The 1078913-nt window shown below is 44.1% G+C and overlaps 27 protein-coding genes, 3 long non-coding RNA genes, 42 other non-coding genes and 1 pseudogene across 137 annotated transcripts; 19 read left to right on the top strand and 54 right to left on the bottom strand.

Moving 5' to 3' along the window:
• Positions 1-7908: 7908 nt before the first annotated feature.
• LOC116961485 lies at positions 7909-19865 on the bottom strand. The gene is made up of 3 exons (XR_004407006.2): positions 19789-19865; positions 16211-16318; positions 7909-7988 (listed from the first exon to the last, which is right to left on the bottom strand). It is a non-coding gene; the product is annotated as an uncharacterized LOC116961485 (long non-coding RNA).
• Positions 19866-29546: 9681 nt separating this feature from the next.
• KY (kyphoscoliosis peptidase) lies at positions 29547-50147 on the top strand. The gene is made up of 12 exons (XM_032992622.2): positions 29547-29679; positions 30742-30804; positions 33120-33182; positions 35314-35388; positions 35572-35613; positions 36287-36337; positions 38369-38455; positions 38828-38932; positions 41738-41855; positions 47078-47266; positions 47814-48004; positions 49068-50147. Exons 1-12 carry the CDS (start codon positions 29547-29549, stop codon positions 49967-49969), a joined length of 2019 nt encoding a protein of 672 aa, XP_032848513.2. The 3' UTR covers positions 49970-50147.
• A 5282-nt stretch (positions 50148-55429) lies between these two features.
• On the bottom strand, positions 55430-98474 carry CEP63 (centrosomal protein 63). Of its 7 annotated transcripts, XM_042800867.1 has the most exons (18): positions 98308-98474; positions 84642-84730; positions 83113-83268; positions 79202-79308; positions 76174-76328; positions 74289-74469; positions 72253-72348; positions 69861-69986; positions 68868-68981; positions 66200-66436; positions 65795-65940; positions 64852-64986; positions 64107-64221; positions 62021-62218; positions 61483-61569; positions 59273-59478; positions 58427-58733; positions 55430-55918 (listed from the first exon to the last, which is right to left on the bottom strand). In XM_042800867.1, the coding sequence occupies exons 5-18, from the start codon at positions 76215-76217 to the stop codon at positions 55760-55762; spliced, it is 2151 nt and encodes a 716-aa protein (XP_042656801.1). In that variant the 5' UTR covers positions 76218-76328; positions 79202-79308; positions 83113-83268; positions 84642-84730; positions 98308-98474; the 3' UTR covers positions 55430-55759. The 7 variants fall into 7 exon arrangements, with proteins under 7 accessions (XP_042656801.1, XP_042656820.1, XP_042656792.1 ...); XM_042800886.1 differs by lacking the exons at positions 79202-79308; positions 83113-83268; positions 84642-84730; positions 98308-98474 and adding an exon at positions 78829-78858; XM_042800858.1 differs by lacking the exons at positions 79202-79308; positions 83113-83268; positions 84642-84730; positions 98308-98474 and adding an exon at positions 78677-78789.
• Positions 78864-82706, top strand: ANAPC13 (anaphase promoting complex subunit 13). 2 transcript variants are annotated; one of them, XM_042800953.1, is made up of 4 exons: positions 78864-78938; positions 79409-79551; positions 79838-79963; positions 82139-82706. In XM_042800953.1, the coding sequence occupies exons 3-4, from the start codon at positions 79865-79867 to the stop codon at positions 82262-82264; spliced, it is 225 nt and encodes a 74-aa protein (XP_042656887.1). In that variant the 5' UTR covers positions 78864-78938; positions 79409-79551; positions 79838-79864; the 3' UTR covers positions 82265-82706. The 2 variants fall into 2 exon arrangements, with proteins under 2 accessions (XP_042656887.1, XP_009961095.1); XM_009962793.3 differs by lacking the exon at positions 78864-78938 and adding an exon at positions 79212-79323.
• Positions 84751-98314, top strand: LIPH (lipase H). Of its 2 annotated transcripts, none has more exons than XM_032992579.2 (10): positions 84751-84893; positions 88938-89305; positions 90024-90132; positions 90243-90344; positions 91367-91456; positions 92564-92731; positions 93655-93750; positions 94707-94818; positions 96468-96540; positions 98151-98314. In XM_032992579.2, the coding sequence occupies exons 1-10, from the start codon at positions 84842-84844 to the stop codon at positions 98274-98276; spliced, it is 1296 nt and encodes a 431-aa protein (XP_032848470.1). In that variant the 5' UTR covers positions 84751-84841; the 3' UTR covers positions 98277-98314. The 2 variants fall into 2 exon arrangements, with proteins under 2 accessions (XP_032848470.1, XP_009961106.1); XM_009962804.3 differs by having other exon boundaries at positions 96367-96540.
• A 105-nt stretch (positions 98475-98579) lies between the features above and the next one.
• Positions 98580-100793, top strand: TMEM41A (transmembrane protein 41A). 2 transcript variants are annotated; one of them, XM_042800934.1, is made up of 5 exons: positions 98580-98771; positions 98871-99024; positions 99209-99370; positions 99879-100017; positions 100351-100793. In XM_042800934.1, the coding sequence occupies exons 1-5, from the start codon at positions 98674-98676 to the stop codon at positions 100569-100571; spliced, it is 774 nt and encodes a 257-aa protein (XP_042656868.1). In that variant the 5' UTR covers positions 98580-98673; the 3' UTR covers positions 100572-100793. The 2 variants fall into 2 exon arrangements, with proteins under 2 accessions (XP_042656868.1, XP_042656876.1); XM_042800942.1 differs by lacking the exon at positions 99879-100017.
• A 3279-nt stretch (positions 100794-104072) lies between these two features.
• Positions 104073-183973, bottom strand: MAP3K13 (mitogen-activated protein kinase kinase kinase 13). Of its 8 annotated transcripts, none has more exons than XM_042800810.1 (17): positions 183932-183973; positions 182441-182651; positions 175169-175285; positions 154946-155091; positions 130734-131308; positions 123327-123510; positions 122687-122878; positions 121714-121872; positions 118633-118791; positions 116836-116944; positions 115755-115864; positions 114472-114588; positions 113804-113941; positions 112012-112756; positions 110458-110528; positions 106669-106966; positions 104073-105990 (listed from the first exon to the last, which is right to left on the bottom strand). In XM_042800810.1, the coding sequence occupies exons 5-17, from the start codon at positions 131233-131235 to the stop codon at positions 105889-105891; spliced, it is 2886 nt and encodes a 961-aa protein (XP_042656744.1). In that variant the 5' UTR covers positions 131236-131308; positions 154946-155091; positions 175169-175285; positions 182441-182651; positions 183932-183973; the 3' UTR covers positions 104073-105888. The 8 variants fall into 8 exon arrangements, with proteins under 8 accessions (XP_042656744.1, XP_042656764.1, XP_042656735.1 ...); XM_042800830.1 differs by lacking the exon at positions 183932-183973 and adding an exon at positions 183334-183913 and having other exon boundaries at positions 154814-155091; XM_042800801.1 differs by lacking the exon at positions 183932-183973 and adding an exon at positions 183334-183913.
• A 31-nt stretch (positions 183974-184004) lies between these two features.
• On the top strand, positions 184005-217809 carry EHHADH (enoyl-CoA hydratase and 3-hydroxyacyl CoA dehydrogenase). Of its 3 annotated transcripts, none has more exons than XM_032992513.2 (8): positions 184005-184114; positions 186368-186415; positions 197726-197829; positions 198579-198751; positions 200188-200299; positions 200619-200723; positions 207253-207594; positions 215330-217809. In XM_032992513.2, the coding sequence occupies exons 3-8, from the start codon at positions 197796-197798 to the stop codon at positions 216598-216600; spliced, it is 2037 nt and encodes a 678-aa protein (XP_032848404.1). In that variant the 5' UTR covers positions 184005-184114; positions 186368-186415; positions 197726-197795; the 3' UTR covers positions 216601-217809. The 3 variants fall into 3 exon arrangements, with proteins under 3 accessions (XP_032848404.1, XP_032848405.1, XP_042656970.1); XM_032992514.2 differs by lacking the exon at positions 184005-184114 and adding an exon at positions 184173-184579; XM_042801036.1 differs by lacking the exons at positions 184005-184114; positions 186368-186415 and adding an exon at positions 189589-189671.
• A 4549-nt stretch (positions 217810-222358) lies between these two features.
• CUNH3orf70 (chromosome unknown C3orf70 homolog) lies at positions 222359-243858 on the top strand. The gene is made up of 2 exons (XM_042794115.1): positions 222359-222684; positions 240854-243858. Exons 1-2 carry the CDS (start codon positions 222513-222515, stop codon positions 241408-241410), a joined length of 729 nt encoding a protein of 242 aa, XP_042650049.1. The 5' UTR covers positions 222359-222512; the 3' UTR covers positions 241411-243858.
• A 481-nt stretch (positions 243859-244339) lies between these two features.
• Positions 244340-327854, bottom strand: VPS8 (VPS8 subunit of CORVET complex). 2 transcript variants are annotated; one of them, XM_042794100.1, is made up of 46 exons: positions 327633-327854; positions 326621-326689; positions 325024-325154; positions 323239-323332; positions 322190-322222; positions 320678-320732; positions 316394-316399; positions 311539-311663; positions 309905-309991; positions 308438-308505; positions 307651-307804; positions 307486-307545; positions 306530-306637; positions 302868-302948; positions 301582-301752; positions 298928-299002; positions 298223-298258; positions 295878-295968; positions 294723-294769; positions 293742-293831; positions 293310-293356; positions 292561-292783; positions 291532-291621; positions 290064-290115; positions 289733-289775; positions 288865-288937; positions 287034-287153; positions 286381-286452; positions 284040-284159; positions 282804-282860; positions 282310-282392; positions 280785-280869; positions 279668-279766; positions 275982-276071; positions 275476-275522; positions 270432-270573; positions 269620-269709; positions 269002-269044; positions 268136-268239; positions 267480-267558; positions 265937-266019; positions 258512-258592; positions 256957-257126; positions 256142-256310; positions 245787-245867; positions 244340-245071 (listed from the first exon to the last, which is right to left on the bottom strand). In XM_042794100.1, the coding sequence occupies exons 1-46, from the start codon at positions 327735-327737 to the stop codon at positions 244922-244924; spliced, it is 4179 nt and encodes a 1392-aa protein (XP_042650034.1). In that variant the 5' UTR covers positions 327738-327854; the 3' UTR covers positions 244340-244921. The 2 variants fall into 2 exon arrangements, with proteins under 2 accessions (XP_042650034.1, XP_032848388.2); XM_032992497.2 differs by lacking the exon at positions 316394-316399.
• A 903-nt stretch (positions 327855-328757) lies between these two features.
• NME9 (NME/NM23 family member 9) lies at positions 328758-336791 on the bottom strand. Its single transcript, XM_042797429.1, has 6 exons — positions 336648-336791; positions 333396-333453; positions 332464-332567; positions 331262-331333; positions 330289-330405; positions 328758-328856 (listed from the first exon to the last, which is right to left on the bottom strand). The coding sequence occupies exons 1-6, from the start codon at positions 336678-336680 to the stop codon at positions 328758-328760; spliced, it is 483 nt and encodes a 160-aa protein (XP_042653363.1). The 5' UTR covers positions 336681-336791.
• A 2357-nt stretch (positions 336792-339148) lies between these two features.
• Positions 339149-416061, bottom strand: ARMC8 (armadillo repeat containing 8). 6 transcript variants are annotated; one of them, XM_032992598.2, is made up of 23 exons: positions 415791-416061; positions 413499-413575; positions 399603-399674; positions 382701-382843; positions 382511-382608; positions 375637-375729; positions 371966-372025; positions 370697-370777; positions 367303-367378; positions 367122-367212; positions 364368-364428; positions 359740-359940; positions 357116-357211; positions 355599-355681; positions 355220-355301; positions 352703-352789; positions 350559-350651; positions 349939-350088; positions 348097-348192; positions 346482-346577; positions 345939-346011; positions 342993-343086; positions 339149-341099 (listed from the first exon to the last, which is right to left on the bottom strand). In XM_032992598.2, the coding sequence occupies exons 1-23, from the start codon at positions 415833-415835 to the stop codon at positions 341066-341068; spliced, it is 2082 nt and encodes a 693-aa protein (XP_032848489.2). In that variant the 5' UTR covers positions 415836-416061; the 3' UTR covers positions 339149-341065. The 6 variants fall into 6 exon arrangements, with proteins under 6 accessions (XP_032848489.2, XP_032848492.2, XP_032848491.2 ...); XM_032992601.2 differs by lacking the exon at positions 359740-359940; XM_032992600.2 differs by lacking the exon at positions 399603-399674.
• Positions 416062-417877: 1816 nt separating this feature from the next.
• On the bottom strand, positions 417878-427734 carry DBR1 (debranching RNA lariats 1). Of its 2 annotated transcripts, none has more exons than XM_042798722.1 (8): positions 427506-427734; positions 427333-427428; positions 427138-427218; positions 425378-425463; positions 423862-424086; positions 422927-423007; positions 421167-421312; positions 417878-420625 (listed from the first exon to the last, which is right to left on the bottom strand). In XM_042798722.1, the coding sequence occupies exons 1-8, from the start codon at positions 427672-427674 to the stop codon at positions 419947-419949; spliced, it is 1563 nt and encodes a 520-aa protein (XP_042654656.1). In that variant the 5' UTR covers positions 427675-427734; the 3' UTR covers positions 417878-419946. The 2 variants fall into 2 exon arrangements, with proteins under 2 accessions (XP_042654656.1, XP_032848432.2); XM_032992541.2 differs by having other exon boundaries at positions 427304-427428; positions 427506-427728.
• Positions 427735-430875: 3141 nt separating this feature from the next.
• PPP2R3A (protein phosphatase 2 regulatory subunit B''alpha) lies at positions 430876-489514 on the top strand. The gene is made up of 14 exons (XM_042798930.1): positions 430876-431027; positions 443922-446392; positions 461273-461533; positions 463790-463893; positions 466541-466643; positions 468454-468528; positions 475732-475818; positions 478183-478339; positions 480345-480393; positions 480984-481073; positions 482059-482234; positions 482769-482887; positions 484555-484661; positions 489109-489514. The coding sequence occupies exons 2-14, from the start codon at positions 444332-444334 to the stop codon at positions 489203-489205; spliced, it is 3486 nt and encodes a 1161-aa protein (XP_042654864.1). The 5' UTR covers positions 430876-431027; positions 443922-444331; the 3' UTR covers positions 489206-489514.
• Positions 489515-497285: 7771 nt separating this feature from the next.
• MSL2 (MSL complex subunit 2) lies at positions 497286-516748 on the bottom strand. The gene is made up of 2 exons (XM_032992613.2): positions 515976-516748; positions 497286-500854 (listed from the first exon to the last, which is right to left on the bottom strand). Exons 1-2 carry the CDS (start codon positions 516115-516117, stop codon positions 499257-499259), a joined length of 1740 nt encoding a protein of 579 aa, XP_032848504.2. The 5' UTR covers positions 516118-516748; the 3' UTR covers positions 497286-499256.
• Positions 516749-528315: 11567 nt separating this feature from the next.
• On the top strand, positions 528316-555221 carry PCCB (propionyl-CoA carboxylase subunit beta). Of its 2 annotated transcripts, none has more exons than XM_042798559.1 (15): positions 528316-528498; positions 530239-530358; positions 532645-532713; positions 534546-534602; positions 537980-538093; positions 539709-539819; positions 540182-540290; positions 541234-541354; positions 545239-545320; positions 547360-547483; positions 548900-549007; positions 552185-552285; positions 553462-553560; positions 553782-553875; positions 554946-555221. In XM_042798559.1, the coding sequence occupies exons 1-15, from the start codon at positions 528331-528333 to the stop codon at positions 555065-555067; spliced, it is 1599 nt and encodes a 532-aa protein (XP_042654493.1). In that variant the 5' UTR covers positions 528316-528330; the 3' UTR covers positions 555068-555221. The 2 variants fall into 2 exon arrangements, with proteins under 2 accessions (XP_042654493.1, XP_042654496.1); XM_042798562.1 differs by lacking the exon at positions 528316-528498 and adding an exon at positions 528934-528979.
• A 3894-nt stretch (positions 555222-559115) lies between these two features.
• Positions 559116-757766, bottom strand: STAG1 (stromal antigen 1). Of its 4 annotated transcripts, none has more exons than XM_042798545.1 (35): positions 757556-757766; positions 717927-718062; positions 714564-714698; positions 707708-707810; positions 695923-696102; positions 681905-682001; positions 652008-652084; positions 646311-646515; positions 643320-643471; positions 639032-639105; positions 630417-630540; positions 621921-622019; positions 616899-616978; positions 614303-614410; positions 611928-612042; positions 609564-609681; positions 608321-608424; positions 605390-605482; positions 605175-605264; positions 604782-604985; positions 600209-600279; positions 595040-595127; positions 594470-594550; positions 585350-585442; positions 581542-581716; positions 579049-579188; positions 577163-577264; positions 575446-575594; positions 574224-574352; positions 569640-569845; positions 565745-565916; positions 562877-562987; positions 561859-561973; positions 560123-560203; positions 559116-560027 (listed from the first exon to the last, which is right to left on the bottom strand). In XM_042798545.1, the coding sequence occupies exons 3-35, from the start codon at positions 714590-714592 to the stop codon at positions 560004-560006; spliced, it is 3789 nt and encodes a 1262-aa protein (XP_042654479.1). In that variant the 5' UTR covers positions 714593-714698; positions 717927-718062; positions 757556-757766; the 3' UTR covers positions 559116-560003. The 4 variants fall into 4 exon arrangements, with proteins under 4 accessions (XP_042654479.1, XP_032848472.1, XP_032848474.1 ...); XM_032992581.2 differs by lacking the exon at positions 757556-757766 and adding an exon at positions 730214-730392; XM_032992583.2 differs by lacking the exon at positions 757556-757766 and adding an exon at positions 730214-730392 and having other exon boundaries at positions 695923-696087.
• Positions 624206-625296, top strand: LOC122153970. The gene is made up of 2 exons (XR_006165857.1): positions 624206-624665; positions 625239-625296. It is a non-coding gene; the product is annotated as an uncharacterized LOC122153970 (long non-coding RNA).
• A 401-nt stretch (positions 757767-758167) lies between the features above and the next one.
• SLC35G2 (solute carrier family 35 member G2) lies at positions 758168-765727 on the top strand. Of its 2 annotated transcripts, none has more exons than XM_042795306.1 (3): positions 758168-758225; positions 762835-762908; positions 763939-765727. In XM_042795306.1, exon 3 carries the CDS (start codon positions 763961-763963, stop codon positions 765194-765196), a length of 1236 nt encoding a protein of 411 aa, XP_042651240.1. In that variant the 5' UTR covers positions 758168-758225; positions 762835-762908; positions 763939-763960; the 3' UTR covers positions 765197-765727. The 2 variants fall into 2 exon arrangements, with proteins under 2 accessions (XP_042651240.1, XP_042651235.1); XM_042795301.1 differs by lacking the exon at positions 758168-758225 and adding an exon at positions 758580-759798 and having other exon boundaries at positions 764058-765727.
• A 601-nt stretch (positions 765728-766328) lies between these two features.
• On the bottom strand, positions 766329-771598 carry SCLY (selenocysteine lyase). Of its 3 annotated transcripts, none has more exons than XM_042795326.1 (13): positions 771548-771598; positions 770971-771021; positions 770775-770887; positions 770577-770677; positions 770333-770489; positions 769923-770050; positions 769632-769796; positions 769193-769299; positions 768876-768912; positions 768422-768505; positions 768178-768280; positions 767920-767995; positions 766329-767495 (listed from the first exon to the last, which is right to left on the bottom strand). In XM_042795326.1, the coding sequence occupies exons 2-13, from the start codon at positions 771009-771011 to the stop codon at positions 767336-767338; spliced, it is 1272 nt and encodes a 423-aa protein (XP_042651260.1). In that variant the 5' UTR covers positions 771012-771021; positions 771548-771598; the 3' UTR covers positions 766329-767335. The 3 variants fall into 3 exon arrangements, with proteins under 3 accessions (XP_042651260.1, XP_042651255.1, XP_042651249.1); XM_042795321.1 differs by lacking the exon at positions 771548-771598 and having other exon boundaries at positions 766329-766888; positions 767304-767495; positions 770971-771118; XM_042795315.1 differs by lacking the exon at positions 771548-771598 and having other exon boundaries at positions 766329-766563; positions 767304-767495; positions 770971-771118.
• A 52-nt stretch (positions 771599-771650) lies between these two features.
• LOC104365249 lies at positions 771651-776172 on the top strand. The gene is made up of 2 exons (XM_042795330.1): positions 771651-771793; positions 772507-776172. Exon 2 carries the CDS (start codon positions 772540-772542, stop codon positions 773386-773388), a length of 849 nt encoding a protein of 282 aa, XP_042651264.1. The 5' UTR covers positions 771651-771793; positions 772507-772539; the 3' UTR covers positions 773389-776172.
• Positions 776173-782493: 6321 nt separating this feature from the next.
• LOC122154227 lies at positions 782494-782612 on the bottom strand. The gene has a single exon (XR_006166138.1). It is a non-coding gene; the product is annotated as a 5S ribosomal RNA (ribosomal RNA).
• Positions 782613-783097: 485 nt separating this feature from the next.
• On the bottom strand, positions 783098-783216 carry LOC122154250. Its single transcript, XR_006166166.1, has one exon. It is a non-coding gene; the product is annotated as a 5S ribosomal RNA (ribosomal RNA).
• Positions 783217-783706: 490 nt separating this feature from the next.
• On the bottom strand, positions 783707-783825 carry LOC122154225. Its single transcript, XR_006166136.1, has one exon. It is a non-coding gene; the product is annotated as a 5S ribosomal RNA (ribosomal RNA).
• A 485-nt stretch (positions 783826-784310) lies between these two features.
• Positions 784311-784429, bottom strand: LOC122154243. Its single transcript, XR_006166164.1, has one exon. It is a non-coding gene; the product is annotated as a 5S ribosomal RNA (ribosomal RNA).
• A 490-nt stretch (positions 784430-784919) lies between these two features.
• On the bottom strand, positions 784920-785038 carry LOC122154223. Its single transcript, XR_006166134.1, has one exon. It is a non-coding gene; the product is annotated as a 5S ribosomal RNA (ribosomal RNA).
• A 485-nt stretch (positions 785039-785523) lies between these two features.
• Positions 785524-785642, bottom strand: LOC122154241. Its single transcript, XR_006166162.1, has one exon. It is a non-coding gene; the product is annotated as a 5S ribosomal RNA (ribosomal RNA).
• A 490-nt stretch (positions 785643-786132) lies between these two features.
• On the bottom strand, positions 786133-786251 carry LOC122154221. The gene has a single exon (XR_006166132.1). It is a non-coding gene; the product is annotated as a 5S ribosomal RNA (ribosomal RNA).
• Positions 786252-786736: 485 nt separating this feature from the next.
• Positions 786737-786855, bottom strand: LOC122154240. The gene has a single exon (XR_006166161.1). It is a non-coding gene; the product is annotated as a 5S ribosomal RNA (ribosomal RNA).
• Positions 786856-787345: 490 nt separating this feature from the next.
• Positions 787346-787464, bottom strand: LOC122154219. The gene has a single exon (XR_006166129.1). It is a non-coding gene; the product is annotated as a 5S ribosomal RNA (ribosomal RNA).
• Positions 787465-787949: 485 nt separating this feature from the next.
• Positions 787950-788068, bottom strand: LOC122154239. Its single transcript, XR_006166160.1, has one exon. It is a non-coding gene; the product is annotated as a 5S ribosomal RNA (ribosomal RNA).
• A 492-nt stretch (positions 788069-788560) lies between these two features.
• LOC122154228 lies at positions 788561-788679 on the bottom strand. Its single transcript, XR_006166139.1, has one exon. It is a non-coding gene; the product is annotated as a 5S ribosomal RNA (ribosomal RNA).
• Positions 788680-789164: 485 nt separating this feature from the next.
• LOC122154238 lies at positions 789165-789283 on the bottom strand. Its single transcript, XR_006166159.1, has one exon. It is a non-coding gene; the product is annotated as a 5S ribosomal RNA (ribosomal RNA).
• Positions 789284-789773: 490 nt separating this feature from the next.
• Positions 789774-789892, bottom strand: LOC122154218. The gene has a single exon (XR_006166125.1). It is a non-coding gene; the product is annotated as a 5S ribosomal RNA (ribosomal RNA).
• Positions 789893-790377: 485 nt separating this feature from the next.
• LOC122154269 lies at positions 790378-790497 on the bottom strand. Its single transcript, XR_006166169.1, has one exon. It is a non-coding gene; the product is annotated as a 5S ribosomal RNA (ribosomal RNA).
• Positions 790498-790987: 490 nt separating this feature from the next.
• Positions 790988-791105, bottom strand: LOC116960998. The gene has a single exon (XR_006166168.1). It is a non-coding gene; the product is annotated as a 5S ribosomal RNA (ribosomal RNA).
• A 480-nt stretch (positions 791106-791585) lies between these two features.
• LOC122154279 lies at positions 791586-791700 on the bottom strand (annotated as a pseudogene).
• Positions 791701-792187: 487 nt separating this feature from the next.
• Positions 792188-792306, bottom strand: LOC122154217. Its single transcript, XR_006166124.1, has one exon. It is a non-coding gene; the product is annotated as a 5S ribosomal RNA (ribosomal RNA).
• A 482-nt stretch (positions 792307-792788) lies between these two features.
• On the bottom strand, positions 792789-792906 carry LOC122154275. The gene has a single exon (XR_006166170.1). It is a non-coding gene; the product is annotated as a 5S ribosomal RNA (ribosomal RNA).
• A 487-nt stretch (positions 792907-793393) lies between these two features.
• On the bottom strand, positions 793394-793512 carry LOC122154216. Its single transcript, XR_006166122.1, has one exon. It is a non-coding gene; the product is annotated as a 5S ribosomal RNA (ribosomal RNA).
• A 481-nt stretch (positions 793513-793993) lies between these two features.
• Positions 793994-794112, bottom strand: LOC122154237. Its single transcript, XR_006166158.1, has one exon. It is a non-coding gene; the product is annotated as a 5S ribosomal RNA (ribosomal RNA).
• Positions 794113-794600: 488 nt separating this feature from the next.
• On the bottom strand, positions 794601-794719 carry LOC122154215. The gene has a single exon (XR_006166121.1). It is a non-coding gene; the product is annotated as a 5S ribosomal RNA (ribosomal RNA).
• A 480-nt stretch (positions 794720-795199) lies between these two features.
• Positions 795200-795318, bottom strand: LOC116960994. The gene has a single exon (XR_004406712.2). It is a non-coding gene; the product is annotated as a 5S ribosomal RNA (ribosomal RNA).
• Positions 795319-795806: 488 nt separating this feature from the next.
• On the bottom strand, positions 795807-795925 carry LOC122154214. Its single transcript, XR_006166120.1, has one exon. It is a non-coding gene; the product is annotated as a 5S ribosomal RNA (ribosomal RNA).
• Positions 795926-796407: 482 nt separating this feature from the next.
• Positions 796408-796526, bottom strand: LOC122154236. Its single transcript, XR_006166157.1, has one exon. It is a non-coding gene; the product is annotated as a 5S ribosomal RNA (ribosomal RNA).
• A 485-nt stretch (positions 796527-797011) lies between these two features.
• LOC122154213 lies at positions 797012-797130 on the bottom strand. The gene has a single exon (XR_006166119.1). It is a non-coding gene; the product is annotated as a 5S ribosomal RNA (ribosomal RNA).
• Positions 797131-797612: 482 nt separating this feature from the next.
• On the bottom strand, positions 797613-797731 carry LOC122154235. The gene has a single exon (XR_006166154.1). It is a non-coding gene; the product is annotated as a 5S ribosomal RNA (ribosomal RNA).
• Positions 797732-798221: 490 nt separating this feature from the next.
• Positions 798222-798340, bottom strand: LOC122154212. The gene has a single exon (XR_006166118.1). It is a non-coding gene; the product is annotated as a 5S ribosomal RNA (ribosomal RNA).
• A 485-nt stretch (positions 798341-798825) lies between these two features.
• LOC122154234 lies at positions 798826-798944 on the bottom strand. Its single transcript, XR_006166153.1, has one exon. It is a non-coding gene; the product is annotated as a 5S ribosomal RNA (ribosomal RNA).
• A 490-nt stretch (positions 798945-799434) lies between these two features.
• Positions 799435-799553, bottom strand: LOC122154211. Its single transcript, XR_006166117.1, has one exon. It is a non-coding gene; the product is annotated as a 5S ribosomal RNA (ribosomal RNA).
• A 485-nt stretch (positions 799554-800038) lies between these two features.
• LOC122154232 lies at positions 800039-800157 on the bottom strand. The gene has a single exon (XR_006166149.1). It is a non-coding gene; the product is annotated as a 5S ribosomal RNA (ribosomal RNA).
• A 492-nt stretch (positions 800158-800649) lies between these two features.
• LOC122154298 lies at positions 800650-800768 on the bottom strand. The gene has a single exon (XR_006166184.1). It is a non-coding gene; the product is annotated as a 5S ribosomal RNA (ribosomal RNA).
• Positions 800769-801253: 485 nt separating this feature from the next.
• Positions 801254-801372, bottom strand: LOC122154231. Its single transcript, XR_006166148.1, has one exon. It is a non-coding gene; the product is annotated as a 5S ribosomal RNA (ribosomal RNA).
• Positions 801373-801863: 491 nt separating this feature from the next.
• LOC122154244 lies at positions 801864-801982 on the bottom strand. Its single transcript, XR_006166165.1, has one exon. It is a non-coding gene; the product is annotated as a 5S ribosomal RNA (ribosomal RNA).
• Positions 801983-802467: 485 nt separating this feature from the next.
• Positions 802468-802586, bottom strand: LOC122154230. Its single transcript, XR_006166145.1, has one exon. It is a non-coding gene; the product is annotated as a 5S ribosomal RNA (ribosomal RNA).
• Positions 802587-803077: 491 nt separating this feature from the next.
• LOC122154233 lies at positions 803078-803196 on the bottom strand. Its single transcript, XR_006166150.1, has one exon. It is a non-coding gene; the product is annotated as a 5S ribosomal RNA (ribosomal RNA).
• A 485-nt stretch (positions 803197-803681) lies between these two features.
• Positions 803682-803800, bottom strand: LOC122154229. The gene has a single exon (XR_006166144.1). It is a non-coding gene; the product is annotated as a 5S ribosomal RNA (ribosomal RNA).
• Positions 803801-804291: 491 nt separating this feature from the next.
• LOC122154222 lies at positions 804292-804410 on the bottom strand. The gene has a single exon (XR_006166133.1). It is a non-coding gene; the product is annotated as a 5S ribosomal RNA (ribosomal RNA).
• Positions 804411-804895: 485 nt separating this feature from the next.
• Positions 804896-805014, bottom strand: LOC116960997. Its single transcript, XR_004406715.2, has one exon. It is a non-coding gene; the product is annotated as a 5S ribosomal RNA (ribosomal RNA).
• Positions 805015-805504: 490 nt separating this feature from the next.
• On the bottom strand, positions 805505-805623 carry LOC116960995. The gene has a single exon (XR_004406714.2). It is a non-coding gene; the product is annotated as a 5S ribosomal RNA (ribosomal RNA).
• Positions 805624-806108: 485 nt separating this feature from the next.
• On the bottom strand, positions 806109-806227 carry LOC116961212. The gene has a single exon (XR_006166141.1). It is a non-coding gene; the product is annotated as a 5S ribosomal RNA (ribosomal RNA).
• Positions 806228-806717: 490 nt separating this feature from the next.
• LOC122154258 lies at positions 806718-806836 on the bottom strand. Its single transcript, XR_006166167.1, has one exon. It is a non-coding gene; the product is annotated as a 5S ribosomal RNA (ribosomal RNA).
• Positions 806837-808945: 2109 nt separating this feature from the next.
• EFHD1 (EF-hand domain family member D1) lies at positions 808946-825073 on the top strand. Of its 2 annotated transcripts, none has more exons than XM_032990602.2 (4): positions 808946-809327; positions 816925-817072; positions 822147-822281; positions 823416-825073. In XM_032990602.2, exons 1-4 carry the CDS (start codon positions 809020-809022, stop codon positions 823548-823550), a joined length of 726 nt encoding a protein of 241 aa, XP_032846493.2. In that variant the 5' UTR covers positions 808946-809019; the 3' UTR covers positions 823551-825073. The 2 variants fall into 2 exon arrangements, with proteins under 2 accessions (XP_032846493.2, XP_042654952.1); XM_042799018.1 differs by lacking the exon at positions 808946-809327 and adding an exon at positions 813468-813647.
• A 3645-nt stretch (positions 825074-828718) lies between these two features.
• On the top strand, positions 828719-907930 carry GIGYF2 (GRB10 interacting GYF protein 2). 10 transcript variants are annotated; one of them, XM_032990603.2, is made up of 30 exons: positions 828719-828733; positions 830272-830298; positions 841690-841769; positions 844368-844497; positions 846740-846835; positions 851238-851346; positions 858422-858533; positions 859089-859129; positions 878535-878714; positions 885107-885306; positions 885395-885557; positions 885626-885844; positions 886360-886550; positions 887249-887408; positions 889385-889551; positions 889952-890040; positions 891059-891166; positions 891726-891823; positions 892322-892422; positions 893232-893393; positions 895251-895352; positions 898297-898455; positions 899617-899853; positions 900266-900388; positions 900997-901200; positions 901328-901533; positions 901839-901993; positions 903290-903459; positions 903832-903979; positions 906148-907930. In XM_032990603.2, the coding sequence occupies exons 3-30, from the start codon at positions 841729-841731 to the stop codon at positions 906213-906215; spliced, it is 3939 nt and encodes a 1312-aa protein (XP_032846494.1). In that variant the 5' UTR covers positions 828719-828733; positions 830272-830298; positions 841690-841728; the 3' UTR covers positions 906216-907930. The 10 variants fall into 10 exon arrangements, with proteins under 10 accessions (XP_032846494.1, XP_042655886.1, XP_042655902.1 ...); XM_042799968.1 differs by lacking the exon at positions 828719-828733 and adding an exon at positions 829194-829279 and having other exon boundaries at positions 885647-885844; XM_042799963.1 differs by lacking the exon at positions 828719-828733 and adding an exon at positions 829194-829279 and having other exon boundaries at positions 885644-885844.
• KCNJ13 (potassium inwardly rectifying channel subfamily J member 13) lies at positions 863907-871237 on the bottom strand. Of its 2 annotated transcripts, XM_032990612.2 has the most exons (3): positions 866755-871237; positions 866404-866646; positions 863907-865532 (listed from the first exon to the last, which is right to left on the bottom strand). In XM_032990612.2, the coding sequence occupies exons 1-3, from the start codon at positions 866879-866881 to the stop codon at positions 864910-864912; spliced, it is 993 nt and encodes a 330-aa protein (XP_032846503.1). In that variant the 5' UTR covers positions 866882-871237; the 3' UTR covers positions 863907-864909. The 2 variants fall into 2 exon arrangements, with proteins under 2 accessions (XP_032846503.1, XP_009961193.2); XM_009962891.3 differs by having other exon boundaries at positions 866404-871237.
• A 113-nt stretch (positions 907931-908043) lies between the features above and the next one.
• SNORC (secondary ossification center associated regulator of chondrocyte maturation) lies at positions 908044-919247 on the top strand. Of its 3 annotated transcripts, none has more exons than XM_032990613.2 (4): positions 908044-909870; positions 910427-910540; positions 918523-918717; positions 919109-919247. In XM_032990613.2, exons 2-4 carry the CDS (start codon positions 910468-910470, stop codon positions 919216-919218), a joined length of 378 nt encoding a protein of 125 aa, XP_032846504.2. In that variant the 5' UTR covers positions 908044-909870; positions 910427-910467; the 3' UTR covers positions 919219-919247. The 3 variants fall into 3 exon arrangements, with proteins under 3 accessions (XP_032846504.2, XP_032846505.2, XP_032846506.2); XM_032990614.2 differs by having other exon boundaries at positions 910396-910540; XM_032990615.2 differs by lacking the exon at positions 908044-909870 and having other exon boundaries at positions 909892-910540; positions 918526-918717.
• A 391-nt stretch (positions 919248-919638) lies between these two features.
• On the bottom strand, positions 919639-960873 carry NGEF (neuronal guanine nucleotide exchange factor). Of its 4 annotated transcripts, none has more exons than XM_042794995.1 (15): positions 960606-960873; positions 957075-957189; positions 946880-947062; positions 946685-946788; positions 941747-942021; positions 934387-934547; positions 934013-934165; positions 931870-931999; positions 931014-931088; positions 928995-929084; positions 927110-927273; positions 925941-926096; positions 923303-923382; positions 922789-922893; positions 919639-922178 (listed from the first exon to the last, which is right to left on the bottom strand). In XM_042794995.1, exons 1-15 carry the CDS (start codon positions 960871-960873, stop codon positions 922006-922008), a joined length of 2232 nt encoding a protein of 743 aa, XP_042650929.1. In that variant the 3' UTR covers positions 919639-922005. The 4 variants fall into 4 exon arrangements, with proteins under 4 accessions (XP_042650929.1, XP_042650913.1, XP_042650918.1 ...); XM_042794979.1 differs by lacking the exon at positions 960606-960873 and adding an exon at positions 958466-959169; XM_042794984.1 differs by lacking the exons at positions 957075-957189; positions 960606-960873 and adding an exon at positions 948051-948130.
• NEU2 (neuraminidase 2) lies at positions 945588-985479 on the top strand. Of its 12 annotated transcripts, none has more exons than XM_032990563.2 (6): positions 948374-948413; positions 950849-951000; positions 951796-951927; positions 952781-952938; positions 982411-982615; positions 984366-985479. In XM_032990563.2, exons 4-6 carry the CDS (start codon positions 952856-952858, stop codon positions 985302-985304), a joined length of 1227 nt encoding a protein of 408 aa, XP_032846454.2. In that variant the 5' UTR covers positions 948374-948413; positions 950849-951000; positions 951796-951927; positions 952781-952855; the 3' UTR covers positions 985305-985479. The 12 variants fall into 12 exon arrangements, with proteins under 12 accessions (XP_032846455.2, XP_032846452.2, XP_032846454.2 ...); XM_032990562.2 differs by having other exon boundaries at positions 951793-951927; XM_032990566.2 differs by lacking the exons at positions 948374-948413; positions 950849-951000; positions 951796-951927 and adding exons at positions 976491-976656; positions 977313-977355; positions 978873-978941 and having other exon boundaries at positions 952834-952938.
• On the top strand, positions 982536-1046324 carry INPP5D (inositol polyphosphate-5-phosphatase D). 2 transcript variants are annotated; one of them, XM_032990555.2, is made up of 33 exons: positions 982536-982615; positions 986979-987071; positions 987610-987686; positions 988008-988061; positions 988615-988829; positions 990423-990654; positions 995710-995773; positions 1018148-1018298; positions 1020418-1020589; positions 1021857-1021997; positions 1026721-1026808; positions 1027554-1027634; positions 1027813-1027884; positions 1028161-1028284; positions 1029403-1029509; positions 1030049-1030151; positions 1030964-1031160; positions 1031969-1032086; positions 1032595-1032691; positions 1033944-1034082; positions 1034755-1034863; positions 1035020-1035108; positions 1035348-1035429; positions 1036606-1036695; positions 1036859-1036972; positions 1038083-1038165; positions 1039207-1039294; positions 1040050-1040199; positions 1040962-1041055; positions 1041291-1041398; positions 1042039-1042311; positions 1043869-1044445; positions 1045195-1046324. In XM_032990555.2, exons 6-33 carry the CDS (start codon positions 990521-990523, stop codon positions 1045195-1045197), a joined length of 3648 nt encoding a protein of 1215 aa, XP_032846446.1. In that variant the 5' UTR covers positions 982536-982615; positions 986979-987071; positions 987610-987686; positions 988008-988061; positions 988615-988829; positions 990423-990520; the 3' UTR covers positions 1045198-1046324. The 2 variants fall into 2 exon arrangements, with proteins under 2 accessions (XP_032846446.1, XP_032846445.1); XM_032990554.2 differs by lacking the exon at positions 1045195-1046324 and having other exon boundaries at positions 988615-988796; positions 1042042-1042311; positions 1043869-1044826.
• Positions 1039848-1043291, bottom strand: LOC116961076. The gene is made up of 3 exons (XR_004406755.2): positions 1043102-1043291; positions 1042310-1042428; positions 1039848-1040066 (listed from the first exon to the last, which is right to left on the bottom strand). It is a non-coding gene; the product is annotated as an uncharacterized LOC116961076 (long non-coding RNA).
• Positions 1046325-1054852: 8528 nt separating the features above from the next.
• Positions 1054853-1077413, top strand: ATG16L1 (autophagy related 16 like 1). Of its 6 annotated transcripts, none has more exons than XM_032990594.2 (19): positions 1054853-1055412; positions 1056250-1056343; positions 1058665-1058770; positions 1060288-1060361; positions 1060566-1060817; positions 1061691-1061756; positions 1064553-1064639; positions 1065398-1065454; positions 1065653-1065700; positions 1066421-1066523; positions 1069045-1069150; positions 1069269-1069339; positions 1070878-1070949; positions 1072920-1073040; positions 1073880-1073985; positions 1074507-1074656; positions 1075033-1075080; positions 1075431-1075532; positions 1075916-1077413. In XM_032990594.2, exons 1-19 carry the CDS (start codon positions 1055298-1055300, stop codon positions 1076007-1076009), a joined length of 1872 nt encoding a protein of 623 aa, XP_032846485.1. In that variant the 5' UTR covers positions 1054853-1055297; the 3' UTR covers positions 1076010-1077413. The 6 variants fall into 6 exon arrangements, with proteins under 6 accessions (XP_032846485.1, XP_032846484.1, XP_032846487.1 ...); XM_032990593.2 differs by having other exon boundaries at positions 1054854-1055412; positions 1064550-1064639; XM_032990596.2 differs by lacking the exon at positions 1065653-1065700 and having other exon boundaries at positions 1054854-1055412.
• LOC116961080 lies at positions 1066722-1066990 on the top strand. The gene has a single exon (XR_004406757.1).
• Positions 1069764-1070026, top strand: LOC116961081. The gene has a single exon (XR_004406758.1).
• Positions 1077414-1078913: the final 1500 nt, after the last annotated feature.

Genomic DNA, 1078913 nt, shown 5'->3' with positions numbered 1-1078913 from the left:
GCCAGAGACGCGGCAACCGGGAGGGGATGAAATTCCTTCACAGAATCCAAAACAGGCAGTCAAACGTCATGATATTCTTCCTCCCTTTAAATAAGTGACTCTTCGATGCTGAGTGAGCCTGTGGAAATTTTTTTCGTCTAAGTGGAAGGGGGAGGAGAGCAGAGGGAGAGATATAGGTGGGGGAAGGGGAAACACAGACAACAGCTTTTTTTGACTAAAATCACAACTTTTTGATCAAAACCTGCAAAGACTTTTGGTCAAAGTCCGCAAAGAAAGCTTTTAACTGTTACCTATACTTCCATTTTTAAAAAGCCAACAAGGAAACCAAATTGTTTCCATTTACAAATACCAGGGCTTGGTTACAGAAAGCCAATATGAAAATCTGGGCTTGGATAAAAAGAAAACTAAGCCTGCTCTGATCTTTCAACCCAAACTTGAAGCTTATTCAGGAGCAATTCTGAAAATTAACATGCACGTGCTATAACAGCTTGTTTAAGACCTTCGCTTGCAACCAGATTACTTCGCTGTGGGGAAAATTATAATCTCCACCTGCGTAGCATCCCCTGCCTCTCTGCCAGCTTTGCTCTTGAGATGACCGCAGCCCAGCCTGGGGAGGTGACAGCCTTCACCAGGAAGGGGTGGCAGAGCAAGGAGGCAGTTTTTTCACTTACAGAGGAGATTTTCCTGATGAGGTCTGAACACATACGTTGCCCCTCGTCAGGCCTTTCTCCCATATCTATCGCCAGGTACATCCCAGCCCCCTTTCCAGGTTGCACGACCCCGGCTCAAGGAGCTCAGCAGCGCCGTCCCCAGAGAGAGCGGCGTTTGCGGTGGTTCTCGAGACAAGCCCTGAGCCTGAACGCAGGTTCCTGGGAAGGTTCTGTCCCCACTCCTACAGCCCCAAGCCTGAGCAGCAGCTGCCAGATCCAGCCATGGGTGGGCCTGTGCAGAGAACCCTCAGACTAGAGAAGGGGCTCCTCGCTGGCACAAATTAGGCAAGACCCCTTGGGGAGCACCCAAGCAAGGAGAGCTGCTCGGGGCTTCATCCAGGCCTGCTGTCTCCTCGCCCCAGGCATCCATCAACAAGCAGCAGTGTTAGGCTGAGTCCAGACACCCCGTTTTGCTGCTACCCCAAGTCCCCTCTGGCCATGCAGGTGACCGAGGTTTTCTCCCACCAACCTCTGGAGGTCAGCAACCGGCAGCGCTGGGGCTCTGCATTAGCAGGGGAGGAAACAAAACAAAAAAAAACACAACCAAAACCACAGACAACCCAGGAAAGCAATGCAATACAAGGAAGGACCAGTGGGTCTGGGCACAAGATGCTCTCTCCATACCACAGGTGACCCCAAATATTTGCAGGGGCCAGGCACACGGCCCCCCTGCGCTGCTCTCCTTGGGCACACAGGAGTGCGGGCCCTTCCTTATTAATAGGAAATGATTAATTTCTAAAGGCTGCTTTGCCCGTTTAAAAGCTGTGGGTCTCGTGCCAATTTGTCCACAAGTAAGCCCCATTTCTGGGAACAGGAATGAATCCGCATTTCACTTTGCCAACCTCCAATGTCATTTTCTGGTTTCGTATCTGAAGGACACTACAGCAAACCCTTTACAACTAAATCATTACTGAATTTACAGAGGTTAGGAGTAGCTGGTAATGTAAAAAAAACTCTTGGTAAATTTATTGCCTAGAATCTGACATCGTCCTGCATAAATCTCAGTGTTCCTGGTAAATACAAAGATTTCCTGTAAATGAAAGACACCAACTAGAGCGTAGGCAAGCAAACTGGAGGGTTACCTGGCACGGAGGGGAAGCAGGGCAGAAACCGCACCCAGACCCATTAGAAACCCCCGGCAAAACCCACTGTGCAGAGCAGGAAAGGGAAACATCTCCCTCGTCTACTACAGAAGGGTAAATACTGAAGGAGGAAAGTGGGAGATATCACAGAATGGTTTGGGTTGGAAGGGACCTTAAAAATCATGTAGTCCCAACCCCCCTGCCCAGGGCAAGGCCCCCTTCCCCCAGCCCAGGGTGCTCCCAGCCCCGTCCAACCTGGCCTGGAACCCTTCCAGGGAGGGGGCAGCCACAGCTGCTCTGGGCACCCTGGGCCAGCGCCTCACCCCCCACACAGGGAAGAATTTTTGCCTTAGATCTCACCTAAATTTACCCTCTGTCAGTTTAAAGCCATTACCCCTCATCCTATCCCCACCCCCCTGCTAAAGAGTCCCTCCCCCCCTTCCCTGTCCCCCCTTTAAGCCCTGGGAGGCCACTCGAAGGTCTCCCCGGAGCCTTCTCTTCTCCAGGCTGAACCCCCCCAACTCTCTCAGCCCGGCCTCCCAGGGGAGCTGCTCCAGCCCCCCCAGCATCTCCGTGGCCTCCTCTGGCCCCGCTCGAGCAGCTCCGGGTCCTTCTGCTGTTGGGGGCCCCCGAGCTGGCCCCAGCACTGCAGGGGGGTCTCACTCTCTCATCCTGCTTTCCCCACTCACAGAGGGAAGGGCAGAAGCCCTGCCAGGACAAGGCTGACATCTCCTCCCAGGGACACATTTCCTTGGGCATCAGCAGGAAAACCACCAGCCATCATCACTCAGAGCCACAGCTCTGCTGTGTGCCAGAAGCTAAATATTAACCAAAAAGGAGGACTCCCCCACCAAGACAGGGCTGTGGCAGGGCAGGAGGGCTGCTGGCTGGGCTACAATCCACTCCCTGCTAGCTGGAAACAAGTTTTCCTGCCCACTCTGAAAGAGTTTTCATTGCTGGTTTTCATCCAGCTCTCTAGGAAAGCAAAAGTCTTACTTTTGGGTAAGGATCATTAATCTCATTATTTTTAGATGACATTTCTAGGTGTGTTCTCAAAGCTCCAGGCTCATGGCAGAAGCACAAACAAGAGGACGGGTCCATCATGCACCGATAAGAGATCACTCCCAAAACCAAGTGGAAGCAGATGAAAGGTAAAAATTCTGGGATTGGGGAGATCAAAGAGGAGAAACGAAGGACACGTGGCAGAGGACAGCCAACTGCTCCCTCCTCTCCCCGCCAAGGGAGGGCTATGACACCCCAAAAGCTCGCTGACAGTCAGTTCAGGCTATGGGATATTGGGTCCAGCACACCACTGACACACCGGTTCCTCTTTGCAAGCAAGGGGCTGCACTTACCTTCCATCGCCAAAACGGTCCCACACCACAGCTCCCATACAGCTCAGTCCTGTAACTCAGTCTCAGGGTGACAAGGCAGGGGTGCTTAGGTCAAGCCACCACTCTGATGGAAGGAACAAACGGCCCTTACTTTGCCAGAGGGAAAAATAAGCATTTCACCCATCCACAGCCTCTGCCAGGGTGCCAGGAGTTAGCGCCGGCCAGCAGCAAGCCTGCCTGTCCCCTTCAGGCATTTTCCGTGCAGTGAAAGAGCCGAGCCTCCTGCCATGCACCTGGGTCCCTACTTACCCCGTGACCACATCCCATCTGGGACTCATTTCTTCCTAGCAGGGCTCCTCTGCAGCTGGACTGGAGAGCCCAGCTGGGTTGCAGCCCACAGGCAGTGAGCAAAACCTTCTCCGCATCACCCCCCCCTTCAGCTCTCCCTCACCAGGGGACAGCTCTCCGAGACTGCCCAGCTGCGGAGGAGCTCCTGGGCTGTCCCAGCTGAGGAAGATGCTCGGAAAGCAGCAGGAAGGGAGACTGGGCTGGGTTGATAGGTCATGACATGCTCCCGACACAAACTGCTCCACACTGTCAACGGAGCCAGGCGGCCACGGGGCTACCACCAGCTCCTTCGCTGCTCCCATCCATCCGTACCTCCTCAAAACCCAGAAACTTCCACTCACCCATAGTATTGCTCCCACTTTCTCTTTGGGAGCTTCATCTCCTGGCGACATCACGCTACGCCTCCCTTCCTCTCCCTGCCTTTTCATTTCTCTCATCAAAGTTTCTTTCCGTCTCCTGCCTCCTTGCTTCGGGGGGGTTATTGTTCACATTTCAGCCTCTCACAAAGCCACCGCCGCTGCGCTGGGGAGCACCCTGTGCCCAGCATGGAGGTGGGGAGGGGACTCTGGTGCCCTCCCAGGGGGGAGCAAAAGCCAGCACTGGAGCTGCTCAAAGCCCGCCCTGAGCCTCACCAGCTCCCCGCAAAACCCCCCGAGTTACAGCACGGGGACGTGGGGTGAGGTGCGTGTCCGCTTCTGTCAGAGAAGCACGTACATAGAAAAAGGAAGACGTAGAGTGAAGAATGTGTCATCACAGGCGTTTAATCTGTAGGAGTCTATATGCCCAAAAACATGCTCGGGTCGTGCCAGCACGGTGAGAGCAGTAATCCTAAATGCTAAAGGAAGAAGCGGGGACAAAGATCCCCCGGGCTGGACGGGCAGACACAGCCGGAGGCGCAAAGGTTATCTCCAGATTACAGGTGCGATGCTCCTCGTGCCAGGGTGCGGAGACAGTACGACACGAGAGCGAGACCCGGGAGAGGGAGAAGAGATAACAGCTTGAGCAAAGCAGTGCTTTTCAGCCTCTTTGGCGAGAGCGAAATCATCCCTTCATTTCAGATTAGCCGATTTCTGTGTCTGTTTGGCTTTTTGCAAAGGTCAGAACATCTGTGCAGGTTTGTGCGTGTGTGTGTGTGTCCCTGTGTGTATGAAGCAAAATACTGACCCCTTTTGAGGCTATTCCGTGTTCCCTTTAGTTCATTCCCTTCATCTCTAAATAATTCGGAAAAATCTTTAAAATCACTCACACTCAAACTGTTTGCTGGAATTCCTTCTTTTTCTTTTTTTTTTAACCATTCCATCGTTCCTTTTGTGCAAGGGCCACAACTGGGAGAAAAGAAGATGAAGAATGCGAGATGTGCTGGCTTGGAAGCTCAAGAGGGGAGACGCTGTGCAGAGACATTTCTCATCTATAAGTAAGCGTGCCCTGCACTCTGCTCGTAGTGTGCCTACTTGCAGAGCGTGCCCAGGCCCCAGCAGCGGTGTAAAACACAGGCTCTGCCCCACTTCTTCTGCTCCAGCCCACGTGGCTGGCAGCCGGAGGCTGCAGCACGCAGACTAGACTGAACTGGGAGTGCTGGGACGAAAATACATGGGTTTTTTTCCCCCCGTTTGCACTAAATGTTGACATTTTGCCGGAATCCAAGCCCCCACAGTTGGTTGTAAATCATCCATCAATCACTGGTTTTATAAAAAAACCCTTTTGCTGCCTCTCGCCACCAGCGAGCCAGGCCAACGCATGCCAGAACACGGGGGCAGGCACGATGCTGCCGCACCTCGGGGCTGACACACACCAGCCCTAGCCGTACCTACAATTTTACAAACTTCATAAATGTACGTACAAAATAATCTACTTGCTTCTTAAGAAAAAAAAAAAAAAAAATCACCACGTTGAGAACCACAGTACAACAGACAACCTTAGCTGTGAGCCGTTGATTTTTCTATGATATATTATATGCGAATATGCCGATGCAATGAGTGGAACGTACCAATTTGGGTAATTGGTGAGGGCCTGAGAGCATGCATGCACTGCTGATCTGGTTGCCTTAAAATGTATGTATATTTACAGTGCCAGCTTGTTTGCATTTCTGATGATCTGAAACACTGAGAAGGTAATCAGCTCCTCTAGTGCACGCAATCAGCTCTGCAGCGCTCGCCTCTCTGTTGTGGGTGAAGCCGCTAAGACTGTAATTTTAAAGCTGACAAACGCCATTAAACTGTTAAACGGAGCAGGGGGAGGCTGCTGCCGAGACCAGGCGCTGCGGCGGGGACCGGGAGGACACCCGTGTGCCGCGGGGAGATGCAGGAGGTGAGAAGCAACGCCGGGACCCAGGGCTGACCAACAGTCGTGATGGGACCGCGCTAATACTTTGAGGTTGGTAGGGATTCCAGCCTTGGCTCAACTCTTCTCGCTGGATGTTAGCATTCCCAGTCCCCCACCCCAAATCCACTTGAGTAATCAACTGTAAAGCTAATGACTCGGGCCCCAAATCAGCAAAGTACTCGAGCACATGCTGAAGTCCCATCGAAAGAAATTAGACCTAAGCAGACGCTTTACTCTGAGGGGATGGGGCTTTACGTAAAAAGTAGCAAGAAGACGGTTCAAAATAAATGCAATATTCTGTGGAAGGAAATCATAGCTGCTCGGGTGGCCTCCGAGCACCCTGCTCAGTGCTTGCAGGGACTCGTCTGAAGCACGGGAAACATAAAGCCTTAGACCTGGCTTTATTTTGTTGGCAGCCAAACCTGAAGAGGCTTCAGAGGATAGTCCTGGGACTCCCAGGCTGCTCCCAGGTCCTGCACACGCCACGAGAGCGTCGCCTGGGGTGCCCTGAGCCGGGAGCTGGGGAGGGGATGGAGGGCGCAGCATCCGCGGTCACCCCAGGCAGGACCAGCATAACCAGTATCTCTGCGCGGTGCCACACTGAGGCGCTGGGATCCCCCAGCGAGCCGCAGACAGGCTCTGACCAGCTCCCTGCAATAAGAGAACACCCCGCCTGAGCAACAGGCAGGCAGGGTTACAACCCCGGGGACCCCGAAACGAGCCTCCTCCTCGCCAGCAGCATCCCCCCGGCTCTTCTGAGGACGAGTTCCCCGGGCAGGACTGAGTCTGCGCATTCCCCACGGCCACACTCCCGCCCCGATGATCCCCCTCGTGCCGCCTCTACCAGCGGGTTCACAGAAACCCAGTGCCTCGGCCCCCCCACCCCGTGCCCCAGCCACCTCCCAGTCACACTCCGGAGTGACGGGAAGAGCAAAGATCAAGTTTCCCTGTCCGCCGGGGAACAGGAATAGCGTTCACTCCTGCCCGGGACAGCACCTTGCTCTGGCAGGTTGTGCAGGTAACCACCCAGTGCAGCTGAAATCTAGCTATAACTTGCCTTATGTATGGGATTTCACAGCCCCACAGGGTGTTAATGCATATATATCGATATGTATATATATTGATAACCAACCTGATCAAAGGAGACAGTTTCCCTGGAAGTTTTCCAGCATCTGGATATCTTTATTACGGTGAATTACTTAGGTCAGAGCCCTAACTTGTGCAAACTGGCACAGCTCTGCTGAAATCAATACCCCTACGCCAGCTTCTGCTATTTGATGAGGTGGCCCAGGATCTCTGTATTGGTTTTACTGTTTTCTGCCGTCATCTGCCCGGTTCCCAGTTCAGGGCCTCTTGCTGAAGTTCGTCTTCATAAAGAAATTCAAACGGGAGGCACGTATTCAGGCTAAATCAAAGCGTAAATAGGGCTCAGAGAGAGGAGGAAAGAGAGGAGATGTGTTGAAGCAGGCGGTGCTTTGCCGGAGCCGCGTGGCGCTGAGCCTCACGCCCAGCCCTTTGCTAGCCACTGAGTGAAAGCCTGAGCATCCCCCAGCTCCTGGGAGCCAGTTCAGCTCAGAGACACAGGAGAACAGGGCGGCTTTCTGAAGCGTTAAGGAGGACCGAGCTACTTGTGTAGGCTGAGCAGGGTTGATCCTGGTTGTACCAGGATGGGGCTGAGCGCGCGTGCGCGAGGGCCGCCCCTGCGACAGCGAGAGGGCTCCTGCCCGGCACCGTCCCAGCGGCTGCCCGGGCTCTGCCCTTCCCTCCACTGATTAAAAAGCAAAATGCAACCCCATCCCTTCAGCTAATCCCTCCATAATTGCTCTGAGCGAACCGAGAGGCTGAACACTTAGATAACCATTTTTAAAAGACACTCTATTTGATTTTTTTTCAGCTTATTTTCATTTTGTTTGCAGAGTCCTGGGGAGAGGGTGAATGCTGCAAGCAAAAGAGCGCACCAGAGCAGCTTTGCTTGTAACTGAGAAGTTCAGTCGCCTTTGCCGTCTCGGGGACGATCTCCCAGTGCTTTGGAGACTGCTCCTTGGTTTCCTGGAGATCCCCGGGTCTGATACTTCCCCTTAATCCCTCCTAAAGAGGTGTCCAGCCCGGGGACCGAGCTTGGGGCCAGCCTGAGACATGAAGGACCAAGAGGCGTTCACGCTCTCCCATGCGCACACAGGGTGAAAACACACCTGCAAAAAACAGGGAAAAAAACCTTAATTACAATGGCCTCTTGCAGAAAGTCAAAAGCAAAGTCATAACAGACATCTTTTACAGAGGCAACTGCAGCCAGCAGGGTAAAAGAGAAGGCCACGCTCGGCCTCCGCAGTGGGACCGAACCAGTTTACGTGCTAATCCCAGTGTGAGCAACCAGAGCTGGCACCAGCCGGGGCCAGTTGTCTGACTTCAGCATTTGGCAGGGAGGGACGGATGAACAAAAATATGTAGCGCAGGCACTGGCTGCCCAAAGCCATGGGTTGTTCGCTGTCAGCAAAGGGAGCCAGAAGGAAAAATAAATACAGAGAACATCTTGAATTTGGAGAGCGATTCCTGTGCCACTGCAGGCTTCAGCAATACCCTTGCCTTAGCTTTTTAGTGCCTGCAGTACGTTTTATGTTGTGGCCAAGGGCAGGTAAAAAGCTCCCATCCCTCTCCCAGCTCACACGTGTTTGTGCAATGCCTCCAAGCCCGAGGATATTTCAGCATCTGTTATTTCTGGAAAAAAAAAAAAAACAAAAAAAAACAAAAAAAACCCAAAACCCAAATCCACAACATAATCCTGAGGCCAAAGCAGAGGAGGAGTGAGGGCAAAGAAGGGATTTTGGCAGGAGAGCACTGGAGGGTGATGCTGTGAAGGGGTTATATTCTAGGGGATGGTAGCCCGATGCTCCCATGGGACGGCCGGTGCCGTCCTCGCTGGCAGCCCAGGACCCGAGCACCCGTCCCCAGGGATGCTTTTGGAAACGCCACCTGTACATGTGCAACATCACGGCGCTACGTGCCGCTGTGACAGGGCTGGCACCGGCCGCCGGCGCAGAGGGCACCGAGGCAGCGCGGGGAGGGAGGAAGGGATGCGAGGCAGCGTGCAGATCCAAATAAGGCCACAGAGGTAAGGGCAGGATCACTTTAAACAGTTAAAGTTCCATTTTAATGGATGCCACGAGGGGGAAAACATTTCAGATGGCAAAGGGCGAAGCAGGTACTTTATTCTTCCGGATGGCAGCTTTTGCAGCTGGCCTCCCTGAGGAAAGGAAGCCCATCTGCATCCATGCCCCCCTCCCTACCGCACAGTTTCAGAGCCTGTTGGTTAATTTTAGCCAGGCCGGAGCGGGGGATGTCTCAGGGGACTTCTGCTCCTACGCCTTCTAGGAAGTGGAGACAGCCAAGGCGTGGACAGTCCTGCTAACGAACCCCACGGGTGAGATGCTGTTACCCCGGGACACAAAGTCCATTCGTGCCCCCTGGCTTGCAGCTGCCCAGCCCTTGTCCTTTATACTCCTATCTCTTTCAAGTTCAAGGGAAAACCGAGTAGAAATGGCTAAATACTAATCCAGTCCCTCTTCCCAGCGATGCACCCAGCAAAGCCTCTCCCCCTTTCCTCCCCAGGAAGAGCCAGACAGCGGCACAGCACCGAGCCCAGGCACCCCGCTCCCTCTTCGTGGGCACAGCACACTCTTCTCCTCGGTCAATATTTCAGTCCGCAAAACAAACGCCTCAATCTCCAGGCAGCTTCCCTATAGCACACGGTTAGCTAGGTGGTATTTTTTTGCCCAGCTCAGCTTTCCCATTTTTTTGAGAAACATGGCACTACGACTTGCTCAAATGCATATAAGAGCCTTTCAGGAGATAAAAAAAAAAAAAAAAAAAAAATTAAAAATGTTTCTGCTGGTGCAGCTAAACAGACAAACCCCAGCCAAGCTCATTGAGCACACTTCTGATTTGTCTTTGATTTGTATTTCAAACTCTACCATTAAGCTCGTCCAGCTTGAACAGCCCAGATCTCCAAGAACCTAGCTTGGTGTACCCCACCTTCCCCCCAAAAAATCATTATCATTAGCATTTCTGAAACCAGATCAGACAGCTATCTGCTGGAAATAATCAAGACAGAAGCTGGTGGTGCCTTGGTGCACCGGACGCCTCATCCAGGCCTAGCTTTATGAGTCTGTGCTTTGCATCGGGGTAAACTCACTGTCACTTAAGCAGATTGGCTCAAGGACAGCTAATTAAATAAGGCCAAGCAAATCAGTCATTGGAAATAACAGCTCTAGTGAGCCTCCCATCTTTCTGTCCTTGTGAAGCGGTTGTGATCCGGTCCGTTTTCTCACACGTTCACTCGGGAGAACGCAACGTATCATTTACCGCACCACGACCTGAGCCCAAGCCTTCCCAAGCGTTTGCTGGCAAACCATGGCGCTGGGTACCTCTGCTCCAAAACCAGCGGGGAGAACTTTCCTCTTTCTAAAAGGACCTATTTCAGAGGACAGAAAGGTTTTCTAACTGCTCCTGTGGCTGGCAGGAGGCTGATACCACCCGTGGAGACCAGCATCCCGCGTTACAAGAGCAAGGGAGGTGCGTGAACCCGAGGGGAGAGATTCCGGGTGAATCCCCTGCGTATCACTAAGCAGAGTTACAGCAGCGATCGCTTCAGGGTTCAGTTTTTCCCAGTCTGTTCTGAATCCCATTTGGATTTGGGGCTGGAGGGGCCGCAGCTCGGTCCAGTCCCTGTTGCAGTCCCACTGGCTCTCCCATGCCTTAGAGGGGATTAATAATTAAACGTGGGCCCAGTGAGGAGTGGTGGGGCTAGAAGGCAGCTGTAATATTTCCCTTTTAAAAGACGGGCAGGGCAGGAGCTGGAAGCTAAGTGGCAATTGATCTTACTTCTTCAGAACAGAATTCTGAAGTAAATTACCAGGGATGAGCCGGTCATTGCCATTTACGTTTCCTATAACTGACGGCAGACACCAACTGCCCCCGGGACAAGAGAAATGGCACAGTCTGCCTAGCAAAACGCCGAGAGCACCAACCACCCCACCAGCGGTATATTTGTGTGTGAAGAGACACTTCCCGCGCCGCTCTCCTGGCACGGTCCCGCTCCAAAGTCTTCAGCTAAAACCAGCTCTGAGCCTCTTAACTGCTCCCTCCACTGTGACTTCGCTCCAGCCCGAGTCAGGCAGCCCCGGGGTGGCTACCAGCACGTGCTGCAACATGCCTGCGAGTGCCGGCCTGGCCTCGGGTGCCCTCCAAGCCACAGAGCCCTCACTAATATTAATAAACGGGGTGGCTGAGCCCATCACCCTGGCTTCAGACACCATCCCAGGGTGAGGAGCGCTGCTACCGAAGCCGATGGGTCCCCAGCCATTTACTCCAGTGTACAGGATGCTCCCACCTCTCCGTATTTGGACACCAAGAGGAAACTTAGCTAGAAATCACCGTGTTTTAAACCTGATGGATCCGAGCCCAAGCATTGTCCTTCGTGCTTTTAACAGCCCGGCACCTCTCTGGGTGTCTGTGCACAAAGACAGGCAATGTCATTTTCCCCCGGCTCTCTTAACTGCTTATCGATCCCAAAGAGCCTTTGAATGGATTTCTCTGGCTAGCTATCATCCTCCATAGCCTGGGAGATCCCCTCTATATTATAAAGTAGACATCTCAGTTATAGCTTTATTTACTGCGAATGAGCAATTAAGCCGTCCCAGTTCAATTTATGGTCAGCACAGATAACTCCTCTTAACACAAGTCAAGGCCAGTTTAACTTTTGGACGCTTTCTTCTTGCCAGGCAAAAATAAAAACAGTTTCACTTGTGCATTTTTTTAAGTCTCTAGCCCATATTGAAAACTCATCTGTGATCAGTCTGCTAGAAGCTAAGAAATTATTCCCCAGAAGTGCGCTTAATAGATTGCCAGTGCGTTCACTGCAGTCACGAAGTCAGAGCTCAACTCATGTAGCTTTATTTTCTGAAAGCCGCGTCCTGAAGCTGGTACTGGGGGTGTTGGTGCTTTCGGTACCCACAGGGATTTAAACGTACAGCTCCATGTCCAGGACAGCACGGCAAAGCTGCCGAGGCTGTAAGGCACAGCAGGAGAAAGGCACAGCCAGCCAAGCCCACGACGCTGCTCCGCTTCACGGGTGAGAAAGTCACTGCCACGAGAGTGGGGCCACCCGGCGCTGGCGGGGACCCGGCCGAACATCCAGCCAGCCTTGGCGGAGGGGCTGGAAGCCCAAACATCCCCCCCAGCCCCTTTCCAACACACTCCAGGGGTGCACCGCAACAGTCAGCATCCCAGCGCACAAAGCCTCTCGCGGGTCTGAGCCTCAGCTGCTATTCCAACAGTTTTTGACGGATAACGTTCGTACTTTACGGCTTTACGGAAAATCACCTAGATTGATACAGATCTGCACTTGATTAATTTTTCCAGCTACCAGCAGCGAATTAATCCGGTTGGAGACTGATCTAACTTTGCAATAATGCCCAGATTTTCCACATTATCAAATTCATTTCTCATTAGGGCAGGCGGAGTTTCGGTGGCTGGTGGATCACCCCGATGGCACCGCATAATGCTCCTTCCAGGCATCCAAGCCACCGAGAGCCCTGTGAGAACACGCCCTGTCAACGGCTGTCCTCTCCGGATGGCAGTCTGTGGTATTTAAAGAAAATCTCTTTTTAACTAACTTTATTTCTGGGCAGGACAGAGCATTAAGACTGGGGAGAGCCGGGGGAAGCGCTACCGCTTCTGATTTAAGGAGCTGCTGCACGCCACCGGCTTTTAAAACACATCGTAGGAGTTGCTGCCTTTGCTCTCAGAGCTGGTTTGTAGGCTCAGAAACGGGCTTAGTTTTGCATTTCTTCAGCTGAGCTCTTCTGCATTTGGGCCAGCAGCACGTGCTGACGTGCCCAACATAGCGGGGTGCAGCCTGCCTTCACCTGCAGCGCTGCCCACGCCGCCCGGGAGCCACGGACGTGGCAGCCTCCGCTAAAGAGCTGTTGTACCAGCCAGCTCTCTCCTCCTGCCGATCCGCTGGATGCCCAGTTTCTGTTCTAGGCCGCCTTTGTCCCCTGGTGAGAGCTGATTCCCCCGCTGACTGCCCGGGGACCATTTCTGATGGCCCTACAAGAACGGTGCCAGCACCCACTCAGCCACTCGCACGCCGACCACCACCCGGCACCCATCAGAGCCACGCTGCAACCCAGAGGGAGCAGTGGGCATCTCAAGACTCTGCTTTTTCTTAATTATACTCTGAGAAAGGTTCCAAATAATACATAAATAAATAAAAATATCGACAATGATACCTGGCTGGTTTTGAGCTAATCCTTGCAAACAGAGGTGGGCTACATTCTGCATGCCAGCCCTTCTAAACCGGTGCTGCCTCCCATCTCTGTTGCCTGATTGAAGCGAGATTAATTTCTTTTTTAATCCTATCAGTATTCCTGGAGCAGCAGTCCCAGGGTGTTTGCGTGGAGCACCCTGCTGTTCACCCAAGGGTGCTTTCAAGGCCACCACAGCCTACATGGGTAAACACCTCCTCCCTGCACAACTGCAGGTGCCACCACCCAGCAAACCTGCTTTCCCTTTTGTTTTCCATTTCTGCGCCCGCCCGGGCCTGCCGGGAAGGAGCAGGTTACCTGCCCCACCTCGTTTCCCTGACGCCTCTCTGTGCTCTGTGGCACCTGCACACACTGATACTCCCTGATGCGTTCACACGTGTGCTTTCAGTCGAAAAAAAAAAGTCTCAGCTTGTGCCTGGGTGCCACTGCTGGCTGGGTAAAGGGACCTTCTCCTTTGCAAGCTCGCGTAAATGGTACTGCCACTGTGACTCCAGCTCACGGGTACAAAGATCAGCCCCGGCAGGAGTACGTACTTCATCTCGTATCCTCCTTTTGCTATAACTCATCCTACCTACTCCGAGGAAAGGGAAGCTGTGACTCGTCTCACGGAGTCCCAGCAGCCCAGAGGTCTCGCTCGCATGGGAAACGTCAGAAGCTTCTGCATCACCTGGGCAAGGAGGTAAACAACAAACCCCGCAGGCTCCTTGTGTGAGGGACAGAGCAGCCACTGGTTTTTAGAAAATATTGCGGTATACATCGTGCTGCGAGCAACATTGGCTCCCCGGAGAGGCGAGACGGGAGCACGGGGATGTGAGGTGTGCTGGTGCAAACTGGGAGCACTGGGACAGTCACCGCAACCCCTCGGTGGTAGAGCAGACTTAGATGCTTATTGGGCTGCTTGCTCTCAGACATAATGAAAACAAGAGGAGGGGGGAAATAAAGACCTGTGCCCCTTATATTTTTTCCCCTTCTACCACTTCGGACGTTGTCTGAATGTTAATTTAGCAACTTCCAGGCAGGACAGTAGCCTTATTTTATTGTCCGGTGACAAATTAATTTAGGAGAAAAGAAAACCATTCAGCATCTGAAATATAGTATTATTTCCTGCAGCATTAATTGGTGGCATCAGTACCGTGTAATTTGTTGCTGGTGGCATATTTCTGTATGGCTTCATTTCCTTAAAAGCATGGGAATTAATTAGGTGTTTGTGGTGGTAAAGGACTGGCAGGCACCAAGCATAATGTGGGCAATCACCGGAGAGGCTTCCTGGCTGCACGTATGCATTAAAGGTTAGTAAACCACTGGTGTAAATATCACAGCTCCCCTGACTGATGGCGATTAATTTACTCTGAGGCAGATGTGTTTATACCAGCTGAGCACTTGCCCTTCTATATTTAAGCGCAGAACAAGAATTCACCTCATCTAAGTAATATAAGGCAACACTTAATCATCGGTATTCGTTTCTAAGTAACTGAGTTACTGAGGATGCCTTTTTCCCAACGAACTGGCATCCTCAGTAATTTCTGCTGAAAAGGGAGTCAATCAGGGAGCATCCAGCCCCGTGATGTCATTGACCCCGTGAATCACAGCCCTTCTGCTGACACTGTAATTGTGTTTCACCTCCTTTTCTTTTATACGCTGAGTATAACTCCGGGTGGGAAAACACCCAAGAGCAAGCAGCCCCGGTGAGTAGCTGCCGAGGGGAAAACGTGCTGCCGGGGGGGGCCGTGCCCCCGGCTCCCTGTGAGCATCCCGTCCAGGTGCCGGGGAGAAGCATCACCACCCAGGGCCAACTGGTGCGTGCTGGAGCCCTTCCCAGGAAAGGGAGAGACGCGAGAGGGCTCGTGGAAGGGCCGGAGCGTCGTGGCAGGGGATACCCACGCCCGTCCCGGTGCCTGCTGCAGCCCCACGGCGCTGCGTGGTGGGCAGTCACGGCACCGCCGGCAGCCTCCCCGCGCGGGACGTGGCTTTTGGGGGCCTGGGTTGAGCTGTGGCTGTGCTATGAGGCGGATGAAGCCAGGGAGGGAGGAGTAGGGGCTCCACATGAAGCTTCATGCTTCCCAACTCAGAGAGCGTTGCCGGGCCGTAAACAAAATGAGAACTGCGAAAAAAATTTCAATAATGCAACGATGGAGCGTGCTAGCCCCTACCCGTACACCCACACACGCGTGTCTGTATGAAATGACTTAAAGGCAGAAGGTGCTTTTAGCTTTCTTTAACCAGAGGTGCTGCTCCGTTGGCAGGCTGCCTGCCCCGGCTCCTCGGCACAAGGCTGGAGGCCACGCTGATGGGCACGGCCAGCCCGGCCGTGGCTCTGACCGCAGCACCCCATGCCTGGCGCCTCGCCGCCCAGCTGCTTTTTGGGCTCCTCCACACTGTGCCAGCACTGCGGTAGAAATAACGAGGCCGGTTTGTTAGTCTAATTTGGAAATACGCTTGGACCTCTTACTGGAAAAACAAAAATTGCGTTTCTGTGAGCCAAGATCCTGCAGAATTACAGTATCTTGCGCCTTTATTGTAAAGCACGGTCAATACTACTTGATGGGGTCAGAGTTAAAACAGACAACAGCTCTGATATTACCAGCCCAGTGAGTTACAACGTTTCTTGATGACCCTGTAACGATCTTTTATCATTTTAAGCAGCACAATCTGGGGGAGAACCAGGGCAGGAGTTTTGCTGGAAGCTCGTGAGCCTCTGCAACGTGCGAGCATTGCTGGGGTCTGATAGCCCAAGGCACAGCTTGAGCACCAACAATTTCAACTCATTTTTGACTTCTTGCTAGCAACACATTGCCAGAAAAATCTTATAAAGCATTCAAATGACTTACACTAAGAAAACCTTCTCATATTTTACAGTGGTTCAGCATTTATTCTAAACTGATCTATTTTATTAATATGCATTATATATTTAGATAAACTTGACCTTTTAAGAGCTGCCCTGCGTACCTGTTGAGCGTTATGTATAAGCCAAATATTAAATATTTCAACCAACAGCTTGAAGATGATGTGTGGGTAACATTCAGGGCTGGGGAAAGGAGAAAAGAGGCAGGCTCAGAAAATCAAGTACAAAAGAGAAACGTGCCTCTAACCTCAGCTCCGCAGCAGGCTGACGAGTTGCTTCACCCCCAGACCTCGGTCCTCACTCTCCAAGACGCAGGCAGGAGCTCAGATGACCTCTTTAAGGTGTGCTGAGATCCCTGAGAAGAAAAGAGGTGCAATGGTGACTTTAGCTGCCAAGATCCTAAAAAGCTAAACACTTTTGGGGGCTGGTCAGCAAATAGCAGAAATGTTATAGGAATGAGGAACAGACTCTCCAGTTCCACACTTCCTCATGGGCCTTGTATAAAAGACCTTTCCTACAGGGAACTTGATAACTCTGTCATCAAACCTCCACTAAAGCAGACCAGAAACAACTTGAGTCTTCAAGTCATAGCCGCTAACTAGCAGCAGTGAATTTCCTAGCGCAGGGCTTGCGGTATTAACATTTAAAAAATCACGAGACCCACAAATATCCTGACGCTAAGTCTCATGACCTTTAAGTCAACTAGATTCAGGTTTCTTTTTCTTTGACTCTTGCTGTGCTTTTGGGATGTGAATAAAAGACCTTGTTAGGTTTAGGGAATATTGCAGGGAGCCACCATCACCCCTTCCTTCCCACATTTACATTTCTGGTCCCCTAAATTCAGTTATTGTAAATGCCGATTTATTTTTAAATAGTCCTTTTCAGCGTTGATGCATTTTGATAATCCTTGTTTTTCAGCCAATTCATGAAGGATTTTAAATCTCAGTTGAAATTAGTCTCTCTCTGAAGCTCAGTCTGACCAGAACCAGCACTAAGCAGGTCCTGAAGTTTGTCTAAGCTGGCTTGCAAAGAAAATCTCTTTCTGCCGAGCTAGGAGTGGCCTTGTTCATTTTACAAGTTACAAGGAAAGGAGAGGACGAAGATTCAAAGACAGAATATTAGAAAATTCCCTAATACTGAGGTTCCAAAGCACAACCCCATGTTGCACCATGTCCCTGGGTGCACAATGCCCAAGCAGTCCTTATTCAATCCTTTTGCCATGTTTCTGCCTTCGATAACACATTCCCCTGAACAATCAAAACCAAGTTCAGAGAAAGCCTCGCATTCATTTTGTTGGCTGAAATCAAAATGTAGAGTCAGGTGTTTGACGGCTGCTCTTTAGCACTGAGCAAAAGCCCTTTCCTGCTTTTCTCCTGCAGCGCCACGGTGTATATTTTAGATAAAAGTCCCATTTCTGACCGAGGTGCTCACTGCTGCTCCCCTAAGTGAGAGGCCAGGGTCTGCTCCTACTCTCCCCGATCTTCCTCATCATCACAACATGCCTCAGGGCTCCCGGTCCTTGGCTTTACTCGCTGCCATGAGCAGGCAAGGACCCCCAATATCCCCCCCTTCTCCGGCTTGCAAGCAAGGCACAGGAAACCATCAAGTCCTGCTGCCCACTTTCGGCAACCCCAACCTTCGGCCTCGCTGGCCGCAGCCTCTCCACGGCTGGATGGAGCCGAAGGCGCTGGGACGCTGGAAGCCGGCTCAGCGTGGCCCAGCACAGCTTAGCAACACCCAACCACCTCAGCCGGCTCGCTCTATTTGTACGTACAGATAAATATACATAAGGCAGAGCTGAAAAGACAGAGTCAGCTCCTCTCTGAAGCCCTTCAGCTCCTGTTACTGCCAGATCCCCAGCGCCCTGCGGCACGCACGCTCTTTATAGCAGCCGTCAGCCTGGCACAGCACAGAGCAGATGGTCATAACGACTTGGCCCAGGGCCGCTGTCAGCCCCCGGCTCCTTGCCTCACATGATGCCCACCGTGCCACCTGGGCCCCCCGCGCACCCGCGGGGCTGGGCAGGACACCGCGCGACCGGGGGCGAAGCCGGAGCAGTTGCTGGCGTGGCAGGGGTTAACACTGGCCGCTCCTCAAAACCGCCAGCTCCCCGGGCCGCTCCATCTGCCACGGGTGCTGCTGCTGCTCCTGCTCGAGCACGAGCAGCCGGGGCACTTGTGGTCGGAAATCAGCAGGGAGAGAGGTGTCCCAAGAAATGCTGAGCTGCAGAGGGATCACGGGACCTCAGGCAAAGCCTCAAAAGTCTTGTTATCACCCCGTAATTACCTACTCTTGCTGGTTCGTCCTGCGGCCACGGCTGCCCAGAGGTCCCAGGAAGCATCCGCTGCCACTGTTTGCCCCTAAAACAAGGGCACAAGGGACAGAAAACGGCAGAGCACGGCATGTGGCCAGGGCTGCAGGAGGAGCAGGGAGGGACGTAGCGATAGCAGGGCCAGAAAACACATCCTGTGCCCGGTCGGCCTCCCCCGAAGGGGTAAGGAGCTGGCGGGGATCCTGGGCACAACCACGACCCATCATCTCCACGGAGCTGGGGACACTGGCCGGGGAGCCAGGTCCTGCAGCCTGGCTGCAGGGAGCCTGAGGCAGGAGAGAAGCCACGCGCAGAGATGAGCTGTGCGCATCGCTCGCGTGTTTCCCCCCGCCCACAAACTCGAGGTTTTGCACCGTCACCACTAAACTGGGTATTTTTTTTTTTGCAATATCCTCTCCGGGCAATTGCACGAAGGCCCCCGTGGTACCGGCGCGGCAGGGGCTCGGTGACACGTTGGTTAAGGAGCTATCGCAGCGTTAGCGCGGCCGTGAGCACGTGAGAGCCTGAGCAGCTCTCCTCCAAACTTTGCTGGCAGGAGCCCCGCTCAGCGAGCGGCCGGGCTGCGCACGTCCATAAAGAGGAGAGGCAGCAGCGCTCCAACTTCCTGGCACTCGGGGAATCTTCCTGGATCACGTTACGTTCATGTGTCCTTGGCTCATCCCTGTACAGTTGAAAAACACTGTAAGGGGAGCCAGTTAATTGAGACAGCCGGCCTCGCGGAGCAAAACCCAGGGAGAGTTCCCTCCCGTTATGCTTAATTGGAGACTTGTTGCTTTAACCAAACCAGCCTGTTTGCGCAGCTCTGCTTTCTGGAGATGCTCTCCGGCTTGTCAGGGTCGGCGGGGCCGTGCTGCCCACCGACGCTTCGCATTGCTCCCAGGCTGCTCTACAACGTGGCCCCGAGGAGCAGTCACTTCCCCCCCGTTTTGGCTCATCAGCTTAACCAGAATCGAGGCAGGTATTAGTGGTGATGGCTGGATGGTACCTCCAAGCTGACGTGGAAGCAAGGGGATGAGGACGGTGTTATTGCAATGACACTTGATATTTACGCCGCTGGGGATGCATGTCACAACCTGTGCTGCGTTAGCACGGAGCATGAAAGGCTCCTGGTCCATGGCAGGGGATGTTCCTAGGCACTGCCACGATACAAATAAATAACGATAATAATACTCGGAGGCTGGGGTTGGGGGGGGGTGTCTGTCATCTGACCCAGCGCCGATGGAAAGAGCAAAGAGCTGGCTGCCCGAGTTCGCCGCCAGCGATTTGAATCCGCTGACATTTGGCCGCCGAGCGGGAAAGGCTGACAGGGTTTGCGCAGGGGAGCGGCCGCGGTGACGGGGTGTGCCGCCGCGGCGAACCGGAGCCGCGCTGGCACCAGCGCCCGCCCAGCCCCGGGCCGTACCGGCGCAAACCCTTCGTGGGCAGAAGAGCTTCAAACACCGGTTGCACCACGCACAGCCCTCAGGTGCAACACCCAGGAGCCTCTACCTTACCTTTTTCGTGGAGGTGTATTTAAGCAATGCTTTTAGAGCGATGAAGATGCTTTGCCTCTTCAGTAAAGCGGTTTCCCTTGTTGAACGGGGACGGGTCCTCATCTCCTTGGCTCGGCGGAGGGGGCCACGGGGGTCGGGTCTTCTTCTGCTTGAATAACCCTAAAGCAGACAGGGACACAGATTAGGAGAGCAAGACGCACCCTCAGCCTAAAGACCCGGGCTCCTAACGCAGCCCTGAGCGCAGGGAGAAGGCAGAAGATGCTGCCACGTCCACGTCACCAGAGTCTGCCCCTTGAGATAAGCTGTGTGAAAGAAGCAAACCCCAGATCTGCCAGGGAATCACCCACTTCCAGGTGGGCAGCTCGGTCGTTTGACAACTGTGAACTGATGGTCGTGTCATCCTTGCAGGCTCTGCCGGAGCTGTGGAAGCGAAGATGAAGGCAAAGCCGAGGACCTCAGTAAGTCAGTTGTGGGACCAGCACTAGCAGAAGATTAGGTGGCACTGGTGTTTAAAAACGCAACCTGCAGGATAGCACGCTGGGGTTCATGGAGGACACTGCCTTACCTCTCCTGCTTTTCCACTTTCTGGGGGTCTTGGGAAAAAATAAAATAGTTTGGTCCAATCTTACCAAACAGGAGGAATAAACTCCAAGTGATGCTGTATCAGGATGTGACACACAAATTACCAGTGTCCTCACCCCAGTTCCCTAATTTCCAGGGGACTAATAAATAGCATGAATGATTAAAAGAAGTATTTTATTTGGAAACAATGCTGTGGTACCACAAAGCTTTGCTACTTGTGTTCCAGTAGAGTGTTGCAGCTCACTTTTGAATTTGCTTTTCTTTTACCTCTCTGGAAGGATGTCGGTATTTTACATGATGTAACAAAATATTTCTGGAAAAAAAAAAAAAAAAAAGACTACTCTTGCTAGCAATGCAGTTTGGCTGCAATGAACCTAAGCACATCTACTCTTGCCTTTAATCGTGGTACGTGTGCTTGGCTGGATTAACAGGGAAGGGGGGGCGGTTGGTAGTCGCCAGCCCATCTTCAAAGGAACCAAATTACGGGCTTTGCTGAGCACAGTGGCTGTTTCAGCACTGTGGTAAACCTGGGACTTCTCTGGGCAATCTGAAGGAGCCGGCGGGAGAGAGAAGGCAAAGCAGAGCATCGTTCCTGGGGTAACGGTGCGTGCACACTTCTCCTCCCCTGAAGCTCAGGCTTAGCAGGGGCCCGCAGGAGTTGAGCCCGTCAGGTTTCCAAGAGGAAAGCCGAGCGAACAGCACTGTCCTTGCAACAGTCTCAATGACACGAATAATGTGCCGCAGAGCTAAGGGGGACAAATAGTAAATCTCCAGCTAAGAACAATGATAATGAAAGTGCAGAAGTGAAAATTCATTACTTGAGTCTGCTCGGGAGCTATCCTGAGGGATCCTCTTGGGCTTTCTGCGTTGCTTTAACCCTTTGGGGCTCCAATACTCAGGCTGATGTGCTGTGCATCTGACTGTGGTTTCCTCCCTTTTTTTCCATTTCTTTATCAAAACGACTTTCTCCTTCTCTGAACGAAGTGCTGTGCATCTCACTAGACCCGCAGCGTCGTGCCATTCGGCACTCAGCTTCCTGAAACTAGGCAAGCAGAACGAAAAGCATAATGTGGTTTTTGGTCAGCTGCTCGAGGAAAGAGTCTAATAACATCTCCTATTTCCAACAGCTCATGTGGAGGTGGGAGCAGCAACTGGACAAGACAGACAGCCCAGCTCCACAGGTGAGCTCATTCCCTCCCGAGTGAGAAGTCTTTCCTGACTACTTTTTGGTCTCCTGGAGCAGAAGGGATCTATTTCAGCACTGCCAATGTTGCTTAGGATGCCCCGGCATCCTGCCAGGTCTCTGAAAAGTTAGAGATGCCCATCTCCATGGCAACCCCAGGATGCTCATTCCAGCCGGACACAGTGTCTGTGTTGGAGTGACAGGCTGTCAGGTTCATCTTCTACTGCCTTTTGGAAGGGCAACGGGGACCAAGAGGGCGTCTGGTTCCTCTCGATGCATTACCAGGCTGCTGGGGAAGCAGCATGCTAGCACGCCTGGGGGCTTCGACCCGGGGAACCGGCCAACCAGCTCTTCCAAGCTAGTAGCAAAATACCTGGCAAAGCGTGAAGGTTTGGCCGGCGCAAAAAACGATTTGGTGTTTTGGAGTTGTCCCACGGGCTGGGCGGGTGGCAGCGAGCACAGGCAGCCTGTACTTGGCTGGTGTGGCGTGCCTCAGCCAGCGCCCCAGCTGCCCCCCGCAGCAGGGCGGGCAGGGGACAAGGACACGGCCCTGGTTTTGGCATTGTGGATGGGAATGGCAGCAATGCAGCCAGCCTGAGAGAAGCTGTGGCCCTCGAGGAAGGCGGGAAGATGTGGTAAGGGAGAATGCCGTCAGTGCCAGCTCGATAGAGCAAACCCCTGCATTTGCTTGCCAGCCCATGAACAGCATCGCTGCCCACAGTGTAAGGCAAGGAAGGGGCAGCTCCAGGCAGCGCTTACCTTCTGCTCCTCAGCCAAATAAAATGAGTTTACATGTGGAAGAAATCGTCCTGCCTCTCTATGGACGCATCCTACCTGCCAGCTAGCTTCCCGCATTGGGAGGGACATAGCTGCCCTCCTAGTCCTGAGAACACATGGAGTCAGCAGCATTCCCGGTTCAAGGACCCCTGTGTAGCAAAACCAGGCCTGACTCACCCTGAATTAACTTTATCCATCTCCTATTGGCATCGTGGCACCTCATTCCGTCCTGACAAGCACCAGATTCTTCATTCGAGGACACCTGAGATCATGTTTTGGCAGATGTAGTTCAGAGAGGTAGCCACTGAAACACCAGGCTTAATCCTCCAAACAGAGGTCTCACAGCAAACTCAAACTGTTCAGCCCTCACTACTGACACTGTGGTATGTCCCAGCAGCAGCAAATATGCACAGACCAACTCAAAGACAAGAAATAGTTTCCTCAAGAGCTTCTCTCAGTCATCGGTGCACTTGCTTCTGTGGCCACCGTTGTGTCGTCAGCTCATCCGACAGCTCAGGTGTCCATGCTCATCATGTAGAGCATCCAGCTCCTTCCACGGCATCCTGGTACCTTGGGTTAAGCAAAATTAACCCCAGTGAGAACTGTATCATGACCTTGCCTCCAAATGACGGTTCAGGTCCTTTAGCTCCAGGTAAACGTAACCAGAGAGCATGCCCACCTGCAGACAAAGTTCCCAAGGAACAACCATCCCACTCTTACGGTGTCTCAGGAAGGAAGGTTTGGGGGTTTAGTCCACCCAGGGTCATTATCCCTCCAGAAGAGTTGATGACTACCATGTCTGCGTTCCCTCAAACGCCACTACTCATACTGAGCTGCACATATTTTTTTCCAGACTTGCTTTCCGTTTACATTTGCTATTCAATTAGAAAATACCAGGTTGACTGGGCAGAGGAGATAACTCAATTGTCTACTGGGTCAAAAAGAAGGGCTTTGCTCATCACTGCAGCAGAGTGTTGTTGATAAAATGCAAAAGACGATGCCTGGTCTAGCAAAGTACCTTCTGCGTCTCCCAGGAAGTGACATGCTGCTTATTTAATTAGAAGGGGCAAGGCTCCCTTCTGAATAAACCAGAAATAGCCTTCCAGAGAAAAAATAAACCTGACTGGGTATTCTGGAGGACTCTTGGAAAGAGCAGCTATACAGTCTCCATCAGACTTGCACAGTACGAGAGACAGAATTTCAGAGAAGGGGATGTCAAGAAAGCCAGTCTGCTCAGGGGGAAGAGACCCCCCCTCATAAGTTGATACAGCATGTTTTCTGCCCACCCCCCCTCATTTCTTCACCTATGGCTCTTAAAGCATTTGCGACCGTACTACCCATCTCAGATGCATTTTGCAACGTACATTAACTGAGCTTGTCTGAGGGCAATTTTATGGTAAGTGGTTAACAATAAAGCACGTCGCCCAAGGGCACGGCTAATGCATAATTCAGGTTACCGGGACACCTTAACAAACGATCCCTAAACCCTCTGCAGGGTATCCAAAGGCTAACACAGACTGTCGCTGGAAAAGCTGAACGAGACATTTTGAGAGCTGGTCTTGTGGTGATTGGGAGAGGACAAAACCTTTCCCAGCGACCAGTGGAAGCCAGGAGACCTCGCTGGCCTCCCAGTGAGGTCAGGGGGAGGGTGTCCATCGCACCTGCCCTCACTGCCTTCAAAGGATGAGTTCTTTGAAGATTATAAAAGGATTAATGCTTAAACGACCATGCGCAGCCCAGCCAGAACCGCTCTCCAGCAACAAAACACAAGCTGAGCAGCGTGCTGAAGGTCAACAGATCCGTGCTTGGACAGACAAGGCAGCACAGCTCTCCAGCCCTGGCAACCTTTGGTGGCGAATGTCCTGCCAACAGCCCCGCTTCCTCCCGCAGCCCTGCGTGCTGGGGACAGGGACGGCCCTGCCGTGGCTGCTGGGGTGCAGGCACCCGGCTGCCCCCGTGCCAGGGAAGGAGCAGCACCCTGCCGAAGCGGCCGAGGACATCAGGCCACTCCTGCAGGTCTCTGCCACAGGGCATCAACGTTGGTATTTTTCATTTTTAGGCAACCTAAGCAAAACATCTGCTGATGAGTTGCCCAAAGCTTGATCTTCAAGTCACGGCAATGTTGCTTTTCACTGAAAAAAAAAAAAAAAAAAAAAAAAAAGAAGGGGGGTTGAGGGTGGGGGGAAGTAGCAGAAACCTGCAGAAATGGTTGCAGTGCTCCCTCTGAGCACAGAGATGTGACAGTCCTATTCCCTGAGCCACAGCTCCGCACTCCCCGCATGGCTGCTTCCAGCATCTCTGTGCGGGCGACCGGGACAAGGGTGCCCACAGGCTCCCCGGCGGAACGAGCGCTGTGCCGCACCACGAGCCGACCAGGCTTGGCTCCCACCGGCCAGCAATCCCATCCAAGAGGCATCACCTCCTGCCAGAGGCTCTCCCGCCTGGGGACAGCTATTTCCCCAAGGCAAATAGACTCCAGCTACAAAGCATCGCCCCCCGCCGTGCGTCTTCCCAGGGGGACATGGTATTCGATTCGGTTCTGCACCAACCCTCATTGTCTCCCTGCAACCTAAATACGTCCTGACCTCTCCTCACAGGACCATCCCAGCCTTCAATTAGCTTCCCGGTTGTGTGGATACCAGGAAACTGAATACACGGGGTTTATAGTTCAGTGGAAAGTTCTGCTGCCGTCTTAAATCATAAAGCACAGCTGCTGACACAGCAGAAGCTGCAAAATGAACAGAGCATCTGAGCAATCTGTGGTTTGGAAGCCACTGGGAGGAGAATAAGCACAGCGTCTTGCAGCTCTGTTGGAGGGAGGAAGAAAGGACAGGCAGGCCAAAAGAGTAGATTAAAACTCATCAGAGTGCAATTGTAATGCGTTATACAACACAAACGCGTCCTGGCGCTCCAAAGTTAGCTTGTAATTGTGAGAGCAAATGGCAGCTGATATTCAATGTCTACAAATGCAAAGTAATGCCTGGGGGAAAAAAAAAAAAAAAAAAACAACACCCAAAAAACAAACGAAACACAAACCTCCGAATATATCTGCACACTCATACAATAACGGGCTCTAAATGAGCTATTCTGAGTGAGGAGACAGATCTTGGGACTCTTTGTGGATAGTTTTGTGAAAATACTCACTTGGTGGGGGGTAAACAAAGCATAGCTGATGCTGGGGGAGGACTTTAAAAGGAAAACAGGAATGGCATGAAGAACAAGACAGAAATCGTTGGTATGCCTGCACGTGGAGCAGCATGGCAGCCCTGGTCCCCCATCTCCAAAGGGGCACAGTAGAGCTTACAAGGTCACGGAGGAGGAGGAGCAGCAATGGGGAGCAACCGCACAAAGGCTCTACAGCTTGGAGGTTGCTACTGCTGATGCCTTCATGGGTGGCACAGGTGGGAGAAACAGGGACATTATTCGTTGTAACACAAGAACCAGCAAGCATCAAATGAAAGGCAAAAGTTTTCAAGCAATGAGCATTAGCCAATTACCGAAGGTGTCATCAAGGGCATGTTAGTTGCAAACTAAATTAAAGGGGCTGGGATTCGTCTTTAGATGACATTGGCATTGCCTCCACTGGAGTTACATGCCCAGGCTTCCTCTCCAGACACCAGAGAAGACCCCACACCACCAGCGTGTAAGCCATCCCCCCGGGGGTGGGCAGCTCGAGCAGGTCAGAAGAGCGAGCCCCGCGTCTCTGCATCGAGGAGAAGGGCAGCCCGAGCACCTTTTCCAGGCGCAGGCATCTACAACGGTCTTGGAAAAGCATTTGGGCACCCTCAGCCACGGCCCTGGCAGGACCCAGGTCTCCAGCAGTGGGGACAGGGCATCCTCCCACCGCACCTTCTGCCGGAGCCGTGACGGGCCGCGGGGAAGGCAAAACACCTGCAGAAGAGTTAAAACCCTTTCTTGAGGAACGCAGCCTGCAATTTTCCTTTCTACCCAATGGGATTCAACTAACCTAGTTCTTGTTCTACATTTGTACCGTCTCTCTCTCTCTTCCCCAGATCACCCCTGGAGAAATGACAGCCATGTGGTAAATACATGTAATCATGCCACTCTGATAGCTTCTCTTGTTCTCTGGCCATTAATTCATCTCCCTGTGACTGAGGTGAACATTTTAAATCCTGCAGCAAATTCCAAGAGCTGCCTTTATTTTAAAATCAACACAGCAATAAAAGACTTTCTCCTTTCCCTCCTCAAAATGTAAATTTTTTTGAGCTTCAAAAATATCCTGGCACGCAGACAGATGTTGCTGGTCGTGACCTTATCTCAGGCCAATGACAGGCTTCCTATGCATGAGAAATCACATGGCCATATAAACCTCTCAAACAAGGAGGGCTTGCTGCTGCAGGGGGAGGGAGCAGCACCCACCTCAAGCAAAGCCTTTGCCTTCGTGCTCATGGCACTGTCATAAAAAAACGACCAGAAACCTTCCCTTTCCCCTCTCAAGGTGTGCTATCGTTGGGAAAAAGCAGAAGAAAAGAAAATGCAAAAGAGCCCTCCAGAAACAACTAACTTCTCCCTGATGATTGCTGTTCCTAGGAGAGCAGAAACTTCCTGCAGATGCTTTCATGGTTCTGGAAACACATTCTGGCTGAAGGCAGCCGAGGCCATCAGAGGAAAGACAGCGGAGCAGTGCTCAGCCCGCAGTACTGCTGCCTGCGGGCAGCTGGGCCAGGAGCAGCCAGCTCACCATTAAGCGAAATAAAATAAGAGTCTACTAATTTTTACAGCCTGCCAGGAAGGAAAGCGCCAGCAGCGACCGAAGCAGCGACCGCCACGTGCTCGGCTGCGGAGGCTCCAGCTCAGAGCTGCCAGGGAAGAAATGCAGCGGCTTAACCTCAGCTGGTGCCACCACAACATTCGCTTTGGGTGTCTGCACCGAGTTCAGCTCCTGTTCTTAGTGTGACTTGGGTTGCACCACTGAAACCTTCTTTTACCAATGTCCCTAGCCAGGTTTTTTTCCTTCTTATTGTCACCGAGCCATCACCCTCCTGGAGCTGGAGAGGAACAAGGTTAAGAGCAGATCTGGAGGAGGAGAGATCTGCTTTGCTGGAGGAGCGAGGCCAAGACATGCAGGGAAATCACTGTCAAAGGGAGGCAGCAGCAGAGGGAAGCAGGTTGGCAGGAAGATGCATTGGCCAGAGCAGAGCTTGGTGCAGGACCTGGGCAACACCAGAATTAGGATTTAGCCATGCCAATGAATAGTTCAGGAGATCACTGTCCCACCCAGGAAAATGAGGGAGAAGGGACCCAGAGGAACAAGGGCTGCACCTCAGGGCAACAGGGAGGAAAGGGTGCTCCTCGGCAGGCAGGAGCGGGCAGGGCTGGGTGACAGGTGACAGCGGGGTGCTAAAGGCCAACAGGCAGATGGCAAAACTGTGATTAGAAAGTCACTCCGGCCATAAATCTCAGGGACCTGAACCGGAGACGGGCAAGCCCCAGATGGCTTGGAAAGTCTGGCTGGCAGAGCCCAGCGCGTCTCAGTGTGCATCTGTCCCTCCCTCCCTCCTCCTCCTCGGGTTTAACCACCTCTAGCTACCTCCTTGCAGCCAGAGCTGAACCAGGGACCCCTGAACCTAAAACCGTTCTTGGATACACAAACTGAAGAGGAAAACCACTACCTGGACTCTGACAACAATACTACCCATCCCTGGGCCAGGACTCTTGCTGTGTTGCTGGGGGTTAGAGGCAACGTCCCATCCCTGCTGCTCCCCCCTTGGCAGGGATGCTGCGGGCAGCATCCAGGGGGTCACGGAGGGTGCAGGACCGTGCAAAGGTGCACCAGCAAAGCTGGATGGGGGAATGTTCCCCGCAGCCACGTACACTATTTCTGGATATGCTGAGGAGCTGCTTAGGGCTGGATTTCCAGGCAAGCACGGGAGCATATCAGCTGTCCGTGCTTTGGAAGGGGCTCAGGAACAGAAAAGGGGCAGGAGATTGGGAGGGAACAGGATTTATATAGAGATCCACGGGGAAAACCCACGTCTCCAAACATGAGTAACCTAACACCGGGCAGTAGTACCAGCTCCTGCCTGCGGATCCAGGACAACAACTTCCCCAGCCTGCAGCCAGAGGAACCCCAGTCCTCCTTCCCAAAAAGCGTTCGCAAGACCCACAAAAAGGCACCTTGCCCATGCCAAGCTCCCGAAACCCCCCTCTGCCAGCCGGAGCCTCCCGTGCCCCCGCAGCCCTTCCGAACGCTGCCGGAGAGTCCTTCAGCCCACAGGTGCTGTCGCTCCCCGGGGACCACCGGCCAAGCCGGCCGGGGCTGGCAGCGCGGACGGGATGGGGGCCAGGGGTAAAATTAGAAAGTGCCTCCCTGCCAGCCCCTTCCCTGAGCTGCAGGGACCAGCTGAGCCCAGTTGCTAACCCGCACTGTAACCCTTCTTGTCCCCCACCTTGTAGGCTGGGAGGGAGTTTCTAGAAAGCTGGGGATTTGCATGGCTTTCGTTTTTGATCAGCGGTCTCCAGCTATGCCAGAGAGCCAGGCTGGCAGGCTGATGGGGGCAGGGGCAGGCTGATTTTTTCGGGGGCTCTTTTGGGACAGCCTGGCTTGCAGCCTGCAATTCCCTTTGCTACTGTCACTTTGCACGCGGAGCAGCGCTGCAAAGATTGATCCTCCCCCCCCCGCAAATGGCTGCTCGTGCCCTGTTTCTAGCCCCTTTCTTCCCACCGCAGCTGCTGCCCTCCTCTCCCCTCCTCCTGCAGCAGCTATTGTTATTATTTATACTCCCAAGCATCCTTTAAGTTTCTGCTGGGGCAGAGGATCAAAAGAGAAAGCCTTTTAAGGATTTCTGCCAACACCAGGAAGCGAATCCCCCCCAGCGAACAGTGCTGCTGGGGGATTTGAGTGTAGACAAGTGCTTAAAGCTGAAAAGGGCAGAGAGAGGCGGGGAGGGGGAAGCCGGGGGCACGCTCTGAAACCAGAACCACCACCACCACCCCCCTCCCCAACCGAAACGCAGCTCCTTCCTCTGCTTTAGGAAACGGATCCCTCCTGCGATTTCCTTTCAAAGGTGACTTGTAACCTCTTCATTAGGGTCAGCCTTGGCAGAGCCCTCATGGTGCAGTTGGCAGGGCCAGCCCGGCGGTGCTGCGGCTTTTGGGGGAGCGCGCTTGCCTTTCCAAGGCTGGAAAATAAACACGGCGGCTCGCAGCAGCAGCAGCAGCTCCGCGGGAGGACCGGTGCCCTGGCCATGCTCTGATGGGTACCATGGACTTTAAGACAGATCCCAGCGCGGTAACGATCAATCTGCTTCTCATTGTCCACCCCGAGGAGACAGCGAGCAAGCAGAAAGGGCAGAGAGAGGGGCAGACGGAAGGCAGACGAAGCGCAGGTAACGTCCCGCCTGCGGTTGGTGCGAGGGAGGGGAGGGCTGCAGGTGCAGCGCCGGCTGCCCCGCACACGGGGAAGCAAAGCAGCAGCTTTGGAGAAGGGTTTGGTCTTTCCCCCCACTCCCCCCGCCCCGCCTCACTCCCCTTTCTCCTCTTTTCCTTTGCAGGCATGCTGCAAACCCCCAAACTTCCAACTTTTTGGGTAGAATCCCATCGTGCCTTCGCGAAGCCCGCCCGGTGCGGGAGAGCCCTCGCTCGTGCGATGTTGCGTGCTGCATGTTGCTCGGGGTCTGGCTCTGGTGCATGCAACCCGGGGGGCAGGAGGAGGTGACACACACACGGATACTGATCTGAGGACCATGTTTACACCTTGCTCTGTCCTGCGGTGGCCCTAAGATGCCTCCACAGACTCTCTCAGCTGTGCGAGGGGAGCAGGGAGAGACCTCAGCGGTTTCACCCCAGACCAGCACCTTCTACAACAAAGTAAAGGGGCAAAACTGTTTTGTTTGAAGTGTGGCTAGGCTTTGTCTCCAAGGATGACTACCCTGAGCCATTTATAGTTACAGTTTGGGACAGTCTCCCTGGCCCAGCTCCTATCCTTCAGGGGATCTTCCAAAAAGCTAAGTCTGTACTCTGCAACTGTAAGGGAACCCTCCCTGCAGAAGTAAAAGGAGAGAGAAGAGTATTCCTGCTCTAAAACCTTGGGGAAAAGCTAGATTTTCAGACAACCAGTTCCAGGCTAACAAGGATAGGCAAAGCTAACACAGAATTCATGTTCATCCTTCATCTAACACAGCATCCAGCACCTACCCAAATACGAGCAAGCCCTACAGAAGCAACTTAGACCTGGACTCTAGCACTTTCTCCCTCCTGGTATTTCATACTCTAGCAACAGGGGCTGCAACAAATGCTGCAGATGCGACAGGGAAGGTGGATCCCACTGACACCTGGGCTCAGCTGGAGTGATGGGCTACATGAAAGGTTTTGGGGTGCTTGGCCTTCAGGCAGTGCCAGAACCCCACCCCGGGAAGACAGCCTGCCAATCTCAGGGTTATATTTTATAGGTTTGCAGGACGATGGAAATGGAAACAACAGATCACAGCCACCTCAGGAGAGAGACCTCAAAGGTATGTCATCTTCTCACTCTGCTGATAAACTAACCACAGTACATAAAACCCCATCTGCAGGCTTTTAGCACGCCGCTGTGCCTCTCGAGCATAAACGTGCTTAAAACCACCCATCCCTTTCCAGCTCTTTGGGGGGTTTCAGTGGAGCCACGCAGAGATCCCGGGGCCCTGTGCCCTGGGAAGGGTCCCCTCCGTGCTCCCCTCTGCCCCGTGGCCAGGATGGACACGGGTGGCACGGCAGAGCCCGCGCACGGCCGTCTGCAGGGGATTCTCCTGCAAGCTGCCATGGAGCTCGCTCATATTTCAGGTGCACGGAGCTCTTGTGTTTCACAGCCAGCTGATGGCAGGGGGAATTCAGTGCCCCGAATTGCTCAGGTTGCAGATAGAGCTTCCAGAGACTTCCCCAGCACTCACACAGCTTAAGCAGGGTCTGAGGTTTGCAAGAAACCTTTGGGGTTTCAACACATCTATCCACCAGTCCTTTCTTCATCTCCCCCGCTCAGAGATTGCTGAGTGGAAGGCAGGTGTGATTGCTATCCCGGAATGATGTGGCTGCTGGTCTTGAATGTTCCCCCACCCATTCCTCACCCCCCTGCCCTGAAACAGTCCAGAAGGAACATCTGAAGAGGTCACCCCTGGCTGCAGGCAGCCAGGCTGCAAGACTGCCATGCAGCAGGGCAGAGCAGATCCCGGGGAAAGGAATCAGACCATCCCACTTGCTTTCCTGAATCTAAGCCTAATGTGGCGTCTAGCAGAGAAAGGCAGGGGCCAAAGATAAAGCAGGACAACAGGTAGTTCTCTTGGTACCAACCAGTGGATTCTAGTTATACCAAACAGGAGCTCTGCTTCCACAAGCCAAGCAATAGCAGCATACCAAAGCCACGGCTGTGCCCAGTACGATGCTTGATAGGAGCCCTGATCCAAGTCCCTCTGAAATAAGAGATGGCTGGATGGCACTCACAGACTGTGAGCAAGCAATATTTCATGGCAAGGTACAATTTCGAGGGTTTGAGTTGTTTTGTTGTTTTTTTTTTTTAACAAATCTGATGGTCTCAGACACCAGATATCAAAAGCCTCCTCTCCGGGAAGCAGATAAATATTCAACACTCCGTCGCTCCTCCATCATACGCAAGAGGGTCTGCGACCGGAGCTGCAGAGCACAAGTCAGAGCCTCCATTACGAGTGAGAGGATGGTATCGATCATTTACCACCTTGAACTAATGGCAGGAGTATTTAGTATGCATATGGGAAACCTTCCCTTGCAGCTCTGCCTTAGGCACAATTTAAATCCTTGCAAGGATAACAGAGGAATTCAGATGCTAGCGGAGCAGGGAGAGCTTTCGCTCCTCTAGCACCACAGGGGTTAATAAATTCCCCTTTAATCAGCCGTGTTAGCATCTTGATGAAGCCTCTGACACCACGGAGCAGCTGGCGCTGCCGCAATATTTACAAACTGTATTACATAAGCCTCACCCCAACCCCACCGAGGCGAACAGGCTGCCGCCCCATGCCGCGCCGCGAAAAAACCCATCACTCACGGGCCTGATCCTTGTCACTGCCACGAGGCGCGAATGGTATCCGGCCTTCGGGACGAGCCGTGAAAACCAGGTTCCTTGCGCTGGTCTGTGGTGGCTGGCAGGACGGCGATCCCCTGACGCTTCGAAAAAGAGTGAGGGTTTCACCCTGGCCAACGTCCACCCTGCCTCGGCAAGGCTCGAGCAGCCAGGGCGGCGCAGGGGCGAGGGCTCAGTGCCGCCTGGCATCTGCTGACCGTCCTGGCTAACCGTCCGCGCAGCCCCGGGGGGGAGCGGATCTCTGCCACCTCCAATTCCCCAGGAACGCCCGGTGCTCCCCACACCTCCCTCCGCCCCAAGGGCTCCGGGGGCCAGCCGGCATCCCCGGGACAGTCAGGGGCTGCCAGAGCACGCCGGGGAGACGTGGAGATGAGGACGAGGTGCTGACCCCCCACCCCAGTGCTCCCACTCGGGGACCGCACCGCCTCCGAGCCCCGCAGCGCTGCCCTTCCCTCCCACCCACCTCTCCGAACACATGCCTGCTGATCCAAGCACCCTAACCCCCCCACCCTGAGCAGCAGCACCCACTCCAGCCCCTCCCCGGGCTGGAGCAGCCCTCCGGAGCGAGGCCAGGCGCCCCTGGGCCACGAGCCAATTGGGCTTCGAAGCCGGAGAGCGGGGCCGGGTTTCTTGTGTCATTACTTATTTCGCTGCTGAGCAAAGGCACAGATTTAACCCACCTCCACGCCGGGCACCTCCGCTCTCTTCAAGGCTCTGAGATGTTTTTCTTTGTGCAACCAGGCCAGCAAGCCTCCAGAGAGCCCTGCAAGCAGACACAAGCCATTACTTCATACTCTAATGAAGGTAAGTAGCGATCCAGGGGATACTGGTTTTTCAGAGCAGGGCTTCAGTGAGCACCCACTCAAGCTTTTTCTGTAATAAAATAACCTCGGAACACCCCAAAAGAACAAAAAAGCCCCACTGGCAATTTTGTGATCTTGAGCATGAAGAACTAGAAATCCCAAGGGAGCTTGGAAAATCCTTGGGTCTTTCAGTGCGGATGCACGGAGGTGGGTCCTGGAGCATCGGGGTTCCCACCACCCCCATGACCACCAGGACGTAGCACAGACATAATCGGAAAGAACAGCAAGAACATGCTCCTGCCAATGTCAGATATTCCAGCTCTGATGGAAGGGTCCAAGAAACAATATTGGCAGAAATTTAGCTTCAGACAGCTGGTTGCACAAGTCCTTTCCTAGGGTAGACCCTTGCAAGGAGCCATCCCGGCACCAGAGCAGGGGCAGTGCTGGGCCAGCTGCACCCCAAAGCTCTCACTGGCCATGGACTTGTCTGGCCACAGAAAACGAGGGGAAGAGCAAAGTGTTTCTTTACGAAGGATATCTTGATTCAGAAAGGTAAAAAAAAAAATTTAAAAAGTCATAAAAACATCAGTAACCATTTCATACCATTAGTTTTTAAAGCAATGGATGTAGCGCTTTGGAAAAATTTCCATGGAATTGTGGTTTTTTCATTTGGTAAACACCTTTTAAACTTGCTGAAATGGTAGCATTGCTCCCTGTTAAATTTGCATCTCAAAACCAAAGAATTGAAATTTACAGGGGAAAACTGAGAAAGTGGAAGTTGGCAAGAAAACCCACAAAACCCCGAAGCTAAATATAACCTTGAGAAATAAAAAAAAGGACCCCTGAAAATATAAAAATCTTAAGGAAATCATACTGTTTGCACAAAGTCATCCCTTTGAGAAACAACTTCATTTTACCTTCGAATTAACTGACAAAATGCATCAGCCAGCTCTGATCTTGACACCCTGATATCTCAATCATCCCAGAACTGCAGTCAAGCTCTAGGATTTAAAAGGCATTTTTTTACAGTATTTGCAGTTTTTCTTGCCTTCTGCTTTTGGGGTTTAAAGGACATCAAACCTTTCTGCATAATCACAGGAGATATTTAACCTTTTTTTAAAGTTAAATGCTGTGGAAAAACTTATTATGTGATGAAAATGCAGATTCATACCTAATTAGCTGATTCCAAGAGCTGGCTTTCAAGGAAAACCCCAAATGTCACAAGACTCTTGATAAAATTGCAGGAGGTAGCACGTGCGATTGGATGGCAGCCCCCAGGTGCATTAACATCTTGACCTTCGGTCTCCAAAGTAACCTCTGTCTGATCCAAAACAGGGAGCCCACGAGCACACTGAGCTCCTCCAGGGAACCTTGGTGGTTGCAAAACCTTCTGAAATACATGCCAAAAAAAAAAAAAAAAAAAGCAGTATCTTCTAAAAAGTTCAGGTAATTCTTATAACACACTCCCTAACTTTTTTCCTTATACTTCTCCTTATGAAATTTTCAACCCAAGAGCCCCAGGTTTCCCCGTGAGGTTGTTCTGGAGCATCATGGCATGCAGAGCTCAAGTCCCACGGCACGCCTGGACCGCAGCCGGCTCTGCCAGGACGCTGCCTCTTACAGGCAATGGCCTTTGCCAAAAATGTTAATATCGCAAGTCAAACCACTTTCATAGCTCTGAGCCTTTTTCTGTTTGATTCCAAGAAAAATCAATGGAAGAAATTGATTTGCTGCTTACAGCATCTCCATCAAGAGCTATTTAATATGGTGATAAACCTTTTTTTTAAGCTACCACATAATCCTCGCCAACGACCTCTGCTTTATTTATGATCTGCTTTATCACCTATTAGGTTATAATGAGCTGTCTTTTATTTTTTGAGAATTACAAATCACGCCAGAGGTGACCACAGGCTTTTTGGCCATACAGTTTATCTTAAGGGTGCTTTGTTTTGCCCGGAAACCCAAGAGCTTTGGGACCTTTGCAATCGCCAGAGCTGCTGCTGCTTTTTCTAAAGTTAAGAGTTGGTTTCAGCGATGCCTTTGTAGGCAATCCCCCCCTTCTCCTCTGTCTCCTGTTTTCCCCTTTCTTAGTTTTTCCCCTTTCTTAAGCAGTGTGTCGTCGATTCTTGCAGGAACCCAAGTGACGGTGGAGATTCACCCCAAGGATACCACCCCACAACTCTTCAAGAAACTCTCCTTTGGAAAAGGTAGAGCCCGGGCTTTAAACCCTGGCAGAGCGGGTCAAGGGCGGGAGGGAGAAGGGACCACATCCTTCCTTTTTGCAGAGGTAGGGAGGGCCAGGAGCCTGGGGGAGCTCGAGGAGATGCTGCACCCCTCGAGCCGGGGCAGGGGTTGCGATGAATGCACTAACCATGCCGAGGTTGTTGCAGGTCCCCGGAGGCTGCCCAGCCTGAGAGGTCAGGACAACAAAGGTGAGGCTCTGCTCTACCACGGCGCGTGTCTCCAGGCTAACGCTCGCCCAGGAGGCTGGGGACAGGCCCCCACAGGGGCACGAGGCTCCTGAGAGGGTGCCGACCCCCCTGCTCACTCTTCCTGCCGGGCAGATGCTGCTGGAGCCTGCTCGTGCCCGGGGCTTCGGGAGAAAAGGGGAGGGTGTCCTCCTCCTCCAGCCCTGGGTTAAGGTGGCTGGTGACAGCCTGGGGGCCGCAGCGTCCCTCAGAAATCCTCCAGCTGCCGCAGAGCTCTCTGCAGGGTTATCATCTAACGGCTCCCAAGCTCAGCGCTCCGTTCTTCCACGCCTGGGGAGGTTTGGCCAGCATGGTGGGCCGGGGGTTTGATGTCCCCAGCCCTCTGGGTAGAACAGGAGATGCCTGACTGCTGGGGAATGTGGCCCCCGCGGAGCCGCGGGACGGCGGGGAGGGGACGCAGAGCACACTGCGGTCCAGCCCGCTTGCTTCCTCCCTCGGCACCCACCCTCTGCGGGGTGCTGACATCCATGTCCGAATGCAAGGGAATGGGCAAGGAAAAGCCTCAATTTCCGCTTTTTTCCACCCATCCCCGCTCCCCAGAATCACTTATTTCTGTTTGTCTTTTTTATTCCTGCCAACAACTGCCCGCCTCGCGTTCCCTTCTCCGTTTTGTTAGGTTTCCAGAGGACCGAAGCCCCACGCCCGCCAGGAGGAAAAGACCTGCATGGTAACTATCCCTCACCCCACGCATGGCGGGGTACAGCACAGGGCAGCCCCAGCGAGGAAGCCCATCGGTCCTAGAATCAGGGCTTGCCCTGCTGCGAGCCTAGACTGAAATGCACAGACAAGGGATCTAATTTCTATTAGCACGAGTAGTGTTCAGCTTCCCAAGCCAACCGTTCATCGGGGTGGCAGATGGGAATGGTTTTGGGAATGTCACACATGCCCGAGACCTTCCCGAGGCTCCACACCCGAGGAAGGCTACTCTGCAAACAGGCACGATGCGCGCTTCCGAACCTCACAGGGCTACGTGAGTAACTGCGGATCCTGCATCTGCGGGGAGCCTTTGCAGCTATAACCTGACAAAGACAAAAACTGATAACCAATTTTTTCAAAAAAAAAAAAAAAAAAAAAATCCCGTTCCCAGAAGGCAAAAAGTAATTTTCAGAGCTGTAGAGAGTGGGAGCCTTTAAACGCATAAATCTGCTTTATCTCTCTTTAGGTCAGCGTAATAGCCCTTCTCAGGGAAAATTGAGATAAACAAACAAGCCTGTTAAAGAAACAGATGCCGCGTGCCTACACCGTGATTTTGGCAGACCAGCCTGGCAGGCCGCACCGCTGCTGGGACGTGGGATGCGAGATGCCCCAAAACCCCTTCCCAGGGCAGGGGCTTCCACGAAGAGCAGAGCTCCCGTTAGCAAACCACCTTTGCGAGGCAGGAACAGACCTGCTGGCCACCTCCTGCTGCGGGCCGGAGCTGGCAGCAAAGGGGCCAGAGCCCTGTTTTGGGGAGATGGAGAGGGAAGGGGTGATGAATACAGATTTTAGAAGCGCTGCCGGCACCTCGGCTAGGATGAGATGCTCTCGCAGCCTCTCGTGCATCCCGCTCCCACCGGCACCCGCTGAACAGGCAGCAGAGGGGCGTCCTGCGTGCTTAGAGAGGGTCACGAATAAAGCAGTGTACAACCAAGCAAAGCCTCTGTGCCCCCACACCCCCCCCCCCCCCCCGAGGCAATCCCCTTCTCCTGGTCACCCCTCTCCAGGCAAACAGCAGCGCTACGGCACCATTCATTCGCCTCTCCCAGCATTCAGGAGTCACACAACAGCATTTTCACTTCGTGATCTCTTTTAAATCCTTTTTTCCAGAGAAATAACGAGCCTACAGAGATAGCTAGAAGAATCTCTTTAGTCCTGAATGGCTCTGACAGGACATGACAGGGGGAGAGATTGCTGTAGAGCTCAATTCTCCTCTCACCAGCTCAGAAGAAAAGGGAGGGCTGAGCCGACGGCGGTCCAGGGGAGACATCCATCCGATATGTCTGTACATTGAGCTGTAGCTGCATCACTCAGGTGGCTCGCTGATGAGGGAAGAGGGTCAGCTCATTCAGAGACTGTTAAAAAAAAATAAGTTATCTGATTAATTAGAGCAAGTTATTAACCCTTCGTTCCCACTGAGTAGGACCAGGAGCCTAGAGCCTGCAAAGGTACAGACAGAGGGGTAGGCACACCAGTTTCGGTCCGACTGCTCCCCATCTTACATTTTTCATGTGCTTGAATTCATGCAGAATCGTGGCTTTTTACCATGCAAAACAGCCATCGCTTTCGGCAAAGCTACTGGAGAAATACACCTCTGTTTTTTTAAAAAAAAAAAAAAACAAAAAAACAAAAACAAAACCTCTTGGTTTTGCCAGGGCTTCCACAGTACAGATTTTCCTTGATACTTCTGCATTACATCTCCTGCACCTCCACATAATATCCTGGGATTTTCTATGCTGTTATGCAGTGCCAAAGACGCAGGGGCACCTCCTGCTTCAGCATTATACCCAAATTATACCAGACTAGACAGGATGGCTCCTGCTTTCTGTGCAGCTGGCAGGGACCCTCTGCGAGTGCCCTCGTGCCCTCTGCTCCCCAAGCACCCACTGATGGATGCCCCTGCGGGTCGGGCAGGAGCCCTCCAGTGTCCCCTTGTTCAAGCGTACAGCCAGGAAAAACACCTCCTCCCTTCCCGAGACAATGACAACTCGTTTCTTCCCAGCATATCCATGGGACAAAACCTCTTTGAAATCCATGCCAGTAGATCTGCAGCAATTTGAGAAGCTGGATGCCTACGCATTAAAAGTAAGTCTTGCTTTTGCCTCTGTCCTCCTCCCAGCTCCCCTACAGGGATGTTCCTTGAAACCCAGATACCAGCACTAACACCAGCTTAGTCTGAGCTATTGGGGCAAGTGCCTCAAAATCTCCCAAACAAGTGCAAAACCATCTCCCTGCAAACATCAGCAACAGAGATCCCACCCGAGAAGGGAAACTATGACCAAAATTACTTGCTCGACACATGGAACTACAGCTTTGTAATTCTATTTTTAAGCAAAGCTTGAGTTAGAGCAGGTAGGGCCTCACTAGCTTTAGAAGAACAAGGCAAGGTGGAGGAAGGGACATCTACCATCGCAATTTCTTCACCACGATCTTGCAATGCTTCCTCCTCACAAACAGGTAGACGTCAAGAACAGCGTAGAGGAACTCGTTAAAGCCCTGCTTAAACAAGCCCGGACTGATCTGGAGAAAGTCCGAGCCATATGGATGTGGATATGCCATCACATAGGTAGGTTGAGGTCTTCAGTTGGGAAGATAAGGCCGTTGCTGTCACGCCCATTACGCTGCCACTGCAGTTTACTACCCGTCTCGTGGGTTAGTTTCACACGGTGGGTCAGGGGAAGGCTTTCTGGATATATTTATCCAGAAATATATTCGGAGGTTGTCTCACTAGGTCTGCCTCCATAGTCCCTCTCCCAGCACTGCCAGGCACTACAGAGTTTGTGTGTAAATTATTTCTTTCCACACGATGAACCTGGAACTCCTACTCAACTTACTCAGAGGTGTAAGACCACACAAGCCCCTATCCCCTAAGCAGCCGGCGCGCGAAGCCAGGCCGCCAAGCACCAGGGGCTCGGCTGTCACCTTCAGAACCATCCGCTGCCACCAGAAGTTTCACCTCCAGCGCTGCCCCGAGTCCCCGCACCCCCCGTGCAGCCCTTCCCAGCGCGCTCGGCGTGCCGCTGCCTTTGCTCTGGGAGGGTCTCGGCGCGGCGCAGGTACCACCAGGGACCATCGAGCTGCCTCGCCCGGCTCGGTGCCGTCACAGCAGCTTCTGCAGCTCCTCTGTCGCTCCCTCTTCGGGCAGCAGACCTCCCCTCGCCAGAGGCAGCCTGTGCTGAGCACAGCCCGCGCCGGGTGACCCGTCCTCTTGCCTCTGATGGGCTCTTGGCTGTTTAGCTGCCAGCTTTGTCCCTGTGTTTTGTGGCTACATCCCAGGCTCCAGTTTCTAGCCGGTACCTACCTGCGTCCATCCTGTCGCCACGTCCACCAGCCGCGTCAGCAGGGCACATCAGAGAGGCCAGCTTTCACAAAACACGCTGCGTGATTGCCGTTCCTGCCTGTACGTGCACCCTTTCAACCTCCATGAGAGCTGCCATCACTCGGTTTCCCCTGCCCCTTCCTACCCAACCTGAGCAACACTGGAGTTTCAGAAATTATCAAGAGATGGGAAGAGGAGGCTGCATTTGTAGCCTCTCCAGTCGGGCACATCAGAGGGGGCAAAAGGCTTCTTGCCACCTCTAGCTCCTCGGTGGGGGGAAACTGGATGTTCGATGTGATTGCATTTTGCACAGCATATGCAAAAACATTTCTTTCCCATTAACTCTTGGGGGTCGAGGGGAAGAACTGCGATTCTTTCCCTCACCTCTTACGCATCCCGACGGGCTCTGGTGCGGCGCAGTTCGCTGGCTGAACAGGCCAGCTGACGGAGAGCAGAAGAGCAATTTGGGAAGCACTGGCCTAATCTCACACCCACCGAGATCAGCAGAGCTTTGCCAGCAACTGCACATTAGCATAGCCAGGTCAATCCTAAACAGCTTTAATCTTGCCCTTAAATATGCAGACTGCTGATTTCACCGCATTTCCCAAAACCGAGCATTTGACTCATCCTAGCACCGAGCTCCTGTCAGCCGCTGATCATTCAGTCTTTACGCTATTAACTCATTTCTGCCTGCCACTGCCAGGACCAGATCCTGCTTGGGACAGCAAGTCTGGTTTGAGTCAGACCATTTACCTTACACTCATTCACAGGATGTCTCTGATCCCCGACAGGTACACTGCAATCTCCTCACAAGATTTTTTTTATACCATCTTGGCCCCCGTTTCTCCTTCCTTCCCGCAGAGGCTGACCCCTATTTACATGCACGGGAAATAAAGGCAGTGCTAGGAATTTAAATCAGTGCACAAAAATGCAGTATATCTATCCTGGAAGAGCACCGATGATACAAACTCCTTCCTCGTTTGGATTTTAAGTGAGAGCGCTGCTCCCTTCTTCCCACCCAATTCCGCTCCTGCCTGCAACGGACTGCTACCTCCATGCAGCAGTAGCACTAAAATAAATTATTTTAGCTATCATTTCTAGCATAAATCCAGAGCCACGTGCAGCCAGCTAGCTCTCCATACCCTTCAAAGTGCGCTGCAGCTTTGCCGGTTGCCCAGTGAACAGCCCAAGTCGCCAAAGCCAGCCTTCCCCTGCAGCCCCACGAGCCAACCCCGAGGCAGCCGTCAGCACAGCCCCTTGGATGAAAGACAAGCAGTGGCAGCATTTCATCAAAGCAGAAATACAGCGTGTTGCCAGCTTTTATTTTTCCCCTCTTCCACAGCACTAAAGGGAGGATGCATCAGCTGATGCAGCATTCCTTAGAGCTTTGTCAGAAAAACATGTTTCGTATTTTAAGAAAGAGGTTATGGACGTGTCCAAGGTTGGTTGGTATTGAATTAACCTTCCCAGACCAGCTCCTCAAGCTCTGTCTGAAGGAACCTTGCTGTGCCGCTTTTCTGCATTCATTCAAACAAACTAAGATTTCCTACACTTCCAGGTATTAATATGATTCACTTGCAACAAATCATTTCACATATTTCCCGACAAGCTACTTCCCGGGTATTTTTAATACAAATTGCTTGGAAAGAGCACAGAAAGCTCAATGGTTTCCTTTGACAACAACACGAGTCCGACTCCTTCAAACACAGAGCGCTCTGTTTTTTACCGGGAGCTCGTGAGACTGGAGATGCCCCTGCACCAGGGCAGCCCCTGGGGAGGCTCACTTTCTCTAAAAAAAGCAGAGTTTTCCTCCCATTTGGACTCAGCTGCTGAATCCCAGCCCAGGCTTAGAACAAATGGCGATGAGAGATGGACCTTGTCCCTCTGCCCCCACCAGCCCTCCACAGCATCCTCGTGCAGCACGCGCCACGGCTTGTTTCTATTTCCTTCTGCTCACAGAGATGAAAAGCAATCCAAGCGCTGCTCCTGCTGCCTGTCGATCCCATTGCCTCAGGCTTTTGGATGAACTTTTGTCTGTGTTCCTTCCCGCAGAATACGACGTAGTGGGCTACCATAACAAAAGCCAGCTGTCGAGCAAGCCCATAGATGTGCTTCAGACGGGGAAGAGCATTTGTGAGGGATACGCTGGGCTCTTTGAACAAATGTGCAGGTAAATTAAGTTCAGAAACATTCAATGCCAGGGAGAGTTAACATTCATTGTCATCTCTGTGCCTATTCTGTCTGCCTTTGCGCTGACTGATGTGACTTTAAGCAGGACGTGGAACTTCAGCTTTCAAACCATGCTGTGGAAAACCAGCAAGTCCTAGAAAGGTCAATTTTGCTTCCTCCTCCACTCCCTCCACCCCCTCCTCCCCAGCATAATTTACTTTGTGCCATCTGCTGAGCTTCGCACTGCATTAACATAATGGCAGATGAAAACACAGAGCTAATTTGGTTAGAAGAAGCTAGGTTTTCCCTTTGAGTATCTGTATGTGAAGGTTAAAAGCATGGCAAGATTTAAACAAGAAGGTGTGTTGTCTCCAGCATGCTCCCATGCAAGAGGCAGGCGCAGTCCCAGAAATTGCTTTCCCCAAACCTTCTGGAGATGCCCTCTCCCCTCCACTACAGAAGCACCCCAGGGGCACTGCCTCACACTTACCACACCGTTTTCTGCAGTCAATCTCAAGGTGCAGCACCGTTGAGGCCAATACTGCAGTTCTCATCTTATAGCCACATCAGCATTTCATTCCTAAAATCCACCCTTCTCCTGCCTACAAAACCCTGTTGACTACCCTGGGGATTAGCTGCATAAACGAGTGGGATTTCCCCCCACCAGAGCAGGACTTTACAATCACAATGCCGTTTCACAGAAGAGGCAGCCGCTTCCTTGGCAGAATGCAGCACAAATCCCTTCTTCCTCACGTTGCTCCAACCCAGCAAAGAAAGGAGACGGCCTTTGTGCAAGGCAACCCTCGAGCACCAGAGCAAGGAGCAGCATCTCCCCTCTCACAGCCGTATGCAACGGTTTGGCTTAGAATTAAGCCAAAAAATTAGTGAAGGCAGCAAACGTGCCTGGCGAGTTTGGGACCAGCCTTATGTAGAAGGGTCATCCAAGAGGAGAAAACTCTTGGACCTGATGATTCAGGGACACAAGATTGGAAGGGGCTTCCTAGCACCAGAAAGCAATGCTGGATTTTCCTAAGAGCATGGGCTTGTAAGACGGCTCTCCCAGGGGGCACCTGCTCCGCAGAGCAGCTTCCATTTATAAGACAGCTTTGGAAAAAATTAAAGTCCGGTTATTAATTGGCATGTGTAAGTAACAATTTTCTTTCCACGCCACCCAAAAAGAGTTGGGAAGGTTTTCACCATGAAACAAACAAAATCTACAGGGAAAGGGACAGATTTTAGAAAGAAAAAAAAAAAAAAATTAAGAGTACTGTGCCTGTTGCTAAAGTGGTGAATGCTTCCAACCAATAACATATCCCGCAATATCGGATCTTGCTTTCTAAAGAGTAAATTAAAGAAATAGGATGATGAAGTATGAATTTATAACTGCATCTTATAGAACAGTTATTAGCAGTTAGAAATGGGGAAAATTTGCATCTGTTCATTAAAAAGCATATGTTTAGTTCATTAAAAACATTAATCTTTACAAGGATATCTTTTACTTTTAAAGGCTCTGTTGATTCACTCTTAATTCCTCAGTTTCAGGTTGATTATTCATTTTGTGATTCAGGAAACCTCCCAGTCATCCAGCCTATTACTTTTGCCAAATATTAGCTAAATGTTTAGCTCCTTTCCTGAGAAACTATAACCAAAGATAACACCCCTTTCTTGCAAGTGGATCTCTTCATCCTTCCTTCTTGTGCACTGTTCAACTCTTATGTTGAGTCTAAGCATAAAGGCAAGAGGCAAAGAACAGTCTTCTTATAGAAAGGCTTTTCAGAGGTAATTTTTGGAGGAAAAAAAGGTCTTTTAATATGCCTTTTTGTCCTAGCTCCTGTTGAGGCAACTTTAACAAACAACCCAATTTGCCAGTCACCAGGAGTGGCCCCCAAAGGTCCTGCTGAAGTCAATGTCTCGTGCCAGTGCCAGCAGACAGAAGAGTTCCTGTCGCAGGCACAACACCGTCGCCTCTGACCACAGCTCCAGACTCCCTCCCATTAGCTGAGATTCCTGTCACAGAGGAAAGGTGGCCATGGCCGGTGGGAAGCTGGCCACAAAACAGCAGTCTCCAAACGTCAGGCGTGATAGCAGTGAACATAAACACAGGTTTCTGACCAATATGTTAGCAGCCTTTACCAAGAATTGGCTTCTCAGCTGACAACCAGACTCGAGGGTGTAGCTTGGCTGAGCGAATCAGGGAGTGTAGATTCATTAATTCAATGTAGGTCAAAACTTAGCAGTCTGGATTTAGGGAGAAACTCACCAGAATTAACAATGAAGGCAAAACGATTATTTGCGCTTGAGAGGTTTCAGCACCACTTTTGGGGGTGAAGTTGGCCTCACTCCCTGCAGTGGATCTGACCACTTAGCTGCTCCTTATTCATAATTAGTCTGCAAATAACCTGGGTTTCACATCCTCTTGCTTTTCCTGTTTCCTACAGTCAATGATGTTCCTTCTTTTCAGGCACAGGAGCATACACCTACCTACCACAAGTATAAACCATTCTGTCTCTCTCTGGAGAAGCCAATTTTGCTCCTTTTTTTAGAATAAATCAAAGTCAGCCTGAAATCAAATGGAAGAAGTTGCCACTGAATTCCGGTGATACCTGTAGCAAGATTCAGATTATTTTCTTCTCTTCTTGAGGCAGAAAAACAACTCGGTTTTTAACTTTCTTGCTGCACCAAGCAGATGTTGCCAACTGTCTCTTAATTCAGTTCTTCCGCTCCACCTTGTATTTAGGTCATATCCTACCATCACATTGCCACTTCAATCACCTCTGGAGATCTTCTCAATCTTCTCTCTGCCTAGTTAATTTATCTGTATAAAGTCATTTACGGAAGGGCAGAGGCATGATCACTCTTTTCACCAATACGGGACATTTTAGCCTGCTTTTGTTTTGTTTTGTTTTGTTTTGTTTTGTTTTGTTTTGTTTTGTTTTGTTTTGTTTTGTTTTGTTTTGTTTTGTTTTGTTTTGTTTTGTTTTGTTTTGTTTTGTTTTGTTTTGTTTTGTTTTGTTTGTCTATCTGTCTGTTATTAGAGAGACCACTGTTTAAATGCTCTGACCTCTCTTTTGGACATTTTGAACACATGCAAGCACATACTCTTCTTGCTGCTTTGCTAACGTTCACTGTAAGTGAGAGCAGAGAGAATGAAGGGCAGAACTTGTCCCTTAATGTTCTCTATGAATATCCCAGCTAACAAGAATATCCAGAGAAGCCTAGAAGGATTAGGCATCAATCCCCATGAAATTAGTGGGAATTTGGTACTTAGCTGCCATTAGTCCCCCTTGAAACTCCCAGGATCAAATCTTCCTTAAAGTTCCCGGGCCAGCTCCCAGTCTCAGTTACATCATGTAAATCCAGGCTCTCGCCAGTCTTGTCAGTGGAGTTGCTCCAGATTTACTGCCCGGCCCCACGTTAGAATTTGGCTCAGAGGTGACCGCGGGCTGGCAAAGACTTTCCAGACCACCTGCGACACCAGGTTTCTCAATGGCATTCCTTCCAGGCCTGCTGCGCTCGCTCCGGATGCCTCGTGTGACGGGCAGTGCTCCGCTACCGCTGCGCTCAGCCCACGCCGGACGGGAGCTGGCTCAGTCGCTCCCTCCTCCCCTTTGCTGGCCGTCTCTAGCCGGGATGGGGTACGGACACGTTTCTCCTCCCTGTATAACTTTGCCTTCTCTCCGCAGGCTACCCAATGTGAGCTCCCAGCTAGCTCTCAATCAGCCCGCTGCAGTTGTGATTCTATTTTTGATACTCGTTCTTAAAGAATTTAAGACAGTATGTAAGAATTTCGTTTCATACTCTTACAGAAAGAGTATCAAATAACTAAGTCATGCAAAGAGATCCAGGTTTGAATTGAGTAAGTCTGTTTGGCAAGCTGAAGTGACCAACTAACCAGCATCATCTCTGTTAAAAAAAGCAGTCCTCTCTATAAGCACTACTGCACTGCCAATTACCAGCCAGTATCCGTTATCAGACCTTGACTTCTTAACAACCATGCTGATTATCTTCCCCATAAATATCACTTTTCTTCTGAGTTAAACCCACATTATGCAGACAATCTTGCTCTTGAAGCATGCACAGTTTATTACTTAAGGTAGTTGTTCCATTTAACGTACTTTTCAATGAAGAAGAAAAATGTCAATGCCATCCCACACAAAAGACAATCCTCTAATGAAGCAATTTTAGAGTAATGCTGAAATAAGATGCCAATGTTAGAATCCACTGCTATCAACAGCAGAGAGCTTATTAACACAGTGCTTATTTAAATCTTATTTACACATCCACACAGGTACTCATTATTTTTGAAAAAACAGACTATTTAATCATTTGTACCCTGGGCAAGCACAAGCTCACTCTTCAAGGAAAATAAATCAGCATCCACAATCCCGTGAGGTCTATGATATCTTCTGTGGTGTCAAACACCAGGCCTACCATCACAGAGAGAACACAAGCATGAGCAGAGGCACTTTTAATTTATAATTACATGGGCTAATTGTGGACAGCATCAAAGGGATTCCACTGAGTAACAAGACAGAGAGCAATTAAGCACACTTCACCTTTATCACCCTTCTCTAACAGCGCAGAATTGGTGGTGCCTCAGACAAAAAGAGAGGGAATACGTAAAAGCTGGGAGAGAAAAGCCCCTTCCTCCAGTGGGATGCTCTCTCCAAGTCCCTATGCAAAGCCGACAAGAAAAAACAGCCCCTACCCAACACCCTGGGTTACTCTCGGTGCCCGCCCCATACGAAGCCATCCACTAGCACGGCCCAGAAAAATACAGTCTCTACGTAATGTCAGTGGTCAAAGGGGAGAACTTGCCTGTCTCTTGACATGCTGGCAGGCTGGTACGGGAAGGCAGTTACAGGAAAGCTGTAGAAAGTGCAGAGATCTCCCTGTCAAGAAAAATACAGCGCCCCAGCAAAGAGTAAGCTTTCCAAAGAATTCAAAAGTGGGGTAACCTAGGCACTTAGCACAACAGTCTGTCACCAGGGTCAGAAATTGAGGGTTTCAAAGAGAAGTACGCTTGCACATGTAGACATTTAAAACCCTTAACTCCCCTGGGAGCTCATCTGCAAGGAGGCACCTGAGGAGCTGATGGAGCTGGTCCACTCGACTGCAGGATTGAAGTCCTGCAGACTTTGCTCTTCCTTTTGTCCTTCTGCAAAAGCACGCTGACAGGTTGAAACCAGACGTCTCCTGCTGCATCTTATTGTTTCCTTTTAGCATTGCAGGAATCCAGTGCATGAAGCTATCGGGCTACTCTAAGGGGTACGGGTACAAGCTGGGGCAGACCTTTACAGGGGACTCCGACCATGCCTGGAACGCTGTCTACCTCGATGGAAGGTGGCATTTACTCGACAGCACCTGGGGAAGTGGTGCTGTTGATGACTCTTTCACCAAGTTCACCTTCAGGTAAAGAACCATCCTCTATGTTAATACATAATCCTACCACAAAGGCAGAAGGAAAGCTGATGGGTTCGGCACACCAAAGAGTGACAACTTTTAGGTCCCAAGACCCAAGGCAGCGGGGCTGCCCAGTACAAGGGATGGAGCACATACCTGTAGAAAGGCAGCAGCCCTGAGCAGCAAGCCACATAGCTGCTAGAAGTGATCTTGTTTTGCTTATCACATCTTCAGTTTATGCGGTACTACGTGGCACTTGATGCATAGCTCTCAGCTGCCCGAGAGAGGGTGCCTCCCTCTTTCTTCAGGAGCCCGTGGTTGCAGTCGCAGTGCAAATACCCTGGGTTTATCCAAAAGCTCAGCATGTGCCCTGGAAATGGAAGACCAAAGCTCAGGTTCCTTCTCTACCTGGAGAATTTCAAACTCACCAACCTCAGTTTCTCAGCAGCCCAAAACACTCTGACTTCCTCCTGCTGAAGCCACCATCACTGTGCAGAGGAAAAATTAACTATTTATAATTACTCATTTTCCTTTAATCTTTTCCTTCTTCCTCCAGGTATAATGAGTTTTATTTTCTGACTCACCCGGCTCTGTTCATTAACAATCACTTCCCAGATAACAGTAACTGGCAGCTTCTTAAACCAACCCTGACGCTGAAAGATTTTGAGAACAACATGCTGCACAACAGTAATTTTTACATGTTGGGCCTGCTGGCTGCACACCCGGAGACAGCTGTCATCCAAACAGGTAACACCCTGCGGAGCATATTTCCTTATGCAGCCCGGCATCTACCACACACCGTCACGCGTGTAGTGAATTACATTTCCAGCTTGGCTCTGGCAAGCAGAATGCACTCAAAGCTCTTGGGGCAGAGGAGGGTCTTTTTTTTTTTTTTTTTTTCCGTTTTTGTTTTTTTTCTTTTGTTCAAGCTGTGAAGAATTGTAGTAGCCCCTGTGCCTAAAATAAAGCCTCAGTCAGCAGCTGAAGATGAGTTACTCTATCAGCCAGCATCAGTGGTGCAGAATTAGAAGTATTGCTATTATATGCTAGCAACTCTGGCTTGAAAATGAGATTAGAACCTCTTACAATGTTCCAAAAGTTTGAATTACTGAACAATGCATAAACTGGCACTTCTTTATGCAACACTGAGCACCCTGAGTAAGTCCAGCAGCTCTTTTACCATCAAACTACTCAGGTAACACCACTGAACTACAGAGCCCACATTTAAGATCACCTTCCTCAGATTTTAAAAGAGTTGCAGGAATTTAACTAGAGAGCTAATTTATGAATGCTAAGAACACAGAGTTAAACTTAAAGGCAACAGTATTTTAGGACTTAATGTCGTCTTCAAGCTGTTTGGGAACAGGCTCATAAGGAGGTAGATTATCTCGCTTGTACGTACTGGAGGGTTCCTGCACTTTTCTCTGAAGCTTCTCCGAACAGCTACTGGACTAGCAATCAGGTCTAATCACATCTAATTAAGCCCTTCTTGAGCACATGGGCTGACTGTACTTTCAGTTTTATTTCACACAGGCTTTCCAATTCTATAGGACCACAGCTCCATTTCAGTGTATACCAAAACCGGATAAATGCACATCTCCAAAACAAAGGCCACTCTTCCTTCATTCTTTTTGAGGGACACTGGTTGCAGCAGACAGCTGACAAGCTATGATCTGTCACTTGCAGCTCTTTATTTTACTATTACAGAAGCAGCGATTTATTGCGACAGATTATTTTTCCCAGAACAGGGTGGATATGCAAAAAATGTACTGAAACTCCTGTGCAGTTTCTTTTCTTTTGTATTTCATAGTAAACGGAAAAGCCTCTGTATCAGTGGATTGCCGTTCTGCCACGTTATTTACATTTAAGCTGAAGGGAACAGATGAACACGGTTTAATGACTTTGAAAAAGCACGGAATGAAGCTGGATATCTACCCGCCGAAGACAGGGAGTCACAAGCTGCAGATCTTTGCCAAGCCCTCCAAAGCCTCAGAAGATGTCTACAACTGCGTGTTAGAATATGTCGTAGAGTGCAAGTCTGTGGACAAGGCCATGCGTTTCCCAAAGGACCTGCACCAGCCTGTTGGACCAAGCTGGTTCACGGAGCGGCAAGGGTTCCTGAGGCCGTCACAGCCCGACCCCATCATTCACACCAACGACGGGCGATGTTCTGTCACCTTCACCCTAGGCAAAGACATAAGTGTCTTGGCCTCGCTGCACTCCGACAACAGCAGCCTGACGGAGGACATGAGAAGGCGGCACATCATGCAAATCCATCGCGGGAACCAGATTGAGTTGAAGATCCATCTCCCCCACGCAGGGAACTTTGTTCTGAAAATTTATGCCAAGAAGAAGTCAGATCCTGGCAATTACGACTACATCTTCAACTACCTCATCACTTGCCTGAACAATGAAGTGAAGTGGCCAGCTTTCCCTCAGAGTTACAGCAAGTGGGCGGAAGACTACGAAATACTGGAGCCGCTCTCCGGTTTGCTGCCAGCGAATCGCAACGTTCAGTTTAAACTCAAAATGCAAGGGATAGCAAAGGTGCTAGTTCAAGCTGAGAACACTTACCCTCTCACTCAGAGCAGAGGCTACTGGGAGGGAACCTGCAACACTTCGGGATGCAGAGAGGTGTTTGTGATGGTGCATGAGAACGCCAACCACAGCTTTTACTCGCATGTCCTGAAATACGAAGTTGAGACCCAGTAACACCCTCTCCTTGTTCTTTCACTCACCTGCATGAACCAACCTTTACCCACGTGCCCAAAACCAATACAACTTTAGAAGATCGCTCATTCTCTCCATCAAATCTGTTCTTTAAACAAATGCAGGACAACACTTGCAGGCTTTTGCAAGACCACGGGCTCAAAGAAGTTCAAAGAAGCAGAAAATCCTGTTAAGGGAGCAGCAGTGGGAGAAATTAAATAGAAACCTCACCTATGTTTCAGTAATACCGTCCAGACAAACATTCTGAAGAAAACAATTGACTGTCTGGCCACAGCTCATTCTGTGTGAGCAGTGATTGCTGGTTTCCAGGTTATGGACCATAAGAAAAGTCTTACAATGGCTACTCCAAGAAGAATCCACCTAGTTACAAAGAAAGTACACCCTGGTTTTGAGCAGCAAATATTGGACACGAGGAACTTCAGGATATTTAAACTGAGTTTCTGTATATCTTTAGTGAAGTCACAAAATACATCCCAGGAGAGAGAAGTGTTAGGGAGAAGATAGAACGTGAAGTTTTCTTGTGCACTTCATTGTCTTACAAATTTAAGTGATACTGCGAAATTACTTTTTACACTGACTCTTCAATACAATAAACAAAATAATTTTTACCTTTTTATATTAGAGTATTTGAATCGTAAACACTTTTTCTGCAATATTAACACTGTAATCGTATCTTGAGCATATAGGTGTTTCCGTATCTAAAACTACAGTAATATAAATAAAGTACTCAAAAATCACTCCTTACTCCAACTTGTCTATGCAATATTGCAACTAAAATATTGACGAGTTTATGTGGAATAGCAGGCTGAGTGACATTATTATCATGTAAAAAACTGTTTGGTGCTCTACTCTTGGAAAACCCCTACATGCACAAGGCAAAGGTAGTCTTCTAGTGAATCTCACCACAAGCAGCATTTTCATAAACAGTTCAGGTGTCCGTAAGTGTTAGCATGACTAAGAGGTATTATGTTTGCGCTTGAATTTAAAATAAACCTGTTACGTTTTTGCATTCTATTTCATTGACCAAACAATACGAATTCCTCTTCAAAAAGCTACTGTTGTTTCCCACACAAAGTACGTGGGTTATTCCCACGCTCTCCTCCTCCTCAGCGGCCGGGTGGCAGAAGTTCCACGGGATAGCGACGGGCTCCCCGCCCGCAGCAGGCTCGCTGCCTCCGATCCCTCCTACACTACTCCCTCTTCCCCAGCAGCCAGGTTTGAGTCCCCATTTTAAGCGAGTCGAGTGAGTGTGCAGGGTACCTGGAGCTGTATTCAAGCAGCAGAACTCAGTGAGGATGCAAGCTACTGCAGACACAAGTTGCAAGTACAAATGCAACGTGTAAGCTAAGAAAGCTTACTCCATGATGCCAGGAGTACAGCAATGCTTTGGCGTCTTTTTGCACTTGGAGACAAACAGGCTCCACTCCATACATGACATAGAAGTAGGTTTTCAGTCCTCCCCCAAACAACTAAGTGTCTTTGCCCTTAGAAACTGGCAGCAGCAGCTCCTCCGTGCAGGAGCAGTAACAAGCCTTGTAGCCCAGCAGGCACCTGCTCGCTGGACAGCAACTCATACTGAACAGCACAGGTGCAAGAAAGACTCAGGGATTTTTTGATTGCCTAGGATCTTGAAAGCTAAAGCAAGCCTTGTCTGTAAGCACAGACAAGCCTGGTTTATTTTGGTGCCTAGCAGAAGAATTCTTTTTTTCTTAGATGTCATTTTTCAGATCAAGGAGGACACATTTCAGTAACTTTCATTTTGCAGGTCAAGCTGATCCAGTCAAATATATCACTTCTTCCAATGGGAGTATGAGGAGGCACCCCAGAGAGTTTAGGAACTAAAGAAAACTACTTTTTGCACATAACAGGGACAAGGATACCAAACTACTTACACCCTTCATGCAACCAGACTCCTGATGTTCACTTACACAGAGACAGGCAGGCAAACCAGTGGGCAGCCACGGTAAAGCCTCTGCACGGGGCGACGCCAGCATGAATGTGGTCCCTGCTCCTCCTCGCAAAGACTCCCTTTCACAAGCTCTCTCTCTAACCCCACAGGCTCTATTTCTGTCTCCAGATAGCAAGGGAGGGGAAAAAAATTATTCCAAGGGGCTAGAGAGGCCAGTTTATACACTATTGCCCCCTACCTAGCAAGACCTCAGGGAATATTCCCTCCTTGCCCTACACAACACTGTGCAAAACACAAGCACCTGCAATTATGCACATGTATACGGGCACAGACAGACTCATGTAACCCCTCAAAGTGCAGAGTGACCCAAAGCACTGTCTAACCCACAGAAGAACATCTGTAGCACACTAAAGACAGACAGAGCCTGCAACAGCTTCACACTTTCAGGATGCTAGGCTGGTTCAAACCAAAGTACAGCAAAGAAATTTCCACATTTTTGTTTCAAACAGAAAACAGTATCTGGCTCGGCCCTGCAAATGTGTAAGAAATTCTTTAGTGCTGTCGAAGGCATGAGTTCAAAGGCACAAAAAACCCCTCTCCAGCTTCATTAATTATAAAGCTTCCAGGGCCAGGTGATTATTGCAAGGGATGTTTGACACTGCAAAGGCAAAGAATGCCTGAGAAACCCTGCAGCCCCAGATAAAAGCACCTCAGAAGTCTGTACTTGCTGTGACATCTCCCTCCAGGATAAACAAGTCTTTTTCCTCCGCCCCCTCATAAAAAATGCACATTCTTCAGTGCAGTCAAGACTCTTTAACACCAGGAGAACAACTCCGGAACAGGCTTCCCTGTTATCTCGGGACTACCAGCTCTCCCATTTCAGGCAGAATTCTCCCTTGGCAGGCCACAGGACTGAACAGTTTTCGTAATCCCTACACCACCAAGAGGTGTAATTACTTAGCATTATGAATTCAGATCACTCAGTTTTGCAAACACGTTGTTTCTCAGTGAAGGTAAATTAGGTATGTGTAGAACAAGTTTTTATCTCTGACAAGTGTATCTCTGCGCTTCCATCTACCCAGGAGCTAGCTTCCTCACCCATGAACAAGTACGGTTAGTATACAATCAGGTGCTCTGCTATTTCCATCTGGCCGTGAGAAAGGCACATGCTTAAAAATGAGCAATGCAGTGAGAGCAGGAAACTGTTCAACTCCTCATACTGCTTTGCTCAACCTCTGTCCCCCTCTCCTGTTGTCCGTGCACAGCAACTCCAGAAACAGGAGGCACACGAGCCTGCTGCGGAGAGAGGTGGGAAAGAGAGAGCGCACACACCGCCACCGAGAAGCAATTCAGCAGTTCCTCTGTTGCAAATTTTACTCTTTAGATCAAATTTTTACAACCTACTCCCTGAATGAAGCTGCTTATTACATGTATTAGAAATTAATAAATACTGTAGGGTTATAGCTGCTAATTAAACAAATGGATCATCTTCAGTTTCGTTCTTCACTTCCACCAACATGAACCGCCAAGTATCTCCAAAGGCAAGAGATGTGGAAGCAAACATCATTAATGAGCCAAAATGCCTTCTAAACTTTTGAAAACACCTAGTGCATGATGCAATGCTCAGTAACTTACTTAAATATTCATGAAATATAACATGGTCTGCAAGATACCATTTAAAAAATGGTATTACAGTCATCACTGAAGGGCATGAGGAATCCCCAAGAGTTCTGGCATGCCTCACACTCAGTGGATCTGTAAATTCATCCGGGAAATGGAAAGTTTGTTCTAATTTGCTTTTCAGTTTTTGTCGAGATGCCCCATAACCAGCAAGTCTTTACTTGAGATCAGGATAGTTAAGGTGGATGTTCCAAAAATGCTTGCCCATGGACAGCTCTGAACAGGAACAAAGGCCAGTGCTGACTATGTGCAAAATGCACAACCCTAGTTTATCCCAGCTGTGGGCAGTTCAACACCTCATTACAAAAACTGCACAATGAGAATCCAGAATGGATTTAAAGGTTTTATCCTTGTTCAAAGACCTACAGAAGAAAACCAAAATAAAAGGAGTTGTTGATTCAAATGATTTTGAACTCTGGAATGCAGAATGGCTTGACCAAGCACAGTCCCATTTTATAGTGTGATGAAAGAGGCTGCAGTCTGCAGAGAGGCATCACCTTTGCTGAACTCATCTGCCTAATCCAATGACTGGGGTTTGCATGCACATCTTGCTTTTGAATTCCTGTTTCTTGACAGTATTTAGCTGCTCTAAGACAAGGTGAAGCTGATGGAAAGGACCGGGAAACTCACAGACATGGACAAGGGATGACCACGTCCCTAGGTCTGCCTGTGCAAAGCAGTGACGGCTCAGCCACCAAAGAACTGCAGAGTGCCCCTGGAAGAAAGACAAGCCCGTGGGAAACGGGTTCTGTTCACCCATTAACAGCTTATTTTCCTTGAGGAAGGACCAAATATATTCCTCGGAGTGCGTCTGAGGAATATATATTCACCGATGCATTTTAACACAGCAGTTCAATGGGACTGGACAGTGCCAGAGACTGCCTAAATTCAGAACAGGCTGATACCAGCTTACACAGCAGCTGCAATTACATCTGTGTCGTAAAGATGACTCTCACACGTTTGGGGGTTCTCCTCCCATCAATTTCATTTCCAGCTCCAACTGCTCTCTTTTAAAAAGGGCTGTGACCACAATTAGAATTCAGCCATTCATTTCCCAGCTATTTTGCAGTACTTCAAGCAATGTGCAAGGTGAGATAAAGACAACAGATACTATATGAACAGTGAAGGGCAGAAGTTGCAAGGACCAGGAAACATTATGAAATTCCACTAAGGGGCAATTAAGTGGAGAAAATAATGGTAGCCTAAAGGAAAGAGGAAGTATATTCCTTGTTCCTTGAAGAACATAGCTACTCTGGGAAGGTGTCCTGGTTGGGGCTGGACTAGAGTTCCTGTTGGTTTCAGTAGCGGGAGGAGCTGCAGCCCCCTGAGACCCCGGGGGCTCCCCAGGTCCCAGTGCCCTCACCTGTGTGCGGGGGCGGGGGGAGCACAGCTGGAGGGCTGGGCCCCGATTGGCCGATATCCCATGTCATGTGACACTGTGCTCACTATATAAAGGCAGGAGAGGGCGGGGAGGGGCTGCCACTTCTGGGAGTGGGGCTGTGGGGGCTTGGTGTTTGGGATCACTGGCTGGGAGCAGGTGGGTGTGGGTTGGCGGGTGGTGAGCAGCTGTATGGTACATTACCTGCTGATACTGTTGTCAGTGTGTTATTCTGTTACTGTTATTAAACTGTTTTTATCTCAACCCGTGAGTCTCCCTTTGCCCCTCCGATTCCCTCCCCATTCCCAAGTGGGGGGAGGGTGGATGAGCAGCTGTGTGGCATTTAGCTGCTGAGTAGGCTCAAACCACAACAGAGGGAAAGGATGGAAAAGGTGTTGGGCAAAGTTACCTGATGAGAAGGCAAGATAAGCCACAGGATATTTACTCTGTATATTTGTACAAACAAGAAAAGAGGTAGTTTCCCATTCTGTTTTATTTCAATGCTTTTACATGTATAAAATATACTTAAAATACATTAAAATTAGCAAATGGTTTTCTCCTAAAAAACACCATAATCTCTTTCTGAGTGAATGCACACATACCTCTGATGTAGCTTTCTGACCTACAGCAAGCTGACTAAACTGTCTGTGGTGTAATAACCTCCATCAGATCAAACATGTTAGAGGAGTTTCCTTTCTTCAATATCCATCCTGTTGATTCAGCTCAAAGTGGAAGATACGGCCTCTCACACGAGCTCAGTTTGGAACCACGTTAGTAAACCAGAATGAAAATTCAGCGAGAAACATTACTCCTGGTGTCCGAATTGTCTTACTATCTTTTCACTCTCTTTTTTCAGTTCCTCAATGTGAGCATTTAGGCACTCCAGGATGTGCTGGGATCTCAGTTCTTCCTCTTCCAGGTATCTTGCAGCTATCGATCCAACTGAAGCAGTAGGCAGGGGGCACTAAAGGGAAACAAAGGGTTATCAGGTATTTTTTTATTCTGAGTTTTGGCCAGTAACACTACAGATCCACAAACCACGCAACTGGATATGCTTCTAAAAGGCTCTTTTATCATTTCTAACTTACCGGGCAGACTAAGCTCTCGGGTCTTACGCTTTTATCATGGGTAGATGTCCCTCTCAACAGTCTCCAACCAACAGTGAAAGCCTCCCAAGGCTTTGTCAAAACTGCAGGGAGTAAAACCAGTACCTCAGCTCACATAACTTTTCCATTCCAGTAGTTCCCCTCTCTAAGGTGCAGGGGGGCTCGAGCTGAAGAGAAGTAAGCTCTCCATGTGCCTGTGTAACTATTGCACTTCACAGGTGGAACCCTGACCCCAGACATATTGATAGGAATTGACTGTTTACTTAGGGGAACTGGAGTTTCACTTCAATTACCAGCCCCTCCACTTCAAATAACAAGAGGGAATGACATGGCATGTGCAATCATAGCATAACTCCAGAGAAGGTCACTAAAAAATACCAAGGGTTTTGACCTGGGTGTGTTAGTGCAGCCTCATACTTAAGGTCTACATCTTGCTCCCTGTCTTCATAAAAATCTCAGTGAGCAGTATTATCTCAGAATATGGGATCCAGGGAAGGAAAAGAACTGGCATGCTGGACCAGTACTGGGGTTATCTCTGCTTTCTTTTATATACCTCCTCTTCTTCCCTGAAATAATGGGCTCCTGCTACAATCCCACAGAGGAAGTGCAGACCGAGCTCCCATCACAGCTCACTGAACACCAGTTCAGCTAGCAATGGTCAATAAACTACCCCAGATACTTTCTTTTACAGTCAAGAACTATTCTGGCTACTCACATCAGTTACCCACAAGTTCTTACCTTACAAAAATACCATTGTAGACCTAATTTATGAGTCAATGAAGAGAAACTTCCTGCACAGGGGCTGGCAGGTGAATTGTGAAGTTACTAAGGGGCTGCTTTCCATTACAGAAAACTTGCCTTGGTGTCTTGGCAAGAGAACATAAGTGGTTATTTCCAAATCCTGGAGTCTCATGGTTTTCTGTTTTTATCAACAGCCAGGAACAGTGGAAAGCAGAGGAAAAGGCTGCAGATAACAAGCAAATCTCTCCCACCCCACTACTGCCTACTGATGAGAATTCTCTCAAAGGAACTGATTTAAAGACACTGGAGCCTGACCACAAGGAAGGAGTCCTAATCAACACCAGGAAAAATATCTGCATTTCCTTAGAAACCAAGTAAGATATTCTTTAGACATAACTACCTCTCAGAACAAAAAGCAGCACATTCTGTTCTACTAGACGTCAAGCCCTAGAGCTTCTCAGACCCTGAAGTGGAACTTCTTGCACTTTAGTTCTAATCCTGCAACCTGAAGAGTTTCCATTTAGAATATTACAGTTCCCTAAGCTCCCAACACTTGTTTCCTGGACTTGCCCCAAAGCTACTTCAGTCTTGAAACAATCAAGACCTATCCTTGGTAGTAAACCTTGTTAAGGCCCACGAACCTGACAAGCCTCTGCTTATCTGCGCGTCTGCCTTAGAGACTCTTCTCTGGGCCCTCCACAAAATAAAAATAGCTGTTGTCACTGCTAACAACACACAACCAGAGGAGAAAATACTCCAAAGACTGCTAAGAGCAGCATGTCTTCAGCAAGGACCAGTACTCAGGATTCTCCCCTCCCTGAACTACTACAGCCCTGTCTGACCCAGGGTGCGACAACTGCTCTTAGTGTCCCTCCTCCATTCCCCTCCCTGCTCAAGTCAGTCTACAGACTGCTCTTTACAGTGGGTGCTGGGATATATGGTCTTAAACATCAAAGGAAGAAGTGACTGAGTCCAAGTTTTCTGCATCCTGGGCAAGTGCTCCAGCACCTGAGCTGAGAGAAGGTGCCAACACTGTTCTCTACTAAAAAAGTATGATCAGCGACTGGTAAAAATAATAGCATGCCCTTGTGCAGTGAAGCACCGACTTCAGGTTTTCCTTTCAGTTCAGTGTGCTGACTACTGCAGATCCATTCAGCAGGGCCAAACTCACCCTGTGCATTACAGTGAACATAGGTGTGCAGCACCAGCTTTCAGACTCACCCAGAAACTGTATGCTGAAAGACTCAGCATTCCACATCCACTCTGAGCCTCTACTACAGACCCAAACCAGACGCTGAAGCAGAATTCTGAAGTGACATAAGCAGGTCATGTACAGCACCAGTATGGAAAGAACCATGAGCTTCTGGTATTAGTTTAGCAATTATAGCAAACACAAAGCCCTTCCCCAGAGAGTTCTGAAGAATACCCACATGGCTCCCATTGTTCAAGTATTAACAATCCAGCAGTGTTTCTTCCTCCCTGTTTAACGTTTGATGTGTACTTACAGAATCATACACACCATGCAGCCAGATCATACATTCAAAAATCTGGCTCCTTCTGCCAGATGAGAATGCAGCTATATCCTCGGCTGTTGAATAGCAACCAGCTTCTATACAACCGCTTACCAAAGGCACAGATTCCCTCTGATGATTTGAGATGGACTGCTTAGATGATTCATCTGCCAAATCTTTGTTTCCATCCAGCACATGGAGCAAAGAATCTGTTCCCAGCAAGGCGCCCAAAGCAAGCGATTCCGTGCTGTTCTTCCTGCTGGTCTGGGTGGGTAGCTCACCCGTCTCAGGGGTCACAGTTGCTATTTCAGCAGCCCCCCATCTCTGGGGCTCCCCTTGATGATGCTGAACAGTGCAGTCAGCCTTGTGATGTATTCTTTCTGCTTGTTCATCGTGTTTCTGCTGTGCTTCCTGAGTTGTCCTGGAAGGCAGGTTTGGACACATAACTGTTTGACAGTTTGCCTCTCAGCAGCTGAACTTTAGCAAAAACTTGAGCAGAGATGACAATTAACAAACTAATAACCCTGGCAATTCAAACTGGCTTTTGTTTCCATAGGACTTCCAGATTCACATCTAGCCTCTAGGGAATTCTCTCTCACTCTTCTGCTATTGTGGCTACCAAATACTAACTACAGTCTGCAAAAGGAAGGAGCACAGCCACCTGGGCCGAATCTAATCCCTTCACGGAAAAGAGCACACACTGCTTCTCAATCAAAGAAAAAGGCAAAGGCAGTCAAAAGACAGTCAAATACTAGCTGGCTTTGCAGAACGCAAGCCAGCTGGGACTAAAAGCTATTGCACTACTTAAAGTATAAACAGTCCTTGTGTTCTCCCATACATACGATGTGCTGGAGACAGATAGTACACATAAAGCATGTCATTAAAAACCCACACATCCCCACACCTTCTGTTCTACTTCATAATAAGGAAGCAGCATCCTTGGGGTCACGCAACACTCACCTGTACTGCACATCCCTGACCTCAGGCTCTTCATGTTGCATCTGCCGAGCACTGCCCGGGGGTTCACCCTGGCAGAGCTGCCGAGTGAGCTCCAGTTTTGCTCTGGCCTCTGCTAGATCCTTCCGCAATTGCTGGTTCTCAGATTTTAATTTATCCAGTTCAACAGCATAGTCTTCACTGAGTGTTTTTGCGGTGACATCTTTTCCCTAACAGACAGAGAAGGGCTCAAGTCAAAACTTCTTTCTGTCTTGCAAGATGCCATAGTCAAATCCAGAGCAAAGGCCAGCAAGTGATTCCTTAAGGTGTATCCCTCTAATCTCAATTTTGACTGGCAAATTTTTCAAGGCTTTCATAAGAGCAAATCAATTATATATGCTTTATTGTGTCTGCATCCAGACAAGCTGTGCTGATCTGCCTAGGAAAGGAAGCCTCTCTCAACACCGGATGCTTTTGAAAACAAGAAAAGAGAGACCAAGAATAATTCAGATACATCTGCCTCTGGCCTTGGCATGACGAGAAGGACTACATGACCTCGAGTTCTCCTCCAGCTGTATATTCTAGGATTCCCTCACTTAGCAAAGATGCAAGCCTCTCAGCCAAAGCTGGGAACACTCAGGTGCCACCCCCCATAAACTGTCTCACTCTGAGCAACTCTCCAAGTATCAGAGTAGCAGGCTCTGCCAGATACTTCCTGGGGGTGTGAAGGAACACATACCCCAGTGGCTTAGCTGTTGACCAGAAGTAACCACTCTCAGTGAGAATCTACCTTCCCTGTGATCTACCAGCAAAGCTGTTTGCAAGAACACTTCTAGATCCCCTCACTCAAATTAGCAAAGGCCTATGGTAATAATTACAAAAGGCTGTGTACTGACCTACCTTCCCACCTGGGATGACCCATAGCCCTTTGGAAACTTTCACCAGTAAAAGTGAATTATATTTTTTCTTTTTGAAACTCTGAACAACTTTCTTCTCCCCATCTTCTCCTTACTAGGCTATGTGGATATAATTTCCACTGTTTCTACTCCTGTGACATTCCCACTTTCTTTTTGCCAATTCTATTAAATTTAGATGCTTAATTCATTCTGCCGTATCTAAGAACTTGCCAAATGTGCATTCAAAACACTTGGCCAAAATTGGTAGATCCTGTGCCATGGGGCTGTGGGGCTTTGTTTTTTTTTAAAAAAAAAATCAAAACAAAAATGACAAAAGTGTCTCTTGCTTTTACTTTGCTCTCAAGTTTTTGATAAGTCAAACAGGCAAAAGCCCACCAGGCACTTCAAGCAGAAAGTAATGGGCCTTAGGTCATTTCAGTCTCAAACTACCCCTCCAGAAAGCTTTGTTTTTTCTCCATCTCACCAGCCACAAGCTTCTGTTCAACACTTTCCCAAGAACTTGGCACATTTGACAATCTCCCCAAACTTATATTAAGAGCTGAGTATTTCCTTGCCACAGATCTGACAGGATAAAAGCTCTGATGATATATTCCCATTAGGTTTTCAGCTGTCTGAATCCAGTCCTTGCCCCCTGTGAGGCATCCATTCTGCTTTATGTGCGACAGAACTTGAAAACTAGCCATTTCTTCCTTCATGCAGGCACTAAAATGAACCACCTTCAAGTTATTATTCCTGCCAAGACTGCATCTCTTCCACGCAAGCCCCTCCTCCTCCCCTCTGGACCTAGCCTCAGGAGTGCCACATCAGCAGGAGCCCACCATGGTGTCCCTTCCCAGCACATTGCCCCACGGCATCCAGCCCATATTCCCAGGCTGCAACCTGCCTGTGGAGTGCAAGGGACAGCCCTGCTGAATGGCCCCTCACCAGGAGGGCAACATGCTCTCACCCCAGAAACTGCAAAGACCAGAGCAGTTACAGTTCTGAGATAAGTCAAAGGGACATCACAGACTTAGAATCAGAGGTTTGAGGTAAACTGGCATAAAATGGAAATATAAGAAAGTGTACTAAAAAACACGGGCCAAACCCCATGGAGAAGAAAACGAGATGACAGCTGTTTCTGCAGTTCTCATTACTCTCTGTCCAAACAAAATGCTCAGTATTTCTGAGCCTTATTTCCTTGCAAATTGCCCCTTTTGCTTGGGTTTTAAGTTCACTGAACTTTTCCATGCATTTTGGGAGGCTGGGCGAAGACTGGTACTGTTCCCAGGTAGGGAACACGCAGTGCTAGCCCTCCCACCTCTGGTCTCTAATGCATACCTCTATCGTACCGCATTCCATTTTTTCTAGCATCTCTGAGAGATGACGGTTTTCCATCCTCAAGGTTTCCAGCTGGACCAGAATTACCTGAGGAGACAGAGGAAAACAACAAGTTCAGAAATAAAGAACACAACGCAACACATGCCCACAACACCCTGCAGGCATTTTCCACCCTCAATTCAAGCACAAGTACAAAGCAAGTTTTGGGCCGTTAGTTCTGCAGGAACCCTATAGTGAAAACCACACAAATAATCACGCAGTTATTTACTTTAGTTTTCAAAGATGTCATCATCCAGGCCTAGTTAGCATGAGTGATCTCAAAGAATTCTGTGGGACTGTCAGTTACTGGTTTGAAAAGAAGCAGCAAGACAGATTCAGTGAACACCATAAATTAGAAGATTTCATCAGAAGGGCCTCCATGTCTCCGTTCAAAAGCTGGAAAGAGAAGGAAACTATTAACATAGCTAAAAACTAGGATGGTATTCCAAGCCTTCAGATCCCTTAAAGAGACAGCATAAAAATGTTTTGCCTTTTTTACCCTGTGCTCCACCGCTTTCCTCTCTGCTCTTTCGATCTCTGTTCTCAGCCGTTGTTCTAGGTCTGATGTGGAGCCACTTGCAGATGCAATTGTGATGTCCCGCTGGTGTAACTCCTGTGTCAACCTGGAGATTTCCTTTTTCATCCCCTCTAGCTCACTGCTGTGAGTTTGTTCAGCTTGAGAGAGCTGCTCTTTCAGCTGGAAGAAGATATGCACACACCACCCACGAGCTTTTAAAAGATGTTTCAGCAAAAAAGCAAAACTATTGTACATGGTAATGTGAAATCTAAGTACTGGGAAACAAAAAGCTCTATGTAACAAGCCCTCTGTGCATGCTTGTTCTTACTGATTGAAAACCAGCTCATCCCAATGCTTTTCCACACCATAAACTGCCAAGTGGACCAAGACATAAGTTGCATGCTGTGGAGTACTTGAGAAAGCCCAAAATTGATCAAACCACAGTCTCTTTAGCTCACCATTCTAGCTCCGTGGCCAACAAGAGATACCCAAACGTTTACCATCACTGGGCAAGCACAATAACAACTTTCATAATAAAATCTTAAAAGTTGCCACTCCACCTTCCTGAGGCAGAGATGGTATCTTTAAATAGCTTTAGCCAGGCTTTTCTTCCATTAATTTGTGTTAAGTCTTTTGAATCGATATTAGCTTGGAGCAACCCAAGCTACCCATGGCAAACTTCCACAAGCTAGCTATGCACAGGGTAAAAATATACCTCTTTGTTTTCACAACTCCATTTGATGACCACTAGTCCCTGCATTATGAGAGAATAATCATTCCCTATTTACTTTCCACATGACAGGCATGGTTTTATTTTTAGTACGTTCAATCTCATTTATCTCTTTTCCAGTTTGGTGAGTCCTATTCCATTCAGCTGTTCCTTGTATAAAAAAAAAAAAAAGACTCCATCCTTTTGGTCATCTTTTCCCACATCTTATCTTGTTTTATTCAATCCTCTTTGAGATGGCAGACCCGCACTGCCTACAATATTCTGGTAGGCACACCGTATATTTATTCAGTGACATAACAGAACAACAACATAGCATAATTTCTTCCCTAGTATTTCATTCCATTAGCCAGAAATATTAACCACCCAAACCTCCAGGATTTTTCTGAGAATTACAAGCATTTTAGAAAATTGAACCAGATGATCTCTGCCTAGCCATGTAAATGCTATACATATGGTGATTTATCTCCATGTCACCTCAACGCCTCCCAAGTATATAAAATAGAAACAACCATAATAAATCTCTCTTTCCTCCCCAGCAGCCTGTAGGAGATTCATTTATTGTGTGGCTGTTTAAATGCGTAACCAAGCACACATCTCTGGCAAGATCTGCACCTCTGTACATTCAAAATAAAGGATGAAAGATTTACACAGGAGTGAGGCTCCTCACTTGAGCCCAATAAGGTTTCTACTTTAACCAGACTCCGGTGAAAGCTCTCACACTAACTGATCTAGAGCATTATTAAAAGTCAAGCCTTTGGGGGGCTTGCCTCCCTTGATGCACAGAGCGCTAGGGTGAGGTCCTCATGGCAGAGGAACTGATCCATTTCTTGCAGCCCCTGAGTTCACATCTAGGTATCGAGCCTGAAACAAACTCCCTTATTCACATACAGGCTAGAACACATTTGAAGCCCTGTCTCAAGTGCAACAGGACATATTATAGCAAAGCCTATTCCCCTCCCTGTTCTTCATCCTGCTGAGAGCCTGTATTAGGCTTAAACTCAGATTTCTAGGCCTTAATTTCTTTGTATATTTGCCCTTCCAGCACTAATGCAAGTATTTGCACACTGTAGAGAAGTACTGTGTGATGTAGGGGTAGGCCTAACAGATGCTCACAAAGTGAGCCAAATAGCCATGCAGAGAAACCTGCTAACCCATCCTCTCAACTCCTCTCTTGTCAGATCTGCTCCTCACCCTTCAGCAGGTCACTGCCTCCACGCCACTCCTGGCCTTTGGTCCCACATTTTGCTTTGCTAACTGCACGCTGCTGAGGCACAACATGCATGGGAACACTGACTCCACAAGTGCCTTTCCCACTCTCCAGGAACAAAGCAACATTACCTTTTTAATCTCTGCCTTTGACTCGGTATGGTGCTCTTCCATTGACTGCAGCTCTTTGATATTCTCATCCAGCTCTTCGCTCAGCTGTACACACCTTGCATTTGAAGACACCAGGCTGGGTGCCAAATGTAAAACTACAGATTAGAATACCCCAAAGAACAGGACATGGTCAGAGAAACTTTGATCTTCCAAGCAGTCTCCTGTGTCTGTGGCAACAGAAACTGGACTCTTAACCTACAAGCTCCTTACCAATCCTTTGCCTTTGTTTACCAAAATCATTTCAAAAGAGATCAGGAAGCTGATCTAACAGATAATAGCTGTTTCTTATTTATTCCTTTACCATACTAAGATTACAAACTTCCCATGCAAACATTAGTCTGAAAACCACAAACTCGGAGAGGAAGACCTGTTTATAATTCTTATTTCACAGGAAGGTCTAGATCTGGTTCTTACCAGCTGACTAACAAAGACTCCTTAACCTATTACAAATGAAGGTGCTAAGCCTAAGCAAGCTAAAACACTGAAAACACCCACAGTGTGCAGTGAAAAGCAGCCAGCCAACAAGCAGAACAGTCTCACTATTAAACTGAAAAATGAATAGCATTTGATTTCTTTAGCCCTTTGATATTTAAAGTAAGCCTACAAAAATCAGTAGGACTGGTTAACTTGATGAATACAATATATTAGGTATTATATTATTATCCAAGTTTCATTGCATATCCAGGGGAAGCAAGCAGTCAGCTACCTGTTCTCAAGATGAGTCACCTCTGACTGTAAGTGCTGTTCCTTCTTCTGGGCAACGTCCAGCTGCAGCAGTATATGCTCTAGCTCCAGCCCTGGAGAAGACAACTGTTTCTCTTGCAAGCGCTCCTCCAAGGCCCTAAGCAGAAACATGAACATCTCAGCACAGAAAAGTCATGTCTGAGCTCACTAATACAGGGAACATAACTGCCATTTTCTTAGAATTCTCTGAAAAAATACACAAAACCCAACAGTAGGTGACACCTGTGTGCACTGTGAATAAGCAAACACACCAGCTGGATGACAGCCCCCTGTCTGAGTTCAGGCTGATTAAAAAAGACTATGTTCTATTTTGATGTTGGCCTCCCTGATCCAGACATTAGCTGTTAGCAGACATCCAGCTTGCAAGAAACAGTGTGGCTGTTAGGTCACCACATGCCAAAACCGTTTGACACGGCCAGCAGAACCCTATAGCTTTTGCATGTTGCCAGTGCAGAACAGGAAGGCCAAGATGATTTTGTCACATATGCAGTCACCTTATCAAGACCCTATTCTGACATCATTAAACCAGTGAGAACTTTCACATACATTAACAAGCACATTATCAAATGCTGAAAGGCCTCCAGCACTTGACTGAACATGCCTGAGGGGTGGGGGGGAAAAAAACAAACTCACTCAAAAGCCCTGTGCTTCCTCCAGAAACCCAGCTGAGTAGAAAGCTGATTCCCTCCACACTCTTCACTGAGTATCAGTTGATTTCAAAAGCAATGCAATTTGGCAAATGATGCGAGAAAGCACAGCACTCGTAAGGAACTACGGTGTATGATTCTAAATATCAACCAATACAGATCCAGCCACATGAAAATGCTTCTACCATCCTCAGTGGAAGAACCTGGAATACAGATCTGGATTCAAGAGCATAAGCACCAGCGAGGCACAGATGCTACCTGATGAAGAGCTCTTTTGTACGAAGAGTTTCAGTCAACCTGGCCAGCTCTTTCTGTAACTGTTCCTGGTGCAGCTTGGAGCTGTCAATGAAATCTTCCTGAGACTGTAAGGTGGCTCGAAGTTCCACCTTCTCATCCTGCAGTACCTGCACAAGAGGGAGTAGGACTGACTGTTGCAAGATAGACCAAATCAGTTTGCTGTCATGTGATAAGAGGTTGACCAGATTTTTAAGGAACCCTTGGAAATACTGCAGAGCACCACACGGGTACAAAGCCAGCTTGGAGGCCAGTCAGGAACTTTACAAAGACTCTAGAAAGAGATGGGAGCTCTGGGACAAAGAGCCTTCCTGCTACTTCTCACGGGCACTGCTTTATATTCAGTTTCCTAACAGTGCCTCCACTGACCTCTAACATTTTCTTGGATTGCCTTAATTCTTCTTGAACTCTTTGCTGATCTTCCAGAATCATCCGATTGTTTTCAGTCAGGTCGTCCACCCTCATGTTAAGCCTCTCCACCTCCAACTCATTGGCACAGATAGCATCATTGGCCCTCTCCAGCTTGCTGGTTAGGTGCTGGATTTCCGAACGGCTGGCCAGCTCCACTGACTCCAGAATCTGCTTCCGACTGGCAAGCTGAGTCTGCTAAGAGCAATTGGTTTGCATTAGAGCTAAATTATAGAAAACAGAGTGTATCAAAGCTGCATTCAATATAACTACTGACTTCTTTGTGTAACAAGCCACGTTCTTAAAGGAAGCAACACTACCTTTCAGGGAATTAGGAAAACAGTTGTTCCAGGGTTACATGATGGGCAAAACTTCTGAAGGCAAACAGAATAAAATAAAATGGGCGGGGGGGGGGGGCTCTGATTCCAAAAGGGGTTCAAAAGAGAATCTAGGAAACACAGATCTCAAATCACTCAAGTTGTCTGAGTATGAACTGTTTAAGAACAAAGCTGCCTACTAGTTTTTGCTCATTAACCTAAGGCTAGGCCAGGAGAAACAGCAGCACATATGAAGGTTTGTAAATACCATACACAAGCCAGAGATTACCCAGTCATTAATTCCACACCGGGATAGAAAGCAGCTCTTGGTGCACAATGAAAAAAACCCACAGCCACAAAACCGATCAAAAACCGAACTGGGCGTAACAGCCAATTATGTTTTGCTTTATGCAGTAAATATCTGGTTCTAACAGCCTGTGAGAATGCTCACTTTGAATGTTTCATTGTTTTAATGACAGACAAAAAAAGTTATAAGGAACATATGACTAGCGAACAATAAATGCTCTATTATTTATAGGCACAATACTTTATTTCACAGCGTTTCTTTCAGTGTAGCTAGCTGGTGAAGTTTAACAGCCAGCTCTCGTATAAGCTTCTAAGAATATTTACTTCATATATTCCCTTTTTGTATAGTACCTTACAATTTTTAAAGGCTGAAACAAAATATTTGAGTAGTCTTTTACTCCCAGTTTCTAAGAGTATCAATTCCTGCCAGCTTCAGAATCACCACATGCCTTGATTTATTGCCTGACACATAATGCCTAATAACTGAGAAAACTATAGGAACTGTGCATTTGGAAGACTATGGTATAATTTTGATTACAGCCTTTTAGTTATTTGAATAGTCATGACAGAAAACGTAATCAGGAGGGGCATGAGTTTAAAGTACAGCCTTTCTCTACACAAGAAACTGGAGTACCAGACTAGCTGAATATTTATTTCTGCATTAAGAAAACATTTAAACTATCTCTTATTTCCAGCCACCAAACATGCAGGACAGCAAAGAATTCCAGGTTTCACCTGTTGACTTTAAAGGCTGCAGGTGTTATAGGAAGGTGCTCATCACTGGGCTAAGAATGCCAACCTTCCCTAAGCTGCACTGAAAGATATGAGGGGAAGCCAGCTGGAAGAAGAGAAAAGGGAAGTACTCCATGGTCACAGATCTCAGCTTGACCTCGTGCCAGAAAAACAACCAAGCATACAAAATGCATAGAAACATCCAAAGTAAAAATTTAGCACTTTCATGCTGGGCTTTTCAATGAAATTGAGGATTCAGGCAGTCTGTTCACATTACCTATACACCTAAGTCATCCACGCTGCTTATGAAAAATCTCCCCAAATTCCTGGTTTTCTGATGCACAGTAAGAAGAGTTCCTCTGTGCTCCAGTATATCAGCCTGCACTCCAAGGACACATCTGTTCTCAGACAATTGAGCTATCAATGATACAAAGACAGCAGAGCAGCAAGACCTTCTGCTCAACGACTCTCTCTGCATTTGTAGATCTACTAGTGTCAGCCTCTCACAAAGACCCTGTCAGAGCCAGCTTCAATCCTGTCATCACAAAATTCCTCCTTGCAGGAGCTTCCACTCAAGAGCAACTCAGGAGCCCATTAAGTGTAAAGCCCCCAGCAAGAGCTTCTTATCAGTGTCTGCTGTGATTGTGTCAGTGTGACTTCACAGCTGTGCTCTAGGTCAATTCATCTTGCTCTGCTGCAGCACCACTAACTCACTGAACGATTAGCTTTTCAGGAACAGCAGCCCCACTACTTCTTGCCTTTAAGAGAGTTAAAAAAAAAAAAAAAAGGGGAGAGGGGCAGGGGCCGAAAACTGCTGCTACTTCAACACTTTGCAGAAGTATCTACTGTAGGGGAAGACTATTTTCCAACATCCTCCTCCGAGTTGAATCCACAAGGTACATATTTAGCTACTGGCAGGTACACAGCTTTGAACTAGACGACATGATATAACGGCTATTTTAGAGTGTCATATGCTGTGGTCTCTGACTCCTAGGGAAAGCTTCATCCTGCTATCTTCTCTCGTAACTGGAGGGATGGCAGGGAGAGCTGCACAAGGTTTATCTAACCTCTGTTGACAGACTCCAGATCTTTTTTCCATATAGCACTCATACAAGTAAACCTTATTCCATCAGGACATTAAAAGTCATTTCAATGGCAACCTAAACTGGATTCAAGCCTGAAAGACTTCATTAGTCTCTCCCTCTTCCCCCCTCCCTCCCCTCCCACCTGCTGCCACAAACAAAACAAAAACTTTCAGCACATATTAATTGTACCTGAACGAGCTCAGACTGCTCAGCCAAAGCCTTCCTCTGTGCTTCCAGCGATGCCACCTGCTGCTGGTAAAGCAAGCGCTGCTTCTCCCAGTCAAGTGATTTTTGACGAAACTCCTGCAAGGACAGCAGGGGTGGCTTGGAGCAGTATGTCCATGCAGTTGACAATAAGGCCCCCTTCTAGTTCATATCCACATTTGCTTTCTCTCTCCACCATATCCTCATGCACCTTTCCCCACAGCAGGGAAACCATTAGCCAGTCATTTGATGCACCAACTCAGCAGTATAAAACCTCTCCCATACTGTGCTTGCTGTATTTCTTTCCCTCCTGAGTTAAAACGTCAGTGTCAATTATTGCTGTTTACAAATGTTAAGTGCTAACAGATTCATGGCTAGTTTCATGGATTTGCTGTCAGAGGTTTAACAATTCAGACTGGCTTTAGCTTCCAAAACATGCTGCTATTGAAATCACTAAGATGACAAGTATGAACTACAGAATTTTAATGCTAATCTCTGCTCCAGAAATTGGACACTATATCAGTCAGATGTGTTTGTTAGCCACATCTTCAGGGTACGGTAGAAGAAAATTGAGTGCGGTTGAGCTCAGCATAGCAGAAAGATTAAAAGATGAGACAGGGTTGAGAAAGTCTGACATGTAGCTCCCTCCTCCTCAAAGAAGTGAGATGACAACCTCCCCACACTGGAATTCATTCCATTCACATAATTAATTACTATTCCAGCACCTTCTTCCTTTTATTTAGTCTAAGAATAAGAACAGCAGCATAGCTTATCCGGTGTACTCAGAGGACCCAGTGCAGGAAACTGCCTTTATTATACAAGCTGTTGAGAAGAGCTACACCTGGACACTAGATGGAGAATACATTTTAAGCAGGATTCATAGTCCCCTTCCTAGTTGACTATGCAGTCACCAGTGAAGCCCAGAAATTCAGTTAATACATACAAACTCTGGTTAGCACTTGCTTTTTCACCGCATACCTCCAGCTTCCTGGTCAGTTGTCTCATTTCAAACTGGTCGTCCCCTTGTTTCTTGTTAGCTTCTCCTCTAGCTTCTCTTAGTTGTTTCTTCTGCAGCTTCTCATAGCTCCTCCTCAGCCTGGACAACTGCAAAGAAAACAGTAAAAGAGACAACTTTGTTCAAGACCCCAAGGCAAGAATTTAACAGCACTTTGAAAGGAGGCACACAAAATGGCTTCACACGAACAATTCCCCTAATCAAGGCCACACAGCTTGCAAGCGAAGACTTCCATTTGTATAATGAGCCTATTATACCAACAGGATTGCAAAATGTGCCGAGTTGTATAAGAGTAGCAAGATGCCACTGAAGTCGTGACATCACAGCTCTAATTAGGCTCTATCTTACCACTATTAAAACATGACTAAAATATTGATAAGATGGAGGTTTACATGTAGCTGTTAATGCAGCAAGAGCATGGTACCTCTCTCTCTACAGGTGGCTCCCAGCCACAGCAGTGGCAGGCAGTATCCGTGGTTGATCTCCCCAGAGGGACACATCCCACCATACACGGCGTGGGGGATAGTTCTACACAGAGGCAGAATTTCTTATGTGATTAAAATACACTTGTGAAGCTCAGGTGGGAACTGGAACTCTTCCGTTTAGTGGGAGAAGGAAGATTTGAGAATTGCCATTATACATAATATCAACAGTACTTCATCTGTCATTTTTTGCTTAGATACACTATGTATTTCACAATGAGTGGAGAATGCCAACAGAAAATATCACTCCTACGCCTACTGCTAGAATGCTAAAGTCGTATCAGAAGAGGAATGAGGAAAAAACTCTTGACATTTAAATGACCCTCTGTGCAAATAATCACTTGCAACTTGCACGGAATTTTCCATCTGATGAGCTCCCCCCAACTCAACTATTAAATAAAAAGTTTCCAAGCAGCCACATGAACTTGAGAAGTCATCATTCCTGTTTTACTGATGGAGAAAGCTAAGCCCATGGATGAAGAGAAGGACTCTGAGAAGAAAGAGCATCTGAATCAAGACTTCAGGCACTGGCCACAGAAGGTTCTCCAGAGCCCTGCATCAGCAAAGTACTTAGGCATGCTCAATGGGAATGGACAGGCACACAGGCTTAGAGTTAATACAAGAGCATCTTTTGACAAAGACATCAGAAGATTACAAGTCCAGGTTTATCCTTTCAACCACCTCAGTGAGTTAGACACTGTACCTGTAATTTTACTGGTAATGGTGGTAAACCAAGACAGAAAGCATTTCCCCAAACAGTACTAAGAACAGAAAACTGAGAAGTATTGGAGCTTACCACAGTCTACATTAATACTGTGTGGGTAAAAAAAATACCAACACATTGCAATTTTGGCCACAACACACACACACTGTATTTTAGCCTGAGCAATTTAGGCAGATCTGCCAATGCACTTCAGCTTTGCTTTGCAGCTTATCCACAATTCCAGTGGGAACATCGAGCGAATGAAGACTGTTAGTCATACTGAATAGTAAGGTGTTTTAAATGAGGACAGATGCCTTCTGCGTCAAAGCAGAAACTACTAAATTAATTTAACTTATGACTTACAGTGAGCATGAACTAGGCCCAACTCTCCAGAGAAAACAGGTCAGTGCTCTACTAGCTGCTCATGCCACTTAACTCACTGCTACTGACAAGCAAGTGGAGACAGACAAAGCGTTAAGGGATAAACACAGAATGCTGTTATACCACCTGCAGGACATTCCACAAGCATCACCTTGCAGTGAATAAGAAGCTTTCTGAGATGAAAGCTCTGAAATTATTTTCAAAAAATACTTTCCAAGTACATGTATTTTTTACTAAGTGTATTAAGACTAATATGCCTTAAGAGAACAAAATCCTTACCAACAAAATCAGAGTCAGTGAAGGCAAAAAGAAGATGAGACTATGTCCCATACTCACTTGATCTCATATGATCCAGGCCAGCTACACCGGCACCCTTTTTTAATTTCATGACATACTGAAAGAGCAAACTGTTGCTGCCTGTACCCATGGCAACTTCAGAATAAGCACTATGGTGACTAGGATGGGCGAGCACAGGACATTTTTGCAGTAAACTTTTGCAGATGTCCAACACATGAAAAATCGCAACAATACATCTACTACACACTTCTACTCCAACAGTTCTCCATGCGTCACCAAGCTCCTCCAAAGTGCAAAAACCAGGCCTAATGAAGCATAAAAATATTGCTTTGTCTATGCTCAATGCTATTTTTTGTAAAAAATAACACATTAAAAGAATGGAAAGTTTTAAAACCATGGCATTTAAACAAAAGTAATGATGCAAAGTATTTCACCTATCACATCATATATCAACTGAGAACCAAAAACCAGTCTTCCCTTTTTGCAACTCACCTCCTCTTGAAATTTCTTCAGCTGTTGTTCATATTCTCTAACCATGTCCTGTTTGCCTTTTTCCATGTCTTCCACCTGGTGACGCAACATGCCAACCTGAATGAAGAGTTAAAAAGCAAATAAATAAAACAACAGAAGTGTACTCTATTGTCAGTAAATTGTCAGTAAGTACTAGGACTAGTTTTCATTTCATAAATATACATTCTAGTAGGAGTGTTAGATGACTATTAAAAGATCCTAATTCTGTTAACAACTGCACATTATTTCAATGGGGTCACTCACTATGAATCAGATTAATTCTATACCTAAATCTTTGGCAGGTTGGGGTCAGAACTGTTTCTGTTCTGGCCTCTTGATTTGAGCCACTTTCTGGCTTTCATCTTTGGGGATGAAGCTGACAGTTTGTGCTTGTGTCAAAAGGCTATTTCCACCTGGTATCTTCATAAACACACATTAAGATTTCAATCTAGCTACCAAGTGAAAAGATGGCCCCGTCATTATCTTACTATGTTCAGGTGAAGCGAAGATTCCAAATAACACATGAACATGAGAGGGACAAAGAAAGGAATGGGGCTTTGAAACTCATGGGGAAGACTTCCCTTACATTGATTCAACTGCTCCTATGACTCATTTTTGGGTTTGTGGGGTTTTTTTTCCCCCCATCTTTTTCCCACCCACAACCCACAGAGGCCACCTTTCTAACTGCAGGTCCAAAGGACAGCAAGCCAAAGAATTAAAAGAAATCATTGCTGAAAATTTGTAAATCAAAAGCATGAATATACTCCAGTAGTGACTTTAACCACAGTTTACAGTTCAGTTTTGAAATCAATGTTCACCACTTTTGGTGATAAATATTTCAAAAGTGTCTTGAGAAAACACAATTGATAATAACAATAACCTATATGATAAAAATCACTGTTCCTGCAAACTAAAATCCTGTGGCATGACTCCAGATTTAATAACTCTGTAACAAAAACATTAATTCAAAAACTTGCCAAGCAGACCAGTAGAAGGATCTGACCATATTAGCAAGAACCTGCAGAGTTCTTAACCCACTATTGCTACAACCTGTCACATTTCTATTTATTTTACTAGATGCCACATCAAATTACTAAATGCTACAACAGTACTTCGATAATTTTGAGGATGTAGCATAGTTGCACAGGCACCCAAAAAATCCAACTGTTTGTGCAGTTATCAGCTGGCTTTCGACCCAAGAAGTCAAAACAACTTCATCAGAGAGCTGCCAAAACACAATTTGTAGCGATGAGTCTGCCAAAAGATAGGACACAGCAGCTATAAATATAAGGACAAATTTTAAACACTTTCAGAAAATGTCAATGTGGCTAGATCTTAAGATACAGCCACCCAGACTCCTGCTGGTTTCCTCTGATCCAAGAAAAGATACAACAAGTTCATTTGCACAAGAGAAAGTTTATGGTCCGCAGCCTATGCAAAAACTCCATTTACTGATACTTCTCACTGCTACAGAAATTTTTTGCACTTCCCCCAGGCCTTTAATTAAAGGCTGTAAAACCTGAGCTGCACAAAGTAGCCCTTGGAGAATCTCCCAGCAACATCTTGGTGCAGTTTACGCTATAAATGTTTTTTCTACCAACGAATGCAGGTTGCTGGACTGTTGATTACTGTTGTATCCAGATTCAGTCTCTCTGGGTTCTCTCTAGAAACTCTGACAATTCAATCTGTGGACTTCCACCAACTTTTAGGGAGTTGATCACTTCGCTTTGATTGAATTACAAATTGGACACCTTGTTCCAACAGGCTCCTTTGTAAATACTATTCCTGATGTCCAACCAGGAGACAGGCTCCTGTTTCGCTTAGCACAGTTATTTGCTAAAGTTAACCCCATGTTTTGGCTTAGCATTTAAATAAAAAATCAAAACAGATGAAGATACCCAAAACACATGTCCATGCAAAGTCAAAATCAGAAATTCAGGTTCAGTCTTTATATTGTATTGTAACATGTAAAACTCACGGGTTGACACCAATCAGAAAATAGTATGAACCTGAGGTACCTCCTTATACTTTTCCTGCAGAGCAGCCCTGGCAGAGGAAAGTTCCTGCTCTCGAACACTCAGGCAAGCTTCCAAAGCCTGTGTCTGTCCTTCCCATTCAGACTTCTTGTGAGCAACCATAATGTCAATCTGCTTCATCAGCTCCTGCAGCTCAGCCTCACAGGAAGTCAGGAACCCACTGCTGGAGGGGAAAGAGCTTGAAGTTACAAAGCAGACACCACTCAACACAGGTCCAGGGTCCCGTACCAATAAAATCAGCAGAACAAGCTGACTTGCACCAAGGGACCAGTTCTGCATATGCAGCGCTTTGAACTCTAGGCAGATTAGCTTGCAGAGAAATATACATAATACTTACATATTCATCCCATTCTCTAATGCAGTATCTCACAAGTGGTGTGTTCCTATCACTGGCCAGAGATCTAAATTTGGCAATGACTAATGAAGAATACTTGCAAAATCCCAGTGAGAACAAATGACCTACACACTTTAAATGTAGGGGGTTTGTCTGTATACAGAGAACCATTACAAGCACCTATACACACTTATCCCTTTGTCTCACTGCATTATCTAAGTAAACTGGAGCATGTTCTATCCATATTTTGTATTTGTCTTAATTGCTCTCCAGGAAGAGGGATTTTATACCAAGTTTCAGTCACCAGAGAAATCTTACAGCCAAGCTATCAGCTCCTGAAAACAGAAGTTTATCACAAATGCAGACAAATCCCTAAGTAGAGGGGGTTGGATGACAACATGATAATGAAGAATAAAACATTTGCAATCCATTGGGGAGAGCATGCTCCCTAGCGACGCTGCAGTTTCTAATTTGGTGCAGTAATTACGGAAGCCAATTCAACTAACTCCTCTAAAACCTCACAAGCTGCTAGACCAGGGACAATATCAAGGCTTGCACAATACAGCCCTAGAGGATGGTGAACTCCATGATGATCTTTACCCCTTTAATTTACCTGTCAAACAGGAAGCACTGAAAATAAATGGAAATCAATAGGTTAAGGAATTGAAATTTCTCTGTTCCCCCTGCACATATGCACACTTCACAACTTGGCAGTTTTTCTATAGGGAAAGAAGTACTTCCTAAAGGAGCCAAAATCAGTTATATTTGAAGTTCACCCTGTCCTGCAAGTTAACCAAAAATTAGCAGCCATAATGCAGAGCAAGAACATTTCCTTCACAGCATGTGCTAATATAAAGCTGAGTCTAAACTTGCCTTTCTGCAACCAGTATCAGTAAACCTGAGTCACATTCTCAAAGATGATTATGAAAATGGCATCAGTGACATTTGCTTCACACTTGTTTAACAAATAAAACATTTTTTTTCCATTATTGGCACTACAATCTCTCTCAGGGATCCAGAAGTCTAGATACTTTCACCAGACAGAGCATTAAGGATTCTTCAGAGGTGAATGGGAGTCTGCAGTTTCAACACAGGCAAGAAATAATCAGATGTTTTCAATAAAAACAGATAACAAAGTCACGTCTCATTAACCTTGCAAGGCTGTTACAAACAAAATATTTATTCACACCTTTAATTACTACTGCTCTGATGTTAGATGGTAATAAGGGTTTACAACAACAACATCAAAATAAAAAAAAAGGTAAGATTTTCAGGAAGATGTAAAACTAAATGTTTGTATGATATCTGACAAGGGATTATTGCAAAGCCGGCTCACCCAGTGACTCTGCTCCTGCACCAGCTGAAGGCCACTGCACACTGTATTTCTTGACCAGCATGTGCTAGTGGGCAAACTCCAAAGCCCTTATTTAAGCAACGGAAGCTTTGTCTGATACCAGAGGATTTGATTCTGAGCAAGAGGAAAGATTAATACTTAAATGACTTTGAACAGCTAGTGTATACTAGTATACATACCTCCCCTGCCCACTTCTTTGCATTCCTTCCAGCAAAGCCTCCATCACCAAACCCTGGTGGTTTTAGCAGCTAGGAAAGTACACAAAAGCAGCAATCACCCATGGCAATGTACGAACCAGGCTACTTCGCCGTCCAACTGCAGATGAAACAGAAGTCTGCAGAGGAAAGAAGTTTAAAAAATTACAGTTAGCAGACAGTTACAGGTGAAGAAAACAATGGTCACCTTCATGAACTTACAAGCCAAGTATCTGTCAAATAAAGGAAAACAGTTTTTTCTACCAAAAAAAAACCTGATCAAATGCAACCATTCAGCACTATCAAATTGCAGTGATACAATAATTTGATCTAATAAATGGAATAACTCAAACAGCAGCAGTGAAAGAGAAGATGCACTTCAGCAAATGGGCAAACTCAACACACTGGGACTGTCAGATTTCCCTCTCCTGGGTGCAACAAACTGCAGAGGAACAGTGACACGTGGGGACTTCTGAACGGGCCAGCACAAGATGCACCTCACAGGCCTATCTGTCACATCACAGAAAAGCTATGAGTATCTCGTAGCACCTAGCAGTAAGAATCTGTTCATAAATTAGATCTCTCCTAGGTCTCTATTACAGACTCGGTTAAAGAGCCCACACAGTTTACAACTGCATTCAGGACACATTGCTAGCTCATATGGTTGTGAGAATTTTCTTTTAAGACAGCACTAATTCTTTAAAAATTCCTCTGGTGCCTTAAGCTATGAAAAGAAGCTGCACGGGTTTACAGTAGCAGTACATTGTCATCATTAGAAATGACATCCTTTAAGTCATAAACACATGTATGTATGCATACACATAGAAGTTTCATGTATTTGTGAAGCAAGAAAGGTTTACACTAAAGGCAAAAATGGGGAATGAAAAAAAAAAAAAAAAAAAAAAAAAAAAAGAAAGTTACCATGGAACCACATCCGGAAAGCTAGAATTTATTTCAGTGACTCCTCCATGAAACTGTGGCTCTCTAACAGAAAAATGGTTAAACTCATCCTGAGGATACAAAACTATACTTCAGTTTCACTCTGTGGAGGTATTCACACAATCTTCTGTTTCCAAAACATCTATGCACTCTCATCAAGAGATGGATCCTCACAACACCTTTCCTCAAAGACTAATATGGCATTATTAAGCAATCAATAAAAAGGGGAGCAGGTCGTAACGTGAGACTTTCAGACACGCAAACTCCGCTTCACTCTTTCACTTCCATCCGAGCTTCTATCCTGCTCTTACAGAATTTTAAAACGCTATCCAGAAATTAAAGCCTGTCCCTGGAGTTCAGATGTATTCTAAACCACACAAATACAGAAAATACGTATTTCACTGAGGATAAAAAAAAAAATTCCAAGCCCTATTCTGATACGGTGTTTTGTCCCTCTTTGGTCCTGTCTGTGCTTAACAACATTCAATCAGTATGTAGAAAATCTCTGTTGTACTGCTGATGGCAGAGCTGCTGAGGAGAGGTGACGAGCAGATCCCCAGAGCTGCTGACAGCAATCCAAGAGAGTTCTCCAAGTGGCAACAGTGGACATTATTCTGTAGCAGCTCTGCTGTTTCATCCTAATCACACCTACACAGAATCAATTTTCAGTGAGTAGCGGAGAGATTTCATTGTCCACCACAGAGACCATCTGCTAGAATCCAAAAATCCAAAGAGCAATCCAGGTCCTTTATCAGCAGCTCCTTCCATGCGAGGTTGGGATCAGTTCAACACTGAAAGCGCTAGAGGCACGAGGGGCTGGATAGCATCTACTCTTGCCTCTACTGGGCTTTAAGCAGGGCCCCCAAGGTAAGATGGTTGAATCTGCCAGCTCTGCATACTTGCCAGCTTACCCAGGTTTGGGGAAAGAGCCATTAAATCAGACACCTCTAGCCAGTTTTATAGTGCATCGTGTTTGTTGACTAAGTATTATGTTTTGACCCTTCAAGCTTGCAAGTCGCAATGTGCAAGTTACAGGTAACTGAGTAAAGACCCACACAGATAACAGAAAACAATCTCTGCTATTAACTGCAGCTGAAGCAACAGGAGCTGGCCTGAAATTGAAGAAAAAGGAAGTGTTTGGAAAAAAAAAAAAATGAGAGATAAAACATTTCAAAATCAACAAGGTTTAGCATCCAAACTCAAGAAAGAATCGTAGCAGTAGAGCCAAGTAGAGAAAATTTGACAATGTGAAGAAGGAATTAAGAATTCTGCCCAGGAGAAAATATTAGGATTATTTGGCATTTAAAAAAAAAAACAGTAGGATGCAATGTCGCTGGAAGCACGCTTACAACGACCAGAAAAGCGCGACCCACGTCGCAGCAAACGCCACCACAGCCGTGCCCGGCTCGCCAGCCGCCGGGAAGCCCATCTCCGGCTGGAAGGCCGGGCAGGAGCCCGGCGGGAGCCGCCGCTCCCACACCCGGCCCGGCAGCCCCTCAGCACCGCCGCCCGCCCGCCCGCCCGCCCGCTGCGGAAGACGCTCCCTCACCCGACTGGGGCTTAACTCCTCCCCGACGCTCAAGAAACGCTTACGATGTTTCCACACAGCACCCCTCGCCAGCACCCCTCGCCAGCCCCGCTCCCCGCCCCGGTCGCTCCGCTCCCCACAAACGCCCCCCCGGTTCTCCCGCCGCGCCCGACCTAACGGCGGTGCAAAAGCCGCGGCCTGGGCGGCGGGCGGGCACCGCGCCTGCGCGGGCATCGCGCCTGCGCACTGCCGGCGCCGAGGCGGCCTCCCGGGGCCGGGCAGGGTAGGGCAGGGCGCGGGCGGCGGGTCGGATCGGGGAGAGCGGGGTTTGGGGGGGCCCGGAGGGGTACGCGGGGGCCGCATCGCCCCGATTACCGGCGCTTGGATGTGCTCAGGCCTGTCCCCACCCACCGCGGGGCCGCCGGAGCGCTCCACGGCTCCGGGGGTAAAGGAAAGGCCTTGTAGCTTTGGAGCCAGGCGGCTCCTACGCCCTGCCAGAGGCCCCAGCCTGGTTTGGTTTTAAATAAATAGCGGTGGTGTCCGAACCTGGCCACGGTGGAGCTGGCTGCTGGTCCTGCAGAAGTCACACAGGGGCGAGATCTGAGGTGGCGTTTCAGGGAGGGCACGGTACCAACCAAGCGACCACAAGAAACCTGGAGCAATGACAGGTGGAAGACAGGTCTTATTCTTCCTGCTTTTCAGGATTCGGGAACATTTTGTGTGCCATTAAATCATTTGCTCTTACTTTCCTAGACTTGTGAAGGTGTGGGTGAGCTACAGCACTGATCAGGGACCGAAAGCCAGCAGGTAGCAACCAGCAAGCAGAGTTCTGTGCAGAGTTAGAGGGGACTGGGGAGCTCTAGGTCCCCAAGCTCTCTCAAGAGAGACTTCTAAAGGTCAGTAGCCATAAACACATGTAAATCTCTAATAATAACAGGCTGGTTTTATATATTCATTTCTGGTACATATCAATCTGCAATCCGGTTTGATAGTGTTCTTTTCACATTAAATAGTTCTCTTGTGCTTGTAACCCTTTCTGAGTGGATTAGGAAAACCAAGGTTTTCCATAAAATTTTAAGCTTAATAGAAATGGGATCAAAACTGGAGCAAGCCCACAGTCCAAACTCTAGCTACTTGGTTGGGGATATGGATATGAGAAATAGTATTTTTTCTGTGTCACAGATTTAGCTGTACTTGCCTGCTATAACGATGGACAGTGAAGTGCAAAGGGATGGCAGAATCCTGGATTTGATTGATGATGCGTGGAGGGAAGATAAATTGCCGTACGAGGATGTGGCTATCCCTCTGGTAGGTGAATTACTACTTATCAATCTGAGCTCAGCCCCTTCCAAGAAATGGCAGAGAGAGTGTTGCTTGTGGTGCACCTAATTAGTACAAAAGGTTCCCGGGATGGATCTGACTCATTCTTTTCTTGTCCTATACGCCAGTCATTCCTGTGTGCATATGAGGATGTGGATGTTTCTGTCCCCTTCCCCTGACCAGTTGCCAGATCTCCTCAGAACTGGAGCACCCCTCCCATCGTACAATTCTGCGTTTGGCATCAAGGAGAAGTAGAATTGCCCCTTCTTTGTGCTTTCCCTTCATGTTACTAGTGTTTGAAGTACTTTCCCAGTTGGTTTGTAGAACAGAAAAGATCAGTCTCATGCTGACAGCTGCAGTTGTGGTTACACTTTATTTCCACCTTCTAAAATTCCATTAAAAGAAGCTGAAAATGTTTCAAACGTCTTCCTAATCAGTCTTTTCCAGATCCAGTGTTGCTGTTGCCAATTCAAGGATAGAAGTGAATGAACTGGCATCTGCAGCAGGAATGCTGCTTGTAGCGCTGCATCGAACGCATGGCAGCTACCTTTTCGTCCAGTGTACACTTTGTTGTACAGCTATGAGGCCAGAGAGGTGGAGCTGGGGAAGAAGCTACCTCTGATCCCACAAAGCCCAGAGTTGAAGCTTCAGATCTTCCACACTGACGCCTCTCCTTAGCCATTTTGAAACTGCCAGGGAAGTGAGAGGTATCTGAGGATTTACCCCTATGCTCTCTGGTACACAAGCTTTACCCTGGCTAGCACTGACAAAGCAGTCATGCTAAGATCCTGGGGAGCAATAGGCTGCTAGTTTGTTTTAGCACAGAGACATTTCCAATTGCTAGTGGCATGGCTCAAGCTTTAGCCCTTACACTGCTGTCTTTTCAGAGAGGACAAGGAGCAGCTACACACCTCCAAAATCCATATATACAGCACACAAGTTTTTTTGCCAAGATCTGGGCTTGTAGGAATGATCTTGCAGAGCTGTGATTCTCAGATACGAGAGCCCAAACCCCTCTTTGCTTGGGATAACCTTTATTAGGCAGGCTGAATATTATAAGCTAGTTCCTTGCTGACATTTGCCTTTATCCTGTGTCCAAACATTACTGACTCTTTCCTTACAGCCATCTCTTGAGCTACTTACAGTCACATACAGATGGCAGCCTCAGAGCAGGAAGCCTCATCAATTAACAATAGGAAGAAAGGCCTGGCTGTGGATATAAAGTTCCCCGGGGATGGGCTTGGCTCTGATCACATAGAAAAACCAGCACAAATTCACAAGAGACTTACTCAGCGGCATTGTAAACGAGCAAACAGAATGGCTGTAAAGTGCTGTTTGAGCCTGTCCTAAGCATCTGATCCAGTGCTCACTCAAGAGATTCCTCTGAACTCAAATGGGCTTGAATCATACACCGTTTTCAAAATGGAAAAAATGTATTTAGCTCATGCTGGGATTTCCAGAGATCTAGAACTCAAAATTCTTGGCCAAATGGTATTTGGCAGAATAACACACGCTCTCTGTGACTGCACCAGTACAGCAACAGAGAGAACAAATAATGTAAGGAAGGAAAATTAAATCTCTGTTAAACTATACTTCCTCTTTACTGTGTCGTGAGCAGCTCTGTGTTGCACCTGGTACGGGTTTCTGACTTCTACTGTTGATACAGCATAGCCACACCTGAGTTCAGCATGTAGAAAGAGGAAGGATTTCTCACCTGCCATAGGAAAGTAACATTACTGAATGAGTTGTCTTAATAACCTCTGTAATAAATGCAGTATCTGTATTCTTGGCAATAGCAGAAGAAACACATGGCAAACAAGCAATAGAATAATTGCATCGTACTATTACTTACTTATTTTGCATTTGCTATATACTCTCCTTCCTCACTACGTGTGCAATCTGAGCGTATAGCAAGGCCCCAGGGTCCTGCAAAACCAATTTACCTTTCAGATTAGGCACCATATTCATGTGAAAATAACATTGTTCATAACTGGGCTTTGTAATATTTTTAAGTGGACCAGTATGTATGGTACGTATTGTTCAGATGCACCCTCTGGTCTCATTTGTGGATTTCTGTATTTACCCATACAAAATCTTAGTAGCCTGCTCCTTTCATGAAGTGTATTTCATGGGGAATACATTGTACCTCTGTTTTGTTCTCAGAATGAGCTTCCTGAACCAGAGCAAGACAATGGTGGCACAACCGAGTCTGTGAAAGAGCAAGAAATGAAGTGGACAGATTTGGCTCTCCAGTATCTCCATGAAAATGTTCCACCCACGGGAAACTAGCGAATCAGTGAGATTTCATGCAGTCGATGCATGAATACGATATAAAAAATACTTTTCAGCTGACCATCGTTGTCATAAACTTCTCTAAGAAGGAAACGTTTCTGAAGAAGGCTTGGATTCCAACAATGGTTCTACTCACACTGACCAGAGTTTAAAATGCTTCTATAATAAGTGTGAAATTACAGTGGCTATCTGACACCTCAGAGCTAATATGAGAATGTTTATGTAAAATTATTTCATATCTTGTTAAATTGTTCTTAAGTTGGTTCCAATTCTGATCTTAAATGTTTTCTACATGTGATAAAAGAATTTTTACTGTCTCGTGTTATTGATTTCAAAGCTCACAATGGGGCCATTTCTGACTCTGAAGGCTTATGTCCCAAGAAGTATTCCTGTGTATTCTGTGGTTAGAGTTCAGTATACAAAAAACAAACAGCCATAATTCAGTTGTTACCATCTTTAAGTAGTGTGTGGCTGATGAAGGTTGTGTAGGGCAGGCGTGAGAGATTCATCAACAGGATTCAAGAGCTGGAAGTCATCTGTAAACACAGGTGGTTATTTGAACTCGTCATCTCAGGATGTCATAGTGGCAGGCAGCGTTTCCAGTGCTGACACCCTGGGTGTGTTAGCCAATACACGTACTGTAAACAGTCTAATTTATGCTAAAACAGTGGTTGCTCAAAGTCATTGTCACTTGAGGGATGATTGAGAGTTACAAGGAAGAGCCTGCCAGTCCCTGCTGGACTGATAGCTTATCCAAGTGGCTATCTCAGATGGGCAATGGAAATCTGAGGAAATGATGGGGAAAAGAAACAAATGGGGCTTAGCTTCAGGCAATAAATTGTTACCTCTTTTTGTGCTGAGAAGTAAGGCAAGGCCCTCTTGATTTCTTTATCTCATTTTATCTCCGATTCTCAAATGTCTTTTGCAATAGGTAGAAGCCTTCTGTTCATCTTGCATGTTTCAGTGTTGGACTGATTCCTTCACGCCATTGGCAGAACTTGCTAAGGAGAAAATATTTTGACAGAGTTTAGGATTACTGGTAGAGGTGAGAAAGGAACTGGAAGGAAAACAGTGTTTCAAAGGATTCTCTTTTGCCAGAGCATCAAAGCACTTTCCTGGAGCTTGCAGCTTCCAGACTCCACAGAAGTTTTTTGGTGTCTTTGCTCAGTGTTTATCCTCCTCCAAATAATAAGAACCAACTTTTGCCTGTGTAATTACCAAATGGAATCACAGAATGGCACATGTCCTGTGAGACTGTCATTGCTAAGCTGCATGAGGATGGACAGCTCAAGGTGCTTGTGAAAAAGTCGTGTGTTGCTGAGTGTGTGCCTCTGTCTGAGGTGTAATTCGTGCCTGCACCAGACAAGCAGCACATGCTTGCCTGAACATGAAGGAGCTGCAGACAGCCAGCAGGCAGAGTGAAGGATTAACACCAGAATTAGCAAAGTCAGAAACCTTAATATGTACAGCATGGACCAAAGAAGCAGCCGTGTGGCTGGGAACTGTAATAGTTCAGGTCTTCATTGGAACATCACCAGGGGGAAAAAAACAGAGCCTGTGCTTAATGAGGTGTTTCTGATCCTCCCCATGTTCCCGTTCCCTAGCCTAGGCTAGAAGAATTTGCTAAGAAAACATTAGACAAAGCTACCACACAGCTTCTATCCAGCAGCCCTCCCTGCTCTCTCTTTCCCTTGCCTCTCATCCCTTTACAAACTCCCCACCCCACTCATCTTCCCAATTCTGCCACCTGATCTTCCAGCTCCAGTTTCAGATTTCCTTTCCCTTGCCCCTGACAGTTGTCTTGGCATCTGCCATCTTCTTCCTCCTGTCCACCATGGGAAAAAAAAAAGTCTTTCTTACTTGAATTAGAGCTGGATTCATGAGGTTCCAGCAGGTCTGCAAGAAAACATGGTGGGGATGCCAGAGGTACGAGTGTCATCCAAGACAGCAGTTGCTTGGCAGCCCAGTGGAGACCCAGACTGACCAGAACTGGTACCTTCCCTCTGTCACCATGTAATGCTGTGACAGGGTGTCCTAAGTTAGAAGGGACGCTGGGCCATGGCGCTCAGGAGCACCGGAGGGCCGTGGGAGAGCAGGGATCCTCATGAATACTACCGATGTAGAGCCCTGAGAAACCAAGTGCTGGCCCTGCCCAGATGCTTATCGGGCTTGCGGTGACATCTACAACCTCCACTGCCTTTTGACATTCTTTCCGAAAGACAAACAGACATGCAATAATTTCCTTTGTTTCAACACGTGTAGCCACATTGCTGCTTATGGTGTGATACCAAACCATTTGTGTCTTTGATTAGTCATTCCCCAGGGCAAACTATATTTAAAATGAGGAAACCTGGTAGAATAGAAGATGCCCCACCTTTTTAAGAAGAAGTTTTAGTTGCATAACTAAAGACTGGTCTTCATTTCTTGGCTGGTAACTTCCTCCTTTCGCCACACCTACTGTTACTGGCAGAAAAAAAAGAGAGCAAACTGTTGTCAGAGACAGAAGACACATGCCAAAGAAATTGTGGGATCCTTAAAAATTTTCACCTGTAGAAGTTCCATGTGGAAGTCCATATGCTGAGGCTGTGTGTTGTGTTCATCCACCTTTTGTACAGGGTGAAAACAGGTAAGAAAGTGACCATTTGTTTTGAATGTTTTTGTCAAATATAACATGCTTTCTGTGCTTTGCAGAAACATGAATATATCTACCCTCTGCATTATAGATACTGCACAGCGTTTTCCACTAGCATTATTTATTTTGGCAAAGCAAATTATACTGGTTACATGAATGTAGGCAGCTCTAAGAGTTCCAAATGTAAAACCAGAAGTCATTTTTATTATCTTTTCCTCACTTTGCAAACATTTCTCTTATATAAGTACTATCCATTGACACTGAAAATGTTGTGCAAAATCTTCAGAGAAGAGTGATTTCTTTTCAGCAGTGCCTTATATGACAAACGCAAAGGATGAATTACCATTTATGAACAATAAGCTTCATTTGATATCCTCACAGCCCTATCAAGAATCAACCTGTGTAACAACAAACAAATGTACTGCCTTGTGTTAGCATACACATGGGAGCAAGTCAAGTTATAGCTCTCTGCTTTGTAGGGAAAACAAACAGGATTAAAACAAAACAAACCAAAACAGCATTCTTATAAATACTAACTTGTATTTCATGAGGTTCTCTGGAGTAATCTTGGGGCTGTATTTTGCTTAGTTTGTTAAATATGCCGTAGGAAATATAGTCATAAAAAGTGGGAAAAGAGAATGGTGTGAAAAGGCACCAAGGAAAACCAGTGAGTTACTGAAGACCAGTTGAAGACGTAGAGGGCACGCTCTCTCTGTGGAAAAGTGATGGAAATCTTCACTAGTGCTGCAGAGATTTGCTGTGTGGTAACGAAGTGCGCTTAAAGCTGCAGCCTAATTATTGATGCAGAAGATGGGTCTGTTGAAACACAGTGTAAAAAAGCCCAGGCAAGGTGACTGTTTTGAGTGTCAGTGAAACCGCAGACAGACGCAGAAGCAGCAACACGCTTACCTGAGGTCAGCACAGGGTGCTGAGTGGGTGAGCAGCCCCTTTCGCGGGCTCTGTGTGGCAATACAGTCTCCCCAGGACCACAGCTAGGACCACCACAAGACGGACCAAGCGGTCACTGACCCACTGAAGGGAATATCTGTCGGAACTTCGCTTCGCAAGAGGACAGACTGGTGGAGTTAAAAAAATCAGCTGCTATTCTATTCATGCAGACAGCCTCAAGATCACAGCCCCAAAACGCCGCTACTGCAAAACCTTACTGTCCATAGGATGAACATCCAGGGCAAAAGGAAGAAAAAGCCTCCAAACACCGTGTCTAAGAAAGGAATGAGAGAGATCAGGAAAAGGCAGGCCACTGGCTGTAGTAAATACCATAGAGTCTGTGTGGGACCATTCTCACGACTGCAACACTCCCACCTGGGAGTATATAACTCCAGAATAGATATATATACATATGTATGTAACTTCAGAACCAAGTTATTCTGGAGATGCCCCTTCCGCTGCAATAGCACCTCTGAGGCTGATCTCAAGCTCAAGACAAAAGATGTCCAGATTGGTATGGCCCCTGCTACAGGTGCTGAGATGTCAGAGCACCTTGCCCAGGAAACTGGTGTTTGCCATCCTATTTTACATATCAGAAAACCGAGCAGAGAGAGAAAAATTAATTGCCTGAGGCTGTTCAGCAAGCTAATGGCCAAGACAGGGCTGGAAAGGAGTTAATGGGACACTCAGTTAATTGCCACATTTATTCACCTTTCCTGGAGGGAAGTGGTCTGTTGGAGATGGGTTAAGTACAGTGCCAGCATATAAGTTTCCTCCTCGCATATCTGCTTGCAGAGTTAATCTCAGTAAGCCTCTTGCCCCATCTGAGAAATCATGCTGGAGTTTCAAAGACACTTCCAGCCATTTGGGTAGGATTCAATGTGCTTATCAGAATGAAGAGCGAAGCCAGGATAACTGGCTGTCCTCATGTGTCAGCTTTTGTAACACATGGTGGATGAGTCTGGGATATGCACCAGCCTGCCAGAAGAGAAGCTGGCAGGTTTTCCCCCACTATTAGCACTGATCTGATTTTGTTAATCAAAATAGAACAAATCTAACAGACTTGGTGCAGATATAACAAGGCTTTTTAAACAGTCCCTGTGTTAGGTATTAGCAGATGCTAATCAGGTCTTTAAAAGCTCTTCCTTACCAGAAGGTTTTTGCCCTTCTGGTGACAAACATAGTGCTCCTCTGGGCAAGTCTCAGCACAGTGCAGGAGATATGGAAACAAATTAAACAATCAGTGCAATCTTGCACCATATTTCTTGCCTGGCATTTCTACCTGTATTACTACAGCTGCAGTGGCGGTAAAGACGATTAACAATACTACACAATAGTACTATACAATAACTAAAACAATTTCTAGTTATTAGCAAAAAAATAAATATAATTGTATTTTTTTATGTTGCAGTAGCACCTAGAGGACAGTCATTGAGTATCACTGTGAATGCTGATGTATATCAGCAAAAAATGGTAACTTTTCTCTGCTAGTTACTTTGAGATGTCCCCATGAGCAGCGTCATAGGAGAACCCTTGCCGCTGTGTCTCTGGAGCATCTCAGCACTGTAAGGACGAGGTGAGAGCAAGCTGGTCAGGAGTCACCCAGGTCATCTTTACTCTTGCAAGAAGGGCTCAGAGCCACAGTGCCCCTGGGAGCCCCAGCTGAGGCATTACAGAGGCAGAACACCCGCAATTCAAAGGCCACTGATTTCAACCAGTGCTCGCTGGGCCTGGCTGCGGGCTCGTTTTCCACAGCTCCTGTTCCGTTCACCATAGGCTTTATACTGGAAGGACTCCCTGGATTTCAAATGTTAAAATTTATTTCTGAATTTATGGTAGCAATTTAAAATATCCAGTTGGACTTAACTGCAACATCCTTTTAGCCTATTAACTTTTATTTCTGGAGCTCTTGGGGCTTCTACAGAGTAATTAGCAGAACTATGGGAACTGAGCAGATTATTTTATGTGCTGGGCACATAGCATTTATATCACTCTTATGCTGCTGATTTCCATTGGAGCAGGAAAGGGAAAGTTGCTCGTAAAAACTGAGAGTTTCATCATTTAGAAATTAAAATGAACAGAGTTTTAGAGATTTGCTAGAGCACAATTAGCTTACAGCTGCAGGTTTTCTAAACCCTTCTACCTACTGCACAGGCCTTTAAGCAACAAAGATCAGGAAGATTTCTCTAGCAACTGGAGCCTGAACAATTATTGCAGCCCAGGGCATGTGTGTGAAAGAGACACTCTCTCCCACAAGGTTCTTCAATAAGATTAAGGGGATTTGGGGAAAAGGATTGTGAGCCAGGAAGAGGCTACAAAACCTGGGAGGGCCTTCATAAGCAGTGTCTGTCAGGAGACAGTTATTCCATCCCCTGCCAGTGCCCTGTTGGAGATTGCATTGGACTCTGAAGGCTCAGCTGGTGTTCTGCTGGAAAAGCAAGGAACAAAGACAGGCTTTCAAATGGCAGAGACTGTCCCATAAAGCAGCACTTACATAAAATTCAGCTACTCTTCAGCTGTGTATAAAGCAATATCAGTAACATATCTCATGCAGTCAAAGGGTGTCCTGTTTCGCAGTCTGAAATAGCAGGCTGCATCTGCAACTACCAACATAGCCTTGAGCTGCCCCTCACAACAGCAAGATCCTCTGCAGCTTGTCAGCCCCAGACTGGAGTTACAAATAATCCACGAGGATATCTCTTTACCCTAGAGCCTATCCAAAGCATCTGTGTGTGCCCTCAAACCAATACAGCAGCCATCCTAGCTGTCAGTCTCTAATACCTTACTCACACTAGTGGGATTTTTGGAGACACTCCATGGCATCTCCCAGCTGCTAGTGGAAGCAGGACTGTGCTGTTTCAGGGAATGCTGCTCCAAGAAGGTACACTTGCTGTCTTTATTCCAACACGGCAAGAAAATCTAAGTTTCAGGGTATCTCCAGTCATGAACATGAGGGAGAGGAAAGGAGCAGCCCTGGCTCAGACAGCTCACAACTTAAGTTCCTGTGCCTGTACAGGGCTGGCAGGTAGAAAAGGTCAAAGCAAACGCATCAGTGCTAACCTCAGGATTGCCACGCTGTGCTCTTTTCAGATCCTGGGGAGACATGCCCTGCATTCACAGCTCTCAGCATCGGCAACGCTTTCATAGGGACACACCTGAAAGTGAAGCTGCTGCTCTACACCAGACAGAACCCAAGCTGTGCTGAAGAGCTCAATTCAACAGCCTCCAAGTATCTAGATGTGACCAAGAAAACTACATTCATCATCCATGGATACCGACTCACAGGCTCTACCCCGGTCTGGATCCCTGAGTTGGTACATCTTCTGCTTTCTGTAGATGACATGAATGTCATCCTTGTGGACTGGAACCGGGGGGCGACAACGTTCATCTACAGTAACGCTTCCAGAAACTGCAAAAAAGTTGCTGAGATTCTGAAGAAACTTATTGATGAAATGTTGGTAAGTGTAATGTTCACTATATGCTACAGCCATTAACCCACAGTATGCAAAGGGCACAAAGTGTTTAGAAACAGCAGGATGTCTGGGAAAAGAAACTCCTAGAAAGGAATACATTAATTTTTGGAAAAGCGGCTATACCGCAGTGCCAAATTCTACCCTCGGACTTGGTACAATGGTATTTTGTTGCAATATTCAGTCTACACTCTAGAGTCTCTGTGTTTCTGGATGCACAACTCTACAGATGTTTTTCCATACCCGGAAACTCTATTTCCACTTCCTGGATGCCCAAAAGTCAGCTTATGGGGACCAGCTACAGTTTGCAGCTCTTCTAAGCTGTTGCACAGGCACAGTCAGTGATGCCACTGGATCATTAGGACTGTTGTGGCTGCTAACTCCTTGCAGGTACCGCACGTGGCCAACTGGAGTTGTACTCATGGGGTCCATGAATACTCGTTCCTGCCCACACCTGTAGTCACTGCCCCAGGAAAACACAACCATTGCCTGAACTGCTCTCATCACAGCTCTCTCAGATATGGGCCTCAAACATGGGTGCTGGCTGTACCGTGGGACTATCAAAGGAAGAATATTTACCCAGAGTGGAACACACGGAGGAAAAATGTGGGAAAAGTTGGGAGATGAACCTACATTCCTCCTCCTGATATTTTTTATGCCTTTCAATTGCCTAAAATCTGTGACCATGAGTACTTTTAAACCTCAGGTTGATGGAGCATCACTTGACTCCTTACACATGATCGGAGTGAGCCTGGGAGCACACATCTCTGGCTTTGTGGGACAGATGTTTGACGGCACGCTTGGAAGAATCACAGGTAAGCCCTTCCTCCTGTCAGCCCTTTTGCTTGGAGGATAGCTGCCCCCCGTGAGCGGAGTGAGCTGCATGCTTCTGAAGCAATGCCACGCGCCTGGTTTTGTGTCGCAGGCCTCGACCCAGCAGGTCCCTTGTACAGAGGAAAGCCGCCGAGTGAGAGGCTAGATCCTACGGACGCACAGTTTGTTGATGTCATTCATTCGGACACTGATGGTATGTGACATTTCTCCTCTTTACCATTATGAGGAAACCTAGAGCCTGATGGGGAGCACAGGAAAGCAGGGTCTCTGGTAGGCAGCAGTGCTGGGGGGACCCTTGCTGCTTTGGCCCAGGAGGACAGCAGTCTCCTTCACTGGTGCTGTGAAGGGCTCCGTGGTCCTGCGTGGCCCACACTGTCCTCAGCACTCCCTCGGGAACCGCTGGTTTATTCGCATTTCAAAACATGCTGCTGTTTTATAGCAATTACAGCCTCGAGGCCCATGAAGTACAGGGGCTCAGGCAGTGGTGCAGGGGTGCCCTGTTGCTACCGCAGCGCCCAGTCCTGCCGGAGCAGTCCCACCCCGACGCCGCGCCAGGGGGGCCAGGCTGCCGCCGGGCACACGGCTCCTCAAAAGCCAGTCACACAGCTCAGTGCCTTGCACAGCAGATCAGTTGGCCCCGTCCCCGTGGCTCCCTGCGTGACGCTTCCAGTCTTCCTCTCACCTCCTGTGGGTTAAACCTTCCTCTGGGGCAAAGCTGGCGTCTCCCTCAGCCCTCTCCTTTCCCAGCTGGTGCGCAGCACGTCTTCACACCGGCCAGCCAGGCCAGCAGCGCGACGCAAACCCTCCGCTCTGCTCCCACCACCATCCTGCCCCTCGCACTTGGCTTTCCCACCTCACTGCCGCCTCCTGTCTCCTTCCAGCCCTTCCAAGAACTTGGACTTCAGCAGCACAGCAACGCCCAGCATTTTGCATCCCTTTTCCTCTCCCACACGCAGCAACAAAAAGCCAAATTTTGTACTGTCACATGCACAGACTTATTTTAAGTATTTGCTACCATTGCTATAATGACACAGCTGGGTCACAATCGTTTGGCCTGCTGCCTAAATAGATGAATGACACTAATATTCCTGCACAGGCAGGCATCCTGGAGTTAAATAACTATTATTTTTTCCATTTAGTTTCTTCTGTTTCCTTCTTCTGCATTTTACAATTTAATATTCCCTCCCCACGCCCCTGATTATTTTCTTTTGTCAGGACTAGGTTACACAGAAGCACTAGGCCACATAGACTTCTACCCCAACGGTGGGACCGACCAGCCTGGCTGTCCACTGACAATATTTTCTGGTAATTAATTTTGCCTTGAATTGCACAAACACTGACAAAATGTTTCCGATCACAAAAGAGGAGGAGACCAGGGAAACATCATCACTGCTTAGAAAATACATGAAAACCATATTCTGGGAAAGCCATGACAGGTATCCCTCCCCAGCATTGACGTGGCACACTGACATAACCCGAGTTTACCTGATGTGCACCAGGCAGACATACGAGTCAGGGGTGATCCTTCTGCTCTCTCACAAATGCAAATGGGATTAATCTTCTGTGCAAAAAGTCATCAGGTAGATTTGTGAGTGCATTTAGAACACCTGGGGGATTTTTAATTTTTTTTTTTTTTTTTTTTTTAGCACTTAGGACACACGCAAAACGCCAAGGTTTAGAAATGGCATGAACCTGTTCAGAAAACAGGTTCAAGGTGAATGTGGAGTAGGCAGTTACACTGAATCCAACGTACCCTCCTTGGCAGTGACAGACAGTGCAGACCAGCAGGTAGAGCCCTAGTCTGAAATGCAAGAAAGCTTTTTCTCTTTCCAGCCCAGCAGTAGAACTGGTTTTCTGAAAGCTGGGTGAAGAAGATACCTCACAGAAGAAAAGGCAGGATCGTGAACTCAACCCCTATCAGACACAAGCGAATCCACATACGAAACCAGCCTGAAACAAAACCCCATAGGATATAAGGCCTCATGCATCTTGCTGCTCATCCAACAACTTGGTTTATTAGTAATGTCTTTTTTAAAAGATTTTAACACCAAAATGGAAGGCCATGTAAAAAAAAAAAAAGCAATACCCAGCTGTCAGGCCCGAGCTCAAAGAGGAGAACACTTGAGACAGAGCAGGATCCATAGCAGTAACAAGATGAACTAATCTGTCTTTAAAGCCAAAAAAGATAAGAAGAAAAGTAAAGCAGACATAGGCAGAGCTGAGTGCACTCAAAGGGAGAAGCTACTGCCCACTTACTGTTCTGCCACAGCCCAGTGCCCCCCAGTGCAGCCTGTTGTGTTCAGACTGGTCAGTGACTGTCCACTGGTGTGTCCTTTTTTGCTAGTGCATTAATACTGTTTTCCTGAAGCATGACGATTGCTAACAAAATGTTTTTTCCTATGTATGATTAAGGATTGCAGTATTTCAAATGTGACCACCAGAGGTCTGTTTTCCTGTTCATGTCATCCCTGAAAGAGAGCTGCAATATTACTGCATACCCGTGTGACTCCTACAGAAATTACAGGAATGGCAAATGTACCAGTTGTGAAACTTTTTGGCCTATGCCCTGCCCCATCCTAGGTAAGGATCCAGGGAATATAAATACATCCTAAATACACGTGTTTGACAGAGCTGCCCATCACTACTGTAACTGTGTGTGTGGCAACTGTTTTGCTAACAGACTAACACAACATGGCACTCTGCAAAATCATGTAAGTTATTTCCACTGAGGTTTTTGAGATGGTCTCTCCTTGACTTCTGCAGAGGTACAAGCCTCTGCTGCACGCAAAAGAGGCCTGAGAAATTCCCCTGCTTTTTGTACAGTCACATCACATTATGATCTAGAACAGAAATCCACAGGTAAAGGATCCAGAACTAGAAAAGCCAAAACAAGACTCGGGATCTTTATGCTAAAGTCACAGAAACAATAAAGTCCATTAGCTGCAGAGTTTGAGGCACAGGGGCATGTTCTTGCTAAAACAGAATCTTTTCTAAGAAGTTTTCAGCACCACAAACCCCTTTTAACTCTTAAAAGAATGGCAGAGGGGTGAACAAAGGATATTCTGGGTTTTGATACCGACCCACAGAGGTGTCCCAGCCTGGACACGACAGCCCAGCTTCAGGCTACCATTTCTGAAATGCTGATGCTAAAAAACCTGACACTTCCAGAAACAAACTTGCAAAGCTAAGGGGATGATTTTCATTCCACACTGCAAAATTAAATCCTTCTTGACTACGGATATCATCAGATGTGGAAAAAGATCAATCTTAAAATAAGTGCTGAACAGTAACCAGGCATATTTAGACACTCAGCTTTACTTACACAAGTAAAATTAAGTCCTGGTGTAAGTCTACAGAGTAGGGGAGCATGTGGCACAGTACTACCTTGCAGCTGGTAAGCAATATACGATTTCTTAAATACTTGCCTTGTTATTTTCAGCAATTTAGTTGCTTACATACCTGTGCAGTAACTCTCTGTTTCATTTTCAAACTGTCATCTATAGGTTATTATGCCCATAAGTGGAAAAGCTATTTAACACAACAGAGCCATCCAGTGACAAGTATGTTTTTTGACACAGCAGACAAAGAGCCATTTTGCAGTAAGTGACTAAGACTTCTGAGACGATTTTTCTTTGTGTATCACCTCTTCCAGCAACAACCAAGTCGAGATGGTTAGTTGCTATTAGCATCATAGCCAGCATTTTAGAAACAAAGTCAGTGGCTGCTGGATAGAACTGTGTCCGTCTGCACTCTTGCCATTACATCCTTTACCCGCAAACGTGCCTGTTGCTGTGAAAGCCGACTACTTGCTAGAGATGTGCAAGAACAGGCTCATCTTGCTTACAGTGCCAGGAAATTTGTTGAGAACATGTAAATGAAGCATAAAAGGGTAGTGCTTAAACTGTGCTTCAAAACAAGACACTGGTCTTTTGTGCAAGAGGTGTGTGGGAACAATAAGAGTCAAAGACATGCTCTGGGGTGAACAGGTAAAAAAGCTACCCTGGACAAAAGTGAAAGGCACGGGGAAAGGGCCCAGGCAAGGGAGAATCAGTGGAAAAAGGTTTCACCCTCATGATCACCAACACACCGAGCCATGGGCAGGGATTACGGCCCCAGCTCCAGTGCTGGTCAGCAAGTAAATTCTGTGAGTTACAGATCAGAGTGAAGAGCAGACACTTCTGCTCCGTGACAGGGAAGACAAATGAAAGATGCTGAGAACAGAAATGAAGGGAATCACAGGTAGACAGGAGAAAGAAAAGGCAGTCTGGAAATGACTGGTGAAAGGCAGCGTGCTGAAAGAGGTTCAGAGAGACCATCTTGCACGCCGCTTGTGTAACCCTTGTTCTAGTGCTTTCCCAGACACGTCAATATTTCTATCAGAAATCTCTCCAAAGGAAGATGGCAAGCAGGAAGGAGAAAGAAATGTTAGAGTTAAATTGAATGGGTTGTGTCAGATGAGCAAATGGGAAAAAGATGTACTCCACCTGCAGCTCAGATCCCAGACAGGCACACAGCGTGTGGAGTCTAACCATGCTTGCTTTCTCTCTCACCTCAGTTTATCACTATTTTGTGGATATTATTACATGGAACAGAGACACCAGAAGAGGCACCTTCAGCATTGTATTAGCTGATGAAACTGGGAAGACAGCAGAATCTAAATTTAATCCGTAAGTCTTACCGATCTGATGATCTGTAAATGTTAGCAAATCACTTGGTATAACTGGATCTGGGAGGAGGCAAGATATCCTCCTCTAATTTCTCTGCAGATAATTGATAGCTTACGTGCCTTAGGACTTTCCTGGCCCTATGTGATTTCACAGGCTCCCCCAGTGCACACCATTTGACAACCCACCCCTTTGGTTTGGACCCTTCCCAATCATCTTAAGGACTAAAGTGGACAATCTCAGCCAGTGGCACAGCTGTCCTAGGCTTTCATTAAAGCAGGAGGAAAAATGTGTCTCCCCCTCTTTCCTTCACTTTCCTGGGAGTGTTCTGTTCCAGCTCCAGATGCCCCAGACAGCTGGGATTAACCTGGACCTGAATATGTAACATCCAGGTCCATTCATTCCCTTGGAGATGCAAATTAATGACTGGTGTTTACCTGGACATGCAAATTCCTGACTGATCTAAACAGACTTCAGCCAAACAAGTCCTGCTCAACTAGTTTTCCCAAGTGTCTCTAACTGCATATTCTCTCAGTCGTATCTGGAGCAATCTGCACAGCTCTGGGTAGCTGCACAACAGGACCACCCGCTCTTGCCCACCGTGTGGCAGCCCTCCGGGCAGCACGCTTACACACACACACACACCTCAGAAACACCCCTGGCAGGTCAAAACTCATCCTATTTGTCAGGCCTCCTAAAACTTCTAAACGAGGCCTGTCATTTTGAGTGTTGCAACCAGGATACAGTTCCAGTCACACCTGCACGCTTCACCTTCATAAGGGAAACCTTAAACTATGGCCATACAACCAGCTACACAAAGAACGTGTGGTGTGGCCACGGCGTTCTTGCGAGCAGCTCTGCTGCTTCTGCACCGAGACTGGTGCAGTTTTCATGCGTATCTCAAAGTGGAACTAGCCATTCTGCCAAAAAGGACCAAGGTCAAACCCCAGCCCAGAGAGGCTTCCCAGCTTTAAGCCTGTGCTATTTTCCTATTCTGAGAAGCTGGATTACTCTCCGTCAATTCTGGTCAATGCTGCATTGCTTCACAGACACTTCTGTTGCATTTGCCAGATGAGAACCACCAGAAATTTAGTTAAGGGCACTAATATCCCTAAGGTGCACAGCCTTCCATTTGTAGAGTTACCTCAGCCATACAGCATTATTACAAGCAGATTTTTGTATACAGCAACATATTCTGCAAACTCCACGATGACTCAGCGTTCGGCTCTGCACAGACAGCCAGGTACAAACATCATTGGGGTCTAGTCTACTTGGGTGCAAAGCAGCATCACAGTGAGAATTCTGCTTTGGGACCAGAGCAAATGGCATCACACCTCTGTGTCCCCACTCCTACCCCAAATAACTGAGTGCAAAAGTGCCTGAGCAGGCTCATACCTGAAGACCTGAATCCATTCTCATTTCCTGTAAATCAGAAACTAATCATAAGTTCAGTCCTCCTCCCTCGGCGCTGTTTCTAATATTATACTGAATATATTAAAAACGGTGCTATTCCCTTGGTGACTCTCTGCACGTTGTCTGCTTTATCTTTAGAGAAGCTGCAGCCTTTCAGCAGTACAACCAAATCACTTTGCTAATTGGATTTGACCAGGATTTTGAAAAGGTAGAAAGAATTTCCTTGACATTTTCCACAGGATCTGTCACTGGCCCAAAATTCAAACTCAGGATTCTCCAGATGAGGTTCCGGTCACTTACAAATCCAGAAAGGTAAGCAGAGGTTTACAAACTATTTCTATTGTTGCAGACTTAACAGAAACAAATTAATCTCCCAGATTCCTGTCCTGGCTGAGTTTGTCCAGAAGAATTAGATTTATTTCACATTTAATACTTCTTTTACACGTATCTTGGGAATAAATTCCGCCCTTAGTGCATGCACACAAATCCCACAGCTGAATACCTACTTGAACACAGAGGTTGCCTTGTTGTACTGAAAACATGTAATTAGTGGTCTGACTCTGATGTGGTCTGACATTTTAACCGTTGCTCAGGAAAATGACCTTTGAGAAGCTGCCCGGGCCTGAACTCTGGGCTGAAGGTAAATGCAACTCTCAGGGAAAGACAGATTGTCCAGCCCCAAATACGTATTTTATATCCCAGTCTATTTCCAGTCAAGCAGGGAAATTAATTTACTCCTGGAATTCCAGTAACTGGAGAGCTGCTGGCTGCTATGCCCCAAAGCACTGACTACTGCCCACAACATCATGAGGTACCTACCCAGTCATTTGCTGATGAGACTTCTACAGCTGCTTCAGTCACCTTGTTAGCCTCTCTGTGCTCTTCAGTCCTACCCTCAAGCTTCCCTGATTTCTAGGGCACCTTCAAAGGACAAGATCTCTGCCTGAGCTCAGCAAGTACAGCATCTCTCAGGTTGACCTTGTATGCAAGGACCGTATGTGGACATCAAGCCATACCATGCTTTACACTGGGTTTAAAACAAGGATTGCACATCACAAACTGAGAAGGGTGAAGCAAAAAAAGGACAGAGCTGCAGACCATGTTTCTTTGCAGTTTGTTATCATTATCTTAGCCTTGGAATAAGTAAAAGATTGTGTAAGTCTAATAAGCAAAGTCCTTCTGCAGCTCCCCCTTGCTGACACTTCCTTTCTCATATCCTGCATCTTCACAGTCGCTTCCAGCCCCAGATCCGCATTCAATCATTTAAAAAGTAGATGCAAATACCCAAACAATCAGAGGCTGTCCACTCTCCCCTAAGAGGGGCTGCTACAGGCTATGCATACAGTTTTATGACTAACACTGTTAAGCAATCAGTCACTGCCACGGGGAGGGATGTCCTGCCCTCTCTCCTTCCCTTTTCCAGGGCTAGTGCTCATGTGGCCCCAGGTGAAATCACAAGTATTTCCCCTGTTTTTTGGCTGGGCTAACTCTAAGCCAGATCAGTGCCTGGTCCCAGCTCAGAGCAGCGGCACAACCCCTGATGCTGACCCCAGGGAACCGTGAGGAACACGAGGGGAAGCTGGAAGGGCCACCCCATTCGGTGAACACATTAGTGTAGGCTGGCCTAAAGGGAACCCTGAACTCTGTACCCAACACCTCAGTTTGCTTTCTGGCTTTTGGTTTGTTTTTTTTTTTGTTTTTTTTTTTTTTTTCATACAGAAAAGCAAAAGACAATGTAGAGCAGAATGAAAATATGCTCATAGTATCCCTCACCTCGGTAAGGTTTGAAGTGAACCTACAGTAAGGTTGACTTTAAGCCAGTTGTCTTGAGAATGTGACTTACTTTACGCAAGCCTGGCTGTGGGATGATACAAGAAAGGCCGGGTTTTCACTTTGGGCTCGTGTTGACTGTTTTTATGCAGACCACAGCTGTGCAGATACGACCTCATCCTGATGGAGAACACCAAAAAAACCTTCAAGCCCATCCCGTGCTAGAGCAGGCGCTGAGACCCCAAGGCGTTGCTTCAGAAGGCTGTGTCTCAACGTGAGGAACACTTCCACGGCCACAGGGAGACTCACCTGAACGCCCCTCAGCGCTTTCTGTGGAGACCAAAGCGACACGGCAGCGGGGCCCTCTTGTCAACGCAGAGATTTATAAACGGGGATGTAGAAGTGACAAAAAAAAAAAAAAAAAAAAAAAATGGGGTGGTGTGTATTTTGACGTATACTGCCGCGGCGCGGCGATGTGTATTTTGACGTATACTTCCGCGGCGGAACCGCATTACCGCCCAGGGCAGAAGAGGATCCGGCCGGGCCCTCAGGGGCCGAACCCTCCGCGGCAGCACCGCCCCGCGCCTGCGCGTCCCGCCGCGGGGCCGGGGCCGGGGCCGGGAGGGGGACCGGGACCGGGGCGGGGACCGGGACCGGGGCCGGTCCCATCGCGGGATGTGGCGGCGGCTGGCTGGCTTGCTGCTCGCCTTCGCGGCCTCCACGGCCGCCCTGTGGCTGCTGTCGGCCCGGCTGAGCGCGGGGCAGGCGCGCAGGTGGGTGCGTGGGGCGAGGGCGAGGACGAGCCGCGCCGGTGCTACCGGCTCTCTTCGTCTCCTTCTCCCTTCACCGCCCCCCTCCTCCTTCTCCCTTAGGCCGCTGCGGTTCCCGTCGGACCTGGAGGAGCTGCGGGAGCTGGCCGAGGCGCTGCGGGACTACGAGCGGCAGCACCGGGGCGCGGCGCTGGCCCTTTTCTGCGCTGCCTACCTCTACAAGCAGAGCTTCGCCATCCCCGGCTCCAGCCTCCTGGTACGGCGGGGCTGGGGCGGGGGGGCTGGGACGGAGCCCTCGGGGGGGCCCGGTGCCTTGCAGGGTGATTCCCTGCGAGGAGAAGGAGGAGGAGGAGGTGGGTCTCCCCGGTGCCTGAAGGCTGAGGGGACACACACGTGTCTGTCCCCTCTCCGGGCTCTCACTCGGTGTCGTGCCCTGGCAGAACGTCCTGGCTGGAGCGCTCTTCGGGCCGTGGACTGGGCTGGTGCTGTGCTCGGCCCTGACGTCTGTGGGAGCGACCCTCTGCTACCTGCTGTCCGGGGTGTTCGGGAAGCAGTTCGTCATCTGCTACTTTCCTGATAAAGTGGCTCTGCTGCAAAGAAAGGTGAGCAGCCGTGGTTCTGCAGACACACAGAATGCCCCCCAGGGTGAGGCCGCCTTTTGGGTTGACTTAGTGAAAAAATGAACGTGTGCAGGGGATGCATCAGGTCAGTAAAGGGCCCCCTCTGAGGCAATCTAGCAGCAAGCCTGTTTGCAAGGGGCCTGCGTAGGAAATCCCAAGGTAATCAGAATGTAAGATAATGATCGGGAAGCCCCCCGTCTTCCAGAACTGCCCCCACCCCTCCGGTGCTGCATTGTACAGCTGGAGGTGGTTCTGCTGTTGACTTCCTGATCTCTCATTCACGTTAGATCCCACTTTCACCACTTCTGTGGAAGGAGCCAGCTCACCTTTAGGCTCCCATACATACATAAAGTTGCCACTTTTCATCAGTTCTGGACTGATGATGCTGTGGCATGTTAGAAGAAAGCTCATATCCACTGTAGTGTCGTGGCTGTTCAGATGTTGCTGCTGTCTGAGGAGCAGAAATAATTTGGAATGTTTCTCTTGGCAGGTAGAAGAGAACAGGAGCTGCTTGTTTTTCTTCCTGTTGTTCCTGAGGCTGTTCCCCATGACACCAAACTGGTTTCTGAATCTCTCCGCTCCCATTTTAAACATCCCTGTGTCCCAGTTTTTCTTCTCCGTTCTCATCGGTACGGCCGGGGACACTGAGGGGCAGTGTGACACTGCCTCTCCTCATCACCGAGCCTCGGGTAGTGTGCTGACCTGGGGAAGGCAGAGGGCAGGGGTGGAGCTGTGACTCTGTCCCATTTAATTCTTTGCCTTTGTGCTGCCCTTATACTCAGAGGTCTCAGAGCATTTTGCAAATATGTGTGTGTCACCAATGCAGCCGAGTTTTGAATGGCACCCCGTTCTTTCTGTTATGAACATGGACCCCTGTGTCTGGCCTTGGGCAAGAGAATATTTGAGCTCGTTTTACAGGGTGGGGGGTGCTAACAGGCTTTTTTCTGCTCTGATTCTTTCAGGTCTTACACCATATAATTTCATCTGTGTGCAGACAGGAGCCATTCTGTCGCAAATTAACTCTTTGGATGCCATTTTCTCCTGGGACACACTGCTCAAACTGCTTGCAATGGCTGTGGCAGCATTGATACCAGGGACACTCATCAAGAAGTACAGCAAGAAGCACTTGAAGCTGGATGAAGAGAAGCATGCTCCGTTCCTCAATGGCAAAAAGAGCTTGTGATGGCCCGGGTGCCCCGGCTGGTGGGGCACTGCCTCACAAAAGCTGCAGGTCTCTCTTCCTGTGGGTTATATTCTGCATGCACTGTGCCATCAGGGACCAAGGACAATTGCAGTTTTTAATTGTTCTTCTCGTCTAAGAGGAGGTGTAAGGTTCATATTTTTAATGAATGTTTAACTGTGCATGGATCTGCACGCAGAGCGCTATACAGGGGCTTTGTGACCACTTCAGTGAATTTGCCTCTTTCCTTTAAATCAGCCCGAGTTGCCAGTGTGCCTGAGGGGGTTGCCAGCCCACTGCAACTCTATTAGCAATGGGGGTGGGGGGGAAATCAGGAGTATTAGCATCCCCTGGGGAAGGTAAATCCGAACCCCTTAGCTCGGGAATGCAGCGGGGCCAAGGGCCGTGCTCCCTTCCAGCCCGGGTGGTGTGGCTGGGGCAGCATACGGAGCCGTGTGGAGCTCTGGCAGCAAAAGCCTTGGCTCTTTTTTTACCACCACAGCATTTCCCAACTCTAGGAAGGAAAATACTCCCTCCTCCCTCTGCCTTCTCCAAACCCATACTTACTTAGCATTTTTTGGCCTAAAATGACAAACCCTGAACTTCTGTGCTGCAGTAGTACAAGTACCAAGTTGGAAAAAAAAAAAAAAGTGATGATGTTTCAGGGTCCCTGCTCCTTCTGTAGCAGAGCTTCCCCAGATGCAGAAGACCCTTTCATTCAGATGTTAATTAAGCGCACGCTGCAGCAAAATTGGTCAGGGTCGGGGGCCAGCTATGAGCTGTCTGGAGGGAGCACGTGTCAGAACACACAAGGGAGGTCTGTCAGTGGCTGTTCCTCCTCACAAAGGCTAAAGTGGGGATGGGAAAAAGCCTGGCTGTGCCCGACTGGCAGGGATTGGCCCTTGAGAAACACCTCTAGACCTACACATTTGCTCCTGTATAACTAGGTTTCCAAATAAGCAGGTGGGCTCTGTCCCAGTCGCTGGAGAACAGCAGCCCCCAGGGATGATGGGGTTTGGTATTTGCACCCCCCTTGCTGTACTCTCCTCCACTCAGAGGATAAAGTAAACTTTATAGCGTGGCAGGAGGCAGATAGGAGACCGTGCAGCACTCGGGAACCTGACAGTATCCATTTTAGCACTTTCCCCACCCAGCAGGGCTGAAAGTGACTGGGACAGCAAGGTTCCCGGGATGGGAATGTTGCAGATTCAATCCCCAGCTCCCACTGCAAAAACCACTCCTTTGACAAGAGGAAAAGCCAACTCTTGGGAACATCTGGGTGCTTGGTAGGCTACATGTGTGCGACCAAGCCTCTGCCCTGCTACTTGGAGCTCCCAGTAGTTCCAGTTCAGCTGGGGTCAGGGACAGGTAACAACAAGCTGCTCGCTAAAATTGTGTCAGTTATTAAAAGGCTTCGTGACATTATCCCAAAGTATGTGAGAAACCATTCCCAGATCACCAAACCAGCCTGAGAAGCGTTGAAGTACACTGGCTTTTTATTCCATGCATTGTTTGCTTTGATAGTCATTCTTGTTTCCATCACTGTACACTGTTCAATACAAAAAAAAAAAATCAAGTTTGTATCAGGAATCCGCAGAGCAAGGAGGAGAGAGATGAACACTACTGGACAGGGCCAAGATGAAATGGTTACTTAACACGACAGTGGGAAAGGCAACGTTCAGCTCTGGGGGGGGAAATCTAGGCTAGTGCTCAGGAGCTGTCAGCAGCCATGAGAACGGCAGCAGGGGAGGCGGGATGCTGAGAAGGGAACCCAGGGTTGACTCGTGTCACTGCGAGGAGGAAGCGGGGCCCGTGGACACCCCCTGCCCCATCCCCTGCTGGGAGAGGCAGTGCCAGGAACCCATACAGCGAGGGGGAGCTGGTGCCTGTGTGCGATTCTGGGGAGGTTCCACTAAGGAAAATGCCCATCTGACTCCCGGCAGAACTGACAGCGCCCACCCCAGGAGCGTGGAGGGGCTGCTGAGCCCCCACCCTGCCCACACAGAGCCGTGGGCACGGGGGGTGTGGGCAGGGGGAGGGGGATTACAGCTCCACGGATGCAGGGTTGTGTGTTTAGGCAAGAAAGGGGCAGTCCTGGAGGGACACTGCTGGACCCTAACAGTGCGCTGACCTGGGCGTGGAAAGAAATTAAGAGCTACGTGTGGCTAGAGCTAAGGGTGGAGGGTTCAGCTCCGCTTTTCCCAGCTGCAGAACGGGCTGGGGTGTCCCCGGGGAGGAATCGGCACCCACCTGGGCCAGCTGGCCCAGAAGGGGCCCAAAAGCCCACACAGCCCTGCGAGCCCAGAAGAGCTTCCGCGCATGGTGGAGGAGCTCCGAGCAGAGAGCACCAAAACCCCTCGGGGAGCTTTTTGTTAGGGACCGACTCGTGGCAGATGGAAATCTCCGCACGGAGACTCAGGGAGGCTCAAGCCAGGTCTGCTTTGGGCCTGCTGCTGTAGGGCTGCCCTGGGAGGCCAGTGCTGCCCACAGAGACCCGTGGGCAGCGCAGGGCCGGGGGCTGGGCTGGCATTGTGCTGCCCGCAGGTGGTGAACTCGGGAAGCCGGCCCCATCCGAGCAGCAGAGTGTCTCCAGGGGCGTAAGGCCCGGCCTCCGCTGCTGCGGGGGACGGTTGGGGGTAGTTCTCAACCTCTCTTTATGCAACAGTTTGGTCTTCCTCTTCGCGTGCGTATGCAACACGTGCATGGTTCTCCACTGCTAAATTCCTGCCTCCCAGCCTCCTGAGTAACCACCTGCACCACCAAACCCCCTCTCACACCACGACAGCAAAGCCACCTCTGGCCCTGCCACCTCCTCCTCCTGCTGCTGGCCGAGAGACAGAGAACAATCTGGGAGGAAAAATGAGGGATGGGGAGAGAGAGGAAACAAGACACAAGCCAGGAAAGAGCTTCACTCCCCAGGGCATTCTGCTCTACCCAGAGCCGAGTATCACTGCGGCAGGCAGGGGTGAGCTGGTCGCTCCCTCTCCTCTCCAGCAGCCTCCTGGCTCTTGCACGGGTTGATCCAACACGTGGATCCACTGCTGGCCATCCCCGATCTCGTACCCACTGCCCGGAGCAATCGCCCTCCCTCTGCGCTCGTCCTTTTGGATGCTCTTGCCAGGGGATCTTGTGACAGTTACGCCCTTTGTGATCGATTCAAAAGCCACTCGCTCCCTGATCACCGTTCCGCACCAGCTCAGGGGCTGCCAACTCTACGGGCGACACAAGCAAATTGCAGCATCGACCCCGAGGGCCATCTCAGGGCCCAAGGGGCTGCCTGCATCCTTCCCTCTCGGACCGGCCTTGACAGGTTCTCTAGCATCCTTGGAAATCACGAGAGGCAGCAACTACTGACAGCTGCTGAGAACAGCTCTGCTCCCACCCCCCCAGCGACCAGGGAGAAGGTAACATCACACGAACAGATTACAGTTGTGCTAGTGGTGAAGCCAACCTTCTGATCTACAGAAATTATAATAAATAATAAAATAACATCATAACTTAAGATCTGTGTGTAGTCCAGCTACAAAAATTTAAAAATATGGGATAATTTAACTCATACAATACTGCTCTCTGTATAAGTAAGACATTTTCCTTCATTTTGCCATGAGGCTATAAATTACCACAGTTAAATTCAAACCGATATTTTAACATAAAATGTAAACAAACAACGCAACAGAAGTACCTGTCCATGGTCCATTCCTGCCGTTCACCCCAGGCTGGTGTGCCAGTCTGCAGAGCAGCACCCAGCAGCGCCACGCGCACGTGGCACAGCCGCGCCAACCAGCACGCCAGCAAGGGCAGAGTGAAAGCTCTTGCAGGGGGACATCAACTAAGGTGGTGGTGGGGAGGTGTGTGTGTGTGGGGGGAAACGTGCTCTATCATTTTGTTCTCTTTAAACATTGATTTAGAAGAGTAGTGTTTGAAGGGAAGGCACTATGAGTTCTATCAGAAAACAAATTTTTCTCATCTGCCAATGCCTTGGCCTGTCACATACCAGTACTGTCCTCACTTTCACCTGCAGAGTTTCAGCTTGAAGGAGAAACAGGGGCCTCGGGGTACACCCGAGACACAGCTGTGCCACAGCCACCATCCAGATTCCCCGGGCAACCTGTTTTGCACAAAGCCTGACATGAAGGGCAGGCAGCTGTTAATGCTTTCAAGAATGTACAGTGAATACAGAGACAGAGCAGGGCTGAAGCTCTTCTCTAGGCCAGTGATTCCCAGTCTTCCCCCTCAGCACACAGCTCTCTGCTGGTTATCAATGCTGTTGTAGGTGAGAGACTGCTTCTCCGAGTCCAGTACAGGCATCTCCAGTTTCCTCCCCAGAAGAGTGCTCAGGCTCTGCAGAATGTGCTTTCCACCGTTTGCGAGTTCTTGCTTTTCCAACACTGATTTGATTGATTTCTTTGACTGACTGAAACGGACAGGAGGTAAGAGGAGGAAGTAAACTGGGAAATGGCACACTGCATCTGAAAGAGGTTTCCCTGCTCAACTGGAGATTGACACTGCCAGAGTGAAGCAAGGATGATGTTAAGAAGTGCTCTTATACCAATTCTCGAGAGGACGAGGTTAGAATACATTTGCAGGATCTCACAACAATATGCTGATTAAAAAAAAAAAAAAAAAAAGAAACTAAAAATCCTTAAAATAAAACCCACTAGTACATTCCTGGGGACGTATCGACTCAGAAGACCCTGGATGTTAGCACCTTGGTACCAATTTTCTCCAGGAACATGTCCACCTTCTGATTAAAAGTGACCCAGCTGGTTATACTGAATACGCTTTGTTCACAGGTTACCCTATAGTAAGGTCTTTTTATGCTTGCTCATTTGATAAGACTGAGTGGTTTAGTTTTCTTGATCTGTTCTCCAATCTTCAGGGCCACAAGGCCTGGTCCCCTGTGAAAGCAGCAAGAGAATCCCCCCGCATTCGTACACAAAGCTGTCCAGGCAGGACTCCCAGGATGTTTCTCTGTAATGTGCTTGCTTTCTGAATTATTTTTTTTTTTGCAACAAGTCTGTGTGTCTATAAATACAATCCACTCTTTACAGTAAAAAGTGTTAAAATGTCAAAAAAATAAATATCCATGTTACAGTAACTAGATTATTCAATAAAATACATCCCTGCCATTCTTGATTGAAATGCTCAAAGAGAATTAATTTCATTTGGACATTTTCCAGAGATTCGGGTTATTGCAAATCACTCCTGGGGTGGGAAGGAGAAACATCTTCTCTTCCTGTAAAGTGTGATGAAGGGGAATGAAGTGGAATCTCAGGGAAATCAAAATGCCAGTATCAGGAAGCTTTGGGGGAGATCTGTATTACCAAGTAGCAGAGCTGCAGGGCTTATTGGTCCTGACTGTGGCATCAGAACACTCCCCTTCAGAAGAGTCACAGTCTGATTCTCCAAACTGTGCTGGGTTCTGCAAAGCAAAAGGAAAAGGGAAGACCTGAGCAACATTCCTGCACTGCAGGATCAACCACACCATCCCAAAGTGTAACAGCAGACAGGCAAAGGTCACTGCCAGCAGAGGAGAGCCTGGCAGCACACAGAAGGTACACAACGGCACACAATCGCCCTGCCAAAGGTCACTTGTCTCCCCTCAAGAAGGGGAGAGCAGAAAAATATCTGGTCAGGGCACTACCAAACACAGACAGAGTTATAAGATGGTGCAGCAGGCTCTGCCCTACCCCTCCCAAACACCTGAAAGACAGTAAAAGGAAGAAAATAATTCTAGCTTAGCCAGCAAGGCTGCTGATGGGTAAGTTTGAGGCAATTTATATCCATCCCATTTCATTATCTATTTTATCTGCTATTTTTTATTCCACTTAATGCAACTGCAAATCTGATGGCATCCCAATATCACACTCATCTTAACTGGCAAATTACGTTCAGCTTTGTGCTGCTTTCCCCTGTCTAGTCATCCGGCCAAGTATGAGAAATACTGGGTATTTAAGCAGTTACTTTGCTGTAGTACATCTACCACAGCATCTCCTAGGGAGTTATACAACTTTCTGGCCCTTGGATTCGTTTCCATAACATTTCTTTCTTTATTTTTACGCAACAGAAGGAAGAGGGGATAACTAAACTAACAGCTCACCTCACAGCTGTGTTCATCTGCACAAAGTTTGCCCAGAGACATCTGAGTCTTGACTCTCCGCACAGCGCACTCTTTGTCTGAAAGCCCATCAGACTGGGTGGAGATTTCAATGGGGATCTCTGGAGTCTGGGACAACATGTCCTCCAGCTTCTCAGCCAGTTCATCTTCCAGCTTCGTGGCCAGCTCATCCGGGCTGTTCGAATGGTCGCTTGTATTCCCCTCCTCTCCATCTGACACGGAGAAGTTTTCCGAGCTGAAGGTTGAGTAGGACTGGCAGCTACTAATGCAGCGGTGAGGTCTGCAAACCAGAAGAGTAATTCAGTTTGTATCACAGTTCCTCTCATTGCAGTGGAAAAGCAGTTTCCTGGGTGCTGTGTTCGGCTACTCATTGTGTTGGGTTTGTGTACGTGGCTGGGTTTTGGTAGCAGGGGAGGGGCCTACAGAGGGGTGGCCGCTGCGAGAAGCTTCTCAAAAGCTCCCCCAGCTCCAAGTCAGACCCATCTCTGGCCATGGCAGAGCCAATTAGTGATGGTGGCTGCGCCTCTGTGAGAACATAATTAAGAAGGAAAACGTTAGAGGGGGTTGGGACTTGTGAGGAAGAGTTATGAGAAGGACACCTATGCTAAGACCAATGTCAGTGGAAGGAAGGGGCAAGGGGGGGAGGGATGGAAGGGAGATGCACCAGAGCAGAGCCCCCTGTACGCTGTGGGGAGATGGCAGGGCCACCCCCTGCCACCCATGGAGGTCACCAGTGGGTAGAGGCTGACCTGAAGCCTGTGGAGGAGCCCACACCAGGGACAGGCGGCTGCGCTTAAAGGAGGCCGGGACTCTGAGGGGAGAAGCAGCCCCCGCTGTTGTGGATCGGCACTGGGAGGACTGGAACACGCAGGGGGGACCCACGCTGGAGCAGCTCGGGAACAGCTGCGGCCCGTGGGGAGGACTCACTGCAGAGAAGGTTCGTGGAGAACTGTCTGCAGTGAGAGGGGAGCCCCGTGGAGCAGGGGAGGGATGTGCAGCGTTCCCCCCATCTCCTGAGCAGGGAGGAGCAGCGAGCTGGCTGTGACCCCCATCCCCTGCCCCTGCACTGCTGGGGGAGGAGGGGGAGAGATCGGGAGCACAGCTGAGCCCGGGAAGAAAGGAGGGATGGAGGGAGGTGGTTTTTGGATGTGGTGGCGCTTCTCACTGTCCCACATTATCTGTTAAGTGTTGTTATTGTTAGTCTCTGCATAAAAGTGATGTTCTTTTTTTTTCTTTGCCCCATGACCTGTAATGGGTGAGTCACCCCTCCCTGTCCTTATCTTGATTCCGGAGCCTTCTACTTTATTTTCTCCTTCCCATTCCTGAGGGGTAAGGGGTGAGTGAACAGCTGCGTGATGCTCAGTTGCACTCTGGGCTCAAACCACACCACTCTGCTCTACCTGGCCTTGACAGATCCCACTTCTAGTGCCCACTCAGCCCCAGGTAAGCCTGTCCCCAGGAGCCCACTGCCAGCTAGAAAAGTTACAGCTTCTAAGTGGACAGGCTTCTGCGTGCACTCTCACTGCACAATGTAAGAATAAGCTGGCAAGCCAGCACAGCGTTAGTTTGAACACAGGGAGCTCTGTTTCTGACACGTAGCATGTCCTTTGAGACACATATCACAATCAAAACCCTCACGTTAGTAGTGTGCAGTGAATGTGGAGTGGCTGCTACATCCTTACACAGGTTTCCCCGGCTTCCTTTCTGAAGCATGCAATGCAGAAAACAGATTTTTGCTTTTAAGTGTCATCTTCAGCACAAGAATAGGGCTTGCTCGCTGTAACAGGCAGCCCAGGGTGCTCAATCCTGTTCTTCCTAGCAGATATTGCTCAGGCACAGTGCACACAATACTGCCCAGCTGCTTCTCCACACTGGGCTAAGGGCTTAATCCTTCCAAAAATGTCTTTGAGCAAAATAGGTCCTATCCCTAGAAAAAGCTTTACATCAACTCTCCAAGAGCCTCTTCCCACCCTAGGAACACATCTCCAGCTGAGTCATAACTGATCTGCAAGGCTGGCAGCAAGAGCTCTTCAAAGTGTTGGGCTGCCTTTCACATCTCGGAGCTATGGAAATCTACCACCTTTTGAATGATTTAGTTCAAGATCTGCATCTTTAAATTAATCTGTTCTTATTTGGTCTTGCCTGCTACACGTTCACATTAGCTGACCTACCCTGGAGCGTATTTTTCTTCAACAGTCTTTTTTTGTAAAGAAAGGCTGTACCGTAGGGTTCAAGCTAATTCAGCTGGGAATATCAGCATCACCTGGCAGTGATCCCAACAGCCAGGCTAGAATTTAGATATGTGCGCTCAGAAAACTAAGCTCAGTTACCTGAATGTGGAAACTGCCTCATGCCAGGATTCAACAGTAATCGGACAACGTATCTGTTGACTGAACACGCCAGGAGACCCACAACAGGTCATCACATTGAATCCAGGAAAGGCGAGAGTTGTCTTCCGAGTTAGTAAATCACAGAAAAAGCAACAATCACACAAGAACCATGAGTCAGAAAACTCATCTAGCCCTGCATTCTGTCTCCAACCCCAGGCAGGAAGAAATAATCTGGGAAAAGTATGAGAACAGGGTGTGCAGACAGAGCCTGCTTTCTCCTGGCATATCTTTCTGGTTTGTACCATTCGGTAAATCAGACTTCTGAGCTGAAGATCAACCCTGGATGACAGTGCTTAGCAGCCATGGATGGATCTATACTCCATAAATTTAACACTTATGACTTGTTTATGTTTTGATTTCCACCGCATACCTTGGTAACGAGCACCACATCCGAAAATGGTTTGTGTGGAAAAAGCACCTCCTTTTGTTCATTTTAAATCTCCTGTTTGCTTCTCTAGGTGTCCCTAACCTGAATGTGAGGAATCATTCCTTGTCTGTTTTCTCCACATAAATTACAATTTCATGCATCTCCAGTATCGCCTCTCCTCCTGCTAGACAAACATTTCTCAGGGATTTAATCTCTTCTTCTGTGGAAACCATCTCTAACCATACCTGTCACACTTCTCAGTACCTTTTCAAATTTTACCATGGTCTTTGAGGTGGGGCAATGAAGGTGGCATTTAGGATTCAAGCTGCAGGTGTGCCATGGATGTATACAACAGCAGACAAGCTTTTATTTTCCTCTCTGATCCTTTCCTAACAACCTTTAACCTATTTGCCCACTGGATCACTTCTGCACTTCGAGCAGCTGCTTTCATAAAGCTACAGCACCAGTTCCGTGATCTCTTTCCCGAGCACAGGACTATAAAGCCTGCTAAGCCTAAGCCTTAGGTAGGAATGCCCCCTCAAGTCTTATTTTACAGGCAACACCACCAAATTTGATCTGCCTTGTTGTCCCCTAGCTCTTCAATCCTATTTGAATTCAACTGCAAACATGCTGCACTCTGCTCTGCTGCAGCAACAGTTAATAAACAACATCTGAAAGAGTCCACAAAGGGTCCCAACGTCCAGCAAGTCTGTTTCTGGTGAAACAGATGCAGCAGCTTATTTTTATAGGCTGAATAACATTATCAAGTGTGGTCAAGTTGTGCTACAAACAGACTGCTGCAGAAAAGCTGTGCCAGAGATAACATCTCAGAACAGGCTGAAAACAGTGAGTGAACATGAGGGATCAGCTGACGGTGGATGACACGCGCTGAATGCGATTCTGTTCTTTTGTCAGCACCCTCCACAGTTTCAATGCTGGTGTGCAGCTGCTACGACAGTTCTCCTCCTGAATTTTGTCTTATGGAAGAGAGATTAGAGCGAATTCACCTTTTACCTTTGCCTACGAGGAAACTCCACTTCACTGTCTACTTCGCCCTCTTCCTCTTCTGAAGAGTCATCACCGCTCTGGCGGAAAACAAGGAGAATGGCATCACATTTATGAAAGAGCAAACATGCAACTACGTGGTTGCCCCTTGGTCCTCCAGGACAAAGTCACCATGTCAATGGGCTGCAACAATCTAGACAAGAAAATAAGCTGCGTATCAGTGAAAACGGACTCAGACATCTTCTTACCAGAAGATTATTTCAGACAGTCTTAACTCTGCCATTTCTGAATTTGGAGCAATTGACTTTGAAATACACTGGAGTACTTTAGCAGGCACTGAGTACATAACGTTCTGTATTTTTACAGAAGCAAATCAAGTAATTAGTATGATACTGAAATCCACATAAATTATTGAGCTGATCTGGCACTCTTGGCTTTATGACTCCGGCCCTCTTCTATATGAGCCCATCACAGAGCAGGATGGGGGATGACACAGCCTTTGCTGGTGGGTTTCACCAACTAGGAAACTTTGCAGTTTTGTTCCCTACTTCAGTGACCACAGAGCCTTTTATTCTCCTTTTCCCATCCAAATCCACCCCCTGTACTCTTTGTTTTTACAGCCCTCCTTCTATCCTATCCAACCTGCCAACTCCTTGTTCAGACTCAGCCTCTGTCTCATCCCATCCCTTTGCAATACGAGATCCTCCTCCCTTCATTCAGGGCCCAAACCACACATTTGGTCTGGTGCTCATCCTCTTTTCCTTCACTTTTCCACCCAGGCCCAGATTTCCCACTCTTTGAACTCCATTCAGACTGGTTCCTATTTCTCTCCCCACCTGGACAGAAGCAGGAAGAATGAAGAACTCTTTCTGTACAACTGTGCCATGACATCTTTTTGACTCTTGCAAAACCTTCACAAAATACATGAGAACTGTTACTTTCAGTCAAGGTGGACAGTTTCTGGCAGGTGCAGCAAAAGGCATGTCCCCAAGCCTATGGCAAATGTTGAATTGCTGTTCTGAGGCACAGCAGCAGGTGTTCTCAAAGAAACTGTTACATGATACTTAACATCACCAAAAGAATGCATTTACCCATTTTGTTCTTTTGATAAAGGCTTGAAAACACTTTGGGACGGTTTCAAAAACAGAAATTCAGTAGACCAAGTTTCAGCTCAAACAAAAACTGGCTAAACTGGAAGTAATTGAACCACATTTGTATCAAAACCACATTTGACAACCCTCATTAGCAGTCTGCTCCAACATGCCTACAGCACTTCTCAATAAAATTGACTTTTAAAGTAGGTCCCAGATCACAAAGCAAAGTTCAGATAGGCATGATTTCTTTAAGATAAAGTTGGACATGTGTCTCTACTGGTACGCACGTGGGAAACGCGGCTTTGCTGCTATCCTATATCCAGACACTAGCCTATGCTACACACCTGTTGGTGGAGGGGGAGAAGAGAAGGGAGCTTTGGTTTGTTTGGTTGGTTTGGTTTTTTGTTTGGGGTTTTTTTTTTGTTTGTTTGTTTGGGTTTTTTTTCAAATCACTGTGCTTCATCCTTACCTTTTGAAGGGGTCTTGCTTTGCAAGGTAGCACTGAGGAAGCCACGTGCTGGGGAGTGCCTAGGGTGGACGCTGACTTACAGTTGCTGAAGCCCTCTTCCTCCACCTTCTCGATGAATTGTGCATTTTCGTATAGGGAAACAGACGTTGGTGATTGAGAATGGATCATCCCTGTTTCAGCAGATGACATCTGGACCTGACCACTGTCCTCCTCCCTGCACTGAAGACAGGAATTGTACGGATCTGTTTTGCAACACTCCCAATGATCAGCTTTGCTTTCTTTGCTCTCCAGATTCCTCCGGCAATCTGCTTCCATGGCAGCAGAGATGAGGTCGGGGCTGGAACCAGACATCCGCCTCTGCGCGTGGTTACTGAGCGGGCTCCGCAGCGCTGCTGCAGGGCCAAAGTACCTCAAGTTGTTTGCGCAGTTGGCAATATCTTGTCCGTGGGCGTGAAGCCGTGAGTGATGGCCATGGGGATGGCTGTGGCCAGGTTGGTGCGGTAGGCCGGGGTGATGAGGATTATTAGGAGGTGGAGGTGGGGGTGCATCATCTTGCACTGGCTGGTTTTTCAAGATCCCTGCAAAATCATTGTAGCTGCCTTTGCTGTTCCCTCGGCGGTGACGTGGCTTACTGCGGTAGCGGCTTTTGCCGCTCAGGGTCGACATTTTGGGACTTCCTGAGACTGGTGAGCCATTGGATGCTGCTTCTGCGCTGGGTATGCCCTCTGACTTCAGTAGATCTGGCCTGAGAGACAGTCAGCAGAAGTCACACATTAAACCACAAACTAAGAAATTACACTGGCTCGGAACCAGGATGAAGAGGCAGCTGTAGCCATGAGTACACTCTACTTTCTAAAATCTACAGGCGTCCCTCCCCCCTTCAGCTGTTTGACTTCTGCATTTAGTTTCCTTTGATCTTCTCCACTCAGCGTCCTTTCTGTTTAGCCCATCATGCTCTACACTCCTTTCTTGCTGCTTTTTCCAGTATCTGCCACATACTCTCCTTTTTCCGCTCTTATTTTGATGTTCTGCTCCTAAAATAGCTCCCTCCTAAGACCTTGGTGTAGGGCACGTCTCTTACTATGTGCATATACAACACTCAGCACAATAGGGTCCCAATCTGCTGATGGTTATCAGCCTGCTTATTCCAGAAGCACATGTGGATCTTAATTCAGAAGTGATTATTCACTGTTAATCAGGACTCTAACTTCTAGAAATCCCAGTAAATAGAAGAATAAAATAAACAGCTCCTTTGGAAAAAAAACAAAAACAAAAAACAAAACAAAACCAAAACCAAACAACCTCCCACTTTCTGAAAGTCACGCAGAACAGAAATAGCTGCAAGGACAACACGATTTCCCAAATCTCAAATCCCAATTTATTTCCTCAACAATTAATCCATCCTCCCCAAGGACTGGCTGATTTCCACAATCCCTCACCCTGCTTATTACCATTCAAACCAAGGATGATCTAACTGCTCTCTTCTTGGACAGTTAGGAATTTGCGACACACATTGCATACCTCCTGTCAAAGTACCATCACCTGTGAAAAAAATTATATGGACCGAAGTTCCAAAGAGCTGCCCATGTAGAAGGGATGGCAGAATTCATCCCTTTTAACCTTAAGGTACTTAATCAATTGTGGTTCTGAGGTTCAGACCAGGCCCAAGAGTGAACACCCCTTTGGCTTGTCCTGTGTTGTCATCAGACTCAAAGGGGAGGTAAGCTGTCTGCTCAGCTCAGCGGGAATTTACTGCTGGCTCCTGGCACAGAACTAGGTTGTCACTTCTTACCGTTTAGTCTGGCTGCCTGGTTTATGGGAGACCCCTTTCCTCTTCATCAGCTTCTCCACTGTATTGGGGTGGATTATTGGTCTGACTGGGTGGCGTTTGTAAGTCCCAGGGTATTTCTTTTCCACTGCTTGTTCCCTCCTGAAACATTGGGGAAGAAAAAAAAAAAAACCAAACAGATCAGTTCTCTCTTTATCCAAGTGCAGCTCCTGTTGGACAGAAACACAGCTCCGCTGTGAGCACGCTGTGTGCCTGTTTCTCAGCTATGGCTGGGCGCAACACAACATGCTGTTCTGGGAAAGGACATAGTCATTTTCTAAATTCTCTCTGCAGAGATCAGGCAGTTGGAACAGGGCCCTGGTACACAGTCCAGAAACAGCATTGCTTTTCTCTTTACAAAGGGGCCAAAGGATGCCAACACCAAATGGGAAAGGTGCCTTTCTCCCAGCAAGTAAACACTAGGTAAAAATATATGCACTAAGTGGTCTGCAGTAATCTATGCTTCACAGGCCTCTCTCTGCTTTCCAACTCTTCCTTTATCCTGGAAGTTTGTCAGGGGACACTAAATCTACAAGTACCACTATGCAGTTTAGAAATGAAGCACTGGGGTTTTTCCTCCTCTATGCATATTGCCACATGTGTGGCATGCCATCGTGCCCGGAGATACATACTTTATGAGCTCCTTCTCACGGACCTCCAGCTGCAGCATAATAGCACTGAGCTCCATGTATAAGTTATTGGCTCGCTCCAGCTTCCTCTCATAGTGTTCACGGATATCCAATGCATGTCTGAAAAACAGAAAAGTCGTTATTCCACAGCCTGATATCCATGGACCAAGTGAGGAAAATAAGGATAAGTACAGGTGCTTTGGGAAAAGGCCTTCTAAAAGTAAAATTTGCCAGCTGTATTGCACTGAACCCCAGATAGAAGTAACAGTGAAGGATGATTAAGAGCTTGATACAGCAATGAATCATGATATGATTTAGAAAGCATTTAACAATCTTTCAAGAGTGTCAACACTTCTCACTAGAGAAGCTGCAAATGCCTCACATGCATACACAAGCCCTTTGGCCAAGCCCTGATCATCCTGTTTGCACAGAGAAGGGGCTAAGTCAGCTTCTAAAGAAACAGAGAAAGAAGTCATCTGCTTGTATTTCATAAAAAGCAATATGCCCCCACAGATACAGTAGAGTTGCAGAAGATATTTTGAACCACAGGTGACAGACGTGACCATCAAAAGCTCCCTAGAGCTAGGGAACACTGATCAGCAGTTATATCAAACAGCCTGAACAAGTTTCTCGGGTTTGACATAGAACTGCTACTTGCTGGTTTATGTTTCTCTATCATAACTGTATTTGCAAATTTGTATCGAAGAAGATACACTTTCTTAAATAAACATTCTGCTCTCATTTTTAAGTTGGTCTTATGTTCAAAATTAATTTCAGTGGGTTGATAGTGTATTCACTTCTCTGGAAAAAACTAATCCAAAGAAAGTATCAGGGCAGAGAAAGCTCACAGCAAACTGCAAGATGCATTCTGCCACTGAGAGGGAAGTACCTGCTTCAGTGCCATTATCACAAACATCAAAACTCAAGCAGAAATATTCCCCGGTAAACACACAAGCCTTTGCCCCTCTTGCCTGGAACAAACTGTTCAGATTGCCCAAGAGCAGGGACAGCTTCCACTGTTTCTCTCTCTATAGTTTTCTCTCAGCCAAGCAGTGCTCAAGGCCTAGGGCATGCCTGTGGGAACTTCAGTTTCTGGACTCACAAGGAATTTAGGCTGCCCAAATTTATGCCAACAAGAATCGTCAATACAAGAGGAGCATGAAAACAGTCACAGGCTGGAGCACAGGCCCTGTGAAGAGAAGCTGAGGGAGCTGGGCTCAGGTAGCTGGAAAAGGGAAGGCTGGATGGGAAAAGTGAGCAGTAAACATAAAAGACTGTTAACAGACCTCAACTCTTCTCTTCGACGACGAATCAATTCTTCATCTAGCCGGTGGATACAAGTTCCTTCACTTTTAATTTTCTCAAAATGTTTCTTCACTTCTTCTCTCCATTCAGCCTAGGGAAGCAATTCACTTTCAGGTATTTACAAAGGATTGGGATCCCTGGTTGTACCAAAGAAAAACATTCTTGGCAACATTCTTTGTGTCTACAGAAATTTACAGGTTTGGGTTGAAAACATGTTTCTGTTAGCTGAATTATTTTGGGTAACAACATCACAGCATGTTTAGTTTCAGCATTTCCAAATGGTATTTCTAATTTTGTGCTCCAATTACATAATTTAAAACGTATCTTTATTTTCTAAAAAATATTTTTAAAAATTCCTAGAGTTCTTTTAATCCTAAAACAACATCTTCTTCCCTTTTGGCATTTAAAGTAAACAAAAATGCCTATGATTTGGAAGCCTGTATTCGTGACAACAATGACTGTCACTAGAGTGATACCAACTGTGTTTGTCCCTGGAAGCCCCGGTTCTTGCAGCTTTAATAAATGCACCCATTCCTCACATACACCCCACCACTGTATAGATCCTCTATACTGGGACAAGGTTTCATTCTCATTCCCTCATTGGGAGCAGACAATAGCTCGCTGGGTAGGACTCAGAGAAACCTCTAAGAACATACTTTTAGGTCTTCCCTGAAAGTCCCAGTCCCTTCACTGCCCTATAGCAGCTCTTTGTCCCACTGGCTGCCCTGCTCACCTTCACTGTAAATGAATGGTCCTGCTCCCAGCAGTCTCATGGTCTCCAGTACAACAGCACTGGGAGAAGAGCTGGGAGCAGAACAGCTGAAGTCAGCAGTCTCAGGGAGAAGTGAATGAGACAACGTTGAGTTTCTGACTGAAGTCAGCAGATGTCTCAGTCTGTGAAAGCTTGGGTAAAAGACTTTTAAATATCCATCAGTTTGCTTCTCCCCAGGAATAAAACTTAAATCATGGATCCAGACTTCTGCTGTACTTGATGCAGTCTCCAAAATCAGATCCTTGGAGCTAAACTCTAGTACTCATGGGCTACAGCCTTTCTCCAGTTACCTGGGATTTGAAATAGGTTTCCTGAGGAGTAGCCAGCACGTCAGCAGATGCGATATCCAGGTGCATCAGTGTCTGCCGGAAGGAGGGACGATTCCGGGGCTTGCTCTGCCTGGAGCAAAACAGACAAACACCCAAGCATGAGATGAGGTTAACATTGCTAGCTTCTCCTACCCTTCTGAAAAGGTTTCTCATGAGAATGTATTCTTTGAATCATGTAGCTGACAGATTAGAGCAAAGGAGCTTTTCTGGTTTTCTCTTTTGCTGAATATGCATTTATTGTGCTAGAGTTGTTTTGTATTCAGTTTTTGGTTTGTGATGATCCATTCTCAAGAAACAAAAAGAAGAAAACCATTTAAAATAGGAAAATGTGATTAAAAAGTATAAGATGGGATACAAACTGAAACTGTTCCCAACTTGTTTGTCAAGAAGAAAGATATCTCAGTTGATTATCCCATTAATTTCCAAATTTTATAATGGGAATACTCAATCTAGTAGAAATTATAATTTACAGTCAATAAAACAGGGTGTCTATAAACACCAAACATCTAAGTTGCCACATAGCACACGCCCAAGCCTACACAGTATGGTAATGCACTGAACGTCTCTAAGATCACATTCAAGTACATGAATTTGTACCACTGAGAAAAGAGACCAGTACTCAAGCTTCAGGAGTGAACCCACCAGAGTTGCTGCTCAGGACAAAAAACAGCTTCTTCAGCCACCTCTTCCCCTACAAACCACCTACTCCCACTAGGTGGGGATACAAGTGTGTGTACTGGCTGTGCAGAGCTGCACAAACTTCTCCCTGCCTCCTGCAGCCGTGCGGAGCCGCATGGCCAGGCAGAGCACGTCTCAGCACAGATACAGCAATGGCATGATCTGCTGCAGAGCTCAGGGACAGCAGGGTCAACAGCCACTTGAAAAGATCCAGAGATTCTCTGGGCCTGGTTTTCCCTTTGTGCTGTTGAGAGGATGGCTGGGAAAACTCCTCGAGTGGGAAAATGTTGGAAGACCACTTATACTCTGTGTCAGGATGCAACTACAAAGACAAAGCATTAATGCATAACCCAGGACAAAGAATTTCAACTCTAATCTGTCATGTGGAGGAAACTGGAAACGTTTTCTGTACCTATACCTATAAATTCCTGGTTTCACACAGAAAGCTCAAGTTTCTCTTTGTCCAGCTCAGAAGCCAGTCACATGCAAGGGATTTCAGAGTGAAGAACCACCTCCCTTCACTCTGGAGGCAGCCTCAAGAAATTTTACACCTACTTTCCTTCCAGCTCCTATTCTCTTCCCACAGAGCTACCTTCTATCATCTACTTTGCTACAACAAAGCAACCACCTCTGTGAAAGCTGCTGAAGATGGTCTTCATGCTGCCTGCTCCTGATTCACACTGGATAGGCAACTCATGGGTAACTGCCACCCTTCTGGGGCTCCCATCAAGCTCTACTCCCCCACTTCTCTCCTGCTTAACTCCTTCCCCCTCACTAGTCCATCTCACAGTGTCTGCCCACTCCCTTCCCTGCCCCATCCACCCAGCAAACCAGACAGGTTGTCTCCTACTTCCTCTAAGTTCCAAATGTTCCTATGGGGCCCAGGCCTGCTGCCACAAGGAAGCACAATCTAAAATGTAAAAACTTATTGTTCTTGTGACAAGTACGAGAGTGTTTAAGAGCCCTCTGCTCCGGGCTCAACACTCCCACCCTGACTCTAGTTTCATTGGTTTTACTGGGAGTCTGGCAAGAGCTGGGAGCCAGCCCTAGGTCTGTGCAGTGTGAGGTTCAGGCTCTTACCAGGTCTGCTTCATGAGAATTTTGAAGCCATCTGGGCAGGTGGAAGGGACAGGAAGGTGCAGGCTGTTACTGCCCACTCCCCAAATGATGGCTGAAGAGTCCACGTCCTTGTAGGGAATCTCTCCAGTAAGCAGTTCCCACAAAACTACCCCAAACGACCTGATGAAGAAATAAACCAGGATAAAAGCTTCTGTGTTAATTCAATTTAACAGACACATCTGGAGCTTGTAAAAAACAGTTTGGCAAAACAGGAGAATAGGTATGTCCAATCTGAAATTTCAAGTAGGTGCAATAGTGTTTGCATACTAGTTTTAAACCAAGAATAGCTATTTCATCCACCAGGTAACTCTTCCTCTTCTAGCCCAGTACTGGGCTGAACACCAAACCACACTAGTTTTCACTCACCCTTTCCTATTTCTTCGTGAGATTTTAAAAATCCTGAAATCACATTTTCTGTATAGATTAAAGCTTACTCTTGTTAAATGTAAAGGAACATTGCCTTTTCCAAGACAAACTTTTGACTGTTCTTATCAGTAAGAATAGATCATGTACTACTAAACAGACAGAACTGCTAAGTGTCTTACAGAGACAACACAACAAAGATTTTGTGGTTTTTTTTACATTTCATTTAACTGTTTTTTTCCCCTAGCCAGAAGCTCCCTCTACTGTTATGTGTACTCCCAGGTAAGAGTTTCATAGCTTTGAGACCCAGAGCTACAACTACTGCAACATAGAAATTAAGAAGCAGATACAATATCTAGTATCAAAAGCACATGCAGTCTCATCTGATACTTCTTTTGTGATGAAGAAAGGAAGGCTAAAGAAAAAATTATTTAAGAGAACTCTGCCTGGAGAAGAACCTCCTATTACAAGAACTGAAAGATATAGGTAAGAAAACTCACTTTGCTTCTCTTCCTTAGTGAAATGATCAGTAAGGGCCAAAATCTTAATTTATAACAGCAAACATTTATTTACAATCTTCATCCAATAAAACACCAAAGAAATAACAAACCAGTCAATACAGAGGTAAACAAAATGCTGCCGAGAACCAACACTAGTCTTACTACACACTAACAACCAGGCTGCAATATGACGTAAGGTACAACCATCTCAATTCCAACCCCAGACATGGCATGCCTTATCTGCATGCCCCATCCACCTGTGGAACACTGACCCTGCCAAGCTTGCTGGCAAGTCAAACTAAGTGAAAAGTAAAAAACGTGTTTCTGGCTTGTACAAATATCAAGTTGTTTTTATTAAGTACAGAAGAACATCTAAGGGACAAACTGCCTGGGTCTGAACAACCATCAGTCAGAAAACAGAACTTCATGTGGAAAATGCTGCGCTTTCAAAGCCCATTGGCTTCAAACCAAAAGAAGCAGAATTTGAATATTTTTTCCCTCAAAACTTTTTTTCCGTGGGCTGCAGGAAAGCAGGGATCCAGGTGGTTGGACAAACTACCAGGAAACCCCATCTGGTTTCAGCTTTGTTATGATTAAGAACTGACAAAGGATTTTCAAGACTCCTGATAAGATTATAGATTTTTTTTTTTTTTTTAGCATGCTGATAAAGATGAGAGAGAGCAGACCTATAAGCAGCTTAGGAACTGTTCTCATTTATTGTCCGCATTCACAAACAAGACTTTTACTCAACTTGGGAGAGGAATGGATGTCAACGAGGAGTTCGAGTAATCATCACTGCAGCAGACTCAAGAGGAACTTGCACCAAAAGAGCAACATTTCTAAGTCACTGAGGAAAGAAGTAAAGGAGTGCCCACAGTCCCCAGCAGAGCTAGAAGCTGCTTTATATTGGATGTGATGCTCCAACACAATATTCCTGAACCTAAGCCACTCTGAAGGACAGAAAGCTGAGGGTGGAAATCCAGTACCATGCCTCCCCATGAACCTGTGATTCAAAGGGAGAAGATCAGAAGACAAATGGCGAGTGTATTTTCTTTCCAAAACAACCCAAAAGTTTCTCCTAGAAGAGCTGGCTATGCTATGGCCTGCTATATCCACACAAAATGACCATACAAAACACTGTGGGCACAAGAAGAGCTGTACACTGCAGATTACAAGACCTTTCCTTTTCCTACAGGAAATCTTGACTTCAAGTCATGACCCAGCTCCGAGCTAAAACACCACGAGCAGCAGGCTGCTGTCTTGACTCCACTCGTACTCTGAACCACCCGTGGCTTCGACCCCCAGCTTCATGCTGCCTAAAGGAGGCGACAGCATTTGAAGCTGAAAAGACCACATGAAGGAAAATTCATCCTGGCTGTAAAGCAGGGAGAAGGGCATTTGTCCTAGCTACTGACATTTCATATGCAGAAATAACAAGGCAGAAACAGAGATGCAGCTCCCTTCAGGGTCCTGAAATCTGTGGAGAGGCATCTTAAAGGAGCTTCAAGGCTGAGTTCTCTCTCAAGCATTTTTAATAGCACAGAGATCTGAACTTCTCCTTGTGCTCCTTTGGACACAGAGTACATTTCACATGGGGTGAAAACAGGTGCTCAAAACTCTTACGGTATATCCTGATTTCCTTCCTCTTGGATCCAGGGTTAGATTCTCTGGACTATAATCCTGTGGCTGTCCATGTAACAGCCAAGACCAGTATGCAGAAAGCAAAAGGTGGTCAGACCCTTCAAGCTAGCTGCGGCCTCCTTCCAGCTCAGGCATGGCCCTGAGGAGGGTAGAAAGCGAGAAAAAATACCCTGGCTGCAGAAGTTGCTGAGGGAGCCCTGAACACCAGGAGTGGAAGAAAACTCTGGCCTGAATAATGACCCAGGGAAGAACTGTTGCATTTAATTACTGCAAGACATAAATAGTCTGTACTAAGTCTCATTAGGTATCTTCATATCTCAGCACACAGCTTTTACACATGTATGTCATTTCTCTTTCCATTATAGCCCATGGTTCAGTACCAAAGTTCAGGGGACTGGCAGATGGAGAAAGGAATAGTCCACCACAGAGCAAACTATCCCCATGCCTAGAATGGGACAAAAGTGCTGAATATGCAAAGTGCTGGGAAACCAAGTGGGCAAACAGAAGGTGAAGATACTTAAACATTAAAACTACTCACCAGATATCCACCTTTTCAGAGACAGGCTCATTGCGTATCACCTCTGGGGCCATCCAAGCCACAGTTCCCGCAAAAGACATTTTGGTACTTTTATCACTGAGTTCTTTAGATGTACCAAAATCTGAAATTTTTACTGCATCTGTGTGTGTAACTAAAACGCTGGAAAGAGAAAAAGAGGGGGAAAAAAAAATTTTAAAAAATCAGTATTCTTCAATTTTTCTTGTACCACAACAGCCACTGGGAATAAACCCCTTCTTAATCAACACAAACAGTTGTTGAGGCCACGCTGTTCACAACTTGTAGCACAAGTGAAAATGATTATGTATATTCACCAATGAAAGCACTCGCTTTCTTTGGGGCGGTTGCGTTTTGTGTCTCCAATGCATTTCTAAATGCTACAAGTCAAAAAATCAATCCTGATAAAATTGCAAACTAACAAGTCACTGAAGATTCATTGTATCTGGGAATGTTTCAAAATTTTAGTAAAGCTGTACTTTAAACTGTGCTGTAAATCGCCTAAAAGTATTATCTTAACTCACTGTCACGGTCATGTCACAGGCTAAAGAAGTGATAAACACCTAGACAATAAGAATATAAGCAGCCAGACAGTTTTAATCAGAAAGCAACAGAGAAATGAGAAAGATGCATTCCAGAAAATCAGGGAAATAATGAAAGAACAAATAAGAAGGAAAAAAGCAGAAAGCAACAAAATATCCCACTTTCAAAAAGGACCAGACACCATCAAATATTTCCTGACCGCTATTTATCCAGTAAAATACTGGTACAATTTGCAGTCTTGTTAAACTGCAGCACAGGAGGGGAGCACCAACAAGTTTCATTAGTTTAACTCTCATTAGTTTTGAGTCAGCGTGGAAAAAAAAATAATGGGACTTTTGACCTAACTTTAAACTATTCCTCAAGAGGAAAAAAAGACAACCACGACTGGGAGATGTTTAAGTAGCTAGAGACTCACTTTGGTGACTTGAGGTCTCGATGGATGATTTTGTGAAGGTGCAGATAATTCATCCCACTTGCAATCCCCGTGGACCAATCCACAAGCAGCCGAGGGGTGACTTTCCGTCCTGCTCGCAGGACTTCGTAGAGCTGTCCATGTGCACAGTACTCCATGATAATACAGTAGCACGGGGCTTGAGTGCAAACTCCCCTGTCAAAGAAAACACAGCTAGGATCAGTAGAGGAAGAGTGCCAGACCAACTCTCAAAGGTGGCAGTCAAGGGGCAGGAGTGTAACCTATTTTCTCTGGCTGGGCAAGGCTCTGCTAACAGCTCTCCTTCCTGAACGGGAAAGGGAATGTTTCCTGCATGCTCTGGGCAGGAGGAACTTCATTTGTGACACGGGTGGATTTCCTTCAACTGCCACACCTGCAGATCTGTAGGTGTTCTATGAGCCCACATGCAAAGTGCAGCAGTGGGTGAGAATGGTGTCCACAGCTTTGTTTTCACAAGGGTGTATGGCAATTTGAGAGGAAGGATGACCGCCCATTTTGTCCTACAAGCAGCTCAGTTCCTGGATTTTAAAAACTTGGTCAGGGTACATAAGCAAATGGCTCTTCCCTGGATAAAGGTACGTTTCTAACAAGTTTCACAACCTACTTGAACGCAATGATGTTAGGATGCTTGAGTTTCCTCAAGTGCTTGATATCCGTTTCATTCTGATCTCTCACTTTCTTGATGGCCACCTCCTCTGCCCGGAATTTGCCCAGGAAGACAGCTCCCTGCGCACCGCTGCCCAGCCACTGCAGCTCCGAGATCTCCTCAAACGGGACCTCCCAGGTATCTAGGCACAGGCAAGCAAAGGGGATAACGTAAAAGATCAAGACCACAAAAATGTTACCCTGTAAGATCACAACAGGACAGCACCTCCCACCTGCCTTGCTAAAAATCTCCAGGTGGACTTTTCTGGAGGTAGGAGATGGCATCTTCTCCCGGTACCGGCACAGCTGAGGGCACACACCGCACATGCTCAGCCCCAGCATCCCCCACACCCAGCCCCGCTCCCCCATCAGCCACCTCCAGCCTGTTCCTTCCTATCCTCCCAGATGTTTTTTCAGCAGAGCTCACCACCGCAGCTAACCACTCGGGCAAGCCGCTTCCACTTCACAGCTGCTTTGCAGGCAGCAGTTTAACACACCAGGGACACTGGACTGGCAGTTTAGGGAGGAGGTCCTCTACTCTAAAATTGACTGGTGATGGTATCTCTCATAAACTACATGATTGCATTGAAAAGCATAGAGGAGAAGAAACATTCAACATTGATAACTGCCAAAAAAAAGAAAAAAAAAGGTTCCCCCCCCACCGAAACAGGATAAAAATAAGAAATAAAAGGGGAAGTCAGAGGTGGCAGGTTGTAAAATGCAAACCAGTAACCTCCCAATACAAAGCGCTTCACCACCACCATTAGGCACAGAAGCAGGTCTTTCCCACACCAACATTGTGTATATCAGTGTCAAACAGGCAAAAAACTCTTAAGGGATTCCTCCTCATCCGCGTGCATCTTGTAGGGATACTGCCGGAGCAGTCCAGTAGCACTATATAAACTGTTTCAAGACAGTGGTACCCATCAGAACAGAAAGCTTTGTTGTCTGTGAGTCACCTTGAAATTACCTTAACATTCTACAAACGGCAAGATAAAAGGCAGGCAATAATTTATTTACTGTAACTCAATAAAAATCTAAGTTTAGAGAGCAAATTATTTAGCAGCAAAACCAACAAGTAACCCACTGATTTCTGAAGTAAAAGAAAGCCACATCTGTACAGATCCCTATTTTGGATTACTACAAAGACATGGTTTCTTTCATCCAGCCTCCAAACCACAGGGGTGTTCCCAGGGCAGCAACTGGGATTATGCAAAAGAGTTCATTTTAGATATTGTCACCACTGATGGGAAAGTTAAATACCCAAACTGTCTCTGGACTGATCCTGATTCAAATCTTTCCCTCAAATCACCGCCGCAGCAGTCAGACACTAGCTGGATGTCTCCTGCCGAATGGCTGCTCTCCAGGCACGGCCACGGAAAACCAGCTCCCACCCGGAACCAGACCCCAGCGCTCGTTCTGCTCACTGAACTAGAAAAAAAAGCACTGTTAATCTACAGCAAAAATGTCCTTCGACTCGGCAGGGCAAAGTTCAGTCCTCAGCACATGTTTCTTCACAGACACAAGTCTGTTTTTCATACTGATATATCCTCTTGCAACTTTATGTTGTACAAAAATATTAAGGCAGCACATGCAGCTCTCAACTGAAATAAATGCACTATAACTGAGCAACCCCACTAACCTTGGATTTGCTGCAGATGATCCCTATCCTCAATTTTCACGAATGCAATGATGCTGTGAAGGTGATACTGCCTGCCAGCAAATGTGTCCTTTGGTACTGAATGCCCGTCCATGTAAGAACCTAACAGTCACTGATGCATGAAATGTGCTGTGACCACTATCTTGACCACAGGACATTCAAGTATTTTAAAATAATAAGCATTCTTCTTCACCAAACTACTTGAGCAATTTCTTGTCAAAATATTTATAACCGGTATTTAATTCGTCAGATATTTAGATGTTAAAAGACAGTTTTTAAATAAGGAAAATAAGGAAATTTATAAATAAATTGAGAAGATCTGTGTTTCTATTTATTTCACAAAAGCACTGCTTCTGAAATGAATTGGCAATTACAATTGATTATTGTGTTTGTCGATGAACAGTATTTTTACGTAGGCAATGCTGAAACTGTTCTGTTGTACTGAAGTAGCTGTTTCTTGACATGTGAGAAGACTGCCTTTCCTGTACAAGGCATGCAACATTGTCATTTGTTTCCCTGAAGCACCCAAAGTTTGTGAGCAGTCATGGGTATCTATATTGCTATCACTGCTATCACCTAGGAGCCCGAATTTTCTCTTAATATTATCTATTAACTTCCGCAATGGCAAAGGCAGAGAGAGATTGTAAACAAAGTACGGAAAAGTTGATGCGCTTCCTCCTGCAAAGTCATCTCATGTTTAATTGGTCAGACAACATATCCTTTCCCATATCCCGCTTGCACCCTGACCATCAAGGGCATGAGCCAGGGAAGAGGTTTCAGTGTAGCAACAATCAGTCAAATATCCTACATCTTTGGGAATTTCAAGAAGAAATTGAAAAAGAGACAAACTGTATGTAACATATACTGCAACAATAAGACAATAATAATAATAACAATAACAACAACAACTTTCACTGTACAGGAGCATGGTACTACGTTTCAAGACAGCCAGAATCAGCAATTAATTTGGCTCCTATAACGTATGAAGCGCTGAAAATCTTCCCAAAGAAAATGATGCTGGTGGAGAAGAGCACCGGGCTACGTTCAATTGAAAACAAGGATTTGTTAGCATTAGTGGTGCAAGCCTGTACTTTCTACTACAATCCAAACCCACCAATTAAAAAATACACCTAAATTACGCTGTGCATGTGCTCCCTACAGCTCCCTGGGCCCACCCTTGAGGACAACAGGCTGACAAGGGTCAGTATTACAAAGTTAGTCGTCTCAGTTCTGCAGAGAGGTGACAGGCAAAGCTGCAAAGGAGAGGACCAAACACCCTGCCAGCTGAATCAGCTGGAAGTTGAGGCTACACAGATCCCCCGGACAGCAGGTTATAAAGCTCTCCCCACTGCCTGTACAGCCCCCCCCCCCCGAACAGCCCACAAAACCCTGGCGCAAAGAACGGTGAATTACGGCTGTCCCAGCTACAGCACATCTACACAGCAGGTACAATGAGAAACACGGCATGCAAACGGTGATGACAAGATCTCTGTCATCTCAACCAACCGCCTGAAACAGAAGACGACTTGTATAAACCAGCTGCAAGAACTTGGGTGCGTGGCTATGATGACTAGCCATAGTTAAGTCAAAGTGCCTGTCCAGAAGAAAAACACCTCAGGCGATCAACAGGGTGGCTAGGAAACACATCTGGACATACTAAGCAAGACTCGACTGGACTGCCAGCCTTGTTCAAAAAGTCCATTAACATTGCTTGGCTAAACATCCTTTGAGATTGCCCAGGCTTCAGGGCTTGCTACAGCTCTCCTAGCGCTCCCCCTCCTCCTCCAGCAGAAGAGAGACAAAGATATCTCCTACCAGGATGGAGCAGTTTTTATTCCAGACTCTTCTGGGCCTAAAGAAGCCTGTAGGATGCTTCCCCTAAATAAATTAAAGTGTAATAGCAGCAGGAATTACGCAAGAGCTTGCGTTTCTAAGGTGATTAAGAACCATTTGAGTAGAATGATGGGAATCTGTTTCCCATGGGGAAGAAATGCAGGAGCAGCCTGAGCCATTGAGTCAATGTATTTGAAGCAAATTTTTGCCATTTGCCAGCACTGGCTGCTCGCCAGCACTGGCATTATGACAAGAAGCATCTCTGGTTTACAAAAAAATACCCACAAACACAAGCACACTTCGTAAAGCACCTTGCTCTCCAGGTTTACACAAAAATGCACACAATGACAGTAAACACGTAACTTGTGAAAGGGAAGGTGAAAGCACCTCCTGAAAACAGATTCTTAATCCAAAGGAAATGGCTCAGAAGTCTAATGAGTCTGTAGAAAACACAAATGAGTCTTAATATGAAGTGTTAGATTCCCAATAATCCAAATTAAACAACTGGTAAACACAAATTAAAGAACTAAGTATATCTCCCTGAAAGCATTCACCAACAGCCTTTAGAAATCAGGGTAAACGACTAGAAAAACAGAGTCAGGAGTGATTTTATGGGTCAAAAATACTTAAGCCTCAAATAATCAACTGGCAGCCACTGAGCAACACGACAGCAAACGGTCCCTGCAGGAGTGACAATCAGCAGACCACCCTGCAGCAACTCCCAGCTGATCAAAGCTCTGCCCAGCACGGGGTCCTCAAGGGAAGCACAGAAACACACTCCTCTTGATGACCATCTCAGATGTTGGGAAGGAAACTCAAGGAGTAATTTCAATGAGAAGATAATGTGGAATCATGTAAAAGTTGTTCTTACCTTTTCCCCCACTCACCATGTCATGAGCCAAGGCTTCGCAAGCAATATGGACTCAAGTATCAGACATTTGCAAAGGGCATGAAATCTGTTTATATTTCACTACTTGCAACTACACCACAACACCACCACATCCTAGAGTTTGGGCCTGCAGGAGATCCAAAGCAGGCGAGCAGGGGTGCTGGTGAGCAGCAAAAAGTACTAGGAAGCATCTGCAGGTAATGAAGTCCCCCATGGCTGCAGGACCAAACTGGACTCCTACTCCAGTTGTTGATGCAGCCCAACACAAAGGATTGCTCCCGGATAAGGCTTAAAGTAGTTGTTTCACGAAGAGGGGAAAAAATCATCTGCATGGATCTGTGGCACCAGCCCAAAGCTGTAAATAAGTGCCCAGGGGAATGAAAGGCCACTACAAGCCTCTCTCTACTGCTGAAAGAGCCAGAGACATTGCTAAAACAGCCAGAGACATTTCCTCAGCCTGTCTTTGCCAAGCACACAGCACTTGCACAAGCACAAACCTTGCATCCTCTGTGTTCCTGCTAAAAGACAGCAAAAATAAAAGCAATCACATACATCAGTTATGAAACTGCTGGCTTATATGTAGCTGATGAAATGCACACAGAGAAGATTTCCTGGTAGCAAGAAGCAAGAATGAGATCATCTGGAAAACAGAACATGAATATTCTGACAAAATCCTCAAGTTTTAGCACAGAAACAGTTTAAAAAGGTTTACCCTTGGATAATAGAAGCGTACTATTGCCATCAGAGAACTGTCCAACGGATCAGCTCCAGAGAAAAAAAAAAAAAAAAAAAAAAACAAAAAAAAAAACCCACCAACACAAAAAACCCAAACAAACAAAAACCCCAAAAGTTTCTTTTCACTGTCGTTTATGATGGTGAAGACATTGAAGATGCAGCTAAGCCACACAGGCCACATATATCAGATAGCAATTAATCTTCAGCCCTACCACATCTGTAGCCATTACTAAACTGCCCTTTTAGGAAGGGCCAAATGCCAATGGCAAACTGCAAAGCACCCGTGAATCTATGGCTCTGAACATGCTCATGACACCGAGAACAGCAAGATACTTCTGTGCATACGAAGAAGAGCTCTATGTGCACCCCCCAAACACAACGCTCTCAGCTGCTCATTTTCATTAGTTAGCGCTTCAATCTTTTTTATTAGTGACTTTCACACAAAAGAAAATGTCCCCTGTGGGCCATGAAAGCACGTATTAAACTGTAGTCTCCAATGCATCTGCTGCCCCAATTATATGTGAAATACGATCTGCTTGCCGCACAGGTATCTTTCCTGAAGCGACCCATCTGAGCTTACAGGCACACGACAGCTCGGCAGCTCTCGGTGATGAGAAAAGTCTGACCTGGTGAGATAGCGCTCGTATGGGATAGTCACAGAATTGCTGGAAGCAGGCAATGTAACTCCCCATCTGTGTCCTTTCCTTGGAAAGTTTCAGCTTCGCTTAAAAACAGCGAGCATCCAAACCAAAGAAGCGTAACACGGACACACTGACACCATGCCTCCTTCGAATGTTATCCGACTGCTCGAAAGCCGCTTTTCCTTCACAAAGGAGGCTCCCCAGCCAGGCTCAGTCTCTTCCAAAACTTGCCGCGTCCATCTCCACATATTGTGCAATCACCCCTACAGAGTTAATTCCCCAAAGAACTTTCAGTCACCTCTTCTATTTATACTCAACCATGTGTGGCCTACTGAGTTTACAACATGCAGACAGAACCAAGTCTGCCAAAGGATTTCAAAGACAAGTAAATTCTTGCTGAGCACACAGGTCTGATAGACAAGAGGCTGCTGCTTAGGTGGCACCTGGCATTCTGCAGTGCAGTGGTGGATTTACCTGCCCGGAGTTATGAACTGGAAACAACTGCCTCTAGGCAGTCTAGGAAGAAGGAGTAAGCTTATTTCAAGGCAGACTGACCCAACGTGTTAACAGCTCTGTTCCCTCATATGAGGAACTGTTCCCCAACCCAACTCTGGGGCTTAGATACGAACCGCTCAGATGGGTTTTCTGACCACTTACATTTGTCTATGCCAGAAAACCGTTCGATTGCTACTGAGTCATGATCACAGCAATACAGGAGACTTCTACCCCATGGTACAGTACAGTGGCCAGGCTGTTCCCATTTTCGATAAGCCTCAACCATTTCAGCTCCTTAATTCTAATGACAGATTGTTCTTTTCCCATCTGCCACCTCCCTCCCCCTGTGCTAGGGGAGAAATTAGACACCAAAGGCAGAGCATACTCTGCTCTTCAGCTTTCTGTAACCTCTAAAGATAGATGTACACAACTGACTGAGACATTACTTATTCCCAAACTACATATTTTTTCATACATACATATCTCTGTATGTATATACACACTCTTATACATTTATACTTCTAAATGAAAGAGATATAAACATTAAAGGACGTATTTATAGAGAGATAAGTACTGAATGATATTGTAAAGAAAAAAATTATCACTGAACAAAAAGACGTAAAAGTTCATGTAATATGCCCACAGAGAAGCATTACTTCTGCTATTTGGTGGTCAACCGAAGACAGCCTTCACAAACACATACAGGAGTAGAAATGCCTCTGTCAATGTTTTTCACGTGGCATGATGAAAAAAATACCCATGCTTATGTTTTCTGCCATGAAAAAACTGCAGAAATTAACAGTTGGTACAATCTCTGTGCTCAACACAATTCTTTCCGATCCTCACTTACATATATACTTGGTTCAGATTCAGACCCTGTCGCAACAGTCCAAGGCATGGATCAGAACAGGCAATTGTTTGACTCCATCACGAGCTGCCTTTGCTACAAATGACAGCTGTTGGCTGTACAGTGCAGGATTTCTCTTTGCAAACCCACAATAGGGCTGCACGAGACAAAAATGGTCACATGGAAATCTTGGAAAAAGCCCTGGTCTGCTTTCCTCATCTTCACACATTCCCAATAAAGCAATAAAGGTTTGATTCCCTACTTACCTTGCTGTTGCAGTTTGTAGTCTGTGGAGTATGCCTTGCCTATGATGTTCCACACAGGCCTCAGACAACCGAAAAGTCCCTCAAGAAACCCACCGCTCCCACTGCCCGATCTGTTGAACTGGACTTTAACATCATCCGCCCCACTGTTGCTCTCTCCATCCATAGTGTTCCTGTTGCCCTGAGGAATGGCCGTTTCAGACTCATCCTGCTCTCGCAGCTGCAGCACGCTGTTCTCAAATTGGTCCCTAGAGTCCTCGCTGATGCTGGTCAGCACTGCTGCAGTGACCGGGCTGCTCATGTTTTCGACGAGGTCTGCCTGCAGCAAGCCCTTCTCACGCACATCCTCTATGAGCTCAGGGGACGGGTGGTTTCCAGTAGGTGCATGTTCATCATGTAACCTACTAAAGTCTTTATCTTCACAGAAAGCTTTGCCAATTGAGTTTGGAGAGGAAGACAAGCTCAGGCGCTCCTGAGTACTGGCCATGATGCCGTGAGTGTGCATCAAGGAGATGGTCTGAGTAGGTACTTAAAGAATTAGTACAACACAATTCAGATGTGACACATGGACCCAGTACCTGAAATGAGAAGAAAAGAACAACTTTCAAATTTTTATTTATGTATTTTCACTACATGCACTTTCAGAGAGGTGAGCTGATAATTAACTAGACATTCCAGACAACCGCTGATACTTAGTAAACAATTACTGCCCTAAAAGCAGCAAATAAATTATTCCAACAGAAACTCCACTCACGCAGTACTCTCAGTAACCTACTGCAGGAATTGCCCAGTAAACAAACACGACAAGTTTTAAACAAAAGCCTAAAGGTCAAAATCATGAAAGACTTTTTGCAGCAAAGAGCTGTTTCTTCATGGTTACTATAGCATTTATCAGATTGAAGCTGACCCCCAGGTGTTTCCCAGAACAGGTATGGTTTGAGCCCAGTCACTGTTTCTGGGTCTGGCACAGCCCACAAGCTCAGGATTTCTCTGCAAACCCTTGAAACAAGGCATTAGAGAGAGAAAGCACAGTGATACAGGTGGCCTGAATGCACACAGGGATGGTTTGTAGCTGCTCCCTCAGAGCCCCACCGAGTTATGACCATCCTGGTCCTTTAGTTGAATCCTTTCAAGTTCAATGTAGCAAGATACATTGCATTTTCTAACCACATACATGTCACCCTCATAAACAACTAATACTTGAAGAGCTTCACAGGAGCAGTATATCCTCCTCACTGATCTCCCTCCTTCCACAAGCCCGAAAAGCATCTCCCCCCACTGCTCTGCTTTCTCCCTGCTGAAGTTCCTGTAGGTTACATATAAATCCAGAGCCGGTGCCCCTTTTTAAAAGTCCCCCATCTCTTGCTACATGCTCCACTGAAAAACCCTTTTTTCCACAGTCCGGTGTAGCGCCACCCTTCTACAGAGCTGGGCCGACAGCCGGGGGTTGCTCTGTGAGAGCTGCCTGCTGCCAAAGCATTTTTCTGGGGCAGAGCCACTTCCAAAACATAAGTCTCTAACTTTCCACCAGAAGTAATTAAGGGCATTCAGCCTGTAACACAGAACAAAGTCCCATTTTAAATTCCACATAAAGTTGGCGGGGGTGGGGGGAATGGCATTAACAGAAACTGTTTTGTGAAAAAGTAAGATCAGTTACGCTGAGTGCAAAGTCCCGGCCTCTGCAAACAGCCACTGGAAGGAAGAAAGAGGTGGCCAGGTAGCACACAGCCAATCGAAAGGGAACAGCTCAGTCCCAGAACTTCTCAAGATGAGGTCATTACAGAAACGAGATAAGACCTTCAGCCTGGTGTATGAAAAGCTCATGCCACTCTCCAACAGCAGAGGCAGCAAATGGGAACAGCCAGAAGCCTGTTTTACATCCCTGTATTTCTACCTGATCACACGGGCTATGCATAAAAGGTTGATTAGAAGAACATTATTTAAGTTGTAAACTTCATTCTTTAAAAGAAAGCAAAATAGCAAGTGAGTCAAAACCTGCAGCACAGCCCATACTAGTAAAGGAGCTGAATTAGACAAGCTCAAGAGTTGGTTATTCCTGACCTACCTGTGACCACCTTTCCAATGACCGATTCCCCAGCACGAGAAGCTGTACGGTGACTGTGGCAGTACTACTAATACTAGCTGTTATATGATCACAGATTTTTGTTGTCGATATAGAGAAGAAAAGGGAATAGTATCAGACTTGAACAGAATTTCAGAAAAATACCAAAACAACTCCAATTTAGCATTCCTGGGCACTGCCTCTGCTCATTTCCAAAAGCCTGAGAGAGACAAGTGATTCTTTAAGCAAAAGCAAAGGGTGACCAGTGTTCCTACAGAGAAATCTGCTTTTCCTAACATAGCATAGTAAGCAATGTAAATAAAACATCAGTCAGTTTTACCTGCAAGAAACCCTAGAGTAAGAGCCAAAGCACAAATTTGAGGTAACAGTGTCCCAAAATATCTCAAATTTAAACAATGGGAAGTGCATTAAGGATTAAATCGGCCTTGGAGGATAAAATTGTGTTGCTATTATGTGACTCTCAGAGTACACTACTATAGTCTAGGATTTTGCTTTTACCTTCCTATGCAGTTTTCTGACTTTGAGATGCTTGATTGTACAGAAGTAACAGAGAAAGAACAGCTTTTCCTGTATATATTTCATATTTTTCTGGTTTCTAAATGGATTATCAGCATCATCCTTGACTCTTCCTCTCCCCGTGCATTTCTCAGTATTGCCTGGAAAGTTAAGACTCTCTCATCCTGCTGCTGAAGCATCACAACATGTATAGATTATGTTGCTAATAGCTACTAGACCACCCTGACTCTCAGTTCAATTCTACTCTGGTATTATTTGCGTTAGAGACACCTGCAGCCTCCCACCACTATCGAGGCTCAATACAGCAGACAGTGCAAGTGTACACAGAGAATCCCTTTTTTTGATCTCAATAAAAAGATGAAGTTCAGGCCTATTGGCTGCAAAGAACCTCTGGAAGTTATCAGGTCCAGCCTCCCTCCCACTTGCAGTAGGGCTATCACAACACAGCTCAGCTGTGACTACAGTAACCCAGCCAAAAACAACCCCCCAGATTCGAGGACATCAGGTCTGTCTTACCAGATCAAATTGCCTTCTCTGAGATTTAGAAGTTTCATATTCATCTTCAGTGCCCTGCCATCTTATATGCTTCACAGGGAGAGGAGGCATGCAAAAGTTACAAAATTATTTTCAAACTGGCATGATACAGCCTTATTTAGGTACTTACATAAGCAGCCTGATTTTTCAGAGGTGTAGTGAACTCATTGTTTTGAGAGCATGAGATGGCAGCATTTATTTTAAAACAACTTCTTACCAAGTCAGTTTGTAAAATGGTCCCGATACATTGGCAGGTGGTAGAAGGCATTTTCTGCCACCATGCATCAATCCTGACTTGTTGGGAAAATTAATTTTTTTAATTATCTTATATTGCAGTAAAATTTGTAATGTGAAGCCTCTTCCCTTGGCAAAATTTGATTTAACACAGACAAATTAGGTTTTCTTTGACCTTGCCATCTCTTCTAACAAGGGATTCAGAGCATTTTTCAAGCTTTATTGTCATGCCTCTCCTATTCTTTTGGTCAGAGTACCAAAGATATGGCTGAGATTATTCATGTTCAACTCTTCCCAATAAAAGAAAACTTAGTTTTATTCAATGCAGAGAAAAACATTTTCTTGAAAGTTTGAAGTTTCATTATATATAGACTGTTTGCCATTTGGGATGTTTATGATCTGCATGTGCCTCCTTAACTTTTACAGTGAAGAGCATAGCCAAGTAGCGTTCTGTTTCTATCTTAGTGATGCTCCTGCTGTAGCAGTCTTCAAGTCAAAAGCTGAAAGCTCTGTGTGTGTAGGAGGACTGTGTGCATATTTAAGATACCCATATTTCATGAAGTGCTGCTGCAAAAGCAGATTTCAAGGCAGACCCTCTGATTTGAACTATTTTGATGAGTTCACGCACTCTGCAGCTAACATTTATTTTACATCTTATAAGGAAATTTGAGGCTCAGTATAATTTTGCATGATCACTTCTTGCAAATGACTCCATTTCCAGGCAAAATCCCACCGTGCTCAGACAAAAGGAGCACAAAGTGCACCTCTTCTGGGAAGAGTGATACTGCACCTCAATACATCCGACAGCCCAAACTGCAGTTTAAAACTATCAGAAAACAGTTTACCTGAATCAGCACCAGCCAGAGTGAGTGAATCAGTTACCACAAGGCATGCTCTCACGTTGCCTGATACTGTGTCCACTCCTGGAAACATCCATCTAGTTAAGTGTCCTCACATACACAGAGCAACCAAATCACACCACTGCCTACACAAGCCCAGTATTTATGAGTGTGTCAAAGCAATGGTCAGGTTTGAAGACATGGTAGAGTTAAACAAATGCCTTGCATGGACCATAATGGAAGTTTCTCCTTTAAAGAGCTGTGCTAAAAATAGAGTAGCAAATCACAATTCCAGATACAGCACACAGACAAAATGTTAATATGCTGTAAAGGTTGTGTAAGTACAAAGCAGTAACTGCTCAGTTTCCTAACAGCACAAATGACTGGTAATATTAAGTTAGCTTCCTTGAAGCACTATTTCCTATATTACCCAGTCAAGCATATTCGACACTTGCACTTCCAATATACAAAGGAAATAAAAGCAACAGTCTGATCCGTGTTTAAGGGCTGAAAAAGAGCAGCTGGCAGAAACTGGCTGGCTGATACGTGGCAAGTATCAGGGACAGAAGAGATTCCTGTCCAGACCACTACTTGTATCCAAGCCCTGGAGTTCCCTTGCTTTTTCCCGGTACTCAGGGTGGTTTCTGCCTGGCTATGTTAGGTACAGCAAGGTAACTACACCTTTCTGCACTGGTAACACGACTGCAATTTACATGTGTATCATCTCAAAACTATTGCAACACTCCTGGCTTGGGACAGTATTTCAAAATGTTCTATAATCTAATAAAAATACAAAAAGCAGACTTATAAAGTATAATTATCTTGGTACACATATCTTGCATCTGAGTTGTCCTGCCCCTTGTGATTCTCTCTCAATCTCTACACAGAAATTTTATAACAGGTTGATACACAGTCCTCTCCCATCCCTTGACCTTCCACGCTGTACAACTTCAGCACAGGAAAGCTCTGTGAGTTGCTGAGTTGGCAAGTACCAGAGCTTTGACTGTCACTTCTGACCTTTGGGTTTTGAAAATCATGTGATTTTATTACACAGAATTCCAATAAACTTTTCACCTTCCTGGTCTCCTGGTGAGGAAAATGCTGTATGAGTGGATGAAATACTCCTCTTATGATATTCTTTTATGGTTTTACATTACTTGGAGTATATGCTTGTGTTTTGCATGGTTGTTTTTAATAGAAACTGCAATAGCAGATTTATTAATAGAGAACGAGTTACATATCAACAAAATGCAACTTCTTTGTTTTCAAGGCTTTTGTTTTGGGCTGTTTTTTTTTTTTTTCAGTGTCATTATTCAGAGGGAGGAACTGCAAATAAACATATCCTGAAGCTTCACTCAGAATGGCTCTGCCTTTCTTTCCCTTCTCCAGGGAAAATAAAAAAAAAAAAAAAAAAAAAAAAGCAGCTCTATTTTGTTAGGTTTCCAAAGAAGAAACTACACTATTAAGGCAGCCCATATTAAGTTGGTGCAGTCTAGCCCAAATTATGGACAAATTTTTAAGCTAACTATGGAGTAGCCTAAGGCAAAAGCTTGGCTTGTTTTAAGCAATCCATCTCTTTCCTGAGACACACCACTCTTTCAAGGAAGCATGTTTCTTCCACATCACAACATACACATGACTACTCATACCCACATGAATGCTCAGCCACAATCCAGCCTTGTTTTTAAATATTAAAATTATGACATTGCCAAAACATAATTAATCTCTGATAAAACAATTGAAAATTCTTCATCTGACCCACTTGAGATTTTCTGTCACTGCAACAGCTCTGAACACATTTACGCACGTACCCTGTCCTGGTTTCGGCTGGCATAGAGTTAATTTTCTTCCTAGTAGCTGGTATAGTGCTGCGCTTCAGCCTCGGTGTGAGAATGATGTTGATAACACACTGATGTTTTAGGTGTTGCTAAGTAGCACTTAGGATAAGTTAAGGATTTTTCAGCTTCCTATTCTCTGCCAGTGAGGAGATGCACAAGAAACTGGGATGGAGCATGGCCAGCGCAGCTGACCCCAACTAGCCAAAAGGCTATTCCATACCACAGGACATCTTGCCCAGTATATAAACTGGGGAGAGTTGGCTGGGAGGGGCCGATCGCTGCTGAGGCATCGGTCAGCAGGTGGTGAGCAATTGCATTGTGCATCACTTGTCTTTTCTTGGGTTTTATTTTTCTCCCTTTTTTTGCTATATTTATTTTCATTACTACTACTATTATTATTATTGTGTTTTATTTCAGCCATTAAACCATTCTTATCTCAACCCATGAGTTTTACTTTTTTCTTTCAATTCTCCTCCCCATCTCACTGTGCGGGGAAGGACTTTGCAAGGGACTGTGTGGTGCTTAGTTGACGGCTGGGGTTAAACCACGACAACCCTAACTCACTCTACAAGGAAACAGAAGATTCATCTGGAAAAACCGAAGTGTTGCAACACTGGCTTTTTTGTGCTTTAACCTGTTCTTTCTGGTTGTCAGATAAATAGTACCCTACTGCTGTACCTCCTGTAGAATACTGACTGGAATATATACTCTTAGTTCCCTTCCCCAATAAATATTTGGATGCCACCTCAAGAGAAGACAGCTAACTTTTGCAGACACCATAATCATCACCTGAGCTATGTGGTAGCAATTGGTTAGGGCTCATAACTATCATGAAAATTCTAAAATGTTAAGAGAATATTCTGACATAGCCATGAGCATTAGGCACACAAGACCACAGATATGTAACTATGCTGTATGTAGCTATGTCCATACTATCACAGCTGAAACTTGAACTCCCGTGGCTGCTGATTTATGTTAACCTTTATTCAATATATTCAGTCTATCCTAAAACAGCAACATACCATTTTTGACAAAAGTGATTTTACAGTTGTAATACGCTTTTGTCTGTCGTTGTATCAGTGAGAAAGAGAACTCTGTCTAGCTTTCTGGTCTGAACCCTTTCTGACCATGACAAAAATAGTATAGTGTGCCAGCCAAGAAATATTCAGAATGGCTGAATTCAAGCTCTGTGCATAAAGCCAGCTGGAGGTTTGCTATGCACCTTATACATTCCAACCAAGCCTGTCAGAGTAGAAATAAGTGGCACCTAGACTACAGCATAAGAAACCATAGCACACCAAAATGACAGGTTCACTTACCCCCATTTCCTGCCTCCAAAACCCAAGAAAAGTATTTTCAGGTAGCGAAACCTCGCCAGTGCAGTGCCACCCAGCTCCCCATGGTCTGCAGCTCACTGTGATTTTATAAACTATCTCATCCTCCATTCTGCTCTACCTTCTCATTCACCATATGAAAGCTGCTCTGTACCTTTGATCACCTCTCTGTATCACCTTAGAGTTGGAGACCACAGACAGAATCCCCAGTGTGGGCACACCACAGAAATGTACAATGGCGTAATGATCATTTTTGTTCTTTGTTGCTTTCCTAAATATTCCTCTAATGCTATCCAGTGTCTAAGCATGCTTCAGGACACTGAGCTAACTTCCATGGGTCTCTTACAACCTTAAGATCTCCATTCTTGAGCACTAAAAGCCAGGTCAGAGCCTAATTTCTATGTACAGGATATTAAGATTAAATCGTATTCAATCAACACTAAATTTGACTGACATTTTATCATCCAAGTTCACAATAGCCTTCCAGTACTCTCTGAAATTGCCTTACTTGTTTATTATCCTGAACACCTTCTGTACTCTCACAGCCTAAGTGCTCCAGCTTTAGATTATTCCTAAATGATCTAGATAAGGGAAGAAAAGGTAGAAAAAGTATGAGAAGTGCAATCTCCAAAGCAGAGCCATATGACAACTCCTTTTAGAGAAAAATGTTTCAACATTACTGTCTATTTATTCCTACTCTTATTTCATATAATTTAAACAATCATTTCTCTGAGAGACAGGCGTCCCTGTTATTTTACAGGTGTTTAGTTTCTTTAAGAGTCTCTGGCAAGTAGTCTTGTTAAAATCCCAACAGATTGTATCAACCAGACCCCCTTTTCTGACATGCTCTTGACTCCTACAAAGAAATTTAATAGATTTCCAAGGCATTACTTCACCTTAAAAGAACTGTGTTGACTCTTATCCCCACATGAAATTTGTGCATCCGCACTAGCTCTCAGCATAGGAATGAATTTTTACCTCCACAAACACTAGGCAAATATTTAACTAGGAACTCCTTCAACATAAGGTCACAAATTTGTGGGGGATGAAGAAGTGGTGCTTGATTTGGAAAAAGAAATCAAACATTCACTTCTTTTTTTGGCACAAGGAACAAACAAAGCAAAAAAAAAAAAAAAAAATCATCCTTGTGAACAAGGCAGACAAAGAGCCAATCCACCCTCCCTTGTATTCAGGGAGACCTCTTCAGCTGATTTCAGTGGAAGCGAGATTGATTCCTGGTTCACCTGCTAACCAGATTTGCAAAGCACAGTTTGTGAAATAAGCAGCTTACATAACTGCATATTTTCAGCACTACATACATAGATGCTTCCTCTATCCTGTATAAGGTATTTTTGGATCCACTAAAATGCTACTGTGTTCTTCCAGGGCTTTGCATTCTTCTGCTCAGAAATTGCATAATCTGATGCCATAGGAAATAAGTAATGTTGCATAATGATTCTTATATTCAATGCAGGATTTTAGTACTACACGTTTCTGTTGCAAAGCAGCCTTTCTCTGTGCTTCTGAATTGAGGTCCTCCGTTTCTGAAGAAAGGATAATCTGTCAGCTCCCTGACTTTGGGGGGGTAACAAACCAAGCATCACCTTGTACCATATTGTTACAAGAATTTCACTTCAGAAAAATCGGTTTAACTTTGTATGCCCATTTGCTACTTCTGTTTTCCTTCACGCGGGTTGTTCGCATGTCTTGAGCTACATGCATACACCAAACACCAGAAGTTTCATATACAATGTTCCGACCTCTAATTGACCAGTGATATCCACAGGCTCATCAATACTATTGTAAAACATTTAGCTGATATGAAAGACAGACTGAATGCTGATTTGCTTTTCATACTACTGAATTACTATTGGAACATGTCTTAGATCAAAATTTAGAAGTGACCTTAAGTTACACTCTTCTCTTTCATCATTCCAGCTGTCTTCATAATATGAAACAACTTTTAAAACCCAGTCACAGATTTCAGGCTCTGCTCTACTCCTTTTCTCTTAATCCTTCAGAATTCTGCACTTGTTTCTTACCTCATTAAAGATCCATATTCTATTACTAAATAACAATAACAGATTAAAGGATTTAAATTCAAATATTTTACAACTACAAAAAACAGGAAAATCTCAAAGTTAAGCTCATAGATGCCTTACAGCCTCTTTGATTTTGCCACAAGAAGCCATTAAAATATTCCAGTACTACCAACAAACCTTATCTTGTAATTTTCCCCACTTACAGAACTGAAACATTGTATCTTCCTCCAAGGAGTAACATTAAGATTAATTAATGTTCGAAAGATCTTTGAGAATGAAGATCAATATCAAAGTGCTATTTTCAGCAATCCAGTGAATGAATCACACACTCACTTTAATTCATGTGAGGCATCAAACTCAGGTAAATTCACTCACACACTTGTTCTTATTTTTGTAGTAGATATGAATAATGCAATATTTGCAAAACGCAGTTGACATGTAAACACTATACACACAAACTTCTCAGCACTAACAGCTTACATGCTTCATATCCAGTATTAAAGCAACTAAAACAACTATTCGTGAAAGTACAAAAATTACTGGGGTATGTGCAATGCTCTGGCCTTAATCAACAGCACAGCAGGTACCAGCATGTGTGGACCTGATGGGCAGGGGACGCTTAAAATCCAGCCGACAGATCTCTCAGATGAGAAATGACAGTAGTAGTAAGTTGTATTTAGCAAGAACCATACACGAGCAAAGAGGATTACTCCTCGATAGAGGAGCAAGCACAATGACTTGCTCATGAGCCTCTATTAAGCCTGTATTACTGACACAGCATAAGGGGCTAGAGCAACATCCGAGAGGTGTGATCCTATTCTTAGGCCACCAGAGCTTTACATGATGGTAACGCGATCAACACAACGCGCAGTCACAGACTAAAGAACTGCAGAGGAGCCTCCGGAGGCCTGACATGACACGGGCCATATAGCACCTTGCGGAGACCCTCCAAAGCAGCACTCAGCCCCTTGCTTCGTCCCCGCTAGATCACTTTTTGGCTACAGCTGCTAGACCAACATTTGAGAATCTCCTGAGGCACATAAGGATGGTGAGGTCAGATTTTTCTGTGTTTTCAGCAGAAGAGTCACAGCTGTACAGCTGCATGACTGATCGTGGTATCCTCCAGCAGGTAACAGAAGGCTGGGGACAAGAAAGGACAAACATCCTAGGAATGAAGAAAACGTCCACACAGAGAGACCTCCATTCCTCAAACCCACTATGCTGGAAAAAGGCCAGCCTGCCACCCACACCCTGCCAGGACTTTCTCCTTCCTTCCCTTACAGCACCTCTCATACTGAGCTAGTGACTGCTCCAGAAGAAAGAGCACGAGCAACTACAGGTTCACCAGAGGATTATAAAACCTGCACACTTTACACAGAAAAATCTATTCTTCACCCTGGCCTACACCCAAGTGTTGCTAATGCCTTTGAACCCACTCCAACGACCGACTTTTCAGTTGAAGCTGTAAACAGGGAAAGAGGACAGAGGTCAAAATGCATGTTGAGTATTTATAGGGGTGGGAGTAAGTACACACAGTGTTTCTGCTCCCAGCCCACCTCAGTATTTCTGCCACAGCTGCCAACTTGCTATTCAATCCAAAATGGTATGTGTTTTAGGTGAAATATTTACTCCCCCCTCCCCAAGACATGAGAATGATTTGCTGTAATGTCACAAAACCAGCAGCCTACAAAAGCCTAAGTCTCTGCACAGGACATATTTACCAAAGAGGGATTAAAAATAAATTAAAAAAGAAAAGTCCCATAAACTGGCCAAGGGTTTGCTGAAGTACCAGACTCCTCTGAGGATGCAGAGGTAACATCTGCCTCTACTGACTCATTTTGATTCAGTTATGGCTGAGAAACTTACTCAAAGTTGTAAAAGCAGTAAGTCTGCTCCTGCCTTTCTCCAAACTCATCTCAGGTGAGAGCTTGGCAAAAATGCTCTATTCATGGCAAGGTTTGGGTGCCTTCCCCTGCTTCTCCTGCCCCCAAGGACCAGAGCTGAAGAGGAACCTGCAGGGATTTCAAATCTGTTCACACAATCATTGTCAGGCTTCTTCTATTTTTATATATAAAAGCTTTATTTAAGCACTCTGCCATTTTGAGGAGTCCTACTATTTGAAATCCACTTCACACATCTCAACTGCAGAAAGCCTGGAATGGGTACCAGATATGAAGAACTCCAGTCTAATCAGTCACCGTGTCACATTTGCTCTAAAAAAGTCATAAGAAAACAGGAAATACTGTAAAACCTTTCTTACCCTGCCACTGCTTAAAGCAGGGCCTTATTTTAATATCTCTTACCTATGAAGATTTTTCAAATAAATCGTTACTCAATTTTACGATCCACTGGAGATAAGCCACTTACCAAATCTTTACAATAGGAGACAAAAGAGGAAGGCTAAAAGTTGCAACCAGAAAAAAAACAACCCAAACATTTTTAAACACAAGTTCACAGATAGCTGAGAAGCGGTAAGAGTCCCTACCATTTTTCTGTGCTAAAAGTTATTCACTGATTCCAAGCACAGGGTCAAAATGAATGCCAGCTATAAATTTAACTATCGGGCAGCAAGGGACAAAGAGAAATCTGAATGATAGGAGCATTCTAGATCAAAGAATGAGACTGGAGGCCCAAAATACAGGAAACAAAACTGGTGTTAAAGCAAAACAAACAAAAAACCCCACTACCTCAAAATCATGATTTATTTGTTTTTCACAGCCAAAGTCTATTACAGAAACAGAGGTTCAAAGGGTTGTCTCTCTCTCGAGACAAAAACCTGCATACATTTGGGGGCACAACAAAAAGGATAGTACCAAACTCTTAAACCAATGACAACTTTAACCTCTGCATTCTAGGATATCCCAAGATGTCTGTGGCTACACACACGGCAGTTGCTGTGAAAAGTGCCCACATTCGCGAGTCAAACCAGCTGAACCTCTCTCTCATTTTACTCATCCATTTGGTTTTTATTTCAAATGTTTGCATCTTTTCTCCCTTAAAATTACCGATCAAAATATGTTCCTTCAGTTTCTTCTGTTGAACAGACTGCCTATTGATAAAATCAGTGTATCCAAACACATGGGCCTGATGTCATCTTTCTCCAGATCAACTTAAAATACCCAAATTTTCATTTACTTAAGCAAGACACGTGGCTTGATATGATTAAGCTATTGCAGAAACTAAACCACCCCCCCAAAACAAAAATAAAGAGCAGCTCCACTCATTTCATTGGGAGAAAACATGACATCATGCCCCATTCAGGTAAGCAAGAATATGACAAATCTTGCCCCAGTGAACAGTATCATTAACTGCATTGGTACTCCCAGCTTCCTCATTTATTAGGAAAATGAGGGGTAAAAATCATGTGTTCAGCACAACAGAGACAGCTCAAACTGCTATTTTCAATAATAAAGGAATTAATTCCTACCCAGCTGATAGAAAGAAAAACACATCTCTTCTCCATCGCAAAAATAAAATTAAATTATTTATGACTGTAACACAACAGAAGAATTGTTTGATTAGTCCACAAGGAAAAAAAAAAATTACAATTGCCTAGAAAGCAAAAAATACAATTCTGCTTCTTCATACTATCTCTAGTAATTCTTATGTCATTCTCTGTATATTCCATATATATCCATTCTCCATTGCCATTCCCTTCCCCTTTAAAAGGGGGGCACAAGAAGATAACGTGCAAAATTACAATTGAAAAATGTCTAGCACACCGACAAGCAAAAGGACAGGCCAGCTATCAGATTTATATGCGGTGATGGATAAATTAAGGTTTCACATTTCCTCTTCCCTTCTCTCAGCATCATTTTTTTCAGCCCTTTCACATCACAAATGCAACATCCATCTGTCCTTCTGAAATAAATGGCGAAAGGATAACACTGACCATTAAACACACACACACAAACATGCTTCAAAAAAAGACATTTTCATTTCAATACTTACAAGGATTCAGATTTCCTATGTGATGCTCCATTTTCTTGTTTTAAAAAGATGGAAGGCAAAAAAAAAAAAAAAAAAAAAAAGGAAGTGTTGCAAAATAAAAGGAAATTCCACCCACACAATCCTGCAGCCTGCTGCAAAGAAGCACAGAAGCGTGCTGACGTCACGGATTCATGAATGGATGTAAATCGGGCTGTTTCGAGATTCGGCGGTGCTGGCTGGGGCTGCGCACCGCGAGAGGGGAGCAGGGGGGCAGCCAATCCGCGCCCGCACCGCCGGCCGCCTGCTGCCAGCAAAAATCTGGGCACCGAACAGCCCGAGCCCACCGCCGAGCCACCCCGAGAGCCTGGGAGAGCTGCGCGCCTCTCTACTACGTATGCCCGGGGCGGGGGGGAGAGGACAGTGAAAACAATTTGTTTGTAACTGAAGTGAAGCTGTTGGGTAAAATGGCATCAGTGCTGCCATGCCACGGAGAGGAGCGGGCGAGGACATCCTCTAATGCCTTCAAGTCATTGCTGCGGCGAGTTTCTGCCCCTCTGTACAGCTTGGATAACAACAGCGTATCAAATAACTGCCATCTGTTATAGGAATCAAATGTATTTAGTAATCAGAAAAGGAGTTTATAATCTCTCTGGCTTCTTTCAGGACTACAAACCCTGAGTATTATTATTAAAATAACTAAATATAAGCATGTACTGGAAGGAAGCTGCAGGGAGAACAATAGGAGGCTTGTATTTGATTAGTGATGCAAAAGCACCAACAAAATAAAAATAGGAGCGCTAACAAAATCACGCATTCAGCTCTCATCAAACATTCCCAACAGCAGGCAGAGAAGCTCACAACGTCAGAAACATTCAGAAACAAAAATTGGAGCATGCACAGTTTCACGCTTGAGGCTACGTAACAAGCGATGGGCACAACATCCATGTATCACAGCCTACCAGCCATTTTCATTTTCAGTTCCATGCTAATGAATATACTTAAATCTGCATACTAAATGCAAGGGTGCAGGACGTCACTTTGGATGCCCAAACAGATGGCAATGTCCTTGTGAATGCACACAAGAGCAGCTATGATTAGCTTAGATCAGGACAGAAGAGCACAAGTTTTGCCTCATTTTTGTATCTTTGAAATATGAGGGAAGGAGTGGAGGGGTGAGCATAACCAGGAATTAAGGTCAAGGTTTGCAGGAAAACCTTGGCTGCAAGTGATGCAATCACACCATCTCAGGGTTTACCAGAATTCATCAGTTTGGTCTCTAAAACTCCTTATAAATAATTTGTAGCCTCCAAGTTAAGAGACAGAATTTCCATATTTTCACCACCCCTCTTACTAGAAGTAAGAAGCAATTATGCCAATATAGGATATCCCAAAACTTATTCTGGTGGAACACATCTTAAAAAAGAATGTCTGAGGGAATCCCACCTTTCCTTATGGAAACTGGGTAACATCCCAAAATAAACCAGGACTGGATGTAGCAACAAGGTGGATCTGGGTTTAGAAACCAAGGATTTCGTGCTACTTGGTAGCATGTGCGCCAGCACCACTGATACTAGCTTGTGTGGAGGGAAGAGAAGGGCAAGATGCAAAAGCCTTCCTTGAAGTCAATACAGTCACACCTATAGAGACAATGCTTCCTAAAAATGTACTTATATGAGGGGATAGGTAGGTTTTTGCATGTATTAAGACAGTAGTTTATTTTTTTATGCATCTCTGACATGGAGCAAGGCATGGACATCCAGGGCAATATATCCAGCTCTCCTCCAGTTCTGTAATGCCAAAGACACTGTTTGGGAGTCACTGGACTTCTATGTCTGCTTCTCAGCACATCTTCACCTCCTAGTTGTACCAGAGCATATTATTAGATACTCTGACTCCACCAAAGAGTTGTAATAATAGGAATGTATTAGTATGCTCTGAATTCAACAGCAGCCACAATACATTGAACTTCAATTTTGGACTTTGGTTTTTGAACTGAGCTTTATAAAGCTGGCCAGAGAAAATTAAAATGAATGCAAATTTCTCATTACCTACTTTCAAGATCAAAGAAAGCACAAGTTAACTTTTTCTGAAGAAATATATATGCTTTAAGAGCCAAAAGTCACAAAAAAGCAAGCGATTTCTACCCAGATAATGCCACTGCTGGCAGATTGAGCATACACAAGGAGAAGCAGGAGTGGAGGTATCGTGACAGACATCTCTTCTACGGAATCATTTCGTGTCACGATTTCAAACCCCAGTTGCATCAGGTTACTTAGGTTACCCGCTCCAACTCCCTGCCTGCCTTCAGAGCTCAACACTCTGCTTTACAGTCGACACCACCACAGTCCAAAACCAACAGTTTCCAGACTTCCCTGGCATTTTCAAAACAGAAACAAAAATGGTAATTTACTCTCTTACCCTAAAGCAAAAAGGGATAGATTCAGGAACTAGAATGGGGAGCACAGTAGCACGTGCAATAAGTGGAAGAAAAGGAAAAATACTGCTATAGAAGGAGACAAGTCAGAATAAAAATAGAATGGAAAATTATTTTCAGAGGTTTCCAAGGGTTAATTGCAGTGACATTTAAAAAAAAAAAAAAAAAAAACAACAAACACCCAGCGGGGAAAATAAGTGGGAACAAAACCCCAGTAAGACTCCAGTAGAAGAAAAGAGTTTGCACATACAAATTAAGATTTTTCTTCTCCATGGTGACTTGATTTGGCATACCAACACTCGATTTCATCTATGTCTCAAGAGTTCAGGTGAAAATTTTCAAACACAAAGGTCCTGAATTTAATGCAAGATAACTACCTTAACTCATCATGAAAAAGAAAAAACAATCATTGGCCTAAAATTGATGGCTGTTGCAAGATTATGTTGGTAGCCAAACAGCAGCATTAAAAAATAGGGTGGCTGCAACCAGTTACATATTTTAATAGTACACATTACATAGCTCTTTTGATGCATCAGTGATGAGTAACTGGGTTGATCAGTATTAGAAGGAGAAATTATTTTCCTCCTCCTCATTCACTGGTAAAATCAGGGAAAGCTGTGAAGCATCAGATGCCCAAACACGATTCTATGGATAAGTTTAGTTCAGTATTAATGTGAAAACAGAAGACAAAACTGTACAAAATTCAACAAGGGTATAAGATACTAAAAAAGCAAAGCTCATAAGGGACATACAAGTGCTAGTGAAAAGTTCACAGCTAGCAGGATTTCTGAAAGGATATATGAGTAACTAACTGGACTGCTAGGAGACATAGCAGGCAAAACTGATGGTAATGGGTGCAAAAAGGAAACCAGGAAGTATTTTAAAAATATCTGTTCACCATATTTAAAAAAGACAAGATAATTAAGTACTTTCAAGCCAATTAGTAACCAATAGGAATGGTGTACAGCATCTGCTAGGCATAACATTTCAAGTTGGCACATCTTATAAATTTGAGCCCAGTCTTAAAATAATCATTTAACAAGTTCTCCAATCCTATGACCTTCAATTCTAATAAGCTAGAAAACTACTAAAATTGCAGAAGACTGAGAATAACACCGTTATGGCAATATTCAAAAACAGCATACATTTGCTATTTATAGGCCTTGGTAACTTGATGCTGATCTTGGGCAAAAATCCTAATACAACCTTTGATTGGAAAGGATGGTTCTGCTGCACTGGACCAAAGGCTCATTCATCCCAGTGTCCTGTCTCTGACAGTGGCCAATAACAGACACATGGGGAAGCAGAAAATCTAAGCAATGTGTAATACTTCTCGTGGTATATTCCACTTAAAAAGGCAGAAAATCAGAAAAGAGGTGAAAGTGACTCAAAGGATATTTCATATTTATACATCAATAAGGTTGCTTATGTCTACTTAGCACACACTTGGAGGTACAAGAGGGACTCCACTGTGAAAACTTCCTACCTAGATGAATAAATAGGTGAAGTGAAACAGCAAATGATTCTCTAACAGGAGAAAGCCTAGGTAAATATTTGCATAGATAAGATGGTTAGAGGGACATTCGATTGCCAAGTTATAAAATCTGTAAAATTTTTGACCTGCTTCTCTAACCCTCTAGGCATACATTCCTCTTCTGAATGCCCTAATCTTCACCCATGGAGTAGGTGACAGGAAGGAAGTAAAAAAAAAAAAAAAAAACCCTGTACTTAAACCATCAGATCTTCAGGTTTTTAACCAGAATCTCCCCAGATCTGAGACTTTGAGAACTTCTCTCTGCAAAGGCAGGTCAACAGGACTGCAATTTGACAGGACCAGCACCAAGAGCTAGGAGCTGAGAAGCATGACCAAAGGAAAAAAAAAAAAAAGTAACTCAGAGAAAAAGCCCAGAAGTGGGACATGTGCAATGCCACGAGAACAGGTGAGCTGCAATTTGAGTCGGGGCCCTCATTACAAGCCCTGTTTTGAAAGGGAGTCTGTCTACGATGGGACAGCCACAGTGATTTCAGACCCGGTTCCTGCCTCACTGCTCTTGTGGCAGCTGCTGAGCCAACACTGCCCAGAGCCTGTAGCTGGAAGATGAGCCCCACATCAATGAAGGGGTTGCCTTAATTGGGTACTATTGCCTTAATTACAGTATGATAAAGCTAGAATGTACATTTTGGTGACCAAGTTGCCGCTACACAGGCAATAGGGCTAACCCTGGAACAAGGCTTGGACCCTCTCAGATCAGAAACATCAGATCTGCCTCTGCTCACAAAACGGCATCGTTAGGGAGCCCCGGTGAGACGTTTAGGTCTGCTTAAAAATGAAAGCAGAGAGCTGCAGATGGCTACAAACTCAAGGTATGCAATACTCTGAAAGCTACCATATCTTGAAGTGTCTACCCAAAAACTATTCAAACAAACTCATGGTCACTTTATCACCACCGTATAGTATTCAAATTAAAGTGTTACCAACTTCTGTAACCAAAGTGAGGCTTCTAACAGCAAAACCATCTGCCATACAATCCCCAGTTTTGTTTTTTTGACTGAGCATGCTCTGCAAGATAGGCTGGGTAGGAGGACATAAGACTATATGATGACACCCTTTAACCTTGTATTGCCTTTAGCAACACTCCAGGAACTAAAATGAAAGACACTAAAGTCACTAAAAGCCAATGACAAGACACAATGCATTATGTTTTCCCTTGTTTAAGCCTGAGGCTGGTATGGGATTCTTTTTTAAGGAGTTTCTGGGTGGTTTTCTCAGCAAGCTTACTCTTTCCAGAGGAGACCTGCCTTTCAGGCTCCTCACCACAATAAAAGTCTGTGTAGTTTTAGAGGCCACTACAACGTTAAGAACATGCACCGAGGAGGCTGGGGAAGTTCAAAAGACTACCTTTGCAGATTTTTATCTTCCTGAAAGATGATGGCCCAGCTCCTCAGACATAAGGAAAAGCTCTGGAACTCCATCAGGAAAGAAAACACTTCTATAGAAGAGACATTAGACCTCATTTCCTTGCTGCTAAAAAGGCAGTTAGAGCAGCAAGTGGACAACGGTCTTCCCAGATTTACAGTTGTCATGGCCAGCTGGCAGGAAGCACAGAGGAGACATGAGAAGCCGAAGGTGCACATAGACATCACCCTTGTGTCTGGGGAAGCTGCTAGCTAAGGTCTTCCACCTTGGGGAACTCTCAGCCACCAGAAACTACACAGATTCAGGCCACATCCTTTCCCCTGGTCAGGGGTATGTGAGGACACTTAGGTTTATCTCTTTCCAAGCTGCCCATTTGTTTGTAGGAATTTCGTTATCTTAAAACCTCCACCTCTAACATGTGGTTGAAATCGGACAGTGGGTTGTAAAATTGTCAAGGGGAGAATGAACAAACAGGAAGTCAGCCTAAATACAGATAGTCAGGATTAGAGTAATACAACTAAAGAGATGAAAACGTGTTTATTTGCTGGTTTTTTCCTCTAGAAATCATTTGCAGAAAGCCTTAGCAGAGGCCATGTGAGAAAACCAGATCTATTTGTTCAGGGAAGCAATCAGAAAATAATATTCCTCCCAGAGAACATGCCAAAATTAAGTCTTCCATAACAATAATTAACTTTAATAGAATTGCCAGCAGCGAGAAATACTGGGGGGAAAAAAAAAAAGGTAAAAATAAGTATGTGTAATTAGCAGTTATAAGTGACACTTTTAAAGCCAACTGAGCTATAGTCATCTCTCCTCTTCCAGGTTAGGAGCCTGCAAAAGAAATGAGACCTCACAACAAAGCCTCAGTATTAGTGCCATGTGGAAAGAAGTGTCCTGTAATTTACGTTACTCCTACAAAAAGGCATATTCCCACAAAAAGGCATGCATAAATGGGAAGCTATTGCAGGGAGGGATTAATGACACTGGAGAAGTGATTAAAAAATGCAGTATAATTTCTCAAGGTCAAGTTCTGTTCAGAGGATAAAAATCACCTGCATAAATATAGAAACAACTGCTGAGCAGCTGTTCTGTAGATAGGGATTCAGGATAGCCAGGATCACAGACTGAGCACAAATTATAAATATCAAGTTGTCACAAACAAAGCAACTTCTGTTCATTGACAGGAGGACAAATTCCCAATCTACTCAGTTTTGATAAAGCCTTTGGTAGAGCCCATTTTTGGGTCAGGCTTGTCAAGAAAGAGAAAGCATTCCAGAACCAAAAGAAAAGACAGTTAATAAAATGAGCTACAAGGGATGAGTGAGCTAACTCATTGAGGTTGCTCAATCTGAACAGAGTAAAAAGAAGAGATAAGATTGAAATATGATATATTTCTCTTAAATATAGAAACAGTTTCTGCAAAGAAACAGGAAAGCTATTCCCCACATCTATGGTGAGTACAAAAAGTAATGGACTCAAATTGCAACAAGAAAAATTTACTTTGGCCATTAGAAGAACTTTTACAAATGGTAAACACAGTGAAGCACCAGCCTAAAAAAGTCATGTTGCCTCCTATATTAGGCAGTAAAGGAAAGAAAAAAAAAAAAAAAAAAAAAAAAATCACCTCACAAGAATTGTCCAGCAATAGTGATGATGTTTTGATGCACAGGGTCAAAATGATCTTCTGGAACCTTTCAGGCCTCTTCTATGAAGCTAACGAAATACTGAAAGCTTTTGCAGCAAGACCAGAAGCTAAAAAATTAATCTGATCTTTTGCAGTACGAGGTCTTGCCAAATTAAATCTTTCTATACTTGCTAATGTTATAAAACCTCTCTGAGGAATATTATTCAGATTTCTACCAAAAAAAAAAAAAAACCTACAAAAACTGCCGAAAGCCCATTAAGAGAGCAGAATTCAAGCATTTATAAGTCAGAGACTGCCAGAATAAGGCACTATATTTAGTACTAACAGTTTTCTCTGTAGTGCTGTGATAAAGTTCCTTCAAGAACAGTGGATCAGCCCTATGTAAATATTCTCAAGACAAATAAAACCTGCTCAGCATCTTCCTCCCAAACTAGCATCAGTCATGATGCTATCAGTAGCTTTTGCTTCAGAGCTTACTGCTTTTTCCTTTCTGCTCTCCCAAGAGACTTCTGTTCCCCCACTGCTAAATGCAGACCCTAGAAAAGTCCTCTTGATCTGTCTGAGATATCACGACACAGAATTACTCACTTCATGAAGAGTTATGACAACACTTTAAATAGATACAGTCATGATTAACAGATTTTTGGTCCAGAATATTCAGATTGAGAACATTTAACTTGTCAGCAGTCATTGTCCTTGTGTTCAAGCACAATGTTGGACAATGCAGTATGAGGTAGAAGGCACTCAAAATGAGGACACTCTCAGGAGCTGCACACCAAATACATGCTTTCTGAATTAAGTCATAGAGCTGACCTTAAGAGACAACCAAAAATTAAACAGCCTTCACCAAAAGGGCACATAAAAGTTAGTCAATGTCCTGATACTCCAACTCAATCAAACCATCAGCTTTGTCTTGCACATGATTTACCCATCCAGGGAAAATAAGCACCTGGTTACTAAATTCAAGTCATGGCTAAGAAAGAATGAGAGCCAAAACCTTGTCATCTGAAGCATTAACCCTGGGACCTTCCCGGACAACTCTTTCACAAGAGTGTTTTATTACCTATAGTCCTCCATATGCATAGTAAAAAAGGTGACCGCACTTCCCTTCCAGCAAAGAGATGTGAGCCTTCTCAAACTCCAATTTCCCCGTTATTAATAAGGAAAGGTTTATAGAAAGTGCTTGTATACTTTTCACAAAAGATATAATACACTGGAGGAAATAAACATGACAGATTACATGATTAGAAGCTTGCCTGGTTCACTTGCTCTCCCATTACACGCCACCTACAAATGTCACAGTCCCTCTTACGAGCCATACTTTCTATACTTAAGGCACCTCTGTTACACTACTACTACACATACAGCACTCTAATACAGAGTGCCTTGTCTACTAACTGGAAAAAAAAAAGATAAATAAGAAGCAGCAATGTTGACAGAGCAACTGGTAAATTGTCATTGATGAAGCAAGGACAGGGTAGTTCATGTAACTGTTTTTATTGAGATGAAATCAGGTTCAAATCAAGGGAGAATTTAATTCTTCAGTAAAATACTTCACCTTAATTATAACTCATAACGAGAGACAGCTAGAGTCTAAATATATGGATGCTCTGCCTCTACAGCACCCACTATTCCTCATAGAATGGGTAAAAATTGACAGCTTTTATATTAAGAAATTAATCTCAAAATGTAGCTCTATCTCACATCTTCCTGCAATGCGACTCAGATGTCTCAGGCACCTCCTGAAACTTACGTATCTCTAACTTTCTCTGCATGAATTATCTCCTCATGACAAAGAACATGCAAACTTAAAGAAAATGTATAGAACAAACCCATCTTCAGTCTCCTTGAGTGAAGCAACTAAATGTTTTCTTGCATTATGCATATATCCATTCACCAACTGAAGAAAACTTTAATTCTACAGTTAGAGAGACAAGTGATTTTTCATCTAGCATCTATAAAAAAAACAATAAACTTTTAGAAAATATCCCTCTAAACTTACTTCCCAAAAGATTACAGAAGTTTTATACAATTAGCTCCTTTTCAATTATTCACATATATATATGCACATTTGATAACATACAAGTTTTATCATTTCATTTTTAATACATAAAACAGGTGCAGTTAAACTAAAAAACTGCATATATGACACAGAATGAAAAGATTATATATTCTTAGGAATTGCAACATCTAAAACACACTAAGCATCATCCTAACATCGAAGGCAATATGCATTACATAAAAATATCAGAAGCTCACATGGATGCATTAGAAGATCAGAGAATATGAGACAAAGAAGGAAACCTCCTGCCATTTACATCACATTTTAGAAGTAACAACAGACCATAAAGACTCACTCTGAGGACAAAGGGGAAGAATAGTACACTTGAACACCAAAAACCGTATTAAACCTTGTGTCCTAAGTGGTCTCTCTATTGTGTCCAAAGATTTCCTTACATGGCTGGCCACTCCTCAGAAAATTAAATTGTAATTAGTCAACAGGATCAACCTGTCTGAGCCTGGACTCCTTTTGAGTCAGAGTTCTTTGCCAAACACAGAGACCTTTGCCTTGCAGGGCTGAAGCTCCCAGAAGAAAAAAGCCAAGTCCTCTTAGAATATGAACTAGAATGCTTTCAGTAAGGGAAATTTAGAGAGACCAGGTCAGTCAGACTAGAAATAGGGTTTCCATTTAACCTTCCCTGCCTGCTGTGCTTTGTTTCCAGGTTTCCATTTAGCCCTCAATGTCCAAATTGCAGCAGACTCTGCCCAGTGCTGTCTGGTTCCTTGGGCAGTTTCTCATCACCACTGAGGACTGTCTGCTGCTCAGTGCTACCTTAGTCTCCCTGCACGAGCTGCAGGCTCCTGACTGCCTACTGCATCTCTCACTCCTTCCTCCTCCTCCTGCCCTGCTCAGCCTCCCAAAGCTTCCCTCCCCGAGCTGAACTCGGCGGTTCCCTGACAGCAGTCACCTCCTCCATGATGCAGGCTCTGTCTTCTCAAAGACAGGCAGCACAACTGTGAACAGAAGTACAAAACAAACAAATGCTGTCTACTGAAGAAGTGCCAAGTTACTTTTTAATGAAACCCCTCTGACTATAACAAAACGGACTGTGAGCTTGCTAAAGCAAGTCCCTGATCACGGCTGATACTTCCCAAAGGGAAATATCAGAGGCAGGACACCAGAGATGCACAAGCTCTGCACTACCTATGGCAACAGACATTAGACACAGAATCAGCAACAAGTGAGCCAGCTAATTCAAGCACCTATGCAGAGCCATTACTTCCAATACTAAAGTTTGACACTATAGACATTTGACATTATTTTAGAAATTATGAACAGCTGCTTGAAAACAAAGAGTTAAAAACATACAGTTCTTACATTATCAAAACTATAACATGCTCAATTTCAAAATGAACCACAACTCTCTGCATCTTCTGGAACTATGCTGGTATCTACTCTGGTGACAACAGCCTGGATTCCTGTGAGGACATCTGCATTCTCCAGCCAATCATCAGAGTAAGTATAATGAAAAAGTACTTGTGACAATGGAAAGATAATATATCAAAGTTATCCCCTCACAAAATCAACAAACCTGAATTAATAGATTTAAATACTTTCAGAGTTTAAGTTATATTTGAAAAATCTAAATACTATAAGATTAACTTCAACTCAGTCTGTGCAAACACTCCTTTGGCACTTGTCCCTTCCCGTATAAAAAACGAGAAGGTAACCTTACCTCATTCCTACCCTTCAAATTAAAGCATCCCTAAAATTTAAGGACAACTGCAGGAGTGAGTGCATCATTGTTTCATGTCTTCTCAAGTTTCTGACCAGTTACTACAGTTTAGAAATCAACAACTGCTGATACCTGATCATTTTTCCAGATGCGCTGAAAGCCCATGTCCTCTTGGCTTATTGCACATGTGCCTCTTCTTCAAGTCAGATAAATCAAGCTGTTCTCTGAAGTTGCACCATGAGTAACATTTAGGACAGTCCACCACTGAATTCTTCTCTCTAGAAAGAAGAACAAGAAAACTCAAAATCCTATTGAACAAAAATGTGTATAAAAATAAACACTCCTGAGATCAAGCCGAAACATCCCATTAGCACGTCCTGATGTTACGTGGCACACTTAAATGCAGCATAAAACATCCAAAATTATGTGTGCACTTTCAGAAAGAAGTTGGGAGTAGAAAAAGACCCCAACACATTTAGTACATCCTTTCTTAGCACAGGCATACACTCTGCAATCCTTTTATGATACAATTTTAATCTAAATTAAGCAAGCAGCTCCAGTAAAAGAGCTCACAGCTTTCCATATTACAAAATTACATCACTCAGGACTGCATTAGACTTTAAAATAACATACTTCAAGATAATCTATTAATGATTTTTCTGTGCTTAACTTTATACCTAAACTCCGAGTTTTCTTAATTTTAAGCAAATTTTAGGAAAAGCATACATTATTACAGTCCTCCTATGTATATACAACTCAATACCATTGTTCCTCTTGCTATCAGAAACATGAAAGCGAAGAGACAACAAATACTAAAACTTCTAATCCTGAGCCTACTGCATCTTCTTCCCACCCCCCAAAAATCAAAAAGGCTGAAAGACTTAGCCCAGTTCTTCATAAAATCGAAGATAATCAACACCTTGAAAATACAGAACTGGCTAATACTAGCCTTTAATGCAAACACTAAATTAACTGGTCTTAAAAGATATTATCTCTACCTGCAAACATTGTTTTCCTTATATCCTTAGCCATTACAGTCACAACAAGGCTACTACAACACTGAAGAAGGGATTCAGTAATACCAGCACAAGTGTCTTGCCAGAATTAAGAGACTTCAGACAAGAAAAGCTATGTGGCCTTGCAAAAACATAAGTACCATCTCCCTCATGTTATGCACCACATGCAACTCAGCTGGTCTCCAGACCATTCCCAAAGTTTGGAAAGTTCAGCATATTCCAAATTTTTTGCAGAAGTAAGAGTAGGCATCACGTATTCCCCTCCCATGTCAAAACTGCATACTTCAATTTAACCCAAGATTAACTTTCAGGATTATTTTAAAAATTATGTAGGAAACACAATGAGATCTATAACAACAATCCTTAGGAAGAAAGAAGGTGCCACCAGCACTCTTGTATAGGAGACAGAATGACTATCAGCAGGAGCTGTTTCTTTTCTAGGTGTCCCCCCAACAGAACAGTTCACCCCACACTCTTCACAACTTTTTCTGCTCTTCTTATTCTCCCACATTTAATTACTGGCAGTCACATATTTTGAAACAGTCACTTTTGATGGTAACATCAGAAAAACAATCTCAAAAGGACAGCTGTGAATTGGCCATTACATTTATACATAAAACTAAAGAGAGTAACAGTTACACTGTGTTACAGGAAACAAACATGAAAATCTTGCATTTGAGAAAAACAGTTCACAATCATAGAAGCTGAATAATTTCTATTGAATATTCCTTTAAAACTACTAACCAAGGAACAGCAAAAACAAGTCCTGCAAAGCCACTTCACAACAGTGGTAGCTCAACCGGGCACACATTTGCTGGTGGTTCACCAACAGTACTAAGTCTTATCATCTCTGTCATTTCATGTTAGCACTGTGTTAGTTCTCTTCTTATCCTCTTGAATTTGCCACAAAACCAGGAAAGGTAATTTCACATTCCCGGTAAAAGAAAGCTTGTGAAGTCAAGGTTAGGCTACATTCAGAGGCTATATTTGGGCAACAGAAAGGAGAATGATATAGCAATATTGTTGCACGAGTAATTACCAGTTTGCAACCATTGCTGCCCTGTACCGGCCCTGCATTAACCCTTTATTTATAGACTAATTTCCAGGTCAGTCACCTTCCTGGAGGCAATACATCAATATTGGCAATGACAGACACACAACTGCAGTAAATCTGTTCATCCATTTAGACCCTTCCACCATCAGCAGCGGAAGGTAATTCTACCAGTGCATCAAAGCCTCTTGCTGTGCTTTCCCATTGCATTATTTAAGCAAGTGGCAATGCTCCTCAAGGAAAACTTCTCCCGTTTTACTGAACAGTTTGCAGAAAAAAATAAAATCCGCAAATCAGATCAGTCAGCAGAGCTCTGTTGTACACTACCTCAAGTTGAAACAACAGGGCAGCAATACCAGCATTATTCTAGTAGGGGCTGGTGCCCAAATAGTTTTACATAAACAGCCAGTCAGCAACTCACTGGCACCAGTATAATGGCCACACGACATGTCCTGGGAGCATGATGGAGACACAACACAAGCAAGAATGAGACATGGCATCCAAATTCCTTAGAAGTGCAGACATGACCACTCCAAAACAGATGAACACGTACACACCTTGTTACAGATCACATCAAACACCTAGCAAAAAACCTCATAGAAATAGGGGACATAACACATAGCTATATAGTTTAATTCCTAACTAGCACACTGCTGAGAGTAATGTTTATTAAGCAGTTAATAACTCCTTCAACAGAGGTAAGGAGGAATACCTTAACATAAAAACCAGACTAAATATACATACCAGGTTTATTAGACAAACTTTAGAGTTTATACTTTTAATATATTAAAAATGTAAATAGTTGCCTTCATTTACAAGAAAATTAAATGGTTCTATTAAATCATTTTTTTTAAAAAGCCAGTAATTACAATTTTTACAACTGTTTTAAGATAGGAATGGTGCATGTAAACACACCAAGGTTTATTTTCTTGCTTACAAAAACCAAACGTTGTAAGTAGATACAACAGATGAAACAATAATACAAACTTGAGAGAATCAAAAACACACAAAAAAGGAAACACTATATTTGATTACATTATCATTTTAAATATATTTCACATATAAAGAAAACAGCACCTAAAATTGGAGGGATTCATAAAAAACATGAGATACTAGATGCCCAAAGTTGGCAGAATGCCATTGGAATAAATTACTGAATTTATTACTGAAAAAGCACAGCCTTCTAAGGACATATTTTAAAATATCATTTGATAACTGCTAACGAATGTAGGAATTGTCAGTACCCTAGACGAGAAGGGACTTCTGGGGCCAAAGGACTTTTACCACCAGCCGAGTTGAGCCCTTCCCGCACTTCCATTTACCGCCACCTTTTATAGCATTCTATTGGTTTTTAACACCTTCTCTCCAGATTCAACCTGAAAGATTTTATGCATCTATAAGCCAATACGGAAGATAGCATGGTGTATCACAGACTTAAGCTCTTAAGACTCCATAAATGCACTTACCCACTTGGTAAAAACTGTTAAAGCAAATAGAACAAATACAACAAACAAATGTACATAAGACAGAAAGCATCCAAACTGGAAACAGGTTTACAAAACTTACCTGCTGATCAGTATTTTTTCCTCTAACATAATCATCATGGAGCCAAGGAATTTTTTTCCATCTAGTATTTCTCATCCTAACAAAACACCAGCAGAATTCTATTTGGATTCAAATGCTAACCCCTGCAGATGGATTCTGTTTAAAGAACTGAACAAACAAAACATTATTTGCTTCTAAATTCTTCTACTTGTGGTGAAAGCCAAGCTGTACTGAAATCAATAAGACTGTTAGCATTGTTTTCATCAGAGCTAGAATTTCATTTCCTGTGCCCAACTTAAGATCTGTTAAAGATGCTGCTAACCACTATAACACGCTTTTGCACTCTCACGATCACATCTATAGCTCAAAATAAAACGCGCAAAATAAATGCTTACAGGGAAGGCTGTATAAACAGCATGAAAGTAGCAGCTGTGGCCGATTTCTTCAGAGAGCAAACTTTGTCCCCAGTTTGGTTGCTCTGCCTGGATTAATGCTGATCCTGTACAATACCCAGGCCTTGAAGCCTTGGGAAGTTCCTACCCCAACTCAGCAAGGTGGAAGGATTTGTTAATTTAACTGTTGGCTGATAAGAGCTAATCTGCAAGCTTTCAAAGGTTAAAACTCAACACATTTGCATAGCAAAAGTGCAAAGACAGCACAAGGAAAATGTTGCATTAGTGTTCCCTGTCCTGCCGCGGAGGGTCCCTCCCACAAGGGCCAGAACTATTTCATACACCGCAAACTGCAGCGCAGTCCAGCAAAGCAAGTTCAATCAAAACTCCTGTTCAAAGAAACCCTAACTGAAAACGTCTTTGGAAGCCAGTGAGAAAACAACAAAAGTGCTTTCTTTCAAAGGAGGAGCTTGCTTTGCCTGCTACATTTACACTGTCTGCCACACAGGATGGCAAAGCTAATCCAGAAATCTTTGCGTTTGGTCCTTAAATACAAGGCAATTTTATTACTGTTTCCAAATTTATCACTGACACCACAGCTCCATGACAACTGACTGGAAAACAAAACAAAATCTTCAATTTAGGGCCTGCTATGATTTTTTAATTTCTATTGCATCCATGCTACTGAACCGTAAAGGGCTGATGCAACTTTAAACCAGTAAAAAAAAAAAAAACAGAGTTACAGACTCATTACTAATTCATCCTGGCTGAAGCTGCATACCAGCAGCTGCTGTCTCTCTCAATTAACAGCAAATATTGAACAGTATTGTCATTTAACCGTGTTTACTGCCTGCTGCCCTGTCCACTGTCACATTTTCAAAGCATTCTGGCACAATTTAAAGTATCAACATTAATAAACAGAGCTTAGTTTAACCCCTTATGTGTCAGCAGAGTTCACAGCAGAAGTGCTTTACTCACTTCATACATTCATTAAGGGATTGGCAATAGCTGAAGCCCAAAGATGCAAGGTGCCACCAAAATGGTACTTGTAATTCAGAGGCCCACAGAGTGCTTGGCTTCCATAGAGGTCTGAGCACAAGCGACTAAAATGATGGGAGTATCTCCAGTGGAGCAGCTCTCTTAATGAATGCCAGAAAACAAAAGAAGATGAAACAAAAGAAGAGAAAAAGAAGACTGTCCAGTCAGCCTTTGTTGCTGAAGATTAAAAGAATAAAATAAAATTAAAAAATTAATCAAGATACAGCCATTCTGTGGGGAGCTCAGACCAACGCTGTGATTCCTGATGACCCCCTCTCTGCGCAGGGAAGTCAAAAGAGCCCAAATCTGCACGGCCTTTCTACCCTCTAGTGTGCCCACAGCCATGCTGCCTTTTGGACAGACTGGTTTTAGAGCAAATGATTATACAAACAATGCAATCAGAGCAAGCAACTGGAAACGATGCACTTCTCCCACGATGCCTCCACAGGTACTTCAGTGACCTACTTGCTCTGTGCTGTCAAGTTTGCTGGAAGCCACTTAAGTACAAACGACTGTACATATTTTATATTTCATTTACACAATGCGCTCCCAGCAAATCAGCAGGCAGTAGCATCTCAGAGGCTCTCCTCTGTGAGCTTACTGCCAACTGGGCCAGGGCCAACGTGTAGATACCAGCGAGCTAGAGAAGAGAGGAGATGCTGAGCTAGCCGAATTAGACTGCAAGGTGCACACTGGCAATTTAGATACTACGTGAAAAGATCAAGCAGCGCCTGTACTGCATTTATTATAGTAAAAGCTAGAATAACGTCATTCAAGCTGATAGTGAAATTGGAAGAATTCAGTTGTTGCTGAGGTATTAGGCCTTTGTGCTAGCCCTTCTGCAGAGGAAACTGTGTTATAAGTATGGGAGCTCCAAGGCGTGATGCTCTAAGGGACTTGTCAAACATACAAGGGAATGGCTTTGCAAACTGGCCAGGTGAAAGGAGGCTCAGGATCTGGCCAGGACTTTCTGAGCCTCTTGCAAGCATACTCTTCTTGGGTTAGCTCATTTGGCTGCAAGTCCCCTCATTTTCTCAGGTTCCCTCTATCTGTATCCTGTCCAACTCTAATATCCAGCCTGGTTTGTTAGGAGGACTCATTCCCTCTAGGTTTTTCCAGCACCTTTGTGCCCATAGTGTCTGAGGTCTTCAGATGTATTAGGTGATATGACTAATACCTGTCAGCTGTTCATTGTTACCTTCTCTCCTCTCCTGAAGAGGAGTCATCAGTGAAGTGCTTGTTCTACTTGATCTATTTTAGGAGCGTGGGCTTTTAGCACCCATGCAGCACTGTTTTAAGCTAAAGAAGTTGAACCAAAGAAGTAGACTATGCTCTTGCAGGGAAGATTGAGCATTTGCAACATCCCTTAGCTTCTGTAAATGTCTCTGACTAGGCTCAGAATCAAAGCTCTTCTCCATAAAATTTATCTTTACTCCCAGTGTGCCCAAGAAACAGAACTACTGCCCAGTTTTCACTCCAGGCTTCAGGTCACAGAGGACCCTGCAGATAAGATCCAGGCCTTGGACAGTATCTAACTGCTCTCCACAAAACCCAAGTCAGGTAGCATGGCTTACAGCATCAGTAGGTAATACACTGCAACACTGTGTACCGGGTTGTAGGAATAAGGAGCTCCTACCCAATTACACCACCTTGTTATAGATTGCTGAAAACAGAAAAAAGTACAAATAACTGAGGCCAGATCTCTGGCCATCAGACTGGAGTGAAATCTTCCAACTCACAGGGAATATTACATATTATTTATACCAACACCTGCTTCCCATAAGGTATGGTTAAGGAAAAAACAAACTGGACACACAAAGGAAAAGATGGGCTGAAAGGGAGAGAAGCCAATGAAGGATAATTTCACTGTATTTCTTGCAGAAGCTGTATTAAAGTGCAAAGAAAAAAATCATCACGCTGTAGGAGGCTGAAAGACTTGAGATGAAGCAGTGAGGAGTCTCTGGCCCCATAAATGTTTAATTTGAGCAAAGCAGCACTTTCGTAGTAAGCATAGTTCTTCTGCTGAACTGCACACTTCTGCTTTGATTTCTAAACGACACAAAGTGAAAACATAAGTATAAAAATAAAATAGGAGAAAAAGAACAGGGAGATTTTTACACCTGGCACTACAGATGCAGCATGCACAAGCCAGCAACCTGCTCAGCTCTCTCCCTTCCCTACTGCACAATGCAGCAGCACAAGGGCTGCTTCAGAGCTCTGAAGCAGGCACCTCAATTTCACAGCTTTGACGGTTTGATACAGTTCTGGGGATAACATCACCTGAGAACAAGAGCTATTGCACTGCACCTTAGGAAACAACAAGTGCTGCAAATCTCTGATTAAAGGCTGTACGTTGTCTGCTAAGAAAACTGTGAAACTGTAGAACCAGAGAATGAAAATGCATGTGGAAATACTGAAGAAAATTAATTCAGAGACTGTGACCTTCCACAGACTGTCACCTGATAACCATTATCTGCTTCTTTCCCTTCTACCTTCAGAGGAGCCTATTTCTTTTCCCTATTTCTATCTTTCTCATCTCAAACTTAATTCTTTTTCCTGCTTCTATGTCCACTTGCTGAAATTCATACAACTACCTCTCTCTCCTCTGCCATCTCCACCAGCATATCTAATCTTCTTCCCGGTCTCAAATTCTAAAAAGAAATGTGGTTTCACTAAAATCAAAGGTTCAGTTAAACCCAGATTTCACCTCAGCAGCATAACTGCATTTTATTAGAATCACGTCGCTTATTCCAAGCCATCTATCCCCAAGCACGGAATGGACAAGCATGTAATAAGAGCAGGAAAGCTCTTTGCTTAGCTTTCCTCGCTCCTGATACGAGGGCCTCGTACAGCTGAACACACTGGCACGCTAGGAAGTGGCAAACAACACAATGCTACAGAGCCTACTGAAATCTGTCCAGCCTCTGGAAATCCTCCACACAACAAATGTAGGTCATCAGTGAGCATAGGTTTTCCCTTTTAAAAGTATGAATAGATTTAAAAACACATACGCTAATATTCTCACATTTTGCACTCACCCCAAGGTTTGGAGTATATTTTAGACAGCGACCATGAGTTTCAGAAACAGTGCCAACAAGTAGCCTTCTTCTCTCCTGAGGTAGTGAAAAAAAAATTGAAGAAGAAACAGAACCACATCACAGCCTCAATTAACCTACAAGTACACAATTAAATGTTGCAAGTACACCCACATCACTACAATTAGCTGCTGGCAACCAACTTGCAAAGCCAAGAGGGCACCTTCGGGTCTTCTATATACACCTTACATAGGAAGGTATCACCACTGATAAAGCAGGACCTCAGTTTTCACTGCTGGCTGCTTTGAATTCTCAGCTTCCCAAAGACTGATGTCACATGTACATGTCATTTCTCCTTGCAAAATGATGACCTTTGCAGGCCTCTGGAGAAAGAAGTCAAATCCAGTACTAAAAAGATACAGATGACAACCAAAGTGCTGGGATGCCATGCTACTCATATGACAAAACACTAAATATTTACACTGACACATTATGATATGATTCTACTGCAACTGCAATCTCCTGTGACACAATCATGCTATTTCTTCTCATAAGAAACTCTCTCTTGCTCTGAATGGTACTGAGTAAGTGAAACAGTTGTCCCATTTCTTATCAAACACTGGTTGATGACCTTGCCCTCATACAGAGGCTGCAGAAGGGAGAACACTCCAAGGAAGCAGTCCATGCACAGACTCACAAAACACCTCCAGGAGTCTCAGCCTTAGTCATACTTTGTGACATTCAACTATCGGGAGGATCCTTCCTTACCAGGTTCAAGGTGACCATGGTTACTTCCCAGATCAGGACCCTCTGTCTCAGAAAGCACAGACACATGAAGTAGTTTGAGCCATAGCTATGCAAAACCTTCTACAGTGTTCCTTGGGCAACCAGTGAAGCTAACAGCCACCACCTGAGCTATATTTTATACTTTATTTCTCACTGAAGGGCCAAAAGGAAGCCTCCCTACATCTCCAGCTGACAATAGCAGCAGTAGCTCCATTCTTCCAAGACAGAAGCGGCTGTAAATATTGGCTGAAAACATTTATTCCTGCTGGGAACTAATAACTATCTTTAATTGTTGGGAGCAGTTGGGGGCCAGGGGAATCTCTCTTGCGCCAAACAGCAAACAAAGAAAACAAACACAAAAATTATTGCACTTTGCATATACCACAATACCTACCATGGCCTTGAAGGGGCCACTGTGCTTGTGTTGAGGCTGGAGAAAATAAGCTGAAAGGGAAAAAATATTTTAGAACAGCTATACTCAACTATTAAAGTTACTTAAAGGACAGATCACCTTTTCAGTCATTTTGCTTTTATGTCGCAGGTTCAAGGGTGAGGAAATACCACATAAGGGTACGTGACCAAAACACGAGAGGTGAATTGCAGACCTGCACATGGACAGTGATCCTAGTCAAGATTTTTCTAACAGTTTAACAACACTGATAAAGTTCACTCCAAAAATGCAGTCCCAGCTTGCTAGAAATGTATTTCTGAGTGTAGTTAACAAAATACACACCATGAACAGAAAATACAGTTTAAACAATGCTCTGTGTGTGTGTGAAGTTCTGACACATTAATATAGACTGTCAGACATTTTTCCCAATCTTCTTCAACCAGAAAGCATTTGGGAGTTCATTTAGGTTTGTCATAAGAAATTCTTCACACAAGCTGAAGCTTTTATTTATCAATTTAATTTACCAATATAAAAAATAATTTATCTACATAAAGCAATTTTGGAAAAAAAAAATAAAACAAAACAAATCCAAACTATTAAAGTTCTATTGTGGGACATTTTTTCTACTCCTACCAGGTATCTGTGTAAGCTGGGCTGCAACTGGAAGGTCAAAGCTACATGCTGACATGGATTTGCTGACTGTCCCCAGGAAGGCCAATAAAGAAGCAACCAGAAAGAAGGCCAAAAGATGTCTCGGTACGTCTTGTGAAGACTACACCGAGGTTTCCACAGGAGGAGATTTCTGGCTGGGATATAAACACAAAATAATCCCTGAGAAATTGTGATGTTCATCTGCTGGAGAACTGCTAGCCATTATATAGGAAGATGACAAGCTGAATTTCTAACCTGGTAAACTTTAAAGCTAGAGATGGAGAGCAATATCAGGTGGCCTTTGATATCAAGGTCTTTGCTATTGCAGCTTCAGTACATATTCTCTTGCTCTAGGCAAACACTTGATGTCACAAGATTCCCAGAAAGACCAAATTCTAGGCGAGAGATTGAACGAAGCTCAGGAAACATTTTCTCTCAGAAAACATCTTGAAAACATGAAGCAATCAAAATGATACAGCTTTGTTCTGCCAAGCGCCCAAGGTAACAGAGGTAATCAAGATAAAGGCACAAAATAAGACTTTGACTGTAGATGGTTAGTGGCTAGTTGGCCTTTGTGAATATAATCATCTGAGATGACATGAAGGACAATTTTCTTCAGCACATTAGAAAAGCTTGCTGAGAAGGAAAGAACACTTGATGCTTACTTTTGCCTCCCCTTTGGGTTTGCCTTCTATCTTCTTCTGTGTTAAGAAACAGGTTGATCAAACTTCTTCCTTTCCACATGCTTCATTGGGAAGCATTACAGAAACAGCCCCACTGCTCTGAGTAGTTCAAGAGCAATGTGTTGGTACAGATAATGAATCTCAGCTACACAGGAGGACACATATTTTAATCCGAGAATCACAGAAACTAACCTTAATGCTGAAAAATGTAGAACCAGGGAGAGCGAGAGAGGGGACTGTATTTTTACCCAAGTGTGAGAAGAGTTTCTCTTGCTCCAGACAGATCACCAGTTCAGAATGAAGAAACACAGGCAGTGCAAGTCTGTTCCCTAGGCCCTGTAATAGCTACTGCAAGCCTAAATACATGGGTGCATCTTCTTGTTCTGGTAAGAGCATGACACAGAACATCCCTACAGCGGGCTAAGGGTAGGACAGAACAAGCAAACGAGTTGCTCGGGACTATTACATTCAAAACCCATTTGTCAGAGGGAATCACTGAATGATGGGATGAGGCACGGTGGTTTCTGAAGACGGCAGCTGGGATCCTCATCCCTCTTTGCACAGATTCTGACACATCAACAGTCTGCGCTGGTGAGAGACAAGAGTTAGCCATGAAGGTATTGCTACTGTTTACCCATGAAGTTATACCAGGATTCAGTCGTTTTTTCAAATTCATAACTTCAAATACCAGACACGCCACTGATGGGAGAATAAAGATAGACCACTATCAGAAATCATTCCTGAAGATGAATGCTCAAGGACAGTGCTGAGTTCCTTGTAAAGAAGAGTTGAGCAGACTATCTTTTCCTTTAGTGAAGAGCCCCATCATTTCTTCTAACATTTTGTCTATTGATTGTTGGCTTGGACAAGAATGCTGACAGCCAAAAACATAAAGGTCACTAGTTGTGGCTACTGAGCAAACAGCCTTCACATGTGCAGCTGCATGGGGGGCTGTTGTCTGATACCTGGCCTTCTACATTACACCCTTCCATTCCTTCCAGTTGTCTTGTTATACTTGCATTTCAAAAAGAGACTAGAAATTCTCCTTACTAACTCCCAGGACGTCACTACCCGTTGTTGCAAAGAGAAAGTTAAAGATACCTCTCACAAAAGCTCACCTTTCAAGCTCCTGGTCCTTGAATATGCTGCTCAGAAATTCTACTTCTATTGCAGTATCGTAATCAAGTACCTCAAGACATGGCAGGAAAAAAATATACTACTTAGGAAAAGGAAGCGAGACAGGTACATTGAGAAGTACTTGATGTCACTCCTCCAAATATTTAAGTGTCAGCAAGACAGTGAAAGGTGTTTACTAGAGTTTCTTAGTTGCTGTGCCTTCCCTGCTCCCAGCATCAAGGGATACAAAGCCATAGGACCAAGGCAGGTCTCCTCTGCAGCCAGTGTAGTGTGATTTGGTGGTACTAGGTTGGAGAAAAATCACTCGTAATGGCTCAAGCATCAGGCCTGATAACAGAAAAGAAGCCTTTCTTGACAAACATTCAGGTCAAAGAAAATCACTAATTCCTTTGACCTGTACATCTTACTGCAAACATTCAGACAGTTTGTAGGGGTTTTTTTGTTTTGTTTTGTTTTGTGGTTTTGTTTTGGTTTTGTTTTTTTTTTTTTTGTTTTGTTTTTTTTTAAAGCATTGATAAGAGTGAAAATCATTCCTAATCCATTGTCATGCTTTGGCAACATTAGCCTATTTTCTGGTTTCACTGGTACTCACCTTTCTTCCATTCTAACTTCTGCTACATATGTGTACTCTCCCCTCTCACCAGCAAGAGTGAAAGCTGATACTTCCCTCACCCTTTTTTCCCCTCTCTTGTTGAAACCTTATTTCCACTGCTCTAATAGTTCTTGACTTAACTGGGACAAGGAAAATTATTCTGGGCTTTTCTGTCCTAGCAGTTAGGCTATTCTGTATTAGCCATACAGAGTAAAGAAAAATCATACTTAAGCCCCAGGCAACCATTCTAACACTCCCTTAAACTCATGGTTTAATAAAATTGTCCATTTTTACTGGACATGTCTATAGCCATATATATATATGTACTTTCTTTTTGCATAAAAATCCTTCAGTGTTAATAAAATTCAGTAAAGTCTCTTCACTGCTATACATAGCAAAGTTCATTTAACAGCATTCATTCCAAAAGGTCCCAATAAGCCAAATTTCTATCCAACATTAAAACACAGCTATTTTTTAGGCAAGATTTTTTTTCCCATCTTTTCAGGCAATATGCACAAGCATTTATAATACTTAAGAACAGAAGTCCTAGTAAATATTACACACTAACAAAATGTAGAATCGGATCTACTAGTTCAGGCGTGCAACTGAAAGACCTGACATTCAAAAGCTGGCTACACTGCTGCTCCCTCAACTTGTTTTAGTCTAGGTTACCACAGCTCCCCAAAAATGGAGGGGAGGAATTTTTGAGTAGGCAGGGTATACTCTTCTCAAACTCTGACTTAACTTTGTATCATCCAATGCTCAATATCACTGAATGGACATTAACCTTTTTTTTTTTTGAGGTATGAAAAGTGTTTCTCTACAACCCTATTTTTCACAGCCATGTAATTAAGAATTTGGTTCGACTCATCTATACCAGTAGCAGTTTTCAAACTGCAACATGTGTACCTCTGAAGATATGAGCTCTTTTCAGAGTAAACCAAAATGAAAAACTGCAGTGGCATACATCCTAACTTCATTATAGAGCCTTGCCATTTCCTGGTGCAGAAACAACAAAGTGAAGCATTCTTTTATATACTGTGAGAAAGCAAACCCCTTGCATTTTTCAGATGGCACTTCCCATAAACTGCCAATTGTTTTAACTGCAAGAGACCACATGCTAGATAAATGTATTACTACTTTCTACCAGAAGAAAAGTGCATCCAGAATAGCCTGTCCTTTGAGTCACAGTACCTAAATTTTGAAACTCTTTTCTCAGGCAAAAGCAGCACTGGTTTCAATTTCCTGGAATCTATACCCGAAACAACCAAGCACAATTTGAGTTCACCACGAAGTTACGCTGTTCAGGTTCTCAGTGCAAAATACTGCCCCAACCACAAGCAAGGAATTAAGCACCAGCTTATTCTGCTGCCTCCTCTGTAACCATACTAATGCTGGAAACGGATCACTGGCTGGAGGCTGGTATCAGTGCAGGGCTGAACAAATAAAGATACCAATATGATCACTTTGTAGATAAGTCAGCCAGTGCAAGCACAGCTGTCTAGAAAATATACAGTGGAGAAGTATGAATGTACCAAAGCGTAAATAGGAATTCTATTAGACTTGAAATTACACAGACTGGGAATATACAATCCTCTGCTACTGCTGCAACTTTTTGTCCAGCAAACATTAAGTTTTCCCCTTCTTAACTGCCATCTCAGGAGAAAACACAACCAATTTCAAAGCACAGAGCTCAGTTCTTCAAATACAACAGAAAAATGCAAAGCAGCAGCACACACACACACTATCAGTTTTCTGGTGGTTAACTATGCACACTCAGTTTTCGCTTCATAAATTACAGCTACAACCGACAATGCAAATGCACAATGCATGTGATGCCATCTGCACGTCCCTCAACTCCCCCACCATCTGCACAAAACCAGAACACTTTTAGGTACCTGCCAGCAGCAGGCTTCGGTCTGCATGCAGACCCCTGTCATGAAGTAATGAAATAGTCCCCAGCAACATGAGCTGTCATGCTCACCATCTCCTCTACAAGACCCCTCTGAGAGAACTAATTCGCAGCCCCTACAGCAATAAAGACCAGGTCAGCACAACTTAAACACAGAGAAGGACTGTCAGCTGAAGCTCTCCCCAACTTCCCTTGCCATTAGTAAATATACAGTAAAACACACTGGTACATCCATTGTTGGATGAGCAAGTGGGTGCAGGTTTGGGCTTTTTTTTTTTTTTTTAATCTCAGCAGTACTGTGTCTAATAGTGTTTACAGGAGAAATCACAAAGAATTATGATCCATTCACAACAAAGGTATCTACACAGTGTTAAAGTTTAAAACCCTCCAGTTCACTGAAAGCCTTTTTTTGATCCATGTATCACTGGCAGGGGTGTGCCCAAGACCTCAGTGCTCCTGATTTCAGCCAGCCCTGTTGAGATTTGGCACAGCTGATTTTCTGGCAGCGCAAGCATATTCCAGGTGAAGTGCTGTACAAAGCTCACCATAAGGTGTATGGCACCCACTCAGAGCCACTACCTCAGAACATCTCTGGCAGCGCGCTTCAAAGGTAGGACCAAAAACTTGAAACCAAGTAACATGTTGGTAGATGAATTAGCAGCTGAAATTGCCTGCACTTGCCTTCACAGGCTGTGACTTTAATTGGAGCACACTGGAGTGCTTTAATAATTTTAGAAAGACCAATATCGACTTCATTTATTTTTACAAAGCCTTTCTCTGCCCTCATCTTCACTGACTACACATGTCAGAGAAAGGTCAAAATAGCTTAATTTTCTTCTGTACTGGACAAAAAGGCACGAAAAACAGCCAGTAAATTTAGTTTGTTTCATTTTCACTGTGGCTTAAGGAAAAACAGAAGTAGTTTATTATCATCAAATTGACTCCAGCATAACCTGGCTGCTTTTATCAAGGTTGTGTAAATTAAAGATATAAAACCAGAGCTCCACTTTCATTCAGATTAAAAAGATACATCAAATCAAAGACAGCATTTAGATTTCAGGGAAAAATAAATTGTGGTAACAGACATCAGAACATAAGAGTTGAGCACCTTTCTAAACACAGCTATTTCAAAATAACAGATAATGCAACACTCATGCACCACAGAATGGAGACCAAGTGCTAAATGAACTAAGTAAAAGTTCACCATGAACCTTATCAGTAATATTAAAGTTCTCCTTTACCTGGGAGCACTGAGCAAACATTATTTTAATAGAAACATAATTCAGTTTCAAGATCGCATGTGCAAAGTGCTTGAGAAACAATGTCTTCTTATTTGATAAGGCAACATACAGAGAAGTAATGCTGCCTGGCAAATTTACAATGAACCGAAAGCTACACCTCTTTCATACTAATCAGTATCTAACCATTACACATGATCACAATGTAATCAAACATTTTTTTAAATACATCCACACAATTTTTAAATGTAGGAAAAATATATCCTACAAATAGAATTGTTTTACTCTGGAAGCCAGAAAAAAAATCACAGGAATCTGAAGCAATACCTCCTTTTCTCCTCCAATGTGATTAAAGGTTTTTAGTTTATTCCCTTAACTAAATGACAGCTTAAAGTGCTCTGCTTAGCAAAAATTATTTTCTTAATAGCAGATCTTAATAGAAGAAAAGTGCGCAGTGGCTTTCAGTCTAGACACTTATTCTCTAACAAAAGTGAGCTGCAGACTCCTCCTGGCACAGTGAGGCCCCAGATCAGGAATTCCTGAAGTTTTGTTCATGGAAAGTTAATTCCAGTGCAGTTGCTGTATAGAACAGCTCTAAGAACAGGAAGCCTCAGGCTGATGTTGATAGTACAGCCTCCTTTGCCAATAAGTGAAACCTATCAGTCCCCAGTGGTAACATTTCACATCCAGTTGAAGCAAAACAAATGGTTCCCAGCACAGCAAATGAAACATCCAAAAAAGCCGACGTACATCTAGCAACCAAGCTGTCAAATCCACCACTGTAACACTGACAACAGCTATAAATTCCATGTGGGGATGAATCTGATGGATCTTCCTCTAGGAAACTTGGCATGTCTCAGGCGGCTTACACTACTTGTACCACAACTGAGTTGCATCTATTGTGCTTTCAGCTTAAAACATTAAATCCTCAAGATCTCCAGAAAAAAAGAGATAACACTATGATTAATTGGACTTCTTTAAGCATATCTAGAGACGGCTGGAAGAGTTCCCCTTGGCAGAAGGGGATAAGCAATGCCCTGAAGACCATATCAGTAAAAGCAAAGGAGTATCTAAAAGTTTATGCATTTCTCCACAGCTCTCATCTCCAGTGGCCCAGACAGCTCACCCAAAATGGTCTCAGCCATCTAGCACTGGTAACATTCTGTCTCCTTTTAGAGAAAGTAAGGATGGAAACTGGTTCTGTTTGGGCAGCATCATCTAGTTTGTGAGTCTTCATCCAAGGTTCAAACTGTCCATATTTAGTCAACATTGAGGTTAAATTGGTGGCAAATTTTTCTCCCAATGAGATAAGAATTTAATCCAGAAACACCGAGGCATTTTCAAATCCCACAAGGCCACAAGTGATGACATATCAGGGACAGACAGACAAGGGAGAGAAGCTAGCAGGGACCCCTATGCCTATCCAAGGTCTTACACTTAGGACAGAAGGCTGCTACAGTTTAATCCACATGAAAGAGACACAAATCCAGAGCCTCAGCAAAACCCAGCAGTTCTCCAATACCTGAATGCATGCACACTGGAAGCCAGTGTTAATGGTACATGGGTGGGCTGGTGGATAACATGCCCTGTTCTCTCCCTGGTAGAGTTAGGGAGCACAAACACTTGACATGCCCTGTCCCTCCACGTAAGCTGCAAATCTTCTCTTCAAGGAGATGGCAATCTATCATCATTACTCAGCCACCCTTTGGCTGCAGCAGCTGCCAGAGTAGCACAGCTCACAGACCTCCCGTCCCAAAGCCCTGTCTGCAGCATCCAGCTGTCCTCAAAGGCAGTCAAGCAGGAATGAACTGCTGAAACCTCCTGCTCTAGCAGTGGCTCTGAACACAGTGTGCTCTGGGGCTCCCACGGGAGGCCAGAGATGCTCTTCCTCCAGTGCCCTGTCCTACAGGAGGGATGCGATCAGCACAGGCACCAGATCCAGCTTGCAGGCCATCTGGCAAACCACGATGCTGCCTCTGATCAAGAGGAGGCTTTGAGCCAAGAATCAGTACCAACTGTTTTACTGGAAACATCTCCAAATATTTTCCAGCTACCGTTGAAAATATCTCCTCTAACAAGGCAGGAACAGCTACTAGCTCCAGTGGAGGTGTCTCTCTACAACTGCACACCGTGAGAAGACCCTGGGCTAACAAAATCTGCTGGCGTTGCGATAGCAACTAAGAAATTAGCAAGTCAACAACAAGCAAGAAATAGAAGTAGTCAGAGCAGACAGTATCAGGAATACCAGCACTGCCTGATATTTACTTAATGATTCATACAGAGGAGGAGCCATCCATTTAGGCTTACTGACCAGTATGTCAACAGGTAATAGAAGAGCTTATGAAATCACTGGGAGCTCAGCTTTTCCTGACCTCAGAGAACAAAGAAACCTTATAGCAGCAAAATATCCTCTTTTCATTCTCCGTCTTTCTTTACCCTGTTGCACAATCTCTCTCCACAGATTAAAGTTGCACTTTTCACAAAATGTGAAAGCAGAAGAAACACGAGAGAGCAAAGGGAAGAAGAGGTGTATCTGTTCATCCACATCAACAGAACAGTACAGACTACACCAGAACAAATATTTCCCAGTGAGATTCTAGTCTTCCAGATTTTTTTAACAAAAAGGTTCACAGATACCATCTTTACCTCCAAAACATCCCTCATCCACATATGAACAGCATGTAGTTTAATGACGGACTTCTGCAATCACTCAAACATCACAAGAAGTTTTTAATATTGAAGACTAATATACAGATAGTTATTTGTGCAGAATTCATAGATCACAGTTAAAACATTCTTCCCAAAAAAAGCAACTGAAGATCATTATACAAATACATAATCATTCACAGCCTCTTGATTCAGAAGGAACATGTAATGTAGAAAAAACTATGGCACTCCAATATCTACAAGCATGTTTTGAATACTCAGACTATAAACACAGTACAGAAAAAATGTTAATTTTTTCTGTAAATGTTATTTTTTCCACATACATGGAAAACACTCAACTTACTTATGGCTCTTGGAACACATCCTACTTTTCTCTAGCACTAGAATAGCTTCCACGTTATTAGGTAGAATATGGGAAACATCAATAGCAAGTTCCTATTTAAAGTCTTCCAGGAGTTCTCAGTGTCTCCACGTATAACAACAGAAACTCAAAATCCAGGTGTCCCAGCTCACAAAAAAAGATATTCAGTTGACCTCAGTTTGTACTTTTCATCACTTCAATATTACTTTTCCCCACACATAGCTATAAGGAACACCCAGGACAGCACACAGTTAATGAAAAATGAATCAGAAACAAAGCTGGTGATCCAGGAACATGGACCCAGTACTTTCCTCCCAGTCTAATTTTCCATACAGTCTCATGGCTATAATGTATATAAATTTACTCGTACATGTTCCCAAAACATTTCACAGCTCACCCTATTGATTCTGAAGAGCAAAACACAGGCAACTAGTCAGTACAAGAGAACCTTTTAGAACTTGGTAACACCTTTTGGTTTGGGGGTTTCAGGTTTCCATCCTTTTATGCAGAATTGTGCAGGTTATACCAGAGACCAAATAGCACAAATGAATATGAACAGTATTTCTCTCTCTAGCTACAAGTCTTTTCTTTCTCGAGTAGTAAGGCCCCCTGACACTGCATCCCCTCCTACCTCTGTTAAGTACTATACTCAGGAGAGGCTTATCAACACTATCAAATACACAAATATTTAAGAAACTCGGATGGATAATGAGACAGCTTCAAATCTGCAAAAAACATTGGAAAAAGGAGTTCAGTGTAGGCTGGATTTCTACCAGGTCTTTTTCCCCATACCAAAAAGCATTTATGCACAAGAGGCCTGTGACTCCAATGCTGAACATTTTAGAACAATTTCTGTGCAGGAAGAATGAAAATTGACAACTACCTAGACCTATTTTTCACCACTTACACTCCACTATTAGCTTTGATTTCACAGGTGCTAGGTTGCTCACACCAAAAAAAAAATAGAAAAATTAATTATCAATAAAGTAATCAACAGAAAAGCAAATGTATTAGCCTAATTAAAAATCAGAATTAATGCTGCTAAACAGGCAAACTTAGGCTTATATAAGCTTATGGCTTCCTTTTTATGTTATTTCTTAAAGTGACATTAAAGTCTAAACCAAGGTATTTTAAACCTTAACTGTTTGTCTCAGAAATCCTGTGTTTATTTCAAACATGAGTGCAGGTCTTATGTGACATTTCCCATTTTGATTTCTGTTATTAAAGGATTTTAAAACAATACTCTACGTTCACTGCCTACAGCCCTAAAGGGCCAAGTACAAAAATAATATAAAAGATATCACAAACTCTACAAAATATAATTTTGATTTAATTTCATTCAAGCATTACGTTCTTTACTTTGGGGAAATTAATTTACCATCTTTGATAGCAAGCACTCTTCTTCAGCTACTCTGAACACTGATAATACCATTTGAGGTACGACTGGAACAGCACTTAAAAATGCCTCACCTAACTTAATACATTCACCAAACTGAAGAAAAGTTTGTCTTACAAACTTAACTTTCTTATCCTGAAAATAAAACACCTGCATTTTCTCCACTCACTAAAAAATATCCACATTACAAAATGGTTCACCTCTTTCACTAAGCACTCTAGCTTTTTCAAGAGCTTCCAAATTAATGATGATTAGTTGGTATGGTGGAAAATATTACCTACTTCCTACATATTTCTCCCAGTGATGAAATACATATTTTCAAAAGCATGCTTCTATGGGCTGTGCCAGCCCAGAAAGACAGCTGCACACTAAACTGAAACAAGGACAGATCTATCTTTGGGAAGACCAATGGTCAAGACCCAAGAGGTTGGGCAGCTCATCTGTCACAAACAAAACCTACTCACCTTCAAGACATGTTAGCTTCCCACAGAAAAGTGTGAACAGGCTCATTTTGAAAGATGTAATGGTCCATCGGTTTTTGTCCTTAACTCTCTTTGTTCCTCCTCTCAGTAACTGGTATTCTGGAGATATAAAAAGAACTTCAATTTAAAAGACAGCTCTCTCAGATAAAGATACTATGTTACATAAACATTACATTTTTCCTGCTTTTTACCAGGCACAGCGAAAGGTCACCCGAAACCAATCTGATGGGTCCAGTTGTCTTATCTCAAAGAAGGCAGTAAGGGCTTCTTTCTTTACCCCTGCAACCCTCACAGCTTACACTTTTACAATCTACATTACAGTAGCATATTGAGAATTTGTCCTAAAGATTGGGAATGGGGAAGTAACTTATTTGAAGTCATACCAGTGCCAGAAGTGAGAATTACACTGCGTTATCAAAAGTCCCTTCTCACCTGATCTGCTACATTTTACATACTGACATATATTTACTACACTTAGGTTTATCTCAAAAGCATGAACACTGACTGAACTTTTCTGCTGAATTTTGCCAAGCTCCCCTCGATAACAGATTAGCTTCCTTAACCTCATTAGAGACACTTGGTTCCAATTGCGCAGCACAACCAGGACACTTCTTAGCCTGCTTGGCATTCTGAGGGGTTTGATACATGCTTGGAAAATAAGACTGAAAAGGCAAGGCAAAAGCACTGGGGTTGTAAATAAGCAAATGCCACATTAGAAAGAAATTCCCTAGGAGGCTTATTTTGCAGCCAAAATAATTAGATCACTAGCAAGAATCATCCCAAGTAGCTAAATGGTGTGTTACAAGATTAACCAAGGTCATGTTCTCTTATATCCGGCTTTTTAAAAAGATTCCTCCCCTGAAAACTTAACCCTAGGGCTTCATCCAAATTAAGAATTCCTTGTTGATATACATCAGTAGAAACTGAATCAAAGCATGCTATAGGCTGTCAAGTGCTGACTGCCCAAGGAAAGGCCATATGACTTCTAAGTAAGAGAAATCCACATGTGAGAGGCACCTAGACTCTGCTGCTGCTGCTGGATGTTCAGAGATAATTGCCAACTCATTAAAATCCAACATTAAAAGTTTATTAAATATGCAAACATTAATGGAATTGGACTAGCAACTACTTAGGCAGATAAAATTTCACCACCACATGTCCTGCAGTTCCTGTTATCAATATTCTGTCCTTTTGGAAGTATCCATGAGTCACAACACTACCTGAGGCAGTGAAACCCTCCATCTCTTTCAGATTACTCAGGTCACACTCTCAAGGTTCCCACTAGCCAGGAAGTCTAAGAAAAGACATCTACTTATCAGTAGTTACAGCTCAGTATATACTATCCATTTTCACCTTCACACTTGACTGCTTGAGATGCACAATGTCCCCAAGATTTTTTTTCCCCTTTGGCCATATCTGCAGGGCAAGTCCCACATCTCTTTGGAGGCTCACAGGTATAGAGGTTTTGTATATATCCCAAACTCACAGTTCTTGTCAACTTGCTGCTGGACTTTGGAAGAACTACGAAGAGATGAGTAGAGTGTCATGCAGACAATATAGATTAAAGAAAACCAGCCACTTAAAAGCAACTCTCCTGTAACTTCAGGTAACTTTGCACACACATGGTGTGTGTGCAGAGCTCTGCTTGGAGCTACTCTTTTGCAGCGATCTGAAAACAAGCATCAGTGTCCTCCATGCAAACAGCAATCTCAGTACATTTTACTCCACTAAATGCAGTTTCATTCCTGGATGACTCTGCAAAGTCCCAGTGCTTGTATCTCAACAAACGTCCAGGTTTTTGCTGTAGAGTGACATCAGACTTGGAAGTGCTTTTCACTAATACTATCAGCATAATCGGAACTAGCCCGGGTAGGAAAGGATAAGGAATATTGCTCATCACACCAAGTATAAACAAGCTCCTAAGAGTCTTTAAGGAACCTCCAAGTGACTCTGACAATAGCCTTGCTCTCTCAGTAGTAGCTTCAAAGGATATCTGGAAGATTTAATCCTCTAATTATGGGGGGGTGGGGGAGGGAAGTCTTCTCTCAGCACACAAGTGTGGTATAGCATCTCTGCCATGAAGATGTGAGGTTTCAGAAAAAAAGATTGAAATAAAATCTTAGGGATCAACCTGGAAAAATCATGATTTACCATGACAGAAAAAGCACAACTTACCAGGAAAGCACAGAAATTAAGGAGTATGAAGCACTGTGACCTCCAAAGAAAACACTGAACTCACTGAGCACAGAGAGGGGAAACTGGCCATTTGGCTGAGCAGGTTCTTTGCTACCATTCTTCATGGTATTGATGACAGTCTTGTACTGGAGAAGAGTGAACTGTTTTAAGTGTCAAGAACTACCCAGCGCCCAGCCCATGAAGTGCAGCACAGATCTGAAGTCAGGGTTTTCTTTCTGTTCTGCAACCATATGGGCCTCCCACAAAAAAAAAGTCAGAAGGTCTAATGATGCCTTGGCCAGGAGGGAATCAACAAAATCACCCATCCATCATCTGATGCAACACAAGGCATCACATGTTGCAGAACCTTGAGTAGCAGCCAATTTGGGGTCAGACATACAATAGCCTCCCACTCCACGAATCAGGAGTCTTGGGCTTAGATTCAGATTTTCTGAAAGAGAACCGACAGTTCCTGTTGGAAATGAAGCAAAGAGATCGAATTCAAGGTAATTTGGTTTCTGAAGAGGGCACTGACCAAATCTCAGACTCAGAGCCTGGGGAATGATCTTTGCTGCTTCAGTGTGTTCAGAATCACAGGAAAGCAGCCAGCTCAACAGCAAGCTCGAGGCACTGGTCCCAAGGTCGACTGTTCCCTGACAAAACAGAAGAAAGCCCATATAAATCCTTTCATCTCTTAGGGACTTCACGATGACTCTTTCTGTTCCAACTTGTACATTCTGGGCCTAAACATGGGAAAAAAATGACTCTGCAAAGCTTCCCTGTAGCTTTGACGACTAGCAGGCTTCTGTACAGACACCTCCTCAGTTGACTGCCTGTCTGGTCAGCCTACTGAGCTCCTGAACTTGACTGCACTAAACAGCATCCATCAAGAGTTCGGATTATCTCTCCCCAGAGAGCTCTTGCCCCCAGGAAAGGGGAATGGAAGATTGAATACAAAAATAGTACTTGTAGCTTACAGCTAGCACACCTTTGTTCAATCTTCTGCCCACCAGGCTGCAGGAGGACTCTCTAATCACGAGAACACATCAAATCAGTTAACCAGCACCGGTATTTCCTCCCATTACAGACAGGCAAGTACATCGAAACTACAGGACATTGTACCTTGAGGAATGTAAATAACCCATTAAAAGAGTTCTCTATTTGTAAGTGAACCAGGAAGGTCAAAGTACTCTGTGTCAGCTGTATGATATGCTAACCTCCACTTCGGAAGATACAAAGAGAGAGAAGTCCTCCCAGCAACCCTATGACTAAAGCAACTTTAAAACATTCCCAAAGGGGTATCCTAATGCCACCAAGCAACATCATAAACTTTAGTATTCAGGTTCTTAGAAGGAAAACAGGTAGAAAACAAATGATGTTAAGGAAAACTCAGAAATTAATCAGCTACCTGCTGAGGTCCATGGCACCACCAGCATGAGAGCCAAGCACTATGTTTTCTCCACCAACATTCAGGTCCTTAGCTGATCTGAAGCCAGCAGCAGCGCTAGATACACACCACCAGTGGGAAATGGCTCTTTGAGGGATACCCAAGTAGTGCAGAAATAGGGAGGGATAACCTGACAAGACAGGCTGGCACAGGGAACCAGAACTGCGGATGTCGGGGGCACTGACCTTTATGAGTTATAGTGCAAAGCTGTTAATCTAAGATAGGAGCAGCCATAACCCACAAGTCTCTGAAATGTAGACGAGGTGTTTCCTAGCACCAATAACAAACCAACGAGGTAAAATGAATGTTTTCTCACCAACTTGCTGCTGGATGAGCCTGCTAACACCCCTTTGCAGAAGACAGGATCCTCTCTGACAGAACCACCATCAACAGCTGATCCAGCACAGTGACATGAAAGCTGACATTGCTACACTCTCTGCCCTCTGCTTGGTTCTGAGGTTAGACAGGCTGAACACCTTCTCCCCAAGGAACTCCAGAAATAGCATTCACTAACTCAATGGAGTCTATGCCTGAATAAACCCTGGGCAGAGGTCTTTGCTCACAGCTCACACCACAGCAGTATACTCACTCAGTAGGTGGATGCAAGGAGAAATGCAGGCCATATGTGCAAAGAAAAAAGAGATAGCCGGACTTCAAAGGTATCACAGATCTGACTTTCAGAGTGAATACCCATTAAACTAGCCTGTGAGTGCTGGGGTACAGCTCAATATGAGCCAGATGGGCTAAGGCAAAAACACGTTTCATCAGAATGTTAAAAAGTTGGGGGGGTTTTCCCCAATAAACTGTCCAGTGAATCATTAAAGAAAAATCTTTGTGATGTAACTATTCAGTCTTATACAGAGAACACTCGTAATTAGCTCTCAAAGTAATCCTCTGACCACCATCTGGAGTTCAGCCTAAATCTTGACCTCAGTCACACCAAAATTCCACGCATCTTTGAAACACACTTGAAAGTGAATCACATCACAGCATTAAATTCATGAAGTAGAAAAGTTGACAGGAATGCTAAAAACCTGAACCACCTTCTTCTCCAATGGCTCTTCACAGACAGCTCTATAAATGCACGTTCTAGAACATCCAGCGAGTGAGCAAGGGGAAATTCATGCCCATCGCAGTTAGGGAAATGGTTTCAAGATGAGTAAGTAAAAAGACAGGATTTATCAACCCAATCCTACACCTAAACCAAAATGTTTCCTCCATCAAAACCTCAGTTTACAACAAACTAAGTTGACACGACATACCCAACCTTCTTCCAATAACACAGGAGAAAAATCTTCCTAGAACTAGATTCTGACAGTAAACCAGACTTATCAAAGATATAAAATAACTTATTCCCCCACCTAAGTGTAAACAGTTCAAAATATCTTACTATTGCAGAAATTCCTTCACCTAAAGTACCTTAGATGACTGGCTTTTTTTTTTTTTTGCTAATAACCTCCTGATAACCTCCTTGAAACTCCTATTCCCCACTGTCACATAAGAAAGTCTAAGATGCTTCCCACCTACAAAGCCTCTTAGCTTGAGAAAAAATAGTTTTCTTTAATATACAGCTCTGTGTTGCATGCTGAGCTCCCCACAGCAAAGCATTCAAGAATGACACACATCACACCATTGAGGAACAAAATTTATCTCATCAGTTCCAGAGGAATTCTATTTTCAATTAAGTTTAGAAACCAGATTTTAGACCTTTGTAAGAAAGCCCACAACAGCAAGGAAAGAGGCATGGAGCAAGCTGAAAGTAATGAACCAGTTACTGCTAGTTCAGATTTGAAAGTGAATCTTTGCAAGAATGAGAAATGTTTATTTTTTCAAGGGATCATGTGCATGTAAAACACAAAGAGCCTTCTGTACTGGAAGGCATAGTCCCAGAGACAAGACTTCCTGACAGCTGGCCTACAGGCATACAGAATTTCTTCCAGCTAAAGGTATGTTTAAGTATAAATAAGAGCGAGATTAGAAAGGACCACCAGATTTGGTGACAATGATGCGACCCCAAATTCTAGTCATTTCACTATCTAAAAAGAGACAGAAAAAGATTGTCACCAGCCCCAGGTACAAACTTAACTACCTGCTCCCATCAGGCTGCAAAGATTGGGCATGAGCATACTACAGGAACGTTTATGCTTGCTTATGTAGTTAAAGACTACACTGCAAAAAAACACTAACATTTTTTACATCCTCATTTCACACTTTTCTTTAAATGGTATTTTAATTCATTTTTATCATTCACAGAGACAAGAAAGACAGAGGAATTAACTATACATTCAATCAGCTACAAGCACCACCAAGCTGAGCCTCCTCTGGGATCATTAGCTGCTTCTGTTCACAGCTAGACTGCCTTCCATTTAGTAGGGGGTAATTTTAAGTTGTCATTATCTTTGCCACGATACCTTTCTCCTGGCTGCAGCTTCGGCACGGGTTACACAGGACCAAAGTCCTATACAGTAAGTCAATATTTAACTTAAGCACTGCACTGTTGAGACCCGCCTAGAGTATTTGATATAGTGACTTATTAAATCTTACACTATCTTTTCTAACAAACAATAATAAAGGGCAATTTATCTTCTTTATGAGAAGTTGTAACAATAAATTCTACAAGGACAGCAGTTAGATTCAGCTTTAACAATTTTAATACGGGACCTAAATGTTTCCAGGAAAGGAGTTCTAAATAGTATGATGTGTACAACACAGAACAGGTTCAAGACAGGTACAGGAGCCACAGTGCAAAAACCATTTAAAACCAAACCACACCAAGATCTGGAAATTCAGCACTTCTTCAAGAAGTAGTATTTTAACACTACAATTAAGCCACTAAACTATATCACAAAGGCTTATACAAAGCTCTTGGACATTACAAGGACAAGTATTTATTCTGCAGTAAGTCTCTGAATAAAATCTATTAGCTGCTGTACTAACATAGATTTTAAACTAATACAATAAACAAAAGACTGATTTTTTTTTTCAGGCTAATTGTTCTTAATCTTAGTGAAGCTAACCAAACTGTTTCGATCACAAAAAATTTATTTGCATGCCTCTGATGTAAATAAAAATGTTGCTAATAGCTTCATCTTTTATCGTATTTTTGGACAGAGATCTTTCTGATGTCAGAAACAGCTATTAAAATACAGTTCAGACCAAAACTGTGCAACTGAGAGTAGTATTTTGTTTACTACATCCATTTCAATTCTTTATCCACCTGTTTCCTGTGTTTAAATGTGATTTCTTTATTTACTGCTAGTACTCCCACCTTTATATTTAGCAAAAACTGCTTTTGTTCTCTAAAACTGAACACCTGTTTTAGCAATGATACCCGTGGAGTTACTGGTGATAATCACCACAGGTAAATTCCTAAACATTCTCCAGTTCTAAATTTGCAACTCTCCACATGTACCAGTTTGGTGATTATGCAAAAGTAAACTTTTTCAGGAAACAAAATAAAAGTATTTCTACTGTGAAAGAGTGGAGGGGAGGAGGCTGAGAATATTAGCTACATCATGAAATAAGGAGACAGTATTTCACAGCTTTCATCTAAAAAAATATCAAAACAAAACCAAACCAAGCCAACAAAAAAACCCACCAAAAAACAAGTCACAAGCACTAGGCCAGCTCACCTCTCCAAAGTGCAGCCTCGGGGAACACTTTCACAAGCTGCTGAATTGATTTTGCTCCATGACACTGCCTGAGGGGCAGACCTGCCTCTCCCCGTTGCACACACCAGCATTAGTACAGACACACAGTCGGCTCCAAGAGTTCATTTTCTGCACAGTGCTAATCCTGGTCGGTTTGGCAGAGGAATCCAGCCGACCACACAACCATTCATACCTGCACACGAGAGGCAACGAAAATGGACAATCGGAGGGCTAGAAAAGAGATGCAGCGGGCCACCCTTTTCAGCAGTAACACAATCTTAAACCTGCTCTCTTGAAATGACACGCTTACTGATACATATAGTTACCACAAAAACAGAAGCTTTCACATGTCAAATGGCTCCTTGGAGCAATCAGATTGGGACTCAAGTTCATCTCAGAGTAAATGCAGAAAGTATTTATTTTTTCACTCTGCTTTGAAAATGAAAACAGTATGTTAAGACCTCTGAACTAGTAAAACTAGAAGATAAACAAAGAACAACTTCAAATGAAGTCACAAGGTCTTCGTAGTTCCCAGCAGCACAACTCCCACAAAGCCTAAATGAGAAAGGAGGCAGACAGGTTCCTATCCATTTTCTCTGAAGGTTTTATTTTCATTGCACTGGGCTTGCAAGTGTTATTTATATCCATCTCCATCCATTTAGCAAAAATAAACTAGAGGTACTGGATTCTGCCCTGGGAACAGATAGGATGCTGTCTTCATTCACAGCTCCAAGTGCTGCACTTCTCACCAGTTACCTGTTTCACTCTATCGGACTAAACCAAAGCTAGTCCAAGCAAAGCATCAGCTAAAGCCATCCCTTGAACTCTTCCAAACTTAAGCCAGGCGAGAGAAGCATCGAAATTACTATACTTACTTTTTTGTTGTTGTTGTTGTTGTTTACTGAACAGGGCACAAAATCATAGAAGCTTGCGCTGTTTTCGTTTTCTTTTTTGTCAACAGCCTCTGGTACGTTTTACTCAAGCAGGATTATGACAGATACCACAGTCTTAACTGAGTAATGATCTGCTTCAGATTCTGTCTGGAGATTTACTTAAATGCTTCCTCCTCCCCGGGAAGAGGAGATTATACCCTGTGATTGCTCATCTGCTTCAAAATAGGCATTACCAACACCTCGCTTCGCTACAGGGCTGAGAAACGGCTAGTGCCACGGATGCAACCCTAGATTCTTTTTTTTTAAACACGAAAAACTCTTCTTTAAAAATACGCAAGCGTGGAAGCTACGGCGCCTCAGAACAAGAGCGGACAAACCCCGGCTCGGCCCGCGCGGGGAGCACCGGAGCCGGGCGGCAGCGCTCACCCGGGACGCGCCGTTGCCCTCCCCGAGGCTGAGGGGCCTCCGGAGCCGCCCGCCTCAGCGGTGACCCCCGGCGTCAGGGCCGTGGCCGCGCGCCGCCCGCCCGCCCCCGCCGGCCGCCGGGAAGGCCCCGGCCCGGCCCCGGCTCCCCCGTTACCTGGGCACCGCGTCCGCCGCCGGCCTCGCCCCCGCCTCCCGCACTTCCGGGGAGCGGCGGCGCGCAGGCGCGGCGGGGCGCGAGGGCCGGGCTGAGGGGCTTCGGGCCCAGCGGGGTGTTGTTGGGGGGCATCCCCGCTTCTCCCCCCTCCCCAGGCAGGCTGCTGGGAATCGGGGCTCCCGGGTAAGGCACAGACCCCCGCCTCGGTCTCCGGAGCAGCCCCTCGGGTTACGTCCGCGGGCTGTCGCGGATAGCAGGGCAGCAGGCTGGTGGCTGAGGGCAGGCACGCCGCGAAATGGTGGCCTTGTAATCGGAGGTTCCCCCTCTTTTCGAAGACTTGATGATAGCAGCCCCCCATAGTCAGATAATTTTCCAGCCAGTTCTCTCAGAATATCAGGATGCAGCCTGTATGGTCAAACTGGATATTAAGGTGCCAGGCTTTGACAGATGCTTTTAACATCGTACTTTACTACTGGGCAGAAGAGAGTTCAATTAGTGGTGCATCAGCAAATCAACCAGCAATCTGGAATGGAGAGCAGAAACATTTATTGATTACATATATCTTTCTTATCATTGTTATTGACAACTTTACTGTCTCCAAGAAATGGCCCTCTACAATGACTTGTGTTGCTTTTATTCATTATACAGGTATTTAAATCATATTTCAGTCTTCCGTATAAACTGCCTGGTGTTCTTCATGTCTGATTCCTCAAGTTACTCCCATGTGTTGGATTTTTCTCATGGTGATGCTAAAACTTAGAGTACCTTAAACCATGTGTAGTTACTGTGAATAAGGGGACTGTAACCTTGTTCTTTAGGGGCTTTCTACGATGCTTCCATGTCCTCTGTAGTATTTTTGTTTGTTCATAAGGACAGCCATACTGCTTTAGCACTAAGGGAATGTGATACTTTGAACATTAATGAAGCTTTGTGAAACTGTTGTGAATTTCCATTCACACTTATGTTTTCTGCCAGTCAGATTTATACTGGGATAGAGAAGGGAGTAAAGTAAGAAAGAAAAGATGAACACTGATGTCCACATAACCATTTATGGGGATGATAGCAAGCATCCTTTGTTCACTGGCTTCACAGACATTTTGGATAATGTCCTGCATTGCTTTTGGTAATATTATCCACTGTAAACCAGCACATGTAGTATAAATTAAAAAAAAAAAAAAAAGGCAGCAATACCTGTATAACAGCACTAAGCACTTACGTTTGCTCTTTTAAAAAATTCTGAAGCATGCTCCCCACTTTTATTTCTCCCCCAGTAGAAATCATAACAGCCACGTTGCTCACACTGCAATTTGCACGCTAAGCAACGAGGGACTACTGCTGCAGATCATTCTGCTGTCTAGTCGTGTATCAATCCAAGAGGAAGGTTGATCTGCTCACACAAGCAATACCACGGCTTGCCAGGAGGTGTTGCTTTGAAACCATGCAAATATCGGAGCTTAAAAATCATGAAATAGGCTCGGACTATTAAAAAAACTGACAGATACTTTGTGCTGTCAGGGAGACCTCAAGATCCTACATCTGAGATGGTAGTATTTGTTTAAGACATTTTAAGCCTGAAATACGCAGAATAGCAGAGCGAAATAAATGCTGAACAGGGGACCCATTCCATGAGAAATACTGTGGGTTTGTACATTGCTAACAAACATGTTACAGTAGCTTTATGTGTGCAAAACTCTTAATGGCTTTGTCTCTGCAGGTCTGGATTCTAAACTATATATACACATAACAGACCGGATGCAGCAGGGAGTTATGTAGAGGGAACTCTTGGTTTCAGGAAGCCAAGGAGCAGAGTAAAGCTTCAGTCAGGCAAACAGTTGTTCTGCTCAGAGAGCTGTGTCACTGTGCTCTCCACACCTGCACACATACATTTTAAAAGAAAATGAGCTGTTTCTTTCTAAGGGGGAGCACAGTGATGGATATACAGCTGTTCTCCAACAGCCCTGTTTTTAAGTACATATGAACAGTAACAAATTTAATTATGCATTTAATTATAAGCAGCCTTGGTATAGAAGACAGAACAGGAGGTGAAGTTTCCAACACATTTGAAGTGTTTTTTGCTGAAGGAAAAAATGCCTCAAAAGATACACTGCAAGGAGGAAAAGTTTTTAAATATGTCTTTATCACATCGAACTAAACCAAGCTGAGGCTCTTCAGCAGAAATTGAAACTCTAGAATAGGATGATATTTCACAGTTTTGTTGTGTAGATGTAATTAACACACTGCACCTTTCAAAGAGTTAGAGATGCCAGCTCTGAGGCAATGAACTCCAGCTCACTGAGGCTCTGGAAGGCTGGTTTTAGAGACAGTTTAGAAAAGGATCTCACAGTTAGCAGAGGAGGTCACCTATGGGTGTGTATAACCAAAAAAGCCTTCGAAAATTATCATCGGATGTTTACCGATACTGGTTTTTTATTACAGGTATTAGCCAGGATCAGAGAACAGTGTACCGGACGAAAGATTATAAAGGTGAGGAGATCAACAGCTCTTTTTACACCAAATAATTTTTTTAAAGCCAACAACATTCTGAAAAAGTTGTAGCTGTAAAAGGGAAAGCAAAAGACAGTTGGTGAATTTAGCTGGCCCTCTGAGCTGTTGTTTCAACAGCAGGGTGTAATTCAAGCCTGATGTTTAGACCAGCTGCTGTCAAGAACAAGTAAACTTTAAGAGCTCCTATCCCTCTCAGCACTGTGACCACAGGTTTTACCACAAAACCTCAGCTCAGATTGTACAATACAGCTAGTTAGACCTTCCATATTCCCGAGAGATAGTTTAAGCTGAAATACCCTAGTCCTACAGCTGGAACATCATTGCAGACCCTCCTTTTCAAATACCTCTGGGGTCAGAAAGAGACATGTTTTGTGTGACTAGTCAAATCATCATTTTCTAGGAATTTCTGTTCTGTGTGATTAAGTTTATAGCAAATCAAGCTGCATCTTCTGAAGTACCTTGCAGTGATGATGCACTGGAATAAAAATTAACCTGAGCCTCCTATAAATAAAGCACTTGTTTGTATCATTCAGCACTTCCTAAATGAGGCTGATGATCCCAGGAGGTTGCAGGAGACTTGACAGACTCATGTTGCTCTGGCTTGGGAAGCAGCAGGTTTCTTTTTTTTTTTTTTTTACCACAGCACATTCTGAGGGGTTTGGAAGACAAAGCACAACATTCACATTCATTGAAATCTGTCCTTTGGTGAATATACCTCATTTCCACTTACAGTAAAGGAGTTTCTAAGGATTTTATATTCTCATTTTGAGAAGCCTTTACTTTCTCCAGAGCTGGAATGAGAACCGGGTGTATTTCCTGACATTATCCTCTATTATGGAGTCAGAAGACCAGTAATCAAAGGGGCAACAAAACTTAACCACCCAAGAGGAATATCCACAACCTACCTCGCTGCCTGCCTTGTCCTGCTGAAAGCAAGCCTTTCATTACTACTCAGACTTTCTTACACCAAGTTAAGCCTCTACCATAATCATAATTTACTTCTGAAATGGCATCGGCTGCTGCAGACGAATAAGAGTAGAACTGTTCCCTAGCAGGGGATGAAGACATGAGCAATTTTAGATAGGCAATTTTAGCTGTATTTCTCTTCATACAGCAAGATACCTTTCCTTTTGGCAGGCCTAGGGCTAAAGAAAGCTGCCACCATGTCTTGTGGTTTCACAGTCAACAGCTGTTTTCCATCAAAGTAAAAACTGCCAGGCAGTCTGCAGGGAAAGCCATGCGGAACAGCTTTAGAAATAGAAGCACTGGAGACCTGTACAAGGTTTTGATGAATTACTCAAAAGCTTCCAGAAAGAAACTTCACCATCTTGATTACATTTTGTCAAGGTTAAGTGCACCAACAGGCTCTGCAGCCTCACCCAACTATGCTCAAGATCAGCTCTCATCCAGCAGAGCTGCATTGCCTTGTGTGACTGCTGTGAGAGGGAAAAACAGCAAGAAGCCTGATCTAGGGCCCATGCACTCCTCTTACTCCACTGGTCTGGGAGTTGCATTTAAGCTCAGGCCCTTGCAGTTGGTCCTTGTACAAACTCAGTGCAGAACAATGTTCTGAAGACTTTCATTTCCTCTGCTGCATACACTTAACTGCATTTCTTTTTCTCACCACCAAATTCTATTTCTCTTTAAGGAAAAAAAAAAAAAAAAAGACAAACATAAGGCTTACAACAATAAACCCTAAACATTTACTGGAGCCTTTCCACGACTCTATAGAGCTTACTCTTTGTTTTTTTTTCCTGGTAGCTTTCTTTTCCTGAGAACTGTTTTCTTCCATGTTTATTCATGCTCAGAAGAGTCCTGTTTTGTCACAGTTATAGCAGTTGTATTATAAAGCACAAGTAAAATAGATCTGTAAATTATAAACAGAAAGTACAACTCAGAATGATCTTTGGTTTCTTTCGGGTTAATAACAATACAATAGATTAGTTAGCCCTCCAAGGCATAGTTTACTTTTATAAATTCCCAAAACACAGTTTTGCAAGCAAATTTCAGAGTATTATCCCTATTTTGGAGAGTTTTTTACATTACTTAAGTGGCAGAAAAGCTGAAGTGATCCACAACAACAGCAATAACAATAAAGGCAGCAGTTGCAATGAGTGAAGGCTATATATTCATACAGACCTTTCCATATACCTAAATCAAGTCCTAAAAGTATTTATAGCTGCTCCAGACCAGGGGAAGGAGCTGCAGCCATTCTGCCCAGTGTCTGACTTTTAAAGGCCAAGAGATGTTAAAGAGAGATTGTAGAGTTATGAAGACATTTCAAGCAAACTTAACATTCCACAGCAAGCTAATTAGGAGGAACTGCACCCCACAGATTAAACCACAGGGAAAGGTAGGCCTCCTTAACACCCATACCTAGGAGAAGCATGGGTGCTTCCTGGGTTTTTTTTCAGGAGTTACTGGGAGATTCACCCTGGTCTGAGGGTCAGTTCTGACATGTCTTATGCCCAGCACTGCAAGCAGATGCTCCTAAAGCATCCTTCTCACATTTTCTACATTGCTTCTTCAATAGCTGCACAGGTCCCAGGGCAGGACAATCAGTCACCAGCAGATCCATATCAAAATTCATCAGTTCTTCAATATAGAGGATTTTTCCCTCTGAAGAGCACTTTCTTTCCCTTGAATTACATTTTTGTGCAAATTATACCTTTTGTAATATTAGAAACTACTTGCTTTTCCTATCTTTTAGCTTTATTTACAAACTGATATTTTTCTAAGTAGGATCTTAGGGCCCGGCAGATCTTACCACATCCTCACTTCGTTAGCTTCCCTGTGTTAATTAAAATAATCACGGGGGCCTTAGCCTCTATACGGAGTTTTAAGCAGGACCAGCCCTTATGACAGCTGTTTTCCATTTAGTTTCATCAAGCCACCGCAACGTGCACCGTCTTTTCCGAACAGGGGTTTAGCCTCGGTATCCCTACACGGAACTGAGGGGCTGGCTGTAAAATAACGCCCGAGGAGGGCGCGGGTACATCACCGCGGGGAAAGCGTCTGTCCGACCCCCGGCAGACCCGCCGCCTCCCCGCAGGCCGGGGACAAGGACAGGGGCCGTGCGCGGCGCTGTGGGCGTCCCGGCACGGGCGGGGCGGAGGCCGGGCCGGCCCCGCGCCGCCCCGGGAGAGCGGCGGGCGCTCGCCATGGCGCAGTACGCGAGGGGCGCCGCCGCCGTGGCCGTTATCCGGCTTCGCAACCCGCCCGTCAACGCGCTGAGGTAACGGCGGGCGCGGCCGGGCTGCCCCGGGCGGCCGCCCGCCCGCCATTTCCTGGGGCGGCTGGCCGGCCCTACCGCTCCTGAGGGGGGGAGCGCCGAGCAGGGGCTACGGGGGCTGTAGCGGCGGCAGGCTCGGGCCCTCGGAGAGAGGGGTGGGGGATTCTCAGCTTTTCTTCTTTTTCACCTCGTTTCCACCCACTCTCCTTGCCCGTGGGAGGCCCTTCCTGGTCCCGGGGCAGGCAGCCCTGTGAGAGCCTCAGCTGAGGGACTTATCCACACACCACTCGGGTACCTGATTCAGCCCGGACGGCGCCTTCAGAGAGAGCTTAGATCTCCCTTTGCAAAAAACATGCTGAAATTTTCTGTGACTTCTGCTCTGTATTATAATTTCTAGTGGTTTTTTTTTCCTGGGCGGCTCCTTCAGAGAGAGCTAAGATCTCCCTTTGCAAAGCAACATGCTGAAATTTTCTGTGACTTCTGCTCTGTGTTATAATTTCTAGTGCTTTTTTTTTTTTTTTTTTTTTTCACAGGAGAGGTGTCAGGCTCATCAGTCTGTACTTGCTGTCATCTCTCCTGGAAGCTGTTTAAAAACTTGGAGTATTTCTTGTCACCTTCCAGTCTTTAAGCATCAGGGTGACACTTCGAGCAAGAAATTGCACAGCAGCGTTAGCAGTTCAGCCATTTCACCCTGGAGTTCCTTCAGAGCTTGTGGGTGAAAACCAGCTTTTCCTCTCAGATTTGCTACAGTTTTAGTTGCCCTGCCCCATGCACTCCACAGTGCTCTCTTGGCAAATCCCTGCGCTGTCCAAGTGAGCGCAAGGATTAGGGCAAAGGGCTTTGTAGATAGCAGACATGCTTCAACAAGTGGAGCTGGCAGCAGGAGTAAACCACAGCCGGGGCTGTCAGAAGTGAAAACAGTTCATTTGCCTTTTAAAACTGATTAAGGGATTAACCTCTAAATACTGATCTTGATCAAGAAAGGCCCCAAGTGAATCCAAGCAGGAGCCAGTGAAAAACAAAGTCGAAGACCAATCTGTAGGAACTTCTGAAATTTTAGTTTTTCATGTGTTTTGAAAAGCACATACGTGCTTTTTGGCTTTACATAATGTTACAAGGTGTGTATTTTAGTTCCTTTTGCTCATAGACTCCTTTTTAGGCAGCTGTAGTTGGTGAGCTTTTCTGTAACAGTGACCATAGTGTCTATTGAGTGTATATTCAAAGCCAGAAAAATCCACTGCAGTTATGCTTGATTTATAAACCAGAAAGTTTGTTAAAAAGAAGCTGAAAGAGAGGAGTAAGAGCATGAATAGGAGATGCAACCTGCTCCTCTTCTGAAGCAAGCTACATAGCTCTGCAGTAATTGGCAGTGCTCACTCTCTTGTTGTAACACGTTAAAAAGTGGAGTAAAATAATTTTCACATGCCTAGATAATGATAAGAAAACAAACTTGGAGTGACCTGATGAGATTAGATGAACTAGACATACAGGACTCCCAGAACTGCATGTTGCAAAACATCCCTTGGACCTCTTGTGCCCAAGACCAGCCTAAGAAAACTTCCCGGCTGTGCCCACAGTAAACATTCCATCCTTACTGTGAAAAGTACAAAATAGAAAGCGAAAGGTACGTGTTCTCTTTTGAGAACTCCTTGAAAAAACACAAAATTGCCTTCTGCTTTCAAACAGCAACTGCATGTACCTGCACAACAGCCTCTCCAGGACAGACCCCAGCCTCTGCTACCTTTTACTTTTCACCCCTCAGTGCCCTTACAGCAGTGCACTGTTCTGACAAACCAAGGGTAACAGATGGTGTGGTCGTGGTCCTGTCCCCCATCCCCAGGAGGGAGAAGGAAGATCCTGCAGACTTCATATCCGTTAAAAAAAAGCAGTTTCCATTGAATATTGTATCTTCACTCCCCCACACCGGCATTACGCTGCCCATACTCTTTTATCCTCTGACAGCCCTGCAGCACAAAGGCCCCTGAGAGACCCAAGTACTTATTTCACCCACATAGGCTCATTCCCTCGTGACAAGCTCCGTAGCACCATAGCACAACCTAAGATGGGACTGCTGGGATCCTGGCTGTGGTTCCTCACAGCGTCTGCTCTGCTAGCATTGGTGCTCCTGCGACTGTCAGCAAGCCAGCTCCGGGTGTGAATGTGATGAAACACCAGCCGGTTGGTTTGGGTTGTTTTTTCAGCCAACTTAGCTCTCTGCATGGCACGAGGGACAGAGTAGGAGTGCGTGGGGAAGGGTGGCAACCTGCACAGCATGGATTTAAATCAGTTAAGCTACTGTAAAGCTATAACTTGAGACATGCCTGTGGTCTTTGATCGCATGTCAGGGTAATACCTGTTTTAGAAGGGATCCATAATTATCTCCTACTTGCCATCAGGTAGTTTTTAACTGAGATCTGACTGTAGGAAAGGTAGAGCACACTCTGGTCCTTGTCTGTTCCTTCTGCATATTTTATGTACTGGACCATAGATGTACTGGACTGTACAAACCAGGAGAAGGTTTGTGATTGCTGTTGGAAATGTTTGACTGTGTAGGTGATAGCAGGCAGTGAAAGACAGGAGCCATGTCCTGCAGTCCTGAAAATTTAATTTCACAGCAGGCACAGATGCTTTTTAAAAGACTGGTGAGTTTTTGCTGCTCTGCTCCAGCCTCATCCCTCTCTCCCCATTATATGTGGCAGTCGGTGCTGTTTTCCCAGCTCCCAGGCCATCGCCCTGGCCATTAGCACTTCAGAAGCCACTGGTGGGTAGGAATTTGCTTTCGCCTGTCTGACACCATCCACTGCTGTTCGAGTACCTCCTGGGCAGTGCTTTCCTGAGGAATGTATTTTGACATGTGAGTCTGGCAGCAAATTTGGCTCCCACACAGACTCCCCTTCAAGCTAATCTTTCTCTCCACCAGCAGAGGCAGTATGTGCCCAATTTGATTTGTTTGTTTTTTTCCCCTGGTTCTACAGAAGTTTAGTGTTCAGACATCTACATTAATGAGACCTTGGCATAGAGACAAGGGATTTAGATATGTAAAAAACGAGGCAGTTTTGGGGAACAGACAGACAAGACTTGCACGAGAAAAGACCAGCTACACCTTACTAGCAGAGGCAGGCTGCAGGCACTGAAAATTAAGAAGGATGTGGAAGAGCATTTCAACATTTGATTTGACAAGTGCAGAAAAGGTGCAGGGATGATAGGGCAGAACGTGAGGTAGGAGAGTTGTAGGTGTGGGCTTATATAAAATATGACAGTGTAAGAGTGATGATTGGAAAAGGCTCTCCCTGGCTGCTAGGATTGTCCCTCTGACCCCCAATCAGCATAATGATCAGAAAATGTAAAGCAGATAAGAGAAGCTGCAACTTCAGATAGGTAGCAATGATGGGAGAGTGTGATTACCTGTGTTGGACTGGATCAGCACCTCATCAGGATAAGATGCAGAGAGAAAATTCTGGAATGCAATAAGTGTCTGCTTTCTAAAACAACTGTTCTGAAACCCCACAGAAAGGATTTGGGGTTTGGCTTTAATTTATGTGCATGACTCTGTTCAAGCTGCATTAGCTGCAGTGTGACAGCAACTACTACACAGCTGGATCTGACACTGAGGCAAGAGAGAGCAGACCAGGTAAATCCAGCATGAGTCCCTAATTTCAAGAAGGGAATTATATAAATACCGGGCAGTTAGTTCAAACAAAAATGCTGCAGGAAGCTATCCAAAAGACAGTAAGCCTGCAACAAGAGTGGAGGCTGGAGTGTTGTTGTTTGGTTTGGGGATTTTTTTTTTTTTTTTTTTAAATGTTTATTAGAAGACCAAGTAAACTGTTCAGCCAGGAAGGGATCTGGTAAAAGCCCTGCATGACTTGATGAGAAAGCTAAGAAGACTAAGGGAAAAGTTTGATTTTTTTAAAGTGGAAAGCTTACTTAAATGAGAACAAGCCCATAAAACATGACAGAAGAGATGTAAACTGGAAATTAAGACTAAAAAAATAAAAAGAGTAAATCAAGGCATGCTAAAAAACAATAGCAAAATGTTCTTTAAATAAAAAAAATATAACCCAGGACAAGCTTACAGGCTGCTGATCTCAAAACTGGCAGTTACAGCTCAGGAAAGGGATCCTTACCTTTGCTATTTCTGTGAAACCATCAGCTCTATGTGCTGGGGTGGCCCCAAAAGCCCACAAAATATTGGGTACCATCAGGATGTATGTTGTGAACAGAGCAGACAGCATCCATTTTCTGCAATATAAAACATCTTAATTGGTGTGTGTAGTTCTGGATTTTGCATTTGCAGAAGGATATAGGGGTGGTCCAGAAAGGGACAGCCAAAATAATCCAAGGGATGGTGCACTGTGTTAAGAAAGCAGGCTGAAAAAGCTGAGTGTCATCAGTTTGGAGAATAAGGCTGTGGGAGAATAAGGTCAAGGTTTACAAAATCATAAAGTAAATAAAGGCATAACCCTTTCTCAAATCCTGTAACAGTTGAACTAGGGTCATTTAATTAAACTAGTAGGAGATTGTTTTAAAACAGATAATAGAGCTTGCTGCCACAGGAGCCTGTGGAGGCAGATGGATCAGCAGAATCGGAAAGGAATTAGGCAAATTCATAGACAGCAGGTGTATAAAGGATGCTAAAAAGAATGTATGTGGACATACATGGCAGTGTCCCCAGTGCAGTGGTTATGGATGTTGGGAGAAGTTTAAGGGGAGAGGACCAGACCTGCATATTTTCCATAAACAGCATTTTATTGTTGGAATCGAGTCTCACTTCTGTAAAAGTAACAAAGTAAATTCTCAGGATTCCCTTAAATTGCCTTTTTTTTTAAGAAAAAAAAAAAAAATGAAGAAAGTTCACATTCACAAACCCTAGCTAAAATCTGGAATTATTAAGGGAAATGATAAAACCTTATTACAAATCCAGCACATCATCACTGCAATGAATTTTATGCAAAATAAAAATAACCTGGTGTGGTCATCTACAAGAACATTCTCTTACCCTGGTGTGCACGTGTTCATTCGCAGCACCTGCAGTATGTTTCTGAAACACTGAATCATCTTGGCAGAATCACTTTTCTTGCACTCAAATTAGTATATATATGTGGTGGAGCTGACTACATAGCATGGGATGAAGTGTCAATTGGAATGCATGGAATGAAATTTTGCATAGTTGCTGTTAAATGAATGACACTGTCACAGTAATGAAATACTTATGCAAATTATGTTGACTTTTTGTTTCTTTAATGCTCTAGCTGTTTAAAGTTACGGTACTCTTGAGTATTTTTATATTTTTACTGTCACAAATTTTACTATGATGCTTTAATTGAAAATTACATCTTTTAGTACCAGTTATAACATGTGAGTTACAAAGCAATGCAGCCTGTGTGTTGGATTGTAACATATCCTGAGGCAAACATACTGTTCCATCTTAGGAGAACAAAAAACTGCAGAAAGTCTGATAATTCTTCCTTTTTAGTCCCACAAAGAAGTTCCCACTGGGAAAAAAATTGTATGGAGGGCATGCAAATATTTATGCAAGTACAGGGTCAAGTTATTTGGCAAAAATAGTTCTGTCGTCTTAATATAGGCCATGCAGATATTGAACTGTTATTTTGTGGCAGCCCTGACGACTAGTTTTTCTTCTGGTAGTTTTTCTTCTGATATGTTGTTTTAATTGCTAAGGGCTTGTAACTAATTTCCTACATAAAATCCTGAACCTGTCCATCTAATGCAGACAAACCTTTTACATGGGCTTTTTGCATTTGCTGATCGCGTGTCTACAACAGACACAGAGATGCTTTGATTGCTTCTTATCTGTTCCTGAGAGAATTGTTCCATTTTTCTATACAGTGTTTTCAAATCAGTAATTTAACGTGTTTGGAGTCCTGGTACATATTTTTCCCCTCTTTGCACCTTGGTTTGTAAAGTGTAATGACATTTCTTAATGGTTTTCCCTTTAATCTTCCAGCCGCTAGGTGAATTTGGTATTTCTGTGGCCTGGCTCTCCACTGGTGCAAAAACAAACCTCTAAGAGCAGCGAGCATTGGGTGCAGCCTGTGGGTCCTTCTCAAATAGCAGCAGCCAGAGCACTTAATATTCCAAAGGAAGTGAGATAAACCCCAAATTTTTAGTATGTATTTTTTCCCAGAGAATACAAAACCATTTATTAAAATTAGAAAGGTTTTTATATTCTACTGCATGGAACTATATGTGCTGGAAGGACCTTTACCAGGTCATCTAATAGTTTTTCTTTGTCATGGCCAAATTATTCTCATTTTAAGTTTCAGCTTTCAGAACCATTGCTAATGTCAGACTTCAGAGCTGTCTTTGATGTCTGGATGAAACAATTGGTACATAACTGGCTGTTCTCTCCAAAAATAACACTTTTCTCAGTCTCAGCTGGCCAAGTCTCAGGGCTCCCACTGATCCTTCTGTGTATCATGGCCTTATTCAGGCAGCAGCTGATCCTGGAGACCCCCCTAGACAGCCCCCCTCATCCAACAGCCTTGATTAATAAACTTTGCTAATAGCCTTTCTTCATTTTTGATTTTGAAGGAGGAATATGCAGATGTTGGCTGGCAGGACTTCTCACAGCTGACTTACAGGAAACTTCTTGGGCTCCCCAGGTTTTCCTTTTCAGTCTGTGGATTTCCACTTCAATGCTCCAAGTTGTTGTGTTATATAAATATGTGATCACCCACCCTGGACACACCTAGAACCAGTGCAGATGAGGACAGTGATATATATTTCGTCTACTTTATGACAAGCTTCCTTTTTAGATGAAATGTCATCAAATATATTGAAAAATATGCACAAACTGGTTATGTATCAGGCCTTTCTATCAGTTCTTTTGAATTCACACTCCTCCTCTCCAGTGGGCATCAGCAGAGCTCTGCTCCCTTTTCATCAGCCACCTCGCCTACATGTGAAGCTGGGTTTACAGTTTGGAGAAGGTCTAGGAACAGAAGCTGTGTATTTATAAAGGACTGGGCGAGCATGTATGATACTTCTTTGAGTATTCCTCCAGCCTCCAACTGCTTGTGGCTCAGATTTTCTCAATCAGAGGCATATCTACATATGTAGTATGTATACACACATGCACACAGAAAAGTGTCTCTCACAAACTACGTATACACTTACATACTTACAAATGTGTGTATATGAATATATTTTAGTATCTAAATTATATATACACAGAATTTGTGTTAATATTGCTATTGATAAAGTGTTAGGTGTTAATGCTTCTATTTTTACCTACCATCTTCATCGGCACTGCCTTCTCAAACAGACCATGCTCTCCATGTCCATCCGTACACACAGCTTCTAAGCTTCAAATGCAAAGTGGACGTACAGTCAGATCATATTTTTTTAAATATCTGATTTGTAGAAATACTATTTATACTCTCACTGTTCCATTTTGAAGTTCTTGGGTAGTTCTTTGCTGGCCACATTTACTGCCTGTGTCTGTGGAAATATGTTCAGATGAGACAAAATAAGACATTTTGTGTAGTGTTTTAGGCCCAAATTCACTTTGACGGGATCCCACACAAGTTTAAGTTTGGACCTGTGTACAGATCTTCACAAGGTGAAGGCGTTATAATGATCAGCACAGCACCAACTCTGTGTCAGGTGTTTGAAAGATACCTTTTTATCCCTGAAGCTTCTTTTCCTTTTAAAGAGTTCTTAGACTGTCAGTGGTTTAGCATTAATTACTTTTAAATTATGCTAAACTGTTTTCCTGAAAATCTGAATGTTTAATTCATAAAGACATTTTCAAAAGAACGTTTCCCTGTGCTGCTTGCTTTGGAAACAGCAATGTCATAGCCAGAAGACGACTCCCCGGGACATGAATGACAGGTCAGCAGTCATAAGCTTGCTGGATTTTGATGTTTACCCAAAGGATTCACCCAGAGAGGCTGTGGCAGAAGACAGGCTAGGGGAGAGACCTGCTTGGACATACTGCTCATTTTCACCGGGACACTTGGTGTTTATAACACAGACCTCCTGGAAGGGTAATGCAGTTGCTTCTTACTAACTGAATCTCTAATTTATTTCAGTTTGACAGTTCTCCAGGCATTAGAGGATGGGCTGAAGAGAGCAGATGCAGATCCTTCAGTGAAAGCTGTTATGATTTGTGGCGAAAATGGGAAATTCAGTGCAGGTAAGACATTTTTCATCAAACACAGCCTGAGAAAAAGAGGAAACTCCCTCCACCCACCATGTCTCAGGATTCTCTGCCTTGTAACACTGCTGATGAAAGCCCTGATTTGGCTGGAAATGGCCAGAAGACAGTGGGCTTTCTCTATTCTGCTGTGCTACAATTGACATGAGGCACATGACAAGCTGGACCTTCCAGACTAGAAATAAGCTGGTATGTTTATGCTGAAATGAGGGACAGCTGCTCATCTCCATAATGCACTGGTGTCTCCTTGCTCTCCATAGTTTGCTTTGTATAAAGTCTCTGGGCCACCAACTGGTCCAGTGTGTGGAACATACCTGGGGTGGGGCAGTGGTGCATAACAGCTCTCCGGTTGTAGAAACCAGGGAAGCTGGGGAATTTCTGTGGAGCTCCACGTTGCTTGTGCTTAACTAATCCAGTCTCATTTTTTTTTTTTTTTTTTTTTAATTACACGAAGGATGTCTGCAAATTTCTGTAGTAACTGCATGAACATTACAGTTACTATGCATTTCTATACTTAGCCTTCCCCTGAACTCTCTGAATAGGCTTAAGGAGCTAGAGTTTCTTGAAAGTTATTCCACAAAATTCCTGTTAACCACTCTCCTGCCAGCAGCATGCTCTGCAGAGACTTAATCATCTGTGAGCAGATATGTTCAATGGCACAGAGGGAAGGATCGTTCCAACCACTGCCTTGCCCACTAATTCCTTTTAATCTCTCTCTGCTAACTCAGGAGCTGACATTCGAGGATTTTCTTCTCCGAAGAGACGTGGTATTGCCTTGGGCCCCATCGTCTCTCTCATAGAGAGGAGCGAGAAGCCTGTAGTGGCTGCCATTGAAGGCATTGCCTTTGGAGGAGGCCTGGAGGTGGCACTTGGCTGTCACTATCGGATTGCACATGTGAAGGTAACACACACTGTGAATTAGAGAGGCTGGTGAAGGCATCAGGAGCCACGTACAGGGAGCCATGGACAGGGTGGGAGGCTGCCTCTGAGGAGCAGTGGAACAGCATGCCCTTCCTGGGATCATCTGGCCAGAGGAGGGGGGATTTATAGCTGTGGGATACAAGTCTGTGTGCACAGTCTTTACCTATAACACCACCTTTGACATGCTTTCATAAGTCTTACTGAATAACTAATTTCAAGTAATTTCTAAATATAAAATTGATTTGTAACTAGTAGAATAAGATAGTTGCATAGAAATATCAGTAACTGAGTGTTAATTTGCCCTAGGTCTCAGTAGTCATTATCTAAATTCTGACGTAGATGACTGTATCTTACTGGCTCATGCAGAATGTGACTTTCTGTTTGTTTTGTTTTTTTTTTTTTTGTTTTTTTCACAAACCCTGTGAAATTTGCATTTATTCCTGCTAGTCGTCTAGTTTCAATAGGTAGTTGAAACTCAGCTAGCATGGAGCTTTTATGGTTTGATTCCCCATCAAGGAGTGCTCTCACCAAAAGATAGCTTTAAGAATCTTTTAAGGAGTGATCTGGTTTTGGTTTTGTTTTGTTTTGTTTTTTCTTGAATCCCCTCCTTCAAGATTCAGGAGTGCTGAGCTACCTTTTAGGAGTACCTGGTCTCCTTATAGAAACTCTTCACTGATAGGGCCATCCCCTCACTTTTGCAGTGTGAATCACTTTTTCCATGACAGTGTGGGTTGCTGTAAGAGCATAAAGAGGTATTCTACATCATCCTGTATTCCACCTAAGGTGGGTGCCATAAGTAGCAGTCTTAAAGTAACTCCAAATCTCTTAAGAGTTCAATGGGAAATGTGCAAACTCATTTTTTTAAAATGAGGCAAGAAAATCTAGATAGATTTTTAAGAGGAGACCTCCTCTTCCTGGTGCCCCTGGCTTCTCTGCTGTAATCCTACTAAATGTCAAGTGCACCAAGAGCCACTTGAAGGAAGATTAGGGGAGAGTTCAGTGTCAATTTTTCTTTACTAAACTTCCAAGAATTAGAGCAGGGAGGTAACGGTTAAGTCAGTGTGCCCACCAGCATTTAGTAACAACTGCTTGGAAGCATTAGTTTACACGTGTCAATCTAGGGGATGCTGTTGGCCTCACAGCTCTCCCCCAGTGCTGTGCTAGCACACATACATCCACTGAAAGGTGATGTTTTTCCTGAGCATTTGTACACAAGCTCTTGAAATGGTTGAGTGGGCTTTTGTCTTAAATTTCTTACATGACAAAAATCAAGGAGGAAGTTTCTATGTAGCAATTTTGAGGCTTCCTAGAGCAGCAGTGTGTGAATCCAGTCTGCTTATCTTTCCTCTATTCTAGTAAGTTTGTAATTCACACTGTTTCTAATCAGATTTGTTGTTGAATTTGACTTCATTTTAGGCACGGGTTGGTTTACCAGAGGTCACCATTGGGTTACTTCCAGGTGCTGAAGGCACTCAGCGACTACCCAGACTGGTTGGGGTGCCAGCTGCTCTGGATATAATCACTACAGGTAAAGCATTGTGCCTTGGCCTCACTCTGTATATAAGAATATGACATTGAGTCATACCACCAGCTTGGTTTAAGAAACATGAATTTCTTTTACCTGTGTAGCTGCTTGGGTTGAAATTCAGCTTGGTTCCACTAATGATGGGCTAGAAAGGGACATATGTGCTCCTAAGGCCTGTGGTTAGTAATGCATTTTAGATACCTGATAAGGAGCACGTCTCATCTTTGAAGCCAGCTACGCACAAGTCATTAGATCAGATGGAGAAGAATGAAACTGCCTATCATGCCCCACTGTAGTCACCTTATTTCTCTTTTTATCACAGGAAGACACATTCCAGCAACTGAAGCACTGAAGCTGGGCTTGGTTGATGAAGTTGTTGAAGAAAACACAGTTGAGGCAGCAATTCGCTTGGCAAACAAAGTGATTGGTGAGGAAAGAATTGTAGCAATGCCAAGAAATAATTGGTGATGTTTCAGGGCTGGAGAGAGCCAGAACAAAGCCCGCCAGTTTGTTCAAATATATATGCTCCATTCATTGAGTCTTGGCATCCATATAAGATAGAATTAATTGCAGAATTTGTTTTCTGTTGTCTGCTGTGAAAAATTCAGATGCTGGAGAGCTGCAGAAATTCAAGTGAGGATTCAGAGAACAGATACGTATCGAGTCCTTCTGCTGCTTAATTGTATATCCAAACTCATATGCTCCTCTGGGCTGCGGCACTCTGGTGATTTTGCGGAGTATGTGCTCTTTCCATATATAGTTTTGGATCACAGCTGGTATTGCATGTATTCTGATTGCACTATCAATAACGGCTGATCAGAAATAACTTTCTCCCTCTAGTGGAGGGGCTGGCAAACCCTCAGCCCAACTTAATGATCCATGAGCCTGTGACTGTCCCTAAGCCTTCAGCTGCTACGTAAGAGAGTGTCCTGTGGAGATGGGAGGGATGTAGAGATACTTTTTTTCCCTACATTAGAAACAACAAAATCAAATTCACTGGAGTTAAGACCTGGAGAGAAAACAGGATATTTTTCCACTACTAACCTCCTTGTGCCTTTGGAAACAGACCATTGATTTCCATCAGGATTTCATCTGCATCACAATGAGATGCATGCAAAAAACTCTTTCTGCTTTCATCACCTGGCCTTCACAGGCAGTGCTTTTCCAACCTGGGGTGCTGCTTTCGCTCCTGCAGTTCTCTTCACTATAAACAAGGCCCTTTCTTCTCTGTGGGAGCATTTCTCCTGCACTAGAAGTTGAAGCAGCCTAAGATTTGTCCTAGATGACAGTGCACTGTATTTTTAAGACAATTCCATGAATGGGCTATTCTTAAAGATAAGTGTCTTGTATACTTCCATACAACTTGAGATGTACCAGATAGGTGCAAAAGGGTATTCTTTGGCTAGGTTTTCTGTAAAAGATGCCCTTTCTTCTCACTGTATTCATCCTATGGTATTTCGGGGCTTCATTTTTAGTGCAGAATTGATGACATAAGCAGTCTTCTTTTCTGTTTTCCTATATGTAATCAGACTATTTAAATATAATTCTTTAGAAAGAGGTGGGTGACGTACTTCACGATTGCTTCTAAGAAAAACAAAGATACTTTCGTTCACTGGTTTTGTCTGTTTTGAATGAGAACTCTGTTTCTCCATCTGTTGGGAGAGCAGTGAAATATTACTACTCTTCTAGGCAGATTAACCCAACAAGCAGTATTGCCTTTGATGCACCCTCTGGGTTTCTGAATGATGCCCTGCATAAGATCTGTACCAGTATTGATGGCAGCAGCAGTGTATCATAAAATGAATAATAGATACGTTGCTAGAACTGGCAAACCAGCAAGTATTTTGGATTTCAACAAATGCTGTGTAAAATTGGGTGAAATTTATATATTTGTATGCTTATTTCTTCTGTGACACATTGTGCAGTAGCTGGCAGTCGTGAAAGCGAGCTTGACCTTAGAGGAGAACCTCAACACTGAATCATTGAGCACACTACTCCTCGGTATAACTTGCTTTCTGGAACTTACGTCCACTACCACTACTGGCAAATTCCTCTTCTGTAGCTTCATCTTCACTGGAAATTGTCACTACCATAAACATTTTTTTTTGAGAATTGTATAAGCATACAAGGATCCTAGCTGGGTGTTCAGCAGGTAACCTGCCCCAGCTTTACTCATTATTATTGATAGATTTTCTATCTGTTATTGCTGGTTTGAGTTACCCCAGTAAAAATGACTAATGTCATTGAAGGTGTTTCACATCACACTATGTGCCACCTTCAACAGAAATTTAAAAATGCTTTCAGACTCCTTCCAACAGCTTTACTAGCATTTACAGTATATGCTTTAACAGTGAAAATACTGGCAAGTCAGCTAATCTTTATTTCGTTCCTGCTTGGAATTTTTTTCATTAGACCTTGCAGAAGACCATGAAAAGTTTTGATGTACCATTTAGCCTCAGGTTACCTGATAATTTGGAAAAATGGTGTACCCAGAGTCCATATGTTCCTTTTGAGCCATTCCTGGCTTTGGCCTTTGCCAAAAGTTAATCTAATATTGTCATACAGAGGCAAACAGCACTTTTATTTCTCTGCATCAAGCACTAACTCAGAGCTGCAGAAGAGATGACAGTCTGGCATAGCTGGTCTGTTTTTTGTTCACACTGAGTTCTGTTTTCAGTGAACATTCTTCAGATAATCTTAATAAAACCAGAGACAGAGTTGCACAAAAAAATGCCATCACAGAAGTCCACTATCTTTGTATGGCATGCAGCAATTTGTTTCTGATTAGATTTTTTTTTTTTTTTTAAAAAACATGAGGCTAACAGCTCCTGGCTTCTTAGAGAGCAGTTTGGCTAAATAACTAGTTTTGTCACTGATGGAATTTCTATTCCCGGGAAGGCTGCACTGCAAGATAAGTCTCAAAGAATCAATTCAGAAATTATTTTCTTCTAAAGCTTTCTCAGCGCCAGAGCTGCAGTATTTCATGGCAAGAGATCGGTCTCAAATGACTGGCTTTACTGAAGCAAGGGTCCTTGATTACTGTTTCCATATGCAGTTGCCAGAGCTACCTTTATGGTAGATATGTTGAGAAAGCATCTTCTTCCATACGTTTTTATGGATTATTCCTAATGAGGAACACTGTCAAAAGGAGTTCTGAAATAGTCCCGAATAAGTGGTTGTAGGAATACATGGAGACAATTATTGATTTTAAGTTAAATTTTTAATTGAAAACCAATAATTATATATTGCAGATAGGAAGTGACTGTATGTTCCTTGCCTTCTTCAAGCAAACTGGCCTCTTTAAGCAAAAGAAAATATCTTTACTTTTGAAGACATTTTTTAGAAGCAGGAGCTAAATCCTTGGAAACAAGGAGACTGTTCTTTCATTAAATGTGCTTGATAATCACTGCACTAATTCAAAGCTGCGTTATATAATTTGTCCACCTGATGGCATCACAAAATTGAAAAATTGCTGTAATCGCTTGTGGCAGGCAGCAGCTTGCAGTTTATACTGCCCACTTCTTGCTGGCCTGCTGTGGTCTTCCTCAGCTGGAGGAGAAAATGGCTGCTGATCCTCCACGCAGCAGATGTCTTTGAAGCTCTCCTTTCATCTATAATCACGCCTTGCTTTTTGACCACATCTGCTGATTGACCTTTATCATCTTCTCAGAGCATGAACGTATCAGTGGCTTGTACCAAGGAGCCAAGGAAAATCATTTCAATTTAGACTAGCTCAGGCCCCACAGGTATTAAACTCTGCGTGGAAAGATGATTCTGAGTTTTTGACTGTAAGCCACTAAGATTAACTGTCAAGGAAGCATGTGTATCTTCTGAGTCTCATAAAACCCAAAGGAGTAATAGGTACTGCTGTTAGGTAATTTCATGCTTCATGTGGAGACAGTTGGAGAAAGGCTTTCAGTTACACTTGCAAGGGCATCATCTCTGGGAAGATGTACAATATAGAGACATTTTAATCTCTCTCCAGGGCTCAAGATTCTGGCTGCCACCTTCTTTAGGCAGAAGGCCTAGCAAAGTGTGCCTTTGACACAACCAGTGTTTGTGAAAGGTCTGACATAAACTGGACTTGTCTCTGGCAGGCCTGAGACCACTTCAAGCCTGAGGAGCAGGGGTCCAGTTTCAGCTTGTTCCTCAGAAATTCACAGGTAGATCACTGCACCAGGAAAACCATTAGGCTAGTCCTGCCTCTTGCATTTGATACTACATGCTTACATGTTATATGTGCTATACAAAAAAAAGCTGTGGACAGGCTGGAGAGGGTCCAGAGGAGGGCCACAACGATGCTCAAAGGACAGGGCAGCCTGCCATATGAGGAAAGGCTGAGAGAATTGGGTTTGTTCAGCCCTGAGAAGGCGTAAGGGAGACCTTGTCACCATGTTCCAGTATTTAAAGGGTGGCTACAAATAAGGCAAAAGACTCCCTTTATGCAAGGAGTCACATGTAAAAGACAGGGGGTACCAGGTACAAGTTACTCCTGGGAAGATTCTGATTGGACACGAGGAAAATTTTTCACAGAACAATCAGCCACTGGAATAATCTCCCCAGGGAAGTGGTAGATTCCCCAACATGGGGCACTTTTAAGATTCAGCTGGGCAGGATGCTGGGCCATCTTGTCCAGACCGTGCTTTTGTCAGAAAAGTTGGACCAGATGATCATTGAGGTCCCTTCCAACCTGGTATTCTGTGATTCTATGTTGCTTTTGCTGATAGAAATCTTAGAGACTTGATCTGTCCTTTGTGCCACCTGGACTACAAACCCTAGTAAAACAATGCAAGTATCTGTGCTAGCTCCTGTACATGGATGACACTTTTCCCTGCTGCACTGATGTCTGATACTGTTCATCACGTCCCTGCTGCTTTGATTTCAGAAATCAAGCTGCAGGTGTCCCACACTGATCTCTTCCCAGGTTTGGATTCAGATAATTTTTTCCTGCTCATAAATACGCCCTTGATTCTTATTAGCATTGCAGAAGCAAAGACACTGCATGGAGATGCTGTAGAAATACTTTGCAAAACCTGTTTAGCTTACAGCTAAATAAAAGTTTTATTGGAGGGCCCTGAGGAGAGTTACTTTTCTTTTTTACTCTGAGGAGCTGTCTCACGTCCCCCATCAGTATTTGTGCTATCTGAAGACCAAGCGTAAAGGCTCACAGTAGTATTCCTTTTTTACCAGTCCTTTCCACATAAGAGATGTCATATGAAGTTCCTTGATCTGCCTAGTCTTAAGTGGCCTTCCAGCCATCAGATCTGCTTTCTGGGACAAACCTGAGGTTTCCTCTTGTGATGAAATGAAACCCACTATTTAAGTCCTAAATAAAGGACTGTGGATAACGAGCATTTCTGGGTTAAAAACATACATTTAGGGGAGAAACAAAGGATTCCAAAATAAAGGAACATTATCCTGACTAAGTCTTGCAACACTGGCAGATACAAATTATATTCACTGTCAATTTGAAAACGTTATTTTTATGAACTCTGATTACAAGGGAAGCTACTTACACAGTGAGTATTCATCTTTTTGTGTTCTCTAAAAGGCTTAATTAAAAAGCCTGAGCTCTGAAGTCCATTATTTCAGGAAATCGGTATCTTAACTCATCCTGGAAACTCATATTTCTGTTTCTCCTAAACATTGCTCATTCTTGGAGGAAGAGCTAGAGTCAGGACACGTTCTTTGGGCAACCATGATTGCAGCACTGCCGTTATTCCTGCTCTTCAGCATCCTGTGTATGATTTCCTGCTGCTGAGTCTTCCACTGATGCACTGGCACTTTCCTAACTCAGACAACAGGAAGAAAAAGGGGAGCTGGATGCAATATGCCACCTTTGAAGGAAGTGTGCTCCTGTGGCAGAGCTCATATAATAGAAGCTAGGGCAATGAGGCTGTATACCAGAGAGCTTCTCAGCATAAGGTTCTCATTAGAGGGGGCCCACCCACCATCCTGCTTTGGTGGCAGTCCAGGGTGCTTCTGGGAACAGCACTGCAGCAGTCAGTGCAGTAACATTGCTACACAGTTAGTTAACGATCTGGATGTGGCTATGGTGACAAAAAGATCTTTGTGAAAATGTTGGAAATTTAAGGGAATGCATCCTGAATTTCTGATCTTTTTCTTCCACGGGCTTTACTGCCATTAAGAGCATAGAAACAGCCTGAGTATGAACAGATCAGAGATCTCCTAGCAGGCACCAAGGTTTGTACTTCTGAAGAGGATGGAGAGGATTTTGGCATCTGAAACGTAACTTAACTTCTCTCAATTAAAATCCTTTCTAGGTATCACCATAGCAACCTCTGTCTGTAATGAGCCTCATATATTTGTGTGGCCGCTTGATTCACCCCTTGCTGACACAGAAGCATGAACTCTCCCTTGTTATTCATTTGCTCCCCAACTCATGCTGCGTGAGCTGTCCTCTTGGTTAGTCCCAAAGTGAATAGAGGGACTCCTGCTGCCAGGGAAGAATTGAAGTCAGGGTATATTTCTCACTCTCTCTTATAAAAGCCTGGATCAGGACCCTGGCTAGCAAAGTCGATTGGACACTGAGTACTAAACAATACTGGAGGAAAACTTTAGTACTAAAGCTTATAGAACGAGTCATATGAATGTGGCAGCTGGGAATGTGGTGTATGAGAAATGGAGAAATCAAGGCACTCTGTGCAGCTGAGAAAAGGAAGGAGAGAATTACTGCTTTGAAATTGAAATCATGGTTTTTTGAAGTCTGAGAGGGGACTTGAAAAATTGCAATTGTCAGAGCAAAAAGAAAGCTAAAGAGAAATGTCAGATACTTTAGTTTTAGACCCAGATTGCTGTGCCACGGAAGCCCTAATGCAGTGAGCTTACAAGGAAAAGAGGTAGACCGAATTTCCAGTCTGTGTAGAAAGGGCTGAAAATCTGTAGTCTTCCAGATGTGGATGCTTTGTTCTGTAACTCTATTTTTCTACCTCCAGGCCAGCCATTAGGACCCCGCAGGCTCAGCCTGAAGCCAGTTCCAAAACTGCCCAACATGGAAGCATTTCTCAGTGAGGCTCTTGTAAAGGTGAAGAAACAGGCCCACGGGTGCCTGGCTCCAGAGCTGTGCTTCCAGGCAGTCAAAGCCTCCACAGAGCAACCCTTTGCAGATGGAGTCCGGAAGGAGCGAGAGCTGTTTAATGTCCTGCTGACTTCAGGCCAGGCCCAAGCACTGCAGTATGCTTTCTTCGCAGAGAGAGCAGTGCAGAAGTGGACAACACCCAGAGGAGCTTCTTGGGAAAGTGCTTCCCCTCAGCCCATCCGCAAAGCCGCTGTGATAGGTAAGGGAATGAAAAAAGCTGTTGTGGTTGCTGACAGTGCAGCTAACAGCAGAGCTGAAGGGGAGTGGGGTGGGTGTAATCGGGCTTTGTTCATGGCAGAAGGCTGAAGTGGGATTCCCTAGCAGTCACTCACCAGGGTCACTGGTACCCATCACAGGCAAAGATCTTCCACACTCATAGGTGACATGCAAGGAGAGAAGTTGTCACTGCATTGGTAAACTCAGAAATTCAGATGGCAGGTGTGCTGGTTTTGCCTGAGATTGGCTGGTTTTGGCACTAGATTGTTACCTGATGCCACCTCTTTCTTTGAAAGAATAACCTCCTCTCACTTCAGAGACAGCTTCATCTGTGCACCGTAAGGAGTCTGTTCCCTTTTAAATACTGGGGTGTTGAGTCCTAGCTTTGTTTCATGTTATAAGCAGGTTTGCATTAAATTCTCCTCCTCCTGGTCTAGTTCTGTACTGCAAGTGCATGTGCACAGAGTCACTCAGGGATGTATTAATACAAAAATGTTTTGACAGCTGTATTTTAAGAAGATTTCATCTCACTGGGATCCACTCCTGCCATTTTGTAGCCCAGCAAGATAATGCCTTCATTAATTTTTTATAAGAGCAATTTAAATAAAACATTTGATGCACTGCTGAGATTTAAAAAAAAGTATCTTTCAGCTCTGCCTGTTGATAGTAGCACTCAAAAAGCGGTTAGACAAGTAATGGTGCACTTAGAAAACATCCATTCTGTTTCAGAGAAAGCTCACCAAATCAACACTGGTTTACTTCCTGGGTACTTCTCAGGCCTCTTGTGCTCTGCAATATGAGCTCTCTGAAAGCTCATTTCAGGCCGTAGAAACAATTTTTTTTAATTTATTTTTTTTTTTGGAAGTTCCCTCCTCTTCATTAGCTACCATGCCATTTTTTTTTTTTTTTGTAAACATTGGTCCACAAACCTTGTGAGAAGGATCCATGGCTGTTATAGCATCCAGGTAAGGAGGCATGAATTATTGCCACGTTTATCATGCAACTTGAAGAGCACAGTACTTTGGACATATGCAACCCCAGATAGGTCAGTCCTGCAACATGGGCTTGGGCAGGAAGAGATTGTGTTGAAGTTTTGTGGGAATGATCAGGTGAATAGAATGAGCATTCTTTGCTACTTACTGATAAATCATCCCAGAATACTACATTTGCAAAGTCCCAATCGCAATGACAGTTTAGCCAGAAGGGCTGTTTAGATCTGATCTGCTTATTTTGGCTCTGTAACAGAGCTAGAGGGAATTCTAAGGACAAAGGCAATCCCTATTTGAAAGTTTCTAGTTGAAGCATAATCTGTATCTTGTTTCCAAACTGAACTGGCTGGGCTATATCTCCCACCCATTGCATTAAGTAATTGCATCTCATCTCCAGACAGGTTTCTGAATTCTGGTCTGAAATTGCCCCAACCTCTACCCCCAAGTTTCCATGGTTTTGTAGCTGGTTACAAGTTAACCCATACTTTTTGCAGCATAAATAAACTAAGTGCTTTGATACTTTTACTGCAGAGCAGGATCTGTCACACTGGCCATTTCTATGACTCTGAACCTCCCCTAATTTTTCTACACTTCATAAAGCACGCATAGCCAAAGTGGGAACAGTATTCCAGGAGCAATTACACTAAGAACAGTTACCAAGATGTTTCTTCCTTACTCCTACTTAGTATGCTAATGGTAACAGCCAACTTTCATATTAGCTGTGTTCAACTCATCCTGCTAATTATCTACTGTCGGGAAGCAGCTGTGCCCCAGGGATGGGGAGCCAATGGCAATAATACCTCCCAGGGGGACAGAACCACAAAATCTTTGAAGCTGGAAGGAACCTCTGAATGTCATCTTGTCCAACCCCCCTGATCAAAGAGGGCCACCTAGAAGGACCCCATCCAGACAGCTTTTGAATATCTCCAAGGATGAAGACTCTACAGCCTGTGTGGGCAACCTGTGCCAATGCTTAGTCACCCCCATTAGTAAAAAAAAAAAAAAGTGTTTTCTTACGTTCAGATGAAACCTCCCACGTTTCAGTTTGTGCCCACTGCCTCTGGTCCTGTCATCAGGGGCCATGGGAAAGAGTCTGGCTCCGTCTTCTTTATACGTTCCCCTCAGGTATTTATATACATTGGTGAGATCCCCCCAAACCTTCTCTAGGCTGGAGTCACAGCTCTCTCAGCCTTTCCTCATGAGACACACTCCAGTCCCTTAAGCATCTTAGAGGCCCTTCACTGAACTCACTCCAGTAGCTTCATATCACTCTTGTACTGGGGAGCCCAGAACTGGACACAGTACTCCAGGTACGCTCTCACCAGTGCTTAGTAGAGGGGAAGGTTTGCCTCCCTCAACCTGCCAGCAAGACTTCTCCTAATGCAGCCCAGTATACCATTAGCCTTCTTTGCCTCAAGGCCATATTGCTGCTCATAGTCAATCTGATGTCCACCAGAACCCCCAGATCCTTTTCTGCAGAGCTGCTTCCCAGCCAGTCAGCCCCCAGCGTATAGTGGTGCGTAAGACTGTTCCACCCCAGATGCAGGCCTTTGCACTTCTCTTTTCCAAACTTCATGAAGGTCCTATCAACCCATTTCTCCCTCTGGATGGCAGCACAACTCACTGCTGTATCAATTATTTACAGTACCTGAGCAAGGCAAGCAGGGCAAACTCAGTGATCATGGCCAGGATCTACTAGAATTACATATGATCAAGCAAAGCTCACATGATGCTGCAGGTCCAAGGTAAAGTTGGGAAGCCTGTCTACAGCCTGAGGTCTGGATCAATAGCGTCCATAGCCTGGCATAGCCATAGTAAGACACCAGAACTCCTCAAAAATAGCTTAGGAAGGGCTGCAGGCCCAGGTCTGAGCTTAAATGGGGTTCTGAGGCCCATGGGCAGTGGGTATGGGTGGAGGCTACAGATGTAACTCATCAGTACCCTCAGGGCCTTGGCATTTACCAAGACTTCTAACGCCTTTTCTGAATCACTGCTTCTATCAATACAGCCCCCATAGCCCACAGTTATAGGTCGCTTTGTTTATGCTAGTTGTTCGTGTTATACTTCATTTGGTAAGTGACATCTCTTGTTTTGGAGGTTACTGATCACCTCCTTTTGACTCTGAATCCCATTAAGTGTCACTGCTTTCCATCACTTCTTTCTGCCACCCCACTGTGCTTTTTCTCCTTCCTCTGGAAGGTTTTCTTCCTGTTTTGCCTCTTGCTATCAGTGAAATTGCAAGCCTGTTAGAGACAGGCGTAGAACATGCCAACACAGTTGTATTTTTTCTTTCAGGCTGCTGTTACAAAAAGTCATTCTCTAGCCAGTACCATGCTGTACAGTATTTTATAATTTCACATCCTTGATCTCCAGTACATTCTTGCAGCACCAGAAATCAAAATCTAAGGGATGATTGTTGAGGAAGTGACACCTTTTAAAATAGTGCTGCTCATCCATGTAAATATTGGGTCTACCTAGGTGATCCAAGGCTTCTCTATTTTTACTGCAGAGAGGAGGGCAGACAGAGCAAGATACTGCATCCATTTGGATGGTCAGAAATCACGCAGACCCCATTTTCCAATAGGTAGTGCTGTGCTGTTTCACACACTAAAACCGTGTTGCGTTATGCTGCTGCTTCCGTCTTTTCTTGCTGCACGATGTGAAGCAACTGGGAAGATCACGTTGATTTCCTCCTCGTTCAGTACCTTTTCCATAGGCACAAAGGACTTTTAGGGTATGGAAGCAGTGCCATGAATGCTAGGGGAGCCTTGCTTTGTGGCTCCCCTGCCTGTCCAATATTAGCAGGAACCTGTAGGAGGGAGCTGGCACATCTCTTGCTGATCATGTCTTAACGTAGATTCGACATCAAGGATGGTCTCTCATTTTTGCAGGCATGCTTGATAGATAGCATTGCTGATGAACTGGCAGCCATTCCTGTGCACTGCTGGCTTCCCATCAGCTCCCTTTGTCTGCAGTTTGCTCACTGAAAGACTGATAAACGGACAACAGCCAGCTATGTGGGATCCCTCCTGCTCTTGGCCTAGCTGTCCTTGACTGCCTTCAGCAGCATGCAATGTCACCTACTTAATTTGCTTCTGCTTGTTCTGAACTATTGACTCATCTCTTTCCACTGTTTCTGGTTCCTCATCACCCAGAAAGAGAGTTCTTTGTCCCTTCAGCAGTCTTCCCATAGGTCCCTGCTTGCCTTGAGTATCACATTATTTCTGCTTGAAGTTAATACCCTGAAACAGAGAAAGAAGCAGCTTGAGTCTGCAGAAGTCTGCCACCACCAATTGCTCATTGTTGTTTTAACAGGAAGAATGGAACAGTCTTCGCATATTTTTACCAATCTATAAAGTATTATTTCCATTGTCCTGCATTTTAAAGTCCAAATATTCATTCATTATAGTTCAGAATATTTTCCACAGATCTGTATTTCTCTAGTGTGTGTGACTGCACATGAGTTGCTTTGTGCATATTTTGAGTTCATTTGTTTTGAAATTTGTTTCTAAAGTCCTTCAATTAATTTTGCATGATTTTTCATATTCTAAGTACGTTATGTGACAGATTAATAATTAACAGTCATTATTCACTCAGCTTACCCAGCAAATGGATTTGTCATATCCATATTTGGCCTGAAATTACATGGGTTCAAGTGTAGTTTTATTGATATGTCAAAGCTACATTTCATGACAAAATGCCAGAAGTAAGATGGCTAGACACTGGGTTTTTGCCTGCAGCAGATTTCAGTCTTCTTTTGAAAGATGTGCCTTGGGCATGAAAGATGATAACACAGCTCTGAAAACTGTCCCCTGCGTGGAATATAAGAATATAGGGTTTTTTCATGGTTTGGGGGAAGTGAGAGTGCTATTGAGGAAGAGAATGGAACACAAAGTAGAAATTCTGGAGTAGTTCCGAACCGTGTTTTGGTCTGTGTGATCTGAGCTGAGCATGTGACATTTCCCTTTCTCTTTCTTTCATCTGTAACATTCTACACATGTAAGGCCCAATGATTCCCTACCATTTTTTTCTGCTCTAATATATTCTTCCCCAACATCACTCAGCTTTATAAAATTGCAAAGCAGAGTCCTCAGAAATGCTTCTTTCCCTGCTAGATAGCCAAATCTCTCCTTAGTTTTATAGCCCAGTTTTAGAAAATATTTCCAGGGGAGTCATGCTGTGCAAGCTCTAATGTAACAAAACCCTTGGGGCTTTCATTACTCTCTCTGCCAGCTTCATTAAACATCATTTCATACAGGCCACTGAAGAGTTATGCAGTAAGTTGAGAGACAGCTTTTCTAGGTCAGAAACAAGCTTGGCAAGCTCATATCTTATCTATAAGACTATTCCCATGGCCGAGAAAGTAAAGTACTACAAGCATGTATGCCTGTCTATTATGGGATAGTTAAAACCTCAATGGGAGCATGCATACTACATGTGGACAAAAGCAAACAGGGGAATTGGCTAACACCACTGCAGAACTTCCCTTAAACAGAAGGCTGGAGAACCTCTGCTCATGGAAGAGGTTTTGATTTAGGAAGAAGCAGCGTGTTCATATCGTGAGAGAACTGCTAAGATTTCAGTCACGAGACTGAAGCTGGGAGGAACAGGAGTTAATAAGGCCCAGGATGTGTGCATTATTTCTTTAGTAGAGCTTGGAAATTCTAGGGAGAAACCCCAGGTCTCCACCCTGGAAAGGAAGAGATTTCAAGGGAGAGCCCTGTTGAACTGCAAACACTTCAGCTTGATGTCTAAAGAGAGCCTTAAAGATGGGGCTAGGCTTGGTGGGTATGCATGAAGTGGTGAGTTACCCTCCTCTGCTGTCCAAAAGAAAACAGTTCATGCAGCTCACCAAAGACAGGGAAAAAAAATGTCTGTAACGGTACCTGCTACCACATCCAAGGCTCTGAATACTGGGCACAGTGGAAGGAGCTATTCATGTTTGTGTTTTTTCAGTCAGCAAACCATGGGCACTGAAATACCAAGAACTGATTCATGTTATTCTAGTTTTATTTTCAAATTAGTTTTTAGTAGTACTTGATTATGAAATAGCAAATCTAATTTCCTAGAAAGGAACTTCAGCATTTGCTTGGGAGCGTAATGGTTTAAAAGTAGTCTGTCAGATAGTGATGTCTGTAAAAACTATCTTCTTGTGGCTGAACAGGGAGTGTTTTAAATGTCTTGTGTGTTCACGAGCTGAGGGTGGACAGGACTAAACCAAGGGTGTGTAGCTTGCAGGAAAAACATAGTACCTTGTTTGACCTTGGTTGTTGGAACTTGTTTAAATGATGACATAATTTCCGCTCTTCTTTACAAAGCTGCTTTAGACAAATTTTTTAATCCCCTTGTTTCTGTTTATTTGTTTAGCTGACTTTCATTTGTAAACCTGGGATTAAAAAAAAACATTTTTACAGAATGATAACAAACCTGTACTTTGTCTGGTTGTTGCTTTATTTGAGATATTAATAATCCTCCCAGTCAGATGCTTCGCACTTTTAAAGCAGGTAGAATTGTGCTGGCCTTCTCTTACTGGTTTGTATTAACTTACTCCAAAAAGCCTCTGTCATGGGAGAGCAGGATAAGTAGTGTGGGTTCTGTATCACAGGAAAGTGTAAGCACGTGGCTTCATTTAATGTAATAGAGGGCAGAGCTGGTGGAAGGGCTCAGGAGGGAAGGGATCAAGCCAGGTATTTCTACACTGGTATTCCTGGAGGTATGAGCTGGTAGCAGCGCATTTATGGACCATGGAGAAAAAAATGACAGCTTGAATGGATGTTCAATTACAGGAGTTCTGGGCGAAGCGCTGTAACCCTGTGGTTGGACAAGAAAGACTGTGTCTTCAAGGGTCTTCAGAAGTTAAGAATGGCTTGTGTTGGAGAGTTCTCAGTGGGCAGAGGTGCCTGATATAAAGTGCAAACAGCAAGCAAAAGGCTGCTGATGTTCCAGAGTGATTAAAAAGGAGAGAGAAGATGCTGCAATCTGGATTAAGAGCACAGTGTTAGTTCCATCCCGTTTGACCTGGCAATAAAAGACATACAAGATGTTAGAGACAAAGTTTAGAGCAGATCAGGGTCCAGAAGTCTTTACAGAAATAGCAGCTGATTTTATTTTGCTTCAAAGATGATGCAGTGAAGTGCAGAGGGAGAAGAGGAGAGAGAGAAAGACAAAGCATGGAAGAAGGAGGAAGGAACCAATTGTCTGAACTTTGCTGGTGGGGTGTATTTGCTTACACTAATCTTCTGTGAGTGCCCATAAAGGACAATCTCGCAGGAACAGAGGGGCACTGATATCCTCAGGGTGAAGCTTGCTTGTGAAACTGCCTGATAGAAGTTGGTAACAGGATTGAAGCTGAAACTCAGATCTCCTGTCTTGGGTCCCCAGGTTCTAACTCTTAAGTGATGCTGATTTCCATAGGTATAAAACTTTGCAGGGAGAAGACGAATCACATGGTCTATGCACTCTGGAGTGCATCCCACAGGTATTTTGTAAGCTTGAGAGGACATAAACTTACCTTTATTCTACGGCTTTTCAAAATTTTAGGATCACTGAAAGAGAATTCACTTTCCTTTTTCCAAATCTTCAAATTCTTTTTTTTCTCTCTGTGCACCACTCATTTTGCGTAGCCTTCCACTTTTTATCCTGGAGATACAAAGGAAATGCTACTGTCAAGTGATTAATTGTAACATTTTCTATTCATAGTCTCTGATTCTGACTCACTTTTATCCCTAGGGCTGGGAACAATGGGCCGAGGCATTGTGACTTCTCTGGTTAAGGCCAACATACCTGTGATAGCCCTGGAGCAAGATCTGGAGTATCTGAACACGGGAAGAAAAGCTGTGACACTCCTTTTGGAACGTGAGGCAATGAAAATGGAGCAGGGTGCCCAGACCCTGGATTTCCATAACCCGGCACGTCTCCAGTTCACTGTGGACTTTGATATGTTGCATGATGTAGATCTAGTCATTGAGGCTGTGTTTGAGAACATGGCACTAAAGAAGGAAATATTCCACAAGCTATCAAGAATCTGCAAGCCAGGGGCCTTTCTGTGTACAAACACATCAGCCCTGAACATCGATGAAATTGCTTCTGCCACAAGCCACCCACAGCAGGTCATTGGCACGCACTTCTTCTCTCCTGCTCATGTGATGAGGCTACTAGAAATAATCTATGGCTATCACACATCCCCCACCACCATTGCAACTGCTATGCAGCTAGCCAAAGCGCTGAAGAAAGTTGGAGTGGTGGTAGGGAATTGTTTTGGCTTTGTTGGGAATCGAATGATGTTTCCATACGCAGAACAGGCAGTTTTCCTTTTAGAGGAAGGAAGCAGACCAGAAGCAGTAGATCAGGTTATTGAAGATTTTGGGTTTAAGATAGGGCCCTTCCGAATGTCCGATCTTGCTGGGCTGGATGTGGGCTGGAGGTCTCGAAAGGGCCAGGGCCTCACTGGGGCCTCACTACCTCCAGGAACACCTGCCCGCCAGCGGCATGGCCATCGCTACAGCCCACTGCCTGATCTTCTGTGTGAGAATGGCAGGTTCGGCCAGAAAACTGGAAAAGGCTGGTATCAGTACGAGAAGGCTGGGGGCAGGACAGCCAAGCCAGATCCATGGCTTCACAACTTTCTGTCCCAGTACAGAGACACCCATCGCATCAAGACCCGCTTTATAGACCAGGAGGAAATCCTGGAGCGGTGTTTGTTTTCCCTCATCAATGAAGGGTTTGACATCCTGGCTGAGGGAATAGCAGCAGGCCCAGAACACCTGGATGTAATTTATATCAATGGCTATGGGTGGCCAAAGCACAGGGGTGGCCCCATGTTCTACGCTTCCACCGTTGGGCTCCCCCGCATTCTGGCTAAACTACAGAAATACTCCGAGGCCCACCCTGATGTTCCCAGGCTGCAGCCCAGTGCCTTTCTGAAAAAGCTGGTAGCTATGGGGAGCCCTCCCCTCAAAGAGTGGATGTCCTACCTCAGCCGGCAGAACAACAAGCTGTGATTTCATTGATGCCTGCCATATACATTCAATGAAGGCTGATCTCATGAAGCAGGTGCTGTAATTGCACTGTCTTCTCCAATGAAAACCAAAGTGCTACAGGCTCGTAAACAATGTCACTGACCTTCCTGGGCCTTTGCAGAGAATAACTTTGGCCGATGATTGATCTGACTCCCCCCTCTTGCTTCAGGTAACCACTGCCATCACCCACCCTTCCTTCTCAGCACCAGCCTCACCCACCTGCTTTGCACATTGCTGTGTAAAGGCCCGTCTCATTTTGCTCTACCTTAAGGTATTCACAGCTGTACCTCCCTTCCAGCCTGTCTTTGTGGAAGGGAGAGAGCAGCCTCCACAGCCCACAAAGCGAATCATGGTGGGAGGCAAGAGATGATCACAGTTCACCCCAGACTGGCTGGATCTACCACATCCTGCCTTAAATCTATCCCCCAGTTTGCTCAGGTCTTTCCCGTGCAGCCCACCTCCACTGGATTCCCCGGCTCTCCCAAAGACAGCCAGCTGGAGCCTGCTCCCTTCTGCTGCTGGGGGAAAGATGGCACAGGGGGTGCAGCCCCTTTCAGAGGTAAAGTCAAATGAATTGGAGAGAGCAGGTTTGGGCAGAGAGCAAGGGACAGGGCTGGTACCGTCCCTCCTCCCTGCTGCAGAGGAGATTCTCATAAATGACAGAAGAGCCACAAATACCTCGACCTGACTAACCTGTCCTGTGGTGGTGGCTTATGACTGGCCTTCTGCATCCAGACTCTGTCCTCTGTTATCATTATCCCCACCCGGCTTTGCCCAAGCAGAAATGCATCTTCTGGCATCTCTTAAGTGTAGATATGTGTTGCCATCACTCCCTCTATCTTGCCTGCCTACAGCTATCGGGTCTTGGGGCTCAACATGCTCTAATTGACCAGATTGAAACATGCCCTGGCACTTACTGGGTTTTCACATGGGCAGAGGGTACACTGACAAGGAACGTTGCTGCAGGCGGGCAGGGAGGCGGCAGATTTCTAGCAGAGAGCAGAGTAGGGGGAGAGTGAGCTGAACTTGCTCCAGGCTTGATGCTCTGGGACAAAGTCTCCCATTTCTTGTGTCTAGTGAATGTATCTTCCAGACTGGTGTGGGGAATAGGTTGGTCTGGGTTCCCTTCTCAGGGACATTGGATGTCTAACTTTTGCCTTTTATTTTAATAAAACTGCCTTGATTATCTAATGACAGATTATATGGTATCATATGGGAGAGTAGGAAAAAGAAAATGTTCTTGTTCTTTGCTTTTCTCCATCGCTTCTCTACATGGTAGAATTAGATAATTTTCCTGTTTGTGGAGGAGTTTGTGTCTGAAAAGGCTGCATGCTTCTTTTTTTCCAAAATATGTCTTCTTTTGCCCTTTATCTACCCCTGCCCTTCAGTGGGTGAGGGTGTAAAACTGAGGGCAGGAAACCTTTCATAAGTCATAACCCAGCCTGGTTCCAAGGAACATTTTTTTTCCAGGACCACTAGGACCAGCAAACTGCTGCCATTTCCCCCGAATCACTCGTGTGCCACAGCTGGGAGCAACCCAGCATTTGCTCAAAAGTGAAGCACTGCTTCCACGCGAGCAGGCTCCGCATGACACATTATACAACAGCACAGGCTGGTGCTGGCGGCTGTCATGTCATCCGGCAGGACAGCTCTGGACACGGTGCACTGCCAGGGCTGACATCCCTTCTCCTGTGCCCTCGTGCCGTGGTGGGCCCCCGCGCTGGAGATGGGCTGGGAAAGGGCAGTTCCCCTTGCAGCGGGAGCAGGCTGCGGGGGAGAGAGCAGGTGTAGGGGAGATGCTGGTCTCAGGATATCGAGACCCACCAGCTTCTGCCCTTTGGCCAGAATGCCTCTCCTCGCCTGCAGCACTTTTGTGCTGGTACATCTACTGTGCCCATTCCCCATCTCATCTCCCCTCACAGAAATTACTGAGGCTGTTCTCACTAGTAATGTCTCTCTTGACAGAAGTTAATTTGGAAATGCGTATCGACCAAAGCAGCACAGCACTGATCTCCCTGCTTTACCTCCCAGCCCGCCATCAGTGACATTGCTGCCGCGGAGAGGTTGCATTTGCAGCTCCGAGAGGGCAGGCGTGAGGCTCCCTGCTGCTGGCAGGACTGCGTGGGAGTCCCTGCCTCTCGACTGCTCTGCTCCCGGCAGGGCGAGAGCCCGCCAAAGGGCAGCAGCAGCTCCCCGCGGGGCAGCGGCCCGTGCGCGGCAGCCTGCTTCGAAGCCCTTGGTGTCTGCTGACGTGCGATCTAATCAGAAAGCACCAGCCTGTCCTGTGAGCCTCTTTGGTAAGTTGTTAAAATAACAGCCTTGCAAAGTCCCCAGTCAGCTCAGAGATGCAGTGATACCAGAAATATGCCCATGAGTGAAATGTTTCTTCATTTAACAGGGAAAGAACACGGCCCCACGCAGAGGAGAACTTGATAACCACTTGGTACAGGATTAGTTTTCCCACTTGCCTTTTAAAACCAGTTAACTATTTTCGCTCACTGAGAAAATATCTGTTAAAAATGTTTTTCCAGGTAGAACCACTCCTACTGGCGAGGAGTGTCCCCAGCTCTGCTCACTTGCTGCTAGTCTGACTGTTCTAAGATATGAGAGTGTGAGATGAGGTTGTACAGTTCTCCAGCACAGTTGGGCCTTGGCGACACACATAGCAAGCTGGCTCTAGTCCATCCTTAATCTTTGGGCCCTGCTTCTACTTTCATGTGAGTGTCTGGCTGCAGATCTACGCTTTCTGCACAGTGGGGATGCTTGCTTTCAGCGCTGAGGATATCTGGTTTCAGCCCTGCGAGTACCCGTGGTCTCTCGCATGCAGCTGCAGAATTGTTAGATGTCTTTAATTAAGTCCGTGAACTCTGCCAGTGCAGCAGATGCCTCCATTAACTGCTCAGCCACAGGCATTTTGCAAAACAGTAAAGAATGGGAGTGCACCAAAGGAGAGAATTACTTCAGCTTTGATCAGCATCCCCTGCAGCACTGGGCCTTCAAAGGGAGGCAAAAGCGCCCTGCCTCATGGCGTGCTGAGAAGCTCTGTCCTGCACTGCGTGTCCGAGTTGGACGGGGCACTTGAGTCTTGTCAGAAGCACCTACGCCTGTTTCTGTAACCCACAGTTCACCTTTTTGCTTTATTTCTTTTTAACAGAAAGTGATCTTCCAGCCCAGGCTGGGTCTGAGAGCAGCTCTGGAGGTGAAGCAGTGGCTGAGAGGGCGGGCTTCGTGCCAGCAGATAGAAGAGGCAGATCTCGTTGGGCCAGGGGTCTCGTGGGAGCTGAGCTGCATCCCCTGTTTACTGCTGGTGGGCTCCAGGGAACGGAAGGACAACAGGACAGTGTCAAAGAAATACCTGATTTTGCAGTCAGTTTCTCCTCTGCTTGCAAACAGCTGAGCAAGGTCCTGAATGTCTGCAGATTCCAGTGGGATTTTGGCAAAACAAAGGCAGGTAAGCCTTGAGGAGTGATTCAGAAAACTCACTTTCCAGGGCAATTAACCCTGGAGGCATTTAAAATCTACAAGCCTGATGACCAGTGCTGAGGAAGGCTCAAAGCACCCTTCTAGGTGCAGCCGGGCACCCATCTCCTGCCCCGTTAGGCTGAGTTTAACTGGTCCCATCCCTGAGGCACAGCGTAAAACCTCCCTGCCACCCTTAGCCAGCTCTGACTGCTTTTGTCCCAGCAATCAAAACCAGTCCCAGAAACGCCCCTTCAGCCTGGTGAAAAGCTCTTCCTTGAGCTGTGGGTGACCGGCCTGCTGAGAGGGAGAGGTTGTAGCCCTGGCTTGCACATCCCGGGAGGCAAGGGGCGTAAGTTGGGACGCAGCTGTGTGTGCCTAGGGCTCGCCTGGCACAGGAGGGACTGAAAGACTCCCCGGGACGGTGTAAGAGCAGGAAGGGTGGCAGCAGAGCAGGTAAGTGCTGACCACCCGTGTGCGTTACTGGAGGGAGCCGGCTGTACCGCGGGTGAGTGTTCCAGCCCTCCCACTCCGGCGTCCGGCCCATCTGCCAGGCAAAGCGCTCGTCCCTGCGCCCAGCAGCCAGGGAGGGTTCCGTTTGGAAGGGACCAGCAGGGACCATTTTGTGCGGGCTCCTTCATAACACAGGCCAGAGGCTTCCCCCAGCAAACCCCACACCTTCCAGCTGCTTAAACTCCACCCTCCAGTGCCTTTGCTGGAGGGGTGAAGAGTGCGGGTGGGGAGCATTGCGTAAATGCATATGGCAAACGGGGCTGACAGCCGGAGCGGGGGACAGGGCAGCGCACGGGGTTGGAGCTGCTCACCTCTACGTGCTGTTTCGGTGGGTCTCAGCCTTGTGCCTGGCTCAGCACCGCTGCGAGCGGCGAAACTCGCGGGGGCTGGCGGCGCCGGTTTGTGCCGCAAGTCAGGGGTGAGGGTCAGAGGTTCTTCAGAGTCTCAGCGCAACTCTCTGCTCTGCAGCAATGACCCATGTCCCTCGGTTTTACCCAGAAAGCGCGTAGCTGAGCACAGCGATACACCTGCAGCTGGGTTGTTCTTAAGCTCTTTTTGTTGGCAAGAAGGAAATGATTCTGTCAGTGCATCTTCGGGAGGGTGCACAGCATGGGGACACCTCTGGGACCCATCCCAAGGACAGGCCCCCAAAGGAACTGTCTGGGAATATTCTGGAGAACACAGTAAAATCGGTATGTTTTGACTACTTCTGACAACCAGCTATTGGGTGTTGTACAAAGATAAGTGACTACGAAAATGACTGGTTTGATTTCTGTTTTAACAGAAAGCTGACTTCAACTCTCTTAGTACTGAGCAGAGCGGCAATAAAAACACAGTTTACTTTCAAACATGGCAAGGAGACAAGCCCACCACTTGGAAAACCAAATAACGTAGCCACTGCTCAAGATAAATCCAAACTTTAATTTTGGCCTAAATATATGATTGTTGGAAAATAACAAGACACTTCCATATCATTATTAACCCAAATTATATCTACCGATTGTTTTACAAAATGGAAGACAAAGTTTATCAGTCTTTTAAAAATCAATGCATGCTTAGAAAGAAATGGTTTTCCGTATTAGATGACCTGAGAACAAGTAGCATGAGGAATAAAACACAAGACCTGCCTGAGCCACAGGCCATGTGTGCAAGCAGCTCAGTCCCCTGCTCCGTTGCCCCTGGCACTGCAGGGGCGATCTGTGCCCACCTGTCTCACGAAACAGCCAAAAGCCGCGCACTTTGGAGCGAGCGCCCCAAATCGAGCCTGCTCGCCTCCTCCTCACGCTCCCGGGAGGCTGCTGTCTGGATGCAAAGGGTGCCTGGATCCCGTCTTAACGAGCCCGGCGGGCTCCGGAGAGGAGCCCCGCACGCCCTGTGGTGGCTGGGGTGCGAGGGGGGGTGCTGGGGGGAGCTGGCTGGCGCGGGGGTGCCCGGCACCGCTGGCACCGCTCCCCCCTGCGGGGAGCCCGGCTGGCTGAGCCGGGACCGCCGGCTGCTCGCTCACGTGTGCTCCCGCCGCTACAAAGCCGCCTTCGAAAACGAGTCAGAAATTTGCAGCAGGTGCCCTGGAACGCCCAGCCCGGCGGGGTGGGCGACGCGACCCCTGCCCAGCCCACCCCGGCCTCGGGCCGCCATCGCTCCCGCAGCTCCTCCGCCCTCGGCTCCCCGGCGCTGCGCACCCCCCGCCCGGGCTGCGGGCGGGCGGCCGCCGGGGCCCGGGGCGGGGCGGGGCGGGGCGGGCGGCCGGGCCCTGCCCGCGGCGCTGCCCCCCGCGGCGCTGGGCGGGCGGGCGGTCCCCGCTGCGGCTCGGCGCCTTCTCTTCCTCCTCCTCCTTCTCCTCCTCCTCCTCCTCCTTCGCCACCACCTCCTCCTCCTCCGCCTGGCCGCTGCGGCGCGGGGGCTGCGGGCGGAGCGGCGGCGCCATGAGCGGGGCGGCGGCGAAGAGCGAGAAGCTGGACGAGGCTCAGGCGCTGGCCCGCAGCTGCGCGGGCAGACCCGACTTCCAGCCCTGCGACGGGCTCTCGCTCTGCGCCACCCACAGCCACGGCCGCTGCTTCCGCCTCCACTGGTGCTGCCACCTGGGATGGTGCCACTGTGAGTGAGCGAGCGAGCGAGCGCGCGGGCCCCCAACGGTCCCCCCCGGGGCCGGGCCCGCTGAGGTGGGACCCCGAACTTCGGGGAGGGGGTGGCCGGGCCGGGCAGCGGCGGCGCTCGGGGGGGGGTGTGGGGTGTGGGGTGTGGGGTGTGGGGGGGAGTTGCCTCAGGGCCCGGCGCCCACAGAGCCCTCAGAGCCCGGCGGCGCGGGAGCCTTCGCACGCCGCGTTCGCCTGCCCTTCCCGCCGGTTCTCGTTCGCCGTTCTCCGTTCTGACCATTTCCTCGCCGCTTAACGGTTTGTTTTTTTTTTTTTTCGAGTAGCGAAGTGACTGCTTCAGGATACACAGAGCACATAGTCACTCTTTCAAAACCCGGTGTTGAGGGAACTCTGTTGAAAAGGCACCCGGCGACTTTAATATCACTACTCGAGGGACCGATGTGTATAATCATGGAGGCTGGGATTGAACTGTGGATGTCCAAACATAGTTTGATGAGTAATTAATCACGTAGAGCCTCCAAGAGCAGGCTTTTCAGACAGCGTGTCGGTGTGAGGTCAGGAAACGGTGGTGGAGCTGTGTACTTGTGTCGTGTTGAGTTTTGGAGATCTTAAAGCATGGATGGTCAGGGTTAAGGTTGGATCCTTAGGTGAGGGTTGCGTGGTGCTGCTGAAGATGCCCCTTGACTCCTGACGTCCCGTTCTCCTTTTGAGCCTGTCACCATCTCTCCTTGTAATTTAATCTCCTACATGGATTCCCCCTCGCGCTTTTTGCACATTTTGCTTAATGTGGAAAAGAGCCTGCCTAAAAAGCCACCTTTTATTTGGATGAGAGCTTCTATTTGAATTAAATACGCATGCTAGGAATCTCACCTTGATTTGGGGTTCATTTGAAATCAGTTCAGAACAATGGGGGGGGTTCTGTCTGTGCCCTGAAATGAGTACTGTGTGGTGGCACAACTGGCTACGTGAGAAGGTTGCCGTCGTTGCCTGCTGCACAGGGATAGGGATATCTCATTGGTATTTCATCGAAAGGCCCTCAAGTTATGACCCAGTTACAATCTTTTACAGAATTTCTCTGGTCTCAGTTATTTGGGGTTGCCATTGAGACTGATGAGCTTATAAGCACTCTGAAGTACAGGATCGGAGCTCAAAAAGGTGTTTATAAACCAGAGATGTTACCTGAAATCGGTTGGGGATTGTCCTGGGAAGAGGACGTCAAATGTGGAGCTGGGAACACTTGGAGAAGTGACATTGTGGAGAAGGATCTGGGGATTAAGATGGATCACAAACTGCGTGTGTGTCAGCAGCAGGAGGCCTTTGTGGTACAAAATCCAAAACCAGAACCCGAGCCTTCACTTGGGGACGCATTAACAAGAGCATTGCAAGCATGCAATTTAATTAGTCTCTTCAGCTCAGTAATGATGAAACCATGCTGATGGGCTTAGTTTTGAACATTCCACTTTAAAAAGCTGTAGGAGGGTTGAGGAGGTTCCATAGGAGATCACAATGATCAGCTTAGAAAATATGATTTACAAGGGGTTGCAAAAGCAAAGGGGTTGCTTGGGCTGTAGAAGGTCGGTGGAGGAAGGGGAGATGCGCTTTGCAAAGTGTAAAGGTAGCCTTGCAAAGAAAGCTGTTTTCTTAGTCCTTCCCTGTGCAGACTTGAAAGATAACCAGTTATCACCTGTGGCAAGGAAAGTTTAAGGCTGGATATTAGAAAACATTTTAACTAGGAAGAGAAATAAAGCAAGAGAACAGAGTACTTAGGGAGGTGAGGAATCATGGTCCTTGAAGGCCTTTAAGGAAGGCTTAGACTGGTGTCTCCTAGGAGTTACAAGGAGCTGATTCCCTCTTGGAAGGACCACTTGAGATCCCATCCAACCCTTAGCTTCCCAGTGGCAATCGTAAGATTTAAAAATAATTATATCTTTTGCAAGAAGTACAGACTTCCTTCTTAATTCCTCCTTTACGGCTAAGGAAAATTTGAGATACATTTGCCCCATGAAGCTGTAATTTTAAATGAACGAAGTCACATAGCTCATTTTCTTGTTTAATCTTCTGAAATCCATGAGGAAGTGCGCTCCCTTCTTGCCCCCTTATTTCCTCATGCAAATTTCAGAGCTAAGGATTTCTTTGTATCCTGCTCCTGCGGAATGAGTTGAGTTGGACTTAAAAGGCAGTAAGAATGAGGCCTATAATGGAAAACCGTATAGAGGTCAGAGATGTAATTAAACAGTGTTGGGAGTTATCTTCCATAAACGCAGCGCTGTAATACTGACTTGGAAATCCTCCGAGGGTTCTTGAAAGTGGTTTTCTGTGATTTGTAAGAGCTGTATTGGGGTACAGGAAGCTCTACATCAATTAAAATGGCCTTTGAAGTATTATTTTCCATCAGTGTCCAAGGTCCTGGAGAATGTCAACTCAGTTAAAGTGCACTTACACTGAAAAATTACAAAAACTCACCACTGCTACCATGAGTAGGCTGTCTCCTCACATGTATTTGGGATCACATCTGCTTACTTCAGTGGCAGAAGCAATTTAGCATTGCAGAGCCACTTGGCTATGGAAGAAATAATTGAGAAAGAACCTAGTCTGAATTCCCTAAAGCCATTTTTGTTGGCACGCTCTGAAGTGAGCAGTACTTTAAATGCTCTCTTTACCTCCAATGTTTCTCTGTCCATAAAATGGCAATAATCTCGCTGGCAGGCGAGATCACAGGGACTGTTTAGTGTATCCAAACAGCGCCGAGAACCTCAAGTGCTGCGGATATTTGTATGACTTCTGTGTCTAAGCATGGGAGTTTATTTTGGGTCGTCTTCAGTCTGTTTCGGGCTTGGTTGAGGATCAGATTTCCCTGTGAGATGGGAGGTGGTTCTCTGATGTGCCCCTGTGCCTGGGGAGCTCTGAACCCAACTGTTATCTCTGTAAGCAGGCACGTGCAAAGTATGCGGCACTGGTGGGCTTGGGGAGGCTGCAGATGGGAGAGCTGGCAGGGTGCGTGGGGCGGCACTGGAGACGCCTGGCTCTGGGCATCGGGGGTCCAAGGCGGCAGGCAGCAGCTCATATCCTGCTGCAGGAGATGTCTACAAGACCCTTTCCCCGCTGTGTGCTGCTGGACATCGGCGTGCCTACCGACTCCTGTCTCCGCGTGGAACTGGGGTGAGGGCTCAGGCCTTCGGAGGCCTCTTCCCTGCAGGGAAGAAGATGTTGGCCTGAGAGGTGTTTTGACTTCGGCCCTTATGTTTGTCCCGTTACGCATTTCTCTTGCGTTCACTGTGCCCTTTCAGTCTATACCTGCGTGCGTTCCCCTTGCCAGGGTGACAGTCCCCTGTTCACCTTCCTCCCTTCCCTTCCGACAGACTTGTGGGGTTTTGCTTATTAGATGCACGTTGAGAGCTTTGAATTACTCAGATCTACTTTTTCCCAAGTCAGAGAAGACATGCACCAGAGGCGGGTAGGTCTGCAGCAAGGTGCCTGCCTTTTTTCCTCACCTCTGGATTTCTGCTGCGGCTCTCATTTGCACTGATGCTGTCTGCGAGGCTGCTGGCTGTGTGGTGGCACCAGCTTCTGTCAGGAGGGATCAGTTCCTTGGAGTTACATCTGTCCTGACAGCAGGACTTTGACTGTGTTTTGCTAATTTTACTTCTGAAGAAGTAGCTTGCCAGAGAAAAAGCATCACACTTGATACAACTATAAGATTGGCTTCATCCCTGGCCAATGCAAAAATAGGGTATTCTGTTGCAACTGTGTTAATTTTAAAATCTGAATATCTTGCATTACGTTAAACACCTTGCAAAACCCTCAGTATGTTATGTTGCAGTTACCAGCAATACATTAAGAATAATGATTCCACAATACTTGTTTCACAGCAGTTGTATCAATAGATAGCAATTGTGCTACCTTGTATTAGCCTTTCTGTGATTTTCTTCCCCCCCCGCCCCCCCCCCCCGGTTCAGCATCAAAAAAGCAGGCTTTTAGTTATTTAAAGCCTCTTGCATATCTTATATTGAAAAATAAATGCAGCAAATAAATTTCAGTTCCGCCACTTCTGCAAGATTCAGCTGTTTGGACTGTTTACAAGAAAACAAACCAAGCACGGGTGAAACCTGTGAGGTCTCCTTTGGGTAGTCGGAAAGGGAAAACAGTTGCTAAGCTCAGACATGTAAAGGGATTGTGGTGGCAGTATAGGTTTTAAAAAATACAAATGGTCCCCCGCCCTTGTGTTTTGCTAAGTGGTGTATAACACTTGCAGGTGTGCCTTGAAATAGCTTCCTGCTCCCTGGTGTGCATCGTGTAATTGTGGGGCTGTTACACCCTGAGTTTAGATCTAGACCTGGCAGTTTCTGCATGAGGACAGGCAGGCTTGGCAAGAAACCCAAGAATCTGTCATTCCTTGGCCAAGAGGAGAAAATGGGTTTACACAATGGGTGGCACAACACGAAGGGCATGTGTTTTCTGAATGGTTTTGGGGACAAGGACTTCTCTGATTTTTGGCCGTGCCAGTATGTGTTCTGAGGATGCAGAATCAGAGTATATTTACATTTCTTGTTCATCTGCCTGCTGAACAGCGAGACCAGGGTTTCCCTTCGCTCTCAGAGCAAGCTCCATCGTTTCCTCGTGCCTGTTTTACGGGCGTCTGCCGGTCCCTCAGAGCTGGGCCAGCCAGTTGTCGTTTCGGGTCTGCGGTCGGCCGCTGCTGTGTGCTTGGGTGGTGAGAGGCCGTTATCCACCTCCCGCAGCTGCTGCCAGGGAATGAAGCAAATCAGTACAGTCACTGCACCCGTGGGTACTCTGAGCAGATACCTGTTTCTTACGTTCTTCTCTACTTGAAATACCAGTGGTTTTATTTTATTACGTTTTTAAATAAAAACATTCATTTTCTGTCCCACAAAACTGGTGAAAGCTCTCTGTCGAGGCCAGCCTTGGTTATGCCTCTTCCAGAGGTGTCACACCGTATCTCCTACCCATCCGCCGGCAGTGTGCATACCCTGGCCCCACATGCCGGGTGCTGCTATTTTCCCCTGCTACACAGTGATGTATGCATCATATAAGTAGCCCTGTGCACACAGGTAGCGTTTCCGTGGTGTCTCTCCCACCTCTGGAGTGACAGTAGCCATCAGCGGGGGCTCTGACGATCTTTGAAGCCTGTGTAATTGCTCAGACCCCAGTCTGCCTGTGGGAACTGTAAAGCGAGGAATCGGCAAGGCAGCCTTTCCTTCCTGTAACAGACCACTGGTAAGTGAGCTAAAATGGTCATTGAAGGTATTCAAGCGCGCTGTGACAGAGCTTGGGGGTCTGCAGGGGAGTTGTGTCTGCCTGCCAGCCAGCTTCTGTTGATCCCTCCATGTTAGAGAAACAGCTACAGCCCTGGAGGGGATCCTAAAATAAGCCCCAGGGTGCTCTGCAGCATCGCATACATTGTTGATCTCCAAAAGCCTTGATTTTGTTCTGGTGGGTTTTCTTTGTGTTGTTTTTGGTGGCTATGGAACTCTGCTACATCCAGGAGAAAGCAAAAGGACAGCAGTGTACCAGTGTACCCCTGTCTGCGAAAGGTGATGTAGACTGGAGCTTACTGGAAGTAGCCAGCCTGGCACTAGTGATGGCAACTTGAATTTCCAGCAGTGCTGTTCCACAGGGCAAAGCTACATCCTGATGATTGAGTCGTCGGATAAAGATGAAAAGGGAGTTGTAACGTGCTTACGTTGTAAATTCTGAGACTGAATATTTGGAGTAGCTCATATGTTTTTCTTTGTGGAAAGCTGTCTAAACAGGAAAGGAGCAGTGAGGCTAGGAACTCTGGGGCTGAGCGATCTCTGACAACACGGCTTGTCTTGGTGGGAGGATGATTGCAAATCCTAGGAGAAATAGGCATTTTTCATTGGCTTTTGCTGCGAAAAGGATCTGACCATCCATTCAGTTTAAGTCCATGTATCTGGACAAAATGTTTGTGCACAAGCAAGGCATTATGCCGAGCAGCAGGCAAGAGCTGCAGAGAGGCAGATTTTTCATCTTGTAATGGGAAAAGACTTTTAATGAGGATTTGCTGCCTGTGGCTGTGCAAGATCTTCTCTTCACCTGTATTTTGAAGAGCTATGATATTCTAGCTTCATTTCACTAAGCTGTAGACGATGAAGGAAAGAATGTCAGCTTAATATATTCTGAAGTGTTACTCTAAGGGAAAACACTTATCCACTAGTTTTGATGGGTGCACCAGTCTGGACCTGGATTGCATTTTGTTGCTCTGGTTTTAGTTATAATCTGCAAATCACAGTATGAATTGCTATTGAAGCAGTCTCTCAGAAAGAGAACCCACGTGTGTAGATTCATCGTGCCCTGTGGGACAGGAGTGCCTTTGAAAGAACCTGCTGGCATTTACTTTGAAATCCTTACTATAATGCAGTTATGTTTAGAGACACGCATGTTCTATTATTGTTATTAACAAAACCCCTGATACCACTTAACAGGAATAGACCACGGGAAAATCTCTGAATTCAAGTTACTTGATGTAAGTACATCCTGTAGGACTAACTCTTCTACGCCTCATCCAGGATTGAATAGAAATCACTGTGCTTTTTCTTCCAAAAGCCCTGAGAAAAAGGCCCCTTGCATACCAAAATGCTTTCTGCCAGCGAGAAACTCGTTTGTCATGTGTGACTATGAGGCTGTGTTTCCTAATCTGTCTGTCCATCCGAGGAGCATGATTCACAAAGAATGGTGTCTGCTTGCCCAAAACTCAGTGCTCTGCCGGTAAGAGCCTCTCACGGTTGCAGATAAATTGACACCTCTCCTCTGTAGCTGCTCAAAGGGTTAATGCGCTGTTTTCATGAAGCCTGCTCAGGGCTAGCCTGAAATGAAGGCTGTAGATGTTTCCTACTGGAAGCAAGTACTTCCAAAGGAAAAGTTAATTAATGTTGCATCCTGTCAGCTGGTGTGCTTGTCTGTGAATTCAGGACATTCTAAACAGCTTCATGGTGAAGGCTGAGCCTCTGCGTCTGCTCAGAGGTCTTCATTCCAGCAAAAGGCTCCAGGCACTCTCCTCGCTGCAGAGTAACAGCTCAAAGATGAAATTTGTACTGCGGTACAGTGCCTGTGGCAAGTGTGTGGCTTCCTTCCTGGGCTCTGCAGGTGAGGAAATCTGTTTGCCGGCTTGAATCTGCAAGCGTGCTTACTCCAAGCGCCTAACTGCAAACGTGTACGACAGCAGTGCCTTCGGACGCGTTATCCTTATTCTTGTGGCTGTTGATGGACGTTTCGTGCGTCTTAAACTGCAGCCCATGGTCGTACCCCTGCACTGCCCTATGAGACAAACCGAGTCACGCAATTGTCATCTTCATGGCTTCCATCCTGCAGGCCTGCAGAGCTGACTGTGCGTGTGCTCAGGTTTTCTGGAAGCACTGAAGGGGGCTCTCAGGTACTTGGCACAGGACCTCAGATTTCCTGGCAGCACCTGTGTGCTCATCAAGAATTTGTTTTGTGGCTGCTCATGTGGATGCAAGCGCAGAGAATGGTATCTTAGGGTGTTTTTATGTAATGGCTCTCAAATTTAATCAACGCTGCCCTACGCTTCATGACTCACTTCCAGCCTTGGTAACTTAGTTCTGCATGTTGGTAAGGCTATACCAGAAATTTTTGTTTCTGTAGGGGACAAAAAGCAAAATTCTTTACTCACAAACATTGTAAGATGTTCCAGAACGATAGCTGTGACAGTGTGGGCTTAGCTGTTGATGGATGGCACAAGCTTATACTAATGTAAAAAGCTGGTTGGCAGTAGATTGGATTCCAGGTAGTGTGTATACATATGCATCTATAGATCTCTCTCTCTCTGTGCATATAAAGTGACCCTGTCTTAGTGCGGTTTGGTTTTGATTCCAGTACCTTCGTGAATTTATCTGTCCACAAGATGCAGGGTATGTTTTCATAATGGCTTTCATTCTTCCACTAATCAATTTTTATGTAGTGACTGATCACAGAATTCACGAAGTGCAGTTGATGCAATTTAGAGATGTTTTTGCCAATAGTTCAGTATATTCACATAGATGGAAGTCAGAAACCTAGTGGGAAAGTAAAATCTGATTGCTTGGCAGCTGGGCCTTGTTTTTAATATATACCCATACTTTAATTTAGCCAACGTAACAGTTGGAATTTATATATAACGTATGTTGTAAAACAGTCTCAACAAGAGTCATGCATTTGTATTCTTGTTCTCACTGGTGGCTGTGGAGCTTGACAGCCCACACGTGTGCTCTCAAAACTGCTTGTTTTCCTTGTGTGCTTGCACCCCGCCCTGAGACATTTTCCCTGCCCATGCTCTGCCATCGTCCCCCTCGCCGCTTGACGCGGGGTGCCGGAGCACGCCTGCAGCCCTTTCAGGCAGGGTGCTGCGCGGCTGCCTGAGTTGTTTGGATTTCAGTGCTTTGCTCAGCCTGAGCCACATTCCAGGTGTTTGCACTCACTCACAAGTGCCCCTTGTCCCAGGTGAAAGGCTCCGACACCATCAGCTGTGTCAGATCTCCTGCAGACCGCCAGGGCCAGCCTGTCCATGGGCAGGGCAGGCAAAAGGAGACACTCACCTTTTTCTTTGTTTATCCTACCCTCTGCTACTGGATCTCAGCCTTTCCCAGCTGGTGCTGAGGGATCTTGGCCCTCTTGGCATGAAACTGAGGGCGATGCTTTCACCGCTCTGCCAGCGTTCGCTTACCCTGCCACAGCAGCAAGTGGGGAGTTTGCTCCCACCTGCGGTGTCCAGCTGCTCTGAGCTCTTTGCCCGCAGTGGCACTGTGTGACGTGATGGCCTGCCTCCTCCGCCTCCGAGGGGGAACTTGGTCTTTTATTTTTTTCATGCAGAGCATTGCTGGATCCCACACCCCTCCGAGGGAAGGGCTGGCACCCATACTTGCACACATCAGCTCCGCCTGGTGACGTATTCTGGGCGTAAGCAGGGAGAGTACTCCTTTAATTTCTCCAGGAATGGGTTCGATAGAGGCTTGTAATAGAAATACAAAGATCAGTTGGAATGAAGTATAAATGGAAACGTGTGTAGATAGGCACCAGAAGAAGCAATAGAACAGGGGTTAAAAGAATGCCTTGTATTGATAGTAAGGACACTGTTCCCAGCAATGAAGTTGAAGAATGTGGTGTTTGTCAAGCCCAGAAGGCTGGTGCTTTGGCAAGGCCACTGCACAGATGACTTGTCAGCAGGAGACCCTGTACCCTGACAAGAGGAAGGGAGCAGCACAGGTACAGCACATCACATATGCCATTGTTTCTCCTGTCAGCCCACCAGGAAAACAGGCTGTAGCCATAAAAGTGTATCTGTTCCAAGCTACAAAAACCAACCTCCTGCCTCAGCTGTCCGTCCGGGCTGCTTCCTGTGGGTGCAGAGTGCCGGTCTTTCTTGCATGGTACCATCCTTCGGAGAGGACTTTCCCTTCAAGAAGCTGTTCTGCTTATTTGAGAATTCCCAGGAAAGCATTCCCACTGTGTATAAAGGCTCATGGGTGCCCTCCTGCAGCAGGTACTATGCACCTGGAGAAAGACCGTAACTTGTCTCTCTAGTGACTGTGATTTCTCTATACCAGGAAATGCCTTCGTTTTCTAGGTAGCTTCTGACACTGATCTGTGCTTAGTCTTCTTTGTTACCATATCAGCACGCTGACTGTCTGCATGAAAATGATGGGATGCTGCAGCTTGAGCAGATGGTGCACAGGGCTGGTTTTGTAGAATAAATATTTAGCACTGAGCCATTTTTTGCTATTTTTCTCTACTGAATTTAAAAAAATATCTAGCATAACTTGGGGGATAAAGTTTTTCAGGGAAATGTGCAGCGAGTGACTGTTCTCCCCTTCGGGGGTGGCTTTGTTAGAGGGATGTTGGAAGGCAAATATCCCTGGGTTCAGAGCTTGGGCTGTGATGGGCAGCGCTCAGCTGCTGTGCCAATGGTAACCTGCGCTCGTGGGGGTAACTGAGCCTGTCTGCCGCGCTTTCCACCCCTGCGCGGCCGCGTGCGCGTGTTCTTGTAACCCAGCGTGGGGCTGTGCCGGGGCTGGGGTTAGTAGCACCTCTACTTAGTTAGTAGTTAGGGGTTAGTGGTAAGTGTGGCACTTGTCACGGGGGCTGAAAGGAAAGAGCTGCTTTCGGAGCGCACGTGTGGTGCGCATTGTTCATGGCTTTTTTTGGGTGTTGATACTCTGTTCCCTTACAGTGCCTAGTAAGCAAATACGGCCCCTTTAAGAGGGTTTATGGCTGCATGAAACATTTCTCAAGCCTTCAGGGTTGTTTCTTCTTTAAGCCTGGTAAATCCATATAAGCAACGAGAGGAAAGAGCAGGGATGATAGAAGGAAGTTCTGGGGTCTTTTTCCATTTAAGAGTTACCTGCTCTAATGCGGACATGCACTGAAAACCCTGAAAGGTTTAGACAGCTGACAGCATGTACCATCATGATCCTTTTTGTATGTAAAACAAATCAAGACAAAAGGACAAATTCAATGAAGAAAAACTTTCTGACTCTTCCCCCCCCCCCCCCATCCTTTCTTGGTTTCCTGTAAAAAGCTTATGGCTCATCAAGTCAAGGGCTGTCACAGCTGTCTCTCACTACATAGCAAAGAGAGGGAACACCTCTCCTTCACATGAAAAGAGAATTGGCAACTGTACAAAGTCGCTGCTGGGGGAGCCACTGTAGTAACATTGCTAGACTGGTTCTCCCCCGTGCTTGGATGAGGTCGGGAGCAGGATGGATTTGTTAGTGCTCTGAAGTAGGTGCTCCTGTGAGAAGGTGCTGTTAGTAACGATACACTTGTGTTAGGTCAGAGCCTGCTCATCTTTCCAGACCACTAAGGTCCTGTTGCATGACTTCTTTTTCTTTTCTGGTGGCACTGGGGTGACTGATGGCCCTTTTCAGGGTTGCCCTGTGTCCTTGGGGTCTCTTGCAGTCCCTTACTGTGCCTTCTAGCTATGCCAGAAGTACTGGAAGTGCGCTGCGTGCTCTGTTTGCATTCCCAGCACTAGAAATCTGTTTGAACGATCTCAGTGCTTTTTCAGTTGTTTGGAAGATGCGCAGGGCGAAAGTATCCCTTGCATTAAGGTGTTGCATACCTTTATCTGTGAGGCTCCTTGAATGTTGACAAGCATTTTAGTTATGCTTCATTATAACCACCAATGGCACCGTTCAACTCTACTTGAGCCTGTACTGTAAATCTGACAGTGCCTCAGTGTCCTGAAATATTTTCCTTTTCCTCTGGTGGCTTACTCCATGTCTTACATTCCTGACACAGCCCATGGTGTTCTGCTAGATACCACATGATGGCTGTTTCATATGATACAAAGAAATGGAAACTGGGTTAGCGGTGGTTTTTTTCACATGTGCCATCTGCAAATGTACTCCGGGCTTCTCCTTCCATTTGTTCTCGGCCCTCTGCAAAAGCGATTACTGTGCTCTCAGCAAAGTGTAATTTGAAGCTGTTCCAGTCCTTGGTGAATATTTATGGTTTGGCCAATCTTTGTTTGCAAAGGTTTGTCGTCCCAGGCTGTGCATATTACTAGAGACGGGAGGAGAAGGCCGGAGGCAGTCGCTCTGCAGTTGCAGCCCGTGGGGCTGGAAGGCAGCATCCCCGTGTCGGTGCTCAGAGCAGTATCACCCTTTCAGGTGACCCTCCGACTGTGCTGAGCGCTTCAGGAAAAAAGCTGTGGCGGGTACCTCAAGCAGGCTTAGGGTGCTGGGTGCCCTTCAATGTACCTCTCCGGATTGTGGGCAGCAAGCTTTGCTTTAGCCTGTAAAGCAGGAACGCCCTCCGTCTGCCCCGACTTTCTGCTTTGTGAGTGGTGAAACGATACCCAGCTCCCTCCCGACCGCGGGCCAGTCTGTTATGGCAGAGCTGTCTGTCACCTGTGCCACCCACCGCCCCAGGATCTTGGAAAACCAGCTGGGTGTTTGGCAGTTTATACACTGTCCTTGGGCTACTGTGCCAATCCAGGCAGCAACACTCTACTCCAGCTTGTAGCTGTCATCACCTGCAAGACAACTTCATTTAGACGTCAGAGGGGTGTGCATCCAGTCAGCTCTTCCTGAAGAGACAGACTTGTCTCTCCTGCCGCACTGGGGAGATATGAAACAAGTCCCACTGGAAGAAGGCTTGGTCGTTCTCCATCTCTTGCTATGAAGACAGCCAGTGCTTGAGAAGCAGATCTCCAAGGTTTCCCCACGCAGAGAGATGTGGAAGAGCAGCCATGCAGTGAACACTCCTTGGAATTATGCAGAATCCCTCCAAGCTAATATGTGTCTCCTGTTACACATGCATTATGAATACTTGCTTTGCCTTAACTCGTTCAAAGTCGTGTGGTATTTAATTAGAAGTTTTCTTTTTACGTTCTTCATAGTGGGACCAATTTCCCTCCCATGTAACCTGATTTGGCAGCGTTGTGTGGTGACAGGAGAGCCTTGCACTGCTGGAGTGAGAATCCCAGCTGACTTTGCAACAGAAGCCCGCTGGTGCTGTTACAAAGGTGCAGGTTCAAGCAGGAACAAGTCGCCAGCATTGAAGGAGCAGCTCTCTGCTGTTAAACCATGGGAAGGGGCCGCAGGTGCCCTTTGCTCACCCTTCTTTGGTGGGAACAAGGAGCTGCCTGAAGGTCAGCCCAGGGTGCTTTGCCCTACAGTCGGGGTCACCGCTTCAGCCTCTCCAAAGCGTACCCCACAGCCAGAGGCACTGAACTCTCCCTCGAGATCAGAGCTGGTTCTCCACCCGCACACCTCGGGGAGGTGCTTCCCCCCAGGCTCAGCCAGCTCCGGCGCGTCGGAGCGGTTCCTAAGCTCCACTGGTTAAACTGGGCCAGGGTGCGTTACATTGCATGTGGTTAGCAGGTCTGTGTTAACCTTGCTGATTTTTAGAGAGTAGATGAGCTGGCAGATTGGAGGGTGTAGAAATATTTGTCCGAGCAGCTGCAGGGGGAAGAATACATATGAAAAAAGCTTTAATGTTTCAGTTAAAAGATGTCTAAATGTCTTGCATGCAAACAGATATACGTGGTGCATATCGCTGACGGAGATCCACAGCTATCTTTTACCATTTTCTGAAGTCCAACTGCAATTTATGTTGCTATTTACTAGGAAAAAAAAAAAATCCTTCAAGGTAGGATTTTGAGAGGATAAAACTTGAGAACTTGTTATGAGAAACCTCAATGCTGAAAGATGGATTTCTTCTTTTTTTTTTTTTTTAATACGCCAAGCACGTTAATGAGTGTCAGAGGTAAACTAGAATGCTGGGACAAAGGGAAGTGGAGAATAAAATGTTTAAGCAGCACCTCTGCTTATTTCATGGTTAAGTTATTTTATATTAGCCATGGAAATTGCTGCTGTGTCTGTTTGGTGAGGATGCATGCAGACTGCTCAATTAGCAAAAAATCAGAAAGAAATGACCTCGTGGCTTGCTTCTAAAGGCTTGTATTTGGTTTTTTTGTAAGCAGGAAACACTACAATACAGGTTCCAATGAATCAACCACATAGTTATGGTAATCAATGTCACAAACAGACTTTATATATATATATTTATTTATATATTTATGTATATATATATATATGTATCAAATGTGGAAGTATCTATCTGCTTTTGGGGATAAAAAATTTTCCAAGTTGCGTGAGTTTGCTCGAGATGTGCAGGCCATGACAGAGCTCACTGCTCTGCTGGATCCTGCCTTAACCTGCTGGGAGGTGGCGCTGGCGATGTGGAGCCAAGGCTTTGGTGAACAGCATCCAACCGATCTGGCAATAAAAATGATATTTCTGTGAGCAGAGGAGCAGGGAGATGAGCACTGCCCTGTACTTAGCTCCTCGGACACGTTTGGAATAGTTGGTTTGCAGTTGGGTGTTGGCTTTAGGGCTCGTTCTCTGCAGGTTTTGTTTTTTAAGTGTTTCACAAAGGTCAGTTGAGTAACGGAGACATGGAAAACCAGTCAGGCCTTTTTGGTTGTGCGTAACCTGGTGTCAGTCTGCGACTGGGATCACACGAAGCGGCGCAGCGTTTGCGAGGGTAACGCTTGCGAGCGTGTGGCCGCGGGAAGAGTAAGTACTGGTGCAGGCTTTTGGCTGTGTCTGGTTAAGCATAGCCTACAAACTTCTGGAGTCTCTCATTGTCTCACATTTCGTCGTATCATCTGTTAGTATATGGCTGTCATGAATAACTGAGAGTTGTCACGAAAATAATTTTGGCAGAGCCTAGTTTCACACATTTCCTATTAAACACCCAGGAGAGGAACAGGCTCTTCCTTCCTCTGAGTCCTTTTGCCACAGTGGTGGAACTGCAGAGCCAGAACGGTGACGCTTCTCCATAGCAGCTATTACACTGCTTGAGAGCTTCCCAAACTTCTGCAAATGCAGCAAATTGCTTTTCACAGAATTTGGAGTTTGATTTTTTTTTGGACATGGGTTCGGCACGGGCGGTATTTTTCCTTCACCGAATTACCGTCTTCTGCATAGGCAGTGGTGGCAGGTGACCCTGGCAACAACTTGTGATGCAGCGTCTAGTCTGGCATCTGTATTTGTGCAAAACACTGTAATTTACAGGAGCGTTCATCAGCAGAGTTCTTCTTACTGACTCGGTTGGAATAAATAGGCAATAAATTACGTGCTAGCGTATTAAAAGGAATGTATCAGAATAGGTGCTCAAAATACTGGTTTATGCTAGACTTTTGCCAGCTGTTTAAAGTCAGCAGAAATATTGCTGTTTATTTCAGTGGGAGTTTGATCAGACCAAGACGTAGTAGAAGAGAACTTGAGGGCTTGTGCTTCTGGGATAATTCTCTGTGGAAAAGACATCCCTGCCTATCCGGCAAGCTGCAGGGGTGGGGGGCGATGTTATTTTTTAATTTATTTTAAAAGTATTTTATTTTAAAATTTAATTTTCATAGGATGCATCACGGCTGATGCATTTACATGCATTATGTAGGGGAAGGAGCTGTAACCCAGCTTTGTCTGGGATCCAGTCTGACAGTGCCAGCTGTGGCACCAGCATCCCTTAAAGAGGGACCTGATCATGTTTTAAATCAGAAGTTTAATCTGTCTAAAACACACGTAGCCCTAAAACTAGCTGAAACTTAACAAACTTGTACCCCAATTCTAAAGAAATGTGGCAAATTCCCTTTTTTCTGTTGGACGATTCCTGCTTTACCCTGGCAGAGCTTGTCCTTGGAACGTGAGGAAACAGTTTCAGCCACCGTAAGGTCACACAAACGGGGATCTGAAATCCTCTGTCAACAGAATAGCCGCTGTTTTCTTCTATCCTGAAATTAGTGCCAGCAGGGCAGTTTTGAAGCACGCAGAGAATTACCACATGCTGCTGCAATGGTAAAACAACCAGCTGAGCTCCCGGGTAACACCTCATCTCCCCCTGCTGCCACTTTTTGAAGGGGGAGGTGAGGGGGGGGAAGTCAGACTGATAAAGAATAATCACTCAATGTCCATGCTGTAAGCTTCCTTGGCTTCAATCCCTTGCTTGCTTCTCCCAGCGTCCCCCAGCCTTCTGCCAGCACATGGTGGCTATTTTAAGTGGAAAAACATAGTCCTGTTGTGCAGATACTTTTTTTTTTTTTTTTTTTTTTTTTTTTTTTCTCTTGATCCTGTTAAAATCGTCACCAAGGCCTTCCTTGGACACTTCAGATAGAGCTGGCAGAAAACTGAGCTGAGAAATTTTTTTTCACTAGTATCTGTTTTTATCATTGGTTGTCAATGGAATGGAATAGGAGCCCACACAGAAGCGTTCCAAATATATGAATAAATACAGGATCATGGTTTCAGGCAAGGGGAGGCTGCGTTTCAGTTTCTGTGAGCTGAATTTTATCAGACACTATTCCCACCGGCGGCAGGCTAATCGGTCGTCGGTGGTGCTTTGCAAGACATCGTACTCTCTAATTTCAAATAATTTTGGATTTTTTGGTTTTCTGGAGAACAGCGGATGGCAGGAAGCCACGGGCTGCTGCTGGGACGGTGGGTTGTGGAGGCGAGGGCTGCCTACCTGCCCCGGAGAGCTTCCCGGGGAGGAGGTGCCAGCAAGATTAGGAAAATGCCCGAGAGACCCCATCCCTTGGGGAGTGCCAGAACCAAAGTTCCTGTGCTCTGCTCCAGAGGGCACCGGAGGAGTGAGAACTCTGCTCTGCCTGTGGCTGAAGTGTCCAGTTGCTTGATGCTGCCACTTAATTCCTCTGAGTCACAGCTAGTTTAGAAACTAGACCACGGGATGTTAAAAAGATGGCAAGGGGAGAGGATGGTTTTGTATTTTCTGCCATCCAGCCGTAATCAAACAGAAGGGGAAAAAGCTTGTTTTATTTTCACTGAGCTTTTCCAGTGGCTCTGATAACCATTACCGTTCCGCAGATTGTAGGAAAAAAAAGTGCTTGATGAGGTATTGGAGGGGACCTGGTCAAATCTATTCACAAAATGTTCTTTCCCCTGCCCACCCGCTGCCGCCGTCTCGCTGCTCTCAGCCTGGCTCACCTGGCTGTCCCCCCCCACGGCACGAACACCAGTGGGCTTTTCTCCTCAGCGTCTGGTGCTCCTTCCTCCGAGCCTCTCCGTGCCTCCCCCACGCTCCCCAGAGATCTTCCTTCAGCCCCACGCTCCCCCCGTCCATCGGGGACGGGGGTCGAAGTCCCAGCAGAGGAGCGGGGCCGGCTTTCACGCGAGCCGTTCCCCTCCCGGTACCACCCGTGCAGGGAAGAGCCTTCCCCGGCGCCCGGGGGGTCCCCTGGGCTGCCAGAGCCGGGGAAGGGGAACACCCCGGCGGCTGCTGCTGCGGCCGCGCGTCGGGATCTCCATCTCCCAGCCCGTCCCATCACCCAGGCGGCTGGCTGGGGCACCCGCTGCCACGCCGGCTGGCAACGGGTTGTGGGCAGAGCAATTCCCACGCCCAGGAAGAATCCCGGGGCTGAGAATGGTTTTTTGTTTTGTTTTTTTACTGCAGAGAGGCAGGGCAGGGGGAGCGAGCCCTTCCTTGGGGAGAGGAAAGCCCTTCTCTCCTGCTGCCGTCCCCGGCCACGCTCAGCCTCCCTGAGCAGAAACACAATTGCCGCTCTGATTTCCCAAAGGAACGGGGAATTTGGGGGAGAGGGGCTGCACCTGCCTCTGAGCTGCAAACACAAAAACGTGTGGCAGGTCTCATGGCAGCGCAGCCGGGTTCGTTACCGCAGGGAGGGTTCGGTGGCTTTCTGCTCCTCACCTTGGGAGCTTCAGGCATCAAAACAGTCCTTCCTTCGGTGCTTTGATACTTTCTCTGCCTTTGCAAAGCAGGATTTGCAACTTGTGCATCAAAACTCTTCGGAGAGCCCCGCTGCTTGCAAGTCTTCTGGAAATTCGTGCTTTCATGGTGTAGGAACCCCTGGGGAGGCCTAAATCTTTCAGAGGCTTCGTGCAAATAAAATGCAGCATTTTACAGTCTTAGGCACAGCCCCCAGGTTGCTCAGTTTTTCCTAACAAAGTACTGATTTTCTGCTCCTCTATTTATTTCTTTTAGTAAAGATTTTCAGTTCACACTTGGTCCAGCTCTATATAACCAACATAATCCTATTTTCTTACAACTTAACCAGATAATCAAGATGCCAAAAGCATTTCTATGGCTTGGGAATTCCCTTATTTTCCGTCTTGAAATTCTAATTGTAGTTCTGTATGAACCTCTATAATACAGAAAAACACGATTTAGTCCCTAGAAACAAAGACCATGGAAATGCATGCAGAGAGGCGCACTGTAATTTGGAATTATAATAATAATATAAAAATTTAGATCACTGTAGCAAAGATGTAAGCTAGAACTGCTCTCCTCAGTGAAAAATTAAAAAAAAAAAAAGTCTCTGAGCATTGTTTATTTCCTTTCCCTTAGAAAGGGGTGGAGGCAGGCTTGCCGTCTGTCCCACTTGTTGGCTATGGAGGTGATTTTTCTGGAGGTAGTGACGGCCCGCGGGTGCCTGAGGAGCGGCACTGGGGCACGGGCGGGTGTGCTGACCTGCAGGGCGTCGGAGAGGCCGTGCCCGGCGAGGACGAAACACCTCGAGGCTACTGAACACAGAGCGGCTGCCGACCGCGGGGAACCGTCGGTTATTATTAACGGGCAAGGGCGAGCCTCGCGGCCTCGGCCTGCTTCTGCCTTAAACAGAAGGATCTTTAAATACCGCTTTTCTCTTTTCCCCACAGGTAAATATGTCTATCAGCCCATGACGCCCGTAGAGCAGCTTCCCAGCACCGAAATCCCAGTTCGCCCTCGGGAGTCCGCAAACACCATCCAGATCTCCGTTTCCCTCACCGAACACTTTTTGAAGTTCGCTCCGGTCTTCCAGCCCCCTCTGCCCCCCGACTCCCCGCAGTTCTGCACAATCGCAGACCTCTTCATTGACAATTACCGCGTGAAATGCATCAACGGGAAGATGTGCTACGTCCAGAGGCAGCCTCCCCCCGTGCCCCACAAGATAAAGCCCGAGGAAGTCCCCGTTCGCAATGCCTTAATCACAAAAGAGAGCAATACACCCAAACCAGATCACTGCTCGTCCCCTTCCAGCTCCGAGGACTCCGGGATCAACGCGGTGGGGGTTCACTACATGGAGTCGTGTGACGAGGACACGGAGGGGGTGGCCGAGCTAAGTTCAGAAGAAGATTACAGCCCGGATAGCAGCTGGGAACCGGACGAATGCCCGCTCTTGTCACCCTCGCAGTGCGAAATGGAAGTGATTGAGACTATAGAAACCACCGTGTGATCCGGCAAGTTGCTATCAGATCAGGCCAGTTCCCACTCAGTAATGTTGCTTTTGTAGTATTTATATTTTCTGTTTTTTCTGACAATCCCTTTTTTCCAGCGCACTCGATATTTCGGATTCCTCATGGGAGCGCGGTCACGAGACTCAGATACTGGTGAACTAGCAGCAGCCTGAGCAATTTTCACACGTTCTCGCCCCGATCAGCTCTCCCACGTCTGCACGTAAGGTAGTGATAAATCTGAAGACTTTTATAGCTGAAAGGGGCCCTTTTCTTGGTCTGGGTTACATCAGACACTGCTTCTCCTAACACGGACGGGCCACTCTAGGTGTTTCCGTCTGTCGGGATGTTTGCCACAGGCCTTCAAAGCACAGAGGGTGAGCTGGTGCAGCGCGCCTGCCAGCAGCGAAACCACGTTGCCCTTTTTCTTCCTTGCACAGCTCCGCGAGGTGCGGCGACGAGGGGCTCCTCCCGTCTCTGTCTGGCCTTGCGCGTTGTCCATCCTTTTCTCCAGTGCCGGCGCGTCTCTTCGAAGGGTGTCGGCACGGCTCTTCCAGCGGGTTGGTGCGGCAGGCTAGAGAATGCACAAAGTGCCTCCGACTTTTCTCCAGGCTATGCACCGAGCATCTGCTGAGCTAGGCCAGGCTCGGAAAGCTCCTGAGGGGGATCGGCTGCCTGGATCCAGCTGCTCCCTTTTTTTTTCTCCGTGGATCTGGGGAAGGGGGAGCTGGCTTATTGCGGCTCGGCAGGAGGGGGAGCGGGCAGAGCTGAAGCGCGGCCGTCTGACCACGACCACGCCAGACCGGGGTGTAAGATGCCGGGCGAAGGAAGCCACTACCTCCAAACACACAAAATCCGCCCTCGGCTTTGCCTGCTGCTTCCTCCTGGGCCGTCTGGTGCCGGACCCGTGCACTCAGGACCAAACGGCCTCAGGGCCCGCCTTTGCCTGAAGAATAACAAATTTTAACAAAAAGTTTCTCAGCCACACCACTGTGTCAGCAGAGCTCGGGGAGAGCACGGAGGTGGCCCAGGGGCTCGGTGGTGCGTGTGCTTGGTAAAATACAGCCGAAGGTCACTGGAGCAGAGAGAGGAAGCTTTGGCTCCTTTGCACCCAGGTCAAGAGCAGAATCTGAACAGGGGGTTCCTCACACGGCCGGTAAGGGCGAGCTGTCTCGCTGGCGGTTTGGTTTCAGCCCTGCTCGACAAAACAAAACGTCGTTCTCAGAGTTCAGTCAGCTTGAAGCAGTTGGAGTCAGTAATAACTGTGTTTTCAACAGCATTACTGAATTTCTTTGTGTATTTGCTGTTTACGTTCCAAAAGTCTTCGGTGAATATAAGGCTGTATAAATGTGTACAGTTTAGTGATTGATACTAGCTTATAGCCGTGTTATAGGATGACTCATCTCTCTCACTGTATCCTGACAATGTATTACTAATTTTATACACTTTGTAATCAGTATCTTTAGAAAACGTTTAGGCAACAGTGTGTGTATGTGCACATGCGCGTGTGCTAGGAGTTTACCATAAATGGTTATAAAGTAATACTGTACTTTTTAGACTAACACTTTCAGACAAAAATAATAGGTTTTATAGTTTTGATGACTTACATTAAAAAGTGCAATGCTTGTTAAACGAGGAACTTGGGCCATTGCATGAACAGATACATTCTCACAGGGCACCTAAAAATAATCTGTTTTTCTGAGGGCATTTAAAAGAAGGCTGTAGTAAAACTAAATAGGATTCATTTTTTTTTTTTTTTTTAAGGGTGGGGTTGTCTGTCTTTGTTAACTAAGGTTTCTAAAACCATTTTAGTGTCTTTTGACCATTTGGACACATTCCATAGGTAGAAGGAAGCGTTATGTATAAACCTACAGCATTTATTCATATTTAATCTTTCAATTGTAATCTAAGGGGAGAGCTGGAAAAGCTCGCTCCGGGGCCTGGCCTGCCTGCGTGTCCTCCCCCGAGGCGGCTTCTCCCTCCCGGCGGCTGCGGGCGCAGGGACGGGCGTGGGGGGCTTAGCACCCAAGATCCTGTGGTCTCGCAGGTTCCTGTCACTGGCGTCAGGATACATTTCTTTCTTAACTGTAAGTAATTAGCAATATTCACAAGCTGTGAGTGTCTCCTACCCGGGATTTGGTCAGATGTCTTAAGCACAATTAAGTTGCCTCTTCCTTCTGTTGTACCCGCAAAACGTCGGTGGAGCAGCCTGGCGTGGGACAGGGCGAGTTCTGGAACGCGTTGCGGCAGCCAGCACGGGGGCAGGTTTCTCACTGTGCTCCAGCGCGCGCCCCAGGTCAGAAACACGCTCCTCACAGAAACGTGATTTCTTTTCTTTGCACAAACACCGCGTGGACGTGCTGTAAGAGACGTGCCCCGGGCTCCTTACTCCACTCTGCCAGGGAGAGGTCTGTATATTTTCCTCTTTAATAAAATACTGAACAACTGAAGTTCTGCTTGTCCTAACTGTATTTCCTGTACTGGAGTGAAGCATTCCGGTATTCCCAGCAAAGGCAGGGTCACTCACAGCTTCAGCGGGCAGCACCCGAAGCACGCAGGCAGAGAAAGGGAACAAGCAGGGTGAGGGGGCCAGGCCCAGCCCAGGTGGGGTTCGGGCACCTCAGCCCAGTTCTCCCTGGGCTGGGGAAGGCCGAGGCGGGGGGGAGGACAGCAGGGAAGGAGCTGCAAGCCCAGGCTGCTGCCTGGCAGAATTGAGGCGGCTGGAGCCCCTCGAGTTACCCCTGGCCACTTTTCCCCCCTGCCCCCAGCCCCTTTTCACCCACATCCGCTCCCCCCTGCACCGCGACAAGGCGAGAGGGGAGGTTTGTGCTTTGCCTGCCGGGACAAGATGCATCTTTCTTGTACAAAGAAAAGGGGAGCCAGCAGCAGTGGGGCCCTCTCGCCCACTCCCCGGCTGCAGGGCTCGTGCCAGAAGGTTCAACCAAGGGCCTTTTTAATGGAAGGTTGTAGGAACACACCGTACACAGGTTAGTTTGCTCACACGTAGATCTTTTTCTGCATTCTTCAGCTTTTTCCAGGTTTGCCTCGCCTGTGCCCTCAGACCCCACGGCTTCTGCCATGAGACAGCGGGCCAGGCCTTGGCAAAACAGCTGCTTTTACTAGAACTACAGTTAGAACTCAGGCATGGTACCCACCCACCACACAGCACCGTGAAGCGCGGGCTCTGGGCACAGGACGGGCCACGCTCCTCCAGCGGAGCCGACTCAGTGATTTGGCCAAGTTACAGCCGGGTGAGGTGCAGGTGGCCCAGCGCTGCGCGGTGCTTCGGCACGCTCGGCTGTGCCCCCGGAGTTGGCAGCTTCCAGCCCCGCTGCCCCCCGGCCGCCTCGGGTTAGCGAGCAGCGGCAGCGCCCGCGGCTACAAACCCACCAGCGCCCAGCAAGACCCAGCACAGCACGGGGGGCTCGGGGGAAGGCCAATGCTGTGATGGGAAGGCTGCCCGGCACCCAGACCCGAAACCAGCGGTGGCCTTAGGGCAGGCAGGCGCGCCGACTAGTCCTCAGCCAGCGGAGGGGGGGCCAGATGGAGCTGGAAGTTCTCGTTCTGGAAGACACTGCTGGTGGCCGGGTCCCCGTGGGAAACGCTGAGCAGCCCGTGCTTTTCACCACCGTGGCCGCGAGACAGTTCTGTCAGGAGAGCCAGCTGCGAGACAAAACCCAGAGAGCTCCGTGTCCAGGGGCCTGGGCAGGCTGCCCAGAAGCGCTGGGGGGGGGCAAGGTGCAGAAAGGCAAAGTGCTCAGGGAGGGGTGGGGGGGTGTCACCTTTTTCCTGCAGCAATTAGAAAAACCTTAAACACTCGTAAAGACAAGGGTATATAGGGTGTGTAGTGACAACAGTCCTGAACTAAATGACTTTCCAGCTGTCTTTAGGTTGTTTTAAAGTTACATAATTGAAAAACAATCCCAGAAAGAGCTGACAGTGCCAACAACTGCAGCCAAAACAGGCAGAAGGAAAATGCAAGGGATGGAGAGAACTGCGCTCTCCGTGGGACAACGGGGGTGAGGAGGAGGGAGCCTCCCATGCGACTGCGGGAGCCACGCGGTGTCTGGAGGGGAGGCTATTGGCAAATCTGAAAAGAATCTGAGAAACCTCACACTGGGGACGTTCTTCAGGCCCAGCCCCCAAAGCCAGAGGCATTTCCATGGTTTCACTGCCAGCGAATTCCCCAGCTCTGTCAGAGGCAGCGTGGATGCCTCGTGAGGTGCAACAGCCAGCTCCACGCACAGTAAAGTGCCAGCGCTAAATGAAACCCCAGGGAAAAGCCAAGGCCCACGCGGCAAGTGTTAATACCTGGCTTGACAACATGCAAAATGCCCTTCACCAATTTAAAACCGAAAGGAAAACAGATGGTACGTACTCTGGAGGTTCCTCGGTTGAGTCGGCAGAGCTGGTCAAAGGCTTGGATTTGCTGAGGATCCAACAGAGATTCTGAACTTGTCTGATAAAGAGAGTGAGAAGGTTACAGAAACAACACACAACAAGATGTCAAGTTCATATACACAGAAATTCATCCCTGCTCCTGTCCTTGGGCCTGGAGCAGCCTGTTCCGGTGGCTTTTTTAGCCATCTCTCCTCTGGCGTGAAGCCACTGTGTGCACCTGAGTTTTGGGGGGGGGGGGGGGGGGGGGAAATCCCATTGTTGCACAAAGGACAGAGATACCCTTACACCCACAGTGACTTATCGTTGGGGTCTGTAGCTCATGGCAGACAGACTAACAGTACTAAGTTACCTTGGGGGGGGTGGAAAAAAAAATAGTAAAGGAGAGGCAGAAAAAAAGAGAAAGAAAAGGGGTGGGAGAACTCCCCCGCAGGCAGCTGGGAAGAGAAGTGACTGGGTCTCTGGACAAGCAGCCTTGCCTGGGCTCTTCCCCCGGCACCAGCAGCTCCCCCCAGGCCTTGCTCGTTTTCTCCTGATAGTCCCCTCAAAACTCCCCGTCTGCGGGTGCGAGCAGTTGGGTCCAAGGGTGGCCCGAGCAGCGCCGGGGCAGGTACGGAGCGGCAGGTGAGAGCAAACAGAATTGCAAATAGAGGGACCACAGCCTGCAACAAGAGCATTAACGCGGGGAGGGCGGCACACGCACCCAAACTGCTTTAAAAGGCACCATTTACATATCCCAGGGAGAGATGACAGACCATCACAGATTCTTGTAGGTTTGTTCCATTTTATCACATGACAGTGTTTCTATTTTGAATGTTTCGGCTCATATTCCAAAGCAAAAGCATCATCAAGAAACTACAACAGGAGCCAGGGAGAACAGCCTCCCTCATGAGCAGCAATCTGGCATCTGTTGTCTCCGGGGTTCTATTTTTAAGGGAACATTCCATGTTCATTCTTAAATATTTTCCCCAAAATACATTTCCCATGGGCCATCTATTAACCCGGAACGCCACAGTCCTACCGGTGGGTACTGACTGAAGGTGCATTTACTTTAAACTCTGACAACGGATCAAGCCCGACACGAAGAACCAGCACGGCTGCCCTCGGGGCGCGCGGCCGACGGGCGTGAAGGCCGAACTGGCCGCACGAAGGCCGGAGTCAGGCCGGGTCACGGGGCCTCGGGGCCGGTCCCGCTCAGGCACACGCGTGCTCCTCCCCACACTTGCAGGCTCCGACCGCGGCGCAGGCACTCTCCAGCTTGCTTTGTACTCCTCGTGCTTTCCGGCGCGTTTGAAGAGCGTGTTCAAAGGCCCTGTGAAGATGACTCCCAGTCCCATCTGGGGAGATAAGGGCACGCGACAGGGACGCGGTGCTGTGCGGGGCACAGCACGCTGGCTCCCAAGCTTCTCTGGAAGAGCTCGCCGACAGCTCTTCCCAAGAGACTCGGCAAACGCCCCGGAAAGCACGCGCCGATAATTATCCGAAGCCTGGGGCACGCTGCCATTGGCGGGGCTGCAGCCTGCACTGCAGCTCTGTGTCACGGCCCCAGAGAAGCGCCCGCGTCCTGAGCAGAGCTAAAGGCCTCCAGTGCCTCTCCTCTGGCAGCTCCCCTGCCACAGGCTGCCCTTCCCACTCCGCCTTCAGCAAAGCGCGGCCGGGGCAGAAGGATCTGGCCACCCACCCGTCATCACGCGAATGTCCCAGCGAAGGCTCAGAGCTGGCGAGCCCACGAGGGCGCTCTGGGGGACGACGCACTGAGCACACCGCAGGTTTCGCTCCGTTACTCTCCTGAAGCCACGTGCATCTTGCCTTTGAGACATTCATCAGACAGGCCGAGAAGAGGGGAATGTCCTGAGTAGAGATCGCCTGTGCCAGAAGCACGTGCTGAAACTCACTTCTTACCCCTCCAAGATACTCTTTATATTGTAAATAATTATTTGCTAATCACCAATCAAGGAGCCAAATGCCCACATTCCCTGCACCCACAGCGTAGGTTTTGAAGCAGAGAGCCTGTGACAGTGAGGGTCACGTACCCGCAGCTGGCAGGCTGTACAGGCGCTTCCGAGGGACATGCAGGCCACTCTCACTTGGGGGGGAAGAAAAGAACCAACCAACCAAACAACAAACAAGTAGCAAGGAAAAACTGCCCTCCACAGTTGCTGTGGCCACAGGCATTCAAGGACAAGGAAAATGCAATATAATTGGCCTCCCCTCTTCTGCTGTCTCTCTACCACACGCATGTAACTATCAATCAGACTGTTCTCCCGGCTGATGAGCTGAAATATTGCAGGCAATTCTTTCTGTTGTCATGGAAACAACTGCTGTCAGGCCTTTTCCCTTTTTAACCGTGTCACTAAAGGCATGTTTCCATTCAAGAGCTCCGGGGAAGCTCTGAGAGTCCAGCAGCAGCAGTCAGGTGTCGGTGGGATCCGCCCGCAGCACAGCTCCTGCCCCCCGAGCCTCTGCAGGGACACAGCCCCGCGCGCTATTGTCTCGCTCGGTACGAAGCGGTTTGGCACCTCCAAGCCATTCCCAGCCCCTTTGGAGAGGCCTCAGACTAGATGCAGAACCCAGGAGACACGATTTATCCCCTTGAGGAGCCGGGCCAGCAGGAGAAGGAGAAGAAAGGTTCCTTTTTGGTTTACAGTTCTCAGATCCCAGCACTATACTGCTAATCTCTGCTGCACGTTTTGCTTGCATGTATTCTACCCCCTCTGGTAGTCAGCACACAGCCCTCCTAAGCCTGCAATTATCTTTAATTCAACAGCTACAAAAATCCATCATCAGCTAGTGCCTAAGCAAAGCAGATCATACAGCAGTTGTAAGCAGAGGCACTGTGAAGAGTCACGCCAAGAGATCCATCTAAGTGCTGTCTCTCAGAGCCACAAAAAAGATACTCTCCCACAAAAGATGTTGCTACATCAATGAGAGCATCAGAACATTACCCCAGGGCAGATGCAGCTGGAAGTCCTGGGGAAGGCTTTGGGACTCCTAGGAACAAAGGCACCATCTACCTCCCTCATTTACAGAGCCAAATCCACAGGCAGTGGACACCAAGTCCTCCCCTGCACTTGGACACTTATTTCACCCACCGTAGCTCAAGTAGCCTTACAAAAAAGCTACCCAAATTCATTTTTTTTTAATGAGAGTTGAGCCAATTCATGTGAAACTAAATAAATCCACTTCTGTTCTGCAGGATAAGGACCTGCTGTTTCCATGGTACTCCCAGGAACCCGGAACATTCAACCAAAAAGAGCAAGGTGGCAGCTGCTCTGACCCAAAGTCACTAGAATGACGCTAAGAGTGCAATACTGTTAATGAACTTCGGGAGAACCTCAGGACTTCCCTCGTAGAGCAAAAGCATGCTGCTGCAGACCTCTGCAGAGCTACCGCACCGCTGCTGGGGGACAGACACGGACCGGCCGACGGCTGCCGAGGTGGAAGCGGAGCCTTGCGAGTCGCTAAGCAGGCAAACCCTTGCTGGGAGGAAGCCTCGGAGCCACCGTAGCTGCGCTACAGCAGCAGAACGTGCTGCCTCGAGACCAGCCCCCACAGCGTTCCCCCGCTGACCCCTGCGAAAGCGCCGGGCAGGCCCTGCCAGCCCCCGGGGGGCACAGGGGGTGGCAGCCCCAGGCAAACCGGGACCTGCTGTCGGCAAGCAGACGGAAGCACTGACTCACCAAAGCCCGTCGCAGAGCCGCCTTCCCTCAGCACAGCCACAGCAGAAGCAATCTGTCACGCAGGTCTGCGCTACAGCTTTGTCCTCTGATGCTCTCCAGGAGCAGAGTGGGAAGGGCAGATGTCTCCTATTTCCAGTTGAACTTAGCTGAACTTCAGGGGCAAACCCCCCGCTGGAGGCAAGGGAGAGGACAGGCTTATTTGTGCTCTGATAGACTCGCTGCCGCTGCAGCGCGAGATACTGCAGTGACCGAGGAGAGAGGAGGAAGGAGAAGGGTCTGGATTAAATATCTAGAAGCACATTGGCACGCCTCCATTCTCCCTCTGCTAGCTGGTCTGTTTAGCAGCTCGTGCCTACACCCGGCACTGTTGGAATATTCCCTTGGACTTCTGCTGATGCCTTCAGCCAAAGGAGCTGTAATGTTTTTCAGGATTAATTAGATAAACACAAAAACCACATATCCTCACTGGACACCATGGGCCAGCAATTGAGATATTTATTTAGAATGTAGCAGGCTTCAAGGGAAGCATGGCAGCACATGGATTAAACATTACATAAAGATGATGAGTAACAGGCCTGTGCTCCGGCTGATCTCAGTTCAGTGCCTGAACCCAAGAGGACAGAAGTGTCATGCATGAAGGGAAATAATCCATTTTCTAAACATGAGCTAAGAGGCTGTTCCACAGCATCCCACAAGAGCCAGCCATGGAAGACTCAAGAGGTGCAGTGTTCTCTCAACGGCAGGAGTTTGGGGAGAGAAAGGGAAGGTAAAGACATGCAGAAGCAGGAAGAAGTCCTACTTGATGTAAGGAGGATTAGTGACCCTTCCTGCCAAAGGCTTATTGGTAACACGACTCCAGACCTTCCAGAAAACCCAAGCTGACATCTCTGCTATCTGTCCCTCTTATAGCACCACTGCAGCAATCTGCTACTGCTGTTCAAGAGGGAAGTTTAGCACATGCTTAAGAACAACTCTGGTCCCAGGAGCTCAGCTGCAGCTGCCCAAGCCTGTCTACGCTCAATTCACATATAAACCGACAAAACGTACTGTTCCCCCTGTGCAACGTGAGGGTAAAAGCAATGGGGAGGGAGGCGGGACATGGAAACTGCAGCTTTCCATTGAAGGGATTTACAAGCGACAGATGCTCATCTGCCACCTGCATCTCTGACAGCCGCCCTCCAGAACAGCCAGTGACACCCTCGGCTGCAGCAAACACCACCGCACCAGCCACAGCTCCCTCTCACACCCCCCCACTGGGGGACTACAGACTGAACCAAAACCTCAGCCTCTTTTTATTTCTCTCCCCTCCCTCAGAGGAACATCAGAAGGAAGGAGTCATCTGCACCCTTCTTAACCCCTTTGGCCTTTCGGTAATTTCTCAGCTCAGGATGAGCACAAACCACGGTGGGGAGCAGCAACGGCCCCCCAGCAGCAGCGAGCACAGCACCCCGGGCAGAGGGTCTGGAGAAGCAGCCTCACCCTGACAGACTTCCTTCCCGCCTGTGCTCCGAGGTGGATCTGCAAAGACAGACTGAAAGCTTGCAATTTCACAGCGAAGACGTATGGAGCGAGCTGTGCCGGTTCCTTGGAGGACAGATATGTGGCTGTCAAGCACTGTGCTAAACTACACAACTCCTGGCAACAGGGACTGATGCAGCTAGTGGGAATATCAACAGGTTGTAACAGCCCAGCATCTGTCACCGTATTAAAATGAGTCTGTTCTACAGATCCTCCTAGATATGAAATGTTTTATTAAAAGGGAGGAAATTTTCATCAGACCATAAGAACAGTTTCCTTGAAACTGAGATGTAAAATAAAGCAAAGACTACCCACAGAAATTTTGCCATCTTTTCCTCTTAACCAGGACACACCACTCCCCCAGGTGACCCTAGGAGCACAGGGCAGCCAGCCCCACTGGTCTTTGCTTTAGGCAGTTTGAAACTCAGCTGCCTCTCACAGGTCCCAGAGTGCAAGACCTCGGGCTGTAGGGAGGAAAAGGAAACTTCTGCCAGGCTACAGATTATTATATATGAAAGCCAGGGGAAGTAGTTACAATTTACTCTAATTTTCTCAAAAAAAAAAACAAAAACAAAAACAAGACAACAAATTAGCCCAACCCCCCAGCTCAGTATGAAAAGTCCAAGAAAACAGCCAGTTTTGATTTAAAAGCTGCTAAAGGATAATTACAGTTTTGAAATTAGTCTTTTTAAATTGGTGTTTTATTTTCAGCTTTAGCTTTGGTGCCAGTCCTCCTCTACCTGCTAGTTAGAGACTCCCGCACTCAGTTTTCTCCTTACTAAATCATTTTTGTTTCCAATACATTACAAGAAATCTTAAAACACAGATGTTCTGCTGATAAGAAGCCAATGGTACAAAGTGTCTCTAGTTCCTTCCTCACATGGATTTCCCACGCAATGTTGAAGAAGTTAAGGAATCTACCACCAGAGCCAACGCCAAAGCTAAAGGACCGGGCACTTTCTCAGTTAGTACGGATGTGGGAATATTCTCTATAGAGGAGAATGCACAATCTTGTAACTGTATAAAATGCTGTTATCTGTTTGGCGGGGGGGGGGCGGCAATCACAGTGGGATATTTTCAAAGTTATGATGGGAGTCGGTCAAGAAGCTCTGGGTTGGATGGAAGGCTGTGTGGCACGCGGGCGGCAGGCTGCAGAGCAGAGCTCAAAGGTAGAGTCTGACAAACTGGATTAACTACGGACCAATTCATTGTCCATCCTGGTGTGACTCGACAGGATTAAACTCCGGAATAAAACATATTTGCCATCTGGACAGCTTTAACAACAGTGCCCTTAGAACTCAGGCACATTCTCAAACACGGAATAACCACAGCACCTCAGCTTAGGGGTTCGTGGCGTCTTCTGCAGAGTTTATGGCCCAAGAGCCAAGACTGTGTCCCTCTCCCCAGTCCCCAGCATGAGTCCGTATGCTGGCAGGACAAGTGGAAAACACAAAGTAGCTCACTGAAACGAGGCAAATTAGTTTTGGAGATCAGTGACTGAGGTATCAGGAGTATTTCACTTCCAGATTTAGGCAGAAGCCCAGCTACCGTGCTTTCACCTAATATGCCTCAGTTAATTTCAAACACCACAGTGCAAAAAAGCACTGCAAGTTTCAAATCCGATTAAAAAACCCACCACCAACACAAGCTTTCATTTCTTTTAACACTCATTTATGGTACGATATAAGGTAAGGAGGACAGGAAAGATGAACAGAAGATGACCCTCAGGAAGACAGCAAGGGTTAACACAGAAACCACAAACTTTTGGTAGCAAAAACAGAGGAAAAAGCCCCTCTGCCCTTCCCTGACTATTCCCCTTCACTGGGGCGGAATGTCTCAAGCCCTCATCACAGCAAGGCTCCACTTAAATAAATGCTATCACCAGATTCAATAACGGTTCAGTGCTGGCTTGTGGCATCTCTCCACCTCCCCCAATTTCAAGGCAATTGCTACAGAAGTCATGCATGCAAAGCAGGGACGGAGAAAACACTGTCTGTTGGGCTGTCGTTTCACATATAAATCTCAACAACATTGCAAAATTCAAACTGACAGTCTTTGTTTCAGCAGAGCAGAATCAGTACTATGAAATGCACTCCAGATGCTCAGTGGCATTTCTCAGTATGAATCTATTCCTAATTCAAGGCCTGCTAAGAAAATAAATACCTAAGGAGAAGACTTCACTGTGGGGAAAAAAAAAAAAAAAAAACCACACACATTAGATTTTTGATAAGAGACAGACTAACCTTTCAGGGTCTTCAAAGTGGTAGCAAAGAAATACCCTCCCCATAGATCTATATGCAAAATGTTCCAGAAGCTTCGGAGCTAGCTCTCTGGGGTCAAGGGAAGGCAGGGCTGGAAGCACAGCCGCGTTAGCGTAACCTCCCTCTGGGATTTCCTGCTCCCTGTTTGCAGAAACACCAGCTGTGGAAGCAAGAGCAGCCTGACCAACACAGACCTCTGGGTCTGCCCAGGGTCAGCGGAGTTGAGAAGGAACGCAGAGAAGCCCTTCACCAGAGAACTGCAGCACCAAAAGGCTGAACAAACCTTGTGACAAACAGAAATAAATCCCTTCTGTGCCCGGGGTGGCACCAGAGACAAGTGACTGCTGCTGTCTTGGACCCGGGCTGAGGAGGACCCTTGGGAACACACGGATGTGGCTCAGGGGGGGGGGAGCCCTACAAGTCTTCCCTTTCCTTCCCCACACCTCCCTCCAGCATCGTGCATTATCCACCAGGCTACCGCAGAAAATTCACCTATCAAACAGACCTCAATTCAGCACAGACCAGTGTTGTGTCAAAACAAGCATGGGGAGCTTAGCTGTTTTCATGCTTAATTCTCTGATTAAATTTACTTGAGGCTGCACAAGACCAAGCCCTGCCATATGGACATGCACCATCCTGCCTCCGGCGAGCGCTTCCACGCTCCAGGCAGCCCCCCTCGCCCTTCTGCTTTTGGCTCCAGCAGAGCCAGGCAACACGCGCATCCATCGCCTCCCCTGCGCGTTCCCAGCACTTCCCCCAGAAGAAAAAGTCTGTTCTGTAACTCAGACTAGTGCCTGGCCAGATGAATCATTACCTCACAGGGTTAATTAACACTACCGAGCAGCAATTGTTAAACAAACAAACTTCCTGGAGAAGCTGGAGATTTTACAGTCTTTTGCCAAGTCTAAATATATTCAGCTTTTTTAAGATCTGACTGCGCAACAGTTGAATCACATGCGAGTACAACAGTTAAATATTATAATTTAAATATGTGAGGAACATCGCAAACTTGGAGAGGATCTGGGACATCAGGAGGAGGAGGTGGGGGGGCTTGAAGCAGTGCTGGGGCTCTGACGAGCCAGAGCCAAGCTCTGCTGGGCCGGCTGTGCGCAGAGCAGGAGATGGGGGGCTCTGCCAACAGCACATGACAGGCACCAGGGAAGCATCCAGCATCCTCAGACGGGCTGGCATGGACTTTTGCTAGCTAGTGCTAGATGATCCAGGCTGTAACTCCTTTCCTTCCCCATCCAGTCTCTCCACGTCTCCCTTTAAGCCCAGAGTCCCAGCCAGCCCCTCACTATTACAGACAGATCAGTTAAATAAAGGGAAGCATCTTCTCCTACCTGCCCTGATCATTCCCATGTCATCTGGAGCATTTTCCGCCTCGTTCTGCTGCGGGCTATGTCCAGACTGGTATTCAAACACACAGGGGCTCTCCGACTAGCCCGTGAGAAATACAGTGATAATCAAGCTATAAAGGCACTGCTATAAAATGTCAGGCACTTTAACGGTGAATGTAGTCTTAGTACTTAATTTTGCCTTTAGCTTCTAAAGCTAAACCTGGTCAGTCACACCCACTTGCACACATTCCTTTGGAGCAGAAGTGTAGAGGGTAAAATAGGGGTCTGCTCAATCTGCCTAACTTTAGAGCCAGTATCCATATTTCACTGTAACAGGACGGTGCACAAAACGATGAGCATCTGTAAGCAAACTGCTTGGACCACAGTGGATTTACAATCTCCTGGGAAAGTTTTTCTTTCTGTCATCATATAAGAAACTAACACAATTTGACTGCAAAGATTGCATTGTGCTCCATACATTCCTCAGAGATTACTTTTCCCCCAAGTCTCCCTTCAAGCAGGAAGCTTCTTTTTTCTGTTAATACAGAAGCTGATGAAAGTCGATTAATGCTGTTAGCTATCTTTTGATCGGAATTGATTTGGCAGAAATTGAAATAAACTGCTAGAAGAAAACTAAAGTACTACTATGAAAACATACTCCAAGATTGAATTACTTAGGTCTCAGAAGCAGAAAAACATTGCTTTGCAGGCATCTGTGCAGTGTCAAATGCACAAAGTACCTCGAGGCAATTAGGAACAAACCCTCATCAGTGACCACCTTCACTGGAGCACAGGGCAGCAGAGTTCAGCTCCCCACAGTGCAATATCCCTAGAAGACATCCCAACAAGCTACCTGCCAATTTTGCTCACAATCCACAGTACCATGCCAAGGAAAAGACAGAAGCATGCATATTGAGACTAGACTTCTGTTTGAATTGGAGATGGTGAAACTTCTTACACACAAATACTGACAATAAATACAAACTAATTATCTGTTCTGTCACCCAAATCCACCTGCACCCGTCTTGTTTACACACAAGCTTCTTAAAACATTGTGCCAGCACTTAGAGAGTCAAAACAATTCCAGATCTTTTACCCAGAGTCAGGTTATCTGTTAGGAAGGTGGAATGAAGGCTCCACAACCCAGCTACAAGGAACATGCCAGTTTTAAATACAAGTTTTATATAAAAGGCACCTAAAAATATTTTGAAAGGAAGTGTACCCAGGCTCTCACAAGCAAACAAAGCAGTGGATGCATCCAGCAGGCAATCAGCTGCAAGCATCCAGCTTCCCCTCACACCGGCTAGCAGTTCCCAGGCCTTCTGGATGAACACATTTCCATTACTTCCACAGCTCTGTATACCCACGCCAAAACAAAATGACATTCACAAGCATGACTAGTTAGCTGCTGGTACTGTTTGACAGTTACTGATCACGGGCTTGTCTGGAAGCAAAGACAGGCATGAGAGCAAAGTGATGAAGTCTATAAGCACTCCTCAAAGTTTACTTGAAGAGAAACCACCTCACAAACCTTACCTGGGCCAAGGATGCTCCACTTCCCTTTTTGAGCTCTGAGAAGTTCTCGATCAGTCTTCCTCCCTTGTTACTTGAGTTGCATTTATAGCACATCCACCTCATCAGGCCCTTAGTTACCGTCCCACACTCTTTACTCAGCAGACACAGTGAATGGTACAAGTGGCCACAGCTGTAAAGAGAAGAATTCTGCTAGGTGCTTCAAAGCAGGGTAACGCAGCCTGACAGCTCTATACTTTGGAGGGGAAATCAATGGAAAACAAGGCTGCTTATCTGTAAATGCAGATCAACAGTGTATACATTCCCTTCGTACCTTCACACTTTCCTGTAGCATTTCTAGACATGTAAAAATAACAGTAGATGCCCATTTGCCAGTACAACCACAGATCACAATACAAAGGTAATAATGATCTCATCTTATTTTACAGCCATCTGGTCACAGACAGGAACACAGGAGATGTCAAGAGTACACAGTCAGGGTTGCAAGTAGATCCAAGACGTACAAATACAAGCAAATGAACCCATGGTGCTGCAATTGCACAAACTGCATTGCTGGGAGAGATGACAGATAAACAAGCCAGCTTACTGAACAGCTCGCTCAGAATTGTGTGGCAATTCCTTCCAGCTGAGGCAGAGCTGGCTGCACCTGAAGAAGGCTGCCTCTAATGGCTTTGATTAACCAGCCCTGCTACAAGGGAGCAGGGATACATGCTCACAGGAATACATATGATTACTTGTGCAAGTCAGAGATCAGGAGCTTTTTTTTTTTTTTTTTAAAAACTACAAACATGATCACAGCTGGGACCCTACCCCTTTACCTGAAAACAATGATTTCATCAGCAGTTTCTTGCCGCCTTTTGTACTGTTGTAGACAAATGCAGCAGTAATCTTGCTTTGGGGTAAGCCCTCTAGTGACAGAAGCTCTGAGGTTACACAGGGACCAGTGGAGATCATGGTTCAAAAGATTCGTAGTTGTCTCTAAAAGGGTCTGTGTGGAAGACAGTATACAGATTAATTACGTCATTTTGTCATCTCCAGACTGCAGAAGCTCCATACTGATCAATTCTTCATAACAAGCAGCTTAGCAGATTACTAAGAGCAAAACCAGCCCAACAAAATTGCTTTTCTTTATATGTTTTCTAGGCATTGCCCTCAAAATACTTATCCTTTCATCACATGTTAATGGAGGCAGTATCTTTTCACTCCTAAATAGATAAGTCCTTTATTGATTTTTTTGTCAAAGAGCATTAAGAGAGACATGGCAGGCTCATTTTGTCATCTTCCCTACCAGACCATCCTTTTTTTTCCCTCTACTTGGTAAGCTACTGCTTACATTCCCTATTTTAGGGGAAATGTGATGATAAAAAAAAAAAAAATATCCCAAATGCACTATTACAATTAAAATACAAAAAAACCCACTGAACTTCTCACCTGCTAGTTCTTCCCAACTGAGATTTCCATTTCTGTAGGGCCAAAAGCAAAACACCCTTAGCTTTTAGCAGTCAGCAACAACAGGTATCAGGCATAGGTGCTCTGGTCCATGATCTATCGATGCTCCGTAGCAGCAACCCACAAAAGGCTGCAGAGATTGCACCAGTGGTTCACATCTGGCCTAATCCAGATGTGATATGCAGCCTGTACCAGACAACTGCCAGGCAATGACAGAGGACCTGTGCTGCTCAGAGCAGACCATTACCAAGAACGTAAACAGAGGTAATGGCTCTTTATGTTCAGCCCTCTACAGTAATGCTATTTCCCATTTTATTTTTAAATTGGCTGCTGCTGGAGGGAGGCCTGAGCAGTAGCGAGGATGGGCAGTGCCACATGGCAGGCAGGATAAGGGAGGGTGAGTTTGGAAGAAGACTATGCATTCTGTTTTAGAGAAAAGGAGTTTTAGAAAACTGTTGAAGTTTGGAGACTCCCTGGGACTTGAGACTGGACAGAGGAAAACAGGAGTGAGATAAAAATGGAATCTCATCAGGTGACAAAGAAGTGCAGCATTACCATTGGGAAGTGGTAGAATAGCCTAACTAAAAAAGCTCTTTATTTAAAACCCCATAAAAAGACAATTTTTTGTGCTTTTGAATCCCTAACTGCAGGATGAGCTGGAGAAAAAGCAGATGTTTATCCTTCTAGTACATTTAACTGAACTACAGAAGTGTTCACCATGTACCTGTCAGATCCTTCACTTGCAATCTGTCTTGTAGGAATACAAACTCATTCCCTTTCTCCCCATCACACAAATATAAATCACTTGCACGTCCATTTACTTTGCCTTGCAGAGAGAGATGGCAAAGAGAGAGTAGTAGGCTAGATACCTAAAAGCAATCCCTGTATACAGCAGTGGACAGAACAGAAATGCATGCAACTTACTTGTTCATAGTTAAAAGTGTCCAGCATTCCCAGGACAAGTCCTTGAATTTCTCCAAGTTTCCCTTTTCCATAAACTGGATCCTGTATGAATAAATGAAAAGCTGCAGCTGAATCACAGGATATGACCATTCTGAGGTTTTTTTTTTTTAACTCTTTTTTTTTTTTTTTTTTTTTCTCTCCAGATTGGCATCGTAAGTGGAAGTTATGACTCCAGATTTAAAGATGCTGTACATGCACAAGGACAGCAGAATTATCCTATGTATTGATGGGAAAATTGGTAATTAGCAGAACTGAGTAGATGGCAACATCAATACTAATTACTGTGCTTAGGTCAAAAGCCTTCACATGTGACCTTGGAAACTTCATTCGGGATGTGCAAGAGCTGACTGGAGAATGCATTTGAGAAATATCCAAGAACACAGCCTAAACCACCCTGCAGTGACCCAGGAGGCATCAACTCCACTTGACACCGACTGCTGCGGGTGTCTGCCGGTCGGCGAGCCGCTGGGCCACCCGCAGGGCTCTGGGTCCCCCGCTGCCACTGCGCCCCGGCCCGGGTCGGACAGTAATTCAGCCTGGAGTCACCCCTAAGCTCGTTCAACACCCCCCTCAGCTGCAGCTGAAAGAGCACAGACACAGCGGGCTGTGCAGCTGCGTGGCAGCACGCAGGAAGCCTGGGCAGTCCTGGTCTCACGTCCCAGGTAACAGAACACCATCTAGGGAGCAGGGGCCTGGGACTCTTCTGTGGCTGCAGGGATGACTTCCACGTGCCCCGAGCAGCTTTATTTCCACATCCCAGCAGCCCAAGTGAAGGGTTGTGGTATAAGCCATTGTCCTGGTGCATCTCAACCACTGTCCTTAGGCCTTCTCCAAACCAAACATCCCCTTCTCCTCCACAGCCAGCCTGGCACACTCTGAAGCATCGCTCAGTGCAGGACAGGAACCCTGCTCCAGGATGCCTCTCCCTGTTCTGGGGTGAGCTTTGCAAGGATCCCTTTGGGAGCTGCTCTCCTCTCAAACAGGCAGAGATGGGCAAAGCACTGGAAGAGGAGAGAGACTTCTGCAGTGCCCTTCCCTCCTGCCAGGCCCTGTTGCACAACAAGAGAGCAAGCTCCTGGTCACGCGTGCACTGGACCATGCTAGAAAATACGCTCTGCTCAACCACCAGCACACAGTGGGAGTTTGCTGACAGCTCCTAGGGGCCACGGGGGCTAGCAGCCACCAGCACTAGTGTCTCCTGGGCAAAACTGACCCTGAAAGACTTCTCCATGCAGTTACAGAGGTGCCCTGTCCCCTACCAACACGCAACACGGCACCACTTCCAACACGCACAGGCCAGGAACATAACTTCCTCCTACTTGTCTTTGCAGCAGCAGCATGATCAGACTGGAACACAACACAGTGATGTTGTGCTAAAGAAGATGCCCTGCAAGATGCTGGCTAACGAGCTGGGGTCCAGCCAGTCTTTAACATAAATGGGAAGCAAAGATGAGGAGTCAGGTTAGTAGCAGGATCTACTGCTGGCTACTGCACCGGTGTGAACCACGCCGTGCCCAGCTTCGGTTCTGTCTCTGCGGCCCAGACAGTCTGACCTGCAAAAGAGCAAAGGGCTGTGCCCTCCCCACCCCAGCATGGCACCAGCGAGGCACACACAGGCCTATAAACTGAACAAGCCTGTTCAGAAGCGCCTCAAAAGAGGATCAGGGGAAATCATCTTTGTGTAGCACACAAATCCCAGAGACTGACAGGCAGTCATTGAATTAGACCTGGAAAAAGGCATTTTATGCTGCTGGGAGGCAGTGGAAGGCTATGGGGGGATGCCTGCTGGAAACTGAGGAAGCTGACTGGTGGAATGGTCAAGACATTAGCAAAAGAACCCAGAGACATACTGGCAAGATGTGAAAAGGAAACCAACCTAGAGAGTGGAAGAATGACAGAGACACAGTGGAAACTGGAACAGAAGGAGCTGATGAACAAGCTCTGGATGAGAGGATTGAGAAAAGGGGGTAGGAGCAAGGCTAATTCCATGCTGGGACTGAGAGCAAGACAGAAAGGATAATCAAGAGTGAAAAAGCAGGTTGACAGAGACGATTGAAGTAGCATGGAAGTTACATTGCAGGATACCCAGAAAGACCACCAGATCAGCTACAGAAGCTAAATCAGGGAATTTTTGAACAAGTCTTCAAAGGAAATGACAGGCAGCCTAAATAAAAACTGCACTGATATCACTCGAGTCAAAACCAGATGTAGATTTGGAATACACAGAAGAGCTTGACATGCTGCTGAGGCTACTGTTTAACTAGATGAACAGTACAGCCTCAAACAACACTAAGTTTTCTTTCTGCATGCATAATTTAAAAGCAGCAGCATAGAAAGTACCCTACACTGAGTTATCATATGAATTATGGACGGCAACAGGGAGCTCAGGGCTTCCAACTCAGCATGTACATGATCCATAACATAGAGCATGTTATTTTTGCATCCACCAGATACTTTTCTAAAGCACTCAAGTATATGGCCAAGGAAACTCAAACAGGTAACTCACAAACTACAGATGCAATCATTTACACATTGTAACTCAAACTTCCCAAGCTGCATGTAGAGACTTTCAAAGCAACTTGTTTCTTGTCTGGATAGAGGGAGTGGAGGAAGAGGAGATATGAAGAGAGAGGAATAAAAGAGCCACCTACAGCTTTGAAAAGGAGGAACGCGAGTCTGAGGGCCAACTTTCAGTTGCTCACTTTTTCTCAAGTCACGCTTGATGAGCTCTAAAAAAAATGTCTGGTAGGAAAAGAATGGACTTTTCTCCAAAGAGAAGCTGTGTGGTCTAGCGAAGCCCTACACCGAGCCTGGCAGTCAGGTCCAAGTGGTGAAGTTGATGCGCATTTCCTGCCAGCAGCCGTTGAAACAGCGCTTCACAGGCCTGGCTTGCAGCTGCCTACCTGCCTTCAGCACGAAATCCAGAGCTGTAATTTCACATTTCCAGCAAGTTCTAATGCTTTCTTCCAGTTTGCTGGTTTCAGCCCCCACAAAATTTACAGTCACAGGAGCCTTGTGGGATCACTTTTATGGAGGAATATGTTTCATTAATTCCACTTTATAAAATTTGTCTCCGTTTGGAATTTATGCATGCTCCAAATACACTGTATGGGATAGCACATTAACAACAGTAAATTGCACCAAGCCAGGAACAGATCCCAGCTACTCTTTCCAGATAAGTATCTCCCTGGGGAAGTGGCAACACTCAGCATGGTAAGGCAAAGCCAAAGTCACTGCCCAGCACCACTACCAACAAACAAATCAGAAAAGCTGGCAGGTATCCAGCTGCAAGCCAGAAGTGCTCACGCAGCTTTTCAGCCAGGTCCATTTCCTCCACTTCCAATTTCTTCCCAGGTCCAGGAAAGAGCACTTTCTTCGCTAACTGCACTCACAGAACTGTTCTAATAAATGCACTATGAACTCAGAAATTGCATTCACTTGCAGCTTGTCCATCTGCCAGGGGACAGAGCAACTACTGTACATAAAACCAATCCCAGTGTTGACCTTCAGGACTGGAAGCAAAAAAACCAGGCAGGACCCTAAGCAGGGACAGAAAAAAAAAAAATCAAGCAAAGGCCTTTTGGATCTTTCTGCTTCCACTTGGAGATTTTAGAAGTTCGCTCCTTCCTTCCCCACTTTCAGCTTCCTACAGGTAGATTTTAAATTTCTGGCTTCTCCAGTTCTCCATTTTGTAGTAGGCATCAGCTGCATCTGCTTACAAAACATTCATGAAAGATTACAGCTTTGTAAGGGAATTAACAGTCAACCTTTCAGCCCTCTACAGACAGCATTCACATCCTTAATGACACAATTTTTCTTAATGCTCAAGAGGATTCCTCTAGTATCTCTCCTAATACAGTTATTTCAGACTTCCTATTTAATAAATAACTTTACAACATTGTTAAGGATGAGCAAGAACATAAAATCATTACTTCATAGGTCTTCAGTTATATAAAGTTGAGTCAATATGCTGGAATAAGCAGATACCAGGAGCCTACATATTTTCTGTGAAAGCTGTGGAGTCTGGTCATAGCCCTTTGCAAGGTGCCCTTTAGCAAAGCATTTTGGTTGCAAAGTTAGCATTTGCATAAAGTAAAATCTATAAGCAGTTAAGTCCAGAAGAGGAAGAAAAACAGTCCACTACAACTGGAATACTCTAATTCCTTTTCAGAAAAGGCAAGATAATCTACTTCAGTTTACTGATTTCATCCACCTTACAAAAAATGCTCCAGTTAATTCCTGGGCAGCTCTTCTACCTTCCAGACCTGCAGCTCCAGTGCATCTATGCTCTATCACCAAGATCTGACCTCTGTTGGAAGAGCTTTTGAGGGAATTTTCAGACAAGCACTGCTTATAATTACAGGTTTCACAGAAATATTTCAAGGGCTTGGGAAAGGCTGTATGTTTTCCAGGGCCCAGAAGAGATGGTTGAAGAATTTACTTACGGTCGCAGTTAAAGTGGCACATGACTAACATTTTGAACAAGGCCCTACATACTGCTTAGAGCCAAGACAGAACGGTTTGGCACCAGGGTTTAGAATTTTACATGGATGTGAAGAGCAGCAACACAGCTTTGCAAAATGAATACCCACCCAGGGCTAACAGAGATCTTTCTAGCTGAGAAAGCTGTTGAGACAGTGTTCTGGGGAAACACCGTGTATGCTTGCCATGTTGTTATTCTTCCCACAGGGCACTTAAATGGCATTCTCAGATAATCCAAGGAAGCAGATGACAGGTCACACCACACATGGAGGCAGAAAATCCAGTGCTCCCTGCTGTCTGACACAGGGGGAGTTTCTTTCCTAATCCCAAACATGGCAATGGTTCAGAACCACTGAACATTTGAGCTGGGCACCCAGAGACACGGCCACATGGTGAGGCTCATCACCACTCCCGACATCATCCTTCCAGCTGAATTCAAAGCAACATTCTTCCAAGACCCATGCTGTGCACCAAAATAAAACCCAAAGAAAAACTCCCACAGGCATCCACCAGTGCAAGCCCTGAAGCAATAATTTCACACAGCTACAAACACACAAGCAAAAGTGACCTAGAGCAATGCAATCCCAGAAATCCAGAAATCAAGCTTGGTGTGAACACAGTGTGAATGGAAATGTGTGTTTTTAAGCACAAGAACAAAAGGTTAAATAAATGGTCTGTCTTGGTAACAATGGACACTGTTCCCAGCTGCAAAGCTGAGGAGGGTGTCAGGCACTGAAGGCAGCAGACTGATAAGAGCCCAGGACAGACAAGTTACAGTGAAAGACCCCCTGTCCTAACATGAGGAGGATGACAAGTTCGTAGAATATCACACACTATTTTTCTGTTAGCCCACCAGGACAGCAGACTACAGACGTCTATTTCAAACCTAGGTTCCAAACAAGGGAAAACAAAATGTGCAGCTATCTGGTCGATGATTTACAGAACCTTAAGTAAGATTCAGAGGCAAAAATCCACCCTATAACAGCCAGCAACTTCTAAAGGACATAACTAAGCTGTCATCATCAATCGGAGGAACCCCAGAGATGCAGCGAGGGGCTAACGCCCTCTCTACTGCCCACAAACGATCCAGGTCAGATCAACCATTCCCATACATTTTCGGTGTGTGCAAATATGTGAGCGCAGGTGAGTGAATCTATAAAAGAATGAGTGTTAAGAGGCAAAGTCAGCTTATTTAGAGATCCTGTAAATAAGTACCATCTCTCCTTCCAGAAGATCTTCTAATGAGTTCTGTGACACTATTTTCTCTCCACCTGTTTCTGAGCTACAAGGTACCAATTACTAATCCTATTTTATGAAGATCTGATACTAATGTTTTTTACCTGGAATTCAGTCGTCCTCTCTGAATGCATTTTAAAAAGTCATCACCTGTCCCCATTTTTTGCTCTAGTTGTACAAAAACATTTGTCTTTTAAAATCTCTTGTTTTGTCAGACTGAATTTGTAAGACTGACCAGGAGCAATTTCCCCCTGCCACCAAAACCGGTGACCAGAGTTGCACATGCTGCTTTAAATGATACCTTACACATTTCTCTCCTTAAATAAAAGTATTTCACCTGATGCGCCACAAGCATCCCATTATCCTTTGCAGTAGTGCCACCACACCAGCCATTTCACTGTACAACTGACAAATACGTTTCACTCATCTGTTGCCCCCAGGATATGAATGCCAGCCACTATAGAAAAAGGTTTTTCTATTTCTGCTAAGAACAGAAATGGGATGAAATATTTAAAGACTGCAAACAAGAATTTCTATTCATCCCAAGGGACAACAGGATCTTCCTCCACACCGCAAAACTTCCCAGCTATGTTATCCTCACAGTGGTTGCTGGTTTGCTTCTCACTCCATTCTAGTAATTCTCAACATAACCCAGGAAAGCCTCCCTGCCAGCCTCCCCACTTATTCATATACAGCTTCTGTATCACTTCCTGTCCACATTAAACATCAAAGTCCAGCAGGAAACTGTATCTGATGCCCCAGTTAAAAGTAGGCAAAGTAAGTTATTGAAGAGCCATTATGTGTGCTTGACACTTCCTACCTATGATAAAACCACATTTCATTTGATCACACTTTCATCCACCCTTTTACAACATCTTTCACTGTCTTTAATTATGATATTTTCCAAAATCTGAGACTGTGCATAATATTAAGATCAAACTAATAGGTTGCTAGAGGTGTGCGTTCACCCCGTGAAGCCTGTAAACCCTTTTCTACATTTTCTTCTCTCATCTGGAGTGGAAACCCTGAAGAATAATTCAACACATTCTCAACCCTTCAATCATTCCACTCCACAACACAGACAATTTCTCTAATTAATTTTCTGTATTTCTCAAGGTTTGCTATTAAATCCCAACTTCATCTTTCATCTGTTTTTCAAATTAACAAATCATATCTGCTTGTGATCACTCCACCCAAGATCCCACTTTGAAATCACCTCTTCTACAGGATGCTTGATGCTCACTAACAAACATCTCTAAAATAATACATTGTACCATCAATCAAAATTGCCCGGTCCTGAACTCTTTCTCCAAAGCCTACAAACTTTGCTTTAGCGTTTTCACAACTGTCCATCCCAGAGCGTTAGCTAAATGGCTTTCAACAAATTTAGTTCCAAGTTTTGAGAAATTCATAGTGGCTTTTCCCCTAAAACTGTGGAGTTTCAGTTCAAACTAATTGCAGCCTTTGAGATAATATTTTATTTGGTTTGCAGAAATGACCTCAATTATCTTCCAACTGAACTTTTACTGAAAAACTCTGAACCACACCAATAGCTAATCTGATCTTTGTAACGACCTGGAAATCGCTATCACATCAGGAATGTGTTCAGCTCTTCCCAATAACTGAGTGGCACAGCTTGGTAAAAGCTTCTTCTCTTCAGAAACTCACCTGTAGAATTCTCTGCAGGATTGAAGGAAGAGCGATAAATGCAGCCATGTTGTTCAGCACTTGCATTGTCAAACTCTTCAAAGCTGAAATATCAAAGTCACCAGCAGTTCATTAGGATTCAAGGAGTAAACAGAGATCAATCTTTCAGATTAAGAGTTCCATTTCAGTTCATGTTTTCTAGTTTGAAAAGGGGTTTTGTATTTTTTTTTTCTTCTGCATGTTTTGCAATTAAGCACACACAGCTTTTTGTATCAGAAAGTATATTTAACATTTTTTGATATCACCATGCCTTTCCCCCTCCCACACCCTACCTACAGTAACTGTTCACATTTTGAGACTTACTTTGTAGCACTGTCGTGCACTTTTCCAACTGCTACCAAATACCAATTCGGATGCCATATCCATGTTATAGTCCCACTCTAAAACTTCCTATTGTTAACCTTTGCATGAAACTTGTTCCTCGATCCCCAGTTCCCCAAAGTAAGAGCCAATATTGAGATATGCATAGACCCAGCAGTTCACTTCTTTGTGGGGATAATTAGCTAGTTAGAGCAGTTTGGGAAGTATGCACACTAAAAATGAAAACAAGATAGTTAACCAGGATCCAAGTGCATTAACCTCTCATCATTTCTGGTATCAGTTCAGATCATTACTTTTCCACAGGCAGCAGCTCCAAAAAATGGATAATCTAGGGGACATTCTGAAGTCAGAAGGAAAAAATGAGTTGAGGGAAGAGAGGTGATTTATATTTTTACTGATCTCTGCAAGACTATCCCCAGGAGTCCAGATATAGCTAACAGTCACTGGGAGGAAATAAACAGAGAGAGGACAGACAGCATGATGACCACCACACTTACTTGTAATATGCTGTGATCCTTAATCACTCACAACTACAATCACTGTGGAGCACAGGGCTGGTATGGACCAAAAGATATTACTCTGTCCCAAGACTACAGTATCTAAGCCCTTTTTTAACTAGTCTTAAGTGTCCCATAAAGGGAGGCTTTTCAAGTTATGCTGCTGACACCCACAACAGATTCAGGGCACTAGAACTGGAGTAGAGAATTCAGCTGGTGTATTCAAAGTTCTTCTGATTTTATATACAATAGACAGGTGCAGGGACAAACATACAGAAAAGCTAGGCATGGAAGACAACAGTGTATTATGTCAGAAGTTCCCAAAGTGCAGACTGCAACCTACTTACAACCTAGAAAGCCTTTGTACACACTGTGCACCTTGGCTTTTTCAAAGAGACAATCCTCAATGGAACCGACATATTGGCAGAGACTATGGTAGGGTCCCTCTTCCAATAATGACCAAAAAAAAAAAAGTTGGTATCTATCTGACTGACAGCTGCAGCCTACCAAAGGCCCAACCTGAGCTCAGTCCTATGTACAGCCACTGCAGTTCAGATCTACTGCAGGAGCAACGAATTTAGGAACCGAGTAACAAAACTGCCTTTCTTCTATTCATCCAGTAGATGAGGAGAGACAGCACACAGATTTTGATTAATATTTGGTGTTGTGAAAGCCAAAATGCTTACATTCGGAGTATCGACACTGTGAAGAACCAGATAATTTCTGTGGGGACATCATAGCCTCCAGCAGGGGAAACCAGAGGGCCTGAAATAATCAAATGGAAGATAAAAACCAGTAAGAACACAGCAGTAATGAAAATGAGCTGTGACCAATGCCAAGAGTCCATTTCCAAAGACTCACCACTTCTCACAAAGGGCTCAAGCAAGCTGTATTGTCTCCACCCCTCAGAGACTAGGCTGACATTAAATTCAGGATTTGTGAACACATTCAGAACAGCAATATTCTGCAGCCACTGTGACAACAGCATCAGCTTCGTGCCACCATAAAGCTGGCTCAAATCTTACTATACCCTCTTTAGTGCCTGACTGACATTCAAGCCAAAATTTCAACTGGAGCTAAAAACGGGGGAAAGGATGTTGTCTCATCTGCTTCTCCACTGCTGATATCCGCTTTATTTTGTGCTTCACTCTTACAACTGAGGATTTCTCTGCTGTGGGTCTAAAGCCTGAACCACTGCAAGAAACTCGATTAAGAAAAACACGACTGCTTGAGACATATCAGTATCCAGTAGATGGGGAAAGGAAGTAGCATGTGAAGAGAAAGTTTCAGGAGATGCAGAGGCCTTTGTTGATTTTAGAGATACATTTTTTTGTTACCTTACCTCTCGCTGTTGCTGGTCTAAATTGTGTGAATTTCGCTGGCAAAGGGCAATTGTTTTCATTAAGGTATCTTCAATGTCTTCTAACAAGGGGAGTTCAGCTGAGCCTAGGTTTTGGCAGAAAAAACAAATTGTATGGTAAAAACTATTAGGTATGTTAACTCCCAATCATTCTGCAAAATGAAATCATGCTGTTCATCTAAAGTTTGTTCACTACAGTGAGCAACTAAATTATAAAGACCGATGCTGATTTTTGGCACTTTTCCTGAATAGCACAATAAACTGGGCATATAAAACTTTTCATGCAATCAAGTAAGGAATATCTTAGCTGTGGTTTAGGATACAATTAAGTAACAAATATGGGCACTGCATTTAATTAGATGCCCACGAGTCCTTGGGCTAGTGAACAGTGCACCTGTGCACATAATCATTTTCTGCAGGCAGAATATTCTTACTTCTCTGAGAATTTTGCTTCAAAAAAAGCTACTTCCAGGTGTCTCTCATCACTGTTCATATATAATGCCTGCTAAAGCTCAGTAATGAGTCTGAATGGATTCTACCACAGGAAATGTATCTGGTAAGCCAGTAAGAGTACCAGTCACAATCAAAAAAGCTAACAGGGCAGCTGACCACACACACAAAGAAAGCATCCATCACAGCTTGTTCTAGATCTCTAGCAAGATCAGAGTAACAAAGTAAGGATGTATCAGCAGAATAACTACCGCAGCCATGTGAATATAAATTTAAAGAATGTCACCACAAGACCTAGAAACAGGATCTCATTATGCCAGGTGTCAGGCATATGTACTTTACATTTTTGTGTTTTTCTCTTTTTAACAGAAAACAGAATTTAACTTGATAATTCTTACTTTCATCATCCTGCGTAAGCATCAGCAACTTGCTCTGCAATCGCTGAAACAAAAGACAGAACTCGGAACAGGAAACTTGCAGAATCTTGATAGCAGTGTTTTTACGGTTACAAAGGCTCACCCTCATTTTCTTCCCTAGTATGACTAACATACTATAAATGTCTTTCCCAATATGGAAAGGAAAACAGAGCTGAAAGATGATTTTTAATTAAGAAAAACAAATTTCAGCATCTATTAACTACTAGATGTTTGAAGACATGCCAGAAAAAATATAGTGATCTACTGAATCTGCAGACAACTCAACATATTGTTATTTGATAGAAGGTAAGTGCGTCCATGGATTCCACTGGGAAATAAATGGAGAAGTGACAACATAAAACCTTATAAATATCAAGTAAATAATAATAATAATAACAACAACAATAATAATAATGTCATCAAGTAATAAATGACAGTATCAAGCCTTAACAAAGGCCATCAATAACAACAACAATAATAATAATGTCATCAAGTAATAAATGACAATATCAAGCCTTAACAAAGGCCATCATGCTGAAAGCATGTCATGCCATGCTGGCACGGCAAAAATGCCACATTTGGGATTTCAGTGTACTGTACCTCAAGCATAACCAAAAAGGCACCATGTATATCTCCCTTCTTCTCCAATAAATATGAAGAAGATTCATGGAGCTGATGTTTCTGGGTTATCTGAGTTAAAGGGAAAAAAAAAAAAAAAAAACCAACCAAGGTAAATGTCTATCTTAAGAAATCTGCCAGTGTTTGTTTTCTCACAAGACAATGATGACCAGATGGTCAGAAAGGATTGGGTCTCCATGTGCTCACAGGCATGTTACCCTGTCTGAGCAGCACTCCTACTTTCCCACCCCACCCCCAGCTATGCTGCTTTTATTTCTCATCTTGCACTATTGCCATCACCAGCCTTAAAATCTTTAAAAAAAATTTATATATATATATATATATATATAAATAAAATCTATAAATCAAGATCAAAGACAGATTATTGTTAACATTTTCATAAAGGGAAGAAACAGTCACTCTCCCAGTGCTAGTCAAATTTTGGCAGCATTGCTTTCCAAAAAACTCCAGGCTCATGATTTCATATACCTTCAACATATTAATCAACATTAACACAGCCAGTCTCTATTCTGCAGTTACTCAGTAACTTCAGAGCGCTAACAGCCTTTTTCTTATTAGCCCTGAGACTAAACTCAGAACTAGTATATTAAATATAGCTACACATGCTGCAGGAGAGCAGTTTAGCCATTTGAGGGGACAAACAGCATTAGAAATGGATTGGAAGAGTTTCCAGGACCTAATCCACAACCTAGGCTAAAGTACTTTTACAGTAGTTTAAAGAGGTAGGAGCCAATTCGAATGCTTCCCCTTGTCCTTATACATGCCCTTCTTACCTGGATGGTTTCTTCCAGTCTGCAATATTCCAGAACTTTAAGCGTTTCCAAAACCTGGTCTGGGCTGTACTGACAAAGCAACTCAATGAACTGCTCAGTGATGCAGGGTGGTAAGTGTATCAGGTCCTGGTTAATGCCTTCTCTGAAATAAAAAAGACACAGGAGACTCAAGTCAAATTCTAGCCCCGAAGTTTGGCTGGAAAGAAGAGTTTCTTATTCATTTGTGTGTTGTCTTTTATCCTTAATAGAGAAGTAAAAAATCTGATTTTAAGAGAAAAATTGTGCTGTTTCTACTAGTTACTGATGCTGTAGGTCTATCAGGCATTTAATTTGTTCCACAACATATTCTACTGATGCCTCAGTATACATTAGACTATCAAAGACCTCCTGTGAAGAAAGATGCTAGCACAGACACATCTTCAGCAATTCTATGGCAAAGAGGTGCAAAGAACTCACCTAATTTCTTCAGTGAAACCATAGGGCCCCTGAGTGCTCTTTTTAGACGTTGATTGTCTATTCATCCTATAGATCACCTCTGCACGCATTTGAAGAAATATTTTGTTGCTTTTTGCTTACTTTTCCCGAAACTGTTCTTTGGCTTCCTTTATCACATTTTAATGTTTCCTCTACTAGAATATGATCCCTTTTATCTACCTCTGAGGCATGAACTCATGCTTCTTTTAGGGATATATCTCCATTTTTATTTAGCTCCTCTTCTCAGACAAAAGAAAACTAGTGAATTGGGTTTTGCTCTTGCAGAGACAAAAACTCAGTGCGCTTTATGGTCATTGGTGGAGCTGATAGCCAACTGTAAGGTTTCAAACCAGTCCCTGCATATTGCTCAGCCAAAGCCAGCATCTTCTCTCAAGGGTTTTGCAGCCAGCTGCACTAGATGGAACCAAAGACATCTGCCCCATCTCCCGGCATGGGATCTGCTCAATCAGCACAGGTAGGTGAAGTCTCCAACCTCTGCTGCTGTGCTTCCCGTCCCTCTTATCTCCCTGACCTCCTCTGACCTGCCACAAGCAACACTGCCATGATGGTCAGGCACTCACCAGTACAGACCTGACACTATTCTCTTCTGGGTAGGGCTGTGGATAAAGCTGCCTGGCCTGAGTTGTTCAGGAGGCCAAAACGCAGCTTCCCTTCTGATTCTAGCCAAGGTAATTTCTGCAGGTGAAGCCCAGAGTACAACTAAACTCATTAAATAAAAATGTCCCTCTAAAAAAGATTTTTCCAATTCCTTTCCAGCAGCAGCTGCTGGCACTGCAGTAGTTTCATGCAGTGGCCATTTTCTAATTCCTTGGCTTATTAAGTAAACTACTAACGGGGGGAAAAAAACAGAGCAGAATTGCATGCAGTGCCTGTGACTGTCCCTGTGTCCTGACTGTTTTCTAGTGATCTGTTTTTTAAAAAGAGCAACATGAAGCAAGAGATTTCAAAGAGTTAGGATAGAAGGGATGATACTTTCCTAGAGATAGATATAGCATCTGCAACCCTTCACAATGAACAGTGGTTCACCACCACTGTGGGTTAAACTTCATGTGGCACTTCTGGGATTGATGGATCATGCAGAACAACAGAAGTTTATCCTGTCTAGGAAACAAGGCTCTTAAACCTGTTCTGAAGCTCCTGCTAGGAAATAAAACTGATCAAGGTATGTATTTAGTTTTGTTACCTTTCTGAACAGAAATTCCTAATCAGGAGGAAACACGTTGATGCACAAACCCTACAGCCGTGGGATGGAAAAGGTCTGGTATACAACATGATCCTATAGTTCCTGGGAGCTAACGGAATTATTGTCATCCAAGAAAGGCCCAGAGAACACTGTGCCCGTAGCAAGCCAAAAGAAGCTTACTGTGATTACAATGTCAATCACTTGATCATACATTATATTTGCCCAGAAATGAAAGCCTCACGCAGGTACTGTTCAGTGTCCAAAGTATGGACACAGCTGTATAAAGACTGGTATCCAAACTATTGTGTTTTGACATCAAATAAAGAATGGGCTTTTGAAGGACCAAATAAGAATCCTAAATTCTGGCCTCCTACATTCACCATCTACACCTCCCACAACCCTATAAACTCCCCCAATGCCTGTGAGGGAGTGAGTGCTCTACTCTTTTTGTGACTGGACTAAAATAAAGAAGCATTTTCTGTCTAAAATGATCTCTGTCTACCAAAATGGGAAAAATGGCAAGTCATACATTTTTAGTATGAGAACAAACTTCTAGTCTGGAAGTAACTCTCGCACTTAGTATTCATGACTTCATAAGCTAGATGACCTTCTCCTTAACTATTTCACTCAAGAAATGCAGAGAACAGAGAATGGGAAAAAAAGCTGGATTTTGATAATGTTAAAAACTAAGCAACAGCCTTGAGACTTGCAGGTCCTGCTCAGCTCAGCGTGATTACATTCATCCTCAATATAACCATGCAGATTCCTAAAAGGAAGAGATAATCACTGATTTCTCACAAAAGCTGGCACAAGTGATCCTTGCAAGTGTCACAGACCAGCAAGAAGAGCCATTATAACAGAAACTAAAAGTTTAGGTATCTGTTAATATATTTACAAACCCAGAACACTGCGTTGCTAAAGAAGTTGATATTGTTGGTGTAATACACAAACACATGCTGCAAACAGACATGCTTCACTGAAATGTTTTTTTCAGAGGAAAAAAAAAACTTAAGAGTTTAAAATGGAAATGCAGCAAAGGCTGTGATTAATGAGCTGAGCAGCACACACTACATTCTCTGTTTTCTGTGGCTGCTTATAAGATACAAACATACAGACATTTGGTTTTAATTTCCCCAGGCGATTTGTGTTACCCTGTTTCCTCCCTTCCCCTTTCCACCTCCTTTAAAATAAATCTCTAGCTAAATTAAATGGGCCAAATTAATCCCTAATGCAATTCTGCCAACTAGGATAGTTATACTAGCATGATGAGTCTTGTCCCCATATGATCAAGCAACCATTTGTATTTGGGACATTAAAAGCTCATTTACTGCTCTAAAAGTCTTTATTTGAATAAGAATTTTGCTCAGAAAAGCATATAAGCATTTAGATTGACTGAAGAGAGACAGATGTTTTCAGAAGAACCTAATCACTCTTTGATGCATAGATACACTACAAAGTATAGGTGTATCTGCAGATCAGAACACAGGATTTCTCCCTCCTTCCCTACCTCTCTCAGGATACAGTTCATCTCATTTCAATAGGTCTCAGAAGCAGACAACCTCATAGCACTGAAAACAGACCACAGAACCTTCAGTGTTATTAAAAAAAAAAAAGCCCCTCCAGCAATCTAGGATCTCAACAGAACACTTCTTCCTGACAACATAGTTTAAGAATGATAGGTTAAACTTTGGGCTTCCAAACCTTCTGCTTTACGATCAGTCACTGCCACATGTGAATCCAAAGCATTTTTCACTTTTCTGTATAACCGTCCCACTTATCTTTTGCTTATTGAATATTCTGGCAACTACATCCAGGCAGTATGTGGTTTATCTTCACTCCTTGGGGTGCTGAACATCATACTGCGGTGCAGAGAATCAGTGGACTTTGGAAGACAGAGGGAAAAGGAGCTGTTCATGAACTTCCCTAAGACACACACGGCACAAGAAGACAAGCCACATGGCCTAATGCGCCTCGCTGAACACCCGCCTTGGAGGGAAAAGCAGAGATATTCTGAAAGATCAGATATGGAAAGGTGCTTCCTATTGCTGGTTTGAACACATCATGTGTTGCTTTTGATTAGAAGATAACTAGAGGAGAAACAGTGGTATTTAGCTCTAATTATGGTAGAGTTAAATTAGATATGTTTATTACTCGAAGATTATGGAAGCCACTCTATGCATAATATTAAAATCCAGGTTAATTGCTACCTTCATTGGGTCTCACTGGCTAGAAGTGATATCACAGCATTAACAAAGTCGTACTTAAATAGAAATAATGCCCAGCTGGATGTTAACTACTCAAATATTTTTTTAAATTATTCATTTATTAACTAAACCATCTAATTTCTCTCCTATAAAACCCAACCAGGATATTTTCTTGGCAAAATTCTGATTCTGACTTCTAAGAAAACAATAGGTGTGAAAGTTAACATCTTCCATACAAACATGGCTGTAAAACTCAAGAAATAACAAAATGTGTCTTTTTTTTTTTTTTTTTTTTAAATTACATCCTAACAAAATCCAAAACATAATTAATTCCAGGTTCTAGCTTCCAAAGCATGCTTTTTGTTCCACTTCAACAAGAACCAAAGCATTAACACCTGAATTTAGATATTACCTGTTCCTACTCCTCCTCCTCCTCATAAAGTAAAATTAATTTGCAATTAATTGACAAAACAAGATCTCTCCTTCAATTGCATTAACAATTGATTGAAGGCAATTGGAGCTGTGCATATATAAATGTCTTGCTAAATAAATAAAATCAAGGTCTTGTAGCATCTGAAATGGATTCAACAGAAAGAGAACACTCAGTGCTGAAATACTGAGAGAACATGAGCAGATGGAGCAAGCAAGTAGTTAATGAGAAGTCTGAAGTGAAATATGGCAGCAATTCTGAACTAAGACAGGAATAAAAAATGCCAATAGACCAAAATGCTTTTCTATTTATGTTAAACTTTGGCACCTTGGTCAAGTAGTCAGATTGGCGGGTTGAGAACAGAAACTGCCATTTCTGAGAAGAGAAATGGCAGTTTCAGTCTCAGGGTAACCATTTCACAGCCTTCTCAAAGAAGCTGTTACAGCAATGCCCAAACTCCCACCAGCATGGGGGAGGCGTCACAGTGCACGTACTGGAACCCACAGCACTTCCCAGTTAGGAAGCCAGCAAGGGCTCTGCTAAAGGATATTCCCCAGAACACTGTTATTTCTGGGCTATTCTTCTCAACCTTGGGTGGTTTGAAGAGCAAGTCACCTTTTCTGAACCTTAATCTTGGCTGTAGGTTGTCTCTTGATACACTGTTTCAGAGGAATTTATTTTAACCCATGTTTTCAAACTGTAGTTTATAAATGGTCCAATTTTCTTACATACCTTGGATCAAGGAGACTCCTCAGAAACTGGAAGAGTAAGAATTGATCCTGTGCAACAGGAGGAGATGGAGTATTACTATAGGAAATAATGTGCTATAAAGCAGTAATCCCTGCTATATGCACTGAAGAAAATACTGTTCACAGCTGGTAACCTGCTGAAGAAGTTGGTTTAGGCATTTGTCTGGCATAAAAACTCAGAGAATATGTTTGTTGACAACAGCTTTTTCTGATCTGTGAGTGCAAGCCATACTGAACTCCAAACTAAAAAACTGCATTTAGCAAGTGAAACTACCAGCAACTCAGAGATTGTACATGTTTACGGACAGAACTCTACAAACAGGCCAAATAATTTAAATGTAGCAATTTCTGCTGGCAAGTAGCTATCAAGCTATTTTATTTCTGTTTATGACACAGTGACATACTGACTTACTCTTAGTGATCAATTCTTACAAGAATGGCAACCCCACTGTAAAGAAGCACCAGCATCAATGAAGTTTGACACTTTACCTGAAGGTTTGTAATGATGCCCTCAATCTGCTCACTGAAGTGAATGGCTACCAAGTCGGCTGCTTTACATGGGCTCAGCAACAGCAACTCCTTTGGAAAGGGAAACACAACAAGAATAATTACTTTTAATTTCATAGTCAATATAATTATGCAGTATCCCAGACTCCATTCATATTCTAACTGCATCTTTGCCTAGAAGAAATCTGTAAAATATCAAATATCATCACACAAAAAGTGATTTTGAAAAAAATTAGAAGGATGGTTTGTAAAAAGGCATTTTTGCAAGTCAGTGATTTTACTACACAACAGGCCTTGTAAGAACGCAAAACTCTTCACACCAATGATGCATCTCAGTCCTAAGGTGAGGAAATTATTCATCAGGTTTTCTGACAACTGCCTTTTACCCCCTGCTAACAAGGCATTCCTAGTGCCAACCAGAAGCCAGCAGTAGAGAGAAAACAAAGCCCTCAACTGACCCTAGGGAATCTCTCAGTTAAACGAAAGCAGTTAGGCTTGAACTGAACCGAGGTTTCAGAGGTTTAAAAGCAGATTTCCTGAAACTGTTAACTACAACTGATACCTGTCTGGATGTGAAAAAATCCTAAGCATTTTCCTTATTGTAATAAAAGGGGGAAAAAAAAAAAAAAATCTTTTAGATCCCTGTGGGTTTCCCTCCTCTCAAGCTTGATCTAAGAGGCTTCATATCATACAGGTTTACAAAACCCAGAACATGAGTCTTTTGTTTTAATGCTTCCAAATGTATCCATGCTTCCAAATGAATGAGAAGCAATTGCTTCAAACCAAAATTGGGTCCCTGGTAACCCTTCCCAAAAGCCCCTGCTAAGCCTACAAAGGAGAAAACATCACTTTACTAAACAAAAGCAACTGTTATAGTGGTAAAGAAAGAAAAATTTTATAAATGTAAATCTGGGGGAAAAAAAAAAAAAAATCTGAAAATGTTACTTAGCACTAGCTTGGTCTCCAGACAGACATAGCAGCTACCAAATTCAGCCAATGCCAGCAACAGACCAGGCAGAAGGCAGCAAAGGAAATAACAAGGAAGGGTGTGACTACTCCACAAGCTCTTTAAAGAAGAGCTATCATAGAAGATGTGTTTTGTGAGGTTTCCAAAGCAAAATTTGCCTACCACATTTTATGTAAAGCAACTCTGCAGTGATTGGCCCCACAGCTTTACTGCATGAGCCACAGCATTTAGTTGCCTCCTCAGTGCTCAGGAGCATGACCCCTCCATCTCACAAGCCCAGGCGATCCAAAGAACCCAGAAGATCTTAACCACAGCAGTGCAGAGGAGTGCAGAAGTGCAACTGCCTTAATTTGTTTCTCTCTCTGGACAAACCCTCCCCAGGAGTCTTCAGGACTGCTGCAGACAGGACTGACTGCCTCGAGGGAAATGGCCCAGCCTCCCTGTAACTGACTGCAGCTCTTGAATCAGTGTGACCCTCACAGCCTACTCACAAACAAAAGGTTTGGGGCTTGGGTTTTTATCCTCTCCCAGATTTGGACAATTTAGAAATGTGGTACTTCTTAGTCAGACAGCCCTTGAGGAAACAGTACTGACACAAGACATGGGGGTCTGAGGACAGAATGTGACCACCACAACCAGCACTGTGATTGAAGAGAAGCCTTAGGCTTTATTTTCAAGATAAACATCAAGGAACAATAGCTCTGTAGGATGATGGAGAAAATAAGAAGTGGCACTGATCACAAACATCACTTTCTGTCATAAGATCACCAGGAAAGCCTCTACCAGACACTGCTAGTTTCAGCTGAAGAGGCTGGTTTGCTACTCTCAGACCTCAGCAGATGAAAGGACAGCTGTTCAAAGACCTGAAATCAAAGCATCACCCTAGTAAAACATTATTTACTATTTTAAGTCTTCTGAATGTCCAAGAGCAGGATTAATACAATCGAAAACAACAAAAGCCCGCAGTATCCAATAAACTGCTAAGCCACATGGAATTGTATATACTGCTCACCAATCCTGGGAAATAGAAGATGCCAAAAGGAAAGAGGGAATTGATTTCAGGGACAGCACCCAAGAAAGGTGACCTACAGAACCAATCATCTGCCCAGCAGCTTTCTGAGGAAGCTACAAAAATCATGGGTAAAAGCAGCTGGCTGTTATCCATAAGGTGATGGAACGGTGCAAGAAACCCTGTTTTTAAGGGTGACCGTGGACTAGTTCAGAGGAGTATTTTCTGTTGTTTGCCAACTTCAGAAAAGTGTGCAGCTCTGACAAGTTGGGCACTGGGCACTTCTGACACTGTGAAATAATCAAGAAGTGGCTTCAGACTGAGAAAACAAGAACAACTCAGTAAGAAAAGCTGGCAGTCTCGACTTACGACAAGCTTATCAAAACCAATACAACACAATATGAAACATCAAGAAGGGCAACGTAGGACATTCCTGATTCTTCCTGAGACACCCATGCATGGAACAGCAACTGTAAAGGCCTCAGGCTGAAGAGACCCAGCAAGGAGACCTACCTGTGATTTGATAAAGACAAAAACAAGGCTTACAGAGGGAGGCTGACTCACTCAATGCCAAACAATTTGTGCTGTATGTACCAATACAAGCAGAGACGAGGGATGCAGCAGAAGAACAAAGCAGACACAAGGAAGCAACACAGTGGACAGCAATTGGCTCAACCTGGAGAGCCCAGCGTGGAACCACAGCTGCTCTGATAAGGTAGCAACAAGCCAGGCCCACGCAGCCACAGCACAACCATCACCACCAGCACAGGATCTGAAAGCACATCTGGAGAGTGGGTGTGAGCTCAGCAAGCTGCATGTCATACAGCTGGATTCACAGGATTTCTTTGTTTACTGTCTTTTGAAACATTTTCCCTCTTGGTCCATTTTCTCGTTAGTCATGCACTACTTGCAGATTCTGGTAGAGACTAAAAGAATTCTCTGTCTTTTAAACGTACCTAATACTTTTTTGTCCACCTCACAGGATACAGAATTCTGTGGCCATTTTCTGCTAAGTAGTCTGGGCAAGTGCATGACTGCTTGTTTTATAGACAGAGTTCTTTTCCTGGCTTATCTCCAGTTCACCCTGCAGGGGACTAGCACTACCTTATAGGAACTAGAAATATTATGCATTCCCCATGGCTACTGACTGGACAATTATTTCAGACACATCTCCATCCCCTGAAGCAAGAAGAGATTGAAGAGATGGGAAAAATGATTAGCTAGAGAAATCTAGCAACAGTCTGCATCTTACAGTAGAAGTCATGACCCCATCTTCCTACAGGTTAGAAGTGCCAGGGTACCAAGATTGAATGCTATTATCATTGTAAGATCAGGAATTTGATACCACAGACTGTGAAGTCAGTGATGTCAATGTCCTGACCTTCCTGCTGTTGCATGCTCTGGAGATGAAAGACCTACTAATGGATCCCCTCCCTGCTACACAGCACTCACTAGCCATCATCCCTGATAAAGCCCCATTATTCAAAGAGCAATACTTGAAACCAGGAAACCAAGGAAGCCAGCCTGAATCTAAGAGATGCACTTATATTAATGTATGAGACTACTAAGCCTTCAAGTCAGAGCTTTCTAAACAGTTGTGATTCAACACTGCGACATTTCTGCTTATAGACCAGCACTAGGCAGATCCAACAGGAGTTGGCTGAGGTACCGTAGGTTTAGGATATACTGTACCTCTATATGTTCCAAAGCTTTCTGCCACACTGACTGCTTTTCTTCAGCACTGTAGCCAGGCATGGACAGGATGTTGTGAATATAGTTGAAAACTTCTTCCTGTAAGGGATAAAACCATAAATGGTATAGTATATTCTGCAGCTACCATCATTAGATTTTGGTAAGGAAAAGCACTTCAAACAGTTTTATGATGACCTCAGGGCTAGTCTTCTCTTAGCAAGTCAGGATAAGTTATCTGCAGGTGAGATTATATATCCTTAAATAGTCCCTGAAGAACTTCAAGGAAAAAAAAGCCAAGAGGAACAGAATTGATGCTAAACGTGTTAAGCACTAAGGTCAAAGAGAATTGTTCTTCCACTATTAGAAATGTGCCTCTCTTGCTCACAGGAAAAAAAGGACAGGACGTGACTCTTTAGCTAGGAGCGCAGGCAGAGAAAAGAATGATCTACCAGAGGGTAGGTCAGTTTTCCCAACATATTCCCGAATTCCTCTTCAACATTAGCCTCTCCCCCAGGTTCTCTGGCACTGTCCTCAGCTCAGATGCTCTCCCGTACCATATTTTTTGACCATCTCACTATCACAACCTATCTCTTCTGACTCCTTCTTTCACACAACTTTCAGCATAGTGGTTTCATAAAGAGCTGGTGAGATCCCATTTGCCAGGCTTTCCTTCCAACTTTTGGTGGTGGTAGGGAAGAGAATACCTCAAAAACTGTGGCTGATATGCAACTTACAGACATGCAGGAGCTAACTGCAAAGAGATAGTAACGGCAGACTCTGTCCAGGGGGAGAAAAGAGGGTACTGATGGCAGAAACAAGCAATATCTGCAATAAATCCCACCTTGCACCCACATTTTAATGTATTAGCATTGTTTAAATTTAAAAATAAACCAATAATCTGAAACTTTAAAAAAAAAAAAAAATCTCCTCTCCAACACACACACAAACACAAAAAGCCCTGACTATAACTAAGAATATTCAGCTGTAAAAGAGGACACTTTTTAAGATAGAGAAGTACGACAGAAAAGCAGGGCTGTTGTGCCCATTGACACTACTGCCAGCAGGACAGACTGCACTGCTATGAAGGAGAAAAGCCAGAAGCACCAGATTTACTCACCTTTCTCACTGGATCACGCAGGTAACAGCCAATTATTTTGTCATAGCGAAGCTCTCGTTCATACATGAACTCACAAATCTGATAGCTAAAACGAAAAATACTTTCCACATTAGGGAAAACATTCACTCAGCTGAGTCAGCAGAACAGAGGTAGGTAGCTCAGATCCAGCACAGTTTGGCAGCGCTCAAAAAAAAATACATCATGTTTTACAAAAAGCATTTGGAAGTATCGTACGTTAAGGCTTTCAGTGCACACGTTGGGTGGCTGCAGTTTACACAAGCCACCTGGTACCAGCCACAGGCCCATCAGACTATCAACCTCCCTCTTTTGGGGAACTTATCACGCGTAACAGAGGAAAACAGAGTTACTAAGGTGAGCGGCAAGGGATAGAGAAGAAAAGTCCTTAAAGAAATTGGGTTTCACAGGTTTGCAAGGGATGGAGGACAAAAATCCGTAAAGAAATCGATTTTCACAGGTTCCACTGTTCATAGATCATCTTCCCTATTTCCATAACACACTCAGCTCTAAGCTAGGCCAAGCCACAATACCAATTCGAAGTAATATGCTTAACATGACTTTATAGTGTATTATAACACAGCTTCCTACCTTCAAATTTTAATAAACATCTTAAATGTTTTGAGACTTTAGATAAAAACAGATTCAGCTGAGGCAAACCAAATGAAAAGTGTGCTAAATAACATTACACTATAGATATTTTAGCTCTGATGGAAGCGGCTGAGCTGGTGATTCTGGCAGTCAAACTCTCTGAAGCAAGGAGAAAAAGAATGCATTTCTTGAGTCTGAAAAAATTGGTTGAGTGACTGCTTCTAGGACACACAGGAAAAAAGGCATAGCACACCCCACCAGTGCACTTTTATCCCTCTGATCATTTGTAGTGTGATGGATTAATTCACATAACATCCAAATTCAAGACTTGGATGAAGACACCCTCCCTGGCTGGCTCTGTTCAGGCATGAGACTCCTCTTGGAAGTATAAAGCATCTAAAGGAGATGGTAGAAATTTTTAGCCTTTCCAGACACTGTGTTTGTTTCTCCTACTCAATTCTAAAATGAGTACCATGGGGGTGGCTTCAGACCCCTTCGTGCTTGTGTATCCACCTGTGGGTCTCACCCCAACGAGTCATCTCCATCTGTCAGTGGTAGAGCATTCAAATATACAACTACACCTTTGAACAAAGCCTGGGCTCTAGGATAGCAAGTGCCAAAACTCATCAAGCCCCACAGGGTTTCATGCTGAAGGGCTTCCACAGCTCTACCCCCTCCTATCTTAACAATGCTTTCTGTAAGAACACCCAGTAGAGATAAGACAGAAAGACTGGGACTAAATACGAACATATTGAATGAAGCATACGTGAATGCATAGGGGAAATAATCCCAAACACAGCTGCAAAGTAGGAACAAGAAATGTGAAGGAAAAAAGCTTTGGAGGAGATTTAAAGGCAGTATTTAAACATCACACATAAGATTTAAAGGCAGTATTTATATATTGCACACAGCAACTTACAATTCAGCTTTTTCTGCCATTTGGATAAGACGGCTCTCTTCGAACTGTACTATCCCTCCTGCCTGGAGCAATTCTAAAAGGACCTGCAGATATTGAAGACCAGTTATTTACATTTCCGTAGCAGCTGGACAGCCAGTGCCATTAAAAGTATGCTGCTCCTGCTCTATTAAACTTTGTATTAACACAGGGCTTATTTTACATATTATTTCTTTTAATTGATTGTCCATTATCTGTGAAGGTCATGCACTTATCCAAGACTTTCCTGCCTCTGTTTTTACTGTTGTCAAACCTCTCCTGCAGGCAATGCTAGGGTAGGATCCTCCTTCACTGTGTACAGCATTGCCTAATTCTTCCATGCTGGCCACCATTCCTATGCTATGTGTCCGCTCTGGCATATGACCTTCAGCCAACATTAATTCCCAAAGAGGCTAAACTCTGCTCTACAGTCTGGTCATACCTGGTGCTTAAAGAAATGTTCCCTTGAAAGCTATTACCTGTTGCCTCTCCGAATGGCGAGAGTCGTCATCCGGACTGCACAGAAATTCAAGGACCTGTGAAAGGGTGCGGAAATTAGCATGAGTTAGGCGTAGTTAGCACAGACATCAGTGTAAACCTAACAACCAATAATGGCAACAGCAAATCAGATCACAACGGTGCCATTTGAAGGTACAATTCATCTGTGAGGTACTCTCTACTTGGTCCTGTAACCAAGGACATTTAAGAATACTGGAATAATCAACAACTGCTGAAAGACTCCAGGGAGGGAAACCCATGACTTCACACCAGGATCTAGAACCAGGCTTTTAGGAACCCAGGGAATATAGAATAACGCAGGTGTCCCTGTGACCCTGCCTTGGACTACACACCAAACGGCTGGAACCACTACGCCGACTCTCTCGACTTCTCTCCTGGACTGTGCCACCTCCTCCAGAAAAATAGGAAATCATGTAATTCACAGCATTTAATATATCTTTAATTAAAGTATTTAATACAAATCCATTTAGCCTCCACAGAGTTCTTTGGTCTGAAATCATTACAAAGGACATATATTTTCTAACTCATTTTTTATTAGTGTTCATATAGTGAAGTGGAACTGCTGTAGCCATTGTAGCTGCCTCCTCAGAGCCAGGAATTTCTGGGACTTAAACTGGGATATAAACCTAACTCATGCAAGCTTCAAGCACACATTGGTGCACATCAGCCTATTTCAAACAGCAGAGAAGTACAGTGGCTACATGAACTAGAAATTACCAGCTACGTACACATGCTCTATAAACTCGCTAATGTAATTTTAGTTGGCATCCCTTATCTCCTTACCTTGGCATCTTCACATGCATAACAAGTAACAATAAAGCCACCAAAATGCTCACTTAGGCTTAAAGATAAAGAGCCTGGTTCCTGCCCCTATGGGCCTTGGCTTTCCCTCTCCTGACACACTAGTGACCACAGACATCTGCCATTCTGTGGAGAAGAGACTATCCGATCTCCTAGGACCTGACCCTATTTTTCACACAATTCCAGCAGGCAAGATGAAATACGGAGCTTATTGTGCTTCTGTGGTCTCTCCTACTCTGCTTCTTCAAAACCACAGCGAAGTCCCAGCAAGATGCTACCTGTTTTATAATGCACCAGTACTTCCAGAATTGCTTCAATTTACAGCACTAGCCACGCTTTCTGCAGTACTGCACCTTGTTTGGAATTTTTTCCACCCCTCATAAAAGAATACTTGCCTGGTCAAAAAGCGTCCTGTTCACAAACAACGTGTTGTTGGGCTTGGCGAGCTGACGAGCAAGGAAGGTAAAGAGACAGCCAACCTGTGATGGGGTGAAGTCCGAATTCTCTACCATGACCTGAGAAGCAGTAGAGAGAAAAGGGAAAAATAAAAAAATACACGTGATTGATTCTGCAAGTGCCTTTGGGAAAGCAATCAGGACACTGTAACAAGAAATCCCTGTACATCCATCATGTCGTCTCCTACTCTAGACATCCACACAATCTCTTGGTGTTAAACCAGCCCGAGGGTCAAAAGATAAGCTGCCTTCCACGGCATTTAACTGTGTCACCTGAAGACACAGACAGTGGATGCGTCCTTGCTAAATCACCTCTGTCTGGAAGCTGAAGAGGCTCAACCTCTCTGCCGTATACTCAAGGGAAGTGTTCTTGCATGTCCCTGATTTCTGGGTGTGAAGGGGGGCTCCAAACAAAAATCTTACACAGTAACGAAAAATGAATTGTCCCTGTATGGAGAACCCCCCTCTAGGAGCAGTGGGTTTAGCTGGGAGGAAATCCATCACCTGAACAACTCTGTCAGGTAACACCTAAGAATTGCTCTAGCAAAGCCTAGACAGGGAACATCTCACAGTTTATAACCTCATTCAGTCTAAGTTTGGGAGAGGCAATTGATTTCCTAGTGACCTGGAGTTCCAGATCATCATGAGATGCTAACGGTTATCTTACACAAGTGGAGGCAGGCAGGTAAGACATATTAAGGAATCCAAGTGCTGCCTGAAACATCTCCTAACACTGTAATTCTTTTTTAGTCTTTATTTTCTGTTTAAAAAAGCTATTTCATACAAGAGCCTAGCCAGAACGGAGTTAACTAACAGCATTAAAAATAAGGCTCACTAAAGCAATAGAAGTATTTTATTCATTTTGGCTTTGTTTTTCACAAACCGGGTCCTCATCAGTCCATGTGAGGGTGAAAATACCGTACCTCTGACCCAGAGCAACTTTACAGAGGCTGCAGGCCAGCCGTGTGGACTTTCTAAAAGACGATGTATTTGGCAAAGTTTACATCAGCATTAGCAGAACATCTATGTTAACCACGCTATTTTAAAAGCACAGCTATTTCCTAAGTGGGATTTTTTGGTCAATGATAAATTTAAATAAAAAATTCCAGGACTTTTAAAATTTTTATCCAAAAGGAGAGCGGATTCCAGACCAAGGGACTGATGGTTCTCATAACACCAAATTGTTTGCCTGAAGATGCATTTAACCCTGCAGCACTTCTCACAATTGCCCTCCTTTTCCCCTCCAAGAGCACGGTTGAATGCTGTTGTGGTTGGACATTTGCTCCGTGCCCAGCAGCACAGAGTAGGGCTGTATACAGCTCCATCCAGCCCACACTGTGCCACAGGAACACATACCAGAGTAGCTCCAGAACACAGCCACAGTGTGCCACCTCCTGCTGACAGCAGCTAAAGACACATAAACCCATGCTCTAAGCCAGCACAGGCCTAACATCCTTACAGCAACACCCTACTCAGGCAGGCTCACAGAAGTTCCCCCACAGTGGCATTATCTCAGTCCCTCCAACAGAGCCTACTGCAGCAGCACTGTCACTGAATTCACTCACTGGTGCCCTTGCTCTCATCTATCAATGATGACAGTGACAGGGAAATGCTACTTATGATCTGTTTATACATAAACAGCTTCCAAGTGGAGTTACTCATTATTAATGCTGACAGCTTCGAAGGAGAAAGCAAACAGCATTTGTCAGCGATAGCTTTTAATGAGAACATTCATTGTTAAAGAACACGGTCTGCAGATGACAAGTGGTTTCTAGAGCACCAGGCTGATAACTCTGACATTCCTCTTCTCTCCCATTTACTAAAGATAGGCTTGTCATTCTGGGTAGGTTACATCCCAAACGCAGCATTTACAGATACAGGGAGCAGGGTTTTATCAGAAGAGCACTGGCATCCTGCCAGCAGGATTCCTGGGACCTTTCTTCCTGCTCAGGAGGAGTCAGGGAATGGAATCAATGAGAAACTTATAAAATAAACTTAACAGTGCAGAGAGGAGAAATTTGACAACAAAGTACATCCCAGGTGAAATCACAGACAGGAAAGGAGACCTCTTTCACCATATTTAATGTGTATGAAGCATCACTTCCAAATATCCAACCAACAGCCTTGGCCGAGGTGATCCAAGCTCCAGCCCACCACCTTCTTGGAGATGTCATCCAGGGCAGGACTGGAAACACCTCATCCAAATGACAGGCTTTACTGCACAGTGTTGTATATAATCAGTCAGATGTAAACACAGAAGTTAATTTTTAGGCACACTCACTTTCAGAAGTATGTCCACAATTCTCTGCTGATATTCCACAGCTTGCTTGTCATTCTTAAAGTCTTCAAAAGTCTGCATGAGGCAAAACACTGTCACCTTGAGAAAATGCTCTCCACCGCCAACCCCAGAAATACAAGCAAACGCAAAGAAGCAGCCCTATCACAAAGCTGACCGTGCCTTTTCTGTGCATAAAGCAGCAGGTTCCAAGATACAATTTGCTCTTTTGTAACTATCAAAACGGCTCTTACATGTTCAGGTAAAAGTAACAGATCCAGATAGACAGAGGAAATTCAATCAATTTGGAAAGGAAGGAAGATGAATCTTTATGCAAGAGAAAGATGTAGGTACTAAGACTTTACAAATATATTAATCTTGTTTTAGCTGTGCTTTCAAGACGGCCTCTATTACCAGAGTCTTCACTGCATAATGTCATGTTCACCAACATATATTTAAGGGCATAAAGGACTATTATGATCTCCTCTGATATCTCACAGAACATACATCAAAATTGCTCCTGCATCAAGCCAGTAACTACTGCTTCAGCTAATGCATGAGCTTTTTAATGGGAGTCTCACAGATCATGCAGCCATGACTTAGATGATGGAAGAACTGGCATTGCATTTTCCTCTTGGGGGAGATCAGTGATGTCTTACCAGAGCAAGAACATTAAGGAATTCCCGAGTGTCAAAGTGCAGCAAGGTACGAACATAAGGGTAGACCTCTTCATCCACAGATCCCTCAGTTGAATGCAGTCGGATGAGAAATTCAAAGACCTGCAATAAAAATTCGAACACAACAGATTTCCTATGGATTTCAGAAAACTGACAGCACAAGCACATGGGAAAGCAGCATCATTACCCACTTTGCACTTAAGCTTTAAAGCACCCTAGGAGTCCATCAGTGTTCTTACTATAATGATGTTTTCTGCAGCTTGTTAGTAGGAAAAAAATTGTGCTTCCTTAGACTTGCCAATCAATTTAAAATCAATCAAAATTTAAGATCAAGCAAAAATTAAGGCTTATACTTGCAGGCTGAAGAGTGCGAAATTAGGTAACTCCCTCCCCCTCTTCCTGGCAGCTCTCCTGAGAAGCTGAGCAACTCCTTACCCAGGGCACAGCTCCTCTCCTTGTCAGCAGTTCCCTTGGGAAGAACCCGTCAATCTGTCCCCTCACACTGAGGCACAAAGCTTTTGGTGCTGCAAAGACTCACTTAGGTGCTATTCAACTGTATTCCCATTTTGGGAAAGCCTCTTCCCTTATTGAAATGCTGTAGGCATGAATCACAGACCTCACAGCCATCACATATTCACCTCATCTCCAAACCTCACATACATCAGGGACACAGACATCAGGGACAAAAGAATTGTAAGTTGTAGGCCAACCCAAAAATCCACATACAAAAAGCTAGAATCACATCAACTAGAATCAAATGTTAGGGTATAGGAGTTTAAGTGCAGAACTGACTGCATCCTCCTTTCTCTCCAAGTACCAAAAGACATCTAATGTTAAACCCTTTCCCAGTTTTGTGACCTCCAGGGTCCTCCTCCCTGCCAAAGGAAGCTCTCGAAAGGTCTTCCCGAGCTAAGACTAAAAGGAGAGACGTGTTGTAGCACCCTGAACCTATTAAGTAGCTCTGGCAAACGATTGTGCACATATGACTGTGTGAAGTGGCAAAGGACTACTCAGCAGACATGGCACATCCCAGCTCATCCACCCATTTACTAAATATCTGTGGACATGTGATCTGGATTTAAGCGGTAGGGCAGACATAATTCACCCTGTACATGGGAATTACACCTAGACGACAGATGCACGTGTGTCCTGAATACCTGAGACTGGATAAGCCTCAAAGGTGAAGATATGGTGACAGGATACTAGGACAAAGACTGATAGAAATGGATCTAGTGTGACCTTCAACATGCAAGATAACTGTGTTGAACTTTACACCTTGCTGCAAAAAGAGGCCAGAGGTGTAATATCTGAGGCAGGAAAATTCCAACACAAACTGATGTTTTAGCAACAGCCAGAGGAAGGAATATTTAGTTAACATTCCTTGATGTTATCTCACTTTCTAATCCTGTCAATCCCATGTTACATGTATTTGAAAAGAGGGAAGATCCCCCCATATTTGACACATCATAGTCAAGTTTAGAATGAAGAGACAGCTATAAATTTCTGGTAACTTTGTGGTAAAGATTAAGAAAAAAAAAAAATCAAAATCAGTGCCGCTAAGAACTTGATGTTCCCACACCCCAATTTACAGTTGAAAGAAAAATATTAGGTTTAAATGTTCAGATTATGTTCAAACAACTGTTTGATTTCATTCTTTAAAAATGTACTCAGTATTTACAGTGGTATATACTCATATCACAAGGATACAGCAACCAGATTGATAATAGTTTTCTATCAGAAACCCATTAAATAAGACAAACAGCTGCTTCTAAAAACCTCATATGGGAAATTTTCCTTCTGAAAGGTTGCTTACCTGATTTTTAACCAAAGGTACCAGATCTTCAGGAATATCACCCAATGGATAAGCACGGCCTGCCAAGCAGCAGCTACAGAAAAGGAGGGGAAAGGCATTTTTAATTCGCCCTGACATTAAGCAGATTGATGAAAACAGTTTCTTTTTTGAGTTAGTTTTCAGGATGCTCTTAAAACAAGCCAAAAATATTTATTTTATAAATCATGAAAGCAAGCATTGAAGAAAGCACTGCTGTTAATACACAATAAGCCAATGCACTGCGTGAATTTGCATCCAAGGTATGCCATTCCACAGCAGAAAAGTATTGGGGAAGCTCAGTATTTCTCACAAAAAATCTTTACTCTTGCATTTTAGGAAGCAGGAGTAATGCAGAATTTTATGTTCACAGTCTTGAATAGATTCCAGAAAGAGGAATTCCCTAGTTAATCACTACTGTGCAATCTCAGAATGACCTCCTGCAAATGACAGGCAACACAGTAAGCAGCAACTGAGCACAGCTATCCCAAGAAGTATGGCAAAAAGGGCTAAAATAACAGCTTTTCAGGCTACAGAGTCCTTGTTCAAGGAGCACTGTGTCACACACAGGACAAAGAACTCACTCTAACCAATTTCTAAAGATAAAGACATGGTCTTGGTATATATCAACAGTAACTTGAGCTCTAAGACTCTAACTTTATCCTGCCTATCCACTTACACCATGCGTAACAAGAAGATGCTGTAACTTTAAGTTAGCTGTACAAAGTAGCCATTGCTATTTTATGCAATCTGTCAGACCTTGAAACACACTCTAAGATTATGCACCTACAGTGAGTTAAAAATCTGGTGCCACCATCAGGCAACACCTCACACACTTTCTAAAGGACCTTACCTTATATATACAAGCAGCTTGTTGCCCATTACCACCTGCTCATCTACAAAACAAAAATTGTCACCTTTTCTTCACAAGACAACATACAGAGATATAATTCTTTTTCCCAGCTGTTAGCAAAACATCTCATCTGACACACATGCAGAGTTTTACACACAGTAAGTTGAGCAGCTTTACACAATGTAAATAGTACTGTAACACTTTTCTGTTCTCCAAGACCCTTATATTTGGTACATATTTCTTTTTTCCATCCCTCTGTTGGAATTGACTAGAGATATTCAAAACGTCACATATCAAAACTAGAAATCCTTCAAGGGAAAGAACACTGTACCTGTGAGAGACTTCCCAGCATTCAGTGGAGGAGCAATGACTTTGAACAGCTTCTGTAACAAGAAAGAAGGCAGTGCTCAAGCAGCTGGAAAAGCTCAAAGCAAAGAATCTGCATGGTTTTAAAGCAGAGATCAATGGGGCATCTTCCCCACAGAAACTGCTTTCTCACCATGACGTACAATCACAAGGTGCAGAGGACACCAAGACGTGGCAAAGGATGCTTTTCCCAGCTGATGTTATGACATAGGAAAAAACAGCCTGCATTCAATCAGATCTAACCCTAAGCACAGGTCGCACTAAAAAAAGCAATGTTCAGTAGTCCCAAAAGTAACAGTCAGAGCCTAACTGACCAGCCTCGCTTCCTGCTCCTGAAGCTTCTGCCACCAGAGATTATGCAAACCTTCAGCCCACCTAGCAGGGTCAGCAGAGCGCCTTTAGTTTGGGCGTGTAGAATGAGGACTCGTCTTAAATATTTCGCTCTAGAAAGCAGAAAAAGTTATTTGTACTTCTACAGCTAATGCTAGGTTTCCAGAAGTTCTTTTTAAAATCATGAATACCTAAAGAGTCTCCTTTCTGAAAAAAGTGAAATGGGATTATAACTGCTAAAAATGGAGCATTTTAAGATTTTCACACTCAAATAGACCCAGCTCTCTCCTATGACACTACAGAGAAAATACCAGCAGTGCTTCAATAATAAAATACTTTGATGCTGTAGCTACAGGCCTCACGAGCAGTCCGTGTCTCAGGCCCACCTTCAAGATTCCCAGCAGCAGCACCAACAGGGCCTTCAGGTAGAGCTTTACACCGAGTCCTGTGCTTACTGCTGGTAGATAACACCCAGGCACTAACAGCAAAGCCTACCTCAATGCAAGGACTGTTCCTAGCCTTTTTTTTGAATTCTGTACCCAGGTTAGTTCACCCTTTGTTTCCATTACTCTTTAATACATATTAATATACTATTGTGTTAGCAGAGGAAGAACAGTATGAAGGAAAAAAAAAAGCATGAAGTGTTCATAGAACCTCTCATGCCTACACCCCCATTAAACACATCGTGCAGGAAGTTGATGCCTTCTCAGCACGTTATGCCACATAGGCCAGGCTCACTACAAGCAACAAAGCTGTTAACAGTTTTGCAATGTAATCTCCTTAAGTCATCATGTTATTCTCTTCTGCTGCTTTTGTTTTATATTTATTTTATTAACACGACCAAATTTCCTGCAGAGCTTTGTTACCTCAGCAGGGAAATTTGTGTTCTAAAGCACAGTAATTACAAATTACTTATCTCCTCTACTGCATCTAGACAAATAAACTGCATATATAATACATTATTTCTCCCTTGAACTCCCTTGAAATGGAAAAGAATATATACACACTGAACGAGAAGATAATGTATTGGGATTGAAATGCTGTTTCTCAAAGACTCTGTGCTGAACACACAAATAACTCACTGCGCTGAGCCTCTTCCCTACCTCCATGGGGCTAATGAAGTCATTCATCCCACTGTTGTAGACGTAGATCATGGCATCATAGAGATGGTTTTCCCAGCACAGAAGAACTACCTGCAAGGCAAACAAAGCACAATGTAGATATACATCTGGACTTAGCTCACAGTTTTCTCATTCCCCAGTGTCTTTCACATATAACCTCTGTCCTTGAATTTGCATCATGTGTCAGTACGATTTAAAGCAGAATGAGAATTTCCAATTGCAGAACTAGTCTCTGCAAGGACCCCAAATCCCCAAAGGGAGTATCCAGTTTATTGCTCACACAGAAAACATGGAATCTAACTGGATTCTAACATACATAATCTGCATGAGGTTAAGGAATAAAAAAAATCAGATCTTCAAAACTTTTGACTGCACTATTTCACCCTTCAGCTGGGTTAGTGATTTATTTTCTCAAGTTCCCAAGCAGTTCCCTCCTTGGAATGAAAAGCCATGTCGTGGGAATAAAAACTGGCCAAGAAAAACAGGACTACCCACAGCAGGAACACCTCCTTGCTCCACTAACTTTGTCAAGCAAGAGAAAGCACCTGAGCAGAGCACCAAACTGACAAACGCAACTCCAGTTTTTTGTGCCTCTGAAGCCTTTGATCTTAGGGAAGTTACTCAAAACAGGAAAGACTAATTGGGAATATCAGACTAATCCTAACGGACTAGTAGTTTCCAACACATTCAGCTGCTGATGTATTAACCTATGCCAGGAGACAAACCGGGGGAGCAAAACATGTTTATAGGAGCATGCATGTAACAGGATGGACACAGCCACGCTAAATAATTCACACATTCATTGAATTTGATGCCAGGGACACAGGGCTAAGTTCTGCTACAAATTAGTGATCGAAAGGCATGAAAGGTTTGAACTACGTAAGTCTTATCTGTTGAAAGGTGACACCTTGTTTCCCACGTGCTATGCCATGCACAAGAAGTTTGCACCAGCAACCAGGGGATGTCATTTATTCAGAGAAACCCAATACAGTATGCAGTACAACGGCTCACCTGCTGTATATCTAAACTGGTGATATCCATATGCACAATGCAGGCTTCCAAATTTTCCAACCTGTTTTTGTCTTGGAAGTGAAGCAGCAAGTCTTTCATCACTTGAGCTGTGATTCCCATCAGCTTATCACTTAAGATATATGGCTCCAAGCACTCCAGAAAGATGCCTTTAGCTACAGAATTCTCACTCATCTTATCATATATCTGGTTAAATAATAAATCCCTAGGAGGAAAGAAGCGTTTAGTTATCAGATAATTTTATTTAAATCTCCTTACTTATCTACTTTCCAAGGGCTCCAAATTAAACTCCGTTTTCTCTCTATTTCTCAAGTTCAGGAGCTGAATGCCCTGTTCAGCTCCTATACTGATAAAAGTTGAAACCAGCTACACAGAATCAATCGGCTATGGATGTTGCAGCAAAAAAACTGCTGTTAGAAGGGAAATGATGGCAGGAAAATCTATCAAGGCAGCTTCTTTCTTAAGGGGATGGTGCGAGGGAAACAGTTTGAGTCAAACTTTTCTTCCTCAACACCTCAGTGAAAATTTAAGACACATCTTTCTCTCAGTACTGAGTACCCTGACTTTAGTATCAGTTTTTAAGCATTCCTCTAAACTGTCACGTGATATATATGACATGACAATAATGTGATACCATTCCTCTAAAGCATGTGATACTATAGGAGACAGCACTCAGAACTACACGGGTTGGTGGCCTGCCTTGGGAGACGGGCTTGCAAACTCAGACTTACGTGCGCTGGAGTAAGAGACAGTAATCAACTATGACAGGCACCACGTCCTGCAGAAGAAACATAAAAAAAGCTGTAGGGACTGGCAAAAATCCTGCCAAATAGCACATCCTGAAGAGCACAAAATAAAGCCTGGCCAATACAGAGCAGAATCAATGAGTTATTTGAATCAGCTGGTAGCTGGCACAGTTAGAGGTTTTCACGTATGCTGGTTCGTGTGGAGAAAAACTCTAGTCACACTTCTGCAGAGGACAGAGGGAGTACAGGTTTTGCTCTGCTGCCTATCTGTAAGTCCTGATTTCATTAGTGCACACAGAGGTAAGAGTTCAGGTGAACCCACAGCAATATTTCTCAAAAATAGACAAGTAATTTTTGCAGCAAAGTCTGATTAAAAAATGCAGAAGATCTATACAAGAGCCCTCTGGAGCGCCATACCTGAAAATGTTGCTCCATAACCTGGATTTTTCCTTGGTCAGGACATTTCTTCAAAGTCCGATCAGCATAATGGAGAAGGATTTCAACCATCTGAATTACAATAAACAAGAAAGTTCATTCAAATTCTATCCTACAGTCTCTACTTGGTAGCACATTTAATAGCCTGACTTAGGGGCTGGCAGCTCTGTAAACTGTTTTCCCACTTTGGGTGTGAACTACTATGGGCAGGAAGGAGAAGAGGGAAGAGGCTACCAAGAGACAATGGCATGACATGGCATAGGAGTGGCCCAGCGAGATACTAAAGGTATTCCCTACGCTAACTTTAACTGACCAAAAAAACAGGCAGCCAGTCTGCCAGCAAATTTTCAGGCAGATAAACACATGCTGAAGCACAAGGCCCATCTGGGCCATGTTTTTACCCAAAGACTAAGTTATAGTATCTTGAACAGCAAAACTTATTTACCTGCAAAGAAAATACACATGAAGAGCAAAGCACAACTGGGTAATTATTGCAAAAATTGTTCATTTTAAGCATACCCTTCCCAGAAAAAGGTTCCTGTAACAACTGAACAGGATCAGTCGAAGAGTTTATTCCATGTCCATGCATATATGAAGCAAAGTTTCCATTCCGAGACTTAGCAAATTACATACTAATGGACATCTGCCAACCGAAGGTCAGGAAACTCTGAAGTTTCCTACAAAAAAGGTTTCTCTCCACTGTGAGGGGACCAGAGATCTCAAGGCCTGGATGATAATGCCACATTTTGATTTGCTAATGCTGCAAATTTCATCCCCACCTTTACCCAAAAGATACTTCGAAGTCTCTTCTAAAGCCCTGCTCACAACCTTAGCAAGTGAAGCACATGTATACAATCTAGAGTTAGTTGGATTAACTTCGGGAGAACGGAAGCCATTCCTTCCAGGAACACAGTATTATATCAGCATACATAAAATCCAGTTAGGAAGAGATCAGTGACTCACTCTGTCTGCAATGACTGCTTTCCGCTTACTTGTGTCCCCAGACAAACCTAGAAAAAATGAAGGGGTGAAAAAAAAAAAAAAAAGCAGCTTTTCTCATCTAAGCTACCAGTGGAAATATAAACATCCCAGTTAAGATGCTAAAACCACTGCCCTTGAGATACAAAAGTCAGGATATCTAAATACACAATTTTGTGGTTTACTTTTAGCCCATTCTTCTTCTGAAGAGCTTATTCTCCCAGTTTAAAGACTGTTCCAGCACAGGAATGGCAAGAACAGATGCAAATGCTGTTAACAGAGAGAACAATTAACGGAGGGCTGTCAAAGACTGTACATGAGGCTAATTGCTGGAGGATATCTTGATGCAAAGACGCTGAATTAAGTGCACTATAAGGGAAAAAGATTCTTAAATGTCCACTTTAAAAATACAGTAATTCTTTGAATACTGAAAAACTATTTCCTTAATTGTATTATATCCAGGCATTACAATAAGACACATATTCATATACTAGCAATTTCACAGGAAGATGATCTTATCCTGAGAACTTGAGTCTCATCTGTCAAAACCATCAGAAGTTATATGCTGAAAAGTCAGTAGGTCCAGTCCAAATCAGACCATTCAAGCAATGGTTTCTGGCATAATTAACATGTTTATTATAACAAGCAAAGTGCTCACAAAGCATCCTCCTTCATAGGAAACATGATGCCAAAACCCAGCAGTTCTTTCAGTCAGTTGTATAGTCAGAGGAGACAGGACTGAAAGTATCTGTTTGTCAGAGCTGACAGAACATCACATTGAATAGCACCTATAGTAATATTCAGTAATATTTTAGCAGGCTAGTTATTCAACACTTGGATCCACCTACTTCATGGCAAAGTGACAACAGATAGAGGTTACAACACAGACCAACTCTGATTTTCACTTGAAAACAGGAGGCTGCAAAAGAGACTATGACTCTAAAAAAAAATAAATAAATCAAACCAAACCATCTAAAGGCGTTGTTTCTGCCAAACCCAAAGCAGCACATCCTACTTGCTCTTCAATTCAATTATCTTCCTTTTTAATTTTTTCCCCCCCAAAGTGATTTCTGTACATGCACAGGTTTAAAACCTTCCCTAGTAGTTTCAATAAAAAACCCCACCCAAACCCAAACTTACCTACTACAGCCTTTGCTTTACCTTCATAAAAAGACCAGGCTAGACCCAGGGCATCAGTGAGACGCTCTTGTTTCAGAAGGTGGTCAACTCTCTAAAATAACAAGTAATATTTGACCTTAGTATTACAGGAAAGACAACCCCTTTGCATTTAAGATCAGTATTTCCCAGTAGTGGGTCATGATCCCTGACAGCAATGGAAGAGGAAATCTCAGAAGCTCTCAACACATTGCAGTAAAGAACAGTATCTCTAAAAGATTCTCTCATATGTACATTTTCTGTTGGACAGTTAAAAAAGACTAAGAAATGTCAGGCCCTAGCACATCAAGTGCCTGTGGGCTACATTTCAGGTGAGACATTTGATGGATGGAGACCCACAGCATCATCAAGTCTCTGCAATCACAAAGAATAAAAATTTTCCATTCTTCATCCTTGCCTTGTCACTTAGAGCACAACAAAACACTCTGCCATGTTTTCAGTATTCGGGCGTACACATCCTACCCTTTATTTTCTCCTGAGCTCACAGTCAACCAGGACTGAAGTAGATCACAAGCATTTTCTGCTTTAAGGAATTATTAGCACACAAGGTCGAGCACCAATAGTCTTGGTATGTCAGGTCAAAATGTTAAAGTGCTGTTTGAGAGAAGAGAGATTATGCATCTCGGCTCAGCATTCTGTACTACAGGAAAAACTAACCCTCACCTTCACACCCTAATCCCCCACATATTCAATTAGAACTCTTGAGTAAATCCCCTACAATAAAGAGGCCTGAAGCACAACAGAAACAATACAGTAATTTAGAAGGAGGCTGGCTCAAAGCATGTAGGTTGTGCTTGACTTCTGAATTCCAGGAAAACCAGTACATGAAGTAATGGGTCAAAGGAAGGCTTTTCATTAACAGTTTACTAAACCAAAGTCAGTATTGAATGGCTGGAGTGAAAATTAGCAGAGGAAAGTGATCTTGGTAACTAAAAGCACCAGCTGGATAAAAATAAAATATGAACAGTTCAGCTCTATTGAATTAGAGGTCCTGGTAAAATGTCACATGGAGGAGCTTATAATCATGGAGGAGCTTATAATCATGGAGGAGTACAAGAGCCATAAAGCAGGTAAGAGAAAAAACGGTGAAGGTCGCTGCTTAAAGGAAAAATGTGAGACTGGAAAGGAATTACTATTGGAGTTCCTTGAGAATCAGCCTTGAAGCCCCCTTCTATGCAATGATTTGGTCAACTAACTTGGCATAAGCTGAATATACTAACAAAATGCGCTGATGACCAACTGTCAACATGTGATGTGAGACACCAGACCAAAAAGATAGACACAGTAGGATTGCTCCTAAAACTGGGTAACAGAAGTATGATGCAATCAAACAGTACAAGCAACTTGGAGAAGAAATCAGAGTTTGGCTACAGAGTACGGGTGAATGTCCACAGTGCCACGAGCCACTGACATGTAGCCAAAAGAACAGCAAAATGAGAACCAAGGATGGATGAGGGCTGACATATCTAGTAGAGACAGTGAAAACCAGGTGACACTGAGCATAGTACTTGTAAGACCCTACCAGGAGTAATATGTGCCAAAGTGCTTACCTATGTTCAAGAAACTGAGCACAAAGGAGGCACAGAGAACAGTGACTGTGAAAAAAGAAAGGAATGGGAAGATAATCTTACAAGAGGATGATGAAAGAGCTTTGCTTAGCTTTGCAAAACAAAGTCCGAGAGAGATTGTGCATACACTGAATAAACATACTGCAAAGTGATGATCTAGAAAGGAAAAACTGCTAACTCAAGTGAAAAGAACAACACAGGAACAAACAGACATAAACAGATCACTAAGAACTTTAGTGTGGAAATTGATAGGGTTTCAGCTGTCAGAGAAGTGATGTTCCAAAAGAATCTTCTACCAACAGAAACAAGGATCCAAAAATCCAGTGAACTTTCTAAGTAGTCTCTGATGGATTTTACGATGTGGCTCCTGAAGTAGCTGGAGACAAAATCCAGTGAACCAGACTTCATTCCACTCCTATATGCTTATCTGGGAGACAGAAGGCTTACACTTACACAGTCCTCCGAAGTCATACATCGCACTAGCTCCAACTTGTTAACAGAAACTGAAACACGGCAAGGCATTGTCTTGCTTGGGAGGACAAGGTTCCATTCAGCCTGCAAATTTATGGAAGCAGGAATCCCATAGCATCCCACCATGGAAAGCAGGGCGCCTACGGTGCTGGCCATGCGTAGCAATCAGGATCCTGAACACAGTGCTCAGAACATGCTTCACAAATGCTTACTCTCAAGGTATATTTAAACAATCTGAACCTAAGCCATACAGTCTTCCTCTCACCATACCTCTCTCCAGCTTCTCAGTGTCATGACGTGAACGGACTAGAAAAGAAAAAAAAAGTTATTAACTTACAGTTGTTCATGCACCCTGTGGTATCCACAGACACCCCAGAGCATTCTGGTACAGATGAAGCTAAGTAAAGCAACCCTCAAACTTGGCATGGCAGGAATAAATTGGATGTTCATATTTAATAGAAAACAACCTTTACATGGCCTTACAACCCATCTGCTCCAAGACACCATCCCTCACTTCTTCCCCTGCTTCCACATGCCATCCTACAGGCCACCTCTCTTTGCCTTTTCACAGACAGCCTGCACTGCAGAATAGGAAAAGCGAACAGAATATTCCTTTCATCGTTTCACTCAATAGTCTAGTTTTCCCTGCTATCTTATTTTCTTCTGTTTACTCATTAGCACATTTAGGATAGAGAAACTGAAGCTTAAGACAGAGAAGATGTCAGTAAAGCAGTGCTAAGTCTACCTTGAAGCAACATGAACCAGGATACTGTGAAACTATGACAATGTCTTACCTAGCCCATACCTTGGCTAAAACCAAATTATTGCACTTTTCTTTAATCCCATGACATAAGCACACAAAGAACCCACCCCTGGCTCACATCTCCATAAAATAAAAAATTGCCCTTCTCCAGAAGATGAGCTACCATCAACAGTGAATGCCCTGTATTTTTACTAAAAACTCCCCACATTTACCTTAGTTCCAAGGTAAAAGATCTGACCACCACAGCTGCTGATGGACTGATAACAAGCTTTCTCTCCAACCAGTGCCTACAGGGAGAAAAATAACACGCAAATAAACCCGCTTTTTTGCTTTTGTAAAGTTTCTCAGGAAACATATATACACTTGAACTTCACAGACACTTTGCAGTTCAGAAATCAAAATTAGGATTGGGAGAGAACACCACAGATTGCTGGGCAGTAGTAAGCAAAAGCGCTCTGCTGTCAGTCCTTCCGGCTTGTGAATGCAGCTGAAAGTGCTACTGAGCTCTGGCTGCCCAGAAAACATGCCAGAGTCACAAGGACCCAGAAGACATTCTGTGTGTCTATCTTCAGATGCACAAAAAAAGTTATGGGGGTTCTTTCCTTGCCATCTGCTTCTTAACAAATCTTCCTCAAGAGCAAATGTGTAGGAGACACAGATGGAAAGAGTGTTGTTGAAGTGAGAGTTGTTACAAGAGAAGTTTGAATGCCAGTAACTAGTGTTCAAAAGGCTCTACATGGGAACATTTACTACGTGAGAAATGGAGGATCACATCAAAATTAGAGGTTTTACCACAGTGTATGGGCAGTGCTTGCTTCCCGCTCTGCTGCACAGTTACACTGGCTAGAGCTGTTTGTTCTGCACTCTTCTCAGTCTGGTCAGGTAGGGAAGCTTCTTGGATCTCTTCCCACTGTTGAAAAGTGTGTCCATTCCAGGGACTGCCATAATAACAGTTCAGCCTGCTCAGCACAGAAGCTAAGGCTGAAGCAGCAGATATTCCCTGCATCTTTCTTTAGATATTGCAGTAGCATAATAGCACCTGACAGTCTTCATCCACAAACTCAGATATCTCTGAAACCGGAGTATCTCTTATGGGAGTAACAACCTCATTAAGATTTGCCTTCCAGAGTGTCTGCAGAACTAACACAGGAAAAAGTATATTTCTAATCCTCTGAGCCATGCAAAAGAAAAAAAAAAAGCTTCCCATGACAAGTTGCCCTTGACTCAATTGCTCTGGAATAGGTTGTCTTGTAAATCCTGCTGAAATGCAGGGAAAGAGACCGTCTGTTTCATATCCTTAGTATTTCAAAATGGCATTATAGACTTCAGATCTCATCTGCTACTTACAGTCTGTGAAGGTCTTTTCTAGACTCACCATAGCATTTTAACAGGCAGCACTTATTTGGGCCCACCAGTTTTTCAAGCCACATGTCTCTAGCTTTGATGGTAATCACCACAAATCCTCACAGGACACTGCAGAGTTTCTGGAATTGAGTGAAAGGCTCTGAATAACAATGTATCTCAGGCAAGGAGGGCTCAGATACCACCTTAGTGCCAATCTCTAGCTATGTTCTGTGAGATCGTGCCTGGCAATTCCAGATCATGTGGCAGGCAGTACATAAACTAACTCAGACTAGCCTCCACCTTCTGACTCTTTCTTCCTCAGTATGCATCTGTAGCAGAAAGAATGACAGCAGTACTAGCAGTGTGAAGCAGATAAAGCAGGGAGAGCCAGATAAGCAGCAGCTATGTAGATCTAAAGGCTGAAAAGAGTCCTCATACTGCCTCTTCCAATGTGAATGGGCAGATCTCTGTTCCTCGGTGCTCAAAGGGAACCATAACAGAGAGGTCTTTTTTGTGAAATCCTGCCATCCTGCGTTGAAGGCACTTCTCCTTGGGCTTCCGGAGCTGAGTCATGACCACATGCTGGGCTTGAAATTGAGGATCCAAACTACAGGCCCACAGGAGCCTTCTGCTAGTTGTTAGGGCCAGGAAGGCTCAAAGGGCTATAGCAGAATTGAATAGGAACCATATTGTCCAGCTGCGGAATTTCAGAACCCCTGAGATCCCCCTGGATGGAAGGCCCTTGCCTACACACACTCTTGCCAGACTGTTTCCAATATAGAGAAACTGGTTTTCTACTGAAAGCAATAACTTGTCCCACAGCCATGGCTTTAAAAAAACCTCCCCTATGCTATGGCAATACAAATACTACATCAAAGTGAGTCTGCTGCAGGAGGCTCAGGTGGTTACAGGAGCTAGCAGGAGCCACTGAAACTAACCTACTTCAGGAATAAAACATGTCCAGACACCACATGGACCAGGGTCCAAATAAAATAAATAACAAGCATGAAAGTCAAAAGGAAAGACAGGCAAATAAACAAAAGAAGAAAAAGTAGAAAACACAATGTTTGAAGTGTCACAACCTCCACTGGTATGGATGGTTTTGGTTTTCTACTTCAAACAAGAAAGCAGTGTATTACCTACAAGCGTAGGTACTATGTTTCATCCTCTCTACCCCTGCATGACAATCTATGAGATGAGGGCAGGGAATGTATGAGATGAGGCACAGGCACTGCTATGGCAGAGTATTTGTGGCATACAAAGAGTACAGCAATCTCTTGAAGAATAAAGTACATCAGCTTTTTTCCCTGTACAGAGTATTCCAAAGCTTGGTAACTTAAGAGCAGCTCCTGAAAACATCAATGTACAAAAAAGAAACATGAATCGTCTGTTAGTTGGCCACATCACCACCGTGTATGATTTCTGAAATGCTTCAAAAAGGCTTTTTTCCCAAGCTCCAGGCTTCCACTTAGGGCATACCTGAAACAGAGTTAGCTAACACAAGCAGGTCATTTGTGCCTACCAGGGCTTCGCTGACGTTGCCTCCCGTAGCCAGCGATTTGAAGTGGCTGCTGTTGTAGACCAGCTGAACTTCTGAGATCTCTATGGTCTCCAGCTCCTCCTGTGTCTGACGATCTATGACATGCAGCTTCTCCACACTGTCCAGAAGCACTGCTGTCCGTGAGTTTATCCACTGAAAAAACAACAAATTACAGATTTCAGCAATGCATGCACACTTAGTGGCCAACTAAACAGGCTCTGGCCATATCCCCAAGTATCAATACTGGAAGTTCTAGGATGTCTGGCATCTTTGTTACTGTGCGTGGTCACTTCACAACAGCACCCGTGCCTAACTCCAATGGTAAAGACAGGGAGCCTCCTTCTGGAGTATCAGCTTTAATGTTGAGAAAAATTACAGGGAACCTCCTTCTTCACAGAAAACACATGTAGACAAATGGCAATCCCCCAGTTCTTGTCCCCTTGGTGCATTATTTATGCTCTAGCACACTTTCTGCCCAAAGGTCTCAAAACCAAGACTACTACAACACTTGTTCTCAAATCCCTTAGGAGATAAATATGGCATCAGGAGACACTACAAGAGAAATAGTACATCTAAGCTTAAATCAAAACCTGTCATTCATATTCTGTGGCTTCTACTTTTATGTTCAAAACCCTGTAAGTAAAAAGGCTTTTACAATATTTTTTTTTTTTTAAACAGCCAAGCATATTTGTTAATTAACTTCAAATTCCAACTGATGTGGATGTCCATCTTGGTATTTTGGCCTTTTGTGTTTTACTCACTGTGTTCTGTAAATATGTTTTAGAGTTGAAAAATTTTTGTGTTGAAAGCATCAAACGATTATGGTGCTTTAGTAAGCACTCTTATATGGAAACACTAGAATTTTACTGAGCCAATTACACAGAATTTTGCATTCTTTTTAGTGGAAATACAGAATAAAAGCCTTCCTTGACAGATTCACTCTGACTCTTCAGAATATTTCCTCAACAAGGCTACCCCTCCTTCCCAAGAAAGGGCAGTATTGTTGACGCCATACTACTAATTTTTTATCCTTTAGCTACAACTTGCTATTTCACTTCTGCTGATTTTCCACTAAGTCCCAAGTTTAAGGACATTTTCAGTCAGTTAGCCTCAGATAAGCACAGCCACTTCTTAGGCTACATTTGTAAGGTCAGTGGTATAGAATTAAGGGCTACTGAGACATTTACAAGAAAACTAGTGCAAAAAACAAACAAACAAACAAAAAAAAACAAAACCAAAATCAACCATCTTACAGTATTGAGACTTACAGTAAAGTTGATGAGGTCATAGTGTAGATGAAGCTGCCTCTGCTTAGTGACATGTATTGCACCAGTATCATCTCTCTTGACCTAAAAAAGAAACCGGACAAGGCTGACTCAAACTCAAAGACTTCTTCAGCTCAACCTCTCTGTTCCCAGGGGGCATCACACCAGCTCCAGGAGTCTGGAGCTGCCCTCAGACAATCACACTTCTCAAATGGAGTGTAACATCTCACTTTCAAAAACACTCATGTAAGTGAGGAAACACAAGGCTCTGAGCAGGGGGCAGTAAAAATATGTCCTCTGCTAGAATCATTTTAAATCATTTATTTGTACTACAAGAGTTGTGTGTGAAATAAGCTGGCACTACATGTGTTCAAGGGCTTGTTCCTCCCTGCCCCACCTCAAATATTATAGAAGGCAATTCCATTTCTAACAGAGGTGCAAACCTCCAGTATTTGTACAGAGAGCACTGAAGGAGGACTGACTCCCAAGGGGCTCAGCCCCACTGGAATACAGAACTGAAGGGAAATGCTGCATGACAAACCCTAGTCAAGGGTTCTCTCTCATCCCATGCAGGAAATACTGTCCTTTCTGCTCATAAGTCAGAACTACAGGACGCTAATGTGAAACTGGCTTTAATTAATCAACATTTAAAAAGCATTCTGTGAAGAAAAATAGGATTTTTTTTTTTTACATTTTGACAATTTGAAGTACAGTAAGAGGGATGTGAATTCAGGTAACATGGCTGCTGTTTAGTAACCTATAAGCAGAGGAGCACCACTGGCCATAGCTGAGCTGGGTATCTGTGCTGAGACTTGTGCTATTGCACGCACAGACATCTCCAGCAAGACAGGCTTAAATGCCCTTTTCTTTCTCTCCAAGTTTACCAAGAGAGAAGACAGAGGAGAAAGAGGATTCAATCCAAATAACACAATATCTGGCTGTTTGAACAGAGCTTAAGGTCCAAGACAATAGCAGAGCTGGGAAACAAACTTAGCACTCCAGAGATAAAATGTCAGACTTTCTGGAGCCTAGGTACTGTTCTCATAGTGAAATCAGACATGAAACCATCTTCAAACAACCATATCTGCATGTGAAAGTTCTGCAGCTCTAAAAAGGATGATCGCCATGCCCTGAACTCACATGCCAACAGGACCTGAAAGCTGTCGTCTCTTAGTGGTTTATTCAAGTTTTTTCCAGACTCATGTTTTAAAGTAAAAAATAAAATGGTATCTCAGATTCATGAGATCTCCCTGAAAATAATCCACATTCTTCTACCTCCAGTAGAAATGAGATAAGCTGCAAATCAATGCTGCTGGAACGCAAAAAGCTCATGCCTCAGATTTACTCCATAGGTTCTTTAGGAAGGACAGGCAGGGGAGATGAGGAGGGGAGGTCACCCTCTGTGTCAGTGACCAGCTGGAGTGGTGGGAGCTCTGCCTGGGGATGGGTGAGGAGCCAACTGAGAGCTTATGGGTCAGGATTTAAGGGAGGACAGGGACAGGCGAAGTTGTGGTGGGGGTCTGCTACAGGCCACCCAACCAGGACGACCGAGTGGATGAGGCCCTCTAGACAGACAGGAGCAACCTCATGCTCACAAGCCCTGGTCCTCATGGGGGACTTCAGCCACCCCAATATCTGTCAGAGGGACAACACTGCAGGGCATAAGAAGTCCAGGAGGTTCCTAGAATGTGTTGATGATGATTTTCATCTCCAAGTGACAGAGGAGCCAACAAGGAGAGGTGCTATGCTAGACCTCGTTCTCACCAACAAGTAGAGGCTGGTGGGGAATGTGAAGCTCAAGGGCAGCCTTGGCTGCAGTGACCATGAAACGGTGGAGTTCAAGGTCCTTAGGGCAGCAGGGAGAGCACACAGCAAGCTCGCTACCCTGGACTTCAGGAGAGCAGATTTTGGCCTCTTCAGGGATCTGCTTGGCAGAGTAGCACGGGATAAAACCCTGGAGGGAAGAGGGGCCCAACAGAGCTGTTTAATACTCAAGGATCACCTCCTCCAAGCTCAGGAGCGATGCATCCCAACAAAGAGGAAGTCAGGTACGAATGCCAAGAGGCCTGCAAGGATCAACAAAGAGGTCTTGGACAAGCTCAAACAAAAAAAGGAAGCCTACAGAGATGGGAAGCAAGGACAGGTAGCTGGGGAGGAATACAGAGAAATTGTCCAAGCAGCCAGAGATCAGGTTAGGATGTCAAAATCCCTGGTAGAATTAAATCTGGCCAGGGACATCAAGAGCAACGAGAAAAGCTTCTATAGTTATGTTGGTGATAAAAGGAAGACTAGGGAAAATGTGGGCCCTCTCTGGGAGAAAACAGGAGACCTGGTTGCCCGGGGTATGGGGAAGGCTGAGGGACTCCATAACCTCTCTACCTCAATCTTCACTGGCAAGGGCCCAAGACACAGAAGGCCAAGGTGGGGACTGGAAAAATTAAGAACCTCCCACTGTAGGAGAAGATGAGGTTTGAGACCATCTAAGGAACCTGAACGCGCACAAGTCCATGGTACCTGATGAGGTGCATCCACAGGTCCTGAGGGAACTGGAGGATAAAGTAGCTAAGCCATTATCCATCATATTTGAGAAGTTGTGGCAGGCCAGTGAAGTTAGCACTGACTGGAAAAGGGGAAACATCACCTCCGTTTTTAAAAAGGGAAAAAAAGAAGACCCAGGGAACTACAAGTAGTCAGTGTCTTGTTTGTGCCTAGCAAGATCACAGAGCAGATCCTCCTGGAAACTACGCTCAGGCACATGGAAAATAAGGGGGTGATTGGTGACTGCCAACATGGCTTCACGAAGGGCAAATTGTGCCTGACAAATTTGGTGGCCTTCTATAACGGGGTTACAGCATTAATGGATAAGGGAAGAGCAGCTGATGTCAGCTACCTGGACTAGTGCAAAGCATTTGACACTGTTCTGCACAACATCCTTGACTTTAAAATGTTGACATGGATTTGACAGATGGACCACTCGGTGGATAAGGAATTGCCTGGTTGGTCACACTCAGAGTTATGGTCAATGGCTCAATGTCCAAGTGGAAAGTAGTGATGCGTGCCATTCCTCAGGGATCGGTATTGGGCCTGGCGTTGTTTAACATATTTGCTGATGACATGGACAGTGGGATTGAGCGAACTCTCAGCAAGTTCACAGATGACACTGAGCTGTGTGGTGCAGCGACATGCGGGAGGGACTCTGGATCAGGGGTTGTAGTGACAGCACGGGGGGTAATGGTTTTAAACTGACAGAAGGTAGATTTAGATTATATATAAGGAAGAAATTCTTCCTTGTGTGAGTGGTAAGTAGATGGCACAAGGTGCCCAGAGAAGCTGTGGCTGCCCCCTCCCTGGAAGGGTTCAAGACCAGGTTGGATGGGGCTTTGAGCAACCTGGTGGAAGGTGCCCCTGCCCGTGGTAGGGGGCCTGGGGCTAGGTGATCTTTAAGGTCCCTTCTAACCCAAACCAGACTACAATTCTCAGGGAAGGGCACCACTACTTGCTGAAGAGCAATGATCAACAGGTCTGTTTTCCCAAGCTGGTTGTAAGATGCAGACATCCCTAGCATGTACAGATATCATACTTCCACTCAGACACAGGCACGGTCAACTGAATATGTGAATAAGATATGACTATCTGAAAAGCAGCATAAAACATCCAAGGCTTACCAGAAGAAAATGAACGACATCTCCTCGACAGAATGCAAGCATGGGGTTCACAGAGTTCTGTACGGCCACAAAGTGCCATGCCAGAAGAGGAACACTGGAAGGGTCCATCTGTTAGACAAAAAACACAGCCAGTATTTGAAGTACACAAGGCAGAACCTCAGTTTCAGGACATATGCTGTTCATCACCTGCCACTCACTGACTTTGCCATGTACGCATACAGGCTGTAAAGCATTTCCTGGTCTGCTGGCAGCTGAGCAGTAGCTTGTGCTCTTTGGTCCAGCCACACAGTTTAGGCACAACGTGTGTCTCTTGGCAAAGTGGACAGCCAGTTAGAACAAAATCTGTGACCTAGCTGATTAATGTAGATCCCATCTCACATGAATTGATGGACTACGACAAGCTGCAGCTTGCTGGCCATCTTGTCTGCATTCTCTCATCTAACATATCCCACATCTTTCCCCCCAGCTGCTTTTCTAAGAATTTTACCAGCAACTAGTGAAAGTGAATAATCAAGAGTTTAGAAGACTATTTAGTGCTCTAATTCCACTTTGTTTCTGTCCCTGCAATTAAGGATTCTATGGTGTGGTTCTTATGTAAAGAAGTGGCCCCAGTCCAAGGTGACCGTAGCCATAATCAGGTCAACATCTTATCTGTGGGTGCATGCAGGCTGCAGCAGGGAAGACAAAACCTAAGGGTCTCCTGTGTTCCTCCCTTCCTACTTATTGGAGAAATTCAGTGTCTCCATATAGGCACTGCTGCAAGCAGCCTTTTCACCTCCTCTCTGCCCAGTCTGCACACATTAGGCCAACAGATTATCACCGCAGTTCCGCAATGCAGTTTACTGCATGCTGATAAAGTAGCAATACCAAACACCTGGTCCCAATCTCATCCCCTTCACTCTAGGAACTGCTTGTAGCCATAACCCAGAAAGCAACTGTTTGGCTTCATTACTCACACGACCGTAAGGAAAGGTCATCCACACTTTCAGAGATGGCTTCAGGCCAATAACCAGTATCTTCAAAAAAAAAACCAAAAAGGCGAAATTAAATGTTTGAGTGTATACCAGAAAACTTCTCCTTTGTGATTTCTCACACAAAGCCTTCTGCAACCAGGAAGTTACCTTTGTTAGGGAGGCCATGGCCAGCAGTGAATACTGGGTAATAGGATGGTCTCTCAGCTCAACTTTTGCATGTAATGGTTCAATACAGCAAACTTCCCCCTTTGAGCCACTGAAGAGACATCGAGATTCACACGTTCTCACTCCCATAACCCTCCTGTAAAGAGGAGAAATCAGCTTGGTGGCCAGCTATCAATAAGAGATCAGCCCAACAATCTCATGAAATCCCAAGAGTGATCCTTCATAAATATTGTTTTTAAGAAGTCCTTTATACAGCTCCAGGGGTCACTTTTAGTGTGTCCCTGGAAGCAGTCCCATACAGTTGCTCAGAATCACACAAGAATTCCTCAAGATCTTATTTAACGGTAAAGTTTTGGAAATTACTGGACATGATCAGACTCCCTAGACTGTCAATCCTTCCTCCTTGTTCCTCCTACTCTTGAAGAGGCCAGGAAGAAAACAAGCACTTACTGCAGAGCAGCTCTTGTTAAAGAAACAAGGAGAAGCAAGAGGCAACACTTTTATGACAACTACCAAGAGCCCAGAAGGCAAGCCAAGATTCTGGACAATACATTGATACCTTAATAATTTGGGCTCTTCTTTGACTATTACACTGCAAGATAGCATCTTGCTTCAGGTGTGAAGTTATACTGCAGCCCTAAATTATACCTTCAACATTCAGACAGTAGCTTTATTGGTTTTAACGAGGTTTTTTGCTTAGGTTTTAGAAACTGTGACCCAGCATTAGTTTCTTGTATTTTCTATGGGTACTTAAGAGTTATTGTCTTACTTAAATGACAGTTCAAATACAGAGCCTCCGCTGTCGTTGCAAATTGCAAGCGTCGGGTCATCTGTAAACTGAGCAGATCATTAGATTAAAAGTGGCACTAAGAAATAAACTACAAAAAAAATGGGTAGAACAACCTATGCTATGGCATTATTAACAGCACAAAAAAGTACAAGCATTGTACCTACCAGAAAGATACTGTTAGCATCCAGTGTTGAGACAATTACTGTCTTTTTAATGTGTAAAAAAAGCAAGGTTTTGTGTTTCATCTTCATCCCTCCAGCAAGCCCCGTTGCTACATTTTGTTACCAAAGTCCCATTACTTTCTATTGCAGCTCAGAGCTACAGCATACCAAAACCTGTCTTACCACGAGAACAGCTCACAGTCTCAAGCCAGAGCCGGTGAATGGGCTGCTGTCACAAGCAGACCAAAATCAGAAACATACAGAACTACTAATGATACCAAATAATCGGGATAAGAAAGTGTCACAGCCACAGCTGAGGCTCCCTTCGGGAGGACTTTGCAACCCAGCATCTAGCAACACAAACATCTGGGCTGTATAGCAGTGTGAGTACTCATCAATGCTGGTACCACCATCAGGTCATGAGCTAGAGAAGGGGGTCGCCAGGAGCAGAGGACCTGACACAGGGCAAAGATGGCAGAGATGGAAGCGTGGAAGATGAAGCAGTAAGGTGGTACCTTCAAACCCACAAAACATTTTTGGTTAGCCGGGTCAGACCAGACAGTACACAAGAACCTGTCCTTGAGCAATGTGCCTACCAGACCCACTACACTAGTTCCATGTGTGACACTGTATGGGTCTGAGATGTCTGAGCACAGTCCAAGAAAGGAGAAGAGAGGTAAGAGTTTGGGTGATGCACCAAATTCACTGCTCTGGTCAAGCTGCCAAGGAGCATTATGCTCCGTTAGGAGAGGTTCATATAAAACAAAGCCATGCACAAAATGAGATATGAGTTTCTGTGTGTGACAATACCACTATGCTGAACCAATCATGATTTCCCTTTCGACCCAAACATTCCCAACAAGTTATTTGAAAAACTGCTGAAAAGCTACTTTCTACACTTCAGACTCAAGTCCAAAGTTGGCAAGTTATGTATCCAGTTCAAACGACTGCAAGTTTTAGAGAAATGTATTCTAGCAACTAATTCTTCATAGATTTTGGCATCAGAGAGAGAAGTTATAACAGACAAAAACTGTTGTTTTTTATATTACAACTCACAGTTGATACTATTATTTCAGCTCTCAAAATACTCCGTTTCTTTTTAAGTAGAATTTCTTTTTGTTCTTCTCACCTCTGGATACTGTCACCACATAGCTCCTAGGTACCTGCTCTCAACTGTGAATCTAAAAGTACTACATGAAGTCAACACATCTGACCGAACATAAGTGTGTTTTAAAGAAAGCGATATAAATAGTAGTATACAAAGAGTACGTGTAGTGTTTGTTACCTTGATGTGCAAAATGGCTGTTCCTGGTGGATGGGCATCTGTTATTGATCGTAGCAGCTTCCCACTGGCCAGATCCCACATTGTGATCTACAAGCAGATTGTTCTCAGTACACGTTTACTGCCCAGGGGTTCTCTCCATCACCTTGTGCATTAGTACATCAATAAACGTCTATATTCCCAATATCATCCTGGGTTAGCAGGGTCTTCACATCAAAGTAAAGTGATCTGAAATCTGTTTCTACCCTGTTTTTACAAGCAGTTTACTGATCTGCTTACAATCTTAACATCATCAGAGTTATCTTCACAACTCTGAACTGAGTCCTTTTGGCAAGCTCTCACCACCTGCCCAAACTCACTCACCGCACAGCTACCTGCCTGATAACACACTTAAAGAATGTACGATAACTTTGCTACCACACAACACTGTTCAAAGTGGTTCAAGGCATTTCTCTCTTGCAGAATCAGTGAACAGCTGAATAATCTCTGCTAATACGCGTTACCAAAACTCAAGCTTATCCATGGCCACCATGAACCTTGTCACTCCTCTCCTTCTGTGTTCGCTCAGCATGACAGGTGAGGTAGGAGTATACAACTTGGCTTGCGCTTGGATATTCAATTCAGGCAATTTCTCAATTACGAAGCAGTAAGTCCCAAACTGCATAACTGAGGAATATTTAGCCCAGAAGAGCTGAGATTCTAATTTGAATCAAACTTTACTGGAAATAATATTTCATATGGTTCCATAAATCTTCTATCAGAGCTTCATAGACCAGATGTCTCAGAACTACTGCTCCAAAATATTTCATCTGAGTATCATGTAAAAGTGGCCACTGCTATGCATGGACCAAACCCATATTTCCACAGTCTGGAGCAGTCTGTTATTTAGCCCTACTGCAGGCACTGGAGTGTGTTTTATCTATGAAGGTGAAAGCCAAAGGAACAAAACAAAATGAAACTAAAAATAAAAACAAAGCAGCTTTCTTTGTATTCCATGGACCCCTAAATTTTACCAAGCTAACTTCTATATATTTTGGTTTAGTTTTAGCCTTAAAGCTTTTGTTGAGGAATTGCTTTCCCTCTAGGTTCAGAGAAGGGCATAAAACTACAACAGCAAATCCATACCCTTTTTTCCCTGCATTCAAAAGCTATGTTGTTTCCGTCATACAACAGAGGGTATTAGTGAAAATGAGCTTTGGGGCTAGATATGAGTTCCAAGCATTTCAAGTCATCACCACAGTAAAAGCTAGCTTTAATTACAAAGCACAGATTTCACAAAGTGACCTAGAAAGACTAAGCTGGTTGTTGTGGTGCACCATTGCACATTTCTGTTTATAAGGAGCAGGACTTATGTCACAACGAGCCATGATTAGTTGAATCCTTCACTATATTCTGCATTACCCATTTCCTCCACAGAAACCTACCCCAAGCAATTTGAGTTAGATCACTGGATGCAGGAATTGGCTGGGCAAAACCGCCCTGAGCAGATCAAGCCATGCATGCTGTCTCTCAGCACAAAAACAACGAACAAACAGCTACATATTGAGTGTGCTTGGCTTGGAGCCATTGTCACCTCTGAATAGTCTCTCAGTAACAGAAGGACAGAGCACTGGACCATCTTCTTTGATGGGAATTACCTGTCCTTTGGCAAAGCCACACAGGAGTCTCGAACAGTCATTGTTGATACTGAGAGCAGAGATAGCCCCATACTGGGCCCCAACAGCAGTACTGCCCAGACACAGCCGAAGAGCCTGGTTTTGATCTAGAGCAGAACAAATAGAAAGAAATTAAAGAGAAAGAAAAAGCAATGATTAAATTAATATCATGCAATTATTTACATAAACAATTCACTTGGGGTACATTAACAATTCACAGGCTTGCAGTTAAGTTCTTAAAAAAGAGTTTACAAGATGAGAGCACATATTAGTACAGAGATAGTGAGACACTGTCTTGCAGGGGAAAACAGAAACTATTTTTAAAAGCACAAAACAGGCACAGGGAATATAAAAATGCAGAGGTATTACAAACTGAAGAAACTACTACAAAAATCAAAGCAATATCTAGCTTTCCTTTTGCTATTGTGCAATGGTGTTTAAAAGTTGTAGCAGGGAAGATGACAGAAAATTAATTCTATTTTCTGAGCCTTATACTTCTGTGCCAATTTGACCAGCTCCAACACAGCCTTTTGGTAAGTGTAACTTTTATTCCTCAGTTTTGTTGATAACACCCAGAACCTGGAGGGAAAACAAACTTGCGTCCCCAAGCTGCACAGTTAAAACACTGGATGAGCAGCTCTTACTTTCTAAGGAAACAGCAATGATCACTACACTGTGACAGAACTTCCTTTCCTGAGACACAGTGCCGCAGAGCAGGTGCTAATGCCAGCACAGCCTCCTAGAGCCTGGACTGCTGCACGGCCGTGCTGTTTGCCCCCTGCAGACAACAAACAGCAGCCACCTCTGTCCGTGCCAAGTTCTTGTGCGCTTCCACCATGAGAAACTAAAAAGTGCTTTGTAAGATGTTGTACTTCAGGCGTTATGAACGATAACCCTCTGCTTGTCTTTGGTGCGTTGCTCTTAAGAGCTAATGAAACAAATGTTCTGGATCTGCTTTTTCCACCTCTTGTCATTTTTGTCCTGCAAAATTTTGAGTGGGGGAGGAAGAAAAGATGCTTTGTGAGGACTGTTGGAATGAAGACTAGAGATTTGAAATTCATCAGAAGCACTACAAAAACACCGTGTACAGGATTTCACCTTAAGGAAGGGAAAAGATGGGACCCAGGGAACTGACAGCAGCTGAGCACCAGAAACCCTCTGGAAGAACCACCCAAGGCACAGGACACATTTCTCCAAGTTGCAGCACTGCTAGCAATGGGCTAGCTGTGAAATAGAGCATGAATGTCTCTCTCATTTCTTCCCCCTTAAAAAGTGATGTGTTCATCAAGCTGTACAGACAGATTGACGGCTGAGCACACACACAGTGGGAGTCACTTTTCAAATTCTACCAGTATGAAGAGGCATTAGTGGGAGGACCAAAATAAACACTAGCAAGAAGAGTGCCTGAACTCACGGGTTACTCTAAAGCATTGTTTAGGGTGAGGAGAAAGAGGCTAGGGCCAAGTTCAAATACTTTTTCCACTCCATTCCTCGTTTTCCTGCATCTATCTTGATAAAACACGTGTTGTAATGGCCCAAAAGAAAGTAAAAGATTACTTTTTCTGAAAAATCTGGACAGTGGTAGTAGAGAGGTAGGGACAGAGAGGGTGTTACAAACACCACTTGCTCTGCACACCAAATGAGACAGAGCCTGGGAGAGACAGGAAGGCCATGCTCTGTCTTGCTAATGCACAAGGAAGGCTCAGGTATTATAGAAACTTGTCAGTTTTGATCTAAAACATGACGACTACAGTGGCCAATAGGACACCATATGTTATGGGTGCTCAGAGACATCAGGATTCCTGTGAATGTTGAAGAATTCTGCTCTTGAAATCTGTGGGAGGAAAAGAGAAAGGTGCCTTCGGTTGACCAGACCATCTCTTCATCAGGTGACAAGCAGCCCAGGCAGTTCTGGAAAATGCTACCCGTTCCTCGCGTACTTCTGCTCTGCTTTGCCTGCCAGCACACCACCTGATGCTGCACGAAGAAGGAAGCAGCTCCCCTTTCTTCCTCTGTGGTCTGGCTTATGCCAAACACAGAATAGCGGAGCTGCACTTTCAAATGAGAACTGACATTTGCTTATTTACACTTAAAAACATTTCATAAAGATACTGCTACTACTGTAAGAGATGCTCAGTTAAACTACAGGTAGGTGAAGATTATTTTTCACAGCTAAATAATGAGAAACTGTAAAACACTGCTTTTCATTAATTGTCCAAATGAACGTGACATTGTTCAAGACAAAATCCTCTGAAATCCAAGAACATGAAAGTTCAAACTGGCTGAACCTACATGTACAGAAGCAGCTCTGAAAGCTCTGACAGCCACACAAGTTACTGTTTAAATAGATATCTAAATTTTATAAGCCTTGACACTCGTGTTTAACTAAACAAAGGATGTATACAGTTCAAGTGACTATACTGTGAATGGTTGCCATCATTCAAAATATAAGAGGAACATGGAGCCAAAACTACTTCAGGATCAGTGTAGGGAGAAATTAGAAAAGCAGCACACAGTTCATTGTATCTGCCACTCAAGCACAATGCAGAGCCTTCCTGAAGGTCAGTCTGATGCCACGGAGCCACAGCAAACCACAGCACCTTGTGCTCCAGGGGCCAGGCAGGGTGTTGCAGCCACCACCTCTATTACCAAACACAAGGCAGTGGAAACACTTCAAAACTAAGGCCATTGCTCTGCACACAATTCTCCTTATCAGGGTAAGATGAAAGCAGAAGTTATGTAATGGAAACAAAAATCATCCTTTGCTGTGCTACTAGGAAACACCTTGACATCACTGTGACAAGGGTGTACACAGTGCAGATCACAACAGGTCAAAGAAAAAGATGAAAAATCATGGAAGGTTTCCATGGAAGCTCAGAGAACACAGAGCGACAGCTGGAAAATGAGTGACCCAGACGGATATTCTCCAAATAGTATCCTTCAGGTCCCAAAGAAATAATTCCTGTTCCAGAGGTCTGGAAACACATTTCATTCACTAAAAGACCATCTACTAATCACAGAAATATGTTTTAAAATAGGGTGAGTACTGTAGCTCTTGCTATTAAAAGCTAATTGTACTCTGTTCCTTCCACTTTAGCTTAAATCTGTCAGTAAATCAATCCGTAACCTGTTTCCTGTAAGGTCTGATAAAGGACAATCTTTTACAGCTTTCTCTGTAAAGTGCAACAGCTTCAGAATCACTACTACTTTCAAATCCAGGTTTACACCTTTACCTATACACCCACATAAACTTTCAAATCCATTTTCTTCTTCCCTCACCCACAATGTCAATTCAAAATAAACAAGACCTCCCCACTCCGTCCCAAAATGAAATGCTTTGTGTGACTCAAGTTATTCCTTCCTAAGAAGGAAGCACCCATTGTTTGCCAGAGATGCATTTTCAGAATTGAGAAGTGGTCACTTGGAAAGCTAACCCCAGAGAAACCCATGCTAGTACTTGTTCTTGTTTCCAGTAAATCAAAAGATGATGCACAAGGAGGAGCCATCAGGTAAGACTTTTTTTCTTTAAAATTAACTATGAATAAGTCAGACAGAATCACTTCTGAAGAAAAGCAACATGCCTGAATCAATGAGCTCCTGTTAGTCAGCTGGTAGAGTAATAAAATGGATAAAAGCAAAAGGCTATAAAAGCTGATCTGATGATTTTCCAGACTAATATTATCAGCTTTGAATTAAGGCACATTTAGGATTAAGCACAAAAAACTTTTTCCAAATGCTTGAAACAAAGGTGGCTATCCATTGTCAAAGAAGTTTTTAATTTTTCAATTTACATAGAACAATTCTACATCTGAAAATTTCTGGCAGTAACTATTTGTGTTGCTCTCAAAGTCTGAAGTCAAAATGAGATGGCAATTTGACACAGGTCTACAAGTAAAGAATGAAAACAAGTTTGTGAATATTGAATAAATCACTTTCCAGAACAAAGGAATAAGCATAGCACTCCAGAAGTTATTACTTCTCAGATCACCAAGTTTTCATCAAGTTCTTTTCATTAGGCCATGATTTCCCTGAGTTTGAAAGGCCTGCTTTATTTCCTGCAGAATTTCTCAAATATTACCGATTTTACAAATGGGTCCTTTCCTCCCACCTTTATTAGGCACAGTACCAGTAAATGCTCTCCCAGGAGGTATATTCCTCTTGGGCCTGGGCATCAGGAGGACAATAGATGGTGACCTCGTGGGACAGGCTGCAGATACCACCTCCCCCCAGTAACACAACAGCTGTCCCCTAAACCAGGGCATGATGAACCCTCCCCTCCCCACCTCCTGCCCACAGCTTAGGCTAGTAAAATGATTACTCGGAGTAGGGGTTAAGTCACATCAGGAACCCACTGATCCCTCCTCAGCTGCATAACTGGTGCATGAGCAGGGCTTTCTGAAGTCGCTGTCTGCTTACATGGGTTTCACAGAGTTTCTGGCTTGTGGCTCTTTGAATCAGGTTCCTATTCCACAGTGCTCCCACTTGACAGCTCTCAGGCAGAAACAGAGGGATGGTGATCTCCTGGAAGAGCCTTTGTCCTGCCCTGACATAATGTCTTTACAAACAGCTATGGACCTGCTTGCTCTAAAACATTATAAATAGCACATTTACCTGTTCCTCTGCTGTTCTTCTTGCCTGGAGAATTTAGAAGTGTGCAGTGTACATGCATTCAATAACCAAATCCCAGACTGGCCAGCAGTATTATCCGCTGACTGGTTACTTCACTGCCTTACTTGCTGCTTATCTGGCATCTTAAATTCTGGCAGAGACAACATGCAAACTGGGCAAGACAGGAGTTGTTCATGCAGTGTACGTGCACAGTGCAGTGTTACTGTACCTTTTCCTTTTCAATCCACACAGAAAGGGAAAAAAAATGAAAGAAAAAGCCAGATATCAATATAAAAGAGTGAAGTAATGAACAGCATATATGTGATAATCTTCAAAGACAGACAAGACCTTCAGATTTTGTTGATAGTGTTTCTGTTGTTAACATTTCCCCTTTTGATTTACTCAAGTAACAGAGGATGCTGTGATAGCTAGTGTTTTTAAACCAGCAGTTTAAAAAGCATATGGAATCGCTGAAGAAAAATGAGTTTATAAATTCAGACTTCATTGTATTGAACAAAAACAAAAACAAAATGAACAAACAAACAAACAAAAAATGTAACAGGAAATAAAACTGGAAGTTCACAGTGACATAACTGGTAAAACTGTTTTCAACAGTTACCACCCACCAGCCAATCAACTCCTTGTTAACTTCCAAAAACAACCAGGGTCCCCAAAATCTAGTTTTAATGCTATCTTCAGGTACTTACACTGCCTGTTCTCTCAAGGTATCATGCTACTCCCTCACCTCAACAAAGATTCAGGACACTAATCATAAGTTTTTCTGTCAACAGAGGAAATAAATGGTTCAATGCTAATCAAAACAAAGTTTAGATAGAAATTTTCTGTTTGGATCACGGAGTGTCCATGAAAAAATAACACATTTCAGTGAGTTCTGTTTAAGGGCTAGATTTTGAGTACTGTAAAAACCTCTTGGCTCTTCGAGAAAGACAGAAGTTAAAAAAACCTCTAAAGGATTACTTGTTTATTGTTATAGGCTTGCTGGGAGAGCACTTCTTCACTCCAGCTAGCATTCCCCAAGAAAAGTCATGGCACAGAGCATAATTGTTCATTTGTACAACGCTCACATATCCAAACAAGTTTCAGAAAAAATCTGGCAAAAGGATGGCCCTCATTTATATATATAAAAAAAAATCCTCCAAGTGAGCACAGCACTAGAAACAAGCTAAGGGTCATATTCTTAATGCACAAAAAAACTGTCATTATGAAAATTTGGTAACAAAGCATCAAATAGAAGATAAACTACCTGAAAGATAGGTAAAAAAATGCAAACACCAAACTCTTCTCAGTAATGTCAGATCACACAATAAACAGCAAATACCAGAAATGGCAGATTGAGAGGTTTAGATCGGTTGTTTGGAATTTTCTTCCCCTGAAAGATTCTGTGGCCCTGGAGCAGGTTACCAGAGGAGTGTGTGCATGCACGTTTGCCTGTTGGGCAGTATCTTGCATCCATAAGTGGTTTTCAAGACTTGGCTAGACAAAGCCAGTGCTGCCCCCACCCAGTTATTGGTGACCGTCCCACACCAAACAGGGGTGACTGCAGACATCCCTTCCTACCAACACTTCTGCAACACTTAGGATGTCCAAGAGGTAGCATCTAATCCAAAAGAAAAATATTAGTTTTCAAAGATTAGATGCACAATCTGAGAACTGTCCTGTGATAATTTTTCAAGAGCCAACAGAAGCATTCAAAAAAGCAGAATCAAAGCTACCTAAGTCTTCTTTAAAATTGACAAAGAAGACAAGTCCAGAGGTACAGGTGGACTTACAAGAAGAGACAAACAAAATAGCCACATAAAGTCAAATGTATGAAAGAAAAAATAAAGGGCTAAAAAAATTGCTAGTAACACAAAACTGTTCAGAGAAATGTGAACATCAGCAACATTCAAACAGAAAATGGAACTACATTTTGCAGCCAAAAAAAGGTGATGTTTCAATCATACAGTATAAACCACACACACAGCTTACAAAACTTCAGGGAGTAAATCTCATCCTAATTAACACACCTAGTAGAAAAACGTTTCTATTAAAAAAGTACATAAATTGATTGGTCTACAGATATAAACTGCTGGTTTAAAATTACAGAATAGAAGCAAGCCAGAACACTAATCCTCTCTTTTTGCACACAAGGCAGCCTTATATGGCCACATCCTGCAAGGATTTCTCTCTTTGCATATAGATCCAAGAGCACTGGGGTGAACACCCAAGTTTTAATTACAGAGCAGACAGAATTTTCACAGAGAACTGAAGTGTCCAGGAAGCATTCGTGCCCATATCTGAAACAAAATTGGATGATATATTTTCATTCCTCACCACCTTTAAATTACAGCATGGACTCACAGAATAGCTTTGGCTGGAAGGGAGTTGTGGAGGTCTCTGGCCCAGTCCTGCTGCTCCAAGTAAAGTCAACAAGATCAGCTAGCTCAGGGCCTTGATGAGTTTTGAATATCCTCAAGGAAGCAGACTCCCCAGCCTCTCTCAACCCCTATCAAATGCTTCACCCTCACGGTGAAAAATCCAGTCAGAACTTCCCACATTGCAACTTGGGTCCACTGCCTCTTATCTAACACCACGGACCTTTGAGAAGGGTCTGAGTCTCTCTTCTGCTACCTAATGGAAGGCTATGGAGAAGACAGCAACATGATGTCCCCTTAGCCACCCTGTCTCCATGCAGAAGAAACCCAATTCTCTCAGCCTCTCCTCACGCATGATGTGCTTCAGCCCTGTAATCACCTCGGGGATCCCCCTCCACTGGGCCCACCACAGTACATCAACCTCTGTCTCGTACTGAGCAGCCCAAAGCTGGATGCAGTACATCAGGTGGGATCTCACAAGCACAGAGGGGAGTAATAATTTTCTTCAACCTGCTGAATGCACTGGTGATAATACAGTACGTGGCTGTACAAACAATAATTTTATGCATTTCAATAGATCAGAAATCTTCAAAAGCCCTGTTGCAAGTATGCAAAGAAATTCTTCAAAACATTGACATTTATTTTAATAAAAGCCAAATAGTGGAAAGCTGGCATTATGCCAAGTTTCCTAAAGGCCACAAAATTAACTGAATCGCTACAGACTACACAGCTTTGCCAAGACCGTGGCCAAAATAACAGTAAACATGCTGGTCCAAAGTAATCAACAGTGTAGGAAAAAAAACTTTTCTTAAACACACTCACACTGAGCAGAACAAACAAACAAATCTTACAAAATACATTAACTGAAAGCATCTCATACATTCAGGCATTCAGCGGTCCATCATCTTAAACTGGACTTGATGTAGAAATAATCACAACAAAGGTAAGAATGACCCTTCCTCTGCACAGGCTTACACAGAGTCCTAAAGCCCCTTCTGAAGTGTTAAATGCTAAAAATAATATTTCTCTATTACAACACTTGCAGAGAACAGTTCCTTGTTTAAAAGTTGACTCACTTCTTAGTGTCTGCATATAGAGAGAGCAACAGGAAAATCAGAGTAAAAATGCATTCCATAGCAGTGGTATTGGATATCTCCACATACTAGGCAAATTTTAGAAAAACTATGATCTACTACTAAAAACTGAGTAAGATCATGTGTTGATTGTAGCAGATAAGAAGCTATTTATATTGAGATTAAGCACATCCCATAATTGTTTCAATACTGGATTAAGCAAATGGCATCAAATAGTTTAATGCCTAAATACCCAGGAAAGAAAGTCTTACGCTGTCACAGTCTTTCCCATCCTTCTGTTGCATCCTGTCCCCCATAACTTTTGGCCTCTTGAATAATTTCAGCCAACTTTGAAAGAAAAGTAAAGATGACAATGAAAGTTCTGAAATTGTTACGAATTTGGTGCTACGTAGACAAAAGGAGCAAAACCACAATGCGTATGCGAGCAATTCAAGAGCTGCTCTCACCCAGCTGATAAGCTGGATAAACAGAGGCACAAGCTCAGAAACTTTTTTAAGGAAGTTTGGTGATAAGAGGAAGGAAAGAATAAAAGAATGACAGAACACAGAGGTGACTGGTGCAGGGAAAGGTCAGGGAAGGAGAAACCTATGATACAAGCCGACAGGTAGCCATGGGACAGAAGTTCCATTTCCCAAGGAACACATTTTAATTTCCCTAATGCTGGCAGCTATTATGTCATAGGGGAGAAAAAGATTAATACTGTATGAGATGATGGTTGTATACTGGTTCTGGTTTCTTCCACATAAGAACAGAGTAATTTATATTTAAACAAAGAAAAGGCCCTTATACAATTGCCACAGACAAATTTCTCAAGATCAGTGTGCCAATCCCCAATAAAGCAGAAGAACTACGTGAATAAGAACAACTGAAATATTATTTGTGCTTCATTTCTTTCCTGAAACAAAATCACATTTATCACAGGACATATTAGAAGAATTCCACCCTGCAGTTCTAATTCAGACTGGGTTGTTTTGCTTGTGTTTGTCTGGGTTTTTTTTAGGATCATTAAAATGCAAAAGCCTCAAAACTTTATTTTTAACTTACCAAATATCAGTGCTAACCCATGGGAAGTCCCCACTGCTATCAGATTTGATGCTGCCTGAAATAGTCATGCAGAAAGATTGAAAGTAGAAGAAATGTCAGTCACAAACCCACCACTTAAACTCTCACTTACTCATGCAAAGTTTGCCAAAAGGGGAAGATTTAGAAGGTTACAGATATAAACATTTTCTAATTTATAAGTGACAAGCAATTCCTACGTGAAAGCTAGAGAAGTATTACACCTGAATGACCATCACACAGATTTTCTCAAGTTCACAGGACTGCCTCTTCCTCTGCTGTTTGAAATTCAAGTGCTCAGAGTGGCGCCCACAGTGAAATTTCTTCTCTCTAAAGTCAGCCTCATTCTTTTGGTGTGGTAGCTGAGTATAAATACTCAGAGGGTTTTTCTCACTCCATTGCTACATCCACATCTGAGCTCTTCTACAATCCTGGTCAATGCTGGTCACCTGAAGAGGCAGTCCCCAGCAAGCCCAGAGACTCCAACTTCCCTCCACAGGGAATTAAACATAGCTCCAAGATTCTATCACACTTGCAAACCTGCACCAAATTAAATAGAACTTAGTAGAAATCACATAATGCTGTAGTTCTATTAATGTTGCTCTACTTTTTATTTCTTAGCAAGTGCAAGTCAGATAAAAAAAATTAAGAGCTTTCACATCTGGAGTATGTAAGTATAGGTTTTTATCCTATGTGCACATCAGTCACAGCCTGCTTCCAATTTTGCTGTGCAGCCTTTTGCCCTAGATGTGACTGTTTGTTTTTTTTTCCTTTTTCTTTTTTAAACAAAAAGTATAACTTCTTATAGATTGTTGCTACTACAGTCAAAGCAACCAAGCACATCTTTAGTGTCTTTGTAAAACATTAAAACTCACTTTACAAGGGCAGAACAAATCCTTGCTGTATTTTACCTCCTTAAAATATTTCTCTTCTTTAACTATAGGCAGCTTCCCTTCTGATGTATTTTAATTAACATGCTTGACTTCAAGAAGTTTAACACAAATTGCTAAACAGCACTATCTTTCAGATAGGCTTTTGGTGAAATTTTGTATTTTAAGGTCATATTTCAGTTACATCAGAGCCATAGAGATTTTGAACCCATCAATTTATGAGCACTTCAGTTTAAGTTTCTTTAAAAAATTGTTGGGAGTCAAAGCAGTAACTGGCAAAGAAGAAGCAGCTAGGGAAATTCCATGTGTTCGACAGATGAACACTTACCTTATGGGAAAAGGTTAGCTGCTCAACTAACAAACCCTAGTGATGATGTGAAAAGGGGAGAGCGTGGGGCTTGATCAGCAGTGGGCAGCTGGGCAGTTCAGGGTTGAACTCTGCCCCCAGGAACGAGATCTTTCATGCTGCTTCTCCCACCCCGCATATTTGAAAATTCTTAGTAAGGGTAAGAAGAAAGATGCATTTATCAGCTGTCTTAAATTGATGCTTTAACAAAATTACATGAAAACTAACTCTACAGCACTTGAAAATTGCTGGGGTACTTACTATTGCAGTGGGCAAGCCAGCATCCACTTTGTCCTAGAAAAACAGGACAAGTCATGAGTCAGAGAGACAGAACTCCCAGCTCCATGCATGTCTCTAATAATTAGAACTACAGTATGCAGAAAAATCAACGCAAGTTGCATTTTAATAGTCCCACCAGGGCAGAGAGTGCTGAGGAAACCACTGGCCAGAAATACCCGGAAGGGAACAGAAAGTGCACAGAAATGGGGAGGAAGCAGAACATTCTGTAATTCCGTATAAAAATTACTGTGTTCTTCTCAAAACAGTCTAGACTTAACAAGAGCTTTCAGCATCCTTTGTGCACACAGCAGAGACATGGATTGCAAACCTGCTTCCCTCTCCCTGCTGAAGCATACCTGACTAAGCTTCCCATTCAGGGGGCTCACCCACACCTCTGCCAACACGCGTTACAGCCTGCTGACATTCAGACCCTGGTCACACAGCCGTCACGAAACCCTCACAGATGAGTCGCTTGTATTCTGTTCTAACAAGCCTACCTCGCACGCTTCAGAAATCACACACTTTCCTAAATCCCCACCTTATCTCTGACCTTGGACAGTCACTTTGTGCCGGCAGGGCTATCTACAGGCCAGCTCCACCCCACCTGTGCCTGAAATGCAGTCACAGACACGGGAACGTGCAGACCTGCTCCTCACTCAGCTCAGAACGATGACTCTGGTCTGTGCCTGCTGCAGGCATTCAACAAACCTGTTTCCAGTATCTTCAAGCAAGCAGAACAATAACACTGCTGTCGTTTTATATTAACGCTTCCCACCAGGTTTAATGACATCGAGCAACACAGAGCAGTGTTAAGGAGGACCTACCATATTGCTGCTGCAGTAAGTCAACTAACACCCGATCCACTGTTGGCTAGGGATTACTAGTTAGTATTTATGTACCAAATATGTTAGTACTATCCAGAATTAATAGTGTGGGGAGGAAAGAGATCACACATATACCCCTCCACACCAGAAGAGGTTCAAATTTTTCTTAATAGATGCAACCAGGAGAAAAAGGAAAAAGACACTTACTGCTGCAGATACTATTTGGGCAGAAATTCCTTTCAGAAGCGAGAGCCGTATAACTGATCCATGGAGTGAGAGGGAATCGGGGAGCTTTTTCTTTCTAAGGAAATAAGAAATAAACCAAATGCATTAGAGCAGAATAAAAGTTTGGAACTTTGCCTAAGCCACAGCTAAAGCAGCAGGTAAGTTCTACATGCACTTGTAACTTATGCCATTTCCATTCATACTCTTGGGGCCTACACACACAGACTGAAATGGACACAAAATTATTAGCAAAGCCTGCTATGCACCACTGTGCCTGCATAGAATATGTTTTAAACTCACCTCACAGGGGAAAAAAAAAAAAAAAAAGAAAAAGTTCTTCAAACAAATTGTCAGTTTCAAGCACATATCTGCAAAACTTAGAATTTATCAATAAAGCCTGAAAGCAACACTTTTGCTCTTCAATTACTCTACCATTGAGTTTCAGCTTTTAAAGGTGAATATCTTAAGGAAAATACACAATTGGAAAAGACTCATTAGCAGAATACAGACACCTAAGAAAGCCGGATATATGCTTGAAGAATAACAATCAATTAAAACACAGCTGATGTGATATGAAAGGTAAAGTGTTTCTGTTCATGGAGAAAATGTCTTTAGAAAGTAACTACTGTACAGGGGACAGTTATTTCTAAAGAGCATTGGTATACTGTAGCACACAGAGTAAAAATCCCCAGGGAAGTTGCAATTTTGTTGCCAAGAATACACCACCAGAAAGCCCAACTCCCCAAACTAACTGGAAACATTTGGTTTTTATCTCTCCAGAGGTGCACAAGTAAGGAGCCCGCATAAAAGCTGAAGAAACTGGTGTTAATAGCTTATATTATGGGTAAGGACCACAAACACGGCAACTGGCTTTACCTAAAGATGACAATAACACTTCCAGGCTTTTCCGCCCACTCTGTACTGGAAAACGTTTAAGCCACTCCAGGTAACATTTGCCCTCAATACAAACCATCTTATTTGGAAAAAGGAGAGACAGTGAGTCACCATAAACCATCACACTTAAGACTGTTTATATCCTATGCAACTGCTCATGTAACACTCACAACTTCTTATGGCACTTAAGGTGGCCACGGGAGTGGCTCAGGATGTAGGATCAGGCCATCATTTGAGTAATTAATGAGACAAATCAGGAGTATTATAGCTAATTATCACATTCCAATCTGCTTTTATATGTCAAGATTGGCGTTCCGTTTACAGGAATGACAGCAGTTCACTTGTCTTTTAAAAATAACAACCAGCTGCTTGCAGACTCTGGATGTCATCAGACATACCTCTGAAAGACTGTCATCATGGCTTGGCGTTTTACAGATTCTATTAAAATTCAGAGAAATTGTAAATACTCCATCTCCTATAAAATGCATTTATTGCTCAAATAGGCTAGCCCTCAGTGCAAAAAAAATTCCTATGTTTGCCTACTTTATCTTGCAGGAATAACACTGTTCTGTCAAAAGCAGCTTCACCAGTCCCTGCAGCATCCCCCTGGGAGGTTCAGCACTAGAATATAACATCAGGAGACAAAATCTACCCATACAATTAAAGGGTTCCTACCCAAGTAACAGACAAATTGCACACTGACAGCAAAGCTTGGGGAAGAGGCAGCAGGAAGTTGCCTTCGAAAGTTTCAACTGTTCTTAGCTTTGTCTTGTCCTTCTACCCACTCAAAAAAGGAGAGTTTGTTTTTAATGAACATAAGCAGTGCTCCTTAAAAAAATCAATTAGCTTCCCAGAGTTTGAGTCCTGCAGTACCTTTTCAGGTGTGTCCGGTCCCCACTGTCAGAGCTCGCTACAGAAGATGTGTCATAGGAATGTGTATCTGTGTTATCAATGTTCAAGAGAAAGGGATCCTCCAAAATGAAAGACTCTTCCTCATCATCAGTCTGAAGGAAGAGAATCACCACAACTTACTAAACATTCAAAATGCACTACACCTTAACCAAAACATTAGCAAAACAGCATCAGTTATTCAGAAAAATCAAGGAGGAGAGGACAAGACAGTCTCATATGTGAAGAACAGAACTATGTATTATTGTACTAGACTGATTTTGTGTAAGAACCAGTTTCCAGAATTCACAATAATCACAAAAGTGGGCTGGAGAGAAAGTTATTCAGCTGAGCTTTGTTCCACAGATTATTATCTACTCCATCAAATCTTTAACAGACATTTAACTAAGCTGTTCTCAAAAGTCTCCAACTGCCGAGAAGGCCTAGAATTATTATCTACTCCAGCACTTCACCAAGTGGTGGCTAGGAGTCTAGCAGTCCCTGACTTAGCTCTTCTCTGTGCTCTTCTGCTGGCAATCTCTCGCTCTCCGTCCTCTCTCAGGTTTAGCCTTATAGCTGGCAGTCCTGTGCCCATGAAGTGTCTCTTTTTCCAACGCAGCTGCACACCTTTTTGGCTCAGTCAGGTTGTTTTCCACTAAAATCCTTTTCAGAAGATCCTTTACCAGTCATTCCCATCCCATATGTACTGAGATAAATAGCACTGGAGAAAGACTCTGTATTTGTCCACACTGAACTACACTTTCTTCATAATTACCTCTTCAGACTTGGGTTCTACACCTCTGACATGGATGTGACTGCATCTCCTTACAGTTTGGTATCACCTGAATTCAATAAGTTGCCTCTGCCTTCATCACCCAAGGCATCAGCAGAAACAGGGCATACCTCTGTACACTATACCTTCCACTATTCCTCTCGTTCTTAGGCTGTGTGTGTTTGGGACGTCTTATACCTGTATCTTTAATACAGCTTTCTAAAAGAACTGTCACCTCTCCCAGGGTCCTTTCATACTGGCTCGCTAGGAAGTCCAGTCACCAATTCCCTCAGTTTGTTAAGAAGCTTGTTTTCTTAGAGGTTATCGTTATTTTCATGCCCTTCTTTTCATTTCTAAGAATCGTGCACTCATGTGGCTATTGTAAAACATGCACCGAATTGGATATAAGCAAGACAAAATCAGTTCTCCCCTGCAAGGTACTATGGGCAACATCAGATGATGAGACATTTCATTACTACTGCCAGAGAGCTAAATACATGAAAAATACAATATAAATGGAGCTGTGAAAAATCTAGTTTTCATCTCATCTCACAGCTTAAAAACTACCCAGAATTTTCCACATTTATTTTTAGTTAATAAAAAAAAACAAAACAAAACAAAACAAAATTTGGCTGATGACCCTGATTTTCAACTGAGCATGTGCTTCGTCAGCTATCAGTATCAGGAACTTATGAAGACATACAATTTCATTTCCCAAGAAAAACACAGTATGAGAAGAGCCATATGCTGCTGCTTGATATTAGTTCCTCCCCATATTGGAGCTGGTTTCACGTTTGATGGACCACTCACCTCATTTAAGATGCTCTCCAGTGTTGGAGGGGTATCAACTTGAGGAATGTCAAATTCTTTGTCATCAATCTGTACATCAGAAACCATACACTGAGTTTAGGTTGCCTACTCTACCTTCCAAACTTTTTTCTAACTAAAGGAAAAAAAAAAAAATCAGCTATGCATACCCTCCTTCCAACATACCTTTGCCCAGAAAGGCACTGTATATACTACAATTTCTCATATTAAAAACGCATTCTCTGAAGTTTGGCATTGCAAGACAAAACAATAAGTACTTACTATCAAAAATATGAAATAAGTTATCTGATCTGTGCTCACGTCTGAGATTTCAAATACTTTTTTTTTTTATTATTTGTAAAGATCACTACCGATGTTACCCTGACTTTCTAATACAGATAGACATCAATACACGAGTTTGTTTTTTTTTTTTCCCCCGACTACTTTATAACGGGGAAAACACTGTTTTCCTAAGAATTAGGATACTTTTATCCTAGACTTGCACGACGGAAGATCAAGCTTTGCTACAGCAGGAGGGCTGACCCCACCCCGGCACTGCTGTCCTGCTCGCCCAGTGCCGGCCCCACGCACGCCTCCTCGCCGCCCCTTCCCGCGGGGAAAGCTGAGAACACGGCCGAGGTCTGACACCGCGGCTCCCAGGCCGCAGGGTTATTTTAAACGCCTGATTATCTGCTGCCCTGGCAGCTGGGCGGCACAGGCGTGCCTGTTGCCCGCATTTTGCCCCCGAGCCCGAACCGCCTGCGTGCGAGGAGTTCTGAGGGGAGAATTGAAGTCGGAGCAAGTTTCCCCCCTCGGAGCAGCTCTCAGCGTAAGGCAGCGCACCGGCGGGACAACCGCCGCCGGCCGGGCTCCGTCCCGCTGTCCCCCCGTCCCTCCCGGCTGCCTGAGGGGGCTCGCGCCGCCCGCCAACGGCGCTGAGGGGAGCGGAGCGGCGCGGCCCGGCCCGCCCGGGGCCTCTTCCCCCTGAGGGAGGGGGCCGCGCCCCGGGACGCACCAGCTCGCTGCGAGAGTCCAGCTCACGGTCGAGCTCCGCCGCGCTCAGCCGGTGCGCGGGCGGCTCCGGGCACGGCTCGGCTTCTTGCTCCAGCACCGCCTCCATGGCCGGGACTGCGGGGCGCCGCGGCGGGCACCGCACCAGGCCGGCACCGCCGGGACTCGAACCCTTGGCCGGAGACGCCCCGTTCCCCGCGCAGGCGCAGCCCTGCACCGCCGGGACTCGAACCCTCGGCTGGCACCTCCCCTCCGCTGCGCGCAGGCGCAACCCGCCCCGCCCCGGTACCGGCCTTAAAGGGGCCGCGGCACCCCGCGCCGCCGGCAGGGACAGAGGGACAGAGGCAGCACGAAATCCTTTTATTTATTGGGAAATCCCGCCTCTGATCCGCGACGACGGCTAGGAAACCGGGCCCAGGCCCGACGGGTGCGTTAGTCTCCGAGGGAAGGAAAATAAAAAAAATCATTAAGAGGAAAAGAAATGAGACTTCCAGACCCATGGTGCCTCAGCTAAAGCCAAGTATGTTTTGTTACAATTCCCAGCATTTTAGGGCCCAGGATTTGATGTGCACGACACGAGGCTGCAGCTGCATCTCAGCACTGCCAAAAAAAAAGTGTTTAACTGTAGAAGGTTAGAAATTGGGTGAGAGACAAAAGCCTTTGAGAATACATGGCTAAATTTAGACAAGGCAAGAGCTGGTATGGCAAGATTAGGTGGGCCATGCATTTGTGTTTTATTTTAAAAGCCATCTGGAAAAGTTAAGCAGCAGCTGCAGTGAGTTCATTACTTCAGTTTTTTAAGATAGAAGCAAGCCCTGTGGGATGTCCAAGAGCCCTCACCAAACAAGGAGAGGGGTCAGCACTGACAAATGTAAAATAAAACATCCATTGGAAGGATAAATTTTTAACAGTTGAGTGATGTCAGACACCTAAGCTGCACTGGTCTCTTACTTGTGTCTACATACACTGTTTTGGGGTGACACTATCCTGGGTACTGACCTGTCAGAGGATGAGGGAAGAGCCCACCTGGTGCCCATTCAGAGGAATGGCCCCTCTGGCATCAGAGTAGCAGCTGAATTGTTGTTTAGGGTCCCAGCTTTAGCAAAAGCACATTCTAAGGGCACAAAGATCATGCTTCAGCCATGCCTGCATTACCTATTGGGCCTTCCTGTTCTTCCCGAAGAGCAGCCGTGTCTCCCTCCTCTTTGGAGAAGGCTCTGTCTTGTACCTAGCAACAAAAGCACGTGGATGAGCAAGGAACACCCTGAGTGTCCTCTTCCCCTCCCGATGAGCATCGGCCAGGCAGGTCCCTACTTTCTACCTCCACCTGAGCAGGAACCAGTGCCCCTGCTGTCCTCGGGGCCAGTCTCAGCTCAGCAGTGAGAGCAGGATCTACCTGTCCAGGGTCACCTTCTGAGCTCTGAGTCAGTTGACTAGCAAAAACTGAGGAAGAATAATTCATAGAAACAGGCCAGCCAGTGGCTGCGAGCTTACAGTTACCAACACACCATCATCTGTGCTTTGAAGATGCCTTAAGACTAGCAGGATACAGACTGGAAAGTCATTGTTCTTCCTCCGAAAGTTCAGAAGTCGGCCCCCATGACTGGCACAGCAGATGAGCTGGGCTGGGGAGGGGTAGGCCTGGGGCTGTCCCTGGTTTCAGCTCCAAGGACTGCCCAGCTGCTCTAAGGAGACACCCGCTACTGGCAGCACCCAGGCTCAGAATATGGAACAAAAACAGGGTCATGACACCTAAGATGACTAAGGTCTCCAGGCTGACAGAAGATTTAATAGCATTCTAAAGAAGTCATCAGTGACATGAAGAAGGTGACTAGGGAATAAGAGTCACTTTGGTATATGAGAACTGGGGAGGAATTAGTTGATACTATCGCATAGTAAGTCCAGAACAAAGGGCAGCACTTTTTGGGTGATGCCGTCGCCAGCAGCAGGATGCTGGTGCTGGCTCTAGGCTCTGACACCAGAGCTCACTGCTGGAAGGAGGAGAACATTTGTGGTGCAACAGCCCAGGGATTTACAGCAGGCACTACAGGTTGCACAACTACTGTACTATAGGGCTGCTGAAAGGAAGGTGATTGATCACACAAGTGATATCCAGAGTACAGGCAGCAGGTCCCTGGAGCTGTAGAGGTTGAGCAGAGCTCTGGAAGAGGCTCCAGGTAGAAATCCACAGAACCAGTCACACTGACAAACAAAAACTACGAAGATTGCAACGAACCATCTTCCACCACAGCCTGAAAAATGCCATCACAGAGACCTGCTAGAGCTCTCGGAATTAGAAGCTGATTAGGGCGGCAGCTTTAAGGAATAAAATACATACTTAGTGTAGGTGAACAGCTCAAGAGATGTCACAGAGTTTCATCTGGCAGAGATGGATAATATGTACTACTTTTCCACTCATCAAGAGGACAGAGGTTTTGAAAAACACAACCACCCTTCCCAGCCTCCTCCATCTAGGTAGGCTCCCCAGGCTTGTGGACAGTCAAGCAGCATGCTAACCAGATTTCAGAGTCAGTCCCGACAAAAGAACAGGATTTTGGTGAGGAAGTAACTCTGCTTTGGAGCTATGCTGGCACTGGGGAGCTGCACCTTTCCTCTGGCACGAACATCTACAGGTATTTAAAGATTCAGTGACTGATTACCATCACACGCTGTCCTCCATGTTCTAAAACCTTCCTTTCCACTGCCAGCTGTTCCAGGATGGTCTTCTGCAGCAATGGTGCATTCGCTCCCCTTACAACAGCTACTAATTCTCCTCTCTGAAAAGTGTGAAAAGCAAAAGCAGTCAGTAAGTGTTCAAGAGGTACCCTCTGGCCTCTAGAAATCACCACAGCAGCACATGACATATGATATTATATACCAGGCCCCCCTCCCTGACAGAGCTGCTCTGCTCCAGAACAAGAGAGAAACTTTGGAACAAACTTCTCATTCCTGATCAGTTTTAGGATGAACCAAAGCAGCTTGTGGAGAGGAGTGAGGTCCTGCAGTAGCAGGAGGCTGCCTTAAGACCCCTCAGGGCAACACACATCCCCATGCTAACGTGGCATGAACGCTGCTCACGTGGACTCAGCCAGCCACAAGACTCTGCAGACAAATACATTTTTCAATAAGTCACAGGGATTCCTGATGTCAATAATAGGGATTTTCATGACTAAGATATTCGCACATGGAAGGGGAGAGGGCCACAAAATACAGCCATCCATCAAAGGCTACAGGGGCCTTCCCCCAGGTAAAAAAAAAATAAAATAATCTTGACAGTCTCTAGCTAGAGGAGTTCCTGTAACTTTATGCAATGTCTGCCTTTCACTCACCTGGACAATTTTTACTGTGAATATTTTACTTCATTCACACCTTAAACTTTCCTTTTTTTAATTAATAAATCAAAATTACATTGTTCTGTTTCTTAGTGGCAAAACAGAAGATATTTAAATTTAAACTTTGGCTGTATATTCTTATCCATGCAGCACTTGATCACCACTAGATACAGGCAGATAGAGAGTAAATAAAATTGTGCTGTCACACATGAAAGAAAAATAGCTCTCAAAAAGGACAGCTGTTCCCACTGGCAAGTGATGTTTATTGCTATTCAGCTATTGTAACAATATTTTCACTCACTGCATAAAACAGAAAGACAGGCTTGCATTTTCCTCTGTATTTTTCCAGAGCATCAATGGAATCAACTTCAGCCTAAAAGGAATGTAGAACAAAAACAGGTGGTTCTAGAACACCAATTCTGCTTCAGAGGAATACACATGAAACTGCTGGATCACAGACATCCTCAGCTGGCTGGTGCTCATCCCCCACCTCCGGGTCCCAGTGGCACAGGCTGAAATGGCACTGGGCAGAGCTGGGGCCACACCTGACTCCCAGCTCAGCACTGGGACCTGAGCAGCGGGCAGATGTTTGGCAGATCGCACCCGCAAGGGCTGGAACTGCCAGCTCCTGTGGGGCACGGACCTCTACTTCACAGCAGCCTGCCTGAGTGAAGCCCAGATTAAAAAAAAAAAAAAAAAAAAAAAAAAGAACAAAATTACATCAGGGTCTCTTGTCTATGAGGAGCTGTGTCAGCAGCAGCAGCAGCAGGCGGCTGTAAGGAGTGCTGAGCAGGGGCCCCCACGAGAAACCCCACTGCCCACAGCTCTGCCGGCAATCGAGAGCCGGCCTTCCGCCAGGAACGGCATTTCAGTGCAGAATCGCAGCAAGACTGAGGTAGGGAAGGACTTCTGTAGGGCTCTAGTCTAGTCCCAGTGTTACAGGAGGTTGCTCAAAGCTGCGTTAGCTTTTAGTGTCTCCAAGAATTGGTGCTCCACAGCCCCTCTGGAAATTTGTCCCATTGTCTGACCACTCCTACACCAAATACCTTTTCCTTCTATCTACTTGGATTTTTCCCCGATGCAACTTGATCCTGTTGTCGGTCGTTCTTTTGCTGTGTACCACTGAAAAAAGCCTGTCTCTGCCTTCTCTATTAATCCCCCACTAGACAGCTGTCTCTTAGCCTTCTCCAGGGTGAACAAACACAGCTCCTTCAGACTCTCCCTGTACATCAGAGGGACACATGTTAATTATTCTGTCTAGTGTTACTTGCTTAAGTAGAAATCTGAAAAGTACAGAATAGTTGAAGCCTGATATTTCCAAATTATGTGAGTTCTTATTGATATAACCAAGTGGCTGTATTTGGCAGGCTCACTCACACAAGCTGGAACCCCTGGACTGTTACCATCGTGCCTGAATATTGGAAAGATAAATGACTTCTGCATTTAGCTACATGCTAGTTTCAGGGGACTGGATACTTTAAGCAGTGTCAAATTAGCTCTTACCACAGCAAAATGCAGGAGATGACTGCCAACTTCATTCCTTATTTTTCGGAAAAGATTTACTACTGTTTTGCATGGACCACACCAGGTTTGAAACACATCAACAACTGCAAGCAGGAAAATTAGTAAGAATGAGGTCAAAATGAGTCAGAGTATACCAGTTGGTTTGTGCACTTCTCCACTTTGCAGCATAATCATTTCGAAGGGAACTGCAAAAGGGTATTAGCACAATAAGAAGAATCTTGAAAACCTCTGAGGATTGATATCTCCTCTGGTGACCTCTGCAGCACCACCCTGGGGAAGGAGACTTGCCTCATGCCCAACAAGAACTGTTCAAGCTGCAGCCTGGGGCTGTTGCTTCCACAGCTCTCTCTGGCGTGTGGCAGGACTCCTGTTGAGCACTAGAAGGGCAATGGATTATTCAGTTCTGAAGTAGAAACTGTTATACATTTTCAAGGTTTCAAATACTAGATCAGAGGATGAAATCACATTATAAAATAACAAGCTCATGACAAAGATATGGAGGAGTCTTTAGAAGAAAGATTAACATGGCTGTGACCTTGGAGGTACCACATTTTCTAGGGGAAACTGCTGCACAGAGGTCGAGCACCCCACAGCCCTCTAGCCTCCACCCTTGGGAAGCAGGGCTGTTCCTTGCACTGGGGACAGTCCTGCTCCAAGTGGGTGGCTGGACTGGAGCCTTCAGAAGCTCCTGCACCAGCACTGCTTTGATCGCATGACAGCTGTCCCACATAAGTGAAGACAACTACATCCTCCAGCTAGTCTCACCTCTGCTAGCGCATTTCTTCCTTTCAGGACAAGAAGAACAGAGAGACTGACTGAACATCCGTATCAGTAGTAAACTGATTCCTAACAGTACTAGTGTCCTTTTAACACAGAACAAAAGCAATCCAGTACGTTGACAAAACCCTTACCAATGAGTCCTTTCAGACACAGCATTTCTTCCCAGAGCTCCTGGCTATTGATGTTAATCTGTGTGAAAATTTAAAAATACAATAAAAGCAACAGTAAATCATCAGGTACTACCTGGTTACTGCAAACACACTGACAAATCACTTCATTCTTGTGCTCAAGATGGACACATCTACCTAAAGAGGCATTACCTCAGCACTCAGGAAACTCTTTTGACTGTGATCCTCTCACCTCTGACCAGCTGGGCAGGGCCAAGCTGTGCTAGAACACAGGTGGAAGAACTCTGAGAAAAACCAGCTGAAGTCAGATGTCCTCACTCCCAAACTGATCCCTTTCCCCCTTCACATGTGCTCTTTCTGCTACATGACCCCAGCTCTGAGAGACCCATCGGCAAGCCAGATAATTCTGTAGAAAAGCATAATGGATTAGAGGCTCACATTGTCTCACAAGGGCCGAGGAAAGGCAGATGCAACGGGTAGGTGTCCAGCCAAGAGCAAGCCCTCCCCTGTTTAGGGGCAGCAACTACTTGAACAGTCTGGCTGCTTGGGGACCCCCGGCTCAGTTCACAGAAAGAATAAGAGTTGTTCTGGGGGGTGACTGGGGACACAGCCCCCTGCACCTTATCAGGGCTGGCTGAACCTGCCAGGCTGTGGTGCGTGGTGCAAGAGGGAAGGTCTGTGAAATACCTGCACAACCTCAGGTTCTTCCTGGCGCTCTCCTGCTTTTATGGCAGCACAACCCCTCGTGGGGCCACGCAGCAGGATCAGAGAGCAGGGAAGGGCTCCAGATGTTCCTCCTGTGTCTTGGCTTACCATACAGCCCTGCAGATGTGCGGGTACCAGGAAGAGTAGCAGGCAGTGGGGATGAGGGACCCTGAGCTATAGAAGAAACATGAAGAGCTATTTTGCTTTCACTTAAATGGAAAGCCAATCTGTAATGATGTTTTAACACAGGCTAGCAGCTAAACCAGTTAAGAGCCAGGGGCAGTTAACTGCCTGGACTGGTCCTCTGCAGGCTGCCTGGATCACAGCACAAGCAGCACAGACTTGGAGGAAAGCCTCACAGACACACACCCTCTAGGTCCGCGAGCAGCCAGGACCTCCCGTCAGGGCCAGCACGGTGCTCAAAGGCGGCACTGAGCTGAGGTCTGGGCTGACCTGCAGCATTCAGAGACCTGCTTCAACATGCTCGTCTCCAGCACATCCCCCTTTCCTCTCACCTATTTGAGAGCCAGTCCTCATTGCATTTTATAAGCCAGATGATTCTCCACCAGCAGTTTTTCACCTTGCCTGCACACATGCTGTATTACTTGAAGATGTTTCAGTCTTGATAAAATAAATGATTAAATACACAACTTTCATGATGTCTGGGCACTAGAGGGTGGGGTCTGAACCCAGCACGTCCTTACCTGAACTACTGGCTGCTATCTAAAGACTTCCAAAACACAGTGAACAACAGAGAGCATAGAAAGATCTTAGTTGGAAGGGATCTGTGGAGTTCTTAGTCTAAGCCCCTGCTCAAAGCTCAGCGTTAGATCAGGTTGCTCAGGAACTTACAGTCAAGCATGCTCTATACAGTTCCATTCATTGTACCATGTACTGTATTATCCCACACTTCCAATATCATTATTAGAAAGGAAAACATCTTTAGCACCTTCCCCATCTTACAGGACTTGCCCCCCAGAGTGTACTTAGAAAAACACAGTAAGTTAAAAAAAAAAACAACTCTTTAGAAAGACAAGAGCTGCTTTTGTTCGTCCTGAATAATGAAGACTCCCAATAACTTTATCAGTTGGTATCATTAATCCTAATTACATTTAGTCTACACTGGAAGACAGTAAGTTACAATAAGGCCAGGTATTTTACAATAATTAACACCAACATGCATTAAAGGACTGCTAAAATTGCAAAGTCAAGAATTCTAAGAGTGAAAACTCCAGTACAGATTAAATGGCCTCTTGCAGATTTTCAGAGATGTCACTGGAGGTGCCACAGTAGTTTCTCCAGGACGCTGCCTCAGAGAATGGGGAGCTGTTCAAACACCTCTGTTGGTTCTGTTTAGCACATGACCCCAAGCCTAATTTTTTCAGAGAACACCTGCAGAATTAAGCAATTTAATTAGTCCAGTTATCACTAGCGCTAGGACCACCCTCAAGTGTTTCACAGAATGTTAATAAGTTCAAATGATTTACCACAGTAATTTGAAATAATGAGTTCTGCCATGAGTTCAACTGGTGAAGTCAGAAAGTAACACCTGCAACCCTCCAAGTGCTTTGCTAATTTGGATGCTCTGAGGCTGCAAGGATTTGGTGTTTCTCTAATATAACCAGAACTTTTCTAGGACATCACATCATGTCCTACATGAGATTCAGCTTTCATCTGCAGATGTAAACAATCACATTTTTGCAAATCTAGACCCAGTTTTCCCTTAGTTAGCAAAGGTGCAAAGTTTGGTTGATGTAATCTTCCCCATTGCACAGGAACACAGTTGGACAAGCAGCAGCAGAAACCATTTTTACCTTAATAAAGTGATCCTCTTCCTCTTATACAAATGTTCACATTTTCACTCCATGCTTTCTAATTTTAACAGTGAGTAAACAAGGTTATAGAGCCCACAATCTCCCTGGTATCTCTCTCTGGTAAAGACTGAACTTGTTTAAAAATTTGGAGACCTTCGTAACTTAGTGTTTTTCAATATTTTTGCATACTAAACCACTCACTGAAACCCTCTCTCCCCTATGCAAGTAGTTATAAAACATCATTAGGTCACTCGTGCAATGCAGGCAGGGAAAAATTCCTCTACACATTGTGAAATAGGTTTTTCCACATTTGAATTTTTTTTGTACCTCTTCACTTTTCCACCTTTACAACGATCTTTCTAAATAAATGAGCTGGTCAGAAATGTTCAGCAACACTGCCATTCAGGAGAAACATCACCCACCCCCTCTCTTCTAACTGTCCTCTGAAAAACTGTCTCATGAAACATAGATGCATTCTGATCGAGGAAAGCAGGCAAACCTGTGTCAGTTTGTAACAGCTCTGAAATGCAACCTGCAGCCCCATAGCACTGACTTTAGGGGACAGGATTGACTTGCCATGTTTTCCCATGCTTCCTACCTGCCTTCAGGAACACTTTTTCACCCCAAGAACCTCACAGTAGAGCTTTGCCAGCAGAATCTGAAATACTCCAAGACTGAACTTCATCCTTTGCACTGTAAGTTTAAGAGATATTGTTAAAGCCTGGCTCCTACTGACCTGCAGTACTACCTCCTTTTTCTTTGCAGCCATCCTTCTGCAGGAACAAGGGTCCTTTGAGCAGCAGTCCCAAGCGCAAAGCACCGCAGATGTCCTCTTAATTCTGTGAATCCAACTGCTGGCCAACCTGTCCCTCCTCCTCCACCTGGGACGCTGCCTACAGCAGCACCCCTGCCCTGTTGCAAGGAGCGGGATCAGCTCAGCAATGCCCAGAGCCCGGACACAGCTCTGCTTTGCACCTTTTGCATAGAAGCAAGGTCCGCTGCAGGGCCCAAATTGCTGCTCGCTTTTGGAGGCCTGTCCCCCCTTGCCCTGTGAGGGTAGCAGAAGTGGCCCCAGCCAGGCCCTGGCAGTACCTGCGTGGTGGCTGGCAGCATCCCAATGCTGCTGTGGCAGCCCTGGCAACGCTGGGGCGGAGCGGCAGCCCAGCCCGCCCTGCTCCCTTCTCAGTGTCGCTGCAGCCAGGAAGTTCAGTTCAATCTCCTGTAATTCCCCTTCAAGCAGCAGCAGCTTCAGTTGGAGCCCCTCTGCCTCCTCTTCGCCTGTCAAACCTGCCCCACGCTCCCCACCACTCCACTTTCCCCCCCTCCCTCCCAAGCTACAGGCCCAAAACAAGGCACATGGTCCAGACATGACCTCCCCACCACGGTGCAGAGGGGATAAAGCTGCTGGCCCCAATCCAAAATGCGGCCCAATTTTTGAAGGTTGGCTGAGGCTTTTTTCTTACTTGCAGTGAGCACACGGCGCCTGGGCCCTGCACACCCCCGGGGCGATGCCCATTCCCACGCCCGGGCTCACCGGGCTCCAGGTGCAGACCTTGGAGGTGCTGCCTTTCACACAGCACATGGTGGCTAGTGGCCAGGTCCTCCAGCTGGCCAAGGTCCCTCCCGGTTGAGGATTTGACTTTTGGCACATCAACACCCCTAGTGCCCTTGGCAACCCGAGGGGACACTGTCCAGTGTCTCCAGGGGAGATGGCAGGGCTGAGCCTTGGAAGGGTCTCCCCTGCCTCCGGCATCAGCTCAGCTGAGCAAACTGCACCCCTGGATGCCCCCAGCAACTGTCTCTTTTCAAAGAAATAAGCCTCCAGTAAAGTCCTGATGATTTTAACCACCACTGAAATTTTGCAGGTTTGCACCTATCATGCTGCTTACATTTTAGGATTACCAAAGACAGTCCTGTTAAATCCATTTTCTAGGCTTCCGGAATCTAATCTCATGCACCTCAATTATTCTTCTGCCTGCTGTGGCACTGCTTCAGCAGTTTCATGGAGGTACAGCATCTACTGCAATGGCTGCAGTCTGTAAAAATAAAAGATATGAGATGTTTGCCTGAGGAATATATTGGCACAAGATGCTTCTGAACAGGTCACTTAGTTTCTTTCACTATTACTGTGCAAATTTGTGATTTGAACAACAGCCAAATTTATAAGTCTCATCTGACTTTGTGTGGGAGAGACTAATCCAAGCATGGACTGGAGGTGGTGGGGAGCAACCAAGCACACCACTTCTCCGATAAGCAGCATGCCAAGCTCCATGCAGAACTGTTCACTTTTTTGATACATGTAACCTTTGAGAGGACTGCCATCACTGAATCCTGATATAAAGAACAGACATACTTATCAAAATTCATTAGGACTGGTTTTCAGAAGAGAAATGGCACAAGAACAGCAGAAATCCCGGTGATTTGTATTATGTCCAGACAAACCCTATACTTGCTTTGGTTTTGCAAGCAACCCTATACTTCACAAGATACTGCTACCTAAATAAAAGCTGGTAAATTAAATTTGGTCCCACTGTGAATCTCACGCTAGCAACTGCTGGTCTGTAGAGAAGCTGGCACAGAAAGCTGAGATTCCTCCATGAAGCTGAGAAAAATCTAGATGTTCTGGTAAAGTTATTTTTATTTACAGTATTCTTCTTTTTGTACATACCTACAGCAACATCAAAAATTATTCACAAAGCTTAACTGAATGTAAAAATGTTCTCATCCAACAGTTCCTCCTATCAACATCTGTGGAAAATGTCAACTGTTCTCATGCAGCAACAAGATTGTCTGAGCATTGTTTTTTAGTTTTTCTGGTAGAATTTTAGGAAACCACCTCAAACATGTACACAGACACTTACCTTTTTCTGAACACCTTTAGGCACTGGAGTTTTATAGAATCAAACTCAGATTTGCTTGTAGAAACATGAATTGGGGGAAGGACAAGAAGAGGTACGTAAGAATTGAGCTCATGAACGTACATAGCAGGAGTGCAAATTTGGAAGTCAGATGCACGCTGTACAGTTTTGGATTTACAGTATCTGCCTCAGAATTTTTTTGTCAGTTGAAGCAAAAATATATTTGATTGAATTTTATAAATAAGACTTCGCTTCTGAGGTACTGATATTTATCAAGTTCTCACATATTTTTACTTTCCCTTTTGTTCAGCCCCCAAAGTCCATCACAAAAAATTTGCAGAAGGACATTAAAAAACTGTCAGTCACTTACTGCAATGCCTGGGGAAAAAGTGTCAGGTGCTCGCTTTTATTTGTCTTTCAAGAGTGGAAGAGATTACATGAAATGTATATATTCTCCTTTGCAACCAAGTGATAACAGTTATCTGATACATAGCACATTCAAATTCCAGGCCAAACTGTCGTCACATTTTCTGACAGAAGTAGTTACCGTGGAAAAATGTAAGGCTATCACAATTTGACCTTCTGATTAGAAATAAAAGAGTAAGATACTTATCAAAATTGGTTAGCAAAGTTACAGACCTCTCTTCTTGCTGCAGCCTTCCTGAAGTTCAGTGTAACAAAAGAAAGATTTGGTTTAAGACATTGGCTGCAATCTTCTAGTGTGCCTGTTAGTGCTATGTAAATATAGTGTTTGGAGATTCTGCCTATTAAAACTATGGTCTAAACTGAAATCAGAAAGTAGACACGGGAAGAAAGCAAGAACCCTGAACTGCGTGAAAGAGAGCTCCTTGCTGCCCTCATTTGTTTCTATGCCTATTTGGCTGTGAAGCCAATGGGCTCTCTTACTCCAGCCTACCCTTACACAGTCCTCTTCATTTCTACTTGTATTTTTTTTCTCCACACTTACAGGCACAATTTCAGGAACTTCTGGACAACCTAGGCTTCTGAACACAGTACAATCCCATTGCTTGTTATTCAGGTATTCAAATCCATGCAAGTGTGTATATCTGCATATATACACAAAATCCATAGCAACATTACTGAGCTAAAAAAAACCCCAACAAAACCAAAATCCCTGTTTTTCCATCCCCTCCCCAACTTAATGCACCCAGCTGATCTTCCATGGAAGTAATCTGTAAATCACTTAACTATATCTGGAGGTAAAGGATGCAAAACAAGAGCAATCCCTTAATCATTGCTTGCCAGCTCCTTCTGGTCTCTTCAAAGTGTAACTTCTGCAACGTGCTGTTTGCTCTACTGATATTAGTGATCAGCAAATACTTATCACCAGTGAAATAAGCTAATCTTTCAGTGATCACCTGAGTATGTTCTTGACTAAAGCAACAGCTTATGCCTGCTGATATTGCAGCCTCCTGTTCCTTTCCAGAAAAGTCAACAGTCGTGCTAACTCTGAAGTAGGAGGTTTTTCTTCTAAAAATGTAAAGAAACCCAAAATAATCCAGTTGACCCATTCCATGGATTTGAGCATGTCATCAGTACCAGGTGACCTTGTATGGCAGTAAAAAAACCTCTTGGACCTTGTCATTACAGAATGCGCTGCTTATAATTTGGAGTCTACTGTCTCCCTCTATTTTTTCTCTTTAAAAAGGAAGTATAATGTAAGTTAAGCTGAAGTTCAAAATGCATATATTTTACTTAAAAACATTCATCTGTTCAAAATTCAAAATAAACTTTATGGGATACAACAGTTTGTTGTTTTTTTTTTTCTTTTTTTTTAAATAACATTTCATTCAAACTGTATATAATTCATTGAAGTATTCATACAGCAAACAATGGTTAACCCTTGAAAACCTGTAGAAAAAGATTTTCACACAAAAAAAGGAAAAACAAAATTGAGGTATCACTCCCACACACATTCACCCAAGCACACGCACTCAAGCACACCCACACACAGGCTGCAGCAAAAGCAGAAAATTGTAGGCCCAAAAGGAAAATGATGACTGATTGTTCTATCCGAAAGTCCAGGTAGCTCGGGAAAAAAAAAAACAAAAACCAAAACAACCCCCCCAGGAGTCCTCTGAGTAAAGAAACTACCTCAAGAAAATTCTCAAGTGCACTGGAGACCTGATCATTTAAACTGTTTCTGCAAAGCAGCTCCCTGCACCTGAGAAAAATGCAGCCCAAGGTGACTTGTGCAAATATAAGGAGTCAGGAATATCTCCTGCTATTCCTTAAGTAGACATGAGGGGTGTCCATAGATTCAATCAGTCTTTGATCATGCAAGATACTGCTGGAGTGCTGTCTTCGCCCTGCAATAAAGGAACAACCTGTTAATTACTGAGGTTTGGCTTTATCATCAACAGCTACATGTACAAGACTATCCATTGTGCCAGCAAGAGAGGGAGAATGAATGTGTGAGGTAGAAGGCAGCCAAGTGGCTGGCTCCTTCTGTTTGGAACAATCTAGCCCATGGCACAGAAGTGCTCTGTGCAGGCTGTAACAACTTAAGAATCCACTTTGCATCTAATAATAAGATGATTTAACCAGGTATCTTAGATGCCTAGCATAAACTGAGCAACTTCCAAGTATGGTGGAGCTTAAGATGTGTATTGAACCTCATCATCAACACACCTTATAAAAAAACCCTTAAGAGCAATAATTGTGAAGAGCAATTACTTCTCCGCAATACAGATGTACCACAAGAAGCAGGTCTATGAGCTGAGAAATTAAAAGTGGTGTCAGCACTCTGAACATACTAGAAGCACATTAGTCCTGTCAGGAATACTGGCCCTACCAAAAAACATACAGTGAGGCTAGAGCAAGAAAAGAAGCAACAGCCAGGGTAATACTGGAATTTTTGTAATCTAACACTGCAATATTTTTGTTAAGAAAAAAACGCCTCCCCAAAGTCTAAGCTTACATTTTCATCATCACTTCAGCTAATTCAGTGTTTCCTACCACCTGGAGTGACAAGCTTTGCTCTTCCTTTGTCCTCCACACCTCCCAACCATGTTATCATGACTGTGACAGACTTTTCCAAGATCCAATACATCTCAGCAACTCAGACGAAGATTTAAATTTTTTTTTTCTTCCAAGTTTTCTGCTACATTCACAAGTCATATCAGCTCAGAGGAGAATGATAAGGCAAAGTTGGGATACAGTAAACAGTGGGAGCAGGTGGTCAGAAAAAACAGGAGGGACAGTGACCTGCAACAGTGCACAGTCAGCTCCCTGTCTATTAAAACCAAGGCTTAAGTATTGACAAGCAAGGCCCATTTACCGGGAAGTACTTTTACTGGTGTAAGTTTTATTCCTATTTCTCACTGTTAGAAAACCCTATTTAGCTATTCCCTCATTTTCTGCAAGCCTACTTACCAATAGCTGTATGTTCCTGATCATCAACTTCAATACAGATACTTTGGCATAGATTTTAAACAGAGAAGTCCTAACTTCACTACAAAGATGTCTAAGAACACTGGAATATTTTCCATAAAAATAAGAAACCCAAATTAATGCATTTTAAAACACTGCAGAGTTTTGTTCGTGTATGACCTCTTCCAAAAATCAGATCATCTCCTTTAGCTCATGAAAGAAATATGGGTTGTTACTAATTGTAGGTGCGATAATCACAAAAAGTTAACATAAACAACCAGAAACTGTCATTAGCTACTTTGGTTGTCTGTGTTTGTGAAGAAGCTAGATGATTTGTGTAGATACTATAATACGAGTAACAGAACAGGTATGTGAGAAGTTATTGTTGAGCTTAATGAGTTTAAAAGAATTTAACTGATATTAAGAACAGAGGTGATCCTATATTATCTTCGTAATTCATAGTGTTATGTGATGGTTTATCATTGTTCCAATCCACTGGAACTTTGCTAGTAGTCCAAGGTTTACACAAATATTTGTGTACCGGTGAGATTTCCAAGAGGACCCAAGGTTTAGAAGATTTTAACTGTAGTTATTTTATACTATTGAGAACTACAGTAAAATTTGTTACTCCTTAGTAATACAAAATCTGCTCTTGGAATAAGGTGTTCATCATAATTTCTTTATACACTGTAAAACTCAGTGCAATGATGAGACAGTTTTTTCTGGGGAATTCTTCTATAACAAATAGATTTCAAAAAAAAAAAGATACCTCTTTAATAAAAAGCAAACAAAGATTTCCCTCATATTCTTGGATTTTTCTTTATACTCACTTGTCACACAGATTTGGATCCGATGACTGACTCAATTTATGTAGAATATCTACAATTCCCATGTCTCGTAGTTTATCTTGGCGTTCTTGTGAACCTACAAAAAAAAAAAATCACATTGTTGGGAATACCACCAAAAATAAATGTCTGCAGAACAGAAGAAAGGAGTGGTAGCAGAAACCATGTCAAAGGAATTCAGTTAAAACACGGCAATGGAAAAACCCCCTTGGTGGCTACTTCCCAAGGGATCTCTAGTTTCTTTTTTCCAGGAAAGGTGCTATGCTGAACCTCGTTCTCACCAACAAGTAGAGGCTGGTGGGGAATGTGAAGCTCAAGGGCAGCCTTGGCTGCAGTGACCATGAAACGGTGGAGTTCAAGGTCCTTAGGGCAGCAGGGAGAGCACACAGCAAGCTCGCTACCCTGGACTTCAGGAGAGCAGATTTTGGCCTCTTCAGGGATCTGCTTGGCAGAGTAGCACGGGATAAAACCCTGGAGGGAAGAGGGGCCCAACAGAGCTGCTTAATACTCAAGGATCACCTCCTCCAAGCTCAGGAGCGATGCATCCCAACAAAGAGGAAGTCAGGTACGAATGCCAAGAGGCCTGCAAGGACCAACAAAGAGGTCCTGGACAAGCTCAAGCAAAAAAAGGAAGCCTACAGAGATGGGAAGCAAGGACAGGTAGCTAGGGAGGAATACAGAGAAATTGTCCAAGCAGCCAGAGATCAGGTTAGGATGTCAAAATCCCTGGTAGAATTAAATCTGGCCAGGGACATCAAGAGCAACGAGAAAAGCTTCTATAGTTATGTCGGTGATAAAAGGAAGACTAGGGAAAATGTGGGCCCTCTCTGGGAGAAAACAGGAGACCTGGTTGCCCGGGGTATGGGGAAGGCTGAGGGACTCCACAACCTCTCTACCTCAATCTTCACTGGCAAGGGCCCAAGACACAGAAGGCCAAGGTGGGGACTGGAAAAATTAAGAACCTCCCACTGTAGGAGAAGATGAGGTTTGAGACCACCTAAGGATCATGAAGGTGAACAAGTCCATGGTACCTGATGAGATGCATCCACAGGTTCTGAGGGAACTGGAGGATAAAGTAGCTATGCCACTTCAGACAGCAGGACTGAGTGCTCCCTCAGCAAGTTTGCTGATGACACTGAGCTGTGTGGTGCAGGGACACGCAGGAGGGCAGGGATCCCATCCAGAAGGACCTGGGCAGGCTGGAGAAGTGGGCCCAGGCAAACCTCATGGAGTTCAACAAAGCCAAGAGCAAGGTCCTGCCCGTGGGTCGGGGCCATCCCCAGCACAAACCCAGGCTGGGCGAGGGGTGCCTGGAGAGCAGCCCCAAGGAGAGGGGCTGGGGGTGTTGGTGGGGGGAAAATGCCTGTGAGCCAGCACCGTGCGCTCGCAGCCCAGAACCCACCCGTGCCCTGGGCTGCAGCCAGAGCAGGGGGGGCAGCAGGGCCAGGGAGGGGATTCTCCCCCTCTGCTCCGCTCTGGGGAGACCCCCCTGCAGTGCTGGGGCCAGCTCGGGGGCCCCCAACAGCAGAAGGACCCGGAGCTGCTCGAGCGGGGCCAGAGGAGGCCACGGAGATGCTGGGGGGGCTGGAGCAGCTCCCCTGGGGGGCCGGGCTGAGAGAGTTGGGGGGGTTCAGCCTGGAGAAGAGAAGGGTCTGGGGAGCCCTTCGAGCGGCCTGCCAGGGCTTAAAGGGGGGACAGGAAAGGTGGGGAGGGACTCTGGATCAGGGGGTGGGGGTAGGACGAGGGGTAACGGTTTTAAATTGTAAGAGGGCAGATTTAGATGAGATCTAAGGCAGAAATCCTTCCCTGTGCGGGGGGTGAGGCGCTGGCCCAGGGTGCCCAGAGCAGCTGTGGCTGCCCCCTCCCTGGAAGGGTTCAAGGCCAGGTTGGACGGGGCTGGGAGCACCCTGGGCTGGGGGAAGGGGGCCCTGCCCGGGGCAGGGGGGGTGGGACTACATGATCTCTAAGGTCCCTTCCAATTCAAACCATTCTTATTTTTGTACTCTATCCATATATGTTTAAAGAAAATTTTGAAGGCAAAAATCTGAACACATTTTATCCTAAAATAAGAAGCCTGTCTTCATTTGGTTTATTTTCATCTCTCTGATTTGGATGCAGAGAACATTTTAGTGGAGGTGTGTTCCTGAGTCTGACTTGTAGCACTGTATAATGAGCAGAAAGCCACCAGGAGCATAGCTAAGTGTCACCGAATGAATGAAGTTCTCTGATCTGAGAGATGTGGAATAAGTTACACACTGGGGGGAAAAAACAGGCAAACAAAGGTACAGACACCGACTTCTTTGCTGAAAAGTAACATGGTCAACTTGTAGGTCTGTAAATCATCCATCTAAGAAAGTCCTCCTCCCAGCCCCACCATTCCTCAAAGCACACCTCCTTCCACCACTTCTTGCCATTTCTTCCAGCTCCACGCTGCTGTCTCCATCTGCCCTCTCTACCCCTCCACACAAACACCCATTTTTCTGTGCAGCAGCATTCTTCAGCTCCCTTCTGGTTACCTTCCATTGTTCCAGGTCCCTTTACAATCCATTTATCGTTTCCAGTGAACCTGTGCCCTCCAACAATGAGTTTCCATGGCCTCCTTAAGACTTGGAAGCTCTCTTCACTGGGATGCTTTCACTCCAGTTGTTTTCAGATTTTACAGAAATGCCGCAAGTGGAAACCCCACTCTGTGTGACTCTCAAACTCATTTATTGACACACTCTTCTTGTGTCTCCTCTTCCAGAACAGCTCTCTACACTTTCCTCATTGTCCTTTTAATCATTCTCATTTATTTCATATTATACTTACAATGTCTCCCTTTATCCTTTGGATCCCACTGTGCTGTGCATTGCAAATATTGATTACTAAGCAAGATTATCATTTTGATCAGGATAGTAACTTGCACATGCATTAATAATGAGGCTTTCTTACCTTCTTCTTCATTCCATATGAGATTAGATACACAGAACATGGCAGCAAGCTGAAGTTTAGCATTTGAATGACTCTAAACATAGAAAAATAGTACTCAAGTTTAGAAGAAGAAATTCAGAAATTCTTAGATTTACATTTTGGCATTCATCCTGTAATAAATAAGGTAACGGAATTGGGGCTAATTCTTATCTACAACTTCTCTCAAAGACAGTGCCATAACATAAGGCACTTGAATAACATTTAATCACTTCCTTCCAAGTATTTACCAAGGTCTACAAGATAGGCCTTTTCCAAGATCATGAAGTGTTTTCCACATTACAGGAATTGCTTAAGTCACTGTAACATTCTTATGGGAAATAACTCTATTTTCCTTTTCATCAGATCCTCAGCACACGTCTGCTATACAAAACTGCACTACATGATTTTTTGAATACAACTAGGTATGTCAAAGTTAAGGACATGATACTGAATCATTTACAAGACAAAACGCTTTTCATTCATGCAAAAGACCAACATTAAACCTTTAAGAGTAATCCCCCATACCATGTAGTATTTGATTTTCTGCAGGATATCATCATTGGTCATAATGAGTTCTTTTGCTGTTGTTCCATCTGCTATATTGGCAAGTATACATAATGTCTGAAAAGAGAGAAAAAAATCTTATTTGGCCACAGAGCACATATTATGATTTATACAGTTTCCCTGACAGCTTTGAACTTGTGAAAAACAATTTCTTTAATTAGTTTTAATATCTTTAATCTGGAGTTTCCAGCTTGCTTACATCTGGGGCCAATGCCAAAGAGTTAACAGCTGTTGCTGAACAGCCCTGGCAAAAAACCTAGTCATTGCCATCTTAAAATAAAAAGCAACATTCATTAATTCATTTCAATGAGTAAAATTTTTAAGTCTCTCATGACAATGTGCAGCATATAGAAAAGATGAAATGCATTGGAAAATAAAGCAGTCTGTTCTTTATCAGTGGCTAGGGGAAAACAAACACATCAATCTAGTTCTGCAGGCAGGAAAAGGAAAGACAGAGCTCTATCTGCTGATCTAGCAGTTACAGTTTTTTTTTTTTTTTTCTCAACGAGTCTAATCACACATCTTACCTGAGGAGATAACTGAAACTACTAATGCACCTGGTTATTTCCTGCAAATTAGAGAAGCCATCTTACAGAATAACCTTGAAGCAACTAGGCCCATGTTGGCACTATACACATATAGCATTAAGACTTGCAGAGGCAGCTTTCCGGGTCCCTGAAGAGGCGCCAGTAGATGCTCTACACATTTTTTTCCCCCAAAGAGCCGTGGAAAAACTTAACCATTTTTTTCTGGAAATACAGGGATGGCTATAAGAGGACACCAGAGAATGATCAGCATTTGTATGGTGCCCATGTCTAAGCTGCACTGCATTTATGTCAGCAGTTGCAGAGATTTACTACTTCCAAGCTGCTAATTACATACGGGTGAGCTAGTCAGTGATAGAGATAAGCACTGTCCTGCAGATAGGCAGTACTGGACGTATGACTTGATTCTGAAATAAAAGCAAGCTGCTGATCAGACCACAGGAACAGAGAAAGTGCTCTGTGTATAAAGGTCCCAAACCCCAAAGGCTATATTGATCCTTAGTCTACTAGCCCTTTCCAAGAGTATTTCTCAGGCACACTAGTTCTCCTCTGAAGTAATTCTGAGAGGCCTGGCAAGGTAAATAACCTTCTATTGCAATGAAGGCCAGAAGGCCATTCCTATAACTAGAGCTTTATCAGGAAGAACTATTTAGAAAGACACAGCTGGTTAGTCCTCAGCTGTTTCAGAATCATAGTATCACTAAACTTCTCTTCCCTTGTTCCTACTGTCCCCTTTCTGCCATGGAATTGCCTTTAAGTTTAATTCTTCTGCTCTCACATGCAGTGCCCTCCTCTTTAGCAAACTTACATTTAAAAAGACATTCTGAATTAAATTGAGACACATTTATAGTAACCCATTAGAAAGAAAAGCATTCTTGTAGGTATTAAAGTTATTAATCTGACAGATCTCAGTAAAATATTCACAGCACATCATAATTCCAAACAAAAATGACATGTTGAGAACAATAAGCATTCTTAGCTGCTTCTTATATTTTATTCTGCCAAGACAACATGAAACAAAAAAAGGGTACCTGCTCTTTGACTTCTATGTTGTGCTCCCCTTCCAGAATGAGGGTCACTGCTTGCATGATTTGCTTCCCATGAGTGCTCATTATATGGTCTATGTGCTGCCAAAGCAATGATGAAATACAATCAGCATAACTTTGCAGACAAAGAAGGGGCATTCCTACTTGAATTATTCTAAGTAAAGAGTAGCAACATTGCACAAAGACCCTAGCTCCTAGTGAGGTCTCCCAAAACCAAGAACTTATCACAGCAGAAACACTTCATAATACTCCTCTTCATTTGAAGCCTGGTCTTGCTTGAGAGAGCATGATAGGGGCCTTGGTTCTGATTTCACTGTAACCTGTAGAAAAGACACTGGTTTCCCAGTTGCTTGGAGGCCAGTCTGAAGGCTGAATCCTGCTGGACCCAAGCTCTAAGTGTGATGCAGCAGTTAAAAAGAACCACTTCTCTTCTGATAACGGGGAATATCAGAGAGGGGTAAGAAAACAGAGGTTTCTTATCTGGTGGTTGCTACTTTTACTGTGACCAGGTACAATACCCACATTTCAAAACTCTGAGAGCGTTCAGAGAAATAAGCCATATAGATTACTCCTCATCTAGGAAAACTGTCTCAAGTTAAGAGACTTACAGGTAAAATGTCATTTGATCACAGACTATAAACACCTATACTAGAATAAAATTGATCATTAGGAGTAACAGAAAAAGATGACACTACATCTACTGTATTAACTGATACCAAAACTCAAGTGTGACAGCAAACAGCCATCAGAGATTACCAGCACATGACACACTACAATATTTTTAAGACGTTAGGGATTCTTGTAGGACTTCTTAAAATTCCTAATCACAAAACTTCATTTGAAAGCTGCTGGATGAGTTATTCTGGAGTGAGTTTTGGGTAGAGAATGAGAATGGTTGGTTCTGACTCTAAAACACACTACAGAAAGTAGGTGAAACTGGCACGTAGATTCAGATGAAGAACACCTTAAGTGATAATGAGAGTCTGCTGTCAGGAGCTCAGGGTGAATTTAATGAATGACTGGTTATTAAATATCTTTTCACATTAAGACAGAGCTAATTTTCTATGAAGCTTATTGAGACTCAACGAGTACAAATATCAGAAGATTTTTTGCAGTGACCTTTTTATGGTAGAAACACAATACGTGATAAATGCACAGTAGAGGCTTCGTGGTTTTTTTCCCCCACAAAAATGTTGGCTTGCCAAATGTTTGCTGCATGTTTTCCCTCTGTTCTTCACAGGGGATTACCCCTTTCTTTTCCTCCACCAATATCTCTTTCTCCCTGTCAAAAACAATTCATGGGCTTACATTTTCAAACCATTTTATTTCAGTGTGTAAAATGAACGCATGTATTTTGTAAGTGCACAGTCCCACAGTCAAATTCAAAAAGCCAGTACCATCTATATAGTTGGATAAGAACAGAAATATTTCAGGTGTCAAGAAAGAAGAAACACATGTAGTCTTAAGAGATGCACCTCTCCACACGGACCCAACAGTGCAACCCTCTTATTGTTGTTCTGCACAAGTTTCACAGAAAGACTGTTAGGAAAATATTTTTCCCAAAAGCTAAATGCAATGGAATTGAACATTAAATGTAACTGTCTAGCTCTGTATTTGATAATTACAAAGCCTCAGTGGATGTAGAGAATTTTTTCCAATGTTCTCTTAAGCTGATTTGTACATTTGGTTACAGATACTTGGATAAACCAAACATTATTCTTAAGCAGAAAAATAACTAGTCTTACAAAAAAAGATTAAGAATTAATTTGTATTGTCTGTATGTTTGATCAAGCTTTCAGAAGAAGGTCTGTTTGCAGCTCTACTTACTGGGCGAGTAGATAGAAGATTCCTGAGCAGTCCCAAAGTTTTCATCAGAACATTTACATCAGAATCAGAAAGCAACTGGAATAACTGCTCTGTACTCAGACCTCGTAAGATATCTGATTTGATCTTCTGTTCTGCTTGAAATGCCATATTCTGAAAGAGACAGAAATTTTTCGCTTGATTTTTTTTACCTTAAACTTGGGCTTTCACTCGTTTAGTAGACTATTGCCTGCAATCATATATCCTTGCTAAAATTAATCTTGCAAAGGTCATAATTTATGAGGAAGTGATACAAAGTGAATTAAATTTCCACACATTCTTACAGCTGACCTGGTTATTACCTGCTTCTATTCGTCCCCTGGCATGCTACTGACTCTACTTAACTGTTTCCCTGAATGGTCCTGGCAACCAAACTGGTATCAGAATTGAAGAGTCTATTTTATTTTATGGACTAACTGATGAAGTGTTTCAGGCTGATAGCATTTTCCTTCTGTAGTTAAGTGGAAAGACAAGCCAGATTTCAGCTACGTTATTTTTAATAACAACTGAGAAGTTAAGTTACATTAGCCAACTTTTTAAGAAGCAAGATCACAAGCGATATTTCATCAGTGTGTTCTACTTACCATTAAAGCCCAAATGCCATTCACTCGCAAGGCAAGATTTTCACTCTGTGTTAGACTACATAGAAGTTCTATGGCTCCTGATTCTAAAATAGGCTAAAATGAAGAGGGAGGGGAAAAAATTACCTTTAAAGCACTACTTAGACTAATTAGACATATATACCAATGTGAATTTAATACAAAAGTCTTGCTTATATCTTATTCTCGAGTTTCCATGTCCAGTCCACTCACGTGAACTGTCCAAGTCATACCTCATATCTATGAGCATTAAAAGGTAGGCTTTTATGAAAACACTCAGGTCAAGACAGCTTTCTTCTTGTGTGTATCTGTGTATGTGTACACATATGTATGTGTATGTGGCACACATCTGCCACATTCACACAAGCAAATAGGTTTTCCCCAACAACTTTCAGCTTGGGACTGCTCTCTAAAAACGGTCTTCCTTGAGCAACCCCATCTTTCTGTGTATCAAGTGAGACATAGGTGACTGTTTAAAAGAGCTTAAGGACAATGAAAGCTACCTGATATCTTTCTTGACATTTAATCTTTGTGTTTGGTAATCAAACAAACTAAAAACCAACAGAAAAACTTTTGCATAATGAAGAAAACTGAAGATTTTTCTTGATGATCAGATTGAAATGCAAAATGTTGTAGTATCACATCTTTAAATGACAGGAAAAATATCAATACATTCACCTTTTCTTTCCAATCAATTAACATAGTGAAAGTTAGGTTTGGAACAACTGCTTTCAACCTGCACCAAATTTGAAGTACTAGTTCTGTCTAAGACCTGACGAGCTCAAAATGATTCATCCGATGATTTGTGCTGCTCTAGCCTGTAAGGTGTTCCTTTCTTCCAGAAATTACTGCTTGCAAAGCAGCGAATAATTGAATATATCTGAGTTTTTGGGAAGCTGTGTGTTTTAACCCTCTTAGGAGCTGAACTCATGAGAAAACAAGAATGGGTGGAAAAGGCTGCACTTCTTAGGCACAGGCTTGTCTCACTGAATAGCAGCAAGACCGTAACAGAACCTGGCAGCAACAGTTTGTGTCAAAGGCCACCTGGTCCCAGGCGCTTGGGCAGTGCAAGGAGCTGCCAGTGATTTCACCACGGGCCGGGTAGCTAGCTGGCTCCTAGGGAATTCACAGCCACAGTAGGTGGGAGACATTCTAAAATTGGTTTTGATTCGGCTCTTTTACAGAGTAAAATACAGATCCATTTCAATGTTGTCTATTTACTTAAGTGAGTGTAGTTTACATACAATTTTCAAAATACTATGTAGAAAAAAAGCGAAATATCAAATAAAGAGCTGATGGCTTGTAGGTGCTTTTAAGTCTAACATTTCTAAATATTCTTTCATTTTGCATAAGCAGTATTTTCTTTTGGCAATGATGTTTTTTACATGTCCTGATAAAAATTCAGTATTTCAATCCATTTTGAAGTGGAAACACTATGCTGACTGTGACCTGCAGTGTGAACAAGAAAGCCCACGGGCCAGTGAACTGTGATTGGCATTATTTCAGTTAATTTTCTGTTTCACAAATGTGACTAAAACCACCAAGATCAATTGATCAAACCGAACTAATTCAAAGTGCCCAGTAGGAGCCCACATATACCAGAATCTCGCCAATGTTTTCTGTAATTAAGAAATATTTTAAGACTTAGGGAATTGTTCTGTTGTTGTGAAGTATTGATATGTATTTATAAACTGTATGAAATACAGAAAACGCTAATTTAAGAGCACTAAAACCCACAAGACTCAGATATGCCAGCATTTTCAAAATTATAGCAGTAATTCTCTAAGACAATGGATCATATTGCTAATTATCAGTTTGTTTTCCTTTGCTTATGAATTTTTTTGGTAATAGTGCTTTACAAGTAAAACACTCCAAGATTTCATGTCTGTGTCTTTTCTTTAGAGATTACATTTAACTATTCAACCATATTTAACTGCCACAGCACTGTAAACATGTGATGGATTTTTTAGTCACAAGTTATCAGTGATAGTCTGCCTAACATTATAGCTCTATAACACATCACAAGAAGTGGCGACCACCACCTTTAAAAGACACCTTGATGCTTACTGAACCACTGTATCATGTAATTTTTGTGTATTACCTCTTCTTGTTACTGGATAAATACTAACCTCCTTGCTTGGAGAGAATTCCAGAAGAAGATTGCATAGTGTGGAAGATGCTACTACCAGAATTTCATTTGGAGCATTCTGTAAAACCTGCAGTCACAAAGGAGAGAGTGAGGAATCTCCGTTAACTAGTAAGATAAGGAAGGGATCGTTTTGAAATTGAATACCTGTAATTATGCTGCACTTTGATATTCCATACTTTAGGAGATGCTTTGATGAAGCAGTGCAGGTCCAGACAGTGCTCGTTCAGCTCAATGTGATGATACACATTACATGACAAGCTGGAGCAACACAAAGTTATTTCACAGAAGCTAGGTTTGAGAGCTTTCAGGTCCAATTTAAATCAGTGGGAACAGACCCGCGCCCTGCAAAGCATACATGTGCTGGCAGCTGTAATTGAGCTCTGCAGCCATTCTCTCAGAGAGCCCGCTGTGTCCTGCAGTGTACCTCCGCGTCATGGTTTACAGAAAAGCGGAGGAAACTCCAGGAGGAGCCTCCTCGACACTTTTGTACCTCATGCAAAGCACAACGCAGCAAACTTCCCCATGACCCTCCTTCCAGAAAAGCAAGTAGCCTGGAACACGCTATACTCTCTCTTATCGGTGCCTGGCTCTCCAGTGGGGCCAATATATGCCATTCCTAAACAAAGCTTCTCCCTCGCACGTTCTAAGAAGACTCAATGAGGAAACAGGCATGAAGGATACAACTGCTCCTCCAGCAAAGAAAGGCAGAATGGAGGGGTTGTTCCGTACCACCTTGTGTTTCAGAGCAGTGTGGAACTACAAACATTAACAACTACTGCACTTACAGTGGCTTGCACTGAAATACATATAAGTCCTATAGTTTTAGACATTATTCTTCCTTGGTTTATACAGCTATACATGCTAGGGGAGAGAGAAAGGACTTACACAGTTGTTACTAATTTAGACTGAAAATTAATTTATCTTTATAGAAAAACAAAAGTAATATTAAAGAATAACTCTTGACATTTTGGAATGAGTATACACGTTTCCAATTTCAGCTTATTTAATACAAATCAAAATGAATGGCTGTCAGCAGCTGCATTTACACAGAAGTCTGACATCTAGATTTTTTTTTTTTTTTTCCCCACATGGCTCTCCTTTATATTAACTGTGCTTCTTCAAGCAATCCTGTCATTTTTGCGTTTTACATTCATAGAGGTTTGATGTTTTCATGTTTGGCCTTTCACAAACTCTTAAAATATTCAAACCATTCTTCCCAGTCCCTTCAGGTGATAATCACAAGTCCTGAATCATGGGATTATTAAACCATAGAGATCATAGAAAACTTGCATGATCAATTCTCCCTTGACCTCCCAGTAAGACATGAATTAGACATCCATGGATTAGTATCACAACTCACACACCCAATCCAAGGATGAATGCTTAGCTTGTAGTAAGTGTATTGTGTATACTGTCAGAAAATAATTTCTCCACCACTTCTATCATGAAACTGCAGAAAAAAAAAAATAGGCCCATGCTTTAGGGCCTCTAATTCGTACAATCAGCATAAAAGGCTGAGAAAGTTTCTTGGTCTGAAGCCAACAAGATGGCCAGAGAGTGTAGTATAACCAGTGAGTCAAGATTTCTGAAGTCCATAACTTGTGAGGATTAGAATGTAAGCAGAAAAAGTCAGGCCTGAATAAAATGTCAGAATAGTATGTCCAGCAGGCATCTCTCCTGTATTGAAAAATTACTAGAAGTAACTGAAGGATTTCCTGATCCTTTACTTCCTTTCAGGCTCATGAGTGAAGCTTTGGAAAGTCAGCTCACGTATCTGCCTTGTTATCAGGCTCATCAGTTCATTTTGCCAACAACACTTTCTCTGGTCTGGCTATTTTCCTTCTGAATAGAGAGTCAAGCTCACTCCAGGTAATTCTCATGGATGTCAGTACTGCCCAAGCTTTCAGACTCCCTGTTAGCAGACTCTGTTCCCTACATTCAAGGTCTAAAAGATGTTGAAACCGAGAAACTGTTTTATCTATCTGCACTTAATGACAGTCACATTACAGGATGAGAGATGACAGACACCTTATAGACATTGATTTCATTTAATCTTGTATTATATAATTGCATTACAATAAAATGTGTCTTTTTAAAGGTCTTGCTGAGCACTTCGGCTTCAGTTTTAGAATCTGCAATGAGAAGTCTGAACTGTGCTATTTACTCTGACCCTGAAATTAAAGGACATGTAGTCCTCCTAGTGCCCTATGTAAACATTAGCGTCAACTTAGCTTCACTCATTGATCATGCAAAAAAAAAACCCAAACAAATAAACCAACCACCCCCAACCAAAACTCGAGCATGAACCACAGTCCTCTCTGCTACTGCTTGGCTTTTGTTGATTTACAACTTTCTTAGGAGAAGGTCATGAAATTTTGATTTCTAGGTAATTACTATTATGATTCTACAGAAAGTCATGCAAATTGAACAAACACCGTAACCTCCTTGAATGGAAAAGAACACTTCAGTAGTTGAGATTTGACTTTTCTTTACTTACCTTCATTAAAGGTTTCCATACAGCATGATCCTGAAAACTTGTCCTGAGCTGCTGTACAGAACGGGACAAACTGTGCAAACATCTGTAACAGAAAAGAAACCTTTGCTGTGAAACATGCACACTCACATATACACTATCAAAATATATACATTGCTTCCTACACAAAGATTCAGCTTAGAATTTGGTAAGCAGTAGACCGTAAACAGCAAAAAAAAAATTCTCGTACTTGTCCAGGATAACTCCCTCCCCCTACACTTAATTTTCCAACAGTAAAAATGACTTCAGGTTAGCTTTTGAAATATTAGTGAAAATTCTAACTGGTGCAGCAGCAGACTTTGACAAGACAAAAGTATCTGTATGAATCAGAAAAACCTCCTACCTGACTGCAGCTAATCGCACCTTGATACTAGATTCAGACAAGCCATTAACAATGCGGTCCATCATATTTTCAGTCTCAATGATCTGAAGCAAAAAGGAATTAATGTTATATGAATAAAATAATACGAGCATTTATGGGTTGTTGGTTTTTTGTCTTCAATGTTTTAAATACTGCATATAAAAAACTGCAGCTAAAAGAGCAAGGCACATGCTTTTCCCAGATTAAGTGGACAGTAGTGTGTATCTGCATACAATTTAGAAAAAAGCAACTACATTCTACGCTCCACTACTGCTTTCAAAATGATTTTATTAATCATCAAGGAACAAGAGGGTTATATACGTACCAATTACCCTTAATGTCATATTAAAACAAAAGAGAGCACGTGTGAGTGCACACAACATACATGAATACAGATTAGAGACACATTGCAGAGCTATTTGGAAAAAAGTACAGAATAATTCATCTGCCATATGTAGATGTGACCAGCACAAACACTTAAGACTCGGATAGAAGGGAGCTAATACCCAGATGAAAGATGGCTCCTGTATAACAAATCAATGTTACTCTGTACACACCCACCACTTACTAAAAACAATGCTTTGATATGTAAAAGAAGGATCCTTACTATTAACTAAAGCTGTTCATCCTTGCAACAAAAGAGAAGTTTATGGGTTTGAAGTCTGAAGATCCTGAATGGTTCCCCACTGATATATCTTCCTGATAGTTATCTTTTCAACACTGTCTTCCTGCCTCCTTCCTGCCCATATCTTTCTTCCTTCTGTTTTTCCCTTTTAACCAGCAAGCAAACCCAGAAAATTCTCTTGCTGTCTGACATAGCAACTCCATGCCTAAATTAAAAAAACTCTGCTTTTAATTGTTCATTGTTTGATTTGCCACCACTCTCCACACATATTTTTTTAACTATAGGAGTGCTTCAGTCACCCAATCTCTTTCCTGTGATGTTTGAATACTCTGCCATCCTTCACACCAACTGCTATGTTACGACAGTGTAAGCCCCCTTGGTCACTTGAGAATCATGGAACAAATTTTGACTCTGTTTCCCAATATAATTAGACTTCCCAGGGTTTATTTTTGAAAAAAACCCAAACATTTTTTTATGATAGGAAACATGACAACAGAGATATATTCTGTCCCTCAGAACACAGGTCATATGCAACAATAATATTCCTGCACAGCTTATGAGTAGCAAGGACCACAACATGCTGAAAGATAACTTACTGTGAGAACCTAGTCCATCAGTGTGAAATTGTTTAGAAAAATAAACTTTGCTCTTATATTTAGTTGCTTCAAAACATTTTTGTCCAAATCCCACACAAAGAAAGCGCAATCTCAAAGTCTATATTAACATAACAGAATGAGAGCCTTCTTGTTTCAACCTACGCACATCACAACAGGAAAAAAAAAAAGGGCTGGAAGGGCACAACTTCTTGTACTACCTTTCAGCCTAACTTTCAGCTACATCTTTGCCTGACTGCAAACATTTTCCACACGCTCACCTTTTTTCGGATATCTTCATCATTTGCTCCCAGGGAAGCATAGAGCTTGAAAGCAGCCTGGCGCAGTTCATGGGCGTGCTTCAAATCATGGTCAAGCTATTAAATAAAGCACAGAGATCAAATTTAGACACCAAAAATTTATAGGTGTGATATTGTTGTAAACTAGTGCTTATCTACTGGGGTTTTCTCTCCCACACCAAGGGCAGCCAGAAACACAAATGAACTGCTGTTCCATTAGCTGATGTCCATGTTTACCAACTGAACACATTAACTGAAGGTAAGCATATGGTTAATTCCTCTGCGGAGTTACTGGTAAATCAACTTAAACAATTAGAGGTCAAAACACTTCTATGAAGTTACAACTCTATCCAGACCATAGTCAGACAAAAGCTATTCTTATTTACTCAACAGAAACTTTGAGGAACAAGACTGGGAACAAATTTGGGAGACTCAAGGGAAGTTTTTATAAAGAGAACTGAAACAAAAGAAGGAATGAAAGCCAGTCTTTAAATCACAGGACCTCCATCTTACGGTGAATGTTAACTTCTGACATCTGTAAAGGTAACACAGCAGGGTACAAGCTGTCTAGGAGATTTCTGGAAGGTAACTTCTTAACACAGGTGCTAGAGGGGTGAATGAGGGTGATGCACCACTGGATAGGCTGCTCACAAATCAGGAAAAACTGCTTGGGGTCATGATAATTAATGGGAGCACTAGTTATAGAGATCATGAAATAGTGGTGTTCAAGTTCCTGAGAGGTGTGAGAATGGCATGGAGCAGAGTACAGAGCCCTGATTCCGGACAGGAGTTCTGGAGAAGCAGATGGGGTGTACCCTGGCTTGTTCAGCCTGGAGAAGAGAAGGCCGAGCTGAGATCTAAGAGCAGCCCTCCAATACCTGCAAGGAGAACATGGAGCCAGACTCCTTATGCAGGTGCACAGCAAGAGAAGGAGAGACAATACCCAAACCAAAACAGGACAGGTTCTTACTGGATAAGAAAGAAATAAAAATTCACTATTAGAGCAGTCAAACTTTGGAATAGATTGCTCAGAGATGTTGTTTAATCTCCATTCTTAGGGGTGTTCAAGTCAACTGGCCAAAGCCTCGAGCAACCTCAGCTCAACACTGACCCTGCTTTGAACAGAAAATTAAGACTTCCAGACCTCCTCACATTCTTTTCAATTAAAATGATTTTCTGATTCTGACTGTCCTAAAAAGTCTGTAGCAAAGGGTTCCACAAAACAATGCAATATTTAAAGTCTACACAAAATACCAGAAAAATGCTAGCATTAAAGGACTGAAATAAAAGAACTGTCAAAAATTAAGCTGCATGTGTAACTCTCTCTGGTACAGATATATCAGAGTAGAATGTACCATGTTTTTGTTAAAAATATTTAAAGCAGACAAGTAATCAGCTTGGCAGAGTCCTCACTCACATAGTTTTTACCTTACAGGGTGTAATTCAAAGTACTCTTTACAAAGTAAGCATCCTGGCTTCCCAGCTGACTGTTTTTACAGACTTTCTGAACACTCAAAGCAATAGCGTAATATTTATAATTGCCATACTCACATCTGGAACCTAATCATATTTTTGATGCTACAGTCCATGTCCGTTACTCCCCAATCAGCTGCTAAACTTCCTTCTGCTTATTTAATTTTATACTGAAACTATTTTTTTTAATATTTAATTTGTATTTTCATATAGAATTTGAGGCAGAATCAATCCTATTCTATAGAAGTCCAAGAAGTGAGTCTACCTCCTGGGCTAGATTCAGAGAAAAACCAAGACCCTGTAATCCATTTTTTTGGAGTACTTTCTAAAAATCAGGCTCAATAAAAGGGGAAAGGAATAGGCAATGGATATTTCCGTATGCAGAATATAAAAACCAATCTTCCTTCTGAGATTGATTGATCCACTAGTGCTTTGGAAAGTGTATGCAAATCCATAAAAAAACTTCATGGATGACAACTCCTACTACAACACACCTATGAAGCTAAGTTTCCAAGGGATAGCTGGTCTCTGTTTATCCAACCTCTTGCAAGTGAAAATAACTCATAATATGAAATGCTACATGACATCAACATGTTTTTCTGCTTTAACAGAACAGAACTGTCTCTGAACTTAACATTTTCAACAACCCTAACCTAAGAATTGAAATTGATCTCTTATCACATGGACTACTATGTCTTATGAAGCTGAAGTGTACTGGCTCATGAAGGTAAGTCTTTTAAACTCTGCCAAGGAGAAACACGATAGATGTCTCAGTCTGGTACTTCATTGCTAGCTCTGGAAAATGTAAAACTCGTATGGTGAAGCTATATTAAACTATTGCTAGCCCGTCTCTCTATCTTTGACATAGAAGAATGGCAGCATCCTTCTTAAAGGATGGGGAGTGCAGATACGCACAGCAATTTTAGTTTGGATAATACAGACTCCAGAAAAAGCAGTGAGCAAGCAAAGACTTGGGGACTGCATGCATCAGGAATCAAGTCCTGCTGGACCTCTGGTCACCTTCCTATTGAGGAACTCGGACATAAGGTTTAAATAGAATAAAAAAGTATCCTGAGCCCATTTATTGTTTTTGCACATTTTTCAAAGCTTCAGAACTGGGTAAGGAAACATACCCTCTTGATATCAGTGATTGCACTCACTGAGCTGGGATACTTGAAGTAGTCAGCAAGCATGACAATGAGGTGGTCGGTAATGCTGGCAATTCTCTGGAGCTCCACATCTGTTTCAATCAAATAGGCCAGTGTTTCTGCTCCTTCTACTCGCTCCTCCAGCAGTCTTTCCTTACTACACATTCGAACCAAACATGGCAGAGTCTGAAAAGTTAAAAACAAAACAAAACCCCACCATTGCTTAGTGCAGCTATGTTCATAAAGAAGCTCACAAAAAAAAAAAAAAAAAAAAAAAATATCAAACAGCTATCCTAGAACAATTCTCAACAATGTTCCTTAGATCAGTACCTTCAGAGAAATTGTTCAGGCATTACCAAGTATACAGTAGTCTACTTTCAACCAACTTCCCATGCAGTCAAAATTAGTATGTGTGAATGCAATGTTTAGAAGCGACCATAGTCAAAGTTTAGCAAAAGCCAAATCAAATTTAAAAATCGCCTCAAAAGTTCTTATTTGCACAGGTTTCTTCTTACTACACACAACCACCAAAGTACCCAAGCTGCCCTCAAGAAGGACTTGCCCCCTCCTGCCCTTTTGCAATCTAGAATCGACTAAGGACAATACAGTCAAAAATGATCTCAGGGCCTCCTTGAGCCACGCTGGCTGCTACGAGTAGTAGGGAAGGGAGGACTACTCCTAAGTAGTATACTTGGTCAACCAGAAACGAGGGTCACTTGTAACCCAGGTCCATTCTGCCTGACCCTGACATACCCCCTACTTTGGTTACACTCACATGGCAGTATTTTTGTGATACCTTCTCCTCTTTAAATATTAAAAACAATCAAATCTTTCTTTACCTGAAGCTCATTGAAAACCACTTAACTCTGGAAAGACCAGTTCTCCAATGGCTGGGACTCTGTTCACTCGAGCCTCACCAAACAGAAGTATGAAAATGGATGAGGAACAATAGCAAGGTTTTTGCTTGTGTAACTCCACCAACTTCAACAGGATTACACTAGTAGAAAAAGTTCCTCAGTTATGATTTTGGGGACCTGAAATAACATTTATCCACTGACTGATCAAACGAATGAACAGATAAGTATCTTATCTCCATTCCACAGGTAAAGAAGCAGAATTACAGGACTTGCCTACTTTTATTAAAAAAGCAGATGTCACCACAAGGATTACCATTTAGGTTGTGATTCTTGCACCTAATCCAGTGAGCCAAAGCACCTCCCCTCTGCTTATCTGTCACTCAAGGCATCAGATAAGACTTTCAGCCTGGTCAACTGAAAACTGGGTCTAATAGCACAGACACACCTAAGGAACTTCTGCTTCATTAGGGAAGTTCGGCAGAACTCTTGAAAAAAAATGACAGCTTCTGAGGGTTGGGAAATTTAGGCAGCCCTCAGAAATAATCTGATTCCAAAAGTGAGATTTTCTAGGACCTCTGCAAGTTTGTTCAAAGTTTGCTTTAAAAGCCTTCAGGCGTTTAATTATTACTATATTTTTTAATCTGTAGAATTCAGAACTGCACCATAATGTTTAAATATCATCAGTTTCCATTACCAAGCTGGCATAAGATATTTTAAAAACTGAGGCTAGTACAAATAATATCAGGAAAGCTAAACATAAGGTCTCAAAAAAATTACATTCATGTTGACTAAGAAAGAAAAAGAAGCGGAATTCCATGTTTTAATCACAAAGATAATGTACTTCCCAATTCTTTCCAAGGTCAAATGGCCTGAAATGAGCTTTCTTGGAATTCAAGGGCTAGGCATTGTTAAGTCACTGGCTGCAAGCACCCAAAAAGCACAAATCGCATACTTTTAAACTTTTAGCAATTCCATTTGTTTCATTTTCAACAAAATCATTAATTCTGAAAGACCCATTTTAACTGCTCCATTAAACCTACAGATCAGTACAACCTAATTAATGTGGACGAGTAGGGAACTCTATTAGAGGTGTAAGATGAAAAGCCACAAAGCACACCTGACCTTTTCTGGCCAGCAGATAAAAGTCTGAAAATGGACCATAAGGATGGAATACTTAATTCACACGATATTTCTGGAATGCATCAGGGTTATCTGGACAAACAGCCACTTTAATTATTAAGATTCCAGTGAAATAATTTCCTTTCCAATCAAATCCATTATTTATCAGCCTCCTCTACCTTTTCCCTACCCCACGTTACAGGCCAACTGACTACTCAAACAGGGCAATGAAAATAAATCAAAACCAATTTGGAAACACACATTCCTGACTGTCCTCCAAAAGAAGAAAATTTAACAAAGAGTCAAAGCTCTCTGCAATAATTTCTGAAAACTGAAGGGGTCATTGCTCTGTTGTAGTTCAACAGAGGTCAAACAATTTGTGACTGGACTTATCACACACTGTGCCAGTGTGTTATCTTAAAACTATGAGGTCCTGGAACGACCCAGAAGAAAAGAAGAAAATACCCCAGTTGTTTGAACAAGGCGGCAGGGTTCTGTGTCTTCTTTCTCTCCTTATTCTTTTGTCTACTCTCAAGTATTACAAGAAATTTTAGTCCACAGCTTAAAATATTTACTTGCACTGAAGTAATTTCCATGAGAAAGGAAGTGCTGCGATTGCTGTGGGCTGGCAAGCAAATCAGTTCATAATGGTTTGGAAGGACTGTGGTTATCCATTCGGCCCACGTGGCAGAGCCTGCGTAGCTCCACACACACAGTTAGCAGCCAGCTATCAGGAATGACCTGCCCTTGCCTTCATTTGTCCCTTATTTCTTCTCCCCAGAGTAGAACAGTTCTGGAACTTGTATGTCCTGACCAGGACATAGCCCAGGGTTAAGCAGACAGTGGGGGATTTCTGAAGAGAAAAAATTTTCAAAAGAATGAGGTTTGCAGGAGTGAGATAGGTTGGGAGCATGGACTTGTAGCCCTCAGTTTGCAGATGTTGTAAGAAGAGAAACCGGGGAACTGGAGTGTCAATTTGGAAAAAATTTAAGCAGGAGAATGAAAGAGAAGGATGCAGCTTGGCTTCCTCACTTGCTGTAAGACCAGATGCCTGGTGCAGAACAGATGACACTATCAATACTGGAGTGAACTGCATTTTGGACTTTCTTGCATAAAAAGACAGAAGGGATGACAAGCCTTTGTCTCAGCCAACATATGGATTTTTCATCTGTCGTTACCTGGAATGATGGATACCAAAATCTCACTAACAAGAGCTGTACATATGCCAGACCCTGCTGCCACGGCTATTGAAATGAATGAATATGCTTTCTTATTGCAGTATCTTACACCCAACTTCCTCTTTCCCCAGCATTACCGAAAAGTAGGACTACGGGACAGCTCTCGACACTCTGGTGATAGTTTTCCAGTTTAAAATGTAAACTTGCAGGAGCCATCAGGCGTTTGTACCAGACCACAGACAGAAGATAATAATCAGTAGCCTCTGGTGGTATTTGTTGCTTTAAGCAGTACACACGGCTATCTGCAGTACCATGGGCTTGCAGCACGCTCTGTGGTCACGCATACACTTATTAGTTGTCTGTTCACGAGAGGATCTGACCACAACAGAGGGGCCTTCCCAGCCAAAGACAAAGAAATCCTGTAAAAAGTTACTGGATCTCAGATCACACACCATTAAATCCTGACAGTGACTGCTCTGCTGATTAGACACTTCACTTGCTAGACTTATTCCAAGAGCACATGTGGTCTCCTCAATCTCAGTACAGGGTCACATATGGGGAAAAAAATAGTTTTTGAGGCATTTAAACTGCATTTCCTCTGGTATGAAGAATGCTAAAAACCATACTAAAAGCTTTGGGGTCTGCCAGACTGCTACAGTAATTATCAAAGGAAGCAAACATGTTTTCTTATTGAAGTACTAAAGTAGTACACTTCAGTATCTCGTGGAGAAACAAGCAGTGTTAGTATTTTCTGATCTGTGGCTGATATGCTTGCTTATGAACAGCTTTTTTTTTTTTTTTTTTTTTTTTTTGACTAGCTATGGAAGTGTGACTATTAAGAAAGAGTTACATTCCTATGGTATTTAATGAATTTCCTTTACTGAATTTCCTTATGAAGTCACATGCAATATAAAAATCAAATCCAGTATTTCAACAGGACAGTTGCTTTTTTTTAATAACAAATTTTCCTTGTCAAAGTATGAAGCAGACAAACATACATAAACATTGTGAAACCTGAGAAATCATCTGCTCCATATATAGATTGTGCAAGTATTCTGACTACAGCCTTGTGAAATAAGTGATTGAAAGTCAAACCAGCACCTTGTTCATACAGAGACCAAGGCAGCAGTGTTGTTTCCATGTTACTTACAAATGGTTACTGACGTGTTTACAAACCTCAAAGGGATGTGTGTCAAACTCTGGGATATTTATTCCTGAATATTGATTTATTTAAAACTTATTTAAAAAAAGCCATGTCAATAAAAATGCTTAAAGACACAAAGGGGAACTATGAAACTCATTTTTTAAATTTAAAAAAAAAAAAAAAAAAATCAGAACTTGGTGCTCAGAAATCTTCCGTGTAACAGATCTTGTGCTACTTTTTATATAAAACAAATAAAACCAGGATAGCCCTAGATGAGAAAAACATTTTCAACACAAAACTGTTTAACCAGCTCACCTTAAGAACAATGCAAGAATCGTCTGTCCGTATTGCTCCAGCTCTGCACATAGAAGTAAGGCTGTAACAACATAATAAAACATGCATTTACCTATCATTGTTTTTTATGCATTTAAGTAAGACGTTGCAGAACAACCAACTGTACTAAGGGAATGTACTGCCCTTTTTTTCTACCATACATTTACATACATTTCTACTTACTAGACTTGGGCACACAAACAAACTACTAGAGGTGAACTTTTAAACAGCTTTCTGGTATAGGACATCTTGCTGGAGCACCGATCAACACATACACCACACACTTGTCTAAAAAGGTCTAACCATCAAACTCGATTGATCCACAAACCTCTTTTACCAATAAACACCCCCCACCCCCCCCCAAATTAACAATTTACATTAAGATAAAGGAGAAATATAAGTAGACTTGTCCTTTGCTGCACACAGCATGGGCAAGTACTTAATCAGGAGAGAATCAATATAGCGTTGGTAGTCTGACAGCTTAGTCAGAAACCATTCAAGCTTTGCATTAGCCTGTGAGATGCAGTATCACTGTGATGCTTAGCCACAGGCATGTCTTAACACTCCGCTGGAATAAGCACATTCTTGGTAATGATGAACTCAATTAGGTCTCTAACAGTGAACCAAACCAGCATTTGTTCTCTATTAGACAACAACTTAAACAGTGGATATGACAACCCCAAGGTCTCAAACTCCAGTGCTGACACATATCAGACAAATGCCTAAGTTGCTTTGTTAATTTACCTGTACACGTGCTCTAAGCTAGCAGAAATGCAAAGTAGCTCAACCACCAATAAAAGTGGTTTACATTTAAGTGGTTTGAAGTTTTTACCCATTCTGCTACAAGGAAGCGGAATGAAGCTGGGGGGCAAGTGCTCTGCATTCAGTGCAGGAACAGTCAAGTATTTTCTGTTTTAGCTTTTGAACTAAGACACTGTAACTGGCTTTTATTATGTTGAGGTGAAAGAAGTAAGCCACCTTCACTGAAATCCAGTTAAAACTACCCTGTTTCAACTCTCAATATATTATTTCTCAGAAGATGAAAGAGAAGACTTGACTTAGTATGGAGATCATTTTATAAACTTTTGCTGTCCAAGCCTTGTGGCTGACAGCAGGAAATACTCATTTTCACACCTGAACCAATCAGGAGAAAAGCACCAATCTTGCAGGTAACAAGACCCTATTTACTAAACTCTATTTGTCAGGCAAAGTAGCTCTATTTCAAACACGAAATAAGTTAAAGTATTCTTACTTCACGTAAAATAGGCTTGGCTTAGCTGGAAGCAATTCCAATAATTTTGGTAAAAAGGGTTATTGCTCCACATGTAGCTGCAAAGCACCAATACACCTTGGGAGCACCCATCCCAGAACAAGGACAGTCCAGAGCCAGAAGAATTCTTTTAACTCCAACCTGCCTTCATGACTTATCAACTGCTTATAACTCAAGATCAGATAGTTCACTCTATACATATGCTCTAAATTCTCAAAGTAACGCATAAATCAATCAGAACTGAGACTGACAAAATGCAGTTAACTTGCCTTCTTCACTAAGAGTTACCTAACAAAACCAGTAAAGCCAGATTGCATAGACCAATTGTGGTTGGGAGGGAGCGTGGGATGTCCCCTGACGGACCTCCCACTGGGAGTGGGATTACCTAAAACAACCTCCACACACATACACATCTTTATAACTGCTGTCATGAATGGGTTAAGTTGTCATAACCTGGCAACATTACCAAAGAGGCCATCCTACCCACCCCACTTGTTCCTCACCCAGAATCTCGAGACCTTGCACTGAAACCAGTGTCAGTGAAATTGTTGGGTGAACTGAACCAGAGAACTCACTGATCCAGGTCAAAAGTAAGCCATCAAAATCTAAAAGAATAATCAAACAATACATCAGTGACCAAAACTCTTATGTTTAACTTTAGTAACTGATAGTGATGGGTAATTATATCTCTTTAACCCCCTGAAGCAATTTATTCCATTATTATCAACACAACAAAAGGAAGAGGGTCTTAAAGGGAGTAAAATCCCAGCTTATGAAGTGAGTATAACCCTAGTGTTGCTGTTATGGAACTCGGTCACATTCTGTCACAGGGTAGAAAGTCACTATGAATTTGAATGCAGAGAAATGTGCCCACACCAGTAGGGAAAACTTGATTTGAACTGTAAAATTAATTAATAACATTATTTCTGCTGTATGAGCACACTAAGCTTAAAGAATAATTATTTTAATTAAAGGAGTTGGGAAGAGGAACTAGCTCTGCTCTCTAATCATCTTAATACATACAGCTCTCAACACACCACAGCCCCAGTCACCCAAGTCCATGGAACAGTGGTGCAACAAGGACATTAACTCGTACTACGTGATATTTCAGTATTATACTCTGTTAAGGACATGGGATTGACAAAGGCTATTCACAGCAAAACTTACCATAAAAATCCAAGCTATTTTTGAAAACTTCAGTTCAGCTTATGAAAATCCACGTCTGAATCGGTGTTTCTGACAAAACTGCTGCCCAGAAACATTTTCTCATGTTTTTGTACAGCAAAGAGTTAAAGTTACACTATGAAAATTATTAGGTGAGAACCACTTCTTCAAGGATTTAGATAAAGCAAATAATATCTATAATTATTCCTAAAATCTTGGATCACATATTACTTTGTAACAAGAAAAATTGAATGGTTAAAAAATATTAAACTGCATAATATTTAATTGCTGATGAAAATTACCATTTGGCTGACGTGAGCTGCATTTCAATAGGCTTGTCCCTTTGTAACATCTTCACAAAAATTTGCGGTAACAATTCTCCATCAACCGACACTGCAAGCAATGAAAGAGAACTCCAAGTAATTCTAATTCAGCCAGTCAATAAAATGAGTGTCAAATAAGGAAAAGCAGCATTGTACTTACCATTTACAAGAGTCATTGATACCTGTGGGTTTTCAAAGGCTAGAACTGAGAAGCATTTCAATGCCTGCATTCGAACCTGGGTAAAAACATAATATATACAAGGTATAAATGTAAATGCTAACTTAAAAGCAAAATTGGCTTACACTGCTACATAGGTTCACAGAAAATAATTCTGTATGATCAGCAAGAAATGTGGATAATGAATAAAAGGCAGATGGAAACATCCAACTTGCACCTTGACTCCTGTGATCTCCCTGTTGGAATTATGCCTCTGTAGGGTATGTTGTCAATTACTTGTGAAACAGACAAGCAAGAATAAAACTTGGGGACTAGACAGTCAGAAACTCCGGTCTTATTTGTGATGCTTCACAAACATACAAGCAACAACAAAAGAATGGAAGCATCAGAACAATGGTACTTTTTCTTTCCAGGATTCATAAGTACGTAAGAGAATGAGAAATATGTGCTGTTGAGATTTATATTTCAGAAGCCTTTCAAGATGCATTTAATAAAATGTCTAAAGAGAACCATCCAGTTCAAGTGATTCTAAACTTATCTTAAAAAAATATATATACCGTAAGTTTTACTAACATTACACAGCCTCAAGTATCACCTGTACAAAAAGGATTCACAAATTTCTTCACGCTGGATCCTCCTCCTCCAGTCCAAAACCATGTCTTGGATTAATTGAACAGTATGTCACGGTTACCTCCTCGCACTAGGCTATGAAATCTTTATAACCTCTTCTTTGACACAAGGAAGACCAATTATTATCATCTTTCCAGATGAAGAATCTAATTTAGTTCTGATATTAGCCTTCAACTTCATCTTCTACAGTTGCCTGTATTTAAATTGCATTCATGTCTCTCCGTGTTTCTGTTGCCACATTTTTAGTGTGAAAACAAAGCAAAAGGAACAAGATTCTGACCTAAAGAATCCTGTCACTGCAGAAAGACGTACTGCAAATTAGGTTTAGGCCTATTGCACCCTCCTCAACAAAAAGTCTTAGAAACATGGAAGTCAAACATGGTAGACAACAACAGCAAAGACAATCACACTTCTATGTATTACTTTTATAATATCTAATTACAGCCACATAAGATCCCTTCTCATCAGTAGTAGTGAAGTCTTAGGATGAACAGATAGTAGGCTATGTGGCTTCAGAACAAAAGCCTTGTTTGACAACACTTCCATTTACTTTGCAGACAATCTAATGAATACAATATATGCTTCAAAGCAGCAGGAAGCAGAGATGGTGTATCCAAAAAGTACTGAAAAAATTCAAAGCCACAGTTCAAGAGCTGTATTCCTGCCAGAAGCAAGTCAGGGGGGTGTAAAGGTTCTAATGAGAACAACTGAGGTCTAGCTGGAAATCAACTATTCTATATAATATTGCTCTGTTAAAGATACCGAAATTACTACGATGACTTCCTTGCTTGTAATGTCTACTTACGGGCAATTAGTTTAGTAGTTACGAGAGAAACCGGGAAGGAAAACACTTGGAAAAACATGTAAATATGGTCTTGAAACCACTGTCTGTAATGCTGCTGTAAAAGCTGTGGTCCCTTTGTGTTAGACATCTCACCAGTGGTGAAGTTGTGCATTTGTAACAATATAACACATGGGAAAGGCACTCATAGAATCAGCTGGCTATGGGACAATTCCAAAACTAAAAGGAAGAAATTTATGGAAAAAACAGGCAATTCTCCTAGTAGACCGAGACAAACTCTTCTCATGGGGACTGAAATCCCATTTGGGGGTTTCTGCTGTTTATTGGTGTGGTCTTACTGCCTAAATCACCTCAGATACCTTGCTGGCCTTTGATATAAGTATTGAAAACTAGGCAAAGTTGTTAAAAGCTCTCTTTTCCTGTCAAGTTCATATTAGGCTGAATATTAAGAAACTGGATAGAGAAATATGAGAACAAGATGGCTTGTCTTCTACAAAAACATACCGGTTACATTAGAAGTCTGAGAATGCCCAATTATTGCCGAACACTAAGAAAGCAGCTAAAACCACAGTGAAGCTGTTAATCCCAGAAGTATTAACAGAGGAAAGTGTATGAAGAGCCGTCAGTATGTACATCTGGAATTTAAAGGCCTAACCAACCTAGCAAAGGACAACATAGAAAATACTTTATACATCTCTCCAGTAAGGTAGGACTAAATATATATAATTTAATGCAATGCTACATGTGTCTTGTTGGTGAAAATCCAACTTGAAAACTTTATTTTGCTCCAATTTCTTTATTCTAAAGCAGCTCTTTGAAAAATTAGGGAAGTGTCCTGTCGTGGTTTAGGAAGGTTCAAAGCCACTAGGCGAGGTCCCAAGCCAAACATAGCCTGAAAAATTCACCTTAAGATACAGGGTGAAAAAGGTCAGCTGAAAGATACTTTATCAAGAATGTTCTGCAATAGGCAGGAGATCAAAATAGACAAGCACAATTATCTCATCCAATCTCAATCAACCAGCAAGCAGCCTACTTTCAATAAAATAAAAATGTCATGGAAACAAACTAGGTATTTTGCATTAGACATTGTAATAAAAATAACTAAAGATAAATTGAGATACTTTGAAGTGTTTCTTATTTTCAGAATTATGACATTCATACAAGAGGTGGGGCAAGGAGATGACAGATTGATATCTTTGTAAAAGTCCCTCAAAGTTCAACTGCTTAGAGATCATAGGATTGGCTTCAGACAGGTATCAAAACTATTTGCTTAGCGGACAACTATTAGCCCTCAAAAAAACAAACTACACCGAAGAGCCTCAGAAAGCATTTTATGCACACAAACATTTTAAGTAATCTACAGCAGACTCCTAAGGCTGTGCTCAGGATTTGGAATTTTGGCCTTAGACTGAAAAGAGCTAGCTGACCCTCCTTGCCACCAAGGTACAAATAGCATATGATGATTCTCCCCAGAGGTGGTACCTTCCAATAGCCCAGGACAGCCTGAGCCGAGACTGAGGAAATTCAATGAGCACAAAGCACAGGCAGCTGGTGGCCTCCACACATTCCATGTTCACGTTTTCACAGGTATGACTTCTGTTTAGGACAGCTCACATTTCCTTCCCTTCAGCTTTATTTCTTTTTCTCATATATTGTTCAACAGATTAGACCATTTTTATTGGGTTGCCAAGTGACTGTTCTCTTTTGGAACAATGGCAGCCAGCTCTGTTTTAATTAACTGTTCTAACTTTACAGAGCACTCCAAAACAACAGGTCTTGTTTTGATAGAAATCCATGTGACAAGTAAAACCAACTGTTACTCTAGAAGCATACATTATACCTGTTACTAGTTTTCGTTCATATACATAAACATAGTTTTTAAAATCTTCATTTGGAGTCCTTTTATAAATATATGTAAAACACGGAATAATTTTAATGTCTTACTTTGTAGGAGGTGGAGACTAATAGATGTGCGATATTCTGAACAGCTCCGTGGTTAAATAAGATTGTCTGGTGATCTGGACCCTTCAAAGGAAAACATAAAATATTATTTATTTTTTTAAAAGAAAATTTAAGAGTTTTCCACTATCTGCAACTTATCATTAAATATTAAAGGTAGATTTACTAACATTTACTTTATATTCAGCTGGCATATCATTTTTTTTTTTTTAATAAACAAATCCAACTCTTATTTTCATAGCATTTATCCTTTTCCTATAATCATTTCCACTCTTTTCTTCAATAGGCAATGAAGTAAGTTTTCATAAATGAAAAAGCATGGATAGAGTACTTATGCTTATATTCTTCATATTGGAAACAATCAAAAGCTCCTGATTTTCTCTACAAATCAAAGATCCCCAGTTACTAATGTCTTCTTCACTGGTAACAGTAAGCATTTTCAACAGTTCTAACTTCAGAAGAGAGGGAATCAACTCTGAAACTGTTTCCAGACAGAATGTGACAGTGCTTTGAGAAAAGATTCATATTTTCCTCCTACAGATTATTTTAGTTTCAAACATATTCAGCCATAAATCTAGTCAGCCATCATCCATTTATTGACTTCCAGATCTAAGTTGGAAACGGCTGATACATCAGTGTATTTCCAAGATTTAAAAAGCATTTGGAATTAAACACAAATACTGAATTTTGCAGTAGAAAGGTTTCAGAACTTCTGTACTATGACAAGGCTTGATGAGGTTGGAAGAAACAACATGAAATCTCAATGGGGCCTGCAACCCTCAGTAGTCTTGTGAAATCTGATGACTTACACACACCTCTTTAGAAGGAGATTCATCACGCTAGTCATCTTTGCATTAAGCATGGGCTATGCACAATTTAAATTCAGCTTTTAGAATGTCACAGCATTAATCATACCTCGATGCTTTTTCTTGACTAATCTGCAAGTGAAGAAAGCATCTTCACTCATTAATCTTTTGTTCAAACCCAGCTGAGTTTATGGCCACATCTATACACCCTAGTATGTATGAATAATGCTTTATTTTCACATTTGAGATACAGCTGGTATCAGACTCCTCTTATATTCAAAAGAACATTTTTATAACATCCCTTACCTCTACGAAAGCAAGCATAATATTACTTTAAGATGTAACATATCTGGTGCTTTAAGAGATGCTTCAGCTGCTACTGCCACCAAGAGCTTTCTACCAAAAAATGCAATTAAAACAGCATGGTTGAAGTAGGAAAACAACTTACATTGGCACACAGAAGTGGCTGAGGCAATGATTTAAAGCCGCAGCTATGCCAGTGTTGAAGCTGAAGAACAGATATTAAAATATGTGAAAAAAATGAATGAAATTAAAGTAAAAGAAATCATATTGACCTAGATAGTTTTAATAATTCACAAGTATTAGTGATTTTCTGATGAGATGCAGGTGGTAAATTCTATGCAAACATGACAAATGCATGTACAGAGGTGACACTTGGGTGTATTCTTAGTTGCATAACTAGAGGGACAAGAAAATATCTAATCTGTAGACACTGTGTTTGCACATACGAATCCAGCTTTTTTACGGCACAATCAGGTTAAGCACTAACCCATAAATAGGGACAGCTTCAAATACAAAAGTGAAAACTTGAGAATATAATCTAACATTTCCAAGCAGCTCAGGCACCAATTTAATAGCAAGGCCTTCTGCTTTTGTTTCTCTTTGGGCATAGCGACGGAGTTCCAGGGGCCAGTCCTATCACAGTGATCTTTTTCTCCCAATATGATTGAGTGACATAATATTTCAGGAATAGAAATCACACTTCTCGCATGATTTTCCATCATAAAATGACAATTTTCAAGAAAACAGTAGGATAGAACAATGTAACAATTCATTCCATAACACAGTTTTAAAAGCAGGTACCTAAATGCAAATGTACCTTGGTTCAAGGATCCAGCACCAGGCCTAAGGTCACATAAGAAAACATTCTCAGAACAGGCTTGGGAGGAAGCTGCCTTAATTACAGGCTTTATCCTGGATCTTTCCCAGGCACAAGATTTTAATTTTCAGCTGGTGGTGAAATTATTACTTATGCAGAGATGTCACCACATATAAATATAAGTTCCAGAATTATCTTTTCAAATTATTCATAGAACCATGTGTTTCCAAATGCATACTTTATCTTTTTAATTTCACCGTTAAAACAGTAAAGCCTACCCACTCACATCACTCTCCCTGGAAACAAATCAACTGCGATAGAGAGAATCTTAATAAGTAAATTTTGACTTGCATTTTAGCATACCATGTATATCAACCTGATTCCAGTTTACTTATTTGCTTATATGTCGATAGAATCCTGGCTCCATATGTTAAAAACTGCATCTGCTCTCCCTGTAAATCAACACTTTCCCTTGCTTAGGATGGCTCTTCTCCAGGGTCAATGTTTTCCATCAGTTAATTTTAACTCTAAAAATGCAGTGAGAAGCAGTAAAAGTATGCAGTAAAAGCAGAAAAGAGCAGAAATATGCTAGGAAACTGAACTAAGGATTTCCTAGCTCAAGAGAATAGGTCTGAGCTTTTCCAGGGAAATTTGAGCAGGCAAAAAGGAAAGAAACCTGAGAAGCCCAACCAAACAAGGCTCTGGCAAGGAAGACAAAAAAAATGGATGAACAAGATCTAGACAGAGAACAGTATGCTGGAACAAGGAGAGTAAGAACTATGATACATCACTAGTAGTTTAATGAATAAATCTACTAAGATGAGGAAAAAGAGAAATACAAGCATCAGTAACTCTTATAACATATGGTAAGCCTTACCTAAACATGAAAGTTTATAGTAACTTATTTCTTCAGGAAAAAATCAGAAAGGCTCTCTCACTCATGGCCCTTTGGGGGGAAGATGGACTCTTCATTAAAAATGTAGTGAATACTGAAACTTTCAGTATTTTTTTTTTTTTTAAATTATAAGAACATACTTTGCCTGTCCATATAAATTGGAAAATCCCCTGAAAATTCTGCTTCACTGTTTTAGATGTACTTTGTTATTGCTGAAAATACAGCAATTGACCTAGATATTCAAACCTGAAACCCAAGAACTAAACAAAGAAGGGGGCATTTTAGATTTTTGCTCATTTGCCTGGTCAAGAGAGAAATGACGACTTGATCAATTTAACATTTATGATGATCTGTTTACTCAAGCTCAAATGTTTTTCTTTGTTATGCAGCTAACGTTTGTTCTGTAAATGCAACTATTTTCTAATACTCACACCCACCACTCTGTTTTTCTTGTGCATTCATGTTTTTATCTGTTTACACGATCAACTTTTTCTTTCCAAAACCCTGGATTTTTCAAAACACATTTTACAGTGAAAGTTCAGGAGAGATCTGGGGGGGTGGAGGAGGCATTCAAAACAGTATAGTGAGTTCATAAGACCTTCCCTTACTCTACCTTTGTTAAGTGACTGGGCATTTTCTTTGTTAACAATATATTTGATATGGAAGTCAGAGTTAGTGGAGCTACAATGAAGTAACTCATTTGGAGAAAGATGACAATAACTGTTTTTGTTGGATTAATTACATGAAGTTACTCAGCAGTTCTCACACAGCCAACAGGGTTTATATTGCTACAGAACTAACCCCGATTGTATGAACTGATTTCTATATAACCTTATAATCAGTCCTTTGTATTTTTCTTGTAAGCCAGCATGGCCCAATTTTTCACCTGTTCAAGCTACTTGGCCTATTAAGGAGACTTTCAAGGGCCACATAAACATGACATGCCTCACTGGTGCATTTTTCTTCTTAAAATACCGAATTATTTTTCCAGTATCAGCAATAGATCTGAACTTCACAGTCCCATGTAGCATTTTGACTTAATATTTTCTCTAAGCAATTCTATAAATATTAGCAGTTGAGTTATATTTTTATATCACATTAACGCTACAATTTTCAGTCTTCAGTTTCACTTAACAGAATAAAAGCTATTGGATAAACATACGTAACAGTCAAGGTAAAGAAAAATACATTTTTAGTAAAGGAATAATTCAGAGTTCCAGAAGACTCATTGTATGTGGTAAGGTAGGAAGATAGTTTTCAAGGTAAATACTTAAAAAAATCAAAAATTTTGGAACTTTTTCATTTGCTAGTCTGGGAGATAAACACGATTTATGACCTTTTAAACTGTTTCTAAAAGGGAAAGATGCTGTTCAATTCTGATTTCCTACACCAAATTGATAGTGACTGTATAACCCATTGGTACAGTAACTACCCCAAAAATGCAACAATAATACAAAAACCAGCGGTGTGTGGAAACCTGGAGGGGGGGGAGGGAAAGACAAACACCCCTCTGTGTTTGGAGTGGGGTTACTGCTGTTTCTAAATTAGTTTTCCTATATCAAGAGAACTGCATTATATGGCAGGAATTAACATGTTTCTGTATAAACTCGTAGCTGGTAGAGTTCAACTCAGAAGAGCATTTTTGTTTCTTTCGTCCTACAGTACCTCTGAGAAAACACTCTCTGTGTTTAAAACAGCTGCCTTGGAAGCAGATGAAAGACTTCTGCAAAGAGATGCTCACACTGTCTTGAGAGTTCCAGAGAAAAAAAAATGAGCCTTCCAAAATTTAAATTTATAATAATATTGATATTTATACATAATTGAATAATTTATATTGGTATTTGTCTAGACTGTTGACTTTGTTTAGGAGCCAAAGGTGTAAATATATATAAATGCACATCCAATAAAAAAGCACTTATTTGCACATTTTGTTTTACTGTAGAGAAACGTATCAACCCCAATAAATCTGAGAGCAAATCCACAGCAGTAACAGTTCAGTCATTATTGTCCTAATGTTCCTGCCACAAAAGGCAGTATCATTTTACACATTTTCTTTTACGCCAGAAACACAAGTTGCATAAAGAACATGTATTCTCTTTCTTACTTTGCAGCAATGTGAGAAGATCTGACATATGTATTCTTGTGTATATCGAGACCTACTGAGCAGTGCCATGAGGTGGGAGATAACTGTAGCATCCTGGAAACAAGTCAGAAAAGAGTATTAATACTGTATTTCAGCATAGTTTCTTCAGTCTGTCACTTAAAGAGTACGCCTGTTTCTGCATTCAGTGTTCTCCCTTCCACTGAAACTTGTATCAACACAGGACAAGGCCATTAAAGTAGCACTGGAGAGACTTCAAGGCACAGTTCTGAAATGAATCCTCATGGAAAAAATAAAAGGTCAACGCAAGTTAGGTATAAAACTTCTGGGATTTGTCTCCAGATTCTCTACTTTGTGAGAAAACAATAAAAGAATAGGGAAAAAAAAAACAAAACAAAAAAAAAAACCAAAAAAAAAACAAAACAGAAAAACAACATACTGACTGCAAGCAGGGTCACTGAAAGCAATTAGTCCAGGAGTTGTCTTACTATTTTCTTACTACAAGTGTGATTTACTTACCTTTTCATTTCAGCTCCAAGTAGAAAATAGCAGGGAGGGGAACAAAGTGCCAGACTGAACAATATAGAGTCTACCTTGAATTCTGTGACACTCACTTTCTAACAGATTAATGTGGGGTAATAATTTCTTTTGTCAAACATACATTATAGACATTATTAGTATGCATGACACCAATGACAGAGAATTCCAAATAAATCGGCAAAAGAAAATCATTACACTGAAATTCCCTTATGAAAACACACATCCAGTTACTTACGCTCGGTGGCAAATCACAAAAATACAGCAGTTTAAAACTTTCAGTTCCTTTTACCAATATTTTTAATGGCAGGAACTGCAGGGACACAAAAAGAAACAGTGGCCATTTTACTTTGGAAAGGTAGTGAACTAAACTACTTCCATGAAATAAGGGTGCTGAACAGATTAGATGAAACACTGAATGAGTCTTCCTTTCCAAAGAACTTATGCTATAATGACTATCCGAAAGCAAGTGAGACTCTTTGTTTTACCTGCATGAGAATGCTGAATTGAAACCCTCTGACAAGGGCGACAAGGTTTAAAAACAGAGCAAAATCTTCATGCTCCCCAGCTACTTTTACAGTAATGCAAGTAGCACCAGCCTGACTGTTTTAATGACTACAGCTTCAGAGATACACAGCTGTTTATGTAAAGTTTTATTTCCCAATTACTTGGGAAGTTTCTGATCACACTTTTTTGTATTAGCAAAATAAATGTGTAAGTCTCTCCTATTTGTACACATATTTGAGATTAGGCAAAGCTTTGCAGTATTTTTTAATTTGTAATATATTTTATATATATATACACACACACACACAGACACACGCTAGCAGACTTATTTTAGAAAGCTTTGCTGCCAACAATCCAGCCTTCTTATTCTTAACAGAAAACAATAGGGCAACAGAGCCACGAAACACACCAAGAATAAAACCAACTTGTTTCTACTAGCTTGTTTCTCAATAACTGGAAAGGATTAATGTGCAACAGCCTCATTTGCCATTTCAGCACCCTATAGAGAGGAAGTTACTACAAACTGGAATTCTTTCAGGTACATCAGCCATATATCCATGCTTTTTGCACGCTTCCATGCATAGGAAAATCAAGGGACAAACTACTCTAATCAGTATTCTTAGGGTCTGGTCAACAGTAGCTCCATCTGATCTTCTGCCTTTACACATGGCATATATACAAACATGTCTTTTTTTTTTTTGCAAACTTGGAACCCAAAAGCCTGCAAGGAACTGGTTTGGTTGCAGCACAGTAGCAAACATTAAATCCACAAGTATGTTGTAATTGTGCTGATGATCATAACCACAACGAACTGCCTCTTGACTCTCCCTGACAGAGGTAAGCCTGCAGTGGTGTGTAAACTAGGTGGGCATTGAGATTTGGGCATATGCCAATCAGAGCAGCAAATTTCCATGACAAACCAAACAGAAGCAGCTAACAGGCCAACCTTGTTCTGAAGAAAAGCACGTTACAATCTTAAAAAGTCATAGCAGGTCCCTAACACTTAGAAGTGTCTCCTCCTTTGAGTTAGAGCAAAACAAACTGACAATATACCCAGGATTCCACTGTGGTTTAACACATTTGACCCATTAACACAGGTTCCTGTCATTTTCTGTGGCTTGATATCTTCAGCTGCCTAAGATTTACATTAGTGTTCAAAACAACATACATACATGCTAAGAGGCTTATCAGTGATAAAGCGCGCCTTAGACAAAACAATCAAGAAGCCATTAGGGTTAATGAATCCTTGCAAACAACAGAGTAAGGGTTCCCTGAAATTCTACCCATACATAAAGAACTGTGTTATTAGATATTCTGGACTATAAAAGGATATGTTTGACAAGTGATTCTTTGGAGATATCTTTTTACACACCTTCTCATTTTGTTCAAACAAATCAGAAATGTTGTAGGTATGAAAAGGTTAAAAACTCTTGGAGAGTTGCAAGAGTGCCTAACGCTTGGGAAAAAATTTCCCCCCTTGATTCTGCTAAAATATATCCAAATTCTATAACTTGTTATATTTATCAGAAAAGAGTCCAGTAAAAAGATGTGTGGACATTCCCAACTTTCAATTAAACGCAAATAGTAATTATGTGCCAATGAGGCTACATAATTCCATTTGTTTTTCATATTAATGTGTAAGTACCAAAGGATATTTCTAGCAACCTTAGTAAGTGACATTGAGTCTACACCCGTAATTTGCAGTTAAAACAATGAGAATCACACATCCATTAAAATGTTGTCTGCTAACAAAGACTAGTTCCAGGTATCTTATGACAAATACCTATACAACATATGTCATGTAACAAAATTACTGCCCATCCAAACAGAATTACAGGATTCAGGAAGACAGAATTAACAGAGTTGCATTTACCTGCTTGGATTCCAATACCTACCTAATTTTATACATACCTCCTTTCCCAATATCTACTTTCTGCATATTCCTGTTTAATATTAAAACAAATTTTGCAAGATCTGTTCTTAAAACATTTCTTTGTAACAGAGGATTATTATTATTTTTCCCAAGTCAGAGAACTGAGATTCTTATATTCATCCAAATAACTTAAATTCGACCTCTCTAATCTAGAATTCATTATTTTATAATTCTAATTTTTAGGCAACAGTTCAGATTAGAGACCACTTTGCCTTGCTGCATGGGCTCAGACATCACAAGGAGAAGGAATGAAAGGAGTACAGTGTTAGATGACAACCTAGATTCCTCTTTTAGTAGCTGCATATCACTGAGCCATGTTGGAATGCATGTACATTTTGCAGTGTGGTTTCATTGCTTGTTGAATACCTGGTGCTTAATCAGTGTAACACATCCTGCTCTGTCCTGCTAGCCTTGTCTTCTGAATTGTTCTTCCTCCCCTTCATCAACCCTGATCAATCACCAGGTGACATTAGGTTTTCCATCTCAAGCCTGAACAGTAAGAAGGAATGCCTTTCACTTAACATTACTAGCTCAAGTAAACTGGAAAAAGTAGTATTTCTGAAACTTCCTTCCTCATGATTTCAACAGCAGGGAGAAACTCATCTTGCTGCAATGCCTTCATTCTCCAAGCTTCCTGTAAGGACAGACTTTACAGCAGAGAATGTGCCTGCTACCTGCCTCTTCCTTCAAGGCCAGCGTAGTGGCCACAGATAGCAATTTCTCAAAATTGTATCTGGGTTGCACTGAGGAAGAAAAATGGGATCACAACTGAGAATATCTGTAAGGAAACACGCAAAATGCCTTCATACGCTGGAAAGGTTTTCTGCCACTGAATCCATTCCTCTCATTTTAAATCAAATAGTAAGAACTGAAGCAACAGGCTACTGGTCAAACTGGATTTGACCCTTTAGAGAGTTCAGTGTTTGTTCAGCTCAACACACATATGGATGGGTCTTCACATTTTCTCAGTACAAGTCCTAAGTTCCTACAGGAAACAGCCCAAATGTTTCCACCTCTGAAAAACTATTTTGTCTTTGAAACTGAACATAACTGCTCAAAACTACCAGCAGTTTATCCTTCAAGCTCCTGTCTATAAGGAAAGGTTCAAGAGGAAAGACGTAGTTTTGGGCACCTAGCATTTCTGCTGGGAGAAAAATTCTCTGTAGATGCCATGGTAGTTTTTTGGTTTATAAAGAGATTTTATGTTTATTCTCTACCAAACCTATTACATACAGAAAGTCTTATTTTCAAAGCCCTTTAAGCAGCTCTCTTTAAACCACTCACATATCCTGAATCTTAAGTGAGAGGTCCTCTGAAACCTCTAGAGTGACTGTAACATCCCTGGAGACATTGAGCCAAGTCATAAGACCTTGTCTTAGAACTAGTCCTGGCCAAGGTTTGGAAGACAGCATCCTCCATGCAGTCAAACAGCAAAGAAATCCCAGATAAAGTTGCTATCTTAGATACAACTGAGGAACCAACTTTTCAGAAGCCTTCTCCAGAACTGCTGGACAAGAATGAAAAGCCATTGACAAACTTAGTCTCTTACCTTTCAAAACAGGACCTGATAAAGGTAGGACCTGAGAGGCTGCTGAATAAGCCCTTTCATTCATTCAAGGTCTGAAGCTATCTGGAAATGGTGACAGTCTCCCTGGAGAGCTATTGTTATCAGAAACAAAGAGGGAGCAGGGTGGCTAACTGAGTATTTTAAGTTCAACCTGTTAATCTCAATGTCAGACAAATGGAGTATCTGTCGTAAAGTGTTGATTTGGCCCATAATTACTTTTTTAATTGCAAAGGCAACCTCTCCACCACTTTGCTGTGAAACACAGCTTGCAGTGGTAGAGGCTGTGGCCATACCTTCCAAGAAATAAGAAAAACCCCTCTTCTTTCCAAAGGATGTGCATTCATTGCTTTTCAAAGCATGGGTTTGAGTATTCCCACAGGAGAAGCAAAGCAGCAGCTGATTTGCAGAAATAGGACCTTAAGCACAGTTATAACATATTTAACTTTCAGGTGTCCAACTGGAACGGGAGTTACATTACAGCTGAAACTAAAGAACAAGGGCACCTTCACCACAATTTTGTTTCCTACACCTATGATTAATTAAGGGACATCACATTTGCCTGAACAAGGAATGGGGTAGCAGAGCTTTCATGTCACTGTTATGCAGATAAAGAAAGGGATGAAACAGAAAATCCAGTATCTTAGGCATACTGTTCCCACAACATCAGTGGTATTTTATATGCTAATACTGGTTATTTCACATTTCTGTACATACTCTTCCATTTCCTCTCCCTTCAAGATACTAAATCCCTCCTCCAAATAGGGAGCAATTCACAGTCTTTATTGAGCACTGATCCTCAGGAAGAGGTATGGAATGCTAATGGAGATGATCATCTTAAACCCTGACTTTGGATGCTGAAAGCAGGAAGCAGATGCCCCTGCAATTATGAATTCTTAGAGGTCACCTTGGGTGAATCTGGGAACATGAAGTGGAGTCAAAGGAAGGAACAGAGACACAAAAAGGACACTCTCAGATCACTCATGAGAGGTGCCTCCAGTGGCCACACATAAAATCTACACTGAGGGTTTCCTCGAGGAACAAAAAACAACTGGAAAAAAAGGCAGTGAACAATGGAGGACAAAGCTGGCTGATTGTCCCCACATATTAAATACAAAGGTAAGCTGTGAAGAGCTGCAGAAGGACCTAATGAGATGGACTAACTAGCAGACAAAATGCGTAATAGGTGTATGGTAAAATTGAGTCCACAGAAAAGAACAAGTTTACATACCTATTTCTGGAATGAAAATGTAAGAACATTAGAAAAGGAATAGAGAACAAAAACATCATCACAGCACTGCATAATAACTAGACAAAAATAATGAACAAAACCTGTTGAGGACTATTAACACAGAAATTGTCTCTAGTAATGACAGAGACACCCAAACGACAGACAAAAGTTTGAAATCAGAGGCCAGCTCTGTCCTTCTCTAAGTGCCAAGTCTTCCTCAGGAAGGGACAGTAATCCCTTTGAGTGGTGGGACTGGAGTGGTTAGCACTCTGGGCTCCCAGTTACCCTCAGAAGTTGGACCTGCTTGGTAACCTCTAGCCAGCAGACTGGTGCAATGACATCCCTTCTCCTGGCAGAAAGGGACTGCTGGTACAGTACAGTTCTCCTGCCACAGCTTACATCATCCCTTGCACTGGGACAAAGGAGGAGGAAGAGTGCAAACCCTTCTTTCCCCTCATTCAAAGTAAGAGACAGTGACTTGAGTTTGGGCAAGGCCTTTTGTGTCTAAGTTGTCAAGAGACAGCACCACCTCCAGACAGGGCTCCACATCAGTGGCTTTGCCTGGTCACCTTAACGAGGTCAGCACCAATAGCCTTATTGCTCACATGCTCCAAGCTGAACTCAAAGAGTATAGAAATCGTGGAAGACATTTTCTAACCTCCTGGCAGTTAAATGTAAATCACACATACATTAACTAAAAGCAGAGAAATTCTGGAGGTGAATACCTTCCACATCAAGTGCAAAAACTAAGCAAGCACCTTCGCATCTGGAGCGGGAGGACATGTGGATAAAATGTTAAGTTTCAGAACCTAACTTCTGCCAATATAGCTATGGTAATAGTGTCTGTAAATAACATTTAGATACAGTTTTTACTCCTTAAGATTGCACAGAAGCCTGAAAAATTAGGGAATGTCCTTCATCTGTGTGCTACCTTGTCAACCATCTTACAACAAATATTGCTATAAAAATTAGGTGAGCCAGGTAGGTGAGTGGTGCTATTACTGTTGGTCAAACCAGTTCTCATTACTACTGCAGACAACAAGATCTTTCACTTCCACCAACTTTACAGGTTTTAAAAGGACATAATAATCACTTTACAACTTACTGTATATAGTAGATCCTCTGGAGTTACAGGACTGATGAAAATGGTACGGAGACATCGCAGGCAAGCTTCAATAAACTTCAAATCCAGTGACAGTAATCCTATAGACAAAAACTACTATTCAGTCTCATTATCTTTGCTGATTTGAGTTCTTTAGGGATATTTACTAAGAGATCCATGAAGAGAAAAGTACCTTGCAATAAGGCTGGGATAATATGGCAGTCTAGTAGGGATTTGACATTATTCTCTGTACCCATTGCAAGGCTTCCAAGGACCACTGCGCATTCTGTTCTGAGTTCTGTGCTGGAGGTTTCTTGCTGAAGTAAATACAGCAACCTGAAAACAGAATTAGTTTTAGAGGAAAATGCAGACAGAAGGCAACTTTCAAGTCTAGTAAAATAAAAAAAACCTGAATCCTGCTATATAAACAAGATGAAGCCCTTAATAGAAAGATGAAGACTGAACAAAAGAGTAAGATGAACACTTTATTTGTAAGAACCTTTCTACACTGCATGTTCCTACACGTGTTTTACTTGCTTTTATGGTAGAAAAATACCATACTCTTTTTTTCTAAAAATGTAATGTCATAGTCCTGATAACCGGGATGAGGTCTTTCAGGATACCAGGAGGATCCCAAATTTCAATTAAAGGAAACACATCTGCAGTTTGACGTCAATGGGAAAGGGAACCTCATGCATCTCCCCTAACACCTAGGGACATGATTACCACTATCATGATGATTGTTATCCTTGGCAGTGATTTCTTCCAGGTCATGGTTGCAAACCAATTCTATTATCAAGCACAAGCATGGGGGCTGAGAGTAATCTCAGTTTTGAACACTGAGAAATTATCATATATGAACATAAAGAAAGCCCAGACAAGTTTTACGTGCAGGAAGGCAGCTGAATTGTAGCTGAACAGAATCACTTCAAGCCTAAAACACATCTTGATAAATGTGTACCTTGAATCTCAAACAACATGGATTCTTTATACAGTATTAAGACACCTAGGATCCCCTTTGAACATATTTTAGGATTACATCAGTAGCACCTGAATCACAGCAGAGGTCACTGAACGCTTTCAGTCTAAATTTGAGTCATACAAAGAGCCCAGATAGCAACCAGATTCCTACCTCATATCAACACAGAAGATAATCACTTTAAAATTCACATGGTTTATAAGCTTAAGATGAAAACTGTTTAACTAAGGGCTCCCACATGATATACAAGTCTGAGAGAAACTGTAACAGATAAGATGACTTGGACACCAAGATAGAATTCTCTCTGTATATGCAACACACACAGTCACTTGCCTAGATGCACCGAGCTATGATTGAAATATTATCAATTCAGTAATACACTACTCTGTCTAGTTTGAAAAGTTCTCTCCTAAAGCCTCCTCAAGGAGCAAAATGCAACCAAAAGCCAGCATCTACCCCACTGCTGAAGGGGACAGAAGTAGTTGATCAGGTAAATAGGTCCCTGGAACAAAATGCCCCAAAAGCTGACTTCCTAAATCAAATGGAAGGGAAAAAAGATAACTGGAAATACAGTAGTTACACACAATTAAGGTACCTGGGACTGGAAAAGGCCACCAAGGTAAGTACAAGCAATCAACAGACAGTAACACAGAACAGTACCAAATATTTCTCACTTACATAGGGCAGAAATTGCTTCTTAGAATTCCCTGTATTTGAAGCCTCAACTAAAAGGCCAACAGACATAACTACTGCATGTCACCGGAGGAACGCTACGAGATCAAAGGTCTCTTCAACACCTATAAGCAACACATTCATCACATAAAATTCAGGCTGTCCCAAGCAGCAGATGATTTACCAAGCTCTTGGAGAACTACAAAATAATCCCCCGTATTCCCTAACGATTTATTTGGATGAAAAATTTTCTGATTGCAAATCTGCTGGGAATCTGCTTTGCTCTAAACGCAGGTTTGACAGTAGCCATAAAGTGGAGATATGCTAGTATCACTCAAAATACACGTGTACCCTTTTTGAGATGTAGCTAATCTCATGGTGCAAAAAAGCTCCCAAACACAAACACATACTAAGGAGATTAAATTTCATTTCTTCCCGAATACAAATAAAACAGTTGAAATGTGGCACAAAATTAGTATGTGAAAAGCAAGCAACCCCAAAAGCAGAGAGTATCCGTTCTCCTTTCAAATTCCTTTGCATTCAAAGGATCAGCCTGGCACAAATTTAGAATGGCACAGATTTCCACAATTATTGATGCTTTCTTTAATCCACTCCTTCCACAGATTTATTGGAGGCATCGAGGTTTTTTGTCCCTGCTTATCTCTTTTATCTGAAAGGCCATTTATTCCTGATGTTCAGGAACCTCTTCTCATTTCTTGTATAAACCTATTCCTGACTAATTTACATAAGTTTGGTATTGCATAGCTATTATCCTTTAATTTGTATAATTCTTCTCATTTCCTACAGCAACCAGCAAACAGTCCTGAGGCACTTTGGCCCAGACTGCCCACATGGCTCAGTGAGGCTGATCTGCTGTTTGTTCTTCATTTTACTGTAAGCCCCTTTAATAATCACAGAGCAAGGTATGCAAAAAAGGCTCAGACAAATCAGTTGTTCACAAAAGTTTATCTCACACATCATTTGTGCAAACTCAACATTAACTGTACACATATTATCAGCTTCTGGAAGAAGAAGAAAAAATTATACTTAAGGCAATTAAATTACATGTTTCTAAAGCTACAAATTCTGGTACTGTATTCTCTGACCTATCAGCTGCACTATGTTCAAGGTAAAGATTAGTACTGTTTCTGAAAGACTACAAAAGAAGCAAAATACATAATCAATGTTATGCAAAATCATCATGAAGGAAAAAAGGCATTCCTCTTCCAATCTGAATGGGATAGAATAACCTTGCATTACTATTGCTTCTTTATAGACAGCTGCTTTGTTCTCTGCCTTCCAGATCAGGTAAGGACAGCCAGGAAGCCGAAGCTGCTTTGGTAATGTACAAATGCACCAAGTGATCCTGGCTAAAATTCATCCTTGAGAAGATGTTCACATTTTTTCTGGACACTGAGCTACCATATGGAAACTGCCATTTCATCTATTGTTCTAACTCTGATTGACATCTGCTAATTGGCAAGAAAAATCCCTTACTATAGAAAATTATTTGACGGGAATTACCATGAGCAGATCAAAAGATGAATTTATTGCAGTAACCTGCACAGCTGTTTTAACACCAAAGACTTGACTTTTGTCGACCCTTCTAACTTACACACATACATTTTGTAAACTACCATTGCAGAACCATTTTCAACATGTTCTATTTGTAACTCCACTGCTAGAAACAGCTATATATCTTCTGTAATCTGTACCACTATTTCACAGCAAAGTTTTAACTTTTTTTTCCTCCCTGGTATTTAAAAACCAAGCTGAAAGATCTGACTTGAAAGAGTTGGCAATTTAGGAAACATACTGACAGCAACACAGATCAGTCAAGAACAGAAATCAGCAATGACATACACACAACCTTTCATCTCAGCACAATGAGTACAGAAAAAAAAGTTTTAAGTCCACTATCCAAATGATTTAACTTCATTACCATTATACTAAATGATACAGTATGTGATAGTAATTTTATGGAGACAAAAGGCACTTGCTTCCTACTGTTTTCACTATGCTTACTCAGTCCGCTCCTTCAAATGTGTGTTAGAACTCTTCAGCGATGGCATCTGTAAGGACATACCCAGGCACATCACACCTATACTGCAGTAACCAGATCTACTTATGATGCAGGAACATAAAACTGACTCATGTAGTTTAATTCAGTGTGTACAGAACAAACATGCCATCAAGCAACATAGAACAACTTCCGAAGTGGGAATAAAAGGCTCCATTTTCCCCTAAATCCTCAACCATACCCCAAGAGAAGTGCTTTGGTGCATGGTTTAAATCGGGTTGGGTTTTATGGACTAAGCTGGGAAATGTGTTTCAGAGTGCTGGGGGGATTAGCATCTATCCCCATGCTGTGAGAAAGGCCTCACACACTGCTACTGACCACCATTAACTTGGAGATATGCTGAGCATCAGTTCAGAATTATCCAAAAGAGTACTGTCACAGAAAAATATGTATTCTTAGATTAGATGGCTTAAGATCCCCAAGCCCCTCCATGCCCCCACCCAAGAAAAAAAACCTAAAAACAAGGATCAAGACTAAACCAATCCTTTCACTGATTATTTTCTTAAAAGCTTAGCAAGCCATTCAATAAGCTTTTCAGACATGGGGTTGTCTGGGGAATACTAGGAGACTCCTCTGATGTAAGTGTTGGTAACTACAAATCTAATTACTAATTAGAAAATGTCAGTAAGTCACTTTTTTTTAATAGCTTTCAATAACCTAGATGTCAATTTAGAAATGCAGGACTATTTCCTTCCATTTTCACTATGAAGTCCTGAAAACCCACTCTGAGATGCACCTTCCCTGTACAGATCACACCAGTCGTCTTCTCCAATTATTAAGCACTTCAATAAATAATCTGTTCCTTGTATCCAGAAATGTTCAGTCACAGAAAGACCTTTAAGATCAATGAGTCCAACCACAAACCTAACATTGCCAAGTCCAATACTAAACCACGTCCCCTAAGCACCACATCTACACCTCTTTTAAATACCTCCAGGGATGGTGACTCAACCGCTTCCCTGGGCAGCCTGTTCCAACGCCTGACAATCCTTTTGGTGAAGAAATTTTACCTAATATCCAAAGTAAACATTCCCTGCTGCAACTCGAGGAAGCTTCCTCTTGTCCTATTGCTTGTTACTTGGGAGAAGAGACCGACCCCCACGTCGTTACAACCTCCTTCCGGGTAGTTTCAGAGAGCAATATGGTCTCCCCCCTCAGCCTCCTTTTCTCCAGTAACTAAACACCCCCAGTTCCCTCAGCAGCTCCTCATAAGACCCTTCACCAGCTTTGTTGCTCTTCTTTGGATGCACTCAAGACCTCAATGCCATGTCCTAAACCACTTTTTTTTTTAATTAAAAAGGGATTTTTACAAAATCCAAAAGCACCTTAAATTCTGATGGTTGTTCTCTTCTGAAGAAAATAATTGCTATTTCCTTTCTCATTAACACTCTGCACTTGGAACAGATGTTATGGTTATGTTAAAGTGTGAAAATAAAACATGCTGACTATAATCTATAGTCCTTTTATGTGTTTAAAATAGAAACCCTTAACTAAGCTTTGTAATTAGTGAAGACAAAAATTTTAATTCAGATTTTACATAAAGCTTTTGAAATATTAGTAATATCCTTTTCTAGATCTTTAAAATACACTTCTGTTTCAGATCAGGTTTTCCACAGATACGGACAACCATATTATAACATTTCCTGTTTCCTTCTTTAAAAGCGAAGACTAACATCAAGTAATATTGAAAGTTACGTAGTTAAATGGCAAAATATAAAATCACAAAAAGTTTCAAGTGAAGAGAACTCATATAATTGATAAAGATGAAACTGTGCATTAATAATCTTCTGTTAAACATTAAGGGCAAAGACCATATCCTTCTATTGTCACAAGAAACACAGGGATAACACACTAATGTACATCCTGGACTGCTTTGTTGTTTCCAGGGTCTAGCACAGATAAATTCAGCAAAGATATTTGTAATACATTTCTCCCATGTATTAATATTAAAAGGATAAAAGGGTAGAAAAATGGCATGTACACACAAGGGATAAAGGAAAGGTCAGAAATTAAAAAAAAAATACTAAGTGTTCAGAGTCCACGTTTTTTAACACCACCATGTCCCTGCTTAACCTGGATCCCTGATCTGCAGCCTTACCCTGTATCAGCCAGCCATTTGACTGCTACCAAACCTGCAGATACACTGGAATAAGGCTCTGGTATAACCACTATAAAACTCACTTTTGTACAGCCTGAGAGCTTCAGGAGAAATAAAAAGCACTGAACAGATATTCTAAAACAGCAAAAATGTGTTAATGCTCTTGTTGATGCACTTTTCAGCTTGTGATCCCACAGTAAAGCTCATTACAATGACACAGGAAATGAAATAAAGCTAATGGAAAGATCTTCCAATATCTTCATGAACCTTCATCCAAGGTTTGATGCTAAGTAGTTTAAAACACAATATATGGACTTTTTGCAAGCTTCTAGAAGACTTCCCCCTAAGATATTTTCCTCTAATGTTCCTATAGAACATAATTTCGTCCATTTGTCCCTGCCCTTCAAAGAGCAATTAACTGATTAAAGCCTTTTTCTCAGATGTAATGTATCCAGGCAATCATATCTAAATGAGGTAGGACAGCAAATCCATCCAAAGAGATACTTCAGCGAGCTCGACAAACAACTATGCCTAGAAACAAAAAGTAAGGTCAGCTAGAGGCGTGTTGTATTTTGAACAACTGATGGGGATCCATCTAGGAAGACCATGCAATATTCTAGATAAAGTAGAAAACTTTCAAGGAAGTAGCTGCTGAACAAATGGTAACTACAGTGGCTTAGCAAGAAAGATAAACAGTTCAGATTTTCCTTCCTTTTGAAGATTTTTGGGATGGGTGTGATGAATCAGAGTTGTGCACTCTAAAACAGACTTGTATGATTTAGACCTCATCAATCCAGTCTGAACACAGACCTCAGTTAGCTAAAAATAGCAGAAATTTACTCTTTGACATTCCATCCCACTTACAAGTTGTCACAAAAATCTCTGAACTTCTTAAAATACCTGGGAAGGAGATTAAACTCAGCTGTTAGTAGAAGAACATTTTCAGCACTTCATCAAACTCCATAATCAGGCATGTGAAGGAGCTCAGGATAACCATTCAAGTTTACAGTACCATGAATCTTAAGATACATTTTATCAAACTACATGAATAAATATGAGCTTTAATTCCATCACAGTTATCTGAATATTTATTATTAGTCCATTTGCAAAACAGATGAATGCGCTATTCCCTGGAATAAACATGATTTCTTATTCTACCTTGGAAGATGCTTGTCTTCCAGTCCATTGCACGAAGGCCTGAAATCTATACCATGGAAACATATGTGATGAACATACAGATGAAGGTACTATTGATGTGTATTATTTACTGTTGGCTTACAGAATATTGAATGAAAAGTTAATGCATGTATAGAGGTTGACCTCTGAACACATGGGAATTCCCAGTGAGCATCAATCCCAAACTGTGACCTGAATTCAAGCAGGGGAATAGATGAAATAAGATATGACAACATACAGATTTTTTAAAACTGCTCCTTTTAACGCATTTTAAGCATTACTTTTCAAACAGCATAACAGGAAGCAATCATTGGCCAGAGAACTTCCCAAAACAAGAACTAAGTATCATTCTAAAAGTACACAGAATAATTTCTGTAAAATATCTCAAATAACAAATTAAAGAGTTAGGGATTCCTACACACAAAGACTCAAAAATAAGAGTGATTTTTATGACCATTAGTCAAAGAAATGTATCCTAAACTGAGATGTCACAGTCTCACTTCTGGAAGTGAGAAGTTAATTCACAATCTCCAAAAGCTGGATCCAAGGAGCCTGGGCTAACTCTACTACCAAGCTAAAAAATCCTACAACACAAAAATAACTGCTTCTGAAAATTTTCATACAAAGCAAATAGTACCTGTCAGTTTTTTAAAAAAGCCAAGTCAAGAAATGTGATGGTAGCACTCAGTTTTGAACTACACTATTGAAAATGTTCCCACTACTTGATGTCTTGTAAAGGAGACAGTAACACAAACACTCCACTGACATATGGATTTCAGAGAAAAACACCCTTCTACAGTCTTATAGTGCTGCCAGCAGTAGAGAAGTAAGCAGCAAAGGAAGCTTTTCCTTTAGGAATAGAGCAAGGAGTCTCATCTTACAGCTCTAGTAATTTATTTTAATGCTCATACATCTTCACTTACATTAGTATTCTATGATTTGTTCTATATATATGACATAACTTGCATCCAATCTGATTTTTGTTCCCTTAACTAAATGCAATATTGGAGCATTGTAATAGCTACTCAGCTGTATGAGGTCTGAATTAAAAAAAACCAACAACAACAAAAAAAAAAAAAAAAAAAACACAACAAAAAAACCACAAAACAACCAACATCCACATTTTTCACGTAAGAGTAAATAAGGACTGTGATCAAATTTTTCCTCACCTTTCTCTTTAATGAGGACTTTAATTTGAAAATAACTCTTGCTACTCTACACTGAGCCAGTACAGTCTGATTCACCTTTTTATAACACTTTCATTCAGCATATAACACTCTGCTAATCCTCTTCCCAGTTCTTATCCGAAGGTGCTACCAGCTCTCTGAAGCTGTTCGCATGCACACACTGTTAGAGTAACTTGAAGGATACTGAAGTTGCTACAGTACAGCCTCCCCTTTTTGTTACTAGGTAAAAAAAGCTCACATCCATGTGCATTAGTACTGTCAAATCTGCAGTCTGTATGAGTGAAGTTTATTCTATTGTTTCCCCCTGAGATGACTCCACAAGCCATTTAGCAAAAAATAAATATATACTTGCTTTACAGCCATTTATACTGCAATATGCGAGATTAACACACAACCCCTGAAGCCCAACAGAGATAAATTTACACTAAAAACCACTCAAAGCTTTTTAACTTACACAGTCAATTGCACTGATTCAGTTAAGTATTATTTAAAAGTGTGACACAGGCTCAAATATTTCATAGGACTAGAAGAATACCTTGTTCCAAATAACCCTCATGGTGAGGGTTATTCCTCATAAAGACATGTATAATTATGTAAACATGCCCTGACTCCTGACTTGCTTTGAAGAACAAGCAAGGACAACCACAGGAGGCCTATTCAGGCCTCTGCTCTCTGCCTCTTTCACCCCTCTAGAGCAGTGAACTACCAGCACTGCAGATGAAGCTGCTTCAGCTAAGCGTGCAAACCACTCTGCCTGGGCACAGATCCCTACCCCGTGGAGCACAGGACACACAAAATCCCAGTGTGATAGTGCAGCCGAGCCAGCACAAGGCATCAGGAAACAACTCTGCATTGCCCTTGTAAGCATGTCCAAGAAGTTTGGACAAAACACCTCAATGTGCATGACAGACTGAGTAAATACTATGTCCAAAAGTACTGCATGAGTTCTTGAAAGCTGGTAACATGCCAGAGATCATCAATGTTTCAGAAGATATGCATAACTGATAACTAGTACAGTTCTTATTATCACCACCAGCAGTGGTCATGCAGTACAAGCTGATCTCAACACTTTACAACTTCTGAAGTCAGCAGGTAAGTTAGGAGGTGGGAACCGAGGGTCACAGAACCAGAGCTGTAAGGAATCCTGACAGATCCTCTACTGACTGACCCTGCTCCAAGGCAGGATCAGCCATCAAATCATCTGAAGTTACTGTCTCGCTGGTCTTTCAATACTTCCACTGGTGAAGATTCATTACACTGTCACCACCAGCAGCCTTTCAGCACTGTGGAGTGCAGATGTACATACATTTCTCTATTACTGCAGGCCAGTCTTGCTGTCTCCTATGGCTGTGTTCATTTTTTTTAACTCGACAGAACAATTCTTGCTTCTTTGTGAAAGTTAGTTTTCCTGCGATTATTGAGCTGAAGCAGTTTTCTGTGCAGACACACCAACATCCACACAAGAAGTGGCAGGAGGATATGATCAGAAGCACAGAGGACTGGTTCTGTGAGATAACCCTCTATGCGAGGAAGAGACTAGTTAAATCAACCTGGCTTTTCACCTGCTCCTTTACATACACTGCCTGGGTCAGAGCAAAGGTATTTTTGTTAGTTTAACATAGTCCTAACCCAAAGGCAACAGAAAGAGATGTAAGCCACAAATGCTGCACTCCTACCAACAAAAGTTTTCAAAGGAAGGCAAGAAAGGAGTTGCTACTAAGCACTGAGGGATTAGGGACAAGATTACTCCAGAAATACTAGTTTCAGAGAAAGATGCCAAGTAAAAATAAAGAAAAAAGCTCAAAGCACAAGCAGGAGCCTTGAAGGGCCATTTGTTTCTAAATCATCAGCTCATCAGATTATGTTTAAAATCCAAGGTAGCATCAGGACAACAAGGTGCTAGCATGTTGCTTATTCAGCAACCCTTCTCTAAGAAATAGACCCCAACCTGCAAAAAGTCCAACTCCATCTCATGTTTGTGTTGTGCATCCAAATGCTTTTCCACTGAAACAGACGAAGCTGAAAAAGTACCGACACTTGAAGGCAAACTGGGGACTGGAACTTGAGTAGATCCTAGTATTCCTTGGCTTTGGACATGATCTTGTCAAAAACTACTTTATAAAAGATTTAACAAGCTAAGAAAAACATAATTATTTTGTGCATCACTAAGTACACCAGGGCTCTCTTCTGGAGAAGTGATACGACACTCTTCTGAAGGTAAGAGACATCTTGTGTCAAAACAATTCATCTAACCATTACTGACAGATTTATGGCTTTGTCAGAACAATCAAACCAACTCTTCTTCAGAAATACTACTTTTCAGTTTTAAAACGTTTTTGTTTTCCAGAATATCAAATGACCAAGGGAAACTTAACAAATTCTTAATGTTCTGTAAAATGCAATTTCGCTATCATAACAAAAGACTTGATCCCTTAACTGGTAAGTATTTAAAAGTCTAGGAAAAAAAGTCAGAACATCCAAATCTGATACTCAAAATTGGTGTAGGTTTATTGGAGCTTAAATTATTTATACCTTTTTTTTCTGCCCCCCAGCTTGATTCTGTACACTGTTCATTCCTGTTAGAAACAAAGATACTATCACACATATTAAGACAGGTTATCTGGTATGTCAAAGTCCAGTTTAACACCTAGAACACAAAAAATAATAATAATACTGCCAGCTTATTTCTGTCACTTCACTAACATTTCTAGAGTTATTCTTTCTCTAGGCCTCAAACTAGAAATCTTTCTTCACATGTCTGCAGGAGTGACTGCAGGCGTGCTTCAACCCCTTGTGCTTAAGAATGGTTCGGGTTTTATTCTCTCTTTAACAAATGGTGTTGCACATACAAATTAGACGGGAAAGAGTTGTCATCTCCTTTCAATAAAAGGGGTAGAGCCTCCATGATGAGGTTTCTTTTCCCTCTTCCATGTCATGGAAGTAATTGGCTGCTCCCTTTTCCTCATAGGAAAGCATGTGTGATGAATCTAGAAATATCCCACAGGTGCAGTTCTTCATATTTTTATTACTGTATTGAAACTTGGACTTATACGATTCATCAAAACTAGCAAACCTTAAATATTCTTCATCCTTTATCAAGAAAAACAATCTCCAGCTACTAAGGATTTTTAAATATTTTTAAAATTATTTAACAAAGAAAATGAGAAAATAAACCATCAGATACAGAAATAGTCAGCAGCAGACATCAGTTATGATCAGTCACTCAGGAAAAAAAAAATCCACACAAAGGTTAAATATTTCTCATACCAGTTTCCACCATTCATAAGCCCTTGTCACTTCACAATACCTGAACTTTTCCAACTATTTTGGTGGCTACCTTAAGATTAGAAACTAGAAAACATTAAAAAAAAATTATCTGCTGTCATTGTCAAGCCTAGTCACACCTGTCTAGTACCCCAACCTTAGACTGCAGCAAAACCTGATGGCTAAGTTTATTCTCTGAAATAGTGCAACGGCTTTACTGACACAGGTACAAAAAAGAAAAACTAGTGTCAGATCAAAGCAAGTTGACTCCTAATCCATTACTGTGCTGCTCCTTCTTTACCAAAATTCAGTATCAGGTCCATGGTCCATAGCACCCCTCCAAAGGTGGTTTAGAGAACCTCTGTCTAAAACCATTTTGGGATAGCACTGGGTTCAGTACTGCTATGTCCAATCCTAACCAGTCAGTAATTAAAGAGATTTGCATGACCACATGAACCAAGCACAACATATTTGCACAAATAGATGCCATGCACAATTTCATCATGTAGAGTTATAAATTAAGGAATTAAGACTTCCACTGAAACCATACCCTCCTCGTAAGAAAGTGTTTCCTTATACTACCTAAGGATGGATTTAGAGCTGAATACTCAACGCAAGTGCTAATACATCCTGTCTGTACAGGAGATGGCTCTCTCAAGCGGGTACTTCCATTCCTACAGTTAAAGGATGGCCAGTCCTTTAGGAGTAGCATTATAAAAGACGCTAATTAAAATAACTTTTAGAGTGAGTGCCTGAATTCAAGGATAACCCCAAGGAAAAACTAGACATGTAATGGTAGTTCTTCATTAAACCAGATTACAGAATCACAGAATAGATGATGTTGGAAGGGACCTATGGAGGTCATCCAGTCCACCCGCTGCTTACAGCCAGATTAGCTAGACCAGGCTGCTCAATATTTCAGCCAGGAGGCCAAGCTTCTCAGGACACAAACTAACAGACATTCTTTCTTGGTGTTAATCTAAAGTCATACTTGCTATATGTACACACCTCTTTATTCCTAAATACCTAAACACAGGGAGTTTGTTGCTTGTCTTCCGCTTAAACAGTAAATAAATTGCTTAAGTAAGAACATTATCTGACATTTATCTGAAGAACTCCAAGAAAAGCTGAAAGCAACAGTGTGGTTTTTCCACCCTGCAGTTCTGCAACTGCTCTGACAATAGTGAGCATCCCATCATGAAAGTATTCAATACGTAACGGTGCTCTTGTGCTAAGCACCACGTAGGATCAAGTAGCAACATCATGGGTCACTGGTGAATTTGTAATACCATGCATTTAAACAAAGAATTGATGAGAACACTTGTGAGCTATACAAAACCATCCTACCTGAGTTTTCTTTTTAAATCTCAAAACAAAAGGAACACACACTCAAATGTTTTAAACACTACCACAGATATGTGAATTCCTCTACTTATCAGTACATCAGTTTTCATTTTTCCAGTATTTACCAGCCTATACTGCATGCAAAATATTCCTTACAGATGCTTTTCTTATATTTAATGTAGACACTAGCCTATATAAAACCCTTTTCCTTAGCAGATTGACTTTGGGATGTAACAGAACCTTCCAGTTAAGAGAGGTATCATCTCATCTTATTAGTAGGTTACATAGTTATCACAGCATTGGCATTGAAAATGTGCTTCAAAGAAATTTTAAAATAATTAAAAAAACAACAGTTGAACAGAATGCCTAATAAATTACTTGGAAAAATGTGAAAATTAACTATAGAAAGTTCTTTGAGCTGCACCTCCCTAGAGTTAGGCCTTTAGCTTTGGGAAGAAGTACACTACCATATTACAGCTCCAAGCAACTGACTGCATGCCTTAAGACACTGGAGAACAATCAGCTGGAAGTTAGAAAATCATTTTTGGTAAGCGACAAGAATGATTTAGTGCTTTTGTTAAAGGTTTTAGATAGTTCGGTTTAAGATTTGATTTTTAAAATTGTATTCATTTTGGAGCAAAGGAATAACTGAAGCTCTGAATGAGAAACCAGCTCTGAAGTAGATTAGTTTAAATATTAAACTCTCAGTAATGATTAGATAAGCGATAACTTGCTTCAGCTAACATTTTTGACAAAATATCACAGGTCAGTGCTTTAACAGGTAACCACAGAGTACAGGAAGACAAAGCTATTCTCTGATGACTGGAATTTAACATTGCCTTCTCTACACTCTGCCATCCATCAGATGAAGGAAGAAGAAAACAGGAAATACATCACAGGCTTGAAAGGCCCAGTCAGACTGGATTACAAACCACTGAATGCCCTATCTTTCAGGGTACCAGAAAGTGGTCCAGACTTGCAAAAGAGAGTTAAAGAACTTACTCTTGTGTTCTTTTCATTGGATATTTTCCTTTTCCGATTCAATCTCTCAGCCAGAGGCTTTAGACTGTGCACTGCAGAACTCAGAAAAAGCTGAAGAGCAATAACTTTTGCCTGCAACAGAACCTAACCCACTCACTACTTCATTGGCCTTAAAAAAGTAGCTGATATGCAGTTTGTAGGAAAGCGTATACAGGAGGCCTCAAGGTACCAGAGACAAAAGGCTTCGACTGCTACTAAATGAACATTGTTTCATTAAGTCAGAAGTCCTATCAGGATGACTTAGAAAAGAACAATTTACATTTGAACTGATGACATAACCATTTCCTGAGATTTAGGAGGTAAGAGCAATGGACAAAAAACTTGAACTTGGACTCTGAAGTGGTGTCTGACATGTTGATAGGCACAAGAGCTGTTCTTATAAAACTGTCAAGTGAAGGAGTACTCCAATAATTAGTATGGACTTCCTCATTCTCTGCCAGCACGTATGTAGAAGAAAAAAAAAAAAATAGAAAACTGAAGGACAGTACAAATGGTAAACTATTTTTACCCAAGGCTGACTTTCTGTTTAAAGTTGGCTTGCCACTGAAAGAACTTGGTATTATGGCAATAAAATACCTTTCCCCCGTGAACTTTAGAAATTTTATTTTCTAGGACTACTACCAGGAAGTAACAGTTCCAAAAAGTAAAATTTCTGCAGTCCTGACAGAGGTGTCTAAGGCTAGCATTTCATGAGAATGTAAAGGAATAATTCCCATTCTGTAGAGATGAACAGATACAGAAAATTGGTTTTAAAAAACAAAATCCACATACAGGCTGGCTATATTTATGTTCTTAACATCTAGGACTGTGTTTGTGTACATATTTGTACAGTTCTTAACACTTCTTAGCTCTTAAATCCAGACATGGCAATTCTGCAAGCTTTCTTCAACCAACTTGTTTTTTCTTAGCACCCTCTTCAGAACAAATGGTCAGGAAGTGACCATAGGTGAGACTGAACTTCAAAGGGAAAAAAAAATTAATTTAAGGTATAGATATGTCTCCCTTTCTAAAGATGACACCACTAAGCAGTCAGCTCATGGACTCAGGAGACCACTGGCCTAGAAATGACAGTGATTCAGCTATTCTTCCCCAGCATTTCCTTTCTGTATGGTGATCTTCAAAGCATTTTGCATTCCTTTCCAACCAAGCAGCAGTCTAATGTTTTAAAATAATATAGATACTTCATACCTACCGGTAGTATTTGGCCCAATTTCAAACAAAAGATACTTCCTAGATTTGTTCCCAAACCTCATAGGTGTCTTTTCTAACATCTGATGATACTGATTTCTTTTCCGCTAAGTGACAGAAATCTGAAGGGGTTCTTTGGGTCTAAAAGGTCTCTTCTGAAAGCTTGCTGAAGGAATACTTGGGGAAGAAGAGAGAAGCAAGAAATGGGTAAACAAGAAGTTGAACCACAGGACAAAGCAGCAGCAGCAGAATTCTAACTATCCCCCTGCCATTATAGAAAAGAATCAACTTCCTTTGGGAGATCATCACCTAACTCTGTGATAACTGTTCTCCTCATTAACTTTTCAGAGGAAACTTATAACAAAGAATGTTAGCTTGCTTACTCCTATTCTTATCAAGGGAAAGGCTTTAATTTGCAGATTGGAATTCCAAAGGTTCCCGTACTCCAGTGGCTTCAGTGGCCATTTCACGAATCAGAATGCATGTTAAAAAAGCCCGTAAATTCCCACCACCTTGTTGGAGAGAACAACAGCAGTTCTCTAATCCAAATGGTCTATTATCTATTTAAATGTCTGCAACACCTTAAGGAAATTCTAAAGCCTTCAGAAAGGCACTTGGTAGATGATGCCACTTAATTTTTAGCCAGTGAAAATTGTCTTTTCTCACAATAACCCAGCCAATTTACCTTCATCTACACCTCTGGTCTAAAAAGCTTGACATTAGATTTCCTGTCATTTAAGGATAACTTGTACTGAAATAAGGACAAGCACGATAGCTTACCTTTTCAGATTTTCAAAACCCAGTCTTTTATTTGCAGTCATAGATTAACCATGTAATTTACTTGGACAGCCAGAAAGCATTAACAACTGAAAAAACGCCTTCTGGATTTTCATTATTGGGCACAGAACAAGTAACAGCAGAAAGCAGGATAACTGAAGGAACATTAAGTCCTACAAAAGGTAAGAACAGGCAGATTCTAGATTTGGAAGTTGGGAAATATTCTGTCACTTTTAAATAGGAACCACAAGAATCAATGGTAGTCACAAGAATCCCTTAGGGCCTGTTACTGGAAAAAAAAAATCCCTTAAACTTTGTATAATCTTCAATAAATGTCCACTTTGACCTTTTGTCTCACATGAAGTCTTCTCTTCACCTGTTTACATTTGGTCAAAACAGAAGATAATTCAACAGGTTCGGTAGAGGGGTTTTCCCCACAGCTAATCCCTAGAAAATTTAAAGGGCTATCCTTGACACAAACTCAATCTGTAAATGAGAAGATATTCCCTGCAAATAAAACCCATTTTTGACATGCCAGAAGAAGCTTTCTTAAGCAGGACTGTGTGGGACCTAGTTGCCATTTAAGCAAAAAATTCATAGGTGGGTCCCATACTGCTAGCACAAGTAATGCAGTGCTCAATGTTTTCCTTTTCCATTGCTGCAAACTGTGACTGAAAGAAAGCTTCAGGAGAACAATGAAATGAAAGCTGTAGAGAGCAATCCATTAGCTAGTTACCTGTTAAATTTGTACTAGTGGAATCAGGATCCAGAAAATGTTAACATCAGCTGAAGCAGTAATTCAGCAATAAAGTATGATCAATGGTTTTTAATCCTCTGAAGCAGGTGGAAAAGACAAGCAAATTATCTCAGATGTTTTTTAATATTTTAAAATTCTATTTTTAATATAACCTTACACATTTTCACTTGTGAACTCACCAGGCAATTGGCTGAAGAACAGCATTAATATACAACCAACTACTTTTATCTATCATTAATATCATCAGTGTTGGAAATTAGATTTAATTCCCAAACTGATAAAGTTTAATAAAAAAAAAATATCACCAAGACTACTTTAGAGAATTTTATGAAAATCTAAATTAAAATCATTATTCAACAGCCTGTTCTGTAATACACAAGTTTAACAGATATTTAAAGTCTCTCTCAGTTATATTAAAGAACGTAAGCAGTCAACTACAATCAAAGTTAAAACAAAAAAGTGCCTGTGACCTAAGGATCATTATTCCAGACCTGTTGTGAATCAGTGAAAAGGAGAGTAGCAAAGGACATACCTTGGAACTGCTCCCAAAACAATCAAGTTGGCTTTTTGTTTGTTGTTTCCAATTACAGCATTTTTCATATCTCTGTAAATCCAGAAAGAAAAACAAACCCTGGTAAATTATGCTGAGGTACTGAGGGCTTAATCTATAGAATTTACTATTTCCATGAAGTCTTATCAAGTAGTCTTCCACATGTCCATGCTGCACCTACAGGACTAAGCAGTGCTTCAGGGCACAGTTTCCACAGCCCACAGATGAATACCCCAGAGCTCTGGGATTCCATTAGTCCCAGTTTATGCAAATAAGCAAAAACCCAAACTATCTCACATGCACACCAGACATGAAGAAGTCTCACTGTTGAGGAAAACTACATATGCTGCTTCTATATGCACATATATTCACTAGACTTCTATAAGGAAAAAACTACTATTAGTTGGGAAATCAAATGTTGATCATTTAAAGTATTAACTGAATATTCTACTGGGTGCAGGAAAAGACAAGCTGGGGGGGGGGGGGGGGGGGGGGGGGCGCGCACGCGAGGGAGGGGGGGAAAAGGAACATGGAACTATCACCAGTCTCCAGAGACCAGGCTTTCACTTTCTTCTTCACCACAGACTTCCTCCTGTGAATTTCAGCAGGATACCTGAACACCTGTATGTCAAAGTCCCAGGAATAAAGTGGAAACAAAAGCATTTTCCTGTCTGCGAGTTACTGTAAGGTTAAATACTTTAAACGCATTCATACTACAGTAAAGGAACAAGGGAAGCATTTTGAAAAGAGCACACTGATTGCACACACTAAGTCCTATGAATAGGTGTGGTTTGCAACCTTGTTCAGAAAATTGCTACTGTATCCTAAAAACCACACCACCTTTTAAAGATTTTTTTTCTTCATGTGAACATGCTGAATATATATGAACATCCAGAGAATCTGAAAGAAAGCTAGCATGTTAAGACCAGTTTCAGAAAATCAAAATGGACATGTTTCTAGTTGCAGGGCCTTTATAAGAGCAGAGAACAAAAACTGTCCAAATTCAGATAATTTATCAACAAAAAAAACCCCAAAACTAGAATGATAACAGTGTTAGTAGTTGAAAATTGATAAATTAATCACTGGCTAACTATGCCCATAATTCATTCAAATAATTTGGGAGCTTTAGTGATTGCTTTAAATTAGCATATTTTCTTGCCACTGTATCACTCTTTCACCTGCTATCTGCAAATTTTAAGAGATTCAGAATAGCCTTGTTGTTTTAAGATCCATCCTGGCCTGCATGAACACTACACTGTCCTTACATACCCACTGAACGTGCAAATTCCACTGCAATAAGCAGTTGTCACAAGTGTTAAACTCACTTCATTATTTACAAAAAACTTCTCAGCCAAGACAGGCAATACCTGGACTGGCACAAACAGAACCTTTGTAAACCTCAAATAGCAAAAGGTCATTGCCCGTTCTCCCTGAAGTGTTTCTCCATGTGACTCACTCTCCTGTTGCACAGAGTTAGCCGGCCACAGAAGAGTGCTCTAAGAATTTTAAGCAAGTGGAGGCTGTCTAACTTCTCAAGTCTGGCTAGTGATCTCAGAGCTCCAGCAAGGGAGCAGCATTAAAAGCAGCTGAACGCTGAACTGCAGTTCTGTGGATCTCTTAACACAGGCAAAGTCAGGAAACCACTTGACTTGTCACGTGAGAGATTACTTCACAGGAATCTGTCTATCCAGCACAGTTTTACACAGCTGAGTAGCAGCAGAAAATGCTGGACCCTTCTGCTGTATCTCCCACAAGTTTGGTAACTCTGGACCACAAGACAGGAGGTAAAGAGGAATGAACAAGATCAGAAGACAGGCTAAGCTGGAAGCCCAAGAAAATTTAAGGAGTGGACTTGAAGATTTCACTAAACTCAAAAGCAGTACTTCAGTGTTTTCTATGTTGAAGGCTTGATAAGAAAGTATCCTGGGTCATTTTTAAAGGCTTTTAAAATACAAGAGTCAGTCCAAAACAGTAGCAGAAGGAATGATCAGATGTCTCAAAGGAATGGAAGCTGTACCAACAGATGTGCTAGGTTCAGGTACTAATCTGCTCAGGCCACTCTAGGACTTCTAAAAAGGCTGCCTCCCCCTGTGATCCTTAGGCACCAGCTCCCAAAGTAATCTGAAAGGCTGCACCATATCACGTATCCATGAAAGCATCTGGAGAAGTTAAAGAGTAAGCACTTGCCAAGCACTCTGAAGAATTAACAAACAGATTTTGGTGACTTTTTAATGCTCTGTTTAGGTGATTATACACATTATTTTGTGTTTAAAAAAAAACCAAAATAAACAAAGGAAAACACCAACAAGCTTTTATGACTCCTGCATGAGCTCCACAATAGAATGGCTTGCTTAGAACCATTTAATATGTAGTAAGTTTTGCCTGTTAGAATTTGATTTAGAGACCTTTCAGAAGTGGCAGGAACATAGCCAAGTAAGACTCAAATCAAGAGATATGACTCAAATTGAGAGACAGAATTCAGCAAGGATCACCATGTTTGTGTGCGTTATGCCTTGGCACTCCCGAGTTCCGTGCCGTGCTTCTCTCCAAGTCTGCCACTTACAGAAATTAACCTATTCAATTCACAGGAAGCAGGTGGATATGGAAGACAAGAATATCCTTAAAATGCTGTAATACAGTGGTGAATAATAGTAGACTTTCTTTTTCTTGCTTACAAAGAAAAATAATTGATTCCACATTTTATGGAGATTTTCCCGATCAGGAACCTAATCTTACGAAGTAAAGCACCACCACGTGCTGTCCTAGTCTACTAGGTCCTTGGTGAATCATGAACCTTGGAAAAACTGAGGGCAACTCCCTTATTTGAAAACATCATCTCCAACAAGTTTGAGCTTGACTGATTTCAGATCCAAGATGACATGAGATTCATCCACGGGAAAAAAGCAATAAAGATCACTATCTTCTACAAGAGGTAACAAAGAAACCTCAGAAATTTGTAGTTTAAAACTGGATAGCCACTTTATTTCCAAATGTCATGCATATTGCTCCCATTTCCTACCGTGAGAAGGAGTCTTTGAAATGATGAAGAGGGAAACAGCAGCAAAAACACAGTTACAAAGAGATGAGAACTTCAAAAGAACAACTAGTCTGTGATTCTAGGCCTGATCTGTGAGCAGACCATGATCCAAAAGAGGCAGATGCACAGGTCTTCCAATGATCAGCTCCAAGCTCCCAGGCAGGTTATGAACCCTACTGCCAGGCAAGAGCAGAGTGAGCAGCTTCAGAAGAAAAATGCAAATGTTACACATGTACCTAGTATATTCCAGCACTACTCACTCTCATATAGGTAGCTTTCTATAGAGACAAAAGATGAACCATGAAGCTCTCATGTGACAGAGGTCTTAAGATGCATTTCAGTTTGGATGGTTTTGATTTTGTTTGGTTTATAGCCTGTGTATTAAATCTTACCATTTAAATTCAAACTAAATTCAGAGTCATTTAATGAAATAACCTGCATTACAAAAATTTTAATGCACAGATTTAATATCTCATAGCTGATATTTATGCCTACATTTACTAGAATGCAATGAAGTAATTTATGTGAAAAAACTTTCAAGCAGAATAATATAGGCTGCCAACAATAAAATACAGTAAAGAGGTCCTAGCTAAGCACTTGGAAATATTGCTTCCTGAAGTGTTAAACCAGCTTTCCCCCTCTCTTATTGCTTCTTAAAGAAATAAGAATATAGTTTTATTAGTGTAATCCTGTGACCACTGCGTTTTAAGTTATGAAACTAACTAGACACTGAAAAGAAAAAAGACTTATTTTCTTCCTACAAACTCTACAAAAGGGGAAAAAAAAAAATCAGATGATGCTTACCAGCTCCAGCAATCTTTGGAACATAGCAAGCCATAAGCAATCAGTTCAATTAATTAGCTACAAACAAAATACAATGCATGCTAGTTTCATAAGTGTGTTAGCGCAGTATGAGTGTTTGAAATATTTTAGGAGCACATCAAACTCACAAAAAAAAAATATCTAATTTCCATCAATTACAGCTTGACAAGCGTTACAAGAGGAAGTAATCTGCCAATTGTCTATGAAGCTAATGCTTAACAGGTAATTGTTTAAAGGCACAAGATACAGCCACTTTCAGATAAGCAAGAAACAATATTAAATATAACAATTTGCAAGTAAAATATGGCCTTTTAGTTTTAATGATTCCTAGCCAATATAAACTAGTATTATGAAATGTTTGAGTCCCAAGAAAATCAGCATTCTGGTCTGCCAATATAAATTCTTTTTGTAGAAGCAACTTAAGGTGCTGAACTTTGTCCTAAGCAGAAATTATTGAAGTTCAGCATCTTCATGTAGTTGATTCTAAGTTTGGGACTCCTCCAAAAAGAACACCAGAAGTGCCTAGTAGTAAGGGTGCAGCTCTCTGAACTGGTGGGCGCTAACTTCCCATCTGAAAAACAGACCTCTAAAGCATTCCTAGCAAGCCCCCATACCTGCACCTCTGCTGCCAAAGAGACCATGAGAAAGAAATATGGATACATGGGCTCCTCAGTGAGAATTTGGGTTCACCTATATTTTTAAATACAGCAATCCAAGCACAGACATAATAAATTTAAAAATTCAGATAGGAAGCCCTGGAACTTTCCTATGTCACCTTCTAACAAAGCAACGCAAAAGATCTTGAAACAAGTTAGAGTGACTTGATGAGGAAGCAGCAACAGGAACTACACAGAAGAAGAGGAAATAAACAGCCTGCATGATATTTCCTCATCTCATGTCTTTTGAAAATAGGGTAGCTAGACATATTTAAGAGATTCCTAGACAGAGGATATCAAACATAAGATGAACAATGACAGAAGGAATAGACACTTCAAGCCAATGCTTTCACTTTTAGTATGAAATAGTTAAGAGATTCCGAAACAATCACACACACAGAGGAAGCATCCAAAACAATGCATTGTCAGACCAGAAGATTTATCTACCAGAGGCCGATCAAAATTACAAACAATAGCATGATGCAATACATCATTCTGAAAAGGTTTTCAAAATTCAAAGTGCAAATATCTAAAAAACTGAGGTACAAGGTCATAGCTCAAATAAAAACTCTGCCACAACTTAAGGAGAGTTTCTAAGTTTCAGTATCATACAAGCAAATGGTACCTGGACTGGCTGGACTCAAGTCAGAGCTAACAGTGGAGCTAAAGTGTTGACAGTGACGCTTTCTATAGCTTTAGCCTTCTCTTCCTTCTCCTTTCCTCCCAGTCTCCCATTTTTATGGAGAGATGCAAAACAATCAACAACAGGAATTAATGCCAATTTTTGCAGCATGTTAAAATATGTCCATCGTTATTTTAACAGAATTAATTTCTAAAATGAATACTACTACAGCTTGAACATCTATTAACTACCCAACAAGTGAGATCTTTTCTAGCCCTTCAGCAGGAAGCACGTTTGTACTGACATGATTACTAGTCCAATCAAGTGAACAAAGCGTTAAAAACTCCTGCCAACTCAAGCAAACCACAGAAATCCTAAATCAGCTTGTTTTTAAGGTTAATCATCAGGTTGTGAAGAAAAGTTTAAAGATTTTTAATACTCTTCAAAAAATACCAGTTGATACAAAGAAAAAGATGATTTTACAGGAAAGAACAAAGTAGCACACAGAGACACTGTTACTCAACTTGTTTGAGTTTTAACACTTAGAAACTGTTACACAATTAACATACAGTGCAAACTAAACAAACTCAACATTTAAACAAGGAAACCCTAAATCCACAGTTGTTCCCAATCTTAATTCTGTACTCTCAGACACTGCATAAAATCAAAGTGCTGTAGAAAAATAGCATATGGCTAGAATTACAGCAATGCAGAACAGCAGAATTTAATATGCATCATACTAGAAGCGATTGTTTAATCCAACTTCTCCGTATCACAACGCCACAGAAACCGCTTGACCTAGCTGAAGTATCCTCTTTGGAAAAGCAACTTACCTTGTAACAATCTTTCTTGCCAAGGAAAGTTTACCAAATAGAAAGGTAAACTGTTTCAATGATCCATACCTGTAGTTAGAAATATTTATACTTTACTGCTACCCTGACTCTATCCCAGTTTCCAGTACTTCTCTTGCTCTGTGTATGTGTGACAGGCTGAAGAACCCTCTCCTATGGAGCCTTTACTGCCATATAAGAGTTTTTGTCAGACAATTCACATGCTAGCCTTCTATATCAAGCATAACAACTTAAGCTCTCTGTGTCTTTGGCTACAGTTTCACCTCAAGTTCCTTCCAAATCTCTAGGTTAACTGACAAAATGGGAGATGCTGCTTTTCCAGATTCTCTCATGTTTTATATGAGATCACTAAACAATAGAAAAATTGCCTACTCAACCTTAAGAATGATGTAGCTCAAATTTAAACTGCCTGAAGTCACAGGAGGGTAAGAGTTTAGCTAGATTTTATTACGCAAACTTAAAAAAACAAAAACAAAAAACCCCACACCACCACCCAAGCCATAGCTAGAGCTTGGTATTACCAGTATTTAAATTTCAGCATCAATCTCTGCTATTTACATAAACTAGGTTGTAACAGCAAAGAACTATCCAAAGAGAGGTGTGGGGAAAACAGCTGCAGTTCAGCAGCACTCTTGGAAACCGAGAGATCTCCTGTTCTGTGACACCAGATCAGCAAAATACTTTCTTCCCAGCATTCAAAAACAGCCAAACCACATGAAAAGAAGAGTCTTCATCACTGTTACTTCAGATGTATGACCCAAACCATCCGATATAAGTAACTGTGTTACTTTTTTCTTTTTTTTTTTTTTTTTTTTTTTTTTTTTTTTAACATCTCTAACTCCCCCCAAGGATACTTCCCCTCCCAGGATGAAGTCGTGCCTTCAGCATTTAGCAGTATATCCCACAGTTGAAGCAAACATTAAATGAAACTTCATTAAGCAGAGGCATCCTGTAACACTACATTTTTTCTAGCACTATTTTTCATTCACTGTCTCTTGATGTATTTTTGTCCATTCCCCCATTTTATGCCACTCATTATCGAAAGAACGCTGTCCACCGCAAGTCATTCACATAGAGAACTCTTACATTTCATTCAGTACAGGAAAATACCTTAAAAAAAAAAAATGGCCTTCCAGCACCTGCTTAGCTTTTCTTAGATGTGAGTTTTTAATACTTGATGACACACTGTCCACTTCAGCTTAAAACAGCAATTGCTGAAGGATTACCAAAACTTGTTAATTTGACATAGCTACTACCCATTAGATTATTAAAATCTAGTCTTTCCAACATGAAAGTATAGCCTCAGATTTTTAGCTCCAAATAGCTATCAGCTAAGATGATATATTGGCCTCCATGTGTTTTATTCATGCCTAAATTTCTTTTTTTCCAAATGGGTGTAAGTGCTCACCCAGACAGAAACTCCATAATTTAATTATATCTAAATATATTCTCTCATTCTACATATGGGGGAGTTACTGAACATTTCAGACAATGCATATTCGAAGTATGCTTTAGCAAGTTATTTTACCAGCCAGCCTTTTTGCTACTTTACAATTCCCAAAGACAAAAATAAAAATTTAAAAATCTCAACACATTTAAGTTATCAATTCAGCACCAGCAATACAGCAAACACGCTGAAGTAATTTTAATCATCTGGTAGACAAATTAATTGGTAAAAAGAGTTCTGTCCTTTGAATGTTACTAGGAATGTCAACCCTTTACAGGGAGCTAGACTAAAAGAATATAGTTCCATATTGCAAACTGAAAATGAGCTTGTTTTGGTAAGTAAATTCAATTTTTTTAATGCTGAATCTGATCCATTTGAACTGACAGCTTAGAACCAAAAAAATCAAACTCCAAATATTAACAATCATAAACTCAGTAAAACTGCTGATTCTGTGGCACCCACCACTCAGTCCCAACCTCTAGTTCAGTCTTAACACCCCCACACACATCCCCAAAGGGCGTAACAACTACTTCTCCTTCAGCTGCCTGCTACATTTTGCCCTTCCTTACAGGCAACTGCCTCTCCTCTGCATCTAACAGGTTAATGAAGTTAAGATAAACTCTGAATAACCTCAGAATATTCAACTGTGCTCAGCTTGAGATTTGCCACTTCTAACTCAGACCTCAAACTTGTGTGACCAATACCCACTTGGATTTTCTCCAGTTGCATCACCTAGTCTGATAGAAGTTGTTTCTCCTCTCACATCCTACTTAGAGCCTAAAATCATCACAGCAACAGTATCACTACTCTGAGGCTGGCAACAAGAGAGGGATTTTGGAGAAAAGGGTCTTCATGCCCTTCTGAAAGGCAGCACTGAAACAGATTCATTAATCATCAATCCTCTATCACAGGCTCAGAGTGACAACTCCATGGCTTGAAATATTAAACAATCCTATATAGCCTGAAGACTGCTAGCCAAATATAACAGGTATACGTAATTTCCTAAAGTTTAGCCCACCTCTAAATATTAGACCAGGAGTTACAACATGTAACAATTTACTTGTAGAAAACAGTATTATGGATTTATACCTTTTGCTGCATTACAAAGAAAGCACAAAAGCAAGAGTATCTAACTCTGACATATACACACTTTCTCCCTACTGCATCTTCCTCTCTTCCCCCTGTATCTACACTATGCTTCCATCTGACTCTACAAAACTTGTTATATTGAAACCACTCTTCACAGAGCACTACACTCTCAAATTATGTTTGAGGCCTTTGAATTTCATCTTCTATCACAATGTAAAGCCTGTCTAACTATTCAATCCCTCAGCTTACCTTTTCAAAGGGAAAAATCAACAAATGGAGTAGGGCTCCCAGTATCCTCTCAGCATCATCTAAACCTGCTCAAATTTCTGTCAGATTCTGCAACCTAATGAACAAGGCTTTCCACTTCCAAGCCACAAAGAACCTGTCCTGTAGTTCATCAACTATCAACAGAAGGAACTCGTGAGCTTCTTCCCTCAACACATGAATGACACTGCACAAAAACAATGCTTCAAAGAATTATATCACTTGTTCTTAGCCAATTAGAGCTCAAAGTTCCCTACAGCATCTGAAAGAATACGCATTTACTACAGAGTACTGTCAAAGAGATAACAGAATCCATCAAAAAGGTACAGAGGCAAAGTATAACAGGAACAATCCTCTAAGGACTTCTCTGTTTCCACAGAGCTGTTCTGCTGAAAACTGAAGCAAGGGAAAACACAAAAAACAAAACATGGCTCCTGTAGAAAATTTAGGTTCGGAAGTGCCCATTGAGAGACTGAAAATGTGACTGTATATGTTCGGGATGCACAATATAAAACAAGCGCTGTTCATTATTTCGTCTTAAATAAGGTTTGTTGAACAGGACATGAAGAACGAGAGGCAGAAGTAGCCTCTCCATAACTGTCTGAAGGGGGTACCTGTTGTTCCATTAGAATCGGGATGGGAATTTCTTATATTGCACACAGCTTTCCCTGCAGGCATGTGTGGAACACTGCACTGATGTTCTCATTTCAATTGCCATAGCTGAGAAGTACAAGACACTATTATACGGTCATCTAAACACATGCCTGGAACATTTTTTTCAAATCCAAGACTACATAAATGAAAAAAGTTGGATGTAAAAAACACACTCTGTTTGAGGTGTTGCCAATTAATTTCAAAGCAACTGACCACAAAAGAGATACAAGACAGGTTCCATGAAAGCAATGTTACTACTTAAAATATAAGGGGGGGTGGTTTGGTTTGTGACTACCTTCTGGTATTTTCTGTTTGAAGGCGGCAAAACCAGCAAGCAGTACAAAACAACTTCAGTCAAATGCAAGTACAAGTCCATTGTCCCTTAAAGGAGCTTTTAACACATACCTAACTTTGCATCCAAGAACCCACCAAAGGTAAGCCCATTTGGTTGTACTAAAATGGCAGTTTCAGACTCCTCAAAACACTGAGCATGCATAACCACTCATAACCACTAACCACTGCAGCACTGCCAGGCTACGTCTGTAAGGACCCCAGAAAGATAACTGTCAGCTTCAAAGTGGTCCACAAGCTCTTACCTGTATGCCAACTATTATACTTTCCTTATCAACAACATCAATTCCTGAACATTCAAAATCATACTGTGCAGAAAGTACACATAACTCAAATAAAATACACTGCATAGATCTGCACCAGTATTCCCACCATAGCACTAGTCATGCTGCCTGGGAAAAAGGAAGATATTGTAGGCATACACTTTGAAACTGTTTCTTCAGTATCAAGTGCCATTTCTATAGGCTGTTTTTTTGATTTTCCTGAGATACAAAATGCTCACACAAGTTTGGAAAACGCTTGTCTAGAAACTCCAGCTGGATGGATAAACATATCCATAAAGGACAGAAACAGCAGTAGCACAGGAATTCTCAGCACACCACAAAGATGATTATTTACAAGCCTTAAAAGATGACACCCTCTGACTGTTGAGGAACAGCCTGATGAGAAACAGTTGGGACCTTGAGTAAGCCAGATTTGTCAGAAAGAATGCTCCTTTCAAAACCAGCCCTTGAGATGGAATTACATAGCTCTCCATAAAATGATAGATTGCCTCTTTGAAGACACCAGGCTAAATGTAAGCATGACAAAATGCCTCTCAAAGCCCCTGTCTAGCAAATAAATCAGAGGACAAAAATAGGTATCAGTCTTGCACCTGAACAATGTGGTCCTGAGCTTAAGAGCAGGTGAAAAGCAAATGGTAGGCTAAGGATCACCACCCAGAATCGTTTTTTTTTAAAAAAAAAAAAAAAAAAACATAAATACTGCCACACTGTAAAGCACAGGATGATGTTGCAGCAACCATCTCGGGACAAATGAAGCTCTTGTAATAATGCAGAAATTTACAGAGCTATTTGTGTTCTGCTCCTCTGGCACTAATGGCAAAACATTTAAGATAACTTCTGAGAGAAGACAGTATTTAATGCCGTAGAATATATCTTTGAGGTAGTCTATGCACTGACAACACTAAATGTATTTGGTAGCTGCATATCTGATATTAATGCTGACCTTGCAGAATGCAGTCAAAGCATATTTGAGAAAATCTGGAGAACAGTATGCAGATGAAAGGTTTAGAAGAGCACCTAGGTAGACACAAAGCAAACCCACAAGACCTCTCAAGCATAAGCATGGCCACAATGTAGAGCTTAAGTTTTCAGAAGGAAATTACTATATAAAGCTTGCTCCTTTATAAAGACAGTAAATAGAAAGGTAAATACACACACTGCCATACAAATGTGGGAGTGAAGATGTGGCCTTGCACATTTTAAACAGTTTGCTATGAGGTACGGTAAAAGGCAGTAGCAGTCATCCTTGTAAGAATCTCAACGTTTCAAATCCTGAACTGATATTCATGATTTACTGCCAGGTACACACAATTCTCTCCTTCCTACCTACCGTCAATACCCAGGTGAACATGATAGAAATTAAGTGAATGAAAGTTCTGCAGGAAACTTGGCATTTTAAGATAAGATCAGTAGAACCACATATAGCAGTACCGGGCAAAAGGGAAATGGTTTCTCAGTTTCCCCATGTGAAGGAAAAGGAAGAATCTCCTAGCCAGGTAAGACTTCACTCTCTGGACAAAAGAAGATTCTGAACTTAGTCTCTCTGACAATTCATGGGAAAGGAAGGAAAAGAAGAGATTTGGTCATTTAAATACTTTCAGAATATGTAATTAAAAGCTTTCTCAAGTTACAAGATGACAACTGGATTGGCATGATTTTCAAGTTCCAGAAGCATTTAGCTATATTTTACCTTTATCAAACCTCATTCAGAAGTCGGTTTTCATTAAAATTACAAGGATGTAATTAAAAAAAGCCCCAAACCCAAGTCATTAATTCAAGTTACTCATAGCATATGAAGAACAGGACTATTGTAACCAAAGACAATCTGCAGAAACAAAGCCTCTTAAGACAGCCTATTTTCTGATCCTTGATATTTGTACAGTTCCATCAATCAAAATAAAAAAATCTAGGTCATCAGTATTTTCAGCCAGGATGCAGGAAAAAAAACAGCACATCTCAGGAACTGAAGATTTTCAGCAAAGTACACAGAATATCTGATAAAGCTTCTGACAGACACTTCTGGTGGAACTTCAATCCTCTTCTACTCTACCCCAAACATCAGTTTCTTCCAACTTCATTACCTCTTCAGATACCCTGAAGTCAAAGGAAGAAGGGCAAAGCAGTATTTTTCTGCCCAAAGAGAATCTTGGACTGACAGAAATTTTTTATATATACAATATTCTAAACTCTATTTTTATAGATACACTTTTCTAAATAAGACTGTTTCACACCCATCCTCTCAGAAAATAACAAATCTACCACATAGGAATTGCTCAGTGTCAGGAAGATACACTCTCAGAATTATGATTTTAATCAGAGCATTACAAATATGGTTTACCATCCAAATCTGCCCTTTGGAAGAGACTGTGAAATAAACTGGTATTTTCTTGTCTTTAAATGCAAGAAAAGCATCTCAACATAGAATCCACTGACATCCAAGGACAAGATGAATTTCAGATGTTAGCTAAGACAAAGATACTGCCTAAACATTTTGTTTCTGGGAAATTAGTTATACTTCAAGAGATATGAATAACACCTCAAAAGATAGGGAAGGGATTACCAAGGGTTGTGGGTTCCAGTTCTTTGAAAAGAAAGGAGAGCAGGGAGGGAATGCCACCCAGGGCCCAGAGCAACTGCCAAGGAGATCAAGCATCTACTCAGTCAACTCACTTGGACATAGGATGAGACACATCTTTGTCCCTGGGACCACCACACCAGCCCTTACAAGTAGTGGACTAAGGCAGCCAAGGGGTAGAAGCAAAACCTGGGGAGACTCCTACAGGGAGGATTTCAGAACCTGTCTGTGGTTTAGGTGGTGGACCAGAATTTTTTATACATGTAAGGGGGGTATTTCAACCAATAATGTTTCCAGGAGAGTTTTACGCTAGTTGTGTTTTTCATGTATTTCAAAGCGACACTGATTTTGATAGGCTGCCCTTGGGACACCTGCTGGAACAATTTTTTCCATCTGCTGCTGCAGAACACCTCAGGCTGTCCTAAGCAACCCAACCAACATTCTTGGCTTTTTTGACCCACTTGGTCCTTCGATATCTTCTGGGCATTCTGCTAGATAGCCACAGCCAGCAAGTTTCTGGTAAGCCTGAAAAGGTTCAATTTCACCACCAGAAGTCAGTCCTGGGCAAGGACTTCTTTACTGTGTTGCTGTGTGGTTATAATGGAAAGCTGATAGCCCAAGGACAGCAAGAAAACAACCAGATCTTTTCACCAGTTTTACCACCTATTCAGCAGGGCAAGTTATCTACTCACTCTTTCAGTCATTACCCCTTATCACTGGCATGCAACAGAAGTACTGAAATGTAATTTACATCCAAATTAATTTTTATGGAAGCATTTTCTTTCAGCTTGCAGTTCCCATCGGTGAGATAAAAGCCATGCATTTTTTAAAAAAAAAAAAAAAAAAAAGCCAACATTCAGGCACAGCAGCAGGGGAAAAAGATGCAGGTACACTGACTTGGCAGTGGAGTAAGACAAAAGTCTCAACAGACCTGGAAGAGGAGCCGAAGATGGCCAAAAGGAAGAAATGTATTTAAAAAAAAAATATTTGAATGCTCACAGAATGTTTAACCTCATTTTTGGCAACGGGAAAGCTGCATTATGAACCATATGCACTACAGAGTGACAGTCTACTAAAACAATACTATCATGTTTGCATTAAAATTTTCCAACCAGATTTCTCAAAGATAGAAGGAGCTTCTTGCCCCTGACATACAACTCTAGTAAAATTCAAGCAAACCTAGCCTATGCACAACCAATAGCCCAAGTGTGTTTCAGAAGACTTACATGACACCTTGCAGGACTTTCTGAGGATCGAGGTCAAATAATCTATCAACATAGTGGCGGCTACTAGCCGTTACCTCCTGTGGAGAAAAAAAAAAATGAATTGTAATAGTTTGTATCAAGTCACATAATGGCAGACAAACAGGAATGGCTAATGCAGCAACAAGTCTGCAAAACCTATCAGGCAAGATAGCGGCAAAACCACAGAATCATATTTAAATACAACAGAGTGTTACTGCTGGGCTATATCCACGCAAAGAATTAACCCTGTGTTCAAGTGTGATTTAAGGAAGATGATGTACTTCATGTAAATAACATGTTATGAGACAAAGTGAGTTAACAGAATGCTGTTCAAGAACAGGGCACACAAAAAGCATCTACTTCGTTTATCAGCACTGCCTTAAATTCCAATTTTAGTATGTGTAATTACTATATAGAAAAAAACACTAATTCCTGAAAAAAAAAAGTTTATAAAAGCAGTTAATGTTGCTCAAGAAGCATACTCACAAACAAGCTTTCAAAAATAAGGAAGCTCACATCAAGACATTTGTCTGTAACTTACTTTATCGTAACACATCTATACAATTTAGAGATTGTCCTTCTATATACTATCCCACAACTTCAACAGGGACAGCAGCACAATATTCTCCATAGAGTTCCCATAGCTACTTTGTCAGACAAAGTGAACTCTCTTCTTAGCAACAGGACCATGCTTGTAAGCTAAACATTTATGCACCAATTATTTGTTATTGCCTTTAAGAAGATCCAAAGTTGGAGATGGCAAGCGTTCCAAAAAACAAGGGTGGGAAAGGGGAAGGGAATTTTCCCTCCAGGTTCTCACAAACACGTGCTGAGGTGCATTTCAATTATCTTGCCTTTTTTCCTTCTTCTTTTTCCAAATCAACTTTTTACTAGGCTTTTTCCTTATGAATTTGTCTTGAATGAAGCTCTAAAGAAATTGAAAACTCTTCTTTGCTTTTTTAAGTATCTACTCTTGGGCTGATACTGCTGCTGCTTCACCACCTAGATGTCAGAAGCATCAGCAGCTTCTTGCCTGTGGTCTCACATAACTCTGAGAGAAAAATCATCACCTAGATGCAGCAAGACTCCTTTCTCTTTGGGAATACTATTAAACTATCCCAAGTAAATTCTACAGATAGGCTTCCACCATGTAATGAAAGACAGTATTTTTGAGAACAGCATTAGGCTTATCTAGCCGATCTATATATTTATATGCAACAATCTTCTGGACTTCAGAGATCCCCCTGCTTTCTGTTGCTTAAATACCCTGACTTTCTCCCTGTCAGCTATGAGGTTTGTAATATGTAGAAGAAGGGCATTCATATCCAGGCAAACAAGGTGTTCGGGTAATCCCCAAAAATAAAGAATTTATCAACATCGTCAGTTTCACAATTCTAGTACCCAATAAGAAATTCTAAGGAAAAAAAAAAAAAAAAAAAAAAAAAAGCCCCAACCCTCAGCTCTTTTAAGCAGTACCCACGGTACACCTTTTGCATCGTCAGTCCCACCGCACGACTGGGGCGAGCGGCACCGGCTGTTTTACTTACTCTCAGCTTTCCCCAAGCAAACTAGCGGCAGTTGTCAGACGCCCTTCCACAACACCAGCGCCCTGCCCACAGATGCAACACATCAGCCTCCTCCCTGCAGCAAAAGCCAGCAAGGCCCCGTCGTGAGATCCCGGGAAGCTATTAGGAGAACAGCAGCATTTCGCCACCAAAACAACACCCACTTGCTAGCAGAGGCTGGGAGAGCACGCCTCGCCAGCCCGGTGCGCTTCCGAGACACCCTACTCTCCCCTGCAGCAGTTCGGTTATTACAGTTCAAAATAACCTCAACGAACCCTCTTTCGGCTGAACAGGAGTTTTGGAAGGACCTAAAACATTTACAGGGGGGTAGCTGAAGAGTGTAAGTCGTGTCATCAGGTAAAAACACGTTCAGAAGAGCCAGTACCTCCGCCGAAAACGGGAACTCAGGAGAAGGGGGAATGCCGTTCTGAGGAGAAAAACTCCTCTGGGAAGAAGCTGTTGCGACGGGATGGCAGAAGGGAACGAGCGCCCTACCGACGCCCATGTCACCCCTGCGGCCCGCCTCAGCCCGCTCCGGCCCCCCGCCACCACACAAAGGGGCCCAGCAGGTGCCGGCCCCGGCCCCCCGGCCCCCCCCCAACCCCGCGAAGACCAAGGTCAGGCCCGGCCCGGCCCGGCCCAGCGGCAGGCGGGCGCTCCCCTCAGCGGCAGCGTCAGCCGCGCTACGGCCCGGCGCCGCGGCACTCACCGAGAGGACGCTCATGCGGAGCGGCGCCTCCAGCACGCACGCCATCTTGGCGGAACGCAGCAACAGCAGTAGCGGCGGCGGCGGCGGCTCCCTCACGCTAGCGCGCGCGCGCCGCCGCCGCCGGCGGGCACGGCCTCATGGCGGAGCGGGGGAGGAACGGGGAGTGGGGGGGGGGGGGGGGGGGGAGGCGGCCTCACGCACCCAGCGAATCGGCCGACGCCGAAATCCCCGCTGCCCCCTTCCGCCGCCGCGGCGCACGCGCTCCCGCCGCCCCCGGGAAGCGCGCGGCCCGACGGGCGCTGCTGCGCAGGCGCGGGGAAGGGCGCGGCCGCTGGCGGCAGGTGAAGGGTGGGGGTGTCTGTCTCGCGCGCCGCCCCGCCGCGGCGGGAAGGGGCGGCTGCGCCGGGTCTGAGGGGACTGGGGGGGGGGGGTGTGAAAATGGCGGCCGAGGCACTGGCGGCTCATGGAGGTGACTCAGCCCGCCTTGTTCTCCTCCCCGCCTCAGCTCTCCCACCTCCAGCCCCGCCGGGGTGACTGACTGTGGGACAGGGACCCTGGTGCGACTTTCTGGGCAGCCCCTCGGCTGTCCAACAACAGCCTGACCTTAATACAAGCAAGCAGGTTGCGCTTCGGCTGACAAATTCTGACGGCCCTAGTGGAAATTGGAGTTTTGCAGGTCTATCTCACACATCCTTGTCTTGCTTCGGTCTCTGGGGGGTTCCCAGTACATAAAGAAGCCAGTGTGAGGAGGGTGTATGGTTTTGTTTTGGGTTTTTTTGATTTTTTTTTTTTATTTTTTTTTTGTTCGCTCACACCAGGCATATGGAGAGCTGGAGAGTTGTGAACCATCAACTTGGGCACATCTTCCACAGCGGCTACAGGCCTGGCGTACCCTTTCCCATCCTCTGCCTTGCTGCACCTAAAATAGATGGTCTGGGTTCCTAATTTTTTGTCATTGTTTCTGTTGCTTTCATGAATTTGGTTTTGGCTTGGGTTTTGGCAGAAAATACCCACACACACAGCCCTCCCCCCCCCCGCCGCAAAAAAACAAACAAACAAACAAACAAACAAAACAAACCCAAAACAAACAAAACAGGACTTGACTCGATTTTGATACAGACTTCCGTAACATCTGGTATTTTGTTGAGAGCCCCTCTGCATTTCACATCTTGAGGCATGAGGATAAGAATCCAGTGAACTCATTGCTCCCAAAGACTCCCCAAAGTAAATGGGGGGAAGGTAGTTAAAACATCACATGTAAGAGTTCACACAGTCAACTTTTGCTACTGTGAGGGAAATGCAGGTTTCTCAGCTCTTGGAGATTGCACAGGATAATGGGAGCAAAATAAACATGCTTTGGGATGCTGTCCGAAGTTGACTAATTTTAAAAAAATACTTCTCACAAGAAAAAGCTATAGTCGTCTTCTTAGCTTGCTTTATCTCCAAGTAGATTAAAGACATACTTTCAGCGAAATACCTGTGTGCTGGCCTGGAACAAAGCAGGTGAACACTTGTCTCAAGCACTTTATAGACAACAGCAAAAACATTTTTAGACTAAGTGTCATATGCTGAAAAATCTGTGATTGTAGGAGAGTCGCCAAAATTTAGAAAGTCAAAAATTTTCAGAAATACTTGAAAGCTTCCTTTTAAAGAAGACTGAAGACTCTGGATATTAAGAACCAATTAAACATTGCCAGCCTTCCACAGTGGTTTTGCATAGCTTTTGGAGAATTTGGTCTTTTTACTGGGAAAGCTTCAAGTTCAAAGCTTCAATTGAATTCTATGTGCCATAGAAGATCTTGCCGACAGGGAAAAATCCATAATGAACGAGAACACAGTAGAGCTGGACACTGCAAAGAGGGTGTGAACAACTATAAGAAAGGCCACACTTAACTAACACAGATCAGATATGGTTCATACTCAAAATTTATGTTAAGTATATTTACCTCACTCTCCAATGGATTCTGAAATAGTTCATGAAAAAAAGAAAATCTTTAAAGATTCAGAAAGTCAATATTCAATCTTGTCAAAGTCTCCTGCTATCTAGAAAGCCAAAACACATTTAACAGAAAGGGGAGGACAGGAGGTGACGCACAACAAAAAAATTTACTTTAAAAACATATGAAGTCAACCTAAAAAAATCTATTACATGTAACATACATCTTTCCCTCCAGTTCATGTAAGATTCGACAGCTGAATACCATGCTCAGGTTTCTTGGGAGACTTTTCAAGTTCATAATGCAATTTATACTTAAAATACTTTATTTTCGTTATAATCTTCAGCTCATGAGGCATGCTTAAGATTTTAGCATTGCAGACCCAGGACCCTTAAAGATACTCGGCTATCTTCAGCAATCTAGCCAATGATTCACAGCTACTTGAGCTAACCTGAGGGTTACACCAAACACCTCCCATGTTCCATCACATCCTACCACAGCTCTCTTTGTTGGGTGTTCTGACAGATGAGCAGGCATAGAGAGATACAGGAGCGGTATTAGGAGGGCCCAACTGATAACTTAGTAAACAAGATGGAATCCTCTGGAAAAAAAAACAGGATGTTAATGGCATCAACCCACCAGTATAAAGCTGTTAATCAGAACTGCGGAGAGCATTAAATTTTGCCATTTTCTAGATCTTGAATACTTATACACATTTAGTCTTCAAAGTGAACTGCTGACAGGAGAGGAACTGAGATGAATCCCAGAATGTGGAAGTGACTTAAAGACAGAAGCCTTGACCTTAAAGTATTTCCCTGCTATGTAACTCACGCTTACCAATTCCTTTCCCTCAGGGCTCCCTGTCGTTCCCATCCTCCTTTCCAGATGCTTTCTTCTCCACAGTATCTGTGCCTCAGAGGAGTAGAAGCACACAAGAGCCACCTCTGCTCTCAAGGGCAGCACAGTCACGAGAAGTCCTGCTCCGCCTGGACTCTGAAAGCTCAGCACAGAGCACCAGCAGAACTTGTCTGTAAGACTAATAAGTCTAATGACGTGCTATAGTTCTTGAAAACACTGTCATTTTCACCACTTCGGGAAGTTATGTTATCCTCACAGCCTTTTAGGCCAAAGGAATGTAATTTGTTTGCTAATAATTCAGGGCAAGCTAGAACAGTAAAAAGAAAATTTCCAACTTCCAAGAGGATGTATATTCTGGCAACTCCTGTTCTCCCTCTGCTGAAGTTTATGAAGGTACTTTGGAAAATGCCGAATCCCCTTGTAAGAATTCAGCAAATTACACAGCACTGAAAGGAAGCGACCGGTAAAAACTTAGACTAATGATAACAGAAGGCATTATTGTCTCTAGCAACTTAAAAACATCAACCACCTTACATGAAAATACAATGCAGCCTTAATTAGTAAAAATTGAGACAGCGATGATGTCCACATTTTAGAAGCTGTTGATCCTAACTACTTGCATTTTCATTTTAAGACATGGTTCTCAAGTTTTAAGAAACAGCACACAAGTGATTTTTTAAGAACAGAGATGCACTCTTCCATGATCCCCATAAAATTATCATGCTTCAAATTAAGAGATTTGGTTCCCTATCAAAACTGTAATTAAAAGCCAATACTGGACAATGCACACTGTTTTGGTTTTGACCATGAAGTTTTTCTATGGCATGAATATCACCAGAAACAAAAATCTTCACTCTTCTATTGCTGTTTTCTTACCATGGGAATTCAATTTTCAAACTTCACAGAGTTATTGCATATGCTACTTTGCATTAAAAGTTCAATATAAAACAAGACAAAAAAGATAAAACCAAATCATCCCATCTTGTAAGTCAAACATCCTCCCACTTTGACTTGAGTTATAGTTTTAAAGAGTTGTTTTCTTGTTAAACAAGCACGGTGAATCTTGAATAGCGGTACAGCTGAAGAAATGCACTATACACTAATAACCAAAATCAACTGATTATACATGAGCTTTAAATCCTTGACAAAGTACTTTGTTGGAACAGTCTGCTTCGGACTTAGGTGTTTAATTCAGATAAATCTTCCTCTTTGCGAGAGGTACATACAGCCTCTTCAGCCTAAGAACGTAACACGAATAAGATCAAGTAACATTAAAAGCACGAGTGGTCCACCACAGTTCTCACCACCTTCCCATTGAAAGGTACGGAGAGAACTTATATATATACACATCATATGAAGTATTACTCTGTTTTATCTTCATCCTCTGCAGCATAGATAGCTTGATTCCTTCTCTTAATTTTTTTAACGCCACTGTTTCCATTTTCATTACCACCAATGCGCTTTAGTGGTCTGTCATTTAAGCTCTTCTCTTCCACCTGCTTACTCACACCAGATTTCTCCAGTTCCTCATTAGTGGAATCCATAGCATCATCAGACGATACTGCCATGGAATCTGGCATGATCCGGATGTCAGAGAAACTTGCAGAAAAGTCAGGAGGGTGATCAGGGGAAGGATCTACAGAACATGTACTCAGGTCTTCATCGGCACCTTCTTCATCCAGCATTATTTCATCTGGATTAATGGATGAAAGTCCAGAATTATCTGTATTATACTCACTGGGCTCCTCTGCTGACCCAGTACTGTCCATCTCCTCTTCCTCCTCCTCCTCTTCATATTCACCTCGTACTGAGCCCTCTTCTTTAGCTTGCTGGATCCTGTCATTGATGTCAATGAGGCCAAACTGGGCACAAAACTCAGTGGTCTGTGGATTGATGGTATGAACTGGTTCCAAGTGTTTTTGGGGCTTGCTGGGATCATAACAAGCAGCTGTCAATGTGAAGTTACAAGGAATTTTGAGGTTATGATTCAGCTCTTCTAACACTTCTTTAATGGCTTCTTCTGTTGCACTGTAGTCCCACCTAAGTAAGCGTATAAAGTTAAAACAAACACAGCTAGTCAAAAGGTATTTCCTGTTCCCACTGCAAAGAGAAACTTTTAAAGGTGGATAACAAGTTCATCTTACAACAGACACCTATCTCTCAAATGACTTTTCATGAAAGTATATTGCCTTTGATCCATACTGAGATTGCCCTTTCCTCCACACCAAGGATTTGTGTATTATGGCAACCCACTCAATAAGCATTCATCTGCTCACCGCCATAATCCAGCCTGATTTTCAGCTTGACAGTGTAACTGGCAAGATTATCAGCCACCCTGTATTTTTTTCCCCCATCAAACTGTAATAGAAGTTTGCAAAACAAAACTAACTGCCTGTGCAGAGCAATAAAGAAATTGTACGCTCTAGTGTACAGCTCCTGTCATGATCCCCTTTGTTTTCCAAGGCATTTAGCAAGTCCTGTGGGCATTACAGGCTGTAGAACAGAGAAACACAGCTCTAAAATAAGGTTCCTTCCAGTCTAGCAAAATCATGCTTTCCTCTCTACTTTGCATGCAACTTACTTTGCATGGAGACCATTCTTTTCAGGCATATTCCATGAGCTCTGAGTCACATTAACAAGACTGTTGGTGGCCTTGAGGACTGCAATCCACTCAGCATCATATTCCAGCGAATCACCTGCACTAGGATCATGCTCTATGTCTATTATCTGTTCAAAAAAAACAGAAAACAGATGAACTATTTCTCTTGACACCAGAAGAGAATTAGAAGTTTGAAGTGTTGCTTGCATGGTACAGAGTTTTAATTAAGTTTCAAGTACGCTGAGCTACTGTTCTCAAACAAGTCCTCTTAAGTTAGCCCTACATAAAAGTTTATAGCAAAAGGGGAGTAAGAAAGGACAATCAACTAAGGTAAAAAAGGTATTTCTGTATTTTAGCTTACAGCAATTAAAAAGCCGAATACCCTCCTCCCTACTGCCAGCTACTGGACAGTTATGCAACTTAGAAACCAAAATTTGCCTACTCTTAAATTTATGTCGCCTTCTAAGCAAAAATACATACAGAATTAATAGCAACATTTGTTCTGCTGTATAAACACGCATTCTTAGCACAGCAATGAACTTAGCGTAAAATGTTTTTAAATTCTTTCAACAGCTGATGAATTGAAATCCAAATCACTTTGTCTTCAGCGACATTAACGCGAATCAAACCAGGTTTAGCCAAACTGCACTAGTCAGAATAACTCTGCATTGAAAGTAGTTCAACTTTTTAATGCCGTTTTAGAGGGGAAAAAAAAAAAAAAAAAAAAGTTGCACTTTAAATCAGAGCTACACAAAGGTGGATCACCACGCTGCAGGAGGTACTACTACTCCAGATAGTTTTGCTCCAGGATTTTAAGTTTAGAGTAGCACCCGTGTGTACCCTTGCATAGCAAAATCCCATCCTCATAGTCTCTCCCATCTTCAAAGGTAGCTACTAGCGCAAATGGATCCCACCACACATCCAAAGGACAGACAGATAATGAACCATCTTCCCTTTAAGTTGACAAATAAAAACTACTTTACAGTAAGACCACTAAAACATTTTATCGCATTTGAAGAACATGCTGTCAGCAGCTCCCTCTGCTGCAAAGGATGTTAGATTCATCCATTTGAGATTTTACAGGTGGCACCCCAGGCAGCAGACACAGCCCACAGACATGAACATTGTTTTGCTCTTGGCAAATCAGTTTGGTACTCACATGGAAAATTGCCACAACCTAGACCTCCTACATTGCCCTTGCTACACTGTCCTTTCTAGCCAATGTGCACCAAACAAAAAGAAGCAGAGCCATTCTCCCAGAAGTCGCACCAATTCCTACTGGAATTCACAATACTGTAAGGAAATTACAGTACTCAACTTAGGAATCAATCCTATCTGAATTCACGAATCCAGATCTGAAGAAAGAGGCACTAACTGACCCAAATTAACTATGAAAGAAGAGTCCCAAGATGGTTTTCTTCTTAGGTTTCACATTTGATCAAAAAAAAAAAACACATGAGGAAATACAAATCAGGTTAACTACTCCTCAGTTAAGGCAAGTACTTGTTCTAAGGTGGAAGGAAATGGTAGGAATAAGCAAACACCATGCCTGAGTGACAGGACACAAGGTCTGCTTATTTAAAGACAGTATTACACAAAGACCATTCCACACCTACATCATTCCCAATTTCTTCCCAATTTCTCCATTTATCAGAACTATTCTTCAGCTTATATCTAAGCACAGCACTTAGCAGTCCAGACAAGTACTTAAAAAGTGAAAATCCACTGCACATGGCCATCACCTGCAGAAAGTCTCTGTGCGGCAGGCATTTATCCAGAGCCAAAAACTTTGTTGCTTTTGGTAGCTCTTCTTCGGAGTTTGTCTAGGAAACAAATGGTATTAACAGAGTCATTAGCATTTGTATGAAATTTGACCATACTAAACAAGTTATAGAGAGAGATTCAAAGGTATAGTTTATATAGAAAGACTTTCTGAAATAGAAAATCAACATGCGATTATAAGAAAGGGATGGAGGGACAAAGAGAAAGATAGGCGTCACTGGCAGTCTAACAGGGAGCTGGATGCCGATGACAGCAAGATAAAGCTGGAGTCACACTTCAGCCTTAACCACGGCACAAGTAGGCTTGAGGCAAAAAGAAAAACTTTGACATAATTGGTGACAGACTTCTTGAGTCTAGAAGGTCTAGAGTTACATTTTTACAGCCAAATATCTTGCAAATAGGAGTAGCACATCACACCACTTTTAGGAATAACTCAAGCCAAGAGAAGTTTCAACCTACAGGGGCTGGTTTTTGGCTTTACCAGGCCACCAGACAACTTCATCTGCCAAGCCTTACTGCAGGCATCCTCCCATCCCCAGTTAACTACCATCTTCTTTTCAGTCGCTTCCTATTACCTTGTTTTGAAGCTGCCTCCTTCCCCAATAAAGTGGGAAATAAAGTGCTTTTCTATAAACTTAAGAATTTTCAAGTGCAGTAATGTTAGCCGTTTCACACTGTTCCTGAAGATTAGGTAGTTACACCACTGATTTATAACATCTCTAAGTTACACAAGCTAGTAGTCTGAACACCACTTAATGTTTTGCAGCTTAAGGCGAGTTTTAATAACAGAGCAAAAACATTAACAAGTTGCTTTTCTGCACATGGTTACCTGCACTGGAATTCTGAAACACAACTGGGATACATACATTCTCGATTTTCCATCCCTGCCCTTTACCTGGTGTTGCATAAAAGCTGCAAATTTAACATGAAGATGTGCTGAGAACCAGTAGGTGGGTTTCAGATGCTGCAGAAGCTCTGAAGCAGCAGGGCTTCCTAATGTGTTGCTCTCCACTTCTTGACGGAAGAAAGATTTCATTTTAAGAAGCTGTTTCTTGTTTCCATAGTGATATATGCTCCTTGGCCAGTCATGCGACATAAATATATCAATTGGACGCTTTAACTGTCAAGCCAAAATGCATACGGTATAAATAAAACACATCTGATAAAGAAGTTTTGAAATTCCACAGCACAAGATGGAACACGTGTAATGTGTTCTACCTCAGATCAGTATGGAGGTAGCTGTAACAAACAGCTTCCCTTTCCAAGTATGTAAGTATACCCCTGAGCCCCATCTTCCAGGTGGCCTTTGAAGTTGTCAAGGAACTCCCATCCTCGTGGTTTGTACTACACTTTCCTGGGACAGTCAGCTGTGCTATATATATACACTGCCTTAGAAAAGAGATCATTCCATCACAGTAAGTGTCAGGCACTCAGAAGAAGACTCTTAAAAGTTACAGCTATAGAAGTTCTCTACACACAATCAAAGGCAGCATCTTCCTCATGAAATTTTTAAAAGCTTTGTTTAAAAGGGATAATGGCTAAGCATGATATTCCTCCTCAAAGGAAGCGCCCCTCAGAAGTCTAATCAATGCCTTGGTTCAATATTCAGCATATTTCCATCCGCTGTATAAGAACACACTTCTAGATGAAATCCAAGTCCAACTAATAAGAACCTGAAAGTGAAATGCATCAAACTCTTAACAATGACAGCAGACCTTCATCCTCCCTTCAGCATCCCTATATCTACCAAACACTTCAGTGTGCAACTGCAACCTGAACAGTCATTGACATGGTGCTTATAAACACAGGTATTCACACCACAACCTCAGCCAAATGGAGTAGCCCTTGTGACAGAGCAGGGAGTAGGCAATAGCTCAGGAATAAAGTTAATTGTCCTTTGAATTTCTCGCCCTGGAGTAAAAACACTTCAATCACAGAAATTTGGGGTCAGCTTATTAAGCTGGTTCAATACTGATTAGTTAGCTTTGTACCAACCAGCCTGCATGTTAGACAAGGTAGTATCCATCTTCCTAAAGCTAACAAAGCTGGAACAGAGGTGTATAGTTGGAGTACCTTCCATTCTGTGATTGTTATTCAATTAAAAAAAAAAAAACCTAACCACCAAAAAAAAAACCCAAAACCAAACACAAACAACAACAAAAAAACCCAACACTCCCACTTGTGCCTGATTCAGATCAAATTTGCACTGCTAAGCAAAGCGTTGGAGGAGATATTCAGCAGGAACAACAGTGAAATAACACCCAGCATAAAATTGCCTGTCCAGATTAGCTAGGAGTTGTTGGTAAAATTTGCTATCCAACAGCGTACTTGTTCAGAGTAGCTTTAACCTCTTATTTCTAAACTAATGAAAACTATTTACTGCTGGTTATAAAAATAGATTTTTCACGAACCTGCTTGAGTTTGAAGACTTCGATATTCCTCACATGGTACGCGCTTCTAATTGTTTGCTGGTTGTATGGTGGACACTCAAAGTGGCCTGAAACATCGGGGGGGGGAAAAAAAAAAAAAAAAAAAAAAAAAAAGAGTAGTTGCCTGAATTCCTCCTAACACTCTTTGCAAGCTTCCCGAGGTCATACAGACACCTGGAGCAATCCCAAATACAAGGCTGACAATCATCAAATGCGGTACTGTATTCCCTTTACACGAAGGGAATACAGTATATATACTGTATATAGCAACAGGCTACTAACTTCTTATGTGAGGCAAATATGTTGGAAAAATGCATCTACGAGTATTTTTTCCATACGCTGTCTTATTTTCATAAATATAGAGACTACACTAATTCAGTTGTGGAAAGAAAAAAAACAGGAGTTTGACTGCAGTACTTAAAACCCAGGACCTGTCTGAAACACCTAACTTTTGGCAGAAAGATTTACACGTTTAATTCCCAAACGAGGTTTTGTACCTCTCTGGTGAGATAACACCCCTTGTTACTTCCCCATACCCCTTACCTCCACAGTCATGCTGCACAGCCATGCGCAATAACATAGACAGAGAGCTGTTTGCTGCACAGCCATGAAACATATGTATCTGCTAATATCATGCTGGCACAGCCAAAGAACATAAGGTAGATGGGAACAAGCAAAATAATGAGAGGACAGAGCAAACCTCGATGAGTAGTTAGTGATCAGAACATAAGTTAGGATATAACAACTCAGAAAGAGGTATAAACTAAAAGATCACAAAGCACTACCCGAGATCAGACTCAGGCCACCAAGGCTGTGATTTTTTGTTTCCTCAAGAGTGCTGCCACCAACCATGAAACTACAGCTTAACAGATTCAGCAGCAACTCAAACATGCCTGTAACTGCCCAGAGGCACCACGCACTCAGGAAGCGCAATCGCGAAATCGTGCACCCTGTCAAGAGAAACGCAGTCTCCAACTTTGCCTTGGGACAAGAAACCTGAATGCCTATCAGAGCTGCTATGTACTCTTAAGAATGATCAGGAAAAAGTACTTAATTAGTAGGTAGCGTTACTGTCAAAAAAAAGTCTCACCTTCCACACGCAGTACTCGGGCCTACAAACTGTATGCTTGATAACAACAAATTTAATTAGCACTGGTAGGCATTAAACAGAAACTGGTGTTGTAGAAAACTAGTTCAGTACTTTGCAGCTTGAAAACCATCTGCAAAGCTTCTCTGAAGCAGCACGTTACTAAAGAGAGTATTACTGTACAGTAATTTCAAGCTAAAGACCACTATTTCATGTGTTGAGGAGATCAGAACGACGGAACTATCTTCTATTTGCTGACATCAGGTAACATCTATGGCAAGATTTCTGTCCGCCTGTGGAGACCCTTCCAAGGAAGAACTTTTGAAGACATGTACACGCAACCAGGAGGAACCGACCTCGAGATGTACGGACACTAAGCCTCAGCTCAGGGCGATACGTTTGCACAATATCACGCTTCTAAACTGACTGTTTCACCCAAGGAAAACTAAAGAGTCTTGCTCTGCAAGCTAAAAGGACACTGCCACGGAAAAATCAAGGCGGTTCCAATACCACCCCTCACGAGGAGCATTGCTTCCTGCTGCGGTCGCCAGGCAGCTCCCGCCTCCCGAGCAACCCGCGCGTTGAGCCAAGCGAGGCTTCCGTGGGTTCGGAGGCGGCGGGGAACAGCCAGAGCCGCCCGCCGGGCCCGCCATACCTTTCCGGTAGTCGTGAGACTTGAAAATCCCCGAGATGCCACCGATCCTGACGCCGCGGAACCGCACCACGCCCGCGTAACCTGGGGGAAAAGACGGGAGGGGCGGCCGGTCACGGCGGGGCGAGGGGGTTGGAGGGGGAAGACGCCGCCGGGGCACCCAACCTACCGAGGTAGTAGATGTTGGGCGCCACCCACCCTCCGTAAGGCAGCTCCTGCAGGTGGTTGGACGCCTCGTGGTTCCCGCCGATGAACACCGTGAGGACCGGGGCTTTCTTCTCACCGGAGTAATACCTGCGGAGACAGCAGAGCTGCCGTAGCGGCGCGGCCGGGGAGCCGGGGCAGGGGAAGGGAGCGGCTGCGGCGCTCACCGGTAAAAGGTCTGCATGTGGCGGTACTTGGCGGGCACGGCCATGCAGCGCAGGTCAGCCTCGTTGCGGACGGCCTGGAAGTCGCCGCAGCAGAGCAGCAGGTCGGGCCACACGTTGTGCCGCCGCTGCAGCAGCTCCAACGTCTCGTACATCTTGTCCAGGGCGCCATGGCAGCAGCCCGCCACCGCCACCTTCATCGCCGCCGCTCCGCCACCGCGCAGGCGCCCGGCCGCGTCACACACGCCCCGCCCACCACCGCGCCTGCGCGAGCGCCCGGCGCCTGCGTGGGGCCACCGCCCGCGGGTTCTCCTCGCGCAGCGGCTGCGCGGGCTGCGTTTCCCACGGCTCTGTCCCCAACACCCGTGGGGTGGCAGGCGGGACCTGCTTCGCCGCGGAGGGGGGAAAACTCCCACGTCGGCTGGCACAGCGATAAATCCGAGCGCCCCGTCTCACGCACACAGCGGGGTTTTAGGAACTGCCGATGCCTTTTGCAGTGGGGGGGGAGACGACACGCAGTTGAGGGGACGCTGCCCCGCTCCCCCCCCCTTCCACTGCACCCCAAAAAACAAGCCGCGCCGCTCTTCCAGGGCAGCAGCAAAAGGTTTTACTCGCCCCTCACCGCAAAGCGGTGGCGGAGCAGCGGCTGTGCGTGCTTCTGCCTGACGTCGGTGGCAGCAAGAGCCCGGGTTTGGGTTTGCAAAGGACGCGACGTCCCCGCGTCTTTTGTCCTGCCAGCCCTGCACCAGGCAAGCGTATTTTTAGCAGAGTCGAGCACTGGCTTCTTGTAACTCACTACCGCCCAAGGGCAGGCACAGGCAGCGACTTTAGCAGCGTGGCGGTGTGCGAGGCAGGGTGGGCGAGAAATGGGGTATCTCCCCTTTCACTCACAGACTGTCAGGCTCCCCGTTTCGGAGAGCACCCATCTCGTTTTGGAGGGCAGCGCACTGGATCACAGGGTGGTAGTCATGTGTCACGTAATAAAACCACTCCAGACTTTTTCCACTGTTTGGATTTTTTTTTTTTTTTAACAGCCTTGAGGGATTGAACAAAACTACAAGAACATCGTTAAGCATTAACTTGCTACTACTTACCCTGTAATCATGGAACCAAGCAGACATTCCTAGTCCCCAACAGTACCAAGTATTACATAAAGGCCTCTCTTTTGATCCTAAGAAAATATGAGTGTTCTCTAATATGTCTCATAATTTCACAATGTTGGGTTACTGTGTGTTCTTTGGGGCTCTCATCCAAGCCCAGCTGAAGTGGAGGGGAAAGTTCCTCTGGCTTCCAAACCCCACAAGTCTTCAAAGTAAAAGCGCATGCCGAAGTGCTCCTAGGTGCGCCTAGCTCTTTCACTCGCTTTGCTGAGACCTACCAGGGCGCAGTGCGGGAATTCAGTCAGCCCAGCGCATCACCTGCGAAGGATTTCCAGCTTCTCCAGGCAAGAACAGCAGCCCCTCGCTTCTGCCACGTCTCTGACTTCCTGAAAGGGAGTGGGTGAAAGACAGAAAAGGTTCATGAGTCTCTGGAAGATACATAACCACCATAACTGAGATACACCAGGCTTCCTGAGACAGCCAGCAGATGCTTCTGCCCACCCAAATTAATCCCCAGTCAGTCAAGGTAAGATGATACTGCAATTGTAATTCCTGGGTTTGTTAGCTCAGGCTCGTTTCTCATACTCCGTGTGTCACTTAGCCCAAGCAAATTGGTGCACAGTAAAGTCTATAAGGGTTTGTTTTGGTTTGGTTTGGTTTTTTTTTAGGTTGTAGCATTTTAGTATTTGTACGCTATTCCTAATGCATATCAACATTTCTAATTTAACTCTGGGTGTCCACTGAGCAAAACTGCTCTGAACTTCCCAGAAAGGCAGGCAGCCATGCTACTATTTACAGGTTAAGTAGCAGCAAGTTAATGCTTAACTATGTTACTGGAATTTTGTTCAATCCTTCACAACTGTTTAAAAAAACATGACTGAAGTGCAGCTCTCTCCTACCACCTGACCAATACCTCTTTGGCTGTGGACTAGGCTTTACACTCACAGTCCCTTGCCCTCATGTGCTTGTGCTGGGATGTCCAGTCCTACAACAAAGGACCTGCACATCTCTGGCGAGCCAGTGCACATCCTGTCCCGTGCCACTGGCAAAGGACCTGTGAGGCCAAGATGGGAAGAGACCCAAGAAACAGGCTCAGATCAGTGTTTGGGAGGGAGGTATCTGCCCCTTTGGCTGTTGCCCACATGCACTGACCAGTAACTTGTTTTTTTTTTTTCCTGAGCTATTTCAATTTAGTGCCATGGAAGCAGTTCAGTTTTCTTCTCCAGAGAAATGAGGAAGAATGAAAAGCATCTAAGGGCCTGTGAATGACCGGGTTGCTTCCCTCATCTCTGAGAACCGAATGAGAGGAGCTCATGGGAGACTTTCCTGTCAAATGTTTTCTAGTGCTTTTAGAAAATACTGGAAGATTTCTAGCACATTTAGAATATACTAAAATGAAGAGAAACAGCGAAAGGGAGGCATCTGTATCTGACTTCTGGGGAAGGATTGCGTGCCCGAGAAGGGAGGTACTAGGGAGAAGTGCTGGGAGACAGTGCATGTGTTTGCGTAGGAGAGGGAGATACAGTGGAGGTGCAAGGGACGAATCTGATGTGCTCCAGCTGAGATTTTGCACTATCCCTGTAAGCCGTGAGGGAGCATGGAGTAGCAGGTTGGTGTGCGTGTGTGCGACCGAAGGAAGAGGCTTCTGCAACCAAAGAGTTCAAAGCTGCCTTACAAAAAGACCCTCACACGGTTGGTCTAAATATCACAAGGCATACCTGCAGCAAATGTGTTGGCGTCTTTGGGCACCTCCTACCCCAACACCGTCCCTGATAACTGCAACATGAAAACGCAACTCGCAGCGCAGCAAAACGCACTATCACTGCAAGGCCCACTCCAGGCCTAGCCCCTGAGGCGCGGCAGCTGCCTTCGCCTTCCAGTTGCACTTTGGCTCTTTTCCCTCTTCATTTTCACCTTTTCCCGGTGGCACTCACCACGCTGCTTTGGCTGGAGGGCCCCACCCGTGGCCTCCAGCCAAAAAGAATTGAAAACGCGCTGAAGCCCAAGGAGATGAAGCAACGGCGTCGCCGGGTTTCTCGAGTGGCTGAGGGAAAACAAAAACCCTCGCCGGGGACGCCGAGTCCTGCTGTACCGCGGCTGGCCCGGGCCGGCGCTGAGGGCGAGGGGCCCCGCCGGCTACTCGCGGCGGCTGTGAGGGGAGGGATGGGCGCGGCGGGGGCGGGGGGCTGCCCACAGTCTTCCTCCTCCTCCTCCTCCTCCTCCCCCCACCCCCTCAGCGCGGGCACCGCCATTCCGCCGCCGCCCCCCTCACAGCCCGGCCTCGACCTGCGCTCCCGCTGCCGCCGCGCCTCCAGGGCGGGGCCCCCCGCCCGCTGCACGGAAGGGGCCGGCCGGGGAGGGCGGCAGAGCGCGCCCGGCGGCGGGAGCGGCGGCGCCGGCATGGGACGGGGCGCTGCCCCGGCGGGTAGGTGCGGGGCGGGGGGCTGTGGTAGCGCCCCCGGGGCCGAGCCCGAACCGTCCCGGCTCCCCCCCGGCCCTGTGTGTGCGGGGGTAGCGGTTGTCCCCCTCAGGTGCCGGGCGGGCCGCGGAGTGGGGGGGCGCCGGTGCGGTGTCGGTCGGCGACGCGTTGTGGGGGGGGGTCGCGGTGCCGGGTCTGACAGGGAGCGGCGGCCCGGCCCGGCCCGGCCCGGCCCGGGGGTGGGCAGTGCCGCCCCTGGGGGGGAGGCCTGGCGGGGCAGAGGGGGCTGAGCCGCGGTTGAATGGAGTTCTCAGGTAACGCGCAGGGTGGAGCGGGGCGGGGGGGGGAGGGAAAAAGCTGCTCTCGTCGCCCGCGACGCCGTGGAAGTTGTGGAAGCCGGTGCTACGTGGTGGTGTGGAGGCCGCGGCTATAAATTGTTTCAGAAGACTCTTGACAGGGCGCTGAGAGGCATAACGGCTTTTCAGCACAGTGATCTGGATGTAGTTTCCCGTTTAGGATGGCCCGAAGCCGTCAGTTGCGGTAAAGCAGGAGGTTAACACCGGTGAAGGATCATCTCTACTTAAGCTTTTCTTTTCTTGTGAATGCTCGCCACTTGTCCCAGGACCCCAGGTAGCTGGACCTCTAATCTTCTTCAGTGCAGTTGTTAATATGTGGTTATGAAAGTAGGAATCTTTTTTTTTTTTGTTTGTTTTTGTTTTTGTTGTTTTTTTTTTTTTTTTTACCCCGAAGTATTTCTTCATGAGCAAGAAAGGGAACGGCTTTAACTACAAGACTCCTTGGTTCATGGGCAGACAAATCCAAGATTAAGTTGGGCATAAACTTGTAAAACTGAATAACTAATGGAGTGATTTACTAAAGGACGTGTTCCTATTGGAGTAACTCTCTCTGAAGGTCGTCAGGCTGCACCAGTCTCAAGTAATGTAAATATTTTTAAGCCTGGGACAAATTTTATTACCTCTGTTCTTCACACTAAAGAAGGAAGCCCTGGACGATGTGCTGTTCTGTGCCCCCATCTGTCCTGTAAAGGCAGGCTAGCTGTGCAAAGGGGAGAATCTAAGAGAAAATGCAGGTAGTCCCCAGGCTGTTAGCTACTGAAGTGCTGCCTGAAAGGCTGGGTACATTTTTCTTGGTGGTGGTCTCATGGCTTTACCTCACATGACCTGATGCCTGCTTCAGGAAATCAATTTTCCAAATGTTTACTTAAAAAAAAACAGCTTCTCTCTTGATTATTTCTCATGAATCTCTGAAGCTTGGTGGGTCTGCTCTCACAGGTTATGTAGGGGCAAGTTATTTTTTGTGAGAACTTTGAGGAGGTTGTCAGAACTGTTAGTCTTATCTCAGTTTTGTAAAATTCTGTAGTTAATGTCTGCTGGGTTCTGAGAAGTTGAAGCAAGAGACAGTGGTGGGTGTGTGGTTTGGTTTTTTTTTTTTTTCAGTGTCTGTGTGTGTGTATATATATATATATATATATTTATGTAAACGGTAACGTTCTGTATCGGTTGAGAGTGATTTACATTTGACTTCAAGTAAAATAAAAGACAAAAATTGAAGTTCCCTGATTGCACATAACCAATTTCCACTACCTAGACCTTTGTAACTGCTGTCATGTGTCATATTATTTAGTACTCATAATTTGCACAGAGGTGCGGTGTTAAATGTAGCTATGGGCAATGTGAAGTGCCTCAAGTTAAAGTTGACCCATGTGTGACAGCCAAATACTGCAGAGATTCACTGGTAAAGCATCTATTTTATTTCCTTCAGCTGTAGCCAGTGGAGCAGGTGATGAATGTTGTGGTTCAGGCAGTTCAGAAATCTCTGTAGTGGAGCCCTGTGGTCTAACACTCACTACCGGTAGCCCTGGAGGTGTAAACATGATGCTGCACAGTGGAATTTGTGTTTTCCAGGCGTTTTGTTCGTTGGTTGGTTTTGTTTTTCTCCTTTTTTTTTTTTTTAATTTCTTTCTTTTAAGGACCTTTCTCCATCCTTTCTGAAGACATTTCTCCCCCCTTGAGTTGCACAGAAAACCCGATTTCAAACAGTAACTCTGAACTTTGTATGTCTTGGTCCAGTACAGAGGTTGCTGTGTAGTCTTGCTTTGCTTCCTTTGTATAAATGTTTTCTAATACTGTTTTTACTTAAATGATTGCATGCTGTTCTTCCCCATAAAACTAGGTTTTCTCCTGTTACACAGAATTGACCTTTTCTGAAGGCTCAGAGCTTAGATCTTGTGCTCCATTTCTGGCAGAAACTGGACAGCGAAGTAGAACTGTAAGAGGAAGGAAATTTTCTCATTCATAATTAAGGTAGTTAAGTGCTGTCTGAAAGAACTGGTTTCATGTGTGTTATGGGACAGGCTTCTTCCACTAGACTTCACTGTTGTATTTCCTCTGCTGCTGATGTCCCTGGGTCTGATTTGCAGAATTTCTGATGTACAGCTGTAAAGGCAGATGCAGCTGAGCAGGCACTGTGCTTTGACCATATGAAACACTCCATAATGTCACATGAGGCTTTGAGTGTAGAAAACTGATGTATTGTCTTTGCCGTGGTTCTTGCAGGATAAAATGAGAATAATATTAGAAAATAATGTGTAAGTAGCATGTGAGTACTATACTGATGGAGAAATTCACAGTTCTGATTGCAGCATAGTGTATGAGTAGGATGCAGGAAGCAATACCTGAGGTCACACATGTAACAAGCAAGATTGTTAAAAATGACTCTTCAGTTTAATGAATATTCAGACTCGTGAATGTGAACGCTGCTGTTCACTCAAGTTAGAATAAGGGTATCATTACATTTATCTGGTTTTCTGTTTCTTGTGCGTATCACTTGTCTTTTTAATTTGCTTCTGTTTAAATGCACAGGGGAAAAAAGAGAAATGAATGGAAGTTCTTTTTTTGTTTTGTGAAGATACAGGGGAAATTACTTCCTCTGTCTTACTGGGCTGTCAGGCTAAAACACCCTTAATTTTCCGTGATAGAGAAATTGTGCTCCTCTAAATTAGATGTTGCTTTGATCACACTGATCTGTGCCTCTGGTGTGGCTTATCAAAGTCATGAGCAGCAGAAGCTGTAGCAGTGCCAAACTTCTTAAATGCTAGGACATGCTGCACCTTTTGGCGTAATTTGTTACCTTTCAACAGCTGCTCCTCAGAGTGTGAGATGGAGGCTGGCAGGAATGGGCTTGTGGAAGGTATGACTGGTGGAAATGACTGCTTGCTTTTTTACTCCTGTGATTATGCCTCAGATGAGAGGATGGGCATGCAGCACAGATTCAGAGCATTTCTCCCGAGCTCGGTGTTTCAGTGTTCTCGTCGCTGGCCTGGGGAAGAGCTGTAGTACGCCAGCTGGGAGCTGAGGGTACTCTGGAGAGATGGGCTGTCACCTGAGACAAAGACAACTTGACTGAAAATCTTGGATGCACGAGGAAATAAGTGAATAAAGAGCAGCACGATGCAGATAAGACATCAAGAAGTCAGATAAGACAGCAGTGAGAAATATATGAGCTCTGAATAGATAGGCAATGAATTTAAAAAACAACAAAAAAAACCAAACCAAAACAAAAAAACAAACAAAAACAAAAAAAAACCCAACTTCAGTCTAGTTGCTATTAAATTAAAAATTAATTTTACTCTGGAGACCACTAGCAGATGGCTAGTCTGCTACAGGAGAAATTTTAACTAACTTACAAGTAAGTTTCCAGGATGGTTTTGGGGAATCTGTAGATTGTAAACTCAGTATCAACAAAGGTTAGTGGCTGAAGGAATGCCTTCTGGGACACAACTCTCCCTTTGTTATCTTAACACTTAATAAAATCACTTTAATTTGTATAAAGTAATTGGATACTGTTAATACTAAATTAACTGATTGGGGGGGGGAAATGAATGTATCTTGCTAATATGAAATTATCTCTTTCCATATAAGGTTATAAACAGCTGAGACACATTACTTAATCAAGCTGGCTTTCTGACCTCTGCTCTGAGCCTTGCTAATTATGTGCTTTTTGAAGTTGGTTCACCTCCTGTGTTTTCTGGTTGGTCACCTTATTTTCTGTCAGCATGACAAAGCTCAGTTAGGCTTATGCTTCCTACAATTTAAAAAAGTTTTTTTTTTTTCACTCATGCCTTGCTAAGCTTCAACATGTGTGTTAATATATTGGGGGGCTGCTAAATGAGTTAAGATTAAATGGTAGTTCTATACAGATGTGGGGCTAAACAGCAATTAGTTGGCAGATTATTTATACTTAACAGATTGGTGTTCTGTGGAAAAATTGTGTGAGCTTTTACTCTCTTGCTGTCTCATCTGTACAACTGGAAACCAGTCTCATGGGACACAAATTCCTGTCTGGTCAGTTTTAGTTCCAAGTCTCTGTGCAAAGGAAAAGTTGAAGAAAGGTACTTTAGAAAAGTTAAAAAGGGTGAAATCTTTCTTGGTATTATTAACTGTTGTCCTCCCCAGCTGATACCCATAACGAACAGCTTTGGAAGGCCTATATATTGGTTCTCATCCAGTATACTTGCGTTCAAGGGCTCTGCATGCTGGTGTTTGTGAAGGGTAGAGCAGCATGGCAATATTAGATAACGCTGTGACTTAACCTGAAGGAATTACATGAATAATACTGCATTCATGAACTGCAAGTCAGTATTTTAGAACAGTAGTTTAGGGTCTAGTGCCAGGTTTATTTTTTGAAAACCAGTGTAGATCTTTGTTACTGATCCTAGCCCAAATCTATTTTAAGTGTTGGGTTTGCTTTATGTTGCTGCTGTCAACATGGAGAGGTTGTATTGAAGTTAATGTTGGGGGGTTGGGTTTTGGTTTGTTTTTTTTTTAGGGTAAATCTACTAAAACAAAACTCCTAATGTAAAAATTGACTACTCCAAATCCATACTGACTGCAAAGCAGTATTTATCATCCTGTCACAGATGGTGGTTCTCAAGGTCATGTCTACTTGGAAGCCTGCCTCGATAAGTGCTCCCATTGCAGTGACCTTCATGGTTCACTGCAAGAATGCTAAAGTCCAGCTTCAGCTGGTAGAGTTAGATGGTCTGAAGCTATTCAACAAGGAGGCACGAGAGACACACAAGTGAATGTTCTGCTGTTTCTGTATTTTTCAAACAGAGTTTAATAGAGTTCTTTATTAATGCTTCTTAAAGGAAATGAACTGCTGTGGAGTAGAAATATAGCTCTTTCAGTAATTAATACCCCGTTAAAGTGTAGGAAGAACTGCCAGCTTTTCTAGTGAAGAGTAATCACTAATGGAATCCCAGGGGCATCTCTGGTCAGGCTTATGTTGCTCAACATAGTTATAAATGATCTGGAAGAGAGGCTGAGTAATGAAGTGACAGTATTTGCTGAAAATCACAATACTAGGGTAGCAGAAACAGAAGATGGCTGGAGTTGCAGAAGGTTCTCGCAGTACTTGGTTGTAGACAAGTGGTACTTGATATTAGTAGATATAAAATAGTGTGCACAGGGAGAAACAACTACCTGTCTATGCAGTGATGAGCTCTTAAGAATATGTGCCATTCAGGAAAGATCTTTTAAGTAGTGCAGACAAACCTCTGTGAAACTCAGCAGCGGTCTAAAAACGAAAATCCAAAACAAAACAGAAACACAAATAGAAATGACAGGTATCTCTAGGAAAAGGAGAGGGAGCAAAACTGAAAGCTAGGGTATAAATCTATGGTATGTTTTTGTTATGAGTAACATACCTCCCTCAAAGTTATGGGCAGACACTCTCTCCAAAGAGTTGTAGTAAGATTAGGGAAAAACACAGAAGAGCATGTTTGAATTAGCTTCTGTAAAAAGGGTAACAAAGTAAACTGGAGTTTAGCCTGGAAAGTACATGATGGGAAGTGGGATGGATAAAAGGAGGGATTATGATAGCAATCTGCAACCATGGGATTATGAAGCAATTGTTCCCTGTTTATTTTGTCACCAGAACATGTCATGAATTAAAGGGTATCAAGTGGTGACCAAGCAAAAGGTGGTCATTTTTGACAGAGGAAGTATTAAAATGTGACCCTTGGATTTCCCAGAAGCCTTCTGGGTCCATGGTGTCCTTTGAAGGGACATTTCACAGGTTTGGTGCATGTGTGCTTGTTTGAACTGGCTTCCTCGAGTGTTTCCTGATCGCACCTAGTTCTTGTGTTGGAGGAGAAGGTGAGCAGTCAGATGCTATCTACTCTTTCCATGCCATTCACGATTTTGTAGAAGATTATCATGTTCTTCCAAAGAAATTTCTTTCCTAGTCTGAAATGCCTGGTTGTGCTCAGTCATTCCTCACAGACAAGCTGTTCAAGACCTTTGGATCATTGTTGTTGCTCATCTCCTAGCCTTTCTTCTTGGACTGTATGAAAATTTTGTTCTCCAAGAGTGAATACTTTCCTCATGCACAGAGCATTCTATCAGTAGGTCCCTGCACTTTTTTTAAAGGATAATGGTATCATTGTTTTCTCCTGGAAGATAGGTAGTAAGAGGGACAGAATGTATGAATTAACCCAGGTGGGTACAGGAGCAGACACCTGAGAACGTGTTATCTGAAAATAGTGAAGCTTGGAAGGGGAAAGCACTATACAGTGATAATATTAATTTTTGAAAGGTAGCTCAGAAATTAATTTCTGAATGTGGTTCTTGTCTGTTCTGGATGTTGTGCACAGTTTGTGCTCCCATTTCTGAAAGGATGTAGTTGAACCAGAAAAGCTTATGAGAGGGGCAGTGGAAATGATGAGAGGCACAAAATGTATTCTATACAAGAATAACTGAGCAAGCGAGGGCTAATAATCCCAGAAAAGAGAAGGCAGAAGGATGACATGGAATTTTGTGAATTCAGAAATGCTGTGGTCAATGTGCATATGGGTCTGGTGTTTGTGCTCTGTTTCAGTACAAGATCTTGACGTATTGAAGTTGGTGAGTGACAGAATTAAAGCGGTGGTGGAATGTCTTGTCAAAAGATGCTCCGGATGCAAAAAGCTTTGGTTGGATCTGGGGGGTGCCCGAGCACATGGGAGGGAGATCTTTTGAAGTACACTGAGTACACACATCACATGCAGCTTCACAGTTCTCCAGTTGAAAAGAGTTGGAGGCTAGGAGAGTACCCTTAGGAAATACTGTGTATCTTTTTCTAATACTGTCCCTTGAGCACTGGCATATAGCCACTGTTGGAGACAGATGCACTTGTTCCTGTACTCGTGTTTAATCCTGAAGGATACGATTCATATAATGTAACTTGTCATCTCAAAATTACATGTTTTTTTAAGCTCAGTGGGGTGATTTTCTTCAAGGTGCCTGCCTCTGTGTTGCCTACAGAGAGTACCTAACACTTCATTTCTATGTAGCTGGCTTAAATTAGATGAATCCCACCTCTTTTTGTGACAACAATAACAAATTACAGATAGAATTCAGAAAAGGACCCTAGCAGTAGCTTTGAAGACATCTCTTTTCCAGACTCTCTCTGGCAATCCTGGAAAAGGTGATTTGATTCTAGTGTCCTTTTTGGAGTTAAAGAAAGCCTGATAGTTGTTTGCTGGAACTTCATGTTGAACATACTCAAATTGGAAATAATGACCCCTTTTATATAGTGCATGTAATTAAATATTGAAACACTTGAGAAGAAATGTATTCTGGTTCAAATAGGAGTTCTGAGTGTGACTAGCTCAGATCCTCTGACCTGGGTTATGGGGGGAAGTCAGGATTTGTGGCCACCATGGTCCATTGCAGTCTAAATCATCTAACAGCTTGGTGCTAAACCCTCTTAAAACTAAACTCGGGTTGCCTTGCCCAGTGTAAGTGGTAGAAGCACCTCTAATCCTAAAACTTTACAGGTGCAATTGTAAATGGGTTCTTTTACTATAGCTATAATGTATGCATGTGTGCCAATTTCTACTGGTTGTGAGGACTGAAAAGTTATCACAGCTACAGTTCCCATCTAAGTCCGATGTAGAAAAAAAAGTCCTTTTGGATTAACTACAGATGCTGTCATTAAGGACATCAAAATGTTATAAGCTGTAAAAATCAAAGAAATACAGGACAAAGAAGCAACTCGGGTGGTTAGACTTTTTTCTTCTGAACTCTTTTGGTATAGAAGGGAAAAATGACTCTTTCTAGTCTCCTGTTCACACTATTTTGGAAAGTATATTGTGGAAGTGATAGCAAATTGTAAATTAGTGCCTTTGAGATGAGCTTCAAAATAATTTGTGTAAATTGATCTTTGTAACATTTCTGCTGAATTCAGCAGTGGATTTGTTACAAAAATTTCTTACCGTAGCTACTGCTGCTGCGATTCTATGATAGATGGAGCATCTGGTGATGTTTTTAATACTAGTTTTTCAGAGACTTTTTCAGTGACTGTATAGAATGCTGTATAACATGACGAGTGGTCATGTGAACCCTGTAGATTCTGTCAGTGGTTGATGTGGCTGTTGGAGCAGCGACCCCTTGGCTGTGCGATCAGAGACTTTGGATTTCATGGAGTGTGGCTCAGTGTCAGCTCCTTTACGAGCTGCAGAACAGTGTTCTCGACTGAGTCACCTCATCTGTTCCAATCTCTGTCCCCAGAGTGTGTGTTTATAGTGTGCTCTTGAAGACTCTTGAAGTTTACCACATTCTGACTTGAACCAGGTAGAAAGAGAAAAAATAATACATCTCAGGGTCCAATACCATTCTGTAGTAGGTTTTAAAATTAAAGAATTTGAGTAGAAGATAAATATTTTTTTTTTTTTGCCATTATATGAAAACGTACCAAAGATTGGCTGGAAGTTGTGCTTTGCAAGAAATCATTGCCTTGTTATCTGCCTGCTTTTGTCTTCTATAATCCATATAGTTTTTTCCCCAATCTGCTTTGTTCAGTAATCTGTAAACAAAAATCAGGCATTTCTAAATAAGAGGATGCAGTTATGTGCTGCTTTTTTGACACCAGAAGCTACTCTAAGGAGGATAAGACCTGATACCTGGTTACATAGCTAGGATGATACTTCTGAAACTGTATTGATGACTGTTCAAATGTCAAAACTATTGTTCTGTCTGTCTGCCTTTTTCAAGCATATCAAACTTCAGAGTTTATCCTGCTACCTTTTCTACTAGAAACGAGCACAGTTGCGTGGTGACACGTATGCCATGTGCTGGTGCAGGAAGGGCCAGTTTACTCCATACTGCATGTTATGGTGATTTCTAACTTCTGATCACTAATGATGATGTTGCTTGTGTTGGAGATATGAATTCAAGAAGAGTTTTGCCTAATTTGAGACTTTCAGAGGCAGCAGAGGCCTGTTTTATAGCTTTCTAGACTTCCGTTTGCAACTGAGTCAAGTGCTGGCTGACAGTCCCCATCCTAACAGATGGTCATTGTTCAGTTATTTAACTCCAGCATAATCTTTGTATGAATAGAATTTCTTGTGTGTCTTATAGAGTAACCTTTTTATCATTTGTATCTGCAATAATTTTTTCCTTTGGAAAGTGATTCAAGTCATCTTGCAGATAGGAAAGACATAAAGCATTATTCTGCAGTCACACAAGAAGCCCTGTTCATTCATAGTTTATATTGTGAAGCCAATCCTGTATCCTCAGGGTTAGAGTTAGTTTCGTGGCAGCAGTCCTAATTACAGACTCTTTCTACAGTATATCTGAACTGGGGGCTGGTCTAGAGTCACAGCTGGAATGAAATGGCAGGCCGAAAAGAAGGATGTATGAATGTTTCTTAATGCATTCAGTTTTTCTGTTGTTGATACTTACAAATAGTAGGTTTTAGTCACCAGGCGGAAGTCACAACAAAAGCCCATTCAAGCAAAGCTTGAGACCAGGTTCCCAGATCTGATAGCAGGAATACTTCTTTCTCAGGTCTTGTCTTGACTAGTTTTGCGTGCTCAATTGTGTTTGATGGATCACTGTAAAATAAAGCTGCAAGCTGAACGTGTGTTACCTTGGTCAAGCCAGTGGAAAAACAAAAAATAGGTTCTAATCTGCATCTATATGAAGTTGTGCTGCCCATACAACTTTTTTTTTTTTTGGGTCTTGCATAGCTGAAGTGAAGTACTCCAATACCTTGAATAACCTTAGCATGTTTTCGCTGATAGGGATAATAAAGCAAGTAGTAAATAATCACTGAGATGATGTTTGTTAATCTGGTTGAAAAGAGGAAATCAGGATTTTGATATTGATTCTTTGATTACTTCCTTCCCTGACACAGCAGTAAAAGGTGCCAGTGGCAGAGGCAGGAGGTAGCAATCTTGTGTTAGCCTTGACAAGTTTCTGTCTGGGTTTATATAAATATGTGATAGTACCAGAGAAATACAGATAAATTGTAAAGAGATTAGAGAATACATCAAATGTGGCTGGAGGGCCTGCTGTATACTAACACAGAAGGGCTGACTACTTGGAACATCTGAGCAATGGTTTAGGGCATAAGGACCCAAAATTATTTGAGAAGAATGAAGTGAAGGTGGTGTGAAGAGCGTTGTTACTGGCCATATCTGGAAATACAAAGTTGAACTAAAAAGAACAGTCAGTTTAGGTTGGGAATCTAGGAGACTTTCTCATCAAAGAGAACTCCTTGTAGAATAATCTTGCAGACACAAAAAGCTTAATTGTTTGAATGTGTTTTAAAGGATTGGAGAAACTGCCTTAATCCCAGTGGAAGGGGTACATATGTAGGGAGGAAATTACCCTTGGAGTGATACAGGAGAGAGACAGTGGATCTAATATATTATTTCTCCAATTAAGAAATAACTTCCCAAAGGAGGTATAAACCCAGATGATCCTTTGCTGGTGAAAAGAGTCTTTCCTTGGTGTATATGACACAGAGGGAGGAAGGAGCTCTGAGAAAACAAGTCTTAGGCTTTTTCGGATGCAATACTAATTCTTCATCAAATCTGCTGTCCTAAAGATGACTTCTTTCTCTAAATATTATATAACTCTTGTTTCAGGAAATGCCAGAAAGCTTGTTTGTAGTTGATGGAGGCTCAGAAAAGGAAAAGCAGCAGTCCTCTCACCCTGGATGTGTCAGAAGGCACTCTTGGGGAGCCTGTGGGTCATTAGGTTTTTCAGAGGCACAGAAGCATGGGTTTTCCTGTCTGAACAAAGCCCATTAAGTCCTGTAAAATGAAGATATTGGAGAGCCAAAAGTACTTTTTTTTTTTTTAACTGTGGCTCTGATTCAGCAGAACATTTAGCACACCTGATAGTGAAGCCTGAGAGTCAGTGACTGGAGGGTGTGGAGTCTTATTACTGAGGTTTATAGCTGATGCTATAAGCACCCCGGGGTTTAAAAACAGTTCTGTTTACGCCCTTTATCCCCTGGCACCCTGACTCACCGCTGCGGCTGGGGCACACCTCATACCTCTGCTCATCCCTCTGGAAGGCCCTCCCATGCCGATGGGGCTTTGGGGCAGTGCCAGTGGGTGTAGGGGGAGCCGAGCAGGAGGGGCACAGGAGCGTACCGAGGCTGGCCCTGGCGCAACACGCAGCTTGGCCTGCGGTGGTTGATAGGCAGGTGGCAGCCTGTTACAGATACCAGCATGGTGGTTGGAGCAGTTCTTCCTCTGGAACGCAATCGTTTCAGTGCTTTATATAATCCAAAGAACAAATAGGGGAAAGTTTCTTTACAGTGTGTAATTCTGCCGAATTGCAATGAGCAGACGTTACAAATGGCATCGAATACTCTAAAATCAGTGCCTCTCAATGTCAAGTTAAGGCTTTAAAATACATAAAAAGGGAACGTTCAGTGGTCTTGTGCTATCCCTAGTCCTTAATTACAACAGCACCAAACTCTAAGTTACTTCCCTTTTGTGCGATGGATTTGTACAGGCTTATGAGCTAAGATAGATGGGATGTAACACGTGTGAAGGACAGTTCTTTCATCAGATGCAGGCCTGGCCTTTCTCATAGTGCTAGATATTTGTTCCTGAAAGCAAGAAAATAAACCCATGCTGTAGTGTGACTTAGCTGTGATGTCATCGTGTTTTATGAAGTGGATTTCTCTTTGTACAGGAATAGAGGGTGCTCAGAATTTCACTGGGGTGTTTTAATTTGATTACTGAAGTATCAAAGAAAGATGAAGCAATCTCTAACATTTTAGACCCGTCAGTCTGGGATTTCCTATTTTTTCATAACACAGTTAAGCAGCTTTTGTTTTTTTCCGGTGCAATTCTGACCATGACAATAGGAAATGAAGCTGGAAATGTCTATGCTAAGTGTAAAACACTAAATTCTCAGTTTTCACAGGCTTAACCTTTATACAGATGTTACTTTCTGCACTTGATGTCTACACCAGCGGACTATTTAAATAAAATATGCTGCTGTATATGGGTTGTAAGAGAAAGCAAAACAGTTATTTCTCCTTTCAATATTTTGCCACGGTCCCAGAGACCTTGGTGAAAAGCTAATGGAAGCCATTGTGGCCTTTACTAAAGGCCATGCATTCTTAGAGGCATTCATCTGCTTTGCTTCAGGCTGTTTGCAGTTTTTTATAATCCAGAGGGCTTGGAAATCCTGAAAGTGCTTTTCCCTAATGCTCTTCTGCCTTTAGAGTCTTGGAAAATGAAAGTCAGAGATTCACAACATGATCTAAATCTTTTACTCCATTAGAATGAAAGGTAATGTTTTGTTCAGTCTGGGGAGGGAAAAAAAGCAGGTCTGAAAAAAATTAATGAGTGGTTAAAATAGAGCTGTTAAAATGGTAACACACAGACAGCCTGTGTATAAATATAGGCTAGCTCCTCAGCAGTGTTCTTATATGGTAGATCTGAGTGAAGGAAAAATATCAGCCTACTCTTACTCTGTACAAACGTGAGTGTTGGCTGTTATGGTCTGGTGCCATATGCTTGGTAGTAGTCAAAGCTGCATATTACCTGGAAATGTTAATGACTCTCACCTTTTTTTCCTGTTGCAGGGACCTACCTTACCAGTGTGAGAGGGGAATCGCGCAAGCACACTGTGGATTTTTTGTCTGTACATGCTACTTGATTATCTGTCTTTTAGTGACCCACCCAAAAAGAGAGAAGAAGGATCCAACAAAAATCATTGTATTGTCACTGCTGGCTGAGAGCTGGCTGAATTTTATGACACCTGCTGGAGAGCCTATGTGGACCATTAGAAATGGAGCAGCTCGTGATGCATCTCTGATCGGCAAATCTTTCCGCATCGAGTACAAGAATCAAGTCGCCTTAAGTCAAACAATATTCAAGTTGCACTAATTGTTGTAACTGTGCTGCTGATACCACTCCAGACTTCACTAGGGCTTTCCAAGGCAGTAGCTTCTCCTGTAGTTTGAATGTTTTCAGCTGACGTTTGATTGCTTTTATGAAATCTGGTGTGGCTGTGAAAAGTGGGGGGTATGAATTTCTTGTGAAGTTCATGGTGAATTTTGAAGCCTCGCTTCCAAGCGTGATCCGTGCTATGGCAGCAACCTGCAGGGTTATGGTCACTTCTGTGAACTGCTACAGCAGTGTGGTGGTAGACCAGCACTTTCAGCACACTGTGCATTACTGTACAGGGACTTGCCAAGTGTTTAAGCAAGGAGTTACATGCATCGTTGCCCACCACAGTGTCTGCGCAGAGCTTGGTGTCCAAGACGCCAACCTAGACCATAAAATTCCTGTTCCTGAAAATGGACTTACCTTGCCTGGAAATGAGGACTATCAGCAAATCCTCCCAAATAATCCAAGAATCAAAAAGGGCTCTTCAGTGCAAGCCTCCAGCAGTTTAAAAGACATTACTGGTGAGGCGATCAATCTTGCCAGTGGTAAAATAAAGGAATTCTCCTTTGAAAAGCTCAAAAACTCTTCCAGTCATGTGGCCTACAGAAAGGGAAGGAAAGTTCGGTCAGAATCGTTCAGCAGACGATCATTTGATTTTGACTTGATTTACGGGCACTTCAACAACGATGAGAACTGCCCTCCGTGTGGTTTTTTGCAGAGTCCTTCACCTGTGGAGAAATGGCAGGAGAGCAATGATGTTCCAGAAGTCGCCATGAATCCCATTGTTCCCTTTTCCCCTCATACCTTCTCTGAAGAAAACTTCATTACCCAGATTTTGGAAAAACACAAGCTAGATGGTTCTTCTGGTGGAGATATTAAGGTGTGCTTAGATATCTTGCTCAAGTGCTCAGAAGATCTGAAAAAGTGCACAGACATAATAAAACACTGCATCAAAAAAAAGTCTGCAGACAGTGTTAGTGGAGGAAACAGCAACGATCCCCTGGCTAGTTCAGAAATGATATATATGAATCTGATGACAAGATTTTCTTCATACCTAAAAAAGCTACCCTTTGAGCTTAAGCCACCAGGGCACAAGGAAGCGAGTGATTTGGCAGAACTAGTTAACTGTTTCCATGGCTTGCAGCAATCTCCCTTTCCCCCAGTATTTGGAGATGAGCAGCCACCTAGATATGAAGATGTTATTCAGCTTCCATCCTCAAGTTCAGTTCCTCTCGGACTACCAGGTGACCAGTGTGAGGTGACAAGCACCTCCCAGTCCATCCAAACAAGTACTGTGAGCTTTACCTCAAACTCCCTTCACAGTGTCCCACAGGAGAGCGGTGTGAGAGCTGTGAAAGATGCTTGTGCTCTACCTCAGTTACCAGCCACAAGCCCTTCTGACTGTACATCTTCCACTGAGGCTCTGTACATTGAGGAGGAGTCTGATGGGGAAAGAACATTAGGGAAAAGAAAGAAGGCAGAGCGGAAAGTGGGCTCGGAGAGTTTAGAGCGCAGCTACCAGCTAGCTGGTGGTTCAGATCTAACTGCCGACGCTAAAGCAGAATGTGCCAGAGTGGGAAATGTTGAGCTCTCCCGTGCTTCTGAGAAAGTTACTCCTTTAAAACCAGTTTCAGATTCTGTATTGTGTGGTTCCCCGACTGATGTCTCCAAAGGAGAACAGACGTGTAGTAAGGTAGACAAGGATGAGATAGACAAACTGCTGCTGGACTTGGAGTGCTTCTCACAGAAAATGGAGAGCACTTTGAGGGAACCCTCTCTAAAGCAGAGTGAACCTGCCTGTTTGCAGGTGTTTGGCTGGCAGGGTAGGCAGGTACTACCTCTGGCGCCTGAACCCAAAAATAAACCTGTTGACCCCACTTCCCCTTTGTCAAAGATCATGGAAACCAACGGTCACAAAATGGAAGAGGATGAGAAAGCCCTTTTACTGCGTATCCTGGAAAGCATTGAGGACTTTGCCCAGGAACTGGTGGAATTCCAGACAGGCAAGGGAAGCTTGTCCAAGGAGAGGGAAGTGATGCAGATTCTTCAGGAAACTTTGACAACTCCTTCACAGTCCTTCCTTGCAGGGCAAAAAAGCTATGCCGGGGCTGCCTCCAGAGACTCTGTTCCAGCTTCAATTCAGCAGGCCCCAGAAGTGATTAAGGTAAGAGAACCAAACCTTTGATACAATAGTAAAACAAACATGGGAAGATGGGGGGGGAGGGGAATGCATCTGCTAAATGATTCATTGTGCTTTGGATTCTGCAGTGTGGAATAACACGCTCAGCCTGGCAGAAATGTAACATTTATTTAAATACAAAGAAAAAAAGGAAACTAAAACCCCTCAGCAAACAAAATATCCCCTGATGTGCAGTTTCACCTTTGAGCTTGTTCGCTTCCTCCTTTAGGCTGCTTGTGGTTTAAATGCGTCCTATATAATAGAGGGTAGAAACAATTTTTCAGCTAACTACTTTATTCCTGAGAGTAGGTATTGGACTGCCTCTCATCACTTCAGTGAGAACTGAATGTTCCACCTCTCCCTTTCCCATCTCCAAGCAGACTCCAACAGCCTTTCTTGTCCTCTTCATCACTGGTTCCTAAAGAGAGACACCCTCCATGGCACAAAGGTCAGAACTGAGGAAGATTTGATTTCATTTTCCCTGTCCTCAGTGCGTAGGGTCGTTGTAGAGTCTGCAGTGCTTGTATCTCTCAAATGAGGAGCAGGTTTTCCCGGGAAAAAGGATACTGATGGGATCCTGCTTTAGAGGGAAGCTGAGGCTGTCTGTCCAGCCCTCAGTGCTTTTCATTTGATAACAAGTGCCAAATTTTCAAGACAACTTGGTGCTAAACTTCCAAGTGCACAGAAAGTATAGAGGGGGGGCTTCAGTTTCCAAAATCCATCTTCCACATGGGCACTTAAAAAGTGCCCAGGTTATAAGTGAACTTCCACAGCTCCTTCCAGTTGGAGCATGATGTGTGTGTCTTCAGAGCTGTCTGCTTTCCTGGAAATACAGGTGAAGGGGGGTGGGTGGGGTGTGTCTGACCCCAAGTGACAGTGCTGAGATCTTGTTAGACAGGTCTTGCCAAGTGTTTCTGAAGTTTCTCTGGACATCTTTGCTTGCAAAAATTAGTGAATTGGCTGATATCTCCAGCAAGGGAAAGAGTCTTTTTCCTCAGAGTGTAAAATTAAACAGCTCCAATAGCTCTTAAGTAATTTCTTATTATAGATATTCCTGCCTTGTATATTAATTTACAAGATTTTCTAACTTGTAGACTTGAAACAGAGATGTGTTTGATAAAGTGTGACACTGACTTTGTGACAATTTTTCTATAATACTTGAAAATTGGATGCATTCACACTGTAAAACAGCTTATCAGTCCGGCCCCTTACCAGCTTCTGTTTCCCTGATCACCCACCTAGCCGTGTGTTAGTTTGCTCCCAGCCTGCCTTCTGTGGACATATAACAGGCACCCATACTGCAAGAGCTCTTCTCTTCCATGCAGCAGCATGAGCCTTGCTTTGTGTCGATGCTTAGAACCAAAGATCACAAGTGAGAATAACTGTCTTGGGGACCCAGAGGAGCTGGACGTGGCCTGGGCTGGGCCCTGCGCAGCGTGGATGCGGCTGGGACCCTTTGGAGGGAGTTAGCCCTTAGCAGAGTGGGCAAAAATCATCTGAACTGCTGGTTCTACATGTATGCTGAGATTTGCTGTCATTATAGATGTGGCCGCACACTTGGCTGTGGACACAAGGCCCTCTCTAGGCATAGCATCTGGGGAATACATCCATGTTCCTGGATAACTCTGGATCTGGCTGGGGCCCTGCATGAATTCTGATTCAGTATTGCACATGTGTGCCTGAATGGATAATTTGGGAAATATTTCTATTTTCTTAGGGCTCATAAAACTGTTATCAAATACTGTGTGCACACAGAAAAACCCCAGAGATCTAATACGATGAAAACACAGTGCAGCTTTCATTTATGAAGGCTGTGACAGTTTTAATATCCCTCAAATTCTAAGCAATGAAAAAGGAAAGGGAGAGCCACTTCAGACAGGGCTGTTTGCTGGCTCAGTTGGCCTATCTGTGTTGAAATCTGTGCTGACTTATATTGGCAACAGACTTTCCCTTTATCATAAAGCCAGTTATGATCATCCACAGAGAACAATAGAATTTCTTGCCTCTTCACTTGGAAAACCAAAATATTTAGAAACTAGGAAATGAATACTCAAGAAATCCATCAATTTTACAGAGCACATGAGCGCATCATGCTGCTTTCAGGCAGGCCAGGAAGCATTGCATACTTTCAGACTGTCCAACATTTCCCATTCTGAGATCCAGTTTTCCATTGCTTATCTCTAAACCTCCAACTATTTGTTTTAAAATTTCCTGTTCTGTGTGCCTATCTTAAGCTGATGTTTTTTAACGTGTTGTTTTTGAAATAAGTAGTTCAGTGAAAACACTTCAGTTGTCTGCTAGAGGCTAGCAAAAACCACAAATATTTATCTATATTTTTGTCTGTGGATTGGAGGGCAGTAAGGAGTCCTGGGTGGACTGTCGGGTGTGAGGGAAATGGAGGAAACTAGAAGCAGTAAGTAGTGAAGGAGGTGGGGATGGGGCTGTTGGGATTTTCTGACCTGATCTGCAGAAGTGATGAGTGTCAGAGTTTTTTGGAAGGTAAAGGGTGCTACCATTTGAATAAAATGTCATTTTATACAAAGCCCTTGGAAAAGTCAGTGGTTAATGTTTTTGACCTTAACCTCTCTGTGCCTTTGGTCTACCACCTGCACAAGATAGCTAATTTGACAGAGTATTTAATTCAGTTAATGCCTGTAGAGTACTTTGTACTCTAGTTGGAATACTTGGTACTTTAGTGAAAGTAACCCTAGAAAAAATCTGTAAGAAAATTTGTCCTGTTTACAGCATCAAGTTTGAGTAGTGTGCGGCTCTGTCCCAAGTCCTGCTCATGTGTTTTATTTTAAGAGCTGTTGGATAAAATTTGTGAATAAATTTGGGAGCAGGGATCAGGAAAAGGGTTTGATACAAAAAGGGGTGCTTTTTTTTTTTTTTTTTTGTTTTGTTTTGTTTTTGTCCTTCCTCTCTTGGGTATCCCTTCTCAAAAAGATTACTCATGGTATATTGATCCAGAAAGAGCAGTTCTGCTTCCCATTTCTCTCTTCCCCCGTGCCTTTCCTTCCTATTGCATGGTCTTGAGTCTTTCTTTATACTATGATGCTTGTATACAAAATATAACTTTTAGTTAGGTTTCTGTTCTGCTGGATTAGTAAGTGGAGTTGTTCACCCTGAGGTGAAATGGGTGGTAGAACAGTTTCTAGACAGGGACTGTGGATCTGAGAGCAGAGGGTTGACAGTTTGCAGGGTTCATAAATGGTTTCAGACCACCTTGTCTAACCATATTATCTCTCTGATGGTAGAGCCCCCAGTTAAATATCCAGAGGCCTTTCCCTGCTGCCACACGTTTCCTCAGGGCTGGCTCTAGGTAGCATCTATCTAATCCTGCTTCGCCAGAGTGACTGAAGGGTGGGTTTGGCTGGGAATCTCGGAATTCTTAGTAACTCACTGTAACATTGTCCTGAGGCCACACACCATGCTTTTTTGTATTAAGATGTCGATGTTGCACGCTTAAACAGGCGGCCTGAGGGTGGCTCTGAGTGGAATTAAGACTGTTTCATAACCATAGAAGGTTAAGGTTGACCAGGCAACTTTGTAGTTCTGCCCCTTCAAAATGCTGCTTCATAATTCTGTGTACTAATTCATTTTGCAGACTTAATGATATGCTTATGAAGGATTTTTGTGTGTGGTGATTAACTGTAAAAGAGTGACTTCTGTAACATCACAGTGATTGTAACTTTGTCATGAGATCATTGCATTTTCGCAAAGTGCATCCAAAATATAATGTAAACTCTGGAAAAATCAGCTTTCATCTTGCATATGTTACAAATTGTTTTGATCAGATATTGATAATATATGTCACTTGAGCTATACACATAATCTGTGCTCTTTTTCAAACATTGATTATTCATTACTTCTACACCCAAATAGTGGAAAAGTATTTTTTTTTTCTGTTTGGTAACAGTTATTGAAATAAATGAAAATAATTAGTGAATCTTAAAGTATCTTGGAATCCAAGATGACAGAGGAAAAAAAAAAAAAACAGCTTAGATAAAATTAAAGAATTAAAAGAACTGATACCAAACACTTAAGGACATTTTCATGGCATGTGGGCACCTTTTGTAACCAGGGCAGATACAGTCTCTGCTTTTGCGAAGTTGATTTATCTTGAAGTAGATGTCTAAAGGTAGGTTAAACAAAGTGTGGTGATACACATTAAGTTTTTCAGCCTCGTTGACTCTCAACCCACGAAAAAGTCACGCTGTTGCTGGAGAAGTTTAATCTGTTTTGAAAACAGTTAAAGCTGGTGCCCTTCTTGGCTGTGATGAGTGCACTGAATTGTTGCAGCCAGGCTTTGGGGTACAGCTAAGTCCTGCAATGATGAAATCATCCACATCTTTTAGGACTAAGCCTCCAGCTTTAGGCGCAGGTGAGATTGTTTTGATCTTCTGATGGCTAAGAAAGGCAATCTGACACCTCTTTAGATTCTCTCACCTTTGTGCTCTAAACTGGGTCACTTATAGTAAAGAGGAATTTCTAAATTTGACTGCAGTTTGTTCCATTGGTCTGTAGATTGTTGATACCAGATTTTCTGCTGTGGATTTTGTCCAGCTGACTTTGAAACTGTTGATACAGGATTTCCTTACTGTCAGTTTCTCATAGTACTTTGTTTTAATTTATACTCACATTGTGTGCTTTGAGGATAAGTACCACCATACTAGGAACCTGCTGTAGTGCAAGAAATTGGAATTCAGACACAGCAAGTCCTGCTTCCAGGTTACTTGTATTTTTTTGCAGGTTATTAGTGGGAGGAAAAAAAAGGCAAACGAAACCCCAAACTTCTGGGATCTTTTGTGACTGGTTAATTTGTGAATGAAAAAGTACTTGGTTGTTTTGGTTGTTTAAGTAGTGTCTAGTGGCTGGTGGATAAATGTGCCTCTTCCGTGAACAGATCTTTTAAAGCCCACTGTAGCTCATCTGGATGCAGCTGTAGATATGAGGGGTTCTTTGGGCCATGTTTCCTGTGCAGTCAGTAAGAGGAGCGGTAGTCTAAGTGGGATGACAGTTCAATTGAAGATTAAGTAAGTCCACTTGTCACAGACGATTTAAAATAAATCATCTTCTGACATGCTGTTATATGAGGTGTGCAGGACTCTCAGTACAGCGGAGCCTTGTGGGCTCTTTAGGCATTGCCTTAATGATTAGAAAAAAATTGTTAAAATAAGAAAAACAGAATTGATTCCAAAACTGTTGCATGTGGATCCGTGTATCCTTCATTTAGTGGCAATTCCAGTTAAAGCATTCTGCCTTTTTGTTTTCTGGGGCTACTTTTCTCATTCCCATCTTCATCCTACCGCTTTGTTAGGCTTCATATTCATTTGCAGGGCACCTGTCAAAGTGGGCTGATGACATGGTAATAACCTTGTGCTTCTTTGGACTTAAAGCCCTGAATATACAGATGTACCAGAGCTTTTTCAGTTCCCAGGTTGCACAGTTCAGACATAGCTCCAGTGACCTAAAGGGACCCAAACTGTGATACATTCTTGTTCAGGTCTTTCATAAAGAACTGTATTCCACAGCCCAGGCTGTGTGACTGTGGCCTGATGGTTGAGAAGGAACAGGAGAGAAAATAAACTTGGGGGATTTGATACAGATTTATGAAGACAAAGAAAAAAATCCTCTTGTTAATGTCAGCTGGGAGTCTCTCTTCTAGTAAACAGCCTATTTTAACTGCACAAGAAGAAATCTGTGATGGTAAAAGCATTGTTGTGGACAGGCTGCTTGTGTGTATCTGTAGTCCAGTCACATCAAGTGATGCTTTATTTGAATTAACTTTATGCCTTCTACAGGAAACCAGGAAAAGGATATCAGAGGCACATGTCCAATAAAAGCTTTCTGTTTGTGAGGCTCAGTGAGACATTTTCATTTGAAATGCACGATCTTGGTAGAAGCAAGCCCTGGTAGCTAGAAATTGGATGTCGTTCTGTGTTACTAAGCTTAGAAAGTAAACTGGCAAAGTAGCTAGGACTTCTAAAGTCAAGTAGGGAAAGCAGGCCATGGGACCAGGCATTCATTCATTTTGTGGGGTTAGGACTGGATTTAGGCCTTTGTTAGCACCATTGTCATGATCGACGAGGGAGAACACACTTAAGCCTAGACAAAGTTTGGGCAAGGCTTTGAAGTCTGCTTGTACAGGGTCCTGCAGAGAAAGAGTAGACTATTGTCCACTAAGAATTGCTTTGCCTTTGCCTTGAGAGAGTTATGGGAAAAGTGAATAAGAAGGATGATGTGGTTTTGGTGTCTTTTATGAAACTGTTTACTTAAGAACGGCATTAGAATGCATGAGCTTATTATCCAAGGTGATCTTTATGGGCTTGCTTGGCGTTAAAGAAGCTAGGTGATTTTCTTTTTCCAAGAGATGAAGAAAAATCAGTGTTTTTTGAAAATTACAGCCTTTGGTCTAGAGTGGGAACTAATGCTGATCTGTTTCATCACCTCAGAAGCAGGGACCTCAAACCACTAGCATCATAAACTCACAGGCCTTGGCTGAGAGCGTGTGGTTTAACTCTGAGTTTGATGCAAGTTGGCACTTCGGGTTTCAGCACTGAAGCACATAAAGTAAGAACTATTGGGGAAGATGGTATATTTAGCCACTTCTGCAGTGCATCTAATTTTAGCACTCTTGGTAGTGGTGGTGGGTGCTTCCTTTCCCATATTACCCCTGGCCTATTACAAGCCAAGGACGGATTGTCTGTCATGTAGCCAGCAGGGAAATAGATTCTGTTGTAGATCATGTTTCTCAATTAAAGTATTACAAGAAGGCAGAAGATCCTGGTGGTACTGAAAGATACTTTGAATAGAAGTTAAAAAAGGGAGGTTTGACTTCAGGAGTGAGATAAAATCTCTAGATGTTGTCCTTGTGAAGAGAGAGAAGACGTAGTATGTTGAAGCCATTTGCCATTTTTTGCCTGTAAAAATCAAAACCAAGAAAGCAACGTGCTGGTCTTGACGTGGTCTCCTACAGAGTCCTTGTGCCCCTTCTGGAAGGGGCAACATCTGCCTAGGAGCTAACCAGGATGATGATCAAGGAGAGTTCTCTGCGGAGGGACCCAGACTTAGGAGGGGAGCTAGCCTTCCTTGCGAAGGGCTGTGACTTTGTTCTTCCATCGCGATTCAAGAGGAGGCTGAAGTCATTCCAGCAGGCCCAGGTTTGAATGCTTGGCATTTCTTTTTCTTTTTCTGTTGCTTTGTGTTTTTTATTGGGTCAGAGAATCAAACTGTGTCCCCCCTAGGCGTGTCTATTTGCAGAAAGTTATTTGCAGCTAGATACCAGCAGGTTTAAAAATAAACCTTCTAGGCTTAGATTGCAGAGTTAAAATGTCTTTGTAAACAAGGGGAAAAAATTAACAGCAAGGGCAGTGATCTAATGATAGGGAGATGTACTGTAAGACTACTAAATCTCTTTTGTGTTTTCAGTAAGAAAAATTCTATTTGTGTATGTGATTGCTCTGAATGTCTCTTGTTGCATGTGGAACAACCACAACAGTCCTCTGTATTTAGCGGATTGTGCTCTCTACTGTAAAAATTTGTGCACAGACCAGCCTACCTGGCTTTGACATTTGTAATTTTACCATCACAAGGTGCTGTTTTGTGCTGTTTCCTACTATCTCTGGGCTGTGGCTGAAGGAGATCATAGAATCATTTCGGTTGGAAAAAAACCCTTACGATTGTGGAGATGTAGCCAAAGAAATGGAAGTTGTACCACAGCTATATTTCTTGGTAAATCCAAGCTGCTGTACTTGCTTTCTGGGATAAACGGCAAAAGGTGGGAGCAATTTATGCTAGAACACCAAATAGATGTGCAGCCACCCCAGCTTTACAGGGGATCACAATATGGTGAAATCAACCCATCTTGAGCTTCATATATATTTAAATAATTGGTGACCCAGTGAGGAAGTTTAAAAAGTTGAAATTGAGTGGTGTAGCTGTTGCCTAGGAAACGGCTATTAAAATTGCTTCAGAGTATATTGTAGTGGATTTTGTTTTCATGATTTCTGGTGACAGGTTAAAATACGTATATGAGGTTAATCTCCGGAACATTTTTTTTCACTCCCTAGAGGAGGATTGCATGAAGTCATGATGTGTAGTAATAAGCTTGGGTGGGGACCACGAGCAATTTAGAGAAGACTAGCAAGAGCCATGCAGCACAGCTAAGTTCACTCTCCAGAGTTAGTCTGATCACCCAAGGACGTAACCAGGGTATGGCTTGCGGGGAGAGACGATTTCCTAGTATACCCACTGGAAAAATTGACAAGGCTTTGCTACAGGAGCCTTCCATCTGGTCCAAAGTAGGAGCAGTGACCATCTCTGCTAACTGCATCAAGAATGAGTGCTCTGGGGCTGCGGATCCAAGGCAAGTAAACTAGTGCAGTGGGCAACTGCAGCTGAAAAAAAGATGGTCTTACTTCCTCTTCTCTTTCTTGCAGTATTTGTTCCCTCTTACTATCTCCTGGTCGTGTGTCACCCTTGTCTTGCACTGGGCACCATGGGCCTTTCTGTGAACTGGCTTAACTCATAACACAGTAGACTATCTATCATCCAGCAGCAAAGCTAAGTCTGTTTTCTGCCTTTACATGTGGGTTAAATTGGTTCACAGAGGGGTCTGGCAAGCTCTGGAGCTGGCATTTAGGATGCAGTGACAATGTACACTTGGAGGTGGATGACAGAGATGGAGGCTCTCCCATTTGGCAGCAGTGATACGTTACTTTTTGTACCTTGTGGGGCTATACTTTGTGGCTTGGGTGTGTTAGTGTGAGATGACCTGAGAGTATAGGTAATTGGGCTCACTAAGTACAGAAGAAGTGCTAGCAGGAGAAAAGGTAATGAGGCAGTGATAGGGAGCAGAGAGGTGACCGATAGGTAGTTTGTGGAACACATAGGTGTTGGCCAGGAAGGCAGGGGAGGAGAAGGATTTTTGTAAAACTCCTGTCCATTTTCAGAGCTGTAAATTTCTCTTCTCATCCTCTTTTTTTTGCAGGACTGTTTATGAAGGGATCAGAGAACCTCCCACAGCAGTGCTGGTAGGGAGTTAGGGACGTCTCTAATCCAACATCTCACTTGTAGGAAGACTATTCCTAACACTAGGTCACATCAGCACTGGCTTTATCCAAGTCTCGAGGATAGGGATTCCCCCCCACCCCCTCCCAGTGACCTCTTGTAGGCTGTACTTCCCTCAGTTAAATTCATCCTCCAGCCTAACCCTCCCAAGCTGCAATTTATGGCTTGTTGCCCCTTTTAGACCATGTGCCACTACAGAGTTTGGCTCCGTCACCTCTAAGTGTGCTTCAGATAGCTGTAGGCTGTCATTAGTCTGTCCCTTAGCTCCCTCTCTGCCTGGCTAAACAGGCCCAGCCCCTCAGTCTCACCTGCCCTGTGCTCCTGACCCTGACTGTCTGATTTGCCTTCTGTAGATTTCTGTCTGGTCTCTCCCGATCCTTTCTGACGTGAAGGCCCAAAACTGGTCACAGTAATCCAGAGGCAGCCTCACTAGCGTCGGGCAGAGGAAATAACAACTTCCCGTGTTCTCCTGGCCCTACTCTTCATGCAGTCCAGTACATAGTTTGCCTCGTTTGTAATCAGCCAACGCTGTGTGCTCATGTTCAGCCTGGTGTGCACTATCTCCCCACATCCTTTTCGGCAGGGCTGTTGCTCAGCCAGAGGGTTCCCAGCCAGAATGGGTGCTTGGGGTTGCTATACGCAGGTGGAGAACTTGGCACCTTTTCTCATGGGAGTAGTTGAACAGTTAGTTTGTCAAGGCCTCTCCACCTGAGGTTCTGCCTTCCGTCATGCCAGCCTTCCCCCTAGGTAAGTGTCATCTGCGAATCAGGACAGATCAGAATTGCAGTGGGGCTTCTGTGAGGAGTGGGAGTTTATGCTCACTGTTGTCCTTCTGTCTGAATTAATTTGGATGCACACTGGTGGTTTTCTCCATGGAGTTTTCAGGGAAGTATTTGGAGTGTGGGCTGAAGTAGTAGCAGTCAAGGAAAGGGTATGTGTGAAGATCTGTAGACATACTTGTCAGTGGAGGCACGCGAGGTCTGTGCTTTCAAAACTCAGCTGGATAAGGCCATGAGGAACTTGATCTGGCCTTAGAGTTAGCGCTGTGTCCCTTCCCACCTAAATTGTTTTGTGATTCTGTGTTGCTTAGAGTTTGTTTTCATTTTTGTTTTACTGTGATTGGACTGTGTTTCTGCTGGTGAGTTTACGATTTACGGTAGAAAAGATTCTATTCAGAAAGGCATTTTCTCATAAGCCTCTCTTCATGCTGTTGAAAGCTATGTGCAGATGAACCTTTGCTGTTCTTACTGTCCTTAGAGTTGGGTCAGAGAGACAGCAGAAAGATACAATGGTGGGAAAGGGCTCCAGGGAAGGAAAGGAAGAGAAAGTCTTGGGTGATAGATACAAATCAGCTCTGGAGAACTGAGGATCTTTGAGGATGGCTTGCGTCCAGTTACTGTCAGCCTTCAGTAAGACAGGAACTGTAAAAAATGGAAGGAGACATGAAGTCAGCACTGTGGACTGCGAGAAACCAGGCTGAGTCACTCTACCCTAGAAAAGAGGATTACAGAATCCCATTTGGAAAAAAACAAGAAACTGGTAAATATATTATCTAGAGTCCTGTGGGAGATTGAGGAGGAAGGAGTAGAAAGTATTTGAGCACTTGATGTGATTCTCCTTCCTTCTGTGGAGATTTCTGCTGGGACTAACAAGTCCCTGAGTGACAGGCCTGGATGGCAGAGGTTTAGTCTTTGTGCTTTGTTTGTGTAGCTACAATGAGGCTGTAGTTCTGTCTGGTTTATTTATAATGCAGATGTCACTATTTTAGTCTGTCCATAAATAAATTGTATGACTGGCAAAAGGTGATATAGTGGATGGACAAATTTTAGTTAAGGTGAATTACACTGTGCTGTAGAGCAGTATTTTTAAAAGGGCTTTAATCTCGCTTCCTCTATATTAAAAAAACCCCTCTATTTGCTATTGGTAACAAAGCTAAAAGAATTATTATAGTATTTGTAGTTTCCTTTCTTACTTGCCGTTTTTGAAAATGCACGTCCCTGTTGGAGAAATGTGTTCCACTAAGCAGACAGCATTTAAGCTTAACTTTTTGCAATAAGTGTTTTTTCCCAAGGAAATCCCACCAAATTTTCCCTCATAACACTTCCTTAATTTTTTCACAAATACTTGTAATTGAGGTCCCTGCTGACTCCATAATGGCTGACAGCTGGTTATACCCACCCCAGAGTATTAACTTGCAAGATTGTTCTAGGGAGCAGGGTCCTCAAGAATTAGTTGCTGTTGGTTGTTTTCTCTTTATATTGTTGTAGACAGCTTACTTCTTACATGAGAAGGAAGAAAACAAAGTTCAAAAATGTTATTTGTATTGCTGAAGTAGAATCTTCTGAAAAGAAGCCATCCATGAGCAATGCTCCCGCCTTATTTGACTAGGACTGAGCAGGAGCTAGTGATTCAGTCTTACTGGGTAGGTGGGCTGCAAACCTATGTCTGAACTGGCTCTGTATTTTGAAGTTTAGCAGCATTCCCTGTCTTGCTGCTATAGATGTTTAACCTTCTGGCTTGTGTTCTGGTTGTGGATCAGGAAATTACTGTAGGTTCTGGGGTCCTGACTTGTTTATATGAGCTGGTACCGAGCGTTGGTGACTCTGGCAGTACCTGGAGGAAAATTAGTTGCTTTGCTCTTTAGAAGATGGAGGCCAGGGCAAAGTATGTGAGTTGTGTTACAGGATGATTAGCTCAAATCTCGTGCTGTATCGGGATGTATGTGGTACGCACAAGAGGAGGAAAATGGCACAGTGTTCTTGTGGTGGTCTGCTTTGGGGATGCCTCTGCCTTCCAAGGAAAAAAAAAATCCTATTCTCTTGTACTGTAAGGGAAAGGGATATATCCTTAAAGTGAAGAGTCAATGTCCTTTGAGGGAACAATATGTTGATTTGCTTCCTTTGGGTTTGTGGACCTTTCTGTTAAATTTGTGTCATTTCTTTTAGCTCCTCACAGTCCTGACAGCTAGGAGTACATGCGTGCATTGAAGAGATTAATGAGCCGTAAACCTATTTCTGAAAAGTGGGTCTTCAAGACAAACTGATGTTAAGTCCTATTTTAGAAGTCAAGTGGCTGCAGTTGGCACCTCATTGTCTGTTCCAGCTTTGCATTGTTTGTATGAATATGGTGCTGTGAGAGACCAGCAGGGATTTCCCCTCTGCTGGAATCCAGAAAGTGAAAAGTACCCAGTAGAGTTGGGTCGGCTGGAAAAGCCGCTAGCTAGGCAGCGAGGGTAAGAGGGGGACAGGAAAAGCAGAAGTGGTAGTGTGTGTGAGTTCTCCAAGTCAAATCATTAGTTTGATTTACACACCAAGGTCAGATTCATTAACCCACCATTTCCCAGTCAGATGGAGGCCTCCTGAGAAGGCCTGTCTTGGGGACTTCTATTCACCCTTCTTGCTTAGCCTCCCTTACTGAAGCAGACAGCTGTACAAGGGGGATGGATCTTCATCTACCCCTGACATCCAGCCCATCTGGATTTTGCTTTTGTTACTCTGCTGAGTAGAGAGGAAAAAGAAGCCGTGAGAAGAGTCGTCTTTTATTACTCCCGTCAGCTGCTGCTCCCAAAGTGAGGGATCAACTTTCCCCCAGTTGAACCCCTGCTGCCACCATTTCAGGTCACCTACCTGCATCGTCATGCTGTGGGACAGAGGAACTAGGGCTCATGTTTTACGCTGTCCTGCAGCCCTCCTCAGCCCCAGTAACACTTTGAGCCTCGCACCTGGCCCACTTTGAGCTCCAGCATCATTCAGGATCAGACACAAAGATATGCAGTATGCGAGAGAATAGGAAGAGTTGAGGAAAATGGGAGAAAGAACAGATGGTCATTTGGCTTGTTCTCCAAAGCTTGAGAGCTCTGTTGAGGACCATACAGACTTTGAAGACTGGTATTGATAGACTCAGAAATCCTGAAGGCTGAAAGTGATCTTCAGCTTTTCCTGTGTTGTGAGATACAGAAAGAGGACTTGAAGGAACCCAAGCTCCAGGTTCATGTGTTCTGTACAGAGCAGTTAAGAGTACAACAGTGTGCTTCAGCTGGCATATGTGTGCAAGTGCATGTGCTCCTGCTCCTGAAATGGGGCAGCATTTGGGAGAAGGGAGAGGTCCTCCCCATTTAAAGAAAGAGCAGTGAAGCAGAGGAAAATCCTTCCATCTCTTGTTTCTCCGGTCTCTGAAGACTGGGTTATAAAGTATTCTAAACTGCAGGTAAAATCAGGGTTTAAGGAAGCTTTTACAATCTTTTACTTCTTTACCTTCCTGAAAGCAAACCCATGGTAAGTTGGGGTATTCAGTATGTGTTAAGAAAAATTCTTCAAGTTTCTGGAAAACAATAAGGCAAAGAGTTTAATCAGTTCATCATATACATTCTTCTGTATTTAGTGAACTTGGCTACTTTATCCTAAAACCATTTTATTTTGAAATAGTAGAATAAACAAACTGAAAGTTGCAGCTGTATTTATTCTACTATTGCCTTATTAGCCTCTTATCACATATGTTGTTATATTAATAACTCTTGCATTCGAACCATTGTGCAATAGGCAAGCCTGTTGCCTTTTCCCAAGAAAATGTGTATTCATGGGCTAGTAGGGAATTTGTCATCCCTCAGTATTCCAGCATCTGAATTCTGCTGCTTATACTGTAACTACTTTTCAGAATTTAAAAAATATTCTCTCCCATGTCTGAAAAAATTACTTCTTTTAGGATATTATTATGTACTTCAATACAAGTGCTGCCTTTTATGAAAAGTATTGATGTATAACTTAGATCTCTGCAATCTTCTAGTTTATTAGAAGGGTGATCCGGTGGGGATCACCATACCAGCCATAGGTTTATTACAGACAGGACAGGAGTGACAGGATGATAGAGATAAAAGAAAAAAGGTGGTAGGCGTGGGAGAAAGGACCACCTTCAAACAGGTATGTGAAAGGCCTAGTTTCAATTCCCATTTTTCTTCCTGGTTTTCAGCAAATGATGTAGGTGCTGATTCAGTGAGACTTTTGGGTGCTTCACCTGCTAAAGGACTCTTTCAACTGAAGTTGTAAACAGACCTTTACATTTTGCACTAATTCTGTGTGCTGTATCATATGGGTGCCTAATGGCAAACTGTGCTGGCTGCTAGTAATTCCTAATGTAAAAATTGATTTGCTAGTACTTAGTACATCGAACAAAATCATGTCTTGAGCTGTTTAAGGTGGGTATAGAATAAACAGCTTCCTGAAATTTAGAAGACAATTTTGCAAATATTTTCCTAATTTATCTGTGAAGCAATACTTCAGCAAAACTAATTATGTTCCCAAGGGGTGGAAAATGTCAGTGTTATGAGTGTGTTTGCTCATACATGAGGCAAGACATTTGTGTGGGTGGGTGTTCTGGTTTGAAGGGGGAATACTAAAGAGCAGCTTTTGAGGCTTTGCTGTTTATGGGGCAGAATGACAACACAGTGACCAGCACTACAAGAAATAGCACTGTCCTTGTTCTATGGTACTGCTGAACTGCAGAGTGTGTTCTCTTGTGGTTCAATAGTATATCATAATCCACAGCTACATACTTAAAATGCACAGAAACTACATAAAAGCAGATGTGACGTGTCCTAAATTTTCAATGTTTGATATTGCAGAAAATTTTTAATTAGCTACTGAGGTAGGACATGCATTTTTATCCCTCTGTTGTAATTTAATTATTGATGGTTTTTGATATTTTATTTTTTTTCCTAAAAACTGGGAGCACAAACTATTTTCTCCTGCTCGGTATGCCATGCTGTTAAAAAGTATTTTGTATTCATTGTATTTTCAGGTTCAAAGTAAACAAGAGAAGAAACCTGGAACTTCATCTCCAGTTCCTTTGAACTCCGTGGTTAGCCCTTGCACTCTTCTGCCTGTGAATAAAGCCACCAGCAGTACCCCTTTGTCAATAAACATTCCACGTTTCTACTTCCCTAAAGGACTTCCGAATGTCTGCACTAATCATGAAGAAATCATTGCCAGGATTGAAGAAGCTTTTACAGAGTTTGAAGATGAGAAAGCAAACATCTGTGAAATGGGGAAAATTGCGAAGGTAACTACCCTCTAGGTTTTTTATTTTTTGGAGAGAATGACTGAAACTAAAACTAATAAAGTATCTCACAGCTGTTCTCATTTTCAGTGAAAAAAGAACCAATATCCTTTTGCTCTGAATGTTTTTGCTTAGATTAAGAAAATGATAAACAAAAATGAGCTCATTTTGCTGTCTGTCACACCTGATGTGTATGCTCTTTCTTGCTTTGATTTGCAAAGTGGTTATTTCAGATTTCTTACCAAATACAAACTACGTTTTTGTTTTTCTGTTTCTCCATAGTTAGGCTCAGAAGAGACAGCAGAAACTTAGTCTGCCTTTGTGGCTTCAGGTAGTGCCACCTAGCTTCTTTGTGGTTAGCTGTCCCACTAATCTGGACATGATCTGTGTATGCTATTGCAGTGTTGCTTGACAAGGCAGCTTCCAACCTGCCCCTCCTCGGACATGGAAGAGGGAAATGCTTAGTCAACCCTCAGCCACTGAGATGTGTACGTTCAATATCCATAATGCAGGTGTCAGCAGACTTGGAGTTGTTACAGCCTGCTAATGAGTTCCTGGCTTCAGGGAACAAAACACAGCACTTGTGTGGGAGCACGATGCAGACGGGTGGTTCTATTTTCCTCTCCTTCAACCATGGTTTTTAGTAATGCTGATCTAAAACTAGCACTTGTCAGACGTATCTCATATGTTCAGTTTGCCCTGAATGCATCTTTGGCACTGTAGACTGAGCAACGACGTTCTGTCCAACAGGAGCACTTGTTTTGCAAGAAGGAAGATTTTTCTGAAAGGAGAGACAAGGTTGGTTTTTTGTTTGTTTTTAGAGGCATTGAGTGGCATTATTTGTAAGCCGCCTCTGAAAACAAACAAACTTCGCTGCTTGACCAAAAAAAGACTTGAAACTTGTTTTGTGACAAGACAGGCAATTGTGTGTGGCCTGTCATGTTCAAACTGGGGAAAACAGGAGGGTGGTGTGGAAGAGACCTCTGTCGTTCTGTCTGGTCTCTACATGGATGTGCTCCGTGCCATTTGAGTCCTGTAAGGCTTGCTTCTGTTCCATGGGATTATTGGCAATGGTACCAGTTCAGGGGGTCTGAAATAAATGCAGGAGGACCAGCTACACAGAGGAAAACAGCAGAAAGTAAATGTCTTTCCTGAGAGTAGGAGGAACAACTGTAGAAGCACAGTTGCCTGACACAGGGATGGCTAAATCTGAAAGCAGTTCTTATGCTGATCGAGGTTCTCAAAGAAGCTTGCAGGCCCAGACAAAAAGTTGAGAGTCAACTTGCAGGATGGTTGTGTTTCATAGAAAAGATGAAAGAGGGTTTGTGGGGATAGCAGAAATGATGCCTTAGCTACTTCTTCAAAATACTCCTCCTTTTATTTGGTGTGGTATCTTTATTACCTGTGCCTGCCCTGAATCAACTGCATTCCCTCCAAGGCCTGTATTTTGCAGATGTTCTGATACCTCGTCCACAATCAAGGCTGGAAAGATCATTGTGGTAAAGAGGTTTCTTGAAGATATTTCTTGAAAGTGGCAACAGCTGAATGTTTGAAGCTGTTTTCAGGCCTAGTTTTCTGAGTACAAAATGCTTGAGCTTTCATTGATTACCACCCTGGAAGTTAGCAGCTTCTGCGGAGGCTCGTTAAAAAGTTGCATTCAGGGAGTCCTGTTGCTCCTTCTGTTTGTGCTTTCATTTTTTTGATATCCTGCTGAGATCTAGCAGTGTTGGGAAAACAGGCTGTTCTGGGTGGGAGGTACTGCACTGAAAACGGAGATGGGAATTGTTTCACTTCAGGCATTTAATCAATAATTGTCTGAAATTAGAATTGAAGTTCCCTTGCTGTCCACGAGAAGTCAGCCCATATGGAGAATGGGTCATCCTTTCAGGTAGGTTGGTGAGGTAGCTGGTGTGAGTACTCTTCTGGAAGGAGCAGCCTCTCACTCTCCACATCTTTTTGCAGGCTATCTTGCTAAACAGTTCAGTCAGAGAGAACTTCAGAGCTTGATAGTGGCTGATCCTTTTCCTAGCCTGACAGGACATAGTTCTCAGGTATTTAGAAAAGGTCCATGATAAAGCAGAAAGTTATAGGTGGATTCTGAACCTTGGCATACAGTAAATAGCTTTTTTACTAACCTGGGTGCTGTTACTGCTTTATTTCCCATTTGTAGAAGTCTCGATGGTGAATTTGGTGTGTAAACAAGCAGGCTCTTTCTCTGACTGCTTTCGTATTCCTCTTTGTTCTGGTGTTTCATTACAGATATGTGGCTGCCCACTCTACTGGAAAGCACCTATGTTCAATGCATCAGGAGGAGAAAGGGCAGGATGTGTATCTGTACACTCGTTTGTATCTATGTGGAGAAAGTGAGTATAGCAAATGCAAAATTCTCTTTCTGGAAAAGTAACAGCCTACCACTGAAGCCTCTTTTCCTTTCTTTCTATTTTCTTCCACCAGACTTCAAAAATCATTGTCTCCTCTTTAGAAGATATTAAAGGGCTTAAAAATCTCCATCAGCTTAAGTTTTCTTCCCCAAAGCTCCCTGAACACTTGTTTCCATGCTGCATCAACAAACTTTGAGGCAACTGTATAGATGATGAGATGTGTTGCTCTGGTTGACATATGAAATATATTAACACACTCCCTATAAATATGTTAGCTATTCTGAGGTAGCTGATAGATGTCAGTGGATTTTGGATATATTTATCTTGAGCCTTATCGCTGCTACACTAGGGCACTAACTGTCATTTGGGAACGCGTAGAGGTGTGTGATAATGTTATAGGACCGGAAGAAGGAACGTAAAATAAAGGAGCATCATACAAGTGGATACTCTGGGAGCTTTAATAGTTATCACCTTCCTCAAGCATGCTGTATAATAAGCCCGTGGGTTTTGACAGTCACTTCCACATACCATAGTCAAGGCTCCTTTTTAAAATTCAGAGTTCTGGATATGTTGTGCTTGGAGTCAGAGGTGTGAGATGGAACAGACTTGCTCTCTTGCCCAATCTTTTTCCCTCCAGGGCGATTCAGGCTTTAACCTACTTTGTGAAACACCTGAACAATGTCTCCATCTCATATCCAGAGTGAGTTCTAATTTTTGACGTAATGGTTGCTCTTCAGATTCTTGAAGTAGCCTTTAACCCTGAGTTCCCAAAGTATTTCCTGTGATAATATTGTCAAAACAGCTTCTAGTTACGCTGGCAAAATTGCAAAAATGTTAGGGGTGACTATGATCAGTAAGTTTTTCTTGACACAGACAACATTTTTTCTTTCCTTAGGTTCCTCCAATTACCCCTAATTAATCCCTTATGTATGATACCGCATATTTTCACTCCTGACTTTCACATCCTTCAGATATTTGCAGACTGTGGTCATGCCCCTCTTCTGTATTCTTTTAGCCACACTATTTCCAAGCCAAGTTTTGTATGCTTTTCTCAGTTTAATTGCTCTTTTAGAAAGACTTTTTTTTCCCCTCTTCTTCCCCTCTGACAGTTACAGATTTTTTTTCTGGAAACATAGTAGACAGAAAGAAATGTAGTGTTCCTGGTAAAGTTAGACTACCGCTATCTTAACACAGCTGTAACTTTAAAGCAGGTATCTTTAATTGCTGAAGCTTATTTTCAAGCATTGTAGATGACCTGACTCTTCAGAATGCTACATGCTTACTGATGTCATGTGAAGTCAGTAGGAGTTGATGGATATAGAGCACTTGTGAAAATCACATTTTTTTAGTTTGTTGCTCAAACATGGCTTTGGAACTTAGTTTTAAGTGTCTGATTTGTTTGTTGTTTTGTTTTGTTTTGTTTTTTTAAGCTAAAACATTAGAACATTAGCACCTCTTCTCTTCAGCTCATTTAGAGTGTATCTGTTAATTGACAGTTAGCGTGATACGAATGTGCAGCTAACAGGATTGCTTGTCAGCCACTAACTTTTTTCTTTTTTTTTTTTTCCTTTCTTGGAAGACTTACTTTAAAAAACCCCTTTATTTGTAAAGTCTGCTTTTGATAGAATGATGAGGCCAGAATTAGCGGTGAGCCAGTTAGTGTGATCTCTGAAAACTACAGGCATTTCAGTACTGTATTTCAATGTCAGTTTATACACTTTCAAGAGAGGAGGGGGGTTGACTAATCACTCATAGGAAATAATTAACAATTCATTTGTATTTTCACAGTTAATAAAGAATACAAGGTAATTTTGAGTAATTTATTGTTTCCCTTATACGATATGAACAACTTAGTGTTTGATACCCAAATGTTCTCTTCTGTTACAGGCATTCAGTAGTTACCTGGTAAATGTCACGGAGTTTCCATTTTCATGATATTTCTGTTCAGAGGGAATTAAGTAATTCTGATACCTTTGACCAGCATAATATTTTGTATTAGAAGAAAGCAGAGATGAGAATCGGTGTCATAGATGCAAACTGTCAACCGAAGGAATGCATTTGCAGGCTTCTCTACTCAGTCCTATTAATTCTTTCGTTAGTCTGTTCTCCATGACTTCAGTGCACAGCAGCCAGCTTGCCATAATTAACGAGGGATAGTCTTTTTTTCCCTCCTGAGGAGTGATTTTTCTGTTTGAAAATTTAGTTGCTGTAGTTTGGCAATATCCTCAAATATTGAAATATAGTAAAGGATTAAATTGGAGAGCATGTCTGTTATGGAATCCCATTAGGTTGATCCTGTTGACTTCAGAGGAGATGGGTGAGCATGCAGCATTTTGAAACGTCAGGTTACTTACTAAGATACTGTGGAATCAAAGAAAGAACAGTCTTCAGTAAGAAACCTTGTTTACGACAGCAGTTTGAACATGAAAAAAAGCTCCACTGGGTGGAACTACCTTGGTGCTGCTGAAAGGTATTGAAGAAAGTGGGTGTAGTCTGAGGTCAACTTGGCACAATTCACAGTTTAGATGTGTTGTGTAACATGTGATAAGGCACTTGATAAGCCATCTGTAGTTCATAACTGTCCTGTGAGGTACAAGGTGGTTGGAATAACTCTTCATCTTTCTCATAGAATCCTAGGTAACTGCCATGATGATGCATCCAGATTCACATACCTTTTAGCGAAGCCTGGCTGTGACTACTTGGAACAGGAGGACTTCATCCTGCTGCTTCAGGTACCTGCAACAGCTCAGCAGTGAATGGATGGAGGGAGAGCACACTATGTTTACTTTGTAACTTTGTTATTTTCATGTCTTTAAATGTTCACCAAGGACATGCAGACCTTTGATTTGAACAGCACCCGGGTGAGGTTTATTTTGGAGTGAAATATAAATCAGCATTTTAAGTGGACTATTTTACATAAGTACCAACCGGCTATATATCTTGCTAAAGTTGCTGACGACTGTCAAAGCTTTATTTATTCTCCTGTCAGGATTCATACTGATCAGTGCCTGGTGACCAGGCTGAAATTTGTCCCATTTCTCTAGGTGATTATTGGGAAAAATGCATGGTGCTGTTGATACTCAAGCACAGCGTAAACGCTTGTTAAAGTTATAGAAGTTGCTTGACAATTACAATAGAATTTGTCTAGCAAGACTACCAGATACAATATCAGTGTGGAAATCTTTGCAAAATATTTGTGGTACCAATTGTATATGCCTCTAAACCTGCTAGTGCACAAGTCTTACTGCTGATGCGTTTTTTTCCTAATAATCAGGCTAAATCTGTGCATCCTGATTTAATTTTTTTTCCTTTCATTCACATGTGATACTTTTTACAAAGCAGAGTATCATCGTTTAATGATATATGGCTGTTTAGGCAGGCTCTGGATAGGTTTAGGGTTTCTTTATAGTTTATCTGTAAATCAGGTCCATCTGCTCCTCTAATCAGCTGTTGATACTTCTGAGCTTTTCCACATATCCCTGGATTTCTCGCACTGTGTTGCCCTCTATGCAAAAACTGTGGAGATGTTGCTTTGGGGAAAGACTTTGTCTGCACTCTGTGTGTCGAACAAAACTGGGACTGTGATGGGTAAATTTTCTCATGTTACTTTTTGTCTTTTTTTCCACTGGGCACACTGCCTTTCCTGATTGCAGCTCTGTTTTTTAGCTACTGGTGCAATTAAAGGCATGTACAATCTTGTTGGTCAGTCAACCAGAGACTAGCAACACTATGCCATGTTACACCATCATATTTGATATCAAGTTAGACTGGCCAAAATTTGGTCATATCACACCCCGAAGGGCACTGTGTCTTCTCTATCCCTTTGCTGTGTCATGATACAGGCAAAGCAAAATTTCTAAAACTTTTTTAAAGGGTAGAGCAGTCAGACATGCAGAAATAAAACAGCCATTGATTTATTCAAGATCTGAGCAGTTTCTCTATGTTTTCAGTCATGCGTTTTTTGGCAGATTTGGCATCATGAGCCACTGTTTGGCTTACAAAAAGCAGATTTTGAAAAAGAGGCATCTCCACAGGTAGTTAAGTAAATTTTGGAAGAGCACTGATCGTATCTGTATGCACTCTGAGGCTCACAAGAGCTCTCATTGTTGTGGAGGACATAAAAGGTAATTTTATTGACTTTTCAAGGAATGTTTATTTCTGACACTTAGCTCTAATGAATGGTAATATCTTCAGTGAATGGAGAAAAAAAAAAAATCTTGGAGAGGAGATAGTTGCATGGTCAACTAATTTTTTTGTCTCATTCAATGAAAATGAGTTTTCATCTACTCACTAACTCTCTTCCTTTGTTTTTCTGTCCTTAAGTAAATCAAAATGGCCCAACAGGTGCGTATTGCCCAGAAAATGTATTCTACTTATAATTCTAGAAGGTTCACTTTATGGATTAAAAGATGTCATTTCAGTTTTAATGTTAATGATGCAAATACAGTTTCAAAAGTAAGCAAAAGCATTGGTTTGTAAACGCAGTAACTTGTAAACATTAAAAAGAGAAGAAAATCTGTTTCATTTGGTCTTATCTTGCAGGATGTGGTGGAAACGCATCCTGGCCTGACGTTCCTGAAGGATGCTCCGGAGTTCCATTCCCGGTATATTACAACGGTAGGCTGTCTCCTTTGGTCTCCTGTGATCCTGCTGTTCCAGCCCTCCCTTTGTGATTTGTCACTGTTCCCATCAATGAATCCTTCAGTTATGTTTTAAAAAAATATGTGTCTAGTATTACTAGCAATGAGTTATTTTAAGAACTACTTCCGAAGGAAAAATTAATCTGCCTGTGTGTACAAGAGGTTATTCAAAAGGTTAATAATGATTCTTTCTGGTCTTAAGCAAATCTATAAAACCAACTTTCTTGGCCTTTAATATTTGGTCTTTGAGTGCAGTTTTACTGCTAGTTCTGCCGGGCTGCTGAGACTTGGAAGGCTGTATATTTGAAGATTTCTGTCACTTAAACATGGAGAATCTGTGATTGTTCCATGGCACAAAGCATCCATTGCACACAGGGGCCTACCGTCCGCTCTCCTGCCTCTCACTCTTGCCAGAAAGCCTATCCAGGCTTTCTGAGTCTCTGAGCTTTTGTGACTACTGGTTGTTGTTGGATTTTGTTCTGTTGCTTTGTTCCAACTTTGCAGTTAGACTGGTGCTTTACCTGACTAAGTTTGTACTTTTTTTTTTAAAAAAAAAACCTTTAGCTTGTCTTGTGTTGGGCTTGAATCTGGATAAAAGGTATAAATCTTAGGATGTTTTATCTCTGCAGTGGTAACAAAGTCAAATAATGACAGACCTGATGGGAGCTGTATCCCAACAGGGCTCAAGGGTTTAAAATCTCTCCTGTTTGCTTGCCAGGGTCTGCATGGGGGCCAGCTGCACCACATACTGGCAGCTGGGAGATTACTGGCAGACACAGGCTTGTTCCTTTCCTGTCAGGAGCAGATGGCAAAAAGACACTGTTGGTCTGGGCAAACCTTGAACTGTCACACTAACGATTTTGTGAAAATGTGTAAGAAGAATCAATTTTAAATGTTTTAGATGCTCTTGAACATGATGGTGAACGTCAGTGTATTATCAACATACTTAGTCCCTGAGGAACAAGACAACAGATATATTAAGCATAGTAACTGGCCAGAATAGGTATAACAATCTCCAGGGAATTATGGAGTCATGTGAATAGGTGAGTGTGGAAGGTCCCTGTGGCACATGTACCCTGTTATGTGGTGGTTGAAGTACATGGAGGGGTGAGAGCTGAAAGATTTAAGGTCACATTAGCATCGGTTTCTGACTGCAGTATCAACCAGTTGTTGTTTGCTGGGGATCAGATCAAGATAAAGTATGTGGTTGTCCTGCTGTTGGCTGGTGACAAAAGCAGTTCTGTACATCTGCCTTTCCACATTCCTCTTTTCAAATCGCATGCTGTTCCTGTATTTTTCATGGCCTAGAGGGGAGAATAAATGCAAGAAACAAATATCTTTGTAGAGTAATTTGCCAAATGATCACCCTTGGTGTCCTGCAGCAGCAATTGCTGCAATTTCTGGACCTCATTGGGGTGCAATGCACGTTTTGGTCTGAGAGACCAGATGTGTGAAGCAGAGGTTCCATGTCATGGTTTGAGCTCGGAGGGCAACTGAGCACCACACAGCTGCTCACTCACCCCTTTCCCCTCGGGACTAGGAAGGAGAAAATACAACAAAAGGCTCTGGGATCAAGGTAAGAACGGGGAGGGATGACTTGCCCATTATGGTCACAGGCAAAAGACAGACTCATTAGGGGATGTCGTGGTTTGAGCCTGGTCGGGAGCCAAACACCACGCAGCCACTCACTCCCCCTTCTCTTCTGGAAATGAGAAGGGATAGATGAGCCAGGGGCTTGGGGTTCAAGATAAGAACAGGAGGGAAAAATCACCCATTATGGTCACAAGCAAAAGGCAGACTTGTTAGGGGAATCAAAAAAAAAAAACCATACATTTATTACAGACACTCACTAACAACACGTAATAGAGCAGGGCAGTGAGAAGCATTGCCACATCTTGAGAACACCTTCCCCCCACCCCTCCCTTCTTCCCAGGCTCAGCTCTGCTCCCAGTATCTCTACCTCCTCCCCTAGCGGTGCAGGGGCAGGGAATAGGGGGTGCAGTCAGTGCTGCCACTTCTGCCATCTTTGGTGGGGGGAGCTTTTGGAACTTGGTCCCCCTCTCCCAGGAGACAGTCCTCCACAAACTTTCTCCGATGTGAGTCCCTTCCATGGGCTGCAGTGTTTCCTTACACTGCTCTGGCGTGGGACACTCCTGCGTGCTGCAATCCTCCCAGCGCTGAATTACAGCAGCGGGGCTGCCTTTTCCCACGAGACCCCGGCCTTCTTCAGGCACAGCACCTTGATCATCCAGGCGAAAAACACAGGCCATAAATCAGTGTCTGCTCCACTGTAGATCTTCATGGGTGGCGGGGGGGGGCGCCCTGCCGTCTCACCACAGGATACAGGGGGGTCTCTGCTCCGGCACACCTCCCCCCTCCTTTCTTCCTCCGTTCCTTCACTGACCTTGGTGTTCATGCAGCTGCAGCAACTCCTCCTCACCATGTCCCTTCTTAAATACATTATCGCAGAGGCGCAGCTGATTGGCTCAGTTTCGGTGCAGAAGTGGGTCCGAGTTGGAGCTGGGGGAGCTTCAAGAAGCTTTTCACAGGGGGCCACCCCTATAGCCCCCTCCCCTGCTACCAAAAAACCCCACCACTCACTCAGACCCAGGACAGGGGAAGAAAAAGAAGGTCAAGTTAATTCAAACACCAACAGCAACAACATTTCATAGAGTTAGGACAGTGAGAGAAGTATTACCACAGCTTAAAAGCGCTCTCCCCCTACCCTTCCCTTCTTCTTAGGCTCAGCTTCACTCCCGATTTCTCTACCTTCTTCCCTGCAGCAACACAGAAGAGCAGGCAATAGTGTTATGGTCAGTCTGTTCCTTCCCCCTCAGGAGGGAGGACTCCTTGTGTTCTTCCCCTGCTCCAGCATGGAGTCCCTCTCACAGGAGAGAGTCCTCCCTGAACTTTCTCTGATCTGAGTCCTTCCCATGGACTGTAGCATTTCCCAAGCTGCTGTGGCATGGGTCACCCCTGCGTGTTGCAGTCCTCCCAGCACCAAACAACAACACTGGGGGGGCTGCTGCTTCCCTCTGTCCCAGCCTTCTCCATGCTCTGTGCCTGCTCTGGCGTGGGCTCCTCCAGAGGCTGCAGGTGGGCATCTGTTCCACTGGTGACCTCCCTGGGCTGCAGGGGCACAGGCTGCCCTCTCACCACGGGCTGCAGGGGGGCTGTCTCTGCTCCAGTGCACCTCTCTTTTTTCCCCCTCACCCCCTTCTACTTTCTTCTATTGACCTCAGTGTTTGCAGAGGTATCTCTCTCACAACTCCCAACTCCTCCTCCCAGGTTCCCCTTATTAAAAACCTTCTTGCAGAGGTGCAGCCACTGTCACTAGTTGGTGCAGCCTTGGCCAGAGGTGGCTCCTACTTGAAGCCAGGGAAACTTCAAGAAGCTTCTCACAGGGGCCACCACCCTAACTCCGTTACCCCACTACGAAAAACCCTGCCACACAGACAAACCCAGAACATTCCACTTCAAGATAACTGAAGTGCAGGCTGCTACTAAAAAGGCAACACCTTTTTCTTCCTCTCTCCTTTTCCACAACTTCCCTTGTGCCTGGGTGAGGTCTTGCGTGACCACCATAAAGAGTCACAGAACGGGACCCTTCATGAGGACCAGAAGCTTCTTGATTCTTGTTTCCATTCTGTTTTCCTACTTCAGTCTGAGCCTTTAGGCACCCTTGCTCACAATACTCTGACAGAGGTGGCTTCCTAAGATTGTTCCCAGGCAGCCAGGAAGCAGTGGTGCTTGTGGTTGAGGCGAATGGTGTGTAGCGGTGAAGCTGTGGTGATGTCCTTCACAGACAATGCTGTTCTGGGTGTCTGTGTTGACAGACGGATTCCTTCTGAGCTCAGTGTGTTTGGCCTTGGCAGATCAGTGAGTTGGAGAGGAGTCAAGACCCTGGGAGCCAGGCAGTCTGTTGGGTCAGGTGGTTCCCATCTGGAGTGGTGTGCTTGGCCCACTTCGGCAGTGGCTCTCTTCTCTGATACCAGGAGTTCCTATTTTTCACATCTCCTTTCACAGAATTTGGCACCTCTCTTTAATATTAACAAAATGCAGTATTTCCACCAGGAGGTAATGAAGGAAACAGCTTTGTCCTTGGATTTTGAGGCTACTTGGATTCTTTTGATCCCTTCAAGGTAGAGTGCCTTATACCTACTTATACAGTGACAGAACGCTGTATTTGCTGTTAGTGCAAGAATTAAATTTTACTTTTATGTTACAGATGAGGGCCATAAGGAGACTCTGGCTTTTGTGTTGGTTTCTGGATACAGCATTACAGCATCACTTGGCTGAAATCACCTGGAGAGTAAGCTAACAGTCTAGTATGGTAAGATGTATATGCAAGCTTCAATTTTTTTTTTTTTTGCCTACCTCTGCACCTTTTAGAGGTGCCTTTTGGATACAATAGGCTGTAATTTAATCTGCATCAGTATCTGTGAGCTGTTGTATTGCCAGTATACTAAACTACTTGTGTTTCAACAGAGACAGACTCCTGAAGCTGGTGAAGATGATGCAGAATATCACGTGGCATTTATTGTAAAAGCTTTAAAATGTGACTTCTCCCAGAATGTTCAAACAAGGCTCAGAGTTAGCACTGCATGCTGTTGTTGAAAAGTTGAGTCAACTAAAAAACAGATTTTGGCAAAACATATTGCTTGTTGAAAAATGCTTCGGTTTATGCAGTATACATACCAATGCAAATGTACAAGGGGAGGATGGCCTACAGGGTTTAATAAAGCTTTGCGGGTTTTTCCAGAAATGGTATTGCTTTTGTTCTTCTCTGGGAAGTTTGAGGAAAGGTCTAGAGAACTAACCCATCAATGGTTTGGGTCTTGGAGGTAGATTACGTAAAGATAATGGGCAAATAGGAAGGGGCTCCCCCTTACAAAGGCTTATGTACTGAATTCAAAATAAATAATCTTCCATGCTGGGAAAAATGAAGCCAGTTATGGCTTTCAGTAGGTCATAACTGACAAGTGGGGCTTGAATGCTGTAAATCATCTCAGGCTGTGCCGTTATGTTCTAGGATGTTTCCCAAATGCCTTTTTTGACAGCTTCGTTTTCACAACCTGGAAAAGAGAAGTATTGACATTTCATACCGATACATACTCTCTGATATGTACTATCCATTGAAACCAGACCATTATTTGAATAATATAGCTTGCACTGAGTGACTGGACATGGTAGAAGAGATGAAAAGGGATTCCATTTTACCTCTAACTGCTTTCTTTTCACAGCTGGGTGAGGACAGCGCAGATGGAACATCTTTATCAATATGGTCTGATACAGGAACAGTTTCTTACATGTCGTGAACAGGGGGATATTTTGTTGTGGTTTATTACCCTGCAGGCAAAGAAAAATTGCTGGTTAGGGGTCCTTTTTCAGGTTCTTGGGATTGTTACTGGTATAAAAACCCCGTGTCCTTAAGCATTGCTACGAAGTTGTTAGGTGTGATAATGGATTATGTACAAGGTGAGACTCACTTCAGTCTCTGAGCTGCTGTGCAATCTGGAATCAAAGTCCAAAAGCAGTCCAAAATGGCAGTGGCTGCCAGAGGCATTAAAGAAGAAGCAAACATATACAGCTTTTTCATTGTGCTTAAGACCAGAAAAGATCATTGTGATTACCTAGTCTGACCTCTTGCATTACGCAGGCCATAGAACATTGCTCAGTGGTTGCTATAGTTAGGATAGATTTGTTTGTTTTTAATTGAATTGACACCCAACTTTAGAAGGACGTCTATCTATGAAGTCGGGAGTGATAGAGAGCCTGCAGTGTTTCTCTGGGAGTTGTCCCAGCATTTAATCAATGGCAGTGTAAAAAGTGCGTTCCTATCTGTCTGAACTGGGCTGATTTCAGCTTCTAGTTATGTATTTCATGAGAGACAAGAAGTCCTCCTGCTTTCCCTATGTAGGTTTTTGAGGACCACAATAGCTACCCGTAAGTGTCACATTCAGCTAGGTTGGTTATATTAGATCTCGCTTTTCAGGATATATTTTGAGTCTTCAGACCATTCCTGCTGCTCCAAAAATTATTTGTGCTCACCAGCATTTATTGTCTCACTCATCTGTGTGTTCCAAATCAGACTGTTAGCAACATCTCATGCTTGTTTCCGGATCTCTTCTGGACTAAGAACCAACTCTTGTGTGACTGAGACAAAGCGTGGCTCTTACCTCGTGATTGCCCTAGCAAAACTAGTTCTATCTAGCTCAGAAACAAACCTATCCTGTTTAATTTAATTGGATTAATCCCTATAATAACCATATTGTTGCATAAAGTTAATTTTAATGTTAGAATAGCATATACTATCAAGGTTTACCAAAACTCTACGATAATATGTACTAGGTTTGGTTTATGAAAATTATATTCCATAGATTTCAGTGCTGATAAATTAATTATATTTCTAATCTCTCTTGTTGAAGATGTTTATTTCTTGTTGTTTCCCCTGTTAAGTTTATTCTTGCATGTGCTTGATTACACATTTGTGTTTTCCCCACTTTGTGATGGTATTTGACAAGCTGACAAGAAGCAGAGTAGGAAGGGATCAGCTTGCTTTTTTAGGTACTTGAGAGGGTGCTCAGTCTCCTACTGTGGACAGTTTCTCTTGGGTTCTCTGGGTGGGTGCATTCCCTCCCATGCTTTTTATTCACCTTCACCAGAGGCAGATCAGTAAAGGAGACAAATGAGGTTAACACCTACCTGAGATAAATGCAGACAGATAATCTCTGTTGCTTACTTTCAGTGGAGCCACCAAGAGGATGAAGCATTGTTATAGACACAATAGGTCAGACATCCATTGTGGCTTTCATTTACATGTCCTGTTTTCAAAAGTCCCGATTTTTTTTTTTTTTTTTTTTTCTGGTGCAGAACACTATTTCAGGTGAGGTCCACGCAAGCTACAGTGCCTAAAACCTGAAAAACTCAGTTTCAAAGCACTTTGAACATATCACCTGACATAAATCATGCATCTGTATGCTTGAAGATGTGAACTAAGAGCAGTGAGAACACTTGCAGAGTGGAAACGGAGAATACTGTTTCAGAAACAAATGTCACTTTCAGACTGCATAGTGAATTAAGGACAGTAGTATCTGCAAAACAGATCACAAACCAGTTTTGTTTCCTGAACAAGTATATTTCAGGAATTGATTTCAAGAGCACTGTTCATGTGTTGCAGGTTATACAGAGAATATTCTACACAGTAAATCGATCCTGGTCTGGGAAGATCACTCTAACAGAGCTGAGGAAAAGCAACTTCTTGCAAGTATGTTGTTTCTGCCTGAACAAGATACAGACTGCGTCATACCTCTGTTCCTATAGCTGTATACTGTCTAGCAAGGGAGCTGTGCCTGGGTTGTGGTGAGGTAGGCCAAGTGCTCAGTGCCCGGAGGAAGCCAGAGCTAGTGAAGGAGTTGTGTCTGAGCTCAGATGAGAGAAGATTGGTGACTGGAGTAGCCTGGAGTGCACTGAGGGAAGGTCGAGGGCTACTGTGCTCCTGCTCTGAAGCTACATTGAGCAGATTGGCTCTTGACTCCTCATCTAGTCGAAGAGGAAGGGAAGCAAGAGGACACAGCAGTGCACCTGTGTTAAGTGGCTCTCTGAGCAGCCAAGAATAGCTGCTGGATTGCCTACAATACGTGGTGGGTAGGACAGCCAATTTCCTGACTCCCGACCGGCAATCGGCCCACTGACAGTTGGTCACACATGTTGTGCCATTGCAAGACCATGCATCTCATGAGCTGATTTCCACTTATGCAGTAGACTTCTTCAGAAAGGTCAATGACTGAAGCTTAGTTCTTGTTACAATCCTTGCGATGTCTACTTGCGTTGGACAGAGGTTTCAGGATTTGGATCTCTGTATATTCTGCCCAAAAGAGCACCAGGTTAAAACTGTCTAAGGCTGCTCAACTTCAGCCCAACCTAAAAAGCCAGGAAGTCTTTAGGTTGAAAGGTTAAGGACTCAGCTATAGCAGTGAGACTTCCCTACTGCATCCTGTTCTCCCTCCCAGATGTAGTGTTCTGTCTTCCTCAAAAGCCTCAAGCATGAATTTATGCTCATCCTCCTTTCAGACATTTTCTGCCCCACTGATTACATCAGCTAATGAAAAAAATCGGTGTTCCCTTTGGTTGTCTTATGCCAGTCCAAACCCTCTGTTCCCAGTTCCTCCCTAGCCTCCTTATAAACAAATCCAACTTACACTGCATCTTTATTCACTTGTTTTCTCCCTTTATACACTCTTCCCCTTTTTCTCCTTGTATATCTACCCTGCCTCTCATCTCCTGCAGCAGGGAAGATCGACTCTGGGACCATAGTTTTCCTCGGGCAGCTCTTTACTGCATGTGTAAATGGCATATTTTGTCATGAGATATAAAAGAAAATAATTAGTTACTGGAAAACTTTCCCAAGTGATTATCATCTGCAGAGAAATGGAGAGACCCATGAAGAACCTGAAGAGGCCAGTGAGTGATTGATCAGAGGTTTTGAGACTTGATTGTCAGCAAGTCAGAATAGTGCAGGTCTGGCGATGCCATCCTCTTGTCCCTGCCTGAAACTTTACTGAACCGGCTGAATAGTGGGTTGTGAGAGTTTTGTTGAGTCAGGTTCCTTGGATGTGGAGGTGACTGAAAGTTGATGTTGAAGTATCAGTGCTTACATATAGCACAGCATTTGTGTTTATGGTTAAGGGTAGAAGGGCTGCTGAGCCTTCCTGCTTAGAGACACAACTCCCTGGGATGGCTCTTAGGTTGTGTTTTACCTCTTCCCTTCTGAGAGGCTGTGAGGGCAGGGGAGGACAGACCTGTAGCTCCTTTGAATCTGTTAGCTTATTCGTGTTCCTGCAGCCATAATTTATTAAACTGAAAAGGCTGTCTGGTGTCCCGTGGCCTCAGCGCTAGGAGAAGGGCAAGCATGGAGGTGGCACTGGTAAATGTGCATTACTGTTCTGTCAGTGGGAAGGACAGAGGTAGGTGTGAAGTGGGAGTGAAACAAGGACATTGTCACATAACATTTTCAAACAAGACATGTTAACAGATGTCATGGTTGGAAATCTGTCTAAGCTTCCCAGTTAAAACAAGCTTATTCCTGTCAGTGACAGCCCAGGAAAATCAGTGTGATTTGTTTGATCTGCTTGGGATCCATCCCTCCTTCCGCAGTCCAGGCATGAGTCTGGAGCAAGACTTGATTTTGCCCTTCGGGAGCCAGGCAAGGATGTGTGATGTGTAAAGATCTAACTCGGTTCCTGTGGAGAACGGTGAACTTGCTGTTGTAAGTGGCTCTAAGAGTCTCTGGTGTAGGTCAGAAATGTTTCACAAAAAATAGGTCCCAGCTGAGACAGCGGTTGTGTTCTTGTTTCTCTGACTCTTCTCTATTGCTGGAAATTAGCAGAAATTGTTCACAGGAGTGGCAGAAATATTGTGCATACATATGCTAACCAGGATAGCCAAGCCAGATGCTCTATAAGTGCCTTTTAGGGAATGCAGCAGCAAAATTTCCTGTAGGGAAGAAAGGCTGCATTTTGGATTAGCTCTGGGCTGTGTTCACCCAACTTCCATAGAGGTTGGAGGACTTCAGCTGCTGAACCACCTCTTTGTCTAGGTTTAACTTCCCGCTTTATTTGTACTCTTTCAGACTCTTGCTCTCTTGGAAGAAGAAGATGACATAAATCAGATCACAGATTATTTCTCCTATGAGCACTTCTATGTTATATACTGTAAATTCTGGGAGCTGGACACTGACCATGATCTTTACATCAGTCAGAAGGATCTGGCTAGGTACAGTGATCAAGGTATGCTGCCTGCAAGCTGTGGTGGGACGAAGGGGATTGCTGAAAACAGAATGTTCCCACTTAAGAGTAAAACCTAGCTTTAATTCGGTTAATTTGATGCCTCAAATAAATTTAAATAGAGCCATCTATCTCCTACACAAATGCTGATTTACAGAGCCAGTTGCAGGGGCTTAGATGCTGAGAAATGCAGTAGACACTTATTTTCTGCGTGAGTGGCTAGAGAGGGAGCTTCTGTTCACACGTGGGTCACTGCCAGAAGGACAAGCTAAAACAATGTCTTGAAACTTGCTTATTATTTACTGCGGAACCTGGAAGTAGGGACAAGAAGGACAAGGCCATGTGAACTTCAAAGATTGCCGAAGTGCAATCTCGTTATGCGTGAGAGAAGTTCCAGAGTCCAGAGAAGTTTGGTGACTTTCAGTTTGCAGATGCGCTCTGGAGAATCTCCCCTGAGTTCAGTGCAGAACTCCTTTCCACAAGTTGAGCAGATGCTGTGAGTTTTCAAAGATTCTCAGGCCATGACTAAGTTAATGGAACGCAAATCCACAAAGGGCTAAAAAATTCCCAAGGCACTTGTGTTAGATGAAGGCACTCAGGTCGGCTGTCTTTGGGATTATCTGTGTTCTGAGGGTGTGATATGCCCACGTGCTTACCTGTTAGGACTCAGGGTGTAATGTCTTGTCCAAGAGCTTGAGCTGTTGTTTATTTTGAGCATGTTTAGCTCTGAAGAAAAAGCGTTCTTGGATTCTTCCGTGTGGTTGCCACACTTCTTGGGAAAGTAGGTCTGGGACAGAGAATCAGATTTGGGGAAATGGGATGTTTGGACACGACACGTGACTGGAGGTGGAAGGAAAGGTGAAGCGTGTGGTAAGGCGTTGTAGTGTGTAGGGTTACAGGGATCTGAGGTGTGCCAAGCTGTCAGGCATTGCTGGAGCTCTGGGACTGGGGACAACATTTGGTAGGAGCCAAGATCCTAGTGGGTTGAAGTCAGAAAGAAGGAAGGGGGTGTGAGAATGACAATGCTGTAGGTACGTGTGCGTGTCAGTGGTATGGTGGCCCTCGTGTTCTGAGTGCAGGCGTTTCTGGGAAGAGCAGGGCAGTCACAGGGGTCAGGAGGGTTGGTAACGGGGCTGGATGGCGTGAGGATGGAGGAGTGCCTGGCTGGGATGTGGGAGGCTCGGTCCCTGCTGGGAGGCTGGAATGTGGGGATGGAGTATTTGTTGCACGGGGTGCTGGGGAGCTAAAGGTAGAGGGGGTGCTGTGGGCAGGGTGAAGGGGAGAAGCCATCAGTGCAGTGGTAGAGCAGCCTATCAGCACCACACCGGGGGGATCGGGGGGGTGGTGTGTCAGAAGTGTGCAGGGACTACAGATGTAAGGGAGGACATCTGGAAGGAGATAAGCTGGGGGGTCTAAAGGAGTGTGTCAGCAGTCTGGGAGGGCGAGGTCAGTGTGCAAATCCTGCTCAAGACTTGCTGCTTGGCTGGTGTGTCTCTGCCATAACAATATATCCCACACATTTCCTGGCTGGCAAAGCCCTCCCACTCAACTGAAACGATGCTTATTTTTCATTGTCCTTCCCTGCAGCAGGATTGCTACAGCTTGTGCTCTGCTAGGAAGCGTTTTGTAAGGATTTGGGGTGTGATTTTTGCTTGATAACTGAGCTTCTTTTGCAATACACACTGAAATATCTTCTATCAGCAGGATTTGCTTTTGTGACAAATTCTACTGCAGCAAAGTAGGAGTAACACTGCCCGTGTCCAAGAATCCAACTCATACACAGTTGCCATGTTTGTGGGGAGGTGCGGTGTCTGGGAGGATACCAAGGCAGACACGCTGGAAGAGTCACCTTTGTTTTTTACAAAATGCTGCTAAACCAGTAGTTAGGCAATGTGGATCGTTCTTTTAGCAATGGGAAATGGCTTTGTGTGGATTCAGCCTAAACAACTGATTGCAGTTATTCCTGTGACCTGTAGCTTCATTTTCTCTGTGTTTTCTTTGTTTTCAGCTTTATCAAACAGGATTATTGAGCGAATATTCAGCGGCGCTGTGGTGAGGTGAGGAATAGCATACTGGTTGGGGATAGAAGCGAAGGGTGTTTCCGTCAGGCTGATTAGAAATGCAACATACTATCAAAAATCCCCTCTAATCAGCATGGTTTCCAAAATGATGCTCCAGTTGGAGCTGCCTGAAAACAGAGTGAGAATTCTGGGTATCTTAAGACAACAAATGAAAAAAATCCCATAGAATGACCACATGTAGACCTCGTTGTAGAACAAGCTGGGCAGAGCTGGAGGGAACATGCAAGCACCGTGTGGTTTTTGTGCCCCACAGCGGCACAGGGATAGCTGGAGAGCACTGCTTTAAGGTCTCCAAAAAGTAAAACAGCGCAGCGCTTGTTGTGGGAGGGAATGCAGTAGATGAGCCTCAGCTCTGAAGTGACAGCAAGGCAGCAAATGCTGTGCTTGTGGGGAAGCACTCAAGGACTGGTGCTGCAGAGTTCAGGGAGTTACAGGTTAAATGGGTGATGATGCCCCACTTTCACCAGTGATTTGGGGCTTTTGAAAAATACGTTTGATACCATTACAGAGTAGGAGCCTGGTGACTTGGGTTTATTTTGTGTTTTTTTTTCTCATGTGTCTTCCAGAGGCAATGAAGTTCAGAAAGAAGGCCGCATGAGTTATGCTGATTTTGTGTGGCTCCTGATTTCAGAGGAAGACAAAAGGAGCGCTACGAGGTCTGACTGATTTCTGTGTCTTACTAAAAGTATTGAGATGAGCAGATAAGACTGTAGAAACTTCTGTGACCAACCACTTACTACAAGAGATGGCAGCTTGGGTTCCAGTGATTATTGGGAGCAAAAGAAGTCACTGTCAACATTTGGTCAAATCATTTGCCTTTCTTGATTAGAAATTGTGTAGAAGCAGAGCTTTCTTGCAATGTTAAATGTCTGGGTAATCATCGGTCCCTTTGGTTACCCCATGTGATGGACTGGCTCTGGGCATAAACCCATGAGATATTTGTGGCAGATCTGCATGTTCCCTTCATGCCTGTAGTAAGTACCGAAACCAGGACAGAAGGGTTTGTAGGGAAACCTCACTGTGTCACTCTGTAAAACCTGTCCATGTGCCTGGCTTGTACAGCTAGTGGGAAACTATTGCACAGAGTTGAACTAGATCTGCATGCACTTATTAGGACAAGGAATCTTATGAGTAAAAATGAGAATAATAATTCATAAATGCAGGGTTGGACTATCCAGAGGTGAAAGGAGGGCGTAGAGTGCAACTGCCTGAAAGCATTGCCTTCTGTACAAAGGAGTAGAGGAAACACAGTGCATATTATGCCTGCCTCATCACTCACCAGCGTCGCTCAGGAATAGCCAGTGTCCTACACTCAGAGTTGGTTGTATTTGGCCAACTTTGCTGCTGAACCAGACAGGGACACCTTAACTGCCGTGAGCCAGTTGAGCTGCAGCACAGTGGAGCTTTGCTGCAGCTGCCAGATGAAACAGGTCACCTAGGAGGCTAACAGGAGGCACTCTTGAGCATTGGCCTGTGCCCTGATCTGTCCCAATGAGTGTCTTCAGCCCTGGTTTTATGCCAGCCTTTGGACAGATGAGCATTAGAGGATGGGGGAAGGGGAATGTGCGCTGCTGCAGTCTCTGCCGTATGGCTTTCCTGGTGCAGTGCTGTGCTTTCACTAGTCCTGCCTCTTTTTCCTAGTATTGAGTACTGGTTTCGGTGCATGGACCTGGATGGGGATGGAGTGCTCTCCATGTATGAACTGGAGTACTTTTATGAGGAGCAGTGTGAGCGGATGGAAGTGATGGGCATAGAACCACTGCCATTTCATGACTTGCTGTGTCAGATGCTTGATCTCGTTAAGCCAGAGAGGGAAGGTAAGTCCTGTTTAATGGGAGTTTCCATCCTCTTTGCTCAATGGTGGATTGAAGAAGTATGTCGCTGTGAAACCCATCTATAGGTAGAGCCTTGTGTTAGAATCACAGGGCTGAAATGAATGAAGTCAAAGTCTGAACAGTGGCTATTGTGACATAATGTTGTGCATCAGGGGGTTTGAAACATTAAACCAAAGAGACCATGTGAATTAACTTGCTGGAACTGGAGAAACAAGTCTTGTATATTCCAGCTGTGGGATGTGCTGACAATCTAGATTACAAAATGACCATCCCTATTCACATTCTTTCATATTTCACACGAATGTGAAAGATCTCCATATGTATGCGAGATTTAAGCCTAATAAACATACCTATATATTGAATAATGTTAAAATCTTTGACTGACTTGGGAAGAAATTTTGTAATACTGTAGGATACTGGTGTTATAATTGAAACTCTAATAAGAGCGACAAGGAACAGGCCCAGTTTCTCACTAAGTAAAAACTCAGCACAATAATGTGGGTTTTTTTGCTGTAGGAAGAGTAACTCTGCGAGACCTGAAGAGATGCAGAATGGCTCATGTATTCTACAACACCTTCTTCAATTTAGAGAAGTATCTGGACAATGAACAGAGGGATCCCTTTGCAGTGCAAAAGGTATAAATCACTCGTACTTGTAAACGCAGGCCTTCTCAAACCCATCTTTGGAATGCTACTGGGTGTAGGGAAAATCCAACTGAATATAAGGAAACTTCCTTCACAGGTAGGCCAAACACTGGAACAGGTTGCCCAGAGAGATTTTGCAGCTTTTATTCTTGGGGGTTTTCAAGATGTGACTGGGCAAGGCCTTGAGCCCCCTGATCTGACCTCATAGCAAACCCTGATTTGAGCAGGGGCTGGGACTAGAGACCTCCAGGGTCTCCTCCAGCAGAAGCTATGCTGCTATCCTGTGATTTGGTTGCCATCACTGATCCTACTACACCAGCACTAGCAGCACAGTGTGTGATTCTAGAGAGAATGACCGGAGCCTGCTGAGTTGCACTGATCCAGCAGGCTGAAAGAGAGGGGCTCAGCTGCACTAGAAGGGAACCTGGTTCGCTCAGTTTAGAAAGGAGCTGTGAGATTCAGAACTTGAGATCCCATTTGTCTGTTTCCATCCCTTACACAGCTGCAGTCATTAAGTCAGCTACCTCGTGAAGATTCATTAATCATCATCAGGGTTGGGGTCTGATCCTTAAAATAGCACTGGCCCTTTTCCTGTAGACTAAACAGAACCAAAGAGACAGACCTTCCTTAAAACCCAGGGGCCAAGGCAGATGAGATGCCAGCTCCATGATCAGGCCATACATGCGGCAGACTAGATGGAAGGTTTGGATGTTGCAGAGTGTGCCTGGTTATCAGCCTGGCTGCGCTGTCATTCATCATCTTCTCTTCCCAAGCAGAGAAAATACAGGTGGCGATTGTGGCTTTCGTGTGTTGCAGTTGTTCCTCACCACTAACTGTAGGATGTTCAGAGACTTGAGTTTTCTCAGCTGTTGGTGTAAAGTCCCTCAGTTCTGGCTTCCCTTGCATATCCAGTGAAACCAGATGTGACTACAGCTTAAAGACTATCTCCCAGAAGCCTCTTATGTGGTCAAAGCACACTAAAGTAGGGGGGATGCCAAACACAACTCTGGCTCCCTCCCAGCTGTTCCCACGTAACCTAAAAGAAGGACTTTGTGGTTCCATGATTCAAGGCTTAAATACATCTCAAGCCAGAATCACCCCATTTTTTGTTGAAAATGCATCATCATAAGAGCAGTCAAGTGGGACCGGGGGGGGGGATAACTTATTTTCCCCTTGTCACAGCAAATGGCAGAGGCCCCAACATTTATAAGGATATTATTCTGTAACCTTCTCTCAAACTTAGTCAATGCTGAGGAGTTCCTCAAAAGATCAGTTGCAATTCACATTTAATTAAATATTTTAAATCGCTAAATTCTTTAACCAGTTACAAACTGCACGGATGCAGGGCTTGCTGAGCTAGAGCAAAGAAAATGTGCGGTTACTAGTGTTCGGCGTTTCTGAAACGAAGCAGGCTCAGTTTGTTGGCAGCTCAGGTCACACACTGAGCTTTAAGGGGTGTATTTTTTCATCGTCATTTACATGCAGATGTTAAAATTGTTTAAGATAATTGTGGCTCTTTCAGTTAAGGCAATTTTTGCCTAGCTGTTTGTATACAGTTGCTTGCTCTTCCTAGAACTGCTGTTTCACGTGTTTAGACCTACTGTAAACAGCTGTAGATAGGTGTGGACCCGGTGTGCTTAACTGCCTGGTCTCTTTAGGACGTTGAAAACGATGGCCCTGAACCCTCTGACTGGGACAGATACGCTGCTGAAGAGTACGAGATTCTTGTGGCTGAGGAGTCTGGGAACGAACAGCTCCAGGAAGGGTAAGCACAGGCATTGCACTGCCCCGGGGACGCACTGTTTGGCTCCAGCTGAGGTTTAATAGAAGCACGTGGGTGCCACTTTTAACAGAGGTAGTGGATTAGCGGATTTATCATTTGGACTCAGCACTGGAGCATGCGAAGCCTGAAACAGTTGCTTCAGAAGGCTGTATTGGTGTGTTTGTGTCAATGGGCTTCTTTGTGGGCAGCCATTTGAGTCAGCTACACGCACTGCAGTAACGAAGATAGCTGTCAAAAAGGACAAAGCTGCCTTCTTTTGGCAACCATACAAAAAAAAAAAAAAAAAAGAGATCAAATGACTTTTGCTAGTCTTGGCCATGTACTGACCATGTCACGCTATCAAAGATTAGAAACTGTAGCTCTGTTACATTTATTATACCTAGCAGAAATTTTCTGGAATGAAATAGTTTTACTTTCTGCCAGACTTCATGCTTTTTAGTCTGTGTTCTTCCTAAGCTGTATTTCAGTGTTTTCAGTCATTTACGAAGTTTGCTGAGACTTTTTCTTTAAAACACTGTTGGTTGCTGCAATACCTACACTCATTCTTGCAGCCTTCTATAAAATTATGGACTGACACTCCAGCTGTCCTTAGAGTCAAGGAATTTAGGCAGAGCATTTGCTCCAGAACCTCTCTGTGTGCAAGGGCTTCCTGCAGAGACTCCTAATGGAGACTCAGTATAATTATCTTTTAGATTTGCATCTGTGTTAGTATCTTCTCAAGAATATTTCTGTAAGTCCCCAGGTTAGTATAACAAACATCCAAAGAATGCTTACCCCATGTTAATCTTGCATGATTCAGGATTTCATCTGTTCTTGAATAGTATTTGTGGAACAATTCAAGTAAGAGTACTGAGAAGATTGCCTAATTTTCAAAACTTCCCACACTGGAAATTGCTTGGGATAACAGTAGCACCTACTAATTAGCCACAGAGATTTGCAAAGCTATTGAGAGCTATGTTTCCCTCTCTCCCTGTGATGTGCATCCAAACAGCTATGGGCTGTTCCCTCATCTCCTTTGAGCTGCCTTGCCTTTTTGTGGCCTTCACAATGGAAGATGAGGTAACACAGGATGGAAGATAAAATTGCTGTATTCCTTGCAGCTGCTTCGCAACACCTGTGTCCTCAATACAGAAAAGAAGTAGGAGTCTACCATAAAAGCTTTGCAGGACCATGAAGCCCCAAATCCACTAAAACCAGAGGAAAAGTGGCAGGTGATGTCAGATTTTTGAAGGCTGTCTGAAACAGCTCTGTGTCTTCCTGTAAAGAGCATGTCAGCAACCTTGCTGCTTGCTTTTAAGAGCCCCTGAAAAGCTCTGTAGTCATGGCAGCAGGATTAGATCTCATTTGTGGAGCATAGCAACAGACCACGCAAGAAAAAAGGAAGGGGAAAAAGAAAAACAAAGAGCTGGATGCCCAGACAAATTTGCCAGAAACAGGCATTGAGTTTTTGCACATACATTATTTCTGCTGTCCTTTGAGGATGACAGAACCAGAGAGGAGGGACAAAACCAGGACCATTTATGAGCTCTCTGAGAGACTGTAAGATTTTTGGCTAAGTTGGCTGACAGAATCTGAAATCTGGTATTTGTCATCTTAATACATTTGAAAATAAGCATCATTCAGCAATCGCAGATGAATTAGTAAGCGGATACCATGTTTGTAACTTAGTCCTGACCATAGCTTCTCTAGATGGAAGATTTCTAAAACCAGTCAGTGTCTGGCTGGCTGACTGCAAGCTTGCCCATTAGAGAGCACTGCTCCTGAAGAAGAGTCTTGTCAAGACATAGTGGATACTCAGAGTGACTTCAAGGATGTTGTGACTCTAATTCAGAGCTACAGTCACCAAAAATAAGATGAGAAAGGTGTTTTCTTGCTCAAGACAGCAATGAAGCACCATGTTTCACTGGAAGCTTGAGCTGATCTGTACACTTCACAGCCATGCTCTGCTTTATACATCTGTGAGTGAGATTCAGTGAAGAGAGTCTGTTCCCTGGTGAGCAGAGTGTTGTTTGAAGGCAGAATAAATAGTTGAATCTGACCTACGCAAGCTCGTAATGCAGATATAAGCATTAGTTTTACAGAAAGCCTTTCTTGCAGTCCAGGCACCGGCCTGCCCAGCAGAAGTGGGCACTGCTTTGGTCACTGTTCCAGAAACCAGTTTCAGCCAGCTGATGTACATGGAAGCCACAGTTGCCTTCATGGAAAGAGATCTTTCTCCACAGGAAGGGAAGCGAGGAGGAAGAGGCCATCTTTTGTCAGCTGCTGCTAGGAAAGAATCCCCTTCACCTGAACAATAAGGAGCAAGGGCACAATGCAGAGCAATCCTGCTCAGAGGCAGGACAAAGTCACAGGATCAGGTGATGTTGGTTTAGGCACTTTAGACCATTTCTCTTGTCTCCCTCAAGTCAGCTGATGGCTCAGTTACTCACTTGAATGAACCCAGCAGCATAGGGAAGGGAAAGAGGAAAGAAATACATGGCTGAACCAGCCCCTGACAAGATGTGTGTTTGCCAGAAGGAAGGACAGAGAATTTACTGGAGTAATTTGCCTGCTCTGAACAAGCCAGAGTTGCCGTGGTTGAGTCTTGAGGAACGTGTGTTTAACCTGCATGTGCCTATCTGTGTATTTGTGGGACTGTGACGTTTTGAAACTGGCCTGGAAGGAGAGAAGGTGATTATCTTTAGTGCTAATCTTGGGGAAGAGCTGTCCCTTGAATGATTCCTAGCCATAAAGGTGGAAAGCATTTTTCCCAAGGTGGGAAAGGCAGGCACTGTTGAGCCTTAAGGAGCAAAAAAGTGAAGTGGAAAAGTAACTCACATGGGAAAGGACAATGGGAAGCCCCTTCCGAAGCAGACACGGCAAGGTTTAGTCCAGAAACAAAAGGCACTGGAAAAAGAAGTTACAATGGAGCTCCAAGTGCTGGTGAATGTGCAAGGTAAACAATACAGGAAAGAGGTGACATTCCACATCTAGGAAAAAAAAGAAGAAAGCTAACAGAAGTTGGTAAAATTGAAGGCAAAGGGGATGCAAAAGGAACATTCCTAAGGACAGCATTCAAATGGGAACAATATGTTTTCTTCAGCTGCAGCATCTTAAACCAAGGAGACACGAGAGAAACTGAGGCAAGTACAAACCTGCACGGTCTGTTCCCAGGCGGGAGAGGCTGGGTAGGCAGGGCTGTGCAGCCTCCTGCCAGGTTCTGCTTCAGCAAAAAGTGTGCGTAGTGCGGACCTTTGCGCAGCCTTGCGTGCCTGATCAGAACAGTTACTGGTGGAGGATCCAGAGCCTTGTTTCCCTTCTCCTGCTTATGCAAGGATCCAGAAGGTGGCAGAATTACTAAGCAGGTGCTTTCCTTTATGGCAGAGAAGAGGAAAATGTTGTCCAGGAAGATCTCTATGCTGTTTGTCTCTTCTTCTCACAGGGGTCACCAGACTATAGCATCAAATCTTCCCCACAGCAGGACAAACGGACTGACAGGCTCCCAAGGGTTTGCTGTGCCTGCGTATGGGTTAGTGAAGGGAAAAACAGTACAAGAAGTGGTAGACAATTCTTTCGTGGCACGATCTGTACTGGGGTATCGAAGGAGCTAACCTTTGTGCAACACACTTTGCCGCTGAACAAACCAGAGCTGTTCCTGTGCTTGCCACTGGAACACCTGCTGCAACGTTTCCTTCATAAGCAGGGCTGCTTTCCAGAACAAGAGGAAGAATTTGAGTTTCTTGGGAGCCCTGAGAAACTAACCTGCAGCGCGCTCAGACTAGAGGCAAAACATCTGAAAACCATCATTTCTCAGGCGTAGGAATGGGATGAGAGGCCCAAAGCGATACCCTCTGCCGCAGAGCACAGAACCCAACCTGCCCGAATAGTGCAACGGGCTGGAGCTGAGAATTCACAGCCAAACCTCCTCGGGCCATAAATGATAAGACCTGCGGATTAAACTTCAAACCAGCTGGGAGAGGAACATGACAGCACTGCCACAACTGTTCTTGTGTGGATGTCAAAACATATCCAAAGCCTGAAGAGGTTTTGGAAACCAGGTGTTTCTGAGCAAGTCTGAGCAAGCCAAATCTCCTCCGGGGCCTGGATGTGTGGCCAGACGACTTTATTTCTACACTGAACTATTAAGGCTACTGTAAGCTACTGACAATTGTTACTGAAACTGCATTCAAGTTTTATAATGCTGAGCACCAGGGAAAAGGTGTTCCGGAACTTACAGACGAGGATGGATGGGAGCACCAAGTCATGTCAGCTGTCAGAATACTGATTACTACCAACAGTGTTTTCAATGCCTTATAACTATCCTCCTCAAGGTTAACATCTTGCATGCTACTGTATTTTAGCCAGCTGTTTTAGTAGCCGCTGAAATAACTTACCTGAAAATGCTTTCACCAAAATACGGCTTTTAAAGACATACCTTTTATCTTTGCAGATCATTTGAAGAAGAGTATGACACAGATGAAGTCTTATCTCCCTCTGAAACTGGAGACAAGTCAGACAAACTAGTTATCTCAGATCTCTCAGCATAGAGAAACGGAAGACATTTAATCATTATCTTTCAAACTGGATAGCATTCAGTCCCAAGACACTTAGGGATTTTTCTTAAATCCGTCATTGGAGCAATGTGCTTTATTTTGTACACTGTAACTCGAGAACCCTTTTTCTCTTCCTGTGTAATTGCAATAAGGTAATTTCTATAAAAAGGCTTTTTACAATGTGTTATTGTGCACGCTCATTAAAAATGGTGATTGCACCTTGTTTCATTTATATATAAATTCTGTTATGTCCCCAGATGTGCAATAAACGCCAGCATCTCATGATTAGCTGTAATAACTGCATGCAACATCTACAGTGGTCATTTCTCAGTCAGTTCTGTCCTGTGCCATTCTCTCCTCTCGACTTTATACAAGGATTGACAAGAGAGCTGCCAAATTAATTTAAATGTCTGTCTAGAAATCTTCTAAAACGCAAGTCACAACAAAGTTTTCTTTTTTTCCTCAGTGTCCTGGAAACCAAGGCACCATGCCTGCACATGGGGAGAGTGATGTCCCTTTTGTGCTTTAAACCACAAGCTCTTACCGTTGATACTGGACGTATTTTACTTGTATGAATCTGTGGACAGTTAAAGCACTACATGATAAAATGTTTCCCTAGGAACTGGAGATATAGTTAAAATTTCTACATGTTCTGCTGTGCATACGAGGATCTTCCTCAGGCTAGTGTTTTGTCTCTGTAGGTATTTTCTAGCATATTCACAAAAAAAAGACGCATGCTGTTCAGCTGGTGTGTTGAAACTGCGGCATCTCCTGCGCACCAGTTCCGTCCATTCCCTGTCTTCTTCTCTCTTGTGCTACTAACCTGTAAGCTGACGTAACGAAGAAAAAAAACCAACTCTAACCTAGTGTGCTGTATTTGTTACCAGAGGGATCCTCTAACTGGTAAAGGAATTTGTCTATAATACCGCCAAAAAGTTATTTTCCACCCATGAAGTAGGCCCCGGTCTCAAAGAGGAAACGCTCTAACTAATGAATTCTTGCTTTAAGTGCAAAATTAAACTGACTTTCCCCATAGGATTGCAACTGGTGTCTCTAGTACTAGCACAGGCTCTGCTGCTGGAGCTGATCCTCCTTGCCAGCTAGTAGCGGTCCGTGATTCAGCACGGAGGCGATTAGAACACAGTCTCACCAGTCCTCAACTTTAGCGATCGGAGATACACAACTAGATGTGGAACTTACCTTCTCCAGCTTGGGACGGGTTTCAGCTGACAGATTTGATTTCAGCTAACGTAACTGTGCCCAAATATGTAATGCTTAGTTGGTACACATACACTCTGTTTCCTCTTACCTCACTGTAAGAATATAGACCCGGCCGCCGCAGGACATCCCTGTGTGAACCCCCGAGACACCACTGCCAGTGCCCGGGTCAGAGCTCCCAGCAGGCAGCTCCTTGCCTGCACTACAGGCACAACCCATCCAGTTAATTTATGACTTGGGTGTGCACATGCACGCTGTTAGCCTGGTGCAGTTTTGTGCATGCAGACCTTAGCACAGTGGAACATTAATCCCTAGGTGATACCTCTAGGTGTTGATAACCAAATAAGTAATTGGCTGATCACTACAATGCAGCTTCAACTTTTCCAGGAGCCTTTGAAGCGTAACGCCTGCCTCCCGCTGCCCAGGTGGGGTACACTGCTGCCTTGTTCAGGTTAGTAACTCTCTCCTCCGGATCCAAATCTGAAAGAGCAGAAGTTTTCAGTTGTGCTGGGCTTGGAGATCTATTTTTTCTTGAACAAAGCTGCTATTTTATCCAGGTGCATATACACACCCCAGGATCCTGGATTTGGTATTCGGGAAACTTCCGGATGCCCAGGTTATTAGTAAAGGCACTGCAAGGTAACTTCCCTTCCATAACAAAAGATGTGAGCAGGGAGCGCTCTACCCAAACCAGCATCAGCCTCTTTGAGGGCAGCAAGCACACGCGCGCGGCTCTGTTCAACACCTGGGTGTTTGCATCACATCTCTATCGTCGCTATGACCTTGAGGGGAAAAGCTTTACGGGGGACGATTCCAGAGGGGCCTAAAGGCAGAAGAAACTAGGAAATGACCGCAGGAATGACGCAGGATGGAAGTCGCACAACCGCTAACTGTCATCAGCTCTGTCTGCTGGGCAAAGCAGGCCAGTGCTTTCCTTCGCTGTCTAGGTCTAGAGTGGCCTTTTCTTCTTGGTTTGAAAAAATTTTACATCTCTCCAGAGATGAAGATTCCTCAAAGAAACAAGAACAACCTTGATCCCATTCTAGGCTAAAACTGAACCTTCGTGATACTTCAGCAGCGCTGGCTTTTAACTCGGTGAGCAGCAGTATGGGAATGTCTAGTTTGCCAATTATGTAAAGCCTCATACCAGGGTAACTTAGTGATTGTCTCTTTAAAGGTTTGCACCTGGGACAGCCCTTGTGCCTCAAAGGGAAGAAGCTCTCCTAGTGCCATACAGACTAATGCAGGTTGGAAGGGACTGCCCTAGGTCTCTAGTCCACCTCCTTGCTCAAAGACAGGCCAGCTTCAAGGTTAGAGCAAGTTTCTCCAGCCCTCATCCAGCTGAGTTTTGAATAATATCCATAGATGGTGATTCTACACCCTCCCTACGTATTACCCTTCCTCCTCCTCATGGGACTTCAAAGCAACATCCTTTTCCAGGAAGGATGTATATTCCTGGAATGCGCAATGTATTTTTCACACGAGGAGGGAGTTAGATGAAAGACTCAAGGACTCACCAGTCAAGCAAGCACCACCCTGTTCTCAAGCACCAGGTGTTGGGATGCAGACGCAGCCCACGATGGACCCAAGAGCTGGTACCCCAGCAGCCCTTGGGGCCTTGCTCTTTTGGATTGGCATTTGTTTTCTTGTGAGGTCATACCCTGAGCCTACGTCTGCTGTTCCCACTTTCTGTATTCACCCACCGCTCTGGGATCTTTCATCTTTCTCCTCATGTGCCTTGTGCACAGGGGCTTTAACTCAACCCACCAAATCAGTTCAGGCTTCCATCTCACACTACACCCATCTGCCTGAACTGCTGCCTGGTTTTGAGAAATCGGGATGGTTTGGGTTGGAAGGAATCTTAAAGCTCACCTAGCCCCACCCCCCCTGCCCCAGGCAGGGCCCCCTTCCCCCAGCCCAGGGGGCTCCCAGCCCCGTCCAACCTGGCCTTGAACCCTTCCAGGGAGGGGGCAGCCTCAGCTGCTCTGGGCACCCTGGGCCAGCGCCTCACCCCCCGCACAGGGAAGGATTTCTTCCCTAGATCTAGTCTAAATCTGCCCTCTGACAGTTTAAAACCCTTATGCCTCATCCTACCCCCACCCCCTGATCCAGAGTCCCTCCCCCCCTTTCCTGCCCCCCCTTTAAGCCCTGGGAGGCCTCTCGAAGGTCTCCCCGGAGCCTTCTCTTCTCCAGGCTGAACCCCCCCAACTCTCTCAGCCCGGCCCCCCAGGGGAGCTGCTCCAGCCCCCCCAGCATCTTCGTGGCCTCCTCTGGCCCCGCTCGAGCAGCTCCGTGTCCTTCTGCTGTTGGGGGCCCCCGAGCTGGCCCCAGCACTGCAGGGGGGTCTCCCCAGAGCGGAGCAGAGGGGGAGAATCCCCCCCCTGGCCCTGCTGCCCCCCCTGCTCTGCCTGCAGCCCAGGGCACGGGTGGGTTCTGGGCTGCGAGCACACAGTGCTGCCTCACGGGCAGTTTTCCCCCCACCAACACCCCCAGTCCCTCTCCACAGGGCTAAAGAAGTCAGTATCCTGAGCCTGGTAAAAATCACCAATTAGTTACCTTTTCAAGGTTTGGCTCTGAGACAAAGCTCATAGCTGCTCTGCTGAGCCCTTTGGTCCCCAGACCCAAGGCCCTCTCTCCTACGGAGAGGCTCACTGCTGCTATGACAAAGTAAAGAGATTCCAAACCCAGCTTAGGCTGTCTAATAGTTCAACACACCAAGCTAATTAAAGAAAAAAAAAAAAAAAAGAACAACTTACAGCAAATGTTTTGCCTCTTATGTGAGTAAAAGGACAAGCTGTGGAAGCCACTCCTAGCACAGTACCAGTGCAAAACTTGGAGTAATTTATATTATTTACTCCAGGAGTAGAAATCCATTCTCTCTCACTAGCACATTTGAAAGTAACCAGAATTCAGCAGGCACAGCTGAATTAGTAGAGGTGTTATTCTACACCCATTTGTGACTTAACCCTGTCCCCAGCTCCTCTGGATGGCCGGTTTCTACACCTGCAGCATCTAAGCAAGGTGAATTTGGGAACTCCTGTTCCAGTTCTTAGCTTTTCCTTCTGGGTAGTCAGAGCGTCAGATAAGGACGTTTGTGAATGCAGACACCAGACCCTGCTGGGCTGCAGCACAGTCCAGCTTCCGTGGCCAGCGAGCTCTCTAGAATGAAGCAACCCAAGAATCACCACACACAAAACCTGCAGGTGTCCGCTTCACTCTGACTTCACCTCCCCAACCCCAACAAATGCCACTTTAGATGTTGCATACCTTTAAAGACAGAACATGCCTTATTTCATTGTAAACCCAGCTCAGACTGAAGTCTACTGAGAGCTGGATTCCTTTTTCCTTATGAGTAGTCAGAAAAGTGAGTAAAATTCAGTTTTGCATGATTAAAAAACCCTACATTTGTGTTTGTGTTCTCTTAGTCTGCTTTTGTCTAGCGAAACGAAGTCCTGTGTCCTTACAAAACCCGTGCTTTTTATTTTTATATTCACAAGTATTCTCTCTCTGCAGTACTAAGATTGGTGATACGCCTCGATACAACCACATGCAATCACTGCTGGAATGGTACTAGCTTGATTTTTACCTTTTCTTCTTCTAAAACCTCAGTAGCAATTCCTGCATTACCGTTTTCCTCCACAAACCCCGGGCACTGACCCAGCTCCCCTCCTGCCGCTCCGCCACCACGCGGCAGCGCTGCGAAACAGACCTGGACAGCGAAAGAAGAAATTCCAGTCAGTCTCAGGGTTACAGAAAACATTGCAGAAAAACCTTCCTGCTCTCTCCTGAACTGAGGATATTTAAGAAAGCTGACGCGAGATCCTCCAACCGAGGTACTGTACTGAGTTACTAAAACAAAATATGCCTGAAAGGCCGAAAAAAAAAGAGGTCACTGAAGTGTCCTGTTCATGGTAAGCATTTTTGGCGTAGGGTGTTTCTAAATCGCAGTACCTTAGGTCTATGCAGCAAATATGAACCTCAATGAAGAGCATGAGCTACTGTAAGAAGAACATGGAAACAGTGCTTCCCCTTTTGTTCTAATCTTTCCTCTGTACCACGGGGTGATGGTTTTAGAAACTGAGTATTTCACAATAAAGGTTCTCATACTTTGTAAAAGTAGTTTGGAGACATTTTGTGCTGGCATGGTTTTATCTTTGTATTTTTACTTTGTAATTTCTTCTTTTTTGGCAAATAAAGGATTTTCAAATTTAAAAAGTAAAACCTCTCTTGTAGTGGTGGGGGTAGAGTGTTATTGTTCACTTCATCTCCCGCTGCTGCCCCAAAATTGCTTTCCCAGCTGCTGCTAAGCTCACACCACCCCGTTACCTGTCAGCAAGACTGCCAAAGCCCAAACTCCAGGCTTTCTTATCAAAAATACTGGGGAAAAGAAGCGATCCGACCACTTACCTTCCTCACATCTTCACCCTCAACACAGAGCACTAACACTGTGCTGACTTACCAAAATGCCAAGCTCCCCCATCTTAACCTGTTCTGAAAAAAAGGACGGCTCCTGGATCTTCTGCGAGTGGAATGAAGAAAAAAAATAAAAAAATTAATGCCTTTTCTAATACCATCATATGCAAACGCTCAAACAGAATCACTGCATTATCACATAACTTCACCTGTGAGATGGATAGGTCAGCATTTCCCCGCGTGCCTAAATCTGTACATAGTACAGCCGCTTTTTGGTGGGGACCTCTGGGTTTCTTTAAAATACCAGTGGCACTTCAATTTGAAAAACAAAATAGTCCAGACCAGACAAAGCAGATGCGCTTGCAGCATTATCGGTTCTACTCTCAATGGTATTCTGTGCCTTTCAGAGCGACTGTCATCAGCCGTGCCACATACTTGGAATGATTCTAACACCCAAAGCTGCCCTGTTTTCTTATTTCACTTTTCAAAGTTAGTAGCAATCAGAAGTTTTTATAATTTGTATAAAAATTAAAAGACATTAAAAAAAAATGTCTCGGGGTGCGGATGTTTTTATTCTGGATCATGCCAGAATCTTTGCACGAATCATGTGCCACATCTGCATGATCTTTTTCTTGAAAGTCCAGCAGAGTTTCAGTTGCATGAGCAGCTCCGTGCTGTGCCAGAGGTACCTGCCTTGGACATCAGGCTTCTCAGGATTTCTTTCTTTCAGGCTCCTGGTACCCTGTAACTACAGGCTTTTTTCTGACCACACACAGTTTTACGGTGCTGGCAGCCTCTCGGGTGCGATGATGACACAAGTGGAAGCAGGGGTGCAAGAAGACATCCGTGACCTGCCCCCTCAGTTTGTGATAATGTTTTAGAACCCCGACCCACTGAGCACGGCTGCGGGGAGCCCGGCGGGAGCCGGCGAACCTGCCGCCACCGCAGAGGGCGAGCCCAGCACCCGCGTGAACAAACTGCTCCACGAGCAGCAAGGCCAGCGCCGTCCCGGTCTTCACTTCCAGTTTTGTTTCCTTGTCCCCCCGCCCCCTCCGCCTCCAGGATTTAATCCCAACCGGTGATTTCACTGACGCGTGATGGGTGGAAAGAGCCTTTCCACTCAAAAGGAAGGTTTTCAAAATGAAAGACGTGTCTTCTCTCTCGAAAGAGCATCTTCCGCATGTTCAGATCTGGATGCTCAAAAGCACCAGACTAATTTTGTGCCACTTACGCGTGATCAAAGGCCCTTCCAGGAGCTCTGTTCTGCTCATCCTCGCAACATGTTCTCAGGCAGGCAGACTCCCACAGCAAACCACTGGATAAACTGCTGCTTTTTCCTTCTGTTAATAAAGCTTGGAAGTTGACCGCTGCCTTCCGAGCGGCTTGGGAAGAAACACCACGCGCTTCCTCACCGGAAAGAAATCCCCGAGCAGCTTCCTCAGGGCCGAGGCCGAGCGCAGCTCCCCAGGCGCAGAGCGGGGCCGGGGCCGCGCGGCTCCCTGCGCCCGCTCTCGGCCGGCACCTCCCCGCGGGGGCTCGGCTCCCCCTGCCCACCGCCCGGGCCCAGCACGGGCCGTTGCCGCCGCTCGTGGCGCTGCAAAACGGAAGCCAATGCTCTGCAAACCAGAACCACTGCAATTGCTTTCGGCAGCGTTATGATCCTTTGCCACTGCTCAGCTTATTCGAGAACAACTAGCCAGGAGGTTAAGAAAACCAAACCGAGCCAACCCTAATTTAAACAATTACAGAATTAGTCATCAACAGGCTAAGTAGTATTTAGACAGTAAGTTCAACATATGCCACAGTGATGCCCTTAGCAGTTGCAAAATAGAATTAGAAAACTAACATTTATTAAATCAATTTGAATTTTAATATACATTTCAAGAACGTGGCAGCATAAAAGGAAATGTTTTTAGAAACAACCTGAATCTACCATTTGCAATTTTACATTAACCATCAGGGCTCTCCTGTCGACAGTTCCAAAACACACTTGACCTAAATTCTCCAACTGTTGGTACCATATTCAGTGCAGCAGTGAGATACTAGTAAAGATTCCAAGTACTCCCACATTTCTGGAGCAAATGTACTATGTATTTAATTTCATGAAAGTCCTAATAAATGTACCATCAACAATCTCAGCAAAACTTAACAGCTCTGCAAAAGCATTCAGAAACAACCCGTGCTGTGCAGTTCTCTCCCCTTAAATCAGACTCTGGTTTGGCTACTTTTCTTACACGTAGTGGACTAATAAACAGATTTACATTAGTAGGTCACGATCAAGCCACCAAATTAGGAAATGGTAGGATCCTTTTGGGTCAACACAAAAATCACATAGAAGTTTAACTAAATACATTTTAATAGGACATCGTTAAATCTCAGGAGGGCTAAAAAACACAGATCTTGGGTCCTTGGGTTGGCAAATAAAGACAAGAATACTAAGAAGCATTTTCCACCATTTACTCATTATCAAAAATATTTTTCAACTCTTCTTGCAAAACAAAAACAAAAAAGTACAGACTGGACACGTACATCACATTTTTCTTCCTATGGCTTTAACCCCCCACCCTACCCACCCCACAAAAAAGACGGGGGGAGAAACAAACCAAAACCAACAAAAAGATCTGACCACATTCACAGAAAATGACACCATGGTACACTACAAAACAAAAGGAGGTGTCATTTGTGTCCAAAGGTTTTTGCTTATTTCTTAGGTGAGGAACCATCATTGTACATGCTTTGTGCCAAATCAAAATGCACCTAATGTTAGGTCAGAAAGCGCTGCGGGGTTCGTTGAATGAGTAAAAGGAAAGATGGAAGCAGTAAAGTAACTCAAAAAATTCACATACTATTTAACACGCTGTTGAAACAGGAATTGCCTTTTAAATTAGAAGGTAATGGTTTGTGTTCTAGTCAGCCCATGTTTAATTTGTGCTGTATTACTTAAAGAGGAGAAACTTCGGTTTTCACAGAGTAACCTGACTCTTTTAGGCTGCCAATGCGAGACTAAATTCCTCTGCTTGTGCTCTTACTTAGGGATTGCACCGATATAAACCATTTCTGCATACAGCTGAACACCTGGCAAAGGCCCTTTCATTTTAACACCTCCCGAGATCAGCTCTTTGACAATTTTGTGTTATTTTTCCTTTTTAGAGCCTTTCAGCCCAGGTTGAAAAGCTCTGACCTTCGAAACCTACTTTCAGAATACTAGGGAAAAACGAGATGGATTCTGGGTGGAGTGAGTTCTATAGCTTCTTCTGTCTAACAAACATCCAAAATATTTGATCTTAGATAGCAACTGATCCTCTGCCCCAGCTGAAAGATGCCTGTCAGCCAAGATCCACACTGAAGGGGATGGGTCCCGGGTCTATTGTGGTATAAACTTAATAAAACAAACACCCCCCGCCCAGCGGTGGTAACTGCTGTGGAAGTCTCCACATTTCCTGGGCACTGACTGGCAGCAGAGAGGGGTGAAAAAAAATCAGCCGAGGAGTCTGTCTGTAACCCACGAAGCCCCCTTCTCTCTTCTAGAAGCAACAGCAGTAAAATCAGTGGGAACTCAAAAGAAAAAAAAAAAAGGGGGAGGGAGGAGGAAATGGTGCTAATAACACTTGAGCCTTCTCAATTTTCTTGCCCCAGCCAAAATAGTCACCAACGTGTCAAACAAAGGGAGTTGGCACAGAGGGTGTAACAGATCAGGAACGTGACCTCTGGGATTGTCAAGAAAACAACAAAACCGAGTGGTGTTGTGAACGGGGATGGCGTATCGGAGTCAGCAGCTGGATGTTCATCCCACCTCACCAACTGATCTTCCACCCCCTTGTCTGACACTGAGCGGCTGCTTGGGCTATCAGCTTTCTCAATATATTACTAATCTTTTTATTTTTAAACTGTTCCACATAGTAGGTAACCAGTTCTCACAACCAGAAATGATCTACCCTTTTCAGACTGTGTTCTCCAGCTCAATGCTGCACTTCCTACAGGAATATTAGGTGATTTTTTCTAGGAATGGTGACTAACTAATCAGTAATTATTTTTCTACACCATTATCTAGCACAGTTTAGATGGACTAACTAGATACCACTTTTCTTCATTTAAGCAGAAGCTTTGACTGAGCACAAAGCATGACCAAATACAATGAGGTTAATATACTCCTTGCCAAAGATCTGGTGATAAAATCATTTACATCAGCAATTGATCTCAAACTATGAGGTGCTGTAAGAACTAAAAACAGTTTTAGGGTAACTCCTCCATTATCTGCAACTATTTCCCAGACACTAATACACATAACATAGCAATGAAAAACACTTGATACAAGTGATCTAAACGCAGGAGCTCCAGCAAGTTAAACAGAACCATAGCTGCCTTAAAACTGTAGCAGTTCCCCTACTGACGGCAGGGAAAAGAAAGAAAAGATTCAACAGTCATATCTCATGTCTATAGCTTCATCCAAACTTTTATCATCGTGTGTACTGGCAGCTAAAAACGTAGTTACTGGTGACCCTGTCACATTGATTACACTGGTGCTTGTGCTGGCATTGCGCACCGCAATGCTTGTCACATTAATGCCCAAAGTAAGCCTAGTCTGCTCCAAGGCCTTTTCTGGCACTGCAAATGCCTCCAGCTTCTTCTCCCCATTAGCCATGTATGAGTTTTGGCAGCCACGGCATATGCAGTCAAGGCAGGCTTTGCGGTTAGAATAGCAAGGGCAGCGTTGGCCACGGCATGTAAGAACACTTGGATTTTGGGTGGCACGACCACATTTACACCCTTTCTTTTCTTGTGGCTTTTTGTACACAGTTTTTGTCGGGCTTCCTGGCATAACGTTACTACTAGGAACTTTCTCCTTTGCTTTGTCTTTTGTTTTCAGCACCCCTGGTTTGGCTTTCGGGTGAGATTTCTTAGGGGCATGTTCTAAATTCTTTTTCATGCTTTTGTTAGACAGGAGGACAGTTTTACTTATTTTGGGAGTAGTGCCTCCGTTAGGTACAGTTGCAATGGGCTGCAAAGACATTTTGTTTTCCTGTTTCACTGTTACGGGAGCTGATGCTCCCAATGTTGGGCCACAGATGATGCTGGAAATGGGTAGAGGTTGAACCTTTTCACTGTCGCTTTCTGATCGAGATCGCTTTCTGTTTAACTTAACTACCTTAGGCGTCGCCGCTGTACAGGAGATTCCGTGAGGAGAAGCATCTGTGGACATGAAAATGTTATGGCTAAGAGGTGGGGGAGAGAGCTGCAGGAAAGGGCCGTTAGTCATGTTTGCTTCCAAGCTGGGCTGCAAATTAGAATCACAGACTTCAGTATTTGAAACGGTCTCTAAGCTCCGGAGAACCTCCTCAACGCTAAGGAGCAGCGAGCCACCTGGTTTTATATCTTCACTGAAACTGCAGATGTCAATGCCCGTCGTACACAAGTCACTAGTAGAAACTGTATCACACACAGGCTGCAGGCTGCTCGAGATATCTTCAGTTTTTATATACTCCCCAGTACTGCAGACATCAATTGTGTTTGCGTGTTCGGGAGAAGGAATATTCACTCCCAGTTTATCTACCGAAAGCCCATTACAATTGGGCAACCCGTTGATAACAGAACCTCTAATATCAATGTTGTGTGTGCTTTCAGGTATTGACGTAAAACTAGCTGGAGGATCAGTTGTGAGTTCTGAGGTGGAAGGTACTGGGGAATGTGTCAAACACAAAGCCAAGCCCGTATCGGAAGATTTTTCTGTCTCTTCGTGGAGTGGTGATCCGTCTTTGAGCAAAGCCAAAAGATCTGCGGAACAATCAACTGCTTCGATGATATCTCGTGCCAGTGGAGTTTGCGTTATGTATTCGCAGAGTTTCTTATAGCAGTTCACTAAGATGCTTAACTGCTTATTCTCCTCAAACTGTTCGTAGTCCTTGCACCAGCTACATGACGGTTTCATCATCATCTTCTTGCCTTTACAAGTTTTGCAGACATAATGCTGACATGTGGAGTTGGTAGGAGCAATAGGGTCTTGGAGCAAATTTCCTAAGGAAAAAAGAAAGAGAACAATTACAATGGACTCAAGGCAGGTTTCCAGGATAGCATGGGATACATTTTTTTGTACTACCAGAAAAAGTGCCTTTAAAAGTTCAGTAAATCACAAGAAAACCCACCATCCAAACAACAGCCTGTAAAACTTTTCACAGCTGCCGTATCTGGTTTTAAAACAACATTAATTAAAAAAAAAAAAAAAAAAAAAAAAAAACAGAAGAAAACCATCACACCATAATTTGTTGTGCTGCTGCAGCCTTTAAATACTCACAACCAAACCACTACCCGTCCCCCATCCCCTTCAGCAGCTTCTTCCATTGAAACGTACAACACACACAAGATTTCTATGAATTTACCAGAAGTGCAACAATAAACTCCCATGAAGAGCTACCGCAGAGGTTTTAATGCAATTAGTGAAAACAAATGGCAACGGAGCAGAGGAAATGTAAAAATGAATGTAAAAGGAATGTGAAAATGAAGACATATCAGCCCCAAAAGGAAAGACATAGCAGACTTTGTTTTACTTTTCATTTAGCTGGGACTAAAAATAGAAACTAGCTTTGTGACACTCTATGCCATGAAAAAAGCACAAAGTTTTTAACTCTGCAAGCAACAAAAACAGTTAAATGGACCCCATGAATTCTTATAAACACTAAAAAAACCCACTTAGTAGTGTATTTGAATAAAAATAAAATAAAAAATAATATTGCTTTCCAATAAATTACTCTTGTGCCAAACCAGAAGGTGCAACGTGGCAACTATTAACACATCCTGGGGAGTGGTGGCTCCCGATTTTCCAATTCCACAGACACGTATCAGTGAAACAGTGGTACTGTCACAGCCATGATGCTGAAATATGTTCAAGTGTCAACATCAGCTCACGTCCCAGGCAGGAGTGAAGAAGTCAGACGGAAGGATTTTTCCCCAAGATCTTACTGTTAAGAATAAACAACTAATAAAAATCAGTTGCTAAAGGAATCAACACACCTGACAGCACAGAAAAGTTTCAGACACCCAGTCCTGACAATCTGGAAGGTTATGTCTCCAGATTTCTGAAACTGTAAAAACCCAAATTAATGTTTTTGTTTTTTCTTAAGAACAAAACGAATAACGGATAAGGATAAAATAGGAAAAACAAAGGTAACTGAAATTCTGCACAGAAATAATCCAACTAGTAGCTAGATCCAGAAAATGTCAGTATTGCTTTGCTATTTCTAGCCAGCTCTAGCCCAGACATTCTAACGCCTAAATTGCATTTCAGACTATCTATAGTCTTCTACGGCAACAGGTTTCCCCCTCCTTTCCAAGCAGCAGATTTTCAGCTTCGATCAGACCTTTCTCCCCATAAGGAGCCTTTGTTGGATGAGTTACAACCATCAGTGAATTCTCACCCAGATTTTCCCAAGCGAAAACATGTGGTTACGAACAAATGAATAAAATTAAACAATTTGGGAAGAGAAAGCAAAATACATATATTAAAACAGAGTGAGATTTAAAAAATCATATAAAATATGAAGATATTTTCTCTCATCGCTCACTTGCCAAGAAACTTTTAATCACACAATTGTGATTCCATCACAGATTCTTTGAAGGGATGTAATTAACTGGACCTAGTCAAGTGGACTGAGTTATCAATTAAGTAGTAAAACCCAACCTTTCTACCTGGTATTACTTTAGGCTGGAATCTAAGCCCTCAGGTAGAAGAGCAAGACACACTACACTAACCCTTTGCTGTAGCAGCACTTAAAATATGAAACTTGTCCCTCGCTCTGTATCTTTTGTCAAAATGCTCCATCCCTCTTTCTAACCCAGCCCTCTGTACTTTTCGCTATTCAAACCCCTTTACAAAATGCAACTTTTTGTGTGTGTTTCAACAGGAAATTAGCACAGTAATTCCGCAACACTTGAAATCCATGAGTGAGCAGATTATCCCATTTTCCCTTTGAAATCTGAATTCCCTGGTACCTCTGGGAAAGGGCTGCCCCAGCCCTCCCTCCACCTGAGCCATCTTTCAGTGAAGGTGGCTTGATGTAAACTGGGTTTTGAGCAACAAATAAGAGTCAGCACTGAAGTCATCATTACGTAGTAATTTTTGTAATAAATGGAGAGAAAATATAATTGTTTAGAAAGCTGGCAGGTGGTGCCCATCTACACAGTGTCAAATAACGAGAACTGTCATTAGAGTGTGACTGGAGCAGGGGCCGTGGGAAGCGCAGCGTGTTTGACCACAGCTAATTGAAAGCGATGCAGGAGGAACATTGTATGGGAGAAGCTGTAGAACAGGGAAGGGCTCAAAGCACAATTACAGCCACACTTGTCATGAAATGCACTTCATGACCAAAGAGTAGGTATTTAACTTTTCTTTGCTTATCTAATGAGGAGAGGTGACTACACAAGACCCCACCGTGAGAAGGCGATAGCAAAACACTCTCCAAGTTAAGCAGTGAAGATTTAAAGCTGACAGATGGAACATAAAGTCACACAATCCAACATGCAGTGGAATTTTTTTTTTTTAAGTTCCCTTTAAATGACACTTTATAAACAGCAAGGCAGGCAGAGATGTCCATCACGGTCCCAAGACTGGATTTGATTTTGTGAGCAAAGTCCTTAACTCCCACGGGAAAAAACAAAAGAAAGCTTTAAATCACATCAGCTAGTCTCAGAAGTCGTGTCCTTCAGCAGAAGGAGTTCACAAACAACTGCTCATCCCTTCTAGACCTTGAGTCTTTCCAACAGGACAAGCAGAAAGCCATGCCCCGACCAGTGCAGGAGGCAAACACACCCAACACTCGTTCGTTTAATGCCTTGAGACTTCAGAACCCAACGTAAAACTACGCGCGTCCACCGAGAGCCCACCAGCATCGATATGCAATGAAACAAAGCCCTTGGGCTTGCTCCTTGGTCTACCTTTAGCCTCTTTTTGCTACTTATGACGTCCTGGTTTGAGCCCAGAGGGCAACTGAGCACCAGGTAGCCGTCCGCTCACCCCTTCCCCCTCCGGAATGGCAAAGAGAAAATGAAGCAAAAAGGCCTGGGAATCCAGAGGACAGGGAGGGGCGGCTCACCCATTATGGTCACGGGCAAAAGACAGACCCATTAGAGGAAGAAAAGGGAAAAAAAAAAAAAAAGAGCATCACTTTAATTCAAACAGCTGCATCCTGTGGGGAGGACTCGCTGCGGAGAAGGTTGATGGAGGTCTGTCTCCAGTGAGAGGGGAGCCACATGGAGCCGGGGGAGCTTCTGAGAAGCTTCTCACAGGGGTCAACACTGCTGCCCCCTCCCCTGCTACCGAAAACCGCACCACAGAAACCCAGCACAGATGATGAGTTATGATGATCAGTGCTTTACAGATCATGAAGTACTAAAATACTTCAGAGATGGGACAAAATAAACAATATACCAATTTACCTTTTTATTAGATTTAAATAAAAAAAGGCACCACCAACTGTGCATTTTATTTCTCCCAAAACAAATTTGCCTGAAACTGTTGAATGAGTACGAATGCTAAAAGAGGATACTGAAAAATTTAAATTTCCAGAAGCTTTGTGGAAAAAAAACCCAGACGGACCGACAAAACACTTTACACGCTCTCACTGAAGGACAGAACAGAGGGAGTTCTACTCTCAGTAAATGCCAGGCAACCTACATGGGAGAGACATTAGGAATGCCTGAGCTGTGGGAATATTTTCAGTTTGAGCTCATATCTCATTGAATATTCATTCTTCAGTCAAAGTTTCTCTCTTGTATGGATTCTGTGGCACCTACCACTCTCTTCAGCTTTAGCATCGTTAAGCTAAAAATAAAAAAAGTCAACCATGAGATGCAAATTCACAGAAAATTAAGTTTCAGTACTTTTAATACTCAGGGAATGGCATTAAGTCAGCAGCACTGTCCCGGAAAGACAACACCTGAGCTGCTCCCCAGAATCTGGAGGCACTAAGCCCTGGGACATTCCCAACTGCTGGATTGTACAGACTCCCAAGAAATCACACTCATTTGATGGTGCAAATTACCAGATGTTCCCAGATTAAGATTATGATGTCCACCATGAAAATAAAGCCAGGAAGGATTCCAAGATGCTACCTAGCCCATCCTCAGACTCCTAAGAATGGCCATACTGAGTTAGACCAAAGATCCATCTAGCGCAGCAGGCCGTCTCGCTGGTGGCCAAAAGCAGACACTTTGGGCACAGAGTAAGAACAGGGAAAGTAAACTCTTAATACTTGCCCAGCTTTTAACCATTATTAGCCGAGATGCTTCTCACGGGAGATGGAGTTTCCATGCAGTCAGTGACCCCCAGATTGCTTCATCTCCTCTTTAACTATTTCAAACATCATCACAGCAGGCTTTGACAAGAAGGTCCCTGATCAGCAATCTGTAGTGCTGAGAAGGACCTTTTTGTTCTGAACATGACTCTTACTAGTTTCACTTGACAATTTCAGGTTCCTGTGTTGGATGAGGCAGCAGTCAATCCCTATCCCTCCCTTCCACATTACTCAGTTTTACAGACATCTACCACGTAACCCTCCAAGTTGTCTCTTTTGGAGACTGTACAGAAGCTGCCCCTTACATTGGATCACCCTTCTCCTGACTCTTCCACAGTCCTTTTTTGAGATGAGGGGACCACAACTGCAACAGTGTAAGACACGGGTGAACCACAGCTTTACACAGTGCCATAATAAAAATTCCCCACTTTATTCTCTATTCCAGTCCTGATTTTTAGCATTTGGTTTGTTTTTCTGATACTATCTTCTGATATTCTGAGCTGATATTCTCAGAGTTTGCTATTGCGAGGCCAAGATCTTGCTTTTAGCCAGTAGCCATCAGTGCTACCCCCTTCTATAAATTTATATAGATCTGCAAGATATAAATATGGCGGGCTCTGAGAAGTTAATATTTTCCCCATGTTTATAATTTATTATTTATCTAAGCTAAATTTAATTTGTCATTTTATTGCACAGTCATTCATCCGCATAAGATCCTTCCACGATTACTCAATGCAGGCCTTCATATTTACTACCCTAAATAGCTTGGTATTACTAAACTTTGCCTCGTCTTTTCTCACCCTCTTTTGCAAGGGGTATATTAATACACCAAAAGCAAAAATCACATTCTTACAAACCTTCCATTAAGAGGCTTTTCCCTAAACAACATCAGCTCTTAAGTATCCTACTTTCAAGAAAGTTTCCTAAACATCTACATTAATACGAGCACTTACAATTAATAAGCAGCATATACAGAGGAAATACTTGTAATTTATTATTTACAAAATATCACAGCTGTCCTGGAAAGGCTGCTACCAGGAGGGAGGTCATTTAAACCACAAGGAATACTTCCTATTGTGTTCCTTAATGAGCATTACTTCACAGCTGCAGGAAGAGGGGAAGCATCTGCAAATTTTATCTCAGAGACCAAAGGGAGGCAAAGAATTGGGAATCAAAGCAATTGTTAGGTGTACACATCCAGCAAATGTGCTCCCAATCGGTGAAATTCACTGAGAGGACAGACTTGAATGAAAACAGGTCACCTCCTTCCATTCCATTCCATTCTCATCTATCCACAGCAAAGGCAGAAATATAGCGCCCTAGAAAAAGGGCTAAACACAACTAATTTAGGGTCCTTGGAAAAGCCTACTGAAACATAATATATTGCCTTTTTTAACAACTCGGAAAAACTTCAGAACGATGTAACTATTAAGTCTTAATCTGATGAAGGAAACTAGAAAAAATGATGATGTCAAATTCTGTTACAAGTTAAAATAAACGTATCACTGGGTTTAATCTCCAACATTTGACTGCCAAAACAGTCTTTAATCCTCAATTGCATTTCTATCTCCAGAAATCACCCTCGGTTTACAGTTTGAAGCAAGCAAGTGGAAAGCCCAGCCTTCTGCTCCTTTCACTCCCTACCTGACTGAAGTGGCATATCTGCTACACAACACAAAAGCAGGACTGGCATCCATGAAGAAGAGGAGATGATGGTAAGAAGGAAAGTAAGAAAGAAGTTCACCTGCACACCAGTTAACCCGTTAACAGTATAATGACCATGATTTCATTTTTAAACCAAGATTACGACAAGCTTCTGTGAACTTTGGATTAGTCAGATAGAAATCGTACAGCTCTGTGAACCTAGCAATTGTTAAAAACCAGGAAGCTATAATCAATCCGATGAAGCACACATACACTTCTGTGTTACCCTTAAAATTAATGTGTGGCAAGCACCTCAAAGTAATAACCAGAAGCTGGATGTTCAACAGTTGGACTGCTACACTTCCAGCATTTTCATTTCTGGATTAAACATCATCTGATTGTTTCTACTAAAATAATTAGCAACAGGCAGTAAGCTCTAACAAATTGCTATATTCAAGCTTCAGTTAACCACCTCCTGAAGGACGGGAGCTTGTTCGCACTGGCTGGCAATACCACTTGACAGACTTTTTGAGGTTCAGCTCTCCATCTACCTGCAGCTCAAGCCCTTCAGCTGAAGCAGCCTCTGAAAGGAAAAGGTTTGCTCCCCCCAGCATCCCTGCAGTGCTCCCTTCTTCAACCCCACACAGCATCTTCTCATCTATGAAATGATCAGCTAGATCCAACTGAAGAACAGGTAACGAGGTTTCAAAGCAAATCATGCAAAAGAAAAATCATAAAAGCAGTAGCACTTTCACAGTTTGGTAAAACACCTAGAAGCACTATTTGCAAAACTATCTGACAATAAACAGGCAGGCATAATGGTAAGTAGCGAAAAGATCTGTTGACCATCTGCAGAAAAATAAAACAGAAGTGTAAGATCTGTTTTATATGAGTGAAAGGTCTGGATGCTTACAAAAAAAAAAAAGTAACTAGATACACTCAAAACCAGAGGAACTTCAAGAGAGCTTAGTGCAAGGGACAACTGCCAAGGACAAGAGAAGGTCTCCTTCCACAAATCTCAAGCCCTCCCAAACCCCTCCCAAACCATACAGGCAAGATGGTGGGCTTGAACCACGGTCTGGTTGACACATTTTACAAATACTGTACCAAAGTCAAGAAGCAGATTCACCGGATGGAGGTTTGTCCTACCCCTGCCCTGACAAACCGTCCCAGTTAGAAAAACGTTTGACAACTTTTCTCATCAGACAGAAACCTACTGGATCACCTGGCAGAGGTGCCGCCTATCACCCAGATATCCTACACCCACTTCCCAGCATTCAGAAAACAAGTCAGCATTTGTAGCACCCACACGCTTGGCTGAGAGGCATGAAGACGCAGGACATCTGCGGTATCACTAGCACAAAACCTTGAACCTACGTCTACAAAACAGAGATTGTAAGGAAGAGGAGCTCACGATGACAACACTAGAAATGTACTTATCCTTTAGTGTTTTTTTTGTGAGATAAGGTTTGGTAGACAAATAGCTTCATTCAGCCAAAAACTAGAAATAGAAGAAGACTTTTAGCAAACAACCCTTTTTCAGATATGAAACGGTAAGAGTTTACTTGTGAACTAAATGATGGTATTTTGAGGAGGAAATACTATCTTGCTGTCAAATCACTATACCTACAACAGTACCTCTAGAATTTGTCCAAAGACATTCACAAACACTGACAGATTCCCTGTCAGGTGAAATGGAAACGTGGGGGACACACAAAACAGCATAAGAAACCCCAAACAAACTTATTTCAAAGTTTTATCCTCTGAGCAGCAGAGAAAACCTCTGCCGGCTGCTTCTGAGCATCGTCCATCAACAAACAACTACGAAAAATTAGTTACAGAAATTATTACCCTCATATAGGGATGGTTGTGACTGAAGAATTAATGATTGTATAACTCCCTAGAAAAATAAAAACTGCACTATTTTTGTCTGAACACCATGGGAACCCAAATTAACCACAGTAAGAATACAGTTAGGCTATTTTTCTACATATCTGGAGAAATACAGTCAACCTCTTTAGCTAAAGTTCAAGGAAAAACCCCAGAAATATGACAAGTTGCATTTTAACTGTAGAAGGGACTGCTTTGTTCCTGACTCCACCCCTTGCATAATAAACAACAGAACATATTTTATTAAGTCCTATGTCAAAGTTATATTTCTGTTTGAAAGTCTTTGTGTTTACAAAATCACTGACTGGAAAATTTCTAAATGTATTTTTAACAAACTACGTGGCAAAGTTCAAACTTTTTAATGAACAGGCTTTAAAAAGATTGATAAATTCATCTTTTATACCATCCAATGTAAAATTTTCACGTAATGATGTTTTCCAAAAGTCAAGGTTGATATATTTTAAGAGGTTTTAAATGGCAAAGTTAACATTTCTCCTATGGGTATAAGACTAATTTAACATGTTTCTATGCAGTATAAACACTCATAAGAGCTAAAACTTGATTTGAAAGTTATAGAACAAGTTGATCACATTCTCTGAGCAAACAAAAAAGTAATGAAAACTATTTTTTCCCCACCAAACAAAAAATGCTTGCACCATCAAGATTAACCGTGCAATCTTAAAGCTGTGCTCTTCAAGGCGACTAGAGACAGAGCAAGCCCTCTGCTGTGACTGCAAGGCTCAGGAGACAAAGAATAACAAATGACATCACCAAAGGACTTCAAAGTGAATTCCTCCATAAGAGCAGGGAAATCTTTACTATCTGGAAAGCACGATGCTCAAGAAGGGCTGTGCTGTGCCTTATTTCTGAAGCCACACACTAGATGCGAAGAATCTTTCCTGGCCTCACAAAGAACTCCAGCATAATACCCAGCAACTGCTCACTCCATATTTATTCAACCTAATCTGTAAATCATAACATAGTAAGAAAACAAAACCAAAGAAATTTCTGTTTGAGTGCACTATGCCCATAGATTCGGCCACCAAGTTGTCTCAATAAAGATGCCTCTTGGCAACACATTAACTTTTCTTTAAACACTCTGAAACACAAATGGTTTAAGCAATATCCTCAGGCGACCATCAAAACCCATCCATCATCTCCCATTGCCTCAGTGAGAAACACACTCCCATCTCAAGTCACATCAGAAGACAATACTGCAATCTTCACTTTGCAACCTTCTTTTGGAGCCCACTATCAACCAGCTGTTACAGTGGAAACCACAGTTACTTCTCTTCCTACTCCTCAATTTTGTTCTAAGAAAAAGGAACATTTTTAGTTTAGAAACCAATTTAAATTCAACTGCTAGAATTTTATGTTATCAAAACTTATGCAGTGCAATTCAGACAACCTTGAAAAAGCAGTTCTCCCAGGAGTCACACACAGGATTTAAACACAGGAAAGGGAAACAGTGAATTTAAGCAGAGAGATTTTAAGAGGAAGAGAAATCATCCAACGTGTTCTATGGCTAAAAATGAGTGTATTCAGAGATGTGCAAGTGGACATTTTATAGACAACTGTCCATGCTGATTATCTCCAAAAAAATAAGAATGAGAATAGCTGCAGCAGAAAGTATTTGATAGGTACTTAGTCCCGTAGTCCATGCTGCTCAATGGTTGTTTCAGAGATTGTGGTTATTTTGCGCATTCTTCAGAAATTCAGAAGTATTTTGGCAACCACTCATGTAATTTTTAAATTGAAAATAACATACTTTTAAAAAAACTACCAATATTTGATCTCTGGACAATATTTTTTCATCATTGAACTATGAAAAAATACCTAAAAAAACCCACCAATACAGACTGCTTTTCAAATATAAAAGGCAACTCAGATCTGGCAGCACGAATCATGATTCAGCCTTCACTCTCCTTAATCTACAGAGAATGGACAAGGAATGAGAGTTCTAGGCTAAACTTTTCCATCACAAAACTTAAATACGCTTTTTCACTTCAAAACTCTGATATCCAGGCTTAACTCACTTAGTCATGGCTCACATCCCAAACAGAAAATCCAGTATCATGCATATAATTAAGTTTATTAGTAGTGGGAATTTGTTTCTTCTGCCTTCGTCCAGCTCTGTGACCGGAAATCTAATTTTCTAGAAATCTATTTAGGTGTCACCCAACTACCTTCTCTTCTCTGAAGGACATGACTTAACTGCTGCATGCCTCAGATTGTCTTAATACTATCAGCGAAAAAAAGACTTCGTTTACTCTAGAGCCATAAATTCACCTGCATTCCACTCACTTGTGGTGCTTCTTCCCTTAGATACTTGTAAATATTTTCACATGAAAGCTTACTGAAATGATACAGGTCTAATCCACAATTTCCCAATGACAGAGCATAGCCTGTACTGATAAATTCTCCTTGAGAGGGATACCACCACCACTAAAGAGTTACAGACAAGGGTCCAGAGGAGGTCACACCATGCACTGGCATAGGGGTGGAAGGAGTCAGAACTGCAGAACTGATGGAGAATTAGCTCAGCAAAGGGCAAAGAAGAAGAGGAGGAGCCCTCGCAGGTCCAACAACACAGACAAGATGGTACAAAGATGGACAATTGTACACCACTCAGTATACCAGCAACTATAGAGAAATTTCACACCTAGCTAGCAGAATGAGTTCCGTAAGACTTAACTTACACTAACAGTACAAAACTTTCAAAAATGAGGCTAGTACTTTTACACAAGAGCAGGATGGAAATAACATCCCTACACTAATCTTTGTATAAAAAAAAAAAAAAACAAACGACAATTTTTTAATTATTATTATTTCTTTGGTAATCCATGCCATTCCCCATGTTTGGGAGCTGCTTCCATAATGCTACTTTACCATTTAGCCTTCAACCCCTTAACTAAAATTATCAAGAGCTATCTCAAAACACTTGACAGGAGCTGTATAAGGTACCAGCCAGTACTGTCACGTTGTTTCTTTGTTCCTTCTCACCCCTTAATCTCCCTTAAACCACATGTTGTCTCACATCCCCTTACTTAGATTACAAGATGTTTAAAGCAAGAACTATGTTCTTATTCTGTATTTCTACAGCACAAGCTACAACTGGGTTCTTGGCCAAACATAAACTATTGTCCCAAAGCCACTTTCACATTCTAAATCAGCAATAACAATCTTTCACACACCTTTTGAATATCTTTCAGAGGTCTCGGGATGAAGTTTTCCACAGATAAAAAACTAAACTGCTCTGACTGGCAATCTGGCTCTTACATGCATTTTAACAGAATTTCAAAAAAGGCTGTTAATGCTGAAAAGCCCTGAACATTTTAATGACTTGCAGTAACCTACACAGTATTTGAAATAAAGGCACGTTCAAGAAGATTTTACCCCAATAGACAGTATTTTTAAAACACAGAAGTTTGTTGCTTAAATTCTACTAAACTGTTTTCAAATTAAATGTGGCATTAACATGCAATTTAATAATAATCACTTTAGTCCAGAGACTGAAACTCAGATTTCACATCCCCAAAACACATAAGACAAGTCCCTTCTGTCTAATGGACACTCAGGAGTGTATATTTTTAGTTTTAAAAGCTCTAGGAAATATCATCTTATACATCCTTGTAAAAGGATGATGCATTACCTACACCACCATCTAGGAAACTGTCACATGATCACACTTAAATCCTAGAAACATACACTGCTGTACCATCAACATAATTTAACCTTTATAACCCATTCGGTAAGAGAGAGACCTCAAATCCACCTAGAACAGATTTAGGTGACTTACAATGGCGTACTGTATTTATGTTATGATGTTCCACGGAACTTCAAGTGTGCCAATCTGAATCTAAAATCAGAGCTTTACTTAAAATTTCATAATTACGTGGGTCCAAAAACTTCTGCCACCCCTACTCTGTGAGCTGGTTTCAAAGACTATCAGATCAAAAGAAAACGAGTTAGTTTATGTCTAGTGCATTGAAAAAGTAGTGAAAGCACAATAATGTTAGTTGATTTATATGGCTGTCACTAATTTCTTCTAAAAACAATTCTCTAAAATTAAAGGGACAATCTTGACTGTGGAATTAATACCTACAGCATAACAAAGCATTACAGAATGCTTTCAGAGAGATTAAATACTGAGGAAAGGCTGATGACATAAGGAGCATTAATTTGGGGAGTAATTTCCCAAGGCGACTCCGAGAAGTCCAACACTTGAGACTTTAACCAAGTGTAGGGGTTTTATGCATCACTGATAATTCATGCAGCGTTTCTCCAACAAAGCATGATTTTTAAGCATTTACAGTCAAGACCACATTCTAGTAAGATCTGTGCAAGAGAAATACCTAATGCTCTAAGTTCCACACACATGAACCCATACCCAGATATTTGGATCTCATGGTCTAAACAGACAAACAGGGTAGAAAGAAGTGAGCATCTGAAAAGCTTTTAAATATTTTAAGAAAACAACACTGTAAAGTTTTGGGTGGTCACAGCACTCACTCTTGTGATGGTGACATCTCACAAAGTAATCTTTGCTTCAGTACTCAAACATTACTTTTTAAAAACACTGAAGTTAAAAAGGTTTTGAGAGTTGGATAGGCTTTCAACCACCTTAAATATGTAGAAGGTGTAATAGCTCTTAGCACTAACATGTACAAGAGGAAAAAAAGTATTTAAAAAATACCAAGGCAAGGTCAGAGGGCCAAAGAGAGAAAGGGGCACCAATATTCACCCATGATAGGAATGGGAGAAAAAGAACACAAAAAGCGAACAAGAAAAAGAAGGCTGATTTGCCTTTACCAGCCTGAGCTGATGACTTATGACTGCTGGTCAAAACCAGAGTCGACAGTTTTATCTCGTGCAGGACCACTTTCCCACGACTAACTGCCTGCAAGTTCAAGAAAGACACTTTACTAACTCTGTAGGACAGAAACCATGCTTTACTGTACAGCTTCACAAAGAGCCTGGTATTTACAGAGGCCTGTGTATGCTACCACACTACAAACAGGAGCCCAAAACACAGAGAGATAACAGCAGGGCATCAGTCGTAGACAACATATTTGAAACAAACAGCGGCTACAGTTATCTGAAAGCTAGCCACAGTAGAAAAAAATGTAAACCAAAGCAATAACCTTAAAATTCAAAGAAAATAAAGAGATGAAGAGCGAAAGTAGAACCATCAAGAAGTAGTTTGTATGTAGGACTATCCATGAAGGCACAAGTCAATAGAAGAAAACAAACTAAAAAGCATGGTTTGCTCTACCAAACTGAAAGTAACATAAAAGCCAAGCAAGAAAAGCCGAAGAGTGGAAAAACAGCTCAGGAATTTGGGCAGGGACAAATTAAAGATAGATGGTTTCAATAGCACAGAGTGTAAAAATAAGATTGCAAAAGGCCAAGAAGGGAAGAAGTCAAGGCAAGGAGAACAAAGAACGCATTTCAGAAGACCAGTCTAAAAGTGGAGAGGCCAGACAGCACAGTAGTTACAAACATGTAGTCCTTACATAAATATCTTATTAAAAAAAAAAAAAAAAAAAAAAGAAAAATATTAGCATATGTTTTAGGCAAAAGCAGTCTGGTGGTTGACCAAAGTCAAGAAGGATTTATGGAAAAAAAGCACAGTTAGGAATTGGAATTAACAGAGCCTAAGGTAATAAGAAGAGATAAAGAGCAGAGGTGCATCAGTATTGACATGAGGGTTATGTGAGGGGAAAAAAAACAAACCAAACCAAAACAAAAACTTAGATAAATTATTTCAGGAAATGACGATGCAGTGATCCTGGGAACAGGCTCCCTCTTTCCCAGTACAAACAGATCTCTATGTGCTAAGACTTTAAGTGGGAGGAGCCAATAGCTACAGGATAGGAAGCATCCAACACTAGTTCAGCAGCCTCAACAGCTGAAATCCTGACCCTGTAAATAAATAAAATATTTAACTTTATAAACCCCTGTAATTCGATTAAATCTTAGTGCGACCACACACATTAGTAAAGATAAACACATGCAAACAGGAGTCCACTCTGTTAGGAAAATACAAACACACACAGGTCCAGGACTTAAAATTACCAGAGGGAAAAAAAGGAGAATTAACAAAATTAATCAACTAAGAGGTCTAACAGTTCAGCCTCCCTCTCCCAACACTGACCAAGGCTTCAAAGGGAAGTTCAAGAAGGGTTGACAGCTTATTCCAGAGCTTCCTACCAGGAGCGGCCACGTGCCCCCACTTCATAAACACAGAGGAAGGCAATTCCTGCCCATGTTCCCCAGACCGTAATGCTGAAATTCCGGATGCCTGACTTTGCCCACAAAATGCAGAATGCTCTTTTTGGGGGGGAGGGAGCGGGGAAATCCTAGCAGACTTTCAGCCTATTTGCTTTTTATGGTAATTATGGTTATAGGACAATTATCTGCCCGCACAAAAAAAAAAAAAATATAAATCCAAACATTGTTTCTGTGTGCTTAAAATTCCTGGCTTTTAATCAGAGTTACTTTTTTGTTCTTTACATTTCAAGGAGGGGGAAGAAAAAAAAAAAGTTTAAAGTTCTGATTTCCCTGCCTCTACGGTCTGTATATTGTTTTGAGTATCTTTTACCACACTTGCTCTTAGTCATCGCTTTTTTAAAGCAATTAACTCCACTATACCAGGGTATTCCAATAACCACTAATAACTACCATAGGCTTTATAAAATAAAGTGACCATAACAAAGTGTTGCAGTTTGGGGAAAACAGGCTCGCTCAACAGAAACAACAGATTATTGTCTATACAGCTTGCCAGGCTATTAAATACACACACACACACCCCCCAACGCCTTTCTACATTTTTTGCCCAATATTACTCGCAGATTTCCCCCCACTTCGGGTTGGTTTTTGCACGGGGGCGGGTTAAACCGGAGCCTGTTTTCACTCCACCTTCCCCAACCTGCAAACCCACCGCGCCGCCGCCCCCCGCGGAAGAACCGCGGCCCGCCCACGTGGGCTCCCCCGCCGCCGCCCCCCCCTTCCCAAAACGGTGGTTGGGGGGGGGGTGGGGGGGCGGGCTCCGCGGGAGCGGCGATTCCGCGGCCAAAGGCTGAGCAAAAGTTTGCCGGGCCGGCTCCGTGCGTGAAGCCCGGTTCCCCGGGCGGGAGCGGGGGAGGGAAGGAGAACCCGAGCGCGGCGCTTCCTCCGGCGGCCGGGCCGGGGCTCCCCGGGCAGCGCGGCCCAGGGCCGCCCCGCAGCGCCGCGGGGGGGGGGGGGGGGGGGGGGGGGGGAAAGGCGGAGGGGGGGGAGGCTCATTGTGCAGGGAACAAAAGAAATATCCTCACCGCAAACGCAGCAGGAGAGGGACTGCCTGAAGTAGGGCAGGAGCTTGTTAATCTCTGTAAAGGACTGGGGATCCCCAGGGTCGTAGTTGAGCACCAGGCGGCTCGCTGAAACGTAGAGAGCAGTGGCATTCACCGGGTTCATCGCAGCCGCTCGCACGCCGCCGGCTCCGGGGTGAGAAGAAAGCGCGGCGCCGAGTCCGTGCCGGCCGAGGGGGCAGGTGGCCCCGGGGCGGGGGCAGGCCGGGTGTCACCTTGGTCCGGGGCCACCTGGAGCCGCGCGGTGGCGGCGGCAGCGCGGAGGCCGCGGCGGCCCTGTCAGAGGGGCCGCGCTGGCTCCTCCTCCGCCTCCAGCGGGGCCTCGCTCCCCAGCAGCGGCCTCGGCCCGCCCGCCCGCCCGCCCGCAGCCGCGCAGCGCAGGGAAAAGGCGGCGGCGCTACTCCAGGCTGCGGGCCATGCCGGGCCGCCCTCCCCGGGGCCCTGCTCCTCCGCGAGCGGACGCTGCCTCAGCGGCGGCCCGGCATGGCGGCGGCCGCAGGGAGGAACCGCGAAGCCAGCTGAGGGCGGCGGCGGCGGGGCCGCGCTGCCCGCTCCGGCGGCGGGGGAGGGAGGGAGGGAGGGAGGGAGGGAAGGAGGGAGGCGGATGCACCTGGGCCTCAGCGCGGCCGCATCACCGCGGCGGCCCCCTCCGCGGGGCCGGTGAGCCGCTAGGCTGGCGCGGGAGCGCGCGGGCGGGCGGGGGCGCGCGCTGCGGGGGAGGGGGGGCGGGGGGCGGGGGGGGGGGGGGGGCAGGGTCCGTCCGCCCGGTCCGCGCCGCAATGTCAATAGCGACCGTTAGGTCCGACCGTCACTGCGGAGCCATCGCCGCTGCCGTCTGGCGCCCGGCGCTGCGCATGCGCGGCCGCGCCGCTTCCCTCCCCGCAGCGGGGGCCCAGCCCGCGGGGGGGGGGGGCGGGACGGGCGTGAGGGGGCACGCGCAGCGCCCTCTAGCGGTGCGCGGGGCTGCCCTGCCGCCCTCGGGCTGGGCGCGGCGCCCGCCTGAGGGAGGGAGGGAGGGAGGGGCAGGGGCGAGGGCGAGCGCTCGCCACGGCCAGCGGCTCGGCCGTCGCCTCGCCTGCTCCGCGGAGCAAGGGTTGGCCGCCCCGCGGGCGTTCAGGCTTTCCCCTCGCTCGGTGTGTGGGAGGAGTGGGGGGAACACGACGCCTCCACCTGACGGTTCGGGGACGCGGCTTCGTGCTCCCGTCATGGCGAGCGCCTCCCCTCAAGCTGAGGAATCGGACCCCGCCTCAAGCCACCCTGGAACCCGCAGCCAGGCCTGGCACGTTACTGGGGCTGGAGGCTCCGGGGCACCAACCGGCCCCGCTCCCACCCAGCGCCGAGAGAGCTGCAGGGCCCGGCAGGTCCTCGGAAGCTCCGTCCCGAGGAGCACACATCACACCCTGCTCGGGTGGGGTTTGGGTGCCCCCCTGGACACGCACCAGCTGCCCACACACGGCTGAGTCGGTGGACGTTTGTCACAAGTGTTCCTGCTGCCCGCACCAGCGCTTCGGAGACCCCAGCGTCTAATGCAGCAGTGGATCCACAGACTTGGGGCAGGTATGACCAAGAGATGGGCACAGGAGGGATTTATTTAGCTTTGCCAGGTTTTAGATCACTGGGAATGTACGGAGGGAACTTCTGATATTCCCACTGTAAGGACCACCGAGGCCATTCCTTTCCCCTCCAGATCCTGTGTTTCAACGCTGCCAGTGCCATCAAGGCGGCCCTCTCCCTGCTTCTCTGTTTGGCCTTTTGGGGAAATGTCTGATAGAACCTCTCCTTTTCCCCGCTTGTCTCTGTGTTCACCTAGAGGTGACCATGTTAAAATAATCAAGGAGCTCCACCTGTATCTTTCTGTTCCCTCTTCCCTTCAGGAATTGCCCCAGCTTTTCAGCCCAACTTAAACTGATCATGCATCCAAAATACAGGAATTTGCGTCTTGACTCCAAATACACATTTAGCGCTTCTGGTCCTCATCAAACCGTACAGCTCATTCCTCACCTGATGCTGTTTTCACACACACCACATACAGCCCCTGTGTGCTCACTGGGTGCATCTCCCACATTAACATGCTTACCAACACCACCCCCACCTCCCTGTTGAGCTCCCTGCAAACACCCAATAGGCCGTTTCTGGACCATAACTCTTGTACACATTCAATCCCTAACCTGACTTCATTTCATGGCATAGCATCTTCACTCTCACTTTCAGCCTATGTGGATATTGCCTGTAAAACGCCCAATTTCTCCTTCAACTTACTGCCAGGAACACCTTATGCGCTGAACCAAGCCAACAAACTGAAATAACATTTAAGCAATTTCCCACCAAGTACACATTCTCATATACACCTCCCTGTATCACATCCTCTGGAGACACAGAGTGTCCCGAACAGTCTCATGTCAACCCCTCCCTACTATATCCTGCGCTGCTCTGGCTGTTACACAAAGTACTTACTTGACACCCGACATCCAAAGAGTTTTACCAGTCTTGTCTAATTTCTGGGATATACTCCCTCAGGGTATTGTGTATGAGCTGGCTTCAGCAGTTGCCCTCAGTAGTGTTCCAGGACCAAACCTCAGTAACCCTATCAACAACATTATTCTGCTCTATTCTTACATTCCCTGATAGAGCTAAATAAGTAGGTTTGGATTCTATCTGAGAACAAATGTAATCCTAGCAAGACAGATAGTATAAACTCTCTAGAACTACAAGTAAATCTTACTCTCAAAAATTATGGTAATAATTGAATAATCAAATATGAAATCGCAAGAGTAGCAAGACTGACTAGGTCATACCCTTTTGACCAGAGGAAGCTCATAGTGCTTTTTTCCCACTGTCGCTGGCTGATCTGCTCAATTTGACTTTTTTCTAGTCAGACCCTTGAGGGTCCACACTTCTAATAGTGCAGTCCAAGAAGCAGCTATAATTTTTCCTACCTCTGTTGATTGTTTCTTCTAGTCTATCAACACCACGATTCTGGAGAATGAGTCCTGCTATCCAAACAAACTGGGTTAGGTCCTCAGCTGTTTGTGATCACTAGGACAAATAGAGTGGTAAGACTAAATATTAGGGTCTTGAGTGCACCAGCAGGCTCTGCAACCTCTTCCCCCTACCCTCGGGTGTTTGGCCGCTTGCCTGCGCATCAGGCCAGCTCTGATGTGGTGCAGCTGTGTGACGTTGGAGCAGGCTGCTGAGAAATAGCCAAGCTGTGAGAAGTTTCATCTGGGTCCTCTCTGCTGTGCCTTAGGAGCTGCCTTTAAGAACAAGACCTTGCCCCTTCCTGAGTTGTACTGTATCTGGCCTGCTCAGTTCTTGCTTTGATTTTGGACCTGCCTCACTGCTGTGGATGTCTGGCTCACCCTTGTTACTGCTGCTGAACCTGCTCTGCTCTTGTTTAGGTACTGTGGGACTGTGTTTCTTGTCAGTGGTGATACTACCTCTGCCTGCCTTGCCATCACCTTCCCGGTTCACCCTCCCCTCCTCAGTAGCCACTGTTGCTGCTCCCTGATACTAAAAGCCTTGCAGCACAAGTGTTCTCACTGCTCATCTACCTCTCTAGCCAGTGTTACGTACTTAATATTGAATGAGTCCTTCTGAAACACTCAATAAACTATTTCGTATGCTAGTAGAAGCAACCTTCAGTAGCCATCCCCTCTCCTTCACTGGGAGAGCGGCAGAAAGCAGGGCTTAATGTGTAATTCCCCTCACACACCCAACTGCTGTGGTTTTATTTCTACTTCCATGTCGTGTTTTTCACCTCCCTGAACCTCTCTGCCTTGGGAGACCATTTTAAGAGACCTGGGTAGGAAGCAAAGACTCCACTTCAAATTGGTGAAGAACAGCTAGTATTTCCAGAGATCTAGAAGGGGGAGGGGAGAGTACCAAAGAGGACAGATGGGATGTTTATTTAGAAAACTTAATGCGATTACTACTTAAAAAAAAAAAAAAGGAGGTTAGAAGTCTTGTATGTGTTTCCCTTGTGCCTGAAAATCAATTCAACATTTCAAACCTGGTGTCGTTTCAACATACCAGATTCCTTGGTGTTGGACAGCAAACATGTTGCTACTCTTCACTGTAGAGGTTACAGACTAGTCACACTGCAGTGCTGCATCTTTAAGGGAAAGTTATCAACTGAGAAGAAAGAAAAAGTAGGGGTCACCACATATACTCTCTCTGAAAGCTTGGATATGAAGAAACTGGTGGGGTTGTGTTGTTTTGTTATGGGGTTTGTCTGTTTTTTTCCCCTCGGACAAATAGAAGACAAATGCCAATGGCAAACTTATTTCTCATTGCTTGCTTGTTTGACTTGAGGTGTGTTTCCTCCTGTGTCGTTACAATTTGAATATCATGAAAAGAGAGGCAGGATAAGACTGGAGTGATTGTAACAGTTCTAGCATAGTCAGAGATGCCTGTGTTTTCTGGGCTGATGTTATTAACTAATTAACAAAATAAAAGCTAATAAACATGAAATGACAGTAACTACAGAAGAAAGGAACAACAAGCCTCCTCACAGCTTTTAAGATGAAGACTGAATTTTGCTAAAAAGCAAGCAAAAGATCGTTAGCGTTACTCTGCAAAGCCTGTGGGTCTTTCGTTAAGTGAACCATGGCTACCTGCTCACCCTTGTTACCATCCCAACAAGACGCAGCTGCAGGGACCTCTCCTGCAATACCAGCTGCACCAGTTAACTTGTCTGTGTCTTTTTGATTTCTAATTCTCCCTGCATTTTGTCTCATGGGATTGTCCTCTTAGTTTTGTAACCCCCAAATATCCAAGGGAGGGGTCCATCCGTGACATAGCTTCAGAATCGTGGTAAAACAGAGCATACTGCCACCCCCAGTCCATTGTTTTTGCCTCATTTTGTATTCATGACTGAACTGTAGACTTTCCCATTGTAACAATTTTTTCCCTCTGTGTTCAAAAGTATTCTCTCATGCTATTCTGGAGTGGCCATGTTTTCTTAAAGGTATTCCAGTTATTTACTAATCTCATATCAGGATCTCTCACTGAGAATTGTTATCTCTGATTTGAGAAGTTCAAGCCACATTTAGGGACATCAGCTTTTTACAGATTATAGGAGTGGCTGTGATGGCCCATTCATTCAAGTACATGTTCATGTATGAAGAACTGAATTCCTGCTTTTTTACTTGGGTCTGGTTTTGCAAGTAGCCTTTTTTGGGGAAAAAAAGGCATCTGCATTATCAAGGTTGAAACCTGGAGTAGTGCAGTACAATTTGTATCTTTACTAGTGCAGAGGAATTCCCTGTTCAAAGATAGAAAGTTTCTTACACTGTGGCTGAACACCAAAACACACAATGCTGTACAGTTTTATAACAGTGTTTGTTAGGTCTACCAGTTCTCTGCAACTTGGGGGGGGTGTGGGGTGTGGGGGGGTGTGTGTGTTTATGTTTGGTTGGTTGTTTTGTGGTTTGTTTGGGTTTCTTTTTTTTTTGTTTGTTTTTAACTATCTGCTGCTTTTCAGAAACACCCATCAAATAAACAAGAATCTATTTCTGTTTTGGATTCACACAGACGTGAGAATGAATATTCCCCAATGATTTTAAGGTCTCTGGGATCTCAGTACAAAAACCACCCACTAAGTCACTATAGTTAAGAGTTTTGCTTATTGTTCTCTACAAGCCAGTCACCCACAACTCACTCACTTCATTTGGGTGATATGTTTAAAGGGAATTTTCATAGGCTGAATTTGTAGCACATGTTCCTCAGCATTTATTATTCAACACAGCTTTCTTCTTTAGTTCTCCCAGCACTTCACCAATTCGAACCAGGCTAGTGGGTGTAGCTGCAATAGCTTTTCTCCAATTGTGCGAGCATGCCTGGCCTAATAATTGTTCTATTTGAATCAGCATCAAGTACGGTCATGCATTTTGCATATCATATTAGATCTTTGGTAATCAAGTTCCTCCTGTTGTTATTAAATTGTGTAGGTATAAGCAGAAGTCATGGGTACATCTGTGCAAATCTTAAGTTCTGTCAGATAAGATCAACTCCCCCTTTTTTCCAGAACTGGACCTGAGAGCCTTTACCAGATGCTAGACATGTTCTATGTTGATCTACTTTATATTTACAAAAGTACCCTGTAGTTATTTTTTTCCTTACACTGGTATTTACGTGAACTGTGTGAGTAGACTGTATATTATGGCTAATGTAAAAAATGTTTACCTCGCCTTTCAAATGTGTCGCAAACAGATTCCCAACATGCACATTAGAAGCAGAAGGGTATTGATAGAGCTCACAGCAGTTCACCTCCTCACTGAAGCTGTTTCTTTTTTTTTTTTTTTTTTCTGGTGTTGCCAAAGAAAGAAATTAAAGTTCTCCCAGATTTTTCACAGTCTACCACAGCCTCCCCTCCCAGATATAGTACCATAAATCCAAAATTAAAAATGAACTGTTGCTTCTTTAGGCTGGGGATTCTTGTTTTCTGTGCATGCCAGAAAAATCTCAGGTCCTCTATCAATTCAGATGAAGTACCAATTTACTGCTGTTCTAGCTCTTACATTTGCTAGCCAGCTCAGGATGATGACCCTTTCCAGATCACATAGCAAGAGCTCAAAATTAATTTGGACACCTTATTAGATTGTAATGCTTTGGAGGGGTGTGTGGTGGCAAGCAAATCCTGCATTTGCATAAGAGCTGGCCGTTGAATTTTGCTTCCAGGAGCATCATTCCTTTCCTCTTTGGTCATTTTCCCAACTGCCCCTCTGAGCTGTGAGGTTGAGAAGTACTACAGAAGCTCACACAGGGAGCTCCTCTTTCAAAAAATATATTGGTTTTATCTCGGTGGTATGTTTTATTATTGTTATTTAAGCAGGGATATTCTGACCTCTCTCCTTTGGATTTTAGTTGTGACTGAGATAGAAAAACTGATGGAAGACACTGGCCTTACTCGTTTTCTTGACTGCCTCATTTCACATCCAGGCAAATAACTATTACTGTGACTTCCTAAAGATGACTTCTTGGATCCATATGTCCTCTGTGCAGCTTTTCTTTGACCAAAGCATTTCCAGCGTTCTATAATGAAAAATCTTCTGCCTGATGACAGATAGATTGTTAATCCCCTAGCTGCTTTTTCTTCTTTTGAAGCTGGAAGACGACAACCACCTTTTTCAATAGATAGTAGTGACTCCCCTGACAAACACTTTATCTTCACTCAGAGGTCTTCTGACAAGCTTTTTTGAGAAACCAGTACAGGCTGATTATTTCACTGTTTTCACTGTATCAGACAAAAAAATATAAAGTTCTTTTTTTGAAAAAAAAACAAACCAAAACAAAACACCCCACAATGTAATACCAGTATTTGATAGTTGATTAAAATAGGCAATTCAGAGAGTATCTTACTGAGACAATCTCATGCTGTACAGCATGTCTGACATGATCACAGCAGTCACTTCTGGCTTTAATACCTATGAATCCAGTTCTGGTCTTCAGTGAGGTCTGATTATTTTTGTGAGTCCCCAGCTCGTCTCGGGTGTGAATTGTAAGTCTTAGGCTTCCAGGAGTGCAGGAGTTTTGTCAAAACAGGACTTTCACTTCAGTTCAGCTTGGAACAGCACAAAGCAAGTAGAGATGATCTGGGATTAGTGCTAAATATTCAAGCTGATTCTGAGCCAAACTGCTAATGTAGAAATACTGGTTGAGCTCTGCATGTATTCCAGTTTAATTTGGGTTTAGTGAGAATGCTACTGTACATACTTTTCTGGGAACAAGCATCTACCTCTTATATACCTGAGTTATCCCTCTGACTTAACAAATCAACAGACATTGACAACCTTGGGCTGTTTCTTACATGAATACAAATTGATGATGGAACTGGCTTTTATTGACTATTTCTGCTTACCAAAAATATACATGAATTACTGTTTGAGTGAATATGGAAAAAACGAACAGCAGGAGACTTGTCTCATGGTTTAATGTCCTCTTGTAACTGGATTTGGCCTCAAAATACTTCTTTCACTGAATTGCATTGCAGGGGCTTCTCAAGAAACTGCCTGGAGAATTTTTGCTTTCTGTTGCATCTCTGAGACAATCTCTAATTTAACAATTCTAACACTATAGGACTGTAAGAATGACCGTGTCAGAAATAAGTCCAGTATCCTGCTTCCAAAAGAGGGAAATGACAATAATGTAGGGAACATTAATAATATTGTAAATGTATAATGTTATTTTCCTAGCATAGTTTTCCAACAATTTGTGCCTCAGGGATCTCCAAAGACAGCAGCAACACCTTTGCATTTTATAGTCTTAGATTTCTCCTCCTTTGATTTGTCCAGGTGCTTCCCAAACCCTTTTGGCACACAGGGTACCTACCCTGTGGTAAGTAGTTCCTTGCTTCAGCTGTGTGGTATGGAGAAGTATCTCTGTAACAGCTCACCCATCCGCCTGTTCCACCTGAGGCGTGTAACCCTTGTGTTGGAATAGCTGGTGAACAATCAATCCCCAGCCACCCCTTTCGTGCTGCTCCTGATTTTGCAGGTGTCCATCATTCTACTTCAGCTGTCCTTTTTCCAGGCTGAAGACCATTCATTTGCTGCTTATATAGAAATCACTCTATATACTCAATCAACTGGGTTCTATTCTCTCTCTGTTTTTCTGGGTGTATATGTATATATATGTATATACTCTAGAGGATAGATAAAATCATATATGTGTATTTAATTTTCAAGAGCAGGGCACAAAGTGCAATGGAAGACCAGAACTGCATGCAGTATTAGAGATGCAGATTTATTCTGTGGCATAATGTGTTTTCTGTCTTGTTTTCTTTTGTAATAGCTATTAATATTCATTTTGCTTTTTGACTGCTACTGAAGGTTGACTTGATGTTTTTGCAGAGATATTGGGAACTTGTTCCTTTTGGTAACAGACAGTTCAAGGGTCCAAAATGTATGTTGTTTTTTCCCCGGTGCATCACTTGACATCTACTTGAATTTAATTTCTCTGAGTTTTGAGATGTCCTTAGATGATTCTTCAGTCAAGCACCATAACTGTTACTAACCAAATCACTTGGTCTTGGCAGAAAACTGCACCCTACTAAGTCCCTTTTCCAAGTCTTTCACAATTGTGATGAACAAATAGGTCCCAACTCAAGGAACAGAAAATGTCCCAGCTTAAGAGTCCTGTGGAACTTGCTGGTAAAATTATTTCACTGTGAAAATTTACTTTCCACTGTTCCTAAACAGCCGTTCATTCATGACAGGGCCTCCCTTTTAATCTAATGATAACTTAGTTTCACGAGCTTCTAAGAAGAGGCATTCTCAAAGGCCTCTGGAAATCCTAGTAATTATATGAACTGAATCTCCCTTGCATATCTTTGACTTAATGAAATAAAGACATTAGATCAGCATGGCATGAATTTCTGTACAAAATCTGCATCAACTCTCCCCCAGGTTTTAGCAAGACACTTGATATTTAGGCTAGTTCATCTATGAATTATCTTATACCACTGAGGTGAAAACAGTTTGGTCTTGGAGACTTGTTAGTATTAGTGTTAATGCTTTGTTCTATAACTTAATCTACTACTCTTCAGGGCGAAACAGGACCTCCAATGTATCCCTTCATCAAATAAAAAACGGGGGGGTTTGGCACAGAAATCTTCTCAAGTTCCTTTGCACTAAAATCAGATGTAAAACAAATCATTTTTTTTCCCCTTCATTGGTTGTATAGCCTCTGAGTAATCCCTTTAATCTTGATTTGTCTCATTGCCAGATGCTCTGGCATGCTTCCTTTTCCTCATGTATTTGAAAAAGAATTTACTAGTTTTCATACTTCTAGCAAGTTGTTCCTACAAGTATTCTTCAGCCTCTTCATGCTGTTTTCCACATGTAACCTGCAACAGTTTCCAATTCTGTTTTCCCTTATATTCCTCTATTGGGTGGAACTTCAACTAACTGAAGAATGCTTTCTTGCCTCTCTCATTGCCATGCAGTTGAGGTGTGCCAACTTTCTCTTCCAGGATGGGGTCTTTTTGGAACCTCTCTGTTCTCTGAATGCAGATTTCTAACCTTTTTTGCATGTGACCCATGTTCTGAAGAGTGGCCACTTTAATTTCTAAAGTCGCAGAATTGCTTTTCACTTTTTTTTTTTTTTTTTCAAATGAAGATGCTATTGTAGCTTCTTAATATGAATTAAGTATGATACTTAATCAACCTACAGCATACAGGTATTTCCCACTGAGGGACAGAGAAGGCTTTTGCTTCAAACATCTGTTGTCTATTTCCTGCCCGTGCTATTCCATGATTAGTGAGAACTTAGTTTTGACTGAGCCTGACTGGGGAGCATCAAGTGCCTGTTTAGCTGCAGCAGAGGAGCAGTTATCTCCAAGATAGGCAGGATTGCAGCTAAAGTCCTGCAGTTACTCTGGCTGGAGGCTGAAACAGTCTCATGTTAGGTAGGGTGTGGGCAGAGGTATGCAATGCCTTCCTTGTCTCGGTCTTCACTGACAAGATCTCCCCAGGCCTCTGTGCCTACAGGCAGGGTTCAAGGAGAGAGGCCACTAATAGTGGAGGATGATTTGTCCAGTCTGGGGGACCAGACAGGGTGATGCAAGTGTGCTGAAAGAGCCGGGCATGTGTCATAGCGAGGCTACTCTCATCTCTGCAAGGTCGTGGAGATCAGTAGAGGTCCCTGATGACTGGGGAAAGGCTGGGGTTACACCCATCTGCAAAGAGCGGGGAGGGTGATCTGGGGGACTCTAAGGCACTCAGCATCAATTTGGTCTCTGAGGAAAACCGTGGAGCAAGTCTTCTTGGATTCCTTTTTTGGGCATGAAGGAGAAGGTGATTGGGAATAACCAGCGTAGATTAACCAAAGGAAAATCACATGTGATTGATCTCAGTGCCTTCTAGTGGCGAGATGACTAGTTCTGTGGAGAAGGGAAGAGTAGTGGATGTCTCATAACTTGACTTGGGCAAGGGTTTTGTCAGGATCTCTTACTGTACAGCTGTAGCCAGGCTGGGACATCATGGTGGGGAGGGATAGTGTGATGGTGAGGGGCTGGAGCACTTGCCCTGGGAGGAAAGGCTGAGGGACTGGCCTCTTTGTTAGCCTGGAGAAGAGAAGATTTGGGGGACATCTCAAATAGCTGCTTTCTGGTATGGAAGAGCCTGTCTCTGTCACCTCACTAACCTCTCTTTATTGAAGTGCATAGTCAAAGGACAAGAGGCAGTTGTCTTAAACTGAAGCAGGGCAGGTTGCTTCTTAACAGAAGGAGCAGGAGGGGAATTTGTTTCCCCATGAAGCCAGTCAAGCCCTGAAACAGGGACTGGGAAAGGTGTGACAGAGACTTAAAAGTCTATGTCCTTTGCAGACTTTTAAGATCCAACTGACAAAGCCCTGAGAAAGCTGCTATGGATTCAGCATTGCCTCTGTTCTGAGTAGGAGACTGTGCTGGAGCCTGAGAGTCCTTCCAAAATGAATTATTATACAACAGCTTGATATGCGGTGCAATTCAAGAATTTCCATTCTTGAAGATTTTTACTTCAGGCTTACCTTTCTGATATCTACAGGGCCATGCTTGTGTCCTCCTTTGTGCTTAATATATGGACACATGAGGCAATATTCAGCTAGCACTATTTAGTTCTTTTCAACTGACCAGTTATTTCATGGTGGGCGGCATCTGAGGTGGGCTACAGGGGTCAAAAATAAATTATCCAGTATACAGATGTGTCTGCAAACTGAAGAACTGCCTGGGAACTGATGACATCCCACTTTTGGATTGCTGATACATTGCAGCTAGGTCAGTTGGTCTGTATGATGTGTATTCCCCAAACACCCTAATCCACTCCCATTTTATGGGGTCATTATTTTCTTTATCCTTATGAAAGTGTGCTGTGACAGGAGCCAGACTGCCTGCTAATATGAGCGAGTAGAGAACGTGTGTCTATATATCCCAAGGAGTGTTTTCGCATCAAATACTTCCTAGCGCTCGGGGGAGGGCAGCTGATCGTGAGACTTCAGCGCTGTTGCCTGCCGTCTCCGCTTCCGAAACGCAAGTTTTCCAAAGTCCCGGCGGCTTTCCCAAAGCCCAGACAGCACCCTCACAAGAAGGGAGAGGGAGACGGGCGACAGTTGATGCGTCTTCACGCTGGTCTCTCGGAGGCTTCCCCGCGGGGCAGGCAAAAGCGGCCGCCGGCCGGGCTGAGGGCTGCGCGCCTGAGGGCAGGGCAGGCGCCGGGGGAAGAGGGCAGCGCCCCCCCGGCCGCTCCCGCTGCTCGGGCCTCCCGCCTGGGCGAGGACATGGCGCGTCCCGGGGGCCGCGCGCAGGCGCCGTTGCCGCCGCCGCCGCTACCGGGCGGTTCGCGAGATGGCGGCGGTGCGCGCGCTGCGGGCGGCGCTGTGGCGGGCCGCCTCGGGGGGCCGCCGGGCCGCCTCGGGGGGCCGCCCGCCCTCCGTGCCCCAGCGCATCGAGGAGAAGCGCCGCGCCGCGCTGCTCGGCGGCGGCCGGGCCCGCATCGACGCCCAGCACAAGCGGGTGAGATGCCGCCCCTTCCCTTCTCCGCACACCACCACCCCCCTCCCTCACGGCCGGGCCCCGGGCCCGCCCGCCGCGCTCCGTGACGGGCCGGTCCCGCTCCGCGACCGGCCCGGCCATGCGGGACGGGAGGGATAGTACCCGCCGCCCCCAGGGCCCGGCCCGGGAGCACGCAGACACGGCCCGAGGCGGCTTTGCCTTTCGGTCGCAGGGGCCCTTTTGCGGGAGAGCTTTACCGAAGTGGCCTGCATTACGTGGTAGTCCAGGCGAAAAGAAAAAAAAAAAGAGTAATGCGATTACATCAGCTTTGTCACCAAGATTGGCTCTACTGCGTGCGTACGAGGGGTAGCATAGGCAAAAGTTGCAACTTCTGATGGTAAATGGAAGGTTGCTTAGTGCTTCCCTGGGTTTGGAGGCACACCAGCCAGCCCAGCTTCATCTTTTACACTGCTGTTGCAAATCTAAGCTGATCTTCTAAGAGGTGAGAGCAAAGAGCTAGAAGAGTGAAAATAAGGCAGAGGTAAAAGATGGGAAGGATGACAACAGCTGGATTCTTAGTTTCTTGTCGCTATTGTTCAGAATTTAGGCAATGCCGAGGGGGGGTGGCAGCACAGTTTTCCAATTTCTCTTTATTGTTTTTAGCTGAGATGTGTTTTCAGTTTGGTGCAAAGACCTAGTGGTACCACGATGGCTTGTAGGCATCAAGGAGGTGGTAACAGCCATTCGCTTGAAGTCTGAATGATCAGCTCACCCATCGGCGGTTTCCCTCCTGCAGTTATACAATATCTGAAAAGGGTTACAGACTAACTGGGTTACATTTAGGACACTAACATACCAATATGCACGCATTTCTGCATGTCTAGGGTCTTCAAACATCTTATGTTTTATATAAATTAAATCTATGGCTTACTATAGTCTTTCCTGCATTTGTTGATTTTCCTGATTTTTTTGACCTGCTGGTCAGAAGTTCTATAGTGAAGCTGAGCTGCGTTTTAACATCTTGTTGAGGTAGGGTCACATCATCCTCTAAAATAGACAACCCAGGTGCCCTGACCTTTTTTAGACAGATGCTTACCTGTGCTGGAAATAACAAATTTGTTTGGAAGGTTAAGATAAAAAGAACTTTGCAATCATTTATCACTGCATGGCATCATTAGCACTGAGCAAGGGATGTGCCTATCTGGTCAGTCTTACATGTTCTTGGCCCTTACTCTACTTTTGCCCATACCAGTGTCCAACAGAAAAAAGAACAAAAGAATTTTGTCAGAGAAGTCCATGCAGGCTGTCGTATTTCCTTTTTCCTGTCATTCGCTGTAGCCAAATATTGAGCGTGGTGAATTGAGCCTTGAACTGTTGTTAAGGACTGGTTTAGCTGCGGAAGGGTTCCATGTTTAAGAATAGAACAAAGGCCTTAATAGTGGCATTCAGATGGGTAGGCAAAAATAGCTGTGATGCTATTATATCTTGTTGAAAAGACTCTGAGATTGTTTCCTTTATCTTGTGGTAGTGCTGCTCCAATAGTCTGCCTTCTTTTCAAAGTTTGGCTTCCATTATGTTTGTTTTTAAGGAGGATAATCACTATATGAGCTATTTCCAGCTTTGGGGGCATGCAGTTGCTTAATGGACCAAATGTAGCAGATCATTTGAGGCTATGTTTGATTAAACTATATCTGCTGGTGGTCAGTAAACAGAGCCAGAACCACCTGATGGCCTTATTAATTGTTGCTTGCTCTGTTTCAGGGAAAGCTGACGGCAAGAGAAAGAATTCTTCTGCTGTTGGACCCCGACAGTTTTGATGAATATGACATGTTTGTGGAACACAGATGTTCTGACTTTGGGATGGACTCTAATAAGAATAAGGTAGTTTTATTTCATGTAACTCTTGGTTTTTTGTCCTCTGCCGTTTAGGCAGCCAGCTGGTGGAAAATAGGCTCTTCCATTTACATGTAATTTCTTTTATTTGTTCCGTTTTCTTTCTTTTTTGTTTTGCAAGTTTCCATTTAACAGCTTACGTGGTTTACTTTTTCACTGATACTTTTTTTATAAGGTCACTTATGTGGTTCAGATACCTCCCTGGATGTTGTCTTAGATTTGTATTTTAAATAACAGAGGAGACTGCAGAGCTTTGTAGTTACAACTTTGTCAATCAAAGATAGGAAGAACAAATATGGGTGGATACTTCAGCCTCCCTACAGGTAACATTAGAGTTATAGGATGAAATAACTCAGATCCATATTTATGCCTGCCAAACTAGAGAGTCATAAAATCCTGTAGGGCCTTAACATCCTATATGTTGGGAAATTCAAGCATTCATACTGGTCTGTTAGCAAGTTGCAATCTGCTTGTTTATGCAGTTTTCAGATATACGGCTGTGTATCCTAAACCAACATGTTACATGAGGTTCATCGGGTACAGGGAAAATCTACGGCTCCCCAAAGTCTCACCAAGACATTGATGCCTGATAAATTACTACATGGAAAAAGCATTTTGTTGTGATTTGATAAAGCAAGGACCAGCGAACATGCTGGCATGTGTAGGTGGCTAGTGCAGATGTGGGTGTTCAATGTGAATCTACCTGTAGCTAAAGGCCCTGTTTGCTGCAGAGTATTCTTGTTTGGGGCGTGGTGAGAAGCTGCTCCCCATCTGCCACTGCTCCACGCTGCCTACAATGGCTACAAGTTCTGTTTGCATGGTTATTAAACCAGTTCATCGTTTTTCAGTCCATCAAGTTTCAGGGATGCATCGTATGGATGAGGGAGATCAGCAGGCTTCCACCATGAGCAGCTGGGGTGTTGGGAACCATCAAAGGTGAAGGATTTTCTTTCATTTTAGTAGCAAGGAGACTGATGGAACTTGGTGTCATGCTAGACCTTCTCCCCTCTCAATGAGTGTAAGAGCAAACGTCTTTTCTTCTCGAAGTAAATTTTTACTCTGTTCCCTGGCAAACTGAAATAACTGCTATGTTGCCTCTCATCATGCTCCTTGATGTTGCATCCCACAGTGCTGATAACTAATTGGTGTTTCTGAAGATAGGAGGAGCAGCAAAGTCCTGAGAGTGACAGGAGGGTTAATTTTTTCCTTGTCCTTCAGAATTCACCTTTCAGTGAGCTGCAGATTGTGTTTACAGAGCACGGTTTCACAACAAATGACCTAACTGTGGCCAGTGAGCTAGAATACTAGTTTAGCATTGAATTTCTCTGCATTCCTGGAACTTTCTGAAGCTAGGGTAAGACTTGTCCTCATATCCAGGTGGGTCTGTGAGCTGCTTGGGCTTCTAGGAGTCTGGCTGGAACTACAGGTGTGTTTCCTGCTGTTCTGTGTGCCAAGAACCATGAGTCGGTAGCAGAGCTGCCTCTGCAGCCTGAGAAAAGTCCCCAGACCAGTATGACCTTCCTAAGAACAGATCACCTTGAGCATAAATGGCCCTTAGGGTGGACCCTGCATGGTACACTTTTTTTTTAAAAAGTTTTTTTTTTTTTTAAATACCAAACTGCAAAAAGCATTTAAATGTCTGCGATTCCTTTATGACAGCTCAGTAAAGTTCCTTTTCTACTGTTGTCTTGAAAGACTTCTATATATTTCCTATATTAAAAAGAGAGACAACATAGATAAGCAGATTTTCAAGACTCACAGGCTCCATTTCCTCTTCCAGCTCTTTCTTCTTCCTTTATTTACAGAGTGAAAAATAGGACGGGTCAAGTTGAAGTATTTGGGGTGACTGCAGTTATATTTTTTGACTTTTCCATGGTTGTTTTTTATTCTGTATCAACACCTCAAGAAAAGTTTGTGTGTTGTGTCCTTTCTTCCAAAAACATTAGCTGGCCTTAATAAAAAGTACATCCTGTCTCTAAGGACATGATTTACCTTAACTTCAAATGTGCTGAAATTTGAGAGGAAACTGCAAAATTCACTAGTCTTTATGCTAATGCACAACTAATATGTGGTATTAACACCAGTTTTCCTTTCCAAGGCTGGGGTAAATCTTTCCAGAGCCCCCACTGCAAATATGAAAGACTAGTCCTCTTGGAGAATCAGTCTTTGCTTCGACTCGGTATAAGTTTGTGGTTTTTTTTTAGTGGATGTCATTGCTGCTTTGATTTTTAAACATTTTTTATTTTTACTAAATTTATTTGGTTTTCATTGCAGTATCCTGGAGACAGTGTGGTGACTGGCCGCGGACGGATTAACGGGAGACTGGCTTATGTTTTCAGTCAGGTATGGTTTTGCTTGTTGTTTTTTTAAAGTGTGAACTTCTACTGTGAATTTATTTCAAAGGATTTCAGTGTGACCATGTAGGAACATACCTGTTCACCTTCTACCAATAGTAAGATAGACACAACATCCTGTGAGAGGAAGCAGGGTGCCTTCAGACAAGATGCAGCAAAAAAGCACCTCTAAAAACTTCATTGGGTGATAGGTGCAGTTGTGGCAAGGATGAGATGAAAAGAGTGAAGAATGCAGAGCCAGTGGGAATGTTCTGAAAAAACAGACTGTTAATACTTCAGTGTGATATCATTGGATATCGATATACTGAGAGACTGGAGGAGTCCCCCCAAAACACATTTTTGATAATCAGGAAGAGGATTAATGGAGAAGTCAGTGAGCACTGTGTGCTTAAAGCAGTTGCAAGCTTTGACTCTGTCCCTGCAGCTGGGTGTGTGTGGGTGAGCTCCCGTGGGCTTGTGGAGACCCACGAGTGGCAGTGGAGGGCTTTGTGGGGTCCGGGAATGGTCCTGGGGCACAGGGGCTGCCTGCTGGGGATGGCAGTGAGTGGAGCTCGTGAGAGGGCACTTGAGCAACCTCAAATTGTTTCTCTCTCTGATTAGTTGAAGGGATTGTGATAGCACATGAATAGATAGATAACATATACTTTTTATGTTAAAATAAAAATATTTTAGAGGAAGCACCATAGGTAGAGATTTCTTTTGGTTAGGCTTAACACTGTGAAAGAAAGGCTTTCTTTCAGATCATTGATAACTGTTTCTCTGTTCTGGGCCACAAAGTAGCCTTTGTTCAATTTGCAATGGTGGCCAGAATGATTGTTGCTGTGTGATCTTGGAGCAAGTTGTACCCTCTGCCTTTTTTGTCTTGGATATGTAGTCTTTCCAAGGAATGACACTGTTATATGGGCCTGAACATAAGATAAGAGCTGAACACAGGCCTTATTTTTAGAAGAACACGAGTAGAGGGCAGTTTTTATATTAAAAGAATTTAAATGTGCCCCTACATGATACACCTCTCTTTTTTTTTCTTATATTTAAAGACATTTTTCCCTTCCCAGTTGAGCTGCCATCTGAGATGTTTGTTCCTTTTTGATTCAACTGCTAGTCATAGTCGTGCTGTTTTCTGTCCACACAGTTCTTAGGGCTTCTTTGAGGGTAAGACTCAGTGGGATTGCATCAGAGAAACACTAGAGTTGGCTCTGGGTTTTATTGGTGCCTGTAGGTGTCAATATCCCCTTTTTCTTCTGGGTCAAGGCCTCATGTTGCTTGTTAAAGATCTTACTGCTCAGACTTGGGGGTAGCACCAACAGTCAGTTTTGGCTGACATAGTCCCTACGGCACCCATAACCCAGTAATCAGCTCTTGGAGCATAACTCATGAATACAGAATGATGGCATATTTTCCATTTTTTTTATTTCTGCCAGTTTGCAGGAATATCTTATGCTATCCCTTGCGGTGGGACCCTCCTCACAGGTGAAATTTCTCCAGACTACTTCATTATTGATAATGTTGATGAAAGAGGAGCATATGTTTGTAGAAAGAGAGAATGTTTTTGTGAAGGAACAAAAAAAAGGCAAGTGAGACATAGTAAGTTTGTCATTTTAACATGGAATCCACTGGCAAATGCATATAAAAGATCTTTTTCCTTGTAAAGAAAGCTTGGCTTGAACAGGATAGATCTGCAGGCTGCACTAGGGAGTCAGGTTGCTCTGGAGCAGCATACCAAATACTGATCATTGTAGGATTATGCTACTTATTTGCAACATCTTACAACATTTTACTGAAATGATTCTTCCCTAATCTGAAAATTTGTTTTCCCTCCAGGATTTTACTGTATTTGGAGGCAGTTTATCTGGAGCTCATGCGCAGAAGATCTGCAAGGTAATATTTCACGGGAGAAAATAAAACAAAAAAATTGACAGCGTCCCTTTTTCAATCTGTTGTGTTAGTGACTTTGGAGAAAATTGTTTGTGACTGACTTTAGTGGACTGGTGTATGTCATGGGAATGTGAAAATGCCTGACTCCTCATGTCGCTGAAGATGTGAAAGCAGAGGTGAGCAGAGAGGTACCCTGTGGAAGTTTTTCAAGTATAAGGGAGCTTTTCCAATACACACTGTTTAAATTAAGTTGCCTTTTCTACTGTGCTACAAAAGACGAGAGACTTGCAAAGTACAAATATAAATTAACAACGTTGTCTACTGGAGAAACATGAAATGACTTGGGAGAAACATTTTCTTATAAACAGTGCTATTTGGGAGTGTGTAATATTTATAAATAAGCAAATGTAACAAGTAAACAATCTGGAGATAAACAGTTTTATAACTTGGAGGTCACCTTGATACTCCGAGCTTCTGTTATCAGGCACTTGTGGCTATTAATTCTCATTTGTCTGCTTGTCTCACTGGAAAAGCTGGTGTTTGAATCCCAGGGGTGGGGAGCACAAGAACCTTTCCAGGCATGAGTGTTCAGTGAAGTGGGGTGGTGAAAACTTCCTGAATTTTCTTGCTATGAAATCAGAAACAAGGTTTTTGGTGCACAAGGCGTTTTCTGATGGAAAGAACTACTTTTTGCCATAGGCTTCTCAGCAGCGAGGAGGTATAAAACTAGAAAACACTAAGACTTCGGGCTGGATAGTTACTTGGCTTTACCAAGTCTTGATATTGAGAAAGACTTGATATTACCCTTTCACGTTGGAGCTTTGCAATGTCTCTTTGTGTTGGGGAGGGATGTAATGGTACTGGAATATTGGGATGCTTTCTACTGTTTTTCTGATCTTTTATTTCTAAAGAAGCAGGGAGAATGCTGGTAGCAGAACTAGAGGAAAAAAAAGTGAGTCCTTCCTAGTTGGTGCTGTTCTTGGTTGGCATCAGTGTCAGCGGTAGGGTCCAGAATTTGAAGGCTCTGGATGCATCAGTTGCTTTGGGTTTAGAGTCTTTGAGGCTGCAGCCTTGGCAGTGGAGAGCCCAAAAAAGACTGGCTGGGTAGTGTGCTATCTGTCTCTCTTCCTTTAGTTCTGCTACTGGGGCTGAATTCTGGGAAGCAGAAATCTGTTTTGAGAGGGACGATCTTGGTTCCTGCAAACATTACTGGTGGCATAAGGGATGTAAAATGTTACGGAACATGGAAGTGAAGTTGCTCTCCCTCAGCTGGGCTTTCCTGGGGATCTGCCCCTTTGGTGGTAATCTTTTCCCATTTGGGATTGTTTCTTGGAGCTGCAGAGAGGTAGCTGTATTTGGCATCTTGCAGCAAAGCTCCAGGCTACGTCGGTCTGGGCTACAGATTGCTGGTTACTCTTGCAGAAGAGCCTCGTGGTCTTTCAGACCACATTAAATGCTTGTAATGGTTTCCCTGAAGCAGCAGAAACTTGGTGTGGCTCTTTTGAGAGTAATAGGTGCCTGCTTGTGGTGGGGAACACCCTAAAGCCCGTATAAATAAGTATATGCATCTATGATGTTATGTATCAAGACAATTGTTGAGTCTATGATATGAAGAAAAGTGCTTCTGAGAATGAAACCTGAAATGTTCCCTACAAATACTGGTATGGCAAAAAAATGTCTGGCCTCAAATATATGAAGATGTTTTCGGTAGGCTGAATGTGCCTATTGATGTGTGTTTTAGGAAGAACTTCAGTGTCTGGAAAAGCCTCAAAAGAGATAATTATTCCATATATAAGGCCCTGGAAAACAGCAAAATGTGTCAGTAAAATTGTTTCACTAACCTGTCCTAATAGAATAACAGGCCTTCTAGGAAGAAGCAACTCGACTGAGGAGAATCCGCTCAGCTGATTTTTTAATAAGGCATTTGCTGATGCTTTGTGTCATGTTCACATAAGCAAACGAGACCACTCGTGGCTCACAGAGCTTCTGCAATCCATACAGGTGCTTTTTAAATGTGGGATTGTATTTAAATTGCAAAGTCATTCTGTGTCTGACACCATGAAATTTCAACTTCTAAATGGATGTTGAGCACGAAGAACCCCTGCTTTACATTGAATGACTGCAAGTAGGAACAAATCCACTCTAGAACTATACAGAGATAGTTATCACCAATTCGTGTTCAGGCTGGAATTTTGGTACTGCTAAGGTACTGTTGATTTGAACGGGGCTGAATATGCTTACTGTGTTTCAAGGCAATACAAAATTCAAGGTTGATGCTGCAAGTACTCTAATAGGACTGAAGTTTTAAAAATCTTAATAAGTTGAAAGTTGTCTGAAATAGGATATAATTTTGTAATCATGATTGGAAGGGTGAATACCAGGCAGGGAAAGGAACTTCGAAATTCAAAATGGGGATTGACTGACAATGTGTAGTTTTAGCAGAAAATTATTTAGGAGCTAAACCAAATCTTGTCATTAAAGCAGATCTTAACATAATATGCCTGTGCTGTGGTGTTATGAAAATGGCAAACATTTTATTGGAATCCAGAAAGCAGGAATATTTTATGTAAGGAATGTAAGGAATTCAATCCTCCCACTTAAGCCTCTGTTGGAGCGTTGCATATGATCTTGAGGCAAGTAACCAAAACGATCAGAGATCTAGTAAACAGGATGTACAAAGAACAGTGTGACTAAATTTATGATGATTAGTCTAGAAACATGAAGGGAAATATGAAGGCTGAAGGGAGATTTGAAGTACCTGTATGTTTACAGAGGTGAAGGCAAAGCAGTAGCTAATTCCTCTGCTTGACTACTGTATATCAGGAAGGACGGAACGTGTCTGAATTTCCGGAGGAAAGATTTAGTTTAGTTTTTTCAAAGAACTTCTAAGAAGGATAATCAAGCATTAGAATATACTGCTCAGGGAGATTACACAATCCCCACTGCAGTGAACTTTTACAAGCAGATTAGACATGTTATGAGGGAGTGTTCAAGGTGCAGTTGAAACCTCTTACGAACAGAGGTAGATTGGTCCTCTCTGGTCCAAACTCCTGTGATCGTGTCGCTTAGCACAGGGTTTGGCTAATGCAGTGTGAGTACGAAGATGGACAGCTAGTAAGGCAGATAAATATTAAAGGTCATGAGAGGGATTAAATGTGTATCTTTTAGACTCCAGTCTGAATGAGTCAAAACATTATACCTCAGTAGGCAGTTAGTGACTATGATAGTTATCGCAAATAAAGGAGAAGCTGAGCCCTACGAAGGCAGTTCAGATTATGGCAGGTGTGGATTTTTTTCTGGGGGATGTACATTTTGGGGTTGGTTGCTTTGGCGTTTTATCTTAGCTTGGTCAATAATGAGGAGTTTGTATTCATCACTAGGTCATGGATCAAGCTGCCATGGTTGGGGCACCTGTGATTGGGCTGAATGACTCTGGAGGAGCCCGCATCCAGGAGGGAGTGGAGTCCTTGGCAGGCTATGCAGACATATTTTTGGTAAGTAGGCTGCTGAATGACCAAGGAAGTTTGGCATCCAAGAGGATGGATGAAGTCTTTCTTTACTTAAGTCTGCATTTGTAAGTAAGCTTTTAGGTTATCATCATCCTATTTCAGCCAGTATTACCTGGTGGATAAAGCAGCATATATGAGGGCTTGTGAGAGCTGGACTGTCCTCTTGGTTCTCTTCTTGGCTTTGGGCAAATTACTGTGCTGCCTAGTTCCATTTACTCATTAAACAAGGGTAATGCTGAGCCTTGTAAAACACAGTGATACAGTGAGAAGCTTTGTAGGATCTGCACTGTGTGGTGAGCTTTGTCATAAAAATTAAACAGAAAGAATTTGATAGGAAGAAAACCCCAAATGACTATTTAACTTTCTGATTTACACTACAGTATAGATTGCCTGTGTTGGGATGCAATTTCTCCCAGGTATTTATCTGTTTGAGACAGGTGGGCATGCCGTGGTTCGGAGAATGTTTTGTTAGGTGACTGATGGTTGTAATCCACCACCAGCTGTCCCCATGTCTCCTTTGAAATACAGACATGTTAAGAATTTCACACAGCAGACTTGTTTCCAATAGGGCTGATAAAAGGTGAAAGATTTCCACTGCAGAAAGAGGGACTTAAAGTAAATTAAACACTGTGTACTTGAAGAAAACTTGAGGAACAGATCAGAAGCAGCAAGTGCCTGTTTTGTCAAAATGGTAGGTCAGTGGAGGGGAAAAAAGTTTTTTTTTTTTTTGGGGGGGGAAAAGGTCCAAGTCAGGTTTCTTCTCAAAGAACAGTATGCAGTACAATGTTAACCTCTGCCACTTGTGGACGTCCAGTGAAAGTTTTATGTCTCTAGTATTTTTGTGGCTAATGCAAGAGTTTTTATGCTAGATACACACTACTGATCGTTTTTTCACTGAGATTACATTATTTTATATGCCTACTAAAACACGTTGCTTTAAAGTGTGTGCACAGAACATAAATGTAATTGTGCTTTCGATAGGAATGTGAGCGGGCGGGATGACAAATTAGTCAGATGCTAACAGTCTTCTGGATTAGTGCAATCTGGGATGATGCAGTTGAACAGTTACAGAAGTCAGTTGTAATCCAGTTGAGCAATGAGCAACGTAAATGTTTTTTTTGGACAGCCATCCATGTTGGTGGACAGCAGTAATTCACTGTTGTGTAAAACTCAGGCTGGTGCAGGAATCTGATTTTAAAAGAATCTCTGCCACAGCTGGTTAGTAAAGCTCACTTCTACCTCTGAGTGATAGCATACCTGTATGTTCAAATTTTGGGTACATACACTTCTCACCACTTCAGGCTCAGTGAAGTTTTTGCCCCTGCAGCATCTGTTGAGGTCACACATACCATCTTCCTTCGCAGTCGTTGCATGGTATATGAAATGAAATGTATGGGAACAGAAAGAAGGGAAACAGAAGTAACATAATTATTTTGGTTCTACTTGCATCAAGACATTCTCTCCAGATATTTGTCCCTTAGTAAATAAAACAAGCTGTCCTCTCCCATTTGTGATTGTGAATTCTTGCAAAATCTGTGCACAGACTTAAAGATATATTTTTATGTAAAACTAGATGCCTTTTTTTTTTTACCTCTTGCAGAGAAATGTTCTGTGTTCTGGGGTGGTTCCACAGATCTCCCTTATTATGGGTCCTTGTGCTGGTGGAGCTGTGTATTCACCCGCTTTAACAGATTTCACGTTCATGGTGAAGGTAAGGGGGGAATATATCCTGACCTGCTGCTGGTAAGATTGGTCAGACACAAACTGACCCCACATTTATTTTACTTATTTTGAGATAAATTATTTTAAATGTTTGTTTATTTTGAGATGGTCTCCTGCTCTGGATTAAGTTTACTTTTCATGAGAAGTCAGGAAAAACTTTTCTAAATAACTTGTGGCTAATTGCATTTTCTGTGGATTTTTAATATAACACATTAAGGATTTTTAAGAATTTTGTCCCTATGTTCTATTGTTTTCCTGTGTTGGGGAAAGACTCTAGAGTGGCTTTTCCTTAAGTGCTTTTGCATCTTCAGTTTAGTATTTATTGTGTTTTGGCTTTTTTCCCTCCCCTAGGATACATCCTATCTATTCATCACTGGCCCAGATGTAGTTAAGTCTGTTACCAATGAAGATGTCACTCAAGAGGAGCTTGGGGGTGCGAAGACACACACTGCTGTATCTGGTGAGAGCTGGGTAGTTAACGTACTAACTATTCTTTAAAGTAAATGGCATAGTTCTAGCTAAACAGCTGATTGTCTAATGCGGGTTTTTGTACTCATGAGTGTCACTTGAGTCTAAGTGATAAAGCTCCCCTTAAGCACAGGATCTTATTCTGTATAGGGCTCTCTTGCTGGTCTTTTTTAGTAATGGAAAACAAAATGGGTAAAGTGGGAGTGTTCTGGGATTTGGAAGAGAAAGTGGCAAATCCACAAAAGATTGCAGAAGTGGGGATGTTGATGGAGGGTAGGGCTTAGCAAAGCAGGCTTGGGGTGGTGTGAGTTTTTGTGTGTGTTGTCTAGAAATTTGCACAGGTTGAAAGATTCTTAACAATTCCTTGTTTGCTTACTAACACGAGTGATTGAACTTCTTCACTATAAACTGGGTAGCAGGGTGAGATGAAGCACTTCGGTTTTTTAGTTCCCCACCCCCCCCCCTCCCCCTGAGAAAACTTGGTGATTCATGAACCTTCTCGAGGCTTAAAATGAGTGTGGGATTTCAAATTCTATCTGAACTGAACTAGTGATGAACCAAAACTATACACATAGCCACTGCTCGGAGCCAGAATTTATAAAAGAACTTGTAGTCCAAAGCTTGAGTACAGCACACTAGCCTGGATTGAATTCCAGAAGGCTGGGATCCAGCTAGGTCTGTGACAGCTGATAAACCAGTTTTCATTATTTTAAATATGAGACCAACAATCCAGACCTGTTAAGGAGGAAGCCTGATACAGCCACACATTTTCTACATATTTTTAGCAGGTCAAATTTGGTGGCTTAAAACTCTTGATTGTTAATAGCTGGGGTTTAAAAATTCTTGCTGTTATTTCTTTGTATTTTTATAGGTACATAGCTGAAAATGAAACCTTCCAAAATAATTTCAATAACTGCTTAACTGTTTCTTTCCAGGAGTTGCACACAGAGCCTTTGAGAATGATATAGATGCTTTACTTAATCTCCGAGAGTTCTTTAATTATTTACCTCTTAGCAACCGTGATCCGGCTCCGGTCTGTGAATGCCATGATCCCAGGTAAGAGGAGACTGGGTGAGACCTGTGTTCTCTGTCCACCGAATTTCATGGCTTCTCTGGCTCAAGGAGTGAAAATAAATGAGTGTTTTGTGCCTGAGATCTTGGCTGATAATTCTGCATTGCGGTGTGTGGATATGGGAAGTGTTTCAACGTGCATGTGTATGTACATGCATGCTCACTGATGTATTTTTTTTATTTTCTGAGAGTAATATTATGCAGTCTGTGTACAGAATACGGGGGAGAATAATCTCAGTCAGGATGGGCTGTCACAGTCCCTTGAAACAAGCAAGTGAGGCAGAAGGTAACACAGTGAACAAAACTGGGGAGAACTTGCCCTGCTTTGTCAGTTCTGTGTCTGTTGGGTGAGTTCTCTTAGTTAAGGTTAGAGGTGGGGAAGCAACAAGGAGGCAAAGGAGACAGCAAGTTTTATATATTAGGTACTTGTCTGTCAGGCTCATTGTGTAGTTGGCCACATAACAAAGGAAGGACTGGAGCCCTTTCAAGAGGGGAAAAATGTGACTGTCGGGATTTTTATCAGAGAATTTTTCCAAGAGCTAGAGGGACAGCCAGAGAGCCAGCACGGGACTGTTTGAGTAGACAGCCTTGCTAGTGGTGGTAAAGATGGAGAACGTCAGGGGAGTGAAAGCATTTTGGCCTGAGATCCCGTTGCACCCCCAGTTCAGCCCTTTCTGTAGGGAACCCATAAGAGGTTGTCGCCCTCTCCTGAATTTGTTCCTTTCAGTTCTACAGATGCGTGAGACCTATGTCTTGTGGTTCTTACACACATGAAGATTTTACCGTGTGAGTTGGGAAGGTTTATCTTCTCTTCATGCTTTGCTGTTCTTTGTAGTGTCTTTGAAACAATTTGTTTGGGGAAGTTTTTTTAGATCGATTTTACAAGTCACTGCCCTGGTACCTGAAATAACATTGTTCACTATTAGGGAAATAAATTTGCCAGTTGCTTTTAGAGAATGGTCAGACAGGTCAATTAGCTACTGGTCCTAATCTTTTCTAAGATGCTGATCTCTAGGAGTTTATTAAACTGGAAGACTGTTCTGGTTTGATAGTGACAAACTAAAGCAAATCTCATATTTTTTGGTAAATTTGAAGGATTCTCTCTGATGCTATCATGTTCTTTCTAAGCACCCAACAAGTTGTACTTGGGATAATTACCTTCAATGGACTTGAATGTGATATTTTAATTCCATTATAGAAACAACAGTCTGTTGTTTTCATCAATGTATCTTATAATAGGCAGTTTATTTTCTTGTGAGAAGCTGTCAGTTGCATTGTAGCTACTAATGTATAAGAGATTAGTTCTTTATTTTCTTGAGAGACAGTCTTTTACAGGGCACCAGATACATTATTAGAGGATCACAGTCTAATAAATGCTCAATAATTTTTACCAACAACTTCAATTTAGTAGTCTTTATACATGTGAAGACAGATCTATTTTTAAATTTTGCCTATTTTTATAGGAGCATCTCCAATATTTCTCCCATTTGTGGTCTTAATGCTTACATTGCTAATATTTCATCTGGAGATACTGACATCTTAATAGATACTATTGGCTTTGAATTGATGTGTTTGATCCTTACCACTGCTCCAGTCAGAGCCCTTTCCTCTAGAGTAATTTCATTCTTACTGCATCATTTTCACACCACAAAAAATTGGCGTGAATAATGCAAATTGAAGACAAAAGTATGTTACATTTAATGTCAGGTCTAGAAGCTGGTGGAGTTCTCTCGGTTTGGTGTGGTTATTTCTTTTCTCTAGGTAGGTAGGTTCTTTGTGGTGTTGAAAAATGTCAGTCTCGGTTGCTGAAACTTTTGTCAGTTGGAGTTTTTGGTGTCAGTGGCCTGGGTTCTAAAGAGTTAGAAGGTTCCTTATAGTACCAAGGTGACTAATGGTGAGTATGTCCTCTACCTTTGCAGGGTGTCCAGTTCATTGCATTTGCTATATTGTATGGTGTGATTTCACTTCTGTGTGTCTTTAAATATAAACAAATCTGGTTTCCTCTAAAGCCTGAAGTATGCATACAAATTTCTGGAGGAGGTTATTGTCAATTCTGGGTAACGGAGTACAGTTTCCCTTTTGTATTGAATGAAAACCAGTGTTAATCTGGGTGGCCGTCTCAGGTTGTCGCAGGCTTCAGATGACTGCTCTGTTGATGAGCAGAAGTTCCTTCCTGATAAGTGGGATCTGTAAGAAACACAGTTCTCAACCTCTTAAGTCCAGTGACTGCTAGCAACATCCAGATGTCCATTATCTGTGATGATTTGAAGGAGATTTTGAAACTTGTGATATCCTGAATAATGTCTTCATTTTGCTGGTGGTTATTCATTTCAGTGCTGCTATAATTTTCCTCAGTACTCTACAGCACTGTGAATTTATGGGAGCAATAATTTCATTTTTGCAATTCCCTTATCCTTTGGAATACCACAGGCAATGGACAGAACTTAGAGCACAATTATACCGACTCTGTGGACAAGAAAAACTTTCACAATCTTTTGTAGCTTGGGGTTTAGTATGATAAAATCGGTTGCTTTCATCAAATGAAGGTTTCATATCATTTTATGGAAATATTTGCATGCAATACTCTTAATCATGTGGAAAAAATACTTGAAGTGTTGCTGTCAGTTTTATTCTATTAATAGATGTGTCTCTTACCCTCTCAGCAAGGAGATGTGCCCCTCTAGTCCTGTGTATGTGAGAGAGCACAGACACAGCCCTGGGGCTTGCGTTACTAGTTTTTGCCTGATGTTGACAAACTGCAGATCACTTCCCTCAGTTTTAAGTTGGGTATCTAGAGCCCTGTGTTGTCTTGTTCTAAATACACTAAATCATGGCATTGTTAAAGTAGTAATTCAATAAGAACTCCACAGAAACACCATTTGTAACAAATGTGGATCAGGATTTTTATGGAATAGCACAAATACTCCCTGAAGCCACCACTCAGTGGTGACTCGTAAAAACTGACACCTCCCCACTGGGATTGTGGACGAATCCGAAGACCCAGTGAATGCTAACACTTGTAGGTTCTTAATGACACGAATATGATCAAAGCTGGAGGTAACTGAGAGTGTCAGCTGCGAACAGGGAGGCAGCAGCACTTCTGTGAAATGCAAAGCTCCGCACGACGTGCATCACTGTTGCGTTAGGCAGAGTAGCAGCAGAGATTCTTTAAATGCAGCCATTCAACTGAAGAAGCCGAGAGCGGGCGTGTTTTCCCCACCCATGAATCTCTGCTTGTTTGGTGACGAGAAATAACTATGGACGATGGAAGGGGTTTCCTATGGTCAGGTGTATTCAGGATCACAAGTGCACAGTGCGGGCAGGGACAGGCTCAGAGTTGTAACTGTGCAGTAGCTCCAGGTATATGGCAGGAAACCTTGCTCTGCCAGCAGGAGAAACCCTTTCGCCCGTCCAGCAGCAAGGGCTGGACCTGCTGGCTAAGCAGGCTCTTCTGCTTCTGCCTCTTGACACTTGTCCTACCAAATCCTTTTCCCCGTGGCTGCCTCGTGCCTGCTGTGGTGTCCCTCATGCCTCCGGTGTCCCCTGCAGACTGCCCCTCGGAGGGTCTGCCTGCCCCCAGCTCCCCGCGTGTCATCTCGGGCTCTTCTAGTCAAAGTGGAGGAGTGTTGCCAGGAGGTGGTTTCATGAGCTGAGGTGCCTGGGGAAGAGATCAGTTGGGCTTTCGTCCTCCTGGTGCGTGAGGGCTCAGTGGCCTGAGGCACAGCTGGCTGAGATGAAGAGGCCTGTTTCTTTTCCCCATATTTGAGAAGCTGTTTCCATGAAGCCTGCGAGGTGGAATTGTTTGCCTGAGTTTTTGGTCTTGATCTGATCTGTCAATATTGTTGCTCACACTTACTTATTTTCTGCAGTGACCGGTTGGTTCCCGAGCTGGACACAGTTGTCCCAATTGAATCTACTAAAGCTTACGATATGCTGGATATCATACACTCCGTAAGTCTCCTAGTGCGAGCACTGTTGAGATTAAAATGGATGTATTGTATTCTGTGTGTAAATAATTGAAAGAAATCAACAGAAGGGAGCTGAAAATGATACATTCTTTTAGTCTTCACAAGTTACACTTTTTACCTGTGTAAATGAAGGGAAAACAAAAAATGCGGAAAAAAATATTTTTAGCAGATGACTGGAATCCTAAGATTTGTTTTCAGGATACATCTTCTTATGCTGCGTGCATAACTGTACAGATGAAAGATGCTGTAATTCAGTTTTCTCTCTGGGGTTGAAATCCCCTTCCCCCTCATCTTCAGTTTGATCGCTTGCTCCCCTCCCTGCCCCTTGTTATTACTGTGTTGAATTCTGTCACATTTTTATAACAGGTAATAAGCTACATACAGTGCATTAAAAGATTTAACCTTCTCTCTTTATTCTAAGAGACAGCTATGTACACAGAGAGAACAAGAATATTTTTTTTTAAATTGCAAGTTGAGCACTTAGATGCTTGGAAACTCCAAAGTTAAAGTTTAATTAAGTGAGGCAGATCTCCTGGGAGGGTGGCAGGGAAGGAAACATCTTCCTGTTTTTTAAAAAACCTGAAAGCCAGTATTGCAACGTATAAATAATGGAGGTTTTATTAAAGCAGCATAGTCAATGCTGGTAATTTTCTTGCCTAACTTTGACTACTTCACTTTTCCAGTTTTAATAACCTAATACATTATAAATGCTTGGGCAAAGAACATGGTTGTAAAAGAAGTTTTATCACATGAAACTGTTACAGCCCCCTGTAGAGCACCCTGAGAGCCTGTGTTTTGAATATTAAAATTTCCAGTCGCTGCTTCTACCACTCAGATGTTGAATGGCAGATGTCTCAGGGTCCTGAGGTGGATGATGAAGCTAGGAATAATTCCATTTCACAGGCAGCACAGACAAATGGCTGTGTTTTCTTTACAAATGTCTCCCTTTTGCTATTTTATTTGACTCTCTCTCCCCACATGCTCATTCAACTAACACGTTTCAGTTTGAAACTAGCTGCATTTAGACTCATTTTAGTGGAAAAAGCAAGCTCAGGATATTTTTAATCTCCGTATTTTGGTACTCCTTGATCCAAGTTAAAAGGTGACATTTAAAAAAAATTCTTTAGTGAATTAGGAAAAAAAAAAAACCAACAACAAAAAAAACCTCCCACCGACTTTGAGAAGTACTAAGGAAAGAAATAAAACTACTTTAATTATACTTACGTTTTCCACAACTTTTCATCTGCCTCAGTCTCAGAAATGACTGGCAAACTGCAGTCTGGATAGTCAAGGTTGTCATGAACAGTTGAAAACAAGAAATTCTAATCGAAAACACTAGGCAGCCATGTATAGGTGTCGCTACTGCTCCATGTATAATTAGGATCTCTTTTGAACCTGTGAGTTTTGATCCTGCTTTCTACACCAGTGGATGTCACTTTGCAGAGCACACACTGGAACTTCAACCCCAGAGAGAAGCGCAGCTACCAGGAATTTGTGGTTCCAGAAAGATATGTTTGCTGTAGCATGTGTATTCCTCTACTGCAGATGAACGTGTTTCTCCATTCTCCACAGTCATTGACTGGAGATTTTCTGAGCTTCATGAAGTATTATTTGCTTTTTATCACTGGCAGTTGTTCTCTAAAAGTGTAGTCTGCCAATAGTTAAGCTGCAAGAAGTTCTTAGTGTCGAATTTGAAGTTTTAATCTGTTATAAGCCAGGGGAAAAGGCTCACTACAGAGGAAGTGTCATAAAGATGTTCTCTGATGGAACGCTTAAGTGGCAGTTGTGGTAATAAGTGCAGAACTAGTTTGTTCCTGAAATGAAGGCTGCAAAGAAGACGAAAAGGTTTCTTTTGTTCCTTCTTTTTTTTCTTTTTTTTTTTTTTTCTTTAAATTTTGCAGATTCTTAAATCGTTTTAAACTTCTGATACTAATGTAACTGATTTTGTGTTTCCTCGTGTATATAAATATACAGATACATATCTGCCCTCATAAGGGCTCTGCCTAACTCTCCCCCTTGCAGGTTGCTGATGAAAGGGAATTCTTTGAGATCATGCCTTCCTACGCCAGAAACATTGTTGTTGGATTTGCCAGGATGAATGGACGAACTGTTGGGATAGTGGGCAACCAACCTAAAATAGCATCAGGTTAGAGTTGGCCGTATGAGTCCAGTGTGAAACTTTTTAACAGTGTTTGTGCCTTCTCTCTGTTTCGACTTTTTTTTTTTTTTGGCATGCTTTGTAAGGCTATCTGGCTATGAGATGAACTGTTTATGTTTTGTATGGTCCTTCACTCATTTGTGCTCTATTTTTCTGCCACTTTCTTTTGTCTTGAACCTCACTGTAATGCAGCTGTGATGCTATAAAACTTAACTGAAAAACAGTTAATTTCTGCAGTGGATCTATAAGACAATCTTGCTCACAGGTAATTAAATGACTGCTGTATCCAGCACAAAAGGAGTGGTAGGAGCACAGAAATGGGGTGGGCAGAAGACCAGCAGTTATTTGGCAGCAGCTTGCAGTTAACTGGATTAAGCAGAATATGGAAACTGCATACTTAATTCCATAGCATTAAAATGCCTAAAACCCTTCTGTAAGGTGAGGTAACTTCTTTTTGGTCAACTTGCTAGAGTGAGAACAACGCAAAGCTTTCAGACATGCAAGTGTGGGGCTCTAGACCTCAAATAATTTAAACGTGAGGGTACAACATGTAGCTAAAGCTAAAATCACCCTTTCCAACTCTCAAGGGATTTTGCTTTCTCTACTTAAGTAGGTAATTTCTGAAGTGACTTTTACCAATCAGAACTTTCTGGTTTGCTCCCTTGTTTTTCATTTTTGTGCCTTTTTGTCTGGGAAAACCACATGACCCAGTATGACGTTTTATTCTTTTGTAATCTTTACAAGATATGACTATCAAGATACTTGACAGTCAGCAGGGTTTTATATTACTTTAGTCTTCATTTGATATTCTCAATTTTAACAAAGATTTTTAATGTTTTGTATAGATGCTTTTATACAAAATATGTTTCATTTTAATATAATAGGACATAATATAATTCTAAATGGCACTGAAACAGAACAGAAATACTTTGCAGTGTATTTACTGAAAATACTGATCTTTCTCAAAATATTAGTGGACCATTTAATGTTGGGTGGGTTGTTTTTTTTTTTTCTTTTTTGGGGTTTCCTTTTTTTTAACTGGAGAACTCCGTAGCCTTTCATGACTGATCTGAAAAATATCGATAAATAAAATTACAGAAAAATATTTTAAATTACAAGAGTATAATGAATTTAAACTGCTACTTTTTGGGATTGAGTCTCTATACATGGCACTCGGAAAAATGAAATGAGTGCCTGTTGCATGTAGTGTGTATTTTAATCTAGTTCTAAACTGGCAGAACTTCATGGCAGATAATCTCCACCTTATCTACAGATGAGCTTTTGTTTCGTTTTGTTCTAAGAAGCCAACACAGCTAAAATAGAGTGTGATTTTGACATTGCCTTGAGTTACTGCCTTTGGATCATTGGAGTCGTTAACGTCTTCCTCTATTTTCTTGACTTTAGGGTGCTTGGACATAAATTCTTCTGTGAAAGGAGCCCGCTTTGTTCGGTTCTGTGATGCTTTCAACATACCACTGATTACTTTTGTGGATGTTCCTGGATTTTTGCCAGGTATGCCTTGCCATTATATTTCAGCTCCTTGCAGGGTGGTGGTGGTGGTGTTAAAAACCCATTTTAAAAACTCTGTGAGAAGATCTTTACTATAGTAGACTTAAATAAGCCATGTTTTAAAACTTCTGGGACAGAAACTCTGTATTCTAAGTACAGTAGTCATAACAAAAGGATATTGAAATATGCAAGAAATTGCAGGCAAATGAAGCGCGTGCCTAACTATGTCACTAATACTGCTGTGGGTGTGTTGTGTGATCACGAAGCTTTGCTGGACTTCACTGAGGAGAGGGCCAGTTCATGCATTAAGTTAACGCTGAAATGTCTGGCAGTCTGACAGAGATGCTGGGATGACCCGTTTGCCAGGGCCCAGCGTAGGTCTATCATGCTCTGGAAACCTGTGTCCTACCGTCTGGAATCCCAGCACAATTGCAGAGCTGTGACTGTGGCCTGTCCAGGAAAAAAACCTCTGTACCCTGGAGATGCTGCCCTTGTCATAAATGGTATGGAAGTTAGACCATTTTCTTTATTATAATGAGACTCCATGTCCCTTTCAGGGCTCAGCTGTTTTATTTAGATGCCCGTGTGGTGGGTGGTGTGGGACCAGAAGGCCCTGCAAAGCCTTGCTCCCCGAGAGGCAGTGGAAAGCAGTCCAGCACGTGTTCCTGAGCCCTCGGGACAGGATTTCCTGAGGGCGCAGCACTGCTGGTTCTCCTGTGGGCAGGGAGGCAGCTGGTCAAAGCAGCGCTAGGAGGGGGCACTCGTGGGCACGGTGAAGGTGCGCTCCAACAAAACTTGCCTTGCACTGGAGTTACAGAGCTAATGCAGGCCCGTGTTGCTATCCAAGCTTTGCTGCAACGAGAGAAAGTCTACCTCATCTGCCAGCTTCATCTGCTGTACTTAATGCCCACATGTGTAAAAGGATGAAGCTACAGTGAGGGGAGAAAAAAGTATGTCCTTGGTCACCATTGATTCAGTGATACACAACCCCGCTCCCTATACCTTTGAAAGCCGAGGTTCTTTCATGCTCCAAGGCATTTTTTCAGATAAAAATGTCCATGATTTTGAAGCTTTGGGTAAATCAGTAAGGAAGGGTCTGAGGTTAGACAGCATAGGCTATATGAGCACTTAAGGTTAAAATGTCCCATTAGAAAACAGAGAGCAGAATATAAATGTTATACTGAGTAAACGTGCTAAGACTTTCATACAACTGAATATAAGGTTAAAACTGTTGAATAAACTAAGGTTTACCTCAAGGCCTCCACAGCCATCCAAGCAGCAGAATATCACCAGTCAACATTCCAGTTCTTATTTCAAGATGTCTTGGGCACCTTTTATTGAGGTGGCAATACAGAAGGCGTTAACAGAACCTTCCTCTTTCCTCTTGCCCTCTCTCTTTTCTCTCCTGCTGCAGACAAACCTGCTTGTCTGATGTGGACCAAGCAGCAGCCTAGTTCGCTTCAGGGGCCCCCACAGGAATCTAGCTTTGGGTAGTTGCTCAGAATCCAAGAGCAAAGCTACTTACATATAGCCAATGAAAAGTTGTAACTTACTATTGTATAATAGAATGTTGGTTTGCAAGTAGATAAGTGAAAGATAAATAAAAGTAGAGAGAGGTGAAGAGAGGAGATCTAAGGCTTAATAGTGATACTAAACTGTTATATTTTAAGGAGTTCGGCAAGATTGGTACATTAGTATTAGAAATTTCAGATTAAGTAATAAATTCTGAGCGCGTTGGTCACTTCATTTCCCTGTTCAGTAAAGAAGAAAGCATCTGTCACACCGGGTCAGAGGTGTACAAAACCTCTCACAGTGTTAGCGGCCCAAACACTTTAAAATAGCCCCCAGTGTAACAGGTGTGTACAGAGATGACGTCTAAGGGATTTGTATCCTGTAGCTGGATGAAAACACATATTTAGAACAAGTCTGGGACTGAGTCTATGGCCAGGAAAGAGCTTCTGTTAATTGGCCGTGGGTGACTGTGTCAGTAATTCAAGTGACAGTTGAATTTAGCTTACATTTGAAGCGTTTTAAGTGACTGGCTACTTTGTTCTAAGTGTGGATTAGAAGCTGAGGCTGACTAGATTCTAGGGTCTGTGAGTGCTCCCCAGCTTCTGGGTCCAGGTTGAGCATCCCAGGTGTGTTCAGGCTGCTTCGTGGGATGAGATGTGGCTGCTCTGGTTTCAGCTGCTGGGAAGGCCCTGCAGGCTTGACATGTCCCACTGGCTGGAGGGAAATACAGGAACCAAAAGTGAAATTGCAATTGAGAACAGACATTCGGAAGTGTAGGCATAAATTCCTAGGTGATCAAATTACACTTGAGAAGAACCATTAAAGTCAAGCCACCAAACAGACTACCCAGTAAGTTACTTAAAAAAAGCCCCTCCCAAAATAATTTTTAAGTAAAATCTATTTTTTTTTTTAAATACATTAAAAAGATCCTGAGGTACTCTAAGAGATTATCTCAGTTGCTGAAAGCAAAAGACAGTAAGTGGATAAACTTCTAGAAAGCACTTATTATATCCAGTTGTCTGAAATGGAGAAATCCTGGAAAGAAAGTACAGGGGATTGCTGTTTCCAAGTCAAGTCAGCTGGGCCTGTGTTTGGGACAGAACGGTGGTGAACATCCTGTAACCTGGATGACTTGCATTCCTGTCTGCTGCACAGGACTGCTCTCCAGAGGCACGTGCGGTGAGAATCCTTACAGAGGAATTCCTGCTCCGTCTTCCAAGGTCCATCACCTTGGGCTTGCTTGAAGGAAGATGAGAACAGGTCTTTGGTATGGTAGCTAAGCTGCCTTTCCGTATGGTCTAGAAAGAAGGGGGTTTGGAAGAGTGGGTTTCTGGGGAAGTGAATCTAGGTTATGTTTTTTCACTGCTAGTCACATTCGGAATCTTGAAAATGATGGAACTGTATTTTGTTCCCAGGAAGATACCATCTGGTGAGTGTTATGGTTCTGTGACCTTATATACAAATATTCTCTGCTTTTGGTGAGAGATTTTTTGTAGAGTTGCTCAGCATCTTACGGACAACATTGCCTGGATATTACCCTCTCCTGGATAACAACGTGGCTCTGGCTGTTGTTAGGTTTGCTGCTGGTAATGGATGATGACAATTGCCAAACTGCATGTGGGGTTTTGTGAATTCCCTGGAGTGAAAAAAATTATTTGTCATTTGTAGGTACAGCTCAGGAGTATGGTGGAATCATACGTCATGGTGCAAAATTACTGTTTGCCTTTGCAGAAGCAACTGTGCCTAAAATTACTATCATCACCAGAAAGGTATGCTGGCACAATTCCATGGTGTTCTTTAGAGTTCCTGTTTTCACTAGTAGCAATTTTAGTTATGTGAAGCTTTGCCCATCTGCCCTACTTCTGCTTTCTATCGTTGTCACATCTCTGTTTGTCCCATCTGGTAATACTTCTTCATGTCAGGTTACAAGAGGCCATTTCTTCTGGTTCTCGGACTATTACCTCAGTTCCTTTGTTCCTTTGTCTCTGCACTCCTCTGAAATTGCACGTTTCTGCTCTTTGCTTTCTCCCTGGAATGCCTTTAGCCAAGTGTTTGTCCTCTGTCACCCAGCGTGTCTCACCCAGGACATGCCATCTGTCTGCACACAGCACATCCTTCCAATCTTCTTTCTCTATTTTTGCTGCTTTGGTCTCCTTTTCCAAAACTAGTGCTGACTGTATCTGTCTTCTGCTGTATCTGCAGGTTTAACGCTCGCATGGTTTCTGTTCTTCCATATACTTTTGCTATAGTCTACTTAATTTTCTTCCTTTTCCTATAAGGTCCTGGACACCATGCTGGCATAAGTTCTGGGGACCTTCTGGGTCATAAAAGACTGAGCTTCTTTCTTGCTGGCCTGCCCCTCCTGCTTGTTTTTCTGATAGGCTTTTGACTTTTCACAGGCAAAAAAGAAAAAAGAACTTTCCCTCTTTCTGTCTCTTTGCGTTCTCTGCTTCTTCTGAATATTACCATCCTTTACTTCCCAGGCTTGCAGCCTTACTGTAGTTATCAGTAATGCTTTGAAATGGTCTGTACTGCAGTTTGCTCTGCAGTTCTGCAGTATCTGTTCATCACTGCTGCCTGGACCACTTCCAGTTGCAGAGCGGAGCACTGCAGCGGCTGAGTGCTGCGTTCCCTGGCCAGGAGATCCCAGCAGCAGGCTGACGGGTTTGGCTGGGTGCAGGGTGCAGGCTGAGGCCTCTTTACCTGCCATCAAGAGTGGTCTTAGTTACCAACAGCCCCCCTTCCTCGCTCTTCTGCAGGTCTAGTTGCAGAGATGTCTAGCATTAGGAGAGTGGTGTAGCAAAATGGAGACACTCATGCTCTCTTTCAGGTAATATTCAGTGCCACTTGTCTGCCTTCAGAAGAGTAAAAGCTGCAAGAGGAATGTAGGCTATTGCTGCTGTGAAGTCACTTCTCGCTAATTAATCCCTTGTTTTTCATTCCAGGCCTATGGGGGTGCCTACGATGTGATGAGTTCAAAGCATTTAAGAGGAGACGCCAATTACGCCTGGCCTACCGCGGAGGTGGCGGTGATGGGTGCAAAGGTAAGTCCAGGCGGACGCTCACACGGGGTGCAGCAGCCATCAGCACCTCTGCGGCGCCGCTGAGGCGGCCTAGCAAGATGACAACAACTGGGATTTCTGCTGAAGCAGCTTACCTGGATGCACATCGGTGTACCGCGGCGGGGAAGGGGCTGGGAGGGCAGAGAGATTTCCTCTGTGTGGGCTGCATTACTGTCACTGACCCGTAAGCTTTATCTTTCTAGGGTGCTGTCCAGATCATTTTCAGAGGAAAAGAGGCAGATGCAGAGGCAGAATATGTGGATAAATTTGCAAACCCCTTTCCCGCTGCCATGAGAGGTATGGTTACCTCACACGCTACGTCCCCTGTTTGAGTTTGCCATTGCATGTAGATAAGTTTCTAGCTATTGAGTTTTTTGCTAACAAGTTATTTAGGTGAGACATTTGTATCCGAGTCACAAAGGTGATGCTTAACCAGAGCTTGTGCATGTGAAGGAAAAACACATCTACGTACAAAACACACCTTCAGATGGAAAGAGAGCGGTGAGATGTGGAGACTGCTCTGAAAAGTGTATTTTCAATATTGTAGATACTAGAAAGCAACTCAAAACCCAGATTTTTCCTTACAAGTACAGGTGCTTTGATGATCTGGTTGACAATCCTACTTGCAAACCAATGGCCTTAAGAAAGGGTCAGAGTCTACTTCCCTTCAGTGATGTTTCCCAGGACTCTCTGGAGTAAATTTTATCACTGTTCTTTTTTCTGAATTTTACTTCTAGCTTTGAAGCATTACCTGTGCTCTAGAAGGCCGTTCTGGAGTCAGCAAGCTCCATTTCCAGTTACACTGGCTGGCTCAGTTGATGGGTTTTGCACTTCATTTAAATCCCACTAGTAGTGCCACAGAGCTGGAAAGACTTTGCTAAGCTGTTGCCACCACAACCACCATGTCCATACTGCTCCCTCTGGTTTTGCAGTAGGCTATTGCTGCTGTTTGAGCCAGAAAAGAAGAGACTCCTGCATGTGCAGTCAAGGGATGTCTCTTCTAAACAACACTTCTGAACCTTTAAACCAGACTAAAGTAGAAGATGGAAGGAGATAGCATGTCTAAAACTTTGCAATAACAGGTGCAGTACTCAGTGAGTAAAGGCCCCTCCTTAATATTTTCTGGCTTCTAACTTTTGCAAAAATTAAAAAAAAGTGTATGTTTTTAATTTAAAAACTACTGACACAGCAATATTTCCTTTTCAGGATTTTAATTATTAAGTTAATTTGTAACTTGTGAACTGTTTATTCCAGATACTGTTTTGATTTTGGTAACTTACATTACAACCAAGACATAGAAGGCTGAGAGAAAACTCTTCATGGTTGGTTAGGACTGTCTTTTATTTTGTTTTGGGTTTTTTTTATAGGGTTTGTTGATGATATCATCCAACCTTCGACCACCCGCATGCGCATCTGCCATGACCTAGATGTGCTGGCTAGCAAAACACAGTCCAGTCCCTGGAAGAAACATGCTAATATCCCACTGTGAGTGTGCAGCGGCACCTGGCCGTGCTGGAAGACACGGCGTTATTCTGAACACAAATACTCTGCTTAAGTAGAGGTCTGCTTTGCAATGGAAATACTTCTTTTCATTTTGATTTTGATGATGAGCATCAATAAATCATAGTACATAGCTCTTTTAATTTGGGGTTTTACCGGTTCATCTCTAGAAACCTTTTTTGGTGGGTTAATGATCAACGCAACCCCCAATGCCTGCTGCAGGTGAGACATTACTGACGGCTCAAGGTCAAATGCTCCCTTGGCTCCTTCCCTCCGCAGGCCCCCGAGGTGGCTCAGGCAGGCAGGGCTGCAGCAGCCTCTCGCTGCTGACAAGTCAGACCCCTGTGGAGTTCAAGTCTAGCCCTGGGACCACCGTTGGAGTCTGACTCTACTTCCTGTACCACAGCCTCGCAGAGAGAAAAATCGTGAGTTTGGATTTCAGTGCACTGAAATCCCAGCTTTGCTGATCTCCAAATAACCTGTTGTGTTCCCGTGCTAGAGGAGGAACTGAGTTGCAGCTTTCACGTGCTGGCTGCAGTGATGCTGGGTCTTGGGTTGGTATTGGTGACCTCCAGGCTGTGGGCACAGGGGGGATAGAGAAGATGGAGCCGGCCTCCTCTTGAAGGACAAGAGACCATGCACTCAAATTGGGAAAAGGGGGCAGTTCTGGTGGGATATAAAAATTCTCTTCCCTGAGCTTTTCTCCCTCGGCAGAGGGTTGAAATGGAGACCTCCAGAGGCCCCTTCCAGCCTAATTTTTTCTGTGATTATTTGCCAGACTTGCAAGGAACCACTGCGGTAGATGTTACTGCTCATCAGCCCTGGGCTTGCTCTGCTCGTTAGAAGCTGCATTTTAACTCCGGCCCCCGAAGGTAGTGAGTAATGGCTACTGTCGTGTTTAGTTAGCACTGCTGCAAACAGCTGCCAAGCACGTGAAGTCCTGTAATGACCTGTCTGTTGTAAGTAACCTCAGTAATTAATGGCACTATATAATAAAACGGAGAACTGCCTTACCTGCACACTGCAGCTGCTCCTGTTCACTCCCCAAGCACGTGCCCGCAGTGGAAGATAGGTCAGACGGTGACTTTGCAGGCAGGATCTCTTCCCAGGGCAGCCGGTGCCCTAGTGCGTACAGACACAGAGCTCGGAGCCTGTCCCTGGAGGGGGAGAAAGCAGCAACTAAAAATCATCTGAAAACACAGTACAGGAGGAGTGTTTCAAGCCCACGGGTTTTTCTAAATAGCCAGAGGCCGTGCATTCAGGTTACGGCTGCGCTGTCTGTCCTGGCTGCGTCTCACAGAGCAGGGGCCCGGACCCACTGCCCCGAGGGAACAGCCGGCTGCAACAAGGGAAGGTCAACTGAAACGTTACCAGGTGGGGGGCCACTGCCATGAATCCAGTTCTTAGTTAATTGTGAGAAAAGGTGTAGTAAGAGTTCGTAAGGACCGAGAGGATTTTTCAAAGGTACTTAGTAACTGAGAGAGTGACTGGTGGCTGTCTCCGGGTTTAGAGGCAAAAGCTGGGTTAAGCGATAGGTGCATAGTTCCTGCAGCCTGCCCAGAGTCAGGAGACACTAAATGAGAAACCCAGTCATCGTCGTCACGAGGCCCAACCTTTCCTAATTGTTTCCTAACCTCATGAGTTCTGTAGACTTCATCCTCTCTTCTATCCCCTGCCAGCACAAGAATTTAGCTTTATATATCCTCTTGATTTCCAAGCAGTCAGTTGCTCTACCAGCACAACACTTACTTTGGAAACACGCTGGAAAGCTGCTCTGGCCACACTAGTCAAGATTCTCTTGAATTCCAGTCACCTGCAGAAAGAACAGATATAAAATAAAATCCTTCCAACAGAGATCAGCCCTTGAACGTTGAAGCATGACAGGTTACTTACAGTGCATCAGGAGTTGAGCAGAACTTACAAGTGTTCAGGCTGTGTCTCGGGGGAGCAGTGCTAGCATGTAGTTCAGACCTTGAATCCTACCCCTGTTCCTCACCTGCTGCATCTTGTTACTGTCTCTGACTCAGATGAGTTTTCTTTAGGAAGTGGGCTAGATGATAAATAACTCAGTTTTCTTTAGCGCTAACAGAGATGAAATCATTCATGGGTTGGAAAAAAAATAGCATCTTTGAGACATGGCAATAACAAGAGGACATTTCGTTTCAGGAATCCGTAAAACTTCATTTAGCTCAGCTGCTGGTCAGCCCATCCAAGCCTTTACCACTTCCCTTTCTTCCTACGTGGTCCAGCTCACTTCAGAGATGCAAGGCAGGCAAGTGAAATTTTTCTCAAAACTTGTGACAGTTCAAACCATTAGAAGTTTTAACAATGCAACTCTCCCAACCTGTGTGATGACGTATCAGATTTACAGCGATTTCACAATGAAACCCCCCAGGTCAACCGAAAACCAAAACCACGCCACAGTGGAGGGAGAAAAAAAAATAAAACCACCAGCAAACCAGAGAGGGGTTTGGTTTGCTCTGGGGCTGAACGGGTAAGGCAGCTGTGCGGGCTCTGGTGGTAAAGCCTGGACTACGTGAGAACTACCTTTCAGTATGTCCTCTGGCTACTAATAAATGAGATGACAAGATGTGATGGTCCAAACGAGCATTTAAAAGAAGGTTATAGTGAAGAGGGTGCTCATCATACTCATGATTTTGAATAGTTTATTAAATGAAAGGTGAAGCATCAGTTTTAAATTGTACAAAAGGAAAAAAAAACCTCATATTGTAAATGTACAATTTACAGAATTACTAGCAAAACCAATCAAGGAGACACTCATAATACAAAAACCTATTGACTGCAAACTGAACTGGAAACCCATTGCAGGTACCGTGATAATGTTTGTTTGTTATACAGTATTCTACAATGTTAAATTAGGAATCAGTTTTCCACACAGAGGACTGTGAAGCACAAGGTTCGTCTGAGACTATGACTCAAACCAGGCAGCATTTATTATGCTACTATGCTCACAGAAGTATTGTGGTGACAATTTAATGCAGCCATTCCTGCCCACCCCTGTGACTTTCAGGGTGGATGGAAGAGGAAGGGAGGTAACAGTATTTTATAAAGTTCCAGCTACTTCTCAGATTTTATACATTACCCAACCACCATCAGAGGAATGGCTGAATTACCTAGTCAAACATTTTTGGCAACCGTGTCTGAGAACTGCACATGTTGTAAGAAACAAACCTCAGCGGAGTGAAATGCTGGTTTGTTTTTAAAATTAGATTCTTTTCCCTCCCAGCAAGCAAGCGCTGGGCATTAAATGTTGTTTTGTTTTTCAATAAGCTCATAACAGAAAAAAGCTCCATGATTATTTTGCAGTTGTTAAAAAAAACAAACAAAAGCACCTCTAAAACTGCTGTGCTCCAAGTGGGTCAATCTGCTTTGTATCTCAAATGCTAATATTAGAATGCAGAAAGGAAGATTAACATTTTGGGGCTGGTTCTTAGAGATACTAGAGTCAGTGCAAGTTGTGGATGGCCAGCACCTCTGATATCAGGCCAGTTTTCACTAAGTAGCAGCTACTAGGCAGAGTCATAAATTCGAAGCATAATGAAATTCCAAATTATTGAAGACATTGAAAAATCTCTTATTACAATGAATTAGCTGAGAATGTTTTGGGTTTTTTGGTTTTTTTTTGATGTTTTTAACTTTTTTGAAAAATCGTGTTTTTTTTTTTTTTCCAAAGAATTACTCTTAATATGCACAGTTAACACTGAAAATGTAGCTGTATTCCATTGTAAGCTTAAGAACTTCACCATCTAAGCACAAATTTCTATGCAGCACGTACAGTACTTCTAACTGGCAAAATTAATTTACAAAAATAGCGCAAAAGGGTATTTACGGCACGGAAAGTAGACTTTTTTTTTTTATGGTACAGTTAAAATTGCTTTTAGTATGCTAAAGTGATTCCTTTCCCCCACCCTTGAATTATTTTTTTTTAATAGGAAAGTTGCTGTTTATGTACCTTGGGTTGGCAGGGCTTGAAGTAGGTAGTAAAAACAGCAAAGTGATTACTTGAGAACCATTTGTGTGTTTTACTGAGAATACTTTATTTGCTGGTATAAGTTGCTAAAAATGCACAGAGCAAGTACCAATAGAAAATTTACTGTTTTTGTGTCCCCATGTGCTATATAAAATGAATGTTACACAGCATCTGTTGGAAAAGTGGCTTCATGGACATCTCTTACTTTATGTCCCATTATAAATAAAAATAAATCTTCTCAAGAGTATAAAATCTGGGTTTATCATATCAGAATCTGAAATTTTTTGGCAGAGATGCACGTCATTAGAATTCTAACCTCTTCTATAAGAGTGTTCTTCTCAATGCCTATGAGAGGATATACGCGTACCATAATGTTAATCAAATCCAGTGTGTTCAAAAACACTTTTCTGTAGCCAGAATGACCTGCTTATAGCATCATTGCTAGTCAATGGCTGATAGGCATAGGTTTAATAAAAATGGCTAGCTTTTAAAACATAAAAAGGCAAATGTTAAAACTGTTTTAAATTGTACAGCAGAAAAATAAAGTTAAAAAGTTCTGTTTTCACTCAATGTTGTTTTCAGAAAACATATGTAGAACAGTGTTTATTTCGACAGCTGTCTTAACAATTTAAAACTTCCTCCTCCTCCAGGAAAAAAAAAAAAAAAAAATCTGTATTAGGACAGTCAAGAACAGGGATACAAATGATTTTTTAGGTCAGCCCTTCTGAGGTGACTGGATTGGCCAACATTCCTTTGTGTCATTAAGAAGTTCCTCTTCTTTCTGTCACTACAAAAAGGGATTGACCTCAATCATTTGGTTAAAAATCAAACCGTATCACATCAAAAATGTGGTTTTCATACAAGCTATCACAGTATATAGGCCTCTAGCTCTAAACAATAGAGTTCCAAATTTGTAAAATGTCTTCACCAGACTTCAGAACATAGGCATTCCAAATCCCTAGAAAAATGATTTAAAAGACAGTAGTTAATTAGGTGTAATGATAATCAGAAAGAACCTCAGATCAAGAGCAAGCAGTACTGGTAAAGCCTTACTGAATCATCCTCAATGATAGCTGCGGAGTCGAAGAAGTCTGGCCTCAGTTCAGCCCGTTCTCGCCGGTTTCTTGACGGTGGCTAAAGAGAGGAGTCAGCCATTTTAGATCATCTCCCCGTCACCCGGGGCTCTACCGCTAATGGCTGCTAACGGGGTTACCTGCTCCCGCCCAGCGCGGCTTTGCGTGGAGTTTCATGTAGAGCTCTGATACGAATGCAGGCCTTGCCACAGGAGAGGACTTCTTAAAGTCACATTTTATTTAAGGAATGGGGTAAAAGCTGATGCTTTCTAGAGGAATTTTAAGTCTGTGCTCATAGCTGAGGACTTGCTTGAGGCTCTTGCTGACTTAGCGATGTTCTCTAGGCCAGACTGCATTAAAACTGTCTTTTAACTGTCTTTATGCTTTTAAGTTTACGGCAAAACTTCAACTCTGGCATGGTCAAAAAGGGGATTTAGAAAAAAACGGCACTTAAGATTTCATAATATTTCTGAGGATTAAACCCTTTGTGTTGTTCTTCCCTAGGAACGTAAAAGTAAGTGTGAGCTTCACTGCCTTGATGGATTCCCTCATTTCCTTGCCTTGGATTACCAATAAAAGAGATTTTACTTACTTGGTAATCATCTGAATGCTAGTAATAACCTCAGTATTCCACAGCAGCAACTGAATTATTGCCTAATTTTTCTTTCCAAGACATATCTCAGTCCTAAAGTAACCTATGCCTTATTGTTCAGATATGAAAGGAGAAATACGAAAGCATAAAAACGGTGAAGTGTCTAATGCAAACTGATCCTTTTGCTCATTTTACAAGGAAAGTATTAATTCTGAACGGAAAGGCTAGTGAGGTTAGAATCTCCACAAAGGAACTCCTGCCTGTAGTCAGTACACTACCCTGGGAGGCCTGAGGTTGCCAGCTGACGCTATAACCTGTTGGGGAGCAGCATCACCTCACGCTCACCCACTACCACCCCCCTCTCTCTTCTGCTGTGCCAGCACAACTCTGCGTGTGGCTCTAAACTAGCCAGACCTTGATTAAGGATCGCCTGTCCACCCCACCTGCCAGGAAACAGAAAAAGAAACAAGGTGGCTGGATCAGTTTGACCCCAGGGTGGCTGCATAAAGAGCCGCGTCAGCAGAAGAATTAGTGATGGCTGCGACCGTGGCATCGGGAAGGCAACGCCACCTGGAATAGCTTTAGATGACACTATCGTTGCCAAACTCTTCATATTGTCAACTAACAGCCGGAATCAAACATTGTTAGTGGATTTTAGGGCCCGGCAGCTTCAAGCAGCTGGGGTGAGCTGGTCTCCCCTCTGCCCCCCCCAGCACCCCTCCTGCCCCTGGCTGACTGGAGGTGAGTCAGATCAGCTCCCCCAGCGCTGTTCTGAGGGGGCTGCGCGGATACGCCTGACGTGTTACGTGAGTCACAACCTGATCCTCACGGGGTGACAACTCCCAGGTGCATGATGGTGCTTCAGGCACTCCCTACTGCCCGAGTCCAGAATATTTAAGAGAAAAAGCGCTGCGCAACGCTCCTTGTGTTTATCTGAAAAAAAATCAATTGGGCCCGAGTCTGCAGTTGTAGGCTCTAAGGGAGTATTCGAATCATTTCTGCTCTAACGTTCAGACAACAGGAACTCAGGCTCAAAATTCTGGAAATTTTTGTTTGTTCTTCTAAAATTCTCTCTAAATTACCTTTCATCCATTTTAAACTTGCTATTAATAAGATTTACTGACCAGATCAATGACCATTGTGTCCTCAAATTCTTCGTTCATATCCTCTAGCTGACCTCGTGAGGACATCATTACATCTTCGAAGATGGGCTCAGCGTCATCTTCCATTAGACCTCGTCTGATTAAATAAAGAGAAGAAAAAAGTCATTTCCAGTCATTTAAATTTCAAACCCATGATCTTTGTCATTAAAAAGAATGCACAAATCCTATCCCTTAATGCCTTCACATAAAACCTGATGCTGAGAATAAAGCCAGCATGCTTTCTGTAATATTAACTAGAAGAAAATCTTACTTAAAAACAAACCTAGCACTTGCAGAGGCTAAAGCAGGAAGTCCTGTGTAATAGCATTATAAACAGTAATTAAATTTGTTCCTAACAAGAAAAGGGCAATAACCTCACTGTGTTTGCTTGCCTTTTTCCAAAAAGGAGTTGCAGCGTTTGCCAGGATCGCTGGTAAATCCCTGGGAATCCAGCAGGGAATCCAAGACCAGTGTCTAACACTGTAAGGGCCTGATCTCCCCCCGGGGGCTGGATCGGCACCAGAGCACCAGCACCTTGTGCAACAGACCGCTGCAGCCTGCGCCCTCCACGAGCCGCTCAGCGGGCCACCTCGGCAAGAGGTGAGGTGAATGAAAGAAGCGTAATAAACAGGTTCGTGGGAGGACTGGGCAACACCTCGGAAGAGCTCATGGGGAATTATTTAGCAGACAAATCACGGAACCCCCCTGCAGTGGAAATGGTTGAAGGCTGGGCGAGAACAGCGGGGAATCGTGCCGTGCCTGCGTGCCCCGTTCACTAGGCACCCGCTTAGGGCCGTGGTGGGAGGCAGAACGCTGGGCGTGAGGGCCACGCGGCCCCACGTCCGTTCCAACATTACAAAGCTGTTACTCTGCCTTCGTTAACAAGAATTAAAATGTCACAGAAATTACTGGCAACAAACCAGAAAAGGTAACATTTAAAACGCGGCGTTGTCATCTAAAATGGTTCTGATCTGGAGATGAGGATGCTCTGAACACTTACACTGCATGCCTTACACCAGTTCTCCCTTTCATGTAGTTCATTCCTGTCCTGTCCTTTCGACTTAAATCTTCTAGCTTCTGTTGGCCCAACCAAGATATCTGCATCTGGGGACTAACAAACAAAGCAGCATTATGACCGAGAACGCTAACAATTCTGCGTTGGCTATTTTTAGACAATATCTATGTCCTCAAGTTTTGTGTCTGGCCATGCTTCAGATTAAGATATTTAAATCACATCTGTCATTGTACACATCTTCTGGATTCCCTTCCACAACTTGTCTCCTCTCACTGTATGTGCACAAAAAAAAAATCCATTAATTGTTGCAATAAAAAAAGCTACATAAAGTTCTGACATTACTCATTCATTCATGTGACATGCATCTGAAGTGGGAGCACTTCAAAAAATCATTTTATTAAATCCTACTTCACTGTCTCAAATCGGGCAAAAAATGAACACGAATAGATCCAAATGAATAACTGACACACATTCTAAAACAAAAATGTCACAGAACATAAAAGACAAATTGCTTTTAAGTATATACCCTGATCAATTTAAGCATCCAGTAACTTACCCACATGTAAATACCTTAAAGGCTGTACTTTTAATACCATCTGAAACCAGTAGTAGACAGCAATGCATTTGATATGATTTGGTATTGCAGCACAAGGAAATAGTAGTATACCAAGCGCAGCTCTTCAAGAGCAACACCAGTTTTTATTTTATTACGCAGTCTTGTACCCTAATAAGACCGACATCACAAACTGAGATAATTCATGTAAGAACAACCTAGAAGAAAATATTATTCTGGACATAATTAATGGCTCTGGTTTTATGTGATGTTTCAGCTTTTCTATGCTGACCTGTAGGAAGTGCGTGTGGCAGCTAACTCCAGGCTGAAAGGAAAGGATTCTCCAGTCAGTTCACACCGTGAACTTCTGTGTGGAATCCAACTCTTTGAAAGCACCGGCGAGCAGAGCGATGCTGCCTGCCTTTGCTCAACGGGCCCCTGCTCACAGCAGTCACCCAGGACAGGACAGACGGAGGGTCGAGCCCAGGGTGAAGAGCCTGGTTCATCTTCCTCAGCCCAGAAACGGGGAAGGCTCTTCCACAGCTTAAGCCAGCACCTGCTCGTCAGGCTCAGGAGTAAAACCCAGTGAGTGGAAGCTGTCCCGCTTTCCATAACTAATTAAATGTTCACAGAGAGATTTAGTTTTGTGACAGGTGAGATCAGAGAGGGGGTCAGAAAGAAAGTTCTGCTTCAGCAATTTGTTTTGTTTTGTTTTGTTTTGTTTTTTTCTGCAGAGTAGAAACATTTCAAGGAGAAACTGAGAGCCGCAACATCTTCCTTATAATCTAGAAGTTACGGCAACATGTGGGGAGGCAGGAGACTGGGAGGCAAATCCTTGACCTCGGAAAGGCGAGTGAGAGCCACGAGCCCAGACCTCACATGCCGTGGGATTAGCGAGCAGATGCTGTGGGACCGACGTGGAGAGTGGCTCTTCGCCGGTCCCTGCCCGCGCTGGGCACACGCCAGCGCTCCTCCCTCGCCCAGGGGCCGTGGGAGCCCGCCGGCCTCGCACACCCATGGCACGGGGCCGGCACCGGGAAAGAAAGTTGCCTGAACTCATTTACAGAAAGGTGAAATACTGTGTGCTCCAAAAACTAAAGGGTGCTTGTAGCCAGCTGAGCTGCAGCTGTCTCTCCTGGCGGGCACTGGTTAATGGGTGGTGTCATCTGTTGCGCCGCTGATGCCCGTGCACATTACACGCACAAGCGAGGGAGAAGAACAGGTTGTGCTTCCAAGAGAGCATGTTTCTCTAGAAGTTGCTTCTATGTTTTTGAGAACCTATGGCCACAAATTGGCAAACTTTAATAGTTTATATGTACAACATGGCAGTGTACATATACCCTTGTCATTTGAGCCTGGAGAACATTTTACCTTCCCAGGCAAAACAGCCATTATTATTTATTTCTACTGAGAAAATACTATGATTAAAGAATACAGGATGAAGCAGTAAAGTTTAGGATTGAGCAGCATGAGTGCACATTCAGGAAGGGTTGGGAAACTGGGGAACAAGAGTGTATCAAGAAACACACGATGGACAAAAGCTGGAGAAAACCCAAGAGGCATAATCTGGCTATTTTATACTATACTACATTGGTGGAAAACCAATTCATCTGGCCAGCGTAATATGACTTTTTTATACAGATAGATCAGTACATTTGATTATAGAAGTTATAAAAATAGTCTCCAAAATAGGTATTGTTATTCTCTATCTTCAAATTAATAGAAATAGCACATAATAGAATTCTCTGTTCTTAAACAAACTACTGACAGATAACCAGTACTTTTTCCCCTTTAAATGGAGGTGATAAAATGGGAGTTGAGTGACAAAAAGTGTATGTAATTTAGGGCAAAATAAAATTGGCTGCAGGCAATTACCCCAGAAACGAGAATTACGAGCCAGAATTGGATTGAAGAGTTAATTTACAAGAAATCAGTGAGGATGTCTGGAAAGCTTTAACTGTACTGTGACACAGGGCAGAGGGAAAGAGAACATCTAACAGGTCTTTTAGAGAAACAGTTCAACTCAACCCAGGGGCATAAACACCTGGAAGATTTAACCATAATCGCATGGATGCGGTAGGAGATAATTTTAACAGAAGAGATTTCTACCCTGATTTCATTACAATGTATTTTTCTCAGGAACTTAAAATAATTAAAACATTGCTGAGCTATAGCCAAGACATTTCCAGTTGGTTTTGCAAATAAACACTGCATATATGGAGCCACAGACTATCTGTATATATAATATGCAACTCCTTTGCCTGGCTCACTGTATTTGATACTGAAATTCCAACACTTACTTGTGTAAAAAATCTTGTTCCGATCCCTGCTCCGACTCGTGCTCCTGGATCTGCTCTCCCATTTGTCTAGTGTTCTCTCTCAAGACAGTCGAGGTGAGCTGTGGTGCTTGCAGTGTCCCTGGAGTATGTATGCTTTCATTCCTGTTCAGCCATGAGCCTTCTAGACTCTCATCTAGAAAAAGAACGTTCAAAATTACTGACACATTTCTGATCACACGCAGTGCAGCGTTACCGCCTTCAGAATTCATTCAGCCAGCCCACTGAACGAATACCTCACATCAGTAACCAGAGCCTTCCATCTGCTGACACACTTCGATACAGTTAATTTTAGCTGCAGCACCTTCTGCAAATTTGATTTCCAACAGTTTAGTGTCTTTTAAAACCAGTGTGCCTTTCAGAGATCAACTTGATAAATACTCAAAATGATAAAATTTTCAGCTCTGATTTTGTGTTCTTTTAAGGAAGGATTACTACCAGCTATTCCCAGCAATAACAACAACTTAAGTAAAAATATTTAACAAACAAACAAAACATTTGCAAACAAATATTGCATTGCAGAACTACCTAAATTGTTGCGTGTCTGCCACAGATATAACAAGGATAATCCCAGTTACTGAGTTTACAATCTAAAACTGTTAATCTCATATGCACACAGCAAACAAGGTACAGTTAAACACTGAGGTGAGGGTGGAGGATAAACCCCAAAATCTGGTCAGCGTAGATCTTCAGAAACTTCACTAAGGACCGTTTCAGTGGAGCACAGAGGGGGCATTTTAAATAAGAGCAGCGGTCTGGCTGGTGTGAGCTCTCACCAGTGACTCAGCGTGTTTGGAGCTCAGAGCAGCGGGAGGGCGGGAGCTGGGCAGGTGACCGGGGGTGTCGGTGGGAAGCTCTGCTCATGCTGTGAAGGGAGCAAAGCAGAGGGGAAGGGAGAGGGGAGACTTGAGGAGAATGAGACAGAGCAGACAAGTGCATAGGCAAGGGGCATGTGGAAACAAAATGTAAGTTGCTGGAGCGAGTGAAAGACAGGGGAGATGACAAGAGAAAAGACAACACAATCACAGATTTACTGACGGCAAGAAATGTGGGGTGAGAAAGTAGATGGGGATCTCAATGGATCTTTTCATTTTTCCTCCGCCTTTTGTTATGCCTTTTGAGCATAAATGTTGTCTAAAAAGTTGCCTATTCTTGAATTTACCTTTGAACCTTTGTTTATATTAGGGATTTTTAAAAAAAATCCTATTTATGTTTGATTTCCTTAAGACGTTATGAAGAAATGCCACAGAGCAGATTTACTTTCAGTAACAGCAGTGAATGTTCTCCAACCTGGACAGTCTGCTGAACCTGATATACCCTGGATTTAGGTGAGAAAGGAACCACAAGGAACTAGTTATGGTTCTTTGATGCAAGGATAGTTTCTGCAGCGACGCTGCCCTTGTTTTAGTTCCTTTAGAGTGGAATTTAAAGAAAAAAATCTTAGCAGCGTTTAAAGAAAGGTCCAAATTTCTAACTCTACTGCCAGATTAAGATTAGAGCTAGGATTTTTGGAAGAGTTATAAAAATATGTCAAGATAAAAACCCACAAAGACTTGTGTACATACGACATACAGACCATCAGTTAATTTGTTCCTAAGACTGGTTCTTCATAGCTCAAGCTATACAGACGAGTGAACAGTTAATTCTTATTTCTGAGGATGAAATCTGATTATGTCATGAGTTCATTATTGGTGCAGACAAAATAACACCTTGCTTGTGCAGAGATCTGTGTCTTCCTGTGAAGAATACAGACAACCTAGCTCCAGGTCTTCTTAGCTTTCCTTTTACCAGGATTCAAAAGGAAGTGCACGAAGGGCAGAACACAATCAGCAATGCCTAGTGCGCATCAAGAAGGATCCAAAAATTAAGTATGTGGTGTCCTTCAACTGCTTATATAATTGTGGGGGTTTTAAACATACGATATCAAATGCCCTGTATCAACACAGGTCTAAACCAAGACTTCTGGTGCTTGTGTTGCATACCCTTTGCTGTAAGGAGAAGCCACAGAGCTTGTTTTGCTGCTGTCATTAGAGAGCACTTGCTGGTAACATTTCAGTTCTATCGTTCAGCAGGGAGTCAAATTCTGCGATGAGGCATCTATCAAGGAAAAGCCTGTTGTGCTGTTATGGGCTAAGACATCCTTCCCAGACCTGTATACTGAGGCTGTATTGCAAAGCTTTTATGAGTAACGATGGTCTGTGTAGTGATCTAGGAATTTAAGGAAGAAAGGAGAAGGGAATCACCTCCTACCCAGCATGCTTCAAAATGCATGGTCCTTGATTGTTATCTGTAGTATTGAAAGGACGTGCACATTCCTCACCCGCAGAGCACCCCATGAGAGGCAGTGTCCACCCGTCTTTTTTCTGATTACTAATGGGGGAACGTGGGGTTACTGTAGTCAACAGTGACATTACACCACTCTGCCTAAGGTAAGATAAATCCTGGGTGTCTTCCTGGGTGCTGGTAGAATGGGAACGGATGCTTGTGCCCTCTGTGGATGTCAGAGTCCCGTCAGCCCCACAGCGAGTCCTGGCACACTCTGCACGGCAGCTGGATCATCTCCCGGCAGAACCTGCTGTACAGTCAGGTCTTTCAGGAACAGAACAACCATGGATTCAGCCTACATCGTTTTAAGTGTGTGATGTTTGTGGAAAATTCAGGACTGCAGCCATTGCAAAGGGAATATTCAACACGGAAAATGCTGCAAATCAGTTCTCCCTTCTACTGATCATTGAAGGAGGAGGACATGAAAGAGCATGAGGGAAACAGTGCCTGAAAAACTACATCATAAGACTGAGATTTGCCTTACAGGGAAGCAAAGACATTACCACATTTCCCAGGGGAAAAAAAAAAAAAATATCAGTAGAATACAATAAAATAGAATGAAAATAGTAACAAGAGGACAGAAAAAAACCTCAACAGTTGAATTCTGTGCAAATCACGGCATCCTGAGGGAAGCAAAACAGTACCTGAAGAAAAGAATCAGTAGTTTATGTAGGTTGGTTAGCCAACTCTAGGTTGGCTATAACAAACTGAAGGACTTGACACACTTACTGCTCGACATAAACTGTAGCGGAGAATGGACTTCATTGTAGAAATGCATACAGACAAACTTTTGAAGATTATTTTGGGAAGCTGCTGTATATTCAGGCAAATTTGCATTAGACTCCTGACTGAGGAGTTACTATCGTAGATACTAACCTTGGAAAAATCCCTGAAGTTTAAAGTTCCCACTTACACCTACTCTGTAGTGAAACAGTAAATTTATATTCACAAAAGTACACACAAAACTACATCATACATATAAACCAGGCACAGATGCAATCTTGTAAGAAATGTGCTATCATAGCCAAATTCCTGATGACCATGCAGAAAGAGTAAACACAGACACTGGCTATCAATACCATTGTAAACAAAAAAATGTGGGTTTTTTTAGTGTTCTTCAGTGGTCTTGCAAAAATACAGATCTATATCAGAATTCCTGCCTTGGGATTGCTCTAGCGCCCTGTTAATTAACGACTCCAGACTGAAGCACAGGCAGAAAACCAGAAGTCCATGACTGAGACAGGTGTAGAGCAGGTAACTCCACAAACACCCCATTTCCAACTTCAGTAACAGCTTTTAATAGTTCTGAATCTGCAAATCTCAGTGAAGACACAAAAGAACAGGGACTCGCGGTGGTATTTCTCATAAAGACATGTTCCAGCTTGACAGAAATTTGCAGAACAGATACCTTGTTTTTACTACATCCAGAATGTATCATATATTTCAGCATATATAAGGGCTCCTAAGAAGGAAATCTGTGATATATGTACAAAATGAGAAATACCTCTACCAGGCAACCTAAAACCATACAAACCTTCTACTCTCTTTTTGTGGAGCGGTGGTCGTCCTTTCTTATTCCTCACCGAAGAGGCTTTGCTGCTGCTGCTTCCACTGTTAACGGACATTCTGTCGTCTTCACCACCCGTAACTAGTGAGTTTCTATAGGAAATGAGTGGAAGCCATACATCCTCTCTTCTTTCCATCATCTGTTCTGTCAGAAACTTCTCTAAGTAGGAGTGACTGAAAAGAAAAGAGAATGAGTACAGAGGCGCAGCACACTGTTGCCTCTTTAATTAATCTGCAACCCCTCTTCATATTGTTGAGAGCTTAACACAAATCCTGCATGATGTTTCCTTATTTTATTTTCGTATCGTACCCTGATAGGGCATTGTATCTCTGACTGAATAAGTATAGATGTAATTTCCTCAAAACAAAGTAACACAGTTAATCATGCACAGGTTACGCACAGATAAACAACACAGAACGTTCTCTCCCCAACATCTCCCTCCCACATTTGTCTGCGATCATTCACAGTACACTCTATGTGAATTCCTTTCCTATTTTGCACAACAAGGAAGCCACCTCTATATAGTGCTGCTGTGTCAATGGACAGACTGGGTTAGAACCACTATTGGCAGGACGTAAGATATCCTTTTGCATCTTGGAACAAGAAAAATGGTTTCTTCAAATGCAAGTGGTTATTGTTCAATAAAAAAAAGTTGAAGATCTAACCCACTGCCATGAAGTCCAATGCACACTAGTTAACTCAAAGGAGGAACCGAACAACCTCTCTCCTGTACGTGGTCTGGAGGGCATTTGAGTTGTTTTCTTCTTCCATTGATTATTTAACGATGGTATTACAAGTACTCCTAAAACTGAATATGCAAATCTACATAAAAGTGATTTGAATGAGATGCAAGCTGCAGAACCAAGCATTCAGAAATTAGGTAAGAGAACTCAGGATACTTCAGCATCACTTCCTGCACCTTTCAGTTATGATTTCCTTTAACACCATACTGCCAGGTTGTCATCAGTGGGAGTCAAACCTGCAGATCCTTCATGGAAATGCAGAATTCTCCTCTGTCAGCTCATGCCAACTCCAACTTGTTACACAGTCTGGCTTTCAGAACAGGACAAGGAGCTGGCCGCTGTATATGCCTGGGTAACAACCACACCCAAGTTTTAATGGGATTTGGGTTTGATTCAGTGAATGGGATGACTTTGCTCAAGAAACAGCAGGTTTTCTGTCTACTGTTTTATTCAAGATTTTGAATGCTTCTTCCTTCCCCTTTTCATGTGTATGCTGAGTAACACCCAAACCTTGCACTGAATGGAAGTTCTGGGTTTATTCTCTCTCTCTTGTACACTACCAAACAGCGCAACACTTGAGTGCCTCATGACTTCAGAGAATCTATCTGTTGAATAGTCTTGGAAAGTGAGAATTTTTTCCACATCCAATTTATATCTATAGAACTAGAGTGCACAGGTTATGCCCAAATTGTGAAGATGGAAAAACTACACCACTCGGGAGTTCTTTACTAATGAGATGCCAACCTCGAGACACCTTTTGCTCAGTGTTTTAGAGGAGCTTCATACTGGCAGTTCCTACCAGCTTCAACAAGGATAGAAACCCTGAATTTCTAGAAGAACACCGCACTGAGGTTCTGTCTCATCTGACTTCAGACGCCCAACAGTCAGTTTTCTAGTCTAAGCTAACGGTGGCTATTTGAAGAGAAATAAATGGAAATAAATGTGTCCGCAAGGCAATTCACCTCTTAAGTGAGTTCCTCAGGATTTCCCTGCCTGCATCCGTCTTCTGTCTTTGTAACTGTGTTAGTATAAATCCTTTTTGGCTAACTGTAAGAATCTGACACCTCAAATGTATAGTTTTATAGTAAATCCATAGATTTTAATAAATCCATAAATGGCTATCACTAATTCTGGAGGCCACTCGTAAAATGAGAAGCTGGATAAATAAATAGGATAGGAAAACTACATTAAACCAGTGTTGATGCTCCATTCCCAAACTGAAGACATCTTCTTCTCCCCCCAAATAAAAAATCCGGCAGTAAACCAGAAGGGAAGTAGGAGCCCTGCAAAAGAGCAGTGTTTGCTGAAATGGGACAGGAATGGTATTTTGTACCAGGGGCAGGTGACATATGCAGACGTATCAGGTAGACGATTCCTTTTTTTGAGGTAGGGAAGCTGAGCTGGATGGCTTCTGGGAGACAGGCAGCCACACGCTCATGAGACTTTCAGGGTTACTGTAGAGCACTGTTGCCTCCAGACTAACAGCCCGTTGCTGAGTTGAGGGCCAGTCCGTCCCTCGGCAGGACGAGATCAGGCCAGGCAGGGAGGCAAACGATCCTGTACACAGGACTTCTCCACCAGATGGTGGTCACGTACCTTCCTGATGGTAGGCAACCCCTTCGGAGGGCGGGGGAGAGGTCCCTGTGGGTTGGAGGAGTCATGCTGCTACACAGAAGGGCAAATCCACTAGCCCCAGCACCACCAGTATGTGCTGTCAGAGAAGCACTGTGGGCAATGCTGCCTCTGCCTGACGCGGTGCAAACAGAACAGATCTCTCAAGGGAAGAAATGTAGGTACCTTCAGGAGAAATCTTTACATATAAGCAAGTTACCTCGACTCTTTTCATAGTCACCACAGCCAGTGGAATGTAGGGCACGTCTGAACTCAAAGCAGTAATTTAGCACAGATCAGATAAATCATGCCCTAAAGGACCTACTTCTTTCCACTGATCTTCAAATTCAGCTGAAGTAAATAGCTCACATACAGATGACTACAACAAAGACAGATAAAATCAGGAGAAATGGATTCCACCACCACCACCACCACCACCGCCACCACCACCGCAATCTTTACGGTCCTGTGAAAGAAGCCCGGGGCTGTGCATGTGGGCACCAATGATTGGGAGAACCTTCAAGAAAAAATTTTAAATGGCAACATAGAAGGTGAAGGAATGAGACCTCCTGAAGTACTGGATTTCATGCAGAGAATCAGGTCAAATTAAGCTGTCACCTAAACTATACAGGGTGATGTAACTTCAAATTTTAGACACTGGAGAAACTTGTGGAAGGGATGATGACTGTACAGGAAGGACAAGCTTCACTGAATTAGAGGAATCAGGCTAATGGCACTTAAACTGATGCAGAAGAATCTATGGTTCAGCCAGGAAGATAATAACAAAATCCTATTATCCTTAAGTCCTGTCATGAAGAATAGCATGGAGGTTGACAAGATTCAAGGGTGTAACAATGAAGTGCGGTTTCAAAATTGAGTGCTGAGCTAGCCCAACAGGATCATCCAGTTCTCAAGCTCGTTTAACTATTTCTTCTCCTGTGTTTGCTGTATTGACAAATTATTGATACCATAAACAAAATGGTTCAAGTGTGTATATGTTAAAAATTATACAAAGTTAACCAAGACATATTTCTTATAACACACATGAAGGTATAATATTCATAATTGTTAACCCTAATAAAAAAGGTGCTTTAAAGCAAATGTCTTCACAGAAGAACTACAGAAACATTTGACAAAGTCAGCTGAGGCAGTTAGAGTAGATATATATGACTTACACTCACTGCAGTCAGAAATTTGACTAGCAAGATATCTATAACCATAAACCAGAAGATTTGGCAATTGCACTTTTTAATATGCATAAAGTTATTCAAAGAATTCAGTTCTCCACTGGGCACACAGTGCTTGGCGGACTTCTGACTGGAGTCCTCTTCCTTTTTCCCTTACTACTTCTGCACTGTGACCAAATCCTGGATATGTGTTACATAACGTATTGAAAATGTAGAGCATCATCTCCGCAGTGATGCTGACATGTCTTTAGTACGAACTTGTCCTTAATCACACAGTTTTCTCTTTGTCAATTCTGTTGGTATCTGCAGCCCTTCTTGACAGTCTGTTCAAATCTTGCTCGTAAGACAGTATTTCTTGCTCTTTATTGAGATCTGATCAAAACCACTTCTGATTTATTTAATTTCCAGTACTTCATCTGCAGTAATTACCTGCCATATCAAATCCAGGCTGCTTGTTTTAGCCTGCCAGGTCTCTACCACCCTATTCTGTCCTAACCAACAGCAGTGTCCTCCCTCCGCCGCCTTCTCTATCCTATTGTGCCAGTAACAGAAGCCTCAACAAACCTTTAGTTCCCAGTTTAACTCAATATATTGAAATAAACAACAAATATATTTTTACATTTTATGTAAATATCTAACAGAAACAGATGGTTCTGCAGTGTTTATGGGCCTGTAAATTTCCTGCACTGATAACATTTAATTTTCTTTTTTCTTCTAGCTTAAAAAAGAGATTGTTTTTTATTTTCAGTGTCTCATGGGAAATTTTAAGGAACATTGTTTTGTGAGGTATCCAACTCACTTCATCAGTGGATCTGATTCTCCTTTTCTTCATTTATTTTTATTACTTTAAACTATAAAACAATGAATAAATATGTATGTGAAATGTCTCACTGGGACTTTCTATAGCCCCCATTAGATTGTGAAAACCTCAAAGCAGAGAGCTTAAATACACACTACAGTGATTAACAGAGCCCAGCAAAAGCCACAGAAGAAAGTGGAGCATTACTTACACAGTCTTTTTGTCCTGTCGCAAGAGTTTAGAAGAAAATTCACTAAGCACTTCAAGGAAAGCAAGGTTGGGAGGTGGATAGTCTTGTCCTTTTTGATTCTGATATTTGAAGGCAAACTCTATGCCATCTCTACAGTAAAGAAATATTGAAATTTTCAGACATTGTAAAGAAATTTTAAAAATGTTGTCCAAAATCTGAACTGTGATGAAATTCTTTATTTCTTTATATCCCATCATAACTTTTTTTGTTTTCATTACTAGCAAACAGCCGCTTCTGGACAAAGGGGAATCGAACGTTCCCTCTCAAATTCAGAGGGTGCAATCTCAAAGACATACTGTCAGTCACATGGTAAGAAGGAACTTACCACAACCCCAGAACCTCGGCAGGTGCTGAAAGCCACTGCCTCAGCAGGAATAGCATAGCAGCTTGCTCTTGTTTCTGCACGAAGCAGAAGCTTGCAATGAGAATAATTTGTAAGGTATAACAAGATACAACTTTTGCAACAAGAGTCAGAGAATTTACTTACCAGTACACTGATACATGAATCTCTGCCTTATCTTTGCTTTACCATTTGAGACTAAAGAAAACAATTCACTATCTCATTATCCAGTCAGGGCACATGCATATCCTGACTCTCCTTTTGCTTGGCACAGGAAACAGACAGCATTTTGATCATGCTTTGCTAATCTTAATGATTTAGTCTCTGAGATAGCAAACTTCAATATTTTGAGCTTTTCATGGCATGGGAAAGTTGCAATTTAAATGTAGTGGCACACTTCTACACTTTCCTATGCAGCAGTTACATAAAAAGCTTGAATCCACCTTAAAAAAAAAAAAAAAACCAAACACTTCCAAAATATTTTTGGAATATCTTTTTATAAAAGCCCTTGGTGCCTACAGAATCCACAGTGGTGTGGTACAAAGAACTATCTACGGTTGTTAGATACAGTCCACACAAATATGCATAATACCAGTGCCTTTACCTGAGATGAACAAACATGGCCCTTCCTCAAAAATTCCAACAAATAATTACGTAGCAGCTAATTTTTCTTCCTTTCTTCAATACATACACATACACCCCTCACCATGTTTCTACATAAACTAGAAAAAGTCTATCATTATTCTAGGATCTGTTAAGATTACGTACCTTTAGAAAAGGTATGCTGAGCAAAAGTTGTAATCTGAAGTAATATGAAAACCTAGTTTATTTACCACCACTCACTTGTGTAGTGTGGCCACAGCCTCTCTTGTCTTGATCTGATCCAAGCCAAAAGTGAGGGCAAACCGACGGGCCAGTTCCTTAATTCCGCTGACATGGGCAGATGTCCTGTCCAAGTTGGGACCTTGCTCCTGAACAAGCTCATTAAACAGCTAGAGAAAGAATTCACTTGTTAAAATCGGTGAGCAAGAAAACACTTTTCTTGAGAAAGACTTGTTCTTAACCTGTCACAGCTAACAGCAGACAGTGCGATGACTTTTTTTTCAGAGACATGTAACAGAGTTCTCTCATATTCTACTTCTAAGCCACTTCAGTTCCCAGACTTGCTCCTGTGTAACTGCAGTTTGCCAGTTGTCCCCCATCTTGTACTTGTGCGGATCATAACTCTTAAACAGAATTTTGCACTTACCTTCATTGAATTGAGTCTATGATTCTCCCAACTCATCAAAATGGTTCTGCATTCTTATGGTGTTTTCTGAAATACCTACATCACCCAGAAGGTCAGAATCTTCTCTGAATTTGGGAAGCAAAATGGCTATTCTATCACTCAAGTCTTAATGAATATCTGAACAGCACTACTGGGTAGATGCCTTCCAAGCCTGCCTGATAATGCCCTTTCTGTACAATAATGAACTGCTCCGTAGCTTTCCAATCAGTTCTGTATCTTCTCCTGGTATTGCCATTTAGACCACATTTTCCTAACTTGCTAATGAGAATATCAAGGGAGACACTGTCAGTGACAATATTAAATCAAGTTGCATTAAATCAACTGTTTCTCTGATATCCACAAGTTCTGTTACCATATAATTAATGAAAGCAGCCTAATTTGACATCATTTCTCCTTGACAATTTCATACTAGCTGTTACCTACCACTTAGGCACTTGCAAATAGCTTGTCTCTTTTTTTTTTTTTTAATATTAAATTATATTAGCCTGACTGATCTATGGCACCCGGCTTCTTCCTCTCTCCAAGTTTTAAAGACAAGAACTACACTGACAGTCACTGATTCTTCTGGAAGTACATCTGTTTTTCTCAAGTTTTCAGGTATCTCTCAGCTTCCAAATTGCTACAGGAAATCCCTTAGTACTCTGGGATGAATTTTGGGAGGCTCAGCTGATTTGAAAACAGCTAATTTATAACAGCAATTTTTCTACGTAATGGATATAGCTGGTACTTCAGGAGCCTAAATGGTATTTAGTAAAGCACACACTTCATGCTTGTTGGCAGAACAAGGATGGATTTCATCATCAAGCTAGTAATTTATGGTTGATGTAAAGCAATTTTTTTTCCAGGAAAAAACACGTTTAACAATATTGGAAGACTTAAACTAATTAGCTTGAAGTTTGAAAAATCAATCAGTATTTAGACAAAAAGTAAAGAAGATGCATTACTTCCAGCTAAGTATAAGAAGAAAAAATCATCCTAATTCTTCTTGTTCTCTAGGTACCAGTAAACAAATGCTATAAATCAGCTTGACCAAATTGCCTTCAAGGCTCTTCTCTCCCTTTCTTTCATTTTAATCTGACCAAGACTTTGCCAGTGTGGGCTTAAGGAGGCAGAGATTACTGAGACAAATGAACAGTGACAGCCTGAATTGAGGAGCAAGATAATCTCTTAACAGAAGTGTAGTATTTTTGCTTCATTGAAAAGGGCACCAGAGAAGATCCTGCCCAGTATTTTTTGCAGTGAGGCATTGCTGACAAAAATCAATATTCTTACCTGTTGCAAACTGAGAATGAGTGTCTTTGCACATTGGATTTTATCAATTTGCCTTGTTTTGCTCAGGGTTTCCTTAATGATATCTCCATAGTCATTGTAGTACTAGGAAAAAATGTGGAAAAAACCCTCTTTAAATTTTTAAATTGAACCTCTTATACAATTTCTTACAGTTTTCCTGATAGAAAGATTGCTTGTTATTCTTGTTTTGAAAAGGCAGCAGTTGCCAAAAAACCTAGTTTCAAATCCAGATGTTTTGTGTGAGTGGGAGGCAATGTTCCAATATCAAAATTCAAACTGATTGGTAGCCTGCACCCAGTGATGAGGTAAGAACTTCTCTATTTGTTATTATCTTTTGTAACAAATAAGTTGAAAAACAAACAGGAGAGTATTTCCTACCCCAAACTAAATATCTGATGCAAGTGACCCAGGGCTGCAAATTCTAAGGAACAACATTACATTGAACCAACACACCCTTCAACAAGTAGGTGTGAACAGGCCCTCCCACACAGCTGAGAAGCTCCATATGCAGTGCAAGGTGAGTTAGATGGCCACGAAAGGAATTTACTGAGTAAGATACTCAGTATGAAGGGCTGATTTTATGTTGGAAGAATGGCTGCTAAAAACCACAGCCTATGGTACTGACCATTTGGGTAGAAAAACCTGTATAATCATTACAACTTCCAGGCTGAGAATATAAATTATTTTTTTTCCAAATGGTATTCTCTCAGCCTCGTTAGTATTTCTGCATTTGCAACCACTTTCGTTCCCTCTAAAATACTGCTTCTGCCTTCTTTGGTACAGAGATCCTTCTAGTTTGTATTCTAATTTAAATTCAATTTCTCTCACTCTCCCCCGATTTCAAGAGAAGCAGGACTGTGAGGAGAGAAGAAGACCCACCTAGAGCAGCAGGTAGGAGACTAACCTGGATTGTGTCAGCTTCAGTTTGAAACCCCTGCTCTGGAAAAAAAGCCCTAAGCAAGACTAACCCCGAGCAGCAGCCTGGCTGATGGTTGGAGTGTGCACTGGGGATTGTATTGTACTGTGTGCTCCTAATGAACAGGACAAGAAAGACTTAAAGTTAAATCCTTTATATTTCACATCAACATCTCAAGCACTGACTACAGTGGGGACCTGCTCCCCACTCTATCTTCCAGTTTCTCCTCCTTGATTGTCACTTTGTGCTGACTAATCCCTTACAGAGAGACAGGTGAGGTATAGCCTGCAATCTGATGTAACCTAAGGGGCAGGCTTCCGTGGCTTGGCACTGTCAGGACTGCTAATGTGCCTGTTTTCTGGCAGGTAAGCTCACAAGTACAGGGTGCAGTGGCAGCTGAGCAGCAAGCCTTTCTGAATTTCATTTGGTCTAAATACTGTATGGAAGCAGCATTAGTTGGTAATGCAACCCCCTTACAGCAGTACTATACAGAGCTTTTTTTTTTTTTTTTTTAACTGCTTTCCTGCTTAAAACAAACTTTTCTCACAGAAAAACCTGCTTCCTTATGGCAAGCACCAAAGATTGGGAGAGTCTCAGTGAAATATGACATTGAACAGATAACTGTTATTGTGGATTCTAGGAATGAATCTGAGGAGCAGGATAAGAAATTCCCTGTAGAGGGGAGCCTCTCTGGAAATACTGAGCACCTTGTCAGACCAACTGTTGGTGCTGCCTTTAATAAGGCACTCCTGCTACACAGGACAGGAAGTTCAGTGCTTCTCAGTGGCAGGTGTAATCTAAGAAAGGAAAAACTACTGCAAAAAAATCAAATTAGGTTTAAAAAGCTTTCAAAAATGTTCAACCTTTAACTACTGCACTGGAGGGGAGAGAAAGAGGGGCCCTGACACTACTGTCTGTTCAGTTAGGGAGAGGAGAATACACAGAGCTGTACCTTCATATAGTGTTTGAAGATATCTGCTGCTGCGTGCATGTCCACAATGTCATAAATTATCAGCTTGCTAAAGGCAGCCAAAAGGTTTCTTCTCTTATGCAAAGCTTCTATTTTGTTAGCTTCGTCTTCTTCATCTCCCTCTGAAAGCATCAAGAACAATAAAATGTTTCTAAGTAACTGCTATATTCTAAAGCAACATTACTGAAGAGCAGCTTTTAGAAAAAATCAATTCTTTAAAATGAAGCAAGGATTGTTACAGGAGAAGCTAAAATGAAAGGTGATAAATCTCGAGTCCTGCCTATGTTAGGACTTGCAGGGAAGTTCAGGACCATGACACACTGCTGACCAAGGATGCTATCTACAGTCCTGAGTAGGTACTCAACATAATCCACATGGAACTGAACCTCTTATGTTCTTTACTCTGTGAAAGGCCACAGTGAAGACCTGTTGAATGCTTTTTGCTCAGCTTCTGAAACACAGGACATCTGGAGATGCTTCGTTAACACGACTAAGCTATCAATTTTTTACATAAGGAAAAGGAAAAGCAGCAATACTACTACTGCATGCCTTGGATTTTCAGATATTAAATTGATTGCTCTAAAGCATCAAGAACAACAGGAAATAAAATTCAGCTGTAAGAAATGCTAACATTGAATGGCAACCCCATGTAAGACTACTCTGTGAATGAAAATGAAACTATACACACAAGATGTTAAATATAATATCATATAATGAAAGCATATCCCACAACTTTTATAAGAAAATGAAATCAGCTATAATGGTTGTGATAAAAGTAAATATTCTGTGGTATTTAGAAGAGCTTGTTCTTGGAGGGAATCTTCCAGCCAGTTTGAAGAAGTTCAGAGCTGTGGGAAGGGGAGGAGGGACAGTGTCACTGAGACTCTCTTGCTGCACTCTATTACTAGTGTCTCCACAGAACCACAGTACTTAAGGTCATGTATTTGGTCACAGGAAATCTCTTACGAGCAGTGGAGTTGACTGTGAATATGCACACACATTTTAATCTTGAGATGCTTTAACCAACAGAATTGAAGCTCATTAGCGCACTTCCCCCCCCCACCCCCCTTCTTAATTTCTTTTTATCATTACTGATGTGTTCTGAATACCAAAAGTTATAAATGGTCAGACTGAATTCATGGAGTCAGAGTAGCATTAGGGAGTGGAGATTATACACAAAGATCTTCATCCATCTTTTGCTGTCTTCACAGTCCAACCACAGGATGTTAAGATCAGCTATTTTGCTAAAGAGCAAAGGAAATTAGACACTGTCCTCCTAAAATCTATCCTTCATGTATTATTCTGAACGTTGAACTCACAAAGTATGACTAACTGCACATAGATCTCTGGTGAAGGTGTGTTTCAAAGCGCATTCTTCCCAGGAATCCTTAAAGAGATGCTCAAAGACGTTAGCTACTGAGGAGCTAGAAAACTGAAAGCACCTTCAGAGCAAGAATACATTCTTCGAGACCTTAGTTCTAGATGCTGCTGTCTTAAAAGATCTAAAATAGCACCTATGTGTCATGCTAACATACAAGTAACTGAGTACAGCGGAAATTCAGAAAATGTGCCAAAAAGAGCACTACAGTATGCACTCAGCAGCTCTTCCACACAGTTTGACTATCTGGGAATCCATCTCTTGTCCAAAGCTATTTAGGATTCAGAAACTGGATACCTCTGTACTTGCATTTTAGGCATTTATAACACACACCAGAAGCACCGAGTTAATTAAAACCAGACCGAAATGACAAATCTGCCTCTCCCTGACTGAAAGCCAAAAATCTGAAGTCATCCTTACAAGGAGGCAGAGATGGGGTCAAACTCTGGCCTCTCAAAGCGTGGCCATGCACAGGTGCCTAGGAAAGAGCAAGGAAGCAAGCAAGCACACATGGTACTTTCCTAGTCTCCAATCAAATCAATGATGCCCTAAGCTTGATCTGATTATTTTGGGGGAGGAGCAGAAGGGGTGCTTATTTAGTAACTTCAGAGTTTCTTAAGGCCTTCTTTGCCTAGAGCTTTGCTGGTAAGGTTTGTCTTCATGAGCCTGTAAGTCTATTTCAGTAACTCTAAAGGATTTCTCTTCTATGTACTGTTCCATCGTACTTCCTCCCTTGAGGCCATATTAAATGAAGTCTGCTGCTGAACTAAGGCTGTATAGTTTTGGAAATAAATATTAAGAAAAATTTCAATCTATAAAGGAGGGATAATTTCGTCCAGATTTATAGCACGTAGTTACAGGCCACTCCCATGTCTTCTGAAAACATTTTTTTTTATGAAGTGAACTTTATAAGTACTTATTCTTTTTTAATACAAATAGTACTGAATATTCAGTATTTCATATTCACATCTCCCAAAACCAAAGAAGGAATAATTCTGAAAACATATGAGCAAACTGATCTGATAATGCTATTTTCTTCTTTCTTCTGCGTCTGTTATGAAAAAAAGTTAAGTAGAAAACATGAAAGCTAAACATACCCATGCTCTGGTTTTCATCATCTTGGTCAATAAAGACATGGTCCATCACAAAACTGAGAAGTTCTGACTGGAGGCCTGAATCTGGATTAAACACCAAAGGCTGAAGACCTTCTCGACCTCCAGTCATCAGCTGATGACTAAAAATCATCAACAGATCACAGAGCAACATGAAAGCCTGAAAGGCAAAAGAGAATGAATGCAGCAAGAAGCATAAGTAAATAAAAAATAAAGTATCATTTATCTATTTTCCAGATATCCCCCACTATCCTAAAATGTCCTTCTTTAACTGTGATCAGCTGTAGATGTTTGTGTGCTGTGAAAAGTGTTCACAAGTGTTTCCCCTAGCTTTAAAAAGTTACACCTTCGATTCCTATGTAAGGAACTGTGTGTTTACTTACTACCTCTTCCACGTCCAGGATGATCCATATTAAACTTCCATTTTTTCTCTGTGAAAAGAACTCTAAATCTACCTCTGATCCAACGACCGCAGCCAAATTAACAGTAAAGAAAAAACACCTCTTTTGATAAACATTTAGAAAATTTAAACACAAGCTAAAAAATTAAGAACATTATGAGAGAAAACCCAAGCTGAGTCACTGTCAGATCCCAAAAATGCAGACAAGCAGCTGTAAACAAAGAAATTCTTGCAGAATTTCATCAGCAATTCTCTGCAGAAAGAATCAAGTAATGCTGCACAGCTTTCAAATCTAGATAAAAGCTGACCAGGGGAGAATTTTCAATGATTTATGCTTGTCACTACTATACCCTCATTACCTGGGAACAGAGAAAGGCAGCAGCTATTACTAACTTTATTTCTTTCAAAGGCTTATCTGTAGACTCTCACGCACGAGTAACACTATTTCCCCCCTGGCTTATGTGGGTGTGTCACAGCCAGCTGCATTCACTTGCATTACACACAACACCTGAGCACCTCTCAGAAAGTACATTTTAGTCATCCTAGTTTCTCTATCTTTAACCCCAGGTTCTGAAAACCGTGAGGAGGGTCCAGAGTACGAATGTGTAAAGAGACCCCTGGAAGACCTACGCTGGGTGTGCTGTCCCTTGCCCAGCAGCCCGCCAGAGTCCCACTCGGGGCAGAGCCCGCCAGGATTCCCAGGTAGGCAGCGGGCCAGAGGGACTGCAGAAGAGCTCTGACAGAGTCATGAAATCCAGTGTAGGCTTTAAGTCAGTCCTATATTCCCCCTCTAGAAACATCTGGACAGAAAAACAGTTAAATATGTGTTTAAACACATCTTTGAACCGAGCCTACGTAAAAGCAATGAGCGAGAGCAATCTGCTTTACAAACTTCCAAAACGAAATCTTTGTGAACGCTGAACGTCACAGCAGCTCGCTTATTTCTTGTAGTATGCTATAAAATCTAAATGAGCTCTACTGAGGCAAGAACAAAATGCAAATCATTATAAACCGTGTTCTACTTAGACTTTGGAAACAGATGCCACTATCTGGGATTTTTCTCCAGTGGATCCAAAAAATTGTGATTCATTTCAGTGATGTTCTCACCTGTTCTAAACTCCTTTGATACTCGGTAGAATTTAAGCTCATCCTAATGTAGACCTCTAAAAAAGAGCATATGAATAATGCACTGAAAGTGCTTATTTCTGTCCAATATAAAGACAGCAGTGGGCTCAGATACAGATGTCTATATACTGTAGACACGTCTGGTCACAGGAGATTTATTTCACTCAAATAGTCTATGAAAATTTGAAATGTTTGAATCCTCTTTCCTTCCTCTGATATGTACATTAATCTTCTCTGGAAAGAATGTACAGATTAAGAATCAAATATGGTAGGGAGACAATATAATTTACAGAGAATTCTCAAAAAAATCCAGTAAAACAAAAGGATTAAGAGGCAGTCTTGCACTCGCAGAAATATACTTTTTAAGGAAGAAAATTAGAAAGATCACAGAAGTGTTGGTTGAAAGGGACCTCTGAGTCTCCAGTCCAAGCTACTCTGACTGGGACGCTTGCAGTCTACAGGTCTGGCTGGCCGTGGCTTTTTCTAGCCGAGTCTTTAAAGCTTTCACAGAATTGTGAACTGCAAAGGAGCTTTTGAGAAAAGTTTACATTACCAATGGGGGGAAAAAAAATGTGGCCACTAATAATAAGGGAATAAAAACATGTTAATATACATCAAGAACAAAAACATTACTGTAATGGGAAGGATCATTTACCATTTGTTGATGCAGACAAGACATTAGTGCTAGCTTAAGCCAGAATGGTTGGTATTTTCATGAAGCTAGATGATATTTTCACATTATATAATACTAATAAAATATGCCAAGAGTAACTACTCAGAATATTAAAAAACAATTACTAAAGTTAAATCTGCTGGAAGACAATGACATATCAGAGTCTTTTAGAAATACATAAACTAGCAACATGTCTGAGGTTTTAATATTCATATTTATCAACTTGCAGAACACAGTGTAAATGCCAAGCAGATCTATCTTTCAAAAAAAAATACAACTGTCTTTTAAGAAGTATTTTCTTTTGAAAAACACAGGCAAAAACCACAGGCCAGTTAGTTACAGTCTTTGCAAAATCTTGGGAGGTCTGACAGAAATGCAATTTGAAGACAACTAAAAGACGTCAACAGACTCGACATAACTCACCATATATTCATAAAATCTCAGCAAACAAACCAGCTATTGTTTTTTGCTTTGTTTTGTTTTTTTTTTTTCCAGAGACTGTGAATTATTTCAACGAGCTCTTCAATTTAACTTATTTCAATTTCTAAAGAGATATAGCAGAAGCTTCCCATTCCATGCATGCATGGCTTTCCAAAAATCTAAACCAGAGAATTGGAAAACTACACTGAACTATAAAAAAATCCGATACTTTATTATGCAATCATATTTCACATATATACTTTTGGCATATATGTGCACACACATACACATGCAGAGAGATGCATGCACTTAAGTTTTCAGTGAGCCTATTAAACAGGGAAACAGAGCAACCTAAACCATAATGGTTATATTGATGAGAATCTAAAAAACCCTCCAGATCTTTATATTTCTATAATGAAGACACTGTTTAAGTAGATATTTTATTCTGATTTCTCAAGGAGATGTAATAATTTGTAAAGTGACAATTTTTGCATAGTGTGAGAGGACACTACATTGTCAGTGTTACTCACAGTATTTTTGTAAAACGAATTAACTTTTTTTTTCTGCTAGAAAATATGCAGTAGTATGACCTGTACTGGTAGAAGCCTCAATTTTCTCCCATTAGCTGCAACGGGAAAGAGATACAATAATTAGTATTCAACACTACACTTAACTGAATTATTAGGATAACAAAATAATGAAATGTCATTGAGGCTTCAGGCATTTGCCTTTGGCAGGAAAGCAGTTATTCTAGACTCCCTATTAGTCAAGAACAGGGGGGAAAAAAAATCCAGAAATATGAAGAGAAAGATTCAGCGCATTTGAGGTCTCAATCACCCTCTAAAAGTGCTTACTTCCACCTATTAATACAGTAAGTGTCTAAAGGAATAGGATTTTATTTTAGGTGACTGAGTTAGATGCCTAAAGTTATAACAGCTGAACATAAGCCTAAGCATCCAGGTAAGTCTTAACTGTTATATCAAAAATTACTTTGACATTAGCTGTGTTTTGAGGCTGCTTTTTAAGACACCTCCTCTTATGGAGTGTTTGTTCAGTTTTATTTAGGCAGAAGGCATGGATGATTTTACTTTAGGTTTGATTGAGTGTCGTCTTGAGCTTTACTACTGTCTATTATTCACACTTTTCTAGTAGCATGTGACAGACATTTCCTTTACCTGTTCTTTGACTGGCGTGTTGACATTTGATAGACACTGCTGGCAGACAGCCAGAAAGGATTTCACAGTTTTCCTCAATACCAACAAGTCCTCCTAGAATAAACATTAAAAAGGGGTAATATATAAGTATTAATAAAAGGTTGCTAGGAAAAAGTAAAATAAAAATATGGTGATAATTTCATACATTTAAATCCTATAAACTAGACAAACCAAAAAAGGCTGTGAAAAAATATGCTATTCATAGAGTAAACCAAGTCATTAATTTTCAGAGGAATGACACAAAGTTTCCCTATAATAAATAATAATGATAATGAAACACTAAATTCCTGAGTTAAATTGTCTGTATTTTATATTGAATGTAAATTATAAATATTTCACAACAAAAAAGCTTAATGTATCAAGGTTAGCCTACCTGGTGGTTTATAAAGAATTCTGTACTCGGATAAATCCACATAAACAAAAAAGTTAAATATCAACGAACGTCTCAAATTCAAGAAAAACAATATCCTTACTGCTCACAGACATGGGAAATGTGAAGGCAAATCACAGAAATCTGATGAGTTATGGAAGAAGGAGGGAGGTTTGTTGATCTGGAGAGAAAAGGATTTGTGGGTGGAAAAGATAAATGAATTCCTGTTCTTGATCACCTGGATCTAGAGACCACTGACATGTATTTTAAATGTGGGTACCAGAAGTGGCAGGTTCTAGAGGAAAGCTGTGTACTTTGACCTGGGAGAATTAATGCTGTACCCTGATGAATACTTATTTTTTATGGATAACAAAATAAACTAGTTAAATCAAAACAAAACGTAAGACACTGGAGCATAATTGCAAGAACACAGCCAAACAGCCACGTGGAAACAGCAAATCAATTACGACAGACTCCGCCGTAACCAAGACGTGTGCTGACCTGGCACGTACTTAACTAGTTACTCTGTTTTACAGCGCTGATAAACCAAGACGAAAACAAGAACCAGAAGCCACTAGGACTCTGGGTTCGCTTCACGTTTTGTGAAAAGGCCCAGCTTTGTCAGCTGGATTCCCAGGCTCTGCCCCGCCACACCACGGCACCGGCCGCGCGGCCGGCAGTCCTGCCAGGGCCCCACGGCCCACACCTGGGACCACTGCCGGAAAGGCCTTTCCTTGCCCAGTTTTCACTGGTTCCGTGGAAAGAAGGGATCACGACAGCCGTTAATTCACCCCGAGACCGCTGGCCTGCCGCTCCAGCAGGACCTTCCTCCGCCACGCCTCTGTCAGCCTTCAGATGGAAGGCAGTGTGCCCCACAGAACAACATCCAACCCAATCTAAACAATCTACACGCAACATTTGCCTCGCTAAAAATTCCCATTTTTAATTATGCTGGCTGTTCAGTCCGTGTGTCTCAGTTCTAGTTTTAGCTTTTCTTACTGCTTCCTCTCATGCGATCTTGTTATTCTTTGTTTACTGGAAAGCCTTTTTGTGGCCCATATGTTCTTCCTGTACTGGTTCACAACAGAAGGCAGGTCTGCAAGCGTGACGAAGCACCCCAAGTGCTCCTGAATCTCTGAACCTCCTATAATTTTCAGCAGAGTCCGTGTGATTTTCTGATATGGCTACTGCAGGTCTATAAGCTGCCCCTCATTCTTATTTCTAATAAATTTTTCTCTGATAATATAGCCAAGGATCCCTTGAGCCACAGCGTTACCCTGCCATTACATGATCTGTAAGACAGCTCTGCTCTATTCCAAGTCACAACTTTCCATTGATCAGCCTTCTTGTTTCCAGATATGGCTTCCATTTGGCAGCATTTTTTTCTAATATAGCTTTGACCTATTGAATATGAGTTACATTAAATTCACATATTCACCTGAAATGCAATGGGGTACTAATGTCTTACAGAAACTGGTATTTCAACTGGTTTCCTTATCAGACAAAAATACAATCTTCTCGAGAGCAAATTTATTTGTTCCTTACAGCCTTATCTCTTGGTCATGTTCATTCTGCCCTTCAGCCATGTACTGACGGTGTTTTCTATCAGCCAGTCCAAGATTTTATCTAGGACTGATGCCAGGCTTATCAGTTCACTGTTATATAATCATCTGATTTACACCTTTAAACACTGGGATTACAATCACTTTAATAACTTCCTACCTTCTATCACAATTATCTTCCATTTAGATGTTAACATCTAACAACAGAGAAACTAAAACCTATGAAAAATCCTATATGAAGGTTAAAAAGTGAATAAGTATGTCTCCCATTTTTCTTTCTGTCAAAGAACAAATAAGGTGTAGGTACACATTATTTATTATCCTCTCTCTTGATAGCATGACGAAGATTCATTCTGAACAGTTACAGACAGCAAAAGAAAGCCCGACTGAACACTGCAACACAGCCATCTGGAACTTTTCTAAATTTGGAGAAATCCCCAGACTACTACAGTGTGGTAAATTTTTTTAAAAAAGAGAAAATGGGAAAAAAAAATAATTACATTTTCAAGTCTATTACCATTCTCAGGCGCACAGCCAAGGCTCTAGAGGTGTGATTACCTGATATGCTGGCTTCAGCAGAAAAACTGGTATGAAAAAATGTTACTGTCCTCTTGGTTGCTAGGGTAAAAGCATGGGGTCACAGTGTGAACTGGATCACTAAAGTGACCCAGGATAAAAACAACCCTTTCTTGAACTATACAGCATAGTATCTTCAAATTTAACTAGTCCATGGCAGGAACAAGAATGAGCCCCTAAGAGCAAGGACTTGTATTGGCTTTGCCACCACCTGTAGCCCAACAACTGTGTTCACAAAACTGCTAACTGAAGTAAATTGAAGTATGTAAAAATTGAAGAATGTAAATTGAAGCTTGTTTTTTTCCACTGAAGCTATTTAGAAATGCTGTGCTTTTGCTAGGTTCACCCACCAAAAGTCATGCTTTTCTTCCCCTTTGCCCACTACCTTTCCTCCGCACTACTTATCTGCCACATTAACTTCCTTCTTGCAACTCCAACTCTTCGATAAACTTTAGTGTTCAAGAGCCATTAGCTTTCAACTCAGCTGTGGAACGGGATCCAACCTTTCGCACCTTGTGACTTTTCTTCCTTTCAGCATTTTGTGCTTTCTTTCATTGTGCCCATATAAATATGAAAAGTCACCAAGTCACTATGTTGTTCTTTAAATCCCTCTTTAAATCCCTTTTACTAATTCCTCTGCCTACTAATCACTTTGTAATAGCTATGAGCTATGCATTTCGCTAGTGTGGCTGCTGCTCATTCAGAGCCGTTTTGCCTTTGTCTCACCTCTGAGTGTTTGCTCTATTCATGCCTTTTATTGTTGTAAGATTTTGAACTCTATTCTTCTGCAAATATTTCCTTTTCATTAGATACACGTACAGTGTATATAGTACAATGGTCTCAGGTACTTGGTTTATTGAACACATGAAGAAATCTGGATGGAAACAACAACTGTATAATCTAATCCCCATGTCTGCTACCTCAAGACTGTACTTGCTCCCCAAGATCTACAGACAAGAGAACTCTTGCTGAGAAATTACCAGCTTCCTTTGAAACCATCCTCAAACTCCTTTTCACATGCAGAACAGTTCTTCTCCAGGCTACAACAGACAAACTACACAAACTACACAGTACAAACCTCTTCCCCCAGTACCCCCCTGTTCAGCACCAGCCTGCTTACCGACAGCCCCGCAGCCCTGGCCGCAGCCTCCTCTGAACACGGATGGGAGGAAGATCAAAGATGAGAGCAGTAAACTATATTTCAAGGCTTCCACATGTCATTCATACCTGCTGCAACCTTCCTTTTAGTGATAAGTTTTTCCTTTCAGATTTTAGACACCAAGATGACACCACAGTAAGCCCTATTTTTCACAGGCTACCTCTAAAAAAGTTTTAAAATAACTCTTCCCCACCTCTATGCTATATTTAAGTTAACTGGTGGAATCTTTGTTATTGGGCAGAGAATTTGGACTTTCTTAATAATTCAAATAATCAGTAATTGCCACCCTTCTGTTAAAAGGTCTTTGAAACATTTTTATGCTGATATTACTTCTTTAAGGTCTATGATCGAATCTGTAATCTACAATATTACACACAGCGTGGGGAAAATGCTGAGCACCCTCCTGGTAACAGCCTGGATAAACAACAACTGATATGATGAGAATACGAGTGCCAAGCTGCCTGGGAACACCCAAAACTACCTGTTTGGAGCGGGTGTTTGCCTAAACACTGACTATGCTAAGAAGAAAGTTAACAATGAACTTCCTTAAAATGACCAGATCAAATAGTAACCAGGAGACTACCAAGAAATGTTTGGGGAAAGGAGGAGTCACCTTGTATATAAAAAAACCTTACAAAAGCAGCAAGAAGAGTTGTAATCATGGAGAGGAACCTTGGGGTGGAACAGAGCAGCAGTCAAACCAAGTCAGACACCCCAAAATCGAAGCCCGCTTCCCCCGCAGGGCTGGCAGCTCGGGGTGCGACAGGCAGAGCCCGCGCCTCAAGCGCCCGTATGTCACTGTGGGTACACATGAAGCTGGAGCACCCACGTGTCCAACTGCAGCCACGTACAAGCAGGGGACCTCCTTGTGATAAGTAATAGAAGAATTTTGCTTTTGCTAAAAGTAATTAAACAATTACTTCTTAGGCTAAAGCTATTATTAGTACAATGATCCAAATTTTAAGAAAAGTAAAAGACTTTACTACTGGGAAAAGAAAAGGGGGGAATTGATCTGAGGAAACACCAACCCAACAGCCCCCCCTCCTTGGGATGCTCACCACATGGTCCCTATCAAAGGGTGGTAACTCCTTTGCAGTGGAATGAGAAAGAACAGAATGGGCCATCTCTGGTATCCCTTGTCCCATAAAAGACAAAGGAGCTGCAAATTGGCCCAGACTTGAAGGACAAGGTGTAAGGGACCACAGGACTGAAGAAAGAAGAAGATAAGATTGTAGAAGAAGCCAGGAGGCTTGCCGAAGGTGTTGAAATCAGCAGCTGTGTGGATAAAAGGGGGTTTGAAACTTAAACAATTTGGTGAGCCTGGACGGAGCTGCGACTCCTGGGCCACCCCAGCACTGCATTTGCTCTCTTACCTTAATAAAGATTCATTAATCCATATTTGGATGTGATTGGCCTTAATCATCCTGGTGCCCAGAGATGGGCAATGGGCTCTCACCCCGCATTTCCTGTGATAGTGGGGGTGTGCGTAACTACATCGTGGGTGTGTCCTGGGGAGGGGATTAGAGCAGCTTCTGAGCAGTTACAGAAGGGTAGTTTGAAATTTGTAGGTGTTCATTAGCATTATAAAAGCATCTAGTGTTCCAGTTTACCTGCTGTACAGCTGATACTTACCCTGGAGATGTGCTGCACTGACTGCAGGTTAATTAAGTGTTGTTAATAAATCAGTGAACTAACTTGATTCTAATTTGATTTAAACCACAAGAGTCAAACGGTTTTTCTCTGCCACACATATAAAGCCTACAGACCCACACCCAGCCTCACACAGTCAGCCATAATCCAAAACATACCCAACAGCTGTGATATAAAGTCTCTCTCAGAAAGCAATAAACGTGTCCTGGGCATGGGCATAATGCCCAGGACACTTTCCGAACAAGGGCAATCCTCTTAGGAGAGAGGCTGTATTTTTGGAAAAGTCAGCTGAACACCAGATAAAGAATAACTGCATTCCAAAAAGATTCTGTTCCCAATCGTACATGCCTGGTTGTCATGTATAACCCTACCTTAGAACCAATACACAAAATTATTAAGCAATTTTGAAAACTACTTGAACTCACTTTGAAAGAAATCTTACCAGAACCACCCATCCCACCTGCAAACTCCCTCCAATAAAATGTACACCTAATGGATGCAGAGCATACCTGATTAAGAAGTGCATAAACCTGCCAGTATATGCCTCCTACTACCAAACTAAACACTTCCTCCCACATTAACACCCTTGAATCCTCTACTTACAGTTCCAAAATGTTAATATACTTTATCCTGTGCATTGAATGCCTACATGGTAGCTAACTAGGTGAAACAGAGCAGCTACTATTTGCCAGCATGAACTCACACAAATGACCCAGCTGGCAGCAGGTGAACATTTCTTAGAAATCAATCCCTCCACCTCTGATGTCTCAGTCTGGATGCTCAAGAGAAATCTAAAAAAATCATCTTCTAAACACGAGCCTGGGAACAAAAAGTCACAAGTCTAAGGGACACAGAAAAACAAGGACTCAAGATTAGTTTTATGACACATCATAAATTCCCTTTTCTTCATTAGCTTTATCATCTTTTACCTTCCTTCTCTTCCCCACTATCCAGCTCCTACTTCCCTCCTACTAACTGTCTTACCACCTCGCCTTCCCCCTGCTCCCACTCCCTTAGCAGGTACCAATGACCTTTCCTTTCAGTGACAGTTTACCAGATCAGTATTGGAACAGAAACCAAATGTTTGTCCTCAGCTAATATTTTGCTTTATAATCTGCTTTTATTTCAAACCTGAAAGGCTTGTGTGCACAAGCCTTTCTAATTTTTACAGCTATATCCATTGGTCTGCTAAAGATACCACTTCAGCCTACAAACCATCACCTCCCTCTGTCCTTAGATCATTACAGCTACAGCAAAGTAACACTAGAAAGCTGGATGGACCTACGTATTAAAATACTGTGGCAGAAATGTTCTTGTAAAAGCCTGAATACTCAAAAAATGCTCATGAAATACACTATTTTTCATTTTGAGATGCTCGTGTTAATCTTTTTGTCTTCCCATACATCATCATTTAGAAGCAATCCCCTTTAATGTCTGCTAATTTAGAAGCCTAAATCATGGCTTATAAAACAACCATGTGCAAAACGATCTCCTAATGGATTAAATGACAGATATAGTGCACATCAGATTTACTTTCACAGTGAACAAACTACAATGGAAAGTTTGATAGAAAAAACCCACACAGAACCAAATGCTACAACCACATCGGGTTTGAGGATTTGTCTTTATCCCGCTTCTGTTGTGAGCACAGCTGAGGTTGCTGGCCAGGGACGAAGAGCTGAAGGGCATTAATGCAGTGCTCCTCTTGAACTAAGCATGCAGAACACTCATTATTTTTGTATGGGGGGGGGGTGTGTGTGGAATGCCACACAATAAGTTAATAACAGCTCTCTAGGTTAGAGTAATTATGATTTTCACAGAAGCAGAATTGACTTGGACTTCGAACAGTCTTTCTCAGTGGAGCTTTCATAGTTCCCTCCATTCCTATGAACTACATTATGACTAATATGAATCAGAATAGTATTAGAAATACACAAAAGACCAAGGCTATTCTGCATGCATCTCAAAAAACAATGTCTTATGGAAACATATCCTGTTTTGAAAAAGTAGGCGAAGCCATACAATTGCACTAAGCTTGTCCGCAAGAAAACCCCAATCCCTGAAATAAATAAAGGTCTTTTTCAGTTTAACTGGACCACCATGGTAATACTGCAAACAACAGCCCACATGGTTACTTTGACACCAAAATGCAAAGCTTGTGACCAGGTCCTGGCAGACAGATGCTCTATGTATTAGTCACTAGCTGTGGTTTATGGTAAGTATGTCTCTTTTGCTGTAATTTAGACACAAGAAAACATGAAACTTTTTTTCCAGCGATGCTGACAGCTATCACTCTGCACCATCTATGTTACACTGAAGTAATTTTAACAAAACTGGAGAAATGCAGTGAAGGGAGATGAGAATCTTACTAAACACACTGTGTCTCAGCATTTGCACCCAGAGCAAGGCAAGACCGGGCACTGCTGCCCAAGGGGCCCAGCAAGTAGGAGGACAGAGTGGTTGGGTAAGACACCTAGCAAGTCCCAACAGTCAAGAGCACAGGGAAAAATTTAATAATGGTGTTGAAGACAGTGTCCAGGCTTGGATAGTCGCCTGGGTTCCTAAGTGCTGGGTTCCTCAAACCCACCATCACTCGCTACACCATAACCAGCAGTCCAGTTTTCCTTACTAGGGAGCGTTAGAATGAGACTCGGCGTGTTGGTTTTGTGGACTCAAGGGCTGAAGCAATCCAGGGCCTCCCAGATCGACTTTTAGTTACTTAGCTCTTTCCGTCAGAGTGAGATTTCACCCAGAGGGTAAGAATGCTGCTACCTAGGAGGACTTCAGATGCTTTATTGTGATGAGATTCTGAGTTCATTTAAAACAAACGGGATGCATTCAGTTTTTTCAGTTATAAGAAGTCAAGATGTAATAATTATATACTACCAGCATGCTAAAGAAGCTGAGAGGGGAAAATTGGAACAAAAGCCAGAATAAAGAATACCAATTATTCTTTTTCTCTAGTAGCTATTTTAAAATGTCAATACATGTCAGTATTCAAAACAACTCAAAGAATTTTTAGTGTATTTTTATCATTCTTATGTGCATAAAATGGTTATTTCATTAGTACTTTAGTATAGCATCTTTTTCTTTTTGATGCTGATGAGGAAGTACACTTTTCATACCATTTTAATTTGATGTATTAGTTTTGAAAAGGCACTAAAAAGACAGGACGTTGGCCTCTGCTTGAGAAAAGAGCTAAGGAAAGGTCCTGGAAAAGCCAAACCATAACAAACAAATTACACGTAACATTGTTCTTACTGTGTTACACTTGTGTGCGCTTACTTTTTATTAGCAACCGTCAGTGCCAGTATCCTTACACTTACATTTAGCAACGTAAAAGATGTAAGTAAAGGGTAAGCAAGGTAAATACACATGAATATTAAGCTATCTGTGGTGTACAGATCAACAGTATTGCTTACAACTATTAGGTAAGCAATGTCACCATCACTTAGCTGTTCATGCAAACTGCTGTACTCATAATAAAGTGCACTAAGCATCTTCAGCAATAAAAATATGAAAATCAGCTAGTATAAAATCCTGATAAAGACAAGCCTCCACTGTTTGTATAGCCTCTTTACAGATGCATGATGTCAGATAGATCCTGAAGTATCAAATAAATCAAAACGCTAACATTTTGAATCTGTTTCACAACAACATAAAATGACAGTACAGTGGGTGAAGTAACAGAGAATCAGGTCTAACTCCTTTTTAGGCAAGTTGTGTTTCTTCAGTAAAATCTGCACGATCAAATGCCTACTTACTTTGGAAGGGGAGCCTTCAGTGATTTTCACCAGCTGCCAGAGAATAGAGTAATGGGAACACTGCAGTGCCTGAACAACTATCTGTAACAGAGGGAACACAAAGAATCCCAGCACACTGGAAATATCAAGCATATCAGTAAAGTGTACGTAAAATTTATCATCTGTCTTTTGTAATGGGTGAGTCACCCCTCCCTGTCCTTATCTCGATCCCAGAGCCTTTTGCTTTATTTTCTCTTTCCTCAGGGAGAAGGGGTGAGTGAGAGGCTGATGGTGCTCAGTTGCCCTCTGGGCTCAAACCAGGACAATCATGATTTATGCATTGCTTTTCACAACCAGGAACCTTAGTTATTCCTTACGCTACAGATGAGATTACCTTTGCTCAAAAAACACTGAATCCAAGATTTTTCACCTCCTGAACAGTGCCTAACTACAATATATATTTTATTCAAAACTCCACTTTTTTCCTAAATAACTGAAGTCCAGCGCATTAATCTTCTGAATGTCTCTATGACGAGACCCTATGGAACTCTGACTCCCCAGACGATGCAGCGCAGGTGTTGCTAACTGTACCTGTTCTGGCATAGCTCCGTGTTCAATTCCAGTTCTTAGTAATCTGTAGCAGTTACTGAACAGATCCCATTTTGTGAGATCATGCGCACTAGAACGAGAGGTAATAAAGAGAGATTAGTTGTGTTCCTCAAAACTCTACATCACAGCGAGAATATCGTCTGACCTGGCAGCTCAGTGAGCTTTGGTATTTTTGCAAAGCTGAGACAATACAGCCTGCTGACAAAGCAGCTGCACAGTTAGTTCACTCCATGCTAAAAGCAGAAGTTAGGCTTTCTGATAATCGAGGAGAAATGGTTTACTACATTGGATTTTTGTAGGGAGGAGATAAACTCTCTGCATACCATACATCTCTAAAGGCTACTTAAGAGTAGCTACAAGCTCATTCTCAGTGTTGCCTCTAAATCATCTTTCCTTTTTGGTTCTAAGCACTGATAGAACTCAAAAAGGCACTTCTCTGGCATTGCAGCAGAAATTACGGCCAAATTCTAGCAATATATACTGAATGAAAAGTGGCTTTAAGCAAAATAAAATTAGATGTTTTTCTGTTGTATCATTTGGTGAAAAATAACATCCATTATCATTAGATATTAAATATCCTGAAATATCTGAAGGCATCATGATGTACATGAGACAGAGATGGTAGTTGCCATCCCCCATTCATTGTTTCACATTTCAGGTGTACCAACCCGATTTGTTAGCAAGGGGAATGCAAATGAGAATAGAACTACATATTCTACAGCCTTACAGACCTCAAGAGCTTATGATACAGCTTTTTTTAATACAGAACTGAGAAATACAGAAGAAATTACAAAACATCAGGTTGCCTGAAAGACAAAAAATATCTCTCACAAAAAAAATATTTAGATTTAACGCATTTTTCTGCAGTGGAATTAAACTGAGATAATTTGAAGCAGTTTATAATATGTAAATAAAAGAGAAAGCCACCTCAGAATAATTAGAAAGTTGGTGGTTAAAATACTCACCTGGAAGAAGGGACACTCAGACTGAATTGGCAAGTCTAAATTAGCTAACGCAGTCTCTTGCATCTGGCTCCCTTTTATCCCAGCACCTTGATCACCAAGACATACTCACTTTTCTCATCCCTTTGTGTTCGCCCTGCTCTGGAGCTGCCTGACTTTGTTTAAATAATTAACTACTCAGCTCAGCCAGAAAGAATAATTCTCTAGTTCCAAAACAGACAGAGGTTGAACTCAAGACTGGGAATGCCTAGATCCCCTTGAAACCCCTAGGACAAAACACTTCTCAGTCTGGAGCATGTTAGCCCTGGAAAACCTCACTGATAAAAAGTTTCACAGAAAACATAACAATTAACGTCCTTGTGCTGAGTGCAAGTGAAGCATGCAGTCTAGGCTTATGTCATCAAGCCAAAGCGCATCTTGATTTCTAATTCAAATCCATGAACAGAACAATAGGAAGACTTAAAAAAAGGAAACAAAAATGTAAAAATACTCCCGCTGCCTTAGATTCTGGATGGTCTTCGAAGTATGAAAAGAAAATGCTTCATAGATAAATTATAGATTGCCACAGAATTGTCTCTGTGTAGCGATATTAAGCACATAGATGCTGCTTCAGCAAATCACAGGGTTGCTAGCGAGGCAGAGTTGTACCTCCTTAATTACAGTGCTGTAATTAAAGCAGTAAAATCTCCTTGGTGTGCAGAGGCACATATCAGCATAGATTATCCTACAGAGAATATGAAAGGAAAAACTGTCTCATTTCTGCCTTTCCATCTGAGAGCCCTCTGTGTCAGGCGGCTGGCACAGGGGGCGAGCCCCGCTGCCCTGACAGCTGGGGGCACCTCAGCTCTTTGCTCTGAGCCTGGACTGACAGCCGAGCTCAGAAAGAGCTTTTCAGCTTCCCAAGCTGAAAAATTCGAACTATATACAAGTTGCATTGGGCTTTTCAATATAAACTTCCTTAAAGAAGAGCCTCCACATTAAATTTAGGCATATTTGGGTACACTCTTGTTTCTTTTGAACTACTTAGCAATCAGAACGACAGTTATAAAGGTTGTATTGGACACAATACAATTCTCCGCAGAGGTTCTAATTGACACAGAGACTCCTAGAATGAAAATTCACACAACACGGAATTTTTCCTTAGTCCCTTCCATATCAGAGAGTCTTCATGGATTACAGAAAACAAGGCCATCAAAGGTTTCTTTTCATCCCGATAGAAAGCACTGTCTGCTGGGGCACGTTTCTGCCAGAAAGGAGTCAGATGAAGAAAGGGTACCCGTTCCACAATGTCTCTGAAAGCGTGTCAAGAAGCACCTTAGAAAATTTAGTTTTCAAAGAGGTGATGTCTCCACCCACAGAACTGCTTCTCTTTTTAAAGAGGCACGAGGTGGGAGAATCTCTACCGTGGGCTTTCAACAGCTGTGCTAATAGTCTAATTTATCTACTGATTCATTTATCATAACTTCTTCTATGTCTGGATATAACAAACTTCTGAGTAACTCAGCCTGAAGGAAGTACAAGTCAACTACTGGAAAAAAGGTGAAGCAAAGGGTTTCTATAACAGGAAGAGAAGATCTGCTGGCCTGACCATGAATATACCTATCTGGGATGTGTCTTGACTGATGAGGCTTATACTGATAAAAATATAACGCGTCTCTGATAACGCGTATCTGGAGAGTTACTACAGCCACTGCCAGCTTATGAATTCAGTGTGGAGGCAGGAAGGAATCAAACTCTGTATCATATTTGAGGACTACTGGACAGTGATACCAACAATCCTCATCTCTAAATGTGAATCAATGCTCCGTATACAAGACAGCATCAAAGGGCCCATCCAGTGTAATGGAGGCGATGATTGAGATTCATGTGCCTGGCATAGAATTAACTGCAGTAATTAGCTAAGAAATGCTGCTATCTTGCAGCATACAAACCGCTACAGCACTGATGTGTTACATGTGAAAGCTCAGTTGAATTGGACTGGAGTCACTAGAGAAAAATTGTCTCCCTGTACTTAAGGACAGAAAAAAATTGCTATAAATATCAGTGAGACCCTGGCAAAAAAAGAAGCCCAAGCATATACTCCAGGTGTTCTATTCAGAAGACTGCAAGAAAATTTATTACTATGTTCTGAAATCTTGGAAGGAAACATTGTAATGATTAATTTAATTTCTACTGGAATACTGATATCCTTGTTCGATGAGAAGACGTGAATTAAAAAGAGTGCTGTGAGCCCTCTGTTGCCATGACCCTCTCGGAAAAACAATTAGCTCAGGCTTGGGAAAATCTCAGTATGGAAGCTTTTTCTGATAATCCCTGACCATGGTTTTTTTCCACTTTGCTGGGCTTCTTTTTCCTAAAAGATGAAGAAGCAGCAACTACCAAGGACACACAAGCAGATAAGGTACAGTGGAGTTTCTCTCACTGTTAGAATAGAGAGACTTGTTTCTTTTTGAAGCCTCAGCAACTACTTTATCTGTGCACTTTTAGAAGACCTGAAAGGTATCAGTTGTTAGCCTGCAATTTCAACTTCTTCCATTGATTCAATTTCTTTTGGCTTGCAGTTGATGACAGACAATGACAGTATCAGACCACAGCCACCATTCTCTGAGATGAGACCGCTCAATGTGAGCTTCGAATTGAAGATCCCAATCTCATAGCCAAAGGGTCGGCAAAAATTCCGTCTTGGATGGTACGATTGTTCCCTTTCACAAAGAAATCACATCAGATGTAACATTCAGTAGAGTAATGAAAAGATTTAATTACTTCTTTATAGGCAAGCAGATATTAATTAGAAATTCCCATTGAGCTATATAATCATAAATAACAAACCAGCTGAGCAATTACACACAGCTGCTCTTCAGCTTTCTTTACTCTTTCCTATTTTTTGAAGGTGAAGGTATATGTCCCTGACCCTGCTTTGTGTGTTATTCTACAACGCTTTCTTTATAGTCTGAATAAACTCTCTAGAGATTTGGAACCCTAAAGGAAAAAAATATATATGGGAGTCTCTCAGAAAAGCCTTAAGACTCATGCTCCTTTCTTGGATGTGAACTACAGCTTTCACCAGTCCTCTCAGGAAAGGCAGAAGTGGCTCCAGCATGTTACCAGGGAGACTGAAAACCTAATTTGCATGTGTCAGCCTGCTGCACTACAGAAATTAGTAACGATTTAATGATCTCTGTGGGACTCTTGTTGAATGGAAACAAAGAGTAGATACTTCATAACCGTTTCATAGTATGATCCAAAGCAGAATTCAGGATAAGTGAAGACTAAGCACAGAAGGAAAAGAGAAATTAAATCACTAAAACCGATTTGTATAAACGAGGTGGCAGAAGCAAGGCCCTCTTACATCTTGTGATAAGGAAGAAATGATTTGTGGCTCTTGGCCATCTGCGTATGAAGCTTTCTTACATGCCAATCAGGAACAATTACTTCCCGCAGCTGATAGGAGGGGAAGACTAGTTCTTTGTGCTTATGCTCCAAAATTCACAGTTCAAGTGAGATTTTCCAGGTTGCTCTACAAGTTATGAGGGTGCCCGTAGGTCTGAAAGCAGCAGGACCCTGAAAATCTGCTGCCTGGTTCCACTGAGCTGGTCCATTCACGCTTAGCGAAGGAATTTCTGTGCAATCCACACAGTTAGATTGCACCAACAATTCAACTAGAAATTATTCCTGGCATTTCTGCAGGAAGAGAACGCATCTTCCAGACTCTCACCATAAACTATTATCATTACTACTACTACTTATTTCTATAATTTTGGGGAGAAATATCTCAAAGGCATTGAGAAAATGAGAGAAACAACTTCCTCCAGGGCTCTCCTAAACTGAGGCTCAAAGCAGATTTGGCCTGCACCTGCTAGTGCCAGAGATATGAAATGTTCCTTGTGCACTGACTGTCATGCAGGGGAGTATGACTTTTAGTAAGACACTCATAGGTGTAAAAACATTCAGTGCAAGGGACAGTATGTCACTTGCAAATCAAATCTGTAAAAGTAATGGCATTAATTAAGCAAGGATCCAGATTAATCCGAACAGTTACACTGACAAATACCACTAATCATTCATCAAATTCTATTTCATATTTCAGGCCATATATTTTCTCATTTCTTAATACTAGACATCAACTGATACTCACTGAAATGAGAAAATTAACATAGTAAATTTTTGAGGAAAAAAAAAAATCACCTACTTGTGAAAAGAGGTTAACCTCTTTAATGTGGACAGCACATTGTAGATGTCATCATCATCAGCTTCTTCTCCCTGAAAATTAAAGGAAATCCATTGAGTTCAGCAATCCAGCAGAGTACATTACTGCATGGGGAGGAGCAGATTTCTTTGAGGGTTCATGTTGACACCAAAACTGACTCCAGATCTTCCAGTGACTTTTATCTAGATTCCATAATACTACTATTTAAATGACCACTGCATAGCACTAGGAAATAAGCCAGATCATCTGACAATATTCAGCGGTATCACTGTGTTAATACTCAAATCACTGTTCTGTAGCAGTAGTAATCATTTCCAAGGATAAAATCTGAGTTCTACCTTATTTTACAAAAAGGACTGAACCACCAGCTTTGACCATCAGCTACAAGAATACAAGAACTAGCTACAAGAATAAAGCCAAATCCTTGACTTGCTCCACACCAGACACCTGAAGATGTCAACAGCAAGTTTTTTAAAATGATCAGTGGGAAAATTTGTTCTCATATCCTTCATTGCTGTTCACTGTGTTATACACCGTAATGCATGACAATCACACTATATGCACAGACCAACATGCATTCAGAACTGGAAGGAAGGGTTTGGTTTTTTTAATTTAGATCTTACAAATCTGGGGAAACAACAGTTCAAGAATAAATATTGCACAATTCAATCAAAACTCTTAATTTAATTTTTTTCTTTCTGACATTTAAAAATATCATTATCATAATATCTTAGGTAAACTCAGCAGCAAATTCTCTTAGTGAAACAAGACACTTTCAAAACAATTTTTCTAGCAACTTTCTGAAACAGGAATCCCACTTACAACAATTCTCCATTTCATTTTGATATTTTTTTTTCCATCTAAATGCCTAACAATTAAGCCAATTTTCTGCCCTCAGATCCAAATGTTAATCAACGTTTCTCTCACTATCAACCTAGTAGGAATCCACAAAGCAGTGGCATACTTGCTTGGGTACAAGCATGCACATTTTTGAATGTAAAATCTCTTTAAAATTATGAAATACACTTATTAAAATTAATTATTTTACCAAGTAACACCCAGCAAAAATATCACAAAGGTGAAAATTTTAAATCCTTGCTACCACTGTTCCCTTTCTTGCTTTCTCCTACTTCTGTCTTGGTTTTGTCTCCACACCCTTCTCTACATGGATGACCTTCGCACTCCCTTTTCCTTAGGGATTTAAACCTCAATTCTTCATTTCTAATATGACTTTCAGACACAGCTTTTCTCTGGAATCCCCAGTCCTCATCCCTCTCTCATGCAAGCGAATATATACAAAGATTATAAGCTCTTGCTTGCGTTTCTCTACTCTTTGCCTGGCTGGGTAAAGGAAAGGGACACATCAGAAATATTTTGGTATCACTGGCCCACGTTCTTTCGTGAGCCTGGTCTTTTGTTCTCTGCCCAGTAGTCTCAGGGCATCCTTCAGGCCTTTCTCACTGGAGTGCTACATAAAGGGAAGTCGCCTGCAAAGAGAAGCGAGGCACAATTGAGTGGGAAAAAGCAGTTCCTGGCTTCCTGATTCAACAGCAGTTAATAATAAAGGAAAACTGGAGGAAGAAGTTTCCCTCTCCTAGTTCATTTCTTCTCAGAAGACTGGTGGGAAGTAGTTTATGAATCCCAGCTTCCCATTGCTCTCACCTCACAAAGTTCAACAAGGCCAAGTGCAGGGTCCTGCCCATGGGCCAGGGCCATCCCAAGCACAAACCCAGGCTGGGCAATGAGTGGCTGGAGAGCAGCCCCAAGGAGAGGGACACTGGCCCAGGGTGCCCAGAGCAGCTGTAGCTGCCCCCTCCCTGGAAGGGTTCAAGGCCAGGTTGGACGGGGCTGGGAGCCCCCTGGGCTGGGGGAAGGGGGCCCTGCCTGGGGCAGGGGGGTTGGGACTAAATGGTCTTTAAGGTCCCTTCCAACCCAAACCATTCTGTGATTCCCCTTGGGTCCAAGGCGAGGCTGGAGGGACCTTTCAAGCAGTGTCAGAAAGGGAGTGGACAGGACTGCAGACCCGTACAGCGTACCTAAAATATGGAGTGTGCTTCCTGAACTCTCTCAACATTCATATCTCTCTAGTCTAAAACAGCTGGACCTAAATGCTGGCATAACTGATCTGAAATGTTGGGATGGCAGTGGAAGAGAGGCAGATTTCCAATCTCCTTTTATCTTCACTGCTTGTAGTGTTGGAACATGGTTCTTTGAGGCCCAGAGACCGCGCTGCTGGTGAAGGAGGACTCCCTAAGAAGGGCTTCTGAGAAAATACAGCTGGGGACTGAAAGGTAGCAAAGGGAAGGACAGCACTGGATCTCCTCGGATCAGAGAATCCAAGAACAACAGGACTGATGCTACAGTAAACCAAACTCAACAGTAACTGGAGTGCTGGCTTCCAGAGGGTATGTGGATGACAGAAAAGTTGCTGATAACTAGGAGATTAGTTCTTGTCTTGAATCCTCTTCAAAGCTGCTGTGTGGAGGAGAATGGGTAAGTCAGAGAAACAGCAGCTGCTGTACAGCAGGAGGATTCTAAGAGTTCCTGTATTTACTAACTGAATTTCAGATTATGGTTGAAAAAATTATCTGTGGGTGTCTCAGCTATACTGATAAAATGGTGAGTGGATCTTTTCTTGGCTGAAACTATCCGGGGAACAGAATGCCACCTGTGAATCCCTAAACAGATCCATGGATGATTAACGTCTATACAGTTGAACAGTGTGGAAACTTCAAGGGGACTCTTCCAAAAAAGCTGCATGTCCTCAGACAGACCTAATTTCTGTTTGTTACACAACTGTCTCCAGAGAGAACAAACATGGCATTTGCTTTGGAGAGGCTCCAAGATAAAACTATGAGAAAAAGCTGAAAGGAGGTATTTTCATAATGTCTTACAAGACAGTATAACAGAAATGGCAAGTCAGTGCCAAAGAACTGGTATTCCACTTGCTTCTTGGTCTGATTCTTGAAAAAAACCTATAGGCACTTTCCTCCATCTCAAGACAAGACAGAGTGATTGAGATGCTTTTTGCTGATCTGAGCTTGGCTGTGGAGACATAAGCTAAAGATTCTCTCAAAGCCAGGTCTGGAGAAGCATCACACTCCCTGCATACAGAGCCAGACTGAACCTTGGTGTTGGATGTGTGGACCGTGAAAAATGTGAGGACCTCACCAGAATTCCTAAACCTCTGTTAGTGGGTACCGATGGAAAGAGTGAAAGCCACTATTTACAGTGATCGGTTGCTGGTGTGGAGAACTCAGCTGGGTCTGAAGCTGGATCTTTGTGCTGGCAGTGCAGCTTTACCCCCTTTTGCTACATAAGTCAGCAACAGATTCCACCCAAAGTTTTTGTCTCAGAGTTTTTGGTCCTGTTGGACACAGGTGAGGAACTTCAAAAATCCACAGCTATTAAAACAGATGGATAAGTCATGCAATCGGGCATTAGCTAAAAGAACTCCCTTGCCACACACAGATAGGAAGAGATGTAGCACAAATTCTGGAACGTCTTTTCAGGTTCTGCTCAGAAGCTTCTAAGAAAGTACATATAAAATGGCAGACAGGTAGACAGCAAAGTAAATGTATTCTACCAAAGAATGCACAGTGGCGCACGAATTCATCTGGGTTCTGGAGTGCCTGCTTCCTGCATGCACTGCCTTTTTCACTCATGTACATTCCTACAGCGACAGAAAATTGTTTATTTACTCTGCAATGTGACAAGGCATATATACAGTATGCCTGTATGTGGCATACTACTTAAAAGATAGAAAAAAGCTTATTTTCTTTAATATGCAATTTTAAAATTCTGTAGCTTAACTTTCTATAAATGTACATCAAAAATGAAATGTATCTGCCACAGTGCAGTGAATGGCTAGAAGAAGTGAAGAAAAAGATCTATGTAGACCTTAAATTATGTTTAAAAAGCATTAGAATTACAACAAATTAAGTAGTGCTACACAAAGGTAAATTGATGTAAAGCAAGAAAAAAATGAGTGAGGTTTCTGTTCTTATTTAATGTATTCCGTCTTATGCATTCTGAAGAATAAATTCTTACCAGTAAATCCCAGGTACCTCCAGATTTCAGACCTGTATCTTTAATTCTTTTCAGAGCTCTTTCAAAATGCCATTATAAATATTTTACTAAATCCTCTCTTCCATTCAAGACATAATCCAATCTTGATTCTGCTGCCTGCATATCCATTTGGGACTACTGTAATCACCACAAGCATTAATGTAAATGCACCTTTCTCTGCATTTTTCATCAGCTTTCATGCATTCATCCATTTAATTTCTTATGTGGACTATTTAAATACTAGACTAAATTTTCAGGAGCAGAATTGTCCCATGGTCTTTGTTTTACAGCACCAATGCCTTGCAAGGCTTAATGGCTAGTCCAAGGGATTTTCTACATGGAAAAATAGCTCCAAATAATTATGAAATAGTTGCTGCTGTACCACATCTTCAGATGGATAATTTAATGACTTGGTAAGAATGTTTTTCTGCTGTTTATCATAGCATATTTCAGGTAGTCTAACTAAATTCATTTTAAGAAAACAAACCTCCTGCAGTAGATCTTCTACGGAATGGTTGAATCGATCCACAAATTCGTCAATAAGTTGGCTGTGGGCTATGTCAACTCTGTTCTGGATTGTATATTCTTCACTGCAGAGTATACTGTAGGTTTTGCTGCAGGCTTCGAGAACATCTGATTCCACATGCTTTTCCACAACAAACTTAATCTGTTTCAGTAAGGCATCCAGATGCTGTAGACCAGAAAAGAAGTTCAGCTTTCACCTTACCAGAACAATGAAACTCATAGAAAAAAAACACTCAAAGAATACACCAAATCAAGGTTAGAGTACTCATATGCCAAACGAAAGCACAGTACTGTGTGACTAGAATAGTGATCAGATACTTGAAAGCAACCAGACTTCTTGCCCAACGTACTATACCTTTTCCATTCTGCCCGTGCTATAGATTTCCAGATCAAAATACTGAGGGATTTGCAGGAGATTTGCAACCTTCTCGGCATCAGCGGAATACTAGAACATCATTGAAACAAAACAAAAACATAGTTAAGTAAAAATAAAAACCTACACTACAGAAAGAAAAAGTTTAAAGACAGTTGTAAATACCAGCAGGAGATTTATTTTGTTGAAAAACGTACCTTTGATAGCAACATAGGAAGTGCAATAATGAAATGCTCAGTCAATTTATTTCTGTCATCTATTTGAGTTTTTCTTTCTTTTGCTGTCAAGACCTGCATGTGATCAAAAATAACTAAAGTAAATACAATTTATGTGTACAGTATTTGTTAATTTTTCTAAAGTTTGTATTGCAAAGAAAAACCCATGCAAGTGTACTTTTAATAAATCAAAAGAGGAGGGAATAAAAGACTCAAACACATTTGGACTGAAGAGTGACTAAATGGGAGGACCATGTGTCCTCAGAAGCCATGATTGAAAAGGAAAATATCATATCATCCAGCATGATATTGTCTTGACACATCAACATTTTTTTAGGATTGAAATTCAAATATAACCCAAGTCAGTGGAAGTTTTGCTATTGCTTCCAAGTGAATTGAGCTCTGGCTTTCACACATTAAACAAAGTGTTAATGTAAGACCTCAGGGCGGAACTGAAGTATAATTAAGAAAACCAAAACCAAACCACACTGTAACAGTGATTTTCATTAGCAGATTCACGGCCTTGTCTCTAAACTGGTACGTAATTCTCAGCGAGAACATACATCCAAATTCACAGAACTCATTTACAAATTTCAGTGACAGATACACTGAAGCTACTAATGCTGTCATAGCAAAACCACCTTGAAACAGTGAACAGAGAGACAATAATCAAAACAGCATGCTTCATAAAAGCTTAGATCTGGCTTCTTGGCTTCAGAAAAGGAGAGAATACTTTTGAAAACAAATAATGATAATAAAATACTCCACTTAGCTAGTGATTTATGTATCGCAAAGCTGCCAGACTGCACAATAGGGGTTACAAGCTAAAGTCAGAGAAGAAACTATTTCACAAGAAGCTGAGTGTATCATTAGAAATCTGCTCCCATTTCAACTCAGAGAATATGCTAGTGAGATCATGAGAACGTGACAAACCTCTACTGACAAGTCAGAGATCCCTGCAGTTACCATCCCACAACTCATGATCTAACTGAAAAGAAGCAAAAGCTAAATGTCATACCTACACCTCTCTGTAAGTGAGGAGGAACAGCTAGAAACAAAACATGTGCTTGGATGACAGGTTAACTATTGTGTCAGCAGGAATGCGGAACAACCACGGAAGCGAAGGGGAACAGATTTGTAACCAGGGTGAGAAACCACTTCCACAGTACCTGGCAGGCAGCTCCCCGTACCAACGCGCGCTGCCAGCTCATCGGAGGCAACACAAATGCAGCTGGCGAGGCCGGCTGCCACCCCCCAACCACCCCATCACATCCTGGTGACCAAATATTGCTATTCAGTGGTGCTGTGAATTAATCTGGCTCCCTGGGATGATCTCGAGGCTCTTTTGATCACCCTTCAGAAGGTGAAATTCATTTCACTGAAGTGTTTTCTTTAGCTTTGAAGAAATACAGACATTGAAAATCTAAGAATAATCAATTTGAGGATCTTAAGTGAGCTGCACACCGCTTGAGACAGAAAAAATACCCAGAAAGCTATCAGTTACATTACTTGGTGCTCCAAACAGAAAATACAAACATGAAAATTTTTGTTAAATTTAAAGGTTGCTTTGTCTGCTAAAATGGTTTGCAGCTAGACAAAACACAGTTAAGTTGTGCTTACAATACAGTTTTGGTAACACAGGACAATACATGCTTGTGCAAATCTGAGTAAGTGCGTTCACAGATTCCACCCTCACCCTGAAATGTTCTAATAAATTACGAATTTCTTAGAATATGCTGTCTAAATTCAGGTACAAAAAGCATGTTTAAATTGATGTTTTCTTGGAGCTTTTCCTGAGATGATGTTTCTGGACGTGAGACTAATCTGCTTTTGGCACATAAAAATTAAGAAGCTAAGTAACTGCATTTAGTTTAGCAATAAAGAATGCTAAGCTAACTCCAGATTTCACCTTCATTAAGTCTGTGGCTTTCTTTAATAAACTACTTATGATTATTCAGAACAGAAGGTAACAGAAGTACCAAATGTTCACATGGGTTTATTTCATTTTAGCCTAACCCTAATAAGAGGGGGACCACAAAAAATCAGGGCAATACGTCTGGGAAGCTGAGATTCTTAGAACACAGATGCTGTATTATGGAGAATACAGCTGTGAGCCTGTTGATCACCCTGACCTTGTGACTTACACTGAGATGCTTAAAAGTGCACGCCCAGCCTTAGGAATGGACTTCCACTGATCCCCAAACAGTCACTATAAAATAAATGAAAGAGGCAGCTAGATTGCAATATGGCCAGAATGTCAAATTCTTAAATTTTTAGGGCACTCGGTGGAAGAGGCCAAAGAGGATGCATCCATAAAACCACAGGTACATTCAGGTTGGCCCCAGTCCCACCTCTCCTGCTGAAAGCTGAACCAGCTCAGGGGTCAGACTGGGGTGCTCAGGGCTTTGTCTAGTCAGGTCTTGAAAACTGCCAAGGATTCAAACTCTCACGAGGAAGATACTGTTGGCTTTTTCTGCAAATATTACATCCATATTAGCAGCATGTTCCTTTTTATGGAAAACAGTTAGAGGTAATCTTGTTCTGCTCCTGAGGTCTACACTTTCAATTCTAATCTAGATTTAACATTAAGGGCTGTAGGTGTGGGTACGTTACAAGTGTAAGCCAGGGGTATGACAAAAAGAACATCTAAAAAACTCATAAAAAAGCATTTTCATGATGTAAATTTACATTACTTAACTTGGCAATGCAAAACCCAAAACCAAACAAACAAAACCCAAACCTGTCCAGAATTAGAATTTCAACTATTTTTCTTCAAAAATACTAACGTGAAACAGGAAACACCAATTACAAAAAACTAATTTAAAAGTGTCAAAATGTGTCACTGTAGGCAAATATTTTACGTTCCTATAGTAACACACACAGGACTGAGCTACCCACTGCAGTACCACTTACTCTCTTGCCAGTGCCTCTGCCTACTGGAGGGTGTGCTTCAGCAGCTTGTCGGATTGTACACACCATCAACTCAATAAGAGCACTCTCCTGCCGGTCAGACATCGCTATGGAGGGAAAAAAACGAGTAACATCAGTTCTGATTTGTGTGCAAGACATCCTGAAGAAGACAAATCTGTGAGTGCAGCTGTAAAACACAGGGACTAGAGAACAACAGAGACAATGTAATTTTGTCCCATTTATAAACACAAGGCTTTCTTGCTTGCTCTTTGAATTGCCATTCACATAATCTCAAAATGAATATGGCAGAACTGAAAGAAGTCCAGAGAAATGTAGTGTGGAAAAAGGATGAATGAAGGGGAATATAATGAAGATGTACAAAATAAAGAGTGTCGTGGAGGACAGAGAGTGACTGAATGATGACTGTCTTCCTGATAAAATATTCTCACCATCATGAAGTATTATTTCTGTTCTTTGGGAAGTACTTCTGGTCACATCTAGAGGATCAAAGCCCACTAGGCTATGCAGAAACAAAGAACCAAAGTGCCTAATTTCCTAAGGAAATTACCATATAAATACCACAGCTGTAGCAGGTGGATACCAAATGGTCAGATTTTGAAACACTGAGATCATGAGCACATCATGCCAGGAAGCAGTAAGAGTACATGTGTTTTTCAACCACCCCACGAAGGTCCCTGAAGCAGAAGAATCCTAAAAGATTATAAAGGATCTTGACTGATGCTCATTACCACTGGGGACTCCCTTGCCACCAACCCCCCTGGCCACCTTGTGCACACAGATCTATTATTAGGAAAAGGAGATTCAAAACTAATGGTGAAAGAATCTTCTTATTTTTTTTTCCTCTTGAGAATTCATTAGGGTTTAACATTGTCTGGAAAAGTCCCATATTTACTTAACAGCATCTGAAGTGCTTGTTTATTCAAAATTGTATTAGCTATTTGATTTATTGAAATGTTCATTATATACTAGTTATTTAAACACTCAGACAAGACAACAACCTAGCCTTTAATATTAGGGAACTTTAGTACAGCAGACTTCACAGGATGAAAAATAGAGTATAAAAATGCTTCTTACAAAGCAAAGCACATTAAAAATGGATTAAACTAAAATCCTCTTCAAATACGCTTTCTAAACAAACTACAACATAAATACTTCTACCACCCACAGCGAAACATCTTTTTAAAGAATAATTAGCAATATTATGCAATAGAGGTTAAACAAATACCTTCTTCTCCTTGGACTGGTTCCTCCAAGAGTAATTCTGTCATACATTCCCAGTCTTTCAACAGTTCTTGAGAGCTCTCCCACAAACTGTCCACCAAATAGGCTGCGTGTTCGTGCAACTAGAAAATCCAAAGCAACCATCAGTCCAATGTTCTAGTACGAGCAGCAGTTCTTCAACTTTCACAATCATTTGGCCACAGAAAGTGCCTTGGGCATGCACTCTTACATTAGTTGGAAAGAAAATTCAGTTTCAAACTACCTCTGGAAGGTCTTCTGCCAACTGAATGATACTGACAGCACATGAATGACAGCACAACAACAAGGATACGTTTTAATAGAAAGCGGAGTAAACCCAATTTGAGATTCTTTTCCATAAAGGAGTTTGTTTGTGAAAAATCTTTCTCAGGGTTTTGACCTAGTAGCTATAAAATTACCTTTCTTCACCTTCTTACTGCATTATAAAAAGAAGAGATGGTGAGACATGAGACTAAGAGAGAGTTGTAATATATTTGTTTTGAACAAGCAATTATCTTTCATACATGCTGCTACATGCCCAGAAATCAATAGCAGAAATCCTACTGATTTCAGGAGGTACAGAATTAACACTAACTTTAATTCACATAAAAACGTTTTTTGCAGTTAACAGAACTGTTGTAAAGTGAGAAAAATAATCCATAGGCTTCTACTGTTTCATAAACTGATCTTTAACCGCTATCAAAAAGCAACAAGCACACTATGCAGTTCTGATTTGCTTGCCAGATATGTGACTGATTCCTTAACTGTAAAACACCTGAGAGTGTAGGGAAGGAGGTGTCAGTACATTTACCTACTCTTCTGTTTCTGACAGCTCTGGGCAAAATGTCATGTGTCACAGAGCTTACTGATGCTCATCACAGGTTCACCTGTTCCCTCCTCTGAACGCACCCTCTCAGATGGCAGTGCTTACACCTTCTAGTCCTACTGCAGATAGGAACTCCCAATTCTCTAACTCAATTAAAAATGAAGTCATAATATTCTACTCAGTTTCTAACAACTCTCTCAAAAACAGAAATAGCAAAAACTGGCCCAGAGAGAGAAGCAATCTCAGTGAGCAGCATATGGCTTGCATGGGAAGGCACTTTGCTGATCACAGCTTTGGGAGCAAAGCCGAGTACCTCTTCTCCTCAGGACAGACAAGCTTAACGCTGGGTAACTCTCAATCACACACACTCAGATTTAAGGTATTTGCACCAGAAAATACAGTGATCTATTACAGTCTAAGTTTTTAAGAAGCTGGAACTAAAAATACATTCAGATAGAAGACTGAAGGCTCACACAAGTAGTGGCATTTCATCCAGACTTAATTTGTAGGTTTATAAGATGTTTCTAAAAAATGTTAACATTAACACTGTACTTAAGTGTTATTATCCCTACTTCTCAGCATCTCTGTGTTTCTTTTCATTCTCACGGTCAAGTCTCTTGTTCAAGGCTTTGTAACAATTAAAATACTCGACTGCAATACCTTATCTTTTGCTTTTTACACAAAATATATTACCCTCCCTTCTGTAGAGAAACATTACTGTCACTCCTTTCTTTCAGTCTTCCTTTGCCACATATTTATTGCCAAATCAAATGTATAATTTTCAAACCTTTCCCCCTCTACCTTCAGAGCATCCTGTACCTGACAGTTTACCCTCTGAGGTTCTCCTCCACTCCACTGCCATTCCCCACCTGAATTACTATGTCTACCATAAAACTTCCCATATATGCTCTCTCTATAGACATAAACTATGACACAAGCCCATCCTGAACATGTCCATCAAACACTTAATGTCATCGTACGTAGGCTTGCAGTCTCCATCTCTGATGTTTTCAAGATGCAATTGCATAAAGCCCTCATCAACCTCACCTAATTTCACAGCTGACCCTGCTTTGAGCTCATGCCCCTCAGGTCCTTTCTGCTCTGAATTATTCAATGATTCTAGTAATAATTTGAGATATTATGTAATTTTTGTTCCCTTCTGGTTCAAATGATTTTACTCCATGAAGAGTAGCCTTCAGAGGTATACTCCTTACATGGTTATCTTAAAAAAACCCCAGTTACATTTCTACATAGCAATGAATTCTGGTAGCCACCATACTACCAGCAATGCAGTACTGAATAGAGTGGGGACATGCAAGAGCAAAATAAACCATGAAGAAGATTTTGAGTTGAGTTGGGTTGATAGACAAGGAAATCAGAGGCAGCATAAAGGGCATACAGTATTTCTGAAATGATGAAAAAAAAAAAAGGAAAAAAAAGACAATTTAATACTGTACGTTGATAAATCACTACTTAAGTTTCCGGTTTTATTAAACATGTAAAGGTTGAAAATTATTTTTTTACCTCACTTTCAAGAAAGAAAAGAACCAACATTCTAATAAGGTTTCCATTTGGACTATTTCGCCCCCTCCTCTTTGCTAGAGCCTCTTCAGCTTGGGGATCATGTCTGCTGAACAGTCTAAAAATAAGCAAAAGGAGCTATCATGTTTATCAAAACAAATCTCATTTCCGCAATAATATGACAAGAACTCATTCCTGATATAGTAGGTTTGTTCATATAACACAGTGAAAGTATCTCAAGCTATTTCTTTCAAGAGAAACAGGACATGGCCTCTGCCTGTCTGAAGAGATGAATTTATCTTCAGTCTTCAAGTTCACATGGCTGGAAGAATTTCACACAGGAAAAAGCTCTCCAAAACATATTTATGTTGAATGATTTTGCACAGTTTTATATATTTGCATAATTTGTGTAGTTTTGCATTTTTAACTTATCAAGTCTTACAATGGCGGTACCACTTATACCACTAGTGCCTTAAGAGCTAAGGTTGTATCTTCGCTGTTGTCACACTGGCTGGGATATGGTATAAACAAACTTGACATCCCATTAAACAACCAACATCAGGTACCAGTAGCAGCATAAAGGATCAAGCAAGCTACCAGTCAATTATTTGTTTTTTTTTTTCAGGTAAACTATACATTCTGCATTGAGTTCCCTGATGCATGGCTAATTCAAAACTACTCTCAATGCTCAAATTTGCTATCTTAAAGAGATCTCAGATGTGCCTACATGACAGTTACAGCAATGATTGCTTTACTTCGAGAAGGTTGAAAACTGTTCCTTGCTTTGACAGTGAAACCACAGTCACAAAGTGAATTAGGAATGTGAAACACAGTATTCTGATTTCGCTGCTGTAATTCACTGGACAGAGAAGGATGAGTTACACACAAATGTATTTTAAATACATCACCTTTCCCCTCCTGCCTATCTTAATAGGTAAGAAATGAGCACCTCTACAGGTGCAGAAATATCTTAAAACATCCACCTCAGGGCTGAGTCAGTGATCCTCCCTATTATTTGCTTTCCTTTGCTAACTACAGAGAGAAAGCCTAATGACTACCTTACACACAGAAAGTGCTACTTAAATGTATAAAATTAGGCACGATAAATCCCACCTCAAATGCCTCAAGCAGATTACAAATTATTTCAAATGGAGCACCAGCTTTTATGTGTTAGTAGATAATGAGAGAAAATGAGTGTTAGAAATGGGACAAACTTCTCTCAATGCTGTTTACCTTGAAAGACATTTATAGAATGCAGCATAGTATCTCATTGTAAAGAAAAATTAGGATAAAGTTTTGTCTTTATACTAAGTGCATTAAGGTGCAGATATGTCTTCATTTACCTTCAAGGCATTTTTCAAAATTATTTTGTCACATGCTGATTAACAAAGGAGTTTTGGTGTATATTTTTAAAAACCTAACCCTTTCTTACAACTTGTAAAATGTCATGCAGGAAACTAAATGTAACTGAATTTTGTAAATTAATTCCTTGAAACAGATAATGCCTGATCACAAAGATGAAATTACAGAAATCCACTCATGAAAGCTTACAGTTACAATGTGGACTTCTAAATCACTAATAAAACACAGAAAATTAGAACTCTGGCAAATAAAAATTGATGCTTTTATATAATTTTTTCTATCATGTATCTTGGCATGAACAACTAGCTAACCTGGATTCTCATATAAATACTCTATAAATGTGTTAAAGAACTCTAATGTCACAACCCATGAGGGGGTAAAATAAAATTACTGCTAAAAGACTTCTAACTGTAAACACTAAATGAAAAGGTTAACTTCTGTGGTGTGGCAATGTCCTGGTCATAGTTACTGATGCAGTATGATTCACATGCATGGAAAAGCTAGCTCACTTCCTTTGGTATTGTGGGTACAGGAAAAATGTAACCATGCTGTCATGTATTTTTAGGGGAAGTGACTGAGTTTAGAAACAAATTACTACATAAAATCTCTCAAGTTCACAATTTTGAAATAAATCAGTATAAAACTTTGTAAAAATGATGACTGCCTATCAGGTAGTCGATCAGGAATGTACAGGCCCTATACATATTATCACAAGAGTAATTCAGAAAGAGCTGCAGGACTTAAAAAAACTTCAGAGGTTTATGCAGCTTTTGTATATTTAGCCCTTGAGGAGTGAGGAAAAGTTATCCAAATTCTAGAGCAAGAAAAATGTAAATTCAGTTTCTTCAAGTCTTTAGGTCTTGAATTTAAACAAAAGAATCAGCTCCTGTTTTAAATTAAATACCTGATTTGCTAAATTGGGATATTTCACTTTATTGCTTCTTTGTCTTTTGATCGTACTTCTACTAGGAAGCATTCACAAATCTGGCCTTATCCCAGGGCAACTGATAACTTACTTTTTGTGAAGGAATTCTCCAGCTGCTACTGCAACAGGTCGGTGTGCTGAATACACCAAGTGATAAACATTCTCACAGTCTTCATTTGACAGAGCTTCTTCACTTCCACTGAAAGAGTCAGAAAGTAACACCTGAACTAAAACCGATGTTTAATTTTGATCCTCTTGCCTCTCCTGACTTAGTTTTGACAGCTACAAGACTGATTTCCTTCATACAAAATCCTAAATGGTTGAACACTGAATTCAAGGATCTTTAGTTCAATGTCCAAGTACAGAAATATTTAAAAGGGCCAGTAAATCTGAAAGTCTGTCTGATTTCCTTCTTCTAGTTGTATCAATATATGTATGTATATAAAAAATAATATTATGAAAAAAATGTCTTCATTGCTTACAAATCTCACCCTGCTTAAATGATGAGACCATCATCCTAACTACAAACACTCACTATCAAACATTATTAAATTAAAAACCTAGAATGTTCAACAAGGAAAATGTAATCGCTTGCTTAAACTTATTTACTTCTGTAGCAATGTCTGTTTGCTTTCAAAGCTTTTAATTTTTAAAGTGTTCAGGTCCAGGACTGGGAAAACCTGCTTCAGCCTCCTGGTGCCTTCCATTCTCAGGAGTGAAGTCTTTCCACATGGCAGCCCACGTGCTCTTGTGTGCTGTGGGGCAGGAGCTGCCTTTTTGCTGGCCTGGGAAGTAGGAAGGAATATTCCCAATTCCAGCAGCTGAAAGGGCCAGGCCAGGTGGATAAAACTGCCTCAGCAATGGGAGAAAGCCCAGAAATGCTCTGGATAGGGGCAGCAGAAAGCTAAACCAGATTATGCCACAAAGTGGGGACACAGAACTGGCACTGTGCATCCACCGATCAAGTGAACACAGAACCACTTCATGATTGAATCTTGGTGTGCATTTAGAATTACTCTAATGCTGATACAATAAATTGTCCGTCACTTTTACTGTAGTTATTGTGCTGACTAGATTTAGACCACACCAAGGAACTGAATCTGAACATACCCTGCTGTGCTGGATGAAAGATGATGAAAAGTTTATTTTCTATAACTATTTATTGATAAGAACAAGCCACCTTTTACCCTGGTCTTGGGTAAATGACATAATTGAGGCTTCTGTAGTTTCTGAGCTCAGGGTAGATTTTGTGTGTGAGTTTTCTGAAACTCATAAAAACTTAAATTTTTCAGCAGTATTACTGAAAAATGCTATGAGCCATGGAACAATTACATTCTGTCAATGATATCAAAGTATCACCACTGTCACATACAGGAATATTACCTCCCTCCTTGTTTAGTCAAAATTCATCAGAAACATTTATATATCAGCACTCTATACATCATTTGGCTTGATACTACTAATAATTTTTAATTGCTCATTCCCCATCATGGTTGTTCTCATTTTTTTGGAGTTCCTACCTGCCAGAATATTGCCATGTGCTGTTCAGTGTGACCTATGTTCTTCTGGTGCTAAATACATCTAACTATGTTTTCATCACGCAACCAAAGAGAAAACAGGGCAGGAAAAAAAAAAGGTACACTGGGTAATTTTTGACCTAAAATCTTATTGTGTTGCCAAATGTTGCTAATAATGTAGGGAATAGATGTGTTCTACGTCTCATTTGCGATCATATTTGTTCAATTTGCTTTAAAAATATAACAGCACATAAAAGATTTCCTTTCTTCCTAATATTGCAAGTCTAGTATCTGTAAAGCAGTGACCCACAAATAAAAAAAAAAAATTAAGTCCAGACTTCTTTACTAGGAGGAAAAGCTGGTCTAATTTTTCATCCAAATACTGCATGTCCAAAACTATCTTCAAAGTGGAGCCACCGGGTGTAAAATACAATGAAGAAGTTCTATGTGGCTGTTTGTACAACAGATTTTTTTTTACCATAGGTTTTAATGAATATATAATAAAAGCTTAGCAGTGCTTCTCCAGCAGCACGCCCGTGAGGCTGCAGTGGGCAGGCTGGTTCCAACAGCCAGCGTGTGGGATGGTCTTTGGACTGGATCATTGCCCCAGGGAAGCCACAGCATCCCTAAGAAGAAGTTGGGGGCCTGGATGCATGTCTCCTCCTGCATGGCCAAGTGTTTAAAATTGCAAGCTACTACTGCCACTTCCACAGACCCCCAACAAGGGGGCCGAAGCTACCATCTTCTCCCTGTCAGCTTATTTACCAGATGACTCTTCTCAGCTGTGTCAGGTAATCAAATCTCCTAACACCGGATCTTTGCTCAGTCACTGCTAGAGTTATTTTAGCAAATGCAGGCCTTGTTTTAGGGAGGACAATCATTTTGCCTTTGGCAAGAGCTATAAATGCCCTTTGGCATTCTTCCACAACAATGGATACACTAATAGTCTAAATACATCAATACATTTTTATACTTTGCCTATCGTACTTCCATGAGATGCAGTATCTTATTTTAGCTTCATAACCATATTACTACATATTCAATTCAATTTCATATTAAGTGCAAAGTTACAGATTCACTTCATTACACAAGCAAAGAAATCAAGTCAATTAAACATTACTGGCTTAGGTAACTTCCAAAGGGAATATACTAGTTTTGAAAAATACTCACTGAAGTATTAGCGTGACTAATCGAATGGCTTCCACAGCAACATCATATTCCTTATCAAGTGTCATTGATACAATGCGATCCTGAAAAGGAATTTTATTACAGTGACAAAAAAGAAACAGACAAACAGCTATGAGATGAAGAACTCTACAGATTACAAACTAAATACTCTCGGGGAGAAAGACTGTTCAATTAGACACATGACAGCCCTTCAATATTATTCAACTATTTAATGTACATCTCAGGAAGCCTGTATGTGCTATGTGTGCGAAGGAACAATAGGAGGGTACACAGGCATGAGAACAAGTGTTTAACAATAGAGTCCTCATCCTTGGGTGTTTTCCAGAAAACAAGAAAGCAGACTTTGGAGTCGAAGCACTGTTCTGGACTGGTCTTATTTAACAGTTCTTTCCTGAAAAGGAATCTACTTGGGTTGGATGACAGCAGAAAAATTGCCCTGCTTCATCCCCCTGAAAAAAAATAAATTTAGAGCAATGAATGCTGCATATATGCATATTTGGAAATACTGTGAGGAAAATCACACTTGAACATATGCATCTGCATATTGCCTATAAAGTCGTGGCCTTTATACCTGGCTACATCTTAAGGTTTGAAGCTGATATTAAGAATTACACCACAGACCTTCCACAAGAAAGGAGGAAATTCTGTGGTGTTTTCCTATATTCTTTCATGTGGAGACAAGCACACCACTTCCCAATCTCATGTCATGATTTTGTAACTTCTAAGGACTCTGTAGTTATGAGAAGTCTCCTAAGGGTTTCTTTCTCCTTAGTTTCAGTTTACTTACTGGCAATCAAAAATAGATGCGATTAGTGTATGTTGTCCTCCCTATCTGGGGAGAACTTCTATCCATCCATAAAAAAGCAGTATGTCTTGATGTTCTTTGCTCGACTGATCAAGTTAATGAAAAGAAATTGGGTCATCTGAAAAAAAAACTTGAATTCTCTGGCTTGACCTGCTTCAGGAAGGACTAGGTACTACATGACATTTTGGGATGTGAAAATATAGAAGTCGGGGACTGGAAAAGAAATAAGGGGAGTGTTAGGAAACAACAGTGAAAGTCACCAAGAACAAATCAGGACAAAATAAAGGTGTTCACCTCTTTCCTCTGCTATTCCAGGCATATAAAGGCTGAAGGTGAATATCAAGCAACTGAAGCTTATTTCAATATTGAAATTCAGGAATAGTATGCAAAGAATGCATCGTGGCTGTCTCAAGTGTTATCTCTCAACAAAACCAGGTATGTAGAGATACTTTAGGCCACTGTGACTGAAGGCACCTCTATCAAATCACCATTAAGTTCCTGGGAAATCTGATGCATTTAACTGTTTTATCTAGACAGTTTTAGAGACTGTGAGAAGTTCATGAAGAGACCCAAACAGTGAAATAATTTTCCAAAGAGGAAATTCTGTGTATGGACAAGACAAAAAAAATTGCTGTCAATTTTTCCTGAGGTCCTGGCCAAGGAACAATAACTAATAACACCACCACCAAGAGAAAGAACAGCCAGAGATATTAATCTTAAAAGTTTCAGTGGAATTTCATGCACTCCCTCAAAGTGTGTCTTGAACCCCAAGACACCACAGGGACCATACATGAAGGAGTGAGCACACAAATATAAAACTCCTTCTACAACTCTGAAAAAAGCCTGGAAGGGAAGGGACCTTCTCTCCTGCCTTCAGAGCAAGAGTTACTCTCTGAATTTGGAGTCCTTTTGGACTTTGAAACCAAATGATGCAACAACGCTTTCCTATCCAAAAAGACTTCTCTCATTTTTTTCCCAGAAACATCAGGCTTAACATAAACAGTGTGGATGCATCATTTCTTATTTTCTGCCTTGGTGCCAGCATCTCTGTGTGATGGCATCTGCCAGCCAGGCACCAAGAGCCTTGAAAATGAGATCAGAACACCTAATGTGCCTCTAGAAGGTGTACCTTTTGTGGTTTAGCAAGGGACAAACCCCAGCTGCTCAACCTGCTTTGACAGAAATTTTCTGTACCACTGTACAGCAGTAGAATAGGGAGGACACAGGCCTGTATTTATAACTTGAAATATTAATTTGCACTGTCTATGAAAATCAGTTTGTAATCGTGTATTAGGCTGTGAACAAGGCTGGCTAAAGAGCAAACCTATCTCCTTTTGCCTCTCAGGCCATGGAGAGTGCACTCTCCTGCAAAGGGTAAGGGATAAGGGACAGGAATTAAATGGCTGCATCTACATCTGCCAGTGTCTTGACTTCGGCACTTGCTGCAAAAAAGCTAATTCACCCCTCTTCCATGTGGCTTCAGCTAACGTTTGTATGAGACAGGACTCCTTGGTGGAAAACAAAAGCCTCCTCTTTGATGGATAAATTTTTTTTTGATGGACAAAGCTTATTTTCTAGCATATCACGCTACTCCTAGAAACACAAACGCTGGAAAGAACACAGATCCTTCCTTTGGAGAAGTGACATTATCAGATCCTTGTCACAGCTATCTGGAAGGTGGTGAAATATTAACATCACCATACAAGTCATTCTGGATCGAAGTAATTTATAGTTTAAACAGCTAGAAGATCTCTAGAGAGAGTTCTCTTGACAGTTTGAATGGATTGAGCTGAATACCAGCTGAACTGTGCAGGTCGATTAAAGTCTGATGAGGAAATACAAATAAGCAGCCATGGAACTGAGAATGGCATTTAGGTCAATTATTTTACAGGGGGTGGTGGCAGAGTTTGTGGTGGCAGGACATTTAAGTAATGTATCACAGGTTGAAAAAGCATTAATTTGAAACTTTGTTCCATCCTGGTGCCAAAGGCCGCATCCCTGTCAGCACAGCTGTAAATCCAAGCACAGGCATTTGGGCAATGCCAGCTTTTTGTTCTCTTGATGTGGCTGGAAACTGAAACTGATAAATCATCATGTTAAACAGATTTGTTCTCTAGGCTCACAGAGACTTTGAACTCACCTTTTCTCTAATTTATTTCATTATACAGATTTCTGTAGTAAAAACAGCTTTAATGGAACAGAAGACAGACGAGGATTCCTAACAGGGTTCCCTTTCACCTGAATCCTTCTGAACCTAAACCAAGAAGCAATGCACAGGGTAACCTAGCTGCTTCTAACAATGAAAATTGTCTATACTGTGGAAAAGCCAGGAGGAATTATTTAGAGGTTTCATGTTCCTGTAGTTTTTTGAAGTGCATTACTGAGTAACTACTGGTCAAAGTGCCTCCAGTCGTCTTGAAAAGTTTTGCTGGTTGATGGGACAGGTTCAGACTCCAAGCAGCATTTTCTCTTATAAATTATAGAAGGCTAGGAGAGAAGCATCCAGCAAATTTTCTACTAAAGAGAAGCAGATACAGAGACCATGAGAGTTATTTTGAAATAAATTGAATTGAAATAAATTGAATTACAGAAGGAGCAAATATAAACAAATCTCTAAATCTGCACATGGGGAAGAAGAGAAGCAGCAGAGTTGGAGGGCTCATTTTTCCAAAGAGTTAACTAGTATTTCTCGCTGTCCAGAGATGATAACCAAACCAGACTTATGGAGGCACTACAGAAGTAGTCTGAGGTCTGAACCTGTTTGCCAGGTACTCTTCTAGACAGGAAACTTTGTCTTTACTGATATAGTTCCAGAAACTGACTTTACAAAATTAGAAGAATACAGGCCCTCAAGAGATCTCACAAAATGATCTAGTTTCATCTCCTATGTTAAAGTCAACTATATCTAGTTCATTCCTGGCAAATATTTATTTAATCTACCCCTAAAAGTCTCAACTGAATGAGGTTATTAATAAAGAGTCTGTTCTATTATATAACTACCACTTTGGACAAAAAGCCTTCCTTAACATCTACGCTTTACTGCAGTTTAACCATCTTTTTTCTCCATTTCAAGTGAATGTGGTAAAAGGCTGATTACCATTATGTTTTTATGAATCATTTCATAAACGGAAGATATGACAAGTTTTCTATATTTTGTGCTTTCCTAGATCAAACTGGAGGAGTTAATAGTAACCTCAATGGCAGACAAAACCAGTGAGACAGTATAAAATCTACAGTGGGAAGTTTAAGTCTCATGCACAGTAGTTATTGACAAGTATTTAAAATCTCCACTTCTTTTCTAAACAGAATTTTGCATCAACATTATAATAATGATTTACACTAAAATAAATGAAATCAGTCTATCCTCGGGGTGCAGCCACTACCATAGTTCTGTGTTCTCCAGAACACAAAAGCAATGGTAGAAGGTGCCAACCATCGTGGTGACAGTGCCTGAGAGGTTTCTTTGCAGAGCATCCAAACAGAAGCAATGACAGTATTGCTACACTCATCTCTTCCCGACACTTCACTTGTGAAATTATGCAGTCATGCCACAAAATGAATTAACGGCCAAGTTCTCATCAAGATATTAAATAAAAACTCAGTGTGTTTGTGCTGGTAAAAAAACCCCATGGAATATTCCTCCAGTACTTATCTCCTAAACAGGACAGTCATGCGCAAGGGTCTGTCAAAAAGTACAATGTATAACCCTGTTCTGCAGCAAGGCATTTCACTGTGTAGAATATTGTGATGCAGATTAAAGAATCTCTTCCTCCAAACACAAGCATATAACTCAGCTAAAAAGCTGTCTTATGAACAATCTCTTGGTACAGGCTGTTACTTCCAAGTGTATTGTAGATTGTATGAAACACCCAGCACACATCCTTAAAATTCAATAAATCTAAAATTATATTTGTACAAATAGATTGAATAATGACAATATATAAACTATAAATAATACAAACAGATAAATAATCATCCTGGTCAAGCCTGACAAAAACTTACAAGATAAACACTGTAAAATGAATTTGGCTTAATGTCAGCATTCAGTAATACAGTTTTACTACTGCAGTTACAAGCCCTGTCACAAACAAATGAGTTTATTTTCGCATTTAATATACATGACTCAAAGACCGCAACAGGATGAGACAGATGATACTTTTATTTTCTGTACTCCTTCCAAAAATTTTATTTCCTCTTACCTTGAATCTATTAGTGAACAGCTCCAGTTTTGGAAATAACTCTCTGTTGGTATACAGACTCTGAAGAGCTTTCAAACACTTCAACCTCACTTCACCTTGCTAAATAAAACACACTAAGATTAGCTGATAGAATACCCTAATCAAATGCACATGAATATTAAATAATATCATATTGTAATTTGTTTAATGTACATTTAAAATTTTATGCAAATGAGTTACCAAAGCCAATTTGCAATTCAGCTAAAAATCAAAAACCACATGCAGCTGCCTACAAACAATGTTAAATTTTCTCCCTATTTGCATATATAAAGAATTTAATGTGCCATCACTTATATGTCTGTTACCGTTTCCCTTTCAAGTAACTCCACAAAAAGATAAAGAATGTAGCAACTAAATACAAAATAAAGGCATACGACCTCTAGGTGGTTGGTGAGGGCGGCGTGGCTATTTGTCTTTAGGAAATGAAACTACAGGTAACTTCTGCCTGACATCTGGTGTTTACAATCAGTGCCCAAGTGTTCAGAATGACTGAGCATGGGCTGCATGTAGCCCACTCGAGCAACACAGCCACCTCCGACCGTTGTCTTTCCTTTTCCCAGGGACAGAAGGAGCACACGCTGCATTTATCATTCTGCAGTTGTCTACATCTCATCTCTCAGCATAGCACAGACACAAGTTGAAGGATGCAAAAGGCCTGAGAGACCCTCCCAGGCTGCTGCCACAAGAACAACGTGCTTAAGCCACAGCCCTCGGAGCCCTCGGGAAGAAGAGCAGCTTGTGTCTGTCCAAGTTGTTCTGGTGGCAGCAGCTCACTCCCAGCTACTCTTTAGGTGGGGAATGCTTTGATCTGGTAAGCTGCAGGCAGGAAATGTGGGCATCACGAGGCAGCACCTATGGACCAAGGTTTGTTGCCTATAGGAACATCAATGATGAAGAGAAAGGCTGGATCCCCTGAGCACACGCACATCATCCGGCCGGCTGCAGATGTGAAACTCAGCTCAACATCGTAGTCTCGGCAAACTACGGATTCTTGTTGAGAAATATTTGTAGACAGAAAGAAGGTTATAAACACAAATCTGTTCAAATATAATCCGTAGAGTTCACTGCAGAGTTAACTTACTTTTATGGAAGTAAGTACACTACCAAGTCTAAAGCCTTTAGAACTAATACAAATTACTGAACTTCATAAATAAAACTCCATTCCCAGACAGCTTAATTTCTGAGCCTATCTACTCTATAATCAAGTCTGTATTTAAAAAACTGCTCAAGCTAAAAACTGAAAGAACATACAGAGACTGACATAAATACAGAAGCTAAAAATCCTTATTTTTAAGTTTCTTTCGTCCTTCCTATCTATTTCAAAAATTGAAATAGAAGATAAAAGAAGGACAGAAGTTGAAAGGAGGATTTTCAGAACAACTTTTCCTTGAAGAACTATTGTTCCTGAGAAATCACCTTTCTATCTGTGAGGAGTCTCTGAGCACTCATGCTCTCTTCTAGGGGTCTTTCTGACTACCATTGCAGAGAAAGTCCATGAGATGAAAGTACATTTAAAGGATCTATCGTAAGATCTTTCAAGGTACAGAAAAGAATTTCTTGAAGAAAAAATGTTATATGGATGTGATCAACTGCTAAAAAAGCAGAGAGAAATGCTGAACGTCATTCTTCTTTTAATGGTACCTGTGTTGCAGTACCAGAAATGGTGTTTCCTCTGCTGTGTGGCATTCAGAAAGGCTGGAGTCATCACTGGTCATTATCAGAGGATGTAAGCCTCTTGCGGCCTTGGCTTATTTAGCCGCAGAGCATCAGGATCAGTTTTGGCATGTGATGAACACTACGGAGCAACAGTGAGGTAGCAGGTTTAGTCACAACTCCACTGAAAACTGTCCTGCTTGTGAGCAGATGGCTTGTTATTCAGTCAGGACTGTAGTCGCAAAATGCAAAACTCTAAATTGGTTAGGTACATAAAAAAAATCACTGCCAACAGCAACAGGACTTGAGACCTGTGTAGATAAAGGTGTGGATGCCCCATGGAGTCCAAAGCCTTCGCGGACTTCACCAAACGCAGGGGATCAATGGCCCCAGAGTTAAGTTCAGGCCTGATACTGACGGTCTCTATAAACCTTAAGTGAGCACATCACGCAAGGTAGATAGGAAGTGCCCCTGTGAACTTCTGGTACTTGCATGGCCTGCCAGGAGACTGAAGGCAGATGCTAACAAGAAAGAGCGTACCGAACCAGGCCGCTGCCCTCCTGCCGCTCACCAGCCCTGGGGCAGAAGAGAAGTGACTGCAGGAGCAGATGAGGAAGAGAGAAAGGTTGTGTTACACTGGGTCCCTCGAGCTGGAGCAAAGGCCCGGGAGGTACGGAGGCAACCCCTGGACACAACTGCCTTTCTTGGCAGACAAATGATAGGAGGAGGACTTCCTCTGACAGCAAAAAGGTCTGGTTTGTAAACTGTCTGTCAAGGATGGAATTCATCTCTTTGGAGGGGGAAGAGCCCCTGCCACGTCCGTTTGCTAATCCTGTTAAGAAGGTTTTAAAATAGAGTCACTGGAGATTAATGACAGGAACCCCCGGGGAAGCATAAACAGCAGTGACCTGGACAAGAACCTAAGGCAGGCAGAAGTGAAGGTGTACAGAGATGCCCTGCACTGAAATCCAGACCGGAGGAGCAGCAATATGCCACAGACCATCAACATGCCAGACATGAGATGCTTCTTGAGTAAATATGAGCATCATCCAGGTAACACAGGCTTTTAACATCCCAAACACTTTTGGGGGAAAGAAACACAGGAGAAATTTCCTATCTAGCGAGAAAATAAGTGGGTTGGAATGCTGAAGTTAGGGTAATTCCTAAGAAACTTATGCCAGGGTAACAACTGCAAACAGTGATGGAGAGCAAGGACTGGAAGAGACTTACTAAACTAAGAGATAAACTTATTTAACTAATAAAATAATTAGGAGGTCAAGCACAAGATGAATACCAAAACCAGAAGGAAGATGAAATAAAAAAGGTGCGGGCACAGTATGGAATGGACACGAGGTAATAAAGAAGACTTTCTGTAAATATCTCTGTAGCACAACAAAGAAAAGTTAGTTTGCTATGAAGGAAGAGGAAAAAAGCAATTGTCACTTTTCATGTGCACAGTGGGTAGGAAAACAAATAATAAATTAAAATTACAACACAGACTGTTTAGCTTATGCAAGGAAGAACTTTTTAGTAGCAAACATTTGTAAGCACTCAAACTGCTACAGAAAGCTGTGGAATAACTAACACTACTTTTTTTTTTTTTTTTTTTTTTTTTTTTTTTTTTAGAAAATATGACTGTCTGTGAGAATCACTGCAGATATACAGTGAACTCAACCTTAAACAGGAAAGGAATAAGCAAAAATATTTCCCAGACTAGATTTTAGCCAGATTTCCTGCAATTCTGAGCTGAAGTTCATAGTGAGTATGAGCCAACCTAAGGCAGCAAATATTTGCAGCTATGCAATACCTTTAATTCTTTAATTAAAGAAAACGAGCTTCTCTTCCCAGCTGTTTTTGTGTAGTCACATCTATACTTTATAGACAGAAAGAACATATCTGAAAGGAAAGGCTTGCCATTTTCTAAGTAAATAATGGACAAAATATTTGCATTATCAGCATTCTAAAACTAAGACTTTCCATTCTCCTCAGTTTCCTCTTCCAGAGAAATATACTTAATTGGGGTTTTGTCCAATTTATAAGTGTGACACTTGATTATAGCAGAATCCTGAATTCATCCACACAGTCATCAGCATTCTATGCATGCCTCTTTCTCCAGTCTAATTATTCCTGTAATTCCCTTTCTCTCAAAGCATTTTTAGATAATTATTTCTATGTTTTTTATTAATTTTGTTATATAAAATCCTTTTTAATTAATGAGAAATGCTTCACACTAATACTTAATTGTTAATGCCTTACAATTTGAAATTAGAACCTGAAACAAAAACATTAAATGTTTGTCAACAGTGTTTAATGACAAACAGTTCTCACATTTCCTCTATTTTTGTTGAGGTAATCATCCAGACACTTCCGAGTTTTGAGAAAAAAATTGTTACCGCTGCTAATGAAGCAAAAAGCAATACATACACCTTTCATGCCAGCAGTGTGGGGTAGTCTACATTTGCCTGGGAGAGTCATGCTCTACTCAAAATTCTCTTTAATATGGCAGACCTGTGAAAAAGAATCCATCCTGATGGAAGCACACCATTTTCATATTTTTTACATGCTAATCACAGGGCTCGAACCAACAACTTGTAACTCTTGTGTAAGTCCCAGAGTGATCGATAGCCCGGCCTCAAGCCACCTCAGATTGTTATTAATGTTCCATACAGCTGGTACTTGTGAGTGTTAGTTTGCCACCTCTCAGTGAGAACCAGACTTCTCTTATCATTCAGGGATACCACAGCTGCAGAAATGACAATTAAAGGTGCATTGCTATGTGTCAGCTCACACGCCAGACAAAGGCTTAGATCACACAGAAATAATGACTTTTTGAGCCCCCAGAAACACAGTTTTATGTATTTTTTAAATAGGTGAGTGGTCAAGAGACCCAGCAAAGTAATTTTTCTCTTTTCACACTTCATGCTGCTTCTTTTAGATCATTCCAATTCTTTTTTGGTGGCTAAGGGTATTCTGCTCTTTTTTAGAATTTATCAGGTTTTGATAATGGATAATTAATTTGCTCAGCTCTTTGCCCTGCTGTACTTTTGCAGATCACACTGTTTGTTTTTTTTTCTCCTGTGTAGAAGAATGACCTGAATTACTGGGTATCTTCAATCCCACAGTTTATGGGATGAACATGATATATTGTGTTGCATTTTGATGCTCTAGAATAGTGTATCTTGAGGTAATCTGCTGCTTAATGACAGAAATAGTTACACTGCCAGAGAGAAACAGATGAAAATGTCCTGCGGCACGTCAGTACCTATGGCAGGAATATTCCTGGCAGGAGCAAGCAGTTGTGCTCTGTCTGCACATGCCCACTCAATACCATTTATGAAGATACCATGTATCATCTGATGCATTTTAAAATTTTCTTAAACTCTCCCAAAACCAAGGAAATTAGGCTGCAAGGAGATTATATAAAGTTAAACATTCAGAAGTTTGGAAAAACTTTTCTCAAGCTTTCCCAAACCCAAGGAACTTAGGTAGCAGGGAGATTATATAAATATTCAGAAGTTTGGAAAAACTACAATTTCAAGTATGCAATCACCAGACAATAAGTAGAGGGACACAAAGAAGGAAAAAGCATTTGTTTATGTGTTAGGAACTGGTTTAAGAATCATAATTGTCTAGGTATCTAGAGAGAACAACTATGGTTGCAAAACAGTTCCATGCATCAATAAGACAGGCAAAAATTAAGACTGGACACTCTGATTTAACACTTTTTTTTTTTTTTTTAAGAGGGCTTTTTTATGCAATTATATTATAGCTTTATATATTTTTAATTTATGCTCCCAGATCCACAGGAATGAAAAAGAAGCTTAAAAGGAGAGAAAGGCAGAACTAGAAACCCATATTCAAATGAGAAAGTAATCTATAGAAAACAAAAAGCCCTATAGAAATTAATCTGAAATCTGGGAAAGAGACAGGATTAACATACAAAATATACAGATTTCCCAAATTAGAGAACTAGACTTCTGTATCCTACCTCTGAAAGACTACACTGGAGCTACTACAAAGAAGTGTAAGAACTGTGTCTTCCTTGTGGTTTAATTTGTATGTCTTCTGAAGTAGAATATGAAACTGCTCATGAATCTCTTGCACTGCTGCCTCCTCTCATTTTTTTGTAGTGGAAAGCTTCCAGAGAAGTTAATCATTTTGGGGTGACTTCTGTTCATATGAAATGGAAATACCTTATGACTATTGCCCCAGTCTTCATTTTTGCAGTATTTTAAGTAACGATCATAGCAAAAATGATCTCCTAATCAAAGCAAAGCAAAATCAAGAAACTTGGGTACCAGCTGGCAAGTTTTTCACATAGTGCCAATGAAAAACATGCTGTTAAGGGATCTTGTACTTTTGGAGGGGTAGCATTTTTAATTGGTTCTTATTCCATCTTTTTCAATATATTCTCCCCTTTGCGTTTCCTTTCTCCTTTCTGTGCCTCCCCAAATGCCTCTTTCTCTCCATTCTCTCCCTTTTCACCCTTTGACACATGGCTCACCTGCCCCTGACTCTATTCTACTTACAATCTGTCTCACTCTATACATTAAACATACAAAACATCGATAAAAAAATATCACTCATCATGTACACCAGGATATTAGAGAGATTAGCTAGTGATTTAAAGACTTAGAACTCCAAAGCACTTCTGCGGCCTGCAACAAAAAAATATTAGAAAGCAAGCAGAGGCAGGAGAGCAGCGTGACAGAATTCTTTTGTGTCTGGTTCAAATGGAAAACCATTTTTTTTGCCATAACACTGTAATTCAAAATTTGTCTGATATGAAAAAACATATTAATTCTAAAAAAACTGAGGTATATGTTAAGGATGCAGGCAGATGACTAGACCCCGGCCCAAGGTTAAGCTAACTGAAGAGGATGTGAGAAACTACTAGACACAACATGAGAAATTGCTGGATGTGACAGATAAGAGTGTGAGAAGCTGACGCCAGTCACAGGCAGTGCCATGAGGAATGGCTGGATTTCACATGGTTAAAGGGAGTTATGTGGGAAATGGCTGGACTTCGCAGATACTAGAACGGGACTGAGAGCTGTGAAGTGCAACACTACTAGATTCTGCTCTCCTACTGGAAGTGCTACTTTGTGGGGATGTTCTGCAAGGATTAGAATATGCTCAAAAAAATCCACTGCAGTTATGCAAGGGATAATTTATTTTTAATTCAAAGCCCTAGTAAAACAAACCCCACCACCACACCTAAAATCCTCATCCTCCAACTCACTCCCCACTGATTTGTAACTTGAAGCAATGATCTCCATGTTCTGAAGCATGCCTACTAGTGAGGCACACCAATGTTAAAAATGAGGTACACGGACAGCACAACAGCTCTGGCCCTCTAAGCACTGTGATGGACATGTTTCCATGCCCAGGCTTTAATGATATGAAGTGTAGTGTGTCTCTAGAGTAAACAGTGGTCACAGCTGATCACAGCAGTAAGCAGGATCTTCCTCCTAATCAAGTATTGTAACAATGAGATGCAGTGTAAAAGTCTGGGGAAAGTCTGTGAAGTGAAAGTTTGAGAACTACAGGTTTAGAGAAAAAAGATATCACATACCTAGTCTCTAAAGCATACAGGATAGTCTTAGTAAGTAAATTGCTGGTCTGAATCAGGTAAAATGCAGATCCTTGTCAGCTATAGCTAAAGCAAAATAAACCAGCAGCAGCTAACTTATTTCATTTAGCAGCTAACTCTTTCATTAGCAAAAGCTAACATCTTTCTAACAGATTTTGTTCAGATTTTAGCAAAAGAGTGACCAAGTCATATCCTCAATGTTACTGTGCTGTCCAAAGTTATTGAAGAAATCACCTTTTTTAAAGAATCAGCTGTTAACTACCAGTTATGCAAGTCATCAGAATCAACTTGCAAACTTTTAATTTTTTCAGTGCTCCTAGAAAAAAAAGAATAGTCTGAATCAGGATGCTGGAATTTAATGAGCATTTCACCTGTACAGGTCGGTTTCATCTGTTTTCCGTGGATAATGTTAGAAAAAATGGCTTAAAGTAAAACAAGCGTTTCTAGTGGTTTTGGTGAGAGTGAGAGGACAGCTGGTCACAGTTGCTGCCTGGTGTACAAAAAACCCCATACAGTGAGAACTGCAGAGTCCTGTTCCATTTGTGTCAGGAATGGGCTACTCTTGCTGCAGGAACTGAGCAGCATGCAGGCCTGCTGCCACTCAGCAGAAGCGTGTCGTGGATACCATCAGTGCTAAGGACTGTGGTTTGAGACAGAGAAGAACCTCTAGATTTAAATCTATTTGCTTCCACCTGGTGTTTCAAGAATTTGTTGAAGAAAAATCTAAAGAACACCTTGAAGAGATTTGTCAAGGGAAAATGGTGAGAAGTCCACTGGCTGTAGAGCCAGTGATGTCTGTGGCAGACGCGAAGATGTTCTCTTTCCTCTAACTATTGGGCAATGTAAATGGAAGACACATCTGGAAATCTCTTTTCCGTTCTGCTTCAGACACAAAAGTTCTCAGGGGTGATCTGAGGAGACTTCTCCTTCTCTTGTAATCAGAAGAAAAGCACCATGGAAACATTTCTACTAAGATATTCTAATGGAGACCGAAAACACGAAAAGCACATGAACCAAGCATGCATTCTAGGAGCACTGTATCCTAATTTAAGTGAATACCTTGAAATAAACTGGCTGAAAGATAAGTAACAGGTAAGAAAAAAGAACCATCTCTTTATAAATCAAAGATGATACACTAATCGTGTCTTGGGTAGTCTAAGACCAGCTACCTACAGTACACTCTGTTATGTACAGTAATGCACAATACTTACCCTGTCATGTAGTGTCCAACCAACATATTTTAAATAACTATCATTCAGGAAGGCATCGCTGTACATTTTCATCCAGACACCGATTTCTTCAATACAGACAGCTCTAATCTCAGCAATAGCATCACTAATAAGGAAAAAAGAAAAAGAAAAGTATTAACCAGGTTACAGATACATACCATTTACTTCTCATGCCCATTGCCCTAGCTATAATCTTTTGCTTTTACTTTTGATGAACTTCACTATGTAGGGCCTGCCACTGTTCCCACTGCTGTGTCACAGATCTTCTGTTCCTTGATGTCCTTGAACTCACTAATCCATCTAATAATTTCAATATTTCTATATTCAGATATGATATTCCCATTATCTCAAAAAATTCTCACCCTGGTTTGTTTCTTAGTCTATTAGTCCATATTTACCTCCCTCTTTTCACACAGAATTATGCATCCAAGCTACAAACCTCCTCTAGACAATCATTTCTGAACATTGTCACTGACATTTGCTTAGCAGGCTTGACTCTTTCCAGCTAGAGGCGTAGAACAATTGCAAGGTGGAAAAAATTATTTGGTTTAACCAAAAGAGCCTGCCAGAGGGGCAGAACGGAATTTGGCACATAAACAGATCTTGTTTCACGCACTGCATGAAAGCCCCTATAACAAAACCCAGAAGAATGTCTACTTTTCAGTATTGGTTTCTTCCAGTTTTCTTGCTTTTTTCTACATTCTGACTGTGGCAAGTGATGGAAGAGGCAAAGATATATCTCAGGCAGACTCATCAGCTGCTTATTGAGGAGGGGCTGAAAGAAACTGTCTAGAGAGATCACCTAAAGAGATCAGGGATGGAAATTATTTCAATCTGATTGGCACTTTCCTGCCTGACTGACATAGAGCATGGCATATTTACTAATAATGAACGACGGCTAAACAACGGGAAAAGGGATTGCGGCCATCTGGCTCTTCAGTAATTTCATCTCCAAGACATCTGTTACCATGAGAAATCACTTGTGCCACTCCAGCTGGCACTGCTTCACAGTTCAAAATTTCAGCTGTAATAAAAGAGGAACATAAAAAGCCACTGTGCAGAAGAAGGGAATGTGTGGTGCTTTGCAAACATTGGCCTTGCTTATAACTGAGACTCTTGTTCTGTATTTTTATGAAAAAATATTTTTGAAAAAGTAATAAGCATCAATTTAATTCTAAATGAGCACCAACAGAGCCAAGAAATTAAATCTAATTTATTAAAAAAAAAAAAAAAAATTTCCAAGCTTCAAGCAAGAGAATAACTGCAAAATAAGAGAAACTGTATTTTTCGTGAAATCTTCAATTTTACAAAATACAATTAAAATGCACTCATGCTTATGTTCAAGATACCTACTGCATGAGTTCATACACACAAAGCAGTACAACAAAACCATGGTTACTCCATACTGAAGCTCCTATGTACTTTCAACCTTCAGACTGTTGCACCTCAGCAGGTGCCACTGCCCTGTTTATGATCTTCCAGACGCCACGGTGAAAACCACAGCTCCTACATGGACACGGCAATCAATGGCAGTATCACACGCTCCTAGATAGGAAACTTCCACAGTCAAGTCTCTGTTTTTCTCATTCAATTTCAAATTATAGGGAGGAAACTGTACTGATGTAGCAGCATAAAACATGCATTTAAAGCTGGTGCATGAATGTGAGGGGGAAATTTGTAGGAATGCCATCAAACCACCACCATTGTCTCTCTCCGCCTACATGAAACACGATGTTTCTATCAACTTCCAAACACAGTCATTAAATCTGGTCTGTCAAACTCCCTGAAGGCTATAACGTCAAACACAAGGTAACTGTCAATGCACAATGTAGACAAGCCACATTCCAAACAGAGTAAGACATTAAATAAACTCCTCCTACCAGGGATTTCTCAAACAGATTTTAGATACTGTAAGGAGGAATATGCTAAAATACTACGTTCACGGGTTTGCACTATAAAAACTGCATTCATTATGGGGAATGCAGCCACAGTGAAGACAAGTTTTAATGAAAACTATTAATATATTCATATATATGTGTGTGTCTAATTGTTACTGCACACTAAACTAGATTAGCAATTCTGTTACACGGAATTACTTTTAAACTTTTTAAAACAAAATATAGGTGGAAGGAATCTGAATGCAAGACTTAAAAGAACAATCTAAAAGACCGGTAATTATGAAACAAGAAATAAAAGGGGAGCCACATATGCAGCAACACAAAGTAGCCATGAAGACATTTCCACTAGGGGATGACAGCCTGAACCCTCACATCCAAGTAGGTTATTTCACCACCTTATAAATTTACTAACTGTGAAGCATTTTGGAAGAATTTCATGGCAATCCCAAAAAGAACGCAAATGTCAACAGCTAGTTAATCACACAGCACAGCCAGCCAAAAATCTTGAAAATTTATCTTTTCTGTAAGAATGCATTCAAGCTTCCCTAGGCAGACAGTGAAAAACTGATATTTGATTCAAAAGCTTCTGAGGGATCCCTAGGCACTATGGACAAACACTCCCTCCAACCTGCTATTAATAATGAAAAAAAAAAGAAAAAAAAAAAGAAAAAAAAAAGAAAAAAAAAAAGAACGAACAAATAAAAACTAAAGAATAAAGCTATTCAACTAATTACAAGATTTAGTGTAATAAAATTTAGCATCTTCAGTATAACTGAAAATAGGAAAGAATCATGCACAAGGCATGTGAGACTAGCAAACAGATTCAAGTTGATGGAGAGGCAGGAGAATTTGAGAGACGCCCATTTCCCACTCCACCACCATCTTCCAGGTAACCTATAATTCACCTTCTTGCAAGAATCACCAACACAGATTCCATGCCCATACGATGCTGTATGAAATATGGTACAGCCAAAAAGCCTTTCTACCTTTGTCATGCATGTGAGTAATTTCTTATTATCAAACCAGAATTATTTTCTTATAATTTTTACACACTCAAATATATTTTAGCTTCTTGTCATAGTCACTATGAATTTTTTAGTGGATGACACAAGAACATAGAAATACTAGTCATACCAGCATACCAGTACTTTTGGAATAATTAATGCACTATTAATTATCATAATTATAAATTAGTGACATACGTTTGTATTACTTGCCAAATGTTTCTAGAAAGGAACAGACTCTAGTCCAGCACAGAAACCAAAACTAATGATGGATCTACAAATATTAGATATAAAATGTAATTAAACCTCTCACCAGCACAAACTGCAAAGTAATGTCTATGCAGCGAACGGGAAACACTTAGCAAACTATTCACAGCAAAATTCACAATGCGTGTTCCTACTCTTAGTAAAGAGGCCCTCTGATGCAACTTCATAAAAAGAGATTTGACAAAAGGGGATCACGTAAGAAATTCACTGGTTTATTTTAAAATTTTGGGTTGACAAGGCAAGCCCATAAAACTTAGGACAAACCATAACAAATGGTGTCATGAAATAGGCTTTAACAGTTTAACATCAGAAGTGCCATGTTAGCATATATTTCATGCTAAATTACACTCAAGTATATTGATTAAGGCCAAAAGTATTTAGGACCTTGAGACACAGGGCCTACAATGGATAATTGGGATATGTCAGGTGGAGACCAGTATGATCCTCAGGGTCTTGCTGGAGAACTTGCTAGTTGCAAATCCTGAGTTCTCTCAGTCTGATCACAAACTTGTTTAGGTTAATCAAGACCAAAACTGAAAGCAATTCAAGTTAACCTGGCTGATCTGCACTGAAATGGATGCTTAAATTCTTGAAGCTTTACCAGTGTTGAGGGAAAACACCCAAGGGAAGAGATGAAGATGACTAGCAGAGCAGTAACTGCTTCAAGAATTCCTGGAAGCTCCTAAAAGATGTCCAACTACACTTATTGCATATTTGCTTCCTTAATATAACATTTAGAGTTGTTACTTCTCACACCTTGCTCTTAAGACACAGAGGACTACAGATAACCTTCATAAGAACATGGTATCACTCAACATGCAAACTGGACATGAACAGAAAAAAAACATGTTTCAGTCAAGGGGTTGGGATGAGTTAGTCTATGAGAAAACTTTCTAGCAAAGACAGAAATGAGGGTCACTCACCTGCCTTTGGTGTTCTTTGGGATAGAATCTCAAATTCCCAGTTGAGGGACATGAAATGGTGCAGCTCTACAATAACATACCATTGCCAATTGGACCAAACTACGCCTGTCTCTTGGGCTGCTTGACAGTTTCTAAACATTATGAAGATGTAGTTATAAGGAGAACTGGACAAAATGTCTTTTCTACTTTTTTCTATGTCTCTCTCATCTCTGGATCTGAATTACAACCTCACAAAGGAAAAAGGGTAAGAAAAATAAGGCTGCAGAGTCCACTTCCAAAAATTCTGGTGACTGTTCACTGCATATCACACTCCTGAGAGGGATTGGTAAGCAGCGCTTCCATTTCTAAGTAATTCTCACAAAGTGCTACTTAAATAGCTTTTAATAATATGTTACTAAGCTGATTATCCAATGTTCTTGCCAGACCAAGGAATTGTATTGTTTGAAGGCATGACTTGAATTTCCAGATGTAGCTCTACGTATCTCTAAAACCGGTGTTTCTCAAAGACTTACCATACTAACACCTTTGCTTGTATGAAGCATGATATGTAGCTTTGTAGGAAAGGGAGCAGTTTTAATATTAAGGTCAAACTCATTTAAGTATAAAGATTTAACTTTTTGCCTTTTTTTTCTATGCCTGTAAGTGACAAAACTGTCTTGGTAGTTTCTACCCTTCATTCAACATACACAGAAACACAACGCATTTTCTTGTCACCTAAAAATATATGTTTCACCTCCTTTAGCAGTGAAGGAAAAGGATTTTTCTGTGGTTTTGTTTGGATTTCCATCTCCCTGTGCCAACTGGTTTTTGCTTGTCTCAATCTCTTACCTGTTTCCCTCACCAGACTTCCATCCAATATCCCCTCTCCCTCTTTTACACGCAACACTCTTATTTCTCAGAGTGGAACTCACAAGTAAGTTGTCACCATCATCCTATTTACTCAGTAGGAGGGAAAAGAGCACCTTGGAAGAAGACAGAAGCATCTTCTCTGTAAAGATGTCATCTACATTTGGCAAATTGCACCTTAATTATCAGTACTGCCAAAATACTACCTCAGAACAGGCTAACTGTGTTGCATAAATTCACAAAACCATCATGTCCATCAGTTTGAGGATCCCCGTTTGGGCCTGCCAGAAGTTAAAATTGTAATAGTTCCGTTTTGCTCGACATTCACATCCAGAAGAATAGCTCTTTGAGCATTCAAAGCAAAAAGATATTATGAAGTAGAACTCAAATAAGAATTCTCTGAATCTTACTCTCTGAAAGGGAAATGTGTTGGGACACATGTTGCTAAGTCAAAACAGGGAAGTGGCAAAACCAGCATTTTGACATCTCAAATAATGGTAGAGAGTGAGGAACATTTCATAATGCTTATCATTGCTACATCTGAGAAGCTATGTGGCAATAATCTCAGATTCGAAGTAATCTCTGATATGCAGATGCAACTGAAATGAAGAAATAGGCCTCCCCTTTTTTTTTTAAATATACATGTACGCTGCAAGCAGTTTTCAGCTTGTTTAACTTCAGACCAAAAAAAAAGATCCCTGACCTACCAGTGTATAGTATCTCATTGCTACATACCAAAGGTGTTTACTCACACAGATGTAAAACTGGCCATTTTGAGATTAGTACCTCTGAACATCACCATATCCAAGTCCCTACATGTGCCTTGAACAATCAATTTTGGAGTGTTTCCAAGGACTGATATTCTACAGCCTCTCTGGACAGCCTGTTCCAGAGTCCAATTACCCTCACAGCCCTGCAGTTCTATTTACCACAGTCAACATCTCCGCGGGTTTTATACTCACCAACAGGAGCTCAGCAACTTGACTGTAACTGATTTTACTCTTATGTCTCACCTTTGACGCTAACTCTCAGTTTTAGAGAGGATAAAAAAAAATAATAAATGGACAACCAAATATATCATAAAGCAACACAAAAACAGTCAGAAAAAGTGATTTGGGAAAGAGGTAAGGAAATATGCAGTGAGATAAGTACATCTCCTGGATGCCTATTAGAATATCTCAATTTTTGACCAAATCTGCTGTTAACACTAGGCTAACATTACACCTAGAAAATTGTTTAGATATTTCTGCATTTTTTTTTTAGATGTGAGAAGTGAGCATTGAAGTCTTCCAGTAAATTGGAAGCCAACCTACAGAAAGAAGTAACCCCACTGCAACACTATCTTACTGGTAGGAAAACAGCTACATTCTGAATGAAACAGTTTGGGGGGGCTTTTTGTTTAGATCACGGACTTGTTATTTAAGTTATAAAGGTCACTAAGCATGAATCACTGTGGCAGAGTCTGAATCATATTATGGAAAGGGATTTATTCTCTGGGAATAATTAAAATAGCGTTCTTTTGAAATCATTACCACTCCTGCACGGTCTAAGGACTGTAAAAGGATGTCAAGTTTATAAATCATTTGAACTACTGGAGAGAAGGAATGTTTAAGAAACATTATGGAAGCAGATAATAGTTTGAAATCCTTGCCTTTTTTTTCCGTCCTGGTTTTCTCTTCAATTAGCTAGTTTTAACAGAGATATTTTTCCCCAGTATGTTCTTGCACAGCTGTGACTGCAGAAATTTGAACATGCATTCTCTGTTGTCCACCAATTACTCATATTCAGGTGGATGTTGTAACAGACTCTCTTAGAAGCTTCACAGAAGTTAAGGAAGTCAGAGGGATGCTGACTCCCCATAAAAGTGGCTCTTGAGGACAGACTTGGAAGAAGTTACTTCTTCTGACCCTCTAAACAGTAGCAGAAGCGATGCCACCCCCCCTGCTCAGAGCACATCACTACGTGTCTGATTTCAGCAAATTCTTCAGCAGACTAATAGTGTAAGCCTGGGCATCTTTTTTTCAGGGCACAGATAAGCAGAGTTCATTTATTTGGCCTCTCTTTTGTTACAGCAATATCAGTAAAATCAGGCCGTTACTAAAGGTGGCAGGAGACATGAAAAGAAATCTCGGTTACAAAAGGAGGATTTAAAAAGGAAGAAAGGAAAAAAAGAAACAGCATGCAGATAATGAAAAGGTAGAGTCTTTTTCCAACCCCACACAAGCATGAGCTACTAGGAAACTATTTTAAAGCAACTTCTTGCTTGATACAATACACTAAATTCCAAAGGGATAAAACCGGAAATACTCTTTGCATTTAATTTCTTCAACTTTATTACCTACACGCCATAAAAGCTGCTTTCATAACAAACAGTGCGAGTGCTATACTGAGCTAATACCCGAATTTACCAGTTGGCTCTGTACACCCATCCTTCTGTTGCCAAGTAGCTCAAGACTTACTGACCATAAACTTTCTTTCAGGCATCATGGTTGGGTACCCAAGATACATGCTCCAACTCCACTGTGTTGTTCACACTCACATATTTCTTAGCACAAGCCCCTTCTAGGTTTCCTGGACAATCTTCTCCAAAATTACAATAATCTCTCTGCCCAACTGAACTATGGGTTCCTCTTCACCTTCTAACACTCTTCTCATATGCCCTTTCTTGTTTTTTGCCATTAGTCTAAAAGATTTCATAAATAATAAAGTTTTAAACCAGAATTTAAATCTGAAAGGTTAATTGCATAGTTTAGTATCCTCAAATTTTATCTTTTAACTCTGGTAAGTCAATTAACATTTAAAGAGCTGGTTACACCGAGACGCTGTAGATGCTTTAAGGTATCTTGTGATGCAGAACAACTCTAAATCTGTTTGAAAAGACTATTGCTACCTGATAAACCACATTCCAATATAGGATGCACCAGTCCAAATCTACAGGTTTTTGCAATTCTAAAATAAATACAAGTGCACGCACATGCACATTCGCACATACACATGATTATATATAAACTGCTGTGGTTTTGTAAGCACAAGACATAGCATATTAACTATTAAAAAACCCCTTTGTGATGTGTTAAGACCACAATTCCTATTTAATGTTCTTGCTACAAACATCCAAAACAATTAACAAACAAAAAATACATGTTAACTAGAATTAAGGCTTTTACTTGCCTTTATGGAATTTGAGGAGGAAAAAAGCCTAAAGTAAAGTTGTAGCTGTGGCTAAAGAATATATGGTGGAAACATCAGAAATTTGCTGTTTACACCTAAGACATACAAAAGGAAATACAGACTAGAAGTACTCAGTAACCAAAACCGCTCTCTTAAGATATGTAGTGATCATTTATTCTTAAGGTATGTCATGTTTGTGCTCCCACCTTGGACAACTTTCCTTTTCAAAACACAGTGATTCAAAATCCATGTCTCCCACAACTCTTTAAAGCTGTTTCACTGATTTAAATAAAGTTGTGTGGATGGCTCTACTGTGTAATTAATAGGGGTTACACTTGTATTTTCTTCCATAACTTCAGTGGTTTTGATACTGTTTTTATGGGATCTAGAGTACTACATCAGGAGAAAAGTCAACATAGAAACTGCCCTTCACATTATTTATGATTATACTTTGCTAGCAGAGTCTCCTGTAGCATGCATTTTCTTACCGGTATCTATGAACAAATATACCCTTAAAAATAGAGTTCATCATATTTTCGATTTCATCTTGATTTTCTTGTAGCTGAAAAAAAAACAAAACAAAAATAAATAAAAGATCATTGCTTATTATAAGTTGATATTCTACAGTTCCTTATTGGGAAGCACTAGAAGACCATGGAAGAGCATTTAATTAAAGGTATTAGTAGATTCACCATTTTGAACTTTTCCAGCACATGCCTATATTCTGTGCATATATTTACATATATATACACATATATATATGCAATGCCTCAATGCAAGAAAGTTAACATTCTCTACAAACAGCAATTAATTTAGTTTCAAATTAGTCCTTTGAAGTGGTCATCACCATTTTTTTGCTACTAAAATTTAGACAAGTAGAGACATGTGTTCAGTAATGTCAGCAGTCCTATATTCATAGTTAAACACACAGAACTTTGAGTGAATGACACCTGCAGAAATGAAGCTGGTTACAGACCAGGAATCCCCTCAGAAAAATTCAATGTCCTATTTAAGGGAAGTACTTAAAGATGTCCTCAATCTGAAGTATGCGTGTCGGCTGCTTTAACATCAGCGCCCATGACAAATGAGTTTCTGAGCCAGGAAGCTTTCCCGAATCAGAGTATGGGTGCTTCACATTGCAGCACACCTGACATTCAGACCTTAGATTGCAAAAAACCAAAACAAATGCAAACATAAAACAAGCCCAAATGCAAAAGGTATTATGAGTCTGTTTTTATAAATAAGAGTGTTAAAAAAAAAAAAAAATATTTCCTGTGTAATATGAGCACATTTTGTAAGTACTATGGAAAGTTTACTCTGTGTCAATGAGTATGTTAACACATCCTAAAGGAACAACTTGGAATCAATTAAAGTATTCTCATACTGTCAGCTTTTGTATGAAACTAAGTATGACTTAAGCACACCAAAATGAAGCTTTGTTAAATAACATAACATCAATTTTATACAATCAGCTTTTGCAGCAGAACTGCTACTACACTCAAAGCCATCAATCTTCCATCAAGGTGTTCCTTAATATAAAAGCAGAATACCACAACATGTGTGAAGGTTTATTTTTTTTCCACATTTTCAGTATGAAAACCACAACAGAGCCTTGCTAGTACAGAGTGCGTATATGCATAAAAGAATAAAACCTGTATAATTATGGATGTATATATTTAACAGATAAAACATCTTAAAGCCAGAGGCAGAATGGTGATTGGCTGTTTTGACTTCCTGCACAGCGTGAGTTCATAAGCACTTTCACCTATGGGTTTATATTTTTCAAGCTACGTTTATAAATATTTCTACAGTATCTTCCAGGTAAGATCTAAAGGAGCTTGTAAAACTCAGTAATTGAAGTCTCCCAGATTCCTAAATGTAAGGAGGTGCTGTCGCCATTTTGCATACGGGGAAACCGAGGCACTGAGGGTTCTTGACTAAATTGTCAAACACCTGCCAAATAAATTAATTTCACAGTAAAAGGGATTATGTACCAAGGGAAAAGTTGGGTGTACACCAACTCTGTGTTTACCAAAGGGCTGATACACAAAACAAGCATATTTAGATATGGCTTCTGGGAGAACCACTCTTTTCAGAATCAGCTCAATCTAAATATGTACAGACTAAACGCTTGTTAAAGAAAGCAAAGGAAGCTCCTGGAGAATTTTAGGTGTGAATCGATAATATAAAAATGCACCACAGAAGAGAGGTAGGAGAGACTGAACTTTATGAGCCAAGAGAAGGTTAAGATACTGAAGAAAAGTGTATTTTGACATTTCTTTGAATGAGAAGTTGTGTGGCACCATACGAAACTAAGTGACAGAGATGAGGGGGTGGCATGGACAGTTTCCTCCCCCTTTTGTGCCTTTTCTGCAGGGAATTTACTGTTTGCTACAAACACGGTAAGTTATCAGCTGTATAACTGATACGGGGAGCCAGGGGCTGGGGCAGAGCTGGTGTAGCAGAATTAGAGATTCAGTAGGCCCATGTGAGATCCCTTGTACTTCTGTGTGCTAACATTTAAATGATACAATTCTCCAATGTATCTTAGTTTCAGTAATTAATTAACAATTCTTTGAAAAATATTAATTTTCTCCAAAACTTTAATTGCTTTTTCTACATTCAGCTTTTCTAGATCAGGTACTTGAATGTGAGTGCTTAACCTCAGACATCTTCAGGGACCATTTGTGTCTTGGGATTCCTGCTCTTACCAAGGCAAAAGTGATTTAACACCCCCCCACACCCCCCCTTAAACGTAAGTAAAAATAAGGGAAACATTTTCTTCTTGACTCTTCAAGCATTTTGAGAAGCTCAGAAAGACGTGTATGACAAACACAAAATTTGAATTACTACTGGCAGCAACTAAAACACAACTTCCTCTATTTTGTGGCAGATTGTTATGTAAATCACCCAGTTCAGCTGAAAATCTCATTGACGAGAACAGACCTTCATACACGGCTCTCACATTAGGTATGTAGAAGATGACATGAGAATGAAACACTTCAGAGAGAGAGTTGCATCTCTTTTACTTCAGATCAGTTTGCCACACTTAGCTAGCAAACTGTCCCCATATAACTTCATGAAGATAAACACATGCCCGTGTGTGTGCCTGTGAGGGTTTATTATGATAGCACTACACCAAAAGAATCAACTAAGGAGGTGCCAGCACAGAATGCTATTGTAAATTCAGCATATTTAAACATGGGAAATATACAGCATTATGTTAGGAATTCTTACGCAGAGCCATTATGCCATCTAAACCTAATAAATCTCTCTATACAGGGCCCTCGACGATGCTTAACACCATGTATCTGAGGGCATACTCACTCACCACCGCTCCTCTCTGGCTGACACCTATGCAATGTTTGGATTAGTTTTAGTCAGTAGTGATATGAGAGAGACTGAACATACATATCAAAAGTTAAGGTCTGTCAAATGCTCATTCTTCTTTCAGGGTTTCACAGCCCCGTGCTAGCCTGGGTATCGTTGCTGCAGAGTCTCCCCAGGGCAATTATATACTGCATCTCCAAAAGACACTGAAAGGAACAGCTGAAGGAATGAGTACAGAGGATGTCCATAGAAAGAGATACACTAAACCGAGTTTATCAATGTAATTTGTGACTTTGTCCTTCTCTGGAAATTCAAAGCAACGGTCAACAAATCCGCAACAGAAACTGCCCCAGCTATTTTGTCAAAGCAATTCTGCTTTTTAAAATGCTTTAGGGCTGACATTGAATTTAATATTTAATTTAAAATGTTTCCCTTGCAGTTTGAGCAGGAGAGATTGTTCTTGCTTTGTACCTTAATGGATGATTTTTAAGAATTATGAAAGCCAAATAAAATTCTGTTATGGATTGTAGGAGTAAAATAAAAATAAAAATACATACTTGTAATTATCCCCAGACAAAGACTATAAAGTCAAGCAATTTTGAGTCAAAGTTATACCTAAAAGAATCCAAGGTGCATACAGGTGAAGCACCCAGAGATCCTTAATTTGCCATGGAGTAGAACAGTGGTGGAGGAAATATATTTGAAACTAATATATTAAGAATAATAAATATATATCTAAGTCATATACACTTAAATTTTTCAAGCAATCTTATGAGTTTTACATGGCATCTTTACGGATTACGGCTGTTTGGGTATATACCCATTAATTTTCTACTTGTCATCTTTAAATTTCTTTTAAGTACAACTCTAAAACTGAATTTCCTGGGATATAACACTTTATTAGGGATGATTACAATAACCTTCTAATGATTTTGCTCACCTAATGCCAGACTGGTACTTACTAAAAGCGACTTTAATGTCTCCCTAGCTTCTTCTCCCTGAGACCAGGTGCTATAGCCCCCACTCCAGTGTTTCTTGAAAGTAGCTACAAAAAGAAGTACTAATGAGACACTATGTAATCATTGCAGTGATCAAAGGGAGAAATGGGCAGTGCAGTGAGGGGACTACATGTGATCTTTTCAAAATCTTTCTGCATAAACAAAACAGTTATAACTTGAGAATCATTTTTTTGCTGCCTGGTCATATACACAATCCTGAGAACAGAAATTATCCTGTGCGTGCAGAACAGCACACAAACTCAACTGAATATGTTAATACAAGATTTTAAAATGTAGCCCAAGTAATACGCTTGAGATCACACAAAACAGGACTGCAGAAGTAACCTCTTGTTTCTCACTACTGTACTCGAGTCACAAACCACCCTGGATTTTCTGTTGGAGGGAATGCACATGAACCAGGAAAAAAAAAATTAATCTTTTCACTTGCCTCTTTTCTTTTCTGAAGGAGCAGCTCCAATCTTTCATTAGCTCTTTTGCCAATCATTTTGTTTCTCTCAGCTTCGTACTGCCTCTGTGTATTATCCTGATGAATGCTCAGGTTTAAGGCAACATTCACAAGAGCAGTCATAAGCTTCATAGCTGCAAAGGCAGAAGACAGAATATGACTCGTTACCTGTAGTCAGAGGTAAAAAATACTGCCTCAGCAGATCCATACTCACAGAAAACAACCAACTCGACCCTGACACAATGCCATCTGGAAAGGCACTTCCCACCCAAGCAGTACTCAGCTCACCTGGCTGATCTAAAGATCAGAAAAGAGTGTATATATACTGCTTTGAGCTCCAGGTAATGTTCTTTGCCATCTTCTCCAGAAAATTATCAACGTTCTGAGTGCGTAAGTTCAGTGAGCAAGCGTGTGAATCTGCAGGATCAGTGCACACCAGGAAGCCAGCTACTGTGGAGTTACATACATATCTCTACTAAGAATCATTAAGTATCATTATAGATGCTCCCATACTAAAGGTAACTCTTAACCAATAGCTACTGAGGATTATTCAATTTACAAGAGACCACAGCACTGTTTCTCTGAATGTAAATCAGACATTGCTCTAAAGTCAAATGTATAGTTGTATAAAAATATGATTAGAACTTTATGTATCCCTTAACACATCCCTTTGTGCATTTTCACATATGTTGGATACAGTATTTTTCATATATATTTTTCTGTCTTAATTTACGTTTACACAACATTAATAAGGGTCTTTCCCATGTTCTGTGTGGTTACGTGGCATATTACATTTTACAATACCGAAAACCCAGCAAAATCATGTAGCAAACTATCCCATCCTCTCTGGCTAAAGATGCAGCATTGTCTTCAAGGAAGAAAAGCAATTATAGAAATGGAGAAGGGAAGTTACTGTTATGGTAACTGTCTTATCTTGCTATTCACTCAAAGCTGGTAACTCTAGAAGCACCCATATGTGTTTCTTGCTATATTGAATCATTTCTCATTCAAACTGGCTAGCACAGAGGAAAACTGAAAACAAAGACCTCAAAAACACTCCTTCGAGAATAAATGAATTTCTAAAAGTAGATTTTCATAAACTTTATCAAGACTGAGCTCCATGGCATCATGCTGACCTCTGCTCTGCAGGATAACAACATAATTAAATGTGCAAAGAGTAGCTTGAAGGAAATTTGCAGAATCAAAACAAAGCTCTCAAGCTTGTTCAAACAAACAAATAACTAAATAAATGGCATGTATCATCACTGGAAAATGCCAAAGATCTTTGGCACCTCCTATTCCTAATGTAACCACTAGATACATGTATACCTAACAGAAGAAGCCAGCAATGGCTTAAGAAACCAAAGCTAGTTGTGATGAACCTTGGCTTTAGCATTTGCTTATCCCTGCTTGTAGTTTCTAGCTATATAATCTATTCCAAATGACGGTAACTATTTCTTCCACATAGCACAGGTCTTGCATAATACCTCTAATGTATGGTGCTGTTTCCTGTCTTTTCAATCAAGCCTCTCATACCTTCCAAACGTCTGTCCCACACAAGGATGATCTGATCAATAAAAGAGACCAGTGTGCATACCTCACTCCATCATCTCTCTCCTATGAAACAATCAACCACAACCTAAGCAAATACCAAATCAAAATCACTTGGAATTAAAGACAGTATCAGCTGGAAAGAAATACAGTTTCCATCTCAGTTTAAATAACAGGCACAGATATCCAGCAGGTTATCTGCAGCTCAAATAGTGTTCACCTTTGAATACCGAACATGTAGAGGCAAACTCTAAACCTGGAAACTTACACCTGCATAATTCATGTTTTTACCATCCTGTTACTGAGTAAGGGCAAGAATGCAAGGGGATAGGTTTCTGAAACAGTTTAGTCACTGTGAATTGAAGGTTTGGGTTTTCAATTTTAAAATCAAACTCCAATCAAGTCTAGAGTTATTTTTTCAGTATAATTGGAAATCTTTCTCTTACTTAGACTCATAGCAAGAGATCAAATTTTAAACAAATTCTGATTGAATTTGTTGGACACTGGGTATTACACTTGAAAATCTGAACAAAATTGTAAGAGGATGATTGTGGAAAGACTAATTAAAATCAGTAACAAATATTGGCAATAGAAATATTCAGACTATGACAAATGTCTCCTATAAAGGCTTCACATATTTGGCATGATCTATCAAGATCCTAGGCAGAGGAATCTTCCTATAAGATGTATTCCAGCACACGGGATGAGCAGAAAGCTATCACCTGACATAACCAGCTTTGGACACCTACATCCAAGCTAGCCACCCTAGTACTGCTTTGTAATTGGAGAAAAATAGTTACTTCTAGAGAGCAATTAATCCACCTTACGGGAGACATCTCATACAGGTCTGATGAAATACATTCTAGAAAGGCCTGTTTCCATCTAATGATGTACCCAGTGCTTTCTTTAGCTGTAGGCAGGTGTGTCAAAAGGTACAGTGTGGCTGGAGGTAGAAAACAGTGAGACCTACAACTATGGCCCAGTGCTCCCACGCTTAGCGCTTCTCAAGAATGAAGGCACATACTTTATTTTTCAGTGGACTGAAATACTTTGATAATGCAGTTTTCTTGACGCTTATTTAGAATACATTTGTACTCTAAAATACAAAATTATGAAGATATTCTATTCAACAAATGGTCCACTAATAACAAAATACAAGACATAAGCATGTCACTTGATTCACAGGAGACCCCTGGGTATGACAGGAATCTCTGAAATTAAATGCCTCCGAATGCTCCTTTCCAAACAAAATCAGTGTATTTTAGGTAATTATACCATATATGGTACTTGGATTTAATCAAGCTTTCCAGAGCTCTCAGTGTTGGCCAAATTCCACCTCAATCAAAATTAGAAGTAATTCTCTAAGTGACTAAATAGTAACAACCCCTTTAAAAGAACTCTCCTCTGCACTAGCTTACTTACCAGCTAATGTACTGGTATGCCTGAAAGCCCGGACCTGGGAATCTGACAAACCAGTCAGAAGAGAGATCACCGTGTCCATCATGTATTCATCATAAATGATGCTATACTGACACTGTCGAATGAGCACTCCAATGAACTCGCAGAAGTTGGATCGAAACTTCTTCCACTGTGGCCCAGGCATGGTAAGTGGATAATCACCACTGTCCTGAAGAAAAAGAAAATGAAAATATTAAGTATTAAAAGTTTTCCCATTTAATTTACTTTGATGATGATGTAGCCATCATGATCTAAGTTTTTAAGCAAAACACTATATTTTTCTTTCAAGCCAATGGAGAGTAACAAATAAAAACAACACATTACTCTTCAATAAACAGAAAAGCCTGTTGGCATGAAAACACTTTTTCAAAGACTTCATTATAACTGTTCTAGACTTGCAATATTAGCTCTGTATAGTTCAAAATACGCAACAGGACCCAGTTCTTTTCCTTGTGTCCTGGGTTAGGAAGTGGGGGAAAGGATGACAAAGCAATGTTTCAAAGTATTTAAGGTCAAAACCTAAAGAAAGTCTTGTGTGATGGAAGGTTTGTGTCATTCTTCATCCCCACTTCAACTCCATGTTAATATTCTAATCAATTGAACGCCCCTCCCCACGAACTTTGCTTTATTCAAGTTTACAATTGAGATCTTATCAGAAAGTCAGTACTTCCCTTTTTAAAATCTTATAAACTTACCCTTTTTCTACTGGTAAAACCTGCCTTCTGATAGAAGTAATGGGGATTTTACTACAGATTCCTAAACTCCACACAGTTTCATACGTCCTATCTTCCAAAGATTATTGTAAGATTGGAGTAGGCATGTGAACACTCAGTTCTTTTAAGTTTAACTCCTCTCCAAGTCTGCTCTTACTACTCTCACTTCAAGTAATATTGCATTTCAGTGAGACTGCACCCCCCATAATTAGAAAATGCTTTTTCCCCCCCCTCAGTGGAAAAGATTACATTTCATCTCCCTGGTCACCTGATTTGTAAGCCAATTCTGATTATCCAAAGCATCAAGGCAACGATACTCCAGCTTCAATCTCTCCAAGATAAGAAGTCAGTAGTATCAAAGTTAAATCCGTTTGCACATATTTATTCTGCGTTTTTGTGAAGAACAAGCACTCCTACTCTCTCTGGACTTCTCTTATTGCCCAGACTGAACCATGTAAAGCCAGCAATGTAAGTGCAGAGGAGCTGTAATCAAATAACCTCATACCTAAACTTAACAAACTATATTCCCCTGAGGCAAAGAACACTGTCTATGAAATTTAACCAAATCATACACGTTTCAGTCATACTAAAATAAAGATTAGAATTGCAAAGACAAGTGCTCAAATGTTAGAAAAAGACAAAATAAGGCACTCTTAATGACCTTACTGTCTCATTCATTACAATGCTGAATGACACAATCTTAACAAGAAATATTTTTACGTCTAACTTTGAATAGCCAATCCAAGAGAAATAGTTTTGTTTTAAATAAATAATTCAAAGAGTTGTAAAGCTCCTGACACATAGACATCTCCTAGCATGTTCAATTGTAGCTGTGAGTCATCAGAATTTCTGTGACTTAGATCAAAGTATTTATTAGTAGAAACCCAGATAAACACAGTCTAAAATACGTAGCAGTATCATTAGAAGCGCCACGTGTTTTGAAGTATTCTTTGTCAGCTGATGCCTAATGCTCTTGTTAGCGAATTTCCGCAAGGTACAGTGTCTTGCCATGTAAATACGAGTCCTGCATTAGTCTCATAATTTATTTAAATTTAGGACTGAAATGAAAATGCTAAAGCTTTATCCTCAATGCTTTCCTGACAGTAATTCCATATGAACACCCCAGATTCCGTTTCTTTTCCCTCCTTAAACCTTATCTTCATAAATTGCCTCCAGACTAAGTCCATGCACAGTCCGTGCCCCTCCACAGCACCTGTGGGAACTCTGCGTGTGAACTTACATACATAATATATGCTTTCTAGAGGTACGTATATAAAACTTTTGGAACAGATCCTCAGAATCTCGAGTGCTGCATGTAACTACTCACATTTATATGATGCATTTTTAACCTACAATTACAAATTAGACAGTCCTTTCAAAGAGCATGTGAGGACTGCACCAAGAACAGCTCATCTGGTCGAAGTGGGAAGAATAAACCTCCAATAAACCCACTTTATTGGATCTTTTCTTCGTGAATACCAATAAAAATGTGATACATCACTGATGCTGATATGTGGTACTTGATGGTCCTATCGTTAGAAAACTCAAACCAAAACAAGTTTTTGTTTACCTGCTTACTCTAGCACAAGAATTATAAGGGAATTCATCTACAAAATGCCCATACTCGAAAGCCAAGCACCCAAATAGTGCAGCAGATGGATGTCCATGGAATTCCCCATTTTAAACTGAACCTGGGATAGCAATGAACAAAATTATTTCCATCATCTAGGTCCCACACAAGTGTTCCTCCACTCAAGATCAGGAAGATCAATGCTTCAATCCCTGCCATAAATGCAGAAATTAGGACCAGCACCCAGCTGATGACTGCAGCACTGACAGAACAATGTAATGATCCTGAGAAAATAAATAACATAGAAAATCTGAACACTTTCAGCGGAGACTATATATTTCCTGGGCAGTATACTGTGCTAATGAATAGCTAATGCAAGATTTTATCCTAGTTAATGCTACACTTGTACTTTTATTTCCCTATTAGCTCCAGGCTTGTTGAAATGAAAACGGCAAGTCTAAAGATGACAACAAAGGTAGGCTGGGCTGGTAGACTGGCCTAATTATTTTGACAAAAGCCTCACTAACTCTCTCATTCTCCTTCACTCCCACAGTCAGATCATTCCCCTCTCATGGACTGTCACTGGATTTAGGGACATGAGAGGACAGCAGGGCAAGGAAAGTGTTCTGGTGGCAACAGCTCCGGGCAACTGCTTTGTCTCAGGATGACATGGAGGGGAAGCACATTGGGAGTCCTGGGGTACTGGAAGAGAGGTACTACAGGTGAAATGGCAACAGTGATATTCAGAATGAGAATCTGAGGGCTGTTCCTCAGCTGTGCAGGGAATGGTGGTGCTTTACTGAGGTAATGTATGACCACCTGGACCAGCCACCACTGTTGGTCTCCTGCTAGCTCCCTTTCTTTCATTGCTTACTACAGACTTACAAAAAAAAAAATATATATCCAGTGGCAGGATGGGCTCAAGGAAGCAGTCCAGTCAGTCTGCACAGAGTCAGGGAACACAGCCAACGGAACTGCTGAAAGGAGGCAAGGAGTAGATATGACTGGGTTCTCTTCTCCTTTCACCAGAAAGAAAATAAAGGTTGGGGAGGATCATGCAGATCTGGCAAATTTAGCTTGGGTTGCCTTTAGTCAAGGCACTGTCACTGGCAAATGGTGTCTGCTACCAACAGCTCTCCCAGAAACAAATGATTGTTCTGAGTCTTGAAGTGGTGGACACAAAGCAGAGGGCCAAGAAGTGTACTAATGCTACACCAGTTGCAATTGCAATTTTACAATCTGCTGAAGACTGAGAAATACTTTCTTTGTTTGTTTCATTATGTGTTTTACCCTGAACAGTAATGTAAGCTGCTCTTGTTCTAAAAGCTTGTATTTTTTGTGACTATGACATCCTTTTAAGCACAGACCAATCTGAAATATTATGACTAACAATAAGAACAAACAGATCATATAACAACTCTAAACTTACTATGCTGTGATCATCTGACATATGCACATCAGTTGAAAACTGCACTAAGTTCTAAAATGCTTTCCACTGCTAACAGGATATGAGTTTATACCAGATTTCAAAATATTCACTGGGTTGTGGTCTAAGACTAACAATTTCATGTTTTTATACCAAAACCACAATTTCTTTCACAAATCCATTCAAGTGTTAAGGCAGGAGCCAGAAAGGAAACTTTCTGTTAGGACTGCAGAGGTTCAGAAAAGTTTTGGCCAAGGGAGAAAGGAAGTTCATGTACTAGTAACTGTAGTTCTTTGAGGTATGTTGCTTATATGTTCATTCATACTGTGCATAAGGAACAGGGGTTTTTCTCCTTTGAGAAAAAAACTTTGACAGTTTTTGAAAAGGGTTTTTTGAGAAATACCTTCTTCTGTCAACTGTGAGACAATCCTCCCTTGGGCAGAAAAAGTGTTCCTTGGCTTTTGGACAGCCCCTTGGCCATCCTATTTTGTACAATGGGGCTAGACTAAAGACAGTATCTGATTCTGTTTTCAAATTACACGAGTAAAAAATCATTGCATCTTACTAGCTTTGGTTGGATGAAGTTTTAAACAGCAAAATTATTTCAGCTAGGAAGTAGCATGAATTGATACAAACTTTTCATTCATCATTGCACACCTAAACTTTAATCACTGTGCCCTATCCCACCTGTACACAACAGCCCTGAGTGAATACGTGAGTACAGCAGAAGGAGCATCCACCACATGGCTGCAGTTAAGTACGTACTTAAACATTCTGTTGTTCAAGGCCATAAATAAGATTGAAATCTTGCAGAATAAAATCCTGAAAAAGAGCAGTGTACACATTTATAGTTTTCCTGCTTCATTTTTTGAATCACAGCCTTGGCATTCCACTTAGAATCGGTCAGAAAAAGATACTGCTGTCCTACAGAAAATTCACATTTCAACATTTGTTTTCCTCACTATACAAAATGAACACTCAGAATATTTCATTTTTTTATACATGAAAAAATCAAAGAAATTACATTTTGAAGAATCTCAAAGCTAAAAAGCATTTACCATTAGGAACGTTTTTATTTTGACAGAAGACACCCAATCTGAATTGTAATACATTTGTTTCAAACAAAATGCTTAGAACTTTTGAAAGAGTATTTCTTTCTGTAACACTATTCCAAAATGGTAATTTTCACGTCAAGTTACCATTTGGTTTAAATTGCCATTTCAACTGAACAAAACATCAATTTTCACATAGAAAACAGAGCAGAATGCTGCAAATGCCAAGCTTGCAGTCCTGTCTCTGGAATCTGGAGTTCTTTGTTTTATGATGGCTGTTCCAAGGGGTAAACGTCAAAATCCAGAATACCACCACCAGTTCCAGTGGGATGAGAAAATTCTACAGTTCTTACTGCCTCCTCTTACTAACCTCTCTAACATCCAGGATGCGGACAGACAAGGATACTCCTAAAACCACACAAAGATATATGAGGGCCTACATGGATCCAGACCAGGGCTAACAGGGACCCAAGCTAGTTCCTGCAGACTCAGACCTGGCTAGGTTCTCCTACACCACCAGATGCGAGCTTGCTCCACACTTTTGTGTGACAGTACACATATGCCCTTAAACTGGCTAATTCACAAACTTTTCCATACCGGTACTTCAGCATCCAGAGCCTATTCAATCCACAACACTGACTTTTCAAGACGAGCAATTATAACTACATTTTCAGATTATTTTGTTACTTTTTGGTTGTCCATTATTATTCTTTCCTCAAGCTCATGCTGGCTTGTTATTCCTCATCCAATAGTTTAAATTGCTGTTTTGTTTGCCAATACAATTTCTCATATCAAGACATTCTTTATCCACTGGTTACCTGTCCATTGCATTTTTATTTTAAAACAATAGCATACTGTAGTATGTTTCATAATGTTTAAAGACCTATTTGTATACTATACCTCATCAAATTCTTCTGTCATTTTCCTTATGATTTCTGCATTTTGCATGTTCCTGAACATTTCAATTCTTACAGTACCTGTAACGTAATGAAAGAACAAAAGAAATTAACACAAACCATTTTTTGTTATGTCAACCTATCAATGTTTTTCTTCTACTAAACTTACAGCTCAGTAATACATATGAAAGAATATATAATGCAGTAATAACAGGAACACATTGAACAAAATGGTCTCTTGAAGAACTGGGTAGAAAAAAAAATCCTCTCTCCTGTAATGTGCTATTAGACTAGGAGTTAGTGAAATTGTCCATCTTTTACTCTTTACAACTGAGCAAGTGTGATACAGAAGTGACAGCAATGTAGGACTCAGGTCATGTCTGCAGTTGCCAAGTGTTTTTAATTTTGTGTACAAAATAAAACGAAGACCATCTTTCAGTTTCACAGCCACTACTAGTAATTCTCCACTTTTTATGTTGGGTCACCGAGATTACAGATATACCATGATCTCTATGCAGGGACACAAGAGTGGTTTTCAACCCACTTAGGCGGGACTGGAGCTACAGCACCTGCAGACCTGAGCTAGCACAACTGCATCAGATGGTGCTGCTGTCCACAAGTCTTTCCAAAACCAAAGGGCTCAGTCAAGATGTGAGCCAGATCAGGACCATAAGCAGCAATTGCATCTATGTTATTCCTTCATTTGGATTATGTCATTCCCCTCGTTACCTGAACAGTAAAGTTGATAGGGTTAGCTTTTCATTGTAAATTGAGCAAAGCTACCAAAATTGAAAATATAACACCACCACAGCAATAAATAAAAATTCCCGTGACTTGATCTAAAACCAGTCAGTATAAACAAATACATTATTTTTATACATTACTGCCTTTGCAACTAGACACTGTCTAAATATCCAACCATATAACACAAGACAACATAGAGAACATTTTTTTTTTTTTGCTAATGCACAATCTTCTTTTTGCCACTTCACAATCTTCTTTTGTTAGTGGAGGAAATGAAGAAAAATTAGGCGAACTGCAGAGCTAGAAAATCCATCCCAACGTCATTAACATTACAAAGAGTAAGTCTCCCTGCTTTTGCAAAAAGTTCAATTGGATTAATGATCCACCGCATGGCTCCAAATATTCAAACCATAACAGAAGCAGCTTAACAGCTAATAGTATTAGGCCCTGTACAAAGGACAAATAAAGATAATTTAAGTATACTAAATATTATGAGAATGTTTTCATTCTGGTATTTTATTTCCTGAAAAACAAGCATTAGAAACATGCATCTGAAAATATTACAGCACACCAGTCCTCTGTATCTTAGCAGGGGTACTGTCTTACAACAAAACTTCCGCAATGATTTCTTGAATTGGTCTTGCTTCTTCATGAATTAATATTTACTTGTTATCTATTTCCTGCTGGGTAACACTGTGAACCTCAGTTCTAACAATGGCAATTTAAGTTTGTGCATGGTAACTTCCGTAGTATTAATAAACAATTAGTAATGCAATATATCAATATAAAACAAGAAACACAAGAAAATATCACCATATGACAGCTGAAGACCTGTTTTGTCAGCCTTGAAATAATTTGTAAATGCACCTCTATTTTATTGTTTCCCCCAATATTGAAAGTTTTGAGTAAGTGAAACTGTTTCATGGTACATCTCCGAGTATTAAATAGGCGTCAGCTATTCTTAGAAATCCACCTCAACTGCATTAGTTCCTCTTTCTCTCAATGCATGCTGTCATCTGTTGCTCTTTTCATTGGTAATATAACCCTCATTGAAAAAGTAACCTATTGACCTTTATTTTATTTGTTATAGCCCTGAAATAGCTTCCATAAAATATATAACCACATTACTTTGTCAGAAAAAGTAAAAATACCATCACTAAAATTCCTTGTTAATGCACTTCACCTGATTAAAATCTCCCTTCAACTTTCTGTTGTGGTTCTCTCTGTCTTTTCTCCCTGAGGATACGGAATGCAATTATACTGTGGTCACTATTAATTAGTGTCTCAGATATTGTTACTACTTAAGTGACCTCCTACATGGTACTTCACAGGTCAAGTATAGTTTTTCCTTGAACAATTTCTCTGGAGGAATCTGTTTCAGGAGGTCTGCCACTTTAATTCAACAACTTTGCTGACGCGGCAGCAGTGCTCAGAGGAAGCTGGTGGCTCGTACTGGATGCACACACCCCCTCCGTGTTACTGTCGGGCAACAAGCTTTGCACTCTGTGCCACAGACACGTGGAACCTGCCCCCTGAACTGGCCAGGGACTACAGACCCCAGGCAGTTTGCCTGGAATCTGGAATTCCGTGACTAGACCAGACAGCATCGTTTACCTGCTGGGCACTGTAGGATTTCTACTGATCAGTGTGCAGAGGTGTTACAGGTAGATTCTACACGCATCTTTCAAACAAGCAATGGTGCAGCTCTTTGGGAGCAGCAGGCAGAGGATGGAAAACAAGCTCTTGACATCTCCTAGGGACGCCAGGGCGGACAACAGCTCAACACTGCCAAGGAAGTGTCAGCAAGCATTAAGAGGAGTGAAGATGAACAGCACTTACCAACTCACTGCCATGTCTCATTCTTTCCTCCATTTTTTACGACAAAGTTTACTGGAAGCCATGTCAAGCAAAATGAGCATTTCTACTTATCTGGCAGTAGGTAATAGCTTTGGCCTGACTGCTTTTCGACCACCACCTTTCCCCCACCTGACCAAAACACAATCCTGTCTGCTTTTCTGGGAAACTGATTTAACACACTGTAAATATGCTATGAAGACTCTGCTCACCACACATTTCATGGTGTCATCACAACATTTCAACACTGCAATGGTCAACATTGTTCAAATTCATGTTTTTTATGATTAGTGCAAAGCTAAACTCTCCCATTTTAAAGCGAATCTTTAAAATACAGCGGATTTTCTATATGGATGTATATTTCCTTAATGACAAAATTCCACTTTAACTTTCTGCTAAGACAAATATCAATTTAATTTGTCAATAATTAATCATGTCAGCTGACCTGGCTTTTAAAAGTCAAAAGAAAAAGCCAATACAGAAGACACAACATTATTTCAGCTAGAGGAGAGAAAGACTAAAGGGATCTATACAAAATTGGATGAAAACACTTTAAAAAAAAAAAAAAAACAACCAACAAAAAAATGTGTACAAGATATAACATTTCCAGGAGATATAACATACCGCAGACTCAGTGGCTTCAAAACATATATTTATAGTGAGACTAACCAGTTACAAAAGCAAACCCTGCAAAACAAAATTAACAACAAAAATCCCCAAGAGCTATGTAAGATGTGCAAGTTCTCAAGTTTGAGCAACAACCAACCTTCAGTCTGGGAGTTAGAGAGGGTACTCTTTGGATGCAGGTTGCCCCATGGCTGCCTTTCCTCCTCTGAAACAGAAGGCACTAACCACTGCTGGAAATCTGGGAACACCATCATATCAAACACTACAACTGCCTCCTGCATATGGCAATTCTGGTACTTCTATAGGAAAGGGAAGTTTATATGACAGAAACCATCCACTATGTAAGTGGTACTCCACCTGTAATAGCCCACAGGCATTTAAATACTACAAATGAAAACAAATTACTCAATAGTAAATGGACTCTTGAAATCTAAACTACTGACAGTTGGCAATAAATCATATATGATGAAGTATACTAACTATACTATATAGTCAGTTTTAATCTCTGGTACCTTTATTCATGGAAGCTACACAGCCAATGTTATCCTTTCTCTTTTGGACGACCTGAGTTTGGACAAACTGAGTAAGCTGCAAGAAAAGTGGTGGGAAAACTGCAGTTCAAGACTGAAGTCAATGGTTATAAAGTAAGCCCAGAGTCTTCTGCCAAAGAAGGATTAATTGTGGGACCTTAAATTCTCAGTGACTGATTAGTGTCTCTCAATCACACAAATTGGAAAAACAGTAACCAGAAGAAAGATTCATAAAGGCATCAAGATGAAGACACTACAAGTTTTGAACTGGAAGGTATCATATGAAAAAAGCAATGTACTGTTTTGCATTATCTGAAAGTCAATAGTTGAGATCAGAGCACCGGGAAGAATCTTGACTGCTGAAGTTGTCAAGAGAGGGCAAGTTTAATAAAGACCTTGCAAGGATATATGATGATTACAGAATTGCTGGATAGGCAATATTGCTTTCCCTTGATACCACTCGATGTGCACTTCCTATACCTTTCTCCCAATTACCATTCAGATCATAAGAAATAATCCACTCCCACAATGTCTGTAAGTGCAGTTTTCAGTCATCTCAGAAGTGTTAGTTACAAATCTCCAAATGAAAGATGATAAAAAAAGACTGAAGTCAAACCATAAGGAGCACATTAATTCTCACTGCTCAACTTGGGTTATGATATGCTTCTCTAACACTTCATTCACTGTTCCCAGAAAAGAGCTATCTGGAACTAACCAAAAATTACTCACGCCAGTAGAAAAGTTTATTTTCTGTGGCTTGCTCATGATTGCATCGGAACACTGAAGTAGATCTTACCTCATTGGAATCAATAAGCATTAAACATTAATCTAAATGGAAGCAGTATCAGGACAGCTGAAGCATATAGATGCTGAAACTCTTAAATCCTATCAGGGCTCCTAACTTTCTATTGATTTCTGTGCTTGAAAACTGAAACACTTTACTGAAACCAGAAGTCAAGACTGTAGAAAGAAGTTAGACTAAATACTTAGTTGAATTTCAGCTTTTGCAGCACGCACAGCAACAGAAGACCTTTTTATTGATTTATTTCCCAATTCTTCCTGCTGCATGGACTCTACATTCCCCAACTTCTGCCACCAATAAAGCAGTATTCAAAAGCCAGTATCTTCTTAAAAGACAAAGACCTAATTAATTCTCAAAATAGATTTAGAAGGTTGAACTCTTACTGAATGAATCAGTAAGAATCCCAATGAAAAAAAAAATTACAGCCTCATATAATTAAAACCTTATCAGAGAATCATAGGTAGCTGTTGAAAAGAATTCTAATAGTTCATCTAAGTCTACCCTCCTACAACAAAACCAAATGTCAGTTTCCAAAATACATTTAAATGTGTTCTCTGAGATCTCCCTGCAGTGTTAACTCCTTACCATTCACCCTACACACAGTATACACAGAAAAAGTGTATTCTCTTGCTGCAGTCCAACTCTTCAATGGACCTTCTGCTCATTCATTTACTAACAGAAAATAATTGCGTTACCCTTAATTTTGTTTCACTTATTTTATGCATTGCTCTGATTTTGTCCGACATGCTCCTGCCATTCCTGAACCTTTAATTCTTTGATTTTTCACATTCCATTTTGACTTTCAGATCATTGCATAGCACATGATTCAAAGAAGTTTTCTCTTGCTATAATTCCTATTCTTCCTTTCCTTTAGATTATTTTGGACTTGAGTCTCAAATCTAACTTTTTCAAACAGGAAGCTCTTATTTTTTTTTCCTTGGTCGTGTTTCTCACACAGATTTCTGTATCTATTTTTTCAGTATAGTCTCTTCCACTTTTGAAGACCATTATGATTGCTTTGATCTTCACTTTGTTGTCGCTAAACTAGGAATATTATCATTCTAATGACTGAGCTCATTTAAGATACCATCCCAGTAATGAGAATTACCTTTAAAGAAGAGTGTTTTCTATCTGCATTCTCCATCTTCTGTATCAAAAAACTGTCTCCAGCATATTGTAAGAATTCACTGGGCAATCCTTAAAACTTTCTATATTCCACTCCTTGATGATACCTTGCTAGTTTAAATCCCTTCATCTCACAACCTACATCATACAACTCTACATAAAGATTAAAAAAAAAAAAAAAAACTTTGACGGCTCACAGTAGATGTCTACAGCAGAAACTCCCAGCTTCTCTCCCCCTCTATCACTGCCTAGACATTTTCAAGAAAGCTACTCTAGATTTCAGAACAAATGTACATGTCATGCATGGCAAAGATTTAGTGGTAAGCTCCTTCTCCTGAATTTTCAGGTCTTGATTTCGTTAAAAATCCTTACAAGAAATTTTTTTGAATTAGATGAAGACCAGAAAAGCCATTACAGAGAACTGTGTTAGCCCTGCTGATGAGAAACATATAAACAGAACAGACTTCCACCAGTCAGTAGAGAAAAAGACAAATAAAGTAACTGGTTACTTGTTGTGTACAGATATCTGAGGGTACAAATACATTTCTCTATTGCAATGTGATGTTCAAGCTGAAAAAATCTGCAGCGAAATCTAGGTTCTGGAATGGAGGAAACGTCGGTCGTTCCAGTCCTTTCACTGTTCTGACGGGCTTTTGGTGCTCTCTCCTCCCAATGCCTGACTGCCACCTACAGTTCCTACTCTGTGCTCATTGCACGCCCAACGATGGCATGTACGTACAACATAGCCAAGAAATGAGACAGGAAGAGGCACATTCAAAGCACTTTGAATTTTACCTCCTCTATAACACAAGGCCAAGATATCTGGTTTTGTTCTGGTTGACAGAACTTAAACATAAGCAAGAAAACACTTTTTTCTTATTGTCATTCAAAAAATTAGCTGAATTGTTTTTGTGGACCTTGCACAACCAAATTCAGCATAAAGGAAGACATCTTGCCCGGTATGGAAACCTCAATATAACATCTTCAAGTTTACTAAAATGGAAACTGGCTTAAAACCATCAGTAATGTTAATAGTGCCAATAGATGTAAGAATTATCAATAAAAGTTGTCAAAAACATCAGTAAAGCTGCGAAGACTTATTGTTTTGAGTACTATAGGGCTCACTGCAAGAAACTGGAATTTTAGTATTAAATCCTTGCTATTTCCAATACCCAAATTAAAGCACAATTGTTTAATTTTTAGAGTGAGCAATTCTGTATTACACTTAGAAGTTCAAAGTTCTGAATAAGATTAAGAAGTTGATAACTTCATGTATATAACTAGTGTTGCATATGATTTGATCTGTTCATCCCTTTAAAAAAACAAAATTTTATTTGATCCAGAAGATAACAGTGAAGGTAACAATTCCTTCATTACAGGTATGGGAAGAAATACATTGAAGAATGTCAGAAATTTTTAAGAGGACAATGATTTGTGTCAACAATAATCCAGTTACTTCCCCTTGCTGGAACAAAAAAAAAATACACATTCTTAAAGTAACAAGTGATAGAAACTTAACGTCTACTGTAAAGAAACCAATTCCTATGAAATTCCTAAACTCCAATTATATGTGAGAATTTGCTACTTGCTTAAACTATCCTGAATGTCAGAAGAATTAAAAAAGGGAAAAATAAAGAAACCAGGAGTGACCCAAAGAACTACATACCATTTAATCTGATTGCTGTGCCAGACTGGAAGGTGATATACAACAGAACTAGTGGGCCTATGCAAGGTTTGATATTATTTTTGTGAAGAAATGTTTCACAAACCCCTTGGAGCTCCACAAGACATCAATAAGCAGCTAAAAGTCATAAATTTATACAACAAATATACATTTTCAAAATCCTATAATGATCTTCCTCATCTTAATTCTTAAAGAAGCTGATATGCAATAGTAAAATAAGTTTTCAGATTAAAAGACAGGAAAGCAAAGATAGCAAAAATGGCCAGTTTTCAGAATGGAATCAACCTACCAATAGATCTTTCTAAGCACCAGTGTTGCAATAAATATGCTAAATAGCAGATATAAATTCTCTGAAAGAAAGGAGCAGACAAAATTTGCTGGTGATGGAATTATTTAGAACAGCTAGAATTAAAGCTGACAGCCAACGCTGCCAAAGGATTTCATAGTAATGAAATTGGTAAAATGGCAAATAATGCTCTTCAGGGAAAAAGAATGCTAATTCCACAAACGATTAGTAGAAAAAGAAAGAGGCCTACATAATTTAGTGCATCAAAAACCTGTACATGTCATGTGTTCAGGTCTTAAAATTTTGATAAATGAAACTTACTTACTCTGAGTTTAAGGTAGAAAATACTGTTTTGTTATGGCCCTACAGTATCTGCATTGAGAAACTGTGAGATGCTTTTCACCGTGATGTTAATGCCACTGAGTAACAGAAACCAAATAATTAATAACCAAAGCCACTAAAGTTGCAGTCTAGTATTTGTACTGAATGATTTCACAAAACAGATCTTTTCACACCTTGATAGCTTGAAGTAGTAATTCTCACAAGGCACCCATCTTTTTGTCAGATAACTTCAGACTTCAACAACAGTAAATGACGTGAACATGAGTAACAAGCTCAGGAGCTTTTGCTACCCCAAAGGCACTGCTTCATTCCTGGTAATGTCTTCATGCTTTTGCACTTGGAAGCATCCACAACTGCAGCCCCCAGCAGCCACACCCGGCCCTGCACTGCCTCAATTCACTCCGGCTGAATGAGAAGCCTGTGATCAAGGAGGGAGGACACACGTACGCTTGAGGAGAGAGGGAAAGCACTGACTTCAATATATTCTTGAGTTTACGCTCCTCTGAAACTGTCCTCTTTACTTAGTACTGGTTCCAAGATTCCTTTCCTTGAGCACTACTCATTGCTGCAGCTTCCTGCACATGTGCTGTAAGGCAATGTTTGTTAAGAAAAACATTCCTCAAGGATCTGATGAAACAAAAACTAATGCATGAAATTTTGTACTCAGTAATCAGCAGTAGGTGTTAAAAAGACTGCAAGTAGTCATCACTAGATGAACCTTGCATTTGACAGTAGTTTAGGGTTTACCTGAACTGCAGGTTGTTAAGCCACACTGTGACTATCAGATTTAATAGCTGCTAGTGGATCTTTCATCTCTTAATTAATTTGTGCTTTTCATCTCCACAGAACTGAGCATGAATGAAACCTGCAGTTTAGCACTATATTGCTGGTACCTCATTCTATATTTAAGGCTGCTGCCTGATCATTTTATTTGATAAGCCAGGGATCTTTTTTTTGCAGTGAATAACTGTGCCTCTATTTGTCATTCTTTTCCCTGTTGCTTTGTTTTTTCTCTCTAATTTTGTATTACCTTTTGGAAGTGGGATGGTCAGAACTACATTCAGTGCTCCAGATGCAGGTGAAATGTAAGTTTGAGAGATTTGTTTCTTTGTTTCTAATATACATACACATAAATTTGTCCTCTATTTCCAACTCTTAACTTTGCCTCCCAGAACACTGCCGAGAAAAGAAGTTACATTTTCAAATTATTCACAATGACAGCAGGGTCCAGGAGCAAAACATTAGTAACTACAGCTTATCACTGCGTATGTGGAACCAGAGTTTGGCTGCATGCTGTCAGAAGTGACTCAAAGCCAGCAATATAAACATAGATAGTTTGGATGTAGAGCTGAAAGTTAAGCGTAAGATACAACAATGTAAATATTTTAAGTAAGTGCATTTAGGTATATCTACTGCTCCAAAGTCCTTTTATCAAAGACTGCTTTTACATCTAGACTCACGTATCACCTGCACTATTAAACATGCAACCACATAAGCTGCCCTCTGCATTGAGAGGGGCCCAGTGTGGGCCTAAGCTCTTCCCCCGTCTTGGATGGGGATTTTATCTGTGTGTATAAATAAATACCTGATGGGAGGGAGCAAAAACGACAGAGCAAGATGCTTCTCAGTGGTTCCCAGTGACAAGAGAAGAGCCAGACATTCCAAACACAAGCACGCTAATAGAGCATAGCTGTGCGACCATTTCTGTAGTCAAGGCTGGAGTAAGAGTATCATTGCCATTACTAACAACAGGCCACAGGCATCGCCAGTGTGCCTACGTTCACTGTGCACAGTCCTAGTCCTGCACTGCTGGGCGAGTTATCAACGTGTTACGGGTACCTGCAGTGTCAACCGAGGCTTCATACCAGGCATCTCTGGTTATAACTCACAGCTCAAGTGTGGGATAATAAAATAGAGAAGGCCTTGAAAATATGCAGTCTATCTGATAAACTGATTTCAGCTAAGACCAATTGCTTTGTACCATTCCTTTGTACTTATAATGTACCAATATTCTCTCTGTGTGCTTTCTACAACATTTCATAGCAATTAAAATAAACCCCAGAGTAGTTTTAAAAATACCGAGTACTCCAACGAAAAATAACGCATCTCTGTTCCACCATACTGGAAGAGGCTTCATATACTACAGATCCTTTATTATGCATTCTTCTGGCTAGCTAAAAGGTTTACCCCACCAATTTAAAAAGAAATAAATAATTATTATTTTAAAACAGATTATTTATTCCCATTGTTTCCTACGATTTTTACCAAATGTTTGTCCACACAAGGGCAAACTCACAGCTACTTGTTTTCCTTAGTATTCCAGAACTGTAGAATAATTTCAGTTGGCAATATTCCTGACTGTCAGCTACTCCAAACCCTTCCCAAAGCAGAGCCAACTAGCTCAGGCTGCCCAGGTGAGTTTTGAGTATGTCCCAGGACAGTGATCCCATGGCCTCCCTCAGCCCTTATGCCTCCAGCACTTGAACATCTCATGGGAAAAATGTTTCTCCTTATGTCAAACTGAAATATCCCATGTTTCAACTTGTATCAGTTATCTGGCATCCTAAGTTGTATCTGTTAACTGTCATCCTATTACTATGGAATTGCATGGAGAATCTGGCTTCACCTTCTCTCTAGTCTCTCATTATTTCAAGAAAGCAGTAAAATCTCCCTGTGGCCTTCTCTTCTTGAGATTAAGCACCTCTGTTCTCTCAGCTTCTCCTCACTCTGGAGAGTGAAGGCCCCACTGAAAGCCTTCTGGAAATCTAGGCAGACTCCTAACCACATCACCCTTATCCACATTCCCTGCTTCGAAAAACTTCAAGCTCTCTTTCATAGAAACCATCCACCAAGGACATTCACTTCAGTGTCCATCCAAGGACATTCACTTCAGAAGTCCATCCTTCCTTCCACTTTCTCTGAATGTGCTTGTCGCACCTACAGGTTCGCACTGACAAGACAGCTCAGCAGTGACCCACAGAAATACCATCAACCTTCAACACCCTGTCATACCCACCTTTGTGAAAGCATATTTTCTTTATCAGGGAAACAAATTTCTTGTTAATGTCTACATTTCTCCCCATACATAAAACAAAACTCCATAAAACATGGTACCTCCACTTACCAGGAAGTTAGGAGGCAAAAGACAATCACAGGAGGATTATATAGCCTCTTTCCCTCAGTCTTTCTGCTTCCCCTGATGAAGTATTGATCCTTTCCTCAGTCCTCTGTTACTCTTATTTCTAGCCCTATTTCTCAGTGTTTCTCAGAAGGAGTAAAGAAGGGAAGATGAAAGAGAAGTCCTAAAAAAAATTACAAAAAGAGAAGTAATTATCTAGAGATTCTCAACTGATGCAACAGGGTCTAGACTCCACAGAAAATAGTACCTCAGAAGAAAGAAAACAAAGCAACAAAAACAAAAATAACAAACAAAAAAAAAAAAGGAGAGAAACAGAATCCTTTACAGCATCCTTCTTCCCACAATGGGCCAGGCCTCTGCCACACCTGGGAGTTGTCTAAGATCTGACAGAGCTCAGCAGGCCAAAAAAGCCAGTCTCTGGCAGCTGCTGAAGGACCATCCCTCTCCGCGTCCCCCTCACCTGCCTCTTGTCCCTTGAGACAACTGAGCTTGCTTTATTTACCTCAGGGAAGCTTTGTTAACAGCATGAGATCTTTCCAAATATGGCTCTGAAGAAATACACTTGGTACAGTTCCTCTACGATTTTACTTAAACTGTCTGCTGCTCCAATACGTGGAAGGAAAGGATCCGGCTTAAAAGGAATGTCTGCACCTGCAGCACCCACACAGTGCCAAATCTTATTAGCAATGGCACCACCACACAGACCAAAATGGCTCCAGGTTTCCTGAGCTGATCCTTACTTTTCAGAATTCCCTGACTGGTATCTACCAATGTAAGTTTTTTGTTGGAATAAAATCAGACATGTTAAACAACAACAGTAAAACAGACACTTTGTAAGCACTGCAAACAGAGCCGCAGCAAAAAGCTGAAGAACTTTAACAGCTGATTTGCTAATAGCTGCTCTGCTTCATAAAATGAGACTACAGATACAGAAACATCTTTGAAACAACTTATATTTAAAACATTTGATGTCCCTCATTAAATGAAAGCCACCATCTACCTGAAAACTTTCTATGCTTTTTTTATTACTCTGCAAGAAGGAAATAAGAGTTGTGTGCATTTCTGCCTGTAAGTACGCTGCTTAATAAATTCTGAACTATCTGTTTGAACCAAACCTGACTGATCTTGGATATAAAATGTCCCAATAAATTTTACAAAAGCAGGTAGTTGAATAGAAGCCAGAGGTCATTCAGCCACAGAATGAACCATGACCTCAATCTGTGTTAATCTCTCTCAGCCTCTGACTGAGGCTGGAGAAGGAGAGGGACGGACACTTACAATGTGAATGGTGCAGCTTCTTTAGGGGAAGCTTTAACTGAAGCATACCAACCTCTTCCCCAACAGTCTTTGTCTATATAGCTTATTTAGTTTCCAAAAAATTACAGGCTGCTGCAAACTCTTTGTTAGAGTTACATGGCATTCAGAACATCATCTCTCAGAAAGAGTTTCTGACACTTCATGAGTATGTTCAATAGGTTTTGTGTAATTCAGTAAAGTTGATCAACAGAGATACACTAGAAATCACTCTTCATTAGTTCTGCTTCCCATGAAATCAGTTATTTAGAGTATATTAAAGACTAAATCCTTTACTAACCATGATCTGTGAAAAGACAATGAAAAAATTAGCTGAGCTGGCTCAAAGCAATGCCTTTATCTTTTTCTCTGCTCATTTAAAAGTATGCAAGATGAGAGAAGTTCTCCTTTTTCACATAATTATTTTTCCTGCTTTGCTAGGAAAAAAAAAAATTCTGTTTTCTCTTATCTGTCAGCTCACTCCAATACCCCTTTTTACTCTTTGACTATCTGAACACATATATGGAGGTTTTTCTTTGTCTAAGGAAATAAAAAGAATTTGAGAAATCACATGAAAAAACAAAAACAAAAACAAAAACCAAACATAAACTTTGTGCTTAGAAACTAAAGCAAAAATTAAGAAGTGTCAAACTTCAGATGCTCTGTGCAACCTTGATTTAGTCTCTTTGTGTGTCAACTTTGATGAGTCACCAACTCAAATGGCTGTCTACTATTCTGTCTAGCTTCATTAGCCACAGAAAATTGAATGGTTTTGGAACTGAATAGGTGTTCTGTAGGTGAAATTATTGTATCTTTGATGTGTGCAGCTCTTGCTACAGCCAATGAACTAGGTAAGGAAGTGCAAGAAGAAAGAGGGTGGTCTCACAAGAGGAACTGATTAGGTTGCTGCAGCCAGCTATTTTCTTTCACTTCGGAGTTCCTGTAAGAATCTGGACAATTTAAACTATTTCAGAGATGGCCCATAATGGCACATTCTCCATTTTCCAAGCATCTACCTTGCCGTCTCATGGATGAATTTACAAAAGTTCAGCACACAAACAATTGTAACTGCAAGTACGCTGACTATAACACTGTCTTTTGGGTATGCAAAAACCCCTAAACTTAAGAAAAAGAGGAAAAAGCTTGGATTAGCTCTTCATTACTTGAGAGGGTAAAGATCAAGGCTTAGGCTACAGTCCTGCTTTTTCCTTATTGCAAATATGTATCTATTATACAAAATTAAGAACTTCAATTTTCCATTCCACGAACTTGAAGAAATCCTCTAGTACTCCAAGCCTAGTCATTAAGCAATCCGAATAGCTGTAGAAAATCAGTAACAGCTATGGTTTAAACATGCAATATGTTATCTGAAAAAAACTCCTGACCGGGAGTGGCACAGGTACTCTATCTGCTGTCTCAAAGGCTTTTTATATCAATGACTGTGCCTGAATTAGCCGTTTACAGAGCAGAGACTGAATCTTTATTTACAAGGGATTTACAGAGAAAAATTAGATGAATCCCTACCAAAAAAGCCCTTTAGGAAAGCTACTTTTTTTTTTTTTTTTCCTTAATTGGAACTTGGCTACTATGGAAGAATAAGAGGAAGCATCATACTAAGAGTGAAATTAAAACACCACAATGAATAGTTGCTCAACATGTTTTGGCATGGGTAAAAGAACAACGGAGCATATACTAGAGCCAAACTCAGTAAAAGTCTGGATATGCCTGTAAAAAATATAATGCAAGAGGGAACTGTCACTTCAAAACTGAGAAAAGATACTGCTGGAACACACACAGATCATAAGTGTTGACAAGACAAATATAAGTGCGAATGTGGAAAAAGGAGCAGAAAGCAGAGAGCTCAACATATAACTTGTTTCTCAACAGTGGATGTCTAGGATTCACTAAGAAGTATTTGAGAGGAAAATGTAAAAAAAAACCAAAAAAAAAAAAAAACCAAAAAAAAAACCCTACACCTATATAAACTTAGTAATACCAGAAAAACAAAACTTTACAGAAGTGATAAAGCAGCAAGTACTGAAAAGAGTGCTGGAAGACAAATAGTAATAAATAGCGGATGAAATACAAGAGGGAATGAAGAGTTTGAGTACATTAATTAACATAAAGATAGTGGACTCAAGGGGAAAAAGTAATCAAGTACCACTAAGGAAAAAGGGAAGAAGAAAAACACAGAGGAATGTTACAAGTAAGGGAGGTTTAATCTGGAAAACGGCTTAGATCCTTATTTACAATCTCTTCTCAGATTGTTCTGTATCCTCTACCTTACAAATTTTAATATCAGAATTAACTGAAATGGTGTCTTTTGCTCAAATTAAAAATGGCCCTGTAAATACCTGGGGTATTATCATGCCACTAATACTATTCTTTGTACATATCCAAATGCAAAACACCACTTAGGCAGCTGCAGAATAAAGCAGCCACCATTTTTCTCCAGTTGTGTCTTACAGCTTGGTGGAAAAATCTTTAAAGTGAGAAAGTGGGAAAATACAAAGCAAAACTTGGGTAAAAGAAAATATTTTAACTTAACCTACAGCTGCTGTTTTGTTGTTTTGTTTTGTTTTGTTTTTTTTTAAAGAGCATTTAGTTTTCTCAATATTTTGTAACAAAGAGCTCAGAATTTTTTTTATATCCCCCTCCCCCTCAGCTCTCAGCGCTTTAGACAATCTTTCCTTTTAAGGTTTCTCAGTGGCCCTTCTCCCCCACTATCAGTTTAAGATGTCTGGCAGTCATAATGTTAGGATATCTTTACTGTAAAATGCTCACATTTTTAACAATAATGCTGAATTTTCTGTACAGTACCCATTATGTCTGGCGGAACTACATTCTCAGATGTAACTCCATGTCAACACAGACTCTGTCCAGTAATTGCTTTCTTGTCCTTCCCACATGAAATTTTCCACAGTGAGTCCACAATCAAAACATGAAAGGGTACTGTACTATGGATCAACTGCTTGATGAGAATATTCAAAAACTGAGTTAATATTTTTCATTTACGACCCTGTTCAGCAGTGTATTCTGGCTCTATCATTCTGCAGCAGCTTACAGCAGCCCCACAACACACTCACCAGATGACAGGAATATAATACTGCTATATTGGCTGCTGAAGCAAAGCTAAACCACTGGGATGTACACCTCTCTGCCTCTCTCTTCTCCTGCTCCCCAAGCTCACTTGTGTAGATGTGCCCTCACAAAATACATTCCCTTCTTGTAATTTTTGGAATCCATAATTTCTTCCTTTTTGACTTATACTTTCCTGCATTTAAAGGCACAAGTTTAACTCTTCATCCTTCATTCCACTGTTACAGATGTTTCAGTTCCCCCTTCTTGAATTTTCCTTATTAATGACAGCTCCTGCATGTACTTATTTTTTTTTTCTAGGATATTTAGTACTTTTTTTGCTGTTATTATGAGCTGGTAACAACTAAAAAGAAATGTATAGAGGATTGCCCATTTTCAAAATGCCTGCCAACTTACCTTCTTTCCATGAGATCAAAGTCTCAAAATACCCAAGGGTTAAATGCATTTTTCAGAATAGAGCAGTGTCTCCCAGTGTTTCTAATGAGAGTGAACTACGAGCTTTGCTCCAGGCAGGCAGGCAGAGAGGAACGCTACCAGGGGGTGAGGAGCTCAGATGCTCGCCTCTCCCAGGAGCTGCTCAATGAGTCCCCTTCCTTCAGAGCACCAGGAAACATCAGCCACTTCCTGAGATCGGTTCTGGGTGTATTTCCCTGAAAAAGAGCTAGGGGATATCCATCTGTGCATGTTAAATCTAAATCTAAGCCCTGCAGTTTATCTTATCTCACATCTGCACAACTAGGAGTTAAACCCAGTCCACAGTATTGCTCTTGATTTTGTAACCAACCATAATCAGAGCAAAGCCAGTGCAAGCAAGCTCAACTATTAATACTGTATGCTACAATAAATACACTTTACAATCAAAACAGTGTACTATACTAATATGCATTACATTATACTGTGCTATACTAATATTACTCTAATACACAGTTGAGATCAATTAACTTACTTTGAGTATGCTAAAATTCTTCCCCAACCTCTGATTATTTTGTCTCCCTAAGATGTATTAAACAGCTCTGTAATCACTGAGTTAAAGTTTACTAAACATGCACAAAAGCACTGTCAAAACTAAATCCAACTTGAATTTTATATCCCAATTAAGGAGGTAAAAGAAATAATTATCACATTACATACACTATATGCAAAGCAGCACCACACAGTAATCACTAGCCAAAGTATCAGACAAGCAGAGCAATAAAGTACTATGAGGAGTTAAACTGACAATTGTTATAGGCCATGGCCACCCTGCCTTTCTCAAGACTTTCTCAAGCTTATTATACCCAAAAGTTAAGGACTCTGCTCTGGCAACACCTTGCAAACTGGTGAACCCAGACACTGGCCCTTATCAGCAAACTGTTTACATCAATGCCTCATTTGAATGCAGATATCTCACAAGCTTCTGGTAGAAGTTGGCTGTCGCAGCTGAGTAGCAGGTAAGAACCATGGGACCTAAGATTAGGTCATAAATATCATATGAACGGAGTTTCACTCTCTGATCCTAATTGATGTGTTTTTAATACAAAGAAATAACTGGAATGAAATGAGAGTGGCAAAAAGGGGTTATGAGAAGTCTCTACAAAATTCCATGTGGGATAGAAAAGATGTATATGATTTGTTATTTCTCAAAAAAAAATCCCAAGGAAGTACCCAGTGAACTATCAGAGAGGTAAATAAAGTGATTTTTCCACACAGCATGTAACTGAAGTATAATCCTACTGAGAACATCCTTCACTGTTATTAGACAAGATGGTTAGCAAGTGCTTATAATGGGCCTGGGCTGGTGTCTTCCCTGTTTGCAACATTATTCCATAAGCAGCTACAAGCCGACCAGACAGACAAGACATACAGAGTGTTTGAAAATCTTTAGAGGTCAAGTGTAGTCTTCTACCATGAAGAAAAAAAAAAAAGTATGTGACAGAATTATAAGTAACTCCAAATGTACAGATCATAAAGTAAACTCTAAGTCAAAGATTTAGTTATAAATTGTCAAAAAAAAATATTAAATAATGAGACATCTTATGATATAAAGGAGAATAAGCTATATTCTGCATACAACACCAGTAAGTCAAATTTCTGCATCAACTACAAACCTCCGCTATCTCGATGCTAGCCTCAGAAGATAGAAGTCTCCAGTAAAAAAAAAAAAAAAAAAAAAAAATTACATTAAGAACAAATCTTGAGAACAAAACCCAGACTAATTCATTCAGGTTTTCTGCACCATTCATTATCATTAACATTACCTTTTGTAACTCAGATAAAGAATTCAAGACAGTCTGAATCTCTTATGATTCCTTTGTTAATCAAGACTTATAATTCCAATCTGTTACTGAAACGCCCACAAGTGGCACCTGGAACTGACTGGCATATGTTTTCTTCTGTATATTAATGGAAAGGATTGCATCTTCTAGAAGCAAATTTGGTGGTGATTTGTTGAAAAGAGAGTTCAACAGCTGATTGGAAAATTACAAATCAAACTGCTGCCTATCCATAAATTCCATCTTTTAATTCAGAGCAAAAAGCTATTTGGACACTGGTCACTTACCCAACCTGCCAAATAATAAAGCAAGGTATGAAAACAAACTTATACCTTTCCTCTCAACCTGAAAAGAGTGTGGTTTGCTGATATTCTACCAATGGTGCCATACCAGGATGAAATTATGATTTCTAGTCAGGCATAATACCTGGATTTATTTTTTTCTCTCTTCAAAAGCAAATATGCTAGTGTATGTGATTCTCTACTTTGAACTGCAAAATTCAGTTCAGATTTTTGTTTTGTTAGGCCATACTATTAGAATAACCACCTCACTGCAGAGCAGAAGTAACTTGTCTTCAAAGGCTCTAAAGAAAGAATTTTAATGATTTTCACTATATTCCCCACTGATGCTTGCTTCACAAGAACTGAGAATCTTCAGCGGGCTCTAACTACAAGTAAAACCTTCAGACAGGAAATTCCTGTTACAAGACTTGGAGTTAATAGTAGAAAAGCCACTTAGCAACTTGACTGGCCCAACAACTGTTGCTTCCATTCACCTACAGCTTCAGAATCCAAAACTGACACAGGTCACAAGATCAGAGAGGTTGACTTACAGTTGCAGTTCGGATGGCATGGGATTCAGTGCCTTTTTTGGTTATCAAAACAGTCTGAAGGGAATATTTTGAGGACTCTGGTTGAGCTCACCTCAAACAAAAGTCATGTGAGCAATATCCCTGGAAGCAAGGGAGCTCCCTACAAATACGCTGTCGTACACGCAGCCACTTCATACAGTATGAATTCAACTGGAAACATGGACGCTCCAGTTGTCAACATTCTCTGTTTCTTTCAGGTCATAACTTCAGAACCAAGAAGAGGACTCCTGATAAATTTGGCTTTAACTGGAAGAAATTACTCATCTTGTTATGGGAATCTGTGGAAATATACCTGACCCTACCTGGTGTGCTAAATTTTGCATTTTTTTTAGTCTTCTCCACCATAAGGAAAAAGCTAGCTCCCTAAAAGGCAGCCTGTGAGAACACAGGAGTAACAGCAATCTTTTGTTAACCTCAAAAGATGCTTTTTTCTTGAAATGCATCTGCCTCCTCTTCATCTATTAAAAAAAGTCACTTTGAATGGCTAATTAAACTGACTTGAATAATATAAGAGGAAAATTAAAACAGGGGGCAAAAAAGGTTTCAATCAGAGTCGAAAATTCCCATGCCGTTTATCCCACCAGAAATTGAAATTCCACTACAAACACTAATCCACAAAACTATTCTCTGCTAAACTATTTAGAAAAAAGGTATTTATTTCCCTCAAATATATGTATAATCTCCAGTTATAGTTCTCAATTTAATAAATATGATGCTACTTAGCAGCACTGCTAGCTCCCTCTGAAATATCCTTGTACAATCACATAATTGAAGTCACTTGCATTATATTCTGTTTCCCTACATAAACCATGTGATATACTTATTAATCAGTTTTGATCTCCCAAAATGAAAATTTAGTCCCTTCTTTTAGTAGTTGGCTGTATAAAAAGTTTCTTAGTAGCTTTTGTACAGAACTGCTTTACCACATTATTTTGTTCTTATATTTAAGAGATGCCAGTACACTGCAACAATACGGCTTTCTTTTGGAGAGAATGTAGTATCATCCATTTTCTTCTACATATCTTATTTAATTAATTAACTTTATTGTTATCCACCTTTCTGGGCTCTAAAGCATTACTCCCACCTATGCCTGCAGAAGCAAATTAAACCTCTGTAAAACTCCAGTCTGTTCTCTCCCTGGAAGACAAACTGTCTTATATGAAGGTTCCATACTTTTTCTGGTAGTTCAATGATCTTATTCCTAAATTGTTTCTAACTCTGAGTGTGATCTGATCAGGTTTTGATTCTCACTTTATTAGCTTAATTCAGCACTGGAGATTTGTGGGAATACTTCCAAGACCAATTTTAGGACATCAGTAGATGAGGTTTTTTTGTTGTTTGGGTGCGGAGGGGCTGGTTCTGTGTCTGCTCGTACCTGGTTCTGCATCTGGATGACAGAGAAACTTCTGGTAAGAGGGACACTGCAGTTACCTCACTTACAGCCCTGCATAGTTGTACAAACAGAAGCTCAATTCAATCTCTAAAATAAAACTGTAATTTGATTGAGCTGCAGCACGCAAGTTACAAAAATGTTCACAAGTTGCCTTAAAAATGCCTGACACAGAATTTGATGCATTTCAAACAAAACTGTGCAAATTCCTAGCAGCGCTCTGTTCAAATATGTACCTTGATTCCTCATACACCACATCTCCTGTGATCATTTACGTATTGAGTATCTTTTTGCTTGAGACACCTATCCATCATTACCTGTGGTAAGAAATGATACAAAATAAACCACTTGGTCTTTCTGAAACTTACAGTATTCATTAACTGCTCTTTCTACAAATTGATTATCCAAGCAGATTATTAATTTTTAGGCAGGTACCTTATTTCTAACAGTTATCAAGAACTTCTTGCTATTTAGTTTTACTAAATTTCAAGAACAATCACTTCATAATGCCAACAGATCTTTTTAAACCTCTGTCATTTTTTGGGTATATCTTAGAAATTTATCAACATTACCTCTTATCACGGAGCTACCTGCGTTACTTTGTGGTTCAATTCATATAGTTGACTAAATAATATTGATTAATCTAAATAACCTATGCTGGGGATAAACATGGTCAATAGGAAATTTATTTTTGTCACATTAAATTAGATCTGAAGTAAAACTTGCTTTAGTGGTTTAATCCTTGAGAATTTTGGGATCTGACAATTTCTAGAGTTCAAAAAAAAGGTTATTTCAAGTAACAACATTATTGGCTATATCTGTGTAGTTAAATATATCTACAAAAGGTTTCATTCCCCAAAGCTGCTAACAGTATTTCTATGCCCTTTTCCCATTATCACAGTTTCCTAAATCACAACAGCTTACAAGTTATGCAGAACACTTATTTCAATAATAATGAAATAAATAAATAGTAGAGATTGTGGTAAATCTGAAAAACTACATTAAAGGTATCTCAAAAGATGGTGTTATGACTTTGTAGAAGCTTACTTCCGCAACACATGGTGCCTATTAAACTCCACAGACTATTCCTGAGAGAAAAGGCTTTCTGATCAGTCAAAGGTGTTTTAACCTAACTCCTGAGTTCATCCCTTTATGAAATCAGGTGGTTCTGAACTGAAATACCCAGGATCCGATGCTACAGGCACAGAGTGTGAATACCAGTTGTTCTAAGCTGAAATTTAAGCTAATGGTGTTAGCTGAAAGAGATGTGAAACTCTCTGCTGCTCACTTCTGTTATCCAAGAACTGGGTTCAGCTTTGCCAGGAGTTATCAGTTCCTTATTTAAACAAGGGTACAGAAACTGCTGGCCAGGGAGCTCCTCACTGCTCCTGCAAGATCAGATAACAGTTTTGTACAACTCCCTCTTCCACACTTCCAGGTACCCAGAAGCATTCCGTGATGCTTCTTGCTCAATGCAAATAAGGAAAAGACAACAATGTGGAGGTAAAGGCCGTTTACACCAGTCTTCCCTGTAATAAGTTTGACCCTAGCAGTGCCACAAAGTGCCATAACTTCCAGTTAAAAGGAGGGGAAAAATTGTAAAGCCATGGTTCAGGTTAAAGACGACTGAGGCAGTATGATCAGACTGTCATAAATAGGGAATGAAGAAGGCAGTGTGGAAGGTGAGCAGGATTGTACCTGCTCAAGAGCCCACTTTTTCTTCTTCCAAATTTAGATGTATCTTCTTTGAAACCCAAGTTGCTGCTCTCCTTCTGTATGCAGCTACTGTTGAATGCTTGTGGATTAAGAGAATACTGGATTTGTTTTAACCACTTCTTTATGCCAGCAAATAAGGCTTTTCATGAGGATGTAGACTTTTTCAATCATCCCTGTCTTTTTCTCTTCAAAAGTAATTACTGAAGTGTGTACTAGCATTGCACTTAATAAATCTATGGCTTCTTTAATGCAAAAGAAAGAATCGTGTTTGCTGAGAGAAATGTCATTTTTGGAATTTAATTCCTACCCTTGGTCTGGAAAAAGTCTGACTCAACCTTCAGCAGAATTTGCATCTTTAGAAAGGCTAAAGACATGAGGATCCTTCCTATTTGTAATCCAGTGGTATTTGACTGCTTTTCATAATCAGTTTCTGTCTGCACTTAGAAAGTACCATCTAAGTCATCTAAAAAAACAAATCCATCAATGTATATAACACATAAAGGCAAACTCGTATTTGTCAAAGGCATAATTTGCTCACAAGTCTTAGAACAATACTGTCAAAAAAAGCAAACTAATATTTTTTCTTATCAGCTTAGTACAGAGGTGTCTCCCTTGTAACAAATTTGTATTATATAGAAAACAAACTAAGCATAAATAAGGAGGAAATGACACAGATCCGGCTAATACAACAGCAACTATTCTGAACCATTAACACCAAGAGGTATTTATTGTTCTACTCTTAAAAAGTCGTATCATTACAGAATCATTGGTCTGGGGGCGATTTCTCAAACAGTAACTCTGTAGTCACACGAGCAGTGCCATTTTCCAGATTGATATGCATGTAATTAAATGAATCCAGTGGAAAAGAAGTAGTACTATTTGAAAGCCTTACACAATTTATCTCCAATGAGCAGTGCCAAAAATAATTTTACAAGCTGTGAATTTACCCAGTAGTACAGAGGAGTAGAACACAGACTTTGTTCCTTGCTTACAAGGAGTGCTTTCATTTTCAGCAGATTTTAACATATTACACAAAACTGGCAGTGCAGAACTTGCTCTTAGACTATCATTTCAAAGGTGAATTGTCTTTCCTTATATTTACCCTAAAATATTCTAGTATTAAACATTCTGTCAATTAATTCAATAAATTTATTTTTCATTATTTGAGAGTTTATATTAATTCATATTAATAAATTAGTTAATAGCTGACTTTAAGCCCACTTACTTTTGGTCTGCTGTCATACTTGGAACATGAATAGCTCAATATATTCAGGTAGGAAGTAATAAAGAAAAATATGTTTGGTTTAAATTACTGTCGTTCCTGTTACCAATTCATAGGGTGAAATCTTGGACTGAAGTCAGAGCTCAGCACAGCAGGTATTTCATTCAGATTTTGAAACCACAGACCAGTATGCCCTTCGTTCACGTCTCCTATACTGAAAGGTCAGCAAATTCTTGCATATTTTTCCCACTAGTTTCTGAAAGTAGTAGGATGGACCTTCTGGGAAAAAGATGCTATTAGTTCACAAGTGGCTATAAAAGATGATGTGCTACTTCAAGGCTTTTTTTCACTTTCAGGTCTGATTTTTGTGGTTTGTTTTTTTTGTTTTGTTTTTTTTTTTTTTTTTTTACTTTTCAAAGGTTCCCACCCTCAGCAAAGTTAGGGAGATGCAAAGCTTAAAAGAACCAAAAAAAAATAATTCTGTAGTTATTTTTCCCATAATCTGATAAACTTTGAAGAGCTAAAGAATAGGAAAAAAAAAAAGCATGGAAGAACAAGTACACATGATGAAAAGTACAGAAACCATTCAGCAGCAAAACGGGAAGAAATATTGAAAACCTGTTTGGTTTAAAAATGACACACAATGAAAGTAAAGCTTTAGTTTCAAGAATGTCAACAAATATCAACCATTTGTACTTCTTCACAAAAAATTATTTTAATGTAACCATATTAATTAATAATTAATCACAATTAACCATATTAATTTTCAGGTGTTTTATATTAATTTTTTAACATCACCTATCTTCATTTAAAGAACTGATGAACCATTTAATGCATGTCTGGTAATCTGATTTATCTTCCACCCAAGCCAGTTAAGAATTTGTGTCTTATTTTCAGTTTGAATATTATAAGCTTTCACTTCAAGATAAACACACTATAAAAATGACCTCAAGGCTCAAAAACAAGAAGTACAAAGTTCAGATGTGGTTTATCTACATCACACATTAAATTAAAATTTAAATTAAGTCATTTCTATCTTTCAGTCTTACCTTCCCATTTTTGAATGTGGTTAACATCATGTTTTTAACTGCATCATATAATTATTGGGGGCGTATTTATTTCTGTATAATATGTATACAAAGTATTTTATAAATTCTTGACATTACTATGACTTAAATCATGCATGAGTAAGTTTCAATTTTTTTTTGATGTGTATTAGTCCTTTATTTTGCAACTTCTACCCTATACTCACACACTAAAAAGGGATTTTGTTGAAGAAACTGTGAGAAAGCATACTTTACATCTTTAATAAAAACACAGGCTCCAATGCAATGAATAGCATTATTTTCTAATTTGCTGAAAATACTAAATGTTTATGATACCAACTTCTTAATAATAAATGACTGAAGAGATAAAGCTTTTTAACACATGCCGAAGTCAGTAACATTTCTCACTAACAATTTGCAGTTCCTTATGAAAGGACCATTTGCAGGAAATAATATTTATCAAGCAGTCTTCTTTCCATGCTCAATAACATCCATCTGTAGGGAGCGATAATATTCCATCGATCACAAAACAAACTGTGTACAAATAAATGACAAAAGACTATTTTTTTTTTAAACCATTACTCTACTTACAACATTATACCCCCTACTAAAATATTATTAATCAGAGTAAATAACACTATTTCCTGACTAATTTACTTTCTCAAATCCTGTCCAACAGCAAAGCAAGTGGTTGCTTGTTCCTTTTTTTTTGCCAGACCATACAATGGTCACTTTACGGTGCTTTTTCCTGGTTTTAGCTCTCCATTTCCTTTGGCAAAACAAAAATTTATTAGCTTGCCCTTAATTAAGAGCATAGAACATTAATAATAAAATCAAAATGAGCCTGCATCTGGCACTCAAGCAAGCTAACTCATAACTCCTGCATTTGATGACTGAGTTTGCACGATTCGGAGAATTTTTCAGAGGATTTTACTAGAATAGGTGAGGAACAACTAGGGATTCAAGGCTCAAGCTGGAAGAGAGTATGGACGCCCAAGAGTCTGATTCACAAGGAGAAATTCCATAACAATGTCCTGCTTTAAGTACTGGGCAAAAAGTTCATACAGAGATTCCTGTTTATTCACAACTAAAAATCCCAACCCTAAACACCACCAGCAATCGAGGTTGACAGCTGGCAGTTTGGACATTTGTTCATTAACATTTGATTCCACACAAGAACTTAAAGAGAAGATTTTGAAGGGAAAAATAAGGTATGAGAAACATCATATGAAGGAAATTCAACTGCTTCCTTTACCAACTACTCCTAAAACGAGCTTCAGTATGGCAAGTCACACAACTACTTAACTGGAGAGCCCCTTACAATCCAGAGAAGGCTACCACACTGCTGAGAACCTAACCTTAAGGGAGCTTCACCGGTTTGGTTCCGTCAGTCCCTGGTGTCTCTGAGCTGTCTGACAGAGGTAAGGCTAGCAGAGGAAGCAGTGCTCAAACCACTTCTGAATATCTGCTTAAGGATTTACAGGTTTCTGGCTTACCTACCAGAAAATAAGTGAGGGGGAAGGAGAGGGAGGGGAGAGAAAGAATGGGAATAATTTACTATATACTTGGAAGTAGTCGAGTAGCTCTCCTCCTCCGCTATGAGAGACCTTTTTCCCCTGCAAAAGAAAACTTTTCTTACATGGACTCGATGGGTTGGTTTGTCCTTCACAGCTTAAGAGGCTGTTTCAACCACTAATTGCTTCTAGTTAGGAAAAAAAAAAAATTTATTCCACAAGCATGGCGCTCTGCCTTTAAAACGCAGAGAGGTCAGAGAGCTTGTGGGGTTTTCTGTTTGTTTTGTATCAATAACAGAAGGCAAAAGCAGACAGCAATGCGGATACCCAAGTCAGCTCTAAATCCATGGAGCTCCAGAAATGGAAACAGCCTGGTTGTCATAGCAGCGGAGCATGATACCTGAGCTAATTACTCAGTCTAAGAGGCAGAGCTAATTAGCCCAGATGCAGCATCATACTGACACAGTTATAATCCTTCTGGGACCTGGGCACGCGTATTGCTGATTAGACATTTCAGCTCGCTCACAACTAGCTCAGAAATCTCAGCATACTACGTTGTGCTTTACATAAGTGTTCAAAAAAAAAAAAAAAAAGGGAAAAAAAAAATCAAACCCATGTTCCTACAGAGACAAGAGTAATGGGAAAGAGCTCTCAAAAAATCCCAGACAACTATGAACACGGATCTGCAACTATTCTGCAAGAGAGGAGGATGCCTGTATCCACGATGCTACAGACCAAACTACAACATCTGAAATGGAAATCAGTAGTCTGGATACACTTCCACCCCCAGCCAAGTGAAAGTTATTTGAAAAATCAGTTTATCATTATGACAACCTAAATTTAAAAAGTTCTCTGTTATCTAAAAATGCAAAACCCTAAATTAAGTTTCTGACAGGAAAGTAGTAAGTTAAATACAACACCACCTGCTTCATAGATTGTGAATATTGTGGAAAATAAATACCTACTGCCAACAAACAAACCTGTTTTCTTCAAGGACTGGAAACAGCATTTATTTGCTCTTTTTCCAAGAAGAAGAACTATTTTGAAACTAACTTTTTCATCATTCTAAGGTACTATTTGATACAAGATCCTCCCTCTAGAAGCAGCAATGCATTTTAAAATGGTAGGAAACAAAAAGCGAATAGGTGAATTTATCAGTCCTTGTTAAGCATTTTCCTGCCACAGAAATACAATGTAACATTATGGAGAAGACCACACAGGTGAACTGTGAAAGGCAGGGATTTTTCTTGGTATTCTTGAAGAAAAAAACAGCAAGACAAAGGAAAAATTCTTTAAGAAACTCTTTTCACTTCTTTGTAATCAAAATCAGCAAAGGCAACAAATGTACAGATTGAGCGGGGAAAAGAGTGGAATGATGGCATGAAAAGTGATTTTTAACTCCCATGCAAATCTAATCAGTGAACCGGGATGCTTTTGGTAGTTCAATAGGACAAATTTCTAATTTATACCAAATAATCCTTTAAAAACCCAGAAAGATTCCTGAAGTCATGCTAAAACCAAATCTTTCATGTTTTAATGGACATGACTGTATGAACCAGAACCCATTATGTGGAAAGTAACTGATTAAACAGATACTCCGAAGAGTTGACAAAGGAAAGGACAGACATGCTTGAATATTTGGTTTATATTTATTCAAGTTTAACAGATCTTTTAAGTTTGCCTGCAAATTTCATTAACTTTACATTTTCTGGGGTATTAATAATTTACATACCACGCCTGCTTATTCATATTTACAAGAGATTACTTCTCATTTCAGGAACACCTCTAAGGAAAGCTAAAGGACGCTAAGAGCATCATTCAAGCATATGCACGGCCCAAAAAGGATGGGATAAATATATAAAAATCAATGTTTCTCAAAACAGAAAGATATTTTTGTCAAGGTCAATAATGTTGCTAAATAAAAAACTGTTTGGTGCCTAAATGATTTCTAATTAAAGTCAGAAAATAGGCACATACTCTTCACCTGCTTAAAACTTTTGGAAGTAATTACAAGCTAAGTGCAATTTACATATATGTAGATATTAAATAATTCTAAGCACTGTTAAAATGGTAGATTTATAAACCTAGCAACACTTTCAAGGTTTCCTGAGGAACTTCCTCCCAAGCTAGTTGTCCTCTTCCCTTCAAGCTAATGATCACAAAGTTAGATATATTATCAGTGAGTATTTAGATCTAACATTGGAAAAGAAGGCTGGAGAATCCAAGACAATGTTTGTTGAACAAACTGAAAAGAAGAAAATTAAGGAATGTTAAGGAAGATAAAGGAGCCACTGAAATTCAGGAGGAGCTGTTATTTACCAGAAATGGAAACAAACAAAAATGTCAACACAATCTTCAAAGGGAAATAAAAATGTCAGAATAGAGTATATCATTTTCCCATGAGAAAGGTACTTGTCTTTCTCACAAAATACAAAACATCCCAGATCTCCACACCTCATTTCCATTAAGGACATATTAGTATGCATTTTACCCTAAGAGGACTATCAATAAAATCCACCCTCTTCTGACAAAGTTTTTACTTATTCTAGTAGACAGGCATGCTAATGGAAATTGGAAAGAACAGAACTGTTTGCCAGTACTTTAACCCTGTTTTACAGCTATTACTGTACTCACTGCAAAAATTCTAACACAGAAATAAATCCCCCAAACACACAATAAACTCAGGGGATAAGTCATTTTTGCTTCCTTTCTCCTATCATTGTTGTTTGGGACCAGAAGGCCACTAAAGCAAACTCAGCAGAGATATATCCCTGAGGGTACAAAGTAGAGTACTGAAAATGGACAGAAAGTCAGCATTAAAAAAAAAAAAAAGTAAATGACATCAGCCACTTGAAGCGCTGCTGCTTCACAGCCAGTAACGGAAAGCTTTTCTGGGAAGCAATTGCTTCAGCAGCATATGGTTGACAGCAGGCATTCAGCCTGCATCAGTCAGTAACAAGAGGTTTAAAAAATACAAATCATCTGAGATTCTAAGAGTGCTGCTTTCTCTAACAAGGGGAAAGAAAGGAAGTAGAAATCAGAGAGCAGCAGAGGAATGAAGATATTTATGACATGCCTCCATCAAAACCTTGCATCAACAAGAATAAAAACATATGGCCAAGGATGCCTTTGGTTTAGTGCTGCCCAAATTCTTAGAAAGAAGCCTATGGGATTTTTCTACATATATACCTTTAGGAGAGTGTTAGGGAAAAAAAAAAAAAAAAAAAAGCAAAGAGAATACAACTACTTTCACAGAAGCTGCCAAACAAGTCTGAAAAATATTTTAAGGAATCTGTGTGAACAGTACAGACATTGACACAGGCTGGTAATTTAAACCCTAAGCTTCAGCTCTCTCACAGAATGCTTCCAGAGCTTCAGTCTTTCCAATCATTCACAAAGTAAGTTGATTTCCTTAAGCTACGAAAAAGAGTTGCTGAAGCTGCTGGCAGCTCATATTTCTTTTCTCTGATGCTTTTAACTGTACTTGCAGCTTCACCTTCAGAAGGAAGAAAAGGGACTCCTAACCAGATCATTTGATGTCTAAGCATATATTCCCAGACCAATTACAAAATGAAGAAAAAGAATTTTATTTTCAACTCTACTCAAAGCAAATTATAGGAAACATCAGAAAACATTAAATAGTTTGGTTCCGGCTGCTACAGAGAGAGCAGAGCTCTGTCTTTCTCGCTTTCCAAGGCTGAGTTAACTGAAAAAAGACAACACGTGAAAAATTCATTAGAACGTACAGCGGTGTCTCAACAGAAAGCTAGAGAGACTGACTGCTGCATGCCTGGTAATGGAGACTGCTTAAATAGGGTATAAAAGGCAAGCCACTTGCTGGTGACTTGATAAGGTATTAAAGAGGAAGAAATAAGATTGGTGCTTCATCCAGAAGAAATCTTTCTTGCTAATCGAAGTTAACTGAAGCCTGGCTCCTTCATCTTCAGTTTTAAAAAAATTATCTTCCTAGAAAGAAAGAAAAAATAGCAAAATTAAGGTATAGCTACACCTACTAATTCTTGTAATAAAAAAAATAGGGAAGAAACAGAAAGGGGAAGTAAAGATACGCCTACCTTGATTAACAGTTCTTTCGCCTCTTTTTGCTGATGAGCAGCAGAGTGCCTCTGTGAGGATTTGTACACTTTAGGACGATGACAGGAAAGTGAGAAAAAGAAAGGGTAGGCCCCTGACAAACAAGCTTTAAATAAAATTATTCTTGAATGTAGACAATATTTCTATATAAACCATGCATATGAGGAGTACCAATCCACGTGTCTCCCACATCTTTACCAGCATTTGCACTAATACACATGTTTGTATGACTGTCAGATTTATTCTATACAACTTGTTTCCAACGTTCTGTACCTCGACATCCTGAACACTGGATAAAGAAGTTGATTAAATCCAGAAGTGCTATGTCCCTGTCTTGTTTATATGATTCAATCCAGTCGTCCACCACAGACTGTCAAGAAAAAAAGAATACTTATCAGAGACTCTTAAAAAGTGCTTTATTAAAGGCAAATGTCTTATTCTTTTCAGAATATAATTTTATAACTGAGCATTTATTTTGCATAATTACACATGTGTACAAATTCAGAAATCTATATACCTTCTCTCAGGGTGGAGACAGAACAAATATTGTTAGAGAACAGGACTATATGCATTGTTTTCTGGTAGTATAATTGTATAAACACAAGTTCAAATTGATATTACTGCAATTCCTCAAAACTCTACTTACGGTATTTATCCAGTTTCAAAATTGTGTTGAAAAAACAAACACTGATTCCATTCAGAATTAGCAACATATATTCCCAGAAAACTGATGAGTAGAAACACTTTTGCACTTATATTGCACTTTTAAGTGCACAAAAACTGCACTTATATTGCATAGTGAACATCTCAGTATTTATAAAGGCCAAAGTAGCCTATCAGCCATTCAGAAACACTGTACATAGTTCAGGAAGACAGTATGCAACGAGGAATACTTGGTAAATAAAAATAATACACAGAAATCAGTCTTACAGTGTTTTGGAGTCAATGAGCCACCTGAATCACAGTATATGAAGCTGAGTCACAGTTTCAAACTGCACTCCGAACTGTAAGTACCCAGGAGATATTTTTATAATCACTGATATGCAGGCATAGCACGCAGTCATTATGAAGAATAATAGCAGGGAGGAGGACAGAAAGCATACAGGTGTCAAAAACATTTGTCATTTGTCATATATTCATCTCTGGGGACAGAAAATGTGCCTCGGTAGCTTGATGAGACAGGGCACTAAGTGAATTTTGCCAGTCAACACAGAAGAGCAATCACAGCATCAGAAAGAGTTAATGGCAGCTCTACATCAGCTGAAAGGAATGGGGCAAAGCCTATAGCTGCTTCCCATACAGATACTTTGCCCTACAGTTCTGACTAGAGAACCCAATCAGAGCTACATGGACCCATAATTTTTAAAACTCCAGATGCAGGTAAAAATGAAGCAATAAGGACAAAGAAAACAAAATATTTATGGAAACACTTAAAAACTGTTCTAGGAAAGCAAGAGGGCTGTGTGAGGTCCTTCTTCAGCCTGCTTCATGCTTAAGGAAGACAAGAATGGCTTCCTTTCATGTCCCTGAAATACAGTAATTTGAGTTCCACAGTTACATAAACGCTGAAGGTAAGGAACTGTGTATATTTAATGTAATCAAATACTATGCTTTACTTATTTTATGAGAGGAAAAAAAAATCTTTACTGTTCCATACATGTGGAAGCACTCATTCAGATAAGCTTAATTATGCTATCACAGCACACCTTGCAAGTGGATTACTTTTATTTTTGAGACTTAAGGTTTACAATTAATTTCTATAAAATTAATTTTAAAAATCCTAAACACACACACCCCACCAAACCAGCTTCCAAGCGTGATGAAAAAAGAATGAATTGGAAAGACAAAATCCAAACAATTCAATCTCTTAGAAAAACTTGGCCTCTTTCTAAAGTAGGAGATATAAGGGTAGGATCTTGAAAAAATCCCTCTGCAGTTTCTAGCTTATTCAAGTAGAAACTCCCCTATCGCCAGTTGGACCTTTGCAAGCGTACAAAAGAGAAGCAGCAAACAGTTGTGTATGTACTAGACTTACACAACTCTGAACTGAGCCAAAACACCCCATGTTTACCACAGATCATTATACTGGTTCTTAACCCAAGACAGGAGGAGACTACCAGTATGATCATGTTATTCAACAACCAGCATGAATCTCTAAACATTCAATTTGCTGGGAAACTAAGCTTTTACAGGTTTTGTCAACCAATACACACACACACATGCATGCCCAGTAGGAGAAGCAATTTTACAGAGGTCCATCTGCTACTCAGAAGAAATCAAAAAAGGAAGTGTTGGCCTCTAATTAATCTTCACATAACTTGAGGAAACATGAAGCAGCAGCACAAAACCAGTAGAGTGCTTCACTGTTATTTCATCATTAATTTAGACCCATTCCTGTAAGTATCAATCACTTCAATCACTCAGCAGAATTCTCCAGTGTGCATAAAACCAAATGCAGCCAAATGTAAAAATTATTTACTAAACCAAATATTGACAAAACTTAATGACCAGACCGATGGTGTACTACCAACTTAAAAGATTTGTTTGAACATCTATATTACTGCAGATATCAGAACAACATGCAATTGCCAGCAGCTGTTTTTTTCACTGAAGAAAACAGCAGCCATCCCAGGTCAGACCATGGGTTCACCTGCCCAGCAGGGCTTATACATGCTGGGAAAAGTTTAAGAATAAGGCAAGAATATACTGATGCTTCTGAGTTACTCTCCCAGACCCTTAAGACCCTAGCATATTTCTTCTCTCATGAATGTGTTTGTCTAAACCAGAATGCTTTATACCTACATCACCTTGCAGCAATGTGTCTCACAGGTTAATTATTCACTGCAAAAAAAAAAAAAAAGAATAATTGTTTTGGTTTAAACTCGGCAATTGATAGATCTATTTGATGCAACCTAATTCTTATGGAAGAAAACAAACCTCAAGACCCTAAGTTGTATTTTCCATGCTTCTGTCTGGTCACCTCTTTCCAGGCAGAATAATCCTACTCTGTGCTATGCGGCTTGCACAGAAATGCCTCCATATCTTTATCTTTGCTCACTCCTGCCACACATCTCTTAACAGTTTCTGAAGTCTACTATATTTTTCTCTGAGCCTGGGAAACTTCAGATGTTTTTCCCGAGTGTTAGTAACAAGCTCACCAGCACCTGTGCACTGTCCACAGCAGAGTTTTATGTGGAACACTCTCTGTAAAAGCAAGGCTGGCCTGAGAGATTCCTTTCCTCCTTCAGTCTTATTCCTGTGTCTTGCTACAGCATACTGCCCCTTCAGGTGTACCACTGCAGCTGCTTCTGGTCTGTGCTATAAATATTGCCATGAACCCATTTGGACTAAAAAAGGGGGGGAGCAGAAGGGAGTGACCTGGATGAATATATTTCAATTTTATTTCTTCTTCTTTTAAACAATTACTTAATTGATTTTTGTAGCACTGTCTCAGAATGATAGATCAGTGCAGCTCATCTCCCTCCTGATATTTTTTGTCTCTTCATACATAAAGAATTGTGAGGGACATGTTATGTCTGTCCTACCTAGTATAGCACGTGTATTTTCAACCCAGAACCAAAATGTAATTCACAGAAAAATAAAGACAAGCAGCTGATGTCCAGACTCATGGACCAGACTTGAGGCAATACAGAGTCTTTAGTGGCACCAGTAGATAGAGAAAGCAGCAAAATCAGAGTGTGGGTTCTGAGCAGGGACAGCAGGCAAAGACTGTCTCCTGTGTCATATGGACCTAGGAGAGGATTAACAAAGCTTTAACTAAAATTTTGAATGTTTGGGTAGGATTCATTTTACCTAACTCGACATGCACAGCCCATGTAGTCACACAAGCTACTCCCTTTATACGCAATGTAGTGTGTACGTGTGCGTGCACAAGTATACACATATATAGTCAATATTCAGTGGAGCTGTCAGCATAATTCATCTGTCTAGTGCAGGTATGAACAGTGAGATGAGATGGCTCCTGCTTAAAAATGCTCGTGATTACACAAAGTAGAACTCCACTGACTGTCTGAGGAGCTTAGGGTGACAAGTCACGTACAGGCACCTGACCTGTCGGCATCAGTACACAGTCACGCAAATTGTATTCACTAATCCCTAAAAATAAGAGGGGTGTTTTCAGTGTATCAAAATAACACCCACTGATCTACACGGTTCAACCCCGCCATGCACATTTGGCATGATTGTTGGTAAATTTTTGTAGAGACTACAGTTTAAGGCAACAGGAGATAATGAAGCCAGACTACGTATGCTACAACAGTTGGAACTTAATCAAACTGTTGACTTCCGACGTAACAGAAAAGAGCTATAAAAACTGAAAACACTAGGATGGAAAAAAAAATAAAAATTATACACATCAGATCTAAAATAGAGACAAGTATCAACTGAACCAAGAAAAAGCAGCAGTAATCCAAATACCAGGAAAAAGGTCAAGTAACAGTGAAAAAGAAATCAAACAACAGGCAATAGCGTAGTGAATGGTGCAACAAGCAGTCGTTGCCAGAAAAGGAATTATTTTGCATAAACATGCACAGAGAGAAAGACTCCCGTTAAAAACAAGGATTACTAAACACAGGTTACAGCAAACCCTCCAGGATGATTTTATCTTGTCCACAGCCTCCATCCAGTCACCCTGTTTTCAGGAGCTTCTGAGACGTAAGCAAAGAGCAAACTCTGGGCAACAACCCCCATTTGGTCACCACCTTGCCCAGAGACATCCTGCCCCAGGCCCCTCCCCGCCTTCTGTCCCAGCCACAGAACTGACACTGCAGGGAAGGCACATGCGGTGACAGGAGGAGGGAAGGTCAGCTCTTTGGGAAGGAGGTAGCTACAGACAGGCTCCATCCACCAGAAGAATTCACCCCCACAAGAGTCTGGTCACCTACTTCTGCAAAACACTTATGAAAGAGGGTAGGAATAGGTTGCAGGAGTTGTTCTGGTGGTACCCATCTGCTTCCAGATGTTTCTACCTTCAGATGCAGTAGAGAGCACAGATTTACCATATGGAAACGTGCACTTGCATGCTGTGCATGAAATACGTGATAAATTCAGCATTCCTGGGAAGCACAAGATCTACAGTACAAGTGCTGCAGCACTCTGCCCAGGTGCAGGAGATCCATGCTTTTGGGATTCACCCGATTCAGCACACGTGCACGAGGAAAAAGCTCCCTCGACAACAAGGTTATGAAGCACAACAAATGAGAAATTGCACAACAAAACTCTTTTGCTTCTCATCATCATTACCAGATTGGAGGGAGGCAAGGAGTGTTGGAACTAAATTTTAAGCAAAGTAAAAAAAAATATCTACCTCAGTTACGTAGATAAAACCTCCACATTACTCCAGTAACAGCCACACAACCCTTTTTCACTCCCTGTCAGAAAACAGCCATGCATATACACACACACACGCGCAGAGTTACATATGTATGTGTATACATAGATATGCATATATATACCCGTAGATGCACCACATCTTTGGGTCAGCCAGCATAACAAGTCTATACAAGTACGTGATACAGAAATGAGACTCTGAAGCCTATTTTTTTTCCTAAATCTACAAAATGCTTCTATTCTTATGAGAATTGAGTGAAAAATGAAGGTCTTCTGCAAATGGCACACGATGTACAGTACAAATACATAGTCCAGGGACTTTCAAAAGCCCCTAACAGCTTTCAAGAGAATCTTACAGAAATTAACTCTCCAGTGAATCTGTTTTAAGAACTACCATGCAGCATAATTTGAAGAATATACCAAACAGGCAACCCTACATAAATAAGAAGCTCCAAGGAAGTCAAGCAAGTAGCAGAATAGATCCATAGTCTGAATAAACAACTTAAAATCAATCATGGAGACTTGCAGATATATTGGCCTTCACATCTTAAAGTCTGCTAAAAAATAAATAGGAACATTTTATAGTATTGAAGAGAAACAGCAGCTCAGATTGCCAGTAAAAGCAAAAGTCTGATGCAATGAATGAAATAATGAAGCTAGTTATCTTATTACCTCCTGGAGGCTTTACAGCTATGAATCCATTCCATATTCCTTCAGTGCAAGAACATTACTACATTTAGGAGCATTAAGTGCTGGAGGAACCAGAGGGACTAACTGCAGATACCTTGCCAGCTCGTGTAAATTAGCACAGTCCCACTAAATATTAATGAAAGTTGATTTCAAAAAAAGCTATTTCACAATTTAAATTAAGTAACAATCTGGCAGCAGTGCTACTAACACACAGTGAAAACAAATGACAGTATACAAAGTGCATGTTCAAGGGTAAGATCCGAGTCAACTGTAAACCAAGGCAAATCAACTACAAAGAACATTTAAATAATTTGCCATTTCATACAACTGACTGTGGACATGCTTCATTTACAGTGAACATGACAAGACAAAAAATGACTCTAGAATGGGTGTGCAGCATGTTTACATTAAAAGTAGGAATAAAACGACCAAATCCAAGCTTTGTACTAACATCTTCTGCCAAAAAAACAGTCACTCAAATTAAATTCAAAGCTTATTAAAACAAAAAAGGAATGCACAGTGAAATGAAAGATTTCAATTATCTGTATAAAGAGCAGCCCAAAGAGAAGATAAAAGCTGAAAAATATGCTTTAACAGACAGTGAGAAGAACTTAAAGTACACTGAAAATAAGAACACAGGGTAAGAAAGACAAGCGGTGAAAGACTTACAGTGCTCTGTGTAACAGGTTTTTTAAGTGATTCCGTACAGGTTTTTTACAAAGAACAGAGAAGTCTTTTAAGGTTAAATTTTGTGAAGACTGAAGTAATTACACAGTTACTGGGGTGAAAGTAGTTCCTAACATGGGAAAGTCTGTGCAATTTAAGACTGTGCATTAGACATCAAGGTGACTGGTTCCATTCCCAATCGCAGGCAGCAAGTCTAATATACATCCGCTGAAAAACCTAATATAAGGCTAATAAAAGCAACTGTAGATTGAGTAGCTGCAATTTATTATTTTTCCTCTAAAGATGGTCATTTTAAATTGTGAAAGAGTTCACACTTTGCTAACACCTAGCAAGCACTTCCTGAAAAGCCAAAATTATTCTTTTTAAAAAATCATTAATGTAACAGTACCTGTTTCTTGTTTTTTCATCATAAGCAAAGATGGGAAGATCTGCTTTATGCAGTGTTTACCTATATAACTTTTTTTTTCCCCCAGAAGCACAGAAAGGGAAGGAATACAATCCTTCCAAGTATTTATTCCAACAAAACTAAGGGTTTCATACTCTCCATACAGAGGTATCTGGTTTTGTCATTTCATATAAATACGTATTTCTATGCAGTACAATAGGCATTAAATATCATTATGTGGGGAAATCTGTAATGCATTATATGGAACCATTTGGGAGAAAAAACCACTAATGAATTATAAAAATATTAATTTATCTTATGAGAGTTTAACAATGGCACAATTTAACTGGCATTTCACTTATGTGCATAATAGGTAGTGGAAAAATTTTTCTTTCAAATGGATCAAAATCACAGGAACTTCCGAGGATGAGCGCTCTTGCCACAGCAGATCTGCACTGCTCAGAGCTGCATTTCCTCACCTGAGTCCTCAGAAATGACGGCTGGGCCCTGCAACAGCCTTGTACCAAGCAGATTTTCTGCTGTGGTACAGAATTCTTGTAGGTGCTAATCTCTCACAGTTGACATGTGACACAGTTTCCAAGAGGCTGTGTCTACGCTGGGGCAATCGTGGGCATGAATGGCTCTGAGATGCTACAAAGGATCAAAACTATTCATATACATAGAACATGAGAATTAAAAAAAAAAAAAAATCAATAGAGGAGTGCAGAAACAAAATCAATCTTTCCAATAAGAGAGACCCATCGATTTATTAAAAAACACAATTTAAGTTCCTTTGCTAGCACAATCTGTTAAAGAGTTCACAGACTAACCCAGACACTTCAAAGAACAATGACATTTTAGAGAGCAAAAGGCTTCTCTGGCTTTAAGTGTAATGGGTATTTTCATGTTTAAATGCTTTCACACACTGCACTATTGGCACGTGTTCACATTAACAGCAAAATCATCCTACATCTTATTATATCACAAGGGAAAAGAAGTCTTCTCTGATGACTGTAGAAAAATTCATGTGCTATTAGGGGATACCCTTCCAGTTAATTAATGCTTCATCTGGTGGCTAAATTGTTCCTAGTGTAACAAGCATGAAGACACAAACCTAGTTTTGATTTTGTTTTTCTTTTAATTCAGTAGCATACAACTAAAAGCAAGATTATGTTGCAGAAGAAATCCATCTAGCAGTATGAAAATGAAATACCAGTTTAAATGTCAATAATAGTTGCAGTTATTTTGCCCTGTAAACTTTAGAGAATGCATACTTAAACTCCTAAGGAGTTTCTGAGACTGTTTTGGGAAACCCAAAGTTGTTATTAAGACATGACAAAGGACAATTAAACTAAAACATGCCTTTAACACAAAAAACATGGATAATACTTAATAACATATGTCTATATATTGTTCGTCTTCAAAGACCTTCACTCCTAGAAACAGCTGAGGCAGACAGAGACACTATCCCAGCAAAGAGAACTTCTCGTAGGGAGAAGAGACAAACTCAGGGAAGAGAAAGCCATGAAGGCTACCGAGAACACAGACACCACGTTCACCCTGAGCTGCCAACAGTCAGAGGTAGGGAGAATTCCCAAAACACATTTTCACCTTTTTATTCTCTTTCTTAACTGCCATTGTAAGAGAGACCGGAGATTGGACTTTTGGTACAATCCAGTCACAGCAGCTCTGATGTTTTTAAGCTCAAACATATATGTAAAAACATATACATAATTCCTCCTAAATAAGGTAGATATGGTGATGGTCATTCTAGTCAAGAATAAGTGTGAGCTGCTGCCAGAGATGAGCTGAATCAGGAAGGTGATCCAGCTGAAAAAAAAAAAAAAAAAAAACAAAAAAAACCCAAACTAACAAAACTGTCAGGTTCTAATTAAATCTAATTCTTGGTGTGACTACAAAACACACCAGAAAGGTGTAAAAAACATCAGGTGTAAATGCAGGAGAAGGTGGGACCAATCTGTTCAACAGCAGCCACAGTTCACGCAAGATTAAAGCAGACATATTCCTTCTAACCAGAACCACTGGAAGGACTAAGGAACGCGGGGGATTATCTATATCGCATAATAATGACATGATTAAAATAACTGTGAGATAAAATTCCAGGGAGTTGACAGAAGTAAGCAAAGCAAAGCTCAATCCGTGCAGAAATGCGTTAGGAACCCGCTGATAAAGCCGACCTGCCACGGCAGCCTGCTCTACAACCAATCCCCTCCCCTGGGAGAACAGCCAGCCCCAGGAGCAGCCTCCCTCTCTGCGGGGGGAACAGATGCCTTCTCCAAGGCCAGGGCCACCTCCTGCTCCACCTTCACCAGCCCAGCTCCCCGCTGCAATGGCCAATGACCACCAGGGGCAGGGGAGCAGCTACTGCGGCGAGACCTGAGCAGGACCCGCAGTGTTCACAACTTCAGCTCTGCCTCCACAGCTGCTAAGGTTCTCCCCCCTGCCAACTTCTCATTCACTGAAACTAGTATTAATATTACTCTAGCAAAATGGGGGATGTAAAAGAAGCTGTTGGCTTCATACAGGATTGGTTGTAATTCCGTGGTCTGAGCTATGCAGGGACGTCATACACAGACCATAACGGTCTATTTCTGCCCCAGATGCTATGAAAATACAAAATATACTGAAATTACATAGGATATGGCCTATTAACAAGATGCACAAAAACATTATCACCTCTTTGGAAGAACAGACTACCCTGCCTTTCTTGTACAGATCATCAAATCTCAAAGTGATAGAAAAAGATATTGGAGCTATTCTACTAGGAATTTCAATCAGAAAATAATTTCAGATGCAGATGTTGATGACTAAACGTCATCCAATCCTGATACATGATGATAAAAGGAACTGGCAACCACACCAGTAAGATTTTAGCACACAGGGAACAAAACAGAGCCCTGCTGAAAGTGGTGAAAGGGTTTCTTTACCTCTTTCATATTATTTCCAAGAGATGACAAGTATAACTACAAGGATACATACCCTTTATTTCTGCATGTACTAATTTTGAACATCAGTCTGTGATAAATGGATAAATACTGAAAATCAGTATAATATTGAAAATAATACTGAAAATATTGTTAAGGTTTCAGAAATATTTTAAATTAATATTAATGGAAGATTTTTAATCCTTTCAGATAGACAACTTTAGGGAAAAAAAGGTCTCATGACGTTCCTGCTCTGAGACTCAAACTTTCTAGCCAGTGTAGTACCGTGAGCAAGAGTCCCAGCTTGCTAACATGAGGTCAGTAGGTGCAAAGACAACAAAAACCTGAGGAATTGAAACATAAGAAACAAAGAAAACTTCTTATGAGAGGGTAAGCAGTGCTACAAATAGAGCTTTACTCAAACAGGAAGGCGACCTCGAAGGACTCCAGTTCATGCGTGCCAGGGTGTGCAGACAAGAACAGTGAGGAACAACATACATTCTTAATTTCAGGAGGGACAAAGAACAACTGGAGAGACAACAAAAAATTCAATTTCTACATACTAGAAAGCTGTCTTTGGGTACATAACCTAAAATGCTTGTTGGCAGATAATGGAGCCATATTTACTCTGGACTATGTCTAACCAACACTGAGATTACTTTTATTAGCTGAGCGTGGGCAGACGGGTCAAATATTTTTTTCCAAATCAGCATCCAGTCTGTAGTGAACTGCTAACATCAGTTAAGGATAACTGGCAACACACATAGTATTACAGAGCAATCGAGGCGTAGATCTGGTCATGTTTTGGTATCGAACACCTCTTACCATTACTGATGATCCTCTCTGATGTCCTGCGGGAGGCACAAACCCCCTTTGCACACAAGAAAGCAGAACATTTCTATGCTTGGTTTGTACAAACTTAATTACAGCTACTTGGTTGCAATTTACTTATGAGAAAATTTCAGACTGAGTCCTAAACAAAATCTGAGATCATCACACGCTCTTTATTTCATCGCCAGCTTGATGCCAGGGCCAGAGACCAATGCAGAAATGCCTATGAAGATTTAAGCTGCAAGTCCGCCTCTGTCCTGGGGGCTCAGCTGGGGGAGCAGAGGCTCACCCACACCCTTCACTCCCATCAGGGGAAAATCAGGCAGTTTAGCATGTGAGAACTGGTGATTTAGTCCATTCTGCCTATGGAGGTTTAGGGCGGGGAAATATAGTGGATATAGCCGTCTCCGTAAGATCATTTGAGGGAAAAATAAAATAAATTAAAAAAAAAAAAAAAAAAAAAAAAAAGCAAATGACAAAAAGCAGAAGAGCATCATGTTTGCCTAAGGGGAAAAAAAAAAAAAAAAAAACAAAAACATAGAGCCTAAAAAATCTCTATGAACAGTCTTAATGGACTGACAAAATGTACCCGCAGAAAATGTCAACAGTGGGTCATATCACACTTCATACACAGAGAGCTGCCGACAGAGAAACTTCTGAAGCAACTAACTGCACAAAAGGTTACAGAGCAGATTATAAAACAGTGACAACAATCTGATACCAACTTAATGTGGGTATCAAATTGATTTATAGAGTTCAAATGAGACTTAACACCAACACAACCAGCACTTCATAATAGAGGCAAAGATTTATATGGAAAGAGCAGCTCTGAAGTTACATATACTTGAAATATAAAATATTAAACTAACTTTGTTTCCCTGGAAGAACCAAAGAGCAAGAAGCCTGAAGAAAAGAAGTAAATGAATCCTGCTATAAGAACCAAAATAGAGGACAAACTTAAAAGAAGTGCGAATTGAATTCAGCTACGGACTTCCATGAGTTGGCAACACGAAGCCAGAAAAATCTAACAACTAAAATAAATTCTGAGAGCAAACAGCAGGAGCAGATAGATCAGAAACGAAACCACATGATTCCCATGTAATCTCAGAATCCGTTAATTGAATTTCTCTGGGTTTTCATTGCTGGAAGCAAACTTAAGAGCAGTGTAGAAAAATTTTGGTTCATATTACAGGGAAAGAACTAAATATTGAGAAATAATAGGTTCTGACAAATACAAATATATGGCATTTGTCTGAAAATGTGCAATACTGACAAAATTGCTAAAATTAGCCACAAAAAACCTGCACTCAAACTATGAAAAACAAAAATGCCAAGCATTCCTAATTATAAAATCAAAATTCCTACGATATTAAGGAATAAGAAAAGTATAAAGATATTAACAAGTTTGGTTTATGAAACCTTGGTTTCAACATGAGATTATTGCACAGAAGTGCAAGTTAAAAAGTATTAAATCACATTTTAATTGCATCCTCTTTCCCACTACGGGTTTTCTCTCTCTTTTTAAATATTTTTACCAACAGTAAAATTTTCATAGGTGCACAAGTGACATATACTCTTGAAACTGTGGCTCAAGTCATCTATGCCTGTTTGCATCCCAGGCCTTCAAACAAACTTGCCTATTCCTTTACTGTTTCTCATTTCTCCACTGCTTAAAATGTGCTACTACTTTCTCATATATGTAGGCTGGGCACATTTTAAGCATGTGCATGCACATAGATAGACACATAAATATACAGACACACACCCATCTATATATACATATACAAATACTAAATTTCTCAAAACAATTCCTTAGTATTTGAATTTCAAAGATTTCTTAATACAAACATGCAGACTCTTTTTTAGAATTTCATCTGCACAAGACTTCCAACAGCATCTCTTTTGAAGTAGATGAAATGCATCAAAGTCAATTCCACACACGCACACATTCATCAAATATCAAAGTAATCACCCATTCTTTTTCATTTGGCTCCTGCAAATATCAATAACTCTAAGACAAATATACTACATAAAGCATATTGTATGTTCTGTACCACAGTAAAACCAGAAAATAGACTCCAGATGTTTCCTCAAATCCTGCCAAAAACAAAATTTGAAAAAGCATTGAAAACCAAGCAATGTTGAAAGCCCTAACTTAAAACATGTAGGAAGAAGCAGCATAAGGAATCTATAGCTTTGTCAGGAGTAAATTTGTTCTGTCTTCACCTACTAGATAAGAAGGGTCAATCCTGAATAACTGTAAATACAGCAACTATGAAGAATAAAAATTCTCATTTTCTGCCTGTTTATTACTTCTTTAAAATGGCCTTCCACAGATTTGAGATTGAGAGAAAATTTTCAACAGCTTTCACTCATTTAGAAGACTAGATTCCTTTGGGAGCCAATTAGACTTAGCTTTTAGCTACACTAAAAGTAATATTGAAAATGGGACTTGGCACCTCATTTTCCTAATTCATAATTTTCTCATGTTAGTTAGCACCACAAAGTCAAAACAAACTAATTGATATCACATGAGTCCTGTTTTGTTGAAATACAAAGTAAAGGAGGTTTGCTTAAAGAAACCTTCAGTAGGAATGACTGTTGGCTTTGCACTGCACCAGATGAACGGTGTTTTGGGCACATTGTTTCTCCTTTGAGCAGCAAAAACAACAGCTGAAGCACAGTAACTTACAAAAAGTATAGAAGTACTGTCAAAACCAATCATCTCTAGAGGTTCTCAAGGTGGGACTCACCTGGCCCAACAGCTCCTGTAAGACCTCTAAAATTGATCAAAACAAAGGAGTAGAGAAACACTTCCAGAGGCAATTCACTACAACTATCTTAGATACTCCTTTTACAATGAAAAATTCGCCTGCAGGATGTGTCCCCATCCTTGTCCCTCAGGCACAGAGAAAGGCTAGGCAACTAGTTTAGCCTTTATGGCTCTGGTGGGGACAGCAAGAAGAATACAAGTGGCAGTGCACAGTACTCACAATTGCTTGTGTCAGCAGGTAATTTTGAAAAAAAACCCAAGCAAATAAAAAAAGCCTTGGATCCATCAATAATATTATATACTTTTTCCGCACATAAAACTTATTACAGAATATTCTTTAATGCACTGCTTAATACCAACATGTATTTTCTATTTGGAAGTAATGAACAAAATAACGGAAAATTTGAAATATATGACTTTCTGATCTGTCTCTTGTCTTTCAGAAGTCTATATGACAGTCCTCAATCCAATCAAAGAACATTCGGTCCCTTACTTTATCATACACAGGCAGCCTGTTGGATCAATACACGTTATGAAAAAATGCAATTATTTACAAAAGCAGAGCTTAGACTGAACTCCTATAGTCAGGATACACTGAATCATGAAGGGGTAACACAATTAGTTATTTTACCTGCATAGCACTCTTTCCCAGCTTAACCACCTCAAACAAAGTGACAGGGTCCCCTTCTCCATTCTGCTGAGGGTGGCCATTAGCTCTTCCACGACTTGCTCCTCTAGCTCCAGATTCAGAACGACCCTTGTCTGCTGGAGACTTCCGTGGTTTCTTAGTGGCAGACTGGGCAAAGAAAACCAGTAGAATGAAAATTTATTATAGCTATACCTGAAATCACTCAATGTATCTTTATAAATTATACATTAATATTACACACACTTTTATACAGTCACACACATACATACATACAGGTATCACAGAATAAGCCAGGCTGGAAGGGATCTCAGGAGGACTCCAGCCTGACCTCCTGCTCAAACCAAGGTCAGCTATGAAATTCAACCAGGTTGCTTAGGGTGTTATCCAGTCAGGTACATGCATCTTTATCTATCAGTATTGTCAAGGAAAAACTTAAAAGCCACTATCATGTCAAGGTAAGTAGTGGTGAATTTCCAACCCTGGAGTACCAGTCCATGTCAATACCCATATTAGTGTTGTTATTATTAGTCTTATTCAACACAAACAGTTGACAACATGACTAAAACTAGATGAATGGTAGCAAATTACAGACAGGACAGCAAAAGTGGTCTATGTTGGCACACAAACTTTTAGAATAACTACAGATCTTGGTAAGACAATAAGTTATTAAAATTACACTTGTCATATTAACATAAATTTTCTGTATTTTCATTTTTATACAACTTTTATAAGAAACTCTGTACCAAAAAGAGTGAACTCTTCAACCCAAATTAAATCACTGAATTTATATAGCCAGATTTAGTAGATCATCATAATAGCCCCTTGCTTCAAAATTTTGTGAGTTAAAACATTTTCCCTATGAATCTAAATTACATAATGCAAATTTTTTCTAGGTTCTTCAAGCTTCTAATCAGGTGGTACAGACCCCAATTGTAAGAAGTCACCTAGTGAACAGTTTGCTCTGAATTTAAGTCACCTTTTGTCAAAATAAAAAAGAAATTTTCTGGGGAAAATAATGTAAGATCCCTGCTATGATCTTATTTCCATATTCTATTCTTTCTCCCTCCCGTAAGGCAGTCAAAAGCAAAAGCTGCCATTTTACACAGAACAATTAAGCTATTTTGAGGAATTATATTAAAGAAAACAACACGCAAGCAACTGAAGATTACATTCGGGACAATATCCTCACGGTACCATCTACCTGAGTTAACTGTCAGCCAGTTTCAATTAAAGCTTTTAGTAAAGAACGTGAAGTCATCGTTTTTGGTTGCCTCTTCCAATTGCAGACACCTTAAGAATTTTCCTGCAGAGGAAAGGGCTCTGATGTCTGGAAGAGAGCTGGCAGAAGACAGACCTGCAGTCTAGCTTTCGCCTTACTTTAAAAGGGATCACTGCTGGTGGGGCCAGAGAGCCAAAGAAAAGGGCAAGGTAGAGTGCAACCGCAACAGCCTCTTGCAAATATTCAATTAAGGACTTGCATACAAACATAAGCTGGAAATCTTAAAATAATGGTACAATCTCTCCGAAAAGCTTTTTGGATAACATCCGCCCTTATGATCAAAAGAATATGCATTCTCCCTCAACGAATCTTTAAACGTGCAAAGCTGCCTTTATCAGCAAGAAAGCTATCAATACATGAAATGTTTGAGCTCTACCAAGCTCCAAAGAGACACACGATCGCTATTTAATAAAATGACAAAGAATCTGAAATAAATTGAGTCTTTTAAAATATATAATCCATGTGCTTATTCAATCTGGATGACAGTAAGCCATAAGCACTTCAACTAGCTACAAGTACTGCTAAATGAAGGCAGGAATGCAAGTTGATGCCCTTCACAGAAGCTTATGCAAGCCCCCTCTATACTCAGTTTTTCTCAACACGTATTTCAAAGGGAGACACTAAACACTTCAAGGATGAAGGGAAAGCAAGTAGATGGACATGAAATGCACGCATGCAAAGATACCTTGTTACTGGAGAGCAGTGAGAAAAGCCACCTACACTGGCATGAGTACTATGGACCAGCATGCACACGATCAAAATAAGTAATCACAAGACATGTAAATGCTCAGTTTCAACTCCACTTTTGCCAGATATCCTGGGGAAAGGGGGATGCTCTGACCAAGACTCATAGTTTGAATTAGAAGGATGAGAACACCAGTGAGCTCTCAGAAGAGGCACAGAAATAACTGAGACATACACTTTTGACAGAATTACTGGACAAAGCCAGATTCTTTAAGCCCAAGTAAAAATCTCAATATCCTGGACCTGAATTAACACCAGATGTAGTACTGAGTCTACTTTCAAGTTTCCCTCTGGTATAGATTTTCTATTGACAATGAGGACATCTCTCTCAGTGGAGAAACCAAGTCTTTCATTTAACAAAAGCCATTCTGCATCCAAGCTGGGGTAGCTAAATCCAGATGCAGGATCTGTACTGAATCCTGTCTGAAGAGTCAAAACAAGCAGACAAGGATCCTCCACTGAGAAATTGTAGAAAATCCAAAACTAGAACTTCCTGAGTTAGGCAAGGATTAACATTATTTTCAGGTGGAGAGGCACTAGAAGAAGGCTGTCCACTTGCACTGCAGAGCACGTTCACCCAGCAGGCATCAATCCCACTCTGGAGTGCAAGTATGAAAGCAAGTCATGCACAGGTTCTCCAGGCAACAAAAACTACCTGGTACTCTAATTATAAAGTTTTGCAAGCACATGGCACAGAAGTGAGGTATTGGTATTACCTTAATCATTAACATACAATATTACAATGCTGTTGTCAGACATTACTTGCATGTGGTGTCCCTGAATTTACAGGAAGAAACTTTGCAGGCCATCCTGACAGATCTGAGCTTCATACAGGTTCCTACCTCTGAGTACAAAGTTGAATAGGTAACCAGGTAACCAACCCTATTTCAAGAGGAAAATTTTCATCAAAAGGAAAATTTTTCACAATGAGAACTATCAGCCATTGGAATAATCTCCACAGGGAAGTGGTGGATTCCCAGCATTGGACACTTTGAGGATTTAGCTAGACAGGATGCTAGACCATCTTATCTAGACCGCGCGTTGCCAGAAAGGTTGGACTAGATGATCCCTGAGGTCCCTTCCAACGTAGTATATGATTCTATCCCAGGATGGAGACATCCAACACCACTGAAGCAAGTGAAGGAAAAGCATGGACTGGTACATCCACAGAAATGCAAAGAGGACTCCTCCACGATACAGAATACCTGTGGAATATCTGCAGAGGCAGGGTTCTCTTGGAATTTGAATTGCAAAGCCAAGCTACAAATCTAAAAATTATGTTTGGCATTGAGGATGACAAACAGAGGTAGCACTGCATTCCAGAAGAGATATACCTGAATTCACAGGAAAGGGTGGTCTTTCAGCTCAACACAAAAAACTCCTCATCCTCTAATTCCATGAAGAGCTTCCACATCAGAGTGAATTTGTAGCAAGTCTACTCTCTTGAGGATCCACCAAATGGTCATCAAGACACAGGAAAAACAGAACCAATGCTTCCTAACAGGAACACCAGTTGTGGTTACTGTTTGCCCCTTTACACCCTTTCAGCCAGAAATTTCCTGCCTCTACCTAAAGCCCCCTTAAATTGATAGTCATGCATGAGTGGTTTTTTTTTTTTTTTTTTTTTCTTCCTTTTAAGTATCAGTCTGTTGAAAGTCCTGTGGTGGGTAAGAACTGATTGTCTTCCAGACTCAAAAGTGACTTTTCTCCTGTTTACAAGAGGGATCTCTGAAAAGTCATGGAAAAGGCAAGCTAGTTAACAACACTGTATCTACATGTATTCATAAAGCCTTGTAACCATTTCCATAATCCAGGCATCTGCTGCAATGGCAGAGCCAACACTGAGGTAAATTAGGACTACCAGAGGGAGGGATAAAGAAGCATAACAAGGTAAGAAAGCTTGAGGCTTTTTAATCACACACCAAGAAGGGTGCTGCTTGGAGCCTGTAACAGTTAAATCTGTGCTTTCACTCTGAGACCCAGGACAGACAGTCAGACTGGTGGAAGTGTCAAAATAGAATGAGTTGCTAAATGAAAACAGAAGTTATTAATGATTTTTCAGATCTGTGCAGCAGATTCAACTGATAACAAGTAAAGCTGAGGATTTATACACAACAGCATTAGGAACTTCAGAAGTTCTAGAACATGCCACGGAAGCAACTCTAAAATGGTCATATGGATGCCGACATAGTTCACGTGTTGCTTTAAGGCTTAAACTGAGGCATACAGGAAACAAAATACCTCAACTGCAATTAAACTAAAATTATGACAATTCAGAATTTTGTAACAAATTAGCTAGATAACACTTTTCCTTTCATGTCTTTAAAATGGTTGTGGAGGAAAAAAAAAAAAAAAGTGACCCACATTTGTAAAATCAAGTAATACAGTGAAAGTTAATTCACATACTACAAAAAAAAAAAGTGGAAGTGGCTTGACATTTTTCATTAACATTTCCCAAGTTGATGTGATGCACTTCACAAAGAAATAAGGACAGTCAAAGTGTTACAGGTCAGTAACTCCACCTAGCCTGCCACCTTAAATGATGGCCTCTATGTGCATTCATACCATAAGTAATTTAAAGCAATACCCCATTTCTCAAAATAGCTGAAAGAAGCTTTTTAACCTTTCACTTGAGTAGGACTCAAGAACTTGCCCCTCAAAGGCATCACCCTCTTGAAAGGCCTCTGCATTATAACCTTGTGTTAAGTGGAAGAGTGGTAATATCTGAGCTCTTTCTGAATTAATACTGATTAAAAAATGAAGGCTACCACACACTTTGTAACATTATCATGGTTATCTAGAAAGAAGTTCTTGGACTCAAACTGTCAGGCATCGGCCTTTCTTTTGTCATAGAAACAAACAAGTTGCTCCCTGTGAAAAGCCTCATCCGGCAAATAAAGACAGATGCAGGTCCCCTAATATCCAGCGCATATAGAGCTGCTTCAGCTGTAGCATATGCAGTTTAGAACAACAACAACAACAAAAAAAAACAAAACCAAAAAAAAAAAAAAAACACCAAACCAAAACACCAAAACCAGAGACAGTGTTGGGGGGTTCTGGTGGTGCTTCTTCTCCATTCTTATTTAAAAACCTAGCAAGAGTTCTGTAAGTCATCTTAAAGAATCAAGAGAGTCTGCTATAAATGCTTGAATCACTTCAATTGTTCTAGCTGAGGCAATTGCTACCAAAAAAAGCCTATTTCCACAGAAAAATGAATAATATATTAGATTCCAAAAGCACATGGATCATCTCATTGAAAGCTTAAAAGGAAAATTTCTAATGTCATTAGGATTTCTCCACCAGGAAGCTACAAGTGCTGGGATGCAGAAGTCTTCACATGCTGGCTGTATGTGCAATGCATTTCCACAGAACTACAGAAAGACTTATTCACTTCAGTTTTAAAGGACAGACCTACAATATCAGACAAGCAAGTTGAAACAGGACACTGATGTAAGTCACACCAAACCACAGAGGTCGACTACTATGAAAAAAAATTCTTCCGAGAGGACTCCTTCCTACTGTTAATCAGGATACGCATGATTTGGAACTAGAAGGAAAACTGAATCCCCTGCAGTATCTAACATCCATTCTACGAGACTAAATAAGGCTAAGAGTCTGCTGCAAAGTTAGAATTTCACATAAGGATGCAAAGATAAGGTATTGTGGTCTGTCTCCTCCATACCGAAAAATATAAAAGGACCTGAAAGCAAAACCATACGGTCTGCACTTGGGACAAAAGGAGAAGTGCCTTGTTCCATCTTGCCTCAATAGAAGAATCTGAGGAGAGGAGTTGAAGAAAGGCATGCTGTGGCCCTGAGAATGGGCTGAAAAGAGACACCAGCAGAGATCCCAGAACTGCCACCTCTGGAACAGAAAGAGGACAAGAAGAAATGTCAGTCTGAGTCAAAGAGACTAACTGTATGCTCCTACCTCAGAGCTGAAATACAGCCAGGGATCTCTCTCACTCCCTCACCCTCTAACAGCTGAGGTTTAAGCCAAACTATGCTGAGCTCCTGGGAAGGTAAGGCCAGGCAGGTTAAAATAAAGCATGCCAACAACATTGAACAGAGAGCGCTGATCCAAGAGAGGAGACAAAAAAGCATGGATAAATAACTGATCTGAGCCCGAGCTCACAAATGTGAAAGTTGCATTGCATCATAAGCCCTTGGGCTTTCAAATCCCTTACCTAGAACGGGAGAGCACATCCATACCCATGTGTTTCAATAATGCACCAGACAGAAAAGGAATTTTTATCTAGTGTTACTCAGGAACTTCAACACAAGGACTGTTACAGGTCACTTCTTAAATACACCCCATACAATTCACTAAATGTATATCCAGACTGTATGCTCACATACAGTATCGCATAAATACACGCACCAAAATATCCCACTGACTGGACACATTCACCTCTTGGCCAGTCATTCCACAGGTATCTGGTCTACAAGACTCAGAGTTCAGAAGCAGATATGGGCAAGGGGGGGGAGGCCAGCCCCAGCCACTGTCAATGCTAGAACGGGACATGGTGCAACTCCTGCTAAATTCACTGCAAGGGTCAGTGAATTCAGGACAATCAGGTTAGATTCTAAGAGTTATTTTGAAGGACCATTTAATCTCTTTGCAAGTTGACAGTCTAGTCTACTCGGTCAAGTACTCATTAGAATAGTGCCTCGTAGAAGTGGAGGGGCAACCTGGAAAGCAGGATTTTCAGGAAGGGAAGGTTCCCCAAAATATTAAGGTTCTCTATGAACTGAAGGGGTATTTGCTACGAATAGCAAATTTCCAAATGAAGACCATCTCTTTACAAAAGTCTGAAATCTGAAGAGATAAATGTCTGTCTTTGGAAAAAAGTCTGGAAAATCCTCTAGTAGTAGTCTATACTTCTGATAAAAGGTCAAGTCCATTCTATAACACTACAGCAGAAACTTATTTAAAATAAAAACATACATATATTTGATAGAGTACATTGCGTGCAGCTCTACAAAACAGCACAGAATAAACTCTCTTTCCAAAAGAGGTCAATATGTTTATAGTAGATGTGTCACTGTAGTTGTGATGGCCTAAGGACATAAGCAAATCAGCATTTACAAGGAGAGATCAAATCTTATTAGACCATAATATTTTAGTTACGAAAATAAAAACCACAAAAACCAGAAGAGCCTTTAGGCAGAAAAGCCTTCCTTTAAGTCTATAACAGACAATAAAAGCAACAAAGCTAAGTATCAGTTGAGAAAAATTGCTCTGAATTTAACTAAGTATTTTAATCTCTTTCACATCTGAGACTATAGGTAAGTGGTACCTGTGGAGGAAATAAAAATCTCGTTAGCAGATGGAAGAGTGGGGGAAAAAATGTCAGAGCTGCACCTCCTGTAAGAAACAGATAATTCACCTGAGGAAAGTGGATGGGTTAGCAACATGGATAGGTGAGCAGTGTGGAGGAGGAAAGAAAGTGAAATACAGTGTTTGCAAAACCAATACCTCAATTACCAAGTCCAGGACTTTTAATATCAAATAATGTTATAAATTTAATTGCCCAGATTAGACTTTCCAAGGTGTTTGCATTCCTCCTCAAGGATAATAGACACCGAGTGGCTTATTTCTTTTTGGTAATTTTTTGGTAGAAAAATCTTTTTTCCTCCTTTCTGTTGCTGCTGTATCAATTACGAAGGCAGGATTTGATCGTGTATCCAAACATATACATTTTGTCCAGTCACCCAAAAAATTGTAGCAAAATGACTAAATTTGTGGATGAGGGGGGAGCAACAGATGACATTGACTTTAGCAAGGTTTTCAACAGTCTCTCCCAAAATATTCCTGTATTTGAATTGCAAAGTTATGATCTGGATGAGTAGACTACTAGGTGGGTAGACAAGTGGTTGAACCATTGGGTTCAGAGCATAGCAGTTAATGGATCATCCTCTACCTTGAGGATGGTGATGAGGAAATATGACCAAAGTTTAACTGGAACATGTCCAGTTTCCCATCTTTATCAGACAGCCAGAGAGGGTGAGAGAGTGTGCTCCTGACAAGTGTGCAGATGACACCAAGTTGGCAAGGAGAGCACTTAGTGACATCAAGGTCAAGACTGTTATTGACAGTCCAAAGGACTGGGCTAACAGTACACTCAAAATTCAACCTGGACAAGTGGAAAGACCTGCCCCTGACAGAAGAATAAATCCCTGTACAAACACAGGCTGGAGACCAGCTAGACAGGGAACAGCTCTGTGGAAAAGGATCTCAGTGTCTTAGTAGACAGCAAACTGGACATGAGACATCCACGTACCTGAGCAGCAAAGGCCATCAACACCCTGGGCTGTACTAAGAGGAACACAACAATAAACCAAGACAAGTGATTACACCCTTCTACTCTGTGCATCTTAGCCCATATCTGGAACACTATGTCCAGTTCTGGCCCTCTCAATGCAAAAGGTATTAAAATAACCTAGAAGTTCAGCAGAGGGCTACAAACAGGGAAGCACCTCGCCTGTGAGCTTTTTGGAGAGGCATACAGTGGGACGAAAAATGACAGCAGTCATGAACTGAAGCAAGATGTTCCAACTGCCTATAGGGGAGACCTTTTTCACAAAATAAAACGAAACAGGTTGCTGAAAGAGGCTACGCAGTTTCCAGTCTTGGAGGTTTTCGAGACCAGACTGGAAAAGCCCCAAGCAATGTGGTCTGATCCCAAAGCTGATCCTGCTCTGAGCAGGCGGTTGCAATGAGACCTCTTGAGGTCCCTCCCAGCCTGATTCCATGACTGGCCATCTTTGTTTCTCTTCTCCGAACCTCTTCCAGTCCTAATACATCCTTCTTGAGATTTTGGGGCAGAGGTTGAGAGGGGAAGAAAAAACAAAATTGTGCAAAGTATTCCAAATTTTGGCAAACCACAGTGTTATAAAGGATACAGTATTTTTTTCATTCTCTATTCTCTTCCTCAGACTGGATTTGTTATTTTTGACCCCTACTGAGCATTAAAATGATGCCATCATGGAATCATCTCTGATAACCCTAAGGTTGTGCTCCTCAGCAGCAACAGCCAGTTCACAGCCCATCATTTTATGTATGAAGCAATGGCTGCTTCCTCTGTACACTCATCACTTTACAATCATGTACAGTTAATGAGCCTGGAGTTGTTCAAAGCATAATGAGGAACTGGATCCTGTAGAAACTTGATAGCAGGACCACAGGACCAGTAGAGTGCTTCAGTGAAAATTCCCACAGGAGCTACTGATAAGTTCAGAGAGATGAGAAACATCTTTTGTAACATTCACCTTTCCCTTCCAGTGAACGTGTTGTGGGTACAAAACACCATTAGTGTTGCTTTAAATTCCTTACTCTGACAACCTTCTGGGTTAGCAACCAGGTTGCACCATCCTCTTTTTTATTTTTTTTTTTCTTAAACCTGCAAAACTCATAGATTTACTGATGAGATTCTTAAAATAATGCGTTGGGTTTGTGTGTGAGGCAGGGTTTTGGTAATGCGGGGGGCTACAGCGGTGGCCCCTGTGAGAAGCTTCTCGAAGGTCCCCCGGCTCCAAGGCAGACCCATCTCTGCACCAAGGCCGAGCCAATCAGTGACGGTGGCTGCACCTCTGCAAGAACCTATTTAAGAAGGGGAACCTGGGAGGAGGAGTTGTGAGGGAAGTATCTCTGCAAACACCGAGGTCAGTGGAAGAAAGGAGGAGGAAGGAGTCCCCTGCAGCCCGTGGTGAGAGGGCAGGCCGTGCCCTGCACCCACGGAGGTCACCGGTGGAGCAGATGCCGACCTGCAGCCCGTGGAGGAGCCCACGCCGGAGCAGGCGGCAGCGCCTGAAGAGGGCCGGGACTCTGAGGGCAGCCCACGCCAGAGCGGTCTGTTGCTGGGAGGGACCCACGCCGGAGCAGTTTGTGGAGAGCTGCAGCCTGTGGGAAGGATTCACGTCGGAGAAAGTTCATGTAGGACTGTCTCCTGTGAGAGGGACCCCACGCTGGAGCAGGGGAAGAGTGTGAGGAGTCCTCCCCCTGAGGAGGAAGGAGCGGCAGGAGCAATGGGTGATGGACTGTCCGCAACCCCCATCCACTGCCCACCTGCACCTCAGGGAAGGGAGGAGGTAGAGAATTCAGGAGAAAAGATGAGCCTGGGAAGAAGAGAACGGTGTGGGGGAAGGTGTTTTTAAGATGTAGTTGTATTTCTCACTGTCCTACACTGGAAAATTAAGAGGTGCTGGTGTTCAAATTAAATTAATGGGCTTTTTTTCTTCCCCAATGAAGTCTGTCTTTTGCCTAGGACCATAATTGGTAAGTCATCGCTCCCTGCCCTTGTCTCAATCCCTGAGCCTTTTGTTCTGTTTTCTCCTCCACATCCTGAGGGGGAAAGAGTGACCAAGCAGCTGTGTGGTGCTCAGTTGCCCTCTGGGCTCAAACCACAATATATAATTTCTGATTTTGCCCTTTGTTTACAAGTTATATAAACAGATGACCTGTTCTCTTTACATGCTTCTTCAAAGCTGCCTGTAAAGAAGCTCCATGTTTGTGAGCACATCTGTTCATCTGATGAAGAATACAGGCCATCACAGGAAACACTGTTCAAAAGCTTTCGAAACGTAAGTCAATACACCCAGAAAAGCCCAGGAGTTAAAATACTGTCTCCCAAAGTTAGTCTGGAAACTGCGATACAAATTGAAAGCCAATACAAAGGAGGAGTTTGCTCCAGCTTGACCAGCATGCTTGAGAGGAACACACGGTTCTGTCCATTCCTACAGACTTAATAGCCCATGTTAGTCTTAGGGTAAAAAAAAAACAACCCCAAAATCAAACAAACAACAAAAAAAACCCTACCTCAATCTACTAGTGATATATGTATAGTACATTCATACCAGGAGTGTACACGTAGACAAAGACTAAGAGGAGAATCAAAACCATTAATAACGAACCCATAGAACTTCCCACCAAAAATCTTAATTCCACAGTGTGTACTTCACATGATACAATCAAGAGAACTATATCTGATGACCCTGAAGAACTAAATTGAAAGACAACATAACACACATAACTTTTTCTGTATTTTCCAATAAATCTGCTATTCTGTGAAATAAATGAAAAGAGAAAGCCTCCTTAAATACTATGTGTAATAGAGAATTGTTTCTGTATGTTCCCATTCATGGGCCAGCAATGGCAAAGACCACTGAAGAACAGCAAATCTTATACAACAGGCAGCAATATTATGTGCTGCATTATGCTAGGGAATAGGCTGATGCTCCCAATCTATATGTAGGACACAGTGTATGTCAATTACATTAATTTTTAAGATGTGTTAATAGATCTTCTCAGGCATTTAGTTAACACTATGCTGCAACTCTTCCGCTCACATTAAGAGATTACCAGTTACTAAAAGGATGGCTCAAATGTCACTTAAAATTCATTACGACTTTCAAAGCAGAAAGTGGTCGTGCTTACTGTGATCACTTTTGTGTCCGGAAGAATGTTGTAATATGACAATAAGAACAAAATTATCATGTTCATGTAAGTAGCTAGTGAAAGAAAAAAATAATAGCTATTATGAGCTCATTTTTATGTCCCTTTTTAAACACTTCAAACATTGCTTGTGTATCAATCTGATAAATATTTCATTCTACAAGTCTTCATAGAGTTTGACATAGGGCTCATTAAAAGCCTATTTATGTGACCACAAGATGATTAGATGAAAAACAGTTTGCAGTCAATTTTAAATAGATGCATAACAAAACAAAACTAAATGACACATACTGGAGGCCTGCCAGGACGGCCCCTTTTTCTTTTTCCTTTGACTTCTGCTTCTTCAAGCTCACTGCCAGCATCTGAATGTGCAGTAGTTTCATTTGTAGAATCCCTAGGGGGGGAAAAACACTAGATAAATTAAAATGATTTGAAATCAACAAGTAATCTATAACTGACTGATTAAATATTTAGTCCTAAGCCAGAAAAAAAAGAAAAAAAGTTAGCATTAAAAGGCTTGCCACATTTATTCTGTAAACTAAGGAACTAAGCGTTGTTAGCCCTGGCAGCCCTGGCAAAAAGCCTTACCTTTTTATGGGCTGGAATGTCATTTTATAGACTGAAAGTTATTTAAATTAACAGCTTCTTTAGAAACCATGTTACAGTTCAAAAACTGGCTATATTAAACAGCACATTCTCAACATATCCCTCCCACAATGTATTCACTGCTATCAACTTTCTTTTACTCTTAATAACTACTTCTGAGCTGTTCTCAAGGCCAAGAGAAAGCAAACTGGAGTCCAACCCAGCTATCCCATCATTAGAACAGTTACACAAGTTCCCACTCATGTTACGTTGTGATTTTAGTCACACCGGAAGACAATGGTATTGTGCAGCTGTTAATAAAGAGAGGATTAACACTGACCGTGAGGCACAAACCAGAAAACTCACTTTGATCTGAAGACATGTATGATTCTTGCAGTTAGAAAAACGTTTTCACTTGTACAATGAAAAAACCTTGACACTGCTCAATGTCTATTAGCAGAGAAGCCCACAGTATAATTTTTCAATCATTCCCGTTTTAGACTTAAGACCATACTAAGTAGAGAAAAAACATTACCCCAATTTCCACCCCACCTGCCACAAGCCAGGTGCAGAGGTATTTCTCTGCCTTTAAAACAGGCCTGGCTGCTTGAAGAAACTCAGCTTGTAAATGATCTTCTGAGGAATTAGGTTTTGCCCAAGAAGAGCCCAGAAGCAAAACCATTCCTGTTACTGAGGTGCTTTTAGTTTGCAAGACCACCAGTGCATGAGATCTCTGTAAGTAAAAGAGTAACTGTAATAATGTCCTAGATTACTCAAAGATGGGTCAAAGTGTAGCTCTCCTCAGAGATTTTTTTAAATCCAGTATCATTTCCTTGAAGTGAAAGGAGTTAAACTGCTGTAAAATTTCTGCAAGGGGAAGGTGAAAATCAGACCTATTCCATCATTTTATACAGGCTCAAACATAAAAAGTGGCATTAGCGATCTGGTTTACAGAAACTGAGAAGTTTTGACAAGTCAAGATCTACACAGATCTTCCACACTGTCTGGAGGCTTTTTTTTGCTTGTTTTATAAATCAAGAGCACTTCACAAGTTTGCTGTATCATCAAGAAAGCTATTTAGTAATACAGAAAGATACAAACATCATTGCATCAGAATCAAGAATGTTCTGATACTTCTCTTTACTGAAATTACTATATTGTTCTATGTCTGCTATAACCCAAATAATTCTGCAGAACTATGATGAATTTCTAGTACTAAGACATCATTTTCCAACTTTTTCCAATCTGCAAGCACAAGAACACCAAGGGGTCCACAGAATCCTCTACAAAAGCTAGAGTGCAATACAACATATATAAATCTCCTTTTCTCAAAGTACCTTCAACGAATTATCTCTAAATACTCTACACATCCCAAAAAAACAGGCACCTCAGATTAAAAAACAGCCTTCAATTACAGCTGAGTTCCCAAAGTATACACTTGTAAAAAATTATCTCCACAAAATACTGAAAATGCAGCTTTGTTGGGATAAAATGAAAGAGGAGTAGCTTCTCTGCTTCATAAAGCATGAAATCTCTAAAAACTCAATACTGAGCTATGGATTTGAAAAAAAAAAAAAATGTAAAAACCTAAAGCCAAAGAAAAGATACCCCACACATAATTCAAAATGATTTGGTAAAATAGGGCCACACTGGTAAAAACCAGTGCAGTGAATATAGCTGAAAACAGTGTCTGCAGATGGATGTATCCAGCCTCTACTGAAAGACCAGCCATCACACAGCAACTCAATATGACAAAAATGTTTATTGCCTCACAATGACAATTTTTTTTTTAAAATAACTTTTGAATACAGAAGTGAGGAACCCCATAAAAATATCTGCTACTTTCTTCTGCTGTAGTGAAATTAAAGCCATTCTCTCTTGCTCTCTATAGAAAAAATAAGCTTCTCCCTGGTCTACACAGATCCTTACTGGAAAAACTTTAGACATGGTGTAGTCTAAACAATACCTTCATTACTGGGGAATCACTGTAGCTTTGGTAGCTTACAAAACCAAACCCCTAATATCACCAGGATAAAGGTTTTTCTCCATTAAAACCAGATTCAGCAGTCCTCTTAAACAAATGGCTCAAACACTTTCCTTAAAACACTAGAGCTATATAAATGAGTTAAACTGTACTACTATGTTGCATGCCTCTTCTCCACAGAAAACTTGACTTGGCCACAGCCTCTGTCCAGGTCCGGCCAAACCTACCAAGATTTGTGTATATAGTTCTGGAAATTTCAACTGCTTCAGAACACTGCATATGGAAGAAACAGTTTAATTATTAATCATCTTCCCTTCTTTGAAAGAGACTGTTGTCTTAACCATGCTTCTGATAACCATGTTCCTCTAATACTTTTCTGGTAGTACTTCTCTGGTTTGCTGGAAGACTTTCGGGAAAGGTTCAACAAATCAGTACTAAGGGTGCAATTCAACTAATCTAAATTTGAGACAGACAATGCAGAAAACAGAAAATCTTAAGGTACAACATATCTCATGCTAAGATCAGTGTTCAAAATTGGTCAGACAGTTTATATTTTTTTTCCTTCCATTGATGGTAAGGTGATCTAGACAAGTAGCTCAAATATAAAAGTTTAAAACTAAACAAGATGAATCTCACACTAGCAATATGTGAGGCAGAAAGGAGACTTCTTTATGGCAAAGAATACAAGTATGTAAGGAGTAAGGGGAAAACATCAGAAAGTAAGTTCCCTTCAATCCTTACATTATTTGGAGTAGAGAGACAGGATCAAGGACAATCTACAGTCCTTGGCTGATTTAACATTAAAATAAACATAATTTCAAGCAGCAGGGAATTGTATCCGAATCATCAAGACCTGCACAAAAAGGCCCTTCCACTGCAGCCTTGAGTCCCTTCAGTTTGGGAGGCAGTGCTGCTTGTTTCTGTCAAAGCCTTAGAGTTGCTCTGGGAACACACACACGCTACCCCTTTTCTTCTTATTTCTGATCTCAGAGGAGGAGAGTAAAGCATCTCTCAACTGCCTGCAGTTCTGTCAGGTTTTTAACACTCATTGAGAAGAGCATCTGGCCAGCATCCATCTCCCTCATTCCCTACACATCTTGCAAAACTGCTAGGAAGTAATTTATCTGGTGGCAGTCATCCACAGCTTTACAGGCCAGAATTATCCTACCCCTATTTTACGCGTGTATGACTAGTCATCTGAGGGGAAAATCTAGGCTTAGTCACAATTTATCTTTCCTGAAACTGTTGGGAGGGAAAATAATCTGGCCCTAAGGAGACCTGCCTCATTTACAAAGAGGAGAGGCGGCAAATGCCTAAGGCTAAAACTTTTTTCTCTAGGACACCTTTGACATGATAGAGACATAAGAGAATTTGGCAGAGTGTGGGAGACCTGCAAGATTGGGGTGGGTAGAGTAAAGCAGACAAGTGATAATCCCTTTTAGGAGCTCAAATTTACTCTGCTTCTCTTTCTGGTTTCTGTGGTGGCTCAAGCATCCTAAGAAAACTGGCAGTAACTCCATGATCCCTCCCCTAAAAACTCCAGGTATATAATTCCAAAGTTACAATAATTAGCTGTTGAAACTAACCATATGGTAATGAAGAATTAACAGGTTACTGGGCAGCCCTTTACCATGTTATAGTTCCGAAGAACCTATTTACACAGACACAGTAAATTTCACATCTCTTTAAAATAAATCAAAACAAATTTACCTTCCTTCTACTGTTACATAAATCCCTAGCTATAGAGCTTGTGCCACCCTGCTTAAAAACAGACCACATCAAAAAGCTATGTTCATGTATCAGTTTTTGTAAATAAAAATGCTTCTATAAGCTTTTATTCGTGTTGCTGAGGTGGCTCAAGGTTCTGGCAGAGATAAATTCAGTAATTGCTACCACCAGACTCAGCTTGGTAAAACAAAATCATTCATGAAGAAAAATGGCTAAATGCACGGGCTCATGAATCATGGATGAATCAGCTCTCATGGTTGATCTTCAAAATCTGAAGAGGAACATGCCTCATAGCAAATATGAATCATCCCATTGAGAGAGGACTCATAACAGTCAGTCACCCAGGTCTAATACATCAGCATTTTCTTCCCTACATCTGAAACACGGCTAAGTGAGATCCTGTCTTCGCTGTGTTGTGAAGACACTCCTATGAATCCAGAAAGATTAAAGATTTCTCCTTTCATGTTCCCTCAACAGAGAAGAATTTGAGAGGGAATATTTAATAAGGTCCTAAACAAAGCACATTAATATATAAAATTGACTTTAGGACCCTTTGTTTAAAGAGGGTAGCCAAAAAGATTAGAAAAAAATAAGAAAAAGTATAAATAAAGCATAGGAGTAGTAGATTATAATAATCCTTCAAAGCTTCTTATTTAAGAGCTAGAAAGAAAGCTCTGGTGCTCTCTGTGTGGAACCAGACTGTGGCTTCCCAAATCTAAACATGTGAAGTGAATACCTCTAAACCAAAGACTGCTTCAGGTTTTCTCACCCTTAGACTCCTTTCTGATTAAAGTCTGGTTGGGACCTACTGAATGAGCGGTTATCACTTTCTTTGATACCTTGTCCACACTAGACTTAATGTTCTGAGCCCTCAAGAGAGTCTCAAAACCTTTACATGCAAATCCTGCGGATTGTTTTTTGTAATAAGAAAGATCTCCTCTTGTTTACAAGCAACCAAAACTATACATATATTACTGATGATGATATCTCACCAGCACTTTGCACAGTGGCATTGAAGGATTCCCAGCTCTACCAGAAACAATAACATACATGTTTTATTTCATTTTTTAATATTGCATAATATCGGTGGCTCACAATCATCTTCTGATTAAAGAATATGCTGACATCTTTAATGACCCTCAGGTTTCTCAGCTGGTGTGCAGAATTACCAAATCTATTAATATCCACTTTTTAACCTTAAACCCTACAATATTTCATTCACTTCTTAAAGCCATCTAGCTTCTTGAACTGGGAACAGGAATATCCCTTTCCTACTGTTTCTGTGACAGAATCTCCCAGCGTTTTGTCCCTGGCACATTTCAAAAGCACATTCTCACTTCTTGAATGTGGCACATCCAGGAAAATATGAAGCAAGAAAGATTTTTTTCCACAACTACCCTCAAAGCTGGCCAGAACCCCCGCAGGGCTGACACTCCCCACGCAGTGGTACCCATCAGGGTCATTCCTGTCTTTATGCATGTGCTCACCCACAGCAGACATTAACTTTTTTTGAAAGAGGTTTTTAAAAATGTAAGAAAAACTTGCAATGCAGAGCATGGTATTATTAAGGTCAGACAAATAACTCTATGATTCCCTAAGCATTCAGTTTCTTAAACAAAGACACTTGAAATCTTAGTTTTGGAACACCACTCAACCTTGATAAACTGAGGCTCTTTTACACCCTGTTGTAGTTCCTCTTTTCCTATGTTTATTCCAAGCAAAAAAAACTTAACATCAGACAATTACTGAACGTATTTGGTTTACGTGGCACGGTGGTGGCAGCGGGGTGGCCGGAGGGGGGGCTCTCTGAGGAGAAGCCAAGCGCTTCCTGGGGGGTGAGGGACCGGCCCTGGGGGAGCAGGAGGAGGCCGAGGGTGCTGGTGGTGCCCGGACACAGGCACCCCGCGGGCCCGGCGCTGGAGCAGGCATCCCCACCACAGCCCTCGGAGGGCCCCGCGCCTGGGCTGCGAGTCCGGGCGTCAGCAAAGAAGGGGTGACGTGGAACCAGGGGGACAAGGAACACGTTTTAACTCTGGTCTTTGTTTCTCGCCATCATCCGAATTTTTTTAACTGGCAATAAATTCCTTTTTTCCAAGCTGAGTCTGTTTCGCCTGTGAGGGCAATTGATAAGTGATCTCCCTTTCTTTATCTTGCCCCACAAGCTTTTTCATCTTCTTTTCTCCCCTCGTCCTGTTGAGGAAGGGAGTGACAGGGCGGCTGGGTGGGTGTCTGACAGCTGGCCAAGGTCAACCCACCACATCAAATAAAGCTCCACTTTATTCCTCTTTCTAAAATTCCTTTCTTAACTCTACTTGATTTACTCTCTAGCTCTCCCATTATAGACTTCCACTCTATTTCCAACATGTTCACTTTATCCAGGTACAGTGATGTTCTCACTTGTATAAGCCACTCCTATTTCCCAGCAAGACCAAAACATGCTAATGCCACTTGCTGTCTTCAATTGCAGAAGCCAAAGGCTTTTTGCACAATAAATACAGCTAGTTGTAAGAAAGAGTATGGAACTGGAATATACAAATACTGTCAATTATGACTAAAACCCATACACATTTCTGAAATCTCACAACATTTAGAAGCATAAAAGTGCAAAGATCTTGTGTTTTACTTTTCACAGTGAAGTCAGATCTCCATAACATAAAAGATACTTTTTTATATGTAAGTGTTTTATTTTCTTACACAGTTTTTCAGCATATAACAACACAGGAGGCCTGGAACAGTCACACTAATCTGCACTTCTCTCTAGCTTGTGCTTTGTCCTCACAATCACCCCTCTGTTTACTTCCAGCTTTTTAAAACTGAAGATTTAAAATATATAGAGAAATGTATACTCACTGTAGTACTGGCAGATCTGAAGTAATCATTTTTGCAGCACTCTTGAAAGTAAGAGCTACATAGAAATTCTTCTCAAAGTTATTATAAGTCAGCTACTTGGAAACCTCTTTCATGAAAAGAATGTCAAAGTCCAGTCTGTAAAAGAGAGAAAAAAAGTTGTTAGATGTGATTCCAAAATAGTCATACATTGAATAAAAAGCACACTGTAAACAAAAATGGTCCATTTTGAAGTAGCATCACTATTAGACCATGTGAAATTTAGAATGGATGTTCCCAGGACAGATTCATCATATTCTGGCATTCAGTTTTTACAATTTGGTTTAGGCAATATCACGGGAGGTTTTTTTGTTGTAATTTTTGTGTTTGTTTGGGGTTTTTTGTTTTGTTTTTTTTCTTTTTTAATTAAACAAACTATTGTGCATTACCTCCCGTATTTATTTATGGTAACTCTACTGTAAAAACACAAGTAGATCTCTGAGAAAATTTAAACAAACAAGATGAATATGTAAGCAGAGAATGCAATGATCTAGATTTAAGGAATTTATTTTCTAGTCATACAATAGACTAAACTTGCAAGACAAAAGTTTGGTTTGACAAGAAACAGTCTTTCCTACTTTTGAATCAAGACAAAAGTTCTGCACCTAAAAATCAAACAGGTTTTGATACAACAGGTAAAAGATAATATTCTTGACAGCATTCCCTTGAATGGAACTACACCTCCTCAGACTCACTGGCTCACAGTTTTATGTCACTGAATTTCACAGAGTAATCAGAAGCTGTGTAAATGTCTAACTGTAATAGAAAATATTATAACCTGATGAAACCAAAGTTGTAAGTTTAAACAATAAGCTAGACCGCATCTGTGGTACCACTACACCCACTAGTAACATCTCTCTACTCAAAAGGCTAATCAAGGAGCTGACTAATGGCAGCAGACATGATTTTACCATTAAGTCACAGCACAATGTGACAGATGCCATAATCTTTGATGTAATAAAACACAGACCTGCCAACTTGTTCTTCCAGAAAATGCAAGTTCTGGAGAAACTAAAATGACTTGCTTCATTCTTCCCTTTTACAGATCCTGGGGTAACATAAATAGCTGAATGGAGCACTGCAGTTGAGCAATGGCAATGAATTCCACTTAGGAATTCAGGACTTAACCAATGTTTTACAAACATGCAGTTATTTTAAACCTTTTTTATTTAAATATTTAATTTTTTCTCAGTGGGCAGGTTTTTTTCTGTGCTCTAGTAGTTTTGTGCAAGACAGCAGAAAAATCAAGCCAGGAAGAAGTAACGTGGCCTATACCAAACACAGTATTTAAATAAAACTGCACCAGTCTAAGCAAAACACTACAACATGCAAAGTATTATTTTCCATCCTACTATACACACATCAGTATTTACCAAAACCATAACTGTACAGCACGAACAGACTTATTTTGCCTCTGGTTATTACAGTTTCAATTAGACTCACATTGCATGCAATTGGTTCTCCTAGTATGTACTACTTCATACTACCAACAGTTTTACTTACATTGTCTCATCAACAAATTGAAATTTTACACTATATACTCCCATCTCATTGGCCATTTTTTCTACTGTATCATTAGCAAGCCACTTTGTTGAAAAACAAAGGTTAACAAAAGAGAAGTTTGGAATTAAAGGCACCACTCCAGCATTAATGGTTTAAAGGGGGTCATTTCCCACAGCCAGTACACCAGGTTGATGTAAAAGCTCTCCAGTTTCACTGTAAGACACAAGGTAGCCTGAGCTCTTCCGAACAAAAATGTTACATGACTCTCTTTGTGCTATTTCCCTAACTTGTTTCCGTAACAGTGTTTCTTCATTGGAACTGGTCATTAATTTGTTTTAGAGGATACTATTACTCTTGACAGGGGAATGACATGCCCATTTAACAACATAAAGCAAACGTTTCAGATACTTGTAAGAATTTATTGTAAACAAACACAGCATCAGACTGAATTAAATTTTGGGTTGATTTCCTATATGGAGAAAAATGGGGAATGTTCAGATCTCTGAAACAGAGAGGTTCACTACAATCGGAACAATGTGCACTCTGGTGGTCACAGTATACTAATATTTAGGTATAATGTAAGAATACTATTTAATGAAATCCTGAAATAGAAGAAGAAAGCTTTTGATTAAGCTTCCGCAAATATTTTTTCCTCCTGCCATGACAATTAGATGCACACATTTTTGTAAAAACAGATGAAAATTTTTGTATTTTTTTTGTACACAACAAGCACTGACACACACTCTTGCGTATGCTAACTAGACCTTGAAGGAAACCTATTCATCTTGGATCATCAGATTATTTAATCCTAGCAGGATACTGGGCATCAACCTTACTTTTCAGAAGAGCTTTCAAAAGAACTTCAAGAAAAATTTACGTGCGTTTTATGTGAGATTTTCCACAGATGTTTAAGTCATCCAGCACAACTTATGTGGAATTTTTTTATTTTCTTTTTTAACCTAGTTATCATCTGTCACCACTATTGTGCTGTACATGCTCAGATATAGCAACCAGCAGCATATAACTCCACTAGGGAGCTGCTTTCTTTCACACACAAGTAAAAGTATACTTGCTCAGAGGTAACTTATTTGAAAAACAAAGTCCTGGCCTAAAAGAAAGTACGGAATGAAGGGTATTAAGAGCCAGAAGGAGAAGAGAGGAGCTGTTTCAATCAGAAGTGGCTGAAGAACCAAGAAAGCTGGACCCACCACCTCGACACAGTGGTAATGGCAGACAACCTGACACAGAGGAAACTGCAAGGTCCTGTGGTATTTTCTCATCATCCCTGTGCTAAACAGGAAACTGCAGAACAGCACTGGAAAAAACCCACCTGTATGTGCTTCAGTCCAGACTGGACCATCGAGAAGACGACAAAGTCAAAGACGATGACACCTCCCCCTTACACAACCCAAGTCAGCCGTGTCCCTCATGTGTCCTCTACAGTCCTGCTGGCTACCACGTTCTGGGTGATAACTCTTTCCTCCTCAACCCAGACACACAGCTGAAGTCAGGAAACCTGTAACAGCCTTGGGATAACTTCCTGGCAGCTTTCCTCAACAGTAACATTCTTCTACGCTCACAGAGACACTACCACTTGCTTCCAAAATTCGGTCTTAAATTATATCACTCATGTTGCTTAGGCTTGGTTTGGAAATAAAATACGGCACTATAATGACTAATGAAAAGCTGTATATGCTTGGGACGGTATTCTTAATTTAGCTGTGCAATGAAATTATGGTTAACAACTGTGGAAAAAACATTGATCCTTATAGACTACACAAATGTGAACCTTCACAGTTTTTCTGGTTTTAATAAAATAAATACCTGTTTCTTAAAGATGTTGTTCTTATAAACAGGAAAATCAAACTCTCCTCCTTTCTGTCTCATTCAGCCTGAGGATAAAGCCATTGATAAAAAATCCTGAAAGCTGTAGACAGATTTCCATTTTGTCACCTTTATCCTGGGGAAGAGAAGAGCAGGGGGAGGAACACTTCATACTTCTGCAGTTTGGGTTATTTAAACTATAATAAACACAATATACTTGAACAAGTCCTTTAACTTGCAGTCAATTGTTTCTATTTTAGGAGTTAAAAAAAAAAACAAACCCTCATGTTTTCCCTCAGTCCCAATTTTAATGACCTTAGCACGTTTGCAGCTTTTTAAACCTGCACATCTATACTTTAAGATAACATAAATTTATGCTGGCATAGTTAGAAACGACCTAAAGAAGAATATAAAGCAGGCAGTAGAAGACACCATTCAGTTAAAACATACAATGGGAAAATGAGTAAATGTTTTTCTTTTTTGTTTCTGCTTTTTAACCATGCACAATAACAAAAGACTTTTCTAGTGACTTGTCACTTTTATGATGGTTTTTCTTCAGTAAGTATCTCAATGAGCTTAGCTTTAAGAAAGACTCTACCATTTTACAATTAATCCGATATATGAAACATCAATACGAAACATTAACATTTTCTGTAGTTTCTACTAACACGGAAAGCTACCTATGTTTTTTTGCAGTGTTTCGATTATTTGCCTCTCTGATGCTGACACAATCTACGTATTTCAGCCAAACAGCAAATGAAAAGATTGACCCAAAACCTGAAACCTGAATGAGTCGTTCCAAGCAACTATCTGGTAGCAACAACCAAATCAAGTTCAGCTAACCTTTTATAATAAGAGGTTCCTACTCCTTATAAAGCTGAAACCAAAGCTTAAAACAAACAAAAAAAGCCAACTACTAAATTTTGCACTAAGAGTTACATTATTATTAACTGCATTGTCTAGAAGATATCCAAAATAAAAAAATAACTGGTATTTGACCGACTCCCATTGAAAACCCTCCCCTTGTCGACCAAGTGACTTTGTCCCATCTGAGTGCAAAACGTATTCAAACAATGGAACATACTGATGAAGCAATATCTTCTGCTACTTAACTGGTAATGTCCGTATGCCATAACTTCATTTTCCATTTAAAATGACTTTGCTTTCTCCCTTGGTGCTCCCTGCTACATATTTCCTTGCAGGTTGAAAAACGATAAAGCAGTACACTTCATCCCATTAAGGCCCAAAGGAAATTTGAGAACTCTAAACGTACTGCTTGTGTAGTCAAGAAGCCATGCCATTACAGAGCACCATAAAACAAGACATGTAAAACTCAAGTTTTTCGTACTCAGTTGAGAGACAGTATTTGTCCCAATATTCTCGCCCAACAACCACATCTGACAGAGACTAAACAGCCCGCACCAGCAGCACACGGCAATCCTGCTAGAAGGCAGCACGCTGCACACGGAGGCAGCGCTCCAAAAGCTTCAATCAACTAGATGAGAGAGAAAAGAGGATCTCACATGCAGGCAGATAAATTCTAGCCTTTTACTGCTTTACTCGACACCATGCATGGCCTTCAGCACACCACCTAAATCCTTCCTGCTCAGCTATCCCATCTGCAAAATGAAAATATTTAGAAAGTACAAATTCTAAATCCTGCAGAACTAGAAAAACAGTCACCAGGAACTAACCCTATAGCAAATTTAACAAATGCTGTGATGTGTTCTTCATCACTCAGGAGTTTTTGTTTGCTTTGGATTACATATTTCTATAAGCATAAGCTTTATTTCCAACACAGGTCTGGAACTTGAAACAAATTAATTCATGTTCACTCTACAGCCACTTGAACTGAAAGCCAAATTAAATCACCTCTTCCAGCTCTGATTTTGAAAATACATAGCATCATATAAGGCCAAACAAGACATAATGCTTATTTAGACTATCTTTAAGATAATTTAATTGAAGTTCTACACAAAATCTAAATTTCACATTATCATAAGTATTTAAACCAAGTTTGAAAGTCCAAGCGATAGAAATATTTACACTAAGCCACAGCAAGTTCCTTCAATACTTAAAGTACCTAGCAAGCTTTGCCAATAGGTGGTCTGCAATATTCTTAATCCAGTCCAATCGTGATAAGGAGGAATTAATATTAAGAACAACTAGGCTAGCACTGCATGGCAATGCTTTGTTTCCTACATCCTTCAAAATCATACTGGACATATTATTATTATTCCACATCCCTCTCCCAAATGTGTGCGTCTGCTGTTGCTGTTCTCCATTTAATACACAGTAGGGCCTGCAGTTCCCAACCTGCAAAGGCACATCAGCAACAAAAGCAAAAAACTGGGAGAATTGGTCGATACACCGGATGCTCGTGCTGCTGCCCCGAGGGCCCTGGGCAGGCTGAGCGGTGGACACACAGGAATTGCGTGAAGTTCAGTAAAGCGAACCACACAGTCCAGCACCTGGGGAGGAACAGCCCCACGTACGGGTTTGGGACCAACCGTCTGGAAAGCAGCTTTTCCAAGAGAGACCTGGTAGGCAACAACTGGAACGCGAGCCAGCAAGGCACCCTGACTGCGAAGGCCAACAGCATCTCCCGGGCTGCGTTAGGCAGAGCACTGCCAGCACGCCGAGGGAGGTGGCCCTTCCCCGCTGCTCAGGGCTGAGGAGGCTTATTGGGAGCACTGTGTCCAGTGCTGGGCTCCCCAGTACAAGAGAGACACGGACACACCTTATTTTGCAATAAAGGGACAATTCTGAACAGCATGGCATACACTTTGGCTAGGGGTCTCGCAGAAGGATGGAGTTATCAGAACAGCGAGCTGAGGATGGACAGTTGGTTTTTTTCCCCTCAGAAAATGTCAATAAGGAATTAATACGTAAAACAAAAAAAGGGAAGCGAGCTCAGGGATAATGTGTGTAATACAAGAAAAACGTAAAGCCAAGAACAACAAAGTGAGACTGTATACAAAATGAAAGCATTTAGTAGATGTCCATTAGCATTGACTAAAGTTTCTTTTTTTTTCCCCCTTTCTTTTAAAGGTATTTCCAGATGGGTTACATATACATGTGGGAACAATAATTATCTCATGCCAACCCCTAGCTGCCCATTTAACCTTGCCTTCCATTTCACTTGTCTCCTCAGTTGCACTCTACAGTTGCACCAACACTTAGAACTGACTCTACAGGCGAAACAGCTGTTGCTGTTTCCTCTCACCAGATGCTTTTAGCCTAGAAAGGTCCTGCCCACTCAGCCAGAAAAATAATCTGAAGTCTCACTTTCTAGTGTGCAATATTATTCTGTGCTCTTCAGTATTACAAATGCAAGACCTCACACTGAAAGGTTACGCAAATCACTTCCTGCAGAGCTGGGAATAGAATCCTTAAATGACAAGAAACTCCAAGTCATACCGCCACATTTCTATCTCTAAAAATGTGTGAGCTGCCAAAACCAATCAGTTTTTCTGTATCTTCTGCTACTGCATCCGGGAGGTAGCAGCTAATTCCAGTACTGTGCTTCTCTGTGTCAGGCACTGACACTAAGTTTACATGGGAAAGCTGATACAATCTTTTTACAAGGGTTATAATAGCGTAGTTGATCCAAATGTCACACATCAGACAATTTTGTTTGATCATCTTCAGTGTTTACTTCAATAGTTTTTAACCATATTATCATGTACTGCTTTCTTATAATGCCTAGGATGGCTAAAACTAAACATATTAATCAAATGCTTTATGCAAACGATTGCCTGTAGATATGGCTTGCTCAAGAACAGAAATTTCATCCTTTTTAATCTGTAATTATTAATTTTTAAAATAAATTTGATGGACTGAGCGTATGAAAACAAGCTTGCTTTCCCTTTGTTATTCTTATAGACTGTTCAGACATAACTGCTCCTCACTCTGCGGACACCCAGCGAGACACTTGACCTGATTTTCTGCAGCACTGAACATTTACAACTGTGACTGAGATCACTTGGGGCTATGGGCACTCCATCACTGGTAAGGTAAATAATTATGGTCTGATTGCACAAGACTAAGAGTTAAGGCACTGAGTTCCAATGCTAGTCCAGTATCTGGATCATTAAGGTCTAAATTAACAATTTGCTCCTTGCCATCTGCCAATTAGGGTAACAACAGCTACCTAGCATCCTCCTACCCACACGCTTGGAACATAAAACACACCTAACAAAAACGGCTCTAGAAAGTTAGGTCCTCAAATTGTGAGCATGAATAGATGGATCCTTGGAGTCTTACACTTCTCTGCACTTGTATTTCCGAGACTCAGAAGGCATCTTCAGAAGATAAACTCACTCATGTTTTTAAGATGATGCAAGAGTACTGAGAGTCACAAAAAAGCCCAAGGGACAAATTTAAAGTCAAGTGGGATTTTGCCTATCATAGAAACTGTGGAGTCATCCTCCAAGCAAAAGACTCAGCAACCAGTGAAGGCTTCCAAAAGACTGAATAATGATTTTGATAGCATAACTGTTCACCACACCTTAGCATAAAGTTTTGAAAGATAGTTATCAAGACAATTAAACGCTTCCCCCCAAAAAGGACCATCTGGTTCAGCTGATTTCTTAGTAAGCCAATTCAGCTCACTAAAATGGCATAAAACTTTTCAAGGCTTTGCACAGTTAATTTTAGTGGACCAAGCCAGGGTGTTCCAGGAGACTCGGAAAACCCAGTGTGCAGGAAAGCAAGCAGAGAGTACAGCTGGACATAGACAGGACCGAAGGAGGATGACTTACTTCTCAATATATATGAACTGCTGCAAAGACAATGGAGGGAGAATAAACTCTTTTTCTCAGTGATAACAGGACAAGAAATGTGTTTGAACTGCAGCAAGAAAAAAATCGGGTAAGACTGAGGAAAAACCTGGTAAGAACTAGCGAAGCATCCAATAGTTTGCTCAAATGTGAATTATTCACCACTGAAGATTTTTTCTTCTCTCAAATAGATGGGTCACACTTGTCAGGTGCAACAAACATGGCAAAGTTTGTACTGGAAGTGTATTCCTAGGAGACTGAAACAGCTGGGGAAAAAAAAGACACAGCTTTGGGCCTGAAACCATGGCATAACTGTAACTGTGCCTGCAGGAGGGGAAAGGGTGAGAAATAGATGAACCCTTGATATCCCTTCTTACCCCTTAGTTCTTCTAATGTTTCTGTGACTTTACCCTCAACCAAATCCATGTGTGACAATAATGAAAATTAAATCCAGTGATTAAAGTCACACTCAAGCACTTTTGTGAGCAACTGCTTATTCTTGCAAAATAATCCACACCTAGAGGAAGGAAGGAGTCTCTGGTGTAGTCAAACACATTTAGATGGTCATACAGGCTTTGGATTTTCATCTCTGTGTAGCACAAAGCACAACTGGCCAAGAGCGTACACAGTGTACAGGCACACTAGAAGCAGTGTTAATAGATTTTTATGCTACCTCAGAAAAAGTGTTTACTCATCTGTAATTTTTCTCGGCAGTGGACATCTGGTGTTCTATTATTCATCGCATCTGGAAAATTGCCAGCAATAAAACCAATTTTCACAAAAAGAAGCAAAGCCTGACATGTAGAAAGCTGGAATAAAGGAGAAAAAACCTCTCTATGATTGAGGTTTTTGTTCTTTTGGCATTTGTTTCTTTGCTTTGTCTTCTCTTTTTTCTCCTCATATGGGACACTGATGAAAAAAGCCAAGAAGTGCAGAACTTTTTGTCCAGATTATCAAAGAAAACATGCATTTTGAAGTTGCGCATAAATTAAAAACTCTGGGAAGTGACTAATTCTGGTACTCATATGAACGTGAGGGGGATGTACACAAAGGCTTGAGGGAAATAAGGTCACTAAAATAATAACTTCTTTAAGTTCATGCATCTGCTAACAGAAAGAATATTTAATGGTTAATATAGAGAGGCTCTTGCATGTATCAAGAAGAAGTAAATGTAGGACCACTCTAATGTGTAATATTCCACCAATTTCCTGATTGGCAACTTTATTACTCTACCCTCAAAGGAACATGAAGGCATAACAGTTCTTCAAAAGGAGGCAGCACTGAAGGACTATGTTAAAGCACTCCTGCCACTGGAAACTGCTCATTCCGGAAACCACGTCTTGGACTCCGAGCTTCAGGAAGCAGCTCCATCCATTTCTGTCAGGATCTTTGTCCTTCCAAAGATGTCCTGATCCAAGTCCCTCAAACAGCAAAGATTTCTGGACATTACCTAGGTGTGACTGAGGTACTAGAAGTCTCTACTCAGTATTCCTACTTACTCCAGAGATAACCCTCACAAAGTTTTAGGTCAAGAGAGTTTTTCAGTGCTATCAGTCCAGGAACGGAAAGATCCTGGAGAACCAGTTCTTCCCAGTTAGAGACTTCAGCAATGCTCATATGACAAAAACCTACAGATTCCTGTACTACTGCCTCTCTATTAACAGGTTGGAGATTTGGCTTAACCCTCAGCCTGATGTAGCTAATTGGCACCTGTCTTACTAAGCTTCCTTTTTCACTCAAATACAACTTTTTTGTGTGCACAAGAGTATGTGGATGTTTTTAAATGATTAAATTCCTCATGTTTTGAGCTCCTTAGAAAAGAGGTTGCATTTAATAAAGGGATTAGCAAATATCCAATAGGCATTACTGTAAGTAGCATAATGCTATCTTTCTGCAGTGAGGCAGCCTAAATACCCTTGTTTTTAGTAATCATTTTCAACTTGTACTGTCATTAACTGGACAGGGGGTTCCACTGATGCTTTTGATTTAAGTAGGAATAAATTTCAACAAGAATCATAAGAAAGCTGTTTTCCTCCTATTGTTAGCTATTTTTAGCCCAAATAACTCTAAATTATTTAAAAAAAAAAATATAATCCACGTTTGCCTTAGCATAAAAGGAATTTCTCAAAAGGGCTCATAATAGGACACATCTTTTGACTCTTGATTCTTGACACTGCTGGAGTATTGACAGAATATAGTGGTGTACCATGGAGAGGGAGTAATTTCCACATCCTTCCGCTATCCATTAGCCAGAGTACCTAAATTACAAATACCCAGCAAGTTCCTAAAAAGGGTTTGTGAAAACTGAACAAGAGCCAAAAAAGCAGCAGAGGTAGATTAAAAGAAGATGGTTAGCCAATAAAGTCACTAAATAGAAAAAGATATATATCTCTATTAAATACAGAATCAAACCCTACCTCCCAACCCCAACAATCTTCTGAGAAAACCCAACTCCACATCAAACCAGACACCCTTCACCTACATCTTGCACCACTACAGCCCCTCTTCTGAAACAAGCCACTGCTGCAGCCTTTCAGGGAAAAACTACCCCAAGCCTTAAATGCCATCTAGATACCAAAGAAAGAGCTCTAAGTAATCCCAAACCCTCACAATCAGCAAAAGAAGCCGGCAACTCTGACTTGATTCCTCTTCACCTTAAAACTTGTTTCAAGTTCTCTTCCCAGTAAACTAAGCAACCCTATTCTCCTACTCTATGAACTTTTTCATATGCTCCCCAAGATCAAGAAGCCTGGCAGGTCTTTAGTCCAAGTACAACAGATGGAACAAAAACTATCAGAACACACTAAAGAATTTCTCTCTTTTCTACTCAGTGAGCCAGATACCTTCAAGACAAACTAAACTGCATCTATAAACTACGCAATTTAAATCAGCCCTCCATCGATGCCACCACAAATATATTAAGTCAGATCACCAATTTCTCATTCTCTGATACCATATTTTGCCTGAAGAATTTACAAGAACAGTAACTCTAGAATCCATCTGCTGCTAAATACCTTCAATCCATCCTAACCTGACACTGCCTCAGTTTAAAGGCACTGGAACAAACCCATAAATATGCTGAAATACTCACGGGCTTACTTAAGGAAAGAGATTTTAAAGATACAACCAAGGCTATTCCTTTCCTAAAACATACAGATGACCACTATTTTTCAGTCTGAAAACTCATATTCTTTCAGTCATCCAGTGTGTGATACCAAGCAAACATTTTCCCATCAAACCATTCCCAGAGCCTACACCAATACTGGCTTCCTGTCTGCCAGTCCAACACACCTACTGTCACAAAGCCAACAACATCAAATTCAAACAAGCCATCACATCTAGGCAGCGTATCAAGAACCACAGCCTGTGCTGTGAGGGCACTCATCGTTGCATCCTTTACTGATCTAAAAAGAACTTTCCCCAAAGACACAGCTACACAAAAATACATCAACATTTTGAATAAGTGGAACAAACGTCACTGAAATGTACTCCAATAGCCACAGCTGCTGGTTATATGTCCTCGATTATTACAAATGGCACAGCTTATGACTTACATCAACTACACAGTTCAAGTCTCTGCTGGAAAAAGCATACCTTAAAATACTTTCTTCTTATCCTCCAATCTTAAAACAACCCAACACAATTCAGGCAGAAAAACATATTTTTCCAATGGACACATGTAACCATGTTGAAACCAAAAATAAAAAGCCTTGCAAGCATGTTTCCCCAGTGACCATAATTGCCTCGTACTGCAATCAAAATTCAAACCCAAATCCACAGATCCCAGACTAACATAATTCACCAAAGCCCCAGAATGGCTTTCGCACAATTACACAGGTGAAAACCAACAACAAGACTAACAACAAACATTGAAATAATCATTTACCAGCAAAACACTTCATAGAGCAAAACCATTCCGCTTCTAAATTCTCACTACTACTGATCCTAAAGACTTAGGAAAGCACACGGCTGGAAATCAAAAACTCACAATCATTTTAAATAACTGACTCAAAAGGGAAAGTGGCTTTATTACACATTAGTTCCTTCCATCCCTATAACTTATCTTTCTGTCCCACAGGCAATACAGATTTCAATATCCTCCCCCCACTGCAGCAGGACTCACAGCAATTAATTGCTTTCCACCCGTACTGAGCTTGAGGATTGTGATTTTATTTCAGGCTAAAGACATTTGATCCAGAAGCCTGTCTGCTTTTATCAGCAGTGTCAACTGACCTAAAAAATACATTACCTGTACCTACAAGCCTTTCTTGATGTGGATTCTGACACAAGGGGAAAAAAGGAATCTAAAGACTTAAGAAATTAAAGATAAGCTAACCAGAGTTGGCTACTCACCAGCATTCCCTAATGACCTCCCTGACACACCAGTCACAAGAAATCAATGAAATGATAAGAAGAAATAGGAGAGAAGTTATTATGAAGTACTACATAAAATTAGAAATTGTTCTACAATAGTCCAAAATGCAAATACCACTAGGGAAAAGACAAATTAGCACCTGGGAATAAGATTTATTTTAGGTCAGTAAATAATCCTTTTATAATTCAGTGTTGAAATGAATTTTGGCTAGTCAACAACCCTACGAAGAATCAGTAGGGGGTGAAACTGTCTATTATTTGCTGTTTAAAAATGTCTTGCACACCACAATAAATCAATTGAAAGGGAAACTTTCTTGGGAAAAAAATGCTTGGAAAAAAAAAAAAAAAAAACACGCTCTTTCATTGCTTGTTCATTGTTCTAGATACCGGAATAATGATGGTACAGATAGAAGATAATCACAATGTGTGAAACCAGTTGACAGCCTAGTTCCAAACTGGGCAAACTGAAAAACCAGACAAGCGTTATCTGAAACACATGGAGGAGAGGCAACAACAGAGAAGCCAACGCACGAGCTGGACAAGAAGCTGATTCGGCTTCATTTCCCAAGGCCTTCACATCCACCCAGGCTGCTTGCCCTCCGTATCACGACGGCTTTTGAACATGTTGCCAAATGCAGAGTTGACAGAAGGACAGGTACCTCAACAGGTTATTTTTGGAAGTAAGCACTGGCTGGGCCCAGTGCTCCTGCGAGGGTGAAGGCAGGGGCCAGGGTCGGCGGAGCCACTACTTGTCCCGTTGATGAGGCACGCAGCTCGGAGCCGGCGGCTCTCGTGTCCTGCTCTGCCCGGCCCCGGGCAGGGGCTGAGGTGCACGATACTGCAGTGGAGGGCTACACGCAGGGCAGGGAGCCTGCAAGGACACGGGTGAACTACGGGATTTACTCTGGTAAGGAACGTAACAGGATTACCAAAACAGGCTTCACTAACTCCACTGACCATACAACTTATTTCTCACTTTCTTCCTCTTTGCCCTTTAAGACTGTTCTTCCTCTTGACTCAATGCAAACACATTTACGTGAAGACATGATGACAACCCAAATGGCAAAGCTATCACCAATTTACTCAGATACCCAGACCGTAAATTGCAAACACTGATGCTCTTTTTTTTTTTTAAAAAAAAAAAAAACAACCTGTACTCTGCATTGCTTACAGAAATATGGAAACACCTTTTTTATTTCTGAACAGTTACTTAGACAAGCAGATGACAAAAACTGGAAATAGTGGGACTGTGTCTGTGCAAGCATCATTCATTTTTGTGCTACTGTTCCATGAGCTTTAAAGCCTAGTCAGAAGTGCTTTCTCCCAGTAACACTGACAGTGGTTCTTCCTCCTACACCAAGAGAATATTTTGATCTGGGAGATGTTTACCAAAACAGTTCATTGGACTAATGCAGCTATTGGGCCTAACGAAATAGCTCAGATAATACTCAGCCAAAACAGACCACTTGAAAAGAAAAAGAAGAAGAGATCTTGCTCCACTTGAAAAGGCTGCCATCAGAAAACTACTCCATAACGTTGGTAATGAAGCCATCAAGAGTTCCAGCATGAACTGTCAGAGAGCTTTATCTTTCTAAAGATACCCAGAGAGGAAACGTTGTGGTACTGTAAAGCTAGAACATGGGCTTTCCGAGCAACCCAAACTGTAACCCTTTCCCCTCCCCACTGACACAAAAAAAGCAGCCAAACCTCCTCCCCACTCCGATCCCTAGAGATAGTTAATATTGACTGTAAACTGAGAAAGAAAATGGAGGATTAACTCCCAACAGACTACAAATACAGAGTAGCTGCAGTGAGATGCCTCACAGAAAACAGGCTAATGGATGAAATCAGGAATCTATCTACAGGAACCACGCTGCACAAACCAACTTCGCCAAGGGAACCAGCAACAGGAACAACTTAGAATCCTGAGGCTATCCTGATAAAACCAAAACTCGTTTAAAAGCGTGTTGGGGGTCTAGGGGTATCTGGCTGGTTTCAGAGTCTGTGGAAGGTCACAGCTCTGTTCAGGGGAACACGAGAGGCAAAATTAAGGTCAGTGTTCAGAGCATGTATCACACTGTCTTCAACCACTGGAACACAAAACCACTTGCTACTTGCAGAATTGTCTGCTGAGTTACAATGATGGTCTGTAACAGGCCTGATAATATCAACCTTCTGCTTAGGTATACAGAGCCTTAGAAATTTCTTCCTGGTGAATAAGAAACTAAGAAAAAAGGAGAAATTAACTGATGAGAAAAGGAAAAAACCTCTGGTCTAGGAGAGAATTCTCTTACCTCTACCATCAAATAGAAGACACTGAAAGTAGAAAAGCACAGTTCTCTAAGCACTGCTGGTAAAACTGAGTGGAACTTAACAGAAGCTCCAGAACAGAGAAACTGCCATCACCAGAAGCTGAGGCTCTCCAGTGAGAGGGGAAATTCCAGCAGCTGATCCACACAAGAGGTTATTTTCCCCTGTAAGACTTACTGGCTTTTGGTTTTGCAGAGAAGGGATCAGGCTGTACAGTTTTAAATGTTGCAAAATTTACAGACTCTTTCTTCTGCACTTCAGAAAGTTAGGAAGATTTTCAGTATCTTTTACACAGTTACATGAAATGAAAATGCATACAGTAACCGATATTTGAAACTGTCAGGCTGTAAGAGCAAGAGTGGGAATATTGTGAAGCATTTTCTTAAACAGATTCTCAACTCCCATGAGATAAGCACAAGTTCTTACTGAAAACTGTAACCCCAGGAGTTAAATAAGGGAACATTTACTCTAGGAACAAGTCTTCTGGAAAATACAAGATAGAAGCTTTAATTTTTCTTGTACCTGGACTTACCTTCATCTCCCTACAAATTATTCAAATATATTTAATTAACATTAATCTATAAGCATTGTCTTCACCCTTGAGGCAAAGTTAGAGCAAGCTTTTCCAGAGTACACAGTATATATGAGCACATTTAATAAAGCATTTAATAATCATTTAAATACTAAAAAATGTCAAGGAAGTGGGTTTTTTCCCCATGGGTTAAATCAACACTTAGCACTTTCACAAATCAAGTTCTCAAAACACAGAGAACGGAACAACCTATCAGGGAAAACAAAACAAAAAAAAAAAAAGCAGCTCACAACATGGAACAGAGATTTTCTTTTTCAGTAGAGTCTTGGGATGAGGCTTCATACAATGGTTGAACCAATCTGATGGGTTGCAGTTGACAAAAAAAGGAGTCCCTGCTCTTTCCTCCTAATCCTGGCTGCATGTTCCTGCTCCTTCCTTTACAGCAGCTTTGATACCGGTCTGGCCCTCAGCAAGCCAGGGAATGGAGGGACAGGAGACACTGGAAAAGAAGAGAAGATAGCAAGCAGCTCAAGCCCTACTGCCCTCCCTCCACACCTTACCATCATCTCCCACTGCTTCCATCCAGGCAGCACAACAATTCTATCATATTGATTCAATTGCAATCGCAGCATAGCTTGTTCATTTATTTTGGAGAACAGGCAAGTCCACATAAAACAAAGATCACGTTATTATACTATTTAAAAAAAAAAAAAAAAAAACACAACACTAATTTCAGAAAAAATCTAGTAGATTACAGTATCATAAAACACTTGCTACACTTGACAGTATTTTCATTTATCACTCTAGAATGTGTTATCTTAAATCATTATTTTTCTAGTATCTTAAGGCAGTGTTAATTCAAGACTGAAAATAATGGCCTGGCTATAGGTTGAACACTCTTGAGAGCATGCATCTGTCTCTTTTAATTAGAGAAGAATAATGCTATTAAAAAAAACAGAAGAGACTATTAGAGAACTGTCTCAGAGAAGGCTACAGATGCGAAGAATTGGGGAAAGAGTCCTCTGCACAGTACTTTTAGTTACATTTCAGAGCAAACTAAAACCAGAAATCAGTGGGAACTAGCACCTTCAGTCCCTCCAAAAATCCCAGTTACTGCCATCCATGTACACTGACCTGAACTGCAGCGACCGTGGTTCCTCCCTCCTGGGGCTGTACTGGCATGTGGATTTCTGTCCATCTACACAATTCAAGAAACCATCTAGCATTTTTAAAAACTGTTTTCAAGTTGTTCATATCCCGATCAGCTCCCTGAACTGCCTCACCCCTCGTTCGCATGAGCACAGGGCTAGTGCTAGGGAAGAGACAGGAGCGGCCGGGAGAGAATGGGACCAAGAGATTCATACTGGACTAAATTGCTATGGAAATGCATTGTACCTTGCTGAAAGATCTTACAAATGAGAAAAAAAGAAGCGATTTCTCAAAATTTTCACTTCCATCACATAATACAGATGTACTTTGTTTTTAAAAATAGATCTTCATGTTCAATGAATACAACACATTGCTTTCAGGTCAACTGAATATAAAATTCCTTTCCTAACCAAACTCTAACAATGTCAAAGAAAAAGCAGAATGAAATTAAAGCAATTTGAGGTTTTTTCCTAATCTTTGCATAAATAGAAAGAAAACATCTAATTATAGCAGATGATAGCCAGTTACTTGCCAATACATGCAGTATCTTAAGTAAGCATTTTCTCCACAAAATTATCTTACCCTGTTTTTGAGGGGAGAGGACAGGGAGGGGGGAAGGGCTACCTTCTTTCTGACTCTCACATTTCTCATTTTTCTATCAGTATTAGTCTGCATTAACAGCCAAATCATACACACACACACACACACACACACTCACACAACACTGCCAGTGACCTACTAGAAAGTTGCTATAGCAACGACTGCCTTCAGAAATACATGTTGTGCATTTTAAGTGCCATCATAGTGTAACTCATCTGTCAATTAATAACCATGGCTCAGAGTAACACATCACATACACTGAAAAAATTTTAAAATAAACATTGTGGCTTTATGTCTACAAAAGGAAATATCTGGAAGCCCACTTGCAGGCTTAGACTCACTACTGCTAAAAAAAAAAAAATGACATATTTAGCACCAAGATATAACTCCTGAATTTCTATTTAAGTGCACAAAATTCATGATGTATGAAAAAACTTCACTGCAATCTTGAAGGGGGAAATCACTCACATGTATCATTAAATGTCTAAGTTCAAGCTACTTGTAAAATCATCTATAGGAGCATATAGAAAACATTATTTAATTTAGGTTTCAGTTATTTGAGTAAAATCATGGAGTAAACCAAAAACTGAGTATACATTTTCAACCTCACTAGACTTCACGAAATCACCTGGTCAAGTTTTTTCTAACTAGCAATCAGATCAAGTGAATCACACTGTGTCTTTCTCTGGACCTAGATATCTACCAATTTTTGGTAAGTGTACTTAGTGATAACTATTATACACAAAGCATAACCATAGTAAAGGAGTACACATCTAAAATGCCAACTAGCTATTCTCACAGAGGAAGCTTCAGGAAAATTCAACTATCACAATTTAAAAACTTGACAGCACTGTAGTACTATCAACAGTAGCTTATTCAGTATTGTTCCCTCTCAAAAACCCTGCCTTATTTCAAAACCCTGCAGATTATTTTCATCAAAGTGCATGTACTAAATGTCAATTTTTTGCCTATCTCAGCTATGACACACAGGTTGTCCTGCCTGAGCTTTGAAAGGTAAATGCATTTTAAAGTGGAGAATATTACCTCTATATAAAACATAAAGGATAATCAGAGAGTTTTGCAAAGACTGGATCATCACATGCTGCCTCTGTCTGTGATACAGAAAGAAACACTGCAGTGGTCTCTCGGCTCCAATGTGACCTTCAAAAGTGTTTCAATTTCCTTTCTCATATCCTCTAAATCCAGTTCAAATTATTTTCTCACATGACAAAGATAAAAAATGCTTTCCCTTTGTATTTTCTGCTTTGGGATAAACATCAGGCTCTCATAGTACCCAGTCTTTGGCAACATACTAGTATTGATGCTAGCTGAAATCCTGCTGGAAGACACTATGGATAGCAAAATACAGAGTACAATATGCTGCCTAAACTTCTGCCTAACTGCAGCAAGCAGCAGCTCGGTCTGGATAAGCTCTACTGAGCACATGGGGCCGGTTACGTGTGTGCAACCATTTCTACAGGGACTTTCCCACTTGCCCCAGATTTAACAGGAAGGATCTTCCAAAAACTGAATTACAACTAATCCTTTTAGCTTGAATAAAAAGGACCAACTTTGAAAGTTTGAGCCTTATACCTATAGGTAAGATTGCTGTGATATATATTTCTCTCTATGGTCACCAAAGTAGTGAGGCCCACAGATCAGGGGTACAAGGACATTTCTTTCCGACTGCCATCTGGCAATCAGTTCATAGGAGCAAAGCAGGCAAGAACACAAATAACCAACGTTTCATTTCTAACACTCTGAAGAACTGCAAGAAAAGCATTGCCTTAAAAACTCACTTTTCACATTAAGATGGGAGAAAATTTTTGTCCTGTTGCCTGTGGACAGCTGGCAGCAGTCATGAGGCATAGGACTAATTAAGCAATATTGTTCAAATATGACAGTCAAGTTTTCCTTAACCTTTTCAGTGAGGTACCAGTAAACACAACTCTCAAAGTTTTGTAACAAGAATTTTAAACTGTAATTAACTTCCTTTAAGTCCATAATTTAGCTGATCACAGTTTAATGAATCAACCTTTAAGTAGTTGAGAAAGAGGCAAGATATCTTAACCTTGAAATCTATTAAAAAAGTGATGCTGATTCCTGGTTGTTTTTTTAAAAAAAAAAAAAAAAAAGAAACAGAAAACCAAAACCAAAACAAAACACAAAAAAACACACCAGTGTAAATACATCTACAATAACAAAAACACCACACAGGGCAGAAGATTGACCTGTAAAGACCAGTACTTCAACTGAGGCCAAAAGCCCAGAGCAGAGCAGCAGAGCACAAGTGCATATGTGTAGCCACACTCCCCCAGAACACTCTCAAAATACAGATCTTCCCAATTGTTTGCATTTACATACATTAGATTTTGCAACAATATTATCCTTGGACTTGATACTTTTAATTCCCTAATATTTACCTTGTATGTTTGTGGGGTCTTTTCCTTATTCAAAAATGTAGTTATATCCTACCACACCCCCCCCAAATTCCTCTGAGAATAAACAAACCAAGACATCTTCCACTACCATCTATATTCAATAGTACATTTGCTCTCATCTGCTTTCCAAATCTACCTCTCCCCTCTGGTTCTTTTCCTTTATTCAGTACAAAATCCTCACTTGTCTTCCTGACATCCACCCTGTGATCTCCAGGAGTTGGGTGAAGTTCATGGAGAAGAGTGACCCCTTAGCAGTCTGAACGCCACGACCACCCCCAGCTCTTCAGCCACACAGCCAGGCCATACCATATCCAGTTTTTCTGCTTCTCCTTCACATCTTCAGGAAGGCTAACTCCTCCCCGCAGTCCCACTGCGAGAACCCGGATCACCTAGATCTTGACTGGCGCAGTTTCCTCTCCTTCGCTTCCAACGACCGTGACTCAAGGACTGCTGATCCAGCCAGAAGAACAGCACCTCCCTGCCAGGAGCCAGCTTCCTTCTCTGTCCCTTTTCTTCCACTGACCCAAATGAAGGGCCCATCCTGTCCTGTCCCCTCCTCTCCCCCATTCTTGAGTCTTCGCCCCCATTTACACTCCTGTCACCAATTTCAGATCTACCAACAAAATCACCTTTGAATGTCTGCTTCTCCACCTCAGTCTCAAATACTTCATGTATCTTCCCAGGTCTCCCCTTCTAAATAGGAAATATTTCCAGTTGAAAAATGATAGATTCACAATTTCAGAACATATTCCTCTAAAACGTTAACCGTTGCTGTGATGCAGACTATGCTGGCAAGAGCACGAAGTTTGGAAAATGAGGGCAGAAGGATGGAGGAGAAACTGGATACTTCTTTCAGCAGCAGCCTGCAGTCAGTTTTGGGTGTTCAACTGTATTCTTACCTTCCATAAACCCCTCCAGAATTAATTTGTTGAATGCAAACATTTAAGCCCCAGCACTTCTTGGGTTCTTTTTACCCAAAAATGAGTCTTGGCATTTTAACCTGTATTCTGCTTCTCTCTTACTGTTTGGAAGAGATACTGTGCTAGCGTTCACATAAACAAGTTATGTTTTACAAAATCCCACTGTTTCCTTTCCACATAAATTTGCCGTTATAATTAAACATTCAAACTGTGGTGCTTATCACTAAAAATTCATGTGGTCTTTTGGCTCCCATTTTTCTTCAGATGGAAGTCAAAAGGCCACATTCATACCAGCTTTGTTATCAGGATCCTACGAACAGGCTAATTTCTTACTAAATTAATACATTAGCACTAACATGAAAAATTGAATGTTTAAATGAATCCTACATGGCATTTTCCAATAACCTATTCGTCATGTAGATAATTCTCACATTTTAATTCTTAAAAGGTACTAATAATAAGGCTGTGGGCCTCACCAGGCTTTCCTTTTCTTTGAGGGTTGTGTCTTCTTCTGGGTTTAACATTAAATGGAATAAGGTAATATTTATTAGCAATCTAGTAATAATTCCCTGCTTATCACTGGCACTACATAAAATTCAGTTTGCACTGGACATGTGTCAAATCTGACCTGAAACCTCCAACAAGCAGAATTTTCCCCCAGTAAATGGATCACTACTCCCAACAAGTTGCCCAATCTCAAAAAGTAATTATTAAAACAAATAAAGTGCTTCTGAAATTAAAATATTAATCTGTTAAATTTTACACAATACACAAAGTAGAATAAAACCTTACTCCCACTGCACTGATCAATATGCAATCCCATCCTGCAATCACTTGCTGCCCGAGTGTGACAGGTTGAGTGCATCAACCCCTTTTCCCAAGGGAACTATCGTAACAACTAGTAAAAAAGAATAAACAGTAAAACCATCTCTTCATCCATACAAGAAAACATCATCTAACAGTATTTTGCTCTTGTACATGGATTTCTCTCTGTCAATGCAGTAAATGGATTATGTGGCTTTGGAACAGTCAAGCATAATCCCACTTTTAAAAAAAATGCATTTGCAAGAACACATCATGAGCCATCAAGTGAGATCCTAAACCTGATCAACTACATCATAGGGATTTCCAAAAGGTAATGATGCATTTTGGAGCTCCTTCTGGAGACTTTCCTATGAATTCAATTGCTCTGGTTTAAACTGTACTAAAGATTTTCTTCTAGAACAACATTCTTTCTGTTTTCAGGAATCACAAACTCAAAAGTCTTTGCTGCCATCCTGATACACTGACAACAGAGCCCTCTTTTTACTGTTTGTCCAACTGAAACTCCTGCATACTTATGCTCTTCCTCATGTTTGTCTTTTCCAGCAGTTTCATAAACTGTGGAAACAATGAAGCTTGGTTCCCAACCTATTACTGTACTGTAACTCTCTCTGGATTCTCTAACATCTAACACCGATTTCAATCCTGCTCTTGCTTTTATTTAGAAGAGTACGTGTATGTAGGAGAGAGATGGGAAAGCGAGATAATATTAACAGAGTATCTTCAGCCAGTTATCTATCTTCACAAAGACTGTAGAAATTTGTCTTTTTGGACACCCCTGACTCCCTACAAATTTGATTGAAATTAGTCACTGTGCTCAGAAGAGACATGCAGCGACTCAATAACCTTTCTAATGCATTTAAGTAACATGTCACTTCATACCATAAAAAAATCTGAACCCTGTCCTATTTAAAAACAAGACCAAAAAGTAACAATATAAAAGCACCCCAAACTGCTGTTCCTTGTCCCCTCCAGTATCAGAATTCCCAACCCCGTCTCTGCCCTGCTCCTGACAGGGACAGGAGTGACTGAAACACTTGCAAAGCCGCACTGCCTTAGAAAACCAAACTAAAAATCATATATCTTCAAAAGGTGACATCAAACTGCCTGCATGGATATAAATTACGTAGACTAAGAAAAGCCAAGACATTCCCCAGAAAACAGTTGTTAAAATTCTTGGGTTTCCATCCAAGCAGCATACATTTGCCAAAAATCTTCAGACTCCTTTGCTACCTTAAAAGCATTTGGAATACACACAGATAATTAAATGTGTACTGAAGAACTATTTTAAACGATCAATTTCTCCATTTCCAAGCTAATACATGTTCTGTACATCAAAGGAGTGTTTCAAAAATCTTCCAGAATTCAACACAGTTTAAAAAAAAAAAAATATCCCAGAGCTTTAGCAGCACAGCATTTAATGCTCATCATTTTGCCCTTCTGAGTTGTTGGCCTATGATTTTAGTTTTAGTTGTGGGGAAGAAGAGCTCAAAAATTAGGGAAAGGAGATTCTACAAGCAACTGTTTCCAGCTGACAAGCATTCTTTGCTTGTTAGCACACCATTTGATGATCTGAAGAAAAGTTACATTATGTTATTAGCTTATAGGTTATAAAACCGAGTATATAACTCTACAACAGTTTTAAACCTGAGAAACATTTCACTGTCTCAGTTGATAAAAATTCAAAGTACATTTGATGAAACTAAAAAAACCTACTGAAAACATAGCTAATACCCATGAAAATGTTTGGGGAGATGATTTTTTTTTTTTTTTTGTCTCCCTAAGTGAAATTTCCTAGGTAATGTCTAGCCCCAGAAAACTATACTCCCTGAATAAGAAACAGTTAGGAAGTTACACTAGAACTCTCAAAGATAAAACAGTATATGAAACATTACCACATGAAGGAGTACCTTCTAATAAAGGAATAAATAATAAATTAGTCTGACAAATGCAGTTGAACCTCTCAAAGACAGAGCTCAACTCAACTCAATTCATTTTCCAATACTTGCAAGACAACTTCCCTGACAAGTAAATGCCTGGACAGGAAAAGCACAGCTCAACATCACAGGTTTAAAAAAAAGACTCCCACAGCCCAAACATAAAGACCACAGGAGAGCAGCATCCGCAGAGAACACCTACATCTGTTATACTTCATCCACATTAACATAATCAAATTTTAAATCATCTTCCAAGCTGATCATCTATAAACAGGACATTTATTTTGCTGTTTAAATAAAACTTTGACAGGTAAGTGGCTTTTAAGAAACCATAACATAATCTCCGAGAAGAGGAAGCTATTAATGATTTCTCTGATAATATGAAAAGCAGTGGTATGAACAGACAGCATCAATGAATGCAGATAGCTTAATGAATGACTATAACGGTTTAGGATGAGAAGCAGCTTCCTGGTCCAGGACAAGTTGCTTTTGTCTCCTGAATGAACTAACAGCATAATTGCTTCCATAGAATAATTTCTACACATTAATATTCACATTCTGTCTAAATCTGAGTCTACCCCGAAAAACTATGAAGTATTATATTGATCACAATCCTGCTAAGAGAAATGCTGAAGTGCACATTAGTGCTAAAAAGGAGTGCTGGCACTATTTGATGGAGAATTTAGTTAAGTGGTCAAGGCAATACCCATTCACTTGTACAGCTATATGTAACAAGAAAAAGCACATTCCCTTTAATTTGAGGAAAAGCCAACTAATCGCTTTATTTTTCAGAAATACTTCTCAAAGAAGATGCAGAGAATAACATGGCAAAATTAAAGCATTCCCAGTATTATTCATTCAGTGACACGCAACACATTAATTCTCCTATTCTGGGTTTCAAAAGGAGTGAATGGACATGCTCAAACTCCCTTTAGAGAAGGTACTTCAACAGTGAGCTAGAACAGCTCGGAATTTGATACAAATCTTCATGTATGTCATTCTTGGAAAAAGGTAATGGCGGTCATCGGTAGTCAATGATGCTGATGCTAATCAGCATCAAATACTAATCAAATACACATCAATAAACACAGATATCGATAAATGAAGATTTCTCCTCAACAAACACCGTTCATAAGTGAGCCTCTGCATGTTCCCCCGCCTCAAAGGGCCTCAGCCTTAACCTTCAAACCTGCTCAGGCCCACCCGTGTACGGCTCCCACTGCAGTGGCCCAAACTGTGGAGGGCAAAAGCATGTGCTAGAGCAAGAACACTGATATTTTAGCAGAAAGGAGCAGGCCCTGGTATGAAGTAAAAATCCAGATTAGCACCAGTGAGAAAGCGGTTGAAAAAAGCTGGTGGCAAACTGAAAGGCCCCATTCTATTAAACCACCTCACTGTCACACAGAAGACAAACGTTACCTTATTGGAAGGAGAGAGGGCGGCTGGCTCAAAAACACAGGTACGCCAACATTTTTGGAGAAGTACCTTTCCAGGTGACAAGATGTAAGTCAATATTCAGAATAACCCACTACAGGTTCTGGTGAGCTTTTGAAGAAGTCTGTGAGACTAGATAACTTCTTGCCAAAGAGCTTTCTCCTGTTTCCCGGTAGCTTCTGGGCTACTCTTGGTGCTTACCCAAAGGTCTGCAGGATGATGGAGAGTCAGCTTGGATCTTCTCTTACTGCTCAGTTAGGCTGTTCCAGCACCAAAAAGGTCACCCAGAGCCAGCTGCTCTAAACAGAGTTTCTCTTCATTTTCTTCAGGGAGCTGTCATTATCTGAGTGGTAGTGGCCCAACAGCTATAGCAAGGATAGCTTGAGAACAGGGTGCCAAAAATCTTTCACCAGCTAAAAATGAGGAAGCTGCTTGATTAGGCAGAAAAGTATAGCCTTCATTTCAACCATGATCTCAGAAGCTCTAAAATGGAAAAATCTCAGAAAATACAGAGCAGATAAAAAATTCAGAACGTAGTTTCTAATCCCCTATCAACTGAAGTATAGAATTAGATAAACATGCAAAGGACTGTGTTCTCCAATTTTAGCAAGGACATGGGAATATCCCAAATTATACTATGTATAAGAGGACAGTCTAGTTTCATGTTTCTTAGTTATTTAACTAAATCCAACAGAGACATGATAACAAGAATTTAAAAGCAGCTTTTTCCTTTTACACTTTCCCTTGTGAGTTGCAGCGGGATTTTTCTTTGCTCAACTTGAATGAATTTTATATATTAAAATAGCATCCTTAATTACTGCTTAGAGCTTTTATAAACTTCCAATATTCAAATTTTATTGCAGCCATTTTAATACCCTTAATTAGCTCATTCAGGTTTTTTATGCTAAATACTCTAAATTACTGAGTACTCTACCACTGCAGTTTTCTAATACTGAGACAGCTTTTTAATATTATAGATGTGACAGGTTCTCCCATTTAATGTGGTGGAGTTCACCTCCCTACTTCATTATACAGTTCATGTTCAATACAGCCCAAATTGCTAGTGGCTCTTTTCATCATTAATGACATATTTCAAGTCCTACACTACTCTAATCGATTCTCAGCCTATGAAAGGCAGGAAAGATAAGAGCAATCTCACCTCTTATTCTGTAACTCAGCCTGGCCTGTTCTACTGTTATTACCATATTCTCCTGTCTCTGTCATACCTTGCCTTTGAAATATTTTTTTCAATAGGGAGATGTTGCTTTAATGTGCATTTGTAAAATCTCTACTAAAACACACTACCAATCTAACCCAAGCCTCCAGACACTTCCAAAGCAGAACATACATGCTAGATTGCCAACTGGCTTTCCCATACCTGGTTGGAAGAGGCAACAAGACAGAAACACGTGCTTCAAAAGCTGTATAACTGTAGAGCAATTTCCATCACTGATTTTTACATTTCTTTATCAAAAATGTTCATAAATCTGGTCTTAATACCACCAAGGAGAGAAAATGGAGCAGACTACCTTTTCAAACTAAGCCCTTCAGGCTTACTGTCCTTTTCCAGGAACACTGGGAATTATTTGTGCATTTCCTATGGAAGGCACCTGTCTTACTTGCAGGCTGAAACTTGGACTTCACTGTATGCTTAAAAGCAGATGTTCAACATTTTAAATTATACCTGTTGAATATCACAAATCCTCCATAAGTACAAAAACTCCTGAATATAGAGCTCCCAGAGAATTTACGGGTAATTCCCCATTTGAAACATTTAGCAAAAACCCCATCCTTGCCTGCATTTGAGCTTTTTATTCCTGGGGGATTTTGTCTCTTTGAATCTTTTCAGTTAAAAAAAAAAAAAAAAAAAACAAAACAAAACAGTGTGGAGTTGATTTCTGTCTAAAACCTCCTAGTTCCGCAAGTACCTTTCAAAAACAGAATTGTAAGAAGGACTTAACTTTGTAGACAGGAGTATTGCAAGCAGACCTGACACAACACACAACTGTAACATGACATCTACCCCCTTCAGTGGTGCAACTGAAAATTTGTATGTGACTGCATTCGTTTCATTAATGCACATAACTACAGTTTTCTTACAGACTTTACACTACGAGGTGATGACATATCTAGCAAACAGCACTGATATAAAATAGATTCAGTTTTCCCTCCCCTACAGGGCTGCCATTGAAGTCTTCTACCTATGTTTGATCACAGAAACACCCAGACTCCTTCACAGTAACACAAGTCATACTATAAATCTAACAACCAGATAGTCAGCCACGAAAAAGGCTCCTAGAAGAGCACTGGAGTACATAGTGTTATCCCATTTGCTAGTTCACATTAAACCAATGCAATTAAGTTGCCACTCTAGTGTAGCAAGACTGAACTCATGTCTTTGCAATCAGAAGGTACAGGCAGACACCACAGAAGTATCAATTGATCAAAGATTACTATTTTCAAAGGCTGGATTCTGTCTGATAGAACTTGTGGATACTGCAGCTTTTTTAAAACAAACAAACAAACAAACAAACCAGCCTGTTTTAATGCCAACCCTCTGAATGGGCAACACTAGCGAAGCCCAGCACTGAGCACTCTCAAAGCCTGAACCTTCCTTTGCAGTCAGAATTCAGGGAACTGTTTGAGACTTTTGTGCCAATGTTTTATTCAGAAATTAACTGCAGTCAATACAGCCATCTTCCAGATATACTGGACAGATTAAAAGAACACAAAAGGAGTCAGTTACTAGTTTCAGCAAAATTTCCCACACTGAAGCTAAAAACATCTCACCAGCATTCAGAGCGCAATGCTGAGAAAATCCAGTATTTTCAGGTAAAACAAGTTTCAGGAGTTCCTTACTAATGGGTAGAAAATTCTCTTCCACAAGCTTTCAATTATTCCTCAAAGGAAGGAGCACTGATTCATTAACACCAGTGAGCAGAAACTGAATGGTTAAAGTTTCTGTAACAGGAGTGTTGATGTTTTCTTTGAAGACAGAAGATATTTCTCAAACATGAAAATGCAATTTGGCAGCCACACTTGAAAAAAGGTTGTCTTTTTGAGTAGCTGTTGACCTTACTCAAGCACCAGGAAAATGATCTGGAAGAATGACATATCAGATTAATTGCCAAAGGACAAAAAAAAATGAAAAGAGAATGAGATTTTAATTCACTAGAAAAAGGGAACCTGAAAAAATTTTAAAGAATCATTTTTGATAGGAGGGGGTTTTACAATTATTTTTATTTAAATGTGAGCATTTAGAAGGATGTTTATTATTGACTGTTCTCTAATGTACAAGTTAATTTCTAATCTGCCTGCTAACTCCCAGACTGATGAAGACTTGGATAAATATTAAACTGCGTTACAGGGAAATGAAAGAGAAAACAATTAGTACAGTAGTTAAATTTTGACTTGCAAATATAAAATGGTTTCCTGAAATCAACAAACAATTGTCATTCCAAGCCCAAGCCAAGACTGAAACCAACATTTGAAGACTGCCATCCCTTTTCTGAGCAGAGCCCCAGGTTACAGGGGAAAATGAAGCCCTAAGGTCAAAAAGAATTCCTAACCACAGTGGATGATTTTAAGGACAAATCCCTTTGTCAGCTAGCTGGTGAGATTCTTGTTCCTAACACCGAACCATCTACTTCTTCGCCGTCAGAAGCAAGAAGTTCTGATTCGAGTTGTTATACCCCATATTTAGTCTTTTAGCTTCCCCTTCCAACAGGCTGTTGTCCTGCTCTATTACAGTGTTCCTTTTTCTTAAATTTCTTGCTTTAATTTCAGATAAGAAGGAGCTATAAGGTTGTGATGCAAAAGCAGAATTTTTTTTTTGCTTTAAAACTACACTGAATCTTACCAAGTCTATTAACTGAGAACTCATATACAGCCACTGTGGAAAACCTCTCTAGACTACTACAGAGAGGCAGGAAACAGTTTTGGAGCTTGAACAAGGAAAAGATTCTTCAAAATACTGCGAAATCTAAACAGAACAGAGCAGAAGAGAAACTGGCAGTGGAATTGCGCGCTACATTCATGAAACAAGAGCGAAAGATGCTGCAAGACTGAATGGATTTTGATGTAAACACATGAAGTTCAAGCACCTTATACACATAGCACCAAACTCTCACAAAATCAGAGAGCAGTTGATTTTTTTTTCCCCCCCCTTGGATATTTAAGAGCTTTTAGAAGGGAAAGTAAGAGACTGATGATTAGATTTTTCCTAGCTTATTAAAAAGAGTGATATATCAGCAAGTTAGGAGTTATAATCATGGAGGATAGGAGTTTCCCTGGGTGGTACATTTGAAGAATAAATACTGATGGTCTCCCAATTGCAATGATAGGGAAAAAAAACATATTCTCAGAGAACTAGCCAGGTTACTTCAGAAGTCATTTACTCCCATACTATATGCTGTTACACCTAGCAAAATGCTCAATTACAGAACAAAGCATGCTTCATTAGGTTGAGAGCCACAGTAAGAAATGTGGTTGCCCCAGAAGTATAGAAGCAAAACACCAACTACTTCTCCACCCCCAAACAAGCCTCAGTATCACAATTATTATACATTAGACCACAAACTACTTTCTAACCTGCAGAGATACCCGCCTTCCAACATGCCTTTACTAACAACCACCACCACAGGAACAGCACAGCAAAGCACAGCTAACACTGCTGGGGAACTGTAGCTTAACAAAGAGAGGACATGCAGGGGGAAAGGAAGGCTGTTCCATCACTGTTCTCTTAGTTTTTTCACTACTGAAAGACTTCTTCATCTGCTGACAAACCAACCGCTAACAAATTTAAAATTCATTCAGCACGTTTCCAAAAAAACTGTACCAACTTAGGAACGACTGGTGATTTGGCAAACACAGACGGTGCTAAGCGAAACATACGGTATCCCCTATTTTATTGGGAGAGCTGTACAGAGCACTTGTTCCCAATCAGGGGCACGGCTTGGAACAACCCCCTGAGCCCTGCCAGGCAGATGACCTTGTGCTCCAAGTAGGAGCCAAACTGCTCCTAGAGGAAGCAGTGACAAGGGCGGAGGGAACAGAGGCTAATCAGTCAAAAGCAGATGCTTGGTGGTGACAGGAAGGCAGCAAAGGTGATAGCAGTGATTGTCACCTAAAAAAAAAAAAAAGAGGTGGGAAAACACTAATTGGGAACAAAACCCAAAAATGCACTAAAAAAAAGATTAGGCATGTTTATCAATATAAAGCTACTAAATGAACAAAATTCAGTAAAGCCTAGAAAAAACAAGCTGGTTCCCTCACAATTCTAAATCTTCATCCTACCTCCAGCAATAGTCCCAAGAAAAAACAGCTTGTAAAACACAGTAAGAGACAGAGTTTCAAAACAAGCAAGCAAGGAATGAAATCCAAGTTCAAATCATCATGCACTTAAAATAGTACAGTGCCAATCTAGATCTATGTCTGAAGTTATTCACTGAAGATTATACATTGATAGGAAACAAATACTGTTCTTTGAAGAAGCCAGGATCCAAATAGCTAATAAATAAATGTTGCTAATTAAGTTAAAACTATTAGATTGGTTTCAAGGCTCAAGACATCCCTACTTGATACAAAAATGTATGTACAGTATGAAAGAAACAAAAGCTGCAAATACTGTCCATGCTGGAAGACAGTTACTTCTTAGGCAAATTGTAAAAACCAGAGACTACATTCACGTTAAATGTATCCCCGTTCCCCTTTCTTAGCATACATTTTTAAATTTTCTTTCCCGATTTTCTTCTTTTTTCTTGAAGATGATGATATACTTTTACCACAAAAAAGCAAATCCTCTTTCTGCATTGTCAGAAGTAGTCGTGAAAATTTGTACCATTTTATAGTAACAAAAACCCCCAGCATTTGAAATCAAAGGATGTAGAGAAACCAGTGTTCCACGTATGCTTTCAACAGCTTGACGCTGAACAAACAAGGCAGCCTCTTTCTTCACTACTCTTCATGAATATTGAAGACTGCAGCTAATCAAATGACAACACAGACAACTGCATCAGGCAGCAATATCAAAAAGGAAAGTCCTGATTCTCCTACGCAAGAGCAATAAGAAAGCCACAGCTCCTGTTTGATCAAATCACATGAGCCAAGAAACTAATCAGATGTTTATAATGTACATCTTGCTGTTTTTACTAACAGACAAATATCGATTTGTTTCACCAGTGACAATTGTTCTCCACGCTGGTTTCCATCCTGCTTTTCGTTCCTCCATTTGTGGGAAGGATGAACATGCCTCTCAGTGACAGAAACCAAGAGCGAATCCAGATACGCAACCAAGTCCATGCTAACACAGAATCTCAAACTCTGGGACTGCCTGCAAAGCCTTACAGCAACTACAAACAAAAGGCTAACAGTAGATCAACAGAGTCTTGGAAGAGCTCTTCAAAATAAATAAATGGAGAAGAATCCACTTAGCCCTAGTAAATCTTCCACATTAAAGCAGGGTGCCCAGTTTGGGGTCCCAGGCTTCAAGACATGAAGTGATAGGAGAAAGTCTACAAAGCAGTGAGCTGGATCAGAACACAAGAAAACACGATCTGTGAGGAAACACTGGGAAACTCAAATACAGTGACACAGTTCGTGTCAGAGAAGAGATCAAGAGGAGAAAAATGATAGCTCAGATCATCCAGGTACATCAGAAATAGCTAGACACGACCAATTAAAATCAAAATGTACTGCAAAATGTGTCAGTTAAACATTAGAAAAAAACCAAACAGTAAGACTATAAAGCACTGGAATAAGTTGTTTAAGAAATGCAGTGGAATTCCCAGTAATTAAGAGATTAGACAAGCATCTGTCAAGAATATTGTAAATGATCTTCCCTCAAGACAGAGAAAGGGATTAACTCAAGGTCCCTCTTCATTCCTTTTTTATTCAGTATTCTTACAGGAACAAAGAAAGCCCAGGCAGAACCACAAAAGTAAAAGTAAATAAGTAACCATTCTAGTACAAGTCCATTGTTACAGTAAAACATAAGATTGGATAGAAATCTCAGAACACTGCAGTTTTAATACCTCTTACTGGCTGTAAATGCAGCATGAATTTGGATTTAGTTATGTCGCTAGGGATTCCAGCAACGCACAAAAAAAAAAAAAAAAACAGTGAAAAAAATCTAAAACAAATAGATATAAACACATTTTAATAGTCTCCTCAGCACCAGTTCTTTCATTAAATAAAACTTCAACAGTAAAAATCTTTATAGCATATATTCCCACAACACAGCATGTTCCAGTTACAGGATGAAAACATCTAAGTAATAAAGACTTTGCAATTTTTCAAAAATAAGCTACTGTTTCTAAAGGAAAATAATAATACAGCAAAATAATAGCATATTTCTACTTGAAATCCAGGTGCTAGAAGACTACAAAGCAGATATTACATGAAACTACTACTAACCACTTGACTGTTTTGGGCAGTGGTCTTCAAGAAAACATACTGCAAGGTTAAATCTGTGTTGGTAATACAGGAAAATTCTTATATGGTGAAGAGTAAGGAAAAATATTGTACGGAACAGAATATGGAGGGGGCAGGGTGGTGTCAATTTTTCTTATCAGATACGATCTGGATATTTAGAATTAAGAGAGAAAAATGGCATTAGAACCACTGGGTTCCAGTAGTCACAGCACTGATAACCCCACAAAAACGAAGTCAGCAGACCACTCTGCAACAGTAACCTCCCACTTGGGTATCCTTGCAAAATTGAGATGCTCTACACATGGGCACTCTTGCTCACCTTTAAAATGCACTTGGAAGCACTAACAGTTCTGATTTCAACATCATCAGTTAGCTTTTAGCAAGGTTAAAAGCAGTTTGCATTGTTCTTTTACACTTTTTAAACTGCCAGAACACAAAAAAAATGTTATATCCTGCTAGTTTTACTAATTTTCTCATGCTGGTCTCTGTTTAAGTTGCTCTGGAAGATTTCAGCCAAAACAAATCTTCTCTCCTAAACAAAATTAGGAAAAACATTTGTTCCTTATTTGAGTTCTCAGTAACTCACCCGATTTGGAGGAAACATGAATATAGCATAAAAGATACACAATTGGCAAGATCTGCCTTTTAGCAACTCAATGACAACAGATAAAGAATCTGAAGCCTAGTTTTCAAACCCTGGAAGTTATGCTTAAGATAGTCTGGTGTTCGGGGAATGGCTTGTGTTTACATGGTAGCAGACTGATGTCTGTCAAACTCCTGTCCTTCCTGACAAAGTTGGAAGGATACGCTGTAGGTTACTCTCAATGTGGCACATGTAAGCTGTTCCTTATGCAAAACCTGTACAATAATGAAATCTGCTAAATGCAGATACACTCCAAAAAACGTATCCTGCAATCCCTACCAAGATACCATTTACTATTTCGCAGACACTTACAAACTGGTCAAGCTACATGGATTTTTTTTTTAAGTAACAACTTACAGCTATCCCATTAAAGCCACAGATCAGGTCAACTACAGGTCTTTACCTATGCTGAATCCTTAAGGAAAAAAAAAAAGTGTACTTACCATAGCCAAAACTAGTTCCTTCATCTCATATTCAAGAATTAATTTGGATAATTTTTGTTGGAACACAACAAAAACAATCAGTCTGCAGCTAAAAATCAAATACAGCAATTTCCAGTCTGAATGGTTTGTTTGTCAGTCAGAGGCGTGTATTAATGGAAACAAGGTTTGAATAACTGCCTAACAATATCTATCTCAACCACAGGCATTCTCATCTGAGCCATGTAATAACCAAAGTTCCCCTTTAGAAATAAAAAAAAACCCTCAGCAACTCATGTCCCTAGCTGCCTGAACTTATATCTAGGGAAAAAAAATATGAACAAGGCTGTTCTATGTGTCTTAAAGTTTTGGTCTTTGTTGCTGTGAAAAAGGAAAGTCTGGTGAAAGTAAAATGACATTCAGATAATTTCTAACCTTCTACCAATATGTTCTTCCCTTTCTTCACACCACTGCTTTTTGTCTTCTCAACTTAAATCTCCATTTCAAGAAACTCTGTCGGTAACACCAGCCCCAGGAGCTCACAGGAGCAGCAGCACAGTTCTTAACTAATGCAAGAGACACGTTCTCCTTTTGAATCATCTCTGAAAGAGTCTGACATGCAATGAATATTAGCAATAGCTCAACCAGAGATTAAAAAGGCTAGGGTTTTTTTCTGTTAATAAAACCTGCTACTTGAAAGAAAAGCAGAGAGCTGCAGGAACTGTAGTTACCTTGTATGATAGTTTCTCTACTGGCTGCCACCAGCAGGTGATGGGAACAGTCTGGTTCATTTACCCCATCACCCCATTTGGTCCAAAGGGAGCTCACCGTGCAATTATTTTGTCTACTGAGCTGCAAATCAACCTCTCTGTACATTCCCGGGTTCTTCAATTATGTACCTGTTCCATCACAGCTCTGTTCCATAAGCTTTTCCCTGGGTCATGCTCACCTCTGCCAGTCATAGTGAACCTGCACATAGGCTCAGGATTCAAACAGTGTACATAAAGCTAACAGCACTTTGCAACATTTAGCAGGGGTGCTACTTGCCATTTACCAGTCACGTAGGTGAAGAGATCAGAATTGGGGAACTACAAATCACTGCTGGTTGTCCCACATGCTGAATGCTTTTTTGTGATTACTGTCGCAGAAAGTCATTCTATTTTGACAGAAGCTTGAATACAAACATGACTTACATGACACACTGCCTTCGGGACAGAGGCAGATACAATAATTAAACCCTAGATATGGGTGTTATCAGAGCATGACTTTAGGTCAAGGAAGTTGTCTGAGGGAGAGACAACAAAGGAGCTGGCTGCCAAAAATTTACAGGCAAGTAAGATGTGAAAGCATTATTCTTAGCTGTTTATTTCACAATAAAATGAACTACATCAGCGACATACCCTAGCAATACCTCAGAATTTACTGCAGGAAATACCGGTGGTATATCCCGACCTTACACGGAGAGAGACTCCAACTTCTGCACGAACGTTGTGGATGATGCTGGTGAATGACAACACTCTTGCAAAAGGCTGCTCCTCAAGGATAAAGTCCTGGCAGAAATCTCTACATATTCTGAAGGTTTTGAAAAGGATACACTTTCAAGTTTTAGCAGTTTCATAACGCATTTGCCTAAGGAAAACAAAAGTCTAGGAAATAATGGCAGCTACAACTGACAATTCCTCCCTCTGCCCCCCACATTAGACACTTTTCTTGCCGTGATTCTTACTCCTCACTAACACCCTTGTCTTCTCCATCTCAACTTCCTAGCTGGACGCCAAAACACTCTAAATCAACAAACAGTAATGAGAAATCAGAAAAGTAAGGCGCACCAATGGAGAAAGGTTTTTTTACCAGCTTTAATGGCTACAGCATTAACAAACATTTCAACTCAAAGACAAGAAATTCACAACTCAGTAGCCACACAGGCAATAAGAATTTACATAGGACAACCGCGCACCAGTGCTTTCACTCTGTAACATTGGTGCTCTATAGTTACACATACCAAGAGAAAGAGAAGTGTGTAAAAACTTCCCTTTGCAAAGCAAAAGACGAGCAGCTTCTCTGGTTTCTTCTGGGGAGAAAACAAAATATAACAGTTTGGTATTGAAACACACTAGGAAAAATGTCAGAAGTGAGGCATTTAATTTCCATTCCTTTGCTGACAGTGCCGGCAGCGTAGGTTATACCTGAAATTTTACTACCTCCATTGCCTGTGCTCTCCCACTCGCTTACAACAGTGCAGCAATGAGGAAGTCTTCAAGCTGTGGGACAGGCTGCACAGCGCAGTCTCCCTCCTTCCACTCCACTCGTTATGCTCCAGCTGTGGGGATATTTGATCAGACCCAATCGCAAGCTCTCGCTGCCATCCAACCTACCGTCCCCTCTCCCACCTCAGCAAACGGACAGCACCGCCAGAATTCAGATTGCCCATTTTTAATGAAACAGGGTAATATTCCGCATGTCTCTTCCTCTTCTGGTTCTGAACACATCTAACATCTTGTACAACAGCGTAAAAGTTAGTATCCAAAATTTCCCTAAAACGATTTTGAAACACGAATTAAATTTCAGCTCTATCTCATCACTTTGGCTGAGAAAACAGTTCCCAATGGAGCTTACAGAAACAAAACATATTAAAGAGAAAAAAAAAAAAAAAATCACCCATGTGACTGGGGAAGGCAAAGAGATATGCAGAAACCAAGAGAAATTATGCTATTTCTTCTGACCCCGCAATACTGACCTTTTTAAAGGGATGAGGAAGAACACATTATTATTTGATTTATGTAAATACAAGCAGAACCATCAGCTACTGCTAAAGCAGAAAAAGCCTCAAAGAGCTGAAGAAGAAACACTGGAACTGTGGAACAGAAAGGAGATGAAGAATAAACCAACCATGATCTGTAACTAAAAGGTACCTGAAATGTCACAGTCTTTCAGAGAAGCCTTCAAAAGGCTTGGTAGCTATCCTTACCCTTTTAACTCTTTACCTTCACTCACATGTTCAGAGCATTATGTATGGCAGCACGCAAATGTTACAGATGGTTGAGTGCACTTTGGAAGTAGTCAAAGGAAGGCAGACCCTTAAACTTCAGCTCTGTAAGCAAAGATGATCTCTGCAGTGGTGACTTCTACTCCCTGTAGTATACTAATTGTTTTACAGTATCACTGCAACCATGTTGCTTTATTTGTTTGTTTTGGTTTTTTTTTTTTTTTTTTTTTAAAGCTCAGTATCCAACAGAAACAGGCCTGCACAACCGTCCTCTGGGTGCTTATCATTCTCCCTCTGTCCTTTTCTCCTGTTCCCACTACCAATAATTGTCAGTCCTTGGACTAAGTTCCACTGAACCCAGAAAAACAGAGATCCCAAAATATGTAAGTGCCTCTACATTTTTAAAAATATTCATTTTCTATAAGAGAGATTCTTAATTCCTCTCACCCAAGCAATGGTCTAGTAAATACAGGAAAACAAAATTATTAGACTACAAAGAAGCCACGTAAGAGCAAATAAAAATAAAGTAAAAAAAAAAAAAAACAGCCTTCAAAAAAATTCTACTGCTTGAAGCAGCGCTTACTCTTGAGTACAATTTATAATTGTGTTTACTCTCTCACCTAACACTTTGTGCTGCTACAGACTAGTCAGCCTGACTTAGTAGAAACTACTCTAGAAAACAGATCAGTAGACAGCTAAATAGATGACAGCATTTAGATGGGGAAATCAACCCCACTTTTGTACAGGCAAGTCAAGTTCCACAAACCTCCAGAAGATCTCCCTTACCCACACACCACCAGACTCTACTTGATAGAGCCTGCTTTGAATTCCAATAGGCATTTAAAAAAATTAATCACAAAAGGCTCTTAAAGAAATTAAACTGCCATGGCAAGAAAAGGCCTTGCAGGGATAGGTTATTTGCTTAAAAGAGAATAAACAAAGAGCAAAACAAATGGTAATTTCTGACAATAGATTAAGGCCACCAGTGAAGGCTCCCAGGAATAGGAGCTGGAGCCCAAATTGTTTGAGACATTCCTACATCGGAAAAGGAGGTGAATGCTAGCAATTTGCTGATGACACCAAGTTATTCATGGTAAGGCAGACAGGACCAGCCGCAAAGAAGGGAAGAATGACCACAGGCCACAGACAGCAAAGCTGGCAGAGGGAATTCAGCAAAGGTAGGAGGTACCCATGGGAATCCTAACTCTACGCACCCAGTGATGGGCTCCACGCTGAACCTTGCCACCCAGGGCCAGCGCACACAGCTGAGCCAATCTGAATCTCCCGCCTGAAGAAGCAAGGGTCTCAATCTCCAGAACCATTTTCCCCAAAAAATATTCTTGCCACTGACATTGCATCACCTCTAGCAACACCCTACTCTGATGGCCTGATTCAATGCATTCCCCTGGCAGAAAAACACCCCTCCCAAGCCAGCTGGGTTTTGCCAGGTAGGAAATTCAGCTAGCTCAAGGAAAGGTCAAGCCAGCAGCAGCACTAGAACAAAGGAAAGGCAAGAACTGCGCTGCTGTGGAGAAAGAAATTTCTCTCTCGGCTGTGGCAGGCTGGCAGATCAGCTCAACCATCTTGTGCAATTCCACTGTCAGGAGCAAGCTCATGCAGTCCTAGCGAACAGATCTAAGAAAAGAACAATGCAAAACTAGTGTGTTTATCACTCTTTTAAGATGGAATTTGTCACCCATTTGCAAATGGAGTTCTGTCTTCCACTTATAGACACTAACACATTGGTATCTTCCTGGTCCTTGGGGATTCTAACCCTAAAAAGGAGAGAGAAACCCTCATGTGAGGGAGAGCAAACAGATTCTCAGCTTGTCATTCGATTTTTGTTTCAAAAAATACCACCACACACTGTGCTCTAGTATATACAAAAAATGCATGCAGGATAAATTGGTTTGATTTTTATTATTTTACTGTAGAAAAATATTTGGCATTTAGAAACATTTCTGACACGCAGGTCTGTTCCTACGTAACTCTACAAAGAAATATTTTTTTTCCTATGAGCTGAACAATCTGTCAACACTGTTTTCACTCAGCTAACCTGCCAATATAACACAAGTCGGCTATATGGAGAGTTACAGAATATAGAGTCATTAGATTTATTTGGAGAATAAATAGCACATTCTGTTGAAATCCTGCACAGCAAGGAACGCAGTTGGCTGGATGTTGCCTCATGCTGCTTTCTAGTAAAACATTACTTTTGGGAACCACCTGAAACAACTTGCCTCTCAGTTGAGGGAGGACAGGCTTAAGAATTCAACCTCTTCCTCTTCTTTCTGCCATAAATGACTTAATAACTGTGTGACTGGAACTCAGAATACACACCCACATCAAGCCCTTCTGTCTAATAATGCTGGCAACTGTGGCTGAGAGGCCTGCACCACCAAACGATGTCATGCCACACATATCTTTTTGCATGCTTTAAGACTGAAGACTACAAATCCACCCCAGGCAGGAGTAGCATCGTCATCACAGAACAAGCATCGGGCAGCTTGTGGCTAGCCAGCACTCTCCGTCTCTGGGCACACAGAGAGCAGCACGTACCAACATCGGATGCCCGAAGGGATGAAAAACCTTGTATTTGCACCATTTGCACCAAATACGGAACTACCCATATTTATAAATGGGCATTTTCTTCCAAAATAAGGTGGCTTTGAGATTGCGTACTATGAAAGCAGAGTTACCAACATTTTTCAAGTTTATATTGAACCTACAGTTCAAAACAGGATACAAGTGATACAGTTTAGGCTCATCGAAGATACCTTGATGAATCTATTGTCCAAGGCATCCTGCTATCTCAAGCATACTGCTGTTACTCAAAAGCATTTTCTAAAATACTAAAATGCCTGCAGAGATGCAAATGAGGAAATGCTGCAAAACTATCAACACCAGGAGCATAGTTCCTTCGAATGTTAGCCAAAGGACCTGAGACCAGTGGGTATTCTCTCACAAATGATACACACAAATTATCAAATAGTAAGGTCATTACCTACATTCAGAAGTTCAATAGAACATGTCAGAAATCAGTAAGTAGCTACAAAATCAGAACTAAGGAGAACATTCGCTCCACGGCTCCTTCAGCTAGCTGAAGGCGGTGTCTACCTTAAAAAAAAAAAAAAAAAAAAAAAATAGCAGGGACCTTCCCAAAACAACACTTGCTTTTTGGAAGCATATTTTCAGACTGAAAAGTTGCAAGAGAATCATAATAATGTACTCTCAAGCCCTTATTTCTTAAAGGAACAAACAAATATCTCTTTGTCTTCTGATCATATACTCGACACCCAAACCAACAAAGTTAAATCGGTTTGGAAAAGCAAAATATTGCTAAGAATAAAGCGTATCTCTAGATGTCCTGGATAGAAATGAGAAAACAACTATCTGCTGTTGAACTCAAACTTTGTAGGGTTTCTCTTTCTCTTCCAAGAAAGAAAACCAACTCTATTCCTTTCTATTTTTAGCCAAATGAGCAAACACAGTGGCACCGCAAGCAAGAGGAGATGGCTATCTGCAATGGGAACTTTTCATAACCCCACATGACAAACATGAGTGGCTACAAGTAACCCACCACAACTAAAAAAAAAAAAGCTCGAAGGATCTTGTGGATTTTGGTTGGCATCTTAAGTCCTGAAGCCGGTACGTGAGATTTAGGTAAGGCGTGTCGTTATCTTGGCGCCAGACCAGCATCACCTTCTGGTTTTGCCTCCAAGCAGCAGAAGCCAGAGCCTCACCAGAACACGTGGGCACTTCAGGGTGCGGAACGGGGAAAGCCAGATCCCCGAGAGGCCAAACACCCATTCAATAGCACTGCATCCAAATTTAGTCTTCAACGCTCCTGCACAACCTAAGTGGACAAGACGACAAGTTTGTGGCTTTCAGTATGCCTGCTGTTAACTACAGAACTAGCACTTCCAAATTTTCAGCGGGATGTTTGAGTCTTTTGTGCATTTTATCAGAAAACAATTTACAAATGTTACAATAAAGACATGCTTTTATCCCAGTGAAAGGACTTTTAGTAGAAAGCCATCACAATTAAGCATTTCTCTCCCACTGCATCGTCACACATCTATGGGCTCACCTGCCTACAAGAATTTTATTTAAAATGCCAATGTTTAGCCACCTCGTATCAGAGCGAGTCTTTGCAACAAAGGGAAACAAAGGAGAGAAACCAGTCATCAGTGCAAATTTGAGGTCCATGTTCTTCTTCAGGAAAGGGTTCTTTCAAATCAAAAATATTCAGTTGCTGAGTTTCCGAACATCTCGAGTAACTCATTTTGTCAATGCACCCAAATATTTAATGTTCATAAACCTTCTCAACTATCAAAAGGTGCACTGCAGTTTCAGTGTCACATTAAAATTCACACAATATGAAGGGCAGGCTACGGAACTGAAAAGCTTGGAGACCCCAGCCACAAACCTCTAATATCAGGGTTTCAGCTGCCCTCACAACTTCTGCCCACTGCATACTTTGTCTGGACGTTTGGCCACAAACGCAGTCTCTCATAGTGAACTTATCAACTTCAGCATGTTGGTGTGGGGAACCTTCAGCGGCCGTGAGCTGCCAAGTACCACATGCTCCAGTGCTCAAATACAGGGGTTGTAGAAGAGGTGCTTTGAACCTCCAGAACTAGCACTAACTGTCCATCCCGCTTCAGAAAAGCATTATTTTCCACCACCCCCTCCAACGGCTGCAAATCCACAGGCGTGTCCATCAGCAGTAGCAACCAAGAATTCCAACTTAACACGCTGTGTTGAGCTGCCAGTAAAAATTACATCCTCTCAGATTAATCATAACGCTAAAGTTAGCCCCTCCGCTCCTGCTCACCAGGAAATCCTGCTGCATCATGGGTTGGCTTGCCATTTCAAAAACCTCTGCACCCACTGCTTGTATTTTCTCAGGCTATCCACCAAAAATTCATCACAGTTGAGTCACAAAGAAAGAAAGAATAAACTCGCCTCTAGCTCCATAAAAGTAAGAACTTCTTCCCATAGTCAGGACACCTTCCAACAGACAACCTATATACTGCCTTGTGGTCCAGTGATTTCTTCATGAACTGATGGATTACACTGTAGAAACGCTCACTGAATGACCTTGCTAGCTCCAGATGGACAAAAGAGCTTCACTAGACAAGGCGAAACTGCTTTGGATCCAGGAAATCTGAACTAATCCTTCTCTCATACCACCCCTATCACTAGTGTAGCAACATGGAAAAGTTAAGCAAGTCTTAAGATGTCTGAATCCCGACATTAATGTCATCCGTCCCACCAAACACAACACAATTTAAGATCAGTTGTGTTAGTGGTGTGATCTGGAGAAGGCTTTTCGTTCCTCAACGACTTAATAAATGCTGTTACTAGACTAACTCTACGGAGCTACGTGTACCACAAAATTGTGTGGAAAACAACTGAAATCACCAATACTTATAAGGCAGCGCAATTTAGTTTAATAAAATTCACACTGTCTTACCAGAAACTAAGTTTTCTGGCACAGATATTGGCGGCCACATCCCTTTAAGTTGCTCTATAGATACTACTACTACTACTGCCTTCTTCCTCCGAAATCACACTTCATCCCGGCCACTACTCACGACTTCCCACTCCACCCCAGGAACCCACGGAACACAAAGCGTGGCTGCCCACCCACCACTTCCCAGCGTAGGCCAGTCACCAAGTCACCAGCAACCACCACAGAAGTCTCCCTATCAAGCAGAACCCTTGTTGTTTTTGCTGTCCAACAGCTCAGGCCCCCAGCTCGGGTGTTCCTGCCTCTTCCCACCTCCCGGGACCGCTCGGAGAGGGCATCGCCCGCGCTTGGCTTCTCCCGGGAGCCGCGGCTCCCGGCTCCGGTGCCACCAGACGGTCCAACCCACCCGCCCCCCCATCCCGGGATGAACGGGCGGCTTCTCCCACCCCAAAGCTGGGGGAAACGCCACCGACACAGGGCGCGGGTCCGTCCCCGCTCCGCCGGCCAAGGCGCGGCCTCCCCCCCCACCTCCCCGGTGCCACCGCACTCACAACTCGGGGATAAGCAACAAGAGCACTGGGCAGGGGGTTACCCAGTGCCGGGGCTGCAGCCCCGCGGACACCCCCCCGGGGTGTGTGTGTGTGTGTGTGTGTGCGTGTGTGTGCGTGTGTGTGCGTGTGTCTCCCGCCCTGGATGCCAGCCAGACACCGGCGGCGCTGGGGCGGCCCGGGCGCTCCCGCCGCCCCCCCCTCCTCCCCCCCCCCCCCCCCCCCGCCCCTTCCGTGCCGGGCCCAGGCGCCGGGCCGGGCCGGGCCGGGCCGGGCCGGACCGTTCAGCCGCTCCCGCAACTTTCCCTCCCCGCGGCCGCGGCACCGACTCGGGGGCCGCCGCCTCCCTGCCCCGCGCGGCGGAAGCACCACCCCCGCTCCGCCCGAGCATCCCCCCCCCCCCCGCCGCCGCCGCCGCCCGGGCCGCCCCCCACCCCCCCCCCCCCCCGCGGGCCTGGGCCGCCGCCGCCGCCCGGAGCGGGGGCGCAGGCCCGGCAGCGGGAGAGGCCGCCGAGCTCGGCCCGGCGCCCCCGGCAGCCCCGGCGGGGACAATGAGATGGCGGCGAAGAGCGCCGCGCCCGGGGGACCCGTTGCTCCGGCAGGAGCCGCCCCGCCCCGCGCCGCCTCCTCTTCCCTCCCCTCCCCTTCTCCTCTCTCCTCGCACGGGCAGCGCCCGCTCCCGGCCCGGCCGCCGCGGAGACCGAGCGAGCGAGCGAGCGGCCCCGGCCACCGCTGCCCCCGCCCCTCGCGCCTCCATCTTGGATCGGCGCCTCAAGCGCCCTCCCTCCCTCCCTCCCTCCCTCCCTCCCTCCGCGCCCCGGCTCACCTCGGGCCGCGCCGCCGGCGCCGGGCCGGGCGGCAACCCCGGGAGCCCTGCGGAGCGGCGGAGCTGTGCGGGGTCCGGGCGGGTGCGGGCCGGGGCCGGGGCGGCGGCGCTGGCGGGGGCCGCGCTCACCGGAGCCGCAATCCTAAACCGCCATCTGGCGGCATTTCCGACCCGCCAATGGCGCAGCCGCCGCCGACGCGCCCGGACCCACAGCGCCCCCTGCCGCCCGCGCGCCCCGCCGCCGCCGCGCAGGGGAAGGGAGGGGGGCGGGGGGCGGGGCCCAGACGGCGGGGACACGCCCCCCGGCACGCGGGCGCCGCAAACGTCTTTCGCGCGAAAACGCCGCGCATGCGCACCGCCGCGGGGAGGGGGGGGGGGGTGTGTGGAACAGGAAACCACCGGGAAGGGATAAAGGAGGAGGGGGGCGAAGGGGGGCACGCGGTGTCTGTCGCGATAGAGCGGTGTGGGGGGGGTAGCGCTCCCCGGTTCTGTGAGGCGGCGGTGCGCTCTCCTAGTCGGTTCTCGGCGGCCGGTGGGCTGAGGCGGGGGGGTTGGGGGGGGGGCGTTCGGGGGCTCTCCCGCCATGGGAGCGGCGGGCAGCGGCCGCGGAGGGGGCGGCGGCGGCGGCGGCCTGAGGCAGCGGCGGCGGCGGGCGGGTGTGTCGGCACCGGTAAGTGTTTGCGTGCGGGAGCGCGCGAGCCTGGCGGGGAAGGAGCCCCGGCAGCCGCCGCCCCCTCGCCCGCCCCCCGGGTTTAGGCGGCTGGGAGGCTGCGGCTCCGGGGGGGGGGGGGGGGGGCGGGAAGGGGAAGGAATTAACCCCCGCCGAGCCTCCGCCCCGGGGCTGCGCCGCTCCGCGGTACCCTCCTCTGTCGGGTGCTGCCCGCGGGAGATCCGCCACCCGCGCAGGAAAACTCCCCAGCCCCGTTTGTCGCCCGGCCGCCCCCCCCCCCCCCCCCCCCCCAGCCGCCCCGCACATGCGGGTGCTGGGAGAAGATCAAAAGTAGTAAACTTTAAATGAATTTTGACCTGTAATCTCTTCTAGTAAACCTGAATGTGCCGCCTTGCGCTCCGTTTCACCCCGTTGTAATGGGTCACTTAAGGGTTTGCTTATCTAGCCAAGCTGCTTTCCCTATGCTGTAGGAGACTGTATTTAAGCGTTGATGGATTCTCCGTTTTTTCCCCCACGCCTGGAATTGCAGTCGGAAGGGGTTTGTTGGGATTAGGGTTTGTGGAAGGGGAAATTTGCGGGCACAGCGGGTCTTCTTCCAAAATCGCTGAACGCGAGCATCGCTGCTGCAGGGGTAGTAGTTGCACAGGGCAACAGACGTGAATGCAGAAATTAGAGCAGAGCGTTTTTTCGTGGAGCTGGATGCATTTGGAGCCCGTACGCACCAAGAGAATAGGTTCGCGAAAGCAAGGGAAATTAAAGGTGTCACATCTAATCCCCACTGAAGTTGCACGTGGCAGCTGTAGCGAGCTAGCACAAATACAGTGTGGGTTTTAGGGCAGCAAAATACTATCAGGAGGGTACTGACAATTAGTAGGGCTTGAGTGTAGGCTTTGTATTTGAATTCTGTGATGGATGTACTGGCTGTTCCCTTAGGCAGTGCTGTTGGATATGACTCGATTAATTTGAAGGTGTGGGATACCAGTTTGTTGGTTTGTGTATAGCATTTGCTCTCGTGCGTAAGTACTTAAAAACTCCTTTTGTATAATTGCTCTTTCATTTTCTTAAATATCTTTTATTATTCATTACGTTTTAATAAAGGCTTGAGTCTCTTTGCATATATTTTTAATAAAATTGATTGATGTGGTTGGACCATCTGGCGAAAAAGATAAAGGTGCTCTCATTTTCCAGCATGCACCTTATCAAATAGTTTAAAAGCGTGGCAGAAACATTGGCTGTTTCAGCAATACCAACATTTAATTGCCTGCTGTGCACATTATGTGTCCTTTTCTGCCCCCCACCACCCCCACCCCCCCACCCCGGTTCACGTTGTGTTACGCTAGTCAGACCCTCCTGTGAGCGTAGATCCCTTGGCACCTGGGGTTGCCTGAACTATCAAGCACAGAAGAATCGCCAGCAAGATGGAGGTGGTTAAATGGAGAAGGTGCCAAGTAGGAGTTTGGGAGGTTTTCCTGTGCTTGATTAGGAATCAAAAGAGGAACCCACGTTGTCAGAAGTCAGTGCACTGCGAGCAGAAGTGCTTGGTGAAGGTGGTTCAGGCTCAGCCAGTTAAGGGGTATGTAGGGATGGAGTGGGTCTGTTGTACGTATAATATTCAGGGGGAAAATGGTATGCTGTAGCAATGCTATAGAGATTGCTTACAGCCCTCTGGTAATCTCAGTCTAACTTGCTCAGGATTCAGGGGGTTTTCCACGGAGGAGTCAGAGACATCCCTGCAAGGCTTGCATTTCACAGCATGGGGATAGCTGGCTTGTTTTCAACTTCACAAGGAACTGCAATTTTCACATCTGCAGATCTTTCATAATAACGTTTCAGTCAGCTGACTGAATTTGACCAGAAGATGAGAGTGTTTTTCTCTGAGTTTATTGCAAATTGGTAGTTAGAATCACCAGTCAGACCTCCAAATCTTAATTCCTTCAGGCATGGTGAGAAGGAAGCTCGGCCTCCCACTGCCTAGTAGTCAAGTGGCATGTAATCACCTATTTCTACCTTGCTAATCAGTGTATGTGTAGCAATTGGGGGGGGGGGGGAGGGGGAAATGAGGAGGTGTTTGGTTTTTTGGTTTGTTTTTTTTTCTTTTAAAAGACATCATGGTGTGTATTCTGTTAATGATTTGTGAGATTTATTGAATCGTTGTGATTATTTGTTCACCCATGGGAGAACGGGGTTCACACTTGGGCAGTTGGTGATTTCCATGAGCTGGAAATTTAAATGGGTGTCCCAGGTTGTCATTTGAATTGGGAATGTTTTTGGTACATAACACGAGCATTTTGCGTAGTGCTTAATCTTCAGCCTCGTATTAAACCTGATCCAAATCAAATTGTGTTTTTCATAGAAAATACAAGTAAACTACTTTATTACTCCAGATACAAAGAAAAACAAAAACCTCATGTGATCTCCACAAAAGGCGCTAGCAGAAAGAGAAGTAGCAAGTTTTCTGCATAGGCTGTGCTGATTTCCATTTATTTTAAATTTGTGTCTGGGACAAAGATAATGGATTTGAGATATGCACTGATCTCAGTCTCCACTGAAATTCTCACTGTTAGGGAAAGCAAGGTCACCAAAGGGTACGAATCAGTGCACTGTGTGAGAGTTGACCTAACGTCATACACTCAATATTTAGTAGAGAAAGTTAAATTTTGGTTTAAGGGATGCTGCTATTTTCTCTTCATTGTTACTTCTCATCTCCTGCCTTTCTCATGCGTTTGCCCTTCCGCTTCCCAGACCTTCCAACTGTTAGCATTCTTAGTGCTGAAGAATACTGGAGGGAATACAGCATCTGTATAGGACAGCCATTTTGAGCTATGTGCTCATGATCTATTGTTTTCCTCCAGAGAGATCTCTGAATACATTACGCAGGTCCAGTGCTGAATCTGCAACTGCATTTTGTCTCTCTTCTACACCCTTTTCTATATTTGCTGGAAGAAAATGCAATCTAAACTCAGTGAGCAAGACAGTTACCGTTGTATGCTAATGGTAAAAAATAAGTTATTTTGGCTTTGTTTTCATGAACCAGTAGTTGCAGCATGTACTCGGTTGTTTCTTAATGAAATGACTGGCTTCATGCAGGCTAGCTCCACTGCCACTCTAATAATAATGCCTGTTGTGCACCTTTTGTCTTCTTTTCTTCCCACTTATTTTATTCCCAATCCATGCCTTGTGCCTTAAATCAGGAAGATCTTAATATTTTTAAGATGTGGGGCCAGCAAGGCAGAATTGTGCATTTACAATACAATGAAAATGCGAGGTAAGAAGAGCTGTGCTTATGAAAATCCCTGTCTTCATGGACTCATTCAGTGCCTTATTTGAAGAAAAAGTGCAAGTAGCAGGTGAGCCGGGGGTAGGTTTCTGGTAGGGTGTTTTTAGTGGTTTGATGGGTTGCTTGAGCTGCCCACTAGCACAGCTGATACCAGCTCTCACCCTTTTTATTTACTCTCCTTGGCACTTCAGCTGTTTCTTCTCAAGTTTCTTGCGGTATTTAAACTGTACATTAACGAGCAGTCTGGAGTACTCTCTGCTTTTGCAGCTTTGTTATTTCAGCTGAGCTCTGCTGGAAATGGGTTGGCAAAAGAAGCATGAACAGGAGTGCTAGCACGAGGCCTCCTGCACAGGCAAGGGCGTTTGTTGTCCCCACAGACCCTCTTAAGCCCCACTTCGGTGAGGTGTTTTGGGGCTGGGGGTGTAATCTCCTGGAGCGAGAGCAAGGGGCTGCCCCCGGGTACCTCCTGGTTTACTGGAGCGGGGACTCGGTGCCTGCCCCACTCCCACTCATGGCCGGCCCTGCCGGGGCGAAGTAGGCCACAGCTTAGCGTGGGTGCAGCAAGGGCTCTGATAAACACCCAGCCTCTGAGGAAAACAGAAAACACCCCATTCTGAGGTAAATTATTTTTGCTAGCAGACAGGCAGTGCTTGGCTGTCGCCAGCTGAACCTGGCCGTGATATTTTTAAAGTATTTCCACGCAGAGCTTTTTGCCTCCCCCCCCACACACACACACTTCTGCGTTGCCTTTTGATCTGTGGTCTCCCTGACGAACCGCCGTCGCGCTCTTCGGCCTGATTGTACAGCTCGGCCGTGGTCTTGCACCTTCAGGAACCCGCCTGCTCCGGCGTTTCGGGACTGCGGGGTCGGTACCTGGCCCCCGCCGAGGCCAAACTGCCGCTCGGCTCCTGGGGGTGGGTGAGCAGAGAGGGGGGGGATGGATCCTCCTGGGCATCCTCTCCTTCCCAGCGCTGGTGAGGCAGGACAGCGGGCACAGGGAGGGTGAATTTTCTTGTTACTAAGCTGTCGGAGCCTTGCGCTCACAAACCCACCACGTGTTCCTTGGATTGGTTTTGTCAACAGCTCTGAGGAGCGGTTTTGGCAAGGTGGCACTGATGGCTTTCTCTCCATCAGAAGTTTGGGGGGTTTTGTAGTGGTTTGTTCATAATGACGTGCCAGGGTTGCCAGTTCCTCAAAGGCATGCCAGGGCTTCTCAGATTTTCAGCTTTGAAAAACAGGCAGCATGTTTCATGCCGTCCTTGGGTATTCTGTGCTGAGATGATCGTAACCTTTCCTATTTGATCCCTGAGAGCATCTACTGTTTCTGTTTAGGCACCTGGACAAAGATGTAGATGACCATGAGGTGCTTTCCCCTTCTGGCTTGGGATTAAAGCTCTCGGTCGCAGGTAAGGTCTGCCCGTGTTTATTTGCTGCGGCAAATAGAAGGCAGGGAAGGTTGCCCTTCTGCTGCCACTTCATTTGGAAGGGCTCTCCGCACAGATGGCGGAGGGCGCTGCAAAAAGCAAAAGTCATCTTGGGGACATTCCTGTCCCTGAATTAAACCAGGGGGAGCAGTGGCACGCTCGGCAGAGAGCTGGAGGGAGCTAAGGGGCAGTGAGGGGAGAGCTCACACCACTTCTGCAGTGCAAAATTGGACCTTCAGGAGGAGACAAGAAGGGTGGTGCTCTTGTTGCTGTGGTTTTTAAATGTCTGCTGTGGGAAGGTCCAGTTCGTAGTCTGGATCAGCCCTTCTAAATTCTCTCCAATTTAAAAAAAAAAAAAAAAAAAAAAAAATCAGGTTTTAAGGACAAACCTGTTGCAAAATCAATCGCTGGAAATAAAAGAATGCTAAAAGGAGAATGAATTTTTAACACTGACAAAGTATTGTGCAAAAACGTGTTGTTTATTCATATGCTAACTATGCTGACCTGCTCAGGGATACTCCCTGTTTCCCTGTGTTCTTCTCTCTCTGTTTAGAAAGAAGGTGATCATCTCCTCCAGCCAAATTTCTTCCGTAATCTTGTAACATGAGCGAGCAATTAACAATAAGTATAATTCATAATTACAGGGTATTTGCTGTCCAAAAAGCTTAGCAAGAGAACTTTCTCATTAGAATAAGAATATACTAGAATGTATTATGTGTACTACACATAATGAGAATATATATGTAATTTTTAAAAACTAGTGACTAAAATGAAGAACCGTGGGTGGTTTTTAAGGAGATCCAAATGGCCTGACTATCAAAGAGATTTAGCAGTAACTCACCAGAAAATTAAAGCAAAACCAAGAACAATCTACTAGTACTTAGGCTTGGTTGATAAAAATAGCTTGTAAACACTAGCAGCATTTACATACTAATGAATTTCTCGCTATTGATTGAAAAAAAAAAAAAAAAAAAAAAAAAAAATAACAGTGCGTCTCAATTTTTTTGTTAAGACCTGGACTTTTCTCTGAGGAAATGGATACGTCTTCCCAAAAATACCCAGTCAAAAAGCGAGTGAAAATTCATCCCAACACAGTAACAGTGAAATATACTTCTCATTATCCCCAACCAGGAGAAGAGGGATATGAGGATGTTAATGAAGATACCGGAGTATTTGTGGAGGATAATCCTAAGAAAAGACTACTGAATGATGGGAAAAAGAGGGAGAGGACTTTTTTTGGTACAATAGACACCAAGCGTCAGCCAGCACAACTGCCAAAACCCGATGAGATCGGGCAGTCCCAGCGTTTTCCTGAAGGGAATATACTGCAGTCAAGGAAAACATGGGTAGTCCTTTTTGGATCTGCCGTGGCGCATGGATGTGTGGCTCTAATTACAAGATTAATTTCTGATCGTTCCAAAGTGCCATCCCTAGAGTTAATTTTCATCCGTTCGGTCTTACAGGTGCTGTCCATTACTGTTGTGTGTTATTACCACGAGCATCCCTTTGGCCCCAAAGGCTACAGACTCCGGCTCTTCTTCTATGGGGCCTGCAATGTTATCTCCATTACCTGTGCTTATACCTCCTTCTCTATAGTTCCCCCCAGCAACGGGACCATTATGTGGAGGGCTACCACTACAGTGTTCAGTGCCATTTTGGCTTTTTTACTCATAGATGAAGGAATGGCTTACATAGACATCATTACTGTAGTTGGCAGCGTGTTTGGCGTTTGTCTGGTCATGATCCCCAACATCGTTAAGGAGGAAAACTCTTTGCTGAGCACCTGGAAGGAAGCTTTTGGCTATACCATGACCGTTATGGCAGGCTTGACCACTGCTCTCTCCATGATAGTCTACAGGTCAATCAAAGATAACATCAGCATGTGGACAGCACTGTTCACCTTTAGCTGGACAGGAACAGTGTGGGGAGCGTCCACCATGTTCTTACTTCAAGAGCCAATCGTCCCACTGGATGGAGAAACCTGGAGCTATCTCCTTGCCATCTGCCTGTGCTCCACAGCAGCCTTCCTCGGGGTCTACTACGCCCTGAGCAAGTTCCACCCCGCTTTGGTCAGCACTGTACAGCACCTGGAGATAGTCATCGCCATGGTCCTGCAGCTTGTCGTGTTGCGGATCTTCCCAGGTGCTTATGATCTTGTCGGGGGAGCGGTTATTTTGGTTAGTGTTTTTTTCCTTGCATGTTATAAACTGTCCTGGAAGAATTTAGGAAGGCAAGATTATCAGGAGATCGTGGATTCTTCCATTAAATGAATTGCGGTTTTGCTGTCCGATTCTGGCTGTGTGACCATGTGAAAGTAACATGCTTCAACTCTGTGGTGTTCTAAGCATAGTGGCCAGGTCCTCTCTCCGCTGTTTAAATGCACAGCTGATGTAACCATGTTGGTGTTTCCAGGCTTCCCTGACAGGTGAATTTGTTGTAGCGTGTACAACCACTGACATTTTGTCATAGGAGAAAAGGCTGTTTGTCTCCAGCACGTAGGGAGCGTGAGCGGAAGCGCAGGCCAAGTCATAGGCATGTTCTTCCTCCCCTTCCCTGCATAAGGCAATACTGAGACAGAGGGATTCGCTACTGACCCTCCTTCCTGTGCAGTGTGGTAGTGGGGAAGATTAACAGTAAAACCATTAAAATGGTCCACCAGAGTGTTCATACCCTCTGTAACACTTCTTATGCTTTGGCTGTAATAGTCTAAATGAAGTCATGCTAATATTTGTCGTTAACACTTGCATTGCCTGTGTGTATAAAGAATAAGTCAGTAAAGCTTCTTGTGCTTTGTGGTTAAATTTCTGTCTGAATTGATGCGGGGAGCCCAGACCTCCTGTGGGGGAAAAGAGAGCCCCAAAAACTGGATCACCGGTTGTGCCACAGATGTGAAAGTAAGGTCCCCAAGAAGTCCATGACAGATAAAAGATCTACCCCTGAAGCAGAGCAATATTCTTTCTGTGGAACCACTCTTTGTAAAAGAGTTTTTGACTATAGTGCAAGGGAGAGGGAAGAAAAAAAAAAAAAAGATTGCATTTGAGATTGTGGTGTTAGCTGTGGTGGTAACACTGAACAGCCTGACAGCCATCCATTGACTTTAAGTCGGTCGTGCCTGGGTCTTAACACTTCAGTTTGAAATCAGATTTACAGAAAGCCCCAGGGTTTTATGGTTCCAAACAGTATTCCTGGCCGTGCTAATGTACGGTGAGCACAGAGAAAGACCAGTGTCTAAGACTCTGTCTGTGAGCTCCGTGCCAGCCAGGACCTGCAGGCACCTCCCCACTCCAGCGGTCTCTTTTCTGGGACACCAGCATTTTCTGAGGGAAAAGGCATTGCTCACATGACCCCAACCAGTCCAGCTACCCCCATGGAAAATACATTTTACTTGGGGAAAAAGCCACAGCAGCTGCAATCATTTTTATTCCTATGAATATGCAGAAGACCAGGTTCCCCCACAGCAGTCAGCCCAGCCAGCAACGCTCCTAATCTGCGTGACACTTGTGTCCTCCTGTGTCAGGGGTGAGAGCGACCGCCTGGGCCATGGAGGGAAGACGTGTTTCCTCAGGTGCTTGCACAGTTACAGCTGCCCCAACAACTCCGTTTCCTTTAGGAGCATGTGGAGCCAGCAACAGGAGCTCTGTGGGAAGGACAAGAGGAAGGGGAACGGGTAACACAATGCAGAGCTGGGAAAGCCGTGCTCAACACCTTGCAAGCCACAAAAAAGCCTTTGGTAGCTTAGGGGCAGGGCAGTTTCCAGCCCAGCATTTTGCTGTGCCTCTACCAACTCCTTGTTTCCCTCTGGGGCAGATGGTCTTTCCTCCTCTGAGTGAGGAAGACGACGGGAAAGCTTCCTTTGTGGACAGCGACCAGGGCAAGAGGCTGCATCTCCTGTGGCTTCCACGCCTGTGGCACTCGGGAGGGAGTCGAGCTTTGAGACTCTGCCGTGCCAGCCTGGGTCCGTGCTGCCAAGCGAGGAGCACCTTGACGGCGAGGCTCCCTCAACGCCTGCCCCGTGCAGTGGGGGCCAGCGAGCTCAGGGTGAGCTGCCCCAACCCCAAAGCAGCAAAGCCCCCTCCTCAGCACAGCTCCCTCCTGCCCCCGGCGCCTGTGCTAGCTTCTCCGCCCCAGCTGTGCATGCTGCCGAGCTGCGCCAGCCCCGCTGGGATCCCTGTGAGCGGGTGGCTGTACGGCTGAGCACACCGAAGAGCGCGCTCCTGCCACCTTCCCCTCCTGCCACCACCAGCTGCCGCTTCCCCAGCATTTGATCCACAGTCACAAACTGCAGGCTGGGTCAGTTCGACTTAGGATCGGGTGCAAAACCGATCCTGCCAAAACTTGAGGCCAAATTGAACCAGGGTACAATCCCACCCTGAGAACCTGAGTGATAGCCGGGGAGCGATTCCTGGGGTCTACGGGGTTTGGTCCTGGTCCAGCTGCGCCACAGCCTGCACAAGGTCCTGTACAACCAGGTCCACGTCTGCCCGGGTGGTGTCTCGCCCCACGCTCAGCCGCAAGGCGTTCTGCGCCACGGCATAGGGGATCCCGCAGCTGAGCAGAATCGAGGAGGGCCTGAAACACAGATATGGGGGCGAGCGGACTTAACGCGAAGGCCGAGGAAGCACATGCGTTGCCAGAAAGCTGCACCAAGCTGTTAGGAGGAAGCAAATCTGCAGAAGGACTCCGGGCAAACCTGGCCGGGTGTAAGGCAGACTTTCTTCTGGCAGTGCCAGGCGTTGAAGAGTACTCCCAAGCTCAGCTGGCTCACCAAAGCCAAGAGGGACAAAGTCCTTCCAAGCAGCAGTGAAGCCTTCCAGCTGTGTCTCCTGCAGTGACCTGCTTTGCAGCCCTTCAGCCCCTCTGGAAAGCTCTGCCCCCTCTTTGCTCCAGGTGATGCTGCCCACAGCCGTCCCTTTCCCTGCCCCACTTCCCACCCACCCACCCACCCGCTCGCCTCTGGGAAGACGCCCTGAGCCTGGCAAAGCCGGCTGCTTACCGATCCCCTTTCTCCGAGTGGCAGGCAGCCCCAACGCTGGCGAGAAGCACCTTGCAGCGGGACAGCACCCTTCGCCCTGCAGCACACACAAGCACAGGTCTCCCAGCGCCCAAGCTCTCTCCGAGGGTCGCTGCCTGCCTCCTCTCCATGCCCGAGCCGCGGCCGAGCGCCCACTGGTCGCCAGCCGCAGGGTGTTGTGCGGGGCAAGTGCTTGGCTCCGTGGGCACCATCGCGGGGCAGCGGTGGGGTAAGAGCTACCTTGAAGGCCTGGGCCCAGGATGGAGAAGTTAGAGGTGTTGCAGAGTCGCTTAGAGCCCGCAAAGCGGCTGTTGAAGTGGATCCTCTGCTTCCCAAAGGCAGCCTGGAGAAATTGGAGGGCTGCGAACCGCTCTGGGTTCGTGAGTAGCTCTGTCCTGATGAGGAGGTGGCAGGGCCAGAGGGACCTTCCCACCCTGACTCCAGACCCCAGGAGGGGAGAGAAACAGGAACCAGGTCTGCTCACCTCCAGCCTGGCCTCCAAGTAATCCCGAACATCCCGCATGTGAGCCTCGTAGGCCTCCCAGTTCTTGCTCACTAACTCTGCAGCCTGAGAAGAAAAAACCCAGACAGGCTCTATCAGCAGCCCCCTGGCATGTGAGTCCAGCCCAGGAACAGCCTCTACAAAATTGCCAAAAAGTCCCCTGCGTCCCCCCAACAGCCTCTCGGTGCTGTGCGCCACGTGGGCTGCGTGGCTGCCCACGGCCAGGGCTGCAAAACCTGCACCAAGTGCTCCAAATCATCTCCTCTGGCTGGCACCAGGAAAGCCCCATCTCCCTTCTCCCTAGTTCGCCCTCCCTCCCACACCCCCAGTTTGTCACTTCTCACGACGCAGGAGCACAGGCGGCTGGCTCGGTGCTGGCTCTGCCAGCCAGCACCCCAGGGAACCCCCCACCTTGTGACCCCCATCACTGACTCACCTGGCCAAGGCCAGCGATCATCGGGGTGTTCTCGGTGCTGGAAAGGAAGCAGCAAGTTATTCCTCCAGACTCAACCTCGGGGCACGGACATTCCCCGCGTGGGACCCCTCACTGCTGGTCGGGGGTCCTGGACACCCCTCCGGGGTGACTGGGGAGGAGACAGTTCCACCCTGCGGTTCCTCCAGTGGCAAAGCCTGTGCTCCACGCTCCCGCAGTTCCCACGCACGGCTCCATCGCCCAGGGCTGGCAGGTGACACAGCTGCCAGCTCAGCTCAGACTAAGGAGCCCCACGAGATTTGGCCACCCAGCCACCTTACCCTGGCCGGAAACTCCTCTCCTGTCCCCCTCCGAAGAGCATGGGGTGCAGTGGGGTGGTGGTGCCGGGGCCACGCACATACAGTGCACCGATCCGCGGGCCGTAGAACTGTGGGGAGAAACGGCCACAGTGACCCTGGGGACACTTGCCCAAATCCGAGCGCCCTCCAGCGCTGACCCCTGCCCGTCTCACGGGTGTAGGCTGCGGCAGAGCTGCCTCCTGCTCTTGCCTTCCTCCTGCTTCCCCTTCCAGACAAGTCCCCCTGACCTGCAGAGGCCTTGTCACCCAGCTGAAGACTGTCTTCAGAGCACCATCCAGCAGGAAAACTTTGGCCGAGCATGAGGGAACAAGCCATGGGGAGCGCCCAAAGTCTCCCCGACACCCCAACAGAGGTGTCTTAGATGGCAAACGGCGGCCAGGCCACGGGCACGGGGCCGTACCTTGTGTCCCACGATGGTGAGGTAGTCCACCCCCAGCTCCTGCACGTCCACACGCCCCTTGCCAACCATCTGCGCCGCGTCCGTGTGCAGCAGGATCCTGGGCAGCCCCGCGGCCGCTCTCTGCTGATTGAGGGCGCGGAGGTGCTGGCTCAGCTCTGTTACAGGCTGGCGGGAGGGAAGATGGTCTGTGTCCCCGGGACCGTCTGCTCCCCCTTATCAAGCACCTTTCTGCAAGGATGTCCCCACTCTTGTCCCCATGCCCCCACACCCCTCCCCATCCCACAGACTCACCATGATGACCCCAGTCTCGTTATTGGCCAACATGATGGAAACCAGGCAGGTGGTCGGCCGGATGGCGGCGAGGACGTCATCCACCTCAGCCTGCCCGCTTTGTGGGGACACGGCCACGAAGGTGGCTTCTGCAAGCCAAGAAACAAGCCCTGAGGCTTACCGGGAAGCCCGACGGCACCTTGGGCTGCCCGCGCCCCGCTGAGCAGGCAGGAGAGCTGTGTAGGCAGCGGGCGTGCAGGCCAAGAGGGCATGTCTGGGGAGTCGGGGCTCTTTTTGGAGGCAGGGGGAAAGGGGAACAGCATGGAGCAAGCAGGTCCGTGCCCTTCTCTGCAAAACTGCCAGCGAATAAAGCCCCCCTGGCACACCTCCGCCTGCAGCCAGACGCCCCTGGCCTGTCCCCTGCCACCCACCCGCCACGCTTTCCTTCACCAGCTGCTCCAGCGGCAGGCGGATGGAGTCGTGCTCCACGCTCGACGCCACCACGTGCGGCGTCCCCCCACTGTCCCCAGGCCCGGGCTGGCTTCCGCGGACGCGCTTGCAGGCGGTCTGGATCACCATGTTGTTTGCCTGCGGAGGGGGCAGATGAAGGCCCAGAGCGGAGGGCGGCGGGCGGGGGCTGTCACCACCCCGCATGGCAATCCTGCCCGCTCCCACCTCTGTGCCCCCCGACGTAAAGACGATGTCCTCCGGCCGGGCTCCCACCATCCTCGCCAGGCTCTCCCGGGCGCTGCCGATGAGCTCCTTCGCCTTCCTGCCTGTGGGACGAGACCCGGCAGCTCCGCCGTGGGCTCCCGTGGCCGCGGGGCTCCGCGGCGGGTAGCGGGGGGCGGCGGCTCCCCCCCCAGTCCCCACCTGCAGGGTGGGAGCTGCTGGGGTTGCCCCAGGCCTGGCGCATGGCGTCCTGCACAGCCTGGGCCACCTCGGGGGCCAGCGGGGTGGTGGCGTTGTGGTCCAGGTAGACCTTCCTGTGGGGGGAAGCCGGGGGGTGAGGGGGCTTTGGGGGGCCGGGGGGTGGGGGGGGGCGGGGCAGAGCGGGGCAGGGCCTCACCCCTCCGCCGTGTCGTGTCGCGGCTCCGTCCCGGCGCCCATCGCTGCCGCCCTGACACCGCGGGGAACCGGCGCCTGGGCACCCACGGCGGGGACCAGGCAGTTGCCTCCTGCCCGCCCCACCGCCCGCCAATCAGCCCCCTCCTGCCCGCCCCACTGCCCCAGCACCGCCAATCAGCTCCCTCCTGCCCACCCCTGCGCCGCCCTTCCCACCAATCAGCTCCTTCCTGCCCGCCCCACCACACCACCGCCCGCCAATCAGTTCTCTCTCCCTTTCCCCTCCATCCCGGCACTCACCAATCAGCTCCCTCTCCGCCGCCCCACAATAGCGCCCGCCAACCGGCTCCCTCCGCCCTCCCTTCCCCGCCGCCATCACGCCCCGTCCGCCAATCCGCTCCCCGCTGGCTGAGCAGAGGCCAATCAGCTCCCGCCACCCCCCCCACCCCCCCCCCCACCGCACCGCCCCGCGCCCGCCCATTGGCCGGGAGACCCCGCGCCCGCGGCGCCGCCCATTGGCGGGGCCCTTCCTCCCGGCCGCCAGGGGGCGCCAGGGCCGCGGCACCCCGCCGCGCGCTCACGCTCTCGCGCCGCTCCCGGAAATCCCTGTCCCGCCGCGCCGCGCGGAAGCGGGAGGGCGGGGCGCGAGAAGCCCGGCCGGCGCGCCACTTCCGGCGGGCCCCTTCCGGGAGGGGGGGGGGGGGGCGGGGCAGGGCAGGCGCCGAGCCGCCGCGGCGCTGCCCCTCTCCAAGATGGCGGCGGCGACCTCGGCCCGTTCCCCCCGCTCCTTCCTGCGCAGGCTCCGCGGAGCCCCCTCCAAGATGGCGGTGAGCCCCGGGGAGGGGAGGGGCGGCGCCGGGCCGGGGGCAGGGCGCGCCGGGCCCCGCCGACCCCCTGTTGCAGCCCCCGCGGGCGCGGCGGGGCGGGAGGCGCCTGGGGCCCTTCCCGGCACCGCGCCGTGACTCAGCGCGGCGGGAGAGGAGCCGCCGGCGGGGCGGGGGGGGGGGACACCCGGACACACACACCCGGGGGGGGCTCTGTGTCCTCGGCCCCGGGGGGGGTGTGGGTGCGATCCCCGGGGAAAGCGGCGGCCACGCTGCGGGGCGCGGCGGCCGTGAGTCACCCTCGGGCGAGGCCTCGGTGCTGCCGGAGCCCCGGGGGGTGCGGGGGCGGGCGCGGGGGGTGGGTAGCCCGGTCTGGGCAGCCCCGCAGCGGCGGCCGGAGTGCCGGCGCGGCCCCAAACCCTCGTTTAAAAACTAATTAACGGGAAACGAACGCCCCGCGCTCGGCTCTACGAACGGCGCTGGGGAGCGGAGCGCGGCAGCCTGGGCTGCCGGGATGGGCTGGGCGTGCGCGGCGGCCGCCCCACAGCGACGGGGGACACCATAAAATTCTACAGCTTATTGGTCCGAGCACGCTTTTCCATCTGTTTATTTTTGCTGCAGGGGAAAAAAAAAAAAAAAAAAAAAGTTTCATGTGACATACTCCTTTTTTTTTGTTTGTTTGTCTGTTTGTTGTGTGTGTCCCCCTCATCTTTCAGATTATGTCATAACTACAATATAAACGAGCAGTGATGGAATCACTGGGTACCGAGGTGAGAGCACGGAAGACTCTGGGGACTGCTGAATATGTAGAGTCTTCGGGTTTCACCCAGGGGGTGCTGCCAACCAAGAAGGATGTGGTTCAGAACATGCTGTATTTATTGCAGCCCAAAAGGGCTGGCCAGGCCCAGCGGTCCAAAGAGGATGCGGCCCAGCTGCTCGCCGAGCACCTGCAAGAGCACTGGTTGGTTTGCAACTTGCACACCATCGCGACGCAAAACATAAAGAAACTTATCCTCAAAATGTACGAGGAGTTTACCAGATTGTATCAGACCCGAAAGCAGAGGCAGAACCAGGCTTTTACCGAGCGAGCTGACAAATTCAACGAGAGTTCGGAGAAGCTCTTTGATGTATTTTGTACAGACACGCAGACCAGAAATAAACTGGAGGAATACAGTGGAATAAAAATGACTAGCATTGAGTGGAAATTTCTTGAAGATCAGAGGAGCGAAAGAAAAATGTACTACGAAGATTTCACGGACAAGCAAGAATTGAAGATGATGGAGAGAAGACAAAAGATACAGTGTCTGGAGCACTTCAGGAAACTCGCCAGGGAGGAGAAGGAAGGCAGCAAAGCGAAGGAAGTGAAATATAAAAGTGACGAGCAGTCAGACGAGGGCACGAGTGTGGATGAGTCGTACCCTGCAGAGGAAGAGAACGGCGGGGCTCCGGCCTTTTCGCTGCGGGGCAGAAGGAAGCGCCGGTGCCCCGCGACTCCTGCGAGCGCCGCCATGCCCCTGGAGTGCCAGCACATACGGATGAGCATCAGGAGAGTTAGGCCCGGGTTCTACGAGACTGTGGAGAAGGTCAAAAACTGCTAGCGCACGCCGCGGTCGGCAGGCAGAGCTGCTGGAGGACGAGGTGGCAATGCACACGTTAGGCAAGTTTGAAATCCCACCATCAATTGGAAGCGATTGTTGTAGATCCCCAAGACGACACTCAGGAACCTCCTGCCTCCGGGGAAGGGCGCTGGGACGACGGCAGCAGCGGTGGCAAGGGCTGAAGCACCTGAATTTGGAAGGATCAGTAGTCGGCGGCTCACGATGCGAAGGCTCAAACGTAGCAGAGGATCTAAGGTTACGTAACATAGATAAGCCTCTTGTTCCAAGGCCCTGGCTACATCAGTGGGTTTTTGGAAGTCTCTTACCATTTCTGAGCCAGTGGTGGCCTAATAGTATGAAACAGGACTCGGATTTATTGCAGGGAAATAACTTGGACTTGTTGCTGATGGAAAATTCACGTGCTGAAAAGCCCTGACTCCTGCTGGCTGTGGTGGGAGTGAAAGGTGCTCAGGCCCTTTCAGCAGAATTTGGCGTTTCTGCCAGGAAGGAAGCTGGTTTTCGGCTTGTGTAACCCAGTCCCGGAGAGGCACCCTGGGGTTTTGTGAAGGGATTGCTCTCCTGCTCGAGGAGGGGGAGAGAGAGATCAGGAGACATTTGAGTGCGTTGGCTGTAAAAGCATTGGTGATTCTGAATGTTTTATTCTAGATTATATTTTAATGACATTTCCTCGATCAGGATAAACCTTCCCATAGTCGGATGAGTTTTAACATGAAGTCCCTAATCTAGGATCTGAAGTGTGAATCCTAAATGAAGTGCTAATGCTTTATCTTCCGGGGGTGGGGGGGGTGGGGGTAAGATAGCGTGAAGGATGAAAATTGCATCAGTTAGATTTAAGATGGGAAGAATTGTATGCACTGTTATCCTGCCGCCTGAGGATATAGGGAAGAAAAAGCCTTCCCAGGTGTGGGTAGCTGTGGTGTTTACAGCAAAAGGCACCTGAATCTGGGCTTGCTTTTCCACCCCCCCCCCCCCCCCCGCCACCGAGGTCCGTGCAGACCAGCCGGGTGGAAACGGTAGGTTTTTTTTGTTTGAGCAAAGCGTAACCCTCTTGCCCCCACACATCCTGAGCAGTGACGTGTCTGATTTTTAGGATACCTGCAGTACGAGGGTATCTGCCAGTTTTAGTTAGAGTTGCTTTCCTGGTTTTTAAAGATGAGAGACTTGAACTTTCAGTGAAACCCAGCGCTGGAGGTCTTCTCTCTGATGAGATTCCCAAACCTCGCCAGGCTACACTGAAAATTAAAAGCCCCAAGTCTCTGTTTTGTCCACAGTTGTCCTCTGGTAGAAAGAGTGCAAACTTGCCTGGTTTTCAAATTTACCTTTCAGTGTGAATGTTGGTTTCCCCACTCCAGTATCTCAGCTTTTCCCCCGTTTCTTTCTTCTCCGTCCTGCACATCATTTTACTGACATTAACTCATGCTGTTTCATTCTTTGGCTTTTGCTCCCTTTAACAATAAATGCATGTACAAATAATATTGACAGTTCCTTTACTTTTGACGAATCAGTTCTTGGACTGCTTTGAAGTCCTATGCCAAAGGAGGAATGAAACACAAATTAGCAGCTGGTCCAGTGGGGACGCAGCAGAGCTGGCGAGCGCCAGAGGCCGCGGCAGCCCCGGCCTCGCTGCTCGGGCAGGCTCTGGCGTTCCTCCGCTCCGTCCCTCCGCCCACGGATGGATCCGTCCGGCTCCGAGCGATGTATCGGCTTCCCAGTGACCTTGCTCGTTAGTAATTGCCGGGATCCTTATTCCGTGTCTCTGAGAAGTTCTTCATGGTAAGTTGCTCCAAAATATTTAGTGAACTCTCTGTATTCCGCATCACCCGTAGTGTCATTACAGGTTTAATAGCACGCACCCACGTTCTGCAACACCCTTCAGCCTCAGCTGCTTGAGAGTTCGCAGCCCTCTCTCTCCTCCTCTCTCTGACGTGCTTCACCGACTTCCCCGTGCAAATTATGTCACGTTTAAACTATTTGCCTTCCAGCCCTGAGGTGCTGGACTTGAGCCTCTCACTGGGCTTTTACACCAGCAGCTCCGTTTCAGCAGGGAATATAGCCAAGCTCGGACCTCGCCGAAGTAGAATTTTTTTAATAACTGCTGTAAAACCCCCTTTGTACTACAAATATAGCTGACAGTATACATGCTCGTGTGTAAAGCAAATCCACCAGGGTTGACTCGAATATGGAACACAGCTGTATAGTGCTTTATGATTTTCAGGGATTCAGGGAATTTAAGGTTGTCGAATCTGACTTCCTGTATACCACAGGGAATTACATTTCATTCAGAAGCCCCACACTCAGCCTGCTAGTTTCAGTTTAACTGACGTGTCTTACAGAAAGTCGAGCTGAAGACGTCAGAAGTCGGCTGTCTTCCTCAGTTATACACTTAGTGGTTTGTCACCTTCGCTGTTTTAAAAAAGAAAAAAAAAAAATCAAAAAAAAAACGACCATCTTTTAGGCTGTGATTCTTTTCATGACATCTTGTACAGGCTGAGCAGTGTTTATCGCATTTAAATCATATTTGTTTTTTTTTAACTGGGTTTGACTGTGGATAGAGCCAAAGCCTGGCTCTTTTTCTGCTGCAACGGGGGGGGGGGGGGGGGGGGGGCGGAATTTCTAAATGATGTATTCTGATTACTCTTCTTTGGGACCATGGTGCCTTTTTAATCAGGACAGTAAATCTTGTCCCAGGATTCTGTACTTTTGTACGTTAACAGTTGTTGACTTTCCTTTTTTGGTGTGTCCCAAATAAATTAATATAACATACCTCTGGGCTTTTGTTTCTTCTTTCTGAAGGGGGAGGAAAGAGGAAACCGAAGCTAAAATAAATCTTCTCTACCCCAGCTCTCCCTCCGGGCTCTTGCAGGAGCAGCCGTGAAGGGTGCAGGTGGAGCCGCTCTCACCCGGACCGCGCGGGGCTGCGGTAGGGAAGCTGAGAGAAATGGAGTCTGGAATCGGGGCCTCACCTGTTTTTTTTAACCAAAAATGCTGGAGCCTGGAGCAGACGAAGGTAAGGGGAGGGGGATGAAACCTCTGCGCGTGGTGGCAGCGTTTCACTGGGACTCCTGGCGTGCTTCAGGCTTGGGGAGATCGGTATCTGAGGCGAGGCGGGGGCATCCTGCCTTCCTGGAGCGATCCTGCGCGGGTGTTCCCCAGTTCTGCCCGTTCTCTGCTGACTGGGATTCAGGGATGTGTTGTTTGAGATGAGCACGGGGCAGGTGATGTCCAAGAGACGGGCAGGGTGATGGTTCGCACCACGGGAAAGTGGAACGGGAAAGGAAGAAATGCTGGAAAGGGCCCGTTTGCTTCGGCAGCTTTTCACAGGAGGAGGGGATTGAGCTGCATCCCAGGGGCTACAAATGCTTCTGATGGGCGCCGAGTTGCTGGTTTAACTGGGCGTTTGTGGAGCAACATCTTCAGCCTTCGCAGTCAGATTTGAGCTCGGATTGAATTCGCCCACGTTGAACCTTTTGCTCTGATGTCTGCAAGGGGAGCGAGAGAAAAAAGAGGGCACCCCGAAACCCGAGCGTGGCCAGGCTCCTCTGCACCTCAGCCTTGGGCCCTTGTAGCCAGGCAGGGCTGGTGCCAGCCCCCCAGGGTGAGTTTTACACCCTTCTGCAAGCAAAAGCTGATTTTTCACAGCTCTTACAAGTACGTTGCAGCTGCTGAGGTCCGCTCTTAGCGAGGTCGTACAGAAGTACCCACCTGATCTCCTGGGACATACGTGCCTCTTCACATGGCTCCCGGCAACTGCCGCTCTCCCTCCTGCTTAGCAGCTCACGAAAGGGCAAAGAACACGAAAAAAACAACCCAAAACGCAAACGATGGCACTACTGAGCAAGCTGGACGTGGAGAACAACCTATCCGTGGTTCAGAGCACAGAAACAGTCACAAAGTTGGAATTTAAAACAAGTCTGAGCCCGCGGCTGGCGGCTGCGTTGGGCAGCAGCTGCCCCCGCAAAGGAGCTCTGGGAGCCGGGGGCGGGTGGGCACGGGGAGGGGGGCAGCCCCCCCAGCCCTCTCCTAGAGGCGCTGGGCAGCCTAACGCCCCGTGATGGCGACAAACTGTGGGACGCTGGGGAAAATGGTTTTCCTGGGAAGGCTGGAACAGACCTGTGGGACTGTGTCGTGAGTGTGCTTGTGCTCAGCACCCGTGGCTGGGAGGTGAACCTCCTGTTTAGCCTGACACCGATGTTTCGTCCCCTGGGCGGGTGCTGGCAAAGCCATCCCCACCGAGGCACTGAAATCCTGGTGTGGGGCACAGCACCCTGTCACGGTGCCTCCCTGACCCCCATCCCCTGCCTCCGGGTGCTTTCACAGGAAAAGTCAACCCAAATCCTGAAAGGAGCTTCAGGGTGAGCGTTTCCATGGATAAACACATTAATTTCTTAACCAGAAAAGTATGAGGGTATTTTTCCTGCTCTCATGGAGGGTGTTGTCTTGTTATTCTTCTCGAGTTTCTGGACAGCAGCCGCTTCCTCCTGGCACGGCTTTGGAGCCAGCGGATACTGCTCCAATCTTTTAGGACTTACTGGTGGCTGTCCTTACCCGTAGCGCCTTGCGCCGTGCAATAGAGCACGCCCCTCTTGCACCCCTTTCCCATCCCTCTTGCGTTGGGTTTTGCTGTACAGTGGGTGTCAGGCACTGCCCCTGGTGTGGGGATGGCTGTGCATGGTCACGGCACCGCCGGCCGAGCCTGCAGGGCAGCAGGAGGGAGACAGGCTGGAAATTAATCCTGGGGAAATCCCAAATGTTTGGGAAGAGATGGGTGCTTTGGGGGTTTCTCTTTCCTGGACGCCTGATGCAAAGCAGCCAGACCCCTCAGATTTTTATATGCCAGGTGCTCCCAAGGAGCCAGTTTCCCCCCGGCTCCAAGTTTCTTCCAGCTGTGTATTTCCAGTGAAATCGCTTTATCGCCCAGTTCCCCGGAGTGGGCGATGGCAGAGCTGCGGGCAGCGCCTGCCCAGGTAATCCCCGGGCTCGCTCGTGGGGCTGCTGTCACCCTGGCAGGCTGGAGGGCAGCGGTGCGACGCTTCAGGCGGGCTCTTTGCTTCTTCAGCATCCCCAGCTGTACCCAAACACTCGTTTGCAGGGTTTCTGTGCTGTCAGTGCTTTCCCACCAGCCCGCAGAAGGTGGTTTGCAAGTAGCCAGGGCAAATATTCCCATTTTCCCCAGCTGTCAGGGCATTACTTCCCACGCGCTCCTCCGGCCAAGTTTCTGGATGAGAGAAGCAGGTGCTGCGGAAAGTCCAGAAATTTTGAGGTGACGTCTGGCTGACCACGAGGATAAGAGAGGCGGGGGGAGCCCTTGCACCAGCACCCGGGCTGTCCCCCTCTCCCCAGCTTCCCCAGGGTGGTCCCGATGGGGCTGGGTGTCCTTCACCAGCAGCAGCAGCTAACATCATACCGGCTGTTGATGCCCCGGGCTGGGGAGCAGCCTGAACCCCGAACCACGGGGCTGGGGGTGCGGTGGTGCCGCAGGGACAGCCGGCGGTGGGAGGGGTGTTCTCAGGTGACGTGGCCCCGTACAGAAATGAGTGGGGCTGCAGGATCCCGCTGGGGATCCCGCTGTCAGCAGCCGGGGCTTTATTAAAGGGGAGCGTCGGGGCGGGCTGCTCAGTGCCCCCACAGCATGGCGGGGCTGGGGGGCGAGGGGGACCTGCGGCACCTCCTGAAGCTGCACCGCACCGAGATCGCCATGGCGGTGGACGACGTCTTCCCGCTGCTGCACGGCCTGGCCGACCACGACGTCGTCCCCGAGCACGTCTTCAAGGTGAGGCGGCGGGCCGGGAGGGGACGGCCGTGCCGCAGGGCCCCGGGGGCTGGCTGGCGGCAGCGGGACGCCCGCCGACTGGCCGCGGTGGCACCGGCAGGAGACGCTGAGCCGGACGGAGCGGGAGGGCTCCCACCGCGCCTTTCACGCGCTGCTCACCTGGCTGCTGGGCCGCGACGCCGCCGCCGTCCGCGACTTTTGGGCCGTCCTTTTCAAGGACTACAACCTAGAGAGGTACACCCGGCTCCGGCCCCTCCGCGGCGCCTTCCCCAGAGGTAGGAGGGGGGACGGGGACCGGCACCCCTGGGAGCTGCTGGCAGGCACCCAGAGCTGGCTGTGCCCACCCCTGTCCCCTTTGCAGAGGTGGAGCTGGGGCGGCAGCGCCGCGGGAGGTGCCTCCCCACCAGCCCCACAGCGCTGGCCCTGCACAGACCCCAGGGCAAGAGGAAAGCCCCCGAGGAGCGGGACAGGGCCCGAGCGGCGCAGCCCTCCCCACGGCACGTCGCCAGCCCCGGTACGGACACCCAGAGCGGGATGGAGATGATAGGGTGGAAGGCTGGGGATGGGGGGGTGGTTCCCCAAGGCACAGTGGGGTGCTGTGCCCCCTGGTGCCCACCCCTTGCAACCCCACAGGGCCCTTAGCAAAGGCAAGGACCATGAAGAAACTGGAGGGCGCAGATGTCCCCCGCGCCCCTCGTGCTGGCGGTGAGTGCCGACCCCCAACTCCCCGGGGCAACCTGTGCACCCTGGTTTCCCGCAGTCACTGAGGGGGGCTGCCCGCCCTGCTGAGCCACCCCCCCCACCCTGCCTGCAGCCCTTCAGGCAGTGGCCGCCTCGGTGCAGAGAGCGGTGGCCGTGGCAGGCAGCGAGGTGCCCGTCACCCGCGGGGCCGTTGAGGGCATCCTCATCAAACACGTGCTGGAGCCAGGTAGGTGCAGCCCAGCCCCCAAATCCAGAAGCTGCCCCCAGGCAGGGGGTTGGCGGGGTGCGGGACCACCCCCCTGGCCTGGAGCTGCTCTTGGCCTCTCTTGCAGGCAGCTCCAAGATAGGCAGCAAAGCTGGGGATGAGCCGTATGCCCCGGGCGCCTGTGAGGACGCGGCGGCCAGGAGCCGCAGCCGCAGCCTGAAGCCCCCCGCCCGGCCCAAGGCATCCCAAAGTGTACAGACCCCCCGCCACCTGCTTTCACCCCAGGCATCCCAAAGTGTACAGACCCCCCACCACCTGCTTTCACCCCGCTCTTTTCCACCTGGCAGAGGGTTTTCCCTGCCTGGCAGCACAGCCGTGGCCTGGGGGGTGTTCCCCCATGGTGGGCTGTCCCAGCAGCTCCCCCCAACACCCCTCTTGTCTCGCCCGCAGAGTGGGGAGCCCCGGCTGCACCCCCAGGGCCGGCTGCCAGCACCCACTGTGCACAGCCAGGACCCCGTGCCCCACCAGGTAAGCCCCCAGGCATGGCCCCTGCTGAGCTGGGGGGTGTCGGGGTGTGCCTGGGCACATCCCTTGGGCCTGGGCCAAGCACAGGCAAACAGGAGCTCAGCTGCCAGGGGTATCCAGGCTACAACCCCCCAAGAAACAGATAATTCCCACCCTGCAAGGGGTCAGTGTGGGTGATGCAGGGGGGGAAGAGGGTGAGGGCATTGACAGACAACCGGGTCCCCTGTCAGCGTGAGCCCCGCCACAGCCACGGTTGCAACCAGCTGGGTGGTGGCTGCGGTGGGGGTCACCCCCTGCCCACTCCCCCGGGGCAGGAGAACGAGGACGAGTGTGCGGCGTGCGGTGACGGCGGTGAGCTCATCTGCTGCGATGGCTGCCCCAGGGCCTTCCACCTAGCCTGCTTGGTGCCCCCGCTGCCCCGTGTCCCCAGGTGAGCCCTTGGGGTGCCACGGGGACCCCGGTGCCCCCTGGTTGCTCCTCACCGCCCCGCTCTGGCTGTACAGCGGCACATGGTGGTGCAGTTCCTGTGTGGCAAGCACAGCCGAGCCGGGTGAGCTACGGGAGACGGACATGGCTGCGGAGCGACCCCCTGAGATCCCGGGGGAGGAGGCATGTGGCACCCAGAGGGGTGGAGGTGATGGAAGTGTCTGCGGCCGCTGCTTCACCCGGCTCCCCACACCCCAACACAGCCCCACACCCAGTGGGGACCCTGGGTAAGCCCCCAGCCAGCCCTCACATCCTGCCCTTAAATCCACCCCCGCAAAGGGGCTGCCTTGATGGGCTGCGTCTCCCCCATCGGTTGTAGGGGGATGCTGCTCTGCACGTCCTGTGCGGGTACCCCGGACACAGGCAGCCTGGAGACCACCACAGGGGCCGGCAACCACCCACTACAGGCAGCAAAGGTCGGTACAACCCGCACCCGGACCTGGTGGAGGGAAAGAGGCTGGTTGAGGTACGAAGGGCGTGATAAGGCCAGGGAGCGATGGCTCAGGCTGGGTGAGGGCCGGGCCGACTGTAGCTGCAGGTGAGGCGGTGAAGCTGTGCCAGAGGGGCCAGGCACTGAGGCTGTGCTGGGAGAGAGACTGAACCCAGATCGATAACACAAAGGGGTGTGGGCAGGGGGCAGGCGGGAAAGCTGGCAGGACACGTCTCCTTCCTCAGGCAGAGGATGTCTACACCGGCAGCGAGCCCGTGCTGAGCAGGGACGAGCTCGACGCACTCCTGGGTGAGGTACGGCACAGAGCGGGGAAGGAACAGGCACAGTCCGTCCACAGGGGACTGTGGCTCTGGTGGGACCCCCAGAGTGAGAGCAGGCTGTGGGCGAGGTGGGAAAAGTCGAGACAGACCAGGCGGGCAGGGAGTGAGATGGAAAAGGAGAGTGACCCACAGCGGTGTCCCACAGGGCGCATGGGACGGGATACTGCAATGGGCGTTCCAGAACATGGCACGGCCCCTCGCAGACACCCACGGGCTCTTCGCCTAGTGCACGATGCCTCGAGGGCACCCCCACCACACAGGCGATGTAGAAACAAGCCCGGGGATGGCAGTGCCAGGGGAACTCCAGTGACATATTGGCACGTCGAAAATACTTCATGCCAACAAATACAGTGACAACCAAAAAGGTAGCCAAATGAGACAGAAACATGAAAACAGAGGAGATAACAGCAAAATGACAGTATATATCACAAAAAGAAAGCAAAATAAATGTATTTACCTATGACAAGAAAACATGAAGCATAAGAAAAAAAAAAAATCAAACACTACATGGAGGACTGACACCCATGAACACCTGTAAAATTACACATCATAAGATCACTAATATATGCATGAAAAATAAAAAGCGAACCCTTAGAACACTATGGTATAGCGGGGCCTCGGCAAAAGCCTACAGCACCCGGTATTCCCAGGCGGTCTCCCATCCAAGTACTAACCGGGCCCGACCCTGCTTAGCTTCCGAGATCAGACGAGATCGGGCGTTCTCAGGGTGGTATGGCCGTAGGCACCCCCTCACCCGACAACAGCCCTCTCGACTCCCCCGCACCACCCAACGCCCCGCGCTACGGCCCCAGACGACCGCCGCACACGGGGAACAACACACCCCACGCGCACCGCCCAGCGCGCCCCGCAGAAACACGCTTGCCAACAACGCAACTCCTGCTCACAACACCAACACACACCTACAACCCTACAGCCGCCACGACGCGTGCCTCAACCCCAGACGTACACCTGACGCAGCAACACCGCAACGTGCCCCCACACGCACCGGGAGCCCCTCCTAACGCCGCCAGCAGCCCCCTCCTGCAGCCACCGCCACGCTCACACCCCGCAGCTCCTCTGAACAGCGCCGCTGCTCACAGGGAAACCCAAAACGCACCTGAACCCAGCAACTTGCCCCCGCAAAACTCTCCCTCGCAACTAGCCCAGACACACGCCCCGAGATCCAAGCTCGGGGACGCCCCCCGCCCCCCGCCCCCGGCCTCGGCAAAAGCCTACGGCACCCGGTATTCCCAGGCGGTCTCCCATCCAAGTACTAACCGGGCCCGACCCCGCTTTGCTTCCGAGATCAGACGAGATCGGGCGTTCTCAGGGTGGTATGGCCGTAGGCACCCCCCGAGCCGCCAACAGCCCTCTCGCCTCACCCGCAGCACCCACCGCCCCGCGCGACGGCCCCAGCCGACCACATCACACACAAGCGCGTCAACATCCCCCATGCGCAACAGAGACCCAGAGCCACCAAAAAACTCTTCTCAACGACAGGCGTCGCGCTCCCAACCCCGAGGCGCACCTCCTCGCACCGCCGCGGAGGGGCGCTGGGTAAGCCCCAAGTGCACAGCCCCCACCGCCGCCGACAGCCGCACGGGCCCCGACACGCACCTGCACCCCCTAGGCCACTGAGAGCCCCCTCCCGGCACCACCACCACGCTCCCACCCCTCAGCTTCAGCCGCATTCGCGGCCGCAAGGGCCATCGGTCGGCCGCCAACAGGCGCACGTGCCAACAGCCAGACCCGCCTCGGCTGCCCCTCCAAACCGCCCACGCGCACACCCCGAGAACCAAAAGCGGGGCCGCCCCGCGCGCCCCCCCGGCCTCGGCAAAAGCCTACAGCACCCGGTATTCCCAGGCGGTCTCCCATCCAAGTACTAACCGGGCCCGACCCTGCTTAGCTTCCGAGATCAGACGAGATCGGGCGTTCTCAGGGTGGTATGGCCGTAGGCACCCCCTCACCCGACAACAGCCCTCTCGACTCCCCCGCACCACCCAACGCCCCGCGCTACGGCCCCAGACGACCGCCGCACACGGGGAACAACACACCCCACGCGCACCGCCCAGCGCGCCCCGCAGAAACACGCTTGCCAACAACGCAACTCCTGCTCACAACACCAACACACACCTACAACCCTACAGCCGCCACGACGCGTGCCTCAACCCCAGACGTACACCCGACGCAGCAACACCGCAACGTGCCCCCACACGCACCGGGAGCCCCTCCTAACGCCGCCAGCAGCCCCCTCCTGCAGCCACCGCCACGCTCACACCCCGCAGCTCCTCTGAACAGCGCCGCTGCTCACAGGGAAACCCAAAACGCACCTGAACCCAGCAACTTGCCCCCGCAAAACTCTCCCTCGCAACTAGCCCAGACACACGCCCCGAGATCCAAGCTCGGGGACGCCCCCCGCCCCCCGCCCCCGGCCTCGGCAAAAGCCTACGGCACCCGGTATTCCCAGGCGGTCTCCCATCCAAGTACTAACCGGGCCCGACCCCGCTTTGCTTCCGAGATCAGACGAGATCGGGCGTTCTCAGGGTGGTATGGCCGTAGGCACCCCCCGAGCCGCCAACAGCCCTCTCGCCTCACCCGCAGCACCCACCGCCCCGCGCGACGGCCCCAGCCGACCACATCACACACAAGCGCGTCAACATCCCCCATGCGCAACAGAGACCCAGAGCCACCAAAAAACTCTTCTCAACGACAGGCGTCGCGCTCCCAACCCCGAGGCGCACCTCCTCGCACCGCCGCGGAGGGGCGCTGGGTAAGCCCCAAGTGCACAGCCCCCACCGCCGCCGACAGCCGCACGGGCCCCGACACGCACCTGCACCCCCTAGGCCACTGAGAGCCCCCTCCCGGCACCACCACCACGCTCCCACCCCTCAGCTTCAGCCGCATTCGCGGCCGCAAGGGCCATCGGTCGGCCGCCAACAGGCGCACGTGCCAACAGCCAGACCCGCCTCGGCTGCCCCTCCAAACCGCCCACGCGCACACCCCGAGAACCAAAAGCGGGGCCGCCCCGCGCGCCCCCCCGGCCTCGGCAAAAGCCTACAGCACCCGGTATTCCCAGGCGGTCTCCCATCCAAGTACTAACCGGGCCCGACCCTGCTTAGCTTCCGAGATCAGACGAGATCGGGCGTTCTCAGGGTGGTATGGCCGTAGGCACCCCCTCACCCGACAACAGCCCTCTCGACTCCCCCGCACCACCCAACGCCCCGCGCTACGGCCCCAGACGACCGCCGCACACGGGGAACAACACACCCCACGCGCACCGCCCAGCGCGCCCCGCAGAAACACGCTTGCCAACAACGCAACTCCTGCTCACAACACCAACACACACCTACAACCCTACAGCCGCCACGACGCGTGCCTCAACCCCAGACGTACACCCGACGCAGCAACACCGCAACGTGCCCCCACACGCACCGGGAGCCCCTCCTAACGCCGCCAGCAGCCCCCTCCTGCAGCCACCGCCACGCTCACACCCCGCAGCTCCTCTGAACAGCGCCGCTGCTCACAGGGAAACCCAAAACGCACCTGAACCCAGCAACTTGCCCCCGCAAAACTCTCCCTCGCAACTAGCCCAGACACACGCCCCGAGATCCAAGCTCGGGGACGCCCCCCGCCCCCCGCCCCCGGCCTCGGCAAAAGCCTACGGCACCCGGTATTCCCAGGCGGTCTCCCATCCAAGTACTAACCGGGCCCGACCCCGCTTTGCTTCCGAGATCAGACGAGATCGGGCGTTCTCAGGGTGGTATGGCCGTAGGCACCCCCCGAGCCGCCAACAGCCCTCTCGCCTCACCCGCAGCACCCACCGCCCCGCGCGACGGCCCCAGCCGACCACATCACACACAAGCGCGTCAACATCCCCCATGCGCAACAGAGACCCAGAGCCACCAAAAAACTCTTCTCAACGACAGGCGTCGCGCTCCCAACCCCGAGGCGCACCTCCTCGCACCGCCGCGGAGGGGCGCTGGGTAAGCCCCAAGTGCACAGCCCCCACCGCCGCCGACAGCCGCACGGGCCCCGACACGCACCTGCACCCCCTAGGCCACTGAGAGCCCCCTCCCGGCACCACCACCACGCTCCCACCCCTCAGCTTCAGCCGCATTCGCGGCCGCAAGGGCCATCGGTCGGCCGCCAACAGGCGCACGTGCCAACAGCCAGACCCGCCTCGGCTGCCCCTCCAAACCGCCCACGCGCACACCCCGAGAACCAAAAGCGGGGCCGCCCCGCGCGCCCCCCCGGCCTCGGCAAAAGCCTACAGCACCCGGTATTCCCAGGCGGTCTCCCATCCAAGTACTAACCGGGCCCGACCCTGCTTAGCTTCCGAGATCAGACGAGATCGGGCGTTCTCAGGGTGGTATGGCCGTAGGCACCCCCTCACCCGACAACAGCCCTCTCGACTCCCCCGCACCACCCAACGCCCCGCGCTACGGCCCCAGACGACCGCCGCACACGGGGAACAACACACCCCACGCGCACCGCCCAGCGCGCCCCGCAGAAACACGCTTGCCAACAACGCAACTCCTGCTCACAACACCAACACACACCTACAACCCTACAGCCGCCACGACGCGTGCCTCAACCCCAGACGTACACCCGACGCAGCAACACCGCAACGTGCCCCCACACGCACCGGGAGCCCCTCCTAACGCCGCCAGCAGCCCCCTCCTGCAGCCACCGCCACGCTCACACCCCGCAGCTCCTCTGAACAGCGCCGCTGCTCACAGGGAAACCCAAAACGCACCTGAACCCAGCAACTTGCCCCCGCAAAACTCTCCCTCGCAACTAGCCCAGACACACGCCCCGAGATCCAAGCTCGGGGACGCCCCCCGCCCCCCGCCCCCGGCCTCGGCAAAAGCCTACGGCACCCGGTATTCCCAGGCGGTCTCCCATCCAAGTACTAACCGGGCCCGACCCCGCTTTGCTTCCGAGATCAGACGAGATCGGGCGTTCTCAGGGTGGTATGGCCGTAGGCACCCCCCGAGCCGCCAACAGCCCTCTCGCCTCACCCGCAGCACCCACCGCCCCGCGCGACGGCCCCAGCCGACCACATCACACACAAGCGCGTCAACATCCCCCATGCGCAACAGAGACCCAGAGCCACCAAAAAACTCTTCTCAACGACAGGCGTCGCGCTCCCAACCCCGAGGCGCACCTCCTCGCACCGCCGCGGAGGGGCGCTGGGTAAGCCCCAAGTGCACAGCCCCCACCGCCGCCGACAGCCGCACGGGCCCCGACACGCACCTGCACCCCCTAGGCCACTGAGAGCCCCCTCCCGGCACCACCACCACGCTCCCACCCCTCAGCTTCAGCCGCATTCGCGGCCGCAAGGGCCATCGGTCGGCCGCCAACAGGCGCACGTGCCAACAGCCAGACCCGCCTCGGCTGCCCCTCCAAACCGCCCACGCGCACACCCCGAGAACCAAAAGCGGGGCCGCCCCGCGCGCCCCCCCGGCCTCGGCAAAAGCCTACAGCACCCGGTATTCCCAGGCGGTCTCCCATCCAAGTACTAACCGGGCCCGACCCTGCTTAGCTTCCGAGATCAGACGAGATCGGGCGTTCTCAGGGTGGTATGGCCGTAGGCACCCCCTCACCCGACAACAGCCCTCTCGACTCCCCCGCACCACCCAACGCCCCGCGCTACGGCCCCAGACGACCGCCGCACACGGGGAACAACACACCCCACGCGCACCGCCCAGCGCGCCCCGCAGAAACACGCTTGCCAACAACGCAACTCCTGCTCACAACACCAACACACACCTACAACCCTACAGCCGCCACGACGCGTGCCTCAACCCCAGACGTACACCCGACGCAGCAACACCGCAACGTGCCCCCACACGCACCGGGAGCCCCTCCTAACGCCGCCAGCAGCCCCCTCCTGCAGCCACCGCCACGCTCACACCCCGCAGCTCCTCTGAACAGCGCCGCTGCTCACAGGGAAACCCAAAACGCACCTGAACCCAGCAACTTGCCCCCGCAAAACTCTCCCTCGCAACTAGCCCAGACACACGCCCCGAGATCCAAGCTCGGGGACGCCCCCCGCCCCCCGCCCCCGGCCTCGGCAAAAGCCTACGGCACCCGGTATTCCCAGGCGGTCTCCCATCCAAGTACTAACCGGGCCCGACCCCGCTTTGCTTCCGAGATCAGACGAGATCGGGCGTTCTCAGGGTGGTATGGCCGTAGGCACCCCCCGAGCCGCCAACAGCCCTCTCGCCTCACCCGCAGCACCCACCGCCCCGCGCGACGGCCCCAGCCGACCACATCACACACAAGCGCGTCAACATCCCCCATGCGCAACAGAGACCCAGAGCCACCAAAAAACTCTTCTCAACGACAGGCGTCGCGCTCCCAACCCCGAGGCGCACCTCCTCGCACCGCCGCGGAGGGGCGCTGGGTAAGCCCCAAGTGCACAGCCCCCACCGCCGCCGACAGCCGCACGGGCCCCCGACACGCACCTGCACCCCCTAGGCCACTGAGAGCCCCCTCCCGGCACCACCACCACGCTCCCACCCCTCAGCTTCAGCCGCATTCGCGGCCGCAAGGGCCATCGGTCGGCCGCCAACAGGCGCACGTGCCAACAGCCAGACCCGCCTCGGCTGCCCCTCCAAACCGCCCACGCGCACACCCCGAGAACCAAAAGCGGGGCCGCCCCGCGCGCCCCCCCCGGCCTCGGCAAAAGCCTACAGCTCCCGGTATTCCCAGGCGGTCTCCCATCCAAGTACTAACCGGGCCCGACCCTGCTTAGCTTCCGAGATCAGACGAGATCGGGCGTTCTCAGGGTGGTATGGCCGTAGGCACCCCCTCACCCGACAACAGCCCTCTCGACTCCCCCGCACCACCCAACGCCCCGCGCTACGGCCCCAGACGACCGCCGCACACGGGGAACAACACACCCCACGCGCACCGCCCAGCGCGCCCCGCAGAAACACGCTTGCCAACAACGCAACTCCTGCTCACAACACCAACACACACCTACAACCCTACAGCCGCCACGACGCGTGCCTCAACCCCAGACGTACACCCGACGCAGCAACACCGCAACGTGCCCCCACACGCACCGGGAGCCCCTCCTAACGCCGCCAGCAGCCCCCTCCTGCAGCCACCGCCACGCTCACACCCCGCAGCTCCTCTGAACAGCGCCGCTGCTCACAGGGAAACCCAAAACGCACCTGAACCCAGCAACTTGCCCCCGCAAAACTCTCCCTCGCAACTAGCCCAGACACACGCCCCGAGATCCAAGCTCGGGGACGCCCCCCGCCCCCCGCCCCCGGCCTCGGCAAAAGCCTACGGCACCCGGTATTCCCAGGCGGTCTCCCATCCAAGTACTAACCGGGCCCGACCCCGCTTTGCTTCCGAGATCAGACGAGATCGGGCGTTCTCAGGGTGGTATGGCCGTAGGCACCCCCCGAGCCGCCAACAGCCCTCTCGCCTCACCCGCAGCACCCACCGCCCCGCGCGACGGCCCCAGCCGACCACATCACACACAAGCGCGTCAACATCCCCCATGCGCAACAGAGACCCAGAGCCACCAAAAAACTCTTCTCAACGACAGGCGTCGCGCTCCCAACCCCGAGGCGCACCTCCTCGCACCGCCGCGGAGGGGCGCTGGGTAAGCCCCAAGTGCACAGCCCCCACCGCCGCCGACAGCCGCACGGGCCCCGACACGCACCTGCACCCCCTAGGCCACTGAGAGCCCCCTCCCGGCACCACCACCACGCTCCCACCCCTCAGCTTCAGCCGCATTCGCGGCCGCAAGGGCCATCGGTCGGCCGCCAACAGGCGCACGTGCCAACAGCCAGACCCGCCTCGGCTGCCCCTCCAAACCGCCCACGCGCACACCCCGAGAACCAAAAGCGGGGCCGCCCCGCGCGCCCCCCCGGCCTCGGCAAAAGCCTACAGCACCCGGTATTCCCAGGCGGTCTCCCATCCAAGTACTAACCGGGCCCGACCCTGCTTAGCTTCCGAGATCAGACGAGATCGGGCGTTCTCAGGGTGGTATGGCCGTAGGCACCCCCTCACCCGACAACAGCCCTCTCGACTCCCCCGCACCACCCAACGCCCCGCGCTACGGCCCCAGACGACCGCCGCACACGGGGAACAACACACCCCACGCGCACCGCCCAGCGCGCCCCGCAGAAACACGCTTGCCAACAACGCAACTCCTGCTCACAACACCAACACACACCTACAACCCTACAGCCGCCACGACGCGTGCCTCAACCCCAGACGTACACCCGACGCAGCAACACCGCAACGTGCCCCCACACGCACCGGGAGCCCCTCCTAACGCCGCCAGCAGCCCCCTCCTGCAGCCACCGCCACGCTCACACCCCGCAGCTCCTCTGAACAGCGCCGCTGCTCACAGGGAAACCCAAAACGCACCTGAACCCAGCAACTTGCCCCCGCAAAACTCTCCCTCGCAACTAGCCCAGACACACGCCCCGAGATCCAAGCTCGGGGACGCCCCCCGCCCCCCGCCCCCGGCCTCGGCAAAAGCCTACGGCACCCGGTATTCCCAGGCGGTCTCCCATCCAAGTACTAACCGGGCCCGACCCCCGCTTTGCTTCCGAGATCAGACGAGATCGGGCGTTCTCAGGGTGGTATGGCCGTAGGCACCCCCTGAGCCGCCAACAGCCCTCTCGCCTCACCCGCAGCACCCACCGCCCCGCGCGACGGCCCCAGCCGACCACATCACACACAAGCGCGTCAACATCCCCCATGCGCAACAGAGACCCAGAGCCACCAAAAAACTCTTCTCAACGACAGGCGTCGCGCTCCCAACCCCGAGGCGCACCTCCTCGCACCGCCGCGGAGGGGCGCTGGGTAAGCCCCAAGTGCACAGCCCCCACCGCCGCCGACAGCCGCACGGGCCCCGACACGCACCTGCACCCCCTAGGCCACTGAGAGCCCCCTCCCGGCACCACCACCACGCTCCCACCCCTCAGCTTCAGCCGCATTCGCGGCCGCAAGGGCCATCGGTCGGCCGCCAACAGGCGCACGTGCCAACAGCCAGACCCGCCTCGGCTGCCCCTCCAAACCGCCCACGCGCACACCCCGAGAACCAAAAGCGGGGCCGCCCCGCGCGCCCCCCCGGCCTCGGCAAAAGCCTACAGCACCCGGTATTCCCAGGCGGTCTCCCATCCAAGTACTAACCGGGCCCGACCTGCTTAGCTTCCGAGATCAGACGAGATCGGGCGTTCTCAGGGTGGTATGGCCGTAGGCACCCCCTCACCCGACAACAGCCCTCTCGACTCCCCCGCACCACCCAACGCCCCGCGCTACGGCCCCAGACGACCGCCGCACGGGGAACAACACACCCCACGCGCACCGCCCAGCGCGCCCCGCAGAAACACGCTTGCCAACAACGCAACTCCTGCTCACAACACCAACACACACCTAACCCTACAGCCGCCACGACGCGTGCCTCAACCCCAGACGTACACCCGACGCAGCAACACCGCAACGTGCCCCCACACGCACCGGGAGCCCCTCCTAACGCCGCCAGCAGCCCCCTCCTGCAGCCACCGCCACGCTCACACCCCGCAGCTCCTCTGAACAGCGCCGCTGCTCACAGGGAAACCCAAAACGCACCTGAACCCAGCAACTTGCCCCCGCAAAACTCTCCCTCGCAACTAGCCCAGACACACGCCCCGAGATCCAAGCTCGGGGACGCCCCCGCCCCCCGCCCCCGGCCTCGGCAAAAGCCTACGGCACCCGGTATCCCAGGCGGTCTCCCATCCAAGTACTAACGGGCCCGACCCGCTTGCTTCCGAGATCAGACGAGATCGGGCGTTCTCAGGGTGGTATGGCCGTAGGCACCCCCCGAGCCGCCAACAGCCCTCTCGCCTCACCCGCAGCACCCACCGCCCCGCGCGACGGCCCCAGCCGACCACATCACACACAAGCGGTCAACATCCCCCATGCGCAACAGAGACCCAGAGCCACCAAAAAACTCTTCTCAACGACAGGCGTCGCGCTCCAACCCCGAGGCGCACCTCCTCGCACCGCCGCGGAGGGGCGCTGGGTAAGCCCCAAGTGCACAGCCCCCACCGCCGCCGACAGCCGCACGGGCCCCGACACGCACCTGCACCCCCTAGGCCACTGAGAGCCCCCTCCCGGCACCACCACCACGCTCCCACCCCTCAGCTTCAGCCGCCATTCGCGGCCGCAAGGGCCATCGGTCGGCCGCCAACAGGCGCACGTGCCAACAGCCAGACCCGCCTCGGCTGCCCCTCCAAACCGCCCACGCGCACACCCGAGAACCAAAAGCGGGGCCGCCCCGCGCGCCCCCCGGCCTCGGCAAAAGCCTACAGCACCCGGTATTCCCAGGCGGTCTCCCATCCAAGTACTAACCGGGCCCGACCCTGCTTAGCTTCCGAGATCAGACGAGATCGGGCGTTCTCAGGGTGGTATGGCCGTAGGCACCCCCTCACCCGACAACAGCCCTCTCGACTCCCCGCACCACCCAACGCCCCGCGCTACGGCCCCAGACGACCGCCGCACACGGGGAACAACACACCCACGCGCACCGCCCAGCGCGCCCCGCAGAAACACGCTTGCCAACAACGCAACTCCTGCTCACAACACCAACACACACCTACAACCCTACAGCCGCCACGACGCGTGCCTCAACCCCAGACGTACACCCGACGCAGCAACACCGCAACGTGCCCCCACACGCACCGGGAGCCCCTCCTAACGCCGCCAGCAGCCCCCTCCTGCAGCCACCGCCACGCTCACACCCCGCAGCTCCTCTGAACAGCGCCGCTGCTCACAGGGAAACCCAAAACGCACCTGAACCCAGCAACTTGCCCCCGCAAAACTCTCCTCGCAACTAGCCCAGACACACGCCCCGAGATCCAAGCTCGGGGACGCCCCCCGCCCCCCGCCCCCGGCCTCGGCAAAAGCCTACGGCACCCGGTATTCCCAGGCGGTCTCCATCCAAGTACTAACCGGGCCCGACCCCGCTTTGCTTCCGAGATCAGACGAGATCGGGCGTTCTCAGGGTGGTATGGCCGTAGGCACCCCCCGAGCCGCCAACAGCCCTCTCGCCTCACCCGCAGCACCCACCGCCCCGCGCGACGGCCCCAGCCGACCACATCACACACAAGCGCGTCAACATCCCCATGCGCAACAGAGACCCAGAGCCACCAAAAAACTCTTCTCAACGACAGGCGTCGCGCTCCCAACCCCGAGGCGCACCTCCTCGCACCGCCGCGGAGGGGCGCTGGGTAAGCCCCAAGTGCACAGCCCCCACCGCCGCCGACAGCCGCACGGGCCCCGACACGCACCTGCACCCCCTAGGCCACTGAGAGCCCCCTCCCGGCACCACCACCACGCTCCCACCCCTCAGCTTCAGCCGCATTCGCGGCCGCAAGGGCCATCGGTCGGCCGCCAACAGGCGCACGTGCCAACAGCCAGACCCGCCTCGGCTGCCCCTCCAACCGCCCACGCGCACACCCCGAGAACCAAAGCGGGGCCGCCCCGCGCGCCCCCCCGGCCTCGGCAAAAGCCTACAGCACCCGGTATTCCCAGGCGGTCTCCCATCCAAGTACTAACCGGGCCCGACCCTGCTTAGCTTCCGAGATCAGACGAGATCGGGCGTTCTCAGGGTGGTATGGCCGTAGGCACCCCCTCACCCGACAACAGCCCTCTCGACTCCCCGCACCACCCAACGCCCCGCGCTACGGCCCCAGACGACCGCCGCACACGGGGAACAACAACCCCACGCGCACCGCCCAGCGCGCCCCGCAGAAACACGCTTGCCAACAACGCAACTCCTGCTCACAACACCAACACACACCTACAACCCTACAGCCGCCACGACGCGTGCCTCAACCCCAGACGTACACCCGACGCAGCAACACCGCAACGTGCCCCACACGCACCGGGAGCCCCTCCTAACGCCGCCAGCAGCCCCCTCCTGCAGCCACCGCCACGCTCACACCCCGCAGCTCCTCTGAACAGCGCCGCTGCTCACAGGGAAACCCAAAACGCACCTGAACCAGCAACTTGCCCCCGCAAAACTCTCCCTCGCAACTAGCCCAGACACACGCCCCGAGATCCAAGCTCGGGGACGCCCCCCGCCCCCCGCCCCCGGCCTCGGCAAAAGCCTACGGCACCCGGTATTCCCAGGCGGTCTCCCATCCAAGTACTAACCGGGCCCGACCCCGCTTTGCTTCCGAGATCAGACGAGATCGGGCGTTCTCAGGGTGGTATGGCCGTAGGCACCCCCCGAGCCGCCAACAGCCCTCTCGCCTCACCCGCAGCACCCACCGCCCCGCGCGACGGCCCCAGCCGACCACATCACACACAAGCGCGTCAACATCCCCCATGCGCAACAGAGACCCAGAGCCACCAAAAAACTCTTCTCAACGACAGGCGTCGCGCTCCCAACCCCGAGGCGCACCTCCTCGCACCGCCGCGGAGGGGCGCTGGGTAAGCCCCAAGTGCACAGCCCCCACCGCCGCCGACAGCCGCACGGGCCCGACACGCACCTGCACCCCCTAGGCCACTGAGAGCCCCCTCCCGGCACCACCACCACGCTCCCACCCCTCAGCTTCAGCCGCATTCGCGGCCGCAAGGGCCATCGGTCGGCCGCCAACAGGCGCACGTGCCAACAGCCAGACCCGCCTCGGCTGCCCCTCCAAACCGCCCACGCGCACACCCCGAGAACCAAAAGCGGGGCGCCCCGCGCGCCCCCCCGGCCTCGGCAAAAGCCTACAGCACCCGGTATTCCCAGGCGGTCTCCCATCCAAGTACTAACCGGGCCCGACCCTGCTTAGCTTCCGAGATCAGACGAGATCGGGCGTTCTCAGGGTGGTATGGCCGTAGGCACCCCCTCACGACAACAGCCCTCTCGACTCCCCCGCACCACCCAACGCCCCGCGCTACGGCCCCAGACGACCGCCGCACACGGGGAACAACACACCCCACGCGCACGCCCAGCGCGCCCCGCAGAAACACGCTTGCCAACAACGCAACTCCTGCTCACAACACCAACACACACCTACAACCTACAGCCGCCACGACGCGTGCCTCAACCCCAGACGTACACCCGACGCAGCAACACCGCAACGTGCCCCCACACGCACCGGGAGCCCCTCCTAACGCCGCCAGCAGCCCCCTCCTGCAGCCACCGCCACGCTCACACCCCGCAGCTCCTCTGAACAGCGCCGCTGCTCACAGGGAAACCCAAAACGCACCTGAACCCAGCAACTTGCCCCCGCAAAACTCTCCCTCGCAACTAGCCCAGACACACGCCCCGAGATCCAAGCTCGGGGACGCCCCCGCCCCCCGCCCCCGGCCTCGGCAAAAGCCTACGGCACCCGGTATTCCCAGGCGGTCTCCCATCCAAGTACTAACCGGGCCCGACCCCGCTTTGCTTCCGAGATCAGACGAGATCGGGCGTTCTCAGGGTGGTATGGCCGTAGGCACCCCCGAGCCGCCAACAGCCCTCTCGCCTCACCCGCAGCACCCACCGCCCCGCGCGACGGCCCCAGCCGACCACATCACACACAAGCGCGTCAACATCCCCATGCGCAACAGAGACCCAGAGCCACCAAAAAACTCTTCTCAACGACAGGCGTCGCGCTCCCAACCCCGAGGCGCACCTCCTCGCACCGCCGCGGAGGGGCGCTGGGTAAGCCCCAAGTGCACAGCCCCCACCGCCGCCGACAGCCGCACGGGCCCCGACACGCACCTGCACCCCCTAGGCCACTGAGAGCCCCCTCCCGGCACCACCACCACGCTCCCACCCCTCAGCTTCAGCCGCATTCGCGGCCGCAAGGGCCATCGGTCGGCCGCCAACAGGCGCACGTGCCAACAGCCAGACCCGCCTCGGCTGCCCCTCCAAACCGCCCACGCGCACACCCCGAGAACCAAAAGCGGGGCCGCCCCGCGCGCCCCCCCGGCCTCGGCAAAAGCCTACAGCACCCGGTATTCCCAGGCGGTCTCCCATCCAAGTACTAACCGGGCCCGACCCTGCTTAGCTTCCGAGATCAGACGAGATCGGGCGTTCTCAGGGTGGTATGGCCGTAGGCACCCCCTCACCCGACAACAGCCCTCTCGACTCCCCCGCACCACCCAACGCCCCGCGCTACGGCCCCAGACGACCGCCGCACACGGGGAACAACACACCCCACGCGCACCGCCCAGCGCGCCCCGCAGAAACACGCTTGCCAACAACGCAACTCCTGCTCACAACACCAACACACACCTACAACCCTACAGCCGCCACGACGCGTGCCTCAACCCCAGACGTACACCCGACGCAGCAACACCGCAACGTGCCCCCACACGCACCGGGAGCCCCTCCTAACGCCGCCAGCAGCCCCCTCCTGCAGCCACCGCCACGCTCACACCCCGCAGCTCCTCTGAACAGCGCCGCTGCTCACAGGGAAACCCAAAACGCACCTGAACCCAGCAACTTGCCCCGCAAAACTCTCCCTCGCAACTAGCCCAGACACACGCCCCGAGATCCAAGCTCGGGGACGCCCCCGCCCCCCGCCCCCGGCCTCGGCAAAGCCTACGGCACCCGGTATTCCCAGGCGGTCTCCCATCCAAGTACTAACCGGGCCCGACCCCGCTTTGCTTCCGAGATCAGACGAGATCGGGCGTTCTCAGGGTGGTATGGCCGTAGGCACCCCCCGAGCCGCCAACAGCCCTCTCGCCTCACCCGCAGCACCCACCCCCCGCGCGACGGCCCCAGCCGACCACATCACACACAAGCGCGTCAACATCCCCCATGCGCAACAGAGACCCAGAGCCACCAAAAAACTCTTCTCAACGACAGGCGTCGCGCTCCCAACCCCGAGGCGCACCTCCTCGCACCGCCGCGGAGGGGCGCTGGGTAAGCCCAAGTGCACAGCCCCACCGCCGCCGACAGCCGCACGGGCCCCGACACGCACCTGCACCCCCTAGGCCACTGAGAGCCCCCTCCCGGCACCACCACCACGCTCCACCCCTCAGCTTCAGCCGCATTCGCGGCCGCAAGGGCCATCGGTCGGCCGCCAACAGGCGCACGTGCCAACAGCCAGACCCGCCTCGGCTGCCCCTCCAAACCGCCCACGCGCACACCCGAGAACCAAAAGCGGGGCCGCCCCGCGCGCCCCCCCGGCCTCGGCAAAAGCCTACAGCACCCGGTATTCCCAGGCGGTCTCCCATCCAAGTACTAACCGGGCCCGACCCTGCTTAGCTTCCGAGATCAGACGAGATCGGGCGTTCTCAGGGTGGTATGGCCGTAGGCACCCCCTCACCGACAACAGCCCTCTCGACTCCCCCGCACCACCCAACGCCCCGCGCTACGGCCCCAGACGACCGCCGCACACGGGGAACAACACACCCACGCGCACCGCCAGCGCGCCCCGCAGAAACACGCTTGCCAACAACGCAACTCCTGCTCACAACACCAACACACACCTACAACCCTACAGCCGCCACGACGCGTGCCTCAACCCCAGACGTACACCCGACGCAGCAACACCGCAACGTGCCCCCACACGCACCGGGAGCCCCTCCTAACGCCGCCAGCAGCCCCCTCCTGCAGCCACCGCCACGCTCACACCCCGCAGCTCCTCTGAACAGCGCCGCTGCTCACAGGGAAACCCAAAACGCACCTGAACCCAGCAACTTGCCCCCGCAAAACTCTCCCTCGCAACTAGCCCAGACACACGCCCCGAGATCCAAGCTCGGGGACGCCCCCCGCCCCCCGCCCCCGGCCTCGGCAAAAGCCTACGGCACCCGGTATTCCCAGGCGGTCTCCCATCCAAGTACTAACCGGGCCCGACCCCGCTTTGCTTCCGAGATCAGACGAGATCGGGCGTTCTCAGGGTGGTATGGCCGTAGGCACCCCCCGAGCCGCCAACAGCCCTCTCGCCTCACCCGCAGCACCCACCGCCCCGCGCGACGGCCCCAGCCGACCACATCACACACAAGCGCGTCAACATCCCCCATGCGCAACAGAGACCCAGAGCCACCAAAAAACTCTTCTCAACGACAGGCGTCGCGCTCCCAACCCCGAGGCGCACCTCCTCGCACCGCCGCGGAGGGGCGCTGGGTAAGCCCCAAGTGCACAGCCCCCACCGCCGCCGACAGCCGCACGGGCCCCGACACGCACCTGCACCCCCTAGGCCACTGAGAGCCCCCTCCCGGCACCACCACCACGCTCCCACCCCTCAGCTTCAGCCGCATTCGCGGCCGCAAGGGCCATCGGTCGGCCGCCAACAGGCGCACGTGCCAACAGCCAGACCCGCCTCGGCTGCCCCTCCAAACCGCCCACGCGCACACCCCGAGAACCAAAAGCGGGGCCGCCCCGCGCGCCCCCCCGGCCTCGGCAAAAGCCTACAGCACCCGGTATTCCCAGGCGGTCTCCCATCCAAGTACTAACCGGGCCCGACCCTGCTTAGCTTCCGAGATCAGACGAGATCGGGCGTTCTCAGGGTGGTATGGCCGTAGGCACCCCCTCACCCGACAACAGCCCTCTCGACTCCCCCGCACCACCCAACGCCCCGCGCTACGGCCCCAGACGACCGCCGCACACGGGGAACAACACACCCCACGCGCACCGCCCAGCGCGCCCCGCAGAAACACGCTTGCCAACAACGCAACTCCTGCTCACAACACCAACACACACCTACAACCCTACAGCCGCCACGACGCGTGCCTCAACCCCAGACGTACACCCGACGCAGCAACACCGCAACGTGCCCCCACACGCACCGGGAGCCCCTCCTAACGCCGCCAGCAGCCCCCTCCTGCAGCCACCGCCACGCTCACACCCCGCAGCTCCTCTGAACAGCGCCGCTGCTCACAGGGAAACCCAAAACGCACCTGAACCCAGCAACTTGCCCCCGCAAAACTCTCCCTCGCAACTAGCCCAGACACACGCCCCGAGATCCAAGCTCGGGGACGCCCCCCGCCCCCCGCCCCCGGCCTCGGCAAAAGCCTACGGCACCCGGTATTCCCAGGCGGTCTCCCATCCAAGTACTAACCGGGCCCGACCCCGCTTTGCTTCCGAGATCAGACGAGATCGGGCGTTCTCAGGGTGGTATGGCCGTAGGCACCCCCCGAGCCGCCAACAGCCCTCTCGCCTCACCCGCAGCACCCACCGCCCCGCGCGACGGCCCCAGCCGACCACATCACACACAAGCGCGTCAACATCCCCCATGCGCAACAGAGACCCAGAGCCACCAAAAAACTCTTCTCAACGACAGGCGTCGCGCTCCCAACCCCGAGGCGCACCTCCTCGCACCGCCGCGGAGGGGCGCTGGGTAAGCCCCAAGTGCACAGCCCCCACCGCCGCCGACAGCCGCACGGGCCCCGACACGCACCTGCACCCCCTAGGCCACTGAGAGCCCCCTCCCGGCACCACCACCACGCTCCCACCCCTCAGCTTCAGCCGCATTCGCGGCCGCAAGGGCCATCGGTCGGCCGCCAACAGGCGCACGTGCCAACAGCCAGACCCGCCTCGGCTGCCCCTCCAAACCGCCCACGCGCACACCCCGAGAACCAAAAGCGGGGCCGCCCCGCGCGCCCCCCCGGCCTCGGCAAAAGCCTACAGCACCCGGTATTCCCAGGCGGTCTCCCATCCAAGTACTAACCGGGCCCGACCCTGCTTAGCTTCCGAGATCAGACGAGATCGGGCGTTCTCAGGGTGGTATGGCCGTAGGCACCCCCTCACCCGACAACAGCCCTCTCGACTCCCCCGCACCACCCAACGCCCCGCGCTACGGCCCCAGACGACCGCCGCACACGGGGAACAACACACCCCACGCGCACCGCCCAGCGCGCCCCGCAGAAACACGCTTGCCAACAACGCAACTCCTGCTCACAACACCAACACACACCTACAACCCTACAGCCGCCACGACGCGTGCCTCAACCCCAGACGTACACCCGACGCAGCAACACCGCAACGTGCCCCCACACGCACCGGGAGCCCCTCCTAACGCCGCCAGCAGCCCCCTCCTGCAGCCACCGCCACGCTCACACCCCGCAGCTCCTCTGAACAGCGCCGCTGCTCACAGGGAAACCCAAAACGCACCTGAACCCAGCAACTTGCCCCCGCAAAACTCTCCCTCGCAACTAGCCCAGACACACGCCCCGAGATCCAAGCTCGGGGACGCCCCCCGCCCCCCGCCCCCGGCCTCGGCAAAAGCCTACGGCACCCGGTATTCCCAGGCGGTCTCCCATCCAAGTACTAACCGGGCCCGACCCCGCTTTGCTTCCGAGATCAGACGAGATCGGGCGTTCTCAGGGTGGTATGGCCGTAGGCACCCCCCGAGCCGCCAACAGCCCTCTCGCCTCACCCGCAGCACCCACCGCCCCGCGCGACGGCCCCAGCCGACCACATCACACACAAGCGCGTCAACATCCCCCATGCGCAACAGAGACCCAGAGCCACCAAAAAACTCTTTCTCAACGACAGGCGTCGCGCTCCCAACCCCGAGGCGCACCTCCTCGCACCGCCGCGGAGGGGCGCTGGGTAAGCCCCAAGTGCACAGCCCCCACCGCCGCCGACAGCCGCACGGGCCCCGACACGCACCTGCACCCCCTAGGCCACTGAGAGCCCCCTCCCGGCACCACCACCACGCTCCCACCCCTCAGCTTCAGCCGCATTCGCGGCCGCAAGGGCCATCGGTCGGCCGCCAACAGGCGCACGTGCCAACAGCCAGACCCGCCTCGGCTGCCCCTCCAAACCGCCCACGCGCACACCCCGAGAACCAAAAGCGGGGCCGCCCCGCGCGCCCCCCCCGGCCTCGGCAAAAGCCTACAGCACCCGGTATTCCCAGGCGGTCTCCCATCCAAGTACTAACCGGGCCCGACCCTGCTTAGCTTCCGAGATCAGACGAGATCGGGCGTTCTCAGGGTGGTATGGCCGTAGGCACCCCCTCACCCGACAACAGCCCTCTCGACTCCCCCGCACCACCCAACGCCCCGCGCTACGGCCCCAGACGACCGCCGCACACGGGGAACAACACACCCCACGCGCACCGCCCAGCGCGCCCCGCAGAAACACGCTTGCCAACAACGCAACTCCTGCTCACAACACCAACACACACCTACAACCCTACAGCCGCCACGACGCGTGCCTCAACCCCAGACGTACACCCGACGCAGCAACACCGCAACGTGCCCCCACACGCACCGGGAGCCCCTCCTAACGCCGCCAGCAGCCCCCTCCTGCAGCCACCGCCACGCTCACACCCCGCAGCTCCTCTGAACAGCGCCGCTGCTCACAGGGAAACCCAAAACGCACCTGAACCCAGCAACTTGCCCCCGCAAAACTCTCCCTCGCAACTAGCCCAGACACACGCCCCGAGATCCAAGCTCGGGGACGCCCCCCGCCCCCCGCCCCCGGCCTCGGCAAAAGCCTACGGCACCCGGTATTCCCAGGCGGTCTCCCATCCAAGTACTAACCGGGCCCGACCCCGCTTTGCTTCCGAGATCAGACGAGATCGGGCGTTCTCAGGGTGGTATGGCCGTAGGCACCCCCCGAGCCGCCAACAGCCCTCTCGCCTCACCCGCAGCACCCACCGCCCCGCGCGACGGCCCCAGCCGACCACATCACACACAAGCGCGTCAACATCCCCCATGCGCAACAGAGACCCAGAGCCACCAAAAAACTCTTCTCAACGACAGGCGTCGCGCTCCCAACCCCGAGGCGCACCTCCTCGCACCGCCGCGGAGGGGCGCTGGGTAAGCCCCAAGTGCACAGCCCCCACCGCCGCCGACAGCCGCACGGGCCCCGACACGCACCTGCACCCCCTAGGCCACTGAGAGCCCCCTCCCGGCACCACCACCACGCTCCCACCCCTCAGCTTCAGCCGCATTCGCGGCCGCAAGGGCCATCGGTCGGCCGCCAACAGGCGCACGTGCCAACAGCCAGACCCGCCTCGGCTGCCCCTCCAAACCGCCCACGCGCACACCCCGAGAACCAAAAGCGGGGCCGCCCCGCGCGCCCCCCCCGGCCTCGGCAAAAGCCTACAGCACCCGGTATTCCCAGGCGGTCTCCCATCCAAGTACTAACCGGGCCCGACCCTGCTTAGCTTCCGAGATCAGACGAGATCGGGCGTTCTCAGGGTGGTATGGCCGTAGGCACCCCCTCACCCGACAACAGCCCTCTCGACTCCCCCGCACCACCCAACGCCCCGCGCTACGGCCCCAGACGACCGCCGCACACGGGGAACAACACACCCCACGCGCACCGCCCAGCGCGCCCCGCAGAAACACGCTTGCCAACAACGCAACTCCTGCTCACAACACCAACACACACCTACAACCCTACAGCCGCCACGACGCGTGCCTCAACCCCAGACGTACACCCGACGCAGCAACACCGCAACGTGCCCCCACACGCACCGGGAGCCCCTCCTAACGCCGCCAGCAGCCCCCTCCTGCAGCCACCGCCACGCTCACACCCCGCAGCTCCTCTGAACAGCGCCGCTGCTCACAGGGAAACCCAAAACGCACCTGAACCCAGCAACTTGCCCCCGCAAAACTCTCCCTCGCAACTAGCCCAGACACACGCCCCGAGATCCAAGCTCGGGGACGCCCCCCGCCCCCCGCCCCCGGCCTCGGCAAAAGCCTACGGCACCCGGTATTCCCAGGCGGTCTCCCATCCAAGTACTAACCGGGCCCGACCCCGCTTTGCTTCCGAGATCAGACGAGATCGGGCGTTCTCAGGGTGGTATGGCCGTAGGCACCCCCCGAGCCGCCAACAGCCCTCTCGCCTCACCCGCAGCACCCACCGCCCCGCGCGACGGCCCCAGCCGACCACATCACACACAAGCGCGTCAACATCCCCCATGCGCAACAGAGACCCAGAGCCACCAAAAAACTCTTCTCAACGACAGGCGTCGCGCTCCCAACCCCGAGGCGCACCTCCTCGCACCGCCGCGGAGGGGCGCTGGGTAAGCCCCAAGTGCACAGCCCCCACCGCCGCCGACAGCCGCACGGGCCCCGACACGCACCTGCACCCCCTAGGCCACTGAGAGCCCCCTCCCGGCACCACCACCACGCTCCCACCCCTCAGCTTCAGCCGCATTCGCGGCCGCAAGGGCCATCGGTCGGCCGCCAACAGGCGCACGTGCCAACAGCCAGACCCGCCTCGGCTGCCCCTCCAAACCGCCCACGCGCACACCCCGAGAACCAAAAGCGGGGCCGCCCCGCGCGCCCCCCCCGGCCTCGGCAAAAGCCTACAGCACCCGGTATTCCCAGGCGGTCTCCCATCCAAGTACTAACCGGGCCCGACCCTGCTTAGCTTCCGAGATCAGACGAGATCGGGCGTTCTCAGGGTGGTATGGCCGTAGGCACCCCCTCACCCGACAACAGCCCTCTCGACTCCCCCGCACCACCCAACGCCCCGCACTACGGCCCCAGACGACCGCCGCACACGGGGAACAACACACCCCACGCGCACCGCCCAGCGCGCCCCGCAGAAACACGCTTGCCAACAACGCAACTCCTGCTCACAACACCAACACACACCTACAACCCTACAGCCGCCACGACGCGTGCCTCAACCCCAGACGTACACCCGACGCAGCAACACCGCAACGTGCCCCCACACGCACCGGGAGCCCCTCCTAACGCCGCCAGCAGCCCCCTCCTGCAGCCACCGCCATGCTCACACCCCGCAGCTCCTCTGAACAGCGCCGCTGCTCACAGGGAAACCCAAAACGCACCTGAACCCAGCAACTTGCCCCCGCAAAACTCTCCCTCGCAACTGGCCCAGACACACGCCCCGAGATCCAAGCTCGGGGACGCCCCCCGCCCCCCGCCCCCGGCCTCGGCAAAAGCCTACGGCACCCGGTATTCCCAGGCGGTCTCCCATCCAAGTACTAACCGGGCCCGACCCCGCTTTGCTTCCGAGATCAGACGAGATCGGGCGTTCTCAGGGTGGTATGGCCGTAGGCACCCCCCGAGCCGCCAACAGCCCTCTCGCCTCACCCACAGCACCCACCGCCCCGCGCGACGGCCCCAGCCGACCACATCACACACAAGCGTGTCAACATCCCCCATGCGCAACAGAGACCCAGAGCCACCAAAAAACTCTTCTCAACGACAGGCGTCGCGCTCCCAACCCCGAGGCGCACCTCCTCGCACCGCCGCGGAGGGGCGCTGGGTAAGCCCCAAGTGCACAGCCCCCACCGCCGCCGACAGCCGCACGGGCCCCGACACGCACCTGCACCCCCTAGGCCACTGAGAGCCCCCTCCCGGCACCACCACCACGCTCCCACCCCTCAGCTTCAGCCGCATTCGCGGCCGCAAGGGCCATCGGTCGGCCGCCAACAGGCGCACGTGCCAACAGCCAGACCCGCCTCGGCTGCCCCTCCAAACCGCCCACGCGCACACCCCGAGAACCAAAAGCGGGGCCGCCCCGCGCGCCCCCCCCGGCCTCGGCAAAAGCCTACAGCACCCGGTATTCCCAGGCGGTCTCCCATCCAAGTACTAACCGGGCCCGACCCTGCTTAGCTTCCGAGATCAGACGAGATCGGGCGTTCTCAGGGTGGTATGGCCGTAGGCACCCCCTCACCCGACAACAGCCCTCTCGACTCCCCCGCACCACCCAACGCCCCGCGCTACGGCCCCAGACGACCGCCGCACACGGGGAACAACACACCCCACGCGCACCGCCCAGCGCGCCCCGCAGAAACACGCTTGCCAACAACGCAACTCCTGCTCACAACACCAACACACACCTACAACCCTACAGCCGCCACGACGCGTGCCTCAACCCCAGACGTACACCCGACGCAGCAACACCGCAACGTGCCCCCACACGCACCGGGAGCCCCTCCTAACGCCGCCAGCAGCCCCCTCCTGCAGCCACCGCCACGCTCACACCCCGCAGCTCCTCTGAACAGCGCCGCTGCTCACAGGGAAACCCAAAACGCACCTGAACCCAGCAACTTGCCCCCGCAAAACTCTCCCTCGCAACTAGCCCAGACACACGCCCCGAGATCCAAGCTCGGGGACGCCCCCCGCCCCCCGCCCCCGGCCTCGGCAAAAGCCTACGGCACCCGGTATTCCCAGGCGGTCTCCCATCCAAGTACTAACCGGGCCCGACCCCGCTTTGCTTCCGAGATCAGACGAGATCGGGCGTTCTCAGGGTGGTATGGCCGTAGGCACCCCCCGAGCCGCCAACAGCCCTCTCGCCTCACCCGCAGCACCCACCGCCCCGCGCGACGGCCCCAGCCGACCACATCACACACAAGCGCGTCAACATCCCCCATGCGCAACAGAGACCCAGAGCCACCAAAAAACTCTTCTCAACGACAGGCGTCGCGCTCCCAACCCCGAGGCGCACCTCCTCGCACCGCCGCGGAGGGGCGCTGGGTAAGCCCCAAGTGCACAGCCCCCACCGCCGCCGACAGCCGCACGGGCCCCGACACGCACCTGCACCCCCTAGGCCACTGAGAGCCCCCTCCCGGCACCACCACCACGCTCCCACCCCTCAGCTTCAGCCGCATTCGCGGCCGCAAGGGCCATCGGTCGGCCGCCAACAGGCGCACGTGCCAACAGCCAGACCCGCCTCGGCTGCCCCTCCAAACCGCCCACGCGCACACCCCGAGAACCAAAAGCGGGGCCGCCCCGCGCGCCCCCCCGGCCTCGGCAAAAGCCTACAGCACCCGGTATTCCCAGGCGGTCTCCCATCCAAGTACTAACCGGGCCCGACCCTGCTTAGCTTCCGAGATCAGACGAGATCGGGCGTTCTCAGGGTGGTATGGCCGTAGGCACCCCCTCACCCGACAACAGCCCTCTCGACTCCCCCGCACCACCCAACGCCCCGCGCTACGGCCCCAGACGACCGCCGCACACGGGGAACAACACACCCCACGCGCACCGCCCAGCGCGCCCCGCAGAAACACGCTTGCCAACAACGCAACTCCTGCTCACAACACCAACACACACCTACAACCCTACAGCCGCCACGACGCGTGCCTCAACCCCAGACGTACACCCGACGCAGCAACACCGCAACGTGCCCCCACACGCACCGGGAGCCCCTCCTAACGCCGCCAGCAGCCCCCTCCTGCAGCCACCGCCACGCTCACACCCCGCAGCTCCTCTGAACAGCGCCGCTGCTCACAGGGAAACCCAAAACGCACCTGAACCCAGCAACTTGCCCCCGCAAAACTCTCCCTCGCAACTAGCCCAGACACACGCCCCGAGATCCAAGCTCGGGGACGCCCCCCGCCCCCCGCCCCCGGCCTCGGCAAAAGCCTACGGCACCCGGTATTCCCAGGCGGTCTCCCATCCAAGTACTAACCGGGCCCGACCCCGCTTTGCTTCCGAGATCAGACGAGATCGGGCGTTCTCAGGGTGGTATGGCCGTAGGCACCCCCCGAGCCGCCAACAGCCCTCTCGCCTCACCCGCAGCACCCACCGCCCCGCGCGACGGCCCCAGCCGACCACATCACACACAAGCGCGTCAACATCCCCCATGCGCAACAGAGACCCAGAGCCACCAAAAAACTCTTCTCAACGACAGGCGTCGCGCTCCCAACCCCGAGGCGCACCTCCTCGCACCGCCGCGGAGGGGCGCTGGGTAAGCCCCAAGTGCACAGCCCCCACCGCCGCCGACAGCCGCACGGGCCCCGACACGCACCTGCACCCCCTAGGCCACTGAGAGCCCCCTCCCGGCACCACCACCACGCTCCCACCCCTCAGCTTCAGCCGCATTCGCGGCCGCAAGGGCCATCGGTCGGCCGCCAACAGGCGCACATGCCAACAGCCAGACCCGCCTCGGCTGCCCCTCCAAACCGCCCACGCGCACACCCCGAGAACCAAAAGCGGGGCCGCCCCGCGCGCCCCCCCGGCCTCGGCAAAAGCCTACAGCACCCGGTATTCCCAGGCGGTCTCCCATCCAAGTACTAACCGGGCCCGACCCCGCTTTGCTTCCGAGATCAGACGAGATCGGGCGTTCTCAGGGTGGTATGGCCGTAGGCACCCCCCGAGCCGCCAACAGCCCTCTCGCCTCACCCGCAGCACCCACCACCTCGTGCGACGGCCCCAGCCGACCACCACACATGGGGAATAACAGACCCCACACGCACCGCACAACGCGCCCCGCAAAAACACACTTGCCAACAACACAACTCCTGCTCACAACACCAACACAAGCCTACAGCCCCTAAACACCTCCACATACCCCCATATGAAGTGGCCTATGTGCCGCACCAAAATCTTCCTCCCTTGAGCACCAATCCGGTCCAATCCCTCAGGTCCACTAACCACCGAGTCTGGTGCTTGGGATCCCCCATCTGCACACCCCCACCACCAATACCTCTGTACAGCCACATACACCTGCACCCCCTAATCTTCTGACAGCCTCAATCTGGAAGTGACACCGCTCTTCTAGCCCACTGCACAGACTCACTGACTCATGTTGTAGGGTGCCAGGATGCCCATGTGCCCACCTCTCCCACCACAACCAGTCCCACAAACATCTGCACATTTCCTCCCCACATACTGTCCCATGAAAAGCTTTCTCCTGTAATCACCACCACACTCCCACCCCACAGATTCACTGACCTTTGGGGCAGGTGCTGGGCATTCCAGTTTGCGGATGACTCTGGCTTTCCTCATTTTATTTTGCAGCCACGTCGTACCTGACAAATTTATTTCCAGCAGATGGCAACATGGCTGTGCTGTTGCTGATTTCACCCTGGTTCTACTCGGCTCTCTGGACATGGTAACAGACTGAGCAGCACCTCTGAGCTCATGAGGCTCCATGGTGGCCAGTGGCCTGGCCGCAGCTCCCAGCTGTCCTCCCCACACCCCTGGGGTGGAAGGAGCCCTCTCTTCACCACGGATGTGGCATTGTCAAGTGGTGAAGCGGCGTGGAACACAGTACGTGCCACCCTTTCTACTCAGCGGCCGTGTTTTCAGGCGGTCCTGGTGTGATAGACCCGCAGCGGCCCTGTGGTGCCCCTGCAGCCATCTTGACCCTCACTGGGACAGCCTCCGTGTGGGCCGGTAGCAGGCCGGCTGGCCGCAAATGGCCTCAGCAGTCATTTTCTGAGGAGTTTTGATGGGAATGAGCTTGCCCGAGAGGGTTAGCCGTAGGTCACCACATCATGGTAGGGTCAGAGAGCCGCTTACCACCCGCCTGTGGGTGTGAAACAGCCACACAACAGCTGGTGGGACAGGCTCCCCGTGACGCACTGGCTCTCTCCCCCTCACTCCGCGAGGGGTAAATCCCGTTAGCAGCTGCCCTAAACTGCCCCACGGCTGCCCGAATCCCATCCCGGGGGACACCAGCAGCCTCCTGTCAGCCGGGTCAGAGAGGGACGGTGCCGGGAGGGACGCTCCTGTCCCCCTCAGAGCCCGGGGTGTGGCAGCAGGGGTGGCACTGCGAAGGGGAGCGGGTTGGCGGGAAGGGGCCGCCTGCCTTCCCTGCTCCGGGGAAGGAGGGGGAGCCGGGAGCTGAGCCCAGCTTTGTCCTGGGTTAATTTTAGCCCAGGGAGATAAGAGAGGGGAGGCGCATGGCGGGGCTTAAGGGCTCCCTCTGCCCCGGCACCGGGCAGGCCTGGCCTCCGCTGTCCCTGCACGCGTGGGGCGGGCCGAGGGCTGCTTTCCCCGGCCGCGGAGGCTCCCGGCCGGGCTGGGGGCTGGCCTCCCCCCACGGAGCACGGGTGGTGCAGGCGGCAGCTGTGGGGTGTGCGTCGTGCCTCGGTGCGGGGCGCGGGGGGGGGACACGGGGACATCTTGCCCGTGAGCGTGCGTGGTGACTGTGGGGTTGTACCTGAGTGTGCGTGGGGGTTCTCTGCCTGGGGAGGTGTGTACCTGTGGGGGGGATAGCCTGCACGGGTGTACCTGAGCGGGTGTGATTCCCGTGTGGGAGAGCGTACAACGGGAGGGAGTCAGCCTGTGAGGGTGTACACACGGGGGGGTGTAGCCCCGGGGGTGGTGGGGGAGAGGGGGCAGCGCGACTTAGCCCCACTCGCGAACAATCCGCCTCTTCCCCCCCCCTCGCCACGGCCGCCGCCGAGCCTCCTTAAGCGCCCGCCCCGTCCCGGCCTCCCCCCGCCCCGTCCCTCCCCGTCCCGCCCCGCTCCCTCCAAGTGAGGGAATAAAGTTGCGGGCCGGGGCGGGCGGGCCCGGCGGGGAGCGGAGCGGGAGCGGGGCCATGGCCTCGGAGGAGCTGGCGCAGAAGCTGCAGCGGCGGTTGCAGCTGGAGGAGAGCGGGGCGGCGGGGGACGGAGAGGCGGCGGGGGGCAAGGGCGAGGCGGCGGCGGGAGCGGGGGGGGACGAGGAGGCGGCGCGGAGCTGCCTGACGGCCAGCGCGGGCGCGGAGCTGAGCGCCAAGCTGTGCCGGCGGCAGGACATCAACGAGGGGGCGGCGCAGCCCCGGCGGGCCACCGTCTTCAACCCCTACACCGAGTTCAAGGAGTTCAGCCGCCGGCAGATCAAGGACATGGAGCGCATGTTCCGCCTGTGAGTGGGGCGGGAGACGGCGGTGGGGGGTGTGTGTGTGTGGGGGGGGGGGTGTGTTTGCCGCCGGGTTTGGGGCTCTGCCTTCCCTCCGCGGGCTCTCCCGGCGCTTTTCCCCAGGGGGGGGACATCTGGAGAGAGGCTGCCTGCTTTTGGCGAGATGTTTGCATTTCTCCGCGGTTTTGCGGTCGGGCTGGAAGAGGCTGCGGCGGGTAACCAGAGTCATCTGATCCCCAGATTGTCCCTGGGCTTTGGGGATGGGGCTTGGGGGGGTGGGGTGGGGGTGCGCGGAAATGTGTCGTGGGGCTGGAGCTCAGTCCCGTGCTTAGCTCACGGCCTGGGGTTGCCTCAGCTCTACTTGTGTTCGGGATGATGGCTGTTTTGTGGTGGCACCCACGAGCTTTGGGGGGACGCTCTGGGTGGGATGGGGGGGCCCAGGGACTGCTGTCCCCAGCCCGGGGCACCTGAAGGGTCTATGTCCCAGGGCCTCGCAGGGACCCTGGACATCCCCAGCAGCTTTGCTGGTGCTGCCTGGTAGTGCTGTAGCTCCATCCACGGCTCCCTTTGCCAGGCTTTGTGCTCCCAAAGGAAGCTTGGGCACGGTTTCCTCTTGCTACCCCCTTCCCGGGGGCTGGGAAGGAGACCCCTTCCCAGCAGGGAGGCTTGCGTGAAAGTCAAGCTGCTGGTGGCAACGTGGAGAGCCGCTTCTGGAAGCAGAGAGGCTTGACCCATCCCGGGGCCACGATCCAGCCCGTATCTCTCCCCCAGGACCCCTGTCCTGGCTCCTGCAGTTGGCTTGTGCCTGGGTAGCTTTGATTACCCATGCTCAGGTTTCTTGCCAGCACCACAAAACCCCATGCTCATGGGGACTGACACTCTCCCAGCCCCGAGGAGAGGGCTGCAGGCAGGGCTGCTGGACCCAGGGTGACCTGCTGCTGCCAGGCATGAGGAGGCTGGGCCACAGAGGTGCTGCGTGGGCTGTCACGGCAAGGTGCAGAGACCTACTTCAGCTTACGGAGGTTTGAAACTTGTTAGGACCTCCTCCTCCTACCTGAAAGCTGCCTCGGACATCCTGGAGGCTGGGGTCATTGTGAGGAGACCAAGAGCCAGGTTGAACGCTCCCGGTTCCCAATGCTGCAGGGTGTTGCTGGCCCCAGCCGGGGCTGTCGCTACGGGCGATGGGCTTTTGTGAGCTCACCGGAGTTCTTTGTTGCACGGGCAGCGTCGCGCGTCGGCAGCTGAGTGTGGGAAGGGAGGTGGCCCAGGCGAGGCTGCTGCTCCGCTCCCTCCCGTGCCCCTTTTGACAACGGTTAAAGGGGATCTCGCTCTGTGGAGGACTGATGCGGTGCTGAGAGGGCAGGAGGACAAACAATGCTGGCAGCCACAGCGCCCAAAAGCTGTGGGTGAGAGCCTGGAGTGGGCAGCGGCACTGCCTCAGCAGGGATAAGGAAAGGAACAGCGGTAGTTTGGGAAATAAAAAGTGGACGAGCTGAATCGCAGTCGAATTTTTCAACAATGAGCTCATTAAACGTTGGCCTTGTGAGTGGGGAAACCTAGGCTTTGCAGTTGAATGCTAATCAGCTGGTCACTGTAGCTGGGAGATGTTGTGCGCCCTGTGAGGACTGTCGCAGCTGGGCTCCAGCCAGCCCTGCCAAAAGGGGAAGAAGCCAGGCTGCATGCTCCCCTGCGCTTCCCGGGCGGGTGAACCGAAAACTCCATCCTGGTTTTCACTCTGTTACAGGCTCCTGGTGTTAGCGGTGGTGGAGGGTCTGGTCTTTGCCTCATCTGCTCCCAGAGACCCAATTCAAGTATTGGCCGACACCACGTGACCCCGGAGGAGAGGAAATGTTCCCCTTAATTCCTGCCTGTCAGAGCTTGAGTTAATGTGATTAAGGCTTTTAGTCTCTGTATGGCTTATTGGCCCTGGTCAAAAATAAGTCTTTGACAGACAGGGCTGTATCTTCTTGCTGCCCCAGGATGCCAGGTTTCTGTTGTCGGACTTCCCATCCAAAAGTGTTTCTTATCGGTTTAGTGGGACTTGTAAATCTGTTATTTGGACTAAACTTGAGCCTGTGGGCGGGGTCAGGATGGCAAGAGAGATGCTGGTGATAGCGGCTGCTCTGGTGTCTGTCAGGGCATCCCACGGTACAGCAGGTAGCTGTGACCGCCCTGTGCCACGGTGGAAGAAAAGAGCTCGCCTGAACATGGGACTTCCCGCAATCCAGTGCTCCATCCATGTGGTGCTGGCTGCACTGGGAGCGTCCTTCCGAAGCAGAAACGATGCTCCTTGCTCCTGCTGCCATGGTTGGGCTCGCTTTTTGTCCTCTTGTCCAAGCCTCCTCTTGGCAGCATTCCCCCGGCGATGAGGTGTGGGTGTCTGCTGCAGGAGCATGTGGGGGCTGCTGGGTGCAGGCAGCTCTGGGGGTGGGTATGGGTTTTTTTTGGCAGAGGGACCAGGAAGTCTGCAGCTCAGGCTAATTATAATGTGACCTAATTAGCTGCCTATTCTGACAATGTGTGAGGACTGTGGTAACCATGATAACGTCCCTTCCCCATGTCTTGCGCACAAACCCTCAGGAGCTCTGGAGTCTCACAGCTCCCCTTGGTGCCATCGTGTCCAGGGAAATGTCAGAGGGGGTGTGAAAGCCAGGCTGTGCCTGGTGTGAGTGACCTTTCTGAGGGATATAGGGGGGAGGAAAACAGCCACCGGCTTCATCTGTGGGAGTGGAGAAATTCCAGCCTTGCTATTGCTTTTGTTTTTAGGGAATTTGATGTGTTGCCTACACGTTTTGCCAGTGCCTTGTGCCTTGCTGGTGGGAGAGGCTGTAATGTCCCCTTGTCCCCTCACCGGGAGCCCCTGTACCGAGGGACATGTCTAATGTGCTGCAGCAGACCTGCTCGCTCCAGGACTGTCGTGCTCCCGGTGTGACTGGCTGTCTCTGGTCTGTGAGCGGCTGTCTCTGGAGTCCCAACACTCAAGGAGGTCATCCCCACGGGGACTTGGCCACCCAGCCTGGGCCTTGCAGGCTTTGGTGCCTCAGATCATGCCCAGCATCTCAGAGGAGATCTTGCTGGAGGAGACCTTCATCTTGCCCTCATGTTCCTCCAAGAGCAGGAGAGCTCCTGCTGCCGGGGCTGGGGAAGACAGAGCTGCATGCGGCAGAGGGGCCTGTTCCTGTCCCCATCCCAGTATGGACGAATTGTTTTCAAAGCTCTCGGCAACAGAATAGCATATTTCAGCTGGAAGGGACCTGCAGTGACCTGACCACTTCAAGGCTGACCAAAAGTTAAAGATTGTTAAGGGCATTGTCCAAATGCCTCTTGAAACCCTGACGAGAATGAGGCATTGACCACCTCTCTAGAAAGCCTGTTCCAGTGTCTAACCACCCTCTCGGTAAAAAAATGCTTCCTATAGTCCAGTCTGATTCTCCCTTCAGGCAGCTTTGAACCATTTCCATGTGTCCTATCGCTGGATATGAGGGAGAAGAGATCAGCACCTCCCTTTCCATGTAAGGTGAAACACAATGCTCAGAGGGAATAAAGTATTACTTAGAAAGGGTTTTGAAATGTTTAAGAGGAGATTATTACTCCTTCGGCACCATTACTCTGCGTTATTTCAACGCCTGTATTAGGCCACTGCAGCATGCAGGAATTGCAGATCAAAGTACAGGGGCCACATAGCATGTGGAGCAAGCTTGGGTATGGCGAATATGTACAGGGAGGGCAGGTTTTCTTTCCAGCCTTTCTCAAGAATCATGAATGTTTGGAAACTGCTCTTTGATCCTTCAGAATTTGGGATTTCGCATTCAACTATCCCTATATTTTACCTTGGGGTTTTTCAGGCATCTGAGGAGGTGACTGCAGAGTCAGTACAGGTGTTGCAGTTCTCAGCACCTCCTTTTTCCTCCCTTCTTTCTTCTGTGGTGTAACCCCCCCCAAGCTGTGCTGTGTGACACCATTACAATGATTGCACTTGGGCAGTAATCATGTGTAACGCGCTGCTTAATCTTAAGCAAGTCTGTTCAGCCAGTATTCCCTCTTCCTCCCCCAATTTCTGCTTCTGCTTTCCTCCCCAAGTGCTTCGGCAGCTGGGCACGCTCTGCAGCCCGGGTGGAAGCGAGCCAGCGTGGGAATCTGGGCGCATCCTTGTTGCAGCAGATTTTGGCAGCCGCTGCCGGTGTCTCATCTGCTGCCAGGAACGCTGCTGCTGCGGCGGCGTGGCGAAGCCGTATCGCGCCGGCTGCGGTGCTCGTAGCTGCCTGCGGCGTCCCAGCCGTCGCAGGTGAGGACCTGCCGTGGCCGTGGCACTTGCCCGCCCGCGAGGTGAGATGTCTTTGCCTCTCTCTTCCGAGAGCCCCTCTGTCCATAACGCCTGTGCATCACCGGTGCGAGGCTTGGCTTGCGGCCCCGGGGAGCTCTGAGCCTGAAGGAAGCGAATCGCCGGTGTCACGGCAGGGCTGGCAAGGCACCTGAGTGCTGCGTGCTCTTGCTATGCCACTCCTGGAGTACGGGATGGGATGGCTCCGCAGGATTGCTGGAGTGTGTTTAGGGACAAAACTTGCCTTGGTGCCCTCTTCCTGCTCTGCCGGTGCTGCTCGTGAGGGCTGACCAGTGTCCGTCACCGGGATGTGGGCTGCTGTGCAGTCAGTGAAACGGGTGTGAGTGGTGGGTCCTGAAAGGGAGCTCCCAAAAAGCAGGCAAGTGGGGTTTTTGGAACTCCCAGAAGGCAGATGGTGGGGGTTTTAGCAGGTCTGAGGTGTGCCGGGAGCATCGGCCGACTGACAAGGTGCAGCCCTGCCCCGTTGCGCCGAGTGCCTGTGCCTGCGGGGGGGCGGTGGGAATGAATCGCGCCGTCTCTCATGCCCTATAAATATGCCTCTCCCTAAATAGTCTGGCTGCGCGGCTCCGTGGCAGCCAAGTGGCTGTACCCAGGTCCTAAAATACTCGAGCTGTTTCAGGAGGCGAGGGGGGCGGGGAGGGAATGCAGCAGTTTGCAGGGTGCTGCTGTCGCTCTGCGGGGCTGGCAGCAAGCATCTGGGGGCTCCGGCGTGCTCTTTGCCCGGCTGTCCCCAACCGCAAGGGGCTGGTAACCCGATTTTGGGGTGCATCTCGGCGCCAGCTGTAGCGCAGCCCAGTGTGCTCAACACCCATTGTGTGGCTGGTACAGCGTGCTGCTCTGCCGCCACGGCCCGCCACTGGCAAGACCCCATTTCTCACAATCCTGGCTTTGTGCAGCCTCTCTGCAGGATTGACGAGCCCTGGAGCTGTGCCCTGTGCTTAACTCTTTCGGGGCGGCACGTTTGCCCCGAGGCTTAGTGCCGGGACAGGCACCAAGGGGTGATGTTTGCCTGCAGGTAGCATCTGTAGCAGAAGGGTGAGAAGAGCCTGGCAAGCGCAGGCTGGGCTTGTGCCCTCCTTCTGCCTTCATCTCCATTATCCAACGCCTCTGAGAGGGGCTGGGCAGTGTCCTGACCCCAGAGGGGCAGCCCTTGGTGGGTGCCTCTGTGTAGTTCTGCTTCCACACCCACCCAAAGGGCAGTGTGAGCTTACTGGGGCCAAAAAAAAACCCAACCCCAGTCCCTAGTGCCTCCCTGCTGCGATATGGTTTGCTGCTTTATCTGATCAAAGGCACTGCCTTTCCAACTGCCTTACTCCAGAGGAATGGCTCCACACCCTTTCTCCCAAACTTAAAGGAAAAGCAAATTGGCAATTAAATACTGCACTTATTATGCTTCCATGAGGTCTTGAAAGTGCGTCTCTGAGCTGGGCTGGGTAAAGCTGTGAACGTGTGCCTTAATTAACCGATGCCTTCCTTGCTGTGATGAACCTGCTGCCTTTCCTCCCTGTGATGTCTCAGGTCAGTGACCTGGTTTCTGCACCAACAGAGGTTTCTTTTCTAGTTTTCCACAAATCTGTCCAGCCTGGTGGGCTCGAGGGTTTGCTGGGTGCAGAGATGGCAGGCAGATTGGTAGGAGGGGCTCCGTGCCAGCCCAGTGGTGACATCCCTGTCATTTGGGATCTCTTGGGCATGGGACCCTTGGAAACAAAGAGGCACAGATTGTATAAAAGGTGCTTGTGGAGGTGCTGGGGCTCTGGAAGGATGTGAAGGCCACCCCAGTTTGGGGGAAAAGCACCCTGTGCCTGTGCTCGTGAAGGCAGGGGCCGAGCTCTTGGCTGCAGCCCTGCCTCGTGCTGCCCACGCCTGTGAGCAGCTCTGGGCCAGCAGCTTTGTTCGTGCCTTGCTCTGCCGCAGCTTCCTCTGAGGCTGTGAGGTTTCTCAGCTGGAAAGGGCTTTCTTCCAGGGTAACCACAACTGTGCAGGTCTCTCTCTGGGATGGCTGCAGCCCTCGTTTCTTTGGAAGAGAGCTAACAATCAATGAGAGATGATGGGTGGGAGGATTTGACCAGCTCCCTGCCAACGGGAAAGCTTCAGCACCGTGCCTAGGATTTCCTTTCTGAACGGTCGAAATGATTTAACTCTGTTGGGGTTGAGGTGGTGGCGAGGGGGCAGTGGCAGGCTGTGCACCAAGGCTGAGCCCAGCCGGGCAGGCCCTGCCATCTTCCCACGAGAGCCCGCAGCTCTCCGCTGGACCCCAATGGCAGGACCAGGATGAGAGAGGGCTGCTGATGGGCTGTCTGATAGCAGAGTGCCCAGCCCTCCAGACTTGGGACTTTGCAACCCAGTGATGGCCCCAGTGGGTGTGAAGTGCTGGTTGCTGGGTGGGCCGGATGCTTTACTCGCACCCACAGCGGATGTTGGGGGGGACTTGGTGCACAGCCCCTAGGCTGAGCACGGCAGGTCACTGCCTGCTCATCCCTAAAGCACTCTGCTTCTTGCAGGGGTGCCTTCTCCTCCTGCGACGAGTCCTTGCAGCCCTTTGTGCCCCATTGGGAGCGTGGTCCTGCTCCAGTCTTGCTCCTGGAGGTGGGCACTGGTTTCATCTGCCAGCCTGGCCCTGCGGTGCAGCCCGTGGCACTGGCTGGGATCACTGCGCTGCCCCAGGATTGCCTTTCTGCTCTGCCCCGGGGACACTGAATAAACAGCTGCCCTGAAGCACAGTGCTTGTGTAGTACAAAACCATTTTGGAAAGATCTTAACAGCTGGAGGGGGTGTGTTTTGCTTACAAAGACATATAGCTGCTTTCTGCTGGGGAGGTTCTGGTTGGTCTCTTCTCCCTGGTTCTTCTCAAAACGAGCAGGACGCCTGGCAGCAGCTGGCTCTGGCATGCCTCCGCCTCACCATGCTGGTGTATGCTGTAAGCTCTGTGCCGAACCAGGACAGTAAACCTTTGAGCTGGACATGCAAGTGGGCGAGATGGAAATCCCCTCAGCTGAGATAAGCTGAGTTCCTTCATGCTCCTTCTGTGTGGGTGGTTTGGTCTGAGCTCCCCTGAGCACTTCTCTCTCCGATGAGACAACTCTGAAAGCTGCCAGCTACTTCCCTGAGCTTAACATATCTCAGCACTGGCTGTGTTGTGCAGCTTCCTCTCTCTCCCAACCTTTAACCACCTCGTGACTTTATCCATTTGCCCAGTTCCTCTTCTGGGAAGATGGATGTGGGGGATGACAAGGGCTGACCCCTTCCCCTTTGCACCCGCAGGTATGACTCGGGACGGGATGGATACATCGACCTGATGGAGCTGAAGCTGATGATGGAAAAGCTGGGAGCCCCACAGACCCACCTGGGGCTGAAGAACATGATCAAGGAGGTGGATGAAGACTTTGATGGGAAGCTCAGCTTCCGTGAGGTGAGGGTGGCTGCGGGAGCAGACAGGGATGTGGCTGTGGAGCAGAGGGAGGAGGCAGCCAGGCCCTGGGCTCTGGCTGTAGGTAGCCCTGTCCCATCTGTGTTTCTCCAGCTGTGGAGTGCAGTGGAGAAGCAGGTGAGCTTCCCCATGCTGTGCGGAGCACTATCAACATCCATCTCCACGTGGCAGTAACGGTACCTGATGCCAAAGCTCTCCAACCTCCCTGCTTGCTTCAGGAGCACATTTGAGCTCTGCTGCAGCTGCCTGGGGGTGCCAACAGAGCTCCCTGCTGTAGCTGTAGCTGGCGTGTCTCTTCAGTCACAAGGACCATTGCTGGGCTTCTATGGTACAGCGGCTCAGGCCTCATTTCAGGTGCAGGGCAAGGGCTCTGCTCGGGGCAGCTGGTGTCATGGGGTGCAGGAGGTGGCTTGTTCCAGTTTATATTGGGTCCCTCTCTGCGTCATGCAGTGACCAGCTGTGGCAAGCTTCAGGAGGGGTGGTCACCTCCCTGCAGCAAGGAATAAATTGGTGATGCAGCAGTTTGGTACTGCGTGCTGGCTCAGCAGGGACATACAGCAAACAGGTCTGTCTGTCACTGCTGTGCTGAGACCACTGGAAGCAGTGTGGGCAGGCCAAGAACTGCTGCCAGGTGGAGGAAGAGAGGGAATTTGAGCAGTGACGTGAATGCGCTCAAGGGTACCCAACTCATCTCAGCAGGAAGGGGGGAGCCCAGATACCAAAACCTCCTGTTGCATCATCTCCTCCTCCCAGGCTTTGATTGCTGTCTCAGTCAGAAGCATACATCATCAGTGTGGCTTTCTGAGTTAACAGGCAGCCCCTTGGGCAGCAGGAGGGCAGTGCTGCTCGTGTCCTGCACCGGTGGTGAGGGCTGTGCTGCTTCCTCCTGCCCCAAGAGATGGCTGCGAGGGGCTCCAAGCAGCTGGGCTGCCTTGTTTCTGCAGGGGCTGTGCTCTCACCATGTTTCTTCCAGGGTGGGGGTTTGGGTGTGGAGACGAGGCGCAGAGCTCCCCACAACCCAGGCCATAGAGTTCTTCAGTTTGGAAGCGCCGAGTCCTTTGGCAGTGCCTGGGAGGGAGGATGAGCAGCCAGGGCCCTTGACCAGCTGGGGTGGTCGGGGTGTGAGGGGTGACTGGCAGCTCGCAGAGCTGCTGCACTGTCTCTCTGTGCTGGCATGTCACACCATCTCCCCCTGCTTTTGTCCCTCAAGGGTTTTATTGCATTTCTTGCACTGCAAGAGAGCAGCAGTAGAAGGCAGAGGTCAAAGACTTTTGGGTTGTGGGGTCCAACCCTTAGAGAGAGAGGGAAAGACACACAAATCTGGGAAGTGAGCCTGTCTGTTCACATCAGCAAAGCCCTAGGCTGGCAGCTTCTCTGGGCAGGGAAGGAGACGTGACTGGTCAGAGGCAAACTGGGGGTAGCAAAGAATCCAGCGGAGCAGGAAGATCGCTGTGCCGTTGGCCCCAGGTCAGACTGCGATTGCCAAATCGCTGCGTGGGCTGGAGGAGCCCTCTGTTTCCATGTGCCTCCTGGGCCAACCTTCACCCTGAGTGAAGAGCTGGGGACAGCCTCCGGGCTTGCTGCAGGGGCTCTCTCTCATGTGAAAGAGAAATGCCTTTATCCTCAAGGCTCTGGAAGATGTGTGGTGGTGTGGTGGCACAAGTGGCAGAGCAGCTCCTCTTCTGCCGCCACCTGTTTGGAGCACGGCCGGCGCGGGCTGCCTGTGCTGCCAGCCCTTGGCACGCGGCAGCGGGTGCTGTTGTTGCTTCTCGCCAGATGCAAAACGGTGGTCAAGCAAACACAAGCTTGAGTGGCACATGGGTTGGAACGAGGGAGCATCGCTGGCAGAGCTCTGGGGACAAATTACACGTCAGCTTTGGCGTTTACCCAAAGCTTCCCGTGACAGAGAGGGGCGGGATGCTTCCAGCCTTGTGGCAGATGCGCTGTGTCCAGCTGCTGTGTTTGGGCAGAGGACTGGCCAGGGGGGATGCGTTTCCCAGTGGGTGAGGAGGCCTGAACCAGCCCATAGCCCTGCCCCACTCTGCTTCCCGTGGGTGGTGACGAGCAAGCACGTGGAGGGTGACCAAGCTGACTTGGGGCACTCTGACAACACAAGGAGAAACCTTGGTTTAAATGAGTGTCCGAACTCAGCAGGGTGTGACTCGAGCACTGGAGGGCTCTTGTCTGCTACTCCAGAGAATAACAAGTCCTGATGTACCTGCCTGAAGACGTGCTGCTTGTGGCCTGGCCAGAGAATTGGTAAGGACCTCTTTCACTTGCAATAGGTCACCTTTTGCTGCTGCTTTGAGTAGTGTCCTGTGCTCCCATCGCAGGTAAGCTGTTGCCTAGAAAGCAAGCTTCTACGGTTCTGACTTGCTGCTGCCAAACAGCTGGCCCCATGAGGAAAGCTGCCTTCCACCACTGACCTTTGAGCATTCATCAATACATCAACAATTAAGTGCACCAGACTCCCTCTGTGACTCAGGCAAAGAAATTTAGGCTTAAAAAGATTAGGTAGTGTGGGGAAAAAAACACCTCTGACTATCTAGTTCCATCATTACCACAGGAAACGAGTTAATTTCTGTAATAGTAATGTCTAATTGTAGCTGCTATCTAGAACCCACAAAAATCCACCCGCTGCCCCCCACACCCACACTAGCTTAAATACTGACCCGCATGGTGTGTTTGCTAGCAGGGTTGGTGCAAACCACAGCCTTGGGTGGCATTGCTTTCCTGGCAAGCTGTTGCAAGGCTGCTGCTGCCGGTCAGTCCCGTACCTTCCCTCGCATTGCTGAGGCCAGCACCGTGCCTGGGGGGACTGCGTAACTGCAGCATCGCTCGGAGACCTGGCACTGCAGGGATGGTCTTGGATCATGAAGGATGTGAGAGCAGATATATCTCTAATCTCTTATGAGGTTAGTGGGGTGGAAAGTGTGTGTCACGTTGTCCTCCTTGAGAGTACAGCTTTTAAAGGTACCAACATTATTCACTTTTGCTTCTCTATTGATGCTTCCCTGCGTCTTAGCTGCATGTGGTGTGTCCTGGGCCCAGCAAGGGTGTGAGGCGGGCTGGGAGCAGGAGCTGAATGCAGATTGCTGGTGTTCTCTGGTTAGTAAAGACCGATGCCTTGATGGTAAATAACGTGTGAGGTGAGCTGCAGGCGGTGTGCTGATGTGAGGAAGGATTTCTCCTGAGCTCCTGTGGAAAGCAGCATGATGACATAACGCCGTGTCTGCCCCAAACGGTGGCTCAGTCCCTGGTCTCCCTTAGCTCAGCCCGCCCTTCCCGGCCACGGCAGCCCATATTCCACGGGAGGATTGCTGCCCCGTCCCTTAGTTTCAAGATGATTCATGCACACTTCTACTCATGACTGGGTGTTTCCAGTCCCTCCCCGGGTGACGGCTGTACCAGACCTCAGGATTGTGCTGCCTCCGCTGCTCTTTTCTGATGCCAGGAAGTGGGACTTGCAGGGTGGAGCAGAAACTGTGAGGAGGAACCATGACTAATGCCAGCCTGGCTGCCAGCCCTCTGTCTCCCCGTGCTCAGTGGTGGAGGAGAGGAACTAGCCTGAGCCCAGAGGATCTGAGCAGAGGGAGAGGATGTCTTGGGGAGGATTTGGTTTCTTTCTGAGCAGGATGTTCTGCCCATTCAGCAGAGCATCATTTAATTTCTTACATGTGTTTGGAGGGGGGAAAGTTCCCTCCCCCAGCACAGCCTGCTTTCTGGCTGCTCTGTGCTGAGCATGCACAGGTTACGAGGCTGCTGCGTGAAGCAATGCCTGGTGATGCTGCCTCTGCGAGAGGGCAGCCAGCGCTGCTGTCATCTCCACACCCTTCCCCATGGGAGGCCTTCCCAAACTCTTGCGTCTCCACCAGCTTCTGTGAGCAGTGTGAAGCAGGCGAGCGTTTTAGGGGCTGGCTCAGCATGGATGCTGGGACTCTGCTGCCCTCCTCCGGGATGCCTCAGGCTCTCTGTAGGAAGAAGCAAAATCCCAAGCCTGTCAGTCTGAGGAGCACAGCACTAGAGAGATTTGATGTTCCTGTGCAAATAGATTTCAGGGCAACCCTACATGGTATTTTCAGCCCTCTGTCCTGGACTGAAGTGGTGCGGTAGCGTAGCTTTGTTGCTTGTGCTCCTTTTTTACTGGGTGGCTTGTCTCTGTCTCTCTTCTTTCCGTGGTGTTCCAAGAGTTGGGACATCTCTGGGCTGGCCAAGAACAGCAGGGAGTTGCAGGACCTCTCAAAATATGCATAGAGCATCCATACCATAACACGGAGTTCGGTTAGCAGGTGGGAGGTGGTGCAGAGGCCTTTATTTTTAAGCAAGTGGGTTTTTTCCCTTCTGGGAAAAAAAAAAAAAAAAAAAGTGTTCTACAACTCTTTTTTTAGTTTGTTTGTTTCCCTTTGCAGTTCACTTGTCAATGTGCACTCTGCTGTAGTGGCTCTGGATTTGTTAAATGTCTATGGTCCTGTGCAGGACAGAGGTTTCAAAACAAGTTGCTCTGTGGACACTTGTTCAAGCCGGTCTATCACAAGGGCATGCACACATGTGGGCTGCTGTTCTCGGCTCAGGGAGCCCGGGGTTCAGGTGTGAGCCAGGGCTGTCTTTGCCTTGCTTTTGTTGTCATGGGATGCAATGTGAGCCTCCCGAACACTGGGGAAGCTGGTGGGGGGCTTGTGAATACACCGTTAGGGTGTGGGGACATAAAGAGGTGTATCTGAGCCCACCATACAGTTGGACTAGGTAGGAGGAGAGGTGGCCTCCCTCCTCTGGCCACGCAGCAGCCCGGGCTCGGTAGGAGCTGTGCTTCAGCAGGGTTCTGCTCCCCAGGAAACTTGCTTTTCCTATGAGATTCCTCCCTCTTTTAGTCTAACAGGGCTGTGCACCAGAGCCAGGGCACTGGAGCACAAGTTCCGTGGTGCCACTTGGTTTATATAGACCTGGTTTCTTTCACTCAGAAATGTAAATTCCAGCCCCGCTCCGGGTGAATGTGCTGTTTGCATTTTAAGTTTGAGCCTCAGTGAAGAACTTGAACGTTTCTTTTCTGTCTTGCTAGTTTCTGCTGATTTTCCATAAAGCTGCAGCTGGGGAACTCGAGGAGGACAGCGGCCTGTTGACTCTTGCGAAGCTCTCAGAGATAGATGTCTCCATTGAGGGAGTCAAAGGAGCCAAGAACTTCTTTGAAGCTAAGGTATGGTGTGGCACAGAGGAACGTGAAGAAACTCTGCACACAGGCCTTAATTGCCACTGAGACACTGACCCTGCTGGCTTTTCAATCGAAGATACTGCCAGATTTCTCCCTAGCTAAAGGAGTGTGTATTTCATACACCTCCCCCCCGCCCCCCCAGCCTCAGCCATAGCTTCTCTCTTCAAACTCTGTTTGACTCTAGTTACAGCCTTCCTCTCGAGATGAGTCAACACTAGAACAGCTTAATTTTCACCATCTGTGCTCTAGGTCTTACCCTGGTAGAGCTGACTGGCTGACCTGTGTCCCTCTGATTGGGAGCACTATGGCACTAGCTGGCTGACCGCTTCTGAAGACAAAAGCGTCCTAGAAACTAATGCAATAGGGACAGTTTCTCATTTTGCAAAACCTCCCTCAACCAGAACACTCTGACTTTAGTGGTGAATGGAGTATTTTGGAGTATAGGATTTCAGACATCTCTTTCTCGAGCAGCTCTCTGTAACCTTTGGAATCAAAATTATTCTGCAGGGTCCTGGGGTTGGCAGAAAGAGCTGTGCACCATTCGAAATTGACAAAGCACCCTTTCTGAAAGCGCTCTTGGAGAGAAAATAATCCTGCTTGTTTATATAAGAAGTTTTTTCCCAAGAGCATAACACAGCTATTGCACAGCAGATGTACTGAGATAAAAGCTGGAAAAATAGCCAGCAAATAAACAATGTGTCTTTGATCTGCAGATTATCCGTGGTGTAGTATGATGTTCTTAGATTTGGCTGTGATTCAGAACTGTTTTGTGCAGTAGTTTCTCCCACTGTATACTCACAACTTAAGCTATGCTGTCTGCTTACAGAAAGAATGTATGTGACCCAGTACTGACGGCATTGTTTTGGTCTCTTGTTAGTGACTTATTAGTAAATGACCCTCCTTTTGTTGATGTTAAAGTCAAGCAAGCTAAGAGGTATTGGGTGTAAATACCCAAGCACTGCTGTGTAATTAATTCTTGACCTGTCCTGACAGAGCTTCCCAGCAAGCACTGAGAGGTGCAGCAAACAGTTCTGCGTTGCTCATCTGAGAGTAGTTCAGGCTTTGGCCCTCCCTCCAACACAAGGCTTGATACTTTTTTATTTTCTCTCTCTCATAAAGGTTCAAGCTCTTTCTTCAGCCAGTAAGTTTGAAGCAGAGATAAAAGCTGAGCAGGATGAGCGAAAACGGGAAGAGGAAGAAAGGAGACACCGTCGAGCGGCTTTCAGGGAGTTAAAGTCTGCATTTACCCAGTAACCAACCAGCCAATATGCACTCTGAGATTGCACATGACTTGGTACGTTTCCCAGATCAGGGCTCTACCTGGAGAGAACTGCCTGGATCCTGCCTAAATCTCATTCCAGCTTTGCTAGCCTTCCTCTCCTGAAGATCCTCCCGAGTTTTGAAGGGCACAACTCTTGCAGTTACTATGCATTCATAATGATGTGAATCGTAAGAACTGTGCACGTGCTGTTTGTACTGTCAGGAGCACACCACCCTGAAGCAGAAACAGCCGGTAGCAAACCATGAGTGAGCACTGACAAGCGTCATGCTTGCCTACTTCGTTCTTTCCTCCTTTTCTGTCCATCCTTTTTCTCTTAACCCCGTATTAATTCATTCCTTGCTTACAGGCAAGTAGTGAGGTCTTGTGTAAATCAGGGTGTACAAAGTACAGCTTGACTTCCTGTACATTTGTACTGCTGTTGGGCGTTGTCACACATTCTTGACTATCCCTGTTCTTCCTTAAAGCCCCGTGCCGCAGGCACTGTGAAAACACTGTGAAGAGAGAAAGATAGTTACTAGGGACGTGGATCAAATTAATTATTTCCTGTAGCATTTTCTGCCACCCAGCATGTTGTAGAGTCTTCCAGTTCTTCTCTGAAGTGCCATAGTAACAAACCTTCCAATAAGAGGCAAGATTTCCCAAGACTTTGAAGGGAGGAAGTTGGACCTCTTAAACAAGGATAGAAAACTGAGTTGCCTGACCATGTATCTTCTTTCACATTCCATCACGTTTAGTGTACTGTATGGCTTCCCTGTATTTTCCAGCCTTAGGCAGCGATATCTGTTTTTTTAAGGGATATTGCCAGCTGGACAATGCGTTCGGATGGCACACTGGGGTTTTCTATTTGGAAATTTGCTCATATCCTGAATCATGAAGGTGACGTTGTTTGATTTCATTAGAGCCATGACAGGTAACACCAGCCCAGCATACTGAGCAACCCCTGCTCAAGAAGGGAAGAGCAGCGAGGTGAGCATGTTTAGCTGAACTGAGTTCCGAGGGCTTGCACTATATTATTAGCTAATTTCTTTTGCAAACATGGAAACTTGCCCACAAATGTTAAAATGCCCACTGCTTGTTTGGATATAGGTCATGGCAGGGGAGCTGTGTTCCCTCCGAGACCTCTCTTGGGATGTGGATTTGCTCAAATTCTGCCTGTGCTATTGCCCCAGTTGGTGCATTTTTTTTTTTTTTCTTTCCAAAACGCAACTCACCAGTTGTCTTTTCACTTGTCTGTTTTGCTTCTTAAACTGTGAGCACTAAACTGTGAGCATGGAATAATAAATAGAAAAACCTCTACACTTTAATGTCAGGTGAAAGAATTGCTAAACAATTAAACTGTGTATATATATCTTCACAGATTATATTTTATAAATCACGCTTTTTTAGCTAAATATTTATAATTAAATGTTTTTATACTTTACAACAAAGCAGATAATTTCATCTTCAATTATTTCTCCTGTTGCTGAAATGTACAAATAAAGCATTGTTATCTCCAGCCTTGTCTATGGTTTATTTTAGGTCCCTGAATATACCATTTTGTTCACAAATTCCTGCAGTGATCCCCAAAGCTCAGCGTCCTGACTTGGATGAGTGAGGGAAGTGTTCAGAACCTGCTTGATAACACTTCCCCTTCTGTATAGCAGTTCTGGTGTAAAAAGCCCTAATGTTTGCCATTCCTCAGAAAGGGACATGGCTGTGTAAATATTTGAAATACTGTCCACTGCTAAATGTTGATATCTGAAGGTCGTCAGCCTTCCCTTATCTTAAAATAGCCACTGTCTCTCAGCGCCGGTAGTGCCCCAGCTGGGAGCTGGGCAGGTTGTTTCAGCTAGATTTCTTTGTGTTTCCTCTTTCTGCCTTTATAGAAGGGAGGGAAAAAGAAAACAAAAACAAAACAAAGAAACCACAGACGTGGACATCCAAAAATGTGTTCAAGCATCTTGTTTCTACTGTTACTGATCTGCTAAGCTTTGCTGGCACGGCCAGTTTCGGGGGGGGGGGTGTGCTCAGGAGGAGGTTTAACCATGCGTTGTTCCACGTGCGATCCAGTGATGAAATGGAAGGCGTAAATATTTTCTTCTGTGCATTGTTGGCAGTCGATGTGTTTGCCGTGTGTCTCTGAGCCCCCAGGTCTCGGAGGCCAGGTAAAATCAAGGTGAAGCTTCCTTAGTCTCTAATTTGACAGGAAAATTGCGACACTGCAGCTCTTGATTTTTATATTTGTGGGGTTTTTTTTCCCTCCATGGTGTAGCAAGCGCTGATGACTCCTGCTGCTTTACATGTGCATCTGGGTGAGGAGCCTGGGGCAGCAGGAGGAGAGGGTGGAAAAAGGGCTTCCAGAGGTTTTAATAGATTTGAGTCAACTCCATCTGAAAAGCTTCAGTAAGGAAATGAGCAGTGCCCCTGTAGTAGTTTTGTACGATTAAAGTAGGTGCTGTTAGTTGGGGCCTTCCTTCAGTGCAGTGAACAGTAAGTGCTTTTGGATGTACATTTATTTTGAAGTTGCAGCAATGTGTGTTTTGAAATTAGCTTTGCAAAAATTGACATTAGGAAATTAATTGCTTTCTAAATTGGTCTGTTTTGCTGGCCACTCTTGGATTGAATAACAGTGTCATTAGGTTAGGCGGAAGTATTAAAAAGAAATTGCCTAGCTAAATCTCCCATCTACTACTGTCTGACAATACTTAATTGTATTTACCTATAATTAATGTATTACAATTCTTGATGCTCTGTCCTCCTTTTATGCCTGATGTCACCACAGGTGGCTCTTTAAAGGTCCTGGCAATCCCAGCTCTCTTGTATTGACGTACTGATAGGTATCAATACAGTCTGGCACCACTCCTCACATACCCCAGGTGACTCCATCTGTGATGACAAGTAGAGAAGTTTGATGAAAAGCCTGTTGTGCTTGTGGGCCTTTCCCAGAAGGAACAAAAACTTGCCTCAAGTCTCTCATCTCCTACAATGGGGACCCCTGGTAGTCCTTGATCCCTGGAGGGCTGTTGTTGGAAGTTTCTCAGAGTAGGAGACGTGTAGTAGAGGTATCACTAGCACTTCAGCCAGCAGCGAGGATGGGTGCAGCCTGTCGGGATTCCAATTGCAGTGTGTTTCTCGGTGATGCTCCTCCTGTCACAACCGTTGTCACTGGCTGCAGGGGACGGTGTGTGATGGCAGGAAGTCTTACCTGAAAAACTCAGTGTAAACACAGTCCAGAGAGAAAGGGAAACGGTATGATCAGGTTCTTCCTGGCTTAGGGTTCAGGTTTTATCTGTGAGGATTAAGGTGGCCAAATCAAATTTTAACCTTGTGGGAGTGTCCAAGATGGACTGGAGTAACCGGAGTGCTTTATTGTCGCCTTTCAAACTCAGCTTGCCAGATGTGCGAAGGACATCTTCAAATAATTGGGTGTTGCAGCAGTAGCAGTGTATTTGTGGTAGTCTGTCTTTCAGCATAAGCTATCTGAGGTGACAGATGCACTGAAGTGACTGCCTTTAAAAACTACACTCAGATGTTCACCTGCCTGCCTTTTTTGGTTTTGTTTTTAATTATTTTTAGGCGTATGACAAATGAGAACATGGAAAACAGAGGCTGCTGAGAAGACATTGCCTCTTCTCAGATAAAATTCCTGGTATTTTGACAACCAGGAGAAACACTTTCCCAAATAACAAAAAGTGGGGGTAATGAGGGGAAAGATGAAGGACTCTGCCACATTGTCTGGGCCACTCTATGACCATTATTAATTGTTTCAACGCTGTGCTCTCTGTAGCTCTACTACTGTATCAAGGGAGGCAGGCTCTTGCTTCTGAGCTAGGATGGGTGAAAACAATGGGTCAGTAAGGTTTTTAGTTTGTTAGGGATGCCGCTTCATTGCACATGGATTTTTTTTTTAATAGCAATGATGAATTGGCATGGTAATACAGGGCTCTGAAGTACATCATGCCCTCAAGTACCCAGACAAGCTTCTGGGGTGATTTCACACCTACATAGTATCAGCTGGAGTCCTGCAACTGAACCATGCAGGAATTGAGCCACACAGGTACAGTCTGGAATTTTTGTGACAGTCTTCCTGTTCTGCTTGAATGAGTGTTGTGGAGGATTTAAGATGCATCTGCTATTATCAAAACAAAAGTAATCTTAATTTCCTTGAGGTATTTTACAAGAATGCCAAGTTCTGCAGATGAGGCATGTTTCACTCTCTTACTGAATTTTTTTGTCTCAGTAGTGTAACATTTGTGTCAACTGGGACGTCCACAGGTGCTAAACTTCTCCCATTTCAGATAAAAATATTTTTGAGTGCTCAAACTCACGTTTGCTAAGTAGAATAACAAGGCACAGCCACTTGTGCAGTGAAGCTGGAAGTTCTTGCTGACCGCCTGAAATGTAGTGCTGCCTCCCTCTTTCCCCATACCATTATAAATATTGCCTCCAGCTGTGTCACAATGACCAGGGGAATCGAATGCAGCATGTCAAGGGCCAGCCCTTCACTAGGGAGCTTTGCTTTCCCATACCAGACTCCTAAGGGAGAAACTGAATTCTAAGATTTTTGGGTGAAGTAGCCTTATGTTGCTCTCAGCTAAAAATAAGCCCCAAGAATGACAGGCTTTCAACCTATTAGCTCAGAAGAATCGCTTGTGTTCACTGTTGCATCATTTTTGGCTGGCATTCAGTGTACAATGACAAGTATTTATTCACCTAGAAGAGGAGGGAGAAAGCTACATGGATTGTGGCTGAAATCATGATTGGAGTGAAATTGTTTCTGCTGAAAACGGTTCTACCTTCAATAGCGTGTAACAGCCAGGAATAGTTTTTTAGGCTGAAGGAGCCACATGGGGCTATTCTGCATCATGTACTAATATGGATTTTATGACTAAAAATAAAACAGTATTTTTAGCTGAAAAGTTTGCCTTGAGCTGCTGATTTTTCCATCAGGAAACACGGAGTCAAAACACGTACCACCTCATGCCTTTCTCCCGTAAGCAGCGGCCGCCTTCGCCCTGGCTGCCGCCCACAGCGGGGGTGATGGGGTGAGAGCGTGTCCCATCCCCACGGCGCCCGGGCGCTACGTCTGCTTAAAACATGGTCGCTCCTCAGCGTTAGACCGGTACCCTGCGGCCTTTCGGTGCCACCAAGAAAGCTGAATTCCCTGCGAAAAAGGGTAAGGCAGGGGGTGATGACGTCTGTCCCCTGAAGCGTGATGTAATTTACCTCAGCGGCTCAGGGCAAGGGCAACCCGCAGCACCCCAACGGCGGGGCATGCCCAGGCGGGAGAAGACGGCAGCGGGCTGACGCAGTAATTTAATTGCGAGCGGGCGGGGTGAGGGTCGGGCTGAGGGGGACCCGCCATTCCCCCTCCCCGGCCCCCACCGCCGCTTTCCCACAGCGCTGTGCGGGGCGCGCCTCCGCCAGGGGGCGCCATGCGCGCGGCGGGGAGGGCGGGGGGACGACGACGACAGGGACGGGACGGGACACACACACGCCCCGCCCCCTGCGCGCGGCGCGGCGTCGTCACGCGGGGCGGGGCGGGGCTGACCACCGCCCATCCGGGTCCTGCGGCGGGAGGGGGAGAAGGGGGGGGGGAGGAGAAGGAAGGGGGGCGGGGCATGCCCTCACGTGACGCTGCGTGGCGGCGCAACCGCCATCTTGTGTTGTTGGGGCTGAGGAGTCGCTGTGGCCGTGAGGGACTCTCCGTCCGGGAGCGCAGGTAACGCCGTCCCGCCGGCTCCCTGCCCCCGCCGCCGCCGCCGCCCCCCGCCCGAGGCACCGGGCCTCGCCCGCGCGCCCAGCACCGGCCTTGCCGGCGGCTCCTGTTCGCCGCCGAGTGCCGCAGCCCCGGGGTGCCCTGCGGCCTACCGGGAGGCGAGGCCGCCCCGGCCCGGCGGCGAGGGGCGCGCCCGGAGGGCCTCCTCTGCGCTCCCGCTTTTTGGAGGGCTTGTTGGACCCGGCCCCGCTCAGGGGGGGCGGGCCTCGCCCTCTCCATGCGGCTCCTTGGCAGGGGGTCCCGGCGGTGGGGGGGCAGACGGCGCCTGTCAGGTGGCGGCGGGGCGCTCCGGGGCTCCTCCAGCCCTGCGGGGCTTGGCAGCTGCCTCCCCGGCGCCGTCTCCCCTCACGCTGACCCGCGCGAACTCGCTCGTCCCCTCGCCGCCCGGTGGGAGCGGGCCTGTGCTGCGCGCCCTCGGTGAAGCCTCTGCCCGCCCCGCTCCGAGCACGCCCGGCCCTGTCAGGTTACACGGGCTGAGGAAGGAGGGAGCTCGACGAGCCTTCCTTCCCCCCACCCCCCCACCCGCAGGCAGCGGGGTGTTGGGAGCAGCAATGACCAGCAGTGTTTGACTGGAGAGAGGCCTTGGCAGGCTGAAGAGAGCATCGATCAGGATTGTGTACGTTTGGTATTGATCCAAGACAAGTAGTTTTCGGTGTCAACAAAGCAGTCTCCACTCTTTCAACTCTGGGTAATTGTGCTTTGAAGCGGGACAAGTTGTAGGCTAAATGGAGACGTTGCCAAGTAGCACTTCTGGAATAAAACCTACGTTTTCCCCAGTAACCTTCAGCTCAACGTTCTTGTTTTGATGCTGTAACGGTTTGCCTCTTACTGTAATTCTTAAATGTCTTTCTGGGGAGGGAGGGGAAAGAAATTCTAAATTCTGATTATGTTCTTTTCTCTAACTTCTTGCTACTCATTCTATTTTCTTGCTTCAGGAGCTGACTTGGGCAAGTTCCTGGAAAGTACGTGTGAATTTTTTTTTCCTTTTCCCTTAACTCTGCCAGTTGGTTTTGTTCTTAAGAAACTTTTTAATAAACACAAATTAATTTGCTGCTTTGTGAATAGAACATTTGGTAGATGCACAGTATGATAATTGGGAACCTTTGTGAACAAAATGGGCTGCAGTTGTCACCCACAAAAGCATTGTTCGGGTATTTTTGAGCTCTGTTATTGGGTGTTGGCACCAATAGATAATAAGAGTTTTAATATTACAAGGTATGAGTATTCTTGCCATTCACTTGAATGGGCATCCTTTGAGCAGTTAGTTGATGCTGAGGTAAAAATGTGCACCCTGATCAGTCCTGGGGGTATCAAGTTGGAGTGTCCATTGCCCTTTTGCACCCATTTTGTTCCCCAGGCTCTTACAGTTCTACAGGTTAATTGATGTCAGTGGTCAGTGCTAATTTCTCACAATGTGTCATTTAAAAAAAAAAAAATCTGTCTAATGGTTAGCTGTGTTAAAAAGAAGGTAGAGATTTATCCATGGAAGTGTCACTTCCGGCAAAACCAGCTTCCTGTGTTGAGACTTTGAAAGCCCTTTTCAATATCTGACAGGGTTGTGTATGAATACTGTGTTTTCCTAGTGATTTTAAGATCTGCTCAGGCTCTCTCTGTCCCTGAATACATGAACGTGCATGGGGGTACCTGGTCACTGTATTTCTTTTAGGGACCTTTTCTGAATGGTTTCTTGAGCCTGTCTTAAAGCAAGAGCATATACAAAGCAGTCAAGTTGCAGTGATGATTTGTTTGACAGGGTGCTTACAAAAATAATTTGATAGCAAAGGGAAAACTTGGACTCTTGAAGATCCTCTTTTCGTTACAGATGTTGATCTTATGAGGACTAAATATCCTCAGATACTCCTATTAGTGTTTTTTCTTGCCTTCCTAAAACATACAGTAAGTGAAAAAATGTTCTTTATGCTGATGTAGATGAAAAATGCTTGTAGATAAAGTTGAGGGCTTTACAACTTAATTTTTTCAACTGCTCTACTCCTAGATTGAGGAAAAGACTGTGTAAAAGGGGAGTGCAAAGAAGGTTTTGGTGTGGTGGTTTTTTGTTTCCTAAGGCCAGTTGTCTAAATGGATTTCTGTCATAAACTGGAGTTTCTTATACCTGAATGCAAGAAAAAAGTTGGCAGCTCTTTTAAGATCTATAGATACTTCATTTAAAAACAAACTAGATGTCAGAGTCATATGGAGCATCTGGTGTGGGCAGCTGACTGGCTGAAGAGGTGGTTTGCTACTACATGTCTGCTGAAAGGTCTTTCTATTTAAACAGAGAGGGGAAACATTGGTTCACAGTAATTGATGAAGATGAGCTGGGCACCTGGACCATGATCTTTTCCTTCCCCTCTGTCCCCTCTTTTAAAGTAGTTCAGGCCTCCAGCTCTTCAGATTTATTTTTTTGTTTGTTTGAAATACCAAGAATGTGAAATTTGAATCTGCCTGCTTTTGTCTGATCTTGTAACTTCAGGTAACTGTCAAATGTATATTATTCTTTCATTGAGGTCTTTAAAATTCCTTCTTAGGGCTTTCAGAGGTATGAAGTTAAATCTTCTCCTAGTCTGATTTAGAAAAAAAATAATTTTCTTAGCATTCTTTCCTCATTTTTCTGTTTGTGTTCCCCCCCCCCCTCCCTTGGTGCTTCTGCTCAAAGAGCAGTGGAGATAAGCTATATTTAATTCATGATTATAGATAGACAGAGCTGAGGGGCAGAGCAATAAAATTTCCGCTCACAAGTGTAAAAGCACAGGCCTGATCTGCCTCCTTCCTACATAGCTTACTAGACATCCATTGGATGCTTTGGTAAGGAGAAACCCATCTCTTTGTTACTGAAGAAGCATTTGTGTTGAAAGGGACTCTGTTTCTTTGTGTGGTTTTCTCATCAATTTATTTTAATTCATTGAGTGACATTTGAAAACCTAGGTGTGTGAAATGCTGCAGGGGGGATGGTATTTGCTTTACAGGAACAAAGTGAGTTTTCAGCCCACCTTAGCCTCTCTTACTCTCTTGCAGTCAACTCCTGAACATTTTTTTTTGTTGTTGTACAAATGATCTGGCTTGAAAATTGTCAGAACTGACAAAACTTAACAAGTATGCTCAAGGTGTACACACCAATGGAACTAAGAAGAATTCAGTACTTTAAATTATAAGGTCTATACAACATTGGCCCTCTTGTGGTTGATGGTAGTGTATGTGTGTGTATGTATATATATAAAATACCTTATAGTTAATCATAGTGATGTTTAAAACCATTATTTTTTCATCTTTAGCTCACATGGTAGTGGGGGATTGTAGCAGCGTGAGGTCTTTACATTGCCACAGTGTGTTGATTACAAAATGTGTCCCCTTCTTTTTTTGCAGAGGGAAGGCTGTCAGCCCATTTTCTCTAAAGGTAGTTAAACATTCCTTGAATATAGAAACTGTAGCAATGACTTGATGTCTCTGTGCCATTGACATTGTTATGTGCCTCTTGCCTTTTTTTTTTTTTTTAATGAAGGGATACACAGAATTGTTTTGATGCATCTGAACTTTTTGTCAAGCATGAAATCCAAGTGTGTGTTTTCAGGAGTGAGCCTCTACTGTAATCCTTAAAGCTTGTGATATATAGAAGCTGGATATTTAGATCTCAGGATTGTGGAGAAAAGCAGAAGGGATGCCAGGAGCTCTGTAGAGGTAGGATAGTCAATGAGAAATTTTGATGGCCATTTAGAAAATTTGTCTTTAAAATAATGCCTCGTTGACAATGTCTTTTGGATCAGTTACTATTTTGTGATATCCTCAGATAATTATTAAAGCTGTGCATTATGATTTTCTATCTTGTTGGCCATATGTCTTAAAAAATCTAGGCAAATAAGAAACAATGATTACTTGATGCCTTCAACAATGGCTCTTGTATATGTAATTTGTCATTATAAACAGATAAATGTGCTTACATATGACATAATAGGAAAAGAAACCATTTAGAAAAATATTTTTGTATGTTGAATAGCTGTTATTACAATTAAAATAAGCATGATGCATTGCATTTTGTGAAGGTAGTGTTTTGTTACTACGTATTTGGTCCTTTTTATTCAGTATAGAAATACTTAGTAAATACAACTTGAAACACTTTTTTCTCCTGTCACTGACAACAAGTTGAAAGGCTTTGCAATTTTGTTGACAGTATTTTGTGGTAGAGATACTGCTTTTTGTGATGGAGAGTCAGAGGCTGTGGATGTCCATGCATAGATCAGATTGGCAGATTTGTGGTCTGTGTGTGGTAGTGTGTCAGTTCAGATTGGAAGAAACAGGACGAAAAGATGCACTTTGTACTCTGAGATTTACTTTGGGTGCAGTTTGACGATGCTAGGTGGATAGCTGAATTTATGTATCTTCAGACTTAAAGTCAGAATGTCATGTGGCAAGGAGCTGGTATGATTGACAAGTAATGGATGTGTAACCTGATTATTTTTTTTTGAGCCACATATGTTAGAATCTGAGGATGATTTAGGTTGGAAGAGCCCAGGCTTTGGTGGTTGTCTGCTCCAGCCTCCTGCTCAAAGCAGGGCTGACGTCAGTGTTAGACTGAATGATGTGTGTGATAGAAAGTGAGCGAGGCTGATCATGGAAGTAGTGTATGGCAAGGTTAAGTAAAAGCATCTAATAACTTGATTTAGTAAATCGGAGGCCCAGTTCAACTACCACTAAACCAGTAGGAGCTTTTACATTAGGCTTAGTTAATGCTGAATCATCTGTATATGTAATTTTTTCTATTTATATTATACTAGGCTTTAAGTGTACCAAGGCAGGATCAGGATAACATCACAAGTCAGTTTACAAAGATAGGGTTCTTGGACCAAAACAAGTGAATATCTTTAGCGGTATTAACATAAAGAGAAGAAAAGTGTTAAGCTATTAAAAAGTGTTGTAATTCATATGTAGTAACAAGTTATCTTCTGACTTCCTGGCTGATGAACGTATGCAGTCTGATAAAGATATTAATTCTCTCTGTTAGGACTTTTTATTAAACACTTTCCCACAGCTGAATATTTGTTTCCTGAAGTACAGGATGTCTCAGAACTGCATGAGGTGGAAACCATAAGAAGCGGTGGGGGGAGAGAATTCCTCCAAAGCCCAAAGATGCTGCTTATGTAAATGACATTTGAAAACAAAACCAGAAAACCCCACAACAACTCAGATTGTTAATTCAATTAATGTTTTTAGTGAATGTAATCTGAAGATGTTCTCTCACTTTGAATGTATGTATGGGCTGTATAACGTATGTAACAAGTGGGAGAGAGGTGCTGCAGTGTGGTTTTTGCATTCGGGTAGTCTGGCTACTGGCCTCACTGAGGAGCAGGTAGACAGACTCAGCATCCTGATCTGTAACATGATGTGGAATGGCACAGACTAAATATTTACCTACCAGAAGATTTTTGATTTACAAGGTAGACAGATGTGGAAGTGATTATTTTTTTTTTTTTTTTTTTGTAGCTGGAAAACAAGAGTGCTGGCAGGATTTTGGGACAGGATTTGGAATGAGAAGTGGTTTGCGTTCCAGCGAGTGGCAGGGCCAAGGGTGTGGTCCCCTGACTCTGCTTGGAGCTTAAGCACTGGGGACTGCCTTCTGCTGGAAGTCTTGTAATAAAGGTGGAGGTCACACTGCTTTCTGGTGGAGAAACTGGGTAAAGCTTTCATGTTTATTTGTGCTCAGGTGAAGCAAGAAGTGGATAGCTCTCTAACCAGCAAGTTCACAATAGTAGGTAGGAAAGGAGGGAAATATCTGGAATTGTGATACTTAGTATTCCTTTATTTTTCTTGGATTTTGTTAGGTGTGTGGGTTTCTTTAGTCTCTCTTGTCATCCTATCCCAAAACAGCTTTGGTGCCTAATGCTTGTGTTTGTCATTCTTGACTGCGGTGCAACGTGCTGCAAACTGCAGCACTCCATGAAGCTTTAGATGGATCTGTATGAAGTGAGCAGAAGGCCCGCAGTTTGGTCCTGCCATTTGAGAACATCATGGACAATTTCTGATGAGAAACTGCTGAGAGAATGAAGCAGTTTTGCAATGATTTGAGACAGGAAGGTTATAAGACTTCAGGAGACCTAAAAATGTAACTGTAATAGAGGTGTAGTTTCTAGAGAAGTGGACGGTTTAGACATTGTTCCCTTAGGAAAAACTTCTTCTTGGCATGTGGGTAGATAGGCCTTGAAAAAATGACTGCCTTTATCAGGATAAAGGCTTGGTAAGCCAGAAGGGACTACTGTGACTTGTCTGGCATCTTATGTAGTGTGACTAATGGATTTTTTTTTTTCCCTGATTAATTTTCTGTTTAAACTAGAACATACTTTTTAGAAAATCATTTATTGTTGACCTGAAAACTTACCCTGTTTATCTCTGAACGTCTTGCTTCAGTCCCTTCACTGAATAAACTTGGTTCTTCAGCCTTTTTTACTTGCTTGATCATTTACAGACTGAGCCAGATACCTAAATTTTTCTCAAAGCTCAATACATAGAGCTTTATGGTGTTTCCCTCCCCCCCCCACTGTAAGGCATATCTGTCACGTTCTATCCATTTTTGAACACCTGATTTATCAGCTTTCTTGCCTTATGGACAACAGAACAGAACACAGTATCCCTGCAGTGATAAAATAAGTTCTATATTACCTTATTTCTGTATTTGGTGTTTTCTGTTAGCTCTTCTAGTCAATGTTGTATCTTGTGTTCCTTTTCAGCTGATTAATATCATAAATCTCAGGTTGGTTTCAGGACTGTGTCTTTCCAGAATAGTCTTGCATTTGTACATCACCTGCGTTTTTTGTTTGTGAGTCTTTTGGTTGTGTGCTTGCCCTTATTAAATGCAACCTGCTATACTGGACCAAGTAATTGGTGGCATTGATGATGTGTCATTTCCATTATTTACCATATCTGTGTTTGTCATCCTCAGGTTTTAGAGGTTACATGGGCTGATGTTACAGATTCTGTAGAAGTAGAGGATAGCTTTTTACCTTTTACTCTGTTTTGAGAATATTTTTGCCTTCTGAGATGAGTTGTTGTGGATTCTTTAGAAGAGAAGGTTAAAAGAAAAAATAGGTTGTTACGATTTAAGACTTTTCATGTGGTTCTGAATGATTTTGTCCTTTTTAGCATTCTACTTAATTGAAGCATCCCGCAGAAGTTAAATTTTATTTCACCTACTTGCTTGAGCAATGAAGTTTCTGCTCTTCCAAAAGTATACGTTGATTGAGTGTCTTCCATAAATCCATGTTGGCTGGCCTTAATTATTGTCAGTGTCCTTTAATCAGTGTTGTCTGCTTTAGCCAATGATTAATATCAAACAGACTGGTAGTGTAGCCACCTGAGTCATCCTGTTTACCACTGTACTTAAAAGGTAGCTTGCATACAGTTCTGGATCTTCTTTAATATTTCAAGAATTAGAGAAAATCAGCATTAATTATTCAGTCAACCTGTTATTAAAAAAATAAAAAAAAAAAAACCACCACAACCCTACAGTTACTGGCTCTAGTAGCTGCCTGTGGAATGCTTTCTAGGTTGTGGAAAGTGAAGTTTTATTGTCTTGATGTAATGTTGCTGCTGCATGGTGGAGCACTGCTGTTAAATTCCTGTTCCAGGTTTATTTAAGGAGAACCCAATTCCTTACTCCTAAATCTGCTTGTGTTAGATTTCCATTGTGTTCTTTGGATCTCAAAATTTTCAGCTAATTTCTAGATTAAAAAAACCTGTTTCAAACCTACAGTGGCAACAGAACTACCTTGAAAGGGAAAGGTACTTTTATTCCTAAACATCTCTGATCAAACAGTAGACCATTCGAAAATAAAATAGCTGTGCATAGGAAGGATCAGTAGTATATATTTTTTCCAAGATTTGGGTTGCCAAAGTTAATAAAAAAACACTACAAGCAGCAGCACCAAAGCTATAAATTGCAGTGGCAGTCCAAATCTTTAATTTTTTTTTTTGGGCTGTAGGAAAGATTAGATGGGCAGACGTGAATGCAGTCATTGCCTAGACTCAACTTGGGATGCTAAGAATCAGTTTATCCAAAACAGCAAAACATCTTGGTGAGACAGATTGTCATGTGGTACAAGCTGACAGAATTCTGTAATGGAAATGTTGGAATTTAACATTGCCTGAAAATCTTAACTCAAATGCCCATGAGTAAGGGACAAACCTTAAAATGGCAATTTTGTGTAAATCCTGGATTGAGCGAAGTCTGGAAAACATGGCAGTTTAAATCTTTCAAAGTCTCTGAAAAACAGCTTTTTGCCTGGTTATTTATTAGATAGCTATTCATTTTAAAAGACTAGAGCTTGTGGCCAAAATATGCCACAGTAATTATAGACCTTCCTTCGATTTTTTTTTTTTTTTTTTTTTTCAATTGAAACATCATCTTATGCATTTTAAGACACAAATCTAGCTGGGAGAATCAAGTTTTGACTTGTGTCTGAAGCAGATGTTTGAGAGCTTTAATAGATTTGTCAGGTACTAAATAGCGAGCTTGAAAAATAATTTGAAAAGCCACAGGTTTGGTAAAGCAACCATTGTAGCTAAAGCAAACCAATTAAATGAGTTGAGTGTTGCTGATAGCAACTCCTGTATCTGTATTACCTGTTAATTGTGAGTGAAAGCCACTTAAATGCTCAATGTTAATGGATTACATTCTGTGTCTGCTCAGAGGATGGACTTCTGACTTCCAAAGTACTAAGCCACTGACAAAATAGGATGTTTTTTTCCTTGCCAGCCCACAAGTTCATGGTGGGCTTGATGCAATTTCTTCTCTTTTCAGTTCTGCATGCTGGTGGCTGTGGTACCACCCCAGGAAAATGGGGTCCCTGTTCCAGTTTAAGAAGCAATTACATTTGTCACCAGATATGCAGGAAAACTGCAACTGTTTGTAGGGTTGCACTGGCACCTTGATCAGGGATTGTCCTGACTGGGAGAAAACCGTGGAGAAAAGGTTCCCCTCTGAAGGAGTGGTGGGAAGTCCTCAGGTGGCATTCTTGCCCAAAGAGTGGTGCTAACTGGACTTTTGTCAAAATATGGCCCCAGTTTCTTGCTTCAACTTGAGGCTGTCCCAGCTCTTTGCTGATAGAAAATCTGAGGCTGTGCAGATTTTTCGAGTAATACCCATTAATTTGCAGAAAATCCTGATTTACAGAATTCTAGCAGTGCATAAAGGGGGTTTTCCCTCATGAAATTATATGGAGGAGGAAATGTGTTAGGTGTATATTATTTTTGTGATTTGCTGTCCTTGATTAATAAGGAGGCAGCATAGATAAAAGACCAAAATTAACATTTTAGTAATTAATATTGAAGTTTAGAGCCTAAGAAAGTTATCTAGATAATAAAGATCTGACAAATTCATGCCTTGGCCAAAATAGTTAAAGTTATGACCTGATCATTCATTCCCTTTTCTTAATTCCTCACGCTTTTCTTTGCTCCACCCCACCCTGACTCTTTCCTCTCCCGATGGAGTGGGGCGCAGTCCACCCCAACTCGCCTTTCCAGTTAGTGCGGCTTCTCCTCGGCGCCCGGCCGGGGTGCTGTGCGCTCCTTGCCAGAGGTGCCTCTCCAGCCTGGCTGCCCTGCTCTCACCTCTTGCTGCCGCTTCGTGAACCCGCAGAAGCAGCAGCAGCGCGTGGTTTTTGCTTTCCCTATCTCGTCTGCTCTGATGTGGCTACATGTATTTCTCTTGTGCGCTTGCTGTTTTAGCTTGCTTGAGTTTATTTTTCCTGTTCTTCTTCCCCTCTCCTCCCAAATCATTACCTGTTTCCAGTGTGCCTCCTTTCCAAGGGTTTTCTTTCAGCTTTGCCTATAATTTGTTTGCTCTGTATGTTTTATTTCTGGGCAATGTTGCCTGGTAGAGTAAATTCACCTGTTACACCTACCACCTACTCAAATCCTCTGCAGATCTGTTTTTTTATTCTGGGTTTTTTCCTGTTTAGCTACAATTTCATTCACTTACATGTGTCTTGCTTTCAATTAAAAATCCATACAGTCAGAATTTCTAGAGAGGAAGTAGCTTACCTGAATGCAACTCAGAAGAGGAAGCCAGCAAAGAGTTCCCAAAACTGTGCCGAGGCCAAACCGAGGGATAAGGAAAGCCATTTCACAGCTCAACGGGATGAGATTAGCAGGCTTGGAGTATGCTTGTAGGTACTTAGTGTTTAGCAGTCTGGTAGAGAAAGATGACACAGTATCTGCAGTTTTGGGAAAGGAAACCCAGAGGGTGAAGAGGGTGTGGCCCAGTGGGTCCAAAACTAGTAAAAGGCTTGATTTTTAGCTTGATCTTAATTGGCTTTTAGTGCGTTATCCTTGTATCTGATGCTTTTCAGCTGTGTTTTCATTGTGGTTTAGCATTCAGTGCCAGCCTTTTTAATATTACTGAAACTAAGCTAGCTTTGATGTTAGGAGCTAAAGATCCCAGGTGCCCTGGTGATCCACATGGACTGGTTTGAAAGCTCTCCTGCCCACCCCCCCAGCAGAGGGATTATAGGCATTGCAGGAATTGAAGGGACAGCCATCCGATTAAGCCTACTAGGAATTGTGGGTGTGCCTGATGGTTTGCTTGAATTGCTCCACAATATTTTCATGTGTGGCTGCTGTATGCCTTCAAGTACCTAACCTCATATTTTGATTTGCAGAATGGTGAGTGAATATACTACGAATGTTCTAACGAGCTGTCAGCTCTTACAAAAAGGCAACCCAAATCAGAGCAAAATCATCTCAAGCTAGGCCTGTGAGAATAGCTGGATATTTTTGTATTAGCTTCTGGTGCATGTAGTGGGGATAATCTCATTTCATTATATAGGGTTATTGTGGAAAAAAAAATTACAATTTGTATATGAATTATATTATTTATGGGGAAAAAGTTAATATGGCATATAGTAAAAATGCATGAGCCAAACATCGGTTGGTAGGTTTAGGCTGCAGGGGGTCTTACAACTATATGTAATCTTATGCCCAAAAGTTTTGGATAAAATCTGCTCAAGCAATTTTAGCATGTTATTTTTTTGGCATTTTCTAGCTTTCAGGCTGTTGATTTTTTTGTTTTTTCCTTTCTTTAATATTGTTACTTCAGTAGCATATATATAAGAAAAAAAAATGTTTCCTTTGTTTGATTTTATCTTTCTTCAGCAACTAATGCCCTTTCCACATCTATCTCCCCACACTTTGGGTTTTTTTCCCATCACCTTTCCATGCAAAGTATAAACAAACTTTCAGAGTTCCTTATTTAGTTCTTGGGTCTATTAAGAAACAGAGTTCTGATATGGCAAAGTTCCCTCCCTACTATCGCCTTTATGTGTTCGTTCTTGAAGTCTAATCAACTGGTTTCTGTAGGTAGTGCTTCCTTTTTTGTTTGGGTTTTGGCTACAGTGTTTGATATTTTTTTTTTTTTTAATTAAAAAAAAAGAAAAAAAAAGAAAAAAAAAAAAAAAAAAAACAAAACAAACAAAACCAAACCAAAACCAAACCCCTTTTCTCTGCAGATTTGGATTTTGCCGTTGCTGGGTGGAAAGAGGAGCTGTATTTTCTTACTGCAAAAGACAGTTCTCCGGAACTGCCTGGACTGAACTTGGATCTGACAGAGAAAACTTCATAGCCTTCTCTTAAGCCTTGTTCTTTCCCTCCAGTATGGCTTCATCTGCTGTTGCCTGTACACTCTTGATATATAGGAACTTGACCTGACCTTCACTAGTGTCTTCAGGACCTTGACTAATAGGAATGAAAGTAGCTGAAGTCTTAAGTTGAGCATTTTTTTGCTTAATAAAACCAAGAATGAGAGAATACTGTCATCTGTCTGCAGATTTAGGAGGATGTCTCAGCATTGGATGTACTTAGTCTTTAGGAGGCTTATTTTTCAAGAATGAGCAGTGGAAATTTCTTGAATACTCTGCCACTCAACTGGCACATCTTTCTTGCTGTAATTCTAGTGGGTTTTTTATCCTCTTGTAATTGTCAGGAAGTTGCAATTCTGTTAATTAAGCATTACTGTTCTTACAGAGAGGATTATGCATCAAATGTTCCATGTTTGGTTATCTTGTGTTAGTTGCTGATTTGAAAAGAGACTGTTTGTACAAATTGTTTCTTCAGACACCCTGATCTGGCAGCCTGTTTAAGCTGTTAAAAGAGGAATTTAGGGAAGAGATCTTGATGCAGTTACTCCTGTATTAGTAAGTTAATCTGTGTTGTAAAGCTGAAACGGATTCCTTAAAAAAAACAAAAAAAAATTTCCACATAGTCATTTTTTTTTCACTTCTTTGCATGACCAGGTGTGCTTTTGTATTGTGAAGAAATTTATAAAGGACTGTATTAATCCAGTTGTTTTCATAGTAAACATTTTTATTTTTCAGGTTCACGCTTTTTAAAAAAGAGGAATAGAACAGGAAAAAATGGCAGCAGAAACTCAGACACTTAACTTTGGGCCTGAATGGTGAGTTTTTTCTGTTTTGTGAGACTCTGGAACCTTGTCTAAAATTTTTAAAATCCATTATGAATTTCTGTCCTTTGGGACTGAATTGATTATAAGACTGAATGGGTTAGAATGTCTTTGTTGTTCCATTCTGCTTCACCTCAGTCCTTGGGCTGTAACTGAAAGCAGTGTTATAAAATGATTCTTCAGTTTGTAAATTGGCATTGTGTTGTGTATGAAATGAATTGGGCTTCATGTTATGGTAATGCATAACTTTCAGATTGTTACCAAGTATCATAGAGAGGAGTGATACTTATGATCTCGAAGGTATATACAAAGTAGAGTGAAGAAGACATACTTGTTTGACTTTTCCATGTGATACATGTTAATAAGGAAATTCTTATGCTCTTATTACTAGACTTAAATCTATAGCTAAGCAAGCTTTTTTTTTTTAGCATTAAAAAACCCCAAATCTCTGTGGAATATGGTAAAAGTGTGCATTTCATGTCATAGTCTCCTGCATGTGTGCACTGACAAGTGTCAGGAAAAATGAGCTAGTCTGTTAAAGGCAATCCATGATGTTGTATAATCTTGTCAGCTGTTAGTTTTCCAGCTTGTCTGACATGCATTGTCCTGGCTTTTGCTAAAGAGTAATTCCACAGGTGTGATTATTGTTCAGTATTTGTTCCGATTTCTTGTTAAAGTGTTGGTGACTGCAATTGCAAACAAGAATTCTGGATGGTGTGGTTTCTGAAGAGTGATGTGATCCTGAAGTGTGTAAATGGGAGTGTGGAGTGGTTATAGGAAATATAATTGCTGCATAGCATGTGGTAAGAATGTTACTAGCATAACGTATTCACTTTTGCTGACACATTTTTATACACAATGTCAAAAATTGGAGAGTATTCAACAAAGAAGGCAGACATGATTTGTGGCCTGGAAAACAATGAGAGAGCTGAGTCTATTTTCTTAGATTGAAAGAAGGTTAAAGAATGACTTTATCGCTATCTATAAATACACCCACAAGGCAGATATCTTATGCTGGAGTGCTCTTCAGTGTAAAAGACAGACATGATTAGGTTCATTGATGGATGGAAGCCAAAGTTACATTAAAAAAGAGAAGGGGGAAGGCAACTCTAAAAAAGCACATATTTTATCAGTAACTCGATTGCTGTGTCATTATGAGGGGGACTTCAGTCTCCATATAGTTTAAAAACCGGATTAGATTATGTATGGAAGTATATATTATACTTCAGTGAGTTACTAGATTTTTATGGAAATAATGGAATACAATTCTAACATTTATAATTATTCTTGTGGGTTGCAGTATAGTCATGTCTGTCGTGTGCTGTTATATCACTTAATAGTGAAACTCTTGGTCACATTTGATCTGGGTTGAACATTGCATTGAGCCAGCTAATCCTCTGAATAATGCCTCCCCGGGCATTTTTTGTTTGGAAGTGATATGTGAAGAAACTGCCACTGGGTGGCACCAAACTAAAAAATAAGAGAAACATTTGACTTGCAAATTCCGTTTCCCTTTCTGTTTAAAGAACAATAAAACAAATCAAAGCGTGCTTCAATAAGTAGGTGAAAAGTAGCTTCTGAATCACTGTTGTCGTTTAAAGCATCTTCCTTTCCAAGGGTTTTGTGATTGTTGAGGAGAGTTTTCATCCTTTTACTTACCTAAGATGCACATCAAGGATAATGCAGGAAAATGGTCTGGGTTTTGTTTCTTGAGATACTTCATTTTGTAAAACATTCCTCAAACTTAAAAATACAGGATATTTAGGTAGCTGAGGAAGTGGTTATATAGAATGAGACTAATCCACCTGCAGAGCAGGAATAATGTCATACAACTGTAAGATGTTATCTGCAAGAAGTTGAGTGTGGGATGAAACCAAACTTAATAGCATATATTTATCTGTTACTGTAAGGTAGATTACTACTTGAAATGTCTCTAAAGTGTGTCTGTATTTTGCACATCTCTCTTTGAGACACTAATCTAAATGATGTATGTACTTTCTGAAAAATGCCATTAATTTTAAGTTCTGGAAAAGGAATTTGGAGTAGAATAAGATGCCAGAGACACAAGAAGAAACCTCATTGCAAAATTTAGTGTCCTATGCTGTCTGTTAAACTTTGTGGAACATCTGAATAAACTTTTTCCTTAGATTAATGTTTGCTGCACTGTCCCTAGTGTGGTAAGAATTTTTCTTGTGAAAAAGAAGCTGTTGTCATGAATATCTATAAAAGACTTATAACTGAATTTTGTGCAGCCAGTGTAAATAGCTTAGTCAAGGCTTCAGGGGTGTAGCTAGCTTGCTGTGTAGTCAACACAAAAGAGTTTTCCAGGGGCTGAGTTGAATTCCTTGATGTGCTTGTGGGAATATATTCTCTTTCTTTTTTCTTTCTCCTGGCTATGGGAAAAGTGAGGGAAGTTCTTTCACTCTTCTTGTTGAAGCACCAAGTTTTAGAGTTTTGAAGTTAGACTGTTAATGACTTTGAGTACTGGATTTATTTCATTTGTGCAATCTGTAAGTCTGCAGAGGGATGATAGCATAGGTGAAAACACATTCTCCTTAACTCAGTTTTCATTGCTTTCCTGCTTTATTTTAGGCTGCGAGCTTTGTCTAGTGGCGGGAGTGTGACATCGCCTCCTTTGTCTCCGGCTTTGCCAAAGTACAAACTAGCAGACTATCGCTATGGGAGAGAAGAAATGTTGGCACTTTTTCTAAAGGATAATAAGGTGAGCAGGAAGAAGAAGGCCTGAGATGTGTTTCTAATGACAGTCTGGTGGTTAGGAATGGTTATTTCTGGTTTATGATTATGGACAAAAATTATGTATCACTTGGCAAAGAACTGAAGGGGTCCAATTGCAGGGGTTTTTTGTGTGTGTGCTTATTTGATCCCACTCTTACTGCGTTCATTATGTTTGATTCTTTTTTGCCACTTAAGGAGCAATGTCCTGTATTCCCCGAGAACAAAAAACCTGATTGCCGTATTCAGTCCTACTGCCACAGATGACTGAGGGTTAAAGTCTCTTTGCAGCTGTGCAGATTTGCTTGCCGCAGTAGGATTTTATTTAATATAGTGTAAAATAGTTATTTGATTCAGCTTGAAAGCCAGGCAGTGAATCATATTAGCAGATCATCTAAAAAAGGCAAGATCCCCATTTATCCTGACTTAAGGCAGGTCACTTCAGCAGGTGATCAGCCCAATGAGAGCAGTTCTCAGGTTGTTCACTTCTTCAGGACTCAGGACACAAATACAATCAGCACATGTAATACAGAAGAGCAGTGTGCAAGGTCAAGAACTTCCCACTGGTTTAACTTCAGACAAAGGTTTTCAGTGATAAAAAAGCCATATTTCAGAGAGCGCTTCAGGCAACTGATTGATTCAGGCAAATGATTCGTTTGTAAACATTAGGTTTTTCTGTAGATGGTGACAGAGGTTGTTTTTTTGTTGCAGCAGGGACGTAGTGTTTTAGAAGCCTGGACCCCTCTGAGAACCTTACCCTCGAGTCAGTGAGGGACTGCAAGAAATTATGTCAGCTTGTGCCTTTAACTTTGCATATAGATGTGCACACATACCTCCATGTTCTTACCCTGCCTTGGCTGCGCTGACATTTTCATACAGTGCTGGGAGCCTTGCATTGCTTATACACTGATTCAAGGGCGTTGAATGTCACAAGATTTTTGTAAAGCTGTTAAGTGTGTTATAGCTTAAAGCCATGCTTTAACGTGCAGAATTATCCTGCTCTACTTTGAGAAGCTGCCATGTAAACCTTGATGTTATGCTTGAATAAGTCAGCCTGTCTGAGGTCATTGTTCTTTACAGTTTGTGTGTTATATCAGATGATGTTAAGACCTCTACAGTTGTGTCTGATTCAGAGCCACCTATTAATACCCTGTGTTACAGGAAGCTCTCTGATGGTTATGAATGGTACAAAAGAATATTTTTCTCCCTGTGTGTTTGCCAGAAGGGCGTTATTATTACAGTATGTCTTGCTTTTGATATACATGTGTTTCCATGGTGTTGAATAATGCTAGTTATTGGGACTGAGAGGACTCTTGACACTGTTTCTGGCCAACTACTAGATGCGATGTTTTTAAGCTGTATGTTGTACCCTAGTCCTTTTTCACTGTGTCATCTTCAGTCTTCGCTGGCTGAAGATTAGGTGAAGTTGCATCTCTGATTAAAAGATTGAAAACAGGAAGATTTCTGCTAGCATATACTCAAATGAAAAAATAAAAGCCTAGATTGCTTTGCTTCAATTAAAGTTGGGAGAAGTATTTCTCTCTAGCACTGTGAACTAGATATTTTTGAAACAGTTCTTTGTTAGCATAATTAGAGCTCACTTGGCTGTAATTGCAGCTTCTTGTCCACATGCTCAAGGTCACATCTGCTGGTGGAGCTTTCATCTGACGATGGTCTGATTAAAAATTAGTGTTAAAATTTATTTAAATTATTGGTGTTCTTTACTTAATAAATCCATACGTATAGTTTCACTTTTTTATTTTACTCTCCTTGATGGTTGTAAATTGGAAACACTGACTTTAAATCAGATAAAACTTCTGTGCTACATATGGTAGTTTTGTTAATATATAAATAAAAATCTGGCTATAAAAGGGCATTGAAATTAAAGGAATACTTATTAAATTTACCAGATGAAATGTCTCTTGGTTCAGATTTGAGCTGCAGTGGTATGGAAGTTTGAATTCTGATGTATGATCTTGATACTTTACATATTACAGCTATGGGTGATGGATGCTTTGGATGTTTTGTCTGGAAGAATCTTTCTTCTGTGGGGGTGTAAATTTGCAGTGGAGTTACACCCACCCCCAATAAATGTTATTGGAAGTACTGGTGTACTGAGTAGATGGAGACAGAGTTGACAGGATAAAATTTTTTGTAAATGAAAGTATGTGGCATCATCTATGAAGTGGAAATACTTGGGTATATTTGTATGCTATTTTCCTTTCATACAGATACCTTCAGACCTTCTGGATAAGGAGTTTCTGCCTATTTTACAAGAGGAGCCCCTGCCACCACTGGCACTCGTACCTTTTACAGAAGAAGAACAGGTTTGTATTTTCTTTACCAAAAAAAAAAAATCTTTAGATTGTCATTAGTGTAAAGGCAAAGTAAGAGAGTAAGCCTCCATTAGAAAACATAACATTTGAGATTAGTAGATTTCAGGGAAAGAAATTATGAAAGTATACTGTGTTAGCATAAAGTTTTAATTCCATTCATGCTCAATTATTATCTTAAATTTGAACAAATATTTTTCATGTGTTGTTCTGTTGATGCTAGAGAGTCAACTTGTTAAATCCAGGATCATCATCTGGGGAGTATTACTTTTTTTTTTTAAGTACACTGTATTTTCAGACCAGTGAAACTTTCTAGTTTATGGACCACCTTTTCTGTTGTCTAAGTTCTGTAACCTCAGTTTTGTGGTCTTTGGAGAAGTTTTGAAGTTCTTTGTTAACATTTCTTGGGAAGGTGTGGTAGTCTTAACTACTTCGTGTGGAAGCAGTTACTTTATTATTTCCTTGTTTGGTCTCTATAAGTGTATAATTAATTGGTGAACACGATAAGAGTGAGAACAGGTATTCTACAAAGATGCCATTTCAGGGGTGACTGATCTGAGTAGTTGGAAAGCCCTTGCTTTAAATTCAATTCCTAGCAGAGAAAACTGCCTGTGCCTGCCCCCTGGCTGATAAATGCCTCAGATTTCTGATTCTGATTTCTTTATGGCCGTCAATTTCTGATTTTGCAGTTGCTCTCTGTTTTCTAATGTTTCTTAGCACTTTTCTTACTTCACAATAATGTGGTTTGATTTTGTTTGTTTGTTTCTTTCTTTTCTAATAGAAAGCTGAGTGTTTTTACTGACTTGAGTGTAATTTGATTTTTGCAGGGCTGGGAGTGTTAGTATTAGTTTCTTTAGATTTCCGAGCATCTTCTTCCTTTGCCCCATGCTATTGTATTCTTGAGTTTTTCATCATCTTTTTGTGCCTGGGTATTCTGGCATATCTTCGTTACCTCTTCTGGAATTTCTTCTTCTTCAGAGTTGCTTCATATTCCTTGTGTATTTTTAGGATGCTGTCCTTTGACATAAGGTGCTAATAGTTCAGCTTTTAATCAGTAGTCATATTTAAGTTCACGTGAATACAGTGTAGGCACTTCATGTCATACTTAATGTTAAAAGGCCACTGAGATTGAGAATATGCTTTTATGGGAAAACTTAGCCCCCATTCTGCAGTGGGAAGAGGAAGGATTCAGGCAGCAAGCCCAGGAAATGGTCAGGCAGACATACAGTAGGACGCCAAAATTTTGAAGCTTGGTGTTAAATACCTTTGGACATAATTTTTTTGCTGATGCATAGCGAGTCCTTCAGAGAGTAAACTGCAGACCTTATATGGTTAAAAGGGACATTGACTTCTGGTGTTTGTCAAGATACTCTCCAAGAGGAATAGTAGGAGTTTAAGGCGATGGTATTGAAAATGTGCCGAGTACCCTCTCGGTACAGATGAGATGGTAAGCACTGCTGAGCTTCAGAGATAGGTGGTCCTCTGCTGCAGTGCCCAGTGTTTCATCAGTCTTGAGGACTTCTGAGGAGTTAGTGTCCACCGTGTCACTGTTTTTTTCCTGCTCCTTTTCACCTTTAATCATACAGGAGTCTTCATGGCCAACTTAACAGTTCTCTACAATCTCCACAAAAATCTTAATTTGAAAGAAGAGGTCTGTATTGCCTTTTTAAGAAAATCTTTCCTTTAATGCTTTCTGGGGACCCAGAGGATGTGAACAATCTGGTTTTTCTTGTCTGAAGATCTTGGATCTTTTTTCCCCCGCCTTCATGACTGATTTGAGATTCCAAGGGAACAGCATTATTTAAGCTACCAGAAATTCCTGGTGTTTGTTCCCCGTGACATAATAAACATTGTTCATCATCATTAGAAGTGAACTTGAGGTGAATATTAATGGCTTTGCTGCTGGTCATGGTGCAGGAAAGCTCTTAAGGTTGATAAAAGAGTTTAAAATGCCTTTGCCACCCCCACCCCTGTGAATACTGAAAGCAGTATTATCGAGGGATGGAGATCTGTGAATCCTGTAGAGGACAGGCTGATCAGAACACATGGACTTCGGGGTGGTGTTCAGTTGAAGCTGAACCCATCAGGCTTACTCTAGGCTTGGATTCAGAGCAATTCTTCCTTGCAACCTGAGAGTTATGGTCCTAATAGCACTGTAGTTGTATCTGTAGTTTGTCTAGGAAGAACTTGTCTCAAACTGATTTAAAGATGTGTTATCTAGATAATGTCAGCTATATGAGTTTAAGCTTAAATTTGTTTTGTTCTGTGAAATTTAACTGGTCAGATACTTACGGCTACAGTATTCCCTATTACAGGACACAGATATACTTTGGTTGGAATTGCTGTCCCTTTTTATCCTTTTTAGGTAGAACGTCACCTTGCTGGTGATAAGGATGCTGAGCTAACCTAGAGCTCAACTGATTCACCTTGTAGTAAGTTTTGCTATGTGACTTCATAGACTTGTCTGAGATCTGTTTTCAGAGAACTGTCTTGAAGAAAAGGTTTCTGTAGATAGCTTTAACAGAGGTTTCCACCACTGACCACTGGCTATATGCAGCATATGTTCCTCTGCCTTTCCCCCTGCCCTTATTCCTACCTGCATTAGGAAAGAATTCAGTTGTCTTAATCTTACCTCTTTGTGGAGTAAGGGAGTCTCAAACTCTTGCTGAAAGTAATGGAGATATTTTTGTCCTCATTGGTTATGTTTCTGACACCTGTTGGGATGTTTTCCATTGCTACTAAAGAATTAGTTGAGCCCCTGTTTTAGGGCAGCTTTGCTCTTTGGTGTGCATTGTCAGGGATGGACACTGAAGTAATTCAGTAATCAGTAGTAGGGTGGTTTTTGCTTTTTAGACTTTGCTTTTTGTTACTTATTGTGATCTTACCACGTGGGTTATTATCATTATGCACATTACAAGGATTGAATCTTTACTGCAGCAAGCTCTACAGAGGGGAGGGAGAATTTGTTCAGAGTGTAGGCAGACAAGTCAAATAAAAGAAAAGGAAGTGAGATTACTGTTGTGTTTTTTACTGGAAAAATAAGGCATCAAAAATTAAGGAATCTCCTATGGAAGACAGTGAATCTGATCAATAGTTTAAAGTTGTGTCTGCAGTAAAATATTTCACTGCTTCACAAAAAAAGCAGAAGTATCAATAGCAGGAAAGGTGGCCATTTGTTTAGAGGCAAGTGGAGGTGGTTCGTTTTGACTTGCTGCTGAAATGGTTGCTTTAGATAGGAAAATAAATCTACTGGAGGCTGACCTTGCTATTTTGCCATGCATGACTGGATATTTCCCTGCCCCCAATTCTACATAGTTACCAATTCTCTCTTGAAGGAAGGTCTACTTTGTAGAAGTAGAACAAATAAAGCAGTTAAGCTTGTTTCTGAAATGGGTTAATACTCCTTCAGATGTCTGTTGGTTTTGATGTTAGCCATTTAGATTTTAAATAGTATATAACTGTTTGTCTCATTGTGCTCTGAAGACCTTCAGAGTCATAGTGATTCAGATGAGTTCACGTAAGCAATTTGCCTCCTTTAAGTTCCTATCAAGAAGCCTGATGTAACAATTGTTTGGAGTAGTTTGCATTCTAATTATTTAAAACTTGAATTCACACACACTTTCTGAATGCAGGATTGCTTGTTAATGTTTCCAGTCATGTTTCTGATCACGTTCCCAAATTCTTCGGCCCAGTTTTCCAACTATTTGTTCTCAGAGAATGGGGCCAGAGTTGGTTATAATTATCTATTCTTTATTAAAAAAGCTTTTTCTTTAGCAATTATTTCATATTAAAATAAAGTGGAATTTTACTGGTGTTTATTGTCTTAATAAAATGAGTATCACTTAAATTTCGTAAGTCTTAAATAGACTTAGTTTCCCCCAAAGCATGTTACTCCTGTGACGCATTTAGAGAAAAAAGACTTCTTCAAAGGAGATTGGTAAATATAATGTTATTCAAGTTCTGCTGCTCTTTACATGTTCCTGCTTTGCTTCAGAAGTTTAGAATTGATAATAATTAATGGTGTCAGGTATAGGCAGGTACCAATCTCTTTTTGCAACTCAGTGGCTGTGTTTAAAGCTGCTGGTGTTCGAATCACTTCTGTGCTGGAATCATCTGATAAAGGAGCAGATGCTCACTCTCTATCTTTAGAGCATGGAAATTTCAGGTAAGTAACTTGGAGGCACTAACATTGGCCAAAATCCTTTTATAGAATGCTTCAGCTACTCATGCCTCCGAAGAATCCTTTTCCTTGATAGTATAGTCAGTTGTAGGGAACTTCTAATGAACATAAGGAAAGCAAAGCTGATCTTAAGCTAAATTTAGGATAATGGTAAGTGTTTCTGGTTTTGGTTTATTTTAATAGAATCTCACCTTGGCTCTTTCTTCTTCTTGGCAGAGAAATTTCTCGATGTCTGTAAACAGTGCTGCTGTGCTGCGGTTGACGGGACGTGGAGGAGGAACGGTGGTAGGGGCTCCTCGAGGTCGAAGTTCCTCTAGAGGTCGAGGTGAGCTGTTAGTGGGTGGTGCTGCAATGCATGCAGGTGATCCAGGTTAAAGCTTCTGAAAGATGTTAGATGGAGCTTGGTTACAGCCAGATTTTCTTGTGCCCAGTTTCTTTTCTGTTAACTCTTTGAAATCTTCCCCATATGGTGGTGGTAAAGAATTAATGTTCAGTGATTGTTGTGCACTCTTTAGTGCACATCTGGTACCTGCGTTATGTGCCTTTGTCAGATTGGTGGGTGTGGAAAGCAAAAGGGAAAGGTAGTTTTGAGGTAGAATATGAAATTGTTTGGTTTAGAATTGTTAGAAATAACTTTATTAGAGGTATAAAACCAAATTATAGGGAAAGGGGAGAAAAATACACAAATGTATTCAAAAAATTAAGGTGATAGTAGATGGTGTTCGGTGTTCTGAAAAGTCATTTTTATTTATTAACATCCTAAGAATAAACAGTAGAAGATTAATGGAAAGACATAATTGAATTTGGGAGAAATCTTGAGTCTGTCCAATATTGCATCACTGTAGTCGATGTCTCATCCTGGATCACTTGAAACATTTGCAAATGAATTGAGAAAATGTCCTCAAGCCATGCCACTAGATTCAAAACAAATTGTTAAAGCTAGAATTTATCTTAGCAGTTCCCTTCCAATGTGCATACTGCTGTGAACACTATTTTGTGTGTTTGTATATAAAACGATGGGTTACATTTAGAATACTAAGAAGCTAGTAACTTGGAAGTTACTCATCAGGAGTAATTAATCATGGAACCTCTGTCTTTGCAGGTGCTTAGGTAAGGTTTCTCTTAGGGTCCTGTCTAATTTAATTCTAAATGTCCTTAACTGGTGATATTTTCAATACATTTTCAGCAATCACTTCCATATGTAATTAAATACTTGACCAGAATTTTTCTCTGCTTAATTTGTTCTCTTAATTTCTGTTCTCACTTCCTAATCCTGCTTTCTTCTTGGGTTAAATCTTTCAGATATTTGTAGTTTGTCATCTGTGCTCTTGTGCTTGATTCCTGGCTAAGGCATATACGTTTAAACTTTTACAAGGTTATCCCTGGATTTCCCTGTCACTTCCCCTTCTTTATTATTGTCTTTGCCCAAATGCTCAGGGCTTAATTAATAAAAAAAAGTATGTGCATAAATATAGAATGGGGTAACATATATACCTGGTTATATTTCTGTTGTACATTTGAAAGCTGTTGCTCTTGTGTGCTTTTAATGTGTGTATTGCATTGCTACCATTTATGCTTCACTTTTTCTAGGAATATATCTATTAACTTTTTTGATGCATTAAGGCTTAATTCTGCAAATGAAATGAATGCTGCTTAAAATTTGGTGATTTGAGATCACATGACCACTAGTGTGCTCTCCAGATTCAATATCAAGATACCTTGACTGTTTCTAATTTGCCAAAACCTTTATTTTTCTTTTGTCGCATTTTTGTTTCTTTTTTTGCTGTCCCATTGAGTGTCATCTTTATGCAGTGAGCAGTGGGTTGCTTTTTAATTGCCCTGCTAGTTTCAATTAAGTCATAGGGTTAAATGTGGCAGAATATGACTTCTAATCCAGTAATTCTACTACTGAATCTGCTTGTATGCATGGAAATTTTGTTTGGCAGTAAAGTTTGATTCATTACCCTTTAGCTGACAAAACTTAAAATTTATGCAGTAGTAGTAAGACTGTTTGAAAGCTTCTACTGCATATATTCCTGGTTTTTCATACTTCATTTTTAGGAAGTGTTGAGAAATATGAGCTCCAGAACTTTGAAAAATTCATCTTATTTTTGTTTTCATCCGCATTTGATCTTTTTCTCTTAATTTGTATGAATTATTGTATACTGTGCTTGTTAGACTACTCTGTCATTCTTACATTCTTCTAAGCTGCCAAGGACACATTTCTTCAGTAGATTACTGAGCTTTCCCTCTTTCGTTGATGCTGGTTGCTGCTTGTTTCTACAGCTCTTCCCTTTTTTATTCCATAAGCAATTAGTCTTGAGCTTTAGGCATGATGAGTCTTCCCAAAGTTTCTATATCTCCGCAAATAAATTAGGGCCTCTGCCAGGACAAAACTGTACATTTTTTCATAATTATACATGTGATGTTCTTGTAATTAAGGGCTTTGTTTCTAAAAGTTATTTATGAAAAGCTCAGTGTAGAACTGTTGACATCTAGCTTACTTGCAAGCAACATGTTATTTTTGTAGCAAGCTTTAAATGCAGTTCTGTTTTTTCAAGTTACAGTGAAAAGGACTTGGGATTTCTTCTGAGTTTGTTCCCCTGAAAGATCTGCTTCACTTAACAGTTGGAAAACATTTTTCTTTATTGCATTGCAAAATTGCCTGGGTTCAAAAGGTTATCTGTTGTTTTTCATGAACTTTACATCATTGTATGCAACAAAGCTGCTGCTGATCAAATGCAGACCAAAAATGCTTTAAATGCTTTACCAAAACAAGATCACTGTCTTGAAATGACTTGCACAATAGTAACTTCAGGGAAGAATTTGCATGTATGATTAGATTTGTTAATTAAGTTCCCTCATTGAGGCACAAATCATAGAATTTGTGTTCCAGCATTTGGGAGCTTGAGAGTGACTCTGTGACAGATCAGCAAAGGGAAGAACAGATGACCTGCTGGTAAAGGAAGGGTATTGTTAGAACTCTAAATGTGACTTGCCCTATCAGTAGTTAGAACTACAACATAACACTCCGTAAATATTTTTTCAGTTGTCGCCCCAAGTCTCACTGACAAGCATTACATTTAGCTGATGTGAAAATGATTATGGTATGGAAGTTGCTTTGATTTTTGTTTAAGTATTTTATCACTGTGTGCTGAAATACAACTTGGTATTGCTGTTAAAATCCATTTGCAATGTGCAGCTGCCGTCACTGATACTGTATCTGTCTTGTGTGGAGATGTAAATCCAAACCATTTTATTTAGTTCTGAAGCTATATTCTCTAAAGAAGCCAAGTACTTGCACGTGACCTTTTTTTAATTGACTTGTTTTCCTGGGAGCTCCCTGTGGTGTGCAGTTAAGCCCTGTGCTTTGAGCTGGCAGGACTGGAATGTCAACATTCATGAATAAGAGCCTCAGATGAGGAGAGATTTAAATAGTCCCTGGAATGGGCTGTAAGCTTACAGACACCTTGTTTTGTAGCTGTTCTCTTTTTTGGTTAAGACCCTAATGAACCGTACTTTGCTTTCCATTAGAGTTCTTCTCCTCCCACTGTCTTTCCCATTTGTAATCTGTTTTTGCTGCTGTTGCAAAGTGTGTAAATGGTGTGAAAGTGGAAAGTTCTCATACCTAAATAGCAGTAGTTGAAGTACAGTTATCCTGCTCTTCCCACACAGTATTATGGCTGTGGTTGTGGATCCTAAACTCCAGTAGTCATGCTGTAATTTCAAAAATTTCCATGTTGTATTGTGTTGTTTAGTTTTGTTTGTTTTGTAATGACAATTAGAGTGACAGTGTGTGCTGCTTCTTGCCCTCTTGCTTGTGTCTTTGAATTTAAGTAAAAATTATGACTTGTCTGGTTTTTAGGTTAGAGACTTTTGGCTGTTTTGATTACAATATCCAGTGGATTGCAGTCTTCATTCTGAGGTTTTAAAGGCGTTACTAAAATACAAATGACACAGCCGCTCCATTCAGTTCTACAATGGAAGGGTTTATTGACATCTGTTGACTTTGCATTCAATACTTTGTGCAACATCTACACTTAGAACTTCTACACTTAGAAAGTCTGCTTCTCATGTGCCAGGCATTTTTTGGAAGTGACGTTCTATTTAAAATAAGCATGTTGGTCTAGATTTATTAGCCACAAAAAAAAAAAAGCCAAGAAGTGCAGAAACAGAACAGTGAACAGTATGCTTATATGTGCAGTTTTATCCTCCCTGCAAGCGTTTTTCCTATGTTGTCTTTTCAGTATTAGCTGTGTCCTAGCATACACTTTCAGGTCAGACTCATCTGTGTCATACTTGATGAATAACTGACTCTGTACACCACGGTTTTCCTTAACTAACTACTTGTCTTCCATAGCTTGGTAGGATCTGTTTTAGTGCAGCATGCTTCTCATGCAGTGGTTTACTGGGTTTCTGCCCGAGTTGCACATGTACTGCTGTTGATTGGGCACCTCTCGTTACGGTGCACCTTGCAAAGTGGGATGGAGGAGGGTTGTCAACAGCCAGGGCAGAAGTGGCTTCAGTAGGTCCCGACGGGTACTGTGTGGTATCACTATAGCCAGGAGTTGAGTAGTGTGGCCCCACAGGCAGCCTTAAACTGAATTGCTGAGATTGTTTGGATTGTTTGCAACGTTATCTTTTAATTCAGACCATTTTGGTGGCTGAGCACAACTGAAATTCTGATGAACCGTGACATAGAGGGGGGTGAGTGGAGAGAGGTTTCTCAGACTGTTGTTTCACATATTTTTAAAGCTGCCATAAGCCGTGCTGCTGTTAGAACAACTTTGATTCTGTTCTTCCCCTTATACAGGGCACTTGCTTTATTTGCTGATGAAATCTCCCATATCGCCAGGCCTCTGGCTCTGCTAGATGTGTCTGCTATCAGTAATCAGCATGCATTCATGCTTGCTCACACTGCTCAGGGAGCACTACAAACGTTGCGGTCACTCACTGTAAAAAACAGAAAAGGACAACCAGTTTTGTTTCTGTTGGAAAAGTGTATGCAGCTTTCCAACTCCACTACCTCAGAGACGCAAGATGAGTCAGTGCCTTTGTTCTGTTTTGTTTCTGCCTGCCTGTGGCTTTTTCTTGTGAACTGCTTTTGCTTTATTATCTCCTGTGAGAGGAAGGAAGAGAGCTTTCCTGTAGTGAAGATGCTGGGCAAAGATTGCCATTACATGAGATGCTTAAATTTTTCTGGGCTTTATTTATGGAGAAAACCAGCTTAGAGTCCTTTTCCAGGATCTTAGGGGACCCATAATGCAGTAACTGGGTAAACATTGTGACACATCTGATGTTGTATCACATCTTTACTGTTTGTTGCCTTTGCAACTTATTTTGCACTCATGTCTATGATCAACCTTACAGTATCAGACTTACCATAACGAAGGTCTCTGCCTTTCTAGTAGTCATAGGTCTGATACTAATCTCTCCTCTCTTGCCTTTAGTGCTCAGTCAACTCCTCTGTTTCCACCTAAGTTTGTGCAAGAACAGCTGTGCTGAATTAGGCAAGAGCTTGTTTAACTCAATAGTCTTGTCTCTACCAACAGCCAAAAGGAGACGCCTTGGCAAGAGAGTAAGGGCTGTGTAAAAAGACAAAGGTGAAGAAGCATCACATATATGCTCAGCTTCCAGGTGTTTGCAGCTTGATGGATGACCTCAACTAAAGTGGTCTCTGTGTTTAGTAAATCTCATTGTTATTTACCTTTTATGAGTTTGTCCAGTCTCTATCTGAATTTAAGTATCCCCCAAGCTCTGTGGTAAGGAAATCTGTGTCTCTGTGACAGGGAAGTCTGCCACTGAACTACTTTGCTGTTGCTAGGAACAGGTTAGTCTTGTCCGAAGGGGATGTTTAAATCCTGTTTCTGAAGCAGAAGGAGAAACTGTACAGACATTAACTTTGTGGCTTCCTTATACATCCTGCAACCTGGACTGCCTGATAAAAAGTCAGTGTGTATTTGAGGAGCATGACTGGATTATCCGGGGATCACTTTTCTTTTTCTCTGCCTGGAAAGGAACTTTTTTTGCAAGAGATTGGTATAGAATGGTAGAGAAGTAGTTGCAGCTGTCTTGATTATTTCCATTTTTTGACAGCCTCTTTTCATAAAACACTGAAATACGGTACAATTCCTTGATGTATCCAGGGATTTTAGATACAAAGGCTTGTTATAATTACTTTCTTCAGAAGACTACAGAGACTGGAATCTGTTCTCAGTGTTTATTTCCTGTTTCATTTGGTCATTCTGTCTTATTCCTCTGGATCCCTGGCCAGGTTTGCACCTTGTCCTTTGAGGTATTTGTTTTCTTGAAGTCAGGAAGAGAGAAATATGAAAGGATGGAGGTTTGTGATAGTTTCACAGCCAAGAATTCCCTTTATCGGGTGCTTTTAGGTTCTTGGACTTGACTATAGAGACTGCATATGTATGTAGGGAAGGCATTGTCCTGACAACCAGCTGATTGATGTTTCACTTGTTCATCTTCTTTCCATGAGATCCTTGAAATGGTAAGTTAGCTGTTAAAAACCTCCCATTTCTTCTCCTGTAGCACTTTGTGAAGCAGCGTTTATCTTCTGTAGATCTGGAAGCTTCACCCCAGCCATTAATCTAACCAGTGCTGGAAGCTATCTTGAAGGTCTGGGGATGTGTGTGGGTGTTGTTTTTCTGTTGTTTTTCTTTAACCAAACACCTCACGCCTACCCAAACACTGAAGATGTGCTTCAAGATGCTTTACTTGAGGATACATCTGTAACTTTTTGGCTTGAGACTTGATACTTGGTAGTCACCTATGGAAAATCATTTCTTGAAAAAGGAGGGTAATTCTTATTCTAACAGCTATTGGGGTTCTTCCTCCTGTCCTGCCTATACCCATCCTGTGATCCTTCTTTTCTCCCCACTGCTCCTGGGGGAGATTTCTTCTGGGAATCACTAGAACTTAACAGTGGTAAAGCTTCCTTCTCCTTTATTAACCTTGACATCAGTAATTATGAGTACATCTGCAGTGCGGTACCATTATACTGGATTCTGCTGTTAAAAGCAATGTGGTGTTTTTTTTTTTTTTTTTATGAGTGTAAAGCGCACGTACTCTGTGGATATTGTGTGAACTGTGCATCCTTGTTTGGTAATTTCTGTTGGGTAAGTATCATTTTTTTGTGTTTTTCTGCATAGTATTTATTTCAGAATTGTTTGCCTGGTCTGTCTGATCTTGTGCTTCTTGATGAGAATTTTTTACATAAGGCTCTTTCTTCAGTCTTTGTTTCTTTTTCCCTTTGCTCCAGATAATTTCACTGGGGTTTAAGACTGCAGGATTAGGTCACAGGGACACCAGGAAAGGGAAACCTACCTGACACTTTCAACTTACATTATTATTTGTACAAACACTTGTGTTTTTTGTCTTTTCAGGCAGAGGCCGAGGAGAAAGCGGTTTCTACCAAAGAAGTTTTGATGAAGTGGAGGGTGGATTTGGGCGAGGAGGGGGCAGGGAAATGCACAGATCACAGAGTTGGGAGGAAAGGTAACAGAATTCTAGCCCTTAAAGTTTTTTACATACATCTACTCAGCTTCCATTCATGCCTTTTGACTTCATAAAACCACTTTAGGAAAGGTGATTAGGTGTGTCTGTGAGTGAAGTGTCTGAATTTCTAAGATGGAGTCAACACAGTAATGTTTCTAGAAACTCAGGAGTAAACGAAAGAGTGTTTTTGCAAATAATTTTTCTGCCGAGTTCCTGGGAAGAAGGAACTACTTTAAGAGAATATGAATTATGACAGTTGCAGTGGAAATGATGGGTGAAAACATGGATTGCTAAAGGATTCACTTCAAATGTAGCCTCAACTTTATTGACAGTTCTTAGGGTCACGTTTCAAAACATACCTAGTTGCCAAAGGCTGTGCGTGTATCTGTTCCTAAAAATTTCAGTTGTTGCTTGGGCCTTTAAAGATACTGTCCATCAAGCTCTGATTTTAAAAAAAGCCCCTCACCATGTAAAAGAGGAGAAAAAAAGCGCCACACCTAAAATGAGTGGAATAGTTCCAAAACCTTATTTGAAACTTCTGTTCTGCCTTTCTAGGGGAGACAGACGCTTTGAAAAACCAGGGCGAAAAGATCCAGGTATGGTTTTGTTACTGTATGGGCAGAAGGTGGGAGGGAGGAGCAGGGTGTGTTTTGGGGAAGGGACCTATATGTACACAAACCTTTCTTACTGCTCGAAGTATATTGTTGATACAACATTCATGATACTGTGCTAGGATACCTAAATGTGTTCCCAAAGTGTTGTGTTTCTTTTTTTTTGTATTTTGTGTTGTTTTCACTGTTAGACATTTAAATGTTTTAGATAAGAAAAATTAGCAGTACGTAGTTCCTGTTTATTAAATTGTGATGTCTACAGCTGGAACTAAATTCCTGAACTTCTGAACAGAGTCTGTACTGATTAACAGGTGTGCTGTGGCAATATGCTTTTTCAGTGCGGCTTTTAAACAGTCCTGGTGTGTGCTATTTTGGTACTTAGGACGTCTGGACCTATTAATTTTTTTGAATGTGAGGTAGATCCAAGGAGCAATGTTCTGAGGTTCCCATGCTGATGGATTTACTGTCTGCCAAATTAGTTTAAGTCATCATACAAATCTTCTCTTCATGCAGGTTATCAACTGGTCCCCCTCCCTGCCATTCCTCTCCTATTCTGTTTCTTAAATGCTTCACACTGGCCATGTTCAGGCAGAATACTGGATCCTTAATTGTCACCCAGTACATCTGTTTGAAGGTTCAGCTGAGCTTGGAGTGGGCTATCATCTTGGAGGTGGAACATATTGATTTAAGTAAGATCTGTATTCTGAGAGTGGTAAGAACATTCAGGGCATTCTCTATCAACTGGTTGTAGCTGCAGCGATTTTCTGCTTTGTGGGATCATGCATTGATTGCTTTCTGACATGACCTCACTCTCCGTGACATGTTTCTACATGCATGTACCACAGCTCTGCTTAGTGAGAGGTTTTGTACTAGTAAAAGCTTGCTGACAATGAGTTGTCTTTTTAGGACCCAGAGGATCTTTTGGTCTTGGCTAAATATCCTCTTTAGTGAACACATTAATAAAACATAGGTCTGAAAAGACAATTGCAGGTTGAATTTCAAGACAAACAAAACCAAACGGATTCAGTTGCAATTAAAAGTTGACAGGAATGTATTTTAATCCTGGCTTAGCTGTCCATATTTTTTTGTGAGAGTACCATAAGTTGCTATTTTCATATTTTTCCAGATTACCATGGTGGCACATGCTTTATGAGTCTTAAATTACCACGTTTGTTTTTAAAGCGCTCCCAATCCTCTCTCCATTTAAACTGTGTTTTTATTTTTCTACTTTTTCAGTTGAAAGTTAACACAAAACTAAGATGTTGCTTGTTTTCCTCATTGTTTTCCTTAAAAAGAGGTTACTTCTAAAAATAACTTGAGATTGGTTTGAGATTTTCCATCTTTAAATGCCAATAGTGAAACTTTGGACTTTCAGTGGGTCCTTATATTCAGAGACCCTTTGGAAAAAAATGAAAATGGAAAATAAAAAAGGAAAAGTACTACTGAGATTTCAGGACTGCATTTTTTACAAAAGACAAATGGATGTAAAAGTAGTATCTGCCACAGTTGATTCCATTTTATTTATTTAGCCCCTTTCCATTCTTGTGATTATAACACTTCCAGATTCAGACTATAGAATGTACCACATTTCTGATTAAGACCATGACAAAAATAATGCATCTCAGTTTGAGATGTATCCCTCTGAAATTGAGAAGAATTCACAGTATACAAGATGTCCTTAGTGAAGCTGACTTCTACCTGAACGTGGGGGTTAATGCTTTAGCTAGGATAGAGCATGTTGTCTTTGTAACGACTGCTGGTGATTGGGACTTTGGCATAAACTTTCTGTGAACCGTTTCCCAGAGAAGGTGATGTCCCCCTGCGCTATGTTGCAAGTCCTGGTTCGTTGTGAGGGATGATGTGCTTATTCTCAAATCATGAAGCTTTCTGTAATATTTGATTGCTCCTCATAAGTTTCTTGTTCTATTTCTCTACTGGTTTGATCTTACTCGGCTAAAAGCTGTGTAGCACAGTATGATAGAGTCAAAAAACTTGCAATCTTTCTGAAGCTTTAATATTAAATTGTTTTAACAATAGTAATTTATAGTTGCATATTGCTGTGCTAGAGATTCTTGTCCCAGTAAGTGGGAGGACCATTTTTCTCCTCTTTACCTTCAAAGAGAAATAAGGTGGAGAGCACAAAAATGTTAAGAGAAAGTGTTGGTCTGTTTTGATTCAAGTCTTGATTAATGAACAAATAGTTACTGTTATGTAAAGGCTTTCCAATGACAAAATATTTTGAGTGTGAGATAGGGGTAGAGATGTGCCAGGAGTCCCACATTAATACCAAGCACTAGTATACCACACAAAGCAGTGGAAGCAGAAAGATCAAGGAGTGACTTGACACGCAGTTTATAATTCAGGCTAACATGCTTTAGCAGGTGCGCATATTGGTTTCTGTTACCCTGGTTAAACTCCTTAATTTAGGATTTTATTCTCCAGTGTTATCGTGCTTCAGTTTTTCATTGCTCTTTCATAGGGCCTTGGATTAGCCTCAAATTCCATAATTTACTGAGTTGCCAGCTTTTTCATGTTCTTTGTTCTGGGTGATCATGTTACAGAATTAATAAGAGATCCAATATTAAACTCTTCTGGATATTCATAATAGATGACAGTACAAGAACCCCTCAATTAAAAATCACGAGATTAGAATGTAATAGACCTTCAAAAAAAAAAAAATTACTTCTCAAATAGGATCAATATCCTGTTCTTAAAAATTAATGATTGCTTTTTTGGTGCTTGCAACAGTTTGCAAGTTCACATTTGACTGATTCTCAACATAAACAATATCTGTTCCTAGTTTCAGTATGCAAATTGAAGATGCGAGTTTCTGTTGCAGATTGTCACAGTTCTGACAGACTTCATTGAGAACCCAGATTGCTTCTGGAAGGGTGAGGCCATTAGCAAAGAAAATAAGCAAGTTGTTTTCTTGATCATGGCTGTCTTTTAGAACTGCACAAAAGCCGCTTAATTTTCTGTGCAGCCTCTTGACTAATACCAGCGTAGTAGCTGAGGGCACTTGATTAGTTACCAGCAATTACACACTGCTAGTAAATAATTGTAATGTAAATTAAACCAGACATTTAGTAAGTCAGTTGTGGAACCTGACTGAGTTCTGTTTAATGTGTATTTTCTGGTTAGGTTAAGAAGACTAGAATATAGAAAGAGTGTTCAAGTGACTATAAGGAGGATGTTAAATTTCTTAGAATCGCAGTTTGCCTTACAAGCCAGGCAGAGTTTTTCTTCCCTACCTCGCTAGCAAGAGCTTTATCCAAGGAAGGTTCATCACCAGCTTGCTCTGGCAATGTTAGTCAAAGCGTAGTGTGCAGTTTTGCATCAGAGCCCCTCAGCAATTTTTCTCGGCTTGTATTCCAGTCTGGACCATGGCATATTTCCAGTGCTTTAGCAGACATCCATGGTTCACCAGTTCTCTGTAAAAGCAGTAGGGCTGTTTTGTCTACCCCTTGTTCTGCAGCTGTTGTGAAGTAACTACATGGTGTGTCTGTCTAATTTGCTTATGTAGTATTCTTCAGTTTTACATTCCAAAATGTAGTATTTGAAGATTGCATTTTGTGTATACTAAACATTTTTTTTTCTTTGTACGTGCTGTTGTACCCCCTTTAAACCACATCTATAAATAGAAAATGATTTTAAAAACAGAATGACTTTTAAAGCATCAAGTCATTTAGAAACCAAACAAAACATCCACGCTTTGATTAGACATTAATGGAAATTAGAAATAGCTTTGGCTCTAAATGGTGAGATTATAGTACCTTTTGTTGGGATTATGCATCTGAATTTTAGAACAATTGGTTTGTCTGAGACTGGAGTATGTGATATATAGGAAGACAATGCCTCACACAGAATACTACTCTTTTCTTAAAAGGTTATTTCAGACTTGACACAGGAATCTATTCTGCTGCTCTTGCACTGGATCTTCATAAGTAGGACTCTTCTCAATGTCTTTAATTGATAGAGAATATGGAAATAACACTTGCAAGAAGTACTTAAAAATTATCGGTACTGATATAAGGGTGGAAGAGGGATCTTTAGACTGTAAGTGGGTCAACAGCTAGGAAAAGTAGGGATGAAGGCAGTGTAACTTGATAGTGTGATGCTCTCCAAGCTCCACAATATTAATGACTGCTTCTACATAAAAATACTTAAAAAAAAAAAAAATACTGTGAGAGTATCTGTGATAAAACTAAATCTGTCTGAGGCTTGGAATGTGAGGAGGCAATACCTGAACAATTTTGGAATGAGAACTGAATTGGGATGAAGACACGGGCCTTCTGCCTTGTTCCCCTTCCCTGTGTGAAATGCTTCTATGGGGCTGCTTCCCATTTCCCCAGACCCTAAACCAAAGTAGATTTTTGCAAACCTCTTTAGGGTTGTGAAGACACTTCAGCTAAGTGTTTTGGGGCTTGAGAATAATTTAGTTCAACAGTATCTAATCAGGTAGCTTAGGACCATTTTTTCTGCTGCTGACCACTTCAGTGAGGTTAAAAGGAAGCATATTTGTTAGTGTATTATGCTGTTATCAATGAAAGTTAATATTTATGCCATCTTGGTTTCTGGGAAAGGTCTTTTACCTTTGAAAGATAACTTTTATTTTGATACTTGAGTGTTCAAGTATGAACAGGCAATAGGCACTGCTTTTGTTGAGAGCTTGGAAATAATCATCCATCATTCTGTTTATCCTTTAGCTTCTTAAATTATTTAGGAGCTTCAATACAGTGTCTTAATTGCAGTAGGTTTATGAGGCACTTAAATACAGAAGTCTCAGGTATGGTTTGTTTTAATTTTTTATTTTAAAATTGATTCAGGTGTCTCTAAATATTTTTGTGCTGTGTATACAGGCAAATATTGATGTTAAAAAGCATAAAATATAAATGGATGCAGTTCATTTATATAGTGCATCCTTCTGGGTCAGATCTACTTGAGGCAAGCAGCGCAAAGGTGAGAACATGTGGAATGTATGGCTCTTTTAAAAAAAAGTAATTTAGAATATCTGTTTTCCATTGCTAAAGAATTTATTCAGTGTTTCCAAATATGAAAAATTTTCCACTGCAGTATTTTTCATATACATCAAGATTTTTTGATAGTGTCTTCATAGACCTGTCTGGAAAGGAGATGTTCTCTTATTTGGCAGAATGAACTACAGTTAGTATTTACAATTCTGTTCATTAAGCACAGTAGGAGTGCTTTTCACTGCCATGAGAGATTGGCAGTACTTTCTAACAGTGGATTTAGCTGTCTGACAACTGATGTAACTCTGTATCCCCAAAGAGCGAAGAGAACAGAAAAGTTAGATCTTGCAAGAACAGAGTTGCTTATCCCAGAAGTAATATATTTACTGGATGCCCCATATTGGTTTTGACCGAGATTTTTCTTTTGTATTGTCCGTTTTGTCACGAGCTGGTTAATTATGATTTAGGTCAGTTTTGGGAGTGTTGAAGGTCTCTCATTTCAGGGTCAGTGCGGCTTTAATCATAGTCTGGTGAGTTCAGCAGGTAGCTCTTTTAATTTCCAAGAATTAGTACTGTGGTTCTTGTACCTGACTGTCCTGGGTGGTTAATCCAGCCTCTCAGTTTATATGGGCACACCGGTTCTTTTTACTCTGTGTATCATGTTGTAATCAAAAGGATGGGATTACAAGGTCACTAGAAGATGGCAGGGCAGGCAAGGAAGGAAGGTTAGGGATGGAACCTGAAAGTTTAACATAATAATTAAAAAAGCACAAAGTTCAGAGTCTGTTGCTCTCTCTATTCTGAGAGGCCAGTCTCGGAGAGCTGGAAGCTGTCAGCGTGCTGTCCGTTGATGCGGATCTCCTTGTCAGTCCTTTTTGGACTCTTTGAGTCAGCCGCAGCTGGGAGCTCAGGAATAGTCTTGTCAAAATTCTCCATCTTGATCTGATACTCACCTTTGGCGTTGCGGGCTAGCACGGCGGCGAAGCGATGGTACGGCATGATCTCTGAGGGGAGGTAGGATGTTCTCCTTTGACATGTTTCTCCTGTGCCCTCCTGCACAGCTGATAGAAAGACGACCAGCTCAAAATGCTGAGCAGCTTCTCTCTGGAGGAGAGCAGCCAGAGGGCTGGATGGAGTGATTAGGTGGTAATAGGTCAGTGGAAAGATGAAAAAAGGACACTCATTGGGAGTAACGCTGTCTAGGTGGAAGTCCACGCTAGTTTGGTGCAGCAGCCCATTCTCTTGTTCTTGGTAGAGTATAGCAGAAATCTGGACGCTAGTCAGTGGGCTGGAGCGTGTGTTGGCCACCTGGAACTTCAGGTACGGCTTCCCCTCGGTGTGTGTCACCACGGCAGAGCGGGTGAAGCGGATGGAGAATGCCCGGTTCTTTGGTCGGGCGATCTTTGCCACGAAAGCACCTACATTACAGGAAAGAGCAAACTGAGTACGAGCACCGTGCCTGGGTTGGTTCCCTGCAGCCTCTGAGCTCTCCAAAACAGTCCCAAGGAACAAAAGCGGGCTTGCGTGGACATGGTCTTTCTAGCCTTAGCCTGCATGTTTGAAAACTGCTAGGCTGGCATCACACTAACCCATTTTTGTTTAAAAAGTACAGCTTTCCTAAAAGGCTTCTTTTCCTAAACTATGTTCGTATTAATATTTGGAGAGTGAGCTGTAGCTGTAGGAAGGAGAGCTGTTAGCTTGCCCCAGTTTACTGTAATTGGTGATAGGACCTGATCTTGGTGTGCTGCCACTGGAGAAGCTCTTTCTTAATACACAGTAAACTAACCTGTGTATTTTTAGTCTTTTGGCATACTTTAAACCTGAAAATTATTTTAACGAACTGAAAATACCTTGAAATAGCTGTGATACTGTAAAAATTTTCATTGCGTTGGGTACTGAGGAATACCTAAACACTGAGTCAACAAAAATACTTCGTCTGGACAAAAGTAAACCTTTAAAATCAAACCAAATTGACTTTAAATATAGCAATTCCATGGAAAAAACTTGGAGAGATAATGACATAAGAAATAAGTGATTGAGAGTGGTAAGTGGGGATCTGCTACAAGTATTGTCCAGTGAATAGTGCAACTCTCAAGTCCAAATCGTGTTATCACCTAATTTGTCCTGTTAATGAAAGGTGTTTTACTGCTTCATAGCTGAAATCACATCATCCTTGTAGTGACTGACTTAATTGTTCTTTCAGATATCACTGTGATCACTGCTTATTTCGAGCTCTATTTCTTTAATTATTACACCTATTCTATTTAAAGAATAAATATGAAGGATTACCTGTGATGAAGGCTTCCAGCATGAGTCCCAGGACCATCTGTATTGCAAGCAGTGCAATTGCACTGGGACAGTCCCCGCTTGGGAACATAGTGCCGTAGCCAATTGTGAGTTGAGTCTCCAGTGAGAAGGAGAAAGCAGCTGTAAAACTGGTGATGTACTTGACACATATAGTATGGTTGTCAGGTGGAGCATCATGGTCCAGCTCCAGGTCCCCATTCATCTCAGCCAGCAAATACCAAAGCACTGCAAAGACTAGCCAGTGAATGACAAAAGAAGCAGAAAAGACAAGCATCATCCATCTCCAGCGCATGTCCATTAATATTCCCCATGCGTCTCGGAGGTATGCCAGACCTTTTCCTTGGGCACCATCCATCTGGAGCGTGCTGTGTCCATCCTTGGTCACCATCCTCGGGTATCTTTGGGTCAGGAGGGGAGCACTGGATTTGGTGTTATTGCACTCTGTCATATCTGTTGTCATCTTCTAGAAAAGAGAGAAAAGGAAAAAATGTGATACAGTGTAGCATATTTTGTATTTTGCCTAATGTTCACAGTTTTTGACACATCAGCAGGGGTTGAAATACTGCAGCCAACAAAGGAGGGCTTATACATTGCAATCCAGAGAAGATTAAGTCAGGAGCCTGGAGAGGAATTTACCACTGTTTGTGGTAATACTTTGCTAAAAAAGATTAGGTTTAAAAATTGGACTACTTCTGAAATTTCCCCTGCTTAGTTGTTTAAATATAACTTTCATACTTTACCTTCCTAAATTTACATTTGAGTTGCGTGCTGTAATTCTTTAGGGGTGAGTGGGATGAGATTAGGCATACTGTGTCTGAAAAGAAACTGGATTTTGTCTGATTATATCAGTTTCTCTAACTTTTTAGCAGAGTACAATAGTTTACTGATACTGTTACGAATACTATTAACAGTAGTACTATGGAAACATTTATTGTATTATTTCTTTTAACATGTTTATGCATTTTAGGGAAATGCTGTAGTTTACCTAGTAGCCCTTTTCGCACTTTTGTAGCTCAGGAAATTACTATCTGCATCTACCATGTCCAGTTAAGTGGAATTAGAGTATTCAAGGAGTCTGATGCTGTTTATGTAAGGAGTGGGTAAAAAGAGAGCAGGAGGAGACCGGTACTGAAAATATACTGTGACATAATTTGAAGTCTAGTCTGCCTAAGCAATGTATTTTTTATTAGTGACCAAATAAGAAAATAGGGCAGCAAGTGTATGGGGATTAGGGGGTGAAGGAAGAATTGTAAATGTGGGAAGCAAAGTGGATATTTGTAGGTATTTGACATGTTAGGTTCCTTTGTTTACTTTTAAACCTCAAAACTTGCCAAACTTGTCAGAGATGCTGAGTGTCTTCTGAAAAGACACTGGGTACTCAAATCCATAAATTTTATAAATACTGGATGTTCAAAGTTCACCTGGAACAGATAAAACTTAAATACGGGTTCATGGAAAATAGAGACTTTGTAACATGCACAACCTACTTAAAGAAGGTCGTGGGGAAGCTTATTTGTAGAACAACAGAGGATTTTAAAAATAAATGTAAGTTCTGCAAATCGTACGCATACATGGTGCATTTAGTCAATTTTGCTGCTTTCTCGTCACTTTTGACCTTTCTCTGAATTATGACAGTTTCAGTGTGTCATATGTGTGTACAATCAGGCTAGAGGAATTGGATTCCCCCTGCCTACCCCCCCCCCGTGCTGTCTTAGTTTTACCTTGAAACACATTAGATATAAGGATCCTGAACTTCAGAATGAATTTATGAAAAGTAAAAAAATCTTTCTTGTCATCTTTGATCCTGCAAGGCAGCAGTTTTCATGACTGTTTACTTGATACCAAGTTTTAGTAATTGCAGAAAATTCTCTTTAGCTTTTGCTTGTGCTTAATGAATACTGAAGTATGAGAATTGACATCACAGTGAATATTTAGCTAAATTTTTATTTTTCTTTCCTTCTGTAGGTTCTTAAAACCATCCAGCTATTTCTTCTATCCGTGCTGTAGTCAAAGGAGGTAGAGTTAGATGATGGCCTCAGTGGAATTTGTTGTTTTTCCCATCATTTTTATTTCCCAATTCACATCTCTTAGGAATATTTTGAAACGGCTCCCTGTGACAAAGAATACAGTAGGTTTACTGAGATTCTCCTGGTCAATAGTACCAGTCTACTTCTCTTGGGGGATTCTGATCATAGTCCCTTTGGTTTATAGCACGACCCCACATCCTCATCTGAGTTTGTTCTTTGGTCTGCTATATAGCTCTCCAAATGGCAGTTTTCAGTCTTGCTGAACTGTTACGGAATTTATAATAACCTGAATGCTATTTTAAATGCTTCAGGAACCAGATGATTAGTGACTTGTCTGTAGAGCAGAGTCCTTATGCTAGGATTTAGAAGAGCCCTTCTGGATGCATTGAAGGAGCTGGAAAACGGGCATCTCTGAATGGGAAGGATGATGGGGACCATGCTCAAAATGGGCTGTGGACAAGGCCTTGGTTTTATCATCTGAGTCTAAGCAGTACTCACAAGAAGTACTCCCTTGTTGGAATACAAGAGAACACTTTACAGAACAAAATGTCTCTGGGTGTAAACATCATGCATGCTTGAAAAAAAAAAAAAAAAAAACTAAAAAAAAAACTAAAAAAAAAAAAAAAAAACAAAAAACCCCACAAAACTAGCACGTTTGTCTAAATGCTCATGGTTCTCTGAGGGCAGCATCTGCTTCGTAGCCTCCAAATTGGGTTTACAAAACAAATGTATGTTGTGAGAATGAATTTGATACTGACTGATTCATGACAGAAGCCTTTTCTACAGTGTTACATTAAGAGAAAAAGGAAAATCGTTCTTAATGTGTTACATTTTTCTTGGCTACACTCTACATCTTCCACCCATCAATGCCAAGGTAGTGTGCTTGAGTGCCACAGACTCTACTCAGAGCAAAATGCTATCAGCATTGCAGGGTCTCAATTCAGTTGATTAAGGAGTTTTCTAGGGTGGTGATTAATCACTTAATGTTGACTTAAAGCTCTGAAAAATTTTAGTCAGTGTTCACTGTCAGGTTGTTTGGGATCTTTTCTATGGGGGAGGATCTTTTACTGACAGGTTGCAAAGGTACTTGAGAAAGATAACAGCCAGTAGCCCCCAGCAGCCCATTTCACGACAGTCCTGTCTGCTCCTTGAGACTCCCAGCCTGCTGAGGTTAACCAGGTTACTGCTCTGGTCTCATTTGATATAGGTCTCTGATCTTTTTCTTGTCAAGGACTGTTTGAAATATTAGGTAACTAATTTGTTGGCAGTGATAGCACTGAAAGTGTAAGCTTGAGTTCGAAACCTATTTTTTTGGCAAAAGCTATTGATGGCTTTAAGAGCCACAAGTCTCAGCTTCTTTGGGTGGGAAAAATGGGTAAGAAATTGCAAATAGACTCTGAGAGCAAGGCAGTTGGTTTAGAATAAGAGGCGAAAGAACAACTACCCAGTGAGAAATAGTTTACTCGGGATGGAGGATCAGCCCTCTGTATTCTTAAAAGCAGTCAATTTGAGAATAGATGTGACTTTGAACTTAAAAAGAATTACTGCCTTTTGTCTACTTCTTTCCTTGCCCATCATAGTAAAAAATACAAATACTTTCTTTCCTTGTTAGTGATAAATTAATGAAGTTGTAATGTACCATTCTGAACCATCTCATTCAATCCCCTGCCCGGTATGGTCCTTGGTGTCCCAGTTTCAAACAGCGTATGTTTTAGGAAAGACATTAAACTTTGACTTGAAAAGAAAAATTCTGCATTGTTTGTTGGAGAATACTTGTCTCCACTGCTAAACACATACTGTGTTTCTAATCCAGATTTGTCTAATGTAATCTCTTAACCTTTGTTATGCTGTTTGTCTGGTTTTGCTTTACCTGGTTCCTGACTTGTGAAACTGTTGTAGCTTTGGGATGTTCCTTCTCCCTCCGTTTCCCAGCTGATAGCCCTTGACTGGAAAGGCAGGAACTATCAGATACTACTTTTCTAACCTCTTTTGGCATGTTGACCAGTCTTTTATCATGCATTCAGTGTGTCTAATCCTTCCTGTTTCCAGTCTAATGAAAATTAAATGATTATCACTAACTCCAGTGTGTATGTAAGTTCTTAGCTTTTTTTTTTTTTGAAGCCTCTTTACCACCATTGTCCCTCATTCTGGCTTCTTTCTTCTATATACTCTTGTAAGACAAGTCAAGGCAGGGTGAATACTAGCTTTTAAAATCAAGGTCGTAGTTTCCCTTTTCCTAGCAGTCGGACAGGTTCTAAACTGACCTGGCTTGCTAGTGATTTCTGTATAATAAAACCTTGCCTTGCAGCTCTAGGATATTGCTTGCATTTCTGAAGTTCGTGATCCAGCATACTGATCTCCCAGACTTTGCCTTTTTGATTGAGATCTTCCTTGTGTTGTAACAGCTCTTTGTTATGTTGCTTCTTTATGCCACCATGTTGCTTTCCTCCTCACTTTTCTCTTGACAGCAGAATCTCGGCTGTTAGGACTCTGGTAGGATTGCAGGGGGACTCATTTGTAGCAGTGTCTTAATTTTCTTTTTGTTTGCCTTCTCAGTCAAAGGCATTTGAAGTGACACTTCCAGACTGTTTTCAGCTCAGTACACTCATGCACCTGCAACCTTTTTAAAAGCCTGAATGCCTTTATGTGGAGCTGTGTTCAGGGGAGACTTCTGCAGTGCTGCCTACCTGCCCAACTTCTGTTCTTAACAAAATCTGTTCTAATTGACCTTGGAAGGGATTTGAGGCAGTTTATAGTGCACTGCTTCATTATGACAGCAATGTAGTCGAGAGGACCTGCTGTTTGCTGGGAGTAACTGCAAAAACTGCTTACAACTGTAGCATAATTTGAAGATTTATTAGAACCCAGGTGGTGCTGGCATGCCCCTCTGGGAATGTGTACATTCCCTCTTTACTTGACCTGGGTCCACGTAATCTTGTACTAGTTTCCGATTTGAACATTATCTCTGTACTCTAAGCTGCAGTCATTCAGATGTGTTGCTGCCTCTGCACTTTACAACAAGAGCAAACTAAATTTATAATTTTTTTAAAAAGTACTTTCATGCTATTGAAATATCAGTATTGTTATTTTTAAATTGAATGGCAGCCCTTGAGGTGCTCTGATGTTAATATTAGGAAATTAAGTGTTTTTTCAGTATTGATGACATGACTGGAACATATAATTTAGGGGACAATCTTAGAAATGTAGGAAGTAATTCAGTTAGAACAACTGCTTTGGTTGAAGCCTTATGCTACAGTTGTTAATAGGATAGTTAAAGGACAAACATTTTTGACATTTTAGATCTGTAGCTAATGCCTCATTGAGATGAATGGGAGTAGTTTGAGCAAAACTGATTTCTCTGAGTAGTCTGCAGAATCAAGGTAACAGTTTTCAGGACTTGTTACATATAAAAGTCAGTCTTGTAAAAATGGGAACTTTAATTTGTTGAGCCTAAGTTCTACTTGTCAAAGCAAGTGCCACAAAGTACAAGATGAGAGAGCTCATACTTTTGACTTTCTGTGACAGTTTACTATAGAATGCACTTAAAAACAAACAAACAAACAAAAACAACAAAAAAAAACCCTAAACAAACAAAACCAATCTTCCCCCCCCCCCCCGTTTTGGTAAAATGGAAGAATATATCTTTTTATATTATAGTACATAAAGCAAGGCTGCTTTTATGTATTTGATTTTTGGGGACATCTGTAATGGTCTATTTTGTGTATAGGTATTTTCACGTAGTATAGCATGCTGAAAACACTGTGAGGATCCATATGAACCCTAATTCTTGGTTATGAAGTAACATCTGAGTGGACCAACTAGTCCAGCTACCTTTAGAGAAGCAGAAAAACTTTATGAAGACTTTGGTTAAATGTTGTTTAAGGCTTTAAAATATGCTAGTATATATTCAAACTTTATAGAGAAATGCAAAATTAAGTATTGTTAATGGATGAGTAAATTTACAGTTAAGAGGAAGGATTTTTATTTGACTGTAAGACTGTAGTAATAGAAGTTTGCTGCCATCCATTTTTTGGTGAGACTTGCTGTTTTTGAAGGGCAGTTCTGCCCTGTGTGATGCAAACTTCCCAGTGGCTTGTCTAGAATTACTGAGATTGCTAGGACCTTGAAGTTCATACTCGATACCTGTGCATGGTTTCCTGGGCAGCAGTGCTAGCTCACAGTGTGTCCATAAGTACAGAGAATGTATTGATTGCAAATGATTGAAGGTATGAGATCTAATTAGAGGTGGTAAGAGAGTCTTAAAGAGGTGAGGCTTGTTTCTTTAATATGTGATGGAGCTGAAGTTAAGTGCTGAGTTAAAATGGATGCAGCAAGAAGGTGAAGATGACCTTCTCATAACATTTGGCCAGGTAACACCTGGCTACCTCAGCTAGAGGCTTGCAAGTGCTTCCTGTTTGCAGAGTTGCAGAGTCTTTCCAGCACTGTTTTGCTTGAAAATTTTCTGAAAAAATACTGCATGATGGCTCTGGTTTTGCTCTGTATGCCATTAGGATTATGGTCATCTAAGAGAGCATTGCCTTCTTTTTGAGAGGGGGAAAATCAGAAAACGTTTTGTTTAAGCTAATACTTAAATTAGCAAGCTTTAGAAATAAAACTCTGTGCCCTGAATACAACTTTGATTTCTTTGATTAAAGAATGACAAAATTTCTAATTGTACAATAAGAAAAAGAAAAAAAAATAATTTGTGTACTTACCAGTCTTTGAAGTATTTGTGTGCAGGAGAAGGGGAAAACCTGGGCTCCAGGAGAGGGACCAGGCTGGTCTTGTGTATTGGTTCCAGCACTGGCAAGAAACTTCCCACAAGTGGTTGGTAGAGATGGTGTTTTTCTGTTTGTTTGGTGTTTTTTGTTTTTTTTTTTTTAAATCTAAAAAATGGGTTTGTATGTCTCATTCCTGTGTTTATAATGCTAAGGAGGGGTTGGTTTTCATCTGAAGCTGATTTGATTGGTCATTTTGCCTGTAGGGGGGCCGGTTAGCTCTGATCATGTGGAAAAGAATGCTGGTTTGTTAGGAGCGTTTCTGTACCCAACACAAACCCTTAGCAGCCAAGGAGAAATCCTCAAACACTTAGTTGGAGAAGGGGTGCCTTCCCCCTCACCTCCTTAATCAAGACCATTTTTTTAGGTTTGTATAATCTTAAAGTTTTACGCAAAAGTAGAAGAGGCCAAAATTCCTCTGGAAAAGCTGAATGGAAAAAGTTCTTGTATTGCTGCTGAAAAACACACTGTTCTCGGATAGTCTCTCCCTAACCACTGTCAACTACTGTTTGCTTAGGTGAAAAGAGAAACCCTTGTGCCTTGTGAGTACTTGTCTAGTGCCACTTCTTCCTCTTCTCATTAGGTCCCAAGCTCTAGAGTGTTGGTGTTAACGGAAAGGTGGGCTGCAGCTGATGGTACAGCCTGTGGGCTCTGGAGGGTGTTGCTGAACTGTAGCTTAATGCTGGTCAGAAGGTGTATATCTGGCCACTTCTCTTCCATCTCCACATTGCTCCTTTGTGAAAACATGGAATTAATCACAGGATTCTGCTAAAACCTAGGAATGAAACAATGCAGATTTAGGTGGGTTACTAATTCCATGCAGGAAATGAAACCACTTTCACTTAAGCTGTTTTCTCTCTCACTTATGAGATGAGAAGAGTTATTTAGGGTAGGTGTTTTAGCTGAATGACTGTGCAGAGTGGTCAGCGTGCTGCACTATTAAACAGAACTCTGAGGACAGCTTTGTAATGCAGTAGTATTTCACACTTTTTTTTTTTTTCCCTTAGTGAGCTGCTGATGTGAGGGCTTTGATCGAATGTCAGATGTAAGAGGATCTGAGAAACAAAGGCTGTGGTTGTTTGCAGTAAAACTACTGAAGGCCTGCTGGGAAAATTATTAATGTAGACTTTCCTGCTTAGGAAACAAAATCCTCCCTCTTTTTTTTTTTTTTTTTTTTTTAACCTTCCCCCCCAACCCTAAATTGCAAAACATTAATTCTTTGCTTCATTAGTATGGAACATTTTAATACATGTTCAGGCACAACACCAAAAATTGTCCTACAGGCTTGCCACAGTGGTGGGAGTCCCCTTGTGCTACACTATTTGCCCTCGTTCTGAAGGTCACACTATGCCTATGACAATGTGACTTGCCCTTCACCCTTCCCTCTACACTGCAGCAAAGTTGAACTTCCACTACAGACAGCCTCTTTTATTCATAAATAGGATTCTTTTTTTTTCAAACAGTATTTTCTTACAAACCATATTTATTAATACCCGTGTGGTGTCCAGTCACAGGTTTTCTAATCTGATTCAACTGAATGGATTGAAAATCTAACACTATTGCACAACAGATGAAACAGCTACTGTATGTGATTTCCAGGTGTGTGTTATGGAATTAAACTCTGTTGTTAATGCCTTTGAATTTACCGGTTCACCCATACTCATCACAGTGGATAATTGTCAAGTTAGTGAAAAAATACAAAGTGATACTTTAGTATGTTATTGAGAACTACTATAGACGTAGAGATTTTTCTGGAGAGAGAGAAAGAGTGAAGTTAGAAATTGGTGTCAGAACTTCTGATCTCTGTCACTGACTTGGGTATAAGTGAGTCACTTTATGATGTGTGTATTCCTATAGTGTCCCTAGCGGATCATACCGTGGCCCAATGAGAAGGTAGTTCTTTAGAAACATTACCTTAAGACCGTTTGTTTTATTGTTCTGTAAAATGAGCTACAAAATTACACATCTAGGCAAAGTCATTTGAATTCCTTTAAAAACACAAGCTGCGCAGGTTTTCATCCTCTCTTTTGAGGCAGCGTGTAGCACGCAGCAGAAAGAAGAAAGCAAGTCAAAGCACTTAGTAGACTCTAGTTTTTCCCCTCTTTAGAGGAAACAGTATTGCCGTCAGTCATTGCTTTCCTGTTTATTCTCTCCAAACAGCAAGCATGTCATAGGAAACATGGACTGACAGCACGGAGAACAGAAGTTATTTGCCATTCTGTTAGTAAGTCCTCTTCACAAACGTGTTGCCACGGGGCTATGTCCCAGAATCCCAGTCTTGTTCTTCGCAGTTGGTTTCCCTTCAGCTCAGTGTTGCACAGCTGTAGGCTTTTTTGGCTGGATACCACTAGGCTCTATCTGAAGTTTTCTGTAAACACCATTGCTGGCTTTGTGACAGACTTGAACAGAGGTGCCCTTTTACTGCTTCTTCTCTTCAGGAAGTCCAGTCAATTAGTCCAAGGCAAAACCATAGATTGTATTTTAGGTTTTTTTCATCCTCAAAACATTGCCAAATACTGACTTTCTGACCTAAGTCATTTCAGCTGAAATTAGTGTTCTCAAGTCTAGGAACAGTTTGCAAAGACAATATGCTGGGACTTTGCAAGTTATAAATTCAGATGTAAGCTCTAGGAGTATTCCTGTATACAATTTTGTCATAGTCTTTCTGTCACTTGAGTAGCTTAATTTTTCTGATCCTTGACCTGTGACCAGTTTGTAAAGAACAAATTTCTTGGTCTGTCTAATGTTCAAGATCATCTAATGTCAGATCTGTTTTGACACATACCTTGCTGTCTTTGAATATCACTTGCTATGGTGTCCTATTTCCTACCAGAAAACTTAAGTATGTCACGATAGACTGCATTTTCTCTCTTAATTCCACTGAAGTGCGGCATCAGAGCAGTCATCTGATGAGACACGCTGGAGTGCTGCTGTGTTTAGAAATGTTTCCGAATCACAGGTGATACCATCCTCAGATTAATATAATACCAACCCCATATAATCTATTATTTTCTTGTTTCTTAGATTTCTAATGTTGTAGAATTTAAAATCAGACGAGGGATAGGATCCCATTTGTGTCCGATCTTGGCAAATAGCATTTGTTGTTTTGTCACCCCTGTAGAGATGTGTGTTTCAAATGGGGATTCCATTTTCTGCAAGTTCAGAATATAAAACCTGACTCTGATAGTTCAGTTCTTGGAAGCAATCCATTCCAGATAAGTAAATTTGCCAACATTGCACCTACCAAATGAAGGAAGTTGAGTGTCTCCAGCAATTTTGTTTTATTTGGAGCCAATATCACCAGAGACTTAACAAAATACACTGTTTTAAAGTTTTTGTTCTCAAAGCCCAGAAAGTACAGAAGTGGTCTTTAGTTGGATGTCCCCTTCAATGCAGTAAATGTGTATTTGGGTTATATTAGGCTTCATAGCTGAGATGCCTGTTGATACTCGCGATGTCCTTTAAATTAACCAGTGTGCTTTAGCTATTTATATAGAAACAACCTAAGAGGAAGGTGTTTCAGTTACCTTTGAGGGCCTCAAGTAGTCACTTATAGTCACTCAGGTAGTCACTAGGGTGGAAGAAATCTTGCATCTTAAACCTTGGGGTGTTTCCTGACTCTCCTGTCTACTTGATAAATCAAGTGTCCTGCCATCTTGAAAATTCTTGTAGAAACTTGTTCCTGTGATAGTGGTGAAAGGATTTAATGGGAAACTGGAAACATCTTGGATTGTGTACTCTAGATTGGATTCCACCTGCGCACCCTCACTATAGTCCATTCCTAAAACAGTATACTGTGGAAAATTTTGAACTGGAGAAAGAAAAATGTTGGGTTTTTTTCCTGCAGTGTTTTGAGATAGTGCAGAAGGGATGTTATTTTTTTTTCCAAGAAACATGCAGAGTCTGAAGCCAGTGTGTGTTTCCTGTCTCCAGAGTGCAGTATCTCTATATAGGAAGAATTTCTGAGTTCTAAATGGACGATTGGTGTGTGTCATAGAATTTCAGGTACTCTGGTTCCTCATTCTTTTCACAGACTGAAAAAACTGCATGATGTGAAGAAAGGGGAGTGCAATTTCCTATCCTTCCTAAACTAAATTCTTTAAAATGTCCCTTTCCACCCCAGGAATCTTAGTGCATAGTCATGCTTTCTTTTGTTTTTCTTGTCAAAGCAAGCAGGCATGCTGTGCAGTCTTCACCAAATATCATCTTATTTTTGGATTTCAGGACTCTAAGAAGGAAAATTAAGTGTAACTTTCTCTAGTACTTTTTTTTTATATGTATGTATAGATAACCGCACAATTTCAGGTTAACACTGGTTAATAGTAGAAGTGGTATCACCGTGCTTCCTGCGAGAATTTTGGTGCTACACAGCCAAACATAAAGAAATACAAAATCCAGAAGTCCTGAAGCTAGTACTACCGTTTATTCCATCGGTGGTGGTGTATTCTTGTCAGGATGAGTCAACAGTGAAAGCAGCCTATATGTCTAACCTGTGTTACTGATGGATAATGTGGATTGTTTTTATAAAAATAATTTACATCTTCCTTTTGTGACAGTGTTCCTCTTCATTATGTACTTGAAGATTTTATATGTTTTAAATATAACGTATATTAGGAACTAAAAGACTATCTTATCTTCTAAACTTCTGGTAGACTTGTGCTTAAGCATAATTGCTTCTAACTCTTGATATGCTGACGTTGGCTCTCCAGAAGATGGATTCACAGTATAATGTTAACACTACTATGTTTTTCTTGTTTAATCCTAATCCTACTTCATATTTTCAGTCTTTCCTAAAACATTGCAAGAAGAGTGTACATCATTGGATTAAACAGAAGTAACAAATATTTTTGGTTTATATAAAATGTGTGTAATGTTTACAGTTCACTGTATTCCCATTTTCCTTTAGCATGAGACTCTTCATGATACAGCAGTTTATTCTTTCTCCTGGTACAGTTTGGCTTCTTTCCTTTTGTGCTTCCCTAGGTCTCTTAAACTGTCATCTTTTCCCCCTCTGCCTTTCCCATCCATGTCATAATTTCTTGTATCCTTTGCTTTCTTCTGTTTGTGGTTTTTTTTTTTTTTTTTTTCCTCAGTCTTTTCCATCCCAAGGTATGTAGCGATGTGGAGGGATTTCCTAAATTTGTCTCTGTCATGTGTTTACTTCTGTGAGCTTCCGTTCCTCTCCTAGGTTCCTATCACCACTTAATAGTGGTGCATTTTTGCCTCCAAAGGAGTAAGATTTCAACCCTTTTGTTTCTAGGTTCCTAAAGACAGGACGCGTGTTCACTAACATGTGTTTTCTTTGCAGTGAGACCAAACTTTGAGGAAGGTGGGACAGCAACAACGGGGAGAAAGCATGAGTTTATACGCTCTGAGAGCGAGAACTGGCGCATCTTCAGGGAGGAGCAAAATGGGGAGGATGATGATGGAGGCTGGCGCCTGGCTGGGTCACGGAGGGATGGTGAGAGGTGGCGCCCTCACAGTCCAGGTGAGAGGAGAGGGGGAGAGGAATGCAGCAGTGGTTACAGGGAAGGGGCAGCGGGGGCCTCGGGGCATGGGGAAAGCAGGGGGATGGGAGGTGGCATAAAGTCTGGGACGAAAAGAGGTAAAGTTTACGTGGTTTTGGTCATTAAACACTGTTTTGGCATACATGGGGCTCTTCGTCACAAAATGATAAGCATAAAATTATGTGCCTCTTTCATGTCTTTAATACCCTAACATATTTAGGGCAACAAGGTTTTTCAAGTGTGTGCTTCTCCGTGTTGTGCTCCAGGTGTGTATGTGCCTGGTAAAATCAGGATGTTTTTTTTTAAACTAGTACTATTTCTCTGTGGCTGTGATACTGAGGGGAGAGAAGTTACATTAGGTGATGTATCTAAGGCTGTGGAGTGATGCTGACACTAAACCATTCCAGTTATTGCCCTCTTTCTTGAAATGCCAGGAGGCATCTTTGGAAGATCTCAAAATTTTATGTTGTCCTGTGCATCTTGTAGTTAACCATAGGATGTCTTGTCTTCCTAAATTTCAAACATCTGTTTGGTGGCACTCTCTCCTTCCCTGGCCTGACAAAGTCAGCCTGGCTCACTTATTTTCCAACATTGCTTTGTTAGAGTTGCAGGAGAAGTACAAAGTGGAGCTTGCTATTTGCGTAATATGGCTGAAACACACAGACTGATCAATCTATATCACTATATTTCCTGCCCTCCCTCCACCAGCCTGCCCCCCCCCTTTTTTTTTACCCTCCTTCTACTTGGAAAAGATCCTGCTAGCCAGTCATACCTGTTGTGGGATCTTGATTTTGTGTGTCTTGGCTACAGAAGGCATCTGGGAAACCAAGGGAGGATTGTGGCTCTTCTACTGTTACATCTTCATAGGGAAGCAAAGGCAATACGGGACATTTTTGGGGCTGAGGTGGACAGCTTCTTTTCTGCAATTAAAAAAAGTTGCACTTGCTCTTACAATGAGTCTATCATCCTCTTCAACATCCCAAATGACTTTCAGTAGTATAATGATTGCAAGCAACCATTACCTCTGTTCCTAACCCTCTCCACAGCTGTGTATTATGTTGCCCTCAAACAACTGTTAGCTTGTACTAAAATTCAACAGTGAGCCCAAGGCTAGATTTATTACCAGATGTTTTCTATTTAGAGCAGGGCTAAGGGGCAAATTTTGAAGAATGTAATTTTATTTTCCCCAATGTTTGGTCATGATTGTTCGTTTGACACTGCTGCTTTGTTAGATAGTTCAGATGACACGAGGCCAGCTACAATTGTACCTCATGATGATCAGATGCAGCATGATATTCAGGAGTGGAGTGTTTGCAAGTAAAAGCCTGCGTGCTTTAGCTTAAAAGGAAGCATAGATCTCGAAGTGCAGAAGTTCATTCACGTCTTGAGCTTTTTGGAAGATGTTCTGGGGAAGGCTTTGAAAATTCATCTTACTTCCCTCATATGAAATATTACCACTTATTTGAATTTTTGCTGTAGTAGACCACTAACTTACCTGATAAAACTACCTTGTATGCAAAGTCATAATAAAAAGCCTATTCTAAGAATTTTGTGAATCTGCAGAGAAGTTGCTTATTTTGAGATACTGAGTTGACAGCTGTATTGTACTAGTCTTTCAGCTTTGGTCAGAGCTGTATTTGAATTTTCCTCTTAGTAGTGGCCACAGGACCATCAAAACAGTTTTAATCACATTCTTGCTTTAAACGATGAGTTTAACTCAAATTGGCATGGCTTAAACTACTTCTTTGTACTTATTCTGTTATTAGGTAATAGTACTAATCATGTGTCCCGCTAAAAATAGAGAAATGTCTTCAGAGTACTGTCGTCATTGTTTAGCTGGACCTTCCTTTGGCTTGGCTCTGCATATTCCTACTAGATGGTATGCTGCGTGTTGTTTTGTTGTGTTTTTTTTTTTCTTCTTTTTCCTTTTGGGTGAGAACAGTTTAGAAGTTGTCAAGCTTGAGTTTGTCTTCTTCTGTTGTTAAGTAAAGAATACTTTGCTTCCCACAGACCATTGTTTTTCCAGCTTTTAAATTTCTCTTGTTCCTTCAGCTGTGTTTATTGCAGGATGGCTGACCTAAATCTGCTAATTTTGTGCTTTTTTTTTAATATACAGAAAGGATCAAGAGGATGGACTGCTGCTGCTGAAGCAGTCTGGTACCCCTAAGTATAGTTTCCCAGATTCTGTCGTCTGATTTACTGTAGCTAAAGTTAAACTCCCTTGACATAGTTGAAGGGATCTGTCATCTATTCACACTGTATTTAAACTGTTCTCCTCTCACATGGTTATGCCTCATATGAAGTGAGTGATCTTCTGAGTTCTGGTAGTAAAGTGAAGAAGCAAACTGGTCAGACTTTTCCTTAAAATGAACAAGCCTAATGTTTTTTTCCTTCTACTACTTAATTCAGAAGGATGTAAACTTGTCTGGTTTTGCAGCATGAGAACTGTCTGGATTGCATCACCAGGCTTTATCAGTCAGAGTTTATGGGGTTTTCTACTTTTTCTACTACTGTCTGTGCACTAGGAAGTCTGAGAAGTGATCTTTCCTTGACTTGCACAGTGGAGTTGTTTTGCTAGTTGTTCTGGGTAAATGTGGTACCGCTGCTATTGTAGATGTGAAATAGGATCTTTAGACTGGGTTGAATATGTGTAAGAAAAATGTGACCACAGCTTCAAATTCACTGACTGCTTCAAAGTTCTCTGAATTTTATTTTTTCTAATCATCTTTTTAATGACTGCTTACCTAAAAAGCCATTTCTTTCTGTTGCTCCAGTTCTTGCATTCATGCAATGATTACCCTTTAAATTTGCAGAGCAAGTCCATTTTATCAGATACACATACAAACCTTTTTTGGTCGCAAAACGAGTGAATTATGTATAGAGTTGGGTTTTTGGGTTTTTTTTTTTTTTTTTTTTGGTTACCAAGTCATCCTTAAGGGATAGAAATCATGCAGTCTTGCTTAAAATTTTCTCTCTGATAAGGTATGATTTTGTGTCTTTGCTTAAGCAGCTCTATTAAGATCTTTTTCCTGGGAAGTAAAGAGGCCTTAGTCTGTAATCTTACATAAAGATTTTTTGGTTGCTGCTTTTTTGGAAAATATTTTCAAATTTATCTTGTTTCACTCCATTATCAGAAAAAACTGCTGTGAATCAAGTAGATGTCCTACCTTTTGGGCATTGTGCTTTGTGCTTCTTGATTATCTTAAAGCAGCTAAAGTGTATTTGAGCATCTTGCTCTAAAATTGAGCAAAATAAAAATTAGGCTTAGGCAGTATATGCCAAAATAGTACTATGTGTACTATTCCCTTGTCTTTTGTTTAGTATTAAGTATTATTCTGTTTAGCGTTTAGTATTGTTCTAGTATACTTTCAAAATCTCTTTTTCTGAATTAGAGAATATAACTTCTATGAGATAAATAGCTATTAATAATTGAGACGAAAGTGTACTTGGAATTCCTTAAGCAGCCAGTATTTTTTTTTACCTTGTTCACCATAAATTTCAGGGGTGAATTTAGTTTAAAATTATTTCTTTTAACTTGGAATCTTGATCATGTAACTGGTACCTGATGATACTACAGGACTGAATTTAAAGCAGTGTTTGTGTCCTAACTGTTGATTTAAAAACTTCAGGTAAGAATTTAAGATTTGTCTTTACTTTTGGCTTGCTTTAAAGATTGGAAGGCCTCTACTTCAAACCTGAGTTGTTCACTATATTCTAACTAGGCTTTTATAAACTTTTGTTGTTGTTAAGAAACAAGGACATGTGTCTGCTCCACTTTCCTCTGCTTTTTGCCTATCCACCTAGCTCTGGAAGTGTGTTGGTTATAAAAGGATCTTGTGTGATTAAGTTTTCACAGGCAGACCATATGGTAAACAAAACCTCTTTAAGTTCTCAATTTGAACTTTGAAGATACCTGGAATTAACAAAATGCTTAGAATTCACCTCAAAACCCATGGGTTTGGGTCCCACTATGAAGAGCCTGTGCTCCTGATGTAGGCATGTGAGCTGTGTAAAAATAATAGAGGCTTTTATCAATGCATAGTCTCAAGATGATCCATTTGTGGCTGTATAGAAAGTTCTTAATACCAAATCTTCCTCTTTTGTACAAAAGAGAGCTGAAGAAGAGATGCTCAGCTATTTGTGAGCCGCAGGATAGCAAATAGGCAGAGATATTAATCTGTTTGTACGATATGGCATTGCCAGGTTCAGGCCATAGCTCTGTTTTTTCCACATACTGGGAAACCTGACACAGACGGTGCTGGCTGTACTGAGGAGATGCCTGCCAGTAGTTTTAATCAGAAATCCAGTCTGGTTGTCAGCAACCTCTTAACATGTAAACCTCGGAAAAAGCCCTCTGATTCCAAAGGAAGTCCTGATTTTGGTGTGTTGCTCTTTCTGATGAGGAAAGGGGAAGTAAACACTGCTTCTGATGCCATGTCAACGGAATTTCAGTGTCAGGCCTTTTCATTCAGGTTGACTGTGTTGTACTGCCTAATTGCTTGTTGCTCCCAGAGATGCTTTTATTCTAAAATTGAGCAGCATTTTAATGAGGTACTCATATGTATGACTTGCTTGAAAAGAAGGCCCTTGGAAACCTGCATCTCTGGAGGTTGCACTAGTTGGAGGCCAGGGTGCTGTGGGCAGAGGTACACAGGGTGGGATGCAGGCATCCTCTTCTGAAGAGGATGCATGAAATGGTTATTACTTCATAGAATCATAGAATACTAGGTTGGAAGGGACCTCAAGGATCATCTTGTCTGACCTTTCTTGGCAAAAGCATGGTCTAGACAGGATGGCCCAGCACCCTGCCCAGCTGAATCTTAGAAGTGTCCGAAAGTATACTTCAGCTCTCTGGAGTACTGGCTCTCATTAGTGCGTCTTCAGTGAGCATTTGTCTTTGCTTACATATTTTTTGAGAAGCTACTGATGAACAAGTGGTTGACTTAACAGGCCTAGGATGTTAAAACTACTTCAAAGCAGGGAGAAAAGATGGGATAAGTGCAAGCTTACCGTACCTTATACTTTTCCTTAATGACGTTAAAAGGGTTGCCTCAGAACATTGATTTGACAGTTTTGCATACCAAAAATGTTATTTGTTTCCAAGGCATAACTAGAAGCATAGGTTAAGTTATACAGTAGAATTATTTGCAAATAAGGACATATGGTATAACGAAGGCCTTATTAAAGTCTAACCTTTCGTGTTTCCTTGATAAAATATAATCTTCATAGTGTTTCTTGAAGGAGTTTGTTTTACATCCCCTGTGTCTGTGAGACAAAAGTGGATTTTTTCATGGTCAATATTAATCCTTAGGGTATTAGGGTTGATGTGGAAATATTCCTCATTCATATGAAGCAAATGGAATGGAGGACAACGTTTCTGTTCTTCACTGTGACTTTTTTTTTTGGTAGCCATTTGATAAACAGTGGGACTGTACTGATTGCACAAATTCTGAGACCAAAAAAAGAATTTTTTTTTTCGGCCTGAAAACCCTACAGCCACCACTAAAAGCACTGAAAATTAAGGTGCTTTCATTTCTGCTTTGCATCTTTCTGATAAAGATAGCTTCTATTGGATAGAAGGCTGTTTACAATCCTTTAACTTCTAATTTGTTTTCCTTAGCAGCAAGTTCTTTACAGTTTAAATAGCATTATTGCAGTCAGAGGATTTTAAGCTTGGCTAAATGAAGATGTCTTCTGAACAGAATAGGAAGAAAAGTGAAATAAAATGTATACTTGAATTTGGAAAGTTTCCCCTCTTATTATCATTCCAAGTCTTGGTATTCTGTGACTTAAAAATTACCATTTAAGAGATTTAACAGTCCTTTCAAAGGTATTTGAACAGTAGTCAGTCCATTTTTCATGTATATGCACAAAAGTGTCTCTGAGAGCAAGAGGAAAAAAACCATGGGTGGTTTGTTCAGGATGTGACTTGCAGATTGCCTAACAGAAAATATGAAATCTTACACGTACAAAGATGCCAAAACCAATTTTTGGTCAATGATGGCTGGTAAATTCAATCAGCATGTAGTGTTGCTGGTCTTATTTTGGTGCTCCAGCATGTTTTAGATTGTGTAGCCCAACCTTTCTTACACTTGGGTGGTTTTTTTTAACACTCATGGCACAATTTATAATGTAGGGATATGCAGTGGACAATATTTGAAAGTCTCCAGCTTAATGGTAAGATGCTCCTCTTCCCCTTGTCCTTTAAGATGCCTGTTTGTAGGTGGATCGTACCCTGTAGGGGCTTTTTGAATTTCTGTCGCTGTTTGTCAACCTGTCACCCACCCCTTCATCCTTCCAAGTAAGCTACTTACCCCTGAGACTGTCTTGTAAAGTTACTTTCCCCCCGCCTTACACGGCCCTTGTTCTGCAGGCTGGCGAGAGCACATGGAGCGACGGCGGAGGTTTGAATTCGATTTCCGGGAACGAGACGATGAGCGGGGTTATCGGCGAGTACGGTGTGGGAGTGGCAGCATGGATGACGACAGGGACAGTCTCCCTGAGTGGTGCTTAGAAGATGCAGAAGAAGAGATGGGAACATTTGACTCCTCTGGAGCGTTTCTCTCTTTAAAGGTGAAAAGCTGTCTCGGGCCCTTTGTTCACTGTGAGCAAATGCCCTCTTATGTCAGGTGGATTATGGATGATAATGTTGACTTTGTAGAAGGTGCAGAAGGAACCAATCCCTGAGGAACAGGAGATGGACTTCCGACCTGTGGAAGAAGGGGAAGAAAGATCCGACTCTGAAGGGAGCCACAATGAAGAAGCCAAAGATCATGAAAAGACCACCAAGAAGGAGGGGGAGAAAACAGATAGAGTAGTGGCAGGTAAGGGGGACCTCTCGCGCATCTGTTCTATGCTGCAGTGTAGAATTTCCGTTAATTCAGTTACCCAGAACCATGCAATGTTACAGAAGCAGTGGAAGAAGCAGTCCAAACATCTTCACCGGCTGCCAGGTCAGATACCCCACCAAAATCCCAGCCTCCAGATCCGCTGCAGACGAGCCTTTTTGAAAGGAAGGAAGAGTCTGTGCCAGAAAGAACAGAAAAAACAGAAGATAAAGAGAATCGAACGGAGAATACACCACCAGCCAAAATGTCCAACAGAGGGGAAGGTAATAAACTTGATAAATAAATTGTAGCAAGTTTCCATTACTTGTTGTGGTTACTTTTGGCCTCTTAAGAGTCAAGGACTGGCTTACGGTGATGAAAAGCTGGAATTCACCAACTGGTGTATAAATACAGGATTTGTTGGATATGCCATCTCAAATTTTTGCAGTGCACTGGTACTTCACATTGCAACACAATCTAGAGAAAAATGAGGTAGTGTTGGATGTGCCTGGCTGTGGTAGAGCAGATCAGTCTGGACAAACGTATGTGGTTGGGGAACAGGATATGATGAAATGTGTTGAGTTCTACACTGTTGGAACTAAACTGTTTGTTCCTTGAAGTTAGGTTGTGTGCCTGTGCTCTAAACAGTACCAATGTGCAGTCATACATATATGAAGATCTGAAAATACTTTTGCTTTGGTACCAATTTTGAGGTGCTGATTGTTTTCTTCAGTAGGTTATTAAAAGTGATTTTCATTTATGCTAAAGGTAATGAACTAATTGTAATATTCTTCTTTAGATTTGGCTTCTGTTGCTCAGCCTTTGCCACAGATTTCTGCAGACACTGCTTCTCCTGCTCATATTTCTCCTCCTGTTTCCAATTCAAATCCTGCTCTGCGGCCAGTTCAGACACCTGTCACAGCTGCTCCAGGCATGGGCAACATTCCCACTGACCCAGATGATGAAGAGGGCCTCAAACACCTAGAGCAGGTAAAATTGCTCAAATTCCTTTGTTGTTGACCATGGTGAGACTGGAGAGATGTGGAATGCAAAAAATTTTTGAAGCCCAGAAAAACAGAAATGCAGCTGAAACTTTACACTCCACAGTGTATACTGAAAGCTACTTTTCTTTCCACCATTATTTTTTTTTGAGAATAATTCAAGCCTATGTAGTATTTTTCCGAATAAGGCTACTAGACCCAGTGTTAAAGAGCTAGAGAACCTAGTGCTTCTGATCACCGTCAAGTAGTCTTGCATTTCCCTTGAGAAACCATAAAACAGTATGCCCAGTATGTTTGAAAAACCCCAAGCAAACAAACAACAAAAAACCATAAATGAAGCGCAAACTATGTTCGTGGAAGTTTAGTGACTGCTGGGGTGTAGAGCATTTTTCACGCTAGGGCTCCCATACCTGTTTTATTTTATGATCGTGTGGGACCTTCTTGTCAAGTCGTTTTAAAGCTTTACTTAAGCAGGTGAACTGTGCTTATTTAGAATTCTGACAAGGTGGTAGGCTGAGCTCAGGGTTTGTGGGGCAGTTACACCAGTCCTCGAGTTGCCTGTAATTCCTGGCACACTCCTGAGCACTGGGTGTAGTACAAGATTGTCGTATTTGGTGCACTCATTTTCAGATCTGTAAGAACACATCTAACTCTTGTATTTCTTGCTGGTTTTGATGTCTCCTGCAGCAAGCAGAGAAAATGGTGGCGTACCTGCAGGACAGTGCCCTTGATGATGAAAGGCTAGCAGCAAAAATCCAAGAGCACAGAGCAAAGGGTTCCTCTATGCCATTGTTCCATGAAGCCATGCAGAAGTGGTACTACAAAGATCCACAAGGAGAAATTCAGGGTAGGTCTGTGCCCTTTACACTTCCTCTTTTGTTTTGGAGAACTGTTAGAGTTCTAAACAAAATTACCACCGACAGATACTGATGCTTGGTTTTACAAAAGCAGCATAGGGAGTTTACCACTCTAGAATTAGGTTTTGAAAATAAATCTTCTACCCATCACTGCCCCCATCAGCTCAGCATGCTTAATGTCCAGAATTATACTTTATCATGGCTAAGAATTGCCATCACTTCATATTTCTGTAAATTGAGGTTAGACTAAAACCTGGTTTTCACGCCAGTAGTTACTCAGATTTTCACATAACAGTGGAAACAAAACAAGAACATGACCATTCAGTAGCTTGTTGAAGGATCCATGAGAAACATTCAAATCAGTTTTCTAATCTCAGCCTGAAGACATTGAATAATCAGGGAAGGGTAATTTGTTTAGAATCTAGAGCAAAGACAAAACAAGTTTTCACAAGCCAATGATCATGCATAATCCCAATCTAAGTTCTGCTTGCCACCAATGCATTATTAGCTCATATAATACCAACTGGTTCACGCTTGTAGTTCTTGCTTAAAAAAATCTGAATATTTTTGCCATGAAAGTCAGAATCGGCTTTTGTATAGATACTTGCATCTTTGCTTTCAGAAGGTACTTTTCTTCTGGAGATCTTGGGGCTCTGTTTTAGCAGCTGCTTAGCTGCCTCCCAGAAGTGCAATTAAGCAGTGAGTTCCTTACTTGCTGTACTTGCTTAAGTAGTAGTTGCTAACACTGTTTGGTGTGAATGACTTCTTCAGCTGTGAACTCTAGCTAGGATTTGTGGGGGTGTTATCTGTGGGGTCTGTGCCAATCTCTTGTCTGCAGGTATTACTCATCTTCAGGGTTTTCTTCTCACCCCTTTAAGTTTAAAGGTTGTTAACCATAAAGCGCTTTTATTCGCTCAGTGTGCTTTAAATTGCATGTTAGTCACTGCTGGGTGTATGTTGCTCAGTGATGATCTAACAGGTTTTTTTTATTGGAGTACTACTTTGATTGCGACCTCCAGAAGTAAACACTCCTATATAATTTTTTCTTGGGAAACCTTTTGTGGTTTCATATTCTCTAGGAGGAATTACCTTCTGAAGCTACTTCTTACAGAGAAGGCAAGAATTACTGAACATTCTTGCTTTTCAGAAGCTATTTTTGCAAAACTTGTATTTATGTGGTTCTTTCTCTGTTAAATAATCTATTTTTTTTCATACTGGCTTTGTGTTCATTTGAATATGTAAAATTAGTAGAGGAGTCCCCCTTTGAAGGGAGTGACTAAAATCCTTCTCAGGAAAAAGTAGTAGTGTAGCTTTCTGAGAAAGGAAAGACAAACTGGATTCCTCATCTTAAAAAATGTAATCGTTCACTCAGAGGTGGATCTGCTTGCCTGCTATGTGTCAGAGCCAAAACTTCTGTAAAATATATGAATTCCTCCAATTTGAAGGCGAGAGTTGAAACAGGCTAAGATTGTTTTAATTATCCATGCAGTATATGCGGGGAAAATTGTGCTTGCGCTTTTAGCGCTGTCAGCTAGCAGGTACTGCTGAGATCCACACTGGAAATTGCAGCTGTTGTCAGCCTGGTGCTGAGCCTGAGGTAGCGAGCTTCGCTGCGAGGCAGGACGTGTGTTAGGGCTGGAGCGAGCTCCCCACTGCCGTGGCCGCTCGGCTTTCATCTCGGCGCTGACTCGTCTCCCTCCAGTGCGTGGTACAAGCACTCGTGCGCTTTTCAGTAAAGACTATCTGGGGGGAATGCTGAAGCCACTGTGAAAATGTAGCTGCGTGCGCTGACACTCCAGCCCTGAACGTGCTGTCTGTCCAGACAAGTGGATGAGACGGACAGGAACGCCGGACGCTAGGCACTGTGTTACTTTGACAAGCACCATGCTCTTTGTTTCCAGTATGCTCAACTTGGCCTTACCTTCCCCCTTGCCCCCCCGCTGTGTATTGGTTGATGTTATTTCAGGTCCTTTCAGTAATCAGGAGATGGCAGAGTGGTTCCAGGCTGGATACTTCACTATGTCACTGTTGGTTAAGAGAGCCTGCGATGAGACTTTCCAGCCGCTCGGAGACATCATGAAAATGTGGGGCAGGGTTCCCTTCACGCCAGGCCCGGCACCGCTTCCACATCTGGTAATTACACAACAGTTACAGTATTCAAATAGTCCTGTAACGAATGGAAATTGAATTATTTAGGTGTCGACTGCTCTGGCTTGGAATTGCAGGTATTCCAAGCACCGAAGTTGAACTCTGTTAAATTACTTTTTTAAGAGGAGAAAAGATGCTCAGTTTAAAAATGCTCTTTTTGCCATGTGTGTGGTTGGAAGGCTTGGTCCTGTGATCCATACAAATGCTGTGTACTTCACAGTTACCATACTACAGGCTTTGTTGATCTCTGTTCAGTTGTTTTTCTATTTTTCTATTTTCTTTGTCTTTTCAGTTCAGAATGCAACTTTTACATTTCTTGCATTTGCAATATACTACTGCTATTATATATGTTACTAAAATAGAATGTTTTAATTCCTAAACGTAGGGCGAGCTGGACCAAGAGCGGCTGACTAGACAACAAGAGCTGGCCCTGATCCAAATGCAGCACCTCCAGTATCAGCATCTTTTAATCCAGTAAGACTGCCAGTCCCAGAGATCTTCCAGTGGCTGTGTTCTGCTCTGCATTTTTAATCATCCGGGTTCAGCTTCTTGTCATTGTTTCCTTGGGCAATGGGGCTGGGAGTGCTTCACCTCCAACAGCGATAGCCTGTTTCCACACACACCAGAGGCTCGATAGCCTACAGGATCAGGACAGAGTGTGGCTACCTCAGGCACATTTTTCAGAGTCCCTTTCGGTATCACGCGTGGCTACTTCGGTAGACCTGCAACATAGGTAGCCACTATGGTCAAACTGAATCCTGGCTATCCATGTAATGTAGTTGGGAATTTTTGGAGTCAGGGGAAAGCTACACGTCTTTTGAACTGGAGATGTAGAAGGCAAAACTTGTTTTTGGGCTGCTTGCTCAGCTTTTTGAAGATTGGTGGAAGGTAACTGCTGGAGAAAGCAGTTTGTCATCCATTTTGCCAAAGTTGTCAGTTGTTTGGTTCTGGCCAGTTTATAACAACTTGTTTTGTAGGAGCTTGGAGAAAAGAAACCAATCGGAGACACTACTCGTTCAGGGGGTCCTGAAAGCATGTGCCATGAATATGAATTTTAAATACTGGTTGTCAGCTTATGATATGATAAGCCAAGAGCCTGCCCCTGTACTAGGGGATGCCTTGACATACTGGGGAAGGGATTGATTTGTGCAGGTGGGCAGTCATCAAAGATTAATTTGAGCAATCTGTATTTAATTTATAGAAAAAGGGAAGTAGTGTTGCACAGTTAACAAGAGAAACATTGGACAGCAGTAACCAGTTGACATAGTTGAGAGTGAAGAGAAATTTGGTTCTGCTCATGTGGCCCAGTGTGTTGTATGCTTGTATTTTGATTCTTTCCAAGGCCCCCTTCTGTGGTTTCCTCTAGTACTTAGCATGTACGTTATATAGGTCAGTGGGCATTAGTCCCAGAGAATGAATCTACGCACAACTTCAGCATTATATAAATAAGCAAGTGAACAAATACCAGTGATTCTCTGCTTCTCTTTTGAAGACAACAATATGCACAGGTGCTGGCTCAGCAGCAAAAGGCAGCGCTCTCGTCCCAGCAGCAGCAGCAGCTCGCTATTCTCTTGCAACAGTTCCAGGCCCTGAAGATGAGGTGAGTTAGTCCAGGCTTGAACTGAATACTGTTCTTCTTATACTCTAACTTGGATATAATAATAATTATAATCTTGCCAGTGGTCTGTCCTATTCAAGCTTGCTCATATTTGAGCATTACATATTTTTAAAATGTTGTGAATATGAAACAGTTGCAGGATGTCGAATACTTCTTTAGATATGTAGCCTTTACCTCGGAGAATGTTTATGAAAGCAAGGAAAAATCGTATGGTTAGAATCGTACCTTTTTGACAGATCTGTTGTGCTGGTAACAGAATGGCTTTGCCAGTTGAGTTCTGCGGTGCTAGATGCTTGTTCCTCAAACTGGCCTATAAGCAGCAAATACGAAACTGCAGCAGTAGCTGGCTTAGCCCTTGACTTGGCAGCAGGGATGAGATGAGCGAGAACTCTGCAAGCAACTAGCGTTGTCCACATCGTATTTTTGTTTTAAATAGAGGTGTGGAAGGAAAGGAGTATGTTACAAGTTACTGAATCTCATGCGTGTTCAGAGCACTCCTCTCCCTGGAAGTGGCATGTTGACTCTTCTGTTGGTATTACAGAATATCTGAACAGAACATGATGCCACCTGTTACAAGGTCTGTGTCAGTGCCGGACACTGGCTCAATATGGGAACTTCAGTCAGCTTCACAACCTACAGGTAAGATGCTTAGCATGTGTCAGGTCTGTTGAGAAAAGTTCATGGATTAGGAACCAGCATCTTTGAGATGATCGCTCCCCTTTTGACACTAGGGCAGATGATTGCTGCATCAGTATTTTTTAACTAGTCCAGATTACTTTCCAGTTTAAATTCCATTTGAGAGCTGTGAAGATTATGGTAACTTTTTCTGATGGTAATGGGAAGTCTTGGTCCAAAGGGATTGAGTGTTATGTTATAAAGGTATTCTGCACTGATGGGAGGAGTTTGAATAGCTGGTTCTTGTGTAGGTTTCTGTAGGAAACCCAGCCTTGCTTCAGTAACGGACAGGCCTTGTTCTACAGGAAGATAAGGTGGCCATCTACTGACTAAGAATAATGTGTTACCATGATTTGAGTTCATAAAACATAGTAGCAGCATACACAAGGTTTTCCCCTTTCAGTTGTGTTTTGTTGATGTGCTTATTTTTGCTTGTCAATGTTTGTTTTCTTCACTATCTAGTCTGGGAAGGAAGCAGTGTCTGGGATCTCCCCATTGATACTGCAGCTCAGGGACCAGCTCTAGAACAACTTCAGCAGCTCGAGAAGGCCAAAGCTGCAAAGGTCAGAAACCGTTTTGTACTGTAAGAAGTTGGGATTGCTGTTCTGCAATGTAACTGTGTTTCTTGAGCCAATGGAAGACTATTAGCTCTTCAATCTTCAGGTCGCTCTGTACAAGTTTGATTAGATTTTCATGGAAAGCACTGTAAAGAGAATAGGGGTTATAGAAACCAGTTATGAAATCCTTGTGGACTGCTGTTTGGAAACCATTGCTGTGAAGGTACTACTGACCTCTAAAGTAGTGGTTACGGTTTTTACACTTGTGATTAAAAACACTTCACTAGCCACCTCTGTTTTAAAATGGGATCATCATGAGCTGTCATGCCAAAACCTGAGCAGGAGCAGGTAGTTGTTCTCTTAATCCTTGCATCTCTTCACCAAAATTGGTTTGGGAAATCGTGAGAGTCCTGTTTGTCGGGGTTGTTTCACACTCACTCTGGTATTAAATTATTTTTGTAAGTTTGAACCTGTATGAATCTGTACATTTCCTGAAACTGATTATTTTATGGTGACTGCAAAGCAACTCGCTACTAGCTTCTAAAGTCAGGGGTTATTTTGAGGAGCTGATACAGGAGGACTGACTAGAGATCTGGTGTTTGTTACAGAACAGAAATTGTCAGAAATTGTTCTAGACTATTTCAGGAATTTGACCCCACTAGGCAGCCAGCTGATAGGTAAAATTACACTTAAGGGAGAGCATCTGTCAGAGGCTTCATCTGTTACGTTGCTACAGTAATCTCAGCAGAGTTGCCCTAAGAAATGGTGTAGGAATACGTTACCTGCATCTGAGTATAGTTTTATGTGAATTGTAGCTAGAGCAAGAGAGGAGAGAAGTGGAAATGAGGGCCAAACGAGAGGAAGAGGAGAGGAAAAGGCAGGAGGAGCTTCGGAGGCAACAAGAAGAGCTACTTAGGAGGCAGCAGGAAGATGAGAGGAAACGACGGGAAGAAGAAGAACTGGCCCGCAGGAAGCAAGTGAGTTTCCTCAATGTAGTTCATCTCTAATTAATTTTAATACTTTATAAAACTCACTTTAAGAATCCTGTGGGGTCTAATTAATCTTTGGTAGGTGTGTATGAAGACAGTTCTAATATTTTTTTCATGTGAGTATATGAAATGATTCTTCTTCTGTTCTTGATTTTAAGTCTTAAGAGCCCAAATTGCAAGCTGAGAAATGGGCTTTGGTGGTTCACTTTGAGATAGGTTTCTTTTTGTGAGCTGAGAGGCTTTATTGCATGTGGAATATTCCCTCACAGCTGCTTAGTGTCAATATTAGACTTGAGTTAGTTGACCAGTTATTGTGTGTTTAATCTTTTATTCACCATTTGTGCAGTCTAGTGTTTTGATAAGGGTGTGTTCTGGAGTAGACTGGAGCTTGAGCAGCTATTTCAAACGAATAAAATGTAGAGGGCTATAGTGGAAAAAAAGTGATGTAACATTTAGCTTATTTTTTCCCTATTTTTTTTTATAACTTATTAAATATTTTTTTTGGAATAAATTATTATCTGGGTTATGTGGTAGCATCTGTCAGCTTTATTTTCTTGAGTTGATATTTGGGAAAGGAAGGGATGTAGTCTGGACAAGCAGATTTGTTAAAATGAATTATGTGATCTGTGTTGCAGTAGGAGAATGAACGTAGGAGTTGTAGTTTGTTTTTAATCTTACAAGAATATGAAACGGAGACATTATTAGCCTGACATTTCTAGCATTTACTTCTGAATTCTATATGGAAGAAAGATTAATCGTTCCTTAAGTGTCGTAGGAGGGAAAGACTGCAGAAGTTAGTATTCACTCTGCATATGAAGGATAAGGGTAAGCACATTGTTGAGCTTATTCACTAAGAGTCCGTAAATGCCCTGTAAAGTAACGCATGAATAATAGGTGTAAATAAAAAATAATTGTATCATTTATAATATTTGCTATGTGTTTAGGCAGTTGTAAAGAGTGTTTCCTGATTTAAGGATCAGACACTTCTGAGGAAGCCTCTAGAATCTTTAGTTTTATTTGCAAGTTTTGTCATAGACTTCAATTTACTCAGTGTTTGGGTTTTGTCACTGAAGATCTATTTTAATAGACTGCAGTATGATATGTAGTTAGCTTTCATGGTATCTTTTAAGAGTCAAGTCCGTAAATAAATGGCTCCTTGCTTTAATTTATCCACTTTGTGTACAGAAAGTCATTATGGTATACAGTAGAAAAGCGTTCTTTTCTGATGCTTGAGTTCAAGCCTTACTGTAGCATTAAAGCAATAATAGACTCAAAAGTTTAACTTTTGAGTTAAGTTGCTTTATCTGTTTCAATGACAAGTAATTTTTCAGCTGATCACCTGGTAACTCAATGTGTGTCTTCCATGGTGGCTTCAAATAGACTTGGATTGGTTTTTTTGAGACTAACAGTTTTGCTACTGTGTATAACTTCATGGAAATGTCCATTAAATTCCAAAGTTCTTTGTCCACTTTGGATTTGTACAGTAAACAATCTGACTCTCTCTTTCTGAGATGTCATGGGAAATAATTATATTTACAAGGAGGAAGCAGAATGGGGTTGAAAAGCAGTAACAGCAAGTATCTTAGTTCATTACCAATGCAATAATTGCCACAATGCTTAATTCTGAGCAGTAATGTCTTGAAAAGGTAACAAAGAGTTTAAGCACTTCTCTGGAAAGAGAAAATAATACTGTATTCTGTATTTAAAAAAGAAAAGAAACTGGTCTAATATTTAAAACTGACTTCTGTACTGGAAGGCATTGTAGAATCAGGGATGAACTGATTTATTAGCATGGATTTATACAGAGGAGATGATGCTTAACAAATTTGATTAACTTCTTTTGAGGAGATGACAGTGAGAGCTGAGAGGGGTGAAGCAGTAGACTTAATCTGCCTGGACTTCAGGAAGGCTTTTGATGTAATACTGCATAAAAGACTAGTATATAAGGTTAGTAAATATGCTGTTGATGGTGAATTCTAAATAAAAAAAAATAACTAATAGAAATTAAATTCTCTAGGATGAAATGTCATACCAAATGTTGAATCCAGTTCTGTTCATAGTTTTCATCAATTACTTGCACTGTAGAATTGCAAACAGTAATGCCCAGCTTGTGTAGTTCCTGTATTTCTTTTTTTGTTTCTGGTCTGATATCTCCTATTGTAATGACTGATCGCTTTGCAGGAACAAAATTTGAGGTTTAATAATTAGCTAATAATTGTTTTATCTGAATTATACCTTTAATGCTCCCTTCAACGTACCTGGCTCAAAGATGAGATCCCCAAAATGAAAAGATTTCTAAGCCCTAGTAACGCAGACAAGCAGAATTGGAGGTGTTATTAACTGCAAAAAAATTCTATAAGATTTTATTTAAGAATCCATAGTCTATTGAAATGGGGATTGCTGCTTAAGGATTTTCTCCAATATTACAGATATTTTAAAAGATAAGTTGTCTGTACAGCAAGATATGTGTGTTTGAAAACAATTATTAGAAAAGATGCTGAAGAATATTGGGATTCTCTTGGAGCAGGAAGCGATGAATACGGGAGCAGTAAGAGCCAAAGGAATGAGTCTGTTTCCCATACAAGTCAGTGACAGAAAGCTGGAGAGCTTTGAATGTTTTTGGTCACATGCTCAAACAAAACCATTGAATAATTAGAAGATACAGAAGTATATATTAAGACAACCTTTTCTGTAGCTGTGAAGAGTAGGAAAAAAGAATTACATCAGCCACATGTTTCCCAGCTTTTCATAATCTTGTAGATATTTTTTTTTACCCCTCATGTTGGTACAACACTGCTCATCTATAGTTCTCTTGGGGACAGAGGTCTGTTTTTTTTAAATTTCTGTCATTCAGCTGTGTCTTTCTTGGCATGCCTGAGCAAGAAAGAGATCCCTACAGCTTTATCAATGACAATTCTAGCCTCGTTTCCCAGAGGGAGAGTAGGGCAGAGATGTCAGTGAACTGCTGTCATATAGGACGAGGACGACTTGGTGACTTTGTAGCACCTGAGAGAGATGAACATGCTACATCAGTGACTAGTGCCAAACATCCCCCCCCCCCAGCCTGGCTGGCAGCTAGGCATCCTGAGCTGAGATCCTGGTCTGTGGTCTCTAGTCAAAAAAACCCCAGACTGGCACACCTCCAGCCTCCTCAGTAGACTTTTCAGTAAAAGAAACAACAAGCAGCAATTTTTCAGCACTTGTACTGGGGACACTTGATTACTGTGACTTGACTGCATGTGTCCCATTAATACAGTTACAGGCCCAAGTTACAAAAGTGGTCCAGGTGTTGTATGTTGTGCTTGAAGCTTTTGTGAATGTTACAAATCAAGGACTTGATTAATGAGAAAGTGATTCACAGGCTACTGTTTTATGTCTAGTTAGAGGAAGAAAAACTTAACACTTAGTGCACTTACATTTAGCACTAAACCACTTAAGTGATATACAGGAATATGAATTACTTCTTGGCTTGCAGCCAGCAGTTCTTCAGTGCTGTAGGATTTCTTATAAAAGAAATGCTCTGTCTACTGACAGTTACATTGTAGACGTCTGAAGTTAGCCATTGTCAGAGAGAAACCTGGTCCAGTAGTTCAGTTAACTGTATTGCAGTTTATTTATGCTGTGTGTATATGAAGGCTTGGTATCAGATTTATTAAAAGGGTCTTAGACTTCAGAATTAACTTCCTTGATTTACCAGAGTTCAAAATTTATTTTATGTTGCCCAACTAGTGTCCCTTCATTATTCACAGGATGTATTGCTTATAAAAAAAAAAACTTGTAAGAGCACAATTGCACAGTATTGATTGTTCAAAAGGAAAATGTATTTATGAAATCTTAAAAAAGTTCTTGTCCAAAAAGTAGTATCTTTAGGTTGAGCTGGTAGGATAAGTCCAAAAGGGGAGAGAAGAATAGTAGGGATGAAAAGCAGGGTGGCCTTAACACACTTGCTGGACTTCAGAGATCAGAAAAGGCAGCAAAACCAGAGGCTATTTTGTGCAAGAGAAAGTCAGAACTGGGGGAAAAGTTGCACAGATGTGCTCCTGTTTAACAATATACAGGAAGCTGGCTGAAGGCTGGTTGTGCCCGATTCCTCCAAAAAGCTATTAGCAGAATGGAGAAATTTCTGCTTATGTTGATCTTTGGAGCAGGAGGAAAGGGTACTGATGGGTTTTTTTGAGTTAAGTAAATAATTTTGCTGCTTGGAAAGCAAGCCATAATTGATTTGAAGCTGTTTAAATGATTTAGGGATAGTGCAAAAATGAAAGTCCTCAAGAGACCTGTTGTTGCCCACAGTATTTAAATAGTGTAGGAACAGCCCAGTCAAAGCCCTTTCATCGAGTTCCACATCTCTGAGACTTCTATAGGTTACAGTGTCCTTAAGTGCACTGGACCACTTCAGCTTATTTCTGGGGTCTGGAGATGTGGTTTGAGTTTTGTAGTGCACTTGAATAGTCAGTGTTTAGAAACTCCTGTAAGTAGGAAAAGCTTCCAACTAATAGCTGACACCCCCCAAAAAATGAATAAAAAAATGATACCCACACATTATTATATATGTATATGTTCAAATACAGTTAGTACATATTGGAAAGGTCTCACCCTGTGTTTTCATTAACACCACCATTCTTTTTAAAACCAAAGATAGGCAATTATTTCATGTGTTTCTTTTTTCATTAAAACAATTCATTTATGTACGAGACACACGTCGCATCAAAAAACTTGTTAACACAGGAGTCTGTAGTGTTTAATGTAGTTGTTTTGGTAGTGCTTAGCTTGGAGCTAAGGAGCTTTTCTTGAGGCCATTTATCTGGCCAGACCATGTTGTAGTCTGTGTTCTGATGCGATTCATCAATAAAATGGCATTTACAGATTGACATTTTGTTCCCAACTCCAGGAGGAAGCCCTGAGGCGACAACGAGAGCAGGAAATTGCACTAAGGCGGCAACGGGAGGAAGAAGAGCGGCAACAACAGGAGGAAGCACTTAGAAGATTGGAAGAGAGAAGAAGAGAAGAGGAGGAAAGACGGCAGCGAGAGGAGTTAATTCGTAAACAGGTGAAAAATGGCAAAAGGGACCTATTGTATTTAATTATGGAGGCTGCCAGAACGAACAAGCTTTGAAACAATGCCCAAGAGCCCATTGGTGTTGGTGAAGGAAAGCAAAGCTTGTAGATAGTGTCAAGTGAATTAAAGGTAGGTTCTTTACCTATATCCTGTTTTCAAATGAAATAATCAGCATCTGATCTGCCCATTGGAAAGGAGATTTGTGTTGATCGAGTGGTTTCCTTCATGTTTGAGCCTTAAGAATGGCTTTGCAGCATGGTATTTCTACTCCTTTCTTCAGAAGAAAGGCAGGGTACAGTGCCAGAATAATAATTTGTTTTCACTTGTCACTCTCTGATCCTTTACTGTAGAATTGTTGTTATTAAAGTCATCTGAGACGATCAGTTTTGCCAATCTTTTTGTACTGTGCCAAGACTATACCCACTATCAAAGTTTCAGCTTTTTTTCTTCCCTTCTCTTGTTTTACTAATAACAGGGCGTTTTTTGCCCTGGGGAGCCTGAGCTTTCAGTCCCCTAATTGATACTGTCACAGTCCCTAAATCAAATTAATCTTGAAACATGATTGGCTTCACATTAACTTCCCTGTCCATTTCAGAATTGCCAGTTATTATTTAAAAATCCTTCTTCAGGGCCCTCCCTTATAAGACATTCATCACGGTTTCTGTCCCACCATACAGTCACCTACTTTGCTGGCAGAAGCATCTTTTCCTTTGCTACTCTAGTGTTGAGTAACAACAGTAAATATCTCTGTCACCTGTTTTCTTCTTTTGTTTTATTCCTGTCAAGTTTCAGGCCACTGAAAGCGTAGCAATGCTTGAATCTTAAGTTGCATTAAGCAGATAGAAGCCCAGACTGAAAGGTGTGTAACTCCTAGAAGGAAAGTGGTATGAAATTAGCTAGCCTGAACTAGGGAGATGTCATTCTCTTCCAAGTTCCTTGGTGGAGCATTGGGAAACTTACATTTTTAGAAGTTATAGACTACATTATTAGTCTTTCTTGCCTGAGAAATTTAAAGCTAAGTGAACAACCTAAGCAGTGCAGATTACAGATACAGAGGCCTCTCTCTGTTCTGTAGAATGTCAATACCGCGGAGTAGGAGTCAATTAGATTTTTCTAAGTCTACTTACTTTACTCCTCTTTATGTCTGGGAAGGAAGAGGAGGCTGCCAAGTGGGCACGTGAAGAGGAGGAAGCTCAACGGCGACTTGAAGAAAGTCGGCTACGCATGGAAGAAGAGGCAGCCAGGCAGCGGCTTGAAGAAGAAGAGCGAAAGCGCAAGGAGCTGGAACTCCAGCGCCAGAAAGAAATAATGAGACAGAGGCAGCAGCAGCAGGAGGCTTTACGGCGGCTGCAGCAGCAGCAGCAACAGCAGCAACTTGCACAAATGAAGGTAACGTGTTCCTACAGTTTAACTTCCTCCTTCAGTTCAGTGTAGTAGAGCCCCGGCCGGAGTCAGGGTTGTCTAGACAAGCTGGAGTGGAACAGGGGCAGATGAACACTCTGGAGAAGGGAGATCAAAGTTGATTACTATTTTTCAGGCTGCGATGTGTTATATTATTCTTGATACCCTGTGTCCTTGACGCTGTGATACATCAGAGGGCATTTCAAAGAAACATACAGTTTATACATCATACCTTTTCATGCTTAATGAAACCATTTTATACTTTCCGGTGTGTTGTTAAATTTTAAAGGTCGCCTTTCCTTTGCCTGTGCTGTGGGCTTATACTGATTTTTCATTATTGTAATTCAGCAATATTCTCTAAAATATTCTGTAATTCCTAATTACGTGGGTTTTGGCCCAGCTCCCTTCATCTTCAACATGGGGTCAGCAATCAAATTCAGGAGCTTGCCAATCCCAGACCACACTGTCATTGGCAGAAATCCAGAAGTTAGAAGAAGAACGGGAACGGCAGCTTCGAGAAGAGGTAAATACTAACAGTAATGGAGTGTAACTTGTTAGAGTAGGCTCAACCATGTGACTGCTTAACTGTTGATTAAGTTATTAGAAGGAATGAGGAGGATGGATGTTTTTTGAAATCCCGTAACTCAGGTAAAGTCCTATCTTTCAGGCACAGGTTCAGTTAAGTACTTGTTTGAAAGTTTCTGTAGCTTCCTAATACAAGTATCTGAAAGGAGGGAAAACTGTGCCCTTTTAACTCTAGGAGTATATGACCACACAAAACAATAGAAAATTATTTCACATCTGTACTCCAGTTATGCACAAGACCAGGGCAGTTTAAGGGGAAGAAGAAAATTGCAAGCCATGGTAGGAGAGCAGGTATTCCTCCAAGACCCCAAATGCTTAGCTGGCTGCAGTCATGATTTGGCATCTGTCCTAATAAACAATTTGTATTTGCTGGTTACTTTAATTTCTCCCTCTTTGGAAGAAGTGTAGTGGCTCAAAAAATAATAGATCAACCAGATTCCCCCAGAAGAGAGTGAAATCAGTTAAAAACCAGTTTCCCAGCTAGACATTTGAATAGTAGTGATCTTGTGAAAGTATGGACAAGCACTTTTGTCTTGCATGCAACAGCAAAGGCGTCAGCAGCGTGAACTAATGAAGGCCCTCCAGCAACAGCAGCAGCAACAGCAGCAAAAATTGTCAGGCTGGGGTAATGTCACCAAACCAACAGGCACCACCAAGTCCCTGCTGGAGATACAGCAGGAAGAGGCGAGGCAGATGCAGAAACAGCAGCAACAGCAGCACCAGCAGCCGAACAGAGTCAGAAATACTACGGTACGTACGGCGTTCGTCTGATCAGTACGTGGAGGGAGGCAGTAGATGGTGGTTCTCCATGTCTGTTCATTACTGTGCTGCCAGGTCTGGTGCTAATAACCAGGATCTCTTTGTTATGTTTCAACAGCATTCTAACCTGCACACCAGCATTGGGAATTCAGTGTGGGGCTCCCTAAACACTAATCCCAGCAACCAGTGGGCATCTGACCTAGTCAGTAGCATCTGGAGTAATGCTGATACCAAAAACTCAAACATGGGTTTCTGGGATGATGCAGTGAAGGAAGTGGGACCTCGTAACTCGACCAATAAAAACAAAAGCAATGCCAGCCTCAGGTAGGAATTGGGGAAGGAGCTTTTGCAAAGAAAGGCTACCATTCCTGAGATGATCACTTAGCTGTTACAACATCTTCATGTGTTTTCCTTTTTTTCCTGTGTCACTCAGGATCTGTTTTGACAACAAAAATAGCCAATAGGTGACCATTCACAATTCATTTTGTCATCTACTTAGAAAATTAGTTGGTTCTTAAACAGTGTTCGCATCTTGTAAACTAGTGAGTCTTGTAACACTGTGCTGTATACTGTACTGTTGATAAGTCTGGTAACTTATAATTTATCATGCGCGTTTTTCTTTATTTCAGTAAATCTGTAGGTATTACAAGTAGACAAAACAAGAAGGTGGAAGAAGAGGAGAAGCTGTTAAAATTGTTCCAGGGGGTTAATAAAGCCCAGGATGGATTCACTCAGTGGTGTGAACAGATGCTTCATGCACTCAACACAGCCAACAACTTAGATGGTAAGAGGTGGGGAGGAGAGTGAATGGTGCACTGTGAGAAACAGTATTTGTTTTGTTTCCTGACCGGATAGTTCTGAGGGAAAGTAATGACAGCAAAGTAAAGTTTTAATGCAGTCAGCAAACTGGCGTCATTAAACAGTGGTCTGAAGAACTGGAAGCGTCATCTTCTCCCGTGATTTTCGGTGGGCTAACTATAGCAAGACAGTGGGGTTGGGAAACTGTTTTAAAGTCTGTCACCCAGAGCTTTGCTGAGGATTTTTGGTGGTAGTGGAAGCGTTATCAGGCAGATGGATGAGGATCCAGTTCACTTTTAAGTGCAGGCCAAATTATCATATGCTCCCGTGCAAAGTGTTTTTTGGTGTGAAACTGATTGGGTTTTCTGCTAATTCTGCTGGAGGGCACATAGAGGAATGCCCAGTCCGAGGTCAGGAGCCAGTGCTGTCTTGCACCAAAGCGCTGCAGGCATCCTGCTGCCTCCAAGGTGGACCTGTGCAAATCCTCGCGCCCCAGCACCTGTGCGCTGCACAGTGGTGGTTCTGTGGGACCCTTGAGCCTGAGCGGGGAAGCGGCGCTGCCCCCAGAGCCCCGATCACACCTCACACAACTGCAGTGCCACAGCTTCCCTCCTCTTAGAGGAGAGATACTGGGAGTAACTTGTCATGCACAAACTAGCTGCACCTGGTGTCCGTGACCCTGCAGTGCTGCCGTGGGTCACACACCCGTGGTGAGCTCCTGTGCTTCCAAGGCTACTTCGTGCCCCGGGTGGCAGCTTGTTGTCCTGGTGTCTTCCAGGCTTGTGATTTCCTTTGCCCTTCTCCGTGTGAAAATAAACCTCAGTGCAACAAAATTAGCGCAGGGATAAAAAGATGGTGAAGAAGGCTTGCAAGTGAGCTAGTTGTTGGACTTGAGGTGCTTGCGGGTCAGGTCAGCCACTGGAGTGTGATCTTTCTGGCTGAAGCGCAACAGAGGTTGTACTGATGACAGCTCTGAGTATTTTCCGTTTGGGCCTGGCGTTAAATTTGAGCTTTAAAGCTGATGGGCTAACATACCCTTAGGATTGGCAGCTTATTTTTCCTCCTTGTCACGTTAGCTGGCTTTCTTACCCTTGCTTTGACTGCAGAATAGATGAAGCGTTCCATCATAGGGCTTTACTGTAGGGAACTTGGAAGGGCAAGCTGTTGGCCATGGCTCTGAGATTAGGAAATATTTGAAACAGAAATTCACAGTTTGTGTTTATTGCATGCATGTGTTCACATATCAACATGCGTTCCCTCATGTCTTGCCTTCTTCTTGCAGTTCCCACGTTTGTTTCTTTCCTGAAGGAAGTGGAGTCTCCCTATGAGGTCCATGATTACATCAGAGCCTATCTTGGAGATACTCCTGAAGCCAAGGAGTTTGCCAAGCAGTTTCTTGAGCGCCGTGCCAAACAGAAAGCCAGTCAGCAGCGGCAACAGCAGCAGCAACAGGTAAATCTTACTCGCTGCGGTCCTTGGGAGCATACAGAGAGAGACTGTATTTGAGTCCGAAGAGTCTGCATTTCTGCGGGATTGATAGGAGCCTGCCCAGGATTTTACAGGTTGTGTGAGATGCAGAGAATAAAGCAGATTTCAAATATTTACTGCAAAATCAAGTTTCCTTTATAACTGACGGTTGAGGCCAACTGTAGATCAAATGGTGTCTTAGCGTGCTGATCCTGGATACGCTTGAAGGATGGGGTGGCTGTGTTGGATGGATGTGTCACACGTGATGTAGAAAGTGCTTTGGGCTTTCTGAAGTTTTCAATTTAAATAAACCAAGCTTAATTACACTTATAATCTTGCACTTGCTTTGTTTGTTAGGATTCGGTGTGGGGGATGAACCACAGTTCGCTACATTCGGTCTTTCAGACCAATCAGAGCAACAACCAGCAATCCAATTTTGAGGCTGTGCAGAGCGGGAAGAAAAAGAAGAAACAGAAGATGGTTCGCGCAGATCCCAGCTTGTTAGGTCAGTTTTAATGTTTAGAATTCAAGGTTTAATTTGGGAAAAACTTGGTGGAGTGTACAATTCTTGTTAACCTTAAATGGGACTGTTGAATTTGAGCAGAAAAGGTAGTTGAAGTGTCTTTGGAATTTGTTTCAGTATTATTATTTAATGATGTAAAAAATTCTGTATCGGTTTCACGGAAAACTTTTGTCAAACTTTCCCTCATGAAAAGGCTTCTTCATTACCTTGGTTGTTACCTGGAAACCTTTCAGTAGTTCAGGGATGTCAGTTGAAGTGCCTTTCCGCTCCAGAGTTGCCCTATGCCTATTTTATTGATTTAATGCTTAGTCATTCTTTTAAGCAAAGCATATATTCTGTTTCTTCATGAGAAACAGCTTCTTGACTTGCCTTTATTCCTTCCTACCTTTTTGCATGAGCCAACTACTCTCACCAGAAAAGGTGGCAAAGATCTTGGAGGCGGGGGGGAGCGGAGAGTGAAGAAGTGGTCACAAGTTTTCAGCGGGAGGCAGTGGAGATGGTGACACCATTAGTAGTCCTTATTTATTTATTTATCCTCAGTTTTTATGTGAGGATGGTAGTTAACCAGTCCCGATAGCATTGATAGAAAGGTTTTTTCAAGTGGCCTTTAAGATACAAGGGCATCGTGAGTACATGAGTAGAGAGCCTTGTGGGATGTAACGCGTCGCTGTAGTATTCCTGTGGAATAAATGTGTGCACATCGTGCTGTGTGCGGTAAAAAGGGAACCGGGGCACTGCCCTGGGCCAGTATTTGTTGAGCTGGTGCTCCGTAGCTCGTATTCGTGTAAAGCAGCCTGGCATTAGCCACCTGGAAGTCACATTTTTTTTAAGGCTCTAACAGAGCCCTCTGCCTTTGTTCTTTTATCTTCCCTTTCTGTTCTCAACAAAATCGATACTCTTTAATTCAGTGATTTCTGCATTGAAGTATACTGGACTTCTCAGTGGAATCCCGGCTTGTGCCAGTCCACTGAGTCTGATCTGGGTCTTCAGTTGAATAGTTTAAAAACTAGCTCATCTAATGTGAAGAAGTCACTTCAATACAATTAAGAAGTTGCAACTGTAAGAGAAGTAGCACATGTGGCTTCTTAAAAATCAGTACGCTCTTACTACAAAATAATTCCAAAACGTTTTAGTTAACATACTGCCACGAGAGGGAGCCAGAACAATTTTCTTAAACCTGCTGATCAGTGCACCTTTTATCTGTTGGAGATAATGACTGTGAAAAGCAATTTGTTTTCTAGCACAGAGCAAGCCTGCCTAGGAGTCTCAAGACAGTCAAATGTCAGGTTTGTGTTTAGTAGCCTTATACAGGAAAACTTCCCTTTTTCTCCTACACCATATGGGCTTGGTACAACCATAGAAATTGGATGGATTTCAGTAGGAAAGTTGCGTATGATATAATGGATTTTTTTCCTCGTAGAAAATGCTTTTTCTCAGACTTTTCTCAGATGCATCATGTCCTCAGCAATTACGGTTTAAAGGATGGGTAGATGTTTAAGTGCATCTTGAGCCATCTGCATAGCCCCACATAACTGTACATTTTCATGTTGTACTCCTGAGATAGGAGGTTGTAAAAAAGCATGGAAGTACACTGAATTGCCACTCGATTTCATAGGTGCCTGTATTTAGACTTTTAAAGTAAGGGCAAACCCAAACTGCTCACAGCCCCTCAAGTGTTGAGCCTGATTTCACACTGGGATTCTGAGTTGACAAAAGGTGCATTTCAGCCTCTTGGATCATGTAAGTACCGTGTTGCCAGGCACCTCCAAGCACCAGTTGTGACACTAAACGTGCTGCCTTCCACGACGCTGCTGTGCCTGGATGTGCCTCTTACTACCTCTGCAGATGGTGCTGCCTTTGAAATGAAAGTTGAGACCACGCTGCTGCTGGTCTGTTTTTAAAGACCAAGGGATACTTAGCTAAATGTACAATTGATTATCTTTGATTTATTCGGGGGGGGGGGGGGGGGAACAACCCAAAAAACAGTTTTGATAATTATGTCTCCAACCTTACTGAATTTCCCCCCAGGTTTTTATTTGATGTGTGTTATTTGCTTTACCTTACACATGCTACTGCATGTATCAGAGGTATTGCATCAGATACAATATACCATGTCCAGATTTTTAACAGAAGTCCTTTTTGATTTACAGGGTTTTCAGTGAATGCCTCATCAGAGCGGCTCAATATGGGAGAAATAGAGACTTTGGAAGACTACTGAGCATGTGCAAATCAACTGGCTTTTCCTGCATCTGTTAACCATGGATTCTCCGTTCTGGACACAGTACTCTCCACCATGCGCTCTTCTTTGCCTCGCAGTGAATCACAGAATCAATCATCTCAGGCTGCTTCCTCTAGCCCCAGCAAACCCTTTCTGCCCAGGACTGCACAGGCGTTGTTCCTACTGTCAGCCTAGAGTTGAGTGGACTTTGTTCAGAGTCCTGGGAGGGTGGGAGATAGGATTCGTTCACAACAAGGCTGATTTGGGCAGCAAGCTTTCACTGTGCTGTGATTTCTTCTGCTGACATACCTGGAAAAAAAAAAAAAATCAATTGGGATTCTGCAAACCATTGCTTCCCTCTCCTGGTTACTCTTACCACATCTAACACGTGCAGTCATGGAGAGAGAGAGAGAGAGAGAGAGAGTTTGTGGTTAACAGATGTTGGTCAAAACCAAAATGCCACACAGATACTGACTTCCGCGCTCCATCAGGGCAAGAGGTGCTCTCCCGGGCCAGGAGTTGCATTCATAAGCTAACCTTAGAACTGGCAACAGCAGGAGAGGGGCGGTGGCGGGCGCAGTTTAGCTTGGGTTGGTTTGAAGTTGCACACCCCCTGCCAGCCCTTCTCAGCACATTATTTCTGGAGGGAAAGCTCGAGTCTGTCTTCATTAGGTGGTGATGCTGAAGCTGGTGGAGTTCCCCGTCGGCATACTCCAGCCTTCCTGGACAAGTGGGGACTTCTACTCTGGGAAAAAAAAGGGGGTGGCATCTCTTCTTTCAGGTTGAATTTATCCCTTAAATGCTACCTTCGGAGGGTTAGGACCAGTTTATTTTGAGCTCTTTTCCTGGAAATTTGTCTCGTTTAAGAGACAGTAGGATCTTTACCGTGTGGATCTTTAGTCTTTGGTGAGGGTGAACACTGGCTTTCTGATATACACCCCAGCAGTCTTAGGTAGTTGTCATTTCAAGCAGTGCTTAGGTTACCGAGCAGAGATGCCCTTTTGTCATGAAGAGAGACTGTGGAGGGCGAAGCTATGTGCAATGACGGCCCTGCTTATCTTCTACACCTTCAAACTATTTCACGCACCTTCACTGGGATCCATAATCTTTAAGTATTTATGGCATCATAACCTTCCTCTCTCACCGAAAGATTAACACCGCCTTCCCTTCTCCACCCACCCACATGCACACACCACAAAAGGAGGAAACCGAAAACTGCCAAATACACTTAGTTTCAACCCACTGGTCCCATCTCCCATTCCCAGAGGGTTATAACCTGCCAAGGGAGATACGCTACAGTTTTGGTGGAGATGTATAAAGGTGTCTGTTGTTCTGTCATCACTGCCTAAAGAAAACAGTTCGAGTTGCTCAAGAGCAGTTTGGCTTTGGATTTTATTTTGTTTGGTTTATTCATTTTTTGGGGTCACCCTTCCCCCCCACCCCTCCTCCTCTCTCTTCCCCCTGCCCCCAAACATGTACAGTAACTATACAGAGACTGCTGCAGACTTGTATATAGTTTTTGGATCCAATAGCATGGAGAGACTTGGAACTGTTGCAAATCTGGTCTCCCTGTCTCCTTTGCTTTGTAAATTCATAAAAGGGGGAAGAGGGGTAGTTAAAATGTTTACAAAACTTTAAACTCCCTCTGAACTTTTGCCAGTGTGGGGGGGGGGGGGAAGAGAGAACTAAATAAAACCTGGTTGTATTATATCTGAGAGAAAACTTTCTGCTTGCTTTTGTCAAAGCTGAGTTTTAAGATAATTCCTGGTGCTAAAACTGACCCAAAACTCGACTCGCATCAGTTTTCATCAAGAAACAACAAGCAGATACACAGGATGTGGAACAACAACTGCTGCTTTATTTCTTCCCTGGTGAGGAATCCTGGTGCGTTTTTTCTACTTGATAATTTTAGAGTTCAAATAAACACCAGTAAGTTGAGATTGGAAAATTCTGACAAGAAAGCTTTAATTCCCACCCCCCTGTACAGAAACACGTGCATTCATGCTCGTGGTGTTTATGCAGGAGGGATCGAGCCACGGCTGGTTTGTTGTTCGTACAAACACTCGGCCGTGGAGCCTTTTTTTGCCAGTGGGTAACCACCCCGCCCGCTCCAGTTCCCTTCCCTAAATGAGAGATTTTATTTTTCCCCTCGGCATAAAGTCCACACGGACACCTTGTAGGCTTCCCTTTTTAGACCAATTTTTAATTTCCTTTTTTTCTACTCGCTGCTTATTTTTGTGTGGAAAATCCCGGTAAAAGTTAATGATAAATGTCTAGCATTCCCGTGACCACAAAGATGATGAAGTCAGTATACTCGGATTGAATTTACACGGTAGCTTCGCGTTATGTTGAGCTGATGTCTCGGAGAGAACAGTACATGTTTAGGCTGATAATTTGACTTTGTTTTAATATTTATTTATTTATTTTTCTTAGTATATAAGGTGTCTGGTTCATAAGTACTTTCTGGTTTTTAATGGTATGATCTAATTTCTACAAGCTAATTTTGGACTGCTCTATATACTGTGTAACAAATAAGCAAAATCCTGTTGGTTTCCAGCTCAGCTGGGGAGCAGGAAGGTAACAATGCCTCCGTTGCTAAATGGAAATGCAGAATTGCAAGCAGGGAAAATGTGCAATAATCTGTCGAACCCCGAGGACCTTGCTCAGCTTCTGAGAGTATGTAGATAATGGACCAGTGGGGAGGATCTTGTTCCTAATATTTCAATATTCTGGTTACTGTATTTAGTACAAAGGTAAGATGCTGGCACGTTCAGGTTGTGTGCTCAGGTGACTGCCTGGTCTACGGGGCCTGTTCCTGTAGCGACGGTCATTTGGACCAGTAGGGATGGGAAAAACAGGAGCTACAGCTTTGTGTCTGCTGCTGGGGACGTATTTATGCACCAGGTCCTTTTCAGACAGGACGTGGACCTGGAAAGCTAAGGGGGCTTTGATCCAAGTGTGACCGATGATGTTGAAGTTGATGCTGGAGATGTCTGAGGTTTCTTCTGAACGCGTTTCACCAGGTTATTTCCTAACTTCTCATTTTGTGGCGGGAGCAGAGCTCAGTCCTTTTTGTTTTTCCTGCTCCCCCTCGCAGGCAGGCACTTGTGCAAATCACGGCAGCAAGCAGAATGATTTAAAAGAACACCTGGACTGTATCTGGCTGCCTGTTGGAGAAAGCCAAAAAGCAAAGAGATCTCTTAGCAGAGAAATCTGAAATTTAAGACAAAACTACTCGTGTCCTATTTTCAGATCATAAAGAACTGGCATTGGGGGTGTTTATGTACTTGATGACATCTTTTTCTGAACAGCAACCGAAGTGGTTCATCCTCGTATCGACTTAAAATCCTAATGAAATTCTTCTGTCCTCTTAACATTAAGCTGGAGTGTTCCCCTTTCCCTACACTTCATCCGTTCCCAAGTCTCCATCGGTGCAAATGTGATTTGACCCAAACCTCAGTTTTCTCTGCTGTGACCTTTTCACGAGCCCGCTGGGAGGGGAGGGGAAGAGCGGCAGAGGGTCGCAGGAGGAGGCTCGGACCCGAGGAGGAGGATGCTGGCCCTGCCTGGCACAGGCGACTCTCCTGGATGACTTACCAGATTTTAACAGGCAGTTCTGCCAGCGGAGACCACCCACAGCTCCTAGTCCACCTCCGTAAGTATAACCCCCCCCCCCCCCCCCCCCCCCCGAAAACAAGGCTGCCACGGAGCCACTCTGGCTCCGTTTCAGAGCGTTTTAGCCTCAAAAGATTGAGGCCCTTGTTCCTGGGCCGGCCACCGGCCGCCCTGCGCGGCGAGGAGGGAGCGAAGCCCTCGAGCAGGGGGCTGCTTGGCTTCGGGGTTACCCGCCCCAATGGCTCCTGTGTCCTCCCCCGTGCCAGGGAGGGCATTCCAGGAGCGTCCCCGCGTCCTCGGGGAAGGGCTGCCCACCGACCGCTCCTGCGTGCGCTGGCCTGGCAGGGTGACGGGTGCCTAACGGCTCGGCTGCCTATGGGGTGTTAGGTACAAATTTGAGAGGGTGGAGCTGCCTTCGGGAGGAGGTGTGCTCTGGAAGTCAGAGAGAGTGAGTCTCTGCCGGGCTTTGCACTCACTCTATCCACTTGCTATTGTGAAAGGAATTTTTTTTTTTTATTTTGCCTTTTTTTTTTAACCTGACTGGACAAAATTTTTATTATACCAGTGAAATTTCCAAGTTGTTTCATACTTTGAAGAGTTTTAGGAATTCCTGCCAACACTTTTCCTGAGGGAAGCCATGCCCTACCACAGAGTCCTTCGCCTGGTCCTGCTAACGCTGTGCGGCGTCCTGTTCCCTGCTGTGCTGGCAGGTAAGGAGCTTTGTTTGCATTTAATGCCCAAAAGCACGGGCAGTCTTTTGCTAACTTGCCTCTCTCTCTCCTTGCATACCTCCTCTCCCTCCCCTAAAAATGTCTATATTGACTTGTAATTGATTAATGGAAACTTCCTTTGGAATTGGTGGCTGGTAAGAATATATTCTCTGTCCCAAGACCAAGTTTCTGTTGCAGGAAAGGAAGAAAATCCATTTGTAATTTTTCCTAAGCAGAAGAGCAGTGGCACCTGCCTGAGCGTAAGCGGCAGCAGATCAGGAGGCAGATCAGGCAGCAGTAGATGATGTGCTCTCAGCAGCCGACGGGACAGGCTGTCTGTCAGCTTTTAATGGCAGGAAGAAGTTAACAGTCGTGACAAGAAACATTTTCCTCTGGCTGAAGCTCGTGTGCCAATTTCTGGTTCCTTCTGTGCTTTCTGCTGCAGCAGAGCCCTTCCCCACAGCTGCCCTAAGTGGAAACGCGGCGGTGCCTGTGGAAACATTTAGCTGGGTCGAAAACCGAGGTGGGCGCCTGAGCGGGGCCGGGGCAGCGAGGCGGCGGCAGCGCCGGGCGTACGTACGTGGTGCTGACTCGAGTTCAGCCAGGTGGTGGGAGCAGGAATAGGTGAGACGCCGGTGCTGTCAGGCGCTGGTTTTTAAGGAGATAGTTGGTAATCTCAGCCTCACCTGCTCCCGCCTTTAGCACCCCTGTGCCGGCCGAGGGGAACCGAGGGCAGAGCCGGCTTCAGAGGCTGGAACTGTCTGGGGAGCTGCTCCCCTCAAAGCGTTTTTCTTTACATGGAGGCGAGGCTGAAGGGATGGCTCAGGCCGAGATAACGGGCAAGAACACAGCTTGTTTTGCTGGATTCCTGTCCTGCCTTCCAAGACCCGGAGCAAGGCTGGATCGCAGTTCCCTCCCAGTTTGTTCTGAGCATCTTGCCTAGCAGAGAGATCCTGACCAGCCATCCAACAGACTAAATTATTTATTTTTAAAGAGCTTTCATATGGGTAGGGGAATTTATCGCTGTGACTAGCTGGAACATCTGTGGGTGCAAGAACGTAATTCCTGTAGCTGCTGTTTCCCCCACAGATCCTCCCCATGCCCATGTAGGATGCCTTCTTGCTGGGAAGCCCTTAAAGTAACCAAGAAATGAGCACTAAAGTGGATGTTTTCCTTCTCAAATGCTGAGCTTTGATTTTTGTTTAGTGGAACACTAACTGCTTAAGCACAGTTTCAGTTTGTAGCTTGCTCCTGCTCCCAGAAGCAGTGGCAGTGCTCTTCCCCCCAAAACAGGTAAGGTCTTTCCTTGGCTGTTGGCAGTATTTCACTCTCTGCACAAAAGTGATTCATTTCCAGTAAAAATCTGCTTCCTCTCTGAGCTAAGATTTCTTTTACACTATTTTAAGTTTCCAATATTTGCTACATATTTGCCCTGCCCCGCGCCTTGCCAGCTTTCCTGTGTACTTGCTGTCGGCTCGGCGGTCTGTACGTGCTGCTGCCTCCCTGTGTCACTTTGCTCCTGTGAAATACTCCCAAGTTCACTTGATGCCTTCAGCGGGTGAGTTGGGCTCGTGCAGCGAGGCCGGTGACTCTGGAGGAGCTTTGTGCTGGTGAATGCAACATTCGGATGGATCCTGGGGCGTAGAGGAAGCACAGAGTCTCTCCTGTGGCACTTCAGGGGCTGGAGGCCTCTAAGAAGTTTGTTCTCAAAGCAGGACACGAGGGAAGCAGCCCCTATGGTAAGCCATCCCAGGAGCAAAACGATTTCCTGCTGCATTAGGAGTGGAGAGTTGCCTACCCTCAGTACAGCGGCTTTTAGTGCACAGTGGAATTTTTTTCTGCGTTTCACCCCCTTGGAAAAGGAAATTTCCTGCCTTGTGCAGACAAAGAAGGGAAGGGCACGCAGACAGCCCTCTGGTCTCCGTGCGTACACATGCAGCCCTGCCTTTCTGTAAACAAGTTTATTTAACATTCATCAGAACCGCAGCGCTCCGCGCTGCCCCGCTCTCGAGCTCCCGGCGCTCGCACATCACAGGCTGCCCTTTGTGCTCTCCATGAAGGCCTCTTTTCATCCCTGCCCTGGCCCTGCGCCCGCCGTGGCTACCTGGGGCTGGACAGCCCGTTGCTGGCCTCGGAGTTCACCAGCCCCTGCCCTCCCGTCCCGGTACCTCCTGCTTGCCGTAGCGAAGCCCTCGGCGGTGGCCAGAAGCGGAGTCCGCTCCGAGAGCGCTGCAGCTGATGCCGGCCAGGCAGTCCCGAGGTGCAGAATGAGTCTTCCCTTCCTCGCTGGATTTAATTTTATCAGAGAGGGGACTCGGAGCTACCTAGTACCAAAAGCTTTGGGTAGGTGCTCAGGAGTTCAGCCAGATGTGAAGGATCTCGCTGGCAGCTGAGGTTCCCGTCTGGGTGTAGCAGTTGGAGCGCTTTCGGGATGCTGGTGGGGTTGTGTACCTTGATCTGGCGTCTCGCCTGGCCAGTCTGGTTTCCTGGATGGCGCGGTCAAGGGCTCTGTGATGGGAGAAGGTGTGAATTTCTCCTTCAGGTTACTGAGCTCTGTCCAATATTCCCATTTGTCAAAGATGGGGAAACAACCAGCTGAGTCTTTAACCTTCTTTGTTCACATCATCAAGGTGCAGCAGGAAACAGAGCCAGTTCAAGGACTCTGCACACCCAAATCTCCTCCACTCCCACTTTCTCCAAACCCAAGTGGCACATAGGCCTAGAGCACAGGAGGATTGCAGAGTTGCTTTTTATTTTTTTCTATTGATCAAACCAGTTCCAGTTCATATAATGGATTCAGAGCTCCAAATGTGGTGGAAGTTAGTAAAAAGCCTTTGTGAGGCCTTGGCTTCTGAATCGTGTATATATTTGGCATCTAAACTCCCATGTGAGCTCGTGAATTTCCTTGTTTTGAGCTAATGTGGAAATACGTTGTACTGCAGTAGCATGTCAGAGTGTGTATAGGGGGGAAAAAGCAGCAGAGCAGGAGATGTTGTGCTAAGGGAAAAAGTACAAGAAAAGACCTTGTCCAAGGCCATCTTTCTGTAGCAACTTGTCATGTCTTCATTCTCAACTACACGAGAATAAAAGATTGTAAGGAAGCTTTTGAAGTTCAAGTACTAGAAGGTGAGTAGTAGTAAATGAGTGTTGTCAGGCACGTTTATTGAAAAGATGCGGTTGTTCCAACAGGTCTGTCCACACTTTCAGCAGGTCCTTGTAGACCGTTACTCAACCTTGCTCTGCATCAATACCCCTCATAAAAGACTGGCACTAGTATCAGCTCCCAACTGAGCTTACTGGGTTGGAGGTGGAGAGTGAGGATGATGAGGTACTGAAACCAGCTCGTATGAGGAAGGGTATTGGTCACTGGTGAGTGATCCCCAGGGATGAAGGTGTTCGGTGGCCCCATCTGCCTGCCTTGAGGCCTTGCGATCTGCCTGTGGGGAGGCTGTGGTTGTTTGGGGGTATCTTGAAGGATTCTCCAGATTTGATCAGCTTCCTCAAGAACCATCACTTGTGGAGACTCTTCCAGTCTTACCTTGCAGCCACCGTGTATCTGGGGCGCTGGCTACCATGTCACTCTGCTGGCAGCTCACCCCACCTTCTCACCGAGCATGGAAGCAGCGGTTTCATCAAGTCGCCTTTGGCATCGTCCCTTCTAGACCTCGCTGAAGTGCTGCTGGGTCCCTGCATCATTCAGAAGACTCACAGTGAATTTCTTTATTGCGTAGTGACTGATATTTTATCCCCTTTTCCTGGCCTCGGTTGTAACCAGCCTGTGCTGGAGAGAGGGGGAAGACAGTGCAGGAGAGATTTCCCTAAACATGTGGGAAGGAAGAGGTGCCAGCCTCCACCTGGCCTGTTGCAGAACACTGGGATACCTTCAATCCGTTTTTTGCCAGGTTTCATCTCTGCCCAGTAAAACCCCGATAACTTAAGACTGTTCCGTGCCTTTCTCTTAAGTGCTCTCAAACTATTTTTTACCAAGTGGGTTTCACTGGCAGCCTGTGGAGCACCAGTTGCCCTCAGTCTGTGCTCTAGTGCCCAGACAGGGTTAGTGCTGGGGGAGAGCTGCTTCGTGCCGTGGGGTCGAGCAGCGGCAGTGGTGGGGTCGCCCTGTGCTGTGTCAGCAGCCTGGTATCCCCTCCCCGTGCCCGCTGCCGCCTCCGGGGCGAGCAAACCACGCGAGTGCTCCGGGGGGTTTTCGTAGAGGTGGGACTGGTCTGAGGACTGATGCCAGCACAACTAGCGCGTGGCTCTCACCCGGATGTTAAACATCTGCCCTTGTGACAGATGATGTGTTTTGAGCGTGTTTCTTGGTAGTTATTTCTACAAATTTTTCAGGTGAACAGGAAAAGCAGGCGCTACCTTGCGTTTGATATTTGCTTTCCAACCCTCGGTTGCACCTACTCGCTCGAGATTGCAACGCGTTGGGGTTTTTCTCAGAAGCAGGAACGGCCGTGCCCTGCCCCAAGGCCAAGGGGGTGCCCTGTAACTTGCCCTCTCCCTGTGAAAGGCTCCGGCGGGTCAGAGGCGTTTGTTTGGGCACAGTGTTCCAGTCGGGACGACTGTAGCTGTGCAGGTGAGCAGGCCTGGCCGCCCCGGTGCTGCTGCTTTTGTGGGCTGTATTTAGAGTCCCAGCCTCCTGCTCACGCGCTGCGGGACTTGTGGTGGTCACACAAAACGTCAGCAGCAGAGCAGAGAGCTGAACCTCCTGAATCGGGTCCTACGCCTGTACGTGGAGCCTGTGCGGTCCGAGTGTATCCAACAGGCAACTGGGAGAGGCCCTCGTGTCATAACAATGTGTGAGAGTGGGTGGGTGGTGGTTTTTGGCACCTACCTTGAGCTCTGTCCTCCCGCCGCCCCCCCCCCAGCCTTCCTTGCTTTTACCAGAGGACTGAAATGGGAGCGTGGCATTTAATGCTGCTCCGTTAGAGACCTGCCGCGCTCAGCCTGGCAGCTCCCTGGGCCTGCAGGTGTGAATTTGGCTGTTAAGAAAACCCGCTGGATGCGCAGGGGGATAGTTGGATGGGTGGTTGGGCTTCTCAGACGGGTGGGAACAGAGGCATGTGAGGACAGGAGCTGGTTTAGGAGGGAAAATCAAAGGTGAGTCTTGGAAGGAAGAGCGCAGGTTACCAGCAGGCGCTCTCCCGGGCTGCAGCAGTTTGCTCTGGAGAGACCTGCCCGCTGGCAGCTTTCTTTGGGGACCATGCTTGCGTTTGGTTCTGTGTTCCCCCACCCCGTGTGCCTGCTGCAGGGCTCTCGGCATCTGCTCGAGCAGCATCGAGGTGCAGGGACCGAAGAGGAGACCCAGCAGTGAGCCCTGGCTCTCGGGGATGTTCAGATGCAGGTATTCCGCCTTTACGCGCGTGCACGACCCTGCTGCTGCTTCTGAGCTGACGGCTCCCGTTAGCGAGGCACTAGACCCGACTGGAAGGAGTTGTGTTTCCCTTGGTTGAAGCGCCGTTAAGGTAAAACCGCAAGAACTTGGGGCAGAAAACGCAGGTTTAGCACACTCTGCCCTTTCTGTCAGGGTGAACTGAAAGCGGGTTTTAATCAGATGAGGGGAATTAACAAAATACATACCCAGCGGCCCTCCAGGACTCTATCCAGGTCTTAAAAATCACTGAGATCATAAACAAATTAGGCTGCTTCCTCTTTACTTGGCTATCAAAAATAAGCTCTATGCCTCGCTTAAAGAGAGCGGCAATAAATTTTTCAGGGATTAGATGCACCAGGGGCAGGAGAGGCTTTCCAAGACCTGTGGGCTTGGTTAGAAAAAGAGCCTTTTGCACTAGGGCTGGAAGGGGCAGCGCTCCTTCCTTGTCTCTTTGAGAACAGGGAGGGGGGGGGGAAGACCCTGTCGAGGTCCCACAGCCCCCCCGGACGGCGCCTGCGTCTGTCCCAGATCACCTGAGCTAATGCCTTTCCCCCGGCCGGTGCGCGGGGGCGCACCCGGCTCTTCTGCCTTTGGAGAGAAAATCCATCCTGGGGAAACGCCGCGACGACGCCCTCGCAGCGTGGTGTTCCCTTTGCCAGAGGGGAGCGGCTGCAGCGTTGGTGCTGGCCCGGGTGGTGTTGACACAGTCAGGAGGGTTGTAGCTGGAGCGCAGCTCTTCTGCGTGGAGTTTCTCTACCTCCGAGGGCAGCCTGGAACCGGGGCTTCGAAAGCGTCACGTACGTTTGGTCTGTGCCTAAACCAACAGCTTCCTAACGCCACCCTTGCTAACTAAACAGCCTCAGCTCTGCTTGGTTCCTTTCCCTGTTGTTTTAACTACATTTATCCACTAAATTCTGTGTTTCCTCCTGGTCTGTCCTCTGGTAGCTAAACCACAGGATTTAGGGAAGAGAGGTCCACTGGCAATGGCACTTTCCGGAAGAGCCTCCGGACGGGACGGGAGTCTCCAGCTCTGCCGGCTTGTTTTGCAGGGCAGGATGGGAAGGGCCCTGCAAAGGGCTCAGGTGTTTCTGGGGTGCCCTCGGGGAGCACAAATCTCGTGTGCTCATTCCAGCGACCCACGATGCCGCCTGTGATGCAGCAAGCGCAGAGGTACCAAGCGTGAGGACGTGGTGTCCGCTCTTGCTCCCAGCTCAGGCAGCCTCAGGCCGGGGGTTTCTTTGTCTCTGTCACTGCTCGTTGGGCCAGAGTGAAACCTGGCAGCTGTCTCACTTAAAATCCTGCAGCTTTTATGGCTGTAGAAAGGGCTTCCCGAAACTAGTCTAGAACCCTGCTGTGTTCCTGAGCCTGCAGGCAGCCTCGAATAGCTCTGGGGACTCTGCTTTGAGCCCTGAGCCCTGGCAGTGGGTTTGTACAGGCACCACAGGTGAGTGTTTTGGTGTTGGTTCTCCTGTTCCTTTTGATGCAGGGCTCCTACAGGAGAACAGCGTGCTTGAGCTCGCTCTCCTCCCTCAAGGCGCTGCCTGCCCGCGGAGGGCAGGGAGGGCGCCGGGTATTTAAGGCCGGGGCTGGCGCTGCCTCTCTGGCTGCGCCGGGGAGAGCCTGGGACAATTCTTGAGGCGTCCCTGGGCCGCTGAGAGACGCCGGGGTGCCTGGGGGTACCTCTGTGCCTCGCCCCCTGGAGCCCAGGCTGCCTGCCTCTGTCTCTGGCGCCTTGCCCAGCGCCGATAACCGTTGTGGCAGTTCAGGTGGGCCCTGGCGCTGGATGCTGTTTGTTTTCCTCCCCACACCCAGCCTTTCCCCCCCCCACCCCCATCCCAGTGCAACATTCCCAGCGGTTTCGGCAGGGAGCTGTGGAATGTCTCCTGCTCCCGCCGGGGCCCACCCGAACAAGCTGGGCATTGACGGGGAGCGCTCGGCTCAGCCACACGCAGACAGGGAGGGCTCTCTGGTTTGGCCCCTGACCCCACAGCGGGAAGAAAGAACAGGAGGTGAATGGTAACATCAAACAGAGCCCGGCCCGGCTTTCATCTCCCCGGCAAGTCGCGGCTTGGGGGCTCCTATCTGGGGGAGCCGTGTCCTGCGCGGTGCCGGCGCCTCCGGCATCCTCGGCTGCGGGGCAGGCTGATGGGGCAGGACTGAAAGGTCCCAGGACGCTCTGAGTTTGGCCAAGCGCAGGTGGCGGGGTGGCTTCTGCCCGTGGCAGGGATGGGACAGCCCCTCCCAGCCCGGTCCCATCAGCACCCACAAGCAAACCGGCTGTGGATGTTCACGCAGGGTCGGTGTGTGCACGAGCGGAGGTCGCACGCTTGCAGGGAGCTCCCTCTTGTCCCATGCGTGTGGCGTGTACGCCCAGGTTGCCCCAAAAACCTGTGGCGACGTGGTTTTGGCCGCTCTGGGTGTGGGTGTTGTGCGGAGGAGGGCTCTGCCCCGCCGGGTTCCTCCGCCCTCGGGTCCCCCTCCATCCACCCCCAGGTGCTGGCCGGGCAGCTGGAGCCCAGGCACCCGCTGAGCTGCGGCCGTCACCAGCAGCCTGGCCAGGGCCACCCGTGACCGTGAGTGACCGTGGGTGCTTGTCTCCCAGCAGAGTACCCTCAGGGCCCTGTCCCCACCCTCTGGAACGAGCCACCCGAGTTGCCCTCCGGAGCCGGCCCCTTCGACGCTGCCACCACCACCACCACCACCGCCCGGATCTCGGACGCCACCGCCTTCCCCCCCTACACCTCCGAGCTGGAGCCCGAGGACACCACCCACCTGCACCGGCTGGACGCCGGGGACGGTATGTGGCTGGGTGACAGGCTGCCCGCGGGCCACTCCCGGGGCCATGAGTGTGCCTATAGCTCTTTAACCAGCGACTGTGAGCACCTTTCCCAGCTCCTGAACTACAGCCAGCGCCTGGCACGACGCGGCTCTGCCACAAGCCCGGCGCTTCTCTGGGTGTGGGGTCCTCGTCCCCAGGAGCTGGCTGAGGCGGCAGTGGCTGCCCGGGTGCCGCTGGGGCGCGGGGCTGCACCTCGGCCGCGTGGGGACGGGGGGCACCTGGCCACCGTGGGCAGCTCCAGGGCAGGCGTGTGGCCCGAGGGCTTGGGGGGGTGCTGGGCATGGGGGCGATCCCCAGGGACCCGCCGCCTCTGCTGACCTCGAGCCACCTTTGTTCTCTCTCCCCGTAGGCTCGCTGGGGCCCGGAGCTATTGGTGCCATTGTCATCGCCTCCCTCCTGGGTACGTCTGTGCTCGTGGCCTTGGTCGTCATCACGCTGAGAAAGTTCTCGGCCTCCTGAACTCAATAAAAGATTTTTCTGTAACACAACCAGCCCCTCAGCTGCTCCTGCCCACCGCCTGCCCCGGGGCCCCCTGGGGAGAAACGCTGCCGCGGGCGCAGCCAAGGGCACTCCAGCCCTTTCTCACGAGGGACCTGGGGCCGTGAGTGACTTTGAGCTGGCAGCAGCTCTCCTCCTCTCACCGGGCCGGCGGAAACGGCGTTGGGCATCACCTCGCACAGCTTTTCCTTGGGCAGGGTGGTTCGGTTGGTGTAAACCACCCCCCCCCCCGACATCCCTGGTCTCACCCCACCTTCACGTTCAGCCCCGCTTCCACCCTCGGTGTTTGGGCCAGCTGCCCCCCCACCCGTGGCACTGGGGGGGACTGGGGAGGAGGCGAGCGGTTGGTGGGGGGGGAGGAAGAAGACACACGGGTGCTGCTTTGGCGCTGGCTCGCTCAGCTATATTTCATCACACGGGAAAACGAGACGACGAGAAGTTCCCCACAGTTCGCTGAGGCAGCCCGGGGCGGGGTGGGGGGTGGGAGGGGGGCTGGGGGGGGCTCCAGCCCCTGCTTGTGGGCCCCAGGCCTGGCCCTGTACAACACTGGAGACCACTGAAACGGGAGGCGTGCAGGGCTGGGTCTGAGGAAACAACACTGGGTGCCACTTGGTGCCTGAAAAGGGCACGGCCGAGGGTTTGGAGTCCTAAAAAGTCACAGCAGAGCAAGAGGGGCCAGAGCGAGTCCCAGGGCTCGGCAACGGGGCGTGGGGTGGTGCCCGGCAGCCCTGGGCCCCTCTCCTCCCAGAAAAACCCGTGTCCTGGCACTGGGGAGCCTGGGTCAGCCCCTCCACTAGCAAAAGCTGGTTCTGAGGGGTGAGGGAGCCTTTTTGGGCTACAGGAAGGATTCCAGGCGGGTGGTGGGCCTGCAGTGCCCGGGCTGGGCTGGCCGCTGGGCTGCGAAGCTGGAGGATCAGGGATGTAGCGATTTCTCAGGTAATTTTAAGGACTTCCTAGAGCTGGAGCTGCTCTGGGTTTCACTACAGAGAATTTCCGGTTGCTGTAAGATCTGGACCCTGAGCTGGTTGTACTCGGAAAGCTGACTGGGGGGTGCTGCTGGGGGGATCTGACTTGGGGCCTCGCCATTAAATGAGCTGGGAGCACCAGACTGGGGGCTGGGAGCCTCGGAGCTGCCGCGAGGCCCTCGCTGCGCGGTGTTACAGGTGGCCGGGGCAGGCACAGCCTGTTGGTTGTGTTGGCACAACAACAACCGGCTGTTGGCACACACTGACATAGCGGCACTGAGCAGGGAGCCCCTTCCCGGCCGTGGTTCCCAGCAGTTTGCTGCTGGGGGCTGGCTGCAGCCCCCCCCAGCCCCCGTCTCCCCCAGTGCAGGGCTGACACCGCGCTGGCTGTCCCAGGGCCGCCGTGACAGCGCGCACAGCCCCGGCCCTCCCTCGGCTGGGTCCGGCCGCCTGTAACCCAGCCCCGCTCCGGCAGCTCCCCGGTGTCCTGCTCCCTCCGCCGGCACGGCCACGCTCCTCTCTGCGTGCGGGGCTCCGGCGGCTGCTCTCCGTCCCCTTTTCAAGCACAACCGTGGCACCGCCGGAGCATACGGCAGCACAGGCCACGGCACCTGGAAGACTTCTCCTTTGCAGCGTTACAGAAAGATGCCAAACAATTGATTTCCCTGATGGACGCGGGCCGCAGCTGGGGACCTGCAGCTGTAGTTGTGTGTGGGACTGTTGCGAGTGAGGCTGTTGAACGACAGGTGGCTGCCGTGGGTCCGTCCCCCAGCTGGTCTCAGTGCTGCAGCCTGGGCTTCATGCGATGCTCAGTGCCACAGCTGGAAGGAGCGACGATCCGGCTCTGCTGGCCGCAGAGGATTTGCGTATATACACGGAGGTGAGCCTGTACAGGGAGGGCGTGGGTTGTGCACGCAGCCGGGTGGTGTGTGGGTGACAAGCATGCAGGCAGCGGTCGCTGGGCCTCCCGCAGCACGCGGGACAGCAGCTCCTGGGGTAACGTCAGTCGGCAGCGCCGGGTGGGGGAGGCCGCCGGTGCCGAATCAACCAGGAAAGGCCGGCTGCAAGGCCGGGTTTCTGCGGCAGGATGCTGGCTGGGGAGGGAGGGGGCGAGCCGTGGGGCAGGGCCCAGGTGGGCTTTGAGGCCGTGGGGCAGGGCTGGCGACGTTGGGTACTGAGCGTTTCGGAGCGTTTGAGGGGAAGCAGAGCGAGGGGCTGCCCGCAGGAATGGGCCCAGGATGGAGGAGGTGGAATTCCCCGAGGCTCGGCCCAGCCTGGTGCCAATGGGCTGTATGAGAGGCAGCGACAGATCCTCTGCTTCAGTTTCCACCCCGGTAAGATGCTGCTTTAGGAAGGCCCCATCCTCAAAAGGTCGCGACGAGCTGCGAGTGCTCAAACCAGGCGACACGAATCGCTTTGTTACGTTTGTGGCCACGTGCCTTCCCCGGGCGGCCCGAGCCAGCCCCAGCTGCAGGGGACGGGGGTCAGCTGCCCGGCACCCGGTGGCCTCTGGGCTGTGTCCGCTTGGCTCGTGCTCTTTGGGGCGTCACAGAACACCTGGGAAGGGGTTATTTCAGCCAGTTCAAAGCGCTGATCCGCAGGAAAGGATCGGCGCCGTGGGAAGCATGGCGGGGAGCCCGGGAACTTCAATCTGTTTGTTCAGAGGTGCGTGTGCCCGGTCCGGCACACCAGGTCCTGCACCACGGCCCACAGCACCACCGCCGCAGCCGGTGTCCTCTGTCCCTCTCCCAGAGGCACTCCGAGCGCTCGGGGACACCGGCGGTCATTGGCGATTTCTGCTGCCCAGTTTCCTCCGCTGACTATCATCCGACTTGTGCACCCGGAAACACTCCTTCAAGTTCTGGGCTCGGATTTTGGGGTTCAGGATCTCCTCCCCCATAGAACTGGGGAACCAGCCCCTCTCCTGGTCATGAAGACGCTCCCCAAATATCCATCCTGAGCAGAGACAGAGACGGGTGTAAATGGGGAAGCACTGGCCCTTGCTCCTGTGCTGGGACAAACTGGGCTGGAAAGAGCCTCTGGAGCCGGCAGCGCCTTCTGGAAGCTGCTCGGAGGCCTTTTGCTGGAGCAGACCCAGTTTGTAAATCTAGCCGCAGGCCCGCCCGCCTGAGCAGCGCCGTGTTTGGACAACTGGCTCGAGGGATGCCAGGAGCAAGCAGGCACTGCCGCCACCGAGGGCCCTCCGCTGCCCCTGGTGCCACAGGCGTGGTCCCCAGCGGTGACCCAGTGTGACCGAATCTGCCAGCTACCAGTGTGCCCCGCAGCCCCGGGCCGGGTGGCTGCAAAGCGTCATCAAGTAAGAAGAGCCCTGGGTTACACCTGGGGTGGCTGTGCCAGCATTGCCCCAGCTCCGGGCAGCCTGGATTTGCTGAGAATTAGGAGGAAGCAGTAACTCTCTCCTCCTGCTATCAGCTCCCTCGGCCGTGACACCGCCGTCGGGGTCTCTCCCTGGCCAGGGAGGGCCCCTCCTGTCTGCTCGGCAGCCTAGAGCAAAGCCCACCCCTCTGCAGGGACTCCTGGCCCGGCCCCAGCCCGTCCCTCCTACCGTCGTCTGTCTTGTCCAGGATGTTGAGGACGTCAGCCAGTTCTAAGGACAGCTCATCTGGCTGCTGGGCCACGTACGGGTGGACGCACTGGATCTGCGGGCAGTCTGCCGGGGAACAGAGTGAGAGTGAGGGATGGGCAAGGACAGGAGCCCGCCGCAGGACAGCACGGCTCAGGTGGCTGTAGCACCGCAAGCTCGGCGAATGGTCCCTCTGATCTGGTAAAAAAAACCCCACGGAGGGAGGCCAAGGGGTGCCAGAGGGACCGGGGGAACATCAGCACCCATGAGCAGCCTGGGTGGGTGCTGGTGCAGCCCAACCCAGGTTGGAGGAGAGCAAGGTCAGGGCCAGGCTGAGAGACAAGTGGGTGTTGATGGTGGAAACACAAAGAGAGCTGAGGGAGAGGGTTCAGCTTTGGCAGAACCCCCAGGCCTGGGGCTGGACTGAGATCAGGGCAGAGCAAGGTGCCCTGGGGTAGGGGTGAAGAGCTCCTGGCTCCCATGCTGTGTCTCTTACCAACGAGTCTGGATGTAAAGGAAACAAACTTCGTTCTCCGGTTCGGGGCCAGCGAAATCATCCAGCGCTTCATTTCGCTCCTGGATAGGGGAGACAAACCGAGGCCGTGAGCACGAGGCAGCCGTAGAGACCCCAGCTCTCCTGCCCAGCCAGCCCTGGGCTCCTCATTCCTCCTCTCACGGCCCTTTCCTGCCTGCCCCCCCGCCCCAGGTCCTGGCCTCACTGGCGATGCTGAGCCCCCCTCTCACACACGCCAGCCGGGATGTCCCACGTGCCACAGTGCCCCGGGCCCTGCGGGGCCAGCAGGCTGGCTGTCCCCACAAGCACCAGGATCCCACTCGGGGGGGAGCAGCACGGCTTCAGAGAGCCAGCAGCAGGGCGGGGGGCCTGGCATCCTCCGGGCTCCAACCAGCAAAGGCAGCTCCTGGCAGGGCTGGGTCAATAGGAGCAGTTTTTCCTGGAGAAAAGCAGCTAGAAGCAGCATTTATTCCCACAGCTGCTGTGCAGGAACATTTAAAGGGCAGAGCTGATTAATTCACTTGCAGACGAATGCTGCGGCATACCGAGGGTACTGCTCGCTTGGCAGCAGATGAGAGACCCGTGTGAACACAGCGCCAGGTTCAGCACGCTGTTATGCAAAACCTGGGCCTGCAGCAGGAGGGTGAAGATTTCACAGGTGCTGGAGAAGCCGCAGGCCTGGTGCTCCCTTGGGGCTTCCCTTGGCCCTGCTTGAAAACAGGGCAGTTCATCTTCACAGGCTCCAGCTCCTGCCTGGAGGACCAGCTGTGCTCCCGGCCCCGAGGGAGCCAGAACTTTTTACCTTCTCAGATGGCAGTTTTAAAGCCTGAACTTGACATACATCTAAAGCCACCCGAGTGTCTTCTTGGGGGAGAGAGGCCTAAAAGGGAGACATGAAGGACAAGTGCTGGCAGGCTGATCTGTAGGGCTGGCAAGACCTTGTGCCTCAGGGCTGAAGCGTGATGCCAAGGACCGGTGACAACACCTGCAGCTGCAGGTCGAGTGCAGCCCCTCACGCCCCGAAGACGTGCAGGATGGGGGCCCTGGGCACCCAGAGGCTCTGGCACACAGAGAGCAAACCCTGGGCCTTGCCGTGCCGCAGGCTGGCCTTGCACACAGCTCCTTGCAGGGCTCTTCAGATCCCACCCGCAGCCCCCGGCTCCTCTCAGTGTCCTGCCCCTGTGGCCAAGTGTGCTGCCAGCTCCCGGCGGAGCCCCCCGGGGCATCACCTGCAAGCTGCCACCAAGCAGGCGGCCACTGCCATGCGGGTGCAGAGCTGGGCAATGCTGCGAGAGCTGTGGAACAGATGCAGCGAGTCTCCGTTTGGCACCCGCTTTTCTCATTCTTCAGTTTTCCACTTTGTGCCCAGTTCTGCCCCGACCATCCCTGCAGCTCTGGAACAGCAGCCTTCAGCAGTTGCTACCTCACGTTTCAGCACACAAGACCTGTTGGCGAGCCGTGGGCTGGATCACATACTCGCTGTGGCCATCTAGAAGATGGGACAGGCCGCAGCAGCACACCTGCAACTGCCTCCCCTGAGCTGGAGCAAACCCTGGCCTGGTTTATCCTTCTCTGCAAAGCTAAATCTCACAGACGTCAAACGTGCGTTTGCCCTGCATAACGTGAGTGACATCTCTATTTTCAGTACAGCAAAGCTGCAGTCACATGTCTGGGGAGAAGGAGCACTTGCTCACTGTGCTGGGGGCTCGATTTCCTGACGCTGGTGCTGCACTGCGCTGGGCTGGGGTCAGGGTGCAGCCCCCCCCCGGGGTCACAGCTGCGGCTGGTGTCTGTTAAGGGATATGGATGTGGAACGCTGGCAGCAAGGCAACATCAGGCTGGGGGGGGTGCACATCACCTCTGGTAGCTGTTTAGCTGGTGTTGCACGTACACCAATAATAGCGCAGACGCTGTGCCCAGAAATCGTGGGCCTGGGAAGGCTTGGGTCGATGAGAATGCCGTGCCCTGAGCTCCAAAACAATCAGGTCTGTGTTAGCTCAGCTGAATCATTTGCCCGCTCTGAGCTTGTTGGAGCCTGAAGTGAGAAATCAGTGAGCCAAAAAACCCTGTATCCAGGGAGACAAGGAGGCCTGGAGCAGCAGAAGGGCTGCGCTAGATCGGCATCAGCTGGGGAAGGCGCTGAGGAGGAGGAGGCCTCTTCTTCACCTCTGCCTACAAGCAGGAGCCACTTTGCTTCACAGGGCTGGTCAGGCGCGGCCATGATCAGCTGAGCCGCCGGAGCGTGCGCAGCGTACATCCTGCTTGCTTTTACTTTCTGAATATGCTGCGGGCTGTAAATCAGTTCAGGCGCCTGTGCCAGGGCTGATTTCTGACCTCTCTGTCCCGTGACGCAACATTCCCATCCATCTTCCACCCCGGGTACCACAAACACACCGTACAGGGGAGAAACCTGCCTGGTTGGCTAGAGCCCTTCTGTAGGAGGGGACAAAGGTGGCCTCAGGAGAGCGATGCTGGGCAGAGGGGTTTGGGGGCCAGCCCAGCTGCAGCAGTGGGACCTCTGCCTGCCTGATCCCCGCAAGCCCGGAGCGGTGGCCCCCACGCAGGCGGGTGCTGCCCTGGCACAGGGGTCGGGCGGGAGCAGCACGCCTGTCGTACTCACTGGGACGATGCCTTCAGCATGTAGCTGGCCTCCCGGTCGTCGGCATTCTCCAGCAGCCTCAGGATGAAGACGTTGGCCAAACTCTGCCCTTGGTCTTCTAACTCCTCCACCCGAAGAAGTCCCCGCGGAGCCGAGTCAAACACTTGGTACTTGTCCCTGGAAGAGGTTACAGGATTAGGAAAAACTGCAGTTATCCCAGGAGACTCTGGCTTCAGCCACCCAGAACGGCACTGGGGACGCAGACCAGAAACTTTTGCATAGCAGGAAGATAAAAGATGTCCTGCTGTGGGAAGGGATGAGCGAGTGGTTATGAAAATCCATCGCAGAGCAAGAGACCCTCTCTTTGCTCTGCCTTAGGCATCCTGCGTGGCCCAGGACAAGTTGCTTGCTCTGTCAGAGCTCCCCGTGCAGAAAACACAGCCGGTGCTCCCTCAAAGGGGACTGTGAGGCTTAATTCATTCCCATTTGTAAAATGCCTCTGTGTTTTCTGGACACAAGCTGCCGCAGAAGCAAAATATTTCCAGGCATACAGACACTGCGGCGACATGTTTATTAGAAACGTTGGACTAGCGAGATGCTCTCTACCGGTGAGTCTAGTTAATGCTACAAAGAACGTGCTGTTCTCTGGGACCCGTCTGTTTGTGCTGCTGTATTTCACTAGTGTCTAGTTGCACAAGACACAGTCCTAAGCATGACAACATCATCCTCCTCCTGAGGCAGGTTACACTGTGTCAAATACAACCGCTAGCCTCAGGCCTAAATTTATACCCCTCCCTGCTGCGCAAATTTTCTAGCCTGCTTTCTTGGAAGTTTAACTGACTAAGACCGAGCTGTTCTTCAGGCAGCGATGAGTCAAAAATCACTTCTTGACAGGGAAGACAGGCCTCCTGGGTCAGCCCACCAGTTGGTGTAGCTCACTGCCACTCTGCAGAAACTGATGGATACGTGCTCGCTTACCCTGCAGGAGACCTGGCCTGACTCTGTTCAAGTCCTGTTTGCCGTAGATTTTCAGCTGGAGGGAGCTGTGCCACCCATGAAGAGTTAACTGCGCTCACAGGCAAGGTGACTGCTGGTGGCGAGGGTGGACAGGACGGGGATAAACTTGGATAAACCCAGGGGCAAATGGGACCAGTGAAGTGCCCTGCATACTACCCGAATTTTACACTCACCCAGGAATTTGCCGGCAAATTACCAGCAGATCATTGAAAAGGAACAAGTAGATTTCTCTGAAGAGTTTCTTAGTGCGAAGCGTTCGTGATGTTTTCGGACCATTCATTTGCTGTAATTCCCCCTGCTTCAGCAGCCAGCGGGAGTGAGAGATGATGGGCACAGACTAAAAGTGAGAAAAAGATGGCAAAGATCAGGAGAGCAGCAAAAACACATGGGCTTATGCGGTCAAGATGCCAAAAGCAAAGGGAGGTGCAGAAGGAAGGGTCGGGAGCTCTCATCGCCACGACGCGCGCTGCAGAGGATGGAGCAGGGCTGGACAGAGAGGGCAGCGTGCTCTGCCATCCACACCACAGCCCGGCACGGAGTGCAAGAGCGCTCAGGCAGGGGCCTGGGGATGAACAAACACTCGAGGACGGTGATGCTGGAGAGCCAAGTGCTGGATTTAAACACCCGGCTACGCCCTGCACAGCCTGGTCTGTCTCCGGGTCTGAGATCCCATGGCTCATCACCTGGACTGAGCCTTTCTGCCCAGGGAAAGTGACTTTCAAAAAACACGTACTCGGCCTTTTGGCTACAAAATACCCAAGTTAAGTGGGTTCTCACTGGCTGGGTCTGTCCCAGCCAGGAGGAGATACTGTCCACGCAGCCACAACAGCACTTCTACTAGAGTTTTACCACACATTGTGTTAAACAAGAAGCCCAGAACAAAGCACATCTAATATTAGAAGAATGATATGCTTCCAGTCAAGTGACTGAAATACTGGAAAATACCTGCATAACTCTTTCCACCCTCACACCCTCCCCGTGTTTGTCACGTGCACCGTGGCACAGTCTTTCTTTCCACGCTCTTGCACTCTTTTCACCAGAGGAGCCCTGCTTGCACCAGTGCCCAAGGCAGACCTGCTCCAGGGATGAGCCAGCTCCTGCCTGGCATTACAGCCTCGGCTTTACAAGACCCTTGCAGCTACCCCAATCCAGGGCTGGCCTGTGGACTGTGGTCTAGCCCTGACACACTGCTAAAGTGCTATGGAAAACAAAAAATTTTGGGGCGCCCAGTGCAGCTTTCCAAACAAATGGCCTCAAACTTTTTTTTTTTTTGGTTTGGCTGTTCAGGTACTTAAAAATGTTGCTGGGAAGCTAAATATGCTCCTTAAAGGCTGTGAGGCAGAGAGATCTGAGAAGCATGTCCACAGCACTCAAGAAGGGAATTGGCAACTTTATACTCAGCACTGGAGTTTTGTGGCATATATTAAATGAGATCTGGTCAGACACCCCGAAATAGCGACTCAGTCATTCCCTGAGTAGAGCCAAAATAGATCACCAGCAGGTAATTAGAGACTGTACATAATGCATAAACGCACGGATTAATTAAAATGGTGGGACAGTCTTCATTTTGGTATTCCCCAGCTTGAAAGTGTTTTGCTTGTAGCTTTCATCTTCCTTTAACATAATTTGTAATGTAAAATAAGAGCTGAAAGCTGACCTGCCCTTCGAATAGAGGTGAGAGGGAAGAGCCAGCAGTGAGTGCTGGAGCCGGAGCCACTCTCTGGGCACAGGCGGTTTGCACCAGTGCGTCACCCCCATGTACATGCGCTCCACGCTGGCCCCAGCGCTGCCCCCGGCCTCTGCAGCACATGGGCACCGAGAGCCCACGCACGCCCACAGCAGCAGCAGCAGCAGCAGCAGCAGCAGCAGCAGCAGCAGCAGCAGCAGCAGCAGCACCCCCCCTTTTTCAAAGGCTGCGGAGGGGACAGCGTGGGCCAGGCTGCCACTGACTGCTCGCTAAAAGGAGCGCGACCAGGTTACTCCTGCCATGTATGTGCGCACAACACCTGGCTGCTGCTGCTTCACTGTCTGCAAAGGGTTACCAGCCTGTGCTCATACCTTGATCTTGAATTCCAATTTCTTCTGGATGCTGATCATCTGCTCTGTTCGGCTCATCTTCCTGACGCCTTCATTACATGCTTTCACCACCTGGGAAGAAGAGAGTAGAAAGATTTGCCTCCACTGGCCTTAAGCAGGTAAGCGCTGCTGAAGAGCACAGAAAGGCCTCACCATGACAGGGTAAGTGCCCTGCTGTAACAAGAACTGACCGAGCCAAGCTCTTCTATCAGCACTGTATTTGCATGAAAAAGAGCAGGGGAAAACCAAACCAAACCAAAAAACCATCAAAACCACCCAGAAGATGTTATAGCTGGAAGCTGATTATCAGAAGACATGTTAGAAGGCTGCATTCAGTTACTGAACCAGACGGTATTAAGCAATACCCCTGGTGGCACAGCAAAGGGAACGGCTCATTTTCCAGATCCTGACACACCATGTATCTCATCTTCCTTGTCCCCAACACTTGCAATGAGGTACACACGCAGTATCATCGTCAAGAAGAGAATGAAGCCAAAGATCTTCATTTCAAAGATGCAAATGCTGTGGTTCTGCCAAGCAGCACCACATGCCAAGGCTATGAAATGTCGCAGGGAAAGAGACGTTCATCACACAGAGCCCAGCTGTGTTCTGAGTACAAACTTTTAACTGAAAAACCACAATCAGTGCGCAGGCACTACCCTATTACAGGGACCTTAACCTAGATGCCACCGCCTGTTTCGTAAGGAGCAACTCTCCTGAGAACTGGCTAGGTAGAAAAATTACACTGGAGAACAAGCTCCACTTTGTGCTCTGTTTCTGCTACTCAGAACCCACCAGAATATCAGCAACTGAAACTGTGATCAGCTCTTACCTCTCGAGTAGGACACCTACAGAGAAAATAAGCACCAGATGATCTCTGTTGTGCTGTCTACCTATGTGGACATTAGGCATCTAAACTTAGACACTTACAGATAAGTAACCATTCAAAGGGAGTTACAAAATTGATTACGTGACAGCTGAATATAAAAAGAGCATTTTTTTCATCAGCAGTCATCTGCATACGACAGGAACAGCCCTCCTCAGGCTTCTGACCAGTGAAAAAACAATTGGCTACCAGATACATCACAAGGGATTCTGCAAATACTAATGCAGAACATTCTTCATTGCTAAGGTCTCTGTCTTTATCCCTAGTGATCTTCAAAGTGTACACTTCCTAGGATAGTTCAGGGCAAACCCAAGAGCCCACTTTGTTCTAGCATTTCGGTCAGAAGCTGCAACCCTATCCTCAGGCTGACGGTCTAGCACGGTTCTCAACTCCAAACACTTATGCTGAACTGCAGAATTCAAGAGATGTTCCAAGCTTCTGATGGAGAAGGGTTCAAACACTCTGTCCTAGCCCACGGAGCTGCCAGCTACATCCAGACCATTCAGATATGTAGCCTGGAGGTGGGATCGCCCTCTCTGACCCTGTCAGGAACAGCCCAGATGGAAAACATCCCAATGCCTTCCTGATATTTTGTACGCAGCAGTAACTAGCACAACTGAACACCACACCTACCCCCCAGCTTCAGGGAAGAGGGCTAAAAGCAGGCTTGAGTACTTCATTAAGAAACTGTTATTCTAGGTCAGAGGAAGAAGTGTGCTGTATTGAAGGAAACCTGATACAGTTGTACTCCACTGCCGGCTGCAGCTAATTACATCTCTCAGTGGGATCCATCACCTTCAGGTGTCTGCAAAAACAATGTATATTCTTGAAGACCCCAAGGGAAAGCATTCTCTCTGCCCCTTCCTACAGCGGGAACATACGCATCTGTTGTTAGCCAGGGATTCCTCGTCACTGACGTCTAAGTGCTGCTAGATTAGTCCAGCTTTGAGAGCAAGGAAGACTTAAGAAAAAAAAAAAAAAATTACTCTTGAAGCACAGTGACAGGATTCACAGGGACAGCTCCAGGAGTGAATGTAGTTTGTAGGTCTTTCTGGGGGGAGAATGAGCGTGATGGTTTAATTTTAATAGCCTTCGGTTAGCTCATTCAAACTTACTGTTTCCAGTTCTTTATGTGCATCCAGGGCAGTGGATTCCCTGTCAGACTTCTCTTCCACTTTCTTCAAAATATTCTGCAGGTGAGGAAAAGCAGTGTTAACTCTGATCCCAATCTGACAGCACAGAAAGGTCTTTGCTAGCTACTGAGTTATTTCTGGCCATCAGCCTAATTACAGGATAGGTGACAGAGTACAGCGACTCTCACCTCTTAGTTTCTCTTTCTCATTAAAACCTGTTTCCGTCTGACCGTAGAGCTAAAAGAAGTACAGTAGGCAGACTCCTATTTTATAAAAATAAATGAATAAATAAAAATAGCTAGAGCTGGTGGCACTAACAGACAGTGTGATTGATAATCCCAGTGGGATAAGACCATTTAGGCCTGAGCTGTTTCCTCAGCCCTAGAAGCATGTCCTCCAGCAGTGTTCAGACAAGCTGGCAAAGCACGGGAGGAAGATGGCTGACAGTCTGGTCCAAGTCACCATGATGTAGGGTATTACACACGGAGCGTTTCCACATCCTGCAGCTGTTCTGCACTGTGCCTCTCCGTGTCAGCATCCTAACCAGCAGGCAGCTGGGTTAACGGACTGTTGTGACCCCACCTAACAGCTCAACAAAGTTCCTCCTCAGCTCTTTTGCTCAAAAGCTATCTGGCAAATTCAACACTAATTTGGGGATGGTCTCTGAGTATCCGAAATCTTTTTTTCCATAGTTGTTGAGAATGTCTAACTCTGTGGAAAGGCTTCATCCGGCTCTAGGGATGATCATGGCTGTATCTAAGCCTCATTCACAACTGCTGGAAAGGAAAATTCCAGGAGTCAGAAGACCTTTGGGGGAGAGAGGAGAGTAAAACTGTACCTGCACCAGCAGCTTGAGTCGAGTGATCCTTTGAAACGGCAGAATCAGGAAGGAAGAAAAGGACAGGCCTTTGCACTTGGGATCCAGCTCCAGCTGTGAGATCACTTCCCGGAAAGCTGGTTTGTCCTGGCTGAGAGGAGAGAAAGAGGAGGTGAGGGCTTTGAGTGCTACCCTGCCTGAGACTTTGGCATATGGCTGGTGACCCAAAAGCATCTTGGTCCTAGAGACAGCACCTGCCTGGCCTCTCCCGAGAAGAGGGCAGGAGGAGACTGAATGCTTCTAGGTGTATTTTAGCTTAAATCTAGAACTATTTATAATGTTGGGGGAGGGAAAAAATAGACTTTTAATGTACAAGCCATGGTAGTGTTCACATGTGCTAGCACATCTAGCTCAGCAGCATACGCTGTGTGCGTAGGTGCGTGTGAATGGGGTGTGTGTCCAAGTAGATGAGTCAGAGGCATAATTATATATTTTTACACAGTTGGAACTCTGTGACAAGGTGAAATTCTCACAGTCGTAAGAACAAGACAAGCCACAAAACAGCTCAAGCTTGCCTACTCCTGGCTGCTTAGCTGGAGGATGGAAATCATTATCTGGCTTGAGAAGGGCACGGGCCGTGCCCCGGCTTTCCCTGGTGGTGTTTGCAGCAGATGAGGGCATTGCTGGGCCACGGACACCGCTGCACGGAGCAGCCTCACAAGCCCCAGCTGCCATAAACACAATATTTCCTGGCAACTGTGGGGCCCTGGGGAAGACTTACACCGCTGGAGCCCTGGCTAGCAGAACCAGCGTGGATGCGAAGAGATTGCTAACTGTGCAAAACCTGTCTTTACTGCGTATGACGCGCGGCATCCGAAAGAAGCCGCTGTAAGTGTTTCTCCCTGCTGCAGTTGTGCAGCGGAGTGACTCACCAGAGCCACAGCAGAACGGACCTGCCTGTCCCTGAGGAACAGCCAAATGGGGGGAACTGTGACACACCTCAGGCTTCGAGTTCAGCCAAGTGCTGCAAAATTCTTGCGCTAGCTAGGAGCCTGTGGAAGGAAGCCTATTCTTTTCAATTTGCATTATGTTCTCCCGCAGACAAAAAAAAAAAAAACAAAAGCTGCCCTCTAAATTCTTATCTAGGAATACCTCTACCTCCAACAGGTCCTTTTCAAGCTCAAGTAATCCAGCCTGTTGCTGCATTGCTTCTGAGTGTTTAGCTAATGGCTCTAGGCAAACTGTTTATATTCTGCAGCTATTCTGCTCACCTCTGACTGAAGGAAACCCTGTGGTACCTTCCTTTTGGAGAGAACAGTTGGCCAAGTTCAACAGAGGCCCCTTAAAGTGGTTGGGTTTTTTGCCTCAAAAGCTGGAGAACAGAGAAAGGAAAGGATTAGGGCTTGTTACACTCCCCTGAACCAGCTGCTGCTACGGGGAGGAAATACAGTGCAGCATGTGCAATGGGCTCTCCTGAAAGAAGCCAGGATGTTGTAACTAAAGAAAAATTAATTCTCTTGCTCAAAGACAAGCCTGTAGGGCACTCTGTTTTGAGCTGGTGTAAGGGAACTCCTACCAGACTCAAAGCCTTGCTAAACTTGAAAAAGACTGCAAAAATATCTTGGATTATAACCTCGGGTGTAGGTAACATCTGTGTGTGTAACACCAGAATGTGAAGAAAATAGCTTTTTAAATTTTCTCTTAAGAAAAAATTGTTGTTCTAAAAAAAAAAAAAAGAGGAATTAGTTCTCAACTTTGGTTAGGTCAAATGCTTTGCTGAGAAGCTCGGGAAAAGCAGTGGCTGTTCTTGTCATCAGAGATCTGTATTATATTCTTGGCTTTTCAGTCTTCTGCCTCTACTGGCTATTTAAAAATACATACATTTCACAAGTGTGTGCCCCTATGTACACCGTAAATAATCACCACAGCTGGGAACTGCTGACTCTGAGTTTACTTGGTATGTTACGTGCATACTCTGCCACCCCACCCTTACTATAAAGCCTTTCAATCGTGTTTTCTTTTTACAGGTGCAGCATAAGATCAGTGAGGTAGGAAATTCTGTTTCTGTACTATCTAGCCCTTTCTCAGAAATACCAAAATTACAGCTAAAACCATGGCCTATACAATTTTGCAAAATAATTTAGCGTCAAGCACTGGGACTCACAGAAGCTGCTTGTAAGCTCTCTCCTGGTAGGTCTGGTTGGAGACGTAGGTGATGTACACAGAGAAGTGATTAACTGTATGCTGGTAGACAATATCGCACACATCCGAGATCACAATATTCTCCTCCACTCGCTGCTCAAGGTCCAACAGGAAGCTAGATGAGAAACCCAACACTAATATTAACTGTGACCTGTCTGTCCCAGGTAGTTCTCAGAAGCAGCCCCTGGGGTTCAAAGCAATGAATGTGTCCACAGGCTCTTTGGAAGGACAGTGGGTAACAGACTGCCCCTAGTCAGGTCCCCCATCCCTCTACGAATGAGGTCAGCTAAAGCGATGCCATTCAGCTGGACAAAAATCCAGCAGCAGTTGTCTTACCGCTCACTAACAGCCATGACATCCAGGACATTGGAGAAGAGGATGTGTGCCTCAGACTGGTGTAAGATCTTTTTCAGGCGTTCATTCTCCATGAAGTGAGATACTAGCAGATTCAGACTCTTGTAATATGAAGCTTCAGAAGTAACCAGCTCAAACATGGCCTGGGGGAGAATCCCAAAGAAGGACATCAGCAGGTACCTTCTACTTCTGTAGAGAGGCACACACAGCGTTGAAGAGAACATCTGTGCTGCACACAGTCATGGACCTTGCACCCACCCTCCAGGCCCGGAGTACAGGGAGAGGAAAGCATTTGCTATGTGTTACACAGGGTAGTGATTTGAACAAGGAAGACTTCCTCCCTCAACCGTCAGCCCTGGCTCCTTCTGTCTCTCTCCTAAGTTGTTTGACCACATTTCCTTCCACTGAATCTCCCCAGCAGAATTCTCTTTTACTCATTATATATAAACGGTCTGATTTGGTGCATGTGCACGCATAAAAGCACTTCATAGGCTCCCCCCTTCCTTCTTCGTGTCACTCAGGCTTGACCTGAGGCTTCCCCAGACACTGCCCCCACCCCCCCCCCCCCCCATGCCCACTTGTCACGGCCCTGCCCTTCCATCTCCCTTTTGGGGAGCACCCCTTGGCAGACTCCACACACCCTCCAACCCCTGCTGATCATGCTGGCTTATATCTCTGCTCGTTGGGGCTTATCGTGCTACCTAGGAGGGTCTCCTTGCACCCTCTACACTCCTGTTTTAGAAAAGCCATGGTGTCGGGGCTGGGCTGTCCAGCACCCAGCGCACTGCAGTCCCAGAGTGCGACACGTGCTCCTTGGGGCAGAGCTAATAGAAATGCACAGCTGTGGTGCTCCGAGCCCCAGTGTCTTCCCTGACCTAAATGAAATACAGCTGGTACTGTCCACGTGAGGCTCCCTGGTCAACCCCAGCCACACGCTTTTCTGGCCCAATTCACCAAGGACTAGGCCAAGGCACGATAGTCCTTAGCTCTTACTGTGAACCATAAATAATCTCCAAATCCCAGCCCTTCCCTCTCCTGTTAAAGAGAAGTCTCTGGTGCAAAGCTTGGCTTTCTCAGGCCAGGGATGTGGTCTGTGGAAGCAGAAAGACAAATTGATGGTTTGGTTCAAGAGAGAAATCACAAGTTAATGAGACGAGGATGTAGAACCTTCTGCTCACACCAGGTGCTGCAGGAACAGTCCACTATTACCACACAGACCTCACTCACTCTCCAGGCAAGTGTTTGTTGTCCTTGTTCAGCAGTAGATCAAAAAGGTGATTATTTACACAACTATTGAATCCATTAGTTGAAGTAAGATTAATTGAAGATTCTCACAATGACTTCAACATGGTGAAAAGTCCTTAGATCCTTCAGACATCTCTTGATGAAGGTGTGTCTTGGGCTCCTTGTCCTGGGGCTGGCCCGTGCTGCCATTACTGAAAGAGGAACCTTTTGGTAGCTCAGTGAAAGTCTCGCTTCCTTGAACCTAAAGCTGCTTTGACCCTTGAGCCCAAGCTCTCCCACTGCCCGCAGCTCTTGCGCTGCACCCTGGTGAGGGTGGGAGCTGGCCAGGCAGTGTGGGTGCAAGTCCTTGAGCTCCACTGGCTCTCAGAGGCTGCATGGGCCCAGCTGGAGTCGAGGAGATCCAATGGAGCAGCAGGTACATGCAGTAATTTTTGTGCTGCGCATATGAAATAGTATCTTCCAAATCAGTTGGGGGGTTTTCTTGCGGCTTGGTTGTTCTTCTTTTAGTGGGTTGGTTTGTTGCTTTGGTTTATTTTCTTTCTAAAGAAATGATCTGAAATCTCCACTGATCAGTTTTTGGTCTTTTCCTGGAAGTATCGCTATGCATCACAGAAGGTATGACACCTGGTTATATTCTGTACCTGAGGTACAGACACCTGGGTTATATTCCTGACACTATGCTGCAGTCTAAGACCTGGGAAGGTGGGCACAGCAAGGAGGGACTGTTATTCAATCCAGAGCTGCTAAAATATCAGTTGAAGTGACATTTCAGTTCTTTGTGGGTTTGATGGCCTACGAAATAGTCCCAGTGGCCAGCTGAGTCAAACAGGTGGTCTTTTCCTGTACCAGAGAAGGAGGTTGTACCTGCACAGCCTCAGAAGGGAGACAGAGCAAAGGGTGCAGGTAGAAATGAAGGTACTTGGTCAGTAGATGTGGAACAGCTGGAATTTAAGGAATAAGAGGATGTGTGGCTTTTTTTTCAAGGCCAGATTCCCAGTGAGAAAAGTGGAGGAGTATCAGCTCAGCATATCCCAACAACTTCACCAGGGAACCTGGTGAACCTGAAAGAGAACCTGTCTTTCTCTGCATGTCTGGCTAGGTCTTAAATGCACCTCTTACAGCTTTAACTGTAGCTTTTTATTGGATAAATTAGAGGAGAAGAAATAGGTAAAGATACAACAAAGAATAAGACATGATGTGCTAGGGCAGCTGTCCCTTCCTGATATCCTGGGGATTGATACTACCAGTCATTTTGCACTGCAGCTTTCCAGGCACTCCAAGCCAGGATATTTTTTTCTGCCAGGCCTTTGATTGCAGGATGGCCATAAGAGCCAAGATCAAGATCTGCCACCCTACCACAGCCTTTAAACCCTCAGACAACTTGCTTAATCTAGAAGGTTGCTTCCTGATCTGTAGAAGCCCCTCTGTCTATGTTTGGAGAATTTAATTTGTGTACATTCGCTGATCACCACAGTGAGGGGTGCTAGACCTGCATGGACATGTGCAGAGCGCAAGCCAGATCAAGGAAATCATTAAATCCATGGTAAAAATATCAATGCAGTGATTTAAAGGAGATGCCAGGAAAGTAAAGAACATCTCCACTGATCTGGACAAGCTTCTGGAAGTGTTCCAAGCATGTTTAAGGCACAAGTTTCTTAATTTACTTTGGAGATCCAGATGGTCCTCTGCAGACCCAAAGCACCTCCCAAGAAGCTCAGACTGCTGTTTCCCTTTTGAATGGTAAGTATGAGCTGAAAAAACCCTCCTAAACTGGCACCAAACATCCAACCAGCAGTGTAATGATGTGATCTCTGTGGAATAACTGGACTTTGCTAGCTCTAAGCAGTCACTATTAAAAAAAGCGTATGAGCTTCTGGCCTCAGAATTGCAAAAATAACTAGGAAAAAAAAAAAAAAAAAAAAAGAACTAAATGTCAATTGATGTGGTATTATCTTCCTGAGTCTACAAATAGTCTGAAACAATCTCTTGGAAACATGACCAACACTGTTCCATCAGTCCTCTGGGTCATTAACTTAATGAATTCTCATAGTCATGTAAAAACTATTCTAATGGCTTTCTTTGCTTATGTTTTGGCAGAGAGATTGAGAAAGGAAAAGAGAAGTGAAGCTTAATAAATAAGGAAATGTAGAAGATAAAAAAGGAGAAAAACTAAGAGTCACCAAAGACAAAGAGTAAGTAATCCTATAGACTAAATTCCTACTGAGACAATACGATGTTTTATTGCACAGATTGAAAATATCTGTTTCCAGTGGCCCTGCTCTTCACTTAAACCACCAGGTAAGGAGGAGGAATTCTGGCCTAGTCTGGGAGGGATCCTGTTCTGGGCTGATGCCGCAGCATTAGCTGTGACCAGCTTTCAGGCCTGGTTGTAATCACGGGGCCAGTCTGGCATCCACCTGCTAGGAGTGCAAAGTCCAGCACAAGAGCTCTCCGGAGCAGGGCAGCTCCATTGTACAGCTAAGTTAGAGGTCTGAAATCTAAGGTTTGCTCAAAGAAGGAAAGGAAACTAATTCCTATTTGGACATTTTTGTGAAAATGGAGCAAGAAAGAAAGACTGCCTACCTGTCAAACACGCTTCCACAGAGAGGGCGTATCAACAGTGTGCACAACCAGGTTCAAGTCCCTCTTTTGTTTGAGCAAAGAAAATTTTCAGAGCAGCAGCTCTCTGATCTAAATTCACATCACAATACATGGTGCACATTAGTCTGTCTCAGTCCATTTTTCTAACACCAAAGTGACTTGAATCCAAACAACCCCTGGCAAAAACTTTATCAAAGCTCATACATGTCAGCAAAAAGGGATCAGTTCAAAGACTGAGAATACTTTGCTAAACTATTTTTATTAGTAAATTGGTTTTGGCAAGTTCCACTCAGCTTGGAATCTTCTAAAACACAGAAGATGAACACGGCATAGAAAAATCAATACAGTTAGCAAGCAGAAAACTACAAAATGAAGAAACTATACAGTAAATAAAACTGAAAAGTGGAGAACTGAACTGGGAAGGAGGAATAAACTGGAGCCCTCCACAAAAAGGCCATACCAATATCTAATTTAAGGTTTATGCTGAAAGACGTTTCACGGATTAAATGTTGTTTCTTCTAATCATGGATCACTATCTCTTCAGAGCCCAGCACCCTGGTGATGGAATTTGTTTTAACATGTAACATAGGGAGTGTGTTTTCTCTCTAGTCACCTCTTCCTCCAGCTACATACATGCTGCCTGTCACTTCCTTCACACTGACTCCATGTCAGAACCAAACAGCATTTCTTTCGGCTTGTTCTTCCTGAATCATTACATTTTCTATAGAGGAAAAAGAAAGCCCTTGGTGATTCATGTAACACGTCTTCTGCTTATTCTTTTGTTCTTCATTTTTCTGCATTTGCACCCACATTGTTTTGTGATACTTCCAGTTGTTGCTTTACATCTTGCTACTCTCTCATTCACTTTCAGATGAAAAAGGCTGGTGTGGCAGAGGCCATCACTGTCTGAATTCTGTTTGAGTTCCTGGGGCTAATGGGCCATGCTGCAACCATTTTTTTGCTAAAATTGCTGGGGGGTAGATGTGGGGTTTGGGTTTTTTTGGTGTTTTTTTTTTTTCCTTCCTGAAACTCTACTTTCTGGCTCATGTGTTCCAATGGGGACAATGACAAATTGCCTTCCATGACACTTTTCAAGCATCCACTGCTCTTCCAGTCAAGTTTCTTGTTTTGATGCTTGAAAAACACCTGCGTTTTTTATCTTGTACTGATAACCTGCTTAGTTATTTTCCATCATTGCCAATAATGAAGACCAGACTCCTCCTCTTGTTCTTGCCTCTTTAATTTTGCAAATTACTGCAGATGAGCAACGTTTTCTCTGACTGGTTACGCCCTGCGCCATCACAGCTGTGGTAGTGTTCCCTTCCTCAGCTGTGAACAGGGGTGTTTGCTTCAAATTTCTTTCCATTCAGGCACTGGTATTCCTCCCTGCGGTGTAAATAATACTCTTGATCTACCTTTCCTGGATGAAGAGCTGCAAGCTCTTCTAGTCCCTGTGTTTACCACATCTTTGAAGGTAAAATGGGTCAGAAAGGTACAATATTGTCCTTAAGAGATTTACTCCACAATTTCTGCTGCTCTGTACTTCAGGTAAATTCCTCCAGTTCTCCTTCCTAAAGCTGAACACTTTACAGTCACTTAATCAAGCCATCGTGTACAGCTCACACTCCCAGTTCATATCCAACGTGAGTACAGTTCCAGCGCTGCGGGAGCAAACAGTGCTTGCTTATGGCAAGGCTGAATTTAACATCATCTCTTTAATTGCCTCAGTGATTTCTCCAGCCTTCCTTGTTTTCTGTCCTTGACTCTACTCACAAAGCAAATTCGTCGCCTTATCTATTCAATGTTCGGCCAATTTCACAGCTTTCTGGCTTTGAGCAATTTTATAATCTCTTACTGTGCTAATCCCAGAACAAACAGGACGAAAATTTGAACTCTGATAAACTAACATCACGGGAAAGCACAGCACTTTTTTAAGACAGCACTGTCCCATCTCCATCTGCTTTATTTCTGTTGTTATTTAAGTGGAGAGCAGAAAATTCAGCACACTTCATATTGGGGTTTAGCAGCACAGAGATTTTTTCCTTAGAACACCTACAAGGTAATGAACATAACTCAACAGAAATGAAGTCTACAATGCAAACTTTTAAGCAACTGTTTCTCTGTAAAAGACTCTTCATTTTGAAGCAGAAAGAAGAAAAGCTTGTAATGTTTCAGATGCCAGATTGTGTTTGTAATGCTGGCAGTTAGAAGTACCGTGTTTTGCCAGGTAAACAGAACAAATCTGATACGGAAATAACCAGTGCAGAAGAAGAACATGGAAAAACAACAAATCATTTTAGTCACCTTCTGCCATAGCCCTGACACACTAGCAACCTGTGCGGCCAGCCCAAGCTACCCTGTATAGACACCGGTCCCTTCCACCAAGGGTGTAAGTAACAGAGCCCTGCCATCACACCCCCGGGCTTCACAAGATGAGCCTTCCCAGTGTAACAGGGAGGTTCTAGCCTTGGCCAGGACTAGGGTGGCACTCTATACACAATGGACTCAGATGTCGACTGTGCAAATCCAAGTAAATTTAGGCGGAACTGCTCACACCCTGAGATGCTCTTCAGCGTTTTGGGTACAATCTCATGAGCCAGGGCTGAACACATTCACTGCCACAACGGTCTCACCAGAAGCAGTCCTGGTGCAGGAGTACAGTAAGACTCACAGGATGGAGCCTTTGAAGGCCCATTGCTCGTGTTACAACGCACACCACACACTGAACAAGGCCTGCTCCTCTCCACTGCTGGCTACAAATGCAGTGCTATGCATTGACAAAGAGCACTCACGCTCTCCTCGCTATCCAAAATAGCAACCAGTTGTAAATGGTTGTGTGACTGATGTTTTCATTAACTGCAGCAGCTACCCCCACCTACTCCTTCCGCTATTTGATGCAGCCTTATAAATGAACAGCATATGACTCTTAAACAGTGATGTCACTGCACCCTATGGCCAAACTGCAAATATACCTGTCATTATTTTTTACTGTTTTGCATAAGACTTCAAGTAACAATATTTAAAAATAAGGAAGCTTATCAATCTCCACCTCTTCCCTTTCTGTTAATGCCATCATTTTTAAAACAGATTAAAGTTAACAGTTGAATTCTTCTAAGATTTCTGGTGGAAAGTATGTATCCTGTTAATAACTTCAGAAGAGGATTAATGTGCACTGGGAACCAAAAGCTTTACTGCAAGAGCCTCTTCATTATCGCTCCCTTCCTTTGTAAATTGCTCCTAACACTGATTCAGAGAAGGGAAAATAAGTTATTTTTTGCTACAGATACGTCCACCAGCAACTGTGTCTAGAACAACATCTGTAGTTTCCAAAAAAGAGTGAGTGGTGCTAACCAGTGCTACACAGGAAAGTACTCAGCAGGGCAAAACTCGTCTGTGACTGCTAAGAGGCTTTTCATTTTTACATCTTGATCATTTGACTTAATTCAATCTTTTAAGCAGCAACCCAGTTAAGAAAGAGCCCACCTTCCCCTATTACCTCCTGCAGCTTGATCTCATCTGGCTGGAGGATGCTGAGGACCCCGCTGCTCCGGATCTCGGGAAGATCCTGCCATAAGTTGAACCTGGAGTTGGAGTTCCTCAGCAAACTGATTTGTGGTGGAGCTTTGCTTTCGGTTGTACTTGTAGGTTCTGCTTCAGATGGGGTTTCCTCACTGGGTGAACTCTCCTCAGGATCTGTCTGTGAATCCTGCAGTCGTCTGGTTTCAATCTCCTGGCGTGTAGACTTATCTCGATATTCCTGATACAAGAGCCCTAGGAGGCAACATTAACAGGTTAATGAGAGGTTACAGCTGAACAAAAGACTAGAAATATATTGTGGGAAAGGATATTTGTTTTGCATTTGTTCACCTCAGCAGAGGTGAAAGAGATCCCTTCCGTGCTGAGTGGTAAAGCTCATTACGGCATTCCTGTTTCAACCAGAAGTGGAAACTATAAATGGAAGGCCATTTCTAAATCTAAAGTGTTGTCAACAATCTGCTCTCACAAAACATTTAGTAACACAGTCAGATGAATCCATGATCAATCAGAAGACATAAAAGAAGTGGTTTATTATTTGCCAGGCTTTTAAATGTTTTTTTAAACCTTGATATTTTTCTGAAATATTATTATGTTACAAGTTACAGATTGATAGGTATGTGTAAGTGTGTGTCTGGAAAAGTAACACTGTATGCATTGAAACTACTTTAAAAGAGCAATTTGATGGCCATGAAAAGCCTTTAGGAGGAAAGCCTTGGACATGTTGCTTAGTTTCCTTCTGTTTTCCTTCTCAGCTTCCATGATGATTGAAGATACAAAATTAACATTGAAAAGGTACCTGAATGCTACAGCACTAAGGAAAAGGCTCCGAATTCACACCATCTTGCGGCACATGAATCACATGAGGTATCTTCTGAGTTTCAATTACTAACTTCAGGAGCAGACGCAATTGCACAGAATTTGCCCCCCACACCTGATTTCAACTGACAGCACAAAAAAGGTAGGAATCCTGAAATTCCTTGGCCAACTTTAGAAGATCCTTTGTCTCTCCTAGGGTTTTCCAACTGTCCCATTTCTCCTTCTGAGCCATCTGTAGGGCCCAGAATATTAATTGCTTGAATATAAAATGTAATTCAGAAGATACGAAAAGACAAGATATCATGAGCCTGCTCTGAGTCACACTCCTCACTCCAATTGAAGGAACGCAATTTACATTATGTCCCTTGGTTTATACTTGAATTGCAAAGTATAACATGAATGAACAAAGAGAAAAGCCCTTGATGTTAAAAGAAAACACAACTACATGACTTATTTTGTCTGAATCATTAGGGGTTAAAATCTATCTGGTCACATACATTCATAATACTGGATCTCAGAAACAGATTCTGTGTGTAATAAGGTGAGAGACAACTGGGTCAGGAGTTTGTCGAGGGAGGGCAGAAACTTAGATGTTGCTGCTTATTAAATCTCTGGGCCAGTTTTCACGAGGCTCTGTACCAGTCACTATATCAGAAATACGCTGGGGAAAAGCGCAGGCACAAGGACAGTATTGCTGCAGCTTGCAAGTGTATCCTGTTATCTGTTCTTCCTGGAAAAACGTTCAACAAAGGATTAAAATAGCAATAAGGGTTGCTGGGCCCAGGAAACCATACAGTCTTCTGTTAGCTTCCTACACGATAACTGAAGAGAGGAGACTTCCCCTGAAGTTTTGCATCCTGCTGCTACTTATATAATTTCTCTCTGCGTCAGTGAGGCTTTATGGCTTTCCTAAAGCATTTCTGCCTGTTATTCAGCACCAGTGAGGGTGCTGAGGATGTAGTGGGGTAGAAAGGCTCCTTCAGGAATGGAGCAGAGAGCCTGCTAAATCGGAGCTGCTGTCAAGTGGTACTGATCCACAAGCTCAGCCTGTGCTTGAAGGCTCTGGTGCAGTAGGGCACCGGGTAATTTCTGCCCCGCCAAACTGCACACCAGAGAGCAGGACAGGCTGGGAAGTAACACCCTGCAGCAGTATGGGCAGCGCCTGACTCAATGGAAAACATGCCGAGAAACTGAAACATTATCTATTTTACTCATATTGGGGATGATAAACTCTACTTGCAGTGTCTGATTGTGCAGCCCTGTTGTGCTGGTGGGTCAGCCCTGCAAGTCAGAGGCAATTAAGGATATTTTGTGTAAGGGGGATTTAGCATCCCTTGTGCAGATCTGGAGAGCAGCCCTTTAAAAAAGATCATCAAGACAAATTTCCCTCTTTCTTTTAAGGAAATAAAATCCAGACAACAAAACTTGATTTTGTTTCCAGGTTCCCTGACTGACCAACCAAACAGGGAAGACTGACAGAGCCTTCAGTGGCAGACAAAGGCAGATGTGGACATGGGGAGATCCGATTGACAAAAGGTATCTACCACCAGAACTCGTTCGGAAATTACAGCAAGATAAGCATTTTAAGGAGGGACCTGAAGAGAGACTGGCTGAAGCTCTACCACAGACAGCAATATGGGGAGGAAGCAGAAAGGTGGTACCAGAAGAAAGACAAAGGACAGGTAGATGTTTAGGCAGAAGAAGGGTAGGCAGAAACAAAGAGGGTAGTGCTAGCAAGGATAAAAGGTATCCTCGCTATCTTGGTGTAAAAGGTCCCTCCATATGTCAGTAAAGAGGTTACAAAGGGTAGAGCAAAGGCTTAGATGAGAGAGAGAGGGAAAGAAGCTATGGAAAAGACTACTCTAGATGAAGCAAGAGATGGTCACATCACAGGACGGGTGGTATAACGATGCAAGGTCAAGGAACAGGGTTTTGACATGTTGTGAAAGAAGAGCAATACATCTGGGAACTAGCTGAATGTATAGAAAGATCTGAGATCACTAGTCGAATGTGACTCAAGATAATGATGATTTAGTAAATGCTTACATTTAGTAAGTGAACAAGTACAAAATGTCAGAGACCTGTATGAGCTCCATTCACTGCTTAATGACCCAACTGTCCCTACTGTGACCTGGCTAAAGGTTAACCGTGCGGTCAGAGCGTGGGTTTGGTGTCGCCTGTTGACTTAAGCGGTTAAGACTGATCTTCCTAAGGGTGTTTACATAGTTTGTATAGCACGTAATAGGCTTCCCTTTGTGTTTATTCCATTTAATTTTGCTGTCACAGACTCCCTTACCAGCTCTCTTAAAAACCGGGAGGGGAACTGAAAAACTAGTTACTAATTGTGGAAAATGCTCACCTTAGAGAGTTCTCAGTGCTCTTAAAGTAAACGTTATTACATTGAAAGCTATGTAAAATCTCAGGAGGTCTAGAGACGTTTTCTCTGAAATTCTCTGCTCCAGTTTCAGGCAACAAGTCTATTAATGCCTCAAAGGCAGAAAGGAGGGAAGGGAGTGAGCATGCTCCAGCCATTTGAAATGACCTCTCTGTTGGGGATCAGAGTAGCATCTCTGGTTGTCTCCTCCATCAAGGTGCACCAGACCCACTTGCAATTACCCTGACACATGCAGAGCTATCGCACAGCTTCCCTCTGATATACAGCACATAAAAATACATATGAATACAGCAACTGGGTTGCTCTGAAGTCCTGCTGGTGTTAGTATTTTTATCATGCTTTTTTGGGGCACAGTGCCAGTAAACTGACAAGGTATTGACACATCTGCCTTGGGAGATTAGTACCTACACAGCCAAAAACATGTAACAGATCTGGCAACATCCATGCAAATTATTCACCACTTTCCCCCAGGAGGCCCTGAACTCTGCTGTTTTGCCTAACAAACACTGGGAGGCTGCTGGTTTCACACCAGCCTCTTTCCCCAGCACTGTCCCAGTGGCATCAGCCGCTCCAAGAATCAGCCCTGCCCGCCACGACCCGACACCAAACCGCAGCCGCCCTCCTCTCCCAGAGACAGCGTGAGGAGCCTCCTCGTTCCTGCCGGGTAGGTTTGCCTTGCCGCTCATGAGCACTGGCTATCTGATTTTCCCATGCAAAATGCTACATTCCTGCCCTCTAGATTCATGTATCTTGCAGTTTCATTTCTTTAAATTGAACAGAACTGTTTAAAAACGAAGCTTCTGTAATCCCACCGTAAAACCTGCCTTCGAATGGGGGTTAACTTTGCAGTTACCCAAAGCTCTCTGAGGAATGTCACAATTCAGATGTGGGAAACCAAAAAACAAGCTGTGAAGGTCCTCTCCACATCCCACAGAAAAAAATCCCTCAAAAATACCACAAGAGCAAAAGCGTTAACAGTCTTCCACAGCCGCCCAGATAACCTCAGCTCTGCCTTCACAAAGAGACCACAAATGATAAAATAGCATGCTCCTCCACTGCAAATGCTACGCCAGTGGCTGTACAAATACACGCTGACCCCGGTGCAGACAGCTAATGTCCAATAGGATAGTTAACCCAATACTTTACTCTTATGCCTAAGTACGCAGAATGAGATTTCAGCAGAAAGTTGGCCGTAGCCTGAACGATTAACTGCTTCGTAATTACAAGAAGTAATCGTTATTTATGAACGGAGGTGAAACTGCTCAGCAGCATCATTAAGTCTCCTGCCAGGCAGCATGCAAACTCGATGCCGCTAAAGACAGCGCAACGCCACTGGCCAAGACCGCGGCTGTTACGTTTCACCCCGACAGCGAGAGGTTTTCCCGGCAAGGACAGAGAATCGGGTTCCCCGCAACACAAGCGCCACGTACCGCTGGGGTTTAGATCTGGGTTCCACTCGCTAAACGGTGCTGGTGTGGGGGGGGAGGCGGGAGACCTCGGCTGGGGCTCGGGGCCCGGCCCGCCGCGGCGGCACCTCTAGGGGCTGCTGTGCTGCCGCCAGTGCGGGGAGCGGGGCAAAGCGGCGAAGTTGTGGGAGAGCGCGGCCGCCGGATCCCCCCCCACACACACCCCCCCACACACACACCCCCCTCCCGCCGGCACCGAGGCGGGGGACGGGCTCCTCACCGATGTGCTCGATGAGGTTCCTCCAGGAGTCGGCGGTCATGGGGTGGGCGGGCGGCGGCCCCTCGGCGGCGGCGGGGCTCTCCTCAGCGGCGGCGGGGGGCTCCCTGTGGGGGAGGCGGAGGCACCCTCAGCCGCGAGCGGGCGGCCCCCTCCGCGGCCCCTCGCGCCCTCCCCGCCCCCCCCCCCCCCGCTCACCTGCCGGGCTGTCCCGCCGAGTCCTGGTCGAGGGCGCAGGCGGCGCTGAGGGCCGCGGCCAGCAGCTCCATGGCCGGCGGCGGCAGGCGGCTGCCGAGCAGCTCCGGCGGCGGCAGCGGCGGCGGCGCGGGGCTGGGGGAGCCCGGGCGGTTGCCACGGTAACGGGGGTAGGAAGGCAGCAGCCTGCAGCGGGAGGGAGAGGGGAGCTGTGGCCGCCCCCGGAGCCCCCCGAGACCCTCGGAGCCTCCCTTCAGTCTTCCCCGTCAGGCGTCCTCGGGGGCTCTCCGCCCAAATCCCCTCAGAGCCTTCCCAAACCTCCTCAGAACCCCCTCGGGCTTTCCTCCCCACAGAGCCCCCTGAGCCTCCCCTTCGACCCCCCTCAGGCATCCCCACAGAGACCCCTCAAAATCTCCTCAGAGCCTCTCCCCGGGCTCCCACACGCCCCTTGCAGCCCCTCTCCGTGTTCCCAGACCTCCGAGGCCCCACAGAGCTCAGCCAAATCCCCGCGGAGCCCCCTCAGCCTTCCCTGAATCCCTCCCGAGACCCTTCAGAGCCCGTTAGAGCTTCCCCAACCCCGCTCCCTCAGAGCCCCGCTGCAGTCCCTTCGGAGCCCAAACTGAGCCCTCAGAGCTCCCACCCGACCCCCGAGTCCCCCCACAGCTCCTCGGATCCCCCCCTGCACACCCCCAAAATACTTTCGGAGCCCGCACTGATCCCCTCAGGTTCCTTCCCCTCCCCCGCCCCCCCCCCCCCCCGCCATAAACTCCCCTCTCTGAGTCCCTGACCCCCTGCAGCCCCCCCACCCCGTGCCCGGCACCCCTGCCCTCAGAGACCTCAGCCCCCCAGCTCCCCTCCAGCGCTCCAACGCAGGTCCCTCCTCCGCTGGGAGGCTGACTCCCTCCTCCCCAAGGGCCCCCCCCCAAAAGTCAGCAATCCCTTCCCCAGGGCCCCCCCACCTTCACCGGCACCCCTACCTCCATTCCCCCTGCTCTCCTGCAGAGAGGCTCCTTCCTCAGATGCAGGGAAGCCCCTTCTCCATCCCCTCCCTCCCTCCCCAGCAAGGCACCCTCCCCCAGCAAGCACCCACACACCCCATCCCACCCCATGCACCAGCCCGGGCTCCATGCACAGCCACCCCGCAGCGGGAGGGGGGTCCTGCCCTGGCACTGACCTCTCCTCCCTCAGACCCGGGGCATAGCGCTGCCCCCCATCCCCTGCACCTCCCTGCCTATGTGCGGCTGGCGCCGGCTTGGAGGGACGAAAAGGGGTGGGAGAGGGGGGCTCTCCTGAACTGCTTCCAGAGCGGGTGCATATGGTGCATTTCTTCTCCGGGAAGGAAACCCTGAGATGGAGGAATGTAACTGGGAAACTCAGCCTAATCCCTCCTGCCGGGAACTGTGCCCCTGATTGCCCCACAGGATTGACCGCTATCCTCGCCTCCTCCGGCAGGGCTTCGCACCCGCTCGGTCATTTCCCCCGTCTCCCCTTCCTTAGCGTCGCTACTTGCATAAGGATATATTGTCTCGTTTAGGCAGTAAGTATCTCAGTACTCAATGATCTATATCTGTCTTCGTTCAGGTAATTGTTTTTCCGCCTCAGGGGTAAATCCTCTTGAGCTCCTGAGTATGGCTACACCCTCGGATCGGTTCGAGTGCTTGCGGACAGGTTGGGTGCAGCTCTTCCCTACACGTTAGCAACCCTCAGCAATAAAAAAACGTCATCTGCACCACATTGCAATCGAGGAGTTAACAGTCAGAGAACGCTCAGTTATCCCTCACGTTCGCTTGCTCCCTGTTGCATAAATAACCATGTTTTTTTCTGTACGTGATAACATAATTTATGCAACAACACAAAATCTGTGTGTTGGTCTGTATGTGTACAATGCCTTCCTTTTTATCATTTTTATATTGTATTATTTGCTAAATGATATATCAGGATAGCTTCCAATTAGCACATGACTATACATTCAGAAAAACTCCTTTGGCTTATGTGAACTAGATCTCAATCTGGCACACTGGAGAGCTCGGTCCTTAAGTCATTAAGAGGCAGAACAGGAGAGAAAAACAGCTGGAAATGTTGTTGAGGACTCAGAGAAGGCTGTCGGTCCAGTCCAGGTCCAGTCCCGGACTGGGAGGTCAGAAGGACCAGACAACCAACTGAGAGGAAAAATCAGGGTGAGGGTGAGAGCTGGAGCCTGTTTTGCACTTGGAGAGGAGGAGGAGGAGGACAGCCTGACAGCTGGGGCTGTGCGGGAGGAGATTGTCACGGGGTAAATGGTCAATATGGGATGAAAATGAGTTATCAGCCATTAAAAACTGGGGCTAGGGGGTTGGGGGAGACAGGTGAGCGAGGGGGCAGCCGAAACCTTGTAGAAGGGATAAAGCGGCAAGAGACTATCTGAAGCTCTGCCTAATGACTGACGTTTTGGTGGCTTACTGCCAGGGCAAGAATATTGTCAAGGGTTTTAGTAAGTGGGTGGGATGCTAAAAAGCTTCTTTCTTAGAAAAGGGGGAGGGAGGAGATAAACTGTACTGAGACTCTTCGTTATCTTGAATTCTGGAAAAGCAGTGATGCTGTTTACTATTTTCTAAAGGGAAGGACCAAGAGCAGTGGGGAGTTCTCCCTAGTATGCAAAGGGAAGTCAGTGCATAGGCTCTTACTGACACTGCTAGCATCAATATGTATCTAAATATAACTGTTGGGTGTATCTACTAAAAAAAAAAAAAAAATCCTTCATAAATATGCTTTAACAGCTTAACAGATTCTAACCCCTCATCTTGCTTCACTCCCAAGGGTTAAATCTGTTGCAAAATGAAACTTCTTTTTACAAAAAGCGTCTGGGTCATGGTATGAAAAACATTCAAAAAATAGAGAGCATCTTTTCAGGATCCCATAACTGTCTGGTAATTCGATCCTGCCTGTCTTCCTTTTTCCTTCAAATTTTGCAAAATAATTTTGCTTTTGGTCTGAGACGAAAGCCCCAAAATATCACTAAAAGTAATAAAGATGATAAAAATGTTGGAAGCTCTGAAGAGGTGAGAACACCAGCTGAGAGTGCAATGCTCCCTGTGGCCATTGGAGGCCACAGCTTGTATTTTGGTGTCTCAAAGATCTGTTCTACTGTGTAGCAGTTACTTTTCCTTCCTTTAGAACTTTTTTGAATTGTGATTTGGTCTTTCAAAAATGTTGCTCTTTCTTCCTTTCCAGGCTTATTTTCGTACTTCTCGTGTTGACATACAGAGAATGTCCATAAACAGAAATGCTTGAGAAATACTTTTTCTCCCAAGTGAGGTAACAGAGTGTTCCCAGCGCTCTTGGGACTGTAGTAAAAAATAATATTTAGTGAGAAGAAGATATTTTTGTCCTAAAAAACTTGTCAGGATTGTCTTAATCTTGCTTTTATGTTTGGGGACAAACCAGAAAGCTTTCAAAGTTTGTGATGAAAAATGAAGGCAAGCAAGCAAGCGATTCTCTCACAGCGGTCTGGTGGCTGGGATGTTCATGCTGGGTGTGGGGGATCCAGGTCAGCGTCACGGCTGTGTCATTCCCTCACATCCCACACGTTACTGCCTGTTCCAGGGTGGATCAGTCTCTCTTCCCGGAGCCGCTCTGATTTCTCTGGTCACTGGGAAAGGTGCTTGAGCCTTATTCACCAGATACCACTTTAGGTCAGTCGATACTGGACTACTTCTGCTAAGCAGAATAGCTCTGGCATAACTGCCTCTTTCTTCCTCCCTACTTCCACAATTGTTAGAGGACTTTGTGTGCAGTTTAAACTGGCCTAGCTACTCAATTCCACTTTTCACTTGACTCCCTGAGGCAGATTTCTACCTCCGCTTTTATGTCAGCACTCACTCTCATCTCATTCTTGGTGAGCAGGTTCAGGCAGCTAAACTGGTGGAAATTTTTTTTTTTTTTTTTTTTTTTTGTGGAACTAGTTTTGTGTGTGTCTGGATTGTCTCACTACAGGATGAGCTCAGTGCCAGTGCCAGCGTAGTGGAGGTGGCAGACATGCAGATGGATGGCAGGACCACAGCAATGCTGTCTTGGATTATTTTACACTGTTGTGGAACTGCAAGCTCAAGCAGAAGTTCCTACTCCACCCAACCTTAACCATCCGGGTAGGAGTTTGGAGGAAATTTCTCTCTCTCTCTCACTGTATCAACAATGAATTTGATCCGGAGCCTAAAAAACTTTCCCCCTTATCATCAAAATCAGTAAAATCTGATTATGACAAATCAGTTTTCTGACCAACCCCCCTGTATTTAATCTTAAAATTCCCTGCTTAGTTGTAGAGGGAAAGAGACAATCTGACTACTAGAACAACACACATTAAAGCAACTAGTTAAAAATCCTACCCCAGCACCAGACAAATGCCGCTGCGTGCCCTGTGCTCATGTTGGTGACAGAAGTCATGCGATGCCCTGACAGACGGAAGCCCAGTTTTGTCTCAGGAATTCTTAGGATCCCCAAGCACACGGGCAGTGGAGGTGACATGGAGCATGACCATGGTTCAGCTCCCTGTGGGCAAAGGAGAGAGGGTTTGAGCTTGCATACATTCCACAAAGAAGGGGCTCATGTCGTTGCAGACTGTTCCCAGCTTCACTCTACTGCTGTTGGAAAATATTTTAAATGTTGGCTAACCTGGTCCCTAGTTGCATTAAAAATGTGATAAATGGTGTGAGTTTATAATTAGATTATTACAATTATCTCATTTAAGTTATGTTTGGGGGATGAACTTCCAATCCTGGCTTGTATTTTCAGGCACTAGTAATTTTGAAAAATGATTAATCATTTGAATTAAGATTTCTTATGTGCATCTAAATCTCAAAAGCAATCCTTAGAATAAAGATGTGTAAAGAGCTTGTTTCCAAATGACATTGAAATGCATTTTTTTTAATGTTCCCTTATAGCAGTTTTTAGAAATTAGACCTCCTCTTCCAGAAACTAAAAAGAGAAGAGGCAGTCCGGCAGATCTTATTCATGAAAAATTTCCCAAACCCTTCTAGTCAGTGGGAGTTTCACACCAAGAAAGGCCACAAGATGAGGTAAGAAGCACTGTTTTAATCTGAGCTAACCAAATATGTGAAGTGTGAAGTTAGTAATAGACTTGAATAACGTTATACCTAGTCAAGGATATTTTCATACGTCAGGTTCATTCAGGTTCTCTCTATTCATGTGTGGCTTATAGCAACGTTTTTTGCAATGGGTGTGTCTGCAGTTTTTATTCCTGTTTTTTGATTTTTTAGTGGGAGATAAGTGGAACTCCTCATCCCTAATATTTTTAGATTTTAAAGGTCAAGAGCACATCTGTTCTCCAGAACCTCCTTAAGCTTTCATAAAAATACCTTAATTATATCTGTTGGGGCTGGCAGCCTTACCGATAACTAAAAATGCTCAGAACTTCCTTATTGTGAGATGCTTACTGTTAGGTACTTTTGACCTTTCGATGCTCAGAATCATCAGGGTTACATTTTTACTTACTGACCATTTGCCACAGACAGGTTATTTTTTTAGATATATTAAAAGCAATTATCAATTTCTTAGGCTTAGGAAAATATTATTGGATCCCTATTATAGGCAAACAGAAAACCTGTTGTTATATCCTTTAAGAAGCTTTGGTTTCTGTTAAAATGGAAGTTGAAATTTGGGGTTTGCCAGGGCTTCATCTTTGCCACACTTACAAAAATACATAGAAATTACAGGCCCTTTACCACTCTCTACAATACACACAAACTTAAGACTTAGATTTTAGCATCTAAAATCCCTGAGCTGCTGCCCATGGTGAGAAAGTGCCCTGCTCAGGGCTGAGAGAATCATTTCTGCTACTGCAGCTGTAGAAATACTGCCTGGTCCAGTTCTAGGCACTGTGAATAAAGGCCATTTCTGCTGTATCCTCAGTGATCCTTGTGCTGGGTGCAGGCAGCATGGTGAGAAAACTACTTGACTGAAAAAGAGAGGGAGCAAGACTCAAGCATGGAGAGGGAGGGGTCTACTTCTGGACCAGGTGACTGCTGTGAAGAGGGGAACTCACCCACAGCTGGGTGCTTCAGGAAATGGTGAGTTGGAAAAGGCTGTAAAATGTAACACTGGAGCTAGGAGGAGGAGTGGGAGACTCAGATTGTGTGAGGAGCCAAAGGGTGAAGAGCCTGGGGAACAGCAGGACACTGAGCTATGAGCCGCAGGAGGGAAGAGAGAGGAATAATGTGTCTGGGAAACAGTAGGCTGAGGAAATCGTGTGGAGAATTACAAGTTGAAGCTGATAGAAAAGGAGTGAAACAAAGATTAGTGGAGGACCTAAGAGTCAGGGTTGGCGCAGATGACATTCGGGGAGCTGGAGGGCAAAGCCTTGACCTTGCCAGGTAATAAAAGCATGACTGGGCTGAAAAAACTGACAAGCAGAGACTGGGTGGAATAGGTGGGCAGACTGGGATTGGGATCTCCATTTGCTGCATGCTGGAAAGATACTTAATTAGAATTGAGTGTGTTATTGCTTGCTATTCTGTATGATCCTATGAAATAAGAGATTTTGATAGTAATATCATTTTAATACCTACAGTGGCAATTCTTACTGAAAATTTATTAGTTTGAAAAAATCTTCTCACTGAAAATACTGTTGCTCTTAGACTTTTAAAGATTCAGATTGTACAGAAAGAAGGATAGGGAAAAAAACCCAATATTTATCTATCTCTAAAAGAGCAAAAAATTGTTGTAGCGTGACAAAATATAAAGGTTTGGTCAACGTGTGTTTGCACCAGCTATTCCTGACTTCACCACTTGCAAATTGAAGGACTATTGACAGCACAGAGAAGAGGTGAGTATCAGAAATTTATTTCATAAGTAGAAAGAAACTGCTCAAGTATGGTATAGGACCTTTTGCGATAGAGGTCCCAGCCTCCCTAGAGGTTTTCCCTGCTTTTCTGGTTACGACAGGCTATAAAAGCAGTGCCCCCTGCTGCCCAGGACAAATAGTGCTGTGCTGAGGTATGCTAACCCAAATTCACACAAGCATCCTTCAGAGTGCTATGCCATTTTACATGCGTACTGTTTCTTTCTAATACATGTGTTTGCATGAATTCAAAGACGTTAGATTCTCTCTTGCTGCTGAAGGTGACTCAGTATTTGCTGTTGTAGTACTTCTATTCTTTGAGCTCAGATCAAACATAATAAAATGATTTTTAAGATGATCCTCATTTCTCTGAATTGGTGGTCTCATAACCAGCATAAAGAAATAGTTTGCTCTGCACTGGTAGACCAATGACCTTGCAGTGAGCTTTGCACAGAAAATTTCACACTGCGTTTCTCTTCCACTCTGTCTAGTGGCCCATAATAAAGACATACCATTTTTGGAGTCTGACTCAGTGGAAAGTGGTAGGTAAATAATACAGTCATGCTGCTAAAACATCGGCATTGTAGTAGAAATGAAGAGAAGTCAACATCCTATTAGCTGGTAATATAGGGTAGACACTGATTAGTGAACCTCCTTTCTAGGGTTTGAAATGACTAATTTTCTGGTCTCTGTGGGAGCCGCTTTCAGCTGAGGCTGACAGCTGTGGATGGCCACCCTGGGTGGATGTTTTTCTGTGATGTTCTGTGGCAGCAACTGCTGCCACTCTGAAGCTGGAAGGACTGATCACAGTGGGAAAAAGCAGCTTTTCTTGAGTTCAGTTCCTTCCAGGTCTTTGGCCCTGGCTACTCTGAAAAATAGAAGTTGTGCTAGAAGCTCAGCACTGAAACATTCAGGGCAAGTCAGCTGAGTTGTCAGGAAGCAGTTCATCATGCGAGGGGTTTGGATCTGTGTACAGTGCAGAAGACTGGGAGGGAGCCAGAGGATGTTGTGGAGAACTCTAGACTGCTTGGGGGGGTTGGGGAGGTGGGCCTGGGGATCACATAGGAGGAAGGTCATGGGAAGAAAATCATTTGAGAACAGTTAGGCATAAAAATGCTCTTAAGGAGTATCTTATGGAAAGCGTATGGCAGATTTTGGAACACCAGCAATAATGTCTGAGGTCATCTTGTTTTCAGACATCAATGTTCTGAGATCAGTGAGCTACTGTACTATTCTCAGAGCTTTGAATGACACACAGATTCAAGTCACCAGTGGGTTTAAAGGAGCCTATGGTGCTTTTCCTTAATCAGAGTGTTAAAGTCTGTACCCCACCAGAGCACAATGCAGGTAATGATTCCTTTTCCTGAGCCACTATGTTCCCCATCTGTGTTTTCTTCCTGTCCTAAATTATGTAGCATGGCTATATGTGAAGTGACATCCCTACCTGTGCAGAACTCATTTGCGTCAGACCTGCTGGTTATATTCATGCAAGGAGAAGGGATTGTGCCTGCCCAGCCCTAGCATTTATATAGTTGCTGTAGGACGCTGCTGAACGTGAAGAAATGCAGCACTGGTGCCCCACTTGCCCTCGGGACTGTGGTGATTCACTCCTGAGAACCCCACGGACCTTCCCAGTGCTGGTCAGAGGTGCCTAACCTGTCCTTTCTGCAGAACTGCTAGCTTCTGCTTTCAGAAGCTGACAGGTACCAGTTTTATTCTTTTGGGGAGAGGTGAAATGCATTTCTTAAGAGCAGTGGTAATATTTTAGATGTCTTAACTGCACAGTGGCCTGTTTTCCCCATAGAAGGGGGAGAATAGTGATTACTGCAAATAATGGCAATATCCTTAGGCTCCTGCAGGCTTTCCACAATGCAGATTTCTAGTGGTTCTCTTATAAATTACAGCTAATCTTTTGGAGAAGGGAAGAGCAGGACATGAGCTCAGTTTGAGCTGTAACTCTGGTCTCATGCTCTGTCAGATTTCTCTGCTCAGTTGCAAGAGACGATGCCACTCAGCAGCATTGCCTGCTTTTAGCAGACACATGACTTAGAACCTGTACTGCCCTGTCAAGCTCTCTGCACAGCAGAACCTTTGATAAAAGTGACTCCCAGCACAGGCTCATTGTTTCCAGCTCCAGGGAAAATCAGAATTTGCACGTTTCAGAGCTGCCTAAGTGGCAGTGTCAGAATGTCAGACTGACAGCGGCGATTATGTCACAAGGAGAGGAAGACAGATGGGCTTGACATTGCAGCAGACCATAACTGTCTAGTTTCATATGCTCATTTTAATGCCAAAGGGCAATCAATTTTAGCCAGGGCAATTAATTTATTCAAATCCAACTTGACAGTTTGGCTAAATTTTTTTTACTGGAGTCCCCTCTGTAAGGAAAGGTGCCTGGAAAGGCACTAGGCATTACACCAACACAGCTGGGTGCAGTAATTAGGACCATGCAGTGCAGTATAATGCATGCCCCTTTAGAGGGCAAGTGTTTAGCACTTTCAGCTTGATCTTCTACAGCACAAGTAGGGACTATCTCATAGTTATACACACAGGAGATGAGGAACTGGAGAGGGAGTTTGGGAGAATACCTCACTCATATATTAGAAAACATAAGGCAAGGTAGCTGCTCCTCTCTCTGCCTGGCTGCAGTGGCATGAGAGCATGGATGAGAGTAAATTTATGGCATGTATGTACGTTTATGGGCTGTGGAATCAGGGCCTTTTGCTGGACCTAGGTCATTGAGGGATCTAAGCCAAAAAGGTCAACCCCACTGAAAGCCTCTGGTGCCTATCAGTTCTTCAAAGTAAACAGCAAACAGAAGGTCAGAATACTTTAGAAAGCATCTTTGTAGTTACTTCTTCAGCTATAAAATCCTGTTTTCCATGTGAGGTTGCATAACAGGCTTCAGGAGAGCCCTCTGGGAAGGCTGAGAATGGGATCACCCTTATGTTGGGATGTTCCACAAGGAAATGCCTGCAGGCTCTCCTTCTTCTCTCAACAAGCTGCTCAAGGCAGTCTGCCCTCTTTGCTTACACCGCTGGGTGATCCTGGATCACCTTCCCCTTTTTTCAGTCCTCCCCATCGTTGTCTTCTTCCCCCTTCTCCTTCACTGTCTTCTCCAGACTTATGCTGACAAGACCCTTTATACCCCAATGCTAGTACTAAACGATATATATCATTAAGACTGAGAACAGCACTACAAGTCAAGGTGAGAAGGCACGGATCAGAGCTATAGCTTAGTCCAGCCGTCCTTCCCAAAACAAGCAGTGTTCCTGTTGCCTTTGGTGTAGGCACTTGTTCTGACACCACACTGACTGTATTCTTCAGCACAGGCCCGCTTAACACCCTGTGTGTGCAATCCCTTACCTTTGGATCCATAGTTCGTTTACTGTTGTCTTATCAGAGTTTACTGGAGATGGCGATCCCTGACGAGATAAAGCATTCAGAGGCTCTTTGATGGGCTCGTTGTTTCTGAGGGAACCTGTGACATACGAGAAAGCCAAGAGGGTGTTAAAACGGTCGCTTTCTTAAGGGTCATCTTTACTTTTATTGTAGGTAGTGGTTTGCTTACACCAAAGGCAACAGGAAGATGACTCAAAGACGGATACATTTTAGCTTGGATTTTCAAACAAAAGTGAAGTGTCATCAGCTTGCATAGTGCAAGATTGTACAGCCTTTCTCACAGCTGCAAATGCAACTGAGAAAAGGTGAAGGTAGATATACAATATCAGTCCATATGTATGCAAATAGCACTTTCACCACTGAAAACTGGGTCCCAACATGAGTGATTTTCAGTGCAATTCTTTAAGCAGAAAAGGTTTAGCTGTGTGTGCCTGAGCATGCCAATATTTGGTTTCCCAAGTCAGGGCTTCATTACTGCTCTGCTCTCAGGCACACAGTAGATGTTCAGTTTACTGGATAAATCAAGGCTAGATTTGGGTGAGACAGGAGCTTTACTTTTAATTGCTTCTCCAATTTCCCTCAGATGAACCTCTGATCCTTTCACAGGGAGCCAAAGTTGTATTAAGTCCGTGGCTTACTACTGCAGTACTTGGCAGGAGAGGATGCATCTCACTTTTCAAATGAAACCTCCTGTTGTTTGAGGCCTGTTGATAAATGGCCTTGTTTTTTATTAGAAATACTTTGGTCTCAGTCATAATTCTGTTTGCATTTCCAACTGCTGACAGCACAGACAGGTCAATGCTCTGACTGAAGCCAGTTTCTGACACACCCTTTTAATCAATGCTACAGATTTTCAGAGGGAAAGGGTGAAATCCAGAATTTTAAAACTCCCTAAAACAGTGCCAAAGGCTAAAGGAATGCTAGTTTTAGTAATTCTCTTTGCCTTTTGAATACTTTAAACATTTTATCCTTCTGTCAGAGGAGATTGTTTAAAAAGACAAACTCTTTTTCCAGTTAAAGGAAAGTATCTATTATGTTTTACAGCTCCTAGGCTCTAAGTCAAAGCTAGGCTAATGCAAAGGGTGCCTATATAAAAGCCTTCCTCTCTACCGGATCTACATTCTTTTACATTATTTTTCATGTTCTTATTTCTCGAGTCTTTATTTTTCCTGCTTTGTATCCTACTCTGTATTTTCCCCTGTATCCTTCCCTCTCTTCCTTTCTTCTTCCCTTACCCTGTCCTCACCCCCAGTCATTCCCTAAGAAAAATGAGAACAGGTTAACATTTGAGCTTGAGTCATACTCTTGGATAGCTGCTGTTCAAATGGGTTTGAAGGCAAGATAAAAGAGCTCACCCATCCCTTGCTTCCATGCACGTCAGCAAATGCTGTCAGAAGAAGTTCCTGCTACAAATGAGGCTGGTGTAAGAGTCCAGTTTTCGGGTAGAGGGGATGGAATCAGTGGAGTAGAGGGAGAGGGTAGAAGAGCTGCTTACACAATCCTAGCTGAATTTAAAAGCCGTAGCTCTGAGCTGGACTTGCTACAGTCATACTGGAGAAAGAGCTATTGCTCCTAGCCCAGGTCTTGCTGTACAGACTGGAGAAAAGAAACGTTCCCAGTGTGTCCTGCTGAACAATTGCAGATATGGAAGAAAAAGCGCTGTTTGGAACAGATCCTGCTTCAGCAGTGGGTAACACAGAGAGGGGGGTGTGGGAGAGAAGCGCGCGTCAGCTTCTGTGGATGCTCTAACGAGCTTCTGAGAGAGAAGCCCTTCTTTTAGCTTGTCCTTCCTCAAAGACACTGGCTAGACAGGAGGGATGCCCTCCCGCGCCGTGGTCCCGGTGCCGTGACGCTGCAGATGTAGGAAGAAGGTGCGTCCTTCCGTGCTGGTCCTGCCGCAGTGGCCCCAGCAGGTAGCAGGGGAGAGGCCCACCTCAGCAGCAGCCGGGGAGCAGGAGAGAGGGCGAGTCTCCTCTGTGCTCGCTCTGCAGCAGCGCTCTGGGAAGGCGCTCAGGGGACGGCTCCGCTCTGGCCTTGCTGCTGCACTGGCAGCCTGGAGAGCAGCTCTGCTCTGGCAGAGACAACGCTCAGTTGATCCACAAACCTCATTGCAACAGTAGCAGAATATTAAACAGGAGCTCTTTGCTCTGCTGCTGTCTGCTTGGAAACTTGGAGAAGGGAGGGAGCTTTCCTTCTGGCCATGCCACAGGGTTGAATGGGCCTTTATACTGCTGAAATGGGGTGGCTGCCTTGGCGAGGCAGGCAGGAGACACCTATTTTCTTGGGGACATTTCCCAGACCTTCTTTATTTTGGGGTGGAGGATGTCTGCTCTTTGTTTTCTTAGAGACCTTGGTCTGCTTTCAGGGGCTGAGGCGGTGTGCTTCACTACTGCCTAACAAAGCAATAGCTTCCAGTGGCTTGCATAGCACTGAAACAGCAGGAGTGGTGGTGTATGTATCATTTTGACTCATGCATCTAGCTGAAATTCAGAGTCCAGTTCACTGTTTCTGTTAGATTGTAGTCTGAAAGTAGGATGGGTGTCTTTGCTGCGATTCCTTTTATTCACAAGGAGTTACAAAATTCAGTTGCTCTGAACAGCTGGGAGATGAAGCAAAGGACATGTTCTGTGTCCACAGATCCAGGTCTCTCATTTACCATTTTGATTAAAACTACTTCCAGTTTTTTCTTGCAGCCCCGTTTCCAGTGCTTCTGAGTATGTTGCAACAGCTCTTTTCCTGGCTCTCTCTTCAGCTCCTCATATCTTTCTCTCATTTCTTTCACAGACAGCTGCTCAGACAAGGTGCCAGCTCAGTGAAAGCCTGGCCTTGCAGTCATGCTCTTTACTTGTTCATACTCAGAGAAAGCCAACGCATTCCAGTTCTACTGAAGCCATGGCTGAGTGCATGTATGTTCTGGATGGTGTTCCTGTTATTTCAGCCTCCTAGTTCAAAGGGAGCTAAGGTGATTCTTACAGCTGTCTTCAGTGCAAGGTGGCAGCAACTGCATTTTCAGTCTTGCTCCCCTCGCATAATGATCCATTACAATTTCCATAGGCTTGGTCCCTAAACATACTGCTCTGCTTTTGCTGTTTCCTCTATATGCCGCTCAGCTTGCCATGCTTGCACAGATCTCACTACTTTTGAATATATCCTTTCTGTATGCTAAAGAAGTTCCTCCTTTGTTGACAGCTTCACGTCTTTCCCTGTTGAAATTATTTTTCTCTTGGAGAGCAGAGCGGTGGCAGAGCAGAGTCCCACATTCCTTTAGATTCTCTGCCACGAAGCATGTTTAAACATCCAACCATTTTGCATTTCCAGTCTGAGCAAAGAGGGATGGCAGCCCTCTGCCAGCTGTGCCATAGGGCAGGGATGTTCTGTAATGTGCTGACCGCTGAGCTGCTTTCTACCTTCCCTGTCCCTTTTCCAATCTCATCAGTTCCTATAGTTCCTAATCTGACTGGAAAAGGAATCAATGCTGTTTGGGTCAGTACTCACCTGTCGCATGCCCCATGTGCACTGCCTCTCTCGAAGTCTTTCTTCTCTCTCTGTTTGGCAGCCTCATGGACCGGTAGTACCTGGAATTTCTTTGAATGGCAATGTAATGTGTGTGTGAATCGCTCTCGTGGGTCAGTGGGTTAGCACCTTCTGACTCTTCCTCACTTTCAGAGACTGAACCTGACTCTGTCAGTACCTGCTGAGGAAGGCCCTGCCGGAGCCCTCGGGCGGAGGGCCTGTGGGCAGCATCTCTCCCCTGCCCATCCATGGCTTCCAGATCTTGTCTCTATGGCAACTGAGACGATGGATCAGCAGCAGAGCAGCAGGAGACAGGTAGCCTCCACATCTCCATCAGCTTTATCTGAGTTAGAGCTGGAGATGGACAAACAAAACACAACAAAATAGGAAAAGAGAGGGCAAAGTTCTGGTTAGTTCAGAGGCTGTAGTGCATCATCGGTTTCGGGTAACAGGGACCTTCCAGGATTTTTTTGTCTGAGATCATTCTGAGATCATCACCTTACAAGCCTTGTTCTAATGTCCTGAACGTTGCTTTGATGTGCTCAAGGCTGTGCTGCCATGACACATTGTAGTGCTACAGATGTTACTGGAAAAATGTCGTATTTGCTCATTTGATGACCACTCCCTTTTGTCACTGGTGAGCAGCAAATTACTAGTTGATTTACAGTGGATACAGATAATGGCCATGACCTTGTTTTTGCAGGTGAAAATTTTGTGGAATAGAAAGTAGAAGCTGAAGAGAAAGCTCTGTTAATCTGCCTATTATCTCTGTACTTCTCTCTGTAATATAAGAATTAATGCCTTTTACAGGGCTGGGTGCCTTCTAACACTCATTAACAACACTCATTCCCGCAGTGCGGGTAAGTGAAGAAAAATCCATAACTGGTGAGGATTGAAGGTAGAAGAGACAAGATTATGTAGCAGTGGAGAGTGCAGAGACTTTGTTTCCCAGAATTGCCCTCAAGTGCCAATGTACCCCCCCAGTGACACGGGGACATCAGCACAGGGGTCCCGCTCCTCTGTGTGTCGGTGTACGGACTGTGCCAGTAACCCCAAGCACTTTTAGGAGGCAGATCACCACAACAGCAAAACAGCAGCTGATCTTTCAGACTTTGCAAGACTGGGTAAAAATGCAAACTGATTACTTAAATGTTCATTGCTGGCTTGGTCTTGTTGAATTTTCACAGCTGTCAAAGCCTTTCTAAGTACATAATGTGATTTTGTGACTGATGGGGTTATCATGAATAGTAGAAAGAAATGCGGTATAGGAAATGTGAATATAAAATTGACAGTTCACTGAGAGAAGGGCATAAAATAGTGCTATGGATTAGTCATTAGATGCTGTTTTGAGAAGTTATACATATCACTGGTTTGTTACATTACAGTATATCAAATATACAAGATACTCTAGAAGGTAAGTCTCTCAATTTTTGTTCTGGGTCTTCTGCAATCTCTGAATCCATGTGTGCCACAAACCTTTTTCTTGCTTGCCCCCAGGGTCACTCCAGCTGACCCTGGGACATCAGGGACAGTTGGGACATCATCTGTGAATCCTCTGCTTTCCAAAATTTTTGAGGTCCCTGCGTTTTATCCTTCTGAAGGGAGGGTCACTACCTGAAATCATGAGCTGTACCTGAGTCGTTCTGCTTCCTGGCTCTATGGATGAGAAAGTCTGCTTTCTCCTTTCATAACCTGAACCACAGCATGCAGCTCACAGCTGCTAAATTTGGATCCTGACTTCAATTCTGCCAAGACTTTTGGACTGTTTGGAACTGGTGGTTGCTCTGGGACTGTTTCCAGTGTTACTGGAAGTGTATGAAGGACCCATTTGTTGGTTGTGGTGTTAAGTTTGGTTTGTAAATTACCCTGATGTATAGAGATTCACTAAGTCTGTTTCTGTTTCTGTGGCTCAGTGGGACAGTGAAATAAAAGCAGCTGCTGTTGGAGACAGCTTGAAAAGAAAGAAGCAGCTATTTCTTTTCCTGTGCCTTTCTTGCTGTCCCAAGACTAAAGCCCCAAAGTCTTTATCCCTGCAACCATGATGGAAGCATTTCTGTTAACTGGACCACAATTAATATTAACACCTATAACCCTTCCTAACCCTGAACTCTAACAATCACTTATTTTTTATTTATTTATTTTCTATAAACTGTTTTATGACTTGACATTCAAGAAGATGAACCTGTATCAATTTCCTCTATACCAAAGCTCCTATGTGCTTCAGGTGGCCACTTCTTGTCCACGTTACTCAATCTGGGGCAGCAACCTCTCTCTTTTGTGGCTTTTGCAACGCTGACATAGTTTGCAATGCTTAGCAAATAGCTGCTGTTTTTTTTCTAGAAAAATGAGTTAAAGTTTTCACAGGAGATGCTGACCAGCCAGGAGTAATTTCAAAACCATGTAAATCTCCAACAGAATCATTAGGCAAATAGGTGGGTGCGTGTGGGAGGGGGGGAGCGCATGGATGCATGGAGAAGACTTGTTTCCTCTTTCACATAACTGGTGAATATGAAAGTACATGAGTGCTGTTGTTTTACAAGAATACTTGGTAGAGAAGGAGCCTTCTGCATGGCTTAGGGAAACTCACTCAGCTGGGTTGCCCAAAGACATAACTGTGTTCAGTAGCCCTGTCAAGCCAGTGTAGTTATCTTTGCCAGATACACTTGTTTTGGTCCTTCAGAGGAATGTAGGGTGTACATGCTGAACAGTGAGCTTGCTGTCAGGCTACCAAACAGTCCCTAACAAACAAGTTATTTGAACCAGAAGTGAATATAGCAGTGGATGAGAGAAAGACTTCCGTGTTTTCTAGGAGAGGCAGGAGTGAGGGGGCACTTGTTTACTGTGGAGGCTATACACAGTATGTATTTTTTTTACTTTCTTCAATGAAGAGTTCGAGAACAGAATGTATTTCTGAAGGCAATGCTTCCAATTTCAGAACTGATACGCTAAGAAATTACTGAGAAACCATTTACTGATATGCCAATCAAATAGTCCTGGCTATTGCAGTTGCTTTAGGTGTCTTAAATAGGGAAGGATACATTCAAATTTAGTATTACATCATTTGATAGCAGTCAAACTGTTCACTGACAGAATGATTCAAGCAGGTGTGGACCATAACTATCCCTGTCTGAGTGTTTGTAGTGCATTTCTGAAGAAGGTATTCACCTCTGATAGTCACAGGTAGGTGGGTGTCAGGTCTTGCGTCAGGAGGAACCCATCCCAATATATTCACATGCCATCTTGAGATCACATGTCTTGCTGAAGCCTCACCACCTACCTGAACGTGCTTTGCAGGCAAATATACTTCCCCATAGCTCAAGAAGACAAAAGTAGCAGTCTGTAGGGAAAAAGCGAAAGATGACAACAGTAAAGCCAGTAAGTGATGCACATACAGCAACACTAGAGATATGCATTTTGACTCACATATCATTCAGCCTCCAGGAATTTGACTGTATAGAAATTTTACTTGCCAATATAAAAAAATGGCATTTACCAGCAATTGCCATGAAGTTGTACAAGAGCAGTTGAACTTGCGGCCACTAGGTAAAATGCTAATAAAAATTGTAAAAAGGACTGAGAATCCTAGAGCAGTGTGGACCTGGACACGTGGATGTGTGTGGGAAATGGGGAACGCTGCTGCTTCTGGGAGGGCGGGCCTGGCTGTGTTTGCAAGGCACGGTCTGGCTGAGGATGCTAACGACTAGCTGCTGGTCCCTACTGTACAAAGAGAGTGGGCTGACAGGGATTTGGAGGATATCTAAGGGGCAGCTCCTTTTAATCAATTAGAGCTAATCAAAGATAAGAACGTTTTTAGGAGCAGAAGCTACAGCCTGAAAGCGGAGAGTGCGGCTGTGCAGACCTGCAGGTATTTCAAATGAGCGTAGCCTGGCAGAGTTTGATCGAGGAGTCTGGAGCAGGAGGCATATTCTAGTGCCGGCTGATCATCTCTCCCTTTCTGCTCATCCCGCCACAAGCCAGGCGGGCGCAGCTGCACAAGCCGCGGTCGGTGCAGACTGTGTGGTCTGGCGCTGGTGGCAGCCCCGGTGGGCACTGGTAGCAGAGGGAGCTGCTGGGGGCTGGCAGCCCCAGAAAGTCAGGCCGGCTGTCTCAGCTGTTGCTGAATCGGGAGGGGTGCAAGCAGTGCCTCAGCTGCTGGGAAGAGCCACCTCCTTTCCCCACCCAACCTGCTGCTCCACACGCCCTGACCCCTCTCTCAGCAGCAGTTTTCCAGGGCTCCAGCACAACAGGGCAGATGGCTGGATGGTGGCTGCTTTTCTGCCCCTGGTAATTTGGGCTATTTTGTTATCCCTGGTGCTGGCCCTGAGCTGATAGCCTCTGTCTCTGGGAGGATTTCTTCCGCACGCTCCCTTCCATCACCATGAGGCAATCGTTTCCGTGGGGCTTGGCTGGCTCTCTGCACTCAGCGTTCCTTGCTGTAGAAGGGGTGCAGTAGGACGAGACTAGTGGCTCTGCTTGCTGGTGGATCCTGTGCTTCATTAACTTCCTAATTCCCCTTTAAAAGGGGGAAGTGTATTGCCTGACTGAAAAGTGTTAAGTGCTCTAGTAAGAAAGTATATACTTAAAGAATGCTTAATGATTTTTAAATGAAAAATGCTCAATTTGCCGATGTTTGCAATGTTTACAATGCTCTTGCCTAGTCTGGAAGGGTAATGAAGATTGCTTAATTAATACTAGACACAGGCTGAAATCTCCAGCTGCGCAACTCAAGGAAATAACAGGCGTGACTACAACTCGACTGTATGGTTGCTCTATATAGGGTCATACAGTCACAGAAGATGAATTGACCTTGTCTGATAGCAGCGTAACATTTCCCTGCCGCCACCAGGAACAAGATACCAGTTTTGCTGTGCCTGAGTGGCCACACAAAATACCCAAGGATTGTGTTCCACCAGAAGGCAGGCAGGTGCTTTCAGCACAGAGGGCAATGAACCCCTACACTGGTGTGTTAGTTTTGCCATCACCTTAAATCCATCCATGACTGGACGCCCCCTTTAAATTATGTATAACTCAACAAAAAGTTTTGGGGCTCAATGCAGAAATTACTGTCTTGGCTGTAGGGTTTTATGCTATAGAAAGGCAGGTCATATAATCTTTTCTTCCTTTTTATGTGTTGAAGTGATTTTAAATATGAGCTCTGTTAGTGTTTCATCTGGAAGGTTTTGCACAATGAATGTAGGGGTGCACCTTTCATGTACATTTGATGAACCAGATAGACCTCTTTTAAGACAATATTTTGTCTTCAAGCCCTCATAGTTAACATGGCTTCTTTAACATTTCATCTTTAAATACAATCCGAATGTACATGCAAACGCCGATTTTGCTGCATCTTATTAGGTCCTTTCTAACATAATTATTTTGAAACTCTTGTGCAAACTGAAAACAAACCTCTGCCTCTCACTGCCATCAGTTCTGAATTACATCCCTGCTCATGTATTAGGCATTGATTTCCCCCCACACACCTCTTTCTCGGACTTAAGTGGAGTGGAATGTCATCTCTAAACTATTTCACTCTGCATCATAATGAGGTGAACACAGCTCTGTTGGGATGGGGTACAGTCCAAAATCCAGCAGCAGGCCTTACTCATCAGCTGCCGTTCTTGCTCATGTGGGTGCCAATCCCTTAAGGAGTGCCACGCGCGGGTGGGCCCTGCTGAAGGCACTGGGGCTCCACACAGGCTCAGGCCTGCATTTGCATCAGGAGATATTTCTGTCTGAGTCAGGGGAATAGTAACACCCACAGACTCAGCCCTAGGCTCTGGCAGATTTAGCTCTCAGCAGATGTAGCTGTGAATTCATTTAGCCTCATCAGTGGTCTAAGCTAATGCACAGACTTTAAGCCGGTATAAGTGAGGCACTCTCATGTGTCCTGTTGAGCCACCCCTGCTCCAGGGGCACTAACTTCCAGCAGAAGGGTGCCCAGGCAGCTGGGCATGGTAACACCTTAACCTAAAGACCTCAGGGCCCTGAGCTGCCTGACTGTATGTATATATATGTCTTCATTATTAGTGGTTGAGATGACCCTCACTGGAACTGCTACCAGTCCTGACCCTTTCTTATAGACGGTGGCAGGAGACAGTTAAGCACATGCCCCTGTCCAAAGCAAAGATACATGACATTTCACAAAGGAATTTGAACTATTTAGGTGCAAGGCCAAGGTATTGTTTGATTAACACACAGGCGTGGAGAAACCAGGAGGAGCATGAGGACGGATCAACCAGAAAGTGAGACACAGGCCAGAGAGGTTCACAGTAGAAGCCAGAGAAAAGTAGACAGTATGTTTGGAGCTGGCTGAAAGAATATCAGATTGTTTCACACACACACACACACACACACACACACATGTTTCCAGAGAACAAGCATTTTGTACTTATTTTGTAAATAAGATTGAATTCTGTCACCAGTCCTAACAGAAGCAAACTACAACCTCTCCAATTTTGAGATAGTCTTTCAGGTTAGAAAGGTAATAATGGTTTTATTGCCATGATTTAGTGATGTTACCTTATTTATAGCAAGCAAAATCAAGAGAGAATTACGCAGTTCATTACATGCTTGTGACAATAAAGCCTTTATGTCTTGCACATATGTTACAGAGAACCTGTTTTAGAAACACTTCAGAGACTAAAAATAAATACATTGGATTTGTTTAAAATAGCCTCCAAAACCATGTGCTTTGGAGACACCATGAGACCAAGTGAATGGGGCTTGGAGAAAGAAACCTGTACATGTGAAATGCCTAAAAATTACTCAAATGGCCTAGCTAGAGCTAAAAATGTTTCCAGAATTAAGTCTGGCATTGTGGGTCCTTCTATGGGTAGAGGTAAGCATACATGTGTAAACATAGACACAAAATGAGTGTGTCCTATAAATGGTTACTTACACATAACAGAAAAGGATACATGCCTTCACACAATTCCATCTGCATGAAATGTGGAGTATTTATAGCAGCTACTTTGGGTTAATTAACTAATATATATCAATATATAATTAATGAATAACACTAAGTAACTGCATATTTTTATGCTGCCAGCATGATTTATCTTTTTGACTGTTTACGGATTCTTTACGATTCAAATACAATTGTTAAAAAGATGTGCTTTCTTGTATGCCACTAGTAACTGTTATCTCTGCTCAGTCTGTGCATCTCGGAGTGGTCCAGCCCTATCCCATTGCATTCCATGCTTCATCCCCTGCGTCTTGTGTAGTAGACATAACTATGGGCTATAGCTAAGATGTTGAAGAATTCCCCCTCTGGAGCTATTTTACATATGTGTATATGTACACATATATATGCATATATAAACACCCACCTGCTCTCCAGCTGTGTAGGGGGAGTCAACCTAATTTTTAAAGCATACAGAAGAGCAGAAGAGGAAATCTGCAAGCTCTTCTGGTTTTCATTGTAAGCTCTTAAAACTAATTAAATGAAAAACTGACCTTATTTTTATTCCTTTCATTAAATTAGTGCACATGCAGTGGTGAAAGGACATCTTTGCTTGAAGATTTTGAGAGAGTCCTGAGAAGTAAAATGTATAAATGTCCTGGGTTGAGTGCCAATCAGGCCTAAACCACAACAATAAAACTCATCCTGTTCCTCTGACATCACTCACATATATACTAACATGAACTCCTGCCTCTAGAGGAAGCCCCCTTTCCTTCTTACTCCTGATTATGAAATGTTGTTGCTTCTGATGCCATCCCATTCCTTATGTTTGCTTAGAAAACACTAGTGAAATTGTTGCTAAGTAGCTGTGGTCTAAAACTCACGAGGTTTTCCAGGCTAATGCCTGGAAGATAAGCGAATAATTAAAAATCAAATCACTGCATCTCCTAGGCTGGGAGGAGTACACAACAATCAGGGTTAGGTGCAAATCACAGGACATGGCCTCAAAGTGTAGGATACCAATGTGCTACGCAAGTTCACAAGAAGGCCCTCAGCAGTCTGCCTGGTGATCTCTCCTGTTTTACAGGGAGTTGTGAGTCCTTGCTCCTTTTTGTTTGTTCTCTTCTGTTCAGACCATGTGGAGCCTTCTAGCCACGGAGAGAATATGCAACATAAAGCCTACACTTAAAAAATGAAAGGACTCGGATATAGAAAATTTAGTCTGCAGTGAAATGGTTTAGTCAAGAACACAGTATGAGAAATAATATCCTAGGCATAGTGCCTTGTTGAAAGCAGAGGGGTTTAGTAACGCCAGGATACTTAGAAGAGGAGGTTAGCAGATGTCTTGTTGAAGCTTTTCAAGACAGACTCATTAGTAAGCAGACAGGCCCAGTGTCCCTAGGGCAGACAACACCTGTGCTGCTCTTGGGGAAAAATACAGTGACATCCACTTCTATTTCTAGATTTGCTGGCTGCCTATGAGACACTTGTTATGGAAGAAATGAGCATGGGTGGTTATTTGAACTGCAGAGAGGTAAGAACTCAAAGAGATTTTTATTTGAAAGCTTCCATGCAGAAGCAGGGAAAGAGGGTGGCTGATTTTGTTGATCAAGGAATAGTAGAGCTCTCAGTTTTTCCTCCCTCAGTGGTTATTGGGTGGAGGGTCCAAGGAGTAGCCTGTTTAGTGAATCTGCTTGCAAATTTGTAGCTGCAAGGGAGCCAGAATTCAGTTAGATATCAGAGACCTGTTAGACTGGTTTCTACTGGTTTGAAATGCCAGGCAGGTTTGGAGTGCTGCTGTGCCAGGCTGTCCTTGTCAACAGCATCAAGCTAATTTAATCTAATTTCAAACCTGACATAAGCTGATACTATTATAGCCTGTTACTCTGATTGCACGTGCCTTTAGTAACTCAGGAAAAATACTTGATTGACAACTCGGGAAACTGTTCAGCAAACAGCATCAGTCATGCAAACGTCCCCTCCAGAAGGGCTCTTTTTAGCCCCCGGGGAGGACCCTGGCAGGAAGGGAAGCTTGCAGGACTGCAGCCCCCAATGCAGAGCAGTCTCTTCTGTGCTAGTACTGGGCTACTAGCTCAGGGCTTAGGCAGTCACATCCAGAAGCCCCCCACTACTTGCCTCGAGTTTGCCAGCTACAGCCTGAGACAGATTTGAGCTGTAGAAAAACGGGAACACGTGCAGTGCTTGCTGGCTGCATGTGCATCCACAGTAAGTCTCCATTTTTTTGTCAAACAAGTGATGTGGTCTCCTTCAACGTAACTCTGTAGCTCACTTTACCCAAGCGCTGTGAAAGATTGGCAAACCTTTCCCCGTCAGATCTTTCCTTCTAACAGAAGCTTTTACCCTCCTCTTCATCCCCAGATTTTAAGCACAGAAAGAGGAAGGCTGGGATGAGGGTGGTGAATCTTACAGCTGTGGCACTGCACAGGGTCCTGTGAGACCAGATGTCATTTCTCATCTCTGCTGCAGTTCCCTGGGCAATCTTGAGCCCATCAGGGATTTTCCTGGGTCTTAGTTCCCCATCTCTAGGCTGGGAGTGGTATACTATAGTTTATGAATACTCCTGTATTTCTTCCATAGTCTTCTATCTTCTGAGTTACTTGAGCAGGAACTCGGTGTAAGTACAAGAGCATGACATGAGACAGCCTGACAGGTTCAAAAGAGCTCTGGACAATACTGTAATTAAAGAAAAAGTGAAGCAGCTTGGATATTCTCTCTTTTTTAGTTATTTTTAATTTGGTATTTCCTACATTTCTGTCCCCAAGTGAAAAGCAAGTATTTTGCCTAGATATCTTCAGTGTCCCTGTTGCTCTTCCTAAGTTTTAATTGAGCTGGCTACAATTTCTCCTAAGAAGGGGTCTTTGTTTCAGCAACGGCTCCTTTTTGGAACAGCCAAGTCTGAGTTCTGCAGATTGAATAATCTGCTAGACCTGCTTTTTCATAGGTGTCTGTTTCAAAGATGATTCTGGCTAGGAAAGAGAAGGCGGGGAGGAGTTTGAGGGTTTTATGTTGTTTTAGGTTTTACTGAGTCTTGTCAGTTTTTCTTAGTTTAGATCTAATGGGGCTGTTTCCATGGGGTGCTGCTTGGAAACATGAAGTATTGCCTCCAGGCACTATTGTGGGAAAAATTATAATTGCCTATAGAAATCATAGAACAAGCTACTTCCTAAAGGAGAATTTGAGTGAAAACCTCAGGCATTGGCCACATACTCAGGGACAGATAATGGTAATTATATAGTTAAAGCATTTTACATTGTCTTGCAAATGTCCTCGTCAAATGATAGCAGCTGGAACAATGTGTTCTTTGTCTCTGGTCTCTTCTTTTCTGGCAATTACTATGGCATTTCACACATACTCCTGTATTTACTGTTGGTGTTAAAGTGGATTGGATTTAGCGTTACAATTCAAATCTGGAGAAAATCAAACCTGAATAAAATTTCTGTCCATCTCTTAAAAAGAAGGTCAGCCAATTAGTCCTTTTTGCAGGTTCAGTGGAACATTTTAAAATTTTTTTGTTATGTTAGTGCAATTTCCTACTTTCAACTAGATTTGGAAGTGGCAGCTCCATTATAACGGTCGAATCCATTGATAGTTTAATATCTCAAGAGCTAGCTTGTTCTTATGAAATCTGAGTCCCTGTTTGCTTTGTGCATTTAAAAATATACATAATTGCTGGGACAGAGTTCACAGCTACACTGGATACACGGCAGTTGGTCTCCTGAGGGTGAAAGGAAAGATCAGCTAAGGGGAAGGATCAGCCTGGCGTTAGGAGGAAAACAGGCTGTTTTTCATATTTCCTGTCTTTATTTTATTTATATATTTTTTTAAAGCAAGATCACACATAAACATTTGCCAGGAAACATCACAACTTGACCCACCCCTGGAAAAAGACACACAGTTTGGTTGGTTGGTTTTGGGGATGTTTGCTGTTTAGTTGATGACATTAATGCCTGTTCTGTGCAGGCTGAGTCTCCTGACTAGGCTTCCTCCCTGCGGTGGTTTTCATGCCTGCCAAGCTGTGCCAGTGCTGTCTCTCCACTCCGTCAGCCAGTATTTCAACAGTGCCATGGCTGTGCTCTGTCTGGGTTGCACAGGACTCCCTCGGTGTGACTTTGCTTGTAGAGCAAAGTCATTTCTCTCTTGGGCACTGGATTTGTGCCTTTGTTTGTGGCCTGAGGTTTCTTCCTCAGACCATTCCTCTTCCAGCATCCCCCCCAGAATAGGTTTTTACTCACCTGACAGTCTAGGGCTGAACCAGTCTCTCATTTGCCATTGGGATGAGGTATGTCCAACAAGTCTGGACTAAACTCCCCCAGGTTGTTAGAGATTTGCAATTAAGTTGTGAATCCCGAGGCAGGTATGTCCTCCAGAAGATCCCTGTCCTTTGGTCCTCGTACCTTCTGTCAGTTGTGCTTGAGAGTGAAGTTTCCCTCAGACTTTGTTTGCTCAGTTTCCAGAGTCACAGCAAACATAATTTAAAGGAACAGCTTTCCCTTTACCCAGATAAGTTAGTACAAACATGCCCTGAGTGTCCTTTGCACTGCTTGTGCCAAAGTCTTAATGACAGGGCATTGTTAAACCTCCTGTATAAATCTTTAACAACTGGGTGAAACTTCAGTTCAAATCTGCAAACTCAAATAAGTGGAAACAGTATATGGTATTTGCTTACACTTTTAAGGCCTACTGGCTGAGAAGCTGCTCTTGCTTTACATTATTTACAGCCACTTGAGATGAAAAGACCTAAATGTTTATGAGTATTTTTAGGCTGCCATTTTTTAATTTCATGTGTGTTCACATACCTGGGCACTGGGGTGGATACAGCAGAGCCTGCCTGGCTTTATTTGAAGGTTTTTTTGTATCTGTTCATCCAAACGCCTGTTGTAATTTTCACCCTTGAAATACTTCGATTTCTTATTCAGATTGTGTTTACATTTGCTGTTCTCTCCACTGGGATTGCTTGCTGTTATTTGAACGTCCCCTTTCTGTGGGCAGCTCAGGGCCCAATGCTTCAAAGGAAGACAAATAAATCTGTAATTCCTGTAGATACCTGTGCACTGTTATAGTTAGGAGAGAAGCTTTCCCTCATCCTTGGATAGCTCACTTAGTATTTTTAGGCCTGTAGTTTGAATGACTCTTACAAAAAGAATCATATCTCCTGCTGAAGTTGATGCTACTCTTCCCATTTTTTTTTTTTTTTTTTCCTTTCTGAAGTTCACTGAATTTACCAGGTGCCTTGTTCATCTCCAAATACTTTAATTGGCCACAACATTACCCCATTCCTTTTAAAATGCAGCTGTGTGCCCAGCCTACTCTGTGAAAGGCCAAATGCTCATTGAGTAAAGCTTTGATTAATACCGGGTCAGTCATCGTAGCTTCACGGTCACCAGTGTCAGTGTCCCTTTACATCAGCTGGGGTCCAGGACTGGGCATAGAGGGCTGTCAGCAATTACTCCTGTAATGATTAATCAAGGTCACCATCAGACCTGTGCACTCCTGATCTGTGAGCTAGCAGGACACAGGCGTGAGAGATGCACTGGAATTTGGGCTTCCCTCTGTCGCAAGAGTCGCTCTAGGGTGAATCTAGCCAGCCTTGTGTTTCAGGCTGGCTTGTTGGAGTGTCCCAGCTCTGGCAGAGTACACAAAGCAAGGGACTCCAGTTTTATTGCATTTTCCAGTCATTAAATTGCTCCAGTGACTCCTTCCCAGTGTTGCTATATAATAAATCCTACAGTCCCCTTTTTGTACATAAATCTCACCACCTCTCTTCCTTTGCTTCCCATAGATTGCGCCATTTGTTTTGTAACAAAAAGAAAGTCTATTTCTTTTTTATTTTTTTCCTGTTCCAAATGGGCAAAGTAAATGGAAAAATGATGTAATGTATATAATAGGCAGGCTGTCTATGAATGTTGTATCCATCAGAATAAGGAAGCTTCCCTGTGACAAACCCACAACTCACCGTAGAGTGTCAGAAGGCTCACAGGTCTGCTATGGGGTGATGTTGTTGTCCTTTGGGTTGAGTGAGTATTTTGGGGTTTTGCCCAATTCTTTCCACGAGGAGAGGAAATAAGTTGTAAAAGGCTATTCTTTCCTGGGAGAAAAACACTGGCAAAATGATTCTTTGATTGTTTGCTTCTTCCTCCTGATGGGAATCAAAAGTAACTTAACTGGAGTCAATGGAGTGTGAAATGGTATGAACCCAAAGAGTTCCTGCTCCTCATACCTCTTGCTCGTACAGCTGATAAGGATAGTGAGGTGCTGGTTTCAACTATGCACAAAGGCTTGTTTCCTTAACTAGAATTGGAATTAAATGAAGATGGCGGGTGTTTCCTTGTCCAGTGAACCCTGTTTCCCAATGAGCTCTGCCATTAGCATTTGCATGTTACATTCATTATTATTATTACTTTGGCTTTTTCTTGTTGTTTTGTGGTTGGTTGCTTGGTTGTTTTTTCCCCTGACAGAACAGACTTTCAGTCAGACCCAGGTCTGATTGACGTTCTGCACATTATACCATATTTCCTAATGTCTGGAGAGCAGCCCACAGTGTTTTAACTGAAAATTTGCAAAGCTGAGTAATTGCTCTCTCGCATGGCCTGACTCGATAGAAGACCTCTTGCTTTTCACTATAGCTGCCTGATGACAGCTGCTACTCTGTATAGCATGTAAAAATACTGAATTACCTGTGCCAGGCTTGCCTTGCTAATAGTGCAAGGAATCAATGGATTCAGGTTTGAACACTTTGCAAGGGAAATATACATTGGTAATTTTTAATGGACTAGATATCACTGATTAAATGTAACCTCTCTTGTTTTCCTACCGATTTCTTTTCACAAGTGCTCACAAGCATTAGCTTCTGAATTCTTTTTCTTAGCCTTCATTTGCAGCTATTGCTATATCTTTCCTAAGAGGTGGCACCCGAAATTGAACATGGTCCTCCAAATGCAAATGCTCCATTGTTCAGTATTCCGTCGTTATATTATCTTCTGCCTTATTTTTATATCCTCTTATTAATGCACCCACACACCCCATTTGCATTTTTTAACCTTTTTAAAAGCTTTTTCATTACAACAATCAGATATAAGGGCAATGAAGTAAGCGTGGAACAATAGAAGTGAAGAACTTGATTCTCCTCAGACCTATACCCATTTTAAACTTCACTGGTGACACTGACTTTGATTTACACCAGAAGGAAAGAGGGAGGATCAAACCTAGCATATCTACACTCAGACATCCATTTCTGATAGTTAGCGAGGAATGGTGTTGTAAAACAGTTGCAGCGCACAACATGTTGTTTGGAAGAAATGCTTTATCAGGCAGGAGGCTTTTTTGCAGAGGGGGGACTGCGGTCTGGGCCGGTGTCTGGAGGGCGGTGCTGGAGGCCTGGGCGCTGGCCGTGCCTGGCAGCGGCCGTGCAGGGGAAGCACGGCAGGGTGCCCACGTGTTGTCTGTGTGGTTGTCCTGCACAGGCACCGGGGCTCAACCTGGGTGAACCTCACGCCAGGACTAAGCAGTGCATTCTTTGTTTTGGGAGCAGTCTTAGCCATTCTGGGCTGTTAGCCTCTGCACAGTCGTGTCCGATACCGTGTCTGATGCCTGGGGAGGAAGAGAGGATAAGGGGAGGTGGGAGGTGGCCAGAGGTACAGCCGTGCTGCCAACACAGAGCACGGAACCATTGCCACCACAGCAAGCCACATTTGGGACTTCTCGCTCTAAGAGTTGGACAACCAGTTTTAAACTGCAGCTGGGCAAGGTGATTTCTATTAAACAAACGAGCATTTATGGATTGCCTGGCTGCAGAAGTGAAGAGTGTGACTCAGAATGCCACCTGAGTAACACTGCTGTTAGCCAGAGAGCAGAAAAAAGGTGAAGAAATCCACAAAGCCATCATTCATGCCTGGCTTTCGGGCAGACTCTGCCTTAGAAGCCTCTTCAATGTCTCCCTTCCTTAATTGCTTTTGTTTTACTTGACTCTGGGTTTTCTCCAGGAGTCACTGTTAAAAGTTATTATCTGGTGGGTATCAGTGCCGTTGTCTGTGGAGGGACTTTTCCTCACATTGACTTTGATTCCAGGTAAAGCAGTGAGATAGAAATGCACTCAAGCTTCTCTTGTGTGTCTAAGTTAAGGCAATACTTTACTTGCCAAGTTAGTCAAGGTTCATAAACACGGGGTGTGGTTTTATGATACAGCTAATTTGATCTAATGGCTAGCTGCCAGTCAGAGGTGAGTCTGCTCCTCCTGTCAATAGCTTCATGCTCCAACTCCCTCTCCTACAGCAGATTCTGCTGCTTGTTTGACTCTTGCAGTCCAGGACAATGACCTAGCAGAAAACTGTTTTGTTTTGGTTTGTTTTTTTTTCTGGATTAGTTTTCTGCTAGACTGACATCCTCTGATGGTTTGCCAAGGTAACATGAGCATCAGTGCTGGCACAAGGAAGGATGCAGTGTTGCTCAAGAGAGAGAAAAGATAGTAATACAGAAGCATTACAATTAATTCGGTTGGTTGGTTGATGGGTTGTAAACCCACACCTGTGCAACTCCTTATTGGGCTTGCACAGATCAGACACAACTGCCATGGAATGAGGAGACTTTTCGTCCTCCTTTTTTGTTACTAGCAAGATATGTTTGCAGGATTGTTATTTTTATTTTTTTGGATCACTTCAAAGACAAGAAGAATTAATGGCAGCGACGGAAATAGAGTAGAGAAGATGGGAAAGCAAGAGAAATAGCAAGGAATGGGATAGGAAAGGTCATCTCTGACAGCAGCAGCATGACATTACCTCAGTAGCACAAGGTAGTCATGAAATCATTTGCTTGGGTGCTGCCAGCAGCTTGCAGGTGCTGCCTCTAAGCCAGACAGGGCACAGCTGGGAGAAGGGGTGGTGCCATCCTCTTCCTCAGGTGGGACCCTGGACTGATTCTCTCCTGTTTTTCTGCTTGATTCTCCCTATTAGCTCATGAACTGAAGCTGCTGGGGTAGTTTGGCGCTGGTAACACCTTGACAGAGGCTGCTGGGAGCTGTATCTGCATGCACCAGCACGTCGTTCCTGCACCGCTGCCTGGGGACTCCTGTGTTAACCCATTTCTTCAGTCAGAAGCACCACGCTTGATGGATGGGAGGTGTGTGGAGCCAGCAGAGGAATATGTCAGCTTGTCACGGCATCATCACTTGCTGGTTATAAGCAGTTTCTGGGTTCTTTTGGCAAACTTTCCCAGAGCTCAGGGGCACTCTGAGAGGAGCCACGGGGAGTCTGCATGCTGGACCAGAGGAACTTTCCCCTCCTCAGCAGAAGGGAACAAGAGGACCAAGAAATGAGGCAGCATGCTGAACTGTATAACCATTAGAAACAATAGCTGTTGCACAGTGCTGTCAATCCATGCAAGTAGAAATATGCTGTTTAATTAGTATGATAATTTAAAAATCCTTCCCTAGTGCTTGTCCAGCTCACATGGAACCTCCCCTTATATGCAAAACAGCCTTGCTATTTAAATGTCAGCTTGTGTATACATGCCAGCTGTTAGCTTTTCTTGGGGATCTGAGACAGGTGACATTGCTGCCAATATAAATAATTTTTCAGATTGGAGACTAGTTGGTCAGAGTGTGGTGAGCCTCCCTTTTATCTAATCCAATAGCAGTGCTTTTTGGTTTGTTGTTTGTTCTTTTTTTTGGGTTTGTTTTTTTTTTTTTTTTTTTTTTTTACCTTTGACGTGACTGCCAGGAGACACAGAGTGAAAGAGGTATTTAATTTTATTATTTTTTTTTTTTTTTTTTTTAGAAAACCTTTTTCATAACAGTGGACATTACTAGGAACTAAAAAGGTAAATACAACATTTTGTAGGTTCAAGTAGGAGTGCAGTTTGTGTATTCCTCCACCAAGCATATGCTAAGAAAAATACTGCTGCTTCATATAATTCCTCTCCAGTGCTAAGAAAACCTGCTCGTTAAAGCACAGGAGCTACAGCCAGCCTGAGCCACAACATTTTAAAAGCAGAACTTGATGGATTGTTTAGGAAAGCATGTACTGGGGAGGCTGAAAATCCCCTTGTAAGTGTGGTATGAAGTTTTTACCACAAGAAAAACTTTCTGTTTCTAGCGTGGTTAAAAAGTTTAATCCAGTTGGCTGCTGGATTAAAGTAATTCCAGTTTTGTGCTTTTTCAGTTTTGAATTCTGAATGTTTTAATTTATTTAAAGTTTATTGGTTGACAGGTCTCGCTGATAACTCTCTGACTTTATGTTGAGGGTGATTTATTGGATTAAATATATGTGTGCTGTCTGGCTTGTTAAGAAGTGCCTAGATGCCTAGATTTAGTGTAGGATCTGTTCTAGGGGCATAAGAAGGCTGGGGAGGGAGCACTCTGATGCTGAGCTTTGGCAGAAATAGGCAGAGTCACGCTGTTTAGCTAGGAGAAAAGACTTGCACACAGGACTATGCTGTTTAGCAAGTGTTCTAAAAGTAAACTGGGTCTCCTGTTTCTTAGCCCTATGCAACTGGAACGTGGCTACTCCTGGCCCCCCCTCTATGCACTATCCCAATAGAAATGTCTTATTTTCTTTAAGAGAAACAAGAACTGTATTTCAGCATAGCACTTGGTTGACTTTTATAAGTTTGCAAAACAGTTTAAGTGCAGGTCTGATGTTGAGTAGAGAATGACTGGACCTGGATTCTTGTTCTGCCTTGAAAAGCAGAATTTTCGTTGGGTTTTCCACATGACTCCCCCAGGGTTTTTTGTTTGTGTTTTTCCCCCCAAACCTCCCTGAATTAGTTTTTTTGTTTGTGATCTATCTGAATTCCTTCAAGAACAAGCTGCCTCCTGCAGAGCATTCTGATGGGGACCAAGGGATAGAGTTCATCATACTACCTTATTTCTTCTGGTTTGTTTTTAAAGACATACTGTCATTTCAGCTTGGATCGGAACATGTTAAGGACAGGTTTTTACAGAAGCTGAGGCCAGTGGAAATGTTATCCCTTTTAGTCACTTTTCTTGGAGATAATTAAAGCAAATAAACATGCAAGGGCTTATCCTGTTCTATAGACAAGTCTAAGTGAGCTACCTTGAGGGACAGAAGTGGAAGGAACAAGTACACTCTCTGATATCTACCAGCACCTATCCCTTACTGCCAGTTGGGCTCCTTCCAGACATCAGATCCATCGTATATTCATTTGTTGACAACTGTTATTTCTTTTGACTCTTCTGGTGTGCTGGAAACAGTCTCTGCTTTGGAAATCATTACAGCTGTGTAACTTGAAAACTATGAGTAATGGTTTCCTCCAGTTTAACTCCCCCTTTCTCTTACGTGTTTTCTCTGTGCCCATCTTTCTCCCTGTCTGCCCAGTTCTGTCTGGAGGTGAGGTACTGGATCTCAGTGCAGCAGCTTCCCTGGTGCCTTGGAAGGGAATTGCAGGTAAATGTCAGTCTCCCTGAACAGGACACTCCTCAAGGATAAGCCTGGAAAATAAATTAAAAACTCCAGTAAATACCAAAACGCAAAAGGGAATACTGGCTTAATGGCTACATGATAAATTTCCCCTCTCACTAGCATCTCTGTCATCTGGAAAGATGTTACCAGCTACCACTTCTTCTCCTAGGAAAAAATTGCCATCTCAACTCCACTTCCATTTTCTCACCCTTTTGCCTTATAAAACTACAGCTACCTTTTCTCTCCAAGCTGACTGAATTGATACAGGTCTGAGCAATTGCTGTCAGTTTGTGTGTAGCTCTCCAGTCTCCTGCTTGTGCTTCAGGCCTTTGTGTTCCCAGAAGTTTTCCTTTTTTCCAGTTATAGCTCTTGGTCTTTCAAAAGATATTGCCATGGTCTACTAACTTTGTCTTGCCAATGTCCTTTGCTGGCTGCAACACTGCTATCTTCTTCCTTGCAGGCCAGCCAGTGCTATTTCAGTAGGGTTTGGGAACAAAGTAGCATCATGGATGCATGTATGCATGCCTTGGCAATTTAATCTCAGAGGGGCTGGCATGTATGATTTGAATTCCTGCAGTGCTAGAATATAAGCTTTTGAACACTCTTCATGTGTCTTTCCTGTTGATGATTTGCTATCTTGTCAACGATTTGCTAGCTTTACTTCTCTGTTATCCAGGAGGGTGTAGCTAGTGTTTTTGCATTTGAAAATTGGTAGAGGTCAAGAGAAAAATCAATTCCTTTCAGTTGGCTGGAGAAGTAACTAAAGCAGCACTGGTTTTTGGTGGTTTGTTTTGTTTTGTTTTTGTTTTTTTTTTTTTTTTCATATATTAAGAACTTTAAGCTTATTTAAAGATTCTGAATTTTCAATTCTGTGTGAAACTCACTGTTGTGACTCAATCTCTGCTTGAGGATTCATAAAGGAGAAGGTAGAAGCAGCTGAATACTGACTTTAAGTATGTTTTAAAAAGGATAGAGTTTTTTTTGCAGATGGATACATAGTATGTATGTGTATATATATGCATACAGACATAATACCCACCCTGTGTGTAGGGAGTATATATACAAATGTGCGTGTAAGTGTATACACACACACTCGCACACATCCCTGCTCAGTCTCTGAATAGGTGGAAGAGCTGCTTGGTTCTAGTATTTTCCTCGATTGTAATTGCAGGTGCTGTGTCCAGGAACATCAGGCTTGTTTCTATGGCAGCTATTCCCAGCCTTATCACATCCCACCTTCCCTCAATCCCCATGTGGCAATAAAAGGAAAAGAGGTGTTGTGACACTCACACTGAGCATCCCTTGGAGGGGCTAAGAGCATGGGGAGAGATGTCTGCAGATCACAGGCTCGTTCAGGAGGGACTTGGGTACAGTATGCTGCAGCACGGCCTCCCGTGGTGCTGGTCTCTCGGCTTTGCATTAGGGGCTTTGTGGGGCCTCCCTCTCTCCCCGCCTTCTCTCTCTCCCTCCTTTTTTCCTTTTTTCCCCTCCTTCTTGCCCTGCCCTGAAGCAGGATTGCAGTATCAGAGTGGCATCATGAGCAGGAATGCTAGGGATCCTGTGCTGCACTAGACAGGCTGACTAATCTCCCTTTAAATAATCTCCCTTTAAATAGTCTGGAAGCACTCTAGTGAGCTGTTTCAGGAGCCATGAGAATATAGCCACGACTGTGGTCTATATAAATAGCCAGATCCATGCTGGTAAGTAGTGAACAGTACAGTTATTTGTTCTAGGAAGGTCTTCCTGTTTTCTTCATGTCTCTGCACAAATAGCTGTGATCAAATTCTGGTAACATTTCTGTATAGTAGTGGTGCTGTTGCCTTTTCTCAGACTGTCATATTGTCAGTGACAGTGAGGAGTGAGCAGCTACCCTTTAGAGATAGACTTCTGTCTCTAGTGGCTTTGCATCTGATTGGCAATGGGGCTGTGGCTTGCTGGGGTCTGTACCACTGGCTTTAGCTGGAACAGTGCAGTTCAGACCCTTTTGGTCAATGCTGTGAGTTCAAAAATCTCACTGATATTTATAGCATCTGGAAGGTGGAAGCAAGGAATATTTGAATACTCGCTACCTAGCTATGGATCTCAATAGAGCATAATGTGATGGTCCTGTCCAGGGAGGATGAATTTAGCTTATCTGTGCTGTCCTAACTCGGTAATCAGTGCTGTTTAAATAAATATGGAAGAGTGGAAACTATTCTCCATGTACGTGCATGCACTCTGCAGCTGCATAAGCAATCTTCAGTTTGCCTCCATCTGGTCCTGAATTATCAAGACAGCCTTCAAAAACATAAGGGGCTGATACATGACCCATAGCCGCTCTGGTGCATTCCAGGATTTAGGTAAATAGGAGAATCCTCAACGAAGAGCGCAGCAAGTCTTGCTTCAGCTGAGGTAGGAGGCATTTGAATTTCTTACTCATAGTGTATTGTCATCTTCTCCCTGCCATCCTACCCACTCAGTGCGTCAGAGATCTAAGGCTTGATTTTTACTTTTTAATTTTTTTTTCCTCCCCCCTCAGAGGATATTCAGGCCTTCAGTTTCTAATGCATCATGTCAGAGATCCTTTTTTCTTTCTTTCTTCCCCCCCAACACCCTCTGCTCAGACAGAATTCTCCTAACCAGTGTAAATGAGTTCACAGGAGAGGCTTGGTGCGAGAGGACACGGGGCTGAGTGGGTCTGAGGAGAGGAACAGAGACTTTGTAGGGGCATAGCACAGACAGGTTACACAGAGGCAGCTTCCCTCCCCTAAATGCCCCCTCATGTTTGTCTTCCTAATGTTGCTTTTAAGTCACTGTACAGATAACAAGATTTTTGCCAGGCCAGAAGTCCCACCTAATGCAGTGGGACACCATTCAGACTTCTCTTTAATCTTATGAGGGGAGAGATGTTCTCTTTCTTTCTGTTTTCATGCTCAGTGCTTACCATCCTCAAATAGGGGCACAGCTGGGGTTGAGGATTGCCTCAGTGTGTTGTTTATATGGGATTTTAAGCTCCTATTTGGCAAAGCAGAAGTTCTGTTCTGGGTTTTGGAAGTGCCATCAACAAAAACAATAATGGTCTTCTGAGGTAAAATACCATAATGTTTGATTATCAACGATCTTCTGAATTACAGAGCAAACCCATAAAAACCCCAGCCTGTGAATTTAATTAAAAAGAAAAAACAAACTACAGACAGCTTCTTCATTGACTGTGTTTAGTGTTCTTGCCTTACGTCACTCCAGTGAGATCAACCAGGCTGTTCCTGGGGTGAGTCTGGTCTGGGTTTCCAGCTAGTATGCAACATGTGGGCTCTCTTTGGAAAAGCAGAAGAAAAAGGCAAAGCTGAAAGTAGCAGAAATTATGTTTCAATGCAGGACAGGTTCCACTGAGCAGGGAGGGCAAAAAGCAGTGGAGTCTGCCCCATCACATTTTGCAGGTCTAAGGGTGCAATGCATTTTGTCTTCTTCCCCCTAGCACCATGGCTTCGTTTCCTGTCTTGAAGCAAGAGACGTTGTTCCAGAACAGTACCTGGAGCTATCGAATTCCAGCCCTGCTCTACCTGCCGCGTTTCAGCATCATCCTGGCATTTGCTGAGGAACGAGAGGACGTGGTGGACGAACACGCCAAGCTAATAGCGATGCGCAGAGGCGTGTACGACCCAACCACGCACCATGTTCAGGTACCAGTGTGGGGAGGAAACTGGGGAGACTGCCCACCTGTACTGCTCCCCGGTCCTCAAATGAGTTGAATCTGTTTGCCCTCTCACTGTGGGGGTAGCTCCTCCTTTTTCCTCAGTTAAAGGATACAAATCTGCTTATAATTAATACATGTGTCATAACTGCTGGGATTCAGCCCCATGACTGGGCAGCTGTTGGGGGGACTAAAGTGGGCAGGTGCAGCAGATTCCCTGGGGCTGGCTTTGACCCATCATTGCGGAGCTGGGGAAGCAGATAGGGAGATGGAACAAAAGTCCTGTTGTGACAGCAAAGATGTGGAGGAGAGGCAGAAATGCGGAGTGCCACAGGGTCAGGGAGGAGTGAATTAGCAATCAGTGACTTTTTTTTTTTTAAATTCCTCTTCTTAGGACTAATTTCTGGTTGAAAAAACAATTGAGAACAGCTAGTCTCCCCACGCAAAAGAGTGTTGTCTGGTTTGTCTGTGCCACTGAATTGGCTACCTTATTAATCTACCAGTTATTATTAACAGTTATCTTGCTGGGTGACTGGGGGTGGTGGATACTCTATTTATAATAATTTTTTACATTTGCAAATGCATTAATGTCTGGGGCGGGGGGGGGAAAGTCATTATATCTTTCTATTCCAATTCTTCATTGGTGACTGGTTGTCTTAGATTATAGACTCTTAAGAGCTGGAGTCTGCCTAGCAGAAGCAGCCTCTGAGCACACCTGCAGTGTCATACCATTCAGGTAACATCTTGTGCAACCCCCTGTAATTCAGTTAAGTAGGGCTTAGCTGGTCATAAACTTAGTCATTTGTGTTCACATGCTAGAGCTTCTTAAAATGGAAATATTAAATATTCCAAAAAAGTTAACACTGGTTGAATAGACAAAGATAAGACATTACCAAAAAGGGTAATCAGCAAGTCGGTGTAGAAAAGCTAATTAGTATAATCTTACTGGAAAATACTGCTTCTTTTACCGAGCCAATAACACTATGTAGGAATAATTTTCTAATTGCAATGTTAGTGTTAGGAATGTGATTGTGTTACGTGCTATTCATTTAAAGAAAGACAGGGCTTGGGGGGTAGTTATACCTGCTCTGCGACCTATTTTCTGTGTCGGACAACTCATGGTCCAAATTTACACCCCAGAGTCTGTAAAGCCCTGCAAGCAGCTCTAGCAAGGTGCCTCAATGTAGGCTGGGGTGCCCCACTCACACGTGGATCAAAATGGAGGAATAGGAGTCTGAATGGAAAGGAATTTGTCAGCATCCAGGACACTTGGAAAGGGCTCGGCTATCTAGCCGATTTCCTAAGAAACACTGATACAGCACAGTGTCTGTACCAGCACACTTTGACCACTGGGCATGTCTGTGTGTCATATATATATATATACTTATTTGTGAGAATTTCTGAAAATTCAGCTACTGTAGTTTTTTAAGTAGTATCAACAGACACTAGCTGCATTGAGATACAGAGCTATCAGCTCCTCAATGAGTAGTAATTGAAAAGGGCATGACCCTGTTCGCCACCTGTTTGGTGAACTGCATGTGTCATCCAAATAATTTTCACTTATGTTTGGTGATGCCAGTATACTGTCTTCCCATTTCTTGCTCTATCCACTAACTTGCTTCTCTTCTGTTCTTCTCATGCTCTTCTGTAACTTTTATCCAGGCACCTTCACACTGTAACGTGGATCTATTTGTAATGGTGTGTTTCGTTCTTGTCTCCCTTCACACGGGCCCTGGCAGTGGAATAACATGGAGACCATTGTCAGTGCGCAGCTGAAAGACCACCGATCTATGAACCCCTGTCCCGTTTATGATGAGGTCTCAGGGAAACTGATCCTGTTCTTCATAGCTGTCCCAGGAAAGATCTCTGAGCAGCATCAGCTCAGGACAAAGATCAACCTGGTACGTCTCTGCTATGTCACTAGCATGGACCAAGGACGCACCTGGAGCACTGCCCAGGACGTCACCGATGGTACCATTAGCACTGAGTACAAGAACTGGGCCACTTTTGCAGTGGGGCCAGGCCATGGATTGCAGTTGCTCAACAAGGCCCGGAGTCTTGTGATTCCTGCCTATGCCTATCGGATCTTGGACCCTAAGCAACACCCCACCCCTCATGCCTTCTGCTTCATCAGCTCTGACCACGGGAGAACATGGGAGATGGGGAACTTCGTGGGGGAGGAGAGCGCGGTGGAGTGCCAGGTAGCAGAGGTGCACAGCTGTGGCAGGAAGGTCCTCTACTGCAATGCAAGGAGCAGCAGGGGAGCCAGAATCCAGGCGGTCAGCTACAACCATGGGGTGGACTTTGAGGGGAGCCAACGGGTCGAAATGCTAGTAGAACCTCCCTCTGGATGTCACGGAAGTGTTACTGCCTTCCCACCTCCCCCTGATGTCAGATGCCAAGATAGTTGGTTGCTCTACGCACATCCTACAGACCCAAAGGGTCGAAGAGATTTAGGAATTTACCTCAACAAAAGCCCTTTAAATCCAGCACACTGGACAAAACCAAGCATCCTCTTCAAGGGCCTGTGTGCTTATTCAGATCTGCAGTACATGGGGGTAGGGCCAGATGGCTCACCCTTGTTCTCCTGCCTCTTTGAATATGGGACCCACCAACAATGTGAAGAGATGATCTTTGTAATGTTTACTTTGAAGCAAGCCTTTCCATCAGAGTGCTGAGCCTCGAGCCTTTGCATCAGCATCCCTCTGAAAACCACCTTTGCTGATACTTCTTCCCACTGTCACGTCTCATCTTTCAGCAAAGATTTTTTTGTACTTGTCCTGCACCTTTAGTTTGGCGTTGGCTTGTGGCGTCTGTAGATTATGAAGTCTATTAAACATACTAAAACTTGAACACGTGTTTGGCTTTGTTTTCTGTTGCCTGTTCTCCCTTCTCGCCTTTCCCTTTGGTTGCCATCACATGCTCAGAACAAGCATCACCTCTGCATAGGGCCTCTTCACCTCGAGGCCTCCGATAGACTTGGTTAGGGGTGTGCATGCTGGCAGTGTAGGGACTGTGTGGGAACAGAAGGCAGCAATTTTATGCTGCGCTGTACTTAGTAAGTTGTAGAGAAAGTGCTAGGGAGGACACTGGGCTTACTGCCCTACATCTGCAGTTACCTGCTTCAGAAAACTGCTTTGGCTCTGGTTATGTGCACTGCTGCTTGCAGTCAGTGTAGCACTGACTGGCAACTCTAGCTTTTGGGGCTTGCTGTCTTCTCATTTCAGCAAGGCCATTAGAGGCATTACTCACGGGATATTCCTTTCCCACTTCTGCAGTGGATTTGAGGTTCCCTTGCTGAGTTGCCAGGCCCTCCAGGGACTTCTGGCTAGCTTAACCTTCTTCTTACTTCCCATGCTGTTCTTGCTTATTTGCCCTTTTGCTTACGCTGCACTGAGAAGCTGCAGTTTGTCATGTGTAAGAAAACCACAGCCTCCTGTGCTCCAGCCTCTCCCTGGGCAGTGACAGTAGAACCCATGCAGGACACCAGGACCCCCCTATGTCTGGGGACAGGGCAAGTGAGAGAAATGGCATTTTGCCTGTATCGAAACTGCAGGATCAGGACAGGTCTGCAGAGGGAGCTCCCAATTTATCGTGGGGAGGGGAAATACTCGCTGGTCTTCCCAAGGCAAGTGCTGAACTATGATCCGCGCAGCAACTGCTCTTATCGCTGACAACCCAGTGTCTTGCAAGTGTGGCTGCTGTTATTACAGAGTATTATTGGCATGTAAGGTAGTGTGTCGAACAAATAATCCAGCAAATTGGAAAGGCACAGGTGTCAGAGGAAGAGGACTTGACAAAGCCCAGAGCAGCATGAGTGCTCAAACTGGAAGGCTTTCTAATCTGGACAGATTTTCAGCAGGTTTCTGAAGTAAACAGCCCCAGTTTTGGTGAGAGACTACTCTGAGGCTATGGTGTGATTTGAAAGGAGGCCTTATGCAGTGAGTAGACAAGGGGAGTGACCAGAAGTGAATGGGTACCAAGGAGACACACCAGAGCAGATGGAGCTAGAAAAGCTTCACCCATGCCTCTGGACAAAATTCTGCTTTATGAACCAGTCTGTGATTGTTTGCTGTGTGCTGTATTCCGTGTGTGTGCATGTGTGGAACATCTCCAAGAAAAATATGTATGTTTGTTCTATTGGTGAACAAAAATACCCGCTTCCCAGAGCACTCTCAGAACGCATCCCCTTTGGGGAGCACTACCAGGTCTCATAGGACCCTTTGCACTGTCACTTTCCAGGTCTGTGAGTCTCTGTTTAGTGTCCACACCCTTCCCTTTAATTGCTGATAGCTTTCAGGGGTGGTGGGAGAAGGAGCCCTGGTTTCTCTCACTATCAAGGTTTGTTTCAGGGCACCTGGAGGCTGCAGGCACCGAGGGAGTGAAGAGATCTCATGGCCTTCGCATACACACCTGTAATTTGCCAAGCCTTTCCCAAGCAGCAGGTCAGTAACACGCTGGGCTGGAGTAGCACTGGATGGCTCACCTAACCAGTACTTTGTAGGTATTACTCATGTGCTCTTTAGATGTAGGCCAGAGTCTAAATACACGTTTGTGGCCAGTAGCCTGTTACTGATGCCTAATGAGGGAATGTTATATTTAGACTTCAACAAAGCTAACTGCTCTCCTATAGACTTAAACTCCCTCGTCCGGCATACTGTGAAACACTTTTGTTTCATAACATGAAAATGCATATTTGAGAACTTTTCATCTGACCAAGCCTGACAGTGCCTGCACTAATGCAGTGCACAGGCTGGATATATGTGGGGGGGTTTGGGTGACCACTGTGCATCTCAGCTGATGCTACAGACAGTAGTTATCCACTGGTTCTGGGCAGGCTGGTGAGTTCACAGCCAGCTGGTATAATACTACCTGGTCATCTGTAGTAAACCCGGTTTAGATAAAGTGTTTATTATAATGTCTGAGAGACAGCTTGGAATAATACCCTAATGTGGGGAAAAATAATGTTTGCTTTGTCCATAGGCTGCCAGGGCTGCAATTTTTGATTATCCAACATCAAAATGTGTCCCAGTTCTTTGTCTGTGGCCTCATTCTCTCAAGTAAGTTTAAATGAAATACTGCTGCTGCTGCAGTTATCTAAAAGCTTCTCTTGAGTCTGGGTTAGATTTGTCTGATGGATGTACCCATTATTCTTTTGTTTTACAAGGATAGCTCTGACACGGTGCTTTGTCCTAACTGTGGGATGACAGTGTAGACTACTGGAAGCACATCCTATTCCTTGTGGAAACCTTCGGGCTGTGCCAGCTACATTTGTAGTATCACCTCGCGTGTAACTGATGCAGGCAGATCACTGCACTCCCCCTCTATGGCAAACATTCTAGCTCCCCTCTGGATAACTTCTCTAATCTCTTCTTCCTCAGGTCTACTCACTAGTTTTCTCTGACACAGGCAGGAAAGGAAAGAAAATGGATGGTGTAAGTATCTCTGGCAAAACTGCCTCTTGTCTCTGTGTGGGACAGAAGTTACAGCTGTCCTTTGGGGATCAGGTACTTCAGGATGCACACACACTTGTGTGCTGACCACGCAGGGATCGGTCCTTCTCCAGCGCTGCAGAATGCACGTGCCAGCGCCATGAGAAGTAAAACAGACGCCATTTCCTCTTCAGGCAGTGTTGCGAATGAACCACTGGGAATCGCAGAGCTGTTTGTGTTAGGGAATTGGGATTCACCTTTTGAGCAGCTGGAGCTGTACTGTGCTTTCGTTTAGGACCAAGAAATACTCACAGAAACTGGCCTGCACGTCTTATTGGCATAATCATCATGCGTGTTTGGATCCCATCCCCCTTGTTTATGTCTCCAAGGAGTTGTGTGTGGCTGGACAGGGGATTTACACATTTGAAGGAAATAGAAGCAGCTTGCTACATTCTGAAGTTGGTGGTGGGTTGGATAGGAGTTAAGTATAGAGCTAATCATACTCAGATATCTAACCAGGACTTGTACCTCTCTGTTGTCTTGTGTTAACTTGCAGTAGGTCAGGAGAAGCACTCCAAACACAGTTGCATTCCAGCAAAACTCGTGGTGAGCCGCCGCCCTGTCCACTCTGCATCCACATGTGTGTCCGTTGCATGGAGAGCACTGTGAGGTCAGGCAGTGGTTTGACATGCAGAGCTGTTCTGCTTCCTGCTGCAGCTGTGCTCCAGAGAAGCTACTGTAAGTATCAGAAATCCCAAGGAGCTGGTACAAGTGAGGCTAGCAGCACACTATGGCCAGGCAGGACTGTCAAAGGAGCCACACAGTCCCATTGCCATATGCAGACAGTCTTCGTAGTGGGAAGAATAGGGTTTGTAACCATTCTGTAGCTCACAAGAGGTTACAGCTACTGTCCACACAGAGCCACTTCATGGCATTCAGCATCTGACTCCATTTAGGCACCTGAATCCATGGGAGGTTGGCTCCTAAAGCCCTGTGTGGATCTGGGTGAAGCTGAAGGGCAGGTCCAGCTGAGCTAATTTTGGTCTGTAGACAGTGCTTGCTCAGCATGGACAGGAAGCCCTGCACATTGCAGTTCTGTCCATTTAGCAGGGTCCTGTGCTGGCCGCACAATTTTGAATTGCTGGTGCCCACAGTTTAATCTCAATGGCAGAGATTAAGCTGGACACTTCAGGGCAGATATCTGGGTAACTGAAAGGAACCAGGAAGGCTGGCAGGAACGAATGCTGGGCTGTACTGGTTCACCCTCTCCATGCCCACAAATTTTAGTCTCTCCCAGTTCGGTGATAGGCTCTGCTTTCTCCTGCCTTGCTGTCTATGCTGTGTACAGGGGCAGCACCGCGCACGTGATCCTGGTACTGATTCCAGCACTTCTGGCTCTGGGAGGTGAGGGTTGCATGGCACTATCAGCATCTGTGCCTTTCCTGGGGACTCTCCCTCTGTACTCCTGAGTCCCAAGCAGAGTCCCAGCTCAGCTGCTGCTTTTAAATATTGCTCAAACGTGGGTGTGTTGAAGTGCCGCCTTCAAAGGCAGACTGGTTGAAGGTACAGGATAGGCAACCAAATTTGCAGTACTCCTGTAGCAATAACCTTGCTTGCTGCAAACGTGCCCCTCGTTGCTCTACCTTGGAGATGCAGCACTGAGCATGCCATGCAGCACACACAGATGCACAGAGAAAGAAAAGGGAACTGAAAACTCCAGTTCTTCCCTCTCTGACGCACGTAGCTCTGCTCCATCCCACCTTTGGGGATTTAGAGTAGGAAAGATCTCTGAATCCAGCTCACAGTTGCTGACAGGGAGCTTTGGTCACAAATCCCCAGAGCAAATCAGCCTCTGAGTCTGCTTCTGTGCATGGGAACATACAGGGGTAATGTTTTTTCCAGATCCATGAAGTTGCCTCCTCACACCTAGCTAGATGCGAGGACCAGAAAGGCGGGAATGGGGCAGTCAGTGCTAAGTAGCCTAATGCACAGTGTGTTTCTGATCAGTCTGAGATTGATTTATTCCCCAGGGAGACCTGTAGTGGGTAGGACAGACAGGACAAAGATGGAAACTCAAACGGTCTGGCAAGAGATTGTAAATGGGATGTCAGGCCACCAAAGCTGGGGGCACTGAATCATCAGGGGAGCAGAAGAGATCCCCAGCTGGGACTTTTTGATACAGAGTATTAGGACATGAAAGGGGATGGAAAGGCAGGGAACAGGGACTTGCTAGTCACTTCAGCTGCAGCATGAAGAGGGAGAGCAGGGGCTGCAGGAACATGTCACGCTCACTCTCTGAGCTGTTTGAGTTGAGGAAGTTGTCCGCGGCTGAGTTTCCTTTCCCTCTCTGTACTATTGAAACAGGAAGCTGGTGAGCTGAAGCTGCCTGATCGTTACACACAGACACACAGGCAGCTCTGGCAGCTCCTGTATTGGCATTCAGGTTTCCTCCAGCTCCAGCGATGGATCAGTGCTGGTACCACGGCAACATCACTCGCTCCAGAGCCGAAGACCTGCTCTCCAAAGTAGGCAAGGATGGCAGCTTCCTTGTGCGGGCCAGTGAGTCAATTGCTTCGGCATACGCACTCTGCGTGCTGTAAGTACAGCTTTCAACCTCGCGCTTCACGCGGACGCTTTTGTCCCCGCTTGTGCAGGGTGTTACCCCCTGCACCCTCTCCAGCACAGAGGCAAGCAGCCACTGTCCCCGCTGGGAAGGTGCAGCCCACATCAGAGCACGGCTGGTTTCACCTGACTGGGCCACTGGATGGGGAAGGGTTGGGAGCAGGGCCAGGCTGAACAAACCCATGTTCCTTTACTGCTGTAGTGCTCACGCTACTCTTGCCCCTGATTCAAAATGAGAGAATAATCGAATATACTGTGGCTGTGCTCTGAGAGAAAATAACCTCTTGTCCTCTTTGAGCCTGTTAACAGCTTGGGTCAGGTATTTACATTTAACAACTCAAGTACTGAGCTTGGTACCCTCCCAGGCACTTTTCTTGCTCTGGTTCAGTGTGTGTTTGACCCACCTGCTTGTACAGTGCTGTGTCCCATTCAGCAAAAAGCTTGATATAGTTCCTGGAGCTGTACATGATACAGCCGGCACAGCGATGATTCTACCTGCATCATTAATGCGACTCACGAGGTAAATATTTCATGTCGGAAATAGGGAGAGGAGAAGAAGTGCTGGCAGCCCTGACCCCCTCCGTTCTGGGTTGGGGCTGGGAACCAGAGAGCAAGGCCTCCTGCCCTGGCTTTGCGAGGGGCAGGTGTTATTCCTGGAGGCAGCAGTGCAGGGGCAGGAGGAGATTGAAGTCAGTAGGTAAAGTCTGAAGCATGTGACTTTGCATTACAGAGAGATAAGAGAGTTGCTCCCTGCTTAGGAGAGATCAAGAGACCCTCTGTGGGACCCTGTTTTGCCTGTCGGATCCTCTTTGCTGCCACTGTGTAGCATATTAATAAAACTTATTTCATCCTTACCCCACATTCAATTACAAGCAGGTTTCTCAGTGTAGTTTCTTTCTGAACGTGTATTTCTTGCAGTGGCAAAGGTGGTGCTGCTGTTTATAACTCTGGTCTAACTGCTTGTCTCTGAGGTCAGACTTCTGGTGACAGCACAGCCTGTTGCAGAGGATTCATCTGCAGAAAAGCGTGGGGCTAGGTAACTGCCCTGTAAGCGTAGGTGTTGGACTGTCAGAGATCAATGGTTGGGTAATGGAGGTTCACGAAGTGTGGAAAGTCTCTCTGCCTGCCGATTAAGGTGTTTGTAATAACATGGGAAGAGGTTTGTCTTTCTGGGGAGCAAAGAAAGAAGGGTGGCTGCAGAGGAATAGCCAGGACAAGCAGGAAGAAGGACGGGCAATCATGTAGCACGGGCTGAGGGCCCAAGTTGCAAGTCAGGGAACTTTTTACTAGAATAGGCTGTTGCTTCCATTGGGTGTTTTTAGTGTGACCCCTTTGATTTGCCTTGTAATCAGTATGGACACAAAATATTTTTACAAAGTGATGGTGGGGATGATAGAAAGGGAAGGTGCTGTAAAAATGTCTACTAACATGCATTTGCATAAGTTTTTCCATTGTAAATGTTTACGCAGCCAACTTTGAAAGCCTTTTGTGACTTGAGAGACATGGGATCAGGAAATAGAAACAATATCATGACCAGGATTTTCTGAACCGGGAGCCAAAGGTTATGTTCTTAAATCCATTCTGAGGTGGCTAACATGAATGGCTTGATTAAAGAAGTGGGGAGCACCCAGCCTTGTCAGCCAAGAGCAGCCAGATCTGTGGTGTGAAGGGCTGGCATTAAAGTCTCGTATCTGTAGCTACACAATGTAAATGTCACACAAACTTCTGTCAAAGTACCTAACAAGCTTTCAGCTTGTGCTGGTTTGCAGTTAGTTTGCGAAGAGAAAGGGTTAAAGGTGGTGAATAAGTTTTTCCCTCTGAATGTCATCTTGACAAAATGGGCAGCTTTGCTGAAGCTGAAAACTTCCTCAGAGATATATCAGTTTCAGCTGTGTTATTGACTGGAAGGTGTTTGAAGTTTGAGCCCGTTCAGTTACTTCTGTTTAAAAAACAGGGAGTCTGGAGACAAAGAATGAGAGAGAGGGGGAATTGAGAGCCCGACTGCAAAAGGTTTTCACAAAAAGAGAATTATGTTGAAAGTGAGAAAGTGTCAACTGTGTATAGATAAGGAAAACAAAAAGCCATGAAATTTGCTCTGAAAAAGAAGTGTCATATTCTACAATGCTCTAATATTTGTTGGGCAGATCAGTCAAAATCCAGCAGAATCACTTACTATATCATAGAATGAAATAGTGATTTTCTTGAAGAGCTACTTTAAGAAAATAGGGTTTGTATAAGTATAGACAAGTAAAGGAGGTGTATTTGCAGGGCCTTTTAAGAGTGCGTCCCCTCCTTTTCTGAAACTTAGAGCAGCAGCATTTAATTTAGCAGAGAGCTGAAACAGTCAGCAAATGCAGAGGGAATGCTCCTCCCCCTGCACTGCTGTCCTCTGCTCTACTGGTCACACTGCCCCATAAAAGGCAAGAAGCAAAGCTATTTTCCTCCTCCTCTCTCTGTGCCCAGATCATTTGATCTGCCAGTTTATTGACAAGAAACAGGCTCCTTAACTTACCTGGAGGTTAACTTGCCTGGATCCTGAAATCAAAAAGACCCTGATTAGTGGTCACAGCGTGCTGAACCTGAGCTGCTATCATTCCTCCAGGGGATCTTCTGTTGGTGGTTCCCATGTGAATGGCTGCAGGATTAACAACGCCTCTAGAGATGTCCCCCAAAGGCTAGCTGCAGCTTTGGGGTCCCTCTCTGAGGACACTGCCTGTGAGATATTTCCAACCCTGTGGTGAGATGGCCTCTCTCATGGTGCACATAGCACCATGCCTAGCACGGCAGTCCTGCTTAGGATTTCCAGGCGCTCCCAATATGCACATCATCACCTCTGCATAAAAACACATACAGCAGGAGAGGAAAGAGAAAATACAAGCCTCATCCTCCTTCCTCCTCTGGTTGGTTGAGAGGACAGGGAGATGACAAAGTACTTGAAGACATGTTTAAGCTGAGGCTGATGTTATATTTAACCTCCACAAAGCCTGAATAGTGGTTGAGCAATTCTGAACTCAACCCAGTTTTTAGGGAGGACCTGGAATGTGACAGTAATTGGGACCACATACTTTGACTGTCAGGACTCTGAGAAGGGAAAGCCTAAGGGTAGAAAAGGAGTAAGAGCCCCAGTCTTCTCCATCCACATGCACTAAATTAGTGGACTGCTAAAGAGGATTCCTGCTTATGATCCTAGGAAGTGTTCTTCCATGCTCCCGTCTCACCCAAGAGCCGTTCTTTCCTTGCTCTTCCACTGATCTCACCTGTCCTCAGCTTAAGCCTCTTTACAGGTGTTATGACAGCTGCCTCATAAGGCCTGTGTGATGGGGCACTTTCTGTGAAGGTAAGAAGGAGGGTCCTCTTGTGACACAAGAGCCATTGAGCTGGTTTGTTTATCAGTTTCATAATCTCCACACGCAGAAATTTTCTCTCATAAGCTGCATAAGCAGTTCTGCTTAGCTCTGTTTGCATATCAGCAGGAGGAAATGGTGTAAGAGAACTGCATTGACAGATAAAAACAAAACCCATACCCTTCCTTGGGGCATATCCTCATCTGGTGTCGATTGCCCTGGACTTGGTGAAATTAGCAGTGTTGTGCAATCAAAAGAAGTTGGGGACCATGTCTGTGACTTCCAGCTCTGTACCAGATCCTCAGATGTGTGAATGAATAGGTGCCTGTGAAATGGTCCTACATTGCTTAGTGAAGTGGTACTGAGCTCTGGGAGCAGTTCTAATTCCTCTGTGTCCTTTGCATTAATGCCATCAAAAGATATAGGTTCATGTGGATACATGACAAAATCCTCCAAACACCCTGAAAAAACTCAGCTGTGATTTATAAGTAATTTCTTTTCATTTCCAGTTGCTCATTGTGACTCCCTGTATAGGGCTGCCTAAAATCCTGGCGATCTATTTTTCTCTCCCCTGCATGGAGTGATTCTGAAAGGCCTATAATGAATAAACTCACAACATAATTGTAAAAGAGATGAGGATGTTTTATTGATCTGCCTGATCTCCCCAGCTGGGGAGCTAACCTCAGCCCACATTTCATGATGGTTCCACAGGTAATGCAGTCTTTCTGTTACAGCCAAGGAAGCTCTGAGAATGGATTCTGGTTTTTCCCTTGAGGGGAAGGGGTTGAAACCGGCATCATTGGCTGGCTTAAAGCCATATTGTATGTTTTAACCGAGTGCTTTGCGGGTGACTTAAAAGATTTGAACAATTTGTTGTTCACTTGGGAGAAAGGTTAAAATATATTTTTTATTCAACACTTCTTGGGCAAGCTCCACAAAGATCAGCAGCTGCTGCTGAAGGTTATGCTTCCCACATGCCACATTACAGCACTGCTCAGGCTTCCCTTGGGCTCTTGTGCATTCATGTGGCCCTTCACTGGGCAAAAGACTCCTCCACCTCCCCTTAAATAAGAATCTCATTGAATTTAGCTGGCACAAAATGTTTGTTGTGGCTGAGGCTGACCTACAGGTGCACATGTACAGTGTGTATCCACACCAGGATAGTGAGATGGGTTTTCATTTCGGTTGTTGTTCAGGATTTGTGCATGAAAATGTGCCTAGCAATCAGCTGTCTTACTGTGATTTAGCTGAAATCTATTATTTGGGTTTTTTTCCCAATACAAGTCAATGCACATACTAGACCTTCAATTTACTCATTCATTGCTGATTTTGGTCCAGTGTCTTTTGGATTTCTGCTGTTCCTTTCCTTCCTGAGACGCCCACTCTTCTGACAGCTAGAGCCATTTGGTGTTCTCTTTTTTTCTGGCCTGAAGAAGAGTTGAATAACTCACTTGAGGCTGATGCTGGTATCACTTTCTGCAGTGACATCTGCAAACATGTCTCAGTGACCAGGAACACTTCAGGTTTGTGTTCACAGACTCCAGGGAAAGAAATAAAGAGAAATTATTAAAAACCTTGTGCATGAAGCCATCTATGTGTCTCCAGATCTTCCAATATGGGGAGGGGTGCCACAGCGTGATTCCTTTCTGGAAAGCTCTAACCATATCTCCTCTCATCTGTTCCAGGTTCCGGAATTGCGTTTATACCTACCGAATTCTGCCGGACAAAGAAAATAAGCTAATTGTCCAGGTAAGCCATGCTGTGTACTATTTGGTCCCACAGAGATGCACCTAAGACCACTCACTGCTTTTTTTCAAAGTAGTTCTAACACCAAGAAAAAAAGGATATAAGGAGTTAAACTAAGGCCCATGTCCATCACAGTGCTAGTCTCCAGGACACTGGTATGGAGATTTTAGTCTCTGGTCCACTGCTGTGGCCATCAGCACACTCTTTAACGTACATGCCTTCAATTCAGTGCCATGTTTTATGTAACTGAGAACCTCAGCCCATGGAGTACCTTTTTCTCTGAAGCCAGCTTCTTATCAATACATCGTGGATCTTTTCAATCCAAAATTTCAGTGCAATTTACCTACACCCAGAGAATGTAAATTGAATTGTAGTCTCAGGATCCAGAAAGGACCAGGACTGAGAGCAGGAGTTTCATACCTGTTTATTCCTGTTCTGCTTTAGGATTCTGAATGAGCTACTTCCCCTCCCTGTACCACTTCTCAGCCCCTTGTTTTCCCAATATAGAGCATGAAGCTCAGGGTGGGGAAGGGGAGGCATGGTCTCTTACTTCCCCAAGAAGGGGGCATGGGTTTACTAGGAGGCAGGGAGGGCTGTAAGCCTACCCATCCTCTTAGCACAGCCAATGCTGCATGGGCATTCCCTGTAAAGTGAAATGCCCATGATACCCATGTGCCCCAGTCTGCCCTGCTATTCAGAGTGGGTCTACATTCATTCCTTCCCATGATTCCTTCCCATTTCAGATGACAATTAGCTTCCCACACTAGAAATGCAGATTTCTTCCGATGCCACGTGCAGCTCACACAGCCCACATGCACCATGTTACTTAGGTATTCCCCGAAGTGCTTTAGGGGCATCAGTTTTCCTTTGAGACCTGCACCAAGAGGCAGCATATCTGAAACTAATAGCGATCAGGTTATTGAGAACAGTTGAGTGCTGGCAGCTTGCTTTCAGCTGTGGGTTGTTGATAAGAATCGTGGATTGCGTGTCCTGGGTGCACACACCCAGCATGGCTCCCTCAAGAGCCACTTTTGGGTGGCTCAGGCTGTTCTTAGGAGCCTCACTCAGATGGAGCTCTGCACAAACACAGCTGTGTTGCCACCAAGGCCAATTCCAGGCTCTTGGTGCTGTGCTCCAGAGGACTGTGTTCCCAGGGCCAGCCACCAGCATCAGCGTGGTGTCCCAGTTGGCCTCACCAGTTACAGCTGGTTTCCCCAGTGCCATTGAGATACCTCTGCCTCACTTGCCACAGCTCTTCTGTTTCTGAGGAGGAACTGGCAGCAGGACACTGTGCCAGACTTGACCTGGGTCTGTATGTGTTACTATGGCATGTCACCAGAGCTAATCCATCTTCCCAGAGCACTGGGCAACACTGTGCAGAGGAACGTGTGCAGGCTCTGCAGGATGCTAGTGTGGGGCCAGCGCTCAGCTGGAACGAATAACCTGTCATTCTGGTCTGGCTCCACACAGTATGCTGCAGGCTGTTTGTAGTAATACTCATTTTTTCCCCACCATCTGATATATCTCAGCCTTGTTGTCCTAAATAATGTGTTTTGGCATATTGTGATGATGCGGTGTGATGGTAAGATAGGTAATACAGTGTTTATCGGTATTTACAGTACCTAGAGCAGCTGCTGAGATCAGCGTTTTACTGTGCCAGACAGCTTGCAAGTGAAAAATCCCTGGCAGGGAGTGTGTTGGGGAGACCTGAGGCCCAGGGAATGGGTACAACTAGCCAAGTCCCACAGCAGCTCCGTGGCAGAGCCAGGATGGGAGCCTGGCCCTGCTAGTGACGTCCTTGCTCCTTGCACTGGCACTACGATGAGGAAGGGAACTTGTAGAACCCTAACTCTGAATGGGTTTGGGGTATGAGTTTGGCAGCTGCTTTGTCTTCTAGGAAACAAGCACAGAAATGATCGTATGTTGGCTTTTCACCCGAGGGAAAGGAGGAAAGAAAGGCCAGAGGTTAACTGAAATGGCAGCTACACAACCCCACAGTTGGCTCTTAGGTGCCCTGGATGGGCCTTGGCACCGTGGCAAGCCCTGGCCCCCTCCTCGTGCCCCAGCTGCGCTGCCGCCATGTCCCCAGAGTGGTGCTGAACGTGCAGCCTGGCCTGCAGCCTTTTCTAGAAAGGCACGGACACCACAAGTCACAAGAGGGTTTGAAATCTGAGCTCAGAGCAACGTGCCTGTGTGCGGGCAGCTCTCCAGAGAGCGCTGGGCTGCCCGCTGCTCCCAGGGCCCACCAGCTAAGGTACGGCGCAGACTCAGCATCTGGTCCTCTACGTTACAACCCAGGAAGATGCAAGTTACGTTTCCCAGTTTGTACTGGATCTGTAATTGTTTCTGCCATGAGAAAGGGCCTGTTTTCGTGCACAACTATCCCATTTGTCCGCAGATCAGAGCACTGCAGCCATAAGAAGTCAGTATTTCTCTCTGTTGTAGCAATGGGCAACTCTCATGCTGGATCAAGGTTTATGAACAAACAGAAGATGTGACTGATGTCAGCCAGCTCAGGCTTTCCCCACCACACATTCTGCAGGGTATTATTTACAAATAAATATGTCCTCATGCTCTCTGGGGAGGGATTACTGGTCTACTGCTGGATCCAGACAGCATTATTAGGACTCAGAGGGTTCTTTCCAAATGAAACCTTTTGAAATCTACTAGATCTTTTAAGGAAATACGATCTACTAGAAGTAGATTTGTTAGATTTTTTTTTTGTTTGTTTGTTTGTTATTTGTTTTTTTAAGATTCTCTTGGGATCTGTGTTGTGATTATGAGGGATTTCTCTTGTTTACATGGTGTGGGATGCAGAGGGACTGTGGTGGAATACCTTTGTATGCTGGGTTGCCAGGAGCTGTAGGTTGAATATCAGGAGTAGGCTAAATAAAGTGTGTTGTTAACTCATGTTTTGAAGACACAACACCTCCCATTTTGTGCTGCTTTATTCCAGTTCTGTGGGAGATGCAGAAGAAGGGGGCTGGCTTCTTCTGGCAAGGGAGAGATGCAGTGAGAGTTGTAATTGAGACTCAGAGCAAAATAGTCTCATGTTGTTGGCTGCTGTTCTTGGTACGTTGTTCCAGCTGGACCAGACATTTTTGGTTGCTTGTCTGTCAAGCTTTGGATAAAACAAAAACTACTTCATGTGCATTAAAAGATCAGATTTTTTAAAAGAATAGTTCTCCTGTGCAAGTATGTAAAAACTGTAGAATAGGATGGAGTTTTGACTTTAAAAAAAATTCCATTAAAAGGAAAGAGTCTCAGGTGTTAAATTAATACAGCAATCAGTAGATGCTTCTCATTTCCGGGTTTATTAAAAAAAAAAAAAAAAAAAAGACAGAGGAAAGATTCAATACTAAATACTGAGATTAGCCTGTTTTAATTACAAATATGGGCCCTGATCATGCAATGTGACCTTTTTTTGCCTGCAAAGTGCTCCTTCCTGAAGCTAACAAAGTTGTCTTCCTACCCAGAGCTGGGCTGTTGTCTGTCAGACATTTTTCATGAAGACAGCAGGTTCAGAAGATGTGTAATGTCACAGCTACAGACGCAGCACTTGTGACATGACAGCTCTCCCTCTGCCACTCTGTGGAGTTTTTTCACCTTTAAAGCTGCAAGTTGCTTCACGTTTTTTGTCTTGGAGAGCAGATTTTATTTTTTCTTATTTAATTAGATCCTGGTCTGGCACTAGTGGGATGTCATTTCTTGCATGGTTAAATTAACTGTTCAAGTACAGGTGGCAGAAAGGGAGGTGCCTAGTTTTGCATTCAGAGGTGCACATTTTTGCATTCAGGCTGAAGAAAAAATTATTTGCATATGTCCTTCCAGCATTTTGTGGCATGCTGTGTGAGCTGCTATTGGGTTTCTGCATCTGCAGCAGCTGTACAGCAGTTAGCATAGTAAGGAACCCCTCTTTCCTGCCATATCTGGAGTCAAACTGGTGTCCCCCCAAAACATACCAGGCCATTGTGGTTACAATCATAGGGATTTTTTCTTTAAACACAAATATAAATTATTTCCCTTCTTTTTGGGGACTGCTGAATTTTCTCCTTCCATTATGTGAGACTTGAAAATATAGGCAAAAATATCGATGGCTTGGATGAATCAAACTTGCATCCTGCTGGTGAAAACACATTTAAGGAAGGGGGGGGGAGGAGTAACAAAAGCCCCTTGAAACACAGGATCTGTAATAGCAAGTAGAGATCTCGGTCCTTAGGCTGAGAACAATTAGTCATCAAGATATCTCTGTTAGCCTGCAGACTCTCACTGTAGTAAAACACTGAGAACTGAGAAGCTGAGGCAGGAAGAGAGCAAAAACCATACAGTTACACGGAGATCCAGGAGTAGTAGGGGCATGAGGCTGGAAATAACTGCCTCCGAGTTAGCTTAGCTGCTGCTTGCCTGTTGGGCAAGTCACGGCTGAGTACACAAGCTTCTTCTCTGTAAAAACAAATAGGATTTTCCCTTGCTCAAATGGGGAGGCATACTTAATGCAGAGTGATTGAAAGTTGGGGGACTAGCTGAGTGTAACCATATTTGTGCAAAGAGGGGTGGAGCAGCAAAGGAGTCCTTGGGAATCATAAGATTAAACTGAACACTAGAGACAAACTAAAGACACTAACTCTGTCTTTCTAAAACGGGTATCAGTGGTCAGCTCTTGCCAGCCAGATTCATAGAAGATAAAACTTTCCTATGCTGTCATTTAATGTATCTCATTTATACAATTACCTGAGGTGTCAGTGTGACCCTCACGACTGCTCAATCTGAATTCCTTGTGATCTCAGCATCCCCTCAAGGAGGGGAAGTGCTCTTGTTCCCATTTTACAAATGGGGAACTCAGTCACAGTGTGTTAAGGAGGATTGGGTTACCAAAGATAATTTTAAATAGCTGCCCCTTGCTGACTTGCCCAGGATCAGAGGATGTGTGTGATGCATCGGTATTCATCCCCTCCCATTTTAGATGTGCAGTCAAAGCTGTCACATAGTCGAAGCAGAGTTGTATCCTGGTCAGCAGGGAAAAAACACGTTTCTGATCTAGGTGGGCTAAGTTGTCTTTGTCAGGTCCTGTCTCTGCTGCCTAAAGAGCATGGAGAACCCCCTTAGACTGCCAGACTTGGCAGGTGAGGAGATTCCCATTACAGCTGACTTGTTCAATGTGAGAAGATGCCAAGGTCAAAAGCTGCTGTTGAAAAACTGTGGTAGTGCCTTCGCCTAATGCTTTAGCCTGTATTGCCTTTACATACTGCAAATTTAGAAGTTCACTGTCAGGAGTATAACCTGCCTCCTGAGTGAGGATGCTTGAAAGAGGTGGTGAGAAGGAGGAAGACACTGGAGGTGGCTGGTCAGTAAATACAGATTGGTATAGGGTAGTGTGGTAGCATCTCTAAAACCCTGTGGAGTTTGATCTCTCTAGATTTCTGGTTCATCTCAAATAGGAGTTCACAGCTTGTGTTATCTGATGGCTGTTCGGCAATCTAGCTGCTGCGCAATCAGTCATTTCTCAGTGGCAGCTAGATTGCATCTTAGTTTATGCTCATAGTCTATCAGATAACACTTCATAGGTCATTTGCAGGATCAAGCACTTACCTCGTGCCACTCTGTGTGAAGGCTGGGGGGAGATATCCTGATGGACCGATGTCAACATTGCACAAACGGGGCTGTCACCAAAAATGCCGCTGAGAGTCAACCTTGTAGTTCTGGCAACAGCTTTAGCTTGTTGCTAAAGCTGGAGTCTGCTGAAGAAACTGGGGCATCTGCAGAGCAGGCTTTTGGTAGCTCAGTGCCATGGGCAGATTCTGTAATCCTGAGCTGTATCCTCCTGTGCTAAGCGGCACAGTCTGGCCTCTGAGTTGGAGAAAAGCGCAGCCTCCCCATGCTTTCTTGTGGGCATGACCTGATGCTTTAGCTCAGCCATGTAATGTCCCCATTCTGCGACCAAGAACTTGAACCAGACACCCCTTCAGGGCTCAGGCCTTTCTGACCACTGCTGCTTCCTTCCGCCAAGGGTGCTCTTTGCCTTCTTGCCAACCTGCTTTCTTCATTTTCTTGCATCTTGAGTCTGCTCTCCCATTCACGCCGCTGTCAGAGCTCTTGCCTCAAGTTGGGTACCTGCCTTGAAATGTTGTGGGCTGCCAAAGACTGAGGCTTCAGTCACCCGCAGTGCCTTGAATAGTGTTTGTATCTTTTGGCTGCCCTGCAGGAGAGGGCAGAAATAGAGCTTGGCTTGAGCAAGAGTAGGAACCACTTTACATTTTCAAGCAAACTGGAAAATTTAAAAAAATGCATTCAGGTTAAATGTTTCATTTTGATTTTGAGGTTTTCAGAAGTTATCACAGTGTCATCAGGCTGCTGAAGAAAAATGTTATTTCAGATGGAAAAAATGGATCATCCTTTTGAAAAAAGTCCAGATAAGCAATTTGGAACTTTTCACCTTTTTTTTTTTTTTTTTTTTTTAAATTAATGGGGGAAGAGGAGGGTTGAATGAAGACCATGCCTTGCATAGCATATGCTCTAACCCCCTTAATTTTTTAAATAAACTTTTTTTTTTTTAATTCTATTTTTGCTTTGAGCAAAACTGTTTGACCAGCTCCAGAGTCGGCAGTTTCTGTGGATTACCCTGTTGTGCAAAGGAATTGTGAAAAGCTGCTGCCTTCATGCACTGCATAACAGACTGTATTACAGTATGGAAAACATCAGTATTTTTAAAGTTTTACTGCCTTTTTCTTTCCGCTTCACCTTCCTGGGCAGTCCTAGTGGCCAAGCTCCTCAACAGAAAGCAGCGGTGTGCGCACATCTTCCTGCACTCTGCTCCATGGGTAAATGTCGGAGGCATTAATTTTTCAGTTCTAGTGCCAGGTCATCATTTCTGTCAGCATGAGCACTGCTTGCATTGGTGCTGAAATTCACCATTGCTGCAAGGGCTTTTTAAAAATTACTTATATTTATACTTAACTACTTGTTGCAAAGGGAGGGCCTGACCCCATTTACTTGCAGGTTTTGCTGACTTCAGTGAAAATTACAGATGCTCTGGCAGCACTGTTTTACAGTGATCATCTAGCTTTTTTTTTTTTTTTTTTTTTTTCTGCTAATTTTTTCTAGTCTGCTAGGAGACTGTGTGCAACAGGAAACAAATGGTGCTATGTGAGCAGTTAGAAAGCAGGCCAGCAGCTGTGACTCACTGTATCAACTGACACTGAAGCTGTAGGTTACCAGTGTACTTGTAGTGGCTCCCAGAAGGTAGAAGAGCCAATAAATACTGTGTATAGGATTTCCTGCTGAAACCCTCCCTTGCCAGCACACTTCTAGAAATGCATTTTGAGGGAAACATCTAGATTTGTAGTCTCTCTGCATATGGCTCGGCTAAGTATGCCAGAAAGACCAAAATCCTCTGTCCTGGGATGAGCAAGGCCTACAATGAGAGGGCTGCCGGTTCATGTGGGATTGTCCCGGCCTCTAGGCAGAATTTGTTCTGGCTTCTGTTTATGAGTCCTCCAGGGTGGAGCTCTGCATGAAAGCTTCATCCGGCACGCTAACCTGCTCTCGGAGCTCAGATGTACGGCTGCCCATCCTGCCAGCATGATCTGATAAGAGCATGAGTTTAGGTCAGTTCCTGCATTCCTGGTGTCGCTGCTGTTGTCACCGATGTCAGAGGCGGTGTCTGGCTGTGGCACATGCAGTACCGAGTCCTTTGGGAGCCTTCTGCAGAGAGGTGCAAAGTCGCTCTCTTTGATACTGCACTGTAATCCCAATTTCCTGTGCTGCTCTGACACACGTGGCCAAGAGGTTTTCTGTAGTAAGGATTTTGTGACTTGCCTTTGATTCTGCTGATCTATCTGTATCTGATCAAAACCTTTCTATTAGGAAATTGCACTTGAGCTGGTTTCAGTGGGAGATAACACAAAGCAAAATCCTTTGGGTGACGCTCACCCATTCACAACGTCGCAGCCGTCTACAGCTTCTGTCTGACAGCTGTGTAAGGATTTTGTACTTGCTCAAGTGGATGTCAAAACCTCATGGTCTCCAGCGAGGACAGGGCAGGTACAGGCCTGCCCAAAATATCCTTTGCAGGCTGCAAGGAGACTGTAAATCATCCCTGGTCTGCTGGCAGCCGAGAGGCGTTGGACACTGTTATCTTCCTTCTCTGTTGCAAGGCAGGAGGGGAGACCAAGTGTCCCACCGAGGAGGATGCTCGGTGGGCTGGGATGCACCAGCCGGACAGCCACCCCCTCCGGGTCGGCGTACGCCGGTGGGCAGGGGTGCGTGTGTTTGGGCTGGTGTGCTGCCAGGGTGAGAGGTGTGCCAGCACCGCACGGTGCGTGCAGCCTCCCTGGGAGTCACAGGGGGATGGTCGGCACCTGCGTTGCTGCAGGGGAGCGGGGGGGGGGACACAGCGGTGTTGCATGAAGGACGGAGGGGCACGGGGGCGGGAGTATTTCAGTCGGAAGCAGAGAGGAGGTCACCAGGGGGAAGGGAAAGAGCCAGGAGGTGCAGCCCACTCTTACGGTGAAGCTGAGTGGTCCCAGCAATGCTTTGGGGTGGGGGACCCCACTGAGGGGTCTCATTCATGTTCAGAGCTGCAAGAGCCTCTATGGGAAAGTGGAATTTTATGCATCACAGTAAATTTCAAGAAAAGTTAATGCTGATAATGGAATTGATTTCATCCAAGTTACTTACTACCACATAAAACTTGCTGGGCTTGTGGCACTTCGCTGGCACCGAAGGGCTGAGGTATAATTAGGGTGATTACTTTTCTTGGATAGAAACAAGGGACAGGTGGACAACCAGCTAATGTTTAGGAGCAATGTCTTGAAATGTGGTAAGGGAAACACATTTGTAGTCTGCCCGAATACATCATTTAATTATATTAAGCTTCGTTTTATTACTGAAAATGGTAGATATTCCAATTTAAATATTTTTCAGTATAATTTAATGTTGCTTTAAATGAGTTTGTAAAACTCTTTACAGTCTTTACACATAGGTCTGAAAATAATTTTCAGTCAGGACTTAGTGAAGTCTGTGTACTTCATGTTTCTGCAAACTATCCAGATCTGTTTACAGAAGGAAAATGTTCTTTCTGCTGTTGCATCCGAGGTAGAAGTAATAACCATAATGCATTTCACAAGTTTTGAAAAGCTGAAAGAAGCAGCATTTAATAAGAGAGCTAGGTATTTCCTGAAACATGCACATTCCTACTACTGAATCTCTCTGTATACAAAATTCTTCATACAAACAAACCATATCCAGCTTTTGTCTACTTTGAACCCTTCCAGAATGTTTCCAGTTTCCTGAAAATATAAAAAAAAAATCTTCAGAGAAGATGGCTTAAATCAGGTTAAAGGGATATTATTATTTTGTTTTTCAGGCTTCAATAAATGAAATCAGATATTTGAAAGCTAATGTATGCCACGAAGTGAAATCCCTTTTCCTTTTAGCTGGATGTGCTTTCAGATAAAATTTCACTCCAAAGAGTGAAATGCCAAAGAATGTCATCAATTTCTCTTACAGTTCGCCCTCCATTAAGTGTGTTGTGTCATAAAGCCTTCATCATGCTTAAGCAATTGAAAATTGCAAATAGGCAATCCTCACCTGAATGTACAAAAGCAACATCCAGGAGCTGTGAAATACTTTAAGATTCAGAAGATAAAGATTAGGGCTGTTAAACAGTAACCAGGTTAACAATTACTGTTTTAGAAGAATGGTTGTTTCACCATATTATCCTTTCAAAAAGGCTTTGCCCACCCACAACCACATACCCATCAACTCTTTCCTACTCCGGTGGATCTTTCAGTTCCTGCTATGAGAGCTCGAGTGCACAAACAATCGAGTTTGCTCTTGGCACAAAAGTGGGGCAGGGACTTTGGCGGGGGGACAGGATCGAGCAGTGGGGAGGTGGTGGGAGCCTCAGCCTCCAACGGCACAGAAACTTCCTCCAGCAGCAAATAAACTTTAGGAAGTTCTTGCTCTCCCCTCACCTCCCTGCAGACATTTGCATCCCAAATCAACGGTTTCAGTGGGCATGTTTTAAAGGAAGGGGTTGTAACCTCTGCTTATGGACCGAGAACTATATGGGTGGGGTTTTTTTTTAGAACAGACTTTTCAAATTAGCTAGAGTCTGTGCTTGAGAGGCCAAATATATAATCCTAGATGAGATGAGCAATTCGGGGATACACACTTCTACATCTCCAGGACAAGAAAAACTAAAATTTTCCTGAAATTCTAAACCTTTTCTGTCAGATGAGGAAAAATAATTGAAAACTTAATCAACAGTATCAACAAGAAAATACTCTTATTTTTCAGTGATTTGATGGATGTTAGCTTTAATAGTCACATAGCATTTAAGCCATTTTATTGTCTTTTCCTTTTTATATTTTATATTTCCAAAGACTTCTGATGAAGCTTCATAGCTGAATTTAAAGCATTTGGGGAGACAACAGATTATTTCCCTTTCAGGTGTGTGGTAATGAAGCACTATGTTTTACTGCTTCTGTGCTTAGAGGCATGATGGGTCACAGAGAAAAGTACTCATTTTCAGGCAAGTCTTGAGTTGTTTTCTCAAAGAAAAAGAAGCTAATATTTTGTTGGTGCTATATGAGGCTTTTTGTCCCAATCATTTAAGATAGGAACAAACCTTGGAAAACATTGCTATTGAATTTGTTTACAATGAGTGTTATGGCAGATACCACCATCTGTACAAAATTGTTTCTGCACTTGTTCCTGACAGGGTGATGCCCTTTCGTCTTTAGAGATGTATCTTGATTAGCTGATGAGATGTATCATTGCAGGCTGCGTCCCCCATGCAGAGATGTAAGTCATCCGGCAGTTCACAAGTAATACTTATGCTCCAGTTAGATTTTTCTCACTCGATCTGCTCTGCAGCCTTAGGGAATGGGACCAAGAAATAGACCCTACACGTGCTGCAGCTTATTGCTGATATAAATATAAAATGTAAAGATACAATCATCTTTAAATAACAACATGTTCAATTTAAAGTATTTGTTCTGGTTGCACTTGTTTTAGGCAAACGAGGTCTGCTCCACCAATACTTTTCAAATTTACCTTTTGGTGGTCGAAGCTATTTTATGAAGTTTTCAAAGAGATTTAGAATCCTTTAGTTTTCAAATTGCTGCATAAATGCAAAGCATGCAGGACTTGATTTCAAGTGGCAAAATGGTTTAGGGAAATGAAACAGACTTTAGCAAAGATAGCTCAGATTCAGTCATTTCAGAGTCCGTCTGGGAGAATGAAGTCACAGTGCAGCTTTCGATTGTTCCCAGGCCTTTGCCCCACTGTCTGAGTTATTTTGTCTTCAGTTCATAACTTCTGATAGAGTTTTCCATCCTCCTTCTCTGAAAGTCTAAGTCAGTTGCCTTCTGTTTCATCCCAGGGCTCTAAAGCTCTCCTTTTCCAGTATTTTAAGAGAAAACACCCAGCATAGATGGGTTCAGCAAACGCCATGGGCAAAGCATAGCAAAGCTGTCTGTGGGCTGGCGTTGCTCTGTGTTAGCAGGCTGTTAAGCCTGAAATAAAATGTCCAGATAACTTGGTATTAGACCTCATTCTCCAAAACTTGTCAGGGATTTAGTGACCTGTGTTGTTTAAAAGTCTTAGTATAAGGTGTTATTTGTGGTTGAACTCAGTAGAACCCACACGCAGCAAGCACTGGTTGTTCACAGAGGCACTAGGTCGCCTTTCCAGCAGTTTGTCTTCATTGTATGCCACATCCCTGTGTATACAAAACCAGAAACCTTGGGTTGGGTCCAATTTTAAGGGGGCAAATTTTAACAAAAAATTTGTAACACCACATCCGCTATTTTTATTCCACAGTTGCAGTTCAGGGGAGAACATAAAAGGAGAGGGTTTGAAGGATGTTTTTTGTTTGGTTTTAGTTTTGTGGTTGGTTTTGTTAAATGACAGTGCTTCTTCAGGCTGGATTCTCTATCTGTTCAACTGGGAGGTATGGCTCAGTGCTCACTTTTAATTGAGAAAGTGTTTGTCTTACTCATGCAGTAAATGAATGAAACAAGGGACAGTCCCTTGAAAGAAAGGACAAGTGGTCACCCTTAGTGTGACAAAGATAAAAACAGTTGCTGTAGCCTAAAGTCTGAGAAATTTTGCAGGCTGATGACAGGAAATTGTAACACTAAGGTGTTCACCCTTATCTGTGCATTGCTTATGGCTTTTAATGATGCAATCCTAGAAAGTCATGCAGTATAATGTGGTGAATGCAGCTGTTTTACATGTACCTTCTGCCTGCACTGCTTTGCTTCAGCAGTGTATCTTCAATAAGTGTAACTTCTTTAATCTTACATTTTATCTTTTCCACTGGATATTTTATGTAATTCATGCATATTTAGTGCTGGTTGTCTGTTGAAAGTGGGATTCATTCATAACAGAAGACAATAGGGAGAGTCGAGAGCTGATTAAGGATCCTCTGCTGTCTGCCTGTGCAGGTTTGAGGAAACCCACCGAAATGTAGTGCAGGACTGAGCTGAGGTGAGGTGAGGGCCCTGTCCTGCTGCACAGGCAGAGCCAGGGTAGGCACATCTTCACCTGTCTCAGGGAAAACTTCCTTGTCTTAGGACTTCCAACCCCACACACTGTTGCTTGGGGATATATTTATTGCCTTCTGTAGAGGGAAAAGCTGAAGACCTCTTGGGAATTTCCACCGAGAAGCAAGTATGGGTGCCCTGCAATAGTTTCCCCAGCTCAGTTACTGTCAGCAGTGAGTGCTGACAAAATCAGAATGATGACCTCCACAAACTGCCTTCAGAAATGATGACTGTGTTACATTTGCTGTCTTGGTTGCCTTGCTAGCTCTTGGGGACTTGTGTTTTCAAGCTTGTCTTGGTAATCACTTGGGCTAGATATGTTAGGAAGAAATGAAAATGGAAATTTTCATTTGACTTCAAGTGCAGAAGCTTTTCAGTGGGAAACCAAAATGCACAAGGCTTGTGATAAAATTACAAAAGTTGTTAGAAGTAGCGTACTCCAAAACTTTTACTTAAATTCTACCCACACACTACAGAAGTGCTAAAAAATTGCATCAGATCCCCATGGATCTGCAGTCCTTGCTCATTCATCACCAACTCATCTGACTTGCACCCTATAGCTAAATTTAACACCAGTCCCTCATGTTCTGTCATGGAACCGTACTGTTGTTTAGCTTGTTGATATAAATCCTGTTTATTATAACACAAAGAAATGCTGAAAGGGTTGTTTGCTCAGGAGGTTTCTCTTGGTGCTATGAGTTGTATCATAATATGCTTTGTTGCTAAAGTCTGTTTTGATGGCTAGAATTTGAATGTTTTATTTAGTGAGAAGGACTACCTCAAGTACAGGGTATTGATGCTTCCTACAATTGCTTGATGTTCTTACTAGCTTGTATCTAACTATTAGTTAGATATTTGGAAATTAACATACTTTTTGTGTGAATTGTGGTGTGCCAGAGCAGAGTGGAATGGAGTCCTTAAGTAGGATCTGAGTGCATTGTTTTTATGACCGGTATCTTTATCTTGTGGGAGAATGCCGGTTCAGTCTATGGGTCCTTTACCTTCCAGAACTTCTAATATGTTTTTCTTTAGGATGTAGAATTTTAAAAAGGAACTTGAGATGAAAATTTGGCAGTCAGCTATGCTCTGCTGAAAACTCCATTCAATTTTCCTTCACTTCAGCAGACTCTTTTAATTTGCAAGTGTCCCAGTTCTGCCATGGGAGTATGTCCTACCTGTGAACATGACCAATCTTTGGGCTGCTGGAACGAAGCCTGAGTGGGATCACATGGAGGAAAACTCTTGCAGGGCCAGAAGAGATCAGAAGTGGCAGATATGACAGTTAGGATCTTTTTAAGATTAACTCAACCTGGGCTCGCATTCCACACATAGTACATGTCAAGCATTTGAAACTGAGCATGAGCAAAATGCACAATGCTTCCCACTTCTTTTCCGTGTCATTGCAGCTAGGAAAAAGTGAGGTGGCCGTTTTTGCCAAAAATTGGATCAGGAGGGAGTTCAGGTTTTAATCTAGATTTGCACTGTACCAGACAATTTGGAAGTGAAGTCATGATGTGCCCTCCTGCCCAGTTAGCAATGGAGGCAAAAATGCTTAATTGCAGCTGGCTGACTTGCTTCCAGCTAGCAGCAATTGGATCCGTATTTCATGCACATCCTGCAAGCAAGCAAGGAAGTAGATGCTGAACTTTAACAAATGTTCTGTGCATGATAGTGTGAAAGAGTGAAAATCATTTAACATTCCCTTTTTTTAATATGTATAATAAGAAAGGAATTGTTATGCAGTGCCAGTAATTCGTATACAGTGTCTCTTATGTCAGTATTATGTTTAAAGAAATGGAGCTTGTTGTAGAGGTAATATGTAATGGTATCCTTCAGTTGCATTTGAGGAACAGAGGGGATTTTAGAAGATTGACAACACAGTAATTTTATTTTTTTCCTCTTTTAACTTAGGGTTTTTTTGTTTGGATGTCTGATATTCAGCCAGGAACACAAGCTTGAAGTAATACATATTTAGTTGTTGTTCAATTCCAATTCCTTGTTTCCTTCCATGAAAAATCTCTTTCAGAAATTCTGAAGCCTTCTTTCTCAGAACTCTCTGATTTCCTTAATTTTCACCCAAAGTCTCAAATGTAAAAGGCCACTGTAGCGAAAGTGAGGTGAATAAGCAAACTTGAGCATCAGGATCAAACTGTATGCAGAATGTGACAAGAAAGCCTTCCTCTTCCCTCATCTCGGAGGAGACAGGGACTATTCACCTTCCATTCTCTCCAACGTTATTCAAGCTACATAATTTACAACTGCACTTACTCTGTGCCATTCTCCCAAAAATTCACAGGACTTTTTCTGGGTGAGGAGGCGCTGATCTGGCCTCCCACCAGCATCCTCTCCCTGGATTCCTCCCCTTGTCTCTTCTCTCATGCTCAGTTCCCCTGACAGAGACCCTCTCACTGAGCTTTACCCAGCATTCGAACTCCTCTGCCAGCTCACAGGTTCCCACCACTTACTAAAATCCATTCCTTTACCAACCCTCCCTGTCACAGGATCCCCCGTCTCCTCAGCTACGCACTTGCTCCACGCCAGCCCCATTTCTTCCCAGCCCCGGGTGTTGCATTCAAAATAGAGTACGTTTCTGGGTGGCTTGTATGTTGGGAAGTAGCTGTTCTTCCCAGCTGTGACTCCTGTCTATGATGCTATTCCTGTGAAACGCTCCTGAAATTTCTTAGCACAAGATTTAATCTAAAAATAAGAAATGCTTGCTAACAAAACAAAACTGAAACACAACCAGGTTGCTTTAAAATGCTTTAAAAAATAATTTACCAGGAATTTCTTAGCTCTTAGGTTCAGGTCTTTAGTGAAATATAAAAGCTTGCCTACATGAGAGCCAAAAGTAAATTTAAAGATGCCATCTAGACTTCTTAACTAACAGACAGTCTTGAAGACAACTTTTTTCCAAACCAGGAAGCCTAAGAATTTTTTTTTTCAAACCTAAAAGGAAAAAAGTTTCTGCCAGCCTTTTGCACCAAAGTAGAAGTGACCTGATTTTCAGCTTCCATTTAAGCTGGTAGGTATTGCAAGAACGTCATAACTCTGAAAACTTATTGACTGTTACTGAAATGCCTATATATGGGTTTAAATACCTGTTTTAAGGCACTCTGGTTAGAAAAGATTGGCCTTAAGCAATATAACCAGATGACCGGTTTCCTAGTTCCTCCTTGCGCCTTGGCTCAGGAAAGGAAAACACTTCCTCTTCCTTCTGAGGGCCCCAGACTTCCTGTGCCATCTATTTATACAATTGTTGTAATGAACCCCACATTAACCACTTCCTTGCCTGGCTTTGTGTTGGCTTTACTGCTTTTAAATCCCTTTTCACTTTATGTCTTTATAGTCCACTTGGAACTTCTCTTAAAGGTATGTTCAGACCTGCATCTCGGCAAACCTCTATTTGGAGTATGTTTGTCAAGGTGTTCTGTTGGCCAGATGGCATTCCTTGGAGATAATGAAGAAGAGGAGACTTAGGTTGGGCCCTGTTGACCCTTTTACACCAGATACAGAGGAAGATTAGATGAGATCAGCCATACAAAAGCCTGTTGAAAAGTTTAGGTGGATGACTTTGGAAAGGGGATCACAAGATTTAACCAAAGACCAGCGATTCAAGGCTTTACTCATACCTGTTTTCATGAAATGAAGATCCCAGAAGCCTATTCAGCATGAAGGCAGGAACAAGTCATCGCTAGTTGTGTTAAACCGTTGTACAGCAAGTGTACAGAAGATGGAAGGGAAATTGATAACTGGAAGGACCTGCAGTATTGAGGGCAGTTTCTGGAGGACAGGAGACACCAAGACATCCTGTGGGAAAGGATGTTTCCGGCCAAAAGGCCTGGAGTCAGAAGGGCACACGGAACATCTGAGAGTCTGTGGTTTAGGAGATAGTTGAAATGACTGGGCTGCTCATGACAAGCATGGGTGTGTTCAGTTTTACTCGTCGACTTCAAGAATACTGCAGGATCTGGATGGACAAAGAGGCAGCAGGCAGGTTTGCAGGGGGCTTCCTACAGTGGCAGAGTGAGGGGCAGCAGGAGGCCTGGCAAGGTCTCTGGCCACAACGTTTGCCCTGGTTTTGGGCTGAAGCAGGATGAGGTGCTTGCTAGCCAGCTGTGAGGAATGCCTGGGTGCTCTGCACTGCGGCACTTCCAGAGACGGACACGTGCTCCCCCTGGGTAGCCTGACTTCACTGTCTCTGCCTGACGAGGTTCCCTGAGATCTAGTCTAAACCTCCTCTGCTGCAAAGCAAGCTGGCCACATCTGCTGTCCTTGGGGGACTTGCAGCACAGCTGGTTGCCATCTTTATAAGAGAATTTGAAACTTGTAAGACTGCTGCTGTGATGTCTCCAGGCTGTCCCTTTGCCAGACCGTACTAGTCCCTTTCTTCTGAGCTTTCCTTGTAAATCACATTTTCCAACTCTTCAGTTGTCTTCATAATTTTGACTTGGGACTCTCTGTGGTATTTTTACATATTCCTTAAAAAGTGGTGCCCCAGGCTGGACACAGCAGTCCAGCTAAGGCCTTACAGCACAAAGTACAGCAGAAGAGTTTCTTCCTGCATCTTGTATGACACTCCCATTGAAAGACCTTAGAAAGACAGGCTTTTTCTGATGCCGTTTCCCACTGTAAAATTGCTATGCAGTCTCTGATCCACTATTAGCCAGATTACTTTGTGCAATTCTGCTGTTTTATGGGCTGTTCCCCATACTGCATATGTTCACTAGGTGTTTCCTTTTCATGTGTTACAATTATCATCGGCACAAAGCTGAGGTGCCGGTGGTGAAGCTGGAGGAGTCACCCGTGGAAGGAGAGCCTGCCCTCTACGCCGCTCTGGTGTCCCGGGAGCTGTGTGAGCACGTTTCTGGGAATGTGGTGTGTTGCTGTGGAGATGACACTTGCCATCCACGTTTCTAATGGCTTGAAACAATTGACTTTGCAATTAAAACAAGATCTATCCTGTGATAACCCCGAGGAAATAGTTACTTACTAAATGAAGTCGGGGAGGGGGGCGGGCAGGAAGTGGATTTCATTGTTGGGCTCTGCTCGGGTGGCTCCAGTTTGCTCTGTGCCCGTCCTGCTCGGTTTTGTTTGTAGTGCCCTGTTCCATGTCTGCTCCCTGTCTCAAAAACCAGAGCAAGCAGGCTCCGTTTTGCCTCACTCCTGTCACCCAGCGCGGTTGTCTCGAGGACATTTATTCACAGTGCACCATCAGTCCAGGTTTTGCTAATGCGCTCCACAACCAGATGTGAACTGATTCAATGCCAGCATTTTACTATCCACTGCTGCTTTTCCTTCCCAACCTACACACCTTTGCCACAAGTTCACATGTGAAGGAAGCATATGTCCCAGCTTCATGCTGCTTTCCTTGCTTGCTGGCAGCGAAAATTGTTTGACCAGCCCTCAGGTAGCTCATTTAGCAACCTGAGTGCTAGCTGCAACATTACCGAACCAGGTTTTCTGCCTTAAACTGATGCTATGCAGGCACGATCCCTGCAGTCCCGGGCACTGCTGGGCTGGGAACACCCCGAAGCCTGGGGGAGGGTCCTACAGTCCTGCGGCTGGTGGCAAAGTAATGGGCTGTTGGATTTGGAGGGGCTTACACGGGACTCCTCACCAGGGGTATCCAAGCACCTTGCAGTTGTGTGTTAAACAACATGACCGACGTCTGTCGCGCAGGCTTTGTTCTCATCCTTTCCCCAAGGGGAAAAGCAAGTGCAGCAAGGTCTTGCTTTTGCTGTTCTCTTTCCCAATTCAAACAACATACAGGTTTTGCTGTGGCTCTGTGCAGAAGGAGGCAGCACAAAGCACTCTTGTGGGGAGTGGGGAGATCTGGGGGCTGCTTTGAACTGAGAGGAGCTCATTTCACAGTGGAGGCAAACAGGGTTTGTTGGGCACTGCTTTGTGCTGGAGGGGCATAACCCTTCCCGCATGCTTCCTCTGTTGAGGTCCTTGCAAATAATAACAATATAATACAAAAGAAAATGAGTGAGAATAATCCAGTGATCTTTGCTTTCACTCTCGTGATGGCAAAGCTGATGCACAGCGAGGCAGTGCCACGGCTGTGGCTTTCGCGGCGCGGGGGAGGGCCCTCGAGCTCCCCGGCTGTGAGCGGGCGCTGAGCAGGTTTGGGGCTGCCCCATCCTTCCCTCGGTGCTTGGCCACGGCTGGTTGAAGCTCCTGGCCCCGTGGGTTTCCCATTTCCTTATTGCAGCTCTCGCTGCCTCTGTGCAGCTGCTCGGGACACATGTTCAGCTCTCTGCTGAATTCTGTCTTAAATTATGGAAGTGCTGTCCTTTATTTTTACTGTGTGCTGTGGGTCTTTTTCATCTTCAATGGGCTTGGGGAAGGTGGGCTGTTGGAGGAGCTGGCGCTGCCAGGATGGAGACTGCCTCTCTTTGGGAATGGCTCACTGGATTTGGATGCATGCAAAGCCCAGCTCCTCCACATGGCCACAAATCCCAGTTATCCCTGAGAGAGGAGATGGGAGGGCTCATCAAGAAAGGTGGCTGGAGTTGGTGGGCTGGCTGCCTGACCAGCCAGTCGAGCTACCAGTATAGAAGGGGTGCATGACATTGGGGCATCTCTGTGTGTGCACCCTGCTAGCCTGCATGTGAGCTGGGGCTGATGGCCACTCTGGGGAATTTGAGCTGGACCACAGGCCTCGGTCTACTCCTGAAATGCAGTGCAGTGAGTTAGAGGAAGGAGGCCTGTTACAAAATGCTGCTTCTTCTGGTTACCACAGAGACCAGCACGGTTTCAGAGACTGAACTATCCTTGGCAGCAAAAAGTGCTAATTCAGCCTTTCCTCCCACTTACATCAAGGCTCCATTTGGCCTGAAAAGAGCTGTGCGGGGCAATCCGTCTTCTTGCAGGCACCCTGGGAGAGCAGGAGCTGGGAGGCAAAGCAAGGTTGAGAACACAGTGTTTGGGCACTGGGGGTGGGAGGGATGCTGTGAGGGGGTGGGATGGGGGGCTGCGGCAACACTCATCAGTCAGGGGAGATCTGGGGAAGCGGGCAGACAGCGAGGTCTTTGGAAAGCGAAGTAGGAGTGTGAAGACAACTTTGGAAAGAGGAGGAGCAGGGTAGGCTGCAGTAATTCAAGAGGTGGGAGAGAGCACTGTTGGCAAAGCTTTCCTCCTACAAGGATGCAGATGGCAAACCCTGACCATCCTGTCTACCCTCGGTGTGCTTTAGGGTCTGAGTGCTCTGATGGGGCTGATGCCTTTTTTCAGGTGCCCTTTGGGGTAGCTAAGGGCAAAGCAAACCATCACAAGCCTCGTTTCTCACGAGCTCCAGCCCATCTGCGGGTGCTGTAGGTGGTGGGCAGAAGGCAGCCCAGGCAGGTTAAATCCAGGGGCTGAATGCTGCCACGGGCTGGGCACGAAGGCTGAGCGTGCTGCCATCCCGCAGTCAGTGCTGCTAACGGTGCGCTCTGGGCTGCCAGGAGCACTGTGGGTCACAGCTGCATAAATAAGCACAAAAACGGGGAGTTTTGGAGCAGAGAAAGTGCTGCGGGGAAGATGAACAGAGAAACATGGAAGCAGCTGGCTGAACTATTCCAGGTCTGTCCCAGTGCAGCACTGTGACTTCAGGATACTTTCATATGATGGATTAGAGCTGAGTGCTTCTCCTCCTTGATGGTTTTCTCAGATTCCCAGCCTTCACAGTTGGCACCAAAAAGCAGAAGAATCTGTAAGGACCAAGACACTATTTACATTGATTGGTGTAAATCAGAAGTCATTCTGATAGTGCTGAGTTTGTGCTGCTTTAGCAGAACAGGATCTGGCCCATGCTGTTACAGTCCTATGAAGTTTTAACCAGTGATTTGTTTCAACACCTCTGACCTCACAAAGATATAACCCAGTGTTTGCCCAAGCATTGCCTTCATGCTGAATGTGACGTTTTCCAGCATACAAGAATAATAAGTCTTGATAAATGCAGGAACACCTGGGAGACAGAAGAGGAGGCTGTACAGGCAGAGCTCTTTGAAACATCATACACATTTGTTAGAAATATGTGTCTTGCTGTGCCTTTAAAGACATGCAGGTGTAGTTAAAATTTAAAGGTAATTTTGATGTCAGGCCTGAGGGTACTGAAGGCTTCAAATGTGATTCAGTATTGAAAGCACTGTCCTAATTACTGGCTTGAGATTTTATTCTTCAGGAAAAATTAAAATGAAATCTTGTTGCTGCTAGGACTCAAAGACATATTTCGGCATTCTGCTCACTGTGGTTTGTGCTAGCGTTTCTCCTGTTTAATCTCTTGGCTTTGCTATGTTTGCCTTTTAAACAAAAAAGTTCACAGATAATAAGAAACTGGGAAAACACAAATGGAAAGCAAATAAGCTTATTCAAACTTGTATTTTAAAATTGCATATGTTAATTTTTACAGGCAATAACTGCAATCCCAAACTTAAAATATCCTGCCTGTTAGTCAGAGGCAGAATGTCTACAGTGTGGCTGCGTAACAAGTTATTTCAAAATGGAGGCAAAGCTTTAATTTGTTATTAACTAACAATTTTCCTGTGCAAAATCTAGCTTTATGCATGTAAAATAGCGCAAGTCAAGCCTGCCATTAGGGCAGTCAGGTCTTCCTTTTGATTGCCCGCTGCTGCTGTATCCCCAGTTGTGAACAGTTCTCAGTGTTGCTCTTTTGAGTCAAGAATGACAGTCTTGTGGGGCTGGAAAATATCTGCTCTGCACTGTTCTGCCCCTGCTCCCTGATGTTTTGTTGCATGTGTAGACGGGGCATTCTTGGGTTGGTTTCTCTGGGAAAAACTCATGTTCAGGAAGAGAGCACCCTGTTAGGAAGAGCACCCCTCGTGACGAGTGATCAGAGCTCCCGTTCCATGTTGCTGTTGCCTTGAGTTTGGATGGTACTTAAGCGTGGTTCTGGAGGTAATGCAGAGCTCTTTCTTTTGGTCAGGGGGTCTGTGCTGAGCCATGACAAATTATTTCTCTGTCCTTGGTAGGGCCCTTGGTTGAAGCAACAGGGCAGAGCTGCAGAGGTGGCGGCTGTTCCTGCCTGGCAAATCCAGCAGATTTATCGTTCACACCGATGCATAGATATAATTGCTCTGAAGCTTTGCCTCTGAAGACCTCTAAAACCTTATTCCTGTGTTTGCCCTCTGCAAGTATCCACTTCCTGAGATTAGTGGCCAGGGCTGTTCTAGAAACAGGTTTAGTCACAGTTAAAACTCAGCCGGCAAGCTCAGTGTCGTGCCTGATGCGTTCACAGTCCTAGCTGTGTCCTGAGCCTCAGCTTCCTAAATCTTCATCCGAGCATTTTTTCATGTGACAGTACCTTGCTAGCTTGTTTCATTTGAACCTAGTTCTGAGCCTTTGAATCCTGGAAGGGAAGCTAGCGTCTAGATTTAGACATGTTTATCTTGCAATTTCACAGAAAAATTCTTCCTGGATACCACAAAATATAACACAGTCCAGGGGTTTTGTGCTCAGTAAAAGAGGGAAGGCAAAAATTAATCTGGGAGAATTCTTTGTTTTTAAAGTCTTCCTTTGCTTTGAAGCCAAGCACACTGAATCAAATGAGAGAGCTCTTCCATTTGGCTTCAGTGAACCTTTGAGGTTGCCATTTTTGCTGACAGTGGCTGGAATGTGTGTGCATATCTGTTTCTGTTTGTACTGCAGGAGTCGTTCTGCACAGAGTCTGTGGTCAGATGGGCAGTGAGAGCTGGGCTGGCTTTCTCTGGACAGAAATAGTGGGTTTTTCTCTCTCTATGACTTTTTTTTTTTCCTTCTGTGGGGAGCAATGTTTCTGTGGTAGGAAATCCCAGACCATGACATCCTCTGTGTTTTGTTTCAGGCATCAGAGGGTGTTCCCGTGAAGTATTTCGAGAACTTGGAGGACCTGATAGAATTTTACAAGAAGGAGAACATGGGTCTGGTATGGCACCTCAAATATCCAGTGCCGCGGGAAGAGGAGGAGGCTGCAGATGAGCCAGAGGAGGATGCTGGTAAGAAACCCATGATGTGACTTGGTGATGCGGATCCTTGACACTTACTCTGGACTGGAGATATGCAGTGCAGGCAGGGGGATTAGAGCATGTTATGCAGTAAAATGAAGCAGGGCATAGAGAGACCTGAGCTGGCAAGACCTTGAGGCAGTGAGGCCGCATGGCTCTGGGGTGGTACTGCATCTGGAGCATCAATTTATCTCACCCGAGGGAATACACTGAGACTCTCTGCAGAAGTATATTGCATTAGGTGCAGGACTGACTCCTCCGTTGTCCTTTATCTGGACTCAGCCTGGTTTACGTCCAGCCATCTCACGTGTCTCTGCACCCCTCTCCCTGCACTGCATCTGTAGGGCCACTGACTCAGCAGCAGAGGTGATCCCCTAGAGACTTGGAGCACATCTCTCTGCAGCCACACACCTGCAGCTGCTGTGGGTCTTGGTCATCTGAAACTCAGCCCCCCTCATCAGCTCTGATCTAGAGGATGTTTCTAACAGTCATAACCAGAGAGCACAGGTCCTGCAGTGGAAGACAGTCTAACTGTAAGCTGAGAGGCAGATGTATGGTGAAGAGGAGCGACTGGCATCATCCCAACTATTTTATATGAAATGTCACTGTGGGTTCCTGACATTCACTGGTCTCAGATTGTTCCTTGGATTTTTCCTGGATCATCCCTTGGATCTGTCATTGTTCTCCTGAATCCCAGGGGAAGGTCATGCCCACAGAGCCATCCTTCCTGTCCTTTCTGACGTCTGTCCGGAAACGATGAGCATTACAATAAAACTTGTCTGAAGGACATAGTCCCTGTGACAGACGGACAGGCATGTGCACTAAAGCAGATTGATGTGCCTGTGTACAATTCTGCAATCCGATGGATGTCTAATAGGAGCTGGAAGATTTGGGTATGCAATTCTCATGAAGAAACAGAACAAAATTTTGCAAAGCTGCTCAGGAAAGATGTTCCTGTTTTTTGGCCAGCTGCACTGAGTCTCCAGCTCTCAGGGCGGGGGAGGGAACTACAGCAAAAATAATACACAGAGAGGCGAGCAGCAGGGAATGAAGTTCTAGCCAAGACTAAGAGCCTTTAGATGAAGAGATATTAGCACGGGGGCTGGGCTGTTCACATACAGAATTTAATTTTGTTAAGACACTTCGGTGCCATCGTGCTGGAGCCATGTAAGGCCTGCAGATGTCTGGCCATCTTACGCCTAGAATTGCAGAGGTGGAAGATGAGCACCCAGATACCCTGCAGATGCACCACCCAACTGTGCCATTGCTCAGTGCTGCGGTGGCTCTGTGAATCACAGCTTCTGCCCAGGAGCAATGGATCAGTTGAGGGTATCTTTTTGTAATGAAAATTCCACCATTGGGAAATAACCAAACAAAACCTCACAACTCAAACAGCTACATATGACAGGTGTAGCCAAGTGTTGGAGCAAGTTGTATGAAAGGAAAGGCAACCATGGTTGGGATAAATGGAGATGAAGCCACTCTTGCCCCAGGAGAGGGAGGTATGGTGAGCAGGAGGATGACAGAGCAGGAAAACCCTTTGTGCTTCCAACTTGATGCCCACAAGACAAGGCAGGATACTCAGCCCCTCTGTGTTGGGTTATGGGGTGTATGTTCTCTGTGTTTGCTTACTTTAGCTGCTCACTTCTTTCCATTAGCAGCTTCTGGTGCTCTTCCTGTCATGCCCCTTCATCCATCCTGCCCCAGTAGCAGATCTCCATGATAATGGTAATGATGTGCATGAGCTACAGCTATGTTCTCTGAGTGTTATAGTGACAGTAACTAATTAACCTTCACAGCCACTGTGCAGATGGGACAGTCAAACTCAGATGAGGTTACACTGCTGGGAAGAGGCATATGCTGCCTGCACACGAGGTCCAAGCCTGGCAGCTCAGCCCGCTGGTCTCACACCACTGACATCCCTGAGAGCAGGGCTGGGCTGGTATCGAGCCCTGAGCTTTCCAGCTCTGAAATCAGAGCCCCTTCAGAAGGGGTGGGTTCTGCAGCGACTGTGCCACTGCGGTGCAGGCTCTGCCCTGCCTGTGAGTGAGGGGGAGGAGGTCAAATTGCCATGTTGGGATGACTGTGCCTTTCCCTTCCTCTTTGCCAGACCTGGTACCCACGCCTCCTATCCTGCCCCCACGCAACATCCTCATGTCATTGCCGATCAGCGAGACAAAGGAGGTATCTTCTCTCCCTGAAAACTCCAGGGTGGCAGATGTTAATAAACTGTCCCTTTCTGAGACACTACTCCAGCGACTGCAGTACCAGGACACGAGCAGGTGAGGATGGCAAGTCTCAAGGCTGCAGAATCAGCCTTCAGCCCAGCTCTGAGCTTTCTGGGCCTCTCTGTTTGGGACAGCTGACAACCTATTTGATTCAGTGAAACTACTCCTCATTTATATTACCAAATGAAGAACAGAATCACATCTACAGTGTGTTGGCTACTCTTTACAGTCCAGCTGTCATCTAGAAAAAAATATTTTTCTGAAGTATTAAAATCATCAATAGACTTCCTCCACTGAGGTATAGTTTTCCGATATAAAGGATGGTAATGTCTGAGAGAACTTGATGTACTAGCCGTGTGCGTAAACTACAAGTTGTATCAGAAAGCACCGGCCAGTCCTCAGAAAGAACAAACCTGTGTGTGGATTTCCAGGAACACGCACTTACTGATTTACTCCAGCTACAGGTCTGACTCATGTTGTCCCACGTGCTAGCTGTATCAAATCTGGGCATGCACTGAAGCCTCAGAGGAAGCTGCATGACATTTAATGACCAGATCTGCAAAGTTTAAAAATAAAAATAAAATCAGAAGGCATGCTTGTTGGCAGGGCAGTGGGAGGCTGTAAGCAAGCAGTGGTTGTGCGTGGCAGCACAGGTCCTGTTGTGGTGGCCCAGCAGCAGCTGACTGACTGGGAGAACCCCAGTTTTGCTCAGCTGCCTGCACCATTTCATCTTCTAAGCAGCCAGCTGGGACTTTCTGCATTTGTCAGGGCACCAAAGGACACACACAGTCTTCCTGATTCATCCTTCCTTGTGATCCAGGCACCACAGAGACAGGGAGGGAGGGGAGCATCCCTTACAGCTCTGTGGTCTCAGACCCCCCAAGACTGTTTTGGATTGTTTGGAATAAAATCTTCAAAGTGGGACTTGGTGAGGTGAAATGGAGCCTTCATCTCCCCAGATCCCCTGAGCTGCTGACTATTAGCAGCCTCGCAGCAGCATGGCTTTACCTGCCAAGGCTAACAATGATCCCACCATGGCTTTGGCAAATCCAGGCATCACAAGACTTCCCCTGGCACGGTAGCTCAGCAGTCATGGAGGAGAGGATTTGGGGTGGGGAAGGAGGAGGAGGAGAGGGTGTCAGTAGTGTGATGGGGCATCCACAGTCCAGTTCTGAGAACTGCATATTTACACTGAAGTCCAAGGTAAACTGCCCCCCATCTGTCTGTGCTGGCAGTGGAAGTCTCAGAAAAACAATACAGCTGTCTGATATTTGGGAGAAGAGAGAAGAGCTGGCTTTTGACCTGTCTCTTTCTTTCACAGTGTCTCTGACGAGCATCTTAAACTCATCCAGGATTACCTGCGGGTTCACATCATCAGTGACTTTGAGATGGTGCAGACTGGCTCAAGCAATCTTCCTCAGCTGAAGAAACTACTTACACTTCTTTGCAAAGGACTCTTCAGGTAACTAGAGGATGGTTTTCAGAGATCGGAGTATAATCCTGTAACACTGTAGTCTAATGTAGGTTCCATGTGCGTGCATTGAGAACCTGCATTTCTGGCATAGGAAATTGGCTTATCCTCAAAAACTTTAAATTTAGATCTCATGACCTGTGATTCTGGTCTAAAGATGTGAAATCTGTATAAAAGACATAGCTCTGACAGTGAAGTTTCCCTGTAGGCGGTTTCAGTCAGTGGAGTATTATTTTTTTATGCTTTGTTTAGAAAGAAACAAAACAAAAAATGCACTAACCGATTAACTGCATAATTTGGTAATGTATAAATGACACCCACAGAATTGTCAAGCACAAGTCATTTATGGAAACAAGCACATATTGGTGTATAGCTGTGTCTTAAACACTGATTTTCCTTCCCACTAATGCACTGTGAACCCGGAGTGATTCCACTGGTGTCAGTGAAGTCCAGCTCAAATGAAAAGAGAAACAAGCCTAGACTCTACAAATGTTACCTTTCCTATTTATAGACCTTCCAGGTCCCAAATAGGAGAAATCCGATAAGGAACTAAAACCTTACAGAGCTCCCTCTTTCTCTGGTGGAAGGATGTGATTTCCCCCCTTGCTGCTTGTAAGCAAATGAGATTAGTCCGCACTTCTGCGGAGATATTAGAGCACGCTGTGGCAGAGGGCCCATACTTCCATACTTGTATCTGTGGCTTGCAATGTCCTTCTCTCCAGTGTATTTAGAAGTGAGGCTGGTAGTGCTACTGATCTTATTCTAGAGCTCACCAAGGCTGAAGAAAGGGCTAAAATGAGGGGTTGATACTGCTGATTTGCTTGACTTTAACCCATGGAAGGAAGGCGAGTGAGGTGCTCAGCCACTTGGGACCATTACTCCGCTGAAGTGGTGGGCCCTGTGCATGTTTTACCAGGCAAAGGGGAGGGATATGCAGCCCTGCTCCTTCTGCCAGAAGCCAGCTGCCCACAGACAAGTCCCTGACAGGACTGAGGACGGGTTCTGCAAAGACCTGCCCTTCTTCTTCTGCACCCTGCTTGAGGGTTTTGCTTCTCTACGCCCACAGAGTGGGGGACCCAGGTGGCTAGCTAAGAATAAACCTGAACAATGGAAACTAAAATCTAATGAAATCACAAGTGAGAGTTCTGTGTTACTAAAATACCTCCAGTACTGCTCTTCTGATGATGGCTGGCTTTTTCCATTTCCAACTTCTTATTCTACGGCGCCTTACCTGGGTTTCACAACCCTACTCCTCATAAATGTACATGGGATGGCAAGAAAGGAGATGCAACAAGTCCACAATCCTCTCGAGTGCTGGGACACCTTTTCCATTTCCAGATTTTCTACAGGTTTTTTTGGTGTCTAAACTTTGCAAAGAGTCATCCTAGAACAGAGCTGGGTGAGTTCTGCTGGTGGAAGCCTGCTGAGCACAGGGACACTGCACCACCACAAACACATCAAAGGGCAAGCTGCCTGCCTTCTGTCCTTCTGGTGGCTGCATGCAGCTATGCAGTTGTATGCCCTCATGCAGTTCTTCCCCCTGCTTCCCCAGCATTTTCTCCCCAAACCTGCATTATTTCAGTTAGATGGAGCTGCCTTCTCAATTTTTTTTGTGAAGGTCCAGAACTGCAGGTTGTTTTCAGTCCCAATCAGATCTCTCTGAGGAACATCTCCCTCTCTATTCAGATTTTCACATGAATCTCTTCCATCCAACTAAGGAAGCTATTTGCTTAGCTTCAGCTGGCTAGTAGTCAGGTGCTTGGGTGTCTTATTGTTTTCTGCACTCTTAATCTCTGAGGTTGTCCGGGGTTTTAGTTTACTTCCCTTATCAGACTTCTGAACTCAAATTTCATCAGTGGCATTACCTAAATTTTTATTTACCTCAGCTTTCTTCAGCTGTGCAGGGATTCCAGCTGAATGGGCAGGTCATTCCTAGGCTGCTTCTCAGTGGCTGTGTCCTCTTTTTCTTAATAATGTCCAATTTTATTTTTTTTCACAATATTTGAGAATAGGTTAAAAAACCAAACAACAAGGAGAAATGTTAATTGGCAGAGCTTGAGCTCTTTCACCAGAATTGAAGCTCCTTTTTATTTCCTGGCACTGGCAAGGGTTAGGAGTGTGCAGGCAGACACTGGCTGTGGCTGAACTGACCCCAGCTGTTTGAGCCACACCTTTTTTGCTGTGAATCCGAGGTTTTTGCGATGCTGTATTCTGTCCCCTTCCAACTTCCCAGAGCCCAGCTGTGCCATCTTTCAGACACACTGCCACCACTGAAAAATGAGCATCCTGATGCCCTTCTGACCGCTGGTGTTAGCAAGGTAGAGGGCATGCATACTGGAGCTGCTCAGTGATTAGGAGAAAAGAATTTATAGCGAACCATGGTGTTGGGAGAGGAGTTGTGCAAACTGTCTGTGAACAGTCCGTGCCTCTTGCAGTTCGTGTATTATCCACGGGCCAGTGCAGGACCCATTTCTGACCAAGGAGCTCAAGCATGGCTGGGCCACAGCAGACCGGGAGGGCAGAGCTTGTGATCTCTTCCCCTCACCCTCCTCACCACTGATCTGATTCAGCAAAGATCAGACCCAAATGTGCGTTAGAGACATTGAAAGGTGGTTTTAACTCTGCTGGAAGCTGCTGCTACCTTCTAGGGGAAGCTGTGGCCAAGGGGGTCAGGACAGCCATGGCACTTCATATCAGAGCCTGGGAGACAACGGGACAACCACTCTTGGGAGAGGCTGTTCACTCTGACAGCTCATATACTAAAAAGGAAACAAAACAGAGACTTGTAAGGCTGATGGGTACTTTTGTGTGAAGCATTCAGTGCTAAAAGAATTTGGCATACAAGAGTTTCCTTAGTCAGGGGAATCCTCCAGGGGCTGGAAAGCTGACTCATGGAGAGCTGGGTGCCAGTGCAGCAAAGAGTGGGGACTACCCATGTGAGTGGACTTTGTTAAGAGTTTCCCACCAGCTTTAAGTGAAAAACACTAATAGTGGCCTATTTGGTGTGCTGCTGTCTAAAGCCACCACACGGACACTGCTCTGCATGCTCCCGTTTATTCTGCCTCACCGGATAATTTGCACATAGAGCTTTTAAGGCAACTTTTCAAGCACTTGTGCAATTGTATGTAGACCCACAGGCTTCTGACACATCAGTGAAAATCACTACATATATTTTATTTATACTATCAGGAGAAGAAAACAAAAGGAGTTATAAGTGCAATTAAAACCACTTTGTGGTTTTGGTGAGTTTGAACGCCTGCAGATACTCTTCCCCCATCCTCGTATGCATGCTACTCTTTGCACCATACAGTAAACAGAGGGCAGTTTTCCCATGAGAAATCATTTCTGAACTGCTTCAAGCAGCTGCTGCTCTTTGTTTTCTAGACATGGCCTACATGTCCTGCACTCTTGGTCACAGTAAATATCCTTTCATTCTTTTCAAACTGAACTTCACCCAACACTCCTGCAACTGCCTGCAGGCTCCTTGGTTCTGACTCCATGGCTGCAGAAATCAATGGGAGTCTCAGGATTGGGGCCAGAGCTGTCTGCAGTGACCCTGGTCCTTGGTGATCCAAAGCAAAATAGTGGTGCTGGAAGACTAAGTTTAGCAGATCCAGATTCCTACAAGTGTCTTGTACTTCTGTGTGCCCCATGGCAAGCCTTTCAGACAAATTTCAAATACGAGTGCTTAATTTAGGCAATTAATCATCCATGGTTCAGCACCTAGACAAATATCTAATCTTCAGACAGTCAGGCATACTTTCGCTTTGGAGCACTTTCCCCAACAAACAAGAATTAAAATCCGGTCCATTCAGACATGGGAAAGTGAGGGAAATCATTAATATCCACTGTTGACTAGGCACAATGCAAGCATCCTAGCACTGCTCCCCACCATCACCTTCCTTTTGACCTGCTCTCCCTGCCTGCTCTTTCCGTGATAAGTTTTGTCATTACTGCAGCGCGGCTTTCTGTGCCAAATCCATACAACAGCGTTTTGACAAACGAGCATCCTGTGGAATCTAATTGGGAAATGCTGAAGGAATCTCATTGTAACCCGCACACGGTTCCCGTTCAAGAGATTAAAGGCTGGCTCTTCCACCCACTCTCTGTGCCTGGCCCCTCTTTATCGTGTGAGGTGAAATCTCTAAAAATTAGTTTCCTCTTCACACAGTGTCCCCAGCATCCTGCGTCAGCCTCAGCAGCTGCACAAGGCCTGTGCAAAACCAAGCTGCTCCTGCCACTGTGGTGTTCAAAAGCACCAAACTTCACTGGGCTTTGAGATTTTTGGGTGGACTTTGAACTATGAGTTGGCATAGTTGGGTTGACGCTGGTTTCACGCAGTGTCCTCAGGTTTGGCCCCGACTGGGACATCTTTCTGGGGAGATTTAGGAAGTTACCACCTGCGAAGCAAAACCAGAGGAACAGCCGGTATGCCCGTGCTTCAGCCATTGCAAGGCAAAGTCAGCTGCCTAGCTCTAAGCAGCCTTCCTCAGCAGTGCTGCTAAGGCAGCTGAGGAATGCTCTCATCACCCATACCACCAACTCAGAGAGCACTAAGCAGCAGAGGAGAAGAACATGACACCCGGCGAGCGCAGGCCTCGTGCGGACGCGTGCCTGTAGTCTCTGCTGTGTGGCTTTGTCCAAGGAGACCAAGTGCTGACCTCCCCAGGGACCCGACCGCAGCCTTAGACCCCTGCTGTGTCTCTCTTCCCAGTGAAGCTTCTAGGACTCTGCCATCTCTGGAGTCCATCCAAAAGGTGTTTGAGCAGCAGCTGCACCCGGGCATCCATCAGCGCTCACAAGTAAGTCGGCTGGAAGGTGGGGAGGGAGAGGAGAGAGGAGCGCGGGCGGCTGTCAGCACGGGGGAGGGAAGGGTTGTGGTTGCACAGCACTGAGCAGTGGGATTCAGGTGATCAGCTACCACTTCTGTTCTCTCTAGCCTCTTTCTGGCTGCAGTGCAGAGGGCACACAGTGAGTTATATCCCCACAGTTTCACTTATCCCACAGTCCCCCTGCCTGCTCCCCCTTCCTGCCCCAAAGTGCAGCGAACTGCCAGAGGACTTCCATCTCCCCATCCTCCCTCAACCTGTGGGCTAGGACTGCACATTTCTCTTTCATTAAACTTCACTCCAGGATGTTTCACTGCCGAATCCTTCCTTCCCCCAGCCCACTTAAGACCTATGACCTTCCTCACCCTGCCAGTAGCCCAGAAAACCAAAAATCCAGGACTTCTCTACGTTGAGCCCTGGAGCTGGTCATGCAAACCTGTCCCCCAGCAGCGAGCTGACTCCCTTGCATGCCCAGCTGCCTCTGACCTATGGGCAAGGTTTGCAAATTTGTCCTTCTACCCTCCCATACTTCCGCATGTTCAGCCAAACTCTGTGCTCCTGTGCTGCCCGGGAGGGATTAGAGTGTCAGAGGCACAAGTGCTGCTCCTTGCTCTGCGTGTGAGGTGTTCCTGGGGCCAGACTGCTGCGCTTCCAGGCCGTGCTCCGTGGGTTTGGTAATTATGCATCTCTCTATTTGTTTCTATGTTGCGGTTATCAGATGCTCGGTGAAGCTAGTCCAGTCAATATTGTATTGAAACTCAATCAGATGATTTCTTTGCTGTCTTCCATTGAAGAAAAGGTAGAGTTTTAAAGCTATTTTATATTATCTTCTTGTCATCTTTTGCCTCTAGTTATGCTTCTTGTTCATCATCCTTGCAATCCTCTGCTACAGTAAGATTTCTTTGCTCTGACTACATTACTCTCAATGTAGTGCAGAATCACCAAATAGGATTTGGGACACATAAATTCTTTTACAGGTGAAAACACTGTTGATTGAAGGTCCTGATTCAACGCACCGGCGCTCCCTTATCCCCCCTGTCACTTTTGAGGTAAATGTACTTGTTTAACAATGCTGATCACAATGTGGAAGGACAGTAATGCAGATTTTTGTTGGTATCTCAGTTCCTGGGAACTTTGCTGTGCTGCCACAGAGATAACAGCTATTCCTGGATGCTGTTTAGCACTGTGTAAATGCTTAAGAGATGTCTAGTGAGATTGGCATAACGACGATATGTGTCCATGAATTCAGGCAAGTGTTGCATTTATAATACATGTGACTGAAGTGTAGAAGATAGCTTATGAAAAATCTCTCTGTTTTCCAATAGGTGAAAGCTGACTCCCTAGGAATTTTCTCAAAAATACATCTCAAGGTTGATGTGGAAATGGGAAAACTGATTATCAAGAGGGCTAAGGATGGTCCAGAAGACAAGTTTTATACCCACAAGAAAAGTAAGATGCTTAAGGTCACTGATGCAGGACTAGACTCTCGGTCCCTTGGATGATGGGGAGGGGTTCCCTTTGCCCCCACTGAGGGCAAGGTTTGGCCCAGAGTGCAGATATTTCTGCTAGGTCCTGGGTGTTTTGCAAGGCCCCGGTCAGTCTAGACTGCCTATCCCCAAAGCAGCTTGCAGAGACCAAGGAGTCAATAGTGGGGTAACCAACTTTCACAGATTGTTTTAGACCTGGCCTCCTGGTCTAAATGAAGGCAGGGGTAGCAGGACTGCAAGGGGACAGATTTTGATAGAAGATTCCCTGTAGAGCTGGTTGCAATAGACCCATTTTCTACTGAAAAACAATGTCACTTGAAAAAAAAACATTCTGCAGGAACATATTGACTTCTGTGATGATTTCTGATGGTAAAAAGCCAGATACTCAGTTTCAGTAACATTTTTCAGTGAATTTCCTTTTGATTTTTTTTTTTTTTTTGGTGTGTGAATCAATATGTCTACTGATGAGCAATGCTAGTTTGGTCTGTGAAAGCCCAATTCAAACAACTTCAATGTTTTTTCTGTTGTGTTTCTGGACAGACAAGTCACTGAGATTGAGCCAAACAGGATAGGATTTATCAGAGAGTAAATGATGCCCTTGGGATCTCTCCTGCAAGAAAATCAACCTGTTGCTGGAGTGATTGAAAAGATTAGTTTTCATATATGGCTTTCTCCAGCTGGTGTTCATAATTACTTAGTTTCTATTTTAGATGGGGTGGAATCACCTTTACCATCAAATGAGGTTTTACCTCCTCTTTCACAGATGGGGAAGGAATATATGTAGGCCGGCTCAGGACACCGAGAGATTGCCTGAAGGAAGCCAGGACTTCACTTCAGACTGCAGGGCTTGGTACGGACAAGAGATCCAGGCAGAATGAGTTTTGGGGTCCTCACTTCAGAGTCCAAATCTATTCCTCTAAGGAGCAGGAATAAGCAACATTAAAACGTAGTTATGCAGGGCAAAATGAGGCTCAGGCATAAAAGACCATGTAAGTCCTGAGCCTGTGAGCAGGGTTGTGTTAATTTTGGTGGGATTCTAGTTTCAGTGACCGCAGTTCATGACACCCAGTCTCTGTTTAGTCTTGCAGCTTATCAAGTCCCAGAAGGTCCCTAACAAACTGGTCATTGTGCTGGAAACAGAAAAAGAAAAAACGCAGCGAAAGGAATATGTTTTTTCTGATTCCAAGGTACGTACACAATGTTTCTTTCCTGCCAGCCTGGAGCAGGTACCTGGTGGGAGTAGTACAAGGGGCATTCCTTGGCAGAAAGAGGAATTGTTGAAGAGTGGTGGTTGGCTTTGCAAAAATGAAATTTCTCCTTTTATCTGGAAACATCGAGAAAGTGAACAAGTGTACTATGTAAAGGGAGATACCAGAGAGGGCAACGATACCTAGGTGCTGTCACTGAGGCAGGAGAACAGAGTGTCAGCAAGCAGTGAGGAGAGGCAAGGAGTCGTGTGTGGGTAGCTGCAAAAAGGTTCATATAGACAAGCAAGAGGGAAGTCTAGGCTTTCTCCTGACCAGTTCAGTACTTGTTAAAGTAATGCATAAGCTAAGTGCCTAAGAAAATACCACAGGAAAGACAGCCTCTTTGAAGGTTTTGGGATAGTGGGGAGCTGATCTGCCCTTTAAGTGTGCTGGGAACTTGCCGGTTCGGCTAGTTTTTCAAGAGATCATGTTGGAGGAGTTAAGCACCTCATTAATTGTCTCTGGTCTTCCTTGCCTAGAAGAGAGAAGGGTTCTGCCAACTTCTGCAGCAGATGAAGAACAAACACTCAGAGCAACCAGAGCCTGATATGATCACCATCTTCATTGGGACCTGGAATATGGGTATGGGCTCCCTTCTGACGTGGACGTTCCTTCAGACGCTTGCCAAAATGCCTGCTCACCTGCCACGATGAGCTCCAGACACTGTGTTTGTTCTGTAGTAGATCTGTACACCAGGGTTGTCTTTACTGGGACATGGGAAGGGCTGAATTCTAGGCTTGTTCTGGCATGTGGTTTGACACTTTTCATGGTTACAGTCAAAGAGTTGGCCCTGGAGGGTGCTGAAGGATTTCTCCAATGACAGGGAATTGTGACTGGCACAAAGCTGGTGCAACAGCGTATGCCATCCTCCCCCTTGCAGAAGGGGCAGGAGCAATTCCAATAACTGCACGTCAGCTGCTTCTGAACCTGACTAGGGATTGTTCATCTCCAGCCTGGGAAGAGAGCTGAGTATCTGCTATATTTAGAGAATGGGACAGGGTGTAGCTGTGGACAGTGGAATTTAAGTTATTTTTCCAATTTTCGGAGAAAAACTTGGTTCAACTGCTGTAAGCAGAGCTGTTTGTGCTCAGTCATACTTTAGGGCTAAGGTAAAGACAGTGTCAGGCCAGGAGTGCAGCTTCCTACCTTTACACTTGGCCTTGATAAGCTAATGAAACAGAGGAAGATGGTTAAAGCAGAGTTACTCCTTCATCAGTGAGTCAGGTGGGGTTAACTTCTTTGTCATCTTAGAATAATATGCCCTGGCTGATACAAAACTGATACAGGACAGACTGAGTGTGAAGCCTATTATTTCTGTCCCCATGGATTGTCTGTATCCTGGGTTTGACAGAACATACTCTGACTTACTTTGGTGTTTGATTTGTTAATAAAAGGTGCTGCACCTCCCCCAAAGAAGATCACCTCCTGGTTTCTCTCCAAGGGGCAGGGAAGGACCCGTGATGACACTGCTGACTACATTCCTCATGACATCTATGTGATTGGCACCCAGGAGGATCCCCAAGGGGAGAAGGAATGGCTGGAGACCCTGAGGCATTCCCTGCAGGAAATCACCAGTATCAGCTTCAAAGTGGTGAGGGGTTATTCCAGCTCCTGCACATAACTCAGGCATATGGAGGGAGTACATGTTGTGCAAATAAAAGAAAGGACTAAGTGGCATCATGCCTACACCTCCTCCCCTTCCCTCCCTTTATTGTCATAGCATTTGGATGAGGGAGAGTGTGCTGAATCTGTCTGTGGACTCCATGAGATCCTCCCTTGGAGCTGGCCAGATGGACATATTGCTATGGACAGTGACCCCCCCTCACAGCCAAAGCAGGGACCCTGCCATGAAGCTACTCTGCCTGCCAGTCTGGGAGCAAGAGGCAGATGCTGAGCACCTGAGTCAAGTGGTGGTGATATTTGGACCTTCATATAGGAGGAGACTGTAAAACTTACTGAGCCAGCTGTAGCCTAGATCTCACCCTAGGATATTGAACTTTCAAAATGAGATGTAACAGCAGAGAGGCACAATCATAAAAGAAACTGAATCTTAATAAAACCAGGTTTGGACATTCCTGAGTTTCAGTGATGTCAAGAAACAAATCTAAGCATATCTGGAAGGCAACAGGAGAGTGGGAGTTACGGCTCTCATGGTGATTGGGGAACTGTATTTTGTGCAAGCAAGTCAATCCAATGATTAACTAGAAAATAACACTAGAAAATAGCTAGGTCCCCCCTCCCACCCAACAGTTGAATAAAGTGACTGAAAGCATATCCTGAGCACAGGAAGAAAATTTGTGTAGGAGAAGTACTACAGAAGGAGTCAGGAAGGCTGCAACTGCAGTGCAGCTCCACAGGTATGTGCAGATATATAACCTCTAACCTCCCCATCCCTGCAGATAGCAATCCATACCCTCTGGAACATCAGGATTGTTGTACTGGCCAAGCCAGAGCACGAGAACCGCATCAGCCACATCTGCACTGACAACGTGAAGACAGGCATCGCAAACACCCTGGGTGAGGAACAGACCTGGTGTTGTCCAGAGGACTGAGATCTGTTCAGTCTGTGCCAATACTGTCCTTGAAATGGAACCGCGCTTTCTCCACAAGACTCCTTTCACTACATTTATTTGACACTAGTGGTACTGAAGTTATACCCCACTAGTAATAACTATATCTTACCCTGTCAGAGAGGAAATCTATTTGCGTATATACTTGTGTATACACATATGTATGTATATATACTTGTATTCCCAGGAAACACCTTTGACTGGCTATTGGATTGCACTTTCTTGGGTTTCACAAGGAAATTGGACTTCTTTCCCTTCAACTAAAATTTTTTTAACTTCCTTAGAAAATTTCCCACAATCTGTGCTGTATGTACTAATTCTTTCTGTGCTGATTAAGTCAACCTATTTCTCTTCTCCATCCTCCACTTAAGATGTGCTAGGTGCTTTATTATCTTTGCTAGGCTCAGCTCGGAGGTGGATTGATTTCTTGACATTTTTGGCTTATCTTTTTCCAGGTAATAAAGGAGCTGTGGGGGTGTCATTCATGTTTAATGGAACCTCCTTTGGGTTTGTTAACAGCCATCTGACTTCAGGAAGTGAAAAGAAACAAAGGTAAGATACATTCTCCCCTCTCAAAAATGGATGTTTTCCTAGGGTGAAATTTGCTGGGCCATATTTGAAAGGAGGGCCCACCAGGTAGTCACAAGCATGTTTTTTTGAGCATAAAAAATTGTTAGATGTCTCCTGGGAGGGCAACCTGTGCTAAAGACACTGCTCACTGTGCCACCATTTGAAAGAAAGACTTCTGCTGTATGGCCATACCACATGGTTGCAGGTGAAATGGACAGCAAAATTATCTCAGAGCCAAGTGTAAATGTCTCACACAACACCTGTGTGACCTGTCATGCCAGGCCAGCACATGAGGAAATGAGTTCCCTGATCTACAGTGTTTTGGAGAGATGTGGGAAGGCTTTTCCCATCCCAGAATAATGTGCTGAAGGGGACTGTCTGCCTCCTCACTGTAGGCAGTGCTGCGAGCAGGGGAGCTGTGGTGTGCCCTGGGGCACAGCTGAGAGAGATCCCGCTGTCAGGAGTACCAGGAGGGGGAGGTGTGTAGCACAGAAATGTCTCCGCGGTGGCTCATTCTCTACCGCCAGCTGTGAAATGAGTTTCCGTGGTCTCGGCAGGCTCTGTGCAGCACAGTACTAGAAGGCAAAGATCCCGACATTGGTGGGAGATCTGTGCCCCCACCGGGAGGTGCTGGAGCAGTTGGGAGGAGAGGACTTGAAATGAGGAGGTTGGCTTTGCCATTTTTCTCAGTCCAGGACCCAGAAAACAGATGGTGTGGGATTTCTGCACAGGGCCTCTGCCACTGATGGATTTAACTTCTAAGGAAGGGTTCCCCAGGGTCTGGAATAGCTGCCAAAATCTAGTTACGTGCTTGCTGCTGAAATCTGAAAGCAACAGTCTAATGCTGGGTTTCTAGGGCATGCGGCTCAGAAAAGCACAGCCCCGGGAGGCAACAAAAGTGGCTTTAGGACAGCTTTCCAGCCTTTCAGTTCAGGTGGAAAGAGTCTGACACCCAAGGCAGAGCAGCCCAGAGCTGCTGCAAACGCCGCTGTCCTCTCCCGACAGCAGGCTGCCCTCCTGCCCCCCGGCCACACACAGTCCAAGGCGCAGCGTGAGAGCCGCGCTGCGTTACCGGCTGCACCGAGTCGGTTGCCTCACCGGGAGGCACTGAGCACGTTCTAGGTGTTGAGCCGGATCGGTTCTTGCCTGGCAAAGCGGCTGTCCCTGCCAGCCCAGGCGTTTGGAAATTGCATGGCAATTTAGTACGTCAGGCAGATGTTTCTTGTCTTGACAGACGCAACCAGAACTACATGAACATCCTGCGCTTCCTGACACTGGGAGATAAGAAACTCAGTCCGTTTAACATCACTCATCGCTTTACTCATCTTTTCTGGCTGGGAGACTTGAACTACCGTGTGGAACAGCCCCCAACGGTTAGGGACTCTGCATGAATCCCTGGAGAGACAAAATAACTGTGTTGCTATAGAAGCGCTATCTTTTTCTGATCGAGGGTGACATGGCAGAAAGAGGGGAGGCTGAAGGGATCCCCAGGGCACGAATGTGACACCAGTTGAGGGAGAGTAAGGAGATCCCCTTTGCCCTCTCCGAGGGTTAATGGACCCAGGAATGGCGTCTGGCACGCTTTGCTGCTCCAGGCAGCATCGCTTCCCCAAACCTCCCAACTCTCCTTCCCACTGTGAGCGAGCATCTGTCCCTGAACAGCTTGATCCAGAGATTGCCGTTCTGCTCTGTTTGGTTAGCTTTTAATGGCTCAGAACAGGCCTTCAGAAACAGGCAAGCCATAATAAATACTGGGTAGGTTTCAGTAGGCGGGAGACAACAGCAAGCCTGGTGTTGATGTGCATCTGGTTGTGTGTGTGTATGCTTGTGTAGGGGATGTGTGGGCATTTTGATGCCTGTTTTGATAGACAAATATTCAGCCACACAGCAAAGACCAGGGCCTTTCAGTGAAGGGGAAGGTGGGGAAGTGGCAGGGGGTACAGCTCTGTGAAACGGTTCAGAGGCACTTGCCAGCTCACCGGTGAAGGGAGTATTTATAAGAAGGTTTTGCATCATCTGCAGCTCTGCTGTTTCCCTGTTGGCAGGAAGCAGAGAATATTATCCAGAAGATCAGGCAGCAGCAGTATCCGGAGCTGCTGGCTTTCGACCAGCTTCTCATAGAGAGAAAGGACCAAAAGGTGTTTCTGCAGTTCGGTAAGATTCTCAGTTTGTTGGCAGGTTCCTCTCCCGTTTCCAGCAACTTTCTCTGCCAGACTTAATGTGGGGCAGGGTGTACAGGGCAGCGGCTGTCTTGCCCAGATGAGGGTTCTCAACAGGCCAAACTGTAACAGAGCTATCTCTCTGTTTCAGAGGAAGAAGAGATTACTTTTGCTCCAACCTACCGTTTTGAGAGAGGTACCCGGGAGAAGTATGCTTACACCAAGCAAAAAGCTACAGGGGTAGGTGAAACCTGATTTCCCTTCAGAAGTATATAGCAGAGCAGGGAAAGTAACTCCTACAGAAGAAAGTGACCTAAACCAATCCCCATGTTTTCTGTCCTTGTAAGTGTTTTGAAAGGAGGCAATACAAACTGAAATATATGACACAAATACATGGTGCTTGAGCAAGTGAATTTCCTGTTCTTTTGTGAACTGGTCCTCTCCCTTCTTCTTGACATCACTTTTCCTTTGGTTTACAGATGAAGTACAATTTGCCATCCTGGTGTGATCGAGTGCTCTGGAAATCCTACCCTATGGTGCACGTTGTGTGTCAGTCCTATGGTGGGTAGATAACAGATTGTAGATAGCAAAGCAATCAGTCTGAAACGGAAATGATTCAGAGCAGAGTCTGTAGGATCTCCCTGCACTGCCAGGCACTCAGCATAGAGGGACCCGATGTTAAACCAGGCAGAGTGGATCCAAATCTCTCTGCCTGTAACCTTACAAGGTTGGGAATTAATTCCGTTATTCTTTTATATACAGAATACCACTCACACAGCTGCAGCTGTCCAGCTTTAGGCCACGCTGTAGGATCACTTTACACCAGTTATTTCTTGCAACAGCCACTCTTCCTCTGCAGTTACCACCAGGTGCTCCTTATTTGGTGGTGCCAGCAGGGCAGACCCTGTGTACACAGTCCAGTCTGCAGAGGCTGGAGCTTCAAACATCTCTCTTCTATCAAATCATATTCCAAACAGACTGTGTGGTACCAAGAGCCTGTTCCCTTTCTTGCTGAGAAATGTCACAAAAGTGCAGTGCAGGGAAGAGAGGAAGCCCACAAAACCTGTTTAAAAAAAGACTCAGATACTAATTCCTGAAATTTTATCCAGTGTACTTAGGACCAGGCATCTGAGTACAATATTGATGGTTTCCTATGCACGGGATGAGGGCTGTAGGAATATCTTGGGGGATAAGGTGGCCTGATCTGATCACAGAGCCTATGATGATGAGGTGTGTGGTCAAATAAGCAGCTCTAGAAAGTCTGTCATCTGCTTTTATACGCTGTTCTGTCGAACAGACTGGGCTTTCTGGGACTCAGTGCGCGCTTAGGTCAAGACCGCTCACTCACTGTTAATCTTGAGCCATGAGCTGCTCTGTGGCACTGGAGTAGCAGTGACTTCCTGCCACAGTAGAGCTTTAATTAGCTGTGCATGTTGCAGAGGCAACCAGGAAGGCTGAAACTGCTTATTGCACAGGGGGAATCTGACACTGACAGTCACTTGCAAAATGACATGGTGAAGTTGTGTCCGTTAACCAAATCTTAATGTATTTTGACAAAAGAGTTACATTTCTATTTACTAACATGAGATTATGTAGAAACACCTTTGACTAGAGACAGTTACCACAGCGACAGTGATGCTTTCTGGAAATTTACTGAATAATATTTCTATTGCAGCGATCTCACAGGAGCAGGGCAGAAACGCAGGGCAGTAACTATCCTCCCTTTCTTGTTGGCAGGCTGCACCACTGACATCATGACAAGTGACCACAGTCCTGTCTTTGCCACCTTTGAAGTGGGAGTCACCTCACAGTTTGTTTCAAAGAATGGTTAGTCAGGCTGGGTGCAAGTGTGCTGTTTTCGCCTTTGGTTATAAAAGGCAGTGCTGTGTATATGTTGAAATAAAAAGCTGATTCTCAAAGAGTCCACTCAAAAATGCCCTCTTTGTATCTCCTACTGAAAATGACATTATCTTCCCCTCCTCTTTCCTAGACTCCAAGTACACGGATTCCCAAGGGGAGATAGAGTTCCTGCACTGCTATGCTACTCTGAAGACCAAGTCCCAGACCAAGTTCTACATCGAGTTTCACTCTAGCTGCTTAGAAAGTATGTTTTTGCCCATCTTTATTCTTTCTGTCAAAGTTTCCTGCTTGTTTGGATTAGTTCCCCTTCTTCTTGCTTTGATCTAAATAAACAGCTGTGTAGATCACTTGTTCCAGTGCAAAAAAAGGGATGTCCTAGAGATTTGTAGTTTACAAGTCACCCTATACTGTCAGCAATACAATCCGAAACTCGCAGCCATTCAGCTGTAATCCATGCTTAGACATGTAGCCTTCCACCATCTCTTCCATCTTGTTTGGCAATCTGATCATCTCTTTCTTGGAGAGAAACGTGTTGCTCTTGCTTATCACATGGAAAATCTCTACTTAGCAAACGATTGATTAAATTTCTAATCATGCCTGCTGCAAATGATCAGGTGCTTTCAAAATAAAGCATCTGCATTATGCTAATAAAAATAATTTAATTACCCTGGTTTGAAAAGAGTAAGTCAGAGGATCAACTTAAAGTGAAGGGAAAGATAGTGATTTGATTCTGTAAATGGGATTGCGTACACACCAGTGGTGCAGATTTTATTCCCTGTCCCTGTGCTGCAGGGCCGAGTCTCAGCTGTTTATGTAATGCGAGCCTACATGCCCTTGCTGTGTTTTTTTTAAGCGATTCCCCATCATAGGACTGCTCCTGTAAGTGGGACAGCATGCCTTTGGTGTATGCTTCATCACATTATCGCATGTCAGAGCGCTGTGTCAAAGACGGTTTCATAAAAGATTATTTTTTGGCTGTATCAAAATTTGCATAAATTTCTATGGAAACAGTGTATTACGAATCTTAAATTAGAATTTCAAAAGTGTGCTATCTTGAGTGGCGTAGGAAGAGCTGTCATGTTCTTATCCTCCAGTCCATGTATGCACTGAGCTTTTCAGTGCCAAGTTTAACTGTAAAATAAAACCATTTAACAATGCTCCAGTAAAATCACTTGTAAGTTTACTGTGTAAACATTCACACAAAGCTCAGACTTTAAGCTTCTTAATACTTTTAAAACTAGTGTCCAAGTGGGAAAAAAATTGTAGGCCTTTTGGAGATTTGGCATCTGGAAGGATTTGTAGCCAAGTTCTTGCCATCTCTCTTCTGGTGAACTCCTTTGTCATCACTTCGCAGGTTTTGTGAAGAGCCAGGAAGGAGAAAATGAGGATGGGAATGAAGGGGAGCTTGTGGTAAAGTTCATTGATGCACTTCCAAAGGTAAACTGAGGCTAGGTTTCCATATCCATATGGAAGAGAAGCCCTTCCACTTGCAACCTATAAGCAACATTGCGTCTTTTCCTTATTTAAACATTACGTGGTTGTATTCTTGTTTACACTGAGAAGGGACTGTAAGAATGCAGGATGGGATTAAGCTAAACAGCGTATGTTATGAGCAGGAAAGGACTTTCTTGCCAGTACACTTGCATCTGTATCAGGAATTTTGCTGGCCTGATTATGTCACTCAGGAGCGTGACTTTTTTCTCACCTTTTTAGCGAACATAACTTTGCTGACAAGTCTTTTAAGCACGCTCATTTTTTTTTTTTTTAGTTTTAGATGGAAGATAAAACAGCTGTGCTGGAGTTTCTTTGCCCTCTGAGACAAAGACTTTTTTCTTGGTATTTTTGAGAAAAGTTGACTTAAGTATTTTTTACCTGTGTTAAAAAGATCATCAGTGGCCAGAAGTAGTGTCTGCATGTCAGTGTCAAGACAAGTGCTATCCTTGAGATTGGAGCTGTTCTCCATTTTCTGGCACAGTAGGAGCTGGAAGAGCTATCAGAGCTCTTGGATTTGGAGCAAATGTGCATGTCAGTGCCCTTCTGAATAGCCCAAAAGAAGAACTGTTGACTTTGGAAAGAGTGCCTTACACTGAGAGATTGGGGAAAGACTCTACAATAAGTGATTGTAACAACAGCTGAGCAGATTTTTGGGAACAGACTGTAATCAGAGTCCAGATAACTTCCTTCTAGTGCAATTTTCAACCCAAACTGTAGGAAAAAACTGCAGCTCAGCCCAATGTGAGTGTCTGATTTGTATCATTCTGTTTGCTGTGCTGGGAACGAGAGTGGGGGGGACTCTAAAAGTGTGTAGCCTTCTACCACAGATCTCCCAACATCATCAAAGAGGCTGATCCTGGGGGTGACACAATACCCTCATGGGTCTGTTCAGCTGAGTTTTACTCATTTGGGACTGAGCATCAGGGAGAACTGTGTTCATGTAGACAACCTATTGCATTGACTCACGTTAACTTGTCTTTGCAGCTGACTCCAATTATTTCAGACCCAGAATACCTACTGGATCAACACATCCTGATCAGCATTAAGTCATCAGACAGTGATGAATCTTATGGTAAGTGCTTTTCTCTAAAGTTCTGGATGAGTCAAAACCTACTTAGATTTTTCCAAACCTCTGAAAGAGTGGGAGAGAACAGAAGTAACTCTTGTAGACTGAACAGCTATGATGCTCTGACTTCTGGTTTAGAACTAAATGCATAGAAAAATACATTGTGAGCAATATTTTGTGAGGTAGTGATGATTAGAGGAATATGAACTAGAAGCAACAATCTGGGTGAGCTTTACCAGCCCCAAAAGAGCAGGGGCTTAAAAAGAAAGTACTTCACAGGAATTAAATCAGGGGTTGTTCAGTAAACATGGTTTATTCAGAACATACAAATCCTATTTCACTTGCACTTACTTGATGCATTTCTCCTGGCTACAGAAAAGTCATTGTCAGTGCTGCTTTCTTCCAGATTCTAACCAGCCAGAGATTGCAGTCCTCGTCCACAGAAAGCTCTTTGCTGAAATCCCATTAACTGAAATGGCAGTCACAGGCTTATGTTTTCCTTACCAGTAATGGAAGCTCAGAACCCTGTAGTCACCTGTGGCTGTCTCCCATGCCCAAATTCTTCACACATATGTGAAGAAGTGAAATGAACGCCCCTGATTTCTCAAGAGATCTTACACTCTTCACTGTGATCCAGAGCAGATTCTCTCCAGTAATCTCAGCCCTGTCAGCACAGTGACAGTAGATGACTGACACGAGGCAGAGATTTCAATGCCTTTTTTTCTCAGTCCCAGGCTCATTGTCTCCTTGTCATCCTCTAGGGGAAGGCTGCATTGCCCTGCGAATAGAAGCAACAGAATCTTTAGTTCCTATCCATACTGTGCTGACACACCATGGTGAGAAAACAGGGGTCTTCCAGGGTGAAATCAAGTTACAAACATCGCAAGGGAAACAGAGAGAAAAACTGTATGGTAAGGAACAAGACCATCTCTGCAATGCTCACTCTAGACAATATCCATCTCAGAAGATTTCTGATAACTGTCAAGGAATTGAAAATTATCCTTGCAGTGCTTTTAGTCCCAAAGAGGCAAGAGCTTTTGATGCCAACTGCAAGGAGATGTGAGTATTGTTAGTTCTCATGAGTATACCTGTACTCTTCCAGAAAGACACAGCAATTCCATTTGGGTTTTTCATCTTTCAAGTAAATTCGGCAGACTGAGAGAGCCCCCTATCTGTCACTGATACTGATTTCATTGAATGGTGGTACCTTATTTACACTTGCAGTGGCTATATGACAAGGTGCCAAAGCTCCCTCTGCTCCCGTCACCCTGGGGAACATCTACAAAGAGTGTGTGAGCTTCTCAAGAAGCAGTTCCTCAGCTAAAAGATCACAAACTTTGCTTATTTTCACCTCACTACCTGTTGCTCTCTTTCAGAGTACAAAAGCAGCCTCGTGACATTTACTATTATTGTCAATGGTAAAATGACCTGTATATAACTGTTTGGGGGGTCATGACCCTTGTAGTTCAAGATACACACTTCTTCCTATGTCAGCAAAGCATGATATGCACTAGTGGGCAGCTGAAAACATCATAGCAACAACTGTTTACAATTGTCTCACTGTCATTCTGATAGACAGAGAGATGCCTTAATACAAGCAGTAACACAGAAAACTTAGGGAATCAGACTCTGAAGCTGACAAAACACTCTTTTACGCCTTTTCTTTCCTTCAGATTTTGTCAAGGTTGAACGTGATGAAATTGCTGGGCAGAAACCAAAGAACATCAGCAACTTAGAGCCTAGCAAAGACTGGGATCAGACTAACAGGTAAAGGGCAAGTGGGTAAGTCACTGACAGAAAACTAGTTGGCTCAATAAACACAAAGCTGGGCTTGCTGTCACAGCAGTATTAATAGGCATGGTGAGCACTGGGAAGCTGCCTTTGTGGTTCTCTCATCAGGGCTGGTCAGTGCTCCTGTGCCCAAAGCTTCAAAAGCTGAGAATGTATTAGTCAGACTGGGTCCCTGCACCCCACTTAAAAAGGTCCCCTTTATTTCCAACAGAAAATCCAAATCTACTCATCTGATGGCCAGAGAGGCAGCAGCCATTGCTCGCTATTGGGGAAGTGCTTCCTCTTCTCCAGACAACCCAGGAAAGGAGGATATGTTACGGTAATCTTGCTGCTTTACCCCTGCCAGCTTGGGGTGGGAAGCCATGCTCAAGGTGCCTGTCTTTTCCTTTCCCAGAGTCATAGGATGCTTGTGGGAAAGGCTGTCCTTTCACTCCTGTTTCACAGGTGCATTTCTTTGCAGGCAGCTGCCTGTCTTCTGCCTGCTAGTCTATATGGGTGCACCTCAAAAGGCCAAATGTCTCTCCTATCGTTCCAGCAGCATATCCCTATGCTGCACAGGGCTGCCCGGTGCTGCGATTTGCCTCTTGTTTGGAGCTGTCCTGCTGCAGCTGCCAGGCCCAGAAACCTGTAAAAGCCCCTATATGTGGCTGAAGAAGCTGGGTGCTCTCTGCATCGTGGAAATGGAAGCGTCTGCCACAGCCAGAGGAACTATTTGGGGCTGGGGGACGTGGCCTTGACCCAGCTGCTTCCTCTCCAGTGACCCAGGGGAGGGAGGCGCTAACAGGACTCCCACTTATTCTCTGATTCTGAAACAACAGTGACCAAAAAAAAAAAAAAAAAAAGTAGGTGGTATTGAATCTCAGCAGTCAGTGGGCACTAACTCCTTTGTAGCTGGCAGGGAGACAAAAAAATAGATGTATTTGTGCATGTATCTTCCTAACAATATTTCTTCTCTTCAGCAGCTCCACTCCCACAGACATCAGCAACCCCAACTACCTGGGGATGGCTTCTTTCTCTCAGCAACCCTCTGCAACCAGCCAGCTTAAGCAGATACCTTCACCAGACCAGCCACCTTCTCTCTGGAGCTACGAGCAACAGCCCAAAGAGGCTACCTCTGTAATGGGACAGAGTCAGTCATCCTCCACATCACCCTTGTTGTCACCTCCATCTCCAAAAACATCCCTCCAGACTACAGTAAACAGAAGCATTTGTAGTCGGAGTCAAGAGTACCTGTGAGTCTTTGAGTTTTGCACTGGAGCTAGTTCCCTCTCCCCTGTCATTCTGCACAGTCACTGTTTCATTATCTGTGTGGAGGGTTCAAGATGCAGCATATTCCTTCAGTCTTTTATCTGTAAAATTAGGGAAAGTGAAGGTCACACATGCAGACATCACATACTCAAAGAAAACTAGTGTAGCAGTTCTTCAGACTTTAGTGAAAGGAAAGCCAAAAATAAACTTACACATATATTTCTCTACCAAGAGAAGAGAAGACTAGTACAGAGTTGACTGTAGTAACAAAGAATAAAAGGGAAGAGTGTGGCATATGTCTTTCCACTGGATGGGAAGGAGAGCTCCTTCACATGTCATATGTGAAGTACTTTAACTGAATTTCTGCTTACACTACTACACAAATGTCTGGCTTGCTATAGAAGTTAGTATCCGTGTGCTGCATCCATCACAGGTCTTGATGCAGAATTTCCATCCAGCAATTGAAAATACCCCATTCCTACCCAGCTTAGTACAGTGATGAGGCTACTCCATCCCAGTGCGTGTGTGCAGTCAGTGTCCTCGTTCCCTGCTTTCTGAGTCTAGGCTAGAGGTCACTGGTAAACGTATGTGGCACTCTGTAAGCCAGAACTTGCAGAAGTCAGAGCTGCAAGCACTGCCTCAGTCTGTTATGTACCTGACAATGCTTCATCGTGCTCTCAGCTCTTTGCTCCTGCATGTACTGACTTCCAGAAAATAACCTGAAGCAACAAACACAACTCATATGAAGACACCCAAAGAACATGTGCTGCTCACCCCTATTCCACGCTGTTCAGTGATCTGGCTGCTGATCTTCTAAGTCTCGTGGCAGTTCTCCAGATGAAAGCCTTGCCAAATCAGGTTGAGACATACAAAACCCACGAGACCTCCCTTGTCCCACTGTACAGCTGTGCTGTCGTTCCAGCCTGAGCCTCAATTCAAATGGCTCAGCTGCGAACGCACAATGATTGCCTCACCCTACAGTATATAACTATTACTTACGTGTTATGCATTTGGGTGCATTAAGGAGTTTTATCCCTTCCCTAGGAACACCATGTGGCAGTGGTAGCGAGAGGAGATTGACCTAGTTGTAAAATGCTACAGTGTGATGTGAGCTCTTACGTTAACTGTCCAGACAGCCATTTCAATCCTCTCTGCCAGATCTGAGGATTCTTATTAATATTTAAATTCAGATTTGTGCATGTTGCAGGGCCATCAAGGCACTTGGCACAGTCTGGCTCAGTAGCTTATCTATGTTTAAAGAGAAGCCAAGTATCGCTCCAACAAGACTATAGTCCAGCAGGGAGTTTATACAGTATGATGCATATCTTCTCTCAGCTGTCATGTTAATAATGATTAAACAAAGTAAAAACAATACACAGTTCTGTTCTTCCTCCCCTCCCCAAGTTTAACTGTTATCCTGTTACCCATTTGTACAGTCAGTTTAATTTTATAATGTCATTTCCTATCAATTTTCTCTTTACATCAGTGTTTCTTGCCTGCTCTTTACAAGTTTCCTTTTAACACTGCTTTGATGACTGTAGGCCACCTGAACTGGGGAAAACCACAGCAGAGCCTTTGCTTCAGGAGGAGGGACAGCAAAAGCCAGAGATGTTTGACAATCCACTGTATGGCTCGATGGGCTCCAAGGGCAAGGTGGTATCAAAGAAAGAGCAGGACTACCCCAAGGCCTTGCGAAAAGAGCAGCCGCCACTGCCTGATCAGAGCTGTCATCTCACAAAGTCACAGGAGCCCGAGTGCAGCAAGACCTCTGGCAAACAACCATCACCACCTTTCCTGGTCCCCACACAGCGATTTCGGTCCTATACCTGCTCTGGCCAATCCGAAGAAAAGAATACAGGTGAAAAGACTCAAGGCAAACCAAAGATGACTACATCATTAGAAAACTCAGCACCGCTCAAAAAACTAGTCAAGCCATCGAGGTCTGAGGTCAGCCCAAGCATCCAGGGACAGTTCAACAAGCCGCCCCTTCCCTCGAAGAGCCGGGCAGTGCTGGACATGCAGATCTCCAAGGGCCGAGACTATCGGGACAGTTCAGAGCTGCCACACTCCGGGAAGCATCGGACGGAAGAGGGACCAGTCGGCAGGACAACTACACCGGTGTGTTACCTCTGGGAATAAGGCAGGGTGGAAGTTTTATTAGACTGTGGTGTCACTGCAGAACACTACTAGTGTAGTACTGACTTAATCACTGTGCCCTCGCTCTGTATTCCCTAACCAAGCTCAGAGCACTGTCCCACAGACCTGCAAGGCTTGCCGAGCAGGAGATGCAGGGTTGTATCTTAAAGCAATATCGCTGCGGAAGATACCACGTCGTGAAATCATGGCATCAGTTTTGCATGAAGTTTTAACTTCTTCTGGACTGTTTCAGCTTGATGGCCAGAAGATGAATGCAAACAGTCAGCTACTTTGTTATTGCTTGATTGGTGCATACTCTGTTGTTTCTGAGAATGTCCAAACTTGGCCTGACAGCACCAGTATTGGCTAATAGATTTGTTTTGCTGTAATTAATCAAAAGATAATTAAAAGTAGTTATCTATGGGAAACACTTATCAACTTAGAATAGTGTCCAAAAACATTACTGAACCCTCTACAGAAATAATCACACGTCTACTTTTCTGGGGTAGTGGGTTTTTTGTTGGGTTTTGTTTGTTTGTTTGTTTGTTTGTTTGTTTGTTTTTCCCAGAGTGTCATTAGCTGGATGAGGAGGAGTAGGTGGAGGTCTTAGTAAATGGGTTTGGGAGAAAAAGAGAGCCCACTTGAGCAAGCTGTGGGGTTTTTTTTCCCTTCTCCATTAAAACTTTTAGAACTGACAGTAGACAAGCTGATGTTTTCTCTTCTCTCAACAGTGAAAACGACACAGCAGATGGCACCTTCGGAGGAATCCTGATGGGAAGAAAGATGGAGATTACTTCTTTGTTCATACTGATGTCCTCTGGTCTGGTTCTAAAAAGACTAGGGAATTTTATTTTTGAGGATGTATCCCTCTCTATGATTACGAAAATGTTCTAGCTGAGTTTATCCTATGTTGCTCAGACCAAGAGGAGCCAGGATCACAATACCAAATGCAAGTTAGCCTTTTGTTGTGTCACTTTGGTACTTCTATTAAGAGGCAGGTGGTTATGTACATGCATTAGTAAATATTTTGAAAAAGAGGAAGAAGGTACGGTGTAAGGACTAGGAGATGGAAGGGGTGTATTTAAAGAACCCCCTTTCCACAAAAGCAAAATTTTTATTTTGTGTTACAGAATTCCTATTGAAGAGTTGATATGTAAAAGAAAGCATTCTGAAAGCGGTACAGCTCCATAAGCATGTCCTATCCATGGAGCAAGGAGTTAAGGGAGGGTGGGAAAAAGAGTTTGAATAGCAGATACTGATGAATGTCACACACTGTCAAGGGAGCCAGCTTTGCCTCTAGTGTGAGCTCCCAGGCTGCACACATGCATTATTCATGTAGAGTGTGAGGGCTGGCCCTTGGCACTGTAGCTCTTTTTTTTTTTTTTTTTTCTAGCAGGTAGTGCTTTTGTACCCCTAACAAACAAAGGGAAATACCAGAACTACATGCAGAAATGGGAGAACAGGCAGGGTCCGTAGGCAGCCTAGGAGGATAGCTGCCTGAAGGGACGGACAGCAGTCGTTCCAGCCTGTCTTACAGCAAGCACTCTGCTTTTGAAGGACACTGGCCGGCTGGTTTTGTAGCATTCTTAATAGATTAATGCTGACCTTACTGTACACTTCTGTTCATTGACTGAGAATGAATAATATTAACATACTTGTAATTTCTGTTATATTCATGTTAAGTATTAATGCCATGGTTACAATTAGGCTAAGCCTGTTTGTGACTTAATTGTTGCTATTCTTCCTATGTTAAGTATTAATGCCATGGTTACAATTAGGCTATGCCTGTTTGTGACTTAATTGTTGCTATTCTTTCTATGTTGATCACTTAAAAATAATAAAATAGTCACCCTTCTGATCATTCTTTACTGAAAATTCAGAACTGCCTGCCACATGATTCAGCTTTAGCTGGGTGTTACACCGGCTCACTCAGCAACAGTAGTCCCTGCCCAGAAGAAACACCAAAGGCACTGAGGAGTGCAGGGAAGACACCACAATGCTGCTGCAATATTGCAACTGAGGATGCGTTTGTGTGCACAGACCCTTCGTGGATACAGCTGGTTTAAAAATTCTAGCACTTGTTAGCAGGTACAGTTGCTAATTGTATGAGTATAGAAAATGTACAGTAATTTTACTGGAGCAGAAGAGGCCAAGCATAGGCTTGTGAGAATGCATGGAAGAGGACAATCTGTAAGGTAGAAATCTTCTAGAGAGAGGTTTTTCTGACATGCAGGCTGGGGTTTCAAGGCATCATTACTGAAACAGCTGGCTCTCTAACCTACAAGTCAGCAAGACAGGCCATGATCTTACATTCCTCTTGCTTTGTTCAACAGAATCCTCTCTGTGTAATCCCCACAATTCAGTAGCTGTGCTATTTCCCTGGCCCTGGGGAGCATTTCACTTTTCTATTCCAGATTCCAGAAGAACTCATATGGCCACAGAGTAAAACCCTCCTGGAGCAGGTGAGCTTTCTGTCCAATATGGGGAGTTAGATCAGTTCCTGCTAATTCTGTGGTTTGTTCATGTATGTTCGGAGATGGAAATGTGACAGGCTTTCTACAAAAAGTCTTAACTTCTCAATAATGAGACAGGTTTCTGTGATGCTACTGTCTATCCACTGACATCCTAAGCTGTAGAAAATAATATATTCCCCAAAGTTTGCAAAATAAAATCTTGATATAAAGCAAGGATAGCTTCTTGCAAAAAATATTCTCCTAATTGGGAATGCTGCTTAAATTTGGCTCAGATGAGCAGAATTTGAGAACACTGGACGTACTAAGGCATCATATAGCATCTGAGTACTTGATTTGGCCTGTCCTTTAGAAAGGCATATTGCTGGGGGAGAAAAGAAGCTCTCTGCCAAATTTCTACAAGAAAAAAATACCTTACTATTCCCATGCTAAAAATGCATTACTTACCCAGATCAAGAGCTGGGTATGAATTATCACTCGTGGCTCCAAGAAGAGTCTGAGTTAGTCTCTATGACAGGAATGATGGCAAATGCAACCACACTTTTTGCAAGTAGAAAATGTTCACAAGAAGGCTTTGTAAAGGGCTTTCTGAGGCCTCTGCAGAAGAGAGTTCTCAGGTGAGCAGCTTAGATGTAGAGTGGTAGAGATGGGCTGATGCAAAAAAGTAGAGGGACACTGCGCAATACTTGTCTTTATAGTAAGACCAGCTGTACCTTGAGATGGTAGAGTTGATAACGCCAACTGTGGGAGCTTGCCAGATGTGAATATTAGAAAACTGAATTTAACAAATAAGTCTTGTGCTTATGTTTGTTTTGTTTTGGTATTACTTTCTGTCACAAAGCCTTTGAGATGAGCTCTGCTGGTTTTACTGCCCGTGTCTTGAACCAGGTGAAAGCAGGACTGAACACAAGCTGCTTCACTCTCGTATGTCCCTCGGCCCATGACCCTCTCTTGCCAAACCAGGCACATTTTCCTGCAGTCGATGTTATTCCTCAGTTAAGTTAGTATAGGCAGTGCGAATAGAAGACGAGAAGTGAAGGATATGAATTGTCCAAAAATTGACTGATTTCCCCCAGATGTAGTATCCATAACCTTCTGGTGTCCTTTAAATTCTTACAATAGCTGCAGTCTCAGTGTACTTATTTCCATGGAGACACATCTGTCAAAAATGCTTTAAGTTCCCAGCTACAGGATGTAATATTGTAGAAGACAGTAACTTTTAAAAATGCTGTTTCCTGCCTGCATTTGATGCATCTAACGCAAGCTTACTTGTCCTCTCAACTGTAAAACTATCACAGGGTTAAAGCTTTTTGTAAAATGTTGTAGTGGGCTATATATTTCCTCCCTGGTAAAGGTAGGGTCTTAAGGAAAATGGCTCAAGGAGGAGGGCAAATAGATGGGAAAAAAAGCAAATAAAGATGAGTTAGTCACTCAAAATAGCAAGGGGATAATTTTGATGTTGTTAGAAATAATGTTACTTAGACCTCTAGTCTGCTGGGGCCAAGCACTCTTTTTCTATATAACTTAAAACTAATCATTTAGTCACCGTCCTCCCATCTGTTTTTAAAATGGAAGTTTTTCTGGAATTTTTACCACATTTTTCTGTTGTCTTTGTGACAGCACAATTAAATTTGTCTATATTGTGGCTGAAGGGATGTATTGTCCAAAAATTAATTGATCCCCCCGCCCCCAACAAAGCTTCTAATTTTTCTAACATTTTCAAGGCTCAGATATTTGTGTATGACTGAACTGTGGGTGTCAGGGCTGGCTAACTGACCAAGGTGACACAGGGCAATTCCCAGAGATCTCCTAACCAGTGGCTCCAGATGGCAACAAATTGGTTGGAAGTGCACAATATCCAAATACTTACGTATTTCCCTAACCTCTGCCTGATGAAATCCACACTTTCCCCTCTAGGACATTTACTAAAGAGACGCCATCCCTACTCTTATTTGCTGTATCCCTTGACGATAACATAAATCAGAGATGCAGCAGGTGGACTGTGCATCAGGAAAATGTAGGTGATGGTTGAAGGCTTCTCTTGGTCTGCAGTAACATTTGACAGTGTGGTGCCATAATATACGTCTGCTCCATCTGCGTGATGCTCTTTTGTTGAGGCTGAAGTATTTAATGAAGGAGTCTATGACTTCCCTATTTTCAGTGTACAGCTGGAACTGTCTCTCACATAGCTACTCACATCTGCTGCCTAAGAGGTGCTGCAGTCGCCAGCGCGTTCCTGCAAGCGCCTCTGGAGGGGGCTCATTGTGCTACAGCCTCCAAACAGTCAATTCAGCGTGCCAAATTTCCCTAGTGTAGAAAAGGTGTGAGCTGTAGAGGTACAAGCTGTTCTTTCTATATATATATATAAGCAAACATCAGGTTTACATTCACATGAATCTCCTTTCTAATTCCACAATGTGTGCATGATGTTGTTGCAAATGTGGCTCTTAATGAGAAGTATTTTAGGATTGCATTTGTGTTAAAAGTTCTGAAGTCTCTCAGAAATTCTTTCACGGTTGAATCCCAGGTTGACAGAAGAGATATTTTTTTTTACTGGCTGTAATTGCTTATATTTTTTCTGATGCTTAATGAGATAAAGGACCAAATTTCCCTGAACTTATGTTCTCAGTTCATTACCATTATCCTGTTTTGTTATTTACAGATCATCTTTGGGGGTTGGACTAAGACGATCTTCCACTCAGCCTCAACTATTCTGTGCTTCTGTGATTGTATTTAAATGAAAACAGTCTGTGTCAGGGATGGTAATCTGCTACACATTACAGTTATTATTAACACTTTATTGCATTTTTTTTTCAAGGTCTGGACTAGATTACATACAGAATAAATTAAATTCTCATAGCACAAAGCATTAGATTATATCATAAATAATAAAGATAGCACACACCAGGCTAGTAAATGTTGAGCTCAGGAAGGAATGAATGAATGGGAATGGATGAAGGAGACGGGGTCCAGCAACAAGCAGAAAGGTTGCAGAAAAGCAAATAGAGATTTTGTGGAATGAGAGAGAATCCAGCAGAAGGGAGGTGCGTAAAAGCCATCTCCAACAGAAACAGGTCGACCCAGAGAAGGGAAGAAGGAAACACGGCAAAGAAATTGGAAAAGAAACAAGAGACCTTTGCAATAGAAAGGATGAAGAGTTATCACTGAAATTATGTCTGCTCCATACTTTACAGCAATTTGCATCTTCACAATTATAGCTTGTAAGCACAAAGAAAACAACCAGATGTGGCAAATGTTCGCTCTTTTGAAATGTAAACTCAAAGATCCAAAACAAAGCCTAATTTCAAAATGGAGCTTTGAATTTCACTTAGCCCTTGGGAAGGACACTGGTGATCAGCATCTTCCCAGAAAATGAACATTTCAGGTTCTAAGTCAGAAAGCAGTAAAGGAAGTAACTGAATCTGAGCCCAAACTTCAGTCTGACCTTGCAGTGGGCTTAAAGGGAAATGTCACATCAGAAACTCTTCCACTCGCCTTTCAGCAAGGATGTTTCATCACTCGAGTATCAATCACAACACAGCTCTCTTAGCACAGAATCTCTGGAAAATTAGGCTGGAAGGGACCCTGAAGAGACCCATGTGATCCATTCCCCATGCCAGCAAAGGGTAAACCACAGCATTCTTCACTGAGGGATGTTTTTACCTGTCCTTACATACCTCCAGCGTGGGAGTTTCTCATCCTCCTCAAGCAGTTTGTTTCAGAGCTACACTAGCCTTACCAGCCCTTCCTCATCTCTAGTGGAAATTTTTTGGTGAACTGTAAGCACTTTTAGTCTAGTCCTGTCCCCCACGAACAAGGTTATTTTCTTAATTTTCTGACACACGATAGTTACATACCACTCTCATGCTTCCCATCACCCTTCTTGTCTTTAGAGTAAACAATCCCAGCTGCCCAGAGCTTTGCTCTGGGTCAGTTCTATGTATTTTGGCCATTCCTGCTAGGCTACTTTGACACTCTTGATTTCTCTTGAAATGTGCTAGCTAAAGCTGGACATGTCTCTACTAGAAGCCTTGCTCTTGCCAACGAAAGGGGAAGGATCATTTCATGTCTCTTGCTGATAACAGCCCTGTTTATCTCTGAGATGAGGATTGCCTTCTTTGTGATGGTATGCGCTTGCTGACTCGTGTTCAGCTGGTGAACCAATACAAACCCTAGGTCTTTTTCTACACATCTTTCTGCATTTGTGTGCTTGGTTCCTCCTGCCTGAGGTAGTACCTTACATTCATCATGCTGCACAGCATCCTGTTTGTCAAGAGAATTTTGACCTGGAAACCGGCTCGCTGGCATGCTTGCAGTCTTCAGTCTGCAGCGTCTGCATGGGAAGATGCAGCTGCTGCGAGTGTTGGAGTGGAGCTTGCCATCAGAAACAGAAGTGGATTCAGAAGCATGACAGAGATCTCACAAAATGAGCAGCACACCCCAGGAGTGGTGAAGTTACACAGAGGACTGGCACAAAGACTCTTCATTAAATCCTTTTTAAACATGGTCTGTAGCGTACAGCTTTGGTCTTTAGTGGTACTTTTTGGCTGACTTAAGGCAGCGTTGGGCTACATTTAGATGTTGCTTCTTCTCCAGCTCCCTGTTCGTTTGTAAATAATTAAATACAAATTATTGTTGTCTAGGGGTAAGATTATACCCCTAGAAGGACACTATGCCCCACGTGGTGGAGGGCTTAACCTCACAGCTAGCATGCACAGACTGCACGAGCGTGTGTACTAGGACAGCTGGTGAAGATGTGGCATGGCCCCACATACAGGCACACCTGGGTGCAGAAGGAAGTTGTCTCAGTGTTTTTTCTTTCTATCTGTGACCAGTACAGTGCACATTTGACTGTTCTGCCTGGCTTCACTATGAACCTCTCTGACAGGCACTTAACGTCTGGCCCATCACCTTGGTTAAGGACCGGCCCTCGTGGAAGGCAGATCAAGAAAACATGTTGAGATTAGCCTTTTCTGTGTCTCTGGGCAATCTTGCAGGCTGGGTGCAAATATCTCTTCCTTAGCAGCTGCTAACATCTGAAATCACCTCCCTGTGTTTCCCTCTATTTTCATCTGCTGAAGAAGGGGTTTCCTCCTTTGCCTTTTTTATCCTGGATGCACAACAACCAAACCCACAGTAAGCTTTCTACGGGAAGCAAAGTTTCAATCTCAATGCATGTGGAATACAACCTACTCTCACTGGAGGTATAGAATTTACTTTTTTTGCTGTGGTATGAGTTTTCTGAAAATCATTAGATTTGTTAGTTGTCTTAAATTTTTATGCCTGAATTAGGCTGTTGAACGAATTGGCAGATTTTAATGATGATAGCAGCAGAAAGGTGATTCAAGTGGAGAAAAAAAGACACTTTCAGTCTGAATGAGCTGTTTTATCACATGTTCTTGTAATGCTTGTTGATAGAAAAGGAGAGCAAGATGACAGATGATGAAATGGAGCAGGCATGTGTTACTGGAAAGACTGCCAGAAGCTTAAGCTGAATTTAAGAAGGAAGAGGAACTTTGTATTGGAGTGGTAAAAGTATTGCTAGCAGGTATTGTAAAAAAACAATCAGAATGTCCTGCCCACTATGGAAATCAGAGATTACAGAAAGGTGGGCATCTTTAACATGGTGTGGTTTGTCTAAGATTCTAACATATCCAGAGAATTAATTTAAATCCTTCCCTTGGAACAGTCTAGCAGTTATTGTAAACAGTAAAGCATATACAGTGTTTCCAGTAATTTATCTAAATCTTGAGAACGCACTTTTTTTTCTTATCCCATTTCTGCTCACACTGATTGTTTTTCTTGCCATGCTGAAAGAAATAGTGGACAATTATTTTCTCTCCCAGCTTTAGTGAGAAAAGGCTACTCTCAAAAACAAAACGAAGGATTTTTGTTGAAGAGGCTGAAGGAAAACGAGTGGTTGGCAATTCAAAGGTAGTGAGGGACTTTGGGGCTGATTATGTATTAAGGACAAGGTAAAAGCCTCAGGAGAGGAGTAACTTAGTCTAATCCCTGTATTTCTGTATTTTTGTCTTCCTTTTTCTCATGCTTCACATTTAGTTTCCTCTTTCTTTGCAGAGGATTAAGATGCAGAGAAGAAGATTTGAAAGGATGAATTTCTCTCAGCACTGCCCTTCAGGAGTTCAGTAACTATATCTGTAGAATTAGGACTTAAGATGACAGTTACGAGTAATTTTACATTTTTAAACATCTAATTTGATTTTATGATGAATAAGCAGAAAAAAGTAGGCTGTGTGCTTACACTTGGCCAAATTAGTTTTGTAGAGAATATGTATAACCTTGTGTATTGTGTACTTGTAAGACAGAGCTGTGCATGAACTATTATTAACTCAGCCAGCAGCGCTCTCTCCTCCAGTGTAATAATCTAGTGAATCATCTATTTTGTTCTGTTACAATTTAATAATTGCATCTTCATTCATTTATTCTAAAGAAAAACAAAACAATTTAGGTAGTCTGAGACAAAAAGCTTTATGAATCCTGTCCAGTTTCAAATTAAATTACAATAATATGGTTACCTAACACATTACTTAAGAAGTTAAGCAGTTAAAATAAAGCAATAAAGCAAGCTGTTATGGATTTTCACATTTGCCAGAGACAGCGTAAGTTTCTTTGTGATGCTGGACAGGACCTGCTAGTGCAGTGAAGGCTGCCCTTGTAGTTTATGCTGTGTTGCAAATAATTTTTCAAAGTAATCCTATCTAAAAACCCCCAAACCATACTTCATTTCACCACCCCCCTCTTCACACAGCTGTGTAACTCAGTAAAGCTTCATAACTGGTGCTCTGTATGCCCTGCTGGAACTGGAGGTTGTCTTCTGGTGGAGATTTAGGGAAAAGACTACAAAATCACCCATCAAATAGTACTGCAGGTCTCTATTTTGGGCGATGACATACATCACCCTTCTGCTAGCTCTATAGCTTTTAGTAACTACTTAATGTTCATTTACAGTAGTAACCTAACTTTAAAAATAAGAGGCAAAGTCTTGAACATTAGACTCATGGCCGGTAAGCCAGCACATGCCCTCAGTGCCCCACGTGCACCAGTCATTTAGTTCTCCAAAGCCCCATCAAAGTGTCACGTACTTCTTGGCTTTGCTAGGTGACATAATAGCAAAAGCTTTTGTTATTCTTTAGGGAAGCTATTTATGTATGAGTCATGCTTTCTGAAATGGTGTCCTTTCATCCCTCCTTTTAAAAATTTGAAGAAGATTCTAATAAACCCCTGGGGCTCTTTGAACTCCAACCGTTGGAAAAGATAAGTTGTGTTAATCACACCAACTTCTTTGAGTCGAGTTGAATTCCCAGATTCATCCCATCAGACGTACAGGGGAGGAAGGGAAGCACTGCAGGCTTCAAACAGCAAGCCCGGATTTTTTTCCTGACGGGTGACCTCAGTTAGGGGCCACGCTGTCAGGCCTCTAGGAATTTACCCTCTTCATTTTGGTTCAGCTCAGAGAGCTCAGTGCCTAAAACCCCCTACTCCTAGCCCCTGCCCAAAGCTAGAAGCAGCCTTGCCCGAGGTGGGGACAGCCCCGGACGCGGGGAGGGCGGGCTGAGGCTTCTTGTCTCCCCGGAGCAGATGCTACCGGCCGCCGGGGAGGGCAGGAGCGGGGGAGCCCCCGGCGCCGGCCGGACACCGGTGCCCCCCTCGCTAACCGCAACTATCGGTACTTATTTCGGCCGACACGGAAAGTGCCGCGTTCGCCCGCTGGGACAGCCCAGCGCCGGCGGCATTTTCCGCCTCCCCGCCTCCTCTGCCCACAAACGCTGCGGTCGCCGCCTGAGGCGGTACCCGGCCGTGCGCATGCGCTGCCGGAGGGGCGGGGAGCGCCCTCCTAAGATGGCGGCACGGGCTGGCCGGCCGAGGCTTGCCGCTCTCAAGATGGCGGCCGAGCGCAAGATGGCGCGCCCTGAGGTCCTCTCTCCGCACAACGGCGCCCGTCTGCCCGGTAGCGTAGGTCGACACCCCCGCCCATACCTCCACGCCCCTGCTCGTAGCGCGATTTCGCCGCGGCGCTGCCTGGCGGGGCTGGCGGCGCCGGAGGCGGGTGGAAAGGGCGGCGCCAGGCAGCGGCGGGGCAGCCGCTGTCGCCATTGAGGCGCGCCGCGGAGGGGCAAGGGCCCCTGACGGAGCGCGGCCGCAGCGCCATGGCGGGCGTGGGGCGGCGGCTGCGGGCCGCGCCGGCCGGTCCCCGGCTCTGAGAGGGCGCTGCCTGCTGCCGCGCTCGCCCCGCCGCGGGCCGGACACCGGCGCTCCCGCCCGCCTCCCCTTCCCCTCAGCCGCCCTTGGCGCTCGCCGCGGCCCCCCCCCCCCCCGCTGCCCCTTCCCGCCGCGCCGGGGAGATGGCGTCGGGGCTGCGCCCTGCCGGTTACCCCCCGTGGAAGCGGCACATCGCGGCGGAGCTGCGGCGGCGGGACCGGCTGCAGCGGCAGGCGTTCGAGGAGATCATCGGGCAGTGTAAGTGGGCCGCGGCGGCGGGGTCGAGGCCGTGGGGCGCTTTCCCCCAACTCCTTGGAAAGTGGGAAGAACGCCCGAGGCCTCGCGCGTGTCGTTTTCAGAAGACTGTAAGATGTTTGTTCAAGCTGAGAAAAGTTAGACCTTCTATATTATTGAGGAAAATAAGCTGCTTCACTCACAGGCTAAGCCGAGTTTGTGCCATGGACGGTGATTGAATGTCTAAATTGTCTGCACAATTCTTGCTCAGATGTTTGTAGAATTGAGAACAATAGTGCTATTGACCGTATTCATGATCTATTTGTCAAATTTTAAGCCATTCAGGGGCCAGTGCTTTCTATCCAGCACTTAATTGCTCATCCCTCTCCTGCCTCAGCTGTGTTGGGAGCAAATGGAAGTGGGGGTCACCAAACAGCTGCTGGCTCACACACTGGGCTGCTGTATGTGACAGGGGGAAAAGCAAAGAAACCTCGGCAGGACTGTGCAGTGTTGGATGTGGCCAGATCTCTGGCAGGTCTGTTTCCCCTCTTGCTATCATTTGAGGGGGCTGTAAAGAGTTTGAACTTTGAACTCTGTTTTAGCAGGTAGCAATACACTTGAACAGTTTCTCTATTAAACTTTCATAAGAGAAGTTTCACAGTGTCTGGATTAATGAGGAATTCTTGGAGTTGTACCTGAGTACTGCCTTAGCCTGCTGACACCAAAGAGTGCACACTAATACAGAGACTTACGTAATGTTTGGTTGTGACAGAATAATCAAAGATATTGGGTAGAAGAAGAGGGTGGGAATCTGGTTCTGATTTCTGGTTATCTTCTCAATTGCACTTTTTGCCCTTTTAGATAATAAGCTACTAGAGAAGTCTGACCTTCATGCGGTGCTGGCTGATAAGCTTCAAGCAGAAAAATATGACATGCAGAGCAGACATGAGATCAGGTATTTAAAATTCCTTTTCTGTCAGTCAGCTGTCTGTGATGCACACTGTAACGTAAACCACTGTTTGATGCATTACCCAAACAACTTCTGGGTTGTTACAGTGACTTGGACTAAAATGAACTGGGTAATCTGTTGAACTAAAAATAAATTATAACAAACTTTAAACATGTGATAAAGTCACAGTGCATTTACAGTATACAGTGCAGAAAGATCTGACTAAGTTTTGGACAGAAATTAATTTATCATAAACTCAAGGTATGGGGATGGACCAGAATGAGTTTCTGCTTCTGATCTGTTGTTTGCCTTGTAATGATTATAATGTTTGCCTGGTGTAGTTCCTAATGATTATGATATAATTCTTGAAATTGTTCAATCATAGAAGTACTGTAGTCCAGGAGAAACCGATGTCTTAAGTTTCTTTCAATCTGTGTTATCACATAGAAGGGGAGAACAGAGAAAATCACGATTGTGAAGTGTCAGCCCTAAGTAAGCATCATATGCTAAAAAGAATGGGTCTTCTGCCTGCTTTTAGCAGGATTTTTTTCAGGAAACTTTCTCTTTAACCTGGGAAGAGCACTCTAGTGCTGCAGGCAGGGGTCATGCTGCTTATTCTATTGGCATTTGAATCCACAGCAAACCCAATATGCTAGTAGTGTGTCCTTTGGACAGCATGTAAATCCCAGCGGGTAAAGGCTGTTGGGTTTTGCACTTGATGTAACTGAAAAAAAGGCAGGGCTAAGTAGCTCAGAATTTCCTACTTGTGTATGAATTGCTTCCTCTTTTGAAGTTCTTTTTGCTATATAATGCAAAACTGTATGTGTGCGTCTAATTGGGATACAGAACATATATTGAAGGCTATTGTGTACTCTTACTAGTAAGGAAAGAAGAATGGATTTTACAGGAATTGCAGGGAAAATGTCAGTGTTTGGCCAGCAGGTTGGAGTTAACAAATGTGAACGTTCTCAGTGGCTTTCTGATGACTGCAGTTGTCTTGAACCATCTTTAGTTTATGGGAATCTGGTTCTGATTGAAAACCTACTCTGAGGTGAGGCTGGAGTAGATGAGGATGAGAAGAAATGCATAGAAAGAGCATCTTCAAAGTAAATACTAAACTGAACTCTGATACTGTTCTCAGTATATGACAGTTTTTTTGAAACAGATGAATTCACTAATCCTAGACAGCTGAGGAAAAAAGCTTTTACTTGTTGTAAGGCCAAGGAGGAATATCTAGTTCTGGCCAGAGTTATAGGATGTGTTGGATATTGCCACAGGACTTGTCTTCCTGTCTGGCCGCAGTTTTTTGGAAATGAAGTGTCTGCTAGTATAGCATTAGTTCACTGAGGTGGTATTTGTTTGTTTGTTGCTTGTTTCTGAGAAGAGCATTAAGCTACTGATATCACTGTGAGACCTTTCAGTTTCTGAATACATTACCTGTTTCCCACTGGACTGTTATAACACAGAGTGACTGCAGGAACAGATGCTTGCAATTACCTTGTTCTGTTCGTCTGGTATAATAGTGCTGAACTGAAAATTATTATTTTTAAAAACTGTAATTTAAAATATAGCTCCTAACTTGCTCAAAGGCTTATGTGTGTGATACATACCTATGTGTATATGCTTTTTTAAAAATGTCTTCTGTTCCCATCTCTGTGCTTTCAAATACAGGAATGCTAAATGTTACAGTCATAGTTGTTTGGGGAGTGATATGTGTGTTCTTCTGGTGTGTAGAAATTCCAACTTATATCACAGTATCACTGTGTTGTAAAACACAATGAAAAAAACCCCAAACCTTTACACTATAAGAGGCTAGAACCTAGTTAGGACAACGGAGAAGTGACTTGCAACACCTGGGACTATAAACCTAAGGATCTGGGAATAAACCTTTTGTTCTGTGCCCTGTGTTATGCTCTCCAGTTATCTAACATCTTCAAGGTCCACTAGCTCCCTTCGAAACAAAGGTGGTAAAATATGTGTAACTCTTCCAGAATTTGGAGAATGTACTTTTAAGACTCAGTTGTCTTAATGCAAATTGAAACAAAGGATAGTTATCTCTCATTTGAGTTTGAATTCTGTTTTAGAAATGTACAAAAAAGTGAATAGAGTCCTCAATAAATTTAATTTTCCAGTACTATATAATGGAATTTGGTTGGTGCAGATTGTGTTGTGGGGAAGCTAGCTGTGGTTTAGTTCATTATGAATGACCTGTATCTCTGATGTAGTATAGAAGATCCAAGGGAGGTAATGTCCTGAGACTGACAAAGGCACAGAAGCAGTTGAATTCTAGTTTGTGACATCTCTTATTCCTCTCTCTCAAACTCCAGTCCAGGACACGATGGCACATGGAATGATACTCAGTTGCAGGAACTGGCACAGCTGAAGATAAAGCATCAAGAGGAGCTGACAGAGCTGCATAAGAAGCGTGGCGAGGTTAGAAAGTCCTCTCATGTTCTATGGTGTCCATACATGGCGCTTTGTAAATGTGACCTGAATTTTGCCAAGCTTATTCATCATCGTCATTTTTTCCTCATTTCATGTACAGCCTTTTTAAGCTCCCCATGTTGATGACTAAAATAAACCAGAGGTGGTTGGCCTTTGACAGCCAGGAGATAGGATTGTTAGCATAGCATGGTTTTCAAGAACCGCTTCATTTTGTGTTTCATTATTAGGCTTTAAACTGTATTAATTAGAGGAGGAAGGAACTGATCCAGTTTAGAGCTGTGCATGACCACTGGTTCTACACCAAAAAGACTGAATGAGTGAGAAAATAGATGACCGTATGTGATTTGTCTCACTTTGTAGGACCACTGCTGTAAAAAAGTGGACAAAATAAACAAGCACAGGTTGAAAGTGCCAAGGTGGTGGTGTTAGACAGAAAAGGGAGTACTGGTTCTGCCATGTAGATGCACTAGGGAGCCCAGAAGTCCTGTAAGCTATGAGGCTTGTAGGCTTGTCCCTGGAAGAGAGGAAAAGCTGCTATGTATTTTTTTTTTTCCACGGGAAGATGTGGAGGCTTCTTTGGCAGAATTGGGTTTTTAAAAACCACAGCAGTGGATTGAATGAGTCCAGCAGGTAGTACCTGAATGATACTGGAGACTTTTATAGGGAGTTAGTGGGAATGACCTGGAAAATGTTATCATGCTCCTCTGATCACACCTCACTGGAGTTGTGGAGAAGCTTCAGTGTCAGTAATTCTGAGTTTCTCGGAGAAGAGACAGTTTTCTGCAGGAGGTGTGCACTCACTAGTCAAAGCACTGCAAATTCCTTCTTTTCCCAGAGACTGGTATCCTAAGCCATCTCCCCAGGAGACACTCCTATCAAAACTCAGTCTTCCTTCTCCCCAGGCAGCTGAGGCTCTGTGAGGCTTGCTGCTGCTCACTGACTGGGGAGCTGTGAGCTGGCAGCAGCAGCTCATTAGTGTTGGCCTCTGCCCCTCTCTTTGCTGTGCACTGCAGAGACTCCACCAGCAACTTTCTTTGTGGGAAAACTCTTCATGAAACCTGTGTTTACACTATGTGAGCTACATGTCTCCTGTAATGGCTGTCCTGGCCATAACAGAAAGATTTGTTGCTTGGTTGTTAGTACTCATTTGTTGGCTTACCTGGCAATTTTTAGTTTCTGTATTGATTCTTCCATGACTTCAAAAAATAAAATTTCTTCCTAATATGCATTCTATTTGATGTGACTTTTAATAAAGAAACCTTTTGAGGGGAGCAAGTAAGATCTCAAAGGACAGTAACTTTTTGACAATTCATTTTTGAAAGTGGATTCCCTGATTCAGTGACCTGTGTGATAGTGGCAGTAAACAGATCTGTATAGAAAGAAGAACTGAAAGCTATGCTTCACGCTTGTAATGTTAGATTGGTCTGTACTCTTGCTGGTTGCTGCTCAGTGTGTGTTATCTAGCTGGCATCCCTGCATTTTGTAATATTTTCTCCTCTCCGTAGCTGGCCCAGTCTGTAATTGATCTGAATAACCAAATGCAGCAGAAGGACAAAGAGATGCAGATGAATGAAGCAAAGTGAGTAGGAACTGTTTCATTTGTGTGGTTGGTATGAGATCCAGACTTCTGGTTGAGTTATGTATTAGTGTTACAATATTCTTTACAAGTCCTAGCCATGGGCTAAAAATGCCTTTGTTAGGCATTGTACAAATAGCACAGAGAAGATGGTAAAGGGTCCCAAAGGAGATCCTCATTGTTTTGTATATTTTGTTGCCATTCCAGGATTGCGGAGTATTTGCAGAAGATCTCTGAACTGGAAACAGAGTGCCAGGAATTGCGTAGCAAACTGCAAGATCTTGAGCGAGCTAATCAGACACTAAAAGATGAATATGATGCTCTTCAGATCACCTTCAATGCCTTGGAGGAGAAACTAAGGAAAACTACTGAAGACAACCAGGAGCTGGTCTCACGTTGGATGGCAGAGAAAGCACAAGAAGCCAATCGTTTGAATGCAGAAAATGAAAAGGATTCAAGGTGAGACTGATGACCTTTGATAAACTACTTTCCAATATGTTTTTGAATACTTATGAGTGCATAGAATAAAACCAGATTTAGTTGTGATCTCTGACATCTCTCTATTCTTGCACAACACAATGAGAGCCCAGAACTTTGTGTTCCTTCTTCTGGCCAACACAGACGGATGCTTTGTGAAAACATTCCTGTCTTTTAAATGAATAAAACATGTTCTTTTGTTTCTTGAGCAACACTTAACTATGGACTGAAGATCAGAAATCAGATAGAAACTGTGGTGTTTTTTTTTTTCTCGTATTAGATTTGGATGTTCTTGTTCATACTGTGACTTGATACTACTCCTAGTTTTATCCTTTTTTGACTTAACCAACTTAAGTGTTTTTTGCATTCCGCTAAAAGGAGTGACTGCCATGAGACTGAGCTATGTATAACTTGCAGAAATAACTTTTCTTCTTGAAAAATAATATTTTGTCTTATTCTGAATTTCTTCAGCTTCCTTGCCAGCTAACAATACTTGGCGACCAAGAGCTATAATAAAAGTCTTATAGTACCTGGCAGTTTTGCATTTTTACTAACATAATCATTATTTTTGCAAGCTCTTGCACTCCAGGCAAATCCACATTTCACTTGGATCATAGGGGGCCATGGGTACACTTTGCCTTATTGCCTTACCTGATCGATTTCGTCCTTTGCTATTCACAGTAAGAAAACTGCACCTCCTGCACTTGAGTAGCTTGAAAAGCAGGATAAAATTAGGGCAGTGGCCTGACTTTTATTTTTTTAAATCTTAAGAAGCCCATCAAAATTTTGCAGGGTAACCTTTGGAATGGGATTAAGGAAGGGTTTTGTTAAATAACCTTGCTTTCTTTTTCTTAGGAGACGACAAGCTAGACTGCAGAAGGAGCTAGCAGAAGCTGCCAAAGAGCCCCTGCCTGTTGAACCGTAAGCAGTCTTGATTTATAGAGTCTTCTTCATCACTTCATGCTTCAGTTTTATGCAGATACATGATAAATGGTATCTTTGTTATTTCTAAATTTGGTGATGTAGAGGAGTGTTTAAACTTTGGTGTAAAGTCAGAAACTCTCCCTGCTTGAACTTCCAGAAGAAGGAGCTCTGTTATGACTAAAAATAGATGCTTGGACTGAAAGTCCTAAGAACAGTTCATATAGTGAATATGTATTATTATCTCAGCATCAAAATATTTGTTATGTGGTGCCTTTGGTGTTCAAAACAGTTCTTCAATCATGAAACAATATACTCTGGAGAAGCCTGCATTTTTAAGTGTTAGACTACAAATATGTTCAAGGATTTCCTGTTGGAACAGGTACTGAGTGAGTTGAGGTGTGTGAAAGTATGTTGATGACTTCCATACTGGGAGAGATTTATTCTGTAGGAAAAAATTAGATAGACATGGACTTAATTTTTCTGGCAAGCCAGAGACAAATATCTCTTGTCTCTTTGTCTTTTTGCTGCTATGTTTACTTCTGGGTGGTATTAATCAACTGACTGAAGTGGGCACTTAGCGATATAGGTGCTTTGCGCCAGGCTGATAAGGTTATTGACACTTGTTAGCCAAATCCAGAAAAATTACACCTGGTGTGTTGTTTCTGGAAACCACAGAGACAGTCTTCAGAGCACGGTGCAGGCTTTTCCTTGCTCTATGTTGTCTTTGTAGTAGCATCATGTAATCATATTGGGTCTCTGTGCTGCATGTCCTGGTACGTGATAGGAGTGATGTATCTGGAAGAGCGCCCACTCAGGAGTCTGGGGTAGGTAGGAAGGGCATGTATAAGGGGAGTATGAGAATGCTCATAGCATTTGGAAGGAAAATTGAAATGGCAATTAACAATACAACTAGTTAGCACAATTTGCTTTGCCTATTTTTTTTTTTTAAGAAATGTTTAAATGCTTCCATTCTCTTAGTTTATTGAGGTGTAACTCTCCATAACAAGATTACTGCTGACCTCTGTGTCACAGGCCAGTGGACAGTCCCAAGCTAGCAGACAGTCTTCACAGCTTGTAAGAATAGTGATATCCCTTTTTCCCACATGATTTGATGTAAATGCACACTGCGTATCTTAGAATATTAAACTCTTCAATAAATAATGTTGCACGAGAGGGGAAACGCACATGTAATATTTGTGGCTACTTTCCCTGTTAAACTTCTTCCTCTTCGTTACCCAAAGCGAGACCTTCCTATCTTAGAGCTGATCTCAGTGGTAGCTGTAGCATAACTGCTTGAATATTTTATTTCCTGTTGTGGTGGGGATGATGGCCTCAGTGTTTCCTAAATAATCTGAGACACTGAGAAGTTAAAAAGAAGCCTGTTTAAAAAAAAAAAAAAAAAAGAGAAAATAATTGCTTTTGTAAATTACTCAGCTTCATTAATTTTTTTGATTCTTTTTGATTTTATAATTTTAGAAAGCTTGTATTGTATAAATGTGGTGCTTACTGAAGGGGAAGATTGTAATATTTCAAGGAGTGCACCCTGGTATTTATATTCACTTCAAAAATACATTAACATGGGAAGTTATTTTGCTACATACAATTTTAATAGCTCAAACTTATCAGCAGAATCTGATACTGTATTATTGAAATATCAGCCTGATACTTCCAATCATAGTATATATTTTCCATAGCCTTTTCATAGACACTGTCTTCCAAAATCTTAAAGTGCAGCTATATTCTGAAATGAGAGATTAAAAATGGTCCCGTCGTCTTAAATTCTTTTGCAGCTGAGCGTTATCTGATGGCAGGAGTGGGTTTATTCCTGCTTAAATGCTGAATTTAAACTTCCTGTTCAGTCAAGTGGCATCAGGTTGACAGAATGTGTTTAAAAATAGTTTGTCCTGCAATATCGGCAGTGGAGAAAAGAATCATCATTGAAGGAAAAAATATTAGACTGTCAGAGCCCATGATGACTAATCGGGAAAAACCTTTTATCAATAGCAGAGTAGTTGAGCTGGATTAATTTATGGTATATGTATTGGAATTTCACAGTTCCATTAAGTTGTACACCAACACTTTAATGATGTGAATCAAAACATCCCTTGTACTTAATGGACCAACACCTGAAGTACAACAGTATGGAAAGTATCAGGATGTCTTTGGTGTGAATGAAGAAGGAAGATTCAAACTCCAGTGTGGTTTTTTTCTAATACTTCCTTGTTCTGGAACAGCAAAAAAGATGCTGTGAAAATAGGATATTGCCTATATTTAGGGCTGCAGTAGCTCATGTTTTGCTGTTCTGTAACTGTTCCAGCAAATATAATTCACTCAGTAGCAAAGTCTTGCTCAGATATGATAGGTTGTCACAATGCTGTATGTAGTGCTGCAAGCTGAAATATGCCTGTAGTAAAGAGAATCTGGAAAGGATGCCTGTGAACATAAATATGGGGGGACGGGACACGGGGATGATCCAACCCTGTTGTCAATGAAGAGTATAATTGGCAACTGGAAAGAAAAAAGGAAATTTAGTTGCTGCAACGTACTTGTTTTCAGACATTGTATGTTGAATGTAGTATCTCTGGCAGTGGTGGTGTTTGTGTTGTCTGGATTTACCTGTGTGTTACTACAGCTGAATAAACCCAGATGTGGGTTGGGCACAGACACCAACCAGCGCTGGAACAGTGTTGTCTGTTCATTTCATATACATCAGTGGGATGTATATGAACATAGGAAACTTCCATAGGAAGCTCTGGCTGACTGAACATGAGGTGGTTTCTCTCACTTCAGCAGGGATGATGATATTGAAGTGCTTGCAGATGAAACCTCTGACACAGCTGAGGAGACATCTCCAGTGCGAGCGATCAGCCGAACATCCAGGTTTGTAGACCGAGAGATTTTTTTGTACCATGTCAATGAGAAAGAACAAGGGTTACAAGAAAGTTGGAACAATGTTGGGAATTTTACTTAGGGTTTTTACTTGCCTTTAGCTAGAACACAGTTTAGTACTTCCACCAGAGCGGTGTGAAAGTCATGTGCTGTGTTCTCTGTTACCATGCTTTAGATATGCTGTTTTCCCTTCGCTGTTTTAACTAAATTACATTGCTGTCTGAAAAATCTGTGTTTAATCTCAAAGGCTTAAATATGAAATAGACAATAAAATGGGTATTACAATGCCTGTTGTATTATACCTCTGTTACTATACAATGCATCAATGTGACTTTGCAAATAGCTGGGATTTTGGATTTAGCTGAAGTGCTGAAAATAATTTTCACTTAGATTAAATGCATCTTTTTCTTTCTCTAAAATAGCAGTGAGTGGAAAGTAAGAGGTAGTTACACGAGAGCACGGATTAATTTGATTGAAGCTTCAGACTTGGCGGACTGTTATATCTAAGACCAGTAATTCACAGGGTGGAGGTTGAGGGAAATTGAAGAAACTTCACTCACAAATTATGTTCTGAGTTGTAGTTACTGGTGACTTTTGGACTGATGCCTGCCTTTGGTGTTTTATGTCTTCGGACTGGGTCTGCAGGGGAGGGAGTCTTTCCAGAGACTTGTTGCTATGATATGTGTTTGTATTGATCTTTACGTGGAGAAGCTATTCACAAGGTTTAAACCTGTCCTCCCCTCCTTCAGTAAGCGACTCTCCCAGCCAGCTGGAGGCCTTCTGGACTCTATCACTAATATCTTTGGGTAGGTTAGAACACTTTCACCTCTTTGTTTTGTATATTGGTTTCAATGTACACCAAAATCTTGGTGGTGCAGGGAATACAAACAAGTAATTTCAGCCTTTCTTCTAGCTTTTGCCTTTCTTTTTTTTTCTTTTTTGTTCTCCTCAACTTCCTGTTTCTTCCATCTTGCCGTGTGCTGACCTCTGACCTTTCCCTCCAGTCTGTCTGAGTCTCCCCTTTTGGGACATCAATCTTCTGATGCTGCCAGGTGAAAAACATTATCCACTCTTAGTCCAGCATGTGAATGTATTCCATTGAAGTAACATGGAACCCACCTGCATTATCCTGATTAGATTTCAGATGTTAACACTGGCTAGAAACTGTCTACAGTTAGAGAGTCAATGAGCCCTTCTTTGTGGAGAGAATACTTGGGGTTTGCTCTTACTTTCCACTGCACTTTGATCCTTTAATAGGGTTATTTAAAATAAGTCATTGTGTTCTGTGCTTAGTATCCAGAGTGGAGCCGGTCCTTCTAAGTTAAGCTCTACATTAGGTGGATGGTCTTTTTATAAATGGTACATCTCAAGCTTTTGAATGGGGCATTTTGCTGACTGGAATGTAGTGCTGCAATGGTGTCGAGTCTACCTAGACATAATGATGGAGTTGCAGTCTCTCCAGCTGAACTCAGCTGCGCTCATTCCCATATTTTTCTTTCCAATTAAAAAAAGATGACTGCTCCAAAATGAGGCCAATAATCAGTTCAGGTAACTTATCTGGCATACTATGAAATACTAAAGCCACAAGTGGATGTAGTGTTATATGGCAAATGTAAATTTTGAAATATGGGATAAAAGAAAGTTAAAAACTCCTTTCCCCATTTTTTAATTGCTCTACAGTGTAGTTAAGTGACAGGTTCAGATCTGGATGAACTCAAGAGAAACAGTGATCACTTCTTGTTTTAAAATATTTCTACTTTGTTTCATCTCAGGAGACGTTCTTTGTCCTCGTTCCCTGCTCCCCAGGATAATGTAGAGCCACATCCAGGTGCCAGTAAAGAAGTGAGAGTGCCCACTACTGCCGTATGTGTCTTTGTAAGTACAGAAGGAATTCTCTGGTTTACCATTCCTCTTACTGTCTTTGGAGAAGGTGAATCCTGTCTGGGAACTGAAAAGCTCTTTCTATTCACACTGCCAAACAAGGAATTCTCGATTTGGTAGCATAGTTCATCCCATTTAATTCTTAGCCCAAATGCTTCTCAGAGCTAATGTGCTTGATGTCTGTCTTACCGAGGTCAATGATGACTAGTAAAAGGTCTGAGGGCACAGGGGAATTACACTGCATTACCTTCTTGGCTCCCAGCAGTCCCTGTTCTGTCATGCCATAGTAGAGCTATGACTAGGGAAGAGATTGCTGACAGTTTGGGATTAATTCAGTTCCAGATCTCCACAGTGAAGGGAGTTGTGGCACTGAATGTCATCCAACAGAACTGGTTAAGGAGCTTGTGGTAGTGGGGTGTCTGTATTTGTTGTGTGTGATCTAAAGTTTTCAAGCTGAGACCTCCTTTATGTGTTGTTTTGGCATCAGAAGGCCAGACTTAAATTTCTGCAAAGAGCATTGCCTTCTGAATGAGAGATATTGTGGTAAATTGTCTTGTGACACAGATACTTGTTTTAACATTCCTCTTGAGCTTTCTTAGGCACTCCAGTTCTGGAGATGGGTATTTCCTGGCTATGAAATGACTCATGTTTTTCATCTAGAGTAGCAGAGTGGCTTACTGCAGCATGGAAGCTTCTGTATTCCTAGCCTGTCCTGTTACCATCTTCTCTAATGGCAGTCATGGGGTGGAGGGAGTAGCAATGTTACCTTAAGTGAGAACAGGTTCATAACTTAAGTGACAGCCTGGAACTGACTTGAATAAGGAGCTTCAGAGGAGAGGTATTCATGGCTTTGGTATGTCCTGCAACATCTCTCCTCCTCTGGCTATGTCAGCAAGCACAGTTGATCAACAGATGTAAATCATGGCTAATTTCATCATAAAAGGTATTACAAAGCTACATATGTGAGGTTTGCAAGAACCGTGTGGGAGGTTATATTGTTTTCACCTTTCTCTTGATCTTCTGTAATGTCATCTGAACTTCCCAGAGCAGCACAGCCTGTCTTCCCCTTATGGAGGGGCAAACCACAGCGGACTATGCTGACCCCTGCACTCAGCAATGTGGGAAATGGTGCCCCATTCTGATTCCCCATCTTGCAGCAGGAATAGCCTGTCAGAGTGTGGCAGGATGGAGGTGATGTGTGGTTAGCACTGCAATATTAGGAGGAGAATGTCACAGCTCATTTCATGGGAATCCATATGTTTCTTCTGGAGATGATCTATGTTATGTTTTAGCTGATGTGTTTGGAGCTCAGGTGGAGTTTGAGGACATGCCTAGGTCCAGGAGAACATTCCAGGAATGAATGCAAGGACTCTGAGCCAGAGGTTTGGTGGATACAGGGAGCGGACCGGGCTCACATCTGGAGAGATGAGTAGAACAGGCTTGGGAAGGCAGAGAAGGTAGTAATTTCAGCCATCATTCTCAGGTATAGTTTTCAGGCAAGACCTTTAACCAGTTGCGTTCTGAATAGCTCTTCTGCACTTGTAGAAAGATCAGGTTTGAAGTGTGATAACCCCTAAATATGAACTGGCAGACCAAGTTCAAGCAACGAGTTCCAGAAAAACACAGGTTTCCAGAAAAAATGATGTTGAAAGAGCAGTTACTGATAATCCTTCAAAAAGAACGCAGCAAATGAATTAATGTGGGAGTAATACTGTGTGGGTAAGTAGTGTAAAGCTGTGAAATTAACAGGAGAAAAAAGGAAGGAAGGAATCTTAAAATTCACATAGGTTTTAAAAGGTTAAGAATCACTATTAAGTGGCCAACTCAAGCTTCAAACCATGAAGTTGTGAGAAGCTGGAGGTGCAGGGGTGGCACTGCATGTGCAGATAGGAACCACAGTTTAAGCCCAAGTTCTCTGTCAGGGAAGGTGGTGTCACAACTGCTGTTACTACTTAATCACCAATCTAAAGGAGCATTATCACCAATACACTAAACGAATGCAGTTAAGCTGTTATGCTGTTTTCTAGCAGAATTTCCTAACTCAAGCCTGAGTTGAGTGTTCTGTGGTTGCATGAACTGATTGGATCGTGTTCCATGGCTGGCTCTAGATGGAGAAATGAAAAGTTAGTTTCCTTCTACAGCTTATCACCTGTTAATGTTTTCTGTCCTTTTCTTAACTTTTTTCTGGTGTAACTTAAATGCCTTACCTTACAAAACCTAAAATTACAAAGCATTGTAAGGCTTCTGGCAGTTTATTATCACCCTTGAGTCCTTGCTAGTGTTTTTCTTCGTGCTTTTGTTTTTTTCTTTAGATAAGGATCAGCCTTTTTGTTCTGTTTGTACACCATCAACCATAGTCAAGTTTCAGTCTGCGGCTTTGTTTCCTATATGCTGCTGAAAGATCTACAGCTGTGGTTCTGTATAACCTTTAAATTCTATAGCTTTCTAATACGTGGTATTATGGGTCTATGCTAATTTCAGTTTGGGTGGCTGTTCTGTTCCTCCCACTCCTCAGGATGCACATGATGGGGAGGTGAACGCAGTGCAGTTCAGCCCTGGCTCCCGGTTGCTAGCAACAGGAGGCATGGACCGGAGAGTTAAGCTTTGGGAAGTCTTGGGAGGTAAACTTTTTTGCTTTGGGGTATGGTGGGATGCTAAGCGAACTCATATAATAGTTCACTTTGTGGCAGCTTCTGTTCTAATCCATTGCTTAAATTTTTTTTGTCTTTCTCTGTACAGATAGGTGTGAGCCCAAAGGTTCCCTCTCTGGCAGTAATGCTGGGATTACAAGCATAGAATTTGATAGTGCTGTGAGTATCTGTGCAATATCCGCTGTTTGTGATTGGAGATAAATTAATTGAATTATTGAAATAATTGAATTAAGTTGTATCAATTTCCATTCTAACACTTTGAAAAGTTACCTAAGAAATTAGTTAAAATTTTTATGAGAGTAACCCTAAATAGTTAAGGATTGTACAAACGATCTTTATTTGATATACTCCAGTCTGTAATTCTCATATTTGCTTTACAATTCAGGAGATGGTATATGCCTCAGACATGGTTTATTACGAAAAAATTACAGTAAAATACACTGGGCTTTGTCTAAAGTAACAAATTAGTCTTCAGCTTCCCACTGAAGCTGGTATAACAGCACAAAAAAAGCAAATGCATAGAGGCTTTATTTCTGTGAAGGTCGTTTCTCTGTGAAGTTTATTTCCATAGGTGTTCTGCTGAGGTCTGTGATGAACAGTAAAAGGTCTGATTATCCTAAGACTTGCACTTCCATGACCTTTTCTCCCAGCAGTTTCTCACCAGTCATGGCACAGTAATGGTGTGGCTGGCAGAGTGTTTGCTGACAGCTTGTGATGTGTTCAGTTCATGTTAACCTGAAGTATCGGAGACATGACTGGGATCAGCATCCAACAGTTTTACTTGAAGGAGTTTGGGGTCTTGGGCTGTTAAAACTGGACATGTGATCTGACTTTTCTGCTGAGACCTCTCCCGTAACACAATGCTTTACTGCATAGACAGTAGACCAAAGCTGATACAATTTATTTCAGTTGGTGATTCTTTGTGCTAAACTTTATTGATACACACTCAAAAAGATCCTTCCTTTGGACACTGACTAGCTCATTAGAGATTTGCTGGCACTGTTCATCTGCGGGAGAAACTAGTTCTGATTTTGGCAAGCTGCTTGAACACATTTGAGGTGAGACCTGCGTGAGGTGAGATGCTAATTGACTTTAAGGATTGAGAAAAGTCTCTTGAGAGGGAAGGAGTGCAAGTGTGAATCTTGTGGTGTCCATTCTCCATCGTGGATGACTTGGAAGAGCCCTAAGCCTAAAGCCATGAACAAGTCAAATTGTCTCCTTCAACAGATTTAGTTTTTGGAGTCTTAGTTTAAAATGTTAGAAGTACAATGAAAATTGCAAGACTTGGGCAATTCCACTCTGAAGCCTACCTAAGCAGTAGGGGTAGGAGATGCAGGGGTTTTTCTCTGTCAAAACTCAAAAAAGAGGAAAAAACCCCACAATAGATGAGAGTAAACTAGAACCTGTTTCCTCACTGCAGCAGAAAGGGAAGGAGAATGTCCTTTCTGGTCTGATTATTGTTATTCCTTTTTTCTGTAGTCATGAATCTGCAAATCATTGTCACATTTTGATGAGAAGAAAAAGCTGTAGCCTTTTTGAAAGTTGTTACACTAGTTTTCCTCACTGATGTATGCTGCTGTGGTTTTGTTTTTGTTTCTTCCCCCCCCCACCGCCTTGGCAATATAGCACTAATATGCTTGAGTTGAATTTGCATATTGACTTGCAGAAGTAGTTTTAAATTAATCTTGTGTTCACAGGGTTCTTACCTCTTAGCAGCTTCAAATGACTTTGCCAGCAGAATCTGGACAGTTGATGACAATCGATTACGGGTGAGTCCTGTGAAGGCAAAGCAGTGCTGTTAACAGGATCTTTATTTCTCTTAAGGGTCTTCACAAAGAGGTCTAAAATAAAGTACTGGTCTCTGCACAGCCTTGCAGGAAAATCCAGTTATTGCCTATTTTCACAATACAGCCCCTGGCTACCAAAACCTTACCATGTAAACTCACTACACTTTCCAGCCCCCTCTGTGGAAATTTAAATGCTTCTTACAGTTTATGGAGAACCACTTCAGTGTGTTAGCCTCAATCCAAGGAGAGGACTGCTGATGAAGGGTTGGCAGAAGACAGAGGGATTTTTTTTTGTTTTAAGTCAGGTGCAGCATTCTTGAAGAGGAGTCCTTTTCCTAGCTGTTAAAGTCTAAAAGTGCTTGACTTTATTCTCAGTGTCTTTTGAAAGATTCTTCTGCTCCTTTGCATTCACATTTTCCTTTGTATCTCCTTCTTTGCATTCACATTCTTCTCCAACACTTAGCTCTACTTTAAAGAAGGATTCACCTTTGACCAAAATAAAAGTTTCTTTTCAGTGGAGGGCTTTGTTTTTTTTGTCATTCCTAGGTACACTTTTCCTCAACTTTTTATTTTAGAAGGATGCTACTTTGATGTTCTGAATCTTCTGACATTTCACATGTCAGTTATAACCTGCAGTTGCTTTGTAATTCACTGAGTAGTTCTCAGTGTGGAGATGTCAGGTCTCATTTGGGAAAGTGAAGAATATCAGTTACTTTGCAGCTTCTGTTTGTCTGCAAAACCTAATATTGGATGTGAATTATAGTGAATAAAAATTCAGGAGACTATAGATTACTCACTACAAACAGTTAGTTATCCCTGCAAACGTTCACCTGGCTTCACAGTATCTTCCTTAATTTTTTGGTGTCCTTGGTGACTGCCAGATTTGGGCGAGTGCATTCACTGTTCTGAGATAAAAGTACATTCTTTTTTGAGCGTGTGATATGGATTTGTTGTGGCTTGCACATAAGCAGGAGGCAGTGAAGCTGAAATCACAGTAAGTTTTGCCACAAACTCCCTACTTCAGTTTAAATATCTGTACGTAATGACTGCAGCAAGAGCAGGAGAGATGCAGAGTGAAAGTTTAGAACCTCCTTTTTAGAGTTTGTGTCCTTAGGACAAAGCGGTCTTTATGGGATGATTCGTTCTTTCAGGGTTAGTGCTGTATATCAGGTTAGCTTTTTTCCAAACTTTGCTCCTGTTCCTTTCCATTCTTAAGAGTTTTTCTTTTGTACTTCCCAAGCCCAGATTGCTTTGTGTAATTTGATAGGCCTTTCAGTATTTAAAAAAATCTAACTATTTACCAAAGATTTCTCTTGTTTTTCACAGTTCTTACTTCAGCCATTCATTATGTTTTGCCATTTTAGTACGTGAATATTCAGCAATTTGAAATGAATGTTGTTTGTGTTCTGCTCAGCCCCATCGATCTTCTCCCTGCAGTTACAGCAACTGATGTAGGGAGTTTTTCTGAAACCTCTGGTTGTCTCAGCTCTCAGACTTGAAGATGTAACAACAGTTGAGACTAGATGCCCTGTTGTATCCTTGAGGGAAGCTCATTATAAAAACCTGAGGGCATAATTTCAATTTTCAGCATGTTTTAACCCCTTCTCATCAAACCTGCAAGGCTGTGTTGCAGTTGCCATCTGTCCATGAAATGTAGGTGTATGGAGTGTTGAGGAAGAGAGCACGTGGGTTCCTGGAGTAGCTAGAGGAACTGCAGCCAAAGGTGACCTCTGTCTCCCAGCTTCAGGCTGAACTCTGTGGTACTTAACACTCCTACGCAGTGTTAATCTGTTTAACTAGAATAGATTTTTTTTTTTCTCTAAACAGTGCAGTAGACGTGCAAATTATGAGTTAAGATTGTCTTTGAGTTGTTAAATAGCAGAACTAGTAAGCTATGAGGAAAGGGAGTAAGTAAACTGTGTGATTTTACCATGTAAATCTCTCATCTTCAGCACACCCTGACAGGTCACAGTGGTAAAGTTCTCTCAGCCAAGTTCTTGCTGGACAATGCACGCATTGTTTCGGGAAGTCATGACCGGACCCTCAAGCTCTGGGACCTCCGCAGCAAAGTTTGTAAGGAAACTTAACTTCTCTCTCTCATCCATGTTCTGTGCTTCTACTGAATGTAAATGAAAGTCTGACATTAGCCAGATTATTTTGTCGTCTTGCTAGTCTAAAAAAGCAAAAATTAGCAGCCATGCCATCTTCTGTTGTTATTGAAGTAATCGGATTCTTTCTGCCTGTTACCTGAAATAAGAAATCATGTGTATGCAGGAAGCACTGTTAATGCTATTACATTAACGGCAGCTGTGTTCTATGAGTGTTCTTTGTTTACCAGGCTGGGGGTGGGTATTTTAGTCTTCCACTAAAAACTTGGAGCCCGGTCGGAGTGTTTAACCCTGAGGTGGATAGAAATATATCTTGGAAATGTTCCAAAAATTTAAACATCTTGAAGGAAATGCTAGGATCCACATTTTTCTTTGGGAGAAACACCTTATTTCCTTGGCTTTTCTCCTGTTGATGGCTCTTAAATGTGCTTGTCCTGAGAGAGAGGTCGAGATTCAAGGTTACCTTGATACCTGGGCCGCAAACATAGGTCAAGGACACAGTTTCATGTTGTTTAATAGTAGCAAATTATAGCTGTCTAAATACAAAGTGGAAGTAAAGCAGCTGTCATGGGGGCATTTAAAGGGATATTAGCCACAGCAAAGGAGATTAAGGGCAGAGAGGTTGTTGAAGACTTAAATCGGGATTAGTTTAAGACAGAGTTTGTCTGCCCTGTGATGCTCCTGGGACACTGCTCTGCGTGGCCACTGTGTGTGTGTGGGGTATAGTGATTATTTTCTGTGTCTGTTTTCATCAGTTTGTACAGTATAAATTTCAGTGTGTCACCATTGATTTATCCTTTTTAGGTATAAAAACAGTGTTTGCAGGCTCTAGCTGCAATGACATCGTATGTACTGAACAATGTGTAATGAGCGGACATTTTGATAAGAAAATTCGTTTCTGGGACATCAGGTAAAGATTGTAAGAGAGTTTATAGTGTAGGAATGGTTATGGGATTGATGTCTGAGTATAATCTGAACTAGGGAGTTCTTTCTGAGCTTGGAAGCTAACAAGACTGTTGTAAGGGTTGCAGAAAGCCACTGAAAGAGAATTTTGTTACTACTTTTACCCTGTTTGGTGTTTTGGGTTTGGGACTTTTTTGGGAGCAGGGAAGCCATTTCTTTTCAGAAAAGCAGTCTGCTTTCTTGTAAATACGTTGAATTGGTCAGTACTTGCCATTTTAGATGTTACTTAGTTTTTCAGAGGGGGGTGGGAGTTTGAGGAAAGTAGTGTATTAACTATTGGCTGGAAGTAGTATTTACAAAGTGAGATCTAGCTTGGGAAAGAATCAGAATGTGAGAATAAACCAGTAATCCTTTTTCTCCTCTTCTGTACTGGGACAAGTCAAAGTTTTGATGCAGTGGTTTGGCTTCTGAACCCTGGTTTACTTTTTAATTTTTCTTTCTCTCCTTTTTTTGTCTTTCTGTCTCTAGGACTGAAAGCATAGTAAAAGAGCTAGAGCTGCTTGGAAGAATCACAGCTCTGGACCTGAACTCAGAGCGAACAGAGCTTTTGACCTGTTCCCGTGATGATCTACTAAAGATCATTGATTTGCGGGTCGGTGCTGTCAAACAAACATTCAGGTGAGTGTGTTTTTCACAAGAACATTATGAGTTTTAGAACTTTATGGGTTGCCCTTGGTGCTGGCGTGTTTTTCAATATCTCCGTAAAGAGAGAAGTCCCCTGACTTTTTTTTCTACATGGGTAGCAAAGATCTGCTCTGGTGGATCTTTTAATTTACCTCTTTAAAGATGATGGCTTGGGTTAGATTTCTTTGGCGTAAAGGAAATAATTTCTTCAGATGCAACTGAAAGGAGGGTGTATGAGAAATGCGAATTGTGATAAAATGATATTGGAGTTTATTCCAAACCATGTAGAAATCCTTACCATGCTCTTTAGTGAGAACCTGGAAGTCCATCGTATAAATGAATTTACATTTATCTGATTCTAACTTTTCAGCGCCCAGGGATTCAAATGTGGCTCTGACTGGACAAGAGTTGTGTTCAGGTAAGGTCAGATATAAGCAGGATATCTGATAAATTTTTCCCCAGCAAAAGTGAGTGATTCATGACGCTTGGCTGCATTGTCTCCACTTACAGCTAGAAAAACTGGGTCAGAATTTGTGATTTGCCCAAGGTTACCTCTTGGTCAAGAAGGTATATCTGTAGGTGTTGATTCAATGTCTTGGAAACTTTCTGATTTCAAAGTCCTTTCACCTCTTTAGTGTTAGCAGCTGGTAACACATAACTCTTAAGAGACTATTTAATGCCAAGTTGCAGGTGGAATGATGATGTGTCCTCATAAATAGCTGACTTGAAAATTGTTCTCTGCCTTCTGCACCTTCTCTGATCTCATAGCCCTGATGGTAACTATGTGGCTGCTGGTTCAGCTGATGGGGCCCTCTACGTTTGGAATGTGCTCACTGGGAAATTGGAGAGGACGCTTACAAAGCATCACAGGTGAGGGGAAGCGGGCCTTATAATCTAAAGTTGGGATCTGAGTTGTGAATCTTGCTGAGCTATGAAAGAATTGTAGTCATACAGCTTTGCAACTTAGATCAGTGTGTGAGAATTTTTAATTCATGGCAGGATTCTCTAGATTGAGTTAAGGTTAGGTTTGTTATTGTTCAACTTCTTAAATGAGTTATTATTCTAATGAAGCACATGTAATATATTCTGAAGAAGCTATATCCCTCTTAGGCTTATTAAAAGTGAGAGTCTCTTGAGAGCTGAAAAAGTGCTGCTCTTCTGATAGTCAGAGTACTATAATATTTCATTCCAGTGTTAAGCGCTGTTGTGGCATTCAGTTTTCTTTGTAAACTTATACCTGGCTTCCATTTCAGTTCTTCTATCAATGCAGTTGCGTGGTCACCAGCGGGTGCCCATGTGGTCAGTGTGGACAAAGGAAACAAGGCTGTCCTGTGGTCTGAGTTTTGACTGGACAGAGGGTGGAAGGCAGAGCATCCAGCGCCTCTGTGTATGGTGGTGCTGGTCCATGGCTGAACAGAATGGAGACCCGAGCCCAGATCCATCCTGAGCTGGGATAACAAGCACATGGGCTTCACTTTCCAGAGGAAAGTTCTAAAGCAACGGAGGAGCCTGAGTCAGAGACTTCTTACAGCCGTAACTGCACTGTGGCACTCAGACTCAGCAAGGGATTAGCTGTTCTGGATGGAGAATGCTACTTAGTCATGCCTTTACATGTGGTATCTATGCACCAAGTGGAGCTGAAGATACTAGCGGGATTCCTCACCAGACAGCTGTGCCAAATACCATGTCACACAAATGTATCTACAGCACTTCTAAGTTGGAAATGTTGGAAAGAAGTTACTGTGTATGCTGACTTACTACATGTCCTGTCTCCTGTGTTCTCTTCTTGTGGCCTAGTTCAGGTACAGGGTGAGAAGATCCTGAAACGTGGACAGGTCCTAGGCAGTCTGAAGTGTTGGAAGAGCTTTTAAAGAGAGCCTTCCACGGCTCTGGCAGCTCTGCCTTTGAGTTACCAGCTCAATTCAGATCTGCTCTGATTGTGACACAGGTTCTCCAGCACTGTCATGTGAACTCTTTGTATTGGTTTCACCTGTTATTAGGGCAATGGTCTGTTCTTCAGGACTTCTGCACCCTTTTGTTAAAATGCCCTTCAGCATCTTGGGTATCAAGAATAGGAGATCTTAATCTTTATTCCCCAGGCAGTTTGGTTACTGGGTGTGAGGAGAGAGAAGTTCAACTTCTGTTGTACTACTGTGACAAGGAATGTAGTCATACTGTGACTTCAGTACCAGAATATAGATGTTTGGTCCCTTTTCCTGTTCATCCGTCCTGTCCTGGCGGCTGTCAGTAGAACACAGGGGAGCAGTGGGGCTAAATCCCAAATCCATTGTTTTGGTGCTGGCAATTCCAGGCCACTTGCCCCCTTCTTGAGCACACGTGCAATATTCCTGTTTGCGCTGGAGCCCTCTCTGCTACGGAGCAGTGTCTTGGCTCTGTCCCTGTTTAAGCATCCAAAACTATGATGTGGCTGGGTGTGAGCTACCTGGCATAACTTTATGCAGCCAAACCTTTCCACATCGTCTGGGCTTCAAGATAAGCCACCAGCGTTTTATTGCCTTTTTATTTGCACTTTATTTTCTTCTTTCCTGATTGTGTTTTAATAAGGAAGTGCATTCTTTGGAGGCGCTGGATTAGGGGGCAGCTGCTAAACAGGCATCTCTCTAACCTAGCCTTTTGTTCAGACACTTTCTGCAGAGGGGAATTAGAGTATATGGGGCAAAGTTTTTATTTATTCAGCTGCCCATAAGAACTTGATTGTAAATAAACCCATGTTCTGCTTTTAAAACCCCACAGTGCTCTGATTCATTTATTTGTGTGTCTGTGTTTGAGATCTTTTGAATGAGCAAAGAGGGGAACCTGAAACATGTTTTTCTGTGCTATGTTTTCCTGAAGTGTGGATTTGGGTTCAGCACATTGTGGGATTTGGTGTAGAGGGGGAAAGAGGATAATGCTCTTAGCTTGAAGCTGGACGTCCCACGGATACAACCTGGTCTTGCCCTGTCTCAGGAATGCTACCTTGAGACTGAAGAAAGTCTTACCATGTTGAACAAGTACCTCTGTCCTTGAAAGGTTGATGTAGTCTTGGATGTTTTGGATAAATGACTGCATTGAGAAAATTAGTTACGTGTATTTCAGACACTGCTGAAAATACAAAGCTTTTTCTGCTGTGATACTTTGACTGCTACCTTGTTAAATTTTTAAGCCAGTCATAAGAGATGCATGTTTCTTTAAAAACACAAAACCCCTTGTTGGAGGTAATGCTCTGGTTCCTACTTCAGAGTAATCAAGCAAAGCCTTCACCTGTTTAATGCACAAAGTTCATATGGAGCTAAGAGCCATCACTGACCACGCTCCTGTTTTCATAAGAAAAGAAGCCTTCTGTCCACCTCTTGGACGTGACAACCGTAGGAAAAATTACAAGATTCACACTGGCATTCTGAAGCATTTCTAAAGGCAAGATACTTTTTCTTCTGCCTGCTGTTGTGGCAAAACATCCTTCTTGAAAAGGCACCTACCACGAGTCCAGGTGACCTTGGTTACTGCGGAAAAGCAGATCACTAAATGACAAGTCAGCATGATGAAGGATTATTGGGAGATTAATATAATAAAAACTCTACAGGCTCTGCTGAGGAGGATCAGAATGGGTTTAGGATGTTTATAATTTAGGCCGCTATACTTGCGTTTTTCTACAACATGGGCACAGATCTTACACAAAGGGCTTTGTTTTGCCTGTTGATGCTGTTATGAAGTAGGTTAATAATACTGAAGGATAATGGGTAAGACCTTAAGCATTTTAGATTAAAATTCCTTAGGACCGAGGTATATAGAAAATTCTAGTGACCACTTTTACCTTTTTTTTTGTTGTTGTTCCTATAGTTTTACTTCTATTGTCCCCTTTTCTGCTTTGAGCTGCAGAGGGAAGAAGAGAAAATGGAGATACCTGCTTTGCAGAGGTGGCTGTTGCACTGTTTTTCTGCTGAAGGTGGATCTTCCCTTCAAGTGGGTTTGGGGGTGGGGTGGGCATCTCTCTCCACACCCAGGGCTGTTAGGAAGCATGAGCTACAGAGAAGCTGCTTCTGAACTCCACTGCAGATGTTTGCACGCCTCCCAGGCCCTTGGAGGAGGAGCAGGTATAGCAGGAATGCTCATTCCTCTTGTGAAGGACAAATAATCCTGTACTGGCAGCAGCACAAACTGTAATAAAAGCCACTTTCCCCTTTTTGCTTTTGCACTGTGGGACTGAATAGAATGTGTGGATTTTGTGAGTTAATTTCTGAGGTCTCTTCCCTA

Source organism: Tyto alba, unplaced genomic scaffold (assembly GCF_018691265.1).
Source record: "Tyto alba isolate M040663 unplaced genomic scaffold, T.alba_DEE_v4.0 Super-Scaffold_10, whole genome shotgun sequence".
Classification (NCBI taxonomy): domain Eukaryota; kingdom Metazoa; phylum Chordata; class Aves; order Strigiformes; family Tytonidae; genus Tyto; species Tyto alba.
Note: the sequence above shows the minus strand (reverse complement) of the source record. Positions and strands in the feature narration are given on the sequence as shown.

Excerpts from the sequence above, each read along its gene's own strand:
- PPP2R3A (XM_042798930.1), top strand. The coding sequence starts at position 444,332 with ATGAAATCTGGTGTGGCTGTGAAAAGTGGGGGGTATGAATTTCTTGTG. Across the intron at positions 446,393-461,272 it reads AGGCCCCAGAAGTGATTAAG|GTTCAAAGTAAACAAGAGAA; the intron begins GTAAGAGAACCA and ends TTGTATTTTCAG. Across the intron at positions 478,340-480,344 it reads GGCTAGGTACAGTGATCAAG|CTTTATCAAACAGGATTATT; the intron begins GTATGCTGCCTG and ends CTTTGTTTTCAG.
- KCNJ13 (XM_009962891.3), bottom strand. The coding sequence starts at position 866,881 with ATGACAACAGATATGACAGAGTGCAATAACACCAAATCCAGTGCTCCC. Across the intron at positions 865,533-866,403 it reads GCTGGAAGCCTTCATCACAG|GTGCTTTCGTGGCAAAGATC; the intron begins GTAATCCTTCAT and ends CCTGTAATGTAG.
- NGEF (XM_042794995.1), bottom strand. The coding sequence starts at position 960,873 with ATGGATGGGCAGGGGAGAGATGCTGCCCACAGGCCCTCCGCCCGAGGG. Across the intron at positions 947,063-957,074 it reads AACGAACTATGGATCCAAAG|GCTGCTGCCTTCCTACCCCC; the intron begins GTAAGGGATTGC and ends CTCCCGCTGCAG. Across the intron at positions 942,022-946,684 it reads GAACCTCATCGAGCACATCG|GGCTCTTGTATCAGGAATAT; the intron begins GTGAGGAGCCCG and ends GTTGCCTCCTAG.
- ATG16L1 (XM_032990593.2), top strand. The coding sequence starts at position 1,055,298 with ATGGCGTCGGGGCTGCGCCCTGCCGGTTACCCCCCGTGGAAGCGGCAC. Across the intron at positions 1,055,413-1,056,249 it reads CGAGGAGATCATCGGGCAGT|ATAATAAGCTACTAGAGAAG; the intron begins GTAAGTGGGCCG and ends TTGCCCTTTTAG. Across the intron at positions 1,073,041-1,073,879 it reads GGACCTCCGCAGCAAAGTTT|GTATAAAAACAGTGTTTGCA; the intron begins GTAAGGAAACTT and ends TATCCTTTTTAG.
- CEP63 (XM_042800867.1), bottom strand. The coding sequence starts at position 76,217 with ATGGAGGCTTTGCTGGAAGGAATGCAAAGAAGTGGGCAGGGGAG. Across the intron at positions 66,437-68,867 it reads AGCAGTCTGAGCTCGTTCAG|CAGACTCAGCTTGCCAGTCG; the intron begins GTACAATTAATA and ends AATTGCTCTTAG. Across the intron at positions 64,222-64,851 it reads GTGACTCATCTTGAGAACAG|CCTGGTGTCTTCAAATGCAA; the intron begins GTAGCTGACTGC and ends TTTGGCACCCAG.
- SNORC (XM_032990613.2), top strand. The coding sequence starts at position 910,468 with ATGCCCTACCACAGAGTCCTTCGCCTGGTCCTGCTAACGCTGTGCGGC. Across the intron at positions 910,541-918,522 it reads GTTCCCTGCTGTGCTGGCAG|CAGAGTACCCTCAGGGCCCT; the intron begins GTAAGGAGCTTT and ends CTTGTCTCCCAG. Across the intron at positions 918,718-919,108 it reads CCGGCTGGACGCCGGGGACG|GCTCGCTGGGGCCCGGAGCT; the intron begins GTATGTGGCTGG and ends CTCTCCCCGTAG.
- NME9 (XM_042797429.1), bottom strand. The coding sequence starts at position 336,680 with ATGGCTGCAAAGAAAAAGGAGGTAGTACTGCAG. Across the intron at positions 332,568-333,395 it reads GTGTCTGAAAGGACTCATTG|TTGTTGATGTGTTTCAAACC; the intron begins GTAAGGGTTTTG and ends TCCTGCTTGCAG. Across the intron at positions 331,334-332,463 it reads ATCTCCTGCATTTTGCTGTG|GCTGAAGTTGATTCCATTGA; the intron begins GTAAGAGCTAAT and ends CATTCCTTTTAG.
- ANAPC13 (XM_042800953.1), top strand. The coding sequence starts at position 79,865 with ATGGACAGTGAAGTGCAAAGGGATGGCAGAATCCTGGATTTGATTGAT. Across the intron at positions 79,964-82,138 it reads AGGATGTGGCTATCCCTCTG|AATGAGCTTCCTGAACCAGA; the intron begins GTAGGTGAATTA and ends TTTTGTTCTCAG.
- GIGYF2 (XM_032990603.2), top strand. The coding sequence starts at position 841,729 with ATGGCAGCAGAAACTCAGACACTTAACTTTGGGCCTGAATG. Across the intron at positions 891,167-891,725 it reads TTCCAGGCCCTGAAGATGAG|AATATCTGAACAGAACATGA; the intron begins GTGAGTTAGTCC and ends TTGGTATTACAG. Across the intron at positions 901,534-901,838 it reads AAAAGCAATGCCAGCCTCAG|TAAATCTGTAGGTATTACAA; the intron begins GTAGGAATTGGG and ends TCTTTATTTCAG.
- MAP3K13 (XM_042800810.1), bottom strand. The coding sequence starts at position 131,235 with ATGCACACTCACGGCATCATGGCCAGTACTCAGGAGCGCCTGAGCTTG. Across the intron at positions 118,792-121,713 it reads TCTGAAAAGGTGGATATCTG|GTCGTTTGGGGTAGTTTTGT; the intron begins GTGAGTAGTTTT and ends TTTCTTCATCAG. Across the intron at positions 115,865-116,835 it reads AAACCTATTTCAAATCCCAG|GCTGAATGGAGAGAAGAAGT; the intron begins GTAACTGGAGAA and ends TTGCTTCCCTAG.
- LOC104365249 (XM_042795330.1), top strand. The coding sequence starts at position 772,540 with ATGGAATCACTGGGTACCGAGGTGAGAGCACGGAAGACTCTGGGGACT.
- KY (XM_032992622.2), top strand. The coding sequence starts at position 29,547 with ATGGGTACCATGGACTTTAAGACAGATCCCAGCGCGGTAACGATCAAT. Across the intron at positions 38,456-38,827 it reads TGCCTACGCATTAAAAGTAA|ACGTCAAGAACAGCGTAGAG; the intron begins GTCTTGCTTTTG and ends ACAAACAGGTAG. Across the intron at positions 41,856-47,077 it reads CTCTTTGAACAAATGTGCAG|CATTGCAGGAATCCAGTGCA; the intron begins GTAAATTAAGTT and ends GTTTCCTTTTAG.
- TMEM41A (XM_042800934.1), top strand. The coding sequence starts at position 98,674 with ATGTGGCGGCGGCTGGCTGGCTTGCTGCTCGCCTTCGCGGCCTCCACG. Across the intron at positions 98,772-98,870 it reads AGCGCGGGGCAGGCGCGCAG|GCCGCTGCGGTTCCCGTCGG; the intron begins GTGGGTGCGTGG and ends CTTCTCCCTTAG. Across the intron at positions 100,018-100,350 it reads TTTCTTCTCCGTTCTCATCG|GTCTTACACCATATAATTTC; the intron begins GTACGGCCGGGG and ends TGATTCTTTCAG.
- STAG1 (XM_042798545.1), bottom strand. The coding sequence starts at position 714,592 with ATGATTACTTCAGATCTGCCAGTACTACA. Across the intron at positions 609,682-611,927 it reads TTTTCTTTCTTGAAAGTGAG|TTGCACGAACACGCAGCCTA; the intron begins GTAAAAAAATAA and ends TGGATTTTCTAG. Across the intron at positions 562,988-565,744 it reads GAACAAGATTTTTTACACAA|TCCCCAGATGCAGATATCTT; the intron begins GTAAGTGTTGGA and ends TTTGTTTGTTAG.
- ARMC8 (XM_032992598.2), bottom strand. The coding sequence starts at position 415,835 with ATGGCGTGCGTGCTGGAGGCGCCGCTCCGCATGAGCGTCCTCTCG. Across the intron at positions 367,379-370,696 it reads TAGTCTCCACCTCCTACAAA|GTTCGAATGCAGGCATTGAA; the intron begins GTAAGACATTAA and ends GTTTTTACCCAG. Across the intron at positions 346,578-348,096 it reads ACATAGAAGTCAAAGAGCAG|ACATTATGTATACTTGCCAA; the intron begins GTACCCTTTTTT and ends CTCTCTTTTCAG.
- CUNH3orf70 (XM_042794115.1), top strand. The coding sequence starts at position 222,513 with ATGAGCGGGGCGGCGGCGAAGAGCGAGAAGCTGGACGAGGCTCAGGCG. Across the intron at positions 222,685-240,853 it reads CCACCTGGGATGGTGCCACT|GTAAATATGTCTATCAGCCC; the intron begins GTGAGTGAGCGA and ends TTTTCCCCACAG.
- INPP5D (XM_032990554.2), top strand. The coding sequence starts at position 990,521 with ATGGATCAGTGCTGGTACCACGGCAACATCACTCGCTCCAGAGCCGAA. Across the intron at positions 1,028,285-1,029,402 it reads GTTTTATACCCACAAGAAAA|TCTTGCAGCTTATCAAGTCC; the intron begins GTAAGATGCTTA and ends GTCTCTGTTTAG. Across the intron at positions 1,034,864-1,035,019 it reads AAAGGTGTTTCTGCAGTTCG|AGGAAGAAGAGATTACTTTT; the intron begins GTAAGATTCTCA and ends TCTCTGTTTCAG.
- DBR1 (XM_032992541.2), bottom strand. The coding sequence starts at position 427,702 with ATGAAGGTGGCGGTGGCGGGCTGCTGCCATGGCGCCCTGGACAAGATG. Across the intron at positions 427,429-427,505 it reads CACATGCAGACCTTTTACCG|GTATTACTCCGGTGAGAAGA; the intron begins GTGAGCGCCGCA and ends CTGTCTCCGCAG. Across the intron at positions 425,464-427,137 it reads GTCTCACGACTACCGGAAAG|GCCACTTTGAGTGTCCACCA; the intron begins GTATGGCGGGCC and ends CCGATGTTTCAG.
- PCCB (XM_042798559.1), top strand. The coding sequence starts at position 528,331 with ATGGCGGCGGTGCGCGCGCTGCGGGCGGCGCTGTGGCGGGCCGCCTCG. Across the intron at positions 528,499-530,238 it reads TCGACGCCCAGCACAAGCGG|GGAAAGCTGACGGCAAGAGA; the intron begins GTGAGATGCCGC and ends GCTCTGTTTCAG. Across the intron at positions 552,286-553,461 it reads TTACTATCATCACCAGAAAG|GCCTATGGGGGTGCCTACGA; the intron begins GTATGCTGGCAC and ends TTTTCATTCCAG.
- EFHD1 (XM_032990602.2), top strand. The coding sequence starts at position 809,020 with ATGGCCTCGGAGGAGCTGGCGCAGAAGCTGCAGCGGCGGTTGCAGCTG. Across the intron at positions 809,328-816,924 it reads ATGGAGCGCATGTTCCGCCT|GTATGACTCGGGACGGGATG; the intron begins GTGAGTGGGGCG and ends TTGCACCCGCAG. Across the intron at positions 817,073-822,146 it reads GGAAGCTCAGCTTCCGTGAG|TTTCTGCTGATTTTCCATAA; the intron begins GTGAGGGTGGCT and ends CTGTCTTGCTAG.
- VPS8 (XM_042794100.1), bottom strand. The coding sequence starts at position 327,737 with ATGGAGGCGGTGCTGGAGCAAGAAGCCGAGCCGTGCCCGGAGCCGCCC. Across the intron at positions 295,969-298,222 it reads CACTGAGAAGCTGGAGAGAG|AGAGTTGACCACCTTCTGAA; the intron begins GTATGGTGAGAG and ends TTGTTATTTTAG. Across the intron at positions 282,861-284,039 it reads ACAGGACGCTTTTTGACCAG|GTCCTTGAATTTCTGTGCAG; the intron begins GCAAGTATTCTT and ends ACCCTTTCACAG.
- SCLY (XM_042795326.1), bottom strand. The coding sequence starts at position 771,011 with ATGGGCGCCGGGACGGAGCCGCGACACGACACGGCGGAGGG. Across the intron at positions 769,797-769,922 it reads ACGAGACTGGGGTCATCATG|CCTGTAACAGAGCTGAGCCA; the intron begins GTGAGTCTGTGG and ends CCCTCCCGCCAG. Across the intron at positions 768,506-768,875 it reads TGATCGCTGGCCTTGGCCAG|GCTGCAGAGTTAGTGAGCAA; the intron begins GTGAGTCAGTGA and ends TTTTCTTCTCAG.
- LIPH (XM_009962804.3), top strand. The coding sequence starts at position 84,842 with ATGCTGAGGCTGTGTGTTGTGTTCATCCACCTTTTGTACAGGGTGAAA. Across the intron at positions 90,133-90,242 it reads CACGCTTGGAAGAATCACAG|GCCTCGACCCAGCAGGTCCC; the intron begins GTAAGCCCTTCC and ends TTTGTGTCGCAG. Across the intron at positions 91,457-92,563 it reads TCCACTGACAATATTTTCTG|GATTGCAGTATTTCAAATGT; the intron begins GTAATTAATTTT and ends TGTATGATTAAG.
- NEU2 (XM_032990556.2), top strand. The coding sequence starts at position 976,565 with ATGCACCAGCACGTCGTTCCTGCACCGCTGCCTGGGGACTCCTGTGTT. Across the intron at positions 976,657-982,410 it reads CCACGCTTGATGGATGGGAG|CACCATGGCTTCGTTTCCTG; the intron begins GTGTGTGGAGCC and ends TCTTCCCCCTAG. Across the intron at positions 982,616-984,365 it reads CAACCACGCACCATGTTCAG|TGGAATAACATGGAGACCAT; the intron begins GTACCAGTGTGG and ends GGGCCCTGGCAG.
- SLC35G2 (XM_042795301.1), top strand. The coding sequence starts at position 759,644 with ATGGAGGTGGTTAAATGGAGAAGGTGCCAAGTAGGAGTTTGGGAGGTT. Across the intron at positions 759,799-762,834 it reads CAGGCTCAGCCAGTTAAGGG|GCACCTGGACAAAGATGTAG; the intron begins GTATGTAGGGAT and ends GTTTCTGTTTAG. Across the intron at positions 762,909-764,057 it reads ATTAAAGCTCTCGGTCGCAG|GAGAAGAGGGATATGAGGAT; the intron begins GTAAGGTCTGCC and ends ATCCCCAACCAG.
- EHHADH (XM_042801036.1), top strand. The coding sequence starts at position 189,598 with ATGGCGCAGTACGCGAGGGGCGCCGCCGCCGTGGCCGTTATCCGGCTT. Across the intron at positions 197,830-198,578 it reads AAATGGGAAATTCAGTGCAG|GAGCTGACATTCGAGGATTT; the intron begins GTAAGACATTTT and ends CTGCTAACTCAG. Across the intron at positions 200,300-200,618 it reads TCTGGATATAATCACTACAG|GAAGACACATTCCAGCAACT; the intron begins GTAAAGCATTGT and ends TTTTTATCACAG.
- MSL2 (XM_032992613.2), bottom strand. The coding sequence starts at position 516,117 with ATGAACCCGGTGAATGCCACTGCTCTCTACGTTTCAGCGAGCCGCCTG. Across the intron at positions 500,855-515,975 it reads CCTCTCCTGCTGCGTTTGCG|GAAATTTGCTCCAAGACCCT; the intron begins GTGAGGATATTT and ends TTTTTTCCTTAG.